Source organism: Ursus americanus, chromosome 3 (genome assembly GCF_024610735.1).
Source record: "Ursus americanus isolate L20-20 chromosome 3, mUrsAme1.1.p, whole genome shotgun sequence".
Classification (NCBI taxonomy): domain Eukaryota; kingdom Metazoa; phylum Chordata; class Mammalia; order Carnivora; family Ursidae; genus Ursus; species Ursus americanus.
In genome coordinates this window covers 42,188,199-43,045,552 of record NC_142129.1, presented here as the reverse complement: position 1 = coordinate 43,045,552, position 857,354 = coordinate 42,188,199, and the positions used below count along the sequence as shown (strand labels likewise).

At 39.0% G+C, this 857,354-nt stretch overlaps 5 protein-coding genes, 1 long non-coding RNA gene, 1 other non-coding gene and 4 pseudogenes across 13 annotated transcripts; 6 read left to right on the top strand and 5 right to left on the bottom strand.

The window, feature by feature from the left end:
- Nucleotides 1–3,309: 3,309 nt before the first annotated feature.
- FKBP9 (FKBP prolyl isomerase 9) lies at nucleotides 3,310–38,800 on the top strand. The gene is made up of 10 exons (XM_045792892.2): nucleotides 3,310–3,701; nucleotides 13,235–13,380; nucleotides 13,788–13,977; nucleotides 14,649–14,794; nucleotides 18,481–18,670; nucleotides 24,626–24,771; nucleotides 28,751–28,937; nucleotides 32,538–32,683; nucleotides 34,884–35,047; nucleotides 37,422–38,800. Exons 1-10 carry the CDS (start codon nucleotides 3,475–3,477, stop codon nucleotides 37,596–37,598), a joined length of 1,719 nt encoding a protein of 572 aa, XP_045648848.2. The 5' UTR covers nucleotides 3,310–3,474; the 3' UTR covers nucleotides 37,599–38,800.
- Nucleotides 38,801–45,175: 6,375 nt separating this feature from the next.
- NT5C3A (5'-nucleotidase, cytosolic IIIA) lies at nucleotides 45,176–93,551 on the bottom strand. Of its 3 annotated transcripts, none has more exons than XM_045792895.1 (10): nucleotides 93,302–93,426; nucleotides 59,831–59,885; nucleotides 53,571–53,669; nucleotides 52,386–52,455; nucleotides 51,208–51,254; nucleotides 50,435–50,520; nucleotides 48,895–48,984; nucleotides 47,184–47,346; nucleotides 46,425–46,625; nucleotides 45,176–45,901 (listed from the first exon to the last, which is right to left on the bottom strand). In XM_045792895.1, the coding sequence occupies exons 2-10, from the start codon at nucleotides 59,864–59,866 to the stop codon at nucleotides 45,800–45,802; spliced, it is 894 nt and encodes a 297-aa protein (XP_045648851.1). In that variant the 5' UTR covers nucleotides 59,867–59,885; nucleotides 93,302–93,426; the 3' UTR covers nucleotides 45,176–45,799. The 3 variants fall into 3 exon arrangements, with proteins under 3 accessions (XP_045648851.1, XP_045648850.1, XP_045648849.1); XM_045792894.2 differs by lacking the exon at nucleotides 93,302–93,426 and adding an exon at nucleotides 64,502–64,652; XM_045792893.2 differs by lacking the exon at nucleotides 59,831–59,885 and having other exon boundaries at nucleotides 93,302–93,551.
- LOC123789745 (U6 spliceosomal RNA) lies at nucleotides 84,681–84,783 on the top strand. The gene has a single exon (XR_006778903.2). It is a non-coding gene; the product is annotated as a U6 spliceosomal RNA (small nuclear RNA).
- Nucleotides 93,552–108,165: 14,614 nt separating the features above from the next.
- Nucleotides 108,166–116,399, top strand: LOC148110374 (uncharacterized). Its single transcript, XM_087860635.1, has 2 exons — nucleotides 108,166–108,315; nucleotides 114,472–116,399. The coding sequence occupies exons 1-2, from the start codon at nucleotides 108,171–108,173 to the stop codon at nucleotides 116,397–116,399; spliced, it is 2,073 nt and encodes a 690-aa protein (XP_087716761.1). The 5' UTR covers nucleotides 108,166–108,170.
- Nucleotides 116,400–128,714: 12,315 nt separating this feature from the next.
- Nucleotides 128,715–152,312, bottom strand: LOC123789083 (retinitis pigmentosa 9 protein). The gene is made up of 6 exons (XM_045792888.2): nucleotides 152,037–152,312; nucleotides 135,607–135,637; nucleotides 134,358–134,487; nucleotides 131,837–131,928; nucleotides 130,070–130,131; nucleotides 128,715–129,356 (listed from the first exon to the last, which is right to left on the bottom strand). The coding sequence occupies exons 1-6, from the start codon at nucleotides 152,186–152,188 to the stop codon at nucleotides 129,158–129,160; spliced, it is 666 nt and encodes a 221-aa protein (XP_045648844.2). The 5' UTR covers nucleotides 152,189–152,312; the 3' UTR covers nucleotides 128,715–129,157.
- Nucleotides 152,313–156,304: 3,992 nt separating this feature from the next.
- BBS9 (Bardet-Biedl syndrome 9) lies at nucleotides 156,305–574,234 on the top strand. 5 transcript variants are annotated; one of them, XM_045792886.2, is made up of 24 exons: nucleotides 156,305–156,972; nucleotides 163,781–163,945; nucleotides 170,293–170,388; nucleotides 177,553–177,703; nucleotides 180,493–180,557; nucleotides 186,240–186,353; nucleotides 254,432–254,606; nucleotides 262,772–262,856; nucleotides 272,220–272,403; nucleotides 273,061–273,190; nucleotides 315,010–315,191; nucleotides 319,625–319,701; nucleotides 322,593–322,646; nucleotides 328,129–328,231; nucleotides 329,759–329,863; nucleotides 331,972–331,986; nucleotides 338,741–338,881; nucleotides 352,380–352,475; nucleotides 368,354–368,526; nucleotides 372,231–372,383; nucleotides 479,873–480,055; nucleotides 502,353–502,575; nucleotides 573,477–573,587; nucleotides 573,798–574,234. In XM_045792886.2, the coding sequence occupies exons 4-24, from the start codon at nucleotides 177,576–177,578 to the stop codon at nucleotides 573,827–573,829; spliced, it is 2,529 nt and encodes an 842-aa protein (XP_045648842.1). In that variant the 5' UTR covers nucleotides 156,305–156,972; nucleotides 163,781–163,945; nucleotides 170,293–170,388; nucleotides 177,553–177,575; the 3' UTR covers nucleotides 573,830–574,234. The 5 variants fall into 5 exon arrangements, with proteins under 5 accessions (XP_045648842.1, XP_045648839.1, XP_045648840.1 ...); XM_045792883.2 differs by having other exon boundaries at nucleotides 170,268–170,388; XM_045792884.2 differs by lacking the exon at nucleotides 163,781–163,945.
- LOC123789082 (gamma-aminobutyric acid receptor-associated protein-like 2 pseudogene) lies at nucleotides 199,771–200,078 on the bottom strand (annotated as a pseudogene).
- On the bottom strand, nucleotides 211,508–217,430 carry LOC123789500 (V-type proton ATPase subunit G 1 pseudogene; annotated as a pseudogene).
- LOC123789499 (guanine nucleotide exchange factor for Rab-3A pseudogene) lies at nucleotides 353,670–364,725 on the top strand (annotated as a pseudogene).
- Nucleotides 382,626–384,381, bottom strand: LOC148110373 (large ribosomal subunit protein eL36 pseudogene; annotated as a pseudogene).
- Nucleotides 574,235–599,579: 25,345 nt separating the features above from the next.
- LOC123789080 (uncharacterized) lies at nucleotides 599,580–667,602 on the top strand. The gene is made up of 6 exons (XR_006778658.2): nucleotides 599,580–602,723; nucleotides 603,751–603,881; nucleotides 613,594–613,660; nucleotides 661,597–661,696; nucleotides 665,061–665,184; nucleotides 667,022–667,602. It is a non-coding gene; the product is annotated as an uncharacterized LOC123789080 (long non-coding RNA).
- Nucleotides 667,603–857,354: the final 189,752 nt, after the last annotated feature.

Genomic DNA, 857,354 nt, shown 5'->3' with positions numbered 1-857,354 from the left:
TCCCACAATCAAGGTGGTCTGATTTCTAGCCTAGTATTTTTCATCAGAGCACATGGTAATTCCAGGAGTGTTGTCAAATAGTACAAGTGGGATAATTTGTTGGAAACTCCTGGAGAGGAAAGGAGAGAGGGCGCTGCTGGAAGCAAATGTCTCCTGCTTTGCATTTGCCTCAGACCAGCTCCGATGGACTTTCCAGGGATGTTTTTCTTCATGCTGGCCTTTTCTTTATCCCCGCTCAGTGCGTGCCAAGCTAAAGTTAACAGCTTACTTAGCTTAGCCTCCAGGGTTTACTGCTCTTGGAAGATCTGATTCATGGGACTTCCTTTATTTCAGGCTCAATGAAAAGTGGAATTCTTTCTTTACTGCCTAGCTTGTTTATTTTCCCGATAACATTTCAACTTCCTGTATAGAGGGGATAGGACAGAACCTAGTTTTCTGATTTTTATCTAGATCTACCCTTTTCCAGGTTTCCCTTCTCTTCCTCCTCCATGCTGCTCCACACTTCCACTGGCCTCAGACCTTTTGGATGTTTCTCTTATTCTGTCCTTTTCTTTGATTGTGCCACATTTCTTGCTTGGTGGCTCTCTATTCTTTCATTGATTCTCACCTTCTATTTTTCTTCTTACTATCTTTCTCTCTCACCACCTGCCCCCTCACCAAGCCCTACTTTTTAAACACAATACCCTCCCTTTCTTTCTCATCCTGTCTCAAGCCTGCTCACCTCTTCCCCCTCATCTGTATCTTTCTGAGCTTTTGGTCTACTTGAGGACTCTTCTTGACTAGAGATTCAGTTCTCAGACTTGGGAAGTCCTTACAAAGTCACTCCCCAAAACTCAATGGAAATCATTTTTTTAAAAAGATTTTTAATTTATTCATTCGAGAGAGAGAGGGAGAGAGAGTGAGCAAGAGCATGAACAGTGGGGGAGGGGCAACAGGAGAGGCAGAAGCAGACTCCCAGCTGAGCAGGGAGCCTGATGCAGAGCTCAATCCCAGGACCCTGGATCATGACCTGAGCTGAACGCAGATGCTTAACTGACTGAGTCACTCAGGCGGCCTGGAAATCATTTTTAAAGTTTCGGCTTGGGGGTGTTCGGCAGGCTCAGTCAGAGGAGCATGTGACTCTTGATCTCAGGGTCATGAATTCGAGCTCCATGTTGGGTGTAGAGATTACTTAAATAAATAAAACTTTAAGAAAATAAAGTTTCAGGGGTGCCTGGGTGACTCAGTCGGTTAAGCATCCACTCTTGGTTTTGGCTCAGGTCATGATTTCAGGGTCCTGGGCTCGAAGCAGGGAGTCTGCTTGAGGATTCTCTCTCTCCCTCAGTCCTTCTCCCACCCTTCTCTGTCTCTCTCTAAAATAAATAAATCTTCAAAAAAAAAAAAAGTTTCAGCTTGATTTTAATTAGTTCTTTTTGGGGGGGGGAGGGTGAGGGTGTGTGCACAAGCGGGGAGGGACAGAGAGAGGGAGAGAGAGAACCTCAAGCCGACTCCACACTCAGGGCAAGCCTGACGCAGAGCTCAACCTCAGGACCCAAGATCATGACCTGAGCCAAAATCAAGAATCAGGCAGTTAAGCAACTGAGCCAGCCGGGGTCCCCTTATTTAGTTCTTAGGATAATGCTGTCACTAAAGCTAAGAGTTAATTTTTCTCCTTAGTAGATTGCTACAGAAATCCAGTGCAAAGAATGTCTGTTGGAATTTAGAGATGTTGAAGAGCACACATACTGTTTGATCAGATAATTAACATTTTTAAAGAATGACAAGAGATCAAAGCACTAGGAAACCCTACAAGGCAAAAATGGAAGTGGTAGTCACTACTCAGCTTCTCTCTTCCTACATCTGTCTTCTTTCCTGTCCTGGAGTGCTTTCTCTCTCACAGTATCATAGGATTTTAGAATTGGTGGAAGTCTTAGAAATCAACCCCTTCATTTTATAGAAGAAACTGAGGCCCAGACAGGTGGCATGTGTCACCACAGTCACAGTAAGGGGGTGGAAGATTCTTGACTGGAACCAGGTTGACTTGTTTTTGTGTAAAACTGGATCGTTTGAATAAACATGTGACACGGTCATTAAAAACCATACAGGAACACTGAAAAGTACAAAGAAGAAAGCAAATCATTACCCCAAATTCAACCACCTATAGATAGCCAGTGCTAATAAGATGAATTATTTTAATAGGTTTTCGATTTCCATAGAATTAGTTCTACTAGGAACAACGGACTTTTGTTTCGTGCTACATGGAGTTTTTCATTAGACCCTAGGATTTAATGAAATCTAAAATTATCTTATAATTACCATGTTTTATCTTCATCTTACAGAGCACACTGAGACTATTTATTAATTTGCAAAAGGTCACCTACCTAGGAACTAGTCCACATAATGGGGTATTATTTCCTTAATAAATCATTCAATTCAATTTGCTCACATTTTATTATTTTTGTAGTTATAGTTATAAATTAGATTGGTGCCCAGTTTCTATCTCTCTCTCCGTTTGCCAGGTTTTGGTATCAGGATAGTTTGCTTCCGATAGAAGCTGAGAAACCCTTGGTGATTTGCTTTCATTAGTTCAAAATTTTAATAAATAAGAACAACCAATTCTAAGCTAAGAATTCATCTAAGTATTCTCTAATGAATTTCTTGGGGTTTCTGGGTCTTTATGGTGAAGTCCTACCTAGCTTAGTCACGTGGGTGGGACCATGTGAGATGTTTGCTATTAAGTACCAGCTCACAGTCCATCCACTAATGGCTTGGGGAACATTCACAGTAACTTAAAACCTCTGGACAACTAACGGGGGAGTTTCAAAATACGTGCCTCTCCCTTTCTTTTTATTATCCTGGGGGGAAAAAAAACCACAACCAAACCCCGAAGAATGGTTTCAGTCTTTTTCATGTAGAATCCATTCTTGTAACTAAGTTAAAAAAGTATAATAATCTAAGTTTCCCTCCCTTCTCAGAGCAGCCAGAAGTAATTGGATCCGCGGCCACGTAGGAGCCTCTGGTGGCGCTAAATCTGGACAGTCTCCAGGGACAGGCGGAGACCGGCGAATCTGCCCGGGCAGCAAACGCTTTTCTCTTCCAACTTTGGGCCGAAGCCCCGTCCCGAGGAGTTCACGATTTCTCCCTCGAGGACAGGTTCCCTCTGAAGTTGCCAGCCCTCTTCCTAGGCGGGCCAGCTCGCAGGGCAGGGCAGGGCAGGGCAGGGCCGGGCTGGGCCCGGGCGGCGCGGGGCGCGGCAGACCAGCTCTGGCGCGCGGCTGCGGCTCCTCCCCTCGCTCGGATGTGGCCGGGGGGCGGGGGGTGGGAGAGGGGGTGGTGGCTGCCGCCCGGGGAGGGCCGGGAATCTTTTCCACGTTTGCAAAGCGCCGCGGCGCGCCCAGCTCCGACCCGCGCCGCCCGAGCTCCGCAAGCCCTCGCCGGCTCCGCGTCGCGCCCCGCGCCTGCGCCCGCCCCTCGCTGCTCTCCCCGTCGCCCACGATGGCGCTCAGGGCCCGGGGCTGGCGGCCCCCGCCGCCGCCGCTGCTGCTGCTGCTGCTCTGGGTGACCGGGCAGGCGGCGCCCGTGGCGGGCCTGGGCCTCGACACGGAGCTGCAGATTGAGCGGCGCTCCGTGCCCGACGAGTGCCCGCGCACCGTGCGCAGCGGCGACTTCGTGCGCTACCACTACGTGGGGACGTTCCCCGACGGCCAGAAGTTCGACTCCAGGTACCGCGCCCCGGACGCCCTCCCGGGCCTCCGAGGCAGCAGCGCCCGCTCTCCCGCTTCCCTCTCTCCGGACAGGCCTTTCGCTCCCGACGGACCTCCCCCAGCTCCGCCCCGGGAACCCCGCGCTCCTCCCTCTCCCTCCTCCTACCCAAAAGCTCAGCGACCCTAAATCTCTCCGCCGTGGGGTGAGCCTACCGGTCCTTACGTTCCCCTGGCCCGCCCGCCCGGGAGTGGAGTCTTGGATAGGACCTGGCACAAATCCTGTCCTTCCTGTCCTCCCAGCGCTTTCACACAACGCGAAAACTGTGTAAAATGGCCACTCTGCAAATAGACCTCCACCCCAAGAGTGAACGTTGATGTCTTTCTGCCGCCTCCCTTTATTGGCCCTTGGGCAGTCCCCTTGAGTCAGATGATGCCTCTCGCAGTAGATGAAGATGATGACGATGATGATAATGATGATGATGAGCAGATGATAGCAGCTGTTAACATTTATGGAGCTATTGCAATGTGCCAGGGTAGTTCTAAGCGCTTTCCGTACAATGAACTCATTCATTGCTTGCAACAGACCTTTTAGGTAGGTACCATTATTTTGCCAGTGAGGTTACTTGAGGCCACCGAGGCTAAGAAACTTGTGGAGTCCGACTGAAAACCCTGACAGTCCAAGGCCAAGGTCTGTGCTTGAAGATACTACTGCCCTTCCTTTTTGGGCACTGGGTGTGAGGTAGTTCAGAGCAGATCACTCAGCTTTGTTCTGGGGCCCTGGGCCGTGCCCGGGATTCTTTTCCTCATCTCCGTCCCAAGATCACAATACCTGTCCCCAACTTCTCTCCAGTTGAGCTTTAGGGTTAAGAGACCTCTTCCTCCAGCCGCAGTCCGCTCTCCTCCCCAAGGCTTTGTTACAAACCCAGGTCTGTGCCTGCACTTCTCCCAGTGAATCACCAGATTAGGCAAAGAGAACTGTTTGTTGAGCATCTGCCCTAGGCTGTGCAGGCTCATTCCAGAAGTTATCTTTTAAAACATACTTGTAGCCTCTTTTGTCTTTTTTGAAATTTCAGACAATGAATATACAAAAGCTGTTTAGCATGCAAAGTGGTACATAGGCAAGTGCTTAGAAATGGTCGTTCTTTCTGTTGTTTCAGTTGCTTCTTTTTATTTTTAACAGCTTTACTGAGATATAATTCACATACCATACAATTCACCCATTTAAGGCATACAATTTGGTGGTTTTTAGTGTATTCATAGATTTGTGCAACCATCACAGCTATCTAATTCTAGAACATTCTCATCACTCCAAAAAAAGAAAGGCTGGACCCATTAGTAGTCACTCCCTTCCCCTCCAGCCCTAGGCAACCACTAATCTACTTTCTCTCTATGTGGAATCATATCATTTGTGGTGATTTTATCTGGCTTCTTTCAGTTAGCATAATATTTTCAGGGTTCATCCATGGCGTAGTATATACCAGTACGCCATTCCTTTTTAATGGTTGTATAATATTCCACGGTATGGCTGTACCATATTTTGTTTATCCATTCATCAGTTGATAGTCACTTGTATTGCTTAAATTTTTTGGCCAATGAACATTTGTGTACAGGGTTTTGTGTGGATATATACCTAGAAGTGGAATTGCTGGGTTCTATGGTAACTGTTTAACTTTTTAAGGAACTGCCAAACTGTTTTCCAATGTCGCTTCACCATTTTATACTCCCACCAGCAATGGATGAGTGGTCCTAGTTCTCCCCCAACAACTGTAATTTTCTCTTTTTTGTTCTAGCTATCCTAGTGGGTATGAAGCACTATCTCATTGTGGTTTTGGTTCACATTTCCCTAATGACTAATGATGTTGAGCATCTTTTTATGTGTTTATTGGCCATTTGTATATCTTCTTTCATTTGCTTCTTTAGTTAGAAAATAAGGAAGAATTTCCTGCTTGTGCTGATGGTAATTAATAATTCCCACTAAAACAAGTCATCTGATACTTTCTACCCTCTAGGCATGGCGGCCACTGTGAGGCAGTGTGGGACAATGGAAGACATTAGAAAGAGGCACTATCATCCCATCAGCAATTGTGTGTGTGGGGCCTGCCCCTGAAGACAGTGTCCTTCCCTGTCCCTACAGCTTATAGTCTGGGCAATTACCTACTGTGATATTTACAGAAAGAATAATAGCACACTTTTGTCTCTCATGTAGAGTTCACACAATTCTTACCATATCTTTCAATGTATGAATTCATTCAATCTCCAATAAATTCCTTAACCTCACAAGACAATGAAGTAGGTACCTCGACAACAAATGAAGAAACCGAGGCTCAGAAAGTTCAAGTAATTTGCTCAAGGGACCTGGGTACTAGGTCGTAGAGTGAGGTTTTGAACTTAGGCAGTATAGGGCCAGAGTCTATAGTCTGTGGTCCATAAGTCTATGCATGTATATAATGAAAGAAAGGCAAGGAGCTGTGGAAACACACAGGAAGCTCAACTGTATGTTGCGTTGGGTCAGAGAGAGAGAGAGAGAGAGAGTGATCGAATGGAATTCCAGGATTGCAAGATAAGACCTGAAGATGATTAAAATTGACCAGGGCTAGGGTGCCTGGGTGGCGCAGGCAGTTAAGAGTCTGACTCTTGGTTTCGGCTCAAGTCCTGATCTAAGTCAGGGTCATGAGATGGAGCCCTGCTGCACTCAGCATGGAGTCGGCTTGAGATTCTCTCTCCCTCTCCCTCTGCCCTTCTTGCTCATGCTCTCTCTCTCTAAAATAAATACATAAATCTTGAAAAAAAAAATAAATAACATTGACCAGGGCTGATCTAAGGGGTGAAGGTTGTAGAGGGAAGAAAAGATGCGGCTGGTGGAAGGCAGAGCAAATGCAGAGGCCTGACCGTGGGAGCATTGTGTTGGGGCCATGAAAGCTGCTCACCACAGCCTGAGCTGGGAGCGGGAGTGGGGGAGTGACTGACAGGGTAAAGGAGAAGCCAGAGGAGGCTGGACGGGAAGGCTGGGCCCAACTTTGAGAGATCTTTTCTGCCTGACTATGGAATTTGGACTTTGTCTAGGACAATGGAAAGCCATTCAAGAATTTTAACCAGGGGGGTGAGGGATCAGACTTTTCTGTGGCTGCAGTGTGGACAGCAGGGTGGAAAGGGCAGGACACACCGTAGGTGTTTCACTAGTGTGAGTTTTTCTCTAGGGCCTCCATTCCTTTGGGAATTTATGAAGCATTAAGGCACAACTTTGCTATTCCTGCCCAAAGAGCTTAGGGGAGAAGAAATCTAAGGTGTTTGGGGTTCTGGCTGTTGTTTTGGAGGTTCTGCCCAGAAGAAAATGGCTGTCACCCTGACCAGAGTCATAAGCCACAAAGGGCTTCTGTTTTCGTAGAGCTTTCTTCCTGCGTCTCTGCTTGGCACTTGGGAGCAGTTAGTATCTTTTCAGCTTATGAGCATTTGCGCTTGTCAGCCCTATAGCCCTTGGCCACTGGTTTGGACATGGTTTCGTTTTATTTCGCAGCCTCTGTGGGCTTGTTAAGATGCCCTCGTGGCTGCTGCTCCAGACCGAAGACGACAGCAGCTTCCCAGCTAGAGTTTCCAGGGAGCTCCTGCTCGCACTCTCTAGCTCTCGGGAGCTCCTTGTCAGCCAGCGTTTTTAAGCATTCCATAGCCTTCCTAGCAATAAGGGAGAAGGGCATGGTCTCTTTGCTTGCTCTGGTTTCCTCCTGGTGACTGAAATTCAACATGTTCCTGTTATCTTTAGGAGGCAAAGCCAGCATCTGGTCAGTTCCTTCACAGCGTCCAGGCTTGTCTGCAGACCCTCAAGGTCCCGATATTCAGTAAATATTTTTGTGTGCCTACCGTATGTTTTGTGTGCCCACCTGTTGGTGGGATGCTCTGTTGAGTGGTGTTCAAACTGTACCTGCATCACAATCACCTGGAGAGCTTGTCCTACACAGTTCCTGAATCAGTAGGTCTGGGTGGGGCCTGAGAATTTATTTGCATTTCTAAGTTCACCAGTGATGTTTTTGCTTCCCGTCTGAGGACCACACTTTGAGAACTATTGTTCTCAAAGAATCAAAGACTTATTAACATAAGTTAATCTTATGTATTAATTTATTAATATAGGCCCACTTAATTTTATATATTCATTCATTCATTTATTCATTCAACAAATATTTGTTGAGTACCTACTGTTAGCACCTGGTGGGTAATTGAGCAAAGAGGTGTTAAGGCTCACGCCTTCTGGGGTGCCTGGGTGGCTCAGATTTTAAGCATCTGCCTTCAGCTCAGGTCATGATCCCAGGGTTCTGGGATCGAGCCCCACATTGGGCTCCCTGCTTAGCAGGGAGCCTGCTTCTCCCTCTCCCACTCCCCCTGCTTGTGTTCCCTCTCTTGCTGTCTCTCTCTCTGTCAAATAAATAAATAAAATCTTAAAAAACAAAACAAAACAAAAAACCACAAAGGCTTACCCCTTCTGCAGGATTGGTTCTGAGAAGAGCCAGGGAGCTGGGCATCCCTGCAGATGGTGTCATGGTGGACTGGAGAAGTTAAGTGGTGACGAGGAGTCTGGTCAGGTCATGACATGGCTCACTTCGGGAGGTTTACGAGTGTGAATCTGCACAGCAGCTCCTCCTATGGAAAAGCCATGTGATGAATGGGAAGTTACTGCTTGCATGTTAGCCCCGTGTGGCTCCGCTGACTTTAGGAAAAGATCCTAACCTCCAGGCAGGTCTTACTAGGGTCTCTTGAGGCCATTCACCTGCAGGGGCACTTGAGTGGCTCAGTTAGTTAAGCATCCGACTCTTGATTTTAGCTCAGGTCATGATCTCATGGGTCGTGAGGTGGAGCCATGTGTTTGCTCGGGATATTTCCCCCCCTCTTCCCCACCCTCCTGCCCCACTTGCATTTGTGCTCTTTCTCTCTCAAATAAATAAATAAAATCTTTTTTTTTTAGTAAATAAAATCTTAAAACCTGCTGTCTTTAAAAAACAAACAAACCAGACACTGTGTCAAGACAATGTCATTGCTTTTAATTTTCATGTTCAAAATTCGTTTCATAAATTTCAAAGTCATTGTGAGCGACTGTGTATTCATATTGATTATTTAAGTTGGCTATATTTTACTGGCTGAGAACTTGTATAGAATAAAATTTATAGGGGCGCCTGGGTGGCACAGCGGTTAAGGGCGTGATCCCAGCGGTCTGGGATCGAGCCCCACATCAGGCTCCTCTGCTGGAAGCCTGCTTCTTCCTCTCCCACTCCCTCTACTTGTGTTCCCTCTCTCGCTGGCTGTGTCTATCTCTGTCAAATAAATAAATAAAATCTTTAAAAAAAAGAATAAAATTTATAGAGATCTAATATTTTAATTTGTGCAGTTGCTGAAAAAACAAAAATCCACAATAGCTGTGGAATGATTTCACTTTGCTTTGCAGTGTTTCTCTCTTAATGATATTTTAACATGCCAACTGCTTGAATTTCAGGGTCTGATCCTCTGTGGAGGTGAGAATGGATGTGTTCTTTCTCATTTCCCTCCTCTCCATTCTTAATCCTTCCTCTTTTCTCCCTCACCTTCTCTCTCTCCCTCTGTTGCTGTGTTCATTTTCCATCTGGTAGCTGATAGACTGTTTGTCAGTTCATTAAGGGCTTACTTTTCCCCTCTGCCACGGCTCATTAGCAGCTGGTAGAGGTGTTGTTTGGGGGAAATAATCTTGGGCAAAGGGTCTGGGAAGCCCAGAGTCACCTTTGAGAGCAAGTGATGTGGGGAGAGAGGTGGGAGTCAGAAAAGTCAGATTTTTTTCCCCCCACAAAGAGGAGTGTAGGAATTTGGGGAAGGAATGGGCTTTGGGGACTCTGGGGAGGGAGTATGTTCAGTTTGATATATGTCCTTTTATTTTTATTTATCTATTTTTAATATTTATTTATTTAAGTAATCTCTACACCCAATGTGGGGCTTGAACTCATGACCCCAAGATCAAGAGTTGCATGCTGAGGCAGCTTGACTCCCCATGACATATGTTCTTCTTCTTCTTTTTTTTTTAAGATTTTATTTATTTAAGAGAGAGAGAATGAGCAAGAGAGACCACCAGCGAGGGTGAGAGGCAGAGGGAGAGGGACAAGCAGGGAGCCCGACACGGAACTCGATTCCAGGACCCTGGGATCACGCCCTGAGCCGAAGGCAGACGCTTAACCGACTGAGCCACCCAGGCGCCCCGACATATGTTCTTTTAAAAGTTCATCCTCACTGCAGATTGAAACCTATGTTTAGAAATAGAGCCACAGTATTTATGCTTCAGGAATGCAGCCACAGGGGTAGTTACTCATCCTGAGGACCATGCTGCAAGATCATGCGTGCTCATGTGTAGACGGTTTAATGACTTGCGTATGATGGGTTTTATGTGATGGCTACTGTCTTAGTGATCCTTGGGCCAGTAAACTTGAAGAGCATCATCAGGGGATGCTGCAGCCACCTCCCATCACCCCCTTGGGGCAAGAGAAAGTAGAAGCAATCAAAGGGTTTACAGCAATGAATGAGCAGGGGAGAAAAAGAAGCGGACGGAGAGGAAAGAGGGGTGTTGGATGCGCTAGATGATTTCCATTTGCTTTTCTAGGTCCCCTCTCCTTCTGATCTATTTGCTTTTTGCTCTGTGAGGCTGTATGAACTACATGTACTTAGTAGGGGTTGTATCAGTGACCCCCTCGTCATCTGGCTTCTGGGTGGTTTCAGCAGATAGAGAGGAGGGTGAGATGGAGATATTTATTCCCTTGGCTCCTTACCTGTAGAGTGTCCACCAAAGTTTGTGTCCCTAGACCGGAGGTCCTAGCTAAGCCTCTGTCAGGTGGCCCTGAACCTTCTCTGTCCCTGGATCCTTCAAGCCCAGGTTTGACAACAGCACTCCCTACTTGTCCCCAGAGATACCACATTGTCCCTGTGTTCTCTGCACCCTGCACACTCTTTTGCAGACAGTCCCTTCATGAAACTTCCCTGGAGCTGCCTAGCTTGGGTGTATCATCTGTTTCTTGCAGGACCTCAACTGGGACATCTGCAAAAGGTGTAAATCAGCCAGATACGGGGACCGGTTATATTAAGTGCCTGTTCCGGAGCTTGCAGAAACAATTTTCATAACCAGTTCTGGGCTTGGCGCTGCATGTGAACTTGCGCCAGTTGTGCTGATCAGCACAGATTTACTCAGAGCGACTTTATTTTTCCAGATGGTCAGTTTTAAGCAGGAGATGAGACTAGTCTTGCATTGTTAGTTTCTCACATATGTAAATTATAACTGTTCTTTCAGAAAGGTGTATTTTTGTTTGTTTTTAGCACTTTGCTTAGGCAGTCAAATGAAGATATTAATACTGCACGACAACAGCAGTCTTTATATACCACCCAGGGGGAGGCCCTGCGCTAGGAGGTGAAGGGTCAGGTCGACCTGGGTTCTAGCTTTTTGCCCACTTCGTTAACTTTGCGAGCTTGGGAGATCCTTTCACCTCCAAGGAGCCTGAGTATCAGCACCTGCCTTGAAGTGTCGTGTGACGATTAAATGGGGATAGCAGGTGGAAAAGCTTAGTTTGCCACCGTGCCCGACACATCATAAACACTCTCTAAATAGTTATTATTAAAAAATCTCATTAATTTTGGGAACTGTGTTCGGGTTCCGTGGATGAAAGACTTATTTATAAATGGTTTCCAGCCTGTGCATTGTCGCTGTTTGCTCATGTTCTGTACCTGGGATGTCTTTGAAGCTTCCGGTTCAGGTTCATTATTAACATACACCTACCGGCTGGTTGACGGTTCAGGGCCTGGCAAGTCCCCAGCCAAGTGAAATCGAAGAGCTGGCATCCCAGGCGGCGGCTGTTGGTCCCTGGAGGTAGAGGGTGGAGGTGTAAAGCTGTCTCGGGCACAAAGCTGACCATGTGTTTTTGTCCTCTGGCTTGCTGACCTGAACTGGGAATCTTGCTCTCTTTTCCCTGACCCTGCGAAAAGGAAGGCTATTAAAATGAGTTGTAAAACTAGGAGGAGGAAGAAAAAAAGGAGGCAGGTCTGAGGAAGCTGCCCGGACGGGTGGTGAAGTGGACTGTGCTGCTTTTCCAAGCTGTTTATTAGGGAAAATGAGGAAGTATTGTACCGAATGAAGGGCAGCACATCCTGATGAGGTAAATTCCAACAGCTTTTTTTTTTTTTTTTTAGATTTTATTTATTTATTTGGGAGAGAGAACATGCGAGGAGGGGCAGAGGGAGAGGGAGAGACAGAATCTCAAGAAGACTCAATGCAGGGCTCCATCCCATGACCCTAAGATCATGACCTGAGCCAGAATCAAGAGTGGGACACAACCAGCCGAGCCACCCAGGCGCCTCCCCGACAGATCTTAATATTTTCTTACATGAATATTACATGATCATTTTTTGAAATTAAGAGAGAATTAAACCACCTGAAATCCCTTACTCATAAATTACCATTGGTAATGTTTTTATGTGTCACCTAGTGGATTTCTTCATATGCACCTACACATGTAAATGGAATTATTTTATACTGTGGCTCTGTAACCTGCACTTGTCTGTTACTAGATATGTCCTTCTGTGCCAGTGGATATAAATCTAGTATTTTTGAATGGCCATGGAGTGTTTTATTATATGACCTTGCCTTAAATGCAGTCAGTGCCATACCTTTGAAATTTCTGTTATTTCCAGTGTTTCATTATTATAAACCAAGCCCTATAGTTATTTTCCTAAACACAGTATTTGAAACTCTCTGGGTATCTCTGCTAGGTTTGTTTGTTTTTTTTTAAATAGGCAAAATCCATGCCTTAGACTTTTTTATGTCCCCCCAAAGCACCTAGCACAGTCTCCTAATGGGCAAACCCTTGTTGGTTGCAGAATTTGACATTAAAGAGGATGAGAGCATGGATGTTGGCCACAAGTTCCATTATTTATCTTCCAACCTAAGGCTATCACCAGTCAGCCTTTAAATCGCATGTGTTCGTGATTTCAAGAACATATTAGACTTTCCATTACCTGTAATAATTATAGTAATATTGACATAACTCTGAGGTTTTCCGAGCCCTTTTCAGATTATAGTATCATATAGATCTTGGGATGGCTGTTATTGTTACTCCCACTTTGAGGTGGAGGAAACAGTTTAAGAGAGTTTAAGTATCCTTTATGCTACACCATGCTGTATAGACCTAAGGGGAAAAGAAAAGAACAATCAGGTATATATGTTAACTGGAGCGTTAGTATCTTATGTTGTTACTTTTAAATACCAATCATGTGGAAATGGAACACACTTGTTTAGTGGAAGTATTGGTAGCTACTTCGCAAAATGATATATGTAAGGAGGGTTACTTATCTAACTAGAATTGCTGGCAATATGCAAAGTAATTAAAAATTCCAACCCTGCGAGTGCCGTTAGTGAAGACATTTCCTGTGCCAGTATCTTCTCTACAGGCTGTGTTGGCTTTCCAGTGACCTCCCTCTGTCCATGGTTGCATTTTCACTGATTGGTTTCACTAAGGGAAGGTTTAACTTGTACTTTTCTTCTTCTCTGTGTCTTGGGTCTTCAGCTATGACAGAGACTCCACTTTCAACGTGTTTGTGGGAAAAGGACAACTGATTGCAGGCATGGACCAAGCTCTGGTTGGGATGTGTGTAAACGAGAGGCGCTTTGTGAAGATCCCCCCAAAGCTTGCCTATGGAAGTGAAGGAGTTTGTAAGTTTTTGTTCCATGCTTGTAAACACATCTGCAGAAACCACCAGAACGTTTGAAGGGTATTCAGTCAGGCAGACCAGAGAATCTGCAGAAGCTTTAAATCAAGGAAAATGAGAAGCAGTGAACACACACACACACACACAGCTAAAATTTCATCTTTGGTTTATTTCTTCTAGATAAAAAAGAAGTTGTTATTAACACAGGTGTATTGAATGTCTCCCTTGTTGAGAGGAAGACCATTTTTTTCTCATTTCTCTCAATTTTATTTGGAGGAAAGAGGGAGGGAGCATGGCCCATTTGGGAAGTGTTCAGTGACCCCCCTTGAACATCTGGGCAGCATCCTAGGTGTTTATTCGTCTGGCCTGAAAGGCAGCAGCTTCTCAGTGTGAATTCTCTTTAATTTTTAGCTGGTGTGATCCCCCCAGATTCAGTTCTTCATTTTGATGTACTTCTGATGGACATTTGGAATTCTGAAGATCAAGTTCAGGTTCACACTTATTTCACACCCCCCAGTTGCCCTCGGACCATCCAGGTGTCTGATTTTGTAAGGTATCACTACAATGGGACGTTCTTGGATGGGACACTGTTTGATTCAAGGTAGGTGCTGCCATTCAAGGTAATATCGGTGAAGTGCCCCTTAGTTCCTTCTGTCTCACCTGCTTTTTATGCCCATGGAGAAACCAGAAGAGAGACTCTTCAGATTTCCATCAGCACCAACTCCTTTGCTCACGGCTTTTGGTCAATGTGTCATGCTCTGTAAAGCCAGAGTCAAAATTTTAATACATTTTACAGAAATGTAAGAACAATGTTTATCTAAATTAACAGTGTCTTGGGAGCTCATCATTAAGTGAAGGGCCCTATTTCTATGTAGGTTCATGCATTTTTTTGGATCCACCTTTATAGTTTTTCCATGGAAGGAAGAGGGGAAGGCTGAATGTTTATGAAGCTATAGACAAGTGCAAGGAGTAAGGCGCTAAGCTAGAGAACAGCAAACCCTTAGGGCTTTCCTGTCATTGTAGTGTATTGGCTTAGATAGAGTAGCAGTCCTGTTTTTGTGAATCACTGTAATTTACTTACATGATTTTCATTTTTTCTAACTTTGAGGACTAATGCTGTCTTTGGGAACAAAGATCAAAAAATGCCCATTGTCAGGGATGGGTATAGTTTCACAATTTAGCTGATAATTTGGTACCTAAAACCTTATGGAGGAATGAGTTGGAAACACCCTCAATAGCATGGAACTTTCCCTCTTTCTCATTGGTCTTCAGTCATAATCGCATGAAAACATATGATACATATGTGGGCATTGGCTGGCTGATTCCTGGAATGGATAAAGGGCTGTTGGGGATGTGTGTGGGGGAAAAGCGCATCATCACCATACCTCCTTTTCTGGCCTATGGAGAAGATGGAGATGGTAAGTCTTTCTCATTCTTAAAGCTGCTCCCATCTGTGCTTTTTTTTTTTTTTTTTAAGATTTTATTTATTTATTTATTTGTTTGTTTGATTTTTAGGTTTTTTATTTTATTATTTATTTATTTGTTTGTTTTTATTTATTTGACAGAGAGATAGAGAGCAGAAGTAGGCAGAGCTGCAGAGGGAGAGGGAGAGGCAGGCTCCCTGCTCCGCAGGGAGCCTGATGCGGGGCTCGATCCCAGGACCCTGGGACCACGACCTGAGCTGAAGGCAGATGCTTAACCGACTGAGCCACCTAGGCGCCCCTATTTATTTATTTTTAAATATTTTGTGTATTTATTTGAGAGAGAGAGAGAGAGAGGGCGAGAGAGCACAAACAGGCGGTGCTGCAGAGGGAGCGGGAGAAGCAAACTCCCTGCTGAGCAGGAAGCCTGACTCAGGGCTGGATCCCAAGACCCTGGGATCATGACCTGAACCTAAGGCAGAACTTAACCCAAGGAGCCATCCAGGTACCCGTAAAGATTTTATTTTTAAGTAATCTCTATACCCAGTGTGGAGCCCCCACTCACAACCCTAAGATCAAGAGTCGTGTGCTCTTCGGACTAAGCCAGCCAGGTGCCCCTCATCTGTCCTTATTTTTATTGCTGTGATGAATTCAGCTTAGCACAGGAAACCTGCCAGACCTTTTGGTCTAGACTTGCACTGTCCAATAGAGTAGCCACTAGCAACATAAGGCTATTTATAGCTAAATTTAAAATAAATTAAAATTAAGTAAAATCTAAAATTCTGTGCCTTAACCACACTGCCACATTTCATGTACTTCAGAGCCATATGTTGCTGAGGGCTACTGTCCTGGGCCGCGCAGATACAGAGCACTTCCATCACTGTAGGAAGTTCCGTTGGGCAGTGCTAGTCTAAATCATCTACTGTCTCATCACTGAATTGTGGAAACTTCCACTTATTCATGGTCATTGGCATTCATAAGTAAAGCATCTGCCACTACCTCATAAGCTGTAACCTTGGGCACCAGCCTCTCCAGCCTGCATTTTCCCATCTGTGAAATGAGATTTGAACTAGAAAGTCCAAAGGTTGCAGATCTCAAGTTAGAAATTTAGTATATGATGCCAGAATTGCCATTCCCCCCACCCCGATTTATACCCCTGTGGTGGGTTTTACCTGTGACATTCGTTCCCTGTGGACAGATGCAAAGCATCATGTTAGAAAAAACATGAATTCGAACTAGTGTCCTTTTTGAAGGGTGAAAACAGAATATTGGCTGGTAAATGGAATTTCGCAGTTATTCCTATTTTAATTTCAGGGATATTTAATCACACTGACAGGCTCACACAACAAAGAGAACCTCCTGGCATTTAAACAAGCAGATATATGTAGTTAAGAATTGAACTGGAAACATGACGCATTTAAAAAGTTTGCTGACTGTGGTACCTGACTTAGAGTAACCCTAACATAACGTTCCAAGCTATGTTTCCTGGCTCTGTATGTCTACAGAGCAGGAGGAGAGAGGAGGAGATGGAGCTCAGCCTTCTCCCCTGTCCACCTCCTCTTTTATTCCTGGGGATCTGCAGACAGTCCCTTCAAAAAGCAGGCACGGGGATTCCTTGCTAAAAGAAAAATAAAATTTGAAAACAACTGCTGTAAATATGCCTTAATTCTCCCCTCCCCAAGACATGTTGTTATTCTGATTGATACTCAAGTGGTCTCATCCTTAGCCAGTGGAAGTTCATTTCCCTTGGCTCTCAAATCCTTTCGACGTTATCCAGATGCACACATCATACACAGTAAAACCAGATGGCTGGCCTAATTTGAGGAGTATTATTTATTTAAAATAAATAAATTGTATTGTTTATTTATTCATTTTAAATAAATAATACATATTTATTTATTTTAAATAAATAATACATTAAATATTTAAAATAGTTCATTTGAAGTAGTTATTATTTAATACTTTAATACTGTGCTCAGCTATCCAGGTATAACTTTATTTCTTTATTTATCTATCTATCTGTCTATCTATCTATTTATTTATTTTAGAGAGGGTGGGGAGGGGCAGAGGGAGAGGGAGAAGGAGAGAGAGAATCTTAAGAAAGCTCCATACCCAGTGTGGAGTCTGACTCGGGGCTTGATCTCACGACTCTGAAATCATGACCTGAGCCAGAATCAAGAGTCATTTGTTTAACTGACTGAGCCACCCAGCCGCCCCAGATGTAACTTTAAATAGGTGAATTGTATGGTATGGAAATTATATCTTGATAAAGTTGTTATTAAAAAACGGAATATTCAATTAGTACCTGATACTGCTAGAAAAATTTAAACTCTGGAGTTAATCTTAAGGCTTGCTTTCTTCTCCTAAATTAAAAAATACAGAAAAGTCCAAAAGATTCCTATTCTGTCACACACACCCCCATGCGCACACTTCACACTTCGGGGATTGGCCACACCTTACATTCCAGAGGCTGACTCAGCAGCCACTTTCAGCAGATTTCATTATCCCCTGAGGGGAAGGAGCAGGGGTGGGCCTCGCGGAAGAGCCGATTGAAGGGACTCAGGGTTGGTGTGCTGTGCCATTCACTTGCCCAGGCCCACTCCTTTGCAGGGTGTTACAGATGGCAAGTGTTGAGGTAGGTGGTTTGTCAGTTAACTTCCTTTATCTATTGGTTGATGTTGATCTTTGCTTGATGAGCTAGGACCCAATAATCTCTTCATGCAGATTATCATTTTGCAGATATTCACGAAGTCCCCACTCTCGGGAGCATCCAAAAGAAGCAGTACCATCCGGAAGTGAGACAAAAGCAATTTGAGCATTTGTATTTTGCATTGTGGGTGCCATTCCCCCCCCCTCTTAGGTAGCTTCAAGTTTGTTTATATCTCGATTGGGATGCACTTAATAAACTGAATTTTGCATTTTGCCTCTTCAAAAAACTGGCTGTTGTTTCCAAAGAACAAGTCTGTGTAGTATTCCGTAGAACCAGGTCTAAAGTTTAGAATTTACGCCTTTAATGTCTGATTTGCATTTGTACACAAACAGAAACCCACAGAGGCATGTATTTGGGTTTGCATGTGGGTGCATAACCACCCACACAGAGCCTTGATTTGTCAGCACAAGCATGGAAAATATGGGTGTTACAGTTGTAGTAGTCTTTCATGTCATTAATATTGGTCTGCTCCTTTTCCTGAAAAAGTCAGGCTTCAAATTATACCCACCGGCGCATGGTTGGGCACCGTGGACACAATGGTGACAGAACATAGTTGGACACTAGGGGGGACCACCCAACATGTGAAAGAACATTTATTTCCTTGTCTTGGAAACTTCAAGGAATGAGTAACACCAACACAATGGGAGTTCAGTTGTAGTTAAAAGTACTTCCTAGGGATGCCTGGGTGGCTCAGCGTCTGCCTTCGGCTCAGGTCATGATCCCAGGTCCTGGGATTGAGTCCGCATCAGGCTCCTTGCTCAGCGGGAGCCTGCTTCTCCCTCTGCCTGCTGCTCCCCCTGCTTGTGCTCTCTCTCTCTCTCTCTCTCTGACAAATAAATAAATAACATCTTTTTTTATAGTAATATTTTTTATTATGTTAGTCACCATACGGTAAATAAAATCTTTTCAAAAAAAAAAAGTACTTCCTAAATCTTGTGTCCTGATTGCATCATCTTCCTCCGTTCTACTCTAGGGAAAGACATTCCTGGACAGGCGTCACTGGTGTTTGATGTTGCGTTACTGGACCTCCATAACCCCAAGGATGGCATTTCCATTGAGAATAAGGTGGTCCCAGAAAACTGTGAGCGGCGAAGTCAAAGTGGGGACTTTCTCAGGTATCATTACAATGGCACCCTTCTGGATGGCACCTTCTTTGATTCCAGGTAAGGAAACAACTGGAGCCTTCACTCATCAGAACGTCTTATTAAATATAGTTTACCTCTGGCTGGACCATGATCTGACTACACTGTCAATGCTGATTTGTAGTCAGCATTTTCATCTCCAACATAGGTTTGTTTTCTGACATTGAATTCCTTCAGAGGCTGTTAGAAAGGTCTCCTTCTTGGGGCCTGTGGGATATAAGTCTATAGGAAAACAGGAGAGATGCGGCCTACACTCTCACCATCCCCCATACTGTGCTCGACTATCCAAGTATGAAGCCAGCTATGGGATCCAGAATGGGAAGTGGCCAGAACTGAGGTCCGAGTGGTAGCATGAGAAGAGAACAGACTTGGTGCTAGGAAACGTGGGTTCTCGTCCCGGTGTGTGGTGACTTTGGACAGCATTTGACCTCCCTGAACTTCAGTGTTTTTTGTGTTTTGGTTTTTTTTTTCTTTCTTATTTTTATTTGAGAGAGAGAGAGAGTGAGCATAGCAGGCGGGAAGGGCAGAGAGAGAGGGAGAAGCAGACTCCCTACAGAGCAGGGACCCTGGGCCCTGAGATCATGACCTGAGCTGAAGGCAGATGCTTAACCGACTGAGCCACTCAGACCCCCTGAATTTCAGTGTTCCCCCCCCATAATTAGCACCTTTCTCAGAGATGGTTAAAGAGATTAGGTATGTAAGAGTGCTCTGTGAACTTCAAAGGCTACTGTGTGCTCTCAGCTTCCTTCCCGATGCGGCAGAGGCTAGTTACCATGCCTCTGTTGTTATTCACAGTCCTGCTTTGCTTACCAGGCTTGCTCGCAGGTGTGCAGGTGGCTGGAGCAGGCAGCAGGCAGCTTGCTGTGTCTTGCTCTTTCAAGTGGCATGAGCTCTTTGGAAACCACCTTTCAGCTTCCTGTGGAGCGAACAGGTAGTGACAGCAATCTACCTGTCTCTCTGAGGCCGTAGACTTCTGATTTCTTCCGTCATCCAAAACAGTACAGAAGAATTTTTATATGGTATTATTTTATTTGAATGATGCATCTTTCCTATTCTTAGGATCTCTTACAATTTTCATTTGATTTTAGGGGAAAAAGTAATAGTCACATGGCTCAAAATTAAAACTAAGTGTGTATTAAGAGATGTCCTCTTACACACCCTGCCTACCTCACATCTCCCTCTCTCCTAGGTACTTGGAATTAACTACTTTTATCTATCTATCTATCTATCTATCTATCTATCTATCTATCTATCTAATCTATGTGTTACACCCAATGTGGGGCTTGAACTCATGACCCTGAGATCAAGAGTTGCACACTCCACTGATGGAACCAGCAAGGCACCCCTAAAATTAACCACTTTTATTAATAAGTTCTTTTTTTAAATTTTTCCACCGTGTGTGTTTTTTTCTAATGCAGATATAAACAACTCTAGATGTTATCTTATTTTCTCCCCTTTATAGTATATAGTATATAGCATACACTACTCTGCCTCTTGTTTTTTTTCTTCCTTGAGATTTTTCCATATTAATATATAGAGAGACAGCTCAGGTCTTGATCTCAGGGTTGTGAGTTCAAGCCCCCACTGGGCTCTGTGCTGGGTGTGGTTCCTATTTAATAAAAAATACATATATATGTGTATATATACACACACACACACAGAGGGAGAGAAATTATTTATTTTTTATGTCTGTATAGTTTTTCATTGGGTGAATATTCCAAATTTATTTAACCATTCCCCTATTGATGAATATTTGAGTTGTCTTTATTCTATTACAGAAAACATTAAGTGTATGTGTGTTGTTACATGTGAGCTTGGTTCTGTCCTGTATTCTCTGGAATTCTATTAATTAAATTAAATTAAGTTAAAATTTAAAAAATCTATTATTTAAAAGATCATTTTTTCTAGTGTATACCAGGTTTCTTTCTATATTAAAGGAACCACGGTTGCCTGAGTGGCTCAGTCGGTTGAGTGTCTGACTCTTGATTTCAGCTCAGGTCATGATCTTGGGGTTGTGAGATTAAGGCCCAAGTCAGGCTCTGTGCTCAGTGGGGAGTCTGCTTGAGATTCTCTCTTTCTTTCTCCCTCTGCCCCTTCCCCTGCCTTCTCTCTCTTTCAATAAATAAGTAAATCTAAAAAGAAGTAAAGGAACCACAATTTTATTAGGTTTTAAAAAACTTTCCATTTTAGTGCATTGGGATCTAGTCCATCCTGATAGCTATGTAATATTCTATTATATGGATCTGTCTTAATTTAGGTAATCAATCGCAACTATGTTCTACCTTTTTTTAAATTTAAGTATAGTTGATATACAGAGTTATATTAGCTTCAGGTGTAAAACATAGTGATTCAACAATTCTACAAATTGCTCAGTGCTCATCATGGTACGAGTAGTCACGATATGTTGTTTTCTGCCTTTTGACATACTAAGTGGGGCTGCAGTAATTATTTTTGCAGCTAAATCTAAATATGTGAGATTGTTTCTTTGGGACAGATTTCTTTCTTTTTTTTTTTTTTTTAATTTATTTGAAGAGATAGAGACAGCCAGCGAGAGAGGGAACACAAGCAGGGGGAGTGGGAGAGGAAGAAGCAGGCTCCCAGCGGAGGAGCCTGATGTGGGGCTCGATCCCAGAACGCTGGGATCACGCCCTGAGCCCACGGCAGACGCTTAACGACTGCGCCACCCAGGCACCCCTGGGACAGATTTCTGGAAGAATCTCTGGGTCAAAGGTTACGTATATTTTTATAGATTTTGATATACACAACGAAGTTGTCCTCAGGGAATATTTTATTCCCGATCACTGTCTAAAAGTGCTCCATTCCGTCAAACTTGGTAACACTGAGAATCATTTTTAAATTATCTTTGCCGATTTATAGGAAAAAAATGGAATCTTATAGTTTTAATCTGAATTTCTTGATTGCTATTGAGGTTGAAATTGTTTCAAATGTTTATTTCTAGACCATTTGGATATCTTCTTTTGTGATTTATCTGTTTGTATCTTTTGCCTGTTTTTATGTTGTCGAAAGCATATTCTGAGTTTATTCACATTTTTATTTTGGTTATTGTGATTTTGGACCTATTTAAATGTAAACTTTTTATGTTGTTAAATGCATTTACCTTCTCTTTTATGGTTTCCTTTATTCTTATACAAATTCGTATATATTCTGTCTTTGGGGACTTGCTAAAAATAAAAAATCCGTCTGTTCCCCTAGAGTATATAAACATTTGTCTACATTTTCCTCAAACCCCTTTAATGGTTTTATATTTTTATCCTTTAAAATATTCTTTATTAAAGTTTCTATTTTAAAAAGTATTATGTTCTTGGGGTGCCTGGCTGGCTCAGTCGGTAGGGCATGTGACTCTGATCTCGGAGTTGTGAGTTGAAACTCCACGTTGGACATGGAGCACACTTGAAAAAAAGTATGTTCTTATTGTATACGTGAAACAATACAAAGATGTATAATAAAATGTAATTATTTCCCATTAACCCCTTTAGCCCCCTGAGGTAAATATTAATAACCTTCCACAGTGTCTCTCCATGTTCATAAATCTTTCATGTTTAAATCTTCAATCCATCTGGAATTTATTGTGGTATTCAGTGTGACAATAAGGATCTAACTTTATGTTTTTCCAGATGGTTAGCTAGTTTTTCAAACACCCTTTACTGAAAACTCTATTTTCCCCTCACTTGTCTAAAATGTGACTTTTTTTTTTTTTTGAAGATTTTATTTTTTTTAAAGTAATCTCTACACCCAGCATGGGGCTCAAACTCAGGTACTCTCCTCTCCACAGGGAGCCAGTGTTTTTAATTTCATAAGCCTTCCACACATATACAGTAAAATACTTACGTTCTCCCAGTTTAATATTTTACAGGTGTGAGAACTTCCTATATCCTGTACCTTCAAAATAGCATTTTTAAGTTTTGTGAGCTTTTTTTTTTTTTTTTAAGTAATCTCTACCCACAGTATGGGGCTAGAACTCACGACCCTGAGATCCAGAGTTGCATGCTCTCCTGACTGAGCCAGCCAGGTGCCCCCAAAACATAATTTTATTTATGTACTCATTCATTCATTTAAAAGGTTTATTTATTTTAGAGAGAGCAAGCACTAGTGGGGGGAAGGGCAGAGGGAGAGAGGGAGAGAAGCAGACTCCCTGCTGAGCATGGAGCCTGAGGTGGGGCTGTATCTCATGACCCCGAGATCATGACCTGAGCTGAAATCACAAGTTGGACACTCAACGGACTGAGCCACCCAGGCGCCCCTCCAAACATCATTTTAAATTGTTTTTCTTTTCCCAGATAAATTTTTGAGTCCCTTTTCTCCCCCGTACACACCACTCAGATTTTGATTGGAATTGTTTCAAAATTCATAAGTTAGTTTGGGGGAGCACTGACAACTTTCCAGGTCTCTGGTTTCCCACTGGGGAACATGATGGTTTCCCATTAAAGTTTTCTTTTAAAGTTATTTGAAGTTCTCTACATTTCACGGCCACTCTGCTTTGTTCTCGTCGTCTGAGGCTCTTTCCTGCCTCTTGACCTCGGCCTCGCTGTTACCCCAGTGCTTTCCCCTGTGCAGATCCCACCTCCTCAGTGTCCACTGTCTCCCCCAACCCCATGGAAGCTTTGCTGATTGTTTCACCCGGCGGCTCAACCTTCTCTGAGGCACCTGCCATCTCCCACTGCTTAGTGTCCCCTTTATAAGGGACCCCATCTGGCAGGTGTCCTCCTCTTCCCTGAATGCCTGGTGGTAGGCTGTACTCTGCTGATGATCTCCAAGTACCGGCCAGAGAGCTAGTAACCTGGGGAAGGTGAGAGGCTGGTTCATGGCGAGAGGATGCTAGGGAGCCAAGCCTGCCTTCCTTGACTGTGTTCTCATCCTGGCCTTCCTGGCCCGTGTGAGGGGCTGAGGTCTGGAACTCCACCATGTGGGGAAAACGGTATTTCCCTCCTTTTCTGGGAGGCTGTGTAGGTGATTGGCTTCCTGGGTGAGGAGAATCATCTGTTATTGTCATTTTCACGGTCCTTGGCTTTGTGTGTGGTCGCTGAGGGCTACTGAAAAGGGAGAGCCCCTCACAGCTCAGTCTTTTCATCCCCCTGGCCCCACTCAGCTGGCCATCTTCTCTGAGGTGGTCATCCTTTGGACGTGTTTGAGGTAATATTGGAACAGACTGGCTTTCAGGACAGGCTTTTTGCCACATGAGTGCAGATCACTGTGGTTCAGACCTTGGTAGTAGACGTGGCATGTGAAGTTTTATTACTTTATTCTCAAAACATCTGGCTTTGGGGAGTTGATTCCTGTCTCACCAAACTCACAGGAATCGGATTCAATTGGCAGTTTATACAAAGGCTGGATGTCTCCACTGAGCAGAATGCTTGGGCCTCCTGCCAGTGGCACTTGGGAAACCCAAGTATAACTCACCAGAAGGTGGCTTGGTGAGCAGGGATTATAGTAGGAAGAGTTCATCCAGGCTCTGGTAGGAACTGCAGAGTTGAATTGTGTTACTTTTTCTGTATATGTGTTACTTTTCTGGCAATCCAAATATTCATGTCTCATATCTACAGATATTCTCTTCTTTAGATAGTGGAGACATGGTCCCTGTGATACATTCTTAGTTTCTAATAAGGGCCACCCTGGATGCGTTTTTCATTAACTTGATCCAGTTACCAAGCACAGTAGCTGCATGTCTGTGTGGTTGCTTCTTGTCACGTGCATCCCATCCATAACCTGACTGAACAGAGGGTTGGAGGGCTTGTTTCTGGGAGTGTGTTTGTACGGCCACTCCCACGCTGTGTGTGAGTTCTTGGGAATGTGGGTTCTCAGGGGAGCGTGTTTCCAGGCCGTGTCCTCACATGCTAAGTTTCAGCCTATTCCGGGGTCTGGGGTGCTCTGCCTTCCTGTTGCCTCGTGGTGCCGACGAATGTACCCAGCTTCTGCGGTTTCGCTTGTGAGGAACCTCTTTCTTTCCTTCTTTTCTAGCTACTCAAGGAACCGCACCTTTGACACGTACATTGGGCAGGGCTACGTGATTGCTGGTATGGATGAAGGTCTGCTTGGTGTTTGCATTGGAGAGAAGCGGAGGATTGTGGTTCCCCCTCACCTCGGCTATGGAGAGGAAGGAAGAGGTGAGTGCTGGCTCCTCACAGACAGTCAGGGCTTCTTGAGAGCCAAAATGTGGAAGCCGAAGTCCCACTAAAGCCTTGACTGTCCAAATAGCTTTGGTTTCTAGAGATGGTCTATTCTTTCCTCTTGTCTCTGCTGCCCATATTCCTCTTCGAAAATTCTTAGATCTACGCCAAAGTTGAAAGAACTGTGAGGTGAAATCTTAGAGTCATCAACTGTTAACATCTTGCTGTGTTTTTCTCTCTCTAATTACATTTTTTTGTTTTTTGTTGTTGAGCCATTTGAACGTATATTGCAAACCTCCTCCTTTTTCGTTTTTGTTTTTTAACAGTTTTACTAAGGTATTATTTATATGCCATAAAATTTACCCATTTTAAGTGTAAAATTCAGTGACTTCTAAAGATTTATTTATTTTAAAGAGAGAGCACATGCTGGGGGGCAGAGGGAGAGAGAGTCTCGAGCAGACTCCATCCGTGCTGGACACAGACGCCAACACAGGGCTCGATCTCATGACCCTGAGATCGTGACCTGAGCTGAAACCAAGAGTCAGTGCTTAACTGACTACGCCACCCAGGCATCCCCAATTCAGTGACTTCTAGTAAATGTAGTGAGTTGGGTAACCATCACCCTAACCCAATTTTAGAACACTTTGTCACTCTAATAGCAAACCCCATTTTATTTTATTTTTTAAAGATTTTATTTATTTATTTGTCAGAGAGAAAGAGCACGAGCAGGGGGAGCAGCAGGCAGAGGGAGAAGCAGGCTCCCCGCTGAGCAGGGAACCTGATGTGGGACTCGATCCCAGGACCCTGGGATCGTGACCTGAGCCGAAGGCAGACGCTTAACCGACTGAGCCACTCAGGCGTCCCAGCAAACCGCCTTTTAAACATTATACAAATGATATGTGTTGACTTTAGAAAAAAGAAAATACAGATAACAAAGGAAAACAAAAATCTCCCATAATCCCACCATACAGGAATAAACACTGTAATGTGGTAGGTGAAATAGTGGTCCCAAAAGATGTCCCCATCCTGTCCCCAGAACCTGTGAATATGTTACCTTACATAGTGGAAGGGATTTTGCAGATGTGATTAAGGTGAGGATCTTGAGATGGGGAGATGATTCTGGATCATCCAGGTGGCCTTGATGTACTTACAAGAGCCTTCGTAAGAGGGAAGCAGGAGGTCAGAGAGGAAAAATGCTCAGATGCTGGCTTGGAAGTTGGAGGAAGGGGCCACAGGTCAAGGAATGAGGGCACAGGAAGCTGGAAAAGGCGAGGAAACAGATTCTCCCCTGAAGCCTCCAAAAGGAATGCATCCCTGCCAACACCTTGAATTCAGACTTTGGACCCTCCGGAGTTATGAGAATACATCTGCATTGCTTTAAGCCACCAAATTTGTGGAAAGTTCTTATAGTAACAATAGGAAACTAATACAACCATGAGGTGAAAATACACATCCACCTACTAATAAATACAATGAATCTTTTTTTTTTTTTTTAAGTAAACTCTATCCCCAGTGTGGGGCTCAAACTCACCACCCCGAGATCAGGAATCACAGGCTCTACTGACTGAGCCAGCCAGGTGCCCCATGAAACTTCTGATTTATGAAGCCATACCAGGTCACAGCTTAAGGCATATTCAACAGGCCTTGCTTCATGTCCTGTTTATGTCTTCATGCTCCATTGCTTTGTGTCATGTAAACTGCTACTCAGATACATACAGAAATAGACAAATACTTTCTGAGTATTCGTGTTTTTGTTAAGCCCTCAGGATTAATCCTTCGTCTCTCTAAAAATAATATATTGATGGAAAACATTTGCTTAAATTATTTTTTTCCTTTTGGCTTTCTATCAAGTATGAGACAGAGCTCTGCAAAGAATTATATAAGGCTCTGGGAAACATCTGAAGGCTCATAAATTCTGTGGGTATGAGGCTGCTTCGTCCCAAAGCATGTGTTGTTGTGGGGGCAGGGACTCTGACAAGTACCACCCAGGTGCTCTTGCACAGGGGCGGGGGTGGGGGGCACCTCTGTCTTCTTTGGATTAGTATCTCCCCGGCCTCTTTGTGGGGTTTGCATAGGACCTAATGGGAATCCCTCAGGGAGTGACCCCAGAAGGGTGTCAGGACATGGAGGACATACCACGGGGCCAAGCACATAGTAAACATTCAATAAGTATTTGGGGAAGGAATGAAATGCTGGGCTCTCCATGGGGTTCTCCAGCTCCATTCTTGGCATTTCATTTTGTTGAGGCCATTTTTCCCTGCAGAGTTGGTGGAAGGGAGGGAGTAGGCCTTCTGGAAAGGCTCTGGCCCTCTCTGCTATCTACTCTGTTCCACAGGGTCACCTCTGAAATTAGGATGCTTGGCTGTGTTTGCACCCCTGAAGGGGAGAATGGATTCTGTCTGAGGGGTTGTGGAAGCATTGCTTCCTCGTTTTCTGTTCCCCAACTTCCAGATTACCTTCTAAGCACTCTTAGATTGGGAACATAGGATTATCATGAGAATTAAATGAATTAATGCATAGAAACTAGCACTTAGAAGTATGCTTAGTACTTAATAAGCATCCACTGTGTGTGTGTGTGTGTGTGTGTCTGTGTGTCTGTGTGTTAGAGAGAGCAACCAAGAAATGGACACAGAAAAATATGTGGCAGGGATGGGGGGGGGGTTGCTGTTGGTGTTCACACATCTGAATTCTTTCTATAGCTGTGCTGTTTTCTTGAACAAGGTCTGAGTTGGTTTTCTTATCCGTAAAATGCTAATGAAAGTATTATACATCCTTGATTCTAAGTAACACTATTTTTAAAAAATATATTTATTTATTTATTTATTTTGGAGAGAGAGCACATGTGGGGGAGGAGGGGCAGAGGGAGAGAATCTCAAGCAAACTCCCCACTGAGTGCAGAGCTCTAAGCGGGGCTTGATCCCATGACCCTGAAATCATGACCTGTGCTAAAACCAAGAGTCAGATGCTTAACTGACCAAGCCAGTCAGGCGCCCCCTAAGTAACACTAATTACAAAAGTTTTATATTTAAACTTCTCTGAAATGATCTGGGGGTGTGTTTAACCACTGATGCATGTGTTTAAGGTATCCCCCTGCCCCTCTCCAGCTCCCTGAGAAGCTGTCCTTAAATTCATGGAGCATTTGCTAATCCTGGATTTATGGTCATACCCCACAAGGTGGCTGCAGGGGTTTAATGAGAGTGTAGGAGCACCTGGCTGGCTCAGTCAGTGGAGCACGCAGGTCTTGATCTTGGGGTCGTGAGTTCAAGCCCCCCATTGAGTGTGGAGATTACTTAAAATCTTTTTAAAAAGTGAGAGAGTGTATGTGAAAAATTCATACTTTTGTAAACTGTAAAACGTTATTCAGATGTAAGGTAATGTTTTCAGAAGTGGAGATGATGGAAAAGAGAAGTACACTAACAATTTTGTGTAGAAGAGATAGGATGTGTCGTAAAAGTACTTTATGAACGGTTAGGTGTACTATATCATAAGGGGTGTCTATGGGCCAGTTTTGGCTGGGAGTTTCTTCTCTGTGAAGTTTCTGTCAGCTCAGTTTCTCTTGCACAGTGATGGGGGACTGGAGTGATTTTTCACTCTACAGCTGACTTTCTCATCTCCCCTCTTACTTCTGTAGGAGCCAGCTGAGTTTAGTTTCCTCATCTGCGGTGAACTCAGCCATACATCTTTCAGGCTCAGCGACCCCATGGGGCAGTAGCTCATCCTCTTGAATTGTAGTCTAAACTGTGTTCTTAACTGGCTGCGTGATCCTGGGCATATCTGTGCCTCAGTTTCTCAATGAGGGCTAGGTTACTTCTCACAGCCATTCCAGCTTCAGTCTCCCAGTATTCTCCAGGTTTTCCTATCTAGGTCCCCGTGTTTCTCACTGGAGGTCTGTGGGGACATCCCTGGTGACACTGGGGAGGCACGTGTGTTGCCACTTGGAGGACTCACTTATTAATTTCCTGTGTCTGACCTTTAGGAAATATCCCTGGTTCGGCCGTGCTGGTGTTTGACATCCATGTGATTGACTTCCACAACCCTTCCGACTCCATCAGCATCACCTCCCACTACAAGCCCCCTGACTGCTCCGTGCTGAGTAAGAAGGGGGATTACCTCAAGTATCACTACAATGCCTCGCTTCTGGATGGGACTCTGCTGGATTCCACGTAAGGGCCACTGGGGACAGTAGGGGTGTAAGCCTAGAGGATAACAGCCATAGGTTTCCTGGATTCTCCTTTTCTTTTCTCTCCATGCTTCCTCACTGCTCAGGTGCATTATTCTAAAAGTTCCCTATGAATGCTCTCACCTTGCTCCTGTGAAATCATCTTTTTGTAAAACAGATGTCATCTTATAACTGCTGTCTTTAAAAATTAACCCACAGCTACATTACAGACTCTGCAGTCTGGCACATCAGGCTCTATTTGTCAGCTCCATTCTGCTTCACTGATCTCATCTTTTGTTAGGGCCCATCTTTTGCCCCATAGGGCTGGCATGTGCAGTGGTGTAAGATGTGCACTGCTTAAACCCTTCCTTCTGGCCAACTTCTGCCATGGCTAAAATGTCCTCCCTTTTCACAAAGTCTTACCTTAATTTCTAGGAAGAATCAGCTGCTCCCACTTCTATGTCTCATAATGTTTTAAGTTATTATTTTTATTAGCAAAACATAGTTATTTATTTTTAGTTAGTTATTGTTGTTTCTATGTCTCTTGATGGTCTGAATATCTTAGAGAAACCCAACATGTTTACTCATATTTTTATTCCTTACACCTAGCCCAGAGCATAGCACAAAGGGAGCATTTTATAAATGTTAATTGATATGAATCTGAAATTTTATAAATAGGAATCAACAGTATAAACGAGTATTATTGGCCAATTTTGGTAAAAAGAAGCTTTGCTTTTTATGTTTCTGACTCTTTAGATGTAGTTTAAGTTAGTAAAATATTCTCTTCTCTGGGAAAGAGACATTTCAGCCTTTCTTTGTATCTCCATATAAGTGCGTCCATTTTCATATTGAGCTGACTTAGATTCCTACGTTTGGGCTTGGGGAGAAAGAAAGGCTTCATATAAATAAGTGCTGCTGCATTTATAATGCATGAGGAGGGCCTTCTCTCCCTCCCCACCTGCCCCTCTCCCTTCCAGCTTCAGGTGACATTGTGGGTGGCTGGCGAGAGCCAGACATGGAGACGGAGCCCTAGGGACGTGCTCTTCAGAGCATTCTCTCTGGTGCTACGAGATCCTGTATGCTAATGCATTTAGCGCTTTTCATCAGATCTAAAATGTGTTGATTATTAGAAACATCATTTTATGTATCTCTAAGAAAGTAAAAACGCTGCCCCAGATTAACATGCTGCTGGTCATAAAGCATATCGCAATTATAGAGATGTCAAAATGTGAAAATACGGGCATTCTAGAATCAGTGAAATATGTACTAGCTTCCAGGGCTCAGATTTACCAGGACCTGCTTTACAACAAACCTTGCATTAATACTAGAAGCCTTTGGAGGGCAGCGGAGAAGAAGCATGGCTTGTCGTTTGGGGGATCAAGCCAGCTTGTGCATGTGAAAATGGTCCACAAGGTTAGAATAGTCTGTAAGGTCAACGGCTTGCTGTCACTGCTCTTGCCAATATTCATATTCTTGTCTGGTGCTCTTACTCAGGGGCGGGGGCGAGGGGAAGCGGGGGTGGAAAATGAACAAAGGAATTCCTTCTCAGTGGGTTCAGGATATGCTTCTTGTGTAGGGTGGGGAGTATCGGCCTTCCTGCCTTCTAATGTTTGGTGGATTCACAACATTCCTACAGAGCATCCAGGAGCCACGTGATGTACCTTCCTCTTACCAGACTCCATTCTAGACCATGAGAGTCATTTGTGTTCCCTGTAAATCTACACTGAAGAGTAACATCCGGCATCCCTGCTGGTCTGTTCTGGGTGTAAGCTGCAGAATAATGGGAAAATGGGATGTGTGGTGGGTGTCCGCCTCCTGTGTGTGGGAGAGGAAGGTGAGACCTGCTCCCACCCCGAGCCTTCCACGGGCTCTGTAAACAAGCAGGCAGGTGCTGCTGTGGGAGTTTTTCATCAGCACTGAGAGAAGCTGGCTGCTGAGACGATGGAGGGAAATGTGGGCGAGGAGCCAGAGAGGGCGGCCTGCAAGTGGGAAGCAGGAAGCTTGCAGTGGATGGGAAGCTGGGAATGCACAGAAGGAATGAGGAGAATGTCAGAGAAACACTGGCAAAAAAATAAAAATAAAAGGTTGATCTGAGGAAAAAGAAATGGTGGGGCATTCAGAGGTGATGCATGAAAGCAAAACATGTGCTTGAAGGATTTTCTCAATGTGTGTTTAAATCGGCCTCAGAGAGGAAGAATAAACCTTTGTTACTTGACAACTAAATGAGTTTTTGAATATTCTGTAAGACTTGGAAACAGAGTAGTCCCATGGGAGGTCCCCAGGGGTCCCTGCAGGAAGGCAGTGTGAGGGTGCCTCTGTGCTTCTGACAAAGGAGGAACTGTGTGGGAGGTGGGACAGAGGATGTCCTGCTGCCTCCCACAGGCTCTGGGCCAGCGTTGGCTTTGTTTTCGTTTCGTCCCAGGTAGGACAAATACAAAGCCTGTTTTGATTTGTGGGTGCCTGACAACCAGCCTGGCCCTGAGAACCAGTTTGAGAAGGGAAGGTGGCCGTAGCCCTGCCCGCAGGGGAGGCTGGGAAGCCTGAGAAGGGGATGTGACCCTTCCATGTTGTCGCCACCTGGTAACGGGCATCAAGGGGACTCCAAGATACTGGGGAGGCTTTTCTTCCTTGCCCTTGGAGAATAGTTCCATTGTTCGTCTTTAGGAAGTGGTAGAAAGTAGTAGTGCCATATGTTTGGAAAGACATTTATTTTCAGTAGTGACCGAGGCTATAGAGCCCCAACTTTTATTTACGTGGATTTCTCAGGGACCGTGGACATCAGGCATAATTTAAACCATGACTCAAGTTAAACTTTCAGTTATTTTTCTAAAGTCGAAAACTATTACAGACACAAGCACTTCACATACTCAAGGCCATCCACTTACTGAGCTCTTTATACTTGTTCTCCTCGGTACCTGTGGCCATTACTGTCTCCAGTTTACGGATGAGGAAATGGAGGGATTTTATTTCTCAGGGTCCAATTAAGTGGCAGAAGCAAGATTCAAACTCAGGTCTTGCTAAATCTGAAACCCAGGGTCTTTATTATATGTTTTTCAAATTCTCATGAAAATTCCTTACTAAGATATTGATTAAAATATAGAGAAAAGTTGTAAGAGCAGTCCAAAGGGCTTCTTTTTCCCTGGAATCATTGGGGAGTAGGTTGCCACCATGATGTCCCATCACCTCTGAGTACTTTAGTGCACATTTCCTACAAACATGGACATTCTCCTGCATAATTCAACACATGCTTTATAACCGGAAAGTTAACACTAGTATGTTACTATCTTTTAATCATCAAACCCCACCTAAGTTTTGCCAGTTGTTCCCATAAGGTCTTTTATAACAAAAGAATCCCACTCAGTATGCCCCAGTGCTCTGGAATGGCTCCTCGGTCTTCCCTTGATTTTCTTGACACTTTTGAAGATTACACTTTCATTATTTTGCAGAATGTTTCTCAATTTGGGCTTGTCTGATGTTTTCTCCTGATTAGACAGGGATTCTTTGTCTTTGGCAGAAAGATCACAGAAGAGATATGTTCTCATGAAAACACTCTCAAGTACCAATGGGCTGATGACCTAACCAGACTCTTCTGTTTCCTTTTCAGGTGGAATTTAGGCAAGACGTATAATATTGTTTTGGGATCTGGACAAGTTGTGTTGGGAATGGATATGGGTCTCAGAGAGATGTGCGTTGGAGAGAAACGGACAGTGATCATTCCACCCCACCTGGGCTATGGGGAGGCTGGTGTGGGTGAGTAAGCAACAGCATTATGGGGTGTTTGGGGCATGTTCACAGTTTGAATGTTGTGCTTTTGGGGTGCCATATTTAGAACCACAATATGCTTCTTCCATTTAAAACCCAAAGAATCAGGGCTGCCTGACTGGCTGTGTCAGTGGAGCATACCACTCTTGATTTTGGGGTTGTGAGTTTGACTTCCACATTGGGTGCAGAGAGTACTTCAAAATAAAATCTTTTTTTTTTTTTTTTAAGATTTTATTTATTTGTTTATTTGAGAGAGAGAGAGAGGACAAGCAGGGGGAGTGGCAGGCAGGGGGAAAATCAGGCCCCCCACTGAGCACGGAGCCTGATGCGGGACTCAATCCCAGGGCCCTGGTATCATAACCTGAGCCAAAGGCAGATGCTTAACCGACTGAGCCACCCAGCTGTCCCAAAAATAAAATCTTAAAAAAAAAAAAAAATTAAAAAACTCCCAAAGAATCTGTGGGTTTATAATTAATACTATTAATATTATAATACATAATTATAATCTTATACATTTTATATAAAATTAAAATATATTTATTGTATACCTAATATAATACTAATAACACATGATAGATAATATAATATTATAATTAATATCATGAGTTAATACTTAAATTTAGCATCTTTATTTAGAGTCCTGTGAATTCAGTGTTAATGCCCTATACCTCCTTAAGAAAGCAGAAGTTTCTGTGAAAAAAAGCCTTGGGTCTTCAAACCCATGTGTGGGAAGTGTCCCTGAAGGAGCTTTCCAGGTGATTTGTCTTAAGTGAAGCTGAGGCTTCCTTCTGGAACAGGTTCCTGGCACAGTGGAATGCTACAGGCCTTTGCTCTTCACTTCTCCTGAGCCTGTAAGCTATCCATGAAGATTTCCTTTCGGAAGAGATGAGTTTCAGGTTCTGGAAATACTGGCTTTACCTTGTCCTCACAGCTGGTACAGTTTACTTCATGATTTGGGCCAAAATGAGTCTTACACATCGGGGATTTGGGAACCCCATCTTCTTCAATGTTTTATGCTCCTACTCTCTGGAGATGGAGGAGATGGGAAGTGCTAACTTATAAAAGAGATACACACTTTGGGTTGATTTTCTCTTTTTCACAATTTTTAAATAATTGTAAAAATACTGTCTGTTGGGGCACCTGGCTGGTTCAGTCCCTGGAGCATGTGACTCTTGATCTCACGGTCAGGAGTTTGAGCCCCCCATGTTGGTGTTTACTTTAAAACAAAAACAAAAAACCCCACAACTGCCCGCTAGTCCCCCCAATCCAAGAAGAAACACTTAAAAAAATGTGTACCCTATAAGACCTTGGGATATATAACTATAATATATAATAATTTCAAATAAGACATATTATATATGTGCATAAATATTCACATGCTTATATAATTTCTTTTGGGCTCATACTGTATATACTGTTCACAAATTTGTGTTAATAGTCATATCTTAGATCAGGATTTTAAGGCATACTGTATTATTCTTAAGGTTCTTCTGTAGGATTTATTCAAAAGTTCTACAATTGTAGTCTCTACTAGTGGCTTTCAAACTTTGTTCACCAAGACATACAGTAAGAAATACATGTCATGGGGGTACCTGGGTGGCTCAGTCGGTTAAGCATCCAACTCTTGGTTTCGGCTCGGGTTATGATCTCATGAGTCGTGGGTTTGAGCCCCACTTTGGGCTCTGCACTCGGTGGGGAGTCTGCTTGAGTTTCTCTTTCTCTCCCTCTGCCCCTCCCCCTGCATGTGTGCGCATGTTCTCTTTCCCTGTCTTCTTTTCTCTAAAAGAAAGAAGTAAAAACTTCTTAAAAAAAAATTTTATCTCCCCATCTGTATTACACATAAACATGCAATTTATATATATACATTTAGTTTTATATATAAAATTGAAATTCCAGTTTCATAAAACCATACCTATCCTTTCTAGGTGCAGTGCACCCTTATCTATTTTATTCTCTAATTTAAAAACAATGCTGGTCACCATCCTGTAAACGGATGTCATGACCCAGTAATGGTCACTACCTACAGTTTGGAAAAAACCTCTTGCTGGTGTTGGAACTTTCTTGCTCTCACAAGAAATGCTTGCCGTCTGAGAGGCAGCTGGAACCCTGGGTGGGGAAGGGAGGTTGACATGGGCATGCTTGCTGTCTGGTGGCGCTAACACTGTCTCCTCCCCTGTCGGTGAGGCAGATGGAGAAGTGCCTGGCAGCGCTGTCTTGGTGTTTGACATTGAGCTGCTGGAGCTCGTCGCCGGTCTGCCTGAGGGGTACATGTTCATATGGAACGGCGAGGTGTCACCCAACCTCTTTGAAGAAATCGACAAAGATGGTAATGGAGAAGTCCTCCTCGAAGAGGTAACTGACCTTTGAAGGAAAGCGGGACTAAAGGAGCCCGGGGAGCCTTATTGGGGCAGAGGATCCATTCTGAATGTGAAGCCTTCCTAGGGTGAGGAGGACACCTGTGCTTATTTCTCGCGATGATGGTAACCTGCACATGCTTTCATACCAAGCACTTCTATACACACTCTCTCAATTGAAGCTCACAATTCCTCTTTGAAGAAACTGAGGCCCTGAGAGTTAAGGGCTTGAATCCAGGGCTCACAATCCAATTCTCAGTTCCTGGGTGCTCAGTGTGTCCCTGCATTATGCTAAGAGTTTTTCACGAATGTTATCTTTCCTGGCCCTTGTGGCAGCCATGTAGTCATCACCCCGTTTCAGAAGCAGCTGTGCACAGAGAAGGTAAATGACTTGCCCAGGGTCACACAGCTACCCAGTGATTTGAGCCGGGATACATATCCCCGTCTTGATCGTCTAGGTGCTGGGTGGTTTCTTCGGTAGCCCCTTCATGGAGCTGGGCGGTAGAGGGATCTGTCCTGTCACACCCTGCTGAATTCCACTACTCTGCCGGTTCTATATCTACTTATTCAAGGACAGGGCTCCAGCCTTCTCCACTTTCTCTCTGACATCAGTCACATTTTCCCAGCTACTGGATGGTTCACATTAGCACAAAAACATGCTCTTCTTTTCCCTTTTTTTGGTGCATCTTTCCATTTCTTTTATTTCTTTGCTCCCTTCACAGCAAAAATGTCAAAACTCTTTTAAACCCACTCCTGTCAGACATTTGTCCCTCTGTGTCACTGAACCTGGTCTTGCTAGGGTGACTGGTGCCTTTCATGTTGCTGCAACCGGTGGTCACTTCTCACTCTCCTCGTACTTGGACAAAGCCAAATGCTTTGCAGGATGCCTTCTTTCCCTGGCTTCCAGACCACATTTTCTTGGTGTTCCTTCTCCCTCACTGGTAAGTCCTTCTCAGGAGTCTTCTCCCTGATCTCCGTGTCGGAATGCCCCAGCCTGAGTCCTGAAATTGTTCTCCACCTTACGTCACTTCCTGGGTGATTTCAACCAGTCCCGTGGCTTTGCCATCCATAGCCCTGTACTTCCAAACTTGTAGCTCCGGTCCAGTCTTCTCTGTCTCTGCTTCAGACTTCCACATATAACTGCCCGCCTGACATCTTCAGTTTCTGAACCCCAGCTACCTCCCTCCCCTGAACTTGCTTCATCCAAAGCCTTCCTCATCTCCTCTGATGGCATCTCTGTCCTTCCAGTTGCTCAGGCGAGAGCACTCAGGAATCTTTGACTCCTCTCTTTCTCATATAGGCTATAATAAATCCAGCAGGAAATCATTCTAGCTCTATCTTGAAAATTTATCCAGAGCCTGACCACTTCTCACCATCTGCAGCATCATGGTCCAGTGCCTGCAGCCTCTGGCTTGGACCTCTACAAAGGTCTTCCTGCTTTCACCCCTGCCCCTCATAGCAGCCAGAGCGATCCTTCTAAAACTTAAATTGGATCATGGCTCGCTTTGTCTCAGAACCCTGCAAAAGCCCCCCCGTTTCCAAAGTCCTCACAATGGCCTTGTAAAGACCCCACAGAGGTTCTCCACGACCTGCTCACTGTAACTTCCTCTCCAGCTGCTCCTCTCCGATACCACCAGGCATGCACCCCCCCCCCCCTTGGGCCTTTGCACCAGCTGTCTCTCCGCTCAGAAGACACTTCGCTGGACAACTGTTTGGCTCGTTACCTCCTTTCCTGCAAGCCTTTCCACAGGTCTCCTTTTTTCACTAGGATTTTAACCTGACTGCTGGATTGGGACCTCAACCTCCTCCCCTACCTGTACTCTTGATCTTCCTTGCTTGGCTCTACTCTTCTGTTTTCTAGAGCATTTCATTTTCTAACTTAATATGTGATTTCCTTATTTTTTAAATTGTGTCTTTCCCACTAGGATATGCTAGAATTACAAGGGCAGGATGTTTGTTTTTTTTTAATTGATGTCTCTCTAGGATCTTGGAAGGTGCTCAGCACACAGTAGACAATACGTTTTTATTGTATCAATGAATGAATGAATGAGCGCAGGCGGCAGCGTTCTCAGAGGCTAGGGTGGTTAGGGGATCAGCCTTTGGTGGAGAACTAAGTGTCGATGAGGGAAGAAAGGATAGCTCCAACCACTGCTGTGTATTGGCTGCCTGGAACCTAGGGGCTCCTGGTGTCATTAGTCAGGGGTTTTTAACCTCCATGTGGAGGGAAAAAAACAGGCTGTGTAGCTCATAAAATTGTGTCTGCTTTGTGAACTCAGACTCCAGTTCCAGCCCCTTTGCCCTCGGGCTGCTCTGTTCAGGCCCAGGCTTGGCTGTCGTTATCTCATGGCCTGCCCTGTTCCCTCTCTCTCCAGTTCTCAGAGTACATTCACGCCCAGGTGGAATCTGGCAGAGGGAAACTCGCTCCTGGTTTTGATGCTGAGATGATCGTGAAGAACATGTTCTCCAACCAGGACCGGAACGGAGACGGGAAGGTCACGGCAGAAGAATTTAAACTCAAGGACCAGGAGGCCAAACATGATGAACTCTAAACCTGACTCGGGCCACTTGTGTGACACCAAGCCCCCTGTCGTGGCAGAACGTGAAGTGAGGCGTGAGGGTCTCTCAGAAGGTGAATCGTCCACAAGCAGTAGATGGTCACACAATACCTGGGGCATGTCAGCGATGGGTCGATACACATGGTGAGAATTTTAGGCCACATGCCAGTGATACGAAACAAAATTGGTGCGAGGTGCCTTAGCAGGGGCTGTGTAGAATATTGAAAAGGCTGCACTGTCAGCCATTGTTTTGTGAGCCTTCCGGGTAGTTTTGTTATTAAAGGAAAATAGTGTCAAACAGAAGTTACAACCATCTTGGAGGGAACAGAAGGGAAAGTGTCCAGGATATCCACATAAAGAGGATTCACGTTTTTTAACTTACTGGTGTTCTAAAAGTGTTCTCCAGATGAGCAGAAAAGACAAAGGGCATGTCCCAGCAGTATTCCCTGAAAGCCCCAGAAAACTTTGTCAGTGGCCTGTACAGGCTCTGGTAATGCCCAGCTTCCACTTCCTGCTACACACACACACACACACACACACACACACACAACTTGTACACCTGTGCTTTTATAGTTAATCAGGCCCTACTTGTTGTGGTCTTCCGATTGGCCGGTAACTTGGAAGTTAAGAAGAAAATCAGTGGACCAAACAAAAGGCATCTTGGACCACGAGTAGAGAATTTGATTCTGTGTTTGCCACGCAAGATTATCTGCTTCACCCTTTCTTACTCCCATTGCTCTATCCTCCCTGAATCTTTCTATCAGATAGATATGCACAGGGCTGGTGGCTAAGCCATGCTCCAGAGTATCTCACTGTTACCAAGATGGAAAGGTCACCCCAACAGATAAGCATAAACAAGGTGACGTATTTCCACTTATTCGTGTCCTGGAGAGGGAGGTGCCCTAAAGCCCAGGGGCCTCTCTCTGTGTAGGGAAACCAGGACACGGTTACCTGCCAGCCTGTCCCCATGTTATGCAGTAATCACCTTGCTGCCTTATGTCCTCTGTTCCCAAGTGGTGGTGGCATCCACCCTGAAGTAATCAATGATTTTCCTTTTGAAACTGCTTTATTTTACTAATTTAAACTGTTTTGTACTGATGTAGCCCTGAGATAGTTTCATGAAAATGCTGTGCACTCATTCAATGGAATAAATGTTGGAAAACTGATCGTTTCGTATATAAAAAATTGAATTATAACATCAGGTTTTGTGGATTTTTATTTGAAGGCTGAGAGGATCCCATGAGAATACACCTCGATTATCTGTTGACAATTCCCTTGATAAACACTCAAGGACTGCATCTGAACTTGAAGGAGTGTGAGGTGCCGATATACAGGGGGTGTGTCAGTCAGCGCCCTGGCAGGAAACACACCCTCACATGAGACTTCTGAAGAGAAGCGGCATAAAGGATGTTACAAAAGTGGGGGCAGGGCGCAGAGACCTAGTAAGGATGTCAAGGCACCATGACAACCATTGGGGAGCACTGGTAGGAGGCTGTTCGATCCCCAGCCCTGAAAGGTGCAGGGGAGCCACAGCTATGCCCAGAACTGTGGCTGGTACTACAGCAGAGGAGTGAGACACCCCCTTCTCTGTCCTGTCCCTGGTTCCCACTAGCTGAACCCAATCCGAAGCCAGAGGAAGAGGAGGCTAGGGGCTGGTAGTCTGAGGTCAGCTTTTTGGCGCAGAGAAAGGTGGAGAATGATTGTAGGGGTTGGAGTGGGAGCAAATGGGGGAATAACTGGCACATATATAGAGAAAATATATGTTTTTTAAAAGCAAATGTTACTATTTACTCTGCAGAAGCAACTTCAGGGACTCTGTATGCTTTTGGAAGGCAAAGGAGATGCCTGCCATAGCTTTCCTGGCTGCTGCTGTCATGGTAACTAACGTTCCTTGACCTGTCTTCTACGTAGCACACAGTCACTCCAAATTTTCTGTTTAAGTGCACTAGATAGGTTAATAATCTTGCTAAATTGAATTGCCCTTTGGAGTGCATCTGACCTGTTAACACCTCACTATCCTTATATATCTTCATGAAGATAAAAACCTGGTGCTTATTCTCTGCCCCAGATTTTTATTTGGTCCTGATTGAATTTCTTCACTGCCTGTTTTCTTCCATGGTGGAGACAGGTTGGCTGAATAAAAGACACATTTCTCTGGGGAAATTAAGGACTGTGGGCCTCAGAGCTTCAAGAATAGAGGGAACCCTTAGCTTGTTTTTGTTTTTAAACTCTGCCTGCCTGACTGCTGAGCTGGAATCTTGGTCTCCTCTGGCCTTTAGACTCAGACTGAAATGCTGGCTTTTCTGGAGTCTCCAGCCCACCACCTGTTTTGTTTGTTTTTTCTTCCCGAGCCTTACTGAGGTATAGTGAACAAATAAAATTGTAAGATATTTAAAGTGTATGTGACGATCTGATATATATATATATATATGTTTACTTGTGAAAGGATCTCTCCCCCCACCTAGCACCTCACGGTGTGTGTGTGTGAACATTTAAATTTTACTCTCTTGGCTAATTTTAAAACTATACAGTACAGGTCCTCATGTTACATATTAAAGCCTCAGACCTTACACAGCTGAAAGTTTGTACCCTTTTACCAATTTCTAGTTCTCCCATCCCCCAGTAACCACTGTTTCTATGACTTCAGCTTATTTTTTTAATGCCACGTATAAATAATACTGTGTAGTATTTATCATTCTAAACCTTTGACTTCTTGTTGAGTGCTCCCTGGGCGCTTCCATTCTTCCTGTTGCTAAGGAGGGCATTCAGTTATCTGTGACTGTGTCAGGGGCTTTAATCTCTGGAAGGACCGGCTGCTCAGATGGCCTCACCTTATAATGCTGCTGCTGCAACACGTGTTTACATTTGCGTTATGATTATGGGTTACAGCTCCACCGGCAGGACTGTGAGTACTCACTAGGGAGCCAAATAGCGGGTAGAGATGCCAGAGGGCATTTTCTTAATATTTTATACTCAATTTCTGTGTTGCTGAGGCAGCTTGGATCTCTCTTTTTTTTTTTCCCCCAAGATTTTATTTATTTATTTGACAGAGAGACAGCCAGCAAGAGAGGGAACACAAGCAGGGGGAGTGGGAGAGGAAGAAGCAGGCTCCTAGCGGAGGAGCCTGATGTGGGGATCGATCCCAGAACGCCAGGATCACGCCCTGAGCCGAAGGCAGACGCTTAACGACTGAGCCACCCAGGCGCCCCCTTGGATCTCTTGATAGAACAGCTGTTCACAGGCTGTAGACTGGGAACACCTAATTTATGACTTATGCAGATTTTGAACTTTGGGTTCTAAAGATGAAGTAGGTCATTGATGCCCAGTGGGAGAGTAGAGTATCTCAGTGAACATGACATCTGAGCATGCATGTGATCTGTGTGCTTGAAACACCACTAGGCTACCTTGCAAGCATAAGCAATCTGCATTATTTTGTTAAAACCTAGTGAGTTTTTATCTCTGATTACTTAGGAATTTATAATACCTTTCAAAATTATTACTTAAAAGACAGAAAAAAACCATTTCATTTTGGCAGGAGAGTTGACCTGACCTTAAGATTCTATGTAAATACTGATACATTGCATTTCAACGTCTTAGGTTTCTAGGAACAAGGTTGCTTTCTTTTTGTATGTTATGTATGTATGTATGTGTTTATTTTAGAGAGAGATTGAGAGAGCATGAGTGGAAGGGGGACAGGGAGAGAGAATCTCAGGCAGACTCTGGGCCCAGTGCAGAGCCCGACGTGGGGCTTGATCTCACGATCCTGAGATCATAACCTGAGCCAAAACCAAGAGTCAGACACTTAACCAACTGAGCCACACAGACTCCCCAAGGTTGCTTTCTTTCTTTTTGTTTTTTTAAAAGATTTTTTAAATTTATTTGACAGAGAGAGAGAGAGACAGCAAGAGAGGGAACACAGGCAGGGGGAGTGGGAGAGGAAGAAGCAGGCTCCCAGTGGAGGAGGGAGCCCGACGTGGGGCTTGGTCCCAGAACCCTGGGATCATGCCCCAAGCCGAAGGCAAACGCTTAACGACTGAGCCACCCAGGTGCCCCCCAAGGTTGCCTTCTTTGAAGTCGTTTTCCCTTGGCTTTCTTGGTGATCTGCATATTTTTATAGACTAAGAATACTGTTCCCAATTATTTATTGCTAGTTGCAGATATAAAACTTTCATGCTTATTAAAATAGTGTTTGATTTTGTGTGGTCTTGGTCCTTAACGTTGGAATTTTAATAGGTCAGGGGATTACTTCTAGCTTACACTGGCCATATTCACATCTCATTTAAACAGAGACATTTAATGCATGGTTCCAACCAAAATTTCTCCTTTGAGTTCTAGTCTGTTTGGTATCTTCCCTCGTATACCTCACAGGCACCTCAAACTTTGCATGTCCAAAAGGGAACGTACTTTCCCACTCCCTTCCCAACACTCTCCACCAAAGCCTGTTTTTTTTCTTTCCCCACCCCCACTTGTTTAAACCAGACATCTTCGAGACCCTTCCTCCTCTCTCACCCTACACGTTTAATCCAAAAGCAAGTCTTGTCGTTTCTAAATCTAAACTACTGAAATGATTCACTTCTTTCTGCGTCCTACTGTAATTTCTAGTGCAGACTTCTGCAGCAGCCCCCTAACTGATTCACTGGGGTCTATCTGCCCCACCAGTCCATTTTCCACAGGTCAGCATGATCATGGCACCCCTTTGCAGGGAAAGTAAAACCAAACTCATGATTTACAAAGCCCTGTGTGATCTGGCACCCTCACCTCCCATTCATGATTCCATTCTTCCCTTTGCTCATAATACTGTTAAACCAGTTCTCAGTTCTTTGAACACCTTAAATTTTCTTACTCAGGACCTTTGCACTGCCGCTCTCTCTCCCTGGAATGTGTTTCTTCCTTGATTCCTCACATGGCTAGCTCCTTATCCTTCAGGCTTTGGCTGAAATACGATCTCAGGGCTTTCTCTGGCTATCTTGTCTAAAATAGGATCCTTGTTATTTGTGTTGGTTTCTTATTATATTCTTATTTATAATACCTTACTTCTTTTTTCTATCTCATCCGCTAGGATGGAAGCTACACGAGGGCAGGAAGCATGTGGGATGTATTAATTATTGTTCTCTAGAACCTAGCCCACAGTAAGGACTTCAATATTTGTTGGACGAGTGACTGGCCATTTAATCAATCCTCACCTTGAGTTCTACCCCACTTTAGAGATGAGGAAAACAAGGCTTAGAAAAGTTAGTAACTGAGGCGCCCAGGTGGCTCAGTTGGTTAAGTGTCTACCTTTGGCTCAGGTCATGACCTCAGGGTCCTGAGACTGAGCCTCGCAACCGGCTCCCTGCTGAGCGGGGAGTCTGCTTCTGTTCTCCCTCTGCCTGCGGCTCCCCGTGTTTATGCTCTCTCTCTCTCTGTGTCAAATAAATAAATAGAATCTCTAAAAAAAAGGGAGGGAAGGAGGGAGGGAGGAATGGAGGAAGAGAGGAAGGAAGGGAGGGAGGAAGGAAGGAAGGAAGGGAGGATGGAAATTTAGAAACTTGCTAAATGTCCTGGAGAGAATCTAAGACTCAGATGCAGGTCTGACTGACTTGAAGTCCTGTGCCCCTTACACCTTGGGCACATTTTATTTTAAGGGGCACATTTTATTTTATCTATTAAACCCGTACTGAAATACCAGAATAAGTATAAACACAGCAGGATCGGTGAATCTTGAGGTAACCTTGGACAAGCTTCAGGATTAGTTATTCAAGATTCCATGTATCTTTTCCTTCCTGATTTTCCATGGGGTACGCCAAAGAGAAAACCGTAAACCTAAAGTATGGTTAAAAAAACCTCTAATAATCTACCTAATCAACTCTGGTGTCTATTAAACACACCATGGAAAACAGAGTTCTTGCAAAATCACTCTGGAACAAACTAGTATCTCTGACAGTTGTTTTTGCTTTTCAGTTTCATCAAAATCGTTCATCTTAGCACCCAAAATTGCTTTACTCCTAAGGTAAAACTCAAAATTAAAAAAAAAAAAAAAAACCACCCCACAAAACCCCCAAAACCCTAACAGCTAATGCTAGACCCTTTAGAGGATATGGTAGTTACTATACACTGCCAATGTTCACTAGGGCTACGAAAGAGCTTTCGGTCTCCTTCCCTCCAGACTGTTTACACTTTCGTGGATGGGAAAGAGCTAACCATACTGAATACTGGTGCTAAGCTATTCTAAATGCAAATATAAAAACTTAAAAACACACATTGGTGTCGATGACTAAATGTCATCCTCACAGTAATTTATCCAGAGGATGTATCATTACCTTCACTTTATAGATGAGCAAGCTGGGACACAGGTTAAATAATATGTCCTGGTCACACAGCTCCTAAGTGGTAGAAAGAGGATTCAAATCCGGACAGTCTGACTCTATAGCCCATTTCCTAATGGCTACATTAAACTGCTCTGAAAGCTGAACTTGAGAACCAATTGTTTTAAATATCGATAGAAACAGGGGCAGTGAGAGGTGATAGGGTCACAGGCAGGTAGTAGAAGAGGCAGGGGCCTGGCATGATAATCCAGTTAGGGCGTGGCTGGAAGGGGCTAGAGAGCCTGCAGACCCCCCAGGCCTTCATTATATAGGGAGGTGCCTGACCTATATAGTTTTAGTACAGGGCTGAGCCATGACTAGAATGGAGGTCATAACTTCAGTATTCTTTACATTTACACCATGCACCATGCTTCTTTGTAGAAGCATATTATAGCTCCTTTGGAAAACAGTCAATATGGTCAACTCTAATAGCAATACGGGATAAAAAGCTACCTTTAGATCAGAAATTCCCAACTTAAGCAGGGAATAGTCTACTTTTGGCCACTATAGACTTTGTTTCATTGTTTATTATAAAAAGGAGTAGTAGTAGTAGAGGATAAGGATGGGCTGCCCCAGAGAAAAGGTTTTCACTGCAAGACCTTGCCTACCTGCCACATCAAATTGGACTAGAGACTGCCGACCTCACTGGATGTCCAGAACCAGCTGAAACATGTTCTGTATCACAGCTCAGATGCATTACGGAATTAGTCGCTCGTAGACTCTGGAGTGAAAATGGTTAGAGTCAGGGTCACATTTATCACCATGGCAAGTCTAAACCTTGTGGAAACCAATTATGGGGCAGCAGAAATTTGGAATGGGAAGTCAGACTGCAGAGAGGAATGCCAGTTCCTAATTTAGCAGTACTCAGTTTTACTTAACAGGAGACCCAGCTACACTTTGTTCCCTGCCTGTGGCTATTTCTGAAACTCTTAGACTCACAACAAAGTGCCCTCTTTTACTGATACCTTCAATGAGCAAAAAGAATTTTCCCAGTCCCCAGTATTTTCTGTAGGGCTGATTAAATTGCAACTATCTTTTTATCCTTAAACTTATAATGTGTAAGTTTAAAATAGTCAATCTAAATAGACACCATGACAATGACACTAGGATTTCTCTCTCCCTCTTTCCCTCTCTCTCTCTCTCTCTCACACACACACACACACAGGAAAAACACGGTAGGTGCTTAAAAGATATTGTTGAAAAAATGAATAATAATTATCTTGACAGTACAATTTAAAAAGGCTTTTCATTTCATGTGTATTATCAGTGCTTCAATACAGAACATTTTGTAATGATTAGTGACATGTGGATACCAATGGTTTTTTCAAACACTGAGTGCCAATATTTTCTGGTAAATACTGACTTTCACAAAACAGAATAACCAATCATAACACAATTCAGGTGATGGTGGTATCATCAGCATAATTCACCTCAATTACAAAAATGGCAACATTTAAAATCATGCACATTATTTCACCGTTTCATAAAACTTCTTTTTAAACTTACACAAACTTTCACAGAGTAAAAAGTTTCCTCAAAAACCTCATGATAACATTACACTAAAAAATTCACTCTGGAAATGTAGGGAGTTATTTTTCAAATTTTGGCTTTACAATTTTCTTTTTCAATCTGTTAAAAAATAGAGTTGAGGAGTGTGTTGAGAGAGGTGGGGGGAAAAAAGGAGCTTCCAGTCGATGAATTCAATATGTCCAAAAATACCTCAGTAATGGAGAGAAGAAAACTTCAAAAGCAAGAATGCATTATAAATAGAAGTCTTTCAGCAAGATGAACAGGTGAGCAGTTCGCATCAATTGCACCCACAGGAGAGAGGTCTTCTTGAAGAATGCTTGTTTATAGAATCTTCTGTAAGATAGAGTTGGCTACATCCAATGATTCGTCTTTTACTAGAACAATGTCGTAAGAGTCCATGTACTTTTCTAAAAGCTCATCCACCTACAACAGAAACAACAGAAAAATTAAATGGATACGCAGGAAGGAGAAGCAAATAGTTTCAGTGTGAATCTCTGTTAGGTTCAATCTTTTGGGCAAAATGTAGCAAATTAAATTTACTTTCATAAAACCTTTGAAATGAAGAAATACTTTCAAGCTTTGAAGACTCATGGACATAGAAATTATCCCACATGATGGCTTTACTTCCGAAATAATTTCTTTCTAGTCCAGTGGTTCTTAATTGGGGAGACTATGCCCAAGCAACACCTGGCAACACTGGGGACATTTCTGACTCTCATGACTAGGGAGTGCTACAGGTTTTTAGTGGGGAGAGGCCAGAGGAGCCACCCCAATACCGATGGCAGACATATGTATCCCAACTCCCTTAACCACACCAAAGTATAGGGATAAAGAGCAATCAAAATGTCTCTAACTACTTTCTCACATGTTTATAGTAACAACTGCCCATTAAGTTCCATCCTTATTTTTCTTACAAGAAAATTAAATGACAGATCTATATACTTACTCTATCATTTAGATATCCAATTTTCAGGATGTGTTCAACGTTGGCCACTCCATCTGCCATTCTTATGTCCCCTTGAGAATCTCCCAGAAGAATGATGTTGCTATTGTCTTTTAGTCGATTGAAATATTCTGTGTTCTTCAAGGCACCATCATGTTTGTTAAATACATGAATTAGTTCGCCTTTAAATCCTTTCAGCACTCCCTATAAAAATATAAATCCTTTGAAACAATAGGTTTCAAACTGCAAATTCTGTTTATTCTATTTTCACATTCATGATATGTAAGAAGGACTCTGAAAAGTTAATGATTTTCTAGAGACTACTTTAAATGTCAAACACAATGAGCTGAAAATCCAATTTTTACTTTTCATTTGTTTCCTAACTGGAGGTCCCATTTTCTATATATCACAATGTACTGTTTTGACAATTAGAAGAGTTTGTTCAAATAATGACAGTTCTAATTCACTTCTTTTTTTCCACCTATGGATACTGAATCTTCAGAGTTGCTGCATTAAATTACATTAAAAGAACTTTCCCTAATTTTAATATTAGTCTGTAGCTTGGGAAACAAGTTTTAGAAAGGTATATTATTTTTAAAACATGAATATGTATATAACACTGGGAGATGATGAGTCCTATAGTAGGCCTATTGAGTGACCTAATTTAATGAATACACATTCAATAAAAAACAACTGCATTTATATGATTAAAATATATTCAGATTTTAAAAGTAATTATGAAGAATGATTTGCTGTACTTACATTGTCATCAAAATCCATGAAGTTGGACACTACTGTGATGTTTGGGTGATAAACGCCAGCTTGGTGGATTACCTCTTCTAGTATATCACCAATACCAGCCGAAAATATGAACACAGGGATACCGTATTCCTGGAGCTTATCAAAGAAATTCTCATACCCTTCCCTGCAAGATGGAGGTAGGAACTGATTGTTAAAGAGCAAGATATATCTCCTTCTAACTTAGAAATGAAAAAAGCAAAACATTTCTACCTAATTCCATGGCTCATTCATGCCTTTTCAGAATACTGTCCAAGAGCGCGGTTATTGATGTCTATGACAACACTAGTACAAGTTTTTCAAACAACAGTTAATTAACTCTTTGCGTTCCTTTTAATAAAATCTAATAGTACAAATTAGATGCTTTTAGACTCAAATTAAATATGGATATAAGCCTACAGTTCACAATCTATACCATTTAACAGCAAATAGTTAACCACATCTTGAAAAACCTCCCCCTGGAAAACCCATTTAGGGTGAGCTGGAGCACCTCCTGCTGGTCATCCTGGTCAACTACTTCCTCTTAGAAAACCGGAGCGGGAGGAGGGGCAGGAACTGAGGGGCATTCTCTTTACATCTGGCAACTCTCCTACCTAAGGTTTAACAGCTGTCAGTCATGTTCTTATCTTATTAATCCAAGGTTCTTCCCTTTTTGCTCTTCCTGGGCTACAAGTTAAGCTGCCTACAAACGAATGAAATACTTAAACTACCTGTCCTCACACTCTGACATTTAATGCTTTCCTCCTTAGAGGTAGATCACTTTAAAATGTAGCATCGTCAAGAAAAAAAAAAAAAAAAAAAGAAAAGAAAAGAAATGGCATCATCTTATTCACCTAATGAGTTCAAAATTGTTAGAGGTGGTAAACCATACTGAAAAGAAGCTTAAAAATGTTTATCTTATCATTCATGTATTACAAGTATTTTTATTATTTGCTTTCCTAGAGATAGTTTTTAAGCAAGTTTGAGAATTCAGAAAGTAGATTCATGTAACTTTATAAACTTTGAGCAAGAATTTTTTTTAACTTGATTTATAAACATTCCTTTTATATTTCATGTCTTTTCAGAAGTATTCTCTTAAAAATTTCAAAATGGTCCTGGTTTCATAAATTTCTAAGTTAGTCCTGAATTTTTTTTAAAGTACTATTTATTTAAGTATTCTCTACACCCAACATGGGGCTCGACCACGAACATGACCCTGAGATCGAGTCACATGCTCTTCAGATTGAGCAAGCCGTGCTCCCCTACTCTTGAAATTTTTAAGGTGGAGAAAGGAAATGTACATTAGAACGTAAATCTCAGGGTGTGTGGGTGGCTCAGTCGGTTGAGCTTCTGACTCGAGATCTCAGCTCAGGTCAAGATAGTTCAAACCCCCAGTTGGGCTCCATGCTGGGTGTGGCACCTACCTAAAAAAAGAAAGAAAAGAAAAGAAAAGAAAAGACAAGAAAAGAAAAGAAAAAAGAAAAGAAAGAACTTAAATCTCCCAAGGCTCTATTCCCTATACCAAGATCTAACATGTCATTCTAAATTCCTTACCTCACCCTATTCCGTGATAGCTGGCAGATTTTGGCTCGGTCTTTATATGCATATAGTTATAGATTATTTTAATAAAAACACACACTTGAATACATATATAAGTCTGTAGACAATTAACAGCAAAAACACCCAAGAAACTTACTTGAGCATAACATCAGATTCTGCCACAATTTCTTTAAGTTTAGCTTTTGGTAAAGCTTGTTCAACAAGCAAACCATGTGATTTAGTATACCTGGAGTCAATGATCAAAGAAAAAGAATATCAATTAAAACAAATTAAAACTATCATCTTCATTAAAAAGCATTCTTCAGTAATAAATAATGCAGTATTTCATTCATCATAATTTGGACTTAAATTTTAGAAATTTAAGTTCATCACTAATGAATGTATATCCTAATGTCTCAAAATGTAGTAGAACATGTTCTTACATGCATTGCCCAGTTCTCTCCCAAGCCTCCTAGTTTAAATGTGCTAATAAGATAATGAAAGGATACTATGCGTAAACCTTTCCTCAGTCTACAGGTAAGACCTGAATCCAACCTCGGGAGGCATAATCACTTCTCTGATTACAAGAAGAATTACAGCAAAGCCATTTGTTTCACCTGCGTGTAGTCTAAATTGTCGTGAAATACCTAAGTACTGAAGGTGCTACCTAGTGTGCAAGAGAGAAAATCCTCGTTATGATGCTTTATGATTAATCAAAGTACCTATAATCACCACATCTCAGTCACAGACCTTTAGAACCTCTCTACCTGATACGCAGAAGTCCTGTGACCCTCCTAAGTGACCCTCCACTCTAGGTCAGCTCCTATCATGTTAGTGAGCTCGTTCTGTCAGGGAAGCTTATATTATTGCTAGAAAATTCTAATTACTAGACTGTCCTCTCCTTCATCACGCTGAAATCAATCTTCTTAAAACTTCCAAGTCTGACTTCAGTTCTGCTTCCACAGGTATGTGGCCCAGGTCCAACTTTTCAACATTTTGTACATAAACATTAATTAAATGTGCAAGCTCTTCAGGTTAGGTCATAGGATAATGAAGATAAATAACATCACTCCTGGTCTCTTAAGATTCCAAAACCACAGTTGCTGCTTCTCAAATCACAGCTTTCTCTATTCTGTGAAATGTTCCCCAAATGGGATGGCTCCAGTTCCTGTGATTTTCTTAGTGGCCTCCTCTGACACACTCTATGCTTGTCAACTTTCTCTTAATAGCAGCATTCTCTCTGGACTCAACACAATGCTCAGTGTGGTTTGCTCGGAAGGGTGTATTTCCATTAATGCAACCAACACCAGGGGTCCATTTCTCAGCAACATGTCAACCTGCTGGCTCCAGCTCAGTTCAGAGGCAATTTAAACCCCAATTCTTTTTCTTTACACATTCAGCCACATTTTGTCCATATACTTTAAAAAAATCCTTGTTTTTAATTTAAGGCTTGAGCGCACAATTCTAAATTTATCCTCACTGATCTTCATCTTAAAAAAACAGAATAAAACAAGTTCTAGACTGTTAGAGTGATTAGAAAATTATAGTTCATTCTGTTATATTTAATCACTGCTCTAACTCACTGGATAGTTTATGAATCTATTATATACAGTACAGGGGGAAAATAAGCCATTAGTTATAACTGCAATGTTATTTTATTATATTTTTAACCCTCCCATTGCCTGATACACACTTACCATTCTACCATATAGGGGTACTTCTCTTCCATGGTAAGACCAGGGTCAATTTCAATAGCATAATATTTTTCCTTTAGTTGCAGTAACTAGAAATAAATGAATAACTTAATTATGAGGATGACAGAGGTTTCATCAAGCTGCTGAGTTTTAAAGAAAGCAAAACGATATAAACAAATGGTTTCCATAAACTGCTGTTAAAGATTAAATCATGAGTACCTGGCTAATGCATGTATCAACTGAAGAGATCTTTGTTGATCTAGTTTATATGTAACAAAGTACTTTCAGGTCAGCAATTCTGTGAAACTGACTAATAATCAAATTATTACTACAAAAACCCCTTTCGTTCTCATATAAAAAAAAGTATTAAATTTGGTTCATCTTTGGAGTCCTATGTTGTTAACACAGACACGGATAGACACATACTCAAGGAAAGCAGAGAACTGAGGCAATTTCCTGGTCAATTTAAAGGAGCCAAACCTACACAAAACCAAAGTACTTTTGTTCTAATGTACAGCTAATGTAAGAACACCAGAATATTTTAATAATCAATTAAAAGTTTTTTATGTAAATTTTGTTGTTTTTGTTAAAAAATTAATTTTTTCTTTAAAATAATGCTGAGAGTGTATAACCCACACAAGAAAACTAACATTCAGTGTTTACTATGTCCTAGGTATGCTTAGTACTTTATATCCACTGTTTGTGTGAACGAACCTAAAGAAATTCTTAGGCAAAAAGAAGTCTTTGAGTAACTCTGGATTACCGTTAGTGTTTACCTTTTTTCGACATTCATCTGTAACCAGCTTACTGTTGTCAATGACATCTGAGGAGTGAAAGTAAACTAGCATTAAAAGAAATACTCTGATTGATGCTATCACTACTTTAAATAACTTACTACTTTTAAGTTTAAATGCCAAGTCCACTAGCATGGTCATTACAACTTTTGGCCTTAGTGCTATAATACACATAGCATTGCTAGAGAATCTAATGGTTTAAAATCTAAACTTTGGATCGAAAGCTTTCTTCCTACATTTGGGAGTACTTCATTAGAAATTCTCCAAAGAATTACTGGGCCAAGCTTGCTGTCTTCCTCATTAGTCTTTATTTAATTCTGTCCTATTTTTTAGTGTTGGGCGAGGGAAGAGGAGGAAATCCCCACGGAAAGTGTATTTCTTAGAGTTGTTTTTCATTTTCCTGAAGGTATGCTATATGATTACAGGAGAGGTTCTGAGAAAGTGCTGTAAGCCACGGCATGAGAATCACTTGGACTCCTTATTGAAAAAAAATTAAGAAATAAAGAACAACTGAGTAATTCTGAAAAAAAAAAAAAAAAAAAGAATTACTGGGCCAAAGGGTATGATTTCTAGTGGTTTTAATATAAATTATCAAAATGAATTCTCAAATTCCACATGCACCTCCAATAAACGAGAGGCCTTATATCACTGCTTCCTTCTCAGGTGGAAGAGTAAACTCTTACTCTTTTAAAACTCACTGCCAAGTTTGGAAAATAAAAAAGGTGTATTATTCTACCAACAAATTTTAATTGGATATTTATTTAATCACTCTTTTACTTAATTTATGTATCAACAACAAAAAAATTCAGTAATGTTCTTAGAAAACCAGAGTGGTTGATAAATGCTATTTCCTTAGGTCAGTCCAAAGTTTAAAATCCATGTAAATGTTTCTTGAATAAATAATGAACAGATCGCATTTGGAGAAAATTTTCAGAAGTCTTCATTCCTCTTGCAACCAAAACCACACTTGAAAATAGCCATTTATATAACATGGGAAAAAAACAAATCCTCAAAATCTAAGAAGAAAAAGGCAGGACTTCTTACTTTCAATGTCCAAAAAGAAGAAAAAAACCCCAGCCAATCTCATAGATCATATAGGTAAGAAAGGATCTTCAAATAAGAATTACTTTCACGAATTTGTTTACAAATGCCACACTTACAATGACATGTTGGGCATCTTTTCCCTTCATAGGAAAATCTACTCAGTGTCATATCAAAGTCTGTTATTATCTGTAAAGAAAGGGGGAAAGGCATTATGGAACATACAGCCACAGAAGGCAGACACGTACTGCACCCTTCCTAGAGGTATGGGACCTTGCTCAGTCCCTGACAACCACCCCCTCCCCCCCTCCCCCACCCCACTCGGGCCCTCATAGTTTATTCTCTCTTCATTCTGTTTTCTAATGTAGCTCTCTATTGGGAACAGCAGCCCTATCTCCTCCAACTGCAAATTCCTGTAATGATTAACCAGATTTTATTTGGTGGCCAGGCTATGGCACTGAAGCTAGCGCCTTGTGGTTAAGTCCTGGGAATCACCTTAACTATGCAGTGAAGTGCCCTAACATTGTCACCAAATAAAATCTGATTAATCGGTATAAAAATCTGCAGTTGCAGGTGACTGGGCTACTGTTCTTGATAGAGATAAAATGTTGCACAATTTCAACCCACCTGGTCAATGTACAAAAATGCAGTGGAGGCAATTAAACTGTATGAAGCTCTCAATTAAAAAGAAGGACATCCTGTCATAAAATACAACATGGATGAACCTTGAGGGTACATTATGCTAAGTGAAATAAGTCACTTAGAGATGGACAAATTCTGCATGAGTCCACTTGTGTGAGGTATTTAAATTGGTCAGACTCATAGAAGTGGAAAATAGAATGGTGGTGGTCAGTGCCTGGGGGTGGGTGAGGAAGGAAATGCGGGGTTGCTCTTCTATGGGTATAGAGTTTCAGTCATGCAGGATGAGGAAATTCTAGAGATCTGCTGTATAACAATTCACACAGAGTTAACAACACTGTACTGTACACTTAAACATTTATTAAGAGAACAGATTTCATATTACATGTTTTTTACCATAATAAAAAACATATCCCCAGTGTGGGGCTTGAACTTAAGACCCTGAGATTAACACCTGAGCTGAGATCAAAAGTTGGATGCTCAACTGACTGAGCCACCCAGGTGCCCCAAATTTGAATATTACTCTTAAAATGGCTTAATATTTATGCACAGCATTAGTTAGCTTAGAACTTAGTATTACTCAGCTTTGGGCAAAACATGAGATGAGTCCGCCTGAACATTGAAAATAAAGACTTAATAATAAAGACTTCTTGATAATTATTCACCTGAAGTTTGGGAGCTCCTCCCTTAATAAGACCACAGATAATTTCTTCTACTCTTGCAGGGTTCTTGATTCGAACTGAACTTCTCTGGAATTCAGGCATCTAAAAAATAAAAGGAAGTTAATTAACTATTTTTAATTCCTCTTTCCCCAGGTGTTTTTTTTTTTTTAAAGATTTTATTTATTTATTTGACAGAGACAGCCAGCGAGAGAGGGAACACAAGCAGAGGGAGTGGGAGAGGAAGAAGCAGGCTCCTAGCAGAGAAGCCTGATGTGGGGCTCGATCCCAGAACTCCGGGATCAGGCCCTGAGCCGAAAGGCAGATGCTTAACGACTGAGCCACCCAGGTGCCCCTCCCCAGGTGTTTTTGATACCAAGCAGAAGCTTATATTATTTTAAGATGTAAAAATGTTGAGGCATTATTTTTAAAAAAATAAATCATCATAGCAAATTACCATTTATACACATAAAATTTTTTGAAGCACATCAATAGTTTCCATCTCGAAGATTAAAACAAAATTATATTTGTAATATATTATCAGAAAGGGTAATTCTTCTAATTATAAAAATCATGCATGGTTACCACAGAAATAACAGAAAAAATATAAAAAAGAAAAGAAACATGGCTTGGAACTTTACCTGAAGATAAACAAATAAACATTTAAATTTATTTTCCATTATTTTCACTTCTATGATTACAAACATGCCTGTATATGCACATAGTTTATCTCATTCTCATATATTTTTTCATCTGCCTTCTTAAAATTAATATTATTTCATACAGTTATAAAAATGTTTTTAGCAGAATTCATTAATCAAAATAAAACCCTTGAGTAGAAAAGAATATCTGAACTTTGTGATAAAGAGTTTTCTTATAAGATCTTTCTGCTTAAGGGGCCCCTGGGTGGCTCAGTTGGTCAACCATCTGACTCTTGAGTTCAGCTCAGGTCTTGAGTTCAGGTTGTGAGATCAAGCCCCGCATTGGGCTCCACAATGGGCATGGAGCCTACTTAAAAAAACAAAACAAAACCAACCAACAAACAAAAAAACTTTCCGCTTAAGATTTAGGTGATATTTATGTTTACATTTAAAAAAATCTTAGCAGAAAGGTAACAAATATTACATGATTATTCCCCACAAGTGTACCTTTGTGCAGGTTATTAAAATATATTTTAAATATATTTAACTTGAAAAGGTGCTTCAAGATCTTTGTTCCTTTATTGTACTATATCCCAAATAATTTCATTGTTCTTGGCATAAATTCTACAACAAATTTATATCGAGTTAAGACAACTACTAAAAAGTATGAGACCACCAGCATAAGACTCTTGATCTCGGGGTCATGAGTTCAAGACCCATGTTGGGCATGGAGCCTACTTAAAAACAAACAAACAAAAAAACCTATTAGAACACCTGGGTTTAGGCAGCTACTGGGCTGGTCTATTCAGGATTTAGTGTTGCTCAACAATTTAATGTTAAATATTGTTTCTTTCTTCTACCCTATCAGAGAATGAAACTGATCAGAGACAAATGCACAGTAAGTGCTCTTAGAGCATGTGTACAAGAATACTGGGGGGAAGAAGATTAGAGGGTATGTAATAGCTCCACAGTATAAAAAGATAGTAAGAACCTCAAATCAAGGTTCTATACTGGTTTGTACCCAGTAACCTTTATTCACTTTTTATGCTGTTATTCTGGGTATGTTACCACCAATATTAATATATTTCATGTGAACCACAGACATGATTATGGAAAATTCCCTAGACCTTATCGCTCTGCTCCTAGAGCATATGACCAGTTGAGTATCTCAAGTCCTATGCTGTCTCTGCATAATAAACAAAAATTAGAAAATCGGAAAAAGGCTAAAATGTTTTCCTAAGACTGAAAGATACATATGGAAGTGTATGGGAAAGAAATGTTAACATTAAAATTTTCTCCATGAATGAAAGATGCTACAATACACTTAATTTTAAAAAGCCATATTTAAATAGCACAGGATAACCTGCAATGCAACTAACTTTCATACACTGATTCTTTTAACTTAACTGGACTTTAAAGGTGTCAACAGAATAATGGTTATCTAAATATTTATTTATTTGACAACGATTTTTCAAAGGATGAGAAAAGTAAATAGGCACTTATTCCTACATTCCCTTTCTTCATTCATTAATCCATTAATTTGCTTAACAAATATTTACCTGTATCTACTTTGTGTCAGATGCTAGATGCCAGGGATATGATGACTAGCAGTACTTACACCATTTTCCTGTTGAGTTTTGGAAACTGTTGCTGTTTTGGAATATCACTTCTGTAGCTCCCTTAGAAATACCTTAACTAGTAAGTTCATCTCCTAACAACTAAATGCTGCTCTTACCTCTGCCTTAACTGGCAGATGCATAGTAATCAGCATATGCTTAACTTAATAACTAACCCATTACTGAAAGCAACAGAATATATGTGTCACTAACTACATTTTCACCAAGAAAATTAAATATTTTATTTCAGTGTGTCCATACTGACAAAGATGTCCTGCCTCATGCAAATCACATCCTACAATACTTTCAATTAAAAAAAAAAAAAAAAAGCACACCCAACACCCATATTTAAATAGGATAGGATAACCTCTCTCAGATAATGAATAGGAAAATAGTACCAAAGCTACTTCAAAGTAGGCTGGTTGCTACTAGGTTAACAACCATTAGACTGGATTATAATATCACTAGGGCCTGAAAGACAACCAGAGGCTGGAGGCATTGATATCCCTGCTTCTGTACAACAGCCATTCATTTTCAGCAATGAATACCCAAATAGCACTGGAGTGAAATCACAGCGATGAGAACAGATAAAAGAGCAGCAGAGAACACAACAGGAAAGAGGGCACAGGTGTAAGAAATTTAAAAACGATAATTATATCTGCTTTGGGTTATATATTAATATACCACCCCGGCCCCTTCCACGATACACATACAATGTCACCAAAGCATATCATAAATACTTGTCAGGAACTTGAGATATTAGGCATTTTACTCAAATATTTTAGAATGCAACCTAAGAAATACATATTTTAAATACTACATGAAATATGTCAAAGAATGTCAGAATATCAGAATATTAAGAAGTATACTGCAGGAATATACATTCATCATACATCACATACTATCGTTACCTCCTCAAATCCCTTCCGTAATTCTTCTTGGACAAAACCACACATGTTTGGTAGCACTTAAAATAATGATACTTCAAGTCTGAAGGGCAAGTTATTTTGAACCGTCCGAAACTTTTCAACTTGATTATGATATAATTTTATGGCAAAAAAAGGGGGGGGCTAAAAATGTCCATCACTTGCAAACAAAAGAAAACAAATTTATTTTATAAGGCATAAAATGCTGAAGGAGCAGTTTTCCTGACAAGAATCAGGGCACTTTGGTTGACTGGAGCCAAATCTGACCTAATGCTAAAGATGACTAACAAAAACCTAAAATTCATGTATTCTGGCTATAAAAGGCATTTGTACAGACAATCATTATCTACTTCCATAAGCAAAAAGCAGACTTCTAAAGAAGTTGATTTCAAAGTTATACAGTTTTATTCACAACTCTACAGCAATATTTGATTATTTGATACTATCTTGCAAATACACTGAGATAAGATATAAGAGTATCTGCATGGTATAGTCACAAAATTGTCCTAATGATGTTTTATCTGTATTTCTCTGAAAATGGCCCACATAAAAATTAGCTTAAATGATTTAGGAATTTTGTCTGAAGTTCTCTGAAAAAATTCTGAAAATTTTTTTTTTCCCCAATGTTCATATTTGGTACAAGCAAAAGACTTCATTACTACATTGGTACAAAGGAGCGGGCACTACAATTTTCATGTAACTACATAAAAAGTATAGATCCAAAGCTCCCTATTCAGACTGGTATATTCAACTCACATACGTGGATGGTTCTATGATTTATTTGGAATATTAAGCATTACGTAAGTGTGGTGATAGCCAATTCCCCTTGCCTACCACATTTTTTGGCCTGTCTCCACATTAAGGGAGTGTAGGCCAAATTCATTCGTTCAACATATAGTTATTAAGCGTAAGGCAGCTCTGTAAGAGATACTAAAGTTTTAGTAAGACAAACATCTTAAACTCAAGGTGCATGTTCTCTGACATGGATTGTAATACCGGAGCCCAAATAAGTAATACATTGCTTAGACATCCAGATAAAATACAAGAGGAACATAAGGGACTGTGATTACCAAAAGAGGAAGAGCCAACTGAACTAGGCTTTCAAAGAGAAGCTGGATTTGTATATGTGGAGATCATGAGCCAAAGTGCAGGGTCTAATGTGAGAAAAAGACAAATAGCTCTGTCTAGAACTTTACTATATGTGGCGAAGAGAGAGAGAGAGAGCGAGAGGGAGGAAGAGAGAGAGAGAGTTTGTGTGTGTAAAGAATGGAAAGAGATTTGGAGCCAGATCATGAGAATTTAAGTATAACCTCCTTTAAGGAACTGCCAACTTAAAAGATTTATCAACATTTTTAGAAAAGCAAGCCCCAAGGTAAAAATTGTGCTACTTAATGCAATGATAGTAAAAAAAAAACAAAACAAAAAACCCCCACAAGTATGTACCATTTTTTGGCTGGTTTTCCTTCAACAATCTCTTTATAGGTTGACTACAGTGCTACTTACTTCCAAAGAAGACACGTTAGAGAGTTCTGGGACCCAAGTAACAACAATTTATATGGTAGGACATTCCTACATCATTTGTATTCATTTTGGTTAAAAAAAATCAAGTCAAGCAAAAAAAGAAGTTTAGATTCACTTAATTTTACATATCAGAGACAAATTTCAATGCAACAGAAGCAACGGTTATGCCGATGTATTGGGCTGAACCAAATGAAACTGCCAATGCTGGGCTATTCAACATACAAAAAAAGCACAGCAATTTCATATGCTCCCTCCTAATGGCAGTAACTACACTGCTGGCAATTTAATCAGCACTTTGAAGCAGCCTTCACCTCCTGTCGCACGCTGGATGAGGACAGCTAAGATGAACAAGAGGTTTATTAATTGTGACACAAAGCTGTTTGCATGCTCAGTCATGTTCTGGCTTACAGGCTCAAACAAAAAGAAAACTAGAAAGAAAGGGGAAGAAAAAAATACAAGAGAAAAGGAAGAATGACAACAAAACAACAGAAAGAGAAGATATAAGGTGATCGTGGGGCAGTTGTCCTCTTTAAAAGAGAGAGAAATTGTGATTTCTTAGGATTTTACCACTATGAATATGGAAAACGGATATAATTTTTTCCATACGTACAAATGCTACTTACATAGTTAAAACACTCACTAACATAACATAGGGAATTAACGTTTACTGAGTGCTTACTATGTGCTATTAGGCACTTTACATAGTTTTCCATTAAATATGAATAAGAACATTTCATTCATAAGATGAATAAGGTCTGAAAATCCAACGTATGCTATGGTGACTATAGTTTATAACACTCTATTGTATAACTGAAATTGGCTAAGAGAGTGGAACTTAAATGTTCCGGACCCCCCACCCCCTCCCCCACCAAAAAAAAAGGGTAAATACATGAGGTGATGGATTTGTTGACTGGATGGGGAAGGTGATTCACAATGTATATCAAATCTCTATCACACTGTATACTTTAAGTATCTCGCAATTTTGTCAATTATATCTCAATGAAGTTGGGAAAAATATGAATAAAACAAGAGTTTGGTGGTTTCATACAATTTCTTAAAGGTGAGATTATTACCTTCATTCAAGGGTATCATAGCTCTTAAGGACTAAATTAACATCTGAAGCCGGTTTTGACTCAAGGCCTATATTTTTCCTTCCTCATTCTAATACCTATAATGCAACGTGCTCTACTGTTATATAAGAAGTTTTTTATTTCTTTAACTTAAAGATTCGTCATTTTAATTCAGAAGCTTAAAACATCTCATGCTGTATAATTTAAGTGTGTTATTGCTGAGCAAGGAAAATTTAGCACAAAAAGGAATGGGATAACCATTTTAGATGTTGAGAAACACTATAATACACATTATATTTCAAGCAAAAAAATTTTTCTAAGGTAAGTTGAAATCCAATTTAACAAATATTTGAGGTTGTATTGTGTATCAAACACTGTGAAGAAAGACCTGCATAAAGTTACAGTCCCATAATTAATGATCTGGTTAGAGACAGGTAAAAGTGGTGAAGATTCACCATTAATAAATGGAACTGGAAATACTCAAATACCCACCATTTTCACATGTACAGCAGAATCTTGATTAGGCATTTCTTGGTTATCCAATCTTCTGGATTTCCCCAGGTGATGTCACAGTAAAAGAGAGAGAAAAAAAGTACACGTGACATACATATATTTCAGGCTGTTCCTGTAGGTTAATGACATAGTAAGGTGGTACTTTTGGTTTGACTTAAATACCAAGTTACCGAAGGCGCCTTTTCCTCTTTCCTAAGAAGCTCAGCAAAGATTTTCTCTATCTTACAAAGGTTGGAGTTAAAAATTTTGTATGAAAAATTTGCAGCTCTCCTATAAGAACTTATATAGTGTTAATAAGATGCGAATAAAGAGTTAAGGTAAAGTTTATATTTGCAAGAAAATGCTTTATTATGAGAATATTTTATCAACATTTGCTCTACACATAAGGATGAAGTTTGTGGGAAATTTATGCATTACTATTACTGAATCAATGAAGGAAGATATGAATAGAACATAAGGAGAAATGTAATACACAAAAGTCAAGTTTATTCTTCAATTTTCCCATATTAAACTCTAATTTTGTGAAATGAGGCAACTACTATCTGAGTTAGTGTCCTGGCCCAGAATAAGTACGTGATAGTGTTAACTAAATGATCATTTTATGGGTTTGGGTGGAATTTATACATATCAATTTGTTAAACTAAAAGACGTAGTTTTTAAAACATCTCTCAATAAAATAAAATACGTCTTATCATTCTATCTTTTTTTTTTTCATTTTTGCAGCATCAATCTTAGGGAAAATTACTTACTTTTGTTCCTCAATGACTTTACTTTTATTTTACGCTAGGTACGTAAAATTTTTTTAACAAAAGCAGTATTTAAAAAGGGCAACTTGGGGCACCTGGGTGGCTCAGTCGTTAAGCGTCTGCCTTCGGCTCGGGGCGTGATCCCAGAGTCCTGGGATCGAGCCCCGTGTCAGGCTCCCTGCTCCACTGGCAAGCCTGCTTCTTCCTCTCCCACTCCCCTGCTTGTGTTCCCTCTCTCGCTGGCTGTCTCTCTCTCTCTCTCTGATAAATAAATAAATAAATAAATAAATAAATAAATAAATAGGGCAACTTTATTGAAAGGGACAAAATCTGAGTTTTTCTTAAAAGTTGGACATTACAGGGGTGCTGGGTGGCGCAGTCAATTAAGTGACTGACTCTTGGTTTCGGCTCAGGTCAGGATCTCAAGGTTGTGAGATCGAACCCCTCAATGGGCTCTGTGCCCAGTGTGGACTCTGCTTAATGCTCTCCCTGCCCCTCTCCCTGCTTTCTCGCTCTCTAAAATAAATAATTTTAAAAAAAGCTGGACATTATATCTGTGTTCTTTATAATTAAAATGTACTGTAGCAGATACGTAAAATTTTCTCAGTTCTAAAATTCATTCCTCCCCCTTCCATTTTAAATGCATAAAATTGGGAAATATCTTATAAAAAGGTATTCCCCCCCCCTCAGAAAAGCTGTTAGTAAATTAATGGTCTTATAATTGATGGCATTTTCGAGCTGAATAAACAATATTTCCAAATAGTAAGATACCTCCAATTTTTCACATCCACAAAATAATACAGTATCTGCAGAAGTATCTATTTACCTATCTATTCACTCTATATAACTCATAAACACTTTGATCACTACCCCCAAAATATAATTGTAATGGTAGTTTGGGGGTTAGTAGTCTTTAGATGATTGTAGTCAAATTGAAGTAACCCTTCCTTTCTGGTCAATCCTTAATCTTAAACAAAGAAGATGCCATAGAAGTTGCCTGCAAATCTCTTTCTTCATTTATAGAAACCAAAGCAAACAATATGTTTATGGTTTTCCTTTGATGTTTAATATCTGAACAGGGGTCTGTATTTCTCAGAAAGCACTATTTTAGGTAAAACATTTTATTAGCTTGAAAAAGAGGAAGGAGAATGTGGAAAAGTACCATAGAGTTTATAAGACATTTGAAAAGCCCAAAGGTACACAGAATTCAAGCAGTGCAGAATACATTTTAATATCTGGGAATCTCAGATCTTCTCATCACACAGAGCCAGGCAGCCCAATTCCTGTTCCCACCACCACCAAGTTTGGCTCACTTATGTTTAGTAAAAAAAGATAAGGGGGAAAAAAAGCCAGTGTCAGTAAGTAAAAAAGTTAATTGTCTTTCTCATGGCCTCTACATATTTTATTTAAAGAAAACACAAACAAAAACAAAGAGTCATCAGAAATTTGATAATGGCCAATTTTAGGACAGTATTTTTGACAGGTAAACCTACTAGTTCATGGATACTATGCAAATTTCAACTGAAGGTCCTTCATTCTTCCCAATCCTCACTGGCAATCTAACCAGAATGTATCCTTGTTCAGAGATAATATCACATGAAGTGATACTGTTGTCCTAATGCAAAAATCACTCCATTGTCTCTATCTTTACAAAAGTGTCAAGACTAAGGCATAAATGTCAGCATTCTGGCACTATCCTAAGGAAGACACTGAAAATTAGGGCAGGGTATTTTTAAACGAATCGGCTTGTAAACCTATACTTGGTATATAATGTTCTGGCTCACTTTGCCAGCAGTCATCTGTTGCAGATGCTTCAAGAGAAGAGCTGTTGGAAAAAACACATCAAGTGTAGAAGACACGTTCAAAAATAGAAAATACTAGCCTGGAAGTATGAACCCTCTTCTTGGGAAGTTCTGAAGTTTTAAAGTCTTTGGAATTTTTAATATCAACTGGAAAGTGTGGAAATTGGAAAATAATTACTCCGTGTGCTTGTGCTTTCTCTATGAGGTTAAGGTCTCTGCTCTAATGGTGTTCATTACACAGAATATGTAGGACACAGCTAAAGACTGAAGCAAGAGGTAAGAACTTCCCTGGAATAGCACAAACTTGATAACTGGAAAGTTTTAGCGATCGTGATACTTCCTTCTGAGATCATTAACTTTACCTTGGAAAGATAGTGACAAATCAATGACTGAAATGTCTATGTCTACATGAAAAAATTTTTACTTGCCTTTATACAAGTTTTCAAGTATCGGGTGAATGCAAATTGAGTATTTTTAAGGCCCACTTGACTGTCTTATGGGAAAGAGAAAAAGATTGAGTTCATCAATATCACTGCCTTAAAAAGTTGTGAGTCTGCTTCAGCTGTGATACTTGCAGAAACATTTATGTGACACAACAATAAGGTAATGAAATTTTTAATGGTAAACTGTATACTACTTACATAAGAAAAGGCATGTATTACTACAATATGGACAGGGTATTAGCAACAGTACTAAACTTCCAAATGAATCCATTTTTGCTGCACTTTTCCAGCAACCTGTATTTCTTGTCCTAAGCTTACTTATGTTTTTAATAATGACACTTTCTTACGGTGATTAGCACAAGACAAATCAAACATAAGTTTCTTATTTCGGTAGCATTGTACATCAGTTTTTTGGAGCATTTAAATAATTCTCCCTAATTAGATTTGCAAGGCAGCAGTGAAAAAATATATACAAACTGGAAAGTGAAACTTTCTCGATACAGACATGAGACGAAAATGAAACTGAATATTCTCAGGTCTTTCCTGAGCCTGTTGGGGGAAAGAGAAAACAACTGAGGTGGGAAGGGAAGAGAAGGAGATAGAAGAGAGGAAAAACAGATTTCAAAGGCTAGTTATTTAAAAACTGGCAATTTATACTAATTTTCTTAAATAGTAAAACTTGGCTTCTCAGTCAGAATTTTATGGATACTTAAGAAAATACATAATTTCAGAGCTTAGAATTTATTCATATATCCTCCCACCCCCAGGGCCCTAACATACAATAGCATTTTTCAAGCTAGGTAAACCAAGGCAGATGGAAATTAAGTAATTTATACTGACTACCCTTAGCGCACTCTGAGTTCTGTCCTTCAATTTGTCCTAGAACAACAGCATAGGTAGTAAGCAATATCCAGAGATGCAGGGGCTTGGATATAGACTGCCAATAAAAACCAAGTAAACTGCTTTAAGATGGTCTGCTGCATTATCTAATTCTCCTGATTTAAAAAAAAAAAAAAACCTATAAAAAACAAGGTAAGTTCAATTATTTAAAACTAAGTCAGCCCCAACATTCTAGGATTTTATAATAATATATGTTTGAACCTTAATTTTCAATATACAATTTGTTATAAGCCTCAGAGACTGTAATCCAGCTTTTATCAATTCATAAAACATACCAGTATAATCCTATTCCATAATATCTTAGCTAAAACTCACAAGCAGAGAATAAAAATTCATTATCTTTATTACTAGGCGTAATATATGGTTCCTAGACCTAGGGACACAAAGCATGTGGCAATCAGCAAAACTGAGTCACGGAGCAACTAAATGAACAACAAAATTGGATCTTACAGTGCTATTTTTTCCCTTTGAAAAGAGATTTCTGAGGATACATTGCTTTTTCTCAACATTTGCATGTGAAACAAGTTCCTAAAATTAGATGCTTTAAATTGTTATTTCGGAGACCTAAGACACTGCAGTTTTACATATTCCTATCTTTGCAAACTGTGAAGTTTTACATTATACTGCTTTATTCTATTTTTATTTCCTTAATCTGTATTTTTAAATGCCTACAATTTCAACAAGATACTGAACCAAATAAGAGTCAGATAAAGTTAAGCCAAAGAAACTTATTTGTTTACATGAACTGTACGCACTTACCCTGAAGGTAACCGGACAAGCTACACCAGCGAAAGAAAATTCTTCCTGTCTGAGAAGTACTAATATAGCACAAGGTGCAACCGAGGGCGGTTCCAAAAGCCTTGGCTAAGCTCTATGCAAAAATGGTCTTGTGACGCATTACTACACAGTGCTTTATTATGCTCCGGGTGACACTTGCTAGCTCGGAGCTAGTCACCAGCCAGTCTACAGAAAATGATCAACTGAATAATGTGACAGTTAAGAGAAGGTGTATCTGTACTATCATAGCTGGCAACTTGCTCTGCGAAGAAAAACGGAACCTCCATATTAACACTTAAAAACATTCCCTTCCTCATCCTGTTTTTTGGCTGTCAGAGTAGTTGTTGTATGTGCATTTTTCTGTATGAATATTATATTTCAATACAAAGTAAAAAAAGAAGTAGGTCATGGTTGCTAGGGGCTGGGGGAGAGGAGAATGGGGAGCCACTGCTCAATGGGTACAAAGTTTCACTTTGAAAAATAAAGAGCTCTGGAGATGGATGGTGGTGATGGTTGCAAAATGTCAGTTTATTCAAGGCCACCAAACCATATTCTTAAAAATAGTTAAAATAGCAAATTCTATGTTGTGTGTATTTTATCACAATTTTTAAAAGATTGCCTCATTTAAGACACATGAAAAAAGACATGATGCATGGAAGTGTGGTCACTAGAATGTTAAGAGCCTTTATTGCAGGGCACTGGGATTTAAGTGATTTTTATGTTATTCTTTATATCGTCTACACTGTAAATTTTGCTAAAAAAATCTGAACACAAACAATGAAAACTAATCTTTAAGGTTAAAAATTGAAAAAAGTTACTTTCCTATTGGAAATAAAAACAGTTAAACTGTTATGAAGAAAAATATTTTTAATTTCTAAAGAGAATCAGTCTTGCTTTTAACCGATTGCAATATGCTAATACCATGTGTCAGGGCCTGACAGATAAGTTATGCTATAGGCCCTCTGGGAAGCTTTATCATTAGGAACACGAGGAAGCTACACTTACATAAATAAACTTTTCTGTCTGCCTTCTCTCTTCTATGCTCAAGAGAAATCAAACCCACATAGCATTTCAGTAATCAAACTTTGTGAAGTAGCATGCTCTATTAAAAATGCAAAAAAAAAAAAAAAAAAGTTTAAATGATTCTTTAAAAGCCCACTAACAAATTATCCAAACTTGGTATCTACCAAAGGATAAAAATTTGGCACTGCTATCTTATTTTAATAAGACTAGAAGATTCACAACAAAACATTCCTCTACGAGGAAAATCTTTTATACTCTACTAATGGAGGCTCAAGGGCTATAGGTGATCCTTTTTGAAAATACTTCTGTATTATGTATGAATATGATGACTTAACTGTCCTGTAATATGTTAATATAGGTAGCAATGATCAGAATTTTAGGGGCGCCTGGGTGGCACAGCGGTTGGGCGTCTGCCTTCGGCTCAGGGCGTGATCCCAGCGTTCTGGGTTCGAGCCCCACATCAGGCTCCTCTGCTATGAGCCTGCTTCTTCCTCTCCCGCTCCCCCTGCTTGTGTTCCCTCTCTCGCTGGTTGTCTCTATCTGTGTCAAATAAATAAATAAAATCTTTAAAAAAAAAAAAAAAAGAATTTTAAAGATATCACTGAGAAAGATGACTCAAGATAAGTCATTCTCAACAACAACGAAGGATGCTGGAGTCAGAGTTCTTTTTTGGAGGGCTATTTAGAAATATTATTAAAAGCTTCAGAAATATACATTCCCCTTGACACATAAATTTTGTCCTAAGGATTTTAACCTAAGGAAATAAGGCAGTACACAAAGATTTAGTTGCAAAGATATATACCATAGACTTCTATAGACTTTTTTGTTTTCGTTTTTTTTTAAAGTAGACTCCACGCCCAGAGTGGAGCCCAACACGGAGCTCGAACACACGACCCTGAGATCAAGACCTGAGCTGAGATCAGATCAAGAGCGGGATGCTCAACCGACTGAGCCACTGAGGCGTCCCACAGACTTGTTTTACACTACTGGGAAACTGTACAACCTAAATGCCCAGTATCTAAATGTTCATTAACATGAGAGAGGTGGATACATTGTGGTATACACATAAAATACAAGATTATACAGTTCCCAAAAATGATTATTATAAATAGCTAAAACTTATTGTATGTTTACTGTTAGGTGCTTCTAACACTTGACATACTTCATCTCATATAACACTCATAACCCCAGAAGGTATGTGCTATCATTATCCTCATTTTTCAGGTGAAGAAAGTAAGGCAGTAGCTGAGAAGTGGCAGAAATGGATTCAAACTCAGGTCTCTCTGACTTTCAGAATTCATGCCTGTAAATCACTGGACACTATGGCTCTTTGGGATCGATATTTACAGATATACTCAAGTGTACATGATCTATGATTGAGTGAAAAAAGTTATGAGAGTATCTACAGCAAGAATCAAATTTTTGGGCAAAATTCTTTATAAAAGCATAGTAAAGTCTAAAATATAAGACAGAATCAGATGGGCTCAAGGGGCCATTTTTATTTTCTGAGTTTTATAAAATGAGTTCCTTGGGAAACAAAAAACGGCTTGTTACAAACGTTACAGTAGTAGCATCAAGCATGTCCATAATCAGAAAAGAAAATTAAAAAAATAAAGTAAAACAACTGGAGCTAGTCAATATCATGAGTGGATTACTTGAAATAGTATTTCTATGGTGGAGACAGAACAAGGAATTCAGCCAATTGGCTCTAAAACCAAACAAAATACAGCATGAAAAGAAAGATGGCTAGTATGTTATCAAGGGGGTGGAGGACGGCTTTGGCTCTGCTGGTGTTCTGCTCTGCCAGCCTAAGGAGAGAAGAGAGGAAATAGGAGAACTGCTCCCTGCCTACGGGGAACTTTTCCCACAAGATCAATTCCACCCAGTGTGTATAAGTGCTTAGGGTGGGATGGGATGCCTGGTGGGCTGTCCCTCCAGAAGGAACTAACATTTTTCAAGCACTTTCTGACCCTGTCAGAATCCCAGAAGCATGCAATGGCCTTTTAGGCAGGCTGCCCTAAGATGGCTCAATTTTTAATTTTTTTTTTTAAAGATTTTGTTTATTTGAGAAAAAGAGAGCATAGCAGTGGGGGAAAGGGGAGAGGGAGAGGGAGAGGGAGAATCAGAATCCCTGCTGAGGAGGGAGCTTGATGAGGGGCTGGATCCCAGGACCCTGGGATCATGACCTGAACTGAAGACACTTAAGCCACTGAGCCATCCAGGCGCCCCAAGATGGCTCACTTTAGCATAAAGATTATTTTGAGTAAGCAAGCAAGACCCAGCATATTTAGGAAAAGCTCCTTACCCCACCCTCCCACCCTCCACAACTGCCTAAAAAGAATTTAGATAAAGGCCCTGCTCCAGGAAGAGAGCTATCCCCATAGATAACTACATTATGCTATGAATTAGGTATAGTGCAGAGAAGAACCTAGCAAGGCCTCTTTGATCAAAGTCCTCTCTTTGTCCTACCATTTCCAAGTGACCTAACAAATATTTATTTACCAAACATTTACTCTTTTTCATTCTTTCTGAGGACTGCATTCCTTCCCTTTGAAGACCCAGACCCCTATACCCCCCTCTTCTTAGTTCAGAATGACATATACCTAATTTTGCCTGACAGTCTTTGGAATTTCTTTGTGGATTCCTCATATGTATGTTATTAAGTTTGATTTTTCTCCTGTTAATCTGTCTCATGTCAATTTGATTCTTATTCTAGCTAGAAGGACTCTGAGAGGACAGGATATTCTTATTTCCCGACAATATGTTCTATTTATTCAGTAAAGCCTTATGAGAAAGAGAATATTTCGCCCCTTATTACTGGCAAGGAACCTAAGGTCTAGAGAAGTTACTTACTACTTAAGTGACTTTTTTTCTTATTATATCATGCTGTTTCTAGGCAATAATATACTCATTACTTACATGAGAGGGCTAGAAATGGTCTGTGAGTAAGAATTATGTTTTGAAACTGCCAAGAGAAAAGAACAAGGACACAAATACAAGCAAAGTACTGAGTAAAAGAAAATGAATTTTGTTTCAAATAGCTCTAAGATACTGTGTTCTGTTTTGTTTTTGAAAGGGAATATCAAGGATTTAGAAGCAAGAAATTGTAAAGGGAGGCTTTTAAAGCAGCACAATGAACTGTGATCTCTGGACTCAATGACTGGCCCCTGTTGCCTGGGAGTTTCTTTACTCTTGGTCATAGAAACAGAAATCACTCATTAGGCTCTGAAAGGAAACACTACACCTACAACTGACAGGCCAAAGAGCAGAGAAGTTCTCATACAGGACTCAAATATTTTTCTCCCCTTATAACACTGTAACTGGCTGGCTTTATCAATGGAGAAAGAGATATCCATTTGTACTTCTGAGGAACGAGTGAGAACGCTTTAGACACTGTCAATTATTCAATCAACCTGAAAAGCTAAAAATGATCACTTCATATCTTGCCATTAAAAAGTTTCTCAAAATTTTGAAATAATGAAAAAACAAAAAGCCCACAGAAAATCAAATCTATCAGTTTAAACCTTAGTAACTTATTGATTGATTCATTCATTTTTCCTTTAATCTGGGGGCAGGGAAGTAAAGAGAATAAAAGTACTACATTAATTAATAGTTGCATGTGAAAGAAATCACTTCATAATTCTACATAAAATCTGTAGTAAGGATAGTTTATTTCTCAATTACCCAATCTAAGACTTAACCACTAACTCAGTTAGCTTACCACAATCCAATTATTATTTGGCTATGGAATGTATTTTTTTAAAAGATTTTATTTATTTATTCGACAGAGATAGAGATAGCCAGTGAGAGAGGGAACACAAGCAGGGAGAGTGGGAGAGGAAGAAGCAGGCTCCTAGTGGAGAAGCCTGATGTGGGGCTCGATCCCATAACGCCAGGATCACGCCCTGAGCCGGAGGCAGACGCTTAACCGCTATGCCACCCAGGCGCCCCCATATGGAATGTATTTTTAAACTTCAATCTGAACTTGACTGACACCCTAGGAAATTATTCCAAACAAAACAAAAAATTCATATAAGGAAACCATTCAGTAGGAGGCGAGGTGCAATACTCTATAAGGACTCTTGCAAAACTTGTTCCTGCTAATTGCTGTAATTGCTGTATGCTATATACAGAAAGATGATTTTTTAAACACGCAAAACATCCATCTAGGCATCTGACTTCTCTTAAAACTTCTCTAATGAAGACAACAGTCAACTACACCACTTTGACTGTTCAAAACAAAATTGAAACAGATGCTATTAATGTTTATATGAGTATGATTTGTTAAAATTATTTTTTAATTTAAATTCAATTAGCCAACATATAGTACATCATTAGTTTCAGATGTAGAGTTCAGTAATTCATCAGTTGCATATAACACCCAGAGCTCATCACATCACGTGCTCTCCTTAACGCCCATCATCCAATTACCCCCATCCCTCCCTTCCACCTACCTCCCCTCCAGCAACTCTCATTTTGTTTCCTACAGTTATATGAATATGTTTTTAAATGTTTAAGGAGCAAAAACCGAGACGGAACAATGAATTATTACATTTTGTGGAAATGAACAGGAAGCAAAGATTTTCTGTAAGTTTCTTCTCATTTAAAATCATTCCAAAAACTTATGCTAGGTGACTATTAGTGAAGTTGACTGCTGCATTTATGAATTTGTACACATATATGCAACCTGAGGAAAACCTATGGTTTTAATTTCAATGCATTTCTTAAAAAATCTCCAACAATCTAGGATTGAGTAACTTAATTTTCAGAAACTCAGATGAAGTTTTTGAACATAGTTTATATCTTTTTAACTTAAAAAGTAATAAATTCTGTAGTTTAAACTCCTTTACAGGAAATTACATTTATGTTGCAATAGGTAGGTCAAGTTCAAGAAACTTGGATGTAAGACAATATCATAAACGAAGGGAGTCTTTCCTAGCTCTCCTTTCAAATGCACTATGTTCTAATATTTCAAGATGCTTAGAACTGAAATTGTTTCCATTTTATTATATCTGGATCTCTGTGCCTGAAATGGAATAAGAAAAACTTTGTTTTAATTTTGGACTCCTTCCATATCACACAGTTGGTATTCTGTCTGTTGAAAAGAAACAGTATTGTTTAGGATTGCTATTTTGGTATGGGTCATATTAAAAATGGCAAAAATGGTTATGCTATTTAAGATTTTATTATTGGTGTATTATATCCAGTACCTCTAAATGGGGAGTACAAAGACTTAACTTACTATCCTCTTTTTGCTATGCCAGATAAACTCATTTAAAAAATAGTAAGGTAAATGGGGCACCTGGGTGGCTCAGTCAGTTAAGTGTCTGCCTTTGGCTCAGGTCATGATCCCAGAGTCTTGGGACAGAGCCCCACATTGGGCTCCCTGTTCAGTAGGGAGTCTGCTTCTCCCTCTCCTTCTGCCCCTCCCCCCTGCTCGTGCGCTCTCTCTCTCTCAAATAATTAAATAAAATCTTCAAAAAAATAGTAAGGTAAGAAAATGATGAAGTAAATTATTTGGAAAGAGATTCAAGTTCATAAATGAAAAACCTGTAGCAAAGAATTACTTGAAACTACATGGAGGATAAGTGATAACTTGAGTTTTAAAAGTATGTAAATAGAAGAAACCACAAAATATAGTCCTTTTGAAATGTCCTTCAATATTAATAAACTCAGTATGTTAAACCAAAGTACTTAGTTTAACCTGTGCAAAGTCTTCGTAACATATATTATGTCCAACGACAGAATGTGTGCTCATCAGAAGAGAACTTATAAAAATAGGTTTATCAGAGAATGGCCTTCAAAGTGCTTTTTATGGTCAGGTGTCATGCTGGTGAACTCTTTCAAACTTTTAAAGAACAGATGGCCCCATGCTAGATAAACTGTTTAACAGCACAATAAAAGAGTTTAAACTATCCAATTACAGTTATGAAACTAACTAGTATAAAATCCTGAAACAAAGCCTGTCAAAAATAGTACAAAAAGAGGAAACATAACCTAAGTCCACTTATGAATATAGATATAAAATTCCTAAGTAATAGGGGCGCCTGGGTGGCACAGCGGTTAAGCGTCTGCCTTGGGCTCAGGGCGTGATCCCGGCATTGTGGGATCGAGCCCCACATCAGGCTCCTCCGCTATGAGCCTGCTTCTTCCTCTCCCACTCCCCCTGCTTGTGTTCCCTCTCTCGCTGGCTGTCTCTATCTCTGTCGGATAAATAAATAAAATCTTAAAAAAAAAAAAAATTCCTAAGTAATAAACCAGTAACAAACTAAATTCAATAGTACAGATAAACACTGAACACGGCTGAATCAAATATATTATAAAAATCAATTAACAGTCATCAGAGAGGAATAAAAGGGTCACAGGTGACTCTATTTTCTTCTTCACGCTCTTTGGTATTTTCTAAATTTTCTGTAATAAATCTATATTATACACAGAAGGAAACAAATAATATTTTTAAAAGGTTACATGTGCCAAAATACAAGAAAGCAGAAGGGTATATAATGCTACTATATCTTTTGACGAAATGGACATGGCATATGTTAAGTCATGTTTATGAAGGTAAAATGAAAATTATCTGTTGAGGCAAAATTCCACCTTACGACATTTTCTGGAGTAGCCTTCCTCATTCTTTGTCTGGGAGGATAAACTAATGAGTAAGCTACACGAACTATTTAAACAATATGCTATATTCTCCTCCCACTCTGGATATCGAGTGAAGTCATAATGTGTAAATGAGGAGTCATATACAAATTAAGCTCTGTAAAACATTATAAAGTATTAGTACATGTTTAAAGAAGCCATTTAGGTGGGTGGGGAAATGGGCTAAAAAGATAAAGGGGATTAAGAAGTACAAACTTCCAGTTATAAAATAAAATCACGGAGATGAAAAGTAGAGCACAGGGAATATAGTCAATAAGATTGTAATAACTTCATATGGTGACAGATGGTGACTGAACTTACCACGGCGAGTAACATGTAGAATTGTTGAATCACTATGTTGTATACCTGAACCTAATATAACACTGTATTTCAGCTATACTTAGCTAAAATGAAACAGTAGAAATAGCAGCCATTTAAAGATTTGAAAGGAGGATCATACATAGACTACTCGAACATGAAAGTGAAAATAAAAAACCTTGGAAAAATACATTTCTAACATATTTCTACAGTTAAGAACATTTTATAAAAGCCCTTGCAAATCAAGAAAAAGAACTTAGACAATTCAGAAAAGAAGAAAATAAATAGTCAATTATTTTTAAAAGTTCAAGTTCAAAAGTAATGAATACTTAAAAAAAACAACTATCATTTGGCAAAAATAAGAAAAAAAAATATACCTATTCCCAGGAAAACAGGGAGCTAGGTCCTTGTATATACTGCTTGTGGAAATGTAAATTGGTACAACCTTTTCAGAAGGTAATCTGGAAACACATTCTTTAAGGGTCGAGATTGGTACATATTTCATTGTCTTTTATTTTTAAGATTTTTATTTATTTGGGAGAGAGAGCATGCACATGGTGGGGGGGGGGTGGCAGAGGGAGAAGCAGGCTCCCTGCCAAGCAGGGAGCCAGTCACAGGGCTGGATCCCAGGACCCTGGGATCATGACCTGAGCCTAAGGCAGACACTTAACCTACTGAGCCACCCAGGCGCCCCCCCTTTGTCTTTTTTATTAGTTGCACCAAGGAGAGACAGAGACCCAAAATCAGTGTCTTTAATAAACAATAAACATTTTGTTTTTCTAATATAAAGAGATGTCCAAAAAATAGGCAGTTGCTGGTATTAATTAGGGAGTTTCCAGTTACATGCATAGAAAAACAATGGAGTACACTTACTAAAATATGATTTTTTAGGTGGTGAAAATTGCAGATCACATCTTTCTGTTTATCTAGATTTAGTAATTTTTATATCAGCATGTATTATATCAGAAACAAAAAATAATCAAGGGAAAAAAGAAACTTAAAATAGGTAAATAAAAAGGGAGAAATTATTTCCAAAAAGTTGTATTTTTTTTTTTTTTTAAGATTTTATTTATTTGACAGAGAGACAGCCAGCAAGAGAGGGAACACAAGCAGGGGGAGTGGGAGAGGAAGAAGCAGGCTCCCAGCGGAGGAGCCTGATGCAGGGCTCGATCCCAGAATGCTGGGCTCGCGCCCTGAGCAGAAGGCAGATGCTTCACGACCGCGCTACCGAGGCGCCCCAAAAAAGTTGTATCTTAATACAGATAGTCCTGAGTCTTTAATTATCAAAACTTCCCTAAAACTGAGTCAAATGACTGGAAATCCACATGCATGAACCCCATGGATAAATTTTTTAAAAAATCCATACTGAATCATATGATTGATCTGTGCTCGTTTTAAGTGTATTTGAGGGGATTAAAAAATGAATCAAATGTATATAGAAGCTTTATCCTTTACAAAAAACCATGTTTCCCATATGACTATAGCAAAATTAAATTTCAGTAACTGAAAATAATATAATTATATATGCCAAGTTTGTAATTATGTTACTCAGGTCAATTTAACCATCTACAAATTATGATAGCAGGCAGGCAGGGATTAGGCCCCAGAGTGCTAGCTACTCCGGTTAAAAACAATTACTCAGGGGCGCCTGGGTGGCTTAGTTGATTAAGTATGACTTTGGCTGGGGTTATGATATCAGGGTCCTGGGGTGGAGCCCTATGTTGGGCTCTGGGCTCAGCGGGGAGTCTGTTTCTCCCTCTCCCTCTGCTCATGCTCTCACTCTGTCATATAAATAAATAAAATCTTTAAAAAAAAAAGGACAAAACTATTACTCAACATTTGGGATAATGCTGGATATCTCTCCATTCCCAATCTTTTTAACTTTAAGGATGTATGATGCTCTAACTAGACATTCTTCTTTGATCTCCAAACCTGAGAGCTCAAAGAGAATATTGTTTAGAGACAATTGTTAAATCACTACTTAATCTGAATCTCTTAGAACATCATGTACAAAAGAAAGTTGGTCTGGAAAACAGTATGGAGGTTCCTCAAAACGTTGAAAATAAAGCTAAACTATGACCGAGTAATTGCATTACTGGGTATTTACCCCAAAGATGCAAATGTAGTGTGATCTGGAGGGGCACCTGCACCCCACTGTTTCTAGCAGCAATGTCCACAATAGCCAAACTATGGAAAGAGCCCAGATGTCCGTCGACAGATAAATGGATAAAGAAGATGTGGTATATATATTCAATGGAATATTACTCAGTTATCAAAAAAATAAAATATTGCCATTTGCAACAATGTGGATGGAACCAGATAGAGGGTGTCATGCTAAGCGAAATAAGTCAATCAGAGAAAGACAATTATCATATGATCTCGCTGATATGTGGAATTTAAGAAACAAAACAGAGGATCATAGGGGAAGAGAGGAAAAAATAAAACAAGATGAAATCAGAGAGGAGACAAACCATAAGAGACTCTTAAGTATAGGAAACAAACAGGGTTGCTGGAGGGGAGGGGTGGGGGATGGGGTAACTGGGTGATGGGCATTAAGGAGGGCACTTGATGTAATGAGCACTGGGTGTTATATAAGACTGATGAATCACTGACCTCTACCTCTGAAAGCAATAATACATTATATGTTAACTGAATTTAAATAAAAATAAATAAATTTAAAAAATAAAAGAAAATTGGGAAAAGAATAGGTTTGTTTCAAGAAAGTAGAAGAAAAGAGAATTAACATTTACTGAATACTATGTGGTAAACAGTTTGAGACTGTATGCATATCATCTCTTTTTTTAATCTTAACAACCCACATAGATACTTGGAATATACTGTTGGAATTCTCCCTAAAATATAATTATTTAAAACACTAAGTGAAATAAAAAATACAAACACAAAGACAGAACATATTCCTAATATAATAACCTGAAAGAAACAGTGGGCAGAAGATTTTTTGGGTGAATCTTCTCCATTATAGAGAACAGGAAATTGAGACTTAGAAATTGTCCAAGGTTAAACCATCAGAATGTGGCAGGGCTGAGTCAGAAGCAAGGATTCACCAACTAGTAAACTCTCAAACATTATATATCGTATAACTTCATTCCCTGACAAGATAGTCTAGAGTTCAAACCATCAATTATGTAACTTATGAAAGAAGTTACTTTATCTTTACTATATAAGCCACAGTACTTACAAAGCACAGAGTAACTGGATAGTTATGGAACACGAAATAGATTTCCCCATCCTACCAAAACTAGGGATTTGTGACAAAACTATATACATACACATGGATATCTCTCTATATATACATCATATTATACATATATATACACACATACATACACATATATGGTACATAGTTGTGCACAAAAAATGAAATAGAACAAAATATTTAATTAGCTTGGAAAGAGATAAAATTTTTATTTTTTAAATTTTTATTTTATTATTTTTTAAAGGTTTTTAAAATTTATTTGAGAGAGTGAGAGAGAGAGCATAAAAGTGGGGAGGGGCAGGGGGAGAAGCAGACTTCCCACTGAGCGGGGAGCACTGGCTCTGGGGCTCGATCCTGGGACTCCAGGATCATGACCTGTGCCAAAGGCAGACTTAACAAACTGAGCCACCCAGGGGCCTCAAGAGATAAAATTTTTAAAGATCAGCAACACAGTAACACTTCATTAAAGCAATTGTTGTTCCCAACTGAGAAGCATGCTTTCCTTAAAAGCTTCAGAGAGAGCTAAAGTTGGACTGAGTGCTGGCTCTGCTACTTACTAAGCTAGATCCTAAGCAAATTAATAAAAATTATGACAATTTACCAACTGAACTGGGTTTTTAAGGATTAAATAAGGTCATGCACAGTGAATTTGGCCATAAGTAGACACCCCAAGATTTTAGTTCCTTTCCCCTGGTTAACAGTTAATAGGGCAAGTGCCCAACCACCCCAAATGGCAATCAGTTTCTAATTGTTTTCTAGTTTTAGTCCCAGTGTAGCCTCCTGTTTTCTTTTTCCCCATTTTCTTAATGTGACTTCAATGGGTTTTTATTTTGTAACATTTCACTATGCTGTAATGCTTAGGTTCTCAAACTCTTCCTCTCTCCATCAAAATTGATCAAGTGTCTTATTCCCTTAGAACACTGTGACAGAGAAATCTAGATAAACTGTTTGGGAGAAGACTGTATAAGAAGATAATGATTTTTTGAGGGGGGGGGATGATGGTGTTCTGAACCCAGGCCCTGAGTGGGGCATTTGAGGTAAAATAAATGAGAGGGCTGTGCCATGACAAGGCTTCAGAGATAAAGTGGGGACAGGAAGGATCTTGCGGCAACCCACATGTGACTATCTACTTCCACCCACTCACAAGCAGGAACTTGCCAAACAAATTAAGCAACCTTCCAATCAACCAATAAACAATGCTGTAATCTATTAGCACCTTGAAAAATGAGGAAGATAACACACGTGGAAAAAATAGACCATGGCATTTAAATCTGTAACAACAGAAGACTGTGAAAGTTGGTTTAAATTTTATAGATTAAATTTTATAGATCAATGGTTTTAGGGGAGGAAAAATAATTTTCCCTGTACCCTTCTATGTTCTTTGCTGAGGCCATCCATCCCATAATAAAAAGACAGATTAAAAGAAAAGAAATCCTTAATTTCACACATAGGGGAACCCACAAAATACTAGGCCCAAAGGCAGTCCGGCAATTGAGGCTTATAAACCATCCTGAGCTAAGGAAAAAGGAGGAGAGGCTTGGGGCTACAAAGGGGAGGAAGGCAATTCCAGGGAAATGAGAAGAGCAATGTTTGCCTTCATGCAGGTAAGTTTCTCAGATAAAAGAGTAATCTCTCTCTTCCTATTCTAAGTTCTTTTAGGCAGGTAAAAGGGAGGTAAAAAGCTCTTCCAGACCGCTCTGGGTCTTGATTGCCTTCAGCTCACAATAATCCACATACCAAAGTGGCACACTGTGGGGTGACAAATTCTGCTCCCCTCAGGTTGAAGCAACAGTGAGAGTAAACATAAAAATGCATAAACAAGATAGGTAATTGAGAAAGCTAGCACCGAGCCAGAGCAGAGAGAAGTCTGCCACCTGCTGACACAAAAATGGAATCATATAGATTTCCCTTACTGTTGTTTTTAAAGCGGGGGGAGGAACCCCACGTAAGGTTTATGAGATTAGATTTCAAACAAGTTACTGTACTGAAGAGATAAATTACAACCCCTAATTTAAAAGAGAATAAGGTTAAAATGGGATTTAAGATTCTTTATCAGCTTACTTCAGCAACTCTAAATGTGATGTCTGAATTACTTTAAAAGCAAACAGAAGAGAAATCTATGGAAATGATTTAACATACACTGTAGGGAACATTCAAACTGCTATGATGAATTAAGGATAATCTAAGACACTTTGCAAAAATTATAAAATCTGTGGGAGAGTAAAATTAATTTCTCCTCTACCCTTCTAGTTTTTGACTGAAACCCTCCTACAATAAAGGCAAATTAATAGGAAAAAAAACAAACACAAATTTAATAACATGCATCCCTCCTGAATACATGGGAGATACCCAGGAAAATGGAGTCACTCCCTGAAATGGGTCAAGCTATCATCTTAAGTACCATCTCTAGCTAAAGAAAAAAGAAGATGGCTTATTCTGGGGTTATAAATCCTTTTCCCTTCCAAATCCTACAGATTTCACGTCTGCGATCCATCAATGTCCTATCCTCTTTCCCCAACTCCCACAGCAGTCTAGGGCTTCATTCTCTTTAATCCAGGCTTATTTCAAGTCCTGCTCCTCCAGTGACAGAATGCTACCCCAACATATGCCTCTTTGGCATGAGGATTATTTTGAGCTGATTATTTCAGAGAAACAGTAGACACAGGAGAAGCCCTCAAAAGAGTGGAAGTTCCCTTTCGCAAGGGAAATTTACATTTATAAAGGAAATCTCCATTTCTATGTGTGCCTCCATCTCTGTACCAAAAAAGGAAGAAAAAAATGAAGAAAGCACCACAAACTCAAATCAATGGAGAGAAAGCACTTAAATCTGCATTACCAGCTCTCATTCAGGTTTACCATCTTTTTCCTCCTCCCACCCAACAACAGGCCTCTTCCATGCCCTTCTGTTTGTTTATAGCTGTAGATGGTATAATTTTAAACCACCTAAGAGAGTTACTCACTTTTTCCAAGGCATCTCTCATGTATATGTGTTAATAAAACTTGTTTTTTCTTGTTAATTCTCTTTTGTTATAGGGTCCCCAGCACAGAACTTAGAAAGATAAAGGGAAAATTATTTCTTCCTCACACTCCTCGCCTCTTGATTCTAGTTATGCTAATTTAGTGTACTTCAGCTACCAGATTAAGCAACTAAAATGCATTCCAGATCTTACCACTTTTTAAAAATGAATATAATACTCTCAAAGGCTCTTTAGCAAGTTAATTCCAAACACCTCACTAATAATAATACAGATGTTTCTACAATGTGGTCCCAACACACTTTTAAAAATGTTGCTTTCAATTAACTGTTTTTTAAAAAAATACACATGCTCATGGTATTTCAAACAGTGCGGAACATTAAAGGATAAAAAAGTACAAATCTCCTTCCCCAGTCTCATCCTCCCAAGTTCCACCATTACTAGTAGCAACTACAAAGAGCTTCTAGTGGAGTTTTTCAAGAATTTCCAATGACATACGACACATACATGTGTATCTCTCTTGGATCCACAACTGTTCTACAACGTGCTTTCTCTCCCTATTTAACCATCTTTTGAACTTTTTAAAATGGTAATTTTAGATTTACTTTCTTGTATACATGTATTTATAAAAGATTTAATTTATTTATTTGAGAGAGCACGAGCGGGGCGAAGGGGCAGAGGGAGAGGGACAAGCAGACTCTCCACTGAGTGGGGAGCCTGAGGCAGTGCTCAATCCAGGGATCCTGAGATCACTGACGTGGGAAACAAAGGCAGAAGAAAAATTATTAAATTTCCTTACTACTTACAGCCCGATGACAGGTCCTTAAAACAGGCAGAGTGACATTCCTGTAGGGACTCAGCTTCCTTGATGTTAATACCTTGCTAAGGGCAAAGGCAATCTTAGCCTGACCCCCAGGATTCTGTAGTCTATTTTAACATAAAAATTCCTTTAGAAACTTCCTTTATCTCTATCCCCCAAGATATGTGTTGGCAATCATCCCCCAAGCATATGACCCACTAATATATATCCGAAGGGTCTCATGACTCAGGTTTTATTAGACAGTAATAAATGACCTTTTCCCAACAATAGCTAGCCCCTCAAGGTCCTGGAAACCTTGCTTCCAAAATTCCTTAGAGACTTACGCTATTCCTGACGCCCTTCCAACTTGAAAGTATACAGTCACTCACTCCTCACAATCTCAATGCAGTTCTTTCTGCGCATGGGTCCTGTCCCTGTGCTTCAATAAAACAACCATTGTGCACGAAAGATGTCTCAAGAATTCTTTCTTGGCCATCCGCTTGGAACCCTGATGTCTTTCCTACTTCAATCATGATCTGAGCTGAAGTCAGACACTTAACTGACTGAGCCACCCAGGTGCCCCTACTGCACAATGTTTTGTTATACAAATGCACCACAGTGTAACCAATGCACTATGATTTATTTAACCGAAGTGTATACCGCCTTCAACAGAGTAAACAAAAGTGCCCATTTTTCTATATCCTCATCATTCAGATTTCTCTCTCCACAGTGTTTGGCAGCCTCCAATTTTGACTATTTGTGAGCAATTAAACTGGATTTTTTTTAAAGCAAATTTTGTAAACTTTGTAATTTTGCTGGACAAGAATCTGAATTCTTCTATGGTTCTCAAACTTTAGCCTTCATTGGAATCACCTAGAGGGCTTAAAGTAAAAGGATCTAAGCATGTGATGATTTTTACCTAGAAAAGAGTCTTCCTGGATAAATTAAAAATACTAGAATATTGGGCCCCTGGCTGGCTTAGTCAGTAGAGCATGTGACTCTTGACCTCAGAGTCTTGAGTTCAAGCCCCACGCTGGGCCTAGAGCTTACTTAAAAACAAAAACAAACAAACAAAAAATATTATAGTATCTGGTTCATGGGTAGCTCCATCTGTTGCGTAAATGAATTCACAACAAAAAACTTAAGAAAAAAATTTGTGAAAACTCCAGCTGTTTCAGGAAGTACTCTGGCTACCATAAAAACAGAAAATACAATTAAACTTGAATGAGGATAATATACAGGAAACATGACAAATGTGATTTGCAAAGAAAAAGTCATATGTCTGGTACAAATATCTCCATACCTGCAAATTTGGGGATTCAAGATGACCTTGAACATATTCTTTGCCAATGCTAAGAGTTTAATATATTCCCCTTATTTTACAATATATTTTATTTAGACTGACCAATCATGATTGTTATCCTTCAAACATCACAGCCATCAAACATTACCCAGTGTAATCTCCTATTCCTTTGAATTTCACATAGCCTTTCCTTGAGATCTCTCTCACATTTATATTCATTCATTGTGAAAGTACTGTTAATGATGTGGAGAACCAAGCAAAGCAAAAGAAAAAAAAAATAAACTTCCTTATAACTTACAGCCCATTGACAAATACTTGGGACAGGCAGGGTGATCTTCTTCTAGGAACTCAACTACTTCAATGTTAATTCTTTGCTAAAGGCAAAAGGCAACCTTAGATTGTCATTAGCCCAACCTTCAGGATCCTGAAAGTCTAATATATGAAAATCCTTTTGGAAACTTCCTTTAACTCTATCCCCCCAAAATATATGTTAGCCATCATCCTGTAAGCATATGGCCTACTGATATACATCTGAAGGGTCTCATGACCAAGGTTTTACTAAGACAGTAGTAAATGACCTTTTCCTAACAACAGCTACTCCCTCAAGGTCCTGGAAACCTTGCTTCCAAACTCCTTAGACACTTATGCTATCCCTAACACCCTTCCAATTTCAAAGTATATAATCAGTCACTCCTCACAATCCCAGTGCAGCTCTTTTTGCCCATGGGTTCTGTCCCTGTACTTTAATAAAGCCACCCTTTTTGCACTGAAGATGCCTCAAGAATTTTTAAAAAAAAATTTTTTTAAAGACTTTATTTATTATTTATTTGAGAGAGAGCAGAGACAGTAACAGAGAGCAAGAGGGGGGAGGAGAGGGAGAAGTAGGCTCCTCGCTGAGCAGGGAGCCCGATGTGGGACTCGATCCCAGGACCTCATGACCTGAGTCGAAGGCAGATGCATAACTGACTGAGCCACCCAGGTGCCCTAAAAATATATTTTTTAAAAATTAATTTATTAGAGAGAGAGCGCGTGCGCAGCGAGGGAGAGTTCAGAGGGAGAGGGAGAAGAAGACTCCCCGCTGAGCAGAGAGCCCGATGTGTGTCTCAATCCCAGGACCCTGAGATCATGACCTGACCCGAAGGCACCTGCTTAAACAACTGAGCCATCCAGGCGCCCGTTAAGAATTCTTTCTTGACCGTTCTCTTCGAATCCCAACATTTCACATCATTAGGACTCTAGCTTTTAAGCTAGTTGTGACACATAATTGTGAGACTAGCCTCTAAATCTCACGCATGTATGAAGGCCGTGGTGATGTCTCAAGAACTACTGAAGACCTAGGTATTTCAGGTGTGAATGAATTTATTTTGGTGGGCAGAAGGGCAAAGCTATTCCGAGCTGTATTCTGTACTGTTGTATTGCCAAGGACTTATAACAGTTGGAATGCTCTATTTTTCTACCAGCCAACTGACCACCAGTAATACCAGATTATATATATGTGCTTTTATTTGATCAAATATTAAATGAATTTACTGAAAGGCAAATTATATGGAAAAGGAATAGGACTGTGGTATAGCATGGTAGACCGCTTATTACCTAATTCCTCCCTTTCTTTCCTACTAATAGAATCTCAGCTTTGTTGGAGGGTGGCCAGTTGCTCAGCCAAAAAAATTCCTTAGCTTCACAGTTAGGGTGGCTATATGACACTGTTCTCTCCAATGACATGTGAGGAGAAAGTTCTGCTTTACTGAATTGATTATCCTCCTCCCTGGAAGATGGACATGTTGGCCAGGACTGCAACAGCCATTTTGTGACCATGAGAAAAGCCAAGAGAATTTCAAAGACCTCTGTCTTGATATCCTTGTACTCCCTAATTAATACCAGCAACTGCCTATTTTTTGGACATCTCTTTATATTAGAAAAACAAAATGTTTATTGTTTATTAAAGACACTGATTTTGGGTCTCTGTCTCTCCTTGGTGCAACTAATAAAAAAGACAAAGGGTGCGCCTGGGTGGCTCAGTAGGTTAAGTGTCTGCCTTAGGCTCAGGTCATGATCCTAGGGTCCTGGGATCCAGCCCTGTGACTGGCTCCCTGCTTGGCAGGGAGCCTGCTTCTTCCTCTGCCACCCCCCCACCATGTGCATGCTCTCTCAAATAAATAAAAATCTTAAAAATAAAAGACAACGAAATATGTACCAATCTCGACCCTTAAAGAACACACATAACAGTAAACAATACAAGACAGTGTATAAACTACTACTTTATGAAAAATCATCAGGAAATGCCACAGGAGTTCGGGGAATATGCTTTACAAAACAAATGAATTAAAAACAGGTCCTCAAAGGTCATAAATCTGAGTGCTGATATAAATTAAAGTTGGGATACAGAAATATTTTTAAAAGCCTGTGTAAAAGCATTGAGCCACTTAAGCAGTTGTATTTAAATCTTGCTTCCCCGCCCCCTCCTTTTTCTAAATATAGACTCAATAGTGGGCTTTCCACTTACTCAGTATAGTACCCAGAGAACATCTGATGTTATCTTAAAATAGAAGAAAGGAAGGGGTTTTTGTTAGAAGTTATCTCCAGAAAGGAAACTCACTCCAGTTTCAAAAACAGCACCAGCTTGTAAGGAGTAATTGTGGTGTTTACAAGGAAGCCATAAAAAGTTGAGATGTGTTTAAATTAGAAATGGGGGCACCTGGGTGGTTCAGTCAGTTAAGCATCTGCCTTCAGCTGGGGTCATGATCCCAGAGTCCTGGGATCAAGCCCCACGCTGGGCTCCCTGTTCAGAGGGGAGTTGGCTTCTTCCTCTCCCTTTCCTTCTGCCCCTCCCCTCACTCTCTCTCTCTCTCAAATAAATAAAATCTTAAAAAAAATGGTAATTTTAACTGGTTGGGGAGCTTCTAGCGAGAGTGAAGCCAGTGTCTATCTTGAACACTAGATGGAGGTCATATCGCCTACAGGAGGGCTGGACCAGCCACGGAGGACACAGAACACACAGGCTGAGACTCAAGAGAAGGGAATGCTTGCTTATCATTCAAAAGCATGTAGGGGCTGCGGGCAGGCTGCCCCAAGATGGGCCACTCTGGCATGAAGATTATTTTGAGCTGAAGACAATGAAGACCCTGTGGGCCCCAGAGAAACTTTTGCCCATCCTTTAACTACTTAGAAGAACTCTAAAGTGGGGGTCTTTCCCAGAATAAGGAGAGATACATTTTACCTGAGTGACCAAACTATATGGCTGGGCAAACATCTACTCTTTTTACTGTCCTATGAACTGCATTCCTTTCCTCTCAAGTCTCACACCCCTACTCTCTTCTCCTTAGTTCAGAATGACAGAGACCTCATTTTCTCTGTCTTTGGAATTTCCATGTGTGTGTGGATTACCATATGTATGCTATTAAATTTGATTTTCTCCTGTTAATCTATCAATTGATTTCTTAATTGATTCTCAGTCCAGCTAAAAGAACTTTTGAGGGGTCACAATTCAGTTCATAACAATGATTAACATCTAAAAAAAAAATTCACAGAATGTTAAACTTATGTAAGAGATGTTAAATTAGGAATCTTCCTGTTTCAGTTCAATCTAGGGATGGGTATCCTACTAAGGTGAGGGAAGAAAAAGAGAGAACTGGCTTCATGACTCCCGGGCCCTTCCTTACACACTTAAAGAATACAGAGGGTGAAAAGAGTGAAGAGGGTGTCTGGAAGAGTTGTTGCTATGCCCTCTGCCTCCAAGGGAATGGGTACAGTGGGGCACTACCTTCTCACCAAGCAAGAAGGGCCTTTCATGGGGTCACGCAGAGAACATGAAATGTGTTTTCTGTGGAAGACTGAAGCCTGATACAAGCTACAAAGGATATTCAGTGGGACAGAGTGGCTCTGCTATGCTCCACCGGCAGCACATACACTAGCACTGGAACAGTGAGGAGATTAGCATGACTCCTGTACAAGGATGACATGCAAATTCATGAAGTGTTCCATCTTTTTTATAGTTGAGAACACTGTATTGTATAATTGAAGTTTGCTGAGAGTAGAACCTAAATGTTCTTAAGTGTTCTCACAAACACACAAAGTTAAATATGTAAGGTGATGGGTGTATTAATTAACTAGATGGGAGAATCCTTTCACAGTGTATAAGTACATCCAGTCACAATGTACACTTTAAATATTTTAGAATTTTGTCAGTTATAACTCCATAAAGTTGAAATTTTTAAAAAGTGGCTTTGTTGTAATGGCCTGTACTCCTAGAGTCTGCCAGAGCCAGGAATAAGTGAATGTTCCCACATAGGAGGGAACCAGCCAGAAACCTATTTCTGTCCAGCCCACAAGAGCCACCTGAGAGGGAGGGACTTCAAAGGCAAGAGCCTGTTTGGAGTGGATCACTCCAAAAAAATCAGGATGAGGTGGAGTGGGGTGCCAAAAAAATTAATTGCCCATATTATGGGGCTACAATGAAAGAAGAGAAAGCCAACTTTAAATGTCTTGCAGGCCCAGGGAGTACAAACCTAACCAGTCAAATAAGAACTCTCATTTGGGGGCACCTAGGTGGCACAGTCAGTTAAGCACCCGACTTGGTTTTGGCTCAGGTTGTGATCTTGGGGTCTTGAGATTTAGCCCCTCACAGGGCTCCTCACTTAGTGAGGAGCCCCTTCCCTTTGCCCCTCCCCCCACAAGCTCATATTCTCTATCTCCCAAATAAATAAATCTTAAAAAGAAAAGGGGTGCCTGGGGCACCTGGGGCACCTGGGTGGCTCAGTCGGTTAAGTGTCTGCCTTTAGCTCCAGTCATGATCCCAGGGTCCAGGGATTGAGCCCCACCTCGGGCTCCTTGCTCAGTGGGGAGTCTGCTTCTCCCTCTGCCTCTCCTGCTTCCCCTGCTTGTGTTCTCTCTCTTACTCACTCATTCTCTCTCAAATAAAGAAATCTTAAAAAAAAAAAAAAAAAAAAAAAGAAAGAAAGAAAGAAAAAAAGAAAAAGAAAAGAAAAGGGGTGCCTGGGTGGCTCAGTTGGTCTGACTCTTGGTTTCGGCTCAAGTCATGATTTCAGGGTCCTGGGACTGAGCCCTATGTGGGGCTCCACGCTCAGTGGGGAGTCTGCTTGAGATTCTCTCTCTCCTTCTCCCTCTGCTTCTCTGCCTCACACTCGTGCTTTCTCTCTCTAAAATAAATAAACCTTAAAAAACAAATCCTCTCATTTCTTTACTTCCTCAGTAAAATAAACCCTTCCTCCTACCCTATTAACCCCAAAATGTGAAGCAATGGCTGGTGGAGGAAACAGCAGCAGTAGGGAAAGAGACGCTCTCTCATCCCAGATCACTGGCCACCACTAACTAGGGAGGAGAGGCGCCACCTGCAGTAAGCCATAGCTTTGGGGTAGGGAAGAAGTTTGTGTTAGTCCGGATAAGTTATGGGGCAGTAACAACACAAAAATCTCAGTTCCTTAACACAAAAAAAGCTTATTTTTCATTCACACAAAGTCCAATGTGTGTTCAGATGACTCTCCAGGGCAGCTGTCCTCCATGTATTGGCTCAGTATTCCAGGCTGTTTTGTCATCATGATGCTTCAGGGTTTGCTCCAGCAGCAGAAAAGACTATGGACAGCTGTGTCCCTTTTCATAACTACATGGCCCAGAAGTGGCCATACCATCTCCAGACAGTCTATTGGCCAGAATAGCAAAGCTTGCCCAAATACAAGAAGGGGAGAAGAGCTAAAAATATTGGTGGGTACTAGTAATGTTCATCTAGAAGTCTCACCAAAGAATTAACATCAAAATCATGCATAATACATGATTAGACACTGATATTTACAGAAATGAGATTGACTGCTTGTGATTTTAAAAGACTGTCTTTTACAGTCTGAGAGTGAGCAAAAAGTTACAGGCCTACCAGAATTTTCACCAGCGGCAAGAAAGAATACCACCAATGAATAAATCTGAAAGGGGCCACAAGAAAGAAAAATAAAGTTGTGTTCTATTTATATCCCTTGCATCACGTGGACTCCACCTACTAGTCACAGCTTTAGAAGAGATCACAGAAATCAAGTTTAATTCCATTTTTCATAATAAGACCTTTAATCTTTCTCTAGCTTAAAGATTGTAATTCCAGTTCTATATGTGAGGCTAGAAAGGTTTGTTTTCCACAGCCAGCTCTATTCACTAAATAGTCTAATAACTAAATGAAGTCATCCTCTTCCAAGAATGTAATTTATTTAAGTTTTTAAACTCCCCAGGAAAAGGTCTATTTTCAACTTAATTGAACAGCAACAGAAGAGTGACATACATAGATGGGACTTAAATTTAAAAGTCAGTTTTCAACCTTTTAATACCTTGGATTAAAAAATAAAATATATTGTCTGCTTTCTAAAACAACTTCAAAGCACAAATTAAACCTATGGGATTTTGATAACTGGAAAAGTTGGTTGACTTGTTATCAATATATTAAGGGCATTATATTTTCTGTCCTAAAAGACAATAAATTTTCTGGATTAGTTTCTGGAATTAATACAACTGAACATGAAATTCTAAGATACTGTACTAAGGAGACCAATGTAGATTTGGACAGCCAAACACAAAATTTAATAAAAACAAATAAAACCCACACTTTTGGCTAACCTATCTAACAAGAATGATGATTAAAGAGAAACAGTGGGGAAAACAGATTCGTGGAGCAGGAAAGAGGTTCTATGGCTAATAACTGTAGGACAGGAAAGCTAGTGTTCATTCATAAATTTAAAACATAAATTTAAAAAACCTTGCAAAGTTTCTCCTAATAAAATCCAGAAAGAATAAAACAAATTCTTATAAATAGCATATGTGTGCATAAACACACATATACACATATTTAAAATGTTTTTACTTTAAAATAATTTCCCTTTTAAAAGTGACTGCATCTTGTATCCAGAAAATAGAAAGGCGTTTCATTGGTGCTGTCCTAAGGCCCAGATGGTTGATCACATACATTTTTTAATTCTCTATATAAGCCACATTTAGTACTTAAATTTGTACATTGCTGTTTTTTTTAATCACTAACACTTAGCTTTCTTTAGTTTCAAGCACTGGGTTTTTCTTTCATGAGGAAAAATTATAGTTCCTACTATTTCCCTACGATTTTATTAGATGTTCCCTAACTTATGATGGTTTGACTTGTAATTCTCTGACTTTACGACACTGAGAAAGTGACATGCATTTAATAGAAACTATACTTCGAATTTTGATCTTTTGCTGAGCTAGCAATGTATGGTACAATATTCTCTTCTGATGCTGGGCACTGGCACCGGCCTTAGCACCCAGTCAACCACCCAATCATGAGGATAAACAACCATTACGCTGACAACCATTCTGTACCATACAACTATTCTGTTTTTCACTTTCGGTACAGTAGTCAATAAATTACATTAGATATTCAACACTTCATTATAAAATAGGCTTTTTTTTTTTTTTTAAAGATTTTTTATTTATTTATTCGACAGAGATAGAGACAGCCAGCGAGAGAGGGAACACAAGCAGGGGGAGTGGGAGAGGAAGAAGCAGGCTCATAGCGGAGGAGCCTGATGTGGGGCTCGATCCCATAACGCCGGGATCACGCCCTGAGCCGAAGGCAGACGCTTAACCGCTGTGCCACCCAGGCGCCCCATAAAATAGGCTTTTGTTAGATGATTTTGCTCAACTGTAAGCTAATGTAAGTGTTCTGAGCACATTTAAGGGAGGCTAGGCTAAGTTATGATGTTTGGTAGGTGTATTAAATGCATTACAGACTTACCGTATTTTCAACTTAATGATGGGTTTATAGGGACATAACCCCATCGTAAATCAAGGAAGATCTGTATTGTTAATGCTTTTATATTTAAGCTAAATTAATTTGAAAGTAGATAAATGCTGTCTGAATAGAATAAAATATGGAAGCAATGCCCATGAATAAAAATCAACCAAGTAAAAAAACACTAAAGTTGTCATTATCATTCAATATAAAAAAGTTGTATGAAAGACTATATATATGATTACATTTCCCTCCCTCAGAACCTCATTCTTCAAAGCCTAAATTTTGTGTTGAAGTGGGTTTCTCTGCCGAGAAGGAAACTAGCAATAAATGCTCAAGCTTTGCTCCAGAATCATTTTTACTAAGAGTAACTAAAAAGGCCACACAGGGAACAAGTCCCATCTGAGCAGGCGTATTTGATTAGAATGGTGAGTTAAACTGAATAGCAAGTGATAATTGGTGGTCAATGGCAATGACGAAGGACTTGAAACTTGCGAGAATCTAAGAGAGGTTGGGGAAATTCATTCCCAAATACAATTTATCCCAAATACTAATTTCACTTGTGCAAAATTCTACAGTATGTGTATAACTTCTATACACGTTTGGCAATCTTGATCTTTTTGGTCTAGTTTACAAAAACTGCAAGCCATCCTTACTGGGGATAATTAGAGTAGGTGTTTTTTTGGTTTTTTTTTTAAAGATTTTATTTATTTATTTATTTGATAGAGGGAGAGAGAGAGCACAAGCAGGGGAGCAGCAGGCAGAAGAAGAAGTAGACTCCCCGCTAAGCAGGGAGCCCAATGCGGGGCTCAATCCCAGGACCCCGGGATCATGCCCTGAGCTGAAGGCAGATGCTTAACCAACTGAGCCACCCAGGCGCCCCTAATTACAGTAATTTTTACAATGAAGGCTTAGGAGAGAGAAAGTTGAGAGAAATAATACCAGTGGTTAAAAACTATGCCCTACCAGTGTTCATAAGGAAAAATATGAGAGGGGCTGATATTCTGTGTTTTGGTACAATAATTACAACTACTATTCAATAAGCGGTTACTATGAGCCAGATATTACCAAATGTTTTACATTTAACACATTTCTCACACCTCACACCAATCATGCTCCAACTCTTTGTATAATTCAATACAATTCTGACACTATCTAAAGTTAGTGTCTGATTCCCTGAGGTAAGGACTCAGTCCACAAGTCTTCCCACTTCCAATGCCAGTCAAAAGTCCCAGGTTGTCACCCATACTTCTGATGGACCAGTTGTAAATTTGAGGATTCCCACAACCCCCTCCTCAGGTTCCATAATTGCTAAGAAGAACACAAAACTCCGGAGAGTGCTTTACTTACTATGACAGGTTTCATATAAAGAATACAATTCAGAACAGCCAAATGGAAGAGAAGCATAGGGCAAGATATAGAAGAAGGTGTGGAGAGCTTCCACATCCTCTCTAGAACACACCACTCCATCCACACCTCAAGGTATTCACAAATCTGGAAGCTCTCTTTTAGAGGTCTTTACAGAGGTCTGTTATGTAGATCAGATTGATCAAATAAATTATTGACCAGGTGATCAGCTTAAACTCCAACACTTGTTCAAAGAAAGGGGGGGGGGTACATGCTGAAAGTCCTAATCCTCTTATCATGCTTTAATCTTTATGGCAACCAGCTCCCCTCTTGAAGCCATCCTGGGGCCCCCAACTACCAGTCCATCTCATTAGCATACAAAAGACACTATTAACACTTCCCAGAGTCCAAGTGTTTTAGGAGCTGTATGGCAGGAACCTGGGACAAATACCAAATATATATTTCTTACGGTATCACAGATACAACAAACAAGAAAAATCTGAGAAACTCACAGCCAAGATGAGATAAGGACACATGATGACTAAATGTATGTGGTATTCTGGATGGAACTCTAGGACAGAGAAGTACATTAGGTAAAAACAAAGGAAATCTGAACAAAGGGAAATTTAAAAATGTATGAATATTTGTTCATTAATTTCAACAAATGTACCATACTAACATGAAATGTTAGTAATTAAAGAAACTGGTTGGGACTCTACTTATTTGCTTAATTATGTTGTTAGTTTAAAATTGTTCTAAAATAAAAATTTAGGGGCGCCTGGGTAGCGCAGTCGTTAAGCGTCTGCCTTCAGCTCAGGGCGTGATCCTGGCATTGCGGGATCGAGTCCCACATCGGGCTCCTCGGCTGGGAGCCTGCTTCTTCCTCTCCCTCTCCCCTGCTGTGTTCCCTCTCTCGCTGGCTGTCTCTCTGTCACATAAATAAATAAAATCTTTAAAAAAAAAATTTAATAATGCAGTAGACTATGAAAAATGGCTTATCTCTGAGTTCTAAACATCTTTTTTTAAAAAAAGATTTATTGATTGATTTGAGAGAGGGGAGCACATAAGAGGGGTGGGGGGGCAGAGGGAGAGATTCTCAAGCAGACTCCCCACTAAGCACGAGCTTGCTGAGGGGCTCAATTCTACGGCCGAGATCATGACCTGAGCGGAAACCAAGAGTCCGTCACTCAACCAACTGAGCCACCCAGGTGCCTCTGAGCTCTAAACATCTTAAGCCATGCCTTCTGACAGGCTTCCTCTGTATATTTATCTTGCTGCTCTACAGGACATTTCAGCTGTAGCATGCACATGCCACCAGCCACACTTCTGTGTCTTTTAATTCAAAACTTTTAAAGCAGTGCATAATCTAAGCCCAGCGCCAGAAGTCATTTGTTTACCAAGACAGTATGAACAGGCCCACCTTGCTTAGGTAGTTACTGTTGGTTCCATTACTTGTGACCAGTTTAAAGCTATGTCCACTGGACATTCACAGGTTCGTACAGGTTCTCTAAGGTGGGGGTTAGGAGGAGGGGGTGGGAAATGGGCAAAACGTGCCCCCTAACACACGGTTATTAAAAGAGATAAAACCAGGATTTGAACCCAAGTCTTCAGATCCCCAATTAAATGTTTATCCCATTTGAAGAAGCAGCCTATTAAAATTACAAGTTAAAAACATAAAGCTCGGGAGCCTGGGTGGTGCAGTCAGTTGAGCCCCGTCTCTTGGTTTTGGCTCAGGTTGTGAGGTTGTGATCTCAGGGTCATGAGCTTTAGCCCCAATCTGGGCTCCATGCTCAGTGTGAAGTTGACTTAATACTCTCTCTCCCTTTCCCTCTACCCCTCCCCACTCTCTAAAATAAATAAATAAATCTTTAAAAAACAAAACAAAACAAAACATAAAGCTTGTTGGACTTTTTTTCTTTTAAAAGCTACTAGCAGGCTGCACATATATCACAATCAGTGTTAATATAACATTATGTATACATATGTATATGTAAAGATTGACTGATTTCTATCAAATAAGTAAAGTTGGCCTGCCTGATGGGCCTTCATTATTTTTCACAAAGATGGCAACTGTTTTTAGGATGGTATCACTGTGGGATTTTATGAAAGAATTGATTTTTAACTCTACTTGGTTTAGAAAAGTGATATAATGGACTAATCCACAGTTTAAGTACACATTGGGAGGTACGGCAATTAGTTGGTTTCCCCCCTCCAAGTAAAGATTAGAAATTTTTGGTTTGGGGCAAAAGGAAGCCACTTAAGTTCTCTAAGCAAGACAGCAACATAAACAAAATGAAATTTCTGAGATAAAAATATTTGCAGCTGTACCCACAGAGGGGAGAAAAAAATAATAATCCAAGAATAATTTAATCTAGCAATAAACAAAACCTATGAATATTACTGGCATGAGACACAGGAGTTAACATTTCTTTCACTATTAGTTATGGGGAAATATTTCTGTATTCAACCTGGGGCCAACAGCAACCAAGAGGACCGTGTCTTTGATCAATGAAAACATAATTGAGGCTGAGTATTCTAAGTATATGAACCTAAAATGATATTATTTAGTATGGTGGTAGACTGTCAACTTACTTTTCATAAATATTTGACCCCAAGTGTTCATGTGTGTAGCACATTACTGGGAGTAAACATGAGCTTATGCTCCAGTAAGCACATTAGAATGCAACTCGATGAGTAACTTGTCTTTATAGGTGGGTTTTAATTAAAAAACAAAACCAAAAAACTAAACTAAAACAACAACTAAAAGCAAACCAAAACAAAATTAAAAACATCCCCAACTTTGAAGCAAATATTGCTTATCATATACTTTAAATAGGATTCTTGAAACATTCTTACAATAAAATTTAAATTTCTAACATACTGTTATGCAAGAGGTTTGGGGGGAAAACGAACACAAAGATATTTCCTGGCAGTTTGAGACAAGAAATAACATTCAAATACAAAATAAACTATTCTGAACGCCAACTGGGTTTACAACCACTGAGAAGTTACACCTTTTCATAATCTAACTCATTCTAGCCAGGGTGCCGAAACAACTCTATCGGAATTGGATTAGTCACAACCGTTTGGCTGCAGGAACTAGGCAGCAACCCAGCCTAGAACATTCCGTTTACTTCTTGAGGAACGGGTTTTGCTGCAGGAGGTGGCTGGTTTCCGAATCACCTACTTGCTGCTTTTCTGTTTCAAATGAAGACACAACAAAAGATAGAGGAATGACACCACGGAGGGTCCAGACCAGGTCACCGCCGGCGGTGTTGCCGCTCGCGGGGTGAATGGGTCCCCAGTGTGCCTTTTGCATTCCAGCAGCGCCAGCATGGAAAGGTAAGGGCGGATGGAACGCCCTGAGGCCCATCAAGCGCTCCGGACGCGGGGCCCTGCACTCACCATCTCGATGATCTTGGTCTTCCGCCCTGTCTTCCTTTTCAAGGTGAATATGTACTGGGCCAGCACCACCCCCGCCACCAGAACGCACACACTAGCGCTCGCCACCGCGCCCATCCTCGCCACAGCCGCCCGGTCCATGAATGGGGTATCCTGCGACTCCCGGCCGGAAAAGAAGAGGTCGCTGGACTGCTGCGGTCAGTAGAAAAGCAGGGACGCCCTGCCCCGCGGCGGATCTGCAGCAGCCCCGCCTCCACCCCGCCCCTCCTGCACAAGCCCCGCCTCATGGAAAGCCCCACCTCCAAGCGATGACACGCGCGAGGGAAAGGCGTGGGGGTGTGGTCTGCGCCCGCAGTCGAGGGGGAGGTGGGGCTGGCCTTCCTCGGAGCCTACTTCTGAGGAGCTGTCCAAGGACCCCAAAGGGAATGGTATCAATTATCTGTGTGCTAATGAGGACCAGGGAGAGGTTCACTCCAGCTCCTTACAGTAGAAATCTGATTCCAACCAGACCCAAGCAGAAAGTGTTTCGTCTTCCGCCTTCCACCCTCCTCAGCCACTCTGGACTACAGCCCCCAGAAGGCGTTAGCAGTAATATGTGCTGTGACAAACTGCTGCGCAGCGAAAGAAACAACCAACAGTAAAAAGGCCACTTACAGAAGGTGAGAAAATATTTGCAAACCATATATTTGATAGGGGTTACTATCCAAAATACCTAAAGAACTCCTACAACTCAACAACAAAAAGACAACCCAATTAAAAAAAAAAAATGGGCAAAAGACTGAAAAGATGCTCAACATCAATAACCATCAGGAAAATAAAAATCAAAACTATAGTGAGATACCACTTCACACACATTAGGCTAACCATTATAAAAAAAATTACAAGTGTTGGTGAGGAGGTGAAGGAATAGGAACTCTTGTGCACTGTTGTTGGAAATGTAAATCGGTACAGCTATAATGGAAAACTATTGAAATTTCTCAAAAATTAAAAATAGATTTACCATATGATCCAGCAATGCCGGCATATATCCAAAAGAATTGAAAGCAGGTACTTAAAGAAATATCAGCACTCCATGTTCACTGCAGCACTATTCATAATAGCCAAAATGTGATACAGCTGAAATGTCCATCAACAGATGAATGAATAAAGAAATTGTGGTATATACATCGAATGGAATACTATTCGGCATTTAAAAAGAAGGAAATTCTGCAGTATTCGACAACACTGATGACCCTGAGTACGTTATGCTAAGTGAAATAAGCCCGTCACAAAAAGACTTCCATTATTCTACTTATATGAGATAGTCAAACTCTTAGAAAGTAGAATGGTGGTTATGACGGTTGGGGGAAGAGAGAGAGGGGGAGTTTTTAATTGAGTACTGAGTTTCAGTTTTGCGAGATGAAAATGTTCTAGAGATCTGTTACACAACCATGTGTCTATAGTTAATAGTACTGAACGTTTTTAAATGGCCCAGTTGATAAATTTTATGTGTTTTATACTACAATTTTTTTTTAAAAAGTGCTATGACAAAAGGGTAAAGATGAAGTTAGGCAGTGTTCCTTTTACCACTGCTGTCCTTTTTCTGCTATATCCCACTCACTGCCTCTTCTATCATTTCCTCCTCTTTTTTTATTATTTAAATTCAATTAGCCAACATATAGTACATCATTAGTTTCAGATGTAGTGTTCAATAATTTATCTGTTAGGTATAACACCCAGTGCTCATCACATCACATGCCCTCCTTAATGCCCATCACCCAATTACCCAATCCCCCCACCCACCTCCCTTCCAGCAACCCTCAGTTTTTTTCCTATAGTTAAGAGTCTCTCATGTTTGTCTCCCTCTCTGATGACTTCCCATTCAGTTTTCCCCACCCTTTCCCTATGATCTTCTGCTCTGTTTCTTATATTCCACATATAAGTGAAACCATACGATAATTCTTTCTCTGATTGACATATTTTGCTCGGCATAATACCCTCCAGTTCCATGCACGTTAATGTAAATGGTAAGTATTCATCCTTTCTGATGGCTGAGTAATATTCCATTGTATATATATACCACAGCTTCTTTATCCATTCATCTGTGGATGGATATCTCAGCTCTTTCCAGTTTGGCTATTGTGGACATTGCTGCTATGAACATTGGGGTGTGGGTGCCCCTTTGGGTCACTATATTTGTATCTTTGGGGTAAATACCCAGTAGAGCAATTGCTGGGTTGTAGGGTAGCTCTATTTTTTTTTTTTTAAAGATTTTATTTATTTATTTGACAGAGATAGAGACAGCCAGCGAGAGAGGGAACACAGGCAGGGGGAGTGGGAGAGGAAGAAGCAGGCTCATAGCGGAGGAGCCTGACGTGGGGCTCGATCCCATAACGCTGGGATCACGCCCTGAGCCGAAGGCAGGCGCTTAACCGCTGTGCCACCCAGGCGCCCCTAGGGTAGCTCTATTTTTAACTTGAGGAACCTCCATACTGTTTTCTGGAGTGGCTGTACCAACTTTCATTCCCACCAACAGCGTAAGAGGATTCCTCTTTCTCCCCATCCTCGACAATATTTGTTGTTTCCTGTCTTGTTAATTTTAGCCATTCTGACTGGTGTGATGTGGTATCTCATTGTGGTTTTGATTTGTATTTCCCTGATGCCAACTAATCTTCGACAAAGCAGGAAAGAATATCCAAGGGAAAAAGAACAGTCTCTTCAATAAATGGTGCTGGGAAAATTGGACAGCCACATGTAAAAGGATGAAACTGGACCATTTTCTTACACCATACACAGATACACTCAAAATGGATGAAAGACCTAAAGGCAGCAATGCCCTTGGCCTCAGCAACTTCTTGCTAGACACGTCTCCAAAGGCAAGGGAAACAAAAGCAAAAATGAACTATTGGGACTTCATCAAGATAAAAAGCTTCTGCACAGCTAAGGAAACAGCAAAATTAAAAGGCAACCTATGGAATGGGAGAAGATATTTGCAAATGACATATCAGATAAAGAGCTAGTATCCAAGATCTATAAAGAACTTATCAAACTCAATACCCAAAAACCAAAAAATCCAGCCAAGAAATGGGCAGAAGACATGAACAGACATTTCTCCAGAGAAAACATACAAATGGCCAAAAATGCTCCACATCATTTCAGGACTTGTTCTGGCCTACCTTGTCTCTTGCAAGAGATTGATGTCATTACCCCTGCTTCTCTCTAGGGGTAACACAGAAGGGATCCAGAGAAGCTTGTTGGAGTTGGTGGAGCTGCCTGGTGAAGCTACCTTTTTGCCTGGGATATGGAACTAGTTGGAGGAGGGAAACAAATGAGAGGTAGTAGTGAAGCTAGGGGTTACTTTTCTCTCACCCTCTGTTCTTGACCCTGTTGTTCCAGCCCTGTGACCCTAGCAGGAGTTCTTAAAGGGAAATTTGTGGAAAGGGGATTCTTAGAAATGTAAAGTAGGGCCCACATGATTAGGCATCTGGTAGAAAACAAGTCTGGAATTAACTATCAGGTACGTGAATGCCCTTTCTGTGTCTTATTTTGTGGACAAGATTGCTCCTCTGATGCCATAAAATGATTTTGGGGATATAGACTGATCAGTTTCTTAGGAAGGATGTTAGCTTTTTTGTTTGTTTTAATACTAGCACAATATATGTGAGAACCTGTGAATATGTCTGAGAAAAAGATGACAAAAATTTTGAAGTATTCCATTCAGGAATGTCATGTGCTGCTTGAGCATCCTTCCCTGTGACCTACACTTCAGTAGGTTTCCAGCAAATGGTAAAGCAAATTCAAGCCTACAATTGAAGTTGGATGCATGTACTAATACCTCATAATTCCTTCTTGCAATAGGATTATTGCTTCTACTTCTCTCTACTTTGTGGGTCTCTTGCAAGGGATTGATGCCATTTCCCCTGCTTGTCACAGCAGTTTAGATTAATTTAGCTGATTTTAAGACCAAGATTAAGAAAATGAATTATATATAAGCTTTTTATTAACACAACTGCTGTGTACAAAGGGAAAACGTTTTGTGTGTTTGCTTTGTTTGAACAAATGATCTTTATTAATCCTGTTGAAGACAAACAAAGATATTCAGAAACCTTCAGTAAGGTCATTCAGATATACTATTTTCTGCATCTTGAAGCCAAAAAGGAAATCTATGTTGTGATTACTTTTTAAAGTTTTGCTATTTTTCTTAATTAAGATCTATGCCCAACATGGGCTTGAACTCACCACCTTGAGATCAAGTCACTTGCTCTACTGACTGAACCAGCCAGGCACCTGTTGTGATTTTTAAATCTACCAGTTTCTTAGGAAAGGAAATTAATGGTATAAAATCTTGGTATAAATGGTATAAAATGGTATAAAAAATGAAATTTTGTGGTTTCTACAATTACCACTGTAGTCTTTTACTGGGTTAGAGAATAGTTTCTTGTATCTGAAGTAAGAAAAGTAAGTTAACTGTATACCAAAAGAGTAATTTCGTACCCTGATGGAATATGGATAATGATTTAAATAGAATAAATAGGAACGTTGACTTAACATTTCATCTCCTATGCCTACTTTTTTTTTTTTTTTAGTTCCACTAATTTCTGCCTTGTCTTACTTTTTAAATCTACCAATTTCTTAGGAAAGGAAATTAATGGTATAAAATCTTGGTATAAATGGTATAAATGGTATAAAAATGAAATTTTGTGGTTTCTACAATTACCACTGTAGTCTTTTACTGGGTTAGAGAATAGTTTCTTATATCTGAAGTAAGAAAAGTTTTACTTTTTTACTTTTTTACTTTACAATTACCACTGTAGTCTTTTACTGGGTTAGAGAATAGTTTCTTATATCTGAAGTAAGAAAAGTAAGTTAACTGTATACCAAAAGAGTAATTTCGTACCCTGATGGAATATGGATAATGATTTAAATAGAATAAATAGGAACGTTGACTTAACATTTCATCTCCTATGCCTACTTTTTTTTTTTTTTGAGTTCCACTAATTTCTGCCTTGTCTTACTTTTTATTAATGGCTTCATTAATTATGACTCTTTGTATCCACCCGGTCTAATGTCATGGAATACATTTGAACTGGAAGTTTGGTTGCTGCAAGATTCTTGAACATTGGTTGAATGGGTTTGGTAATTTTTTTTTTTTCTTAAGATTTTATTTATTTATTTATTTGACACAGAGACAGCCAGTGAGAGAGACAGCCAGTGAGAGAGAGACAAGCAGGGGGAGTGGGAGAGGAAGAATCAGGCTCCCAGCAGAGGAGCCTGATGTGGGGCTCGATCCCAGAATGCCGGGATCACGCCCTGAGTCGAAGGCAGACACTTAACGACTGAGCCACCCAGGTGCCCTGGGTTTGGTAATTCTATTTCAGTTTTAAATTATACTAAAAGAACACAGGTAATTTGAAGCAGGTCCAGGGAAAACATGAGAATATCAACATTGATTCTGGGTCATCAGAAGATTCAGAGTGACCTAGGTTATCACCTAGGTTATCATTTTCAGGTTGGAAATTTGGGGAACATTCTCATCTGGGCTGCAAAGGAATGATGTATCTTTGGTGGTTGAATAATATCACATATTACAATATTTCTATGCATCTGAGTACATAAATGAGAATATGGGTCATTTATTAAATACTGTTACTTCTCTCTCAAATTAAAAAAAATCAATAAAGGTGCATTTTAAGGGTTTATTAGATTTAAGAGTCACTGCCAGATTTGAAATTTAATCATCTGCTAATTTACATGGTTATTAACACAATTAGCAATAATGGGTGATGCAAATGTTTTTCAGAAACTCTCCCATAAATGTTAATATTCATTACACATTTATTTATTTTCTATATATTATTTTTTTGGTTCCACCAAGACAATTTTTTTTTAAATCTGTCTCATTTCTTTCTTCCTAGCATAAAGAAAAGACATTGGTTGGAAATATCTTGGAAGTAAAAACTTCCTTCATTTTTTTTCTTTACATATATACTTTCAATTTTCATTTTGAAATAATTTTAGACTCCCACAGAAGTTGCAAAAATAGTACATAGGAATCCCATGTGTCTTTCTTTTTTTCATTTATTTTATAAGACAGCGAGAGAGAGAGCGTCCAAGCAGCGGTGGTGGGGGAGGGACAGAGGAAGCAGGAGAGAGAGGGAGAGAAGTAGACTTCCCACTGAGCACAGAGCCAGATGTGGGGCTCTATCTCACCACCCTGAGATCATGACCTGAGCCACAAACAAAAGTCAGATGCCCAACCTCCTGAGCCACCCAGGTGCTCCCCCTGTGCCTTTCACTCAGGCTTCCCCCAGTGATACTATCTTACAACTATACCCATAGCCGTAGCATAATTACAAAGTAAATTGACACTGGTACAATACAGAAAGTCAATAACACATCTTACATGGATCTCATCAATTTTCACAAGCACTTTCTTTTGTTGTTGGTATATAGTTGTAAGAAATTTTGTCAGATGAAATCACCATCAGGATTAGGATACAGAACAGGATCCAGGAACAGGATCCAAACACCATCCCAAAGAAGTTCCCTTGTATGACCACTTTATGATCACATCCTTACCCAAAACTAACCCCTGGAAACCACTGATATATTCAGCATAATGTCCTTAGGATCCATCTAAGTTCTGTGTATCAATACTTCATCTTTTCTAGGGCTGATTTGTTTTCCATGGTATGGATGCACAAGTTTCACCATTTACCCATTACATGTTGAAGTACATTTTTTTTGTTTTATGTTTTTTGCATTCATTGGGTATTTACTAAACAGTGCCAGACTGAATCGTTTTATTGAACTACATCTCCAAGCCCCACTTCTTCTTCCCTCCGTGGAGGCTGAGGTGGGGGCCTGAAAGTTCCAACCCTTTAATTACCAGTTCTTTCTGGTGACCAGCTTTCATCTGTACTATGTAGAGGTTTGGATCCTTCGTCACTTTATTAGAATAAACTTCTGTGTGGTTCAAAGGGGCTGGTTATGAATTATAAAAGATACTCTTTTCACTAAGGAAATAATTAGAATGCTTAGGAGCTCTGTGCCAGAAACCAGAGACAGAGACCACATGTATGTTTTTCTTATACCACAGGCCATGGATTCTAACAAAACAAATTATAAGAGTTAAGATACTGACACATTACTAGAGTCCCATTCAATAATTAATAATTAGTCCAATCCATTATCTTTTCACATGAAAATTTCTCCCAGGGTGAGGCTTCTCAGGTTTGTAGGCTTGCTTTCTAGATCTTAAGTGTTCTAAAACTAGAAATGGCTTCATCCTTTTAGGCAACTAATATTTATAAAGGAACTAAGAGGCAAGGTTATCTTTTATTCTGAGCCTCTTTCCAGGTATTAATGTAATATTGAATTTCCCTCATTACACAACCTGTTTACTCATCCCTTTATCCTCAGCTACTATTCCTCCTTCTCTCCATTTATACCTAAACTTTTCCACTTTCTGAAGGAATGTTAAGTTGGGTCACTGTCCTGGTCTGTATTGCAGGCAACAATACTAGTTTAGTAGGTATCTCCCCATCAGTCCATTCCCATTCACATGGGGTATGAAGCTGCTTCTGCCCCTCCAGCCCAAGTTAGTAGTCTTCAAGCTTTAGCAAGCACCGTAGGCCATGTGATTGATTAAACCTTTCTTTGTATATCTATAGATCATGCATTCTTTCCTAGAAAAAGAACAGAGCTCTTCTGCACGTCACCAGACTCTGTTGCACCACTCCTGGGGCCAAAGAACCAGACTCTTTTGCACAATGCCCCTAGGCACCAAGGAAACCAGACCCCCTTGCACAACCTCGGAGCACCACGATAAAATCTGTAGCTGCTGTCTGTAGTGTGCACGAGAAATGTTACAGACCACTGCACTCCCTTAACTGATTAACTGACCTAAACCCCTTTAAAAAATCTCTAGGCTAGGCAGAAACCTCAGAGTCTGCCTTCTCTCCAGGTGGCCAGCCTCCTGAATAAAGCTCATATTCCTTTCCAATTAAAACTGGTCTCTTGAATATTGGCTTTTTGAGCAAAGGGCAGCTGAACTTGGGTTTCGGTAACAGGTAGGATTACATAGGTACAGAACTAGTGGGCCATTTTTACCACTAGGTAATATGGCTGCATTCACCGTTAACCTCAGTTTTGCCAGACAGAGTGAAATCCTCCTCTATCAGGCCCTTAAGGAATTCAGACATAATAATTTAAAAATATAGTTACAGTCCCTTGCTGAGGAATCATCCTTGCTTTCAGCACTTGCAATTGCAGCCCTGGTCCTGTGACTATTGCATCAGGTAGGAAGGAAAAGGTTGAGGTGATATGGAGAAGAAAGAAAAGTACATAGTTCATATCAGGATTCTCTCTCCTTGGGAAGAATTGCATAGTCATAACAACAACCTCCCTCAGAAGCTCATAGCCAGATCTACCAGAAAAACAAAGGAATCTATCTAGTAGGGACACTCTTTCATCTTGAGTTAAGTACATACTCATGAATGTGTGTAAGCCAGTCCTTCATGGCTACCTTCCTTTATACCCCCTGATTTAGACAACCAATGTTTCAATTGCTTTTTCCAATTCTCTATCAATGTATTACTGAGGAAGGTATCTCTTTGCTATTTTATTATTGATTTATTTACTCTTTGTTTAGTAAGTAAACTCTACGCCCAATGTAGGGCTTGAAGTCAGAACCCCAAGATCAAGGGGTACATGCTCTACTGACGGAGCCAACCAGGTATCCCTCTCTTTGCCCATTTTAGACATTATGGGCTGTAAAGTATTTTCCTTGGTCTGAAGAAATATGATTCAGTGGTCCAAATTTGGTGAAATATCCTCTCTTCAGATTCTCTTAAAGTAATCTGATGTGTTTGCTTCAAATACTGGGAAAGCAAAGTCCAACCCTGATACACTGTCCATTCCTATCAAGACCCATTTGTAGCCCCCTGGGGCTACTGGCATCAGTCTGACTTGCCAGCCACGTTCAAGGCCTTCTCGTTGGGAACCTGACACATATCTATCTGCAGTCTTTGACTCTTGGTTGGCAAACAGACAGTTCCTATTGACATTTCATACCTCAGAGGGTGCAAAGAAATATGTCTATATTCAGCCCATCTCTGTATTGCTGCAGTCCGCTCAACATCCACTCATTGAATCCACCCAGGTGGCCACCACGCAAGCACACAAGGAATCCACATGTCAATTTCACTTTTAGAACTTGGAACCCCCTGGTTTCAATAAGTTCCTGGCTTTGCTCTCCTCCAGTGCACACTACTTTCTTGGTGACCAGAGGTTTTAGAAGTAATTTCTGTTGTCCCAGAATAATTATTCTCTTTGGGGGTGGCTTTGAGGCTATGGATTAAGCTGGGACTAACCAATACTTGAGCTTGGTCCAGCGTCAAGGGCCAATCCAGTACTCTCTTTTATTTTCATTTCGGCTATTACAACTGACAGCAACCAAGATGTTGCATATTTCACATTTTTCTTATCAGTCTGCATTTCCTCATGCATCAAGTGAAACCAACTCCCTGGGAATTAAGTCCATCTCTAAATCCCACTGTTACCTTTTAGTTTAGCAGTACAGCTTCTGCTCCATACCACAGGTGACCATGTGGTCAGTTAGGAATCAAAGATTGTTCATCACTGCCTTTTTATGCATTGTCTTCCTAGTCCATAGGTTTACCTAAAACAAAGGAAGTTCTAGTGAATCTCATCATTTTTAACACCAAATGTATATTTTTGAAACAACAACCAATTCTCTGGCACCAGCTAGGTTCAACTGAATTGGACAATTCAATTCTGACACTACCCAGTTAGTACAGACCCCGTAAGACTGCTCCCACTTTAAATGCCAGCTTCAAAAGGGGTAACCAGGCCACCAAACTTCTGCCCAGCCAACTACCAATTTGGGGATTCCCATCACCTCCTCCTCAGGTTTGCAATTCACTAGAACTCATGTATCTCAGTAAAGAACATTAAACATATTAACCAGTTTACTATAAAGGACACAGCCAAATGGAAGACATGTCTAAGAAAAGGTATGGGGCTTGAGAATGACACAGAGTACCCCGGCCCTCTCGTGGTGCATCATCTTCCCATCACATTAGTATATATACAAATAGCCCATTTTTCTTCATTCCATTTCTCTTGCCTGTTATTAAGAGAGTTGAATTTAGTAGAAAAGGGATACACAAAGCTCTCTCAATCTCCTTGTTCAAGTTTGTTTTGTTTTGTTTGGTTTGTTTTTTCCCACTCCATCTTCAGCAAGCTTCCCTTCTGGGAAGGTGAAGAAGGGAACTTAAAGTTCAAACCCCATCTTTTTTGGTCTTTCTGGTGACCAGCTTCCACCTTGTAGTTACCTAGGGATCTTACCCTTCTCTAGAGAGAGCTATAGGTTTGTGTTGTTTCTTACATATTAATTTGTCAGAATTCAAAGAAAAATTTCAGGTTTTGCATAATTTCTTAAAAACCTACAATTGGTGGGGGTAGAGCTAGTAAGCATATTTTGAATTAAGAAATGTTATGTTTGGGGTGCCTGGGTGGCACAGCGGTTAAGCGTCTGCCTTCGGCTCAGGGCGTGATCCCGGCGTTATGGGATCGAGCCCCACATCAGGCTCCTCCGCTATGAGCCTGCTTCTTCCTCTCCCACTCCCCCTGCATCGCTGTCTCTCTCTCTCACTGGCTGTCTCTATCTCTGTCGAATAAATAAATAAAATCTTAAAAAAAAAAAAAAAGAAATGTTATGTTTAATAATAATGTACAAAAATAATCATATTCCTTTTTGTTGGAAATGAAAGACAGTCCTAGCAGATTGCATGAATTATGCTGGCTTATTTGTTAGCTATAAAAGTTTTTTCTTTTTTCATATTATGGTACTGAAAACAACACACAACTCACTATCCTATTCTTACGTTAACTACTTCTGCATTAGTTTGCTAGAGCTGCCATAATGAATACTACAGACTGAGTGGTTTAAATAACAGTAACTTTATTTTTTCATAGTTCTGGTGTGATCATAGTTTTGGCAGGTTTGGTTTCTTTCTTCTTTCTTACTTTCTTTCTTTCTTTTTTAAGATTTTATTTATTCATTTGAGAGAGACAGACAGACAGAGAGAGCACAAGCAAGGGGAGAGGCAGAGGGAGAAGTAGGCTCCCTGCTGAGCTGGGAGCCCTATGTGGGGCTTGATCTCAGGACCTGGAGATCGTGACCTAAGCCGAAGGCAGATGCTTAACCATCTGAGCCACCCAGGCGCCCCCAGGTTTGTTTTCTTCTATGGCCTCTTCATGACTTGCTGCCTTCACAGCACATCCTCACATTGTCTTTCTGCCTGCAGATGTCTGGGTCTTTAATTTCATTTTCTTATAGGACCATCAGTTATACTGGATAAAGGCCCACCCAAATGATCTCATTTTACCTTAATTACTTCATTAAGTACACTGTCTCTAAATTCAGTCACATTCTGATCTCCTGGGGGTTTGACTTCCACATATGAATTTTAAGAGGACACAATTCAGCCATAACACCTTCTTGGCATCCTCGTATGTTTTTAAATGACCTTTAAAATATTTTAGTTCTATATCACTATTATTTAAATTTTGCATTTGCTTTTAATAATTTATAGGCATAAACTTCTTCTCCCCTCAAAATGCTCAGTTAGGTTGAATCCAGATAATTCTGGCTACTAAAAAAGCAAGCTGACAAGACCTCTATTGTTGAATGTATATACAAACAGTCCATTTTTCTTCAACCATTTCTCTTGCTTATAATGAAAACAGCAGAATCTTGGGGAAAAACTGAAAAAAGAAAATTATATAGGGAAAGAAGAGTAGGAGAGATTAAACTGCACTAAATACCTAATACATTATTTCTAAGGATAATCTGGACACTGAGGTCCCACCAAGAGAAGGTAGAAAGGCCTTCTATTCAGAGGTTTATCAAGGGGTTTATCAAGGATTGTGTACCCTGCCCCCAGACCTAAATATTGTTAAATATTATAGTTCCCCAACTATTTGACAACATAAAGTAGTTATACCTCAAAAACACTGCCAGAAAGCAATTTCAAACCTACAACAACTCCATCTGATTGGCTGGGTTGGAAACTTATTGTCTAGATCACATATTGTCTGTCCACACACATCTAATAGAGCTCACTATGCCAGCTGTGGAGGTTAACGGTACACTGAGATGTTGCTTTCCCCCAAGGATGTGAACAAAAATCATCGTTTGTGCATGTCCTAACAACAACAAAAGTCTTCTGTTGGGATATAAATGTGATAGATACAATGGAGATCGAGATTTAAGAGTGAGCAATATGCTAGTTGTATCTGAAGCCCTGAGAATGGGTGAAAATACAGAGAGGGAAAGTGGAATAAGAGAGAATAAACCTAAGGACCACAACATGGAGAATATGAACATTAAAGAGAGAAAATTTGGGAGAGATGCCAGTAAAAGATTTTAAGGAGGGCAAGCAAGGAGAAGAAGAAGAAGGAGGAGGAGGAGGAGGAGGAGGAGGGGGGGGAGGAGAAGAAGGGCAAGCAGACAGGATGTAGAACCAGTTGTGCTGGTACCTGGGAGGTAAGGTTTAGTGACATGAGGACTGAAGTTTACATGCCATTTAGCAGCAAGTTGTTCATTAGTGTCCTCGGTGAGGGTGGATGAGTGGGCACAATGGTAACAAAACCTAGATTTTCAGTGAATGAAGGAGTGGGAGGGGGGAAAGACTAAGTGTTTATGACCTTTTATGAAGAAACTTAGCTGTGAAGGGAATGATTGGGCTTTATATAAGTAAAGGAAGTAGGAAAATACTGCTTCTTTCATTAACTAAAGCAATGTAACAGTATTTGCCCAATTAACACCGATTCTCCCTTCTTTCTTAGTCACAGCATCCCACTTTATTCCAAGTGACAAGTGACACCCCACTAAAAGAGAAGAGCTCCCAAACGTCCTTTCAGCTGTGGGTAACCAATGAGATAATAATCTGATATTGGATAGGTTTTCTACTATAACTCCTTAAGAACAAGAGTGAACACAGAGAGGAAGTTGCTGTGGGCCCTTTTGCTCTTTTTTTTTTTTTTTTTTTAATCCTTTCCCAGCCCCTCCCCTTGCTTTGTGCTTGGAACAGGCATTCTGGATCATGAGGCAAGTTGAAGAGGGAAGCCGGTGCTAAGGATTTTGAAGTAGAAAGAGAAGAGATTGGGTACTTTGTGATGCCAAGATGCCACCAAACCAGCACTCAGGCAGTCTACCTCCAGAGTTCTTTATGTGAAAGAAAATCTTTATTCTGTTTCACCCATAGCAAATTCTGTCAAACACAATTTCTAACAAATAATGGGGACACCCATTCCAAATTTTCAGTGCTCCCTGCAAGTCTTACTCCTGCTCTCCATTGAAAAAATCAAGGTCATCAGATGCTAAAGCACTGAATCCCTTCAGGACTCCCTTTCCTTCTCACCTCAGTAACTTCTGTCCAAGGCAAGGCATTGCAACCAGGCTTAGCCAACCCTGCCTTGTGCTTCCTCAGAACATCTTCCTAAGATCCCTTCTCTCTCCACTATAAGTAACATCTCCCCGCCTGTCCATTCTGGCCATGATGATACCAAAATCTCCCTCTTTAAAAAACAAAACAAAAAATTCACAATCCTCCTTCCAAGCCCACGACTCCCGTGAACTACTCTCCTACAAGCCTTTCCTTTCTCCCACGTGCAGAAGAAAAGCGGAGTCCGGGTGTGCCCGCCTCTCCCTCAAACTGCCCACCTACCAGCTCACAGACGACTTCCCCAGGCGCTCTGTCCCTCACTCTGCCAACCAATGGCGCCCTAACTGCCAGAGCCTCTGCACCCCTGCTTTGCACTCGCCTCAGCGGGAAGCAGGCTGGAGCGCCCCTCCTTCGAGAATCGCCTCCTCTCAGGCCTGCACTGTCCGGGCTGGCCGCCTCCTTCCTCTCGTCTTCTCCTCGGTCAGCTCCTCTCCCTCAGGGTCAGAGGCCTTCGGCCCGAGGAAGGAAGGACACCAGGAGCTCAGAGGAGGGGACATAAGCTGTCCTAACTGAACACACTCAAATGGAAGGGGCACGGCGGGAGAGCGAGGGGGACAGGGACTGACCCGTCCTCTGGAAGCACCGACACCTGCGTGTCCACGCACTGGAGCTGGCATGGTGCGGAAAACTACTCAGAGCTTCCTCAGGTGCCTTCGGGCGGAGCAGCCTGGCCGAGGACCTCACCCAGAGCGCATGCGCGGGCCATCTGCGGGAGGGCGGCGCCTGCGCCACAGGCAGCACGTGCCCATGTCCACTGAGCATATAAAGCCCGGAACCAGGGCCCCAGGTGCCAGAGACTCTCCAGGTCGTGGACGTTGGTTTGGAGCAGGTGGGTGTGCGGGCTGCGGGTCCCGAGGGAGCGGAGTAGACTGGCTTCTGGGACAGGGAGGGGCGTGTGAGCCGTGGGGTAAGGAGACCCTGGGTTCAGGGGATGGACTCCTCCAGACTGGGGAGGGGGCCGGGTAGGCGCGCCTGCGAGGCGGAGGACCAGTGCCTGCAGGCCCGGGCGCAAGCCGCGCTCCAGTGCAGCACTTGGGCTCAGGCCGTCGCGCTCCAGGCGCCGCGCAGCTTCCCTCTTGGCTTCCCAGGCCTCAGTCTTCCTTTGCTGCTGCTGCTCGGGGAGCTGAGACTTGCTGGGGCAAGATGCGGCCCTACCTGTGGGCAGCACTGCCCAGGTCTTCGATGCAGTGCAGCCTTGTGTCCCCGAACCCAGCGAGCGGGAAGAAAAGGTGGAACCCTGCCACTCAGGCTTGGGGTTCTGAAAGGGAACTAGGATGATTTCTGCCTTCATGGCAGTATACAGCGCTGAGTGTCACTGTCCTTTCCTAAACATGAACACCTGTTTTTCAGCCTAGAAAATGAACACTTCTTCAGAAAACAACGCACATTTTGAGGGTGGTAACGCCAGACCCTTTTTTTATGTGCACGCCATGGGCCAGCAGCCGTACCCGAGTCCCCGGTACCAGAATCCCACCTATAATCCATTCTCTGTTCCTGGGGCAGGTAAGAAATCCAAGTTCAGTGGGGCTAGGGACCCTCCCCCTAAAGCAATGCCTGACAGTTTCTAATACCTTAATCCATGACTTCCCTTTCCTCACCCTGTCCTGACACAAAAGAGATTATGGCAGCACACAGGGCCAGTGTTTGAAGTTCACCTTAATAGGTAAAATTTGAATTCTACCTATATACCAGTTACTCTGCCAAATACTGGAAGTAGGTTCTCTCATTTGACCTCAACAGCCCCATGAACTAGGTACTATTGCTGTATGTGTTTCACAAATGAGGGAACTGCGGATCAGAGCCCCGGACTTGCCCAGAGTTACATAGGAGTCAAACCAAAATTTTATGTTATGAGACCAGTCTGGTGGAGACACCTTAGAGCTCCTAGTCCCTATAATTTTTTCTGCAAGGCCTAAAGATTCTAAAAGCTGTCCTGGTGAGGTCAAGAAAGTACTTTGGGAGAAGAATGATGAGGCTTAAATGTTTGGGAGGTAGACCCCTAGGATTTCATGCATTACAGGGTGAGAGGGGGCTTTAGGCAGGGCAGGAGGATCCATGTGGTGATTCTCCCTTTTCACCTCTAGTACAGATTGCTAAATCTAATCTTTTGCAGCCATCCTGTAGATAAAACATGCTGTGTTCCTTTTGTAACTTGTTTTCCAGGTAGAAAACTAGGTGTGACAAGAAGTGCAGCAGGTGGGAGTGTGGAGGGACAGAGGCAGGGAATCTCAAGTGCTGAGCTCCATAGTGAGCTCATAGCTGGATGCGGGGCTGGATTGCATGACCCTGAGATCATAATCTGAGCCAAAATCAAGAGTCCAATGCCTACCACCTGAGCCACCCAGGAGCCCCTAATGAGAAGAGCTTTTGAGTGGTCATTGCTCCCAGTTGGTAACAGAATCTTTTTTGCTTTTTTTTTTTTTTTAAAGATTTTATTTATTTATTTGACAGAGAGAGACAGCGAGAGAGGGAACACAAGCAAGGGGAGTGTGAGAGGGAGAAGCAGGCTTCCCGCTGAGCAGGCAGCCCGATGTGGCCTCGATCCCAGGACTCTGGGATCATGACCTGAGCCGAAGGCAGACGCTTAACGGCTGAGCCACCCAGGTGCCCCAGAATCTTTTTTGCTCTATTACTGGTTCCATCCTCCCTAACTCTTGGCAGCCACTAATCTTTTTATTGTCTCCATAGCTTTGCTTATTTCTGAAAGTTATATTGGAATCATATAGCATGTACATTTTCCAGATTGGCTTCTTTCACATTATGTGCATTTAAGGTTTCTTCTTGACACTAGATATCCACTCAACTACTGAAGGATATATTGGTTTCTTCCAAGTTTTGGGAAGGGTATGTTGGATTTTGGAAGAAAACAGCAAACCTTCCAAAGTGACTGTATCATTTTGTATTCCCAGCAGCCGTGAACGAGTTGCTGTTGATCCCCCTCTTCACCAGCATTTAGTGTTAGTGTTTAGGACTTTAGCCTTTCTAATGCCCATATAGTGGTATCTTGTAAAATTATTTTATATTTCCATGATGACATGTGGAGTATATTTTCATGTTTATTTGCCATCTGTATATCTTTAAAATGTGTCTTAAGGACTGGCCTATTTTTTATTTATTTATTTGACAGAGACAGCAAGGGGGAACATGAGCAAGGGGAGTGTGAGATGGAGAAGCAAGCTTCCTGCCGAGCAAGGAGTCCGATGCAGGGCTCGATCCCGGGACCCTGGGATCATGACCTGAGCCGAAGGCAGACGCTTAAGGGCTGAGCCATCCAGGCGCCCCTAAGGTCTGGCCTATTAATTGGGGTTTTGTTTTCTTGGTATTAAGAGTTTTTTGGATGTTTTAGGTAACAGTCCTTTATTGGATGTATTTTACAAATATTTCTCCCAGTCTGTAGTTTGTCTTTTCACTTGACAGTGTGTTTTGCCATTTTTTGATTTTAAAGAATTCCAGCTTGGGGTGGTGGGGTGAGGGACTAAAAAAAAAAAAAAAAAAAAAAAAAAAAATCCACCTTGTCAATTCTCACATGGATTGTGGATTGGTATTGTAGCTAAGTCAGCAGTATCCCTAAAGTCATCTGGGTTTTTTTGTGTGTGTGTGTTATCTTCTAGGTCTTACAGTTTCCACGTTTTACAGTGAGGTCTGTGGTCCATTTCGAGTTAATTTTTGTGAAGGGTGTTTGTTGTAAGGTTTGTGTCTAGAATCACTTCTTGCACGTGTATGTCCAGTTGTTCCAGGACAATTTGTTGAGAGGACTATCTTTGCTCATTATATTCTCTTTGCTCCTTTGTCAGACATTGGTTGAGTACATTTATTGGGCCTGTGTGTGAACTCTCTATTCTATCCTGTAGATCTATTTGTAATTTCTCATGTGTTTGGTAGATTTCACCAATGAGCCCTTCTGGGCCTGGTGCTTTCTGTTCTGTAATGTAATCAGTTATTGATTCAATAGATATAGGCCTTAATAGATTAACTTACTAGATACAGTCCCGTGCAAATGTCTGTTACTATTTGTGTGAATCTGGCAGACTTTGCCTTCCAAGGAATTGGTCAATTTTGTCTAGGTTATGGAATCTGGGAACAGAGTTCACAGTACTTCTTTTATCTTTCCTAAGTTAGAGGCCAGATGATTGATTTTTAGATCTTTACAAAGCTGTAAATTAAAAGCACTGCTTTCATGCCATCCAACAAATTTTGACAAATTGTATTTTCACTTAGTTGCAAATATTTAGAACTTCTTAGATTTCTTCATTGATTCAGTGTTTCTTAGTAGTGTATTTAGCCTCAAAGTATTTGGGATTTTACAGTGATCTTTGTTTTCTATATTCACTTGGGTAGGCTAAGTGCAGACACTGTATGATTAGTATACTTTCTAATTTGTAAAAGTGTTTTACAGTCCACAGTACAGTCTGTCTTGGCGCGTGTTCCATGTGGGTGTGAGGAGATGTGTCTTCTGTTGGATGAAGTAGTCTGTGTGGATGTCAGTTATTTCTAGTTGGTTGAGGGTGGTGGTGTGTTTGATTGTCTTTGTTGCCTTTTTTTTTTTTTAAAGATTTTATTTATTCAACAGAGATAGAGACAGCCAGCGAGAGAGGGAACACAAGCAGGGGGAGTGGGAGAGGAAGAAGCAGGCTCATAGCAGAGGAGCCTGATGTGGGGCTTGATCCCATAACGCTGGGATCACGCCCTGAGCCGAAGGCAGACGCTTAACCGCTGTGCCACCCAGGCGCCCCTGTTGCTTTTTTTTTTACCCACTGCATCTGTCTTATTCTGATAGAGGGGTGTTAAAGTCTCCCAGTAGGAATAGTGGATCATCCTATTTCTCCTTGCAGTTCTCTCACTTTTTATCTCCCATGGTTTCTCCCTCTGTTAAGGGCATACACTTTAGGGATTGTTATATTTCAGTGAAGAATTGATGTTTCATGTAATACCACTCTCTATCCCTGATCACGTTCCTTGCTCTGAAGTCTGTTCTGTCTGAAAGAAATAAAACTTGTCCACTTTCTGTTGATCAGTATTAGCATGGTACATCTTTCTCCATGCATTTATTTTTTTATTCCTGTCTTCATATTTATTTATTTATTAAAAATTTATTTATTTAGTTTAGAGGGGGTGAAGGGGCAGAGAGAGAGAGAGAATCTCAAGCAGACTGTGCACTGAGTGGAACCCAACACGGGCTCAATCCCAGTACCCTGAGATCATGACCTGAGCTGAAATCAAAAGTCAGAAGCTTAACCGACTGAGCCACCCAGGTGCTCCTCCTGTCTTCATATTCAAAATGAATTTTTTGTAAACAACTCAGGTTTTGGCTTTTAGTGTATCTTATGATGTTTTCTTGATTGCCACGCATTCTGTACTAGATAAAAGGAAATGCTTTAAACAGGCCTGTAGTAATGTGTTAGTTGTGGAGGTGGGATGGGGATCATGGAATACTTCACCTTCCTTCTCCCATTGGGTAGGGAAGGGTGGTTAGGGTGGGTTTGAGATAAGTATTTGTTTATCTCCCCCACCCTCTGCCGTCAGTTAGGCTCTAGTTAACTAGCTTGTTCTGAGGCCTTGCCAAGAATAGTTTTCCTGGCATATGTCACAATGCCTCCTCATTCCCACTCTCCCTGTGGGAAGCACAGGGATTTTTCTCCTAGATTTACTGTGAGAAACTAGTTGAGCTACTGAAGAAAAAACTCAAAAAAGCAAAGGTTCCCCTTGAAGTTTTTAACTCTCAGATGTGTTGACCCTGAGCCTGCAATTTGTCATTAACAGTTCAGGTTTCCCTACCCTACTACTAGTTGCCATGGAGTTTTTATCTCTTGAATTTGTGTTCCTGTAATTGTGCTTGTCTGCATTCACATATCTCTTCAACTTTTGGGGTAGCCCTGTAACCTGCTGCGAAGGATCTGAGAAGAGTTCCTGATTTTTCTTTTTTTTTTTCAGTTCAGCTTTTTATTTTCTTCGGAGTGACTTCCAAGCTTCTTACACATCCAGAATCTGGTGTCTACCACCTTCTAATGTTAATTACATATGCAGTACATAGTGCTGTGCAAGTGAAGTAGAGGGCTGAATTTCTGCATTAAGTGAGATACAGCATTTATCTTTCTCTGTCCAACTGATTTCTCTTAAGAAAATGCCCTCAAGGTCCATCCGTTGTTACAAATGGTGGGATTTTTTTTTTAAAATGTGTTTTTGTTTTTAATCTTTTCCTTCTTTTTTTTCTTCAAGATTTTAGTGGCAGTTGGGAGTATGGAAAGAGGATGTCCCAGAAAAGCGAAGAGTAGTTGCCCTGAGGGGGAACCCACATATGACTAGAGCCTACAGGTTTAGTGGGAGAGTGAGATGATAGAGTGACAAATCAGATAATGAGGGCCTTTTGGCATCCTGAGGAATGTGGTCATTGTTCCTCATTTCCTCACTGGCAATGACAAGCCCTTCAAACACTGTCTCTGGCGGGAGGGATCAGAATTGGGTCAGAAAGATAATTTTAGTAGTAGTGTGGATCACTAACCTATGATGCATCAAGGAGATGGGTCAAGGAAGTGACTAGTGATTATTGAGGTAAAAACGTGGGAGATGACTTAAAGTCCTTTGCATGGTAACAGAAGGGGAAAGGCATTACAAAGAGTGGAAAGAGATTTTGCTGATTAGTGAGGGGAAAAAACCCCCAACTCTAATGCTTATGTTTTTGTAGCGAGTGACTGATAGGGTCCTGGGGTGGATTTTAGTTACAGGGACCGGCTAGTAAGGTATTTTGTTCCACCGTGTGATACAGTGCAACATGTGTGGTGGAAAGGTATCTGTCTCTGTAGTTACAGGAACTTCATTCTGTTGACTTCTAACCTCTGTAGACAATGTTGAACTCCAACCTGAGACTTGTTTGCTTCCTTTCAATAAAGGAAGAAATCCGAGAGCTTGTATGTATAAATACATTAGGCCAGGTCCAAGAGGCGTTTTGGTGTAGTCCAACAGTGAAATTGAGTTCATAAGATCAGCCTCACCACATTGAGTAAATTGCCAACGGAATGCTGATCGGTATAACTATTGCTTTTATTATATACTTGGAAGTTTTATCTTTGTCAGTTATATAAATCTGTCTTGTGAAATCAAATGCCTTTCCCCACATGAATTTGTATGACAGAAATGGGTCTGGCATTATTGGCACCATTGCCCTATTTACTTCTGAAGACTGGAAAACAGGGGAAGATGTGTCTCTGAATGAATAGTGCTGAATAAACAGGTTTAGAAAGGCTCCTCATACAAAGAACTTTTGTATTCATTGCTCTAGAAGAGCTGACACAATTATTCTTTCCTCAGCCACAACGATCCTGAATTATGCTTAGTGGGTGCTAGGTCTCGCTGAAAGAGTCACTACTAAGTAGGGGTGATTCATAATACGCTGACTCTCTGATGGCCTGGCAACCAAGCAATGAGAACAGATGCCTGCTCTAGTGGTGAAGGAGGGTTCTGGAGGCCCCGTGGTTCTGATCACTGCCCTTTCCCTTGTCGAATCCTGAGGACATCCAGGGAGAAGTGGGGGCCAGTAGCTACCAACTGGCGTGGAAGAAACTGCATATTCTACCAATTGGTGTAGCCGCATGGCTGCCTACTGGCTGAATGTTGTGACTGGCTGCGGAGACAGAGTGGCTAACTACTGCGTTCTCTTCCTAGGTTTCAGAAATGGAAGTCTGTATTTTCCATATTCAGTGGTACTCGGTGAGTCTCCTGGCTTCCTCATCCCTCAGTCCCCGTTGCCCACTGCACTTAACCGGAGACCTATGTTTTGTAACACAGCACAGTTCCGGCAGTGTAGTGGCTATGGAAAGACAATGAAAACGAAAGAGACTCAGACTGAACCTCATCAGGCTGAAAACAGGACCCGGAAACAAGACACCCACTCAGAAGGTGATATGGTGACCAGTATCCCGATTTCTCATATTGACACAGAAACTGACAACATTCCTGAAGCAACAGATGGGGTTTTGTCTTCTGTTGCCCAGAAGCAGCAGCTACATGGTGAGAGCCCTGCTCCTAACACCCTGTATAGAACATCACCTCAAGTCAACTTTGCATCTGAGGAAGGGAAGATGAGGCTAGAACAGAGCAAAGGATCCCCTGTAACACAGTTCTGGAAGACTTTGAAGGAAACTATCCGTTTGTACGACCTAGCTTACGGTAAAGCCATGCCAGACATCATGGTGCAGCACGGTGGGATTTCACAGAGCTCCCCTGAGAGTGGAAGTGTGCTTCATAACTGTCAGGAAGGTGCAGACGGCATTACGTGTAAAGATGAAGAAAGCACCATCTGGTCGGAGCAGTGTCATGATGTAAGACGTAAGGAGGAGGTAAAGTCAGGCTCCATCATGGACATGAACTTGGGTAAAGAAAAAGGCTATGCAGCTGGTCCCCAATTCGTGTCCTCTCCAGATGAAGCGAAAGACAGAGATGACATCCAGGAAACCCTGAACTCCAGTCTGTGCCAGTCTTCTGGAGATGGCAATAAGCTCCAGCAGGAAAGGCCAGTCTATTCCAGAAATAAAGCCGTGCAGAACCTGAGCCTACAGTCCAAATCCCGGAGTCCCATTAGCTTTGGGGAAAGCATGCCAGACAATGGTAGTGGGGGCCGTGGCCTCCCTGTGAAAGTGGACAAAGGTGAAGTGGTAGAGAGCAACAGCTACCCTGAGAATTATGTCCCTCCCCCTAGCCCCCTGGCCCAGGTTGAAGGCATCCAGTGTGATATGAGCCGATGGCTGGATGCAGAGCATGAGAAATCACCTGAGTCCTCACCGCAAAGCAGAAGGGCAGCAGAAGAAGAGGCGGTCAGGTGTGGGGAAATGGATGAGGTGGTAGAGAGGGACAGCTATTCAAAGTATGTTCCTAGCCCTGCCTGCTTGGCCCAGATGAACAGCAGGGGCGTGGATGAAGGGATTCAATGTGATGGGAGCTGGTGGCAGGATGCAGAGCTGGAGAAATCCCCTGAGCAAATGCCTTCCAAAGATGAAGAGTCCTCACCAGACTGCAAAACTAAGGGATCGCGGAGAAAGACCATCAGGAGCGGGAAACGGAGCACAGATGAAGAAATGACCATGAATGAGGAGATTGAGGAGGAGGATCGTGAGAACTTCAAAAAGTATGCAAAGAGTAAAAAAACCGTGAAAGGCAGGAAGCAGAAATCCCTGAGCAACTTCTCAAGTGGGAACACAGTCTTCTTATTGAAGAAAACTGCTGTCTTGAACACTGTACTTCCCAAGGATTCAGAAGACTGTGAGTTGGAAGAGGAAGCTGAAGGTGAAATGTATGAGATAGAATGCCTCTTTGAAGAAGTTAGTCCGCTGGGCCCTGTGACATCTTCCAAAGGAAGGATTTATCGCAAGGCTGGCAGGATCATCAGGATGCCACCTGAGTGCTCTCTCTCTCCCCAGCTTATCATGTGGCCCACCAGAAATAAGTGTAGGGTAAAGCCTGGAGAATACAAGAGCATCCCTACGGTATGCAACGTGACAGGACAGGATGGCAGGTTCCGAGGGGAACGTACCATGGCCAAGCAGGAGGGACTGGAGTCCAAGACAGCCTCCCACAAGCCGTGGCAATGTAAGTGACTAATGGGCTCATCCTCTTTGGTTGTCTGTGGTGATTCCATACTGGGTCCTGGATGCACAGGCAGCCCTAGATCAACAGTATTTCTCCATTTTGAAAGTATGTTCTTAAACAACCGTAGGTGCCCATGTTTGTAGGATTGGCAGAGATCCCAGGTTTGAGTTCCTGCATTCCAGGAAATTGTGATGTAATTTGAAACAGAGCTGTAGGAGATGATGGAGAGCTAGGTGGTGGTAAAGGACAGGGGAGTGGAGAGAGAAACGAGTCATGGACATAGATCTAGGTGGAGTTGCTGAGAAAGGGCAGTCCATGTGGAGGTGGTGAATTTTGCTACAAATTTGGGGGCTGTGGTGTGGAGTGAGAATGGAGACAGTAGCATGAGCTCCGGTGGGCAGCCAGGGCAGGTCAAGTGTGTTTCAGGGATTGAGGCTGAGATCAGCCAGCCAGAGGGGAGACCTGTGATGAGTTGGGCAAGTGGGTTGGGCAGAATGGGCTAAAATAGTAGAAATTTTCCTTTGTTAGCTTTTTGTCCTGTAGGCGATAAGGAGGTGCCAAAAGCAAACTGAAAGAGAAAGGACAGGAAGAAATGTGCTCTGAAGGCATCTTCAGCTGGCAGTACAGTGTAGGAGAAATTTGAAGTGTGTCTGTGTGGCTGAAAACCCAGTATAAAGTCAGTTTAAATGAACATTGGATATAAAGTGATGAGGGTCCTAACTCACATGGGGGTAAAAGATACACATCTCAGAGAATCCATTAACAAAATAGATTCTTTTTGTTTTTGTTTTTAAAGATTGTATTTATTTATTTGAGAGAGAGTGAAAGAGAAAGCATGGGGGGAGGGTCAGAGGAAGAAGCAGACTCCCTGCTGAGCAGAGAGCCAGATGTGGGACTTGATCCTGGGTCTCCGGGATCATGAGCTGAGGTGAAGGCAGATGCTTAACGGACTGAGCCAGCCAGGTGCCCAACAAAATTGATTCTTTAAGAAAAAAAGGCTGGGGTTTGAACTTGTACCCTGAGAAAATGATAACATCCATGGAAAAGTAAACTTGGGAAGGGAAGTTGTTTTGCTTTACTATGTGGTTGTCGATAGGAGGACTGGACAAGCAGGTCATGCACACCTGGTTGAAGCTTGAGTTTAGACCACACTGTATTTAGGGAGGATGCTCAAGTGAGTGGGATGGGCCTAAAGTGGAGCCTGGGGGATGAATATATCTGGGGTGCAAAAATGAAATGAAGCAGGTAAGTGACGAGTGGGATGCATAAGGGCCCCCGGGAGAAATTTAATTAAGTTCCAGTCTTAGTGTCTAAACCAAAATACTGTCCATCTTACTTTTAGTCTTCTCAGAGTCTCATTTGCCTCTGCTGTCATTTCTCATCAGTGTGTAGGAGTCAGTTTTTTCCATCCTATCACAGCCCTTGAAGAAGATAACTTTGATGTACTCTTGGTTACATGGTTTAAAGATTGTAATTTTCAGGCTGAATTGTCTAGATTGTGTCTATTATTGTTTTTTTCAAATGATTTTTTTTTTCTGGACTGTAGAATCATACAGAATAGTAACTTGAACGAGAGATTTTTCTTGACTTTTTTTTTTTTTTAAAGATTTTTAAAAAAATTTTTGTTTTCCCTTTTGTTTTTAAGCAACTTGGGTGATTTAATGTATAAGTCCCTTCTTCCCTCAGGTAAGTGTGAGAGATGGGAAACTGAGTTACCTTACAAAGTTTCAAACAGATTTGAGGCAGATGCTCTGTACCTGTAGGCTGGTATCTTTCCTGTGTTCAATTTGGATGTCTCATGATTGGCTTTTAGGGCTTTGCTTGGGTTTTCCTATTCAGTGTGTATTCTGCCCTCCCAAACTAACACTGCTTTTGGGCAGTGAAAAATGGCAGCATTTTTTTTTTTTTTAAGATTTTATTTATTTATTTGACAGAGAGAGAGGGAACACAAGGAAGGGGAGTGGGAGAGGGAGAAGCAGGCTTCCCACCAAGCAGGGAGCCTGATGCGGGGCTTGATCCCAGGACCCTGAGATCATGACCTGAGCCGAAGGCAGATGCTTAAAGGCTGAGCCACCTAGGCGCCCCAATGGCAGCATTCTGACTGGGTAATAGACCTGAGATCTATAGATCCTCACTTACAAGTAGGTTGGAGGCAAAGCCTTTCCGTTCTGTGGAATGTCACTTTTATGCTGGTTCTCCACATTTAATTCCCAGGGCTGTTAATGGTAGTCTGTTATAGGTTATATGAGATTTTGTAAGTTATCCTGGTGGCTACACTTAAAGTGTCCCAGTTTAGAGCTGGGAGAGCTGGGTACTGGAAATTCAGGGTCTCCTTTAAAGGGGCTTAGTAGCATGAGAGGCTCCCCTTCAGACTGAGTTTTGGCGTTGAGTATCCCTGCCACACCTTCAACCCCTAGGCCTGGGGTGTCAGGGAGCAGGTGGTTACTGGCCTTTTAAAGGCCATCCTGCCTTGCAATGGTTATAAAGGAAAGTCTGATAACCAAGGCAGAAATGTCACGACCTTTAACCTCCTAAAAATAGGAACTAACAGTATTAGTAATGATTCTCTGTAGATCTTGAGTCTGTTATACAATCAATTTCAGGAAATGTATTATTCCATTGTTATTTCATTGGAAAGAAATTGCTGAGTTCCAGCTACGTAATAGAAGAGCTAAACAGTACATCATCATGATGGCTTAGAACACAGGATCGTCACTTGATTTGAACTAATAATGCAATTATACCAACAAAAAGAAAATGTGACATTGCAAAGTCTTTGGAATTAAAAGGTATAAAACAGCAAATAAATTCAATTGTATGTTTCTCAAGCATTTTCTTCCCCTCTGGAAATGGCCACATCACTGGTAACAACACCAATAGATTTGGGTCATTCATGAATACTTCTGCCATGTATATTATGGTCTTATAATCTCCAGGGACCTTAAAATATGGGGAAAAGGATGATGGAGTTGAGGATGGAATAAAGAGATGGAGGATTTCCCAAAACAGGAACTACCTTGGGTGTGGTAAGGGTACCTTACTCATTTTGTATAAATGGAAACCAGGCATATAGTAGGTTTACTGATGGATGTATCTGGGGTGGTTTGTTGTAGTGTCTTCTGTAGTTCCATCCATTGTACTCCTTGAAACAAAGGAAACTTTAGGGAAATTTTTTTTAATGCTTTTAAAACCTAAGACCTAGATGGTCAACTTGTAATCAATAGTGTCTCAGTAAATGGTACAGGTTAAATCTGACTAGGTACCAAAAAGATTTATTTATTTATTTATTTATTCTACAGAGATAGAGACAGCCAGCGAGAGAGGGAACACAAGCAGGGGGAGTGGGAGAGGAAGAAGCAGGCCCACAGCGGAGGAGCCTGACATGGGGCTCGATCCCATAACGCCGGGACCACGCCCTGAGCCGAAGGCAGACGCTTAACCGCTGTGCCACCCAGGCGCCCCAGGTACCAAAAAGATTTATATGTGGGTGAAGACTCTCTGTATTTGAAAGAACAAGGCATAGTAGCATTCATGTTGTTGCAGATATGGGATTTTAGTGGTGTGTGACCAACAATGCCTCTCTGGAGGCATATATGAGTATATATGGATGGGACCAGCCAGTGTTGTCTCTGTGGTAAGCTGTGTGAACATGTACTTCCTGTATTTGTAACTCCTTATACTAACCTAATACTTCCCGTAGATGGCATAGTGAAGTGTAAAATGTGATAGCAATGCTGTGGAGGCAAGCAAAAGAGTATTCCAAGGCTGGTTTTACGTAAAGATATATGACTTTGCGTTATTCCCATCTTCGGATTGCTTTAACTCCAGCTCTGGCCTGTATCCCCACCTATGGCTGGATAAGGTTATCTGCTTGTACCCAATATACTGTTTTCACTATCATGACATGACACATGTAGTAGCAGGTGTAGTTGTTGCACCTTTGAACCATGGTGTACATTTTTTGTGCTTTTGATAATTGCTATATTCTCTATGGTATATCCCCATTATGTAGTTTTTGTATTTATTTATTTATTTATTTATTTATTTATTTATTAAAGATTTTATTTCTTTATTTGACAGAGAAAGAGACAGCCAGCGAGAGGGGGAACACAAGCAGGGGGAGTGGGAGAGGAAGAAGCAGGCTCCCAGCGGAGGAGCCCGATGTGGGGCTCGATCCCAGAACGCAGGGATCACGCCCTGAGCCGAAGGCAGACACCTAACGACTGAGCCACCCAGGCGCCCCCCATTATGTAGTTTTTTTTTTTTTTTTAAGATTTTTATTTATTTATTTGACAGAGAGAAACAGCCAGCGAGAGAGGGAACACAAGCAGGGAGAGTGGGAGAGGAAGAAGCAGGCTCCCAGCGGTGGAGCCCGATGTGGGGCTTGATCCCAGAACACAGGGATCACACCCTGAGCCGAAGGCAGACGCCTAACGACTGAGCCACCCAGGCACCCCCCATTATGTAGTTTTTAAAATAACTATTAGAGGTAACAGTTTTCTACACCCAACCCTACCCCACCATGCATGGATTGGGTCATGAGGTCTGCTACATGTTAGAGCCTTTGATCTCACCACAGTGCTCTCTGCATCCCCTCGCTCTATAAAATCTAGGGACTTAAGTCTGGACTTTGTGGAGAATAGCTGTGTGGATGCCTGGATCATTCCCCATCTGATGGTGAGTAACCCTAAATGAAATTGTAAACTGTATGGAGTTTCTTGCTTTGTTTTCTGGTTTCAAAGTATGTTCTCAGTTGGCGGGGTAATTTACTGTCCTTCCTTCATCTAACAGCACATGTGGGGTTGGGCCTGCAGTTTATGAGGGGATGGACACAAGTGGTGCAGTAATGGTATCCACTGGTACTTCCAAATCATGTTCCAACTGGAGAATCTATCCAGTCAGTAAAATTGTGTTGAACACCAATATGTCATTCAGTGTGTTGGAGGCTGAGGATGTAACAGGGAGCATGGTCTTGAGCCCCCAAGACGTTTCCAGATTAGTAGGCAGTCAGGCAAGGAAATAGTCACTTTAGAGTGTGATAGGTGCCTTGGGTATTGGAAGCACACAGGAGGAGCAGCTGAGGGCTTCTGGGAGGGATCAGGCTAGGCTTGTGACTCAGAATTGAGGTGACTGCTGGCACCATCTTTAGAGTAAAAAAATGCTGAAGGTATCTTGTTTGAGAGCTGATAGAATGGTGGAGAGCCCACAGGACATCTAAGTGAATAAGTCTAGGGCTCAGGAAAGTGTTCGAGGCTGTCATCATCAGAGTATTGATACCTTAAGCCATAAGAGTCACTGAGAAAAGAAGAGTGACTAGAAGGTGTAAGCCAGAACTGTGAGAAACATTGATATTTAAAGGACTGAAACCAAGAGTTACACTGGAGGGTAAGCAGGAGCAGCCAATGAGATAGTTAGGTAAGAGCATCTGGTGTCATGAAATCCAGTTGCTAAGGATCTTCTATGAAAAAGTAGTCAACAGTGTCAAATGCTAAAAAAATTAAGAAAGGACTAGAAAGGATTTTTTAGATTTGATAACAATGGCAATACTAGTGGTCCTAGCAAGAGCATTCCAGAGATGTTATGGACTCAATTATGTCCCAAGCTTCATACGTTGAAGTCCTAACACTCAGTGTGACTACATTTGGAGAACAGGACCTATTAGGCAGTAATTAAGGTTAAATGAGACCATGAGACTAGGTCCCTGATTCAAAAGAACTGTTCTTACAAAAGAGCAAGAGATAACAGAATGCTCTGTGTGGGCACAGAGGAAAGGCCAAGTGAGGGCTCAGAATGCAGATGTCTACAAGCAGAAAGAGTCCTCTTACCAGAAATCAATCTACTGGCATGTTGATGTGGAACTTTTAGCCTCCAGAACTGTGAGAAAATACATTTCTGTTGTTTAGGCACCCATTCTGTGGTGTTTTTTTTTTTTTTTTTGGAAGTCCAAGTGTACTATCTAAGAGGTATATCCAAGAGCACGATGGGTAAGGAAAAAAGAAAAGTATGTAAAGAGAGTAAATACAGTTGACCTTTGAATACAGAGGTTGGGGTGCCAACCCCCTGTGCAGTCAAATATCTGCGTATAACTTGACTTCCCGAAACTCTAATAGCCTACTATTGACTGGAAGCCTTAACGGGTAACATAATTGATTAACATGCATTTCATATGTTGTATGTATTATATACTGTATTCTTACAATAAAGGAAGTTAAAGAAAAAGTGTTAAAATCATAAGGAAGAGAAAATACATTTACTCTATTTATTGAAAAAAATCTGCGTATTAGCGGACTCACAGAATTCAAACCCATGCTGTTCAAGGGTCAACTGTATAGATAATTCTTTCAAGAAACTGCTCAAGCAGTGACTCCCAACTGAGGCTGTTTCCATACATTTTATTTATCTTATTATTAAGCCATTTTATTGAGGTATGATTGGTATACAAAAAGCTACACATTGGCATACAACTTGATGAGTTTGGAGATAAGTATATACCTCTGAAAATATTCTCCACAATGTATGCTATAAACCTTCAAATGTTTGTTCCTGCATGCATTCTCTCTGTCTCTTTCCTTCCCCATCCCTCTCTCTCTCTCTCTCTCTCTCTCTCTATATATATATATACCAAACTCTATATATAGAGAACATAAGATCTTCCTTCATAAAATATTAAGTATATGATACAGTATTATTAATTGTTGGCACTATGCTGTCAAGTCAATTTCTAGGACTTATTTATCTTATATAAGTAAAACGTTTTACTCTTTGACTAATACCTTCCTGTTTTCCCCTCACCCTAGCCCCTGGGAACCACCATTCTACCCTCTTGTTTCTATGGATTTGACTATTTTAGATTCATGTGGTATCATGTAGTATTTGTCCTCTGTGTCTGGCTTATTTCAGTGACATAAAGTCCTCCTCTTTCATCCATGTTGTCACAAACTGTAGGATTCTCCTCTTTTATGGCTAAATAATACTACATTGTGTTTACCCATTTATCTGTTTTTGGACATTTTCATTGTCTGCATGTCTTGGCTATTGTGAATCATGCTGCAATGAACATGGGAGTGCAGTACCTCTTCAAGATCCTGATTCTGTTACCTTTGGATATATACTTAGCAGTGGGATTAGTAAAAAAAAAAAAAAAAAAAAAAAAAAAATAATAATTCTATTTTTAAGTTTTTGAGGAATTGCCATACCATTTTTGGTAGCAACTTCACCCATTTACATTGCCACCAACAGTCGCTTGAGGGTCTGATGCTTGGTGTCTGCTCAGGTCATGATCTTGTGACTGGTGGGATTGAGCCCCAAGTCAGGATCCATGCTCGGCGGGGAGTCTGCTTGAAGATTCTCTCTGTCCCTCCCCTGACTCATTCCCCTCGCCCCCAAAATAAATCTTTAAAAAAAAAAACAACAACATAAAACAACCCAAAACAAAATAAAATCCCTGCTATAAAGGAGAGGAAAGAGCTAGACAGATACGGGATCAAGGGAGAATTTTTTTTTTAAAGGAATGAAAGAGACTTGAGGTTATTAGTTGCTCTTGGACAGGAAAATGGACCCCTTTAGACAAGGTAAGAGGTTGTGAAAATTGGTACAGGCTTTCTTGGAGGACAATTTGGTAGTACATGTGAAAATTAAAATATGTAATTCCACTATTAATGAGCTATTTTTTTGAAATACACATGTACCCTAAGATATTTACTCATAGATTTTCATTATAGTGTTTGTGGGAAGGTGAAAGATTTTGGAACCAATTCCAATGTGTGTGTGGGTTTCCCCATACACATCCAAGGAATTCTCAGGACACCAGCAGGGTGTCCTACAAATTAACTTAATTCTTATACTGAATATCTGGAAAGAGTATCAAATTTCACAGGTAAGGTGCTCAGTCCTACAAGATTGCCCCACTCCTCTTCAAATGCCACCCAAAAGCCCAGGTTTTCACCTGTGCTTCTGACAGACTATAGGTTGGAGGTTCCAATGCCCCCTGCTTTGGGTTCAATTAATTTGTTTAGAGCAGCTCAGAGAACACACAGAAACATTTTACTTACTAGATTATTGGTTTATTATAAAAGGACGTAACTCAGAAACAGCCTGATGGAACAGATGCTTAGGGCAAAGTATGTGGGAAGGGTGAGGAGTTTCTATGCCCTGTCCAGGTGTGCCACTCTTTCAGGACTTCCACGTGTTTACCCTCTGGAAGCTCTCCAAACATACTATAGCCTCCATGTTACATGGGCATGATTGATTAGATCATCTCCCATTGGTGATTCATTTAACCTCTGGCCCTTTTACCCTCGCCTGAAATCAGGGGGATGGGACTGAAAATTCCTGATGCTGTACATGGTTGGTACCCCTGGCAGCCAGTCCCCATCCTTAGGTGTTTTCTAAAATTCACCTCATTAACATAAACCCAGTTGTAGTGGATAGGGGTTTGTTGTGAGTAACAAAACACCCATTTTGCCTTTATGGCTCTGAAGTGATTTTAGGAACTGGGGACAGGAGACCAAATATTAAAAAAAAAATGCTCCCATTGCTCTCCTCAGTCATGAAATTCCAAGTGTTTTGGGGAGCTGTGAACCAGAAACTGTGGATAAAAGACCATATGATAAAGACGTATATGAGAAATATATTTTGGTCATGTAAATGACCATGTAGGGGGTCAAGGGCAGGCTGCCCCAAATGGGTCAGTTTGACGTGAATGTTATTCTGAGTTAAAAGCAATCAAAACCCGGCAGATTCAGAAGCTCTTTACCTCCCCCTCAACTGCCTGCCTGTACCAGGAAGAGCACTACTAACAGATTCCTCTTTATCTAAGATACTTATTTGTGTAATAGGGCAACCTTTGTTTTCCAAACATCTCTCTCCTCCTTGCTAACGTCTTGCTCAGTCCCTTACTCCTCTCCTTAGCTCATACAAGCGTCTCATCGCTTCACCGTCTTTGGAATTTCATACGTAGGAAACTATATTTCATTTTCTCTTGTTATTCTGTCTCATGTCAGTTTGATTCTTAGTCCAGCTAGAAGGACCTTGAAGGGCAGGGAACATTCTCCCTCCACAACCACCAAATACGTATTTCTCGTAAATCACCATTCCACAGAAGGAACTGAATTGCACGAAGAAGAATGGTTAAATGGTTAAGTAGCGCATTCCCACCAAGGATTTTGTGGCCATTTAAAGCTTGTAGTACTAAGCAGTAAGACTGCCAAGACATAGTAAGTGAGATGAAGTCATAGAATAGTATTCATAGAGTTACTCAGTTATGTAAAACTAATTTAAAAAACTGGTAATGTATTTTTTGAAAAGATCTTGAAGGCTATATAAAACCATTTTAAGTAGATTTTCCCTTTCACTTTTTACTCTGTAATGGCTCTGAATTGGGAACTTTTTATGATCATGTATTACTTTAAAAATTTTACTGAAACAAAATTTTTTTTAAGAAGGCTCCACATCCAACACGGGGCTTAAGCTCACAACCCTGGGATCAAGAGTCGCATGCTTTACTGACTGAGCCAGCTAGGTGCCCCTACTTTTATAATTTTAAAAGTTTTTTAATGCCTGTGGCAACAGAGCAGTCAAAGGAAGAGTCTGCAGACGGGAGTGCAATGGGATATGAAAGGAGGAAGATCCCTGAGGAAGCAGGAACAGATAATGATAGCCTAAGTAGCAGCAGGAGCAACTAACGTTCATTTAGCAATTTAAATGTTCCAAACTGTGTTCTAGATGTTTAACGACTATTGAGTCACTTAATTCTCGATGATTCTATGAGGTCAATATTATCTGTCAAGGAAATGGCAGCACAGAGAGGTCAGGCAACTTGCACAATCTGATAGCTCACGAATGGTGCAGCTGGTTTTTGGAACCAGGCAGTGAGGATCCAGAGCCAGTGCTCTTCACTGCCCTCCACTGCTGGCTGAGAGTCGGGGTCCAGGGCACAGGTGGAGGCTGGCCCGACAGGAAGAGAAACCTGATTAAACCATTGTGTTAGTTTTCTATTGCTGCATAACAAATTACTACAAACTTAATGGCGTAAAACAAAGATTTATTATCTTACAGTTCTGTAGATCGTAAGTCTGGGCAGGCTTAATTGGGTTTTCTGCTTAGTATCCCACAAAACCCAAATCCAGATGTCAGCAGGGTTGGGCTATCTGGGGGCTCTGGGTAAAGATTCTGCATCCAAGGTCGTTGAGGTTTGCAAAATCAAGTTCCATTTGGCTGTAGGACAGTTTACCGTTTCCTTGCTGGCATTGGTCAGGGGCCTCTAATTCAGGTTTGCTGTAGTAATTAGAGTCTGCTGCATTCCTCACCTTGTAGCTCCTTGTAGCCCTGTCATCTTTAAGTCAGCAATGGCACAAGGACTGTTACATAGGCCTAGAATCTCAGCTCCTACATTGCTCCCAGCCAGAGAAAAACTCTGGCTATTCTGATTTCATTAGGAACATCCATATAATTTCCCTTTCCTTGTGCTTGTAAAATAATCTAATCACAAAAGTAAAATTCATATTTACAGTCCTGGAGATTAGCGGGAAATCTTGGGGCCATTTTAGAATTCTGTGTAGGACAACTATAATGATTGGCAGGATGTCTTGGTGAAGGGAGGTCTGAGGGTTTGTAATGCCTTCCTGGATGGGAGTGGAAGATGCTCCACTTGAGGGGAGATGTTTGAGAATGAGGATTTGAATAAATGACTAACTTTTGGTTTGCTAATTAGCTTTATGGGCTCAGTAGAGTTTGGAGATGATGAATTTGTGGGAATGCCAATCTATATGGCTGTGTGATTTTCGTTTTAAAGATTTTATTTATTTATTTTTTTTAGAGAGAGAGAGAGAGAGCGAGCATGTGAGTGTGTGTGCATGCACACAAGTGGGGAGAGGGGCAAAGGGAGAGGGAAAGAGAATCCCAAGAAGCTTCCACATCAAGCATGGAGCCCAATACGGGGCTTGATCTCATGATCCTGAGACCATGACCTGAGCAGAAACCGAGTTGGTTGCTCAACTGACTGAGCCGCCCAGGCGCCCTGTGATTTTTCTCTAGTGTCTGGTTATGGATGCAGAAGAAGTTTGAGGTTTTTCTGAGAAAGCAGGGCAAAATGACCACAGGTCAAGGGAGATGACAGGCTTAAGTAATGGGACTCTGGGATCAGGCCAGAAACAAAACATAGAGAAAACGAGAGTGAGGGAGTAGGGACAGTAGTTACCTTGCAAGGGTTGGACGAGATGGCCAGATTTCCAGTTATAGCAGGAAGTGGAGGAAGGCTCCATTAAGAGGCTAAAGATACAGAGCAGTGGTTCTCCAAGTGCGGTTCTCAGACCAACAATGTTAGCATCATTTGGGGACTTGTCAGGAAGATTCCCAGGTTCACCACAAACCTACTGAATTAGAAACTCTGGAAGTCTGGGAGCACAGGAATCTGTGTTTTAACAAGCACTATAGTTGATATTGGTGCCTCAAGATTTGAGAATCATTGATGCAGACTTTCATATTGTTTAAGAATACTTCTATCATGAATAAGATTCCAGAAGGACAGTAAGAAATTTCTAGAAGAGTTCTGAGACGAATAGGAAACACTGAGGCCTACAGGAGGGGACAAATGTTCTGCATGCTGACCTAGGATGCCAAGGATAAATATAAAAGACGCCGGAGTTAACTGGCCTTAGAATTTTCAGAAAACACAAACCTTGGCCCGCTGATTCCAGTCTGTACCAGTGTGTTACTCAGGCACTACTACTTCAAGGCCAAGACTGGGAGCATTATTGATGAGAAGGAGATGGGTCCATTCTGGGACTGGATTGACTGTTTTATAAGAGGGGAGAATTCGACCCTGAGGGAAGGAGGACGGAAATGGGAGAAGAGTTATTGGGCCCCTGAAAACAGAAACAGCCTCTGTTGAAGAGGGAGGGACACCTGTGAGGATGATCTATCTCTATATGGTTCAGTAAAGAACGAGACTTACCCTTAGCGGCAGGCACCACACTGATGGGCTATGGCAAAAAGAGAGAGGAGCACAGTTGGGCTGTGTTTAACCAACAGGAAGATGAAGGAAGTGAGGGATATATTTTGGGAGGTGAGTAGCTGACCCCATATAATAATTCTCCTATATTCTTAAAATTTTTCTGAGTCAAAAAAAAATCCTATGTTTATTGTGCTGTATAAAATATTTTTGGAAGACCAAACAAGAACCTGGTAAAACCGGTAGCCACTGGGGAAGGGATATGGGTAGCTAGGGGAGAAAGGAAGAAGGAAGAATTTTCATGAGTAAACCTTGTGTACCTTTTAAATTTGGAGCACGTGCATGTATTATTCAGAAATAAAAAATAAATACATTTAAAAAATAAATAATGAGCTTTTATTATCCTGGACAACAGAGAAAAGTCAAACCTGAAGTCTCTGGGAACTAAGTAGCGCCCTGGGGACGGGAAGGCTGCAGCAGCACCTGGAGCTTCCTCAGAGACTCATGCCCAGTCCGGCCACCCTGGCGGGGGCAGCTCAAAGGAATCACAGACTGTAGGCATCAGGGGAGGACGACGCTGAACAAAGCTCTCCGGCCTGAAATCAGCCGCTGTCCAGAGCTAGCACCTGGGAAAGTACAACTCACCCTCCTGGGGTCACATCTTTGCTGGAAGGCAGGTGAGAATTCACACGCGTGACACCAAATACCCTGCTCTCTAGGCGGCTCTCTCCTAGTCCTCCCCGATTCCACATCCTCTGGTCTTTGGCCACAGCGTCTGATTTGTGAGAAGAGAATGTTGAACGAGTCAAGTCGTTGTCAGTCCGAGTCTGAACTCTCATTTGACTTGGAAGACTTATGCTTTCGTTTCTTCTTCTTCTTCTTTTCTTTCTTCCTTTTCTTATGCTTTTCTTTCTTCTTCTTTTTCTTGTGTTTCTCTTTACATGCTGAGGAACTGGAGCTGCTCCCATCCTCATCGGAGGTAGAATCCTCCAGTAACTGTTTCAACTGCTGTATCCTAAACATAGAGGATTAACCAAAGAACCAAATTTAATTCGAAAATAAGGTAGATAAAAATGATATAAGAGCAGCAGTGAGGGTAAAAAACATCATGAACCACTACCTTACTGAAGACAATACTGATTTTTATTTCTGCATGTTTTCCCCATTCTTGTCCACACCTGTGCCTCTTTGACAGGACTGTAACCGGTGTACAAGCCATTCTGTATTCTTTTCCTGTCCTAACTATTTCTGCATGTTTCTCCAGTCCTTACTATGTAACTTCAAACAGATATCTCCTTTCCTTCATCACCGCCCCCCAACCACCTACAACCGCTCAAGTTCATACTAGGTAATCTACCTCCTTAACAATTAGAACTCCGTGTAACCAGTTTGAGAAAAACAAACTCTCTGCTTCCTTCACCCTATCTTTATTCATGTCTAAGGATAATTTTTAACAATAGCTCAGATCCTTACAGATAAACTAAGTTATCCCCCATCAGGGTGTGAACAAGTGGGACCAAGCCCACTGCTTTAAGCTAACCCAAGTGGAACGAGGCTGGCCTGCTGATTCCCCACCCACTGGCCTTTCCCGTGATGATTCCTGCCTTCCTAATAGTTCACAATTGAAGTACCATAGTTACCAAACCACTCATCTCATACTGACACGGGTGTTTCCAACTTTATATAATTTCAGACTTTAAGAGGGTATCATCACCAGGACCATCTCACCTTACATCCTTCTCATGTCTTTTATTCTCTCGTATGATGTCATACATGGGATCTTCATGTGCCTTTAGAATGAAAAAAGGTTAAGGTTGCATTAGGCTCCATCGACCATCGGTTAAATAAAAATTAAATCCATATTTCACTGAAACCAGTTTTTTTTTTTCCTGTTTGGTGTAATTTTATATTTAACATATTCTAATCCTTGCTAAAGGTCACCATCATTTCAAACTCAAGGAAGCTACAAAAAAAAGATTTTCCAGTTATACGTTTTGAATAGCCTTCTTAAGGATATCAAACATGGCAGAATCATTATTAAATATTACTCAAAGTTTGAAATACTGAGGTAATTTCTTTGTTCTGTGTGGACAGATGATCAAGAGATATTACACAAGCAAGTTAGAAAATGATATGTAAGAATGACTCATGTATAGGTGCACAAAAACATATGTATGTGCCCAGAAAGAACTGTGGCAGTATCCTCATCAAGCTACGTAATGCATTCGCTCTGGAGAGAGGCAATACTGGACTTAAAAAAATTGTGAAAAACCTTCCTGTAACATGCCAATTTTGTTAAAGCAAATATATTCTCAAAATATTTGTATAATTTAACAGTACTTACTTAGAATATGACTACACATAGACTGAATTTTATGGTATGTGAATTATATTTAAAAATGTTTAGTAAAAATTTTACATATTAAAGATAAAAAAGTTAAAAATACCTATATTCTTACCAGCCAGAGATATCTACTGCTAACATCTTAGTGTGGTTCTTCCACTCATTATTCATAATTTACAAAAAATTATATATGTAATTCTGTTTTTTTTCCCTTATGTTTTCATGAACATTTCCCCATGATACTTCACATTCTTCCAAAACATAATTCTTAAAAGCTGTATGACTTCTGTGTTACAGTACTTATGTTGCTATGCTGGCCATTGAAGTTGTTTCCTATTTTCTTTAGTATATTTTTGAGTCACAGATGGAATTCTGAATAATTCCTTATATATTCATAAAAATTTGTATATATTGATTTTCATTATAGCTGTAGGATCTATTCTTAGAATTTAGGTTTCTGAATTAAAAATATATGAATTTGTTCATTTTTTAAAGAGTTATCACCAGTTTATCTGTAAATTGGATACTGTAAAATTGCCATTCCAGGTATCATTGATTTATCCAGAATATTTTGTCAAAATTTTTAAAATGAAAGTGCAATTTTTAAAAGGTCTTAAAGTCCTGGCATATGGTGATAATGCCAATCTCTCTGGTAACAGCATAATTAAACTGGCAGAAACAGTGACTGAATGATGAGTTAACAGCCCTGGGAGGTGATGGTGAAAATAAAGTGGGAAAATGACATCTATTTTACTGTCAGGCAAAGAGGATATATCATTTATACATACAGATCTAGTTTATAATAGAGACTTAATATTTACACAAAGACTGGGAACTAGAATGCTGATTTTAGGTATGAAACAAGATTTTTTTTACTATAAGTAAAAAGTGATTGAACATATAAACAATGTCTTTCAGAAAAAGAAATCAGTGCTCCCAGGGCATAAGCAAATAACACTTTAATAAAAGTTAATTTTTTGCTAATGAGCTAATTTGTCACAAATTCAGTTTAACAGAGTTAATACCAGATACTTTGGCCAAAGGCCCTGGGAATGTATTTCATGTTAATCTCCATTTCACTGGTCAATGCCTGAGTCACTAACATTCACCACCTCTGGTAAATGTAAACTGAAACTCTGGGTTTTACTTACTACTCTGAACTGTTCTAACTTTTGGTTGCCTTTGATAAAGAAAGGGCATTCTTTGTCGCCTGTTCGGTGACCATACCGTTTACAACGCCAACCTAAAAACAAAGAAAAAGGATATATTTCTGTAAGATGATACAGTTTTACTTAATCAAGATAAAGTATCAGTAGATCATACTAAAGATATTCTTCATTAGATTTCAATTCCCAAAGCAAATGCAATTAGTGGATGAACCATGTAAGCACCAGAAAACAGAAATCAATTGCTTCCTCAAGCATCCTTTGATCTTGGGTTTTAGAAATAAGCCAAGTAGTTACTAAGCAATCCTGTGCAAAAATCAAAGTGTGATTTTTAAAAAAAGTGTGTTAATGGCTTGAACTGTGTTGCCCATCGCCTCCCATTATGTTGACTGTCCTAACCCCTTGTACCTCAGAATGTGACCTCATTGTGAGAGGGGATCTTTCGAGAGGCCTGGGACAGATTCTTCCCTCAAAGTCCTCAGAAGGAGCCAACCCTGCTCACACCCTGATTTCAGATTGATAGCCTCCAGAACTGTGAGACAATATATTTCTGTTAAGTCACCTGAAAGCCCACCATAAACAAGAAAGGTGAAAAAAATAAATAGAAAACAACAATTTGGAAGAAATAACATTAGGGAGAAGAAAAAATTAACATCCTTAGAGAACATTTTGCAACAATTAAAGAATTAAAAAATCATAGAAGAAAAAAGAGCTTTTGGAATTGAAATAAAAAACTTAATTGAAGGATTGGAAGCTATGTTGATGAAATATTCTAGAGAGCAGAAAACAAAAATAGGAGAGAAAAGATCAGGAATTAGAAAATCAATCTAAGAAGCCCTTCATCTGAATAATAGAATTGCAAACAGAGGGGAGGAAATAATCAATGAAACAATTTATGAAATTTCAGAACACTGGGAATAAGATGATCTCACAAGCTTCTAAGAAGGAAGAATAAAAAACAAAAGACAACAACAACAAAGCAGGTTACATCAAAGCATCCAGAATCTTCATTGCTTTGGACTTATCAACAGCAATTCTACAAATGAAAAGGCAATGTAGCAATGCCTTCAAAATTCTAAAGGAAGTTTTTTTTTTTTTTTAACAATTCTAACTAAGTAGCAAACTAAAAATACAGAATAGAGATGTTTCCAGAAAAATACAGTCTTGAAAATTTTATCTCCCATAAACCCATTTCTCAGCTCCTGGAGAATGTGCTCTACCACAGCAAGAGAATGTAACAAAAAAGACCCAAGGTACGGCAAATATGAGATCAAACACAAGAGGGACGTTAAGGGAAACAAGAGTGAATGGTGAAGGAAGGTCCCTGGGTGATAGCACGGCGAACAACTCTCTTCAGGGGGAAAAAAACTAACGGAATACCTCAAGCATCTGAAGAAGTTGAATTAGAAATCAGTGCACAGAAAAAAGCAAAAACAAGAACAACAAAAAGACAACTGTTAATTACAGGACAAACAAAACATGCAGGATGTATGAAAGGAAATGTAATTGGTTTAGTACATGATTCAATTATGAAAATAATCATAAATATACACAAAAGATTTATTTAAATTATGATATAACGTAGAGGGAAAATGGGAGATAGAGTATGTATGAGGTGGGGTGGAGGCACAAAAAAAGAGCTGAAAATCTTCTACAGTAAGAAGTCAACAGATAAGAGACCTGAAAAATCAAGAGGCAGGAATACAACCCTGTTAATTAGACACATGGAGATAAAAAGTTTAAGTTTTATTTAAATAATCTGTACACCCAATGTGGTGCTCGAACTCATGACCCCTAGATAAAGAGTCATTTGCTCCTCCAACTGAGCCAGCCAGGTGCCCCCAAAAATAATCTTAAGTGAGGTTTACATGGTTAACTTTAGGGTGAGGCAAATGAGGAAAGGGACTAGGAACTGCTACTTTAATTATGTCCATGAAGAATCTTTGTACAAATGTCTTTAAAAGGCAGCAGTACCCTTTCTTCAAATACCAAATACCACTTAAGCTGGATGAAGGTGTTGCGGCCGTGGTGGGGTGGGGGTGTGCATGCATAACACACCTGTTCTGGACCCACCCTCTGGGGCCCACAGCTCCTCTCAGGTTACACGGATGAAATCTTAACACCACTGATGGGGGGGTGGGGCTGTGAATGACGAGGCAAGACCCAAAGGGACCCTGTCCTTCATGGCATTTCTACAATGGAATATCCTTTTTGTTATTGGAATATTACTGAAGAGTGAACTCCAAAGGCAGCTATGGTCCTGTACATGAACATTGGCCTTGGAGTCAGAAGCCCTGGAGTCAAAGCTCTGGTCTCCCTCTTACCTCAGACCACTCACTAACACATATGCAAGTCAGCTTCCTTAACTATAAAACACAGATTATGCCTTGACTTAACAGGCCTGCAGTAAGAACAAATTAAAAAAAAGAAGTAAACGTGCTTTGTAAATCATGGTATATAAGTTGTGTGTATTGAGGACTGTTACTTGCAACCCTCCCATGCTCACACTGCATAACTTTGACTTCTTTCCCCAGGGGCATCCACAGTCCTTTTGTTGGTGCGTGAGCCAGAAATTCCCTGGCATGTTCGTTCCCTGGTACATCTGGTATACAGTCTTCTGGCTTAGTCTCATCTTCCTAAAAAAGGAAACAACATGTACACAACATGGCAAAAAAGCATGGAATCCTCTCCCACCTGCTTCAGAACACAGCACTGCCTGGCTTTCGCAGGGGTTTGACAAGCCCATGTCATCCTAAGTTCCCCTCTCAAGTACTAGAAAGAAAGACAAATTATACCTGACAGAAAAACCAGAAATAAATGTACCAGAAGAACTATATCATGAAGATGATATAGCTATTCTTAGAGAAATATTACTAGTATTGTTCACATACGGATGATTCGTGAGCTCCAATTCCTGATTCTAGATCACAAAAATTAGATTCAGATCACAAACTTTTCTGGTACCTTAAAAGCCTTGTGGAATGAAGCAAAGCATAGAATTAAGCAAGATTTCCTGAAATAATAAAAATAACATGTTAAATTAAAAAAGATGATTATCTCTTGGAGGCCACTGTCATGCTTTATAATCTCACACCTGCTGTATTTATGAAGTGTGCTTTCACTACCAAATAACTTCATTATACAATTAAGGTGTTATTTTTTTTAATGTCTGATTGTTTTCAGTTCCCATGAATATTAAATTTATAATGAAAGGTTTTGTAACAGTCTCTTTTCATTGAAGGTGAACAAGTAGAAAGCTGTCTGGCCTCCACTGAGCCCTCTAGGTCTCCCTCCCGCAGAGACTGGACTCTAGGGCCAGGTGCTGCTGGGGGGTGGGTGTCCTGCACCAGGGGCTGGACTAGAGGACCTACCAGTCTCCTCAGACACTACTGTTCTCTGAGCTGATGACATTCAGGAAACCAGCAGCAAGGCAGAGAAGGAGCACAGCTGTGAGAAGATGCAGCCACAGCAAGAGAGAGAGGGAGGGAGAAGAGGACTGATGGCTGAGGAACACGTGGGCCTGCCACCATTTCTTAGGGAACAGACACACGGCTGATTACATTTCTACAAAGGCACAGGCTGGACACAGAAAGCCCAAAGTGTATGAACCGACTGGCATCTGCAGGGAGAAGCGGGGTTACCATAAAAGGACGTTCAAAACCTTATGCAACAGGTTTTTATAACAAGTTCCTGAGTCTGAGCACTGAGTCAAACATGTCTAAGAGGATAACCAAAGGCACAAACTTCACACTGACCTTGATAAGCCCAGGAGGAGGTTTTTCATAACTAGAAAGGAAAAGAAAAAACATCATCAATCATGTTAACAGGAACATAACACATTTTAGTGAGCAAAAAGCAACGGCAGGCCAAAATAAAAAGGATACTTTTAGTAAAACCTTAAAACTATCCTATATCTAAAGCAGTTAACAAAATATGCCCAGCAGTGAGGGAGCCCATATAAATAAACTGATGCTACACCACATCCTGTGGAGATCTAGAACTGAAATTCACTGAAGCACTAACTAGGTGTCTGAGCACAGTGATTTTATTGTTGAAGAAGAGAAAGCAAGAGATTGCAGGGGAAATGTGAAGAAGACCTGTGAGCTCATCATGGTTCCAAACTGTCACCGTTGTCAGATTATTTACCTAGCATAACTTCCACTTACTCAACTGTAGAGGCCCTTGGGGGGGGGGTTGAGAAATCTTTTCTACCTTGGCAGGGGGGAGCACAGGGGGCTAAGAGCAAAGCTGGAGGGGAGGGCCTGTTGCAGGGGATGGCAGTGGAGGTGATCTGTCCTTGAGCCTTCTTCTCCCATTTCCCTGAAGCTCCTAGTTCAAATCCTGCCCACCCACCCTGCCTGCAGAGTGAGCCGTCTGTTCCTCAGCTCTCTGACAGCCCTCTGTGCCTGTACTGACCTTGCCAACTCGGGGTCCAGGACCCTTGCACGGTGCCTGGATGACAGGCAGCATTCAGTAAACAATGCTGCTAGACTAAGGGGATGTATGATGTGTGGGAATGTACCTTCCCTTCGAGCTCTCAGATCCCCCCCTCCCAAGGTTCCTAAGGGAATATACACATCATGCTTATGCTCCCAATTCATTTTCACTTCCCATCACTCTGCCGGAACTGCCCCTAAAGCTTCTGGGTTCCCAATCCAGAAAATCATTAAATGCTCATGTACATTTTAAAAATTATTTTTAAAATTGAGATATAATTGACATAGGACACTATTATTTTTAGGTGTAATAATGCTCGTTTTTAAGTACTGTCACACTGCTGGGAATCAAACACACTGGACAACCACCCTCCTCCCTCTGTAAAAAAGAAGAAACTGAGAAATCAAGCAGGACAACTGAACATCTTAGGTCTTTTCAATGCCTCTATAAAGAACATTTTACTGGGAGAGGGTATCTGGGCAATGAGGGCTCGTTTAAAATTGTGTCTTATTTTAATTTTTATTTTAATGTTTTTTTATTATATTATGTTAGTCACCATACAGTACATCCCCGGTTTCCGATGCAAAGTTCGATGATTCATTAGTTGCGTATTAACACCCAGTGCACCATGCAATACGTGCCCTCCTTACTACCCATCACCAGTCTATTCCATTCCCCCACCCTCCTCCCCTCTGAGGCCCTCAGTTTGTTTCTCATAGTCCATAGTCTCTCATGCTTCATTCCCCCTTCTGATTACCCCCCTTTCTTTATCCCTTTCTTCCCCTACCGATCTTCCTAGTTCTTATGTTCCATAGATGAGAAAAATCATATAATTATCTTTCTCTGCTTGACTTATTTCACTTAGCATTATCTCCTCCAGTGCTGTCCATGTTGCAGAAAATGTTGAGAATTCGTTCTTTTTGATGGCTGAGTAATATTCCATTGTATATAGGGAGCACAACTTCTTAATCAAGTCATCTGTTGAAAGGCATCTCGGTTCCTTCCACGATTTGGCTATTGTGGACAATGCTGCTATGAACATTGGGGTGCATATGGCCCTTCTCTTCACTACATCTGTATCTTTGGGGTACATACCCAGTAGTGCAACAGCTGGGTCATAGGGTAGCTCAATTTTTAACTTTTTAAGGGAGCTCCACACTGTTTTCCAGAGTGGCTGTACCAACTTGCATTCCCACCAACAATGTAGGAGGGATCCCCTTTCTCCACATCCTCTCCAACAATTGTTGTCTCTTGCCTTGTCTATTTTTGCCATTCTAACTGGCATAAGGTGGTATCTCAGTGTGGTTTTGATTTGAATTTCCCTGATGGCTAATGATTTTGAACATTTTTTCATGTGTCAGTTAGCCATTTGTATGTCTTCATTGGAAAAGTGTCTGTTCATATCTTCTGCCCATTTTTTGATTTGTTTATTTGTTTCTCGTGTATTGAGTTTGAGAAGTTCTTTGTAGATCTTGGATACCAGTCTTTTATCTGTAGTGTCATTTGCAAATATATTCTCCCATTCTGTGGGCTGCCTCCTAGTTTTTTTGACTGTTTCCTTGGCTGTGCAGAAGCTTTTTATCTTGATGAAGTCCCACAAGTTCATTTTATCTTTTGTTTCTCTTGCCTTTGGAGATGTGTCATGAAAAAGGTTGCTTTGGCCGATGTTGTAGAGGTTGCTGCCTATGTTCTCCTCTAGGATTTTCATGGATTCCTGTCTCACATCGAGGTCTTTCATCCATTTGGAGTTTATTTTTGTGTATGGTGTGAGAGAGTGGTCAAGTTTCATTCTTTTGCAGGTAGCTGTCCAATTTTCCCAGCACCATTTATTGAAGAGACTGTCTTTTTTCCACCAGATGTTTTTTCCTGCTTTATCGCTGATTAGTTGCCCAAAGAGCCGAGGGTCCATTTCTGGGTTCTCTATTCTGTTCCATTGGTCTATGTGTCTGTTTTTGTGCCAGTGCCATGCTGTCTTTCTGATCACAGCTTTGTAGTACAGTTCGAAATCCGGCATTGTGATGCCCCCAGCTTTGTTTTTCCTTTTCAACAGTTCCTTGGAGATTCGGGGCCTTTTCTGGTTCCACACAAATTTAAGGGCTGTTTGTTCCAGTTCTTTGAAAACTGTCGTTGGTATTTTGATCGGGATGGCATTGAAAGTGTAGATTGCTCTGGGTAGCATGGACATTTTAACTATGTTAATTCTTCCGATCCATGAGCATGGAATATCTTTCCATCTTTTTATGTCTTCCTCAATGTCTTTCAAGAGTGATTTATAGTTTCTAGAATATAGGTCCTTTACGTCTCCGGTTAAGTTAATTCCAGGGTAACATATGGTTTTTGGTGCTATTGTAAATGGGATGGATTCCCTAATTTCTCTTTCTTCAGTCTCATTATTCATGTATAGAAATGCAACTGATTTCTGAGCATTGATTTTGTATCCTGCCACATTACTGAATTGCTCTATAACTTCTAATAGTTTGGGAGTGGATTCTTTTGGGTTTTCCATATAGAGTATCATGTCATCTGCGAAGAGAGACATTTTGACTTCTTCTTTGCCGATTTGGATACCTTTTATCCCTTTTTGTTGTCTGATTGCTGTGGCAAGGACTTCTAGTACTATGTTGAATAATAGTGGCGAGAGTGGGCATCCTTGTCATGTTCCTGATCTTAAGGGAAAGGCCTCCAGCTTTTCCCCATTGAGCATAATATTTGCTGTAGGCTTTTCATAGATGGCTTTTATGAGATTGAGAAATGTACCCTCTACCCCTACACTCTGAAGGGTTTTAATCAGGAAAGGATCCTGTATTGTCAAATGCTTTTTCTGCATCAATTGAGAGGATCATATGGTTCCTGAGTCTTTTCTTTTTGATATGATGTATCACGCTGATTGATTTGCGAATGTTGAACCACGCTTGCATCCCAGGTATGAATCCCACTTGGTCATGATGGATAATCCTTTTAATGTACTGTTGGATTCTATTAGCCAGGATCTTGTTGAGGATTTTGGCATCCATATTCATTAGGGAAATCGGTCTGTAATTCTCCTTTTTGATGGGGTCTTTGCCTGGTTTGGGGATCAAGGTAATATTGGCCTCATTGAATGAGCTTGGTAGCTTTCCTTCTGTTTCTATTTTTTGAAATAGCTTTAGGAGAATAGGTATTATTTCTTCTTTGAATGTTTGGTAGAATTCCCCAGGAAAACCATCCGGGCCTGGAGTTTTGTTATTTGGAAGGTTGTTTATCACTGACTCAATCTCTTCATAATTAATTGGCCTGTTTAAAAAATCAATTTCTTCCTGTTTCAGTCTTGGTAGTTTATAGGTTTCCAGGAAGGCCTCCATCTCTTCCAGATTGCTTAATTTATTGGCATATAGCTGTTGATAAAAGTTTCTAATAATCCTTCCAATTTCATTGGTGTTGGTTGTGACCTCTCCTTTTTCATTCATAATTTTATTAATTTGTGTCCTTTCTCTATTCTTTTGGATAAGTCTTGCCAGCAGTTTGTCAATTTTATTGATTCTCTCAAAGAACCAGCTTCTAGTCCTGTTGATCTGCTCTACTGTACTTCTGGTTTCTAATTCATTGATTTCTGCTCTAATGTTGGTCAACTGCTTCCTTGTGCGTGGATTAGGCCTGTCCCTCTGTTGCTGTTCCAGCTTCTTGAGGTGAGAATATAAAAACTGCATTTTAGATTTTTCTCTTCTTTTGAGTGAGGCTTGGATGGCTATGTATTTCCCCCTTAGGACTGCCTTTGCAGTATCCCATAGGTTTTGGACCATTGTGTTTTCATTCTCGTTGGTCTCCATAAATTGTTTAAATTGATTTTTGATTTCCTGGTTTATCGAGTCATTCCTGAGCAGGATGCTTCTTAGTCTCCAAGTGTTTGAGTTTCTTCCAAATTTTTCCTTGTGGTTGAGTTCTAATTTCAGAGCGTTGTGGTCTGAGAATATGCAGGGGATGATTTCAATCTTTTGGTATCAGTTGAGACCTGTTTTGTGTCCCAGAACATGGTCTATTCTTGAGAATGTTCCATGGGCATTAGAATAGAATGAGTATTCTTTGGTTCTGGGGTGTAGTGTTCTATATATATCTATGAGGTCCAACTTGTCAAGTATGGCATTCAAAGCTCTTGTTTCTATGTTGGTTTTCTGCTCCGGTGCTCTGTCTATTGCTGATAGTGGAGTGTTGAGGTCCCCTACTATTAACGTATTTTTATCTATATGTCTCTTTATTCTGGTTAAGAGTTGGCTTGTGTATCTTGCTGCTCCCCTGTTGGGGGCATATATATTTATAATTGTCATATCCACTTGTTGGATACATCCTTTAAGAATAATATAGTGCCCTTCTGTGTTTCTAACTATTGTCTTTAGTTTAAAATCCAATCTGTCTGATATGAGAATTGCTACCCCAGCTTTAACTTTTGAGGTCCATTGGCGTGAAAGATGGTATTCCATCCCTTTACTTTCAGTCTGAATGTATCTTTAGGTTCAAAATGCGTCTCTTGTAGACAGGAAATGGATGGGTCATGTCTTTTTTTTTTTTTTTTAAGATTTTATTTATTTATTCGACAGAGATAGAGACAGCCAGTGAAAGAGGGAACACAAACAGGGGCAGTGGGAGAGGAAGAAGCAGGCTCATAGCGAAGGAGCCTGATGTGGGGCTCGATCCCATAACGCCGGGATCACGCCCTGAGCTGAAGGCAGACGCTTAACCGCTGTGCCACCCAGGCGCCCCTGGGTCATGTCTTTTTATCCAATCTGCAACCCTGTGGCGTTTATGGGAGAATTTAGGCCATTTACATTGAGACTGATTATTGAGAGATATGATTTTAATGATGCCATGTTGCCAGTAAAGTCTTTGTTTCTATAGATTGTGACTTTCTGTTCTGTATCACTCTTGGGGCCTTTTTACTTTTATAGAACCCCCCTTAATATCTTCTGTAGGGCTGGTTTCATGGTTACGAAATTGGTCAGTAACTGGCGATTCGGAAGGTCTTTATTTCTCCATCCATTCTGAATGACAGCCTTGCTGGATAGAGGATCCTTGGCTGCATGTTTTACTCTGAACGAGCTTTAAAAATGCCCCCCCCCAACCCTTTTTCTCATTCCAGGTCTGTGTAGACAGGTCTGACATAATTCTGATACCTTTGCCTTGGTACGTGAGAAATTTCTTTGCCCTGGCCGCTTTCAATACTGTATCCTTGGATCTAATATTTGCGATTGCACTATGACGTGACGTGGTGTAGGTTTGTCGTGGTTGAGCTTGGGAGGGGTCCTCTCTGCCTCTTGGACACGAATGTTTGTTTCCCTTGCTAGATTAGGGAAGTTTTCAGCTACAATTTGTTCAAATATCTCTTCTAGACCTCTCTTTTTCTCCACCCCCTCGGGGATGCCGATGATTCTGACATTGGAACGTTTCATTGAATCAGTAATCTCCTGTAACCTACATTCCTGTGCATGGATTTTTTTGAGTCCAGATTCTATTTTAGCTTTTTCTTCTACTAACCCATCCTCCAATTCGCTGATACGTTCTTCTGCCTCATTCACCCTGGCCGTCAGAGCCTCTAGTTTTTACTGCATTTGGCTTATAGAATTTTTAATTTCTGCCAAATTCACTCTCATTTCTGCCCTTAGAGATTCTATATTCTCATTAACATTTTCGTTAATACTTTTTTCAAGTCTACACATCATCTTGACCATTGTTACTCTGAATTCCATTTCTGATAATTTGGTTATATCCATATCCGTTAGTTCTGTGGCAGAGGCCACAGACTCATTGTCTTTTCTTTGCTGGGGGGGATTTCTCCTTCTCGTCTTTCTCATGAGGAGAGGTTGCGGGGTTGTCCAGCGCCCAAATTATTGACCGGGACCCCGGCCATGCGCCCTTGTTTTATAGAGATCGTAGGGATGTGGTCTTCTTGATTTTTCAGCCTGGCTTCTGGGGGAGGGGCCTGCCGCACCGATACTCAGGCAACCCTGTTTGGGTAGAGTCTCCGTGTCCCCTGCGAGGGGGGATGGGGATGGGCACACCGTGAGCCGGTGTTTCCAGGCTTTTGTTCTCTGGCAGCTTTCCCTGGCGGTTTGCTGTGCCTCAGCCTCTGTCTCAGAACAGAGGGATCGTGGACCATTCTCCACTGATGTTCTGGCCACTTTAACTATGTTTCTGTTGGTGCTGCTCAACCCCGCAACGTCCCGGGATGTGCCCCCCACACCCGGCGTCCCAACCCTCACTTCCAGGGCCGGTGCGTCTCTGTCCTTTGTGTTTCTAATACCCCCAGCCGCCAGCTGCCCCCGCACGCTCTGAAGCTCTGGCCCTCAGTCTGGTGGCGCGCGTTCCTGGCTCACGGTCTCAGTCTGCTCTCTCGTGGGTGCCGGTCCACGAGTCCGCCTGCTCCCCAGTGCAGGTGGCTACCGCTTCCCGGTGCCCGAATGCAGCAGCTCCCTACTCCTTCCGTTTATCTTCCGATATCTGTGCGCGGTTTCACGGCTCCCCGCTTCGTACCTCAATACTCAGCGCTGGAGATGTTCATTTGTAGAGATCCAGATGTATCTTCCTGCCTCTCAGGCTGATTCCATGGATGTTCAGTCTGGTCTGGTACCCATCCAGCTCGACTCAGGGGACTGGCTGAAAAAGGGGTCCCCTAATCTTCTTCCATCTTAACTTCTTTAAAATTGTGTTTTGACTCCAAAAGCTTGGAAATGTGGGAGTCCCAAAATTGGTGCACACAGGTGGTGACGTCAGAGGTGATTAATTTTCTGAATTTTGTATCGTAAAAATGGCTCACTTTTAGCACCAGAAAAATATTAATAAATGTTAAAATGTTAAAACATTTATCTAATAGCCAAATAGATATTGATTATCCGAAAAGGAATGTAGGGCATTCTATATCCAAACTATATCCAAAATAGTTTAAGTTAGTAAAAAAAAAGCAGTAGGGTAAAGAGCAGTGTACTTGGTGTGTTTCCATTTGTGTGTATGGGGAGGACACTACATGCACATACGTATAAACACAGACATGGCTCATTATGAATAGATCACCTCTGGAAGTATACCTGAGGGAGGGACCTTTATTTTTCACTTATACTTATTTAAATGCAAATATAGCACCTCAAGTTTTTTCATTACAAAAGAAAAATGAAATCGATGTCATCTTGCTAAGCCCAGACTAATTTCCCTCTGAAAGAAATACCGAAGTTAATTTGAGATTACGAAATGTAGAAGGGCCAAAAATATGCTATTAGCAGCTCATTTCTGCTATAGTTATATAGGCTGCATTTTTGTTTTAAAGTTTCAATGTTATTTCTGTAATTTTTTCAAGAATTAAATCTGCACTCTAGCTCTATCCAACTTGATATTTTCCTCCAAAAAAAAAAAAAAAAAAAAAAGAACAGGTACAATAGGGGAAACTAAACTTAATTCTCAGGCAATACTGATGGTTCAACTTGAAAACTTATTCATTGCAGAAGTTTCCCGTCAACAATTATGCCAGGCATAGTGCTAAGTATCAGAAAAGAGAACTAAGGGCATAGAAAACTTGCTTTTGTTCAAGATCCCTGGAAAGAGCAAGACAGTGTATTCCCCAATCCATGGATTTATTTTCCTTGAATAAAGGACATCAAACTCATTATTAAATCACATTATTTTTGTTATTTGACTCTCTTTATAACTGTGCAACTGCTTGTTTTGGTTTTTTGGAGTGGAGAACCCCCAAATTCCAGCTGTAACATTTTCCAGTTCTAAATGAATGTGGTCTGGGGGTGTTAAAAAGAAAACCGCAGGCCCAAAATGGAGCCACTTAGGCCATGTCACCAAACTGGGCTAATATATACTCTAATTATAGTTTCAACCTCCTCCATAAATGTAGTCTTAACCATCCGCAAGAATTTTCTGATCAGTACCAATAAACTAATCTGTCCCATGGGCCCCCTTAATCCCCCCCCACCAAAAGATGAGGTAATCTACATGACAAGACTCCCTGCTCTTCCACCTAAGGGAAAGGGACTTTGCCTGGAACAATCCTTTCTTTTCTTTTGCTAATAACTTCATTCACCACCCTCCTTACAGAAATCTTCCATTTTGTACAACTCTTTGGAGCATCTCTCTACTGTTAGATGGGATGCTGCTGGATTCATGAAACAATAAAGCCAATTAGATCTTCAAATCTAATTAGGTTGAATTTTTGTTCTTTAACACAGGTAAAAAAATTTTTTGGTTTGAATTCTGATTCATTCTCACTGCTGTGTACTTTGGACAAGTTATTTAACCCTTCGGAGCCTCAATTTCCTCATTGGTGAATATGTCACGGCAAATATCTCATCTCTGGAAAAGGCACTTCACAATGCTGGCTTCTGCTCCTTCCGTTAAAAGCAAGTCATTTCTCTCAGCAGCCTCAGGAGGCAGCTCAGGACTGGAGCACTGGCATCACAAAGGCCGAGATGTGGACGAGCAGAGAAGCCTGGCCACCCCAAGCCCGGCTTCACATCTTTTTATAGATCTGTAGCTTTACAGGGATTTGCCAGCTGCTCCCAAGTGGAGGTGGGTAGAGACCTGGTAGAGGACTTCCCACAGACGCCATCCCCAGCTGGGCTTACTCCCTTTCTAGGCCATGGGACTCAGAGACTCCTCTTCCATATCTGGGTTCAGGGATCACTGTCTTTTCCCCCATGTTCGTGGTACATCAGCATTCAGCCAAGTCTATCCCCATTCTCTTGTGAGGCTCATAAAATATGCCTTATTACAGATATTAAACTATCATGTTAAAATCTCAGAATAAGGAAGGGCAGGCCAGGGACTCTGACATCTTTTTTCTCCAACATCAGTTCCAACATTTTTCCTCATTGATTCCAACAGTTGGAAGCTATACCAATTAAAAGGAAGCTATACCAATTAAGAGGCCGAACTGGGACGATTACCCAGATCTCGTGACATCTGGAGTTCTTTCATTGAGCTGCAACACTGTTCTACGTCAGCAATGCATTTCTTGTACTAACAACTGTTCATGGGTTAAATAAATCGTGCAAACGTGCACAGCCCAGAGCCCATGTGCTCACTTGTACATGACTGTCAGTATATGTTTAGCTGAATCCTGCAATTATTTTAGCACCATGTTTGTCACTAGACAACAGAAAACTCCAGGAACACTTTAAATTCAGAGCTTGAGAACAATTTGATTTGGGCACAAATAATGTTGTAAATCTAGTTTTCCCTAAAATTTTCCCCCCACATTGCTCATTTATCCACTTTTTTTTAATTACAATAAAATTTATATACCATACTTCCCTCTGTTTTGACAATATCCTCCCCATCCCAAAGCAAAATACTATGAGGTTAGAGGAAGGTAGTAACAAGGACAACGACCTCATGCCCTCTCTGAGGCAGGGGTTGGGTTGAGTGTGCGCAGATATTAAATGCATACACGTCTGGTTGTTGATGCTGGGAACATCCATGTAGCGACAGATAATTCTAAGGAGTCTGCGAGGGGAAATGTCAAGCTAGGAGTCCACATCTGAGCCAACCCTGATATTCACGAAGTTAATGGGAAACAGAGTTATAGGGTTTTTAATCACGGATTTTAGCAAGGATAAGCTTCCATCATTCTGGTTTGCAGACCAGGAATCACTTTATTATAGCAGAAAACTTTCCCTGTCTGTGCTCAGCGGCACCCAGGCACCAAACTGGCCAGGCCCTCCTTTCTGGCCAGGGACTGAACTAAGAGAGACCCAGAAACCTGAGAGATAGGAAGCAAATTCTGAGGCTGGGTGTCTGTGTACTCAAAGAGTGTCTTAAACTCTTAAAGGGACTTGTACCTCTCCTATAAGGAGTAATACATAAGCATTTTAGCCCAAATCTGTGCCTTAACCTTGTAAACCTCCAGGGAAGGACTCATTTTAATACTTCAGAACAGCTGCAAAGTATGGCAAGACTTAATGATTTAATATTTTCTTTATCCTGAGCCTCTTCTTATGCACCAACTTTAAAGACCCTTCAGAATAGATTAAGTATTGGAAGTTACTGAGGTTAGGGAGAATTGACCAAGGGAAAAGTGAAATGTTTTTCCTTTGGCCCTTATCTTAAGATGTGAAAGAAAACAACTTTAGTAGGTGTGATACTGAGACTTATAATAAGAAATATGTTTTGGTCTTCACTGTTCTGGCACACAGCTCCTAAAACCTTGTAATTTCCTCCTCCCCACTCGTGTTCTCGCTCGCTGTCTCTCTTCCTCTCAAATAAAAATCTTAAAAAAAAATTCCAACAAACAAAAAACAAAACCCAAAAATGGATTTCAGAGACCTTCAAGGTTGAACACGTGGAGGTGTGGTGTATCTGGAGAGGACATGGAAGCTCCATGCCCCTTCCCACACACCTTGCCCTACGTATTTGCTCCATCTGGCTGCGCCTGACCTATAACCTTTTATAACAAATCAGTAATCAAGTAAATAAAATGTTTTCCTGAGTTCTATGAGCTGCTCTAGCAAATTAACCAAACTAGAGGAGTGTGCTGGGGGAACCTCTGCTGTACAGACAATGGGTTAGCAGCAACCTGGACTTGTGGCTGCCAACTAAAGCGTGTGGAAAGGGGTAATCTTGTGAGACTGAGCCCTTGACCTCTGGGTTCTGATGCTGACTCCAGGTAGACAATGTCAGAATTCAATCTGTAAGACATGTAATTGGTGTCCTCTGAGAACAGGAAAATTTCTTGGTGGTGTTGGAAAACTCCCACACAGTTAGAGTAGTACTCTTAGTATGAGTGTAGAAAAGGAAAACGGGAGTGTTTTTTCCTTTATAGCAGATGAGGGATGAGAAATGCCATGAATCGTTACAGCAAAGAAAACTTCCCTTTGGCTTCATCTCTGGATGAAGGATTGTGATGGAGGCTTCTCCACTCTCATCCTCGCCATCATTACTCCAGAGTTTTTCTAAAGGGACAGAGGAGGACTTAGTTCCTGAAGTTGTTTTGGGTATAAACAGAATTGACTTTTTAGATATGATATTTCCAGAGCAAATACTTCCACTATTTTCCGGTGGAAAGCTGTGGCATGCCATACGCTTAGGCCTCTCTTAGCAAGAATAATGAAAATTTGCCTATATTAAGATGGTGATACAGGCTACCAGCCATTCCTTAGAAACATTAATGCTATCTTTTATGGATTGGGACTTAAGGGAGCTTGGAAGTGAGGAAGTAACATCTTCATCAATACCCAGTGATCCAACAATACTTTCTTTTGCCACAGGAGGTGTACGAATAACATGTGGCCAAACTAAAATTCACATTCCTGAAAAATATGTATAAGCTTTTGCCTAAGTGGAAAAGGAATGTGATGAGAACTGACTACACATTTTGAAATCTGTTATTATTAGCAATGTACTTCCCTAAAAAGTCCATTTTACAACTGTTTCTCCAAATTTAAAGGAACATTTTTCCGAGGCTTGACAATTCTTTAGTTTATTTAACATGTTAAAAAAGATATTTCTCAAAGTCTAAAGTAATATTTAACTATTAAAAATATTTAACTATTAAAAATAACAGATCTGAGGGGGTGCCTGGCTGGCTCTGTCCGTAGAGCATGTGACTCTTGATCTCAGGGTTGTGAGTTTGAGCCCCACACTGGGTGTAGAGATTACTTAAACAAACAAACAAAAACCAACCAGACCTAGAATGGGAATGTGTTTATTGTGTAGTTGGCTTTTGCGCTGTGACAGTTGAGAAGTGTGCACTCTCTGTAGTTAATCCTTAGAATGAAAAAAAAAAAAAGTTGGTGGAGGCCCATTATTTTGTACCATCTGTGAAACCTTGCTATTGTATCATTCAGACTGTAATAAGTTTCTCTGAGCAGTATGAAGACTAAATTTAGATAAGAGAGGAAAAACTTCATCTTCCCAATTGGGTATGGAGAAAGAAATCTTTATTTTGCCAAGTACTTAAAAATACTCTTGTATTTCTGAGTGCTGGCACAGGATTTCTTTTGGAAGAGTCCTTCATGTAAGCATGTTGTTCCCACAGCTTGCTCCTATGGGGTGGAAGGCAGAGATGAAACTGCCACATATATACAGAATCTCCATTCTGTTATGTCCAGCAGACAAGGACACTTAACAATAGGGTTGGAGCATGGTTAGAGTACAGGGTGGAAGATTCAGATGCCTGTGGGGTCCTGGCAGGTATGGTCAAAAGGTAAGAAAAGGTAAGGTCAAGTGTAAGAAACTGACGAGAGGAGTGTGAGGGGACCTAACCAGGGCAACCAGGGGGTAAAAGAATTTGAATTCAATTTGTAAAAAAAACCCTTATGGGGCTTCCCATTTTACATGGCTGGCTGGACAACTTAGTTATTTGCCTTCCTTTTCATTGCAGTCTGATATCCCTACAGTGAGACTTACCAGTCAGTAAACCAGCACTTTTGCATTCTCTCTTTCCCAACTGCTCCCTCCAAAATAGCTTTATCATTAATGCCTTACTCTTAATGGGGGAAATCCAAGGATGCCTGCACATTAGGAAAAAAACCTCCAAGTGAAAGAAATCACAAGAAAAGGCAAAGAAGATACAGACAACAAAGAAAAAAGCAAATGAAAAAAAAATTAGTATCCTCAAAGATGACAGATTTGTTATTGAGGAAACAATAGGATGCTATGAAAAAAGAATTCTCAGAATAAGATCTCCAAAGTTAAAAATTGAAACTTAAAGTGCAATGGTGGAAGGATTAGAAGATAAATCTTATAGAAAGTATAATGAAAAGAGGATCACAGAAGTCTAAGAGTAAGAAAAAACAAAATGGAGGGAAAGAAATTAAAACACAGATCATATATGAATATTAGATACCCACGAAGTATCAAGAAAATTAAAAAACTGAAATCTGGTGAGAAGAAGTTCACATCATGAAACTGCAAGGGGCATGTGGATGGCTCAGTTGATTAAGTGTCCGACTCTTGATTTCAGCTTAGGTCATGATCTCAGGGTTGTGAGATTGAGCCCTATGTCGGGCTCCCCACTCAGCTGGGAGTCTGCTGGAGATTCTCTCCCTCTCCCACTCCCCTCAGTGCATGCTCTGTAAAATAAATAAATAAATCTTAAAAAAAAAAGAAACGGCAAAATACTAGATATAAAGAATTCTTTAAAGCTTGCAAAAGGGGAGGTAGAACAAGTTCCTTATAAAGGGAGTCAGAGTGGCATCAGATTTCTCTGCAATACTGGGAGCTAGGAAATGGTGGCATATCACCTTTGAAAGCAAGTGAAAATAATTTTTAGCCTAGAATTCTATACCTAGCCTATCTACCTATCATGTCTGAGGGTAGGATAAAGACATTTTCAGATATATAAAGACTCAACAAATTTATCCCAATGCACTTTCTTTTTTTTAATACAGATTTTATCCACTTATTTGTCAGAGAGAGATCGAGAGAGTGAGCACAAGCAGGGGGAGCGGCAAGCAGAGGGAGAAGCAGGCTCCCTGCCAAGCAAGGAGCCTGATGTGGGACTCGACCCCAGGACCCTGAAATCATGACCCGAGCCCAAGGCAGACACTTAACCAACTAAGCCACCTAGGGACCCCATCCCAATGCACTTTTTATAGGAAGTTACATAATATACTCCAACAAAATGAAGAGAGAAAGAGGAAGACACAGGGTCCAAAAATGGGATCCAAGACAGGAGAGTGACGAAGGCAGTTGTACACCAGGTCTAGAATGTAACCAGAGTGTACTGGAGAAGAACAGATGGAAGAGCCTTGGTTTTAAAAACAAACTGATAGACTGTCTGATATGTAGGAACATGTAGAAAAAGTACTCTCAGCTTTTAGAGCCTTTCAAATAAAATTAGCAGCAGGTAATAGGAAACTTAAGCAAATGAAAAAAATCGAGGTGCTTATTAACTAGACGAAAAACAACTGTGCTAGAAAGCAAAACAAATCACAGAACACCCTTTGGCTCAAAAGTGAACAATACTAATAGTATAATAATGCTAATACCCACTATTGATTTAACAAAAACTATCATGGCGCTGTACTGGAAAGATGGATGCAAGAAGGGTAGGGAAAGAGAACTAAACCCTCATGTATGTGACTTGAGGTTTATAGGTAATGTCTATTGTTCAATCTATAAAAGCAGCATAAACATATAATTTGGAAATAAGTCCTTAAGTCCCAGAAGAAAAAAACATTTCCTTACTGTAAATTTGATTAGGAAGGGTTCGAGGGAGGGTTGCAGGGAGTATGTGGGTGACTACAGAACAGGATGTGAACCACTATTTTTTGAAATTAGTCTCTTATTTGATGTTTAAACTACAGTATTACTCTAAAAGTAAAAATCTTGATTTAAAAGCAAAACAAGTCCCTGAATTAGCCAAACCAAATATGTCAGCAGCCCAGAAAGTTTAAATACCTGAAGTGGAAAAATCCAACTGATTTGGGAAACAGACACCGCTTTAGTTTTGCTAGTTTACAGGTCAGTGTATCCTTGATCAGGTTACTTAACTGCTGAACCTGCATTTCCTCATTTGCAAAAGGAGGTTATAATCTCTCTGATACCTGAGTGCTCTGTGAGCTACAAAATAAATGTACAGTGTTAACCAGTATCTGGTACCCCTACAGTTAAAGATACTGAGGGTCAGACTGGGCTGTGCGAAGCTCAGGCTTATGCTAGGGAAAGATATTTGAAGATCTGCATGGTCTAGGACATGGCCACAGAGGGTCCAAAGGGGCCAGGACTGTTGTTGCTAGTAATGCAGCACCTGTATCCTGCAACCACTGCCTTACTGAGGTGAAATTCAGCTCAAGGGTCACACTGAAAAGAGCAGTCCAGCCTCCAACACTGCAATGCATTTTGCGTCAAAGCTCCCAGGTTAATTATAAAGAATCTGAATCCTTTGAGGACTTTTCCTTACATGATCATCTTAGGTTAGGTGATCCAAGTGCCTGAAATAGAAACGAAGTATGTATTGAAGAACTCCGTGAGCACCAAACTTGTAAGTTGGCCAGCGAAGTACAGAAAGACGGAATCACAGAGACGAACTGGAAGATCATGAATTCACCTCCCACCTGATGTTTCAATCTCCTTTACAGCCTGCCCTCCTCCCGCGGGTTATGGGCTCTCTCCCTGAACCCGCTGGAGCTGGGGGCGCACGGTGGCCCTTTAAGTCAGGCCATGCTGACCAGCAACCACAGGAGACTCTGGCCGTAATTCTTTTTGTTGAGCTGGAATTGGCCTCTTTGTAGCCCCCACCCTTCGTGCTGGTAAAAACCCGCAGGACTAGAGAAAAAGTCTCCACTCTCTTCCACCTCTGGGATCTTTAGGGACAAGTCCTCATCCCATTCTCCAGCCCCCCCCCCCCCAAGCACCAACAGTAGAGGACGGCGTGTTCTCTTCCCTTCTTAGCAGCAGATGAAGAGAATGGGGGTTTTATGCGGTTCCCGGGGGGCCCTGTGAACCGACCACTCCGAAAGGGCAGGACGGCAGCGCTCACTGCACCTGCCGCGTGTTCAGTCCCCAAATCCCCGCCGAGCGCCTACTAAGTGCCGCAAGGTCCTCAGCGCCAAGCAGAGCCCCGGCCGCACACCCACCTCGGACTCAGAAATAAAGCCCAAGCTTCCCTGCCGGCCCAGGCCGCTCGCCGCGCCGGGGGAATTGCCCTTCCCTTCCCGCGGAGGCGCGACTAGAAGTCCGGGTGCCAGCGCCGCACGGGTCCTCTGGGACCCAGCCTCCCGCGTCCCCGCGGTGCCGGGCCACCCCGATCCCGCGCCTCGCGGAGGAGGCGCCGACTCACAAGGACTCCAGGTGTTTGAGCTGCTGCAGCTGCTGCGCGTCGTGCCGCCGCCGCTTCTGCTCCCGGCGCCGCTGCAGCTCCTGCTCGGCCGGCTCCCGCGGCCGCCGCACGCTCCCGGTCCCCGCGTTGTCGCGCCCCGGCCGGGACGACATCGCTACCCGCGCGGCTGAGGCGGCCCCGCAGCGCGCCTGAGGCGGCTGAGGCGGCGAAGACGGCACTTCCTCCGCGCCGGGGCCCGTCGGCCCAGCAGCGCCCCCTCTCGCCGCCCGCCCGGACAGGGCCCGCTGTCCCCGCCGGGGCCTCTTGGTCCCCGCCTCCCGCCAGGCCTCCCCGCCGCCTCCCGCGTCGTGGCCCCAAGTCCGCGCTCGGAGCGCTGGGGCCCCGCCGCCAGGCCGGCCGGGGTCGGAGCGCGCCCCCTGCCGGCGTCTGCTAGCTAGGCGGGGCAGGGGAGGCCTGCGGGGTAGCCCCGCCCCCCCCCCCCCCCCCGCGCGCGCCCCTTCCTCGGGAGGCCGGGGACCCGTGCAGGGCCGCTTTGCGGCCCCTCTGGCAAGACGCGGGCCGGGAGCGGGGGGGGGGGGGGGGCGCTAGACGCGGGCTGCTGCTATGTGGTACTGGGATTCACCCAGCTTTGAAGAAAGCAAACTACCCCAGAGAAATTCTCTAATCTTCAGAGCGTGGTTAAAACGTAGTCAGTCTACAGTGTATCTAGACAAGGTTTGGGTGCTAGAAGGAAAGCTATAGACATGAGTGTTATGTGCTGGTTATTGAGCTAAGCCCATAAGAAAAAGTAGATTTATTCTTTAAAAACTTACTAAGTGCTGTTATTACCCTTACTTTATACATAAGAAGGAGGCCGAGAGAGTTAATTAACATGTCCAAGGATGCAGAAGTAGGAAGTCATGGAGCCAGGTTGCGAATTGTTAAAGGGCTTAACTAGGTTGCATTTTGTAAATGTATCTGATATGTGAAGTTATGATCACTGTTTTAGCTTTAACATAATGGAAGAAACCACAAAGGAAGTAAAAGTGACAGCATAGGGAGTATTTCCCTCAAATGTGGCGTTCACCTTAGTTAATACTTAAAATATATGAGAAGCTTCTTCATATTTATTAGAGAGCATCTAAATGAAGGAGTGCACAAGGGTATGAATAGAAACACAATATTACACTGATGGGTCCTAGAGCTTGGAAATTAGGTTCTCCCCCTGGAGGGAAGAACTGGTGCATAAACCAATCTAAAAGTTGATGTAAGTTACCTGAACCAGTAGGTGCCCCATAAATACCCTGGTTGGGAGGTGTTCAAGTCTGGTTTTCTGGGTCTCCTAGAGGTTTGATGAACTACCTGATTCCCTTGAAACTAGCTTTTGTTTAACCAGCTAGAATGGATTCTGTTGTCTGTGACTAAAAAACTCTGTCAGAAACAATGTTTGGTTGAGGAAGAGGCAGAAGCAGACCACCTGCTCATGCAGGGCTCCATCCCAGGACTCTGGGATCATGACCTGAGCCAAAATCAAGTCAGATGACTAATCACTTGAGCCACCCAGGTGCCCCGCAAAGCTAGTGTTTAAAATTAACCTGGATATCCTGATACTAAAGGAATATAATGGTAGTATAATTCATTATTTAGAAACATAAGGTTTCCTTTTTACACTTTAGAACCACCTCTTACAGTTCTCATTCATGAGAGGTGAGGATACTCAATAACTCAGTCATTTGAATGGTGAAGGCCTTGGTCCCAGCTTGTGCGCAAACCCCTGCTACTGGTGCAATTCCACATGTTTGAGCACATCTAGTCCATGTTTGCGGTGAGCTTTCCTGGATCCTGATAGTATCAGGGCCCATTGAGTCTCCTGAGCAAGAACCCACTCACTAATGGTCATAGGCATCAGGCACCCAAGCTTGCCAGCAGCAAAGCCACCCGAGGAGGGAAGAAAGAATTCCAGTCATTGGGTCGGTGTGAGCCACTCAGATTTATCTCTGGTATGTACCATGGAGTTGTCTGAACTCTGGGGAGAGCCAGAAGATGTAAGGTTATAAAGGTGAAGGAAAGAGCCAATAAAAATTTCAAAAACATTCATTTATTCATTCATCAAACACTGAATTAGACCTGCTATGTGAATATGTTCTGAGTGCAGAGGAGAAACCAATCTCTGCCTTTGTGGAGCTTATATAAGAAAAATGTTGAACTGACAATTACCCATATGTTAAAATGTCAGTTATGATCAGTTCTACGAAGATATATTGGGGTATCTATTCTAGTGGTGGTCCAGGAAGCCTTCCCAGGGGGAAGGGACATATCAGCAGAGGTTTAAAGGATGAGTAGGAGCTGGTGGAGCAAAGATTGTCCAGGATCTTGTAGACCTTGTGAAGGACCTGGATCTCTAAGTAAGTGTGGTACGAAGGTAAATGAAGAAAATAAAGTTGGAAGAAGTCATTATCATATTTGAATTTTAAACATTTCTCTAGCTACCATATAGTCCCACGTTACGTGATGCTACACATATTCTGCAGCTGTTGATGTACCAAATCTGCCTTTATGACATTCATTCATTCTGGAAATACTTATTTGGCCTGATAAATACTACATGCATGTTGTTCAAATTTTGGGTCAAGAGTCATTAGAGGATTGTGAAATCAACTAAGGGAATTGGCAGCAATATTGTAAACTATGAAATAATAAAGTAAAGAATAGAAAGTAGAAATATCAGAGGGCGTCACACACAAATAAGTTAAGTATTATCTTTCCAAATTAATTTTGTCCTCTGAGTTAAAGCAAAAAATAATTGAGATCTGTGTTCTGAATATGAAATGATCCCACATGCTTCATACAGTGCCTGGCTCAATAAATAATTGGCTTTGATGATGGGTACAGTCCTTTATGTCACTAATATGCATGAGGTTTAAAAAAAAAATAACATCTGTTGGGTGGGCAGTTCTGCTTTGGGGTGGCTTGATGGATCTCTGCAGTTAGCTGGTAGCTCTGCTGGGTTTGGTTGGTCTAAAACGACCTCACTCATGTGCCTAGTGGGGCAGTGGAGATGACCTGACAACATGTTTCTCATCATTCAGCAAGCTTCTACAGGTCATTCACATAGTAGTGGTTGCAGTATTTTCAAGAGAAGCATGTGAAGGAGAAGCACTTTTCGAAGCTTTGCTTGCATCATATTTACTAATGTTTCATTGACCAAAGGAGGTCAAATTCAGATTTAAGGGTAGAGCTGCAAAGTCACATTGTAAAGAAATGGGCACACAAAGATGGAAAAAAAACCATACAGCTATTTTTGTGAACTATCATACTCATTAAGAGGAATTATGGCACCAGTTGTTGAAAATAAACTTTTCATGCCAGAAATGATAAATTACCTTAGGTTTCCCAGCAAATAGAATTCTTCACACTGTCCCATGCTGTCACTGAAATAGGTTGAGTTTGGATATCGAGCTTTCAGAAAATTCTCCTGTCACAGGAAATATGTATTTTTTTAAAAAATTAAGCAGTTACATATCCTGTGGGTTGAAATATAAATTAGTAATTCAAGATAATTTTTTTTCTTTTTATTTTTTTTAAAGTAGGTTCCATGCCCAGCGCAGAGGCCAACATAGGACTTGAACTGAGATCAAGACCTGAGCTGAGATCAAGAGGCAGCTGCTTAACCAACTGAGCCATACAGGCACCCTAAAGGTAATTTTCACGTAATTATTTTCATACAGTATTTTATTCAATTATTAAAAAAACCTTTTATTCTAGGGGCAACGCTTTGCCTTTGAAAGCAAAGATGAAAAAAGTTTAAAAAGCTGGCATTATTATTATGTTCAATTGTAAAGCTGAACATTTACATACCTATATAACAGGTAATCCACTCTATGGCATATGCTAAAGAGCGCTGGACGTGTGATCAGGAGCCATGTATAAAGAACCTCACGCCAGCACTATTTCTCCTAGGAAAAAATAAGCACCTGTAAATTGTTTAAATGCTCCACCGCCTCCACGATGTTGGTCTTCCGCCCCGTCTTCCTCTTCAAGGTGAATGTGTACTGGGCCAGCACCACCCCGGCCACCCGGGCTCACACACTGGTGCTCACTACTGCGGCCACCCTGGCCACCACCGCCTGGTTCATATACTGGGCCTGTCGCGCCTCGGGGCGGGAAAAGTAACCACTCCCAGACACTGGGAAGCGCGAGCCCCTCCTGCACGAGCCCCGCCCCCTCGGGAAGCCCCGCCCTACGCGCTGACACGCAGGGCGGGAAGGCGTGGGAGGGGCGTGGCCTGCGTCCACAGCGGAGGCGGGAGGCTGGTGTTCCTCGGTGTCTACATCAGAGGAACCGTCAAAGACCGGAAAGGGAATGGTATTAATTATATCTGTGCTAATGAGGACTAGGGAGTGGTTCACTCCAGCTCCCTCCTTTAGAAATCTGATCCCAACCAGACCCAAGCAGAAAAAGTCTTCCGCCTTCCACCCTCCTCAGCCACTCTGGACTACAGCCCCCAGAAGGCATCGGAACTCAGCCATCTGACTTGCGCGGCGGTGTTCGTTGTAAAGTGCTATGACAACAGGGCGAAGATGGCTTGGAGTTAGGCGGGAGTGGGGAGTTGTCCCTTCCGCCGTTGCTGTCCTTTATCTGCTACATCCCACTGACTGCCTCCCTCACCATTTCCTCCTCTTTGTGAGAAGCAGGGCTTGCCGTTGTTCTGACCTGCCTGGTCTCTCCCAAGGGATTGATGCCGTTTTCCCTGCGCGTCTCCGGGGTTGACACAGAAGGGATGCAGGTTTACTCCTTGTGGGTCTCACTCCAACTCTGTGGAGCTGGTGGTGCTCCCTGGTGAGGCACTTTCTTGCTCTCGTCGTTGCAGCGCGGGGACCCCGGCAGGCGTTCTTAAAGGGAAATCTGCGGAGAGTTGGAGGAAAGGTGGAGCAGGACCCACCTGATTCGGCATAAGGTAAGGGTATGTCTGGAATTAAACATTGGGAGCGTGAATGCCCCTTCTGTGGTTTGTTTTGTGGGCAAGATTGATCCTCTGATGCCATGGAACGGTTTTGGGGGATATCGGATGATAGGTTTGCATTAAAAATAAAACAAAACGCAACTAGGTGCACAAAGTGTTTGAAATCTTATGAACATTTTTAAGAAAGGGTGATAAGAATTTTTAAAGATTACGTTCAGGAATGTCACGTGATGCACAAGCATCCTCCTCCCATGACACTTCAACAGGTCTTGTGAGCAAATGGTCAAAGCAATTCTCAGCCTATGACTGCGGTAGGATGCGTGCACTAATACCCTCTAATTCTTGCAATAGGATTATTGCTTCTCCTTCCCTCTCTGTATTGCAGACCACAGCAGTTTAGATGAATTGTGCTGATTTTTATCAGCATCTCCTTTTCCTAATTAAGCCCTACAATTGACTTCAATTTCCTGGAGAAATTCATAGTAGTTTTTTTTTTTTTTTCTTCTTCTTTTTTTTTTTTTTGCCACCTCACTTTTACTTTCAACATGAAACCATATCACACACATACACAACTTGAAGATGGTAGGGGGAAAACTATGGGTCTTAACTAAAGTTAGCCAGCATTTAGAGCAGCATTGATTTTCTAACTTGTTAGAAATATGTAAAGAGAATAATTGCTGAGTTTTTTTGTGTGAATAGACTAAATCCTTATTAAGAAGAATTAAAATAATTTTAATTTTGCAATAATTTTTTAATTAGAAGAATTAAAAATAAAAAATTGAAAATAATTTATAAGTTATTTGAGTTTAAGGAATTTTTAATTTTGTGTAATTGTGTGTAATTGCTCTTAAATTACAACCACACACTTATATTTATGGTACAGGTTCTTGATGGAGACATTTACTGAAGGGGAAAAAATCCAGTATCAGTAGTATACAGTAGTTGTTAATGTTTTACACCTTTTGATTTATGTAGCAAGTCTTATTTCTCAGAATAAAGACTTTCAAATATTTCTCAAAAATTATTGAAACACATGATGTTATTATAAAACATCCCTGTCGATTAACATTTCAGTGAAAGATTACTGTCATTTTTTTTAATGTCCCATTTAAATATTCAGTCCAGAGGTTCAGACTGGCATTGCTCATACATTCCACCACCACCACTTCTGTTACTACTACTAGGTTACTACTGACATTTATTGGACACTTATTGAGTACATCCTATGGTTAAGCAGTTAAATGTGTTAGGCCATTTTATCTTCCCACCCCCCAGAACAATTAGGAGATTAGAAGGTGAGGGACTTGCTTAAAGTCACACTGCTGAGGTGTGGAATGGAAAAGGGAACCCAGGTCTGTTTAACTTCCTTTCCTGTGCTCTTTTGTCTTCTGTGTCTTTTATTGAAAATTTCAATACTGATTCCTTAAATATTGTCTTGAAAAGCATTATTCTTCTAATTCTACATATACTTGTCATTTTACTTGCCCTGCATGACCTGATTCCTACTTTCCAAAATTTGAGTCAGCACTGGCATGACCTGGAGAAAACAAAACTGCAAATATGAACAACAGTGTCAGCAGCTTAGCCTCCTAATTCCAGGATCTGCCTTCTAATCCACATATTCTCTCTCTCTCTCTCTCTCTTTTTTTTTTTAGAGAGGGAGAGAGAAGGGAAGGAACAGAGGGGGGTGGAGAGAGAGACAGAGAGAGAGAGAGAATCTTAAGCAGTCTTCTCACCCAGTGTGGAACCAGACTCGGGGCTCAATCTCACAACCCTGAGATCATGACCTGAGACCAAGTTAAGATTGGATGCTTAACTGACTGAGCAACATAGGCGCCCCCACATTTTCTTTCCACAGGATTCTTGGGGTTATCTTTGTTGAAGCAATTCTTGTAGTCATCCTTCCATATTGTAGGACTAGGCCCATGGGGTGTTAAAACATCCATATCTTTTTTTTTTTTTTTAAAGATTTTATTTATTTGTTCGACAGGATAGAGATAGCCAGCGAGAGAGGGAACACAAGCAGGGGGAGTGGGAGAGGAAGAAGCAGGCTCATAGCGGAGGAGCCTGATGTGGAGCTCGATCCCATAACGCCAGGATCATGCCCTGAGCCGAAGGCAGATGCTTAACCGCTGTGCCACCCAGGCGCCCCTAAAACATCCATATCTTAAATGAAAACTAAATCTCAGTAAATTTTGATGTGGAAGATAATGTATGTAAGTACGTATTAAAAACAAGAAAATGTCAACTGTGGAAGAGTATTTCTGGAGTTTTGGGGATCAAGAGAGTATCTTCTATTTATTCTAACGAGGCATAAGAAATCACTCTTTTGTGGTTGTAGGTATGGATGTTTTAAAACTTTTGAGGGGCGCCTGGGTGGCACAGCGGTTAAGCATCTGCCTTCAGCTCAGGGCGTGATCCCGCCGTTATGGGATCGAGCCCCACATCAGGCTCCTCCGCTATGAGCCTGCTTCTTTCTCTCCCACTCCCCCTGTGTTCCCTCTCTCGCTGGCTGTCTCTATCTCTGTCAAATAAATAAATAAAATCTTTAAAAAAAAAATAAAACTTTTGAATTATTGTTTTCTAGTCATCCTTTAAAAATTTAATTAGGTGGGGTGCCTGGGTGGCTCAGTCGGTTAAGCATCTGCCTTCAGCTAAGGTCATGATCCCAGGGTCCTGGGATCCAGCCATATGTGGGGCTCCCTGCTCAGCAGACAGTCTGAGTCTCCCTCTGTTCCCACCTCTCCTGTTCAATCTCTCTCTCAAATAAATGAACAAAATCTTCAAAAAAAAATTATTTAGGTGTATGAAATACTTTCTTGCAGTTTGAACTTGCAGTGATTACAATTAATATCAACAGAGTATATCTTTTTAGTCTTTGTGGGGTGGCTGCACTTTTTTAGGGCTCTGGAGTAGACAGCCTGCTTTGGGATGCTACTTCTACTTACTAGTTGTGACCACTTGGCCAGGTTTCTTAACCTCTCTGTATTCAGAGATACCTGACTAATAGTACCTACCTTTTACTTTGTAGTTCTGTTTAGAAGATTAAAATAGAGTACTTGCACAGCACTTAGAACACTGCCTGGGATTAGTAAATGATTAGTAACTGTTAGCTATTATTTTCCTTTCTAGTGAAGGGAGATGCTAGCCATCGAAAACCTGATTTTTGGTTTTTGTTTTTCGTTTACTTAAAAACAGAAAATCACTGAGGATCTGGAAATCAACATTGAATGAATAGGGGTTAAAATGCAAATCCTTGTTTCTTATTTTTAGTCAAGGCAGTTAACTAAACCAAATAAAAAATCAATTTATACATATTTAATTTTTTGTTATTCAGTATACTTTTTTTGTTTTTGTAACAGAAAATCCAGGTTTCACAGCTGAAAAATGCCCCTTGTTTCTCCTATATAATTTGTATAGTTGAATGTTATTTTTGTATATTCGCAGATATGTGCAACCATTACTTGCACTGCAGTCAATTTTAGAATATTTTTGTCACCTCAAAAAGATACCTTGCACTCCTACTCCTTATCTGTAACTCTCCTGTCCTTTCCTTCCCACTGGACTGAAGCAGCCACTAATTTACTTTCTGTCTACATGGATTTGCCTATTCTGTACATTTTATTTGTTTATTTATTTGTTTGCTTATTTATTTTTAGTTGAAGTAGTATTAACATGCAATATTTAGTTTGAGATGTATTCTATATGTTTTATATAAGTGGAATCATAAAATATGTTGTCTTTAGTGACTGGCTTCTTTCTCTTAGAATGTTTTCAAGGTTCATCCAAGTTGTAGCATATATCAGTACTTCTTTTTTTTACTGCTTAATGATATTCCATTTTATGAATATGTCAACATTGTATTTATATCCATCAGTTGATAGACATTTGGATCATTTCTACCTTTTGACTATTATGAATAATGCTACTATAAATGTTCATGTATAAGTTTTTATGTGGACATGTTTTCATTTCTCTTGCAACCTTGGACTGAAATTGCTGGATCATATGATTACTCTATGTTTAATTGTTTGAGGAATTGCCAGATCACTTTCCACAGTGATTGTGCCATTTTACACTCCCACCAGCAGTGTATGAGTGTGTTGATTTTTCCACATCTTTACCCATACTTGTTTCTGTCTGACTTTTTGAGTCTAGCCATCATAGTGGGTATCAAGTGGTATCTCATTGTAGTTTTGATTTGCATTTCCCTGTTGGCTAATGATGCTGAACATCTTTTCTTGTGTTTATCAGCCATTTTTATATCTGACTTGGAGAAATATATATTGAGATCCTCTGCCCATTTTTAAATTGGGTTTCTGTGTATTATTGAGTCATAAGAGTTCTTTGTATGTTACAGTTATGTGTCTTGTTTTTTTTAAAGGTTTTATTTATTTGAGAGAGAGAGAGAGAGCACAAGCTGGGGGAGAGGCAGAGTGTAGGGGAGAAGCAGGCTTCCCACTGAGCAGGGAGCCTGACGGGTGGCTTGATCCCAGAACCCTGAGATCATGACCTGAGCCGAAGGCAGACGCTCAACCGACTGAGCCACCCAGGCACCCCCAGATATGTGTCTTTTATCAGAGATATGACTTGCGATATTTTCTCCCATTCTGTGGGTTATCTTTTTCACTTTCTTTTAGTGTTCTTTGAAGCAAAAGTTTTAAATTTTGGTGAAGTCCCTTTATTTTTCTTTTGTTACTTATGCTTTTGGTGTCAAATTTAAGAATCTATCACAATCTAATATCATGAAGATTTACTTTTAAGTTTTATTCTAAGATTTCTAAGAGTTTTATAATTTTAGCTATGCATTAGCATACATAAAGGTCTTTGATCCATTTTGAGTTAGTTTTTTTTTTTTTTTAATAAGTTTTGAGGTAAGGGTCCAACTTCATTCTTTCTCATGTGGCTATCTATCTCATGTGGCTATCATGTGTCCTAGAACCATTTGTTGCAATTTCTCATTGAATGGTCTTAGCACCTTTGTTGAAAGTCAGTTTACCATAGGTGTATAAATTTATTCTCCATTCTTTTCCATTTATCTGTATGTCTACCCTTATGCCAGTACCATACTGTACTGAATACTATTGTTTTGTAGTTAGGTTTTAAAATGGGAAAATCCTCCAACTTTGTTCTTCTTTTTTAAATTTATTTTGGCTATTCTGAGTTGCTGGCAATTTTTTTTTTTAAAGATTTATTTAATTATTTGAGAGAGAGAGAGAGTGCGTGTGCATGTGCACATGCTAGGGGGAGGGGTAGAAGGAGAGGGGGACAGAATCTCTAGCAGACTCCTGGCTGAGCACAGAGCACTGATGCAGGTCATGACCTTGAGATCATGACCTGACCTGAAATCAAGAGTCGGATGCTTAACCAACTGAGCCGCTCAGGTGCCCCGGTTTTGCTGGCAATTCTATATGAATTTCAGAATAAGCTTTCAATTTGTACGACGAAGCCATATGGGAATCTGATAAGGATTGCACTGAATCTGTAGATCAATTTGGGAAGTATTGCATCTTAATGTTATGGCTTCATGGACATAGGATGTTTTCCTGTTTATTTAGATCTTTCTTTTGACTGTGTTTTATAGTTTTATAGTTCTATAGTTTTATAGTTTTCAGAGTATATGCTTTACACTTCCTTTGTTAAATTTATTCCTAGGTATTTTATTCTTTTGGATGCTATTGTAAATGCGGCTGTTTTTTAAGTTTCATTTCTTGGACTGTTCATTGCAAATGCATAGAAATGCAATTGATTTTTGTATATTAATACTTTTGTATCCTTCAACCTTACTTCATTGTTTATTAGCACTAATAGTTTTTCACTGAATTTCTTAGGATTTTTTATACACCAGATCGTGTCATCTGTGAGTAAAGGTAGTTATACTTTGGGGCGCCTGGGTAGCTCAGTTGATTAAGCAGCTGCCTTCGGCTCAGGTCATGATCTCAGGGTCCTGAGATCAAGCCCCGCGTTGGGCTCCCTGCTTAGGGGGAGTCTGCTTCTTCCTCTCTCTGTACCTCTCTCCCCAACTTGTGCGAGCTCTCTGTCTCTCTCTCAAATAATTAAATAAATAAATAAATAAATAAAATCTTAAAAAAAAAAAAGATAGTTATACTTCTTCCTTTCCAGTCTGGAAGCCTTTTAGTTCATTTTCTTACCTACTTGCCTAACCTAAAACTTCCAGTACAATGTCGAATAAAAGTGGTGAATATGGACATCCTACACTTGTGTCTGATCTTAAGGAAAGAGCATCTAGTCTCATTTATCATTAGGTATGATATAAGCCATGGGTTTTGCATAGATGTCCTTTATCAGTTTGAGAAAGTTCCCTTTTATTCCTAGTGTTTTAAGTGTTTTTATAATAGAAGAGTGTTAGATTTTATTTTGTCAGATGCTTTTCCTGAGTTGCGATGATAAGGTGGTTTTTCATTTTTGTTTTATTGATATGGTGTAATATTTTAATTTATTTTTGGATGTTAAACTAACCTTGCATTCCTGGAGTTAAATCCCACTTGGTCATGGTGTCTAGTTCTTTTTATATACTTGCTTGATTTATTTTGTTAGTGTTTTGCTGAGGAGTTTGCATCCATATTTATTAGAGATACTGGTTTGTAGTTCTCTTGTGTTTGTTTAGTTTTGGTATCAATGTAACACTAGCCTTATAGAATGAGTTGGGAAGTATTCCCTCCTCTTTTATGTTTGTGAAGATTTGGTATTAATTTTTTTGTGTTTGGTAGAATTCACCATCTGAGCCTGGTCTTTTTTTTGTGGGTAGTTTTCTGATATAGATTTTCTTTTTCATCTTTAGTCAGCAACAGATAGCTGGAATCAAGATGAATAATGCTGATGTCCTGCTCCTCCAGGGAAGATCATTCTGTGACTGGGAGCTGTGGGGAGAGGGTGCCTCTGTTCTTGGCTGTATCAGTCTGGAGTGGAGGTTCTATCTTGTTTTGAGCTAGGAGTGAGGAGAGGAGTGAGTATTGGTTTTTAAAATACTACAGACTCTTAATTTTCTTACTGAGTTTTAGTAGATCTTTTATGTTTCTTTATTTTCTGTATACTCCTAGGACAATTTCTGGAAACTTTAAATGGTTGTTTTAAAAAATAATTTTCACCAGTTTTGCTGGGGAGTGGGTCCATGGAACTTCTCACATGTCATTTTGAAAGTGAAATCCTCTGAAATTTTAAATTTTAAATTGTATGGTATAATGGTTATGGGAGACGTACTTATGTTATCAAAAGATTTGGTTGGAGTTCCATTAGATATCAAAGTACTCTAGTGTTTGTAAGACTGTTTAAGAGTAAGTTGAAAAGTTATTATATACAAGCTTATTAGGAACACACCTGCTGTATGGATAGAGAAATTTTTATTTATTTATATATTTTTTTATTTTATTTATTTATTTTTTAAAGATTTTATTTATTTATTCAACAGAGATAGAGACAGCCAGCGAGAGAGGGAACACAAGCAGGGGGAGTGGGGAGGAAGAAACAGGCTCACAGTGGAAGAGCCTGATGTGGGGCTCGATCCCATGACGCCGGGATCACGCCCTGAGCCGAAGGCAGACGCTTAACCGCTGTGCCACCCAGGCGCCCCGGATAGAGAAATTTTTAAAAAATATTTTATTAATTTGAGAGAGAGACAGAGAGCATGAGTAGGGGGAGGGGCAGAGGAAGAGGGAGAAGTAGATTCCCCACTCTACTGACTCATGCTTTTTCATTTTTTTTTGATATTAAATTGCAGGCAGTGGCAGTCTAACAAGATAAGAAGCTAGAGACCAGGGAGAGGGTACGCAGAAGCAGGTTTCTGCCATTAACTGTGTGACTCAGGAGAATCATATAACTAACCTCTTTGGGCCTCTCTTACAGAATGAGAGATTATAACTGATTATTAGGTACCTTCCAGCTGTTAATGTTAAAGTCTCTTTTTCAGTTCTTGGAAAGGTAACTGGTGGCACAGATCCCAGGGAAAAGGAAGTGGGAAAGTAGAGCAATGCTATAAGAAAACATCTACTTTGGCTATCAGGTATCCGTTCAGCTGGTGCTTTTTATACATTAAGGTGCATGTGAATCACCTGGGCATATTGTTTGAGGTGGGCTGAGGTTTTGCATCATAAGCTCTTGGGTGATGCTGATGCTGGTCCATGGACTACACTTTGGGTAGGAAAGGAGGGCTTTCAGCAGCTAATGAAGTGGGGGGTGACTAAGGAGAAACTGATAGAGCAGGAAAAACAGGAAGGAACTAAATATTGCCTATGTTATTTTGTCAGTAGGAATAGATCTTAAATTTTATGATTGAAGTCCTTGAAAAATTAGTGCTTGATGACATTTACATTTACAGACAATGTTAGAGAGTTAGTTTTTCATACTGGAGGGGTTTTTTCATTTTTGTTTTAGCAAGCTAAAAAAATTTGCTCATTAACATAGATTTTTGAGGCCATTTTCACATAATAGCTATTTTCACCTGATGCAGCCGTGTGTGTTTATACTCACTTTGATTTTTTTGTATATTCTTTAATAGCACTGATGGAAAAAACTCTTCTCTGTGACCTTACTTGGGTGTTTAATATGTTCTCTAGGCAGGTCCCATGAGGTTTTCTCTTCTGCCTAAATGAGGTGAAAGATACCCCTTTGGATGTCGAATAGATCTTTCCTTCCTATTTTCTCTCCTTGAGACTCCTTTTAAACTGGCTGATGCAGAATGTGTTCAAAGGATCTCATACTTTTTGGTTAGTCTTTTGATTTCTGTTTTTGTCTATGTCTCCAAATGGAGTTTTGACCCCAAGCTTTCATTCTTTATGACATATTAGCAGCATTTCATAGAGCTGGCCACTCTCTTTTTCTAGATACACTTTTTTATCCATTTCCTTCCAGATGGCACACTCCTGGTTTTCCTTTGGTACCATTGGATGCCCCTATTCGGTTTTCTTTTCTTTTCTTTTCCCTGGCCTCTGACCCCAGAGCCCAGTTTTTCCTACGTGGGAAGCTTATGTCTGATTTCCTCCAGAACTCCACCCCCCCACCCCCATGCACCTTTTCCCTTTTTTGATTATACTTTTTATTCTTTCACTGTAATAAATCATAGCCATGATGATAACTGTATGATGAGTGCTGTGAGTTTTCCAAGTGAGTCTTTGGGTGGTATTGAATTTGGGTAATATTCTGCTGTGGGCTGCAAGAGAATGATATATCTTTATACTGGTAGTCTAATAGTATGGTGTATAACAACTTTCCATATATATCTGGAGTATATAATGAGAATATATAGCACTTATTAAGTACTGTTACTTCCCTCTCAAATAAAAAAAAATCTAATAAAAGTGTAATAAAGTGTTTATTACATTTTTTTGTATACTTGCTGCCAGGTTTGAAGTTTAGTCATCTGGCAATCTGTATGGTTATATAATGCCGTTAGGAATAACAAGTGATGCAGATGTTTTTCCGAAACTCTCCCACATATGTTAAAACTCATTATAAGCTTATTTACCTGGTATGTTTTTTTCCCTTCACTTCCATCAACACCTTGCCTTTATCTGACTGATTTCTTTTTTAGTGGAAAGAGAGGCCTTGGATGGAGTTTTCTTTTTTTCTTTTTTTCCTCTTGTTTGTTTCTTTAAACTTGTCATCTGAAATATTATACTCACATAGAAATTGTAAAAGTAATGATTTCCCAGTGGTAGCAGAACAATTACTAAACTACTAAATTGATGTTAGTGTAATACTATAACTAAACTATAAATCTTATTTAAAAAAAATCTTATGTAGATTTCACTAGGTTTTACATTACATACATTTTTCTTCTTGGAATATAGCTTGAAGAAATTAAAATTTATCCCATGAAACCACCACCAAACTCAGAGTACAGAACTTTTCCATCATCCCAAAGAAATTCCCTTTGACTAGCCCATTAAAGTCACCCCCCGCCTTAACCCTGGTAATCACTGATCTGTTTCCCATCAGTTTAATTTTTTCATTTTGAAAATGTTATAGAAATGGAATTATTTAATATGTGATCTTTTGGGGTTGGGCTTTTTTTTTTTTTTCACTCAGCATAATGCCCTTGAGATCCATCCATGTTGTTTTTATTTCATTAAAAAAAATTCCTGAGTTTTATTCTATGGTAAGGATTTACCATAGTTTGCTTATTCACATTTTGAAGGATATTTGTTTCTTTTCTTCAATGTAGGTTAAAAAAAAAATCATAAAAAGGGTAAAAACCATAGCAATGGCTAACATTTATTGAGTGCTTAAATGTGGCAAGTATTGTGCTAATAATACCATGTTCCTTTTTTTTCAAACTAAAAGTTTTGATTTTTGACTTTGAATTGTGATAACATATACGTAGCATAAAATTACCATCTTAACCATTTTTAAGTGTACAGTTCAGTAGTGTTAGGTACATTCACATTTTTGTGCAACCCGTCTCCAGAACTCTTCACCTTACAAAACGAATCTCTGTACCCATTAAACAAAAGCTCCCCACTTCTTCCTTACCCCAAACCTGGCAACCACCATTCTACTCTCTATGAATTTGGCTACTCTAGATAACTCATGTAAGTGAAATCATGGCGTATTTGTCTTTGTGACTGGTTTATTTCATTTAACATAATGTTCTCAAGGTTCATCCATGTTGTTGCATGTGTCAGAGTTTCCTTCCTTTTTAAGACTGATAATATTCCATTGTATGTATATACCACATTTTATTTATCCAGTCATTCATTGATGGACACTTGGGTTGCCTCTACGTTTTAGATATTGTGAATAATGCTGCTATGAACATGGGAGTATAAATATCTCTTTGAATTCTTGTTTTCATTTCCTTTGACTATATACCCAGAAGTGGAATGGGTGGGTCATATGGTAATTTACATTTTTATATTTTTATTTATTTATTTGTTTTTATTTTTTATTTTATTTTATGTTTTTAGAGGGGGAGAGAATGGGGGAGAGAGGCAGAAGGGAGAAAGAGAGAGAATCTTAAGCAGGCTCCATGCCCAGCATGGAGCTCAACATGGGGCTTGATCTCACATCCCTGAGGTCATGATCTGAGCTGAAATCAACGGTTGAATGCTTAACTGACTGAGCCACCCAGGAGCCCAGTTATTTATATTTTTAATTTTTTGAGGAACCATGTACAGTTTCCATAGTGGTTGCACTCTTTTAGATTTTCACCAGCGGTGCACAAGGGTTCCAATTACATCACATCCTTGCCAACACTTGTTATTTTCTGGGTTTTTTTATTTGTTTTTTGTTTTTTTGTAGTAGCTGTCCTTCTGGGTGTGAGGTGGTATTTCGTTATACTTGTGATTTGCATTTCCCTAATATTTAGTGAGGTTGAACATTGTTTCACATGCTTTTTGGACATTTGTATATCTTCTTTGGTGAAATGTCTGTTCAAGTCCTTTACCCATTAAAACTTTTTTTTGTTGACATATATGAGTTCTTTATGTATTCTGTATATTAACCCTTTATTAGATATGTAATTTGCAGATATTTTCTTCCATTCCTTATGTTGCCTCTCCTGCATTCTTATTTATTCCTCACAACGTCATTTTTTATTTTATTGATGAAGAAGCTGACTTTTATTAACCCTCCACTGATTTCATGGTTTGTATGGAACATGGATTCAAATTCACACTGACCTCCTCCACAGTCTGCACTTTTCACCACCACATGATTCTTAGCTAATTTCTTGGCCAACTAAATGAAAGCAAGTGGTCTTGCTTCTGTGATTAGCCTATATGGAAGGCCTACTTTAAGAAGCAGATTGATTTACATTTTTTAAAATGTATAGTTGATCCTCATTATTTGCAGATTCCCTATTTGTGAGTTTACCTATTTGCTAAAATTTATTTATAATACCAAAATCAATACTCATGGAGCTTTTGGGTCATTCATAGTCATGCACAGAGTGGCAAAAAATTTGAGTCACTTGACACACATATTCCCAGCAGTTATCAATCACAGTACCTGCCTCCTCGTTTCAGCTCTTATACTGTATACAGGTATCCTTTTCATGGTCTACTTAGTGCCATGTTTTCCACATCTCTGTAGTTTGGGTTTATTTATTTGTTTTTTAAAAATTTTTTTTGCTTAAAAAGATCCCCAAATGTAATGGTGAAGGGCTGTCTAATGTTCCTAAGTGTGAGAAGGTTGTTGTGTACCTTACCTCATAGAGAAAATATATGTATCAGAAAAGCTTCTTTCAAGTATGAGTTATCATGTTATTGACTGTTGAGTTGAATGTTCATGAATCAACAGTATATTAAATAAAGTATCTTTAAACAGAGACGCACAAAAAACAAAGTTATGTATTGATTGGTTCATGAAAATCTTGTGACTAGAGGCCCAGAGGAGCCTTTCTATTTTCCCTGGGAGCAGTAGTTCAGTATTTGCTAAGTCAGTGTTTGTTGCAACCTTACAGAATGGAATGTCTTTGAATAAGGAAAATTGACTGCATTTCCGAACAATTCTTTAAATAAGTGTAGCATGAAGGAAAGGCTCATTTATGTTGGATAAATGAACTTTCATAGAATTCCAGGGTGTGTAATGTTTGTGTTGTAATTCAAGAGGTCCAATGGGCTTTCACATTTACCATATCAGTAACTCGATGGTAGATGTGGCTGGTAGATCCTCATTCTAGATGAGGAATCAAAGCAGAGGGGGATTTTATGGGTTGCCTGTTTAGTGATATAGTGGTTTAATGCATCTACACTCAGTTTTCCTGGTTCTTTTTTGGTGTGATTTCCCTCTTTTATTTTGCCTTTCTACAATTAGAATGGGGAAAGTGTGTGAATGCTTTTTGAGTACCTGTAATGTACCAGTTCCAGTGTTAGTCATTTGATCTCATTTGCTCTTCTCAGCAATTCATTGTGACAAGAGATGCTACGGTCTTTCCAGTGACTAAAATGAAGGAAAATTAGGTATTTTGCTAAGGAATTATGTACTAATTAGTGCTGTTAGAATTTGAATCTTGATCTTCCAAAGAATATTTTTTTTGGTACTTTGTGTCATTCTCTACCAAATGTTCCAGAAGAGAGAATTGGCCCAACATTTATGTATAAAATTTTTCAAACTGACTCTCCAGTGGCCTTGCAAAATATCTGATTGTTTTTCTAGCTGTTTGGATTTGTGGTTTCACATATTTCTGCAAAATATAAAAAATTAAAGTTAAATTCAGAAATGTTTTTCTTAACATTGTCCAAGTTTAATTTGCTATGCTTTAAGAGATAATTAATTCATAATTCATGGTGTGAAGTAGATTTTTACTATAAATAAATGCTTTCTTTTTATAGTGAACGAAAATGTCTTTATTTAAAGCCCGTGACTGGTGGTCTACTGTTCTGGGAGAAAAAGAAGAATTTGATCAAGGCTGTTTGTGTTTGGCTGATGTTGACAATACTGGAAATGGACAAGGTAAGCAACTTATGACCATGCATCTTGGAGCAAAGCTTTACAGACATAAAATAAAATGACCTCATTTTTCAAAGTATACTTATAGAACTTAAGTGAATGTCATAATTATGCCCTAATTTTGAAGGTAGTTTTCCTCATAATATTTAGGTAGCAGGATGATAAGTATAGTTCTTACTTCTGTTTTGCTCTTTGTGTTTTTCTGGTTTGTGTTGATTCTGTCATATGATTTGGAACTGGGAAAATATTACAAGACAACATTTAATTTGTTTTCATTTGTTGCAAAATTTGTTTTCATTTTTTTTCTAAAATTAGGTAGAGCTACTAAAATATTTTTAATTTTGAGGTTTTGTTTTAGAAATTATTTTCAAGGAAATTTTTATTTTTAAAAAATTTTGAATCTGAAAGTCATTCATACCAGAATAGAAAAAATGATTCTAGCTCTATTTGTTGGTAGAAAACAATTATTAAATTACTACTTTCATTTTCATATTATGATACTGGAAACAGCATTCTGTCTTATTTTTATATTATTTGCTTCTCTTTGCATCTTCATATTTTTTGAAGTGGTCTCTAAAACATTGTAATTCTGTATCATTGCTATTTGAAACTTGTATTTGGTTTTAGTGATTTATAATCATGAGCTTTTTCTTTTCTTTTTTGTAATCCGGATAGTCTTTGGCCTCTTAAAAAGAAAACTTATAATCATTCTTTCATTCAGTATGTACAAATATTGTCTCCTTACCTTTGCTTTATTTTATTTCTCTTGCATGTAACAAAAACAGTAGAATCTTGGGGGTAAGGTGAAAGGAGAAAATTATATTGGCAACGAAGAATGGGAGGTACTAAGCTGTACTGAGCATCTAAATTTTTTCTAAGGAAAATCTGGGCCCTGCCCTTCCACTGATAGGAGATGGGAAGGTTCTTCTACTCAGGGTGTCCTGAGAGATTCCTCAAAGATTATCAACCTTGTCTCCTGCCTGTTTGTTAAAACTTATGATTCCCTTATTATTTGGCAATACAGAATACTCAGGCTACAAAAATATATGCCAAAGAGAACAATTTCAAACTCATTTATTTCCAAGCTATCTAAAGGTCAGCTTGGTTGGAAACTATCCTGATTGATTGTCTGAATAGCTTGCTGTTCACTCATCACTTCTGTTAGAGCTCTTCACTGGTATGCCAGCGCTGGGTTACCAGTTACCAGTTTGCTTCCTCCCAATTTGTGGCCAGCTGTGAGAAGCTTCCTCTATTTTCCCAAAGATACTATGCAAAAATCATTTCATGTGTGTGTCCCATATAGAAAAAAAATCGTCTATCATTTCTTGAAGCTTGGACCACCAGTATTCTGGTGATTGTTTTGTATGAAGATTTCCTACCTCAGATATTAGCTCCTGTAAGGTCATATTTCCCGGAGGTAGGTGGATTGGAAGGGTGGGCTTAGGTGTCTGCATTTTTGACAAGCTTCAAAGTTGAATGGTGACACATTACAGTTTAAGAATAATTCTCATTGCTCTTATAGAATGGAAGGTAAATGGGAGCAGTTTGGGACGTGCTCTGTTTGAGATAGGAATGTCTAGCAGGCAGAATAGAGATAGCAATTTTTAAAATTTTTTATTAAAAATATTTTTTTAGAGAGAGAGTGCACATGGAATGGGGAGTGGGGGAAGGGGGGAGAGGGAGAGAAAGAATCTTAAGCAGGCTTCATGCCTAACACAACCCGATGCAGGGCTCTATCTCATGACCCTGAGGTCTTGACCTGAGTCAAAATCAAGTGTCAGATGCTTAACCAACTGACCCGCCCAGGTGCCCCAGTGGTAGTGATTTTGAAGTGAGCTGCATACTGGTTGTATTTGAAGCCCTGAGAATGTGTGAAAATGTGCAGGGAAAGAAGGTGGAATAAGATGGAAAGAATCTTAGGACCATAACCTGAAGAATACAAGCATTAATAAGGGGGGGGAGGTTTGGGAAGGGTCGTCAGTGATAGATTCTGAGAAGGGCATGCAAAGAGACAGGAGAACTAGTTGGGGTGGTACCTGGGAGGCAAGGTTTAGTGACATGAAGACTGAAGTTTCCATTCCATTTAGCAACAAGTGGTTCATTAGTGTTCTCCATGAGAGTGGATGAGTGGGCACAATGGTAACAAAATCTAGATTTGCAGTGAATGAAGGAGTGGGAGGTGGGGAAGACTGAGTGTTTATGGCCCTTTAAAGAAACTCCCTGCAAAGGGAAGAGGGGAGGATGATGACTGGGGGCAATGTAGGATAAACAGAAGTGGGAAAAATTCAGTGTATAGCATAGAGGATATATGAAAGGAGGGTTGGGGCGTCTGACTGGTTGTTGTAGCATGTGACTGTTGATCCCAGCATTGTAGGTTGGAGCCCCATGTTTGGTGTAGAAATTATTTAAAAATAAAATCTTAAAAAAAAATAGAGCAGGGATCCAGAGAAGACAGAGATGGGATCAGGTGTGCAGATAGAAGAACTTTTTTTTCACTGTGACCGAAGGCAAGAGCATACGAAAGGATACAGATGAAGAGAAATTTGCAGGTCAGTTTGGGAAGTTGAGAAAATAATGACCCCTACTTCCTTTGGAGTGATCAGGGAGTGGAAAGATGGTACTAGGCATCTTGAAATTGTTTTAGGTAAAGCCAACCTGATACATGGAAGGATTCCTTGCTAATCTTGAGATCCCAGTTGAAATTAGACACCATGCATTTAAAGTGGCACTTACTTTCCTGTTCTTCTCAATTCAAGATTCAGATACATGGGAGAGATAGTAAGAAGGGGGGTGAGCGGGAGAGCCTGAGTGGTCCAGTTTAGATTCCATGCCAGCCTGTGGCCTGGAGGAGAGTTTACTACAAGAATCCTAAGTGGAAAACACATAAAGGTGACTGAAAAATAGCTACTACGTTGATATTTTAGCTTTGCAGCATTTATGCCTCACATGGGGCACTGTCCCTTGTGCAAGTGCACAAGCACGTGTTCTTACCAACCTGCAGTGGGAACGAACCGTGCGCACCTACTGCTTCAGAGGCACTTTCAGGGAGCCCTGGCTCTGCAAGTCCAGGATCTTTGGGTGATAGCCCTTTCCCTTGTCATTTAGTCAAGATCATGTTCCAATATTCTGCTGCTTCTAGACTAAACAGTATGTACAATCTGTGTCCAAACTTATATATAATAGTTGAGGAAGAGAAGGAAAAATTTTAAAATTAAGATGGAGGAGTAGAAAAAATTATATGGTAACTTAAAGAAGTCATATTGTGGGGGATACCTTCTGTTTTGTATCTGGTTACTGGGCTGTGTAACTATGCTGCCTTTTTTTTTTTTTTTTTTTTTTCCACTTTGACTACCTCTTGGTCTTGAGTAAGATGGAGGGACCAGAGAATTGGTCTGGGCCTGTATTCCTGAGGGATCTAGAATGTTAATGCTTGCCTAAAGAAGACTGTACTAGTTTCATTTATTACTGATCCAGACAGTATGGGAGAAAGTCCTTGGAGATCCCTGGGTTTCACTTATATTTCTTTCAGCCTCATTTGGCTCTTATGAGATGATGATGAGGTAGTCCTGGTTCCTGTAGATTGGATTGTGGCAGTACATTGAAAGATATATGCCTATTCCTGTTCAGTGAAAGCAAACTGTTTCTGTATGTATGTATGTATGTATGTATGTATGTATTTAAGTAGGCTCCATGCCCAGCATGGACCCCAACACAAGGCTTGAACTCACGACCCAGAAATCAAGACCTGAGCTGAAACCAAGAGTTGGACGCTTAACCAGCTGACCACCCAGGCACCCCTACCCGTGGTATTGATTTTGATTTTCTCCTTGATGGGGAGATAGAGTTCATTGGCTTCCATATAGGCCTCCCCATTTACTATCCTTTATGTACATGTTAGGGAACCAAAAGGATGTTCTGTTTTCTGTGAAAATACATTTCCTTTAAACTCTCAGAAACTGGGTGAGAAATCATAGGCTGGCTTTGCTCTCCCACTGGGTGAACTAAGTTAAAAAATTCATTTATTACTGAGTCTCCATAATTAGCAACAATAGTATATCATTAGGCTTCCAGAATTAGTAGTAACTCAGAGCCAATATTCAGTATTCTCACAAAGTTTGGGTATTTCCCTTTCCTCAGTGCACCTAGATAAATGTCCTGTAGGGAAGTATCTGAGGAAAATTTGTATTAGGCATGTGTGGTATTACAGGAACATCTATATACTATATTGTTTTTATTCAAGGGACTCTGAGTCTGTAAATTGACTTCAGTGTGGAAATGGGTGAAATGCCATGACTGTATATATGATGGCTTGAGTTAGTCTTCTTTTTCAGAAACCTGGAATATTTTTGGTTATAGATTTCAAAAAAGTCTTGAGTTTGATAAACACATTATAGGACCTTCTTACAATTGAATACTACTCTAACAACAACAACAAAAAAATGAACCACCAGGAAAAACAGGGTCTTAATGAGTTGCCTTTTCATTTCATTCCTGGGACTCTCATTAATCATAGCTTAAAATCTGTGAGAATTAGACTGCTACCTGAGATCGGGTTACTATAAAAGTCCTGCTATTTTAATACTCGTACATATACATTTTGATTCTAGGGGTTAAGTTGTCACCATGTGGACTTTGCCATCCTGGCTTCCTCTTATCTCTGAAGAAAGGGCTGTGTTGAAGTTGAATCTTATTTAGTGAGTGAAATAGGGATTAGAGCATGGCGGCATACATTGGAAGCTCAGTGGGGAGTGTTTTAGAAAAGTTTGGAGATTTAGGTATATCCGAACCTTCTAGACTTTGCCAGTAACCTCATTACGTAACATTGTAATCCCATTCTTTGTGATGAATGTCTTTACTTTTATGCAAGAAACCTGGAGAGACTGTGCACTCATTTGTTACTGTAATTTAAAACCTACAGAATCAGTCCCTGAATTAGATTTTTATTGGTTAAGCCTCACCGATATAAGAAGAAAGACATTCTTTCTGCAGAGTCCCAAGGACGCTGAGTTTTCTTCTTTTCCCTTAAATGGGAATTTTGAGGTTTAAACTTATCATTCTCTTATTTTAAATTGTCCAGTGCTCTTAGAAAAGCCATCTTACGTATGGTTTGACGTTCCTCCTTCCTGTTCAGTTGGTCTAGGGCAGCAGCTATCCAGTCCACCAGAGTGTCACCTGCAATGGGCACAGCGTTCCAGATGCCTGGAGGTGTTAACATGATTGACCATTCTGTCATTGTGTACAATGTTATTTAACCCTGCCTGGAGTCTTACCGCTTTGTGTCCCAACTCACCTCAAGAACCAATTTCCAAATGTTCCTGCAGGAATTGGTACCTGCAGTTTATTCTCTGCTGCCAATTTCTTTCTGAAAATTTTTTTTTGTCACAAGGTATAGGAAACAACTATGATAAATATAAATAAAAGAGGGATTGGAGTAAGAGTGACATAGATCTCCCAAATGCAGGAAGAGTTGAATTGGCCAAACTTTAGTGGGGGATGGGAACAGCATGGCTCTAGAGACTGTATAGAACTCCTGGGGGCTGCTGTCAGATCATCTAGCCCCAGATTCCTGGTGTCTCTATTCAGGATTGAAATTCCCAGGATAGTACCTCTCTCATATGGTTATTATGAGGATTTAATGGGTTAATGCATAAAAGTTACATAGACCATTGCTTGGCACGCGATAAGCTCTCAGTAAATAAGTATGTAGAACTCCTACTTTAAAGTAGATGGAAAAAAGTTAATATTCTATACTAATACAGCAATTTCAAAACTGACACCTAAAGTATTAGTTTCCTAGGGCTGCCATACAAAGTACCACAAACTGAGTGGCTTAAAGCAACAGAAATTTATTCTCTGACAGTTTTTAGAGGCTAGAAATCCAAAATCAAGGTGTTGGCAGGACCATCCTGCCCCTGAAGCCTCTAGGATTCCTCTGTGCCTCTTCCAGCTTCTGGTAGTCCCAGGCATTCTTTGGCTTGTGAATGTATCACTCTAATCACTGTCTCCATTGCCACATGATCATCTTCTCCTTGAATGTCTTCACGTGGCATTCTCCTCCCTCCGGCCCCCCCAACCCCTGTACTTACCTTCTTTTTATTTTTTAAAGATTTTATTTATTTATTTGAGAGAGAGCACGCATGTGCAGAGAGGAGGGGCAGAGGGAAATGGAGAGTCTCAAGCAGACTCTGTACTGAGCGTGGAGCCTGACTGGGAGCTCGATTCCGTCACTCTGAGATGAGCCGAAACCAAGAGTTGAACATTCAACTGACTGCACCACGTGCCCGCCCCCCCCCCCCCGCTTTCTCTTCTTATAAGAGAGTTTTATCGCACACCTAATTGAGTGTGACCTCGTCTTAACTTGATTACATCTGTGAAGGCCCTATTTCCAAATAAAATCACAGGTACTGGGGGTTAGGATTTCAACATACCTTTTTTTGGCAGGGGGACACAATTCAACCCACAAGACCTGTCTTACCATTTCCCCCTCTTGTGTCCAAGTACAGACATTGTTCATCAGAGCATTCTATCTAGTGAAGGCTCAGAATTTGTTTTATTTTTTTTATTTTTATTTTTTTATTTTTTTAAAGATTTTATTTATTTATGTGACAGAGAGACAGCCAGCGAGAGAGGGAACACAGCAGGGGAGAGGGAGAGGAAGAAGCAGGCTCCCAGCCGAGGAGCCCGATGTGGGACTCGATCCTGAAACGCCAGGATCACGCCCTGAGCTGAAGGCAGACGCTTAACGACTGCGCTACCCAGGCGCCCCAGAATTCGTTTTAATACAATGATTTTGACAGCTGTAGAGTTGACACTCTATGATGAAATCAGTGTACAACCTTATACGAGTCTTTTGTAAAAGGACTTGCTTTGACTGAGTTAAATTATAACTACTGACATCAAAGCAGGGCTGAGGAAAAACACATAACATGTTAGTATGCTTGAATATTGGTGATATAAAAAAAAAGTTGTTTTTGAAAAGCTATGTTATTAAAATGAGTTCATTTTAATTATTTCATCTGCTGGCATATCAGCCTTTGTATATGAAGCAAGACTTGATTGTTTTAATTTTTAAAATTTTTCTTTTAGACATTAGAAAGTTTATTTCCAAAGAAATTTTGTTGCTAATGTTTGTTTCTTCTTATATCTTTTAAAAACATCTCTCTACAGATAAAATAATTGTGGGTAGCTTTATGGGATACCTAAGAATCTTTAATCCCCATCCTGTAAAAACAGGAGATGGAGCTCAAGCTGAAGATTTGCTTCTAGAAGTGCATCTACGAGATCCAATATTGCAAGTGGAAGTAGGGAAATTTGTTTCGTAAGTACAGCTCATTAATTCTGACATTTTATCTTAATTGGAGTATGTCATTCCCTGACTGTGTCATTTTTGTGGATTCTTAAATGAAAAAAAGGATTATCCATGAGTTAAATGTATTTTCTGGATACTGTTACTTGAGTGTACCTCATGTACTGAACATTTTTTTTATACGGAAACCTGCACAAAGAGAATAATTTAGGACTTTTTTTTTTTTAAATAGTAATAGACCTAACATGCCTGACATATCAGAAGTTTAAAGGAAAAGAGATAAGCTTTTGAAAGTAAATAAAGAAATAGAAAGTATTCACTTATTTAAAGCACTAATTGTCCAGGTTATATAAATATCTGTTTAAATAATTAGACAAAGTAGCAGTTATGGTATTTGACACATAACTTTGAAGGTTTAAAATGAATTATTGCACTTATTTGGTGTCGAAAGGTCCTTAGTTTCTTGAAAGAAGCCAGCTCAGTCCACAAAGTAAGTCTTACTCTTGCAAGAGCTTTGTTTCAAAGTACTTTATTTTTAATCCTAATTGATTTTAGGAAGCTGTTTATTAGTTTGCAGTTTGTGTAGTATGTCTGCTTTTTACTTCCCAATGATACTGCTGATTTTATCTTATTGTCATATATGAGTTTTCTTAAGATTGAGCCTGTATTTCTTAATCATTTATAAAAGTATGTATTGTGAAAATTTATAGAGGTAGAGGTGGTCTTGTTATCCCTTACTTTTTTTTTTTTCTTTTTCTTTTTCTTTTAAAGCTTCCTTTGCCTTCCTAAGTCTGGGAGTGCCCTGAGCTCTGGATTTTGACTACTGCAATTGCTCGTCATAATTTACTGGCTCCAATTTCCACTTATTCAGGGCCTTGACTCTTGCTAGAAAAACCTGAACAACAATTCTTTTTTTTTTTTTTTTTAAGATTTTATTTATTTATTCGACAGAGATAGAGACAGCCAGAGAGAGAGGGAACACAAGCAGGGGGAGTGGGAGAGGAAGAAGCAGGCTCATAGCCGAGGAGCCCGATGTGGGGCTCGATCCCATAATGCCGGGATCACGCCCTGAGCCGAAGGCAGACGCTTAACCGCTGTGCTACCCAGGTGCCCCTGAACAACAATTCTTGAACATTAACCCCCTTCTAGTGATGTTTCATTCTGATGGGGAGGTGCTTCATGAAGGTGCTGTAGGCAGGGCACGAGATAGGACTTTTAAGCACTGTGATAGGCTGGATCAGAGAGATTTTGTGTCTGATGTGGTTGGTAAATATCTACTCCATCTAAAAGTAGATGATGATTAAGTGCCTGTTGTATACCTAGCATATATTAGGCATGATAGATTTATAAAATAAGGAGACAGAAGGAATCTTGCTTTTAAAAAAGCATTTTTATCTTTTCATTTTTTAAAAGAGTGAGGTGCTGTCATGATCGTTCTGTTCAGTTGTTCTAAGTATAGCTTGATGGAAGGGAGGAGGTTAACATTAATGAATGGATACTGTACTGGTATTAAGTAACTAGTACTATTTCATTAATCTTACCTGTGAGATGTGAGCTCAGAGTTTTAGGTCACACAGCCAGGATTTAGACCCAGGTCTGTCTGACTCCATACTCTCTTTCCATGACATAATGTTCTTTTCCTGTGTATGAGAGAAAAATTGTTTTGAGTGTGCAGGGCAATAATTATTTTTTGAAGTCAATATTGAGTGTGTAATAGTTGTATATATTTTCATTTTCTGTTAGTAGAGTGGATAGTGAGCATTTACATTCGTTATGACAATGTTTTGCAGGTATTATCTAATATAATTCTTATTTTGTAAATGAAAGACTAACACTCTGAAAGGGTAAATGATTACGTGGATACCAAGGCGCACAGTCAGGACCCCAATCCAGGTCTTCAGATTTCAATTATAGTCTTTCTAGTTTAGAACAGAGTCTGTATCAGAGGTTGTACACTGGAGGACTGCTTGCAGATGTGTTTTAAACTTAAAAGAGTTGCTAGTATTTAAGAACCAGGAGATTTCACATAAAATCCCCGCTTTCTGGCTTCTCTATGGCCAGAAATTGCCCACATGCCCAGAACTGAGGAGTAGTTGCTTCCTCTAGTCTGGCCCTACTCTGTAGCAGACCACAGCCATTTACATCCTTTACTCATTTCTCTCCACTGACCTGACCCTTGAAGACTGGACTTAGGATTTCTAGACTGTGTTATGTCTTGGAAACCACTTGATAGGGGCTGAGAAGTGTATTGGTGACACGGGCAGTTAAATCCAAACTGAAATATTTTCAGGGCCTTTAATAAAATTTCTGAGCTGGAAGTGACATGTGCCATTTACTAATAATGATTAGCATTCTTTGGTGCCTTATACTTTGCAAGGTGCTGTCACATGATTTTATTTCATTTAATTGAAACCTCTTACTTTCCAGAGGGGGAAACAGGCTCAGGGAGATTAAGTAATCTGCCCAAGGTCATAGGTTGATTAACCAGAGAGACAGGACCAGAACTTGGATCTCTGTATTATGGGAGAGCCTCATGAAGGGGCCTCTGTCTGATATGACTTTTCCTGGGAGGCTCCACAGACTTCAATTGAAGGCAATTCCTTGAGGCAGAGTCCTTGAGCCTCTTGGATTGTCAAAGTGGGTATTTGTTGTTGCATTTATTTTTCAGTTTTGCATGTTATCTAGTAAATTTTTAGTTTACTGATGGTTGGTTGTGGTTATAATCTCTTTTAAAAATTATAATTTTTTTGGTTATATCTGAAATTGATATTTAAACTTTTAAAACTTTTCCCATTTTTCAGAGGTACTGAAATGCTTCATTTGGCTGTGTTGCATTCTAGAAAACTTTGTGTCTATTCTGTCTCAGGTAAGAAACATTTTTTTCTAATGTAAAATTTGTATTAAAAACATCTTAATATTATATAAGAATGGATACTCACTTATGTTCACTTCCTAGAGAAAAGAAAACATTTGGTTGAAGATTTTCTTATCTTGGTTAACATTTTCCCTTGTTTATTTTTTCAGGTACTTAGGCCTGGTTTGCTATTTATATGTGTATTTAAATTTCTAGTAGAGGATGCCTTGTAATCTCCTTCCCAGGAATTGTGTCCAGGATTGTCTGTGACTAAGAGAGGCCAATTCTGCATACTTAGGATACTTAAGTGTTTCAAAAAATTTTTGTTGATTTTTTATTAAAGTATAGCTGATACACAATGTTACGTTAGTTTCAGGTGTACAACATAGTGATTTCAATTCTCTACATTATGCTGTGCTCACCATAAGTGTGGCTATCATCTGTCACCATACAATCCTATTACAGTACCATTGACTATATTCCTTATGCTGTAGTTTTTATCCAGAACACTTGAGTTTTAAGAAATGTTTAATAGCAACAACAAAATTCATTAGATGCTGAGAGTCATGATGTGTTAAAGTACTTTTTCTTGAATGAACCTCAAATGGTTTCTCTTTACAGTTCAGATTTCTCAACTTTTGGTTGTTTTTATTCAATCTGCCTTAAGGCACTTGTTTGAGGTCTAATCAGGCTTCATTCTCTGACACTCTTATGTAGGTACCAGTATGGCAGTTAATTGTAGTTTGGTTTCAGCATTTTGATCCTTTTTAAATATAAAAGGTAACTTAAAAAATTTTTGTTGTAGTAGTTAGATAAATTTTAGTTCAAGCTGAGAGAGTTATTTTCATGGATGTCAATATTGGGGAAATTTTTTATGGGTACAATAAAGCTAATTCTTTCTAGGTCTCTTCCTTATACTAGAGGTGTTCTTTGGAGTTTGCTGTAAATATTAGCTTCTAGGGGCACCTGGGTGGCTCAGTCGTTAAGTGTCTGCCTTCGGCTCAGGGCGTGATCCCAGGGTCCTGGGATCGAGCCCCGCATTGGGCTCCCTGCTTCCCTGGGAAGCCTGCTTCTTCCTCTCCCACTCCCCCTGCTTGTGCTCCCTCTTTCGCTGGCTGTCTCTCTCTCTGTCAAATAAATAAAATTAAAAAAAAATTAGCTTCTAGGATTTGGATCTTTTATACTCATTCTCTTGATTTGGGGTTTCTTTATATTTTGCTTTCAGTATGAGTAATGATTTGTCTTTACTGTATTTATGTGTGTATATTTATACACCTAGTGTGGAGCCCAATGTGGGGCTTGAACTCATAAGCCTGAGATCAAGACCTGAACTGAACAAGAGTCAGATGCTCAACAACTCAGCCACCTAGGTGCCCCTGAGCTGGATATTCTTAAGTAGTCTGTTTTTGAGGGTGAAGGTCTGTTAGATTTCTAAGGCAGGCTTGGTAACCTGGCCTATGGTATATGGTAGGCATATGTTGACTAAATGAGTGAACTAATTTTTGGGGGGTGCTGAGGCAATTGGTAGTGGCTCTTTATTACTCAGTGTTGTTTTTGTTCTTTTTTTTTTTTTCTCTGTTATCACTATCATTTTCTTTTCCATTTTTCTGTTTACAAGTCAGAAGCCCAATATACTACCTCTCTGTCTTGGTAAACACTCCCATTGGTTTCATGGTAAAAGATGTTGCTTTTCCTAGTGATAGGGCGAATATTTAGTGTTCCAGAATAAATGGAGAAGATGTGATTTAGGCTACTTTACTGCATGCATCTAGTTGTTCCTCTGTTTTCCATCATAAGGCTGTTAACAGTGAGATGATACTATTAACTGGGTTACACAGGACATGGAGGAGGGCAACTTGTGCCGAGTTACCCCTGAATATTTCTTGGAGAATTGGTCCCTTCTGGGGGTTCTAAGAGGGCAGGAGAGGGAAGAATCCTACAACTAGAAATCAGGTAAAACTCTTAGCCTTCCCTGGTCCCATTTGAATGATGGCCCAGAAAGACAGAAACCTTTAGAGCTTCTCTGGGGCGTAGGCATAATAGACTAGTGATACAGTGTATGTTTACCAAGAAGACCTGCTGAAAGAAACTGGCATGTTTGGTCACAACTTGTTTATGGGACATTGGTATTTTCCTTCAAATTAATGTTGAAAATGAAAGTTATTTGTCATAGGAATGGTGATTTTATTGCTCTTTTATTCTTTGTATTCGTTTGCAAGCTTTGTATTCTCTGGGGATAAAGAGTTCTCCAAACTACATTCCCTTATGCCCCACCTCACTTTCCTTTTCTGTCTCTCATTTCTTCAGCCTCTTATGATATTTGGAGGCTGACAATTTGTGTATTTTTTCTGGCTTGGTTTAAATTGCGAAGCAGGGAAGTTAATGTTTTTGTTCTCTTGAATATGTTTCTTGAGGTTCCAGACTGAACTTTTACCTAGCTTTTTTTTTACCTAGCAAGCATAAACAGTTTTTAGTTTAAGTAAAACCGCTGGTGTCAACAGATGAAAATGTTAGTTGAACTTGACATTCTCACCTCCAACTGCCCTCTCCCCAAATATTTTTTGTTTTCTTTTTATGCTGCATGCTTCTAACAAAGATTTGAGCCATACTAGAGGAGACCTCCTGGATACACCAAACAACCCTTCATAGTCAGGCTGCTGTGCTGACCTCTTTTTAGTGGGTGATATGTTATCAAATGTATGCTTAATATAGAGAAATAGCAGGGTCTTGCTTAAATGGAGTTAGCTCACCTTATCATACCTAATGAAAAAGCATCACATGGCATTTCACATTCCTTTCTGATGGGCTTCAGTTTCTGAGTAAATGGTTACAGATGTGTGAGCATAAGCCATACTGATTATGTCCTCTTAAATATTCCTTTCCAAAAAATTGTACTTCAACAAGCATTTGCTAAGCATTTGACGTATTTATAGAATTTTAATGTTTGCTGTGAGTGGGCCAAAAGATGTGTTTTTTTTACTTTATATAATCTAATTTGGTTATTTAACACAACGAGCCTTTTAATTTACTCTGTAGTGGTTTTTATTTCATTTAACTTCATTAGATTTCTCCACAGTTATCTAAAATTGCACCAAAAACTGTTGTCAAGGTGACCTTTGGTTTTTCCAGAGAATTTTTTGTTTAAATCAAATCGTGTTTAAATAAGGCCAACAGTGTCAATGTTCTAATATCCATTTTGCTTTCTAATTGAAACTTCATATTAATTTTAGCTATACATGGACTGTATTTATAGAGATACGCTTGCTGTATTCAATCTGTATATCCCTGGACAAAACCTGTGTATAAGTAATTTTAATCTTGTGTCATTGATGCTTCTCTAGAAAAAATGGTCAGAAATTTTAGATTTTTCAGATACTACCTTTATTCCAAAGTAGTATCTAAGGAGGACAAATTGTCTTCTGTTCTCCATAGGTGCACTATTAAGTTTTGAAGTGCTATTACCTGAAATTTGAAGATTAGCAATGCCTTTGGAGCTTTTTCAGAACACAAATCGTAGTGTCATTTCATGCCAAGTTTGTATAAGTATTGAATGCTGACCCCTGTGTTCACCGACCTTTCAGCTAGCAAACATCTGTAAGTGCATTCTTTACTCAGAGGGGTTGATCTGGTTTTAGGTACAGGATGAAGTTTGTAATTTCTGCAGGAACAAACCAAATGTTTCTTGGAACTTCTTTCTTGGTTTCTTGGAGGCTAGACCTCTCCTAAGGTTAAGGCTGTGAGTTATTTAGTATGTGTGTTTTTCCTTTTCTTTTTTTTTGACCCACGTGTTTGTGATTACCCCTCCGTTTCCCTGGACATTACTGATTTTACTACCATTTAGAGTCCACAAAGCTTTCACCTATCAGGGTTAGCAGGCAAATTTGAGTCTTCTTTCTCTTTGTTCCTTTTGGTATGTGAAGTCTGTTGTTCCCATTTTTAGGGGTATAAATCGGAATAGAAATGGTTTTCCTCCAAGAAATCCTCCCCTGTTAGTTTTCTCTTTCAACCCTTCACCTTCCAAATGAAGAAAAGACCAGGCTGAGAAAGGTGGAGGTGGCAATGATGTTTTTTGATGGCTGGTTTGTTTAGGAAAATTATCATTGGCTTACCAAGTTTTTTCCAAGTTGTAAAATGATGGACAGCCAGGCACCAGGTTATATGGTGCTAATTCTAAAGACCTAGCTTGAGTACTTTGTCCTTTACCAGCTGTGTGATTTTGGGGAAATTCCTTAAACATCTATCTATCTATCTATCTATCTATCTATCTATCTATCTATCTATCAGAGAGAGAGAGTGTGCACAAGCAGGGGGAGTGGCAGGCAGAGGGAGAAGCAGGCCCCCGCTGAGCAAGGAGCTTGACGCGGGACTCAATCTCAGGATCCTGCTCTGAAGTTGGACTCTTAAGAGACTGAGCCACCCAGGCGTTCCTTAAATTTTTTTTTTGACTTCGGATACTTACCTCACTTCTAAAATGGAAATGGAAATATCTTGTTCTTATAACCTCAGTATACATTGGTAAAACCTTTTGGACAAAAACCAAATAAATGCTCATGTATAAATATGTATACACATACAGAAAGACATATATGTTTAGATTGTTTTAATGATTTAATACTGTCCAGTTTGGGGACTATTTCATTTGCTTTATATTTTAAGTTTTTCTTTAAATTTTGCATTTTTGAATGAAAGACAAAGATACTCCTTAATGGAAAAAGTTGCATTCTGAATCCTGTTTCTTTCTATCATCTCTTTTAACTATAATGTTCTTGCCTGGTTACTGGGACATAGCTTCAGCTGTAAGTACTCTAGAAAGCCTAACAACCAGAGAGTAAAATAAATATAAGGAATCTTTTTGGGGCACCTGGATGGCTCACTTGCTTGAGCATCTTCCTTCAGCTTTGGTTGTGATCTTGGGGTCCTGGGATCGAGCCCTCTATGGCTCTGTGCTTGGTGGGGAGTCTGCTTCTCCCTCTTCCTCTGCCCCTTCCTCCTCCTGCTTGTGCTCTCTCTCTCTCTCTCAAATAAATATATACAATCTTTATTAAAAAAAAAAAGAATCTTTTCAAATTTGGAAAGAAATGAAAAGTAATTATAGTACATATGATCTATTACATGCAGAAAAAGTATCTTCATTTTGAAGGAGATTCTTCCTGTGGACTTCAAATAAAACATCTTTTCCTATTTACTTGCTAAAGGAAACTTAGAATATCTCTCCATTAAATTAGGATATAATGTATTAGGGGCTTGAGTATTTTGAGAGTTGGGACAGGAAACTGAATTGCTTGAAAGTGTGGGGAGTTTTTTCTAAGACACTTTGAAGTCATGTCTTTGCTATGTTATTGTTTAAAGTGTAAGGAACTTAACCTCATTTATTTCAGAACTGAAATTGGATGGTTTTGTTTTTATTTAAATAATTACACTTTACTCAAACATAATGGAAATAGATAAGAAATGTCATCCAGGGTGGTATTTCATCTAATGGTGTAAGCTACCCAAGACTGAAATTATTCTAATTGTGTTGGCATTCTGTGTCATCAGTGTGCTAATTATTCATAATACACATTGTTTTAGTGCTTTGTCATTTTAAATTTCACTGAAATTGAATTACTTACAATTGGTGTGGAGGATGAGAAGAAATGAATATTTTTAAATGTAAACAAATACAAAGCACTTCTGTAATTTTTTTCTCCTTAGGAACCTTGGGTAATGTGGAACATGGAAACCAATATCAGATCAAATTGATGTATGAGCATAATCTTCAGAGAACAGCCTGCAATATGACTTATGGATCATTTGGTGGTGTAAAAGGTAATTTGCGTTAATCATGAGTGTGCTATTGCAAGTACCAGATTTAGGATATTTGGCCATAAAAAAATGGAGTATCAGAGGGTATGAATCTCAGAGCGAGTTAAACATATTTTACTGAGACCTTTATATTCGAGTTGTAAGCAAAATAATGAAAAGAGAAAACTTTAAACATCAAATGTGTTTGATTTTCCTGTAACCAGTACTTTTATGTGGTCTGCAGAGATATTTCTAAAAGTGTCTTTTCTTTGAATTTTGTCTTTGTACATGAGCTGACTGAAATTGAGCTTTTTTGGGTAGAACTGTGTGACTGCCTCTCTCGGTGGAAGAAGGGGTTGATCTCCTTGATAGGGTGTCCCTGTCCTACTTGTGATAGGCAGGGTGAAGCTGCAGAACCCTCTCCCCACCTTGCCCTCCTCCAGGGCCACTGCACAGGGTTCTGTAGGTTGTTTCTGCACTGGGGCGCCTGGACTGGCGGCAAGCAGAGACTGAAATGCAGACCTCATCCTGCTCATCAAGCCATGTGCCCTGGCCTGGAATAAACCTCCCCAGAGGAAGTGGGCCTTTTCTAAATTTCACAAAGGCATTACATTTACCAAGTATTGGCTCAGTGAGGCTGGGTTCCTTCCACCTGGGGGTATCTTTTTCTAAGTAGCATGGGGCTATGTGCAGCCTGCCCACCCTAATCCCAGAGCTTCCTGAGTTACCAGGGCTTAGTGGTTGCTTGGGTACACTGTAGCTGTCAGCATGGGAGAGTTTTTTTTTTTTTTATCTACCACCTACCTCGTCTCACTTCACTGTGATAGGGTGATAGAGGAGCCACTGGTGCTGGAGTGAGGACAGGAAGCCAGGTAGTGACACTTAACCTGTGTGTGTGTGTGGGGGGGGCACCTGTGGAACATGTACTAGGGATTTCATAATATTTTGCCTCTTTCTGGGCTCATATTTTTATGAGTTTATTGTTTAAACATTGTATTAAGATGTAGACTACTTATGTTAGATTTTTCTTTAGTGACATGAAAAAAATGACTTTTATTTTGGAAGTCATTTGTGTGAACTCAGTTTTTTCATACATAGAGATAAAGGCAAGGAAGAATGAATATGAGTGTATCAGTTAACAGGAATATTTTAAGTGGTGATGTACAAATAAATGTTTTGCATACAGTGATATGAAACAAAACACTTGGCTGGATTGCAGAATTGCTTAAGTTGAGTAATAGGAATGTTTGGATTATTTAAGGAATATGGGAGATGTCTGGAGTTGGATGAAGAGAGGAGAGAAAGAGCTAAAATTTGATAAGAGACTAACTTTTATCAGTGAAGTATTCCTTCCTAACCTCAGCTATCAGAACGAACTGATTTTCACTGTTCTTTTTTTTTTAATTTTCTAAATGTATTTATTTACTTATTTATTTGAGAGAGAGAGGGGTGGGGGAGAGAGAGAGTACAAGCAGGAGGGACGGAGGGAGAAGGAGAGAGAATCTGAAGCAGACTCCACACTGAGTGTGGAGCCTGACTCAGGGCTCAATCTCATGACCCTGAAATCATGACCTGAGCCAAAACCAAGAGTTGGATGCTTAACCAACTGCACCACCCAGATGCCCCAAAATTGTACACTTTAAATATGTGCAGCTTATTGTGCAGAAGTTACACCTCAATAAAGTTATTTTTTAAAAAAGCAAGGGAGTGAGAAATCCTAAATTCAGAAGTGAGGTTCCTTCGGGTGTGGGCAGGCAAGGTAGGAGCACACAGATGGAAGGTATTGATGAGGTCCTAGTTCTGGGGCTGGGTGGTAGATTCCCTGGTGTTCGTTAGACATTAATAAATCCACAAATAAATGAAATAAAAGCAGGCCACATATGATTTTCACTGTTCTTAAAAAAAATGTCTGACATATTTAGGGGACCCAGGCCTCTGTTGTTTAATAAACTGTTTTAATTCTTTTCCCTCTACTAAATCTTCAAAAAGCAAATTTCTAAATTCTGTGCATCTGGAGTCCAAAAAATTATGGTAAGAAAAAAGTGCTTTGGAAAAATGAAAGTAAGTTTTAATTTTTTTTTGGTAGAATCAAAACAATTCTTGAGACCACCTATTACATGTTTTATTGATTGTACTGTACTTTAAAAAAAACCAATTAGGTTAACCCAATCAAAATAAAGTTTTAAGTCAGTAAAAAAGGATTCCTTGCTTTTGTGTGGCATTTTTGCTAGATTTAATAATGGACTTCCAAAGTAATGATAGTTGCTAATTGTTTTGAAAAGAGCAGATGACTTTGTACTTATATCATACCTTCTCTTAGTTCTTAAATTATGCCTTACACTTAAAAAGTATCTTTTGAAAAAGCAAGAGGCCTTTCTGACATGCTTTTACTTTCGTATGGTTAAGCAGAACATTTCACAATTTGAAACAGAAATGTCTGAGTAGCAGAAGTGATTATTCCATTTAACGGGTTTGAAACATGTTATATCATCGTGGTCTCTACAAAAAATATGAAAAAGTAGTGGGTTTGGTAAATTAGTAAAAATCAGCCATATTGGCAGATTTCCAGGGGTAATAGGGAGTTACTACTAATAGGTACATGATTTCTTTTTGGGAGGATAAAAATGTTCGAAAATTAGATTATGATAATGGTCGTGCTGTTCTGAAAATAGAGTAAATACTTGAGCTGTATATTTTAAAGAGGTGATATGTAAAATATATCTCAATACAATTGTTAAAAAAAATTAGCCATGGGATAAAATCTGTTGCTAGAGAGGTGATAGTACAGTCTCCATATCCTATATTGCTTGGGGCCATGTAAAATGACATAACACTCTCACAAAGCAGGTTGGCTATTGAAAACCATGAAATGGTTATGGATGGTTACATGTGACTTATGGCAATGTATATTAGGAAATGATCCAAAATACAGAAAAATCATATCAAGTTGCCATATAGTTATTTCTTTCCTCTTTCCCCTTCCTTCCTTTCATAGGTACATTTATATATTTATTTGTAATAGAGAAAAATTAGAATTGATCTAAATGATTAATAGAGGAGAATGACTAAATTTTGATGCATAGATTCAGTAGGTTATTATGAAGCTATTAAGATTGTTTTGTTTGCGAAATGTACATCTTTGTACATAAATCTTTGTCCACATTTCTGATTATTTCCCTAGGATAGAATGTGGAAATGGGGATATTGAGTCAGAGGTTATAAAAATTTTTTTCTCAATCTGAAAACGCTCCCTGCCATATACTATATAAATAAATTGTAAAAAGGACAGAACTTAAGGAGAAGAAAGTAAAAGTCACTCCAGGATATGCGCATTTCAATACAAAGCCCATTTTCTAAGCCTGATGTCACTGTGTGTGCCTAATGTGCACCTTTCTAGGAGCGAGTGGGTCAGTCTTTTAATTTGAAAACTTCCCTAGACGTGATCTGAATTTAAAAAAGGAAACTTAAAATTTGTTGTCTTCTATCTTCCTCTGTATTTAGGATGCCTTCTTGTGGAATTATTTAGTTGTATAATCATGTCAGTAGTCCTGAAGAAAGAAATTAAGCAGAAAACCTGGCCCCATTTTAAACAAATCGGTTTATAAGGAATGGGTGGGGTGGGGTGGGGAGGCAGAGTGAATTTATTTTGCATGTGCACCAGAATAAACTACCACTAGATGGCAGTCCTCTACAACCTTGGATTTTAGTTGTTTCTACCTTTAAATAAGGTATGGTAAGAAATCACCAGTGGAGGAATTTTGAGCCCAAATAATACTTTACTTTGTACTAAAAATAAACTTAACTTCTTCATGTTGCAGAAAAGTAATAGAGTGGTTTTAAAAAAAAATTATAGTAGATAACATTTCAGAATATAATGTAAAAATGCTTTCTAGCTGTGCTTCTCAATTGCATTTGAATCACAATGGGATCTTGATAAAAATGCAGGTTCTAACTCTGTTAAGTCCAGAATTGGACCTGAGTTTGAATTTCTGAGACTCTCCTCAGTGATGCCAGGTCTCAGAGATCTAGAGGTATGTTGCTGTCCTCCATCTGCTGAGTACTGTTCCGTACTAGGCACTGCTCTAAATGCTTTACGGGTTGAGTAGTAACACGATATACTAAGCAAATGGTAGAGAAGGGATTCTAGCTCAGACTCTCTGCTTCCAGAATCTTGTGGTGTTAACCGTTCTTAAATGCTTCTTTGTCTGGGCTGTGAGTAAATTAATCTTCCTAATTCAGAAAAAAACTTTCCTATTAGAAAGAAGAGTATCTTGGTTTGGCTGAAGTTAGTGCATAACTTTGATTCTTTGTAGATTATGGACTACATGTTGAGTAACTTCTGGGTCAGATACTTGCTTTTTCCATTTGATTTTTTGGTTTGTGGTTTGGTTTCTAAGAAAAATCCTCCCTGAGTCCCCCAATAATCAGAGAGGTTATACATGGGTGGGTAATAATATGATTTGAAAGTAGCAAAAGAATGATGACTGTTTTTTTAACCTTTTTTGTTTGCTTGTTCATTAAGAAAATCTTTCAAAAACACCTTTTATACATTTGCAAAAACTCAAAGGTACATTCCTTTGATGCAGTAGGTTTGGCTTTATGTCAAGCTACATGTAATGTCTATTAATGAGAAAAATGGTAAGGAAATAGGAAATCTAGTTTTATGAAATAGTTGAAGAATATTTGCTTAATATCTTCCATTATTCAGACTACTACCTACCATTCCAGAATTTAAGTTAAAATTCTTTCCATATTATACTTTTTAGGGAAAAATGACCGATATTATGGCTGTTTTGGGCTTTTTTAAATAAAAGGAGCGTGGGAGATGTGTTTGAAGTTAAGAAACGTTTGTAGTTTCTCTGATATAAATCTAAATTGCTTTTTTTTAAAGAACGTGTGACTCTGGGTTTTTATAAAAATGGTAGTTTATCTTTGCCTTTTATACTATTGACAAATTAACGCTTGCAAAAATACCTAGTTAAGATAAGGTTGCCAATTCAGAATTGTATTGTGAAAAGGACAGCATTAATGTGGACTGACAGAAAGCCAGTGGTACAGTGAAGAAAGAATGCTATTGTTTTAAGGTCAACAACTGCAAATACTTAGCTTGGTAAAATAAGATACTTTATCTAGTGTATGTAATACATGTTGCTACCATCAAGATAATTGAGTTAAAACTTCCTTTACTCATAATATGACTTAGAGACCCTATAGTTATATCCTCAGTTATCACAAATTTGTCCTGTAAGGTTGGGACAAGTTGGCAAACCTTACAATGTATATGGCTCTTTCAAGTGTGCGAAAGGGACATTGGGAAGAAATAGTTGATTTGTTGGAGATGTATGGGAACTTTCAGGGACTAGAATAAGTCTGGTGTTAGTCCTCCCTTGCATCATCTCTCTCCATCCATCCATCCATCCATCCATCCATCCATCCATCCTTCCAATGCACATTTACTGAGAGTCTTCTGAGTACCCAGGCACTGTACTAGTTTCTAGGAGTAGAAAGATGAAAAAAAGATAGTTTATGTTGTCAGGCAGTTTGCAACCTAGGGGGCAATAAAGACTAAGAATTATGATATAATGAGGTAGATTGTAATAGAATGGATATGTACAGAGTTAGAATGGAGCCTTGAGGATGGAGCACCTTCCTCAGGCTGAATAAATGTGTGTGTGTGTGTGTGTGTGTGTGTGCGCGCGCGCGCGCATGCACATGCTTGCGTACAGGGCAGATAGTACATAAAGGTGGGGGAATGTACTGTTACCTATTTTATTTCAGCTCTTCATTTTTATCCACTTTAATCTGGAGGTCACTAACCCCAGTTTCCTATAAATGAACAGTTTTATAGTCTTCAGTATAAAGCTTTCATTGCCCATAGGCTGAGCTATTCAAATTCTCACTGGGATGGTTTGTTCCTCTTGAGAAAATTATTTTTCAGACTTTGCAGCACTTAAGAAAAATTATTTTGCTTTAAAAAACTTTGGCATTTTTCAGGCTACTAAATGGACCTTCTTACCTATAGTTTAAAGCCTTTAGTAAGGCAAAATTTTCTTTTGCTACCAGCTAATCTTATGGAGAAGGATATTGTACTCTAGAGATGGATAGAGTACTATGACTATATTTGTTAAGAATGAAAAATTAAAGGATAGGGATAGGAGATGAAGGAACACAGATTAAAACATAAATGGAGAGACAGAGCAAGTCATGGAAGAGGGTTTCAAGAGGTACGGAAGGAGTCAGGAGAGTCAGAGGTTAAGCAGCTGGAGTATTAAAAAGAAACTATTGGAGTTAGCTGTTTGAAGGTCACTGGTGATCTTAGGGAGAACAATTTTAACAGAAGGATAGGAGCCCTGGTCCAGTTGCCCCAGAATGAGAAATTCATAGGGAAGAAATGGAAATCACAAAGGAAAGCTATTCTGTGGAGAGGTTTGACTATGAAGGGTAAGAGAAAGTTAGGTAAGGCTATAGCTGGAGGGGAAAAGGTTTTAAAAGGAGGGAGAAGTCTTTGAGGAGGTAACATGAATCTTGATCTGATAAAGAAAATGTATTCCATAATATTTTGTTGAAAAAATTAACTTGGATACATTTTTATTTGAACAGTTATGCTGTTTGGATTATGATGGGCCCGTTCCTTCAAGTTTTATTTCTTATCACATAATTTGTGCTTTATAGTCATGTTGAATTATTGCCTTCTCTTCATAATGAATTTGTGGTTTATAGGAAAAAGGTTTTTTTAATTCTTCAGTAGAGATTATCAGCACCATCTGATTCTTTCTTCAATTTTTAGCCTTCTCTGACAGTTCGTCCTTCCTTCCTTCCTTCCTTCCTTCCTTCCTTCCTTCCTTCCTTCCTTCCTTCCTCTTTTCTTTTCTATTCTTTTCTTTCATCTATGTATCTATGTATGTGTGTATTTGTCTATCTATCTATAATTTTACTGTGGTAAGGACAATTAACATGAGATCTACCCTCTTAACAGATTTTTAAATTGGGGTACAGTTGACATACAACCTTATGTTAATTTCATGTGTATAATATAATTATTTGGTATTAGTATCTCTTAACAGATTTTCAAGTGTACAATATAATATTGTTATCTTCAGTCTGCTCTAATTTTTAAAATTAGTTTTCTTGATTATTAATTTTTGTTTTTCATGAGGATATTTATATTTTGAGCTTACCAGGTAACAGACAACTCAAGACTTAAAGAAATGTTACTATCAAAAACCAATACCTCTCAATTTCTGTATGTGCCACAATTTTGCTTTTCTATTGGGCGTGCTTCTTTTCTCTTTCTAACCTTGCCTTTAGTGCAACTGAGGATTCTTTTTTTTTTTTTTCAAAGAAATTTATTTACTTATTTATTTTAGAGAAGGAGAGTGAACATATGTACGTGCTTGTAAGCAGGGGATGGGGCAAAGGGAGAAGAAGAGAATCTCAAGCAGATTCGCGCTGAGTGTGGAGCCCAACATGGGGCTTGATCTCATGACCCTGAGACCATGATCTGAGCCAAAATCAAGAGTCAGACACTTAACCAACTGAGGCACCCAGGCACCCCATAAAGATTTTATTTTTAAGGAATCTCTACACCCAGCGTGGGGCTCAGACTCATGACCCTGAGATCAGGAGTTACAGCTCTACTGACTGAGCCAGCTAGGTGACAAAACTGAGGATTCTTTTAACTGCAGTTGACAGTAGGCTTATTCAAGAATAAGACATTTACTGGCTATCACCATTTGGGCCTCCAGTGTGATCAGATTTGGTTTCTCTCTTTTCATCTTTTGCTTCCATTTCCTTGGACAGGCTATTTCCTCTTGGTTTCAAGATGGCTATAGCAGCTCTAAATTTTCTTAGATTCTAGTCCATGTGAAAAGTGCCTGCCTTCCTTCCAGAAGGCTCAGCAAAGGTCTTTTTCCAACTCGGTGGCTCTGGTTAGGCCATCTCTGAACCAGTCGCTGTCACTAAAGGAATGCAGTTAAGCTTGAGTCTGAGTTAAGTGTGGGAGAGGTAGGGCTAGTTTTGCTATTAACTACTAAGACTAAGAGTGGAGAGGGGTGGACCTTTGGGGGAATGTAGTCAAATAATGAACTGTGGTGAGTTTGAGGATTTTGGAGTTGATCAAAGAAAAAGGCATGACTATGAGATGTCAGTAGCCCCCAGTGAGCTTTATTTGGGTGGTGGTTTGACAGGATTGCATTCGAGGGGAAGTCCTTCACTGCAGGAGATTTTCCAGAGACCATGGCAGGGGACTACCACCTACAAGGGGAAGTGGGCAAGGAAACTCCCTGGGGAGAGGGAAATCTGAGTGGGACTATATTTGTAGGATATTGCTCAGGTTCAAGATGGTGAGTCCTGGTCTGGAAGCTTTGGAGGGCAACAGTGACTTCTGTAGCTCCAGGATTTGTCTTATCTATGGCTAGTAGGTATTAGGTGGATTTTTGCAGAATATGCAAAGCAGGCACACCATAAATGACTAAAAATATGCTAATCTGGGCTATAAGTAAAGCAAATGAAAGTTTACAAATTTAAGTTTGTCACCTGTGGGCTTTGAGTTCACATTCATGGTCAGCCTGCTGTGAGGAACTAAACAACTTGGGGCCAATATATAGGGGCCACCTTTAACCCAGGTATATAACATTGACGGAAGAGGATGAAATAGGTGCTAGTGGCCAAAACATTGTAAATGTCCATCTTGCCTTTGACTTCACTTTCTCTCCTAGAACCTTCCTGGGGTGCTGCTTTAGAATGGCCAGGAGAGGCAAGCAGTGGTCATTTGAGTGTGCCATGAGGTGTTTATGTGAACTGGAGGAGGCAGGGGATAAGCCGTTGAAGAGTGTGCTCTGCTCTGGGCTGCATGCAGTCTCATTCTGGCTATAGTGTGGGGGTGATAATTACTCCAAATGTTTGTTCGTATTTAGAGATTTGTTGTAATTCAGTTTAATCAAATGCTTTGCAAGGCCATTTGTCATGTTTTTAGTTCTGGGTTTAGTCTATATTAAATTTGGCAGCATGTTCCAATTCTTTATAGATAAATTGAAACTTGAAGTGATGTAGGGCATGATTTTACTTCATCTTTTTCTCTTGCAATACTCCCTGCTACCAAAATGTGTATACTTTTGTTATATGTAATTATGTTCATAAAGGAATATTTTAAACATATGGATGTGTAGAAAAGAGGAAGTAAATGATTTAGCACCATCTTCCAAATATAACCACCAATAACGTATCAGTGTGCAATAAATAGACTATAGCCTAGAATATTCCAACCTGAGTTAACCCAGAGTCATTTTATATTTCTGGAATTAAGCTATCTCACCATTAAAATGTCACAGTCATTGAGAAAGTATGTTTATCCTGTGAAATCTGGTGCTATATAATATGGGATGTATGCAAGTAGTGGCAATAAATACGTGAAATAGATATATTTCTTAGCAAAGCTTTTACTTAATATGAATATATCTTGAAGTCAGTTAAAGAATTTATTAAATATTGGTCTTCAGTTTACATCAGTTGAAAACACATGGATTTACTAGCAAACAGAAAAAAAAACTTATATTACTTGGGTTTATCTATAAATAGAAAAAATAGCATGTTATATGGTATTCCTAAATATTTGGCGATGGATGTATTTTACCTGTCAATTCTTATACTCCAAATCAAACTGGCCTTTCCTTTAAAATGGTAAAAAATTTCATACAGTGATTTTAAACCTGTGCATATTTTATATTCTGGGAAAGCCTTCTTGAGGGCTGTGTCCAGTCACAGCTCAAGATGTCTGATAACAGTGTCTGCAGGTGGATGGGGAGTACCCTAGATCAGCACTCTGGCAGTGAGGGGGAGTACCCCGTGTCAGTACTCTGGGACTGATGGGGAGCATGTACAACGTCACTTCTGACAGTCATCGGTGCATTCTGCTTGTCTTTGCTACTTTGGCTTTTCAGGTTCCCTTTTCAGTCTATATGCTTGGACTATCACTTGAAATTGATTTTTGTTTAATGAAATTTGAGATTTCCCTACATGAAGTAATCTCTGAGAGTCATTTTAGATCTGTTCCTTTTACATCTTGTTCATATTGTGTGGATCATCCACTGATTATTGGAGATTTGGTAGATGACACTACAACCGTATCTCACTTGAAAACAAATTGTTTCTCAATTGTTATAATGTTGTATTTCATATACATGTATATGTTGTTAGGATTTTGTTTGGTTCTCATTTTGTTTTAGTTTTGCAGCCTTCCATATCACCCTGTCATTGGTGCTTGTTTTGTTTAATTCATATTCTTACTAGTTAGAGAGAGGGTGTATGTGAACTCTTCGAGAAAGAGGGAGAGGCCTTCTGTAAGCTTAGTGAGGGCAGAGACCATGTCTCTGTTCACCATGTTTCTAGTATCTTGCACAGTCCTTGGCATATAGTATTTGTTGGGTGAATGAAGCAAAATTGCCATGTGTTTGCACAGAGCTGATGTTCTACACATCAGGCTTTCAAGGTTATTTTTCGGAAACAAATGTTAGCCCAGCGCACTCATTCTAGCCAACTTCTGAGTTTTCTCCTCTTCCTTAACAAACGCGTGTTGACCGACTACTGCAGTGCAGAGGTTATAGTAGTTACCATAGTGGTAAAGGTGGAGGTGATTACTTGGGGCTCCAGGCTTAACCTCTACTCAAACTATTTCCCCATATGCTAGTGAGGCAGCATTTATACAAGTCAAGCTTAACAGTAGAAATAATGAGCTTTTTCATTGATTTGGAGTTTTGTTTTATACATTATTCATCCTTTTGTTATCAATATGTTTTTTGCATAAAATGTGATATTCACAGTTGTCGAGTAGTTGTGATAATATTCACAAATCAAAAAGGTTTTAGTTTTCAAAAATTATTTAAATTCTTTGGTATTTGGTATAAAAGACATTTCTTCTTCTCAACCCTTTTATCTCTCTTCTCTCAGTGTCTGTGAGAGCTCATTTTCCTTGAACTCTTCAAGTTCTTTTATTTCACTTTGATTTTTTTCACCAAATGAAACTTCAGAAAAGTAGAATTTTTACCAAGTAAAGTTTAAAGTTAGAATGTAGGCATAATATGGGCATGGTATAGATTATAAAGGTCTGGCAGCACAGTAGTCCCACATTTGTGACCGAAGTGGAAAGAAAATGCTGTATATAAAAGGTTCAGTATGTTTGGAATATAATTGTCAGTAAAGAAGGTGAACAGATTTTACTAATAATATATATGAGCATGGTGAAATATTTTTTTAAATCATAAAATGACTTCTATAAGCTTGTATGGGATTATATTGTCACATAAATAAAAATTCATGCATTCTTTGGAATAAAAAGCCCGCCAAAGAAAACAGTGAACCGAAGAATAAGTAAATCACCTTTTGCCTCATCTTGAGGCAACCCTAGATAATCAGATCCTCAGCCTTCAAATAACTTCTAATTGTCTAAACTGAAGCTTTTTTCTTGTCTGCCAAGGAAATGTGTTAGTGGCCACATGTGGTTGCTGAGAGGCTGTGCTTCCCAAAGCCGTCTGGATTCTTTGATAGTCATCCAGAGAGTGAACTGATATGCTCAGCTGGGGTGAATGGACAGCCAGAACACAGTCTTGCTTTTCTGTGTGGGGATATTAGTGCTAATAAAAGATTAATGCTATTTTCCTTATAGGGAATCAACAGATAATGTTTTGATAACCCTGTCTCACCAGTGAACCATATGGCCTTTATTTTCTAACAGATATGGTTGAAATGTTAGAGAATAATGTTAGAAAAGGATCCCTATGGTGTGCTGGCTCCTGTTCCTTGCCTCGGCATTAAAATGTAGGTGTTTTATAATACTGGAGAACTTCCCTCATTTGTTTTTAAGATCCTTTATGGATCCATAGTGAGAAGTCGGAAGATCAAGGGGATAATAGGATTGATTCTCATCCTGTGCTGGGTTTTCTCATATTTATGGCATTCATTTATAAAATCTTTGGTCCAAGACCTATAAAACAATGTTACTTTCAAACAGCATCTTCCTGTATACTTAGTTCCTGGGGGAAGGTTATAAAGAGGGTTCTCTGTAGTCTGCAAATTCGTTTTTTACGTGATCATTTAAAGTTGTTACTTTTCTTGAAAGGTGAATTCTGATTCCTTCTATATATATATACTATAGAAATTTGGTGGTTAAATGCCTCCTTGCCTACTGTGGCTAAGAGGTGACAGGCTAAAAAGAATATTTTAAGTTTCTTAGTGTTGTTTGAAAAAAATAATTTCTTTCATGGTGGCTGAATGCCAAGCCTGGAAAAGTGTTATGGAAATGTCTGTGGTCAGGACTGCCTTTGACGAGAGAAAGGTTAAATATGGTAGTTTTGATAGGATTTGACAGCCATTTTTGATCTATATATATATGTTTCATCATGGTTCCTTTCTTAACAGTGGAATAACTAAGCTATTAAATATTTTACTCAATTGAGAAGGAAAATGATTACCATAAAACTACTTTATTTAAATGACACTGTGACATAAAATGTTCCAACAGTTTAAAATATTCATCTACAAAACATATTGCCAAGGGAAATGAACAGTCCTCCCCTACCCCCCAGTCTTTCTTGAATTAAGTTGATTCAGTAACCCTTTTCCAATCTACATGGAAACTCTTGCTTGCAGATTTAAATTCTAAAACACAGGGTAGAGATATATGTTAATGTTTAATATGAAAAACAAAGGTTTGTTGACTACGACCAAGTTAAAGTTATTTTAAGAGTACATTCATAGTACTCTGTGTAGAGGATATCTATCTGCACACACATATATAAGTATGTGTGTGTATATGTAAATACACATGTATATATATGCATGCACATATACACACACATGTATATATACACACACAAGCCCACATACACAATAACCATTAAGTATATTATCTTTTTTTTTTTTTTTTTTTTTTTTGCTTTTGTAAGAGGAAGTTTTATTGTTAATTATTTACCTTAATAGTTTCAGGAAGAGGAACAGATTAGCTCAGTCCAACATGATTGGCAGTTGGCAAAATCTAGTGAAGCAAGCGTTCTGGTTGCTAAGGATTTAATTTAGGTGCTTTTAATACTTAGCCATCTTTAACACTTCAAACATAATCCAGAAGAAATTCATTATCTCCCTCCCTTTCATTACAATACCCAGCCTACCTCACTTTAATATGGAAATATCTTCATTAAATATGATCTTCAGAGGAACAAGTTCCGTGGAGAGTATAGCCATGAGGACTGTGCACAGAAAGGAAAACTCATAACAAAACTCTGTATGTTAATTTACTAACCTAAGGAAACAAGACCTTCCAATATATTAAAAAATAAATCCAGTTACAAATGCATTACTAGGTCTATGTGAAGAGGTCTGGTAACTGAAAATGGCTGGCTATTTACAAGACGTGCAAATAGGAACAGTGCACCTAGCCCAGCAATGGCCCTCAGAAGTCAAAAATGTTCTCTCCACTGTAGGCCACATACCGGAATCCATCTTCATCTTTTCCTTCTCCCATAGTTAGGCTGGACTGTGGGACTGTTTTACCCACAAACAGGAAGATTGCCTAGCTGGATCCTCTTCCTCATCATCCACAGTGATGTCAGATGGAACCAGATACTCCCGTTTGTCATTGTCAACAATCTGAGAGCCTGAGACTTTTTTCACAATCACCAGAACCCAGTCAGGATATTTCGCTCAAATCTTCACAGATTCCATGCACCTGTGTTCCCGCAAGTGGTCCTCCTTGAACATTCACTTCCTGACGGTGGCAGGGAAGGGATGCAGCCAGCTCTTGGAACCATGGAGCTCAGTGCACCAACCACAACAACAACAACCTTGATTATCGTTTTGATGTGCTTTTGGGTGGTTTCCAATTTTTTTTACTAATGTGAATAAAACTGCTGTGAACATTCTTATGTAATTCTTTATGTGGACAGTAAATATTTTAAGTGTTATACATATGTAGGATGATTTAAGAATTATATTGCTAAAGGTTTTTTTTCCCATTTTTTCACTATTATAAAATTTTGGGATACTCGAATATCAAGAATAGAATCCTAATATTAGTAGACATGTGGAAGAATGGTATTACATGTATTTACCTCTTCAACTTCTAAAGATATAAAATTTGCACCATCAGGGGCGCCTGGGTAGCGCAGTCATTAAGCGTCTGCCTTCGGCTCAGGGCTTGATTCCGGAGTTCCGGGATCAAGTCCCACATTGGGCTCCTCTGCTGAGAGCCTGCTTCTTTCTCTCCCACTCCGCTGCTGTGTTCCCTCTCACGCTGGCTGTCTCTCTGTCAAATAAATAAATAAAATCTTAAAAAAAAAAAATTTGCACCATCACTATTTCATATAGTACATAATTTAAGTCATTTCTGGCTCACTTAGAATATCAGAAATGATTAAGCTTGGTGTATCAGAATGAGGCCCCCATATTATATTAATTTGATCTGTATTTCTGCCTAAGTTAAAAATAAGCAGGGTTTTAATACCAAATTTCCTTACATTGAAATTTATGAATAAGAAAGCATTTCTAGATCTTTGCTAAAATAAGACAGTATTATTTAATACGGAAACAATAACTGAGAATTATTCCTAAATCTAATTTGGAAAGTTGTATTCATGATTTTAGGGGACTATGAACATAAAATGTGTGAGTGGAAAATTAAGATTTCATATGGCTTTTTGCAGCTGGTTGATTAAGTTCTATACAGTTCATTGTCTTAAAGATGAAATTTGCACAAGGTTTTGGAAGGCAGGAGTTGTATATTAAAAGTTCTTGTTTCTAAGTTAGTACAAGATGGTTTTAACAATCTATCATCTTTCATTTACCAAAGGAAATATGTAAAAAGAAAAGGAAAATGTTCAGTGGGAACAAAACATTGAGATGATGAAAAGGTACAAGGAAAGAAAAAAGGCTTTAGAAAGACTACTAAAATGAAACTAGGTTTTTTCCTCAACAATCTGTCTGAATTCATTTTGCTTTCATTATATATCTAGCCTGGAGGCAAAGTATGTTGAGTATTACAACAAAGAGGGTGTTATAAGGAGGACTTTTTAAAAAAATAATAAAGTATAACATATGTGTAAACCATGCAACTTTGTAACAGGAAACTTTATAATAAGGGAAGACTGTGCTTAGCTTTTCCACAATTTTGGAAGAATGAGTTTTATTAGGTGTTAGACAAAGAAATTATCAACTGACTTTTATGCTGTAAGGTTGAAAGATTTGTTATGACCATTTCTAGACTTTAGCAGTGGTTTTAATGTGGGCCCTGATATATTAGAAACAGTGCCTAGCACTATTAATATGTCTACTGTTGCTAGTTCTCTTAAGGAATATGATGTTTAACTTTTGCCTTTCAATGAAAGATTATTCAAAATCCTGTTATTCTGTGGTTTTCTCAGCAGTATTAGGCTGTTCTTGAATTGATCAACACATAATATAATTTGGGAACCCAATCAATGGTTCTTTTATTTTTGAAAGATGGTGACAAATTCTTTTGAAACTTGGGAAATTGGCTCCATCAGTCATCCCTTACTCTTTCTTTGCTTCTCCTGCCTAACTTCCTAAAAACCATATTGTTTTGATGTCAGTGTGTAGAATAGATTATCTGTTGGGGAATCAGTGTGTATTAATTATATTGGAATAAATGTAAGCTTGACAAATGATATGGGTAAGTAGGCGTTGTGCCTAATAGGTTATTCAGTTAATGAAGACACTAAAATTAGGGACCTCTAACATGCCAGAACATATTTCTTGTAAATTTTCCCCAGTTTTGAGATTAACTGGCAATAGCTATATTTTTCTGGCTTTTTAAAGTCTAATATGTTATGGTAGAGTTTTAGGATTTATATAGTGCTTATTATAGAATAGTTGAGCTCTCTGTATTTATCACACTGCTATTGAAGTGAGCTAGAAGTATAGAAATCAGTCTTCTACCTTTTGGTTTTTCCATAATCTATCTTATAGAATATTATATCATACTCATTTTCCTGTCTTCTCTCTCCCATTTAAAAATGATTACACATCATGCACATTTATGTACTGTTTTCATTGAAGGTGGGGGAATTTAATGACACCACATAATATCCAGCCCACTGTAGGGATGTTAGAAAATCAGGGATGAAGTTTCTAGGCTTAGAGAGATGTTAGAAGTATGTTAGCAAGATAGATTATTACATATTTAAAAATAGACCGCTTTAAACCTTGCAAGATCACAGAAGCATTCAAAATAACTTTTAACCATGCGCAGTTCGTTTGATAAAAATAAAAAGCCAAATAGTACAGACAAACCTATGAAGACATTTCCCCCCACCCCCTGCCTTTCCCCCCGCCCCTTCATGGTTAACTCCTTATCTCTAAATAATGTAATTACACCACTATTTTTGAATTCATCATATTTAATTTTTTTCTGTTGGTGTACCACAGTGACAGAGTGTTTTGATCAATGACATGTTCTTTCTCTTATTTCCAGTTATATCACTATCTCATTTCCATTGCTGCTCATTTCTGCATCTGCAAAAAGGATACTCGAACTTCTCTTTCTTGTTTCATCAGCTTTCAACCCCTTGATTCCACATTTTGTAAAATGAGCACATTCATCATTTTATCTTTACCATTATTACTCTCTACCATAACTTTCTCAACTTCTGTCAACTCCACCTTTATTCTTGCTTTATCAGGGTTAATAATATTTACATACTGGTCTGTAATTGTAGCTAAATCTTCCGTGACTTCTCTATAGACGATTCTAAAAGTTAATAATACTTTGTTTGAGATATGTAAATATTGTTCAATGTAGTATATACCACGATCATATTTTCTTCTTTATGGTTACAATGTTCTGTGCTACCCAAACGAAAATGTTTCTAGTGGATTCTTTTTTCAAAAAATCCTACATTTCTTAAAAAAAAATCATATATTTCTTTACATAGACTTACAGTTTCTCAAGTTTTCTAGGCTTTCAGTCATGCTGTTGTATCTGTCAGTTCCCTTTGGTTCCTATTCCTATTATCTGTCAGTATGGGATTTTTTTTCTCCCCGATTTTTTACTTTTTGAATTATCACATTTTGTTCTGGAGTAATTTTTATTTCGTTCTTTTGTTTTTCTTGGGCTTTTCTTATTTCTGGCCTTCCTTAAGTGTCTGGTTGTCAGTTTTTTTTGTTTTGTTTTGTTTTGTTGTTGTTGTTGTTGTTGTTATTTTTTTTTTAGGATGAATCAATAGAAAGATTAAGTACTGTGAAAGTGGGTTGGATTTTGACCAGCCAGCCCAGCTTAAAGCGAGTGGTTGGGGAGCTAGTTTAAATTAGGGACCTCCAAATGTCAGAGTGGAGAGAGGAGGCCTATACATTCACAGGAACTAGCACCAGTGTTAATCACTATAGTTCTTCCCAGACAGGCCAATATTTCTCTAAAGAGAAAAACCCTTCTCTCTCTCTCTCTCTTTTGTTTTGAGGATGAAGAGCAATAAATACCTGCTTGTTGAATATATGTGACAAGTAGGAAGAGGGAAGGAAAGAGGACAGTCGGCAAGCTGGCTGTCCTTGGCTATTTATATATCTAATCTTTCTTTCAAAACATTTTTACTGAGATATAAGTCACATTATACAATTCACCTATTTAAAGCACACAATTTAGTGATTTTTATTATACTCACAAAGTTGTGCAGCCATGACCACATCAATTTTAGAACATTTTTACCACTCTGAAATAAATCTCTTACCATTAAAATGGTTCTGAGACTCAGTTTTCAATGTGTAGAGCAAGGATGGGGTTGGGGTTCCCATTCAGCTCCAAATAATTCTCCAGATAATTCTCCAGACACCAGCTTGGTGTCCTATAAGCCAGTTCTGACACTATCCATCTGGAGATAGCATCAGATCCCACAGGTTAAGGGGACAGTTCTACAAGATTGCTCCCCACCCCCACTGCACCCAACCATTTCCCCATTTCAGATGCCAGTTGTAAGCCCATGTTGTTAACCTGTGCTTCTGACCCACCAGCTACAGATTGGAAGTTCCCATGACCCTCTCCTTAGGCTTCAGATACCAGTCCCAAGCCTAGGTTGTTATGTGTACTTCTGATGGACCAGCTATAAATCAGAGGTTCCCGTGACCTCCTCCTTACGTTCAATTAATTTGTTACAGCTGTTCACAGAACTCAGACAACTTACTAGATTACTGGTTTGTTTATTTGTTTTTGTTTTTTAATAAGGGATATAACTCCAGAACAGCCAGATGGAAGAGCTGCATAAGGCAAGGTATGGGGAAAGAGGCTGGAACTTCCATGTCCTGTTTAGGTGTGCTGCTCTCCCCAAATTTTCATGTGTTCACCAACTTAGAAGCTTTCTAAGTCCTGTCCTTTTGGGTTTCTATGGAGGCTTCATTACTTAGGCATGAGTGATTAAATCACTGGCGGTTGGCTATCTGTTTCAACCCTCTAATCATATGATTCGTTCTCCTGGCAACAACCCCCATCCTTAGGTGAGGGCCAAAAGTCACCTCATTAACATAACAAAAGACACATTTATTGCTCCCAACACTTAGGAAATTGTGAAAACCCTTGGACATTTCACATAAATGGAATCATACAATACAAAGGCTTTTATGATGGCTTTCTTTCACTTAGTGTAATGTTTTCTTCCTTTTTTTTTTTTTAAGGGTTTTATTTATTTGAGAGAGAGCAAGCGAGAGTACAAGCAAGGGGGAGCAGCAGAAGGAGAGGGAGAAGCAGACTCCCCACTGAGCAAGGAGCCCAAGATTGTGGGGCTCAATCCCAGGACCCTGAGATCATGACCCGAGGCAAAGGCAAACACTTAACCAACTGGGCCACCAAAGTGCTCTTTAGTATAACGTTTTCAAGGTTTATCTGTACTGTAGCATGTGTCAGTATTTCATTCCTTTTTAGTGTAGAATAGTATTCTGTTGTATGAATATACCACATTATATTTATCTATTCATCAATTGATGGACATTTAGACACTTGATCCTAGCCAAAAGGCCGAGAAGCCATATTTGATGGACATTTAGATTTTCTACTTTATGGCTATTGTGAATTATGCTGTTGTGAACATTCATATACAAGTTTTCATTTCTCTTGGGTATGTATCTAGGAGTAGAATAGCTGGGTCTTACTGTAACTCTAATGCTTAAACTTTTGAGGAATCACCAAACATTTTTCCAAAGTTGCTGAACTTACTTTCATTCCTACCATTGATGCATTAGGGTTCCACCCAAGGATGAGGTTCTCCACATTCTTGTCAACACTTGTTATTATCCCTCTTTTTATTACAGCAACCTTAGTGGGTGTGTGGTGGTTATCTCATTGTGGTTTTGATTTGCATTTCTCTGGATTGTGTCCCTGGGCCCAGGGCCCAAGTCTTGTGAATTGTTGGGCTTCTTTTGAGAACAGTTAGGGGATGAACTAGCTGTTTTCCTGGAGAACCAAATATCTGTAGCTGTAGGTCTTTTCTCCTGAGGTGGTCTTCTTTCTCTATAGGTTTCTTTAACTTCTTTCTGGGGATCGTGAGCCTAGTCCCAATTAGAGGATTGACTATCCAGGATATAGACTTTTTCTTCAACCATGTATTTTCAGGTACTTGCTCCATTCCCATGCTGTTTTTTTTTTTTTTTTTTTTTTAAGATGTTATTTTTTTATTTGACAGAGACTGAGAGAGAGGGAACACAGTAAGGGGAGTTTGAGAGGGAGAACCAAGCTTCCCGCTGAGCAGGGAGCCTGATGCGGGGCTCGATCCCAGGATCCTGGGATCATGACCTGAGCCGAAGGCAGACGCTTAACAGCTGAGCCACCCAGACGCCCCTCCCATGTTGTTGTTGTTTTTTTTTAATAATAATTTTTTTATTGTGTTATGTTAGTCACCATACAGTACATCCTTAGTTTTTGATGTAGTGTCCCATGCTGTTCTATATCTGTGTCCCTCTAATCTGGAGTCCCTTGTCTCGTTCAGCTTCTCCAGAGATTATGCTTTTTGTCTTCTGTGAAGGTTTGTGTATCCGTTACTTACATACCTGTTTAAATAACTCTCTTGTCTTCAGATCCATTCTTTTTTTTTTTTTTTAAAGATTTTATTTATTTATTTGACAGAGAGACAGCCAGCGAGAGAGGGAACACAAGCAGGGTGAGTGGGAGAGGAAGAAGCATGCTCCCAGTGGAGGAGCCCGATTCGGGGCTCGATCCCAGAACACTGGGATCACTCCCTGAGCTGAAGGCAGACGCTTAACGACTGAGCACCCAGGCGCCCCTTCAGATCCATTCTTAACCCACTTTCTCTGATACGTGGTGCTTTTACTTCCTGAGCCTTTTTAGAATTTTATGGGGTGAGTAAATATATTCTTCAGGCATTTAGATTTGGCCTTGCTGTGCCCTTTTGTATTGTTTACCTTTTCTCTGTTCACTTCCCATCTTCATAGATTGTGGTTAGGCTTACTACAGTTCTTTTGATTTCTTTGAAGGAGTTTATGTTTCTTTATTTTACTCCTTTTTATTTCGGGTGGTTTTTTCAGAGAAGAGGACATAATAGTCTTTAATTAACAATCTTGAAATAGGAAGTCATACTAACTCTTTTGATATAATGCCTCAGAGTCACTAGTCAGGTAAAGAAAATGTGAGTGGCTGTCTCCACAGGCTCTTAATTTCTGCCCTGAGTGAAATAATAATAAAGGGGGTCAGAATGCGTGCCAGGTCATGATTACAGAAGCTTGGCTGTAAGCCATGGGCAAAAGCTTGGTTGTCTGCCCCCACAGTTGAGTGAATGGTTTCACCTCTGGGACCCAGTGAATGTTCAGACGGTTGAGTAATCCAACCTCAGGCACAGGGTTGGCAGCAGGGCAAGTAATATCTGAGTACTTGGCATGATAATTAATGGGGAACATAAGGAGAGTGTAAACATTTGACAGGACTTTGTCTCTTAGTTTCTTAAAGTTTCATTTTCATTGCTATCAATAGGACTGGTTTTGCTCAGAGAATGGGGGTATTCTTAATTTTAGCAGATACAAGGATTACTATCATTCTCACATGGTTTCTCTAGGGAAAGGAGGTGAACACTCTGTTAGTCCGTGATCTAGTATAAGAGCATTTTTAAAACCAGTTTATTTTTATTAATTTTTAAAATTTTTTACTTAAAAATTGAAGTATAGTTGATATACAATGTTACATAGTTTCATATGTACAACATAGTGATTCAACAACTGTATAAAATGCTATGCTCACAAGTGTAGCTCCCGTCTGTCACCATACTTTGCAATCACAGTACCTTTAACTGTATTTTCTATGCTATACCTTTCATCTCCATGACCTACTCATTTCATAACTGGAATGAGCCCATCACTAAGGTCAGAGGATGATAGGTAAGGTCTTGGTTAAGTTTTTAGCTCTTTGGTAAGTTGTGGGGATTGAGTTAGTCCTATTTGGATCACATAGAATTTGGGAACAGATGCTGGCTGACAAAAATCATATTTGCTGTGCAGAGAAAAGACAAAACTCTAGTGGTTCTCAAACATCAGTGTCCTCCAGAATCACCTGGAAGGTTTAATGAAACACAGGCCTGCTAGGCCCTACTCTCAGAGTTTCTGACTCAGTAGGGGTCAGAAAAATGCTGGGGTGGGGCCAAAGAATTTGCATTTCTAATACGTTTCTACATGATGCTGATATTGCTGGTGTGGGGAACTATACTTTGAGAATCACTGCTTTTGAATAATGGTTCTTAAATTTTAGTGTGCAAAGAATTTTCTGGGAAGATTTACTTAAAGTGTTGTGTCTAGGGCCTCACTTCTGGAAATTCTGGTTTTAGAAAGTTTGGGGTGAGGGGGCGCCTGGGTGGCTCAGTTTTTAAGCGTCTGCCTTCGGCTTAGGGCGTGATCCCAGAGTCCTGGGATCGAGCCCCACATTGGGCTCCCTGCTCTGCTGGGAAGCCTGCTTCTTCCTCTCCCACTCCCCCTGCCTGTGTTCCCTCTCTCGCTGGCTGTCTCTCTCTCTATCAAATAAATAAATAAAATCTTAAAAAAAAAAAAAAAAGAAAGTTTGGGGTGAAGCCTAGGAATCTGAATTTTAAAGTATCCCAGCTAATTCTGTTTTTTTTTTTTTTTTAAATTCTACCGTATGGATATATACCACATTTTATCGATCCATTCATCATTTGATGGACAACCCCAGATAATTCTTACACAGGATCCATAGAAGATCAACCCACCATACTATGAGAAATGCTGCTCTGTAGGTTTCATGTAACAAAGATTATAAGTTAATGATCCTGAGGCACCTGCCTGGCTCAGTCAGTAGAGTGTGCGACTCTTAATCTCCGGGTTGTGAGTTTGAGCCCCCTGTTGGGTGCAGAGATTACTTAAAAAAATTGAAAAAATAAATCATCCTTATTTATTTATTTTTACTAAACTGGAACACTATTTTTCTAATTTCCATATATACTTTTGTATCAGTCAGTATCCCAGCAGGAAATAGAGCTTCTCTCAGATTATTTAAATGAAAAGATTTTAGTGAAGGGATCATTGACAGGTGTAGGCAGAGTTAAGGGGGCAAATAATGAAGCATCCAAGTATTATCAGGAATGGATCAGCTTTTACCCCTTCTAGGGTTAAAGGGACAGGAGTAAGTAATGGTATTATTTTGAGGGTTTATTAAGAGCAGGAGCCATGGAGAAGGGCCCTTCCTCTTACTCTTCATTCAGGCAGGGGAGACACAAAGTCTCATCAGTCACCTTTTGTTGCAGGGTGATATTTTTGTTATTATCCCATCTGAAACCAGAATTACAATGTAGTCATCACTAGTGCTTATCATATAACCTAGTGGGAAAGGGGGTAGGATGGTAGAGAAACTATTAATGTAGAATAGGCTTAGCTGTAACATTCTCCACTTTCATAGCTGGTCAACAGACTGAAGTTGATAACCATAACTTCCTTTCTCCACTACCTATTTTATATTCTTCTTATATTTTTTCAGCACATTGGCTCATCAGGCTTCTTTGCCTTCATACCCCAAAGATCCTGAGTCCTTAAGTGTCCTATATTTATTGGGTTAACATAGTTTTTCATTAAGTTTATTATTGGACATAGGAATAATACTAAGAGGTTGGCCAATGAATCCCTTGGAATTTAGACGTAGTTTATCTGTTCCTGTTGTACAACAGCCACCCAATGTCCTCTTAGTAATAGGGAGAAATCACTCTGTCGGCACATTAACCATTTAAAAAAAATTTTTTTTTTTTTTTTGCCTGTGGTGGAGTACCAACTGGGGCAGTCTCAGCTTCAAATTTAAGAGAACTGTGACTGTGTTCCTTGCTGGAAGCTTTCTTTTCCTGGGAGCTAGGATCTCTAATGTCTTCACAGAGTATGTCCATTATGAGAAATCCTTCCACACAGATCCTTTCTGGACCTCCTTTTTACCAATAGTTCAGTCTTTTTATTTCCACTTCCTTGATCCCAACCCATTAGCCATTACCCATGTATCAGTGTAAGTCTGAATCTTAGGCTATCTCACATTCCCAGTAAAGTGACAATGAGATGTATCGCTCAAAGTTAAACTCATTGGGAAGGTTTTCCTCTGTTATTGTTTTTCAAGGAGACTTTGGAGTGGGAAATTGATGTTACAGTTTACCCCTGCTGCCAGCATATCATGTAGACGCATCTGTAAACCAAGGCTGTGGAATTTTTCTTCTGTTCATTGGTCATAGGGAACTCCACATGAGGTCATGGAAGAGGCAGTGAGGTAGCTGGAGTAGGTACTATGGGATTTGAGCCACTTACTCAGTTTATGCCTTCTTTTCTTATTTATATATTTCATTTCTCTTTAATGATAAAATGCTGTTTCATATACTCAATTTCATGACTCAGTAGATTGGGTAACCCATTTCATGATGGGCAGCTCTGGTCATCTAGTCCCTTGGTGTCCTGTAACTAGGTACTCTATTGTATCATGGCCCTGCAGAACTAGGGGCTGTTTCTCAAATGGAGAATAATTATTGACAGATAACCTGAGGGTCTGTGCAATGACTCTTCTTTTGGGGGTTTTCAGAGGCAGTGTAGAGTAGACCTATCTGGAATAGGTAATTCAAGTATTGCTGGGTCTTTTGCGCCATAGAAGATCAGCTTACGTTGTAGCCTTTATCAGCCTCAGAGCCCTCTCTTGCTCTGGGCTCTACTTAAAAGTAGCCACCCTACCTGAATGTATTGCATATTGCTTCCAAAATTCAAGGACAGTCTCCAAGTTTTATGCTTTTTTCTTTTTGGAAGGCAATGCAGGTGAAGCAACATCTTTTTTTAGAGGGCATATTCTAATGCATCCCAGATTTTCCTGGAAACTTCACAGTGTGGTGGGCTCTTGAATTTTTATGAGGTACTTGCCACTTCCTTCTTACCAGATTTACTTATAATGTCATCGATATTAGACTAGCACTAAAAGAAGATATCGTTTTTTAAAAATTTTGCACGACAAAGAATTTTTACTTGTAAATGTTTATCAGTACACCAAAAAATAATGTGTAACTAGTTTTTGAATTCCATCATTTGGTAATTTTGATTAAGATAAACTAAAAGCAGCCCAAACAATTATACTAGTATTCTTTGTACTAACCTTATCCAGAAAGGACTGTTTTAAGGCTGGCTGCTGCTTCACATAGGTTACAGATTATCATTACTTGTTCATAATGAAGTACCTGACCTTCAGGAAAGCAGGGGGAAAAAATAATCCCTTTCTTAATTTTTTTAAACTTATCTAAGAAAGAAAATGCCAGTATTGATATATATGTTGCTTGAGCTAAAAAGCATGGGAAAACACACAATGTATACCCATTACATTTCTTTTTTTAAAGGTTATTATTTATTTTTTTATTAAGTAATCTTTATGCCCAATGGGGTTCGAACTCATGATCCCAAGATTAAGAGTCACATGTTCCACCTATTGAGCCAGCCAGGTGCCCCACCCATTAAATTTCTAAGCATATGAGTTAAAAAGATAAAGTGTTTGGATAAGCTGAGTTTGTACCAAGAAGCTAGATTTGCTATTCTCCCAAAAGTAAAGGGACCTACTGTATAATGTACGGCAATAATTTCATGGCTTTTTGCAAGAATGTAACTTGAGCTTTGCTGAAGCTTCATATTCCATGAAGGTATCTGAAATGCCAATCTGTGCAAGAGTTCTTTTTCCCCTAACCATTTATGCGGCAATTTTCACAGATTTCTGGTGGGATGTTGCAGACAAAGACTAAAAGGTTTTCCAGGACTTCATCCCTGTTCTGCTTTAAGTAGTTCTGGAGGATGGTCATCCCCTGGGTCTTCTCCACTTCAGTGCTGCACTGGGATCCCAAACTGCAGCTTCCTTGGCCTGGAACTCTTTCTCCCTCTGCAGGTGATATTGTTCAGTTTTAGCCTGAGCTGCTTTGGCCTGCTTTGGCCTCAGGGTTGTTTGCCTGTGGGGCTCACACACCTTCTCTGTGGCCTGCTTCTTGCTTGCAGTAGCTGCTGGATGCGCTGTAACTGACTGGCTATGCTGGTGGCCTGTAGTACCAGTAGCTGTGGGAGTCCCCTGTAGGGAACTACTTGTGATTGTCTTTATTCATTTGGATTACAAAATGTAATAGGTTAATCGATTTGCACCAGGTTTCATGAGCTGTGTTGACCTTTTCCACTAAATATATCTTATTTTTGAATAGCAGCTGTAATTGGAATCTTTCCTGTTTATGCTAATCCATAGTTGTTATCCAGAATCCATTTGACTCTTTCACAGGCCAAACAGGATCATGAATGAGGATGCATCATTTTTGGGTATTTTAAGTCTTTAATGGTGGCACTAATCTCTGCAGTTTCCTTAGGGATGAGTATTGATTTTGAAAAGTGTGCTCTTTTGGTGGGTTGGGGGAAGTTCCAAGGGATTCCAGTTAGTCTCTGCTATCATAATAACCTTTACAATACTCTTCTTTAGCAGAAGCTCAGGTAGGGATTCAGGTAGTTCATGAGTATATCTGTTCCAACTTCGTATTACATCAGTGGGAAAATAATGGCAGGATGGATCTATGCACCCACTGGATTTACTGTGAGAAAGACGCGTCAAATCTTCATTTTTAACTGAAATTCTGTAAGTCCCACTTTAACTAGTAGATCATGTGACATTTGACATTCTCAGGGATTAATGAACCCTGGAAGTCTGTGTGTTTCCTTTTAATTTGTGCACCATCACCCAGTTAAATGGCCACCATAGATGCTTTTTAGGTTCTCCACCTGTATCTTGATTTGGGAGGTCAAGGTCCCAAGCTTTTTTATTTTGTAAATGCTTAAGCAGAACAGGTTGCCGACTTAAGGAGTCTTTGTAATTACTGTTGTCACCAAACAATCAAGTGCAATAGCCATTTATCTCTCAAAGCCAAGTCTTTCACTGGCACTTTATCCCACACTGTACTACTAATAATTGGACAATTACGATTCCATTGCATGCCATGTATTTCTGTTGTTTTTTCTCCCTGCCCCCGCAGGGAAATCATCTGTGCATTCATCAGCTATGTGAGCAAACCAGCCCCCAAATTCCTGCTATACTATAACAGTTAAGATCCCAGCAGGAAACAGCATTCATGGCAGATGGTTCAAACAAAGAGACTTTAAAGAAGTGGGGTTACTTATAGAGGGGTGGGAAGAGTTAAGAAAAGAAGTTGTCCTATAGTTAGCAGAATAAATGTAAACTATCTAAGTAATTGTATTTTGGGGTATATTTGTTATGGCAGCTTCACCTTTTCTGTAACTAATACAAGAATTTGCATTATTATGGCTGTGTAGACACTACTGACAGCTGAAGCATGATTATATTCCTTCTCCTTGTATTCTCTGAAGTTAAAAATAATTTAAAATACATTTATATACCCTTTAATCAGACTTCTCCATTGTTAATATTTTATCTCATTTGTTTTATCACCTCTTTCTGTCTTTCTCTTGTGCTCACTGTCTCTCATGCATACACATTTTTTTTTGCTTTGTTTTCTGAACCATATGAGAGTACATTACATACATCATGACCCTTTACCCCTAAACATTTTAGTGTGTATTTCTTAAGAATAGGAATATTCTTACCTAACCACAGTACAGTTATTAATCTCTATAAAATTATGTTGATATAATACTTTTATCTATTCTAATACCCAAATTCTAATTTTGTCAGTTCTAATAATGTAAAAAGTGCTTTATAGCACCCCCCCCACTATTACAAGATCTAGTCCAGTCTGTATTCATTTGCATGTATTTTTAGCCTCTTTTAAGCTGGGAAATTTCCACAGCCTTTCCTTTCCTTGTCTTTTATGATATTGACATTTTTTGAAGAGTCTCTCTCACGACTTAAATAAAACATTTCTCATTTTGTTTATCAGTTGCTTCCTTGTGACATTAAGATTATACATTCTTGGCCAGACTAGTATACTACTGCTAAGAATAGGTAATATTGCATTTTCCTTACAGTATCATGTAGAGTCACCATCATTGATGATTAATTTTGATCTGCTGGTCAAGGTGTTGCCTGATTTCTCCACTGTATAATTACTGCTCTCCCCCATTGTTACTAGTAAGCAGTGTACATATCCTGCTTTTCATCAAAATTTCCCCTTAACTTTATCATTCATTGATGATTTTTGCCTGAAAAAAATCTTTACAGTAATGGTTGCAAGATGATTTTTCTTTCTTTTTTTTTAATAAATTTTTTTAAAAGATTTTATTTATTTATTTGACAGAGAGATAGGGAGCCTGAGAGGACAAGCAGAGGGAATGGCAGAGGGAGAGGAAGAAACAGGCTCCCCAGTGAGCAGGGAACCTGATGTGGGGCTTGGGGCTTGATCCCAGGGCCCTGAGATCACGATCCCAGGTGAAGGCAGACACTTAACTATTTGAGCCATCCAGGTGCCCGTCCAAGATGATTTTTCTAACTCAACACTTCCTTTATATTTGCCATTTGGCCGTCAGTGTTCTATAAGCAGTAGATTTCCCTTCTCCCTCATTTATTCATTTATGTATTTATTATTAGTGTGGACTCATGTATTTCTATGTTTCCCAATAGTTTATAAGTCAATATTGAACTTAATAATTTTGGTGCTTAAATTGTCCGAGATTTGGCCAATGGAAGCCTCTTCAAGCTAGCTCCTGTGTCCCTGTGATATACTCTTTTTTTTTTTTTTTTGAGGACTTTTAAAACTGTATAGCACAGCAGGATGTTCCAGGATCATCTTATACCTACCTATTCTACTCTAGCCACGGAATAAGCTATTTCTGTGAGGAGCCCTGGTTCCTTTTAGTGGGAAATGGTATTAGAGACTGAGATCTGAGTGGTAGGTGTGCTCATCTTACATGGTATCTTTACTTCTAGGCCCTGTTAGAGGACAAAGCTACAGATATGTATGTGTACATATACATACATGCATAAGCACATACATAAAAACATGCACAGAAATATGGATATACGCACATGAACGTGCATCAACTTAGACATATACATTATTTAGATATCATGAGTTCACACCAATATCTCCAATTTCAGTCTATCCCTACGTGGTTCTTTTTTCCTTTCCCATTCCATATTTATATCCCTTCTTCCAAAGTGGATCCCTGTCTCCCAACAACCCTCACATATGTATTCATTCACTCATTCCTATAACACATGTAAAGTAGTTTCAGAATGTCTTCTGACCATATCACTACAATAAACAAACCTCTGTTCTTCTCTTTCTAGCTAACTCCCAAAATCAAGTGCTTCTCTAAGACTGCCCCTTGGAATCCTATGTACTTTCAAGTTCCTTTCCTGTAGCCAGAGCCATGAACTCCCAGGGCCCAACCCATGTTGAGTATTTTTGCATTTATTGTTTCATTTTTTTCTTTGATTTTTGTCTGTGCTTTCTCTAAGATCTCTGCTTCCCTCTATTCCTTTTTGTAGAATCTTATCAGCCTTTCCTTCTCTACTTACTATACTCTTAGGTTTCTGGTAGTAACAATGGGCTCATAGTAGAATTGTTGTTGGAATTCCCCCGTCCACATATGGTGGAGGTTGCAGTATTCTCTGTATCACAATAATGCAGAAGTTACAGGCTCAGTGTAGTTTTATGTCCCCCCGCCCCCCCCCCCCCGGGGAGTAAAAGAGGGAGGGCTTTGGAATTAGGTGACCAACATTATTCTGTGAATCTAGAAACTCTGTTTTTAAAAAGACTTTTAGACCACAGACAGATTAAAGTGAATATAAAGGGACATTATGAACAACTTTATGCCAATAATTTAATAACTTAGATGAAATAAATGATTTCAAGACCATAATTTACTAAAAACCAACACAAGACGAAATGGAAAGTTTTAATAGCCCTATATCTATTCAAATTTTTGAATTAATAATAAAAATCCATTTCGTAAAAAATATTTCTAGCTTAGTGTCACAGGTGAAATATATTAAATGTTTAAAGAAGAGAGAATATCAGTGTTATATAAACTCTTTCCAAAAATAGTTGAGGAAGGAAATGCTTCCCAGCCTATTTATGAGGCCTATATAGTCTTGATATTAAAGCTGATAAAGATATTATGATAAGGAAAAATTACAATCAGTATCCCTCATTGACACAGATGCAAAAATAATATTAGCAAATGGAATCTAGCAATATACAAAATGGGTAACCTATCATGAGCAATTGGAGATTTATTGCAAGAATGTAAGATTGCTTCCATAACTGAAAATAAATCCATATAAAAACAAGAAGAAAAATGACAAGGTTTAACATAAAGTGGGTTATAGACCTAAATTTAAAAGCTAAAACTATTAAACTTGTCAAAGAAAAAATATTTATTTTTATAAAGAAAATTTTTATTACCTTGGAGTAGGCAAAGATTGCTCAGGCATACAAAGCACTAATCATGAAAGAAAGAAAATGATAAATTATGCTTCATCAAAATTAAAATCTAGTCTTTGAAAGATATCTTCAAAAGAAAACATTTTTTAATAAAGAATTTATTAATTTGAGAGATCGAGAGCGAAGGAGCACGAGTAGGGGTGCGGATAGAGGGAGAGGGAGAAGCAGACTCCCTTCTAAGCAGGGACCCTGATGTGGGACTTGATCCCAGGACTCTGGGATCTTGACCTGAGGCGAAGGAAGGCGCTTAACTGAGCCACCCAGGCACCCTGAAAAGAAAACATTTTTATAAGGAAATGAAAAGGCAAACCTCAGACTGAAAGAAAATATTCACAATGCATATAGCTGACAAATGAGTTGTATCCAGAACGTATAATGGATTCTTACTACTCAATTAGAAGATAGCCCAATTTATAAAAATGGACAAATATTTGAAGAGACATATCACAAAAGAAGATTTACCAATGGCCCAAATAGGACATGAAAAGATGCTCAGCATCGATAGGCCCCAGGAAAATTCAAATTAAAACCACAATGAGATACCTCTACATATCCAGCAGAAAAGCTAAAATAAAAAAAAGACTGAAAATAACAAGTTCAGTTACTGGCTGATCACCTTGAACTTGTGACAGCTTGATTTTATGTTGTTGTGGGACAGATCTGTGAGAAGTCCAAGGTATTTCTTCAACTTGGTTTTGGGTTTTGTTCGGTGAGTCTAGAGCAGGGCTTACTCTGGGGCATGGTTCTTACTCTTAAGGGAACAGCCTTTCTTAGGGTGTTTACAAGGTGTTAATGAAGTCTCCCCATATCAGCTGGGCCAGGCCTTTAACATCCCCCAGCATTGCTTGACTGCTGCTATCTGTTCCGTTCCTTCCCCTGTAGCTATCATCCTCTGGTCAGTCCTGCACAGTCTCTCCATGTGCATGCTCAAGTCGGTGCTCAACCAGGGGCTCTCAGGGAACTGTCTCACAGCCTCTACTTCTCCCAGAGTAGCTGTACCAGTTTGCATTCCCACCAAAAGGGTTCCCCTTTCTCTGCATCTTCGCCAACGTCTGTCATTTCCTGAGTTGTTAATTTTATGGTAGTTTTTATTAACAATAGTCACTTGTTGTGTGACAGAAAAGAGCATATGTAAGATTATTTGCAGTTCCTAATTTTTTAACACTTAAGATGATTTTTTTTGACATTTGGTATTTCTGCTTACCTGAGCCATTATTGTATCTGTGCAGTATTTTGCGCTTAAAGAAACTTTGAAAATGAGGAAATGATTAAAATTCAAAAATTTTAGTTCTCCAAATACTACCTGCTGGTTACTTAAATTTTATGTTGACTCCACACAATGTTTATAATGCAAATATATTCCAATTATATTTGGATACAGGATAGCATTTATAATCCTCAGAATGTACATATATTCCAGCCATGCCAAGATAACACTGGTGTTCAAACAACAGTAGCTGGTCTGATGTTTAAAAGAAACACTTGCTCGCTGAAGGACATTCCTCTTGAGGCATGGACTGGAAACCATGTTGAGTATGCTAAGTGATTCCATCTGACCTGCAGAAATCACTATTGGTTACACTTTCACTTTGCACGTATGTCACTGACAGAGCCAACTGGCTGAAGTAAGCTTTTTGAAATGGACATTTCTGACTGAGTTTTTGGAAGGCTTAATTTTTAAACGTGAAACATAAAAAAACATACTGTTCACTGGTTGCACATTAAAAGCAAATGGCCAGAGGAAACAAGATGAACTATAAAAACTCATAAGATGAAAACATTAAATTTTGTGTACAATTTTATTATTTGTAGTAGGTTTAAAAATAATTACACTTAATATAATAAGCCAACCTCCCTAAAAGAGCAAAAAGATACACTATCAACCTCAGACATTACAGCAAAGGATACATTGATATACCTTAATAAAGAAAAGACTTTGACATTGTTCCTTTTATAAATGTTTAATCACAACTGTATAGGTTTTATATGTACTGAATGAAGACTTGCAAAATTGATGTGAGTCAATGTATCGGTGTACTTTTGACCTTTGAGGAAATGCAATCTGGGCTGGAAAAAACCATTCACTTGAGGCAAAATATTCTGAGTTTGAGTCTTTATTTTGCCATTGATTGACTTTGTCAGTATAAAACACATCCTCTTTTTAGGCTTGGGTTTCCCTTAAAATATGGTTCTGTATTTGCCTGATCCTGTCATTGTTAGTAATAAACTATTATTTAGAAGTGGCTGAAGCTCCTGGTAAGAAAGCCATTTTTGTAAATTCAGGGTATTATTTTTATAGCAGCAGTAACTGAACTGGTGAAGCCAGAGCTCATGAACTCCGTGTGACATTGAAAGACCGCTGAATATTAGAAGTAGTTACACAAGCCTTATTTAGTTAGGATTTACACAGGCTTCTGGGAAGCTCTCTGCTAGATACTGCTAGGGTTATAAGGTAAATACATGCCAGTGTCCCAGCCCTAAGAAAGAAAAGAAACCAGTATCAGAAAGCGGCATGAGTTACATGCTGACTTGTGCCAAGTACTTTACTGGTGATTTACTGACCGCGTAATCACCTACATCAGTTGAAGGTCTCATAATCACATTTATTGAGTGCTTACTATGTGCCAGTTATTTTGCTGAGAATTGTTTAACTGTAGTCTATTTTATAGATGAGAAAACTAAGGTTTAAAGAATTTCTTTAAGGGCATGTAGTTGACAAATGGCAGAGTGCACATTTCATAACTATAATGCTTGTTGGGGTCAACATATCTTCAAATGAGAAGCGTGGGAGTTGGTATCATGACATATTTCTATGTTGAGCAATTCAGAGTGGGTGCCACTGATACTTTTTGACTGACCCTATATTGCTGAATGTGAAAAGCATTCCTGGTTTGGGATATTGGGGCTATTCCCAGTTGATCTGCATTTAGGATTTGCTTTGATGTTTGCCAGAGTCTTTTTTTTAAGATTCTATTTATTTATTTGAGAGAGAGAGATAGAGGGAGAGAGAGAGGGAGAGCCAGCACCAGCAGGGGGGAGGGGCAGAAGGAGAGGGAGAGGCAGGCTCTCCATTAAGCACGGATCCTGACATAGGGCTCGATCCCAGGACACTGGGATCATGACCTGAGCCGAAGGCAGACACTTAACTGACTGAGCCACCCAGGCACCTCTGATGTTTGCCAGAGTCTTCTTGTGGTTAGACTGAGTCTTCACCGTTGAGGTGATTTCTGTTGTATATAAAACTATGTTGTACACAATTATGTCCGTAAACATAAAGGCTAGATTTAAGTGGTTTTGAGTACAATCATGTTTATGAAATGTGAAGATAGTTGATTCTCAGGTAGGCATACTGTGATTTTGTTAGTAAATAAATGAGATCTATGTGTTACCTTCTTTTATACATGTATTATTTGCCTATTGTAAGTTATCCAATTCGTGTATTTACCAATTTATATTTAATCTTATACCAACTAGGGCAAAAACAAATGCCAACGCATTTCTTAATTCTGAAATTAGTATGAAGTAGCAACAATAAAATGAAACATTCCAAGCCCACCTTTTAAATGTAAGTTATAAAATTTCACTTGGCTAAGTAAGGGTAAGGGGAAAGAAATCATGTTTTATGGTTTTGATTTAGACTAAGAAATTTGTTTTACAACTACAAAATTAAAGCCATATACCTTTTCTAAAGTGTAAGAGAAAAAAATCTAAAGCCTCTCTTTTAAGTTTAGCATTGCTTTTTGCACATGCATGTTCTCCTGTCCCAGTTGCATTTACCAACTGATGGCTCATCAATAGCCCCCAGAGACTTCTTGGAGGCTCAGCTCTGCTGGTGTCTCTTTCTCCATAAAGCCCTCCTGGTCTAGCTTATGGTTTGGTTATTTCTGCTTATTTATTTCTACAGAATTTGTTTATACCTTACCTTTAATTATTGCATGTATTAAGTTTTGGTGTAATGATTTGTTTCAGTATTTCTTGACCCCAGTATTTCTTTCTTGAGATAAAGGACTATATTTTATTCATATTTTTAATCTGTAGTGCATAGCCCAGTTCCAGACATGTAGCAAGTAATTTAATGTCTGGAATGAATGACTAGGTAATTATATTTTGGTTTTAAAAAATATGTATAAGATTGAAATCACCAAATACGTGAACTCCATGCAAAAAGCATTTATTTTAAAATAATTTAGTTTGGAATTAAAATATCTTCTTTTGGTTATTTTATTTTAATAATAAGAAAAAAAATGGGGAGGGGCGCCTGGGTGGCTCAGTCGTTAAGCGTCTGCCTTAGGTTCCGGTCATGATCCTGGGATCCAGCCCTACATTGGGCTCCCTGCTCAACGGGAGGCCTGCTTCTCCCTCTCCCCCTCCCCCTGCTGGTGTTTTCTCTCTCGCTGTGTTTCTCTCTGTCCAATAAATAAATAAAATCTTAAAAAAAAAAGAAAAAAATGGGGAAACTGCTCTCTACTGTGGGAGATTATGTCCTTGATTAAATAATTCTTTGCTTTTAAATGACCAACTTGTGGGGGCACCTGGGTGGCACAGTTGGTTAAGTGTCTGACTGTTAGTTTCTGCTCAGGTTGTGATCTCAGGGTCTTGGGATTGAGCCTCCTGTCGGGCTCCATGTTCAATGTGAAGTCTGCTTAAGACTCTCTCCCTCCCTCTCCCTCTGCCCCTCCTGGCTGCATGCTCTCTCTGTCTCTCAAATAAATAAATTAAAAAAAAAATTACCAACTTTGTTGCTAGGCAGAAATTGTAGAGTATTTTAATTTTGGAATACATTTATAGTGCTTCAGGCAATTCATGTAACTGAAGATAAAGCTTTTGTAATGTTCATATACTAGAGTAAATTTTTAATTGCTCATGATCTCTTTAAAAATTTCTAACAACCTTAACAAGTCTTGCCAGATTGCTCTTCTTCACTGAGGTATGTAGCAAGTGTGAATTTGAAAACGCATTTGTGTTTGAATTTTAAATAAGGAGAGTATTTTGAAAAGGCAATCATGTTTATGTTTGAGGAAAAAACAGCCATCATTTCTGTCTCTATCTCTTTTTATCTCTCTCTATATAAATATTTAATATAAATATAAATATATTATTATATATGTCACATATATAATAATGTACATGCAATATAAATATATATTAAAAGAAGTATTCTTGGTTAAAGATCAAATATAGTATAAGATTTTTAACCCTAAGAGGAAAACATTGCAATATATACACAGTGAAATGAGGGGTTCTTTGTGTATGAAAGGAAACCAATGTATAATTAGCAGTAGCAGACGCTATGGTGCATTTGAATATAACTTTAGTTTCTTATCTATGTAGCATGAACTCTATTAAAAATGGGAACATTTTCTTATTTCCTGTTGTGTGTGTGTGTTTGTGTGTTTGTCTTTGTCTAAGAAGTCAAAGACTCATGCACATGAGTATGTATAGGAATGATGGAGATTATATGGAATTGTACCTTTAAAATTGTTTTCTTTCTCTTATAACCAAGTCATCAAATTGGTTATGGTTGAGTTTCAGGAAAAATCTAGATAATAGTTTCTAGGCTAGCATAATGGATATCTTTATTATCGCATGAATTGGAGGGTCAGGGTCATTGGCCTTGATTTCTGTTGGTTTTGCAGGTTCCCCAACTAGAAATTCCAATGACATAGAAAATGAAGGAATAATGGGGTGCCTGGCTGGCTCAGTTGGAAGAACATGTGATTCTTGATCTTGGAGTTGTGAGTTTCAGCCCCACTTTGGGTGTAGAGATTACTAAAAAAATAACTTAAAAAAAAAAAAGAAAATTGAGGAATAAGTTGCTTCATCACCATTTCTACCATCATTTCCTTAATTTGGGTTTTCTCTGTTTCTCATCTACGTTACTGAAAGAGACTCCCTACTGGTCTGTATGCCTCTTACTTGGCTCTCTCCCTGTTTCTTCCCTCCTTCCAATTCTCCATTCTGATGTTTTAAGGTAATCTTTCAAAGCACAAATCTGATCATGTCTTTGCCCTGTGCTTAAAATTCCTCATGGCTCCCATCACTTACAAGAAGAATAACAGGGCTTATATGAGTGACTGGCCCTACTAAACCCTCTGGTCCGATCTTACTTCAGACTCCAACTTGAACAATACTTTCTCATACTTCTGCCTATACAATGAAATACATTGTCCCTCAGTTTTTCATTTAACCAAATCCTCATCCTTCGAAATTTAATTCAGGCTTCATTTTTTTTTGGTGGGAGAACTTTGAAATCAGTTATACCTACCTTTGCCCTCTTTCCCCAGTCTTAGATATGCCTTTTATGTAAAACTCTTTTTTTTTTTTTTAAAGATTTATTTATTTATTCGACAGAGATAGAGACAGCCAGCGAGAGAGGGAACACAAGCAGGGGGAGTGGGAGAGGAAGAAGCAGGCCCACAGCGGAGGAGCCTGATGTGGGGCTCGATCCCACAACGCAGGGATCACGCCCTGAGCCGAAGGCAGATGCTTAACCGCTGTGCCACCCAGGCGCCCCTTTTATGTAAAACTCTTAAGACCATTTATGTATGTCTATATTACTTGTCTCATCACCATCTTATAATTTATTTCTGTTTCTTTCACTAGACTCTGAGTTCCTTGAGATCAAGGACTTCCTTTCTCTCTTCATCTATGATGTCTGATATAACTTCTGTTTGTTTAGAATCCTAAAAACTCAAGGGGTTATTTAATATTTTTATATTTGAGTGTATTTTGCAGGTAGCTACTGGTCCAAAGGCTTGTGCCACTTTGTTGTGGCACATTGTGTATAATTGTCAATTTGATTTTCTAACCTCTGTAGTTAGTAAATGTTTGCCTCTGTCCATTAACATAGATTTGAAGTTAATTTTTTCCCTCTCTTGATGTTTTCTTAAGTGAGTCTTAGTGTGTGAATGTGGTGATCATGGTATTTACTTATGAATAGAGTTTTGTGATTATTTAGATTTGTATTTTTAAAATTCTAACATGAGACATTCTTATTTATAATACTACTAATAATAACTAATTATTAGGTATATTTTATGAATGACTCTGTGTTAAGTTCTTTGTATGCAGTATCTTATTTAATTGGCAAAACATCTTGCCAAGTCAGTGTGATTAGCTTCATTTTATAGATGAGGAAACTGATGTTTATAAATTAAAATTTCTTGCTTAAGTTTATATAGCTGCTAAGTGCAGAGCTGAAGTTTGAACCTGGGTGGATCTGATTCTATAGACTGAGTTCCTAACTATTTTTTTAAATATATTTTTTAATTTATTTTTTAAATTTAAATTCAATTAATTAACATGTAATATATTATTGGTTTCAGAGGGAGAGGTCAGTCATTCATCAGTCTTTTATAACACCCAGTGAATTCTTAACTATTATACGTTTCCCTGTTGCATTTATGATAGCAATTGCAAATAATAATTTGAAGCAGTGAGTTTATTTCAAGTTTTAAAAAACCTTCTTACAGCAAATATTTCAGTTAGGCTTAACTTGAGAGCTTAGAGGCAAAATAATATGTTGTAACACCAAGTTTTACTGGCTTTGTATTCTTTTAAAATATCTTTTTTTTATAATAATATTTTTTTATTATGTTAGTCACCATACAGTTTTCCCTGGTTTTTGGTGTAAAGTTCCATGATTCATTAGTTGCGTATAACACCCAGTGCACCATGCAATACATGCCCTCCTTACTACCCATCACCAGCCTATCCCATTCTCCCAATCCCCTCCCCTCTGAAGCCCTCACTTTGTTTCTCAGAGTCCATAGTCTCTCATGCTTCATTCCCCCTTCTGATTACCCCCCCTTTCTTTAACTCTTTCTTCTCCTACTGACCTTCCTACTTCCTATGTTCCATAGATGAGTGAAACCATATGATAGTTGTCTTTCTCTGCTTGACTTATTTCACTTAGCATTATCTCCTCCAGTGCCATCCATGTTGCAGCAGTCTTTTATCTGTAGTGTCATTTGCAAATATATTCTCCCATTCCGTGGGCTGCCTCTTAGTTTTTTTGACTGTTTCCTTGGCTGTGCAGAAGCTTTTTATCTTGATGAAGTCCCACAAGTTCATTTTATCTTTTGTTTCTCTTGCCTTTGGAGATGTGTCATGAAAAAGGTTGCTTTGGCCGATGTCGTAGAGGTTGCTGCCTATGCTCTCCTCTAGGATTTTGATGGATTCCTATCTCACATCGAGGTCTTTCATCTATTTGGAGTTTATCTTTGTGTATGGTGTGAGGGAGTGGTCAAGTTTCATTCTTTTGTATGTAGCTGTCCCAATTTTCCCAGCACCATTTATTGAAGAGACTGTCTTTTTTCCATTGATGTTTTTTCCTGCTTTATCACTGATTAGTTGCCCAAAGAGCCGAGGGTCCATTTCTGGGTTCTCTATTCTGTTCCATTGGTCTATGTGTCTGTTTTTGTGCCAGTACCATGCTGTCTTTGTGATCACAGCTTTGTAGAACAGCTCGAAATCCGGCATTGTGATGCTCCCAGCTTTGTTTTTCCTTTTCAACAATTCCTTGGCGATTCGGGGCCTTTTCTGGTTCCACACAAATTTAAAGGCTGTTTGTTTCAGTTCTTTGAAAAATGTCATTGGTATTTTGATTGGGATGGCATTGAAAGTGTAGATTGCTCTGGGTAGCATGGACATTTTAACTATGTTAATTCTTCCGATCCATGAGCATGGAATATTTTTCCATCTTTTTGTGTCTTCCTCAATGTCGTTCAAGAGTGATTTGTAGTTTCTAGAATATAGATCCTTTACGTCTCTGGTTAAGTTAATTCCGAGATAACGTATGGTTTTTGGTGCTATTGTAAATGGGATGGATTCCCTAATTTCTCTTTCTTCAGTCTCATTGTTCGTGTATAGAAATGCAACTGATTTCTGAGCATTGATTTTATATCCTGCCACATTACTGAATTGCTCTATAAGTTCTAGTAGTTTGGGGGTGCATTCTTTTGTGTTTTCCTCTGTCCTTCAAATTTGTACATTTGTAGTTTGATCTGGAAGCTTTATCAGATTTGGATCTGATTTTTTGGGGAGACTGCTTGACAGCTGGTGTGTGCACTTCTGTAAGGAGGCATAAGATACCTAGTTGTCTCTCTTTTTGTCTTGCCAATAGCCATTGATGACCATTTTATTAGGGATTCAAAATGGTTATATTCTGATTTTACTATTCCTTTATTATTTATTAGCCTAAAAACATCTAAAAAATAAATCTTTTATAAATAACCAACTATTTGGTTACCCGCATATACATTTCATATAGGAAAGCCAGAATAAATGCTTAGTTCTGTGTTTTCAAAATATAGAGTTGGTTCCCCAGCATCCTCCAAAGATGACAAATTAGTTGTTGATTTTGTTGTTTGCATATTATTATGAACTCATGGATTTAAATATTTGACGCATTTCTATTTATTGAAGTTATTATTTTTATTAATGCCAAAAATCATCCCATCTTTGACCAATAGAGCTTCTTCAAGTTGGTTTCTGAGCCCTTTGATATAGCTCCACTAGTCTTTGTCAGCTTTCTTGCTTCCTGTTATGAGATGTTCCAGCCTCATCTTCCAGAACTGGAGTCAGTAATTTTTTAAAGGAGCCTGTTTCTTTTTTCAAGTATCATTTGAAGATCACAGTCTGGGTACTAGTGGTGCTCATTGCATCTGGTTGGTTATTGCTTTGGGGTTGTTTTGGTGGATAGAGTTAGGAAATATATATAAATAATTTTTAAAGATAAAACATATCGCAGGTTCATATTGATACTTCTAATTCGTATTCAGAACTACATGAATTTTACTTAGCCTCAGTGATCTTATATACACATATGTGCATGTGTTCTGGACCTATTGGGAAACACTGCCCTGCTCATTGGTTCTCAGACTTTTTTTTTTTCTTTTCTTTTCTAAGATATCCAGAACTGTAGCACAGTCCCTTTAGTCGTAAAGGATTGGTGGCAATAATGGTCATTCTCAAGGGAAGAAAAGAGATGGTGGGAGAGACTATAGATTCTCAACGGTGGGTGAATGTCAGTGTAGTTTGAAAAAATGATTCTTACCCTTACCTTCTTGAGAATTCATGCCCTAAAGAGGAAAATTTGTCCTATACTCTCCAAAATAGACATTTTTTTAAGAATTTTGCATGTTAGTATGGAAGATAATTTTTAAAAAACATTTATTTATTTATTTTAGAGAGAGAGAGAGATAGAGTACATGAGTGGGGTGGGCAGAGGGAGAGGGAGAGAGAATCTCAAGCAGCACAGACCCCAGTGCGGGGTTCGATCTTATGACCCCGAGATCACGACCTAAGCTGAAACCAGGAGTTGGATGCTTAACCCACTGCACCACCTAGGTGCCTCTGGGAGATAATTTTTAATGGATTTTAAACCGTTAGATGTTGTTAGTTTTAAAGCTTATACAAATACCCAGGTCTACTTAGTTAGACATTCTTATGTTGTTATGGGTATATCTTATAGCTCTTTTATTGGTAGGTGTTAGGTAAGTACTACCAGAATAGAGAAATCTCTTCTCTCACTTCCGATTTTATGTGGAACAAAGAAGAGGATGTAAGAGCTGTACAAAATATGTATTTGTGTTATCAAGATTGATACTCAAAATGTTTAAAAAAATTAAACATAGAATGAATCAGCAATTCCACTTTTTGGTATATACCTTCCAAAAAATGAAAGCAGGAACTCAAGCAAATATTTGTATACCCCTATTCATAGCAGCATTATTTCCGATAGCCAGAAGGTAGAAGCAACCCAAATGTCCCATGACAGTTAAATAGATAAACAAAATGTGATATATACATACAGTGGAATGTTATTCAGTCATAAAAAAGAATGAAATACTGACATATGCTACTGTATGGATGAACCTTGGAGACATTATGCTAAGTGAAATAAGCCAGAGTCACAAAAGGATAACTATTGTATGATTCCTTTTATCTGAGGTCCCTCAAATAGTAAGAGACTCATAGAGACAGAAAGTAGAATGATGGCTGCCAGGGGCTAAGTGGAGGAGGGAATGGAGAGTTAGTATTTAATGGGTACAGAGTTTCAGCAGGGAAAGATTAAAAAGTTCTGCAGACAGATGGTGGTAATGATTGTACAACTCTATAAATGTACCTCATGCCACAGAACTGTACATTTAAAAATGGTTAAAATGAAAGATTTTGTATTATGCATATTTTACCCTAATTAAAAAAAATATACACAGTATCCCAAAAAAGTGGGATGAAATGAATTTGAAAAAATATGAGCGATAATACAATAGAGTCCTTAAAGTCTCTAATCTTTATTTAATTGAAACAATTAAAAATAAATAGTAATTTGAAATAAAAATCTTAACATCTGGATTTAGTTATGTTTATCCAAATTCAGAAACCTTTTAATTTCCCTTATTACAAAAAATACACTAACAAAAGGAAGGAGGGGAACTTCCTGTATCTCCTTAGGTCCCTTGATATAAAGTTATACTTGACCTTGAGTCAAGGGTGTGCTAAAGGAGGTGAGGACAGAGAATTAAAATCGAGAATGAAAGAAGAGGTAGGCTTTATTTTTTTATTTAGTTTTTTAAAGATTTATTTTTTTGAGAGAGAGAGAGAGGGAACATGGTGGGAGGAACAGAAGGAGAGGGAGAGAATCTCCAGCAGACTCCCCACTGATGTGAAGCCCAGTGTGGGGCTTGATCTCATGACCCTGAGATCACGACCTAAGCTGAAATCAAGAGTCAGAGGCTTAACTGACTGAGCCACCCAGGTGCCCCATTAGGCTTTATTTTTTAAACTATTTTAAAGAAGTAGGTAGTTTAGGTGCTTGGAAAATCTGAATTAGTGTGTCCTTCAAAAGAAGCAGATAAGAATGACTTTTTGAAGGAAAATTAATTATTTTTGTCTTTAGGGTTTGATTTGTAATTTAAACATAAGAGGTTTATTCTCTTTGTCAGGGTTTCTTATACTGTTGGCACTATCGGCACTTTGGTCTAGAAAATTATTTGTTGTGGAGGCTGGCCTGTGCTATTGCGGGATTTTGGTCTCTACCCATTAGACGCTAGTAACACCTACCTCATCCCCCACACAGTGTGAAAACCAGAGAGGCACACTCACTGCTCTACATTATAGGATTAATGTTAACAGCAATTAAGGACTGCATCTTGGGTATAACTTATCCCTCTCTTTTTTTCATTTAATTAATTGACTGACTTTTATTTTAATTCTAGTATAGTTAACTTACAGGATTATATTAGTTTCAGGTGTACAATATAGTGATTAAAGAATGAGCTTGTGATGAACACTGGGTATTGTATGGAAGTGTTGAATCACTATATCGTACACCTGAAACTAATATTACACTATATGTTAACTAAGTGGAATTTAAATAAAAACTTAAAAAAAAAAGTGACTCAGCAATTCTGTACATTACTTAGTGCTCATCTAGATAAGTGCACTCTTAATCCCTTCTACCTATTTCACCCTTCCTACTCACCTCTCCTCTGGTAGCCATTAGTTTGTTCTCTATAGTTAAGCATTTGTTTTTTGGTTTGTCTCTTTTTTCTTTGTTCATTTGTTTTGTGTCTTAAATTCCACATATGAATGAAATGATATGGTATTTGCTTTTCTATGGCATTTCGCTTAGCGTTATACTCTGTAGATCCATTCATGTTGTTGCCAATGGTTAGATTTTATTCTTTTTTATGGCTGAATAATATTCCATTGTGTGTATATATATATATCTATATATATCTATATATAGATATATATATATATATATACCACATCTTCTTTTTCAATTCATCTATCGATGGATTCTTGGGCTGCTTGCATATTTTTGGCTATTGTAAATAATGCTGCAATAAACATAGGGATGAATATATCTTTTCAAATTAGTGTTTTCATATTCTTTGAGTAAATACCCACTAGTGGAATTAGTGAATCATATGGTAGTTCTATTTTTAATTTTTTGAGGCACCTCCATACTGTTTTCTGCAGTGGCTGCACCAGTTTGCATTCCCACCAATAGTGCAAGAGGTCTCCTTTTTCCACATCCTCACCAACGCTTGTTTCTTGTGTTTTTTTTTTTTTTTAAAGATTTTATTTATTTATTTGACAGGATAGAGACAGCCAGCGAGAGAGGGAACACAAGCAGGGGGAGTGGGAGAGGAAGAAGCAGGCTCATAGCGGAGGAGCCTGATGTGGGGCTCGATCCCACAACGCCGGGATCACGCCCTGAGCTGAAGGCAGATGCTTAACCGCTGTGCCACCCAGGCGGCCCTGTTTCTTGTGTTTTTGATTTTAGTCATTCTGACTGGTGTGAGGTGATATTTCATTGTGGTTTTGATTTGCATTTCCCTGATGATGAGTGATATTGAACATCTTCCCGTGGGTCTCTTGGCCATCTGTATATCTTTGAAGAAATGTCTCTTCATGTCTTTTGCCCATTTTTAAATTACATTATTTGCTTTTTGGGTGTTGAGTTTTCTAAATTCTTTATATATTTTGGATACTCACCTTTTATCAGATATGCCATTTCCAAACATATTCTCCTTATTTTCAGTAGGCTGTCGTTTAGTTTTATTGATTGCTTTAGTTTTGTTGATTCTCCCTTACTGAAGCTTTTTATTTTGATGTAGTCCCAATAGTTTATTTTTCCTTTTGTTTCCCTTGTCTCTAGAAGACATATCTAGAACAATGTTGTCATGGCCGATGTCAGAGGAGTTACTGCCTGCGCTGTAGGACTTTTTTGGTTTCAGGTCTCACTTTTAGGTCCTTAACCCATTTTGAGTTTGTTTCATTCTTTTGCATGTAGCTGTCCAGTTTTCCTAACACCATTTGTTGAAGAGACTGTTTATTCCCCATTGTATATTCTTGCCTCCTTTGTTGAAGACTAATTGACCATATGATAATCATAGGTTTATTTCTGGACTCTATTCTATTCTGTTAATATATGTGTCTATTTTTGAGCCAGTACCATACTGTTTCGATTACTACAATCTTTGCAATATAACTTGAAATCTGGGATTGTAGTATCTTCAATTTTGTTCTTTTTTTCAAGATTGCTTTAGCTATTTGGGATCTTTTCTGGTTCCATACAGATTTTAGGATTATTTATTCTAGTTCTATGAAAAATACTGTTGGTATTTTGATAGGGATTACATTAAATCTGTAGCTTGCTTTAGATAGTATGGGCATTTTAATAATACTTGTTCTTCCAATCTATGAGCATGGGAGACCTTTTCATTTGTTTGTGTTGTTTTTAATTTCTTCCCTCAGTGTGTTATAGTTTTTAGAATACAGGTTTTTACTTCCTTGGTTAAGTTTATTTCTAGGTATTTATTATTTTTGGAAAATTATAAATAGGATTGTTTTCTCAATTTCTCTTTCTCCTGCTTCATTATTAGTGTATAGAAATTCAATGGATTTCTGTCTATTGATTTTGTATTCTGTGATCTTACTGAATTCATTTAATAGTTCAAGTAGTTTTTTGGTGGAATTTTTAGGGCTTCTATAGGTAGTATCACATCATATGTAAATAGTGAAAGTTTTCCTTCTCGTTTACCAGTTTGGATGTATTTTATTCCTTTTTCTTTTCTGATTGCTGTGGCTAGGACTTCCAGTACTGTGTTGAATAAAAGTGGTGAGTGGACATCCTTGTCTTGTTCCTTCTGAGAGTTTTTCCCCATTGAGCATAATATTAGCTGTGGGTTTTTCATATATGACCTTTATTATGTTGAGGTCTGTTCCCTCTAAACCTATTTTGTTGAGGGTTTTTTGTTTTTTGTTTTTTTAATCATGAATGGTTGTTGTACTTTGTCAAATGCTTTTTCTGCATGAAGTGAAATGGTCACATGGTTTTTAATCCTTTTTCTTGTTGACTTTACCCTTCTTTTCTTCTCCTATTACAAGTGTTAGATCTGAATTAGAATTTTATATATGTTATTTTTGACAAACCATGAGAAGTCATAAATTCATAGGTTACCCCTTTAGTACTACACTTTTTTTTTTTAAGGGAGTGACCAATACCAAGCTTTCTGATTGATGTTTCATACTCTAAATGTTTTAATTATTACTTTAAAATCTTCTTTTTTAAATTACCGAGGTCATCTGTAAAGAATTTAGCTGGAGGCCTGGGTAGATCAGTCAGTTAAACATCTACCTTTGTCTTAGGTCATGATCCCAGGGTCCTGGGATCGAACCCTGCCTCAGGCTCTCTGCTAAGCGGGGAGTTTGCTTCTCCCTCTCCCTCTCCCCCTCTCCCTCCCCCTGCTCATGTGCTTTCTCTCTCTCTGAAATAAATAAATCAGATGTTAAGAAAAAATTTTTAAAAGAATTTAGAAAAATACAGAAAATTATTAAGGGTAAAATATAAAGCACCTTTAATCCTAAAATTTAGATATAAACAGAAATACGTGTAGTTGTAAATCAAGTATTGATAAAAATGCAGAGTGATTTTGGTGAACTCTTAGAGACACTGTAGATCAAAATAGAATCCTCCCTTCCTGGGTTAAAAATGGCAACCAATGACTATAAATAGTTATTGATTTTTCAAAATAATAAAGGTGCTACGTCTTATCAGTATATTCATTTAACTTAATTTTGACTGATTTGTGTAAATAGTTTTGATAACATGTAATGAGGATATTGTGAGATTAAAAAAGGCTTGTTTATGAATGAATTATTCATCTGAGAGATTAACATTCATTTCCTCCTGTGTGTGTAATGTACCTTCTTATATAACACATAAAACCTTTTAACTGTTCATATATATAGCCTAGGTGTATATGTTTACCTATGTGTGTATATATGTTTCTATATATATCTGTATCTGTTTCTGATTTTATAAACAATAAAATCTAGGTTTGAACAGAAGCCATAGTCTTTGCTATATAATTGAAAAAACGTGTTTCCATGTAGGGAGACCTAAGGAAAGCAGTAACTCTCAAACAATTCATCTGTTTAGAAAATGCTATAGGACTTTACCTGTTAAATCCATAATTCTATCACAGTTATTAAATTTTTTTAGAAGAAGCATTTGTTCATTGACTTAAACTTTTAATAAAATTTAACAATTAGAAATTTCCCAGAATGATGCGCATGCCATGTCTATTGGAGAAATAGAGGGCATCAAGAAGTGAGACATTGTCTGGAAAACTGAAATAATCTTATAGGTTAAATCTGAATCTTGGCATTGATAGTTTAGTTGGTTAATGATGGTGCTGAAATGTTAATTTATTTTTGCTTTTATTATTTCCCTTAGAATGTACCACAGCAATTTTGACTTATTTCAAGTAGTTAGTAAAATGTTACTAGGTTGTAAATATATTTTTATTAATTCCAAATAATCTGTTCAAGATTGTATTTTATTTATTTTATCTTGGAGAGGGGAGTTCTCATTACTAACTTTTTGGTATCTTTGTTTTGGAGTCATTAGAGATTTATTAACGGCTTATTTTATATGATATTAAAGAATGTGGAGTTTCTATAAGAGGAACAACATTGTGTTTCATACATTTATGTTTTTGTTAGACAAACCATCTTTTTTTTTTTTTTTCCTTATGAAAGCTTCTGGTATTATATAACTGGCATCCCAAAATGTGAAGTCAGTAAAGAACCATTAAAATATCTTAGATGGAGAGTATATTTTATTTAAGAAGGAAAAAAACAAGACAACTACAGATTTTTTTTCTTGTGTTAAAGTTATCTTTTAATAAAGATAGTAACTTTGAAATTCCTATTGTCTTTCCAAAAGCTAAGAAAAACAAACATTTTTTTGACTGCATGCTATAGTTACGTGTCTGGTACTGTGCCAGGTGCCTCCATATGTTTCCATTTAATTTTTCTAACAACCTGCGAAGTAGATATTATTCCCATCCTACAGATGAGGAAATTGGCAGTCAGAATTCTATGCATTCGTGTATATTGGTGTATATATGTGTGTGTATGTATATATACACATATGCAAAAATATATGTATATAAATAAATGCACACACATATATATTAAAAGATTTGGAAATTTCAAGGTTTAAATGGCAATCTCAAGGGAATAGAGAAAAAAAATTCTTGGGAAATAATGATTTTTTTTCCATCTTCATTGAATGGACGATAATAAAAATAGTGGTTTTATAATGTAATTTATTTCTTCTCCTTTATTTTGCTATTGCTGATATATTTTGGTTTTAAATTCGACATGTGACAAGTATATTTTAATACTTTTTTATAGGAATACCATCATATATTTTACTATGCCAAGGGATTTTTTTTTTTTTTTTTAAGTAGGCTCCACGCCTGGCATGGAGCCCAACCCAGGGCTTGAACTCACAACCCTGAGATCAAGACCTGAGCTGAGATCAAGAGTTGGACTCTCAACCGACTGAGCCACGCAGGCACCCCACTGTACCAAGGGATTTTACTAGTTATCTCAGAACATGGACCAAAGAAGAGTATGTTTTGCTTTTTTGAGGAATGAGAATTTTGCATCTGGTAGCATTGATTAGGTTAAGGGACTTCACTTACTTTTCCACATAAGAATATATATTTTTCTTTTCTTGAAACTTACCTCTTTCTTTAAGACAGAATTCAGATCTGAGGTCTTTGAAAATATACTTGAGGTAGATCATGAAGGACTTGACTTTCTCTTCAGCAGGAGGTGGCAATCTTAGCGCATTTACTTTTAATTAAAACCAGAGCCCAGTGTTTCACTAGGGAATTTATTGTTACATTTAAGCAATGAGGATTTTAAACTTGGGAGTGGAGTGTTTTCTTATAAACCTTACAGAGCATTTGGGCCTCAGGACTTAAAAAAGCTGTTGACTGCCCATTGTGCATTAAAAAGGTTAAAAGTCATCATTTTAATAGCTTTGTGGCATTTTCTTTCATTATAATGCTTGTTTTATGGGTTTTATAAAGGTCCATTAGAATACAGCAGCTTCTGTTGGAAGGACATTACATTAAATTCTTGGTTTTACTGGCAGCTTTTTTTTTGGAGGGGGGGGAAGTGGGAGAGGGAGAGAGAGAATCTCAAGCAGATTTCAAGCCCAGCGCAGAGCTCAACATGATGGGGGGGCTTGATCTCACAATCCTGAGATCATGACCTGAGTGGAAATCAATAGCCCAACCCTTAACCCACTGAGCCACCCAGGTGCTCCTACTGGCAGCTCTTTTATCCTTGACAAAATTGATTGGTCTTTTAAAGTTATACACAGAACTGAAGATGGAAACATTTGTGCACTGATCTATACAAAGTGAGATTTTATGTACACATACAGAAGTGAAATGGAAAAGCAGAGGTGCTCATCTGGACAATTCTGACTCTTAATGACCTTTACCTGAAATATTTCTCATGTATATACATTTACATATATATGTAAATTGTATATGTGTATATATACATATATATATATACAGTTTTATTTTTCACTTTGTGTGATTATAAACTATTAACATTTATTCATGAACTTTAGATCCGTAGTTCTTTTAGTGTAGTAGGACTGCTTTAAGGAGTATTTTTCCTTATACTGCTACTATGTTGTTTATAAATCTGAGACTACAGTTAAATGAATAAAAAACAATTATATGACTGGTTTACTTTAAGTTTTGTTACTAATTGTGATTATTAATTGACTTATAGAGATTAATTTATACACGGATACATACTTTAAACAGAATGAGCTATACTGTCTAATCCAGGCAAAAAGCCTTATATATTGTAACTGTCTTTCCATGTCAATAAATATAAATCTACTTCATCATTTTTAATGGCATAGGGTTTGTGTTTTGTGCATATATAAACATAATTAATTTCTATATATATACACACTGCTTTTAATATTTTTCTTTTTATAATCTTTATAAACTTATTTTTAATTCTTTATATATTTATTAAAAACATGAAATTAATATGTTCTTATTAGTAAATAATAATAACTGAAAACCCCTTTTTATTTCCTTCCTGCCTATGAAATTTCACTCTTCTCCCAGGGTAAATAGTTTGCTAAGCAACCTTGCACAACATACATTGTTAAGTGCACTTACAAACATATTTGGTTTTGTTTTATGTCAGTGGGATCACTGTATGTGTTTGTAACTTGCCCATTTCATTTACATGGACAGCTTTCCATGTTCAAACACATAGACTTACCTTGTTCGTGTATAGGCTTCATAGAATATGGATATTTCATAATTTATTTAACCGTCAAGATTGCTTCCAAAATTTACTGTTGTGGACAGTCTCTTTTTGCATTTACTCCCTCTACTTGGATTTATAGACTCAGAGTAAAGGTCACAGATGATTATACCATTGGACTGACTGTGACATGTATTTTAGCATTAATTTTTTTCCTCCTTAGGAGTTTGGTTTTATTTGTTGGACTTCTGATAGAGAATAGAAGCAGTTAGCTAAGCTAGAATGAAAGTTTGCAGAGAATATGATCAAATAAGCTGAGCGCAAGAGGTCCCTCACTTCTCATTTACCACATTTATATGGTATATTCTTTTTCTTTTCAAAGATTTATTTATTTATTTTAGAGAGAGAGAGAGAAAGAGTGCAGGAGGGAGGGGCAGAGGGAGAGGGAGAGAGAGAGAATCTCAAGTAGACTACCCACTGAGTGTGAAGCCCGAGGCAGGGCTCAGTCTTACAACCCTGAGATCATGACCTGAGCCGAAATCAAGAGTCAGACACTTAACTAACTGAGCCACCCAGGCGCCCCTATATAGTATTTTCTTTTAACAATCATTTTAATTAACCTTTTCACTGAAAGCCCATTTGATTAATTGAAGAGTTCTGGAAAGCTACTGAAGAAAAACCATAGCAAATTGGCAGGAATAAAAAAAAATAACAAGATTCAGTCAGACAAATATCTTTTGAATGAGTGTTATTCCTTCCCTAAGGATCTTTCCACATGGCTGGAGATACGAGAGTAATATACATAAAGCTGATACGATACTGAACAACAGAAGGCAAAAAGGCAAATTAGTTGAAAGACTTTAGGCAGAAATGATGACCTAAATTTTAAAATAGCTTATTTATACTCTTTCCAGAATTAAGTAGATAATAAGCATTTGGCCCTAAAAAGGTTGTTCTTAATACACAAAATAAATGCCTTCTGAATATATAATATCTCTATTTTTATGGATGAGAAAGGAGGGAAGAAAAGTGAAGAGAGAACAGAGATCATGCATTCAACTCATCAAAAAGTACTTGATACAACTTCTAGAGAAGCCCTGTTTCTACTGACTGTAAAATGTCATCTGAGCCATGAAAATCCCAGATTCCTACTGATCTTCTTTACCAGGATAAAAGCATTGAATAAAACGATGTGAATAAGCATTAATTACTGAGTAGCCTACCTAGAAAGAAGTGATACCTTTCTTTTCACAGAGTAAAAAGTCAACAAAAGTCAGAAAACAGGTTAAAGCAATACGATTTCTCTGAAAGATGATAAATACATTGAGGGCTATCAAGAGTAGAATAACTGTGCTTCAAACGTTCCAGCACCTCAAGAGAAGACTGGATTCAAAATTAATCAGCAGGAAATATTACACAATGACTTCTGTTGTTCATGGATTAAAAACTTGAATGTAAGAAACCATAAAACTCCTAGAAGAAAACACAGGAGGTAAGCTCTTTGACAGAAGTCTTGGCAATGATTTTTTTGGATTTGACACCAAAAGTAAAGGCAACAAAAGCAAAAATAAACAAAAGACATATAGCACTGTATAAGTTTAAGATGTACAGCATAAATGATTTGACTTACATATATTGTAAAATGATTACCACAATAAATTTAATTAACATCCATCATCTCATATAGATACAAGAAAATGAAAACAAAAAAACATTTTTTTCCTTGTGATGAGAACTCTTGTGATCTATTCTCCTAACGATTTCCAAATATTATTTCTTAATAAAACTAGAAAGGAAAAAAGAGAACATTTTAGCACCACCAAAATCAGAGGGGAAATAGAAATACTAGAAATTTTATACTCAAAATAAAATTGCTTGATGATCGAAAGTGGGCATCAAAAGTGGGGGACTTCTTCTTCATATCATTACAATTATTAAAGCAAAAATGTGTTCATGAGATTTCATGCAAATTTAAAAATAAACATTACCTAAATATAGCCTCTTCCCCTAACCCTCCCCCCGCCAAACATCAAACTCAGCTTCTGCACAGCAAAAGTAACCATCAACAAAATGAAAAGGCAATCTATAGAACCAGAGAAAATATGTGTGATCATGTATCTGATAAGGAATTCATATCGAAAATACATAAAGAACTCATACAAGTCAATAGAAGAAAATCTCCAAGTAATCTGATTAAAAATGGTCAGAGGAACTGACTAGATATTTTCCCAAAAAAGACATACAGATGTCCAACAGATACATGAACAGGTGCTCAACATTACTAATTATCAGGGAAATGTATATCAAAACTGTAATGGTATATCGCCTCACACTTGTTAGAATGGCTGTTATCAACAAGAGATAACAGGTGTTGGCTAGGATGTAGAGAAAAGGGAACCCTTGTGCACTGTTGGTAGAAATGCAAATTGGTGTGGGCAGTATGGAAAACAGTATGGAGGTTCCTCAGAAAACTAAAAATAGAACTACTATATGATCTAGCAGTCCCACTTCTGGGTATATATATCCAAAGGAAATGAAAACAAAAGTTCAAAGAGATATCTGGACTTACATGTACATTGCGGCATTCTTCACAGTAGCCAAGATACAGAACAACTTAAGTGTTCATCAGTGGATGAATGGATACAGAAAATTTGTAGCTACATACGATAGAATATTAGTCAGCCAGGAGAAAGAAAGAAATTCTGTCGTTTGCAGCAATGTGTAAGGACCTTGAGGGCATTATGCTCGATGAAATAAACCAGACATAGACAAATACTACATGGTATCACTTGTGTGGCATCTAAAGAAAAAAAAAAAAAGTAAAACTCATGGAAACAGAAAAGTAGTTGCCTGGGGCTGGGGTAGGGGAAATCAAGAGAGGTTGGCAAAGGGCACAAACTTTCAGCTATGAAATGAATAAGGTCTGAGGATCTAATGTAAAACATGGTGACTATAGTTGATAACACTATTGTATAATTGAAATTTGCTGTGTAGTACTTAAATGTTCTTACCAAAAAAGAAAAAAAAAAGACAAGCATGTGAAATGATGGATGTTAATTAACTAATGGGCAGAATACTTCTGTTTAAGGATTGTGTACCTATATCAGATTACCGTCGTGTACACTTAAAATATCTTAAATTTTATATGTCAATTATGCCTCAATAAAGCTGAAGTTAAAATGAGAAAAAAAACAAACAAACTGTGATCATAAATTACCAGTATTTGAATCTCTGTGAGTGTTTGTCTTTGATATTTCTTCAGGATAAAATCCTAGTACTGGATAGTTGGGATAAAAAGTCTTCGATTCATAGTATAAATTGTTTTATGCGAAGAGATGGGCCCAACCTACCCTTTCACAGCTATGTATAATATCTATGCCTACACTAAGTATTATGATTTTTTAAAAAGTTCAAAATCTCCATTTAATGGATATGTTGTTTTTTGTAATTTGAAGTAGTAGTAAATATTTATTGGACACCTACTAGGTGCTACCACCTAAGACTATGCTAAAGATTTAACCTACTATATATAGTATATGTATATAACCTAATATATATATGTAAAGATTTAACCTATTATAGTGTAACATTGGTTTTACTGATTCATCACTTACATGTAATACTGAATGCTCATCACAAGTGCCCTAAACTTTCTCATTTAATTCTCAAAGCAACCTTGTAGTCAATAGTCTCATGTTAGGCATGAGAAAATTTAAGATTGGCAAGATGAAACAGTTTGCCTGGGACACACAACCTGTGAATAATGGGTCTTTAATTTTTTAAACTTAACTTTTAACTTTGCTCATTTACTTAGTTGTACAAATGTTTAAATTTTTTATGATTTTAAATGTTTTGATATTTTTTGTTATGACTTCCAATCTTTGTATCATTCTGATGAAGATATTTTCTGTACCTTAATTCTAAAATATTTTCATATGTTTTCTTAAATTTTCTAGAATTTATTTTTAGATGTGGTATACAATAAGGCTCTAATTCTATTTCTCAAATTATATCCCATTGTCCAAGCATCATTTATGAGTATTGTTTTTATAATTTGGAATGCCGCTTTTCTCATATGCTAAATTCCTACATAGTCATTAATTTGCTCTTAAGCTCTAGTCCTCTCTCTTTATTTGTCTATAAATATTGTATCTATAAGGAGTGCCGATAGCATATTTGAAAAAAGTGTACAGTATGTTTTGATATGTGGGAGGGCTAACCATTCTTCATTATTCTTGTTTTTCAAAATTTATAGGTTAGTTTTGCTCTTTTCACTTCTCCCTCAAGTTTAAAAAATAGTTTATTGAGTTCCATGAAAAAAATCAAGCTAGAATTTTGTTTGGCATTATATTAAATCTATAGATTATTTTAGTGCATAACTGACAGGTTTATGATATTGGTTCTTCCCACCCAGGAATATATGTCTTACTATTTATTTAGCTATCCTTCTGTGTCTTTCAGTAAAAATTTTACTTTTTATCTGTATTAGTTATTAATTTGTTAGTTAGGTCTTCCTTTCTTCCTCCCCTCGCCTTCCTTTCCTCTTTCTCTTCTTCCCTCCCTCCCTCCCTCCCTTCCTACCTTCTTTCCTTGCTTCCATTTATGTGTTAGGTACCCTGGTAGATACTACGGATACAGTGGTGTGCCAAATATAGAGATCTGTGTCCTCATTACATTTGAGAGGGAGATAAACATTAAGTAGATAATCCTAAAAATAGGTGTAAAACTACAAGTGCTATTAAAGATGCTGTGTTAATGGTATATTTTAGGGGTATATTGCTTAATTTGGCTTTAATCTGGCCTTCCTATGAAAGTCAAGATCTGAAAGTTGGGTTAGAGTCAACTCTAGTTGAGTAGAGTGTGTTAAGAACTTAATTGCTTTGATAACTATTGTGAGTGGAATCTTTGTTATTTATTACATTAAAATTTTGGTGGGTACTTGGAGAGAAGGCCAGATATACAATGATACTATGTTGACAGTTATTTTTCCTGCTACACAGGAGATACTCGTCTGTATCCTGGCTTCCTTTGGTGTTAGGTTAGTTTTCAGTCTAGCTGTTATTCTTTTGCTAGTTAATCTGTCATTTTCTCTTTGTCTTTGGTGTTCAGCAGTTCCTCTGTTGAGTATCTAAGAGAGGATTTATTTTTACTTCTCCTACTTGGAATTTATGTGGCTTAAAACTGGATTTTAGGATTGTTTCCTTTCAGCAGTTTTGGAAAGTTCTCTGCCGTTATTTTTTTGAGTATTGCCTCTCCTGTATTATTTCCATTATCTCCTAGTGGAAATTCAACTAGATATATGTTAGACCATCTTACCATATTGGTCATGTCTCTCAAGTCCACTTGCATTTTCTGTCTCTGTGTTTCTTATTAGTGCATTCTAGATTATTTCTATTTTCTTGTTTCCTAAATCACTGCTATTTAGAGACTAATTTCTGTTGAAACTACTCTTGGAGTTTTGTTAACTTTGTTAAGTCTAATATTTCTCAAAGTTTATTTTGTCCTTTTAAAAAATCTGCTTGTTGTTGATACTCTTGGTCACTTTTTTTGTTTGTTTCAGGTTTTTATTTAAGTTCTAGTTAGTTAACATACAGTGTAACATTGGTTTCACTGATTCATCACTTACATGTAACACTGAGTGCTTATCACAAGTGCCATCCTTAATCCCCATCATCTATTTAACCCATCCCCCACCCACCTCCCTCCAGCAACCCTCAGTCTGTTCCCTATAGTTAAGAGTCTGTTTTCTGGTTTGCCTCTCTCTCTCTCTCTCTCTCTCTTTTTTCTTCCTTTCCCTATGTTCGGCTGTTTTGTGTCTTAAGTTCCACATATGAGTGAAATCATATGATATTTGTCTTTCTCTGATTTACTTCAGTTATCTTCACTCATGTTGTTACAAATGGCAATATTTTATTCTTTTTTGCAGCTAAATAATATTCCATTATATATACATATATATATACACCATAGCTTCTTTATCCATTCATCAGTCAGTGGACATCTGGGTTCTTTCCATAATTTGGGTATTGTGGACATTGCTGCTATAAACATTGGAGTGCATATGCCCCTTTGAATCAGTTGTGATCACATTTTTAATACCTGTTTTTATTTCTTTAAACATAAAATGTAGTATGTTTATATTCTCTGTTTATAATTTCAGTATAGGTTGTTGTTCTGATTCTACTCTGTATTATTTTTGCCCTTGTTTGCTTTTATTGCCTTCAATTCTTTGTATATTGTGATTTTGCCTGTGAGGTCATATTCTTTGAAACTGTGTCCATGGGGATGATTGATGTGTTCCTTCAGAGATTTGAGTTTTCTTTTGTCAGGTGCTTGGTTGTTCTGTTAACCCTAGGATCCCTTTATACTAAATTCACAGATTAAGGCTTCTTGGGCAAGCCAGTAGAATGCATTTGGTCTGAAAACCCACGTTAAGATCAGCTTGGGGTTTATGAATTCTTAGGAGAGATTTTTTTTTTTTCCTTCATCTGGTTCCAAGTTTTGAGATGTGCATTTTATTTTGCTTTCTCTTGGGCTTGAGGGGGAAATGCTATTTCTAAATTCTCCTCATACTAAGGGTAGAGCCCTTTGTGGTTTTAGCTTTCTACTGGGGGGAGGGAGATAATGTACAGGATCAATTAGATTCCCCACATAGAGTGGGCCCCAAGGTTTTTCTCCTTTACCATATGTCATTTGAGACCATGAAAACTGAAGCTGAAAGTTATCTGGTTTAGGAAAATGCCCCAGGGGCTCTGTTTACCTTTTTGGGTTTTCACTTTCATTTACTGTTTGGCTTCTGAATTCTCTTTATCTTTTTTTTTTTTTTTTGGCAACATATTGATGTGCTTAAAAATGCTGCTTTTAACAAACATTTTATTCAGTAATTTAGTGGGAGAATCAGGGTTTTATCTGCTATTCTCATCTACTCTTTTAATAATTTAATTTTATTTATCTGTGTAAGCAGTTCTTTTGAAAATAAGACAAGAATAAAGAAATTATATCGAAGAACCAACAAACAGTTATATCAAGCTTTGTCTGCCAAAGTGAAATAATTAACATTTTATATTTAAATGTGATGTTACTTATAAGCATACAAAGTGCAGTTGTGATGATGATAGGCCATGTTGGATTTGTAATCAGAAAGAGATTTAGAGATTATGTTATTAGAGTACCTACTTTATACTTAGTTTTTAATTGGAGGAAAAAGACTGGAGATTAGTAGACTTACAGGGTTGTGTTCTGGCTCTGCTACTTGCCACCTGAACATCCCTAACAAATCATTGAACTTTCCAGAGACTTCAGTCTCTCCACAGTCACAGGAGAACAATAACTCTTGACCTTCCCAAGTTATAGAATAGTTTCTAGAGTTGGATATGCTCATAATCTATGTGCTAGCACTTATAAACAGCTATTGTTAATTTTGAAGTTTTTAATTTACTCTAGCTATTAATCTCATGAGACTTCTCTGAGTGGTCATCAATGTATTCATAGAGTGCTACCTTTGTTCCCTATAACCTCTTAAAACCCACGTGAATTCTTTACCTTTCTTTGTTTAATTTCCTCTTTGTATGACATTATAGCTCAGTTCACCTTTAGAACGTGGAGGAGAAACCGAGAAAGTTGAAAGATGATTTAGAAAGATTTATTGAAATATTGAATGTTACCCAGTTATACATTTCTTTCATGTCCATGTCATTTGGAGCAGTATTCCAGTGTTTTTTGGGCATACAGTAAAATTAGTCTTTGATAGAGAATACTAAAAGCATGCAGTATCGAGTCAGTATTGGGAAGATTTTTAAAAAATCCATTGCCTTTTGATAGGATTAGATTCTTTTCTACTTGTCAGCAGAGGGAGCCTTTGCCTCACTTTTGGATTCTAGAAGCCTGCCGGTGGCAATTATAAAGAGCCAACTTGTGTATGGAAAATGTTTGTTTCCTCACCTAGGACTGAATAGGTTTTGGAACAAGTTTTTCCTTTGTTCTTATAAAGGAAAAACTTTCTGTTCTTGTTTTCTGAGTTCTTTACAATAGTGGCTCTTAAGTGCTGCTGTGGGAAGTTCTTTAAAGGTGGTTAATGTTGGGGGGCGCCTGGGTGGCACAGATGGTTAAGTGCCTGCCTTTGGCTCAGGTCATGATCTCCAAGACCTGCTTTGAGCCCCACATTGAGCCCAGCAGCGGGCTCCCTGCTCAACGGGGAGTCTGCTTCTTCCTCTTCCTCTTGCCTCTACCCTTGCTCCTGCTGTCTCTCTTTCTCTCCAAGAAATAAAGTTAAAAAAATAAAAATAAAAGTGGGTAATGCTGGGATAAAATAGTGCTATCCCATGTTAAAGTTTGGAGTAGTTTTAAGGCAACAAAAAAAATTAGCTAACGTTCTGAGTTTTTTATAAAGCTAAAAAAATTGCTCAAAGGGCTGTACTTAGTGCTAACATTTTCTACTTCCTACTTATTTGTATTATATTGTCTTTATAGAAGATGTTGGTGATATTAGTCTGTATGTTTTTTTAAAAAATCTTTGAGCAGTTCAAGGTTGACAAACTATGATGATCAGTGAAATTCAAAAACCTGGAATCACTGCTTTAGCAAGTACTTTCGCAAATAAAGATTGGAATTTCTGAATTGAACCATTTCCAACTTCTTGGTCACCTTTTGTCCTAACTTTACGCTGATGTGTTTTCTACACTTTTGTACCTATTAAGTGAGACTTAATGACTAAACCGTCCTATCCAAGGTATAGGTTAAGTGTGGGTACTAGGGGAAGTTAGTTTGGTGGTTTTTTTAAGCATGCACATTTTGAGATTAAGATTGGGATGCATTCCTACCATGTTCTAGCTACTAACCTATTTTGCATACGTTCCCTTCTTTAATCATCACAGCAACCCAGTGGTGTGTGGAGGTTGTGATAAGGTTTATTTTGCATTTGAAGAAACAGACTGAATTATTAAACAAAGCAGCAGAAGTCACATCTCTGTGTCAGAGCCAGGATTCAAAACCTTATCATCTTGTCTTTCTGATTCAAAATCACTGCTCTTTCCTCTTCACATTAGTACTTTAATCTGTATTTGATTCTTTCTCTACTTTGTTCTTTTATAATATACCATCCTACTCTGGGAAAGGTTAACAACCAGAGAGTATCTTATTCAGTACATTTTTTTGAGTACTTTTCCTTGGGTAATAATCCCTTGTTTCTTATTGCCCAGAAAGACCGCATGCAAAATTCTAATAATTACTAAAGCTTTAAGGTTTAATCTGTGTATATTTTTGAAGTTAGAGTTTTATGAAATACTGATGGATCTGAAGATTATTCTATTCCTTTTGCAGCCTCTTTGGGCTTCCACAATTTATTCTCTATGGTTGAGTGATTTTCACATTCATTTATATATTTTCATTTGGGGTCCTCTCCCACCCCACCTTTATTTCCTGTGCCTTTCCATTAGAGTTTATCTTCTTAAGAGCTGAGTTATCTTTAGCCTTTCCCCTTTATTCTTAATATTTCTTAGTGTATCTAATGTTGGGCGTACAATGAGTACTTTGTTTTTGACAGTACTGAGCTCTAAAATAATTTAGGATTCTAATTGCTTAGTGTCACATATTAATACTAATTATTTCAAGGCCTTTACCATGCCATTTTTACTTTAATGCTATTCATTCATTCATTCATTCATTCTTTCATTCAACAAATATTTATTGAGCTGTTGAGCCCTATTATATAGTAGGGACTATTCAGGGAGGTGTGGTGAGTAAAGCATAATATCTTAAGGTGTTTTCATGTGAATATGGCAGTATTGTTAAATATCTTGGCCCACTTGAAGATCATTGGCCCACTTGAAATCACTGGTACCTAATACTACAGTCTGATATGGTTTTTTACTTTCATGATGGTTTAGTTTACTTGAATAGATATTTTGGGCCCCAGGATATAAGGGATGGCACTCAATGCTGTGAGCTCGATAATGAAAACGAAATAGGCTCATCCTCAAGGGTTTTATGCGTTGTCTATGGAAGTTGGAGAAGGGAGAGAGATATGCCAAATTTAGCCATAACACCAGGAAAAAATATTGTCAGTACTACTAGGGAGTGATGCGGAATGTACTAAGAAAGACTAGAGGGATAGTGTGGTATTTATGCCCAGAGAGGATTGGAGAAGGCTTGGAAGTGATGGGATTTTATCCTGGGGATTGAGGATGTGTAGAAGGATTTTGTGAGGTTAAGGTGGGGGAATAGCACCTGAGATGAATTGAACTAGACTGGCAAACACATAAAGGCATTTAGGTCAGGCTTATGTTACCTGAAGTGTTTGGTGGTTGGGACTGGATAAGAGAGAGTAGTCAAAGTTCATCTAGCAGACACATTAAAGAGTTCTTTGGATTTCCTGCTTATTAATTTATACTTATTTCTGGAGACACTGGAGTACCTTTGAAGCTTTTGAGTGGGTTGATAACATGATTGCATCTGTATATTAAGATGATTGCTTTGGTATATTTATTTTTATGAATTTTATTAAAGATATGGTATTTTAACGGCTCCTTTTAGAAGAATCCAAGGAAATTTATTAGACCAAACAATGGTTAAATGGCATATCGAACTTTGTGACAAGAATTGACAGTTCAGGAAATTTAAAGTCATCGTTGTCATTATCCCTAACTCATTTTGATTTACTTTTTAAAAATTATATGAGTTTAGATGAAGTTGAACCTCAGCTGAGAATTTCTTGGCTTTAGTTATTTTTTTCATAACCTAATTTAATTGGTTATAGTGAGTCTAGTGTAGACTAAAGACTATTTTTCCTTCTTTTGATATACTCATGATTTTAGGGTTAAGAGTATATATATATACATATATATAAGATATATATATATATAAATATATAAAAATATTTAGCTTTTGGAGTTACTGCTTTATGGGATGGTTAATATTGCAAATGAAGAATGTATAAAATGAAGAGGTATTTAAAATGTTTTCTGTTTGTTAATATTTTTTTTGGTTCTCTGGTTTCCTATCATGACTTGTTATTACCTTGAGAACTTTACCTTGCTTTGAAACTAGTTACTTAAAAAAATTACACCCACAACATTATACTCTTTTAAGAATTTTTCTTTTGGATGAGAGAAAAGAAAGGAATGCTAAGAAATAATGGACTCTTCAGTACGACATCATCTATCTTGTCTTTCTTACATCATTCAAGGTAATCCTGCAGAAAGCATTAATAATAGAGGTGGGGTAAGATTATAGATATTGTGTGTGTTGGGGGAAGGATGTGGAGGCAGGGACAGTGCATTCCCAGAGAGAGCTTTCTAGCACATTCACAGTACATTTCTTTAGAGATTTCAATAGTTACCATGTTAGGAAAATTGCTGTTTTGAGGAAAGTAAACTTAAAATAGGCAGAATATCAACTTGAATAGCCAGCAGTTTCCACAGACCTAAGTTTTGAAAGATTTTCCATAGTTCTTAAAGTCTTAAAAACCCTTTGCTTTGATAAAAAGGATAAATTTCTGATTGTGTGTCCTTCTTACATTAAATTTACCCTTTTTTACTCTGAAAGACTTTTTACCCTCAACTTAAAAGGTTTTTTTTTTTTTTTCACATAATTTGATCTGTGAGAAAGAGGGACAATTCAATAATATCACTTAACTTACTTACTGTTTACTGAATGCTTACCAGGATCAGGCAGTGTGTATTTTTATTGTATTTTATCCTTATAGCAGTATCATGTAATCTTTTCATACCACTGCTTTACAGGTGAGGAAACTGGCAGAGCTTTCAGGGCTAAAATAAGGACACAGCAAATCTGGTCTCAAGTTCTGGCTTTGCCATCAGTTCTGATGAGCATGCCTGCCGTATTCATCAGCAGTGTCTCTCTCCACCTAACACCCTCCCCCAGAGTTCACTGCTCTCACTCCTCTCCAGACATAATTCTCTTATAATCCATGTGTCTGTGCACAGTGTGCTCTCTGCTTTTGTTTCTCTGATTGTCTGGCAAACTCTTCCTCAGCCTGTGAGACCCAAGTATTATCTCTGTTTTGAAGATTTGCTTGGTTCTTCCAGACACTGTTAATCAAGGTGCATTGCCTTTTTGATTATTCTAATATGCCCGTTCTTACATTATTAGAATATTTAACTGGTTAACTCCCATATTCACTGAGCTTTCTTAGGGTAGCAACTGTCTCTCTCGTTGCAAATTGTAGGTGTACAGTGAATGTTGTGGAATTCATTGAGTGAATGTGAGTTCTGGAGAATGTTATCAAACCTTTCGTGATCATTACGTCGGACAAAGTAATTCACCCAATATCTTATGGATGCAAGTGATAATATAATGTTTAGGGCTTTCTTTTAAATGCTAACATTGCATTCATATTGACTCTATCAATATAATGCTAATTTAATGAATGGTTGTAATTTCTTTATAATGTGTTATTAAACTTGTTCACAGTTTAAGGGGAAAATTGTGATAAATAGCTTGGCGGAACACACACTAGTGGTCTTTGTAAGGCTATTAAAGTGCCTATTAAAATGAGACACATTAAAATGTCAAAAGGCAAGTTCGTAGGAAGAGTTAATATGTAGACCCAATTTTTATTTTCTTGAGTCTTAAAGTAATTAGTCTCATGAAGTTATTTATTGGGGGCAACTCTTGAATAATAGTTGAGAATTTGTGTAATTTTTCCCTGGTACACACTTAAAAGCATTAGCTATTTAGCTCCACACATGTGTTCTATTTGTTGATTTCCTCTGTTTGCTTAGGACTTTAAAATTTTATTTAGTTATATATAACTAAAGTTTTAAACTTAGAATCTACTTGAATATTGCATTATTATCAGATACTGATTGCTTTTAGAATGCTCAAATAAATATGAGGGAGAGAATAATAAAAAAGAAGCTAGCTATTCTTTCGTTCAATTAATTGCCAATTACTAATTATTAAGCATGACCAAATAGTATCATGTATCTCAAAACTATGATAGTTCTGTTTATATGACGATATGATTGAAAAAGTACAAAAATGCTATTTAATGGTGAATTTAAAATCCTGAAAGCTCTAGAAATCCATCTACCATTTGTTTTTAAGTCCGTATCTGTTGAAATTCTACTCTGAACATTTTTGTGTCTTTGCTCATAGCGAACATGTTGTATCATTTTTGAGTTAGGTTTGCAATAAAGATTAATGAGTTAGTGTTTCAGTTTTTCTGTAACAACAACAACAAAATTTTTTTTCTGTGCATGTGTGTAAAACTAGGGAGCGGAAGTTCCACAGACTTTTGGACTCTTCTGTTCTTATGTATCAGTCTCTTGATGTTTCCTGTCTGCTTTTTTGACTACCTATACAGCTGTTTTTCATGTGTTTTTCAGGCTTGGAGAAAGACCAAGTATTTTTGACAGCTGCATGCTGAACTGCAATATATGCTTGGCCACAGGTCACGTTTGCATTTCTTCACTTGTATTTTTACTCAATGTGTAAAAGAAATATGAGCATAGAGAGATTCAGAAAACATGTAGCATGCTGAGTAATGGTAGTCTTCTTTCATGTATGCCATTCCACTTACTCTGCGCGTAGATTTCACAGGAAGAAAAAGACAGCAGAGAAATGGAGGAAATGGTATTCAGGACTGCCCTCCATGGGGCCCTTGTTGCTGTAATTGTGCATGATGGAAAACGCACTGGGTCATGCATGGTAGGAAGAACTTCTGGGCATGGGGGTACACACATGTACACATGCACCCAAATTGTAATGAATAGACTATAATTTAGTAGAGAAGACTGTTAATCTAGCAGTCCATTCAACATGTTTATCCATCATGTTAAAGATCTGACTACATGATATTTTAACACCAGGAAATGAGACACAGTATTTAATAAATGTTCATTTCGTGAGGCTGCCATAATAGAACTTTCCTGCCTCCACTACCTCCCCATCCCCACAAACATAAAATTTCTTCTTTGCCATTGAAAATGAAAAAATAATGACTTTAAAAATCCTTTCAAAATGTTTTTGGTGAGTCCTTTCTCAATTTGTTCTTAGATCTTCCAAATAATATTTCAAAGCACAATGGTTAGATTTCTCTTATCATGGTTAAAGATCAGTGGGATACACATCCAGATTTTAAATTCTGATGAAATCTCCAACATTCCTAATTATTTCAACTTTAAAAGATATTTTTTTCTCTGTACAGTTAAGGCATAATTTTTGAGGAAGCATCATTAAGATATTGTCATCTTTTGGGGCACCTGGGTGGCTCAGTAGGTTGGCCATCTGCCTTCGACTCAGGTCATAGTCACGGGGTCCTGAGGTCCTGGGATTGAGCCCCGCATCGGGCTCTCTGCTCAGCGGGGAGCCTGCTTCTCCCTCTCCGCTTCCCCGTGCTCTCCCTTGCTATCTCTCTCTCTCAAATAAATAAATAAAATCTTAAAAACAAAAAAAGATAATGTCATCTCTTCAGTCCGCTTGCTTTTACGTTTCATGCCCTATTGGTAAAACTTGATACATTGCACTGGATCAAGTATAACTGCCTCTACATCTTCTTCTAGTATGTTCCTTTTCCCTCCAGAAACTTTCTCTACTCTTACCTTTGATTCATTATACCTATCCTTCTCAGTCTAGGATACATCCTAACTCTATCATGAAATCTTTCCCAGGATGTTCATTGTAACGAAGCTCTCTATCATGAAATCTTTTTCAGAGTGTTCATTATAATGAAGCTCTTTGATTTTACGTAGTACTTAGTCTGTTTCACATGATTTAGGTGTTATATGTTAACTTTACGTTAATTTTTAAAATGGATCCAGGGTGGTGTAATGGAGTGAGATAGATTTCTATTTGAATACTAGCTCTGTCATTTTCTAACTCTTTGACATTAGGTAAATTATTATTAATATTTTAAAAAGATTTCATTTATTTATTTACTTATTTTAGAGAGAGAGAGAAAAAAAGAGAGTGCGTGAGCAGCAGGAGGGGCAGAGGGGAAGGGAGAAGGAGAGGGAGAGAATCCTAAGCAGACTCTGCTCTGATTATGAAGCCGGATGTGGGGCTTGATCTCATGACCCTGAGATCGTGACCTGAGCCAAAACCAAGAGTTGGACGCTTAACCGACTCAGCCACCAAGGTGCCCCTAGGCAAATTATTCAAACTCTGTGGGTTTCAGTTTTCTCATAATCTCAGTTATTAAAGATTATAGCTAATATGCTGGGTAAATGTTTAGCACAAAGGCAGGAATATAACAGGTGCTCAGTAAATGTCAATAGTTTTTATTCCTGTTGTTCTGTATTTCTTACAGCTTCTAATATAATACTGAGCATGTGGTAAGGACTCTGAGTATGGTTCAGGGCTAGGTCATTTAAATAGCTCCTGAAATCCTATCGCTTTTATGAAGGCTTCCTGTTGGCTCTGTTCTGTCAGAACTACAAAACTTTCATGGCTTCTCTAGACTGTTCTTTCTTTTCCCATTATCTGTAAGGGGAGCCTTTGGTATGTATTCTGAAGTGACTTCCAAAACAGTGATTTGAAGGATTTATTTATTTATTTTTGAGTAATGTTTTGGATTGATCCCTACATTTTTCTAAACGTCAGCAGCCGCAATTGTAATAAATAAAGCATTTTTCACATACTTCAAATGCAGTATGTGAAACACATAGAATAAAATCTCAGCCAGTCTGAGCTTCAGATGAATAAATTATTTGCCTAGCTTACTTCAGTTCAACAGACATTTATTAGTGTATCTCCTGTTTGCCAGGCATTTTATAGTTGCTGGATTTACAAAGATGAGTGAGACATAGTTCCTGCCTTTGAGTTTAGTCTAGGGTGAACAAGAAACACAAAAACAAATCATTTCAATTGGTGATTAGTTGTAAGATGGAGGTGAGGATGGAGCTCTGTGGGATCACACGTGGAGGGTGATTGAGGGGGAAAGAGATGAGCGTAAGTTTGTGATGTCTTTCAGAGGACAAGTGGGTTGATCCACTTGGTTCAGGGACAGAGTTCTAAGTCAAAGTGGCTTCGGTATTTCTGGGAATTTGTTGCCTGCAAAGTTCCCAGGTGGGTTTGGCTTCAAGTGATGCTTGATACCTTGGCTCAAACCATGTCTTCCATGTCCCTCTTTTAATTGTGCCTTTGTAAAAGCCAAATGGCTTCTGTGGTTCCAGACTTTATCCTCCTCACATATTATTCCCCACGGGGAAGAGTAAGATTTTCTCTAGTTCTAGCTAAACCTAGAGATTTAATTTTGCACATTGACTTAAATTATACCTGTCTCCGAACCAATCACTGTGATTAATGAGATACAAATTGGTTTGGATAAGTCAGGGCCTACCCTCAAGTTTAGAGTGAAGTCAGTCTCCTTCAAACCTCTCGGCCAAAGATAGGAGAAGAGGAGAATGGACGACCAAGGGGCTGCCAACAAATGTGCACTAGACCGGAGAAAATGAATGTAAGATTTTTGGGGGAAAGGTAATAATATAAGCAGAATCAAGAAAGCATACACCATCATAATGTTTGTGGGAAACAGCAAGTAGTTAAACATTAATACAATGTGTAGTAGAGACTTAGAAAATACTTATAAAATAACAATGTGATGAAGTATTTGCTGCCTGCTGGATTTAGTTCCCTTACATTACTTCATTTAGCTAACTAAAGTAGGTATGCCATCTTGCAGATAGGGAAACTTGAGCCCAAGCTCATAGCCAGTAATTGGTGGAGCTGGACTCAAGCCCAGATTATCTGACTGTAGAGGCAGCCCATGTGGACATTACAGTACAAGTATGCTCCTCTATATTGCTAGAGTCTCAGGGAGTAAGACTTCATATAGTACCATGCTAAGGAGCCGAGTCTTCCCTAGGGCTCAAGTTTTCTTCAAGCTCTAGTTCTTTGTCATACCATGCTAAGGCAGTGGTTGTCAAACTTTAGCATGTGTCAGACAGCCTCTAGGGCTTGGTAAAACCTAGAATTGCTGGATCATAGTACCAGAGTTTCTGATTTAGTAGGTCTACAGCAGAGTCCTAGAATTTGCACTTCTAAGAAGTTCCTAGATAATGCTGATGTTGGTGATCTGTGAGCCATGCTTTGAGGACCACTTCTTTTAGGTCGTTGGGAGTCTGAAGATTTGTGGTTCAGTGATATTCAACATATTGAAATGAACTCAAATTTCATTGGTACTTCTGCGTAGAAATACACATGTTCTGACCTCACATTCTTTAATAATACAGACATCAAAAGTACATTTTGGTTGCAGTAATATTCTCCCCCACAGGTCAGGGTCACTGCATAAATTTTTCATTAATTCAGTTTGTCTCTTTGATTCTTGCTTATTAAGATTACATTTATTGTTCTTCTCCCAGGTCCCACTCAATTCACTAATGCTCAGTTTCCCCCCCCAATTGTTAAGAAAGTGAATTTGTATACAAAAGGTATATGTTTAAACACTGTATTTCATTTGTCTACACTTTTATTGTGAAAAATTTTAAGTACCAGAAAAAATAACATGAATACCCATATTTCCAGTATTTAGAGTCAACAGTTGTAAATATATATGTGTGTGTGTGTGTGTGTGTATATATATATATATATATATATATGTATTTATATACGCATACACACAGATTTAGCTTGATCCACTTGAAAGTAAGATACAGATTTTGTGCTACTTCACCCATAAATATTATAGCACACATCTCTCAATAAGAACATTCTCTTACATAATTGCAATACCATGAGCACACTTAAAAAAATTAATAATTCCTAATTTTTTCTAACGTGCAGTCATATTCCAGTTTCCCCAGTTGTTCCAATGTCTTCTATATCTTGTTGTTTTTTGGTACCAGGATCCAATTAAATGAAACTAAAATTTAAGATTTAGCAATGCTAATGGATCTTTAGGTTCAGATAAGTTCTGTGTTATTTAAGATACACGTATTTGATTGCATTAACAAAGACACAAACTTAATGACAGTTTAAATGAGGAGGATGTTTATTTCTGTCATATTTAACCACCTGGAGATAAAGTGGTCCCGGGCTCTAGTGGGTGGGGGTGGGCCCTGTTGTCCTCCATATGTGGCTTCCATCTCTGAGGCCTATCAAGATAGCTGTGCCAGCTCCACCATCATGCCAGGAAGAGTGGAGGGGAGTGTATACTCAGTCATTTTACGGGCATATGTGGGTGTTGTACATATTACCTCTGTTCCTATCTCATTGACAAGAACACAATCATGTAATTGTATCTGTAATAGAGGCCAGGAAAAGCAGGCTTTTATGCTGAATGGCCATGTGTCTAGTGATACTTCAAGTATCAAAAGAAAGAGTGGCTATTAGGGGGAACAGTTAGCTTCTCTGCCACAAGTTCTTTTTTGCAAATGACTGAGCTATACCAAACTATATTAAATCCATTTAATAACTTCTTAAACCTTATAATACAGCATTTCTCTTTTTGAGATGTATAGGGCTAGTAATTGCTCTTACTTGATACTGAGCCCATATTGAACCCAGACTGTTATTCTTTTTTGAATGCTTTGATATGTAGTTTATAGATGTTCTGTTTCTAGGGCAGAAGACACCTAAAAATCAATCTGTATTTTAGGGCAATCTGATTAGTATTTTTCAATATTAGTATTTTTCACTCCCAGCAGCGCTTAACACTATCTATGATTTGTGTAAAACTGGTGCCTAATACGTCTGTGGATTTGATCTCTTCTGTTTGACTTATGTCTAAGTCATTTGAAAGTATGAGACTGACATACTATGAAGGAGAGAAGTAGCCTCTACTGAATAGTTTTTGTTATATTTCTGATTTTGGAAAAAATGATATCTTTACGGGGTCATGATTGTTCTGAGAGATTATCTGTCTTGAGCTAGAGATTTTAGCATATGGTAAATGAAAATAAGTGTACTTAAAATTATGGATATCTTCTGAATAATTTAAAACAGGAAATGTATGTATACTGATGTACAATAATCTGATAGCTTCATCAGTTTGTAATTTAAAATTTAAACTGCTTGTATTATCCCTCCAGGAAAAGATTAACTACGACATTTTTGTGATGGATAGTGATAAATGGAAACTATTACATTTATAAAGAAAAAGTCACCTAATTTCCTCTAATTTTTCTTTAGGTCGAGATTTAATTTGTATCCAGTCTATGGATGGGATGCTGATGGTGTTTGAGCAGGAAAGCTATGCTTTTGGGAGATTTCTCCCTGGTTCTCTTTTACCTGGCCCTCTTGCTTACAGTTCCCGTACAGATTCCTTCATCACTGTTTCTTCCTGCCGACAAGTGGAAAGTTACAAGTAAGTTTGGATGTTGAATCTTTGGAATCCTGACTCTTGGTATGTTGCTGATTAATTCTTTTTCACAAAAAGCTTGAATATTACAAATGAAAAAGAGACTCGTTTCTTTGATAAAATGTAATTGTCATGACTTAGAGGACATCATTTACATATTATAAAATATTTGCAGATATAGTGCAGTGATTGAGAGAAAGGAGTTGGAAAGAGGCAGACTGGGTTGGAATCCTGATTTTGCTACTTGCAGCTGTTTGATGGTCGATGTCCTTAGCCTGGTTGTAATAGGGATAATGATGGCTGTTTTTTTTTTTTTTTTTGGCTTTTGAAGTTTTTAATTCCAGTTGGTTAACATACAATGTTATATTAGTTTCAGGTGTACAATGTAGTGATTCAACAATTTATGCATCACCTGGTGCTCATCGCAAGTGCACTCCTTAATCTCCATCACCTAATTAACCCATCCCCCCACCTCCCTCGCCCCTGGTAACCTTCAGTTTGTTCTCTATAATTAAGAGTCTGTTTCTTGATTTGTCTCTTTTTGCCCTTTGCTCATTTGTTTTGTTTCTTCGATTCCACATATGAATAAAGTCATATAATATTTTGTCTTTCTCTGACTGATTTATTTCACTTAGCATTATACTTTCTAGCTCCATCCATGTTGTTGCAAATGGCAAGATTCCATTCTTTTTTTATGGCTGAATGATATTCCATTGCACATGTGAGTGTATCATATCTTTTTTATGCATCCAACAATAGATGGACACTTGGGCTGCTTCCGTATCTTGGCTATTGTAAATAATGCTGTAAACATAAGAGTGCATGTATACCTTTAAATTACTGTTTTTGTTTTCTTTGGGTAAATATCTAGTAGTGCAATTGTTGGATCATAGGGTATTTATGCTTTTGTTTTTGTTTTGAGAGAGAGAGAGAGAGCAAGTGGGGAGGGGCAGAGGGAGAGGAAAGAATCTCAAGAAGGCTCTATAGCAGCATGGAACCTGAGTTGGAGCTCGATCTCATGACCCTGAGATCATGACTTGAGCCGAAATCAAGGCTCAGATGCTTAACAGACTGAGCCACCTAGGTGTCCCAGGGTAGTTCTGTTTTTAACTTTTTTTTTTTTTTTTTTTTTTTTTTTTACTTTTTGAGGAACCTCCATACTGTTTTCCATAGTGGCTGCACCAGTTTGCATTCCTACCAACAGTGCAAGAGGGTTCCTTTTTCGATACCTCCTCGCCAACACCTGTTTCTTGTGTTGTTGATTTTAGCCATTCTGATAGTTATGAGGTGATATCTCATTGTAGTTTTGATTTGCATTTCCCTGATGGTAAGTGGTGATGAACATCTTTTCACATGTCTGTTGGCTGTATGTATGTCTTCTTTGGAGAAATGTCTGTTCATGTCTTCTCCCCATTATATAATTGGATTATTTGTTTTTGGGGTGTTGAGCTTTATAAGTTTTTTATATATTTTGGATACTCACCCTTTATTGGATATGTCATTTGCAAATATCTTCTTCCATTCCATAGGTTGCCTTTTCGTTTTGTTGATCATTTCCTTTGCTGTGCAGAAGCTTTTTATTTTGATGTAGTCCCAGTACTTTATTTTTGCTTTTGTTTTCTTTGCCTCAGGAGACATATCTAGAAAGAAGTTGCTACAGCTGATGTCAAAGAGGTTACTGCCTATGTTCTCTTTTAGGATTTTTATGGTTTCAGGTGTCACATTTAGGTCTTTAATGCATTTTGAATTTATTTTTGTGTATGATGTAAGAAAGTGGTCTAGTTTCTTTTGCGTGTTGCTGTCCAATTTTCCTAATACCATTTTTTGAAAAAGATTATTTATTTGAGAGAAAAAGAGAGAGAGAGGGAGAAAGTAAGAGTGAGCACAAGCAGGGGGAGGGGCAGAGGGACACCGAGCAGGGAGCCTGACTTGGGGCTTGATCCCAGGACCCTGGGATCATGACCTGAGCTGAAGGCAGATGCTTAACCAACTGAACCACCCAGGCTCCCCAGTTGAAGAGACTTTTTCCCATTGGATATTCTTTCCTGCTTTGTCAAAGATTAATTGACCATATAGTTGTGGGAATAATGGCTTTTTTGACAAGCTTGTTAAAAGGATTGAATGGATGTCAAATTGCCACCCCATAGAAAATGCTGATTAATTATTGTGGCTGTTCCTGAGTTATAAAGAATAAAGCACAGTATGAGTGAAAAAAAAGCCAGATGAAAAGATGAGTATATAAAATTATTTTATAAAAAAAATGTGACATAGGAAGAATGGTAGCAAAAAATACAAGTGTTAATATGCATGTTTTAAAAAGAACAATTCATAGTAGAAATAAATCATGAAAATGACCCTGTGAAAACAATTTATACTTTTTGCTAGAAATTCTTACTGATTTTGGGGAATTGTGTTTGAGAGAGATCTTTTTCTTCTATCAGCTAAATTTCAATAAAAATTAGGATTTTGAGTTTTTGGAGGTGTGTTTTTTGTTGGAGGGGGTAATGGGGAAAAGAATGTACAAATTCATTCTCGGAAAAGAAATAGACTTGGAGGATTACAGTATCTTCAGTAACTTTATTGTTGTTATCTAACTGATGGCAACACTTAAACTTTAAACATCTAAGCAACACTTCATTATAGCTTTTCAGTATTATTTTTGGTCATCTGATTTTTCCCAAGGCAGGAAGAAAATATAAATTCATCAGGCAACACCTGTAAATTTTTGTCTTCAAGTTTCAGTATTGTGCATATAGCAAGTTAATGTAGTATTCCCTTCACCTTCGTAAGTGGCAGTCTACCTTTTGTGAATTATTGTCAAATTATCTTAGATTCAAAACCCTGGACATAAGCAAATGTTTGTGACTAAGCAGAAGTTAACTGACGGAGGTACTGTGTCATTATATCATATTCCTTCTTTAACTCCTATGGCTCTTATCCAAAGGAGACGAATGAATTGTGGCATTGCTACTGGTAAGAAATAAAATATACTTATTTTGAGAGGTTGAGAAAAATATCTGTATAATTCATTCAAGCCTGTCAAAGATGAAGCAATATTGAGGAGATCTGCTTTTCAGCTTTCCACCTAGTTCCGTGCCTCAACTCCTGCCAAGTAGGGATACTGGCAGTGCTATACTGGGGTCACAATAGAAAGATTTGAATGCTCCATGATTTACTCTTTGAAATATGTGCATAGGAATTAATTTGGTAATAACTGCAGGAGTGACTGGATGAGGAAGCAATGTGTCGGCTTCCTTAATGTGTAAGTTTAATCTCAAAGATGCTCACCGTCTTTGAACTGTGTTAATTTAACAACATACCAATTTATTAAATCCATCCCCATCTAGGACTAAAAATACAAACCTTATCCATTATGTGGATCTTTTATAATGGTAAAAATGCATGGGATATGTGATTATTATAAAATGATGACAATTAAGTGGGCTTATAATATTAAACAGTATATTACATTTATATACGCTTTCAAGTTTAATAGATTAAATTAAATGATAATCACTGGTGCAATTTAGGGTTGGAGGAAGCATGAAAACTATAGTTTGTTCTTTTGAGGCTTCATCTATTTATAATCAGTTAATAGAATGTAATCAGTTAATAGAAAAGGCTTTTAAGACAATTTATTTTCATTTTTGATATTGATATTTAATTACTTTAAAAGAGGCTCAATTATACTCAGATAGGAACTAGCGCAGGCTGTAGATCTCAAACTTTAGTGTGCATAAGGATCACTTGGGCAGCCTGTTATAAAATGCACATTTGCAGATTTCCAATTACCAGTACACTAGACTTCGACCTAGTAGGTTTGGGGATAAGACCCAGAAATCATCGTTGCAAGCATACTCCAGGTGATTCTAATTTAGAAATACACTTTGGGTGTTGTTTTTCTTTTGAAGTGAGAGAATTGTTTGTCTTTTTTGGGGGGTTTGCAGGGGCTTAGATAACTCCATTCTCTTAGTGATGTTTGTCCAAATTTTGGATTAGTTTTTATTCTCTTTTTCTTTCCTTTACTTGTCAGAGTTATTTGGTCAGTAAATCCCGACCTTTTACTTTTTTCCCTTGTATTCAGCCTTTGCTTCCCATTTCCACTGGCATTCAGGCCTTTATTTCCTCACTTAGATTTCTGGTTTTCTTACTTCTAATCTAGACTTTGAAGGATCCTTCTCATATCTATCGTTTTAAAATAACCTGCTTAAACCAGAATAATTTTTGCTGCCCATTAAAAAATCAAAAGCTTATATTGACATTCAGTGCTCCTTACAATCCAGTCCCATTCTACCTCTATTAATGTGGATGTTCAGAATCAGATTTAACTTCTAAAGTTAACTGGTTCAGTTATCTTTTTTTTCACCTCCTTGATATATTATTGCCTAAACACTGATTTTTGCCAAATATCATATATTGCCTTCTTGTATTCTGCTGAAATATTCCAGAATATATCCTATCAGATTCCTGAGAGCAGAGTCTGTCTTAAACATCTGTTTGCTGACTGAATAAGTTAGTTCATTTATTCAGTTATTCGTTCAGGAAACATTTTTCAAGAGGCTTCTCTGTGTCACACACTGTGGCAAGTACTGGAAACGCAGAGTCAAGTAAGAGCTGTCTCTTGTCCTCAAGCAGTATGCAACAAGGGTGGGAGGTAGCAGGTCAGTCAGCTGTTTTAGTTCATTGTGATCGAGGCTCTAGAGAGCTGTGCACAGGATACTGAGGATAATAAGCATTCAGTGGAGGGAGGCTCCCTGAAGAAGTATACCTGCCATGAGCTTTATTGTCTCTCCTTTTCTTTGCTGCACACCAACCCCGATACCCGTACGTGTACCTAGTACATAGCTAAGTAGATAAGTGGCCTTAAAGAAGTATTTTTAAATTATTTGTAGAGTTTAACTGACAATATTTTAAAAAGAATATTATGTTCTTCACCTACCTTAGGCTCTGGCCAAATTGAAATGTCTGTTTTCCATATGGCTCTTCTTTCTCTCCTCTTTTGCTCATGCTGTACTGTATCTGAAGTTTTTCCTTTCTTCTCTGTATATGAAAATTATGTCTGGAAGCCTCCCTGCTCCTCTTGCTGACCTAGCCATAAGTAACACCTCCTCCTTCTTAACTTTACGGAGTAGTTTTTTTGCTCTTTCCACAAGTACTAGTCGTGCTTTAACTGATATTACATATTTGCTTGTTTTTCTCCTTGACAGGGCTAACTGCTCCTTGAAGGCAGGGATTTTGTATCTCCTGAAATGCCTAGCATTGTACCTTGCCAAAGGGAGATGTTTAACAAGAACTTGATGAAAGAGTGAAAAGTTTGTAAGGAAAGCCATTTTGTTACTGGCATCTTTCAATGAAAAGGATTCTTCCTGGCATAATTAAGAATGTTTTAGCTTTACTTGTAATGAACATAGTAATGTTCTGTATCCGGAGTTTCCATTTCTAGTAGAGTTCTCGGTTAAATATCAAGTTTCCAAGATCTCCTGGTACCTTTGAGGTGACAACTATGTTTCATTTGAAAAGAAATGATTTTGGAGGGTTTAGTTTTGTGCTCTGTGACACCTCAATCCATATTTTAGTTACTCAGTGCTATTTTTACGATGTGATATGGAAGAGCACTAAATTATATGGCTGAGTTTGTCATTGGTGTTCCACTGGACCTGTTAAGCATTTGTGGCTATTGGGTCAAAAAGTGCTACCATTCTCCTGGACTTGCTGTATTTGTATTTAGTGCCTTTCTGTTGAGAAACACATATGACCCACTCTTTTGTGAAATCTTATTACACTGGGCCTGATTATTCTTTCAGCAGTCTCATTGAGGGAATTTTATTCCTTAGCTTATATCACTGAGCATTTGAGTGGTAAGAAAAAAAACCCCAAGTGTTTTCTTTATTTCAGAATTTCCAAGTCTGCCTGGAATTGTTTGGTTTTGGAAATAGGTTTCCATGTACATTATTGGTCACAGTAAAGAGGACTTAAGGAAGAACTATAAAATAGATGCTATTTAAGTTTGTCATCATCTAAATTTACTGTCAGTTACATTTAGTAATACTCTTCTGAGTTGTCGTCCAGGAAGAGCAACGGTCTGGATTTGGAAATCAGGAGTCAATTTTAGCTGTGTCTCTGCCTGCTGTTTTGATGTTAATGAGGCCACTTTAGGGGCTGACTTATTCCTGGATGATATAATAGTGCTTTGTAGTTCTATAAGAAGCTTCAAACAACTCGAAAGCTTTGGATTTTTACAACAATCTCATTAATATCCATATCATCCTCTAGTAGGTTGGTGTGTGCAGGAAATGAACCACCTATGTAATTAATTGCCTGATTGGATCCATAGCAGGCCCAGCTCTGGGGCTGATGTTAGTCCCCAGTGCATACTATTTCTGTTACTGTGTACTGGGAAGAGTAAAATAATCCTATCTGAAGGTTGGAATGTGAGGTCTAATTGTTTGGCACTGCTGGAGACAGAGGGATTTTGTAGGTCAGTCTCAAATGGTATGGAGACATTTCCTACAGCTGCCCATGGAATTCCTTAGCATGGTTTACAAGGCTGAAATCTTCACCCTCCTACCTTTTTTGTCTCATTTCCCATGACTCATTCCTCTCTGCCATGCATCTTTCCTAAACTCCTGTTGTGGCCTTTCATGTCTTTTTTTACCACCTGCCTTTTCATGTGCTGTTGGCCTTGCCATAATGCCTTTACCTCTTTACCAGCATGATGAGTGTTCACTCATTCTTTAAAACCTGGATTTCTCCTCCTGAACCTATACTAAAACATATATATGTATATATATGGAGTGTAAAAAAAATATATATATATATTATACACTCCATCTCAATTACTTGTTTCTGCCACGACGTTCCCTTGGTACCCTGTGCATACCTCCTATTATTAGCACAGAACACTCTTAGATATGTTAGGTATATTGGATCACTACATGTTTATTGAATTGATGAAATTCATGTACATTCAGCTTTCATATTAACCGTAAGACTGATTTTGATGACATACCTTACAAAGTCTATCTTAACTCATAGTCATTTTGCATCCAACTACAATTTAAGGCATTTTTTTTTTAACCAAGTGTTCCTGATTGAGATAGTTTAAGAGTTGATATATGATATTTGAATACCAGTGTACATTTTAGTTCTTTTTTAGGTATTCCACATTGCTTTTATTCATTCAGGTCACTGATTTTTACACTTTCAGATATCTTTCTCTAGACAATGTGAGATGTCCAAGTATATCTACTGACTTTCCTTTTACCTATGGAAGAAAAATGGAAGAGTTTTGATTTAATAGGAAAGAAAGGAATTTATGAGTCTGAATTTCTTCATTAGAGTAGGATTATTTAACTGTATACCATTAATTAATGGGAAATAAGGGAATTTAAATTTTATTGGATATGTTAGTCATTTCTAGGTTGAATGATATTTGTAAATTATTTTTAACAATGATTTAAGCTAAAGTTACTAATGAAATAAAAGCTATCAAACACTTATAGAAAGTCATAATGTCCATAATGCCCCTTACTGAGAACTTACCAGATACACTACTAGGTGATTGATCTCTATTTATATGTAAATCTGTGTCTGTCTGTTTGTTGATCTATTGGGCACCTAATATATGCCAGATAATATACTAGGCACTAAATTATTTTTAAATTCTTTTAACCATGTTTGAGTTAGAGATTATTATTCCCATGTTATAGATGGGGAAGATAAGACACAGTGATTAATTTGCCAACTAGTAAGTGCGTTAGCTGGGGACTAAACTGTGGTCTTCTGGGTTTCATAAAATATCTGTTACAATTTCTACTACATTTGGCTGCTTTGCATTATTTAGGTTTTTTTCTATGTGGTGTTTTGGTGCTGGATCGTTCTTGAATATTGTTGTTTGTCATATAAAATGCTAATGGAAATGCTTTGATAGTTGGCAGAACTATTTTCTCAATATTGACTTTTGGGACATGGTTATAATTTCTTTATCATGACAGTTTTACATAGTTTCATGTCACAGTGTCATTCAATAAGAATTCAGTCTTAAATTTTACAGTTTTTAAAACCAAGACAAAAGTAATGCATAAGTTTATAGATTATGTGCTTTTAAAGTTTAGAATAATTTATGCTTTTTAACTATAAAATCACTTATAATTATTCATATCTTCAAACAGGTACCAAGTACTTGCTTTTGCAACGGATGCAGATAAAAGACAGGAGACTGAACAACAAAAACTTGGTTCTGGAAAAAGACTTGTTGTAAGGCCTTTTTTAATATAAAAAAAATTCAGTAATGTCATATCTAACCACCAGTTTTCTTTTCAGAATAAAAATTCCTGGGAAGAAAGTTTTAAAAAATATTTATTTTAGCTATTTTTCTTTTTTATGTTATGATTCTATCAATGGGCAAAAAGTTAGTTGGCTATTATTGAGCAATGGAGACACACGCTTGGTCCTGTTATAATTTATTAGATTATAGAGTTGCACCACTAGAATTATAAATGTCCAGATGAGGTCACTTTTAACTGAAGTGATTATAAACCAACATAGCCAAATGAGAAAAAAAAAAAAAAACAAAACAACCCTTTAATAGGCAAAAATATTGCTACAAATAGGCATGTGATTAAATATATAAGTAAAAGATAAAAATTCATAGCCCACAAAGATAAAATTGGCTCAAAGACAAAGGTGGAAGTTTGGTAACTTGAAAAATAGTTTGAAGAAAAATTGTAAATGATAAATTAATGAAAATATTTTAATGAAAATTAAGGAATAGATGATGGTTGTGAACTCTTTATCCTGAGAACCTCCATAGACAGGAAGGAAAAACAGAAGGACTTGAAAATATAATGGAAATAGTAAAGCGTAGGGGTGCCTGGGTGGATCAGTTGTTAAGCGTCTGCCTTCAGCTCAGGGCATGATCCCGGGGTTCTGGGATCGAGCCCCATGTCAGGCTCCTACGCTGGAAGCCTGCTTCTTTCTCTCCTACTCCCCCTGCTTGTGTTCCCTCTCTCACTGGCTGTCTCTCTCTCTCTGTCAAATAAATAAATAAAAATTTTCAACAACACCAAAAAAAAGGAAATAGTAAAGTGTATTTGAGATGGACACATATGAAAGCAACCACATGAAGAAATAATGTAGAATTTAGAATATCAAGGAAGGAAGAATATTAGAGAATACCAGTTTTTTGTATTAGTATATAAAAATTAAGGTAGGAAGGAAGGCTAACTTGAAAAGAGCCAAGAAGGAGATGAAGATCTATTTTCTTAATAAGAGTAAAAAGTGAAAGAGAGAGCATAGCAAATACAAATATGACATACTTTTTCACAGAATTTGGAGGCACCATACTGATAATAGTTAAAGCACAGACTTTGGAGTCAGATTTTTTAAAAAGATTTATTTATTTTAGAGAGAGAGAAAGAGAGAGTACGCATGTGAGTAGGGGGTGGAGCAGAGGGAGAAAATCCTCAAGCTGACTTCCCACCAAGCGCAGAGCCCATGCTGGTCTGGGGCTCGATCTCACGACCCATGAGATTGTGACCTGAGCTGAAACCAAGAGTCCAATGCTTAACCAACTAAGCCACCCAGGTGCTCCTTGGAGTCAGATCTTGAGAGCTATACTTTACTACTAATTTTGAGCAAGTTTGAGCAAGTTTGTTAACCTTGCTAAATCTCAGTTTTCTCAGTTGCAAAATGGTGGTAATACCTATTTTACAGTGTTGCCATTAGAAATATATATATATATGTGAATGTGTATAAATATATATATAAATATATATTTGTATATATAAATATATATGTGTGTGTGTATATACATAAAGCACTTAGCAAAATATCTAGATGATGAAGATGGCATTGATAATGGTAGTCAAATTGTCCTTCACCTCCTCCTCAGTAGTGGTTTTCTTCCATTTGTCCTTTATATTCTACACTCCAGCCACATGGGCTTCTCATTGTTCCAGATATTCCATGGCTGTTCTTGATTCAAGGCTTCTACACATATTTTTTTATTTAGTCTGGAATACCCTTTACTTATTTATTGTACATGTTTATTGGTACAACTCTGTGCCTTACACTGAGGATGTATTCTGAAAGCAATTACAGTTGAGTGATTTTCCCATTCTCCTTTAATTAATAAGTAGAGTAAGAAATAGCAGTAAAACTTCCTTTCGTTACACCACAGTCACTTGGCAGGACTGTGATGCCATGGAACATTAAGTCTATTGCAGAGAAATGGAATTTATCCAGTGGAATGCTTTTAATAAGGTAGTTGTGGGAAGGCAGTTAAAAGCCACCTATGTTACTCAGAGCTACCTCTTAACTATTTGTTGATTTCTAATTTAATTCTGTTGTGGTCAGGGAAATACTTTGTATGAGTTTGAATTCTTTCAGATTTACTGAGATTTGTTTTATGGCCTGGAATATGGTCTATCTTGGTAAATCTTCATTGAGCACCTGAAAAGAATGTCCATTTTTTTTAGCTGTTCTTGGGTGTCCTACAAATGTCAGTTAGATTGGATGATAGCATTGTTAGATCTTCTATATACTTATTTGATTTTTTTTTTTTTTACTAATTTATGTCATTTATACAGGGAGGGGTGTTGAAATCTCACTGTGGATTGTCTGTTTCTCCTTGAAATTTTGTCAGTTTTTTGCTTCATGTATTTTGAAATTCTTTTATTAGGTACATGAACATTTAAGATTGTTATGTCTCATGATGAACATATACCCTTTTCATTATCAAATAACCCTCTTTATCTTTTTGCTCTAGTAGCATTCTTCTTTTGATGAGTGTTATTCTGATATATCTGTTTCCATCTTTTTACTTTCATCCAATTTGTGTCTTTGTAGTGAAAATGCATTTCTTTCAAGCAGCACATAGTTGGGTCTTGCTTTTTTGTTTAGTATGATATGCTCTGCCTTCTAATTTGTTTTTTAGACCATTTACATTTCATGTGATTATTAATGTGGGTAGGTTTAAGTTTGTCATGTGGCCATTTGATTTCTATTTGTCCCATCTATCTGTTCTTTGTTTCCGTTTTTCCGTTTTTCTGCTTTCTTTTACAGTTATTCCGTATTTTATATGATTCCATTTTATCTTTATTGGCTTATTAGCCATAACTCTTTGTTTTGTTATATTAGGATTTGTTTTAGAGTTTGCTGTATTTAACCTACCATGATCTATTCTCAGTGATATTATACTATTTCACATATAAGAACCATACTTCTGTTTCTCAGCCTTTTGTCATATATTATATTTTTACATACACTATAAACTCCATATTACATTGTTACTATTTTTGTTTAAATGGCCAGTATCTTTTAATGTGATTTAAATGATAAGAAAAATATATATTTACCCATGTAGTTACCATTTCTGGTACTCCTCATTAATTTGTGTCGGCCGTATTTCCATCTGGTGTCCTTTTTCTTCCTCCTGAGGGACTTGCTATCACATTTATTTCAGTGCGAGTCCACTGGTGATGAATTCTTTCAGTTTTTCTGCATCTCAAAAAGTATTTTTTGCCTTTGTGTTTGAAAATCTATTCTTTGGGTATAAGACTTTAGTTTGACCGATTGTTTCCTCCCTGGCATTTTAAGAGGTTGCTCCACTCTCTTCTTGCTCCCATTGTTTCTCATGAGAAGTCTGCCTACATTCTTATCTTTGTTCCTCTCTTCATAATATCTTTTTTCTCTGGCTGCTATTCTGATTTTCTCTTACCACTTTTTTTAAACAATTAGACTATGATGTGCTTTGTGTACTTTTCTTTATTTTGTGCTTAGGACTCGTTGAGCTGCTTGCATCTATGAATTTGTAGTTTTCATGAAAATTAGAAAATTTTGGTTCTTAATTCTTCCAACTTTTTTTTTTTTAATGTTCCATCTTTCTTCTCTCCTCTGGGGACTCCAGTTACACAAACATTAGGCTACTTGAAGTTCTCCCACAGCTCACAGATTTTAATTTCATTAAAAACATTTTTTTTCTATTTTGTTTTGAATAACTTTTGCTGTGTTTTCAAGCTTACTAATCTTTTTTCTATAATGTCTAATCTGCTGTTAACTCTCATGGTTTTCATCTTTACAAGTTCAATTTGGTTTCTTTTTTTGTTCTATCTTCTAAGACTCTACTTAACTTTTTGAAGCTATAGAATACAATTATAATAATTGTTTTAATATCTTGTTTTCTAATTCTAACACCTGCATCAGTTTTGAGTCAGTTTTAGTTGATTTATTTATCTCTTCTTTGTGAACCATATTTTCTTATTTCTTTACATGTGTGCTGATTTTTTATTAGATGCCAGATACAGTCATTTTACTTTTGGGTGCCAGATATTTTTGTATTCCTATAACTGTTCTTGAGCTTAGGCCTGGGACACAGTTATGGTACTTTGACAGTTTGATCCTTTGGGTTGTTAGCTAGGACCAGAGCAGCACTCATCCTGAGACTGCTTATTCCCTACTCCTGAGACAAGACCTTTCTGAGTGCTCTACTCAGCGTCCTTTGAATTATGAGGTGTTCCAATCTGGCTGGCAGGCACAGGCAGTATTCCAGGTGGTATGAATGCTGGGCACTGTTACCTCTAATCCTTTTGGGTGGTTCTTTCCCTCACTTTGAGTGGTTTCCTTACATGAATGTGCTGATAAGTACTCATGAATATTTGAGAGGCTTCTTTACAGATGTCAAAGTTCTGTCCCTGTGTTGCTCTCTCCCTTTTGGCATGCTGTCTTGTGAACTCAGCTGCTTTGGTTTCTCTGTACTCCCAGTGTTCATTTCCTCAATTCAGGGAGTTTGCTGGGCATTGCCTGATTATTTTTCCTTGTGCCATGGCCTGAAAACGGTCTCATGGACAGAGCAGTCATAGCACTCACCTCATTTGTTTTGTTTTCAAGGAATTGCTCTCCTTTGTTGTCTGATATTCAGTGCCTTGCAAACTGTTGTTTCATACATTTTGTCCATGTTGTATTGTTTCAGGTGGGATGGTAAAGTCTTTTTCCTATTACTCTATCTTGGCTGGAAGTGGAAGAATTTTAAAATTATTCTCAGTAAACTTCTGTGTTTTTTGAGACTCACTAATTTAGAATGTGGTATATTTCCCTAAAGGGAGGTCACAGAGAGTGGCACTCAGTACCTAGTGAATTAAAAGTGTTTACTGGCTGGATCTCAGCCTGTAGCCTCAGAAACTTGGTTTGCCTCCATTCTAATGAATCGTCATCTCTCAGAAACAGGGACACATTAGCCCAAGTTATAGACAGTGATATCTTTTCTTTTCTTTTCTTTTCTTTTCTTTTCTTTTCTTTTCTTTAGAGAAGGAGAGAAGGCGGGGAACGGGCAGACGGAGAGGAAGAGAGAGAATCTTTTTTTTTTTTTTATAATTTTTATTTTGTTATATTAGTCACCATACAGTACATCCCCAGTTTTTGATGCAACGTTCCATGATTCATTATTTGGGTATAACACCCAGTGAGGGAGAGAGAGAATCTTAAGCAGGCTCCAATCCCAGCATGGAGCCTGACATGGGGCTCGATCTCATGGCCCTGAGATCATGACCTGGGCCGAAATCAAGAGTCAGAAACTTAACCGACTGAGCCACCCAGGTACCCTAACAGTGATATTTAATGCTAGAATGCCAGCCTATTAAAATGTAAGGAGAAATGTGATTCATGGGACTGACATTTATGTTTTGTGTACAGTGGAATCTTTTCATACAGGTAAGTTAGACTTGAACTTAATGGTAATTGGGTAATTTCTTAGTGTTGAATCCTGATTCAGATTGAGATAATCTGATGCATCCATCTATATTCACTATGCTGTCTCCCTCCTTCAGGTTGTTTTTATATACATACCAATAATATTTGTTCTTCTGTCCAGCCCCATTTGGATTTCATACCTTCTTCAGATATCTTAATACCTGAAGTAGATGAATATTTAGGTCATATCTTGATGGCCATAAATTTGTTTCTTTAGTATGAGTTTTCACATCTCTTTTTTGATCCATTGTTTGTTGATTATAGCCTAACATTGAGGACAGTCTTATTTCCTCTTTGTCCAGATGCTTTTCTGTAGCCATCTCATTGTCATTGCCGTATACAGTATGTGTCAGTATATGTCAGCCAATGTCTTTCCTCTTTTTTTTTTTTAATTTAAAAATATTAATTGATTGGGGACTGAATTCTGGAAAGCATGTTCATTACATTCATTCCTTCATTATTTTAAGAAGTATTTCTTAAACACTGACCATGTTCCAGAGATACAGAGTTACCCTGCAGTAGCTCTTGAGGTGTAGAGGTTCCTGTCTATATTACTGGGATAACTTGATGACTGCTCTGTATGTACATATTGATATATTTTTAAATTGTCTTTATATTAAAACATTATAGTTACAAAAATATTGGTTAGGTTTTACTAATTATTAAATTTGATTTGCGAAGTAAACACAATATGGACATTTTTCTTAGGGAAATTTTTCAGTGAAGCAGATAACTGTGTGTATATATATTTTTTGAACAGTCATGGTCCCTCCTTGTCTGTCATAGGATCTTTGTATAGGTGGCTCACTTTGCATAGGGAATTCTCTCACCCAGTTCTCTACTTGCCTTTTCCCCCCCTCCAGGCTTATTGAGGTGTAATTGACAAATAAAAATTGTATAAATTTATGGTAAGCTACGTCTTTTGATATATGTATATACATTGTGAAATGATTACCATAATTAAGCTGATTAACGCATCTATCACCTCACATAGTTACCTTTTTTAATGTTCACATTTAAGATCTATCTTAACAAATTTCAAGTATACATGTGATACACTACAGTATTATACAGTATTATAGAGTAAGTCTCCAGAATTTATTCATTCTGTGTAACTAAAAATTTGTACCCATTGACCAGCATTTTCTCATTCCCCTCTTCCCCAGACACTGGCAACCACCATTCCACTCTCTGCATATATAAATTTACCTTTTTTAGATTCCACATATAAGTGAGATCATGCAGTATTTGTTTTTCTGTGCCTGGCTTATTTCACTTAGCATAATGCCCTCCACGTTCATCCATGTTGTCACAAATGGCAGGATTTCCTTCTTTTTAAAGGCTGAACAATGTTCCATTATATTATACACATTATATGGTATATATATTATATATAATATCTCATTTTTCTTTATTTATTTATCCATCAATGGACATTTCGGTTTTTTCCATATCTTGGCTATTGCAAATAATGCTGCAGTGAACATGGAAATGTAGATATCTCTTTGATATCTTGTTTTCATTTCTTTTGAATATATGCCCAGAAGTATGATTGCTGGATCATATGATCATTCTATTTTTAATTTTTGAGAAACCTCCCTACCATTTTCTATAGTAGCTGTACCAATTTGCATTCCCACCGACAGTACACAAAGATTCCCTTTTCTCTACATCCTTGCCAAAACGTGTTATCTCTTGTCTTTTTAGTAATAGCCATTCTAGGTGTGACATGCTATCTCATTGTGGTTTTGATTTGCATTTCCCTGATGATTTAGTGATGTTGAGCATTTTTTTTCATATACCTGTTGGCCATTTGTATATCTTCTGAGAAACATCTGTTCAATTCTTTTGCTTATTTTTAAATCAGGCTATTTTCTTGCTATTGAGTTGTCTAGTTCCTTATATATTTTTGAGTATTAACCCTTATTGGATGGATGGTTTTCAAGTATTTTCTCCCATTCCATAGATTGTGTCTTTACTGTTAATTGTTTCCTTTGCTGTGCAGAAACTTTTTAGTTTGATGCAACCCCTTTTGTCTATTTTTACTATTATTGCCTGTGCTTTTGATGTCATATCTGAAAAAGCATTGCCCAAACCAATGACAGAAAGCTTTTCCTTATGGTTTTTTTTTTTTTAAAGATGTTATTTATTTATTTGACATAGAGAGAGAGAGAAAGAGAGAGAGTGCACAAGTAGAGTAGCAGGCAGGAGGAGAGGGAGAAGCAGGCTCCCCTCTGAGCAGGGATCCCGACGTGGGGCTTGATCCCAGGACTCTGGGATCATGACTTGAGCCGAAGGCAGCTGCTTAACAGACCAAGCCACTCAGGCATCCCAGGATGTCTAGTTTATTTTGATTTGCAGATGAACAATGAGTAATTTTTTAGTATAAGTATGTCCAATGTGTGTCTGTGCCATGGATATCCCAAATAGTGAGTGCATGGGATATACTTACACTAAAAAAATGATTTGTGGTTTATCTGTGGAAACAGGACTAAGTGTCCTGTATTTTTATTTGCTCAGTGTGGCAACCGTAGCTCAGGGCAAAGGAGGCCAGACAGGCTGAGCCGGCTTTCCTCACTGATCGAGTCTATAGGAGTCTTTAGTTAGCTCTCAGGTTGTAGAATTTCTCATAGAGGGAATCAGGCCATGTGTCTTCTTTTATGTCTTGTATGTTCAAAATCATTAGCCATCAGGGAAATTCAAATCAAAACCACATTGAGATACCACCTTATGTTTTTTTTCTAATAGTTTTACAGATGCAGGTCTTAGGTTTAAGTCTTTAATCCATTTTGAGTTGATTTTTTGATATGGTATGAGATAGGGGTCCAATTTCATTCCTCTGCATGTGGATATCAAGTTTTCCCATTACCATTTATTAAAGAGACTGTCTTTATTGTGTGTTCTTGATACCTTTGTTGAAGATCAATTGACTGTAAATGCATTTATTTCTTGACTCTTTTCTGTTCCATTGGTTTAGGTGTTTTATTTATTTTTTATTTTTATTTTTAAATGCCAGCAGTATGCTGTTTTGCTAAGAATAGTTCTGTAGTGTATTTTAAAATCATGTAATTTGATGCTTCCAGCTTTGTTCTTTTTGCTCAAGATTGCTTTGGCCATTTGGAGTCTTCTGTGGTTCTGTATGAATTTTAGGATTTTTGTTATATTTCTGTGAAAAATGCCATTAAAATTTTGATAGGGATTTGAATCTGTAGATCAGTTTGGATAGTATGGTCATTTTAATAATAATAATTCTTCTAATTGATGTACTTGGCATATCTTTCCATTTATTAGTGTTTTTCAGTTTCTTTATCGATGTTTTGTAGTTTTTATTGTACAGGTCTTACACCTCCATGGTTAAATTTATATGAGTATTCTTTTTTCCTGCCCCATTCCCCAAATTTATGAGTAATTTTGAACCACTGAAGAGTTTCTATCATCTGGTAAATGATGGGACAAGCCCTACTAGAGTGTATAAAATATCAGAAATATGGTCATCGCAAAAAAAAAAAAAAAAAAGCGAATAGTGGCTAGCCAGTCTTTATGTCTGCTTTGTTGTAAAGAATTTCTTTTTTTTTTAAAGGTTTTTTTTTTTTTTAAAGATTTTATTTATTCAACAGAGATAGAGACAGCCAGAGAGAGAGGGAACACAAGCAGGGGGAGTGGGAGAGGAAGAAGCAGGCTCATAGCGGAGGAGCCTAATGTGGGGCTCTATCCCATAATGCTGGGATCACGCCCTGAGCCGAAGGCAGATGCTTAACCGCTGTGCCACCCAGGCGCCCCTGTTGTAAAGAATTTCTTAATTGTAATTGATATGAAAGTGACTGAAATGCTTTGTTTTTAGCAACTAAATTGATCTTGGGTTTTCCTTTGTAGGTGGATTGGACTCTAAATATTGGAGAGCAAGCACTTGATATATGTATTGTCTCTTTCAATCAGTCAGCATCTTCTGTTTTTGTTCTTGGTGAAAGAAACTTTTTTTGTCTTAAGGATAATGGACAGATTCGTTTCATGAAGAAACTTGATTGTAGCCCAAGTTGTTTTCTCCCGTATTGCTCAGGTGTGTAGAAGGATTTTTCTTTTATCTTTTCCATATGTCAAGGCCTATGTTACATACATCAGGAAAAGCCAAATTCACACACATATATTTTAAACATCTAGGAATATAGTTTTATACAGAACATGTAATGGAAATTTTAACTTTTAAAGTTTGAATACAAGTTTGATATAAAACACACATTTGGTTTCGCCAGTCATTTTACTTTGCACAGAATGTCTTGGCGAATTGGCCTCAGGTATACATTTATGCTTTCCAAAACGTGGCAGTTCAACATGCTTGCAAAAGAACACCAGACTGTTTTATAAGCAGAATGGAGCATAGCAATGCCTAATAGAATGGCTTATCTGTAGCTAGTGCCCAGTAAAAACCATTAACTAATTGTGTTATATGTTAATGAAATTCATGCTTTCTTGATAAAATGCAAAAATGTTGGCTACTATCTACTTATAGTTCCCAAGTCTGTAAAATTATTTAAAAATTTTTTGACATTGGTGCTTGAAGTTGAAAAATACTTTTTTATTACTGAAAATAAATACCTTATACTTTATGCTTTTACATCAAGATGTTATTATTAGTTTGTATCATGAACCCCTTAATAGTGATATACTGTTGCAAATAACTTTTCTTATTATCCTCTTTTCTGTATTCCACACACAGTTTCTGAAGGAACAATAAATACTTTGATTGGAAACCATAATAACATGTTGCATATTTATCAAGATGTGACACTGAAGTGGGCCACTCAGCTTCCCCACATTCCTGTAGCAGTAAGAGTGGGCTGTTTACAGTAAGTGATTGAACTCTTTTTAGGACCTTAGCCTAGGAATTCTGTAGAAGTTATGAAACAATAGCAAGTGATTTTACTAGGAATAACAAGTGACATTGTAGTGTGAATGTCAACAATGGAAATAATTTAAAATGTAACTTTTATTGGAAAAGGATATAAAAAGGCCTTACTTAGGCTTCATCAATCATTTTTATTTTATTTTAATTCCCAGATAGTTAACATACAGTGTTATATTAGTTTCAGGTGTACAGTATATTGATTCAGTAATTCCATACATCACCCAGTGCTCATCATGACAAGTGCACTCCTTAATCCCCTCAATCTTTTTTATTTAGTATTTCTAGTGAGATATCCTTTGTAAATTAAAGATTTAAAGAGAATGGCTTACCTGATAGATTATTTTCTTTAAAATAGGAAAGGATTTCTTCAAGCTTTTGATGGGTTCCATTTAGAGATCACTTACTGTTAGACTGAGACTATTACACATCAAAACTTGTTTCAGGCCTTATTATGTCAAGTGGTGCAGAATTACTAATGATTATGTATTTAAAACAGTTCAGATTTTAAGTAGGGCCAATTTGCCTTTAAAATGAAAGATAAAATCCATACCTTAAATTTACAAAATTTATCAAAAATAAGAGAAATGAGACATTAACTGTGTAATTTTTCTTGGTTGTCGGTATATTAGGCAAGATTCTGACCAACCTTTAACATCTCAGATTATATTTAGGAATTGAAAAATCCCAGTAAATATGAAGAAACACAACTTTTTTTTTTTTAAGAATTTATTTTTAAATAATCGCTACATTCAACGTGGGGCTTGAACTCAACCCCGAGACCAAGAGTCGCATGTTCCACTGACTGAGCTAGCCAGATCCCCTAGAAACACAACTTTCTATAAAGCTTTAAAGATTCCCTAGATCTAGTTGGTTCTGCTTATTTAGATAATTTTATTAAAATTTAAAAACCTATGTAGAATTCTTCAGTGGCACCTATAGTATCTAATCAGTATGACTAATTCCCCCAAATTTAGAGATTTGATGTGTAATACTGTTGAAGCTCAATGAAGGTTATTTGTATTTGCATTAATGGCTAATCTAAAGCCTGGATATTGGAAAAATGGAAACACCATTTTGAAAACATTGAATATTTTAAAAATAAGTTGCTTTCTCATGTTTTATGAGAAAATACCATCATAAAATTGCTATGTACTTAAACACAAATTATAGTTATTTTATATCTGAAGAAAAATTTAAAATTTTGAGATTGGCTTTTACAACATCTACCAGATAGTCTTTTAAGTTCAACCAAACACTTAGACTCACCAGACATTTTAAATCAGATTTACTTAGAAGGATTTAGAACAGGAAAAACATCTTGCCAGCAGGGTGATGTCAAGTATTTCTCTTCTGGGGAGAGTAATTCTTGCAGCAGTCCATATATCCATCCAAGAGCTGTTCTCTTTGGCCTTCCAAGTGACAGCTCAGGTGCAACAAGTCAGATCCACAGTGGTGGGTATGCGGCCCATTTGGCTTATAGTCCCCATGCCCCTCAGGTTTATTTATTTATTTTTTTTTAAAGATTTTATTTATTTATTCGACAGAGAGAGAGACAGCCAGCGAGAGAGGGAACACAAGCAGGGGGAGTGGGAGAGGAAGAAGCAGGCTCATAGAGGAAGAGCCTGACGTGGGGCTCAATCCCAGAACTCCGGGATCACGCCCTGAGCCAAAGGCAGACGCTTAACCGCTGTGCCACCCAGGCGCCCCGCCCCTCAGGTTTAAATACTAAAAGGTCACTGTGGTTTTTTTGTGTGTGGGGCAGAGGAAAGTGATGGATAGAAAGACCTTATTGAGACCATTTAGTTGAAATACTTATTTTACACATATATTATTTACATGGGACATACCTATTCAAGAGTCACTGTACTCAGAGAAGCTCAAAGATACAGTTTCTGAGCAGATATTTATGGTTAATTTATGGTTTCAGTTCAGATGCATCTTATGAGTTAAGGGTCCAGATATAACTGAAATTATTATGAGTGAAAAACCAAATTTCCATGTAGTGTGCATCAAGATGGTTATATTCAGAAGTAGTCTGTCACTTCTTCTCATAGCTTTTTCAAGGTCATAATTATAAACAATTAAATGTAAATATCGCCATTAATGATTTCTGTAGTTAATATATAGCAATAACTTTTAATTGTTCATTGGAAAATTTTTCTTATTTTTGTGTACTTTAGCATATAAAACTATAGTTAGACGGAAAGAATTTCATTGTAATTTGTATTAGAATTTTAAAAGTGATTATTATTGACTTAGCTATAGCCTATTTATGTTTAGAAGTTATTATTTGAAATTAGAAGCAGTGAAATAATTTTGCTTCTGGTTTTTATAACGTTTAGAGTTAAGCTTTTTTGGTGGAACTTCCTTGGCTGAATGTGTTTATTTGTAGAGGAAATTGCTGCTATTTTAATATGTTTCTTTTCAATGAATAAGAAATATTGGATTTGGATCAAGTTGATGCAATTATACTTAATAACAGCATTTTGCTTAGAAACTAAGATGCTTTATTTCCTCCCACTCCCATTTACTTGGCAGTCCAAGTCCTCTACTTTGTTTGTTATAAACCAATTCTAAATCTGTCTGTGTTTCCTGCTTTCTTTTCAGGGTAAACGGCATTCTTGATTAGAGAGAGTTTTTTTTAGTTTAATTATTTTAATTTTTTTGTGTTAAACTATGGGAATGTGAAATAATTGTATAGTTTATAGTTTAAAGAATAAGAAGAGCATGAATGTGATAATGTTCTTTAAATGCTCAGCTATTATTGTTTCCGTCTACTTGCACGAAGTAGCTACAGAAGCCTAGCCAGTGTCTTACTTCTGCTGCCGTCAGTTCCCCAAACGGCAAATAAAGATCATCATTTATTGGTAACGTTATTCTCTCTAGAGATATGATATATAAGAGATACGATATATACCTCAAGGCGGAAGTCTATTTGAATGGATGTTCGAAGTGATGAGAACCTTTCCAAACTTCAGCTGGCAGCCACAGCCGTTGTGCTTTAAAATCTTATTGCAGCTCGTTTTTTTAGGATAAACAATTTGGTCTGGTCCTTCAGTGCTTTTCCTCCTAGGCTGTATCTACTGTAGTAACTTACTATAACTGTCAGTATTTAACCTTTTCATTCTTTAACCTTCATCGACCTAGTGTTCTTGACCAGAATATTTTCCCCATTTCTTCTCTGGATTTTCCAATTTCTTCTATCTTTGAGTTCTAACTCAAGTCACGTAAATAAGCCTTCCCTCTCTCCTCTGGTCCCCTCTTTCTCTGAATTTCTGTATTTATATTATGTTGGTGACTGCTGTTTAATTTTCCTAACTCCTCAACTCAATCATATGCTCATTTAATGTTAGGGGCCCTTTCTACTTTTGCATATTACACTGAATAGTCAGCCAGAAAGCTGAATATGTGGTATATGTTTGGTAAATATGTAAAAATCATTGTGATTTGTGCATGTCGGGGAGGACTGGCTAAAAAGATCTTCTAAGAGCTTTCAGTTGAAATACTTTTTTAAAAATATGGAACAATTGAGAGTCATAGATGGAAGGCTATTATTTCTCTGAAGACAAATTTATTAGAGTTTTCAAATTTCAGAGTGATTTTTTTTTTTGTGTGTGTGCTTTTAGAAAGGGAACGTGGATCTAAATATACACTTTTTGCTATGTTGTCTTTTTAAGGATATCCTTTGTGGCTTAATAGTACATATAAAATTTGTAAATATTCCTGGAATTAAGGTGGGGCATAAATTATGATTTTAGAACTTCTGCATTCTTTTTGGTATTTTCCCCTATTAATATGTTTTAGCTCAGGAGTGGAATGTTAATCTTTCATTACTATATTTTTTCTGTCATTTTTTTTGTTGAATAGCTAAGCATTTTGGTTTATATAGTCTAGTTCTATATATTCACCTTGTGTTTATGGTATTTTACTTTTTTGGTGAGTTTAAAAAATTTATCAATAAAAAATTACCCTTTTTGTGTTCACATTTAATATTTCTTTGTTTGCTTTTGTTTTGTTTTATTTGCTTTGAATACAGTTTGCTCTTGTCTGTGCTTTCTTTAATCTGTAATTTTGTTTTGGATGCATCTCTCGTAAACAGGAAATTTGATTGGATTTTTAAACCCATTTTGAAGATCATTTCCCTTTAATCGACCCATTTACAATTGTTATAATCCATATATTTGGTCATTTTTCATCTGTATGATATTCTGTACTTTTAATAGTATTTCCTTTGCTCTCCATCTCTATGTAAGTTGGGGATTCTCCATCCTTGAATCTCCCATGTATTGGATGGTACATACACATACATATCTCTTTCCTTTATTTCTTTTAGTGTTTACTTTTGAGTTTTGCCATAATCCAAAAATGAAGTGATTCTTTCACCCTGTGATAGGCAAAGGGTTTAATACACTTTCTTTCTCCTTTCCTGTTCTCCCACTCCCTTTGCCACCTCCGCACACAGGCATGGGTAAACACATGAGCTTGTTCTTATACATATCACCCCCCCCACACCCACACAGACTTTTTTACCATTGGTCCTTTGCTATGGTAACATAAGGTATTAACTGTAAGTTATTATTGTTAAACTATACTAATCCTTTTTTTGAGAATGTTTTAAAATTTGTATTCACTTTTTATCTAGGCCTATACTAATTTTTGTTATTTTTCTATATCTATTAAATGTTGTGAATCTTTTTCTATCACAAATTATAATTTTTGAACTCATTGATTTTGCTTCATCTATTAATAGGCTAATTTAATGTTCCCACGAATGGTATAGGGTGTTAATGTTTTAAGGTAAAAATGTATTGTCACATTTTCCCCTCAGACTTTATTGATGTTGCTCCTTTATTTTTTTAAAAATAACTTTTGTGGAAAAGATTAATCTTGTGATTTCTATAACAAGTATAGAGCTGCACTATTTAAAACTCAAGGAATATTTAAAAGTTCAAGAAAACAAAAAACAAAACTAACTCTGCCACCAAAGTTATCTCAGTCTTACCATCCAGATTTAACACTTGTTAGCACCTGTTAAACATGAAGCTGATATTTTTGTCTACAGAGATGCAAATTTAGGCACAGAATAAATTTCCAAAGCAGGATAATATTTTTAAAATTTTAATTTTATTTTATTATTGTTTTTTTAAGTGAGCTCTATGCCCATTGTGGGGCTTGATCAGGGGTTGTGCGCTCTACCAATTGAGCCAGCCAGGTGCCCCCAGAATAATACGTTTTTTAAATATAAATTTATTTTATTATATTTTAACAGAAAAAAGGAATAGATGAAATGGAAGGAATAAATGAATTCTATGTAAATGTTTATTCACAATTTATTTTAGTTTCTAAAAGACCCTTCTAAACAAGAATAGAAAAGAGGTAAAAGGTTATTATTTTCAAATTTTTTTTTTGTTTTAAGCAATAAGTTCATGTTGGTAATTTGTTACAACAGATATTTGATTTTTTTAAGCTGCATTTCAATGTTTGGCAGTGTCTGTTGAGTCTCTGTTATTAAAGATAAGGAAAGCAGCATACTTAGGCTTTCTTCTTCCTTTTGTCAAATTCTGTTATTTATAGTATTTTATTCATTTCGTCAAAGTTTAAAATATTTACATACATTTTAGTGATCACAATTTTCACAGTCCTTTCATCCTATCCATATCTAAATGGACTCAAAGCTTACTGCCAATTTGTTTTTATTGTTCCTTTATCTTGATTCACTTCTTGGTTAGTTGAATTTAATCATGCAGTGGTCTTGAGGAAAGCCTCTAAGTCTTTTTGCATTCTTGAGGGTTGTTTATTGCTGTTGTACTTGAAGGTTTTCTTAGCTTCCCCTCAGAATTTTGGACGTTCCATTTGGTGTTGACAGTTGCTGTGGAAAGGTCTGAGGCTGGTTTAAATTTATTGGTAAAACGTCTTACTGAATGAATTACTTTTTTTGCCTGTCTCATATCTAACTTATTTTTTAAATCCGTAAAGGACTGTAAAGTTACCTAGCGTTATTGACAGTTGATTAATTCTGCATCAGTTTGTTCTGGGACACGGTGAGATTTGATAGATTCAAGTTTTTATTCATTTCAGGAAAATATTCTTCCATTTGAATATTGTTTCTGCTCTACTAGTTTAGTTTTCTTTGTTTTTAAATTTAAATTCAATTAGCCAACTTACAGTACATCATTAGTTTCAGATGTAGAGTTCAATAATTCATCAGTTGCATATAACACCCTAGTAGTTTAGTTTTCTTAATTTCATTGTTTGTGTTTTTTTAAGATTTTTATTTATTTATTTGAGAGAGAGAGAGAGAGAGGAGAGCATGAACAGGGGGAGGGGCAGAGGGAGAAGCAGACTGTCTGCTGAACAGGGAGCCTTATGCAGGGCTCCATCCCAGGACCCCAAGATCAACCCGAGCCAAAGTCAGACACTTAACTGACTGAGCCACCCAAGTGCCCGCTTAATATCATTGTTATAAATATGTTAGCTTTACAGTGTCTTCCAAATCTGGCATCTGTTCATTAATTATTTGTATCTATTTTTTCTTTCCATTTTGACTTGTGTGATTTTTCCATGTCTCTCCATTATGTTCTTGAGTTTGTTTTTATTTTATCTTGTTATTTGCTTTTACTGTGGCTTTCATCCTATAGCTTTTGTTTAAACTTCTTTTTTAAAAGATTTTATTTATGAGAAGGAGCACGAATGGGGGGAGGAGCAGAGAGGGGGAGAAGCAGACTCCCTGCTGAGCAGGGAGCCCGACCTGGGGCTTGATCCCAGAACCCTGGGATCATGACCTGAGCCGAAGGCGGGCGCCTGACCAACTGAGCCACCCAGGTGCCCCTTAAGATTTTTTATTTATTTATTTGACAGAGAGACAGCCAGCGAGAGAGGAAACACAAGCAGGGGGAGTGGGAGAGGAAGAAGCAGGCTCCCAGCAGAGGAGCCTGATGCGGGGCTCGATCCCAGGACTCCAGGATCACACCCTGAGCTGAAGGCAGACGCTTAACGACTGCGCTAGCCAGGTGCCCCTTGTTTGAGCTTTTTAAATAAAAAAATTATGTTGATAATTCGTTGATACAGTGGCAACTATTTGTCTGATTTCTCCTTTTGTTTCCTCAGGAAGTTCTTGCTATGGGTATTTTCTGCCTTTTGCTTAGGTTCCTGTTTCCTTCATCTTTCTTTCACCTCTTTTACTTTATTTGGAATTTCTACACATAGGTCCTCTGTTAATTACTCTGCAGGTATTACTCATTTTAAAAATGGTGATAGAGATTTGTTGAAGAATCATGTGGGAAGTGACGGGAGAGACCAGTGAGCTCAGAACACCTGAATCTTTGCATCTTCTCACTGCATTTATTTTTTTCTTTGCCCTGGGGACCCATTTCCCTCAGTTTTCAGGGTTTAAGAAGTTGGTCAGTCTAACAGGAGTCCCCCTTGACCCCCAGTCACAGGCCCTTGGTGCTAAGAATTAGCGGCTGCTGCTTGTTTTCTTATCTTCATTGGTTAGGAAGCTAACTGATTGGTAAATGCATCTTTCATTTCCACTGTGGTTTTGTTTTGTTTTGTTTTGTTTTGTTTTGTTTTGTTTTGTTTTCTTTTCTTTTCTTTTCTTTTCTTTTCTTTTCTTTTCTTTTCTTCCTTTCCTTTCCTTTCCTTTCCTTTCCTTTCCTTTCCTCTTTTCTTTTCTTTCTAATTTATTTAACAGAGAGAGAGAGACATATATTTGTCTAATATTGTTTTTCTTGATTTAGTTGGGAATGTAGTGAATGTAATCTGTTTAAACCATTTGTTTGGCAGCTAAGAAAGCTTCCTTATGTTTCATCTTTGATTATTCTTTCAGATCTGTTTAATGTTTTCATTCTTCAGGGAAACTAATATCTTTTTGTTCGCTGTTTATTTTCTGTTACTTATATATGCCATCTTCTTCCTCATAATTTTCACTCTGTGTCATTTTTTTTCCTGTTTTTTGGGAGACTGTCTGAATTTTGTGTTCTTAATCATTTGGTTTGAACTTTTATAACATTGGTTTTGCTCTTTTTAGTGTGTACCATTGGAGATTTTTTTTAGTCTGTTGTGGCAATATCTTTCTCCTTCTCATGCCTTCCACCTCCTGCACCTTCGGTATGAGTACCTAGTATAGTACATGACCGGCTACAATTCCCATAATGCACTTGTACCAGGTATGTCTTATTTTGAAACATGTCATAGTGTTTATTTTGGGACTCTATCTCTGAGCATATAATGTACTATTACTGATATCTGCCCCTTACATGGCCAGTTGTTTTATAGAATTTGTTACCCCTGTATGGATGTAGGTAGGTAGTATAGAGGGGAGTGGTATAGTTGGGAAAGGTTCAGGTGAGTAGGGTTAAAATACATTGCTTTCTTCATAGGTCAGAATTGAGTAGTAAAAGATATCCGCATAGTTTAATGTTTCTGTAGAACCTGGATTTCTGAATCAGATTGAGTCAGGGATTGGGATTAGGGAAGAAGAGTGAAACATCTTCCTATCTTTGTTCAGGTGGTCTCTATGAAGTGAAGCTGGAGTGTGGCATGAGCTAAAACTATATTTTTGGCTTCATATACCTGATAACTCATCTCAGTTTCTTTTAGATTCTGGATTTACAATTTATGGTGTTGTTTTCCTCTCTCTCTTCCCCTCTTTCTCTGCTTTTCTAATGATTTTTGTGTCTGTGTCTTTGTCTCTTTTCAGTTCCTGCATTGTGATTTTAGTTAGGTATTAGGGAGATTGCACTGAATGCTGTTGCCATATTGAATTGAATATTTCAGAAGAGCTTTAGGATCATATTATTAAGTTGCAGAGAAAAATCTGTTTGGGAATTGGGTTGGAATAATACTGAATTTAGGGACTCTTTTGGAGAAATTGACTTTTTTTTCCAGTTCTAAGTACCTTTTAAGTTCCAAAAATAATTCTGTTCAGGCAAGAGATTGAGCAGTGTAGTGTTTTGTTGTTTTTGAAAAAAAAAATTAAAAATAAAATGTCAGCCTTTCTAGAAAGATACAATCCTTGAATGGTGGCTGAGCTCTTGATTTATACAGAAAATATTACTGTCTTTAGTAATTAGATACCCCACTATCCTCCTTCCTAGTTAATACTTGGTCTTACTTTGTGCAGTGCTTATAGCTGAATTCTAGTTCAGTGAAAGAATTTGAAGAAAGGGATAAAGAAAGGGGGGGGGTAATCAGAAGGGGGAATGAAGCATGAGAGATTATGGACTCTGGGAAACAAACTGAGGGCTTCAGAGGGGAGGGGTTGGGAGAATGGGATAGGCCGGTGATGGGTAGTAAGGAGGCATGTATTGCATGGTGCACTGGGTGTTACACACAACTAATGAATCATGGAACTTTACATCAAAAACCAGGGATGTACTGTATGGTGACTAACATAATATAATAAAAAAAATTATTATTAAAAAAAAAAAGATCTTTACCACCAACACACACACAATTTGCATACTTTCATGAAATTTGATATAGTGGGTTTTGACATTAATATGATTATTTCCCTAACTTTCCCATCTCCCTATCAAAATGTAGTATTTATATTCTTTTGGTGGTTTTTAGAAACTGTGTTTTTAGGGGCGCCTGGTTGGCACAGCGGTTAAGTGTCTGCCTTCGGCTCAGGGCGTGATCCCAGAGTTCTGGGATCGAGCCCCACATCAGGCTCCTCCGCTATGAGCCTGCTTCTTCCTCTCCCACTCCCCCTGCTTGTGTTCTCTCTCTCGCTGGCTGTCTCTATCTCTGTCAAATAAATAAATAAAATCTTAAAAAAAAACAAAAAAAACTGTTTTTAGTTGTAAGTGATGCTTTTGGCATTGTAATTAAATTAAGTTTATTTAGCTCATTTTACTGTGTTTAAACTATTGAATTTCAGTGTTTTCACCGTTATTTTTTCCTGAGAAGTCCATTTTCTTCCTATATTTTTTATTTGTTCATTTTTTTGTTTTGTTCTGTTTTGTTTTGCATTTTCATACCGTTTGAAAAGTAAAAAACATTTTCTTTTTTTGTGCTAATAGCGATAAATCAGTTTTAAAGAAACCCATTGTAACTTAAGTGGCATAAGGTTATAATTGGGTTTTTTTACCACAAATGCTAAATAGGGTGAGAGAGCCCCTACCAGAAAATGGGGTCTTCAATTGGGGCCCGGTGGGCCTGCTAATGCAACGTAATAGTTTATAACTTAACATAAGGAATTGTGGGGAAGAGAAGAACGAAGTTGATTAGATTTGCTATTTTTTTTCTTCCTCTTATTGTTAATACCTCAGTAACCATGAATTGGATAACTTGTTTATGTCAATTGTATTGAAGCATTTTTGGAGTAAAATGAATTGCATTTTTTTTGATGGTCATCATTACTTGCCTGCATATATTTCCATTGTGTGAGGTCAAGGTCTTTAATGAGGTGATCTCTAGATTTTATATCATATTGATTGAACAAGAATTGGGTTTGTAATGTCCTTATTGCCATGTGACTACCCCAGGGCTGACATACTGCCTGTGATTTGGTACTACTTTTATGAACTGCAGTATTGCTACTTTAAGTGTTTTATTCACATGGAAAAGATTTGCAGTCATCTTAACAATTAATTAAAAAGCCATATCTTTGTTGTTATTTGTTCATTGGGGTTATAAGCCTGAGAAAAACTCTTATGGAAATTAGAAATCTTTTGCTTGGTCTCATGTTTTCATTATCATTTTTTATGCAGCATCCTCCGTTCTCATGAAAAGTTTAATAGTAATTACAGTTCCAGATTATTTGACTTTGTTACATTCTATAGTAAATCTGTTTAATTTTCTTGCCAGAGGTTTTAGAAACACTGTATATTGAAGGATAAGGAGTTACGCTTAAAATGCTAGTTGGGTTTGTATTTTTCTGTTTTATAGATTAAATGTTTTAATGGTAGAAATCTTCTTATTACCATGTATTTCCACTGAAAAATTTCTCTAGGCATACTGTCATTGAGACTGTGAACTTCTCTTAAAAATGAAGCTCTCGGTCTCAAAGAAAATAATCTCTGTGGAAAAATGCCTTTGTGTTTTGAGTCTGATTCTCTATTCCATAACGGATATGGGAGTTAATTTGATAGTGGATATGGGGGTGGGGGAGTCAGTTGTTCACGAGAGTTGTAGCCAGCAGGAAAGTATTTTGCTTTTCACTAGTTAGGGTGGGTTTTGCTTTTTAGCAAGCACGTTATCTTCTTGACTCTTTGGTTCTGGGAGATCATTTGTCTCAGGTTGGTGACTTGCATTCATCTCTCTTGGAAGACCGTGCAATTTTATGTAATCTCTCCTTATTTCAAGAATTCTGGTTTCAAAGATAGAGTGAGGGCTTTTTCGCGCGCGTGTGTGTGTGCACGTATGTGTGTGTGTATGTGTGTGTGTGTGTTTAATATCTCTATTTCCCAATGGTAAAAGGTTACGGCTTTCTAAGTTGCTTACCGAATACAAAAGTGAAACAGTGATTTTTTTGGGTAACATTAGGTTTATATGCTGCTGCTAAGAACTTTGGAATTTTGGATGGACTTAGTTCCTTTAGCCTCTTAACCAGTGTATGGCCTATATTTCGAAACTGGCTTTGGCATACAAATCTGGGTATTTGCCAAAGTAAAAAGATATGTTTGTAAATGTATAAATCTTGCCGTGTAGGCTAAAGTTGGATGACTTAAAATTAGAATCAATTGTTATCTGAAAGAAAATGCAAGAAATATAGCAATATTTATTGCCTGCTGTGCACTGGCATCTTTGCATCGTTAGGATCTTAAATCTAAAAAGAACTATTAGGTAATTCAAAACTTTTGACGTGTTTAATGTATCAGGTTTAATAGTTTAGACACTTTTACTAACTCCCTACATCTTCAAAAAACAGACTTAGCAGAATGTCAGTATACATTTTTTTTTCATTTCAAGAGAACAGAATATTAATTAAAATTACTAAAAACAAGGTTAAAAATATAGTCAAACAGTCATGTCATCATTTAAGTCTCTTGTAACTTTAACTTGAAACTTTTAAGTAAATCAAATCTTTCTTGGTAAAATCGGGTTTTAACTCTCAGTTGTCTGACCTGTGATCCTTAGGATTTGCCACTGAGCAGATAGGAGGGTTTGCAGATATTCTAAAATGGGGATCTGTATTCAGTGGTTTTCTTTACTGCAGACAGAGAATATCACTGCATTTTGTTGACTGCACTGCAGTTTACTATTTAAAATAAGTGTAAAGTAAAAACAGAGTTACTATCTGCTTTATCGATGTACTTAAAAAAAGCAGATATCCATATACCTTGAGAAAACTATACAGGAAGACTGTACTAATTCAAAGTCTTTGTTTTAATTGAGTAAAAAGTGACAGAATGCCATTATTGAATATTAATTCATTAACGTAGAGCCTATGTTCTAATTAGAATATATGTTCAAATCTTGATAAGGCTTGTTTAGATAAAAACTTTGCTTTCTGCAGAAAGATTTATTATCCTTTTTCCCTTGTAGCTCATCAAAAAAATCTTTTAATTTTCAAATGACTTTAGAGTGAGAGCCTTTTAATATTTGTACGTAGTTAGCATGTATTACATATTATGAAGATGTTTTAGAGCCTGAACGGATTATCTAATTAGCAATGTGTTCTTTCACTGTCACACTGTTCTAAGAGTACAAATATAGCTAATATGTATTTCATGTACTGTGTACCAGGTACCATTCTAAGTGCTTTGCACTTATTTATTTAACTCTTCTAAGAACAGTTACTATAATTATTATCATACCTATTTTATAGATGATGAAACTGAAGCATCAGGTAACATGCCCAAGAGCATAATCAAACATGTGAACTACTCATTATAGTGTAAGTGGGTAAGTGTTATTAATATAGAAAAGCAGAAAGTGATAGGCCCTTCAAAGTGTTTAGACCACCATACTGCTAGAAGTAGATATTCCAACTCTTTGTGTTTCTACTAAAAAACTCTCATACCTTTCCTTTCCCCAAAATAATTACTTCCCTTTCAGATCAGTGCTACCCAATATTCAAGCTAATGAAAGTATATTATTTGAAGTTGTAATGGTAAACATCTGAAAAGCCAGAAAGCAGAAGCAGACACAAGTGATTACTTTTGGAGGGGTGGAAGAATCTGGATATGTTCTCTAAATATCTTTAAGAAAGTCTCAGGTATTCCAAAAATAAACTCCAGTCTCTGGAAAAATAATGATACTGCCAAGCTCTTTCATTTAAACCTTAAATAGTTTAGGTGTATAAGTAACAAAAATATTTTGGTATAAATGAAAAAATGAAAGATAAATTAGTAAATAATTAAGAATAGTATTATAGAAAATTATTCCTTTTTTATTTAAAGGGGAATTATGGTTTCTAAATTAGAAATTACTGGTATTTCAGTAGTCAAATACAATAAAAAGTAGTGTTTTGCTTTTGGATGCAGCATTTTAGAATGCTATTATCTTTTATTTGTATTTCCAACACCGAATTTCCCTCTTCCTACTCCATTCTGTTGCCTACATATCTTAAATAAGAGGTACAGTTCATGTTAATTGAACATTTAAATATTTTTCTTAGAAGGAAAATTCTGATTTGGACCGTATAGTAATTAATGTTTAGCAGTGAATTTTGCAATAATTTTGAACACTTAGGAGTATAAAAATTCTGTATTCCCTTAAAAAACTTTGTTAGTGATGGAGCAAGCAAATATGGTATCTGTAATTCAAAGAAAAAATTCTCTACTTTGCAGAGTGTCAGCTGTGCCCATACAGTGTGTATGTAACATGGGGCTCATGTATGAGTGAATAAGTAGCTGTTTTTATGGAAGCAATATCCAGAGTACTTAAAGTTAGTGGAAATATATAAAAAATTAAAACACAATCACATTGGGAGTAATGGAGGAATGGAGTGAAAGGTTATCTTACCGCTTTGTCAACTTCTGCAGGCTTCCAGATGGTAGGAAATGCTTTGTTCTTCCCTCCAGCCCATCTGTTGTTCTTTAGCATAACTGACATCACCACAACTACTGCAGCCATTAAGCATCACCACATAAAAATGGCAAAATTTAGAACTTATTACACAGTTTTATGGAAAGAAAGATTATAAGAACCAAAGTTATAATTTGTTGAAAGATTCGCTCTTTTATTTTTTATTGTTTAATGTGTGTGGCATAGTGGTGTGATAGAAGTAATGCCCAGGAATGATGCACTCTAAGATTAGAACAGATTTCCCTTACTTGAGATGGTGTAGAAAATTTTTCATGATTAGAATTAAACATAGGGATTTCTATGTGTGTCACAGGAATGAATTTCTTATTTATTAAGGGATATGTGATTTGCTAAACCTATGCATTTGTTTTTTTCCTTCCCCCCCAGACTATTGTATTTTTGCCAGAAGTAGAAATGTATATTACTGTTTTCTAAACAAAAGTTACTTTTGCTTTTTTATTTTATTTATTTATTTTTTAGAGAGAAAGAGGGAAGGGAGGGCAGAGGGACAAGGAAAGCAGAATCTTAAGCAGGCTCCATACCCAGCATAGAGCCTGGCATAGGGCTCTGTCTCATAATCCTGAGATCTTGACCTGAGCTGAAATCAAGAGTCAGACGCTTAACCAACTGAACCACTCAGGCACCCCTAAACATTTTTTTAAAAGTAGAGTGCTATAAATAAATAAATAAATAAAGCTAAGCAAAATAAATTTCTTTATAGATAACATGAAATATTATAAAATAATTTTTATTTATCGGTGCCTGCCTAGAGTCAGACCCCATAAATTTTATTTATTACTGTTTGGTTTACAAACAGGACTTGTGTTTGTTAGCATAGACTTTAGACAGTGAATCTTTACTTTTAATCAACAGTCACATCCGTAAGGTAATTTTGGATCGATTATTCATCTTAGCCTTCTTTTCCTTCTCTATTACTTAATTATCTAGTGTCTGAGAACTGGTCTTTTAAGAAAAGTTAAGTAAAATTTTGTTAAAATCAGAATAATTCTCGTGTAGGTTACTTTTGCCCATTTTTTATGTACTATAATATAAAAATACAAAAATCAAACAATACAATAGTTATTATGTTTTGCTTTTAGCGAGATTGCTGTCACCTTTCTTGTGTTATTTCCCCCAAATACATATCTTTCTTCCAGGTTGTATGTATTTCATGAAAATTCGTATTTATTTTGAAAATGTCTGTGAAGATTATATCACATTTGAGTTCAGGAAATACAATCGTGACTAGAAGTATTATGTTACCTTTAGGGATATGAAAATAATTAATATAGTACCTCCAGTTTGGCAAACCCCATTTTTAAGCCATTTGAGCTATCCAAGTAATATTCAAATGTGCAGTGAAATTCACTAGCCCCAGAAACCCAGTGAGTTCTACAGTGTTTGGTTTCTTAAAGACAAGCTAAACTGAATAACAAGTAGTAGATGAGGTTCATTCAGAATGTCATGTAGCACAGAAACAAAGCATTTGTCTTCCAGTGTAAATTCTCATAGGTTTTAGTCCCCCCACCCCCTTAGGCTCTTTGTGTGGCCAGGATCGGAGTCCTGTGATGTGTAGTCTTAAGGGCCACTCTAGTTTCAAGTCTGGGGAGCTTACATTCTCCAGTGGAGGCTTTCTCCAGGGAATTGGCTTATAGAATGGGGGTTTCTGAGAATAGAATGGTGGTTACCGGCCGGGGGGCGGGGGAAGATGGAGAGATGCTGGTTAAAGGGCATATCTTATATCTTCAGATATAAGATGAATAAGCTCCGGGGATCTAATGTACAGCATGGTGACTATAGTTAATAATAATGTATACTTGAAATTTGCTGAGATAGTAGATCTAAAAAGCATTCTCACCACAAAAGAAAAAATAATGGCAACTATGTGAAGTGATGGATATACTAATTCATCTGATTGTGATAATCATTTTTCACAAAGTATTTGTACGTCAAATCATCGTGTTGTATACTTTAAATATATACTGTTTTATTTGTTAATTATAGCTCAATAAAGCTAAAAAAAAAAAGGAATGGGCGTTTGTTTTTTTGCCATAGGGACCATTCTTACTCAGTTTCTACATGCTTGGCAATGAGTTGGTATTCATTGAATGCTGTTTGAATGACTGAGTGAAGGGATTAGAGAAGGAATGGTCTAGAAACAAGTGACTTAGAGGAGCTTCAGAGCCTGACCAGTTTGCCTATGGGAAATTGAGATCATTTAATTTGGCTACCTAAAAGAATTTTTGACCTTATTCCATTTGTTACAGGAGTAGGTTAAAACTATGGCCTAAAACAAGGATTTTCAATTATGTGGGAATTTAATTTAGTCTTGGTAATCTTGTCATTTCTCCTATGGATGATGGGGGCTTACTTGTGGAACATTTGTTTGTTTGGGTCAAACATTTTATTGACCTTTTTTATCTCATCAGACATAGATGAATATGTCATGAAGAGCCTTGGATCCATATTTCATAAAGGGCATGATTGCAATTTGAATTCCTTGTATGCATAATTATTCACTATGCTAATGAGTATGCCTGTATTGTTCCTTTAGATTGTAGAAAAGAAATGTCAAAAGAATTATGTTTTTATTAGCATTGACTTTATTTTATGTCAGCAGTCATGAGTTCAAGTATTTTTGTGTACAGATATCACTTTATAGAAAACACATTTGACTGTTTTCTAATGGACTGTGTCAACTTTCTTTTACTTATATATTTTGCATGAAAATATTTAATATTCTTATCAAACTTATATACATTTATATCAGCACTGGCCACCTGAAATACATAATTATAAGAAAGTGAAAATAGAAGGGGTTATAGCAAGACAAAAATCAGAAGTACACAATACTCTGATGCTATTTGGGACAATCTCAGACTTTTAATCATGAAATAGACAAGCAGAGGACTCATAGGAAGGGAAAAAGGATCTGTAATTTGTCACGAGAGGAGATGAGTCAACATAGGTCAGAGAATATGTAGATTTTTATGAAGGCATTAACAGCTTCATAGCTTATAATGCAAACACTGTTGTTTCTATTGAAATACTGTTTCTTGAGGTCACATAGTATCATCTAGAAAACAGTGTAATAAGTAAAGAAAACTTATAATAAATTTAAATCTCTTTTAGGATAGATAACACTGAGTCTTACTTTCCACTTTTCCTTCTTTGTGTGTCTAAATAATACTGTGTCTTATTTATTCAGTAGATAAGAACCTCTATCTGTAGACCAGACTGTAGTGATTCAGACACTTCTAATTTTTACATTTATTAATGAGTTATTATTAATTTCATTTCCTCCCAGTATCTTCTTTTATCTCCATTATATACCTCTTTATTTTTTCACTTTCTGCTTCCGGGAGACTTAACTTTTTTCTCTATATGAAGAGATCTGAACAAAATTTTACATACGGCTTTCACTTAATTGCTAGAAATATTTTCATGCTATTTCATTTTGTAGTGGAGTACAAGTTATGTTGCCCTAGTGTGGAGGTGTCTTAAAGACATTTTCTTCCCTTCTCTTGGAGTGGCCTAGAACCTCTGACCTGAAAGCATGGAAACATAAGACTGTGAATCTTAATTTACTATATATTTTCTAAGAAGCCACTACAGGTAAGTAATTTATTCAGTGATATATTATGCTGTTTAACTTTGATCGGGCCTTTTAGTAGCAATAAGATTACTTCTAAATGTCTTTCCATTTGGAGATGTTTACTGCCGTCATCATCAGCAACCTCCTCCCACACAAAACTTCCCCCACAAAACTTAGGTAGGTAGGTTTGAATATATGTATGTATGTATTTCAGTATCTTTCCTCCCCTTCACAGTTGATGGGATGTGGGTGGCTTTCTAGAGAGGGGTGAGGGAGGGAGGCCTTGGCTGGGGGATGCTGTTGATTTAAGGCAGTGGGCATTCTTAATAGGCAGCATCTGCCCTCACACTTTTGGTAACACAGCTGACCCTTTTAGCTGCTGGATACCAGAGCTGTAAGTGGCAACTTTAATGCGATACCTTAGAGTTATGTTCTTACTAAATAAATCACATTTGGAAGCTTTTATGCAATCATAGTCATGCTTATATTTTAAAAAGTCTAAACATGATAAACATTAAAAAATGAATTTATATTCATGAAGCCAAATTTGATTTTCTAGGTAATGTCCAATTTATCTAGAAATTCAAGTGGTTGCTTTTAGTGTTCATCTATGTAAAGTGACATAATCAAAAAAGAAAGCTATGCTGTGATACTCTGTGCTTCATTGCAAGTAGCTTTCTTGATGATAAATTCATTTTGTCTAATGCTCTTTCAACTAGTCTCTTCTCTCCTAAGCAGAACTTGCTCTAGTTCAAAGTAACTTAATGTTTACTGTTAGAATGAAACCAATATGATTGTTTGCTTTGTCTTTTATTTAGGAGCTTTTTTTTTTTTTTTTTTTTTTTTTTAGTTAGTACCATCTGAGTGGGCATATTGAGTATTTGAAATATAATTGTAGATCAAAAGATATACAGAGATGTTATGTAATCTCATAGCTTTCTACCTTTAAAGCAAGCAATGTTGAAATTTGTACTTAAATGATGTTGGATCTAAAATTGGATCAAAATGGGCAGAAATTCAGAGGCATTTAGTTCTCCCTAATTCATGATGTTAGAGAAAGAGGGAGAGATGAATTGCCATTGATGTTTAAGAGTAAAATTCTCAACTGTTATGGAGAATTTCCTGATCTTTTTCACCTCATTTCATTCTCTCAATATTATTCATATACAGCATTTAGTATTTAATTTCAGATTTGAAATGGGAAGTTGCCAGAAAGCATTTTTAAAATAAAACTTCAAAGATTATAGACTATGTACTTAAATATTTAAAAAAGCAATAAAGTAGGCAAAATTACGAAATGTATTTTTTAAAGAAACTAGAATTTTATGTGATACCTAAATTTTAAAATTTACTTCTGAATTTATTTCTTAATTATATTTCCAGTTTTTCCCATTTTTTAGAATTTCTGTAGTTTCCTCCCGCACCTCAAAATTAAAAAAAAATCTATTATTATTTCAGGGTGTGGAATTAAAGAAAAAAAAGATAGTTCCAGATGACATTGGGATAGAGTGACCTTCTATTTCAGAAGACACTGACATGGAAGAAGAAATATGAGAATTTAAAACACAGTTATAGTAGGCAGACAAATCAAGGAAAATCTATCTGGAAATACAGTGTAACATGATTTAATAATCACACTGATAAATGTTTAATTTAGACTGTTGGCAAAATAGCCCCAAAACTAGTATAATTGGATTTTTTTTGATTATTAGTGACTCTTGATAGTAGTTTTCTTGGAATTGATTAGAACTTTTAAGTTACAGATCTGTGGAAAATATTATATACCATATGTAAAATACTATATCATTAGAATTTGTGAATAAATGACATTTGATCATATTTTGATAAAATTTTATTGATATTGTAAACAAACTTGACACCCAATTAATTTAAAGCAATGATTTAATGTTCACAAATTGCATTATTTGGCGTGCCTCCATTTTGGATTTATAATTTGGAAATTCTTTTAAGTCAAGGAATGGATCACCTGCTTCACTGAGATTGTGATAATCTTAAAGAGCAGGATGGACTTATACTTAAATTAGACCTCTGACCCAAACTTGGCAGTTCTCTCAGCTTGCCAGGGAAAACACTTGCAGGGTTCATTACTTTCTTCCGTCATTTTGAGAGGTTCTACCCCATTTTTCTCCTCCACTGGCTAACCTTTGACTTCCCAGAGTCCTGCATTTCTTTACAACAGGGATGAATAAACACTCTTGGTTTGTGAAGATTAAAGGTCGATGGCCCCTGCAGGTGCCCTGCAGCAAATTTGTTCAGAATTAATTTGGCACCTCCAGTTGTGGTTTGTTTAGGATAGGAAACCAGATAGAATTCAATAGTGTATCTTCAATCTTAGGACTTAGTACTTTTGTTACAAACAACAGGAAAAAAAAATGACCAAGTGCCAGTAACATTTACTCTTCAAAAGAAAGTTTTTGTCTTTCTGTGCCTGGTTATCTTCAAGAGTTGCAGAGTAAATGAGAAAATTTCAGTGGAAATATATTTCTGCCTCTGATCTAGAAAAGACCTTTAAAAGAGTCATTGTTGACGTGAAAGGGAAAACATTCTAATTTTCTGGGATGTAAGCCTTAGAAAACAAGCCAGAGTAAAAGAACATGTAGAAATGAAAAACTTATGACTCAAGTAGATGACCTGTTGTGAATTATTTCAGAATTCAGTGGGTATCTCAAATGGCCAGTTTTTCTCTCCATTCTTGGTCCTGTGAACTTACCTTATTGAGTAGGTATCAACTTTGTTTTGGAGTAAAAAATCACTGTAACGAATACCACCATTCTGAATACATGAAACACTTGCTGTAGAACATACTATAAAGTATGTACTATAAAGGACACAATAAGCTTCTATATGACCAAAAAATATAAGAAAGCATTTCTCTAAGAAATTGTATTGATTGGTCTTTAGTAAGTGACTTGGCTAGCAGATTTTAGAATCTAAAATTAGTGGATGCATTTTGCCAATTTCAGTTAGGTGTTTCTGGCATCAGATAGAGTAATCTGGAAGCAATAGAGAAATCAAGAAACAGAGAAGCAAGAAGGAAAAGACCCCTTCTTAGGCACATATTTTCTACCTTTTTGTTAAAGTGGGCAACAAAAAATGTATTTCACAATACTACCAATGCAGCTAACTCCCAGAGTTTAGTTGATTATGTTCTATTTAGGAGTAGAAAAGCTAAAAACAGGCATTTGATAATATATTTGGTAAGTTCTGAGTATGTTTGGTAAAATAGTTCATTCAGAATCATGAAGGGATGCTTCTCTTTAAATATCTATCATGGGCAGAATCAATTTGTTAAATACAAATATCATCATGTTATTGAAAACTTCTTGAATTGTTGGGTAACTTATAAACGGTTTTTGACAGCTTCTCAGTGTCTACAGTTTACTGTAGTGAACCTTTTGAAATTTCATTGGATAGAAATTTCATTGGATAGAAATTTCATTATGCCCTCTTTTTTAGGAGAGATATGCTCAGTTCTCTTACTTGTTTGTAAGTCTTGGCTTTGAATTGTTAATTTGATAATTGTTAAATAGAAGAGAGGAAAGACTAGAGCTTTAAAAGAACCTTAATCAGTAAGGTTCCATGGCCCAGGAATATTTTAAAAAGCCATGTTTTTATTGTAGGGATATCATGATGGGTTAAAGCAGAAGACTGGATCACATACTCACTAGCCTACTCACTAGCTCTGAGACCTTGGGCAAGGTATTTAAATTCTCTGTGCCTCAGATCCTCCTTCTGTAAAATGGGGCTAATAATAGTACCTATCACATGAGGTTGTTATGAAGATTGAAAAAATTAATATAAGCACTTAGAAAAGTGCCTGGCAATAGCACTGCATATGTTTTAGCCAACACTATTATTAGATTTGGCTCATTTGACTATTTTTTCACTTTGGTAATTGTTTTGCTTGGGGGGGGCTATAATTGTAGTTATTGAATTAAGTTTTTCTTTTCTTTCTTTTTTTTTTTTTTTTTCAGAAATACAGTTGTCTCTGAATTATATCTCTCTTAGAAGATTGGGCCCATGATAGGAAAGCTAGGCAAAGAGTTAGGTATTTCCTGGTAAATGTTATATAATGGGTCACTTTAGTCAACAACATCATTTAGTGCCCATGTGTACAGAGTTTTGTTTTAGCCTCCTTGGTTCGCTGGATTGCATCAAGTTAGACAGTTCAAATCAGAGGGATTTGGAAATTGTGTTTCTTACACGGATCTGATTCAGGAAGGCAGCTTGTTACTGTCTCTAAGATCAAGGACTTGAACTGTAGTCCACATGGAAGCCACATTGAACTGGTATCTTGATGCAGTGCAAGGGAACATGCATTGCTTTTCTTTTGCTACCTGTTGAACCAGTACTATAACCAATCTGGAAAAAAATATTTTTGTTTGTGGTCTAAATAGCATTCAGCAGTCTTCTATTGTTGTTGATACTGTTTTTTACTTAGAGAAAATTTGGAAGATGGTTATCTGTTCAGTGCTGCCAAATATATTGTTAGTATGCAGACCCTGCAGGCACCAGCTGCAGTTGTTTTCCAAAGGACACGCAACCAGTCTAGCTATCATGCACCCAGCTGTGGTATTGCTGGCTATATTTGGTCTTTTTTTTTTTTTTTTTTTAATACACAGTTACATGCATACCAACTAACACTTTTGGTTGCAAAACTAAAATTGAAGGATAGGTACTGTGTTTTGATGCTCTTGATCTTCTTTTTCATCTGTTCTTGGTTTTAGTTCCTAAATTTCCTGCTATTATTCTTGGGCATTTCTGATCACAAGTATACATTCAAATTCTATCTGATATACCCTTTTAGAGGGGCGGGGTTCAGGGCAGTTATGTAAGTATATGATGTACTGAAGCGATTTACTTTGATGTGACCCAATTAGAATTTACTTTAGCCCTGAGCCAGCTCAAATAAGATTGAGCTAATTTATGCCCCAATTTATCCAGTAATGGTGAACTGGAGCAGAACCACTTATTGTGCTAATGCTCTCTTCTAAAATGTACAGATGCATATTTACACAGACAGGAAACTTATGCATGCTAGTTGCGTTTTAATCTTGTGGTAGGCAACATATTGTAAAAGGCATAGTTTGCATCTTTGACATGATTTTTGGGTATGAAGCATGATTTATTAAATATTAAATAAAAAGCTGGAGTAGGATGGATATGCTTATTCCATAGTCACAGTCATGTGGTCAATTTTGTATTGTAACTATGAAGCAAATAGTAGTAATAATAATAATGATAATAATAATCATTGAATTAAGCCCTTACTTGGTACCAGGCACCAGGCTAAGCTGTTCACATTAAATAATTCACACTAAAGGACAATTTTTGAAGCAGGTACTGATATTATTTTTTAAATTTTACACATGAAGTGAAAGAGGCTTACAGATGTTAGCATACTATTTCAAGGTCATACAGTTTGGGAACAGGGATCCAGTTCCAGTTGTTTTTGACTTTAGAGTCTGAATTCTAGTGTCTGTTCTATTTTTTACTGCCTCCCATGTTAAATTTCCATGCAGATTATGTAGATTAGTGTCTCGGCAACAAACAGATGGCACACTCAAATGAAGTAATTGAGAGAGTAGTTGTGAACAAGGGTAAGAGAGAACAACAAGGGAGGTGAGGTGGCAACCATTACCATCCCTATATGTAGAGGGAGAGAATAAGGGATTGGTTACTGGATCTTGAAGAGTATAGCTGTGGTTATAGGAGAGGACCATCTGACAGGCGCTATATTGCCTTAGGTTGAGGTACACACCCCCCTTGGTAACCTAGTAGAGAAGGAACTGAGGAAAGAAATACCTGACCCCACTTTCCTCCCTCCCCTGTCTCTTGCCAGTGATCCTCATTGGCTAAACTCAACTGGAAACCAGAGGAAAAGGGATCCTTTGATACAGTAGTCAGTTTCTTCTGGCACAGAGCAGATTGGAAACAGATGGAAAGTTTTCAGGGCAAACAGAAAATATCCATTTCATAGGTGCACTACCAAGAAAATAGTTTCTCAATGTCAAAGCATCAGTGAAGCCAGGATTTTTTACTTCTGTCTCTAATCATTTGACTTGTTTTTTCTTTTTAATTTTAATTTTTAAATTTTGTCTTCATAATTACAGATTTCAGAAGCAGCGTGGGTTGTTAAGGAGAATGTAGACTAGGATTGCCAGAGTTACCTTTAGGATTTTGAACAAATGAACTTTGGATATGCCACTCCTTGTTTCTTTCTTCTTCTTAAAAATATGAATAACAATACCCGTTCTATTTCTGTTCTAGATAGATACAATAAGGGGTCATGAAATAGTAATAAACTTTGGACATTTAATAATGTAGATATATCTACATTTTTTTACCTTTTTCATTGGTTTTCCTTCCTAAATCTTCAGACTTCTGAGATAATTTTTTTTCTCTACCTAAAAAATACCGTTTACTATTCTTTTAGTATGGGTCTGCTGGAAAGTAAATCTTTTAGTTTTTCTTTTTTTTTTTTTTTTTTTTTTTTTTTTTTTTTTTTTTTTAAAGATTTTATTTATTTATTCAACAGAGATAGAGACAGCCAGCGAGAGAGGGAACACAGGCAGGGGGAGTGGGAGAGGAAGAAGCAGGCTCATAGCGGAGGAGCCTGATGTGGGGCTCGATCCCGTAACGCCAGGATCACGCCCTGAGCCGAAGGCAGACGCTTAACCGCTGTGCCACCCAGGCGCCCCTCTTTTAGTTTTTCTTTTTCTGAAAAGATTCGTTAATGTTCATTTTTGAAAGATATTTTTGCTGGGTATAGAATTCTAGATTAGCAGTTATTTTCTTTCAGTGCTTTGGTCATCTCACTCTATAGTTACTACTGAGAAGTTAGCTATGTTATTCTAACTATTACTTATTTGAAGGTAGTCTGTCCTTTTTGGGCTGCTTTTAAGATTTTTCTCTTTTTGACTTCATCAGTTTTAGTATGATAGGCTTAAAGTTATGGATTCATTCACAGCTCACTTCTTTCCAAAGCTTTTACTTCAAGAGGACCCAAAAGGTTGGGTGATAATTGTTACTTTAAAAAAAAAGAAATTGGCGAAAGAAACCAGCAGATAGTGTGGGTTGATGTAGGTAGGTTAATAGTGTTTCTTTTAGGTACTTTTACATATTCCTTTTTTTTTTTTTAAAGATTTTATTTGAAAGAGAGCACGCACATGTGCATATGCACACAAGTGGGGGGAGGTGTTGAGGGAGAGGGAAAGGGAGAAGCAACTCTTCATTGAGCAGGGAGCCCGAGGTGGGACTCTATCCCAGGGTCCTGAGATCATGACCTGAGCCAAAGGTAGACGCTTAATTGGCTGAGCCACCCAGGCGCACCACATATTCCTTCTTAATATTGCTTCTTCCCCCCTGCCCCCCCGCCCCAAGCTGTATTGAGATATAATTGATAAATAAAATTGTATATATTTACGTTGTACAATGTGGTGGTTTATATACATATATATTGTAAAATGATTACCACTATCAGCTAATTAACACATTCATTATCTGTGTGTGTCTGTGTGTGTGTGTGTGTCTGTGTGTGTATGTGTGAATGAATACTGAAGATGATGGTAATGCAGGAAGTCAGGAAAGGTCAAAGAAAATCTAACAAGGTTCTCTCTCACTTATCTAATGCCAGAAAAGTAGAGAGAAAGATAGAAGAGAAGAAGGTGATTGTTTGGGATCTCATTGCTTATTACAGTGTGGTATAGACTTATTAGCATTCTCTTCTGTCTTTGTCACTTTGTCACTAATGAAATAATACATTTGGAGGGAGAAGTGCTTCTTAATGAAAAGCATATCAATTCAGAAGCATTATACAAAGTGAAGGATCTTAAAAAGGGTAGAAGACTGGTTATGGTAAAAGAAAACTTATTTTATCCAATGAATGTCAGTCTGTAATGAAGGCCATCATGCTGCAGAAGCATTTTTCCTTCCATACACCAAGTTCATTTTATGTTAGCATGAGTGAAGTCTCCCATAGTCAGTCGTGTTACTCAGGACAAGAAAATGTAGAAAAAGGAGAACAAGGAATTTTATGATTTAAAATGTAAAAATTTTTTTATGATCACTAAACTGTATTGGAGTAAAAATGATGAAATGCTTTTCTTTTGATAGTAATCTGAAAAAGTTTGTGTACTAAATCCTGTAAGCCAGATACTTGAGTTATTGGGTTGATATTGTATGATGGAAAGTATCTGAAGCATTTTGATTTCTTGAAAGGTTATGTTGTGAAAAATTTGTTTTGTAAGAGTAGATGTACAAAAAGCATATGCCAGTGTTATTACCTAAAATCCAATAAAAGATAGCTTTTGCAGATTATTACCACATGTGTGTAGGAATTGCTTTCATAGTTAGGTTATTTTAGATACCAGAGTAATTTGTTTCATATTTTAAGCATTGAAGTGCCCCTTCAAATCCAGGATTCCTGTGACTCTAGCATGATATATAATAGAAATAGCACAAAATAAAATATCTTAGCAAGTAATTGAAATAACAAATTCTATGGGCAACCCACTGAATGAAATGATATTTGCAGGGACATTGTGTGAGTGCAGTATCTCTGAGGAATCTTCCCCCAAATCTACTAAATTCAATAATTATGTCCTTAAACCACGTAATTCAAAAGAATAAGAGCACAAAGCAATTTGATTGAATGACAAGTAATTCATTAGTGATTTTAGTATATAGTATACATTTTAGTATATAGTATAGTATACTTTTTAACATTCAACTTGTAACAGTCCAACCCTTCTGCTTTATATCACTCTTGATAGATGGTTTAGACCTAGCTCTCCTGGGCTAAAACTTAGAAATCCTCTTTGACTTCTTTCTCTTACTCTTTTTCCTTATTTAATTGGTTGTCCTGTACTATTATTCATCCTGTCCCTGTCATATTTCTTCTGTCCATTGTATTTATACTGTTTCTACTAATTCCAAAACATACTACATAGATAGGTTTTTTGTTGTTGTTATTGTTGTTGCTGTTTTAATCCATATGTCTTGGAAATAATGTTAATGATATCATTTCTGCTATGTTAGAAGTAAAACCATGATCTTCATGTACGTAATAGTTTGCTTATTCTGGGCACGAGCACCCATAAATGTACATTCAGGTAGGATGACAATATAACTTATCATCCAAACTGGGATACTTCTGAGACTGAAAGGGGGTGCTGTTAATAATTTACCAGGACAACGGGCAGAAGCAGGGACTGTACAAACCAGGATGTATGATCACTTACAGTGATTCTCAACTGGGAGTGATTTTGCTTCCCATTGAACATTTGGCAATGCCTGGAGACATTTTTGGTTGTCATAAGTGGGTGGGGGAGAGTTATTACTGGTGTTTAGTGAGTACAGCCCAGGGAAGCTGCTAAACATCCTGCAGTGCATGGGCTAGCCCCACAACAAAGAATCTTTTGGCTCTCTTCACTTAATTAATTCAATGAATGTTTATTTAGCTTCCCTCCCTCTGTATTCCACTTACTGTGCTAGGTTCTGGGGATGCATTTATGAGCAAAGCAGTCGTGGTCACTGAATTCATGGAGCTTGTAGTTGGGGAGACCAAGATTAAATACATGATTACATAAATATATTATTTCAATAGTGAAAAATCCTATGAAGGAATAGTACTTAGTTCTTTTGGAATATATAACAAGAGATCTGACCTAGAATGTGAGATCAGGAGAAAATTTTCTGACATTTGGGTTGAAATCTGAAGGATGAGTAGGCTTGAACTACACAAAGATAATTTATAAGGAGAGGGGAGGAAGAGTGTACCAGGCACCAAAGGGGCATGGAGAGTGACAATTCCAAAGAAATAGAATAAGGTCAGTGTGATGGAACGCTGGGGGGCAGGGTATAGGAGTGGGGGGTGGGGAGAGTGGGGGGAGGAGAGACAGGTAAAGTAAGCAGGGGTCAGATCTTAGCTTTGTTGAAAGGGTTTTGAATTTTAATTGTGAAACCAAGGGAGGTTTCTAAGCCTGGGAATGGTGTGATCAGATTTTGCATTTTAAAGAAGATTCCATTTCTAAAATGTCCTTTCTTTTTGTTACTGCCTTACTTAAAAGAGAGTGCTTACAGCCTTTGGGATCCATCTGTCCTGGTCTGGCCCATTTGCATCTGCAGTCTTCCCCCTTACTCTGCATGGTTCCTCACACACTGACCTTGCTTACTTCGTGAGGTGTTAGAAAGCTGCTATATTTTTCTCCTCAAAAATGTCTATATGTTAACATTTTAGTGGCTTAAAAACAGTGACCATTATTTTTTCCCCACTGACATTCTTCTCTTCAATAGAATGTTAATCTGAATAGTAAGAAATATACTTTCTCCCATGTGACACATTAAACACTATTTTAGTTTTGAAAGAAAGGTAATGTGTCCTAGAAACATTTGCATTTTTTCTGAATTAACTCTTATGCAAAAGTTTCTTACCACGCTTTACCTCATGCTGCATTGGCAATGACATATGATTGTGTACTTCCAAACCTCTGCTCATGCTGCTTCTCCACCCAAAACACCTTTTTTCTATCCATCTCTTTTTGTTTAAATTCTACGCATTTTTCAAATCCTCCATGAAGCCTTTGTTTCACAAGTTTAATGTTTTGTAATGTCCTTTTCTATGTTTCTACTGAACTTTGTTCATCCGTTATGATGCTTAGCACATAACGTCTTGTGTTACCCAGAATAGGATGTAGGCACCTATCTTCTGTAGTGACTGGACATGAGCCACACCTCTGTAAACTTTTATGACATATTATACAGTGTTACTTTAAAAAATATTATTTTTTACACAGTATCAGGAATGCCTATTGAATGAGTGAATGGGAGGGACACAATCAGTTTTGTCAAATACATGGAAATTGAGGAGGACTGAGAAAATGCATTTTTTCCCTCCATTGGAATCTTTCAGTGGCTTCCCATTACTCCCTTTAATTTTTATATTCAGCCACTTTTCCATCTGAATTCTCTTAGGGAGAAATAGACTTTCTGGCTGTTGGAGACACCTGTATATTATTACTTATGCTCGTGCTTATCCTTATCCACTTTTCTGGAATGACCTCCCTAGGCTTAACACCTATGCAAATCATGCCTTTCCTTTTAGGTCCAATTTGAGTCTTACTTTATCTGCTTTCTTTTTCTCCATAACACTTGTCACCTTTGAACATACTATGTATTTATTTCTTTTGCTCATTGTATTTCTCCCCTCACAAGAATGTGAGCTCCTAGAAGACAGAGATTTTTTGTGTGATTTCTTCACTGATCGTCTCACTTTGAGGACTGTGCCTGGCACAGCTTCGATATTCAATAGATACTTGTTGAATGAGTGGTTCTGGCCTTACTAAAACACTTCTGAATGTCCGATATTCTGTGCTGCGTGTGTGTGTGTGTCTGTCCTCCATGGAGAGCATTTGGCTGGAATGTTCTGGTTCTTCTCTTATCCAATTCCTGCTTGTGTTATCTCCTCTAGGAAGCATTCTCTCCTTTTACGATCTGATTTGATTTTCTCCTTTGTTTCTTTTGGCTCCCTTGCTTACATCCAGTATCCATCAGAGTGTATCTCATACATTCTTGTTTGATTTACATGTCTATATTGCCCACTGTACTTTAAGTTCTTCATGAGAAATGACCAATGTAAACTGCCTATGGTGCTTGAATACAGTAGGTGCTAAATAAATGTTTTTTTCAATAATGAAAGAAGTTAGAGGTGAGTCAAATCCTTATCAACACATTTTGCTTCCACAAAATAGACACTTAAGAAGTTACATCATTTTTTTTTCCTGGTTAGCAATTTTCTTGTTTAGTCTGTGAATTCATAATTAGTCATATGCGGTATATAGTCATGTGTTGACTTTCTAGTAAGTCTAATAAGAATTAGTTCTTGGGGCGCCTGGGTGGCACAGCGGTTAAGCGTCTGCCTTCGGCTCAGGGCGTGATCCCGGTGTTATGGGATCGAGCCCCACATCAGGCTCCTCCGCTATGAGCCTGCTTCTTCCTCTCCCACTCCCCCTGCTTGTGTTCCCTCTCTCGCTGGCTGTCTCTATCTCTGTCGAATAAATAAATAAAATCTTTAAAAAAAAAAAAAAGAATTAGTTCTTGATCTCTGAGTTCTTGATGCTTGGATTTTTTTTTTTTTTTTTTTACTACAAAAGATATTTTGTTCCGTCTCTCTAGTACAACCTCTGTAATTTCTGCAATTTGCTGTGACAACTTCTTTTTTCAGAGTTTTTGCTACTTTGGTATCTTTGGAAGCTGGCGTTGGCTCCCCCATTTTACTTGTCCTTTTCTTGGACACTAATTACCTTGTCTCTCCCATTCAATAATCCAGCTCTTGATTATCATGAGGCTAATTATGGATAGCGATAACTGAAAACCATTTACATAAACCTCAAATTGCACCTTAAAAATTGTTTTAAATTTTCCATTCTTGGGAAGTCAGCATGGAATGGTGAATGAAAAAATACCTCACTGTGAATCAGGAAATTTAGATTCTGTGTTTGATTCTTCCTGGCTCCCTGATTTTCATATTCAGTATGAGCTATATATATCAAAGTGTATTGGTATAATGCTTTGCCTGAGAGATGGTCATGCAGGAAAGGACAAACAAGGCGTAATTATTTTTAGAAATTGCAAAAGTAACTTCTCAGCACATATGTGCTAAAAATACACAGGTGGTTTGCTTAATGCCTGACTTAATTCCTGTTAAGGGCTTAATGCACTAGAAAATCATGGCATAGAATCATGTCTTCTTTCATGCATGAGGGAAGGACTCCAACATCTAGTTTTATTTATGGAAAGATTCATTGCCTTGAACTCATTCTTTAGAAAACTTTCTTCTTTTCCTTGGAAGAGAATATATTTGCATACTGGCTTTCTTGGCATTTATACATAGAAGGCTCAGTGCTGGGTTAGAGCTACCACCTGCGTACCCTATCTTCCCAGTACTTTTGGCATTGTCTTGTTGTTTGATGACTAGAAGGAATAAGGAAGGGATATTAGATAACTGTAAATAAAGTTGGGTATATTCTGTTATTGACCTCAAGTTTCTGGTTAGTCTGTAATTATTAATTGCTATGTGGAATGTTGTGGTCTTTTTGTAATTGCTTAAAAATAGGTATTATAAAGATGAATTTAGAGTGAATTCTTTCAGAAAATTTCAGGTAGATGAAGTTATCGTGTCTGATATTGAGAGATACAAATTCACTGTCACATAATCTGTATCCTGAGAGAGTTTACAGGCTGGCCAAAGGTGACAAACATGCAAATATTAAAAAATAATGCTTAACATTTTATAGATGCTGTTATAGAAGTATTATGTAGTGGCTATAATGAAGTGGTTAATTTTATTTGAAAGTAGTAAGATTGTGGAAGAGATAATTTTTAAAAAAAGGTGTGGGTATTTGCAAGGTTGATTGTGTCAATTAGCTTTGCTGTGTAACAAGACATCTCAAAATTTAGTAGCTTAAAATAACAACTATTTATTTAGGTCATTGTTCTGCGGTTGTCACTTTTGGGTTGGGCTTGGCTGTATGATTCTTCTGCTCTGTGCTTGTGTATTGGTTTCCTAGGGCTGCTGTAATAAGTTACAACAAACTTGGTACCTTAACATAAATTTATTGTCTCACAGTTCTGGATGACAGAAGTCCAAAATCAATGTATGAACAGGGCTGGTTTTATCTGTAGGCTCTTAGGGAGAATCTATTCCATGCCTCTCTCCTGGCTTCTGGTAGTTTCTGGCAAACCTTGGTGTTCTTGGTTTGAAGACTCATTGCTCCAGTCTCTCTGCCTCTGTCTTTACCTGGCCTTCTCTGTGTCTTCTTTTTTGTCTCTTATAAGGACACACATAATTGGATTACAACCCCTTCTGATGCAGGGTGATCTCATTATTCTCTTAGCTAAAGCAAGATATAACTCCAGTCTAGATTCAAGGAGTGAAGGCACAGACTTCACCATTTGATGAGAGGAGGTGTAAAGACACATTGCAAGAGCCACTGAGTACATAGAGGGAGAAAATTTTGGCCATCTTTGCAGTTTACCACACTGAAATTTTGGCCATCTTTGCAGTCCATCCTAAAGAGGAATGGGAAGGTTGAAGGAGAGGGTGGAATGAGTGTGAGAATGGGGAAGAGAACATGTATGGCATAAATACAGAGCTAAAATGTCAAACAGGCCCAGGTCATGTCATGGTTGATTTTATATATCATCTCTGTGGGTAGTGTGCTGATGGTGTCTTTCCTCTCTCTCTCTCTCTATCTCTCTCTCCCCCTCCCTCCCTTCTTCCCCCCATATATAAACTCTATACTCTCTCTCTGTATATATATATATATATATATATATATATATATATATATATATATATATATATACTCTCTCTCTCACTATATATATACATAGTGTTTGTATGTATACATCTTATTTTCTGTCCTCCCCCTCCATTTCCGTATTGTGGAAAACTTCAAATATATACAAAGTAAGTGGATACTATAATGACATTCCATTGTACCTAGCGCTTGCTTCAAGAATTATCAAAATTCTGGCATGCTTGCCTTTTCTACACCTTCAGCTATCCTGTTTTTTATTCCTTTTTTTTAAAGGTAAAATTCATGTATGTTGGAAAGCACAAATTTTGTATAGTTTTGGCAAATGGATATACCTGTGTAACCTATATAGCTCTCTCAAGTTATAGAACATTTGCATGATCAGAAATGTTCCTGGGGCTCCTGGGTGGTGCATTCAGTTAAGCATTGGACTCTTGGTTTTGGCTTCGACCAGGATCTCAGGGTCTTGAGATCAAGCCCATGTTGGGCTCCACACTCACTGTGGATTCTACTTAAGACTCTCTCTGCCCCTCCTGCTCATGCTGTCTCTCTCTCTAGTAAAATAAATGAATCTTAAAAAAAGAAAGAAATAATCCTTGCATCCCTTTTCAGTTAATGACCCCCTTCCAGGTAACCGCTACTACTGATATTTTTTTCATAATAGATTTATGTTGCGTCTTCTAGAATTTCATATAAATGACATGACACAGTATGTAATTTTTAAGTCTGTTTTATTTTGTTCAGCATAATATTTTTCAACATTCATTTTTGTTGTATGTAACAGTGGTTAATTTTTTTTAAAAGATTTATTTATTTATTTGAAAGAGAGACTGCATGAGCAGGAGGAGGGGCAGAGGGAGAGGAGAGAGAATCTCCAGCAGACTCCCCCTGAGCACAGAGCATGGGGCTCAATCCCGGGACCCTGAGATCATGACCTGAGCTGAAATCAAGAGTCTGTTGCTTAATGGACTGAGCCACCCAGGTGCCCCTATTTTTTGTTGTTGAGTAGTGTTCTGTTCCATGAATATCCCATAATTTGTTTTTTCCCTTCTCTTCTATAAGCCTTCTTGTGGACATATATTTTATTTATCTTAGATAATTAACTAGGAGTATAAAATTGCTGGGCCAAAGGGTTGGTATGTGTTTAATCTCATGAGAAACGGCCCAGCCCTTTGCAAAGTAGTTAAACCATTTCACATCCCACCATGGATGCATGAAAGTTCAGGTTGCTCCATATCATCTCCAACATTTAGTGCTGTCAATCTTTTTAATTTAACATTCTAATATATGTATGGTAGTACCTAATTGTGATTTCATTCTGCATTTCCCTGATGAGTAATAATGTTGAGCATCTTTTTCTTAGCTTATTGTCCATTTTTATCCTTTACTCTGTGAAATGTTTACTCAAGTCTTTTGCCCAGTTAAAAAATTTTTTTGATCTTTTTGTTATTTGTTATAGTAGTTCTTTATGTGCAGAAGACACACATCTTTTGTCAGGAATCTGTTTTGTGAATATTTTCTCCCAATTTTTGGGTTGTCTACTCATTTTCTTAATGGTGTCTTTTGATGAGAAATTTTGAAGTATGAACAAATCTAATTTATCATTTTTAAAATGATTTTTGCTTTCCACATCCTCAGAAATTATTTGTTTTTAATTTTTAAAGTTGAAATATAGTTGCCATACAGTATCATATTAGTTTCAGATGTACAACACAGTGATTTGACATTTATATACATCCCCAAATGCTCACCACAATAATTATAGTTACCATCTGTCACCACACGACGTTATTATATTATTGACTGTGTTCCCAGTGCAGTACTTTACATTCCTATGACTTATTTAGTTTATAACTCTCTATTTATTTGTAACTCTCTAAAAATCTTTGTCTATTCCAGGTCATGAAGATACTGTTTTATGTTTTCTTCAAAAATCTTTATAGGTTTATCCCTTATGTTTGGGTCAATGATCCATCTCAAATTAATTTTTGTATAGAATGTGAAGTTTCTTTTTTTCCATATGGATATCCAATTCTTTCAACACCGTTTGTTAAAAAGACTTTTTTCCCCCCTTGAATTGCTTTGGCATCTTTGTTGAAATTCAGCTGACTACATGAGTATGGGTTTGTTTTTGAGTCTCTATTCTGTTCAGTAGATCTATTTATCCTCATGCTAATGCTACAGTGTCTTGATTACAGTAGATTTATAGTGGGTCCTGATGTCAGTTTATGAAAGCTCTCCGTCTCTATTCTTTTTTTAAGATTGTTTTGCCCTCTAGGTTTTTTGCATTTCCATAGAAATGTGGAAATTGGCTTGTTAGTTTCTTAAAAAAAAAATCATGGGGATTTTCATTTGGATTGTCTTGCATTTATAGATCATTTTGGTGAGAATCAATTTTTTTTCCTCTTTTTAAAGCAATATTGAGTCTTTTAAGGTATATCTTTTTAAAGCATATATTTGCTTATGTCACTCACTGGCTCAAAAGCCTTCATTCATTTCACAATTGCACAGAGTAATGATTAAGACCTTTAGGTGGCTTTATTCCCAACAGTCTCCTCTTAATTTTATCCACCACATGTTGTATCCAGGCTGCTTGTTCTTTCTCATAGTCTGAACTTTTCTCCCTTCCTGCTTTTATTCTCTCATGTCCTTCATACTGGATATTCTTCACACCTACTCTCCAAATTTAAAAGATTCAAATATTACAGTATTTGTTATGTCATAAATTATAAATTAACAGTAAGAAGGTTTTTTTTTTTTTAAGTTGAGGTATAGTTGATACACAGTATTACATTAGTTTCAGGTGTACCAGTAAGAAGGTTTTAAAAAATAAATTTTCATGGGGAGAATCACTTAAAATTTATACAATTTTTTAATTGGAGCAACAAAAAAGTAAGCAAAACAAAACCCACCAAACAAAAAAGAAAAAAGTCATAATAAAAGAAGACTTTACTTTCTCTTTTTTAGAGGGGGGAGGGGCAGAGGGTGAGGGAGAGGGAGAGAATCTCAAGCAGACTCCTCACCGAGCGCAGAGCTCAGCGCAGGTAGATTCCAGGACCTTGACGTCATGAACTAAGCCTTAACCAAGAGTCAGGGACTCAATGAACTGAGTCACCCAGGCGCCCCAAGGACTTTACTTTTATTTTTAAATTTTTAATGTATTTTTAAAAGATTGACTTATTTATATTAGAGAGAGAGAATGAGCACGCGAGCAGGGGGAGTGGCAGAGGGAGAGGGAGAGAAGCAGACTCCTCAGTGAGCATGGAGCCCGATGGGGGTTTGATCCCACAACCCTGAGATCATGACCTGAGCTGACATCGAATTGGTCCCTTAACTGACTAAGCTACCCAGTTGTCCTAGGACTTTACTTTTAAACAGAGTGGTAAGGGTAGCTTGAAGGAAGGGTTGAGGACATAAAAGCAAAATGCACACTGATCTTGAGAACCATGTCAGAAACACTTTCAGTCTAGGTCACATATACAAACTGAGCTATGAAGGACAGTGGAAGAATGATGCATTGTGTATGGTCATATACTCTATTTTCCTGCTGCTACTTAGGGGTTCAAAGCATTCAGATGGTGGGAAAAATTGAGTATGAACCAACTTTAAGTTCTATTGACATCATTACATTGCTTACAAATTACATATAGGTTAATTCAGGTTTCAGAAATAATCACTGAAGAATAGGCTACATTCCAGTGTTTAACTTCAGCTTCAATTTCCATCATTCAAATTTCCCTGATCCTTTTGGCTAGAAATGACATTGCTACTTATGAATACTAAAGTACTTTATACTTGTCTTATGGCACTTATGTCTTTCATGCCATATTATACTTATCAAGGAGCATATCTTTTTCTTTTATGGGATTGCAATCTTTTTGAGCTGATTTCTGATTTTATTTTTTATTTCTTAAAAATGATTTTAAAATTAGATTTATTTATTTTAGAGTGAGAGAGAGAGCACGCATGTGCATGTGGGTGGGGGAGGGGCAGAGGGAGAGGGAGAGAGAGTCTTAAGCAGACTGTTTGCTGAGCATGGAGCCCAACATGGGCTCGGTCTCACAACCCTGAGATCACAACCTGAGTTGAAACCAAGAGTCAGATGTTTAACTGTGCCACTCAGGTGCCCCTAATTTTCTGATTTTAATTAATTTCTGTATGTTCTATAGCACTTCAGATAGTATCCTGCATATAATAGGTGTTTGAAAATGCTTGATGAGTGAATGAATAAGTGAATGAATGATGAGTAAATGAAATGCAGTAGAGAAATGAGAGGTGAATATATAAAAAAGAGAGTAGAACAAAATTGTGCACCCCCTATTTTGTTTTCTGTTTTAGTGTTAGTTTGGTAGAGGCACTAAAGATTCCAAAGCTGGTTTAATCATAAGTATAATTGACTTGAGGTATTTCCAATGTGAAATTATTTCTCTTTTGTTTAAGATGTACTCATCTTCACAAGAACTAACAAGAGCGCCACATCCCTGTTAGATTCTGTATTCCTTAATCTACTTTATAACTCAGATAATCATCAAAAGAGATTTTAGGAGCACCTGGGTGGCTCAGTTGGTTAAGCGTCTGGCTCTTGATTTTAGCTCAGGTCATGATCTCAGGGGTTACGAGATTGAGCCCCATGTTGGGCTTCATGCTGAGCATGGAGCCTGCTTGAGATTCCATCTGTCCCTCTCCCTCGGTCCCTCCCCCCCCAAAAAAGATTTTAATTTTCTAAATGTACAAAATCGGATGCTGCTGACAAAAGTAACTTCTAAATGGCTATCAAATGCGCCCTTGCTATAGAATTCCAGGCAGGTGTGTCAGCTAATTTCCTCTCAACAAGAGGAAATAACCATAATCACTTCTTATTTAACTTTGTAGATTAAAGGCAGATATCATTTACATGACATTTTGTGTAGAATTTGTCTCTTTTCCTTTTTTATTTTCTGTATTTGATTCTTGAATACTTAGGTATTATGCTTAGAAAAATAAATAATATGACCTGTGGGAGGGACAGGTTTGAGTTGGAGGGGAGAAGTCAAAATCAGGATCTCTCTCTCTCTCTTTCTCTTTTTTTAAGTAAGTTTTCATTTACAACTAGGCCAGAGTTTGTTTTTTCTTTTTTATGGGACAAGCACCATGTCTTATTTGCCTTTGCAGCTTCTATTGTATAGCAGATGCTAAATAAACATGTCTTAAATGAATGATGATGAAATGACTCAAAATATATTCAAATGACCACATCCAGCCTGTTGGGGCTGAGGAAGGGCTGCCCACACTGAGTCAGCCTGCTGTGTCTAAAGGGAATTGCCTTTAAATTGTTTGCCCCTTCCTGAGGCAGAGTAAAAATTGGGTGCAATATATAGTATTTAAGTTTTTAAGATTTCTTTGATATCTATATCTAGTAATAAACACCAGACTTTGACAATTTGATAAAATATTTCTCTTTTGCATATTTTATAGATTGGCCTTGTCAGAAAATAGAGAACTGGATAAAAGTTTTAATTCCACAGATTATTTAACTTCTAAATTGCAGATTCAAATTCAGTCTCTGGGGATAGAAAATGGGACATACTTTTTTTTCTTAAAAAAAAAAAAAAAGAGTTTAAAAAAATCTTATTTTATAACCATAAGGTGGGATGAAAATAACTCATAATCTCACTAACCAGAGATAATCACCATTCTATTAGCATTTGGGTAATTTTTTTTTCTAATCTGTATTTTATATACCTATATCTTATAAAATTAAAATGAATATATATACAATATTATGTTTTGCTTTTACACTATATATATGTAGCTATTTTTTCTGAAAGCAGATATTTGTAAAACATGGCTGTTAATGGCTTCTCAACTTTCTATTATAGATAATCATACTTTTTAAAGTATTTCCCCTTTTTCTTACCATTTGGGCTATTTCTAAATTTCCTTAATAACTGTGGAAGTTGATTATTGTGTAAAAGGTAATGAACATTTTTAAGGCTTTTGATAGATATTTCTAAAATGATCACTAATAGCATTTTTAACAAATTTACATTTCCATTAAAACTGTACAAGAGTTTTTATTTACATGTACCTTCTCTAATAGCAGGACTGATTATTAAATACAATTTTTCTAGTTTAAGGTATTAAATAATCAAATGCAGCTTTTAAAAAATATATTTTCATCTATCTGTTGACTTATTTTTGATTGTGAATTGTACATTTCCTTTTACCTTTTCCTTTTGGGATATAATCTCATTTTCATTGATTTGTAAGAGGGTTTTTTTTTTTTTTTGGTTTATAAGAGTTCTTTACATATTAGATGAAACATACAAGATGGTTTTTATAGGTCAAAAACAGTTAAATATTCACAACTTCATATGGTTCAACTTAAATTATGTACTTTATATTGGTTGCAAGTATTTACCCAGTTTGCCTTTTGTTCTTTTTTATCATGTTTTTTAAAGCATATAACAAGTTTAAAATTTTTTGTTGTTTAATTTAGTGATCCTTTCCTTTGTAGTTTCCTCCCTTGCTTTCTTACAGCAAAAGGTCTTTCTATCCCAAGGGCAGATAAATATTTTTGTAGTTTCATATTTTAAAATTTAACTTTTAAAATCCATCTGGAATTTTGTTTGAATGTATTGTTAAGGCAGGGATCTGTTTACTGAGTGATGAAACAATTACTTTCAGATTCCTGAGCAACCTCTGTTGTTTATTTTCATGCCCCATTGCTGAATACACAAAATTATTATGTGTCCTAGGAATATAACATCTTTGACCTGGGTTCTTCATAAAATGCATTATTCTAATGCCCTAAGTTAGCTAATGTGCTTCAAGAACCAGTAATAATCTGGAGACCTTAATTTTGGCAATGTTAACTCTAAAGATATAAGTATTAGTGTACCCAGTACTTGATTTACTTGATGGCTTCTTCCAGCATAAAATTCTGTCATCTACAGAAGCTTACACATTAACTTAAATGGATAATATTGTTAAATAAAATGTTCTTTAGAAAGATTTAAAATAAACCTTGATTGTGTTTTTCCTTTTCTCTTTATACTTAAATTTGGCTTAGCTTTAGGAATGATATATTTATTTAAAAATTTGTTCCTTGAATTAAGATACCAAATGATGACTCATTTATTAACTAGTGTTCTAGGCCTCAAAGTGTCTGTCCCATCATAGAGGTTTTAGACAGAAATTCCACTCATTCATTTTAGAGATTTTAGAGCTTATTACAGTGTTCCTGTGGAACACGCTGTGCAAACTTAAATGGATTCAACTGAGGTCTAAGTTTCTGTTATTTTATCTAAATTATATGCAGTGATTCTGATGCCACTGAAGAAAATAAATTGCTTTAAGTTTTGTAATTTATTGTTAAGACATTCTGGTGACGTTTGTTAAATTCTTCCAGGGAGGGAAGATCCTGCACCAGTAATTTCTTTCTTTCTTTCTTTTCTTTTTTTTTAAGAGTCTGAGGAAATACATGCATACACTACTATTCAAACTCTTTCTATTTTAAACTAAATAGGTTTAGATACATTTTTAGATAAATCTCTTGTGTCTAAGTTGTTGCTATTTGGTGTCTAAAACAATGGAACAAAACTGATTCAATAATAAGTTATCCAGTTCATAGACCAAATAAATTTGAATACTGAGGGATACTTGTGTTGGGTCATAATAGGTTTCATATATTATGGGCCACTCAAAGGGTGAAGATAAAATGGAAATACTCTTTTGGATTAAAAAGACCTGATGATCTCCACATTCTCTGAGAAGCCAGCCAGAGATCTTTTTAGTGTTCTAGAGTTTCCTGAGGACTCATTAAGTTTCCAGACCTTAGTGGGGTTGGGTGGAATGGGGAACAGACCACAGTCACAACTCAGAGGGGACCGAGGGTTTGCTCTGTTGAAATGGGCTTGTCAGAGCCGAAAGTTAGGATTTCTGTGGCCACTAGGTGGCTTCCCCTGACTGCATAGAAAGGGTAAAGCCCAGAGGTACCTGGGTTGCTTTTCACACTTTATTTTAGGAAAATAATTTTATTTTGGGAGTATTTATTTTTTGAACTATATTAACAGAACCAATTCATAAGACTTAAAGACCTTAGAGGATCACCTAGTCTCACTTTCTCATTTTAGAGATAACATTTAGGAAGACTAAGTTGACTCTGCTATATAGGGGGTGGAGTCAGAGTTAGAACCCAAAGTCTCTGACTCCTAGTCTAATTTTTTAGCTGTTCAGTCAGTGATATCAATTTATTTTTTGTTTCTCTGAAGTCATACCAGAGGGTTATGTGGCACTGACTGTTCCTAAGTAAGTCCTAGAGAAAGTGTGTATAGGAATGTTGTGTCCAGAGGGGAGGTGGGTAAAATAGGTGATGGGGATTAAGGAGTGCACCTGCTGAGATGCGCATCGGGGTGTTGTATGGAAGTGCTGAATCACTAGAGTGTACACCTGAAAGTAATATTGCACTATATGTTAATTAACTGGAATTTAATAACTTAAAAAAAAGTTAGTTCTATGCATCAAGAACCTGAAGAAATCGAGGTAAAATTCAAACAGTTCTTGACTTCTGAGTCAAGTATAAGGACTGAATATACATACGTAGTATTTAAAAAAAGGAATGTTGTGTTGAAGGCAGGTTAGGTAAAGTGGATGCTGGTGGCCACCCTATAGGAGAGATTGAACGATCTTAGTATCTATTCTCATCCAAGTTAAGCTTTTAGATTAATGAGCTGACCGCTTGCTATGATCCAAAGTTGGGGAGTTTTAAAATTTCTTACTCATTCTGAATAAGGCCTAGATTCTTATATACTTTATATCTTTTTTTTTTTCAGATGAATAGCAACATTTTTTTCAAGTTGTTTTTTCCTCTCAAATTTTCTATAAGTTTTGATTAATATTTAACCTTTAGAATGGGGCTAGAAACCTCTTTTTTTAATCAAGAGCCACTAGAAAACATAAGAAATGAAAATCAAATTCATTATGCATCAGCTCAAAATGACTTATGACAATGTTGACTTCTTTTTTCTTCTGAGTAAGCTAAGGAGGAAGCAAATAGTGTTCATTTCAACTTTTTATAGCAAGTTCAGGAAACTTACAACTTTTAAAAATGGTATGCTAATTTTATCTATAATTTATATATTAAGGCTAGTTTCTAGAGGAAAAAAAAGATAAAAGAGCCTAAGGGAGAAGGAAGAGTGAAAGGATGGGGGTAGAGGGCTGGAGAGAGAGCTCCCTCTCTGAGTGAAGAGCAAGAGTGACTGTGGCTGCTTCAGTAGGAGGGTGTGTGAAGGAAGTCATGGTAGGGAGCCCTGGGGAAAGAGCAAGCACAAGTCCCCAGGGTAGAGAAGGAAAAGGGAAAGAGCAGGGAGTTCATTTCTCTTCAGGGTCTTGCAGGGCTTACTTCGCTAACATTTTTCACCATTGCCCGCATTGTCCCATCTTTGCTCCTGTGCCTCAGCCATGATCTTCAGCCAGCCTATGGCTCACTCTTGCTCCATGGTAGCTCCACAAGTGTTCACATGCTTATTATGAATCTGCCAAATGGGAGCTGGAGCAAGGAATAAATGATACAGTACTTGAAAAGCTTTTGGAGCTTGATTTATCATGTAGTTAGGTCCCCCAAAGTGACAGCTATTATGATAACTGTTAAGGTTCCCCCCCCCTTGTAATGAATCCTAACATTGGGAGTGCTTATATAAACATAAATCATGTTTGAAACATTTGAATTGAGTCTTTGATGTAATAGAAATAGTTACATGGCCATTTTCTTAATGGCGTGTTGAAGCTGAATTGAATGAAAATATTGTTGGTCAAACCTAAATCCACCAAAAATTTGAATTATGTCTCATTTTCTCTTCCTTATTGTAGTGATTTAAAGGGAGTGATAGTGACCCTGAGTGATGATGGTCACTTGCAGTGTTCATACCTGGGGACAGACCCTTCTTTGTTCCAAGCTCCAAAGGTTGAATCTAGAGAACTACACTATGATGAACTTGATATAGAATTGAAAGAACTTCAGAAAATCATCAAAGATGTTAATAAATCACAAGGTATCTCACTTGCAACTTTTTATTATTTGATTTTGGTGTTCATGATAAAATTGATATTATTTTGTATGTAGATAATATTTTGAATGTATTAGTTAATTTTCTCCTCTAGGCTTAATTAAAATCATATTTGTATAAACAGTGTTGCTCTTTAATTTGTATTTTATAGCTTCTGAAAAAAATGTCCTACTAAAGATACTGCTTTTGTGAGTGTGCTTCAGGGACAGAGCTATCTAATTTTTTTTTTTTTCTTTAAACTCTAAGAAAGGAGCATAGTACTTCTTTGCATAGTGGTTTCAGGACTTGAAAAGAGCATTAAACTTTAGAGTGATCATTTGTTAACTTCTACCATCCCTGAAAACATTTTAGTTGCTTCTTTTAAAAGAAACCGAAGCAGTACATGAGTTACCACTTTGTTACTAAAAATGTGGTCATTTGCAGTTTAGTGATATTATTTAGGTATGCAGTTAATTAGCCATCAAAATGGAGTATAACCTGCAGTATGTTGATTTCTAATGACTCAGAGGCTGATGATATTTTCAGTTTCTGAGTTTTGAGCAACTCAATATTATCTTTCTTAGGGATTCACAGGGGTATAATTTTATTGTAAATTAAAGGGAGAAACAAAACACCAATCCTGCAGTTTGAATTAGATATGTGAAAAATATTATTTTTAGTTTTCTTCTCAGAGTCAGGTAAAAGTATTTTTTAAATGAGAAAAAGTATGGACTATTTTCACATAAGAGAAATGTTAAAACAAGTAGGAATAATAAAAGAAGCAGAGCATCAAAAGCCAACCAAAACACCAGAGCCAATCTTAATCCTGACCCAATCACTTTACTAGATTTATATATTTTTGAGTCTCCATTACCAAGACAGATTCAGAGGAATTTAGATAATATATTTTAAAAATATGATTATTGAGGTAAAATTATTATGCCTTGGTTCTCTTAGAAAGTTTTGAAAGTAAACGGGTGAAACTTAGGTCTCTTAAGTACCTCCAATTACAGAAAACCTATTTGTTGTCAGCACCCCCCTCTTAAATGGAGAATGGTTAAAATTGGATGTGTCACATTGCAATATACACATTTTTTCCCCTTTTTGGTACTAGTGTTTTGGGGAGTAATGGAATTATGAGTCTCTTTTTGTCATTTAAAAATATAATTAGAAGAGAGTGACATATATATAAAACATGAAATTTCCAGAATCCATTAAATAACTTTAATGTTGCTTTTCACTTTAGACTTCGTGTTTTGAGATTTTGCCCTTTCCATAAACAATGTGCTAATGATATTTTAATTAACACTCAATTGTGTAAAAGATTTCTCAGAAAAATCCCTTACAGCTAAAAGTTTTTTTTTAATGCCCTTGAATGAGAAAGGTTGGGCTATTTTCAAGTTGTCATTACCTTGATCCTTCTGTGTATTTTGAAATAACTGCTAATTAAGGTAGGGATGTGCCACAGACTTGGGTGCAAAGTTCATTATTTACATAACCTCAAATTGTAGTTAATATTTGGAGTTCCCTGACAGTTCTTTGCCATCATCATTTGGTTTTAGTCCTAACAACAACAACAACAACAACAACAGCAGCAGCAGCACCACACACACACACACACATACACACACAACCAAAAAAAAAAAAACCCCAAAACCCCAAAGAGAAACTTGTAAGAAAGAAGGACTTCTAAAATATTTTATTTCCAGATATTAAAAAAAACTTAGTATTCTGTACCCTTATAAAACTGTGGTATATTTGTTTATTAAAATACCTGTAATTATATAAAAGCACCAAATCACTTCATTATAGAAGATTATGAGAAGTTAAAACTCTGAACTTTTTGATGACCTCATTATTCATTTAAATGCCACTTATTTTAGTATAGTGACTTTAACTCACACAAAAAAGTTCACAGTCCTGTGGATTATTTTCGGTACTTAAAGCTTTTTTTATTTCTTCAAAGCAAGAGTTTCAGCAAAATTTGAAGCCAATTTAAAGAGTACATTTTGTTGTACACATGGTGTATATTATCTACTGTAATAAAAGTGTTTTTGAAGCTGATTTTATGTATGTAACTTATATGAGGAATGTATGTTTTAAGCATGAAATTATAGTAATAATTTCTGTATGGCTCATGGGTTTTGAAGCTTTTCATATTCAACTCATTAGTGTGAATCCTGCCTAGCATTTCTGTTAGCAGTAGTCAACAACATCTGTTGGTAGGCACTTTCAAAGGCAGAATTTCCTTATAATTTAGCCAGTTGATCATGTTCTCTACCTGGGGTGTGAAAGAATGGGTACGATATTGAGATAGCCTCCCACACAATTGTGTCTTCAGGAAGGGAAAGAGAAGAGTAAGAAAGGGGCATATAAATGAAACTCTGTACCCTATTGGAAGTATGTCTAGGGCAACAACTAAGTTGCCTTTACCATTGAGTACTAGAAGCATTTGTACTTGGTGACCTTGTTAGAAGATGTGTTGTTTAGGGCTATGTCTGGCTGCACAGAACATAATACCTAAATAAGGTGGCTTAAACAAGGCAGAGATTTTTTTCTTTCCCATGGAAAAGAAATCCAGCAATGGGCAGACCGGCGTTGGTCTGGCAGTTCCACTGTCATCAGGGACTCCAGTTTATTCTCTCCCAGGGTCATTTCTTGGTCCAGGATGGTTCCTGGAACTCCTGCCCTTACATCTGCAGCTGAGTCAGCCCCCTTAAGGATCTTTCCTGGAAGCCATACCCTGAGCAGCTCCTACTCACATCTCACTGGCCACTCCAAGCTTACAAAAGAGGCTGGGAAAATTAGTGTTTTAGCTGAGCACTTTGTTGCTTAGCATAAAATTGAGCTTCTTTTAGTAAAGAACTGAAGAAAGATTTTTGGGCGGGCAAGGAGTAGGCTTTTGTATTGTCACTAAGTAAGTTATGGAAATTCCTACACCAAATATTGCAGTACTGGGAGGAATACCTGATGGCAACTGTAGGTAGTTCTTCTCTTTGTGAGACAGCTGATTCCTGTGGCATCATCCAAGAACTTACCGTGTTTTCAGTCAGCTATACTTGGTGTGTGAGGGATGTTTCCTCTCAAGGTCACAGGGTAATTTCAGCAGTTCCAGGTATTATGTGCAAATATGATTTCCAGGGAAGAAGAGAGATATTTCTCCTAAGTCTCCCTTTTTATTGTGGGGAAATAGCTTTCCCAGAATTATGTGCCAGCACCCCCCACTCCCAACTTCCCTCACCTCACGTCTGCCAGGATTAAGCCCCACGCTCATGCCTAAAACAACAAATGATCAGGGGAATGAAATCACCATGATTGGATTTGACCAATCCAATGACTTTGAGATGAAGGCGAATGCCCCGGTAGAATTATAGCTCTGCCACAAAGGAGGAGGAGGGAAAAGTGGATGTTAGGTGGGCAGCCAATAGTCTGTCATTCGTATATATATATGAATATATATATGGGTTTCATATATATATGTATATATATGAACTCATATACGTAAAATATACATACACACAAATATTTGCATACATATCATTTATGTTTCTTGTTAGTATCTGTGTGACTTGTTCATCATATCTCATTATGCACTGTAAACATTTTTAAATCGTGAAATTTTTAAGTTGTGAAAATAACACGAATATGGTGAAAATAAGTCTAAGAGTACTAAGAAGGTAAAACCCCCAGATCCTAGTTCCATTAGATTATTTAAAGGTAAGCTTTATCAAGAGTGTTTGTGTATTCTTTAAAAAAAAATTCAATGTTTATTTATTTTTACACAGATATGTGCATATTAGATGCATTGTACCTACCTCTTGCTTTTTTTACCCTTATTAATAGGCACATCCTGGAGTTCTTTTCGTATCAGTGTATAAAGTTGGATAGCACTCTTATTTACAGCTTTGGGCTTTGGATCATTGAACAGTGTGGATATACCATAATCTAGTCAACCATTTCCCTTTAATAGAAATATAGAGATTTAGGTTGTTTTTGTTTTTGTTTTTAATAACTACCAGCAGCAAAGAAGCTCCTTGGGTGTGTCTGTGAGTATTGGATAAATGCTAAGGAGTAGAATTGTTAGCTCATAGGATACGTATATTTTACATTTTGATAGTTCTGACCAACTTACTTTCAAAAAGGTATAGTTTGGGCTTCTACCTATAGTGTAAAGGACAGAGCATTGAAGTTCCCAATACTCTTCAGTCACTGGGATACATCTCAGATAATATCTTTGGAGAAAGACAGTTTTTCTTTAAAATTTTGCAGTGGGGGAATATTTATCAGGTTTCTCATTCTGTAATGCATTAGTTTTTTTCAACTTGTGAGTATGTTTATGGGGTTGGTTTTTGATATATGGTATAGAAAAACCTTTTTAAAAAAACTATATATAGCAGGTTTACTTTATGATTAAATATTGTTTTTCTTTTTAATTGCAGGTATTTGGCCCATGACTGAGAGAGAAGATGATTTGAAAGTTTCTGTCATGGTTTCTCCTAACTTTGATTCAGTGTCTGTAGGTATATTTGCAGACTTTAAAAGGGCTTATGATAGTGGTGGACTTTGCTGATTTGGGATCAATATGTATTGGTTTAAATTTTTGGTCCCCAGATAGAAACTTTAGGGAGGATAACAACTTTTAGTCTTTATTGCTTTCTAGGAAAAACATTTCCAATCTCTTAGTGAGGAGTTCCTTAGGCAGGATTTTGGTCTAAAAAAAGGAGAGGAAGGGGCAATAATAGAAGACATTTTCCCCATTATTCTGAATCTACTTTTTTTTTTTTTTAACTTTTTCAGTACCAGAATATTGAGATAATCATAATCCAGGTGAATAATACTGACCCTACAAGATTTTTGTTGAAGGTTCAATGAAATAATGTTGTGGGGTAGGGAGAGATGGGATGGGGGGATGGAGGTGTCTGTGTGTGTTATTTAACAGTAAACAGTTGGGCATTTGGGCCAGGAATTATTTTTTTCTGGCAGGGTATTTTATTTTCTTAGTCTCAATTTTTCTCGTCTGTAAAATGGGAATAATAATAGAATCTACTTTGTTGAATTGTTATAATTAACAATATCATCATCATCATCATCAAATTACATTTTAGTTCTTTAAGCATTATCATCATCACCACCCCCACCACTACCACACCCTGCATTCTACTGCTTGTCTCGTCCCCTGGCATATCTTTAGTCTCTGTCACATAATGAGTGCTCAGTATTTTTGCTTTATAGATGAATGGAGATGAGAAACAGGAAGGATGAAAGAGGGACTGTCCTTGGTCATGTTGTCCCATCTCCTTGTTTAGTTTTCTGTAAGCACTTGCTAGATTATAATTGGTTATGTCTCACTGACTGCAGTTTGGGCAAAAATCTATTGAGTTTATCTGTGTCTGAATCAGAAATTGATCAATTTTGGCAAGTGATCAAATTCACTGGTTTTTACTATATTTGGAGTTCATGTCATGTAATTTTACCAAGGAAATGACTTCGGTATTTAGGTATCAGAGCATAATATAGTAAGTACTTGTCCTAAGTTTTCAAAGATTAATCTTGGTATAAAGAGCCAACCCAAGCTGTGATAAAAATCATGTTAACATTGCCATAATATAGTAAGTTGGGCATACTTAAAAAAAGTACTACATATGAAAGAAACATTCACTCAGCTGAGTCACATAGTAGAGGCACTGTTTAAAACATTGGCCATTCAGCACACACCATTTCTCACTCTACCTGAAGGGTGTAGTCTGAGTGGAACATTTTTGCTTAGTTAGCTGACAAATGTACACACATTTTCTTGCTTGGAAATGATTCTTATTTTCCTTTGGGCAACTTATATAATTTTTTCTAGGTTCTCTTAAACATAAGCTATTTGGAACGAGGAATTCCCTTTCTGTTCTTCAGCAACTTTTGATCTTTGTAGGAAAAGGTCTTGTGTAATAGCACTGTATTGTAATGTATATTTCCCTATTGGTAACTCAGAGTGCTGTTTCCTCTTAACTAGGTGTGTCTTTCCAGCTTCATTTTCCCTGTCTTACTATTTTTTTCTTAAGAGATTCCTGAGAATATCATATTCATCCCATTAGAACACACTAGCCCAACGATTTATGTGGCCATGGTGCCATGGTGTCTTTGTGCAGCTATTTCTCTCTGGCTATAATTTTATCTTCCCAAAGGACTGCTGTCCGTGAAGTACCTAGGTGTTTAACCGTGGATTGAAAAGAGCAGGAAACAGGAGATGTTGGTTTCTCTTCTAGATCTGTGGACAGCTAAATGTAAAATATCTCCTGGATTTTAGATTCTAGTAGAGCAGAAAGCCTTGCTTAGTATTTTATTTTGTCATTATGATGAAAGCACACATCTAAAAAATAATTTATATTAGAGTGAGGTCTTTTATAGATGAGACAAGCATTGTTGTCGTATCTTCTGGATTGAGAAGGTGGATCGGAGTTCATATATGGTTTTCTCTGGAGTTGTATATAGAATATGAATCTCCCAACTCTTACTTAGGCTGATACCCAGTATATTATAGCCATGCCTGTTGCTTAGAAGTGGCTTAGTTTTTCTTAGCAAAAAAAAATTCTTATAAATAAGTTAACTAAAAGCACAATGGATCTATTCACTGGTTGGACTAGTGATTTTATGATCTTAATTTTTCCCCAATAATGGGCATTATTAGAAAATTATGTTACCTCTTGGTCTTATTCTGTCATAGAATGAGATTTTTTCCTCTTAATCTACCGCTCTAATAAGTAAATTATAACTTATAAGGAAATGTTTGTTCTATTATGTTATGCTCTGAATTCTTTAAGAGGTAGGATCAAGTAACCCAGGCTGATGTTCAAAGAGTGACCTAGTTTATGATATGAGCTAGTAAAAAAAAATACACTTCTACTTTTATTTTATTTTCTAGGTGTAAGGCCGCTCAAGCTTTGTATCATTAGTTACATGTCTTAGATACATATTATTAATCAGAATAAAACATAACTTTGGCAAGTTGAAAATATAAGGACCTTAAAGGATGGCATAATGCTAATCTGAGACATACAAGGAAGCTTTCTTCTATATAATATAAAGAACGAGTTTATAGAATTAATTAGTTTCAATGTTTAAAAAATTATTTAAATTCAATTAGTTTCAACATTTAAATAAATTTGGCAAGAGAGTAGTTTGATAATAAAATCTTTCCTTTTTGAAAAAGGTTTTTATTAGCTCATGACTTTCCAGTGGAACACATTCAAAAAGCCACATTGATCTTTTTATCTGTCATTAGATTGATAAGTCCTTTATGGTTAGTTCCCTATTTTGGTACTAGGAAGTATATATTGTATCTATTGTGTTTACTCATTGATGGACATGTAATTTGAAACCATTCTTTCCTTCTTTCTCTTCTCAATTCTGTGTTTACAGCAAGCTACTGATGTTGAAGTGGGAACTGACCTTGTCCCTTCAGTCACAGTTAAGGTATTGTACCATGGTTCTAGACTGTATTGTGCAAACAGTATTACACATTTCATCACATCTGCCCCTGTTGTCACCCTATGACTGGCTTATGGAAGTGTAAAGAAAGCCCTTGAAGTTTGTACATTTCCCTTAGCCTTGGGTAGCAAAGATAACCTTTATTGTTTCCTACAAATATAAAACTGATAATTGCATTCATAGCAATGTTATGTAATATAAATAATTTTTATGGGTTATGCTTAACCATTATGTTTAAATGATGTAGGGTCTTTTTCTAGAAACAAAATTAGTATTTTAAATATGTTGGGGGAATTGTGTCATCACCATTTATGATAGACCAACCAGTTGATTGCCGCATCATATATATATAGGGGAATCGTATGAATGCTGATATTTTTCTTCTATGTATAATTATGTGTATATTTGAGAAGAATTTCCAATCATCTCCCTGCCATAACATTAACTTTAAATGGATGTATTTATAGCAAGAAAATATTAAATGAAGACGCCACAAACTAGAGTAGTGACAAATTGATAGTCCTAAAAAAATAGAATATGAAGGATGTGGTTTTGGTTAAGATTTTTAGTCCTGTCATTGTAGAATTTTAGAACTAGAACTCAAATGTAGAACCCTCTTAAGGCATTTAGATTAAAGTGTGGTAATCAGTCAGCACGTTATTAAGCTGAAAATATTTATCACTGCCCAGACCTTGGAGCCAGGAAAAGTTGTGGATCTTGGCGATTTGCTTAGTCAAAACTTGGACAGGACTTTATATTTTCTTAGGTTATGGGTTGCTGTCCTTGGAGGAGCTTGACAGGGCACCAGGCTTTACCAATTGTGTTAGCTTACACTGGACCCAGCGGGTGGCCCAAGTGTGGGGATCTTTGGTAGAAGTTGAAGGGAGCCCAATCTTGTAACGGTTTCCTAAGCTAATTTTTTTGGATTCTTGCCACTGGAAACAAGGGTGGTCTTTCCCCAGTTCTCCCTCCCCCCATCCAATCAAAGGCTCTATCTCATTAATACTTCTTAGTCTGGAAAAGCAGTAGTGGCAAGAAATCAAACACTTAAGGAAAAAAACCCTGCAGAGTTCCAGGAATGATCTATAGACTTTTGTGTAGAGAAACCTCTTTTTTTATCTATCTACCATTACTGTTCAGACACACACACACACACACACACACACACACACACACAATAGTTCAGGAGCACACTATAAATTGCAAAAAGAAATCCTATACTTAAACCAGGTAACATTGCTCATGCTAGTCCCCTCCCCCCCCGCCAAGTACTAGTTATTTATAAGTAAATACACCTTTCTCACCTATGCAGTTCTTAGGCTTTCATGTGTAATAATAGCATCTTAAAATGATGACATGACAATACTGGAAAATTCTCCTTCATTAGTGGAATTTTTATATTTGAGAATGACTACATTTCAACTCTCTTCCTTACTGCCATTATAAGAGCACGAGAAAGAATGCAACACACGAGGGCTGCATAAAATCAGCTGGATTTGTACAGGAGACACAATGACTTCCTGATTCTGTCTGACAGTTTCTATACAAATTTTGCTATAAATCTCTTCTTATAGCCTTTTATAACAACAGCAGCCAAGATATATAACCATGCAAGTTTCCATCATAATAAATCCTGTTAATTGAGAGAATTTTTCTGTCCGTTCCAAGTGAATGAAGATGTGGCTACCTTGAGTATGTGTGCATGATGCGTGACCATCTATTCCAGGCAACTAAGGCAGAGTGGTTGTTCATACCTGGCCTTTGGAGTCATATTTATGTATCTAGGATAAAAATTTGGTATTGTATTTCCTGAGGATCATATTTCATTTTGTTAGAACCAGAAAACAGCATGGAAAATTCTTGTATTAATGTTTTATACTTTCCCCTTAATATTCTGTAATTATTTTTCTCTTAAAATATGAGGTTTATGATCTAGCCAAGTCTTTAGCGCTTTTTTTTTTTTTTTTGGCTCAAACACAAGTCTTCTTTGTTCGTTTAGTTATTTTCATCACACATCTCCATGGTTCACATTTGAAAATGCCTAGGCCATTGCTGGGGTTTAATAAATCTGTGCATGAGAACTATCATGATCTTGCTAACAATGTAAAATTGTATGATCATTGTCTGAGTACACATTGTTATGCCAGGCAGAGTCAGAATGTCTGTTTTTTTTTTTTTTTAAGATTGTATTTATTTGTTAGAGAGGGCATGAGCGGGGGAGGGTGAAGAGAGGGGGAAAATCAGGCTCCCTGAGCAGGGAGCCTAATGAGGGGCTCCACGCGGGTCTTGATGCGGGGCTCGATCCCAGGACCCTGGGATCATAACCTGAGCCGAAGACAGATGCTTCACTGACAGAGCCACCCAGCACCCCAGAATGTTAATTCTCTTACAAGCAGCTTATTACTACTTTATGGATTTTTCATTTTCACTTTTAAAACTAAGCTCTTAAGATATATTCCTGGTGGTAGTTTTCAGTTCTCTTGCACATATTGGCTTGTTGATCTTGAACATGTTATTTAGCTTCTCTGAACCCCTTCTTTAAACTGTAAAATGAAGATACTTCTTAATTGCAGGGTTGTTTTGAGACTTAACCACAGTCGATTCAGAGTATGGGTTCTGGATTCTGGCAGACAGAAGTTAAATTGTGGTTCTTTCACTTATAATCAGAGTGGCCTTGGGCAAATTATTTAGCCTCTCTGAATTACAGTTTTCTCTTCTGTAAAATGATGTATAGTGATAGTACCTGTTTCATGATGTTGTGAAGATTAAATGAGATAATGCACACAAATAATTTATTAGCATGGTTCCATGAATATAAAAAGCTGTTAATGGTTATCATTTATATTATTAATTTTATTCTAAAATATATGTATAGACTAGCATTATATTATTATTTATAGTAAAATATTTAAATTGTGTCCTGTTTATTTAGTGGACCTGGCATAATTTCTTCTTCCCATAATTACTGTCAGGATTTTACTAAAAAGGTATTATGTTGTTTATAAGGATCAGACATCATGAAGAAAGATTTGCCTGTGATATGCAGATTCCCCTCATATATTTCCAGGGCTTATAAAGTAAAATTGAGGATTCATTGTTCATTTGCTGTGTTTATTATATTTATTTGCATCAGTAGTTAGCCTTGAAAAATTTTACTTTGCAAATCAAAATTTTTGTGTTTAACTTATTTTTGAAATTGTATAGAATACCACATCATTTCAAATGAATGCAAGATACTTACTGAATCTAATTATATATATATAATGTTTCTGAGCCAGTTGCATATTCCTGTATATCATTTCTTTCTCTATAGTATGTGTATGTATATATTATATATATATATATATATATATATATATGTGAAATATATATTAAGGAATAGGTGATACATGCCTTTTACTTAAGAGAAATTTGAAAACTACTTTTCTTTAAATAAGTGTACCCTTGCAGTATGTGAGTTAATAATGAAATGTATCTGTCTCGTATACTAGAAATCTCATAACTAGACTGAAAGGTGCTCTACAGCAAAGGTGCCATATAGAAGACAGCTTTTTAACCCTGGTAGTACACAGGTATCATCTGGGGAGCTAGAAAAGAAAACACCAATACCCAGAACTACCCTAGAGATTGTGATTCAGTTGGTGTACCAGCCCTACCTGGGCAGTTGACTGTGATAAGTCTAGCTTACCATACCAACCGCGTGGATGAACTTACCCAAATGAGGCTGTTCAAAGGCTGGGACTTCTAGGACACAAAAGTCCAAAGAGAGAACCTGCACAATGGAAGTAAGGTCTTTTTCTTTGATAGACTGAAAATGATGCCTCTTAGCACTGTGGCCCAGTAAAAATCCACGGGCCTGATAATTTCTGCCGATATGCCTCCTTAGGGGGAGTGAGAGAAGTCCTGGCCTTCTCTACCCATATCTGTCCTATTTCCTACTCACACTGTTGCCCCAGAGTTCTTAGCTTTCGATTCTCATCTGGGAGGGTTTTCTTAGCATCAACATATAAGAGCACCAGTTTAGAAATGTGGCCAACTGAGATATGCAGCAGTCAATATTGTCACTCTGGTATTTTCTAGAATTAGGTCTGTATTTTTGTGTTAAGCCATGGAATAGAATGTGATGCTTTGATATGTATCTAGACTAGTAAATATGCACCTAGTAAGGAAATCTTTAGAGAATAATTAATTTATGCACAAGGTGGTATACAGATACTAGGTAAGATAATCCCGTTGTGGCATCTATACATGAAAAGAAAATGAACACGTATTTCGTGATGTAATTATTCCCCAAGCGCAGCACAGAGTTTTCCTTTGCTTTTGATAGAACATTTTTAATAGCTTTATTGATATATAATTCATATACCACACAATTTACTCAGTTAAAGAGTTCAGTTCAGTGATTTTTACTATATTTGCAGAGTTGTGGAGCCATCCCTGCATTTTAATTTTAGAACATTTTTGTCCCCCCAAAAGTAACCTCATGCTCCCTTCCTTCTTCCTTCACCCCTCCCTTGTTCCCATCTCTCAGCAACTTCAAATCTATTTTCTCTTTCTATAGATTTGCCTATTCTGGACATTTCATATAAATGGAATCATACAACATGTGGTTCTTTGTGACTGGCTTCTACCCCTTAGCAGAGTGTTTTTAAGGTTTACCTAGGTTGTAGCATGTGCCAGTACTTCATTTCTTTTGATTACTGAATACTATTTCATTGTAAGGATAGATCGTATTTTGTTTAACTGTTCATCATTTGATGGACATTTGGGTTGTTTCTACTTTTGGCTGTTCTGAAGAATGCTGCTATGAAATTTGTGTACAAGTTTTTGCGTGGACATATGTTTTCATTTCTCTTGGCATGGAATTGTGAGGTCATATGGTATATTTATGTTAATTTTTTAAGAAACTGTCAAACTGTTTTCTTGCGAGGCTATACCATTTTACATTCCCTTCAGCAATGTATGAGGCGTCTTTCCTCACATTCTTGCTAACACCGATTTTTGTCTGTTCTTTTGATTATAGCATTTTAGTAGATGTGTAGTAGTATCTCATTGTGGTTTTAATTTGTATTTCGTAGTGGTTAAAGATATTGAGCATTTTTTCATGTGCTTGTTTGGCCATTTCTGTATCTTCTTTGGAGAAAAGTCTGTTTAAGCCCTTTGTCCAGTTTCTTTTCTTTTCTTTTCTTTTTTTCTAAATTATGTTATGTTAGTCACCATACAGTATATCATTAGTTTTTGATGTAGTGTCCCATGACTTTTTCCAGTTTCTAACTGGGTAGAAAATACCACTTATCTACTTACCAGTTAATCTACTATTTATGTTACATGTTATGTTTTGCTACTACTCATTTTTTCTCAGATAATGCTTTGTAATTATTTGCTAGTGATTTTTTACATATGTGTGCTACCTTATCAATTTGGATAAAATGTAATTTTCTGTTAATAACAATTTCTGTTTCCTTAGGTCACATTGCAGAATCGACTGGTGTTGCAAAAAGCCAAATTATCAGTCTATGTGCAACCACCTTTAGTATTGACCTGTGATCAGTTCACCTTTGAATTTATGGGTAAGTGTTCTGTTTTGGCTTAAAGTCTATCATGATGTGAGGTTTTCTTTTAATTAAAAAAAATTTTTTTTTTTTTTTTGGTTAGTGTGTTTATTTCATGGCTACATTTCTTGTCTGGATAGTGAGCCTGGTATCTTTTCTAAAATCAGTGATTGTGTTGTTTTGCTTATATTTTCCCTCCAAACATCAAACATGAATGATTCTTTTTTTAAAAAATAGCGACATTCAGTGAATGGTCATTGAGTTGAAGTAATTATAGATTTTCAAGTGCTTTCCTTAACTAAGTGGGCCTGTAATTGTACTTAAATACTATAATTTGGAAGACTTTCTTTATTGGTGTTTCTCTAGTGAGCTGTTTATTAAATCAGTTATGTTTGAATAAAGAATATTGGCTTTGGAGTCTGGCCTGAATTTGAATCCTGGCTCTGACACTTACTTGATGCATAACCTTCAGCAAGCTACTTTAGTAATTACTTAGAACCTCAATTTCTTTTAATCTGCAGAAAGGGGATAATGATATCTGTCTTGCAGGGCTGTTTTGAGGATTTAATTAGAAAATGAATCTAGGTAAGATATCTGTAATAATGCCTAAAGTAGTAGACAGGCCATAAATGGCAACTCTTAGTAAGATTTCTTTGCACAGAATCTCTCATGCCCTACCATTTACATCCAAGTTGTCATTAGTCCTATCAAAATGATTTCTGATTTATCTTTCTAGTTTTTTTCTTTCTTTGTTTACTGCTGCTGTTCAGCTGGTCATTCTTTATCTGATTCATGAAGTCAAGAACATATTTCTCTCTTTTGCCTTTGTATTACCAACCCTTAACCTGAGTGTGCCTGGCAGATAGGGGGAGTTCAGTAAAATAGTAATTGAAACACTGAATGAATGGTGGAATGGTTGAAGTAACCTTGTAGGTGATGCCCAAACTTTGGATTCTCACTTTATTTTATAATTTTTTTCACAATACTTCCAATTTTCTTTCTAAAACACGTTCTGAACAATGTATTTTTCCAGTTAACAACCTCTTAAGACTACCTAACGTAGGTTGGAGGTCAAATACATGAATAAAGAAGGCTATGTACACTCTGCAAAGTTGTTACACTTATAGTTACATCCATATACAGTCCCCCCTTCCATTTTCCTCTGCAGTGTACTAATCCCCATTCCCAAATTCTCTTGCCTTTTTGTGTACATTTTTCTCTGATCATGCTGCCTATTCATCTGACTAAAGAGAAGCAGTGATGTAGAATATGGGCACCCTTGTTCTGGAGTCAGTTCCCAGTTTTAGATTAGTTATATGATCTTGGGCAAGCTTCTTAATCTCTCCGTAGCCTGTTTCCTCATTCATAAAAATTGGGGACAATAACAGTACACACCTTACTGGGTTATTGTGAGGATTAAGTAAATTAATCCATGTAAAATGCTTATGATACTAGCTGGCATGTAGTGTATGCATAATTTTAACTGTTGTTAGTGATAATTGTCCAAAATTTTGTAACTTAATATTACTTTTACGTTGCTTATAGCACCAGAGATGAGTAGAACAGTAGCCTTTTCTGTTTATCTGAAAGGGAGTTACACACCGCCTGAATTGGAAGGAAATGCTGTTGTTTCTTATACCAGACCATCAGGTAAACACACAGTTGTTCACAGATTTATAAGCCTAATTACTCCTTTTAAATTATTGAAGTTATGAGTTAAATGTTTAAGTGTTTACGATTGAAAACACATTGTAAAATATTACTAAATGGAAAAATAATTCTTTCCTAGTGTTAAATAAAATCGTATGTCCAAATTACTTTTATGTGTTATGAATTATTAGAGGTGAGTCTGTTTAGCTGATTTCCACATATAATGTTTGAATCTGTCTTTTCAATTAATAGCGAATATGATATATTTTTATTCACACTGAAAGAATGGTATTAGACTTCACTTATTTGAACAAAGAAGAAAAGCCTAGTCTGAATTAGTGAAAAAGACTAGTATGGATTGCTCTAATATAAAGCAGTGTTCAAAGTTTCAGACACTGTTTTAATGACTAAATGAAACTCTTTAGTATCATATGTGTTAAAATATTTAAGAACAGATTTAGTAAAATTTGATCTGTTTTTTTCAAGGAACTCTTTTTAAATTAAAAAAATTATCTTCAGTCCAGTTGAAATTCAGTTAGTGTAAATTTCAACTTCGTTTGGTCAAATTTTATAGTTTGTTTTTTCCCCTGTGCAGTGAATTTTTCATATTAACTGTTTGAAAATCTGTTTATTGATAGAATATGAATAATTAGTGTTTTTTTCAATGTTTTAACATAGTGTAACTGATAATAGGATATTTTAGCAATGTTGCATTTGTGTTTTTTAAACATTTCTGTACAGTTTTTTTAGTTCTAAAACTTTTAGAGATGCCCTTAATTTCCTTTTTCTTTTCCATTGATGTCGCAATTTTTTAAAAGTAATTATAGTTTTAATTTTGTCTAAGTGAATTTTCTGACTTATGCATTGACAACTCTATATTCTGAGATGATTTTTAACTTTAATACATGTTTTCAAAATCCGTTTCTTCTGCTTTGTAAGTATTTTGCTTTAAGTTGTTACAAAAATTCATTATTAGCCAGAATTGACCACTTTAATAATTTATTTATATTTTCAAAATTTGGGGTTATGTAAATATTTTGTTTAAATGACTTTGAGAAAGCTGGCTTCAGAAAGAAATACAAAACTTCCAAAAGGCATCAAAGAGTGATAGACCTTTTTAGTTGGATATTTCTGAAAAGAACATTGAAAGTTTTAATGTTATTTTAATTTTGAGTTGTGAAATAAAAAAGAAAGAAATATTTGGCTAAAATCTCTACCTCATTTATCATTAATTGAGCATCTCAATAATCATAGGCACTTTAACACTTTTTATCCTTGTTACACTTTGAATATATGTTGTAGATAATGTTGATGCCTTAATTCAACTAAGTATTTCATTTGTTTTTAGGGAAAGGGGTGACACTGGTTGAATGTGAATTTAAAATAGAGAAATGGGTTACATAGCAAGTGGACAAAATGCTTTAAAAATACATTAGAAAGTTGTAAAGTCAGTCTGTGAGCGTATGGTTACACATACCATTTTTAACTATTATGCTATTTTATAGACAGAATTTAAAAGATTATAAATTATTGCTAAACCAAAGAGCATAGCATTAATTAGTTGAAAGTTAATTAGAAATTAAAATGTAAGAAAATCTATAAAAGTAAAAGAATACCAAGAGAAGCCAAAAACAAAAACAAAGAGACATTAGTCCATAGTAGTATCTACTGACTGAAATGATAACATAAGCGAGAGTAACTGGAAATACTGTGTATTTGGCCTTGCACTCAAAATTTTTTCCCAACAATTGATTTAATCCTCTTAATGTTGTTTACATATTGAGTCTGGTTTGCTTTTGATCTAGATCATATACCTTACCTCTTTTTTTTTTTTTTCTTTTCCATATTTACATTGGAGTAATACACTGTCCTGGGCTTCTGAGAATGAATGTGCAAATATATTGTTAGATTTCACTTATTCATGTTATACTCTTCAGTTGTGAATGGACTTATTTTTATTGGGGACATTTAAATTATGAGAGACTCTTGAAAATTTTAATTTGTATTTTTAAGCAGATGTGTATTAAATTTGTGTTGTAATTTTACCGCAAATAATTTGTTTCATTCTTTCTCCCCTATCCTTTTTTTGCATTGCCTCTGGTGGATAGATCGAAATCCTGATGGTAAGTGAAAAGATAATTTAGAATAAAATGAATTTCAGAACTGAAATTTGGTCAGTGAATTAAACTGGTATTTTACCATGAATGAGCTATTTTTACAGACTGTTATTTTAACTATAGAAACTTCTTTAGGATGATGATTCAGTGTCTTCTTGTGGCTGTGGAGAGGATCATAAATGTTTCCTGTCACAAAGACTTGTCATTCATTATTAGTTGTTTCAGAGTCATGAGAAAGAATGAAGCTCCATGACTTTTTTGGAAAAAAAAAACAAAAACTAAAGTGTCATTGACCACTTATATCTGTAAGTCATTGGTGATTTACTCATATGCTCTGCTATTATTTTACTTAAAATAAAGAAAGAATAAGGGAAAAATGGTGTTCGTCACTGAATTCTAATTGTCTTCTTTTTCTTTCTTTCTTTTTTTTTAATTGATTGAGGGCTGGGGTAAAGTGGTCAAAATGTAACTAGGGTATAGGGAAAGGATAGGCCATGTGGGGTCTTTCTGATCATGCTAGTGATTTTGATGTTTATTCTGTGACCAAAGGGCAGCCACTAAATGGTTTTAAGTATGTCATGAAGTGCATGGAAGCGAACATGCACACACATGCCATTGTCCGGAAAGGACAGGAACAGACTTGTATTTTGAAAGATCACTCTGACTTCAGTGTGAAGAACTAATTTTTGAGGAAAGCCAGATTGCCTGTCAGAAGCGCAGCTGGAGGCTGTTGCAGTGGAGTAGAGTAGAGGCGATGGAGATGGGGCAGAGACCTATTCAGGCTTCAGCTCAGTAGCAATGAGCACCTCTGTCGCACAGATCTTCATATCTGAGTACCATCTCTAGTCAAAGGGGTCAGGGTTCTTAGAGAAAAGGCTGTTTCCAGGTATAGAGAAGGGAAAATAAGAGAGCCTATCCTATATTGTTGGGTCAGAAAGCAAAGAAGTGGTCAAGAAATGATCACAGTACATCACAATGATTCAGAAGCCAGTGGAGGAGTTTCCACTGGCTAGAAATGGGACACTTTGAGTATCAAAATCATAATGGTAATATATTATAATATATTAAAGACAGAAATAGAATCGGTGAGTACAGTGATAAAATAAAGGCATGTATAGAGGGAAAACTCTACAAAAGGAGGTCAGCTAATAAATGTAGAATGGGTGATAGAATTAGAGAATCATTATTTTGCAAAATTTGTATAATAATTAGTTCAGGCAAGATTCATCAATGGACACTAAATTCATTGGAATAATAGAATATTCAGTCTCAAAACATTCCCTCATAGATTACTTTTTTTTATTTTGTAATAATATTTTTTTATTATGTTAGTCACCATACAGTACATCCCTGGTTTTTGATGTAAAGTTCCATGATTCATTAGTTGCATATAACACTCAGTGCACCATGCAATACGTGCCCTCCTTACTACCCATCACCAGCCTATCCCATTCCCCCACCCCCCTCCCCTCTGAAGCCCTCAGTTTGTTTCTCAGAGCCCATAGTCTCTCATGCTTCATTCTCCCTTCTGATTACCCCCCTTCTTTATCCCTTTCTTCTCTTACCGATCTTCCAACTTCTTATGTTCCATAGATGAGAGAAACTATGATAATTGTCTTTCTCTGCTTGTCCTATTTCACTTAGCATTATCTCCTCTAGTGCCGTCCATGTTGCAGCAAATGTTGAGAAATCGTTCTTTTTGGTGGCTGAGTAATATTCCATTGTATATATGGACCACATCTTCTTAATCCAGTCATCTGTTGAAGGGCATCTTGGCTCCTTCCACAGTTTAGCTATTGTGGACAATGCTGCTATGAACATTGGGGTGCATATGGCCCTTCTCTTCACTACATCTGTATCTTTGGGGTAAATACCCAGTAGTGCAATTGCTGGATCATAGGGTAGCTCAATTTTTAACTTTTTAAGGGACCTCCACACTGTTTTCCATAGTGGCTGTACCAACTTGCATTCCCACCAACAGTGTAAGAGGGATCCCCTTTCTCCACATCCTCTCCAACAATTGTTGTTTCTTGCCTTGTCTATATTTGCCATTCTAACTGGCGTAAGGTGGCATCTCAGTGTGGTTTTGATTTGAATTTCCCTGATGGCTAATGATTACTTTTTAATTATAAGGGAAAATAATATCTCTACAGGAATGATTTGGTAACACTACCATAACCAAGTGATCAATGTTATCGTCATTAATATCAGCACAAACTGACATTATATACTTCCTGTACTGATGCACACATCTTTTGAGACATACAAATTGTTTGTTTTCTATATGTTTGTTGTCTTCTATATGTCTAAATAGATCCACTGCTCTGTCTAATCAGAGCACCATGAGCACATATTCTGTGGGCCTGTTTCTTACCTTGTTTAGAATTTGTGGGGCAGTATCATCAAGGTTCTGACCCCTTGAACTTGCCTGGGCCAGTGTTTATTGTTACCTATTTTGTTTTCCCCAAATCCTTTATTTATGACTCTGCTGCAATACCTATCATAATATGAATTTCATTAAGTTTTTTCCTTAGGTTTCCCTAATAGATTTTGAACTCTTTGGGAGCAGGGTTCAAGTTCACATCTTTGAATTGTGCAATGTGAGGGCAGATGACAAGCACTTAGAGTATATCTTACTTTGATTATTTTTCTTTCTAGACACAGACTAAATGTGTTGGTTTATCTCAGTTTATTAGATATCTTAAGATAAATATTAGATAACAATATCAATTAGTAATAGATAAATAAAATATTTTAAAAACAATGGCAATAATTTATTCATACAGTTTTGGTAATGCCAACAACCCTAGTTGCATTGTATCTGGGAGGTGAAAATATATTTATAAGAGAAACATTTTAAAAGGACTGTTTAGCTTAATAACATGAAATATGCTTGTCAAATTAGGATTTGGGTTATTAAAAATAACTGTTAACAATGAATGATTTATATTTTACTTGGCAAGATTGGATCTAGCTGGTAAGATTTTATACTAAGTTTTGTAAAATGCCATATTATTTAAATGATTTATTTTAACTTTAAAAAATTAGTAAAGGTTATTATTGAAAGGAATTTACTCCTTTGTACTGTAAATTCAGCCCAAACCATGAGGAAAAAAAATCACAATACATGGAAATTTGAGTATTTCAATACAAAGCTAATAATCTCTTATGATATATTTTTAAATTATATTTAAGCTTTAGCGAGTAGGATTGAAATATTCAGCTTCACCTTGTTGGGAAGATTAAATAATATGTTGCCACTTAGATCTTAACTTACACACAAGGCTTCAAATTTCAAAGACTGGTCCATTTTATTGGCCTGATCTGCTCAGGCTCTTTGCAGATAAGCATCCTGCTTTTACATGTGGAAAAAGAGAAGCAAAGGAGATTTTATGTTGTCCCATAAGAGTTAGTCTCCATTATGTCTGCATTAAAGTTACATGACATGGGCAGTGTAAAACATGACTGCAGATGGGGCACAGTACGTAGCCAGACATAACAGGAAGGGATCAAGGAAGTTCTGGCTCCCAGACATTGCTACTGCTTTGGGGTTCCTTGTTTTCAAAATGAAATGACTCTAGCAGGCCCCTGGAAAGAGTTCTGAAGGCATTATATAGATGTGTAATATATATAGTTATTCTACTCCGATATATATGTTCTTTTTTCCTTTTTTTTCCCCCAAAGAACATTTTGGCTTTTCTCTTGACAGCGATACTGGGCTCTTGGGTGTGCCAGGTATAATTAGAATTCTCTTCCTGGAGAAATTGTTCTGTCAAGAGTGGTTTTGATGTGAATTTTCTCTCTAAGTGTTAAATAATTTTGTGATTAATTGCACCAGAGTAGTTGCGACTATCCATTTCCTCTGTTAGGCTAGAAAGGGAAGTGTCTGAAGGAGAGGTGATTATATTTGGTAAAAAAACTGCAGAACAAAGTCAGTCTGATGAACAAGTAGGCCAATATTTGAGTATTATAAATGACCTAAATTTTTTTTTCTTAGCATAACTAACCCAGAGAGTTATTTGAATAAGCCAGATACAGAGACTGTTTTGCCAACTACATAGAGAAAATATCACTGATGGTAGGCAAAGTTAGGACCAATTGGACTTTCAACTAATTCGAAAGCTATTCTAGTAGCAAATTTGAAAAGTCTTTAAATATATATAATTATTTCCTTCCTTATTATAGGTACATGCGTGCATGCTTTCACACATACCTCTGTACGTCTGGCTTCAGGTTCTTAGATGCAGTCACACCTGAAGAGTAAATTGGTAGCCAAATTTACATTTCAGGTTTTTCAAGAAGATGTAAAGCTCAGTAGAAATGTGCCTCTGATAAGCCCCATGTCTATATACTGGAGGTTGTATTTTAAAAGACTGGGGTTTTAATTTAATGGGAAGTAGTATTAAATACTGGGATTGCAATTTTTCTTTTTAAAGGTATAGTTTCCTTAAACTGGGTTTTAAAGTTTTTCATATTCTTCCCCCATCCCTGCAATGGTAAAACTTTTCAAGCTGTCAACATTTAAAGAATAGCCATAATCATTTTATTAAGTATGAGTGTCATCATTTTTCAAAATAATGCTTTCCAAATGTCCTATGAAACAGGTTTACAGTTCCTGGAGAGAAAAGAAATTCTGGAGGGTTTCTACAAATCTTAGCAACTGCAGACCATTGCCCTAGTGTGTGATATTGTCATTAACTGACCTGAGTTGTGAATTGAGTTAAAATGTATTTCCCTTCTTGGGTTCAATAGTGCTTGCAAGCCATTTGTTTCAATTTCTGAAAACATATATATAGGACCAGTTTCTTTAGCTCTAAGTTCTTGGAGATTTAGGGTAATAATCTTCAAATATATAGACTCAGTAACATAAGGCCAGTGTTATTGATTGTGATTATTATTATTATTATTATTTTTTTTACCACCAACTCAAGCAGTATCTATCTGATCCAAGTGAAGTTGAGCCACAGTTTCAGCAGTATAGTTTTAGAATGACATTTCTAGTCAAATTTTGTTTGAACACTTAGCTTAGACTTTGGGTGAAAGTATATAGAAAGGAAGCTTCTTTTCATGCATGTACAGAATAGTCAAAAGATGAAGGATTTTTTTCCATTACTACATTCATTAAAAATGAAGGAAATGGAAATAGATTTTAGTTTCCTTGTTCTTTCCAGGCTGCATCTATTAATTGAGGCTGTAACTTATATATTGTAGAGGAAACATATTAGTAGGTACATTTCCATTATTTGGGGATATATGGAATATATGAAGTTGGAAAAAATAATGCTTTGTAATATTTTTTATGGTGACATTGATAGTTGTGGTTTGAGCAGTAGCTTAGATCATGTTACCATAATATTTTGAGTCAAAACATTTCATCGTTGTAAAGTACAAATACACATGCCTCTAAAACCTCACAGAATGTCAGGAAATAATGCCTTGGGACTTTTCTGAAGAGACACCAGTAATAATTTGCATCTAGGATTCCAGGAGAAGTGAATTTAACATCTGTTGGTTATGAGCAAAAAATGAGCTATGTAAAATTTAATGGGTAATAGATTATGTTGAAGAGAATCACAAATATGCTCCACATGCTCTGAAAAAGTATTTAATTGACCTCATATATCAGTATGCTTGCCATTGTTGATGATCTCTCACTATCCTCGTGAATAAGTAGTGCTGGAAAATGTACTCCCAGCTTGGATGTCGAGCAAGCCCCACAACTCCAATTGGAATTAACAGAATATATTGCTAATTCTAGGGATCCTGCTTTGGGATCATGTCCCCAGGCTTTAACTGCTTCTGCTTTTGCTATTTTTAAGCTGCTCACTGACTCCACTAAAGAAATAAAGGAATTAATGTGTGGATACATCAAGTAGAGTAGAACATTTTAAGTTTTTCATTTCTCTACAGCCATATACTAAGATAAAGTTTTCAGTATATTACCTTTTATCTTATCCAAAGGTGGGATCCTAGAATAAAAGGAGAGAGCAGTGAAGTCGTAGAATTGCTTTGCTAAATTTATAAGTAGAGAACCTAATTTGCTTGGCTTCAATTTCATTCTCTGTAAAAATAAGACAAGAATGATCTTAAAAACTTTTAATTTTGACATAAAACTCTTCATTGTTATTTATTTGCCTATTTCAATATGCCTGTAAATGTCCTGAAAAATTCAGTTGAATGACCCGTAATTGAATATAAAATTAAATATACTAGGTTTTTTTTTTTGCACTTTAAATTTTTTTTAATTTAAATTCAATTAACTAACGTATAGTGTATTATTAGTTTCAGAGGTAGAGCTCAGTGATTCATCAGTCTTCTGTAGTACCCAGTGCTCATTATATCACGTGTCCTCCTTAATGTCCATCACCCAGTTACCCCATCACTCCACTCCCTCCCTTCCAGCAACCTTAGTTTGTTTCCTATGAAAGAGTCTCTTATGGTTTGTCTCCCTTTCTGAGTAAATATACTGTTTTGCGTAGTGTTCAACTGTGATAATTTTAAAAATGTGCTATTAATGGCAGACCTCATGCCTGTACTCTTTTTTAGGATTTTATTTTTGTCTTGAACTTTTTGACAATAATATAAAAATATGTATTATGATAATACTTTGTAGTTTTCATTTATGGTAAGTGAAATGAGCAGGGGCAAAATTTTAAAATAAGATATATTTTAAATACTCAAACTATTAAATCAATTCAAAAATTTTTAGTCCAATTTTCTGTCATATCTGTGAATCTACATTTCTCTCTTTTTATTTCAGGCATTCCTCGGGTTATCCAATGTAAATTTAGACTTCCCCTGAAATTAATCTGTCTACCAGGTCAGCCTTCAAAAACTGCAAGCCACAAACTAACTATTGATACCAACAAATCTCCAGTTAGTCTTCTCAGTCTCTTTCCAGGTAGGACTTTTGAAGTAACATGCCTGTAACATCAGAAATGTTAAGAATTCAGAATGGAATCCTTCATCAGCAGGTAATGATAGGGTAATTATCAGATAACTGTTAAGTCAGAATATAAAAATGCCTCAAAGATTTTTCTCTCTTGTTTGCCTGTTCAAAGGCAAATAGCTTATATCAACAAGGTAATAAGGTGTACCTTTTAAGTTTGATTAAAATTATTATAATCATTATTTTGCTTCAGTATTCAGAAATGAAAACATCAAATGTTTCTTTTTAAACTGTGGAATTTTTTGGCTTGGAATGTAAATATTTATTATTCATCTTTATTGTAGGTTTTTGGCTATGTTCCTTTTTAAAGTATATTCTATGCCCCTAAAAAGTAATCTCATAAGTAGATGCTCTTTGTGGTTTTACTTTCTCCAGCAGCTGGAGGGGGCAATTGTTCAATTCTCTGGCTCTGATCCTTTGAAAGGGGCTTCGTATATAAAGCTTGAATATCACAGTGAATTTGGGGTAATTTGTGAAGGTGTGACTTTCTCCAGGTGTCAGTTTTTCTTTCTGAGTAGCTTAGAAAAGGGAGAAGTGTTGATTGGATAAAACATCTTTAGTAACCAGGGTTTCTAATGTGTAGCATGTATTAACTTTCCTGGTGATGGGGTGGAATTAAAAAAAAACCGGGGAATTAAATCAGCCTTTTTAAATCCCTTATTAAAAATTGGCACTGTTGACTATGATATGCATCCTTACTCTGGCATTAGTGGATAGGATTTAGAATACAAAGAGTATTTTCCACAAGGTTTAGAAATTTATGGTAAGTCAACTTTTGTGTTATTAACTACTTAAAGTGCTTAAAATTTATTTTTCATTAATTTGAAGTGTTTAAAAAGCTTATTTATATTTAACTCAATGAAAAATCTCCAAAATTAAATACTCTTTATTACAATTAATCTATTCTTCAGTTTGAATTGAGTTTGGACACACACACACACACACACACACACACACACACACACACACTTTGTTAACAAATATTTTTATACTGTTTGGTTCTTTCTCTTTCTCCCTTCCCTTCTCTTTCTTCTCAGTCAATTTTCTTATAACACATTTGGGTTATAAAAAAGGTGGAAAGAGTCACTATCTTTACAACACCTTATACAAATGTATTAGTTCCTTGGGTTTCCTACACTGTCCTGGGAATATAGTTGGAAATTGCATGTTGCAAACTGAACTTATTGGTACCTTTGAAAAATATTTAAGACCATAGCTTCTGAGTGGGTGTTCTTTACTGTAGGTAGATGAAAGCCAACAGAGATTGAATAAAAATGGATGCTTTTAACCAGAGAGATAATCTCTGTAAGATATGGGTTAGACAAGAAGAACTAAGGAAAGTTTAGATAACTCATCCATTTTCCTCCTGATTTTGGGCTCAATTGTTTTTATGTCACAGGTTATCTTAGGCTTATCAGTATATATTTGCTTCTTACTCACGCTAGAAATGGGACTCAATGACAAATTAAAAAAAATTTTCCCCCAGATCCAATGTGTATGATTTAGCATGTTCCCTTTTGGAGTCCTTGGACGTGCATTCATATTGGACCTGATGGAATCCTGCAATTATTTAAAATACGTACTCTTGGTACTTTTTCACTTTTTACTTCTTGAGAGTGCTTTTCACTCTTGGTATGTATAAGACTTACTATGTTGATGTCAGATGAAGTTGCTATTGTGAATCTGTTTTTTAACTGAAGTAAACCAATTAATGAGCATCATAGAGAAGAAATAAAACTAGCTTTAATCTACATCTCTTCCTATTTGTTTATTTTAGTTCTTTGATCTGAACAAATATAGATATATTTAAAAAAACTTTTACTTATTACAAAAGAAATGTGAAATTTAGAAATGGACAACCAAAAGGAAGAAAACAAAAGTTACTGGTAATTCCACCATCCAGCAATGTCTACTTATGATTCATGACATTTTCCTAATCTTTATACAAATATCTTTCATTACCCCCAAAGGATTTTACTTTGCATAATGATGTGAAGTATTTTTCTATATAATTAGATATTTTTATTACATGATTTTAAGGATTGCATAATAGTTTATCATAATTGCATACTATAAAATCTTTTGGCCAGCATTACGTTTTTGACATACATGTTGTTTTCAGTTTACTAATATTGTAAATATATTGTAGCAGTACTCCTCCACATTTATTATTATTTCTTTGATGAACATCTAAAGGTAGAATTATAGAGTCAAACAAAGGATAAGAATATTTTTAAAGTTTTTGTAATATAATGTCAAACTGACTAAAGGGCCCTATCAGTTAACTCTATCAACAATATTAGAATGGAGGTATCTAGTACCCAAATCCTTGCCTTTAGAGAATATTATAATTATAAAAAGCTTTAATATGCTTAATGGCTATATATTTACTTATGTATATATAAATAACCATCTGGGGTGCTTTAAGCACTAAGTTATGTTTATACTATATATATATATATATATATATATATATATATATATATAAAGTGAGGTCCAGAAGTGGGCAGTAGAAGCTGGTGTAGTGCTTTACGAATGTTATCAAAGACCCAGCTTTTTTCTTTCTTTGCACTGTGCCTCCTCTAGTGTTTTGGTTGGCACATGACGATAAACTGCTTCAAATTCGGTCATCATAACTGACTACAAGGCAAGAGGTAGGGGAAAGAGGTAGCTATAGCAATGACTATAACTTTTATCAGAAAGACATGTTTCTATAATATTCTTAGGAAATTTCTACTTAGATCTCAATAGCCATAATAGTGTCTGCATAGCCTCCTCTGGCTGGAAAGGAGGCTGAGAAGTGATATAGGTGGACTAAGGGAAAGGGGGAATAGATGTTAAATTAGCTGACATTCAGAGTATGCCATGATACCAGTAATTTTACACAAAAATTTAACTTAAATGGAATAACAAATAGCATGCCATCGTAACAGTCTTTTATGCTACTCAAATATGTGGCTATTTTCCTTGTCAATAAATTTATATTTTTATGATTACATAACATCCCCTTGTTTGGAGGTACCATGTATATAGTTATTTATTTATTTATTTATTTATTTATTTATTTATTTATTTATTTATTTATTTTGATACTTCTGTGTTTGTCCTTAGAGAAATTCCTTGAAGACAAATGACTCAGTTAAAGAGTATGCACATTTGAAAACTTTATTTAAATGCCAACCTTCCTTCCAGAATAATTTTATCGGGTTATATGCCCAACATCAGGGTTCATACCAAGGGTAGCAGCTGGATTTTGGAAATTTTTGACATAGATGAAAAATGACATCTTTTTTTAAAATTTGCATTTCTAAATTATCAGCATAGACATTTTGTAATTTTAAATAATTGTATTCTTTTTTAATATGTAAGATTTACATTTTTATATAGTAAAATTTAATTTAAAATTTAATTTTATTAATTGCTTTCTTTATAGTTTCAGGTTTCATGTTGTGCTTAGAATGGCCCCTATTTATTAAGATTATAAGATACTTAGTTATATTTTCTTCTGGAACATTTTAATACATTTCTTTAATTCTCAAACACAGTTCTAGTGTATATTTTTTGCTCTTTAAAAAAAATAACTTTATTGGGGGACACCTGGGAGCTTGGTTGGTTAAGTGACTGACTCTTGGTTTCGGCTCAGGTCATGATCTCAGGGTTCTGAGATCGAGCCCCATCTCAAGCTTTATGCTCAATATAGAGTCTGCTTGAGGTTCTTTCTCCTTCCCTTTCCTTCCCCCTCTGCTCCTACCTGCCCTTCAACCCCCACCTCCCTGATCGCATATGCTCCCTCTCTCTCTCAAATAAATAAATAAAATCTTAAAGAAAGGGGCGCCTGGGTGGCACAGCGGTTAAGCGCCTGCCTTCGGCTCAGGGCGTGATCCCGGCGTTATGGGATCGAGCCCCACATCAGGCTCTTCAGTTATGAGCCTGCTTCTTCCTCTCCCACTCCCCCTGCTTGTGTTCCCTCTCTCGCTGGCTGTCTCTATCTCTGTCAAATAAATAAAATCTTTAAAAAAAAAAAAAAAATCTTAAAGAAAAACTTCATTGGAATATAACTTACATACAAATGTTTCAAGTATACAATTTGGTGAGTTTAGATGTTTGTATATACCTGTGAAACCATCTCCACAATTACAATGCTGAAAATATCCATCATCCCAAAAAGTTTCCTTGTGCCCCTTTATAACCCCTTATCCCCCATTCCCAGGCAACCACTGGTTTGCTTTCTATCACTGTAGATTAGTTTGCATTTCTTGGAATTTTATAAGATGGAATTATTTAGCATGTACTCTTTTTTTTGTCTGCCTTCTCAGTCATTTATCAGATTATATGAATTGCACATATTTTCTCCAAGTCTGTGGCACATCTTTTCATTCTTGTAACAATGTCTTTGGAAGAGCAAAAGTTCTTAACTTTGATAAAGCCCAATTTTATCAATTCTTTTCTTTTACAAATCGTGATTTTAATGTTATATCTAAAAATTCTTTCCCTCAAGTATACAAAGCTTTTCTGCTATGTTTTTGTCTAGGAGTTTTCTAAATTTACATTTAGGTCTCTATTTCATTTTGAGTTGGTATTTCTTTATGGTGTGAGATATGGATAAAATCCTTATTTTTACATATGAGCATCTAATGTTCCAGCACTACTTTTGAAAAAACTATCCTTTTTCGCTGGATTGCCTTTGCAACTTTGTTGAATCATCTGACTATGTATCATAGGACTATATGAATCATCTGAAAAACTATATATATTTCTGCTCTCTTTAGTTTATTCCATTGCTCTGTTTGTCTTTGCCCACCAGTATTGCTGTATACCAATAGTATAGTGTCCTAATTACTGTAAATATGTATGTCCAGAAGTCAGGGAGTATAATTTCCCCAGCTTCATTCTTCTGTTTTCAGTGTTGTCTTGGATATTCTCGATCCCTTGCATTTTCATATGAATCTTAGAATCATTTTGTCAGTTAATAAAAATGCTTGCTGAGATTTTGATTTGGAATTGGGATTGCATTAAGTCTATTGAACAATTTGGAGAGAAACAGCATCTTAACAATATTGAAATTGGTACAATTTGCTCTACTAATCCTACTTTCTTAAGATGAAAATAGAGACCTTCATTTATTTAGGGCTTATTTCATTTTTCTCAGTGAGAGTTTATAGTTTTCAATGTACAGGTCTTACTAATCTTTCATCAGATTTATTGCTGAGTATTTAATATGTTTTGATACTTTTGCAAATTATATTGTTTTATTTCAATTTCAAGTAGTGCTTTTCTAGTACAGGCATACCTCATTTTATTGTGCTTTGAATTATTGTGCTTTGCAGATACTGAATTTTTTACAAATTGAAAGTTTGTGACAACCCTGGGTCAAGCAAGTCAACTGGCACCATTTTTCCAACAGTATTTGTTCACTTCATGTCTCTGTGTCACATTTTGGTAATTGAAAATTTTTATTGTTATATTTGTTATGATCTATGATCAGTAATCTTTGATGTTACCATTGTAATTGTTTTGGGGTACCATGAACCACTCCTATATAAGGTGGTAAACTTAATTGATAAATATTGTGTGTGTTCTGACTGCTCCCCTGGCCATTCCTCTGTCTTTATGTCTCTCCTCAGGCCTACATATGCCGTGAGACACAACAATATTGTAATTAGGCATATTAATAACCCTATGGTAACCTCTAAGTGTTTAAGTAAAAGAAAGAGTCACATGTCTCTCACTTTAAACCAGAAATTAGAAATGATTAATCTTAAGGAGAAAGGCAGTCACAAAAGTAGAGATAGGTCAAAAGCTAGGCCTCTTTCACCAAATGGTTAGCCAAGTTGTGAATGCAAAGGAAACGTTCTTGAAGGAAATTAAAAGTCTACTTCAGTGAACACATGAATGATAAGAAAGCAAAACAGCTTTATTGATGATATGGAGAAAGTTTGAGTGGTCTAGATAGAGGGCCATACCAACTACAACATTCCCTTAAGCGAAACCTTAATCTGGGGCTAAGTTCTAACCCTCTTCCATTCTGTGAAGGCTGAGAGAGGTGAGGAAGCTGCAGAAGAAGAATTTGGTTTAGCAGAGGTTGTTCCATGAGGTTTAAGGAAAGGAGTCATCTCCATAATATAAATGTACAAAGTGGAAGCAGCAAGAGCTGATGTAGAAGCTGTAGCAAGTTTTCCAGAAGATCTAGCTAGGATAATTAATGAAGGTGGCCACAATAAACAACAGATTTTCAGTGTAGATGTAAAGCCTTATATTGGAAGAAGATGCCATCTAGGACTTTCATAGTTAGAGAGGAGAAGTCAGTGTCTGGCTTCAAAGCTTCATAGGACAGGCTGACCTCTTGTTAGGGGCTAATGCACCTAGTGATTAAGTTAAAGCCAGTGTTTACTGACTGTTCCAAAAATCCTAGGACCCTTAAGAATTATGCTAAATCTACTCTGCCTGTGATCTATGCATGGAACAACAAAGCCTGGATGACTCCACATCTGTTTACAACATGGTTAACTTAATATTTTAAACCTGCTCTTGAGAACTGCTCAGAAAAAAAAAATTCCTTTCAAAATATTACTGCTTATTGACAGTACACCTGGTCACCCAAGAGCTCTGGTGGAGATAGACAATGAGGTTAATGTTGTTTTCATGCCTGCTAACACAATATCCATTCTGCAGCCATCGATCAAGGAGTCATTTCAACTTTCAAGTCTTATTATTTAAAAAATACATTTCTTAAGGCTGTAGCTGCTATGGAGAGTGATTTCTCTGATGGATCTGGGAAAAGTAAATTGAAAACCTTGTGGAAAGAATTCATTATTCCAGAACAATTTTGATTCATGGAAAGAAGTCAAGATACCAACATGAGCAACGGTTTGGAAGAAGTTGATTTCAGCCCTCATGGGCGACTTGCAGGGTTAAGACTTCAGTGGAGGATGTAACTGCAGATGTGGTGGAAATAGGAAGAGAACTGGGATTAGAAGTGGAGCCTGAAGATGTGACTGAATTGCTGCCATCTCATGATAAAGAGATCATAAGGGATGAGGAGTTGCTTCTTATTGATGAGGTTTCTTGAGATGGAATCTGTTCCTGGTGAAGATGCTGTGAAGATTGTTGAAATGATACCAAAGGATTTAGAATATTACACAAACTTAGTTGATAAAGCAGTTGGAAGGTTTGAGAGGATTGACTCCAATTTTGAAAGAAGTTCTACTGTGGGTAAAATTCTATTAAGCAGTATCGTATGCTACAGAGAAATCTTTTGTGAAAGGATGCGAGACACTTCATTGTTGCCTTATTTTAAGAAATTGTCACAACTATCCAAACCTTCAGCAACCTCCATCCTGATCAGTCAGTCAGCAGCCATCAACACTGAGGCAAGACCTTCCACCAACAAAAAGTCACATTTACTGAAAGCTCGGATGATGGTTAGCATTTTTTAGCAATGAAGTCTTTTTTAATTAAGGCATGTACATTGTATTTTTAGACATAATGTTGCATAATTAATAGACTACAGTATAGGGTAAACGTAAGTTTTATATGCACTGAGAAACCAAAAAATTCATTTTACTTTCTTTTTTGCAATATTCAGTGTATTATGGTGTTCTGGAACCAAACCCACAGTATCTGTGAGGTATGTATGCCTGTATGTAGAAATACCACTGGGTTTTGTATATCAATCTTACATTACACAACAGTGTTAAACTACTTGCTGGTCCTACTAGCCTTTTTGTAGATTCATTCAGATTTTCTACATAAAGATTATGTGATCTGCAAATGAAAACCATTTTACTTCTTCCTTTCCAATCTAGAGATTCTGTTTGTTTCTTGCTAGCTTTTTATCTTGGCTAAAACCTCTGGGACAGTCTTTCACCATTATGTTTTAGTTGTAGGTAGTCTGTAGATGTCCTATACCATTTGAGGAAGTTCTCTTCTATACCAAGTTTGCTGAGAGTTTGTTTTATATTGAATTTTTTCAAAGCTTTTTCTACATCATTTGAGATATTTGTATTATTTTCTTCTTTAGGCTGTTTATAGGTGGATTACACTGATACATTTTTTGACTTATTAAAATTAAAAAATTTTTTTACTTTATTTTAATTTTTTAAAGATTTTATTTATTTGAGAGAGAGGGGGAGAGAGAGCAAGTGCACAAGCAGTGGGGAGGGGCAGAGAGGGAAGGAGAAGGAGGCTCCCCACTGAGCAGAGAGCCCAACACGGGACTTGATTTCAGGACCCTGAGATCATGACTTGAGTCGAAGGCAGACACTTAACCAACTGAGCCGCCCAGGCGCCCCTTGACTTTAAGTATAGTTGACACAGTGCTACATTAGTTTCAGGTGTACAGGATAGTGATTCAACAACTCTATATATTATGCTATGCTCATAAGTGTGTACATTGATTAATTGTTGGACTTTAGCATAATTGTGCATTCTTGAGATAAATCACACTGAAAGATGTATTATCCTTTCAGTATACTATTTATTCAACTTGGTAACCTTTAGTGTAGAATTTTTACATCTGTGTTCATGAAGGATATTAATCTGTAATTTTATTTCTTGTTTTTTAAAGATTTATTTGAGAGAGAAAGAGAGAGAGCGTGTGTGAGCGGGGACGAGGGCTGGGGGACAGAGGGAGAGGGAGAGAATCTCAAGCAGACTCCCCGCTGAGCACGGAGCCTGATGTGGGGCTCATTCTAAAGACCTTGAGATCATGACCTGAGCCGAAATCAAGAGTGAGATGCTTAACCACCTCAGCCACCCAGACACCCCGATCTATAATTTTATTTCTTTATAATTATGTGTCATTATTGTGGAGTTTAAGGAAAGAGTTGGGAAATATTTTCTTTTTAATTTTTTTTAAGAGTGTGTAGATCTGGTATTATTTCTTGCTTAAATATTTGGTGGAATTCACCAGAGACCTAAAGTTTTCACTATGGGATAGTTTTTAAACTACAAATTCAATTTCCTCAGAAGATATAGGAATATTCAGGTTATCTATTTCTTATTGAGTGAGCCTTGTTAGTTTATGTCTTTCAAGAAATGTCTCCATTTCATCTGAATTGTTAAATGTACTGGCATAAGATTGTTCATAATATTTCCATATTATCCTTTTAATATCTATAGAATCTGTAGTGATGACAACTCACTCATGAATAGTATTGGTAGGGGCGCCTGGTTGGCTCAGTCGGTTAAGTGTCTGACTCTTGATTTAGGCTCAGGTCATGCTCTCAGGGTCATGAGGTTGAACCCTACATCAGGCTCCATGCTGGGCAGGGAGCCAGCTTATGATTCTCTCTCTCTTTCCCCCTGCCCCTCCCCTGCTTACTCTCTTTCTCTATCTCTTAAAAAGAAAAAAAAAAGGATTGGTAAATTGTGTCTTTTTTTTTTTTTTTCCTGGTCTGTTGATGAGAAATTTATCCATTTTATCTGTCTTTTCAAAAAAACAACTTTTGGTTTTATTCTTTTTCATTTTCCATTTTTTGTTTTTTTTCTGATTTTCCTTTCTTCTGCTTACTTTGGGTTTAATTTGCTCTTTTTCTAGTTTCTTAAGGTGAAAGCAGAGATTATTCTTTTAAAAATATACTTGGATAATGCTTTAAAATTTCCTCTAAGTACTGCCCTAATTGCATCCTACGAATTATAAAATGTTGTGTTTTCATTTTCATTCAGTTTAAAACACTTTAAAACTTTTCCTTTCATTTCTTTTTTGACAGTAGTGCTATTTAGAAGTATGGTATATAGTTTCCAAACACTTGGGGAGTGTCCATAGATCTTTTTGTTATTGACTTGTAACTCAATTTCATTGTGGTAGGAGAACATACTTTGTATGATTTGAATCTTTTTAAGTTTATTGATACTTATTTAAAGTCTGCTTTTATAAATGTTAGGACTGTCTTTATAAATGTTCTGCGTGCATTTGAAATTATGGATTTTTTTTTGCCATTGTGGGGTGGAATTTTATATAAATGTCAGTTAAAGCAAGTTTTCTGATAGTATTTTTAATCTTCTATATTCTTACTAATTTTCTGTTTACTTGTGTCATTTATTGAGAATAGGGTGTTGAAATCTTCAGCTAGGATACATCTGTTTCTCTTTTTGAGGATCTGTCAGTTTTTGCTTCGGTTATTTTAAGGCTTTGTTTTAGGTGCATAAAAGTTTAGGATTGTTATATTCTCTTGATTATAATGAAATGGTCCTTTATCCTTGTTAATATTCTTTGCTCTGAAATCTATTTGGTTTATATATATATTATAATATATAGGTATAGGTATCCCAACTTTCTTTTGCCTAGTGTTACAAGGGCTTGTGTATTTTCTTCTTTTACTTTTATTTACATTTTTATGTTTAGTAGGTTTCTTATAGGTAGCATACAGTTGAGCCTTGCCTTTTTAAATCTAATCTGAAAGTATCTGCCTTCAATGGGGTATTCAGACCATTTACTTTTAATGTGATTATGGGTATGGTTGGTTTTAAATCTGTCATCTTGCTCTCTGTTTTTAATTTGCTCCTTTTTTTGGTTTTCTTTTTGTTTTGTCTTTTCTGCATTCTTTGGATTGAGTGTATTTTGTGATTCCATTTTACCTCCTTTATTGTATTATTCACTATAACATCTAGTGTTATTTTAGTTGTTTCTTTGATCAATAGCAATGTTTATAGCAATGTTTTATAGCAGTGTTTCTCAACCTTTCTTTTATTATCGCTCTCCCAAAAAGCCTTTTTAGACATCTTTTTCCCTAATTAACTTCTCCATACATTTTCAGTAGCACAGATATCCTGTGGATCTGTTCATATTCTATATGAATGTCTGTTTTTATAGATTAAATGAGTAAGATTTTTTTTGAGCTCCATGAATCGATTTTTGCCCCCTTGAGGCAGTATTTCCCCATTAAAAATACATGGATGCATGATACAGTGTATGTATTTAGCTTACCACAGTCTATCTTTAGGTGATGTTATAGTGCATCACATATAGTATAAGAATCATGCAATATTCTACTTCCGTTTCACCCCTTTCAGCCTTTGTGCTCTTGTTGTCTTATTTTTTATATCCACATGTATTTTAACTTATAATACATTGTTATAAATTTTGCTTTAAACAGTTGATTATTTTTTAAGATATATTAGTAATAAGGACAATAATTTTATATATTTACACATGTAATCGCCTTTTCTACTGCTCTTCATGCCTTTTTGCAGAACCAGATATCCATCTGGTATCAATTTCCTTTTTTTTTTTTTGGAAATTCTTCTTTAACATTTCTTTTAGTGCATAGACACCGTTGATTTTTTTCGTTTTCTTATGTCTGAAAATGTTTTTTTTTCATCTTTTTGGAAGATATTTTCATTGAGTAAAGAATTGTAGGTTGACAGTTTTTTTCTTTTAATTTTTAAAGATTGCTCCACTATTTTCTGGCATTTCATTGACAAGACATATGCTGTTCTTCTGTATGTAACTTCACATTTTTCCTTCGGCTGCTTTTAAGGTTTTTTTCTTTGAGCAATTTAATTTTGGTGTTCCTTCATATTGTTTTTTGTTTTGTTTTGCTTTTTTTTTTTAAGATTTATTTATTTGAGAGAGAGAGAGAGAACACATGCATTCTTGGGGGATGGGTAGAGGGAGAGAATCTTCAAGCAGACTTCCCCTTGAGCCTGGGGCTTGATGTCATGACCGATGAGATCATGACCTGAGTCAAAACCAAGAGTCAGATGCTTAACCAGCTGAGCCACCCAGGTGCCCCTTGTTTTATTTTTATTTTTCTTATGCTTGGGGTTTGTTAAGATTTTTTGATCTGTAGTTTATAATTTTCATCCAATTTGCAAAATTTTGGTCATTATTTTCTCAAGTATTTTTTTCCTCTCTTTGTAACTCTCTCCTCTCTGATACTCTGTCCTGTGAACTTTTGATACTTTAGCCTTCCCAGACTCCCAACTCTTCAACTTGGGAAGAATGTTAGGTTGCACCTGGATTACCCCTCCCTGTGTTGTGGCTTGGAAATTTTCTCTAGGAAGTATGCTGGGGCATTCATAGGGTTCACTTTGTTCTTTGTCAGGGATCACTGTTGGTCATTTCCTGGCCTCCATTTTCTTCGAAAGTGTTTCATATATTTTGTCCCATTTTTTAGTTGTTATAAGTAGAAGGGCAAATTTGGTCCTGGTTTCCTCACCTTGGCCTGAAGTGAAAGTCTTCATTGTTACAATTTTTATTTGTTTTTGAGTCAGGATTCAAATGTGGTTCATTTATTGCAGTTTTTGATATAAATTTTTTGTTATCTCTTCTTCTATAGGTTTCCCCCTTCTCTCTTTTTAATTTTCAGTTGATTTGTTGAAGAGTAAGATTATTTTTTCTGTGAGTTTCCCACACTCTGAATTTTGCTGATTACATCCCTGTGATGTTTAATAGTTTCTCTGTCCACTTTATTGCCTGTTAACTGGTAGTTGCACCTAGAGGTATTAGAGTCAGGATTGATTATTTTGACCACACTGCTCCCATGAATTGGTAGTATATACTTTCAGCAGGGAGTACATATTATCTGTTTCTCTCTCTCTCTCTCTCTCTCTCTCTCTCTCTCTTTTTGTATGTTAACAACCATTGATTTTATTTTATTTTGTTTTATTTTTTAAATAATTTTTATTTTGTTATATTAGTCACGATACAGTACATCCCCAGTTTTTGATGCAATGTTCCACGATTCATTATTTGCATATAACACCCAGTGCACCATGCAATATGTGCCCTCCTTAATCACTCATTTATGGAACAACCATTGATTTTAATGCTGAGATCCATTAAATTTATTGAGGTTGAAAAATGATATCTATTTCTTTCAAGCTTTCTTTAATATTTTGCTAGCTTATTTCTATACAGAGAACTTTTCCCTTATCTACTGTTGGCTATAAGGTGCAGTTTGAGTAGGATCATCTGGATAAATGTTTGGTTCTTTGTCTTACTGATTTTTAAAATATTGAGTTGATTCTCTAGAAGCCTCCATTAGTGAACATTTGGCCTTTTTCATTTTTAGTATCAATATGAACATGTGTTCTTTAAATATTTTTGATGTGTTTCACTTTTTTGATACTCAAATATTTTCATCTCTAGCCAGTTAATCTCTTTAAGTTGGCTTTTACTTTCGTACTACTCTACTAGTCACCGGTAGTTTCCTTGCTTTCTGGTGTGACAGGTGCACTAGATTTATCTTGTGCGTTTCCTGCCTCAAACCTAGAATGAAGCAGTAGAAGGAAGGAGATTAAATGATTCAGAGTGTTATTGTGAGGGAGAGATTTAAGCATTTGGGAATTACCATGGAAATCAGCTTATATATTCTAATTCATACATGGGCTTTCAGCATGACTGGTGACAAAAAATACTTGTCATCAACTAAACTTCCTATTTCAAATATTAAGTGTTTTTCTTTGTGGTTATATAAGGTGACCTTTGTTTTTCTTTTCTTTGTAGGCTTTGCCAGTCAGTCAGAAGACGATCAGGTGAATGTAATGGGTTTTCGCTTCTTAGGAGGGTCCCGAGTCACTCTTCTTGCTTCTAAAACCTCTCGTAAGTAAAACTATGGTATTATTGCTTTTGACGTTTTCTATTGAAGATACTACATCATAGATCATTATCACGTCAAGGATTTCTGGAAAGGATGTGTTCAGTTAGTTATTAAAAACTAGGAGCCATGGTACTACGTATTTGGGACATAAAAGTTACAAGCTAGGATTCTGTTTTATTAGAGATATGTAACTTTGGTTTTGGGGATTAGGAGAATTTGAGAGAGCAATTTAAAGAATTGAAAATATTGTTGAGATAGGTATATGCTGAACTAGGTTTTAGGAACTACTAGAAACTGGAATTAATTTGTGTGTGTATATGTATTCATATATCTTCCTTTTGGACATTGGCAAAGATGAAAGTGAAAGTGTGAATAGCTTTTGCTGACACTAATCTTAGAATGAAAAATAGTAATTATCTATTCAAGTTTGAATTTCAGATGTAAATATTCTTCATTGATTTGGTTGCTTCATACGAGAATAATAGTTGAAACTATTCAATGTAAAACTGACTTCTGATGGATGTGGGATACTGAAGCTGCTAAACTCATTGAGTTATATACACCTTCATGGAAATAAAGTAAATATTAAGTGTTTGTGTTTAACGAATTTTAGGAACACTAAGGGTATTAGGGTGAATAAATGCATATATTGATATTTATATGTTAAAAAAGTTTGGCTGAGTACACTCTAATTTTAAAATCTCTGCAGTTTGTGAAATGGGCTTCCACTTTCTACTTTATGCATTTGCAGTTTTAGTTGGTTATTTCTTGCATGATCAGAAGTTATAGAAAAATAAGGACATATCCCTTTTGAAAAATGAAGGTGTTAGCAGGAGGAATATAAACACATTCCTATTTTAGAAACTAACAATTGTACAGTTCTGGAATATATAGATTGGTGGCTGGTGAAATAGACTTGGATACAACTAAAAATTCTACAATAAGGCATAGAAATCAAAGAAAATTCTAAAAAGAATGAGAGGATTCTGTACTTTTCATGCCCTTTTTGACTGATCATGATTGCAGTCCTTTTTGCATTGGCACCATTTTGCTTTGATTAGATTTAATCTTCAGTTCAATGATGGAATTATTTTAGTACATTTCTCTTTATTAAACTGTTCTCTGTAGTTAAACTAAAAATTTGTTGCCAACGTTTCCTTGGGAAATTGTACACATCTGTTTGACTTCAGTTGATGATGCCGTATGATGAATCTGAAATTGAGGTTACTAAAAAAAGGCAAAGAGTTATTCTTGGTGCAAGTGAGAATACTTATGTCCTAATTTGTCCTTTTTCAGATAAGGTAAGTCTTAGAACATAGCTGTTGGCTATGATTACCTTAAAATTTCTAAATTTCACCAAATATCCAGGTATATAACTGATTTACTCACATTCATCTGAATATATGGCAGTGCCTTCATAGCCGTAGAATGGACAGACAGACGAAATAATAAGGACCTTTTAAATAAGGAACCAAATGAGCTATATAAACTGAAACCTGAAAAGTAGCTATTATGATTCCCTGAAGGTTTTTTGGCTTCAATGACACACAGAATTCTACCTAGAAAATGCCCTTTGGTGATAAAGGGAGGTAGGTATGAAGAGAGTGGTTTTCTGGGGTTGAGGCACATATTGTGCGCTTTCCTGCTGTATCATAGTGTTTATCCCCAAGAAAGGAATGAAGTAATTTGTACCCACTCTATGTTTGGCATCTTTCTTTTTTGTGAAAAGCACATAGTTTTTGGTCTAGAAATCTGAGTTGACAGAAAAATCCTATATATGGAAAGAACCCAATATTTTTTCCCTAGTAAATAACGAAGTGCTTTGTAAGTTGCCTTTGGATATTGGGTAGTTATTCCTGTGGGCTCCACATAATCATCTCTTTTTAAAACCTGCCTGATAATTAACCAAGTTTTGAAGTGTGCCGATGGTAATTGTAGTTCAATTTCCTGATTAGTTATAGGTCAGCCAAAGCAGACAAGAGAAAAGCAAATGCAGTTCATGTCTAAGATATCAAATCACATTCTCTGGGGGAACTGAACAGGTTTTTATTTTCAGAAAATAGAATAGTGCTTTAGTGTAATTAGAATTTATTATGTGAATTCTGGAAAAACAAAGTGTTGAAGATAGAAATACTTAGGAGAAACACTCTTTACTAGAGAAATTTCTGAAAATGATTTCCAGAGTCCTAAATTGAAAATATTAAGACAGGTGATGGCTATGTTTGTTACCTTGATTGTAGTGATAGTTTTACAAGTGTATGCATATGTCCAAATTCATCAAATTTTAAACATTAAATACATGCAGTTTTTTGTATATCAATTATACCTCTGTAAAGTTGTTAAAAGTAATAAGGTAAAATTTTATGAGATCAAGTATTTTTATAAGCAGAATGGTCAATATTTGTACTTAAAGGTCGATTATTTTGACTGATTCAGTACAGTGGGATTTCAGAAGAAATATGCTATTGCCTAAGCGCTTGTATATGCTGCCATGCTACTTTCTTAAGCTCCATTTCCAGTGACTTATTCTCTCACCTTCCTCCCCCTCCTTTCTCTCTATATTTTTCTTGGTGTTTCTTATCTGTTTCTATTTTTTGTCTTGTTTCATTATTTATTTATTTATTTACTTATTTATTTAAATTAGACAACATATAATACATCATTAGTTTTTGATGTAGTGTTCAATGCTTCATTAGTTGTTTCATTTTTAAAATTAATTAATTTATTTGAGAGAGAGAGAGAAAGTGAGCACATGAACTAGGGGAAGGGGCAGAGGGAGAGGGAGAGAATCTCAAGCTGACTCCCTGCTGAGCATGGAGCCTGATGTGGGGCTCGTTCTCAGGACCCTGAGATCATGAGCCGAGCCAAAATCAAGAGTTGGATGGATGCTCAACCAACTGAGCCACCCAGGTTTCCTTCTGTTTCTATTCTGATCTTTATCTGTACTCTATTTGTACCTTGCCTTATTCCACTTATTTCTTCAAGGATTAAAAATAGTTTACAAGTTTCTAGAATATGAAAGGTGAAAATAAATAGTTGAAGGAAACACAGAAAATAAGAGCAGGAAATTAATAAAGATATGAATAAGATTGGGGCGCCTGGGTGGCACAGCGGTTAAGCGTCTGCCTTCGGCTCAGGGCGTGATCCCGGCGTTGTGGGATCGAGCCCCACATCAGGCTCCTCCGCTATGAGCCTGCTTCTTCCTCTCCCACTCCCCCTGCTTGTGTTCCCTCTCTCGCTGGCTGTCTCTATCTCTGTCAAATAAATAAATAAATAAAATCTTTTAAAAAAAAGATATGAATAAGATTAATATTCAGAAACATATACTGTACAGTCCATGGGGTACAGACTCAAAGTGATAAGAAAACATTTTAGTTCCAGTTTTCAGGATGGTCAAAGGATAAAATCAAGTAAGTTGTTTAGGAGATGCACAACCATTACTGATGCTGAGTCCAAAATGAAATTTCTGAATTCACAAGGACAACTTCTTCAGTACTGTCTCTGTAGGTTATTTTTATAATTATAATGTTATGTGATTACAATTTATGTGTAACAAATTTCATAGAGCTTTAAAAATAATGATGAATTCAATTTACTAAATATAGTACTATCTCAGCCCAAATCAGTGCCGTGTAAGCATCAGCTTAATCCAAGGAGAAATTTAGAGTATCTAGTGTTACAAGTTTTTAGTATCTAGTATTTTCACTAAGAACTGGACAACCAAGGGTTGCCTGGGTGGCTCCGTCGGTTAAGTGTCTGCCTTCAGCGCAGGTCATGATTTCAGGGTCCTGGGATCCATCCCCACGTTGGGCTACCTGCTTAGCTGAGAGACTGCTTCTCCCTCTCCATATCCCTCTGCCTTTCCCCTCCACTTGTGCTCTCTCTCTCTCTTAAATAAATAAATAAATAAAGTCTTAAAAAAAAAAGAATTAGACAACCAAATTCACTAATTCAGAAGTGAGATATAGCTGAAAGAGTTGTGGGTTTTGTTTTGCTTTATTTATTTTTTAATTTTTAAAAAAGATTTTATTTATTCATTTGACAGAGAGAGAGAGAGCACAAGCAGGGGGAGTGGCAGGCAGAGGCAGAGGGAGAAGCACGCTCCCTGCTGAGCAAGGAGCCTGATAGGGACTCCATCCCAGGATCCTGGGATCATGACCTGAGCCAAAGGCAGATGCTTTACCAACTGAGCCATGCAGGCGCCCTTGTTTTGTTTTAAAATGAGCACTATTAGAACATGCTTCGATAATTGTGAAAAGATTGAGTTCAGTGGGAGAGGCTGATGATCAGGAAAAAGAAGGGGACTCACAAAACAACGATGTCCTTGAGAAGAAGAAAGGATGTGGGTTGTAGAGCTTGGGGGCAGGGGAGATTGAAGGATAGGCCTTTGTAAATTTATTGTGATAGGATTGGATGTAGGTCCAGAGAGATTTTGTAGATTTGTTGTTGGGATGATAAAGGAGCTCTGATGGTGTCTAGATTTGAAAAAAAAGGTATGACATTGGTGTCTTGGAAAATAAGAAAGCAAACTCAGGAAAGGATAAGGCAATTTTGAGTACCCATTTGAAGTTTCAGATACTGAATTTTGAAATGAAACCAAGTCATCCTTAGACAATTTTCTCTGGCAGTGATTTGTTTATTAGCATCCAAGCAACTAAAGTCAGGACTGGAACTTTGAAACAGGTAATTGCAAGTAAAATATTTTTATGAGAATGATTATAATAGTGGACTACCAAATTTAAGCTGATAAGAAGAGAAATAAAGATTAGAGAAAACTGATACGTGGTGAAAAATTAATGGGTTAAATGGATCACGAGTCTTAATAAGGTTTCAGAAGTGGCATAGTGGGAGTTGTAGAACAATTTGAACTAGAAGAATAAAAGGTGGTGGTGGTCAGAGAATGAATGAGATGTTGATATCAGGGTTCAGAGGAACTGCAGATTCTGATAAAGACAAGGTAATCGGACAAGATATGACCTTGGGGAGTGGATTGTGAAGATGCAAGAAGACCAGTGGAGACAGGGCTTTCAAGGAAATGAGGTGTCCTAGTTGTGGATATTAAAAGAGCCTGTTTGATGTTAGTACAAAAAATTAGAGGACAATGGAAAATTTTCCCCAAGATCTGAGGAAATGATTTTCAAATTAGAATTTTGTGCCTTGCTAAACTGGTAGTTAACAATGACTGCTGAGTAAGCATGTACTCTCAGTGTCACAAGTAGGGCTAAGCAGTTGCAAATAGCAAATTTATGTAGCTTCAGGTAGGCCTTTGGAAAATGGGAAAGATAGCTAATACACTGAACACTTCAATATCCTGAAAGATTTTAACATACTGGAAAGAGTGATTGGATTGATTAAGGTCAAGTGTAAAAGTCTTTGCTTGTCTGTTTAGATTATTTTGCTTTCAGATATAATGAAAAAAATATAGTCATGTATGTGAATAAGTGTTGGGCCTTGAAAAAGGCTTTCTTTTTGCACCTGCCCAAAAGAAAGCATATATGATCTTGAACTGTGCTAACCAAAATCTGTTTAGAACAAGGAAAGTAAGGGTCTTGCTCTATTTCATCTGAGTAGGCTATACCTTTGTTCATTTTTCATTCAGCAGACATAGTAGATATAAAGACTGTCGTGGCTCCTGTGGAGCTCCTGGACTAATGGGAGAGACAAAGAGGGAACCGATAATAGAATGCTTGGTAAGCTTACAGAAATACACTTTAGGTGTAATTGAACCCAAATGAATAAGGTCCCATGAGATTTTATTTGTAAAGGATCTTGAGGAATGAATAGGACATTATTAGGTGGAAGGCATTTCAGAAAGAGGAGAAGGTTATTAAAACATGGGGTTTTAGAGATCAGTAAATTTTCTTCTGTGCCTGGAAGTTTATATAGTAGGGGCTCTGTGAGAGTCCTTTTTTATTTTAAATTTTTACTTAATTTTTTTTAAGTATGCTCCATGCCCAGTGTGGAGCCTCACACAAGGCTTGAACTCATGACTCTGAGATCAAGACCTGAGCTGAGATCAAGAGTCAGATGCTTAACCGACTGAGCCACCCAGGTGCTCCTGTTCACCAAAAATGTAGAGACAGATGTAATGATCAAATCTAATGTATACAGTGATTCATCAATATAATATGACTGTTAATATTTATCTTAGAATTTCTTAGTGGTATTACCAAAGGGCAGTGGGAATAATATATAAATCCAGATTGGAAAAAAGCTTCCTGAAAAGTAAACTTAGAGAAATTATCCATAGTTTCTACTAATATTGAAGAAGTTGTATATTTAGAATATTATACTAATATCTACTGAAATTGTTTGTATTACTTCCTCCAACTTTTTGGTTTAAAAAGCATTCATCTGCTTATCTATCTCACATTTTAGAATTTCCAAATAGCATAAATTATATTTATGCATTGTTTATAATATGAATACAAACATTATTTATTTTGATGAACTTCAGATGTTCTGACATGCATAGAGACTGATGTGATACATTTTTGTGCCCTGTTTAGTTAAGTATATTATTTTCTCCATTTGTAGTAGAGTGGAATGGCAATTGACTGGGCTCCAATTATCCAAATTTATTTCATTTGGAGGCTGAAATGGTTATTTCCACTGAGCTGCTATTACAAGATGCAAAGGAAAAGAGATAAAAAAAATAAATTGAATGTTCATTTTGGCAGCTATTTTAATTACGAATATTGTAACAGTGTATATTAAAATACAACTTTCTTCTTTCATGTTATATTATAAATAGAAAATTTTATTTCTCCTTTCTATGAAATGTATACTCTGGAAAGTCTCCAGGGCAATATTAACCATCTTGGAGTATTAATACTGAGAAAATGCTTAATAATAAAAATAATGCCTTATAAATCCTTGACTCACTGATTCTTGTTGATTTTTGGTAATCTGAAAAAAATCAACTTAAGATATTGTGTTTATATTTCTAAGTCTTAAGTCTAATTGTAAAATTTTTCATTACAAAAAATTTTAGTTTTCTTTTTTCCCCTGAATGTGTTGATGAAAATAAGAAAATCATTGAAGGGAAAATTTTAAATTACAGAAAATATCACACCTATTTAAATGTTTATTATGGTTTTTACATTTCTGTTATTTGGTGAAATTCCTGTGCTATACTTGGTCACAGTAGAGTTCTGTCTTCGTCCATTTGGGCTGTTATAACAAAACACCATAGATTGTTGGCTTTTGTACAACAGTAATTTATTTCTCATAGTTCTCGAGGCTGCCAAGTCCAAGTTCAAGGCGCCAGTAGAGTGGGTGTCTGATGGGGGAATACCTCTTGGTTTACGGGTATCTGTCTTTTTGCTGTGTCCTCACATGGCAGAACAGACAAGGGGGCTCTCTGGAGTTTCTTTTATAAGGTCACTAATCTCATTCACGAGGGCTCCACCCTCATGACCTTATCACCCAGAGGCCCCATTTCCAAATACCATTGCCTTGGACCTTAGGATTTAACATATGAATTTGGAGGGGACACAAAATTCAGTCTATAGCAAGTACCTGCTGGGTATCTGGAATTTTATTTATGTTTGAGTTTTTCATAGAGCTTGAGATTTTTCACTTGTTTCATTCCATACTTTTTGTATCAGATAGTTTTAATTTTTACAATCAGTATGTTTTGAACATCTAATTGTCTTGGTCTAAATTTAAAATACAAAGTTAGATTGTGTTTGTATAGACCTCTTCCATACAGTATTATATTTGATGTTCATACTAACCTTGTGAAGTATGTCTTATTTTCCCATTGTGTACATGAAAAAAATTGAAGATTTGATCATTTATTTGTACTGAAGTCACAGATTTAAAAATTTACTAAATTTTAAGTTTTGATTAGATGCTAAGACTAGAGAAACAGAGGATTTTCTTCCTAACATGATGCCTTTAGTTACTATCCATGCCACCACCATCTGTGACCTGGACCTTGGTCATAATGTCCTAACTGTCAGTCTGTTCTGTCCCCTTTCTGATTCATTTTCTACTTGGCAACTCTAATAATAAAAACAAATAAATAAATAATCACAAATTATATCACGCCACTCTCCAGCTTGAAATCCTTTGTGTTTTTGGTAATATTCAAACTCTTTACCCACCTTTATAGTCCTCTCTGTGTGCTCTGGCCCTGGCCTAACACCTGGCCCCATCTAAGGATGCTCACTTCCTCACTCTGGCCTTCTCTCAGTTTCTGGTACCTGTCTGACATTTTCTGCCTTGAAGTCTTTGAGCTTGCCAGTCTGTCTACTTGAACTGTTCTTCCCATCATTAAAGTCCAAACTTTATGACAAAACGATGAGAAATGTGGGGTCTAGATGCAAATTGATAGTTGAAATCCCAGCTCTCCTTACAATCTGAATGACTTTGGAAAAATTAACAATGCCTATATTCTCATCTATAAAATGGGGATAAAACTGTACAATTATATTATGTAAGAATCAAATGAGATAATCCCTAAAAAGCATGTAGCAATTTCCTGGTATACTATATGTGCCAGGTAAATTTTAGCTACTAGTATTATTTTTATCACTATTACTTTTAGTACTACCACTGATGTCAGTTTCTCAGTGTAGGTTTCTGTGACCCATAGTATCTCAAGAAAGAGGACCCATTCATCTTTATTATAACACCTTTTTCATCTGCATTCTAATTCTTTCATAACTTGTAACTATTTATTTGTTGTTTACTTATTTATGTTATGCTCTTACCACTAGGATGAAAACCGGGACAAGTAGGTTGTCTCCCCAGCACTTACATTTCATAGTTTTTGAATGGGTGAATAGTAGTGTTACCTGAATGTCCTTGAGACTGTCAACCAAAGATATTCTTGCCTTGTGGCCCTTGCCTAAAGGGTGCTACATTTCATTTCCCACGTTTGCCCCTCTGCTTTGAACCTACTGGACATGACTTTTCTCTGTTACTTTACCTTATAGAGCTGAAGTCTTTGTTTGCCTGCTATGGGGGATTGAGATGGGTCTCTCAGAGAGTTCGTAGGTCTCTGTTCAGATAATTTAAATCCTGATGAAAAGAGAAGGGAAATGTTTAGACATGCCCACGTTTCATTTTGTCACATTAGGGATTTTGTTGTCTGCCAGGGTGGGGAAAGGAATTCTGGTTGTAGGCAGCAGAGACAAGACACTTTACTTCTGGGGGAGAGTTCTAGGCACGGCTTCCTTTCTTGGCACAACATCCTTAATATAACACTTATGTCCACTGTATGCCGTGAATGTAGACTAAGCCCAGCGCTTCCAAGGAGGCATTAGGATAGGTGCTAATTGGATTTGTCTTACACAATCAACAGTTAGCCCCTGGCCAGCTGATCTTGGGGCTACTGTTGGTATTCTGCTGAGAATCCTGTCCATGTTTTCCCCAGTGATAAATTCTGATAAATTTTCATGCTGACTTTGGTGAACAGACTTGCCTGGTCATACCTGAATACGCCTTGTTTTCAGATTTTCTTGCCGCTTATCTGCATGGGCAATTTAACAGAAACTGGTGTGATAATCTTGTTACAGCCCAGCATGACAACTGCTCACTTAGCTTCAGCCATACTAGCTTCCTCAGTGTTCCTGAAAGCACATTTCTGCCTCAGGGCCTTTATACTCAGTTCTCTGGGCTTGGAATGCTCTTCCCATAGATATCCTCATGGTTTGCTCCTTGGCATGTTGGGCCGGTATGTAATTCTTTTAGATGTGTCACAATAATCCCAGTTGTTTATGTACCTCTCTTTTCAGGTATGTAAATTGTGACACATTTGTATTGGTAATTTAGAGCTGAATGGAATAACTTTTTTTTTCTGTATTTTTATTTCATTTTATATACAAGAAATTTTATTCTTTAGGTGTATTTAGACTGAATCCCATGTTTTTCTACCTGCTTGTGGAAGCCTATTCAAAAACCTTCTAGAACTAGAATGAATGAGATTTCCTTTGAAATATTAGCACATAATGTTTATGTAAAAAAATTATAGCTTTATCTAAAATGATAGCAAATTTTATGCCAAGGAAAATACATTTTATTAAAGCCATTTTTTTTTTTCATATCTGCTCTTTGGAAGTTACTGTATTAATTAGGTTCTGTGTGGGTCTAATGGAGTTTATGATGGAATCCCTGCCCTTAGTTTACACACTCTTGAGGAAATAATGGTGACAATGATGATAGTAGGTAACATTTGTTGAGTACTTACTACGTGGCAGGCAGCATTTCAAGAATTTTATTAAAATGAGCATTATTAAGGCACTGTGTCTTTTCACTTTCAGAATCTCAGGATCTGGGAGTGGTAAAGGATCCTGCTCAGTATTATGAATGTGGGAGGGAGCTCTTCTCTAATATTGTGGGGGGTATTCCTACAAGATCTCCATGGAGATTAGCAAGAAGGGCAGGGCTCTGAGCTCCTGAAGGAAGAGCCCAAAAGGAGCTGAAGCTGAAAGATGAGGACGATGAGCAGCTATGGGAGGTGTGGGAACCACTGGAGCAGGAGCTGGAGGTGTTGCTGATGGCCAGACTTTCTGAGGAAGCCCACAAGATGATATGAGAAGCTCTCATGAAATAGGTGGCATCAGAAAAGCTGCTGAAGGAAGTGACGGGTAGAATTGACATGCTGCAGGCGGACGTGACAGCCTTGAAGATGCCAGTCATCACATCCACATCCAGCCTCTCCCAACCATGAGCCCCACTTGCAACTGCTGAACCCTACTAACACTGGGCCCCACAAGGGCCAGGAACACTAGAAGCTCCCTTTGCCCAGCCGTGAGCCCCGCTGTGGGACATGCCATTGCCATGGATGAGGGGGCAGGGAAATGGGTGTGACTCTTTTTGCAGAATTCTAAGCCTGGAGGGAATTGCATATCACGGACAAGTCCTGTTTCTTCCTTGGAAGGGTGTACCCAGAGGATGTGGGCCCTTGCCTGGACTTTATAATGCGGGATTTCTTGGTGCTGTTGTGGGCCATTCTGGAGGACAACAAATGTTCACCATCTAGCCCATGGCTTTGCAGATGCTGCCACAGTAAGAGTGGACACAGTTAAGTGTGGAGGTGCCAACATATGCGCCCACACCTGCCAGTACCGCATGTGGCTCTGTCACTTTGAGAGCCACCACTACATCTCACCGTCCTCTCTAGCTCGGATCACAGTAGTGAGCAATTTTGTCACCTTCATCTGCTACATCCAGCAAGACCTGTTGCATAAGAGTATGAAGCCAGTGTTTTGGGAGATCACAAAGTTGCAAAAGGAGATGCAGCTGGCCCAGCTTAGCTTCTTTCCCTGGGAGGCCTAGGGTATTGCCTGGGCCTGGAAGGGGGGCTATGGGCTGGGCAAATAGCTGCCCCAAAGCGGACACATAAGAAGACAAGGTCCTAGAGCCAGTCCTGAGCCAGAAGCCAAACATCTGTCTAGGAGGGACAAATGGCCAGGACCTGAGGGCAGCACTGAGCTGGCACCACATATCTGTCCCAGGACAGATGGAGTGACAGATTTGTACGTGAGATGACCTGTCTTTCTTCCCTTTTGAGTTCTACAGTTTGAAGGAGATTTTCAAGAAAGCGCCAAATGCCAAAGGGCTCAGAGCCTTAAATGCTTCCACTGGAGTGAGCTAGTTCCCTACGTCCTGAGGCAGCTAACTCTACGAATATCTATAATAATTAAACAATACTTATTGTGCCTTCTGCCCTTTGCAGCTCCCTTGCTATTGTCTAACTCTCTACTATGTAATAGACCATCACATACTTGAAAATAGGAATATATCCCTTGTGGGGAAGTCCTGGCACTTTTGTGGCAATGTCAACCTTGATGGGGTATCCCTGAATCAGTAACGGCAGAAGCAGTGTTTACTCTTCCCCCATTGCTCCATCTTTCCAAGTCTGTGGTGAACTCCTTGAGGGCAGAGGCTCTTGCTTTATTACATGGTTTTATCCCCAGTACCTTGCACTGAGTTACGTAAATGAAGGAAGAGTGAATAAACACCAGTCTGGGATTAATATGTTGGGTCATCCCAAGCTTAGCTTGGATAGGACCCTAGATTTAGAGAATTCTAATACTGTATTTTGTCATCATCATTATTCTACCTCTTTACTGCTGCCCCACCACAGTTGTGCTTGTCCTGTTCTTAGAGCATTAAACATCCAGTGACATTTGTAAAGAAAGGTAAAAGCTGTTATATCTGACCTTAGCCCTATTCTCTTTGGTGGGGAGAAATGAGGAAATCATCTTATCAGCACTGTGGGCAGAAATCAGAATCCAGAATAAGACCAGGGTGAGGGGAGGGCTGGGGGACACTCCAGGGGAAATGATATGATAGCAGAGAACATCAGGGTGTTGGCCATATGCTATGGCAGGCATACCCAGTATATTTTATTCGTTATGTAATTGAAAGAGAGATGACTAGGAGAATGAGAGGAGATAGATTTTTGAATTCTGTCACCAATTTAAAGATGACATATATTTATAGAATTTGTCAAGGTACCATGGGGAATATAATAAATATTTCACATGTCCACATGTCATACTGCTTAGCGAGACCTTAGACTCCTTAGACAAGGAGACTGAGTTCATCTTTGTACTCCCAACGTTTCTTTCTGTATGAAATTGTACATAATAGATGCTCAATAACTGGTGAATTATGTAGAATAGGGGAGTAGGTTCTAGATCTCAAAAAGTTTATAATCTCTTGGAGAAACTGAATATAATCATCTGGAAAGTTAAATAGAAATAAGAAAAAGTATATATGCTGACCAAATGGGATTTATTCCAGGTATATAATGCTGATTCAGTGCCTGAAAACTAATCAGTGTAATCCACTTGACTTTTGTAATCCATTAACTTTAGTTAATGACAATGTATCTGTGTGCACTCATTAATCATAATAAATGTACCATAATAGTGTAAGATATCAATAATTGGGGAAACTGGGTGAAGGGTATGTGGGAACTCTCTGTATAATCTTCATAATTTTTTTGTAAATCAAAAACTGTTCTAAAATTAAAAGTTAGTTTAAAAAATGCATGGTTATATGTGGTTAAGTGCAGAGTAAACTGTAGACCTACTAAGTCTCTATATAAATTCAAACAGATATAATATTGTAATGTGGTTAAGATTAATAGCTGATCTTTGGTTAATAGCTTGAGTTCCAATCCCTGCCCTGTTATTATCTGGCTAGATGACTTTACAGATTATTTAATTCTTCTGTAAAATGGGGATAACAATATTTCCCCCATAAGGGTGTTGAGGTTTAAACCAGAGAGTGACTGCAGAGTGCTCAAGACAGTGCCTAGTATATATTAGGCTGCTATGGATGGTAGAGAAATAAAGATTTTTTTAAAGATTTTATTTATTTATTAGACAGAGATAGAGACAGCCAGCAAGAGAGGGAACACAAGCAGGGGGAGTGGGAGAGGAAGAAGCAGGCTTCCAGCTGTGGAGCCTGATCTGGGGCTCGATCTCAGAACGCCGGGATCACGCCCTGAGCCAAAGGCAGACGCTTAATGACTGAGCCACCCAGGCACCCCAGAGAAATAAAGATTTCTTGGGGGTAGGTAGGACTGAAGCCAGGTCTTGAAGAATAGGTAGGATTTAGACAGGTAGGGAAAAAGGATATATATCATGAATTCTAGCTCTGACATTTAATCTGCTTTGTGACCTTTGACAAGTCTCTGAAATTCTCTGTCTATAGTTTTCCTTTTTATTAAAAAGAGGTTGTTACAGTCACAGTGCTTGGTTCATAGTTGGTGCCTAACAAATAACAGTTGCTCTTATCATAGATGTAGTTACTGTCACGGCTGTCATCATTGTCGTTGTCATTAAATCAGGGTAGGGGATGGATAGGAATTGGGCTTTCTTGGAGCTGAGGTTTCAGCAAACGGAGGGAAACAAGATTTATATTTAGGGAAGAGTCTGATTACAAATATAAATAAAAGAACTATTAGAAAAATAGAAGACTTTGTGATTACAGGGATTTAAGCTGGCTACAATGTCTGGATGTGGGGGACTTTCTACAGAATAAGTTTTACTTCACATCAATATTCTGAAACAAATTAATGAATACCAGATTATACAATGGCTCTTTTCTTACCTTGTAAACAAAGCTTCCTTCCTTCCTCCCTTCCTTCCCTCCTTCCTTCCTTCCATCCCCCCTTTTTAAATACATTTTTAATATTGTTTATACATTTTCTTCACATCACTTTATTTATTTTTAAATTTTTTATTATGTTATGTTAGTCACCATACAGTACATCCTTAGTTTTTGATGTAGTGTTCCATGATTCATTGCTTGCGTATAACACCCAGTGCTCCATGCAATATGTGCCCTCCTTAATACCTGTCACCGGCCTATCCCAATCACCCATCCCCCTCCCCTCTGAAACCCTCAGTTTGTTTCTCAGAGTCCATAGTCTCTCGTGGTTCATTCCCCCTTCTGTTTACCCCCCCTTCATTCTTCCCTTCCTTCTCCTACAGATCTCCCTACTATTTCTTATGTTCCATAAATGAGTGAAACCATATGATAATTGTCTTTCTCTGCTTGACTTATTTCACTTAGCATAATCTCTTCCAGTCCCGTCCATGTTGCTGCAAATGTTGTGTAATCGTTCTTTCTGATGGCTGAATAATATTCCATTGTATATATGGACTACTTCTTCTTAATCCATTCGTCTGTTGAAGGGCATCTTGGCTCCTTCCACAATTTAGCTATTGTGGACAATGCTGCTATGAACATTGGGGTGCATATGGCCCTTCTCTACGCTACATCTGTATCTTTGGGGTAAATACCCAGTAGTGCAATTGCTGGATCATAGGGTAGCTCTATTTTTAACTTCTTGAGGGACCTCCACACTGTTTTCCAAAATGACTGTACCAACCTGCATTCCCACCAACAGTGTAAGAGGGTTCCCCTTTCTGCACATCCTCTCCCACATTTGTTGTCTTGCCTTGTCAATTTTTGCCATTCTAACTGGCGTAAGGTGGTATCTCAAGGTGGTTTTGATTTGAATTTCCCTGATGGCTAATGATTTTGACATTGGCCACAGCAACTTCTTTCATGACACATCTCCAAAGGCAAGAGAAACAAAAAAAAAAAATGAACTTGTGGGACTTCATCAAGGTAAAAAGCTTCTGCACAGCCAAGGAAACAGTCAAAAAAACTAAGAGGCAGCCCACGGAATGGGAGAAGATATTTGCAAATGACACTACAGATAAAAGACTGGTATCCAAGATCTATAAAGAACTTCTCAAACTCAATACACGAGAAACAAATGATCAAATCAAAAAATGGGCAGAAGATATGAACAGACACTTTTCCAATGAAGACATACAAATGGCTAACAGACACATGAAAAAATGTCCCTCCCTCTTTCTTTCTTTCTTTGGCTCAAATTTGGGTGTTTTTATTGTACTGAAACCTATGATAAGGGGCGCCTGGGTGGCACAGCGGTTAAGCGTCTGCCTTTGGCTCAGGGCGTGATACCGGCGTTATGGGATCGAGCCCCACATCAGGCTCTTCCGCTATGAGCCTGCTTCTTCCTCTCCCACTCCCCCTGCTTGTGTTCCCTCTCTCGCTGGCTGTCTCTATCTCTGTTGAATAAAAAAAAAAAAAAAAAAGAAACCTATGATAAGAAACAGAGAGAAAAGGACCATACTCTACAGCTTGCTACTGTGACCCCAAACCTTGGGAATTAAATTTGAAAATGTTAAGTGCTTGATGTAGAAAACTGCAATAAAGCAGTAGAAATCATATTTGTTTTCCAAAAAAAACGCACAACACCACCTTTGTCCTTTTTGTTTGGGTATTTATGTCAGAGTTAGTGATAACTCATGTAATTTCAGCTAGTAATTATGTGTTAATAAACATTTTTCCTTAATTATTTTTTCTCTCTTAGAACGGTATCGCATTCAGAGTGAACAGTTTGAAGATCTTTGGCTCATAACGAATGAACTTATTATCCGCCTTCAAGAATATTTTGAAAAACAGGGAATCAAAGATTTTGCCTGTTCTTTTTCTGGATCTATGCCCCTTCAAGAATATTTTGAGTTGATTGATCATCATTTTGAGGTGTGTACTACCATAACTCATATTACCTGCAGTTTTTCAATATATGAAAGAGAAGGAGATGCTACAGAGGAAAGAATTCTAGTATACTTGGCTATTAGATCGAGTGCTTCAAGTAGTTATTTTATGTGGATGGTAGATTTTGTGTATCTGTTCCTGCCCTCTTGCCCAGTTTGTGATCACTTGCAGACATTAACAGAGTGGCTGCCTGGAGCTAAGCATGTGGTCTGGCTTCAGAACAGAGCTGATTTAATTCTCCCTCATTGGGACTTAACCTTTGACTCCAATAACCCAGTGTTAAAACTATTGGAGCTTATCGGCAGCCATTTGGCTAACTAATTCTAGCAGGCCATAAATGAGGTGTAATTATAAAGAAAAGTGATTTTTCCTTTTCTTTTTTAACAAGCACACCAGAACTTCTGCATCTGAATGAGGGTTAGCCACATAAAATATTCTTCAGTATCTGGCACAATGGGCACTTAGTAAATGCTGAATGATTAAACATCTAAATAAATAAGATCTGACAGTGACAGTGTTGCCTGAATATTTTTGCATTTCTTCTGTGGAAGAGACTGTGTTAGATTGTCCTGAGTATCATGATGGTATAAAATCTTTATTCTTTGAAGATTGATTTGATATTTGGGAATAGTCAAGAGTCATGTTCTGTAAATGAACTGGACAAATGACAGTCATTATTTTAAAAATCTCATGTGTTAAAAAAATTCACCAGATTCTACTTAACTTATTTGCCCATAAATAGACTCAGTAGGCAATTACAAGGAGGAGGCAGATTACAAAAGGATTTTGAACATTATTCAAGGAAGCATTGGTTCTCTTGCATAACTACTTTTTAAGTACTCAGTAGGTTTTTGCATTTCAGTTTATAGACAGTGATATGTGTGTGTGTGTGTGTGTGACAGAGAGAGACAGAGAGAATATGTCATGTCACGTGAACGTTCTACCTAACGTTCAATCTCTTGGTCATTCTAAGAACATGGACTTTAACCTATAAAGACTTCTTTTAGTTGTGTGAACATAAAGGGAAAATTTCGGTGCATACAATCGCAAATAACATGTCATTATCAAATAAATTGAACTTACTTGGGTTATCTTTCATCTGTGCTGATAGTATTTTATAGGACTGTATGCTTTTGGCCAAATCACGGCACTAAAATTGACAGTTTAGGGAATACATTTAGGTATTTTAAGGATTGAGAACCTTTGCAGTCCTCTAGGATATATTTAAAAAAGTTCCTGCTTCACTGTGCAAAACTGGGATCTAGTGTTTTATGGAAGAGTCTACAAAAAGACTATACTAATTATGTTGTTTGTAATATTAAAAACACAAAATATTAGTTTCTGATTGCCTGTAAGTTTGACATACAGTTTCCCCCCCTTATTTACTGGCTGGTAAATCCCTGGAGTTTCCACATCAGGGGCATTTTCTTTCTGGGAATAGTTCAGGGAACATGATGAACTACAGGCAGTTCCATTTGTAATACAGTTAAAAAGCAATGTCATTATGCTTCCTTTCTCTCTGGCCCCACTCTCTGCTTAAAAAAAATATATATGATTTTAATCTTTGACTTAAGATGGCTTTTGGAATCCAAATGTCCCTTAGAGTTAGCTCCATGAAGGCAGGAATTTTTGTCTGTTTTATTCATTGCAATAATTTTAGCACCTAGAGAGCAATGCTTGGCCCTGGGATCAATAACATTTGTTAAATGTTGAAATTCTGACACATGAAAACATTTCAATCACTGATATTTGGTTACACATTGAATGGAATGATAACCTGGCTGATGTATCAGTATTGAAAGTGTCTTACATTTTTTTGTGTTTCCTGAATTTAGTAAATGAAGTATTATAGCTGGAAATTATATTGTTAAGAGTGTATTATTGATAATCAGGCTAATGTTCTGTTTAAAAAATTTAGTTATTTAAAAAAATATCATTTAACTTTTGGTAATGAAAGGGTTTTTTTTTCCCCCTTCAAGAGAATATTCTTTGATTTAGTTACTTAGTGCTTCTGAAATTGGGATTAAAAGACATTAATAAAATTCTAAGTTTTTTTTTTTAATCATGTGTTTGGAGGATGCATACAGTGAAAAGGAAGTTTGGTTTGATATAAGAAATGTAAACTGTAATATGTTTGATTTCTGAACTTTTTTTTTTTTTTTTTTTTTTGTGGGGGAGAGAGAGCGAGCATGTTTGAGCAGGGAGGGAGGGGCAGAAGGAGAGGAAGAAAGAGAATCTTAAGCAGGCTCCACACTCAGCTCAGAGCCAGATGCAGGGCTGGATCTCACAACCCTGAGATCCTGACCTGAGCTGAAATCAAGAGTCGGATGCTTAACCGACTGAGCTACACAGGTGCCCCTTTTTTCTGAACATTTTGAAAATGATATTTATTTCAGGACTTGTTTTGTAAAGTTGAATCAGAAGTTCACATAATCTGATTTCATGGCATGTTCCTTCTACTCTATGACTCTCACTAGCTTTCTTTTATTTTAATAATATTAAATTCAAAGGTTATGAGAAGAGTTGTAGTAAAAAGAGTCTATTTTTGATTCTCATCCTCCAGCCACTCAGTCTTCTCTTTGGAAGCAACTTTTGGTGTTCCATTTCTTCTGTATCTTTTTAGAACTATTATATGCAGTCACAACTATGTTAATGTACAGATTTCTTTTTAAAAAATACATGAATGGTAGCATATTATACATACTATTCTGTATTTTGTTTCTGTTTTTTGGTTTGTTTCATTCAATGTGTCTTTGGATAACATTGCATATTAGTACTTAGTAGTCCTGCAAAGTAGTCTTTATTATTTAACCTGTTTCCCTATTGGTGGGTATTTTGATTATAAATAATATCTTACTATACTACAACAGAAGAAATAATTCTATAATGAATATCCTTGTATGTACATTACTTTTTGCAAGCATACCTCTAGGATAAATTCCTAGAAATGGGCTTGCTAGATCAAAGGCTATATTGTTTGAGAGCTATTTGTATTAGTTTTTCTATAAATTTTGCCCTTTTTTTTATTGATTGATACTCTTTTCTTACTGATTTGTCCTTCTCTCTTTGATTCTTAGATGCTTTCTAGATATTATGGGCTTGACTTCTTGTCTCTGTGGTTATTGCTATTACTTTTTGCAGTTTGCTGTCTTGTCACTTTATGATATTTTTCTTTTTTTTTTTTTTTAACTATATAGAATTGCTTTTTTCCCCCCTTAGCTACACATTTATCAGGGGTGTGAGTGTGTATATGTCTGGCTTTTGGCTTTTGAGTTATAAGGGTTTCTGTCATGCCAAGATTATTTAAAAATTCTAATTTTTCTAGTACTTTTATTGTGTCTAAACTTTTTATTCCTCCAGTTTATCTTGCCGTAAGGACTGGGGGAGAAATTCTTATTCTTTTTTTCTCTGTAATCAGTTATTACAGGACATTTATTAAATAATCTGTCTTTTCCCCGGTGATACTAGGTCATCTTTACTGAATTTCCGTGTGACCTATCCTACTCTGTTATCTGTGTATCTATTTATTCATGTACCAAATATCACGGTTTTAATTCTCTTAACTTTATAATACATTTAAATTTCTTCATTACTCTCTGTCAAGCTTTAATTGGCATTGCCTGTATTCTCACTTTATAAATGTTTTGTTGTGCACATTTAACCTGAATTTAAGAAATTCTCTATTGTAGTTGCGGATAAATGGTGAGAAATTAGAAGAACTCTTATCTGAAAGAGCTGTACAATTTCGGGCCATTCAACGCCGACTATTGACAAGGTTCAAAGATAAAACACCTGCCCCCCTCCAACACCTGGACACTTTGCTAGATGGAACTTACAAGCAGGTAAATATGATATCAATGATAGTTTTCCACTACTGGATAGAATTTTTATCCCTCGCCCTAGAGTCGTGTACTAGAATATCAAGATAGGTATTTCTTCCCTATGTACTGTGGAGCAGCAAATAGCACACAAGCTTTAGAGTCAGAAAAACTTGGGTTCAAATGTCCAGCTTTGCAACTTTCTAATTATTGATCTTGAGTAAATTACATAAGATCCATCAGTTTCAACATTTTTGCCTCCCAGAGTTATTGTGAGGATTTTTGATCATTTATGTGAAGAAGCCAGCCAGCACAATGCCAGGCATATGGTATGTGCTTAATAAATAGTAGCTGTTATGCTTAGTGTTATCATTAAATAATTCTCGGTGCTTCTCATAATTATCACCATAATTCCCTAATTGTCCTACTGAGCAACTGGCTTACACTTCTATTATTATGTCAGTTGATGTTTTGAGATGGAACTCTTAAACAGCTTTTTGTTCTAGTTCAAAAAGACTTGTTCCTTCCTCTTTCTGATTCTTCTTTCCATCAGTGGTATATCTTTTGCATGGCTAGGGTGTTCTGACTCTCATTCTTACAGTCTTATGTCACCAAAAGCTGTTCAAAATTATTATCTCTGACTTGAAGTAATTATTTTTAAAATTTAAAATTTAAAGTTCCATGGGTAAAAACCTCTGCCAATTCCACTAAATGGAGTCAGCTTTGAATGACTACATGTCTTCTTATGCTTCTATATAATATCATTAATCTGTTTCAAAATCAGGGCTGTGGTATGAGTATTCTGTTCATTTTTTATTTTTTAAAAATTTAAATTCTTTATTTTATTTATTTATTTTTATTATGTTCAATTAGCCGGCATATAGTACATCATTAGTTTTTGATGTAGTGTTCAACGATTCATTAGTTGTGTATAACACCCAGTGCTCATCACCACATGTGCCCTCCTTAATACCCATCACCTGGTTACCCTATCCCCCCCATCTCCCTCCCTTCTGTACCATCAGTTTGGTTCCTGGAGTCTGGAGTCTTTCATGGTTTTTCTCCCTCTCTGATTTCTTCCCATTCAGTTTTCCCTCCCTTCCCCTATGGTCTATGCTCTGTTCATTTTTTAATTGATTTTTTTATTGAGATAATTATATATTCGCTTGCAGTTATAACAAAAAATACAGATAGATCTCATATATCCTTTACCCATTTTCCTCCAGTACTAACATTTTGCAAACCTACAGTATATCACAACCAGGATATTGGCATTGATAAAATCGATGGATTTTTTTTCAGAATTTCATAATTTTACTTGTGCTAGTTCGTGGGTATGTATATTTTAAGTTCTGTACCATTTTAGCACATGTGTAAGTTCATGTATCCACCACCACATTCAAGATATTGAACAGCTCCATCACCACAAATGTCCTCATATTGCCTTTTATTGCCACACCCTGCCCCCACTTCCTCCTCTACTATATTCTGTTGATTTTGAATGGACAAATCAGATATTTTTTTCAGTTAGCTTCTCTAGAGGAAAGAAGAATAGCTTACTATGTAGACATCAATAAATGTATTGATGATACAGTTGTTTCTTGAAATACTCATGGTTGTGTGAAAATTAGAAGCAATTTGAGGGACAGTCTGTAGAAGCATTAGGATATTAGAAAGAACATGGGACTTGGAGTCCAAAGACCCCAGTTCTGTCATTTATTAGCTGTGTGGTTTTGGCAGTTCCCTGACCCTCTCAGAGCTTCGGTTTCTTTCCATAAAATGAGATAAATACTATGAGATAAATTGTTGTTAATATGGCAAGAGCTCCAGTACATACTGTTAGAAGAAAAAGAAAAAGAAAAAAGTATATACTATCTTGTTGTGTGTTATGTAGTATATAGATATTCTGTGGTATGGACAAACTACAGTTTATTAAAGAACAGATCTTAATAGTAGTTTCAAGTTGAGTCTAACAGTGAGAAAAATCACTTTTAGGCAACTCTGCTGTGACCAAACAGGCATATGACGTACTTCACTATCTCATACTTTCTGTACCTGGTGTAAATATTTCTTATTTTTACTCTTTGCCTGGGTAGGGGGCATGATTTATTTGGCAGATTAGCCAAACGCATGAAATAAAGAGCCATGCTAGAGTGTGGTTTTACTTTCCATGGCACGACTGTCAGTAGATTTTGAAAGCGTTTTCCTAAAACAGAAGTTTAAAATTAGATCTTTACCTGTGTAAAATCCTTGTTTTCTCATGTGTAGGGAACATTTAATTTTTTTTGTTAGTCCTTCTGTGAATCTTACTGCCACTTTAGTTCATCCAGGAGCAGTAAGAGAGGCACTCTGAGCTGTTCAGTGAAAGATTTACATTTTATTGCATTTATCTGGAGGGTGTTACATTGTTAGCATTTAATGAAGAGTGATAATTGGCTTATGTGAAAATAGAAGCAGAAGCCAGTGTCCTTCTAAAACTATTGTGTAAGCTCTGAAGGCAGAAACTGTTTTATTTTTTGCCTTATTTTTTTACCGCTATATTCTTAGGATGATACGTTTCTTGCCACATTATAGGTGCTTAATAAATATTTGCTCTATGAATGAATTCTTTATTGCCGCTAATATAATTTATTGAAGCTATGTTTTTGATAAGGGCAGGACTTACACAGAACAGACTGGTAGAGAATCCTTTGAGTTCAGGCACATGAATCATTGGGATGGTTTGTTTTAAAATCCCCAAAAGCCACTGAAGGAAGCTCTCTTCTGTCTTCCTAAATAATTTAGTTGGAGGACTCAGGTAAACTGTCATAGCTAAGAAAGTTTTATAGCTGCAAATTCTTGACTAAGAAAATCTTTTCTGTTCTTTTTTTATAAGTATATGTATGCCAAAGTAAATTTGAAATAATCATCTGCTGAAATACATCTGTGCTGATAGAACATCGTTGAGGTTGAATCCCATCATGTTCTGAGTGGCATAAGAATTAATTGGACTCTTTCAATATTAATGTATGTCCAGAAGCATGAAAAGTCTAATTCTCTTCATTTCTTATTTACATAATTGTTGAATTCTTCCTCTTGGAAGCCAATTTCTTTCCTGTCTTTGAGAGGCTAGGATAGGATATAGAAATGTAGGACTGGAGGAAGTTTGGGGGTCTTACAGGTATTAGGTGGTCTAGGAACTGCTATGGATTCTAATATAGTTCTTAGGACAAACTGAAAGTGAAGAGCAAGGTCCTTCATATACAAATGATTAAGCATTGCTGAGTTGGCTATAATGTGAATTAGTTTGTATAGTATACTCATTCCTGTAAACAGTTGAGCAGGTACAGAAGTAGGTAAGGCCAGGGCAAGCACTATAAAATCTGTGCAGATCTTAGCAGAAACTGCAGGTACCGCTAGCTTACATAGTGAGCCCATGAAGTAGGTCTCTAATCTTTGAGTGACTTGGGGTTTAGGTACCTTTGATTCTGGTCCACAAGAGCCTATTAGAGAAAGCCACTGCTTCTACGGTTGCAGTAAGACATCCAGCATTGTTTCCTTTAAATACATGCTAATAAGTGCTCTAGGGTTTAAAGTGGCATATCTGATGTATCCTAGTAAAATGGTTAAGAATTCTATGTTTAGAGTTAGGTTACTTGTGTTCTAATCTTGGCTTTGTGACATTGGGCAAATTACTTAAACAAACAAAGAGAAAACAAAACTCTTCCTAAGCATCAGTTTTCCCACCTGTAGAATCCTTCCTCTTTCATGGAGTTTTTATGAGGACTGAAATCTGTAAACACATAAATTGCTTCGAATAGTGCATGGTAGAGAATGAGCTCTCAACAAATGTTAACTACAACTCTGGGGGACTCGTCTTCATTTTTATTTGACTAATAAGTTATGCCATCTCAAAATGGTGCTATTCATTTTTTCAGACAAAAGAGGTTATAATAATACATCATCTTTCTGAAACTCTGCTATTTAGCAACCTCAAAAATCTAGACCTTAGCCAAGAATGAGGAAGATCCTGTGTCCTCGGGCATCCCCACACTCCTTTGTGTGTGTTGTTTGGTTCCAGAGGGGATACCAAAAGGGAAGGGGCATCAGGACGATGAGTGAATTCCTGATTGTTTCATCTGGATGTATCCCTAGAAGAAAAAAAAAATTCATACACACACGCGTGTGTGTGTGTACTTACACATACTGCTTTGCAGAAATGTTGTACTGAACTATAGTTTTGCAAGCAGTATATGAAAATGTCTGTTTTCTAGGTATTATTGTTTTGATCTTTATAATTTTGATCTGAAAAGAGAATTTGATTGTTGTTTTATCTTTCTTTGCTTACTTGTGACGTTGAATATTTTTACAATATTTATTAGCGATTTGCATTTGTTTTCTAGTGATTTTCGTTTGTATGTTTTCTGTTCAGTAGTGTATCAGGTAGTTCTTTTGTGTATATTAGAAGTGGCAATCTTTTATCATACTTTTGTCATGCATAAAAGATACAAAAAGTTTTACCAATTTGTCATTTGCCTTTTATTTTTATTGATAATGTTTCCTTGACGTGTAAACTTTAAAAAGTTTTATATAGTAAAATCTATCCATCTTTTTCCTTAAGGTTTCTCTGCCTAGGAAAGCCTTTCCCATGCCAAGAGTACATGAATATCAACATATAATTTATTCTAGCATTTTTATGCTATCATTCTTTATATATACTTTTAAAATCCATCTGGAATATATTATGCAATTTAGTGGGAATCTAATCTCCCTGCCAAAAATGGTGAGCGAGTTGTCTCAGCCCCTGCTTATTACATAATCCATTTTTCTCCTGCTGAGCTAATGCACTACCTGTATCATTTAATGATTTTACTGTTACAGCAAACCACCCCAAACCTTAGTGACTTAAAACAGCAGTAATTCATTGTTGTTCACTTGGGCAGTTCTGTTGATCTGGGCCATGCTTGGTTGATCTCCACTGGGCTCACTCATGTGTCCCTGGTCAGCTGATGGCTCAGCTGGAGACTGGATGGCCTGGGATGTGCTTACTCACATATTTGGCAGTTGGCTCACAGTTAGATGGCATCGTTGTGCCATATGTCTCTCCTGGCCCAGCAGGCTGGCCTGGTTTTATTCACATGGTGGCTGCAGGTCCGAATGCACAACTATTCTTCAAGCCTCTGCCATGTCTCTAATTCCCTATAGGTTTTGGCCAACCCAGATCAAAGGGGTGAGGAAATAGACTCTGCCTCCTTATTGGATGAGTAGAGAATTGTGGGCATTTTTGTAATCTATCCTACTTTTTTTTTTTTTTTGAACATAATACTAAATTAGCAAAATGTTTTAGAAGACAATTTTTTTCCCTTCCATAATCCTTAGACTTAGGTTTTCTGTACTTTTGATTTTCAAACCTAAATTTTTGTTGTCATTACAATATTATTTATTCATAATCACTTTTGGTCTATGAACTCTGCGATAATTTATCTTATAATTAATTAGGTTTGTCAAGAGTTGTTATGAGCATCTGTACTGTTTTCAGGTTAGTGAGACTGCCTGAATACTATTCGCTTGTGCGCTTAGTTACGGTCAGTTGTTTTGGGGATGGAATATGTTATTCAGTCTTCTTGGAGGGCTCCACATTATCCCTGTCCAGGGTGGGCTTCATGGACACATAGCCTGCACAGTCACACACAACTCTGTGTTTGGTTTAAAGCCCTGTGCTTGCCATCTTGAAATTCTTCATACTTTTGAATAAGAGGCCCTCTATTTTCCTATATTTGCTCTATTTTTCCTTCTATTTTTGCTCTGGGCCGCTCAAATAATGTAGATGGTCCTGGCCCTGTCAGGATACTAACTAATTTCTGATGAGTAGAGTAAGAAAACTGGGAGTTGAAATACAGAACAGAGTTCAAAAACAGAATGGCTTTAGGACTACACCTGTAAGTTCCCCAGAGTTGGAGAAAAAGTGATGCAGTAGGCATCAGTGAGAGCAACTCTGGTGGCAGCTTAAGGGTTTCTTTCTGGGAAAGGGATCTTGGTTAACTGATCATGAGTGGTAAGTCTTATCTCATTTAGGAATATCATTCTGCAATTAGTTGTCTCTAGGCATGTTGTGGGTACCAGCCTCCTTTTAGACTTCCAACAGGTGGGTCACTAAGCTCTGAGATGTGCCATCAATAATTATGAGTTCTGCTGCACAAGGGGGTCAGCCAACCACTTTTCTCCCGTTTTCAACTGCAAGTCATTTCCTATATCCTAAATTTTTGATTGGCTAGGAACCCCACAACACACATTTCCACATTAGCATTTTACTCTTATTAGCAGGCCTTTCCTACATAGTATCTACCTTCCATCATATCACATCCCGTTGAGGGCATCTACCAGGCACCCCTTCCTGAAGTCAGCCTGTGGCTGGAGCAAGGAGAGGGGACTGGGACTATCACTCTAGGAAAAGCATCTTGTGATGCTTACATCCTCCAGTGAAGGAGGATTTTCCAGCTGCCCACTGCAATTTCAATAATTTAGTCCAGAATTTGGAAAAAAAGTCTTCCTTTTTGAAAGAGCTTTCACCTTTACTTTTGGCTTTAAAGGCATAATGTTGAAAGAAATTAACCATGTCAAGAATTTCTTTTTGTCAGCGGTTAGAAACCTAGATTTCCTCATTTGTACAATTGGAATACTGCCTTGTCAGTCTGAATATATTTTTGGAGGATCTAAGAAAGGAAGTAAGGTAAGAGAGGGGAAATTCATGTTTATTGAGCATCTGTTGAGTCTAAGTAAATTTCATTTATTACTTCAGTTAATATAAATCACAATCATCTTGTGAAGATGGCATTATTGTTCCCAGTAATGGATCCCGAGTTATGGATGAAGAGCTTGGGACTCCAAGCAGGGTTAAGCAGCTTGCTCAGTATTGCACCTATATTTGGCCATCTATTCCAAAGTCCATGCTTTAGTATGTCATGTGGCATATTTAATCATTTCCATGTGGGATGTAGACATCCTAGGTTTTCTTTAGCAAAACTATAGTCAGGTTAAAGAAAAAGGAGATTCGTGGAAACTATTTGTACATATTCATGTTGTATATATGTATATATTCATGATCATCCAATATTCGTTGGGTATACACCTATCAGAAAGGTAGCAAAATCTGGAGAGGTCCCCAACGTATATATTACATCTGAAACTTGAGTATCAGAGGAAGAGGTAACTGTTAATTTAACTCATACTGAAGTTCAGTTTCTTTGCTATCAAATTCTAATGCTTATTGCATTTGACAGAAAAGCTTTGGAAAATAAGTTCTCTTTCATGTTGTAAAAATTTTATGTACATTTGTTAGGCAAAGCAGGACTGATTGGCTGAATTGAAATTGGGGACATTTATACTTACCCTACAGTTTGGCTTGTGTTTTGATGCTTTTATGTGTACTCCCCCCCCCCACTTGAGCACTAACCCTCTGTTGTAGCAGAGGAAAAATGTTTACTAATCTAAAAGTTTGTGTCAGATGACATATGTGTGATGTAATGACTGATAGTCATTAGTGTTCTAGAAAGGCACTTGGCTGATTTTTCTCTTCTGCAAAACAGAGGTTGTATTAGGCATAATTTTAAACAGAGATCCTGTGGTTTGGAGTTTGCTATTTGTTACTTTTTCTGTACTTAAAACTTCCTTCCAGTTTGTTTATTTGTATGGTATTGATGTATAAAAATCATGTTAAGTCACGCAAAAGTCTAAGAGCTTTTTGGTCCATGACTTTTTAAATGAGCATGATTTTGGCTGATAACACAAAGGAATATGTGATGAAACATTCAGGCCTATTTTCCTCCTTGCCATTGGCAAATAAAAACAATGTGCTGATAGATTGAGAAGGAGGTATCAGGGATTTGGTGATGTTGCTGCATTTGTTTTTCTTCTAACTACTTAAGAGCTAAGAAGAGGTTCTTTCTCCTCTGAAGGACATAAAATAAACAGGTGAGAAATAGGGCACAGAAATTTGCAGCCAAATGTTTGGGGATGAACGGAATTGGTAAGTTAAAAATTGGAGTTTATATGCTTTTACCCCATAATTCTACTCTTGGCTATTTATCTAAGAAAATAGTTCGCAAAGAAAAAAAATAAATCCGTTAGGTTGTTCATTTATAACATTAATCACTATAAACTAGCTTTCCATGGTTAGAAAATGATTAGGTTTATTGTAGGGCTACCATTTGATATGATCTCATTTCATATCATTATTTCATTTTTAAAAAACTTGCAATAATGTAAATATTTCAAATAATTGAAAGTAGCATTTAGTATGTAGTAAGTTTCAAATAATGAAATAGATGTATCTATAGTAAATGAGTGTGCAAAGATGTGGAAGGAATATAAAAAATTGAAAATGGTACCCACTTGATTTTAGGTGACTTTAAATTCTTAAGCAATTTCCTTTAATATTATAGTGATCACAGTTTGATAAGCATGAAAATAATTTTTCACAATATGTAAATGTACTTAACACTATTGAACTATATACTTAAAAAAGGAATAACAATTTTTATGTTCTGTGTATTTTACAGATACACAAAATATACAAAAATAATAACTTTTTAAAAAATGCAATGTGATCACCAACTCCTGGTCTTCATTGGTATTTTCTGAAGGAAGTATTTTCTCTCTCCCCTATATACCCTATAAACTCATTTCTCTATTCCCTGGATGTTTAGAACTTAACCATATATGAGTTAGTTTATTCTTATTCACTCAAAAGAGAGCGATTAGATAACTTAATGGCAAGCTTGAATTAATTGATATGTGAATAAGGATGAGGGTTATCTTATTCTATCTCACTCTCACCTCACTAGTCCCTCAGTGAAACTAGAGGAATATACAAAGCTCTTCTAAAATAATGTGAATTTTTCCTCCACTAGGTCAGAGTGCAGTCTAGAATGTAATCTCCCAAGTGTGTTTGTTATAAGTGTATTCCTGATATATTCAGTATATGTGTGTGGCTATAAGTTCTGCTCCTACAGAAATATACTTCAAACCACAAATATGAGCCATATATGTAATTTAAGTTTTCTAGTAGCCACATTTAAAAAAAAACAAAATGAAACAAGTGAAATTAATCTTGATAATGTGTTTTATTTAACCCTATATATGTAAAACATCATTTCAACATGTAATCAAATTAAAATTATCAAGATATTTTGTATTTTTTTCATAGTAAGTCTTCAATACACTGTTTAGTGTACATTTGCGCTGCATTTCAAGCTCTGAATAGCCATATGTGGCTAGTGGCTACCTCAGCAGACATTACGGTTCTAACTACAGACAATTGTGAACTCATAATTTTATATTGTTTCTTGTAACGTCTTTTGTTTTTTTCTTTTCTCTAATCCTTTTATTTATTTATTGTTATTATTTAATATATTTTTAAAAAATATTTATTATTTAGAGAGAGGGAGAGAGAGAGAGAATCTCAAGCAGACTACCTGATGAGCGGGGAGCCCAACAAGGGGCTAGATCTCAGGACACTGAGATCATGACCTGAGCGGAAACCAAGAGATGCTTAACCAACTAAATCACCCACCGCCCCTACTTTTTATTTGTTAAAGATTTATTTAATTTTTAGAGAGAGAGAGAGATCATGCGAGTCGGGGGAGGGGCAGAGGGAAAGAAACTCAGACTCCCTGCTGAGTGCAGAGCCTATGTTGGGCTCCATATTCTGACCCTGAGATCGTGACCTGAGGTGAAATCAAGAGTGGAGCACAACTGCTCAACCAATGAGCCCTTTAGCAGCCCCTTAATCCCTTTAAATTCTAGCTTAAAGAAAGGGGGGGTAATCAGAAGGGGGAATGAAGCATGAGAGACTATGGACTCTGAGAAACAAACTGAGGGCTTCAGAGGGGAGGGGGGTGGGGGAATGGGATAGGCTGGTGATGGGTAGTAAGGAGGGCACATATTGCATGGTGCACTGGGTGTTATACACAACTAATGAATCATGGAACTTTACATCAAAAACCAGGGATGTACTGTATGGTGACTAACAGAATATAATAAAAAAACATTAAAAAAAATTCTAGCTTATGGTAAGACTTTCATTGATGCAATGATTTTCACTCACTGGTTGTGAATAGCAGGTAGTGGGAAGTACTCTCAGATGGTTAGGGGACTACCAGGAACCTTTGCTCACATAAACCATGCCTTCAGGTATTGTTACAAAAAAAGAAAAGGAAAAAAATCATCAAATTTTGTGTCAATGGACTTGGGTCCTAGTTCTAGCTCTTTATGTTGATTTTGAGTATGTCACTTGGCTTCTTCTCTTTTATCTTTGGACCCCTTAGAACCTGTCTGAGTAGCATCCAGCATGGTGCTTATCTTCTAGTAAAATTTTTAATAAATATTTATTGTATCTCCGTAATGGTTAAGGCAACGGACTTAGAATCTTAAATTTCCCTCAATTCAGAATTTCAGAAACAAAAGGGCCTTTAGGGTCATTTCGTGCCAGCCTAGGGTGTGTTTTTGGCCGGTCAACATTTGTTTGGTGGACGCTAGTGATAGTGATCTAAGTAACAGGGCTTTATGAAACTGAATTAGTTTTCAAACAAGATATACAAGTACAGAGTAGTATTATGACATTGGAGTTATGCTTCCCTGGATTTACGTATGTAACACTAATTGACGTTAATGCGGGTTGTACATAAATCAAGGGGAAAGCAGACCTATTCGTATATAAAAACATTCTACTTTTAATATCCATCTGGTATGCTTTACTTCCCTGGGGCTTATGTGTTTTTTTATAAACTGAATGCATACTTCTTTATCTGCATGTTCTCCAATTGGTATTTGGTTTTTCTGCTTGCTAACATTAGTGTGAATACCTACTTAGATTGTAAATTCAGTATTAGGATTTTATTTTGGCAAATTTTTCAGATTCAGAAATTTGATCATCTGTCTGATAATAAAGTATTCTAAACAAAAAGTAATCAGGGGCATACTATTCTGCTAAAATTTCTATTTGTTGTTAGTTCTTTTAAAAAAATGAGTCCTTTGAGATACACCCAGAAACAAGATGTTTCTAATATTACAATAAAACTATTAATGAACCCATTATAAGGAAATGAAAATCTTATCTTTTTGTATCAGTGATGAGAGAAAAAATATTTAAGTGGCCTCTAATTATCTTTAATTGTATGAGTTTTCTTTCATTTATGTTATCTATCTTCCTGTTTAATCCTATCTAGCACAATTATTCCTTTTATATTAGTTTTCTGTAAATGGAGTTCTGAATGGTTTGAATTGTGAATAAACAATGATCACCATCCTCATAACCCTCCTCTTTATCTTTCTTCCCTTCCCCCACTTTCTTTCTTTCTCTCAGGTATGGAAAACAAAGCCGGAGAGATTATATTACAATATTACCTAACAAAATAAAAAGATGTATGATCTTTATAGGATTATCTATGAACAGCTAAGTAGTTATATCAATACTGATATGTTTCCCTGTATATTAATATCCAGAGGGCTAATAGTGCCCTGAGTGTTGCTTGAAAGTACGAAATGTAACCAAAGATAAATTGAGATGATATATTTCTAAAAGATGCTTTGTGAGACTCAACTGTATATTCAGGAACAAGGTAGTAATAGGTAAAAGTGATTTGATCTAATTAAAAGAAATGAATTTTGAACATTGGACTTTATTTTTATTTTTTATTTTTATCAAGTTCCAAAAATCTTTATTACATACAGAGGGAAAGAGTTCAGTCCTTCTTGCTGCTGCTTTCCAAATGGCTGTCAGGACATTGCTCAGCTCCTCTCTCTTCCTCTTGGTACAAATGTGTGTCCCCACTTTTTCTTGACGACTTAGGGTGTACTTGTCCTTGGAGACCTTGAGCCAACCCCATGGCACAGTGCTCGTATGGGGTGAAGCTGCACACCTCTCAGATCATGTCTCACACGAACTTGGAACTTGGTGTACTTGGTGAGGCACCAGCTGCTGCTTGCTCACCTTCTTAGTCACCTTGTGGCCCTTGTCGTGGCCCATGGCCATAGGGTAGCGCAGAGTTATGGCTCCTGCTCCTCCATGTCTCCCGAGGCAGAAGGAGCATTGGACTTCAAATGGATTTAAATATATTATCACTCTACTTTGGAATCATTAGTAGAATGTTGTGCAGTAAAATCAATAGATATTTAACTTCACTATTTTCCCTGATGGACCACCCTATATTATTGTTTTTAAGTTTCCTTTTATATGATTTCTCAATCCCTTGTAGCAGAATATTAGATTTTGGGAAAATCCAACCACCCTTTGCACCCACATATTGATTCTTTGCCTCCCTCTATCCTCATCTAGGACTGGGTTCTAGCCAGCACTTAATATGCGTGTTCAGTTGATTTCTCAAGTCGGAATGATGGGCTCAAAGGCCATATTCTTGGAGACGTTTTTCCCGTGGAAGTGATAGATTTTCATGGGACATCTCTCTATCTTTTATCCCACCTTTGTGACTCAGGGTGAAAGTATGTAAGAGGATCAGCTCTTATTAGTTGAGGCTCAAGGAAGCCCACAGTTCCTGGTCTTCATGATCTAATGTGTCAACTTCTTATCTGACAAATTTGATAAGACTAATCTTCTGAATGTAATTATCTGTATTTTTTATTTGGTTTGTCCTATCCAATTCTGAGGCCTTCAGAGGATCTCCTTTGTCTATCTGGTTGAGACTTGTCTCTCTGGCATTCAAAGATCTCTGAAGAATGGGACCCAACTCCTAATCTTAACTTCCACTTCTGCCAACGCACTTGCCAGTCAAGTTAGCCTGTTCTCTTAAAAAAAACAACACTTTATTGGTGTATAATTTGCATACTGCAAACATTCATACTGCAACATTCATCCATTGGAAATGTACCATTTAATGAATTTTAGTGTATTTATTAATTGTGCAAACATTACTGCAAACCAGTTTTAGAACATTACCATTATCCTCAAAAGCTCCCTTGTGCCCATTTACACTTAATCCCCTCTTCCACCCCTAATGCCAGGAAGCTACTAATCTACTTTTTTGTCTAAGTTGGCCTTTTTTTGGATTTTTAATATAGTTAGAATTGTACAATAAGTATTCTTTTGGATCTAGTTCTATTGCATAATATAATGTTGTTGAGGTTCATCCATATTGTAAAATGTGTCAGCAGTTTTTTCCTTTTTATTGTTGAATAGTATTCCCTTGTACGAATACACTACATTTTGTTTTTTATAAGTTGATAGATATGTGGGTTGTTTTCAGTTTTGACCAATAAATGAATAATGCTGCTGTGAACATTTATTGCATGTCTTTATATGGACATATGTTTTGTTTTCTCTTGGTAGATTATTGGGAGTTGAATTGCAGGGTTATGTGGTAAATTTATGTTTAACTTTTTATGGCATACTTTTTCCTCAGTGTTGAATCATTTGTATTCCCATCAGCAGTGTATGAGGGGTTCTTCCTCTTCTTCAAGATCAGTCCTTCACTTGGCCCTTTTGATTTTCTACTAGTTTCTGGAATAATAACTTATTCATCATTTATTCTGGCTGTTATGTTTTTGATCTCTCCCTCTCTCTGTTCCTTCCCTATAGCCTATAAACATGCTGAAGTTTATCCTGTCACAGACCTGCCTCCTACAACTTCTCTTTGTATTTCTCTTCTACATGTAATCCATTCTTTCTTTTCTCCTCAGAAACTGTCTACTTTTATTTTCTCTGTTCTCTCATCTTCCATTTCATTTATCTATCCACTTTTTTATTGTGTTAAAAAAACCCATATATGAACTCTATTAACAAATTTTTAAGCATACAGTATAGTTTTGTTGACAGTATGCACACTGTTAGACAGCATATCTCTAGAACTTTTTCATTTTGCATGACTGAAACTCTTTACCCATTGCACAGGACCTCCCCTTCCCACCCTACCCTGCTTCTACTCTTGGCAACTACCATTCTACTTTCTGCTTCTATGAGTTTGATTACTTTAGATGTCTCATATAAGTGGAATTACACAGTACTTCTTCTGCTGTGATTGGCTTACTTCACTTAGCATAATGTTCTCAAAGTTCATACATGTTGTCACAAATGGTAGAATTTCCTTCTTTTTAATGGCTGTATAATATTATATTGTATATACATATACCACATTTTTAAAATCCATTTATCTGTTCACAGATACTTAGATTGTTTCCATATCTTGGCTACTGTGAATAATGTTGCAATGAAAATGGGAGTGCAGATATCTCTTTGAAGTAATGATTTCAGTTCTTTTAGATAAATACTCAGAAGTGGGGCTGTTGGGTCATATTGTAGTTTTATTTTATCTTTTGAGGAACCTCCATACCGTTTTTCATAATGGCTGTACCATTTTTCATCCAATTAATAGTGTACAAGTGTTCCAATTTCTCTACATCCTTGCCAACTTTAATTTTTTTCTTTTTTGATAATGGCCTCCTAATAGATGTTTATTATCAGATTGTAGGAGTTCCTTATATATTTTCTATAATATGTGAATATTTTTTTTCCATACTGTAGGTTGCCTTTCACTCTGTTGATTATTTCCTTTGCTGTGCAGAAGGTTTTTCATCTGATGTAGTCCCACTTGTCTATTTTAGCTTTTGCTACCTATGCTATTGGTGTCATATCCAGGAATTCATAGCCAAGTCCAATTTTGAGAGGGAATATATTGACTGTAGATCGCTTTGGAGAGTATGGACATTTTAACAATATTAAGTCTTCCAATCCATGAACATGGGATATCTTTCCAATTACTTGTGTCTTTAATTATCCATCCACTTTTAATGTGGTTTTGCCCCTGCCACTTGCCTCTGACCTTCTGATTGCCAAATCCATTAAATATTTTTTTGGTTATAATATTACACAGCCTTTCTATCATTTTTTAAAAAGATTTATTTATTTATTTTAGACAGAGAGTACATGAGCGGGGGGAGGGGAAGAGGGAGAGGGAAAGAGAATCCCAAGCTGACTCCCTGCTGAGTGTGGAGCCCCACTTGGGGCTCGATCTCAAGACCCTGCGATCATGACCTGAGCTGAAATCAACAGTCAGGTGCTCAACCGAGTGAGCCACTCTGGCACCCCTCTACCATGTTTAACTTTGTCATCCTGCCTTACTTTTTTGAAAGCTTCCCAGGCTATCTTAATGTATAGCCATTCTTATAACTTTTTTCTTTGCTATCTTCATAGGCTACTCTTCTTCTCCCACCTTTAAATGTTCATGTGTACCATCTGATGTGCTGCTCTTCTCTCTTAACATGCTCTGTCCAGATGATTTCCATATGATTCATATATTCCCTTATGGGACATTTTGGTGTTTACTCATGTTTAAAATCCTATGATAGGCATTGTGAGGGCATGGGTGATAAAAATTAACCAGAGATAGTCTCTACCTATTTCCATATTCAATGAATATATATTTCAACTAGGATATCCCACCTCATCATACAAAAAAAAATGTTCATAACCCATTTGATTGATTGCACATACCACTAATGGGTCATGACTCATTGGACAGCATTGAGGATAGAACAGAGAACAGGTCTGAGGACTGAGCCTGGTGGTCCTCCAACATATAAAGCCCATTAAATATTGCTCATCCCTGCAGTGAATGGTCTAAAATTCTTTTGCCTACCTTAAAATAATATATAATCTAACTTCTTTCTTTCTGTTGGATTTTGGGGTACTATTTTCTGTTTCTTTCTTTTCCTGATTTGTAACAGCCTTGCTGATTCCTAATTTACTGGTTCTAGAGGTTTAGCAAAGAGGTTACCAGGTTTGTTTGATATATGTATTAGGAACAGTGAGTGCTAAGCAGAGGCCTAAACTTATTAGCTCTTTATGTGAATTTGTTTTAGGACATGGGTTTTACTTATGAATCTATTTTGGGAGTTCGGGCATATTCTCCTCTTACTGTCTCCACTAATCCCTCATAATTCTTTTTTTATTTTTAAAGATTTTGCTTAAGTAATCTCACATCCAACATGAGGCTCAAACTTACAACCCTGAAGTCGAGAGTTACATGCTGTACCAACTGAGCCAGCCAGGCTCCCTCACAGGTCTTATTATTGTTTTGGATGGATGACATTACCAGAGGTCTAGATAGCTGATATTTTACTGAATGTACATCCTTTCACACATGTCTGTATACAGATACACATTCTTTTAGTTTGTTACAAAGTTTTCACTCTTAGAAAATAAACTGAAGGCAATTTCCAAAGTTAGACCTGGTGTGACACTTCACAATGCTGCCATAATGATATTCTTTGCTGGTTCTTAATAAATAAATATTGCTTGCTCTAAAGTTCTAGTCAGCAAAAATTGTGTTCTGTGATAACATAGCATTAATATAAAATTTGACATTTGATGTCGACACAAGTCGACACAAGATGAAATATGTTGTAACAACCTAGAGCCACAGGTATATATTCTGTGCTAACCAAGTTTCCCGCTCTTGAGAATTACTTCTTCCATTTCTACTGATTGATAATGAACTGAATCTTTTCTCCTTGAAGCTACTCTTACTTCGGAAATTTCCCTTGAAGTAAGGGAGCCAGGTACATAAATAATCTGGCTCAGAATATTTGAATTGCTTTTAAGTTTCAGGCAAACTAAAGGCGATATTTGATGATGAAGCTGTGTTCTGTTTGTCTGTTTGTAATTTTTGAGTAGAGTGAAGTGATATAGAGAGTGCCTTTGACATTTGTACCATTCAGGTAGTTCATAACATCTCATATTTAAAAGAAGACTTGTGTTGGCACTTTTTAATTTAGAAAAGAAGATAAAATTATGTAGGAGGTTAGATTTGGGTTGTGTACATGTAGAAGTGAACCACAGAAGAATTTAAATTTTTCCTTTTTTCCCCCTTATATACCTCAAGTATAATGCAGGCCCTATGCATACATAAGGGAGTAATTAAATACAGAAATGGAGTCTACTTGTTAGCCAAAAAGAATGCCTGGAACATGTGGATAAGCTTGGATATTTGTCTAATGTTAATTGGAATATTGGTTTTCAGTTGAAGTTGCCAAATCTTCAGAAAAGTAATTGGATTTAGCTTCCTATTTAGCAAACTACTTCAAATCCCTGAAGTATCCCACATCCGAAACTAATTTTTCTTGATTGTATCAAGTTTAGTCATGAACAGAACAAGGGTTGACATAATTTTTTAATATTTAAAATATTTATTGACAAGGTTTCAACACTGTTGCTTGTCCACAAACCTTGTTAGGTTCCCTAACGACAGATGAAATCTTAGGTTCTGTAGAACCAGTTTTACAACTTTGCAAAACTGTCTTATTGAAATAAGTCAATTTATTCTTTTTTTCCTGTACAATTAAATTTAAACTCAGATTTTGATCAGATTTCAAGAAACAACACAAAAATGGAATATTTCTTATTGCTTTTCATATAAACTTATATGTGTGCTTAATATAACTCCTTTAGATTCAGCCTGGGAAATGTATTTTGTGGTGATTCTGAAGTCTTGAAAGTGTTCTCCAGACTACAAATGTTTAATGTGGTGTGTCAAAATATTTGGAAATAGTTAAAAAACTTAAGAAAGAATAGGATATTTGATCACTGAAATTCAGGGATTAAAAGACTCAGTTTAGGAGATTACTCTCTCAAATATTTATTGAGCAACTAGTATGTATGAGTTTCTTTGTGATTGGAAGAGGTATATAAAAGTGTTTATGATATGGTTTATAACCTCAAGGAGTATAACTTTCTTGTAATGATGACAATTATAAAGGTAGACAAATAATTACCTTTTAGTCTAGTCTTTTGCCGTTAAAGATACAGTGGTGCTTAAGTGAACTATGAGCAGATGCATCATATATAATTGTTTAATTAAAATATATTATCAGATGAAAATTATTTTAATTGATATTAACAGTGATAAATAGGAGCTATAATAACTCAACAATAGATTATTTTAATGTATTTTTGTACTAGGACCCATCTTGTTAGAAAAAATTTGTAGCCATGCTTCGATGATGTCATTTTTCTTACAAGACCTGAAACTTATTTAGCAGATACGTACTGTACATTTCAGTTGAAGTGGATTTTCCATCTGTTTTTAGTCTGTTTCCAGGATAAAAGTAACTACCAGATCTAATGTTCACTCTTGTGCCCCATTGCCTAGCACAGAGCCTGGTGTGGCACATAGTAGGGCTCAACACTTTATTCCCCAGCGGTAGTTGGCATTTCTTCAGGGAGCTTCTAAAGGCATGCCTTATGTCTCTGCCAAAAATTTCCTCTGGGACCAGGATATTATTTTGCTAATGAGATATGTACTTACAACTTACATATTTAGATCTATGTTTCTCATTCCCACTTCTGGAGTTGAGCAGTCATTGCAGGTACTATGGGCAATGCTCCTAATCCTCCTTTGCTGTGATTTGAGTTGTTTCGGGACTCTGTTTTGTCACTGTGGAATTTTTATGATCTTTTTATACTTAAAAAGCAATTATTGTCTTGGAACAAAAATAGGCTCTATCATCTTTCTGGTGTTAAGTTACAAGTGTTTGAAAGGTTTATGCTCTGTATCATTTGAGGTAAATTATTTTTTACATTCCAATTAGGTTTAGAGTTCTTTTTTAAATGTATTTTTCATGAGCCTGAATCACAGATTCTGATGAGGTACTTCATCTTTCCCAAATTTTCATTTCTAGTTTGATAGCATCTCCTTGATTTTGGCTTTTATTCTTTTTTTTTTTTTTTTTAAAGATTTTATTTATTTATTTGACAGAGATAGAGACAGCCAGCGAGAGAGGGAACACAAGCAGGGGGAGTGGGAGAGGAAGAAGCAGGCTCCCAGCAGAGGAGCCCGATGTGGGGCTCGATCCCATAACGCCGGGATCACGCCCTGAGCCGAAGGCAGACGCTTAACCGCTGTGCCACCCAGGCGCCCCAATTTTGGCTTTTATTCTTAAAATAAAAATTATTTTCCATGAAGTCTTGAAAGCTGATGGCTGCAATGTTTGATATAATTTAATAGCAGATGTTAGGAAAGAATTGGATACCTAATACCTAGAAAAAGACTCAATTTATTTTTTACTATGAATTAGTTTTTCTGGACTTCTCATAGTCAACACTAGATGATAAGCTAAATGATAGTTCCTTTAGCTTCCAATCAAGTACAGGTCCAGATACAGTATATTTCAATAGTAAATGGGTGGAGAATCAGGCATTCCTACAGCTCTTGGTGCCTGAGAAATCTTACATACAGGCTCACTTCTACTCTAAGCCATTTTAACTTTCAGCTTTGTCAAAATGGAGCGTCCACTGGGACTGTGAGTGATGATTTAGTCAGTCATTCTCTAGTAAGACTTAGGTTGCGTTTAATTTTTTATTTTGAATTTCTTTTTTTTTTCTAAATAAAAATTTGTTTTCTTACGATAGACTTCCCTAATAGTAATTACTAGCTCAAAGAATAGGAACATTCTTAAGGCTTTACTCTAAATGACTAGGTAATTGCTAATTTTGTGAGTTGATAGTGCCACCAGCAGCATAGAATGTGTAAGGGGGATTCTTTAATTTTTCCTTAACAGTATCTTCCCTAGGAGGTATGTCAGGATCAGTATTTGCAGAACACCTTACAGGGAAGCGGCAAAAGAATGTGTCTACATAGTGCTGTGGTAGAAGACCACCCAGTCCAATTGAAGAGAGCAAAGAGTTGCATATGGAAACACATACAGAATACGGTCACAAAAAGCTAACGACAGGGGCCGGCCATTGGCCCCTTACTTACAGTGAATTAAAAACCAAACCAAACCAAACCAAACCCAGCTTCTCAGAGTGGACCGAGAAGGCATCACATGAGTGCCCCTGCAGTCTTTCCTTATTTTGGGATTTAGATTAATTAGTAGGAATTTTTCTGACTTCTTCAGGCCTACAAATATCTCTATTTGTCAGGAGAGACAGAGAGAAAAGGGAAAATGATCGAAAAGGGGCAAGCAATGATTGGCTTTTGATTGGATTATATAGTGGAATGACTTTAAATTATATCCACAAAGAAAATTTTTACAGAAGTCTCTTTTAAAGCAATTAGAAATAAAAAAATAAAAAATAATTTCATTTTATGTACCTTTTGAACAAAATGTAAGAATTGCATTAAATATTACATGTGGAAAATTTGCAAAATTCAAACAAATGCTAAACAGAAAAATTAAAATGAATGTAACTTCTTGTGAACATTCTTCTTTCTCTTTTTCTGTGTGTATACATGCATTATTTTAAAAATTGGGATAGTTATGTAAAGGATGTGCTTGTAGTCCTGTTTTTTAATTTCCTCTCAGGAATACTTTTCATGTCATTATAAATAGCATTATAACATCTTATTTAATGCCACATACTGGCTATGTCAAAATCAGCCTAACCAGTTTTTTAGTAGTAGATAATTATGTTGCTTTGAAGATCTTATTTCTACAAATAATGCTGCAGTAAATATCTTTGGAGGCAAAACCTGGTCCATTCATGACCATTTCCTCAGTATAGATTTCCACATGTGGAATTGCTGGACCAAGGTCAATGTGTATTTGTAAAGGTTTCTAATACATGTTTCCTCTCAGAAAGTTTGAATCAATTTACTGCCCCCCCCCCCCCCGAAACACATGACAAAGTCCACTTCTTGGTTTCTGTATTGACGTTGGGAATTATCATTAAAAAAACAAAAACTCTCTGCCAGTTTTATAGATGAAAATAGTGTCCTATTAGTTGTAGTGTGTGTGAGTTTGTAATGTGTGGTTAGGCCTTGGTCCTAATCTTTGTCAACATTTTGGACGAGCTAATTCCCTTTCAGGTCTAATGTTGGATGTGGTGATTAAAGCACAGGACCCCCATTCAGATTCCTAGTTTCTCAGTGGTTTTATATAGTTTGTGTCTGGGCCTTGTTGTGGCATCTTCTTTTACATGTGCTTTCTGAACTCAAGGAACATGGAAAAAACTGGAGTTCTTAGCTTACTAGGTTTCTTCCTGCCTTTGGCTCTTACTCATAGCACTTTATAATGGAACATTTTACAAAATGTATTTTTACTTTGGATTGTGATTCTTAAGTCCACCCCCTTCTTGGATTAGCCTTAGACTTTGTCTCCTTTCCTCTCATTCCAAGAAGCCCACCACCACAGTCATTGGTTTTCCAAAATGGCAGCAGTGGAACCCTAGGGCCTCACTGGCATGCCTTGGGCCATCAGATAAAGGGTGGAAGGTACAACTCATGCACCTCAGTTTTATTTCTTTTAGGTATTGGGCTTCACTTAGGATTTCAATTCTTCAGAAGTTTGAAAACTATGCCCAAGTTAGGAGTTTTTTTGAACTTAGAAAGGGCCTTTGAGACCATTTGTAGTTTTGCTTGAATACTTACAAGGAAGTGGAGCACTCTCTCCCATTTTTCTGTCTTTTTTGTCTTTAGTTACAGCAAAGGAGTAAATCATTTTCATCTTCTTGATCAGACAATAGAATTGGCTAATGCAGTTTTTATTAAAACCTTTATTAGTTGCCAAAATTAAAACCTAAGAGACGTTACATTGAAAAATTTGACTTCTTGTTCCTCTTGAAAAATCAGAAGTCCTAGCCACACTGAGCCTGCATTCTGCCATGGTGTCTGTCTGTCTGTCCTTTCCATGTGAGTCCTGCCTTTTGCTTGGTAGCCTCCCTCACTGGTGGTATCTTCTGACACTATGCCCAAGGGTCAGTTACCTTTTATCAAGTGTGTGCTGCTTTCTTTTTTTTTTTTCTTCATATTTATCACGTTAAAAGGAAAGGAAATTGTTCTTTTACCCACATTTATAAAAATAGAAAAATAAATTAGAAGTTATGTACCTTTTAGGGTCCAAAACACCATACAGTAGCAATTCCAGGGACCTGTTAAAAACTATTGCCTGAATGCTATAATCCTTCATTCATTCAACAAATACTGAGTACCTAATATGTGCCAGGTCACTGAGATAGTCATCAAGTCCTTAGCGGTTCGTAAGACAGTCATGGTCCCCACTGTTATGGAGTTGACAGTCTAGTGTACTTTTCCATGTTATTCTAAATCCACAGCTTATAAGCATCTTACAGGTATAAATGGCCGTTCCAAGTCACATGGAGGCAGTGGAAAAGGTAGCCAAATGTCTGCTTTTACTGAGCAAAAAAGTGACACTGAAGCCTCATTTTTCCTTTTTTCTTCTTGTGTATAGAAAAAAGTAGGGGCGTCTGCTTCCCTGATGATCCTAGGTTTCTTACTAGGAATTTCTGTCATTTATCTACACTTCTTTAATATTTATCAGGGACACCGAGGGGGGAGGAAATTAGTAATGGGCACAAGATGTGTTAGAAATGGTTACTCTCCTCAAGTGGTTTCTAGTCTAGTTGCGCAATAAGATGTGCACCCCAACAACTGCAATAGACACAACATTTTAATAGTTTGAGTAGTTGTTAGCTCTTGAGTCTAGTCCACAACGCTGGCTTAAACTTTAACTAACCCCCCGTAAGTCTCTTATTTTCTACTAGTTTTTCATTTCAAATGTATACTAGCTAAGTTCCATTTTGGCACATAATGGGCTAAAAGAGTCTTTTGAGGACTGTTTTGTGACATTAACACAATTTATAGTATTGTCTCATTGGGGAAATTCCTTCTATGGTTTAAATACCCTACCAATAAACATACTTTTGGAATGTTGTAATTAATTTAAGTTGGATACTTCCCGTTTTTAGAATTTCTTATTCCTATATGTATGGCATTGCACTTGGCCTTAGTCATCTAGTTCAACCTTCTATTGGGTATAGAAACTCTTTTAATGCAGTCTAAGATTGCACTAGCAAATAATTTTCATCTCCTATGCCAGTTCTGAACAGTTGGTGGTAGCTGCCTAAAATGCTGACTCGAGAAGGATTCTGAGGTTTTACTCAGGCTCTAAAGCAAGTGTTTCCATAACTGTTTAGCAGAGTTAGTCAAAGGGGTGCGGATTAAGAATGTTTTAGAATATGCCTGACTATAACAAAGGAGATTCTCTTTCTGATCAGAATGGGCTTTCACTGTCAACCTTTAGAAAAAATCTTAGGTTTTTTTCTTTCTAATGGCCAATCTTTCATTCAGCCACATTCTTTAGGAACTTCACCAAAGGATTAAAGCACAGAAAAGAGAGCATATATTGAAGATAGGTGGAAATACTGTTTCTGCTGACCTGTGTTTACTGTTCGAGTTTGGGCACTTTCCTCTTTACCAAGAGTAAACCTCAGTTGACTGAGACTATCTATTGCAGTGTGCACTGCTAGGTTCTAGGTCCTGTAAAGACAGGGACCATATCTGTCTTGGTCACTCTGTCATGCACATTGCCTGGCCTATGGTAGGTAACTCAAAGTTTATAGAGTGAACAAATGAATATAGCTCCTGACATCTTTGGAGGAAACTTAAGATTAGCTCTTAGTGCTATTGAAAGGTACATGGTTTTGGTTCCTCTGGTGTTTAAGCAGGTTTTGATTACAAATGTGGTCATCAGAAGGATGATGGATATATTTTCACCCCGGATTATGAGGAATAAGAACTGACCGTGTCACTGAACCTCTCCCTTGGGAGACAGAGTGTGTGGCCGGTGTGGCACAGTGACTTCTTGCAATGCAATTCTGTTCCTCTTTTGTCAAGCTTTGGAACTAGGTCATAGGGGTCTTTTCACAGTTGAAACCATTTTCACTCAATTAATTGGGTGAAAACAAAGGCTGGCCCCATGCCCTGTGGTTATTGCTTTACAGGCAAGAGGCACAGATTGCATTGCGGGCTCCCTAGGTCCAGGACCAGAATGCTGTGGTGGCTCTGCCCCTGTGGAGAGAGCTGGATTTAAAAGGATCTTGTAGCCACCTTTTTGGTTGACTTAATAGGGGAGAAGGTAACCCTGCAGGAGAAATTTTTCCCAGCCTAGGGAGGTATTGAGAAGAAATTCTGAGAACATGCTAACAAAATTCCTTAAAGCTTTTTGATCTTTTCCTCTCTTTTAAAAAGAAAGAACAAACAAAACATGCCAATCAGATGGCAGAATCCAGAGTCTTTCATGTCACAGTGTGTCCATTTACTACAGCATTTAGTAGGCCAATAATGCCTTTAGCTTGAAGTAGTTAACAAGCATACCTTGCAGTGTTACTTTTATTTTCTGCTCCCTGTAGCACTTACCAAAATCCCATTATGCAATTGGGTATTATTAAATGTTAAAAAGTTAATTTGTTCTGCATTCCATTAAAATTGCACTTTTTTTTTCATGTGCACTGGTCCTTACATCGTGTTTAAAACCTATAATTTAAGCTCACACCGTAGTAAAGTCTTAAGTAACCTTTTGCCCTTGCTACCTTAATTATTCTTCATCACATACATTATTTCAGGAGGATTGTGGCAATGGGTTAACTTCTTGTTAGCTAATGAAAATATATGTCATTTAAAAAGCAACATGTGGACTTGGAGTTTTAATTAAAATTGTACATCAATAATGAAATAAAATGTACCTTTTATTAAGGAAAATAGATGGTAAAAGTGTTGCTTGCTTTCTTTTTGAAATAACCATGCTTTGGTTAAGGCCAAACAGTTGATCAAACAACTGTTGGAAATGGGTAGCTTATTTCCATTTAAAAGTATTAAAACATTTGCTTTTTAAATGTAATAGTTTTCCAAATAGAGTCATTGTCAGCTTATTTCAATATGCTCAGTGATTATGATACAGTAATAAAATGCTGTGAAACTAGATCCTAATGGTGGTGTGGCAAAGACAACTTTCATTATTTGATCCCAAATATGTTAGATAATTTTGGGGGAGTAATTTGTAGTGAATAAATAAAATAATTTTAGGGTTTGAAATTTCCCGAGACCATGCTAATTGTTTTTATAGCGCTTGGTGTTTTATTTGGCTTACTTTTATTTGGTAATCGGCACACACCACTAAACATGACCAGGTTTAGAGAGAACATTAGTGACAATTCCAAGCTATACTCAGCAGTAGAGACTGTCTGATATCTGAAGCCTTTAGGATTACCTTGGATTTTTTTAGCCTTGAGAATTTACATCCGACGTCACATCCAAAAATATAAATAAATAAAAATTGGGAGGTGGGCAAAGAAAGATATGAACAGGTTCTGAGAATAATGGATTTTTGGAGTTTAAGAAAGTTTTAGAAATTATGTTCAGTTACGTCATTTCACAGAAGAATTTTAAAAAACCCTGAAGAGTCAATGACTCTTCTAAATATCTGAGACAGTACAAGAACTGGGGTCTCTGAGGCAGTTTGGTGGACTTGAAAGAGATTTTGGGATGAAATAGACCTGGGTTCAACCCTGACTTCACTGTTAACCACCTTTTGTGACCATGGCAGATTATTAAAGCTCTCTGAGCCACAGTTTCCTCTTCTGTAAAATGGGGATAGTTTTCTGTTTTGGGGGCACGGAGTGATTTTATGAGATAATGAATTTGGAGGGCTGGTTCAGGGTTTGGCCCTTCTAAATGCTTAGTTGATGGGGCTTCTTTACCTTTGCCAGGGCAGTGTTTTTTTCCTACCACACAGGATTGTGTTAGCAGCTGGTCATTTATGCAAAACAAGACCTGGTTGTTTTGGCTCCTAGGTCTAGGTTTGTTGCTAACCCAGCACCAGACACTTGGGGGCACTAGTATACACTGGGCTTTTGACCATGCTATTGGAAGATTTGGGCAGGGATCCACTCTGAGGCCCGTCCACACTTTCTGTCTTGTGGCCTATGGACTCTTTAATTTCCCCATTCTCATTTGAGAGTTCAGCAGAGAAATCCATAGAGAGGGAGATGATGCTGTGGAGGCCGCTGCTTTTTTTCTCTTCTTCTTTTTTTTTTTTCAATAGAAATGTTCCATGGAAACTTTTCCTGTGAACCCTCTTCAAGAGATTTATGCAGATTATAAAGTCAAAAGACGGGTCATCCCAGACTTCTCTTTCCAGGCAAAGAGGCCAAAACATAATTTTAGCAGGTATTAGTAAAAATTGAGAAGTATTTTGTGTATGCTGGGATTCTTGCCAACATCTGTGTTTGCAACTCCCAAGACAGGGCTAAGGTGAAAGTTTTTCCTTACTGCCCTCAGAAGATTGTTGAAACAAGCCTGCCACAGTTCTTTTCCATTGCATCTGTGTTACTGAGGCCTCTCTAGACACTGTTTTGTGGAATCTCGGGCCAACACAAATTGATTTACTTTTCACCGAAAGAGCTTCATGCTGAATGTTGACTGCAGGTGCGTTTTGGGGGAAGAGGTAAAAGACTAAAAACAGGGATTGGTAGGTAGACAAAGCAGGTGTAAGTCATTTGACTATTTCCCAACAAACTGAAAAACTGCTTTAATTTGGTAAGGTTTTTTCTTCTTAACGTAACAAATGATTCCACATCATGTGAGTCCAGTTAGGTACATCTAAGGAATTTACAAGATTGAAGATAGATCTTTCAGTTTGTTTAGAAGAGTTGAGAAAAGATCTGCCTCTTAGAGGGTACAAAATAAACACTTAAAAATGTTACCTCTAACATACCATAATCAACTATTGCATGTATAGCCACTTATTGATATCGTGAGCATGGTGATCCTTGGGGTGTGTGTTTGTAAACTCTATCCCTTTTATTAAATAAAGAACATACTCATTAATCCATAGAAATATATAAACCTCCATGAGGATGTTTTTAACCAGATATATATAACAAAGACCTGAGCATTCTTTATTGATCATTTTGTGCAGAACACCAGAGAATGTTCCAGCAGAGTGCAGCAAAAGCCAGTTATTGCAAAATGTACTCTAGTCTTCCCTTAGTCAGTCTGGACTGTGGAGATAGAGGAATTTCAGACTCAAAAAATGATGAAAACAAACAATAAAGATCCTTAAACAGTATCCTGTTCCCCCATCCTAAGTGTAGGCCCCAACCAAGAAAAACTTTCTCTGATTTACTCAGCAATACTGATCTTGAAGAAAGGGCATAGTGGTAGTCGAGGATAACCATAAAAGTTAGCATGGCGTAATTTTACTCTTTTAAAAAAAATAGCTTTTAAAAAAGCCACTAATACTACATATCAGAATTCTTTGTCAGAAAATATAGGTAAGTAAAGAGACGGAAATGAAAATGAAAATTATCCTAATTCTACCACCCAGGAAGAAATCATAGTTTGAATTGAGTATATATCCTTTCAGATTTTGAGTGTGTTGTGTGTAAATATATAAAAATAGAAATATTTAAAAATAGGGTCATAAGGTACATGCCTTTTGGAAAGTTATTTTTCCCTTGTAAAAATAAATCATTAACATGTTCCATGTCAATATATATAGTTAGAGCTACTATAGCTTATAATAAATACAGTTACTCTAGCTGCTAATTTCAATAACATTTGTATGGTATGTTTCTGCCTTTCAAAAAAATGTGGCATATTGTTTCATAGTAACATGTAAGTAATTAATTTCACTTTGTGAATAAATATTATTCTGATGCAGACCACTGTATATTTGATGTGTACCACAAAGAATAAATATTTACTTTTGCAGATTAGCTGATTTTTCTTTCTGTTGGTGATTTACTTTAAGAAGCTTCTCATTCTAACTTTTGGCCATTTTTAGAGAGAGTGATATTTTTTACTAGAATGTGATTACATAGTAATAATACCTAAAATTTGGTGATTTGTAAAGTATTGGTTAAGTAGCAAAATAGATGCCCAACTTTTCTTGCTTTCTGTCTACCAAAGTTCTATTACTTTTGATTGTCCTTCTTAAATTCCTACTTTAAAAGAAGAATACCTTATGTTCAGTATAGTTTTTCAAGAAGCATAAAATTGTATTTGGCTTTCTGCAAAGAGAAAAGAGCTGATTACCGGAGAAAAGAGAGATCGAGTTAAAAAACAAACAAGCAAATGTAACTAGTAAGTGCTAACTATCCAGTTTGTATGTGAGCACACCTATTTGAATTATGTCTGGCATATGAGTATTCCTGAAAGAATCCCGACTAGGAGAGAAGTTGGGGTGACCCAAGTCAAGGACCCTCCCGTCACAAGCCAATGCCACTTGCCCAACAGGCTAGGGCAATGGTTGTGATGAATGCCAGGGATCCTGATACTTGCTGATTCAGGGTCAGGGAGATCAGCAAAATGGGAAGCTATAGCCAGGTTAGAGAGATTATGGAAGCCACCCACTGAGGGCCTGACGATTTAGCAGGTCTGGCTGTGGTATTATAAGACTAGCTGCAAAAGCCCAAGTGTGGATCTGGCTCCATTGCAGACAACACCTGCCTTCACTACTGGGGGTGGGACACAGAGGGGGAGGCACTCAGACTCAGGGCTCATGGGCACACCCTGCTTCTGGTAGTTAGGAGGGGCCAAGATTAAGGGGCTCTTTTATATGGTGTGTAAAGACTATACCAACAAAAACAAACAAAAGCATAGAAATATCTTGCATTATTTTAGCAACACAGTTCAAAGTCGGTAAACTTCAAAAATTGTAGATGTCCTGGGAAATAAATTAAAGGGCTAGGGATAGTCACGTTACAAGAATGAATACATCAGGACGTTTAGAAACCAACTTTAGTTTGTGTTCTTACTTCAAAGCTGGAACGAAGTATTCTTTCATGACTAGTAAGACTCCCTTAAAAAATCTTGTAATTGAGGTAAGCAAGCACTAGGGGGCAGCCACGACTCGGTTAAAATTACATGTCCGCGCGGTATTTTCTCTGGCGGGAAGTTAAAAGGGCCATTTTTCTTTCTTTCTTTTTTTTAAACTAAAGCAAATAAAATAAAAAGAAAGTTCAATACGTTTACAAAACTTAGAATTAGTTTCTTGACTTGGCTTAAAAAGGTGCATTCTTTGGCGTTTCAGCTGCTAAGTGGCATTTTTTTGCTTCAGCCTCCAGCAACAGTCTATCTTCCTCTTACTTGACTTTACCTGATGATGACTTTCGTTTATCTAGAAAACTACACACATATACCAGGAATATGTATTATTTTTATTTTTAAATTTTATCTTTTTGATTCTTTGAAGAACAAGTGGTAATATATGGAGGAACAGAAGAAAACTCCTTGGCTTATCACTTCAAAGGAATAGAGAGAGGACTGCTCTCTGTTCTTGTAAAGACGAGAACCACCCCTTTTCCAAAGTGCAGTTTTCTGCTGCCAGCTAGATGCTCTTTGAAACGTACAATGGCAATCTTTCATTAGTTCTAAAATTTGCCTAGGGTTGGATCTAGAAGGGATATTTAGAAATACGGATTCCTGGGCCCCACTCTAGAGTCACTGAATTTTGAGGGATAAGGGATAGTTTTTAAAAGGTTCCTTGGCGATTCTGTGCAAAGCCCAGGAATATACCTGGCAACTTTTTCTTCTGTAGCTTGTGAGACCTATACTAGTAAGAAAATTCCTCAGAACTAACTTCTCAAAAAGTTAAAAATATTGGAAACGTGTATTTAGAAATATCTACAAATACTACATGTAATATGGTTTTAAGCAGAGATTTTAACACAACTTTGTAAAAAAAAATAGTATGTAGACCACATTTTAATGAAATTTCTTATTTGAGAGTTTCTTCTTCACAGAAATGGCTATAAAGTATAAGATTTGTTTTTTTTTTTAAATTTTGAAAATGGAAACTTAATTTCTCACTTAGCTTTAGCTGTTATTCAAGGAAGATCTAGAATGCCACAGTAGTAGAAGTTCCTTTTTATAATTTGACTTAGAGATTTGATTCCTCTGGGAGTAGTATGTGTAAGTAGATATTCACCATCATGTTTTATAAAAAACAAAATGTCATTTATGCTTTATTTGGTATAAAATTAATATTTTACAAATGTTCATTAATCTCTCCTCTAAACTATGAAATAAGAAGGAAATCACATCCCAGTTTACAGATAGAAAACTGAGCAATGAGGAGGAAAAGCCTTTATTTAAGGACATTCTAACGTACTGTAAATACACAGAATACTAGATTATTTTGATTTCCTTGTCATTTTGTTATCCACCATTCTGGTATAATTGGAGAAGTTCTCCCCCCACCCCACCCCATGTCTAAATTAGAGACTGGTCATAGATCCTAGACCTTACTTTATCCAGTGATTTATCATTAATTAATTCAAAGTATGATGATAATACAAACAGGCACACTTTTGAGAGACAGTCTGGCCAGGTGATAGAGGTCTCGTAGAAATGGATGCCAGCTAGCCTCCCAGGTCTCCCCTCCTCCAAAGGTTCAGAATGAAAAGGTGCTCTCATGAGGGGAGCTGAAAGAAGCAGGGGATTAGAAATCTCTTTTCGGACCTACACAAGCAAACTTGACTTTGCCTTCACATTGAAGTACTGAGCAAGCCTCACTGTATTTTATGTTAGTGCTGAGCTTCCAATAACTAAGCCAGTGTCTTTTGCCACTTGCTCATGAGATCCAGCTTGACCTTTCAGTGGCATCCCTGTTAAGAGAAAAAAAAAAAAACAAAACAAAACGAAGAAAGCACAGACACTTAAACTTTAAATTAGTTCTTCTAAACAAATGGGGATCTAATTTTTTACATTAAAAGAAAACAAAAAGGAAGACTGGCTTTGAGTAACATTTATCAAATTTAGACTAAAATAAACCTGGAGGCTTACAAAGTTCAGTTTGTGGAGTAAAATATTGGCATGAGGAGAATGGAAACATTGCATGTAGGAAAGTGTATGGTAGTAGAATTAGAGAAGGAAAATTCACTAGTCATGACCCGATGTTACTACAGCCACACCAGCTTACTTATAATAGGAATTCAGTGTGTTATAACAAAGAGGGTTCTGTAAATGCACCATGATAAAATGGCTAATACTTATAATTGCTGCTATTTTTTGAGCACTTACTGTGTGCCAGCTAGTGCTAAGTACTTTACTTATATTATCTCAATTATTTTTAAGCGTTCTTTTGCACAGAGGGACTCTACAGTTTTTTTCCTTCCAATAATTTAATACTTTTAAAAGGCATTTCTTTATGTAAACATTTCCCTGTGGATTTGGGATTTTAGGAAATAAATGGGAAAATATTAGCTAACCTTATACAAGAGAGAATGATGATATTGGGCACATGATATAAACTCTCCCTAGAGTTCCCAAACTGTGATCCAAGGACTATACCTTTGTGAGTTATTTATAGGTGTTTTGTGAAAAATGAGTTTTGAAACCTGCATTCTATCATTCTATTGGGGGTTCACTAAGCCACATTGGATTATTAGGCTCTGAGAAGTTCTGCTTTAAAGAAACTTGAAAAAACAACAACCCTGTATTTAATATTTCCCTAATTTATCTAAGCACAGAACACTGTGTGTTGGGACTAGGGGGCAGGCACAATCCATGTGTGCCTGGTTGGTGTTGGGAGACAATTCTGCATGGTGTGTCATGTTTCTGCATGTCATGTGATCAGAGGCACTGCCTGCTTTTGCTCTGGACTATCTTTTTAAGGATATTTTTACAAGGAATAGCCTTGGATGATAGAGATAATGGCTTTCTCCGGAGCAAGGCATAGGTCATTTATTATGTAATATAATAAAGATAACTGCTCCTTCCAGGTGTACTTACTGATCCCTTATAAGAGATTCAGGTTCCCTGAGCGCTGGGTTCTTCTGCTGTAACCCAGCCCACCACATGTATAGATGTCACCTTGGCCTTTTTTGTATCACTTGTGGTAATTTGGGATCAGGGAACTAGCACAGATGCTGACAATCTGGGTATTGCTGTTGCTTTAAGTAATAAAATCCTTTGCCTCTGGTTAGGAGTCTTTTTTTTTTTTTTTAAGATTTTATTTGAGAGAGAGAAAAGAGGATGCAAGTGAGAGAGAGCACGAGCAGTGGGCAGGGGCAGAGAGAGAGGGAGAAGCAGGCTCCCCGCTGAGCACAGAGCCCGACGTGGGGCTTAACCCCACGACCTGAACTGAAACCAGATGCCCAGCCAACTGAGCCACCCAGGCACCCCTCTGGTCAGGAGTCTTGGATCTTCTGCACACATCCATGAAATGATGGCAGATTAACTTGTTAGTTTGTATATAGTGTAAAATCTTAGACCCTTCACGATTTTCCACAGTTAGGAAATACTGAATTATGTCCTTAGAGGTAAATGGGTCTACTTTTGGCTGAGTAGGCTGGGGTGGGTTGGGGTGGAGTGGCTGGGGGAAGGCTATGAAGAATGTTACAAAATAGAGTTTTAACAACATATATCTCTAAAATGCAAGCACCTTTCTAATGTTCTAGAATATTGCATCTCCTTGCAATTTTGCTCCTCTGAGACGATTAACCTCAGTTCTTGTTGCTTTCCTTTTAGGTTTGATTTGCTAGACACTATCATATTTTGCTATTGTTCTTTTTTTGTATTTTGTTTTTCCAGGTGTAGAATTTGTATTTATATAATGAAACACAAAGTAGTAATGGGTTATTAATATCACAGCCCTTGTAGATTTAAGGAAATGAAGGAAATACCCATTTATTGAACACATATTGTATACCTGACACTCTGCCAGACACATTACATGGGTTTTCTAATACAATCTTTCATATCGCTCAGAATTTTGGTATTATTGTATTTATTTTATATGTGAAAAACACTTGGGGCTCTGTGAGATGGTTGTTAAACAGTTTTCATAGCTAGCATTTATAGAGCAGTTACTGAATACCAGTTAACTGTGATAATCATAGGATATTTTCTTATTTCATCCTCATATGGCCATGAAATAGTTATTATCTTATGCATGAGGAAACTGAGGACCAAAGATGAAGTGATCTCACCCAGGTTACGTAATTAGCAGAGTTATGATATGAATGTGGGTATGTGTATGAGTTCGATATGAGGTCATTCCCCAACCCTTAGCCTGAGGTTTTATGAAGATATAGGTACTGTATGGTTTGAGCTTAGGGTGACTGTGTAGTTATAGTCCAAACTAGACATTTTGGAGAGAAAAGAGGGGCAAAATTAATAATTGCACTAGGACAGCAAGTGTAAGGCTAGACTGTCATGGAAAAGCAGGGTATGCGGTCATTCTACTATGCAAGTAAATACTAGGATATATTGCAGTTATATTTGCACTGTTGATTTTTTGACAGCGTGGGATATTATCTTTTATTGAGTCAATATGTTGAATTCAAATAGTTTTAAATATTTTATTGTGCTTTTAAAAGTGTTTTATTGCCAAGGTAGACCCACCCTTATTGATAGTTCCAATATAGATAAAATGGATTACTGCATATCCTTTTCTCACACCTCAGTGTTTTATGGGTTTCCAGAATTTAGTGCAGCCCAAAGTAGAGGGAGTATTTATGGCATTTTTAAAGCAGATCATGAGAGAATTACTTTCCTCTCTCTCCCTCCACTCCCTCAAACTGAGGAACATGACTGACCTGGTTTTATAGGGTCCATATTTCTCCCCTAAATGAAACCCATCTGAGGATGGAAAACTGCAAGCCTGTCTTGTCCTTACAATGTCAACTGACAAAGAATAAAACTTTGCTTTCCTTGACATCATTTTCACTGGGAGTTAAAACAGAGAATAATACTTAATATACAGATCTATAATGACTATGGTAGTTTTCTTGTTGTGGCTTATACATAGTTCTTTAATTAGCCTCTACAGGGTATTACAGTGGCTTTCAATTGATTTTTCTCTATTGCATTACTTGTTAGATTTTTTGATTTGAGTGTTAGGCTGGCTTTGTAAATATGTTTTGTACATTTTTTTCCATACTGAAGTATTTTTTAAATTTTATTTTTTTATTAGAGAGAGAGGGGGGAGCTGAGGAGGAGGGAGAAGAAGGGGGAAAGAATCTCAAGCAGACTTCATCCTCAGCATGGAGCCTGACGCAGGCCTCCATCTCACCACCCTGAGATCATGACCTGAGCCAAAACCAAGACTCTGACACTTAACTGACTGAGTCACTCAGGTGCCCCATACTGAAATATTTTTTTAAAGGTGTGACGTGACCCTCCTGTCAAATAAAGTATCTTTTGGAGATTAACAATAAACTTTAGCGTGTTAAAGATGAGAAATGCTGGAAATAATTTGTTCACTTTGTTTAGCTCAGGATTCCCCAAATTTAGAAACTGAATGCCTGTGTGTGTGTGTGTGTAGCATCTATTCACTTTCTATAGAACACTAGACGCATGTTTTGGCATACATTGGCATAAGTGTATTTCTCCTTTTTAAAGAAAATGCCACCTTTATTTGTGTTGTATCTCCTTTTCTTTACTAATTTTGTATTGCCCTCACCTGATACACTTTTTTTGGGGAGGGGTAGTTTTTGCCTTGGAATTAAAAAAAAAATTCAACTAGAAGTATTATTTATTTATCAGTAATAGTTCATTATGCTCTGAATCTCTTAATTTTCATTTTTCTGCCTACTGTGGTTTCCATTGCTCCTTTTTGAAACTTTTTACTTGAATTTTTGCATCATTTATTTTTATTATTTAGAACACTGAAAGCATTTAAGGCTATGAATTTGTCTTTGAGTACAGCTTTGCCAATGTACACATCTAAGTGTAGTGATGATGCATTATGGCTTGTTGAAAATATAGGCTTAGGAGGCAGCAAGACTTTTATTAGGATCTTGCCACTTACTATCTCATGACCTTGAGCCTCAGTTTCTTCTATTGTAAAATGGGGCTATTAATATTTACCTTTTAGGTTTAAAAAATATAATTAAATTTTGTCTGTAGAGCTCATAGCATAGTACCCGAAAGGTAAATTGTTGACCAGTAAGTATCTATCTTTATTTTTTTTATTATTTTACAAATTTCGATTTGCAAATTTTAATTTCGATTTCCCTTTGACATGGTAGTTAAAATGCTAGCTGTTTAGGAGAATGATTTTCTTGCCAAATAGCAAAATTTAAAGGCATGCAGCTTTCTTAATTTTTAGTTGTTTTAGCTGACCAGAACATTTACCCAGTAGAATTTCACATAGTTAAACCTATATAAGCAAAGGATAGATCTGGATTTTGGTGGAGGTCATTTTTGGTCCATCTCTCTGTACTTAACCTGGTTTTTTTGTTCAGAATCAGAGCCACATGTTCAGTAGAAATCACTCCTGATGTACGGTGGGTAGTTGACAAATATTTTTTACTTTGGACTGCTTTGTAACTGGGCCTCTTTTTGTGCACTTTCAAGAGGATTAACATTGAAATATGAGAAAGAGCAAATCAAGTACCACTTGCTAGGTACTATGTAAAACAGAAAGCCCCTTAGGGCTACATTTGTTCTTGTTAAGATGACCAAAGAAAAAATGTTGTATAATATCCCCCAGAAACCTGTTCTGGTTTGTCCATCACTTGTGTCTGGAATGTTTTCTTAAATTATTCTAAAAAATCTTTATTTTGCAGTATAATTCCATTGTGATATGATTTTATAAATCTTGTTTCTTTCATGATAAACCTGTGCAGGGAGAGGGGGTTCCATGGAAAACTAGCTGATATCAATTTCAAGGTGTCCTTTCTGGTCATTATGCCAAAGTATGAAACTGCTAAGATGCTTCGTTTCTTTTCTTGTTTTACAAGAAAGAATTTAACAGAAAAATGCTCTTGGAAAATCAAATTTGTGTCTTTTATTCAAAATGGAGGATGACTTGAAATAAAAGTATCATTTTTAATTAGGCCCATAAGAGGGTTACTATAGGCATCTCTAAGCAAATTTTTAAATAAACATGCTTTTCCTTTTTTCCAAGATATTTTCCCCCATTTGTACCATATGTGGAACATGATGTCCTTTGAATTTCCCCTGTAGGATTTGAGAGTTAAGGAGCCATTTACCTGGTAGTATCCTATTTTTTTTCATTCTCTCTTAAGGCACTGATCTACTCTATAATTCAGACCCTCAGTTGAGAAGGAATTGACATATATGTGAATAAGAGAGGGCTTATGTATTCCTTGAGGCATATTCCATCAATCACTTTACCTAGAGACTGAAAACTGTGCATTATTTCCCTCAGTTCTGTGTGCTAGAAGACCCTTGACTTAGGAATATGGATAATGTGTGCTACAATTACCTTTCTTTATATCTGTGTTATTTCTGTTCTTTGTTTTAACATACAGCATATAATTTTATACTAATTGCAGAGATGGACAGTTAAAATTTTGCATTTCCTGGCATCAGGATGAGTCTTCTGTTAATGGGTACACATAGTTACATGAAAACACATGTATATTAATCAATAATTTACCTCCAGTGACAGTCATCTGTATAGTCTTTCCTCTGAAACATCATTGGTAGAACACAGTTTGGCAGTGGGAAAGCAACAGTTGTTATCGATTTTGTATTCTTTTGGCAGGGTTGCAACAATTCTTCCATACCCTGGTCCAGTAGAGATATTAGATGGATTGCTATACTGTACTTGCATTTGAAATTTCTTCCTCTGTTTTTACTCTGAGCATTTATTTTCCATCAGCTTGTAACATTCTGACATCGATTGGTGCAAGTAATGTATTATTCATGCCATTCTGGTTTCATTCCATTAGTGCTATCAGCATTAGTATTCAGTCTGAAGAGATACAATTATGTCAAGAGCTCTCTGTGTCAGCTTGTCCTGTTTTTGCATTTCTTTCACATTCATAGAAGGGTCTTCATTTGTATAGTGTATCTTTTTATTTTGTTGGTGTCAATTAGAATTACGTAAGATGCTAAAATAAGGCTGATGTAAACATAACCTCAAATAATTTTTTAGTTTACAAATAATCATTGTATCAAATTTGGAAAAATTAGAAATGTATAAGGAGGAAAATGAAATCATCCATAATTTTATCACCTTATTCACATATTGAGCCAATGCCTTGCCTTCTCTCTCTCTCTCTTTTTTTTAATAAAGTTAAGTTCATGTTGTATATACAGTTTTGAATGCTGGGTTTTTCTTTAGCAATTATGTGTAATAACATTTTGGAAAACTTGATTTTTGATGTATTTATAATAATTGCTTATCTTGTATCTTTTTCGAACATTCTCAATTTCAAATATTTGTATTTTTGCATGGTTTTATTTTTATCAATAGGAATGCATGTCCTTGTTCATAAACCTTTGATCATATATCTCTGAGTATTTCCTTAGGATAGATTTCTAAAAGTGTAATTATTGGGCCAAAAATTAAAACATTTAAAAAGCTCTTGATTCATGCTGCCAAACAACTTTCCAAAAACACTAAACCATTATCTCCTACTTGGTCAAAAAAATTACAGTCTTCCTTTTACTTACGTTGCTATAGCCATTTTTTCCTAATTTTTTAAAATTTATTTAAGTAATCGCTATACCCAGTGTGGGGCTCGAACTCATGACCCCTAGATCTATAGTCACATGCTCTCTGACTGAGCCAGGCAGGCGTACCTCCTATAGTCATTTTTCATGTAAGATGGTCTTTCTCTGTCTTTTCAGTAATATATTCATTGAAATAGACAAATTAAAACATCATTAGATTGCTAAAATAACCAATGATGGAGAGCTTCCTAATGCTAAAAGCTGCCTGACAGTTTGGTGTACCATCTTTTCTTAGCATGTACTTCTTGATGACTTAAATTGCTAGATCCTGTGGCTAAATGCATGAACAGAAATATAGTGTGGGTCTGAGCATTCAGACAGATAATGACAGTTCTGTTCATGTGATGTGGAAAAGTGAGAGCTGCTGTCTACTGCTTCCTGAGTAATAACTGAGATTTTACTGTGTTTTAACCTTGTTCATAGAACCATTTAGTGACCTAGTTTTTATTTATAAATACATCAAAATTGGTAGAAAGTCTGGGTAATCTAATCAAAAGAGGTTACATTTGAAATGATATACCTGCTCATTCTTATTGGATCTTAAGTAATGGGGTCCAAAATGTGCAGTGATGGTCATGACGTAATATTATATGAATTTAAAGTAATTCTGTGACTTTGACCTCATAAGATATGCAGAAAATACAAAGTTCAAGGGAAATGTTTTAATTAGAGTGTTGTGACTTTATTAGCTCTTTTTAGGCTCCATCAAGACATTTTTAAGGAATATTAGGAAATTTTACCTCCTCTGTAAAGACTATGTGAAATGAATAATTTCTGTTCCTCTGACCAAGCTGGTGGGAACACTGTTTTTAGTGCATGATAAAGTAACCCTAAAATCTGGGCATAATATAAATAGTGTATTTTGAGAAGGTCATTTTTGGCACTTTTTCTACTGTAGTATACTTGTTTAGGTCTGGCATTATTAGACTTCTTATTGATGGTGAAGGGAAAGAAGCTGTGGAGTTATCCAGACACTTGGAGTCATTTAAAGATTCTGTCTGTAGCATTCACTGGCTTTATGACCTTCGTCAAGTTCTTGATACTTTCTAAGCCACGGTTTTCTCATCTGTTAATGAGGGATGGCATTACCTCAAAGATTTAAGGGAATAAAGAATGAAATACTCCATTTGTAGAAGATACTTAGCAAAAGTTTATCCCTTTCTTGTTCTTACGTGTATAATATGTGGAAGGTTAGGGCTAGGCCAAGGACTCTGTTGAGAAGAACCAAACCATTAAGCATGTATCATGTAGCACTCAGAAAAATATATACCTTCAAAATATTTTTGTCCTTTCTCTGAAATACAGATGGACCAGTACATACTGAATTAAATGTCAAGGTTAGGGGCACCTGGGTGGCTCAGTCGGTTAAGTGTCTGCCTTCGGCTCAGGTCATGATCCCAGGGTCCTGGGATCAAGTCCTGCATCAGGCTCCTTGCACAGGCTCTCTCTGCCTGCCTCTCCCCCTACTTGTGCTCTCTCCCACTCTCCCTCTCTCTCTGACAAATAAATGGATAAAATCTTTAAAAAATAAAAATGTATATCTTAAATGTCAAGGTTAGAATACAGCTTAACAACATCCTGTGTTTGCAACTGTTGGAATCAGTTTGCACAGTCTGTAGGAGTTGTAATTATAAATATGTTACTCACAAAATAGCAGTGCAGGTACATTATGCAGGTATATTTTCCATAAAAGCCATTAAATTGGTTCCAAGAGGATTTAGTGTGCTATGACATTGAGTTTTTGGTCCCTTTTCTTTGTGATGTGTGAAAACTTTAGTCCTCAGAATTATCAGTGTGATAATTGTGTGTGAAGCAAGGGTACCGTGAAGAGTTATCAGGGCATTCTTTGCCAGAGTTCACTTGGTGAACACACCAGTGTTCACTTGGTTCAAGTGTCCTTAGTCCTCCTGTGACCTTCAGCAGCCTTCTCCAATTCTTTGATGAAGAGATAACATATTTGCAGTGTTTGTATGGAAAGTGCTGGGCAAGTACAGCTTCAAGAAGAGACAGCCTCCTAACGTCCCAGCAGTTTGCCACACTGAAGCTGGAGCCACCACAGTTTGGAGTTGTCTGATTTAAGTAAGAATTGTTGGCTTGCCATCACCTACTGTCTTTGTGCTACTTATCTCTTCCCTGAATCTTAGAGATGTGGGGATCCGATGACAAAAGCTTATGGCCAACTGCTATTCCTCTTGATATGAACTTAGATCATATTTTTGCACACATGGACTAAATATGTTATAGTGTACTTGAAGAAAACTTCCCAGTGGTTAAAAAAACCTTCTTTGTTACTATTAATGATCGATGTAATATTCTTTTGATCAGTGTCCCAACTTTGAATCATCTAACGTCTAACTTGAGATTATCATTGCTCAGAAAGTTGGTGCTTTAAGGATTATATAATTGACACTTAATTACATAATTTATAATCTCAAACTCTCATACTAGAAATAGTGAATAAAAACAGTTGGTTTTTTAAGTCCAAACCTTTAGATCCACTGAAGTTATTTAAGATCTATTCATTTAAGACTCTGCTCCACTGCTAACTCCCAATTTGCCATCACAGCCTTTTAGGTCCACCTTGATTACAGCATTTATGACATTGCATTGCAGTTGTTTAATTACACATTTCTGTTGTTAACAAAGCTGTGAGCTGTTTAAGGGGAGAGGGGTCTGTCTCCTTCACTGATATCCCTAAGTTTTAGTACATGTCCCCATTGTTAATAAGTGCCAGATAAATGTGTTCCAAATGATCTTGAAATGACTTAAAGATGGAATACTATATAAAACAATCATTAGTGATCTGAGATCATTTTTGTGTGACTTGACTGATAATTGTGGCATGATTTATTTAACATGAATTTTGGTGGGTGATATTTGTACACGAGTAAGGAAATTTTAGTAGATGATTCAAAATATCAGGAATTAAATAAAGAACAGAGAAACAACTATGGCTTTTACATGTTGATTGGATCAGCCTTCTCGAAGCCATCTCTGTCCATCACAGTCTTGTCTGTCCTTTAGGTCCATCACAAACATTTAATTCTTGTCTAGAAGGATACTTAGAAACCACCTAATGAGGGCGCCTCGGTGGCTCAGTTGGTGAAGCGTCTGCCTTAGGCTCAGGTCATGATCCCAGGGTCCTGCGATTGAGTCCCACAGGGGGCTCCCTGCTCATCGGGGAGCCTGCTTCTCCCTCTTCCCCTCCCCCCACTCGTGGGCTGTCTCGCTCCCGCTATCTCAATCAATCAATCAATAAGTAAATAAATAAATAAAATCTTAAAAAAAGAAAAAAAGAAACCATCTAATGTAACATCATTTTTGTTGAGGTAAATTGAGTTAGGATAAACTGAAACTTGGCTTGGTATTACCCTTCTTAATGTCAGAACAAGGCTTGCATGTCGTGACCTCTTAGTTCCCACCGCACTCTTCTTCCAAGCAGAGGCTTGAGCATGTTCATTGAACAAAGCCAGGTTGCTGTGTCAGGTTAACTCCAGGGAATTTTGAGTGAATATACATGAATGTTTCTCAGACTATTAGTATTAATTGCCAGATTTCAGAGAAACTTCAGTGTGGTTATCTGTGAGACTTCCAATTTCTTTGGGAAAATTCGTTTGAATTTCACATTAATTCTTTAGCTAGAAACACAGATTGATTTATATTGAGGATTACTACACACAAGAAGTGACAGCTTCTTAGATAGTGGTGTTCATATGTTTTTGGTGCATCTTTAGGAATAGCTTTCGTACTTTAACAAGTAATTCATTCAGTATTTTTGCTGGCATGGTGTTAGGTTCTGAAGTACAGAAATGGAAAAGACACAGACTCTCTTCTTTAGCAATTCTAATCTGCTGGCAAAAACAAACAAATAAAAAGCACCTTGCAGTATCTTGTGATAAGAGCCACAATAAAAGTTTTGTGGGTTTTTTTGTTTTTTAAATACCACAGAACTAAACTGATTGGCTATCCATATAGAGAAATTTCAGTTGGATCCTCACCTTTACCGTAAACAAAAGTAGATTCTAAAGGAACTAAATACTTAGATATAAAATGTATAACTTTTATAAGAGAAGAGAGAAGTACATCTTTATAACATCAGGGTTGGAAAGAATTTTCTAAAGGAGCTACAAAAAGCTCAGTGAGTCCTTAAAAGATTGATAAATTTGATTTATATTAAAACATAAAACTTTTGTACAACAAAGGAAACAAATTTTTTAGTTCATTCTACCAACAAAAGAGTATGTAAAGGACTACATGAAAATAAGAAAAATGTACAGTGGGTATGTGAAGAAAATTCCAAAAGAGGAAACATAAGTAGCCAAAAAAACATATAAACAGATGCTTAACCTTGGTAGTAATCAAAGGTATGTAAATTGAAACCACAGTGAAATTCCATTTCATACATATCAAACTGAAAAAGATTTAAAAGTTCTGATAGGATGAAGTGTTGGCAAATATATGGAGCCGTGAGAACTTCCCGTACACTGCTAGTAGGAGTACAAGTTGCTGTATTATTTAGAGAGCACTTAAAATGAATTAATATGTCAACATTTAAAACGATCTCAAAAATACAATGTTGAGAAAAATAGAACACAGAGGAGTACCCATAGTGTGATTTTAAAGTTTAAGAACATACAAAAAGATCAGATATATTGTTTAGGGATATATATATATATATATATATATATATATATATATATATATATATATATATCATATATATATGCATATATACATATATATTATATATATGATATATATGCATATATACACATATATATATATATATACACATTCAATTTCTTAAAATAAATGGCAAATATGGGATAATTAAGATTTACAAATGCCAGGTGTTTGCTGTATTATTTTCTATACCACTCTCTGTGTTTTAACTATTTCATTCTAAAAGGAAAGGGAGAAAATGCACAGTGGAGAACTCATTCTCTAAGGGAAGGTCAGGGCGGGCCGTCTGGAATAGCTGACCTTTAAGCTGGTTTTGGGAAAGTGGTACACTGTGTAGAAAGGCACGGGGTTATTACATAGCATTTTGTGTTCAGGGATCTATATGCAGTTTGTTATTTCTACACTTGCAAGACTGGGGTGTGGATGAAATGAGAAAACAGGCAGGTTATCAGAGATAAGCCTAGACAAATGAGCCAGGGATCAGAGCTTATGACAGTATTTGTTTCCCAAAGCAAGTAAAACTTCTTGTACATTGCTATTCTCTACTCCAGTTGGGACAGTCAGGTCATTGAGTTATGATGACTAGAGTCTCTGAAGAATACGCTTATGATCTTAGTTCATAACATTTGGTAGATGCTCATAGGGTTTTGAACACTCTACTGGTGTTTTGGTAGGTGGGCAACCAAGAATGAAAACCAAGCTTTTAAGCTTTGAGGTGATTTACAAACAACCAAGATTCCTGTACTGTTGTGCAAGCTTTATGGGCCATCCAGTCTGAAGGACTCAAGCCTGCTCAACTCTGAGAGTCATGCCTAGTTTTCTTTCCCGGGCAGTTTCTTCTCTTACTGCCACTCACACAGCTCTGCTACGTATTTTTTGGTCCACTCATTTTGAATACATTTGTTTCTTTCAAGAACTTTTTCTTGGGGTGCTCTGGAGTGGAGCATTTTGATTTTTGAGTGACTGCCTGTGTGATCTTTTACTGTGTTTTGCTTATATCGAATGGACTTGTCTGGGTTTCAGAGAATGCCCTCTTATTATTTTTGGGGAAAATGCTTTATCTTTCTGTGCCATCCATGATTTCATAACTTCTACATTTTCCTTTCCAGCTTTCCAGACTGAAGACTTTTTGTCTCCATAAGGCTATACCCACAGCCACTTTCCCTCTTTCTTATTGCTTCTTAAAGGAATACCTTCCTCTCTAGTCTTTTCTGACATCTAGAGTAGAACACAAGGAACTGCTGTGAGATGGGCAAAGCAGATGAGGTCAACCTTAGTGGTGAGGTTTTGCATGAGGTTCTTGTCTAGAACATGGTATACCAAGGGGGAAATTTGATGTGAAATCAGAAAATGATTTCCAGTGGTATAGTGCAAAAAGATTTTTAGGACTGGCAGTTTTCTAGCTATATGTAATCTTGGAAAATACTTTTAGTATCTCTAAACCACAGTGTCATCCACTGAAGGATGGAAATAATAAAACATGTCTCATAGAGTAATGTACAAATATGAGTTATTAGTGTCATCAATATTCTTATTAATGATGCCTCACATTCTTTTGGCTTTTTTTGACTTCATCAGTACATGATGTCAGTGTGGTTATAGCCAACATAGAGTAACTTTTACCCCTATTTTCTTAGTGGCCTTTGATTTATAAAGAAAGGGTAGATTATAGTACTTATTTATAGATGAATTGCAGTTGGGGCATCTCTTTTAACACATAAAAACTACTAAGTGTGGAATGGTGTTGGTGAGGGTGCTACTGTGTAGTGCTTGCAGGGTCATGGGTCATAATTCTCAGTTTTGAGGGCTTTGGATGTTGTGCTCAAGGATTTGAGGTCAATAAAGCTGTTAGAATTCCAGTATTCTTTTTAAAAAAAATTTTAAATTTAAATTCAATTTAATCAACATATAGTGTATTTAGTTTAGTATTAGTTTCAGAGGTAGAATTCAATGATTCATCAGTTGCATACTCATTACCCTGCGCTCATTACTTCAAGTGCCCTCCTTAATGCCCATCACCCAGTTAGCCCACCCCACTCCCACATTCCCTTGGGCAACCCTCAGTTTGTTCCTATAGTTAAGAGTCTCTTTGCCTCCCTCTCTGCTTTCCTCTAGTTTTCTTTCTCCTTCTCTCCCCCATATTCATCTGTTTTGTTTTATTAAATTCCACATACGACTGAAATCTTATGATATTTGTCTTTCTCTAACTGATTTATTTTGCTTAGCATAATGCCCTCTAGTTCCATCCATTGTGCAAATGGTAAGATTTCTTTTTTTTTGATGGCTGAGTAGTATTCCCTTGTATATATGTATACCACATCTTCTTTATCCATTCATATGTCGATGGGCATCTGGGCTCTTTCCATAGACTAGCTATTGTGGACATTGCTGCTATAAACATTAGGGTACATGTACCCCTTCAAATCATTGTGTATCCTTTGGATAAATACCTAGTAGTGCAATTGCTGGTCATAGGGTAGCTCTATTTTTAACTTTTTGAGGAACCTCCATACTGTTTTCTAAAGTGGCTGCACCAAATTGCATTCCCACCAAGAGTGTAAGAGGGTTCCCTTTTCTCTCCATCCTTGCCAGCATCTGTTGTTTCCTGAGTTGTTAATTTTAGCCATTCTGACTGGTGTGAGGTAGTATCTCATTGTGGTTTTGATTTGTGTTTTCCCTGATGCCAGGTGATATTGAGAATTTTTTCATGTGTCTGGTGGCCATTTGTGTGTCTTCTTAGGAGAAATGTCTGTTTATGTCTTCTGTCCATTTCTTGACTGGATTTTTTTTTTTGGGTGTTGAGTTTGTTAAGTTCTTTATAGATTTTGGATACTAGCCCTTTATCTGATAAGACATTTGCAAACCTCTTCTCCCATTCCTCAGGTTGCCTTTTAGTTTTGTTGACTGTTTCCTTCACTGTGCAGAAGCTTTTTATCCTGTTGATGTCCCAATAGTTCATTTTTGCTTTTGTTTCTCTTGCCTTTGGAGATGTATCTAGCAAGAAGTTGCTGTGGCTGAGGTCCAAAACCTCGTGTTCTCCTCTAGGATTTTGATGGATTCCTATCTCACATTTAGGTCTTTCATTCATTTTGAGTTTGTTTTTATGTATGGTATAATAAAGTGTTCCAGTTTCATTCTTTTGCATGTGGCTGTCCAATTTTTCCAACACCATTTGTTAAAGACAGTCGTTCCCCCCCCCCCTTGGATATTCTTTCCTGCTTTGTGGAGGATTAGTTGACCATAGAGTTGTGGGTCCATTTCTGAGTTCTGTCTTCTGTTCCACTGATCTAGGTGTCTGTTTTTATGCCAGTATCATACTGTCTTGATGATCACAGTTTTGTAATACAGCTTGAAGTCTGGAATTGTTATGCCTCCAGCTTTAGTTTTCTTTATCAACATTCCTTTGGCTATTTGGGGTCTTTTCTGGTTCCTTACACATTTTAGGATTGTTTGATCCAGCTCTGTGAAAAATGTTGATGGCATTTTGATAGGATTCCATTGAATGTATAGATTGCTTTGGGTAGCATAGATATTTTAACAATATTTGTTCTTCCAATCCATGAGCATGGAATGTTTTTCTATTTCTTTGTGTCTTCCTCAATTTCTTCTCATAAGTGTTCTGTAGTTTTCAGAGTATTGATCCTTTACCTCTTTGGTTAGGTTTATTCCTAGGTACTTTAGGGGTTTTGGTACACTTATAAATGGGATTGATTCCTTAATTTCTCTTCTTCTGCTTCTTTGTTAGTGTATGGAAATGCAGCCAGCTTCTGTGCATTGATTTTATATCCTGCCACATTGCTGAATTCCTGTTTGTGTTCTAGCAATTTTTGGTGGAGTCTTTTGGGTTTTCCACATAGAGTCTTACAACATCTGCAAAGAGTGAAAGTTTGACTTCTTTGCCGATTTGGATGCCTTTTATTTCTCTTTGTTGTCTGGTTGTTGAGGATAGGACTTCCAGTACTATGTTGAAGGGGTGTTAAAGTCCCCTACTATTACTGTATTATTATCAATGTGTTTCTTTAATTTTGTTATTAATTGATTTATATAATTGGCTGCTCCCAAGCAGGAGTGTATATATTTACAATTCTTAGATCTTTTTGTTGGATAGACCCATTTATTATGATATAGTGTCCTTCTTCATCTCTTATTACAATCTTTGGTTTAAAATTTAGTTTGTCTGATATAAGGATTGCTACTCCAGCTTTCTTTTGATGTCCATTGGCATGACAAATGATTCTCTACCCCCTCACTTTCAATCTGGAGGTGTCTTTGGGTCTAAAATGAGTCTCTTATAAGCAGCGTATTGATGGGTCTTGTTTTTATTATCCATTCTGATATCCTGTGTCTTTTAATTGGAACATTTAGTCCATTTATATTCAGAGTAATTATTGAAAGATATGAAGTTATTGCCATTGTATTATCTTTAAAGTAGTGGTTCCTGTATGTTGTCTCTTCTGTTCCTTTCTGGTCTTTGTTACTTTTGGGCTCTCTCTTCGCTCAAAGGATCCCCTTCAGTAGTTCTTACAGCGCTGGTTTAGTGTTCACAAATTCCTTTAGTTTCTGTTTGTTCTGGAAACTCTTTAACTCTCCTATTCTGAATGACAGCCTTGCTGGATAGAGTATTCTTGGCTGTATATTTTTCCCTTTTAGCACATTGAATATATCATGTCTGTCCTTTCTGGCCTGCCAGGTCTCTGTGGACAGATCTACTGCCAGCCTTATGTATCTACCCTTGTAGGTTAAGGACCTGTTGTACTGAGCTGCTCTCAGGATTTTCTCTTTATCTTTGAAATTTGCAAGTTTTACTATTATATGTTGAGGTGTTGACCTATTTTAATTGATTTTGAGTGGGGGGTTCTCTGTGCCTCCTGGACTTAAATGCCTGTTTCCTCCCCCAGATAAGGGAAGTTCTCTGCTATAATTTTATTCAAACAAACTTTCTGTTTCTCTCTCCTCCTTCTGGGACCCCTGTTATCCAGATATTATTTCATTTTATGGAATTGCTGAGTTCTCGAAGTCTCCCTTTTGTGATCCAGTAGTTGTCTCTCTCCCTTCTTTTTAGCTTCCTTATTTCCCATCATTTTGTCTTCTATATCACTGACTCTCTTCTGCCTCATTTAAAAAGTAAGAAAGAAAAAAGGAAAAAAGAGTAGGGAAAGAAGAAAAGAAAAAAAGAATAAGAAGCCTGATTTGAAAAATAAGAGAAGGAGACAAATGAACCAACAAATGAACAACAGGTTATAAGGCTGATACCAAAAAAAAAAAAAAGAAAAGAAAAGAAAATAAAGAAAATACTTATGTATAAGGGTAAAGGATAAATAAATTTCTTTAAGAAAAGAGGAGGGAGAAAAACAAAGGAAACAAGCCTAGCCCTATTTCCACTGGAAGCTTTCTTTAATCAGTTTTGGAGCTTTCTTTAATCAGTAGACTTGGTAGATACATGGGCCTTTTTGGTCTTCTGAGGGAGAGTCCTGCTGGGCTGGCTCAGAAGCTGACTTTTGTAAAGATGCCCCTCCCAGGAGCAGGGGGGTGGGGTTTTATGTAGGAGACTCCAGCCTCCACTGGAGGTGCTGTGTTTCTCTCTGAGGTCTGACTGTCCCGAGGAGGGGTGGTGGAGGAAGAATATGGCGTCACCCTGCCCTCTTGTCCCTGGGGAGTGGAACCCCCAGCCACCGCTGTTCAGGAGGCCCTCTTAGAAAAGCAAACAGTCTGCTGTGTCCCTGGCTTTCCTCAGTTCCCTGCCCTTAACCTGTCTGTGCCCAGGCCGTGGACAAGCCCAGTGCTACAGATCTCCTGTATTTTATCTCTGACCAGTGGCTGGGATTCAAAACTTCAAGTTTTAAAGGGCCTGGTAAGGTGTGGGCCCACCCCAGTCCTCTGGAGGAGAGGCTCAGGGCATGCCCAGCACCATCCTCTACGAAAAGCAGTCACACAGTGCGTGCACAGAGGTTAGAGTTTATTGTAATAGGAGAAAGCTGGAACCCGGTTATTGGGTTTCTGCAGTCAACTCAGTCCCCTACTCCCTTTGGTCCCAGAAAAGCCATCGCAGAGGCTTGAATCTATTATGCAGACGGCGAAAAGTGGCAGCCAGGTAATCTGAAATCTGCTTCTGTCTTTGCTTAGTTCTGCCACAGAAAAGCAGTCCCTCGGGCACACACAGAGGTTTAAGCCTATTGTGGCTCACAGTGAAAAGTTGTTAAGAGGTTTTCTGCCCTCTGCACCCATCTCTGACCCTTCTGTTGAGCACAGCTCAGTGGATCCTTGGCTGGCCTTTTGTTCTTGGAGAGGCAAAATACACTCTTCCAAATGCCCTTCAGGAAGGGGAGCAATTGCTGCCAGTGCGACCCAGGGGATCTCCTCACCATGGCTTATTAACCTACCCTCTGGGCTCTTTCCCACTTTTCCCCTTTTCCTGACTTTGCTCTGAGAAAAGGGTTCCCTCCACTTTGTGGCCATGCGCCTTTCCTCTTCCCCACCTCATGGCTCCAAACCTTGTGTCTGCTACTTTCTCTCCCTCCAACTGTGCAGATTGTTTCCTTAATCTTCAGATCATCTTCCTAGTTGTTCAAAATAGTTGAATGTTCATCTAGCTATATTTGAAGATGAGGCAAATTCAGGATCCCGCTACTACTACCATCTTAACTCGGCCCTCAGTATTTCCTTCTTAAAGAAGTTATTTGTCAAGAAACTAACAAACTAATGAATTACAAAACATTAGATTAATTGATGTTAAAGACACAGTGGGCATTCTTGAACATGGAAAAAATCCAGGGTCTGTCGATACTCCATTAAATGAGGTAGACCAAGCTCATGGGAAGCCAAGATATTTTAAAGAGAAGTACAATGAAATAAAACCATCCGAATCTGGCAGTCTAGTGTATTCTTGTCTAGCTAGATGAGAAAGAAGTGAAAAGACTTGGGACACAGCAATGTCTTTGGGTTTTAATAGTGTTCAGTACCATGCTGGATTTTGGGAAAAGTGGGCAACATACGAATTTTCAGAGAATAAACAAGGAAATTGAATTTTGAACACAAGTCAGCTCTTTCTTGTGTACCTGCAGCCTGAGATAGTGGAATGAGAGAAAAAACATTAATGCTGGTGCCACCAGTTAATTTGTGGAGTGATTTTGAGCAAGTCAGTTACTATTGGAATCTTTTCTTTATCTATAAATTTGAGAATACCACTCTCCCCTGCCTACTTTATAAGGCTGTGGAAGATTTATTCAGACAATTTTTGTTACTTGCCATGGTGGTGTAAGTGTTGAGATTTTAGGACTGAGTTTTCATGTAGTTTAAAATAGTTCAGTAGTATTTTCAAAGACCAGGTTACCTGTGTCACCTAATCAAAAAGTATAGTTTTAATTTGAATTTCCCTAATGATTAGTGATGCTGAACATCTTTTTTTTTTTTTTTTTTTTTTTAGGATTTATTTATTTGAGAGAGAGAGAGAGACAACATGTGGGGGGGGGGCAGAGGCAGAGGGAGAGAGAGAATCTCAAGCAGACTCCCTACAAGCTTAGAGCCTGATGCAGGGCCTGATCTCAGGACGCTGAGATCCTGAGTTGACCCCAAATCAAGAGTCAGACGCTTAACCGACTGAGCCACCCATGCGCCCCCACTGAATTAGTTTTTGTTGCTTGTGCTTTAGGTGTCATATCCAAAAAATCATTACCAGTGATTACCAATCATTCTTTTACATGTGAATGTCTAATTATCCCAGCACCATTGAAATAACTCAGAGAAAGACAAATACTTTATGATCTCATTTATATGTGAAATTAAAAAAAAAAAAGAAAAGGAAACCACCAAAAAAACAAACTCACAGAAAAAATCATCAGACTTGTGGTCACCAGAGGTGGTAGGTAGGGGAGTGGGAAGTGGAGGAAGGTGGTCAAAAGGTACAAACGTCCAGTTATAAGACAAATAAGTACTAGAGATGTAATATGTAACATGATGACTACAGTTAACACTGCTGTGTGATATATAAGAAAGTTGTTAAGAGCATAAATCCTTCTTTCCTATGTCTATATGAGATGAAGGATGTTAGCTAAACCTATTGTGGTCATCATTTCATAATATAAGTAAATCAAATCATCATGCTGTATGCCTTAAACTTATACTGTGATATATGTCAACTGTTTTTTAATAAAACTGGGGTGAATAAAAGGAAGTGCAACCTTTTGTGGTAGTACATCTTTTGTTCAAATAGACTGTGTTAGATCAGTAGATAAACAAGCAGACTTGACTCTAAAGGATAAAAATCTGGGAGCCAGAGATATAGATAGATTAAACAATAAAAATATATTAGCAACATCTAAGGACCCATGTAATGGGTATATACCAATATGACAGTGATATAACTTAAAATTTAATAAATGGACATGATATACAGGAATAAAAATCAGAAGAATGTTCGCTTTTGAGGAGGAAGGGGAATTACTTGGAAAAGGGAATGAGGGAACTTTTTAGTTCTAGGGTGATGGAAATATTCTATATCTTGAGTATTGTTTATATAGAAATATACATTTATCAAAACTTGTTGAACTTGCCACTTAAAATTTGTGTATTTTCTGCATATAATTATGCTTCAACAAAAATAATAAAGGCAGAAAAATGTTTAAGTGGAAAAACTACTAGGTATGAAAGCGATAATCAAGTGGTATAAATAGAACACCTCATTTTGATGCAAAATACAGTGAAAACATCATCAAAATAGGCCAGAATGGAGTTAATCCAGAAATGCCCCCTACTTGGTGAGTTCTTGAGCTGGATTTTGAGGAAATGATGAACTAGTAAATGCCAAAGAGGTCTTTCAAACTCTGGAAACCTGTATGCCCATAGGCTCAGTGGGAGCAGGGTGCAAACCGAGGCAGGGCAGCAGATTGTTTTCAAAGAATTTTTGATGGAATAATAATGCTTTAATGTGTGTGCTCATAAAATGAGAATCCCAACAATGGCTTGTGGAAAATTAATAGTCATTTAGTGATATTTTGGATTATTATTATCTAAAATATATGTACTTTTTAAAAAATGCTCTTTTTGGGATCTTGAGTATTCTTCTAAGTAAAGCCTGAAGCGTAAATGCCCACTTTTTTTTTTTTTTTTTTGCCTTTCTCTGCCTGTTATCTCCATTATACCAGGAGGTTAGTATTCACATGGTTATTATCCCTTTTAATTGGAACTAATGTGCACTTTGATGACTTTTGTTTTATCTCATTACCTTTTTGATTTGTTTTGTTTCCTAAGAATCCATTATGAAGACTTTGATTCATCTTTTGTGGAGCTCAGAAAGTTTAAGATGAATTAAAGACATTCCTTTTATAGGTTATCTCAGCTCAACCCATAAAAATTGCCCATCAATTATAAGAATGTTTTCAACCATCCCTGGCATATACTTCTAAGAAATTTTCACATTCAGTCAGTTTGACAGTTGAATCCGTGAACTCTTGGTCTAAAAGCCCTTGATACTAATTATTGTATTATGTTTGTCAAAGAACAGGAAAGAGATTAAGATAACAACAGTTTGCATAATTCAGGCTGTAACATAAAGCATAGAAAAGAAGCAGTGTGGTTTGTGGTATATAAACTGTACGTAGAATACAAGTATGAATTTTTTAAAACTAAAATGTTCTCAAGACAGTATCAGTGGCATATATATGAAGTACTTTGGAAGCATTTCACCAAATTATTAAATTTGTAGTGAAATTAGAGGGAGTGAAAATTAATAATTCTAGAAAGGTTTTTTTTTTTAAATTATGAGCTAAAGTATTTCAGTTGATTAAAACGGAAGCAAGTCCATTTTTGTCTGAAAAATTCTTACTGTCATTTGGTTGGGAAGGAAAGGTAATTAGCACCTCACAAATCAGCATCAGTGATGGGAAGCTCCACTGTAAATACACCAAATTTGAGGATTATAGTCCCTCAAGAAAGTATACATTAAAGATGACATGACCACTTGTATTTGTCTCATTAGCTTGATGTTTATCAGATTTCTGTAGTTAACCTAGGTCTGGTTAGAACTATAAGCTGTTTTCACCTGGACTGATCCTTACTCAATTTCAACACTATGCAAATATAGGCAGAAATAAAAAAATTATTCCTAGGAAATAGCTTTGAAAACTAAGGAAGTCTACTGGAAGCATAAAGCATTTTTGGCATCTTATATATCATGCGTGAAAATTAATGGAATTGGTTTTTATGACTGGCTTATGGAATTGGTCTTATTATTCTACTGTCACACCTTGTATATGGGCAAATGGGTAGATCATATACTCATTTCTATGAAAAGTTATGACTGCTTTGTAGTAGAACTGGCAGTATTGTCAAGAATTTATGAATTGAAGATTGGTTTTGGTAAAAATGCCTTTGTCTTAGCCAAATGCCTTAATAGCCACACCTTTTGGTGTATAACTGTTCACCAGAATTACTTGATTTGGGTTTGATAAAAAGATGAAGATGGGAAAGAAGACGTACTTGTCATTCTGTCTGCTGGTTCATGGAAAGAAATATGGAAAATTTCATCCCTGCATATTGTGAGCCTCAGCTGGTAGAGGACTAGTTTTGTCACTGGGATTCTTTTAAATCCAGATATCCTATCTTCTGTGTTTCTAACTTTCCCTCTGGGAACCAGTATATCATCCTTCCCTGTGGACTCCATGCTTTAAATATTGTTTGTCTCCCAAGAATATTGTATCATTTTTTGCATGTTCTTACTAATGCCCACATAGAATTACATATTAAAGTTTCTGATCAGTGTGAAATAATCTATATTTCTACAAAAACATTTAACATTTACTCTAGTTTGGAAACCATATTATACATAAATGGTCATGTTCCATCATTTAAAATCGAAAATAACTTGTTGATTCTCCATTTTGACCTAAAAGGAGTTCATATTGGAGGTATTTACTTGTAGTCCTGTTAGCAAATATTGACCTGTAATCAAGCCAAAATAGGGTACATATGACACCAGACTCTTTTTATATGAACATGGATTATAACTTTTTAAAAGTGTTTTTACATGAGACAAGTTTAGGGCCATAAAATGAATGCCCAAGAAAAGAAGTCATCAGCAGAGGTTTATGAGTTACCAAAACAAAAGAGTTCAAACAGTACTCACCACAAGGAGAAGTAGTTAAAAAATTAGAGAAGGTGTTTGAATTGATGATCTGTTTGAATTCATCTTCTGACCTCTGAAATGACCTTTTCCATTACCTTCTCAAGTTTGAAAGATAATTACTCTCTTCTTCTTTCACCCTAAGGCAACCCTGGCCATAATTTCAGCTTCTCCTTTTGAAGGGTGATGCTGTAGTGCAGTGTATTGGGTCAGTGTGTGACCTTACACAGCTGTATTGCACTAGGACCACCAAATAGAGATGGCCACCACTGTTGCTGGTGCCTCCCCAAATCCAAACCAGTCAGCCTCTTGATGGCTCCTAATTGCAGGAGGATCATTCTATTCTGCCCTAACACTGTTTTTTCGTTGTCAGTTTTAGAGAACAATAACTGTATTATTTAAGGAGATAAAAATGAAGTAAGTTATTTGAAAGAGGTCTAATATGGTATATTTATTTTATACAATATAGATTATTTTAATATTTCTCCTAATTTTCAACATGTTTAGCTACTGTTTTATCTTCATAGCACCTCTGGAGTTGCATTAATGAACAACTTAATCAGGACATATAAATTTATTGTACATTGCGAAGGACTTTAGTTGGAAATATAAATCCTTTAAGTAAGGACTGGTCATTATAGAAAGCTGATTTGCAACAGCTAAATGTTCACATATACTAAAGTGAGATATAAACACTCCTTTGTAACTTGCATGTCATTATAACACACAGATGTCTTGGCTCTAAGAACACGTGTATTACTAAATGAGTGCTGGCTTGGATTTATGCCAAGGCCAAGGCTTAGTGATCTTAAGTAAGAGCCCAGAACATCGCACAATGGGAAGTCATGCAAACTGCCTTTTTATTATGGGAGTTCTAGTCCCCGCTTTAGAGTCTGTCACTGGTAAAGAGTAGGTGCCCAGTGTGGTCTATTCTCCTACAGCATACTTTAAGCTCTCTCATAACTAAAGAAAAAGCCTTAAGATAGAAGTTGAAAGCAGACCTTAAGATATAAGTTGAAAATCTTGCAGAAGACTCTTACTTTAGGGCAAGTAGTGGCTCGTTTAGTTTCTTCAAGAACCGCTGCCTTACCACAATAGTTATCCAGGGGAAGCTGAGGGTATAGAGTGCATCTTTCCCCGTGTTTAAAATAGTATGTGTGTTGGGGGAAAGGGAGTGGAAGGAAGGAAAGAAAGAAGAACAAGGTTATGTGCTGGTCAGATCCCTAGGTCAGATTCGGAATTTTGACGCATTTTGTTTCTATTGGAAATGAATCCATGCAAGGACCTACATCCTATAGGAGGAAGCATGAGCCTGGGTTTTAGGATGTAAAGCACGACTGATACATTGCTGGGTGCAAATGCCAGTGAATATTGAAGTGTGCTAATACTACTATTAGAACTGTTATTATTTTATTTCTGCTTACAGAATTACCTAAGTTTTGAGTGGTCTGCCCATAGTTTTTCCTTCCATTAACCCTGTTATTTTCAGTTGGCAGTTTTGCAGAATGGGAAGTTCTGCAGAAACACATGTATTGCATTTATATCAGAAATGCTGGTATACCATAGGAAGTATTTACTTAGTAAACTACTTACATGTTGATATATAAAGTTAATAAGAACTTCTGTGACCAGATTGAGAAGCTGGGGTATAGAAAGTTAATATTATTATCATATAATTGGCATGTTCTCTGTTTATCAAATTGAGCCTCACTTTGTTGAAACTATGTTAACCCATCTAAATGGTATTAATATATTTTTGAAGTAGATAATGTATAATTATATCATCATTCTTTCAAATAATATGCTAAGACCTAGAACCTCAATTTTAAATATATTTGACATGAGACTGAGACTTCTTGAGATTAAAACAACAACAACAAAACCCGTCTATCGTAGAGACAAAGTCACAATACTTTTTAAGTGAATGAAAGAGGCCCTAAAAATGAAGTCCTTATGAGCAAAGAGAATAACTTATATAAGCCAAAATTTCTGTGTTCCTATGTCTAATATCAGGGTACAATTCTGAGTTGAGAGTATTACCAGTTGGTTATATCTTGATATTAAATATTAAGTTAATATTTAAGTATTAATATTTAATTAATGTTAAAATTTAATTAATATTAATAATCAATAATAAAATTAAATATTAAAGCTATTTTCTTAAAAGAGCTCAAAATTCCTTTATAATGTTAGATGTCATAACTACCATCAAATCAAATCTAAAACTAGACAAATGTTAATTTGGTACCTGCTCAGTACCATGATCATATTTGACAGACAGCATATCTAACAGAATATTAAGCTCTTCACCTGAGCTTTATTTAACATTGGAAACCTGGAGTTTGGCCAAGAAAAGGCAGAAAATGATTAAATGAGAAAGTGGCTTAATTCTTGCCGTCTCCATTGTCTTGTATTTCTGCCATTCTAGCAAAAAGACAATACCACATTTTCCAGTGCTTCCTCATGTGCTATGGGAAGAATGGTGAGCAATACTAGCATGAAGACTTGGATTTGCTTGCCTTTCCATTCCCTTGGTGTGAGGTACGTCAATCCCCAGATAGGATCTGGTTTTGAGCACATCAGAGGTCTTCCAGCTGGCATCTGGACAAAACCTGAACATGTGGAGAACAGATTTAGAATGAGTTGACTGTGAGTATCATTTCACCCTATATTAGGCCAAAGGTGGCAAACCCTATTACCAAGTGAAAGTTGCTTAGTAGTAGTCGTAGGAAAAAAAAAAAAAAGCCAAAGATGGGTGGTAAAGAAACTAATGAATTTATAGAATAAGCAAAGAAGCATGTCACATTATCAAAGGCCAGAATCAGACCTTAGGAGCATCCGTCCAAAGACCATGCAAGTATTTTTAGGATTGTGTTTCTTACACATTATCATGGAGGAAGAAACAGAAAAACAAAAATTGCTAAAGATGTGAAAGAAGAGACAAACCATAATATTCCTCTTTATTCTTAGTTGGCAGTCTCCTCTCCTCACTTCTAGGCCAGATGGCCACAGACTGATATTATGAGAGGCCTGAGATCCATAATTAATTACTGAAGCTGCAGAAAAGCAATCCTAGTGGGCACCTCACAAAGAAACAGACTTCAGAGAAAGATAGTTCAGTCGGACCTAGTATTTCAGAGGACAGCCCTCATTACAATAAGTATTTGCGATGATTAATATACATTAAATAACAACAAAGAATATCTACATTTTCGGTAGTCATCGCTTGAGTTGACTTTAGTATTGTCTTGACGTTTAAAAAAATTTGTATATAGAAAATTTAGATCTGATTTGGATGATTGTGAGAAAGTTAGTCATCTAATTGTTTCCAAAAAGACTTTTCCCATAAATACCTCCCTTAATTTGCTACCAGATATATTTACTGTTGTTTTATAGAAATGTACCGTTGATCCATTAAATATTATTTTGCTGTGGAATGATTAGGGTGGTGATCTGAAGTGGATCCTATGGGTCATGTGTCTACTAGAGAATTTCTGTGAATTTTAAACCAGGGCTAACTTTGGATAGCTTTTGCCCTAGGTACAATAGATACACTACTTTTGGGAGTTTTCAAAAAATACTGAAGAATCATAGTTGATTTTAATGAAGAAGGAAAGGTGGCTATATGTTGTTCAGGGACTTTAGGTTGCCTACATGGTATCCAGCACTCCTTATTTATTAGTGGAACTACCAATTTTATATGGGGGTTGGGAAAAGGAGTGGGTAGGCAAAGTTTTATTGGTACCTCATTTTAAAAGCTCTCATTTTCTAGGCTCTTTCAGCTTGGAGTGGACATATTCTATAGTTCTGGCCAGTGAGGTGAAAGTGGAAGTCTTCCCGCCTTCTTTGATGGTCCATTGCTCTGATTCCTAGCTGCCAGGTTTCTGGCCTCTTTTGGCCCTGATAGCTGCAGCATTGCCCACCATAAGGGAGAACAAGGATTTGCCCTGATGGGTGTGTGTGCCAGTGCCAGTGCCAGACTGTTCCTTTGAACCCCAAATTCCCTGGAGTCAGCCCTGCTCAAACCTCCAGATATTTTCTGCTCAGGCCTCTTTTTTGTCCTTTGTTTCCTAGCCTTTCTAGCCCTACGCACATTCCCTTAGGCTAGGATTGATTCTTCAGATTGAGACATAGTCCAAGTGCATTTCCTTTGTCTTGGCAGTTTTCCACTTCAAGCCTCTTGTGTGTTGTCCCTCATTTGCTGTTATGAAGGCAGGTTGGGGTAGCAGCTCTAGAATCAGACTGACTTGGATCTGAATGTTGGGACTTAACTTGATCTCCCTGTTCCTCAGCTTCCTGGGCTATAAAATGAAGATGGTAGTGTCTGTTTTATGATATTGTTGTAAGGATTAAATGAGGTAATATTGTAAGGCAGTTGGCCCAGTGCCTGGGTGTGTAGTAAGCACTCAGTGAAGTAGAAGTGATTTTATATGATAATGATGATGATTATACTAAACCAAAACCAAACATTGACTAGAGTTATTTTCTTCCTTTTAAAGAGTGGGAATCTAAGACAGTTTGATCATATAGTGTCAGAACTGGTGCCAAATCTGTGAGTCTAAAAACTCCATCGGACAAGACCCATGTTAGTCTCATTCATTGCTATCTCCCTAGTATCTGACAGAGGGCCTGGCATAGAATAATAAGAAAAATAGCTAACATTTAATGACCAGTTAATTTGTATTCATTCTTTTCAAAGTGTTTCACATAAATTAACTCATTTTCTTTCAAAGAACAATGGGGTAGGTACTATTAATACCCCCATTTTAGAGATAGGCTCATCTAGAGAATTTAAGTAAGTAGCCTAAGGTCAGTAGTCTGGTTCCAGAGGCTCCATTGCCTTTCAATAAATAATCACTGGATACATGAGAGAAGGAAAGTTGGGAGAAAAGGATGAAATCCTGTATTTGACTCCTTGTATTTGTGGTTGATTGTGGTACTTGCGCCATAGAACTAAATTTTGCCTCTCTGCTTTAGAAAGGAATGTCGCCCTGAATGATTGATTCTGGGGAGAACATGACGCATTATTTATTTCCTGGGGCTTCTATAAGGTCAGTAGTAAAGAGGGGGTGGTACATGAATTACCACCCAAAGCAAATAGATCACTACCAAAATAGTGCTGACTGCAGGCAGGTTGGTTTTCCAAAATGTGTAATTTTACTGTTTGAAACTCAGCATGCTTCACCAGTAAATAGCTAAGTTACCCAGTAGAGAGTGTCTGTAGCAGTTCTAGGGCCTAGAACCCTGAAGAGGCATTGACGGCTGGGTGGAGAGAGGTCTCAATGACAGGAAGCCCGCAGTGATGGCTTAGAATGGCCTCAAGTTTGACTCTTTTTTGAGAAACTTATGACTTTTGAAAAATTCCTGAGCTTAATTAATAAGATTTGATATCATTGGAGGGCATAGCACGTGTCTGTGTTAGAGTGCAAGGATATTTTTCAGGACGTATTTCTCCATATATAATCTGGAAATGAAACCTATTTAAGATGAGGTAAGCACACCCATCCAAATGTATTTGTTACGCTTATCTCCTATGTTTACCATAGGAATTAAGAAAACAAATTGTATCATGCTTGGCCAATAACAGAAGTACCTCTTTCTTAAACACCGTTTTATAGAATTGAGTTTATTTCTGAGGTTTTTCCTTCCACAATAACACTCAGTCTTTCTGAAATTTAGCTTTTCTGTTTTTTTACACCAAGAACCATAGTCTTCTGAATAATCAAAAAATGTTAACAGAGCCTGTGCACTTTACTTGCAGGCAGGTTCTGTACATCCTCACTTCAACTTTGCCCTTAACTTCTGTCTAACCTTGGGAAAATCACCCAGTTTACTGGAGTCTCAGTGTTCTCATTTCTCTAGTAGAGATAATACCTCCCTTTACGATGTTGAGTATTACATGAGATAATGGACATAAAACTCTGAATATAATTAATGGAACATACCAAGTACTCAGGAAATGATATTTGTTATTAAATATTATTAAAAATAATGCATTCTTAATGTTTCATGTATTTAAAAACACAGTGTAGAGTTAATATAATAACTTACAAAGGTAAGAGGGCTATTATAGGTAGACCCTTTAACAAGAGTGGGTAGTAACAACTGATTGGTGATTAGAAGCAAGAAGACAGCAACTATAAAATTAGATACAAAAGCAACAATTGTGCAATAGTTATAGCTATGTACTATAGGGTCAAAAGAGCTTTCCACCTCTCCATAATTTCTTCCAGCTGATATAGCCTAATACAGCAATTGATATTCATAATAGTGACTTCTTTGAGTCATCAGGAAGAGATTAAATTATGTGAAGTGCCCTCCACTTATGAAGGCAGTGGGGTTGGAGCACAATTTAGAAAAATTTTCCTTTAAAATAGTGCCCATTTTACTGATGGCTCTACAAACCCTCAATTTATCTAAAAATGCCTGATGTTCCATATGACTGAGATTTTAAAGTTCTGGAAATCAAGCTCGAGCTTGACTGCAGTGTCGGGGTAAGAATGGCTGTGCCATTAGACAAGACATGCTCTTTATACTTTTCAGATGATACATTCTGGAGGATTCATGTTCTCTGACTCCATTCACAAAGCAGCTGAGCTGAAGGGAAGAAGGGGCTAAGTGGCCCTTGCTGTGCTAATGTGCCAGACTAGATCTAAGTACATGTTTCACTCTGGACTTAAGCAGGATTTAAGAGCCTTTTGACTCTTCATGGGGGGTCAGCGCTGTTTATCACTCCTTCCTCCTTGCTCTGCAAGGGAGGCAGTGTTATCTAGTGGTCAAGAGCATGGGCTTTGAGATCTACCAGTTAGGGATGCTTTGGGTTGTAAGTAACTAAAACCCAACTCAGACTGGCTTAAATAATAAGGCAATGTATGGGCCCATATACCTGAAAGTTCAGAGGATTCTGGGTTGTCTGTCCTGTGGCTTCCATTCTGTTGCCTAGTGACTCACTTGGCTTTGCCTTCCTCTGTATTTTGGTTTCATCCTTGAGCTGGTAGTAGTGGGATGTCCACAGCAGTGCTGGAACCCCCAGCTGCATGTGACATCTAGAAGCTTACTCTTAGAGGATATAAATTCAAAGAGCCTCCAGCAGACTTTTCCTTATTTCTTTCTGGCCTGTATTGGGTCAGCTCCTTATTTTCCAAGCAATCTCTGATGCTGGAGGAATGTTAAATATTGAGTATCTTAGGCCAGGTCCCTGAACCAGTCATTGCCTAGAGGGATGGGATTATAATGATTGTTTTAGACAAATCATGATTTACCTCTAGAAGTGGAGTCAAACCACTTAGATCACAATGGCTGCCTTGCTGTGGGTGCATAGGGGTTGAGGATAACACAATATTCTCTCTAGAGTCTAACAGACTTGTTCTCAAGTTTTAGCTCTGCCATTTATTAGCTTCAGGCCCCAGCCTAATATTTGTGGGGCTTGAGGGAAGAATCCAAATGATGGCTCACATATACTATATGGACACATTTTTAAAAAATTATAAGTCAAACCAATTTTTTTCTACCCTGGCAACTATACCTTTATAATGATCTAGAGTGACATGTTTGAATTCGAATACTTGGATACCTCAAAGTTCTGTCTAGAACATGATTACATAAGGAGGATAGGACCCAGGCCTGCATCCTGTGTCCGTAGCCAGCTGGTCTCTCTGTCCCACGCTACAAAGTGTTGACATGCCAGCTGACAAGTCCAGGCTGTGTCTTTCCTCCCCCCAAAAGCCACCTTTTGTCCACACCTTGGACCTAGGCCTATGGGCACGTGACTCCTGCTCTGAAGTCAGTCCTAGGGAGGGATTTGGAGAAGAGGCCTATAGAGACCGTGGAGAAGAGCTTGGGCCAGTTTGGCAGGGAATTCTGAGTTAATCAGAGTGTGTCTAGAAGGGGAATGCATGACTCTTGGTTAATACATTTCCTTGGCTATATAGACTATTGTATGCATGGGGAAAAGTACAGAAAAGAGGGCCCACTCTGGCCTTTCAAAACTCAAAATCTAGAGTGAAGGTTTATCTTCCTGGTATCAGGGCAATTCTGATGAACTATAAGACCACAGGCAAGTGACAATTCTGCTGAGACTCAATTTTCTTCTGTGAAGGGGAATAATACCCATAATACCCAGTTCATCAGGTTGTGAAAGTTAAGTGAGATGAGGTATGCCAAATACTCACAAAATGCCAGCTATTTTTAGTGTCATTAAGCATCCAGTACACAGGTGTTCCCTGATTCTGATGCTTACTTATGGGAAGACCATGGGCAAGTCACTTCATCTCCTCACACATCACTTCCTGGTCTTTGAAATATGGATGGTGATGCTTAATTGGGAGCCATTGCTGGGTGTAGTGAAAGGGAATAAAAAATAACAGCAGCACAGCCTCTGCAATTGTCTGGACTGTCAGGAAACCTCCGTGTTCATGATGAGGTAAGATAGATCTTCTGGATCATCCCAAAGGCCCTCCATCATTTTCCAGGTAAAATCTGCTTCTGACTAGATAATATGTTTGCACCACAAAGAAAGTCAGTTTACCAAACCAGAAAGACATCTTTGACAAAGTATCCCACTTTTTCTTCTTTTTTTTTTTTTCTTCTTCTTCAAAGTGTTGCCTTTATGTCCCAGAGCTTCTTACTCAAGGCAGTCTATAACAAAGTTAAAGTCTTGTTTCTCCTAAACTTTATTTCAGTAAAATTATCCCCATAGCGATGATTAACCATGGCATTAGAAATCATAGAAAACTGTTAATGGTGAAAACACCCCCATGTGGTATGGTAACTAGGGTGTTGACTTTTTCAAAAAAGGCAGTGTCGAATTGGGGCTCCAACTAACACAAGATCAGAACCACAGGCGACTGTAAGAACAATCTGCGTTGGCCTCCTTTGTGTTCTGTTTTAACAGAGCTGTTAGTGATAAGTGGTTGCTTATTTGGCTCAATATATTTTGTTGCAATATTATAAAAGAGGAAGTTATTTCTTTAATTAGTACTATTGAGTAAATCAATATATCTGCCTTTTATGTATTTAATAGCAAGCAATTTCAGAAATATTTGGAATATGTGAAGATAATGAAATTATTATGCTGGGAATAATTCACCATCAAAGCAGAAGCGTGGGATCAAACACACACACATGCGTGAGCGCACACACACAAACACACACACCCCATTAATCCAAGATGTGTTTATGTAATATCAGCGTTCTTTGGTAAACAATTACTGTTTAACATAGAGATAACAAATATTTTTAGTTATAGTTCCCAGAGGAAAGGCAACTAAGTATCTTGGAACTGACCCAGGGATGTAAGTTTTAAAAATTGAAGTTCTAAGTTTAAATCCTTTAAACTGTTAGGTAACTTCAAATTTCTCACAGATTTTGAATTTGAATGACTATAGGTACTGGAGTTGATTGTGTATTAAAAGAAAAATATGCATTTAATTAAGACTGTCATTTTCACAGTGGCAGCTTTATTGCTGTAATTATGAATGGAAGGAAAGACGCATAACAAAAGATATAAGATGGTGTTTTAACTTCAGAATCTTTCCTCTTAAACATATGCCTGTACTAATTTATATTAGAGCTGTTTTTAAGTTGTAATTGGAAGACTCTTTTACTTTGTTCTAGGACTCTATTTTTTAGAGTTAAAAAAGCAAAATTTGAGTCAGAACCAGGATGTCCCTTGTTTTTCCTCCCTCTCTCCTGGAGTATCTGTTTTCTGTATCTTAGATATGGGCAAATAGATATCTCTTCCAGATAAAATGGAAAGTTTAGGATTGCTATCATAGATGAAAAAATGAATGTGGGATCGTGACATTAAATAATGTCTGTATTTCCTACAGTGTCAGAAGGAGCTTTGATTAAAAAGTGGCAAGATGTAATATCCTCCAAAAAATTCAAGTTTTTATTTATTTTTTATTTTTCAAGTTTTTAAATAGAACAAATACAGATGCCATAAATAGGAGGATTACTGATTATCTTTAAAACTGATTCTGATTATAACTGGGATTAAAATAAAAACTTGAAAAGCCAAATAAAAAACCCGATTCTGATTCTCCTTAATAAAATATGTTTGTAGAACATATTCGTTTGTAGAACAAACGAGTCACACTGTTAATTAGTAGGATGACGTGTAAGTAGGGCCAAGACTTGATCTCCATGGTGCACGGTGGAGAATGCATACGGAGCTCCAAGGTGCACTCCAGAACTATTTTAAACTGTCTTCCGGGAAGCCTCTTCTCTCTGGCTTCTGTGGGCCTCTTCAGACACTGTTTACACAGAGGGTCATCTTTCTGAAAATCCATGGGACACACTGATGAATGAGTCACAGAAGTAATTAGCTTTGTAATACTGAGAATTATTGGCAAGAGGCCACATATTTTCTAAGCTACAAGAGGAATGGCAAGAATGAAATAAATTAGCTTATGTTTGCTCAGAGGAGTTTTTACCTCCACAAAACTTTTCTCTTATTATTGATACACTCTGAGAAATGGTGTGGGGCAGATTGTGGAGCCTTTGTTCTGCTTGACCTAAGAGGATTTTGATTAAGACTTTTCTCTGGACCAGAGAATAAGGATCCATGAATGTTGGCTGACGTTACTGTTTTAATAAGCCCCTCCACTATATTCGATCAGTGAGAAATGTCACCATACTCATTCCATACATTATGAGATCAGATGCCTTCTGAAACTTACTTGTTGATGGAATAAGTTATAATTTTTGTACTTAAAATGTTTCACAGGATATGTAGAAAGCATGTATCTTAGAATAGTCTTCTTCATTTTCCATAGCCAGCTGATAATTTTGGATTCAAGATTAATTTGTCTGGAAACATGAAAGATTTATCTGTGGAAAAACTTTATTGAAATTGTGTCTGAAAAGATTGTTATTGGAAAACCCCAATATCTCTACTTAGAGCTTAAAAATACAATTTAACTTTCCTTTAACAACTCTTAGTCAACACTCCTAAAGTGTCCTTTCCATAAATGACCCTATCATTTGCCAAATAGCTGCCATTTATAGATCAATAAAAGTCCAAAGACATTGAGTGACTTGTCAAAATAACACAGCAAGCGGCACAATCAGAAGAAGATTCAAGGCTTTTAATTTCTAGTCTTTTGCTCAGAGACAATTAGGTAGTTCTCCCCTGAGTTTAGCACAAGAAAATTTAAATGGGACTTCCAGGTGCATTTTGTAAAAGGGACAATTGTCTAGCTTCGATGAATCTGTGCTTTTTCTTTTGAATAGTATTTGTTATAGAAAATGTCTGGTTTTGTCTAAACTGTTTATGTCACTCTTTAAGAAGGAATGTAAATCTCAGCTGAGGAAGGGGTGAATGAAACACATCTGTAAAGTTGATTTTCTGAATGAGAGAAAAAAACTGAATGATAAAACAAGCGTAGGTAACCTCTTAAAAACCTAGCTGTCAGAACATTGTGCCAGTGTACCTGTTTATTCATTTGATGCATAAATTTCTTCCTTGAGAGCATCTAACATCAGTGCTTAAAATTCTAGTCTAGTTCATGAGTTTGTAGAATTAGCTTACCATTTTGGAGAGAGTGTTTATATTATTCTGTACCCATTTCTCTTTGTGAAAAATCCCTCTCTTCTTTTAGGCTAAAATAAGTAACAAGAAGCTAAGGATTGTAGCTAATTGTCTAGAACACAGGATTAGAAATCCAATTCTGACAGAAGCCAAATGAGTTACACTCAATTTGGCACAGGGCGTAAAAGAAACTGGTCTCTGTTAATGACATGTTCTTGTTCATAAACAGGTGTTTGCCCAAGGGGAGTATACTTGCACTTCTTTGCAAATGTTACGGAAGAGTGATTCACTGGAATAGGTGAACATTCTCAGTTTCACACCCAGAATACGTTATGGCGATTCTTTTAGTGCTCTAGGGTCAGTGAGCTTTTGCTAGCAGTAGAAGAGATAGGATCCCAGAAACTGTAGCACCCTCCTTATTTGGTATTTCTGAGTTTAACTGGGAGGCTGTTGTCCCTGTCCTTAATTAAACTGCTTCTCAACCCGGTGTCTTTGAAAGGCATCTCTTGTGAAGTGTGTCAAGTGCTAGGGCTTTTCTCTTTTCTTCCAGGAGGCTTTTTAGAAGCAGTGGGAATGGAGTTAGGGGATCAGCAGTACAGTGCTAAAATAGTTGTAAGAAAGTCCTTATTGCTGATTGCTCAAGGGGAAAGAAGAGAAAAGTTCAGCAAACAAAAAGCAGCTCCTTTCCCCATCGAGATCCCTCTTCCCATTGCTATATTGGCTCTTTACACCAGCCAGAATCTCTCAGCATTGTTCTGTCAGTTTAACTACCAAGTTTTATTTAGTTCATCATTTTGGAAGCTTCTCTGGAGCAGTGATTCTCAGTGCTATGAGCATTCAGTGGGTAGAGACCAGGGAAGCCACAAAACTTCCTATGCCGCATAGGACAGACCCCAACTCAAAAATGGGACCCAAGATGTCAGTAGTGCTAACATTGAGGAACTCTGCTCTGGATGAAAAAATTAAAAGACTTTTGAAAGAACTGGCCTGTCTGCAAATTTATAGGTTTGTGTAAACAGTTATTCCAAATATCCCGCTCCAGGTAGTGAAGGCACTGAGTTGATTTTGTTTTTGTTTTCAGCACTTCCTTACTTCCTTATAAGACTCTCCAGGCTCATCTTCATATTTCCTGCCCCAGTGCTAGAATCAGCTATTTCTCCAAGGAGCCCTGGTTCTTTTTGTTGCAGAGTAATATTAGAAGCCAAGGTCTGGGTGCTGGGTGTGGTCGTTGACACTGAGTTTTGAACTCTATAATCTAAACTTAGTTTGTTCATTAGATTATTTTTTAAACCTTGGTCTTCACCATACACATGAGTGTACTTTATAAATATTTTTCTGATGTTTGAGTTTATATGAAACATTCAGATTATCCAAATAATACTGAAATTTGAAATGACATTTTTATAAATAAATGAAATCTCTAATAATGTGATCTGTAAACTATATATCTTCCTTTATAATATACTGATGGCATTTGAGACTACTCTTAAGTCAACTTTTGTTATTAAGCACTTAGCACATGTAGTTTTATGTCATAGCCTCCTACTGGAAGGTGCTCAGTCCTGCCCTGTTAACATTCAGATCATTTGTTCTGAAGTGTGTGAAAATTTGCATAATGGTGACCCTTGCTATATAAGAGTTCTTTTGTGATTAAGTTAAATTTCTTTGATTGTCTTTAGTCCTTCATTGGTCAATGTTCGTATTTCTGGAGAAGTTTAAGGTTTAAGTTCTCCGAAGATGATTTCTAAAATTTCCTGGCTTTGCCTTTAACTGCTTTACTTATTTAAGAAGCTATCTCCTATACCCATGATTAATCTACATAACGTGTCAGGTTTTTCTCTTTAGGTGACATTGTTGAGTTTTAAAACATTTCAAATACAAGTGAAAATAATTTTGGTTTTAAAACAAAACAGTGCAATGATTTTTTTCTTATTATGTAAATGCTTATTTTATATGTATTGAGAGAACTCTTTTGAGATTTATTTAGACACAAATTTTATAATTTATCACACTTGAGTATACATCTAAAGAAAAATATAAATAAAATAAATTGTTCAAGATATTCTTAAAACCTTTTCACACTTAGGATCTATTTGGGACCACTTTTAAACTTAGATTCAATGTCTGTATTTTTCCAAATAGTATTATCCTCTGTGTCATCAAATGTTTTGGTGATGTAGCATTATTAAAAATGATTTATCGATAGGGATGTACTGTATGGTGACTAACATAATATAATAAAAAATTATTATAAAAAAAGAAAAAAATTATTGAGGTGAAATTCACATAACATAAAATCAACCATTTTTTAAAAAAGATTTACATATGATTTATGTGACAGAGAGACAGCAAGAGAGGGAATACAAGCAGGGGGAGTGGGAGAGGGAGAAGCAGGCTCCCCGCAGAGCAGGGAGCCTGACGCGGGGCTCTATCCCAGGACCCTGGGATCATGCCCCGAGCCGAAGGCAGACGCTTAGTGACTGAGCCACCCAGGCGCCCCAAAATCAACCATTTTAAAGTGAACATTTCATTGGCATTTAGTATATTCACAATGTTGTTTAACCACTTCTATCTGGTTCCAAAAATTTCTATCACTCAGGGAAAACCCCTTGTCCATTAAGCCATTTCTCCATTTGTCCCTTACCCCTGGCAGCCACCAATCTGAATTCTGTCTCTATGGATTTATTTATTCTGGATATTTCCTATAAATATAATCAAACGGCATGTGACATTTTGTGACTGGCTTCTTTCACTTGGCGTAAAATTTTGGAGGTTCATCTGCAGTGTAGCAGTACTTCATTCCTTTTTATGGCTGAATAAAATATTCCATTGTGTGGATATATCAATTTGTTTATCCATTCATTTGTTAATGGACATTTGGGTTGTTTCCACCTCTTGATTACTGTGAGTGATGCTGGTGTGAACATGTGTGTGTATGTATTTGTGTGAATGCCTGTTTTCAGTTCTTTTGGATGTATACCTTGGACGGGGATTGCGAGGTTGTATGGTAATTCTGTTTAACTTTTTGAGGAACCATTAAACTGTTTTCTACAGCAGTGGAATTATTTTTAAAAATTATTCTTAATTTTATGTCTGTTATCTTAATCAAAATACTTAATTTGGAAGCATACTCTCTTCATTGCTTTGATTTGATTAAAAAATAGATTATTCTTTAACATATCCACTGCTTTTTTCCAAAGCGGCTTAAAAAAAATCTTTGGATAATTCCCATGTTCCTCTTAGGAGAATTTGTAAGACTCTCAGATAAAGAGTCAAGGCTTTTAATTTCTCATCTTCTGCTCTAAGACAATTAACTAGCTCTCCCCTGAGCTTAGCATAACCGTTTTAAATGTTCAGACATAGAATCTGCTTTCCATGTGATTTGACAAAAAACAAACAAAAAATTTTACTGGGTGTTCAGTAACCTTTTATACAGTTTATATAGGGAGACTGTAAATGTTTTGTTCACTCTGAATAGGAAAAAAAAGAGATCAGCATTTTAAGATGTACCCACCCATGAAATAGAATGTTGGTTTCTTTCCTTCTTTGCCATATTGTTACAGTTTTAAAGATTAGCCTAAAAAGATATTCTTTTGCACTGGACTCTTGTAACTTCATACAGCATATGTCATTACCAAATAGATTCAGAAATAAAGTGGACATTCTGTGGTATTTATTGTTAGCAGGTAGTAGTTTGTATGTTTTCTAAGTACTTCATTTATATGAGCTTTTTATTTCCAAAGACAGAAAGGGAGTCCAGGATCCTATATTAGCTTTCTGGTATCCTTAAATGAGTCAACACAGGACTGGTTTATTACAGATGTTTGATAAATCTTGTTGAACTGAATTGATGGTGAATTCTCCAGACAGGAGACCTCATGACTGCAGGAAGTACATTTGTCTGGTTCGTGGGGATATTGCCAGCACCTAACACTCTCTTCCATGTAATAAATACTTATTGTGTGAATGAACAAACTCTAATGTATAATGTAAGTATTTTCTAAGTACTGGTGAAGGCCAGTTTTCTGAAGCTGATTCTTCCCATATCAGAGGTAATTTTAATTTTAAGTCTATATTTGTCATCAGTGATATTCAAACATGAAGACATAGTTTTTCCTTGGAGAGGTACATGTTAATTGTTAAATAATGAAAGTCAATCTAAATTTAAAACCTTCACTCTAGTTTGAGTGCACAAGAACATTTTATTGGGATAATACTTGGTTATTTGTTTGCCTCTCCTATTATGAAATACTTCCATTCTATTAAATATATAAAATATTCCAAATTTATATCCATAATCATGGCTGTCTTTTATATCCCTGATGTATTTTGCATTTATATTTGAAGTCAGTCAGAGCTCTTTTTGTGATCATTTCCTTGATTAGGGAAATATATAGATTTTTGACAAAATATATATGTCATTATAGGAAGTGGAGCCAGATAGTACTCCTTGGGGGTTGGCATTGGGAGAAGGCACATAGTAAATTTAACTCTAAGTTGCCACAATTATTAGATACAGAAGTATTCTCCCATGGATGGCTATACTTACTTGAAAACACCATGGGCTGACAGTGAAAACTATTACAGTATATTGACTTGGAAAATTGTAGTAGTTTAATTGGAGACTATGAAAGTTTGAAATATTCACATTATTTCTGTCATTGACAAAAAGTGATGAGCTCAACTTGCCTTCAACTAAACTTTAACAGAAAATCTGTGTTCAGGAACATACTTATGAGAAAACATTTAAAGATTCTGAGTGGGTTCTTTAAAATCTCCACACAAATGAATATATTACTTGGAACAAATCAGAATGAGGATACCCAGATAAAGTGAAAGAATATGTCTGGAATGGCAGCTCTTCTTTCATAATGGAATTGCTCTTCTGGATTTGGCTCAAGAAAAACCCATGAAGCCCCTGCTCTGTCCACTCTTAAAAATATGTTTTTTAGGGGTGCCTGGGTGGCTCAGTCAGTTAAGTGTCTGCCTTTGGCTCAGGTCATGATCCCAGAGTCCCAGGATCGAGTCCTGCATCAGGCTCCCCATTCAGTGGGGAGTCTTGCTTCTCCCTCTCCTCCTCCCCCTCAAGTGCTCTCTCTCTCTCTCTCTCAAACAAACAAATAAATAAAATCTTTAAAAAATATTGTTTATTAGGACACATTTAAAGAAAGTCTGAGTGAGTAGATCAAGTACAAAGTCATTTTGCACGTTAAGCCTTTTTAGGATTTAGAACTATAGGGCCAGGAGAACATGGGTGATAGACGGGTGTGTACTTGGGTGTGATGAACAAAATAGAAAGCCTGGGCCAACCGCAGGCTGGGGAACCTGGATGTTCTGCATAAAGAGTAATGGATTTGTATTTTGTCAGGATTTGCCAAGATTTCTTAAAGAAAGTGGTGCGTCCAAGGTTTTCCTTGTGTTTAGTTGTTTGTGGCCAGAGGATTGAGGCTATGTTGTTTAGCTGAACAGCCGATCAATTAATTGAGCAGATGAAATCAAACCAAACTGGTTGCTTGGAGTCATGTAGTCCAAAACACAGATATGTAAAGGCTTCGATTTCTCCTTTGCAACCAATTGTGCTGGCCTTGTATATGTAGGAAGTGAAATAGCAAAGGGAATTTCTGCATTAACTTTCAGATGTTGAGATGCCTGTGTCTTACTCTGTAGGCCCAGTTTCAATTAGGGTCCTTAGGAAAGAAAAATATAGTTGTATTGTTTGTGAGTGAAGTGGGTTACAAAGTATTTCCTTGTTACCATGATCCCTTCCAGTTCTAAAAATTCTAAGATTCTAGACTGTGAGTTTATACACTGTCTCTGAGAGCCACGATGTCCTCTTACCATTGCCCTTAATCTTTTATTTTTGTTTGAAATTAAGTTAATCAAATTCCTCTACACTAGAATAAACTTAAGCTAGTGAAATGGGGCTGTTGCAACCAGATGTAAACAAAATTGAAATAATGGTTTTCAAGTATTTTAGGCTTTTAAGCTATTCTCTGTTAGCCAAACAGAAGAGCCTAATTTATAGAATGAGATCCATCAAATATTATACGAAGGTAAAGACGCTCAACTCACTTATGGAGAGATTCAACTTAAAATTTAAATTTTGATCTCCCTATAGACCTCGCCCTCTCTGAAATTCTAAGTTGACATTTCTATTTTATGTAGGTATATGATTATTTTACTTTTAAATTATGTAATCTTGTTCTAGATATATCTATTGCCTGCTGTTCAGTGAGGTTGAAAAATCTTATGGTATAATATCCTCAGGTGTTTTTAGATGTGCTAACTTTAAAATATGCTTCATGCTTTTAAATGATTATTCTTGTTGTTTTGTTAAATTAAAATTATACTCCTTCTATAATATATCAAATTTGTATAATGTCTCATGGGACTTCTATAAATTTTGCTATCTGCTTTGACTAATAGAACTGCTTAAAAGCCTAAAACACTTGAAAAACATGACTTAACTTTACCTAGAGGCAAACATCATTATCAGAAAACCCAAGTCAAGATAAAACAAAAGGAGCCTCATAAAAATGAGGGAGCTTTTTTTGACCGCCCGGGGCAATGTAAAAAGGTAAGAAATGTAGATCAGAAGATTTGAGATTTATTTCTTGCTTTTTCCATTTACTCCCTGACTCAGTTTCCTCTTTTGTAAAATAAGAATAATAATATATTTCCTTCACAGTAGATAGAATGATAAATATGTAATGGATATGAAACTGGAAAACTTATTTATAATTATGTAAAGACTTTTTTTTTTGAATGGGTGAGGAATAGTTTTATGAACTTAAGTTTGTCCCCCGAACTTTTAAAGGTCTCCATTTAGATGATCCAGTTGAAAATATGATAACATCTGTTTGATCATTTTTTCTGCATTGGGATACAGAAGAATATATTAGTATTTTTTAGATTATTTTGGTAGATTGTAAATACGGAGTGCTAGTGATTTCATTCTCAGTTTTTATGTTATATATTTAGTCAGTATTTAATTTTATAAAGCATATTCACCCAGTTCTTGTTTAATTTTATTTAATTCTCATAATGAACCCATTACATGGTTATTATTATATTTTATAGGTGAGGAGGAAACTGAGGCTTACAAACTCATTCTTTCTGACTATTGTGCTTTCCCTACCAATCCCAGGTTCCGTGACGGTATGTGTCAGTTGGTCAGACTTTATAGTTTAATTGTTAATTATGTTGTTCTTTTAGAACCTGCAAAAAGCCAATTCTTCCATAAAAGCCACAGCTCCTGTGTGTTTCTCAGTTTTTGGTGGCAGCTTTACATAGACATGGGAACCTTATTACCTGTAGTTTTGCTTCAGAGGTAATACTTTTCATACCAAAAAGGCTGGGTCTGTATGGAAAAGTAAGTATGAATGGTTCTGCTTTCTTCAGCTTTTTCCCATTAATCTTTCCATGGGATTTTATGATCCTTATGAAAACCGTTTTCCAATGTGATTCTCACTGGGGAGGGACACTGTGAATGGTGCACTTGCAGAGGAAGGCCAGTAGGGGGAAACATGAGTGCTGCAGTGCTAAAAGTACTTCAGTTCGAAAAGTGAGGGATAGTTACTTCTTTGGCTGTATCTTATACTGAAAAGATAAGATGAACACTCCCTAAATATTGATTTCAGAACATTTTTATTCCATCAGAAATGACTAGTTTGAATTATAAATCTCTTTCTGGGGGCTGTCTGGTTTTGAATTCTGGCCCTCACTAGCTTTGCGTCCTTGTGCATGTTGCTATCTGTATCGGTTTTCTTGTATGTAAAATGGGGTGATGACAGCCTCACCTCTTAAGATTGTTTTGAGGATTAATTGAGTTAATGTATCTAAAGCACTCAATGCATGGTACGCACTAAATGCTTCATAAATGTTAGCTATCAATATTATCATTGTTACATTTCTGCTTCGTTGCTCACAGTTAACTCTAGTAGTAACCTTAAAAAATACCCTTTCTAGCAATGAAAGTAATGAGTTCATTTCTTACTGTATTTGATGAACTATAAAAATAAATCAAGATATAAATCAAGGAAGATTATTTAATTAGGAGTAATTGTAGTCTTGAAAGACGCTAATTGATTACTGAGTAGGAGAGTAGGAATCTTGACATCACAGTTGAGATACTTAAAAATACAAAAATGGTAAAAAGAAGGATAAACGGCAGTTAAAGAGAGGTATTTCATAACCAGGAAGAAATGGAACAATGCAAAGTATTGATCATATGTAAGTCAGAACGAGCATACAAGAGGGAAGCTCAGAAGTCCAATATGTACAGACTTGGCCCAGGGAATATGTCATGTACAGGGGCCTGTTAGGTGCTCTGCTTCAGTGTGGAAAGCTTGGGAGGGTGCAGGGAGAGTTGTAGGCAGAGCTCAAGGGTGAGTACTGCTTTGGTGCAGCTTCCTGATATCAGGAACAGTGCCCACACCCCACCCCCCCAACTCCTTCTCCCTCTCTCCTCCTCTCTCATTCGCTCTCTTGTTAGGACAACTGAACTCGAAATGAAAACCATTGAATGACAATAATCCAAGGGCTTGCGATCATTAAGAGAATATGGGTTATCTTTTTAGTGGGTGTGGAGGCAGTGATTGAAGATGGCTTAAAAACATGTATTGTATGCTTTCCTAAAAATGGGAGGGTGGGGGTTGAGGAGTTTGATCCTGATAGAATGGTTTTCCAGAGAGCTTTCCATGCAGTATCTCTAGTTGTGTCTCCTTGCTCAGTTGCTTGTATCAGCAAAAAGTCTTTCATTCTAGTTTGTTTACTAGACCCAGAATGATGTGCTGTCTTCTGTGTTTATGTCACACTCCAGATCTATTTAAAAATCATTGGAGACCCCAGACCCTGTGTTAAATTTCCTTTGTATCTTCTTTGGGGCGTTGACAAGATCATTAACTTAATTAATTTGTGCTTTCTTATTCCTAGTTTACACAGATAGGTCTACCAGTTCATTTCTGTATTTCTTGCACTTTGGCCCAATTGTGTGATCCTTGCTTTTTCAAATGCCCCCCTTTATCACTGTGGAACAAACCCCTACCCCCCTCCACTATTGTAATTGTCTTACAATGGCTAGCACTCTTGGTACAATGTGTTAATCTTCTGCCCTAACTTGGGGTTTATAATAGAATTTTCCTACTAAATGAAAGGAGTAGTGATTTAGAAGCCAAATTCTTCATTCAGAACTCATTATGTCCCCTCCTTTTTTTCTTTCTCTCACTTTTAAGCATGACTTTCTGGTCTGTCTTCATTTTTGTTAAAATATTGATTATCTATTATACCAGCTGAAGACAATTTACTGGTGTCTTTGTGACTTATTGTAGGTAACATGGATAATAGAATCCATTAACAGCCTTTTGCCATCTAATTTGCATTGAAGTATATCAGTGCTATGCCTGTAGGAATTTAATGTAACTTTTAGTCATTTTGAGATTTTTGACTTCTGTTGACATAGAACAGTAGCTGTGACTTTATCGTACTACAACTTGTTCTCCTATTCTGAACCACTGTGAGGATTCTTTACATTTTTTGATGACATTGAAAATCAAGCCCTAGACTAGGACTCACCATGTTTAACCCCAAATGCTATCCTCCTACCCAAATCTATCCATCTCTTAATAGATCCTAAATTAAGGCCCAGCTGCTGAGAAATATGCTCTATTTTCCAGTATTTTAGCAACGAAGGGAAATTCAGTCAATAGAAGAAAACCCAGGAGATGTTTAATTTAATTTGTTCAAGATGTTTAGCTGGACTTCAGTTTTGGGGGTTCTTTTGCATACACATGGACAAGCAACAGAACACACATTGCACATAACTTTATATCATCATTAGGTGATAGAAATGAAATTGAAAACAAGAAGCAGCAATGAATAAATAGGTATTTCTTGTGCTGAAAGATAATAAATGAGGGGGATCTTTTAACATGCAGCAACTCTAACAGATTCGGAGTTAGTCAGGGTACTTAGGTGACACAGTGGTGAGGAGAAAAGATGTTAGCTCCTGTTAATGGGGGGCAGGGTGAGGAATCAAATAGTGAAAGAAAGAAACTAGTCCTTAGGCTGAAATCTAAATATGTTACCTCACTGAGTTGGCCAAACCCCTGGTTGAAGAATACATGATCACCTTGAAAAAGAATTTGTCTGTTACTTTGCTGATAATTGGTCAAATCATAGCCATAATTCTCTGTGATCTAAATGTCAAGTAATTATTTTTAGGGAAAAATGTAGCTACAGGAAGATGCGTGTATTCTTTCACTCTGATGTTATAGAAAATAGTGAAAGGAGGAAGATGAAGAGGGAGGTCAGGGAGTGGATAAAACAGATGTAGCAGGAAAAAAAAGAAAAGGACTCTCTAACATTAATGGGGGTAGTGTGAACATAGTGAGTCGACTCATGTTGTTTCAAACCTAGATATTTCTCAGTATTTTTTTGAAAACTGTTCTGATAGATGCATTTCACTATGAAGTTTGACCCCATTAAACAGTGATAAATGCTCGAATTCTCACTTCCTGATAGGAATTCAGAGATTGCTCTTTTGGAGGTTGTATTAATAACCAATTATCACAGTGGAATAGATTGAATGTGTGTTGGTAAGGTAGTGTCAAACCGATCATCACCCTGTCCAGTGATTCATTGGTAGACTCTGAGGCACAATAGAGGGACTGGTGAATGCACTGTTTTCAAAACACAGATCTCTCTTCCCAGCTGGGGAGAAAAATCGAAATGAGTTACAGTTTATGGCGTCCCAGGCAAAGGCAGTCTATCTTATATCGTGTTCATTTGGTTTAGACCTGCAGAGTGGTCAGTAGAGTCAGTATGTGCAGACATCCCTGCATGTTTTTGGATAACAAGATCTTGGACTTTATCTTAAGGTTTGCTTTTCCAACTGACATCAATTTTGTTTGGCTAAATATCTTTGATATGTATTATAAAGTCCTGTCTCCTTACAGACAGAAGGGATATCATTACCAAATTAAATGGGAAATAGTAGAGCAGATGATGAAAGGGCAGAAGATGTTTCTCAATTAAGATGTAAAATGAAATGGTTGACAAAATGGGAAAATATCTGGAGGGTTAAAGGAACTACAAAAATACGTAATCTTTTTGAAAGGCTTTTTATTTTTGCAAAACTAATCAAAGCCAAGACAGTAACTTTTTTGGACCAGGCACCTTACCCCACAACTTTCCCAGCTGTTACAAAAGAAAAGCTGCGGGGCCCTTTGTGCTTCCAGAAAGCGTGTAACCCAGGTTTATGACTCAAAGCACCCTACCATCTTCTATTCGCTTCTCTTGTTCTTCATTGCGTGCCCTTGAATGAGTCAGCTGATTGTGTTGTCTTGATTTTCTTACAATAATTTCTCAAGAGTATATACTTGGGGGAGCTTATTTGAGGAGACTTTAATTACCACAGCTAGTAAGATATTGATATGTTAGATTGGGTTTGTTCTGAGAAAGCTTTTGTTGAATATAAGCTCCTCAAGGGTAGAGGCCATGTTTTGTTCATCCTTGGAACTTTAGGACCTGGCACAATTCCCTGGGGCCATGGTAGGCCCTCAAGAAATGCTTATTTTGCTGAACCGAACTGTGGTGTTATTTTGCCCTTTCATGACAATATAGAATTACTTTGAATTTTTTCCCTCAGAATTTCATATTCATTTTAATATTAGCTTCCTAGATTTTTGTAAACAGTGAATACCAGTGCCCTTTTTCTCAGATAAATGATTTGATATAGGTGACTCAACCAATTGTTTGTGTGGTAGAAAATTAGAACCTAGGTTTTTTAAAAAATCATGTCCAGACCTTCTAGAAGACACTACTTTTCTATTGATAGGCTCTCTCTCTAATCGCCTAATGTAAATTCCATTTCTTTTCCTTTGCTTTCATACCACTCCTATTTATTTCTCTTCCGTAGGTCATCTTTAGTTTTCCATGAAAATAGCAAGATTTTTTCCTCTCCTGACACGTATGATGCCAATGCCCAATGACAAATTCCCTCTTTTCCAGGTGATGCTGGACTTCTGTGTTAGCATACCAGGCGTTGGAAGGTGTGAAGCCAAAGGAGGCAGAAAATAGCAATGAGTATATGCTTCGGTTGTCATCCTGTGCACTACTCTTTAACCAGTTTTCAATGTAATATCTCACATGTGGAATAAGCTGATATTTTTAGCTGGTATCCTTAAAAAGTATGTTTTGTTTTGTTTTGTTTTGTTTTTAGCATCAATTCAGGCAACTCTTTGTCCTTCAGTGGCTAATTATCTCATTGTTGACTTATCCAAGCTTCTTGTTTCTCCTGTTTCATCCTCCTTTCATTTGATTTTTAAATGGATGGTCCTAGTGGACAAGAAAGAAAGATGAAAGTGGCGGTCTTTCATTTATTCTAAAATTGTTACCTATTTGCTTGTACAGAAGTTGGTGGAGCAGAAGTTTTAAAAGAGTTGGCCAAAATTAGATGTTGGAATTGATTTTGGATTTATCAGCAACATTTCTTTTTTTTAGCATAAAAGATGGCAAGTTGGCTGTGTATTGAATCAGAGAATCATTAGACTATGAACTCCTGGAGGGTGGGTTTTTGGCTTATAGCCCTTGTTACACTCCTAGCCCATAATAGGTGCTCATTAACTGCTATGGAACAACTGTCTGACTAGAGCTAGAAGGGAGCTTAGAGATGCGGAAACCAACATCCAGGAAATTTAAGGGCATTCTCATTAGTAGCAGCAGCAGGACTGGTCCCAGGTCTCCTTACCTTCCGTCCACTGTGCCTTCCACCACACCACATTGCCAGAGGCAATGGCAGAGCTAACTGTGTGAAGCCCCACAGCCAAGCTGGAGACTGCGCCCAGGGACAGGAAATCAGAGGCAGCTGGGGTGAGATGGGTGTCTTGCCAAATTTGCAAATGTTGGTTGTCAGCAAACCAGAGCTACAGAACTGTTTTAGAAAATTTCCAGTTAAAGTGGAATTTCAAAACCATGAATTGCCACCAGGTCAGTGAAGTTGATTTTATGGTAAGCCAGGGCTCAGCACAGCTGGTAGAGCAGACTGGTAATGGTGGCTCAGGCCAAGGACTTCCGTCAGGCTGGATTGCTTCTGACCGCAAGTACCTAAAATCATCACTCCCAGAGATTGTTCTCCTAGTCGTTTCTCAGGATTAAAACTCATTTTTTTTCTTTAAGGACTTTTGACTCACAGAGTAACTTCTAGAGAGACATTTATCCATTTCATATCTCTGTAGGCTCTGACTGAGAATTTGTGAAGTAAGCAAGAGGGTGTAGGAGTGATTGCTCAATGATAAATAATGACTTGTACAGAGAAATGATATTTTTATTCCTTCAGAGGCAATAAGCATATCTAAAATGCAGTAAAGTTATCCAGGTGAGTTTATTAAGTTTTGAGAGAAAAGAAATAGATGAAGAGCAGATGAGAATCTTGGATGAAGGCCTAGACCTTGATCATGGAGAATTTTATTTATTTTTTGATATTTAGAGTGGATAATAGCAAAGCAAAATTCGTAAGGAGGATCATTTTCCAGAAAAAAATGTAGCAGTGATTTCTTATGCAATACTTGAGAAAATATCTCCCAGAGAAGAGTCTAGTAATGGGCCAAATGTAATAAGTAACCTTGAAGCTGGGTGACCTCTCAGATCTAATAAGATGAAGACATGATGTTAAATAACCTGGGGGTTGGCTAGTATTTATAGACATACTGTCCCTAACAGATCTGGCACTAGTTAACTACCTGAGAGGTTCTTTAGCAAAGAGGTAATTGCAGGATGCATTGACAAGCAGAGTTTATAGTTGAAGTTAATGGCGTTGTTAATTGTGTGACCTGTTTGGGCCAAATGTCTTCTAATTGTCCTGTGATTCCTTAGGTCCTAACGTGCAATAGCATTAGTCCCATCCTCTTAACCACCCTTACTTTTCTGGTGAACATATAAACTTTATTGTTTATGGAATTTACCACATGATAAACATTATCAATAGGACCATAAGCACATAAGAAATTGCTTTTCCAGTTGGTCCAACATGTAATGAAAAGATTCATCCTAGATCTCTTCTTTATGATGACTTGATTGGGTATTACTGTAGTTCCTGGTTCCACAGGGTTTGGGACTCTGTAACTCCAGGCTCTAATTTGGCTGTGTGGACTCTACATGGCCCTGCTAAGCTCCAGCTCTGGCATGGACCCTTCTTTGCACTTGGGAAGACTTTCATAACATTGGGACCATCCTTATCGGTCTTGAAAGATGATATCTTCCTCTACCAGGTGTACAGTGAAAAATTAGTGAAGATAAATCTCCCAAGTACAGTGAGCTTTTAGGAAGAATAGGGGTTTGGAAATAAAAAAAAGTTCCCTCCCCCCAAAAATGTTTCCTGCAGACTAATGTATTTTAAATAATTATATTCAAATTAATTTACAATATAAGCTTTACAGTCTTCTCTATGCAACATTTAAAAATACCAGTTTTCCAAATAGCAGCTTCTGAAATATTTGTATTTGTGTGTTAAATTAGTTTCTATAATGTTTTCTCACTCATGAGTTTGATTCTGACTAGAATATCTGCCCCTCTTCTGTGTTTCTACAAATGCAAACTTCTATCCTACGATTCCTTATTTTATAATTCTGTATGTATTTATCATTTTCCCCACCAGATGGAAAGCTACTCGAAGGCAGGGGATTGTGTCTTATTTGTTTTTGTGTCTCTAGAACCTAGCTAGCACAATGCCATTTGTGTTATATATTATGTAGATAGGTGCTGGGCTATATTATATTCTGTGGAAAATGAGGTTCTTCACACTTTGAAGATTTTAAATATTCATTTGGAGTTGGTGCAGCACAAATTCAAACTGATTAAAATCTAAGTTGTGGTCTCTTTAGTTGCTGTTGATTTCTTGGAGAAAATGATTGCAAGTAGAATGAGCTTGTGCTGTGTGCTCCCTGTGGTAAACCTTTGATTATATTTCTGCAAATGTGGCCTGTTAGTTTAAATTGCTCTGGTTGCAGTGGAAAAGGAAATAGTTATTCTTCACTATTGTTGGGGGAAAAATTTAATTTGCTTCAAACCAGAATTGTTTTACTTTAGAATTTGTATGGATTATGGGTCCAAACTTATATACAGTTAAACATAGACTTAAGGTAATTAAAAACGCCTGTGGTTATTTGGGTTCAGCCTTTTTAAAAATTTTCTTTTGGCTTCTTATCCAGTCTTTTTGCTTCTCAATTTACTTTTTTTTTTCTTATTACTCATGTAATATAGCCTCACTGTGGGAGAGAAATTTAACATATAGAAATCAGATTCTTTCTGTCTCTCACTTCCCCTATCTCTGGAATATTGTTCTTGCCTTTAGCTTGGCTTTCCCCTTGGTTGCAAAATGGCTGCTGCAGTTCTAGCTTTCACATCCAGACAATACCCAGAGGTGAAAAGAAGTCATCCCTTGCTTTTTCTCTTCCTTAGAAATAAAGAATGCTTTCTCTCATGTTCCACCTTTGTGACTGCCAACATTCCTCTCCTATCCTATTCCTCCTCATAATCTTATGCCTTCGTGAGCAGTGCTTCCTAAACCAATAACCGGCAAGAATGATAAAATTACCATGATTGGCTTCAGGGATTGGCAGACTTTTTTGTAAACAGCTAGATAGTAAATATGTTAGGTTTTGCGGTCCATCTGGTCTCTGTCACAACTGTTCAGTTCTTCTATTGTAACATCAATAGACAAAAAGTAAATAAATGGGTATTGACTGTGTTTCAATAAAAATTTACAGAAACAGGTGACAGGCCCATGGGCCATAGACGGCCAACTCCTGGAGCTGTAGAGCAGTGACCCTAAAACATTAGCATACATCAGAATCATCTGGGAGCTTTAAAATATAAGGTTCCCCATCCAGAGTTTCTGATTCAGCAGAATTGGGGTAGAGCAAGAGAATTTGCTTTCTAACAAGTTCCCAGCTGATACTGGGTTTAAGATCAAGCTGATGCTGGTTCAAAAACCTCACTTTCAGAACCAATGGCTTAGACCAGGGTTTTGGTACCTCTTTATCGTGTGTGGGGGACTTATCCTGTGCATGGCAGGATGTTTAGCAGCATTCCTGGCCTCTCCTCACTAGATGCCAGTAGCCACCCTGCCCCTTCTTTAGTACGAGGACCGGAAATGTCTGAAACATTGCCACATGTTCCCTAGGGGGCAAAATCTCTGATTGTCCCTCCCCCTTAGACTTAGACTATTCAGATCTATCCCCTGGGTCTGGGAATAGGTTCACATTTTCTTGTAATGTTTGAGGAGGAGTGTCACCATTCTGTGAGGAAAGGAGAGAGAAATGATGGCTGGATAGGCAGCCAGCGGTGCGTACTGCTGATCACATCATAGCTCCCTGGAAAAAAGACCTCACTGGCCAAAATATTTCAGAAAATGGAGTAAGAATACCCACTTTCCAAGGTTTTCTTGAGCATAGAATCTAATTGCATAATTGAAGGAGCTTCACGGAGTGCCTGGCAATAAATACAGAGAGGTGGACAAATATTTAATGAGCAAAACATCCCATTAAGTAAAGCCTTAGTTAAAGGTGACATCTGTATTTGGTTCTTAAAGGATGTTTTTCATGCAAAGTCTGTGAAGGAATTAATGTTATGTTTATAAAATTTGTTGGCCTTTAAAAAAGAACATTAACATAATTTGTTTTCTATTTTATGTAGTTAAAATGTGAAAAATCTGGCTTTGGTAAATGTATGGGCCTTCTGTTTAGGAAATCTTTACTCTTGGATACTATTTGGACCAGAACTTTGACTATTTATGTAGGTAACAGAGCGACTGTGGAAACCCGTGTAGTTACTGAGCCCTTCCTTAGCCTTCTCCAGCTCTGCTCTGTGTCAGAGGGTTGCAGGCTGCATCTCTCAGGAATCATGTCAATTGGGAGGCACTGGTAGGAGACCTGAAGGCAGCAGGAATTTTGATGTTACTGTTCCTCCCTGTCCTCATCTGCTTGGGGCAGCAGCTCATTTGTGGCTGCATTTTCTCCAGGGCTCCAGCTCCCTCCGAACAAGTCTGCCATTGTTCTGCCTGGTGATTCCAGGTCTCTGGGCTCTGATACCTCTGTCTTTCCCCATTATCCCTCCCGCCGGTGAGGTGGTTGTAGCTTTGTGCTGTTGCTAATTGCTAGGTTATGTCATCACCCACCCCCTGCCTGGCTTCTCAGCCCCTCCCTACCCATTAAACCCTACTTCAGGATACCCGAACTACAAATACTCAAAGTGCTTTCTGTTTTCTTGATTAAACTCATACTGATACAAAGCCCAGCCCTAACTGTCTTGTCATATACCTAAAATTTTTTTATCTCATCAGGAGATTTTGTTGTTCTTTTTTAAAAAAGTACAAATAATGCATCTATTGAAATTGTCAGTGATAACACATATACTAAGGTGTAGTCTTGATAGCTGTTAGCTTCAGGTTCTTATAAACAGAAAAGGAAGTTAAAAAGTTGGTAGATTATTGCATAGGAGTAGCCATTATTGTAGCCTAGAGACAAAGAACACTGGTCTTGAAGTTGAACTACCCAGGTTTAAGTGGGCCGTTCTATTTACTAGCATTGTGGCTTTAAGCAAATGATCTAGTTTCTCAGTTATCAGGTTGGTGAAAATAATGGTAAATATTTGGTCTCAAAGGGACTGTTGAGAGGATTACATCCCAAATGCTTTGAGAAATGTTTGGCGTATAATAAGCACCCAATAAATATTAGCAATCATCATCACTATTTTTTTTTAAATACTTATCCTAGCCCTAACTGATTCAGTCAGCCTTTCACTGTGAAGAGGAACTACAGGCCCTAAAAATAAGTTTCTACATGGAATAAGGATGAAAATATATAACAAAGGGGAAAGCCTATTTGAATATATGCTTTCTGAAATAGCTCTTTTTTCCTCCTAATTTGTTTACCATGAGTGGAACTGCTTTAAACTATATATAAATGAACACATATACCCATACCTTAACTCCTCATAATAGAGGTTATTGCTTTTAAAAAAAGCTTTTGTAAATGTCAGGATTGCAATCTTAAGAAGAGAAGAAAAATTCTTTCGATTCCATGGGTTTAATTGGTCTGTGGCAGGTAGTGCCTCAGCATGCCTTATCATATAGCGTCCCAAGCACTGTGAATAAGAATGGATAGCATTAGGTTGTTCCCCACAGATATGTTATTGGCTGAGCACATTTTAATCATGGAATGTAGGCAGTGGGCTTCTAGAAGAGCATTAGCTAATTCATCAAAGTTACATGGTAACCACAAATTATGCAAACACGGGACCTAACAGTGGAATCGATGTAAAGAATGGGAGGGAGTATCAGTTGAAACTTTTACAGGATGTGTTACATTGTGGTTCGTTTTTGTTTGTTTTTTGGAAGAAGAGAGCAGTCTTCTGAGAGATATGGAAAAAAAGAAAGTCAGGAAATACTAATTATGGCATGTTAATTATTAAAATGGTTGTTTAAAAAAAAAGGTCTTCTATTTAACATTTCAACTTTTCTGTGGTGGCAGTGCTATTCATTCATTTATTAGTCCTAAATTTCTTAGATCCAAGAAGTTGGAAACTTTTGGTGTGAGATATGGAAATTTGTTTTATTTGTCACTTATATCCTGCTAACTTCCTAAAAATAGTTTGGGTTGCGTATTAGATTTGTCAACTAACTTGCCCTAAAGTAAAATTGAAGTAATAACAAAGGGAGAAAAAGCAACATTTACTTCATTCATTTAAGATTGCACATATTATTTATGAATTTTAATATTAATTGCTGTTGTGTTGATTAGAAGACAGATTTTTACTGGGATTCATTTTAGAGCTGAAGATGATCCTGTGAGTGTTGGAGCTGGGTACTGATACGGTGGGACATAGAGGGTGATGTAGGCCCCAGCCTGACTTCAAATACCTTACTATTCCAGCTTTGGATGCTTACAGTTTTTATCATTCAAGTTATTTGTTTCTTTTCAACACTTGTGTTGGAAAGTCCCTGTAACATGGCAACCTGGGAAGTGTGTCCCGGAAAAACCCCTGTGAACGCTTTTGCCCACAATTCAACTGGACTGGCCTGGTATCCTCCACCAGTTAGTTAGCTGTGTCATCTGTCAGCAGTTGAAGATTGGTAACTCTGATACATCAGGGTGAATTGGGTGAGATCTGGTAGGATGGATTGGCAGAGGAGGGAATCTCAAAGGGAGCTTTGTGAGGGTTAGGGTGTTTTAAGTGAAGGAAAGCATATGTCTCTTGCTTCAAGGCAGCAGGTAGATTTTCGTGACTGCTAGAAATTCCAGATCTGTGAAATAATAATGGATGTGGGCCATTAAGTATGATGGAGGTGGTGAAAGGGGAATATTAAAATTATGCTTGTGAACCTTTTTTGAGGTCAGAGACTCCAATGGGACTCTGAAATCTTTGGGCTCTTTCCTCTAGAAAAATACATAAAATCACCCAAAATGTTACTTTCAGTTTCAGGGGACTTTCTGACCCCTAAAGCCTATTCTTGGGCTTAGGTTATACCCCTAGGCTAAAGGAAAATTTAGGGTTTTTAGAAACATGTCAGATTTTATAATTTTATTATTCATTTGCGAAGCAATTGAGAGCCACTGTAGTTTTCTGACTGTGGGATTGGTATGGTCATACTAATTCTTACATTTCTTATAGAATACTTACAGAATTCTATCATGTACAACATAGTAGCTGATGCAAGGTGCAGTAAACTTAGAATTATTGAACTGAAAAAAGAGTAAGAATTTCAAATATTTAGTAAGGGGAAAAAGTACATTAAATATAGTTTTATTTCAGAATAAGGTATTCTTATTGGAAGATTTGACTTAGTCAAAACAATCAAGAAGGTTTGTTAGCAATTTATTTGTAATTTTTTTTTTACTTGAGAGATGATTCCAGGTTTTTTTGTTTGTTCTATTTTTTTCTTTTTACATAAATCAGAACATGATTCATTAGAGCCAGATATTTTTCTTTTTATGACTGTTTGTAGACATACAATCAGTCATACTTCATTTAGACAATTTTGACATGTCTGCAAAATAGTCAATATAGATTATTCTTCCAAATCAGCAACAGAAGCAAAGTTATTAATGTTTTTTGGAGCTATTTAAATATGATGTTTTTTTCCCCATCAAACATAATTTATTCTTGATTGATTGTGTTATTTTACTGTCCATTTACTAGTAAGTTATATTCCTAAAATCACTATTATCAAGCAAACCAATCAGGCCAGGTTCAGGGTATGGCTGTACAATATAGCAAGCAGTTCTGTCTTTTTCGAAGGGTTTTTCAGACCCTTGGATGCCAAGCTTATTGACTCTTAGCCCAACATGGCTAAAAGGAGGAGGAGTCACAGCATTGTTTTCATGTACTAGAACTCAGTCGGTAGAGAGTTACTAAACGCTAAGCTCTAGAAACAGATTAGGAATATGAGGAGGCTGCAAATGATAAAAATTATTCTAAATTATTAGAAGCATGCAATTTCTAGTCATAGACAAATTCTTATTTCTCAGTGTTAGTAGTGACAGTAACAATATAGTATTGCTTATTGCAAGGCTCTATACTAATTTCTAAGAACACAAAAGAAGGATAAAATAAGTTCTTCATTTGTAAGGAAACTAATCGTTTAAATAAAGAAGAAGAACATATACCCCAAAGGTAAATTATGGTATAAGAGAGCATAGACTAAGTTTCAAAATGAATGGTATAGGTAATAAATAAATAAATGACAGAGGAATTCTGATCTAGGAGGAGACACCATGGACCAGGATGTCTTTTCAAAGCTTCACAGAGGAAGTTCTCCTGTTGGCTGCCCCATAGTTCTCTGTCATGCACCTTTACCTAATGTTTATCACATCTTTATGTTATTACTTGTATAGTTGTCTTCCTTTTTTTTTTTTTTTAAGATTTTATTTATTCATTTGAGAGAGAGAAAGAAAGCACAAGTAAGGGGAGATGCAGAGGAAGAAGTAGACTCCCTGCTGAGCTGGGAGCCCGACATGGGGCTCGATCTCCAGGACCTGGAGATCATGACCTGCTGAAGGCAGATGCTTAACCATCTGAGCCACCCAGGCGCCCCATATAGTTGTCTTCCTTGATCCTTAGTAGCTAAATTGCTTAGGGGCATGGCTGGTGAGTGTGTTGTTGAACTCTGAATCCTTAGCACTGGGGCATAATACAGAGTAAATATGTGTTGAATGAATGCGTCATGAATACATAAATGAAGGCAAAACTTATGCCTAATTTTGAGGGAAGGACGCACATTTAAGAGAAGATTAAGAAGGATTTATAGGCAGAAGGAAGAATACAAATTAATGTATGTTAGTGGAGATACTCGAGGTGTCTGGGAAATGATGAGTGGACCAAATTATTTGTGATAAAAAGGCTGATACAGAAGAGTAGTGTATATTGAGATTAGGTAAGATAAACACTGGCAAGATTGGGGAGACTTTGAATATTGTTATTAAATTATTCCATAGCATGGGCAAGACCTATAACTTCCACACAGGTATTTCTTTTCTGTAAAATGAGGAATAGATCAGTTAGGAAATACAAGTATAGAAAATTATATTTAAAATTAAATTATGTGGTGTGGTATTTATTGTATAGTGTTGCATAAAATAAGCAAAGCATCTAAAGCATGATCACATTCATGTAAACTTATATACCTATCTGTATATGTGTAGCTAGTTTCAGAAAGAATTGTATGAAAAGGTATTTCCCAAAATATTAATAATCACTCTCTCTACATAGTCTGAGTGATCTTTTTTCATCTTTGTCAGTTTACCTGAAGTCTGCTTCAGTGAACTAGAGGTGATTTGAAGAGGATAGTGGTGGTTGGAGTGGAGAGGAAGAAATACATACAGGGAGATATTTTGAAGGCAGAACCAAAAGTACTTGTTGACTTACTTAATCTTTAAGTGGATAAAGAAGGAATTGTGAGTTAAATATGATGCTGAGGTTCTGAGCCAGTTGTCATTGTTAGTAGCAAACTTGGGAGGGATGTGCACCCTACAAATTTGGACACTTTTTATTGGAACATTGGCTTATTAATGTCAATATCTTGAACTATTATATAAATATATGAAGCAGCAGCTAGAGTAGTAGTTAGTAGTGAATGATATCAGGTAAAGTAGAGATTAGAGTATAACCATGGGGCTGGTAGCAAAATTGTGCTTTTTCTCTCTCAGAATTTAACATTCTTGAAAAAAACCAAATGTCTTCTCAATTCTCATACATTCTTGAAGAAAATGGACAAGTATGGTTTGTACTCATTTTAGAGAGTGAGAAAGTAAGAGTTAGGGAAATAAAGGAACCTTTAGTTATGTTCAGGTGCTTACTGAGTGGGAGAGAAAGGGTCTCCATGTTGGTTGACTACCACGTTGCCTTGAATGGGAGGAAAAAAGTACACCACTGATACTCATGTATCCCATCGTGATTGGTCTTTTGGTTGTAACTCTCTTTTGGTTTTTAATCCAGATTTTAAAAAGGGATCTGTTTCTAAAAGTTGTGGTGGCCTATTTTTTAAGTTTAACTAATAACATAGATGAGATGCCATGAAGGATGGCTCAAAATAGAAAATACAGTTGTATAATTGAGGCAAAAAGGGATATCCTGGAAATAACATTATGTTTAGTAGTAAGTTTTAGAGCTTCTAATTATACTGGTCTTTTCCCTCTCTTAATTACTAATTTTAGAATGTGTTTCTTTCAATTTAAGAGTTAGCCAGCCTTAAATTTGTCTGCTGAAACTATGTTAGAAACCACACTATTTCCAGTTCAGTTGAAATTATATGGTATTAAACCTGTATCTTTCCAGGTTATATAGACTTTGGCAGAAATGTTGGGATTTAAAGCATTAGTGCTTCAATGGCTTTTAGAGGATAAGACCCTTTTGTTGTTTGGGCCATACACACTTTACTGTTTCTGTTTCTGGGCTGTTCTGGAATGGAAATGGGATTTATTCATTTCCTTTAGATCGAAATATGTTATTTATGTCCATTCTAAAGGTGGATTAGTAAGCCAGATTCTGGATAGAAATCAAGAAAAGGGGCAGTTTTACATTTTAATCTCATAGCTCGAGTAAGTCATGAATTCTAAATGAAGAATAAACACCTTTATTTTCTCTAGGAAATATATATATATATTTTTTTTAGATTTTATTTATTCATTTGAGAGAGAGAGAGAGAGCACAAGCAGGGGGGAGAGGCAGCGGGAGAGGGAGAAGCAGACTTCTCACTGAGCTAGGAGCCCAATGTGGGACTTGATCCCAAGACCTGGAGATCATGACCTGAGCTGAAGGCAGATGCTTAACCATCTGAGCCACCCAAGTGCCCCCTTCTGGGAAATATCTTAAACACAGACTGAAATATTTGATAATTGGTAGCCTATCTTAAAATAATCTGGTCCTTGGCCTTGAGCAGAAAATCTTTATACTCCATAAAGAGAAGTAGTTACTTTCAATATTGACCTGTCCTGAGATGGAAAGACTGGGCACTCATTTTGGACACTGTAATCACCAAGCTCAGATCTTTGATTTGATTTGTTATGTCCTCACAGAATTGATTTTCCAGAGGTTTCTCTCCTATAACTTCTGCTTTTTTTTTTTTTCCCCACATGGGTCTCCTTATTGCTTTATGAAAGCATGATGTCATTAGCCCATGAAAATAGAGTGTTACCTCTGTGCCTTCACTGGCATACATACCTTAGAATCACCTCCAGTCTTCTTTAACAGAACTAATTTAGGTTCTCCAACTTCCAGGGAGTCTCTTCTGACAACTCCAGCCTTCATTTATTAGCTCATCAGGATCATTTACAGGAAATATGTTGAAGTTTACTACTGAATTTAGTACCATATGATATTTTCCTTGGTTTAATAGATGCTAGTTTGATCTCAACTTCAACTTTTACAGAGTGTTACCTTTAAGCTTTCAAAGACAAGAATCGTCTTTTTGAGGGAAGGTATCAGGCTCATAGTAAATGATCAGCAGGTACTTGGCATTAGTATTAAGGTGATATGGAGAAAAAGTTCTGAAATGAGACTTACTGGATTGAGACCTAAATATTACTGATGTTACGTGAACTGAATTGAGACTGTTTTTATTGTGCTCAGCCTTGGATGAACCACTTAAATCCAACTTAACAAGAAGTTGCACTTGTTAATTAGTCAAGGCAGCCCAGTAGTACCCAGGACAGTCTAAAAAAAAAAAAAAAAAAAAAAGGTAGGTTAAATCAAAGTAGATTTCTCAGTAAGTCTCAAGCAGTCTGGATGAAAATATATATATAAAATATTCCTACATTTCTAGACAATGGGCCACAGATTTGACTTCTCTCTAGTCAGTACAAAATTGGAATCACATCCATTTAAAAGATTTTTAATGTTTTGACGAAACAGAAGACACTTCTTTTTCTTGTTTCAGTTTTTTGTGTGCTTGTTCTTTTTGTTGTTTGGTTTTTCAATATCGCATTTACTTCCCTAATACTGAGAGGAATTTTTCTTCTGGGTCTTTATAAGGTGGATGTGGTGGGATGTAGTGAATAATCAACCTTGACGAGAGTGGGAAGATATGGTCAAATTAGTTGATACGCTCAAATCCAAAATTAAGGAGTTGATTAGGTGTGAGCTGTAAGAAGGCCAGTGGCTCACTTTACCCAACTTGTTCATTTTTGCCAGTTCTTTGCTACGATAGAGATAGACACTGGAAAAAAGATGAATTCATTCACTGATTGAACCCAGTGCCTTATGACTCATGAGGAGTTGGGTGTCATTCTTATGACCACACAATGGTGGGTTGAAGCCTGATTTCCTAACTTTGGACATTAATCTTTTTTATGCTCTTTCAGGGGTTGAGGGGCTGTGTAGGGGAACAACCAAAGTGGTCTCTGTCCTCTCCAAAATTCAGGGACGTAATTTTTAGCTCAAGACTCCCTGCCAAAGTTGAATCTGGGGCAGGTTTTTCACTCAATCTAAATCATCTAGACTAACTTGTTTTTCAGCTTACAATGAGGGGCAGTCTTGGAGCAGTTCATCTTACAATCAGGAGCAAATTCATATGATTCAAGTGGGCTGTACTTGGTCTCCTCATGGATGTGTGGGTCAGGGGCAGTCCCACAGAGAACTCCTGGGAAAAGAAGTGCTGGAAGTGAGGGAGCCAGCAGGCAGAGTATCTCCTCTGGGGCTGTCTCAGTGTGCTCCTGAGAAAAGCTGTAAAGAAACGGAATTTCTTTAAATTAGATTCTGGTTTCAGTGCATTTAGAGGGTTGCTGAACATGAAAGTGATTCTGTTAACAATTATTCTTTAGAGTGAATAGATTTCTCCAGTACTTTTTAACATATTTGGGGATCCTTGACTAACTTTTAGTTGTGTAAATTTTAAGGCATAGGTTTATTTCAGAATTGTGAGGTTTGGGGGACAAAGCTGAGATCCTGCTCTTTTCCCTCACCCAACATAAAAGCCAGCTTGTTATTGTTGTTGTTTTTATAGATGCTGAAAAAAGTTTCAGTAACTTCTGTCTTTGTGCAGCAAACCAGTTGCCTATGCAGAGGTGGCCATGGTAACTGTTCAGGTGAAGAGTGAGATTCTCCGGGGAAGCCAAGAAAACATGCTTAATTGTCTTAGCCAGTAATATCTTTTATTGAGAATAAGTTGAATTTGTGATTTGTTCAGTGGTATCTTACCCTATGTCCTCATCATGTGCATGTTGCAAGTCAGTGATGTTTTATTTTAGAAATTGAAATTCAATACCAGTATTACAGAAAGCATAAGTTCTTTCTATAAAATTTTTTGACATTGAAAATCCTTTGAACCCAACTACTGAATGTCCCCTCTACTCCTGTATAATCTGACAAATCTTTACCCTTAAATGGTATTCTTTGTTTAAGGACATATGCCAAAGAGTCATTGTATTCCATTGGTATCCTCATTTCTTAAACAGTAATTTGTTCCGGATGCTATCTTTTTTCCAGACAAGATACTGATTTTATATTCTTTCCTTGTAAGTTGAATAGTAGGTCTCAGTTTGGGATATATTAATTAAGAATATTTGGAGAAACAGCAAAACGGGGAATCAAACTGTTAAGTCGAAGGCCTGTGTTCTTTCTAGCATCCTTTTTTTTTTTTTAAAGATTTTATTTATTCACCTGACAGAGAGAACGAGAGAGAGCACAAGCACGGGGAGTGACAGGCAGAGGGAGAGGGAGAAGCAGGTTCCTTGCTGAGCACAGAGCCCAATGTGGGGCTCGATCCCAGCTTGGGATCATGACGTGAGCCAAAGGCAGATTTTTGCTGCTGGAAGAAGTGGTCCTGGCCATTTCTTTTCCCCTTTCATCCATGACCATACTTTGGTCCCCATTTTCCCAGTAGCTCCGGCCAGAGTAGCCAGTTGATATGTCTGGGTCTTTTCCTTTATAAATTGTGTTTTTCTCAATCATGAGGGAACAGACACCTTACGCCCAACCTGAGAAAGGGTTAGGTAGAGGCTCAGGGCTCTCCTTTCACTTGCGCCTTCTGTCCCTTTTAACATAAACATCTCAACTTGATATCTCAGTATCACAGCCTAATCATCACAGGGAAAATAATCATCAGTGTCAGAGGTGTGATAGACTATGAACTATACATGAAGTCACCTATACAAATTAGAAAACTGATAGCGAAGAAAAATACTAAGTTTCTGAGAAAATAGAAAGTCAAAATAAATCTAGATTATGATCCCATTTTATGGAGAGACTTACCACTACCAACTTCAAAATCTCTTTCCTCCAGCCAACCAGACCTATGCCCTCATATCAGTTTCTTTTTATGCAACATTTATGTTTTCCCTTTCTTCTGCCAGAATGGATTTCTGACATCCTGGAACTCTTGTGGTGAGCAGTTCCCTAATAATGTGTATAACCTTTCATAATATTTTTTAATCATCAAACCATAATTTTTCTAAGGACTGTTAATCCCTACTTTTCTAAGGTGTTCTTAGGAGAATTAAAATGATGGCTGCAGGGTAAAACTCTAGAGAGCTGAAACTAAGAACTGCTTCCTGAGGGTTGACACACTAAACTGTAATCTTCCCCATCACTCATGTGTGCCTCAAGTGCCAACATGGCATTCTATCCCCAGACTTAAAATATCTTCTCTGGATAGTTGGTGTGATACCTGTTATTTTATCCAAATTCAGCTCGTTATCACATTTTTGGATATTAATACCAAGAATTTAAACAAAAAGTGGCTGTGTGAATCAGTTCCTGGTGTGATGATAATCTTTTTCTTTTGTTATTCCCTGAAAATGGATTCAAGTTTCTGGTAAATGGACTCTCCTGGAGGATTCTTATTTAAACTGTGGCACCTGTTTGATTTAAGTAAACTAAAAAGTGAGTTATTTTTAAAACTAGTTTGTAACCCATACCTCTCTCATCAGATACAATCTTTCTCATATTGTCTATTTCAGCTACTTAGAAGGAAGAAAAGATAGGTGTTGGATTAAGAGGGACCTGTCATCCTATCAAATCCAAACTTGGACATTTCAAGAAAAGATCTCATTTTAATACATACCATATGTATTTGCTTGTGTTTGTATTTTTTTTTTTTTACTTTTTTCCTCTTTTTTGTTGTTGTTGTTGTTGAGGCAAAAGTTTATTTTCTCTTTTGTTTTCTACCTGTTTTGTTTTTATCTGTATGTTTTGTTTAAACAGAGAAACTTTAAATAAGAATATTGATGCCAGTACTGAAAGCATTGTGGATCCTTTTCCTTTTTATGTTATTCTAGTCTTTATTAGAAATGTACATAGATATTTACTATCTTTTGGATAGTTCTGTAGCTCAAGATCATTTTGAAAATAGTTATTAAAAATTACTTTTGTAATTGCAAAAAAGTCACTATCTCACTTGTATTTACTAGGTAAGTCAATCTTATCCTCTATTCATAAGAAATATACTTTATTATCTTCCCAAAATGATTTTTTCATGGAAATCATAAGAAAGCAGAATTAAATTTTTTAAAATTAGTGAAAAATTTGCAGAAGTAAATTTCCTAGCTCCCTGGAGCTAAGGTTTTGTAGCAACAAGGGATGGGAATGCAGTGGAGGAACATGGGCTTTAGGGCTAGACAGACCTGGGTTTGCATCTGGCTGCATGTTTGTGGACAATCTTTCAAACCTTTCAGAAAGGGCCTCAGTTTCATCATGACAAGAGTGAATCTAGCAACTCTACTGCAAAGTTTTGTTATGAAGATCATATGAAAGAACTATGCTTGGCCTACATTAGGTCCCACTGGGAAGTGTGGGGAAGGCTGAGGGGACCTTTATGAAAACGGTCCAACTGTCCATTGACTGATAAATGGATAAAGAAGATATGTGTGTGTATTGTATATGATATATGTATGTATGTATATATACATATATAATGAAATATTACTCAGCCATATAGAGGAATGAAATCTTGCCATATACAATGACATGGATGGAGCTACAGAATATTATGCTAAGTGAATTAAGTCAGTCAGAGAAAGACAAGTACCATATGATTTCACTCATATGTGGAATTTAAGAAACAAAACAAATGAGCAAGGGGATAAAGAGAGAGAGAGGGAGAGAGACAAACTAAAAAACAGACTCTTAACTATAGAGAACAAACTGATGGTTACCAGAGGGGAGGTGGGTGAGAGGATGGGTGAAATAGGTGATGGGGATTAAGGAGTGTATTTGTGGTGATGAGCACCCAGTATTGTTTAAGTGTTGAATCACTGTATTGTACACCTGCAACGGATATTACACTGTATGTTAACCAACTGGAATTTAAATAAAAGCTTAAAAAAAGAAGAAGAGATAGTACCCCACAAAGGGCAACTAGGGAATGCTCTGGAAATAGTTATTTTCTGGGAACTGGATGAAGACCCTGGCATTGGGAAGTATGATTCCAAACAAAATACCAAACAAAAATATATTTAATAGATTCTAAGATTTTTTGTTTTTGTTTTTTAGAGATGGGGAGGAGGAGAGGGGCAGAGGGAGAGAGAATCTTAAGAAGGCTCCATGCCCAGCTCAGAGCCCGATGTGGGGCTTGATCCCATAACCCTGAGGTCATGACCTGAGCTGAAATCAAGAGTCCGATGCTTAAGAGTCTAAGCCACCCAGGTGCCGCTGATATGTTATATTTAAGGCATATTGTTGATTTGATTACCTTTGAAGATAAAAAATAAAATTAGCACATTAAATGAACACAGAGATAAGACACATTATGATTTGAAAATCATTAGAATGTGTGTGTATGGGGGTACCTAACAAGCAAAGTGCATTATGGAACTAAGGAAATGGGCTCTTTGCTGGGCATCACAACTGGTATGCTAGGTATTAGCTCTCCCTCTGAGAGAAGCTTCAGATAGTAGTGTTAAGCCGAGATGCTACTTTTCCAAGATACGCCAGATGGAATTTATGTCAGTTCAATTCAGATATTTGTTGATCCCTGCTATGTGTTAGGCCCTGTACTAGGTGGTGGGGACACAGCAGTAAATAAGACAAAACACGGTTCCTGCCTTCCCAGAGCTTAAAATGATCAAACAAGTAATTTTGAATGTGATGGATATAATGGAAGGAGACATACAGGTGCTTTGAAAGTGTAGGGTGTGGGAATTACGTTACACATATTGGTAAATAATGTATATAACTTGTGAGCTAAATCAATACCGTGAAGAGATGCTGAAGTTATTGGGACTTTCAACTAGAGATGAAAAGGCAAGGGGGGGGGGTTGTTATTGTATGTAATAGTTGTTTCATTTTGTTTTGTTTTAATAAAAACTTTGTTGGTTGGGTATTTAGCCAGGGAACAGTAAATAATAATAGTAACAGTGCTAAGCTCTAGTCAGTGCTTACTGTGTGCTAGGTGTTGTGACAAACACATTTATGTTGCATCTCATTTGAGTTCTACAGCAAATACCTCTCCTTTGTGTTGGAGAAAGCTGAAGTTTAAAGAGATTAAGAGACTCTCTTAGTGTCAAACTACAGGGAATGGTGGGACAGGACCAGAGCCCAGATTCAGATTTAATCATTTGTCGTGTGGATGATTTCTGTTTCTCCATTATTGTAGTTGTTTTATGGTTAAAAAGATTGTGATTATTGCAGGGGTTGCAAACTCAAATAACTCAAGGGTCAGACAGGAAACAGAGATATAGATGGAAGACAATAAGAGTGGTGTTCGGCACTGTGAGTGCTTTTCTGAACCAAAGGCATTCAAACATTCAAATGTGGGTTTATTTAAAAGAAGGACAACAGAAGAATCTGTGAGCCTTTCATCCCCAGGTTGGTGGGGAAGACTCATTTATAGATTTTTCTTATGTTAACTCAATCCAGTAGTCATTTGTATAACACTTTGTACAACCTAGCATTGTATAACCTAGCATTGTGTGTGTGTGTGTGTGTGTGTGTGTGTGTGTGTGTGTGTGTGTGTATCTAAAGGTATAGTGTGGTAGACTGGGAAATGCTTGGGCTTTTGGAGGTTCTAGGCACACCTGGTTTGAATTTGGGCATTGCTGTGTGATTTTGAAAAGTTGCTTAACTTCTCTGAACCTTGTTTTCTTCATAAGTCAAAATTAATAATTACCTAAAGTGTTGTTGAAAGGTTTAGGAATAATATCCATTGACTTCTTAGGACTGTGCCTGGCACATAGTGGACACATAATAAGCAGCAGTTGTTGTTGTTTTTATTAATATATTTGCTTTCCTTACTGTTAGTTCTTTGCTGGCAACTCTTAAATCACATTTATTCCTATCACTTAGCCCTTAATTGACCTTGTACACTATCTTCGCCAATTTGGTCACGTCAAAATTCTTTTCAGTAAGTAGTGATAGCCATCAAAAAGCTTGAGGTGGATGAGAATGAACTGTTTCCCTGAACGATTCTCCTTGGCTATAATGGAAGTAAGTCTCATGTCAAATTTTGCCTTACACAAAGACATTTATTAAATAAACATACATAAACATGGAACAATTCATGCAGCCTATACTACGGTAGGCTGGGTGAAGGCTCAAATCTATATCTTATAGGCACTAGAATACCAGCTTTCTGGAAAGATTCACTTGAGGCAGGTAGGACAGTAATCCTAGGATCTATTTACCCTCATAATCAGCATCAGATAGCTAGAAGTCTGCCCCAAAGGCAAGGCACAGGATCTTTTAGACTCAAGCCTTGGACCATATCCTCTCAGTGTCTTCCTGGACTCTTATACCTATTTTGTGCAAAGAAAAGTGTAAGTGTGAAAATATTCAGCCAATTCACATATCTTAATACTGTTACTTTTGCCAGTGAATCTAACACCCATAATGCTGATTATCCAACTTCTGATCTTACTAATCAGAGCCTATTTCTGAAATTCATTATGGTAATTAGAAAGTCTTTGGTATTGCTGGAGACATCAATGGCTTAAGTGCTGTGTAGCCCCTTCTGAAAGGTGAGCTTTGCTTCTGAGTATAGAAGGATGGCTGTTTTGAGCACAAACTCAGACTCTAGAGCAGTGGTTCTCAGCAAGGGTGATGTTGCCCCTAAGGAGATATCAGCGTTCCAAGACATTTTTGGTTGCCACAATTTGGGGGAGGGTGCTATTGACATTGAGTTTATAGAGTCCAGCGTGTTGCTAGACTTCTAACAGTGCCCAGGACAGACCCCCACAACAAAAAATTATTTAGCCCCAAATGTCATTAATGACAAGGTTGAGAACCTGCTTTGGAGTGGGGTGTAAACTGATTCACCTGCTTACATCTTATGACCTTTTCTATGATGATGTATTTTAAAGTTAAAGTACAGGCTTTATAACATTCATCATATAAACTTAATGGTAAAGACTTGAATGAATTTACTAATTCACTGTCAGGTAGTACCTATGGAAGGTACGAATTTAGAGCCTAGCTACTTAATACCTATGGTAGACCCAATAAATAGCATATAAAAACTTTTTAAAAAATGGTAGGCCTTGGTCTTGTCCACCTGAAATGTAGGGATGGATTTCCATTCCCAAGTAGTGCTCCTATAAATTGTTCTCTCTTTTTTTTTTTAAGATTAATTTAATTTATTTTAGAGAGAGAGAAAACACAAGAGCAGTGGGAGGGGCGGGTGGGGGAGAGAAAATCCTTATGCAAAATCCCCATTGAGGGCAGAGCCTGATGCCTGGCTCGATCTGAGGACCCTGAGATCATGACCTGAGCTGAAATCAAGAGCTGGATGCTTACCTGATTGAGCCACCCAGGTGCCCCTATAAATTGCTATCTTAATGGACACTCTTGCACTACTGAGTTGTCAGGCTTTTTATTTTACTTCGGTATAGTAAACATACATTAAATGCCTGCTATGGGACTAAGGCTATGGAAGGGGTACACCAAACAATAACACAGTCTTTGGCCTGGAGTTTACAGCACCTAAGACATCAGATACAACATATCTTCAGAGAGGCCCCTTCCAATTATAATGTCCCAACAACTTATGATTGTAGAAATACCAGTAGTCCCTTGTTTCACTCCATAAGAAACCAGGAAGCTCCACTCATTGACTTTTGTATTATTTCCATGTGGTCTAAGCCATATAGCCCTGTACATGTCTTGCCAAAGTACCACCAGATAGTAGTGGTATAACTATGTATTTTATCTAAAAAACAAAACAAAACAAAAACTGGTGTTCAAGAGAAATGGACCCTGAGAAACGAGACAAAAGAAGATGCATAGAAAGGGAAAACTCAACAATTTCACTCTATTGTGAAAATGCCGCGTTACCTCTTAAACTCTGGAATGAAGGAAATCCTCAACACCATCATCAGCACTGCTGGGGTCTCCAGTTTCCCTTTTGGGCTCTTTTGGTGGATTATCATGCCTTAATTGATCACATGTAATAACGTGTCTTAGCATTAGCAGCCTTAGCCAAAGGAATGCTCTTAGGATAACCAACCAAGTACCCATCTCTCCATCATTTGTCTTCTTTGGAGATGGCACTCAAGGCTGTGTGGGTGGCTGTATAATTACTGACATGTCTGCCTGTAGGAATGTGGTCTAAAATATTCTAAACTTAGGAACTATTCAGATCAGACCTCTTGAATGTTGTTTTTGGACGGTGATAACTATGGCATTCTCCTGGGTTTGTAAAACGAGCTCTGACATTGCCAACCATAGATTCCAGTTTTAACAGCGATCTGTTCAATGAGTAACTGTAGTCCAGAGAACATTCATTCTTCTTTTACAGCTTGATTCCATTAATTATTATTTTTTAAATTGGGGTTTCACTTGGCTGTAAGTACGTAATTTTATGGAAAGGGGTAAAAATTTGGTCAGCAGGGGAGTGGAGGGTGGGGGGAAGGTAAAAATAGTAATCAGGTTTGAGATCAGTTGTATTTTTAGCATTATATTAGCCAAGCATTGGAGTTAGTTTCCTTTCAGCTGATTAAGTTACATGTCTATTTGGTGAATAAACTTTGCAGAAATAGCAAAATTTGTCCCTGTGTCACTTGCAAATGATTTATTCTTTCTCATTTAATATTTTTATGTATCGGTGGTACATGTTTTAAAAGTCCCAGCCAAAGTCTATATTCCAGCACTGCCTACCTTTCATATTCCTGGGCAGAACATTAAAAAAGAAAAAAAAAGGGGGGGGGTTCTATAGTACATAGTATAAAGAAATTTCTCAGGAATAATTTGTTTTTCTAAAACCAGTTTTAAATGAATTCTCAAGGCATTTGGCAAGTGTAGATTGGTGTCAAGGAAAATTATAATCCTAGACCAGTAAAACTATCACAACTTCTAAGAATCAACGATCATACCTCAATGTTCCAAAGCATCAGGTGATTTGGCCAATTAGCAGGTCTCTTTTTATGAAGACAAATCATGTGTGACCGAAATTTTTTTACTAAAGGGTACATTTTCCCTGTTGTTTTAATAGCTACCCCCAAATGATAACATGGTTAAAAATGTATTCTAATCCTGGGTTTGGTTTAGGAATTTTAGCTAAATGCTTGTTATAGGGGAATCCTAGGTTTTTACTCAGTGAGAAGTGTAATAGAATGTAATCTAGCCCCCTGTCCTATTTATACAAAATAACACAGTAGCAAAAGTAGCTAAGAATTAGATTCTTTTTATGCCTTCCAGTTAAAAACCTGGGGTTCTTTTTTATCTAGCTAAAAGTTCAGCGCACAGATAATGAAACACTTCTTACTTACATGCTTATCTGGCATTTGGATCATCACGCCCTTTCTCTTTTCATTTTGAACCTTATTTCATCGTTTCTGTTAAAAGAATAATTCTTTTGGATACAAATTGGATCTTTTCAGCCAAAATAAAAGTTTAGACATGGTACATTTTTTCTTCTTCTTATTGCAGAGGCTTTCCCATGTTGGAGTCTGCAGCAAACACCATTACAAATAACATCGTTTTGTGGGAAGTATGCCCTTTTTCTTGCCTGCTTCCAAATCTCCCCTAGACTGAAAGTGTGTCTTTCTGACCAAAGAGCAGCCATGTGAACAAAAAATTCATTTCAGCAGTCATTAAGAGCTGTCTGTAGCCTGGTGTTAGGCAGCTGTGGCTAAAGATGAACTGAAGCGATTTTTTTTTTTTTTAAGTAGATGACAGATCTGTTGAGGTAGGTCTGTTGTTTTCATGCAGCACCACTTGGGTTCATTCATATTGGGAGCCTAACAATGCCTGATTGCGTGTGCCTAGGATTTAAGAGGCAGTTTAGTTGTGCTGGAGTTTTAGGTGGAATTTCAGGTTCATTAATTCAGCCAGCATTTATGGGACACCCACTGTGTACCGAGTATTAGAGTATTGAGGACATGGTGGGGACTTACTGATTGCTCTTTTTACACTGGAAATTTCTGGGCTGAGTATGAGTTTTGTTTTCCCTCTGCCTTTTCATGGTGTACTTTATAGACATGTTATTTAAATCACCAAATGTTCTAGCGTTTTCAATAAGGTATTAAAAAAAAGCCCAACATCTAGCTCCTGATTAACAAACCTCAGAGGATTTTTAGAGAACAAGTCATAGCAGGCAAAGTTGTATGTTTGTTTGTGTGTATTTTAATAGAATTGCTAAAGTAGTAAAAAAAAAAGGAATCCAGTGCATGTAACCTCACACAGTTTTTAGTATATATTTGATATACGGTCTCATGACATTTTACCTTGAAACTTGATGAAACTTGGCTACAAACGAGCACTGTTCCATTGAGTGACCGCACAAAGAGGGCCAGGGCACATTGCAGAACAATCAGCTGTCCTGCATTGCCTCAGGAGGTGGGAGTTAGTACTGTGCCTCAAGTACTGGAGAAGGGTCTTCCTGTTTTCAGGGTCACTGTTAACCTAACAGAAAAAGTAGAGTTTGCCTGATGTTACTACACTGAAATGAGCCCTCGACTATAGAGTATTAAGAAATGCTAACCAGGAGCCAAACAAATTAGAAATGAATAGAAAGGATGTTTTATAGATGAAAACTGTTTTATAGTTTTCATCTGAGTACTGTTTTATAGATGAAAACTAAGGCTGAGGAAGGTAGAGAAGCCAGAGGTTGTACAGCTAGTAAGCAGTAGCATTACCAATATTCATATATATCTAATCGACTCCAAATTTACTTAATTATTACATCATCCAGAATGTCATTAAGCCCAAGTTACAATATGGTACAGCCATTAACATATCAAAATTTTTGCTTAAATAAAGTTGCCTTTATTTGTGTTAATTTATCTACCTTCCATGAATTATACTTTCACAGTACTTTTTATTTCTCTTATTATTTTTAATAGCTTTTTGAGAAATAATTTGTATACATACAATTCACTCATTTAAAGTGTACAATTTAATATTTTTAGCATATTCACAGAGTTGTGCAACCATTAGGAGGCATTGTCCATTCCCTCCTGTCCACCACCCAACCTAAGCAACCAGCAGTCTACTTACAGTATTTATAGATCTGCCTGTTCTGGACATCTCCTATAAAGGGAATGATACAACAGTCCTTGGTGACTGGCTCCTTTAACTCAGCAGAATGTTTTTAAGGTTCATCCATGTAGTAGCATGTGTAAGTACTCCCATTTCTTTTTATGGCTGAATAATATTCTATTATATAGATATACCACATTTAATTTATTCATTACTTGATGAACAGACATTTGAATTGTTTTTACTTTTGGGCTATTACGAATAAGGCTGCTATAAACATTTGTGAACAAGTTTTTGAGGAGACATATATTTTCATTTCTCTGGGTTATAAACCTAGAATTGTAATTGCTGCCTCATATGGCAACTCAATGTTTACCGTTCTGAGGAACTGCCGACCTGTTTCCAAAGTGACCGCTCCATATCACATTACCGCTAGCAGCGTGTGAGCATTCCAGTTTCTCCACATCCTTGCCAACACTTGGTACTGTCCATCTTTTTACTTCTCTCATTAAATTATCATAGGATTATAATTATAAAATTATAAGCAAGCGTTATTCTTACTGTTATTTTATAGATAAAATCTCCAAATCAGTAAACATTAAATGAGAAACACAGGAAGTGACGTGAATAGTTCAAAACAACATATCATCCAAAGGTAATTTAAAAGTTTTTGAATCTGGCACTTACAGCCGTGTTGGATGTTAGTGATCATATTTCCCACCCCTACATTTTACAGGTGATGAACCTAGAGCCCAGAAAAGGGAAGTAAACTGTACAGTGACATAAAATTGCTCCCTAGGGAAGGCAGTCCTGGCACAGCCTGCTGTGTTCAGCCCTAGGGGATGTATAAACTCACCCATATCATACGACCCTGTTTTCTTCACTTATTCATCCATGCTGGCCTTTTATTAAAATAAGCCTATCTTGATTCATATGGGGGTATTAGAATGTTAGCAAAGCCGAAACCTGCCATTGGGAAGCTTCTGATAGAATTTTTTCCACATATTGCCTATGAGGAAATTGGTGTGCAAGCAGAAAATCAATGCAGGTGATGGTACTCTGACATTTCTTGGGTCAGATTGCTTGGGTATACATTCTGGCTCTGCTGCTGAACTAACGGCTTGACCCTTTCTGTATTTCTGTCTCCTTATTTTTTTTAAAGATTTATTTATTTATTTATTTTTGAGAGAGAGAGTGTGTGTGTGTGTGTGTGTGTGTGTGTGTGTGTGCTTGTGTGCTTATGGAGGAAGGGGCAAAGGGAGAAGGAGAATGAGAGAAGCAGACTCTCCACTGACTGGAGAGCCTGATGCAGGGCTCGATCCCAGGACCCTGAGATCATCTCGGCCGAAATCAAAAGTCGGTTGCTCAACCAACTGAGTCACCCAGGAGACTGTCTCCTTATTTTTAAAATGGGGGCAATAATAGTTTCTACTTCATAGAATTGTTTTGAGAATAAAATGAGCTAATCTGTAAGGAGGTTAGCACAGTGCCTGGCTCCTAGAAAGCCCTCAGTAAATGATGACGGTTATTATTACATAACATCAACTTGCTTAAACCACTGAAAAGATTGTAGTCGGAGATTTGTAGAAAATAAGTGAATAAAAAATTTGTAGAAAATAAATGAATCATCCCTTTTTAAAAAGTAGATGCACAAAAGGAGCAGGTGTAGTAAATAGCTAATTTCTAAAGTCTTCATAATTTTGAATTGTATGGAACCTAATACATTTTTTTTAAGAGAAAAAACCTTCCCATCCTTTACAAATGATGAACTAATTTCCTTATACTATAACTTTGGGCAGAAACAAGCCTGCTAAAAGCCCCAGCAAAGGGGAAATTTAACTAAAGCACACACTCATGTTATGGATGTAATGTATTAGTAGTGTTTTTCTTTAGTATCTTTGTTTGACTATCAAGATAAAAATCCACTGGATTATTTCAAGGGGCCTACTGTATATATTTGTGTACCATTGCAGAAGAAAAAGCTCTTGGTGGGGAATCGGGAGACAGGATTGGAATCTGCTGTAGTTCATGGCCACAGGCACTAAGCTCATCTGAGCAGTAAGCTTCTGTTTCCTCATCTGGAAATGGGGGCTGCAGGGATCAACAATTCCTATCTCAGAGGGTAGTCATGAGGACCAAGTGATAATCTGGGTATAACAGCACAGCACAGTGCCTGGCCCACAGTCAGGGCTCAGTAAGTGACAGCTAAACAGCAATGTAATAGGGTTCTGTGTGCCACACATGAGATTTGGAGGCAGCTTCGGTGGTGAGTTTAGGTGAAGAAATTGGACATGTCTGTTTTCACATAGTATGATTCATGTCTACTCTGCTGTTGCTGCTGCTGCTTTCCTGTAACCAATTTTAGAGCCTATCTTGGCAGCTGGAAGTATTTGGGATTAATTTCACACTCACTTTATGAGTTGAGCATTTTCCTGCAAGCAGCTCCCTGGGCCTCTGCCTCATTACTTTGGCATCAACTGATATGGCAGTTGGACATAGATGTCCTTTGGGGTCTCCATTTTATTTGGAAACCTTCAATTCGAAAAAGCAAAACAAAGGCCATCAACACATTTGTGCTTGAAATCGTTAGCATTTATTGTTTCCTAAACCCCTCCCTTTCTGTAGTTCTGTTGAACACCAGGGAACACACATCTTGCACAGCCAGTGATGAGCACTGAAAAATCACTCTCCTTCAAATTTAAGCCCTAGCAGCTGGTTGGCCTCATTTTGCAGTTCCAGGTGAGCAGTGAGATCCTCTAGGCCTTGGTGGGACAGATCTAAATCTTGATGGTTCTACGTTTTCCAGCCCTTTTTACTATGTTAATTCTGCTAAATTCATTTGGCTCTTATGGAGAACAAAGTAAACTTGGCTGTTACATGTAAAACTAAATTGAGAACATGGAGATCTGTTTAGTATTTAATGCTGGCCAGTAGGTCAGGAAGATTTTCCTTGGGGGTAATTTACATAAGGAATTGTTTATCCCATTTCTTTCCAATTTCTGTGACCATTTGGGGATAGCAGACTTTCCACAATGGCACAGAACTATAACCAGCAAGACCGAAACTTAGAGAAACGATGCTTCTCCCAGATTGATGTATTTTGGGCCTTGCTCAGGAAAGATCCTGTGGCTTGGGCTGCTGTCTCACTGAGAAGTCATTCTTCCACCACAGCTGTGTTTAGCAAGTTGGGTGGGTCCATGAACTGACATGTTGTTACACTTAGTAAGAATTTTCCCTTGATAGTGAGGAACGTGCACAAGAGCCTTGCTTTAAGTCCCAGCAAATGTCCGAATGTTTACTATGATCGATAGCTGCTTTGAGTGCAGCCTCCATCAAGGAACACCCACACTCACAGTACTCCGCCACCACCCAGGACCTGGTGTGTTATGTGCATGCTCTTCACCTTGACATTCTGGTTCCTCTACACCAGTTGCCCAGATTACCTTTTTTTTTTTTTTTTAAATCTCATCAAATGCTATTCCCAAACTGGAATATTTCCTCCTTCCTGAATAAGCAGCCTCTACTTTTCTGCTTTAATGCATTTGTTCAAGTTGTTTCCTGCACTTTTAAAGCGCCCAAACCTAATGTCTTTTTTGAGGATGAATTTCAGGTACCTCTATGCAGTGGCAGGCTGGTAAATATTTAACAGCTGATTCTCTGGGAAGGAGAGGTGTTGGGAGGAGGCCTGGCTTTGTAACATTTGTTGATGTTCATGTTGTAAATACTTCTGCCATGGCTGATTTCAGTCTACCAACGTGAGGTTACTGAATGCGAAGTTGGGAAGAAATGGGCAATAACCCACCATTGCAGTGTTTCCAACATACAGATACCATAAGCATAAATAACCTCAAAGGCCTAGATAATAGTAAACTAATTAGGAAGTAAGGAGTTTTGAGTATTTATTACCTTTGTTTTGGTGTAATTTATTTAATCTTAAGTTTATGTAACTTAATTTTTAGTAATAGCTGAGTTTAACAGCTGGTCTACAAAATTGAAAATCAAACGACCCATCCTTTCTCTGGAGCCTGTAGGAGCTGGACAGGTTGGTTCCGGCACACCACGGCTTCTTTCCTCTACCTTTTCTTTCCTAAAGTGCTCCAGAATCAGTAAAAGGCCTTTTCTGAACCTAGAAGGTGCTTCAGGTTGCATGCAGGCTTTGAAGTGAGAGACTCCAAGTATGAATCCAGGTCTCTCACTTGCTAGGTGTGATGGTCAGGCTGGCTACTTAATTTGCAGTTCCCAGTGCAAAATGAAAATGCAGGGCCCTTGTTAAAAGGCCGGAAGAAAGTGGTGTTAAAATAACTACTAAAATACAAAGCTTTTTCCTTTCTTCAGTAGTCTCTTTCACACCTTCTGATGGTGTTTTTATTTTCTTTTCAATGCCATTCCAAGTAAGGAAAAATTTAAATTTAAAATTGTTGGCATGGATTTTAACCATTAATCTTACATTGTGTAATGCCAGTTTTAAATGCAAATATAAGAACATTCAACGCTATGAGTTAATGAGAATAATCGCCTCTTCTCATGTGCATGTCTATTATCCCTTCATAGACTTCACTTATAAAACACAAGTTCAAAAATAAAATTATTAAGAATTTCCAGACAGAGGGGTGCCTGGGTGGCTCAGTTGGTTAAGCATCCGACTCTTGATTTTGGCTCAGGTTTTGATCTCAGGGTCATGAGATTATGCCCACATTTGGCTCCGCAGAGGGCTTCAAGCCTGCTTAAGCTTCTCTCTCTCTCTCTCCCTCTACCCCTTCTCCTTGCTCACGCTCTCTCTAAAAAAAAAAAAAAAAAAAAATTTAAGACAGAGACAGCAGGGCATTAGACCAAGCATGGAGCCCTTGTAAGCACAGGTACAGTGTGCATCCCTGTGTATAGTACTGGACAAATTCCTTACATCTGCTGAGCCTCAAAGGCCTCCTCTGTAAAATAGAGATCATGCCAAGTGGGTGGAGATGTGGGGATTGACGGCAGTGATACCTGTATGGCACAGCAGAATGTTGGCATGTAGTCTATGCTCACTTAGTTAGAGGGACTATTATTAACCTAACAATTATAATATTCATGGCATCCTCCTTTATCATTCATAGGGTCTTCCCTACAATGTCAACATTTGCCTCTGACATATTTCTCTTTCTCCATTATAAACTCTCTGAAGGTAGAGATTAGATCTGTTGCCATTGAATTCCTTGGAGTGCTTCCTGTAAATTCTTGCATATACCTGGCACTTAGGAGGTGTTTATGACCTTGATCGTTGTGTGATTTGGGCTTATCAACAGTAAAGCATCTGTGTCATTATATGATGGTCCCCACAATGAGGCCTAATTGGTAACACTCACAGGAAGAAAAGAATATAAACGTAGACTTGAACAGGAGTCAGTTGTAATCATGGTGAGGGTGAGGGAAGAAGCAGATGATTCCAGGTGTTTGGGTTTAAGGAAAGTGGCCTCTGTCTCTTAGAGGGGACTTCTTGAAGTAATAGGGAAGGGATGAGTTCCAAGCTTCATTTGAGTAAAACAGGCCCCAGGGATATTAACTCTGGCCCATAGTAACTTGTCCCTTTGCTAACTTCTTTTACACTTATTTTCTGTTCTGCGCAATTAGGACATTATTACAGTAATTTTTTTCCCACTAATTGGTTGTGTATGTATGCTTCCCGTCCAACAAATTATAAGATCCTTATGGACTATAAGATATCATGTACTTTTTTGAACACCTATGGGAAGAAAGCACAGAATAGGTATATAGTCAGCAAGGCACTTTATTGTAATGCTGACCTCGGTTCAAACTCCCAGGGCCACCTGGAGATCTGAATGTGAATTGTGATTGCCTTTTCTATCTCCTGCAACCCCTCAACCAAATGGCAAAGAATCCTGGTCTGCCCAGCACTGTCAGGCAAGGACCTGAAGGTCTTTTCCTAACCTGTATCTCTTTTCCAGCATCTCCCAGATACTCAGGACAGTACCCCTACAGCCCCTGTTGCTACATGGAATTTGGGAGACCACACAGCTGTAAACTCTAACTTGTTTGAATGATGATTTTTTAACAAGCCCTTTGGGCCAGTGTCAATAAGCCATGAAATATCTCCAAATGGTTCATGTGTACTAGAGTTCTGAAAGTCATCTAAGCTGTAGTTCCTCAGGCTGGCAGGGACTGATAGAAAGGAGCTCACATTGCCCTGGCTTTTACTATTCCTGATCTGGGGGCTGTCAGACGCCTTGAGCCTCTGGGCCAGTCAGTTCATTACTTTTAATGAGCACAAAATTCACCAAGACATTAAAATAAAACACCAATGGGCAGTCTTGAATGTTCCATCCAATTGTTGCTTTAGTTCTTTTTTCCACAGGAGTATTCAAGGGGATGAAAAAAAAAAAAAGCCAATTCTAACTCCTGCCAATTTTATCCTAAGTAGATTTGGCGTTGTAAAGCTAACACACCCTGAACATTTTTTTTTTCCTTTCAGGTCCCTGTAGGCTAGTGCCTGACATTTGTGTTAAAAATGACATTACTGAATTGGTCCAATGTTTGAACACTATCTACCTTTTGGTTATAATAAGGAAATACTGGATATCCCAGCACCATGTAACATGTAAAGAATAATAATCAGAGACAGACAGTTATTTTCTGAAAAGGGTGTAATGAAGTCATTATTTTAAATTACATGGCAAATGTGGTCATTTTGATATTTTTTAATTGATCAATCTCTGTGGCTGGTAATGAAGACTATAATAACTGTATTAGAGGTTACTTATATTATCATATATTGTAGAATGTCACTTGATGGTGAAGCAGACGCCGAACAATGTCTCCATTAAGCTGATTTCATGGATATTTTCATCTCCTGGCCATATGGATTTGGAATTACCTTAGGGATTTTTTTTTTTAAAGAAGGAAGTGAACAGATGAATGATAACTATTTTATTACTCAACATAGCTTGTGTTTGTGGAAGACAAAGTTCATCAATTTGTTTTAAAGAAAAACAAGAGTGTGCCAAATGTAATTTGTTGAGGGCTCAAGAATTGTGAAATTATCCTTAACTGAAGTTTGTCATTTCTGCAGGTAATCGCTCTAGCAGATGCAGTAGAGGAAAACCAAGACAATCTGTTCCAGTCATTCACCAAGCTGAGAAGTGCCACCCATCTGGTGATTCTGCTGATTGGGCTGTGGCAGAAGCTTAGTCCTGACCAGGTTGCTATTCTGGAAGCAGCATTTCTGCCACTGCAGCAGGACACTCAAGAACTGGTAAGGACCCACAAGCCTGCAGTGGTAACAGCCATCATTATTGAAAAGATTGTGGGTTTAGGAAGATCTCACATGGCTATCATGTTTTCTAAGGTATCAGATGGAGGCTTTTTTTTTTTTTTTAACCCAGATCCTGTTTTTCTTTTCTTTAAACCATGATAAAAATGTCAAATAAAGGCCTTTTTTTTTTCTAGAGCTATTTTAAAAATAGGTATATAGTCCATTTTTATGTGGTATTCAGTCTATTTTTTATGTGCTCTTCAATCACTTAGAAGCCAGGGAAACAGTCATTTGACTGCCTGAGTGATGGCAGTAAACCTTCAGATTAGCTAATCCTTTCCTTTTCCACCAGAGAAAACAGTTCAGCCATTTTAATTTGCTCAGTGTTCTTAAATTTACGTGTCACTTCAAGGGTTAGGGAGAGCTGAGATAGCCTTGCTAAATGACAGGAATATTTTGTTACATTTATATAGTTCTTTATATATAGCGTATAAACTCCTTTACTCTTGACCCTTTGAATTGGCAGTTTAGAACCAAACGGGGGAAATGCAGGTTCATATTTGGAGTTTTTGGTGAAAGATTATATGAGTAAAAACATCTTAGACCCTTGAATTTTAGAGGTTTATATGACTAACAGGTGTCAGTTTTGAGGAACTTTTTGCATGCTTTTATATACAAAGAAATAATATACTTCTTGGAAATTAGAGACCCCTGGACTTATTTTCTGTGTTGGAGGAAACCATTTCAAGAAAAAAGTCATTTCAAATCCATTTTTAAGCACAGCTATGAGAACATAGGACCAAAAATAATAGTACTAAAACTAACGTTTCTGAGTGCTTACTAGGTGGGCATCAGGTGGTATTTTGAGTGTTTCACAAGAATTATCTCATTTAATCTTAAACATGGCCCAATAAGGTAGTTAAGGTACTGTTTTCATCCCCATTTTATATATGAGAAGATTTAGGCTTTGAGAGTTAAGTACCTTTTGGTGGTAGAGCCAGGATTTGGACCCAGGTCTGGCTGCTTTCAAACCATATGTTTTTAACCAATGCACTGTATTTTGGCAAACAAAGTCATGAACAAGATTTTGAAAATCACGGACTTTGTCAATTGAATGTAATTTTCTGTAGTCGAGTCAAAGGATTGTCAGAGAAAAAAAAATCAAACTATATTTTATATCCTAAACAAAATACTAATAAATAAACTGAAAAAAAAACTTTGAGTACACCTTTTTCTTAGATTGAGAAAATAAAATTACTGCTAAAATTTATTTTTGAGAAGCTAGAAATGTAGATATTGTAGTAATAGAAAACAATATAATATAGGATTGTTATCAGTAAGAACTATGAACTCAGATTAGTAGTCAGAAAGACATGGGTGTCCTCAGTTCCTGGCTCCAGGACTTTGATGATAAAGTCCTTCTGATCAGGTTTTCTAGCTGCTCTAAATCTCTACTTCTGTAGCTCTAAGGCTGGAAGCAATAATAGGACCTACACAATAAGTTGAATAAGAATTAAATGAGATAATGGAGTAGAGTGGAATTATATCTTACTCATTTTTATATTCTCAGCATCTGGCACAATGCCTGACCATAGCACAGTCAATATTTGTTGGGTGAATGACTGGAGAGAAGGATAAAAGCTAACAAGAGTTGACTTGGCAGAACAGATGTAGTAGATATAATCTGGAGCGTGAGGAAGTAGGGCAGGGCCAGCTGTATAATTTACAGGGCCCAGTGCAAAATGAAAATGTAGATACCTTGTTCAAAAAAGTAGAAAAAATTGCTAAAGTGTTGTTAAAACAGATACTGAAACAAAGCTTTTTACTTTCTGCAATCTCTTTCTCATCATGGTGTTTTATTTGGTTTTTTATGTTGTTCTAAATGAAGAAAAATTGAAAATTTAAGTTGTTAGCATGAATTTTACTATTAATCTTATAGTGTGCAATGCCAGTTTTAATACAAATATAAGAGCATTGAACCCATATGCTGAATCACCAAAATTATGTAATTTGTATTTTATAGCTCGTGCATGCATATGTATTTTGTTCTTAAAGAACTGTGAGTCACTGTACAAAATTAACTGTTTTTATTTTGCTTCTTGATATGCACACATCTACCAACACTTTCCACCTTCAGCTTACTGATGGGTAAGGAAGGAAAGAAAGGAAAAAGAGCTCTGTGTTACTCTATTTCCCTTTCCTTCTGTTACCATTTTCAGTGTAATAGTTGGATAATACAGGGAAATAACAGGAGTATAATGGACTGCCTTAGTCATTCCTGTTTCTTTGAATCTGTTGCCGCCTTTCTTCATTCAAAACAAGTTTTGGTGCAAATGAAAAGCCTTGAAGGGCTGTCAGTGCCCCATTTAATCAGTCTAGACATAACATGCCTTCCTTGTACTTGCTTTGAGTCTCACTGACTCCCACTCATTCAGGTGCCATAGAATTCTTTTTTTTTTTTTTAAAGATTTTATTTATTTATTTGACAGAGAGAGAGACAGCCAGCGAGACAGGGAACACAAGCAGAGGGAGTGGGAGAGGAAGAAGCAGGCTCATAGCGGAGGAGCCTGATGTGGGGCTCGATCCCAGAACGCCGGGATCACGCCCTGAGCCGAAGGCATACGCTTAACCGCTGTGCCACCCAGGCGCCCCGAGTGCCATAGAATTCTAAGCTTATGGAGCAGAAAGGGAGAAGGCCACGCAGATGGGGCATGTCTTCCTTTCTCACACACACTTCAGTGTCCCATTGGACTTCACTTACAAAACACAAGTTCAAAGATAACATTATTATGAGTTTTAAGATGGCGATGGCAAAGCATTAAATCAGTGTGGGGCCCTTCTGAACATGGGGCCCTGTGTGACCACAGAGCTCACATGCTCCTGAAGTGTGGTTAGACCCAGAGCAAGAATTTCCTTGAAATAAAGGTTCTCAGATGTAAGGATTGAGTCCCCAGAGAGATTGTGGTATTTCCGAATCTAGAGATCTTTAAAAACAGCCTCATTCTGCTGGGAATATGTAATATGTTCATCCCTGAAGGCAGGTGAATGGATGAAGCATCTTCTCGAAGCTCCTTTTTGCCCTGCTGGTGTGTTCTCAGCTGTCATACCTCCCAAAACATGTAGGAGAAAATTCTTTCAACTTTCTTCTGAATTTGGTTAGATTAGAAGGTGTGTATACTCGTTTTGTCTATCGAAGTCATTAATGAGACAGGACATTTGATAAAAATATAACTTGGAGAAGAATGAATCAAAAAAGACATTTTAATACTGCTTGTTATGCTCTTCATCTTTAATTAGGTTGTGGTATTCACTTTGGACTTATACTGTTGAGACAGCTTATATATCTTGAGAAAAAAGGAATCCTTTTTCATTCTTTAAGACGTACGCCTGCACTATGTGGTTTTGACATGCTAGTTCACAATCTCCCACATTATGCCTTTAGACCTCACAAATAAATGTTATGTGATGGGTATCCCACTGAGATGTGAAAATGAAATATGCAAACCTGAAATAACTTGGAGGGAGGGTGAGGCGGGGAAGAAAGGAGTCTCTTACCAGAATGTTGAAAATATATCCCATATTGAAGTTATTATGATACCACAAAAATCTGAATGTAATTTAGATGGTTTGGTTGAAAGTGGATGGCAGGGTACATGTGTGAGGGGGAGAACTTCAGACATGTGGACAACATTTTCAAAAGAGACTCTCAGTTCAAGGTCAGATGTCCCCACAAGTATTGAGAGGTGGAAGAAAGTAGTCAGAAGACGTTTTACTTACCTTGCAAATTGTTTGTTGTATTGTTATTTAGATGGCATTTGTCACAAAGGTGGGTGAAAAACTCTAGTTCACTGTGGAATATTTTCTTACTGGTATCAGGCTCACAAAGCAAAAGTATTTAGAATTTATTATTACTAATGAAAAGTAATATTCTTCACACTATCTTATCAGTAGTTTTTTTAAAAAATACCATCTCATTTGGAAGAGAATTCATCCTTGTTTTCTTTGATCTGTTTCTTTAGTGATACGTTTCCATTTTTGCCACTACTCATAACTATTTTGGGGCAAATAAATGCTGGTATTGTGGACGATTACACGTGACTTTTCCAAGGTGCTGAAAGTTATGTATGCCAAATGTGTTTTTGTAGGGATACTTCCCTTCACTTTACGAAAGACAGGTGTTTTCTTTGGCATCTCCAAAAAGAGCTCTTAAACTCAGTTCCATCTGTGGATTTGATAATAAATATGATATTGTCCCTACCATCTTCCTGTCATGATAGAGAAGTTTTGCCCCAAATAGTGTGTTCTCTCAGAGTACCTGATGAGGCTGTTCTGAAATGAATTGTTTTCTTACTTTTCAGGTTAGGGGCTGAGGAGATTTCAGAGTATTCGCAATGCAGAATTTAAACGTGTATCTACTGACCCTTTATCTCTTTGAAGCTCTATGGAAAATACTATCTCTACTTAGGTCAGTGAGGGCTGGGTTACTGGTTTGAGTCTGAGAGAGTGTTCAATTGTGATAGTACGAATATCTCCCTCTCATGATGTGGTATAAAAGCCAAAAGCTGCAAACTATTTCATACCTCAGGATTGACTTGAAATCTTATCCAGTCATTTATGCATTCAATGAATATTATTAAGCATCTACTATGTTTCAGGCAGTGTTCTAGGCTATCAGTATATTTCAGTAAACAAAACAGAGATCCCATCCTTTGTGGATTTACTTCAACATTGTAAGCAAACAGATTCTAGTCACATTTAGCCATAAACATCTTTGGCTGTGTGATATGGTAGCTACTTGCCATATGTAGCTATGTAAATTGAAATTTACATAAATTAAAGTGAAATAAAATTAAAATTTCAGTTCCTTGATTTCACTAGCTATATTTCAACTGCTCAGTAGCCACATGTGGCTACCATTAGTGGCTACCACATTGGAAAGTGCAGATATAGAACATTTCCTTCACCTCAGTAATTTCTATTGTGTAGTATCCTCCATCATTAGAAGAGAAAGGGTTTTGTCAATTGGGTTAACAACGTCAGCACATTTTAACAAATTAATGAGAGAAGGGCGGGACGGTGACATTAAGTTGTGCCGTGGTATTTGCTTTAGCTGCCCTTATTTCTGGTATTCTGGTATCATCTGCCTGGTCACATGTGCAATAACCACGGTTTCTCTGGGGAGATGAATGCATCTACATAAAAGGGAGGCAATAAGCTGGCGCAAGTGCTGCTACTCCCCCTTCACATGAACTTGGTAGACGTTGTAATCATCCCAAATTCTTTCCTGTTGAGCCTGTGCATGACCTCAGAACCCTTTTGAATACAGCATTCTAGGTAGTCACTATCACTTGCAGTTGGTATGTGGATGAATCCTCTGTGCCCTTCCTGATCTCTGTACAGATCTGCTTCTCATTTTCTTAGCAAACAGCTTAGATGACTAAGACAATATTGTTATTTCCAAATGGACTTTCTCCGACTTCTGCTCTAAATGTTCATTTATGTTCCACCTGACTTCAGAGGAATCTCTAAGGAAAAGAGCAACAGTGCGCTGGTTTGGAGACCTGAGTACACACAACCTAGAGTTAGAGGGAGTATTGGCACATTGCATAACATTTTGGCTTACTTTTTCTTTTCTTTAAAAGTGCATTTAATATCTTTTGTAGATGTTATCTACTGTTTGAAAAAGAAAAGCTTTATTGTGTTAAGAGTTTAACAGTTACCTTCCCTAGTATTGAACTTTCAAATCCCCTGAGAAAGTTAAGGTGGAAACTTACATCAGTGGGGGAAGGAGATTTGGACCTTCAGCCTTACTTTTTGATTGATTATTCCTTTTACAAACTGATATGGAAAGAGAAACTTATTTTTAACATGTTCAACATGGTTCATGTGAGAAAACAGATGTTTATAATAGGAAATCCTATTGTGTGGAGAGACTTATCAAGGCTCACTTACAAGGCTTGGAGGCTTCTACGTCACAGGTCAGGTTTGATGTAAGGGCCATTGTGCCTCCTGTCTGGATTGAGTGATGACTGAGATGGCTAATCGTTGCTGTTATTAATGACCTCTTCTTAAAAGGCAAACAAAAGGAGGAAGTCTGGTGTCAGTATCAAGTCTGCCCTTATGACTGTTAACGTATCATCACAGTTATAAACTGTCTATGGGAACATAGTGGAGAAAAAAATATTTTGGTAATCCCCTTGGTCTTAGCCAACAAGACAAACATGAAAACATTAGTTTCATATTCATAATGGCCACATACTCTGTGTTGTTGCTAGTTACATGCAGCTGGTGTTCTGTAATGGTATGGCTTTCTACTTCACCAGCATTGAGTATAACATATCTCAGAGCCTTTCTGATGACTTTCTTGCTGTTTTAAAAATTGGAATATATCAAAATAGCAGCCAAGTAGAATACAATATACAAGTGGTGATGTGTAATTTTTAAAACTTCCCTTAAGTGTATCAAATATGAAACAGTACTTTAATGGACACATTTAATATTATTTATGCATTCAAGAATAGAGATGCTAAATGAATGAACAAAGAATTGATTAATTGAAGCCTCACTCTCACTGTATGCCACCCCAAAACCTTTGTGAAGCAAGGTGTGGGTTAAATATAAATAAATAAGTGAAATTCACACGACCACGGTGAGGAAAATAATGACCATCATCATCCTCATAATGCCTACTGATTTGATTCCTGGCTAGAAGTATATATTTTTTAAAGATTTTATTTGTTTGCGAGAGAGAGAGAGAGAGAGTGCACAAGTAGGAGCAGTAGAAGAGGGAGAGGGAGAAGCAGGTTCCCCGCTGAGCAGGGAGCCTGACCACGCGGGGCCTGATCCCAGGACCCTGAGATCATGACCTGAACCACCCAGGTGCCCCAAAAGTGTATTTATATTAATTTGATATCCTTAAAATACCTTTACCCAACTTAGTTTGAATCTACAAATTACAAAGTGATGATTTTGACGTCTGGGATGTTGTATTCTTTTAGAAATGTACACGTGGAAATTGGGGGCTCTTGCCTTTAAAACCAGTGCTTCCTCTGTGCTGTAATCACACACAGAGCTGCAGGCTCAGTCGGTCACTCTGGCCTGCTGTTGTTCATTTGGAAATGTTTCTCAGAAGCCCCCTTGACTTGCATCCTTGTTATTCTACCTGGCTTTCTGTGATGGCATTTCAAGTAGCCTTTCTGCTCATGTCTCTGCATTGGTATGCCCTGTGCATCACTGCTAGACTCAGCCCTCTGCTGTCTTGTCACACGCCTATTTACATACTTTCTGTGGCTCTCTTTGCTCCTGGTTCAGTTTGGACTCCAGTGCCAGGCATTCAGGATTTCCAGTCACTTGGCACTATCATATCTTCTTTCTCAAAATCAGTTTCTGTGACTCCCCAGCTTTCCTGCTTCGTTCTGGGAAATCTGACTTTCCATGGGTACATAGCTTCTTTGCATCAGGCCACGGCTAATAGTGGGTTTTTTTTTTTTTTCCTTCACGTAACATGGTGCCCTCTGTTTACCCCTCTATTCACCCTTTTTTAGAGGCAGATCAATTCTCTTTCCCTCCTTATTTTATTCTGGCTTCCATTCTCTTGTGAATCTCACTTAGGGGGTATGACATAATATACCTTATATTCTCATTATATATTCTGAAATTGTCAATGTCTTGTATTCTTTTTTTAAAGATTTATTTATTTATTTTAGTGAGAGAGTGTGTTAGTGAGTTGGGGGAGGGACAAAGGGAAAGGGAGAGAGAATCTCAAGCAGACTCTGCACTGAGCATGGAGCCCAACTCAGGGCTCGATCTCATGATCATCAGATCATGACCTGAGCCAAAACCTAGAGTCTCTTGCTTAACCGTCTGCACTATAGGGGCGCCCCACTTGTCTTGTATTCTAATAAATATAAGGACAGATTCTTCTACATCCCCATAGAATTAAAGCTTAAATTAAGCATAGAGTTGGATATAAGTATCTAGGGATTGCTTGATACCCCATTTCTTTCCATAGTGTTCCACACGATTGCAGATTCTCCTCAAACAACTGTATAGTTTTATTTAAAAAGGAAGCATTCTCCTTCCATTTTGCACCACCCCCATTTTTTTGCAAGCAACCTCAAATATTTTTGGGTTCTGTAAGAGTGAAACCTGATCTCTCCTGCCTGGATGGTAAAAGATATAGATTGATAGCCAGACCACCACATATGTATGTATTTATACATATATTCATTCACATGTCCTGTAATTCAAACCAGTAAATACAAAAATTTTTCATCTTACCAGTGATGAATATATGCAAGTGAAAACAATTATGAGGTACACCTCACCTATATTGATTTAGCCAAACTTGGTAATAAATAGTGCTGAGAGACACGAAGTAAAATAGACATACCCACCTCTTTCTGCTATAGGCTTTCCAGAGGGTCATGGATCTCTAGGAAAAGATGGGCTATAAAACAAAATCTAATACTTGGTACCACTAATCTAAGTTAATGCACTGAAAGTAGTAAACTAAAATCCATTTGGTACCATGTTTATTTTTATAATTATGAAATACTGAAAGCAACCTAAATGCTAACAGTTGGAAAATACAAACTGGTATTATCAGTTGAATAGAATATTATGTCAGACTGGAGTTAAATCTTTTTTTGGGGGGGGGGGCAAATACTTAACTAGCTCCACGTCCTTAAGCAAATTATGGAACTAAGCATTAGTTTCCTTATCTGTACAGTGGTGAACTAGACTGGACCCCAAGGACTAGCTCTGCTTTGAAGGGAGGTGAGAATGGCCATTCAGATTTTATTTCAGCTTGCTTTCACTTTATATTCCTCCTTAACCAGTAAACAAATGGTACAGAGGAAGAACATGAGATTAAGAAAGTGAGCGAACTTGGCTCTCTAGTGCCTTTCTCATGAAGGCATGCCCAGAGTTTGATGGAAAACACAGTTTGTGCAGGGTGAGGGATCTGCCAGTTCAGAGGTGTTTAGAACCAGAGGCTCACTGCCTTTCCCACAGTTAGCCTGGGAGCAGGGCCACGTCAGCATCCGAGGAGCTGTTGCACATGGAGTTTCTTTTTGCATTGCAGGTATATCCTTTCCTGTACTGTATTCTCTTTATTGCATAATTAAGTTTGGCTGTGGCCTACTACAAATGACTGACTGAAACACAATAAACATTTAATGAAAAAAATGTATGCCAAGGTTTTTCTTCCTCAAGAAGACATAATCCAAATTCTATTTTTCACACAAAGTAACTGAAAATTACCTTGCTTGTTTGATCTCAGTGAAGTAGACCACACACTGAGCCTCCCTTGGGTGTCTCCATCATCATTTTCAGATTCAGGGTTTTGATGTTTAGTTATTTATATCATCGGGAAGACCAAAATACTACTACTACAAGTATAAAACCATGTTTTAAAGAATTGCATTACATCTGTGACCTCATTTGGGAACTACTTGTCAAAGGTGTGCAGGTGTTATGAGGATACCCTTTATATACCTCTCAAGATTCCTGCGGGGACCAATTGAGATACAGTATGTAAAATACCAAATATGGAGCCAGGCATATGATGATCATCTAAGAATTATTAGCTAATAATACAACTACTGGTTTTCAACAATAAGGTGCTCTAAGTTGCAGCATTATTTTATGGACCACTTAGGGAAAAACAACAACAACAACAACACTGTCAATTAAACTGTGACACTGTGTTTTTGGTCACACTTAAGGTTTTGAATAGGTATTGAAGGAGCTCTTTTAGACTTACTTAGACATATATTTTCTCATCTATTCCTCTTGTGCCTGAATAAAAAGAATCAAGCCACATAAATTGGTTAAAGTGTTCTTGACACTTCTTCACATTCAAAATTTGATTCTCTTAACTCATCTTTCAACTCTGCATTTCATTGCTATCCACGTTTTTCCACATAGCATTGTCCTATGTGCCATGTGTGTGACCTCTGTGCCATGAAGAGCCATTGTTGATGCAGCATTTCAGAGCATGCCACTGTTGCCGTCCTGATTTTTTTCAGAACCTCTGAGATCCATTTTAAATACTTTCCTTTTTGACTAAGCTCCAAGCTTTATTTTTTGCCCTCAGCTGAATCATATGTTGCTGGAAGTTAAGTAGCTTCCATCCAGAGTTAGCAGGAGATTTTAGGCAAATTGATGTTTATTGCTTGAACAGTAGTTCTGTGTGATACATTAATTAATCAAACCACATCTATTCCAGGGATTTGGTAATTTCTCCTACTTCAGTTGTATTGCTTGGAATAGGATGGTAACCTGTGTGCATGTATCTCAGGAACAAAACGTAACACATTTCTTCTATCTGTATCTTCTTGTCTTACATCCTGGAAAGCACCTAGCTTTTGCTTTTGCAAGAAAATATGAATTGTTGTCATTCTTCTGTCATGAATATTTGCTTCACTAATTTCAAATTTATACTTCCAACTGCGTCATTCCAACTTTTTTTATTCAGTGAGCCATAGCAGAATGTTTAAAGACACTTTAAATGACAGTTCAATAGGAGAGTCTGAGCATTGCACATATGTCAGTTAAAGTGTCAATATCAGAACAGCTGGGACAAAGGCTGTGCATACACAGACACTGACAACGATAGCGTTATTGGAGCCTGGAAGCCAGCAGTTGTTAGATAAGATACATCCCTGTTTCAGAGATGTTAAAATGTGGGGGGAAAACCTCCTGGAATTAATGGAATGTAATTGTAAGTACAGACTGAAAGAATTATAATTGTAGTGATTTTTTTTATTAAGAGGGAACCTCTGAGTAGTTTGAGTTGGGGACAGGAAGTTATTAAAAAAGGCAAGGCCTTGGCTTTCCATCTTGGAGCAGACATCCTTGACCAGAAGCAGATTTCACATAAATAGGAAAAAAAAATCTCCCTAGTTGCTGCTTTTTGAAGAGAAAGCCACAAATAAGCTGTGAAATGTAATGACGGTTGAGTACCTATTGCTATCACTTTTAATCTGGCAGATTGCATAACACAGTTATGAAATCTGAGTTTAAATTTCCCTATATGTCATTTATGAGAACTGCAAGAACCCAGATCTTCTGTCCCACCACAGTGAATGTGAATATGCACATGAAATCACTGATATTGTCAGCAGGAATATGCTTCACATTCTGCCTTTGGAGTAGTAAGACTGTCCACTTTCCTGGAAATAAAATCTAATTTCTGTGACTTAATGGCAGTGGTTAGTTGCATTCTAACCCATTTCTTCTAATTCAAGGTTATAAATATTTCTGTATAGTTTTTAGCAATCTCAGAACCAAATCCTGTAAACTTCACTAATTAGAGGATTTCCCTGTTTTGTAGAGAAAAAAGGAGAGGAATCACACACACATACAAAGGGAGAAGGTGAGGGGGTGAAAGAAAGAGAGAGAGAGATAGGCCTGCCTCCCACAATTCAAAATAATGTAATAAAATTAACTTTTATTGAAAATTATTAAGTATTATGTATTGGCCAAGGACTCGACATACATTACCCCATTTAATTCTCACTATGTACCTTTGAAGTAGGGGATTGGAGCAGATGCTATGCGTGATCTGCCCGTATCTCTTCCTGAAACTCCTGCCTTCTGAACCTGTGCAGCTTTTTGCCTGAGGACTCTTCCAGTTTGGCAGAGGGTGTACAGCCACTGTGTTCAGTCAATGACTGGTGGGAGTTGGTAGATTAATACCCCAGCTCCCTCATCCCTCTGGCCAGGAAAGTCCAAGGTACGTTATACACAACCTCCCAGAGTAGTCCAACAGGGTTGCACCAGTTGCCTTTAGTGGTAATTACTTGACAGCACTGTTTATTGGCTTCTCCCCCTTCCCAGTCTCACTTCCTCACTTAGCCCTGGTACTTCTTGGATCAGCTCTCAGATAAACTATTTGCACTCACATCCTTGTCTCAAGACTATTAGTTCCAGTTTACAGATGAGGAAGTATGCCCATGGTCACACAGAAAATACCAGGCAAGGTTTGAATCTAAACTGGAGGGCTCACAAAATGAATAACCTGATTCCATGGGGAAACTTTAGACCAGGTGATCTTACTAAAGGGTTTAAAATTTTTTTTTAATTAAATTCCAGTTAGTTAACATACAGTGTAATATTAGTTTTGGGTGTACAATATAGTGATTCAATACTTCCATTCAGCACTCGGTGCTCATTACCACAAGTGCCCTCCTTAATCCCCATCACCTATTTAACCCATTCCCCCACTCACCTCCCCTCTGGTGACTGTCAGTTTGTCTAGAGTTAAGAGTCTGTTTCTTGGTTTGCCTCGCTCCTTTTTTTCCCTATGCTCATTTGTTTTATTTATTAAATTCACATATGAGTGAAATCATATGGCATTTGTCTTTCTCTGACTTACTTTGCTTAGCATAATATTCTCTAGTTCCATCCACATTGTTGCAAATGGCAAGATTTCATTCCTTTTTATGGCTGAATATATCACATCTTCTTGATCCATTCATCAGTCGATGGACACTTGGGCTATTTCCATAATTTTACTATTGTAGATAGTGCTGCTATAAACATCGAGGCGGATGTACCCCTTTGAATTAGTATTTTTGTATTCTTCGGGTAAATACCTAGTACTGCAGTTGCTGGATCATAGGGGAGTTCTATTTGTAACTTTCTGAGGAGCCTCCATGCTGTCTTCCAGAGTGGCTGCACCAATTTGCATTTCTACCAACAGTGCAAGAGGGTTCCCCTTTCTCCCCATCTTTGCCTATGCCTGTTGTTTCGTGTGTTGCTGATTTTAGCCATTTTGACAGGTATGAAGTGATATTTCATTGTAGCTTTGATTTGTATTGCCCTGATGATCAGTGATGTTGAGCATCTTTTCATGTGTCTGTTGGCCATCTCTGTGTCTTCTTTGGAAAAATGTCTGTTCATGTCTTCAGATGGGAGAAGATATTTGCAAATGACATATCTGATAAAGGGTTAGTATCCAAAATATATGAAGAACTTATAAAACTCAACACACAAAAAACGAATAATTCAATTAAAAAATAAGCAGAAGACTTGATCATACTGAAGTTTTACTCTTCTCCAATTTGACTGCTTTAACAAGGATAAGTATAACTTATATTTTGTACTTATGTCTACCTGTGTTGGATTCTGTACTAGGAAATTTAGTGGACAAATTTAATTGACTTGTGGTTTATTTCACATAGCACTGGAATGAACTCAATATATATATATGTGTATATATATGTATATATATATGTCTTGTATCAGTCAGCTCTAAGTAAATATTCATAAAATAAATAAATGACTATATTGATTCAAACTGTGCTTTATTAAATGGACAAAGACATTTAAAATTAGGATCAATATAGGGATAAACATACCATCTCGTAAATAATTATTATTGAACTTTGAGATTTGTGCTGTTGTATTTTTGTTACCTTAGCTTGATCTCTGTGAAAAGTGACACTAACATTGAATGATGTGCCACTCAGTAACTTCACATACCATTCTAAATACCTTTTCTCCTTACTTCTCCAGAATTTTGTTTAAAAGAAAATAAAAATAGAAACCTAGTATGTGGACCTTCTTGTAGCTGTTTCAGATCCATTAGTGGCCTTGACCAAGAAAGAAGTAGGTAGTCACATCTTAAAATAGTGAAGCTACTGGGTGGTTCTGAAAAATCCAAACTAATTAAAGGGAGGAGAGAAAAACAGAAAGAAAAGGATCCTGTACATCTTTGTACTTAAATCAGTGGTTTTATGTATTTTTGGACACTTTCCCCTGAGTTTAGTCATTCCTTGTTCTTTGAGGTTGTTGAGAACACGGGGGAGGAGTTGATGCCTTTACTTTGTTCACATGGTTCTCTTGTCCTAGCTTTGTTAAGTTTTCCCCAGACTCCATCAGATATGCAGGTACTTAGGGAGTCTGTGACCCCATGTGTCTTATGATTTTATTATAGGAGTGGCTACTTCAAGTATTCTTAATAGTGAGTCCCTGAAACAAGCAACTGTAATTCAGACTCATCAGAGTCGAGTCTGACTATTGTTATGTTTTCAGGGGACATGGTGTCCTAAGACCATTCCTAGGTGTCAGTTTCAGTAGTTTATGCAGGTGCTAAAGCTTTGATGGACTCTTCTGAATGTTTGACTCAGCCACACTGGCATAGATCATATGCAGTAAAATCTTATTTAATTATATGCAGATTATTCATGTGACTCCAGAAGCTGATTTAAATTTTGGTTCTGTGAAAATGTTAATTGTGCCCATAAATTTTCTGGGAGAAGACCTCATATGATATTTTCTAAAGCCCAGCTTAGTAAAAGGAGCCTAAGATGATCTGATGACAGTAGATTGTGAGACATATAATGAAATGGGAAAGAGTGCTCTGTAGCATAGTGGTCAAGATTTATTTTTTAATTTCATTAAAGTAACTTTTGATGATGAAAGTAACTTTTATTTACTTAAAAACAGCAAACAAATACACAAACATATATACTGACCCATTTAAGTAACTTTCATATATTAAGCAATTGTGGTGGTTTACAATATGATTTCAGGCTGATCTCTGAAAATATTACTTGTGTTTTCACTGGCTACTATGACAGATGTTAATTTTCAGTGTAATGTTAGGAAAAGGTTAACAAATTTAATTCTTCTCTGAAACCTGAATTCTTGACCTTCTCCCTCCCATCTCCACCCTTTACAAGTCTCTCATTTTTGACATGGAGCTGTGTAAAGGTCTGTTCTGTCTCCTCAAAAATCTAGAGCATGGGGAGATAAGGAGCGGGGGCTTTAGGAGCTGCACAGTCCTGGATTCCATCACAGCTCCTCCTTTTAATAATTGTGTCATTTGTGCTGAAATACTTTATATCTAGAGCCTTAGTTGGAAGTTGTAATGCCTACCTTCACAGGATAGTAGTAAGAATTAACCAAAATAATATTTGTAAAATTTTCAGCATATTTTCTAGCACATAAGAGGTTTTACTCTTGTTGCTGCCTTTGCTGTTATTTCTGGGGCTGTTATGCATGGGAACCAGCCCAGAAAAGATAACCTTTTAGAGAGAACTCTTGCAAGTAAGAATGATAACGTGGAATTAAGATACATACAATTGCTAAATATGTCTCAAATCTGCAAGCATCTGGCAAGGGAAATTCATTTTCTGGTTTTTAACCGATGAGGAAACCAAGACCCAGAGAACTAAAATAATTTTCCTAGAGACAAGCAGCTTGTAAGGAAAGATGCCCCAGTTCAGCCTTCATCTTCTGACTTCTAAGCCAGTGCACTTTTCATGATCTGTGCTGACTCTTACATGGAAATTATAAGCAAGCATAACTTATTAACATGAAATGGCAAATAAGTGAAGGATCAGTGATGCATATTAGTCAGGCTAATGACCTCAGTGGGAAAAGTAGCATCAAACTTCACTTTCTTGGGCCTCAACTTCTTGGGCTTCCATTTGCCCCTATCTTGTACCTTCAAAGAAATGATTTTTATGTATTTGTTTCTAGTTCTTTTCAGTGGGGTAATTAGTCGAAATTACCTAATCTACCATTTCTAGAAGCAACTTTCCTCTGGAATCTTCATTATCAATTTGATTTTCCAGTCTTAATGTTTTTTTGTAAGTTGCTTCTGAATAGTGAATGTTGATCAGGAGCTTTTCCTGAAGCAATTGTTAGTGCTTAGTGGAGGTGATTGGCTCCATTGGACATCACTGATGTTTTATTTTAAAACTGAATATGGCTTTAGAGCACCTGGGTGGCTCAGCTGGCTAATCACCTGACTTCAGCTCAGGTCATGATCTGAGGGTCCTGGGGTTGAGCCCTATGTCAGCCCCACATCCTGCTGTGTGCTGAACAGGGAGTCTGCTTGTCCCTTTCCTCCTGCCCTCCTCCGTACTCTCTCTGTCTCTCTCAAATAGATAAATAAAATATTTTTAAAAATGAATACGGCTATCCAGGATCAAGTTTTATGATACTTCAAGTAATCTGTAGGTAGCATTGAGAGCAGAACGGGAGTACAGATCAAATGCAAAACATAAGCATAAGAAAACAGCATCAGAGTACGTTGGTTTGAAACAATCTCGTGCTTCCTGGTTGTGTTGCAGCTAAACTTTCTGAAGGTCACTTGTCTTCTGTTTGCCAGACTTTTTAGATTGTCATCCATTAGGAAGCAATGTGCTTCATTTTTCACAAAGCAGTGTTGTTGATAAACCTAGTACCCTGTTCTACTTTTGGTTGAAATGTGAATTAGACTTTTACAGCTTTTGAATCATGGCAAAGAAATAAGAGAACTCCAAAAGTCCAATAAATCACGTCAGTTTAAAATTTAAAAAGAATGGCAAGTGTTTCATTTCATTAGTGGTAGGTTGAAAACTTTAAAGCTGATTTTTTTTTTCAAAGCTTTATTTTATAAAAACTGTTGAATGTAAAAATCTGAAACTTATTAAGATGCCATAGAGGACATACAGCTTGGTATCATTTTTTTTTTTTAATTCTTAAAGGTTTGTGTTTATTTTTTGGTCATTTTTTCCCTATTTTTTAGAATTTTAATTCCAGTATAGTTAACATAAATATTATATTAGTTTCAGGCATACAGTATAGTGATTCAACAATCTAGACATTACTCAGTGCTCATTACCATAAGTGTACTCTTAATCCCCTTAAACTTGGTATCATTTTAAAAAAATTGATTTTATTGTGTTTTAGGTTCAGAGGTCTCTTTTACTTTTCAAAGGTAAATAGCTCAACATTTTGAGCCCTCTGCATGAGAGGAATATTCACTGAGTACAGTCTATTCTTTGGAAATATCCTGAACCTAGATAAATCCTGAAAAAGTCTCTTATCTTCCAAAATGTATAATTTACAAATATAGCACCAAGTTTTATTTGTACTTCAGTTTGCAGTAACCCTTCCTGTGTTTATTTTTAGCTTATCTTGGCTGGTATGACACAATACAATATAATACAAAGTAATAATGACCATAAGACTCTGTGGAGCAATCATAAATACCAAAGACTTCTCATTGTGAATCCTTTACATCTATTGAGGAGAAAATTTATTCCTCTTTGATACAGTTTTATTTTTCAGATAAGTGAATATGATATAAAGGTTATTTTACCTTCAAATATATAGTGTAAGGTATTTCTTAGAGTTTTCTCCCCTCAACTGAAACCTGGATAATGGCTACATAGTCTCCATTTACTGCTTTAGACAAATCTCCTCTTTCACCTTTCTTCTCACCGGGTGCACAGTTGGTAATGGCATTTTATGGTTTTTCCCCTTATACTACTATAGTTAAGGATGTGGTAGTGTTTCCATTATAAGCATAAATTTTCAGAAGTTTATAATTTGAATAACAGTTTAAAGATGTCACTTTGCACATTGGATTTCAATGGTGTATTTTTATTTTCTAATTTTTTTAAAGTACGATTGAATATATGTGCTTTTTTTTCAAAGTATCTTCCACTTAAGGTTTCGGAGTGCCTTACCATTCACACTGGCATGGCAAATCGTGTTATTTCTGTTCTATTGAGACCTCAGATATAGCCCACAGAGTTTAAGTGATTTATCTGAGATCATACAGTGAAGGGGCAGTTGAGGTGACCAAGGTTAAGTCAGAACCTAGTATCCTAAGGGCAGCTGTCTTCAACTCGGTTGTTTTAGTGCATAGGTGGTCTGAGAATACTCTTCTGGTTTTCTTTTTTTTGGGGGTAACTTTGGTTGATATGCTAGGAAATTAACTTTACAAATGTGGTCAAACTTGCTGCTTCTCACTGTTTCTCATAAGCCACTTTCTTGTGCTGGTATTTAGGCATAGTGACCAGTGCAGAGTAGCAGGGCAGGTAGAGCAGAAGTCAGAAACTCAGCCATGGCTGCCTGCTCTCTGGATAACAAAAAGCATAGCTCAGTTGACTGACTTCAGTCAGAAGGAGAAACAGATAGGAGAGGCCAATGCCTTGAATTTAAAAAGCTGGCTCGTAGAAATGGGACATCACACTGGTACAGAGAGGCATCTGGGACCAGCATGGTGTATGGCAGCCTCCACAGGTGAAACATGAAAGCTAAGAACTGGGAAGTCTTGGGGTGCCTGGGTGGCTTGGTCGTTAAGTGTCTGCCTTCAACTCAGGGCATGATCCCAGTGTTCTGGGATTGAGCCCCGCATCAGGCTTCTCCTCTGGGAGCCTGCTTCTTCTTCTCCCACTACCTGGTTGTGTTCCCTCTTTCACTGGCTGTCTCTCTTCTCTGACAAATAAAAAAAATCTTTACCAAAATAAATAAATAAATAAATAAATAAACAAAAAAAAAACAAAAAAAACACAAAAACTGGGAAGTCTTGTTGGGGAAAGCGTGCAGCAGGCAACATAGCATTAGACAAGTCAAGCAGCAGGGTCACACCTGTTGGGTCCAATTCCTTGGAGGGCATTTGGCAGGAGCAAGGCAGCCGCAGTCCATCAAGGAGTGACATTGTAAGCAAGCTCCCAGTGTAGGGGCCCAGGTAGAAAGGACTAAGACAAAAGTAAAGTTACCGCTTGGGGTTGAGCTGAGACCTTGGGAACAAAGGAAAACCCTAATTATCAATACTAAACTAGATGAAGTAAACACTAAAAAACTTAGCAAATAAACTAATTTCTAATACTGACATGGGTTATAAAGAAGATAAAACAGAGTAAGATGTACATTTAAATTTATTTAAACATTTTTAAAAAAGATTTTATTTATTTATTTGAGAGAGAGCGAGCCTGAGCATGAGTGGCGGGGGCAAGGCAGAGGGAGAGAGAGAAGCAGACTCCCCACTGAGCAGGTAGTCTGACGCAAGGCTCCGGGCTCTACCCCAGGACTGTGAGACCATGACCTGAGCCAAAGGCAGACACTTAACCGACTAAACCACCCAGGTGCCCTTTAAATTTATTGATTGATTGATTCACACATTATTTATTTAACTTCCTACCTACTGTTGTTTTCTAAACGCCACACACGGGATAGCTGGGATTTGAAAACTAAAATCAAATCAGTTCTTACTGAAGAGCATATGTTTAGTATTTTCTCCCCTTCCAGACACTTCTAGCACAGTTTTCCCAAAATTAAGATTTTCTTCCACTCTTATAATTAGAAGAGTCAAAATTATTAATACAATTGATACTCAGCTATAAAGGATAAAGGTTAGGTATGTGGATGGTGTGTTTGTGTGTGTGTGTGTGTGTGTGTGTGTGTGTGTGTGTGTGCATGTGTGTGTGTAGACATTAAAACAGCATTAAACTTGTCAATTTAAGAGCTGTAAATAAAGGTGGTGGATTCAAACACCAAAAAGATGGTTAAAATAGTGTACCTTTAAGGTGCTTCTCACACTTGAAGATTCTACATTTCCACGTGTTTTTGTCTCACATTTCATGAGGTAAGTATGCTATGTGTTGGATCAGTTAATTATCACATTGCATTTTTATTTAACAAAACTCTCATTTCAAAGGCTCTTCGTTTGTCTCATAAACATTCCTTTTATTATCATATTTGAGTTTATTTAGCAATACAGTCCTTCTAAATAATAGTCCTATATTTTAGTAGCAATCCTTCTGAAGTATTGGCATCATGCCTCATTATATTAAAGAAATATCCATGCCAACTACCTAAACATGACATGGTTTTTGAGTTGATCTGCAAGTTGGCAGCAAGAAAGGAAATTCATAGTACCTCCATGTTAACTAAATGCCATATCTACTTAAATTATCTAATATGCTACTGTAATCTACTTATGAAAACAGTAGTTTGCCTCAACAAATAGTCTATAAAATAGTAGGAACTGTTTTAATGCTGAAATGACCACAGAGCACACAAATGCCAAATTATATACAAAGCATCTTTCCTTCTTATAGTCCAGAGTTCTCTGTCAGTGGCTCCAAAAGCAACTTGAAAATATGTCCTCTGGTTCACCCGGTTTACTATTTTGTCTTAAACCCATTATCTTGAAATACAAATTCAATTTTAGGTATTGGTCTAGTTTAGATTTGAATAGTTGTATAGAGATGTCTTTATGGTAACTAATGGCTTGTTATTCTTCAGTGGTTTGGGGTAGGAAGCTGTTTTCACAGTCTTTGACATCTCTTGAAAGGATTTTCAAGATCACTGTAATTAATTTGTATCCTAATTTGGCCAGTAGTATCTATAATGGGTCAGTAGGGTAAAAAACCTTATTTTGGCAATTAGTGGGAAGTTCTCCAGCAGACATATATAGAGTTCTGCACTTAAGTCTCAATAACCAACTCCGTAAGCGCAGAAGGAAGACATGTGGCAAGTATGGAAAAGGTCTAGAGTTTAGTTGTCCGATCGCTCATGGTGAATCAAGAGTTGATGCAGCTGCCAAGAGATCAGAGGCCATCAAAGGCCAGGCTGGCAGGGAGAATTCCCAGTAAATGGAAGAGATGGCTGTTGCCTACTCGGCACTCCCAACCCCAGCCTGGTGTCTTGGAGGTCAGTTTGGGGTTCTCTAGTTAGCTGTATAAATTTTTAAGTGTTTAAAATTGGAGCTCATTCAAATACAAGTGGTCAGGACAGAGAGAAAACTTGAAACCATGTTTATATAGGGAAGAGCTGGAGGAACTGAGGCTATTATTCTGGAGGAGAGGGTACAGAATTGCTGTCTTCACAGATATAAAGGGCTATCATGTAGAAGAGAGGTTAGATTTATTGCGCATGGCTCTGGAGGGTAGACTCAGGGCCAACAGGGCAGACTTTGGCTCACTAAAAGAGTAGCTTTCTGCTGGTTACACATGTCCCTGAAAGGAGTGAACTGCCTCCAAAAGTAGTAATTTTGGACTGTGAGGACAACTATGCCTAGGCAGATGGTTGCTGTTGTAAACAGGGCCCTAGGAAAATTGCAAGACTGGACTAAAGATCTCCAAAGTCCTCCCAACCCTAATATCCTAGTTCTGTGTCTTACCATCTCTCTGTCCAGCTAACACATTTCTTGATCACCCTCTGTTTATCAAGCATAGTGCTAGGGGTGCAGAGAACTCTAGGCACTCTCATGGGGAAACCAAACATGCATCCATCCACTGCAGCACAAGGTGAGAAGTAACCTAATCCAGTTTGGATATTTGAAAGGTGGCTTAGCCCTTAAGTTGGGGATGGAGCGGTGCTAACAGTAGACTTCCCAGGGGTTCCGTCTGAGTCTCAGTTTTCTTACCTCTTATGTAAGGGGCTTGGACTAGTCTATAGCATTCTATGCACATAAATTCATTCAGTGTCTTCCTTTATAGTTTCATTTTGATTGTCAGGCCTATGGTGCTCTAGGTTTTACCAGCCTCTGGGTACAAATGGAGTCACATTGGCAACAATAGACTTGCCTATTGTGCTGCTTAGGACCTCCAGACCTCTATAAAAATCTTACCCAGCTATCTCCAGGACTCCCCGGCAATGCCTAGTGAGAGCTCATGAGCTGACTTCTGCTTCTTGCTCTGTTTTTATCTGAACCCACCTGAGGGTGGTGCCTCCTCATACCAGTCCTGCTGGTTCTGGTACCCTCTATGATGGAAGACAAGGTCCCTGGCCAGCATTGGTATTCCTAGGATTGCAGCCTTCATGGTGCTAAGGTGACACTGCATTTCTCGAGGTCTTCACTGTAGCACAGCCATACTAGTCCCAGCAAAAGTGAGGTCAGTGGCCCACTTCCTCACTTTGTGTCATATTATATCACCTGGGCAGTGAAGTGGGACTAGATAGGCTTATGTCTCACAGAATTCCTCTTGAAATAAGCTCCCCTGGTTTCTGTCTGCAGCCCCAAGACTGTGGGACTAGTAGCTGAGAGAGACACCAGGGTTTTCTCTTCATTCCAGTTTCCCCCAAGATCTCCAAAGGTCCTCCCTGTGCTGGCCAGTTCTCTTTCAGCAGAAAGATAAAGCAAAATGAACTATAATCCTGGCAGCTTCAGGATCCAGATCATCAAATATACCTATACCTGAGATGATGATGATAATGACGATTATTATTATTATTACTTATGACTTATGTCTGGCACAGGGCTAAATGATTTTCATATACCAGCTCATTTAATCTACCCAGCGTTTGGAGTTACAGACTCTTACTATCCTCATTTGTAGATAAGGATGAGTTTAAGAGGAATTAAGTAACTTGCTCAAGGTCAAACAGCTGACAGAGTTAGAATTCAAAACCAGACTGGTATGAAATATTCCAGAAATCAAATTCTCAACCCCCAACACTTGGACATAAACACTCCATCTTTATAACCTGGTTAGCAGTCAATTGCCTACTTTGTTCATTTTCATCTTGGCTTAAATTCAAAATTGGTTTTTGCATCCAGGGCTGGGAGGAAACAGTGGATGCTGCCATTTCCCACCTCTTGAAGACTTGCCTATCAAAGAGTTCAAAGGAGCAGGCTTTGAACCTCAGCAGCCAGCTGAACATACCCAAAGACACAAGCCGACTAAAGAAACATATCACCTTGCTCTGCGATCGATTAGCCAAAGGTGGACGTCTCTGCTTAAGTACAGATGCAGCGGCTCCGCAGACCATGGTCATGCCAGGTAAGAGCTTCGTCCACGCTCCCTAAGCACGACTACTTTTCCCAAATTAAAGGAATGTGCCTGAGGTTGTATTTGGGGTTTACATTTCATATTAAAGTGATGATAGCCAAGAAAATTGCTTTCACATTTCCCCTCAGATATCCCAGGGTAACCACTTGGATAAATATTCTTGGGGTATTTGCTTGCTAGACATTTCTAGAATGGTATGTCTTTTTTCTTCCCTCTGCTTTTAAATATATGATCCATTTTGTTTTGCTTCTAACCAATAAAAAGTGGATTAGAGAATAAAACTATTTTTAAGGAAAAGTTTTACTAAATGTGGTCTCGCGATACCATATTTCATAAATGTAAATAGCATAATACAAGCAGCTAATGTAATCCAGATGAGTGAGTCCCATCCCTACTGCTGTTTGCTTGGATTGTGGTCATCAGAATAAGGGGAGAAGAGACAAACAAAAAGACTGGGATCAGGAGATTTGAACAGGCTGCAGAGACATGGCACCTACAGGCCCAGGTGGAGGGAGCTCCACCTTGCCCCAACATGAGCAGTCAGTGCTGGCCGTGGGCATCCAGCTCTGCCCTTTCCGCGGCCAGAGGGGCTAAGCAATCAGTGGTGCTGCACTTGGGTCCCTCAGAGGCAGCAGCGCCCGAGTACTGCTTCCCTCTTAGTGTCTGTCTTTATGGCAACAGCAGGGAACATAAAGTAAACGCATTAATTCAATGCAACATCTGTAGTATCTATTTCCTTCTAAAACAAGGACCGTGGTATGAGAAGTGCTGTGGTTTCCTCTTCTTCCTTCTTACACGCCTTGTGTGCCCCTCCCCACCATGCTGATGCTCTTCCTCTTGCTTCCTTTTCCCCTCAATCAGCATTCCTAGCAGTAAAAAGGAATGCAAGCAAAAACTTAAAAAGATAAACATGGAGACAGCATAGCATAATCTAATAAGGACAGACTCTGGAGGCAGACAGACCAGTGTTTGGGTCCTGCCTTTATCCCCTACTGCTTATGTGACCCTGGCTATGTTAGTTAACTTTTCAGAGTCTTAGTTTCTTCCTTTTGAAAGTAGGTATAATAATGCCTTCCTTGTCACTGGGGCCTTAGATGTTTGTAAAGCCCTAGCACAATGCTTGGAATAGAGACACACTCAAAAGTAAAGCTGTAATTCTTACCATTGTTATGGATATACTTTTAATTCAGCCTATAAATTTGGGGGGGTGAATAGCTGGTTTGGCGTCATGGGTTGCTATATTCCATGATTTGAAATCTTTTTTACCTTGTTTACACTTGCATAGAACCTAACTTTTATTCCAAAAGAATATTTCTAATATGACATTTCAGAATAGAAATGTCTTTCCATATAGAAACAGTTCTAATATAGTTTGTCTTAATTTAGGCCCTCTTCATCTTGCCCTAGTTAACATCCTCCTAACTGGCCCTTTGGCCTCTACTCATCTGTCTTCTGTCCCCTATTATAGGATTATTTTTGTAAGAAATAAATATTTATGCTTAATGAGATAGTAAATGAAAACTATTTACTATGATCGGCACTCAGTCCATGGCTCTCCCTCCTTCCTCGCCAACTGGAGAAACAAAGGAAGCTTGAGGGAGAAGAACAAATATAAAAAAGAGAAAACTTAAGAAAGAGATGGGCTCGGCCCCCTGACCGGCTGGCGTAGCTACCTGTCGGTGCAGGCCTGGGCAGCCGTGCCCTTTGTTCTCTGCCTCTCTGCCTGAGCCTCTTAATCGCCACAGGCAATGGTGTGAGCAAAGACTTTGACACCTGGAGAGAGCATATGTTCCCTTAGTCACATTTATTGATTATGAAACTTCAGTCATTTGTTTAAATAATTAGGTTTAGAAGCAGCTTGAGGGCCATGCCCATATAAGCCCTTGGAACAAAATTTTTGAATATGTGGAAGAAAGGGGCAGAGGAAAGGAGGAAGAGAAGGGAGAGAGGGAGAAAAGAAAAAATGCAGGTAGATGGAAAATGTATTTGTTCACAAACCAGGAGTCTATAAACCAGGTCTGTGCCTCATGCCTAGTCTAGGCGAGGTTGGTCCACTGGGGAGACTGAGGCTTTGTGCATCTGTGCTGCACTGTCACGGTCTTCATTGCTTCTACTTACCCATGACCCAGTTTTTGACTCTGGTTGAGTGACTCTCTGTCCCGCTTGCTTTGATCTAATTATGGTAGTGTGTTTTAAAAAGTTGTTAAATCAGTGCTGTCTGTCATTAACATGCTCCATTATTGCCTATTATACCTTTTTCCTCCCTAGAACTCACATTTTTCACACACTTATTTCTGTACTTAGCACATTTCTGACATAGAAGAAACATGTAGAATTATTGCTGTTTTGTAAACAGAAAACAGATTTAGGAAAAGCTAGGTATCTTGCCCAGCGTTACCTGGAGCCAGAAGGGTTCATTCTAGAATCCAAATCTAGCCCACTGTGCTTCCCTCTAGGCCACACAGACCACAGTGGTACAAATCCATTTCCAGCCCAAGCTTCCTCCTGTGTAAGCTGTTCTTCATCTGGCCTTCTTTTCACGTAAATCAGTCTAGCAGTGTGGGAGGAAAAGGGCAGACACAGTTTCACACAGTGTCTTTTCTTTGCTATGAGAAACATGTTAAAGATTGATCTTTGTTTTGCGTGTCATTTTTATTATCTCCGTAGGTGCCATGATCCCCATTATCATGAGATAATAGGAAATACTATGTGGCTTCAAGCCAGTAATTGTGCAATTTACAGTGTTAGTGTAGCTGTAATGTTTGTTTCAGAATACGTGAAGGAAAAGTGGCATATTAGAAAGGAGTGGGTTACTGAACGCATAAACCTACAAGCATTTTTCACAGACATGATCTTTTTTTAAAAGCTGGGCAGGAACTCAGAAATCATCTGATTCGCCTCCCTCCCTTAACAGCTGAGGTAAGGAGGCCTAGGAAGATGAAGTGACTTAGTGGTTGGTATTACAAGGCAGGAGTGTGTGTCATTTTACCATGTTCCCTATTAAATGGCAGATGGATAAACATCTCAGAATAAAAAACCCTTGGTCTTTTCTAGCCTCATGACTTTATGAGCCCGGCACCTTGGATGTGCCCTTTCTTTGCTCCAGTAAAGGCCATGATGACAACATCCTCCCTGGCATCCAGAGTTTGAAAATCTTTCCCACTGGGAATTACCTTATGGACTTTTTGCCTCACATTTCTCCTGTTTGCTTTTATCAACCTTCAGATGCTCTATCAAGATTTAGTTCACCCTTTTCTGGGTATATGTCTTTTTTTTTTTTTTTATTGTAGAACCATCAGACTTACTTGTCTCCTACCTGTAGCTCCAGTGTTCACATTTTTTCTGCTGGGGAATCTTGCACTTTCAATTAAATATCCTTTCTCTAATCTCAGCTGTATGCATCCCCTTAGAGCAAGAGTCACAGAGGGCCACAAGGGTGGTGTTTTAAAAAATTGAAATGTGAATGCCTTTAGTGGCCTAGCTGGCTTTCTTATACAGGTTTGTTACCTGCTTTGTCCCTGCAGATGCTCGAGGATGAGAGATTTGCCTTAGATGGCCAGAGGCTTCCTTTTATGACCTCAGTGTCTAGGATGATATTTCACTGGCCCTAATTACACCTAAGACTTGACTCTGTCAAGCACATATGTAAAACTTAATGCACATATAGGTGGGCCAAACTTACCGTATTTGGAGACGAGTCATTTTAACTTCATGAATACTGGAGCTTTTTATCATTTCTGTATGGGTTTTTTTTCCTTTTCTTTTTTTTTAAAGGCTTTATTTATGAGAGAGAGAGAGAGGGACCATGGGAGAGAGGGACACCAGCGGGGGGAGAGGCAGAGGGAGAGGGAGAAGCAGGCCCCCTGCTGATCAGGGAGACCAACATGGGGTTTGATCCCAGGACTCTGAGATCACGACCTGAGCCAAACACAGATGCTTAACAGACTGAGCCACCCAGGTACCCCGTCTGTATAGGTTTTTAACCTTCATGTGTCTAAGTGATGCTTTGCCCCACAAGAAGTGGAGGGGGTTATGATGGCCCATTAGATGGAAGCTTGGAGAGCAGGTGGTGTGGCCCCACAGCAGGGCAGGCAGAGCAAGCTGAGCAAGGAAAAAGGCTTAAGGACAATCCAGGCTGGTCAAGTGCCTCAAGGGACTATTCTCCTAATGTGATCAAATGAATCAGAAGTGGCAATGGGCCATAGCTTCAACTGTACTTGCATTGGCACTGCTGGATTCCTGCACCTTAAGGAAGCCAATTTGGGGTGGGGGCAGAAAGCAAAGACAGTTTGATAAACAAGTATGGGTCAGAAAACTTACTCTTAGATGTGATATGGACCACCCCAAAATTAGTATTTTATACATTTTTACTGTATTAAGTGGGTAGGAGAAAATAGAGAATAAAAATTTAAATAAGGATCTGTTCTATCCTTTGGGGAGATATATTTAAAACTCCTACTTTTTAGTATTTTAAATTTGAGTTAATGACCTTTTTGCCTGGAGGGTTGATGTTATTTTGAGGCTTCTTCCAAATGACCCATTTCAGTAGCATTTAAATTTAGCTTTCTAGGTCTCACTTAGATGCTTGGTAAGGCATTTGGTGTTTACTTTCGTATTGTCTATGTGATCTAGCTGTTGGTTTTACATTTTATTTGAATTTTCATAAGTTTGAAGTCTTTCATTTAAGAAATTTAGACGAATTCAACATAGGAAAGGCCTCAGGAAAAATTACTAAATAGCTTCTGAATCCATTTGTTCATTTTTGTTTTAAAAAGGGGTGAGTTCCAAAACGGCAAAATACTGTTGACCCTCGAACAACATGGGTTTGAACTGCACAGGTCCACTTTTATGCAGATTTTTTTTATATATAAATACAGTACAGTGCTGTAAATGTATTTTCTCTTCCTAATGATTTTCTTAATACCATTTTCTTTTCTCTAGCTTGCTTTATTATAAGAGTATAGTGTATAAGATAGACAACATACAAAATGTATCCCAGTCAGCTGTTTATGTCATTGGTAAGGCTTCCCTCTAGTCAACAGTGGGCTCTTAGTAAGTGTTTGGGGAGTCAAAAGTTATATGTGGATTTTCCACTGCACAGGGAGTCGCCACTCACAACCCTTGCGTTGATCAAGGGTCAACTGTGCTATTGTGAAGTGAACTTTGACTTCAGGAGTATGTGAGCTAGCTTGGTCCTTTAGTGGTTATATAATATACGACAAGTTTCTTAGCTTGTCGGCCTCTCAGTTTTTTTCAACTATAAATAGGAACAATAATGGTACTTTACCAGAGTTTTTAGCCAAATTAAATATAGCAGTACTTGGAAAATGCTTAGTAAATGCCTGACACAGCAAATTCTCACTACATGTGAGCTTCTATTAATAATTATTGTTAAGTACTAATGTAAAATTTAAAAGGCACTTATGAGAATTTGACAAAAGAATTCTAGAGGTAGAAGAGAAAAAAATGTAAGATCAGACAGTAAATTTTAAGAAAGAAGAGTGTAAAATTTGCCTTTTCGGGATATTTGTTATAAAGTAACAGTGAATGGCAGTGTTGCAATTACAATAAGGGAGCTTGATACACCAAATAGAACATTCAAAATTGATTAAAGTATGGAAGGTTTGAGACTAATTGGTATTAGAAGAAGAGTACCTGAAACTGGAACCAACATTTTATTGTTTTTATTTGGGAAAATAAAAAGGTTCAGTTGAAAAATAAGTAAAGTTGAAATTAATAGTAAGTTTATTTTATCATGTATTTGCCAAAATTTATGTTATACCTACAATTTCATGCTAATTCTTAGAGACAACAATGAAAGAATTTTGTGTGATTTTTGTTTTTGTTTGTTTTTGGCATGTTGATAGATACTCACATTTAACCTTATAAGCACCTTTATAAAGAGAGAGTTCTTTTTAGGAAAAAATATTCCAATGCATCATCCATTTCCCTAGGTGGGGGTCTTTCTTAATCCTTTCATATGCAAATCATTTTCTCCAGAAACATCTATCCTGTCATCCTCTGGTCAGTTTTCTTCTCTTGATTAAGAGGAATGATTGCCAGATTTTCACTCGTCACTGTTCTTGCATCTCTAATGTTACTTTAACTGCTTTAAGTCTTACGTTGTTTGCAAGATTTATAATTTCTCTCTGCACCCATTTATGCTGTATTTACAACAATTTCCAACAGTTGGTGAGAGATGGACCCACATAAAAAGTTGATAGCAGCCAGGGATTCATCTAGTGTTAAATGTGGAAAGATACTTGAGTAGAAACTAATTTTACAAGCGGTCTGTTAGTTTTTGAGTGAATATCTCTGTTAGCTTTTGCTTTTCTGTGACTACAGTTGGGATAATCAGAACTTCTATAAGCAGGAAAATCCACCTCCCTCTCTGTTAATTAAATATATAAGAATTTAGAATGTGCTGATCTGAACTTGGACTTCATGTGCTACTGTGACCTTTCAAAGCAATGGAGAGAGGACAAGGTGAGTTTAAAAATGGTGCTAGGAACTGGGCCGCCGTTTGGAGGAAAGAAAATAGATTACCTAGGCCATATCCTGTGCTACAGCACATTTCAGATAGCTAAGAGATTTAAATGTAAAAAAAATGAAATCACAAAACACAGAAAGAAATAAAGGTAGATACGTAGATGTGGAGGCAGGATAGGCCTTTCTAAGTAAGTCAGCAAAGGCAGAAGACAAAAGATTGAGCTTCAGTGACATGCTCCTCAAAATCTGGTCCAGAAGCATATAAACCAAGGTGCGTGTTAATGCTAATTACCCTGGGTGAAGGAGTTACAGGCACTGAGTATCCTCCTACTCTTTCTTTCCTGTATACTGTGTACATTTTCCTACAAAAAATGTATATAAAAATCTTGTAAGAAGGGACCACGATCAGAAGTGCCACCAAGAAAACAACTATAATTGTATTAGAGAAGATGGTAAGGAAAAAACAAGGACGCATTTCATAAACCAGGAAAATTAATGGTTTTTTATTCCCAAAAGGAAATCAAAGGCAATGACCATGTGTTTATGGGGCTTATTTGTATTTCTGTCCTTATAAATGAGCCCAAGTCCTTCCCCACCCAGGACTCCTGGCATCAATGTGTGCAGCCACGTTATGGATTCTGCCTCCCTCCCATCTCTGTATCTCCTCTCTGACAGTAGGCCAAATTATGCCAGTTATTGATCTCTGAGTAACTTTTTCACCTTTTCATGAGTGACTTCATAATTGCTAAATCTGGTGAACACTTTACCTACAATTCATTTGGCTGCTCTGTACCCTTTTACACTGAGACCATTTCCTTAGAACATCTTCATTCCTTGGCTTTTCTTTCACTATTGGAAACTGTCCCTTTTCTCCTCAGACCTGTCTTTTCAAGTCTGCTTTGTGGCTTCTTGTCCCTTTTTCTGTCTCTCGACTATTGGTATTCCATCTTTATGCTCTCCTGGACAGTCTCATCCAACCACCACCTGCATTCCATGATTTCTAAGTTTGTACCTTTCTGTCTGGCCTTTCTTCCAGGTTTCATGTGTCTCCATCAGTATCTCACAGGCCTTTCCACTTCCACGGGCCTGAGTGCACTTTACCTCCTTCTGCATGTCTCACCTCAGTGTAGGATGTTACCCAGTGCCCAGGCCAGGGGCCTCAGAACAGCTTTGACCCTCTGTTTCCTTTACTGCCCATGTTCAGTCAGTCACCAAAACTTGATGGTGGCACCTCCCAAATGTATCCCTTTTCACTGTCCACACTGCTATTACTTTACTTAATGCCCTTGTCTCCTATTGCTATTAAAATGGCCTACTACTAGTCTTTTGAATTAGCATTCCTCCTTTATTTTTAGTACTACCATAAAAAACAAACAACTTATGAATGTTCATAGCAGCATGATAGCCAAAAATATCCAAATATTTATCAGTGATGAATGGATGAATAAATGTGGCACATCAATATAGTGGAATATTCTACAACATGTATGAATCTTCAAAACGTTGAGTGAAAGAAAGCCAGTCCAAAAGACCATATGCTATATGATTCCATTCATATAAAATGTTCAGAATAGGCAAATTCATAGAGGCAGAAAGTATACTAGTGGTTGCCCAGGGCTAGGGGTAGGGTAGGAGTAGAAAAATGGATTGTGATAGGTAATGGGTATGGGATTTCCTTTTGGGTGAGAAAAATATTCTAAAATTAGGTTGCATGATGACTGCACAACTCTGTGAATGTACTAAAAACCACTGAATATGTGTTTTAAAATTGTGAATTATGTTGTAATAAAATTATTAAAAAATAACTTGTATCTTTAATACACAGATAAAACATATTTTGTAGAAATTTAGAAAATTCAGATAGGAAAAAAAAAAGATTAAAAATCACTAATAATCTGACCACTCTGAAATAGATACAAATGCTGCTATATATAAATTTATGTATGTGTTTATACATATACATATTCTATGTGTATGTATGTGTATACATATCTTTCCAGTTTTTTTCTTTGCATATGTGTACTTTTGTTTTATAAAATTGGGTCATACTGTACCTACTGTTTCATAACCCACTTTAAAAACTTTCATTAAATCATTATTGCATTATTAAATATTATACATATTTTAATAATTACATACTTAATCAGTCCTCTTTTGTCAAATATATAATTTCTGATTTTAGTATGATAAACAGTTATTTAGTGAATTTTTTGTAGCTAAATCTGTATACATCTGTAATGAATTTATAGTTTTCCATGAGTATGAGTTCCTTTGCAAAAATAGGGATCTGGGTATGTTACTTACCTGCTTGAAAATATTCTACAGCTCCCTGTTACTTACCACATTAAATCAAAATCTTAAGCCTGAAATACAACATTCTTAATGAAATAGACCAACATTACCCTCCTAGCTGTTATCTCCCGCAATTTCATCTTTAACATTCTTTACCAATACCGAAATATTCAGTATTTTCCAAATATACCATGCTTTGCAGGCTTCTGTAATTTCCTTGGCTTAGAGAGTCAGTCTTTGGCTGGTGGTAAAATTACCACTAATTTCTGAAGACCCAGCTGAAATGATGTTCTAAAAAGTATTCCCTAGTCCTCCTGGCAGTGCTAGTCCCTCTCTCCTCTGTGCTCCTTGGTCTCTGGGTATATGGCTATTATAGCGCTTATCATATGGTACCTTAGTTTAATATTTTTACTTCATCCCTCACTCCTATATTAGTCTGTTAAGTCTGCCATAGCAAAATACCACAGGCTGGGTGGCCTAAACAACACAATTTGTTTTCTCACAGTTCTGGAGACTGGCAAGGTGCTGGCAGGTTTGGTTTCTCCTGATGTCTGTCTGCTTGATGAGCAGGGGGCCACCTTTTATCTGTGTCCTCACATGGCCTTTTTCTCTATATGTACACACTCCCAGTGCCTCTTCTCCTTTTGTAAGGACACAAGTTCTTTTGGATCAGGACCCTGCCCTTATGACCTCATTTAACTTTAATTACCTCTTTAAAGGCTCAGTCTTCAAATGCAGTCACATTGGGGGTTAGGCCTTCAGTCTGTGAATTTGGGGGAGAACACAGTTCAGTCCATAACACTCCCAGATGGAAGGTAAACGTGCATGGAAGGCTTGGTGTGTATTATATTCTTCTTTGTGACCCCAGCACCGCATTTATGCCTGGCATATATATAGTTGATGCCCACTCTATATTTTTAAAAATTCTTATTTTGAAATAATATAAAATATCAATAATATTTTGAATAATAGACTCATAGGAAGATGCAAAAATACTACATAGAGTCCCATGTTCCCTTCATTCAGCTTTCCCTAATGGTAACATTTTATATACACTGTAGTACAGTATCAAAAATAGGAAATTGACATTGGTTTACCTTATATTTTTAGAATGAATCAGTGGAGCTTTTCATAAAGAGGATAAGTCCTAAAGTAGGTATAAGTTTTGGACTTTTAGAAAGGGTGATGGCAGATAATATACATAGAGTTAGTGATCTCAGCAAGGAGATGTGGGTCTGTAAGTAAATTGGCTAAGTTTCAGATTAGAAATTCTGTTGAGTAGATCAGTAAACACTACTTGATATAAGAACTTGAATAGTTAGATAAAAGAGATTGAGCATAATGCAGATGGTAATGGGAGCTATTACAGGTTCATAAGCTGTAAGTGACTTATAAAAAACAATGTTCTAGAAGTACGAATCTGAGCGTGGTATGCAGGCTAAAGGAAAGTATGACACACAGGGAAGACTACAGATAGTCCATCAAGTTTTTTAGTTGCCATTGATGGAAATGATTAAGTTGGCAAGTGAATTTTGTTTGTTATCAATAATGTGCTTCATTTCAAATATGATGGGCTTGAGACGCATTCAAGAAGGGATGTGTGTCAACAGCTGGATCTGAGGAATTCTAGCTTAAGGGAAATACTGAAGCTTGAAAAGTAGTTTTTCGTATCCTGCCTGAGCTTTGGAGTCATCATAAAAACTTTGCAATTGGATGAAACCTCTGAGGGAGTGTATAGGGAGGGAAACACTAGATTTGGGATTTAGCTGCAGAACCACAAATCTGGGACAAGAAGTGGATTCTATAGGGAGGAGTAAATTTTAAGGAATTCCCAGAAGAGATGATGTCAGTACTATCAAGGATAGAAGAAGCTCAAGCAAAGATCCTTCTATGACTGGAGAGAACAATATAGGAAGGCAGATGGAAGAAGTAGGCTGTGGTCTGGGTTGTTATTTCTTTTCTTTCCTTCCATTCAAAAATGATATTTAGAGGTGTTTGAAGTTCAGGGGGTGGTGGCAAGATGAGAGTGCTAAAATGCAGCATTCATGTTAAATGGGAAACTTTGAGGAGGCAGAGGAAGAGGAAAAGTGAGAAGTAAGAAGAGAAAAGATGAGAACCCAGATATAAGTTGGGAATGTATGGAGATTTTGAAAAAGGAAAATTTTGTGAAACCTAGCTGATGAGTTTCGGAGAAATAAAGTTTTATCATAATCTGTGAGAGAGCAGGAAGGGGTGAATGGTGAGGTGGTAAATTGAAGTTGATTTGCAAGAGCCACTCTGGGAAGGACAAGTCAGCCATTTAGTAATTGTGCAGATACTTATTCTTCTGAGGCCATAGTTTCCTCACTTGAAATATTGAGGTAGCACCTCCTGGTTTTGAAACAACATACTATTTCAAAATTGTTTTGAACATCCAACTGTATTGTATAAGTAAAGAAAACATTCAGTTTTTAATAGGATGCTCCTTCTTATCCATTGTAATAGGGAGTCCATAGTGGGATGAATAGAAATGTAGTGGGAGACTATTTGAATCCAGGATTAGAGTTGTATTTGGCAGGAGAAGCAATTAGGAGTAACTATAGGGAAAGGTCTACCATCAAAGACCTAACAGAATAACATTCTCCCTGTGTGTACTTAGCAAATACTTGTTGATAGACAAGCTGGCTGGTAACTAATTACAATGCGATGACCAAAGCCCAGTTCTTGGAAGTAGGGTTGTTAATACAGTAATGAAATACCAGGGGAGTTTGAGGAATTTCCTTCCTTGCAGATGTTTAAACTAATGTGGATACAGTTTAAAGATAATTTGGGAGAAACCCTGCCTGAAAGCAAGGGGATAAATTAAATAACTTTTAAAGGACATCACTGTACCTCTGCCTTTAGTCACGTAATATGGACAAATCTGTAAAATGCCAATTTTTACCCTCACCCAGCTGTAAATGTGAGCTCTTTTCTGATAGGAAATATTACAGTAGAAACCGTAATTGTGTGTAATTTGCAGCATCTTTAAAAATTGCATAGGTTGGCCAAAAGGAAGAGTATCTCGGTACACTGGAGCATCCCTCAGGAAGATATTATTTCTGGGGCTTTGCATTATATGAAAAAGAACTTTTCTCACACATTCTATTCACACTTGAGGCTGTTTTATCATCAAATATGAGGATGAAAAAAAATGGTATTTATTCCAGTGGTTGCTAATATGAAGAGATTTCTCCAGATTCACCACAAACTGATAACGGTTTGTCCAGTTTTCTTCCCCTCGACTGTCACCCCCCCCCCCTCAGCTTTGGCTACCTCAGTAGCTCTGTCTTCAACAGTAAGGTTTTACTGGTTCACCTCAAAATCGTGACAAACATTACTTCCTGTTTTCTTCCCTTCAACTTTTACTCCTAATATCAGCTATCTGTCCAAGGAATTACATCTTCAACAATAAGAATTTGTTTTTCTGCTTTCAGTGTAAATTGATGAATCATATTAAAGTTGTATTTATTGTTTTTCATTTTTCTTTAGATTTTAGGGTGGCTGGATAAAGTGTTTTAAGTGCTTAAAAACAATTCATCAGTCACTGACTTATGCAAGACAGTCGTTAAGACTTATATCATGTTATTTTCATTTAAAAATTTAAAACATACGCATTATGAGAATATCCACAGATAGATAGGGCAGATAATACAGTTCGACCCATTCCTATGTCTTAGTCATTTTTAATTCAGGCCAATACACCTGGCCTAAAATGGGAACAACATCTGATGACACTGAGCAGCCCCTGCAAGTAAAGAGAATGTTCTTCTACTTTGAATTGTCATCCTGAGTGGAGCCAGGTCCATGCTGCCAACCTTTTAAAAAAATCTTTTTATACTAAACTTTGAAGAAACCCCATTTTTTTTTTCAATTTTGAAGGGAAATAACATTTTTATAATATCACTTTTCTTTTTTTTTTAAATGTTTTTTTATTACATTATGTTAGTCACCATACAGTACATCCCTGGTTAAAGAAACCCCATTTTTAATATGTTTATTCAAGTAAATTATTGGAATAGTCCATCCCTTCTGATTTATGTGTAATGTGGGTATTTCTTAAACAATTAAAAATTAAAATGAAAAATGATTCTCTGATTTCTGGTGATTCTTAGAGCATATAAATCTCCAATTCTAAAAAGTAAAACACCTTTAGTTGTATTCCTCTGTATAGTATCTCTAAATTCTATGTTTTTTAAAAAGTAGCTTGTAGTTTTTTTAAATGTTTAATTTTTTATTTAAAAATAAATATTTTGGTTAGCCAGAATTTTTGTGTTTCTTTCAAGTCTGCTTTCGGAGCCATATTCCAGTGTCATGTGGAAAATGTTACCAAAAAGTAAAGTGATGTCACTCTCTAGCTTTCAGAAGCCATGATTTATGCTAATACCGATAGGATGATTTTTATTTAGTACAGGGGTTTGCATATTGGTTGTCCTAAGATACTTTAGTCATTTGTTAAAAATAAGCTTGGAGGTAACTGCAACCATAGAACAAGAAGCAAATACATTGTACTGGTGAATAACATGGCAAGGGGTACAGGGCTCCAGCTTACTGGCTCTCTAGTTCTGAGCAAATGCAGTGGCAGATATTAAGGGCTCAGGTATAGAAATCTGGTGGGTTTCAATGAAAAAAATAAAGTTGAATACAGCATACCTTGTCAAGGGGGACATTTAGTCAGTGTATGTGACTGTGTAAGGTTACCTGATGTTCCATGTTTTGCATATTTTTAAGAGATTAAAAAATCCTTCAAAATTAGATAAAACACCAGATTTTGATTTCTTAAAATTAACATGTTAACTTATGGGGAAAATCATTTATAATTTATACATTTTATAAATTCATAAATTATACACTTCATACTTCATTATTTCCATTGAAAAACACATCATGTACCATGCCATGATTGAGATTCCAAGGTGAAATTTGTTGGGTTCTTCCTAAGTTCCAGGCACTGTTCTGGGTACTAGGAGCATAGTGATATATGAGACAAACACAACCCCTGCCCTCTTGGAGCTTATATTCTGGTAGGGGTCAGTCAATACACAGGGAAACAAATTTCAGATAGTGAAAATGCAATGCAGAAAAGTAAGTCGGGGGGCACCTGGGTGGCTCAGTCATTGAGCGTCTGCCTTCGGCTCAGGGCATGATCCTGGAGACCTGGGATCGAGCCCCACATCAGGCTCCTCCACTGGGAGCCTACTTCTTCCTCTCCCACTCCTTCCTGTGTTCCCTCTCTCGCTGGCTGTCTCTCTCTCTGTCAAATGAATAAATTAAAAAAAAAAAAAAAAGAAAGAAAAGTAAGTCGGGATAAGAGGAAAGAGTGCCAATTATATTTGGCATTTGTGCCTGTCTCTTTCTTATGACTAAAGCCTCTTTCTTTTTTCCTTCATTTAGTGAAATCGGGGGAGGGCATATTTCATTATTTGGGACAGATGCCTTGTGTGACTCATTAAAATAATTGTTTAGTTATATGATATTATAGTTAGGTTTACTATTATTAATATTATTTAGGCACTACATTTTTTTACAGCTTTTTAAAAAAAGATTTATTTATTTATTTGAGAGAGAGACACAGAGAGTGCGAGCAGTGGACGGGCAGAGGGAGAGGGAGAGAGAATCTCAAGCAGACTCCACCAAGCTCAGAATCCAATGAGGGGCTCAATCCTATGACCCTGAGATCATGACCTGAGCCAAAACCAAGAGCCAGATGCTCAACTGACTGAGCCACCCAGGTGCCCCTAAAGCTTTCTGATGAAAGAATGTGTTTCAATTTTTAGAAGAGAAACCAAAGTAATTCTTGATAAATTTTCCTAAAAAATAAATTTTCTAAATATTTGTAGTGATCATTAGAACATTTTGTATCATAAAAACAAACTGAGGGCTTCAGAGGGAAGGGGGGTGGGGGGACTAGGATAAGCCGGTGAGGTTATTAGGAGGGCACATATTGCATGGTGCACTGGGTGTTATATGCAAATAATGAATCATGGAACACTACATCAAAAACTAAGGATGTACTGTATGGTGACTAACATAACATAATAAAAAAATTTAAAAAAAAACCAAAACACAATTTTCATATTATTTTCATCATATTTTTATTTTGAGTTTATTCTTATTTCTGTATTAATACCATCAATCATTATTAGATGTTTACTGTCTGTTGACATCAACTTATGAGACTATGGCATTTCTGAGGGCAGAGGCTGTCATCCCTTTTGCTAGAATTCATCCCTAGAATCTAATATAATTGGAATGCAGAAGATGCTCAACATATCCTTGTGAATTTGATTCGAATTGAATCATTCACTTGAACATTATCTCCTCTCTTTCCTAGTTCCCTGTCACCCACTTCTCTACTCCTCCTTCCAGCCCCCATCTTCCAACATACCTACTCCACCTCGATCTGCCTTTCCACTAGCCCTTTTCGCTCTGCTTTGTGGAACTTCATGGATTTCCATCCTAGATCCCTTGTCAGTCTCCAGTCCTGAGTAAATCTTTGGCTTTTCTTGGATCTACTCTGTGACTGGAAATTGTTGCTAAAATTAATCATAAAACTGACCCAATTGCTTCTATTTCCTCTAATGCTTTGTGGTTTCACTTGGGCCCTCCTCTGCTAATCAGAGTTCTATTTGCTTGTTTTTGTTTGATTTTCTGTCTCATTCCCAATAGAAGCTAATCCCTGTGATTTTGCTCAAGCTCCAACCTCTTCTCTCTTCCCCCAAACTGTATGGAAGCCATCATTCCTTCTCTACTGTGAAGATCAAGGCTGTCCAAAGCAAACTGTATTTCCCATTGATTTATTTAAATTTTTTACAATTTTATTCATCTTTTGCCTTTATCTTCTTTCTCAGAAGAAGACATAACTTGGTCTTAGGATGAAACTCAGACTTGTCACCTTGCCCTGCAGGACTCTGCTTCCTCTCTCCCTCCATCCATTTCTCTGCCGGGAGTTTCCCCACAGTTCCCCTTACCCTCTCTTCCTTTGGCATACCAGTGTCCCTTCAGTTCCACGTACCAAGATTTTTCCCACCTCTGGTCTTTGCATATGCTCTTCCCTTTGCCTCAAATACTGTCCTTTATCCACCCCCCAAAAATTACCCCCTGCCACAGATCTGTGTGCTCACCAGCTAATTTATCCCAAGTTATAGATCACTTTCCCATGAGAGGTCTTCTGTGACACTTACCATTTTTGCTCATGGCCTTTCAGACTTTTTCTTCATAGCATGAAGCATAGTTCATAATTATACCTTCATTTTGTGTGTATTTAATACCTATCTCACTGTACTATCTGTTTCATGAGGAGAGGGACCACGTCTATGTTACTTATTTACTACTATATACTCAGCTCAGCGCCTATCATGCAGTGGGTATCCCAGAGACAGTTGGTGGATGAATTGTATCCTCTTGTGTTTTCCTGTTTCCTCAGGGACCTTCTAGCCTCATATTCATCTCAGTCGAACTGTCTACTCTTTTGTTTCTGCTGCTACTTTCCCATTTCTAAACTTTGCTCAGTTCTCCTTTGTTTCATTTTATTAACTGTCTTCTTTTTCTTCCCCTTCAGACTTGTAAACTCTACAAATTATACTCTGGTCTCTTAAATATAAATTTGAGATGAAGCTAAATAGCACCATCTGTAAACAATTCATCTTTTGGCCCAGGGAATAATATTAGGAGCATAATGGACACACGTAAGTTCTTAAAAGAGGGAAAGGAGTTTTTATTCATGAAATAGGAATATTTTTTGTTCATTTAACAGATCTTTTTAAAGATACCACCATGATCCAGACACTATAGTGGGCATTGGGATATGTTGGTTAAGAGGAAAGACAGCATTCCTACCCTTCTGGAGCTTATATTCTTGTGCGGAAGCCAGACAATAAACCACTGTACAGCTAAACAAGAGTTGTGGGTTATATTATGTTCATTGAAACAAACAGGGATTGAGAGAGTTAGGCGTGGAATCTACTGTAGACAGGGTTATCGGGGAAGGATTCTGTGAGCAGAATTTGAGAAAGTGAGGAACCAGGGGCATAGCACTATATACTGGTGGAATAGAATTTTTAAAGGCCTGGATTTGCTGAGAAATTGGAACTTAGATGTTCTTTTTCTCTCTCTCTTTTTCTCTCTCTCACACACACACAAAGGTAAATATGTGAGGCGATGGGTATATTAATTGACTCAATGGGGGGAATCTTTTCATAATGTATACGTACAGCAGATCATCACACTGCACACTTTAATTTCAATTTTATTTGTCAATTATACCTTAATAAAACTGGAAATAAAAGAATTTAAAGTCCTGGAGGGAAGAAAGGGCTTGGTGTATTTAAAAGACACATGGCCTCCCTGGCTTGATCCTAATGAGGAAGAGTAGCAGGGAGAGCCAAGTCATGTATTCCTTACATTCTGTAGTGGGAAAGTTAGATGTTCTCCTATGAGTAGTGGGAAACCATCAGATGGTTTTAAGGAGGGAAATTATGTGATCTGGTCTGTGTTTTTAAGAATTACTATGGCTACTGTTAGGGAATGATTTGGAAAACAGCTGGAGTGGAAACGGGGAGAGCTAGAGAGACTATTGTAGAAGTGTAGGTAATAGACAACGATGACTAGGGTTGTGGCCATAGAGATAGAATTAGAGAGCTCTAGGGCATATTTTAGAGGCTAGCATACATGGTGATGGATTGCATGTAAGCGGTGAGATGAGTGAGGAAGCAGAGAGGACTCCTGGAATGTTGGTTTTAGTAACGAGGTGGATAGTAGTGGTACTGTAAGACGGGGAAGTCTGAGGGAAGAACAGTGTGTGTGAGCCTGTGGGTTAAGGGGGGGGGACAGAATAAAAGATCTGTTTGGATCTATTCCACTTGAGAGACTGTGTGGGCACCCATTTTTGGATGTCAAAGTGTCTGGAGCTCAGAGGAGAAGCCAGGGCTACGGAGAGCCTGTTGGGAGACAGCAGCCTCTGTATGATATTTAAAGCTGAATGGGCTCAATTATGTGGAAAGAGAAAAGGCGGGGAGGGCTCATCTAAACCTTAAGGCCTTCCAGCATCTAGAGGTCAAGAAGAAGGGCAAGAACCAACATCGGAAATTGAGGAGAAGCAGCCAAGAAATGAGTAACAGGAAAACTGTGAGAAAGTAGCCACGTGGAAGCCAAGAGAGGGGAGGGTTTCCAAGGTCAGCATTGTCACGTGCTACTGAGATGGAGCAAGATGAGGGCAGAGGTGGGAGCTGACATACTTCTACTGAGCTCTTACAGGTTTTGTAGCATTTCTTCTTTTATATATTTCATGTGTATAAAGTATTCCTAATTGTTAATGGAAATAAAGTTTTATGTGTCTTGCTAACCCCCCCTTTTTTTAGTTAATAGAAATAGCAAATTTAAGCACTATATTAAACAGATGTTACTTTCTCCTCATCCTGTTATTTCTTCAGACGAACATGGTATCAGCCCTATTCCTAATTAGAACAATGCCAAACTTGTTGTTTTAGGTCTGAGCTCTTCATAATCTGGCATAGTTGTTCCTTCTTCTCCCACTCATCTTTATATTGAACCTTGGCTCCATGAGCCAATTTCTTTACTTCCTTATGTTCCAGGTACTGTTGCAGACAGTGGAAAATTGATGGTGAGCAGAATAGACATGGTCTCTACCATCATGAAGCCTATGTTGTCAATTGGAATTGGAATAGTTATACAGATATTCGGTTAAAAAATGAAGTAAATACAAGGCAAGAGATGATAGAGGCTCCATCTTGGGAAGTAGCAATAAAGATCAAGAAGAGCAGATAGATATGATAACTTTTTCAGGAGATAAAATCAACAGAATCTGGTAATTAGAGATCAGTGTTGAGAGGTATTGGGGAGGGCTCCTGGATTGCTTGTCACAGTTGACCAATGAGCCATTCATTGAAAAGTCATCTTTGGAAAAGAACAAAGCTTGAGGGAGATGGATGATAGATGATGAGTTCTGTTCAGTCCATGTTGAATTTGAGTGCTTATCTCATGTCTGCTTTTCCTGTGGGAAGCCTTCCCTGAATATTCTACCCTTTGCTAATTATTCTAACTCCTGTAGAGTAAATAATGTTAGCAAGTTCATATGCTTTAAGCTAATACTTCGAACTTTCAGTACTTCCCATTGGTACTTCATGTTACACTGTCTAGTTCTCTAATTGCTACGTGTGCATTCTAAGTTAGAACGTAAAATCCATGTGGGCACAAAATATGCGATCACTCTTTTTGTTTATACAACTGATAACACTTGGCAGAGCATGATGTTATATAGTAACACATATTTGGATTCCCAGTGTCACTAGGTGATTTTCTTGAGACACAACCTAATTTCTTATGGGTTAATTAATGATCCACAAAGATTCGTTAGATAACAAGTGTCTTCCAGGGCAATAGGAATGAGTGAGTTTGTTGACATAAAGTGAATTATATACTCTGACATACGAGTGGAATATGTTCCCTATGTGGAACTACTTTCTAATTAAAGTTGTCAAACCCCTCACACTTACAATGTTGAATAGTATTTAATGGAACTATAAGTAAAACACAAGGATGGTGAACCCTCAGGAGTTTTCCCATCTCAAAATTTGCTTGAGGTTTTTTCTTTATTATGTTATAAAACATCATCTAAATTTGTGTCAGTAACAGAATTTGATAGTGCTCTTCATACTTCACATTGGCCTCAGAGATTTCAGCCTTGGAAAGTTAGGATTTTATTTTCCCAGCTGTTTAAATGTAATATATTTGAAGACAGAGGCACTGTCCTGTAAGTTTATAGCCTAAATAAATCTATTTTAAAGGTGTGCTGGTCTGAGGCCAGGTGGCATAATGGGATGACATATGAGCTATTCACATTTGAAGACCTGGCACTAAATTCATCTCAGGATGCCAGGAAAATGACTTTAGAGGTGTCAATTTGCTGGACTCCTTGGTGGGCATCTGAGAACATCACAGAACCTTTGTAAAGTCTAACATAATGTATCCTCTGTAAATTATATTGCCACGTTAGCCGCCTAAGGTACAAAAGGGCAATTTGAATGACTTCAGTAGGCATTCCAAAATCTTGTTTTAATAAGTAATGAGAAATACAAGCCTGTCTAAAAGAAGACTGGCCTAATCTAAAGGTTGTATGTGGGACTGGGAATTGAAACTTAAGCTTTTCTGTTCCTGCAGTGTTTATCTGGCTCATCAATTATTTAACAAATATTTACTTAAGTCCCTTTTTCTGAGCTTTATCATTTTAGGCATGGATTTTATAGCAAGACCAGTTACCTTTCCTCTCCCTGGCTTCAGGTCTCCTACAAATGCCAATAATAATATTTCAAAGAAGTGTTGTAAAAAAACTTAGTAGTACTCAAAAACAACAACAAAAAAAACCCCACAATAACCCTGTCTTGAATACTTGTAAAATTATCTCTCAATAATCCCAAGGTGCTTAATTGGACTGCTTATCTGAAGATCTTTTACTTTTTTTCATTTGCATTTGCCAAGAGTGTCTAGTAATTATGTACTCAGTTTCCATTTGAGTACCTTTTTGAATTACTTAAAAGACCTTCATCATTAATTCATATTTAATATCTGAATCTAAGGTTTCTTTATTGTAGTAGCATGTCGTGTGCTAGCCAGAAGCATCACTTAATTTGAGAAAGCATAAAATGCTCAAAGTTACCAGTCAGACTTTGATTTTTATTGTGAAAATATATTTCAATAACTCTCAGACTTAGTCTCTATTAACTTGACCTATTTAGTTCCTTTCCTTTTGCATGGAACATCAGCCCTTTGCACAAAATGGTCTGGCTAATGTCTGTTTAGAGGAGGCTCTAATCAGGAAAGCAGTGATGATGGGCCATGACAGCAGAGGAAGCATTGTCCTAAGCAAAGTATGTCCTCTTTCTCAACCCAAAAGGGGGTTTCAGTCTCAAACTAAGGTGCACATGGATCTGTGGCATTTCTAAGGAGCTGGTCCAAGTTGATAGTACTCCAGGCTGCTTCCAGGATCTCTTCTTTCCATAGATCCTACAATTGGCTGGGGACATCCTCTATGGAGGGCAAGATGCTGGAAGACAGGCAGATTTTTTTTAATTCAACTTCTCTGAACCTCCGTTTCTTTTTCTTTACCTCCCATAGTTAGGATCTCAGGGTCCTTCTCTCAGTGAGAGTCTGTGATTCAATCCACTACCCACAACAGTCCTAGTTCTAGGTTATAGCCTACGGCCCTGCTAATTGCTTAGGCAGAGCCCTTTGATGGCTCATGAAGTCAGTTCGTAGATGTGAGGAGAACTGGGGACAAATTGTACTTGCTTAACTGAAGAGGTGATTTCAGGAAAAAATAGACTTTAATCATTATGTCCTGGGATTAAAAGTTCATGTATTTTAGAATTCTTTATTGAGTACCTACTATGTGTTTATTACCATCCTAGAGTCTGGATATACAGTCATGAGTGAAATAGATGAAGACTCTGCCCTAATAAAACATCCATCCTGGTGAGGAAGACAATACACAAACAACAAAAAAGATACTTACAAATATCTTAAGTAATCTGAAGATGACAAACAGAGTAGTATGATAAAGGGTAACTGGTAGGGGGAGGAGGCACTTATGGAAGCCTTTCTGAGGAGAGGTCATTGGAATTGAGACTGTAAACATGGGAAGGATCCAGGCGTATGAAGGTGCCTGTAATGGTGTTGGGAGTGAGAGCAGGGGGAGCAGGAGACATCCAGAAAGTGGGACCAGGAAATGCAAAGGATTCAAAGGAAGTAGGAAAGAAGGTCGAGGTGACTGGGGAGAATGACAAGAGATAGGGCTGGTAAAGCAGGCAGGGGCCAGATCATAGAAGCCTTGTTCAAAGTTTAGGCTTTATTAGGAATGACCATTCTTAGAATAGGACATTTTTAATAAACCTATTATCTCTTAGACCAAATGAAAGGTGGCAGTCCTAACCTTGAAGAGCCAACCTATATTTATAAACTGGAATAATTGTGAGAAGTCAGCAGGATGTTGAAAAAGCACTTTATTGTATTCAAAGGCCTGAGACCACTAAGTTCTCAGGCATTTATCACTTGAGAGTGGAGGAGTAGAAAAGTTTAAAAGGCTGTAGCAATAACATTTGAGAAAATGAATAATTTAAAGTGAATGAAATCATGAATAATAAATTGTAAAAAAAGACTCCTCAGTTATGATTAGAGATTCGTAATTTTCATTTTACAACAAAATATAGTTGGCTGCCATGCATTCCTGACTTACTTCATCTAAGTACAATTAGGCCTAACACATTAGTGCCTTGATGTGCAGACTTATGACTGGCTTCTTGTGTCGAAACCATTAAATTTTAATGTATTCAGCTTAAACATAAGTGGTCACAGATGATTCATAACCCTGCTCCCTGCTTTTGGTGAAAATGATCGTCAGCAAGAGAATTGTCCCCAATGGCCACACTTATCTTCGTAGTTGATTTCCTAAACATTTTTGTGTCTGTAGGAGACCAGGAATAAACATTGCATAGCTGATGGGTAAAGCACAATGATAATTGCTCTAAAACCGCAAGATATTTAATGATGATAAAGTAGAACTCTGTAACTCTTGACATTTTCTTTTTTAATTCCTGGTGTCAGGAGGGTATAAGTAGTATAAGCTGCTCTTTAAGAATGGAACTAGCCAACCATGAGTTTTTTTTTTTTTCTTTAAGAAATAAATGCCAAGAGTTGCCCACAGTTTTATGACCTCATCATTTAGCTATTGGGTGTAGAAGCAGGATGAGTGAGCAGGCTTGCCCTACTGCAGCTTTAGACAGCAGCTTAACCCAATAAAAATAGGACTGTGGCTTGGGCGTTGAGTCTTCCAGCCTGGTAATTATGTGAATGCTCACCTGACCCAGCCACTCTACAGGTACTGAGAAATCTCAGCCCACTATGCTGCTAGCTGAGTTTACTTATCTTGTGCAACCTGTGTAGATGCATGTGATCCGATCCTGTCCCTCTAGAGTTTGAAGTCCTGATTGCCTTCACAGTAAACTCCCGGTTATCTGCCATGGCTCATGAGTCGCTTCCTGATCTGGCTTCTGTGTGTCCAGCCCCGTCTGTTGCACTTGCCACTAACAATGTATGCAGCTACCATTCTGACCTATCTGCAGCTCCCAGGAAGAAGCATGTTCTTTCCTGTCCTCGAGTCTCCCTCGTCCCCGGGCAGGTAGTTAGGATTCCCATCTTGCCTACTCCAGCCAGCTGACTTCTGTGGTTTTTTGCAACTCAGATATTGTCTGAGACCATTCTTGCCTCTCCCCACACTCCTGGTGCCCCTGTCTACCTGGGTCATGGCTTCATCCCTGTTTGTGCATGCACACCCTAGATGGGATTGCATTATATTATGATAGATATCAATATGCCCTACCCCAACCCTGCTGTGGGCTCCTTGAGGATAGAGGTTTTGTTTGTGCCCTTGGTACTTCTGGCTGTTAGCACACAGTCTGCACACAGTAGGCCTTCTGTGCTGGATAGATTCGTGTCTGTAACAGATCTCTTTTCTGGCCCTGAAGTGACAGAAAACAGCTAGCTCCTCTCCAAACCAGTCTAGATATCATACTGGATTATTCTTGGTAGTAACAAGATAAGCAAACTTCAGTCTCCTCATTGCATTACAAACAAGTTGCTTCCCTTTCTAAATGAAGACATTTTTACAATCCCTTTACTTAATGAAGGAACATGGTCCAAACTTGCTGTACCCTGTGAAATCCACATGAGACTCATTCATGAACTATTATGAGATGAGCCACACCTGGGTGTAGGCATTGGTTCGGGGCTCTGAGAACTGCTTCGATCAAAGCAAAGTCAAAAGAAGAGCGTTACTGCTTGCTTCCCATCCCTGGTCATTGTCACTTCAGTGGACGGCTGCATCACTGAACAGCCTGTCTCATTACAGAAACACAATAGCATTTTAGGACTGGAGGATAAATCTAAAAGTCTCCATTCTAATACTCTAGGCTGTTCTGTGTCTAAGATGACCCCAAGAAAGATAGATGTTTATTCTTAAGCATCTCCAGGGATAGAGGCTTCCACAGCCCTCTCAATTATGTGTTCCATTATCTCACCAGCCTTCTCATCAGGAAGATTTTTTCCCTTAATGTCTAATTTTAATCCCTCCTTTCCTCCTGGCTTCGGTGGAAATAAAAAACAAATAACTCAGCAGCACCCACCTACCCTATTTTTTAAATGAAGATGCCAAACTTCCTCCAAGCAGCTTTCTCTTTCTGGTGTTAAATGGACCTAGTTCTCCTATTTTCTCCTTTTGCCATTTCTTGGAAACTTCCTTTTAAAAGCCTTCATTGCTCTTCCTGCAGCAGTTTTCAGGGACCGTGCATTTCAGTTCTGTCATTGAATCCTGCAGTTATCTTTTCAATCTGCCAATGTGTATAACCTTAGGAAGCCACATAACTCACTGAAAAAGAACCGATGGGCACTGTTGTCAAGTGCTTTAGAGTTGTAGCGTTCTTCCTCTTTCCAAGTGATCTACTACCGTTGTCCAGTACCCTCCCTGCCCTTGTTTCCATGCTTCAGGGTGAAATGTTTCTCCTATTTCTTGCTTCTTCATACAGAAGTGTTATGCGGCCACAACTACAGTGTTTCTGGGTCCTCAGTCTACTTACTACCCTGACAGGTAGCTCAGGGGATGGAGGGAGAAGGAAAGGGGATGGTATTTTCTCCTCTTGCCTTTCCCAGATCCTAGAGGCAGTAGCCAGTAGCGTTGGCAGAAGCTACAGATTCCCAGCTCATGGAACACTGATCTTCTTGGGAATCTGAGATGAGGACTTGGGAATAATCTGAAAAGTAAGATGAGCTGGAAAATAAAACTACAGGTGTGTTCACCCCCTTAAAAATAGGAATTTCTCAGGGCCACCTGGCTGGCTCATTCAGAAGAGCATGCAACTCTTGATCTTGGGGTTGTGAGTTCGAGCCCCACATGGGGTGTAGAGGTGACTTAGATAAAACTTAAAAAAAAAAAAAAGAACTCCCTAAAAATTAGAAAGAAGATAATGATAGGTGTGAATACAGATTTAGTTGAATTAAACAGTAAGAGAGAAAAGGAAGCACAGCAGGAAGAAAATACAGATGTAATCAAGTATAAAGAAGAAAAAAATGCTTTAATTTGTGATCCTCAGACAGGAAAATATCATGGTAAGATTCCTTCGCAAAATTAAAAAAAAACAGCAAGCATAAAATTCCAGAATAGGAACAGTGACTCAAATCTGTAAAATAAACATGACAAGATTTTCTGTTGATGGCTATGTAACCTACGCTGTTAATCCAGTAACTCCGCAGAGACGTCTTAACAGCAGCTGCCTGTACTTTGTGGAAAGAGAGGTGTTATTAATTTGATCCCTTAATAATTCTACATAGTCTGACCCTTCAGGAATAATCTTTGACTGTAAATGGAATTGCCATTGAAATTAGTGTAACTTCAGAGTAACTTCGAAGTTAGGAATATAAGTAGCATTATATTTTCTTTTATGCACTGAAGATTTTATTCATGATACTCAGTCTTCTGCATAGCATTGCCATACAGGGCACTTTATTTAATTTTAATGTTTTTTTATTATATTATGTTAGTCACCATACAGTACATCCCCGGTTTCTGATGCAAAGTTCGATGATGCATTAGTTGCGTATAACACCCAGTGCACCATGCAATACGTGCTCTCCTTACTACCCATCACCAGTCTATCCCATTCCCCCACCCCCCTCCCCTCTGAAGCCCTCAGTTTGTTTCTCTGAGTCCGTAGCCTCTCATGCTTCATTCCCCCTTCTGATTACTCCCCATCTTCATCCCTTTCTTCCCCTACCGATCTTCCTAGTTCTTATGTTCCATAGATGAGAGAAATCATATGATAGTTGTCTTTCTCTGCTTGACTTATTTCACTTAGCATTATCTCCTCCAGTGCCGTCCATGTTGCAGCAAATGTTGAGAATTCGTTCTTTCTGATAGCTGAGTAATATTCCATTGTATATATGGACCACAACTTCTTAACCCAGTCATCTGTTGAAGGGCATCTCAGTTCCTTCCACGATTTAGCTATTGTGGACAATGCTGCTATGAACATTGGGGTGCATATGGCCCTTCTCTTCACTACATCTGTATCTTTGGGGTAAATACCCAGTAGTGCAATGGCTGGGTCATAGGGTAGCTCAATTTTTAACTTTTTAAGGGACCTCCACACTGTTTTCCAGAGTGGCTGTACCAACTTGCATTCCCACCAACAATGTAGGAGGGATCCCCTTTCTCCACATCCTCTCCAACAATTGTTGTTTCTTGCCTTGTCAATTTTTGCCATTCTAACTGGCGTAAGGTGGTATCTTAGTGTGGTTTTGATTTGAATTTCCCTGATGGCTAATGATTTTGAACATTTTTTCATGTGTCTATTAGCCATTTGTATGTCTTCATTGGAAAAGTGTCATTCTGCCCATTTTATGATTTGTTTATTTGTTTCTTGCGTATTGAGTTTGAGAAGTTCTTTGTAGATCTTGGATACCAGTCTTTTATCTGTAGCATCATTTTCAAATATGTTCTCCCGTTCCGTGGGCTGCCTCTTAGTTTTTTTGACTGTTTCCTTGGCTGTACAGAAGCTTTTTATCTTGATGAAGTCCCACAAGTTCATTTTATCTTTTGTTTCTCTTGCCTTTGGAGATGTGTCATGAAAAAGGTTGCTTTGGCCGATGTTGTAGAGGTTGCTGCTATGTTCTCCTCTAGGATTTTGATGGATTCCTGTCTCACATCGAGGTCTTTCATCCATTTGGAGTTTATCTTTGTGTATGGTGTGAGAGAGTGGTCAAGTTTCATTCTTTTGCATGTAGCTGTCCAATTTTCCCAGCACCATTTATTGAAGAGACTGTCTTTTTTCCACTGGATGTTTTTTCCTGCTCTATCAAAGATTAGTTCCCCAAAGAGCCGAGGGTCCATTTCTGGTTTCTCTATTCTGTTCCATTGGTCTATGTGTCTGTTTTTGTGCCAGTACCATGCTGTCTTTGCGATCACAGCTTTGTAGTACAGCTCGAAATCCGGCATTGTGATGCCCCCAGCTTTGTTTTTCCTTTTCAACAGTTCCTTGGCGATTCGGGGCCTTTTCTGGTTCCATACAAATTTAAGGACTATTTGTTCCAGTTCTTTGAAAACTGTCATCAGTATTTTGATCAGGATAGCATTGAAAGTGTAGAGTGCTCTGGGTAGCATGGACATTTTAACTATGTTAATTCTTCCGATCCATGAGCATAGAATATTTTTCCGTCTTTTTGTGTCTTCTTCAATGTCTTTCAAGAGTGATTTATAGTTTCTAGAATATAGGTCCTTTACGTCTCTGGTTAAGTTAATTCCAAGGTAACGTATGGTTTTTGGTGCTATTGTAAATGGGATGGATTCCCTAATTTCTCTTTCTTCAGTCTCATTATTCGTGTATAGAAATGCAACTGATTTCTGAGCATTGATTTTGTATCCCGCCACATTACCGATGCTCTATAACTTCTAATAGTTTGGGAGTGGATTCTTTTGGGTTTTCCATATAGAGTATCATGTCATCTGCGAAGAGAGACATTTTGACTTCTTCTTTACTGATTTGGATACCTTTTATCCCTCTTTGTTGTCTGATCGCTGTTGCAATAACTTCTAGTACTATGTTGAATAATAGTGGCGAGAGTGGGCATCCTTGTCGTGTTCCTGATCTTAAGGGAAAGGCTTTCAGCTTTTCCCCATTGAGAATGATATTTGCTGTAGGCTTTTCATAGATGGTTTTTATGAGATTGAGGAATGTATCCTGTATCCCTACACTCTGAAGGGTTTTAATCAGGAAAGGATGCTGTATTTTGTCAAATGCTTTTCTGCATCTATTGAGAGAATCATATGATTTTTGAATTTTTCTTTCTGGATAAAATCTAAGACACTGATAGATTTGCGAATGTTGAACCACCCTTGCATCCCAGGGATGAATCCCACTTGGTTCTGATGAATAATCCTTTTAATGTACTGTTGGATTGAGTCTATTAGCCAGGATCTTGTTGAGGATTTTGGCGTCCCTCTTCATTAGGGAAATCGGTCTGTAATTCTCCTTTTTGATGGGGTCTTTGCCTGGTTTGGGGATCAAGGTAATATTGGCCTCATAGAATGAGTTTGGTAGCTTTCCTTCTGTTTCTACTTTTTGAAATAGCTTTAGGAGAATAGGTATTATTTCTTCTTTGAATGTTTGGTAGAATTCCCCAGGAATTCCCCAGGAAAACCGTCCGGTGTTTTGTTTTTGGGAAGGTTGTTTATCACTGACTCAATCTCTTCACAATTAATTGGCCTGTTAAAAAATCAATTTCTTCCTGTTTCAGTCTTGGTAGTTTATAGGTTTCCAGGAAGGCCTCCATCTCTTCCAGACTGCTTAATTTATTGGCATAAAGCTGTTGATAAAAGTTTCTAATAATCCTTCCAATTTCATTGGTGTTGGTTGTGACCTCTCCTTTTTCATTCATAATTTTATTAATTTGGGTCCTTTCTCTATTCTTTTGGATAAGTCTTGCCAGTGGTCTGTCAATTTTATTAATTCTCTCAAAGAACCAGCTTCTAGTTCTGTTGATCTGCTCTACTGTACTCCTGGTTTCTAATTCATTGATTTCTGCTCTAATCTTGGTCAACTGCTTCCTCGTGAGTGGATTAGGCCTGTCCGTCTGTTGCTGTTCCAGCTTCTTGAGGTGAGAATATAAAAACTGCATTTTAGATTTTTCTCTTCTTTTGAGTGAGGCTTGGATGGCTATGTATTTCCCCCTTAGGACTGCCTTTGCAGTATCCCATAGGTTTTGGACCGTTGTGTTTTCATTCTCGTTGGTCTCCATAAATTGTTTAAATTGATTTTTGATTTCCTGGTTTATCGAGTCATTCCTGAGCAGGATGGTTCTTAGTCTCCAAGTGTTTGAGTTTCTTCCAAATTTTTCCTTGTAGTTGAGTTCCAATTTCAAAGCGTTGTGGTCTGCGAATATGCAGGGAATAATTTCAGTCTTTTGGTATCAGTTGAGACCTGTTTTGTGACCCAGAACATGGTTTATTCTTGAGACTGTTCTATGGGCATTAGAATAGAATGAGTATTCTTTGGTTCTGGGGTGTAGTGTTCTATATATATCTTTGAGGTCCTACTCATTGTGTATGGCATTCAAAGCCCTTGTTTCTTTGTCGATTTTCTGCATGGGTGCTCTGTCTATTGCTGATAGTGGAGTGTTGAGGTCCCCTACTATTAACGTATTTTTATCTATATGTCTCTTTATTGTGGTTAAGAGTTGGCTTGTGTATCTTGCTGCTCCCCTGGTGGGGGCATATATATTTATAATTGTCATATCCACTGTTGGATACATCCTTTAAGAATAATATAGTGCCCTTCTGTGTCTCTAACTATAGTCTTTAGTTTAAATCCAATCTGTCTGATATGAGAATTGCTACCCCAGCTTTCTTTTGAGGTCCATTGGTGTGAAAGATGGTTTTCCATCCCTTCACTTTCAGTCTGGATGTATCTTTAGGTTCAAGATGAGTCTCTTGTAGACAGCAAATGGATGGGTCATGTCTTTTTATCCAATCTGCAGCCCTGTGGCGTTTTATGGGAGCATTTAGGCCATTTACATTGAGACTGATTATTGAGAGATATGATTTTAATGATGCCATGTTGCCAGTAAAGTCTTTCTTTCTATAGATCGTGACTTTCTGTCCTGTATCACTCTTGGGGCCTTTTTACTTTTATAGAACCCCCCCTTAATATCTCCTGTAGGGCTGGTTTTGTGGTTACGAAATTGGTCAATGACTGGCGATTCTGGAAGGTCTTTATTTCTCCATCAATTCTGAATGACAGCCTTGCTGGATAAAGGATCCTTGGCTGCATGTTTTTCTCTGAAAGAGCTTTAAAAATGCCCCCCCAACCCTTTTTCTCATTCCAGATCTGTGTAGAAAGGTCTGACGTAATTCTAATACCTTTGCCTTGGTATGTGAGAAATTTCTTTGCCCTGGCCGCTTTCAGTACTGTATCCTTGGATCTAATATTTGCGAAATGCACTATGACGTGACGTGGTGTAGGTTTGTCATGGTTGAGCTTGGGAGGGGTCCTCTCTGCCTCTTAGACACGAATGTTTGTTTCCCTTGCTAGATTAGGGAAGTTTTCAGCTACAATTTGTTCAAATATCTCTTCTAGACCTCTGTTTTTCTCCACCCCCTTGGGGATGCCGATGATTCTGACATTGGGACGTTTCATTGAGTAAATAATCTCCCGTAACCTACATTCTTGAGAATGGATTTTTTTGAGTCCAGATTCTATTTTAGCTTTTTCTTCAATAACCCATCCTCCAATTCGCTGATATGTTCTTCTGCCTCATTCACCCTGGCTGTCAGAGCCTCTAGTTTTGAGTGCATTTGGCTCATAGAATTTTTAATTTCTGCCAAATTTGCTCTCGTTTCTGCCCTTAGAGATTCTATGTTCTCATTAACATTTTCGTTAATACTTTTTTAAGTCTACACATCATCTTGAGCATTGTTACTCTGAATTCCATTTCTCATAATTTGGTTATATCCATATCCATTAGTTCTGTGGTAGAGGCCACAGACACATTGTCTTTTCTTTGCTGGGGGGGTTTCTCCTTCTCATCATTCTGATGAGGAGAGGTTGCGGGGTTGTCCAGAGCCCAAATTATTGACTGGGACCCAGGCCGTGCGCCGTTGTTTTATAGGGATCTTAGGGATGTGGGCTTCTTGATTTTTCCGCTTGCCTTCTGGGGGAGGGGCCTGCCGCCCCGATACTCAGGCAACCCTGTTTGGGTAGAGTCTCCGTGTCCCCTGAGAGGGGGGATGGGGATGGGCACACCGTGAGCCGGTCTTTCCAGGCTTTTGTTCTCTAGCGGCTTTCCCTGGCGGTTTGCTGTGCCTCTTCTGAGAGTCAGAGCAGCAGTGGCCGAATCTCAGCCTCTGTCTCAGAACAGAGGGATCGCGGACTGTTCTCCACTGATGTTCTGGCCACTTTAACTCTGTTTCTGTTGGTGCTGCTCAACCCTGCAGCGTCCCGGGATGTGCACCCCACACCCGGCGTCCCAGCCCTCACTTCCAGGGCCGGCGGGTCTCTGTCCTTTGTGTTTCTAACACCGCCAGCCGCCCCCACGCGCTCCCCGAGCTCCCGGTCTCAGTCTGCTTCCAGTGAGCTCACCGGAGCCCCGGTCTCAGTCTGGTTGCGGGTGTTCCCCGGCTCACAGTCTCAGTCTGCTCTCTCAGGGGTGCCGGTCCTGCGAGTCAGCCCGCTCCCCCGTGCAGGTGGCTACCACTTCCCGGCGCCCGAACGCGGTGGCTCCCTCCCCCTTCCGTTTATCTTCCGATATCTGTGCGCAGTTTCACAGCTCCCTGCTTCGTACCTCAATACTCAGCGCTGGAGATGTTCATTTGTAGAGATCCAGATGTATCTTCGTGCGTCTCAGGCTGATTCCGTGGATGTTCAGGCTGGTCTGGTACCTATCCAACTCGACTCAGGGGACTGGCTGAAAAAGGGGTCCCCTACTCCTCCGCCATCTTAACTCCCCTCCTCCTGCCATACAGGGCATTTTAAGGAACATCTAGTTAGCCCTTAATTACCTTTGAAAATCAAAGGAAGAAATTGATGTGCATGGCTAGTGGACTGAATATTAAGTCCCTGTAGTATGCAATAGAGGATAACAAACATTAGTAAGCATGTTTGGAGGATTCCTCAAGGAGGGATCTCTTATTAAATGTGCATGTCTGTCACCTTGGGCTATTTAAAATTAACTATAACTAATCAAAAGGAAATGAAATATGTATTTCTCTTGCTTCTATGGAAAGGTACCATTTGACTAAAGTTTCATCCTGCAGACAGAGCAGAATTCCATCTTCCCCCTAAATTGAATTAATTGGCTTCCGCTAAATCAAGTGCATGCCCCATTGTATGGCACAATCCTTAAGCCTCAACTAAACTTGAAGCAGCTAAGATACAACAACTTAAAAAGCCTAGCATCTTGGAAACTTAGTGATAGGAACCATAGAAACGAGAAGGAGACATTCTTAATATTTTTTTATACAACCAAAAATATGCCCATTTTGATGACCTATGTTGATGCAATGGAGAGCATGAATACAGTGTAATCATTATTATGAAGTGTATTGTTTTGCTTACCTACTACCTTGCTAAGGCCTAGGCAACTGCAATGGGTCTTATGAATGTAAATCAGAAATAGTGTCAAAGGGCACTCAAGATGTGTTGTGTATCATCTTGAATATCAAAATGGCAATTTCAGATCAATAATTAAATAAATAATTTGCAAGTTACTATGTAGGTTCTTGCCTATATTTTGGCTTCCAGATTTTAAAACATCCATACATTTCACTTCAACTTTAAACCAGGGTCAGACCACTGATACCTGAGATCTAAAAATGGGCTTCTTGTTAGGATCAGTGATAACTGTTTCATCTTAATTCATTCTCACCCTATGGGTATCATCCTTTTAAAAGACTACTTTTAGAAGAATTTACAGTCCCCACAAACACAGGAGACAAAGTCTATGCAGAAAAAAATCATTCTGTTTGAGCCACTTCTGACATCATTCTGATCTGAAGTCAAGACATTGATTAGAAAATTGAATTTAGTGACTTTTTTTAACGGCCCACTTTACAACTGCCCTCTATCTTAGAAAGGAGACAGTGTGGTGTTTTTGCCTCCAAAGAAATAGTGTGTATTTTTGGCTTCTTATCTGGCACTTTAAAAGCAACTTTTTATTTTAGTCTAGTGTAAAATTGATTCTCATGTGAGTAACTCAATCCTCTATGCCTATTGAGTTGCATGTACGGGTCAGTTTAGCTGCACTGCATACTGTAAATGATGGTGAAGGGAAGGAATGTCTGAGTAGGAGTGCAATATAATGTCTGTGCCAATCCACATTCAGTGCTAAAGCATGAGATGAGTCATGAGATGCGAAGTGAGAGCTACTTTGAACAGTGTTTACGGTGGGCCTTACTGCATGATTGGAGTATTTGAGAAGGAAGCTAGGTTAAAACTTCAGGTCTCAGTATGTTGCTGCCAATAAGACTAAGTACTTACTGGAACTTATGCTTTATTCATTTTAGCTTTGAAAGATTTTTTAAAAATCTTGCCTGGAATTCCATCAGTTTAAAAAATACATTTCATTATAGTATTGTGTCTTGCTTTAAAGATAAGGATTGTCTTCTTTTAGGCTGTCTTCTCTTTGTTTTATTGGCAAATGAGGGAGAGAGAGAGACAGAGAGAGAGAGAGATGGGGGCAGGGGAGAGAGATCTTTTTTATTTGCATCTTGGTTATATTATAGTGTAACTTATCTGCTGTGGATCTATTCTTACACTGCCCACTCTATGCTCCTCTCTCACCATATTCATATAACTCTCACCTATAACACCTCCTGCATTTTAGTTTTGGAAGGCATTTTAATATAAGGCAAGCAACATATAATTAGCTGGAGGTGATGTGTTGTGGTTTGGGAGCATGATAGATTGAGGCAGGCTGATACAGATTTGTATTCTAGTCTATCACTTACTTGCCATGTGATTTTTTTTTCCTTTCTCTTTTATTGAATTACAATTGACAAACCATATTATAGTAGCTTCAGGTGTACAAGAGAGTGATTCAATTATTTTATATATTACAAAATCCTCACCATGATAGGTCTAGTTACCATCTGTCCCCATAGAAAGTTATAACATTACTGACTGTATTTCTTATGCTGTACATTACATCCCAGTGACTAATTTTTTTTATTTTTAATTTTTTAAAGATTTTATTTATTTATTGGAGAGAGTGAGTGAGCGGAAGGGAGAGGGAAAGAGAATCTGAAGCAGACTCCACAATGAGCACAGAGTCCAATGTGGGTCTTGATCCATGACGGTGAGATCAGGACTTGAGCCGAAACCAAGAGTAGGACGCTTAACCAACTGAGCCACCCAGGTGTCCCAAGTGACTTATTTTATACCTGGAAGTTTGTACCTCTTAATCCCCTTCACCTATTTCTCCCATCTCTCCACCCTCCTCCCCTCTGGCAAGCAATAGTTTGCTATGAGCCTGTTTCTGTTTTGTTTTGTTTCTTCATATGTTTTGTTTTTTAGACTGGCCTTGTGATTTTTGGGCAAGTAATTTAACCCTTCCGAGTCTCTGTCTCCTCAACTGATATAATAGCATTGTGAAGACTGATTGAGATAAAACAAGGAACACAGCATAGGACCTGCCCCATAGGAAACACTCAATTCATGTTGATTTTTTGTTTTATTATGATTATTATGATGGAAAATGATTTATTCCTTTTTGCGTCAGATGTTCTAAAACTGCCATGGAAGATTACATAAAGAAATTCTTGGCTGTTACTTTAAAGCCCTGATCAATTTCTTCTGGAAAAGAGGTGAAAATGTAATGTGTTCTCATTCTATGATGAGAATAACAATCTCACAAATATTTCTGTGTTGCCTTACCAGGCATTTGAGATTGAAAGCAGATCCAGCCTGTTTCTCCAAAAACTGAACTCATTGCTGGGAGATAATCTCTCTTTTTGAGGTAAAGAATGATTTGTACTAATTTTTTGGAACTAACACTTAAGAATCCCTGGCTGTGAAACTGCAGTATAGATATAACATCAGAAGGAAGTATTTGCAGAGCGTGGTGGGTGAGGCTACGTGGGCAAGTGGAAGTAGCTTAAAGGTTGGTATTGGATGAACCTATTTAAATCCAGATTCTACCTAGTCATTGTCGATCATTTGCACCAGTGTCATTTCTAAAATGATGCTTATAATGCCTAATTCACAAGGGTACTGAAATATTAAAAAAAAAAGAAAACATACATACGGTAGCTGAACCTCGTATCTGTCTCAGTGTAGGTGCTTAGTAAATCCTCTTGTCCCACCTGTGTTTGAGGTAGTTCAACATGGAACTATTGACTTGCCCTGCCTTCTGAGCCCTCTGACTTTGAACCTTCGTGCCTGACCCATTACTGTGCCTACGTGGTGTGAGGAAGCCTGGTCCTGTCATACAAGTTGCCTGGTAGAGTTTCAGGAAAACGTGACTTAAAGAAAAATAAAGTAGTTATCTATTTACCGACTAAAACATTAGTGAACTGGCAGGAAACTCATCAGTGCTAACTCATGACTTCTTCCTTACTAGTCTTGTACTCAACAGAAGGATGTTATTTAACACTTTATTTTCTTCTGTTCTTTCTCTTGATCCCCTGTATTTTTTGTTTTTCTCGTGACACATGAAGATAGCAGAGATTATTTTAAATTCTATATTTAGTTCAAAGCTCCCAGGTTGTGGGTATTCTCTTGCCATTGAAGGAGAAAGACCACGCATGTCATCACTTAAGTTTTAACAGCCTGTCTTCAGGGCTGACGTGGAGACTTGCATAGCGGTCAGTATCCATGTAGGGTCAAAAGCAGAGCCCAGATCAATACAAAACATTAAGGCTATCAGTTCCCCAGACGAGCTATCTGTTTTAAGTATGACAGTAAACCATAGCTATAAATAAATCAGAACACTTCCTAGACAGCAGCTACAGAGTGTTTGTTTATACAGGTACAAGGTGGGAAGTGGAAGGGACTGTGTCTCAGGATCTGATTTGGATCGCTTATTTATTGTTAGAAAAAAGCACAGAGAGTGTGGTCTACAGATAGCATCTGGACTAGTTTTATCTCCAAATGTCTATTTAGGTTTGTTTCCTTTAGACGTAGATTCTGTTGATTTCTGCCTTATGGATCACAGACTCCACTTTATGCTTCGCACATTCACACACACATATATATATAGACACAATTTTGATGTATACTGATGAGAAAGCTTGCTTCTCATTTTTGTTAGGATATTGGCATAATGTTAGGTTGGTGATCAAGAAATGCTACAGATAAGCAGTAATGTTTTTTGAAAAAGATGTCTATACTTTTACTAATTTTGAAAGATCTCACATTGCGATATATATGTATGTGTGTGTCTATGTACCATATATCTGTAATCTAATATATATAGAATATGCATGTACAATATAGATTACATTATGTATTACATATTATTAAATATATGTATTTATATATATTACATTATAAATTATCCATCTTACAAAATACACATATATATGTTTTAATTCTCATGGTAAGGTATTTCCTGGAAGAGAGTAAATTCTGAGACTAACCTCAGCTTTAAAGTTCCCATTCAAAGAAGAGAACCAAATATTTCTTTTTTTTTTTTTTTTAAGAGAGAGAGAAAGAGTGTGCACATGCATGTGAGCAGGGGTGGGGAAGGCAGAGAGAGAGAATCGTAAGCAGGCTCCACATGCAGTGTGGAATGCCCCCCACTCCTGCGGGGCTCGATCTCATGACCCTGAGATCATGACCTGAGCTGAAATCAAGAGTCAGATGCTTAACTGACTGAGCCACCCAGGCTCCTCAAGAACCAAGCATTTCTAATAAGGACCTTCTGATCTAAAAATTAAAGAGGACTAGCTCTTTTTTTGTTTGTTTCAAAGTAGTATCTATGATTTGGAAGGTAGAAAAGAATCAGTGCCTTTCAGATTTAAACCCTCGTTTGCTGTTTTTATAGCTCTGGTTATTATCAGAGTACTATCTTTTTTCTTTTTTAACAAGGTGAATTAGTGAATCATTACTATATGCATAAGTACATATTTGCCAAAAAGTTATAAAATACATATGTTATTAATATAAAGACAAAACTTTCAAATAAAAGATTCTAAATTGGCTTAAAATTTCATTGAAGAAGAATGTACATTGAAAAATTAGAGACACATTTTCCCAAAGAAAATTATAAGAACAAATATTAGACCCTTTATGTTAAGAGTATGAACAGCTACGATTCAAGAACACGAGAAAATAACCATATGAGGAACTAAATTTCTCCAGGTTGTATGTTCTGTCCAGGTGATGGTTCCGTGGGATAGTGAAGACTATATAAGGAATGGTACTCAGATTCTGTTCCCCCTCAGAATGGAAGCCTGATGTCATATTGAAGTAGATTTAATTAGATCTGTATTACTTAAGGGATCCCGAAGTCAGATCCAGTCAGTTCTCTATTAAGTACTTAGGGTGAACCTACCTGAGACTGTATCTTTTTTTTATAGTTATAAGACTTTATTTTTTATTTTTTTTATTATTATGTTCAACTAGCCAGCATATAATACATCATTAGTTTTTGATGTAGCGTTCAGCGATTAATTAGTTGTGTGTAACACCCAGTGTTCATCACTACACGTGCCCTCCTTAATACCCATCACCCGGTTACCCCATCGCCCTCATGGCCTCCCTTCTATAACCCTCAGTTTGGTTTCCAGAGTCCAGAGTCTCTCATGGTTTTTCTCCCTCTCTGATTTCTTCCCATTCAGTTTTCCTTCCCTTCCCCTGTGGTCCTCCGCACTATTCTTTATGTTCCACATATGAGTGAAACCATATGATAATTGTCTTTCTCTGTTTGACTTATTTCACTTAGCATAATCCCCTCCAGTTCCATCCATGTCAATGCAAATGGTAGGTATTCATCCTTTCTGATGGCTGAGTAATATTCCATTGCAATATAAACCACATCTTTATCCAATCATCTGTTGCTCCTTCCATAGTTTGGCTATCGTGGACATTGCTGCTATGAACATTGGGGTGCATGTGCCCCTTCTTTTCACTACATCTGTATCTTTGGGGTAAATACCTAGTAGTGCAATTGCTGGGTTGTAGGGTAGCTCTATTTTTAATGTCTTGAGGAACCTCCGTGCTATTTTCCAGAGTGGCTGTACCAACTTGCATTCCCACCAACAGTGTAAGAGGGTTCCCCTTTCTCCACATCTTCACCAATACCTGTTGTTTCCTGTCTTGTTAATTTTTGCCATTCTAACTGTGTAAGGTGGTATCTCTTTGTGGTTTTGATTTGTAGTTCCCTGATGGCTAGTGATGCTGAACATTTTTTCATGTGTGTTAGCCATTTTTGTGTCTTCTTTGGAGAAGTGTCTGTTCATATCTTCTGCCCCTGAGATCTTATCTTTATGCTTTTCTTTCCATCTGATGATGTAGTGTTCTTTATTAAACCTGAAAATATGTCCATTCATTCATTTTCCCAGCAGCATTCAAACTCAGCAGAGTCTCTCCCTTCTTCTAAGTATTTACATTTTTAAAAAAGATTTTATTTATTTATTTGACAGAGAGAGAGGCAGCGGGAGAGGGAACACAAGCAGGGGGAGTGGGAGAGGGAGAAGCAGGCTTCCCGCTGAGCAAGGAGCCCAATGCGGGGCTCGATCCCAGGACCCTGGAATCATGACCTGAGCCGAAGGCAGATGCTTAGCGACTGAGCCACCCAGGCGCCCCTAAGTATTTACATTTAATATTACACATATTGCCTTGGATCCCAGGACTCTCCATAGCTGTTGATATTTCTTTCTCTTTCTTTCAAAGTCAAATTTTTCTGAAACCATCTCTCTTGTTAACTTTCTGGACCTTGAGCAGCATTTGGTGCCACTGACCATTCCTTCCTCATTAAAGTAATCTTCCCTGATTCCGTGATCCTACTGTCTCATCTCGTTGGCTGCTCCTTCTCAACCTCCTTTGTGGGCCTCTCTTCCTCTTCCTAGCCTGAAAAGTTGATACTCACTCACTCCTTGTCTCTCTTCTTTCTTACTGGCTGATTTTAATTTCTGTTATTAGTCTTTCTGTATACTAATGACTTCCAGATTTTTATCATCACTACATCTCTCCCAAGCTCTAGCTCCATATATCCAGCCACTTGTTGGCCTTCTCCACTTGAATATGACGTATGCATCTTAAGCTCACATTTTCAGAAACTGAAGCCATCATCGTCCACATCCCACCCTACCTCAAGACCTCTTCTCTTCGTACTTCACATCTTAGATTAGTACTGCCCCTTGTTTAGGTGCCTGGGCTAGTCACATTCATGCATAAAATCTCTTGTCTCAAGCCTTTGCTCTCTGTCCTCACTGTCTCTAGTTTGTTCTGGGCTACTGCTCTTGCTACATTTGCTTTGTTGCAACAGCTTCTTCTCTTTTCTGCTAGTCTTTCTTCTTCAATACATTTTCTACATTTCAGAACATGTAGGAAGAACCCCCTTGGCTTAAATCTTAACTTCAGCAGCTCCCATTGTTTCCAGGATTAAGTCCAAATTCCTCACCATGGTAGCAGGTCCTACATCACCTCATAATCTCATATTGGCTTCTTTTCTAGCTTTGCTTCCTACTCCATGACAGGAGCAAGCTGCATTTTCTCTTTACTACATTTGCATATGGATCCCTCTTTGGAATGACTGCCTCTTCCTACCTTATCATTTTTGTCTAGCCAGTTCCTAATTGACCTTCATATCTCTGCTTGCATGATGTCTCTTCCAGAAGCTCCCACTGACATCCCCACCTCCTTCCTCCTGCTCACCAAATCAAGGTTTTGTGTTTCTCCCATGTAGGCCTATAGCTTACCATATCATAGCACTCACCCCAGTGTATTAGAATTCCTTTTTATTCTCAACTTTCAACTCTAGACTACAAGTTCCTTAAGTTTAAAGATGTTGAAACTTGTTGGTAGTTCCTGGAATATAGTGTATGCTTGAAAAGTATTTCTTGAATTAAGTGTATACATGAATTACTGTGACTGTTCCTTACTGTTTCCGTGGAGGTTTTGCCGGTGTCATCGTTTCTCTTATCTTCCCTCAGCTTCAGAATCTCTCTCCTAATTTCATATGAGAACTTAACTTCAAAGTATGTTGAACATTATTGCATTGTTAAGGAAAAGTAAAATGCCATATAGTATTACAGTAATCTTCCCTCAGGTAAGAGGGAAGGAATATAAGAAAATATACTTGTGTCTGCTCATTTGTGCATAAGAAAACAGGAAGGATAAATAAAAAACTAAAGAGATTGGTTACCTATGGGAGTGAATGGTAAAGAGGGAAGTAATGGTAAATGGGAAGGAAGGGGGCACATGGGAATAAGATAGCAGGGAAACAGAGGGAACAATTCTAAGAATCTTTTTTTAATATTATTTGATTCCTGGAATCATTATAATCTTTTTCGTATTCCTTCTCTTAAAATAGATAAATAAAACCAGCTTGTGGGGGAACCCAAAATGTAATATAAAATGTAACAGATAAGGGGCACCTGGGTGACTCAGTTGGTTAAGTGTCTGCATTCAGCTCAGGTCATGATCCCAGGGTCCTGGGGTAAAGCCCTGCATCAGGCTCCTTGCTCAGAAGGGAGTCTGCTTCTCCCTCTGTCCCTCCCCCTCTCTGCCTGCCCCCCTCTCATGCTTGCTCACACACTCTCTCTCTCTGAAATAAATAAATAAAATCTTAAAAAAAAACCCAAAATGTAACAGATAAGCCTAACTCTATTGTGAATTAATAATATATCCACACTGAAGAGAGTGGGAAAGAAAAGCACTAACCTGAATAATTTTAAAAAATGGTATTTTGGGGGCACCTGGGTGGCTCAGTCATTAAGCGTCTGCCTTCGGCTCAGGGCGTGATCCCGGCATTCTGGGATCGAGCCCCACATCAGGCTCCTCTGCTGGGAGCCTGCTTCTTCCTCTCCCACTCCCCCTGCTTGTGTTCCCTCTCTCGCTGGCTGTCTCTCTCTCTGTCAAATGAGTAAATTTTAAAAAATGGTATTTTGATTAGAAATTATGAGACTAAGGACAAAAGAACTGTACACAAATGTAGTACTCAAATTAGTGAATCTGTCTCTCAAAGAGTTGTGGGTTATCAGTTCTGAAACTGCATTATGTATACTAAAATTAAACAAAGAAGTTAAATTATGGAGGGGAGAACCCTGTGATTGGACTGAAAAATCACAAGTAGTAGTATGAACTCATGGTTTTATCTATACATGGTGTAAATACAGATACATAGATACAAAAATAAAATAGATGTATGTGTGTATGTGCCCATGTGTGCATGGTTAGTATACACCATATGTCCTTGCTCTGTCTGCTGAGAGGGCCTAGAATCGAAGACATACTAGCAGAGTGAGCATTCCTGGTGTCCAGGTTTTGGTTTGTAATGGTGATCTCTAATAAAAGGAACAAGCCTAATTATATAGGTAATGCATGCTTATCTTTAAAAGTAGCTTTATGTTCTGCTTTTCTTCCTTTATCAAAAGGATTGTCCTGTGAATAAAGAAGCATTTCTCAAGATTCAAAGTATATCTAAATGCAAGGGATTTTTATGTTAAAAATAAACAGTAATAGCTCCTTCTACAAGACAAGAAATGTATAAATTTTTATAACTTGAATGACCTAAAAGGGAACCAAAGCTTCTTGGAGAAGTAGTTGATGCTAGACCAAAGTCAGGAAAACATGAGATGAACCTGGAGCATCTTACTGTGCCAGAAAGCCTGAAAGCATGTTCCAAAGACAGAGAACCCAGCTTCCAGGAGCTCCCAACAGCCAAAGCTGGAACAGTTTTGAGCAACAAAATAAATAATGATAGCACTGTAGTATAATCCATAGAATTAAATAAATATCCATGAATCCATATTGACCTAAGTGTAAATTACTGAATAAATAAATGGGTGAGAAGGGACAGAACTTTCTTTCAGTAAAAATCCATTTAATAAATGTAGAAGGAATGAGGGATATGCAAAATCACCATTAGGCAGACACCACAATAATAATTATTGTAGGTGAGTGCTACCACTGGATGCCAACACTGGTAGGGGAAAGTTTGAGAAACAGGAAATATCCCCCAATATGTTTATTAATTATAAAGAGAAAAAAATGTTACTTAACAGCAGAGAAAACTGGTAGACACACCTTAACCAAATGATCATTGTCAACATCACTTGTAATAAGACATACTAACGTCATATGAGGTGCTAAGAAGTGCACAAACGTCACTTCTGTGGTATTCTTAACAAAAGCACATGTCCCCATGAGAAAACCTCAAACAAAACCAAACTGAAAAATATTCCAAGCAATAACACTACAACTTTTAAAGTGTCAAGGTCACAAGAGATTGAGGACTTCACACCAATGAGAGGAGACAAAGGAGATATAATGACTAAAAGCAATGTGGAATCCCAGATGGTGTCCTGGAAAAGAAAAGGGACATTTATGAAAAAACTGGTGAAATTTGAATAAAACCTGTAGGTTAACTAGTTAACAATATTATATCAGTGTCAGCTTCCTGGTTTTGATAATTGTACTGTACAGATAATTTCAGAAGGTGTTATATAGGTGAAGAGTATATGGGAACTCATACTATTTTTTCTCGACTTTTTCTGTAAGTCGAAAATCATTTAAAATAAAACTTTTTATAAATAAGAGCAACAAACATGCTTTAGGATTTCCTCTTAAAACAAACAAATACAAGCACTTTGGATAAAACTATTAGGGTAACTTTGATTGACTTGTTTCACCTTATTTTAGCCCTCATCTCCCCTCTGGTAAGGATGGTAACGAACAGTGAATAGTCAAGTTGGAGGAGTAGAAAAAAGCAAGGTATGAGAGCATTAAGTCCTAAATAATTGAAGGTTGGCTATGTAGTTGCTTCCAGTTTGCACGTACAAAGCTATTTGCACCTAGCTTGAGGGTTTTAGTGCTAGCATCTGTCAGTGATGATGTTCCTTGCCTTCAGGCCACTCACTGGTAGAATATTAAAGCAGAAAGGGGCCTTGAACAGCTCCTCCATGGTGTATGTGTGGTCCTAAAGCCCAGAGTCTTGCCCAGTATCCCATAGCGGTTTAGCAGTGAGCTACAGCTAGGTCTCCAAAGACCTGACCACATGCTCCTCCCACCTATACCACATCATCTTTTCTTTTACAAACACCAAACCCTGGCATGAAGTTAGAAAGCTTTTTTCCAATTGTAATTATAAAAAAAAACTGAAGAACTTGTTTTTGAATTTCACCTTTAAGCTCCAGTTTTAGCTGCAACCTTTGCCCCTTGCCTTGTACCAACCTTGTGTCAATGGTGTGCAACGAATACCTATGTAGTGCTTCCTGTGTGTGCCAGACACGTTTCTTTTTCTTTTTTTTTTTTTTTAAGATTTTATTTATTTATTCGACAGAGATAGAGACAGCCAGCGAGAGAGGGAACACAAGCAGGGGGAGTGGGAGAGGAAGAAGCAGGCTCATAGCGGAGGAGCCTGATGTGGGGCTCGATCCCATAACGGCAGGATCACGCCCTGAGCCGAAGGCAGACGCTTAACCGCTGTGCCACCCAGGCGCCCCCAGACACATTTCTAAACACATTATAAATATTAAAGCATGTACTCCTTGCATCACCCAGTGAGGCAGGCACAATTTCAAATGAAGAAAACAAGGCCCAGCCAAGTGAAGGAATTCATTCAAGGTCACATACTTCTTCAAAAGTCCAGTTTACTAATTGTAGGATCAGGTCCTGGCAGCACAGGCAGGAGGATGTTTGCATATCTTTCTTCTTTGCCTGCCATCTTTGGTGACAGAGGCAGAGATCCTCTGGGACCACACAGGTAATCCTAGTAGTTTCTGGTATAGGGAGAAATAAGTATGTCTGTTGTACTGGGGGTCATGGGGAATACACGTAGTTTTAGGAGGGGTTATGTTTTGAAGGCGGTAGAAAGACTAAGAAGAAATTTGAAAAGATATTTTTAAGCTATTTTTTCTTTTTTTTTTTTTGGCAGTTGATTATCATTTTCAAATTTAAAATATGCAGCTGTTAAGCTCCATTTTTTGAAGTTACAGCTTGGTTTTGCTTCCTACTCTTAATTAAGAGAAGTCATCTCTCTATTCAAAAGTGGGGTGCTTATCTGGCTTCTGTCGTGTAACCTTATCTGACTTGAACACGGCTGGCAATAGGTTGATTAGCCACTGTTAAGTCCGGGACTTCAGGCTGGTAAATATTTGTCTTAAAAAAAAAAAAAGAGAGAAAGAATTAAAAAAAAAATAGATGTTCCAACCTCTCCCAAGACGAGGAGGACAGAGAAAATTGATGCTCTGTGCTTTCTTTTGGCTCAGTATTCCTTTCAACTTTTCGGTTGAATAAGGGTGGTGCTCTCCAGGAGTCAATCACTACGAAACAGTTCCTCAGTGTTCTGAAAACCGTATAGAAATGTTCTCATTTCTGAGAAGGCTTAAGGCTTGATTCTGCTATATCTTTGCCCTGTCGCTTAATTTTTATTATCATTATTTATAATAACTTCGTGTTATTATAATGCTTTCACATAAATTATGAGTTTGACTTCCACATCAACACTGAAATAAGGAGGGAAGTTACCACCACTGTATTGAGAAAAGTAAGGCTTCGAGATTTCAAGCAATTTGCCCAGCATTGCACCAATATTTGTTCTACCGTATTATGCAGGACAGCTCCTGCGCAGGATGTGTTCTGGAGACCAGAAATAACATAATTGTTCAACTGTGGCCTGGTATGGAGCAAGACATGTGTCAGGGATGGCCTTTTTTCCCCATAAGTAGTCAGTCATCTGCTTGTGCTGGCCCTTTAAGAGCAATTTTGCATTTCTCCGCTTATTTCTCTCTTTTTGGTAGAGAACTCTGCTAAAAACTTGAAGCCTAGTTTTGGCAAGTTCTGGAAGACAAGCCAGAAATCACATAGGAAGTAGAGCGTGTTACCGCTTACCTTGCACAATCTCTTATGCCACAGCCTGCAACAAAATATTGACAGGGTATCAGGTAGGAATTTCTGTTTTTATGTTGCTTTGCCTTTTAGGAAGGACTCATCACAGCCATGTTCTGAGATTCATGAGCTGTTAAAATCTTTCCCATATCAGTGTATAAGCTTTCACATTTCCTACATCTGGGACAAAGGGAAATGGTGTAGTCTTCCATCTGGATTCAGAATATACTTAGCAAAGAAAAAGCATATGCAAAAAGTAGTATGAGGCATTGGAGTAAAGCCTGAAGGACGTATGCATTAAATGTACCGGAACATGAAAATCCTCAGTGTTCAAGGAAGACAATTCAGCTTAGCTTTAGGCCGCCGCCTTTTGTCAGCTCTGCTTTCCCACCAGTCTGCAGGGCTGTCTGCTCCATGTTCAGAAGGCTACAGCTCACTCTTTGGCCCAAAGTCCTAACAGCTTGAAAATCTTAGCATTGGATATTTCTATTTGAAATCCCTAATAAAAGTGGGAAAATTTTGAGGGGCCATCCTTTTCAGTGTTTAGCTTGGAACTCATCCTGTCCTTCAGGGGCCTCCAAAGACTAACCACTTCATCCTCTGAAACACTTCATTATGAGCTGAAAAGGAGCCAGAACGAAAGACCCTATTCTATCTGAGATGGAACAGGACAGTATGTTTGTCTTGTTCCCAATATTGCCAGGTCTTAGGGTCACTAAACCATTCACTATCTCAAGTTGGTCTTATTTATTTGTGTCATGGAAGGGAAATTTATTTTCTAAATTGTTTAGAGTTTGAATATATTTATTACACTCTTTGGAAGCCTTGTCCTGAGGTACTGAGGTTTGTTTTCCATCAATTTGAGCCTCAAACTTAAAAGAGTTTCAACAGTGGCTGGGATATTACCTGTCATTTTAATGATCAGATGAAGAGAAGTTGAATTATGAGATGACCTGGACAACAACCAGACTTCAGAACCCATTTCAATAGAGTGTTAGTGAGCTGCCCAGAACTCTTGATGGTGGTTAAAAAAAAAAAAAATTAAATGTCAGCCAAGCTTTTCAAGACAGATTAGAGAATTACCCAATTCCCTCAACCTCTTCACTCTATGTCTAAGGCAAATGTTTGTTTAAAATTTTTAAACTAAGCAGTTTATGTTCAACTGGATGAATTTCATTCATTTGGACAATAACCAAAAAAGGTAGTCTCTAGTGTTTGTTCCGTAGCTGGTGTATTCTTAGAGAAGAACATTCTTTTGTGTGACAGTACTTAAAATTAGAACACCATAAATGCAGCAAAAAGTTTTATTTAATTGTCATGTAGTTTTAACTAATTGATTTATGATAATAAAAATAATAGTCGCTAACATTTGTTGACTGTTTTTGTATGCCTGGCCTATCCTTATGTAGTTGTCTCATTTAGTCTTCTCAAAAATCCATGAGATAGGTTCTGTTGTTCCCCCACTTTATAGATGACGGAACAGAGGCTTCCATTGTTTAGATGCCTCACCTAAGACCTACAGCTGTGGAGCTCCAGCTGAAGGCCCATGAGTCTAACTCCAGCCCTGTGCCCTTATTAGTATAGACAGTTTTCTGTTTTGAAGCTCAGTTCATCTAGGTGGTGTGGTCAATTGATGACAGGTTTACTGGATGATCCCTTGAGAACAGAATGTTAATCATGGAACATTGCCTAGCAGAGAGAGTGGAAGAAGTTGACAGTTTTTTAATGTGTGTATTTGGCATCCACAAAATACAGTTGTAGGCACTTGAGAAGTTCATGGAAGTTGGGTAGAAATGAAGTTAGGTAGTAATCAAGAAGTAGAATTGCTTATTTGGATGTGGAATGATTACTATTCATTATGTTTCCAGATGAAACTTTTTCTTTTTTAAGTGATGGATACCCATATGCTGCTCATAAGAGATCAGAGAAAACATCAAAGAATCCTACAAGAGATTGAACCAGAGAGTGTCCTGGGAGATTGTTAAAGGGTAATTTCACCAGGGGGAAATTTTTTGCAGATAAAACTGTCTCTTCTGTAAATAGCTGAAAGGGATATGACAGAAATCATTCCAGTTCAAACATATATAGGGTGACGGATTCAGCCAGGATGCTAGGATAACTTCTGTTTTTTCAGTTTTATAGGCTGGGGGTTTCCACGAATATCACTGAGATCCAAGATTTGGTAACTTGGAGGGTTGGGAGGTTTCACCCCCATTGCATTATAAACCACATTGTTCAGGACGGAACCTTTGGGAAAAGTAAAGATGGTTTCTTAACACTGGTGAGTAGCCATGCCAAATTGTTTCATACAACCAGCCATTGGCCACAGCCTTCAAAGAAAATGTTTTGTCTACCATTTACTGAACATTGTGTATCTGAGAAAGACCATTTCTTCAGTCCTAAAATGACCATTAATGTACTCGATTTTGGGGGAAAGACTATCTATAAAGCACGTTAGTTGCAAAAATAAGTAGTGTTTCTGGTAGAATTAAATGATAGTAGAGTAAGTTCTTCTCACTGGCAAAGTAGACGGTCACTTTATGTCCGAAGTCTTTAATTTATTTTTATAAACATAATGCCCTGGCACATTAAGCCCATTTTCTTGTACATAAAAAGCTACTTTACCTCAGCCTTGCCTTGTTTCTGTAAAAACAGAGGTTTGTTTTATGACCTGTCTAGCTGTATCTCTGCTTGACAAATAGACATCACATAAAGAACCAATTATTGTAACTTACTCAGAGACTTTGGCTGAATCTACTTACCTGAACAGCCCTTGGCAGTAACAAACAGGGCCCAGCTGATAAATGGCTGCTTTTGTTTTCATGAAAGTTAGGACAAGTATCAGCTGCCAGGGGGGTTTATCTGGGAGTTTTAGGGCAAAGGCCTTTACTGGTTAGTGATGATGACAGTCACTAACATTTATATGGTATTCTAACCTTTCCAAAATCATTTATACAATCTTGTTTTACCCTTACAGGGTTTTTAGAAAATAAAAGCCATAATGTACATAGCATATACTATTTCAGTCTATTTTTCACTCACATCAATTTAAATGCATACACACACACACACACACACACACACACTTTTCAGAAATATTTACTATCAGTTTCTTAATAGATTAATGTACTCTTATTTTTACCTTTCCTTTTCTCTTTTTTGATATTTTCTGGACAGTTTTTCTTCCAGTTGTTTGCACATATTCAGGCATCAGTGGGCCGGAGAGCCTTTGCTGAACATCACCATTGTTTCTTCTTTCTTTTTCATAAGATTTGACGTAAAATTGTGACTTGTACTTTTCCTCCTTGGTTTTCCCACCCATCGTCAACCCCTTTTTACCTTGTCAAATATTGATTGACCTTAAGTCCTTGAGTGAAGTACAGAGTCAGGGGTCAGGAAAGGAAGGCCTGTCAGACATGTGAGTGGGTTTTGGGAAAACAAGTAGGAGTTTAAGCCAACAAGGAGGGCAAGGGATTCCCGTCACAAAGGCACAGAGGTGCAGTACAGTGGGATGAGTCCCAGGACCCTGTATAGACCAGTTGGGCTGTGGTGAGAGGTGGTACCCATTAGGGGAGGCTGGGAAGAAGCCAACATAAAGGCCAGACCAGGCCAGATTGTGAAAGCTTCAGCCCTTATCCTGAAAAGCTAAGAGGAGCCATTGCAGGCTTTTAAATAAAAGGGAGATGTGCCCCTGTCCTCTTTTCATATTTATACTTTGTTTCTACAAAAACTAATATATTTTTTATGAGTCTTATGCATGGTCCACATTTCTGGACACCTTTGTCCCTTTAGGTTCTATTTCTACTCATCTGCTGCTGCTCATTTCAATTTTTCAATTCAGTAAACAGTTAGTGTGGGACATCTTGAAGCTGTCAGGAGCTGATCTGGCACATTACACATTTACATGGACTTTAAAAGAATGTGGGGATTTGGGCAACCAAATACTTTTTAAAATTTAAACTTAGCACACATCCTTCCTACCTGTGTGTTGCCTCGTTGAATGGTTCCTGTTATGACTGCTGCAGTGTGTCTGTTCTGTTGGTGGGAACTCCATACCTCACCTGTTCGTGCCTGCTGCCATAGGTTCCAGACTTCGGAGCAGACCTGCCAGACCAGGTCTTTAGTAATATGGTGGCTTGTCCCTCCCACCCTCCTTATTTTATTTTTAAAATTATCTTGCATCATTCTGTTGGTATCTACAGTTTGACCTTTTTGTCAGTGAAAACAGAAATCTGTGTTTACTATCCTCATCAGTTTTGTAGAACTCAAAAGGGACCTGGAACCTACCAGTAAGGAAGTATCCTTTTTGGCTACTTTTGACATACGTTATATGAAAGTGTTTAGCACAGGGTCTGACAAATGGTAGATGCTCAGTGTTGACTTCTTTTCTTCCGTGTCTCCTTTTTTTTTGTTTTTGTTTTGGTGTTTTGGTTGATGTTGTGGTATCAGCCCACATCAGATAGATAGATAGGCAGGTAGGTAAGTAGGTAGGTAGGTAGGTAGATAGATAGGCAGATAGATCCATCTGTCCCTCTATCCATCCATCCTTGGTCCTTGACTCCCTCTTTATATGGAATTCTCTCCTTTGATCCTTATATTCAGTTTCTCTAATTTTCTTATGCATATACTTAGTTTTTATTTATTGGGTAAACATATACTGAAAACCATTGTTGTTCCAGTGACTGTTTCATCATGGGATACACAAGCCAGAGTAAGATACAGTCCTTAGAGTCTGGTGCAGAAGATGCACAAATAAAGATGCCAAAACATGTGTGAAAGTGCTCTCATAGGGATTTTATAGGAAATATATAGAGGGTTTGAGAGCCAGCGCCTGATTCTGGGCTTGGGGCAGGAGGAAATTTTAGAGGTGGCTTGGAGAGGCCAATTGCTAAGAATATGGACCTGGAGCCACATTTTTGTTTGAGTGTGTATCATAGTGCCATCTCACTAGCTGTGTGACCTTGGGTTAGTGATTTAACCCCTATATCCCTCAGTTTTCTTCTCTGTATAGGGGAAATAATAAAATCATTACCTCATAGGGTTTTTACCAGTATTAAATGTTATTATATATAACCCAGAATAACAATTGCTTCAGGGCGCCTTCAGCTCAGGGCGTGATCCCAGCGGTCTGGGATTGAGCCCCACATCAGGCTCCTCTGCTGGGAGCCTGCTTCTTCCTCTCCCACTCCCCCTGCTTGTGTTCCCTCTCTCACTGGCTGTCTCTCTCTCTGTCAAATAAATAAATAAAATCTTAAAAAAAAAAAAAAGAATAACAATTGCTTCTTAAAAATTCTTGATAAATGTTATCCACTGTTATCATTATCTCTATACTTATTTATCATAGTTATTACTATTATTCTTTAAACTGATCCATGAAGAACATGAATGTAAAAGAAATTAGAGGAGGACATTCCTGGCAGAGGACATAATTTGAATAAGAGCAAAGGAGTGTGAAAAACCAGAGCTTGTTCCAGAAACTACCTGCAAGATCTTTAGAGTGAGAGGGGTAACAGAAAATGTATGGGTGTTGTAACCCTGATAATTGGATGTTTAGTTTTATTTTTCAATTATTATAAATACTGCTGTGTCCAACATCTGTATGAGGATACAGCTTTGATTATTGCCTTAGAGCAAAGGCCTAGAATTGAAGAAGCTGTTTCTGTTTTTGGCTTGCTCTCCAGGAATTTCTTCTTGATTTAAAAGTTCAACAGTGACTTTTTGGTGCCTCCTTGACATCAGTGATTATCATTCCTTTTCATCTTTGTTGTTACCAAAGTGGAGACTGGAATTTAATTGTATATCTGTGACTATTAATAGGGTTGCATTTAAAAAATATTTGTAGCCATTTTTTTTTGGTAATTTTGTAATAATTTGCATTATTCCTATTATGTATTAGCCTTTTATATTTTTCCTTCTGTGAATTACTTCTTCATGCTTTCTCATGTTTCTATCAAATCAGGTAACACTTTTTATTATTGATTGAAGAGTACTTTGTATCAAAAAGAAATGAACTCATTTTCTTTAATATATGTTACAAATATTCTTTCTGAGGTTTTATTTTTGTTTTAAATTATGCTTAAGGTAATTTGTTTGGATTTTTTGCTTTTAACGTGACTTCCTTTTGATAGTCAATTCTATTTCGTTTTTTTCTCTACTGATTCCATATATTTGGTTTTTTTCTTATTTTTTCTTCTTACATTTTTACCTTAAGCTCTTTTAACCATCTGAAATTTATTTGGTGTATCTACCTTTAGCTTTTTCCCACTATTTTACCCAAATTCCAGCATAGTTTATTGGATAATACATCGTTTGCCTCTAATTTGAAATATATTTGTTAAATATGCTAAATATCTCAGACACTCTTCCATTTTCCTCTCCATCTATTCTGACACTGATAGCACTGCTATTATAATTGTCATAATGGTATAACAGCATTTACTTAAGTATTTATTTGGTATCCTTTTGTGTTTTTGTTTGTTTTTGAAGATTTTATTTATTTGGAGAGGGGGAGGGAGAGAGAGAATCCCAAGCAGACTCCTGAGTGTGGAGCCTGATGCAGGTCTTGATCTCACAACCCTGAGATCATGACCTGAGTCAAAACCGAGAGTCAGACGCTTAACCGACTGAGCCACCCATGTGCCCCTATTTGGTATCCTTTTGAATATAATAATTCCTCCATTGCGTTTCTATCTGGATATTGTTAATGTGAAGGGAAATGATCAAATATATATTCCAAGAATATGAAATAAAGTCTATTTGAATAGGTAGAAGATTGTATGTATAGGTATATTTTTGATATATTTGTCTTTTATATGTATATTATATATATATATATATATATATATATATATATATATATATATATATATATATATATATATATATATATATACAGACACACATATATGTCTTCCACCTAGTCAGATAGATTTTGTTTCATATTCTTGGAAATATTTCAGATATATAATTACATCATCCAGAAATTATGATCATTTAATCTCTTTTCTAATACATACACTCTTTTCCTTTTTTCTTATTCTATTGCCTTAAATTTCTAGAACCACATTAAACAATAGTAGTGATAGAAGGCCAAGACCTTCATCTTTATCTTGACTCATGTCTTTATGTGTTTATCTGCTTTACTCATAAATTTGATGTTGCCTGTGAATTTCAGATAGCTATTCCTAGTTCACTAGGTGTCTTCTTAAATTGAAAGTGCATGTTGAATATTATCCTCTGTTAAGATCCTTTCTGATATATTGGTTTGAAGAATTACGTTAATCGAATAATTCTATATTCTTGGAATAAGTTTTTTGTTATTGTTACTTTTTTAATATATCATTCTTAGTTTGATTTGCTCTCTTAATTTGGATTTTTGCATATATACATGCATGAATTGCCCTCGAGGTTTTTTTCTGTGCAAGTTTGCACTGAGGGCTTTGTCAGAGTTTCCTAGCACAGTTCTGCTAAATTTGGAAAACAGATCTTCATGTAAATGTTAAATGTTCTGCTACAGTACAGCATCATGAGAAAGATAATTTATGATAATTTTTAAACCATTTTTCTTTATTTTTGTTGTAATTAAAATTTTTCATCTGTGAACTCCTTTGACATTTCCCAACTTGTAGAAGACAGATTTTGTGTTTTCCTCAGTGTAGTTGGAAAAGGCATTATCTTCCACTTTACTGTTTCACTTCTTTCTAATTGTAAATCCTATCTACTCTATTGAGCCACTTCCTCTCCTTTGTAATTTCATTCCATAGAAGCATCCATTAACTCTGAATTCTTTTTTAACAGTCTAAGGGTCTTTTTAAACTGTCTAAGAATCTGTCCTCACTAGTGACTCTTAAAGTTACTTCTGTGCTGATTTCTTTTTTGCTGAGATGAAACCTCAGTCATTTTCCCAGACCCTTTCACTTTTCTTTTGAGCAAGAGGTAGGGGTGAGTGGGTTTGAGGATATACGGTACACACCATGATCCTATTTCGCCAATCTAAAACTCTTATTCTTCAAACAATAATTCACAATCCCAATGTGTCTTTTCTTTCTGTCAGGGAGAAGCAAGATAATGGAATGGTTTAAGATTTGGGTTTTGGAGTCAGCATATAACAGATTCTCTCACTCACAATGTTTGTGACCTTGAACAAGTCAATTTAGAGCTTAGTTTCATCACCTGTGAAATGAAATACTAATAACCACCATTTTAGGTTGCTGAAAATGAGCAACCATGTAAAGAAGTAGCACTATGGCTAGCACACAATAGATACTCAAAAATGGTACTAATGTAATTATTGTCCAACTATCATAAATACTCCCCTAATTCTTTCCCTTCATCATGGTCTTCTCTCTCATATTCCTGTGCAAAAATTACATCTAGTTTTTCACCTCTCTCAACCCACAGTCATCTGTATTATGCGTACTGCACATTTCCACCTGGTACACTTGTACTGTTTTGAAGCCCCCTCAATTTCTGCCTCTCTCTCCGTACCGCAGTGTGCTTTGGTGGAAAATGCCCACAGCATGGAAGACCCGGGTTCTCCTCCTTACGGGGTCATTGGCTCATTGTCTGACCTTAGGTCAGTCAATCTTCATATTACTTATTATAATAACTACCCGTTATTGAGCATGGCTTTGTCTCTGGTGCTTTATATAATAATGTATTTACTCGCCACAGTCATTTGTTAGGAAGATATTATTCCCGTTTTGCATATGAGGAAATAGAGATTCAAAAGTTTTAAATAAGTTACTCAGGAGCTAGGTTGGTGTTTACCTTGGGCGTGGGGGCGTAGAGTTTTAGCTACTCTACCACTCAGAGCTGTTGTGAGGACCAACGTCAAGTGAGATTGTTTCAGACACTGTGGAACGGGATGCAAATTGAATGGTCCCATCAGCCTAGTGTATGCCCTTATCTTCTAGTCACCCCCTTACATTCCCAAACATTCTGACATGTGTGTTGTGCTGTGGGCTGACCATCCTCATTCCCTCTGCCTTTTGCACGCCCTTAGTCTTCCTCCATCTCTCCCTCCTTTCTTTTCTTCCCCTGTGGCATTCCCACAGAGCTGCTCATCTCAGCGTCTCCCTTTTCTCAGCCAGAGAGACCCCCTCCTCTCCCTGAAGTTTTCTTGCCTTACCAAGCATTCCTCTTCTGTGTGTGACACCATTTAAAAATTGTTTTCATAGCTTAACTGTAGGCAGATAGCTTCACGTTTCCCCTATGTTTATAAACGTGTGGTTTGAGAGAGGGCAGCACAGGATGTATAGAAGGTAGGAAAGCAGAGAAAAGAAAGTGTTCGGCAGGGCTGCTGTGTTCCATCTTCAAAGGCAGTGGAGCTGGGGTTAGTCCAAGTTGTTTTACAATTGGAAGAGAGTCACAGTACCACAGTTTGGATGAAACCTGGCTTTTTATTGCCAAAAAAGTGTAAGATGGAAATGGAGGTAAATGTGAATAATTCACAGTAATGTTTAAACTTTGAGGATATTTCACCTTCTCTGGAATTAGAGATTTATGTTAGTAAAGAGTTAGGGAGGAATTTGAAATGTTTAGGTTACCAGAGTGTAAAAAACATCATCGTTATTTATCTAATCTTTCACTGGGCTTGCTTTTAAAAACACGTTTAGATTTGAAGTAGCCTGAGAAAAATAAACTGTTCCAGGCTAGAACTTGATGCCCCAGTGGAAATAAGATGGATCCTTTTTCATTCGTTTTGAGAAATTTCTGTAGCAGACAGAAGTCATTGTACCTTCCTCTGCAGTTCTTTCATCCACAAATGACTGTTATCAAGAACTAGAATTACAAGCGCCCCAGTACTTTTTAACTTCAGCTTCTACACAAATTGCTCCTGAGATCTTATTTCCTTTCTGGGCTGGACGTTTTGCTGTTGTACCTCCTTGGTCCCACTGATTCTCCGTGTGTTATCATCGGTAAGGTTCATTTCTTAAAGACAAGTATCAACTAAAGTAAGGAACTTTTTGAGAACCATTTCTTTTTTTTTTTTTAAGATTTTATTTATTTATTCCACAGAGATAGAGACAGCCAGCGAGAGAGGGAACACAAGCAGGGGGAGTGGGAGAGGAAGAAGCAGGCTCATAGCGGAGGAGCCTGATGTGGGGCTTGATCCCATTACGCCGGGATCACGCCCTGAGCCGAAGGCAGACACTTAACCGCTGTGCCACGCAGGCACCCCGAGAACCATTTCTGGTTCACAGAGCAATCAGGTGTACTGGGGAGTAGGAATAAGAGTTGCTCTACTACATTCTGCTGCAATTACTTTCCAACCACCCAGTGGGAAAGGCAAATAATTTTATGTTAAAAATAGAATGAATTTTGGTTTCCATTGGTCCCTCCTAATCTCTTAGCCTAAATTCATTCATTCAAGTCAACAAATAATTATTATGTGTCTACTGTGTGCCAGGCATTATTCTATTTGGGATATAGCAACGAACAAAACGAAGATCTTTGTAGTTTTGGAGCACTGAATTCTAGCAGGGGGAGACACTACACACCAAGCATCATAAATAAGTAAACTATGTTGCATATTAGAAAATAGTTAAGTGTTAGTGTTAAAAGGTGATAAGCACTACAGAAAAAGAAAAAAAATGTCGGAAAGGGGGCAGTTACAAGATTATGATTTTAAATTGGATTGTCGTGGTAGGCTTTGTTGAGGAGGCAACTTTTGAACAAAGACTTGAAGAAAGTGAGGGATTTATCCATGCATACATCAGAGGGATAAGTGTTTGAAGTAAAGGGAATGGGCCTGGCGTGTTCCTGGGACAGCAAGGAGACTAGCGAGGCAGAGTGGTAGGATATGAGGTCAGAGGAGTCAGATCATGTACAGCCTTTCGCAGACTTATACTTTTTCTCTGAGTGAAATGGGGAGGTCCATTTTGAATGGAGGAATGATGCAATCTTACATTTAAAAAGGATCCATGGCTGCTAGATTGAGAATGGACTGGTAGGGGGCAGGGGGTCAAAGGTAGGAATGGGCAGTCAGTTCAGTGGTTACTCAGTTAAGTACTTTAGCAATAATTCAGGTAAGAAATGATGGTGGATTGCACCAGAGTGATGGTATAGTAGTGGAGGTGGTGAGAAGTGGTCTGATTCTGGATATCTTTTAAATACAAAGACAACAGAATTTACTAACAGTGGCTGTGATGTGTGAGAGAAAGAAAGGAGTCCAGAATGACCCCAAGGCTCAAGACACTGCAGGGGTGGAGTTGAGATGAGAAAGGCTGTGGCAGAACAAGTTTGTGGGGGAAGTCAGGGTACGGTTTAGGATATGCTGAGTTTCAGATGCTGCTGTCTCTCCAAGTGAAGATAGTGAGTATATAGTTGGGTATATGAATCTGAAGTTTAGGGAAGAAGTCTGGACCGTCATTATATACTTCGGATTTGTCAGCACGAAGTGTTATTTAAAGCTGTGAAGCCGGATACACACCAGGGGAGTGATTTTAGAAGAGATGAGGATCAAAAACGGAGTGCTGCATCTTCTAATTTGTAGGAGGTTTGGGAGAAGATGGGGAACCAGCTAACGGTATTGAGAAGGAGCATGTAGTGAGGTGAGAGAAGAAATCAGTCGAGTGTGGTATCCTAGAAGTCATGTGAAGAAAGAGGTTCAGAGAAGATGGAGTTATTAGCCTTGTCAAATGCTGCTCAGGAGTCCAGTAAGTTGAGGGCTGAGAATTGTCCAGTAGATTTAGCAACACGGGGCTCATAGTGATCCTGATAAAAGCAACTTAAGTGGTAGAGGCACAGGCTAGACTGGGATGCATGCACAACAGAAAGGAAAAGAAAAGACTTGAAAACAGCAAATTCAGACAACTCTGGAGAAGTTTTGCTGACAAGAGGAGCAAAGAAATGGAGGAAGATGCAGGAAAGTGTGGTCAAGAGACAGTAAATTATTCCTGATTTGATCCTTATTGTTGTCCATGATTATTTATCTAGACTCCAATCTTTGTTCTTTCTTTACCAAGCTGTTATTTTCTACTGGTCGCTTTTTTTTTCCCTCAGACCAGATGACCAATTAAGGTTTTCCTTGACTAATGCAACAGTTCATTTTTCTGGAGGTCAGATAGCTACAGTTGCTGCTCTCCACCTTGAAAGTCGCCAATCTCCTTTCCTTACAATGAGAATCTCAGCCTTAGGTGAGGGAATTTTGGCAATATAAGGCAAAGATGATGATGATGATAATAGTAGTAGTATTATAATACTTGTGTATCACTCACTGTGAGGCAGGCACTATTTGAAGTGCTTTACATAAATTAACTCCTTTGACCTTCACAATTACCCTGTGATCTAGGTACATTTACTTTCCACATTTTACAAATAAGGGATTTGAGGCAGAAAAATAATCAAGTAATTAGTTTTGTTTTGTTTTTAAAAAAAAAAAAAAACAACTAATAATGGTGGGGCTGGGATTAAAATTCTGACAGTCTAGCACAAGAGTTTGTGCTCTTGAAGCAACTGGAGAATTTTCAGAACAAGGTGTTAGCCAGAGAGATCTCATTTCACACGACATGAAAATTTGTTAGAGTAGATGGATTAAGTTTTTGAGAAACAGGGTAGAATATGGGACCTAATCGGGCGTTTCCCCAGATTGACTAGCCTGTACATTAGCGGGCTGTCGCCAGCCGCAATCCTGGAATCGTGTGGTAGAGCTTTCTTCAAAGATAACTTTTTAAAAGACTGTTTCCTGTGTGTTTCTTCAGGTTTCATGAGTTCCTTTTGGATATGTGTGTGTGTGTGTGTGTGTGTGTGTGTGTGTGTGTATCGTGTATCATATATGATATATATATGATATATATATATGATGATAATATATATTAAGTACCTACTCTTTGCATAAGAGAAAAAAATTATCTCCTTCCCCCTATGTGTTTATTGTCCTGTGGGAAGCTTACTTGTTTACCATGCAGGCTAGAGAATCATCTGGAAACTGAAATAGAAAGGATTGTATATGTAAATGTAATATGTTGCTATTTTTTAAGGATCTTAAAATTTCTGTATCTTTAGAGATGAGGTATCAACTAAATGACTCTTTGTTAAGCGTTATTTCTTAGAGCGCTGGTGGTGAGCAGTTGCCACTGAATCCTTCATTAATAATCCCTTCCTTTTCCAGAAGGACTTGCCAACACCTAAAAGTATTCACTAGGAGAATTAAAGCCGTATAAAAATAATTGGTGTTTGCTTCCTTCAAGGCATACATTTAAATACGTTGCTTTGTTCGCTTGCTCCTTGGCTGCCTCCTATGTTTAGCAACACTAGGTCAGCAGACTTCCTCTTTTAAGGTTCATCTGCTGGCCATTTCAATTTCCTATGAGAAAACAAACCTACCACTCTTTTACCCTTTTATCTTAATGTTTCTTCCATTTATGTCATATTATCTCGTGGGTTTGCATTTCTCAGTAATAATGGCACTGCTGGTAAATAGAAAACAATGAATGTGATTATGCACCCATCATCATCATCATCATCATCATCTTCTTCTTCTTCTTCTTCTTCTTGTGAACCTCTTTTAAAAATTCTTTTTGTGATCTCAGGAGGGGTGGTCATCTGTGACAGTAACTTATCAGGGATTTCATCTTTTTAAAATTGTTTAAAATTTTTATTTGCTTATTATATTTATTTTATTTTCATTCCAGTGTGGTTAAAATCCTGTATTATATTAATTGATTTCATCTTAAAAGGAATGCATGCACTATTTTCAAGTGAATTATTTTAATGTGTCGTTGACAGTTTGTGTTTTGGCCACTTGGTCCAGCTGGAAACATTCTGCCACTGGTCTGCTTGCCCCAGCCTCAGTTTTCACTTGAGCATTTTTTAGAGTGTCAAATATAAATTTGTGTCGTCCTCATGGCTTGCAGTTTCATGTGTAACTGGCTGTAACTGTAATGACTAATGTATATTGGGGGTTAATCATGAAAACAATAGCTAACATTTATTGGGAGTTTACGGTGTGCCAGGCTCTGTGATAACTATATTACAGGCATTAATTAGCTTAATCTTTTTCTCTCATAAGATAAATGCTATATTTTCTGCATTTCTGGGAAAAGGAAACTAAGGCCTAGATTTATGTGACTTTGTTCAAGATACAGTGATACTTGCCATGCAATGCCCCTTTTCAGGATATCCCTCTCTGCGATCAGTGGGCTAACTTATCATCCTGTGTTCATTTCCCTTTTCTGCAAGATATGACGTTGTTTAATGGACTATTTTAGAAATGTATCACTAGACAATAAAGTTGCTTTGGAATGAGTCCTGAGTGTTTATTCAGGTTCCTCATTGTATTTGAAGAATATGATGGAACAGGCCCTCTCCAGAGCCATTGTGTTCTTTTCTCTTTTCTTTGAACCTGTTTGTAACCAGAGTGACCCAACTGAACTCTTCATTTTGTAATCACTACCTAGACTCTGTCATTATTAAAAACAACACAATTTGGTCAAGATTATGGTTTTTAATTGGGTTGTGGAAAGAAACTCAAGTTGAAGAAATGTTGCCAGGATCACTGGGGAATTAATAGCCACTTGATGCAAGAGGGAAGCTGTGAAGAACACTGGCTCTCTTATTATGTGGTGTCCAGGCAAAGTAGAGTTATGCTCTTACTATTTCATTTCATTTTTTGAAAGAAATTATTATTGCAGAACTATTGGCTTCCTTTCTTTCTCAACTGTAGCTATAATGTTTTATTTGTGCATGTGTACTTTTGAGAGAGAGTTGGTCTCTGAAGTGGGAGTTAGGAGAGGAAAGTATTTGAAATGGAAATGTCTTAAAATCATGTCTCTTTCCAGTTGTACATTGGATTTCCTTAGTATTTAGAAACAAAATGGAAATTAAAAACCACTGTCACCTTCTTTTTGAACAAGAGAATACTGTACTTATCAGTAGAGAAAAGATCTAGTTGAAAGACAATAGATCTCGCATTTCATTGCAGAGTGCTCCCGACATTGATCAACTGGCAAGGAAAAGCAAATATTAACTTTCTCTTCTTCCCCACCTTCTCACAATGGCCGGGTAGTACTTTTGTATTCCTGTTTGGAGGATTTAATGGCCTTGTTAACGTGTGGGGAAACATTGTGATTGGAGACTTTAACAAAATAGTGAATAGGTTTTTTGGGGTTTTTTTTAAGTTCCATGTTTATGTTGTTACTGGGTGTGTGTCTTTCCAAGTACTCCAGGTTAAGAACTAAATGTGTTAGAAAAACAGATGTAATGCAAATAAATAGGAAGAGTTCCAATTTCCTTCAGTGAGCAAAGCTCTGAGTTCCTGAGCAGTAATTTTATGGTACCTTTTCTCCATATCAGAAGGTGTGCTGACCCCAGCTTCTTTCTCCTGACTTGTGTCATGACTGATTAATGATCTATAGGGCCAGACAACAATTCACCTACATATGGTAGGGGGTCATAATCCACTAATGTAGTGTAAAGATCACTCTTGCCAACAACTAATTGGGGAATTCACTTTATGAAGCCCTGTTTACAGACTGACATCTGGAGAAATTCTTAACCTGGATCCATTCCAATCTATAGGATTTATGGACTGCACTTGCTTTTTTGTAAATAGGACTCTTTTTCTGCTTCGTACATTCTGTTTACATGATTATCAATGGATGAAAATGGCTATGTTCCTATATTTCTTAATCCTCTGTACCAAGTGGACCTGAATTCTAAATGGTGGTCTAGCTAAAAGAATACTTAGACACCTATCATTATTCAAGTTGTGGAAACTTAATGCCAGGAGCACCCTGCTCTCTTAAATCCAGACTCTGACTGGAACCCTTACACCCCAAGGGACTTAATATTTAGCCTTTATGGGGATTTTAAAACTTGTTGAGACACATGCTAGACCTCTTAAAGTATATTAGACTCCCTTTTATTCACACACTTGGTCTCTGCTGTGAGGTGTGAAATGGAAATATTTTCAAACATAGGTACATGCATAGTCTTGAACACATTTTAAGTTCTCACTGTGTGTGGGAGGATCAAAGCTTATTATTAAGCAGCAGAATTGGATTCCCAAACATTTCACAGGTTGTCATGTTGGACACATATTACAGTGACCTTCACCTGCCTCTCTTTGCTAGCCATTATTATCTGTTGCTGGTGGATGAGCTACTGTTGATGTGGTCAGCATGGCATCTGCAAATACTGGAAAAAGAAAAGTTGTAGAATGGACTGAAACAAAACACAGGAAAGCAAATATTGTATATTGGAACTGGACACCTAGAACTAGATAGAGAAGCATTTTCTTCTTTTGCTTTGCTGAATTTTGAAACTGTAAAATTGAACCAGGTTAAGGGTGGGGTGCTTTCACATTACAAAAAGTAAAGGGCAGAATGGAAGTGGAGATAAGAAAGATACAGACCTATGTCCTCCAGTTCCTCCTTTAGAGTAGCAGCATCATTGTATGATATCAACCTGATTTACCATGCTGTGGTAAAAACACATTCAGTGATGTCGTACATTCGTGACAGCTTTATTTCCAGGATGTGTTTTGATGAGGTCTGTGCCTGTTGTATTTATTAACTGTCATATATATACATATATATATATATATTTTTTTCCTGAACACATCTGCTCAGTAAGCATCCTTCTAAACCCAATGTCACAGAAATGTTGGCTCTCCAAAATCACTCTTTTTTTTAAAAAAAAGATTTTATTTATTTATTCGACAGAGATGGAGACAGCCAGCAAGAGAGGGAACACAAGCAGGGGGAGTGGGAGAGGAAGAAGCAGGCTCATAGCGGAAGAGCCTGATGTGGGGCTCGATCCCAGAACTCCAGGATCACGCCCTGAGCTGAAGGCAGACGCTTAACCGCTGTGCCACCCAGGCGCCCCTCCAAAATCACTCTTAAGCACAGGACAGAGTTACACATGCACACACACACACACACACACACACACACACACACACACACAGGTCATTAGTCATAAAATTTCCAACAAGCATAACCTTACCACTTATGATGTGCTCTTAAGGAAATGTCAAGTCTAAGTATGGGACAGACCAGACACTTTGATCTGAAGTCCAACTTAGAAGAAGAGAGATCGGTGGGGGATCCATCAGGGAAGTGCAGCCCCATTTTTCCTCCAGAGCTTTTTGCTTTTTATTTCCACTGTAGCCCTTGTGTACATCTTTAATCTCTGTTTTATCCACAACTCTTCCTAGCTATACCTCTTACTCTGCATTACATTTTCCTAACTGCCGATGTATTTTTTATGGTTCAATATTTGATCATCTACACCCTCAGTAAGTTGCCCCAAATATCTTACATAGGAGTGTGTACACAGAATCATAGCCTACGCTGGTGAGTCATCCTTTCTTTTCCTCTTTCCTTTTCATCCTCTGTCTCCCTCTCTCTTCTACCTGCATCCTTCCTTCCACTGATCCATTTTGCTGAAAAGTTTCTAAATACTCAGCTAAAATTGCTATACAAATGGACAGTAGGATACTTGGCTTTCTAAGCTCATGCTGTCCTTGGGTTAGAAAAAAATATATTTAAAAACAATCAGGAAAATGAACAGTAATAGAGAATTACCAGAAAAACTTCTATACACGTCTGTATGCCTGTTAGCTTGTGCATGTTCACACTCACACACGTATAGATAGATAAGGGGGGATAAAGAATAAAACATTTCCCAATGCCTATATTTATAGAGAAATTTGTAAAGTACTACTCATAGTCTATTTGGGAAGCTCTTCACACTTAAGATAGTGAAATATTCTTTTCAAAGCACCCATTCCCCACTCTTCACATGAATTATAAACCTTTGAAATGAAATCTGAATGTTAACCTCAAAAAAATACTCTACCCGTCAACTAAATCTTAATTAAGTGAAAAATATCACTGTGTATATTTTTGAGGTTTCTGCTGTTTTTAAATCTAAGTGGCAATTCAGGCCATGTGAACAGATGAATCTTTGCCTTGCAAGTCAGAGCAGGGTCTGGGATCATTTGTGATTCTCAGTGTCACCTTGTTTGATTCATCTCACATATATGAAGAAAAAAGAAGAAAAGGTTTTTTCCTCCCTGAAGGAATGGAACATTCTCACCCATACACCTAATTGACTGCAAAGGTCGCCGTTGCAAGAAAATAAGTCAGCAAAGTCCTAAAATATACCCAAAGAACAGCTTGCCAACCTGCTGGATTTTCTGTATCATTGAGAGGAAGTACTAGTTAGGACAGCCAACTCACAAACAAATCCATTGAGATCTTTCTGGAAAAGGAGGTGTTCTTGAGAAAGCTCTAGTGGTTTAGGAAGCAAGAGGACATTAGGGGCATGAGCTACCCTCTCTGAGGCTCTGTTTTGATATCTACTAAATGAAGGCAGTTGAACTGAAAACTAAAGTTCTTTGATTCCACAAAAATGGTGCAGAAGTACATCTTGCCAAAAAAAATTAATAGAGGGCAGAGATGATAAAATATACTGTGTGCTAAGCACTGTACTGGGTGTACATGGTCTCATATAATCCTCCCAGTAGTCCTCGTTAAGACCCACTTTTTTACAGATGGGGCAACTGACAACCTGGCCTGGGTCCTGCTGCCAGATCCAGCCTGGTGCACTACTGTGAGCTTCACAGTCTAGGTCAAGTTTCACTGTTGGCCTCCTTCCCCTTCAGTGGCCTCTCCAGTCACCGCCCACTTAGCTTTCACTTTTGATAAAAGGAAAGATAACCCCCTGGAAACAATTCTAAAATATTGGAAACCTTAAGAATTTATAAAAAGAAACTTCCTATAAAAATTTTTCCCCAGTCTAGTCATGAGAAAAACATCAGATAAATTCTAGTAGAAGGGCATTCTGCAATATGCTTGGCCAGTACTCCTCAAAACTGTCAAGGCCATCAAAAACAAGGGAAGTCTGAGGAACTGTCACAACCAAGAAGAGCCAAAGGAGATATGACAACTAATGTTGGTGTGGTATTCTAGATGGGATCTTGAGCAGAAAAAAGATATTAGGTAAAAAGTAAGGAAATTTGAATAGACTATGGACTTTGGTTAATAATAATGTATTAATATTGGTTCAGTGATCATAACAAATGTACCACACTATTGCAAGATACCACAATAGGAGAAACTGTGCAGAAGATACTAAGAATTCACTGTACTATCTGCTAAATTTTCCTGAATATCTAAAATGGTTTTGAAAAGTAGTATATTAAAAAAATGTTTATCACTGCCCAAACTAAAAAAAAAAAATATTGTAGCAGTAGGGTAAACAATATGCTTTTTTGAGAGAGAGTGAGCATGTGAGAGAGAGCGAGAGGGTGCACACGAGCAGGGACGGGGAGGGGGAGGAGGGTGGGGCAGAGGGAGAAGCAGACCCCCACTGAGTAGGGAGCCCAATGCAGGACTCGATCCCAGGACCCTGGGATCATGACCTGAGCCGAAGGCGGATGCTTAACCAACTGAGCCACCCACGTGCCCCAACAATATGCTTTTAACTAGTACTACTTTTGCTACTACTACTACTACTACTATTACTTCTTCTTCTTCTTCTTCCTCTTCCTCTTCCTCTTCCTCCTCCTCCTCCTGCACTCCTCCTCCTCCTCCTCCTTCTCTTCTCTCCTCCTCATCTTCTTCCTCCTCTGCCTCCTCCTCCTTCTAATTGTTATAGTAATACTATCAGGAGATCTAATAGTGTTAGATACCTCTAGTTTCCTTTAGAATTAGGATACTATGCGAAGAGCAACTTTCTGTGAGCCTTGTATTAGGCCAGGGATTGGCAAACTATTTATGGTCCGTGGACTAAATCTGGCCTACTGCCTGTTTTAGTAAATAAAGTTTTATTGGAATACAACCAGTGCTCATTCATGTTTGCATATTGTGTTTGGCTGCAATTGCACTACAATGGCAAAATTGAGTGCTTGCACCAGAGATCAGATGGCCTGCAGAGTTTAAAAAATATTTACTATCTGGTCAACCCCTGGTTTAGACTATTTGGGTTATAAGGTAGAGAGTGATACAGGTAAGCAGGGCCACCGGGATTCACATGGGGGTAAGATCAAATATCAGAACTCAGCTAATCAAGTAGAAGGGAGAGTGTAAGGTAGGGCATGAGTAAAAGAGAGTAGTCCATTTCAGAGGTGGCCACATGTTTAGGTTTCTGGGCACTTTCTTTTTTTAGCTGCAGAGCTATGTCTTTGGCCCATAGGTGTATCAGGCTGTGTGAACCCTACCCTTTCAGACTCCCACCTTTAGGGACCTTTATCTTGGCCTATTTACTCTTCTTTTAGTGTTCCTATCTTTTACCTGAAAATAAATAGTCAAAACTTATTGTGTTTTTCAATGTGCCAGGCACTTACACACACTCATCAATTTATCTCTTATGAAGGAGGGATGCCATAGTCTCTATTTTATAGATAAGGAAACTGAAGCTCATTTAAGTGAAATAACTTGCTCCAGAGGATTGATTGGCTCATAAATGCTGTGCCACAGTTTTAAACAAGGATTCAAAACATAACGTTAAACCCACTACACCATGCCCACCTTTAGTGCTGGAACTAGCTCTCACTAGCTCATGAGAGCCAGTTGTTGAATTTTTAGGAATTCTGTGAGCTAGTTGATAAATTCAACCATTATTAAAAACTAAATTATGTATATTTATAATCAGATACATTGTATCAGAAACAAAGATACTGCAAAACTACTATTTTACTACATTTTACTCTATGCTTTTGGTGTATTTGGTGTCTAGAGTCTATATGGTGGAAGTGCTAACCGTGTGCTCCCGTGCAGCTCTGCCAGGCTCTTACTTGGGGATGTCACTTTGGTTGCTTGAGATTGGCCATGCTGGGAGAATTTACACCATGGACATGGGCAAACACTACAGATTAGGGCTTTACTTTTCTCTCTTGCCAACTAGTTATATATTTACCAGCGTATCAATGATTACCTTGCATTCTGATTTTGATCTCTATCTAGTATTCTAGGGGATAATCACATTTGTTTCTACCTGTTCTCCTATCTTGACCTTTGAATTCTATGACATTTATAGTTAATGCCACAGTAGCAACCTACAGAGAGGACCTGAGCTCTTTTTTATTATTTTTATTTGTTTGTTTTTCTGACAGTGGGTAAAAATTCCTTAGTGTAATTCCCTTGTTGAGAAAATATGTTCCACCTGGTTAAGGAGGAAGTTCAGCCATTTTATAATTTGCAGAGACAGGTTTGAGGATAGTTTGGACTCCCTAGAAAACCCTAGAGTTGCATTATCTTTATAAATACAGGGTGAGCTCCTATTCAGAATTTTAGGTTAGGATTTTTACTTAAATAATTTCCTGGCTACATGAGGATTGCTAAATGTATTAGTGTGTTATTAACTTGCAACAAACCAAATTTTTACAGCTAGGTATGGTTAACACAAATGAGCTTGCACGTAATTTGGTAACATGAATTCAGAGGAATAGGCAGTGTAGTAAAGTGCCTCAAAAACATTCTCCTAAACATCACTGGTGTAGTCTGCAATTTATAGACTATCTTGTTCCAAATGCTCCTGTGCTGATTATTCACAATTCATGATACATGCTGCATGTTTTAAAATTTTACCTGCAGGGGTTTGCTACCACTTACAGCATTATTCTCTTATGACAGTGTACCCAGAGTACACTGGGTACTCCTAATCCCAGTTTCCCTTAATGAATCTCCTCTTAGAGCAATGAAAGAGAAGTGGATCCCCATAGTTGTGGCAGCAGCAGGCATCAGGGAACCTGGACATCTTCCACTGGCAGGGAGATGGAGGCTGTTCTGGACACTGTGCAGTGAGGGAGCTGCCAGCCAGATATTTGAGTAGAATAGATATCACATAAGTCGTGAGAAGCCCCTGTTGTTGCCAAAGTGAGTTTGCTGGCTATCTGAACTTTAGATAGTTAAGAGTTTGCTGAATTGTTATTTCTAAAATCTAATTCTATATATCATAGTAATTAAGGTAGACCATATCTTGTGTCACTGCTGTTCAAAGTGTGGCCAGAAGACTGGCAGCTGCCTGTAGACTTACTGTGAAGCTGAAATTGAGAGTGAGTGTTCAGAAACTTGTAGCAGTTGACAGAGTACTTTTACAAAGATTAAGTCTATAACTAATAGATGAGGGTTGGCATATTGTTCATTTCATTTTTCTAGTAATTCCTTTTATTGTTATTACATTTTACAAAAGTATTAGTTTAGATAGATTAGAAATTTTAAAAACTGGTCTTTTTGAGAAGCATGGCTGCCATGGCAAGAGCTGGTCTACAGCTCATATAGACTTGCTCTGTGACCTTTGGCAAATGATGTAATCTTTAGGTTTACATTTAATAAATTGAGACTTTCTAGCAGGCCTGATACTTAGTCTTGCAAAGCTAAGTCAGGAATGCAAAAAATGTCCAAATTTTTATTTTCTTTATGAGCAAGAAGGTGGGAAATTCAGTCTCAAGTTATTATTGCCCACCCCACCCCCGCGGCTCCCGGCTCCATGGGGCTCAGAAAATGAGGGCACAGTCCTGTCAATGACCCCTTTGCCTAAGCCCACAGCAGAGGCTTGGTGGATGAGGGAGTCCTTTCTGAGGTCGGAGCGCCTGATGCCCAGCCCTCCTTGTGCCCACATCTCCATCCCTTGATGCTGTGCTCCCATGGGGTGGTCCAGCCTGGCTCTCTTTACCCCTCTGAATTACCACTAGAGAAAATCTTTCCTCAGAGATACTTTCATATCTTCAGTGAGCTCAGGCTATGGAAAACTAAGGCTAGGAAAGAGAGTATTTTCAGTCTACTTTTGATTTGGCCCCAGTACAAATTTCTGAGGCAAGGAAGCACAAATTGGCCTGGAGAAATTTGGGGGGAAGAGGCACAGGGGAGGGAAAGCTGAAGAAAAACCACCAGTATCAGTACTTTTGTAATTGTAAAATGGGGCCAGTAAATCCTTCCTGATTGGGTCTGAGGATTGAGTAAGCTAATGCATTGGGAATTCATAGCCAAGTGCCCAGTACACACTAGGTCCATAGTACTATGATTTCCAGATCAGGAGGTCCCTGGCTCTCACTTGTTTTTGCCTATTGGCTCTTATGTGTTGCACACACAATGTGTGTTTGGATGATTTCATCCAGCTGTGGTTTTTCTTCCCCTTATCCTTTGATGATACAGGCTCTAAGCCAAGGGTACTTCATCTAGCATCTGTGCAACCCAGGCTCCACTTCCATGGATGGACTTCAGAGCGTCTCTGATAGTCTGGAAGTTTTATATTTTATTTCTATTATTTACTGTTTAGTCTGAAATTTTTAACAAACAAATATTTTTTTCCTAACAAAAATCTCATCAGATATACTCATCTGTCCTTCTTAGCGGATTCAAATGCAGTAGCTGGGGAGCGAGGACTAAGATTCTGCATTTTCTAACAAGCTCCCCAGTGATATCCAGTGCTGTGGTTCCAATGATCTCACTTAAAGTAGCAAGGCCAAAGCGGCCTTCTGACTTTAAGGATGTGCCTTTCATTGCCGATTAACTTCACCAAATTTACTGTTTTCTTTTTGTCCAACGTGTCTGGTCATCAGAAGCAGCCACCCTATTCTGGAATGCTTACAATTATAAATATTTCCACTCCAGAACTATTCAGTCTGCCAGTCTTGACTTCTACATGCACTTCATTCCAGTTAGTCATGGATGAAAGCTTGCATAATTACATGACAGGGTTATGCCTATCCTGTTTGCTCCCACCCATATTTCTTACACATAGGTGGGCAATCTAACCACAAAATTCCGTGTTGAAGGCCTGCTTTTTAGAACTATTTCCAGTATCAGTGATTTTTGCAATAAAGCAGAGCCTGAGGCAAGGATTAAAGTGATAGTTTGTTTGACAAACTCAGAGAAGGGAGGATGAGGAAAAAGGTAAGGGAGTCAAGGAAATATGTGATGTAATATAAAGTGGTTCATCCTGTGCTGATGACCACTTGTCTCAAAGAGTCATGAAGAGACCCAGCAGGTACATCTACCCAGCACACAGCACTTTCCTGGAGGTTGGAAAAAGAAAAAGAACAATTCAGAGTCCATCTGGGGAGAGGCAGGAGGGGAATTCTCTGACCAGCTTTTTCCCTTTTCCCATTTTCCATTGGTCAGGATGCCAGATCCCATACCTTATTCTTTCTTCCAAAATGGAAGGGCAGAAACTCTAGGCATATGGTTGGTCAGTATGGCTACATGGAGACATCCCAAAAAAGGGGGCTGGGATTCCCAGGGCAAGTGATGACTGGTCAGCCCTGCAGTGGGATTTGAGAGATTTTTTTTTTTTTTAATCTCTCTGTACTAAGGACAAGGCAAAAAATTTTTGCCAAGAAGAAAAGAGGAAATTACATAAGTTTTTCATAGTCTGCAATGACTAACTTGTCCTTTTATGTCCATGTGATTAAAGAACTAGGAAGTGCTTTTAAGTCTTTATCCTCTGTCTTGCCTCAGTATTGAGTCAGAGGGAATGAAAAAGGTGGACACTACTTAATCAGTGGAGACCTGCCTCTCTCCACAAATGTGGCAGACACCGCTAACAGATCACTGCAGTCTTCCCATTTGTTGGCTGGGTATACTTCCCCACTCCTGAAGTTTCCTGTGTGTGAAGATAGCTATATGAGTACAACATTCCTGGCCTCACCCTGCTTCCTCCCTCCCTCTGCCTCAGGGATGCCTTAACCTGATATGTGAGTGTGCAATGAGAAACTAAGCCATTCTTGGTCCTTTTTTTTCTTGAGATCACGTTCTGTTCTGCAAGGAACACATCCCTTCTTTCTGTTCTTCCCTATCATTAGTCTTACAGAAGTACTTCTCCCTCACCTCCACATACCCTAATTTTTTTCTCAATTGGGTGAGGGGCCAGGAAGAGAAGGCTGCTATTTCTTGGGCTTCTCCAAGGTCCCAGAGCCTCAGAGCCTTCCCTGGCCTCATAGTACTCTAAGCATTGCTCCCCTGGCCGTCACACTCAGTTAATTGCCAGGTGGACTAAAACCTGCTGACACCTGAGACCTGCAGCCACAGTACCTCTTTGGCTAATGCTGCAACTGAGGAGCCATAAAGTAAGTGGTCAGATGACATGCGCTTTAGGGGTTGTCAGGCGTGGGTGTGAGTTCAGTCTTATGCCTTACTCCTTAGGAGCTGTGTGGCCTTGGCAAGTTACTGCATCCCATGAGATCTGTCTTCTTATCTGTAAGATGAGAATAATATCTATTTCATGGCTTCTAGAAACTAAATGAGATAATATGGACAGGGTTTCTAGCATTTAGAAAGTACTCAATAATGATAGTTATTATTACCATGATATACAGGCTTTGGAAAGAGTTTAAAAATACGCCTGGTCCTCCTTCTGGATGGGGCCCTCACCATTTTCAGATATAGCCAGGCACGTTCCATTGCATTGTTGGAGAATTCTAACATATCCTGTTGGGAAACCTCTGAGGCTACCTCTAATTCTTATTTTATGAATGTGGAGATGCTTTTCTCTCAAGTTTCCCTTGGCATCAATTTCTTTTTTCAGAGTTGATGCAGAGGGATGAATGGTAAGGTGTATTCTCCTTCAGACTTGGGATCTTGCCACTTCCCTCTCATTTGAATGATGTGGTTTACGACTCAGTGCTGCGATACCCTGTCTTTCCTCATAAACCCCCTCATGCATAAAGCCAAACTTGAGTACAGAGGCTTTGGACTCAGTGTATGAGAAGCCTCAGACAAGGAAAAGAAAAAAAAATCACACTACATTAACAAGAAGAATGGCTTTGGAAAAAAATATGTGTAGTATACAGCATGTCAGTACATTTCCAGGAAATGATAGCAAATTAGTCAAATCAAGTTACAGATACAGTCAAGAAATTCTCACACGAGTTTCCCCTACAAGATTTGGGTGAATAAAATCAAATGACTTATACCCAATATTTTAAAAGTGCAATGGTGCTGGCTCACCCGCAAATCACCGTGGAATTGACTTAGAATTGAAAGCTTCCACAATGCAGCATATGGCTTTGCTGCTGAATTATGAAGTGTTTGTGTCTGTACTGTGAGGTGCTGGACGCAGGGATAGAATCGAAGTCCAGAGAAATAACACCACAGTCACCATCTCAGGATACCAGCAGCCTTCCTCTTTGCTCAAGAAAGGTTTCATTCCCTTGTGGTCAATGTGCTTTGGTTTTTATAGTTTCTGATGCTCTGGGATTAGAGAGAATTCCTGCTGGGGTGCCCTTATATTACAGATGTCACATATGCTATAGGTTTTGTCCTTTCTGACTTCAAAAAGAATAAATTTAAAGACACCACCATTGCTGCTGTTGCTAAGTGATCTCAGTATAATATGTCTTTGGGGGCAATAAACTCATTCCCAGTATTTTCACCAAAGAGAGACATTTAAAATTATTCTTTTGGTCTGCCCCTGAAGATTGTTGTCACATCGTTTGTTATCTTTATGGTTGGTATGTTCTTAAGCTGTGGTTGCCGCGTGGAGAGGCAGATTTTCCTACACATTGCTTAAAATATTCTCTGTATTTTTTCCAACTAGGTGGCTGTACTACCATCCCAGAATCAGACTTAGAGGAAAGGTCAATAGAACAAGACTCCACTGAACTGTTTACCAACCACAAACACCTCATTGTAGAGACGCCCATGCCTGGTAAGGAAACGGGTGGCCTTCACCAGTGATACGTCAGGGACAGCAGCACTCTGGTCAGTTCTTGTCATATCAGAGACCATTTGGCAAACTGCTTGTTTTCCAACTTCTTCATCCTTCCTCTCAGCATTGGTGCAGCTGAATTTGATCATTTGTCTATTCCTTTAAATATTGAAAATTTTCTCTCTCTCTTGCTCTCTTTCTTTTTTCTAGAAGTTTCACCCCTCCAAGGAGTCTCGGAATAGTTCAAGTAGAGTTGTCTGGATGAGGGGAAGATGGCCTTCCCAAGTCTGATCCTGTGTGGACCTCATGCCAAGCACAGATGTAGGGCTGGTCCAGGTGCTTCATCCATCTCACCTGCTTGGAGATGATACTATGTAGACATGGGGATTGGGATTTTTTGATTTTGCTAGGAGGACTTATAATACCATGGACAGGTCAGTTGAAACTTGTCTTACCAGGAAAAGCTGTTGCTGCTTTTTGGTCATCTGTATGCTTATAGCCATCGGATATAGTGAGAGGACATCTTTGGGGGACAGACTTTATAATGCAGAGACCTAGATCCAAAGTAATTTGATACCCCATTTTTTTCACAGAATTCTTATATAGTAAATGTATCAAATTTAATAAAGCATCTCATTGTCCAACAATATCTTGGATTTGATTTATAATTAGAGGGTTTATAGTTGGTTTCTCTACATTTTTTCTTCAAAGGAAAAAAACTGAAAGGAATTGAAAACTTTGCTACTCCATGGTAAGACTCAAATATAATTGTTTTATAAATAAACTACAGAATTTTCATATGATCTATTTACTCTATTATCCTAAAAATGGAAGAAGGTAAGTTTTTAGTATTGTACAAAAATGTGAAAATATTTTTAGGGAAGATACAATATTAACATCCTTTTTAGATTACTCCATAGTGACACCTTTTAAAAATTCAGGTTATAAAAGGATCACACATTAGAATTAAAATGTAAGGTTTTTATATTCAAGAAATAAAAAAGACTTTCCAATTTCAAGTTAAAATTACAGTTTCAAGACTGATTTAAATAAATTAAAAATAAGTCTGTGCCAGTTTTGGAGTGCCTGTCAGTCAGTATAAAGGGGGATATGGTTCATGATTTTTCTATATGTGAAATGTCAAAAAAGTGCAGAGGATGTATTATTTATTATTTTTAGCATTCTTTTTTAGGAGATGCAGCAGAAGATGTAATATTTTTAATTGTCAAGCATGGAAGTGGACAACTTCTAGCCTTTGGACCAGAATCAACCATTAGGTTAATTTCACCCAGCCTGTGGGGACCAGTAAAAGATGTCATGGCTCCGTGAATGCTTGTAGTTGCAAAAATGCAACACTTCTGATCATCTTTAACAACTTCATTCAAGAAAGGTTACAAGACAAGTATAATATTCTTAAAAAGGTGTTTCTGTGTTATTTTTCACTCTCTCTCTCTCTCTCTCTTTTTTTTTTTTTCCTTTTGAGTGTTTTGTTCCTGTGGTTGTTTTTTGTGCTGTGCATATGTCCATGAGCTGATCTCTGTTCTCCTTTCTCTTTCCTTTTTTTTTTTTTTTTTTGAGTCATGCCCTGTTTGTATGTTTGCTTGTAACTCTTCTTTAACTCTTTTTCTCTCTCGTGTTTCTATGTTCATCTACCTTGATCAGTTTTTCTCTTCCTTCACGTATTCCCCCCAGTTCTTTCCCTTCATCTTTTTATTCTTTCCCTTTGTTTCCTGTGATATAAGACCCAAATATACTGTTTGATTTGTAATGGTTACTTTAAACACACATGAATGCAGTGATTTCTCTCTCTTTCAAATCCCTCCTGTATTGATTTCCTTTTATTTATGTCCTCCATGGTTGCTCAATTCTGTGAGAGAGTAACTACCAGTGTAAATTCAAAAGGCTTCCTATCTTCAGCTTGGGAATTCAAGGTGACTGTTGTTGCTACAATTACATGTCATACTGAGACTTTTTATTTTAAGATGTATATTTATAAATGTTTTCCTGGAAATCATTATCAGTATCTTAAGTCTATTGGCACAACTACTTGACCAAATAATTTTTTTTATTTGAATCACTAGTACAGAATTCTATATACATATATCATACACATATTTTTTAAAAATCTAATTATATTTGCATTTTACTAGCTGCCAAAAGGAAAGAAGTTACTAATTAGCCTTTTCAGCAATATCAAATATAAAATATAAGTTCTAAAATGATAAAATACTTTGATTCATGATTTAAAAGTATCTTTTGATAAAAGTATTTCCTGAATTCAAGTTATATAACTGTCTTTTACCCTTGATTTTAGTATGATTTAAAAACATACATAAAGTGTTTCTACTAGCAGCCAAGAATTATGTTATCTTTTGAAGTGGCTTTTTAAAGATCAAGACCCAAATAATTGTTAACTGTTCTTATTATTTTGGCACTAGTATTTCAGTCTTTAATAACAATTGTCCATTATCTCTTTCGTGTGTGTGTGTGTGTGTGTGTGTGTGTGTGTGTGTATACATGGTCTTGAAATCTTAGAGTAACTCACAAAGCTTTAAGAAGTAAGGTGATCCAGGTTTCTGATTAGCCAGATAGTCTCATTATTACCAGATACACCAGAATAGGTACTAATGAAACAGCAAACATTTACTAAATTCTTACTATGTGCTAGGTACTTTATATGCACAATTTCATTCACTCCTTACAACATTACTGAGATGTAGATAATGTTACCTCTGTTTTGCAAATAAGAATACTGAGGTTTATAGAGGCCAAATAACTTATTCATTGTCCCATAGTTCATGTGTCACAGAACTGGGATTTTAATCCAGGCTGATTCTAAAAGCCCGAACACACATCCAAAATGTAGAGATTATTGGTAATACTAAAATAAAATACATTTTGAACCTGAAAGTTTTTGGTCCAAGATAGCTACATTTTTTTGATTTCTAATATGGTTGTACATTTAAAAAATATACCTATTTTTATATTTGTCCTTTGGTGTATTACCTGTTTATGTTCTTAATTTTGGGGGGAGGTTGGTGATGATGGTAATAATCTCCTTACTGAATTTTAATAGCCTTTCAAAAAATCGTATTAGTCTTTGGTTGATTAGCTATAATATTGACACCATTCTCAGTTTTTCACTTATCTTCTAATTTTGTTCCTGGGTTTGTTTTTAAGGACGTTTTCTAAATTTTAAGTAGCCAAATCTATTAGCCCCTTTCTTTGTGGTTGCTGCCTTTGGTGTCCAGCCTGGGTGGTCTGACACCCTTTCCTGCCTCTTTTCTGTGCCAGTATGAGGTACTGTGCAGGCTGTTGTGTTCTGTGCCATGGCAGGCTTCAGTCATATGGATTTTATAAGCACAGAGCTGTGTTCTCTTCTGCTCTCATATCTCACAGAGCTTTACATGAAATGCCTCCTAGGTTTTACCCAGTTCCTTCTCCCTGGGGAAAAATGACCCAAGTAATAGACCCTACAGTTTTCAAAATCTTGCTCCCCTCTGATGCTTGGCCCCACTTGTGGGCTCTCCTTTAGGATAATTAGCTTTCCCCAAAGTTCTTTAGCAGTCTTGTAATTAGCCTTGCCTGCTCCCACACCAGCCATTCAGACATGGCCAGACATGTTCCCATCCCATGTGAGCACAAGTTGGGCTCATGTTGGGTGTGCTATGCCCACTTAAATCTATATGTACAGAGGCAAGAGAGGCAAGTCACTTATGGAGTCTGTGCCCCAATCTCCCCATTCTCTAAGCTTTTTGGTTCCCCAGCCTCACGAGGGACTAGGTTGGTGTTTCCATAGGTCAAGTTCCCTCAAGACCTACAGGAGTTTCCTCAAGCTGAAGAACATCAGATTGTGTATGAATGGGTTTGTTGTAATTACATTAATAAAAAGTTATTCTCAGGATTAAAGTAGCTAAGCAAAGAGACCTCTTTTTTCTTTCTTTTTTAAATAGCTGCCTCTGACTAGTCGGTAGTCTGTCTCAATATACGTGATTCCCTATCACATAAAAATGTAGGTAAAGATGTGCAAAAAGATCAAAATAAAGTATATGCGAGGAGGGCTTAAACTCCTTAAAAAGCATTGTAGAAATACAGGATTGATAGTGGTCATCGGCCATGGCACCAGTGTCCTTGTGAGCCAACAGGTGTTATCCATGGTCTCCAGTTCAAAGATTAAGGATGTGTGCAAAATAGTCAGAGAACTGAAGGGAGGCACCCAAACTGGTGATTTTCAGCTTTGGTTGTACCTTACGATCTCTAATTTTCTTCCCTTTGCTGATTTGTATTTTCAGAGTATTCTTTAATGAATATGTATTGCTCTTGTAATAAGAGAACAGATCCCATACTTGTGTGTATCATTCAGGCTATCAGTGCTAGTGATATAAATCCTACTTAGTAATATACTCTTGTTACTTAGCATTTGGTATATTAACAGCATGAGTTTCAGAGAAACTGCTTGGACATTGTAGCTCCGATAATTCTGAAAGGTCCAGAGTAGACGTATTATCATTAAAATAACATGATAATTATGATTTATAGCAGTAACATGAGCATAAAATTATATTGAAAATTATAGTTTTTTCTTTATGTCCTTAACATCTTCTGATGCAAAAAGCAAACATATCAATTAAATATGAAAATATTAGAGAGGTTTCTGAAAGAGCAATATACAAGTTTCAATACACAATTTAGATTGTGTTAGATGCTGTCCTTTTTATAGCCTTTTTGTTTATGCGATGTTGAATTAGCTGGTGTTATTTTTCTGTTTTTATAGCTGAGTCATGGAAGCTATGTGACATCCCATGTGTTAAAGGTTTTGTTGAGTTGGACTTTAAAAGGTATAACTTACAGTGCAGCACAATTGCCAAGACCTAATCAGAGTAAGATGCCTGTTAGAGTGTTCACATCCCCCAGTGCTTCATCTGTGCGCCAGAGAGAGGGTCTCTGTTCCGGCTGATGTGGGAAAAACGTTGCAAAACCCCTCATTCTCAGGTTTGCTGTTGTTTCATTTTAATTATATTCAACCCAGACCCCAAGCCTTCCTCCAGGGTTCAGTCTGAATAAATTTATCTCCTCATCTGGATACTAAGAGCTGCATTTGAGGCCCTCTTAGAACAGCGGGGAAGACTTTGTGGGTCGTGCCTTTCAGTCCCATTTTCTGGCTCCTTATTACATTCTCCTCTTTTTTCTCTTTTTAATTTGCTCCACTTTTCACTGTATTCTCTCTTGTACTGACAGGTCCTTGTAAGCACCTTAAATCTTTTCCATAACAGGTGGGGGTGAATAAATCAGTATCGGCACCTCTCAGGATTTTTCTAATCACTGTTGCTGGTGGTCATGCTTCCCTCTTGAAAAGTCCTGAACTCCCTGCCTCTCTTAAAACACACTGTCCCTCACTTACTCTATTTCAGAAGTCAAATTTTTCATTCCGGTTGGGATGGATTTACAAACTTCTTGGACACAACTGTTCTTGGATGTTTCTACTGTTTAGTAAATTTTTGCTGTATTAGTAAATCAATCTCTTAAAAGAAGTCAACAAGTTATAGAGAAATGGAGAAATATGTGATCTTACTTTCCTAATTTATTTTTGCAGATTATGCTAAGAAGAGGCTAATAAGACTCTTCTCCTATATTTACTTAAATTTGGCTTTAAAGAGAGGTATGATTCTTAAAAATTCAATACTTCATGACCTTTTTTTCCCATGAGTACTTAGGTAACAGTGATTTGAACACGGGATTCAGGTTTTTTGAGTGTCTGAAACGTATACAATTTTGGAGCACCTTTAAAGGAAAAGAATAATTCTAATACAACATTAAATCCTAAAGTATATGTTTATTTAGAATAAAAAAGAATAACGACAAATTACACATTTGTAAAAAGTTGACAATTGACACAAATATCACAAAATCTGTAAAAATAATATATTTCTATTATTAACTGCTTCATATAGCTTTTTAATACTTCTACATATTTTTGGCTGCATATTCTTTATTCACCTCTTCAATTATCAACAGTTTTATCATTTCATTTTCTATAAAGTGAATTAAAAGATAACTTAATTTTCCTCTAGCATTGTTGACCAAACATCTAAAAAATTACTTATAGTTTATAAAAGTTTTTTCTGCTCTGTAACTTACCATATCTACAATGTAAGATTTCAGGGCATTTCAAGTTTTATTGTTCAGTGATAAATTTTACATAGCCATTGAATAGATAACTCTCCTTAACCAATTTGTCATCAGTGTCCTCACTGAAGTGGTCCTCATCTTCATCAGCACCAGAATTTTATGTCAGAGCGGCCACATATTAAATATTTCTCCATTGTCTTCATATGATTCACTCTTCTTCAATAGCTAGGTTGTTAAGCAATTCAGGAGTCTATTTATTCTATTTAAAATTAATCATATCTTAACGAATTATTCTTGGCATTATTTGAAAATGTTTTCATTACTGTTTTCTTGTTTATAGCAGAATATTTTTTTTCACAAGGGTATTCATTTTCTTTAAAAGTAATAGCGTGGCAACAAATTTGAAAAGCTGGAAGCAATGGGTAAAAACCTGGTAAAATATAAATTATGAGAAGAAATTGTAGAAAACAGGCCAATATAAGCACCTGGGAAGCTGACTAAATGTCTAGTGGGGTGAGAGGCCCGGGTGCCGAGCAGCTGAGCTCCAGCCAGTCTTTACCCTATAACAGAATAATTTATATTGATTTTATATAGGAGCTGTATGACATAGAATGTTATTGGACAGGGGTCTGTAATTCTAGACTCTGAATTATCAAATATGCCTGACAGGCAAAAACTTCCACTTTCACTCGGTGTCCCTGAAACAGGAATCTACTCAGACTTTTAGAGGTCTGGTGCTCGGAACGTCAGATTCCGTTTGTTTCAACCCATGATTTATCTCCACCAGACTTACCCTTCTGGTGCCATTTCTCATCTAGCGCTGCAGCCTTTGCTCTGTAAGGAGGAGCAATGGGAAATAGTGGAGTTCCTAGAATCCATCCCTCCAGCAGAACAGCTAGCAATAATTTAACTACATTCAAAGTTGACTGCAAGCCATGTAACTATATCTCATTAGCCCAAGTTGAATGTCTCCCCAACTCAGTTCCCCGTAGCCAGATCCCCAAGTCCACAGCTGCTCCAATGCCCAATACTAGGGGAAGACAAGTGGAAGAGACAGTGGTCTTTACCGGTCATGCTTAAAATGGTTTTTGCTGATTTTACAAAAGCATATGACCACGTACCTTTCTAGGTAAGAAAAGTGCCCGGAAGTTTAAGCCTCATTAATGTCATAGTAAATCTACCTTTGTTACTGCGTGAGAGTCAGAATAGAAAGTATGCTTTGAAGAGTTCATTTGTTGTTTTCTTTTTTCCATAAAATACAACTGCAAAAAAATGTCTTGAGACAAGAGTATGTGCATGGGAGTGAGGAGGGCAGATTTTGTAAGGAAATATTAAAACTCCCTCTAAGTACATTCTGAGTCTCTTCAAATGTGCCTAGCTTTGGGCTCAACTCCAAGTACACTTCCACTTTTCATTTTTGGTAATTAGTTTTTCCCTTAGAGGTATCAGTAAACCATATGGACTAGCAGAGCTACTCTCTAGTGCATGGCCTTGATTCTGTAGAGATGTTTCACCTTATATATTCAGGGACAGCTCTGCCGACCCTTACCTCTTAGCAACTACTCCAAGAGAAGCCTCCAAAAGGATTAAACCAGTCCTCCATCTCAGCTGGCTGAAGGATATGTGTTAGATAAAGATTACAAAGCAGGCTGTCAACCTTAAGAGCAGCTTTATTGGCTCTAGGATCATCAAATTGGGGAGAGTGAAGAGGTTTAAAGTGCTATTAATTTAACTAAATTCTATTTAACTGGCCACAGTAATCAATGCTTTTTTTCCCATATGGTACCAGTTCCAGAGAGGGAAGCTCATGGTATCACTGTAAACTCTCATTTGTATGTGCCAGGCATTCCATAAAAACATTAAAATCATCTGAATATCGGGAACAATTGGAACTGAATGCTTGTATGTAAACAAAAGATGTAGAAATTTTATCTTCTCACATAAGACAGAGTACTAATTAAGCCCAGACTCCAGTCATTTGCCATTTAGTGAAGTTTAGGTCTGTAATATTCACTCAGTCTTTTCATGTTATCTTCATGCATTTAGGTGAACTGTTATTTATTTGAGAATGAAAACAAAGAAATCTCTTTAGGTCTCTAGTCATAAGTAAGGAAACTGAAACTTTTATTTTGCTAAGTCTTTTGGGATAAAATTAAGGAGTTATTAATTCCTTGGGGGGAAATGATGGTGTGTAATCCTCATCTTTCACAATCAGCAGCTCACAAAAATGAAAAAAAAAAAAAAGCTATTAGCAAGTAATTCTGCGAGAAAACATTAAACATTCCCCAGACTTTAATCACACATAGGATGGATAGAGAATGAGAGTTGAGATTTATTTTCAACTTTTCCAAAGTGTCAATAACAAATCATAAAACACATACACACACACACACACACACACACACACACACACACACACACACATTTCACTCTACTTCTGAAATCAATGCCATCTGGATCTGGTCCTCTCTTTCCATCCCTAACAGTGATGTACTTTTCTCCGGGCTGGCCTCCAATTTCATCACCTCCTCTGATGCCTGGCTGCCTTTGTTCTTCATTTAAGTCCCTCCCATCATTTGCATGTATATAATTGATCCACAAAATGGCATTAGTTCATGTAATCTCTCTTTTAATCTTTGATTGTGCAGTCTGTGGTGCTGGATCCACCGGACATACACATACAAAAAAAAAAAAAAAGAATCTAGACACAGCCCTGACAAACCTTACAAAAGTTAGCTCAAAATGGCTCATTGATCTAAATGTAAAGCACAAAACCGTAAAACTCCTAGAAGACAACAAAGGAGAAAATCTAGGTTGTCTTAGGTATGGCAATGGCTTTTTATTTTTTTATTTTATTTTTTTTTAAAGATTTTTTATTTATTTATTCGACAGGATAGAGACAGCCAGCTAGAGAGGGAACACAAGCAGGGGGAGTGGGAGAGGAAGAAGCAGGCTCATAGCGGAGGAGCCTGACATGGGACTCAATCCCATAACGCCAGGATCACGCCCTGAGCCGAAGGCAGACGCTTAACCGCTGAGCCACCCAGGCGCCCCTAGCAATGGCTTTTTAGATACAAAACCAAAGGTATGATCCATGAAAGAGGGAATTGATAAGCTGGATTTTATTGAAATTAAAAGCTTATGTTCTGTGAAGGACACTGTCAAGAGAATGATGAGACAAGCCACAGTCCTGTCTTCACAGATGTTACCCAAAACATATGAAGAACTCTTAAAACTCAGCAAAAAGGAAAAAAATTTCCTGATTTTAAAAATGTGCAAAAAAGCTCAACAGACATGAAACCAAAGAAGATACACAAATGACAGGTAAGCATTTGAAAATATGCTCAACAACATATGTCACTAGGGAATTGCAAATTAAAATAACAATGGGATACTGTGACACTTCTGTTGGAGTGGCCAAAACCATAGTACTAACACCACCAAGTGCTGGTGGGAATGTGGAGCAACAGCAACAGTCATTCTCTGTGGGAATGCAATGTGGTACAGCCACTTTGGAAGACAATTTGAAAGTTTCTTACAAAAGCTAAACATAATTAGCATACAGTTCAGCAACCTTGGTATTTACTCAAATGAGTTGAAAATTCATGTCCACACAAAAAAACCTGCATATAAATGTTTATAGCGGCTTTATTCATAATTGTCCCAAAATGGAAGCAACTAAGATGTCTTTCAGTAAGTTAATGGATAAATGTACTGTGGTACATCTAGACAGTGGAATAGTATTCAGTGAAAAAGAAATGAGCTATCAAGCCGTGGAAAGACTGTAGGAATCCTATGTGGCAAAGGCTGTGAGTGTCTGTGGTGGTGACAAAGGCTATTGGGGTCCTCCTGTTCTCCACTTCTCCCATGAAGGCAAGTTGTGGTCTAGGGGGTCCCTCTTGGCACCAATTTGTGCTACCCTCAGGAATGGGGCAATGCAGATAAATGTTCCTACAATTTTCTATGCAGCCATCTCCAGTCACTGTGCTACACTGGGTTGCTGCAGCTTCTTACTTATACTCTGGAGCTTTCTCAGAGCTATTTTCATTCATGAGTAGTTGTTAAAAGGTTGTTTCTATGAGGGGATGAGGGTTGGGACCTCCTTGTCTGCCATTACTCTTAAGAAACCACTCCTTCGGGGCGCCTGGGTGGCACAGCGGTTAAGCGCCTGCCTTCGGCTCAGGGCGTGATCCCGGCGTTGTGGGATCGAGCCCCACATCAGGCTCTTCCGCTGGGAGCCTGCTTCTTCCTCTCCCACTCCCCCTGCTTGAGTTCCCTCTCTCGCTGGCTGTCTCTGCCTCTGTCGAATAAATAAATTAAAAAATCTTTAAAAAAAAAAAAAAAAGAAAGAAACCACTCCTTCAATTTCTTACAGGAGGTACCAGTCTAGTAGAAAAAAGAAACTATTTAAAGATATGTGGGTTTGAAAGGAAGGTACAAAACTGTCATTATTTGCACGTGTTATGATTGTCTGTGTAGAAAGCTCCCCATCCAAATTACAGATAAACTATTTTAATTGTTAAAAGTTCGTGAGTTTGTTGGGCACCAAACCAATATGTAAAAGTGAATTTAATGTCTCTTCAGTAACAATTGGAAGTTAGAAAATGAAATTTTAGCAATAAGGATAGTACTTAAAATTGCAAAAAAATATAAAATGCCTTGGGAAAAATCTCACAAAAGATATGTAAGCCTTTTATGTAGAAATTCATAGGACTTAGGGGTACCTGGGTGGCTCAGTCAGTTGAGCATCTGGCTCTTGGTTTCAACTCAGGTCATGATCTCATGGGTTGTGGGATTGCTCCACACTCAGCAGGGAGTCTGCTTGGGGGTTCTCTCCCTCTGCCCCTCCCCCCACTCTCTTTCTCTCTAAAGTAGATAAGTGAATCTTAAAAAAAAAATTCATAAAACTTAGTGGAGAAAGAGAACATGTTCTAAGAAAACTAGGAATAGTGATGATTTGTAGATTTTAATGCTATTCCAAAAAAAAAAAAAAGTCCCAGCAGAGCTTTTTATGGACATTGACAATCCGATTCACCCCAAAACAGTCACCACCGAAGAACTTGCTCCACCAAATGTCAAGTCTAATTAAAGCTTAAGGCAGTGTGCAATTAATGCTGGGATATACTAATAGGCCAATGCAGCATAATAGTGTGTCCAGAAACTGATATGTCCAAACATGACAGAGATATTGCCTAACAATGGATGAAGAATGGACTTTTCATAAATGCTGTCGGAGCAATTGTATAACCATTTTGGGAAAAAATGAAATTACTGAAGTACCACTCACACTTTAACATACGGAAAAATCAATTTCAGTTGGTTTAAATACCTGAATGTGAAAGAAAAAACTGTAAGTATGTTAGAAAAACATGTAAGAGAATATTTTTATGACCCCAGGGTAATGAGGGATTTCTTAATTTAATAAATCATAGTCATAAAGGAAACTATTGTGAATTGAATTGCTTTAAGATTAAAAATTTACGGTCATCAAAAGACACCATAAGGAAAATGAAAATCATCTCGCAAAGTGGGAGGAAATATTTCCAATGCATATAACCAGTGAAGGGTTAGTATCCAGAATGTATGAGGACCCCCTCAACAAATGAATAAGAGACATCTTAATAGAAATGCAAGCAAAAACATGAAAGATGTTTTGCAGAAGGGAAATGATTAATATGCTAAAATGAAATTTTAAAAGCATAATCTCATTAGTAATCAAGGAAATGCAAATTAAGCCACAATATGATTTTGTATCTACTAGATAGGAAAAAGTCTACAAATAACAATGCTTGGAAAGGATATGGAACAGCAAACACCCACGTCTTTTGGAGGTGAGAGTATCAGTTGGCTCAGGCCAAGAGTTTGGCATTTCTTAGCAAAGTTGCACGTGCACATAACCTATAACCAGGAATTACATTTCTAGATGTGTACCCTAGTGGAATTCTTGCACTCATGCCTAAGGAAAACTTACAAGAATGCTCACAGAAGCATTATTCATAAGCAAAAACCCTCCAAACTATCCAAATATTTAGCAACAGTAGAGTGGACCAATTTTAATATATTCTTATGATGAATTAATTAATATACAGCAATAAAAGTTAAAGCAACCAAGATTAACATGGATGAATCTTAAAAACATTTTTTTAGCAACAGAAGCAAATCATAGAATACATACATTACGATCCTTTTTTTTATGATTTTATCTACTATTTTATTATTTATTTATTTTTTAAATAATAATATTTTTTATTAGGTTAGTCACCATACAGTACATCCCTGGTTTTTGATGTAAAGTTCCATGATTCATTAGTTGAGTATAACACCCAGTGCACCATGCAATACGTGCCCTCCTTACTACCCATCACCAGCCTATCCCATTCCCCCACCCCCCTCCCCTCTGAAGCCCTCAGTTTGTTTCTCAGAGTCCATAGACGATCCTGTTTGTAAAAAGTTCAAAATCAGGCAATGCACAACAACATACTGTTTTAGGATATATACCTAGGTGACAAACTGTAAGGCAGAGATTAACAAGGTTCAGAATTGAGGTTGCCTTTTGGAGATGGAAGAAGAAAATACCACTGAAGAGGAGCATCAAAAGACCTATTTTATTTCTTGAGCTGGTTAATGAGCACATCTTTTATCCATTTCATTATTTTAAAACCCCTATTTTTATAGGTTTTATATACTCTTCTGGTTGTATAATTTATGCCACCATAAAAACAAAAACCTCATGTACCTCATCTCCCTCAAGATTCTGATAAATATCAGTCCTTGAGAGATGTGTCCCAATTTGCAAATCCCTGTATAGCTTTGGCAGTAAAGCTTTTGGTTAAATTTTACTTTCCTTGGTTTAAGAAAACAAGGGGTATTTTTGTTCTTTGAATATAAAATTATATGTTATACTATATTGACTATGCCTTATCTAATTATGTATACCTACCCTTTCTTTAGATTTTGATTTCTTCTTCTCCCACCAACTACCTCCCTCACATCCACCCTCAACCCTTGAGAATTATCATACAGTAGCCACATTTGTAGCCAAAGATTAATAGCGGACAGAAATTTTTGCAAATATTAACTTTCTGATCTAACAATCCCATCTGTATCTCCTCATCCTATAAGCATTCTGTTTGGCAGTACAGTTGAAATCTAGTTCTCCTCTTTCATTTTCTAATTAACTTGCAATGTGTTTTCTCTAAATTCACAGTGAGCTTGGCTTATATGTAATTTGCTTCACCAGGTGGTATTTCTCACATTCCAGATGTTAATATAGGTCTTAACCCTTGGTCACCTATAAGAGTACAATAGCACAATAGTACTTATGCCATCTACCAACCATCTACCAAATGTGTTGCAGAATGTAGTTGGTAAATGATAATTATAGATAGAGTAACCATATGACTGATTATCTTTTGTCTAGATAGGGAGTGAAAGGAGTCACTATTAATAATTATTCTGGGACGAGAGGCATAAGTTGGAATAGTTCTAAGCAAACTGGGTATAGAGTCATCCTGATTAAAGAGGAATCTAGCTCAGTGAGTGCCCAGATGAGAACACATCTGGTTTGGTACAGGTCCCATTTCAACAATTAAAACATCAATAGCAGAAACTATCCTGGCTGAGGAAATGTGCCCTGCCATAATTGTATTTCTTAATCAGCACTCTTGATAGATGTGTTGCTAGGCTTCACTGACACCAATAATGAGATGCTTATTTATTGAGAGGGGATTTTCTCAGCAATCCATTGCAAAGTAACAAGTGCCCAACTAATCTGTTAAAGAAAGATGGCTTTGTGGGTTTTTTTTAAAACATTTTTCAGGTAATGGTTATTACCTGAAACAGCACAAATATAGTAACTTGGTTCCTATTCTATATGGGCTTAAAGTCTAGACAAATGGTTTAGATATAAGACAAGAAGAATAAAAATTCTTTCTGGGGATGATATGAAAAGTTTTTGTACAAGTTTATAAATAATAATAAAATAATGAGAATGAGCCTTTATTGAGTTTGTACTATGTACCAGACACTGAGTTCTCTTCATATAGCTTGTAATCTTAACAGCCATACTAAGAAGTTATTTTTTCTATTGTTCAGGTGAGGAAGCTGTTAAGGAATTTGCCCAAAGTGACATAAATGGTGGAATTAAGGGTATAAATTCAGGTCTGTCTGACTAAAAAACCTGTCTACTATCTATCATTATGCCTACTGATTCTCTGTTTTTTTCCCCCTTATTTATATTGCCAATGTATCACTACTGATATAGAGGTCAGCCTCCATTTGGACATTCATAAGGTGACTCTTCCATTTCCACTATACAACTACTATTGAAATGGTCAACTTGATTTTAGGAAACATTTTCCCATGGTTTGGAGTAATTTTTATATCTGTCACCAATGGCACCTAAAAATCAAATGAGAAGAGAAAGGGAAAATATTTTTAAAAATCAAATGGAACTTCTAGAGAAAAATACAATATATGAAATAGAAAATACACCGGGTAGGCTTGACAGCAAATTGGACACTGCAAAATATAAGATGAATTAACTTGAAGACCTAGCAATAAATACTACTCAAACCAAAGTTCAGAAAGAAAAAAGTCTGAAAATAAAATAAACAGACCCTCCATGATCTATGTGAAAATATCAAGGACTTTTTAAAGTACATATATCTTGAGTTCCTGAAGGAAGTTGGTGGTTGGAGGGTGAGGAGGGGGAAAAAAATATTTAAAGACATAATGGGTAAATTTTTTCCAAGTTTGATGAAAACTGTAAACTACTAACCTAAGAAGCTAATAAATGCCAAACAAAATATAAAGAAGATCATACCACAGCATGCCATAATCAATTTGCTGAAAACCAGTGATGAAGAGGGAATTTTAAAAGCAGCCAGTGAAAAAGATACATTTCATATAGGAAAACAAAGACAAGAGAACTGCTGACTTCTCTGTGGAAACAGTGCAAACCAGAAGACAATGGAATGTCATCTTTAATATGCCAGAAAAATAACTCTGTCAGCTGAGAATTCTCTATCCAGTAAAAATGTCCCTCAAAAACAAACAAGATAAAAATATTTTCCTACCAACCAACCAAAAGAGTTCATAGTTCATTGTCAGCAGATATACATTACAATAAATATTTTAAAAGTTCTTCAGGCTGAAGGAAAATAATTCCAGATGGAAATGCAGATCTACACAAAGGAATGAAGAGTGCCAGAAATAATAAATATGCAGGTAAATATAAATACTTATATACATAAATAACCTTTCCCTCAATTTTTTTCATTTGAAAGAAAATTGGATGTAGCAAAAATAACACATTTTGGTATTTACTACCCAGATGGAAACTCAGATCTACACAAAGATATGAAGAGAGCCAGAAATAGTAAACATGCAGGTAAATAGATAAAACTTGTTCCTCATTTTATTCATTTAAAATAGATGTATGTAGCAAAAATAACATATTTCAATATTTATTACTATGTAGAAATAAAGTATACAGTAGTGCCAAGGATAGAAGGAGAATTGAAAGTATACTGTTGTAAGCTTCTTGTGTAACACATAAAGTGATACGATAATATTTGATGGTAGGCTGTGATGTGTTATATGTAGTAAACCCCAGAGCAAGCACTAAAACAAATAAATAAATAGGTATAGAAGGCAACATAAGACATAAAATAGAATACTAAAAAATACTCCAAAAGAGAAAGAAAAGTTAAAGAATCAAAATCTAGGAAAAATAGAACACAAATAGCCAGATGGTAGACTTGTATCCAACCACACTGATAATTACATTCAGTGTGATGTTTTTCAGACTGGATAAAAAAGCAAGATCTAAATAAATGCAGTTTACAGAATCAAAATTTTAATATAGAGGGACAGTTAGGTTAAAAATAAAAGGAGGAAAAATATATACCATGCTAACATTAGTCATATATAAGCTGGAGTAACTATATAAATATCAGAGAAAGTAGACTTCAAAACAGATTGTCAGAATAAAAGGATGATAACAATAAAAGAGCAATACATTAAGAAGACATAACAATCTTAATTGCATGTACATCCAAAAACAGCCTCAAAACACAAGCAAAAGCTGACAGCTAAAAAAAGATTGATCTATAGTTACAATTTAGAGATTTCAGTAATCCTTTTTTTTTAAACACATCTAACAATGACAGAATACACGTGATTTTTAAGTGCCCATAGAATATCCACTTCGGTTGGCCATGTGACCATGAAACAAGTCTCAACAAATTTCTGAAACTCAGTTCTTAGCGTATGTAAAGAGAATAAAAAATGCCTACCTCAGCCAGTTATGCAGACTGAGCTGAGCTAAAATATATAAATCTTTTGGTATGATGCTTGTTTGCCACATAAGTAGAAGCTCAAACAATACTATTTTGTTTCTTCCCCTCTCACATATTTTAAGATACACAGTCTTTAAACTTTATTAGAAACAAGGTACTTAAACCTCACAGGTCAGTCTACCAAGGTGACATATCCTTATTTAATGTTAAAATTACATTTTTGTAAAACCATGTATTCAATGAATCTCCCTTGAATAAACACAATCTTTCTTACATTATCAGCAAATTAAACATCAACAATTACACTTGCTACTGTGCTTACCTCTGAATTCCTCTAAAGCTCCTCTGTATTTTATTGCTGTGTAAATATTTAGAAGACTTTAAAAGACTAATTTCAGATTTGGGCCTTCTCTGTTCAACAGTTTATATTTCAAGACCTTTTATACAGTTCATAGTCTTATTTGTGAAACCTAGTGCAGCTCTCATATTGATACTATTTACATTTTGGGGGGTAATGTGGCACAGGTTTATAAAACTTTCCATGTAAATTTTTGATGTGATTAGCTGCTTTTAATTACATCTGAAAATCCCTTGCCAAATAATGATTAAAACACACAGAAAGGGTATGGTTGAGACATAAGCAAAGCAAAACAGATCTATGTGAAAACTGCTTCAAGCAGTGTAACAAAAGTAAATCCATTTAATTTGCACACATGTGAGGATTTAATCCAAATTGAAATAGAACAAAAGATAAATAAGGTGAGAAAGCTAGATAAGAGAACTTTAATGTGCACAAGTTCAAATGCTGTTTTGTTTTTTAAAATCAGAGTATAATTGATTCTTCTGGGGAAATTTTTGGAGGAAAAAATAAAATTCATATATAATTATGGTTCACAGCAAATTGCATTTATTGCCTTTTGAGCAAACTCAATTGGATTACTAAACCACAGCATTTCCCACCCGTGTGTCAGAGATCCAACTCTCTTCTCACTGGCTCTTTAAGACCCAAATACTTAAGCACATTTTGGTTCTTTTCTGTGTTGTGTTTTTCAGGCAGCCGCTCTCCTCCTCTTTTTCAGTGGATCCCCACAGCTTTCAGTCTCAGCTTTGACCATGTGAACCCAGGTTCACAGCTTTGGTGAACCCAGGTTCCTTCACAGCATTCTCTGGTTTCTCGCCTGGCATCCTCTACCCACCACACACCCTTCCCTCTGGCCGCACAGCACTCACACTTCCTGGGCATATGGTTCTCTGCCTTGTGGGCTCATTCATTTATTCATCCTTTCGATCATTCCATCGTCCATCCCACAAAGTATCTATGAGCACTATGTTTAGTGGTGGGGATGCAATAGGAGGACTGAAAGTCCCTGCCCTCAAGGGGTTAGCCAAGTGGAGGAAATGGACTTCAATTGAAGAATCCCACAGGAACTGTAAAATGACTGCTCTGTTATAAAGACAGGGACTCCATGTGGTTGGAAAGTCGGAAATGCTTCTCTGAGGAAGTGAGTGTGGCCCTGACATAGAAGAGAGAGTGGCAGCTGCCTGGGAGAAGGCAGAGCCCTGGGGGTTAGAAGGAAGAAGAGAAGGTGGATGTGGCAGGTCCACAGAGGGAGAAAAGCACAGTGAGGCTGGACTCCTCAGAGGGAGGCAGACAGACCAGGCCCTGAAGCACTGTGATATTTATCCCATTAACAATCCATTCCAGTGGCTCTGCCTTTCTTTGGACATTCCTCTCCTATCACCTACATCTTTTGGGGCTCAGCTCAAGTGTCCCCTTCTCTGGGAAGCTTTTGGTGCCTGCCCTCTCTCTCTGAAGGGTGAATTGTCCTCCCCCCGGAACTGTGGCCTATTGGTCCTTGCATCCTCATCTCCTTTTGCAGGCTCTGCCATGGAGGAATGGGCTAAGCAGGGTTGGGGCTTTGTTCGCTGAGCCTGTAGAGAGGCAACTTGGTCATAAGAGTCCAATATTCAAAGACTCCCAGCAGGTGGCCCTAACTCTTCCAGCACCAATTCAGGGGCCCTCCCCCACCCCCAAAGATCCCTCCCTTTTAATTCAAACCAAATCCCAGCTTGATGTAATTTCAGATGGTAAGGAAACACTGGATCTGATGTGGAAGCATGTGGTTTGTGCAGAAGAACTCAACCATGACTTACTCCACACTACGGGTGCCATCCCGATTCTCATCAGTTTTCCCAGCTTGGTGTTCCAATGATGAAGATTATTAAAGGGATCCTGGAGACAGAGGTTGTACCCTCTTGGGAATGTTCCAATGAGCAAGTAGGGAACTGAGATGGGGAATCACAGCCACTAATTGGGGCATAGATGGAATAAATTCCCTCTTATTGCAGAAATGTATTGTATTTCACGTTGAGGGAAAGAAGAGATTTGCCTACAAATTAGGCTGGAAACTGTAGAGAAGAAATTGTTTGCTGGCCAAACTGGTATGCCAGGACTGTAATGAAATATGACATAAGGAGAAGGCAGTAGGTGCTCAAATAAGAAAGTGGGTTTTCTTTAGTATTTCCTTTACTATCCTTTTGGAGGGTGAGTCCCTTCTGTTGCTGTATTTCTTGGCACTCACCAAATATTCCTCTTTTGGGTGATTATTAACCCTTTGCTCAGCAGTTTATTCGAAGAAGAAGCAGCAGAAACCCCGAGAAATGTTCATTACTCATGATTTTGCTGATGCCATGGAGAAGAAAGTGAAAGCTGCTTTCCATTTATTTCAGAATCATAACATGAATGGAAAGGTTTTTTTGAACATTATTTTCTGTTTGTAAATGAGCAACAAGGTTAGACAGACATGGAGGCCAGAGCCTCTTGTGCCTTACCTGCTCGGCATTCATCCTCCCAGCAAGCCCTCCTTCCCACCCTGTATCTTTTTGATCCTGCCTGGCAACCCCTCCTCTTCAGAGTAATCACTCACCACCCTTGGGTGCCCCTGTGGCTTCTTCATTTGTTCTGGCTTGATTTGCTTCTCTGCCTTGTCCTCCCTTTGGATTTGCCTGTGCCTGAATTTTCCTGTCACAGAATGACCAATTTGAACTTAGGTGTTGGGCTTCAGAACTACTTGAGGTGCCTGGGTGGCTCAGTAGGTTAAGCACCTGAGCCTTGATTTCGGCTCAGGTCATGATCTCAGGGTTGTGAGATGGAGCCTGCACATGGAGCCTGCTTAAGATTCTCTCTCTCCCTCCCCCTCTGCCTCTCACTCCCTTCCCTGCTGGTGGGCACACGTGTGTTCTCTCTCTCTCTGTTTCTCAAAACAAAAAAAAAACAAAAAAAACCCTGAAAACTACCACTGCCCATCTCCAGACTCCAGGCCACAGCACTTCCTCTCCCATCACTCCAGTCAATCCATGACAGTAAAGGAAAATAATTAATTAGGGTCCTTTGTGTGTTAGCTTTAACACATACAACTAACAAAAAGGCCACACTTCTGCACTCAAGTACTCTTTATTAAAACACACACATGCACACAGTGGAAATGCAGACAGATGTTAATAAAAGTATTGAACTGATTTGCGGTTTCTTTGGAGGTGAACTTGAATGAGGGGGATGTGTAGAGGCTGTTAAGACAATGTTTTCCTTTTAGCAGTAAGGAAGGATTTCTTTGGTTTGTGACAGTGGATCATTGAAACCTTTTAAGTGGGTGAGTAGTGGGCAGTCTAACCCTCCTAAAGCACTTATGTGGCCCAATCAGGTGGTTCAAAGTTGGGTGGATCAAACCAAACAAGGCCTGTGCATGAAAGCCTTTTGTATGGGGGAAGCCACTGACTGAATACTGAGTCCCTGAGGAGCCATTTGCATGCTGGTCCTCGAAGCACTCATTGTCTTTACAGGGAATTTGTTTCTCTTCACCTGTTACTTCTGATTTGATTTGATTATTTTTTTTCTTAAGGCAAAGTACAAATATAGTCACTGATCTTACTAGAAGACCGTTTTATATAGTTTTTTTTTTTTAAGACTTAAAGAAAGACTTGGGAAAAAACTTTAAAAAATCACTTTTCTTTCTAGAAAACTGCCAGATATACTTTAGGGGGCTGCATTTTGGAAACGTTTCTCAGGAAAAGTTGTATTAATTGAAAGCTGGGGACTCATGAATAACATGAACAGTTGTTTTGCGTTGTGAGGTTGGTAAAGTTAACTTTTTTTTTTCCAGGTTTGAAAATATTGAGATAGGGATTAAGGGAGGAGCTCTTTACCAGGTAAATCCTAAAATATATTAATTGTGTTACTTTTATGGGTTTTACTAGTATCTTCCCAAGATCTTTGGAATACCTTCCTCATGAAGTAATAAAGGAATACTTGTAGTATCCTTTGAATACACTTAACAAGTTTAACTGCAGTGTTGTGAGGAAAAATTATTTATTTTCCTCTAGTAAAAACCGTGTTCATACAATTATCTTGGGATATGTGGTTTTGAGGTCAATAAAAGAGAGACTTCTTGCCTGTAGACTACCTTCTCTCCATGTGAACTGGAGTTTGTCAGTTGGGCATCAGAGCCATTTTCCTACCCACTCTTCCCTAACCTTTGCCAGCGCCATCTCTCAGAGTCCTTCCTGAACTTGTGAAAATGGCAGCTGCCACTAGTGTCACAGCTCCTTCGAAATTGAGTCGACTTTACAGGAGTCGTGGGAATCACAAGCACTACATAGCCTTCCCCTGATGTCCAGGAGCCTGACCACCCCACCTCAAAAGCTGCACAAACACCTTCCCCACCAGGTGTCCCATGTGGGCCCACAAATGAAAGCCTGCAGGCCCCATGTCTCCCAAGTCCCCCCCCGCCCCCCTTGCCCAGAAGTGCCTGTGTTTCAGTCAAGAGGTGGGTCAGTTTTTGCTAAAGTGCTTTGCTGAGAAGGAGATCGAGACCCAGTAGAGCATACAAGCTTTTGTCTTGTGATTTAGTAGGTCGGGGAGGTGGTGGATGAGCTTGGGGGGCGGGGGAGTCCTTTCTTGGACTCTGCAGTGGGGCAGCCTGGCGTCTGGATACTATTAACCTCTCTGAACCTCACTTTCCTTCTCTGTGAAACAGAGATGATAATACTTATTCACATGACTGTTGTGAGGATTATTAGATGTAAAATGCTTTGCATATTTCCTGACATATTAGGAATCACAAAAGAGCATTTCCAGACTTTTCCACTGACACCTGTCAGATGCTTCCAGTGTCAGCAATATCTTACATCAGAGCTGTTACCTGAGGTGTGTGTTTCTGTCCAGTGCTGGCTGTGTCAAGTAAAACAGATTCAGTGCATGTTTGTAGGAAACAGCCAAAAAAAAAAAAAAAAAACCCCAAAACCAAAAACCCAAACCTACAAGGCACTATTTGAGAAACTCTAAGTTGATAATAATGTATAAATACATGATACTTGTTTTTAGAGGGTAAGCTGGAAATAAAAGCTGAGGCAGGACCTGGGCAGGATTTGAAACCTGTCAGGTGAAGGTAGGATGATCTGGCTCCACAGTTTGACTAAATGATGACCTCAAGAAAAGGTTTTTCAGCCACAGGTTTAGTCCTGTGTACTGGGTTAAAGATGACACGGTGGACTCCTCACACACTCACTGTCGTGTCAGAAATGGGGCACAGGTGTGTGCGATTGATTGCTTTTCTCCACTGATGGATTTAGGGGCCAGAGCTGACTCTGAGAAAAAATGTGGCATGGGTGACATTTTCCTTTGGTGTCCTTGGCCTCATCACTGCTACCTCCCTACTTTTAGTGACTCTGTCTTCTAAGGCATCAGATACCCAGTGTCCTTCCCTTTCCTTCCATTAAATGCTATACTCAGAATTAGATGCTGTAATGCGTGTGAAGATGTCATACGGGTTTGTGGGAGCTGTGGCTTTTAGATGCCCTGCATGCCTTTTCACCCACTCCATCCCTCTCTGGTCACAGATTATGTGTCTGAACCTCAGAGGTGAGCACAGGATCCAGACCTGGACTGTCAGAGTACCTTACCCCTTTGGCCAGTATCTCCAGCTGACAGTTGACATATAGGCCCAAAGGTCGAGTTAGGCCAACCGAAGACTTTCCCTGGGATAGTTGTAACTGGGACAAGCTGATGGAGAAGGTCTTTCTGTTTTGGGTTGTTGAAGTTAGAAACACTGGAGGCTTATCTTACTGTTTGGAGAAAGCCTGTATGCCCAAGACAAGCCCAGAGCTGAGCCAAACCAAAATGAAGACTGGAGAGAGGCCTACCAGGTTCAGGCCCTGCCTGGTTCTAGTCCCCCAAGGCCCTCAGACTAGCCTAGTCCATGCAGCTGCTGCTCTTCCTGTCTATGAGCTACCCCTGTGTTCTTACTGTAACCCTTCCCACCCCTGTTTTGCTTTAATCAGTTTACATTGTGTTTCTGTTGCTTCTTTCTGGAAAAATCCTGTGTGCTTCAACAGACTCCAAGGTCTTCCTTCCTGAGGTGAATTTCTTAAAGTCACTACTAAGTATCCAATTATAGGAGAGTCTATAAGGCGCTTTTCTCTTAACTATCTCCTATAACAATTGACACTGAGGAAGTATAAATAGGAAACTAAATTCATTGTAAGATTATTGGTCTGTATATACTTTTTTTTTGGTCTAAAATGCTCAAAGTATAGGTATTAGTTAGCTATGATAAAGACACTTTATTTTTGAAAGAGCACAGACAATGTAATTTAAGTTTAGATCATTCCAGACGGAATTTAACATGCAGATGACTGGAAATCTGCCAGAAATTAAGTACTGATTATCGGGTCCAACTTTAGGTTATGACCCAAGTTAGGGTCACTGAGGGTATCCAAAAGGCCTGTAAGATTATAAAAACAATAACAATAACAACTTGACATGTTATTTTTACCTCTGAGCTACATATTTATTGGGTTTTGGGAGGGAAATTTCTAGAGGGGAGGGGGCTGGGGAAGAAAGTCAGCTACAGAGAATCCAAGCCTAGGGTGGCAGTGATGCCAGAGCCCCCATCAGCGCATTGTCCAAGTGGAGTGTATATCAGAGATAGGAGTTTGTATGTGCTCCATTGATTTGCAGCAGGGTAGAAAAATAGGTTTCATCTTTTATGACAGTTCTTGACAGATAACGAATAGTACATGGAGAATTTGTATTCAGAAAAAGTCCAAGGTTGAGAGTAAGCTTACTGGGACAGCTATGATTATTTATTAGTGATATCTGTCTTGGGCACGGGAGTGGATTCTGGTCATACTACATGGATCAGGTATTTCCCATCCCCAATTCAGAGTCTCAGCAATAGGGCAAGAAAAAACTGCCACTTCATTATGACAGAGCCATACTTGCTGAGCCCCCACTGGTTGTATGGAATTGGGCAGTGAGAAATTCATATCAACCTACATATAGATCTGACCAGAAGTCAAGGGAGTAGTACGCAGAGCTATGGGAATTCAGTGTTTTACTGGATATTGGCAAATACTGAGTTTAGATAATGCTCCCTATAAAGAATAGAACATTTTAAAAACTCCAATGTAGGCTGGTGAGAAAAAACTATAAAATGAGGTAAAGGGAACAATATCTTGAAGTCCAAAAAAACTATCTACTGCAGATTCTGGAAGAAATTTTTCAAAGGATGATAGAGCTCCAGCAATAGGTTTAAAAACAAACAAGACAAAAACAAAACATGGTTTCTGAAATAAAACAACACCCAAAGGAGAGATCAGACTGAGAAAAAGAGACAATGGGATGAGATGAAATTTACTTACTCTGTTTTCTATAGATTTATTTTGTTCTTTTACTTCCTTCTTTTAGCTGAATGGTTAGTTCTTTTGTTTTCAGTATTTCTTATTTTCTAGTACATGTCATTGTGATGGTAAAATATTCTCTGAGTACCAATTGGTGCATCCCATAACTTTTGATATGCCACACTGAAAATAGTCTGATATTTGAGGTTTGATTTCCTCTTATATCCAGTTATTTAAAAGGAATTATTAAAATCTAAGTGAAGGGAATTTTGGGGGGTTATCTTTTGACTCTTACTTTCTTGTTTTATTATATTGTGATTAGAGAGTAAATGCTATGATTTTTACTTTTTAGAGTTTATGGAATTTTTTTCCTTGAGGACCATTGCATCATCATTTTTTTGGAAAATACTCTGTAGAGTCTTACTTATGATTCCCTTCTGTGATCTGTTGATTAGCCTAAAGTTTTTCACTGTGACATTGGATTTGTTAATATCTCCTTATTCTTGTAACAATTTTTACTGTATATATTACTATTTAGGTACATAAAGATTCCTTAAAAGGTTTCTACCTTTTGTGAATGCATTCTCCCTTTGTCATGTTTAATATTTTGATTTTTTTAGTTAAAGTATAATTAACATACAGTGTTATATTAGTTTCAGGTGTGCAATATAGTGATTCAACTATTTTATACATTACCCTGTGCTCATCTTGATAAGTGTACTCTTAATCCCCTTTATCTATTTCATACCCCCCTCTCACCTCCTCTCTGGCAACCACCAGTTTGTTCTCTGTTTTTAAAAGTCTGATTTTTTTTCTCTGTAATTTTTTTCTTTGTTTGTTTATTTGTTTGCTTAAATTCCACATATGAATGAAATCATATGGTATTTGTTCTTTTCTGTCTGTTTTATTTTACTTGCCATCATACCCTCTAGGTTCATCCATGTCATTGCAGATGGCAAGATCTCATTCTTTTTTATGGCTGAGTAACATTCTTCTGTGTGTGTGTGTGTGTGTGTGTGTGTGTGTGTGTGTGTGTGTATCTTTATCCATTCATCTATTGATGGATACTTGGAGTGCTTCCATATCTTGGCTGTTGTAAATGCTACAATAAACATAAGGGTGCATATAGCTTTTTGAATTAGTGTTTTCATTTTCTTTGGTAAATACCCTGTAGTGGAATTACTGGATCATATGGTAATTCTATTTTTAATTTTTTGAGGAACCTCCATAATATTATCCAATATTACCCAGTAATATTTTCATTTTGAGTTGTATTTTTGAAATACTAATATTTTACATCCAGTTCTTTTTTGAAAGCATTTATCTGGTATATTATTGTTCATCTCATTATTTTTAATCCTTCTGAATAATTTTGTTTTGAATGTATCTGTTTTAAACATCAACATAGATTTAAAAAATTATTTTTGCCCAGTCTGTGTCTCTTTCAAGAGGAGATGTTTCTATTATGGAAAACTTTAGGCAGATGAAAAAGAGGAAAACAATGAATGTCACTCTCAAAATAATCAATTCTATCTAATTTGGATTACTCTGAAGCAAGATGTTTTTTAAAATCTGGAAGAACTGACAGTAGGGATTTTCATTGCAGATGGGAATGACCAGGAAAAGGAAAAAAGAATTTTCAGCTTTACCTGTGAGTTTTTCTAATTTATTTATTTATTGCTTTTCTCATAGTCCATATTTTCCTCTTTTATTGGAATTGTATTTTGAATTTTTTTTATTTTCCTAGAAGATATCTTTTAATGATTCTTAGAGAAAGTGTTCTTGATTGACACATTTTCAGTGAATAATATTTTTCCTGCTGATAGAATTCCAGTTCAAAGTAATTCTTACCTCTGAACTTTGGAGTTATTGCTTTTTCTCTTCTTGGAAAGCAAGAAGGGGTTTCTTCTTCCACTGCAGGTAAATGGCTTTTTTCTTTTTTGTTTTGGAACATTCAATAATTATTTATAAGTGAAGTTGTTTGCAATGTACTAAAGCAATAGAGAGATGTTCTCAGGTGCAACAGAGAAGTATTCTCTAGAACTGAGAAATTTATAGTACCCGTGTATTTGATTTTAAGTATTTACTTGAAGACCTGCATCAGCCAACTGAGACATGAATTAATCGACAATTCAGGGGGCTCATGATGTATTGATTTCAGCCTCCACTGAGTTTTGACCCCCCTCCCCCAACAAATTAAGCCTTTACATGGATTATTTGTTGTCAGGTAGATTCTGCTCCTGCAAGGAGAACTTGGTCCCGTGGTGTCTCAAGCAAACATTTTCCTTCTACCTTTGTTCTTTTCCCACTTGTGAGGAATGTGTTTTTCAAGCCCTGTCCTTCACCCTTGAAATTCAGAAGAAACTTCTTTCCTTTCTTAATGATTGCTTAAAGCAATAATGGTGCCATTCTATTCTAGCAGTAGTTAACATTGGCTAGATATTTTGCAGAAAGAGAGATGGAGAGAGACAAAAATCCCCTGCCATTAGCTCTTTCTAGCAGAGTTTCCCTCTTTCCGCTTATTGCTTTAGAAGGGCTTCATTATTTTCCTTCCGCTTCCTTCTAGTTTGAAGTAATTTAATGCCCCTTCTGTCTCATTTTTCTTGAAGAATTTGTCATATTTTCAGTTGACTGAAGCTAAAAACTATTTGAGAACAATGGAAGGGCTAAAGTTATATTTTCAGTTTCTGGTACTGAGAATGTGAATAATTAAAAAAAAAACACAATCTGGATTTGTTTTTAATGAGATAGATACAGTTTCGAATTTGTCCCTAGTAGAATACCAGGAGACAGAACCGTGAGCCACAAAATAAGGCCTCAAGCCGAGAATAACAACGATTTTGTTATGTTGTCCACTCCATCCTCAGCGCTGCCCATTCCAGGATCCATTCTGCTATTTTCATAACACTGGAAATGATTTCACATCTGCAAGTAATTAGTTGCAAAATAATCTATCTTGGGATTGTGGGCTAGAGAAGGGTTGAGAAATAGGAGTTCCAACTGTGGTATAACAATGTGTAAATCATGTATTCCTTCTGCTTTTGTCTACGTATACAGCTGTAAATATATTACATGGACATAGTCTGGTCCCGCAAAATTATGAACATGGCCCTTTGAGAAGCTCATCATTGGCAAGAACAACACCAACAACCATTTATATATTCTCTCATTTTACACAGCTCATTCTCAACATTATCTCAATTCTTTTTACAACAACCCTGAGAAATAGGAGAAGGTAAGATTTGCATCTGATACATGAGGAGCTGGTGGCTGTTAAGCTCCTAGTCAGTAGGGGACATGATTTTGTTTCTTTAGGTTTTTGCAAACATTTTATTAACAATTTATTATCGTAGTAACACATGTAAAGAGAAGTACAAAAAATCAAAACAACATGGTGTGATGAATTATCACAAAGAGAATACTCATGTGACCAGTTCCCAGATCAAGAAACAGAACAATATCAGCACCTCTGTACAACCTCTTCCAGTCACTCACCCCTCAAAGGTAACTACCATTCTGACTCCTAGATAGGTGACAGGCTTACTTGAATTAATTTTGTATGACATGTGAACCAGGGCCTTGCAAAGCATGGCTGCATTATATATGTATGCTGGATGTATTCAGGAATACATCTTTACATGATGAAATGTAATGCAGATGAGGAAATGATAAAGGATTGAAGATGATCCAACCTGAAGAAGGTTCATCTGAGTTGGAACTAAATAGCTTCTATGTATGAGGGATGAGTCTCTGGAATATTACAAGAAGTTTCTCCATTTCTTTCAAGAACTTAGGAGAATGCAATTTACATAGAAAGAGAAAAATACATTTCTTTATCCTTAGAACTTTGTGGACAAAGAGGAATCCATTTCCTTCTATGGATATTTAAAATTTTAGGCCATAAAGTGCTAACTCCGAGTGACTTTGGTTCGATCTTAACCAGATACAAGGAATGGACAACGTGATTTTTCAAGAGGGTTTCCTTTCCTGCCCGATGTTTGGCTGAGCATTTCTATCAATTTCCATGGGAGGGTCAACACTGTGTTCTTTTAAGGGAAATGATGTTTTGCTGGAAAAGGGAGGCAGTGTCTAATTTGCCTCTCTCCTTTGGAGGTAAGAGTGTCTCCAGAGATGAAGTTTTTGCTTGTGAATGTGCTGCATCTCCTTCAGAAGGGCAGAGCCAACAACTGACAGTAATTGCTCCAGCTGGTGTCCTTCATCAGATGAATTTTGGAAGCTTCCCCTCCCACGTCCTCACCACTCTTCTCTCATTTTTCTCTGCCGTATGGAGAGTAGGAAGCCAACGGGCAACCAGTGACTTGTTTGGGGCTCGAGCACACAGAGGAATACAGACTAAGAGCGCACCCAGGTTCTGTGCTGCCTTGAAGTAGAATACTAGACTTTGTTTAGCAAGGGCTATGTTGATGTGGCCTCCATTAGAAAAGACCAGCTTTCTCTTTGGAGTCTGTGTGTGTCCCTCTGCTTCACCCCCAGACCCCCTGAGCTCAGAGCAGAGGAATGTTTACATGAAAGGAGACTGCCAAGGTTTTAAATTGCATCCATTAAGAAACGAATTATCCTCTTAATCGTTTTTTGTTTCGTTCCTGAAAAGATTAAAATGCTTTTAATTTAATAAAGTTTTGAAAATAGGTAAGTTTATAATTTTATAAAAATGTGTTCAGAGAAGTAAGAATACCCAGGGAACTCTAGAGGATATTGAGAATGACCTATTTAGGTCTCACTCATCTGTTATTTCTATAATACAAGGGCATTGCCCAATTTTGGCTGTTTGTTCTCCTTTAGAAGTTCTTGGGCTACTTTTTTCCCTATCAAATCAATTAAGTCAGCATGTATCTCGGAATCTAAAACAAAACAAAACGACTGGCATTTCCACCCTTCCAAACAGTGACACTCTTCTCTGGACAGACATACTTACTTAGAGAGAAACACTGTTTTTATTCATCTTCTCATTTTTATCCTGCAGATATGTGAAAATGTAGACCTTATTTCTTCAGTCTGCCATTACAAGGTCAGTTCTGAAATGAGTGAAAATAAGGTAAAGATGTATTTATTACTCTGATTTTATTATAAATAAATGTTATATAAATACTTTTGCTCAAGTTTGGAAGGAAGAACAGCAGGTCCTGGTGCTGGTGCTAACCTGATGTCTTTGTCCACAGATTCCTAGGTATGACAGATCATTACTCTGAAAACAGAGTTTGTAGAAAAGCAAATGCTCACGTGCGATAATCATTTCTACCAAATATTCTAAACAGTTTTTCAATAAGCTATAGTTTAATCACTATGCAGTAATGGTCATTTAGCTCCAAAGGAAAATTTTTAGAATGCAAGCCTCTCTTGTCACAAGGTGCTACAGATAGAGTGTTTGTGTCCGCCCCCCCCAATTCGTATGTTGAAATCTTAACCCCTTAAGTGATGATATTAGGAATGGGGCCCTTGGGAGGAGATTAGGTCATGAATGCAGAGCCCTCATGAATGGGATTAGTGCCTGAGAAACTCCTTTTCCCCTTCCATCATGTGAGGTTACAGCTAGAAAGTACTATCTATAAACCAGGAAGCAAGCTCTCACCAGACACTGAATTTGCTAGTGCCTTGAACTTGGACTTCCAGGCTCCAGATTGGTGAGAAAATGTTTGTTGTTTACAAGGCACCCAGTCTGTGGCATTCTGTTACAGCAGCGCAGATGGACCAAGACACAAGGTGTACACATAAATGTAGCGAATTACCTTTTGGTAAGCACTTACATCAACCCTTCCCTGAATGACAGGAAATAGTACCTGGACACCTTGTTATACTTTAGATTATCCATATTTTCCTGCATATCTGAAGAGGAGAAAGAAGATTTAAACTAAAAAAATTCATAAGCATTTGAATAATAAAAGTTAATTATTTAACTAAAATTTTGAAAAAAACATAGAAAAGAAAATAAGTAATCTCCTTAGCCTAATGACTATTGCCTTTAAGAAAAAAAAACAACAACAACACTTTTTATTGAAGTGTGACTCACACAGAAAAGTTAAATTGTATGTTTACAGCTCTGAGTTTTCACAAAGTGAACACCCCTGTGTAACCAACATCAAGAAAGGAAACATTGCCAGCACACCAGAAATCCCCCACAGAAGTCACCCTGCCCCCTGCCTGGCCCTTCTCCATCTTTCCTCCTCAGGTAATTGTTAGCATGGTTTCTCTTCTAGTTTTGTCTATTTTTCTTTTTCCATAATTTTTTTTATTTTGAAAAAATGTCAAACCCACAAGAAAGCTGAAAGAATAGTATAATAAACACTCATATTTCCATTACCCAGATTTACTTATTGTTAACATTTTGCCATTTTTTATTTCTCTGAACCATTCTAAAGTTGAAAATGTCATGTTTCACCCCAAAATACTTTACCACATTATCACCTAAAAATAAAGACATCTCTCCTGTTTAACCCCAATACCATTATCACACTCAAAATTAGACACTGATGAAGTAGTTTGACCTAATAATATATAATTACAATCCAAATTTCCCCAGTTGTCCCAATAATTTTATAGATCTTTTTAACCATGATATGATCAATAATCATGTATTGTATTTTAATTGTCCTACCTCTTTAGGTCTTCTTTAATCTGGAATAGTCCTTTTGCTGTTTTTTTAAAAAGAAAATGCTATTGGCATTTTTCAGATGTCCAGGTTGGTTGTTTTGTAAAATGGCCTTCAATTTGAATATGTCTGATTGTTTCCTAATGATCCCATTCAGATTAAGTATTTTTGGCAAAAACATAAAGAATGACATGACTTCCTGTTTGACTCATCTGTCAGGAGTCAAATATTAGTTTGTCACATTAATGATGATGCTAAATTGAAATCATTTGGTTAAGAAGGTGTCTGCCAGATTCCTTCATCATGAAGATATTCTTTACCTTCATAATTAATAAATAATCTGTGGGGTGATATGTTGAGACTGTGAATGTCCTGTTCCTCTCAGAATTTTTACTCAATGGTTTTAACATCCACTGATGATCTTTGCCTGAATTATTACATTAGTGGTTGCAAAATAGTGGTATTTAAAATTCTATTATTCCTTCTACACTGATTCCATCTACATTGATTCCTGCTACATTGTTAGCATTCTTCTGTAAAGAATCTTTCAATTCCTCTCTCACTCCTATCCACTTCTCAGTTTCACCATGGAGTCATATTCTTTTTATTCAGTGTTTTATAATTATCATCATTATTTGTTTTGATGCCTCCAAGTTTGGCCATTGATAGTCCCTTCAAATGAGCCCATGAGTCCTTTTGATGTCCCAGCAGCTTCTGAGCACTCTTTTCCTTCTGGCATGAGACATCTTTCCATTTATTTAAAAAGGGTTTTGCACAATTTTTAAAAAAATAATAAAAATAAGTAAAATTTTAAATTTTTAAAATAAAAAAATTATTTAAAAATAATTTTAAGCGTTTTAAATTTTTTCTCGTAAAGCTTTGGCACATTTCTTTTTAAGTTTACTCTGAAATATATTATTTTTTGTTGTTATTGTACATGAGGTTTTTCTCCTTTGTTATGGCTTCTAACTGCATGTGTATATATGTATATAGATATTACATATATAACTATGTATATGTAGGTGTATACATATATATACATATTACATATATAAATATGTATATATATATGTCTGTATATATATCAGTAGTATATATTCTATCAGTTTTTATATGTTAATTTTATGACTAGCTATTTTATTGAATTCTCTATTGGTTGAGTTAGTCACTGATTTATTTGGGCTGTCCACATATATTATTTATCAGAAAATAAAAATTGTTTTACATCCTTTCTAATTCTTGAGTTCTGTCTTTCTCTTGTCTAATTGCATCAATGAATACCTCCAATACAATGATAAATAGTTGTTCTTCACATTGGTGAATATTCCTTTAGTGTTTCCCATGAGCTATTGTCTTCAGAACTGATTATGTATATGTATGTATTTATGAATTGGTATTATATATGTGCATATAATGTGTGTATGTGTGTATGTGTAAAATTTATAAGGAAATATCCTTCAATTCCTATTAAATTGGTTATTTTCATTAGGGATGGGTTAGATTTTTTTCAAACACCTTTCTGCATCTAAAAAAACAGTTATAAAAGCTTCTTCTTAGATCTAGTAATATGGTCAATTATATTAACAGATATCCTATTTCAGATTTAAGGACACACATAGTCTCAAAGGGATGGAAAAAGATGTCCCAAGCAAGTGGAAACCAAAAGAAAGTGGGGGTAGCTATACTTATATCAGATTTTAAGCAAAAACAATAATAAGAAACAAGAAAAAACATCATTATATAATAATAATAAAGGATTAATCCATCAGGAAGATATAATAATTATAAATATATGTGCACCCAACATTGGTGCATCTAAATATATTAAGCAAATACTAACAGATATAAAAGGAGAAATAGACAACAATACAATAATAGCAGGGACTTCAATACCCCACTTTCAACACTGGATGGATTATCAAGGCAAAAATCAGTAAGGAAACAATAGGATTGAACCATACATTTAGACTAAGTGGAGCTAACAGACATCTATAGAACATTCCATTCCACAGCAGCAGAATACACATTCTTCTCAAGTACAAATGGAACATTCTCAAGAATAGATAAATGATAAGACACAATGCAAGTCTTAGCAAATTTAAGAAGATTGAAATCATTCCAAATATCTTTTCCAAGCACAATAGTATGAAACTAGAAATTAATAACATGAGGAAAGCTGGAAAATCTGCAAATATGTGGAAACTAAACAACACACTCCTGAATAACCAATGGGTCCAAAAAGAAACCAAAATGAAATTTTAAAATATCTCAAAACAAATGAAAATAGAAACACAACTTAAAATCTATGGGACACTGCAAAAGCAGTACTAAGAGGAAAGTTTATAGTGATAAATGTATATATTAAATGAAAAAAAATGAGAAAGTTTTCAAATAACTTTACACCTCAAAGAACTAGAAGAAGAAGGGCAAATTAAGCCCAAAGTTAGCAGAAGGAAGGAAGTAATAAATATCAAAGTAGAAATAAATGGAAAAGAGACCAGAAAAAAACAGCAGACAAGGTCAATGAAACGAAGAGCTGGTTTTTCAAAAAGATAAATTGACAAGCTCTTAGTGAAACTAGGGAAAAAAGAGACAAATAAATAAAATCAGAAATAAAAGATAAATAATAACTGATACTACAGAAATACATAGGCTTATAAGAGACTATGAACTATATGCCAATAAATTAGAAAATCTAGAAGAAATGGATAATTTACTAGAATCATTACAACCTACTAAGACTGAACCAGGAAGAAATAGCAAGTTGGAACACCAATATAAGTAAGGAGATTGAATCAGTAATAAAAAACCTCCTAACTCAGAAAACCCCAGGACCAGGTGGCTTCACAGGCAAATTCTATCAAACATTTAAGAAAGAATTAATACCAATCCATCTTGAACTCTGCCAAAAAATTAAAAAGGAAGTAAGACTTCCAAAACTCTTTTTATGAGGCCAGCATTATACTGATACCAAAGCCAGATAAGGACACTACAAGAAAACTATAGACCAATATCCCTGATGAACATAGTAGATGCAAAAATTCTCAATAAAAAATTAGCAAACCAAATTCAAGAACTCATTAAAAGGATTATACAACATGACAAAGTGGGATTTATCCCTGGAATGCAAGGATGGTTCAGCATATGCAAATCTGTAACTATGATACACCACATTAATAGAATGAAAGATAAAAGTTATCTGATCATCTCAATAGATGCAGAAAAAGCATTTGACAAAATACAACATGTCTTCATGATAAAAACCCTCAACAGATTGGCTATAAAAGGAACATATCTCAACATAATAAAGGCCATATGTGACAAACAGCTAACATTATACTCACTGTAGAAAAATTGAAAGCTTTTCCTCTAAGACCAGAAACAGGACAAGGGTGCCCACTCTCTCCACTCTTATTCAATACGGTGCTGGAAATCCTAGCTAGAGCAATCAGGCAAGACAAAGAAATAAAAGGGATCAAAATTGGAAAGGAAGAAGTAAAATTATTGCTATTTCCTGATGACGTGATCTTATATATTGAAAACCCCAGATTCAACTAAAAACTGTTGGATCTAATCAATGAATTCAGTAAAGTTGGAGAATATAAAGTCAATACATAGAAATCAGTTATTTTTCTATACACTAAAAACAAAACATCTGAAAAAAAAGAAATAAAGAAAACTGTCCCATTCACAACAACATCAAGAACAATAAACTAACTAGGAATAAATTTACCAAGGAAGTGAAAGATTTGTGCGATGAAAATGACAAGATTTTGCTGAAAGAAGTTAAGACACAAATGGAAGAACATACTGTGTTCATGGATTGGAAGAGTTAATATTGTTGAAATGTCCAGGGGTGCTTGGGTGGCTCAGCTGGATAAGTGTCTGCCTTTGGCTCAGGTGATGATCCCAGAGTTCTGGATTGAGCCCCACATTGGGCGTCTCCCTCTCTCTCTGCCACACTCTCACTCTCAAATGAATAAATGAAAGCTTTTTTAAAAAGTGTCCACAGTACCCAAAGCCATCTATAGATTCAATCTCTATCAAAATTCCAATGGCATTTTCCATAGAAATAGAAAAAAAAGTCCTAAAATTTCTGTGGAGTCACAAAAGACCCTCAAATAGCCAAATAGCTTAAGCAATTATGAGAAAGAACCAAAAAAAAACTGGAGACATCACACTTCCTGATTTCAAACTATACTACCAAACTATGGTAATTAAAACAGTATGGTACTGGTATAAACATAGACAATGGAACAGAATAAAAAGACCAGAATTAAAGTTCCACATATACAGTCAACTTATATTTGAAAAGGCAGCAAGGAACATCCAGTGGGGGAAAGCACAGTCTCTTCAAAAAATGGTGTAGAGAAAACTGTATAACCATGTACAGAAAAATGACATCGGGCCCCTACCTTACACCACCCACAAAATTAACTTGAATTGGTCAGAGACTTAAACATAAGACCTGAAACCATAAAGATCCTAGATGAAAACATAGGGAAGAAGCTCCTTGTCATTGGTTCTTGACAATCATTTTTTGCATATGACACCAAAAGCACAAACAACAAAAGAAAAAATCAACAAGTGGGATCACATCAAACTTTAAATCTTCATACAACAAAAGAAACAACAAAATGGAAAGGCAACCTACAGAATGGGAGAAAAGTTTTGCAAACCATGTATCAGATAAGGGGTTAATACCCAAACTTTATAAAAGAACTCATATAACTCAATAACAAAAATCCAAACAATGTGACTAAAAAATGGACAGAAGAACTACATAGATATTTTTCCAAAGAAAACATCAGATAGTCAACAGGTACTGTAAAGTTGCTCAATATTACTAATCATTAGGGAAATGCAAATCAAAACCAAAGATGTGATATCACCTCACACCTATAAGAAAGCCTACCATCCAGAAGACAAGAGATAAGTGTTGGCAAAGATGTGGAAAAAAGAGACCATTGTACACTGTTGGTGGGATTATAGACTGGTTCAGCCACTATGAAGATCAGTATGGAGGCTACTCAAAAAATTAAAAATATAACTACCATATGGTCAATTTAGCAACTCCACTTCTAGATATTTATCCAAAGGAAATGAAAACAGGTCACCAAAGAGACATATGCACTCTCATGTTTATTGCAGCATTTTTCACAATAACCGAGATATAAAAACAACTTAAGTGTCCATCAATGGATAAATGCACAAAGAAAATGTGGTATTTATATACAATGGAATACTATTTGGCCATGAGAAAAAAGGAAATTCTGCCACTTGTAACAAGATAGATGGAGCTTGAGGAGATTATATTAAGTAAGATAAGTCAGAGAGAGAAAGAAAAATACTGTGTGATATCTTGTGCAATGTAAAAATGTAACCTTAAAAGCAGAGAGTAAAGTAGTGGTTGCCAGGGGCTGAGAGGGATGAGAATGAGAGAGATGTTGTTTAAGAGTACGTACTTAACAACTAGTAGGTAAGTAAGTCCTGGAGACCTAATACACACGGTACTGATTATAGACAACAGAACTGTATTATAAACATTAAACTTTCTAAGAGATTAGATCTTTATTGTTCCACACACCAGAAGAAATTGTAATTATGTGACATGATGGAAGTATTAGCAAACACTAAAATGACAACCATGCTGCAATACAAATGTTACCAAATCAATATGTTGTATACCTTAAACTTACACAATGTTGTATGTCAACTATATCTCAATAAAAGAAAGGTTGTAAATTTCCAAATGGAAAGGCCATTGAGTTTTAACAAATTTGTTATTAATTTATATTTTTATTGAATTGTAATGAGAGAATGTGGTTTTTTAATTCCCTTTATGAAATTTATTGAGGCTTTCTTTGTGAATTAACACTTGATCAAATTGTGTGAATGTTTCACATATAGTGTATGAAAGTAGAAAGATCAAGAAATATACACTAAATCTACACTACTGTTTTGTTTATGTCTTCTATATCCTTATGTTTTATCTACTTGATCTTGGTTCATTCCTTCTTTTCTCAAATCTCTTGAAGTTGCAGACCCAATGTTGTCTTGCTTTATACTATTGCTATTGAAAAATCTGATGCCAAACTGATTTTCTTTCCTTTGTAAGTGAGTTGATCATTTTGCTTTGAGGCCCAGGATTTTTTTTTCTTTCTTTTTCTTTAAAAATCTAATAGTCTTAATAGGATATGTCTTGAACTGAACCATTCTGTCAGTCTTACTAGATACACAGTGGACCATTTCATTATGTAATTGACGATGTAAATGTAAGTCTTTTATCTCTGGGAAGTTTTCTTGGATTATAGTTTTAAATATTGGTTTGATTCTATTATTTTGTTTTTAATTTTTCAGTGATGCCGATTGTTCATGCATTGAATCTTTAATTTTTTTATTTTTTAAAAGATTTTATTTTATTTGTTTTAGAGAGAGAGAGAGCACAGGAGTAGGGGGGAGGGGCAGAGGGAGAGAATCTCAAGCAGACTCCCTGCCAAGCACAGAACCTGATATGGGGCTCAATCTCATGACCCTGAGATCATGACTGAGCAGAAATCAAGAGTTGGATGCTCAACTGACTGAGCCACCCAGGCACCCCTATAAATTGAATTTTTTTTTTTCATTTTTAAAAATTTTTAATTTTTTATTTTCTTCACCTTTTTTTTAGTTTAAATTCAATTAGCCAACCTATAGGACATCATTAGTTACAGATGTAGTGTTCAACAATCCATCAGTTGCGTATAACACCCAGTGCTTACCACATCACGTGCCCTGCTTAATGTCCATTACCCAATTACCCCTCCTCCCACCCACCTCCCCTCAGCAACCCTCAGTTTGTTTCTTATAGTTAAGAATCTCCGATGGTTTGTCTCCCTCTCTGATATACATTGAATTTTTAAATTGTCTTCTACCTCAATCACTTTCTCTCATTCTTGGTATATGTTACATATTTTGTAATTTTGTTTTCATTCTTTTGTTTGTTTTTTTGCCTTTCCTGGACGTATTGTAATTTAGTCATAATTTCTAAAATAATTTTGTCTTTTCTTCAATTTCATTGCTAATTTTTACCCACTTATGTTTTGAGTTTCAAAATTTCTGAGTCAGGCTGTTTTTTTCTTCCATATTCCAAATGCTTGTTTAAGAATATTTAATTCAGATTGGGGTGTTGGCATTTTCTTCTGGTTTGTTACTGTTTGGGGAGGGAACATATTCATCAGCTAAAAGGTTCTGATTTTCATATATTTTCTTCTTATAGTTACTTTGTATGAATATTGTGCCATTTACTCTTCATTTTGAAATGATTTATTTTCCTGGGCGAGCAATAACTGTACAGGTAGACAAGGTGAGGAGATGAAGATTTAGGTAGCTTATGAGATGTTGTAATTCAAGAGCTTCCTTTTCTGTTTGTTTATAATTTACAGTTTACTAAAAATTGTCCCCTCTCTGAGGGGGGAAGGTAGTATGTCTTCTGATTTTGTGATTCTCTTATTTTTGAAATACTCTGAATTTACAGTTCTTATTTTTCTTAAACACCAAATATCTGAAGGTTGCTCTTTGCTTTTCCTCCAGAACCAGTGCTTCCCAAGATTTCCACCCTTGTTCTTGCAGACTTTGAAGTTCCCTCCTTTTGATTCATCAGTTACCTGCACCTTAATCTACCATGTCTCATACCTGTATTTACTATTTTCCCATTTAGGGGAGACATTCTCCTTCTCTGGGTTGTTGTATCTGTTTTTCCATACCTAGGCCCCTGCTTTCCTTTCCTTTTTTGTGAACTGGCTCTTCTGAACTGGGTCATTTATTTACCTATTTATATAGACTTTGAGTATTTTCTGTCTCATGGTTGTGCTATAGGTATGGGTTCAAGTGGTTTTACTGGCTCATCTTGTTGATCTCTCTGGTTTTTTGGAATATTTATGGAGAGATTCAGAATGTAGCATATTTCATTTTGATTCTTTTCTTTTGTCTGTGCATAATTTTACATGATTACCACCATGGGTCTGTTCAGTTTTGCTTCTTTTAACAATATCATTTTAATTTCCCCAATTTCTTTGTAATCCTATAGATGCAATCATTATCTGTGAATAGGCCCATAATGTTTTGCCAAGTGGATATGTCATTGCTATATTTTATTACTTTTTTTATTGTTGGATATTTACATTGGAAAAGAAAGATTACAAGTGTGTTTGGCATGAACAAATTTAGCTCAGACCATTTTGAGGGATGAGCACTTGGCTTAGAATAAACATGTAATAAATCTTCATGGAATCAATGATTCAAAAGAAAAAAAAACTGGACAAAAGTTGCCCAAATGGGAAGAAAACTGAAGTATCCTTTAAAGTGTCCAGTTAAAATATGTAAATCTCATATTCTACAGGAATTTTATTAACTGTTTAGGAGTCCACTTGGGGCACACTAGCAATAAATACTCTGGGAGTGTCAGATTGAATAAACTTGACATTAAGTTAGGTGTTTCGTGGAGTCAAATGCAACAACTGTGTCTTACAGTGAGGGTCATGAAAAAGTGCTTCAATCTGAGGGTAACTTTTATTCAGGGTGACTCCTGGGAATAAGTAACTGTGTGACCTCGTCATTTTCTTCCCTCTCCTTTGTATGGGTGGTGATGATTGAACCAGGGAAATGAATGAGGCTTGCAGTTCTGGATGTGGTCAGTCTTCATAAATCATTTCTTCCATTGTCTGAATACATTTGGGCATCCACAGTAGTTTATTTCCAAAGTATATAAAGAAGCAGAGGCCAAGGGTGTAATCTTGGAGCTATTTAAATAGAGTGGTTCCAGTCAAGACAAGCAGCTGTTCCCAATTATTAGTCCATATATTCTAGGTGCCAGGGAAAACCCACAAGGGTGTCACTAAATTGAATTTTAAAGTGACCTCCTGTTCAGATGAAAATCTCCTAGCTGTTGTTTTTTTCCCCAAAGACTGGTCTCCTATTGAACAAGTTAGCAACACTCTTGTTATGAATGAATCATTGCTACTGCCTATAGAGGAAATCTGAATTCATAAGCCTTCCAAGGAACGTGAATTTTTTGTAAATGCCGTTAGGCTAAAAGCCTGAACACAAGGACAAGGACAAATCAGAAATCTGCAAAAAAGAGCAAATTCTAACGATGGGGACTGGTTGTAATATTTGAAACTTATGGGAGTTGTGTTAAAGCAGTTGTGTCTGGTTCCTGACACATATCTTGATGGTCCCTGTGGGAACATGGGACTTGTGATCCATTTCTGCTTTGTGAAATAGGTCTTTTTGTCTTCCTTTCTTATTACAGGTTATAGAAGTAACTTCTGCAAGAGCAGTCCATGAAAAACATGAACTCCAAAAGAATGAATGGCAAGGTACTCTTTCAACACAAAATCTTACCATGGAATGCCTTCATATCCCTTCCACCTAATTCCATAAACTCTAGGGTTAAAGAGCACAAGCTCTGGAGTCCTATTTTTGAGATTTAAGTCTTGGCTTCCTCACTTATTATGTAGTGTGACCCTGGGCAAGCTTTTTTTTTTTTTTTTTAATCTTCATTTTTGTATCTGTAAAATGGAGATAATAAACGACCAACTTAATAGGCTTGTTGTGAGAATTTAATGAGGTTATTCATTTAAAGTGCTTGCCAAATGTTTATGGCCAGTTTCCTCCTCCTCCTCTCCATTATCATTGTCTATCGTCACCCCTCTCAAGGGATATATACATGAAATTACAACACTGCTTCCATTTATCTGACTCCCTTTATTGAAGTTAGCCATGTGCAGAACATGGGCTATTTAAGTTATTCAAGGCCAACTATTTTCGTTTTCCTCCCTCCACGTGTAGACATTACAGAGAGAAGTCTGAGCAGTGATTTCACAATTCACAAAGCTTAAGTTGTCCTTTGTTAGGCTAATGGAAATATCTCCCAGGGTCCCTGGCCAAAACAGAACATCACCCCACAAAGGTTTTGAAAGTGACCTCAGGTCAGTGAGAAATTCCTCATTGTGCACATTTTCCCCTGATGATTTTAAGAATTGAAGTTTGAGGAAAGCACATTTGGTGAATGTCAATGTAAAACATAAAAGCAATGTATATAATTCTATATGCCTCAGAGAGATATATCAATAGAATATTTATTTCACAAATATGAAAAAGGCCCATTTAATTAGTTGTCAGGGTTAGTGAGTTTGTATTTTAAAGCACGTATGAAAGCTCTTTGAACAGCAGCAGTTTATTTAGTTGTTCTGTTTTACTGCAGTGAGGTGCCAAGTCGACTCCAGAGAAATCTTGCAATGTGGTGCCTAGGAGTCTAAGACTTAAATTGAATGCTTACGCTGCTCTCTGTCCTTGCCATGTCAAGAGCAAGAAAGCAACCTCAAGAGTAGCGGGCCTTTTAATTCACATAAATGAATTCTTAATAGTTGATGTTTATGATTGTTTTTACATACAGTTTTTATGACTTATTTTATGTCTACAAGTTTCCTAGGTTATATGTCCCTGAGTTCAGAATTTCCCCTTTATTCTCTCAGACCTAACTGTGTTTGATATGCTGCATTTGATATGCTATCTTTTATTATGCAGAAGCCCTTTGATCTTTGCAGAGGAAAGGCGCCATATAAATGCAGAAATCCATTATAATCATACAGAAGAGTGGCTTTATGGGTGAAGTCCTGCTTAGCAATGCTGTTAGATGGAAGAGTGCACTAGGCTATGGAATGTTAATGCCAAAGAATATATTCAGATAAGTAGGCTTGTTTGAGAAATGTCATTTTTAAGTAAGCTTTTTAATGAAGTAAACATACGTACGAAAAAATGTACAGATCGTAAGTGTTCAGCTTGATGAATTTCAGCACAGTGACTATACCCATTTAACCAGCACCCAGATCAAGAAATAGAACATTATAGCATCACTCATGCCCCTTCTTATTCCCTACACTGGGACAAGGTCATCACAACTCTTTATTTTGTTTCACCTGATTTTGAACTGCACCTAGATCAGATCACACAGAATGTACTCTAGGGTCTGTCTTGTTCTTAGCATAGTGTTAGCAAGATTCATCCATGTAGCAATTCTTCAGTTCTTTTTATTGTACCGATTTTATTGTCTGGCTTGTTTTGTATGAATATACCACTGTTTACCCATTCTATTATTGAAGGACCTTTGAATTGTTTCTAATTTTTGGCTATTATAAGTAGTGCTGCTAGACATTCTTTCAGACGTCTTTTGATGAACATATAAATGTATGCCGGATGTGCACTTAGGAATGGAATTCCTGGATCATAAAATATGTATGCACATGCTTGGCTTCGATAGATATTGTCAAACCATTTTCCAAAGTGGTTGTACCAATTTTTACTCCTGTAAGTGGTGTGTAAGTGCTCTGGTTGATCCACATCCTTACCAACATCAACATGGTCAGTTTGTTAAATTTGTAGCCATTCTCTTGGGTGTAAAGTGGCATCTCGCCACAGTTTGATTTTCACTTCCCTAGTAACTAATAATGTTAAATACCCTTACATATGTTTATTATATTTTGTGAGGTGCCCCTTTGAGTCTTTTGTCTATCTTACTGTCAAATTGCCTTTTTTATGGGTTTATGGCTATAAGTCCTTCGTCAGATATGATATATGTATTGCAAGTATCTTCATCCATTCTCTGGCTTGGGTTTCTCTTTCTTAATGGTGTCTTTTGATAACATCAGTTCTTAATTTTAATGTATTTCAATTTATTTTTTTTTTCCTAAATGTTCAATGCTTTTTGTGACTTCAGAAATCTTTTCCTATTCCAAATCATGAAGCTGTTCCTCTGGGGGTTTCCCCCCACCCCCAGAAGATTTATTGTTTTACATTTTATATATCAATCTACGAACCATTTGGAATTGATCTTTTGTTTGTGGTTTAAGGTGGATGTCAACATACATGTGTTTTCCCCCCATACAGATTTTCAATTTATCCAACATCCTCTTTTTTTTTTTTTTGAAAAGATCATACTTTTTCAACTGAAATTCAATTTTGAATTCAAGGTTGAAATTCACAGCAGGGAGATCACTGTCTTCTCATGCATTGGTTTTCAGACTGTTGTGCATAGGAATCACTTTGGAATGTGGTTAAAACATAGGTTCCTAGACCACACTTTCAGGGATTCTGAGTTGCTGCAGATGAGTCTCATGCCTGGGGGTCTGGCCCATACTCTAAGGATTGGTGTTGCCTTCATGCGACCCTGAGATAATCAGACGCTGCATCCCTGTCTCATTTATCCGTGTATAGGCACCTGTACCTCCTGTAGATTTCGGGGGCAGGGAAGACCAGTTAACAAGCTGATTTGGGGGAATCCTATTTCTCCTACCAGCTCTAATCTTTTGTTTGATTAATATTCGCTCCCTTCCTCAGTCATTCATCAGTACTTATCAGTTAATGATTGTCGATTTGAATTTCACATGGGCATGCCACACCATTCTGGTGCTCAGTAAAGCTCATTGCAAAGCAAATCTTTTAAGACAACAACTTGTCTCTTAATATAACTTAACCCAGTTGTCTTGTCCTTTTCTTAGGATTCATCACATTCAATTAGTCTTTATTGAACACCTACTATTTACCTAGCATTATCTTAGAATCAATTCTTTGCCCTCAAGGTTCTCACAGTCCCTAGTGGGGGTGGGGGAGCTGACCAACTTCTTAGAAGATGTGAAGCAACTTGGTCTGGTTGAAGAGCTGCATGTAATCCCATGTTTGCAACCCCTTCAGTAACTTAAAAAGCCCATGTAAACTGGGTGGCAGGAGCACTGTACCATTTATTTTTAAACAAAAATCAATCCAAACTGCCAGAAAAAATTCCAGATTAAATTTGTAAAATTTGGGGTAAGGTTGTGTGTGAGCCACAGGTGCCTATGGTCCTGGAGGTCAAAACCCATTTCTGCTCAGAGGTTAGGCATATAGACAAATACAGAAGGGGAGACCTCGACCATGAGTGTATTACTCACTTGTTCAGTGCTTGCTGCAGATTTTCCTCATCTGTCAAATGACACCCCCCAGGGCTGTAGTGGGTTGTTAACCATCTTCATCCTCCTTAGCTGAAGAGACTCCAATAAGGGGAAGGGGAGCACCCTCAATGACCCATGTAGGTGGTGGATGGACACACAGGACTCCTGATGACAGCCACCTTTCCTGAGGAGATCATGAGGACCTCAGTGCTGTATGCTATGATAGAGAAGGATATGGCTGCTTTTGTATCATAGATAATAAAGAGGGGGAAACCCTGCTAATTCAGTGTAAAAATAATTCAAAGTCGTAAATATCCCAAACTGAAAGCAAACACCAGAAAGGCTAGTTTTGAAATTGGTGGTAATTAATTCCTTATGCAATGTGCTGGAATTCAACCCAGACATGCTTTTTTTTGTTTTGTTTCTTTCAGATAGTTTACAGTCCAGTGGAAAGTAAAATCATGCAATCCCTTGGTGTAGTATAGTTTTAGTGTGTATCTCTTATTATTATTTTGCTCATTTTGATAACTTTTTATGATATTATATGAACACGGATATAATGAATTCAGCTCCTCTTGTCCGTAAGATTTATTTTACCCTGAAGATCTCTTCCCTCTCTCAGTAGTCTATGTATCCGTCTATTGTTAGTACGTTTTTTGATAAAAGAAAAAGATCTTTAGAACATTGAAGGTAAAAGTTAACATTAATTTGAAATTTTGATTTTTTTCTAGTTCAGGAAAAAAGCTGCTTCTTAGTGAAATCAGACTTAAGTTTAAAGTCAGAAAAACAAGGTTTAATTAAATTCCATTTCCAAGGAATTGTAAGCCTCCATACTGCTCTGACCTATCAGGGCCTTCTACTTGAACCCTCTTCTACAGTCAAGTTGAAAATCCTTTTAGTCCCTAAGTGCATTGTTCATATTCCCAACTCTGTACCTTTGCTTCCTTCATTCTCTGAACCTGGCAGACCTTCACCACTACTTTCTTTTTGTTTAGTGGACCTGTCTAGTGCAACTCAGATGCACAAGAGAAAATATATTTTATTTTTTCTAGAACTATCTTGTACTCTGTAGAATCCTCCACCCTTTTAGGTGAGAAGAAAATAACTAAATGCAATCTACTTCAAACCTTGGATGCAATCAATAATTTAGAGTGTCTCTAGATAAACCTGTCTTTGGAGATGGTTGCTCTAATTTCCTCCAGAATTTCCATCCCAAGTTGTCTGCTGTCTTTAGACAGTGGTTGGGTGTGTGGAGTGGTGGCTGCATTTGCTCACGGGCTTGGGTCTACATTGAGATGGTGCCCGGATCTATCTACATGAGGGACTCCCAACTGTACTGTGGCTGCTGGCATTGCCAGGCAGCCTTGCTCATGTGTGTTTTGCTGACCTCTTTCCCTGATGTCTGCAGCCGATAAATGTGTCACCTGGTGTTTCTCAGGTTGGCCAATGATGGGTGGCCTCTCTCTGCTGATGAGAACTTTCCTTGATCCTGCATCTACTCCCTGACTCAGATGCTCTGCTTAGGCTATGCCAAGAGGTCAGCATATGCCCTGCAAAGTCCCAGGACAGGCCTGCTGGCTCTCAGCAGTATCTGCTCAACCTGGTACTGAGGGAGCCTCTGGAGTAGGTACCAGCCCTTTCTACCTGACCACATGCCCTACCCTCTTTGCTCTGCTGGGTTGCTCTATGTTGGTGTGGGACTCCTGCATTGCATTTTGCCCCTGAGTCTCAAACAGTAAGGAAGGCAAGAGCCCCTTCTGACCTTGGTGTTCCCCACAACTTACCTGACCATGCCTCCTACACATTTTCATCTGGATCATTGGGTTTTGTTTTGTTTTTAAGGATTTTATTTATTTGAGAAAGAAAGGGAGAATGCACAAGCAGAACAAAGGGCAGAGGGAGAGGGAGAAGGGGACTTCCCACTGAGCTGAGAGCCTGATGTGGGGCTCCATCCCAGGACCCTGAGATCATCACCTGAGCTGAAGTCAGATACTTAACTGACTGAGCCACCCAGGCACCCCTCATCTGGATAATGTTTAAAATAAGATGATTTCCCCTGGGAATTTCAGAGCTTGGTCACTACATATAATTAATCATTTTAACATATTTGGAGGCAAAAGGGAAACACTATTGAAGTATGGTGAATGAAGAACTGAGTGTTCCCGAAAGTAAATTTGTGTGTCTTGTTATAGCTATTTGCTTATGTCTCTCCTCTGGACAACTTCTTAATCATTTCTGACTACCCATTGCCTGGCATAGTGTCTGGCACTGCATAGATGCTCCATAAGATGCTTTTGGAATTGAACTGTATTGTGAATTGCATTTGGTGGCTGGGTTCATACTTGGATTGGCCAATAGATGCCAATGACTGTTATTTTCTCAAAATTGTATTAAGTTCATTATTGATGCTCCCAGAGACAGTGGGGTCTTCTGATCTCTGAAGCCTGGCTCTGGTGTTGTTTTAACCTTCTAAACTCTTAAGTCTCTCCAGTAAACCCCTCCCAGTCTGAAATGCAAGAATTCATGCCCTCATGGGGTGCTGATACCTACATTTTAAAGAATGCAAAAAAAAAAAAATTGAAAATAAAAAGTCCCCCAGAGGGTGTTGGAGGTTTTTTGTTTGAATATATTTGGAAAGAAATGAGTTTATGATTTACTTCCTTTCTGATTTCTTCACCTTTGTTGTTGTTGATTTAATCTCACTACTTGTAGAAAAAGTTCCAGACATCACTCCCATGTGGAGAAATACCCAGATTGAAAGCCAACCCAACAAGGTATCTGGATGGTTTGAAGAGAAACTTCCAGAGACTCTGGGGAAATCAGCTTTTTTCTGCTGTGTTGTAAGGCTAGGTGGATGAGAGCCTGCAGATGTGGGAGTGTTGGCTAATTAACTAATTTACAAATATTTATCAAGTGACTTTTGTGTGCCTGCTACTGTTTTAGGCTCTGAGGAAGAATTATCTTCAGGGAGAATGATCTTTCCAGGGGCTGCGGCAGCACAGGATGACAAAAGGGAGGCTGCCACGGGGAAAGGATGAAAACAGATCCCAAGTATTTGCTAAGAGGTCCACACTTTGAACTTAGACCACTGTGAAGCTGAATCTTGTGACACAGAAGGCAAAAGACAAAGTGCATTGGTAGCACCATGCATGTATTAGCTAAATGATTTGGGTGCTTTGTTTTGTTTTTAAATTTTATTTATCTATTGATTGATTGATTGAGAGAGAGAGAGATAGAGAGAGAGAGCATGAGCAGGGGGTGGAGCAGAGGGAGAGAGAGAAAGAGAGAATGAATCTCAAGTAGGCTCCACACTTGGTGCAGAGCCTCATGCAGGGCTTGATCTCAGGATCTTGCAATCGTGACCTGAACCAAAATCAAGAGTCCAATGCTTAACCAACTGAGCTACCCAGGGACCCCTTCCCTTATTTTATTTTATTTTATTTTATTTTATTTTATTTTATTTTATTTTATTTTATTTTATTTTATTTTATTTTATTTTTTAACAGAGATTTCGCTTAGAAGTTTTCTTCTCTGGCATTCTTTGTCAAGAGCCAGTGCTCTTTTTGTCCATTAGTTTCTTTCTGACTTGAGACCATGGGTGGTTTGTTTTAACATTTTGAAGTTTAGTCCTAGATAGAAAACTAATATTGAAATTGGAAATGGATCTAGAAGAATCCTTTTGAATCATTTGTGCTTTGTCACTTTTAAATTTGTGGTAGTTTCTAGTAAAGGAGGTAAATGTGATTTATCATCATCACTGGGATTCCAGACCAGGCTGAGACATTCAAAATCACATTCAAAATTAATGATGTCCTCTCATAACAACGATGTCTTCCTGACTCTGTTTATTTTAGGGGTATTTAATTTTTAGGAATGATATTCTTTCCTGACTTTATAGCAGGTTAAGTGGCTTTAAATATGAACACTTTTATTCTTTTTCAGCATAGTATTTCAAAGTTTATAGTAAGCTGAGTTTTTAAACTTCCAATTTTTGTATGCTTAAGCTTTTTATAACCATGGTGAAGAAAGAAAATATAAACATTTATGTTCGATTTTCTTCCTGTGTATTATTAGTATAAATTCCCACATCGTTTTCATTCAGAATTATAATTTTGATTAGAAGCTCATATATATAGATATATACACATATTAGTACATTTTGAGAAAGAAAATTAAAATAAGTAGGATGGTGGAAAGATGGGGCAAGATGGTAGGATCTTTTTCATGAAGCAAAAATGTAGGTGGTCTAATTTGCTTCACTGTTGGTGCACTGATAAAAAGGAATTACTATTCATGAAATAGTAGATCTTCTGTATCCATTTCATCTTTATTATTTCAATTATCTAAATGCACATGGTAAATGACACTGATTCATGGGCTTGGCATGGGCAAGAGTTCAAAGACCTCATCAGCAACAGACCCAGGAACTGAAATGGAACAGCACCCCCACCCTTACCCCACCACACATTTACTGTATAATGAATTAACTTCATCAAACGACGTCATAACTTTACAGGGAGAAGTTAGAAGACTCAATTAACATCATTATCTTCTCCTTTGGCAGTCACCTTAAAGCATGGCAAGCTTAGGGATTGGCTAGATAGAAGAGGATTTGTGGTTAACAAGAGAGCTGCTGTTGAAGGCAAGCAGAGTGTCCATGAGAAGCATAAATCATGATTACTTGAAGGGTTGAGGAGTAGAATCAGTTTATTTCAAGGTAGAATGATTTGGGAAGGCTCTATGGAAAAATTTAGTTGCAGGTGTCAAGCCCTGAATCCCCATTCCAGCTCTGCTGCAGATTGGCATGGCTGGCCATTCTTCTTTTTGGGCCTCAGGAGATGGTTTGGTTAGTTGGTGTCTGTTGCCAGCTCTGGATGGCTGTGTTAGCACTAGATGCATTCCATGACAGGATACTTAACCAATTGGGCCTTAGATTTTGTTTCGTCCCAGTTTTATCTAACTTCAGGGAACTTTGTGAGGGTCCCATGTGTTGTTAGTTCATTGGCACTAGGGACCACAGTCATGTGCTGATTGATTGTGGGCCAGCCAGGTACTGGCCCCTCTCCTAACTTGGATGTCCTGTTCTTTAGGCCTATTACTTGTTCATAAGGGGGACTCTGGGATATGGAGTCCATAGGTCAGCGTCCAGTACCCTCAAATCACTATAAACAACATGAAGTAACTGAACTATCAGCAGGCATCATCTCCCCTCATGAAGGATATCATGGCAGAGAACTGATGTGGAACTTGTACCAACATCATTTGATTGCCTCTCTTCTAATAGACTCTAAAATCTGCTGGAAGATTTTTTTTTTAATTTATTTATTTTAAAGAGGTGGGCGGGGAGGGCAGAGGGATGAAGAGAGAATCTCAAGCAGACTTCCAAATGAGTGTGAGCTTATGCAGGGCTTGATCTCGCCACCCTAAGATCATGACCTGAGCCAAAATTGAGAGTCAGACGCTTAACCGACAGATCACCTAGGTACCCCTGGAAGAATTTTTTTTTTTAACAAGAATTTATTGATATACCTTTACTAACCAGATTGTTTAGCTGTTACATTTCCTAATTGTCTATTAAAAATTTTTTGCCTTCAGGATTTCTTCTCCATTTTATTTTATTTGTAGAGTTTTGACTTTAATTATTTTAGCTCTATCTTTTATTACTTGAGGTTTTTAAGAACTTTGGAAATGATTAAAAAAGGAAAGACTTTGGAAATGATCTAATCTGACTACCCATCCACTGCCTGGTTCCTGTACACACATAGCTATGACAGTAGGTTCCTCCATCCTGTTTGAAAACCTCCAGTGAGGGGCACCTGGGTGGCTCAGTCGTTAAGCATCTGCCTTCGGCTCAGGGTGTGATCCAGGTGTTCTGGGATCGAGCCCCACATCAGGCTCCTCTGCTGGAAGCCTGCTTCTTCCTCTCCCACTCCCCCTGCTTGTGTTCCCTCTCTTGCTGGCTGTCTCTATCTCTGTCAAATAAATAAATAAAATCTTAAAAAAAAAAAAAAAGGGAAAAGAAAACCTCCAGTGAGGAAAACAGTCTTACTTTCCAGGAGGTGCACTGACTTTTTAAAAAGAATTTACTTTTTAGAGCAGTTTTAGGTTTATGGCAAAAATGGTAGGAAGGTACCTCATATCCCTGCCCCCATCAATGCATAGCTTCCTATATTATCAACATCTCCCACTGTAGTGGTGCATTTGCTACAATTGTTGAACCTACATTGACACGTCATTATTACCCCAAGTCTGCATCTACCTTAGGGTTCACTCTTGGTGGTGTACATTCTGTGGGTTTGGACAAATGTATAATAACACATACCCACATTATAGTATTATACAGAGTATTTTCACTGTCCTAAGATTCCTCTGTGCTCTGCCTTTTTGTCGCTACCCAACTTCGCCCACCCTGACTTCTGGCAACTACTGATTTTACTGTCAGTTTGGCCTTTTCCAGAATGTCGTATAGTTGGAATCATATCAGATTGGCTTTTTTCACTGAGTGATATGCATTTAAGTTTCCTCTATGTCTTTTCATGACTTGGTAGCTCATTTCTTTTAGCACTGAATAATATTCCATTGTCTGGATGCAACATAGCTTATTTATCCATTCACCTACTGAAGGATATCTTAGTTGCTTCCAAGTTTTGGCAATTATAAATAAACCTGCTATAAACATCCATGTGCAGGTAGCTGGAAGAATTTAAATTCAGTTTTCAGCAGTTTCATTCCAGATCTTATCATTATTTTTTCTATTATTTTAAATCACAAAGCAATAAGCTATAAGTCTGAAATTGTGCTAAAAGGTTTTGGCCTTTTGAGCTTGTTTTTCTCAATAAACTTATGAGATATTCCTTGCCAAAACAGACACTGGAGTTTGTTGCAAAAGTTGTTAAAATATAATTGAAGCCTACTGCTATTTTGAGTCATTTGGATTTTTTTTTTTTCCATTTTCCCCCCAGTGGTCTTTTTTCAAATTTAATTAACTTGGAAAACTAGGTGGCCATCACCTATGTAATCTTGAAAAATATATTTGAAAGAAGTAATTTCCTACATAGCCTATACAAATAGACCACAAAATGGGGTTAGTAATTTGATAATTTAGTAGGAAAATCATTCTATTTCAGTGATAGTTAATTTACTCTGGTTGACCATTGGTAAGTAGAAAGGAAGGAACATGGAGGGCCAGAGGGGAAAGTTATACCAAGAGCTTCAGCTAATGCCAAGGTGAAGATCAAACAGCAAACTTTCAGTCCTATTTGTGATCATCTCATACTGCCTCCTTTTAAAAATAGATGAGGATGATGGGGTGCCTGGGTGGCTCAGTCGTTAAGTGTCTGCCTTCAGCTAAGGGCCTGATCCCAAGGTCCTGGGATCGAGCCCTGCATCAGGCTCCTCCGCTGGGAGCCTGCCTCTTCCTCTCCCACTCCCCCTGCTTGTGTTCCCTCTCTTGCTGGCTGTCTTTCTCTCTGTCAAATAAATAAATAAAATCTTTAAAAGAAAATAGATGAGGATGAACATCTAAATAAAAATGTATGAAAGGCAAGAGCAAGAGAATATAGGAACACTGTATATTGATTCAGGTCTAACAAATACAAAACCAGTCATTGGTGAGGAAAGGATTTTGGAATGGTCTTTAGAATTCTTTTAAATATATGCTTCTATAAAGTTGGCTGTAGAAAACTTTTTCCTGTGGAATATGGTATTAGAGGTGTACATTCTCAAACATTTCAAAAGGAAGGAAATGGTCCCACTATATAATAAAAATCAGTATTGAGATTGAAGCAACTTGTATAAATCACACATTTTAGGATATATACTGTACTTTTCTGACTAATAGTCCTAACAGTCAGATAGATAGAAATGCAGGCATGAAAACTGAAAAGATTTTGTAATTAATTATAATCTCTGGAGGCTTAAGTTTTGGATTTCCTGGTCTTCAATATGCTTAATTTGGTCCTTGAGATAAATAAATAGCTCCTTGTGGGGATTTCTAGCTTTTAGGTGCCTTTGTGCTGTTTTGGTACTATGGAGGTGTGTGTGCCTAAGTCATCAGGAGTCACCCTTGCTTCCTTTTAAGGAATCTACTTATTTCTGTAACCTGAAGAATAGGTTTCTGAAGAATGGGTTTCTCCTTTTAAGCAGGGGTCATTTCACAAAGAAAATGGCTTCTCATATTTATTCGCATTTTTTCTTCTCTCACTTTCAGGAAACAGGGAAGAGTGGTAGAGTCTCATTCATTCAACAAATATTTGTTGAGTGCCTATATGCATCAGGCACTGTGCTAGGTACTATGACATAGTCTCTGCACTCATGGAACCTTCTGGAAAATGTAACAGACCTTTCCCAGATGGCCTACAAGGCTAACAATTTTTCTCCTCAGAATACCAAAACAAATAGTATCAGTGTAAATGGCCTAATATTACACATAGAACTGCATTGCCAATTGGTCCCTAACTGTTCTGTGCAGTACACTGATATTAAACTAAATGTATTTATTTTGCCCTATTCACTGTATAATTTACGTAACACATTTTTTAAATTTTAAAAACAGGAGACAATTTAACAAGGCCAATTAGATACATGCTCATGTTAGTTCCTGTCTTGAGAGTTTCTATGCCCATTACAGATAGCTGTAATGTGGTGTTGGCTCTGCTATCTGATGCCAGAGTCACTAATAGTCCATCACGGAGATTTCCTCCGTGATGTAGAATTCTGAGCATTTCTTTTTATTTTTTTTTTAATTTTTTTATTTTTAATGATTTTTTATTGCATTATGTTAGTCACCATACAGTACATCCCCGGTTTCCGATGCAAGGCTCGATGATTCATTAGTTGTGTACAACACCCAGTGCACCATGCAATACGTGCCCTCCCTACTACCCATCACCGGTCTATCCCATTCCCCCAACCCCCTCCCCTCTGAAGTCCTCAGTTTGTTTCTCATAGTCCATAGTCTCTCATGTTTCATTCCCCCTTCTGATTACCCCCCCTTTCTTTATCCCTTTCTTCCCCTACCGATCATCCTAGTTCTTATGTTCCATAGATGAGAGAAATCATATGATAGTTGTCTTTCTCTGCTTGACTTATTTCACTTAGCATTATCTCCTCCAGTGCCGTCCATGTTGTAACAAATGTTGAGAACTCGTTCTTTCTGATTGCTGAGTAATATTCCATTGTATATATGGACCACAACTTCTTAATCCAGTCATCTGTTGAAGGGCATCTCGGCTCCTTCCACGATTTAGCTATTGTGGACATTGCTGCTATGAACATTGGGGTGCATATGGCCCTTCTCTTCACTACGTCTGTATCTTTGGGGTAAATACCCAGTAGTGCAATGGCTGGATCATAGGGTAGCTCAATTTTTAACTTTTTAAGGGACCTCCACAGTGTTTTCCAGAGTGGCTGTACCAACTTGCATTCCCACCAACAATGTAGGAGGGATCCCCTTTCTCCACATCCTCTCCAACAATTGTTGTTTCTTGCCTTGTCTATTTTTGCCATTCTAACTGGCATAAGGTGGTATCTCAGTGTGGTTTTGATTTGAATTTCCTTGATGGCTAATGATTTTGAACATTTTTTCATGTGTCTGTTAGCTATTTGTATGTCTTCATTGGAAAAGTGTCTGTTCATATCTTCTGCCCATTTTATGATTTGTTTATTTGTTTCTTGCGTATTGAGTTTGAGAAGTTCTTTGTAGATCTTGGATACCAGTCCTTTATCTGTAGTGTCATTTGCAAATATACTCTCCCATTCCGTGGGCTGCCTCTTAGTTTTTCTGACTGTTTCCTTGGATGTGCAGAAACTTTTAATCTTGATGAAGTCCCATAAATTCATTTTATCTTTTGTTTCTCTTGCCTTTGGAGATGTGTCATGAAAAAGGTTGCTTTGGCCGATGTCGTAGAGGTTGTTGCCTATGTTCTCCTCTAGAATTTTGATGGATTCCTGTCTCACATCGAGGTCTTTCATCCATTTGGAGTTTATCTTTGTGTATGGTGTGAGAGAGTGGTCAAGTTTCATTCTTTTGCATGTAGCTGTCCAATTTTCCCAGCACCATTTATTGAAGAGACTGTCTTTTTCCCACCAGATGTTTTTTCCTGCTTTATCAAATATTAGTTGCCCAAAGAGCCGAGGGTCCATTTCTGGGCTCTCTATTCTGTTCCATTGGTCTATGTGTCTGTTTTTGTGCCAGTACCATGCTGTCTTTGTGATCACAGCTTTGTAGTACAGCTCGAAATCCGGCATTGTGATGCCCCCAGCTTTGTTTTTCCTTTTCAACAGTTCCTTGGCGATTCGGGGCCTTTTCTGGTTCCACACAAATTTAAGGGCTGTTTGTTCCAGTTCTTTGAAAAATGTCGTTGGTATTTTGATCGGGATGTCATTGAAAGTGTAGATTGCTCTGGGTAGCATGGACATTTTAACTATGTTAATTCTTCCGATCCATGAGCACACATCTTTTTGTGTCTTCCTCAATGTCTTTCAAGAGTGATTTATAGTTTCTAGAATATAGGTCCTTTACATCTCTGGTTAAGTTAATTCCAAGGTAACGTATGGTTTTTGGTGCTATTGTAAATGGGATGGATTCCCTAATTTCTCTTTCTTCGGTCTCGTTATTCGTGTATAGAAATGCAACTGATTTCTGAGCATTTATTTTGTATCCTGCCACGTTACTGAATTGCTCTCTAACTTCTAATAGTTTGGGAGTGGATTCTTTTGGGTTTTCCATATAGAGTATCATGTCATCTTCAAAGAGAGACATTTTGACTTCTTCTTTGCCAATTTGAATACCTTTGATCCCTTTTTGTCGTCTGATTGCTGTTGCAAGGACTTCTAGTACTATGTTGAATAATAGTGGTGAGAGTGGGCATCCTTGTCGAGTTCCTGATCTTAAGGGAAAGGCTTCCAGCTTTTCCCCATTGAGAATAATATTTGCTGTAGGCTTTTCATAGATGGCTTTTATGAGATTGAGAAATGTACCTTCTATTCCTACACTCTGAAGGGTTTTAATCAGGAAAGGATGCTGTATTTTGTCAAATGCTTTTTCGGCATCGATTGAGAGGATCATATGGTTCCTGAGTCTTTTCTTGTTGTTATGATGTATCACGCTGATTGATTTGCGAATATTGAACCACGCTTGCATCCCAGGTATGAATCCCACTTGATCGTGATGGATAATCCTTTTAATGTACTGTTGGATTCTATTAGCAAGTATCTTGTTGAGGATTTTGGCGTCCATATTCATTAGGGAAATCGGTCTGTAATTCTCCTTTTTGAGGGGGTCTTTGCCTGGTTTGGGGATCAAGGTAATATTGGCCTCATAGAATGAGTTGGGTAGCTTTCCTTCTGTTTCTATTTTTTGAAATAGCTTTAGGAGAATAGGTATTATTTCTTCTTTGAATGTTTGGTAGAATTCCCCAGGAAAACCGTCCGGGCCTGGAGTTTTGTTATTTGGAAGGTTGTTTATCACTAACTCAATTTCTTCATAATTAATTGGCCTGTTTAAGGAATCAATTTCTTCCGGTTTCAATCTTGGTAGTTTATAGGTTTCCAGGAAGGATTCCATCTCTTCCAGATTGCTTAGTTTATTGGCATATAGCTGTTGATAAAAATTTCTAATAATCCTTCCAATTTCAATGGTGTTCGTCGTGACCTCTCCATTTTCATTCATAATTTTAATAATCTGGGTCCTTTCTCTTTTCTTTTGGATAAGTCTTGCCAGTGGTCTGTCAATTTTATTGATTCTCTCAAAGAACCAGCTTCTAGTCCTGTTGATCTGCTCTACTGTACTTCTGGTTTCTGCTTGATTGATTTCAGCTCTAATTTTGGTCAACTGCTTCCTCGTGCGTGGATTAGGCCTGTCCCTCTGTTGCTGTTCCAGCTTCTTGAGGTGAGAATATAAAAAGTGCATTTTAGATTTTTCTCTTCTTTTGAGTGAGGCTTGGATGGCTATGTATTTCCCCCTTAGGACTGCCTTTGCAGTATCCCATAGGTTTTGGACTGTTGTATTTTCATTCTCATTGGTCTCCATAAATTGTTTGATTTGATTCTTGATTTCCTGGTTTATCGAGTCATTCCTGAGCAGGATGGTTCTTAGTCTCCAAGTGTTTGAGTTTCTTCCAAATTTTTCCTTGTGGTTGAGTTCCAATTTCAGAGCGTTGTGGTCTGAGAATATGCAGGGGATAATTTCAATCTTTTGGTATCGGTTGAGACCTGTTTTGTGTCCCAGAACATGGTCTATTCTTGAGAATGTTCCATGGGCATTAGAATAGAATGAGTATTCTTTGGTTCTGGGGTGTAGTGTTCTATATATATCTATGAGGTCCAACTCGTCGAGTATGGCATTCAAAGCCTTTGATTCTTTGCTTAGTTTTTGCCAGGGTGTTCTGTCTATTTCTGATAGTGGAGTGTTGAGGTCCCCTGCTATTAATGTATTTTTATTTATATGTCTCTTTATTCTGGTTAAGAGTTGGCTTGTGTATCTTGCTGCTCCCCTGTTGGGGGCATATATATTTATAATTGTCATATCCACTTGTTGAATACTTCCCTTAAGAATAATATAGTGCCCTTCTGCGTCTCTAACTATAGTCTGTAGTTTAAAATCCAATTTATCTGGTATGAGAATTGCCACCCCAGCTTTCTTTTGAGGTCCATTTGCGTGAAAGATGGTACTCCATCCCCTTACTCTCAGTCTGAATGCATCTTTGGGTTTGAAATGAGTCTCTTGTAGGCAGCAAATGGATGGGTCATTTCTTTTTATCCAATCTGCAACCCTGTGGCACTTTATGGGATGGTTCAAACCATTTACATTAAGACTGATTACTGAGAGATATGATTTTAATGTTGCCATGTTGCCAGTAAAGTCTTTGTTTGTATTGGCTGTGACTTTCTGTTCTGTATCACTCTTGGGGCCTTTTTACTTTTATAGAACCCCCCGTAATATCTCCTGTAGGGCTGGTTTCGTGGTTACAAAATTGGTTAGTGACTGGCGATTCTGAAATGTCTTTATTTCTCCATCAATTCTGAATGACAGCCTTGCTGGATAAAGGATCCTTGGCTGCATGTTTTTCTCTGAAAGAGCTTTAAATATGCTCCCCCAACCCTTTCTCTCATTCCAGGTCTGTGTAGACAGGTCTGACGTAATTCTGATGCTTTTGCCTTGGTACGTGAGAAATTTCTTTGCCCTGGCCACTTTCAATACTGTATCCTTGCATCTAATATTTGCGAAATGCACTATGACGTGACGTGGCGTAGGTTTGTCGTGGTTGAGCTTGGGAGGGGTCCTGTCTGCCTCTTGGACACGAATGTTTGTTTCCCTTGCTAGATTAGGGAAGTTTTCAGCTACAATTTGTTCAAATATCTCTTCTAGACCTCTGTTTTTCTCCACCCCCTCGGGGATGCCGATGATTCTAACATTGGATCGTTTCATTGAGTCAGTAATCTCCCGTAACCTACATTCATGGGCGTGGATTTTTTTAAGACCATCTTCTATTTTCATTTTTTCCTCTATTAACCCATCCTCCAATTCACTAACCCGTTCCTCTGCTTCTGCGACCCTGGCCGTCAGAGCCTCTAGTTTTGCCTGCATTTGGCTTATAGAATTTTTAATTTCTGTCAGATTCGCTCTCATTTCTGTCCTTAGGGATTCTATATTCTCAGTAACCTTTTCGTTAATAATGTTTTCAATTCTACTCATCATTTTGACCATCGTTACTCTGAATTCCATTTCTGATAATTTGGTTACATCCATTTTCATTATTTCTGTGGCAGAGGCCACAGACTCAGTGTCTTTTCTTTGCTGGGGGCGGGCTTCTCCTTCTTGTCATTCTGATGAGGAGAGGTTGCGGGGTTTCCAGAGCCCAAATTATTGACTGGGTCCCAGGCCGTGCCCCTTGTTTTATAGGGATCTTAGGGATGTGGGCTTCTTCTTTAAAGATTTTATTTATTTATTTATGTGGCAGCCAACCAGCAAGAGAGGGAACAGAAGCAGGGGAGTGGGAGAGGAAGAAGCAGGCTCCCAGCGGAGGAGCCCGATGAGGGACTCCTTTCCGGAACGCCGGGATCACGCCCTAAGCCGAAGGCAGGCGCTCAATGACTGCGCACCCAGGCGCCCGTGTTGTGGGCTTCTTGATTTTTCAGCCTGCCTTCTGTGTTCTGGGGGAGGACCTGCCGCGCCGATACTCAGGCAACCCTGTTTGGGTAGAGTCTCCATGTCCTCTGCGAGGGGGGATGGGGATGGGCACTCCCTGAGCCGGTGTTTCCAGGCTTTTGTTCTCTGGCGGCTTTCCCTGGCGGTTTGCTGTGCCTCTTCTGAGAGTCAGAGCAGCAGCGGCCGAATTTCAGCCTCTGTCACAGAACAGAGGGATTGAGGCCCGTTCTCTACTAATGTTCTGGCCACTTTAACTCTGTTTCTGTTGGTGCTGCTCAACCCTGCAGCGTCCCGGATGTGCGCCCCACACCCGGCGTCCCAGCCCTCACTTCCAGGGCCTGCGCGTCTCTGTCCTTTGTGTTTCTAACGCCGCCAGCCGCCCTGCGCGCGCTCCCGGATCTCCCGGTCTCAGTCTGGATCCAGTGAGCGCACCGGGATTCCGGTGTTCCGCCAGATGCCTGGTGGCGCGCGCACCCGGCTCACGGTCTCAGTCTGCTGTTTTGCGGGTGCCGACTGTGAGCCCCGCCCGCTCTCCCGTGCGAGTGGCTACCGCTTCCCGGCACCCGAACGCGGCGGCTCCCTCCCCCTTCCGTTTATCTTCCGATATCTGTGCGCGGTTTCACGGCTCCCCGCTTCGTACGACAATACTCAGCACTGGAGATGTTCATTTGTAGAGATCCAGATGCATCTTCCTGCGTCTCAGGCTGGTTCCGTGGTTGTTTAGGCTGGTCTGGTACCTATCCAGCTCGACTCGGGGGACCGGCTGAAAACGGTGTCTCCTACTCCTCCGCCATCTTAACTCCAGAATTCTGAGCATTTCTAAAGTAAGTCTCAGAGTCTTTAATATGTTTTGGAGGCATGTATATGATCCAATCAATTAGATTAATTGTAAAAGGATAATTACAAGGCCCACTTCACTAGTGAGTGTGAATATAGCCTGAGAAAACACAAACCTGGGGCCTGGCCAGGCTGTGTACCCAGGGGCAGGCCCAGGGATGGTGAGGCCTAAAGCTTATGCATTTGGGGGGAAGACGTAAGAAAAAATACAAAATTATGAATTAAAAATACAATGAAGAAAATCTCAAGGTAAAAAAATGTAATACAAGCCAGCAGTTGTCACAAATATCATAATATCCAGAATAACATAATTTTTTAGTTAGTTAACTGCTGGATCTTTGACCCCAGAATATTTTTCTTTTATGTCTTTGATCTGCATACTCTTTGGCTGCCTCTTTATGTGACATTTTGTGTCATACTTTTCTGCAGAGAGAACAGGAAGTTAACTTTGTAATTTTTCTGACATGGTTGATCAAATTAGCCCTCCCCCACCCCTTTTATTTTTTGCTATTCATAGTTTTAAAAAGCATTTTTTAGCCTCACAACTTGCTATTGGGATTGTTGTATAAAATTTTAGAATTGTCAAATTTAGGGAAATTGCCATCAAATTTATTTCAGGGTTTTTCCAATTTTCTTGTGAAATAATGAATCCTAAATATTCTTTGAATTGACAGCACTCACTTACCAGTTGGTCACTGATGTCCTTGTTTCAGTTGAGCATTATGAGTTTTATGTGCTCTTCAACCATAGCAGTAATTTCATGTAAATGGGCCAAAAAGGACAACATCTTTTTCTAATATGCTTATATGATTTATTCTTCTTCATTAGATAGATTATCAAGACATATAAGAGCCTGCTCATTACTTTGATTCAAAATATATGTCTCCTTGTTAAAGAATTAATGATTTTTTGCATGCTTAGAAGAATGTTTTGTTTGAAATTTGCTTCTTTGTGTCAGAATAGTTTCTATCTTGATGAAGTCTCAATAGTTTATTTTTGCTTTTGTTTCCCTTGCCTCAGAAGACTTATCTAGAAAAAAAAGTTGCTTTAGCCAATGTCAGTGAGGTTACTGCCTATGTTCTCTAAAATTTTTATGGTTTTAGGCCTCACATTTAGGTCTTTGATCCATTTTGAATTTAGTTTTGTGTTTGGTGTAAGAAAGTGGTCCAGTTTCATTCCCTTGAATGTTGCTGTTCAGTTTTACTAGCACCATTTGTTGAAGAGACTGTGTTTTTTCCATTGGATTTCTTTCCTGCTTTGTCAAAGATTAATTGACCATAGAGTTGTGGGTTTATTTCTGGGTTTTCTATTCTGTTCTATTGATCTATCTGTCTATTTTTGTGCCAATACCATACTCTTTTGATAACTACAGATTTGTAATATAACTTGAAGTCCAGAATTGTGATGCCTCCAGCTTTACTTTTCCTTTTCAAGGTTGCTTTGGTTATTTGTTTTGTATGTGTGTGTATGTGTGTGTGGTTCCATACAAATTTTAAGATGGTTTGTTCTAGCTCTGTGAAAATTGCTGTTGATATTTTGATAGGGATTACATTAAATGGATAGATTGCTTTGGGTAGTATAGACATTTTAGCAATTGTTTTTCCAATCCATGAGCATGGAATGTCTTTCCATGTCTTTGTGTCACCTTCAATTTCTTTCATCAGTGTTTTATAGTTTTCAGAGTACAGGTCTTTCACCTCCGCATCAAAATAAAAACCTTCTGTACAGTGAAGGAGACCATCAACAAAACTAAAAGGCAAACCACAGAATGGGAGAAGATATTTGCAAATGACATATCTGATAAAGGGTTAGTATCCAAAATATATAATGAACTTATAAAACTCAATATCCAAAAAATAAATAATCCAATTTAAAAATGGACAGAAGACATAAATAGATGTTTTCTCAAAAAAGAAATACAAATGGCCAACAGATACATGAGAAGATGCTCAACATCACTCATCATCAGGGAAATGCAAATCAAAACTACAATGAAATATCATTACCCCTGTCAGAATGGCTAAAATCAACAACATAAGAAACAATAGGTGTTGGTGAGGATGTGGAGAAAAGGGAACCCTCTTGCACTGTTGGTAGAAATACAAACTAGTACAGCCACTCTGGAAAACAGTATGGAGGTTCCTTAAAAATTTTAAAATAGAACTATCCTATGATCAGCAGTTGCACTACTAGGTGTTTACCCAAAGAATACAAAAATACCAATTAAAAGGGATACGTGCACCTTGATGTTTATATCAGCATCACCTACAATAGCCAAATTATAGAAATAGCCCAAGTGTCCATTGCCTAATGAATGGATAAAGAAGATGTGGTCTACCTATAAAGGAATATTACTCAGCCATAAAAAGGATGAAATCTTCCTATTTGCAATGATGTGGATGGAGCTAGAAATATTATGCTAAATGAAATAGGTCAGTCAGAGAAAGACAAATACCATATGATTTCTCTCCTATGTGGAATTTAAGAAAAAAACAAATGAGCAAAGGGAAAAAAAGAGAGGCAAATCAAGAAACAGACTCTTAACTCAAGAGATGGTTACCAGAGGGGAGGGGGGTAGAGGGATGGGTTAAATAGATGGTGGGGACTGAGGAGTGCACGTGTTGTAATGAGCACCGGGTGTTATATGGAAGTGTTAAATCATTATATTGTACATCTGAAACGAATATAACACTGCATGTTAACTAACTGGAATTTAAATTAAAACTTTAAAAAAATTATATAAAAAATAAATGGCTGTACCAAAAAAGCAGGAATAGTTTCACTGATTCTATGCAAAAATAAATGAAATGTCCGTATTTCGTGCACTTACAATTCATGTGCATTAGAACTTGCATTTTGATCAGTGGTAATGAGAAATGGAACTCCTTATACTTCTTTTTTTTTATAAAATTTTTTTATTATGTTATGTTAGTTACCATACAGTACATCCTTCTTATACTTCTGGTTGGAAGAACTTTCTGTAGAGTAGCTTCTGGCTCCAGACATTTTAAATCTCATTTCTCCTCCATCACCCACATATTTCAAGTGTCAAGAGCTGTGGACTTGTTCCCATCACACATAGCTCCTCTGGCCTCACAGCTTCACATCACATGGGGAGGCAGCACAGAGAGCCATAAGCATGTTCCTGAAAGCTATTCTTTCTAGGACAGCTGGGAACCAGACTCTGCATGGAAGTAACTATGAATCAGAGAAACATGCCTTACTAAACCCAAATTACATGTATCCTCAACTCAGTGTCCCCTAGGTCAGTGGTTTTCAGCTGGGGAGATTCTGCACTCCTCTTCCTACCTTCAGGGGACTTTTAGAAATGTCTGGAGACATTTTTCATTGTCACAACCGAGGGCGTAGGTGGTACTCCTGGAATCTGGTGGTAGAGACCAGGGATGCTGCTAAACATCCTTCACTGCACGAAATAGCTCTCACCACAGTTATCCAGCCCCAAATATCAACAGTGTGAGACTAGTAAACTCTAACTAAATGGGTCCCCCCACAGCCACAGCTACTCCAGTGCCACCTGATGTGAACAGCAGTGTGACAGAGGGGAAGTCGAAGTGGAAGTGACTGTAGTCATAACTGTGGTTAGAATATTTTACTTCTTCAAATGTTGGGAAACAATGACCGTGTGAACACATTCCTTGGTCTAGGAAAGGGGCTGGGGAAAAGTAAGGTGCCCTGAAGCTTCAGCTTCTTTAGTTTCGTGGTAAAGCCTCTTCTTTGGTGCTTTGTGTTGAATCCTTTCTTCCCTCCCCTGTGTCCTCCAAATGTAGAACGGTTGTTTTGCAGATAAGATGGGAAAATCCCATAAGAACCAAGCAGTGACTTTGCCATTTTTCCAGCCGAATAACGATCTCCTGGAGACAGGAGGTACCAGTGGCTGGCCTTCAGTTTTCACCTGATCTCTCACTGATTTCTCATGGGCCCTACTTCTTGAGGACGATGTGGGTTTCCTTGGCTGGGAAGATATTAGCACTTTATACACTTTCCTTCACCAGATGTTTCCTCAAAGGTATTGTCTTTACTACATCTGAACCCACAGAAGCTCTTTAAAATAATGTTTTTCCCCGTCTGATGGTAAAAACAACCCATGTGTATGGAAGAACATTTAGAAAGTACTGAAAATATAAGGAAAATTAAAACATTCTGAAAACACCACAACTGTCACGACTGATCGATGTTTTGGTATATTTCCTTTTAATAATTCCCTGCAGGGTGTGTGTGTGTGTGTGTGTTTAATTAATATATCGGATAGTTTTTTCCTTCTCATTGTCTTCTATTATATATATTTATTTTATCTATCATACCTTCCCTGTCATAAGATATTTTTTGAAAAATATGTTTTTTCATGACTATATGACATTCCATTCTGTGACTATCATAATTTATAGAAGCACTTTTTTCTTATAAATATATCTACACCCACCCCTAGTGTTCCCACTTCTATAAATAATGTTGTAACGAACATCCTTGTACATAAATCTTTGCCTATATCTTGATTCTCTCTCTAAAATAGATTCCCAGAATTGGAGTAACTGGGCTAAAAAAAAAAATGAACATGTAAGGTACTTGCATTGAAATTATCAAATTACTTTCCAGGCCACAGTGTAATTTAAATGTTATTCCTAATGTCATCTTGATGATTAAGAGGAGGATTCTAAACCCTCAACATCCTACTTTAATGAGAAAATCAGATCTCAATAGAAATAGTCATTATTATATACAATGTATGAAACTGCCCTGCCAAGAGCATGTAATTTGGGCCTGAAGGTGACTTTAGACACTGCCTCATTTTATGTGGGTCTGAACTGAGGCCCTACAGAGATGAAGTTACTCACCTGAGGATGTACAATGGATCGGTGTAGAAATGAGGTGAGAACCCATGGTGCTAATGTCAGCACTTAAAATTTATAATCCTGTACATTTTATGTGATTTTCAACTTAACTAATTTGATTAGAGTGACCCTGTAGACAGGAAAGTCAAGAGTTATGATGGCCATTTTACAAGTGAGAAAACTGAGGCCCCAAGAAATTGAGAGCCTTGTGCAAAGCCCTGTAGCTATTATGGTGGAGCTCGAATACTCTGCTCCACTCAGCCAGTGTTCTCAATCTTGGTGGTTCATTAGGGTCCTGGAAAAATACTTATGCCTGGACTCTATCTCAGACCAATTGATCAGAATTTGGGGGATCGAGACTGAATACTCATATTTTTAAAAACTCTCCAGATGATTCCAGTGTGTAGCCAGGGTTGAGAATACTGCACTACCTCTAGGACAGCATAAAATTTCATCTCTCCTGCCACCTCTGATATTTTGATGGTCTTGCTTGGAGCTTAGTGTTGAGAAGGATTCTGAGCCTTCCTTGTGTTGTGAGCATCACTACAGTGTCTGCCATAAGCTCGGACTGGGAAGTGATGCCACAAGTGTCCTTGCTATCCTGACACTATACCACATTGCCATTCCACTCATAGTTTCTAGAAAGTATATTCTCAATAAAGACGTAGGAAGCTAAGGGCACAAATAAGAATTAGTGTTAGGGTATAAATGGCAAGCAGGCACAAAAGGTCTAAAGCAAATTGCTATGGCATGGTACAGGTTCAAAAGTATTTTTTTCACAATGGTGATCCCCCTGCCTATGAAAAGAAACGTGAATTAAAAACAGCATTGCCTTGAGTTAACCTTTAATTTCATAGGCTTGGAATTGATTCTGAAACCTTTCATGGTATATTCTAAACAAACTGGGAAAGTTAAGGACAGAAAGCTCAACGTGGCTCTTTGGAGCTATGTTCGTTTGCTAGGTCTGCCATAACAAAATACCACACACCGGGTGGCTTACACAACTGAAATTTATTGTCTTATGGTTTTGGAGGCTGGAAGTCTAAGATCAAGGTGTTGGCAGGGTTAGTTTCTTCTCCTTGGCTTGCAGATGGCTGCCTTCTTCTGTGTCCACATGCAGTCTTTCCTCTGTGCATGCACCCTTGGTGTGTCTCTGTGTATCCAAATTTCCTCTTCTTTAAAGGACACCATTCAGAGTCCATTAGGAACCATCCTAGCAGGCTCATTTAACTTAATCACTCCTTCAAAGGCCCTGTCTCCTAATACACTCATACTCTGAGATACTAAGGATTAGGACTGCAACCTAAGAATTTGGGTGGGGGGGGGGCGCCTGGGTGGCACAGCGGTTAAGCGTCTGCCTTCGGCTCAGGGCGTGATCCCGGCGTTATGGGATCGAGCCCCACGTCAGGCTCCTCCGCTATGAGCCTGCTTCTTCCTCTCCCACTCCCCCTGCTTGTGTTCCCTCTCTCGCTGGCTGTCTCTCTGTCAAATAAATAAATAAAATCTTTAAAAAAAAAAAAAAAGAATTTGGATGGGGGAGACACAATTCAGCCCATAATAGGGTGAATCCTTGTAAAATGTTGAAAAATAATTCCTATCCTTGTTTATCAGGCTCTCGGGCTTTGGGTTGGAACAGTCTTAACCAGGGCAGTTTGCTTCCCAGAGGACATTTAGCAATGTCTGGAGACATTTTTGGTTGTCATAACTAGAGTGAGAGGTTGCTAATGGCATCAAGTATGGGACCCTGCTAAATATCATACAAAACACAGGACACCCTCAATAACAAAGAACTACCTCGTCCAAAATGTCAATGGTGTTGAGGCTTGAGAAATCCTGAATTAGCGAGACCTCAATTGGAATCTCTGTTACGATACCTAATAGACATGTGGCCTTGTAACACACTCCATCTTTATGAATATCCTCATCTGTATAGTCCTCATAGTGGGTTAAATGAGATAATCTATTACAGCTTTTAGCACACGGCTTGACTCCTGGAAGCTCTCAGCAACCTTTAAGTGCTTTATAGATTTCTCTCCCAACAGATGCCTCACTGGAGAGCTCAAGTGAGAATTAGAATTGGGAGGTGTCCAGTGGGAGGCAAGAGGAAGGGCCACGCCAGGCACAGGTAGGTAATCTGGCCACAAGAAGGCAAAGGCCAAGGCTTGCAGAAATATATTGGATTCCATATTTTCTTTGGATGTTTTCCAGTTTCAAATGTGTCTACTTCATTGGGCGAAATATGGCTTGAATTAGGGACAGCCTTTTCTCTGAACATAAAAGGTTACATCATGCATTTCCATTTCCAGGATCTGTGCAGCCTGCTTCTTCTTCCTCGAAATCATTTAGAAAGATGTGTCAGGCACATCAGATTTCCTGCTCACAGTGTCAGGTCTGGAAGGCCCCTGAGGGGGAGGAGGGAGAGGCAGAGGGGTGGAAAGCAGTCTATAGAGGGGAGGACTGTTTGAAACACACCAATACTCTCAGAGTTTTCTGCTAATTAAAAAGATATTAGAATGCATTCCTATATTAAGACCCACACTGCATTTTACAGAAAGATTTAATTACCTGGGCACTAAAGTAATCTTTTTATGCTATTACATTATCTTCCTTCAACCTACACAAAATGTGGTCCCTGGCCCAGCAGTACTTGCTTCACAGGGTCTTTGTTAGAAATGCAGAATCTCAGGCTCCACTCCTGAGCACCTGGTGAGGCAGAATCTGCATTGTAATAAGATCCCCAGGTGATTCTCTGGCCAGAGAAGCGTGCTCTAGTCTCTGTGGTATGGTTCCCTCTCCCTTTTACTGGAATTTTGTCTTTCACCCTGCTTTCCTGGCTCACAGACTTCTTATGTATCTGTCTTTTACTGTGAGCCACCTCAGTCCTTTTTGGGCTTCAGTGGGGTATAAATATTTAGTAAATGTAAGGTGTCATCTGTCTTCCAAACCAGGGTCTGGCATAGAACTCTTCTTGTTTTGATCTCTGCTTTACGGGTTAGGAGCAGAGGCTCAGAAAGGATGAGCCTGACTGAGGAAGGCAGTGCTCAGCCGCGGCTTTAAGGGCTTCATCAGCTCCTTGTTACTGCCCTCAAGCCACCACTACAAATCATCTAATAATAATAATAATAAAAGGGTGATCATTTTGCATAAAATTGCACATGATAAATTGTGCAAGTTGCACAAATCCACTTCAAGACATTCCCCTTCACCCCTCCAGCCCTTTCAACTTGCTTGTGGTCCCTGTTGCCCTTCCAAATGGAACTTGGAGAGTGACACTGCACCCAAGGCCACTTCTTTCCACCACCACGTTGCCCCACCATTTCTTCTGGAAACTAAGGAAGAAAAAGTTTTAAGTAACTTCCCAAACACTTTGAATCAGGAAGTATTTTGGAAATTTCCTACAGCATTATGAGGGGTCTTCCAAAGGAAAGTGTCTTAACTGGCTATTTTCTAGTCCCTTCCTGTCTAGTTCTTTTAAACAGAAGGAATTTGACTGGCCATCCTGGATCAGGCTTTGCCCCATCCCACAATGTGTCAGATGAAGAAATGAGGTAAGGTGTGCGGTGGAGGAAGACAACGTTGTGTTAGCAAGGAGGACTGTCATTTAAAACATGACACTGACGCACAGACATATTCTCTTTCCATCATGCTTTGAGGGTCCAAGACTAGTTTCTGTGAGTAAAGGGGGGCTGTGAAGGTCTCAGATAGGAAGAAGTCAAGAGACCAACAGTGGGAGTGTAGCAAGCAATTGCAAGGAGAGCTGGGGCAATAGTGTTGCACAATCACGTTAGAAGCCTAGCTTTGCAAGCTTACTGGAAACCAGGTCGTGGGCAAGTTCATCTCACTGAGCATTCTGTTTACACATTCATAGTGTGTGGATAATTGTGCATCTCAGTCGTTTTGTGTGGCTGTGTAATCAAGGACCTGGCACATAGTGCAGGCTTAGTAAATGGTAGGTCTTTTTTTTTTTTTTTTTTTAAGATTTTATTTATTTACTTGACAGAGAGGGAGACAGCCAGCAAGAGAGGGAACACAAGCAGGGGGAGTGGGAGAGGAAGAAGCAGGCTCCCAGCGGAGCAGGGAGCCCGATGTGGGGCTCGATCCCAGGACCCTGGGATCACTCCCTGAGCCAAAGGCAGACGCTTAACGACTGAGGCACCCAGGTGCCCCAGTAAATGGTAGTTCTGATGACAACCATGTTGATGATGACAATGATGATGATAACTTGAAAATCATCTGAATTAAGAAACATTAAAGGCCTATGATTGTTCAGCCCTGAGGAGAGAAGTGCCTTAGAGACAGACTTCATTCACACAGTTTTTCACATAAGAGTGGTGCTGGCTTTTTCTATGTCCTAATAGATCAAGTGTGGAGACCACGGAGACCAAGTGAATGCAGTACATAAGAAAACGTGCCTGGAAATTAGACAGCCTGAGTTCAATCTGTGTCTACCACACCCTAGTTTCAAAAAATAATCAAATTGGCCAATCTAAGTCTCAATTTCCCCATCTGTGAAATGGGGATAATAATACTAGGGGACTCAAAACATTTTTTTGAGGAGCGTGCTTAACACAGTGCTGGGTCCGAAGTTTGATTGCTATTATTTGCATTTACATTTAACTACCGAGCCAGCTTTTCCAGATCTGATTAGAGTGTTATGGAATGGCCTATAGAAAGACTTTGCAATGTTTCCCTCTGAGAAGGCATTTAATGAGCAAGGGAAGTTGTCTTAGTGTGGAAGAGTTCAGATGATGCCTAACTACAGTGGCGACTCAGACAGAGAAAGAACCTACCTGGCTAGCCTAGTGCACCGTGGAAGCCTTTCTCATAAGCCTGAACTGCAGGGTTGATCAGCAGGACTGTTGCTAAGAAAACTGGTAATCGACTTCATTTTTCTTCTTACCATATTGCCAAAGGACTATAGAATGGTCATTATGGGCCAATCTGTGTAATTTCCATGGACAATATTTAAATATTTTCAAGTTGGTTTCCATTTTGATAGCATGTTGTTCCTTCATGTTTATCAGCGTGTATAAGCAGAGGAAAATTTAGGGTGGGCTCTTGCAAAACAACCCTATGAACACATATGTAGCATATGAATAATGTGATTCTTTTCTGCTTTCCCCATTGTGTCAGATACAGGAATAGAAATAAGACCTTCACAATGACAGTTTAATATTTTTCCTCTTGCTCCTATGGCTTATTACCTATTTGATATATTTTCTGGGGAAAAAGGGGTATTATAATTTTCTTTGGTGCCTACCAATTAAAGACTAAGCATTCTGATGGAGGGGTATGGATCATGATCAGAAATAAATAGGGGCGCCTGGGTGGCTCAGTCGGTTAAGCATCTGCCTTCATCTCAGGTCATGATCCCAGGGTCCTGGGATTGAGCCCCGTTTCAGGTGCCCTGCTCAGTGGGGAGTCTGTTTCTCCCTCTCCCTCTGCCCCTCCACCCACTTGTACTCTCTCTCTATCAAATAAATAAATAAAATCTTAAAAAAGAAAAAGAAATAAACTTTGAAGCAAGCAATATCCTGTTTTTCTGAAAATAGTTTGAGAATAAGAAACAAGAACAGGAGAATGCAGAAAATATGATCTGTTATCTCAAATTGTTTCTAAAACAAACTATTTTCCAAAAGTAAAGATTAATTTTTTTTTCGATTATGCAATTGCTCTGGCCTGCATAAATCCAGTGGGCAATTTCAGCTGGGCAGAAAATTCCTAGTTTGTATAAGTCACAAGAAATATTGTCTTCATTTCTTTTTGACATAAAGGCCATCCATTAATTGATTTGTGATCTGATACAGTCATTCATTGGACAATATCTATTGAGCATGTATTGTACCGAGATGAATGACCCTGCATGAAGGAATGCACACTCACTGGGACAACAGACATATGCATCCACAACTACCAGTATGGCAATTGGGAAGCACAGGTCTGCAAGCCCTGAGTAGAGATCCCCATCTGGTTTGGGACTCTCAAGGAAACTTTCCAAGAAGTGACTGTTGAGCTGATTCTTGATGAATGAAGAATAATCAGTTAAGTTTTGGTGAAGTAAACAAGAAGAGAAAGGGGTTTTGAAGGGGAGAAAGAGCACATGCAAAGACACCGAGGTCAGAAAGTGTGGTGGGTTCACAGAGCAAAATGAAAAGCAAAGCTATTCCAGGAGGCAGTGGGGTGTCCCTGAGTGTCATGAACTGAATGCCGGGTAGTGCTATTGAAAGAGAGGAAAGAAAGAAACACACAGTCCTGTGACTCCTTAATAGATCCATGCCTCCACCAGATTTTAAGACCTGTTTTCATATGTGTTTAATCCCATATTGAGAAGGCTCTATTGTTCTCTGTTCTCCAGGAAATGCTCCATAGTCAAAACATGACTTGACATTCCATCTCTTGCAACAAGCAGGATGGCTGAAGCTACACTTTGTCTTATAGTTATGATCCATGACAATTACATTACCAAGAATAACAGTCTTTAGAGCAAGATCCACAAATTTATCACTAGCGTTTAAATCAACGCCCAGTCACTTAAATAAATATCCACTTTGCTAAATTACTTTCTTTGTCAGTGTCAGGGAGAAAAGGAGTGCCTGAGAGCTTTTGTTTGGCATTAGAAATGAAGACTCAAGGAGCTGGGATGGGCAAATTGAGAAATAAATTTCTCAGATAGTTAAAATATCAATGCTATGAAGTGAGAGGAGTATTTCTGAACATCTATGCGAAAGTATTTGGCTCCAGGGTGTGAACGAGTGCCCTAGTCATCTGGAGGTAGAAATCAGAAAAAGAGAACAGTTTAAAAGCACAAAACCCATTTTGACACGTGTCTGTTTGGAGCTGTTGGGAGTTTTGTGAATGCCTCGCCAGGTGGCTTTTTAAGCTCTCCCTAATCTCTAATGAGTCTGCTTTCTTCTCTCACAACTGGGGCAGCTGTCGCTCCTCTCAGACTTGGCAAAGGGTATTGTTGATAAGGGAAAACCAATGAGGCTGAAAGAGCTTATGAGCGGCCCTTTTCCCTCTGTCTGCTAGGATGGTCTGCCTTTTAATAAAAGTAAGAGCCAACCTTCTGTGGTGGTGTCTCAGGCATTTTACAGATGTGATTTCATTTCATTCTGCATCAATATTATGAGATAGGTATTGCGATCCCCATCTTCACAGAAGGAAACTATAGTTCAGAGGAGTTTAACTAACTTGCCGAAGTCACCTAGCCAATAAGTGGTAGAGCTGGGTTTGAACCCAGGGAGACAGATACCCAAACCTTGTTTTTCCAATGTAGTGTACTACCTCCCGGTGGTTTCTGGACTTGTAGCGTAGGGTTTGTGTTCCAACATCTTAAATTCCTGAATCAAGTTTCTTAGAGCATTCTCTTTCCCACTGAAACAAGAGTTATCCACAGAGAGAGTGGGGTAGAGATAAAAATTTAAAAATCCTAAAACTTATGCCGAAGATGCTCTGGCTACAGAAAGTAGCCATGAATCTTCCACTATAGACAAAGTGGTTTTGTGCAAGTCACTTAACTTCTCTGGTTCTACAGATGTAAGCTGAAGAATGGGGTCAGATGTTCCCTGTGTTTTGTTTAGGCTTCAAATCTATAAATTTGATTTACTCAGCAAACAAAGAAGGCTTGAGGGGTTGAGGGATAGGCTTCACAGGTAGTGCCTAATTTAGTTTGGGGGTTTATGTTACAGGAATATGTTAGTTGGGGCTCTTTAGGCTGCAATTATAGATAGCCAACCTGATCTATGCTGCTTATGTTCAAACTGGGTGATTTTATTAATTTCATGGTTGAGGAACACCATGAACTCTGAAGTAGATGGCTGGCCTTGAGGAAGAGATTTTGCAGCTGGGGCTCTGAGAAACCCCCAAGTCCCTGCCCTCTTGGCCTCTCTCCTCTGCCTCTCCTGGATACTTGTTTCCTCTTTCTTACAGAATAGTCTTCCCTATTTAGCTGTCCAGGTGGCAGAAAATCACTGGCTCTTAGATCTGATCCAAATTTTGCAGGAACTGATTTCCCTGGCTTGGGTCCCATTGGACCAATCGACAGCACCCAGAGGGTGGAGTCATATAGTAGGGACAAGTTGCTCCCCTCCATCTTGGAGGGTAGAGAAGAGCCGTGAGTTGATAATGAGCCAGGTTGAATCATTCCAGAGGATGAGAATCATGGCTCCCATTTATCTGAGGTGATGGCTAAGATGATGAGATACTGAAGGCTCTGACGTCATATAGCAAATGACTAGATGGATGAAGAATAGAACACAGATTTTAGCTTTTAGCTTTTCTCTGCCTACTTGACTGTATTTCATTAGATCTCCTGGGGGAATCTACTACCTTATTTGGCTTGACTGTGTAACTGCTTTGAGTGGTAATTCTAAGTACCAGAAGAAGGAAACTAAAGAATTATACCCACTCCCCTCTCCAAAAGGTACACCTTTTCCTATGCACATTTAGTTGATCCAAAGTAAGATTAAATTGAAATTGTCCCCTTCCACAGTAAGCTTTCATTCAAATGTTAAACTTATAAGACTGTTAGGAAAGATTTTATCAAACCATTTCAGAGGTGAGCAAAAAACAGATCCACATTTCTTATAAAGCTTAAACCTCATACCTCTTAGCCCTGAGAGTATGGCTGCAAGGAATCATTGTGGCTTTCTTAAAAGGCCTTACGTCTCTACCAGTAGGATGTGATCTTGTTTGAGGGACCCAGGCACTTGGAACTATGGAAGAATTTCCTTTGTGTGAAACTTAGCTCAAACATGCTCTGTCACGCTTGATGGAGTTGTTTATGGGCTACTTCCTTTCAACCCCAACCAGCAGGCCCATGGCTGCATTTCACAAGCTATTAAAAACATGAGTGCTCTCTTTTTTTGTGTGTGTGGCATCTAACCATTTATTTTGAATATTACATATTTGGAAAAGCATTCAAAATAGAAAATGACGGCTTTGGGGGATTCTGACTATGCCCTGAGTAAACTAGATCCATAATCTGAAACATATTCACATTATGCAGGAATGATGACCATGGTCTATGCCATGATTTTTTCAATACTTGAAAGCTTCATTTTTCTGTTTTCAGGGAATTATGTTTTGATTTCTGTTTTCCATAGACAGTAGCAGACACTCACCTCCCTTAATCATTCATGACCTTCCCTCACTGTTTTTATTTTGGCTCCAAAGAGTTTCTCCTTCTCCAAAAATACCCTCCAGAGCATTCAACATTTTTCTCAGTTATCACTTAAACCAATACAATCTTTTGTTAAATTAAATTCTCACAGTTTATGAAACACTTTTAGGAACATTTTATCATTTGATCCTCTCCTAAACCTTGTGAAATAGTTATCGTTCTCATCTCCATTCTACAGATGAGGAAACTGAACTTTAGAGAGTCACTGAAGGTCACACAAGGTGGGATCTGTGCCAAGGGCTTTTGTCTATAGAGCCTGTGCTACTTAATCATTCATTCATTCATTCATTCATTCATTCATTCATTCATTCAGCAATAGTTTAATACTGGTAGTATGGCAAACAGATAAACCAGCACACCCTGCTTCTAGATGCTATAGAGGCTCAAGAAAATCGAATGGAATGTGATAGATCTTCTGGTAGGGTTAGGACATTGGGTTTGCCCAAAGAGGCTTCGCTGTGTTGTGTCTGAAAGCAACACACTTGACTAGTTGTGAGCTATTCCTGTAAGTATTTGACCATGTGTTGCACTAGGCCTGTAGCTTTTTCCCATGAGAGCTAAAAGCATGTAGATGACTATAGAGCAGAGAGGGAGGGGACTCATTAGACCTTCTATTTGGCTCAACTGACAGAATTTCAACCACAATATTTTGCTGATGACAAGACACACACTGTGCTTTCATCTTTCTTGCCTTTCCTTCAAGCTTATTCTCAATGGCAGCTGATTTTATTTCTTAGTAGAAAGACAACTATGTTCATTTCCTCTACTTCTAGCTAGAGGTTGACAAACTTTCTGTAAAGGTCCATAAGAGCAGGACCAGGTGAGTGAGGCACTTGCATCAGGTAAAAGTATCGGAGGGGGAAAAGAAACAAAAACAAAAACAAAAACAAAAAATATTTCAATATAATATTTTAAAAAACTAAAATCAATACAAAAATCCATAATGAACAACATATCAAAAATTTCAACAAAGATCAGATGAGCTGCAGTGCTGTGCAGGGCCCTGTAGGAGCTTGGAACAAAAGGAACAGTGATACCAAGCCTTTGATAGAGCATTGAAATCCTATGCAGGATTGGGTCTTCCTTTGACCTGTTGTTCCCAGGACACTTCAAAATGCTTTTTCTCAGTGGGTCTCCTTGGGGAATCTCTTTTCTTTTAAGCATGTCTCACTGCTCCTAACTATCCCCAACTTTGGAAAACCCAATTTTTGACTTCCAAGGAAACCTCAGAGTCTAGAAAATGTTTCTGAGGTTTTCCTATGGCAGGTGATCATTCCTAAAGAGCTGGGAAGACAGGAGCATCCACGGCTTCCTGGGGCTTAGACGCCCACTAGAGATGTCATTATACTTCTGGAAGTAGCAAAAAGAAGGCACTTGGGCATCTCTTCCCTTATGAGTTCTTGTTTGATCCTGAAGTCAGAATTCAAAAGATGTTCTTCATTTGCACTACTAACATTTAACCCATTTTTGAGTAATCATAAATATGTTTGGTTTATTTACAACATCCTCTTAATAGATTTTGAAATGTATTACAGATATTAACACTGGAAAACGAGGTGAGGGTCACTTCACTGGTATGTTTGCTTTGGTCCACCTTCTGTTGGTTGTTAATTAGATAAAAGAAGAGTGCTGTCGTCTGAATGTGTCCCCCTAAAATTCATTTGTTGAAACCTAACCCTAAAGGTGATGGTATTAGGAGGTGGAGCCTTTGGGAAATGATTATGTTACGAGGGCCCCAGATTTATAAAAGAGGCCTGAGAAGGAAGATGTGGCGTATATACACAAGGGAATACTACTCAGCCATCAAAAATATGAAATCTTAACCATTTGCAGTGACGTGGATGAAACTGGAGGGGATTATGCTAAGTGAAATAAGTCAGTCAGAGAAAGACAATTATATGATTTCACTCATATGTGCAATTTAAGAAACAAAACAGATGATCATAAAATAAGACAGAAAAATAAAATAAGACAAAATCAGAGAAGGAGACAAACCATAAGAGACTCTTAACTATAGGAAACAAACTGAGGCTTGCTTTAGGGGAGGTGGGGGAGTAGCTGGGTTATGGACATTAAGGAGGGCAAGTGATGTGATGAATCACTAAACTCTACATCTGAAACTAATAATACACTATGTTAATTAATTGAATTTAAATAAAATTTTTAAAATGAAATAAAAAATTAAATTTAAATAAATGAATAAATAATTAAATAAATAGAAGAGGCCTGAGAAAGCTCCCTTGCCCCCTCCACCACATGAGCTTACAACTAGAGGGTGCCATCCATGAACCAATGTCATGGAGAAGCTGTTCAGGGTGTCCATTTTCCAGCCCCAGGTCAGATGAACAGAAGGCTGCATGTTGTATACAAGTGAGGGGCTGTTTTCCTATAAACTCACATCTTTAGATGAATCAGCATCTCTACGTGAATAACTCTTTCCAGCCATCCTCTCTTCCTGGCAGTAGGTTACTCTGAACCCCACCACACACTATGTGTGGTCTCTTTCATGTACCTGCTGCCTGTGCACTGAGCCTCATGTCTGACCTTCAACATGGAAATCCGTTAAAGCTATGGTGGACTTAGGGGCAAGAACTGCATTCCTGTCTTCAGTCTCCAGGGCTGGGCTTCTTTAGCACCTCTTGGTTCATATCTGGGTAAACAGCATTTTGCCTTCTTGGGCAGCCTGTGGTCCCACAGCTGCTTAGAGAGTTTCAGCTGTCATTCTATGTAGAGGGACCACATTTTCTAATATAAAAATTTGTTGAACTATAGTTTGTGCGCTATGACCTTACATTGCAAGAGAATACTTTAAATCAGGATTCTCTAGGAATCTCAGTAGGAATCTATATATTTTTGATAAATGTGTGGATTTAAAAATTATTAATTTTTATTATGATATTAGGACTTAACATTGATTTCACAGGTAACAGTGATATATGTTGCCGGCAAACATTTGCATAATCATGTTAGTATTTAACTCATTTGGGGGGAAAAATAAGCATTCTTCCTTGATCCTGAACTTTATATCAATACCTTCTCCTTGTCAGGGTTAACTGTCTTTGAGTTATGTTTCAGAGCTAAATCTGCTTGATTTTACAAAAAGAATCAGCACATAAATGTGCATTTTTAATACTTACAGGGGACTCTTTTTTCTCTAAAATGTAGCAGCATTATAGTCAAGCTGAGTGAATCAGATTCTGCCCAAGGTTAGGAAGACTTGAAGGACTGATCCAGTTAATGCCCTTGAGTTCTAAGTGGGGGTGCCCCAAGAGTAACATACCAGGAGAGGGACAGAGTTATAATGGGAGGGAACGGCTTCTCCTGTAGGCTCTGGTCAGCTCAAAATAGCCGTGCAATAAGTACTCTCACTAGTTAAAAAAAGGAAAAGAAGACAAAAGATAGATCTCCTCTCGAGCTCATAACCTCTTGACAGTTTGTGCCATTCTTTATTAAACCTGTGTGACTTGAAAAGTAAAACCGGTGCTGTCTTGTGAGATACCACAGTTATTCCTGCACCCTGGTTTTCTGTTTGCCCTTTTCTCTTTCTTTGCCATTAAAAGAAATGTCTCTTTCAAGATGTTTTGTACCCATCTTAAGAATGACTCCTACCAATTGCCCCCAGATAAAGCAAGAAATGACCTTTTTTCCAAGCCTATTCTTGGCATAAAAATATGAATTGATGTGTGTCTGATTTGAAATGTACAGCAAACAAGGAAAGAAAAGCTGCTGGGCAATTCTTAACCTCCCGCCATAACCCCCCAGCCCAGATGCGTTGCATTTTCCCACTGAGAATTAGGGCTGGGGAGGGAAGCTGTAAGAAAATCTACACTCACAATATTATCTCCTGTGTGGTGGACAGGAGGGGTGATTTAGGGGACATGCCAATGTTTGTTTAACTTTAAAAGCTGACCGAAGTGTAATGCAGTATCCAATCAACATGCTGGAGATGGATTTCCAGTAGGGGGAGTAGGCTTAATTCCCAGGTTTCCTCCTGCTTCATGGGGTCATCGCAACAAAAGACTGATGTGTTTGGTAAGATGGCTGCATTCACAGAGAGATAAGTGAACTTCAGTCTTCGTTCATGGTTTTTGACATGAGTTTCCCTTCAAGTTAATTTTTTCAGAGACCTTTGTCAGGTGTTTGAGAACCTTCCCTTCCTTGGGTGACTGTGCCGCATGCTGGAAGAACGGGGGCTTTGGAATAGCAGCCCCAGGCCTCAAAGTTTGTTCCAGCACTTCCTATCTGTGTGACCTGGAGCAAATCACTTCATTTCTCCGAGTCTCAACTTTTCCATCCCATCTATAATATGGGTAGACTAATTCCCTGTGCACAAAATTGTTGTGAGGATAAAGGGAGAGGATGCATGTAATGTGATTGATGTTCATTCATTCCCTCACACACTCCCCCTTCTAAATATTTCTAAATGGTATTTCTGGGGGGAAAAAAGGTAAATTAGCCAAATAATTGTGAATTTCTAAATGAGATTTGTTTACTAGCATTATAAACACACATATTTAATATTTTAAAAGAGGGGGAAAAGATTGAAAGAAATTCAGCCACAAATCTAACTTTATTTGAAGATATTTCAATTTTTATTTATTTATATCTGGCTTTGCTATTTTAGTCAAGGGCTTCCCCTCTCTAGCAAGCATGTGCCATTGTACTGCATATGTACTGTGTTTTGTATTTACAACCTTCAGACACCTAGAACAGTAGGGAAATGAACTGGTTTCAACTAAAATATGTTGCCTGTTTTTAAAAATCTTTCCGATTTGATAAATCAAGAAGCAGTCCAAGAAAGTTGGATGCAGCTTGGGCATTTTTGGCAAAGAAATCCCTATTCTACTTTGGAATCGGGTACAAAGAAGACACTTATCCCAGATAACACTTCTTTTCGTGCCTGGACTTCACCACAAAGAAAGGCGTGGTTCAGAATCCAATATGTTTTGGGGGTTGTATTTGCCAGCATAGTCAAATCTTGTTGATTCAGGATCAAGAATATGTAAAATAGATATGAAATTCATGTAAAATCTCAAAGTCTCATTTTTAACCAATGATTCCAATTTCTCGCCACATCAAGCTATTTTTAAAACTCAAAGGGAAATGAAATACTTAGACGTGAGATTTCCCTCTTTACTTTCCCTCAACAAGCCCTGTGGAATCAGGCATTAAGAATATCAAGCAGGGTAAAAACAGAGCCAGGAGATGCAGCCCAGTGAGAGAGAGTTGTGTCAACAGGAGTCAATGGATGGATATCCCTGCCCTGTTCTTACTAGCTGGGTAACAACTGACAAGTTATGTAAACTCTCCCACTCTCAGTTTTCTCACCCGTAACCTGATAATAACAAAAGCAACAGAAGCAGATTATTTACTTGCCAATTAATATGTCAAAATGACCAACTGGTTGAATATTGGTATTTTCTGCCTCTGTTCACATATCAGTTATTTGCAACTTTCAAGGCACTTGTGAAAGCATTTTTAAAAGAATGTTTGTTTTAAAATCTTTGCTTTGTGACTTGCAGGATAATTTAGCAAGTTTTCATGTATTCTAATGCTTTCTTTGTTTGCTTTTGAGATTTCTTATATTTCTAACTTATTTTCAGTCATTGATGAAAATAAATGAAGTTAAAAATAAAAGATAAAGCTAAAAGAACAATTAAGACAAAACTAATAAAAGCAAAATATCAATAAAAAGAGTGTCCATTTTTGCCTCTGCAGCCAGTATTTCCACACACTTTTAAAAATTTTTATATTTTGCACAGTTTTTGCTAGATATTCCTGAGAAGGCCACTCATGTGTTACTTTTAAAAATGGAACGTGGAATAAAAAGCTAGGGAATATTTGTTTAGACTATTTCCTGTTAGTTGAGCATTTTTCTCAAGATCATTACTATATATCTAGATGGTACAGGTCTTTCTATTGTGCACTTTAAAAAGGCAAAGTTGGAATAACTGCCAGAAAATGTGTTTAAATTATTTCAAAAGCAGGGGCGCCTGCGTGGTGCAGTCGTTAAGCGTCTGCCTTCTGCTCAGGGCGTGATCCTGGCGTTCTGGGATCGAGCCCCACATCAGGCTTCTCCCGTAGGAGCCTGCTTCTTCCTCTCCCACTCCCCCTGCTTGTGTTCCCTGTCGAATAAATAAATAAAATCTTTAAAAAAAAATAAATTATTTCAAAAGCAAAATACTTAGAAAGCAGTAAAATACCTAAAGAAGATTAATTAAAAATTAAAAATCTAATTAAAATTAAGAAAATCATTCTAGGATGCACAGACATCCTCAATATGTGAATTACTGAACAGAAACAAGAATTTCTGAACCATTTAAATTTCAATCAGTTTACTTAGAACTGGACATAAAAATGTAAAACTCACAAAAGATATTGCTAGACAAATAGTGTAGGCAGAATTGGCTAAAAGTAAATACAATATTTGAAAACCAATGATCTGGAAAATAGACAAAAATGTAAAAACACACATAAAATTTTGGTTTGCTCTCCAAATTAAAAAACCTGCAAAATGAATAAAAACTCATAAAGAGTACCAAAACTGCTTAATGATACATCAAAATTGACTAATGTATTAAAAAAATCTGTCTAGATTTTTACCTAATTAATCATTAAGCCAATTGGTTATTTTAACCAATTCGTTTTAAGCAATTCATGTATAATCATAATTTCCTATGATGGTGAATGAGGATGAAAATAGATGGTTTGTAAAGTAACTGGATCAAAATAGACACTTAATAAAACACAGCTCTCCATATTTTCTGAGGCTCAAAAAGCTTGATGCCAAAAAAGTATAACAAAACTTAGTGTAACAAATTGAAATAAGCTTTAGGATTTGAGGACTGCTGAGGAATAATTTCTGCAAATTATCTTTTATTCAGCATGTCTGTTGTTTGCATTCTTAATGAAACTGTTCTCTGGCAGAAAGAGAAATACATACATAGTTGAGTCAATCCTAAAACTCACCGTTTCGTCAATTTACACAATGAGTATTTGGTAAGCACTCTTAGAGGAGGTATATATAATCAGAGGCTCATCAGCTTCAAGGCTCTTTTCTGCATTCTCTCCCTGGCCCTGCTGCTCTTGGTTTGTGATGACCAGCACTTGGACCACAGACGATAGTACCCAGTATTATGTGCAGTAATACCAGAATTTTTTATTATATTCTTACTTAGTGATATATACACACATGTATCAGCTAAGCAAATTATATCTCATGATTCATTTTCCTGTTTTTTTAAATACAACTTTTTGCTCTGTCTATAGTTAAGAATTCTGTCATTTCCCACTCCAAGGAGAACGATCTTTGGGCCAGTTGCTCAGTCGTTATCCTGGAAATAGCCCCTGCCTTGCTATTGCCTGTTGTGACATCTGTTTTCTGAAGCCCATCTCTCTCTCTCTCTCTCTCGCTCTCTTTTAGGGTTGCTCCCTCATTTTGGTGAAATGTGTCCTCTGGTAAGCTCTTGAGAAAAATGTCCATGGGTATGCTTGAAACTTTGCGTGTCTTAAACTACCTTTATTTTATTCTTGCACTTGATTTACGGTTTGCCAAGGTATAGAATTCTCAATCTTTTTTTCATTCAGTATTTCCAAGCCTCATATTGCCTCTAATATTGTTATGAGAAGCCTGATGTCACTCTGTTTTCCAGTCCTTCCTAAAGCTTTTAAGATCCCTTTATTGCTAGCAATCTGGTAAATTCATGGTAATATGCCTTGGTGAGAGTCTTTTTTTATTTATTATGTTGACCACTTGGTGGGCCCTTCCAATTTAGAGTCTGGGACATTTTCTTATATTATTACTTTGATAATTTTCTTTTTGCTACATTCTCTAGTCTCTTTTTCTGGAACTTCTGAACATTGGACTTCTTGAATAAATTCTCCACATCTTATCTTTTCTATGATGTATCCTTTCAATTTTTGTCCTACTTTTGGGGAGATTTCTTTTACTTGACATTTTAACTTTTTGCTGATGAAAACCAGTCAGCTATTAGATTTTTAATATCCAAAACCCCCTTCTCTTCTCTCATTATTCCCCTTATATAGCAACCTGTTCATGTTTCGTGGTTTCTTTGAAATACTCTATTGCTTCAAGCAGTGTCTCTGTTACGTTTGAGTTCTCTTTTGTTTGCATGTTTTTGTCTCCCTTGTTCATCTTGGAAGCTTTCCTCAATTGCCTGGTATCCTAGTATCCTTGGCTGTCTTTTCCTGTGTTAAAAGTGGGCTACTAGAAAGGTGATTGGAAATGTGTACGCACCAGGCCCTGCTGTCCTGTGGTGTAGTTGCTAACTGGCCTTTTCACTAGTGACTCAGATGTCAAGCTTTTTAAAGGGATGTTGCCTCTGAGAAAAATCCTCCATTTCCTGCCTAAGAGTTTTAAACCTGGGTGCTGTTGTTCAGAGGTGGGTGGGAAAGGGAGCTGGGGGTATCACTATTCAGTATTTAAACTTTCACTTACTTGCTATACTTTTAATCTGCTGTCCTGAGTGTCTGGGTCCTTTCTTCATGAGCTTTTCTAGTTCAATTTCACCAGGGACTGTACTGCTTATCTCTGGTCAGGGGAGGATTTCAGTTGGTACGGGTGGAAACTAGAGTTATAACTGACTCTAAAATAGACTTCAGATAACCTCCCTGTTCTCGTCATCCTCCCTGCTCCTGCCTTCTTGGTGTTTCCAGTACCCGAGCATTTCTAGAGTTTCACAGAATGGCTCAGTTTGCTTCTCATCAATAGAGCCATCTATAGGCACTTAGTCCAACCCTCCTGCACTCCTTTGGGGCCATCCTCCTTCTGTATATATCACAGAAGAAGGTAATAGAGGTCTCCTAATACTGTTAAAGTTAGAGTTTGTGTTTCTCTTTCTCATTCTATTTACTGTCTGGAGATGATTTTTAAAAGGCTAAGGAGATAGAAATGTCTTTACCATCTTGAAATGTGAAGATTCTGGTGTTAACTTTTATATCAGAATATATTGGAAGTGGAATATTGCTCTCTGTGACTACAAATTAATATCTGGACACTAAAGAGACTGAGCAAAACTTCTTTCTTCTATTTATGATAATTGGATTTGGTTCTCATGGAATTTTGAACTTGTGCTGACTATTGACCCTATATTTAGTTGCCTTAGATCTTCAACATCAAGTTAGCCAAATATCTCATGTATTTCTGAGAGGAGAATCGGTGATGAGGTAAACAGAGCCTCCTGGTCAACGGGCTCTTCACTGTGCGGGTCTCTCTCTCTAAGACCAGTTCCGCATGCTGCTTATGTCCATTTAGAAGAGTTAATACTCTTCCTCTGTGCTTCCCATCTCTTAATCTGGCGCAAAGGAAAGATAATTTACTCTCTAATTATTTCAGAGTGTGAATCTTGATTTTCTTATGAACTCTGTGAACTTGGACAATCTAAACAATTTTGCAAGCTCAGTGTCTTCTCTCATAAGCTGGGGAAACTGGTACCAGAGTTATGGATAATATTAAACAAATGAAGAATTTATTTCATTTATTGAGTTAACAAATATTTCCTAGACTTCTTTTGAGTGCCAGGCATAATGCTTGGCATTGTGCAAAGATGCAACAACGAGTAAGCCAAAAATCCTTGACGGCAGTTGAGCAGGGGAGGGAAGCACGAGAGTGGTTATTAGGGTATAAAGTGGTGAGTACTGGGACAGAGGGATGCATTATGGAAGCACAGATATGAGAAAGCAACCCAGCCCTGGGGGTGTGGGAGCACGTCCGGGATCGCCAGCGATAGGATGCTACCTGAGATCGGCAGGCAGATCTTAACGGAAAAGCAGGAGCTACCCTGGGGAAGAGGAAATATAAGGATATTCCATGTTATGAAGACAGCATAAATAAGGATTACAGAGGTGAAAATTGACATTGTTTGTACAGGAAAGTGAAAATGAGTCAGTGTTAATGAATCTCCTAACAAAGACTCCAGCACTCCAGAAATGTTAGTCACCCCCCTCCCCTGTGGCTCCTAAATGTGGTCTTACTAAAAATCCAAGGGATTCTCAGTTCTTGGGGCCAAGACACAAAGATATCTGTCATACATGTCCGGTGTAGCCACTGCAGGATGTGTGTGTGTTTACACACTTCTACGCGTGTGTGAGTGTGTGTGTGGTGTATGTGTAGGTGAGCTTGTGCTTTGTTGTCCAAGGCTGGTTTTACATAGGTTTCGTTAGGGAGCCAGTTTCTTCCTCTTAGCAGTTCAGTTTGACCTCCGCCATTAGTATATTAGATTAGAGTATAATCTAATATGCATGTATATATAATACACACAAAATACACACTAATGTGGTCTATTAGGTTACACTCTGCTGTGCTTCTCTGTGAACTCTCTGTAGAATTCTCTATGAAAACAGCTGTCATGTTCTATGAAAGTCCTTGTGCTCAGACTGGTGCCACAAAGGGGACTTTTTCTCAGCACTGAGTTAGGTTTGCCTATTCCTGAATTCCCTGAAAAGGTATTCCTGCCAATGACTCCAATGGAATTGAGATATAACCCTCTCATTTGAGACATTTGGGGAATTCCAGCTCAATATTAAAACTCTGCTGCTGAGGCTAACATGGATTTTTCTAATTAGATCCTTCACAAAAGGGAATGGATTCATCACCTATAAGTTCTCAGTCTTCTCTCTCAGAGTCAGAGACGAGGTGACATGGACATCATATAAGTTGCTCTATTGGTTTTTATGGCTTTGCTTATATTTTCTTTGGAGAGCATAGTGTGACTTCATCTTTGCTGGGCTTAGCTTATTTTAATATAGTGGTAAACATTTCCTGTCATTTAGTGTATCTATAAAACGATGGTAAAAATCCTGGAGATAAACGTGGCCTCCATCATAGTTATTCTCTTGTGCAAGTGGATTCTGGTGTCAATGCTGCCTTCAGGTCCCGAAGCACAGTTATTGGATATTCTCAATTAATTTCATCCTTTTAAGGAAGAGTTTCGTTGTGGAAATATCACAATCATGTCTTATGAATAAAGTGTGAAATATAATTTTAATTTATGCATGTGGTTTCACTATGAAGTAATGAGAAACATTTGTTTGGATACTTTGCAAAAATGGTTCTGAAAGTAGTTTTTAAAAGTTTCAGAAGAAAGTTTTTAGCACATTTGAAATACTTTTAGTTTATTCACTTGCTCATTTATTCATCTAATATCTATCAAGGCCGATTATTATTGTTCTGATACCCTACTAGGTACTGGGAATGAAAATGATGAGCGAGACAGTCTGTCCTTTGATGAGGGATCTACCCATTTTGGGTGGTGGGGTGGGGGAGGCATGAAAGAAAAACATGAAACATAGTATGATAAATGCTATAGTGTTGATATATTCTTATGTCTTCTATATATTATGTATTATTCAATCGTAACCAGTTCCTGGGTTGTTAGGGAAGGCTGCATAGAGAAAATGAGGATCTCCTCCCAAGCTGAATTCCCTGAAGAACAGGACTGTGTTGGGAGGATTTAAGTTCTGCCTTTCTTTTAAAAGACAATACCATTTCTTTGTAGATGTATTTATAGTGATGTATTTGTACTGGATATTTGAATTTCAAGTGGCATACCTATGGAAAGAAAGATTTCTGGACAAATTATAAAAGAAAGTCACCTGCTCCATTTCTTTCAGAAGTAGTAAACACTATGGTTATTTTTCTAAGACAAGAATAACATGAAAATCCTTTTCATATTGTTCAAATAAGAGTTGCAATTGTTATTATTTCTACCTGTACCCATTTGTGCTTTACATCAGCTATCAAACACAAAGTCATCACAGTGACTAACAGAGGTCTTCGAAGTCTTTTTTTCTTATAGCAAAGAATTCACGAGTTGAGATGAAAGAAAAGTAATAGAAATTATTGAAAAACAGATTTTACCACACATTTTTGGGGAAATGCAATTTTATTACTTTAGGGTAAGATGGAGAAGACATACCCATTTGCCAAGTGAAAAAACCTTAAACATCTAAATTCTTTATTTACTTCTATTGATCTTGTTCTCATCATTTCATTCCTTTCTACGCAACTTTCTGTGTGGAGATAAAGACCTCAACCTAAGATAAATGTAACAAAATTCATAATTTATTCATTGATCAGAGAGTTTTGGACATGAAATATCCCCTTCTAGCCAACACTGGGGTTGGTTGCAGCTAGTACAGATCTGAGAGACATTAAAAAGACACATAAGGCCTAGATCCTTCCTTGAAGAAAGAGAAGTATAATGAGAGTCTCAAAAAAGAAATGATACTGTCAGATTCATGTGAAAAGCTTGTGGCATACCTATGCTCTCTCATGCAAAGACTCGTAGAATATCGGAAGCTTGAGAAACCTTTCAAAATTGACTCACGTTAGTATGGCATATTCATTCATTAGCTGCTAAGTGCAGACCTCACATTTGCCAGGCACTGAATTCTTGCCCTCATGATGCAAATGTACTAGTAGATTAAAGGAATAATTGTACGAGGCATGGTTTATGCTTCTTGTTGATGAAGCAACATACACTAAAATTCAGTTTTAGAGCAGGGTGATTTCTAGGGCATGCGGCACAGAAAACAGTAAGTATAATGATGTTGAAGTTCTAAAATGAGACCCAGTTCATCAAGATGATTGGTTTGAATCTGGAAATCTCCTAGGATGGGAGAGCTAAGTTTACATGTTAGAAAACGGTGTGACCACAGCTCTGGAGTCGCCTCCTGACATGTTATCGAATTTCAGGGCCTGGACTCTGGCCTGAGAAGTGAGGGTTTATAATTACGTGTTTTCACATATGTTTTCCTGACTGCTGTATATTTTGGCTATTGTTTATATACACACTGCATAGGAAAAAAATATGCTTGACAAGAAAATTAACTAAAAGATTTTGATGTAAAAAATGACAGGCAGACTTGGGGCCTGAAATCTAGTGAGAGATGTGGGTAGTGAAGGGTTAATGTGAAGGGGGGTGGAAATCTCCTCAGATGTGTTTTTAGGTGTGTGGACTAGTCCTTCCACAAAGCCACCACACACGCAAACTTAACATTCTTTTTAAGTGTCGAACAATAGACACTCTAAGAAGATTACATCACGTTGCGTGTTTTGGGTCAGGAGAAGGCATATTTGTGAATAGGTTGGCCTGCAACGGCCTTCTGCTGCTTTAGTCCTGTGACTGACACGGACAAATAATTCCTCCAATGGCTACATAAGTAGGTACCTCAGTTGTTGTGTGTGGTGCACATGGCTGAGAGCCTGAATGAGATATTTGTGAGGCTGGGGATTGGTCAGGCTGATGTTCAAGGTGTTCCTTCTTTGTTCCTGTTAAACCTCTTTCTTGCAGAATCTGTCCGATATTGAGAAAGATTATACTGAATCCCATTCAGTAAGCAACGAGGTGGTAACGTAACACTCTTGTGACAAGCTTTGGACTTAGCTTGCCCATTCCTCACTGAATGATGTTTGGTAAATACCAAGAGACCAAAAGAAGTCCGGAATATTCCCCAAATCAGCCTGTAACTCAACTCTGCTTGTAGCAAGTCTAGATGAAAGACCCTGAGTTGTTAACTTTTTTTTCTCCTGCCGAACACTCCTCAGAAGTTGAAGGTAGAAAAGTGGAAACAGGAGTGGGGGCCATAAAGCCCAGGAGAGCTGGAAGGTTTAATAGTAGGTACTAGGGCCATGCCAGGGCAATGATTGAAAGAGTTTTGTAACAATTCCCTGCTATTATTTTATTTTCCTTTAAATGGCAGATCCAAAATTTGAATTCCTTCATAGCTACCTCAGTCACCTCTTCTGCCTTGTCTAGAATCTGCTCTCATGGTCAAGATTAATCTCCAGGGGAGAAGGGTGATCATGAAGTGGCTTTCTCTTAGAGTTGTCTTTATTTCTGCATGTTTGGCCTCTGACATAATTACCTTTTCTAATTTAATAAACATACGGAATTACTTTTTCTAAACATGACTAAAGGGTCAGAGTTTATGTTTCCTTTAATAAGATTACAAAACTTCTTAAAGTTGAGAGTTTTCTTCACGTGATAAAAAATTCCTGGGAGATTCTTGATTTATTATTTTTTTTGAATGCAAAGACTTGAGCACAATGTTTTAATTCTCATTAAATGCCTGTGTATAATTTTGACTATTCTTCATTTGATAGTTTATATCCTTTGGAGACATTACATAGTGTGCTGATCCCAGTTCCCCATTTTAAAGGTGGGGAACTTTATTTATAAATATTCTGGCAGTTGTTTTTAAATTTCATTTTATCCCAAACATCTAAATATAATTGTATATTTGAAAGTATCTCCTCAAATTCGTTTTATTAGAATAAGATAAGAATCCCAAATATGCATATAGAATTATATACTTGCAATAACAGCTGATTTGCAGGTGATTTTTTTTTTTTGTAGTAGAATTCTTTGCTTCATAAAATAACTTTCCACAGAGTTGATTTAAGTAGAATTCCTACCTAGTTTGTTTAACAGAGCATTATATATGAAAAATTCCTAAACACTCTGATGTACATTGAATTTCTTAAGAACATTTCTATGGAGTCAAGTGAGGCATTTATATATTTGTCTTTCATTCAGTGGATATTTTAAAGGTACTTTCTATGTGCTAAATGCTGGACTAAATAGTAAGTGTGCTATAATGGCATACCCTCGAATTTAGTCTAGAGGGGGACATGGACACGTAGGCTGGGTTTACCATTGGACATGACAAGGACTGTGGTAAATTATGCATACAGTGTTGGGAAAGCATAAGAGAGGAGCATCTAACTCAGAGTAGAAGAGAAAGGAGGACTTCTTAAAGGGGGTGATATTTGAAATTAGTTTTGAAGGATGAGAGGGAGTTGAGTTAACCAGTTGAGTAAGGAGCAAGAACATTCTAGTTACAGAGAACAGCATGTAGGAAGCCTCCTTAAGGTATGATATTATCATGACACTGACCAGGACCTTTATGTGTGATAAAGAAGGTAAACATAGGAGAGTGATAGAAGATAAGAATATCTCTCGGTTTGTTTCCTACTCATTGATTACTACTCTGTCTCCTTAACAGCTTCCTGTTTTACCCCTAATTCTTAACTTCATACTTTCTGAGAGCTCAATTCTTAGTCCTCTCGTCTATCTACATTCACACCGTTAGTGATTTCATGGAGTCTCATGGCTTTCAATGTCATCTCTGTGCCAAGAACACTCAAATGTAAATATTCTAGCCTAACTGCTCTTCCAAACTAAAAACTTGTCTACAAATTATCTTTCTGACATTTCTATTTGGGTGCTTAATGAACCTTTCAGAATCAACATGTCCAAAACTCAGTTGTTCATCTTCCTCCCTCTAGGCTGTTCCACCCACAGCCTTCCTCGCCTCCACTGATGGCCGCTTCATTCTTCCAGTTGCTCAAGCCAGAATGCTACAAGATACTTTTTCCTGTAATTGAGGTAAGATTCACAGAATATAAAATTCATCGTTTTAACCACATTAATGTGTACAATTTGTACATAATGTGAAAGTATCACCACTATCTAATTCCAGCATATTTTCATCATCCCCAGAAGTAATCCTTTAACCATTACCAACCATTCCCAATTTTCTCCAGTTCCCCAGCTCCTGGCAACCACTAATCTACTGTCTGTAGCAATGGATTTGCCTCTTCTGGACATTTCATATAAATGGAATGATGTAATATGTGACCTTTTGTGTCTGGCTTCTTTCACCCAGTGTGATGTTTTCAAGGTTCATCCATATTGGAGATTAAGAGTATTTTTGATTCCTCTGTTTCTTTCACGCCTCACATCCATTCCATCAGGAAATTCTATTGGCTCCATATTTAAAATATTCCTGGAATCTGACCACTTTTCCATTCTCCCACTGGGACCTGATGTGAGACACTGTCACATCTCTTCCACATTATTACTAGAGTCCCTATCTCTCTCCCTGCCCTAACCTCACCTCCCTCCAGTGGATTGCCCACATAGCAGTCAGAAGGATACTTTTATTTTTATTTTTTTTAAAGATTTTATTCATTTATGTGACAGAGAGACAGCCAGCGAGAGGGAACACAGCAGGGGAGTGGGAGAGGAAGAAGCAGGCTTCCAGCAGAGAAGCCTGATGTGGGGGTTCATCCCGGAACACCGGGATCACGCCCTGAGCCTAAGGCAGATGCTTAACGACTGCGCTACCAAGGCGCCCCAGAAGGATACTTTTAAAACCCAAGTCAGCCAGTGGCATCTTCTTGATCAGTTATGGTCTTAGCAGTAGTAAAAATTTAAAAAAAAAAGAGATTCAGGGATAATATACATCTGGTATTAAACTCTTATTTCAAACTACATTATTCTGTGCAAGTATTCAAGAAAGAAGCAAGGATTTAATTGAATCAGTAATTATTTTTTCCTATAAAACATTAATGAAATTAAATTAAAATGCAAATAACATTTATCGAGGTCACAAACTAAGCAGGTGATGACAAAAAACTAATCTCTATAATTCAAGTTAAAAGAAGAGTCTATTACAGAATAGCTTTAATTTCTTATTTGGAGACCCTTTGTTACTGAGAAAAATTTTTCTGATACATGAATAATTATAAAATAAGTCAATGAAATAAAGTTTTCAGACACAGTTTTTCACGTTCAAAATCTTTCAGTTAATAGTGTCAGTTCTCTAGGTAGCATATCAGCAAGAAGTTATAAATTAGGCATTACAGATGAATCATTGTGTAAGATTTCTCAAGCTTTGGAACCTGTGATATATATCCTTTTTATTATTCTCTGCTTTTCTAGATCTTCTGCCTATTTTCTAGAATAAATACACCACCAATAAGGGGGAGGGCGCACTATATTAAATATTTTTTTTTTTTTGGTAAAATTTGCTTAGAGAACGGTAAGCCATATTAAACATGAACTAATTTGCTAGGGTTCAAGCTAGAGATTAATTATCAACATGTTTATAAGGTAACACAAAACTTTAATTTCCAGCATTATGGCAAACATATGACATCTAGAAATGTTAGAATAAATGAAATGTCTTTAACAAGAACAACAACAAAACAAACAAGCAAACAAAAAACTCCCAAACACACAAAAAAAACAATTCAGAGCATGTCACTCTTTTGCTCAAAACCCAGCAGTGGCTCCCATTCTATTCAGAGTAAAAGCCGAAGTCTCTACCATGGCTATGAGGCTCTTGGGATCATTATAACTTTCCAAAGAGTTTATTTAAGTAGCATTCCCCATCCAGACTGGCCTACGCTCGTTCTTTCTCACTGGGCCATTCAGGCCTTCTTGCTGCACCTCAAATATGGTCTTCTCTCAGCTTAGGGACAAGGCACTCACTCTTCCCTTTGCCTAGAGTGTGAACTCACTCATTTCCTTCAGACCCTTGCTCATGGGTCACCTACTCCATGAGGCTTCCACTGGTCCCTACCCCTCATCTGAAATTGCAACAGGACGTCCTACTCCAGTACCCAATTTCTCTAACCTTGCTCTTGTCAATATTTCTAGAACACAATCATACTCTAACTTGTCCTAGTCTCTCTTTCTTTTTTTCTTCATTTCTTGTGTGTGTATATATCTCACCAGAATGTGAACTCTATAAGGGTGGAAATATTTGTCTTTTTTTTTTTTATTGTTGTACAATATTTTTGGGACTAACTACTACCTGTTGGTCTTTTTATGTGCCAGGAACTCAGCTCAAGGCTCTACTTATATTATTTATCTCATTTAATCCTCACCAGTAACTCTGTACGACAGATGATCATTTCTCCCACTTCCAGATGAGAAAACAAAACTTAGAAAGATCAAATAACCTGCCCTAGGTTTGAAGCACATAAAAACTCAGATTGCTGGGCTCTGAATCTGTACTCTTAATAGTTACCTTGAACTGCTAACGAAGTAAGCAGGATGGGGTCATGAAGGGTGTGGGGAGTTCTTGAACTCTATCCTGAAGTACAAAGAGAGAGCTAAAAATTTTTCATCATAGGTGTGATGGAAGAAACTTATGTTTTCCATGGAATATCATAGGATGAATAATGGTACCCCCAAAGACGACCATATCCAAATCCCCAGAACCTATGAATATGTTACCTTACATGGTAAAAGGGATTTTGCAGATGTGATTAACTTAAGGATTCTAATATAGGAAGATTATCCTTGGTTATCCAGATGGCCCAATAGAAGTGCAAGAGTGCTTTTAAGAGGGAGGCCAGAGGATCACAGAGATGGAGAAATGGAAAGATGGAAACTGAGGTGGAGTGATGTACTTTGAGATAGAGGATGTGGTCATGTGCCAAGGAGCGTAAGCAGCCCCTAAACGTGGAGAAGGCAAGAAAACCGATTGTCCCCTATAACTTCTAGAAGGAATTGCGGCCCTGCTGACAATTTGATTTTTACCCAGTGGAATTGATTTTGGACCTCTGACCTCCAAAACTGTAAAGTGATACATTGAGTTGGTTTAAGCCATTAAATTTTTGGTAATTGGTTATGGTGGCAATAAGAAACTAATACACAGAATTTCCCCTTATTTTTTGAATTTAATAGAGAATTGATAAAGATCAGGTTTATCCTAAATGAAAGCATAGCTCATCTCCTCCATAGATAGAGCCTGGCTCAATGGAGTGGTGTGTAGAGCTCACAACAGTGTTCATAAACATTAGGAGAGGCTGCGCAGGGTTTGGTGGGAGTGGCGGTGAAAAGAGGTTCAGCTCTCCATCTACTCCTGGTATAGTCCTCCATGAAGCAAGAGAGGGGTTTGTCTGTACTGCAGTGGACTGCATGTTAAATAACCATAGCTCTCTTTTCTTCTCCCCAGGTGAAGGCTGGATAGCACGGTCCCAGAACAATGCACATACAGAACCAAGCACATGAGAGGTGAAAGGAATTCTTTTTCTTAAGTGCTTGGAGTTCTTCTGAAGCAAATGCCACTAAATAGAGAGGTAATTTTTCTTTTCTTTTGCAGCTCAAAGAATGTTGTCAAACTAAGACTGACTTAGACTCTTTAGGCAGAGCCCATCATCCTGGGATTCTGGGACACATCTCTGAACTTCTTTCCATTGAATTCGAGTTTGGATGCAAAGGTAGCTCAAGAAGACGCTTGAAGAGAGCACTTTGGAAAGCAGTGAATTTGAGCTGCCGCAAGTTCAGGCACATGCTGAGCTAGTTCAGAGAAGGGAACCCAGATGGAGTCAAGGTTTCTCCTCTTTGCATCATTTACAGTTGTTAAGGAGTTAAGTTTGCCTGTTCCCTCCTGACCCAACCTTAACATGTGAGAAAATTTAGATTCACAAAAGCAAATTTAGAGAAAACAGAGTTGTGTTAATAAAATAACAGTCCCTTTAGACTTGGGTCATCTTGAAGATTCAATTTCAAGACTGTTTAGAAATGTAAACACATTTCTAAAGTTTCCTAATGCCAGCTGATACAGTCCTTTTGGGAGAAACCAAATGTGCCCAAATAAAATAGGGGGAAATGCCACAGAGAAATTCTCATAAAAGATAAACTGTTGCAAAAAGATATATATTTTTTTTTACTATCTGCTTTGGCCAGAGATTCAACAAGGCTGGCTCAAAATGAAGGAAGACAAAGATTAAACCGCAGTACTTTTGATTAAAAGGGACTCAAATTGCTTAAAGTGATCTTTCCATCTTAACCAGGCAGTCAGCTGTGGTCTGTGCTCTTGGATATGTCACTTGTGCTCCTCTCCGCAAGGGACTGGCGTAAACAACCGGCACCAACCCCAGCATGAGGGGTGTTCCCAGTGTAGCTCCAGAGCCTTTCTGCGTATCCCCTCTGTGGTGTCTTCAGGAGAAATGAGGGCTGACCATTCCTCTCTCTGAGATAGGGACAGCCAGCTATTCACCAACTCTTAGGTTGAGATGGTCCATGTTTATCCAATTTTAACTCAGCAAAAATTTATTGCACTCCTTTCATTTAGCAAATCTTTACTGTACTCTTCTTTGCATCGTGGCTGTAGAGATTAACCGTGGTCTCCTTCCCTTAAAGATTTCATAATCTTTAAGAGACACATCAGTAACCCAATAATCATTGTGCCTAAGTAACTCAGGTTGCTGGGAAGGCCAGAGAAAGGCATGTCATTCATCTTGGTAATAGAGAGCAGAGGGAGCTTTCTGAGAAAAAAGTATCCAGAGAAAGACACATGGAGCTGACTCTAATACTCTGAATTGTAAATGAATTACATAGACTAAGCCCCAAACCTTAGTTCCCAGTAGGAAATACTTGTCTATCTTAGTGATGGATTGTAAGTCCAACAGAATAATGTGTTTGCATGTTATCTTACTACTGGTTTCCCATCCCCAATCCTGCTTCTTCCCCCTTTTAGCCCCGGGAGTTAGAAATTCAACTAAAGCAAGGTAGGCATGTCTGGAGTCAGGGTGCCATTTTAGAGCTTATGACTACTCTGGTTGGGAGTCTACTCGCTCAGAGGAAATAATTGGTGAGGAGATTATAGAGACAATACCATCTATTTCTGTATAATAATTAGCTTTTAGAAAGTGTGTTAATGGGCATGATATTATTTGTCTAATACTTAACTCATCCTCTTGGTGACTAGAGCTAACCTTTGGCAGGCAAAATTTTAGAGCCATAACTCAGTATTATAGGTTGAATTGTGTGTCCCCAAAATTCATATGTTGAGATTCTTACCCCAGAATGTGACTCTATTTGGAAATAGGGTCATTGCAGATGTATTTATTTAGGATAAGGGCACCCTGGAGGAGGGTGGGTTCCGAATCTGACTGCTGTTCTTATAAAAAGGTGAATTCGGACACAAACATGCCTGGAGGGAAGCCGACATGAAGAGGCACAGGGAGAAGACAGCTATCTACAAGCGAAGGAGAGAGGTCGGGAACACGTCCTTCCCCCACAGCCAGCAGAAGGAATCGACCCTGCCACATGCTGATGTTGGACTTCTAGCCTCCAGAACTGTGAGAAAGCACATTTCTATTGTTTAAGTCCCCCAGTTGTGTAGCTATGTTGTGGCAGCCCTAGTTAACCAGTACACCCACCAAAATCTGGCATCGTGGCTTCGAGTAGAGGGAACGGTCTACCGAGGTGCTGCCTCATTCTGTCAGAGCGACTCACTTTCCTCTGCACTGACAGGAGTTTTTTTCCAAGAGGTGCCCAATGTAAGTTATGAATTCAGCATGGCGCAGCATGGGGACTTTTTGTCTTTTAAAACTGGTATTGGAAGAGAGGAAAACCTCACAGATTAGCTTTCTTTTATTTTGTGGAATGTTGGACAGGAAAGAGAAAGAAAAAGCCCTCAGGGCACTTTAATAATACTTACTTTTAACCAGAAGTGAAAAGAATTCACAAGTTATTGATGGGATATTTTTAAGGAGAGAAGGTATTTTTGTGGATTTCTTTTTCAAATGACTGAAAAACAAACAAACAAAAAACCCTAAAAAACAAACAAACCCCCAAACCGACAACAAAAACCCCAAAAACTGCAAAACAAAGACCCTTCACTTTATTTTCTTGAATATTTAATATTCTCTCTGATCTTCATTTCAACTCCCTGACTTAATTTTTAGTTTTTCTCTGAATTTCAACCCTGAATAATGGATATTCTTTATTCTGTGCGTAATTGTTACTAGTGGCCCTTGAGGCACATCATTTGCTTTCTCTGATTTGCAAAAGGCATGTGTTTATCTAAGGGGCAGATTATAATATGATTCCACTTTTTATTTTATAATATGATCAGCTATTAGTATTAATAAAGTCTCTGCATACAATAATTTGAATTTTGAATATTACCCATAGGAAGCAAGTGTCTAGAAAGAGTATGGACTTGAAATAAGAAAACCTGAGTTTAAATGCAAACCCTGATGCTTCCAGCCTTGCAACTGTGAGCTGATCACATAACCTCACTGAACATGTTTGAGGCTACAAGATAGCCATCTCCTCCAGGTGCTTATACTGAGAATTAAAATTAGATAATGAACATCAGATTATCTGGCATGATGCCCACACATAGGTACGTCCTAAAAAATAGCTATTGGAAGTTTGTTAAATTACTCTGTTAGAGTAATAAATGGATGTTATTTTCATTTCAGGCATTCTGTTTTTTAAAGAGCATGGTTTTTTTTTCTCCTCAAATTTGAAAGCCTCTTACAATAAGTAAAAAAAGACCTAATCTGTAATCAATTTTTCAAGGCACCTAGTTTTAGGATGTCATTTAATATTTATTGAGGGTTTACGGTGTACCAGAAAGTATTTAGTACCTATTATCTCATTTCGTCCTTATAAAAACCCGAGGAGAGAGACACTGTCATTACTCCCATGAGGAAACTGAACCTCAGAGAATAACTCTAAGTGCAGACCCCCCTGGGAAGGGAAGGAACTAACTAGGAAGGAGGTTCAAACCAAGGTGGCACAGGGCCGAGACCAGGCTTTTAACCTCAGCACCAGTCTGCCTCTCTGCGTGGAAAAATTATCACAAGCACTACTCTCTCACTATCCAGAGGACAGGTTATGGATAAAATGTTTTTCATTGAAAGAGATAACTAGTGAAAGGTATTAGATTTATTATTACCACAGCATAAAGAATGAAGACTTCTCAGCGATCACTGCTGTCTTTAATCTCTTCTTGAAAGAAAAATCTTGGGAAAGGATAAATGAAAGTGAATGATGCCCAGCCTTGGGAGAGAAATGGTTTCCCACATCTGAGATGACTCACATCTTAACCTTTTTGCTCCAATTTCTCTCTTCGTACATATCCTATGATTTACTCTCTGGATGATGGCTCTGTAGCAAATGCCCGGCCAATGCGAGCAGACATTATGCATTTCAGAAGACACATGCACTCTGCTTTTAAGTGGTCACTTTCCCCTGGCTTCCCATATTTCTTCTCCCCCATGAATACATTGTCTACCGTGAAGTAGGTTAGGAAGCAGAACCACTTCACACAATAAAAATGGCAGGTTGATTTTGTAGAATTTTCTCCGTCTATTACAACCAATTGATCCCAGGCAACAGAGACTCTGGTAACTTCCTCCTGGGGACTACGGTGGTGACGCTGGTTTTGTAATGCAGTGTGCTGTGTTGTGCACATAGGGTTGATCACTGCCCGACAATTAGGGACTTATTCCCTTGATTTTGTCTCATCAATCTGGTTCATTTTGCCTCAGACACGTTTTTCTCCCTAAGATTATCTCCACAGACCCCAGTGCTGAGAAGAATGAATTCCAATAAAACCCAATAAATCTGACAGAAAAATGTGGAGTTAGAGATCCGCACAGACCATGAGGACTGTCGCATTAAAGGCTCCCGGGGATTTTTTTTATGACTTTTTTTCCCTCCCTCTAATGCTTGGTCTCTTGCTTCCATAAATTCTGCGGGCTGGCTTTTCATTAACTCAGAAAGCTGAAATAATTCTTTGTAAAGAATTCTTTAGTCACACATGATTCAAAAGTTCACCAAGATCAAAGCCAGTCGGCTTTGTGGCGGACCCAACACCGTATATTTCATGTAAATGGTGTGGCTTGCTGCATTCTCAGCTGGAGTTGTTCCAATTTCACATCCCTTCTGCAGATAATGGGACCCTCTTATGCCGTCCCCAGCACAAGGGGCTGCTCTGTGTCCGATCCTGTCTCCCTCAGGAGCCCATACAGATGCTGTCTGTAGGCCAGTGAAGTCATTCTGACATTCCCCTCAATATTATCTGAAATTTCATGAAGCATGGGAGTCGTTCTTGGCCCCAGGGGGTCTGGGGCAGTGGGATGGGGGAGGCAGGGAATGGAGCAGAGAAATGCTTCATTGTTCAAGCCTCCCGTGTCTCTCTGATTTTCCCTTTAGGGGGGTGGGATGTATTAAAGAGACCCAAAGGTGAGATTAAAGTAAACCAAGAACAACAAGAACAGACAGTCTTCCTTCTTGGGGATATTGCTCTCTTGTTCTCAGACTGCCTTATTGTCCTTACATTTTTCATTTAAAATATATGGGCACCGGAGGAAATGATGTGTGAGAGATATGGGAGAAAGAGCTTGACAGTCGGCCTGTAACAAAAATAGTGCTGGAATAATAGAGGGCCTTTCAAGGGGCTGACCACTTCCATGTGTACCCCCATCGTGGGCAGAAAGGCTCAGAGACATTTAGAGATTTGCCACACTCGGATGGAAGCAAAGATAGAGAGCCACGAGGGCAGTAAATTCTTCATGATGCAGACCAGGGAAGAGGGCGTCCTGGCAGGTGAACTTCAGAGGCTCCTAGTGTCTCTTTACTGTGTACCTGTGGCTGCTGGATTGATTAACTGATAGCCATCTAAGTTGGTTTCCAGATGAGACCAGGGAATGCGTGAACATCTGGTCTCGTGCATGGTCAGTAGTGGCTGTGGTGTCTGAGAGAGCACTTCTGGGGGCTTGGAGGAAGCCCAGAGATGAAGGGCAAGCATAGGAGATGACGGAGAGGCAAGGGATGTACCTGAGACAGGGAGAGGGAGAGCTCAAGGAAGAGAGATGGGAAGTCAGCCAGTTGTAGGAGGTAAAACAGACAGCCCCATCCAGCCCACCAAGGTGTGCTGGAAGTCCTGTGTCCATTTGATTGGGTAAATTCTTGGGGACTTTAGCAGTTTACCTAACATGGCCTTTCCATGATATCATAAGATTCAAGCCCCCCAAAAAAGTCAGATTCTGGTCCATCTCTCCCTTGGTTTGCATTGACCCCCTCTGCCTTAGTTGTCACATCTCCATTATAGGATCATGGTAACTATACCTTAGCCTATTTCGTCAGCATGTTAACGAACATAATAATGTAGGGGAGTAATTCAAACTTGTAGACAAATGCTCTGTTCACCAACATGATGGAAATATTGACAGTGAAGTTAGAAGAACAAAACCTGGTGTTCTATTACTTCAACAACAGCCCATACATCACAGAAGTTGAAAGTCAGCCTCCCCTCCTTTCTCCACAAGAAGCAAAGTATATTTTCAAAAATGGAAGCATCTGGTTAAATATTAAATAGGAGAGTCATTCTTTTGAGGTCTTGCATTGCCAGCACTTAGGTAGCAGTTAAGTAAGATGGCCGTTGGCTTTGACAGCCATGCATTTATGATGCTATATAAATAATAACTGACAGCAATTCCACGGTACTCTTTCCACCAGGCTCGCCTCTTTGCACTTTCTTTAGTGGTTTATGCGCGCACATGCACGCACACACGCACACATGCACACACACGTGCACTTTGCCCGACTCTCATAATAGCTATTGTCTTCTCCCTTCCCGCTTCTTTCAACAGATGTGTCCATTTTTCGTTAATGTAAAGGAAATGGCAGCTCTTAAAGGTAGCCTTTTGCAGTGGGAAAGAGGTGCATTAACTGTGAAAACCTTTTAGTTGCACAATTTTTATATTCAGACTCCCCTCCCCAGACATTGCTTCCCCGGGTCTGCATTTCCCTTTAAGCTTACTGGCTGACAGAAGGGGCTGCTTAGGGGCTGCAAAGGAGCAATGCACAGCAGCAGCTGAGAGACTTGAGCTCGAGGTTCCTGGGCCAGGGAATAGCAGCATTTAAAGCCTCTGACAAAGTACTAATTGTGTGTTCAAAAAACGTTTTATGGAAAAGTTTGTTGTGCCAACCTGTGCTCAAAATGCTAATGGTATTTGTCTGGGACGTTGGCCAAATAAAAACAGATTCACACATTTGAAATAGAAGGACACTTGAAATAATAACTTACATTTTTAGAGTATCTCAAAATGTGATTAGCGTATGTGCTCATGAGACCATGAGATCCACAAGGCCACTGTAGGGAGAAGCTTCAACCATAAACTGACCTCAAGAGGAGAAAACTTGCATGTTGGCCATGTGGGAAAATCTCCCATTAGAATTTTCACTGGAGTCACTGTGAGAGAATACAGAGGGGCAATCTCAGGTGTTTGGACCGTGGGAAAAACTCCAGGCAACTGAGAATGCCAGCTCATCATGCCAACATCAGGAGGAGCAGAGAAGGCCCAAGGATGCAATTCATGTGGGGAAGATTCTGGAAAGTGATCACGCTGAATCCACCTGGTATCTAAGGACTCACACTTTAGCCAGCTAATGCATCTTACAGGCCTTATTCAACAGAGTATGTCTTCAGAAAGACAAATGTCCCTCCCTTCCACCTTGCCCTGGTATCCAAGTATTAAGAATACACAAAATAATGTGAGGATTCTAAAACACTCTCTGGAAATTCTTAAATGCAGGAAAACCAGCCATTGTAAAATGTCAATTCAATAAGAGCTCAAGGACTTAAGGAAAAGTCTGGTGACAGACAGTCTTTCCATGCTACCGTCCTCCCCATTTCTGATAAAAACCTTCTATGTCCTCCTAAAGGCTGCTCCTAGCAAAGGTGAGCAGAGGGCCTGTTTCTTTTGTGAATGTACTTAATTTTTACATTAGGAAACTTTGTGAGGTTTCCATACTCCTCCAAGTGGAACTGAGAATCACTGAACAGGTAGAATCTTCATAAACATTTGGAGCACTAACTATGTGCACTGATAAACTCTGGGGCGTATGAAAGTTTTCAAGACAGATAATGTCTGCACTTTTCTCTGTGGACTAATCCATGTGAACAATGGAGATGAATCCCATCAGAACAACCTACCAACACCTGAATATTAATTCTTGCTCTTGAGCATTCTCTTGGAGTTCTACCAGGAGATAAAGCTTTCCCCCAACTAGTCAAAGCTTATTCTATCCTCATGTCTAACCAACCCACGGATCATGGTGGTTCCCAAATTTGGCTTTCATTGGAATCCCCGAGGAGGTTTAAAACATATTGACTCTCACCCTCCCGGAGGTGTTGATATAATTAGTCTGAGGTGTGACTTACGAATAGGGAGTACCTCAGTCACTGGTGGATTTGATGTGTAGGGATGAGAATCTTGGAGGACATCCTAAAATTCTGCCTACCACAGTGCTAATTGTTAGAAAGGACAGGGAACCCCTTTATGGCCAGTAAGTTCCTAGAGGTCAGGGCCAGGGTCAACCAGTAGACGAATGTTTTGAAATGATTATTATTTTAGCAGTGACCATAAACATCTACGGATGATGGACCTTGTGGCTAACAGAGCAAGCTGGGGAGAATTGACTCATGTTTATCCCAGGCTTTACAGGTAACAGAGAATTTTCTAGAGGTGGCTTAGATATATGGATGCTGGGCTCCTCGTGAATGGGGGTAAGAGATCTCAAAGGTGCCTCAGGGATGGCTGCCATGTGGGGAGGGTTTGAGGACCAGAGGTTAAACAGGCAGTGCTCTGCCCTCCTTCTTGGCACTCAAACAGGAACAGCTGTGCTTTGATGTGTTTGGGGTATTGGACTAGCATGCACATGACTTCTGGAGAAACATTTCTTCCTGAAATGGTCTTCAGGGGGCCTTGCGGGGCAGGTGGGGCAGCTGTTAATTTCTCTGCCTTGCCAGTGAGGAAACAGGTTCCCTGAAGTTGCACAATGTCCCCAGAACCCGTTTAGCCAGAGATGCCTCAGTCTGCTCAGAATATGTTGGCACTTGCGGCCCTGAAATAGCTTGCAGAGCCCACTTACAAACCATGTGATAAAAATCAACTTTTTTTTTTTTTTGCTCTAGTGCAATCTAATTTTGACCCTCAAATACTATACTCCAGGTTGATTTTTTTTTTTTTTTAAATAAAGCACTCGGCTTCTTGGATTTTTCCCACATATCATACCATGCAACCATGAAGGAGATTCAAAATGATGTGCTAATAAGCATTGAACTCAATTGAGATAACTGATTGTGTGGGGGGGGGGGTGGAGAAAGTGGGGAGAGAAGCTTCACTCAAATAAGTCCAGGTCTCATGTAGTAATCTACTATGAAGAGGAAGAGACTTATTTGGATGCATATACTTTTTAGTGTATTTTTTTAGAAAAAAAAATTACCTAATTTTACCATATTTAGATTTTGATAGATTCAATAAAGACCTTTGAAATCACTGGAAAAATGACAAAGAGGAAATGGAAAATACTCTGAGTTCATGGCACGTTATCAACCAAAATATTAAAGTTGTGCGTTGCTAAGCTTTCAGACTTTTCTCTTGCTTTTGGAAAGGGATGGGTTTTCCTCCTGGCTGCAGGATTTTTACAGTATTATTGAGGCTGGCTAGTATTGCAGGAAGAACTCTGCTGTCTCTACGAACGGCATTAGCAGCGAGAAGTCAGCAAAGTAGTTGATTTGAGGGGTATTTCCTAGACAGAAAATCATGCTCATCTGTCTTTTCTCCCTTTGAAGTGTCCCTCGTGTGGTCTCAGAGTGGGGGGCTTTGAGAAGGAGGGGTCGCCGCGGGGAGGAAGGGAAGTCAGGCCGGGGTAATGTATCTGGGAAGAGCAGCCCCGGCTGCCGCTCTCAATCGCTCGTCCCCTTGCCGCAGACACACAGACACATGCACATTAGCGGTCAGCGAAGCTGCAATATTCACAGCACATTTGCTGGGGTTCGATTGATCGCTTCAAGCAAGAGATAGCGTCAGCAAGGATGTGGTGCGGAGAGGCCTGGCGCTTGGGGGTTTCCGCTCTCACACATCATCAAGCCCCATTTTGAAATGGTTTGAATTAATGACACTTATTCAGACAGACAAAGTAGATAAATGGAAATATTAGACAAGGCTTTTCACCTACTTTGCGCAACATTTCCCGTTACCTTGAGTGCTGGAAACTCTCCACGGTCTTGCTCAGCCTGAATAGGAGCTGCATGAGCTCACACCGCACGCCGCCCGAAGCAGGACGTGCCTGTGCCCATGTAGGCAGGGTTATGGTAAAGGGGGTCCACTCTGTCGGGGCCGACGGGGCCCAACACACAGAACATGCTGGGGACCTAAGTTCCTATTCTCCGGCGTCAGGGCTACCCCTTACAGGGTGCCATTCGACTGGTAGATTTTTATAATTATTATGACAATTTCCTGGCAGTTGGTAGAAAAGTGTCTTGAGCAAGGGCACCTTTGACAAACTTGCACAAAGTGGCCTTTGAGGCCAGTGGCAGGGCTGCCAAGCATCACCAGGCAAACAAGGGCTTTGGAGTCAGAGCCCAGCTCAAATCCTTGCTCTGTCATTTCCTGCCTGTGTGACTTTGAACAAGCCGCTTAAACACTCTGAGCTTTGGTTTCATCGTCTGTAACCATGGATTTTTATGTGAGGCTCAAATGAGGTGAGCTGGGAAAATGCTTATCATGGTAAGAATCGTGTGAGCTCATGGTAGGTGCTCACAAATCATCAGGTCTTTGCCTTCCTGTTCTACTCTTTACTTCTTTACAAGGTAAAGTAAATCACACACCGTGTGACCCGATAGGGACACCAAAGCACCAAGGCCTAAACTTGACTTGGCAGGACACGTTCATTTGCAGGGCTTGAGTTTGACAGTCTGCAAAGCCATCCTTTAGCTGGGCCCGGGGAATTCATTCCATGGAAGCAGCCAGCTTCCTTTTCCTGATGGAATGTTAAAGCTATCCTATTATGCCCTCTTTACCACAGGTGAGGGGCAGGGAGCCCCCAGTCTAGGCAGGTTGGGAGCTGAGTTTGGCAGGGAAAAGCAAGTGGGATAGAGGGTCCCTTTATTTTATACCCCTGTGGAGGTATGGCTGTGGGGGTGTGAAGGGGAGGTAAAGGCCTACAGATGAGTTGGTGAATCTTGCTGTGTCTACTCCTAGGACTTGCTCTGGGTTTCTGTTTATCCCCTCTCCTCTTCTTCTCCTCCTCCTCCTCCTCCTCCTCCTCCTCCTCCTCCTCCTCCTCCTCCTCCTCCTCCTCCTCCTCTTCTTCTTCTTCTTCTTCTTCTTCTTCTTCTTCTTCTTCTTCTTCTTCTTCTTCTTTTAAGAGAGAGAGAGAGTGTAAGTGGGGTGGGGAGGGGCAGAGGGAGAGAGAATTCCAAGCAGGCTCTAGGCCCAGCTTGGAGCCCAATGTGGGGCTCCATCCCATGACCCTGAGATTATGACCTGAGATGAAATCAAGAGTCCAATGTTAACTGACTGAGCCACCCAGGCTCCCCCTCTCTTGCCTTCTTTTATGTACATGAGGGAGCAGGGTAGAGCGTGATCTGGAGTCAGACTGCCTGGGTCTCATTCCAGGCTTTGTGTACTTACTGGCTTTGTGACCTTGGGCAAGTGACTTAACCACTCTGTGCTTCAGTTTCCACATCTGTTAAATAGGGGTAATAATAAAATACCCACCCCACAGGGTGGGTTGCAACAATTACATGAGAAGGACTTAGGTTAGTAAGTATTCAATATACGTTGACATCTTTTATTTGCGATCTATTACCTCGTCACCTTCTTGGATTTCTAATTTATGTGATTTTAAGATGCATTCAATGGGTTTTACATGCAAATTCATGTTTTTATATACCAACAGATTATGCATTTGGTTCTAGCACCCATTGTTGGGACAGTGAATAAACCGATCTGCTAGGCCTGGGTTCCCCAAGACCCCCTCTGTTCCCATGTCAATTGAACCTTTGGCTGACTTTCTTAAGGCTAAGCTCTAAAACTCCTTTACGGATTGAGGGATTTTCATTCTGAAAATATTATTTTCACTTTCCTTTCCAAAGGGGGTTTACTCTTCTCTAATGGGACAGTCCGAGTTCCTTTTCAGATTACATGTTTTTAATGTAACTGTTCTAAAGGGGAAAATATATGGTTAGATGAAAGAGCTCAGTTCGAGTTCCGTGTGTGTTGGTGGAGGTTTTCAAATGCAAATATTTGATAAAAATATGTGGTTTTGTTTGTTTATGTATATCTATATATTAGAAATGTTAACTTGAACTGAACCGTTTAACATGCTTAATCCGAGGCAGATGGAATGGTCAGTGAATTATTTTTGTAAACCACTTCTGTTGGCATTCAGAGCTTCCTTTCGTATTGATTCCATTCTGGCCGGCCACTCGAGGTTTCACCAGAATAAGCTGGTGCCAGACTCCACTTCAATGACATATGTGTTCATTCCCCTGAAATACAACGCAATTGCAAATTTCTTCAGCCCATAGAACCACTTTTGTAACTAATTAGACCAGACAGGGTGCTGCAGAGAAACCCCGGACACAGCATTGCATCCTGATAGATATACATACAGGCCAGCCCCTTCACAAAGTGAACAATTGCCCAAATAATTATTTCCTGCTGCGGACTCCTTTTTTTTAATGCTTTGTTTGTGAAATCCTATTTTCCTTCCTACTTTCCTGTTGACTGCAGCTAAATTGAATTTGGTCCAACCCATCTCACACTGGGTCAGCAAAATGCTTCACTCTGTGGAGGAAAGGGGTTAACCCTTTGAACACTGCCTTTCCCATGAGCCCGGGACCCCATCTCTGGTTATCTCTTATTCCAGTAGTAGAGCAGGAGGACAGGAAGGGCTGCGCTGATCTGAGGGGGAAATGCGGAAGGTGATAGAAACAGGATATGTTATATAAAGATCTTGACCATTTTTGGTCAAGAGAGTTCATGTCACTTTTCCTATTGCCATAAAGAATATGGAAATATGAGAAATCAGGGAAGACAGTATGCACAGGCTCTTAAGAACAAGGAAGGAGGGTACTTTCAACCAAAGGCCTTCTCTAGAAACGTGGCATAAATTTGAAGGGAAAGGCAGACTGTTAAACAAAATTTAGAAAAATTGGGTTAATCACCCCTGAGTAACAAAATTAATAGAGGGTCTGAATTAAAAGGTGTGTGTGGATGGGGGGAGAGGGTGACTTTAATTCATATCACATCTTAGAGCAATCCATGGTGGGAGTACCTGTCTCATTTGTGGTTTTTCGCCGTTTGGATTCAGAGGTGCTGTATTGTGAGATCGGATAGCAGGATCTGTTGAGAGGTGTGAGATCCTGAGGAAGGAGAACCAGCTGTGAGAAATATTCTGGCCAATATCAGCAAGTGTGATTTTGTCAGCACGTTGTGGCGCCTGTCCTCCATTGTGTGAAAACTGTCCCCATCCGGTGAGAGTTTGTGGAACTTGCTGGAAGCAGAGATGGTGTCAGAGGCTGCATTTGCCTGTCAATCTGGACAATGTAGCTTGTTTCTGCAGGTGGAATGTCTGGGTCAAAGCATTTTCCTGGTTGATGGAGAGACTCAAATTTTCCTGCTTAAATATTGTATGAAATTCGACTTCCACCCGCACTATATGAGTGTAACTGTTTCCCCCAGCCCACCCCACAAAGAGCATGTTCTCAAACTTTTACATTTTTCCAATATTTGTCTAAACAATGGCATTTCACTTATGTTTTAATTTGCCTTTCTCTTATGAGTGAGCAAGCATCTGTCCCTATGTTCAAGAGCCATATGTAAAGTTTTTTCCATTGTATCCTTTGGTAAATTTTCTATTGGCTGTTTTTTTTTTTCTTTGTATTTACAAAAGCTTTTAAAACCTATCTCATACATATATACGGATATTAATTCTTGATTTATTACGTAAGTTGCAAATGTTTCCCCAATTTGGTGTCAAACTTTTGACTTTGCTTATAGCACTTTTGCTATGCAAAGATTTTTTTAAAAAATGTGTGTGGCAGAATTTAACCATTCTTTTTTATAGGTTCTGGATGATAAGTCATAATATTAAAAGCTTTTAAAGTTAAATTAAAAAATTTTCCTATTTTTCTATATAAATGTAAGATAGCAAAGAAAGATAAGAGAAATAGAGCAAATAAGAAGAATCATAAAGACTGTATTGTTCAACCATATGCAAATAATTTTGACACCAGGTGAAATGGAGAATTTTCCAGGAAAATGTAATTTTCTAAAACTGACCCAAGAAGAGAAAGAAAATCCAAATCAATCAATTCTGATAGAGAAAGTTGTCAAAGAGTAATCCACCACAAAAGCAGTATTCCTGGATGGTTTCACTGGACAATTCTCCCAAATCTTTAAATAAAAATAATTCCACAGCATAGAAAAAGCATAGAGCATAGAAAAAGAAGGAAAACTTCCAATTTTGTTTGATAAAATGCATTATGTTGATACCAAAACCCTAAAAAGATTGCAAAAAATAGTTAAAGAGTAATTTTTCCTATGAATATTTATTCTAAAATCTTAAATTAAATATGAAGCAACATTATTCAATGGCACATTAAAAAATAATGTATCATATGTAAGTAGGTATTCTAGGAATGCAAGGTTCATTCAATATTAAGAAATTTTCAAATCAATTCATTGTACTGTAAGAAAAAAATTTTATATTTATAATTTTTATGAAAAATTATCTTAATAGATGCTGAGAAAAATCATTTGACGTAATTCCATGTCCATTCTTAACAAAACAGTCAAATTAATAACAGATACTTCATTGACATGTATCTCAAACTCAAAAGCTAGTACAATACTTAATGCTAAGAGCATTCTCACCAGATTCAGGAATATTGTATAGATACTGCTATTATTTATCATTGTACTGGAGGTGCAAACTGATAGAATCACACAAGAGAGAAAGATTATAGCTACAAAAACTAGAAAGGAGGAAATACAACTATCTCTGTGGAAGATAATATTGTAAATCTCTTGAACCCCAGAGTATACCTGAAAAACCATTGAAAGTGAGAAAATTTAGTAATATATGAGGGTACAAAGTTATTAAAGAGAAATAAATAGCTTTCAAATTTAGAAAGTGTAATAAAAAATAAAATGTTCAGTAGTAACAAAAGAGATAAAATACTTAGGAATAAACCTCATAAGGATAACAAAAACTATATGAAGGAAACTTTAGAATAACTTCTGAAGAGCATGCTTGTGCACACGTATACACACAAACAAATGGGAGACATACCAATTCTTAGATGGGAAGAAAACACCATAAATATGTCAATTTTCACTAATTATAAATTTAACATGATCATAACAAAAAAATAACCCATCAGACTTTAAAAAAATAGCTGAGGTAATTCTCAATCAAGAAGAGCAGAAAGCTTCCAGTTATAAAATAAATAACCCCCAGAGATTTAAAGTACAGCATAAGGAATATAGCCAATAATAGCGTAATAACATTGTATGATGATAGATGGTAACTGCACTTACCGTGGTGAGCAGGAATCATGTATAGAACTGTTGAATCACTACGTTGTACACCGGAAACTAATATAACACTGTATGTCAACTATACTTTAATAATAAAAATTTTTTTAAAGAGGAGCAGGAAAATTCTGAAAAAAATAGAGTAGTAAGGGAAGTCATCCTATCAGATATTAAATTATAACTACTTAGAAATAACACCAATGTGGTAGTGCTGCATGAACACACAAACAGATCAATGGAACACACTGAAAAGTCCAAAAATAAGCCCCAATAGATGGGAAACTAATATGTGGGAAATCAGTGGAGGAAGTCTGTGCTACTCTATAAGTGGTATTAGAACAGATCGTAAAGGGGCACCTGGGTGGCTCAGTCATTAAGCGTCTGCCTTCGGCTCAGGGCGTGATCCCAGAGTCCCGGAATTGAGCCCCGCATCGGGCTCCCTGCTCCCCTGGGAGCCCGCTTCTTCCTCTCCCACTCCCCCCTGCTTGTGTTCCCTCTCTCACTGGCTGTCTCTCTCTCTCTGTCAAATAAATAAATAAAATTAAAAAAAAGAGAACAGATCATAAAATCATAGCCAAGTGGAAAGAGATAAATCTGTATCTATACATCATAACATATACCAGGATAACTTCCAAATGGATCAAAATTTAAATCTAAAAAAATTAGCACGTAACTGGTATTGCGTTTTTATTCAATGGTATATATATTATGAACTTAATGCCATGTCAGCAAACATACATCTGCCATTTCTTTTTAATAGTTGTATAGTACGCCACTTAACAAAGTAGCATCATTTGTTAAACTAAACTGCTATTTATCTGAAATTCAGAGTGTTTCCAATGTATTGCTTTTATAAGCAAAGCTGATATGACCATTTAACGGTGTGGTAGAACAGCAAAGCAAATTTCTCAAAATTGAGGTCGGCTATTGTATTCATTTCCTGTAGCTGCTGTAAAAATTGACCACAAACTTGATGGCTTAAAATGACAGAAATGTATTCTTTCACAGATCTAGGGGCCAGAAGTCCTCAATCAGTCTCCCTGGACTCAAGTCAAGGTGTCAGCAGGGCTGCACTCCCTCTGGAGGCTATAGTTTTTTCCTTTTCTCTTCCAGTTTCTGGTGGCTTCTGGCATTCCTTGGCTTGCAGCCATACCATTCCAATCTCTACTTCTGTAGCCACGTGGCCTTCTCTTCTGTGGTCAGATCTCCCTCTGCCTCTCCCTGAAGTATACTTGCAATTATATTTAGGGACCATCTGGATAATCTAGGAGAATCTCCGCATCTGAAGATCTTTAATCCCATCTGCAAATTCCTTTTTTTGTTTTTTTTCATATAAGCTAACACTCACAGGTTCTAGGGATTAGGACTCAGACATTTTTTTTCTTTTTTTGAAGGGGAGGGGGCGTTATTCATGTTCTTGGAAGTTTGTAAGTTGTTCCAGCCCTGGAGAAATTTTTAGCAATACTAATTTCGATGCAGACTCAAGGCTCTTGCCAAATGACTGGGCTCTTCCTTTCTCCTTCCTCTCCCTCCTCCCAAGGTCCTTGCCCCAAGCCTCCCCAGTTCGTGCTCATCTAGGAGGCAGGGCAGCTGAAGGCTGTCTTGGTCTTGCTCCTAGGCCACCTGCTCAACCCTGAGGGCAATTTTCCAAGGGCTCATCATAATGTCATGTTTATCTCTCCCTTAAGAGGATTTCTTTTTGGTATTAGACAATGTTTCCTCCCCGCTATTCATTTTATAATCATCACTTTGCTAAATGCTCCATTCTAATGGTTCGTTCTTCACTCATTTCTCTCGCAGTTTCTAGCTAAACAACTGTATTATCTGCAATAACAATAGCACCTTCAGGTCTTGGCAAATTTAACAGAAAGGAAAAATAAAAATTTTTGCAAATCCTATGTCCCCTGCTCCCCTAAAACATCTCAAGTCTCTGGCTTTGTTTTTCATGCCAGGTGGTCCTTCTCTACTTACCTGTATTCTTTTTTTGGCCTCAGCAGAGAGAAACCAGAGAGCCCCCTGACCCTGCAGGGCTCAGTGCTTTGCTGGAAGTCTTGCTGATCACGCTGTGGGTGCTGGGATCTGTGGGTTGGCTTTCTGCTCACTCCATGTTCTGTCTTGGCAACCTTCAGGTTTGTCAGCAGGGAAGTTTGTTTAATAGGTCAGTGACCCGATCCCCAGCCCTGGACAAATTCGGAGAATAAGCAAGCAGGAAATTCAGTGGCAAGTCCATTCCCAGATATCGTATGTAGCATGCAGTACAGGTCCACCCCACCCTGTGTTTCTGTGCAAGCCCCTCCAGCATCTGTGTAGAAACTCCCTTTATTTCTTCATTTCAGGGTTCAGTGGTCTCCCATGTAAAGAAGATGGGACTTGCATGAAATGGAACTTGCAGGGATTCATATCCCGGATCTTCCACTGGCAGATATAATCATTTTGTCCAGATTAGATGTTGTTTTTCATTCTCAGGTTCCCAGTTAGTGAAATGGGCCCAGTGAAGTCATGTCTAAGTTGCCCTGAGGATTCAATGAAACTAAGTATGTCATGTGCCTAGCACAATTTCTGGCACACGGGGGCTTTTCAACATATACTCCCCTTTGTACTCATGCTCAGACTTGAGCCCTGTTTTTTACTCTGCATTTTCTCCAATGAAGTTCAAGTTCCCCTTAATCTATAGCTAGACAGCTGTAGTATGCAGTAATAATTAAGGTAACTGATATTTCTATTTATTAAGCCAGACACTGTACTAAGTACCTTATCTGCATTTTCTCATTCAATTCAAACTTAGAAAAAAAAATCAAAGAAACCGTTGAACCCTCATTTGTGTTCCTTTCCAATCTCACCTGCCTCCCTCAAACACAAGTTTAAAATTGATGAGAATCTTTTCTGGCCCATTTTTTATAACTGTGCTACATTTCTATAGGTAATATGTATATAGTAGACAATATGGTGTTTTCTGTGTTTTAAGAATTTACACAAATAGTATTATATTGTACTTTTCCTTCTCCAACCTGATCTTTGGAATCAACAGTGTATTTTAGCTTTAGTCCATGAATTTTAACCAGTGCAATAGCTTATTGAAGAAAAACACCACTATTTATCTATACATTCCTCTATTAATGGACAATTAGTTTGTTTTCAAATTTATAAGCAACGCTGCCATGATTTTTCTTTGTATGCCTCCTTGTTCTCGAGTTATTTTTTAAGACAAATCCTTAACAGTTTAACTGTTTGCCACATTTTAAAGACTTCTGTTATCTACCATCAAATGTTAGTCCATGTCTAGTGCCATTGTCTGTGCTTTCACTTGGCAGGGTCTGAGAATGTCCATTTCTCCAGAGCATCACTAACATTATGTCTTCAGACTCATTTAAGGTTTTGCTGCTCTGATAAAAACAAAACCAAAACAGAAAGCCATCATCTCACAGATTTAATGTTCATGTCTTTGCTGAGTCGTGACACTGGAGGTCTTTCCAAATATGTATTGGACATGTGTTGTTTTCATTTTGTGAATTTTCTGTTCTTTTTTTTTCTGTTCTTGTCTGGCCTATTATCATTATCTTCCATATATTTTATCATTTTGGTGCCCAGCCTGCCATTTACCTTTTGGCTTTGGGGTGATTTTTACTCTGCAAAACTTTAAACTTCTTTTACAGTCGAGTGGTCAAGCTATCAACAATTTCAATGGGATCTTTTTTATTTTTTAAATTATTGAGTGATATTCAATTAAATTTTACAATTATACCTGCTATGTGAATGACCCCAAGGGTTACACATTATAGTTATGATTTCAGGGGGAAACTGTAATTTAGTTGTGGGACAAGATACTCATAAAACCATAGTCAGTAATGCACGCTGTTTATGATAAGTGTCAAATACTTGGCACACAACAAAGGCGACTTCACTTTGCCTGCCAGGAAGCTGAGGGCGAAGAGCACAAGTGAGTGCTGAATCGGTGACTTGATTAGCTTAGGTGACTCACAGAAATGCAGAATATTAGGGCTGGAATAGTCCTGAGAGCCATCTAATCCAAAATAAAAATATATGTCTTCTGGAGTTGACTGAATTCCCACCACGATGTCCTGCCAGCAAACCCAGCAGCATGCCACCCCCCACCAAATGTTCCCCTAAGTGCTCCCTAAAGTACCCCAGACCGTGCCCTCTCCCGGCTCTTCCCAGTGTGTCCCCAGCCTTGGAGCAGCTGGCATGTGAGCCACCACGGTCACCATAGATCTCACCTGACTTCTGTGGATGGGGCTGCAGGTGCTCTCGCTGCTGCCCCAGCTCTGGGCCCTAGGAACCACAGAAGAGCAGCACTAAGGAGGTCGAGGGCGAAGGATCTGTCCCAGCCTGGTGCTTCCCTGCACTCTTTTCTCCACTGCATGGTGCTGACGAGTCTTGAGTTGGTGGAGTGAGTTTTTGGTGCAGAACTTTGTTGTATCTGAAAACTCAGTATTCATTGTGAATCCTGATTTCTTCTGTTTTTGTTTCTTACAACTCATATGGCATCTCATCATTGTCAGATTATTTACCCACCATACAAGGCTCTAAAGACTAGGACCCCAGGGTTCTCCTCTTTAAGGGAAACAGCAGAGCCAGTTGGGTTGTACCAAGGAGGCCTTCTTTTTCTTCTGTTTTGTTTTGTTTTTTGAAATAATTATAGACTCACAATAAATTGTAACAGTAGAACAGAAAGGTCCTGTGTACCCATCACCCATCTTTCCCCAATGACACCCTCTTATGTAACAGAGCATTATAAAGCAAGGAAATTGATTGGCTCAAAACCATCAACTAGACTATAAATCTTATATTTCACCAGTTTTTACATGCACACTTTTTTATTCTTATATAAGTAACAAACAATGTTATATGAGCTTAATTAAGGTGTACAGCATACTGATTTCATTTCCATGCATCACTGGGTGCTCACCACGATAAGCATAGTCACCACCTGTCACTACACAGCGTTATTACAATATTGTTGACTATACACCCTATGCTGTACTTTTCATCTCCATGACTTATTTATTTTTTAACTAGAAGTTTGTACCTCTTAATCTCCTCGATCTATTTCACCCATGCCTTCATCCATCTTCCCTCTGGCAACCACCACTTTGTTCTCTGTATTTGAGAATACATGCACACATTTTTTTGTTTGTCTCTGTGATTCTATGATATTTTATAGATTGGTATAGATTCATACAGCCTCTACCACATCAAGTTCCGGAACTGTTCTGTCACCACCAAGGAGCCACACTTTGTAGCCATACCTCCTTCGCTTCTCTGTCTACGTACAACCATTTACCTAGCTTCCATCTCTGCAGTGTTGCCACTTCAAAAATGTTGTATCAGTGGAGTCATACCATTGTATAACCTCTTAGGATTGGCTCTTTTTCACATTGCATAATGCCCTCGAAATCTATCCAAGTTCTCCATGTATCAATAATTTAGTATTCCACAATATGGATGCTCTACAATTTGTATTACCATTCACCTTTTGAAGGACATTGGGTTGTTTATAGGTTTGGGTATTACAAATAAAGCTGCTCAAGTCATGTAACTTGTGAACAAATTAAATGTATTACAGTCATAGAGATACTTTAGAAATGAACTCTCTTAATCTTTGTAGAAAAATATACACATTTCTAGGGGAGTTCTTTCCTACCTGTATACTTCAGGGGTTTCTTAAAGGTGTGTCTTGGCAAATGCCCATTTCCACGTCACTCTGCTGATATCTACTAATGATTTTCAGACTTATGTTTGGGAAGACCAAGGCTGGTGCTCTGCCATTACTTTCTGAAAATACTAGCTGTCAAAACTTGTCATTTACTATTCTCATTCTCACTTTGGGGCCATTGTACATTTTCACCGTGTTTCATTGCCTCCCAACCATTTATCACTCTGCCTTCACGATTCTTATGGATTTGTTCCCATGTTTGTTGACGGCCCCTTCCATGAGAGCTGGACTTCGCTTCGTTCTCTGCTGTCCCCCAGTTTATAGTTTGAGGACCAGGCACAGAGCAGGTGTATAATAAATGTTTGTGAATGAATTATGTCTTTGACACATAAAGGAGACTTTAGAAACTCTTCTCAAAGACTAGATTAAAGTAACTATAAGTAAAACCCACCAAAGAAGTAGAGTGAAGGAAAATTATTCCAGGGTTTCGACTTAGAACGCCCAAGTTGGGATCTTAGCTCTGCCCTTTACTGGCTCTGAATCTATAGACAAATGGTTTAACATCTTTGCTAAAGTCTTTTCATTTGCAACACGATTGTCCTCACGGGGTAATTGAAAATTGTGAAGCTCAAGTAATACAATTTATGTAAACACCCTTTGTAAAACACTAAAGTGCTGTATAAATCCAAGGGATTCTCCCCAGTGCCACAGTTATTATCTCTTCCTCCTCTCTCTTCTGCTCTTCACTCTCTTCCTCTCTCATCATGGATCTCATCATTGCCACCATCGTGGCCTTCTCCCCCCTGGAAGCATGAAAGCACCTAGGCAACAGAAAGTATGAAATCATGACATTCGTGTGACATTCCATCCAGTAGAGGGCAATAGTTCCTATCTGCTAAGTCCAGTGTCTTAAAACATCACGTTGAAGTTCAATCATGGCAACTTATAATCGTTTATATTTACTGTTACGGGAAGCACACACGTCCATCCTAGTAATCCTTCCACTCAGCAATCTCCGGTATTCTTGTGTGATACATTGCCTTGTAGCCCAAGCTGCTTTTGGATGTGTCTGGCTGCCATGAAAGTTATCTTTAAAAAAAAAAAAAAAAGGATTTACGTTCTCTCTTTCTGGTTGAGTGGGCAAAATGCAGAACAAATTATGGCTCAGAAATGATAACACAGGTATGCTTCTCTTTTGACTATTTATATCCTTGGCATTGATATTATAAGATAGGATAATTGTTTTGCTTGATTAGGTCATCTGATAATTCTCCCACTCCTTAAGTGGGAATTCTCCCTCCTGTTTTCTCTGTTCGCTGACTTTCACTGTACATATTTCTTATAAGGATTGGTGGGGAGGGTTCTTCAAAGAAATTGATCTCTGGAGTCTATCTGGTACATCTAGGAATTCCCTCCCTTAGTGCCTATCAGTAGCCATGTCGTTGGTGCAGGGACAGATAGGCTAGGAAGTAGCTGAGGGGCTTCAATGCAGAGAGTGAGTACAGTTGGATCTTTGATATACTGCTTTAATTTACTGCCAGGGGAATCACACTAGAGTAAGGCAGGGTAGCCATATCTGAGAAGCAGAAAGAGAGAGAGAGATACACAAGGTAGTTCAGTTCTTTTCAGTTAATGAGAACTAGTGAGTATATTTGGGGATAGTTCTGGAATACTATTTCTTTTTATGGAACTCTATTAATCTTTGAATCATACCAACCCCTTTTACTAAGGAAGATACCAAGATATTTAAGTAAGATGGTTTATGCATTTGAGTATCATTCATTCATTCATTCATCTAATGTTAATGGAAGGCCTACTCTATGCCAGGAATCAGAGATTCAAAAGGAAATAAGATCAAGACCCCTGCCCCTTTTTTAGTAGTTCCTAGTTTCTGGGGGAGGCTAATATAAACCATTAATGACCGTACAAAGGAGTAAGTGCTGTAACCTAGCTAAGGGTGCAGGACCAGGAGAGCACAGTGGAGGTGGAGATTGGCTGTGTCTGCAGAAGGTTTCTCAGGAGGTGTAACTGTGTTTGTGTGCTATGTGACTTGTTTCAGGAAGTGTATTTTTAATCTTATTTCATCCTCTAAGCAAACCTTGGTTCATATCTACAGCAATGCTGGATGGGACGGATGTAGTCCATTTTTACTGTTATCAACACCCCCCCCAAGTCTTCCCAGCCCCGCCTGGAACAAAGTTGTGATTAAATTTGACAGTAGTGAATGGGTGACCACTGGCACATACTTCCCAAGAGCTAAGGATGGGAAACCTGATATTGATGCGTTTGGGAAAATGTTGCCTTCCTCCATCTTCCTTGTTGGCCAAAGAGAGAAATGAATAGAACTTGTTTGGCTTTCTTTGGCAGGGACCACACTAAATTTTCGCCAAGACAGGATCCTGCCATGATTGCTTTTGGGCCATTTAGAAAAAGTACTGACTTAGGGTGAGGACGCTGCAAGCTTTAGATGGGGGAAGAGGCCCTGCTCCAGGAGAAAAACTCCCCTTCCTCCACTGAAGCCATGACCATTGATAATTTATTCTCCCTTCTTTGGGACCATACCACCCTGTGTATTGCTCTGTATATCCATTTGGCCATCTTACCAAGCATCACTCTGTCAGCGTTGGGTCTCCAAGATACCTTTAAAATGTGCCTGAGGGCAGAAGGTTGGCCTTCTAGCACCTTGAATCCTCCGGACCCCAGTCTTTGGGGTAGTGGGCATTGAGTGGCTGCCCCCTTGGCAGAGTGGGCGAATAGAGATGACATACCAGCAGAATTCCCAAAGCTGGATACCCTCTAGGTTGTGATCCAGCTGAGGGCAGAGCCCAACCACAGGGACAGCACAGCCCACACTCCTGGCTTGGGAACATTTCAGACTCCTACTGGCTCAGCTCTGGGGCTGGCTGTGGCCAGCTGGGACACCGAACCGTTTGCTTGTTCTGTCAGCAGCCCTGAAGAACTGGAGTCCTTCCCCTGTGGGTGAAGTCTAAATTTAGCCCTGAAGAAGCAGCCTTCCCATTTTGCTGGAGAAAAGCTCTTTTCACTGGAATGGGCCTCTGCTTTGATTAAGTGGGAGGACCCACATCTGGGAATACATAAACTTTATTGTCCTTGGATGACAAAACGGTTTCCCTGCCTACTGGTTTTCCGCCTTTTTATCCTGGAGTGTGATTGCCTCTGCTTATGACTCTGTTGGCCAGGGCAAGCCATTTGGCTGTAGACTGGGCTCCCAAAGACTGAGCCTAGGCTGGAGTTGACACCTGGGGACATTGTCGTATCCCCACTTCACCTCTGGAGGCCCAGCTCTATGTGTGCAGAATATGATAGAGAACAGGAGGCTAGGTCTTTTGCAAGATCCTGGAAGAACATGAGGCCCAGGTTTGTACCCTTTTAGAGCAGATTCTAGGATTTCAGGAGGGCTGAAATATCCTGAGGCATCCCTGTAAGGCTCTAGGGTTCAAGGTCTTGGGCCCCATCCTGGACCCACACTAAAGTGAACATGAGACTCCTATCTTGGACAGATACCAGCCCTAAGGGCTTCTCTGGGCACGGAAAGACTTCTAAGACTTCTCCTGACGCAGAGCAGACTCCTTAAATGATCCCTATCCTAGAACCCTTTTGCCATTTGAGTTTTATGTGACTAGTTTAGGGAGCTGACAAATGAACATTCTTTTAAAAGTCAACTCCCCTTGTGCATGGTCACATCTCTTTTGATAAATGTTTCCTTTGCTGTCCACTGATACAAGTGCTGGCTAACTTATCTATGTAAGAACTTCTGAAATATAGGGCAGAGAGCACTGGACTTGGATTCAGAAAAGCTGGGTTGCCAGGTGGTCTGGTTTTACTGCTTATTAGCTGTATGACTTTGGGCAAGGTACCTTCTCTAGACTTCTGTTTCCTTGTCTGGAAAAGAGCAATAATAAGTCTGTAGTCATAGCTCTGTTGTCAGCAAAAAGTGAGAAGATATTACATATTTTCAAAAGTTCTTTGTAGAAGTAGATTGCCTTCTCCATCAAGTGACCTGGGCTGGCAGCAAATTGTTTGGATTTGATTGGTTCCCATACACCCTCCCACCCCTTGGAAATCTCTTCTCTCAAAGAGCTCCTTTCAGGACACTGGGGGGCTTGGTGGATCAAGGAACTCCTGCTCAGTTTAGACCTTTTTCTCCCCACCTTTGTCTGATCTCTTGAGTCTCTTTCTTTTCCTGAAGAAAGATGGCGAGGAGGTCTGGGAGCAAGGGAGCATGACTTCTGGATTGATTGGGCAGCTGTTTCGCTGAAGGCCCATTAGCAGATTGTATCTCGTCTGACTTTACCTCAGTTTGTTGGTCTGCAGAATGGATACACAAGTGCCCATAAGCAGACCTTGAGAAACAACTCAGCGAGAACTCAAGAGGAAGATTGTAATAATTGCAATGTTGAAGTCATCATCCAAATCCAGTATATCTTCTGATCAGAACCTAGAGATCGGTAATTTTCCTAGGCTACTCTGAGCAGCTTTCAACATTAGTACTAGAACAAGCTTCCCCATTTAACAATAATTGATAGAATGGAAAGAAATTAGACTAAGTCTAAAAGAAATTAGGCTCTGGGTGAGGAAGAATTGGAAAGCCACCCTCTTGCTGCAATTTTCCAGGATGCCCTGGACAGCCCCCAGAACTTGTCAGTATGGAAAGAGCTCAGGAACATTTTACAAGCTAGTAAGGCATTGCTGGGCTGGGGGGGCAATGATAGATTCTTTGGAATTTATCTGCATGGCTGACGTCACTTTCTCAGCATAGGGAGCCAAACTGTCTCGATGTCTGTGGCCTCTTCTGGAATCACTTCCCAGTAGTTAATCCCAGGTGACCCTTGAGGCCACTTCCCTGTCAGAAATTGTTGGCTTACAGCAAGAAGTGGCCCTTCCTGGGTCCCTGAAGTTGGCAAAGAAGCTCCTCCTTCAAGCCTAAGTGGAAGGGAAATTGATGATTCTCTGGGCTGAGGTTCTCTCTCCTGCAGACCCACGTCTGGGCTGTCCAAGCCTCATAATTTAAAATCTTTGCCTCTTTGCCTCCATGAGTTGTAATAACTGTCACCCTCACTAGCTAGGCACAGTCCATAAAGGCTCAGCACAATTTTCTGCCCCTAGCTTGGGGGACAATAATGGGGCTTCCAACAGTAGACTGGGAAGTGGGAAGCACCCTGCTATCTCTTAAGACCATGCTGAGTCCCTGGCTTTGTCATGGTAAACAACATCACATCATTTTTCCTAAGTTTTAGTTATTATAAAATGGTGTTCATTTTAATTTGGACATTTAGAGAATGTGACAATGGATCCAGAAAAGGGAGGGAACAAGGAGGAAGGGGACAAATGAACATTTATTGGGCATCTAGTATGCATTAAGCACTGTGCTGAACTATTTTAATGTACATAGTCACATGTCGCTCTTAAAGCAACTCCCTAGGCTAGGACATTACAAATCTCATGTTATAGACGTGGGAATTAAGATTTGGAGAGCTAAAAATAAAATGAAGGATCACACGGCCTTTTCTTTTTTCTTGAGGGTTGGCTTCGCAGTACAAGTGGTATCATCTTGTACTGGGAAGTTTAGAACAAGAATCCCAATGTCACAGTAACAGGGACCCACAGAGATTCTACCTGACAGATCAGTCCTCTCAAGAGGCCAATATGAAGTCCCCCAATAGCGTGATGGGATTTTCTAGGCAAACCACTCTCTCCTCCAGCAGGAGAGTTGGGGCAACCAAATTTTGCCATTCCTCACCTCTAGGACAGGGTGACCCTTCGGAAATCAACTGCTCTCAAGACAGCTGTACAGGTCCCCAGTGCTGGGTGCCAACATTGTTCCAAAATCTTTAGGCTGCCCAGTCCAGCCTTGGGAAACAGGCATCCCTCTCCAGCTGGCGAGACCCAGGCTGACTCATCTGGCCGCGGGAGCCCGAGCATCAGCTTGCCCTCCTGTCTGCCGCTGCCTCTGCCGTAACCATGGTGGCCAAAAGTCGTGGCAGACACTGGGGTCTGATGCTGCCGGCTGCCCAGCCTGGAGAGGGAGCATTCTGGAGGCAGCAAGCTCAGCCGGCATGCCCCCTGCATTCCAAGCCCCCCTTCCTTGCCTGTGGCTCAATTCCCCATGACCCAGGGTGTGGAACACGATTCCTTTCTCCAGAAGCCCCGTGACTGAGCTGAGACAGGAGGGATCTGCAGTCCCTCTTCAGCTGGGGACAGCAAAGATGTTTATCCCCCACAGACAGGAATCCTCTGGGTGGGCGGTGGTGAGCCAGGGGAGCGGCTGCCGCCGGCTGTCCTCAGGAAAGGTCTGCCACTTTCTGACCTGGTGCTGACCTGAACTCAAGTGGCAGCCACTCCCCTGCCATTTGCTCCTGCGGTCAGAGAGTGGGACAGATGACGCCATGGCACTTTTGGGAGTGCTGAAGTGAAGTTTTGACAAATTCCAAAGAACATCAAAGTGCAGAACAACAGCCAATACATCATAGTCTGTCACCAGGGCCCCCACCCCTGATTATCACATTAAATCAGCAACGGGCACATTTCAGCTGTAGCTCAGCAGACGCCTACTGGAGCTCATAGTTTCTCCTTCCAGAGTTAAACAAATATGGCAACGGTTACATTTAAAAATCTGTGCTCCTCTCTGTTCTACATTCAGCAGCTGAGCCTTTCCCCGTATGTGTGTGCGTGCACACACACACACACACGCGCGCGCGTGTGCGCACTGACAGAGAAGCATATTGCTGAAGAAGGCAGATAATTGGGATGACGTAACCTGCTAGAACAGAATGCAGAGGTGGGTTCTAATCCTCGCTCTGCCACTTAATAGCTTGAAATCTTTAGCAAGTTAGTTAATACCTCCGGGCCTCAGTTTCCTCAGCGTAACATATGGACAATGATGCCTCTGTTTCCAAACTGTGAGTTTAGTTGGTAGCAGTTCAACATTCATTCCTGCCTGGGGACCATGGACAGTGCTTGCTAGTCACGATGTTTTGTATTTGTTTCTTGATGTGTTTACTGTGTGTAACGTTTTGGGTATAAGAAAGATAAAACATTCTCTTCCACTAGAGCTTTGCTGAGAAATATGTGTGAGTGAAGGGGAGGCAGGCCACTCAGGGTTTGAGTTTCAAGTTATGAAGGAAATACTTGCTGGGTTGGTATTTCCCTGGGTAAATTCTCACTGGGGGTGGGAGCGGAAGGTAACTGCAGAAAGAGCTTATGCTGATCTTTAAAACCGTTTCCCCCAAACTCTGGAGCATCCAAAGAAAGCAGAGTTATCTGCCAGAATGTCCCAGAAAGAACAACAGGCATGTGAATTCTATGCCACATGATCAGGCATAAGAAATGTCACATTTCTTTTATTACTTTAAATTAAATTTGATACGCTAGTGTAGCCATCTTGCCAGGCTGGTGGGAAAGTCAGTCTCAGACCTTCCTGAAATGCCCCCTTCCCCTCAGTTCCTGTGATTGTCCACCCAGCACATTCAGGGATGGCCCTGGTCTTCGGTCCACATGGGTGACCATAGATGTATTTCATTTGCCAGGTCCTCATCACCTTAGAGACTGGCGGCTCTACCTTGTCTTGGCAAAGCTTTGCCATGATTGTAATTTCTCCGAGGCCCTGTTGTCTCCCTGGAGGGCTTTCGGGGAGCAGAACCTTTCTGCCTGGGAACACAGGTCTCTAGCCCTTGCTCGTCCTGGAGGAGGCCCTAGAATTCTTTTCAGTCCCCTTCTTCATCTTTCAGTGAAGATAACCAGTAATCTCCTTTCAGAGAGCCTTTAGAAACACAATGATAACCTCCGCTTCCTGGGGTTGGGGGAAAGATAGGTTGTCCAGGTTAACTAGAATTAATCAGTTCTGTTACTTAGAAAGGTAACAAGATAGGACTGGAGAATTTGGGGACTCAGTGAGGGAAATGGAAGAGAGAGATTTAAAGAATCACTTGTGAAACTGGATAAGACTCTGTTTCCTCTAAATACCAGTCGCTTTCCTTCCTTCCTTCCACTTCTGCCTTTACAGAGATCACCAGGCTATGGGGGAAGGGCTGGTGGGCAGCAGGGGAAGAGGTCTGCTCTGTGGAGCCCATGAACCAGCAGAAGATACTGCCTGCCAACTACATGGCATTAAAATCCTTGTAAATTAAGAAGGTGCTTGCTTGGAGATGATCTTATTTGATGAAGCAATTTAGCAAGATAGGTGGGGCTGTTGTTAATCCCATTTTCCAGATAAGGAAACTGAGGTTCATTGGGTTTAAAAGACTTGCCCAAAGTTCCAGAGCTGAGTGGCAGAACAAGACGAGGCATTCAAGTCTACTTGACTTTTTCTCCAGGAGTCTGCAGTTTCGCTCACGACTTTAGATGAGGCTTCAGCGACATCCATCAGTGACTGGAATGTTTGCCTTTTGGCAGTGATCTGGCAATCTGGAAACTTGCTGATAGACTTCGTCTAATTCTTGTTCTTATGCTATTTTTTGTTACTTTCAGGAAGAGGAGCTTGAAGTAGAATATGTTTCTCATGAGAGAATATGCTCTGGTAGGTCCCCAAAGTCTAGGTTATGGCAAGTTTAAGACCATGTTGCTAATTCTACGTGCATTCAATTGACTACCCTAGTGAGGGGAGTAATTTTATAAAACTGTTAATTCAAGTCTCGAAGAAGAATTGCAGGAAACGTATTTCTGACTATTTAGAAGTGACTCATTATGGGACTATTTGAAAACTATATATTATTTTTATCAGTAAATAGAATTGCCTATAGTCAATGTTATCTCGTCACATCCAGGGATTCTAAGATCCGGTTACCCATTTCCCTCAAAACAACTGACAGCAAAGCTGGGGAAGAGAGAACCCACCGCAGTCTCTGCAAGGCTAAACCTCCCCTAAGCCCCACCGCACACTGTAACGCCACACCCTTCCCCGCCAAATAACAGAGGGCAGATAAGATGGAAATTTTCATTCCAGTTCTCAATAATTTCCACAGCCAGTAAGATATGAGGATCGGAAGAGATTCCATAACCAGAAAATCTTGGCTGCACTTTCACTGTTTGGAAGCAAAAAAGGAAAATTAAGGAGTGCCTCAGAGAGTCTTTCTTTGGGGGCTTTGTCAGGATAGGGGCTTTTAAATATTTAAATCGAAACAAAGGATGGCTAAGAGTTCATTTCCCAATTAAATATCAGACGGCACAAAGCATTTTTCTAGAAAGTACATGATCCATTTTTCATTAGCAGGTATTTGGCCTCACCAATGTGAGGCGGGAACATTCAACTCTACCTATGTCAGCTGGATTCTCGGACACAGTGTCAGATCTGTTCACCGCATGAAGCACTCTGGGCCCTAAATAGCTAAACATGCTAAAGTCTGCTGCTTCCAAAATGACCATCATGGAGTAGGGCTCCCAGCTGGAGAATGATGGGCCGGCCCAGGCAGTTTTCTGGGCTTGCTTCATATGGAGGGAGGTGGTCCAGGTCTTTGTCTCCCAAACAATCCCTGGTTTTGACACTTCCTGAGAAAGCGGGGCTTGTTCCCTTGTGTGCCACAACTCTGGAAGGCAGCTCTTCCTGTTAGGAAGACAATGGTCCTTATGGGAAGGCTAGGGTTGCATGGGAGAAAGATTTGAACAGCAAGGAGAAGCATGCATGCTTTGCTGGCAAGGGAAATGGTAGGCCCAGATCTCTGCAGTGGGTTGAGCAAGGTGTCCCGAGGGCTAGGTGGCGTCTGCCTGGAGTAGAGCAGAGGTGGTGAGGAGGAGATAAAGGAGGTTAGGAAGGGAGTGGGAGGTGGAAGGAGGTGGCCAGAGTGTTTAACACCCAGCTTAGGAATCTGGGACCTGTGGTATTGGTGTTTGCCTCTCAAAGTGTGGTCCAAAGACCAAGCATCCTAATCATCAGAGAGCTTGCTAGAAATGCAGAATCCTGTGGCTCACCCCAGACCTAGGAGATCACAGTCTGCGTTTTAAAAGGAACCCCAGGAGATCTGTATCTTCATTCAAACACTGCTCTAGGCTAAGAGGAAGCAAGAAAGATTGGAGCTGGGGTGGAATGTGATGGTGGAGGTGTTTGGGAATGCATCCACTGGGATGGTTAGAGAACCCTCACTTAGGAGCCCCTGACCACAACCCTGAGGAGGAGAGTCGAATGAGATAAGTCTTTTCACCAGAGCAATGACCCCCAAGACAGGCGTCTACTTCCTGGCTTCCCCTCAGGTGCCAGCAACCTCGGTGATCAGCCCAGACTTTGCACAACATTAGGAAATGTGTGTTCGGGAAGTGGCCTTCCCCAGGATCTGTGTTTTTGAAGTCAGATTTCATGGCTGCATCTGATTATCTGCCGGACCCTGGGGAGCCGGGATAGCACTGGGGCTGCCAGTGCACTGCAGCCACACAAACACACTGACACTCCTGGTGGAGCCAGAGCTTCTGTGAAAGACATTTCAGAAGTTTCCTGCAGCTGCAACAAATTGTTGGGGTCTGCCCCGCAGCACTGCTGTGACCTGCTTTTCTCAGTCTGAGGGCAGCCAGCCCCTGAAACTGGACACTCCCAGGGCCTCGCGGGCTCTACTTCAAATGGGGTATGAGGAGCATTGCCCCTAACACCTTCTCTCTCTGTTCAAACATGGCGACCTTGACGAATGGGGGGCGCAGACTGCATGTCCTGGGCCTCCCGCCCCAGGGAGGAGGTGGTTGCTTCTTCCCTGCAGGTGGTTCAGAACCAGGGAGGCAGTAATCTAGGTGTGGGACCAGGCATCTGTAGGGAGAAAGAGAGGGTGGGTGACAGAGAACTCTTTCAACTGGAAGATTCTAGGGTTCTCAACTTTGAAAGGAAAGGGTGTGAACTTAGTTGTCAGTTAATTCCTGCCTTTTTCAGTTCTTCTCTGAGTCTCAGTCTTCTGTCTAAAAGGAGATGGTAGTAGCTTCTCGAAGGTCAGGAGAGCCTGAGCATACCACCTGGCGCGTAGATGGCTAACCAATGTTAGTCCTCCTATCCTTCGCCTCTCCAGAGTTGCTGCCCCTCTCCTGCTGTTTCTTGCCCCTGAACTTCCAAATTAAATAGTTCCTATCTGGGAATTCAGATCAACGAGAGGGAATATAAGTCTTGAATACATGACATTTTGAATTTGAAGGCTACAGTTTAGAATAAATGTGACCCTTTGCTGAAACCAAACCGTTTCCTAGAACAGAGTCTTCAAGGGACCTGCTTCACGAACTGAATTGCCATTAGCACATTAGCTATTTGATAGCAAATGGGTTCTCTTAGGACATAAAGGTAATTAAAAGCAGTTTGTTCAAGTATCTCTGGTTTAATGTTGCCCACCATGTTCTTTCTTCTTCCTACCCTTGCTGAGCAAAATCCATACTTTGTGAGCTCGGAGGCTAACCTCTGATGAGTTCTACTTATTCTAAATATATTCTCACACGATGAGTCCCACAACTGGAGGTTATCAGTGTTGTGGAAAACCTCCCATAAGGTTTTCTTCTAATACAGACCTTGGAAACACAGAAGACTCCTTGAATGGTCAGACTTACCTTTTCCCAAGACCACAAAGAAATATATTTTTGTTTCCTACCCCAAACACGGTATAACTCATTTCCCGTTTTTCCTGGGAGATTGTGGTAATATGGGGAGGCCTGGGGGGTCTCCAGGATAAAGCCGCTTGTAAAACAACTGTGGGGGGATTCCAGATCTGACTTAATCAACATTTCTCAAGATCCGTAGACCCATAAAGCTGTTTGCTTTCTTACCCCAGTTCAGCGGGCTGATTTATTTCTCTCACCCCGCTGACGCTGTCGCTGCTCAGAGCGGTTCATTTGTCAGGCTGAGAGAATTACAATTCACAGCACCCTCACTAGTGCTATCTCAGTTTATAAATTTCACGAATTACAATTTATTGCTATGCACCCTGCAGAGTCTCATATTAATAAATTGTGTCTCATCTGCAAAAGCACGTGTATATGGCTCCCTTGGACATAGGCTTATGGTCCTAGAGCTCTGCACGTCTGCATGTGGCCACCGCACAAACATAGCTGTTCTGCCTGAACCGGGCCCCCAGTCAAGTTCCCGCTGCCTCCGTCTGATTTTGCCTTCCCTCGCAGTGGCTGTTCGCGGGCCCTGCTTTCTTGTTTTTATCTCCACGGGGATGCTGTGTAAAGGAGGCCAGACACCATCTGTGTATGTTTGTGTTGTGGTGGGGAGGGTGTGGTGGTAGGAAGAACTTGATCCCTTCCAAAATGCACAGATTTTACCTTGTAGATTTTATCAACCTGGGGGTACAAAAAAAAAAAAGTCCCGTTAATAATGCAAAACTTTCTTTCGCTCACTCTTGTCGTTACCAGCCACTACAATCTCAACTCCTTGCTGGCTTCTCACATGTTCTCAGAAGCCAGTCCAGCTGTCCCTATGGTCAGATCCCACAAGGTATCTTCTTTTTCCCTTTTTTTCCCCTGCTCTGGCCTCTTCTGCTGGGCAGGGCTGCTGGCACCTGCGGACACCTGCTGCACACCTTATAATTTCTGCCAGGTACCCCTACGTCCACCCAGCGCCTTTGTTTCTTACTAAACACCTGCGGGTTACGTCTGATTCCCGTTGGGCATGCCCTGATTCTCACTATCTCTGTCTGCTCTGGATCCGGAAGTCCCTGTTATGGGCTGGTTTGTGTTCCCCCCAAATTCATATGTTGAAGTCCCTAACTGCAACTACCTCAGAATAGGACTGTATTTGGAGACAGAGCCTTTACAGAGTAATTAAGTTAAATGAGGTCATTAGGGTGGACCCGAATTCAATAAGAGGAGGAGACTTGGGCATGGAAAGGTACAGAGGGAAGACCACGCGAAGACACAGGTTGATACAGCCATCAACCATCCAAGGAGAGAAGCCTCAGAAGAAACCAATCCTGCCAGTACTTTGATTTCAGACTTCTAGCCTCTAGAACTGTGAGAAAGTAAATTTCTGTTGTTTAAGCCACCTAGTATGGCAGCCCTAACAAAGTAATGCAGTCCCCTGCCAGGGACTGTCTGGAGACTTCATGGTGACTAAGCTGGGGGTACCAGTGGATATCAAGTTGGGGAGAAGAGCCTGTGACTTTGTTGACATTTTGCTTTGTGAGAGGAGCCTCAGAGCTCTGCTGCTGGGTCCCTGATGGCTTCCAGTGTATGTGGATGAGCCCAGCCCGTTCTGGCAGGGCCTTCTGTTCTAGGCTCTTCCCTTCCCTTCCCCGCAGAGGGCCTGTGCTCAAATCACACTGGACTCATTATTTCTGGAAACTATTGTGACTTAGTTAGACTCAGGGGTTGGGATCACCCATGGAGATGTGGAATCACAGGGATCTTATTTGGTAGGTATGGGAGCCAAGACAGAGACATAGCTGCTGCTGGAGGCGTACCTCTGGAGACTGAGAGACAAGGAAGAAATACCCGCTGCTCCCTTCTTCCCACTCCCCGTCCCCCGCCAAGTGCCTCCTGTTGGCTGAGTGCACTGGAAAGCACAGGAGTCTGGGAAAGGCAACCTGCAGGGGTCTGCCCCGGCCACAGGGAGCAGAGCCCAGGACCAGCCTTCCTCTCACACCCCTGCGTTCATTGCCTGTGGCTGCCACAAACATTAGCATAAAGTTGGTGGCCTAAAACAACAGAAATTTATTCTCTTACCGTTCTGGAGGACAGAAGTTCAAAATCAGGTGTCAGCAAGTCTACACTCCCTTCCGAGGCTCTAGGAGAGAATCCTTCCCTGCCTCTTCCAGCTTCTCATGGTTTCAGGGGTTCCTTGGCTGTGGCAGCACCCCTCCCATCTCTGCCTCCTTCTTCACAGGAGGGTCTCTTCTGTCTGTGGGTCTCTCCTCTGTGTGACCCTTTTGTCATTGGATTTGCGACCCACACAGATCTTCCAGGATGAGCTCATCTTGAGGTCCTTCACTCATTTGCATCTTTTCCAAATAAGGCTGCATTCCCAGGTTGCAGGGACTGGGATATGGATGTACTTTTGGGGGCCACCATTCAGCCCACTGCAATCTCTTTAACTTTGTTCAAGCGGTTCCCCAACCCGTCTCTAACTAGAAGAATCCTGCAAGTCTGCAGTCTGCGGGGCTCACCTTCAGTACGACAGCTTGCCTGAGCTACACTGTCAGACAGGCTCACTTACAACCCGTCCTGAGCCTGGTCATTCTTTGTTCACATGCATGGTGCTTATTGGCCTGGTGGTTCGTTCCATGAGACCATGAGCTCCTCAAGAACAGAGCACGGCCTGTGTTGTCTGCTCTGAGGACCAACTTCACTTAGCTTCTCTCTTCCACGAGGACCAAGATCTTTCTGTCTGGGCCCCAGTTCTCTCTTCCTGTTTTGGGTCAAAATAGCTTTCCTTACTCTTGAATTGTGTGTGGCTCTGTCCTCCATCTGACACACCCTTGTTGAGCGGCTCATATGTCTGCAATTTGTCCCCACAGTTTGTCGGAACCACCTCTTTCCTGGACTTCTGTCACACAAGATTCCCAGCACAGTCCTTGTTCAAGAAGTGCTGCTGGTAAAAAGTCTTGTTAGAACCAAATAGGACCAGGACTAAAGGTGGGGAAGGAAATATTTTGTCATTGTAGCATTTCTGATGGAATTTGATCTGAAATTTGGGATAAAGAGTAAGGCTAGTCTTTAAAAACACATTTAGCGGGGGCTAAATGGCTCAGTTGGTTAAGTGTCTGCCTTTGGCTCAGGTCATGATCCCAGGGTCCTGGGATCTAGCCCTGCATAGGGCTCCTTGCTCAGTGGGGAGCCTGCTTCTCCTCTGCCTGCTGCTCCCCCTGCTTCTGCTCTCTCTCTTGCTCTCTCTCTCTGTCAAATAAATAAATAAAATCTTAAAAAAAAACCCACATTTAAAAATAATAGGAAGGTACTTTTCTATAATGAGTGATTTTTACATTTTGTTCTGAGAAATTTTGTAAAAACCTCCCAAAGTCCTGTACAGAAAAAACTTGATTACCTGTAACACGTGAGAAATGGGGAGTTTTGTTCTTTTAATTTGTCATAAGCAAAACCCCTTTTAATTTTTAATTCTTGATGCTATTTTGCCTAACCTACATATCTTTCCTGTTTCAATAGGGGAAGGGGTAGCAAATGGGATGCTCACTTTCTGCTCATAGGATAAAGGACTAAAGATGCAGGTTTGGGAATGAAGCTGATAATCTGGGGCATAACCGTGAAAAAGCCCCATTTTATCTACTTATTTTCTGGGGATTTTATATTTTTCTCTGAAAGTAGAGAGCAGGAAATATGCAACTGAGTGAAGCTTTCTTTTGCTGACTTCTGATTAATTTTCGCTTTCCTTCTGCAGTGCTGGGAACATTTTGTTAGCAGCGACTAACTGCATCTATGTAGAAGATAGAGAATATTATAAGTGTTGGCACAGGGAGATGTTTTGACTTTCCCAGGCTTCTCGTGCTTGAGTACTTACAGTTAGGTGTGGATGTGTGTATGTAACTGTGTGTTGAGTACTTACAGTTAGGTGTGGATGTGTGTATGTAGCCTAAGATGGACAAAACTACAAAAGAGTGAATGAGAAAAGCAGTGGATTAAATGTCAGAAACCTGTCCCTTTTATCCCTCTCTTTACTACTGAGCAGCGCTAGGACCATCGGTAAACAGATTTACTGGATCTAGTTTCTCATCTAAACATGAGGCTAATTCTCATCTCTGCCTGCTTTCTAGGATTGCTATGGGAATAGGATCAAATGTTTTAAAAATGCTTGATCAATAAAATACTGCCCAGACCTCCCATGCCGTTCTATGACATGAAGCCCCATGAAGAAGTGGTGTTTTTGTAAAGGACTGCTGTTATTAATTGGCACCGTTGCTGTTTTATTTGCTAACACTGATTCTGCTTTTATCACATCTGAGTCTGTGTGTTGGGCTCATCACGCCGTCGTGCATCACCCGCCTGCCCTGCCCTGGTACGCAGCCACTTGCTATGTGCCAGGGAGAAGCCAGACTCTGCTCTTTTACCCCACGTGAAACCTTGACGTCTCCCTGTGTCAAAAAAATAAGTAAATAAAAAGGAGAGAGAGAGAGAATGAGAGAGAGAGGGAGAGAATTAGACTCCAGAGAGACACTATATATAGTTTTTCTTTGACTGCTGGAAAAGATAAGTGGCTGAAAAGAGACGGGAATTGTTTGCCTATAAATTGAGTGCCAGCAGGTTTATCGCTGAATGCAGTAGATTATGTTGAGTGGGGTAATCAGGAGGAAGAAGGGGAGGCTACAATAACACTGTGATAGGGACTCTTTGGAGTCCGCAATCAGACCCTCCTTGACTTATGCACCCTGCGTGGAAAGTGCTTATGTTACAAAACAGCGCGAGGTCCTGGCCCCGAGATACTTATGTGTCTCCTGGGTAGTGAGGCGGCCGTTGCCGGTTAGATCAGTATGCTCCTTGGCTGGGTCCGATGTCACTTGAGAGGGCTGGATGGACTGGTGGGGATGGCAGGGGCTTCCTCCCCCAGGGCATGGCAGTGCCCCAGAGCCGTGGAGAAGGGCAGGAAACGCCTGGCGCAGAATAATATTTGGGCAGGGTGTTCCTTGAACCATGGGATGCTTGCGGTTTTCTAGGTTTTCCTCCTCCTGCAACCCTGTAAGCACCAGGTGATAAATAATGTCTTCAGTCCCCATGGCGCCTGGCGTCTCTGCGGAGCACCCCGGTTGGCCCCTGGATGAGGCCACTCTGAGGGCTGCAGTGGCATCACTGGAGCCCCGGGTGGAGGGGAGACTTGTGACAACTTTTGTGGACCCCAAACCCTTTCTGCTTGGTTGGTGCTGTTCCTGTGGTGCCATGGTCTGAAAGGTGCTGTCCCACTTCCAAGTAGTCCTGTGTGGGTGCGGGGGGCATTCAAGTGGCCAGGGAGCAGTGACTGGCTGGAAAGTGAAACATGGTAACAGTAGTGTTCTGCTGGGCAAGCATAAATCAACTCGAGGAGCCTTCTCCTCCTTTATCTTGGCAATGGGTTGGCTTTCTTGATAAATCACCCTCATGACCGAATGGATTTGGCCCAGATTAAACGTCTTTTGGTCATGTAATTTACTCACATTATTTCTCATTTTGTGACTCTAGTGGGCTTACAAGAAGGACAGATTCAGTCCCTAATAAAATGGACACTCGCTTTCCCCTGTGTGAAGGATGCTGTGTGAAGAATCCCAGTACTGGAAGACGAGATGAGTGGTCAGAAAGAGGAGCCCGTGGTGGGTGCCTCTTCCAAAGTCCAATAGCTGAACATAATGTTTACAGACATTCCAGGTGCTTCCCGCTGCCTTCATCATGAAGCCGAACCTTCCTAGTGAGGGCCTTTCTTTCCAGCTTCATCTCTTCCCACTCTGCCTATACGCCCTTCCCTCTGACAGCGCCAAAATACTTTCCATTTCCCAAACAGTTTACATATCTATGCCCCTGGACGTTACTCATGCTAACCCCCTTTGGCTCAAGTGGCTATCTTTCTGGTGAGCTTCCACTTCTTCTTCAAAACCGAACTCCAGTGTGCCCTCATTATGACTTTGGGGGCCATCCGTCCTCCTTACCGCCACTCTGAATGGACTGAACTGTTCCCTTGTCTGGGCTCCCCAGGACAGGGTGTTTATCCTCTAGGGTAGGGCTTATCATCTGGCATGATAGGTATTTGCTCAAGGTCTGACTTTCCCACTAAATACTAGACTCCTCCAGGCTGAGACCTGGCTAATGTATCTTTTCAAGTACCCAACAACCAGCACATGCTATGTCCTCAATTTCTTCTGAATTAAAATATTGTACCGGTAACATATGTGACAAAGTCAAGTGCTGATTTCTTCTTACTCAACAGGTGGGGGAGTAAAAGGACATAATTCTCAGAAAAGTATATCATTTTCTATCAGCTGTCTTAGGGCACATTATGAATAAGGGCAAAGAATAAAGCACGTTGAATTGGAGATTTGTAAGTTGGAAGCAAGGGAGAGAAGACTGAAGATCATTTTTGTGGGTATAATCCTTTGCTCTTATTTTGGTTGTTCATTTCATCTTTCATAAATGTTTCTCAACTCTTATTCTTACCATCAAAAAAGAAGGGACAGTGAGATTGCTTGGCTGTATGTTGTGCTGAGTAGAGCAGCATTGGATTGACAATCAAGACACCCAGATTCAAATCCTAACTCTGCTGTATACATTAATCGCCTTGGTCTCAGTTTCTGCATCTGTAAAATGGATCACTTGGCACAATCCATCTCACTCAAGAAACATTTTTGAAGATAAAATCAACAGAAGACTATTAAGTACCCTCTTCCATGTGCCAGGCATTTTGCTGGGATCTTTACATAGTTAGTTTCAAGGCTTATCCGCTGCTACGCGGGAGACTTCATTACTCTCCTCATTTTGCAGGCAAGGGCTGAGAGGTTCAGAGGGTCACCCACGGTGAGATGCTGCCTAAGTAGCAGACTATGCTTCAGGTCACAGTCTGAGTCCAGATTCCAGGCAGGTATACTCTGCCCATTGTCTCCTACTTGCATTTTGGATATAAGGATGCCAAATACTCAGTTGTTTTTAGGCCCTGCAGAAAGAGTTCATGATCTCTGCAAAACTTAAAGCACCTAAAAGCCATATGGTGCCAAATATTGAACATCTAAGTGTACAAAAAGAATCTTCTTAAGTCGTTCTAGGAAGTCTGTGTCTTGACTGTGCTCCTCACTACTGTTAGAGTGATCTTTTTCAAATATAATCTTATCATGACTGTCCCCTCCTAAAAACGTTCAATGGCTCTCAGTTGCCTGTAAGATAAAACCAAGATTCCTAAGAAGAATTTCAAGACCCCTTATGATCCAGCCCTTGCATTCATCTCCTGCTTCTTTCATGTTTCTCTCCCCTAACACCCCACCCTTATCATGCCAGCAATAGATAGAAGCAAGATGGAAGTGGTGGTGTTCCTTCCAACTCCCATGACCACACTGTGTTGGCTAAGGGAGCTGTGTGTGTATTCTCTCTACCTAATAGAGGTCTCCCACCTGCACATCTCATTCCATCTTCCCTCCATCTCTTTCTTATTTTCCATATTAGTTATCCATTGCTGTGTAAAACTAATTTAAAACAATAATCATCACTTAAGATGTCACACTGTTTCTGAGAGTTAGGGATTCAGGAGTGGCTGAGCTGGGTGGTTCTGGCTAAGGGCCTCTTATGAGGATGCAGTTAGGTTATAGTTGGGCTGCACTCATCTGAAGGCTTGACTGGTGCTGGAGCACCAGGGTCTAAAATGCCTCCCTTGCATGGCTGGCATAATAGTGCTGCTTGTTGGCATGATGCCCTAATTCCTCACCACATAGACCTCGTCATAGAGTTGATGGAGTATCTGCACAATATGATGGCTGGCTTGTCCCAGATCTTCATTTTTACTGATCTTAAATTTTCTTCCATGCAGCAGTGCCCCCACCTTACAATCTGGGATTCCCGGGCTCACTTGCACCAAAGGCGCCCTGTGACACCATTCAAGCTAATGAAATATACGTGAAGCTTGTATTTCCTGGGTGAAGCTTCCAGGAAAGCTCTTATTTCTTGGTCAAAAGGGACAGTCTCACTTGGTGCATACCTTTTAACCTTTACCTTTATCTGCTTTTCCTGCGCCAACTCATAGCTGATGTCTGGATATTCAAGCCGTCATCTTGCAAGCAAGATGATGAAAGTTGCAAACGAGGAATGGCAGAGGGGAATGATAAAAAGCGTTTGGTCCCTGATGGCTTCATGGAACTTCTATACCTGCCCTAGACTGCTTAGCCTCTGCACTTCTTATTATTTGAGAAAAATGACCCCAATTTGCTGATGCCACTGTTGGCAGTTTCTTGTTCCATGCACCTGGCCACAATTCTAACCAATGTACTCCTTTGTCTTTTCCAAACTTGTAAAATTTCTTTTTTTTTAACTTGTAAAATTTCTATTACTATACATGGTCACACTTAATTTTCATGACTTATTTACATAGGCTTCTCCTCAACTCTTCAGTGAACTCCTTGAGCGCAAACATTTAAGTTACAGTTAGCGTTGTACGGTACTTTTTTATTAACCTGATGAGTTTATATTCAAAAGAAATGTTTAATGGATTCTTTGAGCTTTGACCTCAGAGAGTAAGCTCCATCACTCTATTGGTGATCAGTGAATCTGGTCTCATCCTGACTTTCTTTCCCACCAGTACCAAGACGTGAGTTAGAAAAGAAAGACATCAAAGGCAACAGGGGGTGGGGGTTGGAGAGGGGAAGACTTGTTTGATGTGAAAAAAGAGGGACAGGTCTTTGCTAGGTTGACTACAAAGAAGCACTTCTGTGAAAATGGCTGCTAGCTCACCAGGTCATTATTTTTGCCATTCACCTTGCATGGGTCAGAGGACTTGAAGACAGATTCCTGCAGCCAGAGAGTCTAAGCTCATCACGAACATGACTCCAACCTGTCACTGGGTGCCCTCCCCCCTCTTTTTAAGGCCTCTGCCTCAAAGGATAAGGAAGGAAGAGTCAAAGTTGATTCCAGGGTGATGAGGTGACTGGGAGGGTGCCTTGTCATTAAGAGAAATAGGTGGTCAGGGGCTGGGGGCTGAGTACACAGCTGGCTTGCTTCTGACAGCCGAGTAGAGATGTGCAGCAGGCCAGCAGACGTATAACTTAGGGAGTTGTCAGAATGGAAGTGGTCCCTGAGAATGTGGGGATGAAAATGATCCCCCTAGGGAGAGAATCGAACAAGAAGAGAAACAGGTCAGGATCAGAAACTTTGGGGAATTGTTCGACTTGGGTGAAAAAAGAGAAACAGAGGGTTTTTAGGGCAGTGAAACTATTCTGTATGATTCTGTAATGGTGGATGCAAGTCCTCATACATTTTTCAAAACCAACAGAATGTATGAGGCAGAGTAAACCTTAATGTAAACTATGGACTTTAGTTAATAATATTGTATCAATATTAGCTCATCAACGATAACGAATGTGCTACACTAACGCAGGTGTTATTAATGGGGGAACTGGGGGGAGGGGTGGCATACGGGAATTCTCTGTACTTTCTGCTCAGTTTTTCTGTAAACCTAAAACTGCTCTAAAATATAAAGCCTATTAATTGTTTTTAATCCCCCCCAAAAAACAGAGAAAGAAAAATGGGTGGGAGGAGAACAAAAAGAGTTCAGTGTCTTAGATACCAAAGGAGAAGAAAAGAGAGGGGATGGGAAGGAACACCAGGAGTTAATGGGGCTGACACTAAATAGGAAATAAGAACAACGCAGATCCAGTCATTTACTATATGTGACCTTGGGAAATTCACTTGTTATGTTTATTGTGTCTGGGATTCAGTGTCCTTATCTGTGTATCGAGTATCTAAGATATTATTAGAGTGTTTTCTCAAAACTAGGTAAACATTTTACTGGTGGTTTTGGAGATGCTGGAATGTGACCTTTGATAATATTGAATCACATGGTGAGAAACTTATCTGCTCTCCAATTCAATTTCAGTCTTCATTTGGCCAAGTCGAAAGTCTCAGTTCAGTGCTAATCTGACTTTAACACCTTTCTAACATGGAACTGCTGATCTCATTTTTTAAAAATTGTGGAAAATATGTATAACAGAAGATCTGCCATTTTAACTGTTTTTAAGTGTAAAGTTCAGTGGCATTAAGGACATTCACATTGTTGTGTAACCGACATTAAGATCATCTCCAGAACTTTTCATCATCCCATACTGAAACTCTGTATCCGTAGAAATAACTCCTCGTTTCTCCCTCCCTAGAGCCCCTGGTAACCACCCTGCTACCTTCTGTCTTTATGAATTTGACTACTCTAGGTTTCTCATAAAAGTGGAGTCATACAGTATTTGTTCTTTTGTGACTGGCTTACTTCACTACACATAATGTCTTTAAGGTTCAACTATGTTTTTGCATGTTTCTGAATTTCATTCTTTAAATAACATTCCATCCATTGATGGACATCTGCATTGTTACCACCTTTTGACTATTGTATGTTGCTATGAATACCAGGTCTACAAATAGCTCTTCAAGACACTACTTTCCATCCTTTAGTGTGGAGGAATTGTTGGATCACATGATAATTCTATGCTTAATTTTTTTGAGGAACCACCATACTGTTTCCACAGTGGCTGCACCACTTTAGATTCCCAGCAGCAATGCACAAGAGTTTTCATTTTTCCACATACACACCAAAACGTACTTACTTTCTTTCCTTCCTTCTTTCTTTTTCTTTCTTTTCCTTCCTTCCTTCCTTCCTTCCTTCCTTCCTTCCTTCCTTCCTTCCTTCTCCTTCTTTTCTTTCCTTTTCTTTCTTTCTTTCTTTCTTTCTTTCTTTCTTTCTTTCTTCCTTCCTTCCTTCCTTCCTTCCTTCCTTCCTTCCTTCCTTCCTTCCTTCCTTCCCTCCCTCCCTCCCTCCCTCCCTCCTTCCTTCCTTCCTTCCTTCCTTTCTTTCTTTCTTTCTTTCCTTTCTTTTCCTTCCTTCCTCCCTCCCTCCCTCCCTCCCTCCCTCCCTCCCTTCCTTGATAATAACCATCATAAGGCATGCGATGATCTTATTTTTAAAGATTTATTTATTTATTTCAGTGAGAGAGAGCACACAGTGGGGAGGGGCAGAGAAAGAGGGGAGAAAAACTCAAACAGACTCCGTGCTCAGTGCAGAGCCCCACATCCCCATGTGGAGCCTTGATCTCATGACCCTGAGATCAGACCTGAGCCAAAACCCAGAGTAAGACCCTCAACTGACTGTGCCACCCAGGCACCCCATGATGATTTCATTTTTAAACAAAGTGTGAATGGCCCTTGAACTCAAAGCCTTGGCAAGTGACAGTTTCCAGCTAGAATTATAGAAGAGATGTTAAAAACATGGCCAACTGAAGGGGGCCTTTATCCCCCGTTCTTTGCCTCTCCTGCGGCTGTGGCAGAAACCTGTGGGCAACTGGATGTGAGTGAGGCCTTGGGATCTGCTGAGATCCAAATGCGAGAACAGGTGTGGTGCTTCTTTCCCCCTGGGCTGGACAGCATCTGGGGAGCAGTGTCTGGGTCGAGGTCCTGGGAATGACCTCGTATTTGGGGAAGGGAAAGGGTTGATATTGACCACTTGCAAGTGAAGCAGGCTCTGTGAACCCAGAAAGGCCATGAGGGAGCTCAGTAGGGCTGTGGCTTCCTACTCCCTGGGTGGGAGCAGTGGAGAAGCCAGAGACCTGACCTTCCCCAGGGGCTCGGGAGTCTACCTTTGATTATCATCCCACAGGTCAGAGTCACTTTGACTTTAAAATTTAGGGGCGCCTGGGTGGCACAGTGGTTAAGCGTCTGCCTTCGGCTCAGGGCGTGATCCCGGCGTGATGGGATCGAGCCCCACATCAGGCTCCTCTGCTGTGAGCCTGCTTCTTCCTCTCCCACTCCCCCTTCTTGTGTTCCCTCTCTCGCTGGCTGTCTCTATCTCTGTCAAATAAATAAATAAATAAATCTTTAAAAAAAAATAAATAAAAATAAAATTTAATCATATTATTTTGTTTTCACTGAATTTCTTTATGCCGGTTCCTCTTATTTATGACAAATGATATTGATTCTCAACTTACATTTTTCTTTCAAAATAAACAAATTAAAATATGTGAGTCATTTTAAGAAAAACACTAAGTAGATAATAATGCAGGGCCAATAGATATGGCAAAAATTGGGAAGGTGACACAATAATATAGACTGAAGTTTGGGAATCTGTGAGATATGACATAGTTTTTTTCACGGGGTCGTGAAGTCCAAATGGCAAAATGTGTGTTAAAGTATTTTATTAGCTGCAAAGTAGGCTTTGGGTGTAATATATCATTATTTTCATGACAAATGCTGCAGATTTGATTCAGTAGAGTGGTGTGGGGAGAAGTGTGACGGTGGAGGATTAAAGAGTAAGTAGGAGGCGCAGAATAAAGGGAACAGGTGCAGGCAGTAGGTTTAACACATGTCGTTGTGAAGGGGAAGAAAACCCCAGAGAATGGGGATGCTCGGAGGGTTCTCATGGATGGAGGAGCTGGACAGGAGTCTCATTTGGCAGTGCTTGCGGGCTGAAGTACAGGCAATTGAGCAATATCCTGGATGAGGCAGTAGAGGTGGGATTTGGCGCAAGGGTGGGAAGGACACAACTCTGCCGCAGAGGCAGGGGCCCACTGGCTCGGTGGAGGAGGAAGGGAGAGCACCGGTGGGTGGCTCTGGTATTCTCAGGGAAGCAGGAGGTGAGCATGTGGAGTAGGGCTGCTATTCATTCTTGGTGAGAGGGGTGACTGCTGGGAGGGCAAACCCCCGAGCGTGCAGAAGCATCTCTTGGGCAGGGTTTTCAGAATGCAGATTCCTGGGCTCTTCCTTCTGACTCTGCTTTGAAATGTCTAATGAGGGGCCTGGGCATTGCACTTTAAAAAGTACCCAGGAGAGATGCCCACTGCTCACGTGCTCTCTCTCTCTCTCTTGCTCTCTAAAACAAAAACAAAAACAAAAAATGTACCCAAAAAAGTCATGATGCTGGCAAACAATTAAACACACTTAGGAGATACAGTGAAGAAACCAAAGAGACTGTTGGCTACTCAGTTAGAGTTAGAGATCATAAATGTACTATTGCGTGTATCCCATCCTACTTCACCTATTTGAATTATCGACTATTGAATTACTTGTATCTATTGAGCTCCAGGATGGTTGGTACTGTGGGAAACACAGAGGAAGGAGCAGTCCAGGATCCTGGTGCTGGATGACTTCTTTAACGTCAGCTGGCATTTGTCACTCCATTAGTGCATAGACATAAGGGTCATTAGTGAACACCACTGGCTTGCAGTCCCGTGGCCAGGCCTTATTCTGCTTCCTTTCTGGGGATGAACGTGGTTCCTTCTGGTTTGGAGCTGACAGAGACCTCTTCTGGCACTGGTGCTAGCAATCTTCCAAATGAGATTTAAGAACCTAAAATGCATATGTAGTGTGTCCTGAAAGTATCTCACAAGCAGTCTTGTCTGTGGAGATCTGTGCTCTGTGATCCCCCTTGGGGATGGGGTCCAGGGATTTTAGGCAGAGTCAGGTGTTACACTTGGAGATGGTGTGAGGCTTGAAGACTATAGCATTATGACATTCAGTTGGTTGTGATTCGGGGCAAGTTCAGACAGTCTCCCCTTCAGAAATCTATGCAAATCTCAACTCTATTTGCCAGGAAGCTTGTAGGCAGTTGGCTGTCTTTGTGCTCATGTGGAATTTGGACAACAACACATCTTGCCCCCTGGGACTATCATTAAACACATGCTCCAATCTTTTGCTTTCCTTGTTCCGTTTCCTCCATTCTATTATCTTTCCTCACCCGTTCCCTTCATGCCCCGCACGGTATGCCTCTCACCATCCTCTCTTTAGTTGTACCAGAGCAACTATTCAACTACGGTAGCTGTTGAGCGGTCAGAGACTGTCATTTCTACTGCCTTCCCAGAAAGAGGCCACGACTGTTTCACGTAGCAGGAGCTCAGAAGTGGGAGGGGCCTGTTGCTTATTCTGGGGAAGTGGCACCGCCCAGACTGGTGGGTTTGGTGCGTGATGATGAGGCAGATGATGGAACAGTCACTGGATTGGCTTCTCTTCTGGGGAGTAAGGAGTCCCTAGAAGGTCAGTTTTAGAAGGAACTTTACACTATAGCAGAGTCCTGATGGAATAGAATCTCTGCATCTAAAAGTACTCAGGGGTACAAATCTCACCTCTGAAAGGAGCCAGTTCTTGTTCTGTTCTCAGACTTGATCTTCAGTCTTTCAGGCTGGGACAAATATGTTCCACAGAGACCCCTTGTGGAGAGTCACAATGCACAGCTTTGTATTAAAGACTCTGAGAAGTCCTGCAGCAAGGAAACTTATTTCTTCTCATTCTGCATTCCCTAATCTTATTAAACCAAAAATCTCCCTTTCCCACTCTTTACCATGTGCTTCCTGGAGCACTAACTAGTGTTCTTCAAACTACTCCTTGGGAGACATTGTTCTAAGAATTTGATAATTCTGAAACGTCTCCTGCTTAAAAAAAAAAAAAAAATCTTGTTCCCCTTGACTAATAAGAACAAGCTATAAAAAAGTTAGAAAGCCTAGTTTTTCTTTCTTTAGAAACATCGAGAAACATGGATATGTTAATTTGTATGTGCTAACTGCTATAATAAACAATTCCCCAAATCTCCGTGATCTTGGACTATAAAAGTTGATTTCCCCACCATGCCACCATCTGCTGCAGTTAATAGGGAACTCTGCTCCGTACAGTCATTTAGGGATCCTACTCCTCCCACTCTGTGGCTTTGCCATCTTGAGAATGGGACTTTGAGGTCCCCTGGTAGGATCTGGCTGTAGATGAGGGAAGAGAGAAAGAGAGGAAAAGACGCACACTCTTAGCTCCCTGGCCTAGAAGTGACCTTGCCAATTGTCTCATATTCCATGGGTGAAATGCAGTCCCGTGCCCCACCCAGGTGCACGTGGGCTGGGGAAGGTGGCTTAGCTGCATTCCTAGAAAAGTGAGACATGTATGGTGAACCTCTAATTCCCCTCTGCTACTGTGAGAGCAGAAATATTGGATTTAGTTGTCTAAATCCTACTCTGATGCCAGTCTTGATGGGAGAGCAGGATACCCAAGAGACAGAGAAGGAGGCTGCTACTGGGAAAAAATTGAGGGAGCGGGGCAGAGTTTGGAGCCTGCAGCAAAGGGAAAGGGAGAGCGAGCAGTGAGCCAGGGAGATGAAGAGCCGAAGAATCCATGATCTCCATGAATAGAAAAGGCCTCCTTTAGGCTGTGAGAAGAGACTGAATATTATTAAACGAACATGGGGAGAAAAGGAGGAAGGGATAGGCAGGCACAAATTCCAGGAAGGATGGAGGGGTCGCAGCGATCCATATGTTATCTCCATACGGGGAATTGTTTATTTTATTTGTAGTCTGTCTACAGAATAAACATTTCTTTGAGGGGGGAAAGACAGCATTTCTTTTGAGGTAAGCACAAAAGTGGAACGATTTTTATTTTACTTTTATTAGTTTTACTTTTGTGAGGTTCCCCCCCCCCGCCCCCAACGAGCTCAGTGCCTCTGAGGCTGACCGTGTGCCACCAAACGGCTACAGGTGCTCTGATATCATGGTCTTCTCCACCTTGGGGAACGGGACAGGGTGGGGATAGGACCCCTCAGCAGTCCTCTCTGCCTCTGCGCATCTCCTCCATTTACCTCAGTAAGCATACCAACATCATCATTTTCAATGTTCACCAGGATGTGAAAAACCCTGGGAAGCACCACCCTGGCTCGGTATCGACCTTAGCAGTCGCTGGGGTGGCACCAACCCTAATGAGCCATCATCAACTCAGAGAGTACCATGTTTTATTTATTTACGCCCAGCATTGCATAAACGCCTGCCAAACAAGATGCGGTCCAGTTCGAAATATGAAGAAAATGTGACAAAGGGGAAATAAGGGTTGGAAAGATAAGAAGGAGCCAAGAGTGAGGTCGGTACACACAGGCATGTGGAATAAACTTGCTGGAGGTTGGAAGGAAACTGGCTCTGAGCTTTCTCGCTGCCACTGGAAAAAAAAAAAAAAAGACAACACAGTCAATTGCACATTCCGCGGTATCAATAAGATAAAAATAAATCGGATATTCATAAAAAGCACAACTATTCCTAGTACTAAAGTGGGTCCTAAGCAAAGACATTGTTTCTCGTAATGACCCAAGCCCTTCGCCACATTCTTACAGTGAATACAAACACATGTGTTGTGGGACTTTTCTTCACCGTGCCGGCCAATGTACGTTCAGGGTAATACTCCAGCGTTCAGGCTGGGAAACGCAGTTTGGGAAGGGGTGATGGTGGAGCCAGGAATGTGTCTGTGCGAGATGTTCAACATCACAGGGAATCTACTAAATGCGAACGCTGTGCCACTTTCCAGCTATCACATTGGCGAGGGTCCCATAGAGTGATTCAAAAGAATAATGAGCCTCATACCTGGGAGGGTTCGTGGAAACCGGCGCTTTTGATATTACGAAATTGATGCAACCTTCTTGCAAGTTTGTTAGGCAATATAAAAACACATGAGGACATGTACGGTCTTGAGGAAGGCTCTTTCTAGGAAATTCACTGAAGGAGATAATCATGCATGTGCCCAAAAATGTAGCTACAAAGCTGTTGGTTGCTGTATCGTTTCTAAAATCTAAAAATGACCTGATAGGAATTACACAAATTATAGTTCACCCATAAAATGGGATAGGCATTAAAAATCATATTGAAGTAAAAAAAAAATTAAAAATAAATCATGTTGGATGAGTTTCCCTGATATGGAAATGTATTTGTAATTAAGGAAATGAGATAGGCATATTATTACCTTATGGTATGTACAGTATAATCTCATCTTCTTAAAGAAGTGAAGAAGAGGCACATACATGTGGACACACACACACACACACACACACACACACACCACTTCTACACAGGCAAAAAACTTCCCATAAAATCTGATGGATACAATGTCAGAAAGAAGAACTATTGCAGTCCCTCGTGTGTATACTCTGTCACAGAACCATAACCCTGGAAGGGGTTAGCCCATTATTCTCGTAGGCAAGTTTCCTTTCTCTCTCTCTTAATCCACCCTTTAAAGGGCCGGACAAGTCACTGGTGGAGCTGGGAGGCAGGGGGTTGCAGGTAGGCGGAGAAGAGTTCAGGTTCTATTTCAGGGGTGGCCGAGCGAGCAGCCTGGGGGAGGCACCGCGGTTACCCGAGGAGGACATTAGCCTCCTCTGTCCACGGGCAGCCTCTAACCACCCTTCCTTCCCGACCAGTGTTTGTCTTCTCAGACATTAAAAAAAGAAACGCAAACAGAGTCAAATAGAAGAAGAGGAAGAAAGCAAAGATGGGGGAGGAAGAGAAAAATGAGAAAGGGAGGCAGACATTCTTTTGAAATAAAAGGAAGCTAGAAAGTTACCAGGAGACAGTAACTACAATGTTGCCATCAAGGCAAGAAAAAAATATGTAAAGGACAAGGAACACGGTATTAGTTAAAAATCCATGTAAAATCTTTATAAGGGACATGAGATAAGATGGGTAACATTTAAAATGAAAGATAAAAGGCTACAAGCTAATAAGATAAAAGGATAAAAACATAAAAGCAGAAGAGGTAAAATGTTAAGATAAAAGGCCCTTGGATGAAAAGCTGAAAATGCAGAAGCAGATGGGACTAGCCATTACATTCAGGAATTCAGGACTGAAAAGCCTGGGCTGCGAATAGGAAAACTAAGATTTCACAAGTCCTTTACAGTTGAATGCTTCAGGGGAGTGGTAGGTTTCGTGGTGGCTCCCACAGATTTTCTGGCTTCTTTAAGAGCCGGCTCCCTGAGCCACGCACTGCCTAGCAGCAGTGGTGGCAGGGGGTGGTTTCCTGCCCGCAGGTTTCTTTCTTACCTATGCTCCTCACGATTCTGCACCCAATTCCAACCTGTGTGTGGGGTGTGGGTGGGTGGGTGGAGGGTGGGCGTAGGTTCCCACACGTGCAAGCAAACAGCTTCCCGACACCAACTGGGGTCCTATAATTCAACTCAGTTCTGACCCTCTGCACCTGGTGACAGCATCAGATCCCTCAGGTTAGGGCTCCGTCCTGCAAGACCTTGCTCTGTGCACCCCCAACACTTCAGATGCCAATCTCAAGCCCAGGGTTTACCTGTGCTTGAGACCAACCGGCTGTAGATATCGGAGGTGCTCATGGTCCCCTTCCTGGGTTCGATTAATGTGCTAGAGTGGTTCACAGGACTCAGAGAAACATTTTACTCTCAAGATTACTGGTTTATTATAAAAGGATGTAACTCAGGAAGAGCTAGGGGGAAGAGTTGCCTTGGGCAGGTGTGGGGAAAGGGCACAGCATTTCCATGTTCCCTCCTGATGTGCCACTGTCCCCGCATCTCTACATGTTCACCAACACGGAACCCCTCTGCACCCTGTCCTTTGGGGTTTGTATGAAGGCCTCATTAAATACGTGTGATTGATGAAATCTTTGGCCGCTGGCTATGGATTCAACCTGCAGCCCCTCTTCTGTACCTGGAGGTAAAGGGGGTGGAACAGAAGGTTCTAACCCTCTAATCTCATGGTTGGTTCTGTTACCAACTGGCCCCATCCTCAGGTGAGGCCCCAGATCACCTCATTTACATAACAGAAGATGCCTTTACTGCTCTTATCACTTAGGAAATTCCAATAGTTCCAGGAGCTCTGAGTTAGAAATAGGGAGAATATCAGATCTGTATTTCTTCTTATAAATCATAGTATCACAGCCGCCATCATTGTTACTTGGTTTGAATTGAAGAGCCACAGTGTCCTCATGTGCTCTTCATAGCTCCAGCTTTTGGGGCACAGATCAGGCTCCTCCCGTGCGCCTGCAAGACCCAGCAGGTGAACACATGGCCTGCTTCCTCAGGCCCCAACTTTGAACCACAGAGTGGCCTGATCAGGGCATGCTTCTGCCTCTACACGTTCCAGTCCCTTTGCCTGGAACCAATTCCTCCCTTCCAGTGCCTGGCTAGGTGTCACCTCCCTTCTAAAGCAGCCCAAGAGTAGTTTCCCCTGAGAAGCCTTGTCTGAATCTCACCACCGTGTTCCTCCCCCCACCCCCACTTTGCTTTGGTTTTCAGTCACACTGCAGAGTAATAATTGTTGATTCCCTTATCTGCCTTCCCTATGAGGTCCAAGGTCAGAGAGCACTGATTACTAGCAAAGAACTAGTACTAGTAAAGCACTATCCATCCATTTTCTTGTCAGATCTGCTACACGCCTACAAGGTAGAGTCTGATCGCCATGGCTTACAGATTAAGAAACAAAAACTGCTTTATTTCTTTGACATATTTTCATTGACCTCATACTACGTGCCAGGCTTAAAGGAGTTAAATAACTTGCCTACCATCACATCACTCATTTAGAAAGTTGCAAAGCCATTTATTGAACTGGGGCCCACCGACTTCCAAGTCTGTGATCTCACTGCTGTACTTCTCGCTTCAGCATATATTAGGTGCTCAGTGAATGTTGAAAAAACAAACGAAAGAATGATTGTAAGCACCTCGGGCCATATGCAAATGAGAGAAAAGGCTTTGGGAATCCCTTCTTGTTTTCTCTGACTCCCCTCCTCTCACAGTTGGCTATGATATCACTACTTGGAGGCACTTGGTCTGCATCTTTTGATCTTCTGTATAATGCTCTAAAATGAGTTGCTGCCGAGCATGTGGGGTGTGTTAGAAAGATGTCAAAGCTTAACACAGAGGTTGCAATGAAGCTTTCCCGGGAATCTTCTTTGGAGAAGGCAAACAGGACAGAGGCTCTAGACTTTTCAAGTCTTTGAGATTTCTAGGATTCATTTTTATGGTTTGGGAGTGGAATGTATGGTTTAAACAAACACAATTAAATCCAAATTGCCCGTGGCCAAGCAGCTACTTGCTGTCTCTCAGTGTGGGGAAAGGTAGGGCTTTTTAGAGCTAGAACATATCTGAAAAAAAAACTATGAAATGGCTTTGTCCTTTTCCCTTTTTGTAAATGTTCATTTGAATCACCAAATTCCTGAGGAGGCTGCCGTTTTACTTGTTTATTTTTTGATTCGTTAGTGTCTTAGAGCATGAAATCTTATTTAAAAGGCATGGCTCTTTCTTGAGAAAGATGCCCAGGATTTGCATTCTCGGAGTTCAAATCCAGAAACCAAATAGAGCTCTTGCCTATTTGCCTCTTTGGGGCATCTCTGTGTTCCTTAAAACATGCTGGTGTTTTTTCTGCTAAAGGTTCTTTAGAGACAGAGTGCAGGCAATTCGTTGTGACTCACAGTGAGTTGGTTTACGCAGAGGTTGTTTTAAGCACAGTGTATCCCTTGGTACACGGTGTATGTGCTAGGGTGTCGTCTCCATATGGTTGGTGTGAGCCATTTGAATAAAGTACCAGATGGAAATCATCGTTCAAATTATTCCTTTCCCATCACCCAAATGCAAGCAGTAAAATGGGAAGTCATTTCCCATGGCTTCCAAAATAATAATAATAATAATAATAATAATAATAATAATAATAATAATAATAGTATTAAAAATCCTGACAGATATCTTCAGTTGGAATGGTATTATAATAACCGTAACTGCTATAGTGGAACTTTTACAGATGGCAGCCGAGGCAGAACAAACTCTTCATTAGTCCTTCTAGAAACTGTCATATACTTTCTCTTCTTTATGCTTCAAAACACAAAAGGCCCTTTGTGCCTTTAGAAACTTAGCTGCAATTTCAACTAAAAAGAGAAGCACATTAGCCGCTATTATGCATGAGCCATATCATCAGCATAAAAATGAATTTGTAATATTTTGCCACATGTGATGTATTATTGCTGGGCTATGTAAACAATACTGGGTCTGAAATCGAGCCTTGGGGACTCCCTTTACAACTGACAAATTGAGAAACAAGGCCATCAACTCTCACACATTGCATCCGGTGAGTAAATAACTCAGCCAAGATCCATTTCCAGCCCAGTCTGAGATAATCTCTGTCCTGCAATAATAAATCATAGTCAAGGGCGTCAGACGCCCCAGGCAGATCTATAAACCTGTAAACACTGCTATGCTACCCAAGTCCGATCTCTTGCAAAAGCTCAAGCCAAATCATTCATGGGTTTAATCTTAGCGTTGGTCATAATTACATTTGCAGCTCCTGTCTGCCCCTCAAAACCAGCAGGGTTGCTCTTTAGAAATAGATCAAGGTAGTAGCCTTCTCTCTTTGTTGATTCTTTGGTTTTCCCCTCCACGCTTGTGAGTTCAGCGAGAGCTGGTATGTGCACGGAGAGTCAGGTCACGCACACTCTGGACAAGCTCTATTTATTCCAGAGGAAGGAAGCAGAGGAAGATCGCATGGTGAAGTTGGATTGCTGAGGCAGATGATTTGCTGTCACAGGACCTGGAACAAAGGTTTTGGCCAGAAAAGGCCTAGGGAATGGTGGGTCTTCTCAGTTCTGCCCCCCTCATTGCTTTTTAGTGGCATATGCATGTGATTTCATAGGCTTAACCATCTGTTTAGTGCCTACGTTGGGCACAATAGGACTGTTAATACTTGCTCGTATAGGGTCAAAGCTGACCCATAAAACTTAATGTTTGGCATCTCTCAGTCTGTGTTTAGTTCTTTAACTTAGCCTTAAATTCACACTAGAGTTTATGTGTTGCTGTTTTCATACCTTTGCTTATCATCTGAATCCAGTACCCTCAGGAGGGGAAGAGCCAAGAGAATTTGGAGTTCTGGGTAAGGTACTTAACTCCTTTTGTCATTAATACTGGCAGGAAAGGGAATTAGCATTTGTTAAACACATACAAAATTCCAGGCACTGGGCTGCCAGGCTGGGAATGTTCTCTCACTTAATCCTCACAGTATTCCTGTTGGTGGATAATATAATCCTTGTCATTTTTTAAAAAGATTTATTTATTTGAGAGAAAGAGAGAGCCAGAGAGGGAGAGAGCAGGTGCGAGTGTGGGGAGGGGCAGAGGAAGAGGGAGAGAGAGAATCTCAAGGAGACTCCCTGCTAAGCACTGAGTCTGATGTGGGGCTCCATACCATGACCCCAAGTTCATGACCTGAGCCGAAATCAAGAGTCGGGCACTTAGTCGACCGAGCCACCCAGGCACCCCTGTAATCATTGTTTAAGAGAGAAAAAGGCAGGACCCAGAGAGGCAAAGTAAGTTGCCCAAGCACACACAGCTAGTTGAGTGACAGAGTTGGATTTGAGAGCAATTTAATGTGACTGTGGGCCTATACTCCTATGTCTTCCTTCCTCCCAAGAGTGATATCTTAAGTTTAGGTGACCTCTTCTTAAGGCTGGGTAGGCGAATAAAATTTATGTGAAATTCAGTCAATTAGTAGTAGTGCCTGGCATGCAGTGTTGAGACCCTTATTGGGATCTGTGGCTGATTAACAATGTCTGGCGTATGTGCTTTGGGGGGAGTAAGCATCTGCTGGCCTTCTCCTCAGGTTCCCAAGAGACAAAGCCCACCTTCTGGAAGAATTGGGCCCGTGTGAAATTTGTGTTAAGTAGTAATGTAGATCAACAAGCAGCCTGATGCTTCTAAGTTGATAGCAATGTATTGTTCACATTCCATGGGGGAGAAGCATCCGCAAAAAGAATGCCTCCCAATTACCCCTCTGGGCACACCATCAAGTTGTGGTCCTTGGCATTTCAGGGGCTCATTCCAGGAAAGAGGACACAGCTGAAGGTACTTTGGAAGTACCTAGGGCTTCACATCCAGAGAGCATCCTATTTAGAAAACCATTATTTGTCCATCTTCTGGTTGAGTTAAAAAAAAAAAAAAAAGTGAGGGGCGCCTCACGGCACTGGCTCAGCCGTCTGCCTTTGGCTCAGGTCATAATCCCAGGGTCCTGGGATCAAGCCCCGCATCGGGCTTCCCACTCGGCAGGAAGCCTGCTTCTCCCTCTCCTACTCCCCTTGCTTGTGTTCCCTCTCTCGCTGTCTCTCTCTGTCAAATAAATAAATAAAATAAAATAAAAAAAGTGGTGAATGAAGCCTAAAGAAATTATCACAGCAAAAACTTCTCCGACAATTAGATGGCACTGTAACCGGTTCCCCTTAATTTATTAAAGCTTTGTGGGTTGCTTGCTGACTACTCTATTTTCTTTCCATGAGTATTCAGCTTCCTGCCCCACTTCTCCAACCCTCCTCAAAGCAAACTCACCACCCAATGGTCCATTGAACAAACATCTGCACCGGGTACCCTTTTCAAATTATTCTTTTCCTTATAGACCCCATATTTTAAATGCTTTGGTCTAGGAAACAAATTTAAATTAGTAATAAAGATTTATTTTTGGATTTTGATTAATCAAAGACTGTGCGTCAGAGCTTCTTGCTCAGAATATGACAACTGGTACCAGATGAGTTTGTTTCTACAGCTAAAATTAAAGAAATGAAGAGTTTTAGACAGTCTGCCTGAGTCGTCTCATCAAGGATAAACATACAGCTTCCACTGGGCTTTTTGAAGTGATGGAAATTGTTCATCAATACTCATACCTGCATTTGAAGACTTCTGGGTGGGGGCAGGGATGTCTTCAAGCCCAGTTTGAGAACCAAATCATTAATTCCTGGGTGCCTGGTAGACATTTTATGAAATCCAGGTTGGTGATGCTGCTTCCCTAAAAGTAATACCTGCATCTCTTTCTTGGCCAAGTTTGGTGGTAAATTCAAGTTCCTGGCCCAGGATGAAATTCCCCAGTTCAGCTGCTTAGGTGCATATGAATAACATCTTTAATTCTAAGGTCTTGGGACTCACTGGGAAAATTAGGCCACGTGTAGTCTAAATGAAATCACCCAAGGTCTTGTATGATGAGTTACTAACAGTAAAAGAGACTAGGACCCAGGATATTAGGGATTATTCACAATTTTCACAATTAGACCACACTTCCTCCCGGATACAATTTTTAAGACCTTCAAATAAAAATAAACAGGTTTTCCGGCTGCAAGATTTCAGTGTTTGTTTCATTCCCAGTTAGGCAGGAACCCAGCCGTCCAGATGTGTCTGGAAGAGGAAAAGATGGTGAGACCAAATGTTACTCAAAACCTTGGAGACAAGTTTTGTTGCAGCATGAGCTGGAGTTTTACTAGATTAGGGATCGATACAGACCACATTCCTCAATTCCTCTGTGTTCATCCCACTGCCTAGTGAGTGCTGTGGCTCAAGGACCAGTGGCACAGATGCCTTAGATGCCCTGGACGCAACATTCTTGAATCCAGTTACAAAGCATGCTTATTGTTGGGTTTCTTCCACTGACAAGGGGACTAAGCTTAAAAGAGGTGAAAGTTTTATGGCCGAAGTGATTCCCAGCCAGTCTCTGCATTAGAAGCTAATCCTAACAGTCACCTAATCATCTCCACCCATCCGCAATCCATCCCTGACTAAGCATCTTCCTAATGAGGTGTCCCAAATGGTTTCAGGTGGACTCACACTGGGGCACATGCGGGAGGTGATTTTATTTCTTTCTGAAGAGAAAAGAGGTAGAAGAGACCAAAGTGTGAAGTTTATCAAGAAAATTAGAGAAGACCTCTAAAATTTATCATTTACCCTTTAATCAGGGCCATGCGATTACCAACATCATAATCTTTCAGGAAGACCTTACTGGGATGGTTGCAGAAAACCACTGAAGAGAGTCCAGAGCGAGACTTTCCAGAGCCTGGTTCATTGTATTCTTGGTGTCTGGATTCTAGAGAATTCAGGAGGACAGCAAAATACAGCTATGTCTGAAAAACCACCCAAGCAGTCCAGAGTTTGTTGATGGCTCAGTCCATGCAGGCCCAGAATAAATGGAGAGATTTCAGAGCCATTACATTTATGGTCAGCTGGGATTCTGAAAATGAAGAGTGTGTGAATCAGTGACATCTGGTAACCTTCAAAAAGGAAAGGAGGACCTCAGCTCCCTGGAATGGAGCCAGATATGGCCAAGGTGTAGATAGGTGTCTGCCAGCTGCCATTCAGGCATAATCACGGACACATGATCCAAGCCGAAGGCCCCATCCTGGTACAGAAATTAGGAGCACCAAACTAGAGCTTTGTGACTTTCTTTCCCTGGCCTGGATATAAAGATGCTTGGAAGAGACCATAAATCCAGCCGGTGACCCTGGCTTCAGCCCAGCGCCTCTCACCTCCCTAAATCAGGTCTCAGAGCAACTTGAACATAGTGCAGAGGAAGACAGTTCTTCTGACTGTGGAAAATATTAGACAGTGAAATAGATGACAAAGATTGGCTGGAAAGCCTCTCTAAGAATTAGGAAAATAGTTATTTAGACCAGTTCTCTGTCTGCCTGATACGATATAGACAAAATTAGCCCTATAAGCCTCAGTTTCTTCATTTATAAATGTATCTACCTCAATTGGTGGCTGTGAGGATAAAGTGAGTAGTGTGTGTAACACACTCAGCCATGTCTTTGTAAGTGAGCCCTAGATGATATTATGGGGAGAGGTTTTTCCTTCCTGTCCTTCAGGTGAGACATTCTAGCTGATTGTTACTGAATTCAAGGAGCCTCTTTCTCTTGTTCTCTGTCACTTTGTATACACACACACAAACACGCCGGGGTATTAAAGAAAATGTTCCTTTTTAATTTAATTTAATTTTTTAAGAGAGAGAAAGAGAGAGAGCATGTGCGCACTAGTGGGGTGTGGGGAGGGGCATAGGGAGAGGGAGAGAGAGAATCCTGAGGAGGCTCCAGCATGGAGCCCGCCACAGGGCTCAATGTCACGACCCTGAGATCATGACCTGCACTGAAATCAGGACGCTTAACCAACTGAGCCACCTGGACACCCAAAAGTGTTCCTTTAAAGCTGTATTGTGCTTAATTTTTTAGGGCTTGGTGAAAGTTATAGCTTCTCCTCAGGCTCAGAATGATCTCGAAAAGACTGAATGGTGGAGAATGAAATGCTGAACCCGTTCTCATTGTACTGCAATGTATCATTTTTTGTGTTTGTTGCTAAGAGACAATAGTCTCTGTTTTCTCATGCACACTTGCCCTGAGCCTGGCCAAATGTGAGGATGTGACAAAGATCATAATTCTTTTGGTTCTGATACAGTAATGTTATGATACCTTTTCAGCACTCTGCTAAGTGTTGCACGCACATGAACTCATAGAGCTTTTTGCTAAGATTCTCAGGTGGCTACTATTTGTCTCTTAATTTGAGTAAGGAAATTGAGGTTCAGAAAGTGTAAGTAATTTGGCCAAGCTCACAGAACCGATATGTGTAGACCTGAGATTTAAACCTGGGCCTGTGAGAATCAGACCCCAAGCTCTTAACCACTCTCTTGTCTTCACTGGTTCTCATTTGGCCATGTCAATAGGAATGGTACAACAAGTCGTCTGATGGGGGTGTGCCTCCAGGCTTCAGAAGAGGGTGCTGGGGGAAGTGGGCTGTCAAATGACCCGTCAGAAGAGTTGCCTGTTCCTGTCCTTTTCCTGAAGAGAGGTGCTTTGCCGTACCCGGCTCAGCAGGGGGAAGACCCAGCCCTCCTCTTTGACCTTCCCTTGCCTTCCTTTTCTTTCACGAGTCTGGCTGTCCTTTACCTTGTGATTTAAGAGAGGCCATCTGACGTTCTTATCCGCTATCGCTCTGCCTCTTAGTAGTCAAATCAAAAGCGCAGAGATCAGATTCTCTCTGTGAATTGAATTGGAAATTTGTCGAGCATCTTATATATGATAAATCTTCACTCTTACCCCATCCCTGTGATGTAGATGTTCTAATCTCCTTTCTGCAGGTGAGGAATCAAAGCTCAGGTTACCAGATACATCTGAGATCAGATATCTAGTTGGTAGACAAACTGGCATATGGGTCGTAGTTCTAATGGAAGACAATGCTCTTGTTTTTTGCTTCTGCTGCGTCGGAACACTCTAGTGTGGTTGTCCTTGACCAGTGGCTATTTGGGGGGGCAATGTTGGGGGACATTTTTGGTTTTCACAACTGGGGGCAGCTATAGGCACCTAGTGGGTAGAGGCCAGGGAAGCTGTCAAACTTCCTGCAATGCACAGGCCATCTTTCACAACAAGGAATTATCAGACTCCCATGTTAATAGTGTCCAGGTTGAGAAATCCTGACCTGAGGCCCTACAGGAGAAGCTGTGTGATATAGTGGAGTAAGAACAGGCTTATAAACACCAAGCCAGCCATGGAGAGCTTATCTCCCCTCTGCAGGGGAGGTCTAATTACCTCTGTTTCACACGCAAGGGGACTGAGGCTCAGAGAAGTGAAGCAACTTGCCCCGAGATCACACAGCTAGCAATTATCGGAGTTAGAATTCAAATGAAGGCCTTGGGATCAAATCTGGAGCTTTTCTCCTTTAACATAATTGTACTTGCTGGGTTCTTGCTTTTCTCCTTGAATTTAGACTTCGAAGTCTACCTAAACAATATTTAGCTGGGTCGGTGATTCTCAGACTATTGCATGCATCAGATTCACGGGAGACTTGTGAAAACACAAATTACTGAGCCCCACCACTAAGTTTCTGATTGAGTAGGGCCCCAGCAGGACCTGAGAATTTGCATTTCCAACAAGCTCTCAGTGCTGCTGCTGCTGCTCCGGGGGCCACACTCTGAGAACCGCTGTGTTAGGTCTGAAGTATGTTTTTCATTCTTCTTCCTTTTGGAGTCTTCTCGGGCCTCCTCCTCATCTCTCGCCCCCCCAACTTTCCAGGGACCCAGGAGTGCTGAATGCGCAGCTGAGGCTGACAGGGCGGTGAAATATTAGTGGAACATGTGAAACCTACAGCCTTATGAATGCTCACAGCAGAGCTCAGCCAGATTACATGTGTTCCTGGTCCAAGTGTTCCTTCGTGTCTCCTGGGAGTGAATTAAAATCATTTGCTGGTGACATAGGCGAGTGAGCTGGTTCTGGGTCGAGTCTAATCTGGGTCAGAGAGCACGGGCTGATCTGTCATCTGAAACCCTGAAACCTCTTGCTGGTGTCTCCTGGGGAACCGTGGCTGCCCTCTGTGCACAGAGGCAAGAGGGTGGAAGTGCCGATGGAGGCCCATCCCCTGTCCCTTTGTCTGGCAGCTGCTTTCCTCATAGGGTGGCTGCTTTCATGCAGCAGTAGGTGGTCTGCCTAAGGGGCTGGGAAGCCAGGCTTCCCACAGCTCTGGGGGCTCCCTCCAATTTATTACCTCTGAATGCTTGGAACATCGGATGTGCTGGAGGTCCAGGAATTTGTGATGAATGTACAATCAGGACACGTGCTATGCTCAAACTAGCACGAACTAGGCCAGGGAGGGGGAGAGAGAAACTAGCATTTATTGAGCCTGATTATGTGCCAGGCGTTGTCCTTGATGCTTTACAATCATCTCCTCTAATCCTCATAACAGGTTTGCATGTTAGGTATTCTTGATAGCATGAAGACACTGGGGCTTCGAGAAGACAACCTGCTTCCCCACATCCTTAAACCTTGTAAGTGGAGTCAGGATTTGAACCCAGAGTAATCTGACTCCAACAACTGTTATTTTTCCATTTAATGAAAGAGAGAGAGAGAGAGCTGAGAGAGGCTGTTTGAAAACTTGATGTTCAGAGGAGGCGGGGATGCCTTGTCTCCTGAGCTACTTTCAGTTCTTAGGTCAGTTTTGACTTTAGCCAACCCTTGTCAAGTCATTTTGGAAAAGCACTTCTTTTGCTTGGTGCATAGAAATTTAGAATGACAGGAAATAATACATTAGTATATGCTGTGAAGGGTTTGTTTCCATAGTTAGGTAAGTGACATGTGGTGTGAATATTTGCACAGAGCTTTGCAGGAGGCACAGTAAATTCCAAAACTATTAATGGAGTTTTAGAAGAGGAATAATACAAGATATTAGGAAGTTGAGATTTGGTCATGGTAGAAGTGCAATTTTTTTCTCCTCTAAACCAAAGTTTACCATCTTATCTTAGATATAGACAGAACTCCACTGTTCTTTTTTACTTTTTTATGAATAGGAAAAATAAATCAACCTACTCCCTATAGCTTCCCTGACTTATGAGAATAAATTAAAGATAGATCTTTGTAATTTTATCCTAGCCCAGAAAAAGACATAAGAAACATGAGCCCAAAGGATTGCCAACCCACTCTCTGTGGTCCCCACTGCCTGGGTCTTTATTTCAAGTAGGTAAGGCACTTGAATTGCTAAGACATTTTTGGCATTCACTCATCTGGAGCAAATTGTGACATCCATGGGGTTGGAAGAACCAAACATTTAAACCACTGTTGTGGATAATTGGCCTTGAGCCTCCTAATCCCATAATATGCTTAGTGGTGTCTGCAGCAGGCCTGACTTCCAACACTGGCCGATGGAAATTAGACCCAATTCACAACATAAGTAATAATACCTTTCATTACTTAATGCTTTTCACAATCTTGTAAAGCATTTTCAGTCACATTATCTCATATAATCCTCAGAACAACTCTGTAACGGAGATATTTTCATCTTCAATTTATAGATAAGGACACCAAGCCTTGAAAAGATCACACAGTTAGTAAGAGGCAAAGTCCCAACTCAGATTCAAACTTTTTTTTTTTTTTTAAGATTTTTATTTACTTATTCGACAGAGAGAGACAGCCAGCGAGAGAGGGAACACAAGCAGGGGGAGTGGGAGAGGAAGAAGCAGGCTCATAGCGGAGGAGCCTGATGTGGGGCTCGATCCCATCACGCCGGGATCACGCCCTGAGCTGAAGGCAGACGCTTAACCGCTGTGCCACCCAGGCGCCCCTAGATTCAAACTTTTAAGTCCTGAGTGCTGGTTCACTGTATTTCTATCTGCCTCTTTGTTCTGTAAGTTTGACTTCATTCTTTTAATTTAGAGATTAGATTGGGTTTAAAATAGCTTTCCTCTGATATAAGATAAACCTATACTCTTACTGAAATATAGAAAAAAAATCAGTGAAGGAACTCTATTCACCTTAGTTGAGACAACTGCTGTCAACATTATGCTGTAGTTTTTTTCTATACCTATTGAATTAGCGTCTCTTCATTTTGATTGACTTTAAATTGCACGTACACCTTTCAAGAGCCTCTAGCACCATTTCCAAAACCGTAGAGTTGCTCTGAAGAGATCTGGAGTGACTGGAGGGATAGAATAATGAATACATACATTCACAGACATGTGCAGAACACAAAAGAATTAGAAGAAATTGTCCCTGCACTTGAAATGCTTGCCATCTAAGTATGACAAGACTGGACATCTACTCATGCAGCAAACTTTGGGAACTAACAAAAACATAAGGTAACACTGAAACCCAAAATTAATAATGTGGCATGAGTGTCGTGTGTAAGTGTTGAGAATGGAATTAAGCAGCATGAATTGGGATTAGTCCAGGTGAGAGTTCCTGGGATGGACATACAATCTTTACTTAAACCTTGAGAGAAATAATGTTTACGGTTGGCAGAAAGGTATGGCTCTCTAGTCTTTTCTAAAATGATGCCCCACAGAAGAGTAACTGTCCCACTAATACCTGAAAATTGGAAGTTACCTATATTCTAACCATTTTCCTTCGTTGTTTGGGTTCCTCGAGTGAGAGTACCGTACATCTGTGGGCCAAGGAAACCTATTCTTTTAATCTGTTTATTGAAAATATAACTGTGGCCTGTGTTTCTGAAGAGTGCTACTTCCTAATCACTTGGAGAAATAAGAAAAAGAAGTGAAAATGGCAACCTTACTATTTAAACTTTGGGGAAAAGAAATGACACAAGCTAAATAATTTACAGATTAAGTATCTTGAGTGCTAAGGAAGAGGTCAGCTTTGTTGCTTTTAGAAGAATGATTTATGGGTCTATTTAACTTTTAAAGTCCTGCTGTGACATTTTGGGAACATGCTTTTCCATTGATAAGTAATACTGTACTGTGATAGATGCGGGAACAATAGCATGAGTTTGGCCAAATAGCTGTTCTTAATGTTTGTTTAACAGATAAAGAAGTCAGGTGACATTTTCTATCAGTATGTTGTGCAATACTGCAAAACTAACAGCTCCGAGATTTAGCGTAGAAAATGAGAAATACCCAGGGAACTCTGGGTTGGCAGTTTGGAAAGGCCATCCGACACCAGCTGGATTCCTTGAATACCTTTTCCTATGGTCCTCATGATTCAGTGGAAAGTGCACAGGCTTTGAAGTCAGATCTTTGTTCACATCCCAGCTCTACCACTCCCTAGATGTGAGTCTTTGGAGCTGTTCCTTCACCTCCATAAGCCGGTTTCCTTACCTTCTAAATGGGGTTAATAATAGCTATAATCACAGAGTTGTTGAGGTAACGAAAAACAGTTACATGAGTAGAATGACTTACATAAAACTTGATGCCTAGTGGACCCTTAATACATCCATTCATTCAGCAAACATTTGGCGTGATGCTAGAGGCTGGGGAGTACAAGAATGATTAAGAGGGATAGATTCTGCCCTCATAGGGCCAATATTTTAGTGGGAAAAGCAGAAAATAAAAGTCAACAGGTAAATATATGTAAAATCACCACAAATGTAGACAAATGTTTTGCAGCCCCCAAAAGCTGAGACTGAGAATATTTGGAGGAAGTGTGAAACTACTTCACACGGGTTAGGAGAGGACGTGCCTTTTGCGCACGTAAATTTAAGCAGAGAGCTGAAGCATGAGAAAGAACCATCCACAGAAAGAGTGGGTGCAAAGCATTCTGAGCAGAAGGAATAGCCTGTGCAGTAGCCCTGAGGCAGGGAATAACATGGAGTGCTTCAGGAACCGAAAAAGAACGACGGCTGTGGCCTGAAGAGCAAAGAGGTGAACCGCTAGGGAGGGATGAGGCAGGAGAGGTCAGCAAGGATGGGTCACACGTGACCTTGGGAGAGAGTTTGGATTCCATTCCAAGTACAATTTTATCATTAGTTTTGTTTTCTTCCTGTTGTAATTTCAACCATTATTTAGCCCCAAGAACCTGCCAGCTGTCATGCGATTTTGCAGGAATTCCTACGAGTATGTGCTCTACAGATTAAGGAGTAAGTAGCAGGGTGGGAGAAAGCATATCCTGCCGCAAAACTAAGCCTCTGGAACCTGCAATGAGGGGCTACTGGTCCAGCATTTGTCGCCAACTTACAAAGCGTCAGAGCTATAGTGGGCTTAGAGTTCCTCCTGTCCTGCTCCCTCAGGGTATAGACGGGAAGGAAGCTTTGCACAGGGCCTGGTTTTAAGCTAACTGGGAGAAAGAGATTTAAATGTTAATTTATTGACAGTCTTTTGTTTTCTAGAAAGGGTGCTGGTACTTTCTTGTTTAATGACTTTAATCTTCACCAGTACCTGCAAGGTAGTCATTTTAGTCAGGTTTCCCATGTGAGAAAACTGAATAAATTAGCTAAGAAAGTGAACCCACGGGATAACTACTCTGGAAAATAATGCAGTTTTATTCTGTTAAATTGAACTTTCACATATCCTTACTGCCCCCAGTTTCCACTTCCTGTAGAAAATTCCTACATATGAGTATCCGGAGATACATATAAGAATGTCCGAAGAAGTATTGTTCTTAGTAGCAAAGAAATGAAAATACTCCAAATGCCCATCCTCAAGGAAATGAATGAACAACTTATGGTATAATCACACAATGGAATATCACACAGCAGTGAAATGGAGTGACCTACAGCCACCCACAACAGTATGGGTTTCATTCAGTATAATATTAAATGAAAAGAAGTCCCAAATGACTTCTTAGAACATTACACTCTTCTTATAAAGTTCAAAAACAAGCAAAATCAAACAATGTATTATTTAGGCATTCATATGTATTTAACCAAACTTTTTTTTTTTTTTAAGATTTTATTTATTTATTCGACAGAGATAGAGACAGCCAGCGAGAGAGGGAACACAAGCAGGGGGAGGGGGAGAGGAAGAAGCAGGCTCATAGCGGAGGAGCCTGATGTGGGGCTCGATCCCATAACACCGGGATCACGCCCTGAGCCGAAGGCAGACGCTTAACCGCTGTGCCACCCAGGCGCCCCTGACCAAACTTTTAAAGCAAAGGAATGATGATCATAAAATTCTGGATCCTAGTTACCTCCGTGTGGGAAGGCAGGTTATAGGATAGTAGACACATAGATAAATATACTTCATGTCCTTAAAGAAAGTAGTGGGCTCATGAGTATTCATGGCGTTATAGAATGAGTAAATGAATGAGTGACATAAAAGTTCACTTTATGTAGACCAGTGATGCCAGTGTGTTAAAACTAAGATAATGAATAATTCAACTCTACAATTGAAGTCCATTAAAAGACAAAAAAGAAAAAAGTGACTTTTATGGTGTTTCCATTATGCTGAGATGCTTGGGGATTAAAAACAAATATTTGACATTTAGTAGAACTCTGAGCTACTCACTTGGGTAGTTTCATTATGTGTCTATAGTCACCAGTACCCATATACCCCCAACATCACAATATTTTGGACATATATTGTTTGTTGTATAGATTTGTGGTCTTCAAACTTTTCTGAACATGCACCTAATCAGTAAAAAATTGGGAGGCATCCAATCCTAATATTTGAATTTACTGATATACTATGTACATCTGCTATTTATAATATCTATATATTTTTCTTTTTTCAAAGGTAAACTGAAATATAAATACAAGTTTGAATAATTAATTTCTTCCCATACTCCAGTGAAGTATCCCATGCATTCCACTTTGGAGAGATCTGTAGATCACAAAACCCTTTTAACAACTACTTTAATTTTGTATTTCAAGACCTCTCCCCTGTCGCCTACTGTAAATTTCCTTATTTGAGGTTCACGATATCCCTGAGAGGCAGAAGGGACAGACAGTGTTATTCCCATGACACCACTGGGGAGAGGGAAGCCCCGAGAATTCTTGACTCTTCACAGCATTACCAAGAGAGGGGCAAAGTTTGGACTAGGAGCAGGATGGCCCGGCCCCTCCCACTATATTCGGGAGCTTCTAGTCAAATACCAATAGCATTATGTGATTCTTAAAGTTGGGCCAGCCTGGCTTTCAATTCCAGCTGCAGTTCTTGGTTGCTATGTGTGCTTGGATGGGGTACTCAATCTCTCTGAATCTCAGTTTTCTCATCTGTAAAATGGAAAGAATTCTATCTGCCTCACATGGTGGTTGTAAGAAATAAAAAATAAGATCAAATAGAGTAAAATCTAATGTAGAGGACAAGGCAGTCAATAAATGTTGGTTTTCTTTTCCTTCTTATTCCTGCTTCCCTAGCCCATTATATTGACATATGTGATAAAGCAATTTGGGGAAGGTGGGGGAAGAAGCAGCCTATGCGAACAGCCTATGAAATATAGTTTTATGTACTTAACTTTAAGTGCAGAAAGTCCTATGAACAGTATTAATCTTGTCTGTAAATCTGTCTCACATTTAGACAGGACTTTGGCCTCTAGGTGGGCATGCTATCACAGTGAAAGCAAAACAGGCCAAGGCTCCTGAAAGCAATGTGGTCCACACAGACCTTGGGTCTCTTCCACTTTTTTGGTATGAAATGTGATGCCACACTGAAATGTTTCACAAGTGTTCCCATAATATTTAGCTAGAGTCTAGCTCTTTAATTTGTCATCGATTTTTCTTCCTTATCTCTACCTGAAGGAGAGGAAAAGAGTTTTTGTATCTAAACAGCTCTATCGGGATGGGAAGAACCGGCTAGCCTGGGCACCAGATACAATTCATATGTGGCTTTGTCCGTGAATAAAATTCCTATAAACGTAAGATATAATAACACATCTTTACGGAGCTGGCCTACTGAATGCCTGCACGTGTTTCTAATTTAAGTGGGATTGTTCTCTCAGGAGATTCCATTCTCCCTTAAAAAACACACATGTACAAACACAAAACTAGATTTAAATGAAACAGACACCTTAAGAATCTTAACAAGTAGGGTTGACCTTTGAACATAATTCTACAAAACTGTATTGTGCTCCCCGAGTGCTGCCAGGAGGCTCGGACAGATCAGTGCATTACAACCCCCTTCCTGAACTTCTAGGAGCACAGATAGTAGGTCCAGAGGGGAACAGATTCTGTGAGACCCACGTGCAAGGGTGACTCGGCCCAGGCTGTACTCAAGAGCCCTTCTCACTAGCCAGTCTTAAATGTGCTCTCATGTGACACTAGCAAGGCCTTTCAGTTCAGAGACCGGGGGAGGTCACCTTTCTGGGTAAACAGAACATGTATGTGAGGTGACATACATGCATGTGCAGGGACATATTTGGACCCATGTAGCTGTCCGTGCGTGCATGCTACCGATCAAGACTCCGGGTTTATTGCAATGCCACAGATGGACTTTAGGAAATGAAATAATAGAACAAAATACAGGAAATCGACTCTGAGGGCAATTTACTGTTTCGTTGAAGACATGTTGATATCTTTAAAACGGGTTGGGTCATCTTTTGAACTCCATTTCTCATGGTTTTGCCCAAGGCAGAAGTGCTGCTTACGAAGGCCGCTTGTCCAGAACAAGACAGACCCATAGAGACAGGAGTGGATTCATTGTTGCCAGGAGCTGGGGGGTGTGGGCAGCAGAGAATGTGGAGCGGCTACTTTCTGGGTACAGGGCTTCTCTGGGGGTAATGAAAATGTTCTGGATTTAGATAGGGTGACGGTTGCCCAACATGGTGAATTTACTAAAAGCCCCTGAATTGTACACTTTAAAATGGTTAAAATGGTGAATTTTAATGTTAAGAGAATTTTATTTCAATTGCCAAAGAAAGGGACCATGACTAAGAGGGTTAAGCGAGGGCACAAATGTCAGATCTCCTAAGTGCTAGGGAACCGAAGACTGACTGCATGCCGAGGATGGCTGAGAGGTGCTCCCAGGGCCTGAGGCCAGGTTAGGAAAGAGGATGGTTTGATTCCCGCACTGGAAAGATGGCAGGTGAAGAATCTTGGGGTCAGGATGAGTGGGGACATGCTGAGGCAGTTGTGCTCACAGGGGTGTCCAGAAGGCACCCATTCACCTGTCTCTGGCCGCTGGCCCCTGCTCACCTGCCCCAGTTCAGCTGTTTTTTCTGACACTAGATTATGTTCTGGAGAATAATAGCAGGGAGTGCTCCCTAAAATGTGTAGAACTGATGTTCCAAAGCACAACCTCTGCTTTTTTTTTTGCTTGGGATAGAATCCAGCCTAGATGGGTCCTAGTTCTGAGGCCGCGAGGTATCGCTTGAGCAGCTACTCAGCCCTGGGGCTGCTCCGGGTAGCCTGGACCAGCAAGGAAGTGCAGGATGCCCACTGTCCTGGTTTCCGTGGCCAGAACTTCACCCACATATGTGGGCACAATGTGCGTTTCTCCCTGACAAGCAAGCCCATTGTTGTTTCTGAGTTCAGTACAAGAGGAAGCCAGTTTATTTCTAAGGTAAATGAAATTGCGCTTTTTATTTGGGAAATGAGGAAGTCAACGCTCAGTAACTGATGAAGACTTTTTTTTAATCAGCTCCCTTATGAAACATTAATGTCAAGCCTAAATTTGCAAGTGTCACGTATAAAGTTTTTTATTTTGCTCATACAGCAGGACCGAAATGGTCTCCTCTGGCATAAACTCTTTTGTCTTGAAAAATACCAGTAATGAATGCTATGAATTTCTGTATCGGAAAATTTGAATCACCCTGGGATCCACATGAGTTCCTTGATGAAAATGTGAAATTAATTTTGTACTAAATAAAACTTGAAAATGGTTTCAATTACGGGGGTAAACGTGAAATGAAGACAGTAATTCCACTGTATCGTATTCTCATTTCATTTTTTAAATCATCATTTCTAGATACTGTACCGTTTCATAAAGACATTGAGATTGTGAACATTGGAGTTTGTGGTGATACTTTGTACAAACCTGTCCCCTTACAAAGAGTCGGTTAATGCTTCGGGCTGGCGGGTGGGGAAGGGAAGGCAGAAACAAGCACTTATGGAGCATCCTTTGTATGCCAAGATCTGGACCAGGAAATTTCACATATGTTCTCTTGTTTAATACTCATGACTGTCTGAGATAATTATTGTTATCTCTGTTTGTTTCCGATGGAAAATGAAGGCTCAAAGAGATCATGTAAGATGACAAAAGTGACAGAGATTGTAAACCGGCAGAATGGGAATTCAAGCTCAGGTGTTTCCCTCCCATTCTAAAGCCTGCTTTTCTTTGCAACCGCTAACCCATCACTGGAAAGCCAGACAGTAGGCTCCGCACCTCTCCCAGAAGGCCTTTCTCCAGACCTTCCCCCTCGTCAGCCTGAGCGCACTCCCTGACACCTTACACCTGGCCTGGGTTCCTCATCTTGTTACCATCCCTGTATCCACAGAGCTGACCCTCCTGAGAAAGTCCCCATGATATTCCGGGAACTGGGGTCTGGGGACAAAAGCAACAAAGCACAGTTCCACTTTCTCGGAGCTCCACTTGCATGATGAAGTTTGCACCATTTAACCTCAGTGTCTTCACTTAAAATGGTGATAATGACATTTGGCCTTAAGGGCTATGGCGTGGGTTAAGGCAGTGTCCAGTGTCTCGCACGGGCCCTGGCTTGAAAGAGGAAACCAAACTATATTAGTTCTCTTAACTACTACCTCCGGTTTTTGGCAAGAGGTGGAAGAGGAACTTCCTTAGAAATGTTAAAAGGCAAGACGGAGTTGGAGGCAGACAGCATTGGGGAGTTTTCTTCCACGGGTTGCTACCAAAATCTTGGTGTTCTCCCATCAAATCTAAATGTCATACAGCTCTCACCACTGGGGTGATTTGAAGACAGCTTTGTGGTGGGATTTTATGGTTACAGGATGAGGCCTGAGGGGAAATAAAGGGCTTCTTGGCCGCACTTGGCAGGCGATGCCACTTGGGGTCTCAGACTCTCCACTCTGTCAAAAATGGGTCCGAATCAGAGCAGGAAAGGGGAAACGTTTTCCTCACTCTAACATTCAACTCTGCTGTTGGTCAACCTTTTTAGGGAGCCAGCATTTCGGAATGAAATGGAAACTGCTGTTCAAGGCAGAACAAAGATTGTCATTGCAGGCAGTGAGGGCCTCTCCCAGGGACCTGACAAAGCGAAGAAAAGACAAACAAAGCGAAGAAAGAAAGAATGAGTGCTGGTGTGTGTGAAGATGAAGAGCTCCCACATTCTGGGCTTGGAGAGCTTGGTAGGGCCCAGGTCAGAGCTTCACCGGCGGTCCTGAGCCCGGGGGGGCCAACCACTCACTACTCTGCCTTTCCTAAATTATTCGAAACAGGTCCACCCTGTCCTCTCCTGTTGCCCTGTGAGGCAAGTAGAAGGAAGGACACAGGAAATTGAATTTCTAGGGTGTGATGGGCACTGTGCTGAAGAACTTTGTGACCTTATTTCCTTTGGTCCCCAGGGCTACTCTGGGAAATATGTGGGATTACTCTTCCCATTTTGCTGGTAAGGAAACTGAGCTTCTGGTGGAGACGAGCTTTTAGTCTTGTAGGGGTGTCTGCTTGTAAACCGTAGAACACATAAAGGAAATAGAATTTGGCATTGTGGGTGAGGGAATACCTACTGTTTGTGCTAAGAACCTCACTCCAAAGAATGTGTCCCTTAGTCCAGTCCCTGATTTGCAATCACTGCTTGTGGGTCATATAATATGGTTCATCTGTCTATACCGCAGGCTCATTACTTTGCAACTTAGAAAATGCCGGGGAGCTATAGTAACGATCCAAGTCCATTTAGGTTTGGCAAATCAACAAGCTTTTCAAGCCCGTTGAAGACAAATCCAGACAAAATACAAAGGGCTTGAAAATGATCACTATGATTTGGAAATGGAGGGGAGGTTTTAAGTAGACTCTTTTCATCCCACATCCCCAGTGTCCTGGATTCAAGTTGCTTTTAGCTTTCTCATCTCAAGAACAGTGGTGAAACCTCTTCCTGCCACTCTGGGCTTACTGGCAAAATGAGTTTGGACAGTGTTCCTTGGAATCCCAGGGTTCCTTGAAGGATCCCCATGGATCCTTTCCTTGAGGAAAGGCTATGGTGAATCCGAAGGCGCTCCCAGCTGTCTCCCCCTCACACACCTCTTCCCTCCCCTCACCCACTTACAGTTTAATGAGAAAAACCCTGCTTTTGTTGGTTTTATTTATTGGCCTTCCCCTTTTGCTTTAATTTAGAAAAGCTACATTGCAACAAACAACAGTTTTAAACTCAAGGCTTTAAGGAATGGTAGCTCTTGGAATCTAATACAAAAAGCCCTCCTCTGGGGAGATATACCTGAAGGTTAATGGCTTGGAGAGTTTCACCTGAGGGGGGATGGGCCAGAATTTAGGGAAGCATGGTTCACTTTCCAAAATCATGTCAGCTTTCAGAACTGAAAAAGAACAAAACCACTATGAATACAGAATGTATCAGAAAAAGAACAAAGTGTGGCAACACCACCAGTGAGATCAGACCCCCTTTAGCCTGCAGACTTACTGATTGGAGTTTTCTGATGAGGCAGACAGACTCATGGAAGGCTGCCAGGAAATTCTGGACATCAAATTGCCTTTGCTAAGCCAGCCCAGCGGTATAGTAAAGAGCTAAGGAGTCCCAAGAGAGGGGTGGGAAAGGATTGGTCTCTGTTTCTCTACCCCTGATGTGGGCCTTTTTCGATTAGGAAGTGGAGTGTGAAGGAAGTTATCGGGGGTGAAATCAACTCAGCAAGAAACCTTTTTAGACCAAAGCCCAAGGAAAACTAATAAAACCAGTTGGGCTGCTTCATGCTTATCGTATGTTGTGCATGTAGGTCAGCTCGCTTTACAGCAAAGACAGACACCCCCAAAACAAAACACTCAGTTATACAAAAGGATTTCCAAGCCCCTAAAGGATGGCCTGGTTCTTTCAAGGGGCATTTGCTACGTGAAACTCTAGTACCAGCAAATATCTGACACACTATTTCTAAATTAATGATTGAAATGAAATGTTGCCTCGTCTGTGGGCTGGGGATTATATTGGGCTGGGAGGAACAAAGCCCCCAAAAGCAGAGCCTCAAACAAATTACTGGTTCTATTTTTCTTCAATAGTGAGCAGTCTGGAGACACACAGATGCTGATCTTGGAACCATGGCTCAGGATGTTAGTGTCCAGGTTCTTGGTGTTCTCTTGGCTTTCTTCTCTGCAGAGCAATGGTTGTTCCCCTGTCTCCTCTGGCATCTGTTTCGTGTTCTAGATAGGATGAAGGGGGTAGACAAAGAGAGGAAACTGCAAGAGAGGGCTGGGTCTGCGCTCCTCCTTCTCCTACTCCCATCCCCACATCTTAAGGGGCTCGCTGGTAACTTCATCTAACAACTTCTATGTCTATAACTTAACTAGAACCATTGCTGCATGCCATTCCATCTGAAGAGAAGGCTTGGAAATACAGTCTCTTCATTGGGCCTCTTGTTGTTCCCAACAAAACCAGGGCTCATGTCCAAGGTAGAAGGGGAGAGGGCATACCATTCTTTTTTTTTTTTTTTTAAGGTTTTATTTATTTATTTGACAGAGAGACACAGCCAGCGAGAGAGGGAACACAAGCAGGGGGAGTGGGAGAGGAAGAAGCAGGCTCCTAGTGGAGAAGCCTGATGTGGGGCTCGATCCCAGATCGCCAGGATCACGCCCTGAGCCGAAGGCAGACGCTTAACGACTGCGCCACCCAGGCGCCCCAAGGGCATACCATTCTGACAGTGGTAGTGTCTACCAGAAGAGTCCCTCCTCTTTACTCCGCAGGACACAGCCATAACTCCTCCTGGCCTGCACTAGTCAACATTTTATAGAACTTCGTTCTCACTGTGGTTTGCTTTTTCTGTTTGTAGTGGGTTCTGATGTTCTTCATGACCTCAGGTTCCTCACTGGGATATCATTCCGTGTGGTATCATGTCATCCTCTGGCGAATGAGGGTTACAAGGGCAGCTCATGCTGAATCACATCTCCGTACGTGGGGAGCATTGAATTCAACCCTTGGCAGATGAAGCAACTGGTGCCGGGCTTGGGAAAGCTCGCGGGTGACTATAGGGCTTCCTTTCAGGGTTTGCTGTCACGAGGTCGAAAGCACACCAATGCCAAGCCCACAGTTTGTTCAAGTGTAGCCACTGTCCATGGACGCAGCCGAGAAATGTTTTAAACTTAAACTCTGATTGTGTTTTTGTCCCCTCCTCAGTAGTAGGTGACCTCAAATCCTACTTTGCCAAAAAAAGATGAGGTCGTTTGACTTGAAGTGTCCTTTGTGCTTTAGAAATCAGTGTGTTTTTACCCTTCCTCTTTGTTTCACTTCGATTCTGAGGAATCCAGTCGTTTGTTTGTTCCAATGCTTGCTTCCCCACCCCCCACCATGGCTCTTGACCCTGCCCCTCTCACTTCCTCCAGTGCCTTGTTACATCATCTAGCCCTCTCTCCCTTGCCTTTGCAGTCCCTTCACCTCAACGAGCACCTTCTCATTTGTGTATGGACCATCATGCTATTCCTCACTTTGTGCCCCTCCCTTTTCCGCAGTCTGGCTACATCTCTCCAGCAGAGGTCCCATCTCCTGGTCTCTTGGTGGATGGCCCTCTCCGCCCGGTGCTTGCTTGCTCTGTCTCTCAGTTCCGGTACCCACTCTGTCCTCTTCACACTCAGGAATGGTAAGTGCTCAGAAAAAGACTGAAGGTTAACAACTGTTGGCTCTGGATTGGGGAAATTCTTGGTGATTTTTCTTAAAGGAAATCTGTCTCTTTATTCTTGTATATAATTTCTGGTTTTTTTTTTTTTTTTACACCAACTGTATTATTTTTAATCAGAAAAATAGCTTAAAGTTGGATAAATGTCTAACTAGAAGAGCAAGCGAATCAGAGCAAGAGAGACAATGGAAGTCAAGAGATGTGGAGCCAAGACTTACTCTTTCGTAATTCACCAAACGTCACTCACTTGGTTTCCTCATCCATAAAATCCATAAAATGGCAACCATAATGCTTACTCTTAATACCTCCTCGGGCTTTTGGGAGGATTAACTAAATTAACGTATGCTAGAATGATTCTTCTTAAATTATCTGTGGTAAGGACCAGTTTGTTTCTTTTTTTAAAGAAATGAATTAACTAAAGTGCATGATTATTTAGATTTCCTTAGTTTTTACCTAATGTCCTTTAACCGTTCTAGTATCCCCTCCAGGATACTACATTATATTTAATCGGCTTGACTCTTTAGCTCTTCTTGGCTATGGCATTTTTCAGACTTGCCTTTTTTTGATGACTTGGACAGTTTTAAGGAGTAGTAGGCAAGTATTTTGTAGAACGTTCCCTTATTGGACTTTGTCTGGTATTTTTTTTCTCATGAGAAGCCTGGGGTTATAAGCTATTGGGATGAAGACCACAGAGGCCATCCTCAATCGCATCATATCAAGGGTAACTATCAACATGATTTATGACCGTTGATGTTGACCTTGATCACCTGGTTGGATGGAGTACTTGTTTCTTTCTGGTTCCCATTCCGTTTATATGTGCTCCTATAATGCAGACACAGTTCGTGCCACATGCAACTCATTGGACAAGTGCAACCAATGAGGTGGTTTGTCATGCACATGGATGTCACAGCCATGTCAAATTGCCAGAAAGTTTCTGACGCTTACTCTCAACTTTGCCTGCTTATCTCATCACAGGCCAGTAACAGTCTAAGGACTGGCTTGGGTCCATGGCCACACTTCAAGTAGCTCTGTGCTAACACATACAGCACAGGTGGCTTTAATAAATCATTTGAAATCAAGCTGAGCATGATTCAGAAACAAAAGGTGACCTTGAGTTGGAATCTTGAAATCATGGCAGTGAGAATGGGAAGGGGTCTTGGGGGAGAAACTTTTCGGGTCCCTTCTCTTACATATGTGGAGTGTGAGCCTCAGGGGAAAGGAAGAGGATGGCTTCCCATGGGAATGTGGTGGCAAAGCCAGTGCTAAGCCTGCTGTCCTGTCCCTAACCAGGGCTCTTCCCATCATCTCACTCTGATTAGAATCATTGAAGGTCCACCCGCCAAGAAGAGCAGGGAAGAAAACAGAGGTGGAATGGGGAGGGGGCTTAGATCTACAGCAAAGCTAAATTTCTCCCTGACTTTCTGACCTTCTGCTACCTTGTGAAAACTTAAATGAGCAGCTGAGAAAACCAAAAGGTTTAAGGAGAGACAGAAGTACTTACTTGGATATAATTGGTATTCTGATAATTGGAGGTAACTTATGCTTTCAATATAAATAAGTTAGTCTGTCTTTAGCACTGTTCCATCTGTCCTGTCTCAGTGCACGTCAGAGAGAAAGAAATCCAGGGCTAAGGATGGAAAAGAAATCAGTAAGTGGTGAACTTGTTCCCTCCCCTCCCCTGTCCAGTTTTACTTTCCTTACTAAAAAAAAAAAAAAAAAAAAAAAAAAAAAAAAAGATGGAACGGAGATGTGGGTGAAGGACTAGGGAAACAAGAAATCAGGGACATAGGAGAGGTTTACTCATCTGACTCCTTTTGCTGTGGAAATGTATTTAGGATTAAATTAGACATGACATTTAGTAGACTCCCAATGGAAAAATATTTTCTTATACCTGAAGGAGCTCTGGGAAAATGGAACAGCCTGGCAACCAGGCTTGCCTGGCCAGGGTATGGTGGGAAGATTAGGTCCCACACAATATAGCGTGATAGGCTGTACAGGGTCCAAAATGAGATAGACGAGGGGATTCTGGGGCTGCCTGCTTGTTAGCTGTCCCTCATTTACTTTTCTCTGATTTTGAAGTTTTTATCTTTAGAAGGGAAAGGTGGCACAAGAAATGGATGTTATCTGACTGGGATGTTATCATTCCTGCTTCACACGTTTCCATGACTGCCATTTGCCTATGTGATGAAGCCCCTGCCCCTCACTGTGGCACACCGGGCACCCCACAACCTGGGTCAGCCTCCTCTATGTCACTTTTCACCTCCACCCTCCTGCACCTGTCCTTTCTTCATCCTGGAAAGCCCTCCCTCATCACCCTTCGTTGAAATCCCATTCAGTCTTGAAGCTCCAGTTCAAACATGCCCTCCCCTGAGAAGCCTAATCCGACTCCTTAAGCTCAATCAATAGCCGCAATCCCACCCCCTGCCGCCTATTGAAAATGTCTACAGCCCAGCGTTTACAACATTGTCTTCCACAATCATTTATATGCAAAACATCTACAGAGTGCTACTTGTGTCAGGCACAGCGTTAAGGGCTTTACATAACTTTCTTATTGAATCCCAGAAGGTTCTAGCAAGGGGGAACCAGGATCACCTTCCTCCTGCTGATGGAAAGGAGAGCCTCTAAAGAGGCCAGGTAGTTTGCTCACAGTGATATGGTCTGTGGAAGAGGGGTTTAAACCCAGGACTTTGTACTATTGAATCCTCTCCCTAGCTGAACTACCCCACTCACCCCACTCGGCCCCACCTTGGTTGTCCATGGACCTCGCTCCAGCTCCAGGCCCCCTTGTGGCTGCAGCCTTCTTGGGAACAGAGTCCCCGTGAGATTGTTCTCTGAGTTCCCCTTGGCTCTGGCCCACAGAAGGAGCTGGGGACTGTTTGTTGGCTGATGTAAACTTGCTTGCTGAAGCTCGCTCTCAGAATCTTATCACGGTCAAGCCTTTGACTCAAAAGTCTGCAGCTGATGTCGCTCACAGAAGGAACAGCCTAGCGGTCAGCAAAATCTGCAGTTGAGTCTTAGTGGCTGGTGTGTGATTTCCTTGATATTCAGGGCTTTCATTGTTAGACACAGAAGGCTTTTGAGTGCGAATGAAGCCTTTTTCTGAAAGACCAAACTAACTAACCTCAGCTCTGTCCATCTCCAATCTGTTGCAACACTTGAGACTTTTCACATTTGTCTCTCCCCCTGGCCTGGGCAGCGATCTGTTTTGAGTCTAAATCACCACGAAGCAGCTGACAGCTTCTGCACCATCGAGGGTGTATTTGGAAGCCACTGGGTTGCCTCTTGTTTTCTCTCTTGTCCAGGGACAAATCTCAACTTCTAGGCTTTTGAAGTAGCTCAAAGAATGGAAAGGTGTGCTAAACAAGAAATTCAAACACACGCACACACTTGTATTTGTGTGTTTGTGGATCTGTGCTTTACCTCATCAGCTTTAACCGAGTCTCTAAACGGAGTTCCTTGGCATGTCCTTGAGAGGAAACTGAAGTGGAGGTCTTTGAAGCCAGAATTCATGGTGTCCTCAGAGCCAGAAGGGCCTTTGCCACCAGGCTCCAAGTGTGCCTCCCTTACCTTGGAAAAGTAATTCTCAGCTATTCCCACGCATTTCTTTTCCCTAATGATGTTAGCGAGCTTTCCCGACCCATACCCCACTGGGATTTTAAGTACAGTAACAGGACATTCATAATTTAGAGGACTGGCCTCTTGACAATGCTCATCTTCCCACATAAGGGACATTGTGTGTCTTTCCATCTTTTCACGTCCCTCAATCAGATTTTAGATTGGTCTATATGCAGGACTCGTGCATTGCTTTCACTGTATTTCTCAAGGTTTTGTACTGTTGTGGCCATAGTTGGGGTTTAATGTTGCATTTATGCTGTTTTATTTTTGAAAAGAGGGTGTCGTGAAATCAGGCAAGTGGGCCGGATTCCTGTTCTGGGGTTCCTGCTGCCTTCCGACGTGGGCAGCAGGGGCCTGGTACACTGTGGAAATTGAGGCTCTGAGGGTGATGTGTAGGGAGAGGGGTCCTTAATCATCAAGTAATGGTGGGTCCGCAGCAATTGCTTCCCCGAACCCAGGGGCTTCAGTAATCATCTCTCATTGCTCACACATGTGCAGATTGGTGGCAGTTTAGCTCATCTAGTTGGGGCTTGGCTGGAGTCCTCCGCTTCAGGCCCTGGCCGCTAGGGTTGCGTTGAGCTGGCTCAGTGACTCTTCAGTTCTGCCCAAGATGGTATAAGCGGTCCAGCGGAACTTAAGGTCTCTTAAGTTCTAGACATCGCACTGGTATGCCATCACTTCTTGCCATTGGCCAAGGCAAGTCATATGGCTGGATTCAAAGTTCAGGACAGTGTGGTGGCTTAGCTAAGCTGGAATTCTGTTTCTCAGAATGGCCTTTCTTGCATGATTCTGGAATAGGGCTGGCCGCACGGGGAAATGTTTACGCACTCTAGAAGGTGGAAGCGAAGCCATGGTCATGTCTCTGGCTGCTGCTCTCACTGTCCATCTGCTGGCTCACCTTGCAGGTGTGGGCAGCAGCCACCCCACAGCTCCTTCGGTTCCACCAGACTTCTTTCTTCAGCTGCCCTGAAGCAGGGGCTGGGCTCATGTGCAGCTCCGGGGGGAGGAATGCACCAATTCCTCTGCAGATCTGCCTGAATGTTGGGGGCTTGGAGGCAGTGGGACTCCCACATAGGAACTAGCACGTCCTTGTGGGCTCCAGTTGGCCATCGCTCTGCCCCGCTTGGCATACAGCTTTTCTCCCCACGTGCTGGCCCAGCTGGTGTCAGGCCGGGCACCAGATGCAAGCACAATGCCCTTCAGGGGACAGCTTCACTCACTACCGAGATCACAGAAGGTCTCAGTCCTATGACAAATCCAGCATTTCCCTCCTCATGATTCTGCTTCTCTGATGGAACCCTTACTGACGCAGCTAGGGAAGTATCCTTGGCCCATGACGAGCCCAGGCAAGGGAGGGTAAGGAATTGGGGCCAGTTATTCATTCTCCTGGGATCACTATGTACTTCTTACAAAGGCAGGGAGCTTGCATGCAAACCCTTTCTCAATATTTTTTGTAAGGGCGAAGGCAAACTTTGAGCACACAGCAGCTTTAACAAAAACCTGTATGTCACCGATTTCTTAGTCTCGGATTTAACCTTGCTGCACTGTCCGTTTTAAATGATCCGAGAAACTCTCAGACACAAAGCCCTCAAGAGAAGTTACCAATACTTCATTATAAAGGGATTTTTTAAAAAATAGGCTCTCTTTTCAATCAAAGCTGAAGGTCAGATCATATTCTAACAAATGCCTCTCCAACAAAATTATATATAATAATTAAATTTCTGAGGTCTAAATCCTGACCCACTTACTTGAAAGAATATTTGATAGGGTAATAGGGTAGAATAATTAAACAACCCTGGTCTCCTTAGAGTTCTTTTTAACAGGATTTGATCTTTAGTATAAATAATTTCTTCTCTCATTTGCCTACCACCATCCTGGATCCCCCGTTTGTTACCGGTCGAAGCTGTGGGCTTAAGTAACACTTTAAATGTGAATTTCCTAAGAAGCCTTTTGTGCCTTTATTTTTTCTTAAAACAATTTTGGCTTGCCTGGCCTGGGACAGTGGCTTTGGGGCTTTTGGGGAGATAAGACGCTTCAATGTTTTCCTGACAGCTGAACTAAAGAAAACCTCTTACACACACGTCACCTGATTTGCCTCCTGTCATTTTGATCTCTCCTTCTGACAGTTCCGATCTAATTTTTCTTTCTAAAAAGGGTATCCATTTCAAGGTTCAGAGTTCTTAGGATTTAGAATCTTTGATTAAAAAAGTGAAATTTAATCTCGATTCAAGGGTAGGGAATGTGAGCAAGTTCAGTAGGCTTCTGCTCCGATAGAAGACTCTTGTGACCAGTATTTATTATGGTAATGCTTTGTTATTATAAACCTCCTACGAATAATATTTTGGGGCACTGCCACACAACAAGGCATACATTATAACACCCCCGTTGGGAGGGGGGTGACATCAACAAACTGAGAAGCGCAATTATCTCATGGTTATGCATGCCTATGAAGTGTGTTATTACTTTTGTTTTTTACAGCTTGTCGAATATTTTCATTGTAGGTGAAGCATCAGACACATTTTTATTCAAAGGAAGAGAAACAAAACGAAGGTTGTGTGTGCTGCATGTCCTGAATCGTACCCTGGTGGCCCCAATTCTCTAGCTGGGGAGCTAATTTATAACAGAGCGTCTCACGGGCGCCAGGACATTCTGCTTTACTGTCTGTGTCATGGTCTTCTGATAGCCGCGGCACAAAAGGAGTCATTATTTGGAAATAGCGATTAGTCCGTTTGAACAGGAGGGTTTGCCTGCAGTAAGCACGGTGTTAGGTTGATGTAGTAGAAAAAATTCGGAAAGCTTGGGGTTTGCTTGCGTGGTGTCCCTAAAAAGCACGTAATCCTGCAGTTGGCATTTACCTCTTTATCAGAGGGTTTAAGGCCGTACAGAGAGGGCTCTAGGGGGGAAAATAAGGCAGTGCTGGGGAAAGAAAGTGAATTAGCAAGTAAATACTCACAAGTGTCAAGTGATTAACTTAAAGTATCTCTTTTAATCCTCACAACAACCCAGGTGGACACGCGTGGGCTTTTTGCAGAGGTGAGGAGGTTCGGGAAGGTTGGGATATTCAAAGGAGCCACGCGCACTGCTAGAGCAGGGTGAACGGAGAGTCAAACCAGGGTCTGCTTGATTCTATAGCTTAAACACACGTTCGTTCAACTGGCGCTTCTTCAGATGTGCGTAGAAGGGGGACCCTGTGGAGGATGATGTGTGGAAGAGACACCGGGTGGGATGGGCCATAATCAGATGTATCTGGGGAATGTTCGATCAAAGACATTTATACACCTTAAAAAAAAGATTAAAAAAAAAAACTGCAGAACTTCTCAGAGCTTTTAATACACAATTATGCAGCATTTCTCAAATTTATCTGACCTGCAAATGCTTTTTTTCTTCCCCAGAAAAAGACAATGTTAAGGACCTTACAAATCCATTTGCCCCTCAGATGCTTTTCAGTGGAGCATTTGGTGGCATTATTGTTCTGAGAAACACACCCATATCTCTGCTGCTGCTATTCCGACATTCCCGCACATCTGCCTGGAGCTCCCGCAGCAGTCATGCTAGATTTGGATCCAGAAAGAGGATTTTATTTATTTATTTATTTATTTTGACACTTTGGTTGTATGAACATTTTGCTCTGAGAAAAGAGCGAGTGAGCAAGCCTGAATCTGTGTCCAAGGAGATAAGTGTGTGAACCCACTCCTTTGCTTGTCTTTTTATTTTGCACACGAGCACTCTGTCTGCTAGTGCATGCTGCCTTCCTCGAGCAGGCTTCTGCCCCAAGCTGGTGTGGGAGGCAGGCCCCATACATACATGGATGATGCCATAATGTGATGTCAGGTGATGGTGGATGGATGCCCAGAGTATAGTGGGAGCACAGAGGAGGGAGGGACTATATTAGAAAGGGGAAGGAGGGACAGGAAGAGATGCCTAGGTTTTAGGGATGGGAGTAGGATTTAGTCAAGTGTGTAAGAGGAAAAGGGTGGTTCCCATTGAGGGAACAGTTCTAGGAAAGGTCTGGAGCATGAGACAACATGGTCTGTTTGAGGGAACAGAAGCAGTTCCAGCCAGGGCTGGAACTTAAACTAGGGGGCAGGGAGGGGGAAGAGCTGAGCTGCTGAGATGGATGGTGGTCAGACCGCCCGAGGAAGACCATGTATGTGACTTAAGAGATGAAAATCATACTGCAATGTATGGGGAGACATTGTGGGGTTTGAAAGAAACCAGCAATAGCGTCAGATCTGGGTTTTGACAGATTCACTCTGTGGATAAGATCCCAGCCCAGGGATGAGGAGGCTGGTTATGAAGTGGTCAAGGGGAGGGACAGTGTCACCTGCACTATGGCAGTGTGAACAGTAATGGGGAGAAGAAGTAGATTTGCTCCATACGTAGGAGGGCAAAGGATTGGGGTTGATTGAAATTGAGGAGTGGAGAAGAGGAAGGACAGTTAACTTCAGCTAGAACGTGGATTGGGAATGAGGGGCATGTCTATTCATTCTGATCTTTTTCATCAGAGGATGGGAGGGAACTCCAAGTGCAGAAGCCCCTTTATTAATATTCTCCTACTCTCCTTGTCCGTTTGTTTCCTGCTGAGCCTGGAGAAAAGTGCTCGGGCAACATAGGAAGAGGTCGTAACTTGGACTTGTATGCTAAGTAGTCAACAACGTAACTTGGCATGTAGAAAAGCCACAGGTGTGATGTGAGACCCGGGCCCAATTTCCACATGTACCATGTCCTGGCTATGCTAACTTGGACAAGCTCCACAAATTTTAATGTCCTCATCTGCAGAATTAGAGATGGTCTCTGCCCGGGGTGCAGGTGTGAGGGTGACTTACCCGTGGCCTCTCTGTGTGTTGGCTGGGATTGAAGCAGCCCATCTGGCTGGCTAGGTAGGCAGGCAGCCCCTTCCCTCCTCACCTGAAGCTTTGTGCTTGGTCAAAGAGGTCAGTCCCCTTCTCAAATAGACAGGGACCTCCTTCTGACTTGGGTATGTGGGAAACTGTGCTCCTCTACTAATCCTTCCAAACGATCCCTCAAGGTCCAAGAAGAAACTGGCAGGGTGTTTGTGAGGGGTAGATGACATCACAGATATAAAACACTTTGTAAACCCTAAGGGTTTCTTCCATTTGGTTGTTATTATCCTGGACATGGATTCGGTTCTTTTCAGTCATAAAACTTATCTGGAGATAATACCCTGGTAGGTTTTCCTCTCTGTTTCCTTTGCTTTGTACTACTATTCCAGAATTGCTGTGGCCTTTGTGATTTGCTGTGTTGCCTAATGATGGTGAGTTGCAGCAGGACTCCTGCTCATTTGCTTCCGTAGCAAATGAAGCGATCACCAGACTACGGCAGCCACCCCCTAGATGCACAGAGGCTCTGAAGATCAAGTTCCAGTGCCCATGAGAACCTTCAGTGACTCCCTCTCCATCTGGGACCATAGAGACCCTGTATTCATTTCCTTTTACTGTGTGATGAATTACCCCCCAAATGTAGCAGCTTAAAGTCAGAAACATTTATATTACATTTTCTGTAGGGCAGGTGTGGCTTAGGTGGGTGTCTCTGCCTCAAAGGTCTTACACAAGGTTGCCATAGTGGTGTCAGTTGTGGCTGTGGTCTCATCCGAAGGCTGAGGGGAGACCACGCCCAAGCAAGATTCAGTTCCTTGAAGCCTACTGGATGGAGAACTTCAGTTCTTTGCTTTCTGTCAGCTGGAGTCCTTCCTCAGTTCCTTGCCATGTGGACCTCTCCGTAGTGCAACTCATAACATGGCAGCTGAATTCCATCAGAGCAAGCACATGAGAGAGCAACATGGGTAAGACAGAAGCCACCGCTCTTTGTAATGACCTTACTTGACTTAACACGAGTCAGTCTCCTCTAAGTCCTTAAAGCTCTGAACTTGGCTCTGTCTTTGGCCTGCTTATTCCAGGTTTAGCAAGCATCCTACTGAGTCAGTTTAGCCAGAATCCCCTACCCTTGGTATCTTACTACTCTTGATACCTGGTAAAATTCCTCATTCCCAACCCTCCATATCTTATCACCCTGGCCTGCCTTCAGGAAGAATCCTGCTATGTCACGTTAGCCAGATTCCCCTCATTCCTCATGTTTCCTCTTAGTCATTTTCCATCCACTGATCACCATCCTGCTCCATGGCCATAAATCCCCACTTGTCCTTCTTGGATTCAGAATCATGCCCAATTCTATAGTGAGACCACTCTTCCTCCATTGCAGTAGTTGCAGAATGAAGTTTGCCTTCACCATTCTAATTTCTGTTTGGCTCTGGTTTACTTTGACAGTAATCTCATAGCATCCCATGACTTCTGCCATATTCTATTGGTTAGAAGCTCATCACTAGGTCCAGATCACACTCTGGGGATGGGGTTGCATGAGGCTGTAATGCCAGGAGGTAGTGATCATTGGGGGTCATCTTAGAGGCTGTGTACCATGGGTCTCATAAATAGTGGTCATGGGACTCCTTCTCGGGGCTGTCTCACAGTCTCCGAACCACTGCTGTGCTTCCAGTGGTCTCTATCCACTGCCCTCAGTTGGGCTGATGGTGCAGGCTTTAATTTCAGTGATATTCTTACAAAGCTCTCCCAGGACGCTGAGCCCTTTGGCTTTCACTACCCGATGCACACTTGGCCTGGGCTCCTGCCAGGTTACTCTCCTCTGTGGACCAGAGCTCCTGGCTTCTGTTTGTCTGGGGGAGGGATCAGAGAGGAACCAAACTCAGTGTAGCACCTCAAAGAGTCACATTTGATTTCCTGGGCTTGGAAGAATGTGGGTTCACAGTCGATCCAGACTTTCTTGACAACAAAGGCCTCTTTGCCCCCAAACAGAAATCTGTAACAGGTTGTGGCAGATGTTCTCTCTCACCAAATGGTGATTTTATCGTTCCAAATTTGTACCCACCATCTCTGAGGAAAATTTGCAGGTGGAACCATTAAGACCTATGCTCTTGGTAAAATTCCTACATGAATCTTTAATGCCTTGGGAACCTGGAGTGACCTACTGTTTCCACAACATGTAAGCAATCCTCTCTAACGAAGTTGAACATTTCCCTTTTGAGCTTGCTAAGTTGTGGAAAATAAATATGAGAGAGCTTTTAAGATGCCTCCTGATTCGGGGTGAACACAATTGCCCTTTTGTTTACCTTCGCGAAATCGGATCATTATCTAGCTGCCCCATTTGGATGAAGTCTTGAACGCATATTAACCTGTTGACTACGTTAGTAGTAATTTAGGAAGACCTCTCAGGCTCCAAACCCAGCTTTTTAAAGCCAAATGCAAAGTGGTCTTTCCTTGTTTTCTATGTTGACTCATTAAAGATTTGTGTAGACGTAGCTGAGCGATGACTATGTGGGTTTGGCGCCAGCCAACTGTGTCGATTGGCTTTTGCTGGTGGAGGGTGTTTTTGATCTATGAGCCTGTAAAAGGTGGAGTCATAGGGTGTTGGTTGACCTTGACCTTGACCTTGACCTGAAAAAGAGAAGGACTTACCTCTGTATCTCATGGTCCAATAACAGACTGCAGTGGTAAACGTGGGGGAGTCCATGGCTTTCCATCCCCAACGTGACAGAGTCTCACTCCCCAGAACCACCACAAGTGCCAAAAGGAGGTTTTGTGCTGCTCTTCTCATTGACCCTCCGCCTGCCTCCATCTGCCCCAATTAAAGCAGCGAGGCCGCGACCCACTGGCCACTTTCCTCGTTTCGCTCAGCCGACCCACCCTCTCTCTGCCTTTGGAAGTCATGATGGATTGGTTTGAAACAAAACCATCTCATTCCCAAACTGAAAGGTTCCTTTTTACGTTTGGGAACAACTTGAAACCACTGGAGAAAATCATGTGCCAATTATGTATAAACTCCTTTACCACAAGGTATAAAGGAAGCCGTAATTCGGGGGGCTTATGTTTGATTGAATTCATCTGTTTCCATTTTGTAAATAGAGAGCAGGGAGAATCCATAGTGGTGGACAGTTGATATAATGCAGCTCTATTCCTCGGGCAAAAGAAGGGTGGCCCTGTCGCTTCACTCCCTCAGAACCAGGCTTCTTGGGTGTAAAGACTCACAAGAAACTCCTAGGTTGGAAAGGAGGTCAGCTTTGTTTGAGATAGTACCAGACTCACCCAGAACCAGAGACGTAGAAGGGAAGGGACCCTGTTTTGTCAACCACCCAGCCAAGAACAACAGCCTTTAACTGGGGAAGCACCCCCACCCCCTCCCTGGTGCGGGATGAGATTTACACTGATGGGTCTGTGTTTGCCAGCAGCTGACAGGTCAGACTTCACCCTTAACATCCCTAAGTGTGTTGGTACTAATTAGGTGAAAAATGAGATGCATTGTTAAAACTGGCTTTCCTTTCCTGCTTGGCAGCTTGACATTATGGGACACTGAAACCTCAAATTGCCTCACAGAAATATGCCTGAGGGTAACTGCATTAATGGGGGGGGGGGAAGACCCAGTGAGGGAAAGAATAAAGGTCACTTTACCATCATTTCCATCTGTTGTTAATGAAAGACTGACTTGTTAATGGTCATAGTAGATTAATCGATATCTCTTTCCATGAGTGTGTGGTTGGTGACCCCCTCAGTGTTTGGATGCACTGGCTTGGAAGTCAGACGAACTTGGGTGTAATCCCAGCTCTTCCACCTAACTGGTGACATGACTTTTGGTCCCTTCCCAATCCTCAATCTCATCTGTAAAATTGAAGTACTTCATTGAGGTGTTATTATTTAAATAATATTTGAGAATCATGTAACTTCATAAAAATGAATTGTTGGACCTTCCCTTTCCATTCTGGGCCTGTCATTTCATGAGGAGGCTGGCTCCTGTATCCTCTATTTTAAACTCCCTATGATGGACCAAGAGGATTCCTTGCTGTATAGCAGAGACTGGCCAGGCTCAGAGGTGGCAGATAAACCTTTACTAGGTATTTCTTTCTGCCCAGGCTACTTTGAGTCACTTGCCTCTATTTTGGTGACAGTGATAACTGGCCCTCTGGATTGCTACCCATCTTAAATCATTTTCTCTCGCTAATTTTTAAAATATAAAAATACTTATCTCCAAAATGAAGATGGATTGCTGTTGGAGAGTCACTACTGTTTTTATTAGGTCAGCTCTTGATTACCCAGGGACCAGGGGTTTAAGGCTTACGTTTCATGCATTATGCAGACCCTTGCTCTTTCCTTCTCCTCATCTCTACTCTATTCTTAATTCAATTCTGCAGATATTTCATGAGAGCTGAGTGGTTTACATGAATGATCTAATTTAATCTTCTTGACTGCTTTATTTTTGTTCCTGTTATACTCAGAAGGGGAGGAGGTCCAGAGTTATTATACAACTTCCCTGAGACTATCCAACTAAGAAGCGGCGGGGCTCTAACTTGAACCTGGCAATCTGACGCCCCCCAACCCAAGCATTAAGCACTGCACCTTCACGCGCCAGGGGGTTGCTTCACCCCATCAGGAGAGATGGTGCAAAGGAGGGCCCAAATCATGAAGCACAAATCAGATACATCAAGGATTGCCTGTGAAGGGGAAGGACACCAGGAAATGGAATGTGGGATTCAGACATCACTGGGGGCTTGCACAGACATCCAAGCCCCCGGGCCATTCTCTCCTTCCTTGTCTGGGTCACTGGAGGTCTGGAGTACCCTCTACTCTCAGGAGGAATCAAGTCCCAATTTCTCGAAGATAAATGTTACTTTATTACAAATGAGAGAGAGAGAAAAAAAAAAGGAGCACACCATAGCTTCCCAGGGCAAGCCACTCCTGACATCCTAAAATAAACGTGGTTACAAACTGCCTGCCCCTGGGCGGTGAAAATCGTATTCAATATTTATCGAGAGTTGTACTCAAGCCACTGCTCCTCCTGCCCCTCCGAGTCTTATAATTGTGTTTTTGTTCATGATTTATGCCGCAGCCACACGTCTGACATATTTTTCCTGTTATTTGTTTCAGGCACTAGAATCTCTCAGGCTTTTCCTAGGCCTGAGACATAATGGCTCTATTTTGCTTTTCGGAGGATTTCCATCCCCCTTGGGGCATTCAGACCTTCCTGGGTTTGCTTGGTGATTTGAATGTAACTTTTCTCATGAGGCAGCATCTTGGACTTTCTGGGGAGCCCCGTCCCCTCCGCCCAACTTTTATTAGCAGAAAACCATGCTTGCGGGACAGGCCTAGGCTTTTTGGAGAGCCAATCCTATCAGCATCTCTAGGGTAATTTGTCTTTGTGGGGTGGGTAATGAAGGGGTCTCAGACACTGAGTGGCAGGGTAATTTGTTCCTTTCCAGACAAGGATGGGCTTATCAGGCTTGACTATCCAGGCTACTGAGACGGTGCAGCTCTGACAATATTTGCTTTTGAAAGGCTGGGAGTCCACGAACCCCAGCGCTCTGGTTCCCTTCAAGGCAGCTGACCTAATCTTACCCTGATGTAAGCAATTTTAATTCATTGAGATTCTGCCTAATGATTCTGGTGATTTACATTGTTGTCATTCTTGAGCGTTATTATGTTTTCAAAGAAAAGGATCAGGCCTGTGGAGACATTTTCCTCTAAATGCTTCCTTTGAAGGACACTGCTCACCATGTAAGGGAGAGAAATGAAACAAAAGAGAGTCTGCTGTAAGACAGCCGGGGTCTCTCCTGAGAACTCCGGAAAGAATAGCAGCTATTGTCCTCTCGTGGTGTTGAGGTATCTGTCATTCCCTAGCTCTCGAACTGGAGCCTCGGTGCAGTCAGTGCTTGGGTCTGTGGGGAGTTTTAGGGTTCCCTTGTGCTCAAGTTTGGCTTGATCCAATAGTATTCTCCAAAGCAGGGTCACCTTGATTCCACAGAATGGGATACCCCAGAGAGGGAGCGGTCACTCTGCAAAGCTCTTAGATTCGGAGAGCGTGCCATGAAGGGAAACTCAACGAGCCTAGTGGTTATCTGAAGACTTGGAAGAAAATTAGAGCAAGGAATAGGAAGATAGAGACTATCACTATTACTTGGGCATTGTCCTTGCTGAAGGAGGGAGAAGGTTTGGTCTGGCCAGGTGGTAAAAAATATCACGAGTGGATGGGATGATGCCAGCGTGTGTCTTTCCTTCAGCACTGACTGCGTGTCTACCAAGCACCACTAGGGGCTTGGGTTAACAAGCCCACATAGTCTGTCACTTGAATTATTGTAGGAGCCCCCCAAACCGGTCTTCTTGCTTCCATCCTTCCCCTCCCTTCAACAATCTGTTATCAGCAGAACAGCGTTCAGATCACCTCACACCTTTCCTCATGCCCACCAAAGGCTTTTGCCATTTCTTGGAGTAAAAGTCTGTATAGTGTTCGACCAGGCTGCACAAAGAAGTCTCCCCGATACCTCCTCTCCCTGAACCCAGCACCTCTAAATTCTCATCCAGCCACTGAGCCCAGCTCCCAGGTCATTCCCTTGGACCTGTGTGTGCCTCTTAGCCCTCTGCTGGGCTCTCAGTTTGGGCACTTCCTCTACTGTCACCTAATTTTTCTTTCCTCCTTTCTACTTCCCCACTGCTCTCTGAGTTCTTGCAAGAGGGGCTGTGTTTTACTTATCTCAGAATCCTCCCAAGACCAAGTGCTCAGGAAGTTATTGTCGAATGAACGAACGAGCGTGTGAGTGCCTGTTCCCCGTGGCCGTGCGTGCGGCTGGGGTCGAGGTGCCCTGCGGTTGTCGGCAGGTAGGCACACGGGCCCTGGGAATGCTTGGGGCCACGCCTTGTGTGCCGTGGTGCTGCTGGCTACATCCAGTAGCAAAAGCTCGTCATTTCCTTGTCTCAAGAGACACCCAGGATCTGACCACAATTCCATTCCTGGCTCCTAGAGAAATGAAGCATGGCCAAAAGATCCTTGCTTACTTCCTCGGTCCTGGGCTGGGCCCCAGGAAAGGGTGGGCGGGATGAGGGAAACACCTGTGGACTCCAGCCTGTGCCCTGCCGGCCCACTCAGGGGCAGCCCCCCACCCCGCAAGCTCTCGTAGCCGGCCTTTGTAGCCTGGCCCCCCACACTCTGTGGCTCCGTCGGTATAAATATTGTTCTTTGAGGCCCTCCGTGGTGGTGGGCCAGGGAAGGAAAAGTCATCACCGGGGGACACGTGTCTGCCGTGCCTTCTCCAGAAGATGAAACGCACGCTGGGCAGAGCCAGGTTTGCAGCCAGGCTGCCGGACCCTGCTCTGGAGGAGGAACCCTGCAGGAGGCTCTGCAGGTGCCCCCCACCCCCACCCCTCATCTGCGTGCTCTGGTGGCACCTACAGTGGCCAGGCCTTCCTTGGGGGCAGGCACATGATGTGTTTCTGGCACCAAAGAGTTTTGGAAAAATTAGAGGGGAAAAGCCATTTGCTTGTGGCACGCTGCCCAGGCGGATTAATCCAATCCCTCCGAGAGAGCTCTTCCTAAACAACTCGTAATTAATCAGGGGAACTCACGGCCATAGGAGGTTATGAGGCCAAATCACTCAGTAGGTTTCAAAAAAGGGCGTTGTTGTCCCTGTGTAAGAGTAGCATCTCTCCTTAGATAAGCTGGCAGGAAGTGTGCAGGGGTGTCAGTGGGTCCGCTGGCGCGGGGAGGAAATGCAGTCCTGGGGGAGAATAAAGGGACTGCTCGTGGTAGTCATCACAGTCGCTAACTTTTACTGAGCAGTTGTGACGGGCCTGCCTTCCTGAGCTAAGCACTCCATTTGCATCTGCTCCTGTAATTCTCACAAGCAGTGGACACTGGTGCCATTCCCATATGACAGATGAGGGAAAAGGAGCCCAGAGACGCTAAATAACTGGTCTGTGGTCACACAGCGAGGGTGTGTGGAGCTAAAATCTAAACTAAGGCACAGTGTTGTTAGATCAGCTCTCAATGCCTGGGTCTTAGTTCCGGTGCTGCCTTGGGGTGGAGTGACCTTAGCCAGGCCAGACATGTCCTCTCCCTGTGACTTAGTGCCTGGTGTTAAGAGAGAGCACTGGATTTGGAAAGTGCTGTGGTCAGCAGCAGCATGACCTTACAGTTTAATCTCATTTAATCTTTGAGTTAGTGTCCTCATCTAATAAGGTAGACATAGTAATACCTCTCCTACCTATTTTGAGTGGTTAAAAGTTATGATGCATTTGAAGGGGCGCTTGGGTGGCTCACTTGGTTAAGCATCTGCCTTCAACTCAGGTCATGATTGGTGGCGGGGGGGTGGGGGGTGATCCTGACTCCCTGCTCAAGGGGAATCTGCTTTTCCCTCTCCCTCTGCCCCTTCCCCCTCTTGCCCCCTCATGCTCACTCTCTCTCTCAGATAAATAAATAAAAAAATTTAAAAATGTTGCGATGTATCGAAATACACAATAAACACAAAAGTACTATTCAACTGTCAGGGTTTGTTATGAAATTATCTATTTATAGTCATGATAAAATGAGACCATTAGACCCAGGCTGTCCAACTGGTGTTTCTGCAGTGATGGAAATATGCTTTATCTGTGCTGTTCACTACGCAAGTCACTAGCCGGATGTGGCTATTAAAACCCTTGAAATGTGCGACTGAGAAACATTTTAAATTTCAACAGCCACGTGTGGTTAGTTGCTACTGTAGCGGGCAGCACAGGAGATGGTTTCAGTTGGGAGATCACTCAGTCCAACCCTTTTGTTTCATAGATGAGGAGACTGAGGTTCTTAGTGGGGCGGGAGCTTTCCCAAAGTCATACAGTAAGTTAGCAGACAGCAGGTCCAGAACCAGGTCTTCCAACACCCTAATATTCTTCAATTCAAAAACTCTGAATATCAATGACTTGGACCAGGAGATTAGATAAGGGGATTGGTCATTATCAATCCCCTTGTGCACATGCATAAGCAGCTGGTGAAACACCAGGAAGACTGGAGCAGTTTTGAGGGTTCCCTGAGGCTCGAGAAGGTGCCAAGACAAGGATGCCCACACCCACTGTGTGAAACGCTGTGTGACCGTCTCCACTGGGAGCCTAACTGGGTTCGGCCTTGACCAAGTACAGTGCTTCTTCCTTAGAGTCAACAGACAAGAAACACTGTTTGCACTTGAAGCCCATCCTGACAGTGACCAAGATGCCTCTGGCTAAGTCCATCTCGCCGAGGAATGGCCTTGCCAGTAACAGACGGCGCGGGGCTCCTGTGGACTGTAACGGTATATCTGTGGAAAGAAAGAAAAGGCCTGTGGGGAGCCTGCAGCCCCAGTGCCAAATCACAACGCATAATTGGCGCTGATTTTTTCCATATGTATCAACAAAAACAGCGTTGCTTTCACGGGAGATGAAAGCGACCCTTTCTTTGGTCGTATTTCCTCTTTGTGTATAGTTCCCGGGTCTCCACTGGGTTCATCATTCTCTGTGTAAAGCAAACCCAAAAGAGAAAAAGTCAGAAAATAGGGATAGGGAAGGACTTAAGGAGAAACTATCTTTACGTTTTTCATGGCAAAGAGATAGGATGCTTTCCTCCTTTTCTTAGCCAAAATAAAATAAATTTGTCAGAGTTGTGTTGAACTCAAACTCTTGGAGTAGCGGAAGCACCTAAGTGCTTAATAGCAGTAAATGAATCGTAGGTGTGAACTATCTTTCTTAAAGGACACTCACTCATTCATTCAACACTCCTTTCGTATTCATCCGCTCAGGCCGCCAGAACAAAATGCCACAGACTGGGAGGCTTAAGCAACAGAAGTTTATTTTCTCACAGTTCTGGAGGCTGCACGTCCAAGATCAAGGTGCCATCAAGCGTGGGTTCTCCTGAAGTCCCTCTCCTCACTTGCAGATGACTCCTTTCTCTCTGTGTCCTCACATGGCCTTTCCTCTATTATCAGTGGTGTCCCTTCCCCTTCTTATAAGGACACTGGTCCTATTGGATTAGGGCTCACCCTATGACCTCATTTTACCTTCATTATGTCTTTAAAGGCCCCATCTCCAAATATGGTCATATTGGAGCTCAAGGGTAGAGCATATAAACTTTAGGGGGACACAGTTCAGTCCTTGACACTTTTATTGAGTACTTTTGTGCTGGGCACTAGAGATACAGAAAAAAAAAAAATGATGTAACAACCTGGCCTCTGGGAAGCTGGGAGTCTTACAGACTTGTAAAAAAAATGGAACATGATATGCAATTTGTATACACCAAAGGCACCAAGGGAGAAAATCTGTTTTGTTTTGGAGATGGAAGAGGGGGAATTCAAAGAGGGCTTCAAAGACAAGGTGCTGAGTGAACTGAGTTTCGAAGGAGAGCCTGGCATAGGCAGGATGGCAGGGAAAAGAATAAAGAATATAGATAGATGGAATAAGCCTGGCTTCTGAAAGGTTCTAAAAATACTCTCCCCAACTTCAAAGGCCTAAACTTCTATAATTAGAGATAATTTCTTTCATTCAGACATTGCTTCCTAAGGAGGAAAAAAAAAAGAAAACAGAAAACTATATTGGTAGGAATGGTCTTGGTTACAAACATCATAAAACCATGATACAAGGTGGCTTAAGCTGTAGGGGCATGGGATATTTTGCAAGAGCAGAAGATCGGGGCAGGGTGTCTTTCAGGCATAGTTTGCTCACTAACTGAATGATGGCATGAACCACTCCTGCTTTTTCTCTCTCCATTTTGCCTTCCTTACCGCTGGCCTTAGCCCCAGGCTGGATCCTTTCCTGGATATAATGGCTGCCAGTGGAAATCGCGTCTACATGATTTCTTCGTGATTTCTTATTCACACCGCGCAGGAGAGAAAAGGAACACCTCGCCCCCAGTCGTTGGTGCTGGTGGTTGGTTTGTATGGGTTTGTGAGATCTGATTGCCAAATTTTCAGGAATTTTGCATACTGGTTGTTAAACATAGCCGTTAGTAAAAATTAAATTATATAAATTTAAAATGAAATGCATTACATAAAAAACAAAGATAGCAAATATTCAAAACTTGTCATTTCCTAATTATTTCACTACCTTTATGATTACCTACATCCTGGACATGATTTACACCGATCATAGCTACATGATGGTGACAGTAGGTGATGATATGTCACTGTACTCCCCTCTCCAACCCCACATCAATGGCTTGAAATTAGCCATGGCAGGCATGTTTACAGCTCAGAAATGGGCAAATGCTATAAATCAGGTCGTGATTCATTCTTTGATTGTCTCTTAGGAAAGTGATGGAGATATATAAACAATGACAATTAAACTTTAAAGAGTACTATTCTGAAACTGTTACATTGTGAATACTACAAAGACTTGACATACTTTTCCAGTATTATTTGATTCAGCAAAGAAGTCATTGGCCTTATCGACAAATGAGTGAAGTTCTGATCATATATCTTCATAGCATTGTCTTACTTGTTAACATAAACAAAAGCAGCGAACATCTGTCAGTTGAAAACCTAGGTTGGCTATAGATGCAAGAATGGCAAAGCCAATTAAACTATTCTGTAAAAATCAATTGGCTGTGTGGAATTTACAGAACAATGCATGTTTTATTTGTGTGTGTGTATACATATTGGCTTCTACACATCCATTGGATGAGTAAAAATTTATGATAGATGTATGTCTAGACATACATACATGCATACAAATAGATACCTACATATAGATACCTGTATGTATGCATGTATGTATAGATATAGATATCTTTATGTAGGTATGAATACATTTTTCCCTGAATAGCCCATTGTTAACACTTACGAGTATCACTCTTCAATCCTTTAGTTTGATTGGGCCAACCTAGCTTACATGCCCATCCTTAAACCCATATTGCCATGTATTAACTACCCTTTGTGTCTGGGAATGGGTGGTTTCCTGAACTAAATAGAGGGTTTGTTAGAAAAAAGGAAGTGGGGGATAGATTTTGGTTAGGCCACCAAAAGTACCTACAACTATAAAGTCACCCATCCCCACCAGCAAAAATGACACATTAATACAGTATCTGTCACCATAGTTTAGTGTGAATTAATGAATGATACCTTTTCCAATAGAATAAGTGGATCAGAGCATGTTGTATAGAACTATTGATAATTTGTGCTGGATAATTCTTTGTTGGTCACTGTCCAATACATTATTGGATGTTTAGCAGCATCTCTGACCTCTACCCATTAAATGCTAGTTCCCCACCTCCAGTTATGATAACCAAAAAATGTCTCCAGGCATTGCTGAAGGTCCCCTGGGGAGAAAAATAGACCCCAGATGAGAACTGTTGGTCTAAACCCAAGATTTATTGGTTCCAAACCTGAAAGTTTTTAGTTTCCTTTTCCGTTCTCTCTAAGGTAAAGCTATCAGCAGTTGCATGTCAAATCGATGGTTCAAAGGCAACAGCAATGGAAGAGGCACATCCTTGAGAGCTGCAACCCTGGGCCCCATAAAGGTAAGTCTGGGGGTAAACCTTCTGGACTTAGGAGAGAGTGGTGTTCCACTTGTGGAAGCCAAAGACTCCGGATACTAACCTCTCCTCAACCTTGCAAATTTCAACATGGCTTTTCCCACCTTTGAAACACAAAGGATATGAAGCTCTTTACATGAAGATCTATATATGAAGATCTAAGAAGGCCTTGGTACCTTTTAGAAAGCTTAAGAAGATTTTTAGGTTGAGTTAGAAGGAGCATTTCATTTAGCTTGTGCTTGGGTTCCAGAAGCATCCACCTTTCAGACCATAGCAGTGATGTCTGTTCCAAAGGAAGCAAACAAAGCCTTCTGAGTGATTTGTAAACTGTCCAAAGTCTGGGAAATGTCTTCATGCCAGAGTCTATTGACATTTGTGTAAAATAAGCTTACCCAAAGCTCTCCTCTTCTCAAGAAAGCCCTCCTTAAACCTGCTTTCTCTTCCAGTTTCCAGCTGGTCTTTATCTTTCTTCCATAGCTAAAGATCTCAAAGGATTAGTCTTCATTTGCTGTCACAATTTGTTCTCCTTCTGTTCATTCCTTGGACTCTGTCTGCAAATACCAACAATGCTATGTTCAGTCACCTCCTCTAAAACATCTTCGTTCTCTTTGACTCTTCGGACAGCTCTTGATTCTACTGGTCATCCTCTCTCCCATATGTTTTTTGCCTCCTGTTAGTTCCATGATGCCATGCTGTTCCTCCTACCCTTCTGTTGACTCCTTCACTGGTTCTCTTTTTTCTGTGTGCTCCTTAAGTTGACATGTCCTCCCAGGTCTCTGTCTGTTCCTGTTCTCTCTTTCCTCTCCCTTTGGCCCACCATCTTCTCATGGCCTCTCAACTCTAGGTGGATGGCTCTCAAGTCTACGTGTCTGGTTGTGGCATCTCTCCTTGGCTCCGGAGATGAGTGTATTCACCTTCACCTGTGTGTGCCACAGGTGCCTCAGAAACATGTCACTCCTTACCATTTTTTTCCTAGCTTGTCTTCTTCGCATCCCTATCTCAGCTAGTAAAACTGCTTTCCTTTATGTCTCCCTGACTAGAAACCCTAAAGACACCTTGAATTAAACTTCCCTTGTCAATGAATCCCATTGTGCCATCTGTCTCCAAATCCTGTAGATTTCACTACCATCATTTCTCTGGTATGCATTCCACCCTTTCCACTCCCACTACTCTAGTTTAGACCCCAGGTTGGCAAACTTCTTGAAAGAACTCGATAGTGAATATTTTAGACTTTACAAGTCATACCGTTTTTGTTGCAGCTACTGACCATGAAAGCAGCCATAGGCAATATGTGAATGTGTTTCAATAAAACTTTAGTTGCAAAAACAGATTTCTGGTCTGATACAGCCCATGGGCCAGTTTGCCATCTCCTGGTTTAGAGGGTTGTTATCTCTCACTTAGTTTATCTCATTACTCAAGGAGCTGATCTCCCTGCTCCAGTTTTATTTTCCTCTAATTATTTTTATCTCATTGTCCAAAGTAACTATTTGTGGGTGAATGCATCTTCCTAAAATGCAGGCCTGATTAGACACATTAGACATTAAGACACTAGATAATTTAGCTTTGTTTGAACAGGCCACACACTCAAGCTCTATAATTCTCCCTCCACTCCCTGGAGTGTTCTTCCCCATCCCCAAATGCTTATAAATGCCACTCCATAAGACCCAGCTTACAAGTTACCTCTTCTAAGAAGCCCTCAATACCTCCATTCCCAACTCCGAACTCTTTTTTCTCCAATACCCTTAATACTATGCCGCTCTCACAGCGTCATCTCCTGAAGAGTCTCATAGGAAAGTTCTTCTACCTATGTTTGTCTACCTCCCTCAATCAAAAGCTCCCTAGAGAGCAGAAAGTGTCTTCTTAAAAGATCATTTTTACTCCCCAACATATTACTCTGTTCAAGTATACTAGTTTCTCTGTGTATGTACTCTCCAATTTCAGGTACAAAATATATACATTTCCAACATATAGATGCAAGAAAGGTCCAGTCCAGAGCCAAAGCAAGTCTACTCCACCTACCACCACCAAACAGCACTTGGGATTGGTCACTTCAGTCTTAACCCTAACTGCCTGTTCACCAGTCCGCAGCTTGCATACTGAGTCTGTGATTGGTGTGCAGGTTTTTTTAATGGAAAAAAGCCATCAAATTATATTGCAAAAATGAATATGTTGAAAGGTCTAGGAAAATGAGGCTATGATGGAAATAAAAGGAAAAATTCATTTAAAAAAATGAAAATGGCAGGAAAATAGAGAGTGCTGAATGTATGGATTGAATCATTTGTCCATAAACATGATTTTAAAGGGCCACAAGTGAACAAGGTAATGTGTGAAGAGTGCAAAGTCAACGTGATGTCAGTGCAATTAACTGTAAGCAATAAGAGGGGAAGATATATACTGAAGAAATGGAAACATTTTGAGGGTTTATCTAGAGCTGGCACTATTCACTATGATAATTACTAACTACAACATGACTATTTAAGTTTCAATAATTGAAATTAAATAAAATTTAAAATGCAGTTCCTCAGTTTCATTAGCCACAGCTCAAATGTTCCTAGCCACTTGCTGCTAGTGGCCTCCATTTTGGACAGCACAAGTCTAGAACTTTTCATCAACACAGAAAGTTCTATTGAATAGTGCTAGTCTAGGATGAGTGAAGTCAAGTGCCTCTTAGCTGAAAGTTGAGTGGATAAAGGGTGGGGCTCTGTTTGAAAAGGTAAAGGCCAAACAGGGTGAACAAGCTGGTGGTGAAAATTCATTCAAAAGCAATGGATGGTTCCAGAGAATTGAGGCCCACTGGAATCTGCTCAGTGTCCATGTGAAATGGGAGATAAGCAGCCCTGAATAGATAAGCTCAGAGACTCAATAGTTCCCCGTACTTGTTGAGAGCGTCAAGGCATTACCAACGTTATTTGCTTTCTTCCATGTGGATTTAAATGTGTATTTGGGGAAGGAACACTCTACAATACTATGTGTCAAACTGTAGGTCAAAATCAATTAGTGAGTCATGAGTCATTTAGATGGACACAAGCAGACCTTTCTAAATGAAACAGAACAGACTGGGAAATGTCAGGCCTGTCACACACTGTTCGGGCAAATGCTGTTTTGTGAAACTTTTGTTTCAATGATGTTTGTACGTATTTCTTAGTGTGAGTCAGGCCCCCAAAGTTTGAAAGCCAGTGCTTTTCAGAGCATAGATTAGCAAGGGAGGGAAAAGTAGATTTAGACAGACTGCCACTTCTTTGTGTGGGCCTGCAGGTGAAGAATACAGACTTGTACCCCTCCCTCCCTGTCAGTCGCCTGGGCTTAGGAGAGAGTCCAACTTAGAAAATAGCCTCATTGAATCAAACCTGTTTGTTCTTTCCTCTCACTTCTGGAAATGAGTGGATTGTTATCAATTCCTAGATGGTCTGCGTCTCAGAAGACAGTTCTCTTGTTTTTTGTTTTTTGTTTTTTTTCTGCCGGGACAAGTAGCTAGCCACTGGGGATTGCCTGAGCTGGCCTGAAGTGGACTGACCCCAGGAGTCAGGGTTAACTACTTAGAAAGCGGGTGTAACCCGGGCATGCACAGGAGAGGCAAGACCAGAAAGTCAGCTGTGCTCCCTAGCCACACAGCTCAACAGTCACCTTCCTACTTGGCAAAAACAAAAGCTCTATTAAATTTTGAAAGAAGAGAATAATGCTTGTCTTATTCACATATTAATATGATTTATTTAAAAACCCTGATCCTGTTGCCTCAGAACGACTTATAATGCTCTGTTTATCTCTTGGAACGTTGACAACGAGAGTTCAGATTTCTCCCTCTGGCCTTCTAAATCATCTCTTTTGGAGCTAGTGGGAGCCCAGTGTACTTGCTACCCTATACATTACACAGTGACATGGAAATCTTGATTGCTGACTTAGGCCAATTTAATTAAAAATTAAAAGGAAAAAAACCCCAGTCTAGTGAAAATTCCTACGGATGGCCACCCAAATTTGCAGAAACCCTGCAAACTTGATTAGTCACTTAAAAAATTGCATTGATTACTTACAATTGTCATTAAAAGTTTGGTTTCAAAATTCTTTCCTCAGGTTAAACATCAAATCAGTTCTGAGTGAAATATATACATTTCCTTGTTCTAAATTATCTACATTTTCCTAGGCAAGAACTTTTTGCTTCGATGGGGGTAGATATTAATGGAAATTTTGGAAGTAATTTTCTCAGGGCATTTGGATGGATGAGATATTCCCAAACTCTTTGCCCCGGAGCTTTGACTATACATATACATATGTTTTTAAATGTTTAACAAAACTGACTTCAGAATGTTTCCATATATTCGCACTTAACTCTTCGGTTTTCCCTGGGAGACACTGTGTCAGCAGGGCTCAGCTGCCAACTACACGCATTACTTGCAAATTGCATTGATCACAAATTCATATTTCCTAATGGATTTAGACTCCTGGGCCCTATATGCCGGTGGCCACCTCCACCTGAATCTCCACGGGCACCTCAAGTTCAACATGCTCAAATCTGAGCTCATCATCCTCCTGCCTCTAAGCTTTTCATCTCCAGCTGTATTCCCTGTCCTGGGGAGTGGTGTAGCGTTTCCTCATTTCTTAAACCAACAGCCTTGAACTAGTCTTGAAGGTTTCCTTGTCATCAGCCCCCCATTAACTAAAAACAATGATTTTCATGAGAAAACATCAGGGTTTTATCAGTTCTTCCTCAGAAATGCCTCTTATGTCTCAGACTTTCCTGGCAGGCCAGAGGTGGGGCTCCCTGTCTCTCACCTGAATTACAGCCACAGCCCCTTAGTGCGCCTCCCTCTCCAGTCCAGTTCCTCATCCGTGCTTCCTCTGCGTTATCTCCCTAAAAAACAAACAAACATACTCCTGACACTCCACTGTATGACTCTCCCCTGTAGGAGACTCTCTGTTATCTGCTGTTGCCTGCAGGGTGAGACCAAACTCCCAAGAAAAGCAAATATCCACCACAACTGGCCTCTTGCCCTCGGCCACCTCTCCGCTTCCTCCTCCCCTCCCAGATGTGGTGCTTCAGCCGCACTGAATTTCCCTCCAGTCTTCCAGTGGAAGGTGTTTTCCTGTTCTCTGCTTTAGCAATGTCTCTTTTTCTAGAATGCTCATATCTTATCTCCCCAGAAAGACACCTTTCATCCTTCAACACAAAACTCAAATGCTACCTCCTATGGGAACTTTTTGTAATTTCTCCATGAAATTTGTGAGTTTATTGGTCCTTCTTTTTCCCATTTCTCTATTACAGCACTTTTCACGTTGTATCACAATTATCTGCTAACATGTATGTGGTATTCACTAGGACTATTCTTCAGTGTTTCTAGATCTTCCCAAATCTAGCTGTAAGGTAGAATTGCCCTTCCTGGTTTCCTTATGGTTGGGTGGGACCAATGACTAGTTGTGGACAGTGAATTGAGAGTGGAAGAGATGAGTGTCATTTCTGGAATGGAGCATATCATTGCTTGTGCAAGGCTCTTCAGACATTTTTCTTCTAGCATGTTGACTGGCAACGTTAAAGATGGGGACTGCTTCATCAACCTAGGCTCCTGCTGACCCACAATGGACATGTAACATGAACAAGAACCTTTGTTGATTTTGGCCAATGAGATATTAGGGCTGTATGTCACTGCAGTGTAACCTGGCTAATCCTTCCTGAGACAATGTGTGTCATCCCAATGGGACAGTGAACTCCTCAGTGGGCTTCAGTGTATTCTCTTGGCGTTCCCGTTGTCTTGCAAGTGAGTAGTAGGTCACTGAAATGTTGGTTGAAGGAAGGCATACATCAATAAGGTATTTAAGTCCCAGAGATAAATAGAAAGCCATTAATAAAAATGTAATATTTCCATGCCTGTTAAAAAATAATGGCCACTCGAGAAATGTACTTAAATCAATTCAAAGCTGCTCTTTTTGATAACAGTTTTCATTAAGTTTCCTGTGCAGTTTTATGTTCTGGCTCCGGACCTTGCATTGCAATGAGGGGAATGTTTGTTAAAGAAACGGCGCAGGAATAACAAGGTTCATTTGTAAATCTCTGTGTGGTTGGGTGATTGGTCCTAATGGACCGTCAGTGCTTTTTTGAAAACAGCACTCAGCAATGTGCACATTGCCTTGATTAGTTGAGCTCTTAGACTGGCCTGCATGTGGAGCTCCAGTAACCGCCTTCAGATGTCTGCCTCGTTATCTCCACAGAAGTGAGGGGACTAGATGTTTTGAAGCAACTAGTTACTGGGATTTGCATTTTTTCAGTGATGGAAAATGACAAGCAATTGCCCTTGGGCCAGCTGTGTGTTTGCCTTTGTAAGTGACCAAAACTTTGTGTCAAAGCCCCACACACAAGCTAATCACTTGCATTTGGAGCCGCTTCCTCTGTCTCCTGGCAGAAGCTCAACATTAGGAAATTGTGACTAATGGCAAAGGGAAAGAACCCTGGGAGGCTTATCTAGCGGGGGAGGGCTTCAAGGAGATCTTTATAGGAGCCAAAGAAGAGTAAAATATGGCTTGATTAACCAAGATAAGATAGGAACGAGCAAAGTGGACAGTCTTTTGAAAGGGGACAAGCACAGACACAAGGGACTCCTGAAAGGAGATGTGGTTATTATTAGCGTCATATGGCTATTATTTCATTGCATTGGAGCATGCACAGTTTACGATTCTCCAAACCTGTAATTCAGGCAAGGGGTTCCAAAGCCTTTGCAAGCTATGAAGCTTCTCTCAATATGACCTCTTTCCATAGACTAAGTAGGGCAAGGGAAGCTGTGCACTTAATAGAAGAGGATTCGGTCTTGAAATCAGACCCATCTGGCTGGGGGTCCAATCCCAGAGCGACTGCCTATGAATGGTGTGAGCCTCGGCAAGGTGCTTCACCTTAGGGTACCTCCATGTCTTCATTTATAAAATGCTGTGCTCAATGACACCAGAATGTTGTGAAGATTCAATGAGATTATGCATGTAAAACTTTTACTTTTAGCCCGGACTTAATGCTCCAGTAAGCGTTAGCGGTTATCCAGTTCTGAAGTATGCATTGGAAGTCCATCACTTTCAAATCATGTTCTGCTCTTTAACATGAATCAGAATGGAGAGGTTCATGGGATGGGGATGAGGGACCGAGCTGAAGCATTGGAGGAAAGACCCTTTTTGGACAACTTGTGCTTCTGGTTCCCTATGAGGAAACTGTCCCGTCGTCTCTGCAGCAGGCAGCAGCCGCGCAGAACTGCGTGCCTCCCGCTGACGGTAAGAGCCTGGTAATGGAACAAAGCCCGCAGTCTTTGCCTTCACAAAGCAGAGGCCTGGGAGTTGCTGTTTTTTCAAAGGCTGTGTTTGAGCTTTGTCAGCTGGCTGGGCTGAAGTTTATCCTGTGTCCACTTCCCTTATCAGCCGCCCATGGCAGGCACACGTTTCTTTGCTCAGTGAATGGCAGGACTTTAGGACTGCTTGTTGACAGAGGTAATCCATCTTTCTACTGCTGCCATCTTGAAATAACTTGGGAGCAGCTTGTCCAGGGAAATGGAAGCAGCCATGATGACTGGGAAGTTTTCTCAGGGATTGAGGAGCACTCACTTGTAATAGCTTTTTTCCGTGTGGAAACTCTGATGAGGATATACTAAAAAGGTGCCCAAAACATGTGGGCTCATTTATGGAGGGAAGGGGAGGCATTTTCACACACAGCCCAACATACCTGACTCAGAAACCCTCTTCACACACTGTCTTTAAAGGAGGTTTAATGAATAGGAGAGCCCCTGACAAAGTCAAGACATCCTGCATTCCTCTCAGCGTCTTGGAACTACTTTTGGCCCAGGTCACACACTGTCACCAGAGCTGAGGTGGGGCTACCTGCTGTCCCTAGAAGGTGCCTGTGGCACTGCCCCCACCTCAGACCTCCCATGCCTTCAGCACCAGCTAGGTGTTTTGCAAGTGCTGTGCTGTGGGGGCCCTTCCATGTGATTGGCCCTAGGTTTTGATTACTTGTTTTCCTTTGACAACAGAAGACAAGGGGGGTGGAGACATACCTCCTCACCTTTAGTTTTTCCTCCTCTAGAGATGGGTCATACTCTGTGTTAAAGATCCCAGGTTTGGAAGAAACCTGAGTAGAGTGAAAACCAGCACCCCTGTTTTTTTCTTCTTCCCCACAAAGCCAGAAGTCAGGTTAGGGGACTCACCTGTAAAAACCAGTCTGTCTAGTTTGGCCACAGGGAAGGTCGTGGGATGGAAGTTTAGTCTGGTCAAAGAGGGTATGTGAGAGGTCCCAAGCTGGTTTTAAAGTCCAGTCTGGGCAGGCTCATCTCATTACACATTCCGGGGCATTGTTCACATCTTAGGGTATGTGAATGGCATCATCTGGAGTCGTGCAACTTATAACCTGCAAGGCAAGATGCGACAACCTGAACTTGAGCCTCAGTTCCCACATGACCAATGATTCTCAGCCTCGTCTGATGTTCTGTGTACTGCTGTGTCCATACATTAGTTGGTGGTTGCAAGTCACTCCTATCTAATAAAGTACAAACATTTTCAAACATGTTCCTTCTTTATTATGAGTTAAAGAAAGCCAAGATTATCATTGCTAGTTCACTCTTACTGTGAATGAAATATGCTGGCTTTGCTTTCCTTATTTCCACATATATACAGAGAGAGAGAAAGAGAGAGATTGAGAGAAGGTGGTGGAGGTATAGCTCCAGAATGGGAATTATATATAACCGACACTGTGATCCATTCTCTTCGTGTTCCAGGGATATGAAAGTCATTAGTTATGTGTGTTATGATAAAAACAAAGATCTCCAGAAAAGACCAGGAGCTCCTGGGGACAAGAACTGTATCTTAGCCATCTTTTTTCTCAAAGATTTGTATACTGTCTGGCACAGATTAAAGGTCAGTTGCCACTAAATTTAAATATTTACCACCATACTTTGGGCACCACTCTGCCTTTGGGGGGCTAGTGAGACTCTAGCTGTCATACTTCAAAGAGGGGAAGAAGACAGAGATTGTGAGACACCCAACCCATTTCTTATTCTTTGCCTAAGATTGAAATCCTCTGCTTAGTACATAGTGATCAGCATTTTTAAAAGAATACTTTCAAAGAGGAGTGATAACCTTATTAGATTTGGCAAAATAGTTTGTTCTCATGACATTATAATCAATCTTCATTTTTTGTTTAGTTATAAATACGTCTCTCAGGAATGAATACAATGTATTTGGAGAGAAGCAAGTGGTGGGCTCGGTACAGGTCCTTGTTTTTGAAATGGGAAAATTAAGGCAGTTAATTCGGAGTTATATCAGAAGTGGGGCTATAAAGGCATTTTTCTCTATCTAAGCGGTTTTGTGAAACCAGCCCCATGTTGGCTTAAAAATCATGTTAAGCCTCTGGCAGTGCTAGAGTTTACAGGGTCCTTGGAGATCACCGAATACAGCCTTCCCTTCCCAATGAAGGGCCTGGGAGGGCAAGTGAAATTGATCCTTGAGGAAAAGTAATTTAGGCAAAAACTGCCTGCCTTCTGCAATGTGGGATAGTAGAAATGTGGCTGGGGCTGCGGGTTGGACAGCTTGGTGGTCACATCTTGGCTCTTTGGCTTGCACTTCCTGAACTCCATTCTTCTCGTATATTCAGTAGGGATACAGTCTTTCCCTGTCCAGGGGTGCAAGAAGAATTAGAGGAGAGAGTGTGTCCGTCACTATGCTGGCCACGTGGTAGAGTCATTAGAGAGCACTCTCTACTAAGTATCTCCAAGGCTATTCCTCACCCCTGATGAAATCAGTAATTCTAAATTCTGTGCAGGAAGGTAAAAACCATCCTTCCTGCATAGCCAATAATTGGCAAAGCTCATTCTCTACCACTGTTACCTATGTACTTGTAGAAAAACTTTCTGGACTTATTTAGGGAGTGACCCAAATCCAGAACATTGACAAAACCAAATGCTGGTGAGGATGTGGAACAACAGCAACTCTCATTCACTGCTGGTGGGAATAGAAAATGGAACAGCCAATGTGGAAGACAGTTTGGCGGTTTCTTGCAAAAACTAAGCATATTCCTTTTTTTTTTTTTTAAGACTTTTTAAAAATTTATCTGAGAGAGTGTGTGTGCGCGCGCGCGCGCGCGCGTGTGTGTGTGTGTGTGTGTGTGTGTGTGTGTACGTACGAGCAGGGAGGAGGGGCAGAGGGAGAGGGAGAAGCAGGCTCCCCACTGAGCAGGGAGCCTGATGCAGGACTTGATCCCAGGACCCCAGGATCATGACCTGAGCCAAAGGCAGACATTTAACTGACTGAGCCACCCAGCACCCCTAAGCATATTCTTATCATAAATTCCAGCAATTACATACCTTGGTATTTACTAGAATGAATAGAAAATTTATGTCCACACAAAAACTTGCACATAGATGTTTATAACAGCTTTATTCATAATTGTTAAAACTTGGAAGCAACCAAGATGTCCTTCATTAGGTGAATGGAAAAATAAACTGTGGTATGTCGAGACATAGAATAGTATTCAGCACTCAAAAGAAATGAGCCATCAGGGGTGCCTGGGTGGCACAGCGGTTAAGCGTCTGCCTTCGGCTCAGGGCGTGATCCCGGCGTTACGGGATCGAGCCCCACATCGGGCTCCTCCGCTAGGAGCCTGCTTCTTCCTCTCCCACTCCCCCTGCTTGTGTTCCCTCTCTCGCTGGCTGTATCTATCTCTGTCAAATAAATAAAATCTTAAAAAAAAAAAAAAAAAGAAATGAGCCATCAAGCCTTGAAAAGACACAGAGGAATCTTAAATGCATATTACTAAGTGAAATAAGTCAATCTGAAAAGGCTACATACTGTAGGATTTCAACTATATGACATTCTGGAAAAGGCAAAACTATGAAGACAGTGAAAAGATCAGTGGTTGTCAGGGGCTAGTGGGGAGGGAGGGATGAATAGTGGGAGCACGGAGGATTTTTAGGGCAGTGAAATCATTCTGTATGATGCTATAATGGTGGATATGTGGCATTATACATTTGTCAAAACCCATAGCAAATACATTGAGAGTGAACTGTAATATAAGTCTTGGGCTTTGGGTGATGATGATGTGTCAATGTAGGCTCATCAGTTGAACAAATGTATCATTCTGGTGAGGGATGCTGATAATGGGAGAAGCTGTGTGTGTTGGGCGGGGGTGGGGGGGTACATGGGAACTCTGTACTTTTTGCTTGGATTTGCTGTGAACCTAAATCTGCTCTACAAAAGAAAATCTATTTTTTATAAAGTTTAAAATTCAGATTTTTTTTCTAATTCAAATTAACCTCTCTCCTAATAATTGCCTTAGAGATCTGTAGTTTTTTGGTAGGAAATGGGGGGATGCTATATATCCCTTGATAATTCTCTCCTTTCATGTCAGTGGTACCACAGACCCTTCCCTCTGGTAAACCTTGCAGAGAGTTGATTTGCAGCCTGTGGGTAAGGCAGACGCCACAGTGAATGACAAGAAGCACCCGTCTGTGGCACATAGTTTGTACTAGGGTGGAAATGCCAAATACAGAAAAGTCTTGGGCCGCCAGAGCATTTTCTACCCAAAGACTTGCAGCCAGGTGGGGCCTGTTGACATGGTGGTAATTTCTTCCTTAATTTTGTCCTATGTTTTTTGAATCCTCTGAGTCAAGATAATAACCATGATGAAGAGCCTCATCTGAGACTTTGAGGATGAAGTCATTGCACCTCAAATACTTTGTGGAAGAAGTTAGGCTATAAATACATCCCTATGTGAACACACATTTCTGTCAATAGCTCTTGGTCGTTTTCTTAGGTTGTTTTTATTGCTAGACAGAAAAGTTGAGTTGCCATCGTTCACTCAAGGCCTCAGGGAGCTGTTGGGTGAGGTACTAGGAATTTGCATATGAGTCTTTAAGACTTGCTCATTTGTTCCTACATCCGCCTCTTTCCACACCCAAGAGCTTTCCCCTGAGCACCAGGATGGTAGGGAAAGGGCAGGATTAGGTAGGAGAGGGTATGCCTCTATGTTCCTCCCATCCTGGATAATAACCAGGCCACTAAGTTACTGGAGCATTCCTTACCAAATGATCAGGAAGGTAAGATGGCATTGACACCATCATGGTCCCAGTTTTGTTCTAATGAGCACTCCATGTGTTTTTGTGGAGGATTTTTCATGTTGAGTACATCCAGGAAAAACATTCTTGCATCGGCAACCTTACTCAGTGGGCATTTTAATGCTCTCAGGGCCTCCTCCCAGAATTTGGGTTCTCAGTGGGAGAAATGTTAGAATCCTTTTTTTCCCATCTTCTTTGCGTTTACTGAGTACCTCAATAATGTGGGAACCTTATGAGCCCAAATGTTTCCCTAACAGTTAAAGCTTTAGAAGCATTACAAATACCCTCTCCCCTAAATGTCTGATGCCCAGTTGGCTTGGTGTCACTGGGCTGTAAGGGAACAAGATTTTCAAGAGAGATTTGTCCAGGCTTCCTTTTGAATGCACTAAGAAAATGGGACCTATATAAAAATGAAAGCAACCCCTTTTCCACAGGAAATCAGGTCTTCTGAAATATGAGTGTCTTCGTTTGTGTTGGCGTTGAGTTTTGGGTGAGGGTTCAGCTAGATTTTTGTTTTCCTTAAAATGTTCCTATCCATAGATATACTGGCTAGTGAAGCCGAGTCATGTGATCCAAGTTGGCAGATGTTTTGCTTAAGTCACTAGAGTTTGGCATGAATAAAAATTGAACAAGGATTTAGGATTAACTTCCTTGGTCCCAAAAGGTGAACTAAGTTTTTGAGATCCTTGTTTAAGGGATTAGCATCCAAATTGCCATCTACCATCTGGGTATTCGACAAAAAAAAACCTTGGATTTTTTTTTTTTTTTTAAGTTCTCCCTTTGGTCCACTTCTAAACCCACATAAAAGCAGTTTGGGACTGGTCGGAGCCCCACAGAAAGAAATAGGAGACTGAGATTTTTGGATAAACGTTTTTCCTTTTTATGGAGATAATTTGCAATAATACTGACTTTCAGCATAGACTCCATAACCTTTATCTTGATCAGAAAACATTTTGAATAGGGTGGTGGGGAGGGGTGAGCTCATTGCCTGCAGTGACTCCCGCACAGGGACCCTGAATAAGACATTCATTGGCAGAAAAGCAGTGGTAACTGAAAAGGGCTGGGGGGAAGGGTGGAGAGAGAAGGCTGAGTAGGGCTTGGGTTCCTTCCTCCTCAGGGGAGCTATTTTTTGCTTTACATGCAAAGAATGGCTTTGTACAGCCAAGTTGGTCCTGATCTTGTTTACATAAAAGAAATCGAACATTTATTTTGTGCAGGGTTATTTTTTTCTTCCTTTGCCAGTCAGAGGGTCCTAGGCAAATCAATAAACAAAGACCCTGCTCTGTTTTCACTTTGTGGCTGGGGGTTCAGACTGGGTAACCCTTCAATGACTGGATTAGCTACTTCTGTGGAGACTGAGTCTTTTGGCCTTGGGTAGATGGGTTGTCAGTGACATACTGGCCCTGCCGGGAACCTGAAGGTCCACAAGACAGTGGGAGGACCTCTGGATTCTTGGGTTGTGTGGCAGATGCTAAAAGTGAGAGGAAGAAGAAAACTGCCTCTTTGGCTTCTACAGAAACCAGCTGAAGCCCTGAGGCGTGTGGTTTGGTTACTCTAATCTTTGCCCAGTCAACAGCCAGCATTATTGTGGGGCATTAAATCAAACCAAATGCCTTTAAAATCTATAGCTCTGAAATTCGACTCTACAAATATGGAATTCCATAGAAGGGCTCCATGCTGAGGGGCAAAAAATATTTTCTTCTTCTTTTTTTTTTTCCCCCCTAAATTTACCTGCCATGAACTTGGACTGACCCTTTGTTCTCTTGTTTTGGGACAACATGAAAAATAAAGGGAAACATGTATTCATTGTAAAAGCATTCCCTTAACCAATGTTCAACTGGCTAGCTTTCCCCCTTTTAAAGTTCACAACAGTGAACTTTCATGGTAGTTCATCGTCTCTAAATCTCAATTACTTAATTTCTTCTTTAATTTCTGTTAGCTTTGGTTGAAGCAACATGGTTGAGTAGGGGAGAATAAGGGCTTTGGTATTCGACCCAGACTTGGCTACTTATTTCATCTCTTGCTAGTAGGTTGACCTTCAAGAAGTCATATAACCTCCCTAAGCCCCATTTTTCCCCTTCATAAAATAGGAATGATGAGACTTATTTTAGAGAAAATATTTATAAAGAGCTTAGCATACCATGGCATACCATAGGCTCCCAATAAATGGTACTCCTTATTGGTTTCATTCTTCAAATTTGGAAGTTTGTACAAGAGGGCCTGTGTCATTGATTGACTGGCTATGGTGGCTCTTCACTCTTCCTAGGGGCTCTAGAACAATCTTTAGTGGCATGATCAGTAACATGTCAGTCGTATACAATAATGTATTTGTGTATGTGTGTGTACAAATATACCAAACATACCTCACAGAAAGCCTGCACAAAATGAAATTAAATGAAATTAATTAAATTAAGCCATCCTTGCTTTTTCCAAATATATATTGTGACCCAAATTGGACATGGCTCATTACTTTGCGTATACACATGTTTGAGCAAGTATGAAATAGTAGACAAAATTTTGAATTAGTCAAGAAGTCTATGAGCCTAAGTTCAGCCACTTACTAGCTGTATGTATTTGAGTAAATTATCTAACTACTTCGCCAAATGGAAAATTATGTGGAGTGCTAATTAAAATTAATAGCTAGTATTTAAGGAGGACCTATAATAAGCCAAACAGTGTTCTAAGCTTTTCATATATATGAAACTCATTTAACAATTACCTAAATACAATTTTGTGAGATAGCTTCATTTTACAGATAAGACCACTGAAGCTCAGAGAGATTAAGTATCTTGCCCAAGAATCACACAGATGAAAAGTGGTAGGGCTGAGATTTGAACACAGAGACTTTGACTCTCGAGTCCATTATTTTAGCCACTATATTATTCTCCCTGTAGGAGTGATGGAAAGGTCTGTGGGCTACAGATCTGAGCGTGAGTCCCAGCTGCATCCTTTCCATCTCTTGATCTGTGTGAGATTTCTACCTAGACATCTTTCTGGGCTTAGCTCACATAATTGGGGTCATGGCAAATTGAATATAATAAAATGACATGATAAAAACTACATGAAAGGACCAAGTTAGAGTGAAGTCATATGTCATGAAAGAATTAGAACCTGGAAGTCACTGCCAAAGGCAAAAATCATGTAGAGTCAAGATTATCCTTGAAAATCCCTTAAATTGCTCACCACGTTCTGTGTACGTAACTGTGTATACAGCCTCTTACAACAATGATAAACCATGAGGTGATCGGTTCTCTACGGATTCCAGTGAGCACTCCACACATTCCAATGACTAGTCTTCCTCTACCCATGACAACACTGTTCAGATATTTTTCTTTCTTGCTGACTGTATAGAATTGAAGTCACGTCCTTAAATACAAGCGATGTAACTCAAATGAGCTGTGCAAATTTTAGATGCGTTAGAGTCACTCCTTGCTGGTGGGAGCATTCTAGTATTTCCCACCCTCAGAATTGTTGCAAGGATCAAATAAGGTGATTGAAAACCCACCTTTGTGCACTCGTGTTCACCCTGAATCATCATTAGATGATGTTCAGCAATGTTTGCTCATAATCACAACCATCCTGCCCACTGGTTTGCTTGTCTGCTGGTTTGTTTTTAACTGCTCACTTTCCTGACTCCCGTTTTCTTTCTTTCCCATAAATAGAGTATTCAAGAAGGTGTAGGGATACTCCTTGAATCCTTCCTCTTCTGCAACATGATTTTCAGCTCTCACATCTTGTTAAACCTACCACTTATTTAGTTCAACATCATACATATATCAGAGGTTCCCTGTGCACCAGGTTCTCTGTTTTCTGCAATCCTCACCCTCAGGAAACTCCAGATCTTTAATTGCCTTCAGAATGTTTCCACTTACGAGTCACACCATCTCTTGATCTCAGCCTATTTAAACCTGAGCTGGGTATCTCCTTTGCGTTTTAGGAGCTACTTCCTGACTTCCTGGTTTCTGTGGCTGGCAGCAGCTTCTCCTGGTCAGATAAGCCTGACATCTCAGCAATATCACAAGAGCCTCGTCTCTCTTCCCTCACACCTGCAGAGGCATCAGTTCTGACTTCTGTGGTCCTTCTATTCCTTTTGCTTCAAAACCATTCAAGGAGCCCCTAGTCTCTTGTATTCTGTGTCTCTCTAGTTTCATTAGTGTATGTGTGTTCGTGAGACTAATCTTCCTTGAAAGTGCTTTGTACTGCTTCCAAAAGAAATCTACATACCGTCTGGCCACAACCTAAGGATCCAGTGTTATCCGTCTCTCTGCTTCTACAGAATTCTACAGGAATACTTCTCTCCAATCACACAGATGTGTTTCTTACTGTCTCCCCAGATGCTCAGCATTTCTGTTTCTGAATACTCTGTATTTATTAAGAGGATGGCAGTTCTTCACAAAATTAATCTACGGTAGTATCCACTTATCCGTGTTTCCCTTTCCGCAGTTTCAACTTTCCACCGTCAACTGCGGTCCCGGAAGCAGATGATCCTCCTTCTGAGGAATCATCAGACGGTCAATAGCCACCTTAACTTACCTCACGATGCCTACGTCATCACCTCCCTTCATCTCATCGCATAGGCGTTTTATCATCTCCCGGCATCGCAGGAAGGGTGAGTACAGTACGATATTTTGAGAGCGAGACTGCACATTCACTTAACTTTTATTACACTATATTGTTATAATTGTTCTATTTTATTATTAGTTATTGCTGTTCATCTCATACTGTGCCAAATTCATAAATTTTACTTATCATAGGTCTTATGTATAGGAAGAAAGCAGTATACGTAGGGTTCAGTACTATCCACCGTTTCAGGCACCCACTGGGCGTCTTGGAAGTATTCCCCTCAGATAAGGGGACAATTGAAATGCAAATAGGTTTGTTTTTGTAACTTCTAAAGTTTATCCGAAAGAATAGATGTCCATGAATAGCAAAAATATATTTAAAAGGAAGAAACTGGAGGGGAACCTTACAGTGGGAGGCAGTAAATTGTAACAGAAAATTGCATCCAAATAAACATGCAGAACCTGTAACAGAATAGTTGGATAATGAAGTAGACCCTAAATGCAAGGATATGTCTATTTTTAGTATCTGGAAAAAAATCCAGCATTTTAAAATAATGTGAATGAACTATCGAATAAATGATGCTAGAATAATTTTTACTTAAAAAAAGTAAGTTAATCCTTGACCACTCACCATATACTAAAACAAATCCCAGGAAGATCAAAAAAGATAGAATATACCATAAAAACACCAGAGGAGCGGTGCCTGGGTGGCTCAGTCGGTTAAGCGTGGGACTCTTGGTTTCCACTCAGGTCATGATATCATGGATTGTGGGATGGAGCCCTGTGTCAGGCTCCACACTCAGGGCTGAGTCTGCTTGGGATACTCTCTCTCCTCTCCCTCAGCCCCCCGCCCCCGCTCTAAAATCAATCAGTCAATCTTAAACCCCACAAAAACCCAGAGGAAACCTTAGTTCACTATTCATATAATCTGGGTATATGGTAGATATTTCCAAGTATAACCCCAAGGCAGAAACTATAAAGAAGTGTATATACGTAACTACATAAATATCAAATTATGCATAAAAAAGTTGCCATAGGGGTGCCTGGATGGCTCAGTTGGTTTAGCCTCTGACTTTTAGTTTTGGTTTAGGTGGTGACCTCAGGGTGCTAGTGGGGAGACTGCTTGAGATTCTCTCTCTCCCTTTCTCTTTGTCCCCCCCCCCCACTGGCTTGTGCCTACTCTCTCTCAAAAATAAATCTTAAAAAAAGTAATCTTAAACAAAATGAAAAGTAAGTAGCAAAACTGAGAAAAATATTTATAACATATAAGTTGAGATAAACAGGAAATTACTATCTTCAATATGTAAAGAATCATCACAAGTTCATAAGGAAAAAATAAACACTATATTAGAAATAAAGAGACAAAGACTATAAATAGGCATCTCACAGTGAAGAAACATGGTAATACGAATATGAAAATGTATTTCATATTGCTTGTAATCAAAGAAATGCAAATTTAAATACATTTCATATTGCTTGTAATCAAAGAAATGCAAATTTAAATAACTTACCCTAAGAAATAGGCTTTTTTAAATTTTATAAATATCTATATTCCTTAATAAATTTAAAAAAAGACATTCGAACAAAATAAAAAGAATAAAATTTGCTACTATGAAATTTGTGTAAATCTGTCAAGCACTTACCATCTTCTTAATGTTTGAGAGTTAGGAGAGTGATCTTATAGGAGTATATTTATTGGGAAGATTATCTGCCAATAAATACATTGTTAAGAGAAAAAAGTAGCCAATAAACCCGAATGTGTGATAAGGTATCTCCCATTTTGGCAAAAATATATGTAGAAATTTTAAAAATATGTAGAAGAAAATCTTTATGCATATAAAACAAAATGTCAACAGGAATTGTCTCTAGATATTAGATATATTGAAAAATTTTTTAATTGTATTTTTAATTTTAAAATTTTTCTTACTTTTGCTTATCTATTTCCTAATTTTTCCACCATGAACTTGTATTGCTCTTTAAAAAAATATAACAAAATGTACATAAAAGTGTATAACTTGTAAACACCAGCTTGATGTATTATCACAAAGTGAGCATGCCTGTTGTATTAGTTCCTAAACTTAGCATCCTTTGCAACTGGATATGCCAAGAACCTCTCATATCATCAAGTGCTGCTTCCTTTTCGCTTAGCAGTTCCTTCCTCAATTTATCCCTTTCCTCTTGAATGTTGCTATAAGCAGCAAGGAAAGACTAGGCTGCATCTTCTACACTTTGCTTGTAGATTTCCTCAGCTAAATAAATATCCAAGTTCACAGCTTCCAAGTCCTGCCCTCCCCCCAATGGTAGAACTCATTTCGGCCAAGAGTATATAATGCTTTTTCCCCAGGTTCTAAAAACATGTTCCTCACCAGAAGTACCTTTAATGCTTACCTTTCTTTTAAGACTCTTTTTATGATGACGTGTGTAGTCTTAAGAGGTTAGATTTCTCTTCCTTTCCCTTCACTGGTGCCTGACTTCCCCAGAATCCCCTTTAAAGCCTGTATTTCCACCATCTCTTCAAGGCAGCCTCGGCTTTTTCTATCATGTGTCTGAAAACTCCTCTAACTTCTGCCTATTACCCGATTCCAAAGCCACTTCCACATTTTCAGGCATTTGGGCAACACCACCCCACTCCTCAGTACCAAATCGGTACTAGTTTCCTAGAGTTGTTATAACAAATTACTACAAACATGGTGTTGTAAAACCACTCGAAAGCGTTCTGTCACACGTCTGCAGGCCAGAAGTCTGAAATCCACATTCTCAATGGAGAATGAATCCTTTCTTGCCTCTTTGGCTTCTGGTGGCTGCAAGCATTCCTTGGCTTGTGACTGCCTCCCTCCAATCCCTGCCTCTGCCTTCACAGAAGTCTTCCCATGGCTTTCACCACTCCTTGTCTCTGTGTATTTTTTCCTTTTCTGTCTCTTGGAAGGACATCCATCATTGGATTTAGGGCCTGTCCTAATCCAGGTGATTTCTCTCAAGATCCTTACCTTAATTACATCTGCAAAGACCCTTATTCCAGGTAAGGTCATGTTCTGAGGTTCTGGGTGGACATATCTTTTAGGGGATACAATCCAGCCCACATTACCAATATAGCTACCACCCAGGTCAAGAAATAGAAGGTCCTTGCATCTCCTGCCAAACTCTACCCCTCTCTCACCTTCATAGGTAATTATTATCCCTTCTAACAGGAGGGGTTATTTTTAACCTGTTTAAAAACTACATAAATAGAATCATACACTGGGTTGTCTTTCACATCTGGCTTTCTTTATTCCACATTGTATTTATGAAATACCCCTGTTGTGGCATGTAGAGTACCTTGCTCATTTCCATCGATACGTAGTATATTTCATCATGTATCACTTTTTTCGTCCAGTCTACTCTTGATGGACATTCGTGTTGTTGCCAATTTGGAGTTGTTATGAATAGTGCTGTTTTGAAAATTCTCGCACATGTTCGTTGGTGGTGCACATATGTAAGCATTTTTGAGAGGTGTATACTTAGGAGTAAAATTGCTGGATCCTAGGGTGTGTGTATGTTCAGATTTAAGAGTTATTGCAAAACAGTTTTCTAGAGTGGTTGTGTAAATTTGCACTCCCGCTGGGATGTGTTTGAAAATTCCAGATGCTTTACATGCTACCTTCACTTGTTATTGTCTTTTTCATTTTAGCCAGTCTTCTGGGTGTGTAGCAGTATCTTCTTGTGGTTTTAATTTACATTTCCCTGAAGACTATTGAGAGTGAGCCCTTTTTCATATGTTTACGTATTACTTTTTCTATATAAATACAAGAGTGAAGGTTGTATTGAGAAACTGCTCTCTTGTCATAAACATTTCCGTTCAGCCATCCGGGAGTGCTTACATTCAGATGATACCTCAAAAACAAGCTGGACGATAAGTCACTTTTTCTTCTCTGCCACTTTGTCGGTTTTCTCCTCTCTTCCAGCTGGGAAAAAGTCATCTAGGTGATATATAGGAAGCTTTGTTTTTTTTTTTTTTTAACCTGTTAGTGGCAAAATTCTCCCAAAAAAATTCTTAAGGTTTTCAAAGTTCTGCCCTTTCTCCCTGACACACATCCTACTTCTACAAGAAGGGGTCTTCAATGTCACAGAAGCCTAAGTGAGGCATTGCTGCCTCATTTAGTCTCTGCCTATTTGGGGTTAGCTGTTTTTCTTTACTACTGCTCGTTTCCCCAAGCTCCTGACAGAGTTAGAGAGCTGTACATTTTCTGCACCAGACTGTAATGAATTATATCAGTGACAAAGGATTTGCTTTGTTAAAGAGGACAGGTGTGTCTATGGATGACCCAAATCTGGGAAACACAATGAGAATGCTGGGTGACAGTTTTGGAACAAACAGTGATGATGGGCTAACAATTACCTCATGTTTACTCTGTGCTGGGCACCGTGCTAAGCACTTCCCAGACCTGACCTACGTATTCCTTAAAATAGCCCAACGAAGGCAGTGATGGGAAGTAAGATCATTATTCCCAATTCTTCTTCTCTTCTGGTTATGAAATTATACGTCCTTCCCCTTACCATGTGACTTTGCAGTATTAGTGTCGGCAGAGTATAAGCTCCCACCCTGTCAATGTTAGCTTTGGCTAAGAGACTTGCTGTGGCCAATGGGATATTAGCAGACATCAGAAGAGCAGTTTATGTGACTTTGGGGTTTCTTTCACTACTGTGATCTGCATATGAAGAGCAAACTCCAGAATGTCTAGCCCTTTAGTGTAGGTACCAGTTTGGACTTTAGGTAAAGCGGATCTGAATGCAACTGGAAGCCTGAGTAACTGTAGTTGCCAGAATCCCAGCCAATCTGTGGACCTAGGAGTGTAAAAATAAATGTATTGCTGTAAGCCATTGAAATTTTGAGAATGTTTGTTATTATTCAACAGAAATTGACTTATATGGCAGTACCCCTTTTCCACCCATCTCCTCAATGTGTACATTTAGGTTTAGAGAACTTAAAACAATACCCCCAAATCACACATCTAATAAGAGAAGGAGCCAGGATTAAAGCCAGGACTGTCTGCTTTCTGGGCCCCTGCTCTTCACCACTACATGATATCTCCTTTCAAACTTGCAACAGGCTGGGGCAATGGACCAAAATCAATAGGATGGAATTTGATTGGAATGAATACATGGCCCAGCATGTCAGTTAAAACAACAACAACAAAAACAGCAGTAACTAGGATACAGGCGGAGAATGAGCAAGGTGTTCTTTGACTATAGAACTGGTGGTGTTGGCTCCACGACTTAAAGCACAACCAGGAAGGCAGTGGTGGTTCAGCACTCTGCCATGTTGGTGGAATACACCATCTGGAAGAAGGAAATTGACAACTCTTTCTACTCTGGTGAGAGGATACCTGGACTATTACATCTAGTTCCAGAAAACATATTTTAAGAGGAATATTCACAAGCTAAACTATGCAGATGAAAGTGAACAAGAGGCTGAGAAAACTCCTAGCAGTTATAAAGTGAAGGAGCTCAAGTATCTCCCCTGAAGAGGAGAAGGCTTTATTGGGGGGGGGGGTGAATGCTATCCTGGGACGTCAACAAAACTAACAGGGAACAAGGAGGTCAAGTTAACCTCACCTTTCACCTGGAGCGCTGCCTTTACCTTCAGCACCCTCTTCCATTCACCACACACAACTCCATGTAACCTTTGCAAAACATGAATGTTTTGACTCTGTATGACTTTGTCATGGTTCCATCTCCTTCCCTCCTCACCAGATACACCCAATGAACACACATCTACACACACACACACACACACACACACACACACACACACACGTCTACATAGTCCTGTCATCTGCATACAATTTCTCTGGAATACAGAGCCTGAAGTAAAGCTTTGTTGGAGGTCTGGGACAAAGAGCCAGGTAGAAGAAAAGTAAGCTATGGAAAAAGGGAAGAAAACATGAGGTGATGGTGTGATTATGAGGCTAGCTACAGCTTCACAAAGAAACACAGGTAGTGTCTCAGTCAGCCGGGCATCTCCAGACAGGCCACATGGAACCGCTGGGATTCTGACAATCCATAGGAGGGAGGACAAGCAAGGTGAAAAAATTTACTTGTTGATTCCTTCCCATCTCCTATGGATGCATTTTCTGCAGAAGTCAGACAACAGTCCTAAGACATGGAGTTTCCTCTGATCCAAGAAATGGTAGGAGAAGGCAGAGCCTCCATAGGGGCCAACTGACATGGCTGGGCCAACCCAGGAGCCTATGCTGGGGACTGACGTGCATGCGGGGTCGGGGGGGGGGGGGGCTAGACAGTGGCTGGTGCTCAGAGTGAGGTGGCAGCTCCAATGGCTGTGTCCTCCAAGGCTCCCTGAAAGTAAGCAACCAAGGGTCTAGGAAGGGGTTGAGGCAGAAATCTGAGTACGTGCATATATTGAGTCCAACACACACACACACACACACACACACACACACACACACACACACACACACCTTTAATTGTTTGTCTTTGAGAATAAAGACAAAATGACAAGATCCTTTGCGTGGCCTCCGGTTCCTGCACTTCCCTACGCTGGAATCATGTGGGCTATCTTTCGGTTCCTTGAGTGCGTCATGATCCCACCTTCCACAAATCCCTCATGCCGCAGGCTGTTCTTTCTGGCCTGTCCTTGGACCCTCTCCCCCACTCAAGAGTTACCTCTTTACTCAGGAGCATTTCCAGCCACCCTCTCCCCTTCCCCTTTACGGGCAGCGTAAGTGGTACCAGGCTATGGAACTATCCTTTCTCTTCCCTTCAGAATATTTATCCCACACCCTTCAGTCATGTTTGATTAATGTCTGTCTCCCCATCTAGACTATAAGCTTCACCAGGGCAAAGAATGTGTCTCTTGTTTTGGAATTCCCCGTTCCACCCCCTTTGCCCAATGCCTGACTCCACAACAAGTGCTCATTAAATACATGAACAGTTTCAATATGAAAGAGAAATTGCATAGGCTTAGTGTGACAAAGGAAGGCCAGTTTGTGCATTATAGTTACTGCAAAGGGGATGTGGGCTGCTTCAGGTCGGTTTCATTTCTCTGTTTGTAAAAATTTTCTGAGATTGATTTATATAACAGATCAGGGCTGGCCCAGACAACCTCTCAGAGTCAGCTCTGAGAATTTGTGCTTGAATATCCCTCGTGTTGAAATCAGGCCCTGGAATAGAACTTATCTGCATGTGCTCTGCCATTCTGTTTCCTGGCACCGTCCCTTTCCTCTTTGACTCTCTGGCATGGAGCATTTCAGAAGCATCTGATGCTTCCAGCTGGTGATTCAGGAATCACCTTGACCTTGTTGCTCTTCTTTGTTGGTCTCTCTGTTTCTGGTGGTTGGAATCTGTGATCTAAAGAATGGGGCTAAATTTGTAATCAGTTCTGTTTATTCTACCTCTTTCAGCACCTAAATTTGGAGAGGGTGGTAGGTGGGAAAGCTCACAGAATATCGAATTCAGTCGGGGTGGGATGCTGAGTGGAGACAGGAAGGAAGGGAGCAGGAGGTGAGAGGGACAGAACAAGGCAATATGTCCTGAGCTAACAAAATCTGAGAGGTATCTGCAACTTCTCACAGGCTGGATCTCAGGTATCCCAAGGATGAACACACATAGTGTGGCAGAGCACACGTCTGCTTCAATATGTTGGCTCCAGCCCCCTTAGCGTGTGCAAAAAACAAGAATCACCAACGGCTGGCCTGTGTAGCAGTGTAGCTCTTTAAGAGTTTATTATTTTTGCGAAGTTCTAGTGTTCCTTGCCTATGATTTGCCCTGGTGAATGCCTGTTAATGCAGTTTCATTGTTGCCCAGGGAAAAAGAACCCCAGTGACCTACTATAATAACCGCTTTAATGTGGGGCCTCTGCTTTGGGCCTGTGTAGTATCCTTTAACAAATGAGCAAAAGTGGCCAAAGTTATATTAAGCAACGCTGCCAGAGGTTTATGATAAAATCTCCAGTCACTGCCAGGGACAGTGTGAACCCTGTCAGTCTGAGGATTAACTTTTCTGTAGTAACAACTAAGACCTTTTTTTTTTTAGGTCTCACCGTATGCCAAGCACGGTGCAGGGGGGTGAGGGTGGAGGTGGGGGAGATGCTTTCCTGGGCATGATTTTAATTAGTGTTCCTAATAACTCTCGAAGGTGGATATTATTATTCCTCCTTTACTAAAGAGAAAACGGAGACTCAAACTGTTTAGATGACATACCCAAGGTCCCGAGAGTCCGTTCCAAACCCATCACCTGCCCTGTACCGGGCTGCCCCTGCGGTAACTTGAAAATATAAAACCAGATGTCCTCAGGCTGAGTGTTTGTCACCTATTGATCAACAGGAACTGAGGCTGTTCCCACTTTACCTGAGATCATGTGAATAGAGTGAATTAGGGGTGGGAGCCGTGAAACTTTCAGCTGGGTATTCTCCGCCTTTCCTAGGTAACAGATAGAAGGTGTTGACAAATGCTGAAATAAATTAGGAAATTGTGAACCGATCATTTTTATGTTTGTTCAGCTGTCTCTTGTCTTAAATTTGCTCTCCAATGCTGAACCAGGAGTTCTCCTTTGTCTGACAGATTCCAGCATGAACTTTAAATCCCCCAAATAATACCCACTTCACTTGTAAGGAGAAACTGAAAATTATAATGAAGCATACCAATGATTTTATTCTCACCTATCACCTTGTTATATTACATAAACAATTAAGATCTGCAAAAAGTAGTAAGTTAAAATGTGAATATATAGACACAAGAGTCCTATACAATTTTTAATATTGAACAAGTTTGGCAATTAGTTGCCTACTGATCAAAATAAAAAGGGAAAAAAGATCGGGTATATAATATTAATTTTCATAAAGAAAAAACATAGAAAATACAGTTTCTCCAGGCCGACAGAGATTTCCATGGCACTAGAAACTGAAATAAATTCTCTAGGAGATTAAAGATGACACTGGATCACGTAGTGACCATTGTCCTCATCACTCGCCTTCTCCCTGCTAAATTCAATAGTATTCCTATGGTCTCTTCAATATTACAGAAAGGCAAAATACCAAAGCACAGTCCACTGAGAAGAATTATGTGAAAGCACTAAAAAAATGTGGTCCATTGGCACATATTTCTAGAGCTCCAATGAATCCAGGATTAAAAGCTAAAATTTAGGAATGAATAAAATGCCTGTGTTTTAATCCATCTTGTATAAATGACATTTTTATCAATGGAGCTTCAATCAAAAGCTGGGCAAAAGACAGTGTGATGTTATATAAGGAAAGTAGTGACCTTAGAATTTCTTCATGGGGTGGAGGCTTAAGAGGGACAGTCTGGGGGCGCCTGGGTGGCTCAGTCCTTAAGTGTCTGCCTTCGGCTCAGGGTGTGATCCCGGAGTTCTGGGCTCGAGCCCCACATCGGGCTCCTCTGCTATGAGCCTGCTTCTTCCTCTCCCACTCCCCCTGCTTGTGTTCCCTCTCTCGCTGGCTGTCTCTCTCTGTCAAATAAATAAATAAATAAAATCTTTAAAAAAAAATAAAAAAGAGGGACAGTCTGGTTCGCAGGTGGGTGTTGGGTAGAGTGACCAACTTTTTCCAGTTGCTCAGAACTTTTTCAGTTTGGGGACTGAAAATCCCATATCCCCACATGTGCCTCAGTCTCAGGCAAACCCAAACAATTGGACACTGCTCGGCCAGGAGTTTCAAAGCTGCAGTGACACTGCAAGTATGCTGTTTTTACTTGGATTCAATGTTTATTTAGAAGTGGCTTTGGGGATACTGCTGGTTACATGTGTTTTGTGTCGCCAAATCTGAATGCTTTTGCAGACTGATGATTGGGTGGTGGAATCAGATCCTTCTGTGAAAACCGAGGAGCCTGAAGAGGACTGTGAGTCAACCTTGCCTCGGGGTGGGTATAAAACTCGTGAAAACACGCATGGAGGAGTTTTCTTCTGTGAACTTCTTTACAAATTAGAGAGAACAGCCAAGTAGAGTGAAAAAAACTGTGAGATCTAGAGTTGGACTGACCCGAGTTAGCGTCCTGTCTTCGCCACTGATCAGCTAAGGGGTTTTGAGCCATTCATTTAACCCTCTGAGACTTAGTTTTCTCATCTGTAAAGTGGTCGCAGGGATGTTATGAAAATGAACTGAGATCCTCGAAAGCCCCTGGCGTAGTGCCTAGTTCAGTATCTCTTTCCTCCCCCTTCTCCCTCTCTGTCTAGAATGAGGAGTTCTGTTGCAGGTGGGAGAGTGGAACCCAAATAATTGTTCTTTAGATAAACCTCGGCCATTAGAATATTCCCACTGCGCTGCAGTGGAGAGCTGGACCTCTCGGGGGCCATTCCTAAATGTGGACAGTCTACTTGCAAGAGATACAGTTTGCAGGTACAGTTTAGATACAAAATCTTAGTTCAGCCTTATCTAAACATGTTTGGATTCCAGAGTCTCTTGTTCAGCTAGTGAAATGTGTAGATACCCTTCCTCCTTCCCTTCCTTCTTTCTTCTTTTTCTTTCTCTTTTTCTCTTCTTCTTTTCAGCCAGAACTGCTTTTTCTCCACACTAGATATGTTTGCTTTTTTATGCTGATCACCTCTCGCGCCTCCCATGTTGTTAGATTTACTAGCTGGAGGTACCCTATTTCCCTGAGGAGGGCTCAGCCGCCTCATCTATGAAACAAAGGATGAAGCCAGTAGTTTACAAGTCTCCTCACAGCTCTAGCATCCTCTGATATGAGGAACTCTATTCTTTATTCAGCAGGTATTTATTGAGCACCTAGTAAGTGCCAAGCACAAATGCAGTAACCGAGGATACAGCAGTAAACAAAATAAGGAAACCCTCTACTCTCATGGAACTTACATATCAATGACAGAGACAGCCGGGAAACAAAATACAAATGAGTATATAACATATCAGGGGTAGTAACTGCTGGGACGTAAAACAAAGTAGGGTAAAACGCTAAGGAGTGAGAGTGATGGGGGAGGCGAGGTCTGATGGTGTTATCTAAGATGCAGTGATTGAGAAAGATCTCTTGAGAAGCTGACATATGAGCAGAAACCTGAATAATGTGAAGAACAAGCCCTTCAGATATCTGGAGAAGAGTGTTCTGAGTAGAGGAACCAGTAAGTACAAAGGCCCTGGGGTTGGAGCATGCATGCATTTTCAAAGACTGTCAGGGGGGCCAGTGGGGCTCTGGATTGTGTGAAGCCAGGGGAGAGTAGTAAGAAATGAAGTCAGGGAGATGCTTCAGTGTTGGAGTGTATAAGATAACAAGAATAACTCACAAAAATTGGCTCAGAATCTGTGTCTAGCCCAGGTTCTCATGTGAACCCTAATACAGGATCGAAGGCCATCTGGGACTCTTACTGAATTTCTAGGTGTTGGCTTCTTACAATCCCTTTTTACATGACACTGTGTCCTTTAACCTCATTGGGGGCATAAAGAGGACAGTCTTCAGAAACCATCAGGCAAGTTAGGGAACCAGAGACAGTGAAGTCTGAATGTCTGGCTTGTTATTCCCTGTACTCAGAGGGACTAGAGCTCTCCCCAAGTCCTTCCTTTTACCACCTCCCTGACTGGAATGGTCCTCGAAGTTTGGAACATGCACAGTGTGTTTAGTAGGAGATTTAACACATGGTATTCTCTGTCACATTAAAAATTGAACAGTGTGATGGAAAGCAAACGTAGGGCAAATGTAAGCCTCAATTTTGTTAATTCCTGCAGGAAATTTCCCCTAATCTATTTGTCCCTTCCCTAAGCTGGATATGCGCTAAGCCTCCCAGCACATTTTTCTGTTATGTAAGAGAAAATGTAAGACAAAAAAGTCTCTGGAAAATGTGACTAGGCACTTACTATGATAGGCTGAGAACCCCCCAACTTTCAGCTTCGTGTTTTCCAATCTCTGTTGAGGCACAAAGGACTGTGGCTAAGGCCTCCTACCTCCTGCTAAAGTGACATTATGTCCTACAGGAGGATGTGGAAAATGAAGCCCCTATTTGTCAAGGCAACTGTGAAGGTATTGATGGAGTATTTCTTTCTGTGGGATTGACAGCCTTTTTCTTATGCTCCATGGATCTAGTAGAGTCTAGGACCAGCCACTCTGGCCTCACCGTCCCTAACCATTTCATGTTCTGGGAATCCTCTGTGTTCAGGAAGAGGATGTTAACAACCTATTTTTGAGTGGCTACAAAGTTCTAGAAACAATGGCAGGTACCGTTTACATAAATCCTCTCCTTCAGTCTTGGCACTAGACTGGGGCAGTGGACATGATGATCTCCACTTTCCAGGTGAGGCCCCAGAAGTCATAGAGCTGGTAAGTGAGAGGAGTTTTTCCTTTCGTTGCCTTCTGTTATATTCTTCTAGGCATTATCAGCCTTTGCTCCAGCGAAGATTGGCTTCTTGACCCAATCCGTTCTGTCTCCAAATGCCAGCTGGATTAGAATGGAGGTTTTCAGGAAGGTGTGGTGGGGCAGAACTGGGGTTTTAGACGATGGTCTTTAAATACAGATGAGCCAGGCATGGTGCCACACCTCACCTGGGCGTCCCCAGCCAAAGCAGAGAGAGTGGTGGCACCCGTCCATCAGGCCAGGGCCACGCAATGGTGGGTTCTGCCTCCTCACCTTGCAAGCCGTCTCCAGGAGGTGCAGGAACCATACCAGGGCCATTTGCTTCTTTTGCTTCCCTGAGTCTCACTAAGTCTCCCGAGCAGTTGTTCTTCCTACTGCTCTGCATACAGATCGAGAGGTGGGGAGGGGGAGAGGCCGGCCGTGGGGTGGCTCTGGGTCCAACAGCAACAGGTCTTTGAGTTTTGGTTTCTAAGCACCCAGATGTTTCAAAAGCCAACACTTTCTCCTGTTAGATTTCACCTGTAGGGAAACTTCTCTGGTGAAGTATGAGCTAAGCGGGCCCTGCTGTTTTGGAGATCGGGTCTGCTGCATTGTTCTTTCTAGACTCTTGGGCCTATTACTCTGTGTTGGAATAGGAATTCCACCACATCTGCCTGCGGGGAGCTCAGCTGGCGTCATCCCTGTCCTCCCAGCTCCATCAGCACTCACAGACAAACAGGGAAACTGGATCCATGTTGGACACAAACGTTACTCAGTTACATACTTTGTCTCTCTCTAATCCCTCCGGTATTGACACATAGACCTCGGGGACACGGGCAGCAGTGACAGCTCCCGCAGACCACATGTATTAGCATCGGTATTACCGTCCTTGGCCCTGACAGCCTGGGCACTAGTAAGAGGATTAAGCGATTAGTACTGTGTATGTTACAACGGTCTTTTTATTCCTTGTGACTTTTCAGTTTTGCTCACTTCATAAAGATGTAAAAGGGGACTCTGAGTAAAAACAGATGCATTTATACATTTTTGGGGGGTCTGATGGGTAGCATATGTCTCAGACATTTGGGCAATGTTGAGACATTATCAAGTTTCTCCATGCACAGAGCAAATCATCTTGCCTTTGCGATGAATATTGGTCTAAGGGGAGCTTTGAGGTATTTTGTATTTTTTTAGAAAATGAAGATCCATTTGAACCTCTAACTTATTATATTTGATGGGTTGGTGTATTTAGGTTAGATATCATTTAATGGACTTTGTTCCCTGGAAAGTTAGTAAAAGGTAGATTGATCTCAGGGGATTTTGCCCCTGAAATGAGCTTAATATGATAGTTAAATATAGCTTTTTTTGCATTTATTTTGGATTTGACCAAATTCTTTCAAATATTCATCCACTAGAAGTAGCCCAAAAGAATGTCAATCATATTTCTCAATGTAATTTTTATGAGTGATAGCATTTTATGCATTTATAGTGCAGAAAAGTTTATTACAGTAATAATAAGTTAGGGCTTTGGTCTTTATCATAGAGTGTGATTCTTAGATTGTGAAGTGCTGACCTCTTGTATTCTATATTTTAATTTCTTTTAATTTATTCATTCATTCAACAAACTCTTTATTGAGCATCTACTATGTGGAAGTGGCGGAAATCTAGAACAATCTAAAATACAGTCTTGGCTTCCCAAAAGTCCATTATCATGGAGCTGTCATGAGATAGTTTATAACTAAATGCCAAATGAACTATGGCAATAGTAAGCAGAGTGCATTTGCTGTAGGGAAGAGTCAGTGATGATGGAGAAGGTAGACAAGACTTTATAGAGGAAGAGAAATTAAGATGGTCCCTGGGAAGGAAAGGTATGTAGCAGAGAAGGGGGTCACTCTTGTTGGGGTATGGAGGCAATTAGCAATTCATATTTGGGGCTCAAGGTAAGGTTGGAAAGGGAGATTGGAGTGCCAGACATTGAATTGTCACATTTGGGGAATTTGGATTTTATCTCATAGGAAAGGAGAGACTTTAAAGGTGTTTTTGAGGAGACGTGAATGAGAATGCTAGTTTAGAAATATATTTGGTAGGTGGTCACAGCATAGATAGGCAGGTGGGATGAGACAGGTGGCACAGAAACTGGAGAGGAGACCATTGCCGTAATGCAGGAGTGCAGCAAAGAAGCCCCGAACTCTGGTTACCACAGAAGGGAGACGGAGAGAGAAGGGAGAAGTTGTACAGGAGAGGAAGCAAATGCTCTGAGTCGTTAGGGGAAGACGTAAGAGGCCGATCTTTTTTGACTACTTCCCATGTGCCTGCCTACTAAGTACTCTGCATGTATTAACCCTTACAGGGGCGCTGGGGTGGCTCAGTCGGTTAAGCATCCGACTTCTGAATTCAGCTCAGGTCTTGATCTCAAGGTCGTGAGTTTGAGCCCTGCATCAGGTCCTGCACTGAACGTGGAGCCTGCTTTAAAAAAAAAATCCTGGGGCGCCTGGGTGGCACAGCGGTTAAGCGTCTGCCTTCGGCTCAGGGCGTGATCCTGCCGTTATGGGATCGAGCCCCACATCAGGCTCCTCCGCTATGAGCCTGCTTCTTCCTCTCCCACTCCCCCTGCTTGTGTTCCCTCTCTCGCTGGCTGTCTCTATCTCTGTCAAATAAATAAATAAAATCTTTAAAAAAAAATTTAAAAAAAATAAAAAAAAATCCTTATAGAAACTCTATGAAGTAGGAACTATCATTAGTCCCATTTTTGGATGAGGAAACTGAGGCTTAGAGGCATCAAGGAACTTGATAATGCCACATTGTAGGAAGTAGAAGCACTGGAATCTGATCCCAACCATGGTGTATGCCTTAGTACCTGATATTGGAGGGGATTGGAGGAGTGGAGGGAGAGGGGAAGAAACTTCTAAAAAATATTGGATATGTAACCTTTCAAAAGAATTATTAAATTATGATTCTTTTCTTGGCCTGGGAAAAATAGCTAGCTTGAAATAGAAATGAATAAATTACATTTTCATATAGAAAAAAAGATACTCTATGGAGTGAAAGCAAAGTTCATCCAAAGTGTCCTGTCTTAAGATAGATGCAGAATTGAGAAATGCAGTGCATGATGTTTATCTTCATCCTCTTTATTTACGTGTTCTCATACATAGGGCGCTGTATAGCAAGAGTTCTGCCTCTGTGTACATGTGTGTAACTGTCACAGAGGGGCATGAGCTGATTTAACCTGGATTCAAGCTTGAAGTGAAAAATGGCTGTAGTTTTGACTTTTAAAAAATTATCTGTTTATTTCCCTTTCTCTGTCGATAACTCCTGGTTGAAATGCTGAAATCTTATAAATACGGCACAGTTAACTTGCAAAATGAGCTTAGTGTTCTCGGGGCAGTGCAAGTTGAACAACACATAATTTGGCACAATTTGGTGGGCCTGAGTTTGAGACAAATACAAGACTGAGAGAGCATAGAGGCTTTATTATTTCTAAGTGAGTTCACGTAGTGTACATGGGTTGAACTGATCAGAAACCCCCACGCGGGCCTTTGCCACATCCAAGGCGTTCAGTCTTTATGCTTTCATAAGCCGTATTCACAGCACAACATTTCTCCTTCCCAAATAGGAATGTTGTTGTTTCAAATTACCATCTGTGCTTTTGGCAGAATAGTGAATGCCATCTCCCCGCCCCCCTTGCTGCCCTTCCCCCCAGCCCCATTGGTATCACAGAGAGGTTGGAAGGGCAGTGTGAGAAAGGCAGGGTGTGTGGAATCACACAGCTCTAGTGTTCTGTAGTATTAGGAAAGGAATGGTGGAGGGGGAGTGTTACCTACAGCTAGTAAATGGGGGCTTTGCTGTCCAATCAGAGTGCTCGAATGATCAACTGGAGTACATTTAGAAACAGAAGAGAAAGATCTTACTGTAGACCTGCTTGAATTTTTGAGAAAAAGGAAGAGAAAGAAAACTAAGATTTGTCAAATATCTTTGTGCCAGGCACCATATCGTATAACTTGGGTGGCCATACACCACATCCCTGAATTTGCCTATTGGCCTAGCGTAAGTAATAATGGAACTCCCTTTACTCTCAGAAGTATCCTGTTTGGACAATAAATTACATGGGCATTCTATGTAGAATCTGAGTAAGAGCTCTTTAGGGAAAATTTCATTACTTCCACTATTCACATCTGGAAACAGAGTCTCTAAGAAGTAGTTCAATACATACAACTCAACACAACACAAAAAGGATCTGACAACATAGATTATTTCTGTTTCATCTGGATACTTCTCAAAGAGTGTTTTATCTATGCCAAAACAATGGTACTCATCCAAGAATAGGGCAAATTAGTTTATTTTAAAGCTATTTGAAAGGCAAGCATATTCTTTCAGTTGTTTTCCAGTGGGGAGGAGTTGGGTTTATCCCATGCTTCCACATGTTCTCTCTCACCTTGTCCTCTTGTGACCAGGGGTAAAGTTTGGGAAATAGATAAGACATTGATGATCATAGTTTAGGATATAATATGGGCTTGTGAACTATAAGAAAGGTAACAGATCTCTAGAGGCATTAGACCCAGAGCTGCTTCTGCCTACCATGAAGTCAGTGAGTGAACCAACCCAAGGGCTAGAATCAAGGAAGCTAGCATTTATAATCATGTTTCTGTACCATTTTGTGTGAATAAGTAATAAAGTGTTTTCATTCAGTGGGTATTTGATAGATTTTAGCTAGTCACAGACACCTAAGAGATTCTTTCAGGCCTTTTGGGTAAAATAAAATAGCACAGAGAATAAAGAGCTCTATAAAGGGGGTCTAAAAACCTTGATTCCTCCTCCTTCTCTCAGTTTCTAGCCATGTGACCTTGTGCAAATCAGTAGACCTCTCTGGGATAAGAAAAGGAAAGGAAAGGAAAGAAGGAAGAAAAGAAGAGAAAGACAAAGAAGGAAAGAAAGCAAGGGAAACAAGGGAAGCAAGGGAAGCAAGAAAGTAAAAAGGAAGAAAAGAAAGAGAGAGAAAGAGAGAAAAAGAAAGAAAGAAGAAAATTAGGATATTAGATTGTAAGGAACCCCACCTTTGGGCAGGTGCTGTCTATTGCCAGTTTTTGTAAATAAAGTTTTATTAGAACATAGCCACACTCATTTTTTTACATATTATCCAGCCAGTTTTCTAGCTACAAGAGTAGTTGCAAGACTGTATAACCTGCCAAGCATAAAAGATTTGTTGTCTTGGCCCTTTGCAGAAAAAGCTTGCTGATGCCTGGCATGAATAATCTCTGAGGACATCTTTACTTTTTGTAAGCCTCTAACCCCAGGTAAAAGAAGGAGAGTGAGAAAGGAAGGAAGGGGAAGTTAGAGGTATAGATCTGAGTCAATGAACAAGAAAGCAACTTACAAATAATCCACAAGCCAACGGTCCTAAGGTGACTGATTGCAACGCCCCCTGCTGGCCAGGAGGACCTTTTGCATGTAATGCAAACTCAAGGACCACAAGGTAACAAATTGTACAGGAATCAGACTGGTGAACTCCTTTTCAGTATGTGGTCATAGCAGGTCAGTAAGAAATTTCTGTTTGCTCCTGAGTCCTTTGAATTCATAAAACACAAGCTTTAATTGGGGAAACTAGGGGAATTTGGGTACTTAAACTAGAGTGTAAAGCTCCTTTGGAGAGAAGTAAAACCAAAAGAAGACAGGGAAAGCATGCTTGAAAAGAACTTGATCGTGGTGATTGAAGCCAAAATTAATAAACAGTGCTGGATGGGCTCCGGTGGCCTCAGACAGTAGGTGAGGATGGTTATTGTTGTGATTGCATTAAATCATACTAATCCTAATGCCAAAAGCCACTTTGAATGATGAAGTGAAGTGGCCTACAGTGGTGACCAAGAGGCTCTCCATCGCTGTTCCAGCCAGGCAGGGCTGCTGTCAGCCCTCTCAGGCGAGCTCTGCATCCTGTCTTAGAGGCCCAACTCTGTGTTCGGAGACTAGCAGAACTGGCAGATTTCAGTTTGGTTTGGAGTTTTGTTGTGTGTTTCTTGGCAGGAAGGGACCATCCTCCATCCATGGAGCGCCCCGGATTAATGGCTAAAGTAACACCTACTGGCGGGATCAACCCAGGATGGGGGCAGCCTTTCTGCTGTTGACTCATGACTCCTCTTGACTCACAGCCTCATTGCATTTTGTTGGCTGTTCGTGGCTCCTGCCTTAAAGTGCAGATTGCTTGTTTCATGATGTGAAAAACATACCAAAAAAGTACATGTGACTTCCTCTCCAGAGTGGAGCATGTTCTCCTTGGTGGGCAAAACTTGGGGGAGTCAAGGGAAGTTGTTTTGCACTATGGTGAATCCTAAGGCAAAAAAATAAAGTAGATTTGACCCATAAAATCTTGATTTGGTTGCTTTCTTTCCTAAGTTTCCTTGAACTTCTGTTCACAATCTTGGAGGATGGTTAAGATAAAGTCCTGAAAACCCAAATCCAAATGGAAGGTTGGGTTTTTCCTTTTAACCCAGGTGGATTGAGGTGAAAGTTGCCATAATCTTGGTGTGTTTTCTTCTCCTCCATGATAAATCCTTTTGGGAACAAGATGGGATACAAACATATATGGCTATGTGTTCGTGTGGTTACTTTTTTTTTTTTTTTTTTGCCTTTCTCTGAACCCAAATTGTGCCAAAATGTGCTATTTTTTAATACTTTGTAGAAGGGTGGAGATATTTATTTTCTCAATCTTTCTCTCCTGGGAATCTAAAGAAAATCAACATGTTTTCTATAAAGTTTTAAAATGGATTAATTTAACTTGGAGCATGGCAATTTTATCTGCTACATATAAACTATTTATTTATATTATGGGTGGACATTGAGTAATGTGAATTTTCTTCATTTTTGAATGATATAATACACAAACCAAAGGAATGGTGAAGCGTTTGTTGAATTGCCTTAGTCCCCCCCATTAAAATGATGCTAAAAAGTGAAAAAAAATAGGAATGAAAAATGAACTAAGTTTCAGGAAAACCAAACGATAAGTTCCTACAGAAAAGGACCTCCTGGGCACATGACTTACTGTGTGTGGGTGCGTGTGTGCCTGCACACGTGAGCTTGTGCCATGGGGTGAGAAGAGGGGGAAATTAACCAGTGCCAGCACAAAGAGGATTCCAGGATTCCGGGTGTTAGACAGGGAATGGATTCCGTGTCTGCCAGAGTGGGCCCATGCTTGCTGGCCTGTGTAAGAGCAATAGCCATCACCTCTGAATTTCCAGCCAGGAAATCTGACCTGGTCCCCATGTGTCCCCCTCAGAGAAGAGACCTAAGTTTGGAGCATATAGTGGAATAAAATGGTCTAGCATGATGCATCTCTGAGAAAAGGAAGACAATGGGATGTAGCTCGAAGGCCATCCCCATCACACTACGTCTTACCTCTTGGCCAAGAATGGCTGGCACTGGAATGTATTCTAGATTCCCAAATGAAGGCTTACCTGATGAGTTGCTTGACTGCCCTGGTCTGGGGGAAAATTCTTTTTCTGCAGCAACTTAATTCAACTGAAATTTTCCTTTTATAGGTCACCTTAAAGCCAGGATTTCAAAGATGTCAAAACCACCTGCTAAAGTTAATTATTTTCCAGGTGACATAGACCTCAAAGAAGGAGATTTGTTTTCATCTCACCTTCTTACCCTCCACGAGTGGCAGCCTAATGTGGACTATGGGAATTCTTGCAGAATTGCCATTCTGGGAGGAGAGTCTAGCTGAAGTGGTGACCTTGTCATTGGAATTCATTTCAGAATTGACACTCCAGGGGAACTTTCCATATGTCCCACCTCCCAGGCACAGTGCACACTTCTAAAACACTCAAAGACATTATTTATAACAGTGTCTGACAAATGGTGGCGTTGCACCAAAATGTGTAGCTGTGGATTTTCCTCTTGTTGGCTGTATTTGTAATGCTGAGCCTCCCAGGCACATGGCAAAGTCTTACTTTTTACACGAGCCAAGAAATTTCATCCGGTACTGCCTAAAGAAACTGAGAATTGGGGGCCTTATTTACACCCCTAGATGGTCAATACGTATTTATCCAATCAAATATTTTTGCTTTTAAGTAGAAGCTGAAGAACTTATGGAGAGGGATTATTTTAAGAGAAAGTAACTTGCAGATGGGTCCACACTCTTTAGTTGGACTCTTTAATTTTGAACTGTACGTTATGAAGTTGATGTTTTTTAAAAAGATAGTACCTAACATTGATGAGAGGCTGGGAAATGGTCATACTCCTACATTTCCAATAAGACTGTAAATTATTACGGGTTTTTGGATTAAAGTATTTGTACACTGTCATTCAATAATGATTCTTTTCATAATTTATCCTAGGGCCATAATTAATAATATACATAGAGATATACATACAAGGATTGTCATCATACCATCCTAATGAAAAGTTTGGAAATAACAAAATTCCCAATATAAGAGGGTAGTTAAATAAATTATGACATACATATTCTGCAGACACAAAAGTCATCTTGGAAGACTTTTTAGAGATGGAGAAAGAAATGTTTTCCCGATATAATGTTAGGTGGGAAAAAGCAGGGAATGAAATGAATTAATTAAATAACTTTGGTAAGTAACATATGTATGAGAAAAGGACTAGAAATATATAGTCACTAATACATTTTGGTTTATATCTGACTGGTGGGATTATGGCAGTTTTTGTCTCTACTTTTCCATATTCACCATGTTATTTATAAGAAACGTGCATTGCTCTTATAATTAAAAAAATTGTAATTGTGGTTTTTTTGATTGAAGAACTGAGCAGTTCACTAGAAGGTATGACAAAAGTAACATTATTTAATATAACTGTGCCCCATTTTATCCATAAAAATTTGAGGCTAATTATAAGAAATGTATACGATAAAATGATTCAACACAATTAGAAAATCAGGATTGAAGAAGAAATAAACTTAAATACAATGTCAAGACTGAAAGATACAAATAGAGCCCACATTTATAGGCCATAATGTCCTACTTAATTGCATTAGTCAAGCTGAGATTGGATGATATTTCCTAGTGGCTGAAGCAAAGCCCCTCAGTGGTGTAGAGGCAAAGTTTTGGAGCCCTCAACCTGAGAGAAACTAATATGGGACTTTATCTGTTGACATCAAGAGATGAGGCAAACCTATTTCCTGGCAATATCTCTATTGCAGGAGCTGCCGTAAGACTGTTTTTGTAACATCCTGAATGCATGTCAGTGGAGGAACTAAAATGTGACTCAGTGGGCAATTATATGGGGTCTGTCCTAGTTTAGGTTCTGCCTAAAACAGAATTTGTCAAGGACTTGGGTGCAGGTGGTTTATTTGGGAGGTGACCTCAGGTAGCAGGAGTGTAAAGCAGGGACAGCCCATAAAGAGTTTTCTTTCTTTTTTTTTTTTTAAATAGCTTTATTGAGATATAATTGGAGCATAGGGAGAAGCTTATTCTTTCTCTTACATTCTTAAGGAAATACTGTAAAATTCACCCACTTAAAGCATACAGTGCAATGGTTTTTAGTACGTTAAAGAGTGTATTATTCGCAACTAATGAATCATCGAACCTTGCATCAGAAGCCAGGGATGTACTGTATGGTGACTAACATAATGTAATAAAAAAACATTAAAAAAAAAGAGTGTATTATTGAGGTGGTTAACTGGGAAATCTCAGGGGTTCCATCATGCTGGGACCTCTGAGGAACTAAATAGAAGACCCTTCAGAATTGTCCCCCAAAGGAAGGGAGGCTGGGACATTGTCTTCCTCTGACTGAGGGACGCTTGTGTGGTATTAAGCTCCCTGCCCTCTGGGCATGCCTGGGAACTGACACTGTCAGTCACTTCTCTGTTAGCTCTGAATTTATCTCCTTTAAGACACTTTTCTACTCTAAATAAAATTAGCTCTGTTCGTGACTTTTAAATCACTGTTAGTACCTTTATTTAAGCTCTTTCCATTTTGAATTGTAATTTTGTTTATCTGTCTCTCTACTATTAGATGATAGCACTTCAGGGACAGGAACTGATTCATCTCTGTCACTTTGGCACCTAGCCCAGTCCTGACATACAGGTTTTTTGGAAATATTTATTGAATTGATGAATAATTAATTGCTTCACAAGACAATGTAAATAAATCAACAATTCAATTCTGAAATTTTTGTTGGTGTCTGCCATGTGGCATCTGCTGGGCCAGGTGCCAGGGACCCAAACATGAATAAATCACCATTTCTTACCCTAAAGTTGCTGGAGTCTAGAAGAGGAGATTGAAACATGAAAAAGAATGACAACCCAGAGCAGTAAGCAATATCAAAGAGGTATTAAGTTGAACCATATGAAATGGCTGTCTTTGTAGGTTAGAAAAAATTAAATGTGGGCATCGTCATGTGATTGAACCTATTAAACATGGTGCCAGACGGAAAGTAGAATAATTGCTGAGCCCGACGTGGTCGTGATCTGCAAGGGTTTTAATTCTAAGGCTTGGAAAAGTGGCAAAGACACTCGAATCCCTAGCAGACAGCAGAGGATCCCTTGAGCAGATAAACTCAAGAAGAGATTACATCATGAACAAGCAGGATGGTTGGTACATTAGTGGAGGTGGGAAGTAAATTAGGGTGAGGTTTGAGGCTGTTGACTTCTGAGGAAAGGCATCTTCTTTTTCAGTATCTTACTTCCCTAAGCTAGTTGCTATCAAAGTAAATTGTGAAAAAAAATTATCCTGTGAAATTCCATCTCAAGTAATTTGTAGTGTTACCTAATGAGCAAAACATACGCCAAATATATTAGTTACTGCTTATTGTGGAATGAATTACCCATAATGACATTTATTATCTCCCAGTTTCTGTGAGTCAAGAATCCAGGCACAACTTAGCTGGGTCCTCAAGTTCCCAGCCTCTCACTAATCTGCAATCAAGGTGTTGGCCAGGACTGAGGTCTTCTCAAGGTTTGATTGGAGCAGGACCCACTTCCAAGCTCACTCATGTGGCTGTTGGACTGAGGGCTTCAGTTCTTTGGTGGATTTTGGAAGAAGGGCACCCCTAGTCCTGGCCGTGTGGTGTCTCCATAGAGCTGTGCACATCATAGAAACCGAACTCCATCAGAGCAACAAGAAAGCAAAACAGGGCAAGCAAGATGGAAGTCACTGTCTTTTATCACCTAATCCTAGAAGTAACTTTGTAGGATCCCGTTTATAGATTTTGAAGCCACTAGTCCAGCCACATTCATGTGGAAGGAATTACACAAGGACGTGAATACCACAAAGTGGGGATCATTGGAAGCCGTTTCAAAAGCTCCCTACTAGCCAGGCGATTTTCAGAATCCACCAGGGACTTTTGTTTCCTGGTCAGAATCTCCTGCTCCCTGAGTTTTGTTAATCTCTTGCCAGTCTTTAAGAGAATGTTCTGCTACCAGGGAAGAGAATAAAAGGCTGCATCCAGGAGAATAGCCATCTTTGGTTAAGACCAATCATGTACTTAGAATCATATCATAACATAATGGAAAGAAATTCCGAGAAAGTTAAGTCAGTATTCCCTCCTTCCCAACCCAAATTTGCAGGTGAGGAAACCAAAAGACCTGGTTGTTCTTAGACAACACATTAAATCAGCATGAGACAACAGTGTATTAGGATAAAGCTCAGGCTGTGTAAACTGAGTTACAGTAACCACCAATGAGTAATGTTGCTCAGGGGGAGCTCAGAGTCTGACCACTCCTGAAAGCCTGTGCTTACTTCTGGGCACTAGGTTTTAAAAGGGACATTGACAGCCTGGAGATTACTAGAAGAGGACCAGCCAGGATTTGGATTATCTGAAGAGAAGGTCTGGGAAGAATTGGTGCCTCTTACCTGTGGAAGAGAAGACCACACACACACACACACAAACCATGAAAGTCACCTTTAAGAAGTAAAGGAGCAAGTGATCCTTCTCTGCATAGCTCCAGGGGACAGAACTAGGAACAATGCAAAGGAGCTGTCGGAGGGCTGATTTCAAGGCCTCTCTCTTACTGAATGAAGGTGGTTAAGCTGAGGCTGGGCTATGCAGAGTGATGGTGGTGCTCTTTGGGCTGAGTGACCAAAACCTAACTCAAGCAAGCTTGGGCAAAAGCTGGTTCTCACAATCTAATGCAAGGAGAGCAGAGATAGGACATAGCTTCAGGATTCTTCAGTGTTCTCTGTTTGCCCATCAACTTTGCCATGAGGTGGGAGCCAGGAGTATCAGTGAATACGGACTCACATTTTCATAGCTTCCTGGTCACATAGGAAAGTTCTCTCCTAGCTCCCGCTCAAAATCCAAAATCAGTGGAATGCCTGCCATGTACCAGGCATTGGCCAAAACATCGAGGATGCAGCAGTGAGTAAAACAAGCGTCTATGTCCACATGAAGGTAACATTCTGGTGGAATTGGCCTGGGGCAATCTAGGTGCCCACCCCCTGACCTCTCCAGTCCATTGCACACACTGTTGCCCAGGGAACTAATGACCATAGGCCTGCCTGCCCTCGCTCAAAAACTTGCATGGCTCTATTTTCTTACAGTATCTCATTCAAAATCTTCAATATGGTCATCAGGGCCCTCTACAATGAGCTCCAACTTACCTTTCTACTTTCTCTGTCATGTAGTCTGCTAAAAAAAGAAATGGGAAAAAAAAGGGCCCTTGTGGTTCCCCAAGCATTCTCTGTACTTTTGTTCTCCATACGTCATCAAATTGTTCCTTTAGCCTGGACTGACCCACTTCCATCTCTCTGAAAATGCGACTTTCTTTTAAGGTCTATCTCAAAGACCTCTTTCTTATTAAGCTTTATCCATTCTCTCCCCATCTTCTGTCATCCTATTCTCTCTCTCACCGTAGTTTATTTCCTCACTAAGCTCTAACTCATCTTTATATCACCTATGATACCTAGTAAGGTTGGGCTCATCTTGTTTTTACCTTTGCTCATGCTGTTCCCTTAGAAGTAGCATCCTTTACCTTTTATTCCTGCTTGTGGAATGAAAACTCATCTTTTGCCTACCAACTATTCTCTGATCCTCCTCACCACATACTGTCCCATTTATACCTCTGCTCTGCATTTGAGCATCTTCCTCTGTCATCAAATGTTCTGAGAAGACAACTTAAATCTCCCATTCAGTTATAAGCTATTTGAGGGCAGGAGCCTCGACTTTTCATGGTTACCAGTCTCCAAAGTGTGAAGTTCTGTTCTTTGTTCATGGCTCTCATTCAATAAAATGTTTATCGTTTATTGGTTTGAATTTAATTGAGTTGAATATAAACCCCAGGAAAGCTGTACTTTTTGTGGGTCATGTGTCCAGTGTGAGTAGTTAGAGGATGTTGACTCACACTAAAACAATACAGATAATTTTGTGTGTTGGTGAAATGTATTTTCACATGTACAGAACTGACATGTCACGTGGGTGGTTTGCCTTGTTATCATGTTGTTGCTGAAAGCCTGGCTTGCTAATGCAGTAGGAAAGCTCAGTATGGCAAAGCACCAGTGTTGCCTTTTTGAGAGATAACTAAGGAGCCGAGGAAGGTCTGAAACTGAGGCTGTGCCTAGATGTCCTTCATCCTGTGACTGGGTTCTGCCTCTTTTCTCCATTCTCTCAGTTAAGCAAGATGGCCTCTAACAGGTTCTTACATTGGCCAAGCTTTTGATGTGGCCCTGAGCTAAATTGGTGGGCATTTCATTCATTTATTCTGCAAATGTTTATTGAGCTCCCACTCAGTGCCAACTACTAAATGCTGGGGATGCAGTGATGTTATGGGTTGAATTGCCTCCCAAAATATAGGTTGGAATCAGAATGCAGCTGTATTTGTAGATACAGTTGGCATAGAGGTAATCAAAGCAAGGTCGTTATGGTGGGCTCCCATCCAGTATGACTGGTCTCTTTATAAAAAGGGGAAATTTGGACACAGAGATACATATAGAAGGAAGACAGTGTGAAGGAATAGTTAGAATATCATGTGAACGTGGAGGCAGCCATCTATGAGCCAAGGAGAGAGGCCTGGAACAGATCCTTCCTTCACAGCCCTCAGAAGGAAACAGCCTTGTGAACAAACACCTTATTTTCAGACTTCTAGGCCCCAGAATTATAGGATATCATATTTCTGTTGTTTAAGCCACCCAGTTCGTGTGAATTTGTTGCAGCCACCATAGCAAACTAATATAAGTGGTGAACGAAATGGATAGGTTTCCTGTAGTCACAGAGCTTACAGTTCAAGGGGAGAGAGAGATATTAACCAAGTAACCAGATAATGAACATATCATTTAAAACCAAAAAAAATGCTCTAAAGAGAAATCAAGGCCCAGTGAACACATAAAGTAAAAGAACCCAACCTAGCCCTGCACATTAAGATCTGAAGGTATTAAGGAAGTAGTGAGTTGCATTCATTTAGCACAGATTCCTAGATGATTCTGGATAAAACTCTGTCTAGGGAAATTCCAGCAGGGAAAAGTATAAACACTGGATCCACTGGGCTGCTATGTGTTTTGAAGGAAGGGATGGAAATCCCATTTCTCAAGCCATTTCAGATGGCACAGGGGAAAGCACTTTAAAGTCTATCCTAGAGAGTCTTAAGCTGGCTGGTTGATTCATCTGGATCTTTTTCACTTCTTTCTCTTGCAGTTCCCTAGCTGCTTCTCAATCATGACCTGACAGGTGAAGGACTTATAATACCTCCTTTCCCTAATCATGGCATGTCTTTCTTTATAAAACCAATCACGCAAGGCTAATAATTTAAGACTCCTCCAAATAAAATAAGGTGACATTTAAAACAAAATTAAAGTGATTTAAGAATTTCCACATTCTGAAGGAGTATAATTATAATTATGTCAAGAAGTTGAACCCTGAGGTGAATTTGGCATTTGGTGGCCCTGACAGGCTCTTTTCAAATTTAGCATTACCTGGCACCCCAAAGGTTGCAGAAGCCTTTCCTTTAGACGGTCTCAGAAACCATTTTGATTATCTAGTTGAAAATCACAGTCTTGGTAGTTGGTTCGGCTGGCACATGAGTCATCTAGCCTTTTCGAATGCAACACCCCAATGGTGGATGCTCAGATTTCAGCTGAATTGACCTTCAAAATCTGGGAAATGTGTCAAATGGTTTTAGAAAGTCAAAAGGCTCACTTTCGTTTTCCTACACAGCACCTCAGAATGGATGAAATTTAGAGGACCGATGGTCTCTTTCCCACGTGGGCCCGTGTCACTGAGATCCAATTTGTTGGTGACATTAGATTGTCAAGGCATAGGTGTCAGTCTAGATTGCCCTCAACATCATACCAGGCAAGGACAGCCTGCTAAGAACAGTCCGCATGCTCCCTCACTCTGAAACCCGGAGATCTCAGCCTGAGCCACGAGGCAGGGAGGAGAGCCCAGATTCCAAGCCTTTTGTTTTTCTACACCCAGCGCCTCTCTGCTCTGCTACATGTGCCTGAATGTGCTGCCTTCTCTCTGTCCCTCTGTCTGTCAGCCATCTTTTCCCCTCTATCACTCTGCTTCTGGGCGATCATTGACCTTGAAGGCCTGGAACCTTGGTTTTTTGGACATGTTTCCACACATTCTCACTCAGATGATCCGAATGACTCTCTTTTGCCTGCAGCTGTGTTACATCCTGTGTCCAGTAAAAGATACGTCGACATGAGGAAACCTTTGTACTGTGATGGGCCCAACCAAGTGCCAGTCACTGATTCCAGCCAGCTGTGACCTGTGTCTCCAGTACCTGTGTGGCCTCTGATAATTAAGGATCATAAAAGAGTAGCCCATTTGGCAAGAGAAGCTCAGGTCCTCTTGGGATCCAAACAGCACAGTTTTGAAAATAGTTTGGTGGGTTGTAGAAGGAAGGCCATGGACTCTTTTACACTACTCATGTGCTTCAAGATTGTGTCAGACTGCTGGTGTCTAAATGTGGTCTTGAGCCCTATATCTGTATCTTGCACAGCCACGATAGACAGCATAAAATCTGAGATTAAAAGTTTTGCCTGGGGAAGAATGACAGCACATACTAAGGGTCTTTCAAATTTTCTGTAAAAGTCTGCTTGACTTGATGTGCTTGTTCTCACTCTCCTTCACACACACACACACACACACACACACGGTCATTAAAGGCAGGTAAGAGAGACACTTGCCCTGGGCACAAAATTTAAAGGAATACCAAAAAACACACACATCAAGATCAATATTTTAATGCAGTATTTTTTCAATTATCAAAATTAATGAAAAAAACCCATGATGAATAAAATATTAAAAACTATAAATAGAAGCAGGGTCAATTTTATTGATTTTTCCTTTGCCTTAGCTTCCAAAATAGTTCAGCATGGCGTGCATTGTAACTGATCCTGTATTCATTTAAAATTTTTATATTTTGTTTATTACGTATTTTTGTATTAATTTTTATTTTTAAAATATTGCATGAATATTATGAAGAAAAAGTTACTTATTTTGGTTACTGTGGTTTTTGGAGACCCCTTCTAGTCCTGGCCCTACAGACCCATGTAGACAGACAGATGTACACACACATACACACACACACATCCCTTTCTATAGTTCACAAGGAACATAATATTCTTTGCCTAAAACGTTATGCTATCCATTATTATTTTTTTTAAAGATTTTATTTATTTATTCGACAGAGATAGAGACAGCCAGCGAGAGAGGGAACACAACAAGGGGAGTGGGAGAGGAAGAAGCAGGCTCCTAGCAGAGGAGCCTGATGTGGGGCTCGATCCCATAACGCCGGGATCACGCCCTGAGCCGGAGGCAGACGCTTAACCGCTGTGCCACCCAGGCGCCCCTGCTATCCATTATTTTGTTAAATCTCTTCTCATGCTCTGATGAGTTCATACAGCAGTTCTTCTATGAACTTTGTCATAAATATACATGATATTGTTTTCTTTGTCTTGATACCATATGTTTTTTTAAAGATTTATTCTTTTGGGAGAGTGGGAGGGAAAGAGAGCACGAGTGGGGCGAGGGGCAGAGGGAGAGAGAGAATCCTCAAGCAGACTCCCCACAGAGAGTGGAACCAGACATGGGGCTCAGTCCTAGGGCCCCAAGATCGTGACCTGGGATGAAACCAAAAGTTGGACGCTTAACTGACTGAGCCCCCCAGGTGCCCCTGTCTTGGTACTATATTATCAAGTTATAAAGAAATTTTCTTTGACTCTCAGATAGAGATCTCTGATGATGTAAACATTTTCCAAGCCCTTTTGTCCAAAGCTCACCTTTCAGATGTCTGCACAGTGACAGTCCCTCTGGGGCCTTGAACATAACATGTCCCAAAACAAACTTAGCACCACATTGCCCCAAACCTCCAGCAGAGCTAAAGCCTTTAACATTCACACATGTACCCAAATTAGAGACCCGAGTTCACCTTCCCTGCTCTCATTCCCCATGAAAACCTTTCCATTCTGCTTTTGCAGGAACTCTTGATTTCTACTGTCTTTCCCATTCCCAGTGCCACTGCCCCATTTCGACACTCCAGTCTGCTCTCCTTGTGACAAGCCTGTGCCTCCGTGCTCCCCTTCTCCAGACCACCCTTCTCATTGCAGCCAAAGGGTCCTCTTTAAAAGCCAGGTTGGAGGAGTCCCCTGTGCTGGTGAACTCTCCCTTTGCCATGATTTTTGGAGGGGTGGTTGAGCTGTTTGTGTCTGTTGGCTATCTTCCTATGCCCGGCACAGTTTAGAGCAGGGAATACAGGAAGACTGTCTGACCGCATCTCCCACACCTGTCCTCCTTCCTGCACCATATGGCACAGCCACACTGCTGTCACCAGCTGTGGTGGCGATGTCCTGTTCAGGGTGCTGAAAGGTCATAAATCACTCTGTCCTCTTGGCTTTAATGAAAAACTCTCCACATAGTACTCCAATGATTAGAACTGTATTTAACTTCACTATTTCTTGAAGCTGATCATTTCTACCTGAAACTGTTTGGTTTGTTGCAATTACAGGTTAGCTTACATTTTAGGGATAGGAAGAAGATCTAGTAGGAAGAGAGTAGTAAAGGAAACTATTAAGAATGCTTTGTCCAGGGGAACTTGTTGGGGCCAAGACTGAGATTTTTTTTTTTTTCAGACTATAAAGGATAACCCAACCAAGAATTAAATAGAACTGAGAACAGGTTTGGGGAGAGGTGGAAATTGAAGGCTAAATCTTCAGAACAGGAAGCTGGTGAGTTGCTGACCAAAAGGGGTCACATGTAAAAGCATAAGGAATGGAGCCAGAAATCCAGGAAGCAAGGAGATGAATGCAAATGCAAGGACATCAAGAATGGCTTGAAAGGGGCATTGGGATGATTGGCTACGTTGGGGAGGCCAGAGGTTTTACCTGTTGTCTGGGGCAGGTGCAGGCCAGCTGTATCCAAAGTCTGGGAACAGGATGCCTCAGTTATGATCCAAGGCCATGGAAGTCCACTAGTTGGAGGGCCAGAAGGAGGGATATGCAGTTGGCTTGGGCTGCTTATCTACTTCCTGTACTCTTGGACCATCAGTTTTCTGCAGCTGTCTTCCCTGGATCCTTCCAAGATCCACTGTTGGTAAAATATCATTGCCTACTAACATGGCTCCAGAAGCTTCTCTTGGGAAGGAAGAAGGAATTTGAATGACTTGATGTACTGTGTTTAGCTCGTTGTGTTGGATGAAAAGGAAAGAGTTGGATGAAAGAGAAAGTTGAAGTTATAGTAATATGACTTTTCAACATATTTTGTTATTCTCCACATTCCAATAGGTCAGGAATCAAGTCTCATCTCCCCAAATATAACCATACATCATCTTCATTTCTACATTTTGAATTGGTCTTGAAATATGAATAAGGGGGGTAATGTTGATTCTAAGCACCACATTTGAGCACCAGAATTGTTTCTCTTCCAGCATTTTTACAAGACTATTTACTGCCTGGTGAATGACCCACTGATATCAGAAAGAGCAAGGGTTTCATAGCTGGACAAAACAGACAGCACAGTGTGGCTGGTGACCTGAACTTCATCCCCACCTAGAAGGTGGGGGTAAGGAACCTGAAGTCCTGGTCCCACTGTACTGAGAGATGCTTAAACCATTCACATGGGAGTTGTGTTCAGCCGTCTTCCCCTAAAGAAATTTATATGCTTAGTTTTTCTTGTGTGGTTGGGAAGATTCTTTAGGGACCTGCAAGGAATTTATTTGGCAAGGGGTGGGGATTCTGCAAGGGATAGGGAAATGGCAAGACACAGAGCCAGACGCTCTGTGAGAGAGGAGAAGCCATCCATATGGCTTATAATTGCACCCCAGGACCCCACACAGCACTTAGCACGCAGTAGGTGCTTAGCAAATATTTATTGAATGGATGGATGTGATCTCTTTATCTGTCTTGTGAACCTAGTCATATTTAATCATGTAAGACTCAGTTTAATCACGGTTATAATAGGGACATTAATGCCTGGCTGCCTTCATTTCAGATTGTTATCAGAAATTGCTTTTTAACCATGTACAAATGTAAGGTATTATAATTAGGCTTTCTCCATAAGAGCAGCATACTGCTTTATGAAGATCATAAAATTGCAGTAGATGTACAAGGGGAAAAAATTGTCCAAGAATAGGATAATAAAGCCTGTCTTCTGGGAGGGAAGAGGAGACAGACCTGTCAGATGTGTTACATTTTTCAGTTGCTGAATGATATTCAGGTGACCCAGGACAATGTGGCTCTAGGTGATTGGCTGGATTCCAGAGTAAAGGCCTATTAAGTTTAGAGCCAGTTGCTCTGGGGTTTGGAGAAGAACTACAGGTCCCAAGAGGTAGAAGAGTTGTGGGCAGGGAAGCAAGGCACACAACATCCTCTAGATTTGGCTAGGGGCATGGTGACCAGATCTGGCCAACCATGTGGGCCCTGGTCACATCAGATGCTGTGACCCCTTAACTCTATGCAGCATCACGTTCATTTGTTCAGTCATTCATCTGGTGGTTTAAATCTTTGTCTGTTGTCTCATGTGTGATTTGGAGATAATAATATGGTAAGCACACACTGTGTCTGGCACATAGCAGATACCCACTGGTGGCTGGATGCCAACCAGCTTCCATTTTTACCTTCAACTCTTTTCCTTTTTCTCTTCTGGCAGCTCCCCTTCCTCTTCTTCTAATCCTAAAAGGAAGATTTCTTATTGCCTTAGGCCATAGTATCTTTTCTTTTGAAACATCCCTAGGTGGTACATTTTCTCCTCCTCATATTAGAAACCAGGGAGGAGCAAGGAAGAAGTGAGAGAGCGATTGTGAGATATGTCTGTGACATGCTTTTGTTAATAAGAATAAGAAACCTTAACTTGATTTAGAAAAAATCATCTTAGAAAGGAAGTAGATGCTTGAATCTAACATGTTCTTAATTAACTTTATTAGGGAAAGTATTTTGAGATTCCCCAAATTGAGAGAAGTTTTAAAATATGTACATATATTTTAAGTTAAGTTGACACCATACCAATGTCAAAGAGGAACATTTCTATTCTCATAGGCAGTTCTAGTAGACATTTCTTGTTTCTTAGCTTCTAATATCCACCACCCACCCCCGACCTTCCTACTGTCATCCCAACCTTCCAAGCTTTGGAGGAATGCCCTTTTAAATGTGAGTTAACATGAGAGCAATTCTAAGACTCTGCCTCACAATACGGAATCTGGGAGTCCAGATTTTTTCCTCTCTACTGTCCATTGTTATGTTCAAGGGCCAAGAATGCGACCTAAAGGCCAAGCATGTGATCTTAAGGGCCAGGCAGATGACAAGCTTGACCAATCAGAAATTATTTCTTGGACTTTGACTATTCAGTAAATAACACAATAGAGAAGAAAATATTTCAAAGGCTGAGCCAGCAGAGGTGTCTGGTATTTGGTGATCCCGGTCACATGGCTTTTACCACCTGGTCCTTGGTGCTCATTGGTTCCTGCCATTGCCCAAACCTAGTCCTTCAACATCCTTTTGGTCTTAAGAGGTCTCCCAATTTCTTTCTGAAGTGTGTCATTTCTGCTTAAGTTAGTAGGAGATGGACTGCTCTGCCATTACTGTTTGGGTATTACATTGGTGATAAGGAAAAATCAGGTGGAAAGTTTAATCTTTCTTTCAGATCTCTCTTAAAACAACTGTCCTTAAATTCTCCTGGATTGCATCAACTGAGGGATTTGGTTGAAGAAGGTGATGAGGTGATCCAGTTTCAGGATGTGAGTCAGTGAGAATGTTGGTTCCAGAGACCTCTGGAATCCAGAGCCTTCTATATTTTATTTATTATATATCTGAAATTCTCAATCTCTAAGACATAAAAGTTTGGAGTAATTAATTAGTGTGAATCTTTGCATTGGCTTTATTGACCTTTTAATTATTTCATTTTCCTTTTGCTAAATAATGTCTAAATAGAGCTTATTTAAGTAAATATTTTAAAAATAAGTGTAAAGTGCCAAGATACTGAAGTTCACAAAATGATATGAATTGGTTCACAGATGGAGGTTATTATGAACATGCATTTATGTTGTATGAATCAGTCCATTTCAGAGAGGAGAGTAGGAGGAAGAAGTCTCGGCGAAGAAGAAACATTGGTCAGCATTTGCTCTCTTAATGGCATTTGGCTGCCTTCTATTCCAAGCCCTGTCACTCCGGGATTGTGTTGTTTCTGAGAATAAAATATAGCAATGTGTAACTGAGATGGTGGTGGGATGGGTCCCAATCACAATTCTTGTGGTTTTTTTTAAGACTTCTTTTTATTTTCTTTAATCTTTTTTTTTTTTTTGAGAGAGAGAGAGAGAGAGAGCGAGCCTATGAGCAAGCAGGGAAGGGAAAGGGGAAGAGGGAGAGGGAGAGAGAGAGAATCCTAAGCAGGCTCCATGCACAGCATGGAACCCGACACAGGACTCAATCTCACGACCCTGAGATCATGACCTGAGTTGAAATCAAGAGTCAATGCCCAAATGACTGAGCCACCCTGGCACCCCTGTTTGTTTGTTTGTTTGTTTTTTAAATTAAAACATTTAAAAAAATTTTTGTTTATATTTGAGTATAGTTGACACAATGTTACATTAGTTTCAGGTGTCCAACATAGTGATTCAACATCTCTATATCTTATGCTATGCTCACCATAAGTGTGGCTACTATCTGTCACCATACAATCCTATTACAGTATCTGACTCTATTCCCTATGCTGCGACTTCTATTCTTGTGACTTATTCATTCCATAACTGGAGGCCTGTATCCCACTTCCTTTCACTCACTTTGCCCATCCCCCCACCCTCTTCCCTCTAACAACCTTCAGTTTGTTCTCTGTATTTATAGGTCTGATTCTGTTTTTTGTGTGATTGTTTATTCATTTATTTTGGTTTTTAGATTCCAAATTCCAGTGAAATCATATGGTATTGTCTCTCTCAGTCTGATGTACTTCACTTGGCATAATACCCTCTAGGTCCATCTGCGTGGTTGCAAATGTCAAGATCTTGTCCTTTTTTATGGCTGTGTAATAGTCCATTATATATTATATTATTTATATATAATAGTATCACATCTTCCTTATTCGTTTATCAATGGACACTTGGGTTGCTTCCATATCTTGATTATTGTAAATAATGCTGCAATAAACATAGGGGTGCATGTATCCTTTCAAATTAGTGTTTTTGTCACAGTTCTTTTGATGTCTCTTTGGCTGAATGAGGTCTGGGATCAGAAGGAAAAAATAATTATAATTCAGGTGAATGAATGAATAATCATTCAACATATATAAATTCAACAGGGAATTATTGAAGCCCTACTCTGGGCCAGACACTGTGCCAAGCCAGAGGGTATGGAGATGAAATTCGTATACTCAGCTTCGACTCTCCCGTAACTTGCAAGTGTGGATGAAGTACATTTATTTCACATAAATCACTTCAGAGGCTTTCAGGGCTTAAGGTGCAGAAATCATTTTCCCAGTCCAGACCTGGCATGCCCTTCAACTCTGACCACAACTGTTTGTCTACCACCCACTGATCCTGTGGGGTTTGCCAGTGAATTTGTGTGTAAGAGAGACAAGAGGACGGGAGGAAGACAGAGTGAGAAGATAATTGCAGAGCAGAAAAGAACCAGCTTTAAAAATGAGAAAAACGAAGAACAGAATAAAAGGTCATTTCAAAATTCTAATCAGTGGATTGGTGCTATCTTGGTGATATTTTATAATCTGTGGCAAAATGACTGTAGTGCTTAACCATGTGCTAGTTTAAGGTTTAACCTTTAAAGTTTAAAGTTAAAAACCTTTAAGTTTGAGGCCCTTCATGGGAAACACTTACTTTAGGAATATCTTCTTCCTAATTTAAAATGTCCCCTCTCTTATGACAGCATGTACTCATTTGACAATTCTGAGAATCCCCCCAGAATACATTTCTTCGTCTGCAAAATCTGGAAGTCAGGAACCACTGAGACATTTGAGCGCAGTTCCCACCACATGAGATACTTTAGCTCTTCTATAGACGGAGGCATTTTTCAGAGTGAAATTTCTCAGGAAACGACCCTGCCTTCTTTATGCAGAAAATGAAGAGGAAATGGTCGATGGAATTCTGGAACCAAAGCTTCCCTCACAGTCTGTAGGTAGAATACATTGGGCCCATAAGAGGTTTGAATTTGAGAAGCTGGCCTGAAGACAAGGGGTCAGACCAGTGTCCACAGGGCTGGCTGGAAGTGTGACACAGGAACAGGTGAGTCGAGATGCATCATATTTGAGTTACAATGAATTTCTGTCTTTCTCAGCAACGGCGTTTGCCATCCAGCTGCGGCAAAACTAGGAAATTCCTCCCACAGCTGGGGAGGAGGGAGTTGCCTTCATTTTCTAAAAAGGTGTTCCTTTTTATCTCTTCATCTAAAGCAAAGAAGACTTCTGAAACTAGAAACCTCTCCTAATGTGAAGCTAGAAGCCACTCCGGATCGCACAAGGCTCCAAGACAGTGAGCTTTCATGTCAGGACTTCCTCTTCGAGTCTGCAGAAGTGAACTGTGCTTTTCTTCGGACGTTGACAAAGGCGTTGAAGAACACGCCGATCTGCCTGCGGGAGCAGATTCACTGTGCTGCTCTCGTTACAGTGGGGCGTGCTCACCTTGCCCTCTTCTCTCTGTCCGTTCACCTCAGCTGTAGGCCGAAAGAATCCCATTGCTTTTCTCCATAGGACTACACTACGATTTTGTTAACAGTACTCATCAGTGCCATGGACTGAACTGTGTCCCCACTACCAAATTCAAATGTTGAAGCCCTAATCCCCAAATGTGACTGTATTTGGAAATAGGGCCTCTAAGGAAGTAATATCAGTTAAGTGAGGTCATAAAGGCAAGGCACTGATCTGATAGAATTCGTGTCATTATAGGAAGAGACATCAGAAAACATACCCTCTCTTTTTCTCTCCCTGCCCTGTGAGGACCGATCAAGAGGGCGGCCATCTCCAAGCCAGGAAGAGAGCCCTCACCAGAAACTGAACCAGCTGGCATCTTGATCTTGGACTTCCAGCCTCCAGAACTATGAGAAATTGATATGTGTTACTTAAACCACCAGTCCATGCTAGTTTGTAATAGCAGCCAGAGTAGACTAACAGAATTAGTAATTATCATATAAATTGACCTTTGCTTCTTGAGAATGAGATGTTCAGCCAGACGAAGTGATGAAGGTCTTTTTGGGCACCACATTGTCATTTAGGAGACAGGTACTAACATCTATTTGTATCTTTCCCTGTTTGCTAGGCATGTGCTAATCGTTTTCTGTGCACCAGATAAGAAGCTGTGGGTTAGAGGGGTTATATAACTTGCCCAAGGACATGGAGCTAGTAAGTCCGAGGCTCCAGTGGTTTATTACAGGTTTGCTGGGCCCAGAAGCCAGGCTGTACCTGTTTGCTGTGCCTTCTGCAGAGCCTACCTCGGGCTGTGTTCTCACCTTTGCCATTTAACACTGCACTTCTGCTGTAGAGATTAAACCACTTAAAAATTGGGGAAGGTTCTTTTGGAGATTTATCAAGATCCATCATTTATATGATCCCAATTTTGCAAGGATATAGAAAGACAAAAGAAAATATGTATGGTGTATGTTGCATTATATAAAAGCCTGGAAGAGTGACATCCAATGGTAATGGGTTTTTGGTTGGTTGGTTGGTTGGTTGGTTGGTTGGTTGTTTTTCCTGAATAGTAAGATAATGACTAATTTTATTTTGCTTTTATACCTTTTTGGAAGATTTTGTTTTTCACTCACAGCTTTCATAATCAGAAAAACCATTTCTAACAGTGTAAAACAAGACACAGTCTCCTCCTCTGACATTGTGTGCTCTGCCACGGCAGAGGGGTGCCCAATGGCTCCTCGTTTGAAAGCTGGGCACCAAGGTTGGGGCTGGGGAGAAGCACAGAAAGAAGTAAATGGCAGAAGCTGACCCCAGATAATCCCATTACAGAGAAACGGGATTTTCAAGAGTGTCTGCTCATAGAATTAAGAATGCTGACACTGGTTCAGTTCCAAACCTAACTGGGAAAACATGAAAATGGTTACCATCTGGAGCCGTCTGGTGTCAGGCGGTGAGGTGGGGAGGCGGTCTGCGGTCAGGGCGCCCACGGATGGGGCTCCAACACAGGCATTGCTTTCTTGGTGCCCCTGCCTTCTTCCTCTGTATGGAGAGGCAGGAGAAGGAATTACACCTCTCTGACCTTCAGATGACCCAGTGACTCAAACAGGGTGGCCACGGTTAAAGTGACATTTCCAAATAACGGAGTGTTCCATAGAAGCCAGATTGTATCTTTGTAGATCTGTCTTTATCAAAGAGTAAAGAACTGGAAAACAAATTCCTTGCTTGTGTTCTAGAGTGTGTGGCCTAGATGGGTGGTATTATCCATGGTTATCTTGGCAGTGATCTGTTCTTGTTCCCCTCTTACATCTTCTCAAGTGCCACTTTTGGCAAAAGAGCACAGGAGAAATATTCTATGCTGAGGACGGGGAAATAGTAGGGTTCCTGTCCCCAGCTCTCCCCAGAGTTTACTAAGGAAGAGTTGTTAATAGTACAGAGCTAGGATTTCTTTAGGGGAAATCATGGTGAATGAAATCTTCTTATAAGTGCTAGAATGTTCTGGAGGGGATCCTGCTGATTAGAAAGTAAAAGGGCTATTGTATTTTCTCTAGGGAGACTTTGAAGGCAGGCGGTGACTTGAACACAGCAGTACTTCTAGAAGGATTTGCAGCTTTTCCAAAGCAGGACTCTTTTTTGGGTAACTATTTGTGGGGGAGTGTTGTGAAGGAGTGAAATACTTTGTAAGGGTCTAATTCTACATGAATTCATCCACATTTGCCATTAATTTTTATAACTCTTGGAAGGCAGGGATCCTATCCTATCTTCCTGTTTGCTCCTTCAACAACCATTACTGAGCATCTGTTATGTGAATAGCTCTGTGCTACACACTGAAGTTATCCATGTATGAATATATTATACATGTTTTCTTCATATATACTATGTATGTATATAGTAGGGGCTACGTGGGAATTTGTGAGAACATATGAGACAGACTTAATCTCAGGTCAGGCAAGCCTTCCCTAAGGAGGAGTTATTTAAACTAAAAGTGCAAGAACGATAAGAGGAGCTGACATTTATTGAGTATTTGCTTTGCACCAGGAGATGTGTTAAGTGCTTTACATAAGTTATCTCATTTAATCCTTTAAGGTAGGGACAATTATTATGTTCATTTTATAGATAAGGAAACTGAAGCCTGGAGAATAAATTACTCAAAATTGTACATCTAGCAGGTGTTAGGATATGGACCTATCTTTTGGGTGAGTTAGATTTGTATTTATATGTATATATGCAAATATGTATGTATAAGTGTGCACTAGTTTCTCCAGCGCTCTGACTCTGGAGCCTTGGCTTTTCACCTTATTACCCAATTGCTCTTTACTGTGCAGGATGACTAGGAATAGGAAGAGCCTATCTTTCTAGTCAGAAGCACAGCTTAGCACACTGTGAAATGTACAATAACTATGTACATGAACGACTCCAATAAAGTTCACATCTTATTCTGAAAAAGAACTTGCAACAAAAGGATTGATCTCTTTCACAAATGGTCTTAGTTTGAGCTCCTGTAGAAGCAAATACTATGACAAGGACTCCAATAGAGGTGATCCCAGGAAACACTGGTGGGAGAGTGGGAAGTGAGACAGGAAAGAAAAGAAAGCCAAGGTAAGGGCTCGTTGTCAAGCAAGTTCCCACTGTGGGAAACCGAAGTTTAGTTCTGCTGTGGATTTCTGGGAGCCAGAATAGAACACATCTGGGGTAGGATGTTCTCCTCCTGAGAGGTAAAGGAACTGAGGTATTTTTACACCAACACCCATTGGTCTGTTTTGGGGAGCTCTTCATGGGTGACATGAATTCCCTTGTGTTTTTGACCTACCAGGTAGCAGCAAAGGCCTTCCGGCAGAGAAACACAGGTGCATTTCCATGAGAGGCTGCAATTTGGTCCAGAGGCACTGAGCTAAGAGGGGCACAGGGCCATGGGGAGAATACTGAGAACATCTGCCTCGGGTGATTGGAAGGAATCATTTTCTAAGATTCCCGGTTCCAACGCTGCATGTGGAGAGAGGCAGGGCCTTATTTCCCAGAAATACCAACCCCCTAAACTAGACATACTGTCATATGGGAGTCGTTAGTCTCCCAGTTCAAACACAGATTCAATCAAATCCCCGCAACAGTGAGTGACTAAGTCCATTCTTTTGTTTTCTTCTTTCTCCTAGTCCATATTATCAAGTTGTGTTTATTGAGATTTGCACAGTCCTCTATTTCAAGTGCAGTGTTACAAAGAAATAGGTAACCATGCTGGGTGGTTGTGACGTGAGCTAGAAAAACATAGATAAGGAGAGGAAACCTGTATGTGAAGGTCACCTCAGGTACTTCCAAATCCTGTGATACAGATTTGGCACTGGATAATAAGAAAACAGTCCTTCCTTCTTTCTTCTTTTGTGGGGGGAGTATGTGGTCCACTGGAGGGGGTGCGATTTGAAGCGTACCATCTTCTGCATGTCTCAAGGCTGGTGGGAGAAGAATCTCTTGTCTCTGTGTACCTTTTGGAAGCATTTACTTTGGCTTTCATAAAATTGAATGTGAAAGCAGGTTCTCTTTGTGTGGAAAATGGTTACCAAATCCTCCTGAAGGAGGACCTGAAAGTGACGGGATTGGGGACGGAGGGAAATGGATCTCTTTGCTCCCTCACACTGGTGACAGAGGTCTCTTTCTCAGGGAAATAGGGCCCCACTGAAGTTAATTGTTTGGGGAAGGAGGGAGGGAAATGTTTTCTTTACCAATCCAAGAACGCTCAACATCCCTAGAGAGGAGGTTATTTTAGAAGCCTCAAAGGAATTTCTGGAAGAAGAGGTATAACCACATCGCCATAATCCCTGGAGGGGATGCTAAGGATAAAATGAAATAAACTCCACATTTTTGGAAACAGTAACAGAAGTGAGTGGCTTCAGAGGATGGTTCTCAAAATGGGGTAAGGAATTCCTGGGAGATGTTGAAAGTTTAAGTTATGTGAACGTCACTGTGTTCCCTAGTGAAGGTAGATGAAATGCCCTCGCAGAGGAGTGGCAGAAAGGGTGGCAAATAGGGCACAGAGAAAAGGTAGTGGGGAAACAGAGGATTATGGGAGCCCTCTAAAGAACTGGGGAATAAGAAAACTGGAGATATGCTGCTCTCACCTGGTAAGAGGTGAGGACTGTCATGACTATGTAAATACGTGTTTAATAATAGTTATAAAGTGTATTCACAGGAAATTTGAGGTATGGTCAGGTCAACAGATCAGGAGGAAGATTGCCATTGAAAAGACAGTTTCTTCCAGTTCCCAAGAGGAAGGGGTTTGCCACATCAGGGGTGGAAAGGGCAGGGGGCATTTGGAGAAGAACTGGGGTCAGTTGGAAGGAGAGGGAGAGAGAGAACCGCAGACAAGAGCCTTTATTGTAGTTTCTGTGAGAAAGAACAAGCAAGACAGGGTAAGCAGGTTTAAGATTGGCCAGATTGAATAATTTCAGCGGACTCAAGGGCATAGGAGCTGTCCCTAGCTGTCTGGTCCCTGGCCCTGAGGTGATTAGGTGGACCATGGCCGGGAGTGTGAGAGCCTGATAAAGACGGTGGTTGGAGTGTGGCTCTAGAATGGTTGGTGTGCATTTGAAAAGTGTGCTCGTGGGTGAGTTGTTCCTACCTAGGAATTAGCTAACCCTGGGATGGGCAGTCTCTCCAGGGTCAGTAAGGCCCCAGATGTCAAAGCATCAGTATACAGAAAACAAAAGACATGGTTAATACAACAAACCAACTGGGAGTGGTGAGCACGGTTTTTTTCTTTTTCTTTTTAAGCCTTTCATAAGAGGTTAAAATACTTTACATTTTAAGTCACAGCCCCTAATGGCCACATAGACCAGCTCTGGTGTATCTACTCATGAAGGGACGTGGTTATGTTTGTCCCCGGCCTCATTTAGAAAGGAATTTGAAATCCTTCTCTGTAGAAGGCCTCATATGCATAAGTACAAAACCTTATTCATTAATAATAAACTTCAATGGAAACTTTTAATCATGTTTTTAAGGGCTGCTGTTTCAAAGTAATCCAGTAGAACCAAAGCCTTCATTATTTGAGAGATGTTTTTATGCAAAGTCTGTTGATACCACACTTTGAAAGAGAATTAATGATGAGCTTGGGTGAGTTGGGTATTCAAAAAGATGTCAGGGTGAGTCCCCCATTGGAAATATGGAATACAGTGTGGTATTAAATGGGGTTCTGTTCCAGCCCCACATGCTGCAGCTCTGAACTCTGGTTCCCCTTCTCTTTTTCTCTCTTGGATTGCCCTGCCAATAAGAAACCAGTCCGAAAATTACATATAACACTGTATGTCACTATATAGCATTGTTGCTTCCATTTGCGTATTAATTTTCTAGAATCAGATAGCAGTGCAACTGCATACATAACACCAGGGAGTGTATGAAGAAGGGGTAGGTGGTATACTATAGCGCATAGATCTCTGGGTTTGACCTAAAAAAAAAAAAAAGCAATGAAAACAAAATGTTTTTAAGTGGGGGAGGCTTAAACCTCAATAGACTTTGGTTCTTCAGCTTGTTAGGACAGTTTGGTCTCTGAATCACTGAGTGAACTCTCAGGGAGAGCTGAGCTCTTGGAAGCGGGAGCACATGCATGTCAAAGCCAGTGTTGGCTCTAGGACCTCAGGGTATCCTGGTGTGGTGCAGCGTCCAGAAAATGTAGCCAACAGTTCACTTGTGTCCAAAAGTCTAATGCTCACATTGGAAAAGTCCTCTCAGGTCACCTAGTGCAAAGCAGCCCTCTTCAACTCCAGGCCATTGGACTCTGCTACTCCCACCCAGTTTAGCCTCTGTCTGCCGATATGGAGACTTTCAGGAGACTCTCAGTAGACTGTGCCTCGTGGGGACAGTTGGACTTTACTCTTTTTAAGCCTTTCATAAGAGGTTAAAATACTTTACATTTTAAGTCACAGCCCCTAATGGCCACATAGACCAGTTGGACTTTACTCCCCCATACTGGGTCTACACCGTCATCACTGGACTTGCCACGGGTTCCCACTACTTGTCAACGGTATTTCTATAATTGCAGAGTCGACTCTGGACCAGCCTAAGTGACCCCAGTACCCACAGACCCAGAAATACAGGCTCTAATCACCTCCAGGTGTTCATGGTGTCATGAAGGGAACTTGGGGTTGCTAAAATTTTAATTTTGCCATATGAGAATTAAAAAGAAATCCTTTTCTACTTCTCCCATCATTTCACAATAAAAGGGCATTATAACACCCCAAAATATGAATACACTGTCCTAAATTTTCTCAGGTACTCACTGTCTGGAGAAAATGTTGGCACAGATTGCTAGGCTAGGTAGAAGTAATTGAGTCCTATTTACTGAGTGTTTAGCCAGGTGCCAGAGACTCTTCTAAGCCCTTACATATATTCTCATGTTTTCCTTTTTAAAGTTTTTTTATGGCTCCAAGTGGTCTGTGTCAGTGACAGCAAATTATCATTTCTGTTACCCTGGATCCACTGATAAGGCCTTGCCAAGGGCATTGTGTAGATAGGGATCTTGAGATTAACCAAGGCTCAGCTGGAAAGAGTGCTTCATTGATTAACATTGCCTGACCTGGGAATGTGTGTGGCGTGGATGGTTAAGAGGGGTGGGTGTTTTTCACCCCACAGCCCTGCAAAAAAGTCTTCAAAGTCCTCCGTGGGCAAGTCAACTGCTTTACAGTCCTTGGGATACCTCTTCAGACTTGCCTCCTGCCCCCTTTCTTTAAAGTCAGTGCCCTTGCTTCTCTATAATATGCACACGAATCTCCAGGGAATCTTGTTCAAATGCAGATTCTTACAGTAGGTCTGAGTTGGGGTCTGAGATTTCACACTTCTATCAAGCTCCCAGATGTTGCTGGTCCAAGGACCACACTCTGAGTAGCCAGGTCACTTACCATTCATTCCTGAAACCTCCCGTGTGTTTTTCATGTACCTTTACTCATCAGTAAATAAGGGTTACCATTCCTTATTTACTAGGTGGGAAGCCATGTGCTACGTTTTTTATGTAAATCATCTTTTTTCAATCTTGACAACAAACCTATTAGATAGGTAATAGTGTTATTATCCCATTTTACGAATGACTAAAACCAGACTCAGAGGTTAAATAAGTTCCTCGAGTTTAGAGGACAGCAAGGGTCTTGAACTCCAGCCTGCAGGACCACAAAGCATATACTCCAACTCCTTGCTACTCAGCCTGTGTATTAGCAGTATTAGTATCTCCTGAGAGCTTGTTAGAAAAAGCCGAGTATCAGGCCCTGCCCCAGAGCCACTGAATCAGAATCTGCATTTTATCAAGATCCCAGGTAATTTGTGTGCACATTAAAGTATCGGAAGTGCTTCTTTTCATATTTTCTCATGCATCTCTTCCAAAATACAAAGCCTTGAATCACGATTTTTACCACACCATTTCAATTGAGGATTTTTTAAAAAATATTTTGCAGTTTTGAGCCCACAAATTTGACCCAAAGGACGTTTTTACCAGGTTGCTGGGAAAATTTTTGGCTCAGCAGAAATAATCAACACAAAATAAAACTGACAATGCCTAAAGATGCAAGTGGTAAAACTTAATATACGTGAAAACCTGAGTAAAGTGTTATATGTTGGTCATATTGGATACTGCGGGAATTGGCTCAGGAAAAAAATTACACTTGGTAGAAATAATCAACACAAAATAAAACTGTCAACAGCTAAAACTGCACATGGCAAGATACAATTTTAAAAAAACTGATAGAAGAATCAATTCTTCTTAAAAAATAAATTAAATCTCAAGATTGGACCCAGAAACATTGAACTTGTTAGAAACAGTGGCTTCAAAAAGAAAGCTCACAAAAGCAGACATTATGACTCTCAAATTATTTCTAGACAACTATAAAACCCTGATTAATGATTCAATATTATGTTCCATGAATGCAGAAATTAATATCTGTCTTATTTACGATGTATTGCCATCAGCTAGAACATTGCCCAGCATATAATAGTATCTCAGTTAAAAATATGTTGCAGAAAATCTTAAAATTTACAAGGAATATAATCTGAAAAAAAATTCAGTAGGACAAAAATGAAAATGGGAAAAATATTGAAAAAGCTGTTAATGTGTGGTATAGAATTTGATCAAAGAAGGAAAGTGATTTAATGGCATTTGATCCAGAGAATGGTTTGCATCTGAGAAAGATTTCATGAGAAGATGATTAATCAGTGTTAGTAAATTTGGATAAGAAATTCATAAACATGAGTCAAAATGGACTAGAAGAGTGAGATCATACCATCCACCTGTTCAAGTGGTGCAGTGAAAAATATGGAGTGTAGCAGCTGCATGAAGACCATCTGTATTCCTTTCTTCTGGCAGTAAATCTTAAGTATCCTTCAATGCCTAACTGAAATTTAACATCTTCCATTTGGCCTTCGCTGATCCAAAGTAGAACATTTTGTCCCCATTGTTTTTATTCCTACCATTTTGACCCAAGGATGTGCTGATTCTACCATAGAACCTATTGAAATTCATCAAAGTCGACAGAAGACTTTTGAAAACAATGAATGTATTTTCATAATAGAGCAACCTTGCAATATCTAAGAATTACTTACAATTTTATTATAGTTTAGCCAAGAAATAAATGCCAACTATCAGACTGTTATTCAACTCATAATATATATTACTAAAGAAAATATATAAAATATAAAGTGTTATATGATTAACTGCCTGAAAAGTCACCTCTTGTTTATAATATTAAAAACTACAAAAGTTGACCAAAAATAAAGAACTTGTAGAAATATGCAATACAAAATAAAATGTTCATGGTTGAACTGTACATGGTAACAGTCAAACTGATGGAAGAATAAAACTTCTTCCAAATTTAGATCTGAATATTTAAACACAGGAAATTGGACTTAATGAAAATAATCACAGGATCAAGTTTACAGTGGGATTCAGTACATATGCTTTTAAGTATGCTCCATAAAGACATAAACTAAATATGAAAGAGTTATATTCTAAAATGTTCATTAAAAAGTTGTTTATAACAGAAAAATTAGCAGGTACTGCTAAGTAGGGAGTATTAGGGGAATATTAAGTAAACTGCGTCACCTTCTCTTATGGTCAATGACTGTTTTCCAGAGCAGCATCTCCACATTTGTATCTGATCATTTTTATCTGTATGAAAATGGAAATAATATTTTCCCCATTCTCCTTAACACTTTCGCAAGCTGGCATCTTTGTAGGGGGTTGTGTGATGTCTCTAGAAGTGAGGGCCTTGGCAACACAGAGGCCACTGCTACTGCTGTTCACCCCGAGAATGCCAAACACCAGAGTGATGTCTGGGGCTTGAGGTGGGGCTGTACTGAAGGGTCAGGATGTAATCTTGGTAATAGCCTAGCATCCTGGGACCTAGAGACTGAGGTCGGAGGAGCATGACTAAGCAATACAAAATACACTCCACAACCTCAAGTAAAAACCTAACACCCTGTCTTTCTTGATTTACTTATTAAATCATTCAACAGATTTTTATGGAGCGGCTACTTGGCACCAAGCATTGTTCCAGACAATGTACTGATTTAGAATAGCAAATCTAGAGACTGAATTGTGAACATAAGAGACAAAAACTGTCTGCCCTCGTGGAGCCTACCTTCTGGTAATGAGAGACTGTCATAAAACAAAGGAGTAAATTATACAGGATATTAGCAGTTGAGATGTGATATGGAAAAAACAAAGCAGAGAAGGAGCATAGAAGTGCTGGGGAGTGGGGCTGCCATTTTAAAATGTGTGGTAAGAGGGGAGTCTGATGAGGAGATGGCATTTGAGCAGACTTGAGGGAGGTCGATGGGCCATGGAAGTATCTGGGAGAAGACGTCCAGGTGTAGGAAAGAACTTCCCTCTGGTATTCTCTAGCTTTATTTATTTATTTATTTATTTATTTTTTATATAATGATTTTTTATTATATTATGTTAGTCATCATACAGTACATCCCCGGTTTTCGATGTAAGGCTCGATGATTCATTAGTTGCGTATAACACCCAGTGCACCATGCAATACGTGCCCTCCTTACTACCCATCACTGGTCTATCCCATTCCCCCACCCCCCTCCCCTCTGTAGCCCTCAGTTTGTTTCTCATAGTCCATAGTCTCTCATGTTTCATTCCCTCTTCTGATTACCCCCCCTTTCTTTATCCCTTTCTTCCCCTACTGATCATTCTAGTTCTTATGTTCCATATGGTATTCTCTAGCTTTAGACTTCATCTCTGGCTCAGTCTTTGGTATGAATAACCCAAACTTTGCAAATGGACTCTAGGCTAATGAAGTTTTGGAATTTTGGAGAAGGAACCCTCAGAGTACAGAAATATCTTAACCCTTGTTAGAAATTATTTCAAGTCTGTAGCTTTTCAACTGGGCTAGGAGCTTTTGAGGCCCCACGCACCCAATCTCTGCCATTAGAGTTTATGTTAATGTTTCCAAAATGTGTTCTTCAAACTAAGTTGATAGTTGCTTGGTGAAAAAGGGTTTTATTCTTATGCAAATTTGGGAAACACAATGTACTCTCTTCCCAGTTTGAAAAGCCCTGCAATAAAGAAACCTGTTGACTTTGGTTTAACCCCCAGCTTCCCTAACTTATTCTCATGCCATGACTATTAATATCCCATGAACAGATGCTCAGCAGAGCACCCTGGCCCACACAATAGTGTTGTGGCTGGTTGCAGACTGTCTGGTAATTGTTCTTTCCCTTCTCCAAATGTCGGTGTTGTTGAATTGTAAGGCAGGCCTAGGTGATAAAACTCTCTTGCATAACCACTTGGTCCTAGACACAGAGGACAAACAACAGAAAATCTTTCTGGATGAGATTGACTTGCTGGCTAACTATTGCTTTAGAAGGAATCATCCATAGTTAGAAATATGGCCCTGTGAAAGAGGTCAGTCAGGGTCTTCTTGAAGATTGAAATCTTATAGGCTTCAACACAAACAACATATCACAATGCACTGAACACAGAAGCAGAGAGAATCTAGCTATCCAGACATTAAATTGGCAAACATGTAAAACAGTGCCACTCTTGTCTCTCTTTATTTTTTGGTTTTGGAAAACGTAGTTGTTTTTCATAAAAATATATTACTTATGGTAACATGTAATTATTATTTTAAAATTATGTAACTAAGATTTAAACATTTTCTCAGTGTCAGTTTCTAATATGGTAAATATTGCTAGCTATAACCTACATAAACTAAAGCCCTTTGGGGTCCTCAATAACTCTTAAGAATGTAAAGAAGTCCTGGAACCAAAAAACTCGAGAATTGCTAAAATAGGCAAGGCTTTTATAGTTTCTAAGAAGTCGAACCACTGCTTTGAGGCTTGTGAGCACAGTGCACTGAAGCCGACTCAGAATACCCTCTCGACTCTGGACCTATCCTGAAACAGAGCAAAAAGTGATTTGATTTTTGCCCATGAAAGTCTTTTTAGTAAGTCCTAATTATCCCTATCGTGTACTTACCCTTCCGCACACAAGAACTCTGCATCTTTCTGTTGTCAACATAGAATTTTTGAATTGCCAAGAACTTACTGTCCGATCCCACCTGAATTTAGTTTTCTGTCTTTGGCAAAGTCTCATGCATCCCTGTGATGTTGTTCTTACCTTAAAGCTGCCCAAATATTTATTGAGTGCCTCCTATGTACAAGGCACTTTTCTAGTGAGTGGGGAGACGGTAATAATGAAGGAGATGCTCTTCTGCCCTTGTGGAGTTCACAGCCCGGTGAGAGACTGGGTAATATTTAATTGAACACTTAGCCTGTGTCAGGTTCTTTGCCTTTTGCATGTGATATCTCCATTTCATGATCATGATGATTTTCTGAGGTTGTTTGCTTGTATCCTCATTTTACATGAAAGAAGACAGGCTCAGAGAAGTTAAGAACTTTGCCCAGTGCCAGTAGTGGACACTCTTGGTACCCCTGCCAAATCCTCTCTAGCCATTTCCGCTAGTGCTGGGCATCTATCCTTTCATTTGGTGTGTCTTGCTGCTGATGGCTTGTAGCTGCGGAATACTTGAGAGGATTGCCCATGGGCTACCGTAGCTGCCCAGCCTGTGCCCAGGTGCCCACTAGCTGATAGCCGATGCTCGAGTACAAAAGCCCAGCTTCCTTTGCCTCTGGACAAACTCTGGGTGTAATTTACCCTTCAGACCTTTGCACGGATCAGGCTGAGGCCGGTCTTTAAGTAAAATTAGACCTTTGCTTGGCTGCTGCTTCTTCCCTAGTCTGCTTCTCAAACTTTTACTGTTTGTTTTGGGAGTTCTTTATTGATAATAAATCACTTGAATTTGAGTCTTTGGTTTAGGGTCCGATTCTGGAAGAATCTGACTGAAGACGATGACCCACCTGGGTGGCAGAAGTTAGGATTTGATCCTAAGCCCGTCTAACTTGAGCACACGTGCTGTTACCCAGCAGGCTTGACTATGCGTTTTCAGTTTGTTGGTCTGGGCAGGTGGTGAGTTGGTCCATTCAGGTGTCAATTCTATATTACCACATTTCTTATTTTGCCACACACAAGGGTGGTTCTTTTTACCTTGAGGATATGTGTTCTTCACCTTCTTGAAAGGAATTCTGTACAGAGGTGAAAATAACATTCAGCTAGGTTGTCAAAGCTTATTTAAAACCAGTCAACTGAGAACAGGGATATATAAGCATGTACTAGCTTCTTTCCTCCCCCACCAAAGTAAACATAAAGGAAATATTGATAAACTCTTATTTCCTTCCACTCATGATGGCAATATGTAAAGCAAATGGAAAATAGTAGATTAGCAATACCATGGGCTTCTGCCATAGAATCAGCATCAGTAGCTAAAATGTCATAGCCTGTCACCACCTCAAGAGAGGAGCAGTAGTGGCCTGGTGTGTGTGGCAGTCACACCACCACTGTGTTGAGCTCTGCCTTTAGGGTTGAATGCACCAGCTGTTATCCCCAATGTCCTGGCCTCCCCTTGATTTGGTTCCCCTAAACTGGAGTCAGAATCGTTATAATTACCCATCCGTTGCCTCTATAGAAAACACTTCTGTTCTTGACTGTTGGTTGCCCACTTGTATTGTGTGGTCCTTGAGTTTGGTGATGAAATTCACAAGAGGCATGGGGACATGTATCCTTATAGCAGCCTTAGCATCGAAGACATTTCTGTGAAAAGGACCCTTCTCCATTACTACAGAACTGTTTATTTTTCCAATTAACGAAGGATAAGGTGGTCCACTGGGGAATTTTGGCTTGGAGTCCCAGAATTTAAATATGTATGCTCAGTGGGAGGCTGGAAAGACCTTAGATTAATCCAGTTCTTGCAACATCTGGGGCTGGGTTTGTGGTGGGGGTGGCTAGTTTAAGTGCTGACTTTGGAAGGAGCCATTCTGTCCAAGTTTGGAGCCATGGGCTCAGGCCACAGCTGCAGGCTTGGAATATTTTGTTGACCTACACTCAGTTGAAAAATTGACAGTATACCCTTTGACATGTCTCGGTGTCTACTCTCATACCACTGTTCTATCTTTTCTCTCCTCTTCAACCAAAAGCATCTTATATCTAACTTGATACTTTGCATACAGCCTTTAAGATATAGTCCATTTTTTGATTTAAGAAAGAATGAGCCCCAAGTGAGCCTTAGGAAGGCCAAGGAGCCCCTCAGTGATCCACAATATGCTCCTTTCACGTTAGACTGAATTCAGTGCTTTTCTTTCTTCTCTCTGCTAGCTGAACTATTGAGTTTTAAAGCTAGTGTATATGTAGAGATTCAATAAATTGTGTAGCTCTGCTCTGGAAAATTTTCTATGTCAGAAATTGGCACCAAAAAAATGTGGGAGAGCTTATCGGGAACTCCTGAGATTACTAATTAAGCAGAGTGAGCGACCACACCCTGAGCACTTTTTATGTCCTTCTTTACCCTATGTCTGCCCTCCTCCAGGCTGGAACTACAGATGCTTCAAACTCCCGTAAGGTAGGGATGACCACCGATCAAACTGACCATGGGAGAGACTAGACTCTGCCATGACCTTCAGCAGAGAGCCCCAATAAGAATTTTAAATTTTACCCTCAAATTCATGAAACGGAGAGATATCTATGTCATTTACTCATTTACAGATTTGTGTATGTGAAGTGTTTCAGAGGAGATACTTCTTTTTATTGTGGCATCAATACAATCTATAATGGATGGCATCTGGTCCCTGATTTTGCCTCCTCTATTCCATTTCCATTGATGTGAAGGAATGGTTTCTTGAACAAGATGTGTGTGATGATCTTAACACTGCTGAACAGCACTGTAGTCTTCTTAGGGCCCATGCCACCTCTCTCCTGGGCATTGTGGATTCATGTTTACATAAGGAAACTTAAAGAAATAGAGGATGAGAAAAGCTTCTGGCTTCAAGTTCAGTTTAGGGTTTGCACTACCCATAAAATACCAACCACCGCCAGAAGGTGGCTTTCCATCTCAGCTCAGAGAATGCACAATTAGACGGGGGCTAGGCAAAACTGAGAGGTGGGAAGACTTGGTTTGCCTCCCAAAGTCTCTCTACTTCTCGGCAAGAGTCCTGCACACTTCTCTTCCTCTTTTCACTTCATCTTTCTGCTGCCCTCAAGCCCATCAATTCTGATATTAGGTACAGTTGGGTTTTCAGCTCAGTGCCAATGAATTTAGTTCAACATGTTAACTTTCCTCTGCATTTGTCTTGTCTTTAATTATGAGAGGAAGGGTTCTACCCTTTTAAAGGCATTGTGGGGAGCCCAGGAGGTATTGTGGACCCAGAAAGGAAACTTCCTCGGGAACTCTCGACCAAGAGAAACACCATCTGAAAATGCCTAAGCTAACAAAACTGAGTTTAGGACATCTGCTTTTGGCCCATTCTCATTAACCACCATGTCCCTGGAGACAGGTTTTCCTCCTAATATGGTGAAATATGCCAAAGGCAAGTAAATTCTCCTGTGGGATTTAAAGGATTTAACTGAATCACATGGAAAGTTACCAGATCTTCCGAATGATTTATGCGGTGGAGGCATGGTTCTATTTGGATGAACTTCTTGCTGTATCACAGGAAAAAGTAAAATATTCAACATATACTCATCAAGTGGTTCCAAGGATCTTGCCTTGAAAAAAAGTCAGTTTGTTTTAAAAGTTAGTTAAAAATGTTTTTAAAAATTGCACTTCTAAAGTAAGAGTTACCACATTGCCAATCTTTTTCATCAATGCTCTAAATAGTCGCTCTTTTTGTTATCATATCATTTAATTGCTCATAAGTAAGAAAAAGGTGTGTAAGTTTGGTCTTAATCTAAGTCTTCACACATTGAATGGAAATGTGAAGTCTCATAAAATTTATACCAAACACTTAAAACACATGAGATAAATTTTAGAAGCTGGAAACCACATGGGAATGCTGGGTCCCAGACACGTGTCCTCCTTCCCTCAAAAATCTACAGCATCTCTTAAAAGTTGAAGCTCGCTTCCACTTAAAAAGTCATTATTTTCCTTCTCAGCCTATTTTGAAACAGAACAGCAGGAACAAATTCTTCTGGGTTCCATTCACAGCTCAGTGACTCTAGGAAAGTCCACAGAAAGTACACTCCTTAAAACATTTAGTTACCATTTACTACGAAGACCTCAAAAAGCGTGTGATGTTTTTCAACAACCACAGCAAAATGTATGGCTAAAGAGTCAGGAAAAAATATGCACCCCAAGTCTTGCTCTTCAAAGACGTCTTCAACTGGACAGGCAAGAATTATCAAAGAATCTTACATTATAATAAAGAAAAGAATGATCTGTTTTTAAAAAGAATAGAATGTGGGGGATCCAAATGGAATTCAGGTCACCATGGTTACGTTCTGCATTCCAGTATGTGCTGCATGTCTCAGATGCATTGGCAACGCTGTGGGATCACTCGGCGCACCTGCTCTGTATGCTTTACCTAGCAAGTCTCTACTGGGCAGTGTCCCTCACACCCCACGAAAACCAGCAGTAGTCCAAGAAGGGTGTTTGGGTGCTTCTTTATAGTAAGTAACTAATCTTGGTTTAGAAATGTGGTTCTTAAAATCTTAGGTTTAGAGATCATTTTGAAAAACTGATTAAAGGCAAGAATAAGGGAACATATATCTCATATACACATTGTATTTTGCATTCGTTTCTGGTGTTCCAAGAACTTCAGGGCTAGAACATTACCATGGGAGAAATCTCATTTAGGTCTACTTAAAGAACATCCATGATAGGCAGGAAAAAAGAAGAACGGTTCTGACCTTGGGCAAGGATATAATTCCTTGAACTAGAGACCAGTTGATTCAGCCCATCAGAATAACCTTTGCCCTTGCTTCTCAGTGGTTTATAAAAAGGAGTAACAGGAAATGGCACTGCTAGGAGATTTTCAGAACTGGAAATAGTATTCAGTTGGCTCCGGAAACAGATAAATATAATACATACCAAATTCAAATTTTAAATGCTATTCAAGCCAGAGAGGCAAAGGAGGGAATGCTGATTATTTGGGGGAGAAATAGTGGGGAGTGGGGTGGGGAGGTAATAGAAAGGGAAGGCCAGATGTTCAGTTTTCAACATCAATGTTTCTGAAGCCAAGAATATATTGCTGACCCAGGCATGATAAAATGTGCAGGGATTTCCAGCAATCCAGAGTCAGCTGACTTGTTTAAGGAGGAAAACAACAATTTTAAAATAATAAAGTGAGGCTGTAAATATAATTTTCTTATCTGGGACTCTCGTTATTTATACCACAAAATGAATAGCCACGTAAAGATCTTATTGTTTCTCATCAGAACAAGCTTTAAGCCCAGAGAATTGCCTTGACTTCATGAGGTTATCAGAAGAAAATGTTGTATTTTTATGTGATAGACTGACATGAATTTTATTTAATAGCCAATCTGACATGAGTCAAGATGCTATCAATTATATCAAAAACAATAGAAATCTTCATCTTATTGCTGGTTATGTGGCAGTTCTGTTCTCCTTCCAAAAGCTGACGAGAATGATTTCTTTTGCTTTTCATTTGAGCCACTTTACAAGTTCGTTATTGTTGTTAGAGTAAAATATTTTACCAATAACACTGAGTGAGCTATACATTGCTTTAATAAAGTGACCTTTTATAGATTTGGCTGCCTGATGACACCATTTAAAAGTTTGTGCTCTGCCCACTGTTGATTTGCCCTTGCAATTACCAAACTGAAGAAAAATGGCTTTTATAAGACATGAATCCAATTGAAACTTTGCAAGATTGGAATCATTTAATTTTTGGAGGTTGTGTTGCATCCAAAAGCCTTCTGTGGTTTGTGCACCCCAAGAATGATTTTCTATCCAAGTCATATTTGAATAAAGCAATGGATAACAACATGTCCTATGTTTCCAAGAAACCTCATCTGGTGCAGGGATGGGAGTTCATATTATCTTCTCTTATACCACCCTTCGCAGTACAGGCTGGTAAGAAGTGTGTTTGAAAGCTTGTCTGCAGAAGAAAATTTTATTGCATTAACCAAGTCATATAACAGAAGTTATCAGTTCTATGTCAGGTATTAAAAATTATATCCGGAATAAGGATATTTTTTTCTTGTCAAAATATACAGTTTGTATTTTTCAGTACCCAAGAAGGAGTAGATTATTTTCAACAGAAATAATCCTGCTATTCTTTTTTTTTTTCTCTCTCTACTCAAGATAGACAAACATATTTTTGCTTTTTTCTTGGAAAGAATGATCTCATTAACAACTTTTTTTTTCCAGATACATCTTTGGTAACCTCAATAAATATATTCTAACTTTGTGTTGCACCTTGTTGTTGATGTAAACCTTTTATAATACTAAAAAATCCCAATTTTCTAAGGCTAGGACCTATTTATTCCTGCACCTTAACCTACCCTGCCTTTCCTCCAGACAAACTTAAGTCCTGTCCAAGACCTCTAAAACTGAAACACTTAACAAAAAGGTCAGTGATCATAGGGAACTTATACTGAGAAATAAAATGATTTTCAATAAGATCTGGTAAAAATATGGTTTGTGCCAGGTAAAGAGGGTGGCAGCACTTGTTATATTGTCTATAATCAACTTTAAAATATTTCAACAGGGACTTCAAGGTGATGAATACTTGTGTTAATTTCCTTCTCTACCCCACGTTGGACTAAGTTACCAACTGAAGCTACCTAACCAGAGGTGGTTGGTTAACATTTGAAAACCTCTAATCAAGGGTCTCCAGGAAGTTAACACAGGGTGTGGTGGGCAACTTCCCAGTATTCTTCCCTTTATACAATCTCCTCCCCTTAAATGCGGAGGGGACCAAACAACTTGCATTAACAAAGAGAAAGCGGCAAAAGGGATGAGATGTCATTCTGAGATTAATTAAGCAAAGATTGTGACTTCCATTTTGCAGACTTTCTCTGTCTTGCCTTCTAGGCTTGCTGGCTCTCATGAAGCCACTGCCATGTGGGAGAGGTGTACATGGCAAGGAAGTAAGGATGCCCCCCCCCCACCGCCCCATTCCAACATAGAGAATCTGAGACATTCAGTCCAAGAAGCCACAAAGAAAGGAATCCTGCCAACTAGCACCTGAGTGAACTAGGGGAAGCTAGCTGCTCCTTCCTGAGTTGAGCTATGAGGTGAATACGGGCCCAGCCAACACCTTGATTGCAGCATATGAGAGGACCTGAAGCCGAGCCCCTACTGATCTGTCTGGAATCCTGACCCATCAAAACTAGGAGATAATAAATGTCTTTGAAGCCGTCAAGTTTTAGGGTAATTTGTTATGCAGCAATAGATAACTAATACACAAGAGCTGCAAGATCTTGTTTGAATCTATACTAGCTGAGCTAACTGTATACTTACAGTTGAATTATACCCCGATAAAGCTATGTATAAATGTAGACTAAAGCATTTGTTAAATACCATAAGTAATAGAAACACACGTACATATATCTGTGAAAGGAGTGGTATATACAAAATATATGAGTTGGCTAGAAGTAGAGTACCTCTGCCTTTGCGTGTAAGAGACATAAGAATATAGGGTAAGCCCAGAGCCCAGTACTCTTCTTGGTGGTACCCTACACCTTGGATTCTTGTTCAGCCCTGGATTTGGCCATCACATGGAGGGATTATGTGGCTTGATTTGACTCAGGTTAGCTAAGATCTACTGCTAGAACACTGTGGGCTTTGTCTGAAGTAAAACCTTCAAGCAAACTACTTGTCAAGGAGTCTGAAGGGTGAAGTTGGTAGTTTTCTGAGCTTACAAGAGCAGATTCTGAGACCTCTTTGCGCCTGCATGTTAATAGTTGCTCCTTGGTGAGGCAGACTTTGGTCAGAGACCTCCTTTCATTGTAATGTATTGCTCCTGAGGATAGGAGAGATCTGCAGTTCTCACCTTTTTTCTAATAGAGGCTAAAGAAATCAACCCAAACAAATGGGATGACTGAATGACCAATTTGACTTGGGCCATTCTGTAATAGTGCTGATGTGCCAAGAGGTTAATGCATCGAACAACTGACTGACTCCCTTGCATGATAAAGTGACCCCTGTGTGTCCTCTAGCATTTTTCTTGGTTATGGCAAAGAATTGGTTAAACTGGTCCTTCAGCAGAGTCACCAGTTAATTTAAGCAAATTTAGAGAAATAGTGGTAAGTTATTTTCTCACTTGGAAACCTTCTATGGCATCCTGTTTCTCCAAACCTAAGTCCAACTCCTTTGTCTTGAATATAAGGCTCTGATAACTTTTGTTTTCTACCATCTATCATATATTAAATTGGGGAACTTAAAAGTGAGTAGTTGTACTTTTTTTGCTTCTCTGTCTTTGCTCATTTAATTCCATCTATCTGAATGATCTCCCCACCCATTAACTTTGGACAGGCGGTGTTTATTTTATCTCAGACCCTTGGATGCAAAGATAAATAAAGTATGGTATGCCCATAAAAAGCTTATTGTTCATTGTATGAGTTGGCCATATCAACCGGCAATTTTAATATAATTCGGTGAGTGATATGATAGGTTTCCTTGGATAAATTAAGTATAGCTGCCAATTCTTTGTGCTCCTATTAAAAAGTGGACTCTTCTTTCCCAGCTTTGGAGCCTGGGCTATCCTTGTGTCTTGTTTTGACCTACTGAATGCGGTGGAAGTGACATCATGTTATTTCTGAATCTTGGTTTCCAGAAATATTGCAAGCCTCTGTGTTCCCTCTTGGAACCAGCTGCCATGTAGAGAAGCCCCGTGGAGCCTGCTGGAGAATGAGAGGCCATGTATAGTAGAACTGAGGAACCTCAGTGGATGGTAGCACTATCAGTCATGTTTTTTTATTTTTTTGTATCTTGTCATGTTTTGACATCTCAGGGGTTTCAGACCTGGGGAGACACTGCCCCTCCCATGGCCAGCTAATTCCTAGAGGTGGTGGTCAGCTTGCCCGGAGCATGCCTTTCCTTTGCAGACTGCTTGATTCAGTGCCAAGCCCCCACCTACCAGCTTATCTCATTCTCACACTCCAAGCCAATATTTCCCCTGTCCTAAATCACCCCAAGGGCAGCTATCAGATAGCTAGGGACAGCCCCTAGGCCCCAAAGCCTGTTGAAATTATTCAAACCAGCCAATCCTAAATCCCAGTAAACGCTTTGGCACAGGCTTTCTTCTTGCTCCTGCTTTTGCTTCCTGACCAAAACGTGGTACTTGCCCATGGAGCCCTGCATGGTGCGGCATGCCCCCTTCTCACGTGAAATGTAAGTAGTGAAAATCTTCTTTCGATGGCATTAGCTTCTCTGTGTCATGACTCAGTTACCACCATAAATTAAAACCCTGCAGCTACAACTTTTAGAACAAGCACCAGCTGGCTGGGTTCTCCAGCTTCAGTCAAGCCCTCAGATGACTGCGGCCACAGGAATGGTCTCAGGTGAAGCCAGCAGAGCCACCTGCTTAGCTGAGTCCTGTTCAAATTATTAAGTTATGAGAAACTGAGTATTAGTGGTATATAGTAAAAAGAATGCTGTAGTGGAAAATGACATTGTGTAGAGTACGCTCTTTCAAGTTATCAGATTCTGATTCCATGGGAGCTATTTCAGAACTCCGTAAATTGCTGATAACTGATCTCAATCCAAAATAACTCTTGTCTATAGACACGCAAATGAATTCTGTCCAGTGGATGGACAATCTGCCCTTCCCCCCAAAAGTTAATGTTATGTCCATTTTCATCTTCATTTCAACATTGCTTTATCCCATATAAACTTACGTTTCTTTGTCTTCTCCTTTGAATCAGTATAACATTTACCTGTTTCCTTCATTTAATTCATGACTTAAATCTTTTTTTAAAAATTTTTATTTTTTTCCTTTTTTAATTTTTTTTTTTTTTAAAAGATTTTATTTATTTATTCGACAGAGATAGAGATAGCCAGCGAGAGAGGGAACACAAGCAGGGGGAGTGGGAGAGGAAGAAGCAGGCTCATAGCGGAGGAGCCTGATGTGGGGCTCGATCCCATAACGCCGGGATCACGCCCTGAGCCGAAGGCAGACGCTTAACCGCTGTGCCACCCAGGCGCCCCATATTTTTTTCCTTTTTTAATTTAAATTCAATTAATTAACATTGACGTAAATAGAATCTTAAACAAATGCTCATTTTATAACTGTATGAGAGTCACGATTTTACCATATTTTGAAAATTATCCTTTATTATAACAACCATTAAGTTTTGAGGTACAGCAATAGATAAATAAAAGCAGTAATAGATAACTGAATTGATTCCTGACACCTGTTTGCCTATATTTCTTTGCTACCCATATGACTAATAGAAAATGCTGTTTTTGTGGCATAGATGATAAGCATTTATAAAGGAAAGCTTTGGGATCACAGCCCTGTAACATTCCAGCTAAAAAGAAGGCAGTAGAGCAATGAGGCTAAGGGCTTTCACCATTTAATATGCTTGCATTCCAACCCAGACTTCACCCTGCATCAACTGCATAAGCTTGGGCATATTTGTTAATAACGCTAAGCCTCAATTTCTTCATGAATCAAAATCATCCTCAAGGCATAGGATCGTAGTATGCACTAAAGAAGATTGTCTCACGGACGTCTTTGAATACCCACTTGACATCTACTTCCTCATTTCTGAACAGAGCCCCACGTTAGTCTAGGGTCCATGTTATCTTCAGCTCCAGAGAAATGTCCAGACCTGCGTAAATCAAGGAATCCATAGACTTTCCCTGGCATGTTCATTTGCTTAGAAGAGGGCACAAGGATGAGTTGACCCAGTTATAAAAACAGGAATGATTTGCATTCCGTGATGGAAGAGAGTATTCTTTTCTTTTTTCCTTCTTTCTCCTGCTAAGTGTGAACCAGGAAGCATATGAACACTTATTGCTATGGGCAACCATCTTGTAACCAAAAGACAAAACAGCTTTGGAATAGAGCTTCTGCTGACAGAACAGAAGGACCAAAGCTGTAAGCTTAAAGCCTGACCTAGAGTCAGGGTTCAGTGCATGGGATCTAAGCAGCGACCTAGGTTCTATTAAGTTGGAGAGGAACCCTCATTTGAATCTGCACCAAGAGGACTCTGGAGTGTTGGCCAGTGAGGATTGGAAGAGCTACGCTATTTCCCGTATATTGTGTAAGGAAAGTGCAGTTTTATCATCTGACTGGCCCTAAATGATTGTTCCCCTCAAAACCAAAGCTCAAGTGCAATTGGGACATTGGCCTCTGTATTCATTGCCTGCAGTCATAATTCATTTGTGTCAAAAAATATAGTCCTTTTTGGCCAAACTGTTGAAATTACAATTTTTAAGAGTCTGGCAAAAAAGCATTTTCCCATCAGAGATAGCATTTTTACTGTGATTTTTGCCCATTGCATTATAAAATAATAATAGTCAAAGTCTTACTTCTGGTAATAGAGTATTCTTTGAGTATCTGCTAGCACTACCACAAAGTGCCACTTCCAATACAAGCCCTCTTTTTGGGATGTGATAACAGAGTTGGAAATTTTTGCTGCTGGCTAACACTTAGCATATTAGATTTAAGCTTCCAAACATTCTTCTGAATACAGTTTTGTCAAAATGCAGGCATGCACACATATACATACAGGCACACACATGTACGCAGTCTTTTTTTTTTTTTTTTTTTTTGAGAAAACACGCAAAGGAGGAAGAAGCACACTCTTTGACAAGGCACAAAGTCTTGCTTTCTTCCACCCTCTTAAAAGCAACAACCTATGTTTAGGATGTGGGATAAGATGGGGGTTTATCTAAAGTGATAACCCCCTTTTGTTTTTTTGCTGGATTTTTAAAATATTGAAACCAGCTGGAAGATTCTTCAGCTTTGGAAAAATGGCTAAAATTGCATGCTTTGGAGTCACAGGGCTGATTCTGCATGATTTTTTCAATGATCTGTTTCATCTCCTAATGAGATAGTATTCTGCACTTTCATTTGGGCAGGTGTTAGCACTCCTCAGTAGGTCCAGGAAAAACACCACAGTCAAATGTCAGCTTGGGTTCTACACTAGAATCTAACCCTTCCACGATCATTCAGTGACTAGAAAAGTCACTGTCAGGGTTAAATGTAAAATCCTGTCTGTTGGTACAATTCATTAAGAGACAATTTGCCTATAATAGCTACTTAATGTGTCTGCAGTATATTTTCACCATAGACAAAATCAATAGAGATGATCAATAAAAAGAATTATCACAAATTTCCTGACAGCTCCATGGTGGCGGCAGCTGGGAAGCCACGGCAAAGGGGCAGGCTGCTTTGTTGGGCTGCATTTGGAGGCGGGGTGTCTCCCAGCCATTGGAAGACAGTCTAGACTGGTTATCTCATAGTGATAGCCTTGTGGCTCCCCAAGAGAGTTGCTAACAGTTCCCTTTCCAGTGGGTCCACTAGACCAATACCTTGATCTCCTCCTACTTCCTGCCCTGGTTCTAAGCCCATTCCTGGGTGGAGATGAGATGGGCTGAGGCCCTGAGTTTGGACTGTTTTAATGTTCGTTCTTGTTAGCCTCATCCAGGAAACTCTTCAGAACAAGGGCAACCAACTGCTAATTCAAGGTAAGGGAGGTCGCTCCATGGAGTTACAACAGAAGAAACATACTCTTATTCCTGAATTCTCCATATTGTTCAGGTTTTTTTTATGTGTTTACCTATTTTATTCATGCTCAAACCATTTTTCAGTAATGACAACACATATAATATGATATAAATAGAATAGGAAGTCAAGGTTCTAGACTAGGACATAAGGAACTATTTAATGACTACAACTGAGTTACACAAAGGGACATTAAAAAAAAAAGCAACCCAGCAAAACACAAGGCTTGCTACGTGGTTCTTGACTAAGAGGAAGCACACACCTGTTTCTCAGTCATGCCTGGCTTCTTCCTTACTCACTGAGGCAACTTATTCAGGTGGTGAAGATGTCCAAGTCTCAGAGAAAATAATCCTTTTCAAAAGCCCCCCAGGAAGCCTATCATGGACCTGAGTTTCCATTTTCTTGGGACCCTTTTCTTCAGCCCTTTGCCTACGAAGGTAGCGGTGTTTAGATCAACGGCATGTATGGTAAGTTCTCCCAAGGTAGCATGACAGAAACTCTTGTGGGGAGAGCTCATTGCAGCTACTCTTTCCTTTTTTCTTGTGACCTTAGTGTGGAAGCTTGAGGGACTGTGTTTTTGGTGCCATCCTGCAACTTTGGAGGAAGGACCAGCAGGAGTGCAAAGCTGTGGAACCAGACGATTCTGGGATTACTCTCTCCAGACTTCTCATTGTATGAGAGATCAAATGCTTTTATTATTGAAGACACTATTGGGAATTCTGTTTATTGCAGCTGACCAAATCCTACTGATACAGGTAGGTACTGTCATTAACTTGATACGTAGGACAGTGGAGGCCTCCCAGGTGACATGCTAGTGAGTAGCAATACCTGGGTTGGAATGTTCTTTGTCTGACCCCAGAGCCAGAACACTTACTCTCTTTCCTGATAATTCTTCAGGTTCAGCTGGGACCCTGTCAAAAATGGAGGCTCTTCTACTTCACTCCCAAAGATTTTACTCAGTAACTCTGAGCTGGATTGAAAGGAACATCCATTCTAAGTAAGCAGTGTGGGTGGTCCTGATGCAAGGTCTTCCTGAACCCCAGTTTAAGACTCACTGCTTTATGTTACCTAACTGCTCAGTCAAGCTCACCTCTTTCCAAAGCCCACTCTCCTCCCTACTACTTTGGTCTGACCTCACTACAGCATGCATATTCCCACTCCTACCCCTCACCCCCAACACAGGAGTAAGTTCAGACACAGGTCTATCTTAACATGAAAACAACAGGTCTCACTTTGGGATCTCTCGACTGAAAAGTAGGAACAATTAAGAAGGAGAGGCAAGAGGGAAATAGAGTCAGTGACGTTGTAATAGCAATGTATGGTGACCGATGGGAGCTATGTTTGTGGTGAGCACAGCATGGCGTGGGAAGTTTTGAATCACTATGTTGTACACCTGAAACTAATGTAACATTGAATGTCAGGTATACTCAGAAAAAGAAGGGTGAGACATCTGTTCCCTTCTCTTTTTAAGCAGTATTTTATCATTTGTTAAACTGGACATCCTAGGTGGTCACATACTGAAACAACCAACTGTAAGCCTTATTTACTCCGCCACCAGCCAGCTTATTACTTGAATGTCAGCTCCTTGAGCAGTAGGAAAGTGAAATCATCACAAGTCTTTCTTTGGGGGGAACATGTAGGGAAGGGGTGGGGAGGTAGGGGAGGTAATGCACACATTCTTTTTTTTTTTTTTTAAAGAAACCCATGTGGTTCATTGTCAATCACAATAGACCAGTTCCTCCTGCCTTTGCCTGAGAGACACAGAGTCCAAACTTAATATTGTAGGAAGCTGTGAAACCAAAGTTTTGAATTTTTCTCAAGAATTTTATTTTTAATAATAAAAAAAAAAACCCCAAGCCCATGTGTCCCATAAAAATAGATGAATGTTTTCACTCTTGAACCAATAAAGCAGATGAAAGTTGGAAGGCGCATAATGGTCTCTGTGTACCTCATCCTGGCCATGCAAAGACTTGGGAGAATCAATGATTTTATGTTTTGCAGGTGGGAGAAACTGAGGAAACACTAGGTTCGTGTCTCTGGGTGTGGCTGTCAGCGAGCTGCCTGCCAGGCGCTCTAATTTGGAAGAGCATGTCTCTCGAGGATTGGAGAAAAGCCCAGATCCTGTAGCATGGCAAGTTACAGCCTAGCCAATGAGTTCAGCCACATTTCCGGCTAAGTCCTTTGTGCACCTAACGACTTGTGGTTCTTCAGAGGGTCATGTTGCATCATGTCTTTGTGCATGCTGCCCTTTGCTGAAACACTCTCCTGCTCCTTTCCCATGGAGCAAACACCCACTCATCCACTGCTCACTCATCACCAGAAGTTGTTGGTGCTCCCGTATTGCTGTGCTCTCGAGCCCTACCACAGCACTCGAATACCTGATGACATTTACTTGTTCTCATGTGTCTGGCCTTCCTATTATCTCCTACCAAAACATGCGTGGGGCATCTTGAAGGCTGCGTCCTGTTTAATTCGTTTTTATGTGACCCCAGGTACATAGCCAGACACAGAATAGATGTTCATTAAATGCTCGTTGAAAGCATAAGTTGATGAACCGATGCAGACAAGGGGTAATGTGGAAAAAAAAAAAGAAAAAAGGAGACACCTTCAACCCCATAGTGTTCCCTAAAGGACAATGGAAGAAGAAACAGGAAAGAGGATGCCCATTTAATTTTTCAGCCCGCCTTTTCTTAGAAGCTGAATCTCCCATTTTGGTCTAAGGAATGTAAACATTCAGATTCTTTTCACTGAAAATAACTTCTTCCATTAAAAAAGAAGAAGAAGGAGAAGAAGAAGGAGAAAGAGGAGAAGGAGGAGGAGGAGGAGAAGAAGAAGAAGAAGAAGAGGAGGGGGAGGAGGAAAACTGACAGTTACTTGGGAGAATGCTTTCTGCGGGGCTGCCAGGGACCATGTTTGCGGCTATGATGGGTATTTGAGCAAAGACTCTACAAGGTTGGCTGGGATCACTTAAGGCCTACCGCATTTGGGAGCAGAATTTTTAAAGGCCGTCTTTCCTTGGGAGGAAGTCATACCCCGGGCAGCTGCTGTCACGCTATGCTCTGTTTAGTCCTGAATGAGAAAAACCCTGGGCTTTGGCAACATTGCCCTTCTTGCTCCTTCAGTACAAAGACTGAGAGTTGAGTAACAGTCATCCAGCAAGAGGGATTTTCCCTTTAGCCCGCGGGTGTCAGCCTCCCCACCAGGGGGCTGGAGTCAGGCCTGGTTAAGGTATTTACCCAGGCCTCCAGGCAAGGCAGCCCACTGTGATATGGGCTGCCCTGTCGTCTTTCTTCTTGGCAATCAGTAGATCATTTTATCTCTTAGCAACCTCCCCTCACAAAAGCCTCAGGTATTTGAATTTTCATAGTGGGAAACGGGGAAATTGAGAATGATTATTGATGAAAGAGGCTCACAAGATGGAGTTGGAGGGAAAGTTCTGAATCTTTAAGTAGACTGAACTTTGCCCACTTCAGTGAGGCACAGTAGTACCAAATCCGAAAAGATGGGGGTGCGGTACGGGGGGGGTGGGGGGAATGGAGCAGGGAATAGAATTAACCTTCACAAGAGCCTGGTCTGGTGCTGCTGCTTTATATGTATAATTTTGCTTTATATACCCAAATACCCTTGAGCCCGGTATTATTATCCATTGTACACAGATGACAAACTGAGGCTCAAGGGGATAAAGGGACACCCCGAGGCCATATACCTAGTAGATGTGGGGGTCAGGATGTGAATATGGTCTGTTGGGGTGCAGACTATGAGCGAAGTATAAGGAGTAGGAAAGTTGTTAAGAAAAAAGAGAATTATGTTGGGCAGTTTAAGCCCAGGTCAGTTTACAATTCTTGAGTGGTTTTTCTCCGCTAAGTATCATCCCTTTTAATCGTTACAAAACTTCCACTTTGTAGGTGAGGAAACTGAGACTCAGAGAGGTCATGCCACCTGTGCAAATGACTAAATATTTCTGGAGCTAGGATTCAAACTCAAGTCATCTGGAATTCTAATCATTGGGATAAGGCAAGGAAGAATACACATCTGCATAAAGGAGCAAGAGAAGGTAAGAGTGAGTTTGTAGAGTCTGATGAACCATTAGGAAAGTAATGTCCTCCCAAAGTACCAGATTAGGTAGGGGAATCCACGTGGTTTCAGAGAATAAGTCGGGGGGAGCGATGCCCAGAGGAAAAGGAGCAGAGAACAGATGTAAGCACTTCCTGCTGGAGAGTGACACCCCCTACAGGTCATAGCACCGTCCCCTCTCCTCCCAGATCTTGGGATCAGTGCACAGGTGCAGGCTTACCAAATGCCAGGATATTTTAAGCTCCTCTGTCGTGGTTTTAGACATGCAAACAAATTTTTTGACTTTTGTCCTTTACACTTGGGTCTAGGTGGGCTTGTAATTTGCTTATAACCAATAAAATGCAGGAAAAGCGACTGCAAGCTTTTTGAGGCTGGGTCATTAAAGCAACCCGGCTGCCACCTTTTTTGTTGAGACACTCACCTTTGGAGCCTTGAGCTTCCATGTAAGAAATCTGACTGTCACGCAGCTGCCACACTATGAGGAAGCCCAGGTCTGGCCATGTGTTCTGGCCAATAGTCCCAAGTGAAGTCCCAGCGGATAACCATCATCATCATCTACTAGGTATGTGAGTGAAGACCCTTCTAGATGATTTCAGTCTACAGATTTCAAGCCCCCCAGTCTTTGTATTTTCCTAGTCAGACCCCAGATGTCATGGGGCAAAGGTAAGCTATGCCACTGTACCTTGTCAGAATTCCCAACACATGGAATCCATGTGCATAATAAAGTGGTGGTTTTATGCCACCAAGTTCTGGCGTGGATTGTTGTGCAGCATTAGTAACCAGAACATCATCTCACTTTATTTATTTTTAGAAGCAGCCTATGTCTCCTTCCTCGTCCCCCTTACCAGGCTCTTACTTTTCAATAAACTGTGTGGGGACACAAGTGGTGGCGGTCCTCCCACAAGTACATGAGCTCGTCTCGTTCTTTGACGGGGGCCCTGGTGAACTGACAAAGATGAGCTGGATACTTTACAAGCGCTGCTCCTCACCAGGCTCCCAGGCTTCCTTCCCAGCCCCTTTTCCATCCTTCACTTCTAGTTGACAGCTCCCCACCCCCTTCCCGTGCCTCCTCTTTTGGAAGGCAGAGACCTTTCAGTCCATTCAGGCCCCGGGGCCAAAGCCTCCCATCAACTCTAGAGCCATTTATGTAGTTCCTGCCTCCCCTGGCTCACAACCCCAGGGGCAGCACTGGGCTTTTTGTGAAAGTGGCTGGTCCGAAGCCACTTAGTGGGTATCTCTCTGGCTCAGGTTCTACCCTACTGGCATAATCCCATGGTTGTTAAAGTTCTTCAAAGAACGAGATGAGCTCATTTCTCTTAAATTAGTGCCTGGTAGGAGATGTCTCATTTTCCCAGCACAGAGTTCATTATGGTACCACAGTGCTGGCTCACCATTAGCAACCCTTTCAGCCAGTAAACAGAGAAGAAAATTCGGAGTCCAAATAAGACTTTTCTTGCTCTCTTTTGTTTTTGTTTTTGTTTTTTTTCAGAGCTAACTCTGCAGTCTAGTGTTTTGGATTTTACAGAGATCAATGTCTGCTCTACTTACTAGTTACTGTCCTCAGCAAGTTACATAAGCCCTCTGAGTCCTAGTTGCTCATCTGCGAAATTCAGATAATTCTTGTCTAGGGTTACCATGAGATGGACTGAGTTAATGTTGGTAGCCAGTTTGGCCAGAAGTTGGGCTGGTTGAAGGCTATGATCTAAGATCTTGTTAATATTTTTGTCATGGTTGTTGTTACTGTTCGTGGTTCCCCGTCAGGAAGTCCCATCAGCTCTACCTTCCAAGTAAATTTCAAATCCCGCCACTTCTCATCGCCTCTGCTGCCAGTCATCTGGTCCAAGCCCTGAACACCTCTATTTGCATGGTTGCCATACTCTCCTATGTGGTCTCCTGGTTTCACCCCACTTGCCTTTGCCCCTCCACACAGCAGCCGGAACAGTCCTGTTCCATCCCTTCCTGTTCCATCCCGTCCTGTCACTTCCGGGCTCTAAACCCTGCCATCACTTCCCTTCCTGCTCGGAGTAAAGTTTTTGCAGCAGGCTTCAAATCCGTGCAAAATCAGGCTCCTATTATCCCTGTGCCTTCATGTTTTCCTCCCCTCTCACTCCCTCCCCGCTCTTGCTATTCCTCCAACAGTGTGCACCTGCCCTAGAGTCTTTGTACCTTCTGTTTCTCAGCCCATGAGTGCATAACCTTCGTCTTTATTTCCTTCAAAGCTTGGCTCACATGGCATCATCTTGTTGAGTTCTTCTCTGACCATCCTGTTTAAAACACCTCCACTGCCTTTTTCTGCTTTATTTTTCTGCAGTCAATTATCTTCCAATGTGTATTGACTTATTCATTTATATTTATTATCTATTTCTCCCAGCTCAAATAGCAGCCCATTGAAACCAAAGATTGTGATTGCTTCCTTTTTGCTGCCCCCAGTGCCAAGCACAGTGCTCGGCATACAGTAGACCCTCAAATATGACGTTGAATTGACCATGGACCACAGAAACAACTTACTTGGCTGTTTGCTGACATTTTATATTAATGAAGATGACTGTGTGCATTGATGGCATCAGCAATAGTTTTGTTTAAGAGCACTATCACTGTGCTGCCCTTATTCAGTCGCAGAGTATGCTGATGATAAAAGCCTTGAGTGAAAAACCAGTTGAAGTCAAAGGGTGTAGGAATAAGACCCAGGTCTTCTGTTTGCGATTCAGAAGGCCCCCCAGAATCAAGTGTGGACTCTCACTGTTTGGACCAACCATATAATTTGCAGGGCCTAGCACAAAATAAAAATGCAAAGTGGCCCCTTGTTCAAAATTATTAAGAATTCCAAGACCTAAACAGCAGAACATTAAACCAAGACTGGGGCCCTTCTGAGAACAGCTTACATGAGTATGGTGCTGGCCTCACCCATTTTCTACAACTGTTTATCTTTTTGCATCCAAGGAAAACAAACCTTGGTAGGTTGGTTTACTTAGTGAACTTTGTCCACACTAATATCTGTTTAAATTGCCGTAAGACTAGAAAAGTTAAGGGTGTCCATTCCGCCTGAGGTCCACTGGTATTCAAGTTTCAAAATAACCCACTTTAAAAAAAACAATTGGGGCGCCTGGGTGGCACAGTGGTTAAGCGTCTGCCTTCGGCTCAGGGTGTGATCCCGGCGTTGTGGGATCGAGCCCCACATCAGGCTCCTCCACTATGAGCCTGCTTCTTCCTCTCCCACTCCCCCTGCTTGTGTTCCCTCTCTCGCTGGCTGTCTCTATCTCCGTCAAATAAATAAATACAATCTTAAAAAAAAAATAAAAATAAATAAAAAATAAAAAAAACGATTTATTTATTTGAGAAAGAGAGCGCACATGGGATATAGGAGCAGAGGGAGAGTCCTAAGCAGACTCCACATGGAGCCCAACGTGGGGCTCGATCTCACGACCTGAGCCGAAACCAAGAGTCAGATGCTTGACTGGCTGCACCACCCATGCACCCCAGTCCACTTTTGTTTTGTCCTGGATTATGACAACCTCAGGTTTAGAGCAGGGAGATGAAAAGATACCTAAATTGTTGCCCCTAGCTCTTGAATACGTTACCGTTTTCTGTGAAGAGGGTGCTAAATGCTGAGGCCGGAAGTGCCCTCGGGCAAGGTAAATGGGGATTGCTCTTTCTAAGAGTAGGTCATTTCTGGTCCATCTTCCCCGGGTCATCTGTGATCTCACCATCAGCAGCAATCTCTGCTTAATGGTCTGCAAATTTGGACCAGCCTGAGGGAGGGTCTGAAGAAAGAGTGGCAGTGGGGACTGAGATAATGGTCCAGGCTGGAGGCAGGACCCCAGGCCTCCAGGTGTCATCAGGTAACTCTAGCAAATGATGAGGATGCCAGCTGGAATCCACCAGGGCCTTGCTGGCCAAGTCAGCTCCTTTCCTTGGGATTTATTTTTTCATCTTTCAAAGGAGGACCATATTGTTCAGAGGTTATTTTTGAATATTATCAGACTTTAAACATTCGCTTGTGTTTTGAGTTTTTTTGGATTTGGGCATTATAAAAAAACACACGCTGCTGGACCCCTTAATTCACATTTTCCTGAAAAACAAAGAGAAGCCTTTTGCGTATTTTCATTACAGGTCCATCTTGACCTCTCAAATATTTTAAATGACCTGTTCTTTGGCTAGGAATATGGGTTGGTTGATTGAGGTTGCTTCTAGGCCCCCCATGAGTATTTTGTGAAACCAAATTACAAACATCACAGTTGAAATAAAAAAAAAAATGTTAACAGAAGTGCATTACTTAAATTCTAAAGTTATTTCTAAACTTTTAGAAAGTTCCAAAGATGAGATGATTTGGCTACAAAGCTTTTAAAAATATTAAATGAAATGAGCAGAAACATTAGTTCCACATTTCAAGGACAATTTATCACTAAACAAACGGATTTGGACCTCTGGAGATCTTTCTTACAGGACTTCAAAGTCTTTTTGTAAAGATAGCTAAAATAAATATCATACCCTATTTTAAAAATTCTGTGTACACTTATATCTTGAAGTGAGTTGTTTTTTGTGGGTCAGAAGTAACCCATTTGTGTAGGAGGACATGTGACCATTCACATTTACAAAGGTAGGCTTTCCTCACTCCCATTTTTGTCTTTGATCCGGGCTGTTTCACATTTCAAGGTAGTTTGGCTTGTGATGATTGCTTAAATGTGTCCATTAAACTGTGGGGATCAGTTTAATAGGGAGTGAAATGTCACAAGATACTAGCCTCTGGTATAGACATAAGAATTTAGCCAAACACATTTGGAATCGTAGGTTCTCCCCCTTAACATAAATATTTTGGGAATTTAACTTTCTCTCTGGTTCTATACCAGGTTCCCACACAAGTGGGACCAACTTTCATTTTGACCATCGTGATTCAGATATTGTCCGGGGAAGGAGACTGGGAGAGACTGGGACAAGCATGGAAGCCTGCGGGCTATGAATTGCCTTGTTTCTCTGCAACCTTAACACCGCTGCATTTTTTGGGATGGCTAGCAGAGGACCTGGAATTCCTTCCCCTGCAGAAAAATCCCCCAAGGAAAGCCAGAGTTGCAAGGGAGCTGAGTTGGCTTATCTTAATGGCATTGTTGTTCATCTGACTCCACCAGGCCAGATACCACTGCGAGCGGGGAAGCCAGGAAGCCAGGACCAGCTTCTGTCCGCCTTTTCCAAGCCCTACCCCCACTTCTCCCCTTTTGAGATCCACATTCTTTCCTTAGATATGTTAATACCCTCTTCAAGGAGCTACCTGGGGCAGCCTCTCAGTCTCCTAGAGAGGATTTTATATCTCTACTTAGGTGATTTATGGCTCCCATAGTGTTGAAAGCGCAGAAAGTGGACTGGTTTCCCCTGTTTCCAAGTTTTGGAGGGTTGCAGGCAGAGGGAACCACTTCTGTGCCCCAGATGTGTCTGACAGAGGTTTTAAAGCATTCATACTTGGATTGAGCTAGATTCAGGGCTCGGACCCCTAAATAGCCATTGTTTCTAACTGATAAAAATTGATGGTAAAATTGATAAGCTAATTGATAATTGATAAAATATTATTAGGTTGAACCACAGGAAAGTGCTAGTATGCAACCATTTTTACTAATAAATACAGCAATTTCCTATGGTTCTACCTAATACTGTAAAATATTTTCAGACATCGATGAAGAGATATTGAAAGCTTTTGTTTTGTCATTTCATTGTTTCATGTCGGTCTAACTTCTTTTCCTGTACCTTGCATACCTGCACTAAGACCACACACAGGCTTGTGTACACGTGCGCGCGCACACACGTACACAATGACTTAATCTTCCTCTTCTGGGACTTGAGAGAATTAAGAAATGAGATGAGAATGAGGTAACACATTTACATGAATAAAAGGCTTGGACAGTTCTCCTCATCATACTCTTTTCCTTTGTTCAGGAACACCCACCCTCCTCCCCCCCTCTTCCCCAGCTCTGCCTGAAATCATTTTATTAGCTGGAAAGCAATGAAGCAACCTCACAAGAGGCTTGGTGGCAGGCTGCGTGTGTATGGAGCGAGCCCCAACTCTGAGCTACAAAGATCTGGATTCTGCATTTGGTTTGATCATTCCTTGGTATGTTCGCATACCAAGCATACCCTATCTTGGGCAAGTTTCTTAACCACCGTGTTCTTAGTTTTCTCATCCGTGAGATAGGAGTCATGATACCTACTTTACGGAGTTGAAGGTGTCGCATAAGAGGGTGTATGTGAACGACCTAAAACCGCCCGGGCTATAGTAGGCGCTCCAAACTTCGGTCAGACCGAGATGAAACGTCCGATCCCTTGCTGCCTCTGGCCTCCGCGCCCACCCATCTACCACACGTAGCTCAGAAATCAAAGAGCTGCTTTAGGTGAAGGGACATGTGGCCTGGGACATTGGCTGTCTCGGTGGTAACCAGTCAGCCGGGTGAGTCATGGCCAGCGGAACCTCTGCTGCTCTGGGAAAGCGAACTTGCAGCTGGGGGGCACAGAAGTGGCTTTGTGGCGTCAGTGACATTTGGGCCGGTCCCTAAGGATGGTTAGGATTTAGACACACGCTCTAGGCCAGCGAGGTCTCATCAGACTTTCTGCAATGATGGAAATGTGCTATAATCTTTGCTAACATGTGTGGCTCTTGAACCCTGGTGGGTTCAATGTGGCTAGCGTGACTGAGGAGAGCGTTGTTCCTTTAACTTTAATTAATGTAGACAGCCACATGTGGCCTGTGGCTATGGTATTGGGCAGGACCGGACTCATAGGATGAGGCAGGGGAAACAGCAACAGTGAAGTGACAGAAGAGGAAAACCATGGGGGAAGTGTGGGTGCAGCACGTGCTTCAGCTTGGCTGCAGCCCAAGCTTTGTGAAGGACACTGGTTGTACCGGTAATATGGAGCCAACTCTGATAGTCAGTGTAAAGAGTTTCAGTGTTCTTTTCCAAGCTGTGGAAGCGTGTGCAGGTCTGTGAGCAAAGGAATGACAGCAGGCTGCTCTACGTCAGACCAATTATCTGGAAGGAGGTAGGGGAGTGTAGTCTCTGATTTGACCAGAGAGAAGCTGGAGATGGAAGCCCCTTGAGAGTGTTACTGCAAAAAACCCGGGTGAAGCTCTCACTGCGTCTGGGCACCGTGTGAACAGCTCTGCCTGGATTATCCTGTGTTATTTTGAGGTGGGTACTACCAAGAGATCCACTATACAGACAAGGAAATGGGTTTACCATCAGTGAAGTTACATATCCTCAAGTAAGTACAGAAATACAAATCTGAACCCTGGTCTGTTGAATTCCAAAGACCATAAAAGAAAGTATTTAACTGCACTCTACCTCTGTTTTAGATCCCCTTGGGGAAAGTAAGAGAAGTGGTCTCCCCCAGCAGTGTGATGGGATTTAGGACAGAGAGTCAACCCTATAGGTCAGGACTTGATGGGGATCAGACTGGGTGTGGCTTTACTCAGGACCTAAGGAAATGAAACTCTTGCTCTTCCAAACGCACTTCTGAATGGGACTCGCTGTTTTGTTGCTACACCCGGCCTCTCTCGTCTTCCCGGTGCCTTGGTGAAAGCCCAAATGAAGCCACTGCTGAGCCCATTACCTTGCCTGTTTTTGGGCCAGAAGAGTTATTATCTGCATTTGGGGAACTCTCCAGAAGAGTGGAGACTTATTTCCTTTTTGAGATCTCTTCAATTTGCAGGCAATTATCTGATGGCTTTTAAAATTTCTTTTACAATCTGTCCTTAAGAGGCAGCTCAGTATGGTGCTAAAAACATCAATTTGAGGACCAGGATGCCTGTGTTTGAACCCTGGTTTACAGTCTGACTTTGAGCAGGTTACTGACAATACTACTTATCTCATGGCCTGGTTTTAGGGTGAAATAAGTAAAGGTACCTAACGTGCATAGAATGTGCATGACATTTATTTTATATGGTTTTACAATTTATTATATATGGTTTGCCAAAAACTGGGTGAGGATGGGAGCAGGAGTGCCCCAGGGTGGACAGGAGGAAGAAGAAGCCACTCTCAAAAGACCCTCTAAAATATTTGGGTGTGAATCAAAAGGAGCTGATCAGAGAGAGAATGGAAGACCAATTTTCTGAGTTAAGTTCAGACGCAACATAAAAGAGAAGCCAATCAAATATAAACACATGCGGAGAAGTTATGCTGGGAGGGAAGCAAAAAGGAAATTTTCACAGGTAGTGGAAAGAACAGTTTCTCCGTGCGTGGGAGCAAACTTTTTACACGTTCATGCACATGACGGGGCTTAACCACGGGTGGAGTCGCCTCCGAGCTTCTTAAACCGCGGCTTCTTGCTGTGCTCTCCGGAGGCCTCAGTGCTGCCACCTACAGGGCCTTCGCGGCAACGCGCGCCATCCTTGGCTCCGAATCCTCAGGAGCTCCTCCCTCTTGCAGGTTTTAAATGCCTCTGCCCTAGATACAACAGTTCTGAAACACATTTCAAAACATTATTTCTAAAAGGGGGTTAGTGCAAAATAAAATATGACAAAACTCCACATACAGAAATGTAGAAATGTCACATTAAGGTTGCACCATGTGCCAGGCACTGAGTTAGTGGCTTAGGACATGCTTTTGCACATATCCACATAAAAGATAGCATCAGCATTGTTATCCCCATTTCAAAGTAAGTTAGGGAATCTAATACACAATTGTTCCGAACCTGTGCCACTCACATTCCAGAGTCCATATATATGACATAATACAGTATCCAATAAATTCTTTTTCCACCTTTCCCATGCATAAAATCATATACAATAGAGTTGACCAAACAGGATCAACAGTCACGAAGAACTTCTGTTTGCACATGACAAATGCTGCTTACGTTGAGCTATTGTTTCGAAAATCTGGGCTTCTCAAGTAAAGATGCTATGGCAGAAATGTTCACTTATACGAAAGTGAGTTAGGTCTGTATTACCAGGGCCCAAATCTTTGTCCATTTGTAAATTAAACTATGTCTATTCATTCAAGCCAAACGGAATGAATTAATATTATAGATAAACTACAAAACAAAGTGCCCTGTCTTGTTTTTGCCAATTAAAACCCTATCAATTAATCGACATTTGAGCACATTTATGCTATCTTTATGCTACAGAGGTCATGTTTAAATTGACCATCCTGTGGTACTAACAGTGCTTCTCAAAACTTAACGTACATACTATTCACTGGGGACCTTTTGAAAGGCAGATTCCGATCCAGTGAATCTGGGATGGGATCTGAGTTTCTATATTTCTAACAAGCTCCTGGGTAATGCAGATGCTGCTGCTTCAGCAACCATACTTTGAGCTTCAAGGAATTTGAAGATCTTGAAGTTTCTTTGAATCATGAAAATAAAAATTTAATTTGTTGCATATTAATTATATTTTATTGTTTCCTATGCTTTGAGAATCAGTATACTACATTTTCCATCTAAAATATTTTATCAACTAGAACACTGAATGTACCAGAAGATTCTATTCCTTCACCCACGCTGGCTTATAAAGTGTTCACTGCTAGATAAACCTGAAGGAATTTTGCCTTCAGTCAAAGAGTTATTTAGCATCATGAAATTATTTTCCAAACTCAACGGGAGAGTAATGATGACACTAACTTAAGAAAAATTTGTTAAAATTACACTTACCACTTTTTCAGGTTTTTCAAGCTGACTCTTCTGCCATCTAGGGAATTCACTACATAGAAGAGTAGAGCAGTAGACTCTGATTTAAAATGAAGAAGCATGTTTTCACATCACTCTGATCTGGGAGTTCATTTATGCTTATGCTTATCAGAGCGGCCAGATGTTGAATAGCAAAAAGTAACACATTCACATGTGATACAGAGCAAAGACCTATTACGATGCCCAAAGGACAAGCTATTTATAGCTGTGAAGAATAAAGTGACCCATAAATAGACTGCCATTTACTTGTTTGTTTTGTCTGGGGTCCATTTAATGGCATCTGTTAGTGCTACAATGGCTAATGCCCAGCAATTATTTCCATTCTGAACTTCACTGGGGAGGAGAAATGCAGTGAAACTAGATCCTCTGTTTGGAATTGATTTTTTCCCCCACATCAATTAAAATATTCAGTAAAGGTGTTGGGTTCTCCCCTACTCCCTCCCATTTACACAAATAAAATGTATACATTTAAATAGCTAAATATAAATGACTGCCTTGTATGTCTCTATATCCTAGAGAATATAATGTCTCAAATTAGGGTAGTGGAAATTATGGCAACTTTAACAAGAAGAAAATGAAAGTATGGTTACTTCAATGGGAACAGAGTACCTGTTATGCAGCACACAGTAGTTTTTCAAAAAATGTGGATTGCCTGCCTTGAACAGCCTTAAAAATGGATGGCTAGTTTGTGCAGAGACTGACATGGATTGTGAAGATAAGGGTAGGCTCCAGAAGGGGGAAACAGGCGCCTGGTGTCTCTCCGGCAAGACCAGTCTCTGTTCTCCTCTGCAGATATTTCTCTAATGTGCCCAATTACCCACCTTTAGCTTTTGTGCTTTAGGTTGAGGTATCGGTTATAGCAGGTGCTATGGTACTTGGATAGCGGTGTATTAACTTTGCAATTATTATTGTCAATAATATTTATATTGGCCAACATTTATTCAGGGCCAACTATGTGGCAGACTTTAAGCAGAGAGCAAAAAGTACTTTCCCCCCAGCTCAAGTTTGAAAAATCCAGAAGAGTTGGGGTAATGTTTTCAGTGCTGGGCCAATGAATGTGGTCAGAAGGATGAGTGGTTTTAATTGGCCTAGCTTGGGCCTCATGATCTCCCTGTTTGTAAGAGATGGATAGGGGTGGTAGCAGTGGGGAGGGGGTAATAATGATTGGCAGACCTCAGTCAAACCATATATTTTGAAGAATGTTTCCCAAAGAAGGTCCTTGCTCTTCTGGAAAAAATTCACGTCTCCCACAGCTTTGGGCAAGTTACTTAATTTATTTGAACCTCAGTTGCAGAGTTTGCATAATGGAGTAGAATTAGGTGCTTTCCCAAATCTTGTTTTCAGTTACTTTTTTAAATGTAGCACTTTATAAAATGATTTCACATCCAATCCTGACAAGCAAGCAGAAGTGATGCTATTTCACCCTCTTACTAGTTGGAGACCCTGAGCTTTACAAAGTTAATTAATTTGCCTCAAATCATTAGAATGTCAAGTGGCAGAACCAGGACTAGATATGAAGTCATTGGATTAGTTTCAAAGAATTCCCTTTGAATGCTTCCCACATTAGTGAAATTAGTTTTCTTCATTCCATAATGACTACTAACTAATCTCCTGGGTAGCAAACTACTATATAAATTAAGCTCTTGTTGATGGGATAGTTTTGATGGATTAAAACTTGGGCACTGGAATTTTTTATTTTGCTGTCTTCTGAGAGATGCTGAGATGGTTCATTAATATGATTATTGTCTTTCTGATGGGAGGTAATGCAAAGTATGGCTTGGGGAAGGAAAAGCTACTGCTAATTCAAGTTGGAAGAGGATGCTTTTAGGAGGAGAGTGAGGGGGAAACTGGGAGGACCTGATTGTTATCTTACAGCTCACAGGCACTTGATATTATGCCTCGAAGCTAATAGTGGTCAAGTAAGTCACTGTTATTTGTTTTAAGATTTCCTTAAATAAATATTTACCCCACACAATCAATGAAGTCTAGAAAGTCAATGGGCTGTGTTTTATTTTTAACAAGCCTTAAATTAATTGTATATCCTCTGCATCTACAAACATCTATTAAGATGACTGAGAAAGAGCTTAGAGCTCCTTACAAACTTGCAAGTACATCAGTCTGGCATATAAAATTTCTAAGACCAAAGGGGGAAATAATTCTTGATTAAGAATGTATAAAAATATCATTCAGGAGCCTTAATGCACGTACATTCGTTCTGCCAATTAATGAATTTATCCTCAAGGAAATAAATATGAATAGTAAAAGAATGTTCACTCAAGCTTCTCTTATAGTAGTCAGAAACCAGAAACAACTTAGATAGAAGATTATTTAAGAGAATTATGCTACCTTCATAAAATAGAATATTATATAATTATTTAAAATGATGTAGCCAAAGAATAATTAGTGACGGAAAGATGCACAATAACTTAATTAATAAGGCCATGGGCTCCTGGGTCAGCCTACTTGGATCCCAATCCTAGCTCAACCAGCTCCGTGTTGTATGACCTTGAACAATTTACCTAATCTTTTGTGCTTAATATCACTCAAAAATAAAATGGGGCTAATGATAGTACCTGCCTCATAAGCTTGTTAGGTGAATTGGATGAGGTAATATGTAAACTGCTCAGCACAAAGCCAGTCACTTTAAGAAGATTATAAAACAGTACAACAGGGGCACCTGGGTGGCTCAGTCAGTTAAGCGCCTGCTTTCAGCTCAGGTCATGATCCCAGGATCCTGGGATCAAGCCCATGTCCTGCTCCCTGATTGGCAGGGAGTCTGCTTGTCCCTTTCCCTCTGCCCCTCCCCCTGCTTGTGTTTGTTCTCTTTCTCTCTCAAATAAATAAAATTAAAAAAAAAAAACCTACACACACAAAAAACGAAAACCCAAAACAGTTCAACATTTTCTTTCTCTGGTAATCTGTATTTCCTACTTTGGGGGCCAAGAATTATGATAATTTGGTAATGAAGAAGAAAATATAAAAGCTATTTTAAAAATTAAACATTTTAATTGTGGTAAAATAGACATAGAATAAAATTTACCATCTTAACCATTTTCAAGTGTACAGTTTGGTAGTGTTATGTATACTCACATCATCGTGTAACTAATTTCCAGAACTCTGTCTATCTCCCAAAACTAAAACTCTACCCATTAAACTCTCATTCCCCCTCCCCTCAGCCCCTGGCAGTTATTACTGTGTATTTTCTGTCTCTATAAATTTGACTACTCCGGGTCATTCATTTTTTTTTTTTTTAAGATTTTATTTATTTATTTGACATAGAGACAGCTAGCGAGAGAGGGAACACAGCAGGGGGAGTGGGAGAGGAAGAAGCACGATCTCAGAATGCCGGGATCACGCCCTGAGCCGAAGGCAGACGCTTAACGACTGCGCTACGCAGGCGCCCCTACTCCGGCTCATTCTTATAAGCAGAACTGCACGGTACTTGTCCTTTGTGACTGGCTTAGATCACTCAGCGTAATGTCCTTAAGGTTCATCCATGTTGTAGCTTGTGTCAGGATTTCCTTCCTTTTTAAGGCTGAGTACTATTCTATTTTACATATCTAGTACAATTTATTTATCCATTCATCCGTTGAGGAACACTTTCTACCTTTTAACTATTGTGAATAACGCTGCTATGCATACAAATGTTTGTTCAAAACTTGTTTTTTGTAAAGAAAGAATATGTTACCCTGAATTTCCTAAAACCCACTAGATGTAAGTAAACAGGCAGTATGACTGATTGAAATCCTGGATCTGTTCTTTGGCTCTGAAAGTGCCAAAATCTTTAAATATCAGATTAATTAATACATTTAGCTTTTTATTGGGCACTTATTCTTTGTCTTTCCTTGTAAATTTTTCAGAAGATTTTATGTTTAGTGGAGAAGAACAAGGAAAAATAAAACTAACAAGGGCCAGAAAAAGACGTTGCTTTTCCTCTCATGTTCAGGAAAGTCAGAGGGACCGAGTCCAGGGCTCATTTTGCATTTCCTATCCAAATTTAATCTTCTCTCTTCTTTCCTGCTCTTCCATGTCCTTAAAGCTTTTTTTTTTTTTTTTCAGTAGAGATCTTTTCTTGGGACAAGGTGGTTGCCAGAGTTCCAGCAGCATCATTTACGCTTATATTCCAGCCATCAGGAAGAAGGAAGCCAAGAAGGAAGAGTGTGCCCCCTCTTTCAAGACACTTTCCTTTCTATCCTATTGGCCAGGAGTTCGTCATGGGGTCGTTACCTGTCAGAGAGGCTGAGGAAAGAGGTATTTATTGCTGATAAGCCAGATAGGCACCGCACAAATTAGGGCTTCTGTATTGAGGAAGAATGGCTACTGGGAAGCAGCCAGGAGTCCCTGCCAGTCTCATACATGTTACCTAGCATCCTGGTGGTACACATTGTTAGGTAGGGAGTGTGGAACAGTTTTTCTCTGAGTCTATAGATAATCTGGAAAAATAGTTCTGGGGCAATGGTGATTGTCTCTGCTCTGTTGATGTTTACTCCAAATGAGACTGATTTAAAGTCTTGTAGGAGAGCTCATAAGACCTCGAACAAAATGAGCAAGACATTAGCTTAATATCCTGGTTCCTGAGGTTTGTGTTGCGATTCCTTCAGCCCTATCCCCCACTCCAGATAGACAGATAGGGCTGCAGCTTTGGTGCCAGTGAAGCTGGTGACTGGGCAAAGATGGTTTGGGGAGTGACTTCCCAGAGGGAATGTGGAGAAGAGGACCCTTTCTCAAAGATTATTCTCTATAAATATGCAACCCTGGTGCTTACCGAGTGATGGAGTCAAATTTATATCTGATTTTTATAATCTCCAATATCAAAATGATTTCTTTATAGGTATTTTAGATATTGAAGGAAATTTAAAAACATCTTTGAAAAATAGCTCTTTTGCTTTAATTATAGAACTGGAGAATGTAGGACACTCTGATGTGGGTGTTTTGGCTCATGGATATTTAAATGAACAAGTACTGTGTGAGACAGGCACACCTTACCTCATTACTCATGGTGTACCATCATCCTTGGGGCAGGGGTTGGGGTAAGGTCAGAGGTCAGACTTTATATAGTACAATATTATTTCAAAAATTTAAAACAAAACAGCAATTTTGTTATTTGGATGCAACTGTGTCTAAAAATGCTTCAGTTCTATCATCTTTACTAAAATGCCCGGCTTTAGAAATAAACTCTCTAGTGAGTACGGTCATGTGAAAAGAACCTTAAGGTTACAAATAATGGAGAAAATGATTAATTGAGAAAAAGATCAGGTTAATGACTTAGCAATTCAATTGTAATAATTATCATTTAAGTAAAGTAGACCAATATCACTGAAATGGTGCTTTTGTCATTGTCCCCACTCTCCTCACCTCCAAGAAAAAGTAATCTCAGAGCCTCTGACTTCTTGGAATGACAGGAGAGCCCTCTGGCAGAATCTGGAGGACTTCTCACCAGCTGCAATGGTAGGCACCCTTTTCTGAAGGACCAGAAACTGAGCAAACCAGTAGCAAAGCCCAGAAGAGAGTACAGTTCTTTGAACATTTTAGTCTAGTGATCTAAGAGCACATTCACTGTATAACTGTGCTGGGCTGTGGTCTGCTTTTACGGTCTTAGAACTGGTGTCGTTGGTGCCCGTTGAGTTCAATTGATATTTGAGTACTTATTGCGTCAACTCTGTAATTTTAATTTGCATCATATCTAAACCATCCAGTGGTGCTTTCCTATAATTTCTGTAATTTCCTATAATTCCTATCAAGAAGGAAGAACATTTGTAAAAGAAAGCACCATGTCCAAGAACGGGAGAACTGTGTGCAAACGGGCTATGCCAGAACTAGCCAAGGGACACTGAGCACGTCATTTACCTCGTAGCTCTCAGATTCTCATTTTTAAAGTGAAAGGGCAGAGAGTTGGTTTATCTGATCTCTAAGTGCTTAAAAAATAGTTCAAAGCAGCATTTCTACTTTCATCCCGAGAAGAATCATGTAACCATTGCTAAAGAGGTTGAGAAACTGATGCGTGTGTATTATGCGTGGCTCCACCCAAACCCTTTCAAACAGATGCAGGTGGAAGTGGTGCTCTCCCATGTCATCATTAATAATGCTACCCTTGCAGACCGCCGAATATACCTGCAGAAATAATTTCCTTTCTAAAGAAATGTAGTCTGGTCGTTTTAAAGAATTAGGCACTTACTCCGTGGCAAACTTGGTGTTGCTTATCTGGGGTGGAATCTTTAAGTGCTGCCTATAGATCCGTGATTTCCAAGGCTGCGCACAGCTCCTGCTCAGCCAACAGAGAGAACCTGTGATTGACTACTCCCCAT

Excerpts from the sequence above, each read along its gene's own strand:
- FKBP9 (XM_045792892.2), top strand. The coding sequence starts at position 3,475 with ATGGCGCTCAGGGCCCGGGGCTGGCGGCCCCCGCCGCCGCCGCTGCTG. Across the intron at positions 13,978-14,648 it reads GGGACACTGTTTGATTCAAG|TCATAATCGCATGAAAACAT; the intron begins GTAGGTGCTGCC and ends ATTGGTCTTCAG. Across the intron at positions 24,772-28,750 it reads CTATGGAGAGGAAGGAAGAG|GAAATATCCCTGGTTCGGCC; the intron begins GTGAGTGCTGGC and ends TCTGACCTTTAG.
- NT5C3A (XM_045792893.2), bottom strand. The coding sequence starts at position 93,439 with ATGGACCGGGCGGCTGTGGCGAGGATGGGCGCGGTGGCGAGCGCTAGT. Across the intron at positions 52,456-53,570 it reads GAGGAGCTCCCAAACTTCAG|ATAATAACAGACTTTGATAT; the intron begins GTGAATAATTAT and ends CTTTCTTTACAG. Across the intron at positions 45,902-46,424 it reads TTGGATATCTAAATGATAGA|GTGGATGAGCTTTTAGAAAA; the intron begins GTAAGTATATAG and ends TTTCTGTTGTAG.
- LOC148110374 (XM_087860635.1), top strand. The coding sequence starts at position 108,171 with ATGAACACTTCTTCAGAAAACAACGCACATTTTGAGGGTGGTAACGCC. Across the intron at positions 108,316-114,471 it reads ATTCTCTGTTCCTGGGGCAG|GTTTCAGAAATGGAAGTCTG; the intron begins GTAAGAAATCCA and ends TTCTCTTCCTAG.
- LOC123789083 (XM_045792888.2), bottom strand. The coding sequence starts at position 152,188 with ATGTCGTCCCGGCCGGGGCGCGACAACGCGGGGACCGGGAGCGTGCGG. Across the intron at positions 135,638-152,036 it reads CTCAAACACCTGGAGTCCTT|TTATGAAAAACCTCCTCCTG; the intron begins GTGAGTCGGCGC and ends TTTCCTTTCTAG. Across the intron at positions 131,929-134,357 it reads AGAAGTCAAAGTTATGCAGT|GTTGGCGTTGTAAACGGTAT; the intron begins GTGAGCATGGGA and ends CTTTGTTTTTAG.
- BBS9 (XM_045792882.2), top strand. The coding sequence starts at position 170,277 with ATGTCTTTATTTAAAGCCCGTGACTGGTGGTCTACTGTTCTGGGAGAA. Across the intron at positions 170,389-177,552 it reads CAATACTGGAAATGGACAAG|ATAAAATAATTGTGGGTAGC; the intron begins GTAAGCAACTTA and ends ATCTCTCTACAG. Across the intron at positions 322,647-328,128 it reads TCCCTTCAGTCACAGTTAAG|GTCACATTGCAGAATCGACT; the intron begins GTATTGTACCAT and ends CTGTTTCCTTAG.